Below are 1,152,160 nucleotides of genomic sequence, written 5' to 3'. Positions count from 1 at the left end.
GACAATTTTTATCTTCTGATCTCAGCACTTTTTAAAAGCAGTTAATGAAGCTAGTCACCACAGAGCACCGCAGGACCAGCTCAACTGGATAATATGAGCCCATAAAATTAATTCATAAACCAAATAATATTATGACAATTTTTATCTTCTGATCTCAGCACTTTTTAAAAGCAGTTAATGAAGCTAGTCACCTGGCACTATGGCAGTAAAGTTTGGAAGTTGGAGGCTGTGTGGAGGTGAAATCTTCCAATTCAGGATCAAGGTGCAGGATACGTGGGCTGGAATAGCAGCTGCTGCCCCTCTGCATCAGTTACACAGGATGCTGAAACCTCCATTCAGATCAACAAAGCTACCCTGATTTACACAAGTATGGATCTGGCCCAAAGTGGCTTGTCGAACTCCACAGAGAAAGTCACCAGAAGAACTTGAAGCAGAAGTCTGGAGACCTTTCTCCAAGTTCCATGAATAATCGCCAGATGCATGTCTTCTCACATAGGCTTTTAAAGCATAGGAAACAAGTATTTCTTCCTCCCCCATGAATACTAGACTATCCTGCGGTAATGGTCCCAAACAGAAGTGACTATAATGACACAAGAGCATTTTGGGGTATTATAGTCCTAAACCCTGATTATGCATTGGAACAAACAAGTGTGGTGGATCTGTGTGTCCATGTGGAGTCTCACTGAAATCAATAGGATCCTGCATAGGTGCAGGTGTCCATGTTAGTACATGGCAGTGTATGTTTAGGGTCTTATATTTTTGCTATTTTATTTATATATAAATAAATAAATAAATATATATATATATATATATATATATATATATATATATATATATAAGACTTTTGTTATGTCTCAGCTTTGGGTGTCTTCAGTCTGCCCCAATGGGTTTCTTTTGGAAATATTAGACCTTTGCACTGCCTAGGTAGTGATGATGGTTGGCAAGGAAGACATTTTCTCTAAGAACATAAGAACAGCCGTATTGGGTCAGACCAAAAGTCCATCTAGCCCAGTATCCTGTCATCAGACAATGCCAGGTGCCCCAGAGGGACTGAACAGAACCAGTAATCATCAAGTGATCCATCCCCTGTTGCCTATTCCCAGTTTCTGGCAAACAGAGGTTAGGGACACCGTTCTATGCATCCAGTGAAGTGAGCTGTAGCCCATGAAAACTTGCACTCTAATAAATTTGTTAGTCTCTAAGGTGCCACAAGTACTCCTGTTCTTTTTGCAGATACAGACTAATACGGCTGCTACTCTGAAACCCATCCTGGCTAAGTGTAGTAGTCGGTCATCAGACCCTTCACATACTCTCGGTGTGTGTGTATGTGTGTGTGTGTGTGTGTGTGTATATATATATATATATGCCTCTGGCAAAAATAAAATACACATATAAATAACAGCTCCCTGTATGTGTCTGCAAAGCAAACATACGTTTTAAAAATGTGTTCACTTAGATGTATGTAATTAAAATATGTTGATTGGGTAGGAGGGAGTTCAACAGGGGACATTCATAATTCTTCATTAATTGATTTGATAGCCAAACCTTTCTCTTCCCCAATTATTTCAAAGAACCTGCTCACAATAAATGTCCTTTGAAATTTTTTAATACTACTTCAATATTACCCAGAACTTCAAAACACACAGGGCTTCTCTTTATTTTTAATTATTTTCAAATTAATTATTTTCTGAATCCTTTCAATCTGTCCATTTGTTCAATAAAAGAGAATTTTAATTTTTAAAGGCTGCCCAAAACTTCCAGAGACTGCTTTATGGGTTGCTTTTAATGAAAGGCTTTGGAAGGGGACTAGAGATTTCCACAGTCCTCTTCAGCCAAAATAAGAAAAAGAAATCACTTCATCAGTTGTGACTCACTCACATATCCTATGTACAACAGGTATTAACTTGGGAGCTAAGCCATCTTGCTCTTGGACTGCAAAACAGAACTGTATACAGAAACTATGAACCAGCCCATGTTAGGTGCTGAGCACCCTTAATTCTATTGATTTCATTGAGAGTTAAGGGTGCTCATCACCTGGCAGGACTGGGGCACAAAGGGCTGTACCCTTGCACCATTTAAGGGCCTAATACAAAGCTCACTGAAGGATTTCAGTGGGCTTTGGGTCAGGCCCTAAGTCAATGAAAGTTTTGGCGCTGACTTCAGTGAGTGCAGTAGGTGGCCCAAAGTGATAGAATTATAAAATAAGGAAGGTTTATTCAGTGGCTCACAACTTTTAGGTGCTATTGTTACATCCAGAAACTTCTTTCTTTTTTGGTAGCTTTTGTTGTACCAAATTGGCAATGTTACTATTTGCCCTGAGCTCATGGCAATGCTGGGGTGGTGGGAAGGAAAGCTTCAGATTTGTTAAGGTTACAAGCATAGTTTCAGAGTTATTCCTTAAAGCATTGTAGCCTGGTGCATAAGGAAATAAAAATGAGAGACTAATAACACTGGAACAAGGCAGGTAAGGTATAGATAGACATTGTGCAGTTCTTCCCCAGCCAATGCTTCTATGCATCTCTGCTATCCCACTACTGCCATATTGTCATTTATACACAACACACACAGCTTGCTAGTACACTTATATGGGCTTTGACACCTTTGACATCTAGTAGAGGAAGCAAAGCACCTGTAATAAGAAAGCAACAAACAAATTCACTACCTTTGATAGATCAAAGAAGGAACTAGATGCAGAATATCTGGAAGGTTATAGAGTAATTGCATCCACCCCTGTTTGCAAAGAGACAATGCCACAATTTACCATGCACTGCCATAAATGTAGGGACTTTGATCTAATTAGGTGTGATGCCTGACAACTGAAGACAGGGGACGGCGAAATCTTCAGGGTGTTCTTGCTCCTTCACAGACAAAGCTTTAATGCTTTCACAGAGGAATGATATGAAGATTCCTCTATGTGAGACAGAGAAAATTGCTTGAAAGCTAATCACCCTCATTTTCATGACATTCCAGTTGTTTGGCTAAGGGATAGAAGATGAGGAAAGTTCTCAACCCAGACAAAGCTACCTCTGTTTTATATGGTATCTCTGTGTTACACTGTGCAAAATGTTACCTACCAAAGGATTATGTCAGCAGTTTCTTTGTAACCAGTTTGATTGTTCATCCATCCATCTCACTTCATGGGTAGCATCTCAAAAGCACCAGACTGCTGAAAGGACCTTATTTAACTGGCACCAAAATTTTGTTGGGTTTTTATTTTTGTTATATTTCAGATGAGAGACCTGAGAAAAACTGATATGAGAAGCAGTTGAGAGATGCTCGGCCACTTCACTCTTATGCCAGATTTGAGGGCCTAAAAAAAACATTTATGTGGCAGAGGGTATGTTTTCTATGGCTGCTGCTATAGAAGTTTAGGAGCTTGGAATGTTAGAAATAGTCCAGGGGGTAGAGGGGGGGATGAATTAGCAGATAGATTATCGAAGGTGCCTGATAAATGTCACTTGCCACATGAAGCTGCAGTTTATCCCATGGATAGCACTACTGCACACAGATGCACCAGGGATAGTTTCCAGTGTTCTACAGTACATTTATGTACTCCCTTCATCATCTCTCCGAAATTTTACGAAGTGTTTTTCATTATTTGTGTGTGGTGTTTTCCCATTGCAAAGTATGCTCATCTGCACAGTTCTTAGTTCTCCCATACTTGCTGTCATCCAAGTAGTTTATGAGATCACTACACAATCTGAGAAAGAGATAGGTAGGGAATAGTACTTATAAAACATGGCTCTTTCAGTCACTTTTCAAAAGTCCATATTATCCCAACACCAGAATGCTCCTTTGCATATCATTCTAAAAACCACATTAACTCTCTCTTCCCTCTACCATACACCCTCTGCTCTCACCCAGTACTTCAGATAGTACCCTGTTTCACCAGCTTAGACTTAATTGCAAGCAGGGGATGGATTTCCTAAATCATTAAAGAGCCAGGAACAGAACTGATTTATCCATTTTGTCCCATTTTTAATGATGTAGGGGCCAAAGCAGGCAACACCTTTTTGAGCTATCTCATCAGCCATCAACTATTAGCTTCTCTCAGATGTTCATTAAACATTACAGTCATTCAACAGGTAGGGATGAAACAGCTTCCTTGAGAGTACAACCAGGCATGTAGCACCATTACTGTTTCCAGGCTGCAGATGGACAAGCTTCCTAATATATTTGCAACAAGCTATATTGCTTTGCTGAAGACAGAATACTTACCCACCTGGACAATGTTTCACAACCAAAGGTATCTAAGTGAATTCATCTCTATCAAGCATGAAAACATAACTGTATTTTGTACTGTTTAATCATTCCCTCTTTCTCCAGCTTTTGACATAAATTATGTCCTTTTACGGTTTGTTCCCTTGACTAAGCCTGCTTGCCACAACTCCTGTACAAATGGGTGGATATCACTTGAGCCTTGTGTATTTATTATTTAAAAGTTTCAAAAGATGAAATAAACTCGAAGCTCAAGACTGTCAGGAGCATATAACCCTCATCTGTTTACAAAGATTGCTCTTCCATTGATCTCTAGTTCTTAGGTTACATTGTTTACCCCTCTTGTCATTGACTGACAGAAAACTTCATAGGTCACATTATTTCCCTTACCTATCTTAGTTACAATTTAAGTAACACTAGCCAAGCTTGCCCAGTGAGATTCTTTCTTCTTACCATCCTTAGTAATAGACTTCTTCATGGAATGTCTATAATTTCTTATGTACAAAGGTAAGTTATGTGAATTTCCATAGTTACACAGTATATCAATGACAGAGTTGGGACTACAACCCAGGAATCCTGTTTTATTTATTAGATACAGTATTAGTGATAAAAGTGTATCAGAGTCATTTATACTTCCTGGAGGCCTAGAGTACTATCAATATAAAGTAATCATAATACTTGCATTATGGGATATCTTTAAGGTACAAAGATCACTAATAGAACAAGTTTTCTTGCTCTTTACTGAATACAGCTTTCAGCTGAAGGCTTTTTAAAAAGTCAGATAGCATAGTTAGGTCAAACTAGATGATCACAATAGTCCTGTCTGGCCTTGGAATCTATGACTAGTTCATTCCTATTAACAGTTCACTTTCTGCAGCTGTGAAGGGATGTACAGTTTATGTATTTCTAGGATAGATCGCCTTTCATCATGGTGCAAGGTGTACCTTACAATATCCTTTTGCTCTTCTCCCTTTCATGCTGGGAATTAACCGGTCTCCCACCAATGTACAGTTTTGATTCAAGAGACCACTTAACTTCATTCTATGCAGGATGGCACCTACGCTGGTGCTTCACCTTCAGAAGAGGTTTTAAATCCCATTTACTTCAATGGGATTTAAGCATGTGTTTAAGTAGCATCCTGAATATGTATGCTTTCCTGAGCCTGGGCCCACAGTAGCAGTAATTCTGTTGAAGTCAATGAAATTACATTGTTGAAAACTGGTGCAAGAGGATTCAGGCCCTATTATTTATATCTCAAGATTAGTGATGCAGATTGAGTTAATTATTTGACTGGTTCCCAAGACTTTCTCCCCAGTCTGGGGGGGGGAGGGAGTGCAATGATAAAGAAAGAAGTCTTACCTTTGCTATTAAATGACAGACTCCTATATTTTATTAAGCAGAGACTTAGGTGTTGAAGCAGATGGTTGTATTTTTCTTGCACATGGCTACAATGGTCACTAGAGGGCAGCATTGTTGTTTTCTCATTTGATGGAATGTTCACTTCAATTTGTTTATGGAGTAACTGGAAAATCAAATTCTTTGCGGAATTTATTGTAAGTGTTTATTTGTATTTCTGTTTGCGCAGATTGAGGGTCAGATTTGGGAAAAGGAGAATAATGGAGGTTCTATGCTCAAGCTACACACACTGTCTTAGGCTCTACCCATAAGCCGGTAATAGCCGGATGTTACGATAAAACAATTAGTGATGTGGTTATAGATTCATAAAGTATGAAGCCAAAAGGGACCACTTAGGTCATGTAGTCTAACCTCTGTATAACACACAGGTCATAGTCTTTAGCTGAATTAATTCCTGTTTCAAATAGAGCATGTCTTTTTTTGGGGGGGAGGTGGGGGAGAGGGGAATCCTGTCTTGATTTCTAAAAATGGCCAGTGATGAATAATCCATCATACCCCTCAGAAAATTGTTCTAATGGTTAATTACCCTCACTGTTAAAAATTTGCACCTTATTTCTAGTCTGAATTTGTCTAGCTTCACCTTCCAGCCATTGGAAGTTGTTATACCTTTCCCTGCTAGATTGAAAATCCCCCTATTATCAAATTTCCCAAGGGGATACTTTTAGACTGTGATCAAGTCTTCTTTTAAACTAAAGAAATTGAGGTCCTTGAGCCTTTCACTATGGTATGTTTTTCAATCCCTTTATCATTCTGATGGCTCTTCTCTGAACCAGCTCCAATTTGAATTAGGAACACCAGAACTGAACACATTATTCCCGCAGTGATCACAGATAATATAACCTCTGAACTCCTATGCAAGATTCCTCTAGTTATGCATCCAAGGATCACAGTAGCCCTTTTGGCCACAGCATCATACTGGGAGTTCATGGTCACCTGATGATCCCATGTCTTTTTCAGAGTCATTTCTTCCCAGGGTAATATCCTCCATCCTGTATGTATGGCCTGCATTCTTTGTAACATTCCATTAATGATGATGGAATTGAAATTGTAATAATTAGACTCCAGAATTAATCACATTGAGATGAGGGCCCAGTTCACACTTATCTGAGTTATTGTTTTAGTTCATCTGAAGACTCACTGAAGACAGTGATGCATTAGGCCAGTCAGAAGATTCTAACCAAGCCATCAAGGGCTAGAAATACATGTTTTTCAGTCAAAACTTAAATGCTGGAGGAACTGATAAGGCCAGCAGAGAACTGTTGGTATGGAAATGCAATGGCCCAATCTGATCTCTGTAAATCGAGAAGAATTCTGTGTGCAGTTCAAGGGGAGGAAAACATAAACAGCCAGTGTTTGGGCAAAACAGGCAATAACCCTGTCTTATAAAATTACCATGAAACTGCCTTTACTATAAAGATGGAGACAATGAAAAAAACCCCTAAAAATACTCGATTTTCCCATGAAACACATGACTTTCCTTGGGTTAGTGGAATGAATTAAAATGAGAATGAAGAACTGAGAAAAATTAATCTGTCATTCCGACTTGTATTACAATAAGGGCCCAAAGGCTCCAATCAAAACTGGGGTCCCGTTGTGCTAGGTAATGTACAAACACACATTAAAAGACAGTCCCTTCCCTGAAGAGCTCACTATCTAAACAGAAGAGAGAGAGAAGGGAAATAGTGGTGTGGAGTGAAAGTCATACAGTAGGTCAGTGGCAAAGCTGGGATTAGAACCCAAATCTCTTGACTCCCAGTCAATTGGCCTAGCCACTAGACCCACTGCCTACCCAATTATGGCACTCTAGTATTGTATAGATCAGAGGATGTATCGAACATTTACAAAAGTTAATTGATGAGAACATGAATATGAGAACAATTCCCCCATTAACATAGGCAAGCAACGACAAATTTTGGGGATGACAGGAGGACAAAACTGTCGCCAGCAAAAATTACAAAAGGACATAGTAAAAGCAAAGCAGCTGACACAAAGGTTGTAATTAAAGAGTCATTGGAGTAGGGGGACTGGGCTTTGGGCATCCTACCTCAGGTGTCCTAACCACCAGGCTATAGAATCAATCTTCTTCTTCTTCTTTGTCCCAGTGGCTCTTTAATTATACCCAATTAAACAGCTTCAGCAGGCTAGATTGGAAGACTGCAGCCCATATCAGAATATCCCATAGCTCAGTTATTTTATTGCTCTTGGGAGATCTTCAAAACCATTCTTCCCTGTCAGCCAGAGGGAAGAATTGAACCTGGGCCTCTCACCTCTGGGATAAAAGGTATAAAGCGAATACCAAACCCACTCCCATTTTGTGCGAAGTGAGGTGGGCACCTAACTTATTCTCTCAAGAAATGACTTAGGTGCCTAAGCCTCCTGATTGCACAAACGGGAACCCCTAGCAGTGATAGGCACCTCTGCAGCTCCTGTTGGCCTGCTTAGGAGGCTCCCTGTCTAGCATGCTGGCTTTTGTGGATTGGATTCTTTGGTGCCTCTCTCTCCCTATTTATCATACATGGAGCCTTGGTGCCTAATTCAGGATTTGTGGATCACATTGTTCCTGTGATTTTTCTAGGTATCTAGATTCCTTTGTGGATCCTGGTCTAATGGACCATTGGCTTGATTATCCTGTTGACTGCATTCACACAGCTCCCACTGAAGTGGGATAATTGACCCCATGATGTTCCGTGGATAGTATACCCTGCTTCCACACAGGTAAGTGAGATTTCACGGATGTCAGGCTAGCAAAGGCCTGTGGAACTGGTACTCAGTCTCAAAAGACAAGGGAGAGTTATGAGGAGCTTCTCTAGTATTCAGTTTATAGTAACTTTTTTGGGGGGGCGGGTCACTTAAGCAGAGACAATAAAGAATGGAATTAAATAGGAAACAATGCAGATAGATAATATTATTAATTTGTTAAGAACCAACACTGTGCTTGAACACACAGTATTGCCATTCCTAAGAGGCCCTCAAATCTTGAGTGGCTTAAAAATCATGAGATGTTTAAAATAATAATAAATGTTGGATTCCTTTTCTTTGCCTTCTGGTTTCTGCTGCACTTAATTTTCTCTGCAACCATTAGAGCTGGAAACTTGCTTTTTGATCTGAATAAATGCCAAGTGTCTCATGCAAGCTCCTGATTCCTGCTTCTGGGGATTTAAGAAAAAACCCAAACATCACAAGACTCACAACTAAATGATGACAGTTGGCAACACTGCAAATACAAAAGCAGAGGAACAAAGAACCCAAACCCCCAAGAACAAAGGTCCAAATGTCCTACTCAGACTCTGATTCCTGCTCTCTTTCCATGAGTGCCAGGGAGAGCTTTGTTGGCAAATGCCATATCCTGGGTAATCAGAAAAGCCCATGCTCAGATGCCTGAGTCTGCAGAAAGTGAGATTTTGAGCAAATAGCAACGGTGTTAGCAGGGCAAAATGGACATTATGGGATTAAAAATCATAGGGGTAAAGATCGGAGAGAGGTTGAAATGGTTTAATTTCTTATTGGAAGTAATAGACAAAAGGAGATAGGTGGGAGGGCTATATACGGAAAGCATTTGCCACTGAAAGATATTAATGATCTGAAAGTGGACAAATCCACAAGGGAAATTAGAACTGAAAATGGAAAAGACAGAAAGCTAGTCCGGGGGATTTGTGTCAGGTTAAACTGTCAACATTTAGAGATGGACGGACACTGTGGCTCAAGTAAGGAGGAATAAAAAAACAACAAAGAAAAATGAAAAGCTATATGGTACAACAGTGCAGACTCCCACTGTACAGTAGTTAAGATTATCAGTATTTCTATTGTAATCTCTATTTTCATTGTTATGCAACTTGGCCTTCAATATGTGCCAGGATGTGGTGGGGCAGCTTGTTTGTTTTACAAGCTTTCAGATAATTTTTTCAGCTATTTTGAAGTTATCAGAAGACAACCTTTGTGATTTACATGACTTGATATTTACTGAGATGAACCTGGCCCAAAAAGGTAGTACTGTCTGAAGGTGGCTCAAAGGCTTTTCGAAAATGAGTTGGTGGTTGGACAAGTTAAGCAGTGGGGTCGGGAGGGGGTCATACTGTAAAACTTGGGGCTTTTTTTTAGAGCACCAAGTCTGGATCAGATTGATCTGTTTTGATCCTGCCTCTGCTTCCCATCAGGAATCTATTATGAGATATAATTGGTGGAAAAGAGCACCTATCTTTTCCCATCCAGCAGAGTCCATACTGCCCTTAACTTCTGACAATAACTTGGGCAAGTAAAAAGGGCACTAATTTTGGGATCTTCAGTTTTTGAATGCTCAGTATCTGACAACTAAATGAGGACCCAAAATCTGAGGCATTCAGAATTTGGAGTCAAATCCCTGCTCCTACTGAATCAGTGGAAGATTTTTCATTGACTTCAGTAGAAATATGTGAATTTTTGGATGCTCACTAATAATCATTCAAAAATTCACATTTATTCAGATTTAGCCAAACAGATTTGGAAATTGGTCCAGAAACTCATGAGAATGAGATTTCTTGTGGGTTCTTCAGCATTTTTTATTTCAGCTGTATGGGAAGCAAAGATCCACTAGGGCTGTCTTTTTGTCTGTTTCAGTATTTCTTCCAGTTCTGAAAGCATGATGTGCTGAAGTGTATGAAAAAGGCTTAAAATAAATTTATCAAAGGTCAAGAGTAATCAAGTCATTACAAGCTAAAGGCTGTTTGATATTGTACATGAAATAAGTGGAGGGTTTGTACCATTTTTCCACAAGCGGGTGTCTACATCACTAGAATTAACTTTATATATAGCACTACAGGCGGTCTCCACAGAGACAGCCATGGCTGGAATGGGAATGAATGGCAAATTAATTTCCTCTAGTACAAGGTGGGGTAATGTGTCTTGTTGCTGTTTCTCAATATGCCACCTTTCATGGGCCAAAAATTTTTTTTTTAAAAAATTCACTTTAAAAAATAAGCTACCGGAGAGGATAATTTGAGTTCACTTACCTTCATCCTCCCAGTCAGCTGATCACAGTTAGCCTGACAGCCTGCGAGAGAGTGAGGTGGGAACCAGAGAATTGAGTAGGGGAAGGATAATTGGAGAGAGCCTTAAAAATACATTTAGAGCAAGAGATCCAAATTCAGGTGACCTACTCAGGTAAGGGAGGGATAGAAGTTCACAAGGCAGGCTGTCCACCCCACTTGCACTGTGATGAGCAATTACTCAGGTAGTTAATGGACTGCTTCATGTGAGTAGCTATTCCGCAGTGTGAGTGAGGGCTTCACAGTCAAGTACTTCATTCATTCATAGGGTATGTCTACACTACGAAATTAGGTTGATTTTATAGAAGTCGATCTTTAGAAATCGATTTTATACAGTCAATTGTGTATGTCCCCACTAAGCGCATTAAGTCAGCGGAGTGCATCCTCAATATCGTGGCTAGCATTGACTCACGGAGCAGTGCACTGTGGGTAGCTATCCCATAGTTCCCACAGTCTCCACTGCCCACTGGAATTCTGAGTTAAGCTCCCAATGCCTGATAGGGCAAAAACATTGTTGCAGGTGGTTTTGGGTACATGTCATCAGTCTCCCCTTCCTCCCTTCTTCCCTCCATGAAAACAATGACAGACAATCCTTTCCCACCTTTTTTTCTGGGTTACCCATGCAGACGCCATAGCATGCCAAGCATGGAGCCCACTCAGCTCACTACTGCTGTTGTGAGCATTGTAAACACCTTGCACATTATCCTGGAGTATGTGTAGAACCGGACTAAGAGATGCCAGCACGAGGACGATTGTGAGGAGAACATGGACACAGACGTTCCTGAAAGCATGGGCTTTGGCAATTGGGACATCATGGCAACAGTGGGGCTGGTTGATACAGTGGAACGCTGATTCTGGGCCTGGAAAACAAGCACAGACTGATGGGACCGCATAGTGTTGCAGATATGGGATGATTCACAGTGGCTGTGAAACTTTTGCATGCATAAGACCACTTTCCTTGAACTTTGTGAGTTGCTTTCCCCTGCTCTGAAGCACAGGAATACCAAGATGAGAGCTGCCCTGACAGTTGAGAAGAGAGTGGCGATAGCCCTGTGGAAGCTTGCAACGCCTGACTGCTACCGGTCAGTCAAGAATCAATTTGGAGTGAGCAAATCTATTGTGGGGACTGCTGTGATAAAAGTAGCCAATGCAATCACAGACGTTCTGTTATCAAGGGTAGTGACTTTGGGAAATGTGCAGGTCATAGCGGATGGCTTTGCTGCAATGGGGTTCCCTAACTGTGGTGGAGCGATAGATGGAACGCATATCCCTATCTTGGCACTGGACCACGTTGCCAGCCAGTACTTAAACTGCAAGGGATACTTCTCAATGGTGCTGGTGGATCAGAAGGGACATTTCACTGATATCAACATGCGATGGCCAGGAAAGGTGCATGACACTCGCATCTTTAAGAACTCCGGGCTGTTTGAGCAGCTGCAAGAATATTTTTCCCAGACCAGAAAATGACCGTTGAAATGCCAATATCCTTTTTTATCCTTGGGGACCTAGCCTACCCCTTGCTCCCATGGCTCATGAAGCCGTACACAGGCAGCCTGGACAGTAGTAAGGAGCAGTTCAACTATAGGCTGAGCAAGTGCAGATGGTGGTAGAATGTGCCTTTGGACCTTTAAAAGGGTGATGGCGCTCTTTGCTGACTAGGTTAGACCTCAGCACAACCAACATTCCCTTGTTATTGCTGCTTGCTGTGTGCTCCGTAATATTTGTGAGAGTAAGGGGGGGGGGACATTTATGGTGGGGTGGAAGGTTGAGGCAAATCGTCTGGCAGCTGATTTTGAGAAGCCAGACACCAGGAAGAAGAAGAGCACAGATCGGTGTGCTTCGCATCAGAGAGGCTTTGAAAACCATTTTCATGACTGGCCAGGCTATGGTGTGACAGTTGTGTGTTTCTCCTTGCTGAAAACCTGCCCCCTTTGTTGATTTTAATTCTCTATAAGCCAACCACCCTCCTTTTTTCACTTTCTAATCTGCGATAGCCTCAGGGATGGAGATGATAGGGGGAGCATAGAAACATTAGCAAGGTCGATTTTAGAGCTACTCTCCTCGCCAAGGAGGAGTACAGAAGTCGATTTTAAGAGCCCTTTAGGTCGATGGAATGGGGTTGGTTGTGTGGATGCAGTCATTTTAAAATTGACCTAATGTGACTAAAGTCGACCTAACCCTGTAGTGCAGACCAGGGCTTAGTAATGTTCTTTCAAGAAAGAGAACCCCAACCAACCAACAACCCACAATGAAATGTTTCTAGCAAATCTAAATGCTTTTACAGAAAATCTGGAACCTATTTTCAGCAAAAATTGTAAAGGTTTCACAAAACTCAGCTTTGTCTAGACTCTCCCATCCTCAGTGCAAGGAAACAGGGTAAATGGCTGGGCTGTGATATAGCTGCTTTTTTTGTTGTTTTGTTTGGATTTCAGGAAACGAACAAGATAAGCTGTGAATGGTCCTTTCCTGCTCTTGCCTTTATATTTTTTAATTAGTCCCAATAAGAAATGCTTGGAAAAAGAAAAATTCAGCTGATTCTGTCCAAAAAACAAATTCCAAAATCTGAAAATGAGAGATGGCACCAAAGCAAACCCCAGAATCCAAGCACCTGGAATATACGGGAAATCTGAAGCAAGATCTGAATTTTGCAGAAGGGGCCTATCTTTTTTTCCCCCCCATTCCAGTTATAGGTTTAAGGTGCAGCACAAATATTGAGTATCTGATGGAATTAGACTATTAGTAGAATAAATCAAGCACTAATTATTCTAATTAGGATAGGAAAAATACCCTAGGAGATCATTGCATTCATCCCCCTGCAAGTGCACAGCAGTCTGAAACATCAGAATATAGCAACTTCTAGACCACATCAGATCAGTGGTCCCCCTTTTCTCTGACAGTGTCCAGCACAAACTGCATCAGAGGAAGGTGCAAGAAACACCAGGCTGGACAATTATGAAATAATGTGCCCCTGAGGGAATCTTCCTTCCAAAGTGCTGTCAGCTAATTGGTTTATGGCCTGAAGCATGATGTCTTATTCCCCTTATAAAGGTACTTGTGGGTGTTCTCTTTTTCCACATCAAGATCTGATCCTAATATACAAAATGGCTTGAAGGTTCATTAAACTGACATAATTTCAAGTGCTGACGTTTTAGCATCCAAATAATGGTAGTGGTGTCACATTAAGCTGAAAATTGGTCTCTGTAAATTTCTTCTGTTTTGTCACATTTTACAGTGGTTTGTTCAGATGGAGGAGAGAGGAAAAACAGGTTTCTGGACATTTTCTACCTTGTCTCCCTCTCCTCCCCCCTCCAGCTTCCTGTACCCTGCACCAAAAATAAATATTTGCTAGTACTGCTCTGCAGGAAGCAATAGTTTCAATCCTTGATAAGCCAAATCTCTGGGCACCTGTATATGATTGCATGTTGGAAGCTGGGGAGATAAATTTTGACCCTCTGCTGAAATAAACTGTCCTTTCTCTCCTCTTGTTTGTTTGTATGAGCTGAACTAATATCACAGTGGAAATCTATACCACCTAAAAATGTCCTAGAATTTTTTTAAGGAATCTTTCTGCACTAATCTCCTCAGAAGTGCTGGTTGTGTGAGGGTCAATTTGGTGTGACAGTGATACACTCATAGAAAGAAGTTGTCACTTCACCAGACTTGTGGGGGAACCATACTTACTGGGAAAACATAAAATATTATGGAATATAAAGGATTTATGTATGAAATAGGCTGTGAAATGCTACAAAGCAAACAGAAGAGCAGTTTATAAATCAATAGCGATAAAGCAAGCAGTGTATAACATAAAATCTATAATGTAGAGCCTTTGTTCCAAAGCAGTATTATTGTTTCCTCTATAATATAATAAAAGCACTTCCCTTTCTATGTTCTGTAACAGCTAGTTTTGAGCTGGAGCCCAGGCTCTGGGACCCTGTGAGGGAGGAGGGTGCCAGAGCCCAGGCTCCAGTCTGAGCCTGAACGTCTGCACTACAATTTAGTAACCCCATAGCCTGAGCCCCGTGAGCCTGAGTCAGCTGACACAAGTAATCTGCGGGTGTTTTATTGCCCCTTGATTCTAGTCCCAGCTCCCTCCCTAGCTCATTTTATCTCTCTAGGCACCTTTGTACCTCAGTTTCTCTATCTGTAAAATGGAAATAATCTATTTCACAGGGATGTTGTGAGGTTTAATTGATGTTTTTAAAGTGTTCAGAGATCTTCAGATGAGAAGGACTGTTAAGTAAATAGTATCAGTATCCCATTAATACCAATTAATGTCAACTGTGGTGGGTTTGTGTGTGTGTGAGATGTTGTCATCTACCCACTAGAACGTGAATTGAGATCACCAATACGTTCATGGAGGACTATGGAATAGTCATCAGATTGTAAAATATTTCATTACTACTCATTACCAGTTTGGCCCATTGCCAAATTAGTGAATTAGTGTCAAAAGGTTGCATAGCTTGTGATCAATTCCTCCCTCCATGTATTCTAAATGGAAATAATTTTCTTTTGCCATTCATTTTGTTACTACTTTTCTTATTGTCTTCTCACTGTTTTCATTTCAGCCATTTATTCGTCTTTCTAATGAGATGAGAGGATGGGCTATTACAAGGAGACCTCAAGCAATCTAGGTTTTAGAATATCTTTGACAAAGGAGTGATTTATTATTTTATTGCTATTATTTGAATTGTATTCTATTGTATTGTGGTAGCTCCTAGGAGTCCCAATCCTAGATCAGGATGTCATTGTGCCAGGTGATGTACAAACCCAGAACAAAGAAGATGGTCCCTGTATCAAAAAGCTTACAAGCAAAGGGTCAAATGAAGGCAATGTCAGTGCAGTTATTCACCCAGATGCACATTTTTGTACATTTTGTCCTGCTTAATCATTGATAGTATATTTAGGCCAAATTTTCTTAAGCTCGGTGCTCAGAGTTGACATTAATGAGAATTGTGAGCATTCAGCACCTCTGAAAAGCAGGCTGATTACAGATTTAGGTGCCTAACTTTCGGTACCTATGCTCAAAGAATTTGGCTATCGTATCCATTGCACAGTGTCTTGTACCTGTTCTTACATGTCTCGAGTGATTACTTCATGCGTATGTGAAGTATTGTTGATAACAGAATGCTTTGCAATTTGTGGAAGGCATTTAGACAGAAAACCTCCATCCATCACCCCATATTCCACTCTTCTGAACATAATACTTGGATGCATAGAGGGAGATATCAGCAATGTACTGTGTGTAGATCCAAAGGTTGAGTTCCTTGACAGATTAAATAGCTTTAGTTTATGACAATTTCTGCTGCATGAAGGGTGTACAATGATGTTAATAGCTGGGAAAGAACACTGCATGAGAAAGTCCCTTCCCAGCCTCACTTCCTCAGGATGTTGTTTGGATTTAGAAATGTCTGTGGGCTGTAAAGCATCCACCCACGTTTCTAACTCCAATCTTTCCTGGTTGCTCAAGTTCCCTTAGGACCAACCTACCATGTTTTTTTTTTTAAGTTTGCCCTTTGGATCAGCAATGCCCTTTGGAAGAACCTTTGTTTTGCTGGCAATCAGCACACGCATGCTGTTCAGAGCTGCAGGATCAGCAGAACAAGGAGCATTGCTCTTTAATGGCAGCTGTGGTTGTCTAATCTTAAAATACCTCTCAATATAATGACAATCAACGGCTCTACCTCCCTCTTCCTCCTGCAGAAAGCTTGCCCAGGCACTACACAAGTGCTCATTTTACCAATCTGTCAGATGAGATATCAGTAAGAGTTTCTTCATCCTCTGTAATTTCCAGGGGGCAATACTTCACCTAGCTCTGTAACAAAAGGTTAAACCTAGGGAAAGAAAAAAAATATAAAACATATTAAGGGTATAGAAGAAATCCTATTTCTACATCACAGAGGAGTTTAGAGGGCAGCTCATAAACTCGGGCCTGAGTCACTGATGCTTTGAGATCTGAGACACTCCTACCAATCACCACGGTAAATAGCCGAACAGAATGCTGTGCTTTTTGGCTGACGCTCTACTGGAAATGTGTCGCTTGATGGGACGGAGGGGATGCACGATTTTGAGCATTTGGGCAGTGCATTTCTACTGTGAAAAGTGACTCTAAGGGTATATCTGCACTGAACTGGAGGTGTGATTACAGGACAGGTTGGCATACCTGAGTTTGTTTGTTTTTTGCTGAAATTGCAGTGAAGACATGGTGGTGTGGGCTTCAGCAGAGGCTGTGAAAGCCCATGCTGAAGCCCCCACCACTGTGTCTTCACTTCTATTTTCAGCCGTGCTAGCTAAATTAAAAAGCTAACAGCTACACCAGTCCACGCTGCAATCACAGTGTAGACATACTAATTAAATGGCTTTGTGGGATTCCATGTCAATTGTGTCTCTGATAAGCACTATCAGATTTGCTCTGTTTACGATTTGCAAGATGTTTTGTTCTAACTTCCAGCCTTAGGCACTCAACCCAGGAGCTGAAAATCAGCTCCTCCCCCCAGTCCCTCTCTGTGAATCATTGTGAATAATAAAGGTTCTGCAGACCAAATTCTATGTTCAGTTCCACATGCTTTAATGCTGGTGAAGACAACGGGGGATATGTGGGTGTAACTGAGGGCACAATTGGGCCCTGCTGTTGGAATTTAGTTAGCAATTCTGTTGTTAGTGAATGACCCAGAATAGAATCTGGCTCATTCTTCCAGGGCTGTGTTGTCTTTGCAGTGCTAACCGGAGTAAAAAGTATTAACAGCTTTTTTTGGGTCTCTTTCTACTGTAACGTGCCCATTTTACTCTGCCTCAAAGTAGAATCACACTTTAAGCCAAGTTAGAAAAAGAGCATTACCATTAATATCCCTACAGAGCCTAACTTGACAGGAAATCAGCGGAACTGCCCTTGCAATACTAAGAAGTGGGATGATATTTTGTACATGATGGACACCAGCTTTCACCTTAAGAATCACAGTGAAGGACTGTTGGTCTCCTTTGCTCTTTTTCTTCCTTTCAAACAGGTCAGTTTTCACCATTCTTCACTGGCCAGCTATCCTCCCATTCTAAACTTACCCTCTTTATAGAAAGCAACTAGACTTCACTTTCCAAGGTACATGGGTCAGGTGGTTTATAACCTAAAAACAGGATCAATTGTTCCTTTAAGAATCAGGCTTGTGTGTGTGTGTGTGTGTGAAGGGTTGGGGGAAAGCACCTTCCTAGAGCTCTCTGGGAGGAAGTGTGCATCCCAAACTCCAGCTACCTGAGGGGAGCATGCCCATACTACACCCCTTAAAAGGGTGGAGTGTGTGCTACCCTCTGTGACTGGCAGCTTCTTCTTGTCCATATGGAGGCTAGGAGGAGGATATAACCATGCATCCTTTCAGCTCTGGCCCATAAGAGGGCTAGTTCCTTGTGCTTTGCCCTCCTCTTGTGCACCTGTGCAAAGCCCTGTGAAAGAGCTAATGCCATCTGGAGAAAATTTCCTAGTAGATAAAACTATTTCTTGCTACTCAAGGGTCAAATCCAGAGGCCATTCTTCAGCGTGTGCCCAGTCCTTGGTCATTAAGGTCAGTCTCTGGAGCTGTGCTCCAATGGGATTTGGGGAAAAGTCAATCCCTTTGAAGTTTGCCTAGCAGGGACTGAATAACAGCTGAGTAAAAACTGAGGTCCTGACTGTCCTCTCATTTATAATCTGTAACTACATTAAAGTCAGTGGAGCAATTAGGGTGGAATGAAGAGGAACATTAGTCTCCGAGTGAGATGATCAGACTATGGCCCCCTAAGGATCATTAGCCTAGGGGCGCCATAAACCTCCTCCCCCCCCCGTATGTGTAAAGATACCATATGGAGTGAATATGGTACGGCACAGGAGCTAGCAAACAGAGCTCTAAACAGAGGAGTTTGAGTGGGAGTTCTGTTGGAGGAGAAGGTAGTTGTACTTGGTTTTGTATTTTTAGTATTTGTGTGTGTGTGTGTGTAGGGGTTTTGTGCTGGGAGAGCAGCTGAGCCTGATTAGGGGGTGGGGCTTTGTGCTGAGAGAGCAGCTGAGCCCTGCCTAGGGGTTGGGGCTTCTGACTAGGGGCCCTATAAAGGTAGCCAGCCAGTCAGGCAGTGGCACAGACAGCTGCAGCGGCACAGGAGCTAGCAAACAGAGCTCTAAACAGGGGAGTTTGAGTGGGAGTTTGGAAGGGGGGTTTGGATTGTGGTGCTTGTTTGGGGTTTGCTTTTGCTGGGGGGTGTGTGGTCTTTTTGGTGTGGCTTGTGTTTCCCAGATTAACAGGATTTAGGTGGGAAGGAGATGACAGATACGGAGGCAGCTGTGGGAGTGACTCCTGTAGTGAAAGACACATTGAGGATGACTGGATGTGGAAGCTGTGGTATGTACATGATCCTGGAGAGGGGAACCGGTAAGAGTTTTTTCTGCATGAAATGCCGTCTGATAGAGCTGATGGAGGAAAAGATCCGAGGTTTGGAGATGCAGGTGGAAAGTCTGGTTGAGTTTAGGAAGGGGTTTGAGCAGATGATGGAGCAAAGATATGAGGTATCTGAAGGGAAAAGCTCAGACTCACAGATGGAACCAGGGCTGGGGAATTTTGAGGAGAGACTGGATGAGGAAAGTGGTCAGTGGAAACATGTGACTCAAAGAACCAGGCAGAGAAAAAGATGGGCTAGTGAAGGAGAAATAGAGCTTAGGAACAGGTTTGCAGAGTTGGAAAATGAAGAAGGGGCTCAGCAGGTACTTGTTGAAGATGGAAGGGTAAGGAAGAAGAGAAGAGAGGCTAGTCCTATAGAAAAAGGGGAAGAGTCAAGGGAGACTACACCAAATATGAGCCCCAGGAGGATACAGGATGGGTTGAAGAGAATTGTAAGGGAAAATAGGAATGGAAAGAACTTGCAGCCAGAGGGAACAGGGGAGAGACTGGAGAATAGCATTGTCACCAGGAAAAGGCAGGTCTATGTGATCGGGGACTCTTTATTGAGAAGAATAGACAGGCCTGTAACTAGAGCTGATCCTGAGAATAGAAGGGTGTGCTGTCTTCCGGGTGTTAAGATACGGGATATAGACCTGAGGTTGAAAAGGATCCTAAAGGGAGCGGGAAAAAATCCCCTAATTATCCTTCATGTGGGAACAAATGATACGGCTAGATTCTCACTGGAAAGTATTAAGGGAGACTATGCTAGGCTGGGGAAGACGCTTAAGGAAATTGAGGCTCAGGTGATCTTTAGCGGGATCCTTCCTGTTCCTAGAGAAGGGCAACAAAGGTCTGACAAGATTATGACTGTCAACGGATGGTTTAGGCAGTGGTGCTATAAGGAGGGCTTTGGGATGTATGGCCACTGGGAGGCATTCACGGACAGAGGTCAGTTCTCTCGGGATGGACTTCATCTGAGTAGGGAAGGAAATAGACTTCTAGGATCGAGGCTGGCACAACTGATAAAGAGAGCTTTAAACTAGGAATTGGGGGGAGATGGATGGGAGATGTCCAGAAAATCTCCACGCCAGATTTTAGCATTGAGAGGGAAGAAGATGAAGTAAGAATGGATACAGCCGTGGGTAGGAGAATGTATATAAGGAGTGAGGGCGGTGTGGATACTAGTCTAATAGGTTATACTGGATGTAGAATGACTGTGCCTAATAGGGTACAAAATGTGAGCGAGGCCAAACAGCAAAAATTAAGATGTTTGTACACCAATGCGAGGAGTCTAGGTAACAAAATGGAGGAACTAGAGCTACTGGTGCAGGAAGTGAAACCAGATATTATAGGGATAACAGAAACATGGTGGAATAGTAGTCATGACTGGACTACAGGTATTGAAGGGTATGTGCTCTTTAGGAAAGACAGAAACAAAGGTAAAGGGGGTGGAGTAGCATTGTATATCAATGATGAGGTAGAATGTAAAGAAATAAGAAGCGATGCAATGGATAAGACAGAGTCTGTCTGGGCAAAAATTACATTGGGGAAGAAAACTAGTAAAGCCTCTCCTATGATAGTGCTTGGGGTGTGCTATAGACCTCCGGGATCTAATTTGGATATGGATAAAGCCCTTTTTAATGTTTTTAATAAAGTAAATACTAATGGAAACTGCATGATCATGGGAGACTTTAACTTCTCAGATATAGACTGGAGGACCAGTGCTAGTAATAATAATAGGGCTCAGATTTTCCTAGATGCGATAGCTGATGGATTCCTTCATCAAGTAGTTGCTGAACCGACTAGAGGGGATGCCATTTTAGATTTAATTTTGGTGAGTAGCGAGGACCTCATAGAAGAAATGGTTGTAGGGGACAATCTTGGCTCAAGTGATCATGAGCTAATTCAGTTCAAACTAAATGGAAGGATTAACAAAAATAAATCTGCAACTAGGGTTTTTGATTTCAAAAGGGCTGACTTTCAAAAATTAAGGAAATTAGTTAGGGAAGTGGATTGGACTGAAGAACTTATAGATCTAAAGGTAGAGGAGGCCTGGGATTACTTTAAATCAAAACTGCAGAAGCTATCGGAAGCCTGTATCCCAAGAAAGGGGAAAAAATTCATAGGAAGGAGTTGTAGACCAAGCTGGATGAGCAAGCATCTTAGAGAGGTGATTATGAAGAAGCAGAAAGCATACAGGGAGTGGAAGATGGGAGGGATCAGCAAGGAAAGCTACCTAATTGAGGTCAGAACATGTAGGGATCAAGTGAGACAGGCTAAAAGTCGAGTAGAGTTGGACCTTGCAAAGGGAATTAAAACCAATAGTAAAAGGTTCTATAGCCATATAAATAAGAAGAAAACTAAAAAGGAAGAAGTGGGGCCGCTTAACACTGAGGATGGAGTGGAGGTTAAAGATAATCTAGGCATGGCCCAATATCTAAACAAATACTTTGCCTCAGTCTTTAATAAGGCTAAAGAGGATCTTGGGGATAATGGTAGCATGACAAATGGGAAGGAGGATATAGAGGTAGATATTACCATATCAGAGGTAGAAGCGAAACTGAAACAGCTTAATGGGACTAAATCGGGGGGCCCAGATAATCTTCATCCAAGAATATTAAAGGAATTGGCACCTGAAATTGCAAGCCCATTAACAAGAATTTTTAATGAATCTGTAAACTCAGGAATAGTACCGAATGATTGGAGAATTGCTAATATAGTTCCTATTTTTAAGAAAGGAAAAAAAAGTGATCCGGGTAACTACAGGCCAGTTAGTTTGACATCTGTAGTATGCAAGGTCCTGGAAAAAATTTTGAAGGAGAAATTAGTTAAGGACATTGAAGTCAATGATAAATGGGACAAAATACAACATGGTTTTACAAAAGGTAGATCGTGCCAAACCAACCTAATCTCCTTTTTTGAAAAGGTAACAGATTTTTTAGATAAAGGAAATGCAGTGGATCTAATTTACCTAGATTTCAGTAAGGCATTTGATACCGTGCCACATGGGGAATTATTAGTTAAATTGGAGAAGATGGGGATCAATATGAACATCAAAAGGTGGATAAGGAATTGGTTAAAGGAGAGACTGCAACGGGTCCTACTGAAAGGCGAACTGTCAGGTTGGAGGGAGGTTACCAGTGGAGTTCCTCAGGGATCGGTCTTGGGACCAATCTTATTTAATCTTTTTATTACTGACCTTGGCACAAAAAGTGGGAGTGTGCTAATAAAGTTTGCAGATGATACAAAGCTGGGAGGTATTGCCAATTCGGAGAAGGATCGGGATATTATACAGGAGGATCTGGATGACCTTGTAAACTGGAGTAATAGTAATAGGATGAAATTTAATAGTGAGAAGTGTAAGGTTATGCATTTAGGGATTAATAACAAGAATTTTAGCTATAAGTTGGGGACGCATCAATTAGAAGTAAGGGAAGAGGAGAAGGACCTTGGAGTATTGGTTGATCATAGGATGACTATGAGCTGCCAATGTGATATGGCTGTGAAAAAAGCAAATGCGGTTTTGGGATGCATCAGGAGAGGCATTTCCAGTAGGGATAAGGAGGTTTTAGTACCGTTATACAAGGCACTGGTGAGACCTCACCTAGAATACTGTGTGCAGTTCTGGTCTCCCATGTTTAAAAAGGATGAATTCAAACTGGAGCAGGTACAGAGAAGGGCTACTAGGATGATCCGAGGAATGGAAAACTTGTCTTATGAAAGGAGACTTAAGGAGCTTGGCTTGTTTAGCCTAACTAAAAGAAGGTTGAGGGGAGATATGATTGCTCTCTATAAATATATCAGAGGGATAAATACAGGAGAGGGAGAGGAATTATTTCAGCTCAGCACCAATGTGGACACAAGAACAAATGGGTATAAACTGGCCACCAGGAAGTTTAGACTTGAAATCAGACGAAGGTTTTTAACCATCAGAGGAGTGAAGTTTTGGAATAGCCTTCCAAGGGAAGCAGTGGGGGCAAAAGATCTATCTGGCTTTAAGATTCTACTCGATAAGTTTATGGAGGAGATGGTATGATGGGATAATCGGATTGGGTGGGTATGTAATGGGTATGATGGGATAATGACACATAATAAGTAATTGATCTTTAAATATTCAGGGTAAATAGGCCAAATCCCCTGAGATGGGATATTAGATGGATGGGATCTGAGTTACTATAGAAAATTCTTTCCTGGGTATCTGGCTGGTGAATCTTGCCCATATGCTCAGGGTTTAGCTGATTGCCATATTTGGGGTCGGGAAGGAATTTTCCTCCAGGGCAGATTGGAGAGGCCCTGGAGGTTTTTCGCCTTCCTCTGTAGCATGGGGCATGGTTGACTTGAGGGAGGCTTCTCTGCTCCTTGAAGTCTTTGAACCATGATTTAAGGACTTCAATAGCTCAGACATGGGTGAGGTTTTTCATAGGAGTGGGTGGGTGAGATTCTGTGGCCTGCGCTGTGCAGGAGGTCGGACTAGATGATCAGAATGGTCCCTTCTGACCTTAGTATCTATGAATCTATGAATCTATGAATGTGTAGAATGGCTCATTAGGAGCAGTATTTGTTGTGAAAAGATGAGTGCTTGGCTTGCAGTTTTGAGAAATCCACACTTTTTTTGCCTTTTCCCCACCTTGGGACACAGCTATCATTCTGGCATTAAGCCATGAAATGATGTGATATTTTAAAAAAAAAACCCTAAAATTTAAATTCTAGGGAGATTGAAATCCATCCTTCAACCATCCTTAGAAAATGAAAAGTGACGTGTCCCCTACCACAGTTCCTTCAGTGCTGAGATGTCTCATGATGCACATACTGCACAGTGGGGATACCTCCTTTTGCAGGGAGACAAAATATTTACATGCATACACACAGGCAGAAATACAAAAATCAAAATAATCCTCATTATTGGACGCAAGGCTTGATTCAGGTGTTCTTTCCACACCTCTCAGCTTGATGACTCTATAACTGTACTTTTGCAAAGTTCTCATACTAGTCAACAATATGTTTGGGGCTAAATTGTAGCTATATAGTTGGCAGTACAGGAGGGGTGAGTGAAAGATCCTCTCTGTCCCCCTCCACAGCCACCCTGCTGGGGTTGTGTACAAGGGGATGTGCTACCTTGAGTTCCTGGTAGTCAAGAACCAGGGAAGTCTTTTGGGGCACCAGACTCTCAAAATAAGAGGACATGGGTGGGAGAGAGGAGATGGGGCATAGCTCGGCCCTTCCTCTGCACTGTACAGCAGAACTGGGGTGCCTTAGGGCACACTACACCCTCCAGGCCTTGCTGCCCAAGCATACCAATAGGCACTGGGCCTATCTCATGCATCATTCCTCTCAGGGCTGATGCCAATGTGCAGCCTCCGTTCCCCACATCTCATCAGCCCCCATGCTGGTATTGGCTGAAAACCAAATTTTTTCTCTCAGGATTCCTTCAGAAATGAAACCTTTGGAGAAGTGAACTCCATCCCTGCTGCAAGAGCCGTGGCATTTCAATGGAAATCCAGCTCAATTATGTGATGCAGCACAGTGTGAGTCTTTCCTAGCACGTTACCTGGCAGGTTATACATCAGGGCAGAAGTGAGTTAGTTCACTCTTCTGCTATATTAACAGACGTGCATAGTGAGTCAGACTGAACGAAGAGAGAGGAAACAGAGAGGTTCCTTGTGCTTCTGGACTTTTGTGCAGCACTTAGATAGGATTGCATGAAGGTGCTATAGGCTCCAACTTTCCAAGTCATATGACTATGCAGACTATGAGCTTTTGTTTAAAAAATGTTGAGCCATGATAATGGTGGTGAAAACACTGAAAATGGGGCTCAGCTTGTACCTGATGCAATGATGTCTATTTGAGTTTTCAGAGAGCCTGAAACAATAACTCTGAGAGGTGTGCACTGTGCCATTCATCTTAGCAGTGTGTTAACCCCAAAGCCTGCTGCACTGGGGAGCCCCAATAACATCCCAGCAGTAGACTCAGAGGAGAAAAGTGCAATGGGACAAACCCATTTACTTACCCAAGCAGATACACCCTGAGTCCTGGTTAAGTATGCCAGATGGGTCCCTGTTGCCACTGGTGCCTCTCTGGTAGGGGAGAGGAGACCCCCAGTTGCTGCTCTTGCTACTCCCAAGGGGAAGGAGGCCCTCTGTCATTTCTTGGGAGAGGACACCTTATGCCGCTGCCCCTGCCTTCATGGAAGGGGAAAGTGCTGTCCTGCCTCCATCATCCCAAATGAGGGGTAGGGCTGCAGCGGACCACATATCACAGTATGCCTAGGCCCCTGAATTGCCTTACTTTGGCCCTGACTCCAGTAAAAGTCATGATATAAAAATGATAGATAACTATCTAATGTGTTGATGAGATGGTGAGCACATGCAAGTAAGTGGCAGGGAACAGCTCTAAAACCTGAAGGGATGTTTTTCCACCAAGCTGGAGAAAAGGAGCCTCCTATTGCCAGAAGCCCGTCAGGAACAAAACCTAAGTACTGAGTGTGTTGCTTTCCAGAGAGTTTGGCGACTGCGCTGCGTGGTCTGTTTTGGGGTCTGACAGGCTGTGGTGCAAGTGAGGAGCTGAAAAGGAATATTTAACATCTACTGGTCTGCGACTCTCCAAAGAACAGGGTTAACATGCAAAAAACATCAGAGTCGAATCGATGAGGTCGTATGATAATGCTGCCGCCATTGCTGTGGCATAGTGACTTTCAGAGCCACAGCAGTGACTCAAGCAAAGTTATAAATGGAGCTCTGCATGACTGTCTACAAAGGACTGAACTGGATGAGGACAACCTAACTGTACCAAGTATGGAAATTTTATTCTTTCTGAGTCAAATCCTGAGAGCCTTTGTCAGCTTTTATTTAGGGTCGGATTGGGACTCAATCTCTGCGAGGCTGATCATGTGAGTAAGGGCTCAGGAGATACCATTATCACCATGGTGGTTTTCCCAGGGTGAGGCTCATCCATGGCACTCTGGGTGTGCTGACCCCTGCAATTTCCCTCAAATGCAGGAAACTCGACTGAATAATTTGTGGTAGTGGGGGACTGTGTTCGTGCTTTCCCCTGGGGGGAAAAATATGTGAGTAAGGGTTACAGAAATTAGCCCTTAGTGTTTACCCAGTTGTTGTTCCCATTGAAATCAACGGAAGGCTGTGCCTAAGTAAGGATTGAATAAGGACTGAGTAACACTGAGTAAATTCCTCAGCCTTTTGGGGCCTGTTTCTTCTTTACACTACAGTTCTATGGTATTGTAAGAGAGCTTTAAAGTGGAACTAAATGAAATTTACATCCACCTTATGTGTAAAGGAGTCTTAGTGTAAATAAGAATCAGGTCCTTTGTGTTTTCCACAGATGTACTTAGTTTACCTGGAGTTAAGGGTGGAGTTATCACTTGCTTCAGAAAAATTCCCTAATGAGAACATTGCAGCTTTCTGAAATGTGTAGAAAGCCAAGTTAGACAAAGATGCCATATAGGGCTACAATGGCATAAATCTTTTATGTTTGAAAATCTGTGGTAGTGCAAATGGAGACAAACATTGCTCAGTCAGCCGTCAGCCAGGGCATCAGAATGTTTTTATTTAGGCCTTGCAGGAGCCAAAGGGAGGGGAAAAGAGTGTGGGTGTAGAGACAGAAATTGGGCTGAGCTGCCAAGTCCTCAACCTCACGGTTACCAGGGGACAGGATTAGCAACTGGCAAAGTCTCTGAAATTAGCTCACCCATCTCTCCTCCTGCAAGTCCCCCAACCCAGTTCTTACACCAACTCCTGAAGCAGATGTCACAGGGGCCAGCCTGTGAGAAAGCAGCCACATGCCCAAGAGAGTAGCAGACAGTGGCTCTGGCCTCTTTTGCCAACCATCATGGCACGACTGGGCATGTACGCAGGACAAAAGGGTAAGTAGAGGAGATGAGCTACTAGTGAGGAGGGAGGAGGCAGAGCATATGGGTTAGGAGGGGGTGGTGAGGAAAGGAACAAATCCACCATCAGGGATTTTGGAGTGGATAGAGTAAGGGTTAAGATGATACATAAGAGACTAGGATGGGTAAAGGAACAGTGACATGGATTAGACATTATATTTTGGGTGGTAAAAAAAAAAAAAGGGTAAATTGTGTGGGTGGGATTCTACATTGAGCTTGTGCTTGTGGGCGAGGGGCCAGCTTACCCAGCCACTGTGCCTGGAACTGCTTTATCTTGCAGTTTTTGTAATGCAGAACACCAACTTTTGTGTCTTTTGGAGCATTTTATACATATTTCAACAACTCTTTCCCGCTCAGGATTTAGGTTGACAGACCATTTTAAATGGCTTCTCTTGACGATGATCTATTTGTTGGAGTAATGGCTTCATATGCAAACTAGGCACTTCTTTTGTTCAAATCCCTTCTCAGGAGTCATTTTTGCTGTGAAACCTACAAGAAATTATCCAGCTAATAATTAAATAGGAGGACTGTTAAGGATAGTTTATGCAACCTCCCCCACCTTCAAACCTCCCCTACCATCAAGCTTTGAAGCTACCTATGTATGTGCCAACAACTCACCTGACCACTCTGCTTGTACGTTACATTCCCTTTCCACACCTTTCATCCATTTTGGTCTTTACTGTGAGGTTTTGGGGGCATGGACTATGTCATTTTTTACCTGGAAAGCACCTACCACTTTGTGGGTGCTCCCACACACTAAGGAATAACACTAATAACAACAAAACTGGGCCAAATTCTCCTCTCAGTTACTGCAGTGTGGCTCCATTCAAGTCACGGAACACCCATGTCACCGAGAGGAGATTTATCCTGTGATACCTAAGGAAGGAAAAAATCTACGGTAGAAAAAAGGTAGCAGTTTCAATGGACAAGTTAAACAAGATGCAGCTAGGCACGAATTTGGTTCTCTTCTCCAAAATCTGAGCTCCATGGGTTTATGAACCTTGAGTGGAATAGGAAGGAAAATTGCCCCCACTTGTATCTTATTTGATTTGACCATTTAAAGACTTTTCTAACCTGAAATGGATGCTGGCTGTGCCCTGTCAAGAGACCCATCACATGGCTGTAGAGTCTTGCTAATGCCACTAATAGTTCTAGTACCATGCACTACCTCAGTGGGACTTGCCACTTGCTCAGGAATCTTTCTGTCCACAATACACAGATTAACTTGTACATGGTAAGGTGAGAGATTATATCCAGTATTGAATCAAATTGTCCAACATTTCTAAAGGCAAATGCCATTAAGGGCTCATGGACTTGGGCAAAAAAGATGACAAAAGGGGATAGATATTTATTTTTCCATATATATATTTTAAATTAACACATGGTTATTCCTACTGATTATTAGCCTCAAACTTGAGCAAATGATTCCAGTTGGAAATTCCAGATTCTGTTACCCTTGCTTGAACAGAATAGTACCTTACTCTGCAAAATAATCCAATTGATTTCAGTGGGACTATTCATGAAATAAAGTACAACAACATAGGGTGGCAGAATCTGGTCTTAAACGGTTTTATTTATGGGGAATCGCTTCAAACAGATCAAATTGTGAATTTGGTTAAATTAATTCCTGGTATAAACTGATGCCCACTATGCCCACTTCAGTGGAATAGTACCTACTTTAGCCAAACTCTCTCTAGTGTGTCTATTTTCTATAAATATGGAAATTCCACAATTCCATAAATATTGCTAGAATTCTTCATTTAAATATTCAAAAATATATACAGAACAATTAAGAAATTGGGTTAATAATTACCATTTAGCCCTAGTTGCTTGTAGCACTTTTGAAATAGAAGAGTCTGAAAGTGCTTGAAGAATGTGTGTGTGTAAAATGTTACACATACATACCCACCAAAATGTAGCCACCTCTATTGCTCTGCAAAGCAATATTACACAATGATCTGGGTAGGAAATGAAGAAGAAAACTGTATCCAAATGCAGTGTATTTATTAAAATTGAAAACTAAAAAGTATCTTGGAGTGGCATCTCTTTGATAGAGCTGGTAGAATGTCTCTCATCCTTTCATTTTCATACCCAAATTTGTGAAGCTAATTGTGAGATACCCATTGATGTTAATGAGAGTTACATGGCTATGGTGCTTTGAAAAGGTGCTCTATAATTTTCTGAGCGCTACCATCCTTCTCCTTAGCCTACTGTAGACGGAATGTGGAGGAGGTGACCAAATAGAAGTTATGAAAAATGAATCTACTTTGTCATATCAGGTCTTCATCACCTGCTTTATCTTCCCTGCAGGGATTATAAGACCCCTAAGAAGATTATGTGTCATTACAGCTGGTTTCTCCCTTATGCTCTCTTTCCCCTCAGGGAAGCAGTTGTGAAGTTAACATTTAGAAAGTGGTTCTAAAAAATGTGTGGTTTTATCCTAACCATAAAATATCTCAAATCATTGGGATTAGCCCTTTTCTCCTTTCCTGTGTGCCTTCAATTAGCTGCATAAAAGCAAACCCATGGCTTTAGAACCAAAAATAGCTGGAGCGAAGTGACGCAGATTTCACCCAAGATGAAAGAGTGGATTCCAGAAGCCTAATTAAAAGCAACTGAGAAACCAGTATTTGATACAGAGTTTACTCACCTGAAAAAATAAACCAAGATCTGTAGCGAGGCTTTAGTGCAGCGTTGTGGGAAAGAGGCTGGAGAGTTTCACGCAGGTCACAGGAAGGCCCAGCTCTGCTAGAACACAAAATCTTTCTGTTTCTTCATGCTCAGAGTCAGGGGGAGGTCAGCCAGTGAGATGAGGCCACCATCATTCCAGCACTATTTCACACTATATTCAGTAAAAATATAACAGAATTTACCATAGTGGTAACCCCCTTTTTATTTTTCTTTTCATTTCTCTCTCACCACAAGACAGGTTACCAGATTAGTTACACTGAAGATGAATGTTATGGTTTCAGATCACAGAGCCTGCTTTATTCTTCTTCATACCTTCCATTCTCCATTTCTCTACCTCTCCTTCCCCCACCCTGCATGGAAATATCCTACAGAGTTTAACAGAGAATGGAAATCTTTCTATGGGTTACCCTCCTATAGAATTGAGTTAATAGAAAATTATATCCCTGCTATAGGAGTCTATTTAATTATATCCCTCATTTTTTAAAAACCCACAAAACGGATCTCATGCTCTTTTACATTCTACTGGGTTTTAGATACATTTACGTAGAACTTCCCATATTTCTATAGAACTCTGTTGGTTTCATCCCAGTCAGATTTAAATTCTACTGGCCTTTCCAGCAGACCCTACTCCTTTAAATCACATACATTCAGAATTAGAGCTGAGTGAATACTATAAAACATTTTCTTTAAATGTTCACTCATTTTTTTAAATGAATTTTCTTCGGCCACGTTCGTAGTCTGTGGTGTTTCATACAACTATTGTTTTCTGGCACAAATATTTGCAGAAAGAGAATTTCAAGCATGCATATGCAAGTATTTACCAAAAAATAAGTTTTAAATGCATTCTCCTGGTTTATACGCTGACACAATCAGGGAACAAAATCTGTATGCATGGCTTATCTGACAATTACAGCTAACAATGCAACCTGAATAACAAATATACTCGCAGAGAACTGCTCATGATCAGTATACATAGAATTAAAAATATTTTCAAAAAAATTAATAGTATACTTTCAAACAAATAATACATTGGAACAAACTACATCCATGTTCAAAGAATAGAAAATAAGGTTAAATTAATCAGATAACTTACTGCAAATTATTCACTCAGTTCTATTTACAATATAGGTCAGTTCAACAACAAAAGTTATCCAGGCTTCTTTCTGCAGGAATAAATTGACACCAGGATGGGGTATTTGAGTTAAATCTCAGTCAAGAGGAAGAAGCAAGGAAACCTTTTCTTTCAATTTTCATGTGAATCTCTTTCCATGATTTTCAAGCCAGTCACAGCTGAATTGCTTGTATCAAAACAGATGAATTACTTGATGAAAACAGATAAATTGTTTGTATATAATACATAGAATTAAGTCTCATTTCAAATAACAAATTCAGATTCAATCTAAATTTAGCAATTTCACATTCAGAAAAGTATTCACAAATTCAAAAATGTTTTTCAATCATCAAGTTATATAACTGGCATGAGTGTGTTTACTAAAGATTTAGTGCTAAATTCCTCTCAAATTTACACCACTAGGGACCTCATCATGCCAACATTTATGCACGGGTTGAACTTCATGCACTTAATTTGATTCAGTCTGCTCTTAATTTGATTCAGTGTATAAAGTTACAGAAGCATGCAAGTGTTCACAGGAGAAAGGTGTAGAATAGCAACAGGTGTAACTGGGTGTAGAATCTGAATTTGGTTTGGCTTTGGTTTAGATTTTAAATTTGGCATGATGATAGTTGAATCAGAGGCAAAATGAAAACACTTAAAATTTTATTAAATTCTATCTGAAATGAAATTTCCTTTGCTCATCCTTCGAAATAGCAGTTGGAGTTGGTCTGATGTGTTCATATTTGTTAACAAATTTCTTTGGGGTTGGGAGATAAGTGGAAATGTGGAAGGCTCATTCTTCCTGCAGTGCACATATGTATGCAATACAGGTAAGTCAGCTTGGGATACTGGAAGTAGGCAAGAAACTCCATTTAAATGTGTAGCATTCACAAAGAACAGTCAGAATACTTGTGCCATACATGATACGGGCCAGATCCAAAACCCACTGAAGTCAATGGAAAGAATTCAGGGGGCTGTGGATGCTTAGGCCCTTATTGTAGGGTTCTCTGTTCAAATGGGATGTCATATTCAGTGCTGAGATTTCTTATATAGCTGGGTGAAAAATACAAATTTGTTATGTTGCAAAGATAGATAGAATAACTTTGACAAGCACTGATATAAAGAGGACAATAGGAAGGAGGAAATTGTACAATAGGCACCAACTATGTTAACAGTTGAGACATCTTATACATTGAAAATTCCTTATTGGAATCCTACTATAGATATTCATGTCTTCTGTGGGCATAGGTCTGATATATGACTGTAGTGTATATTCTGCTGGTGCTGTGAGTACAAAGTATATGAGAAACAGGAAATCTATTTTAAAAAAAACCCCCAAAACTAAACAGAAAAGATGTGGTTAGGTTCAAGCAAGAAACTGCAGAAAAAAAACAAGAACTCAGCAATAATAGTCACAATCAAACATTTGACTGAGAAGCTAAAGAAACAAGTAATTAATTCACACTGAAGGAAACATAGGCATATGGAAGCAAAGCTTAACAAAAAAATTGCTATATTTTGCAAGTTTGTATGAGGAATGCTTTCTCTTAGAAATCATTAGAGTAACATATTCCATTTCCTAAAGTTAGCTGAAGTCTGAAACTTTATCCTAAAAGCTGTTTACTTATGTTCAGGCACACAGAATTCTCAAGGACAAACCTTCCAAAAACTTCTTTTAAAAACATTTAAAAAGCGTTTAAGAGGCCTTCCTGCACCTTTAAGGCATCCAGTTCAGATCCCAACGCATTCAAGGCCTAGACCTATTAGGGCAAAAATCTTCCTTGATGTTATTCCAAAGAGTCAAACCAGGGGTGAATTTGACCTATTATATTTAAATGGTAACATGCAACAAGAAGCAAGCTCAAGCTAGACCTATGAAATCTGAAGTCCAGCACACAGTACTAGCCTTTCAAATTTGAAATCTTTACTTGTATGTTCATGGCAACTGATTTGAGAAGTACAGCCCAGAAATACTGTACATCCATAGTTCAATAGGATCAATAATATTGTCAAACTGAATGATAAAAGAACCTCACACAGATTTTCTAGAGAGAATTATTTTTGCTCTCAGCCAAAAAATCGAAAACAAAACATTTGATCTAACCATTGAAATGTTTCACTGTGAATTAACTAATTTCTCAAAAACATATTCTAGAAAATAATAGTAGTATCAGTTAATACCAGTGGCAAAATAAAGTTTGCGTTAAAGTAAAATAAATAAATGGATCATTTTTATAAAAAGAGATTTTTCCTCTTTAGTAAGATTTTAAAAAACTTGTTTCATTATCACGTTAGAGAACAGACTGTTTAGTTATTGCTACATTGTACTGTTCATCTGTGTGTGAGGTAGATATGAGGGCTTGTATGTGGAAGGGAGGCTGTGTGGAAAGGGGGCTTGCATGGTTGCAGGTGATGGGAAGATAGCAACTGGATACACTTTATTCCAGAATAAATTGACTTTAGGGAAACAGAATTACCAACATTGTGCAGAGACACAGATAAAAAGATTACCATCAGTCTTTGTATTTTAAAAAATATGCATTAGGATTACTGGGCTTGTGAGTTATCCAAACTATAGTACAACATGTAGAAACTTTTAGAATTGCCTGATAAACTGTTCTATTATAGCTAAATAATAACTTTTAAACCCAACCTACGTTTTTTAAATAAATAACCCATTTTGGCCTTTCTAGCTCTCTCAGTAATAACAGAATAATTTAATTTATTTATATTTTAACTCATATTCTATTTTTTCAAATGCAACTTTCATACTGGAAAAGATTCATAGGCACCAGAAAGCCTGAACATACATTTATAAAGGAGCGCTGTCATGTGCCGATGTAGTGCTATTGTATGTTTTGGAAAATAAAAATTAACACAGGCACAAAGGGCCCTACTCAGCATTCCTTATTTCCTAGGTGGACAGAGATCTAATTGACTTCAACAAGAGTCAGTGGCGAGCTTGGCCTATGCAAAGAGAGTAAGGAGGTCTGAATAGGATGCAGAAAAAGAAACTTCGTATAATATAATCACCAGATCATACCCAGTCCTGCGCAGAGGTTGGGGTGAGATTGTTTTGCTACTCCTATGGCAAATGCAGGGGCTTGGCACTCCAGGCCTGTGACTGTGGTTCCTGTGGATCTTCCAGCACTCAGGAAATGATGTTTAGAAGTGTTGAGCACCCACGACCCCACTCAAAGTCAACGGGAGCCAGGGATGCTCCACACTTCTGAAAATAAACCTTACAAGGCCCGATCCAAAGTTCATTGATGTCAGCAGGAAGGCTCCCACTCACTTCAGTGCACTTTGTATCAGGCTCATATCCGGTATATCTACATTGCAAAAAAACACCTGCAGCAGTGAGTCTCGGGGCCCAGGTCTACAGTTGGGCTTGCAGGGTTCGCCTTACAGGACTAAAAATAGCCATGTAGACATTCCTACTTGGGCTCTGAAACCCAGGAAGGGGGGTAGCATTTATATTGTGCAGTGTAGATGTACCCATAGAGGGGCAGGGATTTTGTGAAGAGGGCCAATATCCCACACAGCTCATGGGTGCCCCCTTATTTCCTCCTTAATCAGCCCTGCTCCCCCTCCATCAGCCATTGTCCATCATCTCTTTCTTGGGAGCAGGGAAGCTAATCATACTGAAAGGGGAAAAAGCATAAGTTAAAGCTGACTCTGTCAATATCACCTTAGGCTGCATCTACACTGCACCCATTTGTAGCTTAGGTAAACACACTGGTGCTAGTTGTAATGTGGCTGGCTCACTAAAGGTAGCAGTGAGGCTGCTTGGATGAATGCTTCCACACGGTTTGCACAAGCCTCTCTGACCTCCCTTAGTACATCCTGGCTTGTGCAGCTGGTGGTGAAGCCGTGTGGCACAGGTACACCTATGTGAGCTGCAAATCACCCTCTGTGTGTCTCTCACCCCACATCTGTTCAGTGTAGCTCCTCTCCAGCAGTGGAATTGGAGGAGAACATGGAGGGGTTTATTTTTATAACTGCTAAAAGACTTCCTTACATTATTCTTCCCTGCTAGGCCAGGGATAATGAGACTGGAAGAGCTGCCTTTAGACTGCACATTGGGTTCTCAGGATTAATTAGGGATTTTCACTAGCCTACTCTTAATACTCTCAAGCCAGGGCTGCTCATCCACATTTGAGAGATGTTGCTATACTGAAGCTGTCACCCCTTAATCCCAGCAGAGGCCAGACTTTGTTGCCCGCAAATCCTATAGCCATGCCACTGCTGCTCATACAAACTTTAATTTTGGGATCTTAAAATTGCCAAGGCTAATATCAGTATTAAAGGAAAAGTAAATCTCTAGCCCTTTTACCAGAGAGATGGCCTTGAAAATGTAAATGAGGGGTGGAAAGTTTGTTGTGGTGATTTTTGCTGAAAATCAAGGGTTATTCAAGCTCCCCTACAGTTGCCCAGGGCTTGGATTTAGGAGCCAGTGAAACCAACAGCAGTAGGTCTCTAGGCCAATTTGAGATTGGGAGTTGCTACTCAGGCTTCTGCCAATGGATTGCTACAGGCTCCCTCTTGACCAATGACTGAAATTGAATCAGCTCTTTGTTGAGCAGCTGCTGTAGCCAGCATCCATAAGAAAGGGTCCGCTCAATAGTGTAAAAAGAAAAGGAGTACTTGTGGCACCTTAGAGACTAACAACTTTATTTGAGCATAAGCTTTCGTAAGCTACAGCTCAGTTCCTCAGATGAATCCGATGAAGTGAGCTGTAGCTCACGAAAGCTTATGCTCAAATAAAGTTGTTAGTCTCTAAGGTGCCACAAGTACTCCTTTTCTTTTTGTGAATACAGACTAACACAGCTGCTACTCTGAAACCTGTCAATAGTGTGAGAGGCTAATGTACTTAACATTGGACTGAAAACAAGGCACTCCTGCATTCTAGTCCTAATCCGACTCTAATTCTCTCTGAGATTTTGGTCAAGTCACTTAACCATCCTACCTTGGTTTTCCCTATTTGTTTTATTCTTTTTCCATCTGGCAAACATTAATTTCTCCCGACCCTTTGTTTCTTAAAATTGACCTGGCTTTTCTTTTTCTTTTTTTAAATCTACTTCCTTGTTTGTTTCCTTCCAGCAGCATAAAAATGTCAAAGGTCAGCACAGGTCTGGTGGAATGGCATTTATTAGTTTACTCATGTTCCCTCTACTAGCTATGAAACTGCAGCAGGCCTGCTGTTTTTGCATCGTTTTTTTGCCTGTGGCTCTGCAGAACTGAACAGTTGGTTGTCTTTTTACTTTCAGGGGGCCTCAAATTCAATTTTTGTCTTTCAGTACTACTAATTTTGGGGGGGAAGAGGAGTTTTAGATTGCAATAATTGGGTGATAGTGGCAAAAAGTGAAATAAATGACTTTTAAAATCGTAACCAAGAATCAATAAACTGTACCATAATCTCTGTGTGTGTGTGTGTGTGTGTGTGAGAGAGAGAGATCGAGAGATCCTGACATGCTTACAGCCACAAGATACAACAAATACCATACATGCCTATAGCAACAAGAAACTTTTACTTTTTATTCACAGACAAGATCTTTGGGAAATGTAAGTCACTTAACTTTCAGTGTAATGGCAAAAGTTATCTACCCACTTACACTCATTTTACAATGCCCATTGCATGTCTGAGAGTGTTTATGTTAAATCTTTGTGTTCCCCGAGTTAGGAAAGTCTTTCTGTTCTTGCACTGAGAAAACTGGTCTGTGGGGAATAAAAGGCATCTCTTTCAAAGTATGCAAAGTCTAGTGCATACTGCAAGGAAGGGCAGGTCTTCCAAAAACCACTTCATACATTCCCATTACTATCTGCTGGAATGACTACAGCATATGCCAATTGGCAACTATTAACATGCATTTTTGATTCAGTCAGGAGTGAAACAAGGAAAATATTTTTGTAAGACTGTTTAAAAATGATATGCAAGGGAAACAATTTTTAAAAATGTGCAGCCATTTTCTTGATGGTGCAGAAATGTCACATCCAATTCAAATGGGCCAGTTTTCTCCAACTAGATTTATGTAGCAAGAGCTTCCAGTTAGGCAGAAAGCTAAATAGCAAAGTGTTTCATTTTAGTATAACTTTAATTTAATAATAATGCCCAAAATATCCAGACAGGTTTATAAAGCATAAGTTATACTATTCCACTTTCTCTTTCAGTCCCCAGTAGATAAGTATGTTCTTGTACACCACCTTAAACGAGCTAGTAACTAGGTATTGGGTTGGATCTGTTTTGGAATTAAAATCTTCCAGACTTCATTAGGATTCAACTTTTCAACCGTGACCCCTTGTACATCACCCCCCTGTGCACAGTTGTGCTTTCTTGTCACAAATTTTATATTTAATTAATTTATGTATTTAATCAAATCTACCCCACAGCACTTTTCTGGGTGCAGTTTTGTTTCTTCTGGGTTTTGTAACATTTCACTGCTATTTCACTGCATATTGCATTATGGAATATTGGCTTCTCCAAAAAAGCAAGAGCACTTTGCTTTCATACAGAGGATCAGAAAACATTTTCATTTTCAGCATGGATCAATTGAGAGGAGAGGTATCAGCTCTGGAACTCCTATTACTATATCCTGTGAGTTGCGGGTCCCAATCACACCAGTACTTAACGCATGTGCTTAACTTTACCTATTGAAGTAAAATGGGACTGTTCACTTAATTAAAGTTAAGCATGTATTTATGTGCTTTGTGGGATCAGTGCTAAGTATTCCTCAGGTTACATCCAAGGGAAGGGAAACGCCTGTATCACTGGATTTTCACATTCTTTGATTCTTTCACTCAATCTTACTACAGCAATATGCATTTTCAAAACACCGTTCAAAAGATTTGCTGTTTCCTTTGGCTTTATAAGGTATTTTACAACATGGAGCAAAGCACTGGTACAGATGCGTACAACACAACATGTTTTCCAAAAGTCACTTGATAGCCACTAGTCCAGTGGTTCTCAGCCAGGGGTACGCATAGCCTTGGGGGTACACAGGTCTTCCAGGGGCTACATCAACTCATCTAGACATTTGCCTAGTTTTACAACAGGCTACATAAAAAGCACTAGCGAAGTCAGTACAGACTAAAAATTTCATACAGACAATGAGTTGTTTATACAGCTCTATGTACTATATGCTGAAATGTAAGTACAATATTTCTATTCCAATTGATTTATTTTATAATTATATGGTAAAAATGAGAATGTAGGCAATTTTTCAGTAACAGTGTGCTGTGACACATTTGTATTTTTATGTCTGATTTTGTAAGCAAGTAGTTTTTAAGTGAGGTGAAACTTGGGGGTATGCAAGACATATCCGACTCCTGAAAGGGGACAGTAGTCTGGAAAGATAGAGAAGCATTGCACTAGTCAGTTATGGCCTCACAAAGCTTCAAGTTACAGGACTGTGCAGTCCCTGGCTGTTCTGCAGTGAGAGAGAAAGGTCAGAAGAGTCTTCAACCCGGTGGGCTGATCCAACCTGGCTAATGGCTACTTTTCAGGGCCCTCAGCAGATACTAATGATCGGCCAAGACAATCCAGAAGGTATCACTGAATTCAGTCTCTTTGTGATAATTCTGTATGCTTTATAAAGTAGCAGCATTTATTTCTGGCAAAAATTAGGAGTAGATGAAGCGCCAGGGCTTTGTCACTTTTTTGGCCTCATCGAGACAGGAATTTTTTTCTGATTATATGCTGAGATAAGACATGAAACTAATATAGTTATCCCAGTGTTACCCTCCATGTGAATAATCTTCTTCTGATATGTCCCTGGGGAAGGGGGTTAAACTAAAAAAGTCACTCTCATACCCAAATAAGAATTTCCATATGAGGAGTCCTATGGTCTGTGATATGCAAAAGGTCAGAGTAGATGGTCCCAATGATCCCTTGAAGCCTTAAAATCTATTAATCTATATTGGTTCAACTGCGCAGTGTAGACAAGGCCATTGTTTGGATAGGCATGTAAATGTCTGGATGTTCCTTCACAGTGTCTCTGAAATATCCAAACCCCTTGGCTATGTGAAGAAAAGCTTTCTCACTAGTTATTCCGTACCATGTAATTGAAAGCAGGCTATAAGGAAAACTTGTGTGTGGTGCTTCTGCTTATAGCCCCAGAGACAGCCTGGAAGCTGAAAGTGAAGAGATGCACAGAAAGGAATAGTTATCTTTTTTTTTTCTTTTTAACCTCAATCATACACTTTCAAGCCACAACGAGGCTGGGTTCAAGTTTGGGGTGCAGGTTCAAGGACTAAAAGTTTGGGGTGAAGGTTCAAGGACTAATTCTTATTTTAATCAACCGAATTCACCCATCCCTTGAGCATATTGCATTTTGAGAGTTTATCCTGACACAAGTCCACCTTGAAGTGAAAGGCTGGCTTTGTGGACAAAACACACATGTGGGGTCAGGACCGCTGGGCTATATTCCAACTTGGGCAAGAGACTTTTTATGTTACTCTAGGCAAGACACTTAATCTCTCAAATGGGAATAATTAACTCGCAGAAGTCTAACTTGTGAGGCTTAATTTATTTCTGTCTAAAGCACGTTGAGATGGGGGGAGAGGGAGGTGCAACAGTGTAAAGTACTGTGAAAGATATATGGATATTTTTTGTCTGGTCCCACCTATAGACAGAGAAAAACAGCTCCTGTTAGGCCTGATTAACTTAATGGAGAGATTCCCATTGACTTTAATGGGATTTGAAGCAGGCCCATCATGCATAGATAGACTTGTAAAGAAGAGATGAGTCAGAACAATTAACAATTTAGCATACAGAAAAAGTAAGCTGTTCTTCTGACTTTCTACCTTCTCTTTCTCTTTCCCTTCTGGTATCTTCAGATGGTTGACCTTGCAATGGAATTTTTCCCGTGGAGATATTTTCATTTGAAGTTGTTTTTTTCACTTGGAAATATTAAATTACCCTTTTACCCCTTAGCTACAGAGACAGAGTTAGGGTGAATAAAAAAAGACAAATTTCATGTTCAGGATATGAATTTCTAGCATTTTGCCCCTAGGTGCTTTGTTCCTGAAATACACTAATGTTCTTTGAAATTTGCATTTCACCTCTATATGTGGCACAGGTCCCTAGTCAAGAAAGCACTTAAGCATTTGCTTAACATTAAAGATACATTTAAAACAGAGAAAAGATACATTTAAAACATATGGAAAAATAATCCATTGACATTAAAGTTAGGCACATGCCTAAGTGCTTTCCTGAATAGAGATGATTTCCAGAATCAGGGCCATTTTTTATATTTAATATTATACTACTACCTGTATGGATCTTGTTGCTATGTATTTGATGGATAATAAAAAACATGTTTGCCCCACTCTGACCTTCTTTCCTGTTGCCTGCCATTTTCAGCTCCTTTCTGTGGTTTCAAAGAAGATACTTATTGTTTATTTATTAATTTTTATTTAGTTTGGTAAGCTTACATTATATCAGTAATTATTAGTTAGAATTTCAGATAATTATCCTTTGAAATGACAGGAGTCAAATAATACCAGATTCTGTACAGAACAAAAAAAGCTAGGTTAAAAGATAAACATCTCTAATTATCTTTTCACAATTACACGTCTTTATCAATCATCAGCTATTTTGTTTGACTCATTCACTTTTTGAAATGTTTTTCTTTTAAAGTTTTTACAGACTTGCTGCTTCTGTAGGTTTTCTGTGGCTGTGAACCTTTATGGCCAACTCCAATTTTTTAATCTGATTTTTTTCTTGATACCTTGAATATTTTGATTGTATTGTTAGACTGTGGTTGGGCTAAACATATTTGAGGGAAAGAAAGCTAAGAAAGAGGTATTAAGAAAATTATTCAGCATGAGAAGATATGTTACTGAAGAAGCAAAATTTTTATTATGGGGATTGTGCCTTTAAAATGGGTTCTGATTTTTAGTATTAAATAGAGCCAATAAAAAGAACTTAGCATTAAAGTAATAATACCTAGCTCTTACACACCACTTTACAAAGGAGAGGTAAGTATCATTATCCCCATTTTACATATAGGGAAACTGAGGCACAGATAGGTGGGGTAACTTGCCCAAAGGTCACCCAGTAGAGCAGTGAATGAACTGGAAATAGAATTTAGGTCTCCTGGGACTTGTTCTAGTGTGCTCTATTATCTACTAGTCAACACTGCCTCTCTGTTTTGTTTTCTTTGAATTGTGTGTGTGTGTTTATGTGAATTTTAGTGCATTTGAGAAGTGCCCTGACAGCCATGCTGAAGTTGTATCTTTAGCTGCAGATCAGGTACAGAAGCAGGTACACATGCCGTTCTGCCAAAGTGCCTATTGCCCAATATACTGTACAGGGTGAGAGGGTAGTTTAATTTCCATGGCTTATTCTTTCCTTGTCCCCTCAGCGGAGAGTGCTGAGAAGTGTGGGAATTAGCATCAGATATACTTGTAGCTGTTGTGTTGTGAACTCCTGCCACTGGGAGCTTGACTGTGACCTCCACCCCAATTGACATAAATTTACCAACTGCTATTCAAATAGTAACTTTTTGTCTCTATTAACCTTGGCTGTATTTGAGACAATGACCAAGAGGGAGAAGTCTCTAAATCTCTTTAGCAATCCCTTATTCCATCAATTTTGTAAAGATCATTCGGGGGGGGGGGGGAGGGAAAGAGACAGCAGCAATGCTGAGAGGAATTTTATGGTGAAATTGTGGTGAGCTGCTTGTCTCTTTGATGTACTGTCCTTGAAACCACTTTGTGAACTTCGTAGCCCTTCCTGTCATTTTCCTAAGGGGAAATGTTATGTGCAGGGCAGAGGGCAGACCCAAGACAGAGCCACAGCTGGATTGGCTGAAAAAGGCCAGCAGGGGGCAGCATCCCCATGTTAGAAATTAAATAGAGTTTGTTTTTTAGCTCTTGCCATTCTTTTCTACAAGGCACAGCCTAGAGCTGGAACCAGGAGGATGCGAGAGTGCACCTGCAAAGTGAGTACAGAGGGTCAAAACTGGCTATGGCTGAGAAGGAACATGATGAATTCAGGATTTGGAAAGGCAGCAGTACAGATTTGGAAATCAGGTTGGGCATGAGTGCTCAGGAGGCCAACAGTAGAAATCTGTGATAGGATCACCTAGCCATTCAGATTTCTGCAACCCAGTGCTGAAGGGTGTGATTCTGATACCTTTATTCATGGTGAGCAGAGCCTTACTCCAAATGGGCTATGAACATGAATAAAGGTGCTTGAATCGGGCCCTAACTGAGTATTCCTCACATTCATGTGGATTTGGTCTGTATTTCAGAGAGGGAGACTCGTTGTCCCTGCTAACTAAGTTTCTATCTTAAAATAGAGAGTGTGGGGGGGAATTCACACCATTTTAATGCCCTGGGTTCGATCTGTCTTGCTGCAGATGCATGACTACAGTGTTGATGAGGTAAATGAGTACATAGTTAACTTCTGTTTTTGTTCGTTTTGAATGAAAGATACATCCAGCAGAAATTAACAAAACTCCATCAGAAAGCCCTTATTCTATGATTCTAAATGAACGGCGTCAGCAGCCCTGTTAATGGCATTGGAATAGTCAAAATATTAGTCTCCATACATGACAAAAAATTTAAACAAGACATCTTGCAATATTACATTTCCCTAGTTGAAGATTTCTCCAGTGTGAGAGACTCCCCAGAAGGCATAAAGCTGGCACAGCCAGCTACTGCATACCCTCTTCCCCGTAGCTCCTGGTGGAGGAGACATATTAGGGGTATGGAGGAGGGGGCATGGGCAGAGCACACTGTGGTGTGCCACGAGCCACTACCAGATACTCTAAAGTAGTAAAGTGGCCTAGAATCAGGAACCTGCAACTGGCTCTTTTGTGGCTCCTCTTTTGGGTGCCCCCCTGGGTGCAGCTGCAAAGGTTGAGATCAGCTGGAATATTCATGGAACAGTCCTTAGATTTAAACAGGATAGGGCATGTTCAGTGGAGAATCCTGGATGGTGGAATTCATTTCTCCTCTTGGTTCAACCCAGGACACATTGGTTGTCTCCCCAGACATGCTTGCAGCCTCTGTTCATACAAAGCTCAGTCATGCATTTAGGCAGTGAGGGGCACAGTGTGGGGCACAGAGCCATACATCCTGTAGGAATTCAGGAGGAACTTACCAGGGCAGGGAATGTGCCTTCATTTGCATTTGTACACCACCTAGCAAAATGTGGGCAATAATAAATAATAGTAATCTTGCTAAAAGGGAGTAGAATTCCCCCTCAGAACTCTGGTGGAGTGTGCTCACTGATACCCTTCTTTAGAGATGCACCTACCTCCAAAAAGCACCCATTTGTTTAGCTGCTGCCCGGGGCAGCGTGGCCATTTGTGCACTCTTCTCTGTATTTACCAGTCAGCAAAGCACCCAGACTCAATCTATTTCCTATGCTTTTGCAGGGAGAGTGAATTAAGTAGAGGAAATTAGTACAGCTGATCAATTTTTTTTCAAGTTTTAAAATTTAATCAGAAATATTTCAAATTTTGAAAAAAAATCCAGGGGAAATAGTGAAAATTTCCCAAAATTTCCCCTTGTTTTTCCAATCAACTATACAACTGCTTCAAATTTTTCAAACTTTTTAATTTTGAAAAAAAGGTCAGGGTATTCAAAGAAACTTTCAAGAAAAGATTTTCCCCTTTATTTTTTCAACCAGTTCTAGGTTAGAAACTGCTTTTAAATGTAATTTTTAAAGTATTATGTTAATTGGATGATTATTCTGCTCTGTTTTAATTTTTGTATTGTATGTGCACCCATACTAAAGATGGTAATTGGCACAAAATATTCATCAAATACAGTTAATCCATTAATTTAATACATTGATTTAGTTGCCTACAATGGGAAAAAGAAAAGGAGTACTTGTGGCACCTTAGAGACTAACAAATTTATTAGAGCATAAGCTTTCGTGAGCTACAGCTCACTTCATCGGATGCGTGAGCTGTAGCTCACGAAAGCTTATGCTCTAATAAATTTGTTAGTCTCTAAGGTGCCACAAGTACTCCTTTTCTTTTTGCGAATACAGACTAACACGGCTGCTACTCTGAAACCTACAATGGGAAGATAAACCAAGCCACTGCAAGGAGAAATACAAAATAAACCAACAAAAAAGAAAGAATAAAAAGCAACCAAATGCTAAATCAAATTAAAATATCTTGCATTCCACCCTGAAAGTTGCCAAACCTGAGAGTAAATAAATGATAGAAAAATAATCATATAGTATATTTTTATGCTGCCTTCTGTCTGAAAGAATCCAAAAGCACTTTACAGGCTTCATATGCGCAGAAATAACCACTGAAATGCTGGCATTTTATGGGAATTAAGAAGTATGGCCAGAATGAAGTTGATTAGAAATGTCGCTGAACTTCGTTTGGTGTCAGAAGCCTGTTAAATCCTTCCTCTTCTAAGCTTCAGCCCAAGCTAGGTTTACATGTAAGTTGCAAAGGAAAAATCAGTTGAAAGCAGGTGACAATATATTACAACAGGAAATAGCATCTGCAATTGTTTATAACAATGTGATATAATTGTCTATAATAATGTGATATTTCAGACATTATGGTATCTAAAGAGTTAACCACCAAATGGATCCTCAGAGGCAGAATCTTGTGCCTAAACCAACCCCAGCTGAAATCAATGGAGCTTGGTGTGGGCAGAGCCACGTGGAAATCTGATTGCAGGACGAGAGCCCCAGTCTCTATAACCCTGTTATGGCTATGATGAGAGATGGGGGCCATTTTTATTATTGGTGTACACAGATATAGAAATGATGGCATGCCCTTGCACAACAAGATTCTGTGCTTCCCCTGATCTTTTCATCTTAAATAGTATCTCACGTTGTCCTTTCCTAAACTGTCTTATGGATACTAACACATCTCACCCACACCAACAGCATCCCCTTGCCTCCCTGTGATGCCATGAATAAGGGAGCTGAGAACCGGCAGCCCCTCTGTAACTAATTTACAGGGACACAGGAAGATATGGGACAGGCAGGGTCGATAAGAGTTCACCCCTCGTTTACATCAGAACACATGCAGAGAAATATCTGATTGCACTAATAGCTTTTATTACTTTTAACATGTACGCACTTAGCCAAACAGGTGAAAGTGATTTGTGCCAGGTTTTTACAAGCCCAAGGGCCAAGCGAGCAAAACGAGTTTTGTGTGACAGGGCCTGGCTTCTCCTGGTTCTCATCCCAGTTTGAAATTTGTGAGAAAATTCAATTTGAGCAAAGCACCCTTTTCAACTCTGAGGCAAGCTCGCGGCCACCTGAATCAAAACCAGATGTACTTATCAGGCCTAAAGATAACAAATAGCGGCTTGAGATCCTGTCAGCAGAGGACCACCAGAGCAAGGGCTACAAAACTCGCTTCGCTCATGAAATTCTAGCATGATGCATATTAATGCTCACCAGATCTGGAGTCAGGCCTCTTCTATTTTTTTTTTCTTTAATAAATTCTTCAGAACATCACTGCATTGTAAACTGGTTATTTGAGACTGTTTAAGTAAAACCAAAAGCCTCCACATATCCCGCTAATTCCCCCCACCTCCCCAATCCCACTTTCCCCAGGCTTACAAAGGCAGGTCTTTTAAAGTATGCCCATAGCAGGAGATGGTTTGTTTTGGCAAGAGAGCAGGTGCCTTCCCAAGTTCTGAGATCTGGCATGTCAGCAATGACCAGAGGCTTTGGGTGGCCGGCTTCACGCTTACACTTCCCTGTGTCAGCTGATATACCTACCACCCACACTCTGAAAGATTCCAGCAAATTCAGAAACTCTTAAAAAAGGGAGCTGACCTTTCTCTCTGTCCTTCTCCCTCTCTCACCAGCCCTTTCCCTCCTGTCCCTTTGGAACAGCAAGGGCATATTATGAATTTCAGGCTTTACTTCTTATAAACAGCAAGGTAGGGGAATATTTGAAAACTAGGGCCGTGTAACAGTAGCTTCTTGCAGATTAAAATACGACCGAAGAGACAAATGATGCCTTAAATCTCTAAAATATTCTTCTCTGCCCTTGGCTAAAGAGAAAAAAAATTGGGGGAGGAGGTTTATTTGGTTATTTTTCAGGCTAATTTTATTTGGTGCCCCCAAACAGAGGGTGTCCATTTCAACACTATAGTCCCATTACCTTTTAATTACCATTCTCTTCTTTCTGCATCAGCCAAACAAAAGCATTAGGCTACATCGTGTCTAATGAACTTCAAATGTAATCTCTATCCAAAACAAAACTAAAAATCTACTCCTCAGAGGTTTTGTTTTTCAAAACTGTTATGAACACAGCACACCCAGCAAGTTGCCCTCTTTCTAAACCCTTGTTTTTATTTAATCTTTGCTTAAACAGAAGAAGAAAGAGCCCATATTGAACTCCTGTTAGGCACTAGTGATGCTGTGTTAGAGTGGGAAATCCAGTATCTTTCATGTGGCCCATTTCTGACTTGAGATCCATTTGGTCTGATTCCACTCCCTTTCAAACTCTGGCAGCATAAAAGATCTTGAAAGGAAGTGGAAATGACCTTCCTGCACACTGGGCCTCCCTGGTGAGCACAGAGTTAATGTAAAGGCTCTATACTGGCTCTCTACCAGCTATTGGTACATGGGGCACATTGGGGCAGCGTGGGGTGTGTCTGAAGTTCACCATATAACTGAAATTCTGTGCTTCCCAAGGCTCAACAGGAACCATGGGAAATACAGTGCGAGTTACAGTGGCCCTGAAGCTGCTCTGACTTATGCTGGGGACCAAACAGGGCTCTGGAAAGCCCCAGCCCTTCCCTCCCACTCCCCACATATACTCCTACCCCAAACAAAGGAAGGGATTAACTGAGAAGCACATTTTCAACTGCTAATTAGGAATAGCTAATTCAAGCATTTGATAGTACCAGTCATTGCACTAGAAATATAAAATGTCATTTGATAAGGTTACATAATTATCACTCCTGGCATATGTGATACTGAATTGGAATTAACATATTTTTGTTTAGTTTCATAAACCTATTTTCTCATCATTGTATATAGACAAAGTAAGACCCCGACAATAAATCCCAAGAAATGATAAATGTGTCCATCACATTTCACCACTAATGATGGCCTCAGGGAGTCTTTAGATAGTGCAGGCCAGATTCTGCTCTCAGTAACTATGCCAACCTCTCACTGTCCATATGGTTGTAGGGGTATAACTGAGAGCAGATTATGGCCCAGTCAGCTTTGCTATAATGCCTTGGGTAGTGGGTCTCTGGGAGAAACACATAAATACACCAGTCTGTCAAGAAAGGTTGCTACATGCTTTTGTAAAGGAAATTAAGCAAGCAGTATGGGACTGGTGTGATTCAGCAATTTCTTTAACCAGCTACTTGGCTTCCAACTTGACAGTATTGCTGTGGTTACTGGAGACAGGGAGTGAAGTTCCCATGATTAGAATCATGGTAAATAAGCCACTTCCTCTTCTAAGCGCTAGTCAACATTTTTCTTTTGCCTTCCTAAGCAGTTGCGGAGGGAATTATGTCCCCTGTGGAGGTGAGAAGAGTTAAATGAACAAAATATAGGCTCAGTAGGAATTCCACATCCCCTTAACCCATGCTACAGAAAGTCATTGCATTGATGGTAGTTTTCTTAAATGTGCTAGCAACACTTGGAATCACACCGAGCCTCTGCTTTCTCTCATCCATCCCTTGCAGTAATGGATGTCACATTGTCAAACTGTCTCTTCCGAGGAGAAGATGCTATGACAGCTGGCCCAATGGCCAGTGTACGTGGAGACTTACTTTGTGCTTACATTTCCTTTGTCAATTTCTTTTCCACCTGATTGATTCTTCATGTAGGAATATGCTCAGATAATGGTTCCCACCTCTCTGTTTTGCTATAGATTAGAGATGGATCTGAAACCAAAACCCCATATCCAGCTACCCCCACTTTGCAATCCTTTTTCTCTTATCTAGACTAATGAATTTTTCTTGTTCTTCTGTAGTTAGCTGAACCAAACCAAAGATCTGAGCACCCCTGAACTATGCAGGTTTTGCCATCTAGATATGGATCTAAATTTTCCAGATCAATCCTGTATCTGTTGCAAGGGCCACATTGTGTCTCTGGTACTCAGGCCAAGCAGTACCATACTCGTCTGCAAGTAGCCCTATCGACTTCAAGGAAACTACTCTTGAAGGAAGGTATTACCATATTGTGAGTAAGGGTGGCAGAGTCTGGTTTTAGGCTGATAATACTCTTTATAAAGTCATCCCGAATTGCTGGAATAGAGTTCAAAGACGAGGCTGAAGACCAGGGTTAAGATCTGGGGATGAAGCCAGTGGAAGGTCTGGAATATTTAGGGCTTTACAATGTTTTGAAACAGCTGCTTAGGTTAAAGTTTTGTGCATTTGGGGAATCTCTCTGTCTAGGTAGGGACCAACACTTAATGGAATATCTGAAACTAGAGGCTACACATAATGACATCTTCTATTTTCTAAAGGCATTTATCAGTTTGGGTCAGTTCCCATTTTATGAATAATTATTCCTCTGCCACTATCTTGCTGGCAGCTTGGTGCAACCATTCATTGTTCAAAAATCTGTGATGTGATTAGTCACTTATATTACATGGGCTGCGTCAGTTTCCTGATTGGAGGAGTATTACTCTTAGAAACAGGCTGCTGCAGAGGAAAGATGGGCCAATGGCCAAGGGTGCTAACCTGGGAAATGTGATTTCAACTCTGTGTTCCATCACAGACTTCCTATGTGACCTTGGGCAAGCCACTTAGTCTCTCTGGCCCAGGCCTGTAAAGGAACTTAGGTCCTTATGTCCCAGAGATAGGCATAAGGGCAATCCATAAAACCCTACTTGGCTACTGCTCAAATTTTCACTGTAGAAGTCTCTGGGCATCTCTCTTTCTGACTCTAGGCATCCCCACTGCTGCCTCTCCTGGGCTCTAGGCATCCAGACATTTATCTCATACCTAGGTTCCAGGGTGAGTAAAGCATTCCCCACCCATCTCACCTGCTGGGCCCAATCTGGTAGGCAGGTGGAACATGCTTACCAAAGCAGGCCTCATTCAGAATCTGGCAGTAGAATCAGGTGGTGGTTCTGCCTTTGTGACTTTTTCACCCAGGAGTTAGAGCACTCATCCAGGATGTGGGAGACAGGTTCAGTTCTCCCCTCTGCCTGACATGGAGAAAGGATTTGAACTGGGGTGTCCTACCTTTCAGGACAGTTTTCTAGCAACTCAGCTATTGGATATTCTGATGTGGGGCTCATTCAGTCATTCATGTTGAAGCTACTCCACGGGGCATAAATAATTAAATGGTCATTGGAGCAGTGGGACTGGGCCCTGGGTCTTCCCTGTGCTATAGAGTTATTCTCACTCACTCTGGCCAGCCCACTGACTCTTCAGTTATTTATACACAGTTGAACAACTTTAACATGAGACCCCTACATCAGACTATACCATTGCTCAGTGGTTAGCGCACTCTCCTGTTCAAATTCTTCCCCCCCCACCAGACTGAGGGGAGAATTGAATCTATATTTCCCACAACTCAGGTACATGTGCTAACCACTGGGCTACAAGGGAAGCACTGCCCCACCTCCTCCTAAAATACCTAAGCTACCTGATTCCTCAAGACGGTTCCTGGCTGTGGATCACAAGCAGAAATAGGTGCCTCCCTGCAGCCCAGACTTAGGTGCCTATTGCTATGAGAGGGGTAGGACTTAGGACATCCCTCTCTCCTCAGCAGCTCCCATTGGCCAGGTTAGGCATCTTCCTACCTAGCATACTGGCTTTTGTGGATCACGTTCTTAGGCCCCTAGTTCTTCCCATTCATTGTATCTAGCGTCTCAGGATTTGACTACATTTGCGAGTTAGAACACATTAAAGCATCCCTGGGCGCCCTACCTCATGACGAATCCACAGTGGCAAAGCATGTAGAGCACCCAGACTCCATGGCTAGAGCGCTCCTGGTACTCCGCCTCGGCGAGTGGAATAATGTTTTTGTGCCCCCACTGGACCACTGCAGCACCAGTGTGGATGCCCTGGCCTGTTAGTGCGCTCTGATCAGCCTCCAGAAGTGTCCCACAATGCCTGTTCTAGCCACTCTGGTCATCACTTTGAACTCTACTGCCCTGCCCTCAGGTGACCAACCGTCAGACCCGTTCTTTAAATTCTCTGGGAATTTTGAAAATCCCCTTCCTGTTTGCTCAGCCATGTATGGAGCACTCTCAGCGAATCTTTCCAGGTGACCATGCCTCCATGTGCCAGGCAATCCCCAGTCTGGAGCAATTGCAAGGTGCTGGACCTCATCAGTTTGGGGGGAGGAAGCTGTCCAGTCCCAGCTGCGCTCCGGCCATAGGAATTACAGTATCTTTGGGCAGATATCAAGGGACATGATGGAAAGGGGCCATGACCAGGACGCTCTGCAGTGCAGGGTTAAAGTGAAGGAGCTGTGGAATGCCTACTGCAAATCCCGCTACTGCAAAGCCAGCTCCGGTGCTGCCCCCTCGACCTGCGGTTTCTACAAAGAGCTGGACTCAATACTGAGGGGTGACTCCACCATCATTCCAAGTACCACCATGGACACTTCAAAGCCCAGTTCAACAAGGCAGGAGGAGGAGGAGGAGGAGGAAAGCGGGAGCGAGGGTGCTGAGGAGGAGAGAGACAGCCCAGAATCCCTAGATGCATGCAGCCAGGAGCTGTTCTCAAGCCAGGAGGAAGGTAGCCAGTCGCAGTGGACAGTGCTTGGGGAAGAACAAACACCAGAGGAGGTTCCCGGTAAGTGGCTTTTATTTGGGGAATTAAGTTATTCGGTGTGGGCTCTTGGGGCAACGAGAGTAAGGGCTGCATGCATGCCTAGATGTGGAATAGGGCATTGATGTGCTCTCTCACATCGTGGTAATTGGCCTCAGTGATCTCTTCAAAGATCTCATCCAGAAGTTGGGCAATGCACTTGCTCAGGTTTCTTGGGAGAGCCACTGTGGTCCTTGTCCCAGTCAGGCTAACATCTGTGCCACTGTGCCATGAGGGGCGAATTTGCACATTGTGGCCTGAACCATTGCTGCACACAAGCAAGCTGCATATGGGCCAGGATGGAAGCCACATTGTATTAAAAGAAACCTCCCTTGTTTCCCAGATCACCCACACCTCATATCTTCCAGGACAAACTCCTGTGGAAAATGTGGGGAGAATGTTCAGTATAGGGGCCCCCTGCAGCTGTTGGCTCTCCCCAAGGCACAGAAACCTGGAGGACAGTGTGGCAGTGAAACAATCAGTCCCCCTTGACCCAGTGCTTACTCACCATTTTGGGGCTCCCGTGGGTTATGTGTGCTTGCTTTGAGGCAGGCAAATTATGCTATTTTGTAGACTGTGCTTGCCCTTAAGTACAGGGGAATCATTGCTCTTTCTGGTGTGAACAATACTGCCTTTGTTAAGTGTTGCATTTTGCCTTTACAGATGCAACCTTGAGATCTCAGCCATCCGTGTTATCACTGGCTGAAAAATTTCAATGAATTAGGAAGAGGCCACATAAAAGCAAAGAAGACATGCTGCATGAAGTCATGCAGCAGTCCCTTAACGAGAATCTAAAAGCACAAGAGTGAAGTGAGAGTGAAAGGAGAATCCGCCAGCAGAATGAGGAGCACAAAAGCATAGAGCTCTGGCAGCAAAGCACGGAGCGGCTGATAAGCATCATGGAGCACCAAGCAGACTCGATCCAGGCGCTCGTAGCCATGCAGGCAGAGCACTACTGTGCCCGCTCCCCTCCTCCCCCTACCAGCACTTGTCCCAAAACTCTTTCTCTTGTGCCCCCATGTCACCTCCATCCCACTATCCCCAACATCCGGGTTCTTATTGCCACCAGCTGCCTCCAACACCTGTAGCTTCACCACCCAGCCCTGAAAACTATGACCTTACCCCCTGCACTCAACCCCCCCATCACCATGCATTATAGCCATCCTGAAGTGCAGCACTCATTGCACAGCACTCCAGACAGGAAGGCAGAGTATGATAACAGGACATACACAAATCTGTGATTGTACCATTCCCCACCCCACCCCTTTGGCCTTTCTGTTTCCCAAGCAGTTGTGTTTCTTTTCAATAAATGGATTTTTTTGGCTTTGAAAACATTCTTTATTATTTATTGCATAAAGAAAGATACCTTAGCCCAGAAAAGCAAGAGCCACTGCAAGTCAGTGTAGCAAACACATATTCCTACTAACATTGGAACCACTGCACTTCACTCCAGTGCAGGGCACCAGACATTGCTTTCAGCCTCAAATTTCTTCCTCAAGGCAACTCTAATCCTTACAGCCCTACGCTGGACCCCTCTAATAGCCCTGCTCTCTGGCTATTCAAATTCAGCCTCCAGGTATTGAACCTCCAAGTTCAATACCTGAGTGAATCTTTCACCCTTCCCTTCACTAATGTTATGGAGGGTACAGCACACGGATATAACTGCGGAGATGCTGTTATTGGCCAGGTCCAGCTTCCCATACAGAGAGCGCCAGCAGCCCTTTAAATGGCCAAAAGCACACTCCACAGTCATTCTGCACCAGCTCAGCCTGTTGTTGAACTGCTCCTTGCTGCTGTCAAGGCTCCCTGTGTGTGAACCACTGCATTAAAAGGTAAGTGGGGTCTCCAAGGATCACAATGGGCATTTCTGGTCTGGGAAAAAAGTCCCTGTTTGCAGCTTCCTGAACAGGCTAGTGTTCCGAAAGATGCATGTGTCATGCACTTTCCAGGCCGGCCTGCATTAATGTCCATGAAACGCCCACGGTGATCCACAAGCGCCTGGAGACCCATAGAGAAATACCCCTTCCGATTAACATACTCAGAGGCTACGTGGGCTGGTGCAAGAATTGGAATATGCATCCCATCTATCACCCCTCCTCAGTTAGGGAAACCCATTTGTGCAAATCCAGCCACAATGTCATGCACGTTACCCAGAGTCACGGTTCTTCAGAGCAGGATGCGATTAATAGTCCTACAAACTTGCATCAACACAATTCCAAAGGTCGATTTTCCCACTCCAAACTGGTTAGTGGCCGATCGGTAGCTGTCTTGAGTTGCCAGCTTCCAGATTGCAATAGCCACCCACTTCTCCACTGTCAGGGCAGCTCTCAGTCCCATGTCCTTGCACCGCAGGATGGGGGTGAGCTCATCACACAGTCCCATGGAAGTGGTTTTCCTCATCCGAAAGTTCTGCAGCCACTGCTCATCATCCCAGACTTGCATGACGAAGTGATCCCACCATTCGGTGCTTGTTTCCCGAGCCCAAAAGTGGCGTTTCACGGTGGTGAACATGTCCATGAATGCCACAAGCAATCTCATGTCCTATGTGTTCCTCGAGTCGATATCGTCAGAGTCCTCATTGTCAGTTTGGATCTTAAGGAGTAACTCGACTGCCAAATGTGACGTGCTGGCGAGACTCATCAGCATATTCCTCAGCAGTTCGGGCTCCATTCCCACAGACCAAAAGGGAATACAGAGCACACAGTACAAAAAATGTTGAAAGATAGCACCAAGTGTGGACAGAAGCACAGGGATTGCTGGGATGCGAATTGATGCATAACGGGGTGTTGGGACAGGACCCAGAATGCCCCGCACCTCCCACCCCTTCCCACAAGCCACAGCACCTGAATGGGAAGAGGTGCTCTCTGGGATAGCTTCCCATAATGCACCGCTCCCAATGACACAAATGTGGCACTGCCACGCCAGTGAGCTTGTTGCTGTCAGTGTGGACAGACTGCAGCGCTTTCCCTACTGCGCTCTCCGAGGGCTGGTTTAACTCAAAGCACTCTACATCTGCAAGTGTAGCCATGCCCTAAGCACCTAACTCAGGTTTTTGTAGCTCCCAGTGTTGTTTCAATGATTTTCTAGGTGCCTAAAAATGAGGTCTTGCAACACCTAAGTCCCTTTGTGGATGCAGGCCTTTATATGTCTACACTGCAATTAAACACCTGCATCTGGCTTGTGTCAGCTGGCGTGGGCTAAGGGGCTATTTAATTGCAGCAGAGATACTGGGCTCTGGTACAGCCTGAGCTCTGGGACCCTCCCACCTCACAGGATCCTAGAGACCAGGCTGCAGCTCAAGCCAAAATGTCTACCCCACACTGAACTGCCCTATGAGCCTAAGCCCTGTGAGCTCAAATGAGCTGACATAGGCCAGCTGTGGGTGTCTAATTGCAGTGTAGACATTGTGACGGGATCTCCAGGGTGCAGCCTAGGACTGTTGGACTGCTGTGCTCCCTGAACTCTCTCCAGCCTGGGTTGTCTCTCACAGTGCCTTGCTAGTGACAAGCAGAAACCCCCTCCAGGTGTGTGATCACTCAGCACAACTGCATGTGGAGCCCCACACCCAGCTATATTGCATGAATGCTCCCAGAGCCACTCATGAATCACACAGGGAAAGGCACCAGAGCCAAATCCCCCCAGCTCCCAGCACTGTACCTCAGGAATATACCGTCTTGCCCTGCTCAAGATGAGCAGTGCAAATTTATTAATTGGTTCACCACTCCATCAATGGAAAGTGGATATACACCAGCCTTTGCAGAATCTGAGCAGATTTGCCCCACACTTCATAGTAACTCACTGGTAAAGATAAACAGTTAAACAAATTTATTGACTACAAAAGATAGATTTTAAGTGATATTAAATGATAGGCAAAAAGTAAGAGTTAGTCACCAAAAGAAATAAAGTATAAGCACTCAGTCTAAACTCTCAACCCTATTAGACTGGGCAACATCTAGACTAAGCAGTTTTTCTCACCCCACTGGATGTTGCAGTCCACAGTATACAGATTTTACCCTTAAAATCTGGGCCAGTACCCTCAGTTGGAGTCTTCAGAATGTCCTTATTGCTTGCAGCATAGGTGGGTAAAGGAGAAAAATCAAGGATGTGGCCACTGTGTCTGTTTTATACCCTCAGTCCTATGTGCTTGGGGAGCACAAGTCCAGGCATGTCTGGGGGCATTGCTGAGTCTCCAGGAAAGGTTGAGCAATTCCCCTAGTGTGGCCTCACATAGGTGAGTCATTGAATTGTAGCTTCGTTGCTGAACAATGGTTGTTAATAAGTTGTTTGAAACCCCGCCCAGGCACTGGTTACTTTCCTTGCTGTTGCCTCTGGGGAGCTAATAACTGGCTGATTCCCCAATTTACAGCATGTTCTAGTGACCACCATACAACACAATTCTCATAACTTCAGATGCATTAATAATATATATATATATATATATATATATATGGTTAGAGAAATGACTTTCAGCAGATCATAAGTTTTCCCCCGATACCTTACAAAGCATGTGTTTTATTTAAGATCATGATTTTATAAAAATGAGGAATATGGGGGTTACAAGATGCACCCCCAAGGTATAGTATGCCACAAATATATCCTGTGTCTCAGTTCCCCATCTGTAAAATGGGGATAATAAACTTTTTCTACCTCACAGGGGAGTTGTGGAAAGTACATTTCATTAGGAAGAGCATTTTTTCCATTAAAGATTGTGAGGCTGTGATACTACAGTAATGGCAGTCATTTAAATACCTTAGATAGATAGTGTGAATGACAATAAAAAGTTAATTTTTGTAATGAAATTCGTACAAAGCACTATGAAAACCTTTAAATTGGACATAAATGGCACACAAGGCCTTGTTTAACAATGTTTGCGATGCAAATCGTTTGCCATATTTTTTAATTTCACACTGATTTTTGTGTAATTCTGCAGACTTTAGCTTTCAAATTTAGTGACAGGGTGCCGATAAAGTTATTAAGCCCCTTAAAGTGGAGTTCAGCTCTGCAAAGCAACAAAAAATGCATCCTATGCCAACTGTTTTTATTTTTCAAAAATTTCCCTCTCCACTGTGCTCATTTTAAAAGTGAAGTTTTTTTTTCTCTAACAAATAATCAGCTCTGTATACTCAGCCTGGGATCAGAAAGTCAGTGTGGGTTCTTTTCTTGTTGTACGTTGTCCCATGTAATAAAAATTCTTGCAGGTCCAATTAGCCCCTTAGTGACACTTGTGAAATCCATAGCCTTCAAATTATGCCTTCAGTGACACCTGTGCACTGATTGTGTTGGCTTGGTTTGCACAGGTGCAATTGACTGGAACTTAGTAAACAACTCTGCTAATGATGCACAGGAAGGAATAGAATCCTCTCTTTCTCTCGGCTATGTTGGCTTCTGCAAGGCTAAAAGGAGGGAAAAAATGAGGTAAAACTATTTTATTCCTGAAGTCAGGAGATGGGAGTCTGAATACACGCTTGGAGAAGATGTGTTCAGAAATAAGGTACCCTTTATATATATATATATATAGAGAGAGAGAGAGAGAGAGAGAGAGCTAGTTAGTTTTTGGAGTTAGACCCGTACTTTAAGATCTGCCAGTTTACTGCTCACTGTAAGCTGCTGAAATCCGTTTCTTCTACTCTTTCTGAAATGGCCTCTCTGTTATCATTGAGCATTACCTGATCCATAATCTTTCAGAAGTTTTCATTAGCAGCAAGATAGAGTTATAACTGCTTAGACCACCATGGGATTTATGGAGATGCTATGTGGGAACAATAGGTTTTTTAAAGGCTGCATTTTCTACTAGAGAAAATAACCCTGATACAAAATCCATTGAAGCCAATTGAAATGTTCCTACAAACATTAAAGGGCTTTGGAATAGGTTCTAGAAGAACTAGGGAGGATTAAGGAGCTCCTATGTGTCCAGTAGGCTGAATAAAGATTAAACTTTGGCATTATTCTGACTGGGAGAGAAGTAGAATTGCATCTTGAGCCTGACATTTTCCCCAAAGGTGGTGGACTGAGTATTCAAATAACACATCTCAGCCAGCCAGCACAGTAACTTTATCTAAAATACTTTAAGTATCATTGAAATAAACATAAAAGAGTACTTTTCCATTTTTTTAAAAATTGTAATAACTAATGTGGCTCTCCTCTGTATGTCCCTTGTAGAATAAGATTAAGTCATTTCCTATGAACTTTTTCCAGTCTTTTTAGGTATCAGAATTAGTTGATGGTTGATTGCAACTCCTATTTATATGAGCAATTTATATTTTTTGCCTGATGTGACATTTGATATATTTTGCTTGGTGATAACAGTGTAGAAATTAGAGGTGTGGTGGGAACTTAAAACTCTCCACAATTTTCTGGCTTTCTGCTCTTTTTCCAACAAGATCTGATCTAAAGAACTTAACAGAAAATTTCTTGGTGGGTGTAGGGACTAAAGGCTGGATTGAGCAGTACAATCCAGCGGCTTTGTGTGGCCACCCAGTGCAAAAAAATCTGGATTGCGTTGATTATTATGGCCTTTTGGACCTTATTAACTGATGCCATCTATAAAGTTATCCTATAATAATAAAAAAGTATATTCTGCAACATAATCTCTCTGTGTGTTGTAACAGTTTGCTAATTTGTCAAAATCATAGGACTGACTCCTGAAGTCCTCCCTCAGTTTTCTCTGACAAGACCCCATTGAAGCCGGTGGAAATTATGTGCTAAGTCATGTTCTCTGTGGGTAGAACTTGCTGGAGGGAGCCCACGGGAGGAACACTCCATTAGATTTCCCCTACAGTGTTTCCTCAAGGAGGAGCAGAGTTTCTACCTCAGAAGAGCAGAGAAAGCAATGAGTCTGCCCATCAGACCCTGAGGATCCCCTGAGATCTGTCAATGGTCAAGGCCATCTGCATGTGGTTCTTCCGTACTCCCTGACAAATCTTCTGCCAAAGCTTTCTTAGCTAATAACTGCTATTGAAGGGGAGGGGACAAGGGACATTGAAGAGGTAACTTTGCCTCCACCTTATAGAATGTATAATGGAAAAGGATGTTAGAATTGTTAGTATGGCAACAGATGTTAGAGAGAGTTAATGGTTATGGGGAAAACTATACCTGTATTGAGCAGAATTTTTCAAACTGTGGGGCAAGCCCTCTAGGGGGTGTGTGGAAGAACATTTGGGGGGGAAGGTAAGCAGCAATGCCAGGCAGCTTGTGCCAGCCTCACATGGCTGGGTCCAGGCCAGCTCCCCATTGGGGTTGGGAAGGGAGTGCTATCTCCACACCCCCCCAACTCACCTCAGTGGGCCACCCAGCCTGTGGGTCAGTGTCAATATCTGCTGCAGCTGCACGAATTTCCACTTCCAGCAGCCTCCATGCCCAACACTGGCTCTACCCCCAGAGACTGTCGCAAGCACCTTCTTGCACCCTGAAAACCCGATGGGGGAGGGGCAGGTATTGGCCCTGCCCTAGCAGTGAAGCCTGGCTGCAAGGTAGAAGCAGCCTGCTGCTGAGGAAGCCTTGTCTGTGCCACTGGTAAGTGTCTGTGTATTTGAAACTTACAGGTGCAGGTAATTTCATTAAAGTCATGTTAAGGTCTCTGTTAGGTTTAGGAGTAGGCTGTCAAGCATACTTTTGCATGTGTCTATTTTTGTTTGGTTGGGGGTGGTGCAATCAAAAATTGTAATTCAAAGAGGGCTGCTTAACTCAGAAAGTTTAAAAAAGACTGTATTAAGGTGAGCATTAGTGTTGCTTATTAATCCAGTTCAGGGTAGGGGTGTGCATTTGAAACAATTTTTTTTTCTGCCCCGATTGTTCTTTAGAGATGGCTAAAGCTTTGCTTCCGTAGCGAAAAAATTGCCTGGGCTCAGAACCCAGCTAATCGCAAGGAAGAAATGAAGATGATGTCGTCCTTAAAGAAATCTTTCCCACAAGTCCAAGAAATAGAAAGAAGAGGAATTAAGATGACAGTCACTTACATAAGTTGTGGGAAGAAATGAGTGAAATAATAAGCAGCCCATATTCATTAACCATTATAAAAACCAGACATACTCATTCCTAATTTCAGCTTTACATTCCCTGTAATTGTAGTGGGACATTAAAATCTTGGGCTGTGACACTGTGTTTGGTTGACCTGGCAATATGCCCAGAGAAATCTTTTTGTCCTTGGATGAATACCAAGGAGCCAAATTCTGCATTCTGATCCATAGGCTGCAAAAAACGGGGCATTTGATAATGAATGCCACTCTCATCCAGTAAGATCTTGTTCCTAGCGGCCAATTTGTCTGACTCAGGACTGAGTAATATTGATGGGGAAAGGTCTGGTGGGCATGCTCTTCCAAATAAGAGCTGGATCGCCAAACAAGCAGCAGTTTATTCTAAGAATATTAGGTGGTGACACAGAGACAAATAGCCTGATGAAAGAGCCCTGAGACAGATTGTGGAATTACCTAATTGTGGATAAATAGAAGCAGAGGCCATCAGCATCCTGGCTTTTACTAAATTTAGGATGACTGGCCAAGGAAAGGAAAATAGCTTTCAAGAAAATACAAAATACTGGCCAAGAGGTTAGGAGATGTAAAATGCAAGATCGCTTGATGATGCTTGATTTTTTCCAGTATAAGATTTAAGGTTAAATCTCAGGTTACCTTCCTGATTTGCAACACAATAATCAAACATACTCTTTATATATGCTACCAAAATTTAGGGATTTAAGAGACTGGACAAAAGTTTTTGAAAACCCAAATAAGATCCATTCACATGTGCATATACCCTGAGAAAATCAGGCGAGATAAAATCAAGAAAATCAGATATAATTTGGGTAAACCAATCAATTACTAACTGCTAGAGAAAGTAATTGGGATGTGGGGAGATTCATAGTGCTTCCCTTAGAAATATAGGAATATCCTTGATCAAAGTGAAAAAGAGATTAACAATAAGGTTGGTCTAAACAAACCACCTCTCCTGACAACTGGGGAGATATGGAGGACTCAGAACAGATCCAAATTTTGTAGTTTGATGCAGTTTTCTTTTCTTTGAACTGAATCAAAAAGCCAGATTTGAACACCTTCAAATTTAGGGAATTCAAAATCTATAACTGAATTTTGCTGATCAGGCTCATCATTAATCATGACCATGTTGGCTAAACAGAGGTGAGTCAAAAAACAAGAAACTTTGAGACCCAAAACGCGTAAGTTTAAAAAAACAAAACAAAAACCCTCAGTATTGAGAACAAATAACACCAAAGCCTCCCTGAGCTGTGAACTTTTTGCATCTTCTCATTTCTCTCTTAACAAGAAAATAATATGCTTAGAAGGCAGGATAGTGCTCTAATCCCACCTACTGTGTATCTGTGTTTCTCTATATCCAGAAATAGAGGAAACTTTTTACAAACTCTGGTCATTGTCCTGTGCTGAGAAAAACCATGCAGGTAGACTTCTGAACCTGCATAGTTGTCTGCAAAGCCAAGACCTATGATTATTTTCAAATGGATAGAAGATGAGAAAATGGAAAGAGTAAAGGCTTTCTGGTCACGATATGGCATTGGTATTCTCAACTTTAGCAGTGGGTTTTATGTGCACCAGTGCAAAGAGGAGGGTGGGGGAAGTGCTGGAAAATAGAAGGCGGGAAGAGAAATCAAATTAAAGAACAGCATAAAAAAGAAACTGAGAATTAAACTGCCAATCAAATGTAAGTTGCATTTAGCCACTAGCTTATTGCTGAAATATTAAACTGCAATTTAAATAGCAACATACATGTATTCCAGTCTGCTTTTCACCAAACTGCCCTATTTAAAAAAACAAAAAAAACAAACAAACATAAAGTGAGACAGTGGTGACTATGATTACTGCAATAAATTATAATGGGCTAAAAAATTATATTAGATTCTGAATGCTGTAAAATTTATAGTAACTCTGCAGTTTCAATTCCAGTATTCTTATTATACTACAGAATAACTATTCTTTGTTCAGAGACTGAAAGCAGAAATTAAAAAAATATGGCTTATATATATATAAAAATGTTTTACATCTAATACGGACATATTATGCTACGCAACCATTTAATCCAAAAAAATTAAACTAAGTCCTTATTTCATGACATAATATGAGGCACGATGAAGCAAGAAAGGTACCCATATGTTGCCCCCAAAGAAATAAAATACTGTCCCGTTTGTTTCAAACCTGTTGCTAACCACTTTCCAATCTGAATCATGAGAATAATCACAGGCCCTTACATTTGCCAGCTAAGTCAAATACACTGTGTAAATTTTGTGAGCACATCAGACCCATGAGCACCTGCATTGCTCAGAGCCCCGGTCTGAAACTGGAGAAAAATCTGTTGAGAGTCTTTTTGGGTTAAGTTTAGAGAGAGAGCAAAAAGAGTGATGTCTTGGTGGACATCTGCTATAGAGGATATAGCCAAGACCAGAAGGATGAGGTAGATGAGGTTTTCTTCAGACAACTAACAGAAATTTCCAGATCACAGGCCCTGATTCTCATGGGGACTTCAATCACCCTGACATCTGCTGGGAGAGCAATACAGCAGTGCACAGACAATCCAGGAAGTTTTTGGAGTGTTGGGGACAACTTCCTGGTGCAAGTGCTGGAGGAACCAACTAGGGGCTGTGCTCCTCTTGACCTGCAGCTCACAAACAGGGAAGAATTGGAAGGGGAAGTAGAAGTGGATGGCAACCTGGGCAGCAGTGATCATGAGACGGTCAAGTTCAGGATCCTGACTAAAGGAAGAAAGGAGATTAGCAAAATACAGACTCTGGACTTCAGAAAAGCAGACATTGACTCCTTCAGGGATCTGATGGGCAGGATTCCCTGGGAGGCTAATCTGAGGGGAAAGGAGTCCAGGAGAGCTAGCTTCATTTTAAAGAAGATTTATTGAGGGCGGAGGAACGAACCATCCCGACGTATAGAAAGAATAGCAAATATGGCAGGCAACCAGCTTGGCTTAACAGAGAAATCTTTGGTGAGCTTAAACACAAAAAGGAGGTTTACAAGAAGTGGAAACTTGGATAGATGACTAGGGAGGAGTATAAAGATATTGCTTGAGCATGCCAGGGTGTAATCAGGAAGACCAAAGCACAATTGGAGTTGCAGCTAGCAAGGGATGTGAAGGGTTTCTACAAGTATGTTAGCAACAAGAAGGTGGTCAGGGAAAGTGTGGGACCCTTACTGAATGGGGGAGGCAACCTAGTGACAGATAATGTGGAAAAAACTGCCTCGGTCTTCACAAACAAAGCCCTGGCTGGGATGATTTAATTTGGGTTGGTCCTGCTTTGAGCCGGGGGTTGGATTAGATGACCTCCTGAGGTCTCTTCCAACCCTAATTGTCTATGATTCTATGATATATTTCTGAGAACTCACTATTGCAACATTGTAATGTAAGGTGAGTCAAATGAATATGATAATACATCATTCAGTCCAAGCTTCTGCACCTGGGTTGTGCTCCACTGCACTTCCTCACATGAGTAGTCCCATTGATTTGAATGTGACTTTGATGTTCAAGTGGATCCTTACTTCAAGTGGTTGCCATGCTATCTGTGCTCAAATACTATGGTGATGGGCAACCCGATATTCATCTAGGTAGAACCTTACAGATACTGACTTGGCTATAATTATCTCCATGATTCTGTGACTTTTAAATTGGATTATTGGACAGGGTACAAAGTGAGACCACTTGGAAACTGAAGTTAGCATAGAATGTGGCTGAGCACTTAAGAAGTACACCATACTGGGAGCCTGTTACACCAGTGTTCTGTGCTCTTCATTGATTGCCAATGGTTTCTGGGTGGAGTTCAGATGTTTTGGGAACCTAGTTATCTGAAAAATTACTTCTAATGTCTGGCAACACCGTTGCAATTGAGAGCAGAAAAAGACTTTAACTGGAGCTCCCTCATTAAATGGGAGGGAGCTGATAGCACTGTATTATTGGTTCTGGAATTTGCTCTCCTTGATTAGCCAGACCCTGGATTGTTAACTTTTTGGGCCTGCTGAAAATGCATTATTTTCAAGGAATCTGGGGAGGTAGTGTGCTCATGAGCTGGGATATATGAGGAGAAAGGGACAATTATTTGTGGGGTTGTGACACTATTGAAATGCCGTTTTAATAGTGTAAGAGGGTGACTTTATCTTAGTGTCACTACAATTTATGTGATGTGTCTAGCATTATAGAGGTTTCATTCACATTTCATTAAAGAAAATAAATAAAGTGGAATAGGATATGGCTTGTTCTTTCTCAGCTGTAGTAACTGGAGGACTAGCGGGTAAAAATTTGTCAATCAGTGAACTATGCTGGTATGAGATCAAAAATATACAGAAATACTAGCTAGTGTATGCATATTCATTGGGTCTCTGCTGAGATCAAGGATCTGTGATCCACTAGACTTTGGATCTAGTAGATCCAGTTGCTAGATCTAAGCCTAAATCAGATCATGGTAGAGCACAATTCTTTTACTTAGTCTGTCCACTGGTGTACTGCTGTCCACTGGTGTATCCTCATCCCAATTAAGAGAAGAGGCCAGGGGTTAAGAAAAACACCCACAATGTTCAATGAAATACTGGGAAGATGTGGGGATAAGTTTTTAGATATCGGTCCATCTCAAATCCACAGACCCAAACACACTAAAACTATATCCTATCTCTACTGTTCTTCCTTACTCTCCTGGACAAGGAAAGTACGTGGTAGTAACAATGGCTGCCTCTTCCCTGTTTAAAGTCTGAATTCCCCCTCATCTGATTCCCATTTAAATAAAAAAAGCCAAACAAAAGTATTCCTGTGATAACCAGACTTACAGAAAGAGTGCTCTGCTATGAATATGATGGCTGAGCTCTTTCTGCTTTGGACTAACAAGCTCAAACAAACTCTATGAAAACTGTTTAAATAGTTAAAGAATATTTTAGTTTCCATGATGGACACGAGGTGGTGGTTCTTGCAATGTTCAGCATGTTAGTTTAATTATTTTAAAATGCTTCATTAGAAGAAAAACATACAAACAGCTACAGAACCCTAATAAAGGGCTCAGTCCTGTAAGAATCAGCATTGATAGTATAAGGATATCTTGTTTGAAGGTTTTAGAATGGGTCCTATAGTTAATATTAGTTCTATAAACAACATGCTAATTAAATTATTCATTGTTATTTCCAGTGCCTATTATGAATACTCTGGGAGTTTGCTTTAAAACTTTCCCTAGCTAAGGAACGGCTATGTTTGTAATGATAGTCAGCTAAGACAATTATAACTACCCAGTTCCCATAGACTGAGGAGGACCCCATGCAGAAAAATGAAACAATGGTGTATCTTTCCATCCAGTTTCATTAATCAGTCAAATATGTAAAACATGAATCGTACTACAGACTGGGAGCCAACAGATATGGGAATTGAACAAGATGTGAAAAATAGTGTTTTGGTTTTTTTAATGTTTATTGTTTCTGTTTTCTATCAAGAATTTGCAACTGCAAAGATCAAACTTATGTCAAGGAAAATTGATTAGCAAAGGAACATCAGAAACTTCAAATATTAACCCTTAGTAAAGTATCCAGAGTCAGCTGGTAAATCAACACACTTCTGACTTTAGTGGAACTATATTTGTTTACACCACCTGAGGATCTGGCCCTGGCTATGTCACTTGTGGTAATATAAAACCCAATGAAGTCAAAGACTAGAGGACTACGCCCAGAAGTAAGTCCGCCTCATTCTTTGATGTTGATGTTCTGAGCAACTGCAGGCTGAGACTCATTTTACTACCTTCACTGTCCCTTGGTATGAGGAACACGAGATTAGCACTCTTATTTCTAGTCTTGGCTCCTATGGGTTCATCTAGCACTCTAGGGCCAGGTCAACAGACTTGTGTGTGCAGGGCTTACACTACAAACTAAAAATAGCTGTATAGATATCGTGGTTCAGGCAGAGGCAGACTAAGGGTTTGTGGGGCCCTGGGCCAGAGAAAGTGGGGGACCCTCTCCATCCCTTCTGCCTGCAGTCCCCCTCCCTGCCCGGTCCTCCTGCTGGGGAGTGGGATTGGTGCGTTGGGGCTTCCCCTGCTCCCCGGCAGGAGTGCTGGGCAGGCGGAGCAGGTTGGGATGCGGGGTGCCCATTTTTCCAGAGGGCCTCCAATTGGCCAGGGCCCCTGGGTACAGGTCCCATTGGACCAATGGCTAATCCATTGAGGTTCAGGCTGGAACTTGGGCTCTGAAGCCCACCCCGCTCTCTAGGCTTCACGCCCCAAGCTCCAGCCTGAGCTGCAACATCTACACATCTATTTTTAACATCCTAGCGCAATCCCCATGAGCCAAGTCTGTTGACCTGGCCTCTGAGACTTGCTGTCATTCTTTATAGATGTACCCTTACAGAGAGAGTGTGAAATCACAGTTCCATGGAAGTCAAGGGCAAAACTCCCATTGATTTCAATGAAGCCAGGATTTCATTCTAAGAATATGGGGTGATATTTCCCATCAGTCACAGCAAGTGGGTTTTCACTTCTATATAAATATTTTAAGAGGTACTTTAGACATTCTATAAAAAGATAGAACTTTCAAAAGTGTTCAGAGCTGCTTAATAGTTAAATTACCCAAATCAACCAATTAATGAGGGGTAAAATGGGGGCAGTTAAGCAGCTAATAGTTTTATGCATAGATTATCTAATGGGACTTAAAGTTAAGTAGGTGCTCAAATGCTTTCCTAAGTCAGGGCCTCAGTGCCTTCCAGATTGTTACAAACCAAGATATAAACCTACCAACTTTGGGCAAACAGTATGGAAAATAAATACAGATGCTTCCATTTACAGGTTGGCAGTTTTATAAGTATTTTAAAAAGAGAGTTCAGTGGTGACTGTCTGGTTTTGTTTTCTCATCCAATCTCTTGGAAGGAGGAGATATTGCTATGAAAAAACTGGGATAGTTGAGTTGTATGGTAAATGCAGACTAGCAGTAATATTCTCCCATGATAATTTTCATTTCCCCATTGCAGTATCTTTAGAGAGTTAGAGTTGAAAGTACTTCACCTTTGCAGAGCAGCCTGGGTCCCTGTTCTGTAACCAAATATTACTCACACTTGAGGGACCTAGCAACATCACTTTATGTAATTTAGATTTTTAAAAAGGTTTTCCCCAAAGTAAGAAACATAAGTTATATATTTGGCAACCCCCAATAACTGCTATCCTGACTGGATGGCAGAAGGGGGAATAACAGCCAGATGACTATTGTCAAGGGAGTGACTAATTGTCAGGTAGGACGACTGGAAAATGAGGTGCACAAGGGTTGGTCAAATGATACTGAAAAAGTAATAGACAGATGGTATTGGAAGCAGAAGGCCAGGACCCAACATCTACTTTATTTCAGCTAAGATCTTTATTAAGCTGGGCTTGTATTGGAGACCTGGGAAGAACAACCCACTTGCTCCTATTAAGATAATACATGGTAGAAGAGGAGGAGTGAAGAGAAGAATTCTCCATATTAAATATTCAGTATTAGAGCCCAGTTTATATCAAATGAGTTGCAAAGGTGCTTTTCACTGAAGAAGTTTCACATATAGTGTGTCTAAAGGCAATGAGGTGTGTGTTTTCATTTATTTAATTTCTTTAAACTTCAAATAATGTTGATTTAAAAAAAATGCACTGTGTTCTCACATTTTAAAAGGCGTGTTTGGGAGGGAAAAGGCAGTCAACATAGTTGCAAATAAACACACAATAAAATTGTCCGTTAGGTTAAACCCCAAATAAGCTTTAAGACAAACAGAGCTTTAATTTGAAACACTGAACAGACTAATTTTTTTTCCTGATTATTTAGGTCTGAGAGACCCTAAACTTAAGATACATCTGTGAATTGTTCTGGAAACCAGACTGCCCACCTCCAGTAAATACATATTTTCATCCTTATTTTCTAGTATATTTAAAATCTTGGGGGCCAACTCTTTCAATTAGGCATGGGCCACACAGGATTGCCTCCATGTAGGTATCTGTCAATGCAGATACGTTTAGAGACCAGCCTGTAAATCAAATAGTCACTATGGGGGGTGTGAATTAGGATGGGGTTCAGCTTCAGGTTCTGAACACTAATTTATCTTTCAGACTATAAACTCTTTGGGGACAGGGATTATCATTTGCTATGTTTGTACAGGGCCTAACACAATGGGGCTTTGCCGTGTTTGAGGCCTCTAGATCCTACTGCATTATAACTGTTTCATAATGAGCAATTATGGAGAACGTATGTCCTGGGGGCACGTTCCTAGAGTATAATGAATTACCCCATTTGCTCTGAGTTAACTCCCATTGACTTGAATGGGGCCAGGATTTTACCCTTACTTTTTAAATTTACATGAAAGCTGGGATTCTCCTTTACAGGAGATTTCTCCTCAAAGGATATTTCTGTTAACGTGGGGCTGTGATATTCCTCAAACTCATCAGTGTTACTTCCTTAAAAATCAACTTCTGAGGAATCAAGCCTTTTGTAAAACACAGAATACTTTACAGATGTCCTTGGATTTAGTGGCTATCTTACCTTTGCTGTCTTGAGCTATATGGATATTATTCCTGCTCTCCATTTTTTAATGTAAATGTTAAAAGCTTGCCACCCTTTTATGCTGATTTATTTAATTCAAAAGAGAACATATTCTCCCTTCTTAGTTCTGATGTAATTAAATTCAAATTTACTTTTGATTAATTCCTGCTCAGTGGTTCTTCATTTTAGCATTTCTCTTGCAAAATAGGTCCTGGGTTCTTCCAAATGGTGTTTCCAGTTTTTACTTATGGATACATTGAAGGCAAGGAGGATGTCAAAGCTATATCTCTATAGCTGAATATGTCTCTGTATTTCTACAGCTTCTGAAATCATTTTTCTTAATTGACTATTATCAAGTTCCAAAAAACTACCAGTGAAAGTAGGGGGGCTTTAGATTTCTCTCCTATTTCCTCTGTCTCTGATCTACTTGGAGAAGGGATGAATATATACTTTGACCTAAAGTATTTACCCTCATATGTCTGTCTTTGTGTTTGATCTTTGTAGGTAATAGCTATTTATTTCTTTTCTGCTAACTTGATATGTCATAGATGGGTCATAATCGGAGAAAACTTGCCAAATATAGCAATGTAGTAATGTTGTTAATAGGATACCGATTTTTTTTTCTTTTTTTCAAGCTTTTGAGCATGCTTGTCTCTTTCACACCAGCTTTAAGCCACTATCTTCATTTAGTTTGTTCTAGTTACTCCTGAGTGATACTGCTATGAGTGAGATCATTCTAGCTTTTATGTGGCCTTAGGCAATTCTCTTGGGTACAAATTTGCAAAGGTGCCACGAACTTTGGTGCCTCCATTTTTACTGTTCATTTTGAGACACCTACAGCTTCTTTCTCCATGACTTTGTGCGGTCACTTCCACTTGTACAAAATGAATGGGAATAGAGTATAAAATGCTATCAAACAGACTTCTCCAGTTCTAGGCAGAGTGGCATTCTACAGCTGCTTTGCACTCACTATGCACAAATGTAAAATGAATGCATAAGAAACAAGGTGCCAAGGCTCTGATTTTTCAGAAATATTCAGCATTCAGAATTCCTGTTGATGTCAATGGGTGTAGAATCAGACCCTAAATGAGAAACACATTCATGTTGAGATGCTCGGAGGAGTCCTTTGAAAATCGCAGTCTTAAAGTCTCCATAAGAGAAAATGCAGCATGATTCCTGTAACATTCTCCCTCCTGAACTAACAACTCTCCACATGAAGCTGCCTTACATGCACTGCCCATGCAGGCAGAGTCCCGCCTACATTTTAAAGGTGCAGAAAATCGAATCACCACTGTAGTGTATTGAGGATTGTGTTGGAATTGCAAGCTGCTGCTTTAAGAACCTGTTTAAACAGCGTGGCAACGCACATTAGAAGGGGATGATTTCTAAAGAGCACAAACACGTTGTGCTCTAACTGGCATATGTAGACCCTGCTGGTGTGAACTAAAAGTTCCATAATGTGCTCGAACATAGCACACAACACTATGCTCATGCAAACTAGGGACTTTTTAGTTCACACCAGCAGGGTCTACATATGCCAGTTAGAGCATATGTGCACTAGAAATCACACCCCTTTAGGGTGCGTTGCTACACTGTGTAGACAAGCCCAAAGTGTGTGTATGGAGGGGGGTAGAGGGGTTATTGGTCCTGCTTGTGGGCTAGGGGGCTCTACAACGAAGAATGTGATCACAAGCAGTCAGCAGATAGCTGACCACCACCTTACTCTAGGATGGCTATCTCTCTGTTTTAGAGAGCAACTTGCTTTGTGTGTCTATTTTTGGGATCTCTGTCTTATCGTTCTGAATTCTAAGAAATAAAGTCATGTATGTTGCAACCTTCCAGCAAGAGCCTTAAAGATGAAATTAACTCTTAAGTGTTAGATATAGCAAGTTGATATCATAGCTGAGTATTTCAGTTAATCTTGTATGCCACTCCCAGACTGACACCGTTATCGACATCCTTTGTACGTGTATTAGAAAACATGGTGGACTTGATTCTGAGTCTCACTACAGCACCTTTGTGCCACTTTGGCATTGTAAAGGGGCCCTAAAGTGAGTATATCTGTAAAGTGATTTGCACTACTAAATGGCATTGGTGTAAATGAGAATCACGCCCATCATTTCTTATAAGGCATGAATTCACATGCACCCATTTTCATTAATTTTATTTTATTAACTATTCCATTATCAGAGAAGACAGAGAAACATATGTTAATATAGTATCATATTTTTCAGTATTCTGGAGCCTGACATTTCCCCATACAGTCAAGAAATGCCAGAGTGTGAAATGGTGGGTATTTGATATCAAAATCAATGTCCTATTAAAAATTTGCCAGGGATCAACTGCACTTAGATTCCACAACATTTTTGTCCCATTATACGCTGTTGTTCAGACAGCCAATCTGGGTGTTTCTAATCTTGCTGTCGCTAGTGATTGGGCTTCAGTCTGGCAGCTTTTTGGCTGGAAACTCAAAACTTCTGACAATCTCCATAAAGACAAGAATTTGGCCAAGAAACTCTCTTGGCAATTAAAACACTTTATTCTGCAATTGCCATCAGGGGCCTTCTTGGGCTGACCTATTTCAATTTTCTGTCTGATTTTTGTAGCATTCGGAGTACAAATTCCAATTATTGCAATTAAAGCCCCTTAAATACTGAAATGAACTCTGGGTCAGAGCCCCAGCTGGGGCAAATTGTCATAGCTCAATGGATACAGGGAGAGGATCTGCCTCTCTGGGTCGAGCTTCTATTCTGAGAGAAATAAAATATTCGAAAGGGGATTTCTCCTCATTTTTACTACTACTGAGGGAAGTTGTGTTGTCACCAACTTAGATAGTAAGGTCTTTTGGGTAGGGTGTGTGTGTGCGCATGCATGCGCACACACACACACACACACGCACAGCACCTAACACAATGGGATCCTGGCTTATTACTGGGGCTCCGAAGTGCTACAATAATGCAAATAATTAACATGAAATGTAGAGCAGTCTTGTCTTAAGTACACTGCAGTCTGCATTCTTCCCGTTCCATGAAAATTCCTCTTGGCCAGTACTTAGTAGGGTGGCTGGGACAGCAGAGAATGTTCTGAAACCTTGTTCATGTGTATTTTTTCTGTAGAAAATGTTGGACTCCCCTCTTGCACTAATAATAAAAGTACTAGGTACTAGAATCAATCGTACTTTCAGACATGATTTAAGTGCTGCCATCTGAAAGTGAGGACTTACTTTATTTTCATTCATCCAGAGAGGGTGCATTATAACGCCATACTGAATAACTGAGAGGCAATTTGGAATGACCGCTACAAATTCACTTAGGAGATCAGGTGATTTATGATGTCAGGAGAACCCAAGATATAATTATAGATTTCTTCAAAATTCTCCAATTTTTTATTTCATTTTATGTCATATGAATTTCACTATAAACACAAATCTATAAGAACTGGCAAAGACCCAGACATCTGAAGTTTAAAAAAGAAAAAAAATACTTTGTTTAATAAAATGATCTGTGTAAAGATTAATGTTCTTGTTCAGTATTTAGTATTTTTTCATGTGCCTTAAAATGGGAATGAACCCATGAGGCATCATTTGAAATAAGATAGTTTGCTTGCATTGCAGCTTTTGCCCTATCTCTGCATCTTCTTGCAACATTCTGCTTTGAACCTTCATCCAGCAGAACTTTTCTTACCGAAAAATAATTACAAATACATTCCTGCAACTCCCATAGCTACAGCACATAATGGAGGCTGCTTTATGGTGGAAGCACCCTGTTGTCAAAAGGGTGTGCTGTATTAGGGCTTAAAGTCTTGAATCTCTTTTCAATGGTAGCAATACTGGGAGAGTTCTTAAAGTGAAGATGTGCCATAAAGATAGTACCACAGCAAATGAATCAAAATATTTGGGGTGCACCCATCTGTCCTCAAGATGGGTTTCATCTGTGGGGCAGAATGCCTAATATCCGAGTTCATACAGAAACCCCATACCATTTTCTTTCTTGGTAGAAGAGAAGTGGGTAGGGTGACCAGATAGCAAGTGTGAAAAATCAGGACGGGGGTGGGGGGTGATAGGAGCCTATATAAGACAAAGCGCCAAATATCAGGTCTGTCCCTATAAAATCAGGACATCTGGTCACCCTAGAAGTGGGGGCCATCAGTCCTCCTGGACTTGTTGTGATCCCAGGGATCCATTCATGGGGAGCGGATGGGCCAGTAGTGGAATCGGATGACCCTCATCGTTCTCCACCAACCATATAGGGAATTTAAAAAGTTAAGCATTCTCCATGTTATGTAACCGGCTCTAGAAATCTTCTGGAGTTTTGTCTGAGCACAGACTGCAGACTCAGCAAGTAATGAATGAGAGTTTGGGCCTGATTCTTCACTGTCCTATATGTGGTTTTGTCATTTACTGCTGTGCAAAGAGAGTGCATCTTGGGTGTAAAATGCTACCAAATCTGAATCAAGCCCCTAAGGTACAAGGCTCAGAACACTTTCAGGTAAACTTACTTACAGTTTTTGTGGTCATATTTAAATCGACAGATGTAATACTGAAGTAAGTACAGCTATTTGTGGTTGTGTATGTATGGAGATGTATGCAGAACTACATCAGTATGAATTTCAGATAAGTGCAAGCTTGTATATCTAGAGCCACACAACTTGGTACATCTTTTACTAGTACATTTAAAATGTCCGGTACATGCACAACAATGTGATTTTTTCCCCCTAATATTTGTAACTTTAATTTTCAAACCCTTTTCCTTTCAAATGCCAGATCATTGTCAGGACTGAAAGTTAAGGGTCGTTCTCTAAGACCCCAGTTCAGGAAAGCACTTATGCAGGTACATAACTTTAAGTAGATGCCATTGATTTCAGTTGAACTACAGCTTGTGCTTCAGTGCTTTTCTGAATAACAGTCTAAGTGCTTGGCAAGTTGGAAGTTTTAGAACTAGACTCACTTGGAAAGGAAAGCTAAAAATAAAAATGTCATTATGAGATAATTCATAAATGGCCAAATGGAATTCTATTAAACTATCTCCCAAAATTTCCCTTTGGGTTTCAAAACTAAGTAAAAGAAACTTCAACACAAAGATTAAAGTATTAGAATTGTCCCAAGCTCACAGTTGCTTGCTCAATTGTAACTGTTATCACTAGTACAATATATTAGTTCTTGGGCTTCCAGGACTATTTTAAATCACCTGAGTTGTCACTGGCTAGGAAGAAGAGACATTATCGTCACAGCATCACTGGCAAAAGCACCCTGCAGGGCACAGCTATCCATTGCTTCCATTCTTTTTCCTTCTCTGCTAGGCTCTGTTCCATTTGCTAAAAGCATTCTTTTCAGATAACGCAAAGATAGATGTTGCCATTAGTGGCAATGCTCCCTCACTCTATATGCTCACTAGAATACTTAGAATACTTTTTGTTCCGCTGTACTAACATGGCTTAGTAGGGACCCTAGTAGATGAAATAGCTATCTTCAGAAGAGCAGTGGTATTTACTTTGGAGCACATGTACCGTCTCAGAAGGTGATAAACACTTCCAGTTCTCTTTAAAGACTTCTTAGTAATTTGGCAATGATCATAACTTTGTAAAATTATTTTTTGTTTTAAATTTCATTAAGTAAACCATGGATGAAAAGAATGCTGACATAATCTCGTAGTCCCCTGGGGTATATTAATCCGCATGATGGGAGGGAAGGACCATGGGAGCCACTGTATCGTTTGGGTTATATATGCTAAGAGGAATCCATGATAAAACAAAAAACTGTCATGCTGGCATAGGCAGTGTGTGGGGTTTTTTTTTGTTTTATTTTTTGTTTTTGTTTTTTTGGAAAGGGTTCATCAGTGTTTCCTGCTTTTGGATCAAAACACATGGGAGTGAAATTCTGCCCATATTCTAGTCAATGGGAATCTTGCCATTGATTTCAGAGGGACTAAGATTTCGCCCCATGCCAAATTCTGTTCTCCATTTCAATCCCATTGGAACCAAACGTGAGTATAACTGAAAACAGAACTTGACCACTTCAGATTCCTGGCTTGTGTTTAAAGGATGGAAATCACTATTAGCAGAAGTTTGCTATAGGGTGATCTTATCTAAATATTTAGAGGCATAGGGTGAAATACTGGCCCCAAGAAAATCAATGGCAACATTCACACTGATTTCAGTGGGCTCAGGATTTCACCCATAGAGCATATTGACCTTCACCTACATGTGACTCCCATAGACTCAATGAAAGTTATATGCACAGATGCAGAGCAGTATGTGATCCTTCTAGCTGAGCATACTAAAACACCATATGCAAGAAAACTATGGGGACAGGGTGCTTCCATTAATGCCAAAGAATAGCAAGAGAATTTTCTTATGACCTAAGAGACTATGGCCTCAGATTCTCAGCTGGTGTAAATTGCTGATGCATAGAGTTACACTGATTTATATCATCTGAGGATATGAGGCCAAATTCCTTTGACAGAGATCTCTGTTCACCATGCTAGCCATAGGGCTGGTTAAGTATCTACCAACGAGATGCTGCTTTAAAGAATGCTGCAGTCCACAGCTGTCTTTCACAAATGCCCCTCTTGCATCTACAAAGAATGTCCACTATATTCTTTTATCATTTCTAGATCTCTGAAGATGTCTCACAGGCAGGATTTCTGTAAGCTAGGGCTCGAGGTCAGTGATGGAGGTAGTATTGGAAGAATTGTTTCTATATACATATAAGAAACCAGTTCAGACAAGTGTGGCTTATATTAAAATAAGTAATAAATGATTTAAATGTAGTGGTAAAAGACGTACTGTCTGAGGTGCTTTGGAGGTTGTACTTCATTTAGACTTCTCCTGAGTCTATTTAAACTTTTTATTTGCTGCTCCAAAATCCTTTGAAACTATTACCTTATATTAAATGTAAGGCCAATAAATTCTTTCCTAATGACAGAATCATTCAAAATTGATAGTTTGAAAGACTTATAGCTAGCCTTACACCAGGGATATTTTATAGTGAAACTAGACCTGCGCAATATCTTCCTTAAGTGTACCTTTCAATCACCATAACTAGAGTTGTCTCAGAGCCCAATAGGAGAGAAAATTACACAGGAGAAAGGTAATGATTTTCTTCTCTCCTGCTGCCCAGGAATATTTATAATATCCTCAAGCTGAGTGTCTTGCCTTTGAATAGAAGAGGTTTAAGACCAGACTTTGTTAAAAACAGCAAACTGTGTTCAAACAGTTGTTTGAGTTCTGAAGGGTTGTCCCATCCAACAATGTTTGTGCCCATTTTATTTGATAATCACAAAAGTTTGTGTGAAAGGGTTTTATCTGAACAAATATTTGGGGAATGGCTGTGGGTCTTGTGAATATCTTTATTCACCTGCAGACAGTGTTAGTGTGCAAAGAAGAATATTTAGTCTTCAATATTTGTTATCTGTTCATTGTTTTTCATTATTCTCCTGTTTAAAAATGTTCAGTCATCCAGTCGGGAAGAGAAACAATATCATGTGACCTAAGAGACAAATCACACATCGTGAATAGCAAATAATCAAAGTAATCCTTTTGTGACCAACCCAGAGGGCAGAAAATTGTTGGTCCAAACTGTTTGGTGGGTACCTACCAATGACAAATGTATTTGCAAAAAATCAGGATTGTTTCATTAATCTAGTAATTTATATTTGCAATGACTTATTCAGACAAACCTGTTTGACTGACCATTTACAGATGGGAAAACTAAAGCACAGAGAAGTTAAATGACTTGCCCAAGGTCATATAATTAGTCAATGGCAGGGTCTCAGAATAAAACTTGGGTCAACTGAATGTGCTCTAATGCCTTATCTTTCACCTGAGAAGCTTTTAACATGGGGCCATGAACAGGTGTCAGGGCATTGTGTAGCTCTTCCTATGATGTTAATTAGAGGGGGATGATAACTAGATAGGAAGGGATCCATGGATGGTCCTGGCATGGAAAAGGGCTCATGGTATGCAAAAATTGAAAACCACTGCTCCCCATCATATTTCCCCTCTCAAAGACAGAGCAAATGCTACAGTAATGAACAGCCTTGAAGCCCTCAAACAAAACTGGTAAACTAAACCCAGCTTTGGGCCACACTCTCTGTGCACACCAACTGAAATGCTATTGAAGTTAATGGAGCTATGTTGATTTATACCAACTGAGGATCTGCCCCTTCGTTTTGTATTTGGGAATATCCACTCCAAATGCACACTCCTCTCCCTCCTGCATGAGACAAAGCTCTGAAAGTGTTACTTGGTTGGCCATCCAAGATTTTGTCAAATGTCTCTATTGATGGGGGTTTTTGGAGTTACTTCATTTGCATAAAAAGAAATATAAAGTTGTTCAGAAGCCAAATAAAATATTCTTTGGCTAACAAAAGCACCTTGAACATAAATGCCATAATAGTTCAAAGTTTATTAGTGTACATTTACTGAGCTGGGTTTGGCACGCTGATTTGTTTTCCATTGGCATTAGGAGAGTTAAAGAAAGTAGCTGCCAGACACAATTTTAACAAACCTAAATATAATTAGAATGTTTAGAAAATAATCGCTATATCTGGGCAGATCATTCTCTAACACTCAGCAGCTTCAGATGCTGGCATGGAAGCAGACATGAGAATAGACATGTGGAAGGGAAGACTAGGGACACAATTTTATGCATTATAAAGCTCAGATGCCAGTTTCCAGGCTCTGCAAGGAGGGTGAGCCTTTTAAGCTGTGCAAAGCATGACATTGTGCCTCATGTTGGGTTTTATATGACACCTTTTTAATATTCAAAGCATCCCAAAGTGCTTCAAGATACAGAATTAGTTACAAGTAATGCAGTAACTATATGGGTAAAGGCTGCAGGCATCATGCACTAAGCCAGATCGCTCACATAACCTCAGACATGCAAATGTATTTTTACTAAAAGAGGGAATTCTGGCCAGGATATAGAGATTTATATTCTATACTTTTTTCAGAAAGTGCCATACAATTCTTGACTTCCACTTGAACAGCCACTAGAGATGAGGGGAAAGATGCTTGTTCTGTCTCACCCAACAAATATTTAAACATAGAATCATAGAAGCCAAAATTTTCAAACTTGGTGCCTATAAATCTATAATTAGGTACCTTAATAAGAGGCCTGATTGCCATAGATGTTGAGCACCCAAAACTCCCACTTATGTCCATGCAGGTGCTCAGCCCCAAGGAATATCAGGCTTCTTTATCAAAGTTCCTAACTATTTATATAGACTCCTAACTTTGGGAATGTAACAAGGTTGTAGATTGTGTATAGTCCAATCTCTAAGCGTGACTGCTATTTGTGGAGCAAATCCTAGGTCCTTTCTAAGTGACATGGAGCATGGAAACCCTTTCCGAAGCCAGCTTCAGGCTGACTCGTTTGATCCTGAAGTTGGCTAATTTAAATATGGAGGTAGGCACACACATGCTTTGATGCCTAATCTCCTGTCTAGACCCAAATAGTTTTGTTTTGGTTCTTTTTATTATGGGAAGAAGGGGCAGGGAGATCACGCAGATGAAATTTCCACTCCTCTGATGGACCATCTATAGATCCTGGTCTTTTTCTAGGCCCAAGAACAACCGTCAGATTACTCAAGCTCTGGAGCAGCCATAACCTCTGAAGATGCCATGTAGGGAGAAAGTTGGAATCTAGAGCAACGTGTCCTATGCTGTAACTAACCCAACAAAATACACCTTTTAATAGAAAGTGGGAGGTCATGCGTGTGTGGAAAGGGGAAGGCTCTTTGACCAACCTCTTCCCCCTGAAAACAGCTTCAGACCTGCCATTCCAGACTATGTTCATGCTTTTTCTACTTTAAGCTTCCCCTGTATCAGCCAGAGTGAGTACCATGCACCCCAGCCAAGGCGTAGTCTTGGCAAGGATTAGTTGGTGCAATCCACAACAGAAGATAGCTACGTCTGGGTCTCGGGGGGGGGGGGGGGGAAGTGGGTGATCCTGGAAGCTTTATGCGGCGCTTACTGTCCACATGTGTGAGAGGATTCTCTGGATGCGTTGGCCTGGGCTCAGGCTAGTCACAGTACAGAGTCTCATAGGACAGTACAGTTCTGGGTGGGCTCAGAATAGTGGGTACTACAGGGGCAGGATTTGTGTGTTATCAAACTCTTCACCTACGTCATCTTGAACTCTGAAGCAGTTCAAAGGTTTGTTTTCTTTTCGTTATTAATTTTGCCATAAACTGCATAACCTGATGGGATGACTTGGCAGTAAAGCCTGACAGTCACAGTCAACAAGGTCTTTCCTTTAAGAACTAGCATTTATAACAAGAAACTGAAGCAAAAGGGAGTAAACCTAAAACTACCTATCTTGGGCCCTGATTCTCCACTACTTCTGAGCTGCTCTTGAATGTGCTTTCAGCTCCTTGATCCTTGTCTACCTGGCCCTCATAGAATAATCCTCCTACTGCTTTAACTTCAAACTTCTACCACTGTCACCAACTCTTTCTCAGTGCTAATGCCAGCATAGCTTCATGTGTAATGGAACTCTGCTCCACTGTGCCTCCTCCCTCCTCTGGAATACCCACTCCTCCCCCTCACATGAGCTGGGGACATCTGTCATAGGTCTAAAGCAAACATGATGGACCAAAGAATCCAGCCCTTGAAGTTCAATATGGTCTTATGACTCTGAGCATAAAACCTTGCCTTCCCAAAGACATGTTGCCTATTTGTCTCCACATAACCACGGTATAGTCCATCTTGTGAGGACCTCTACAGGGGGGGAAACAGAAAATCTGGAGTTACCCCTTTTTACCACTGCAATCTATTAGTCATTCAATCAGCATTGTTATTTTTCCCAAGGAATTTTTTTTCCTGTCAGAAGAGAACAGACAGCCATGCATGCTTCTCCCTGCAAAAGAAAGATAGATCACCCTGATTATGTAGTGTTGTTTCTCTTGCTCATAATAATGAATCATTCTGTTCTTTCCCTCCCACCTTCCTTCTATCTACTGCATTTGAATGATGGAACAATTTTAATTGGTGCATTTCTGCTATTTCTCATGATGAGAATTCCCAAAGCTCCAGCGCTCAAACAACTGGAGTCAAGAAAGATGAGTTCTGTCTTCTATATCATTGGTTTAAATGTATAGCATATTGGTTCTCTTTGCTTGGTTTCATGCTTTGGTAATCTTACACAATGATATTTGATAGCGTCTGTTTAAGAATTTACAATTCCTAAACATTGGATTTAAGCACTAGGTTCTTTATTTACTTTTCATACGGATTATGCAAAAGGCAGTGTTTTAAAGAATGTAAGTGTGTGCAGGTGTGTGACACAAACCAACAAAAGCTAGATTTCAAGTTAAAACAACACTCCATCGTGCTGTTAAATGAGTTAAGCATGAATTAATGGAAAATGATTTCTCCCACAGGTTTTCCATATCCTTGTGGTTTACTTTATTAATTCTTACAAGATAATTTTTGTCTCCCTCTCTCTCCATGAACTTAGGATCCAACCTGTGAAGAAATATCACTAGTTAGATCCAAGTATCATTAAGCAGATGGCATGCAAGCTTTTCCCAGTCAGCCTTATCCATCCATCCTGATCTACAGCATCCTTTGCTGTTCCAGTCTTGGGCCTCTGCTAAACAGATTGCAATATTTTTATAATGAAGGGCCAATGCTCATCAGCCACTGGATTCAGAGGCCACCAAGCTCATTTATAGTTCTAGAGAAATAGCCAAACCTCTTATTATCCTAGTCAAATTATGTACTGGGCTTGAAATAACTTGTCTATTCTGTCCCCCTTCCCCCCCACCAACCCACACCCACAGCAGCACATCTCAGATCCCAGGTCAACTGATTCAGGCTTGTGCTATGGGATTACAAATAATAGTGTAGATGTTCCCACTTGGACTCAGACTCTGAGACCCCTCCTCCTTACTGGGTTCCAAAGCACCTCCCAGCCCAAGCGGGGAATGTCTACCCAGCTATCTTGAGCCCTGTAGCGTGAGCCCCACAAGCCTGAGTCTGTTGACTTGGGCTCCAAAGTTCACTGCTGTGGGGGTTTTTTTTTTGTTCTTTTGCAATGTACATGTACCCATCGTGATCACTAGTAAGGCAATCACAAGCAGCAAAGTATGCCAGTGCCAAGCACTGGTTTTGCTTCTCATGGTAATTTAATTTATTGGCTCAGTGGGTTCAGAATTGCTCTAATTCTTTTCCCAACACAGACAATTATGAGAGGGAGGATGGTTGTTGGTTAAGGACTTGAATGGAGATTCTGGAGATAATGGGTTCTGTTTCCAGCTCTGCCAGATACTTCCAGTATGGCTTTCAATCTATGGTTCGCTAGAACCGGTTGTTAAATTTAGAAGCCCTCTTAGAATCAGTTGTCCCATGGGGGAGAACCAGTTCTAAAAGGGCTTCTAAATTTAACAACCAGCCAAAAGTGGCGCCTTAGGCGCCAACCCCGTGGGTGCTCTGGGGCTGGAGCACCCAGGGGGAAAATTTGATGGGTGCAGAGCACCCACCGGCAGCACCCCGCGCCCGGCCCCAGCTCACCTCTGCTCCCCCTCCGCCTCCTCCCCTGAATGAGCCGCCCTGCTCTGCTTCTCTGTCCCCTCTCCCCCAGCTTCCCGCAAATCAGCTTTTCACGTGGGAAGCCGGGGGGCTGAGAAGCAGGCGGTGGCTTCCCGCTCAGGCCCAGGGAGGCGGAGGTAAGTTGGGGCAAGGGAGTGTGAGGAGGGCCACCTGCGCCGCAGCAGGTAACCCGGGGGGGCATGCAGGGGAACCTCTCCCCGCCCCAGCTCACCTCCGCCTCTCTGGGCCTGAGCCGGAAGCTGCTGCCTGCTTCTCAGCCCTCTCAGGCTTCCCACGCGAACAGCTGATTCACGGGAAGCCGGGGGGGGGGGGGCGGGGGCAGAGAAGCAGAGCGGGTGCATTCAAGGGAGGAGGCAGAGACAGAGCGGAGGTGAGGTGAGCTGGGGCCGGGTGCGGGGTGGGCGCGGAGCTGCCGGTGGGTGCTCTGCACCCATCAAATTTTCCCTGTGGGTGCTCCAGCTCCGGAGCACCCACGGAGTCGGCGCCTAAGGAGCCACTTTTGATGTGATCAGTGGGGGGAGTGGCTGCTCCCCCGCCCCAGGAGCCAGAGGGACCTGCCGCATGCTTCTGGAGGCAGTCAGGGGACGGGAGGGTGGTGGATGGGACAGAGGTCGGGGGGGGGGGGTGTCAAGGAACGTGGGGGTTTGGATAGGGCAGGAGTCCCCGGGGGGCAGGGGTGGGCCACAACCCCCTCATGGTGTGAGGAGGGAACTGGTTGTTAAGATTTTGGCAGCTCATCACTGCTTTCAACAAGTCGTTAATCCTTCTGTGCCTGAAGTCACAGTCAATAAAATGGAGCTAATATGGCTTGCTGCCCTCCACAGGAGGTTTGTGAGAGTTAATTCATTAATTAAGGCATTCAGAGAGTATGGAAATGAACAGGATTGAAAACCTTTTAAATAAACAATAAATTTAATCTTAGGAGAGTCTTGTCTGCTAAATTTATCTAACAATGGAGAGACCACATCTTCCAACTGAAGCCAAGGGGATTTTTACCTTTCAGTTCAATAGAAACAGGCCCTGGCTCCTACTGCTAATTGTCAGTATGGTTAACCAAAGCTTATGATCATTACTTCCTGATGGAACACATTGGTGGTGGCACAACAGATGTACAAGAAATGTAGCCTCTCACACTGTTATTCCTTGTATTGTGAACCATTTGAAAAACTTTTCCATAACATGGGACAGCAGAACTGGGCGGGCTAGAGTTTCTTCAGATCCAGCCAATGTCGCCTCACTCCCCTCTCCACCAACACACACTGTTGACTGAATGCCCATTAACTTCATTGAGATCCTAGACTTCCAAGATGATCCCAGAGACTGTTTAAAGCTGCCTGAGTCTCCTCTGGAGATCAGAGAGGAGATGAGCTTTTTAGTCTTTTCACACAGCGTGGTGCCATCAGCTGGGTCTTCCTGCTGGCGACGGCATGATAGATGGTGACGCGTCTCATGTTTGCAGCAAAGTCTGCCTTGACCTGCGTCTGTCCAACTAGCAAAATAGAAGAAGCTGCCAAGAAAAACAGTCCGATGTATGAAAGTTAACAGTTAGTAATAACTGCGGTGTGAAACATTCCCATGAAGTCCAGACATCAAGGATGCTGCTTGGAATAGCTTGAATGTCGTGCATTCTTTTCCAGTGAAAACAGGGTACTACAACAGCAGTGTGGGAGACAGCAGCCGAGGAGGAATACATGAGCCCTGAAGAACAGGCCATCAATTTTCTTTCTGTGGCTGGCTGAGGGGAAACTGGAATGTATATTATAGTGACTTCTGACGCCAGCCGCTGTTATGCACACGGCACTTGAAGCTCAAAATAAGTTACCCTAAAATTTTTTTTTAAATCCCAACTATTAATAGACCTGTACAAAAAGGTCCTTTGTAGTTTTTAATCATCTTCATCTGTGATGGGGAAACCAACCATAAAACATCAGCATGACTATTACATGGGTCACTGAAATGGGTTTATATTAGCTAATATGCTGAAATAGTAGATAGTTTATGGCCTTTAATTCATTTGTTGACATGAAGAATCAGGAGCAGATTTGTTTTATGTTTGATTCACCACTGAACAAATAGCCAGGGAGTAATGATTTAAAAACTGGGTAGCAACTGGATTGAAATAATAAGTTGATTGGATATTGGATATCAGACATTCTGTGAGTGCCTATGATCCTCATGGAAGTGAGCAGCTAACGGGAACTCAGAGGACAGCGTATCAGATCAGACAAGTCCATCTATAATGCTATATCCAGCCTCTGGAAGTGCACAATTACCTGATTTCGTGGGAGGACAAAATACAGATTTAAAAAAAAATACCATGCCAGTTGTGCAGCCCTGTACACATGAGGGAAAGACTCTCTTTTCTGAGACCCACAGGAGACTAACTTGCTTCTTGAGGAATGAGGTTTTACCACATCTATCATCATCTCAGCATGCATACTGATATTCCGAATGGTCATAAAAGTGGCTAGTCCTTTCCTAAATGCAGCCGTTATATTTCATAGGATGACTTATTGTGCCACTGAATTGCATATGTTGTCTATTCATCATGATCCCTGACTCAGTGCTGGCCTGCTGCTCCTGTCCCAGTGTCTCTCCCTGGGCAATCAGGGGCTCTATGGGCCTGGGAGAGCAGCTTATCCAAAGCTTTTTGAAGACTTAAGTTAATTATTTCTGCCAGGTCTCCTTAACACAATGTTTAATTACCAATTTGTAAGAATCTAGCCAGTTAAGGAAACCCCAATGATATGATGTTGTAAAGATATTCTTGTCATACTGCACTTTCAGTAAATACTGTCAATGATGATAACTTCACTCAACTTCTCTGGACCCAAATCAAAGATCACAGGGCAGCCTGAAATTCTCCCTTCATAGTGGACTAGGCTATGTCACTTACAACCTGGCCCACATTGGAATGACGCAGAGGGAAAAGTGGTGTACAGAGAGAGTGAGCACGTGTACTGTTCCTTCGGATGATACAGCCTGTTCCCCAAGTCTTTTATGTCTTTGAAACGGGTTGTCACACACTACATTTTTGTACAATGCCTTTGAACAATGAGAGCCAACCTGGTTGCATTCTCTAGGTGCTACTGCAATATTCGTGTTAAATGACAATAATCACAATAAATGCTACAGAATTAGCCACTTTAATAGAGGGCATTAAGACTTTTTTCTAATTCTTGTAGAACATCCTGATGTGTCTTAATATTCTGTATTTATTGTGCCAGGTTGTTTTGTTGTGCAAACAAGTTGCATTGTTTTCTTGTGAAATGCCTGGAATACTGCTGCAGAAACACCACCTGCAATGGGGTTTACTGATCCAGTCCAGAGATTGGCCGGGAAAGAGTTAATACAATCCTTCTAGCTAGAGTCAACGGTCCTGAGAATGGGGATATGCCCAAGATTGAGACAGCTGTGGGGAATTACTTTCCACCAGCAAACTATAAAAAGGACGTGCTGTGGAGAACTGAAGACTGAGCTGGTCAGTAAATCAGGGGAGAAGGGAGTCGCTAGGGAAATGAGTAGTGATGAGAAGCAAGCCATGGGGTGGGGCAGTTATGTTACTGTTCACATCTTATCTAAATTTTTAAATGTTGATGAAGCTGTTTTGATGGAAGAATGCTTGTTTCTGTCGACATAGCTACTGTTCTTGGGGAAGTGGTGTTCCTACAGCAATGGAAAAAGCCCTTCCATTAGTGTAGGCTTTATCTGCACTATGGGGTTATGCCAACCTTGCTATGTTGACATAGGTATGTTGGTATAGTCTCAGGCTTTGTCTACACTATACTTTTGTCAGTAAAACTTTTGTCATTCAAGGATGGTGTGAAAAAAACACACACCCGTGAATGACAAAAGTTTTTCTGACAAAAAGCGCCAACGTAGACAGCGCTTTGTCGGCGGGAGAGCTCTCACAGCAACAGCTGTGCCGCTAAAAGGTGCGTAGTGTAGACATAGCCTCTGTAATGAAGACATACAACAGGTGTTAGAATCATAGAATATTAGAGTTGGAAGAGACCTCAGGAGATCATCTAGTCCAATCTCCTGCTCAAAGCAAGACCAGCACCAACTAAATCATCCCAGCCAAGGCTCTGTCAAGCCGGGCCTTAAAACCTCTAAGGATGGAGATTCCACCACCTCCCTAAGTAACCATTCCAGCATTTCACCACCCTCCTAGTGAAATAGTGTTTCCTAATATCCAACCTAGACCTCCCCCACTGCAACTTGAGACCATTGCTTCTTGGTCTGTCATCTGCCACCAGTGAGAACAGCCTAGCTCCATCCTCTTTGGAACCCCTGTTCAGGTAGTGGAAGGCTGCTATCAAATTCCCCCCCTTACTCTTCTCTTCTTCAGACTAAATAACCCCAGTTCCCTCAGACTCGCCTCGTAAGTCATATGCCCCAGCCCCCTAATCATTTTCGTTGTCCTCCTCTGGACTCTCTCCAATTTGTCCACATCCCTTCTGTATCGGGGGACCCAAAACTGGACGCAATACTCCAGGTGTGGCCTCACCAGTGCCAAATAGAGGGGAATAATCAGTTCCCTTGATCTGCTGGCAATGCTCCTACTAATAAAGTCCAATATGCCATTGGCCTTTTTGGCAACAAGGGCACACTGCTGATTCATATCCAGCTTCTCGTCCACTGTAATCCCCAGGTCCTTTTCTGCAGAACTGCTGCTTAGCCAGTCGGTCCCCAGCCTGTAGCAGTGCATGGGATTCTTCCATGGGTTGTCAGAGGGCATTTGTTTTTGACCATTAAAGAACCATGCCTTTCTTTAGTTACTCTTGTGTTTTACAATAAAACACACATAAAGGTTTTCAAACTCCACCTCTCTGGATAGGATCCTTTTCTGCTCTGGCCAGCATGTCTCGGCACCATTAAGAAATAAAATGCAGGGTTGTTTGAATAGTGTCTAAGGTGTGGAGGTTGGATCTAGATTTGAATCCCAAACTTTTTCACAACAGGGAGTTGGTAGGATGTGGGGTCCTGGTCCATTACAAAGGAAGTCTTATAAAAACTTGAGCTGTGACGTTCAAATCAGGATCCAAACTTCTGAACCCACCTCCCACACCAACTTTGGAGAACTAATGTTCCTGGAGTTATTTAAAAAAAAACCCCAAAAAACACCTAAACATGTGAAAGTCAATTTGTTTGTGGAACCTTTGCCTCTAGTCCATCCCAGGCTATTTCCCAAACATCCTTTTCATGTGTGCCCCTGAGACATTATATTTACCTCTTCTTCTAAATTTCCCATATAAGCCTCATACCTCACTATACCATTCAATGCCACATACTAATGAACCATCCATCCATTACATAAGATTCATCTGCACAGTCAGATCTTACTGAAACTCCAGTTTGACCTAAGCAGCTATAGATAGTGTCAAGTATTGCCTGCATTCACAAGACGGCTAAAATGGCTTATTCCTGAAGATTTTTTGCCAGGGGACAAATCATACCAGCTGTTTTTTTTTTGGCAATAAAGACTCAGGAAAGGAGAGAGAGACTTTTTTCTTATATGGGCCATTATATACTATTTAACATCTCAGAAATCACACCAGAAAATTATCAATTTGAGAGAAGTTGTCTTAACAGTCTTTAGACTTAAATTCTCTGTACTCGCTGTTGTCTAATACAACATGCACATCACTGATCTGAGAATCCAAAGAAGACCTCAGATGTTACAGCATGTACCTTGCTGTCATCATTAAATATAGACGTAAAGCTCCAGGCTGACATCGTGGGCACTTGTCTGCACTTTAATTTGTTGCAGGCCGTCACTGTATGAATCATGTCACGTGCTTCTTAAGCATTATGGAATCTGTGTGTAAAGACTCTCCAGGCTTGGTGGTCCTTTGCGTACATCATAAACAGGTTTTTTTTGACAATGTTGAGTGGCTTAGAAAATCCTAGGCCAGTATGATACCAAATGAAAATGAAGTGAGAGAAAATTCCCTATTTACAAAAGCGATTGTTCTTGGTGAACTAATAAATTTTGGTTGAAGAAAGAGAGAACCACCCAACAGAACTTTACCTTTCTTCACTTCTGTTCATGTTGGCAGTAGAATCTCTGTCCAAAATGAACCTACTCTACCACCTTGAAGGAATAATACTACTTGAGAAGTTAGCATTAGAGGTGGATGTAGGTGCAGGATGGTAGCATGGTAGGTGGTCTTTTCTTTCAGATTCTAGGAGGTCAATACCACTTTAATTGTATTAATTTAAAGTCTTTGGTTAATCCTCAGCATTTAGCATTACTTTTTACAAACCAGAAGCAATGGTAATCCCAGGGCATTGGTAAAGCTCACACATGCCTGATGACTCTCCATTCAAATTGGTCAGTCTCTTAATCCCTTCCTGTCTGAGCAAACATTTCAGTGCGATGTACTTGTCCTAATCACTAAAAGATTGGTTTAAATGGTTTTCCCTTCCAGATCCTTTTCTAGTAGGATCATTCTAATTTAAAATGATTATTTTAACTCACAGCCTGTATTAGAGGTGTTGCTTTTAGTTCTGCATTAAAAGAATTAGTATGATCTGTTCTTTTTTTATATAGGAAGGGGAAATGTTATGTCTAATCCTTGAAGTGCTACATAGTCAAGGAAGGTTGCTGCTCATTCTCATGCTTTAAATCTATAACAGAGTACTATATGTCAGCTGAGATTTTTGAGGGGTGAGGAAGGGATAAATGCAGTCTGATGTTAAACCCTGTATATCTGCATATTGAAAAGAGAATGGCTTTCCATGGGGCAAAGAATTTCCCTTTATGATCTATATATTTCACGGAAACGTAAGTTAAATTCTGTGAAATGTGGTGGTCCAGCCCTGAAAATTAAGTGTGATGTCCTAGCTCCATTGAAATCAATGGCAAAACTCTCATTGATTTCAGTGGGGCAAGATTTCACCCCATATTTGGAAGTGGAAGGGAAACCATGACGATATCCCTGTGCACTCAGGCCAAGAGTACATCAATCTCTTAGCCAGATGATCCCAACTCAACATTCCGAGACTGAAAATGAGAGACTAGAAGCTGATGACATTGGAAAGTGGGTAAGCAGAGCTAAACGATAAATTTAAACTCAAAAGCCAGATAAAAGGGTAAATATAATATCTGATTCAAACAGTATAGGTAATGCATGTACCACATGGACACATTGCAGACAGAAATGGAACTGAGCTGCAACATTTGAATATGAGTTAGGCCTGAAATAAAACCCAGTCTCTAGTTACAAAGTAGTACAACACCATACACACACATTACAAATGTGCACAACACAAGAGCAAGTGGAAAAGGGGATTGTGAGAAGGATGTTGTTAGGTTCACAGATTTTTCTCTAGGTATACTGGTGCATTTGTTTCATATTTGGGTTGTTTTACAAGCAGCTTTGTATTTAACCAGGTGAGCATCTGTGCCTAAGAACCTATGGAACCAAAAAAGAGAACAAAGTTCTCTAAGGTACATTTCTTATAATGGGTAAGCATTGTAGTAGGTGTAGAAGTGGAGTAAGAACCTGTCTGGATATTGTTAGATGGAACTCTCATCCTCCTAATCACTGTTCCCTTTTTTTTTATTGAAGAGTCCTAGGGTTGGAGGGACTTCAAGTTTTCTTAACTAGTTCTACTTCTCTGGTTCTTTCCCTCTGCCAATTTCCCTCTAGGGTTAGACAGCAGTACAGATATTACTTGCTGTGGGCTTTGCCTTATGACCCACTTTGTGGAGACATTTGTGATTGAGTCAAAGTTGCTGAATAGGACATTTTTCTTAAGTCTATAGTGCTGGAGTATGCTAAGTCTGAGTCCCCATAGTTCATGATAGCTAACAGCTCTTTCATGATAGAAAGGAAGACTAAAGAAAGCCATTCTTTTTAAGAAAGAGCCAGTATCTGATATGATGGGAAGTCACACACAATGAAAGCACCTCCACCCCTTATTCCTCCCAGTTATTTAGCTGGGTTCTAACAATCTTGGCATGTGCCCCTGCAGGAACTATGCCTGGGGCTTTTATTAGTCTAATACTGTTGGCCTTTCAAATCAGCGGTGTTTCTATTATCTTTAATAGACAAGGAGTTGTTAAGTTTGTTTCCCTGGAAAAGATCACTTGGAAATAAATGTTGTTTTCTCACAACTATTTATTAATGTAGGTTTTCACTGTCCAATAGCTACTATCCACCTCACTTTATAGCAGAGGAGAAGCCCCATGCTCATGGTTCCCTCTCCATCTTAAAAAGATCTTGGATGTTTTGTAGCGTGTTGCCATCTTTATATTGGAATCTTTTGCTTGAAAGTAATACTAATGAAAATGAAGGAATCTGCACTGGCTGAAGCCAGGCAGCGTCAGCAGGGACAGTGCCAGCCTCCCACACACAGCTCTGCTAATGCAACTCAGTCCTGACCTGCAACAACCCTGTTATTCCAGCTCTGGGACTCTCCTAAGCGCTAACTTCCAAATATGCCAAACTGTGTGGTAATTTTTTGTGATGCAGACAGATTCCCACTAGCGAGTAGGTCTAGACCACCCCTCTCATTTTTTCTCTTGACCAAAGCCTGGATTTGAACTTGGGTCTCCAGAGGTGAAAAATCTCTGCCAAGACTTTGACTATCATAATACATGTACTGCATCACATTGCAGACTGTAGGCACTAGAAATGGGTTCAGATAAAATAAAAATCAACAAGAACCTTCACTCATAAATTGACTCGAATCCAAAGTGAAACTCTTTTGAGGTTCAGAAAAGTTTGTTTGACTTTTGTTTCATTTTCTTGTGCCTCTCCACTGCCTAGTTCCAGGAAGGGTCAGAGGCAGCAGTACCAACAAGCCATGAGAGCAACTATTCTTTTTACTTACGGATATTGATTTATAAGGCAGTATAAAAAGAGCCTATCCCAAGCTCTAGGTGCCTTTTAACACTTTTTTTTAAAAAACACAAATCATGTCATCAGATAAGACTGGTAACATCTTTCTATATTTCTCACCTAATTGGTATCGGAAAGTGTCAGAAATCTTACCTGAAAGTCTACTCTGACTTGATGTAGAGCCTGGTTTCTGGATCAAAAAGAGCTGGGTCATTCAAATAAGCTTTGGCTAGGTATTCTAGCTTTTTAATGCTTATCCAACACTGAACTAATGAATTTTTGAGGTTCATCACTAGTAGCTGCAACACTTTATTACTTTCCGTAATGTGTTGTATGCATTTGATAGATGTTAGTGGTTTTTGTTTTGTCACAAGTTATTTATTTATAGTTGACGTTGTAAGAGGAAAGTATCAGTTCTGTGTCTGTACAGCACCCACCACAGGAGAGTCCTGGTCCATGACTACGGCTCAGGGGTGCTGTTGCAATACAAATAACACATCTGATCACAGAAGATGTTATACTATTGGACACAAGCTGAAATATCAATATAGCATCACCACCTTCCCATTCTTTACTGCTTTCTTGCAAACTGAGTGTGGGTGCTCTAAACAAAATGTCTGTAAAAGCCACAAAAAAGAACATACTTCGGAGAAGCAAGAGCCAATGATCAAATGTAACAAATTTGTATTCATAATATTTAGTAGTTACACAGTCGGTTTCAATTTGAAGGATCTCTCGCAGACCTCACTACTACTTACCATTCAGACGAACTTTTGTTTTTAATTATTGAACCTTAAGAATCCTTGCTGTAATTTGGGGTTAGCATTTAGCTCTTGACGGGGGGGGGGGGGGGAAATAAGCACAGCTTATAAATCCTTTTCTTCTGGCACATCCAACAAAAGCCTCTGGGGGTTCAATCTACCAGCAATTAACTCTTTTTTTTTAAAGAAAAAACTGAAGAAGCTAAGCCTACGGCAAATATGGCACTGGGCAACTATGGAGTAAATGGAAACTCCTTGGCCTGGAGCCTTAACTAAATCAAGTGTATATGCAAAATATATTAAAATCTAATGGGCCATGAGTGAAAAACTGAATCTCTGTATAGCAGAGCTTCTGCTTTAGATGTCAATACATTTGATACAGCTCAGTGGCGGGGGAGGCAGTCAGAATTTTTTGTCAATTTATTTTCTAATTTGACTCTTCCTTAAAGAGCTGTATTTTATTCATTATTATTATTTGGAAGGCTGAGGGCCAATTTTATCAGTTTATAATTCTAACAAGTGGGGCGACTCATTTTCTTCTGAGATTTCACATAACCAGCTAACATTCATGGCAGCTGTGGTCTCCTGTTTAAGGTTCTCTCCAGTGGAATCAGCTGTCTTCATTTGTACTGAAACTAAGAGACATAGTTTGCAAAAGAGTTTCCAAAATACTGAGTAGGCTGTGCCTGGATCTATCACAGTTTCTGTGCTTCTGTGATTCCATTATGCCACCATGATTTTCTTGTTTACAAAGCAGGAGAAAAAGTCACTATGTCTTCTCTTTGAGGCCCTCCAGTCATTCCCAGTGTCTGGTTATACCCGTAACAATAAAAATGCAATACCCATGTTAGGAGCTTGCTCAGGAAACTTTCTATTGATTGACATTGAGAATCTCAGCAAGTATTGTCCTTTCTCTAATCTCTCTCTCTCTCTCTCCCTTTGCTGGTGGGAAGACTATTCAGCAGGTGGAGGTGAAGCAGCTTTGGCGATTTCTGGAGTCTTTAGATGTGGTTGACTCTTAAGTCTGTATGTGGTATGGAGACCACATTGGTCCTGTTAGTCCAATAATCTCCTCCTGACTATGAATGAAAATCAAGTGTCTGGTGATTCTTTTACTACTGGGTACCCCTCTGAGAAAATATATTCATTTTTTTTCTTTTTAATGACTGTTTATAGGTATAGAAACTTGGAACTTCAGTAGATGCTTTGTTGCAGGGCATTTATTTTAATGCCTTTAATGCAACAGAAAAGGCATTAAAATAAATGCAAACTATGACATTAAAGCTGAGGTGTTAAACTTAGCTAAAATGCACAATATTTTATCTCAGAATTGCTTTCTACCTGTCTGATTGCAGACACCACAGTAATTCTCTCTTGTTAAATTAACTACCACAGGATCAAGTTTCTGTATGCCAGACCCCAGTCACCCCTTTGGTAATGTCCTAAATACCTTGATTGTGAAACATTACCCTCTTTGGCGCTCTGGAAGGAAGGATGGGATTTGCAGAAGAGTCTAGGGGATTTTAAAAGGACAAACCAAAACCAAGTGCTATCAGAAATGTCATAGTAATTAGATTTTTTTTTCCTACCTGAAATGAGGAGTCTGATCTGTTCTCTCTTTGGTCTGGTTTTAAACCAGAGCCTGGCTAGTCTTGTCCCTTAAATTAAAGAGTCTTAACCACCAAGAGGTATTCATAGGCAGGGTTATAGCTACTTTTGCTTCTGGCTGGTTGGTACAAATAAGTGGAGATATTTGTAGTCAGACAGGATAAAAAACCAGCTTTTTGTATCCTATCTGAAGGATCATGCCTCTTCCATTGAGATGATCCATTTACCAAGGAGACCCGTTTACACAAAGGTCATCACAACATTCTCCTATCTGAACTCCATGTCTGAAGGGGTGTGTCTATTGCAAAATTGGCTAGTGCAAAATTAAAACAAGGACTTCCTAAAGGAGGGGATTTTTGTCTGTGCATCTGCATCTAGGCAGTGCAGAGGAAGAACCTCAGCTCTTTCTCAGGACATGTGCATAGGAATATTGTTTCCAGACTTGCCTGTTTTTTAAAAAAAAAAGTTTTTGTTTTTGTTTTTTTTTTGCACTGGTCAGATTTGCAGTCTCTCCAACTGGGACGCAATATCCAATGGCAGGGAGGGGGTCCTTCTTTGAAGAATTGACATCAGATGTGGGGAACTTCCCACTCTATGGCCCAGGGCAGCAAACACCAACTTAATCTAACAGGACCCCAGGATCATGAATTAGAAACTGGTAAAACTAGAACATCTGGACACTTTATCAGAGGCTTATCAAGATTACTGGTATGACCCATACAAAGCTTTAATGGAAATCAGCTGTCAAACAAGTGAAGTAATTTAGACAAAGATTGATTTTTATCACCACAATATGATACAAACTTTGTTTTGAGATACCGTTATATCTGAACAGTTTCATAACCAACATTATGCTCTGTGTTAAAGATCCTAAATCAAAAAGAATCTGAGCCAAGATCAGAAGGTGGGTGAAATTTTAAAACAGTAGTGCAGTTTCACTCACCTATACAAGTTCTGAATTTGGTCCCCTGACTATTAGTTCCACTTCTTTTTTCCTTATGTTAAAATATGCTCCATTTTAGTTCCAATTTTAAGACAATTTTGAAGCTGCTTCCCACCTCTTTGCACAGCCAGCCAATACATATTTTAGCAGTCCACCAGGGAGAAAAGTAAGCAGGAAAAGCAGAAAGAACTGGCTGGAACAGAAAGAACATGTGGAGCCACTTCTTCAGTGGGGGTAAATCAGCATAGCACTGATAGTTTCACCAGTTCTCATCTGCTGAGCATCTGGCCTGTGGAATTAACGTATCTTTTTAAAGCAAATGAAGGTGGCCCATTACATTTGGCAATGCAGACTTAACTGTGCATTCAAGAATCATTGGATTCTGGGGGTTGTGGGTGCCTATTCCATGTGGCAGTTCTCGTCTATGCTCGTGACTGGATTAGAGCAGTGTTTCTCAATGACTGGTCTGTGGGCCAGCGCCAGTGCCTGAGATCTCTCTGGCACAGTTTAGGAAGGCTGTAAATGGGTCCCTGGTATTAAAAAGCTTGAGAAACACTAGATTAGTGCTAGTGCCTGAGGCTCTTGAAGTCCTAGGATGAGATCAGAATATTATCTTTCATTATAAAGAAAATGACATTTCCAGCCTTCATGGATGCAAAGATGTAGGAAAACATGAGCCAAGTACAGCTATCTGACCCTAGTCTGCATACAGCCTGAAACCCGAACTCCTGGTTGTCCCTTTATGTTAGCTCTGGAACCTGCTGGCAAGACCATGGTGTGACAGCAGAAATAACAGTATGGGGACGGGGCTATGGGGCCCCATGGGGGACATGAATTGCCTTGCTTTGTCCTTGCTGGGCCTTCATTTTGATTAAGCCACAAATAGCCACACAAAACAAACTAGATTATTCCAGAGATATAGGGCTAATTCTTCCTTTTGATATGCACACTAATTTGCAAGATGATATCATGAACATTACATATGTGCATCTGACGGCAAAATTGAGCCCTTCGCTAATAAAATGTTAGTGTTACTTTGTTATGGGATGAATCCAGTATTGTCCTTAGGGGCTAATTTTACTTTTCTTAAATTACATTTTTTTCCCCAAGTGAATGTATGGAACATACAGTAAGTTTTTTGTTGTTTCCAAGAAACATATTCAAATTAGGATTTATTGCAGTTCTGTTGTGGGTGGGAGGTAAAACAAAAAAAGGACCCAAGTCATTTACTGTGTACTGACTTTAGCTGTGACTTTATTGCTAATCTTTCTATGGGCACAAGAGAGGCTTGACAACACTTCTCCCTTTTGGAAAGATCAGAATCCTCATTCTACTTTAGAAATGCAACATTCCAGACAAACCCCTGGGGGGTTTTAGTGCTCAGAATGTTCGGTTTTGGCAGCTCACGTCTTCCAAGAATTGTAATCCGTGTAGAATCGGTGTTTTAAATGGGGACATAGGGAGGGAGGCATTGGGAACATTCTGATGGGAGGATGGCTAGCTTCCAGACAATCACATGGGGTTTTTTCATATTGCCAACGTACTTTATGTTGGTACTTTGTTACATTTTCCATACACAGAAAACACCATATGCTTCCACTCCAAATCACCTTTATTTTATATTAAGATATTAATAGAATAAAAGAGAATAAATGTAATGTTTCCATGAAAGAGCAGACCTTGTATTGTGGGCCTGATGGTCAGTTATGCTATAAAGCCCTCTTATGCCTTCTCTGGCAGTGTAAAGAGACCTTAATATGTCTACACTGCAGCTGGGAGCAAGTCTCCCAGCCTGGGTAGAGTGACTCATGCTAGCAGAGCTCAAGTTAGTGCTCTTAAAATAGCAATGTGGCTATTCCAGCTCAGGCTCTGAAATCTAGGAGTTAAATGGCTTGAGAGCCTGAACTCCAGCCTGAGCCAGGATGTCTTCAGCGCTATTTTCAGTGTGCCAGTTTGAGCCCCACTAGCATGGGTGGGTCTGGGTATGTGGGCTGGGAGACTCACTCCCCAATGCATTACAGACCTAGCTAACATGGGTGGAATATGAGAGTGCCCCCTGTATACAGGGTTCCCTGGTTGGTATAGTGCTGGCAGAAGAGCTCCATTCTCGCTCTCAGCCCCCAGAGTAGGGTCATGTTGTGGGGGCATGCCAGAATGTACATAACTGGCAATTCTCTGCTTCCTGGAGCCGAAACGGGGCCACAGGGAACAAGTCTAAATTAGAGCAGCACTGAGGCTGAATGAGGTTCAGAATACCAGGAGATTTAATTCCCCTTCTCTCCTGCCCTAAGCAGACTGAAAATCGGGCTCAGTCTGTATTTCCTCAGAAGTAGAATGCATCTGAACCCCATATGGCAACTGTTCTGCAGTGGGGAGAGGGACTTCTCTCCACTTGAAGGTGCACTGCACAGAAAACAAGTCATAATGGGGACAAGCTATATAAACAACACTTTGTGGCTATTCACTTTTTTATTGCATAAACTAAATTTACAAAGTACTACAAATAAACAGGGCACACTAATATTTCTCCACTCATCCCTTGGTTCCTAGTCCAATTTTAGAATAGGTCACAATTCAAATTCAAAGCAGACAATATCAAAGGAGGCCTAAAATGTGACGTGTCCCATGACCCATCTGGAAACTTTTACTTTTTGGAATTCATCCTTTTTGCTTTATTCCAAACTGGTCATTTGCTGCTGCAAAATGATAATTGAAAATGAACATGTGTGACTTTTGGTGAGTTCTTATTCAACAAACGTGGGCTATAACAGGATAAAAATGTGGTTTGTTTAACGGTATAATGCAGGGCCTTGTGATTCATCAAAAGTCTGTGATGCCTCATAGTTACCATATTGTTACATTCTGTTAGTTGATATTCCATAGCTACTTTACTGAATTAATTCTGTGACCAGATTATAGTTGAATGCTCACATTGGGTGAATTTTCTCCTTGGATTTGAAGAGCGCTTTAATATAATAAAGTGACTAATGTCACCTAAATTAACACAGCACTGGGCGCCAGCTGGAATGTGCAATCAAAGATTCCGGACCTTGTAAATGTTTCATTATTGGAATCTCTGGGGGAAAAATAAGTTTTACTGTCCCTGTGGTTTCTTGGTTCTTGTGATGAATACAATATTTTGCACTTACGATGTTCATTGGGTTTATTCTAGCAAGAAAAAATTCTGCCCCAGCAATTGTAATCAGGACTCTCAAGGTTTAAATTTTGTTTGCTGCTCTGTTTTTACTACAAAATCCATTAATCTAACACTTGGTAAAAGCTGATTTCAAAGCTCACACCCTTTGTCTACGTTAGAACTCAGCTTCAGCTACCAAGACATTCTTTCACTGAATTTCAGTTTCTGTATTAAAGGGGTCAACTTGGTAGGAAGCACAAGGTCCTGGACTACTAGATTACTGGCCCCTCTAAACTGCTTCTTCCATAGCATTGATATTTATCAAAGTGCCTATCTACCCATTTCACATATGGGCTTGGGTATCAGGATTAGGAATACAGGCAACTAAAAACACTAATGAATGTTTAAAAAGGGTGCTGATGATGCTGATTAAGAGCAGCCATGAACTGGTTCTGATTGTGAGCCAGGGAAAATTACTCTTGAGATGACCCAGGCAAGTTCCTCTCCTCACATGTCTGAGAGCTTCAGGGGAGACTGGAGATGACTGTGAGAGACGTGCACTTTCTGTTGACTCTTCGGAGTTGTCAGGTAACTTCAGAAAATCCAGAAGCACACAGACATCCTGAGGGCTTGTGAAGGAAGGGAATCCTAGTGCAAGTTTCCATGATCAGGAGAGAGATGTTACAGGAGTGAGTGTAGAAGTCTGTGTATATGTAAATAGCTAAGATGCCAGCAAATGATGTTCAGGAATATATAGGGATTCTGTAGGGCCAATAAAACATGGTATTGTGCATTGCAAATGGTTTCCCTGGCAGCTCTTAATACCTTCTGAGCACGTTTTGCAGGTGAAGTAGCTCCTTCCTATCTCTATACTTCTTTCACAATTTTTGTTTCTCTTACTTTTTACCTGCCTTTTACTTAGCAATTTCTGGTTCTACATTAACTTTCTTCCACTCACATCTAAAACTGATATAACTACTGTATTTCTGAATGTAGCACTCTGATCCACCTCACTGCTTTGGAAGTACCTTAGGAGTGCCGAGGCCTGACAAGCAATCTGAAAGAAGGATCCTCTGACTTCACAGTGTACCTTATCATTGCTTTTTTTGATTGGTTTGTGCAATTATTGCTAAGCTTTGAAGTGGGCACAAATTGAGAAGATTCTCAATTTAAAACGTATAGCATGCATTTTACTGTAGCACATAGTCCCTGATGCTGAGATTAGAATTACAATCAACTGATGTATTAATGCCTTCTTTTTAGCAAGCTACTATATGTTGCTTTGGTTTTATACTGTAATTAGACCAATATACTATGAACTCAGTACAGACTTGCATTTCCCTTCTCTCGTTTTGTTGGCTTTCATCCCAGACTTTAACTGGGTTATAAACTAGAGGAAGCAATGGTGGCCGCATATTATGTCTCCAATTTATCTATCAGTTTAGGCACTTATGGCATCACCATAATATACAAGTGCCAAATACTGTCTATGTATTCTGCGTGTTTTTTAACCACTCTTTATGGTTTGGTTCTGGCATGGATTTTGTACTTTCAAAATGTGCCTCATGGCTAGATCATCCTCCCACTCTGACTAATTGTTGCTGATCTCATTTAAAGATCCCAGGTATGGCCAGAAGCAGCTGAGACAAGAATCTCATCAGTTTGAACCTCGAGAATTGTTCAGAGGAAGACCTATAAAATGATGTACAATAAGGGACTTGTTGGGAGTAGAAAGCTGTGCCAAAATTAGGAGACCAGATAAGTGAACCAGGCTGACTATAGTGCATACTAATGCTAGGGTAATAAAATGTCTTAACTGTAATATCTCTTGTTGCCTGCACTAGCTGAATGACCCCATCAGCTTCCTCAAATAAGCCTGCAATATACAATAGACAGCATTACATTATTCACAGTTTGGGCTTGAGAGACACAGAAACAGTGGTGCAAAGCTAAACTGTTCGAGGAGGTGGGGAGGAAGAACTTCAGGACTAACTATGCATCAGGGATCTCGCTTCCTCCCAGAACTCCCTGAATGCAGAGGGAATATACCCACTGCGACACCCCTTTAGAAGGTGTACCATATGCCTTTTGACCATGGGCCCAACTTCTCCGTGTGTCTCCGTTCCCCATTTTAGGTGATTTGCACCCAAGAAGAGCACAGGACTACAACTCCATTTGGGCAGGGATTGCAAGGGAAGAAGGCTCCTTATGGCCTCCACCTCCAGTCTCCTGTATTCCCAAAATTAAACCTATTAAATACCTTAAGGTCTGGCTGAGACTGAGTCATAAGTATGGTCCTACTGGGTCAGATCAATGGTTCATGTAGCCCAGTATCCTTTCTCTGACAGTGGCCAGTTCCAGATGCTTCAGAGAGAAGAAATAGAACACAGCAATTATGAGTGATCCACCTCCTGTTGTCTAGTCCCAGCTTTCTGTCAGTCAGAGGTTTAGGAACCCTTGGAACATGGGGTTGCATCCCTAACTATCTTGGTTAATAGCCATTGATGAACCTATCCTCCAGGAATTTATCTAATTTTTTTTAACCCAGTTATGCTTTTGGCCTTCAGAACATCCCATTGAATGAATTCCCCAGGTTGACTGTGCATTGTGTGAAATAGTACTTCCTTATGCATGTTTTAAACCTGAATCAATGAGGTTTGTTTGGCTGAGGATCAATGGGAGTAGAGGGAAGTGATATTGATGAGTTAGAGAAAACAGTGGAATATATGGTGAAGATTATACCTGCCCATTGATTGCCCAACATTTGTCACTTGAATTCAAGATTTGAGGTTAGATTGTTAGCTTCTGGTGGACAAGCTAATGCAGCACCCACAAGACTTCATGGCCTACAAGCTATACCGGTCTTAGAACTGGTTGGAAAATAGAGTTTTGCAGAAAGTTCTGATCTTCTGAAAATTGTTTTAATTACAAATCAGAACAAAAAGTCAACATTTCTTGAGGAATGAACATTTTTAGAAAAGTCATTTTGGAAACATTGAATTGTCTCTGTTTTAAGATTTCTTGATAATGTTGAAATATAATATGTATGAATATGCATTTTAAAATTGTTATAATAAAAACAAAACTAAATGAGAAGTCTAAGTGCAATTTTTCACTTTAGCTCAATGAAACTTTTCCACATTGTCAAAACTAGAAAGACGTACAGATTCATTTAGATTGTTTCCCATTATATTTCATCAAAGTTGACATGTTCCCATGAAACAATTTAATAAAACTGCGTTTTCCAATGGAAAACTGTTCCCTTGAAAATGCTTTGACCAACTCTAATCTTTTTTCAGACATAGGCCTCGTCACCATGATCCATGCCTTTTGTCACCTCAAAATTAAATTACTGCAATGGTGGGAAAGTAAGGCAGCTTACTTCTTAAACTAATGTGTCTCACTGCTACCACATGACACCAGTGACACTGTGACAGCAGTAAGCCTCTGAGCCAGACTCAACAGACTCTGGCTCATGTGCGACAGTGCTAAAAATAGCTGAGTAGACATTGTGGCTTGGGATCTGAAGCTAGGAAGGAAGGTGGGCTTCAGGGCATGAGCTCCAGCCCAAGCCACAACTTAAATGGGTTATGGGTCTATTACAGGAATGGGTGGGTGAGGTTCTGTAGTCTGCAACATGCAGGAGGTCAGACTAGATGATCATGATGGTCCCTTCTGGCCTTAAAATCTGAGTCTAAATGCGCTGTCATTGCAGTTGTTTTTAGTGTGGCAGCGCAAGCCACCTGGGCTAGGAGGCTCACTGCCATCAGCTGTGGAGATGTACTCCAAAAGACTGCTTCTTTCCTGTTTTGATGCTGCTCAAAGGGTAGTATCAGAGATAGTATCTACCTAGCTCACAGTGCTGGTGAGGATTAATTGATGTTTAAGAGCTATGAAAGCTTAATACAGGTGTTTTTATATTATGCACATGTGCATGCATGCACCCAAACACCCCATATATTGATGAGGGATTGTGAGAAGAAAGAAAAGTCGTGTTTTCCAGTGCCAGACAGCAATAACAAATATGTCATTTTAAACCTTAAACACAATTATCAAAAAGAGAAAAGAAGGAATGGAAACAAAGGTGAGGGGAAACAGTGTGAATACTCTATTTTATTTTCATATGTATCTTAACATGTTGTGTGTTTTCCACCGTTCCATAGGGGATCAAGGCAGGTATAGCCTTTTATTCTAATTAATGTAAATTCTACTCCAGTGGGTTCAGCTCTGGCAACTACAGCCTCAAGTTCAACAGAGTTATCTCTAAAAAGAAAAGGAGTACTTGTGGCACCTTAGAGACTAACAAATTTATTAGAGCATAAGCTTTCGTGAGCTTCAGCTCACTTCATCGGATGTTTGTTCTGGATCTAGAGTCCATAGGAATACATGAAACAACAGATGCTCTTGTAACTGTATGTATCATTAGCCTATCTTAGCAGTTTTCTTAAAGCTACCACCAAAGTTATAAATGTCACAACATAAACAATTCCTAAAGATAAGTACCATGTACCAGTTATACCTACAGACATGCTCGTATCCTCCTCCTGTTGGCCCTCTCATGGATTGAGCATCAATACAGGAGTGGCTCCTGTGGGAGTTTCCCATAGGAAGCTCAATTTTTCTGCTCTTGGTACCCTTTTTTATACTGTGATTCTGTCTATACCTACATTCTTCACATGTATATGGAAGTGTCAAGCCTCTCTCTCTTATTGGCCTGTGTCCCATAGAAACACAAGGGACCCCGAATTCTATAGGCTGTGTGGGTTCCCATTAACATTGACGTACCGCCTTTATCTTGCAATTAAGGCGCATGTTGGAGGCAATGTGTTACAGCATTTATAATTGAAGTTAATCTTCCCAGCTATACTTTCACAATATTAGCAGTTGGTACCTCTTTTCTCATAACCTCTCTTTCAGGTTATTTCTTGGTCATTGATTTACACCATCATTTCTTGTCTCCCAGGCATAAAATAGCTAAGCTAAAATCTTGCAGGTCTCAACCCACAGTTTCTTGAGTTTCAGCTTTTCTCACTTATGTCTACTACATGGTTCCTCTAAATACTGATCAATCTTATACTTTTATACACATTACCTCTGATTAACATACAATGAATATATAATGGTATAACCTATTGATTAATCATATCACACAATAAATGGATATTAAACTAAAATCATTGGCTACACAGGAGATAGGAACAGTCATGTATATCATTCTACCACTCAGATCTGAAAGGGGCTGCAATTCCCAAATTATATATATATATATATATATATATATATATATAGCGCCCTATGGCAACAAACAAGTCCAGCTACTATTAAGACCTCTGAGATGCATACTGTATGAGAAAGTGCATATGATTTTTATTTTCTTGGCTCTGTCAGAAGCTATTCAGATAGCAGTTTGAGAGGAAATCTTAATCATAAAGAGTTTTACATTCTTTACAATGACATCATAATAAAATACACACAGACTAATTACAATTTCATCTTTAATTATACTCCACATTAGCTGAAACTTATGCTATTATCATTATTTTTCAAATAAATGGCCAAATTCCAGTCACTCACTTATGTTCATTTATATTAATACATTTTCTACAAACAGCTGGGTAATCTGTTGTTATTAGTATGATCTCCTGTGGCTGGACTACGTCCTCATCCTGTTGAAAGAAATCATCAAAGCAAATGTCTTTTCCCTTTAATGGACAGTGGAGGGTGCTGTTGCATTTTATGTTTACAAAAAACGGGCATGCTTCTGAGCTAATACTTCTATTCTCTCCAGGCATCTCATAAAATTGTAAGCACACAGATTGCAGCTATAGAAATAATGATCAGATCAAGATGCTCCATCTTTAAATCAGCTAGTTGTAATACTGGGTGAGTTAATGATATGTTGATGTGAATGTCTGGATTGCAAGGGGGAGCAGGGGAATTGATTTTTAACTCCTGCCCTAAAATTTGTCACTATACTGAGCATTTACTACTTTCACAGAATATGGTCCATCATGTAGGGTGCTGGGAATCTCCTTCGAGGTGCTGAGCAGATGAGTTAAGTACTCATGTACCATAGGCCCAATTTTCAAACTACAAGTTAGTAACACACTTAGACTTGACTAAATTCACTTCTTTAAAAATAATTTTGATAGGAAAAATGGTTAAAAATAAACTAATATTATCTTTAAATTTTGACAGTTGTGTGAAATTATGGGTAAGTCAAACAACAGGGGATGGTATCAGGCCATAATTATTTAATGACAGTAGATGTTGAGATTCAAAATGTTAAAGCTTTATAACCGTTAATGCACAAATTGTCATCACATGTTAAAATACATAAGTAAATAACCTTAAATTCTCTAATACATTCTCAAGCAACATTTCTTTCTTTGCCTATCTGTAAATTTTGGTGGTTATCATTGGAAATATTTTTCACTTGTTTGTATGTTTTTGGTGAAATCAAAGTTGATTGACATTTACTGAGGAAAATCTAATCCTTCCAAGCAAACCATAGTCTATGAATATAGACTATATCAGATAGTAAATTGATTAGAACAGATTTAAAATTTTTTTATAAAAGCTAAATGTTTAAAATCAAGTTTTTACACAGGTTAAGAAGGAAGGTACTGTACATCTGGGGTCAGGCTTGAGTTATGAGAGATTACAAGTATCGGTTACAAGGTTCACAAGATACATACATAGCACATAACCAGCATAGACCCAGATTGGGGTGCAGGAGTTTTTAAAGAGTCTGTGAATAAGTGATCTTGGGTACGCCACCCATAGAAAGTATTTAGAGTCCAAGTCAGCATTGGGTAGCGAATAGGTACCTTGGTGAGGTGCATCCCTTGGTTTGTCAGGGAAGGAAAGAAGTGGGTTATTTCCCCGACTGGCGGTCTCGTTCACTTGTCCTAGTACTGATGCTGTGCTGTGCTGTGCTGTGCTCCGTGTAGATGTCTCTGGACCACCTGATGGTGTCAGACACCATGAGCTGTCTCATGAGCCGGGCTTAGCACTAACAGACTCCGCACGCTCTCAGCGCCAGCTTGTTGTGGAGGTCCACACGCCCAGAGCATGGATCTGGACCTCGTAGCCCTGGGCTCTCGGGGTGTTGGCCAGCGGGGTGTATTTCAACACCTTCTGACCTCGGGTCTCATGGAAGGCTGGGGACCTGTTTTTGAATGGCACTATGATGTCCACCATGAGGACAGATTAAAAGTTATTAAAATTAATGTTTAAAATCGAATTTATACAAGTTAAGAGGAAAGGCACTGTACATCTGGGTTTGAGCTTGGGTAATGTGGGATTGTAAGTATTGGTTACAAGATTCACGAGGTACATATCATATAACCAGCATAGATCCAGATTGGGGTGTGGGAGTTTAAGGCATCAGTGGATAAATGGGCTCAGGTATGTCACCCATGGAATGTATTAAGAGTTCAAGTTGGTATTGGAGTAGAGAATAAGTACCGTGATGTCCATTATGAGGACCTTATTACACTTGACCCTAGCCAAAAGACAAAGAACTAAAGGAATACATACCGAATACTCTGTGTGGTGAAATTATGCACATTTCTTTCTTTAAAAAAAAAATGGAATACAGCTAACAAAAATAACTTTACTTGAAGCCTCGCTGCAGTGCAACTAGCCTGAATAATGGCAGTAATTTTTTGTCCTTGGGTAATACCTTTCATACAAGGATCCCATGTAAAAAGGTTAATTCAGTTTCACTACTAGAGGTGTAAGTGTATTACTCATCTGTTTCACAGATGAAGAAATTGAAGAGCAAAGAGGTTAAAGGATTTGCCATTGATCACACAGTGAGATAGTGGCTGAGCAATGAATAAAACTCAGACCTTATCCTTTCCAAAAAGGGAAGAAAGGAGGCAAAGCTATGGGCCCACTCCCTCCTCATATATCCTCCAGAGCTGGATAACCAAAGAGGGTTATTTCTGCATCCCGCAGTGACAGCAGTGCCCAGGATCTCTGGGAGACAAAGCTGCTTGGGTAGCGTTTGTGTGCGAGCCCCTATCTCTTCCTTAATGGCACAACCTGACCTTTAACATTGCTTTAAAGGATCAACGCACTGTATTAGCCTCAGATGTAGTTTTCATCCCCCAGCCTCTAAATGAGCATATTTAGAGTTAGAAATGTATTTGTTGCTTTCTCAGTCACTGTTCAAAGAAAAAAGTTCTCCCCAAAAACCAAATGTTCTAATGTGGTGGGGTTCCCCCCCCCCCATGCAGTCCTGCATGAACTGAGAACTTGAACAGTTTTTTTTTTTAAAAAAAAGCTTGTCCCTTCTTTTAATGCCCATGACTTGAATTTAGTGGATGAATCACAGATCATCTATGAGAACACCTGTGGATCAGCAAGGCAGTTTTATAAACAAAGGTCCTCTCATCTAGTTTGCTGAGCACTAATTCTGCTTATGGGAAATGTTCCTACCTGTCCTGTACTCAGTTTAATTTCATTTACCCTTAATTCGAATTAGTAAAGGAGCCTGTTTAGATAGGTCTATAGATTTTAAACCTAGGTATAGTCATTACTGACAGAGGTACATATACTTTATCTTAGAAGTTTGTTTTTCCTTGTCCACCCCTTCTACAGTGTCACTGTATTAGGCTTCTGGTTTTCATTATGCAAAAAGTAAAAAAAAATGGACCATTGTAAATCTCTCTTCCCTTTTTTATGTGCTGTTCTGTAGCCAGTCTTCCATTCCTTGCCTAACGGCATCAACTACCACAGTGCACTATTCCTGGGGCTTTGGGGAATAAGAGGGGAGAACGGGGGGGGGGGGGGGGAGAAGAGGTTTGCTTGCCCAAGGCTTGTTAACCTGAGTGCATGCTCTCTCTCAAAATTTGTTTTCTCAGCTGGTGGCACAGTGCACTGCCCCAGCACCATCAGAGAACAGCTTCATACAAGATCTGAAGGTAGATGTTAAAGAAGTGGTTGGGGCAGGAGTCGAGGGGAGCTTAACAGCTTAAAGCCTGAAACTGTTTTCTTAGTATATTGAAATATGAACTGTATAAACATGCTGCATTCCACCTGCTCAAGCATCTGCCAAAGAGCTCACAGATATTCTTTGCTCTTTTTACATTCTCCCAGTTTGCTAGCCCCTCTGCTGGCCTCCTACACCACCCTGCTGTCCCTGTCCAACCTCCACAAATACACACTCTTTCCACTGGAAATACGCTTTTCCCAGATCACCATACACCTGCAGTTGTGTACTTTGTGATCCTCCACTTTCCTAAACTGTGGGCTTTTTGTGTTGTTGGAAAACTGTTGTGTTGGTCTATATTATTAGACATATTAATGAGGTAACTATGACCGTAGCATCTGGGCACCTATCATATAACTTAGAACAAGAAAATACTTAACTTTCCTCAAAGAGAAAGTATAAACTTTGCACCCCCATGCACTACAGCTTGAACCACTTGCTGCATCTCTCAAGGGAATTTCCATCTGAGAGGCAAACTATCAAGGGGCTTCACACTCCTACACTTAGTAAAAAGTCTGAACAAAAGTGCATTTTTCCCTCATGCTTTAGGAGAGGCCAAGCTCTGCAGGGTTTCCTGTGAGAGCAAGTTCTAAAGTTGGGGCCCACTGCTTGGAATGCCCTACCACTAACATCCCTGAGAGGGGAACTTATAGCTGGAGTGTACCTATTTGCTATGACACCTGCATTCTCTGGGAGGAGAGGTGACTTTAGATGATAGATAATTAGTTAATCTCCATGAATGTTCTTCAAGCACTTAGAACAATTAAAATGTTACAGAAGTATTTGATCATTAAGAATTTTGCAGAGTAAATTAACGGTAAATTAGGTACAAGTGATCATGACTAGATCAGATTAATAATGTGCAAGCAGAGTAAAGTCCATACAGTAATATATATATATAGATACTTGGTGCTTTAATAGGACCAATTCTACAAAGCTGAAGACAATTATTAGACACATCAGTTGGGAGAAATAATTTAATCAGAAAAATGGTAATGATAATCAAGAATCATTTAAGAACACCTTACTAGATGCCCCAAAAAGCCACAACTGAGGGAGAGGGCCACACTGGTTAAAAACTGACTTGGTTTAAAGGGCAAGCTGAAAAAATATTATATATATAAAAAAAACAGATGGAAGAAAGGGGAAGTTGATAGTAATGAATATAAATCCAAAAGGTAGGAATTTTAGAAAATAAGGGAAGCAAAGGGACACAAGGAGAAATCCATAGCCAGCAGAGTTAAGGACAATATGGAGGAGTTTTAAAGTATATTAGGAATAAAAAGAATGGTATTGGTCCATTATAGTTGGAAATGGTAGAACTAACAATAATAATGCAGAAAAGATGGATGTGTTCAATGAATGTTCTGTATTTGGAGGAAAAACAAATGAAAGAATCTCATATGGTGATGACCAGCGTTCCCTCCAATTTTTCCCCATGTACGTGGGGAATGAATTTTATGTGCACCAATATGGAGGTGATTCACACGTCACCTCCATATTGGTGCACATAACAAAATTATGTGGCGGGGCCGAGGGTTTTGCCATGTGAAAGGGGGCTCAGAGCTGGGGTAGAGGATTGCGGGGGCGCTGAGGGCTAAGAAGTTTGGGGCGCCTGTCCCCCAGCTATAGCAGGTCCGGGCCGGGGCTGGCTTGGGGTGCTTCTCCCCGCTACGGCAGGTCTGGGGCTGGGAGAGCAATCTCTCTCCCTGTTGTAGCCCTGAGCACCTGCGTGGCACTTAATAGGCTGCTGCACAGCCGCACAGCTTAGAGGGAACTTAAGTGATAACACTCCTTCCCTTCCACTAATACCTCTGGAGGACCTTAAACAAAAACTATTTAAGTTAGACTTTTTTTTAAAAGTCAGCAGATCCAAATAACTTGAGTCCAAGAATTCTAAAAACTGGCTAAGGATCTTGCAGGAACATCAGTTCTAACTTTCAATAAATCCTAGAGCACTAGGAAAGTTCCAGGAGACAAAGAAAGCTAATGTGCCAATATTTTAAAAGGGTAAATGAAATGATCTGGGTAATTGCCTGACATTGATCCTAAGCAAAATTATAAAGGGGCTGATACAGGACTCAATTAATAAAGAAGGGAGTGTAATATAATTAATGCAAATCAAAATGAGTTTATGGAAAATAGATTCTGTCAAACTAACTTGATATCTTTTTTTGCCGAGACCACAAGTCTGGTTTCTAAAGATAATAGAATTGACCTAATACGCTTACACTTGGTACCCAATGACATTTTGATTTAAAGTATAATGATATAAAATAAATATGGCATGCATTATATGGATTAAAAGATGGCTGTCTGACAGGTCTCAAAAGGTAACTGTAAAGGGAGAGAGTTATCATTGAACTGGTGGTGTTTTCAGTGGGGTCCCACAGGGATTGGTTCTTGGCCCTATGCCATTTAACTACCTTTTTTTTTTAAAATCCGTGGCCTGCAAGAAAACAAAGTTTGCAAATGACACAAAAGGGGGTAAATGGAGTGATAAATAATGAAGAGTACAGTCACTGACTCAGCGATATGGATTGCTGATAAAGTGGGTGCAAGCAAACATTTATGCATTTTTAATACAGGCAAATGTATACATCTAGGAACAAAGAATATAGGCCATACTTACAGGATGGAGGATTATATCCTGGGAAGCAGTGACTCTGAAAAAGATTTGGGGGTTGTGGTGGATAGTCAGCTGAATGTGAGCTCCTAGGGTGCCTCTGTGGTCAAATGAGATCCTGGAATGCATAAACAGAAGAATCTTGAGTAGGAATAGAGAGGTTCTTTAACACTGGTGTGACCGCTGCTGCAATACTGTATCCATTTCAGGTGCCCACACTTCAAGAAGAATGTTGATAAATTGGAGAGAGTTCAGAGAAAAGAGCCAGGAGAATGATTAAAGGGTTAGAAAACCTGCTTTCTAGTGATAGACTCAAGGAGCTCAATCTATGTAGCTTAAAAAAAGGTTAAGACTTGATTAGTCTTTAAGTACTGATATAGAGAACAAATATTTAATACATTTCTGCTCTTCTATCTAGCAGAGAAAGCCAATGAACTAGAGTGATTAGGGCTGGTTTATCCTAGGGCATATGACGACTACTGCTAAGGTAATGCAGATGGGTGGGCCTCTGGGGGTGGAAATTTTGTGATCTCTTTTCTGCTTAAAGGTCAAAGTGGGAAAGCACTGTACTAAATTGGGTGGTGTGGGCTGGTCAAGTCAGTGTAGCCATTACATTCAAGAGATGTGCTTTATTCAGCGTATTTCCCAGACAGTCAAAATCCATTGGATTTACACTGCCTCCCCCAGAGATTAATTCTTTCACAATACAGCGATGGCTGCAAACTGCAATCCTTGCACTAGCGAGGGGGTGAATCAAGCCCATCATCTGTATACATGCTGAAATCTCCCAAAATGACTAGTCTTGGCCACTCCCAGACCAGGCCCCATGGAAGCCTATGATTTCGTGGAGCTGCAGGGTGGCCTATACATCAGTAAGATTCCTACCGTAACTTTATTTTGTGTTTTTTATTGTGATAGCAGCAGGAGTGCTACGTAGCCCTTTCCAGAATAGATTTAAATAATTAGTCACAATCTCCTGCCCTTGAAATAAGTGGGTTGGTGGGGGGGGGGGGGAGAAGAGAGAATTAAAAATGTGAGAAAAATTATGTCAAGAGTGGTTGATAAGCAAATTTTCACTAACTGTCCTGAAGAAAGTTTCCAGAAGTACTCCAAATAAAATTTTAATGGACAATTCCCAGTTGTCTCGATAACAAGGATCCACAGTGTATTACTACTAGGACATAAAAGTGGTGCCAGGGACAACTTGGTGGCAGAGTGGCAGTGCTTCAAAGTGTACAGGGGCTGCCATGCAGAGGACCCAAAGTTAGGGGTAACCCTCCCAGTTCTCAACGGCTGATGGTAGAGACTCACCACTTCCTGGGAGAGGAAGGATGCTCCAGTGATTAGGGTACCAGCCTGGGATTTGGGAGACTTTGGTTCAGTTTCTTCTTCAGCCATAGACTTCCTGTTTGACCATTCAGAAGTCACTTAGTTTCTCTGCCTCCGTTTCCCCATCTGTAAAATAGGGATAATAGCACTTCCCAATCTCACAAGATGTTGTGAAGATAAAATACATTAAAGATTGTGAGGCACTACCTTACCACTTCTACCATTTCAAAATAAACATCTTCGCACAAGGTTATGTGGCATCTTGGTGTAGAATCTCTGCACTTGCATTGAATCTAGGGTTACCCGAGTAACTCGTGTTTTAGAAGTCTGCTGCTGCAGGCAAGTTGCCATTTGGGTGGGAAAAATTGATGCGCGCCCGTGCGCACACGCACGCGCGCACACACACACACACACACACACACAGTCTAAGGGCCATTCCATTTGTTTTCACATTTTGTTGCTTTTTCCTTACTCAAAGTAATTCAGGCTGAAAGTATGATTCTACACATATAGAACAAACATTAGTTTCCATTATAAAACAACATTTGCTTCTACATCTGTGCCTCAAAACTTCCATCGAAAGCCTTTAGCCCCTCTTGCAATTTTTTCTTGTACATCCACCTGACACATGAATCATGCAAAATATTTGAGTTTCTTTTCAAACCCTGACTTTTAAAACAACCCCTTTTCCCCCTTCTCACAGCAGAGTATTCAATACAACAGAGGGGACGGAGAGGAAATCATCTGCCCCACCCTTTCAAACAGAAGTAGGGATGTCTAGCTAAAGCGAACAGTCTGATGGAAGGAGAACAGATTTTAAAAAAATCATGGATAAAATGATCCCCCTAAAATAAGGATGAAGTGGTGGGTATAACCCACACAGTGACACCAGAGGCATTTGACATTGGAAAACAAGAAAAAAAAATGCATGATTAAACTCATGTCATTATGAAATGAGTTATAATCCTTAAAGAGGTGTGACAGACCCAGACCAGTGGGGTACAGGACTCTGGTCGTATTGGGATCCAGGAAGTGGGCAGGCAAAGTCCATCCACTGCTAAAGGATCCCCCCCCAGACTAAGAGGGGGGTCCACAGCACCTGGAAAGCCAAATAATTATGGGGGACAACTAATGAACAACAGGGACAGGAATGCGGTCAAAGGGTCCAACGAAGGGAACCAGACGGGGACACCGAGCAGAGAACTCCAGACAGCGCCCACTGCTCCTCAAAGGTGTCAAGGGAGTCAGTAGATGCCGCCCAGAGGAATTCTGCCCGGAGGCGTGAACAGATGGAGGATCGGAAATAGGCCCCACAGTCACAGGAGACTCCATCGGCCAACCTCCTCACCCTGGTTTTATAGATGGCCACTTTAGCCAGGGCCAGGAGGAGGTTGACCAGGAGGTCCTGTGACTTGGTGGGGCCATGGAGAGGGAGTGCATAGATAAGAAGGTGAGGGGAAAAGTGCAACCAAAATCTTAACAAAATATTCGTGAGGAGCCGGAATAGGGGCTGCAGCCTGGCGCACTCCAGGTAGACGTGTGCCAGGATTTCCCTCACGCCGCAAAAGGAGCAGGTGTCCGGGGTGTCTGGGGTGAACCGCGCCAAGTACACGCCCGTGCTCACGGCCCCGTGAAGGAGCCGCCAACTGATATCCCCGGCGGGCCTCGGAACCAAAATGGAATAGAGGCCGGCCCACCGGGGCTCCTCACCCTCTAGGGGTGGCAGGAGGTCCCAGCACTTTGTGTCAGGGCGGGACGCAAGGGTGAGGACATGAAGGGTGTGGAGCATGAGTGTGTATAGATGTTTCCTTGGCGCAGTCTGGAAACGGACCGGCTGCAGCTTGTGTAGCCGGCTCATGGTGAAGGGGCGGGGGGACCGGTCGGGTCCACGGAGCAGGGGCCCGATGAAAAGGTCCGGAGGGCCTGGCGTGGAGGGGGGCGGGGCACGCCCTCTCTTAGGACCCAGTCAAGGTAAACCCGAGCAGCAGGCGGCAAAGCGGCCCTCACCTCCTGAAGTACACACAGAGGAGTACAAGGTCTGGAGAGCCCCATGTGCTGAGTGAGCATCAGGGAATCCAGCCAGTCTCCCCGGTCATAGTCGAGGAGGTTCAGACTCTGGTGACTTCTGCCAGGAACAACCTCCGGCGCACCGCGGGGGACTCCGCCACCTGCACACGGAGCTGGGGGTTGTGTAACAGGGGCTCCATGAGGAGAAGATCTCCCGCCCCCCCCGGAGGCCGCCACGGACCTGGTCACTGTGAACAGTTTCCAGGTCCGGAGGAGGTCGTGGTAGAAGACCGGCAGCTTGGAGAGGTCTCGCGGAAGACCTCTCGGATGGAGATAAAGGAGCTACCGGACATATCTGAGCCCTCGGAGGCAGCGCAGGAAGGCGTGCTCCACACCGGACTACCTGCACCATAAAGAAGCATCTGCAGGGCCTGGAGGCGGAAGACATGGACCTGAGTGTGGAGACACTTCTGGCCCTGCCCTCCCTCCTCCAGGGGTAGATGGAGAACCCCTGCAGGGACCCAGTGCAGTCCTGACCAGAAGAACTCCAGAATCGATGTCCGGAGGTTGGCCAGGAAACCCGGAGCCGGGACCTGGGTGTTGAGCCGGTATCAGAGCATGGACAGAACTAGTTGATTAAGCACCAGCGCTCTCCCTCGAAGGTAAAGGCACCGGAGTAATCCTGTCCATTTCCGGAGCCGCTCTATCACCCCTCCCTCTAAACCGTGCCAGTTCTCCGGTGGAGAGGGATGCGTGGCAGAAAGGTAAATGCCCAGATAGAGCAGTGGACCTGCGCTCCACTGGATGGCCTGAAGCGCGGGTGGAAGGGAGCTTGCCTGCCACTGGTCCCCTACCACCAAGCCAGAGCTCTTGATCCAGTTAACCCGGGTGGAGGAGGCTGCTGAGTAAAGAACCTGGCAAGCCTCCACCCGCACCAAGTCGCCCGGGTCTTGGACCACAAGAAGCACGTCATCAGCGTACACCGACAGGACCAGCCGCAGCTCCGGCTCCCGCAGCGCCAACCCCATCAACCTCCTGCGGAGGAGACAGAGGAAGGGCTCGATCACCAGAGCGTACAGCTGGCCCGAGAGGGGGCACCCCTGCCGTACTCCCTGCCCAAAGCTGACTGGTTCAGTCAGGGTCCAGTTGAGCCCGACCAGACACTCTGAGGAGGCATACAGCACCTGGAGGAAACCACAAACTGGGGTCCGAAGCCAAACGCTTGCAGAGTGCTCAGAAGATACCCGTGATCCACCATGTTGAATGCTTTCTCCTGATCCAGGGACAGGAAGGCAAACGACCGTCCCTACACCCGAGTTCCAAGAAGTCCTGGACCAGATACAGGTCGTCGAAGATGGTGCAGCCCGGGACGGTGTAGGTCTGGTCTGGGTGGATCACGTCCGCCAGCACGGACCCTAGCCGCAGCGAGATGGCTTTCGCTATGAATTTGTAGTCCGTGCTGAGGAGCGAGACGGGACACCAATTCCATAAATCGCGGAGGTCCCCCTTCAATAAGGCGAGTACGGCTCGCCTGCACGAAAGATGGAGGACCCCGCTCTGCAAAGACTCGGCCCAGACAGTGACTAGGTCTGGGCCGAGGATGTCCCAGAACACGCGGTAGAACTCCACAGTCAGCCCGTCCATGCCCGGAGATTTATTAGTGGGCATGCGGCAGAGGGCTTCCGAGAACTCGGCCAGAGTGAGAGGCAGCTCTACCCAGTCTCAATCGCTCGCGCTAACCATCAGGAGTTCGTCCCAGAGCACCCTGCAAGCGTTAGGATCGGTCGGATCCGGGGAGAAAAGGTGTGCGTAGAAGGCCCTGGCCCTCCCACACATCTCCGCCGGATCCATGAGGGGGGTGCCATCCTCCACAAGGAGACAGGTGACATGCTTCTTAGCCCCCCTCTTTCTCCAGGGCGTAGAAGAAGCAGGAGCCACGATCCATCTCCCGAAGGAGGCAGATATGGGATTGAACAAAGGCACCCCGGGCCCGATGGTCCTTGGGGGCCTGGAGCTCCTCCCGCTTCTCCTGGCACGCCCCGCAGAGGGATGGATCTTCGGGGCTGGTGGCCAGATGCCTCTCCAGCTCTAAGACCTTCCGTTCCAACTGCCCTCCGTCGGCTGGCGCCCTGGGTGTAGTCACGGCAGAAGAGCCGGACATGCACCTTCCCCAGGTCCCACCACCGCCGCGCTGAGGGAAAGGCACGCCGCTGTCCTCACCAGGCCACCCACAACTCCTGGAAGGATGCCAGGAAGCCCACATCCTCCAACAAGCTGTTGTTAAAATGCCAATAGGCCAGCCCCGGCCTCTCTGCGCAGAGAGAGACTGTCACAGTGGCTAAACGGTGATTGGAGAACGGGGCCGGCCAGATGCTGGAGGAGTGGGCCCATGAAAGGAGGAAACGTGATAAGTAGATGCGGTCCAACTGGGTGTGGTGCGACCGATGGGCCTCCACCCAGACAAAGGTGAACGTCGAGACGTCGTCCGGGAGGTGGTCGCGCCAGACGTCCACCAGGGAGTGATGGTCGACCATCTCCCGGAGGACATCCACGGTGGCCGGGCACAGCTCGGTCCCCAAGCGGTCCCACTCCTCAAGGGTTGTATTAAAGTCCCCGCCCAGGACCAGGCACTCACAAGGATTCAAGGTGCCGAGGAAGGTGGATGCCTGCTGAAAGAAACGCAGCCACTCTGGGCCCAACGTCAGGGCATATACGTTGACAAGATCGACCATGAGCCCCTCCATATGGACCCAGAGGTGCAGCAGGCAGCCCAGCATACCCTTGGCGACCCCCAGCACCACGGGCCGCAGGTCAGGGGAGAACAGGGTCGCCACTCCAGCCGTACGAGCTGTGAGATGGCTAAAATAGACCCTGTCCCCCCAATCCAGGTGCCAGCTGTCTTCGGCTGTCGGAACCGTATGGGTCTCCTGCAGGAAAACCACAGCGTACCCCCCTCCCTGAAGGAAGGGGAGCATCTGGGACCTGCGGAGACCCATCCTACAGCTGCGGGTGTTCAACATTGCGATGGTAAGAGGTGCCATGAGGAGGGCTGTGGGGGGGGGATCCTCGCCGGCAGGGACGCTCACGGCTCCCGACGGGCCGCGCAACAGTCCGTGACCTACCCCATAGGTGAGTAAGGAGTCACGGAAGAGGCAGACCCACTAGTAGGCCGCGGCGCCCTGCTTCCCGTCCTTTTACCCTCCTCCATGAGGGCCCTCGCAGCCCGGAGGATTTGATGGAAGTCCCCCCATTGCTGGAGAGCGAGCTGCACCTTGTTACAGGAGCCACGGACATCCTCAAGGAACTCCTGCAGCTCCTCTCGCAGCTTATGGGGGGCTGGGGTCACTAGCCCCCGGCTTTCCTCCGGATGGACTAGCGACATGGCCCTGTGGCCCACCAAAACGGGCAGGCAAGGGGCGGACCCCCGGTGTGGCACCCGACGGGCTGGCACCACGTGGCCCCCCTCAAGCCCCAGCTCAATTGGGGGCGGCGGAGGGAAGATAGCAGCCCCTGGTGAGTCGGGACTGGGAAATACAGATGCTGCTCCCTGGGGGCCATCCTCTGGGAGCGAGGAGATGACGGCTCCAGGGGCAGCACTGATATCACAGGAGGTTGACATCAAGGGCAGGGCAGGGATCCAGAATAGGAGCAGGGCAGGGGTCAAAAGCAGAATCAGGGAGAGGGGCAAAGGTAGGATCCCTGGGCCCCAGGAGCCATGCAGCTGGAAAATGGCCCCCCTCGATTGAGCTCAAGGGACTGGGGGGGTGAGAAGGGAGCCCTCCATGATGCTGGGTTCTGGCACCATGGCCGGCGTAGTAGCCACAGCATCTTCAGTGGGGTCCCCGCCTGGGAAGGAGGTCGGTTGCCCCACGCTCACAAGGGACAGCCCATGGGGCTTGGGTCCCAGCCGCACAGCACCGGCCGTCGCCTCAATGGGCTCGGCGGCTGACAGCAGGGTGCCACCCACGGCTGGGCAGATGGAGGAGCCCAGGGAACCCTTCTAGGCGAGAGCAGAAGCAACGGTTAGGGGGAGGGAGCATGGAGAATGGGGGGCCGGGGTGAGGTCGCTCAGATTGAGGCCTGCTGGCAGAGGGTCGTCCTACCCCTGGGTGATCGGGATCAGACCCAGGGCCTCGATCTCCTCGTAGATGGAAGGGAACTTTCTTTCCACCACCCCACCAACGCCCGAAGTGACGCTCGCCTTGGGGCTCACATGCTGCCACATCTTCCCCAGCCGGCACCGGGGGATGAAACGCGCCCGCGGGCAAGGCAGAGGGCTTGGCATCGGTGCCCCCTCTTCTGGTCTTCCGGGAGGCTGCCGCATTGGTGGAAGGGAGTGGAGCTCGAGCCTTCCACTTGCCCCGCTTCCCCTGGACTAGGGCCCAGCCCTCCATGGCATCATCAGGGGGCCGGCTAACAGGGGTCGGGTCAGGAGGCAGGGGCGATGGCTCAGGGACTGTGGGAGGCAGCGGTGGGGCGGCATGAGGGAGGGAAGAGTCCCCCTGGGGCGGGCCCTCTCCCATGCTTGGTGGTATCCCTTCCGCACCCTCTTCTAGGGGCCCCGCTGTATTGCAGACAGCAGAGGCGGGGCTCTCCCACTCGTCTGGGTGTACTGGGGGGAGCGCCCCTTGGGCCGGAGCGGGAGCAGTGGTGGACTGAGTGGGAGGAGGGGCGGCTCCGGGCAACCGGGGCGCCGGAGATGACGGGGCCGGCGCCCCACCAGGACTCAGGGGTCCCGGATGCCCCTCTTGCCGGGCCAAGGGGCAGTCCCTCCGGACGTGCCCCATCGCCCAGCAGAGGTAGCACTGGGCCTCCCCCGTAGAATAGTGCACCCGGTAATGGGCCCCCCGCTAGGGGACCAAAAAGGACCCCTCAAGCGCCTCTCCGTCACGCGCCGCCGGTGGCAGTTGAAGCTGCACTTGCCGGCAGAACAAGAGGACGTGATGGAGGGCGGGGTCCTTGCAGCCCAGTGGGAGAGGGCTCAGGACAGAAATGGGCTTCCCCAGGGTCAAGAGGGCGGGTAATAGGGCGGCATTGGGAAGGAAGGGAGGGATTGATTGAGATCAGGACGAGGCGGACGCCCAGAGGCTCCAGGGGGACGAACATGCCCCCCACTGCCAGGCCCCTCTCCACCGCCTCCTGGGCGGCGGCCTCCGCTGCTAAAAAGAAGACGACCTTCCCATACATTTTGGAGGCTGCCACAATGGCCGTGGGCCCCACCACCCTCACCAATGCACGTAGCTCTCCACGTGGGGCAAGGTGGGCACCAGGAGGCAATGGACGCCGTGCTTCCTGGTCATGGTGGGAAAGGGGCCCCGGTCGCTATAGATGGTAGTGGAGGCGGTGGGCGGGAGAGATGATGTAGCAGCAGGTGGGGGGCCGCCGCCACCTGGGCGTACGCGCTGGGGGCCGAGGGAGGGACACCCGCAGAGCTGGTGGAGGGAGCAGCGGGTAAGGACGCCGCAGCCGGTGGCGGGGCCACAACAGTGGGGGCAGTCCCTGCCATAGAGGGCCTGGTCTTTTTGGCGGGGTCCTTCCCCTTCTTCTTCCCCTGGCTGTTCCTGCCGGCTGGGGGGGGGGGGCTCCCCCGGAATCCGAGGGAGCGAGAGACGTGGCAGCAGCAGAGGTCACCCCGGTGCCCGCTGCTGCCGGCGCCCTGGTGGGGGTGGTGGCAGGTGGTTTGGCAGCAGCGGTTGAGGTAGAGGCTTGGGGGGGGTGATGGAGGGGCAGGTGTGGGAGGGGTATCTGGGGCTGCTGGAGGGGCCCCACCTATCATGTCCCCCACCATAATAAGCGGGGAAGGAAAGGAAAACACCAGCGAGAGGAGGGGAAAGGGGAGGCAGGTCGACCACTCCTCCCTGCTAGGCTGCAGGCAAGGGAGGAGGGCATCAAAAGGGGTGGGCTGGACAGGGGGGCCATCAAGGGCTCATAGGGGACAGTCACCGACTCAGGATAGGAATCCGACTCCTCTAGCTGCACTAGGGGAGGGGCATCATAACAACGTGGGGGGGGTGCAGTGAGATGGGGGCAAACTCAAACGGGAAGGGCACAAGCGCATGGGCGGGGGCATGGGCGCACTGAGTAAGGAGCCAATCAGGGCAGGGGTACCCCGGGGGGGGGGGGAGGAGAACCAGGCCCGAGGCAGGACAGGGAACCAAGGAGCTAGCTGCAGAGGCTGGGGCGGGGCAAACAAACTGAAGCCAGCGAGGTGCTGGGGTGAAGGGGAGGGTAAAAAGGCTGCAAGGGGCAAATGGGGCAGGTAGCAAGGGACCAAGCTGGGGGCTCACGAAAGGGGTCCAGTCCGGGGAAGGGGGGTGCGTGTGCTTGTAAAGAGTCAGTGCAGGCTGGCTGCTGCTTCAGGCCCAAAAGATGGTGAAAGGGCGCAGCAGGCCCAGCAAGCAGCAGAGTCCCAGAGGCAGGAGCCTGAGGCAGAAGGTAAGCGTCCACTGAGGGTGGTGGCAGGGGTTGGCACACAGATGGATCGGGGGGCAGGCTCCACACCACACCCCTGTGTCCCCACAAACAGAGTCAAAACCCCCACCACAAGAGCACAGTCAAAAGTTACTCAGCCTTAAGGCCCCCTCCACAGTGGTCTGCAGAGCCCCTGTGCACTCCCCTAGCAGCAGACGGCCTCATCTCCTTCTCCTGTGGGGTCCAGCAGCTCCCGGGCAGCAAAGGCAGCAGCCGCCCGGTGGCCAGGCAGGCAGAAAGGACCCTCACCGGTGGTGATGGTGTCCACAGCAGCAGTAGCAACAGCTGGGGTAGGGGTCCCTCACTCCCCCCCCTCCAGGAGTGGGCCAGCAGCCCCCCCCCCCCAAGGGGCTGCAGCTAGAGCAACAGCAGCAGCACCCAAGGGGGGGAGTCCAGCAACTAGTCAGCAACCAGGTAGCAGAGAAGGCAGGTGGGTGGTGTCTGGCCCGGCCCAGCTAGGGAAGTAGCTGGAGCAGTGGTAGCAGCAGTAGCAAGAGCCCAAGGCCCAGCAGCAGTAGCAGCCTCTCTCCTTCCTCCAAGCCAGTTGGGTTCAGCAGAGGTGTCAGAAGCAGCTCTACTAGCCATTAGGTAAGCAGGTTTCTGTTCCCATTCCCTGAGTGAACCGGGCAGGGGCTGTACTAGAACAGAAAAAGAACCTGCTAGAACCAATTAAGACAGGCAAGCTAATTAAGACATCTGGAGCCAATTAAGAACATACTAGAATCAATTATGGCAGGCAGACTAATCAGGACACCTGGTTTAAAAAGGATCTCCCATCAGTTAGGGGAGGGTGTACAAGGAGGAGGGAGTGAGAAGGTATGCTGCTGGAGGACTGAGGTGTACAAGTGTGATCAAGCTTTAGGAGGAAGGTCCTGTAGTGAGGGTAAAGAAGGTGTTGGGAGGAGGCCATGGGGAAGTAGCCCAGGGAGTTGCAGCTGTCATGCAGCTGTTACAAGAGATGCTGTGGACAGTTACAATCCACAGGGCCCTGGGCTGGAACCTGGAGTAGAGGGTGGGCCTGGGTTCCCCCTCATCCTCCTCAACTCCCTCTTTGAGACAAGAGCAGGTGACTGGGACTGTGACCTGAACTTCCTAGAGGGGAAGGTCCCTGACCCAGTAGGTGGGTCAGCAGAAACTGTGGGGATTGTTCTCCCTTTCCCTATGCTGGCCAGTGATGAGGTTAGCTGAGTGAATGGCAGGTTTGAGTCACTAGCAAACTGGCCAAACTGAGGGCTGCTGTGAATCTCTGAGGCAAGTAAATCCGCCAATAAGTGAAGGACCCACTAAGGCAGAAGAGGAACTTTGTCATAGAGGTTATTTGTTCTTGGATGGTGTTCTGACATCTTAATCAATTTTTTGTTCTGTTCTACAGTTGTCAGAATTCAGCTCAATGAAGAATAAAAACTTGAACAGAACCTATAATATAGCTAGTGCAGTGTCTGTTTTATCTCCAGATGATTTTTGGAAAATGTGGACTGGTGGCAGCAAATTGTGCAGAGATGTGTGTGTTTGTGTGCATGCATTCTATGAAAGGAGGCAAGGTCACTAAACTGGAACATCTAGTATGCTTGTGAAAGTATTGTATTTCACCAGAAGGAGCCAGAAATAAGAGATCATTTGTTAACATTGTTAATCCATTAAATATACATTGGGCAACTGAAGTATTTGGAACTCCCTGCAATATCTCTTATACCAAGGAAACAATGCTCCACTGAGTTTAGGTGTGGTGTGTTCTAAAACCACATAAAACTTTCAGCAGCTTTGTATAAAGTTGATTTTTATTTTAGGTAACAGCACATATTGAATCATTTGGGGAAAGAAAGCCCCCTACCAGAAATACACTAGTAGTAAATTGTCTGGAATTTCAAATGATCCATGGATATTTTTATCATATTATCCTGGTATTTATGGGGTTTTATGTAGCTTTTTTTCTCCAGAATTGTAATTTGTTAGTCCATGTTCAGTCTTTCTAACTGATATGAGTCATTCTTGCTTTTTCTTCTAAATTGGATATAGTTAGAAAGGAGTTCTGAACAGCTGACAAACGATTTCACCTTGTGTATATTACAGACACAACTTCCACACAGATTTGAGCAAGTTGTTTTGTATGTGCTGCATTCTTCCTCGTTTTAATAAATTAATGAGCACATACAAAATAGAATGAAAAATTTCTCCTGTTTAATTATTTAACCTTTGATTTAAATTGAAAACCAAAACTTTATGGTTCTGTTGAATCCTACTAGAAAAAGTTTAGTGTGATGAACCTTTTAATCTGAGGTATTGCTAGGTCCCTGATATAGCTCTGAAATTAATGTAGTCCTCACAATGGTATTGACCTTTTGAAGAGGAAAATGACATTTTAAGGAAACTTTTTTCTTTTTTTCAATTTTAAACAGTGGTATTACAGCATTTTGTCTTCCTTTTTCCTATATGCATAGAGGTGGCATGGTGACACTGATTTAGTGCTTTTATGTTGGAGGTGATATGTTAGTGCATAAAATATAAGGTAGATGTCTTAATGACTAAAGAGAAATATCCTGAAAAGCCAAAAACTAGCAATATGAGCTAATAGCAAGCAAGTCTCCTACCTTCTCCCTTCTAAGAGAAAGTTGCCAGAGGCATAATAGCATTGCATGGCCAACATTTTCAATCTTGGTTGCCTGAAGTTAAGTTCCTAAATCCATATTTAGACACTTAAATTAGTGGTCAGATGATTAGAGGACTGATAACTTCCATTGAGGTCAACGGGAGCTGTAGGTACTCAGCACCTTTCAAAATCGGGCAACTTATTTAAGTGCTTGGCTTTAGGTAACTGTGAGGATATGGCCAAATATTCATTCTGCCTCAATTTCCACATCTGAGAAATGGGGATATTAATAGTTATCCACCCCTCTGGGGTGTTGTGTGGATGAGATAGTGTGTTCTGTTAACTTCTGCTGGAACAGGGGCCTGCACATTGCAGCCTCCTACCCCAGTGGAGAATTTGCCTTTAAGGACAGCAGACATTATTTATATCCCTGAGCTCTCCCAGAGGTTCAGTCAGAGGGAGGTAGCCTTAACCTGTGGGGTTGCCCAAGGGATACATTGAATGCCCTAGTCAGCACTGTTCATCTTTAGGCCTGTCATGACTGGCCTCATTTGGCATTGAGTGCCCTCTCACACCACAGAGTAAATCGGCAGAAGATGATTCAACTCCAATATCTACCAGGTGTTTGGAGTGTGAAAAGTGAGAAATTTTGTGTGGGGGTTTAAAATTATTTTTAACATCTCTTTGCCTCCTTGGTGCTGTCCTCCTCAAGAGAGAAAAGAGGAGATGAGTCAGACCCCAAAATATCATGAGATGGGTCCAAAAAGGAGACTTTTAACATTATATTTTGAGCTGTCCTTTGGTTTTTTGTTTAAATTTCCCTCCTTACTCCCAGTATGTGAGAGGCAGTCGGTAAAGTGATTTTTGGCTCCCATGGTAGGAGCTCACTCTGACATCTGCTTGCCTCTTGCACCAAAATTAATTTTGCACCCCAGTCCTCACATCAGTTCAGCATCATCTCTGTTCCTCCTGGTGCTCATCACTCTCACTTTCCTAGGCCTGGTTGGGTGCCACAGGGAGCATAGCAGGGAAGGGCAGAGGTACTGCCCTATGTCTATTGCTCTCAGGAGGAGGGAGCAAAACCATCCTGGGCTCTTTCTGCTCCCTACTCCCCACCTGTGAGAATGGCTTCCAGTTGCTGAGGGGAGAGGAAGCAGAGAAGAGAGCTCTTACCACAGCAGCTTTGACTGGCTGCTCTTCCCCAGCAGGCAGGCAAGCGTGGCAGTGTGCCAGTCGGAGGGCATGCCTCCCCACCTCACCCCCGGACAGGGCTCAAATTCACTGAAGCTCTGGAGTTGCTTGTATTACTGAGTGTGACGTCAGCCCCCCCCACTTGTGGAAAAAATCATGAGTTGACGATACCGCCTTCCATCTGTGAAACATGGGCCACAATCCTTCCTTCATCCAGTTGCAGGACTGGGCACAGTGCCTCTGGTGCTGTGTATTTAGAGTGTTCATGAGAACCCACCTTTGCATCTAGGGAAAAGGCTGCCTGACTTAAACTCAGATATTACTTAGGCCTTGTGAGACAGCACTTATGGCTGGTGATAAGTCTCACAGAATAAGAACTCATTTTGAAGCCAAGAGCAGATTCTGTGGGCGGGTTTTGGAGAGAACATAATTCTGTTTTAAAACATCAGTAAAAGCAACTGAATAAGCTGGTGGAGGTAAAGGCGTTTGGATACAGTGAGCCTAATCCTGTTATTGCTCTGCTTCTGGCAGAGACTGATAAGCATTTGAGGAAAGGGATGAAAAAGAAAAGAACACGTAGGGTATAGCTACACAGCCACAAAACAAAACCAAAAAAAAAAGAAACCCACAGCACTGAGTCTGCGTCCAGGCCAACTGACTTGGGCTTGCACTATGGGGTAAAAAAATAACTATAGACATTCCCCTTCAGGCTGGAGCCCAGGCTCCAAGACCCTCCACCTTGACTGGGCTTTGGAGCCAGGGCTGGCTCCAGGCACCAGCTTTCCGGGCAGGTGCTTGGGGTGGCATCCAGAATGGGGCAGCAGTTCATGTCCCGTGGTGGCAATTTGGCAGTGTCTGCTTGGGGTGGCAACATTGGTAGAGCCACCCCTGTTTGGAGCCCAGGCTTCAATCCAAATGGGAATGTCTACATTGCTGTGTTTAACCCTGTAGTGCAAGCCTGAGTCAGTTGAGCTGAGCTCTGAGATTCACTGCTGCTATGGTGTTCTGTTTTTTGTTTTTTTGCAATGTATATAAATCCAAAGAAAGGATGGGCATTCGCCCTGATGTGAATTAACTCATCTTTTTCACTACAAATGTTTAACGCATCTTAAGTATTGTTGTTGTAATCTCGTAACTGATTACCAGCCACTCCAGTGTTGCTCATTGCAAGTATCCTTGTAGTAGGATACTTCCTTAGCATCTGTCTTCAGAACATGAGCTGCAAGTCCTAGTCAAGGAAAAAAACACAACTTCAGAAACCTAAATAAACTAGATTTGATTCTGATTTCTAAATTGTGTTTTAGTAAAATAAGTGAATTAGATTGTATTATACCTTTGCCTATTAAACGGAATGACTTGTATTGTTTAACTTCTCAACTGTATGACCTTTAGTGGAAAATCACCTCTAGATCTGAATCCAAATCTGACTATAGAAAGATGAGAGAGGAGTGTGCCAACAGCTAAGATAAAGAAGTTTTGTTTTCATTGCAAAATAGTTTTGCCTTCAGGAAAAAAGAGAGCACTTAAACACACTCTTATCTTGAATTCAATGGGACTTAAAATTAAGGAAGCATTTAGGTGCTTTCCTGAATCAGGCTTAAATGAACCAGTGTTACTGAATGAGCAGGAGAGAGCTAGGCCTATAAGAGCATTATTTTTAACTATTGGCAGTGACTGTTCTGTGGGGACTTTGTGCACAGGTGCCCACAATTACTGGTTAGAGCCAAGATCTTGGGGGAAGATGAAGAAGAGGGGGAATAAGAAAGCAACAGCTTTTGAAATGTGATCTCTGCTATATTGCCTTTTTGTGTGTAGAAACAAAGTGTCTGGCATTTTTATGTACAAAGCCATGTACAGCACATTAAATGATTATTTTAAAGGTTGTATACAACTTAACAATTTTAAAGTTCTAGCTTAGCAGTTATTCTTATTAGGTGACTGGACAATCTATCATCATAATAAAAAAGGGGTTTTATGCTAACACACTTCTGAGTATTCAACCAAAATGGAGAAAGATGGGGGGGAAACACATAATATATCTCAGAAGCAGTAATGTCCTGTTATTGTTAAAAACTGCTGGGACCTCATTAGTGACTATGAAAACATCATCTGAGTACTGTGAGGCAATAAATCTGCGGTGTCCAAGGAAGAGAGAGAGGGGGTGGGGGAATAGAGCAAGATCAATGTTTGTACTTGCCATTTTTTTTTACCCAGCTGAGAGTTAGTAATTTCCATATCGGCTTGCCAAACAGCTTCCAGAAACTATTACTGATTATGTGAATTCAATAGTCTGCTAATGAACGATAAGATAATGGGGCTGTGTTCAAGAATGTATGAGACAAATAGTTATTTACATGTAGGGCTGCCCTTTTTCAATTTTTTAATACATTTTCTAGGCCAGACTCTCAGCTGCTATATATCAGTATAGCTCCAATGATGCTCACAGAGCTGTGATGATTTACACACACTGTCCCAAATGTCACAAAACTACTACCAAATGAATTTATCTATACTTATTTCTGGAATATGTTGAACTTTTTCTGTAGCTTTAGATGAAAGTGTGGTGGTTAATTTTTTTGTTTTTTTGTTTTTTTGTTTTTTTTTTAAATAATTGGGATGAAAGAAAGGTAGATCACTTCTTTTAAAATATTCAAATAGCTCCATAAATGTATGTAGTACTTTACAAGATGTAGTCTAAGACCTTTGAATAGTTTTTATCACGCCCTCATCAACTGTAGTTATATTAACAATATTTTTCATCCCATAGGTATATTGGACTACTTCAGCCATGGTGCAAGCAGGCATAAATCCATCAGGACGCCCCATCATCTCGGGCATTGGCACCCTGACAGCTGGATTGTCTGGCTATGTAGACTCCCTCCTCAGGCCCTTCGTTACCAGCACTCTCAGCTATCTTCAAGACACCACCGATTTCCTGAGGAAACTACAGTCCATTGGTGATCTTCCTAAAAACACCATCCTAGCCACTATGGATGTAGAAGCCCTCTACACCAACATTCCACACAAAGATGGACTACAAGCCGTCAGGAACAGTATCCCCGATACTGTCACGGCTAACCTGGTGGCTGAACTTTGTGACTTTGTCCTGACCCATAACTATTTCACATTTGGTGACAATGTATACCTTCAAATCAGTGGCACTGCAATGGGTACCCGCATGGCCCCACAGTATGCCAACATTTTTATGGCTGACTTAGAACAACGCTTCCTCAGCTCTCGTCTCCTAATGCCCCTACTCTACTTGCGCTACATTGATGACATCTTCATCATCTGGACCCATGGAAAAGAAGCTCTTGAGGAATTCCACCATGATTTCAACCATTTCCATCCCACCATCAACCTCAGCCTGGACCAGTCCACACAAGAGATCCACTTCCTGGACACTACGGTGCTAATAAGCGATGGTCACATAAACACCACCCTATATCGGAAACCTACTGACCGCTATTCCTACCTACATGCCTCTAGCTTTCATCCAGATCATACCACTCGATCCATTGTCTACAGCCAAGCGCTACGATATAACCGCATTTGCTCCAACCCCTCAGACAGAGACAAACACCTACAAGATCTCGATCATGCATTCCTACAACTACAATACCCACCTGCTGAAGTGAAGAAACAGATTGACAGAGCCAGAAGAGTACCCAGAAGTCACCTACTACAGGACAGGCCCAACAAAGAAAACAACAGAACGCCACTAGCCATCACCTTCAGCCCCCAACTAAAACCTCTCCAACGCATCATCAAGGATCTACAACCTATCCTGAAGGACGAGCCATCGCTCTCTCAGATCTTGGGAGACAGACCAGTCCTTGCTTACAGACAGCCCCCCAATCTGAAGCAAATACTCACCAGCAACCACACAACAGAACCACTAACCCAGGAACCTATCCTTGCAACAAAGCCCGTTGCCAACTCTGTCCACATATCTATTCAGGGGATACCATCATAGGGCCTAATCACATCAGCCACACTATCAGAGGCTCGTTCACCTTCGCATCTACCAATGTGATATATGCCATCATGTGCCAGCAATGCCCCTCTGCCATGTACATTGGCCAAACTGGACAGTCTCTACGTAAAAGAATGAATGGACACAAATCAGACGTCAAGAATTATAACATTCAAAAACCAGTTGGAGAACACTTCAATCTCTCTGGTCACTCGATCACAGACCGACGAGTGGCTATCCTTCAACAAAAAAGCTTCAAAAACAGACTCCAACGAGAGACTGCTGAATTGGAATTAATTTGCAAACTGGATACAATTAACTTAGGCTTGAATAGAGACTGGGAATGGATGAGTCATTACACAAAGTAAAACTATTCCCCATGGTATTTCTCCCTCTCCCACCCCACCCCCCACTGTTCCTCTGATATTCTTGTTAACTGCTGGAATTAGCCTACCTGCTTGTCACCATGAAAGGTTTTCCTCCTCCCCCCCCCCCCCCCGCTGTTGGTGATGGCTTATCTTAAGTGATCACTCTCCTTACAGTGTGTATGATAAACCCATTGTTTCATGTTCTCTGTGTGTGTGTATATAAATCTCTCCTTTGTCTTTTCCACCAAATGCATCCGATGAAGTGAGCTGTAGCTCACGAAAGCTTATGCTCTAATAAATTTGTTAGTCTCTAAGGTGCCACAAGTACTCCTTTTCTTTTTGCGAATACAGACTAACACGGCTGCTACTCTGGAAAAAAAAGAATGAATGTCCTATGCTATGGCTGCATTTGACGCTGGATATGCACCTGCCATTATAATGTGGACCATTCTTGGGAGGAAAATCAGTTGTCAGTAACTCTAATTTTAGCAGGGGAAATGAAGAATAATTGAGCCAAGGAATTTAGGTAGAAAGAGTTCACAGTAATTACTTAAGATATCTACCCACTCATCCATTTGTGAGAAGTGCCATGGGAGCCTGTAATGACCACAAGTGGAATTCAGACTGAACAAGTGGGGACAATTTGCTGATGTGAAAATTATAGATTGGCTTTTACGTATAACTCCAATTTTTGCACTAATAGATCTGTTTGCTCCAGGCCCTTTTCCTCCTTTTGGCATTGTGGCACCTTAGTGGCCGAGTGAGGCTACTGGTTTTGTGTGTGTTTGCAGTATCTACTCCACACCATAGAAAACAATAGGTCTTCAATGAAATCTGTCACTTTTCAAGTGGTGCAGACAGTGCGCAGTTGTCCCAATGACTGTAAAAGAGAGAGGCACATTTCTTCCTAGAGACATAAAGAACCTCACACCTCAAGAAGAGTGCAGCTGCAGAGCACAGTAGGAGCATCCTCCTCTACAACACAGCTGCAGCTCATGCAGATCACAGTATGCATCTTGACAATTCATACCTACATGGACTTTAGGGAAATTAATGCCTAGTTCTTAGCACCTTTCATCAGTAGCTCTCAAAGCTGTGACACAGGTGAAGTGACTCATCCAAGGTCACACAGCAAGCTAGTGGCACAGCCGGGAATAGAATGTAGGTCTCATGAGTCCTAGTCCCATGCTCTAGGCATTGAGCCACACTGCTTTGCTCAGAAGGAAAGAAGTGAATTGGGAATGAGTCACCTCCAAGGATATTACTTGGCCTCTATATGATAAAATAACCTACACAGATAGTCACTAAACATGTTCACAGTCCCTATCCACACTTCCTTTTTGAAAAAGTGTTAAAATTAAGGCTATACACTTTTTTTACACTTTTTGATATTTGCTTTTGTAAATTTCTGTTTGTGGGGAACATCCAAACATTGTCAGATTCTTCAGTATGAAATAACATGGGAACTAGTGGCTGCCAAACACTCATGCTAACCTCACACTCTGAGGTGTGTGTCACAGGGAAATGTGTTGCCATCGGGTTTTAAAAAAATCAAAGGATGGCTTGTGATTAAACACAAATCATCTTTCTCCTGTTGAATTAAACACCCTAAAGCCATGAACATTTAAAAATAAGTCCTGTGCTTAATGTGGCTAAGGTCACATTACTCATTAATAAGGAAAACTTGGGCCTTACTACTGGTTACAATGCTCCCAGGCAACCAGTATGACACCAGAAATATCTAACCAAGTCTTATCATAACCCATAATTTGCTCAGCCTGAACTCCTTGAACATACTGAGTTTACTTATTACATTCATATAAAAAAGCATTTCTAGAGTCAGTAGCTCTAACCTGTCAACCCAGTACCACGTAGGGTTGCTAACACCTGACACAGCTTCCAGGAATATGTCCACCTAGAGTGGCAACCCTCCCTGCTACTGAATCTCATAACTCATCAAACCCTGTTTTACAAGACTTTGAAATTGTGTCTAATGGTCAGCTAGGTACTCTGATCCTGATTAAACATCTTGAGTCTGATCACAAACTCTGCTCTCAATTCCGTTGTCTTCAAAGAGTTATTCTGGATTTAAACTATTTTACAGAGATCAGAATCTAGTCCCATATGAGAACAGCAAAAACTCAGGTCTGTATTTTAAGAGCACCTCAATTCCTACATGAAATCAATTAAAGTTGCAGGGTCTCAGCACCTTGCAATTCAAGACCTCAAATTGGGCACCCAGAACCAAAGACACCCAAAAGAATCAATGTTTGAAAATATTGATCTACTTTTCTTTGGGAGGTCCCATCTTTGAACTCTCCTGTTCCACTGCACCACTTTGGACAAGAACACCTTTAATGTATCTTTTCTCTCTTCCTTGCCCACTGGCTGTAATCCAAAACCTGTTAGTTCCCTGCTGAAAGAGCCTTCTTCAGAAACTAGTAGCAGTGCTGGTTCATAATGCAGGCAGAGCCAACAACAGCAAAAATGAAATCTGACCATCTCCAATCAAAGGTCATCTCCGGCAGTATATCCCATCAGTCAGGAGGCAAAGATGGTCAATCATGATTTACAGTAATCTGAAATAAAGCTCTAGTGCTTGCCTTGGAAGGGATCCCAAGTTTAGTAATGGATCTAACAGAATTACATGCTAACTTGGTCTATATTTATGTTTCATAAATGCAAAAGAGCCAACAGGAAAGCAATGAGCCCCTGATGAGCTGTACCTTTCAGAAGAAAAATGACATTTTATTGGACTGGGCCTTTGTGTGATCTCAGTTAATAGAGAAAAGGACAGTTTGACATTCATTCCCAAGGGTCAGTAGTATTTTCCTTCTACTGGATTGTGTGTGCACACACATGTGACCACAAATGGCCAATTAACCTATATAGTGTATACATAAAGGAGTGATTAACAAGCAAATATAACAGTTACCAGTCTGGACAAAGGGTTGGAGCAGTAGGACAATTGTACACATGAGCAATCTTACTGCTTAACAGGAATGAGGCGTATTCATGTCAAAAACTCCTGCTCTCTCCATCGTTTATTTTATTAGAGGAAAATTAGGTGCATGCCTTTTTGAAACCAATGACACACAAACACCTTGTTTTTTTCCAATCTGTCCAGAAGTCTAAAGTAGCCTGTTAGCTTTTAACATCAGATCAAAACAAGTATAGTAAAGTGGTGTTCTGATAGAGATGTCAGTCCATCTGATAAATAGCAAGAAGAGAAACAATGGAATATGAAACAATTGGAGGAAAAATAGTAATACAGTATATGCCATATTTCCACATTATGCATTTGATTATCACAGCTCTAGTATGGCTTTAACTATATGGCTGGACTGTCTAGCGTTTGTGTTTTCTGAGGTGGGGATAGGAATGGTTTTATGTTTACTTGCTGTTTTGGCTTTTTTATTATTATTATTATTATTATTAAATCTAATATCTTAAATAACAGTCCATCAAATGTGGCAAGAAAAACAAATTACTGTTTATGACTGTGTGATACTGTGATTACTTACTGTCTGGGTATATGCAGTATACTCAGGCAGGCTGTGACTGGCTAAGAAGGTCAATACTGAAGCTGAGATTTGCAAAGCCACTTAATAAATTAATCAGAATTGGGCATTCATATTTCTTAGACAGTTTGGAAAATCTCAGCATACATGTTTATTATCCCCCAGATTAACCACTACATGCTAGCAGGCACAATGATTAACAGACCTTAATTCTCATTCCTCCATGCTAAATTAGATCGCCAGACTGAAATTTGCTAACTTTTTTTATTTTTTTGGCTTAATCTTTTCAATACAGCCACATATTTCTAGCCTTAACATTTTCCTGCTACTCTATTGGTTTAATCTTCTCCTTGTCAGAGAAGACGACTAACCCAAGGACTAGTGTTCACATCTTCTAGCTGTGAATTGCAATTTCGGCTAATTCCTGAAGAATTAAGTAATTAATAGAAACACTCATCTCGATTTCAGAAGAAATTAATCTACAATGGTGAAAAGTTTCCCGAAATCTGTATAAAAAGGCCATCTGACTAGAACTGGAAAATCAGCCCAAACATGAAAGCTATTAATTGGACCCTTATGCCAGTTAGTAACTCTCTGTCAATTAAAGTTATTGAAGCAAATGAACACTGAGCAACTGCCAGAATTTTTAGTCCACCCCCTTGGTCATGTGCAAGTGCTGATAATTTACCAGACCCATGACTCTGCCATTTTGGCCTCTGATTCAATTACTTTAAAATGTTCCTGGCAGGTCAGTTATTGTTGTTTTAGGCTGTTGACAATACCAGTAATATGCACCTGATTCTGATCTCACACCTGTGCAAATCAAGAGTAGCTCCATTGAAGTCAATGGAGTTAGATTGGTGAAAAACCACTGTAGGCAAGTTTAGAATCAGGCCTGCTCTCATTAATGGCAGCCCAAAATTTGACTATTTATCAAAACAAGGATGGCATGGATGACGTCAAAAGTTGTCCATGTTTACAGGGAGACTGTCACCTTGGGAACAAAAGAGATGCCCCGTAAGGACTATGTAATCTTCAGGTGAACTTTTCCAATATTGCGCAATATCTCATGAAAGAACAGGTTAGAAGTAAGCCATTACTTCTATAGGACTGAAACAATACTTCATGGGCATGCCTATGGACAGAAAAGGCTTCTAAGCCATGTGCTGGGCAGTTTGTGTTTGAAACAAAGCACAAGCCATATGGCAAAAGACTATAAAAGGCAGCTGCATCTTCTCCATTTTGTCTTCAATCCTGCTTCTTACCTCTGGAGGAACTTTGCTACAAACGGAAGCTCTGAACAAAGAACTGAATGACCCATCCAAGCTGTGGATGTATTCCAGACGGACTTTCAAGCCAGCAAACTCACTAATACTGCTAGGAACCTGATATATGGACTTTGAAGTCTTTGTATGTATGGGACTACTTTGCCCTTTAACAGCTCTTTTCTTGTTCTTTCTCTTTTGTTTATAATAAACCTTTAGTTTTAGACACTAAAGGATTGGCTGGCAGCATGGTATTTTGGGTAAGATCCAAATCTATACTGACCTGGTAATGTGGCTGACCCTTTGGGGTCAGAAGAACATTTTATATATGTGAGCAGAATTTAAAATAACTTTTACTGTACTGGACCTAAGTGCTGATGGGAAGCAGAAACTGGAATGCAATAAAGGGGGTAGTGTGATTTCTTTTTTTTTTTTTTTGCTTCTTGATAACAACTAGTGGGGAGGGAATCAGAAGCATAGTTTGTGACTGGTTGGGAGATTTAACTTCAGTGTTACCCGCTAGTCTTGTTCTCCCTTTGCAGCCTGCCCTGACCTTGGCATTACCAGTGAGGGCTGCATCAGTCACCCCAAGTCACAACTACTATTACTTTAAAATGTATTCCCCTAGAATTATATGAGGATTCTGCATTGTGGGTACTTGGAGCATAACTGCAAGAAGACAGTGCTTATTGATGACGAAGGCCCCATACTGCAAGCTGCTCTATGCAGGCAAACGCCTAAACCTTCAATGAATCCTAATGAAGTCAATGGCTCCATATAGATAGAGGGATCCGCCCACGCAGAATTGCTTGCAGGATTGGGGATTGTTTCCACAAGCTTTTAGTGCCATTTGTGTTTTTTGTTTCAGAGCCTAAGTGGGAATGTCCACATGGTTATTTTTAATGACATATCAGGAGCCTGAATCTGTAGACCTGGATTCTGAGTCTCACTGACACAGTCTCTGGGGCTCTTTTTGCAGGGTAGTTGGTACCCTATAGGGCAAGACAGGAAAGGGATATCCCATTCCAAACATATGGGGGAAGAGGGTGGGAATCACTCAGCAAAATGAAAATCATATAAATCCATTATGGGGGGGGTGGGAAATGTTATAGTATGTAAATGATACCCTTTTTTTTTTTGCTTCAGTAATTTTTAGGCATTATTATTTCATCATAATTAAATGGCATAATTATACCATATCCATCAGCTTCAAAACATATTTTAAAATGTTTTTATTTTAGTTTCATTCTTTTATTTCTGTTTATATAAACTTAAAAATGGAGGATAATGTAAGAGGGAAATATCGGATAATGAGAGCAGAGATGAGCTCGTCTTTCCTCTATCCCTGGTGTTAGAAAAAAAAAAGAGAGAGAGAGAGAGAGAGAACTGGTCAGAGCACAACAAATATGTGCAATACTTCACCTTCCAGTTACACTTTAGTCTATATGCAGGAACTAATATAGCTAGAGCAGAACCCAAAGTTCAGTCACTTCTCTCCATTATTAGCCCCAAAGTCTTTTTCGTTTTGAAAAGATTATTTATACTGATGTTTGGAGAGTTAAGCTGCACTACTAGCGCTGGGCAAATACTGCAAATAATATTCATGAACATCCATGCAAATAAAAACTAGGCATTTGATGTAATGATCAATGTTGACTCTTCCCCCCCCCACGCCCCTTTTTACTTGCCTTTCACAAACATTTGTGGGATATATATTTCTTTCAGAAGAAAGTTAGCAGAAAGAGAGTCTTTCCAATACCTATGTGAATATGTATTTACAGGAATATACACATTAGAGGTGTTCGTGTACACATCTTGCAAAATTTGTATAAATTTAGTAGAGCTGGGCAAAGTTCTCATCCAAAACTTTTCTCATCCAAAAAATATGCATTTTTGGCAGCAAAGAAATGATTTGCAAATTTGTGTCCATTTTATCAAATTGTTCGTGTCCCCTCCCCACCTCTGAAAATTCTAAAGGTTTTTTTACATTGTTTTGACTTTTTTAGTTCATCTTGTTCTGAAATTTCCTTTAATTTTGTTTTTAAAAATTCAAAGCCATTAAATACTCAGCATAGAAATTAAATATTTTGTTTTGAGTCAAATGAAATGTTCTGTTCCACTCAAAACTAAAGTGTTGTTAACTTTCTGATTCCCCCCAAAACTTGTTTTTGGTGTGACCTAAAGCAATTTTTTATTGATATTATCTTCAGAATTGGCACTGTACCGCAAATATGTTTTTCACACAGCTTTCTGTAGGAGTCAGTCAATCAATGGGGACCGAAGTAATACCATGTGACTTAGGTAGCCAATCACACAATACAAATAGCAATCAGTGCTTTGTAATTCATCGTGAATAATTTGGTAGCAATAAGGATGAAATAAATGGCTTATATACATGTCAAATAATTTCTAATAACAAAAGTTGAGCGAATGTTGTTTATCATAAAGTAGGGTAATGAGAAGAGCAGTAAATGTAAGTAAAATGTAAATTAGACAGTGTACTGAATGGGACTGAGATCCAGTCACTGAACAGATTGAATATTAACAAGTTAATGCTGAAAGTACCATGTGCAGATTTCCTCTTCTGTTCTAATATGTTGTTGCAAATAAATATTTCACACCTGTCTTGTTCACTTAATACCATCCAGACTGAACATTGCAGAAGGCAGGGATCCTGCATGAGTAATAGTATATGGTCACATAATTAAACACTGCATCTTAGGCCCCAATCCAGCAAGCCTGGGATTTTCAAAGGGAGTTACAGGAGTTAGGTGCCCAAGTTCCATTTTTTTTTAATGGGATTTGGGAGCCTAGCTCCTTTAGGCCCCTTTGAAAATCCCACCTAAATCATTTAAGCATGTTTAAATGTAAGCACGTGTGTGGTTCCACTGAAGTCAATAGAACTACTCACATGCTTAAGTGCACTGCTGGGTTGGGACGTCTGGAGGCATGGGTGGCTGCACTGATAGATAATTTCAAGGTCATTTTTTTAAAGCATGTGTCCATTGCTTTAGGCAACTTTCCAAACTCTACTGTGTTTATCCACCATAATAATGATCCCACCTGTGACCAACCTCTAGCTCTCAATCTATCCCAAATGCTTGAGAAAAATAATATGCTTTGCAGAGTTCCTGGATGCTAGTCTACCAGAGCTTGGGTGTGTTTAAAACAAGGTAGGAGTGAAAATGCCCAACCAGCAGGCCCATTCTCTTTTAAATTAGGGGACTGCTTGCTCCGGTGTCTCTGCTAATCACAGTTGTAGCAGTATCACAGACAGAGACTGTGTGTGTGAGAGAGAGAGAGAGGATAGATGAGATAATATGTTTTATTGGACCAATTTTTGCTGATGAAAAGTACAAGCTTTCAAGCTATACCAAGCTCTTTGGGTCTGTAGAAGGAAATCAGTGTTTCTTATCCTGGGACCAACACAGCTACAACACTACAAATGATAGAGAGACCGTAGATAAACAGGTGCCAAACCATTTAAGGCTGCTTAAATAAACTCTATCTTCTCTTACCTCTCAGAATGTTATACTGGTGCCCTTTCTCCTAGTATCAAAGTGTCCTCAATGTGAAATCATAGCAATAGTGAAATCCCTAGTGGACTTCCTGGAGTCTGACACTGCTCCCTTTTCACTAGTCTGCTTGGAGTAGTGGCTTGGACTTCCTGGAGTCTGACACTGCTCCCTTTTCACTAGTCTGCTTGGAGTAGTGGCTTGGTTAATATTTTAGATTTTATTATTTTTTTCACTTTTTTTTTTCTTTTTGGTTGGTAGGTGTTTCTTGAGTAGAAGGAGGGGTGTCAGTGCTGGGAGTGTTGTTCTAACTGTGGAAAGGCCGCTAACACTGCATACCCCACCTTAAGACTAATGGGAGCCAGTGCAGATGACCAAGCACTTGTGTAATGTACTGTCTGTATGAAGCACCACTTCAGAAGGAAGGCAGCTGTGTTCCAGTTTCAGCTTCCAAACAGTTCCAGGGTGTAGTCTCCTTTTGAACCAAGTTAGTCAAATTCTGTTGTGGGTTGTTCCACTAAGGAGAAACTGATGACAAAAACAGGTATTTTTAATGCAGTTTTGTTTTATTTACAAAGATTATACATCAAGTCCAGTTTCCCAGAACACAGTAGGAATCAAGCACTAGGAATCAATTCCTTTGCTCATTGTCCTAACCCTACCTTGCCAGACAGTGCTCTGTGCCCAAATATCTTTCTCTCAGGACCACATTACCAGCACTTCTGTTACTATCTGCTTGGCTTTCTGACTGCTTCTACCTCTGTCCTGCTACTCTTTCTCACATACACACATGTTCTCTCATTCTCACACACACACACACCACGCAGAGGAGTCCCTGCCCACATTGTTTGAATTCCTGAGCAGACTCATATATCCCTGTTTTGGGTGGTGACATGCTTTGCTCTCTCTTACAGTTATCTTAAAATTATGAAAGGTGATGGTTAAACCTGTAAACAGTTTAGTCTTGAGGTGACAAAAACGTGGATAAGTTTAGCAAGCTCCAAGACCAAAAAAAAAATGTTGCAGTAGGAAAACATACATCTTTTTCTACAAACACAGAGGATTATCTGACCACTTATTAGTCACGTCTGATATTTTGTTATCCACTGCTGACCAGTTCAGTTAAATCTGTTGCTGTGCTTTCTCACGCCAGGGGGAAAAAAAAATCCATGATCTGAAAAGAATTCCTGGTCCCACTCCAGTTCCTAGTGCACAATTGCCAAATCACAAAAATCATCTCACTATCCTAAAGGCTGTGTTTATCATTATTTCAAATATCACTGACTTTGCACTCTTGTTGGCAATCTGCCTGGAAAGGGCAACGACTGAGAATGGAGACAGAACTAACTTATCTATCTTATGTGGTCCTCCTCATCCCCGTATCCAAGGGCTTCTCATCTATAGGTTGGGTTCCTTCAGGGTAGGGTTTAGGCACACTGGGAGAATGGCATTGTCCATGCTCTCCACCTGGTCAGTAGAGACAGAACTTTATTCTCCAAGGCTATCAATCTAGCAGCTCGGAGAGCAGTAAGTTCTCTTTCACTCTCACAAATAAGTTTCAGTCAAAAGAATCTGTAAAATGGATATATAAACTGATTGCCCCAATTCTTTTTACTTTTAATCTCCTTTCCAAAGCTATTACTAGTCAGCATTACCATGAACCCATCGGAATATTTTCAATAATAAGCTCTGTCTTGAAAAGCTGAATTTAAAATAAGGGGAGAAAAAAATATCTTCAAACCAGATGCCACAACTGCTCATGAGGCAGCCTGTAATTCAAACCTGGATCCCCTCAGGCGTGCTATGCATACATCTATATTTTAGGGATAATGGTCCCACAATAAAAATACAGTGAGTGGTTTTGCCCTAACGATCCTGTACAATTTATACACAACACACGAGGGTTCTGTCACTTGTAAGCAGGGGTCAGGAACCTTGCCTGGGTGGAGGAGGCAGAGCCAGTGCTTTCCTGAAATCCTTCCTAGTGCCAGGAAATGTCACCACACCCACAGCTTCTAGATTTAAGCCAAGGTGTTCCAGGGGCACAGTCTGTCATACAAGGCACGCCTGTGGAAAATAGTTTTATAAAGTGTATCCCGTTTCTTTCATCTTTCATTCCTTATTGCTGAAAAAAAAATCAAGGTAGTTCGTTATGAGGGGGAAAATAGAGGTTTTTTTCAGTGTCCAAAACTGAAAGAGCCAAAAGCAAACTTTTGATTTTCACATATTGCAGACTGGTCAAGACAGTGTTTATTTCCACTGGGTTAACCAGTGGATAATTAAAATTTGACCCTGTTGGCGTAAAGCAATCCTGTTGATAGAGTGGCATGAGAGAGAGAGAGAAAAAAAAATAGGCAAAGGCTTCCAGCTCAAGTATTACTGCAAAAATATTTAACCACTGGTTGTTTCTGTACATACGTTAATTTGTGTTTGATTAAGTAATCACCCCCACCATACTTGGTTATAAACTCTGGTATTTTGTAATTAGAAATTAAATCTGTTTGAGCCTACCAGTGTACTGTGAAATAACTAATCATGTTTTATTACCTCACTTCAAATATAATTGTATCTCTGGCCAAAAAATCAGGCTCAGAAAAACGAATACTTTATTTTAAAAGAATTAAAATGAAAACATTATAGCATTGTTTTGGTTTGCGATCACATTACTAATTATTGTATTGGGGATGAAGACGCGAGCTGCTAGTTCCTTTTCAATAAGCAATCATATCATCTGTCTCACATTGGCTTCCCCGGAAAGTATCCAGATTCATTTGATTTTACAGTCTATAAATTCTGTAAAGATCTTGAATATCTTCCTGTTTGCTTCAGACATATTTTAAAACTGTAAGTTCAATGGCTTTCTCATACATGCTGGGGCACCATGTTTCTCATTTTCAGAGGAGGGTGGAGACATCTGAGAAGTTAGTATGCACAACTGATACATACAGGTACCCTCGGAGATAATATGCAGCAGTGGGTAAAAAAAAAAAATCTCTAGTATATGACTGCCTGCAAATGGACAGGAAAATCTATGTGCTGCAGACAGAAGCCACAATTATTTTATGAATCAAATGCAGGCACAGGCACACGAGTAAAAGGGAGCTGGGATTACAACTTCTGTCCTTGAGCACTAAAACACAGAAGACTTCCTTTAATTCAAATGATAAAAACCCAGGTAGTTATTAGTAGTGGTAGCAGATCTCTTATCCTTTGTGATCTAGCCATAGACGTAGGGTTACCACCTTTAAAATGCAAAAAAATCCCATCAACTCCTTGTCCCCCAAATAAGGCAAACTTGCTGCAATCCTTACCCAACCCCCAACCACAAGGCAACTCCACACCCGCACCTGCAACAGCCACTTACAGTATCTAGTGAGATGTAGTCTGCTTCGTTTAGCCAGCTGTCATTAAATGTGCAGCTTCTGACGCAAGCTTTTTTCCCCCAGGGGCAGTAGGATCACTTCACCTTATTTTCCATTATTTAATAGACCTTGCACGTCTCCTTACTCTCACATGACTCAAACCCTCTCTCGCACATACACACATGGCACACTTGCATTTTGGTGGGCAGACAGCTGCTGTTTTCAACAGTTTTGATCTGTTATCACTTTAACTGCAGAAGTGGGAATGCTGCGGCTGCATCTTTAGCTGGACACAGAAATGTTTAACATTAGATATCTCAGTGTATTGTGGTGATAATGCAAATCTTTCGACCCATGTAAAAAAAACAACCCAGATTATTTTTCTGGCAACTGGCAAATCCATAAAAACTCCCCGGCCAGGCTGGTCAAATACTCGCCAGGTGGTAACCATATATAGAGGGCGACATCACTGAATCTCTCATACATACAAAGCTAGTAAACTGGATACTTCCCCTGGTTAGACAAAGCTCAGCTAGCATATGCTAGCTTCACAGGACTACACATCCTATGTTTAGATGCCATCAGTAAAAATCTGTGGACTGAAAACAATTTCTGTAGACCATGGATTCGTAGTCATCAACACTAGCTTTGAACTCCTGTGAATATTTCACAGAAAGACACACAAGGAGCTGAGACTAGAAGCTTGGTGAACTTCAGAAGCTCAGGATTAGCTTTGTCTAACTTGGTGGGGAGGTAAGTAAGTATTTAGGGTGAGGTCTTCACTGCTGCTCTGGCCCCTTTATGCTGAGCATAAGGGTGGAGTGGCGTGAAGAGGGTGTCAAAGTTTCTTCCCCACTCTGAACTCTAGGGTACAGATGTGGGAACCTGCATGAAAAACCCCCTAAGCTTATTTTTACCAGCTTAGGTTAAAACTTCCCCAAGATACAAACTATTTTACCTTTTGCCCTTAGACTTTATTGCTGCCACCACCAAGTGTCTAACAAATATATAACAGGGAAAGAGCCTGCTTGGAAACATCTTTCCCCCCAAAATCCTCCCAAACCCAACACCCCCTTTCCTGGGGAAGTCTTGATAGAAATCCTCACCAATTTACAAAGGTAAACACAGACCCAAACCCTTGGATCTTAAGAACGAGGAAAAAGCAATCAGGTTCTTAAAAGAAGCATTTTAATTGAAGAAAAAGTAAAAGAATCACCTCTGTAAAATCAGGATGGTAAATACCTTACAGGGTAATCAGATTCAAAACATAGAGAATCCCTCTAGGCAAAACCTTAAGTTACAAAAAGACACAAAAACAGGAATATACATTCCATTCAGCACAACTTATTTTATCAGCCATTTAAACAAAACAGAATCTAACTAGATTGCTTATTAGCCCTTTACAGGAATTCTAACCTGCATTCCTGCTCTGGTCCTGGCAAAAGCAACACACAGACCAAGAGAGCCTTTGTTTCTCCCCCGTCCAGCTTTGAAAGTATCTTGTCTCCTCATTGGTCATTTTGGTCAGGTGCCAGCAAGGTTATCCTAGCTTCTTAACCCTTTATAGATGAAAGGGTTTTTCCTCTGGCCAGGAGGGATTTAAAGGTGTTTATCCTTCCCTTTATATTTATGACAGAGGGCTATAAAGTCCTGGTTCTGGCTAGGAGAAAATTCCCCTGGTGCAGGCACTGTAGAATATGGTTGTAAAAGACCCTTCAAAAGATCTGGTATATAGGATGTGTATTGGGCGTGCAGCAGGAGATGGATGGGAAGAGGCAATGCTGTGCCCTCCAGGGTGGAGCGGATGCTGTAACTTAGGCCCCCATGGCTCTCCAAGTTACACCAGGAACTGCTTCAGTCCATGAATCTGGCATGTGTAGATCCCTCCCTCATGAACTTCAAGTTCTTTGCTGCGCCTCTTAGAGTAAGATTCTGTCCTAAATCTCTTAGTGCACTAGTCCCATTTATTGGTAAGTGATTTTGCTTTCTAGTGGCTATCCCACAAAGAGGATATGAGATCTAACAATTGCAAGAGGTCTCCTTTAGTTCAAGTGGTAGAAGTCTGTTTTTGGAGCTGATAAGCTCACAAGAGTTCCGGTCTCCATTTCACATTTGTGTCTGTAAACTTTGCAATTTCTTGTCTTCTGCTTTGCAGTACATTGATTCATTACAGTTTCTCATTCTTGGCTTCAGATTTTGGATTGCTGCACATAAATAGTTGCTTCTTCTAATTGTTTTAATTTTGAGTGTTATGCACATTCAGCTGTTTTTAACTATAATGGATACAAACATAGGATGAAGTATTGGCTAGTAGCCTGACCTATGCAACACACCAAGCAGCTCTACTGGCTTTGGTTGGAAGTTAGTTAGTACCATGCAGGATAAAGTCCTTGCAGATTTTATTCCTGGCTGTATGGCAGTCTTGCTTGGAAAGCCACCTAAATTTTATATGTATCTCAGTTTTCCTTTTTTAAATGGGGGTATAAATGAGATATTTTGAGGATATATTAACTCAGGTTTTTTAAAACACTTCAAGATCCCTAGATGATAGGTGCTATAAAAGTGCCAAGTGTCATTATTTATTTTATATTCATGATATTTCTGTATTTTATTCACAATTCTGATTGGTTGAAACAACATTTCATAATTAACTTGTGTTTTTTTTTGTTTTGGTTTGGGTTTTTTTTTTGTTCTTTTGGCTGGAAAATCACTGTAGCTTATTTAAAAGAAAAAAATTTGGCAATATACCCAGAATTCACATATTCTTACCACTATTATTCGCACAATATATATATATAAGAATAGTAAGATACATAGTTTTAAAGAGCTAGAAATTGTTGTCCTCTGGAGAGAGAGAGCCTTAATCGTGAAATAATTCCCAAAGCTGGATATTATCATTTTAAGTAATACATCTGTCCCTTGGGCAATATATAGTATTATTGAATTACATAGTTATTATTGAATAACTGCAGTTATATCAGTTGTTTACAGCAATACTATCAATTGTCAAAAACATCTACAGAGTATGATCTGAAACCCGTTGAAATCAATAGGAACATATTCATTGACTTCAGTGGACATTGAATCAGGCTCAGGAAATCTACAGGTTTCAGAGTAGCAGCCGTGTTAGTCTGTATTCGCAAAAAGAAAAGGAGTACTTGTGGCACCTTAGAGACTAACAAATTTATTAGAGCATAAGCTTTCGTGAGCTACAGCTCACTTCATCGGATGCATTTGGTGGAAAAAACAGAGGAGAGATTTATATACACACACACAGAGAACATGAAACAATGGGTTTATCATACACACTGTAAGGAGAGTGATCACTTAAGATAAGCCATCACCAACAGCAGGGGGGGGAAGGAGGAAAACCTTTCATGGTGACAAGCAGGTAGGCTAATTCCAGCAGTTAACAAAAATATCAGAGGAACAGTGGGGGGTGGGGTGGGAGGGAGAAATACCATGGGGAAATAGTTTTACTTTGTGTAATGACTCATCCATTCCCAGTCTCTATTCAAGCCTAAGTTAATTGTATCCAGTTTGCAAATTAATTCCAATTCAGCAGTCTCTCGTTGGAGTCTGTTTTTGAAGCTTTTTTGTTGAAGTATAGCCACTCTTAGGTCTGTGATCGAGTGACCAGAGAGATTGAAGTGTTCTCCAACTGGTTTTTGAATGTTATAATTCTTGACGTCTGATTTGTGTCCATTCATTCTTTTACGTAGAGACTGTCCAGTTTGGCCAATGTACATGGCAGAGGGGCATTGCTGGCACATGATGGCATATATCACATTGGTAGATGCGCAGGTGAACGAGCCTCTGATAGTGTGGCTGATGTGATTAGGCCCTATGATGGTATCCCCTGAATAGATATGTGGACAGAGTTGGCAACGGGCTTTGTTGCAAGGATAGGTTCCTGGGTTAGTGGTTCTGTTGTGTGGTGTGTGGTTGCTGGTGAGTATTTGCTTCAGATTGGGGGGCTGTCTGTAAGCAAGGACTGGTCTGTCTAGCCATCACCTTCAGCCCCCAACTAAAACCCCTCCAACGCATCATCAAGGATCTACAACCTATCCTGAAGGACGAGCCATCGCTCTCTCAGATCTTGGGAGACAGACCAGTCCTTGCTTACAGACAGCCAGCATTTGGTGGAAAAAACAGACCAAATGCATCCGATGAAGTGAGCTGTAGCTCACGAAAGCTTATGCTCTAATAAATTTGTTAGTCTCTAAGGTGCCACAAGTACTCCTTTTCTTTTTGCGAATACAGACTAACATGGCTGCTACTCTGAAAACTACTCAGAATTGTGAGATTATGGAAGACTTTTTAATTTACTAGATAGAGATCAGAGAGCAAATCTACTAAATAATGATAGGGCCCAGATATTCCTGGAATTTGATAGCTGGCAGATTTCTTCACTAAATAGTCATCAAACCAACAAGAGGTGATGCCATTTTAGATTTAGTATTGATAAGTAGTAAGTACTTCATAGAAGAACTGGTTGTAGAGGATAGCCTTGGTTCAAGTGATCACAAGCAAATACAGTTTAAACTAAATGGAAGGATAAACAAAAATAGATCTGCAACTAGGGTCCTTGATTTCAAAGGTGTTAACTTTAAAAAATTAAGGGCATTAGTTAGGAAAGTGGACAGGACTGAAGAACTCAAGGATCTGAATGTGGAGGAGGTTTGGAATTACTTTCAGTCAAAGTTGCAGAAGCTATCTGAAGCCTGCATCCCAAGCAAGGGGGAAAAAATCATAGGGAAGCGTTGCAGACCAAACTCCATGAGAAAGTATCTCAGGCAGGTTTTTAAGAAGAGTAGAAAACCTACAAGGAATGGAAGATGGGATGGATCAGCAAGGAAAGGTACGTCTTGGAGATCAGAAGGTGTAGAGATAAAGTGAGAACTGCCAAAAGCCAAGTAGTGTTGGATCTTGAAAAGGAAATTAAAACCAAAAGAAAAAGGTTCTACAGCCATAAAAATGAAAAGAAAACAAGGAAAGAAGAAGTGGTACCACTAAGCACTAGGATGGGGTGGATATTAAAGATAATCTAGGAATGGCCCAACACCTAAACAAATGTTGTGCCTCTGTTTTTAATAAGGGTAATGAGGATCTTAGGAGTAACAGCAGGCTGGCTAATGGAAATCAGGATATAGAAGTAGACATCCAATGTGGAAATCAAACTCAAACAACTTAATGGGACCAAATTGAGCAGCCTGGATAATCTCCATCCAAGAATATTAAAGGAACTGTCACATGAAATTGCAAGCCCAAGAGCAAAGATTTGTAATGAATCCGTAAACTCGGGGATCATACTCTGACTGGAGAATTGCTAATACAGTACTTATTTTTAAGAAAGGGAGGAAAAACGTGATCTGGGAAACTACAGGCCTGTTAGTTTGACCTCAATTGTATGCAAAGTCTTGAACATATTTTAAAAGAAAAAGTAGTTAAGGCTACAGAGGTGAATGGTAATTGGGATAATATACAACATGGTTTTACAAAAGGTAGATCGTGGCAGACTAATCTCTTTGAGAAGTCTGATAAAGAAAATTCTCTAGATCTAATCTACCTGGATTTCAATAAGGCATTTGATACAGTTCCACATGGGAAATTATTAGTTAAATTGGAGAAGATGGGGATTAATATGAAAATTAAAAGTTGGATAAGGAACTGGTTAAAGGGGAGACTACAATGGGTCATACTGAAAGGTGAAAAGAAGTTACTAGTGGAGTTCCTCAGGGATAGGTCTTGGGACTGATCTTATTTAACATTTTCATCCATGACCTTGGCACAAACAGTGAGAATATGCTAATAAAATTTGTGGATGACACAAAGTTGGGAGGTATTTCCAATACAGAGGAGGAACATAATGTCATACAAAAAGATCTAGAGGACCTTGAAAACTGGAGTAATAGAAATGGAATGAAATCTAATAGTGCAAAGTGCTAGGTCATGCATTTAGGGACTAACAACAATAATTTTTGCTAAAAGCTGGGGACATATCAGTTGGAAGCAACAGAGAAGGAGGGGGGCGTTATGATGAGATTGTCTACAATGGCATGTGGTCCATCTGCAACTGCTAGTAGCAAATATCCCACATGGCCAGAGATTGGACTCTAGATGGGGGAGGGCTCTGAGTTACTACAGAGGATTCTTTCCTAGGTGTCTGGCTGGTAGGTCTTGCCAACATGTTCAGGGTTCAACTTGTTGCCATATTTGGGGTCGGGAAGGAGTTTTCCCCCAAGTCAGATTTGTCAGAAACCCTGGGGTTTTTTGCCTTCCTCAGCAGCATGGGGCATGTGTCACTTGCTGGTTTGAACTAGAGTAAATGGTGGATTCTCTGTAACTTGAAGTCTTTTAAATCATTATTTGAGACTTCGGTAATTTAGCCAGAGATTATGGGTCTATTAGAGGAGGGAGTGGGTAAGATTTTGTGGCTTGCAATGTGGAGGAGGTGAGACTGGATGATCATGATGATCCCATCTGGCCTTAAAGATTATGAGTCTATAAATTCTGATGTGTGGTAGATGTCCATTTTTAAAAGAGCACATTCTATATCCTTTCAGATAAGAGAATGATCTGGATAACTGAGGATGATCTTTATAAAATACACTGGATGTAATGGAATATTATACAGTTTCATTGTCATAAGTCTGGAATGTACAAATTTCTCCTAATTTAGTGACTCATGATAGCCTTCCCAAACAAGTGATGCATGATGAAAGGAAATGATTTACAGAGAATGTACTATTTAGCCACTGGTACTCACCTTAAGCTAGATTGTTGGGTTTAGGCACATCCACCCCACCCCAAGGGAAACACTGAATCAGTTCTCTGGAACATGCACACATTTAAGGGGTGCAGCATACATCCTCCTGAGAAGCAAGCCAGCTCAGCAGAACAGTGGACATGGCTGGGAGGCAAAAATAAAGAATCTGAAGGTAATGGAGTTCATGTACCAGGCTGCACCTGGAGGGAGAGCCAGGCTTACTGAGTATTAAGCCCAGGTGGAGAGGGACAGGGAAAGGATTATAAAACAGGAAGTTGAGAGCAAAAGGGGGCTGCAAGGAGAGAGTCTGCCATCACTTTCTGGGATTACAGAAAGCAACAGGAGGGTCAAGCAGAAAGCCCAGGGAAGAGAGTTGGCCCTGGGATCCTCTCCTAAGTGGAGAAAGGTGGCAGGAAACTAAGGGAGAGGCTAAGCAACCACAGGGAGTGGAGCTGACTGCAGTGGCCAACTGGTGTGATGGCATGTGGATGGAGAAGGGCACAACAGTGACAGAGAGCCCTGAGAAGAGGATTCCCACAGTTGGTGCCGAAGTCCTGATATAAGGACTTGGACTTTGTTTTGTTGGCTTTTCTGTTACCCCAAAATGGGTGGACTTAGCAACCTGGCCAGAGGACTGAGTCACAGGAAGAGGCAGATCTTTGGAGGACTAAAGCAGCTCTCCACATGGGGTGCCAGATGGGGAGAGAGCCACTATGCCCTGCCTCACCATAAGGAGGTGCTCCAGTGGTGAGATCACCACTTTACACTCAAAAATGTAAGGCTCAAGCGGTCATCCAGTACCTTTCCCTGCCCCTATGCTGAAGTATGACCAAGTATAGCTGCCATCCCTGGCAGCTATTTGTCTCAGCTATTCTTAAAATCCTCCAGTGATGAGAATTCCACTGGCTCCCTCAATAATCTGTTCTGGTGCTTAACTATCCTTACAGTTAGAAAGTTTTTCCTAATATCTAACCTACATCTCTTGTGCCACAAATTAAGCCAATTACTTTTTCTCCTAGCCTCTACGATATAAAGAACAATGGATCACTTTATAGTAACCTTTTACATATATGAAAACTGTTATGTCCCTCCTCGAAGGCAGCTAACAGGAGAGTTTTGGAGGGTGTAGCTATGGACTCTATGCTTGGAGGTAGCGGGATTTGGAGAGTGATGTGTTTGGTCCATATGTGGGTTGTTTGACTGTTTGTTAGTTAATTCTTTGTGCACAGGTGGTGTGGCGGGCTGTGTCCCCCTGAAAGAGCAGCTGAGACAGGTCTATTTGTAGGTGTCTTGGTAAGGGCCATAAGGCTCTGCTCCCTGGAGCTTTGATCAGCCTTGCTGTTTGAAGTCTATGAATAATTAATCACTCCCTGGTGGTGAGAGGTGACGCTGAGTTGAGCTAAGCAGGGAAACCTGGTACAAAAAGTCACATGCTAGGCAAAAACTAGAGAACCATGAACAGAGACTGAGAAAAGTTTGGAGAGGGTGTGTTATTGTTGATTGTTGTAGCAGCTGCTGCATGGCTAGTTGCTGTTGGCTCCGTCAGCCATTTCAGCAGCCTGTCCAAATCCATCTTTCTTAGACAGCCCATGGGAATAAATGACTCCTTCTCCTCCCCACCTCACCCCAGTTCCCCTTACATCAGGGGTGATTGGATGCCTGTGTTCTCCACCATTTGTCACAGTTCTCAGACTGCTGATGGGTGCCTTCTATTGGACAGGCACTGAAAAATCCTTGGGTGCCTCCACCTGCCTAAGTAGGAGTCCCTCGGACACAAATTGTGATCAGCAGTCTTTGGATTGATGGGAATGGGGCTCTTGGCTCCCACTCAGCAAGTCTCTTTTGTCCATTCTCAGATTCTCTAACCCTGAAAGGAGAAGATGGTAGAGGCACCAACTGCCAAATTGGCTTGCTTTAGGACTTGCCAAACCTGTCTTATCCAGCCAATAACCCAAAGTTGCTGTCTCCTTGTAAGCATGGAAGAGGGGCCTGGTAAATGGCCTTCCTGAGATCAGTTTCCTGGAGATCAGATTACAGGTGTCGCTTCTGGGAGTTGTAGAGCCACTATCTGGTCTCTCCCAGAGCTCCCCTGCAACTACCGGGAAATTCCTTTTTTTAAGCCCTTATTCCACTCTTAACATGATTCACAGCTAGGGTGACCAGAAGTCAAGAACAAAATATTGGGACACATGTGGGGGCAGCCACAGGCTCAACCCCTCCCCCCCACCAGGGCCGGCTCTTGGCTTTTTGCTGCCCCAAGCAAGGAGAAAAAAAAGCCAGAGTGCCACCAAAGCAAAAAGAAAAAAAAAGCCGGAGTGCCACTGAAGCAACATATCAGGACATCTGATCACCCTAGTCACAGCACGGGGTACGGCCAGCTTTGTCCACAGCAGTTCTTTAACTCCTTCATCACACATCACAGTCCTGTATTATACACCCCATCATAGTCCTGTATTGTACAGGAGATCAGATTAGATTATCACAATGATCCGTTCTGGCCTTGGAATATATGAATCTCTGCTTTCTTGTCTCTTGACTAAACATGCCCAGTCGTTTTAATATTTCCTCACAGGTCATGTTTTCTAAACCTCCTATTATTTTTTATGCTCTCCTCTGGATTCTCTTCAATCTATCCATATCTTAGTGTGGTCCCCAAAACTGGACACAGTACTCCAGCTGAGGCCTCATCATTGCAGAACGGTTACCTCTTGTCTTTCTTATGACTCTCCTATAAATACATCCCTTATCTGCCACAACATCAGATTGTTGACTCATACTTAATTTGTGATCCACTATAACCCTCCAGATCCTTTTCTGCAGTAGTGCTGCCTAGTCAGTTATTTTCTATTTTGTATTTGTGCATTTGATTTTCCTTCCCAAGTGTAGTACTTTGCACTTGTCTTTATTGAACTTCATCTTATTGATTTCAGACCCATACTTTCATTTATCAAAAGTCCTTCTGAATTCTAATCCTCTCCTCCAAAGTCGTTGCAAGCCCTTCTACCTTAGTGTTATCCACATATTTTATAGATGTACTCTCTATTCCATCATCCAAATTGTTAATGAAAATATTGAATAGTACTGGACCCAAGACAGACCCCTGGGAAACCCACTTGATATGTCCTCCCAATCTAACAGCAAACCATTGATAACTACTCTGTTAGTATTATTTTTTCAACCAGTTGTGCACCTACCATATAGTAATTTCCTCTATGCCTCTCTCTGCTCTGCGCTACCTTTGACATCTCATGTAGCTCAGGGGAAGTAATTAGGATACAACCCATATACTCTCTTGTGCACAGAAACTGCAGATCTCTCCAGCCTTAACATGGCCTGCATATGATGATGTCTCCTTATTGCTTTCCCCAACTGTGTATTGGCACAAGGGCCCGATGAATTTGAGCCCTGCATCACAATGAACAAAAGAAAGTAAAACATTTTACTTCAGACCCTTTCTACTTAAAATACTCCTAGGTTGGTATAACTTTTGTTATGTTCCAAACATTGTGAATGATAGTCTTATACTAATCCTTTCTGAATAAAACAATTCCTTTCCATAGTGTGGTTTAAACCTACAAATTAAAAGCAATGATTTATGCAGCTATATTTCTGAATGACATCTTGTCTGATGAAAATGTCATCTCACTTACTTCTGAGGGTCAGTGTAAACTGGGGTTAAGGACAGGAGACTGAGAGTTTGGCTACACACTGCATCCTTGGATAAATCTATCATATGTATTTTTAAAGAATTGTTCTATTGTGAAGAATGAGTTCACTTTTGTATTCAGCAACCTGCTGCCCAAGTGTATTCAGGGGCTGCCCTGCATAGCTAACACAGTTGAGAGTGAGCTGGATTCTATTACCAGTACTTCCACTGTGTCATCAACAGAGTGGTTTACTAAGTTGCACATCTGTGTCTGGCTTAGTGAGGCTTGTAATTAAATTTACTAGAGCACTTTCAGATTCTTGGATTAAGATGCCATTTATGTTCAATATGTAATCATAATACTATTTTATTAATTTGTATTGTGCTAGTACCTAAGAGTCCCAGTCATGGCCCCACTGTGCTAGACAATGTACAATCACAGAACAAAAAGTTGATTTAAATATATATTTACCATCTACATTTGCAATCTAAATAAATATATTGAGCCAGAACCTGGTGTAAAGGAAAGTAAATGGATTTACTCTGATGTACACCAGCTGAGGATCTGGTCCACTAGTTATTAATGGAAGTTCTGGAACCAGTTACCATCATTTTATTGTTCTTGTACCTAAAATGCTCATGAGATATTTTTCTTATCTGTACAGATCTGACCTTACATACTTCTAATGGCCCCTGTTACCAAAGTATCTGTGCACCTCACGTTCAGTGCAACACCCTTAGGAGGCACAGACTGTGCTGTGTTCTCCATTTTATAGATAGGGAACTGCACAGTGACCAGCCCAAGGTCATACAGGTTGTCTTCGGGGGGAGCAGAAAATTGAAGCCAGGTCTCCTGGGTCCTATGCTAGCACCCTGGCCACTGGATCGTCCTTCATCTCCAGAGAAAATGCTTTTCAACACTCTATTTATTTCTATTTTACAATGCTGTATGGCAGAGCTTTCTTAATATATATGTATTAAAGTATTTTTAAGTTAAAATTGAATGTTGAAGATAAAACATGTGCAACTCAACCACTATGAGTAACTTAACCAGCTACCAAATTTTGCAAGCCCAATCATTTTCTTTGTCAGTGAATCTGCAGTTTGGTTTAAAGTTTAAAATTCATTACTACAGATTCAGTTCTCTATCTGTCCCTCACCCAAATGATTGGTTAGTTATGACTGACATCTTAATATGAGCCAATCATTTTACTGCTTCTTTAATTGTGGGTGTTGGGGATAGATAGTTCAAAGCGGGGGAGAGGGGGGTAAGAGAATCAGAACCAGCCAAATCTGTGGCCTAGCCTACATACTGAACTTGATCTCTTTTTTAGGCCCCCACCTACCCATCACTCTAGTAACACCGCCAATGTTTTCCAGTTTCCAAGCTGCTACAGTATTATAACAGTTTACCTGCTAGAAATTAACACTGGTCATTTTTTTCCAAGCCATTTCATATGACAATATTCATAGAATATTAGAAGTCCGTATTCTCTTTCTGCAAAAGAAGAAGGGGGGGAACACTCGCAAGGATCACCGGTGTTAAAATGATCAGTGATCATTTATATCAGGCTTCAATACTCTTTTAACTAGTTTTATACCTCTGTGCATGACAGCGTAATACCGATGGATGCATCTAGATTTAAATCCTATTGCATTTGTCTAAAAATTAAAATTTCAGTCAGACTAATGGACCTTAGCACTGCTATAGTGTTATGTGTCAAGAAATAAAAGGAAAAACTTTAAGAGCTAAACAAGGCTTGCAAACCTCCAACTGACACCTTGATCTCATTATACTGTATTTGTGTAATATATGATAGGAAACAGCATTCTGGCATTGGGAAATTGCAGGAGGAAAAGACAGAATTCATACTACAATATAAATACTTGTAGGAGCTGATTTTCCAACTCTCCTTTTAACATAATGCAGGTTTTATGTGTTCTGCTCCTCTATAGCCCATACAGCGAATAACGACATCAGAGTATCATTATCAGTTGTAAATAACTGAGAGGCACATCCAAGTACTGAATGAAGCACATGCAAAGTTTTCAGACCTTGAACCATTCTGAGATTATCAGATGAGACAAGTACTATACCACATCCTCAATTTAATTTTTGTTTGCGCTGTGAACCTGTATTCTGCTTTTTGTAACGGACTGACAGATCTGTCTTCATCTGCATGGGGTTTGGTGAGCCTTGAGACACAACAGTGAAAGCCATATACTCAATCTCTTTTCTACCCATGGTGAACTTTTTTGGCAGGTATCTCTTTCCTTCCAATAGAACTTAAGGTCTAATGACAGGAAGTATTTTAGTTAACCTGTAGAGAGAAATACTGAGCTAAATCCTCAGTTGTGCCAAGTCTACACCTGTTGCAACTAAGGAGAGTGAGGCAGGGACACCACTTTTCTGCTCCCACAATAGCAGGCTGACCAAGGACTATTTCACCCCAGGAGTTATTAGCAGCATTAAAGCCCCAGGACTTGGAGCAGCCTCAAGTGCTGCTCTAAACTGCCCAAACTGCAACCAGATGCTGCCCCAATCAAAGATCTGGCAGACTGCTGGGAACTCCACCCTCTACATGCTCCTACCTGGGTATGCCTCCTCCTCAGAATTCTCCAAGCCAAAAATGTCCCCTTCAGATAGGGGTGAGGATGGGCTTTGCTTTGCCCACTCTGCTCAAGCTGTGGATTCCCTGGATCGGGAGAATCCTCAGTTGCCCCTTTAGGGCAACAAGAGGAAGGGGCAGGAAGCCCAGTGGGAATAGATAGAGATGAACTCCCCCTGCAAATTTCAAGTCCAGATTTGAATTGTGAATATGCCAACACTTTGGAGTGGGGCAGGGGGGTTGGACTGGCATTTGGATTCAGCTCATTATCAGGATGCTGTAAAATCCATTTTCAGAATGAGATCTGGATTTGGATTGCAAACACCACCTCCGTTTATTTGAACAGTGGACAACTCTCACTCCGCAGAATCTGATTATCCAACACTGAGGTCAGTGGGAGTTATCTGGATCCTGCAGAGAGAGGGTCAATGGCCCAGAGATACGGTTCAAGCCGCTCTTTCTCAAATTAAGACTAACCGAGAATGTTACTGAGTCTACACCATTAACTGGGGGGGAGAGGAGGAATCTGGGCTCTCAGATTAGACCAATAAGTGAATATCATTGGTTCATGAAATCTAAGATGAAAATCTTTTTCATATAACAAATTCATGTACATTCCCCAACACACAGAAAGAGAGAGAGAGAGAGAGAGAGAGAGAGAGAGAAATATCCCTTTCTTGGCTAATAAAATAGTCCTTTCAGATATTTCCATTGTTTGCCAATTTATATTTTCATTGTTTTGCTGCAGCACATGATTGCATGGTTTTGTGAATACCTATTGGTTGTCGTTTTTTGTCAGTGCCCCCTTGTGAAAGTTGCTGAGTTATTTGTCTCTGAGGTTTAGTTGGTAAGATATTATGAATAAACAAACATACAAATGGACAGTCCTATAGTTACTTGCTTCCAAGTTTACTATTTTAACTTTTTTTTTAATGACTCCTTCACTGTTATATGGGTGGGTGGACAGATGTTTGCAATTATGTTCATATATGTGGTCCACAGGTATGCCAGAGCTGAGGAATTTGCCTTTTTCTTAAATATTTTCAAGTAACCAGTTGCCACGTTGCTCCATGCTGCCAAACCACACAAATGGAAACATACTAAAAGAGATGGGTAAAGTGAAATACTTCTTTAAAAACCGAAAAATGACTCATGCTCATAAAATATAATTACTGTAGTAATTCTTTAAATATACTAACCAATGATGGGAAGGAAAATCTCAATTGACTATTCATTAGAGTGATTTTTTTCCCATGTGTCCATAATTGCTATGGCCTACAAACAAGTGAGGATTGGAAGGAAAGACTGAAAGGACCTACCCAACTCTGACAGGCAATAATGCTTCCTGTAACTGTGTGCTAAAAATACTGCAACATCACCCAGTTCACAAGTCTGCAGTCATCTGTGAAGATTGGATAGCCTTGGGTTTTCCTTTTTTTTTTCTGTCTTCCAAAACCAAATCCATTCTAACTTATGATGTTTAATACTGAAGACATGTGAAACCTGAAAAACAAACATTTTATGAAAGAAGGAAGAAGAGAGAAATTTTCAAATTTTAAAAATATCCACCAGGTATACACTGGTGCCATGATGATATAGCTTCTGTTTTTCTGGCATCTTGGGGGGCCATGCAATTTTTTCCTCCCAGCATCTTGCAATGGGACATATTTCCACAAGCCACTGTTTCTGTGGAAAACAATCCTGAGAGGACATGGGACCATACAACTAGACACTTTAATGTAGTTCTGTTGTTTCTCCCAATTAATGCAACTTTCACACACACCCCTACTCTCTGGGCATGATTCCTCATTGCACTTCTACCTTGTCTTGTCATGTATTACTTGAGTGGACAAAGTGACCAGATTAGAATGGGTAGCATTGTACACTCACTTAGCACTGGTGTAAATGTGAACAAAGGTGCATACAGGGTTTCAGACACTTTTATGTTCCATATAATCTTTGCTCTATGTTAGTAGGTGGAGGATATATGACTACACTGCACACCACTGGCATAAGCATGCATAGCTACATGCCTCTGTGAAAATCTGGTTGCTTCCACACTGTAGTGTGTAGCTACACACAACAGTGAAAGGCTCTGGCAGGGAAGAAAGGCTCCAGTGGCACAGAGTAGCTGGAGCCTTTCCCACTGCAGGGAAAAATTCAAGCAGTGAGGAAAGGCTCCAGCAGTGAGGAGCATTTGGAACTTTTCCCTGTTGTCTCCCCATTGCCAGAGCTTTTCTCTGCTGACAGAGCCTTTCTCTGTAGCAGGGAAATGCTCCAACAGCAGGGAGGCAGCAAGTTATTATGCAGCTGAAAATAGCAGCATAAATGGGGGAGGCACTGCTTGGGCATGTAGATAGCTATATAGAGTATATAGCCTAAGGTTCTGGTGTGTTTACTCACCTAAGCCGTGCCTCATCATCTACTCTGCTTTTTATACCCGTGCTAGGTGGGCATTCAGTGTATGTACTCTATATGCTCCTGCAGGGAGTGTGCAGTGTTAACCTTACTCTACACTCAGGGTATGGCTTTCACAAAAGCACAGCACCCTGGAGATCACATTCTGCCCCAGAGTGTTACACGCATGTGTATGGTTGTGCTGGAATAAGAAACAGACAGACTGGGAGGGTGTCTTCTATTTCTTGTTATGAGAAGTTGTATTTTTAGAGCATTGTCCCTTTATTAAATAGCTCAGCAATCAAAAGGGAACTTGACAGCCTCTGGATGAAATGTCTGCTTTTTTACTTTTCAAAATACCTGGGGACAGGGTGGGTGGGAAAAGTATGTTCTTCCTGTTCAGTCACAGCAATGTAAAGAACTTTATATCAAGGTAAGACAACTGAGAAAAAATATTAGTGAACAAGATTGATGGTCACAGAAGAGAGAGACCAGAGCTTTGTTTTTTGGTTCCATTTGCCAGAGCTATCTGAAGGCTGAAAAGGGGAATGATATCCCAAAGGTTCAGTCTGGAGATTCATTGGAGCTGCACAACTAGTTGAAGCAGGAGTCTATGATATTTTTCCTCCCATCCCTGATCTTCTTTATAGGTGTTCCTAATGCTCAGAGCTGAGAGGAATTTCTCTGGTGGAACTGGATTTACACTTGACTCCCATTCTCCAGTCCAGCTGTCAGTTATGTCAGTTTTTGGGAAGCAGCCTTGCCATTTTTTATGATAAATGGTGTCATTCTTATCAGCTCAAGTGAGTTCTTTCATTGAGATGGCTCTGAACAGGCATTTGGGGCTTGGCCTTACACCACTGCAGTCAATAAGCATTTTTCACATTGACTTCCATGGCAAGAGGATCCAGTATATTCTGAGCAAGTAAATGTCACATCCTGGCTTTTATTTTTTTAAAATATGAATTTTCTTTATGCTAATGTGTACAGAGGCTTATTTTTACTCCCTTAGTAGAAATCCTATCTCTACATAAATATAAAAAGGATCCTAAAGAAGAACACTGATAATCTCAAGGCTTACTTTAATGTCTTCAAGTAAATTCTATAATACCCATACATTCTGTAGATGTATATGACTAGTGAGTTTGGGTCCCCACTTTGACATACCTAAATGAGTATTTAGGATTTTCAAAGACTGGATTTTCTAAAAACCAAGCCCCTTTAAGGGATCATGTTTGAGACACAGTCACTTTTGAACATTTAAACCAAATACATTTTAAATAGAAAACTCACAGAATGAAATAGTCTGAAAGAAAAAGCTGTAGGAGAATGTTTGGAAGCAAATTGTAATAATTAATGGATTCATATCATTACATGATGCAGTCGAAAGATGAATGCATGTGGTGGTATAATAACAGATGGAATAAATGCTGCTTACTTTCATTTAGACTTCAGGAAAATCCAAACTCTTCTTTGGAATACGCCAGAATTCAAGGAAACCATATATGGTGTGAAAAGGGCTTGAGAGGAAATGAAACAATACTAAAGTGATAAACAGCACACCCATACCATTATACGATAATAAAGTGATTTGACACTGTGTGCAGATGGAGTTGTCATTTTGTGGCCAAAAGGAACAGTTATGTTCTACCTTATCTGGCACCTTGTTTGTTTGTTTGTGAAAGTGTAGCTGTGTGGGAAGTTCCCTTTAGTTCCAACTTTTTAACCAAAGGAACTTTAATAAATAGAGCAGAACTGGGTAAACACCATAATCCTTCAAAATTGCCTGGAGACATGAGCATCAAGGCCCTCCCCCAAGTTTTGTTGCAGAAACTTTGTTGAGTATATTGCCTGAGTATTTATAAAGTTACAGACACTCCATTGCCCTGCTAACAGGAACAGAAAGTTCTCAGCAGTTTTGCCCCATGCGGAGTTCTCTCCCCAGGTCCTGCCTGTTGCCTCACGCACCTCCCCTGGAGCATTGCCCAGCTCCACCTGCCACCCCACGCACTTCCCCCGGAGCATTTCCCAGCCCTGCCTGATGCCCACGCGTACCGCCCCTGGAGTGTCCCTGCCTGCAGCCTGAGCAGTGGGCAGCTGTTGCTGCCAACAGCTACAAAAGGGAGCATCGCCAGCTGCAGGCGGCACAGTGGAGGGAAGAGAGGAGGAGGCGCACACATGATGGCAGCCCTCCCCACTCCAGCACCCACAACAGGGGAGGGGAGGGGGCTTCCTGGATCTGAGAGGGGCCCAGCCCCTAGGAGCACATGTAGTGACTGTGCCGCGTGAATGTGCTGCCGGGGGGATAGGACTGGAGGGACTATGGAGTCCTTCTCTCTGGCCTCAGCCCCGGGCAGCCTGCCTGAATCCCAAACTCCTCATCCCCAGCACCGCCGCACCCCAGAACCCGCACCCCCAGCCAGAGCCCTCACCCCCCTGCACCCCAACCCTCTGCCCCAGCCCTGACCCCCCTCCAACACCCCTTATCCCCAGCCAGAGCCTTCACCCCCCCCACACCCCAACCCTCTGCCCCAGCCCTGAGCCCACACTCCGAACCCCTCAGCCCCACCCCATTAATTTTGTTATGTGCATCAATATGGAGGTGATTTGTCACACATCACTTCCATATTGGTGCACATAACAAGATTCATTCCACACAAGAGCGGGAAAAATTATACCGTATACCGTATGCATGCCTGAGGGAAAAAACATGCAACTTAAATTCAGCTGTCAGTTTGGGATATGATCGTGTATCGCACAATAGTTGATTATTTTATACTCTTTAAAGTATATAATTGGTTGAAAAACATCACAAAAGAAGGGGCTACATTTTGTTTTAATTTTAGAAAGTATTTGCTTTTGAGGGTTATTGATCCAAGAGTGTTTGATTGTTTCCGTATTCAAACGAGTATTAATAAAGCTGATATTCTTAGTTAAATAAATTTTTTTTATGATAGTGAAATTGTGCAATATAGGGAAACTGTAAAACGCTTACTATTTCCAGTCCATTTTTACAATATTTTAAAAAATATATATTGGCTTACAAGGCAGGTGGTGGTGGGGGGAGCGGGACTTGGACCTGTTCTGGGCACCAACAAAAATTATACAAACCTGCCACCCCTGTTTTTGAGCACCTACACACTGTGCCAGTAGATGAGAGATCCTGATTCGATTGGTTTTTTATCCTGGTTACTCTAAAAAGGATTTTTGCTTCACAGATTAGTTGGTGCAGTGTTCATAATAGTGCCACTTACCGCCCCTTTCTCAAATAGCTGGGTGTTTCTAGAGCAGCAGTCTCAGAGATGCTGCTTTGCATTGCCAGCAGCATGGTAATTGTGGCAATCACAGCTGCTGCTTTGACAAAGAGACGAAGGAGGCTGGAAGAGAGATTTAGACAGGAAAAATTAGAAGCCTAGAAGAAAGGAGTGAGCAAAAGCCCAAGGACTCCAAGTTGGACCAGTTAGCTTTGCACTGCAGTCACTGTCTTTGGGAACTGCAGGCCCTTTTGGCATACATGTCCTTGGCCCGGGTCAACTGGGTGAGGAAAAACATAGGCTGAGATCTCTCTGCAGAAAGAATGAGGGAGGGGGAAAAAAAACCTTGGATGGCTTTTTGGAAAACTATAAAATCAAATGCAGTTCATAACACATGCTGTTTGATCAAGCAGAGCTTCCCCTCACTTGCCAGAACTCTGCCCGGGGACTGAAAGATCTTTTAAAAACTGCCTGTGATATTCTGTTTGCTTTCGTGTACCATAGAATAAATTATTCCATTCTGTGTGGAAACAGAACCCAAAACATGTATAGATGTTAATAGATCACATCCCTGATTTTTATTTACAATAAAGATGTATATTTTGTAAGACAACCTCTTTCATCAGGTCCTTTAATTTCTTTGCTTATCAATGACCTGTTTCCTCACCACAATCATGATGCTTGAAAATCTCAGATGATTACAGCTTCCTGGCCTCCTACGATAAAGCTGTCTGCCGAAGTAGTAATTAATTAACCTTCAATGACCAGCCGTGTCCTTTTAAAGTTTTTTACATTTGAAAACAATAGATATTACTATTCTGTGCCAACTGGAATTATGCATTGTTGCCGGTCTTGGTAAGAGAACTATAAAGCAATGCAATAAAACAAATCTATGGTCATATCTAAACAAATCAATCTCATGTCTGCCAGGTAGTTAGTATCTGGAGGGTCAGTTGGATAACTAATTGAGGCCTTTTCCACAAGAAGCACTTCCCCTGGTAGAACATCCTGTCCAGACAGCAAATACAATGGGAAAACAAGACCACTGTAAAGGATGCAGTGAGACTCAGGAAAACCAGAGTCTAGTATGTCCATGAACAAACACAGATGACCTGTACTGCCCTGTCAAAAAAGTGTTGTGAGAGATATATATAGCTCTGTGCTCCAGGAGTCCACCGGGCTTTATCATTCAGTCTGATCTATGACTGTTTACAATACAAGTGAACCTGCTTATTTGGGTGACTGACCTTGGAAGGCAGCCCACCATGACAGTCAGGATTTAGGATCTGAAGATTTAGGAGATCATTAAAGCCTTTTACACCTTGACCAGTTTGACAAATAAGGCCTGGCTGACACCTGTGAGCATAAAACTTAACACATCCTGTCTAAAAATAATTCCTCCATGTTTGTTTGTTTGAAAACTGATGGATATCCTTGTCAGATTCAAAGACTAAACAATTTCATATGCCTGTGTTCCAGTGACTAATGGCTAATTCCTTTTATTTCATTTAGACTCTGTAAAATACTGTAGGAAATCTAAGCTGCTCTCCTTTACCTTTGGACTAATTAAAAAGAAATAATTTTAAACTTGAATTTTTTTTCTTTTTCAAATTGTCTTCACCCTTCACACTTCCAAGGCAAGTTATTCCTAAAATTTTCCTAAGGTTTATTTCTAGAATCCATAGGTAGCAAGACAGTGAGTCAGATTCAGTGACACCATGAAGAATATGAAAAAAATCAAATGTCTTTAAAAATTCTGGTCATCTAACCAGAGACCACAAATACAATCAATGAATCAATCATAACTGTATGGTTATTGCATAGAGTCATTGACTGGTACTTTTCTATATATTTCCAGACCTTAATGTTTGGATTTCTTTTTACTCTCATTAGCCTGGGTTGAGGGATAATATCTCTGTAATTTTTAAAGTAATTTTTGTCTGGAAATATATTTAATTTACAGTAAATGCCTTTTTTCAAAGTACTGAGTTGAAAGCTTGTGACTGGGTAGGAAAACACAACCACCTCTCAGCATGCAGCAATACCTTCACACACGGTGTTAGCCAGTTTTCCTGAATATGAGAATATTAGCCAGGAAACTTCTGCCCCCTTCTCCTTCCCTCCCAAAGTGCCATTGATTCACTTTCACCTGACCCACCACAAAAGACAAGCCAAAGGTATCAGAGCTTAATGTAGCACCCAAAAGTTAGACTGACAAAATAAGCCATACTGTAGTGTCTGTACAGGGAACAAAGGCTAGTTCTGGTTAAGACATTCAAACCCCTGGGGACTTTCTGGTTCAGAAGTGAAAGTGCTAGCAAATGAATTATATTGACAACATGACGGATTCTTCATCATTTGCCTGGGAAATAAATCTAAGTTTGGAATCAATCTTATTCTGATAAATCTTGTATGTATAAACATTTCCAAACAGTATGTTATTAATACAGCTGGACAACTGGCTAATAAAATAACATCTTACCTTTAAGACAAGGTACCTTTCATCCTGAAGCATTGCAAACAATATGCTGATTCTGCAACCTCTCTGCTCCTGGAACTATCATTGGAGTCAATAGAAAGTGCTTTGTGGGGCTGCAGGGTCAAAGCCAAAATATATACAGCCACCAACCTCTGAAATGCAGTCACCCACTAGAACACAGTATGAGTAAGGGAAATTTTGGCCAAAAAGATGGCTAAAAACTCCTAATAAAATGGAATGAGATCTTTAATGTTCACATGGATCAGATGGTGTTACGGTTTGTGGTGGCGGCAGTATTATTAATGAGTATTCTTACTGGGGTCTTGAAAATAATTCATCCAAATAATAATTCAAAGGCAGTAAGCAAAAGGTAATAAAGGTCACATATAGTACCATATTAAACAAGGAATACTTGCTTTAGAAAGAACATGCCATAAGATCACTATAGGAAGAGGGAGCCTGAGTCTCCTCACCTGTATCAGTGGAAATCAGGAGTAAAATCATTATAACTGAGACAGAAAATATATTTAGGATTTTGGCATGTTGGGCTTAATCCTCTGAGGTGCTAAGCATCCCCTCAAGATGGCAGTGGCCTCAGTTGTCATGTCAGCCAATGGGAGGTGCAGGGCCAGCCTTAGGGAAAATGGCACGCGGGGTGAACTTTCTTTGTTGCCCTTTAAGTACTGCTCCCTGTGCAGTGGGCAGCCACTCAGAAGGCAGAGCAGCAGTGGGTGGAGCGGCAGGAGCATTGTAGCAGTCATGCTGCCGGCAGGGTGGAGAGGGGATGCACATGAGCACTTTGCTTCTGTCCTGCAGCCCCCCTTTGTCCCCTCTCCCTGCCTCCTGGGTGGGCACGGCCCTTCTGCAGCTTCTTGACCATAGTGCCCTAGGCAGTCACCCACACATAAGGCCGGCCCTGGGGAGGTAAAGGTACTAAATACCAAGGAAGTGGAGTTCAACACCTTGTAGGATTTAGCCCATAAAAAATAAACCCTGGGACGTTTGCTGTCTATTAGTTCAATCAAAAAGGGAAAAGAATCAACAAATATTATTGATACATAAAAAACAAAGTGATCATCAGTGTGAACAACACAGTGTTTAAGTTCTCAGCAGCAGAAGACCAGAGAGCATGTGAGAATACAGACCAGGCATTCTAAAAGTGCTAGATCAACGCCATCAACACTGTGCTGCAGTGCACTCTACGGGGGTGTGAGTTGCACCAAGTGACTAAAACATGGTTGGTTTCAACCACCCCATATTAAAGCCTACGATAAATGTGAAGGTTTGCTTCTTCACTGTAAGTTCTAATGGTTAGGGCACCAGACTGGGCATCAAAAGTTTTGGGTTCAATCCCTGGTTTGGTTGCTGATTGCTGTGTGATCTTGGGCAACGCATTTCACTTGTGTGCTTCTAGGTTGGAGCCTTTCAGTACTACTGTAATGTGAAAACTAATAGAGAATCATTTAAATTTATTATTAAATTAAATAATAAGCAGGTTATGAAGAGGTTGTTAAAATAGAATTTGTCTTATTTTAATTTCTGAAAACAATCTCACAAGAACTACAAACTACTTTATCTATTTTCATGTTTGAGTTAAAATGTTATCATTACCTTATGAAAGAAGTAGCTCAATATTTTTCTTGGCTTTCATACCACAGGGGAAGTGAATCCAAACACAAGCATTACTGTATGCAAAAACAAGAACAGTGCATAAGAAGAAACGTGGGAGGTATTATGAGTACATGGTGATTGCATGACAAGATTTCTGCTAAACTGAGCTTCTCTGTAAGGGTTACATACTCTTTTACAATTGGTGCTATTAGTTCTACTATAAATGTACAAGTGCACTTAATGAGCTACCCTGATGTAATATGAGCAAATCTTTCCTTACACTCTTTGCAACCCACTCTCATGAGAAGTGTTTGCTTATGAGCAAAAATGAAGTCAGTGGGACTACTCATCTGAGTGAACTGAAGTAAATGAGACTACATGAGGGCTAGAGAAAGTCTATCACCTTTACTCAGGCTGTGTAGTGCTTCACTTTGCCTTTGGAATGAATGGGCCTGCTTCTGAAATAAAGTACTGCTCAAGAGTGGCAGACTCTTGCCCTCAGTGAGTAAACCCTTAAATGTTTTTTTCTACCCCACAGCAAGAACAATACTGCAATGTAATTTTTACATGATTTTTGTAATATGTTTACTGCAGGTTACCCTGGGTTACCTCTTGCTTAGGAGTGTGAGAAACAGCTTCCCACTACATTTTATAAATCTCCCAACAACATAGCAACAATGCAAAATCAAATTAATGTTTACCTCATATGAGTACCTATCTCATCTGGTCAAGGGCTAATACCCTTGATTCCAAAGATCACAAAGAAGAAGAAGAATAGAAAAGGAATGTCTTTCATGATTTTAGCATATCTGATCACAACAATGAGATCCCTTACCTTGTTTGCAGTGAATATTAAAACAGGATTGTTGTTATTACGGTTTAATTTTGACAGAAAGAGCCAAAAATTATTGGATTATTTTGAATAGGTTAGTAGTCTTGTAACGTCAATGGTTTTGTAAGTAGGTATTGGATGTGTAAAATTCATCTCCCCCTATCCCATAGTCCAATTAAATGGGCAATGTGCAGGGAATGAAGTGGTGGCTGAAGTGAAAATGGAATCAACACCCCAGCACTAGGCTAGGTCTCAGGGCAGCAGTGCATCCTCTCTGAAGCTGCTAATCAGCATCCACTAGTCTTCCACATCCTCTGCTTGGAGAGGTCTCAGGCACTGGTTCCTGGGCACCTGACTATAAGGGCTCCTTTCCATGTGGATCAGCTTCCCCCTGCCCACTCCCAGCAACCCTATACAGCGAGCATAGAGCCCAACTCCCTGATGTGGGGGAGGTGCACAGCTCCACTTACGGCCTCTATTGTGCAGTTACCTCAGTAATTCAATAGCAAAGAGGGCCTTCAACAAGTCAGTGCTGAACAGTGAAATTCATCTGTGCGTATACATTTTACAGTACCCCATGGGATCTCTTCCTAAGCCTCCCACACTAATAAAGAAAGGAGCAATAAGCCTTTTATAATGGAGGATGTCTGTCATTTACAATGATCTTGGTAAACTCTGGTAGGACATCCGATGAAGTGAGCTGTAGCTCACGAAAGCTTATGCTCTAATAAATTTGTTAGTCTCTAAGGTGCCACAAGTACTCCTTTTCTTTCTGGTAGGTTTGTGACTTACTGAACATACTGTGAAGTAATGAGAAAGCAGGAGAAGTTTTGGACATACTATTAATGGATTAATAGTATGTTGAACCCATCATGCAAGGCAGATATGTGCCAAAGAACAGTAATAGCAGTCAGTGAAAAAGTAGCACATTTCCTTGAACTTACATTCCTTTTAGTATATTTCAAGTGCACCAAGTCAAGTTTAATATACTTCATTAGTGTCCAAAATTATGTACTTATTTTGAAACTGTACATTTTCAAATTTTATGTTTATTGGTGGGGGAGGTGTTGTTTGTGATGCAGAATTTTATGGAAAATTCTATCCTGGAAAATAGAAAATGCAATCTAAAAAAAAGCTTTTCTAAATGAGACCAGTAGGTGGGAGTGTTGACTTTATCCCAGAACCTTCACAAACCCTAACATGAACTTTTCATTGCTATAAAAGGGTAATTCCCAAGAAATGAGCAAATTAATCTTATCTGTGTTTTGAGACTTTCAAAGATATCATCCTTCATATCAAATACCGATATGAACCCTTTCTCAGAAGTACGGCATTGTTCATCTATTGCTTTTGGCGCCATGTCTTATTCAAGAGATAAAGGAGAATTCTCTGATTCGTCAGGTTTAAGTTAATCCAACTCAGATACTTGCTTATCAGTCCCATAGGTGGCAGGGGATTACTGTTCATCCTGTTGAATACGTGATTTTTAGAGGAAATCTGAGGGGTTGCAAGAAAAAACATGACCCATGTTTATGCAGAGCACACAGGAAAAAGCATCCAAACAACTTTAAACTAACACTCCCATACTCACTTTCAAACCAGAGAGAGAGAGATTTCAGAAAACCTTGTTTACATTTAAAATGGGGTACTTAAATGGAAGGATGAGGCAGAATGAAAGGCATGTTATTCAGAAGAGAGAGCAGGACTGAGGGAGCCAGTAGCCTGGTATGGATTCTGTTCCCAGCTCTGCAACTGAGTTACAGTATGACTACGGGCAAGTCAGTCACTTAGCACCAGATTTTCAAAAGTGACCATTGATGTTGAATATCTCAGTTTTTGGGTGCCCAACCTCAGACACCTGTGATCTGATTTTCAGAAGTGATGAGCACCTGCTGCTTCCTTAACTTTAATGGTGCTCTGTGAAAGTTGAATCTGGCCCATTGTAATTACATGAGCTGGAATATGGCCATTATACTCCTGCCACAAAAAATGTCATGCCCACAAGAACCTCAGTTTTATATCTCAGGAAGAAAAGAGCACGTCCAGAAGCACAGATTCCCCCTAACACTATGCTCAGGCTAGGGTTCAGCAACTCAGCTGAAACCATACCTGCCAGTGGACCACCAACATGGCCTTGCTTTGTTTTGCGTATGGCGGCTCCAGGAGGTATTGTGTCCATGTCAGGCATAATTCCAGCCAAAGCACAGGAGCAGTGTACATACTAGCAGCTGCCGGTAGGTCCTTTAACCCTGTGGGCCAGGTCAGCTTGGTTGGCTGGTGCCAAAAAGAGATTGTGGCCCAACTTTCACCTGTTTGCTTCCTGCTCTTCTGGTGCAATCAGCATTGAAATACCCAGTCATTGTGCCACTAAGGCCAGATTCTCTCTCAGTTCCACAGATAAAAATAAAAGCTGAATTTGGCCCTGGGAGCAGAACACAAAGCCCAAGATTGTATCTAATTTTTACAAAAGGGGAAAACTTGGAGGACTAGGAATAGTCTAGCCCGTCATACACAAACAGCCCAAATTCCAGGTATTGGGAAAATATATCTGATAAAAACAAATCATCACAATAGTATATGGATTGAACAAAGCATAATTTAAAAAGTAATTTTTAAACTGTCGAAGTATTAGCACTACATACCTGCACTTATGGAGTAACTTCATGATCAGATTTAGGTGTTTTAAATTTGTGTTTATTATTCATTTTAATGTATATTGTAATAAAAAGGGCACCTATCCAAGGCTCTCAGAGTCTCTACCACAAGTTATAAGAACAAAAATAAAATAAAACAGCAGCTTACCCTCTGCCAGCCAGCAGAACTCAGCCCCCAGCAAAACACACACCCTTTCCCACATGCAGGTCTAACACCCATCAAACCCACCCTGCACAAAGAGATGCACCTGGCAGTATGCTCTGAAGTTCAACAGACATGGGATGTTTCAGACTGGAAAGCTGGTTGCAAAGTTGAGGGTCCCACACTGCCAGCCCCTCGCTTTTATATCAACAAGCTGTGGCACTGCAGTACAAGGAGCGAGGCAGTCTTTTCAGTAGGAAGGTGCCAAGCTTTATAGGTGTAACCCATTCTAGTGGCTGGGCCATGTAAAGGTGTCATAAATATAAAGGGAAGGGTAAACACCTTTAAAATCCCTCCTGGCCAGAGGAAAAGCCCTTTCACCTGTAAAGGGTTAAGAAGCTAGGATAACCTTGCTGGCACCTGACCAAAATGACCAATGGGGAGACAAGATACTTTTAAAGCTGGAGGGCGGGGGAGAAACAAAGGTTCTCTCAGTCTGTGTGATGCTTTTGCCGGGAACAGAAAAGGAATGGAGTTTTAGAATTTAGTAAGTAATCTAGCTAGATATGTGTTAGATTATGATTTCTTTAAATGGCTGAGAAAATAAGCTGTGCTGAATGGAATGGATATTCCTGTCTTTGTGTGACTTAAGGTTTTGCCTAGAGGGATTCTCTATGTTTTGAATCTAATTACCCTGTAAGGTATTTACCATCCTGATTTCACAGAGGTGATTCTTTTTACTTTTTCTTCTATTAAAATTCTTCTTGTAAGAAACTGAATGTTTCTTTCATTGTTCTTAAGATCCAAGGGTTTGGGTCTGTGGTCACCTATGCAAATTGGTGAGGATTTTTATCAAACCTTCCCCAGAAAGGGGGGCTCAAGGTTTTGGTGAGGATTTTGGGTGGAAAGACGTTTCCAAACGACTCTTTCCCAATAATAAACCCAGTTAGACGTTTGGTGGTGGCGGCAGCGAAAGTCCAAGGGCAAAAGGTAAAATAGGTTGCACCTTGGGGAAGTTTTAACCTAAGCTGGTAAAAGTAAGCTTAGGAGGTTTTCATGCAGGTCCCCACATCTGTACCCTAGAGTTCAGAGTGGGGAAGGAACCTTGACAAAAGGTGTTTACGAGTCTGTGACTTCCTCCAAATGAAGGACCTAGCCTTTAGCTTGGAGGTAGTCACAGACTCATAGACCTCTTTATGTGGCTCAGCACTTGAGTGGGACAAAGATACACTTGCCCAATGTCTCACACAGGGTTTTACTTTCTATCATTTTTGCTGGTTGATACAATATCTGCAGAGATGTAGGCAAGAGCAGCAATATGATAAGTGAATATTAAGAATTTGAAAGTGAATATTAAGAATTTGAAAGGGGTCAGTGCCAGGGGACAGATTCAAACAATAACATGATCAAAATGATGGAAGGAAGATTAATTTGGCTGTAGCATGTTGTATGGATTGTAGAGGGAAAAGATTGGAGGAATGTGGGGTCCAAGAGGAGAAAGGAAACCTCCAAGGTCAGAATGCCTGTCTGGCAGGGGTCCCAAAGGTGCAGGCAAAGAAAGAGCTTGTAGCGCTGTTGTCAACACGCCATTTTCTTCCCATTGTGGGTCTTCCTTGTAGAGTACCTGCAAATTAAGGGGAAAAAACCCTACCTCCCTGCCTTCCTCCACTGGTGAACTCCCTTTTCTCCCATCTGCCTTAATTTCACCAGCCACATGTCCTAATTCCTGTTGACTTTCAATGAGTCTTAGGCTGCTAAGAAACTAAGGGCTTGTGTAGATGAACAGTTAGTGTGCAGCAAACTGGGGTGGAAATCTACAGCACACTAATATGCTGCACATTATCTATATATCAGGGGATAGCCGTGTTAGTCTGTATCCACAAAAAACAACAGCAAGGAGTCCAGTGGCACCTTAAAGACTAATTTTCACTCCGTGCATCTGAAGAAGTGGGGTTTTTATCCATAAAAGCTTATGCTCAAATAAATCCGTTAGTCTTTAAGGTGCCACCGGAGTCCTTGTTGTTATTATCTATATAGACCCTGCTGCTGTTTCCTAGGGCACATTGACCTACTCCTTTTTTTAAATGGAGGTGATTGAAGCACACTATGGAACTTTTAGTGTGTGGTAGCAGAGTTCTTATGGACAGTTAGGGCGCAGCAGACTAAAGAGTGGTAGATTTACATCCCAGCTTGCCATGTACCAATTGTTCATCTATACAAGCCCTAAGTCACTTTTGAAAATGAGATTTAGACTCCTAAGTTGCTTGAGTACTTTTGAAAATTTTACCAACATCTTTCTTCCTTCTGTGGGGATTTGTGTCCATCACCCTAGTATTTGAGTACCTCCCACTTAATTAGATTAGCAAAGTGAGGTCCCTAGATTCTCCAGATGAGGGTCACCTATTCATAGCCGATGAGCCATCTGTTTTATGCATCCAGCAACTGCTCCTTCCTCCGCGACTTTCTGTGACTCCTAAAAAATTATTAATCCCAAGATTCGCTACTATATCTGTAGTATCATTATATGAGTTTGTTGTACCATTCACTTCCATGCTTTTACAAACTGTTTGTAAATGACAAATGGGAAAAATTATGGAGGGTTAATGTTGCTGTTACTGAGCTATCCACATCCTGAGTAAAAGGATCAGCATACTTAGAGTTTCTTAAAGCTTGGCGCATGATGCTTATAAAAATTGCCTCATCAAATTCTGATTCAGCTAGAATCTTTCCTCTTGGGTATATTCACAAGTGTGAGCAGTTGGTGCATTGCACACTGGCATGTGTTTTTGAACTTAAGATATAACGCTGTGTATGCATCAGTGGCTATTTTAGCAGGCTGTAACAGCATTTTAAATCCAAATTTCTTTCAACATGCCCAGAGCACTATGGAGGGATTCACAAAGGTATTTGGGCACCTAACTCCTAGCACCCTTCTGACACTCCCCACTACTCTTTATTAAGGATTGAGTTCTTGGCAAGTGTGAGTTTTTAAAACAAGATCATTTACATATAATTTCAATTTATGAAAGGTGTTGCCCCATTTAGCAGGTGTCTGTTCTGAGCTCAGAGTGCCCTTATAAATTACATCAATACTTTTTATCCTACTGTTATCCAACGTGACAAGGTATAGACTGCTCATTCCAGCCATAGATCAGCAGCCAACATGCCTCAGTTCTCCTAACAATAAATAAATTACCTTCTCAATCTCCCAAAGGCCTTGAACAAAACCCATTTAAATTCGTGAAAGTCCCTAATTTATTCCATTGGGCTTTAAATAAGGCCCCCGTGTGCCTGGGAGAAAAGATGAACCTTACAATGTGTCTGGAAGACTAACAGATCCAGGCTCGTGTAGAGAAATGGGACAAGCAAGCTCCAGAGGAGAAGATCCTTCACAAAGGATGCTAGTGTCATCCTCCTGTTTACCACCTGGGAGCTCCAGCTTATGTACCTCCACTGATTGCAACTAAGGCAGCATGGCATGGCCTGGGGAACTCCTGGGGAGTTCCTCATCTGGGTGCTCAAGACTATGGAAATCTGATGATGATGAGGCCAGGAGTGGACAGAGCAGGGAGAAGCTACAGGCTGCAGCATGCTCACCTGCAGTCTCCACTAAAATCTGATTCGGAGTCAATGCTACTCCAAGAAACATCACCATCCAATGAGCCCACACTATGGTTTATAATTACAGAGGAGGCTGCAATCAGGAGGCAGGGGACTGCACTTGTCCTGAGGTTTAGATGTATCCTTGGTCATGCACTGGTTTCTGGGAAGGAACCTAACCAACTGTCCTGTCCATTCCATAATGAGGAAAGCCCTTCTTCAATCATTAATGGCATAATAAGGAGGAAAATCTGCAAACTGAAATTTACAGAGTTTTTTTGCCAACTCTGGGCGAAGTCCAAAGCCTATGTAAAGTGATGGAAGGATTCCCACTGACTTCAAAGGTCCTTGGATCAGTGTCTTAGTGGATTAGAAAATGCGCAGTAATAGAATTCGTTTTACAGTGTAGCACCTTTGAAAATCATGTACCTTCTTATCCATTTTCCAATTTTTCAGTTTCTATCATCATACTGGACTTTTTGCTGGAATTTACCAATTAAATAGCTGCCCTCAATTAGAGACACCAGCTTGACTCAGAGAGATACCGTAACAAGACCGGGTATGCCTATACGCTCATTTTGAACATTCAGATTTTAATATTCATGCTGCCATATGTAACAAATGCTATATTTGCTTAGGTACCAAACATATTCCATTATTCTTTGCAATTCTCCTTTGAAGGTTGCCCTATCTTCAGGGCCGGCTTTAGGCACCAGCTAAGCAATCTGGTGCTTGAGGCAGCGCTGCTGAAGGGGCAGCACTCTGGCAGCAGCAATTCCTCTCCGTTGTTTCCCGCAGCGGCAATTCGGCGGCAGCTCCCTCCGATGTTCCTGTTCTCTCCGGTGGTGGCGTATTTGGCAGGCTTTTTGTTTTGTTTTTTTGCTGCTTGGGGCAGCAAAAATCGTAGAGCCAGTGCTGCTTATCTTGACAGTTTCCCCAGTTTAGGAACAGGCACCTCTTCTTCAATAACAGCACAGGAAAGCCTGTCTTAACCACCAATGTGACCACCAAATATCAGTATCCTAATGCAGGTGAAGTCCTACTGACGGTGGAGCAGAATGGTACTCAGAAGGTTTGGAGATGCTTTCCATGATTCCCTCAAAACTGTCTAATAAGGTTGTCATAAGTACAGCCTTTCTTACAGGTTTTGTATGTTTTTCCCTAATTCATGCATCCAAGAGAAAAGAAGCAAACAGTAGATACTGGGTTTACTGTTAGATTCACAGGACCCACTCTTGTAAGTTCTAGTAATTAAGTTCTATTGATTGCATTTTTTTTCCTGAGTAAGTACTTGAGAATAGATTTCAGTATGTAGCCCACAGCAAATGAACTGTTCAGAATGTGATTTCTAGTAATATGGTACAGCTATCAATATTGTATTGATAGGAGTATTGTATAGGGAAAAATATAGCAAGTTGAATGACTCATTTGGTTACTTATGTGTTGGCTAATTATGTGGGAATTGAAATAAATTAACTGCTGTGCCACATTTGCTATTGGTTGGAGCCTACTCCAAAGTCCACAGAAGTCAATGAGAAGACTCTCATGGATTTCCACTGGATTTTGCATCAAGCCCATTATAAACAATTCTGCTTTGACCCAGGCTAAGCATGGCTAGTAAGTGTTGAATATAAAAGTTATGTTATAGCATTGAACAATGTATTTGGAAATAAGACATTAAGAGGTGACTAAACTTCAGTAAGAAGCTTAGCTTTGATGCCAAAGATGGCTAATTAAGAAGCCAAGCTCAATACCATCGGAGTTTCTCTGGGGTCAATCTGACCTGGGATCTATGTTCTGAAGACTGACTTAATGGTGTGTGTATTTCAGTATGAACTTTGATCAGGTGTCATGCTCCACTCTGTGGCAGTCTTCTTTGAAATGTTTCTCAGATCTTACTGCTGAGTAAGAGAGTGAATTTTACAAGCTGCAAATAAGCAATGAAACGAAATCAGAGCAAACTGGAGACAATCAGTTTCTTGAAAATAAGTATTAACTATCCTGACTGGAGTTACTGGGTCAGAGTAACATTCAAAAGAATTTTTGGATGCAACCCCAAGTCTTCTTAAGTACTGTGCACGTTCTTTGGCAAGTGGCATCACAGCGGAGCCAGGAGTTGTATAAATTGACTACCAGGTGTGTTTTTTTTCTGCAGTGCAGCAGTAATAAAAGTAGAACCTAATTCTGGGCCCAGTTTTATTTGAACTAGGACTGTCGATTAATCACAGTTAACTCTCACAATTAGCTCAAAAAAATTGATTATGATTAAATGCGGTTTTAATCGCACTGAAAACAATAGAGTACCAATTGAAATGTATTAACTATTTTTGGATGTTTTTCTACATTTTCAAGTATATTGATTTATATTACAGCACAGAATACAAAGTGTACCATGCTCACTTTATATTATTATTTTTATTACAAATATTTGCACTGTAAAATGATAAAAGAAATAGTATTTTTCAATTCACCTCATACAATACCATAATGCAATCTTTTTATCATGAAAGTGCAACTTACAAATATAGGGGGTTTTTTGTTACATAACTGCACTAAAAAAAAAAACAATGTAAAACTTTAAAGCCTACAAGTCCATTCAGTCCTACTTCTTATTCAGCCAATCGCTAAGACAAACAAGTTTGTTTACATTTACGGGACATAATACTTCCAGCTTCTTATTTACAACGTCACCTAAAAGTGAGAACAGGCCTTCGCATGGCACTTTTGTAGCTGGCATTGCAAGGTATTTACGTGCCAGATATGCTAAACATTCGTATGCCCCTTTATGCTTCAGCCACCATTCCAGAGGACATGCTTCCATGTTGATGATGCTTGTTACAAAAATAATGTGTTAATTAAATTTTTACTGAACTCCTGGGGGAGAATAGTATGTCTCCTGCTCTGTTTTACCTGCATTCTGTCATGTATTTCATATTATAGCAGTCTTGGATGATGACCCAGCACATGTTGTTCGTTTTAAGAACACTTTCACTGAAGATCTGGCAAAACATAAAGAAGGTACCAATGTAAGATTTCTAAAGATAGCTACAGGACTTGACCAAAGGTTTAAGAATCAGAAGTGCCTTCCAGAATTTGAGAGGGACGAGATGTGGAGCATGCTTTTAGATGTCTTAAAAGAGCAACACTCCAATGCAGAAACTACAGAATCCAAACAATCAAAGAAAATCCACCTTCTGCTGGTGGCATCTGACTCAGATGATGAAAATGAACATGAGTCAGTCTGCACTGCTTTGATTGTTATCAAGCAGAACCTGTCTTCAGCATGGACGCATGTCGTCTAGAATGGTGGTTGAAGATGAAGGGACATATGAATCTTTAATACATCTGGCACATAAATACCTTGCAAGGCCGGCTACAACAGTGCCATGCGAACATCTGTTCTCACTTTCAGGTGACATAGTAAACAAGAAGAGGGCAGCATTATCTCCTGCAAATGTAAACAAGCTTGTTTGTATGAAAGAATGGCTGAAGAAGATTTGGACTGAGTGGACTTATAGGCTGTAAAGTTTTAAATTTAATATATTATTTCTTTTGTTTTTTACAGTGCAAATATTTGTAAAAAAATAAAGTGAGCACTGTATACTTTGTATTCTGTGTTGTAATTGAAATCAATATATTTAAAAATGTAGGAAACATCAATAATATTTAAATAAATGGTATTCTATTATTATTTAACAGTAAGATTAATTGCGATTATTTTTTTTAATTCCTTGACAACCCTAATTTGGACCAAATATACAACCACTCTGAAATCAAAGCCAAATACAATGCTGGAGGGCAAACTTAGCCTAACCAAAACCAAATACCAAGGCTTAAGCCAAAAAGGTCTCTCCAGTCTTACCAGTCTTCTAATGAAGAAAAATGTAGAGGACTTAGATTCTATGATAAGAAAGCAAAATCTGCCTTATTTTTGCTTATATAGTTTCATGCATGTGTTTTGTACATGTATGTTATTTTAAAGTATCCAAAGGCTAGACTGTGACTTCCACTATGTGCCTGTACAAGATAATAAGGGAGAGAGAGAGAGAGCTTTATTCTGACATGTCCCAGTTTTGTCCATCCTGCAATAACAGAGGTGGCTGGCTGGGGATGAGAGGAAGAGTGGGCGATTTGCTGGCAGAAGGGGTGGAAGGGACTACAACATATGCACCAATTCTGCTTCATCACTGACACACATTCAGTGTTCAAGTTTTTCATTGAAAAAATCCACTCTCCCTATTAATTCCCCAATTTACACAAATGCTTCGGATGTGTAATGTTTTCCAAACCATAGTTGAAAGGCCCATGTAATTTACATAGCTATATAAATTACTGCCCTCTCAGCCAGTAAAGATGTGACTAGTGTTAATGTAAGGTATAAAATTAACAAATTGAAAGCCTGAATCATTTACATACATTATGTAACCTTGGTTTGCCATAAAACCAAGCATGCATTGATTCATGATTGAGTTTCAAATAAATAGTAACTGTGCATATATAGGCACAATGTATACTATGTACTTTTCACTTTCATGCAGTGCAATTGATCATTTCATTCAGAGCTTGGTGCCTACCTCCTTAAGGCTCCTTTGAAATTCCCAGCTGTAATAATTTTTAATATCACCTTGCCACAGGCATGTGAGGAGAATATTGGATTTTATTTTGTTTTTAAAATCTTACTAATATACAATATAGCATATCTACAAGATGTGGAAAAGTATTGCAGATTAATCACCACAAAGCAGTCTTAGGGCTGCAGTTAAGAGTACTGATCATACTTACATTCTATATAGCATAGTTTTACCTTACACTGTCTTTAAAACTCCACTTTTACCTTTCCTCTGCTGATCTGTCAAGATACTATATTCTAGTCTCCTTTCCTCCATCTTGAGTGGACTAAAATAGTTTCCAGCACTCCTAGAGGAATGTTTTAATATCTCTGTGCAATGTGGTCTTGATCCAAAGCTATGGAAATTTAATGGAAGTCTTTCCATTAACTTCAAAAGGCTTTGCCTCAGACTATCTATTAATATAACTATTGGTGGGTTCGTTGTTTCAGTGTGTGTCTTGAAAATCTGTTAGCTAAACATGTTATTTATTTGTCCCCTTTCATCATGGCAGATTATTCATTTTGCTTAGTGTAATTTTTGACAGAGGGTGGGATCCGATGCCCGCTGAAGTTAACGGACTTCAGTTCAGCATTAGATCAGGCCCATCAGGCTCGTTACATCAGATGATACAGGATTTAACCCTGTAACCCTTTCTCAAATGAGTAGTCCTTACACATGCTGATAACCCAATGTAAAGACTGATCATGTGAATAAGGCTTGCAGGATTGGGGTTTTTTGTGTCTAGAGATTAAATTTTAAGAATTTTAAGTTTTGAACATTAAGAAAAGATGTCAGTATTAACCCCCTACATAAAAGAACACAGAATATACATATTCTGTATGTAGCTAATAGTTTAGCCCTTGATTTTCAAACGGGTTTTCAAACTCCATAGACAGAATTTTGCACCTGCCAGGAAAAAGCATGAATGACTTGTGAGTGCAAAATTCTGCTCACTAAAGTGGAGACCCATGAAACCTAGGTATCTTTTTATATACAGAACCACTCCTGCATACTTTCCACCCCCAGAAATCCCAGTGAAGTTGGTGGATTGTTCTGGCTGTGTATAGAGTTCAGGATCAGGGCCTTACTAGAAGAATAATGTGAATTGATAATATACCTCAGACAACTCAGAAGAAGAATAATCTTTCCCATGTTTAAAAATTCCACGAGTTTCCTGCAGACTTTTCAAACCTTTGTGGTTTCTGTTTAAAATTACAGCAGATTTTTTCCAGTGGAGCATAGCAGCCCAATACGTTAGCTCCCTGTTGCAGAGTGGGAGGTTTCTCACATTTCCACCTTACAGTTAAACAGTTTCTTGGCAGCAATAAGTGCTAATTTAACAAATTTCTTTCCAGCATTTTTTGCCAGCAGGGATCCAGAAACACCCCCAGGTATTCAGAGGAGGTGATGTTGGGAATGGAAAATGGCAAACTTTGTCTCAAGAAGCCAGGTCAGTTCCAGAGACTCTGTACTGGGACCCCCTCCTGCTAGATTTTATACAAAGCCAGCATCTGATCTTACACAGCTAAATACTTAAGTGGACTGATGTTCAGCTGCCATTGAGAAGAATGAAGCCCATGTACCAGTACCATTTTAAATGGGATTCCATTGTGTCTGACATATAAATGACAGGTTTGAACAGCAAATGTCTGTTTGATCTGTTTCGCCTGCTCTTTTTAATTTTTGTTTTCCCAGTGACCGAAAGAGTGATCGTTCCAAAACTGGGGTAGGAATTTGTGTGTGTGTGTGTGTGTATTTACAGGAAATCTTTCAGTTTGTCTCAATGAGACCAGTATTCTAGTTTAAAAGGAAGGCTATGATTTAAAAAGTATAAACTCAACTTGATTCTCAAGAATTCATGTACAAAATGATTCTTGCTGCTAACATGGTCAGGGGAGAGAACACTTTGAAGCAATTACCAAAGTAAAGGAGAACAGACTTCAACATGGATTGGGTGGAATTCCAAAAGGGATTAACCACCAGAATTAAAACGATGCTTCTGTTAGCAATCTGGCTTGGACTGGGAGGATAATCTGTTCCAGAAGTGGTAGAAACTACCTTATTCTTAAAGACATTCAGCCAGTGAAAGTATCTTACAAAATCCATCAGTAATTATAGTCTCTGGAACTGTCAGACTCTTCTGTAAAATCAGTGGATTTAGCTAATGCTATCACTTCCTGTGATGTAGACAAATTGGAGGAAGTCCAGAGTCAAGCAACAAAAATCATTAAAGGTCTAAAAAATATGACCTATCAGGAAAGATTGAAAAAAAAATGGGTTTGTTTAGTCTGGAGAAGTGTGACAGAGTGCAGGGAGTGGGTACGTGAGCCTGCACTCTGATCACCTGGAGGCTAATTGGTTTCCCAGGAGAATCTGACTGGTGTAATGATCCAATCAGGCTACTGGCCTGGATGGGGTAAACATTCAATAGGCCCCATCAGCCCAGGGCTGATAAAAAGAGGCACAGGAAGGAAGGAAGTGTAGGGAGAGGGAGAACAAGAACAGGGCTAGCAGAGTCTAGTCATACAGAGGCCTCAAAATAGGGAGATCTCACTTCCAGATCCAGATCTCAGGTCCTCCTGAGAGGGAGTAAAGCTTGGCAAAGATTGTAAATAGTTGTGAGCACAAGGGACTGTGGTGATATTGGTGAAGGAAAATAGAAATAAAGTGTCACTGAAAGCAAACCTGATGGAATCTGTGCAGTTTCTGCAGGGAAGAGGATAGCAGGGGGGAGGGCCCCAGTTACAAGAAGAGACGACTAAGGAGGGATATGATAACAGTTTTCAACATAAAAGGTTGTTACAAGGAGGCAGGTGAAAAATTATTTTCCTTAACCTCTGAGGCTAGGACAAGACACAATGGGCTTAAATTGCAGCAAGGAAGGTTTAAGTTGGACGTTAGGAAAAACTTCCTAACTGTCAGGGTAGTTAAGCACTGGAACAAATTGCCAAGGGAGGTTGTAGAATCTCCATCATAGGTTTTTAAGAACAGGTTAGACAGACACTTGTCAGGAATGGTCTAGTTATTACTTAGTCCTGCTTGAGTGCAAGAGGCTGGACTAGATGACATCTCAAGGTCCCTTCCAGTCCCACACTTCTATGATTCTATTCCTAACACATGTGTGCCAAGTCTACCACCAACATTCTGGCCAAACGCTTCAGCATGATGGTAGGAAAGATGCCAAAGAAACCTTCCCCTTGCAATAAATGGAGAAAAAAGTAGTTTGTGGGGAGGTGGGTAGGGATGAATGGTATAGCAACGGAGACAACAAAACACCAGATTCATTGATGGGCCTAATCTTTCAGGGCAGGAGACTGCAGCAGTGCAAAATGGAAATAATTTCAATACAGCAGCATAGGATATAGCCAGGCAGTGCAACGCAAAATATAGGAGATTCTGGCCAGGAAAGGGGATGTGGCTAGCAGAGCTGGCCTTAAGAACCCGCAGAGACCTTTGCTCAGCCCTGCTGGATTTAGACAACAAGAAAAGGCAACACTAATCTGAGCTCTTTTATTAAGCAATCTTTTAAACCATTTCCTTATGGGGATGGACCTGAAAATGTGAATTGATAAGATCAATCACTAGAGTTAAAAGTGTGTCACAGTTGATTTTTCCTGAAGAATATGAATTATTCATGCTTCCTCTTACAGTTAAGTCAGGCGATCCTTTGGGAAACCTGAAACCCTCATTACAGATCTCTTAAGTTAGGGGGAATGCTGATGAATTTGCCTCTTGGAGGCTATGACACTTAAGCTGCAGCTGCTTGCCATATGACTGTCATATACATCCTCCCAGCTGTCAGTCAGCTGCCTATAAACTAACTGGTTCCTTTGCTGAAAAGCCAACGCAACCTATGGCCATAAGGAAGAGGTAGGAGAATACAATGAGAGGCAGCATCAACTAAGGGGTTTAGCATGGAAATGAGAGCACGGAGTCTTCTATATTCTAATTCTGGCTTCACTACTGCTGCCCTTTGTGGCTTTAGAGAAACCTTGGGAAGGGAAGTAATGGTACCACCACCTGCCATTGGAGTATAGATTCCACCCCAGTCTGCAGGAGGTTTTACTTATGCAGGGAGGTGCAATTTATAACTCCCTGACTAGCATTAGAGAATCTAGGCTGAAATCCTGGCCTTATTGAAACCAAAGGGAGTTTTGCCATTGACTTTAAAGGGGCCAAGATTTCTGCCCTACTGTTTTATATCCAAACCAAAAGATGTGCTGTTTAGGGCAGGGACCGTGTCTTCCTGTGTGAGTTAATAGCATCTGGCAACCTGTAGTGCTATTGTAATACAAATAATGAGGAATACAAATTATTATTTCTTATTTATTGACTCATCCATTTTGTTTCGACTGCTATTAGTCATAGTTTGTTTTGTCCCAGACACACAAGATTGTGAGAGACCCTTACAAAAAAAACATGTGTAAAGGTATACAAAATGATATAATAGATTATACTATTTAGCTACATATAATCTTAAATCAATATATAAATAGTATGCTGAGAGTAGTGTGCAATCCCACTTACACTGAATACTGTATATGTAGTACTACAAAGAAACAATTTCAGCAATATTTAAAGTGGGTTAGCCATCCTCCATTGAAATGATTAGAACTAGCTTCATTCCCTCCTCTTTGCATTCATAAACCCACACAAGTGTGCTCTGAATTGGGTCATGAGGAACATATTAGCACTAGTTATGTTTTGTTTAACTTCTCATTTGAACAGATGAGCTAACCTTTCCGAATGTGGATGTTTTTATTTGTTTATTTTTTACTGACATCACACCTTTATATAGCTGAATTGTTCGTTTTGCTAGCTGGCCTTTTTTTAATGTGTGTGAACTTTTCCTGATGTGCAGCATACTGTACAATATTTTTGGAAGAATAATTCTAAATCTGGAAGAAGAGAAAAGGATAAAATAGCTTACGTGCTATATTTCAATAGCTAACTAGAGAAATTTCCTCTGACATTCTCATTAATAAATGGACTAGATATATCCCTGATGTAAGCTCAACTGAAATCAGTGAAATTGCACCAGGGATGAATATGTACAACTACATTTCAGACGGTTTGAGAGGCAATTTTAATTTTGGAAAAACAACACAACTACTTACCAGAAGATTAAAACTAGGTATGAAACATGGTAAATAGAATTTTCAAAGTCTACCCAGTTCATACTTAGGAGCATGATATGCCTCAGGCATTGTACTATTGTTTTTATATCTTTTTCTCCTGTATATTTCTTATTTCTTTATTCCTAAGAGCTTCAGAGAAAGTGCAACAAAGTTTCTCTATCAACTTGTTCATAAAGAAAATGTCAACAAAATGGGTTGTCTTGACATACAAGATTACTGTACTATATTTCAGGGCCATATACAGAATTATACAAGTGTATTTGTTTATACATAAGGGAGTATAAATCATACTTTTTATGAAAAAAATGACTTTTCTATAGTAACTCTGCCTTTTCCTTCCTTAAATTGAGTGGCAAGGCTTGTCACACAGAACTTTTATGCTGACTCTCTAGTATCCTTTCCTGAAACTCTCTTGTATCCTTTCCTTTAGCCATACACTTTTTCATATCTGCATAACTAGGTTCCAACCAAGTCCTGTGATTTTTATTGTTAGATTTTATTAATTTAATTCTGTAAGCCTTTGTCTAGTAATATATATCTTTGTAGCATCATATTTATGCTAGAACTGGGCCAAAACCAAACTTTAGATCCAAGCACCCTGAACTCTGAAGATGTTTGGCCCCAGATTCTAATTTTACAGCTTGGTCCCATCTATAATCTACATCAATGCTACTAAACAATTTCAATATTATGTTTATGTAGTTTTCCAAACTCTCACATTTGGGTTTCCTTTTAATAAACTGCCTGAAAGCAGTTAATGAACTGCCAAGAAGCACCCCACACATATTGTACACATACTGTAATGAGAATAGAAACATTAACTGACAGTCAGTTCTGTACAGAGAAATCACCCCAAATTCCCGTTTTCAAAAATCATTCTCTTAGAACAGAGGTCGGCAAACTAAGGCCCACGGGCCCCATCCAGTCCACAGGACCATCCTGCCCAGCCCCGAGCTCCCAGCCTGAGAGGCTCGCCCCCCGGCCCTTCCCCTGCTATCCCCCGCTCCCCCACAGCCTCAGCGCACCGTGCTGCCAGCACAGGAGGGGGCTGCACTGCGGAGGCAGGGGAGAGCAGGGAGGAAGGCTCACCTGCAGCCACAGGGGAGCAGGCAGGGGGTGGAGGATTCAGGAGGAGCACCGGACGGCCGCACAGCTGGCCGGAGAGAAGTGGCACTTTGAAGGGGAAACCACCTCTTCTCTCCATCTGCGCGGCTGCCCCTGCTCTCCTGAGGCCTCCGCCCATGTTCGCAGGGCCGCATTCTGGAAGGGGCTTTAGAGGGAGTGTTGGATGGGGGGGACCTCGGGGGGCCTGTCGGGGGCAGGGGTGTGGATAAGGGTCAGGGCAGTCAGGGAGCAGGAGGGGTTGGATAGGGGATAGGGTCCCGGGGGGGATAGTGGTTAGGGGACAAGAAGTAGGAGGGGTTGTCTGGGTCAGGGGTTCTGGGGGGCGGCAGGCAGGGGGTGGAAAGCGGGAGGGGGTAGATAGGGTTAGGGGAGGAACAGCCTTCCCTACCCGGCCCTCCATACAGTTTTGGAACCCAAATGTGGCCCTCAAGTCAAAAAGGTTCCTCACCCCTGTCTTAGAAACTAAGGACCTCCCTTCTGTCACTTGCCCCATTTTTACACCAGTGTAACTCCCTTGACTCCAGTGAAATTACTCCTGATTTATAATGGTGTTAAGAAGAATCAAGCTGTATGTGTCCTAACACATTAGAGGGCCTGATTCTCATTTTACACAAAGTCCCTTTACAACATTTTTGGAGTGAAGGGGCATTTTTTTTCTGTTCGTACTGCACCTAGCATAATGTTCAAGACTGGTATGCCTAGGTGCTACTACAATACTAATAAATAACAACAATAATGAATTAATGTCTGTTCACTTCAAGCAGCATGAAGAGGCCTTGCTGTGAATGAGAATCAGTAGCCAATATATTTCTGACATTGTTTCACCTGGCAAGTGCAAAAAAAAAGTATTAGAATGTCACACACCTATTGAAATGAAATGAAATGAAAAAATACTTTTCTAGTAAGCTGGGTCAGAGCTTGGCATTGACATGTTGGTTCTTCAGCTTTCTAAGTGTATTTGATGTTTTAAAAGTGGTTTTGCAATTTTAAGGTGTTGTAATGTATATTCTGTATGAAGATATACAAAGGATTCCAGCAGTTCTGGGCTAACTAGAAAGAACTGCAGGAGCACCGCTAGAGTATTTAAAAAAAAACTTCTGTAGTTTTCTCTTGTGCAGTGGATTACAATATATCACTAAAACATATATATTCCATATGTAGCCCTATATTGTATTCATTATAGATAATTTGGGCTTGATTCTGTATTGCCTTGCACTTTGTGTGTATTTTACCCTGTGCAAAGTGTAAGTAAAAACTCCACGCCTCTGAATTGGTAACAATTTGCCTTCCCTTTGCAACCTTATGAGTGCAACATTAGCTGCCAGCCAGGGGAGAGTCAAGTCCTTTATTTTATAAAAAATGACAACACCCTTTCTTTACATCCAATAAAACAACAAAAATCCCCCATGCTGACCGCAGTATATCGTCTCTTTTAACTAGGGACTGATCCAAAGTCCACTGAAGTCAATAAGAGTTCCATTGATTTCAGTAGGCTTGGTATCAGGCCCTGTGACAGAGTGTGAGTAGCCTTAAACTGATTCATCACTCTGGGCACTTGGTAAACTGTCCCCACATGCAACAAATTAGGGAGATAATTGGTTAAGGACTGAATGATTAAGCAATGAACAGGGTGGCTCAGCTCATCAGCTTATGCCAGCAAAAAGAGAGGCAAGAAGAGGATAAAGGGGTAGGCTGGAAGGAAGGGTGGACTAGAGATGCCTGGGATCTCAGGTAGATGAGCACTCCCCCCCCCCCCCCCCGTGCCTAGGGAGAATGTAAAAACTTTGAGCAGTAGGGAATGTGTTCTGTTATAATCATGCTGTAAATAAAGCACTGAGTGTTGAACTTGTCACAAGTTCTGTGTGAGGATTGTATGTTGTAGGGAATCCAAGGGAACCCCACCCTGAGAGGGACCCTTATATTGCCTTGTGTTTGTATTAATTATGTAGTATGACTATAGCACAGATCAATATTTATTTTGTTTTCAACAGATGTGGTCCCTATTCTTTGCCAAATGTTATTTCACATGCATGTAACCATTATCATACATGGAATAAATAGGCTTTGCAGAATTTGTCATTTTGATGGATAATCATTATTTAAAGCATTTTTTACTTATCTATTTACACTTTCACAGTTATGGAAAACTTAATGGGGGGGTCAAACAAGAGGGGAGGTCAGACAATAATTATTTAATGAATGAGATACTGAGATTCAAAGAGCTAAAGTTTTATAGTCATTAAGACACACCTTGTTGGCATCATGTGTCAAAATATGCAAAGAAAATATCCTTAAATCAAACTAAGAAGTTCTTTTAACACTTTTCCTATTTTGCTGATTAGTGGAAATACTTTTCTGTGTGTACAGTGAAATTTGACTATTTCTGATCCTTCTAAGTCTAGGTATACAGGACATCAAAATGTCTTTTGCAAAAAGAAACTCTTAAACATGCCCTGAGCTATAGAATTCAGTATTTTCTGTCTTTTATTCTCAATTGTTTCTTATATTGATCAGGTTTTTAAAGATATATTTATCTTGGTGGTTGGTTCTTTTTCCTCATATATACCAGTGAGAATCAGCAGTAATTCCATGGAAGTCAATAAGGCTGCACTGGACTAAAACTAGTGTAAACAAAAGGAGAATCCAGCTCCACGTCTTTGTCAGAAGGAGTCTAATAATAAGGTTTTGTCCTTTGACTTGCTACTAATAATGTCAACTGTATGTTATCTCGATGATCCAGGAAAAGGAGGAGTTTGGACAAACTCCTTGTGCTTTCGGCAGTGTTTAGATTGATGGAAGACCTAGAAACATGCATGGTGGTAGAGGGCTTTCCTGACTAAACTAGGGTTCTCATAGTTACAAAATCCTTTGTCCTCTCCTCTTTTTGTCTCATTTTCCATTCTGTTCACATGTATCTGACTCAGGAAGCCCTTTTGAAACTTTTCTTTATTGGCTCTGATCTGAGGTGTGGCTGAAAAATTAAGGAGAGTCACAGCAGCTCTACAGAAGATGGAGAACCTTGCTTGTTGTAAATAAAACTGTTTGAGCCCTTCAAACTCTATATTTACCTAATGTGGGCTAATTAATAATGTTGCTTTCTTCTTTACCAGTTTTTCAGTCTCCTGGGCCATACCATGCAATGACTGAATTTAGCTCCATCATTTCTGCATGTGGCTATAGCCATATAGAAAACTGAACATGCAACACTGAATTTAGGCATTACACTCTGCAAAAGTAATAAGTTGTTGACCCAGAACAAACTTATCTCCTGTGCAACATTAATATTTAATGAATAAGCAAGTAACAGACACCTTTAAAAAATCTCCCTTTTAGATGTGACTAAGTTTACAACTTTTGCATGGGAAGTCTGAATCTATCTTGCCAGCTGAGGTGGGTGAATTAGAAGACATGGATCAGCATATTGAACTTGTCAGGACTAAACTATAAACTTTCTCTGGAACACTAACAGAATCTTTGGCTTGAAGTAGGAGCAATAATCTGTCTAATGCACAAGCAATTTGAGAGATTAGGAAATGAAATTAGAGGCAGGAATCTGCAAATAGTTGGGTCCCAGCAGATGAAGATATTCTGGGTCTCATCAGATTTATAGAATAAACATGTCATTTCAGATATCAAAGAAGATCCAAGGAACCTTTGTAATCAGAAATGAATTTGTGCTCAGACTGAATTATTAAACACCATGGGAGCCAAGATGGAGTATAATGTAATGGCTAAAAACTGATCTCTTTCTCCCCTGGATTTCAGATAAAGTGGAATGACTTGGTGGCTTGAAAGATGCTCTTTTCAGATTACTTGGTTTCCTAGGTTAAAACTTGGACCGATATTGTGATGATTGATTGTCCTCTAATATACAAATCTCAGCTCATTAAATCCACCCCCTTGCTCTGTTCTTGTATCCTGCATCTGTATCCTTGTATCCTAAGTATCTTGCATCCCTTATAAGGCTTTTCTACTCAGGTGTTGTAAAGAGCCCTCAAAGGCAGTGGCTCAACTCCTGAGTACTGCTGCATATCGGAGGACTCCCTGGCCACTATAAAGCTAACAAAACAGCTCCACACCAGGCAGGAGTACAGAAGTTGCTTAAGCTAAAAAGCAAAGCTAACTTTGCTCTCCCTCCCACCCATGCGCACTGATGCCATTCCAGTTCCAAGTACAGAGAATGAGAGAGTGGGGGCCTTGTGTCTAATCCTGATCCTGTTTAAGTCAATGGTAGACTTCCCATTCACTTTAATGGTTTGCTCCTTCTCTCCTTAGACTCCTTCTGACAAAGACGTGGAGCTGGATTCTCCTTTTGTTTATACTAGTTTTAGTCCAGTGTAACCTTATTGACTTCCATGGAATTACTGCTGATTCTCACTGGTATATATGAGGAGGAAAAAAAGAGGCTCTGTGCCCTGTAGTTGTCTGTAATGCACCACACACATCTATGGTACCGTGTAAATAATAATATAATAGGAACTGGGTCTCAGCCTGTCAAAGCATGTGAGTTTGGCTGAGAATGAGTAAACAGTCCATGTATTTCCAACCACTATCCCATATAAGAAAAAAAAGTGGTTGCTGGGAAGGAAAGGCACATGGAAGAACTTTCTGTACTGTACAGATCGGGAGTGTGGAACTAACAAACAGCTCCATGTGGTAGACAACAGTATCATGTTTTCCTTTGTAAGTGTTAAGGTGAGGTGCCACCTCCAGACTTCCAATGTCTCTGCATCGGCCAGTGGAAACCCCAAAATGCTAATGTGTAAGACCTTTTCCAATAATCAGAAGTGTGAGAATCATCTGGGAGGCAAGAGGCCCTGGCCATGAGTCTCCTCATCCAGAATGAATCCCCAAGTCACCACGCCATTCCTCAGCCAGCAGCAGATTACAACAAATGGGGGACTCTCTCTGTGCTCACACTTTCACCACTTAGAAAAATGAATGTGACAAAGGCTTTCCGGTCTCTGCTCTCATTCTTCTGCTATCCATCCAGAATGCAGTGGCTAAAATGATTGTTTTGCCCATTTCTTTCTTCTCTTCATTCCACCAGTGAATCCTGCCTCACTGCCCTCGCTATTACCTCCTCTCAGGCTTTGTCTTCACTGGAACCTGAACAACGAAACTTTTTTGGGTGGGACTTCTTTGTGCGGGGAAAAAACACCCCCCTGAATGACGAATGTTTTGCTGATGAAAAGCACCGGTGTGAACAGCGCTTTGTTGGCGGAAGAGCTCTCCTGCTGACAAAGTTGCTGCTGCATGTTGCGGGTGGAATTTTTTTTTTTGTCAGTGGGAGAGTTCTCTCCAGCTAACACAGTGGCTACACTGTATGTCTTTTAGCGGCACAGCTATAGCGGAACAGTGTGTCGCTAAAAGGTGCATAGTGTAGACATAGCCTCAGTCTCATCTTTGAGCCTTCTTCCATGCTGTCCTGTATTCCTGGAATACCCTCCATACACTTTTCACCCTTTTGCCTCCCCTTCCATCCTATTACATTAAAAAGCAAATGGAAAAAGGGAGAGAGAATAACACTGGGACCTAACTTTTCTCTGCACCTGTCCATGCCTTTTGATTTCCTATTCTATGTAGACTAGTAGCTCCTCAAGATAGAGACTGGCTCAGATCTCATCCTGTATCCATTTTCTGCTGGCTCCCTATCCCCAGTGAATTTAGAGCAGTCAAGAAACTAGTGTAAACTCCACCACCTGGTAACCATTCCCAAAGAGCCATCAGCTAGCTGTGGAGAATCAGCATGCCCCCGCTCCCCCTGCCCTCACTGTATACCCCTTTGCTGGGGCCCATGGGGGCATGGTGTAGAACCTGGTTGTGCTAGCTCTGTGCCTCCTGTGGACCATACCACACTGGGGGAAAGTCCAGTAGGGAGGATGGGGCCAATTTTTGTCCCTATTGCTCTGCCAGTGTTATGCAAAGGAAGTGGAGCAGGATCTGGTCCAGTGTCATCTTTTGTGTCTTGTAAAGAACGGAGCATACTGTTCGGGCTTAAATAAATGATGATGATAAATTTACATTTATTTTCTTTATCAAAAGACCTCCTGGGTTTCTCTATAAAAATATTAAACAAGCAGAAAGGTCTGTGTTGTGCATGCACATGATTTGTATTCAATCTCGGGTAAATAAAACATATCTAATTCCCTGTTCCAAACTTCCTAGCAGGATAGGATTAAATTTAAAAAGAGGTCAGTGCAGGCAGCTGTATTTTTGCTGCTATCCATCAAAACCTGCTATAGACAGACTACATTCTTTCTGGTTCTGCCTGCCTGCCTGCCTGCTCTTGGGAGACTCTACTAATGCAAGCGCCATGTTCTCAGGCCAGCTTCTATCTTTGGTGGACAAAGGTCTTTTTAGAGTATCTTTTCTAAGATCAGCAGCACAATCTGGTTTGGAAGCTCATCCTCTAAAAGTGGTGCAGATGTCATTGTCTTTGATTCTAAAATAGTCTCTAACAGAAGTAGAACAGTCTGTAGTGGAATGGATCCTACTACATTGATCAGCAGGAAAGGGTTCTTGCTGAGCAAGAAAGCATCACAGTTGCCTAGCCTCAGGAAAGGGATTGCCTGGACCACAAGTCTAAGGGCACTATGACTAGGCTCAGCTAAACCCAAGAGATTATAAAAGGAGTGAGTGGTAGGCTGTTTCTCACCTTGGACAGAGCTCCTTAAAACCATACCTTTAGTGCAGCTAAGGAAGGAACTATAGTTGAAAATGGCTCTTTTGACTGACTTAAGGAAACTGTGGGTAGGAGAAACTCTTTTGAGTTATTTGTGGACACGCTGATGGCACAATGCCTTTTTAATATTCATTTAGAAACCCTGCCTATGGGATCTCTTGCTCTTTCCCAGCTGCAAGTCCTCCATTGTTGGTTCCTCCTATGACTTACCTGAGTTATATCTCAGGAGGAAAGTAAGGTTTGCGTGGGAGTACGTTTGACAGGCACAGGCTAGAAATGACTAACTTCTCTCCCCATACAAAGACTGGAGGCCCCATGAATCCTGAGTTTTTGATCTGGGTGGGGAAAAGGGATTCTATAAATGTATCATGTTAAAAAAACTTTGCTTTAAATGAAAGCATATTTTTAGCATAATTCCCTGTGAAGAGCCTTGAAAACCTAAAAAGAGCTCTATGGTTGAAAGGTCTTCTAAAGATCAGAGGAAAAGCTTGCTGGACAGGATTGACTTTAAAAAAAGAACATGAGTACCTGTGGCACCTTAGAGACTAACAAATTTATTTGAGCATAAGCTTTCGTGAGCTACAGCTCACTTCATTGGAAACTGTGAGCCCAGGACTTTTTAGTGGACTTACATTAGGTCACAGTGGCACTTGGTAATGCTGCCAGTGGTAGAAGATGTCCTGTAAACTCACTTCTAACTGGCTGCATGTAGCTGAGACAACTCCTCCATTAAAGTCATTGTGACCTCTTGGTACCAGCTCAATAGCATGCAAACAATGTGGTCTACTAGGCTAAGCAGGGGAGGCTATAATCTCACTCTGTTACAGATGCCCTCTGTGGCCTTAGTAAATTCACTTAAACTTTCTGCCTCAAGGGTTTTGGTGTGTGGGTAGTGTGGTTTCCCCTCCCGCATTTGCCAAAAATAGGGATAATACACTCATCACACAGGAGGGGTTGTGAAGACACATTAACATTTTTTGAAGCACTATACTGGTGAGAAACTTCACCAGCATGTGCTCACAACCCTCCAGTACACAGGGGCCTAGCTGCTTATTTGTTCCTTGCAAAAGCTTCTCAGCTAGTAACTAGGCTCAAGGGCCTACAGAGGTACTAGGATTTGGATTCACAAAGGTACTAGGATTTGTGACACCCAGTGCTGCAACGCCTAACTTTTAGGTGTCTAGAAAAATTACAGGAACACACTGTTAATCACAAAGCTGATCTAGGAACCTAGACGCCCTGGATAATGCATGGTGGGGGAGAGAAAGGCACCTTAGACTGCATGTGATGGTTCTCGCAGTACCCAGGACTCAGTCCTCTTGATACACCTGGCCTCTAGCATGAGGGCGTCTTGCCCTGTGGTGGCTGGGAATCCAACACCACCAGCCTTTCAGTCATTCAAGAACTATCTCCTTGGCTATACCATCCCTGTCTTTGCTTTGCAGGCTAACAATAGGTGCATCCCACACCCTGAGTCACTTGGAAATGTTCCCTTGTGTTATCTAGCTAGTGACACTGGTTAATCTCGGATCCTCTGCATCCAAAGGAGCAGTTCATTAGTTTTATCTTAAATTACTGCTCTTATATAGCACACAGCTATATGTGTATTGTGAGTGCATGTAATAAAACAAAAATCAGCTTATTTAAGAAAACAGAGATTCGGCTAAAAACCGGGGGGGGGGAGAACAAATGACTACAATATAAAATAAAATCATAAAAGATGAATTAGGGGCTATACTTATTAGATTGGAAAGGTAACTATTAATAACACAGGTTCCTCCCCGATTCTGCTGCACACCAAAGTTCTGTCTGTTGCAGAGTTGGCTGGCTTCACAGAAACCAGGATCCAAATTTTCATGAATTCCCCCCTCCTGGAGCTCTACAAGATGATTCCTGAGTGAATGGATACAGTGTGTCTCTCCCCACTCTGTTATACTGAAATAGTCTCTTGTCTTTGTTCATACATAGGATGCTCCCCTGTCTGTTCTATTTCTTTTTGACCTCCAAGTGTTTTTGATTGTTTTGCAGTTGTTGTGTCTGATGGTTTTCTATTGATAGCCTTGGAATGGAGCAAAGCTACACAACTGAACCTAGCATTGCATCACTGACTCACCAGGGTGGGGTGACAACTCCCTGCCACTTCAATGGGCCATGACTGGGACATATTATCCCCTGGTGACTAACTTTTACTATAACTCCATAAAGTGTGCTTTCAATATAGTTACATTATTCCTTATATATTACCTGTAATATGTCTCACCATGACTGAGTCTTGATAAGTTAAGAGCTTCTTGTAGATATCTTACATACCCCTTATGGAAAAATACCCTGCAAGACATACATTTGGTGTAGTGAGTTCATCAGGCCTGAGACAGAAGTTGCTTAGAGAGGACAGTGAACCCTTTGCCAGTTGACACCAATGGTTCTTAGTCAGACTGTGAGTCACAAAAAGCCAGCATGCTACATAGGGAGCCACCTAGGTTAGTCAGTGGGAGATGCTGATGAGAGGGGTGTATCGTAAGCCCTCTCACAGAGAGAGGCTCCTAAATCCAGGCTGTAGGGAGGCACCTGTTTCTGCTAGTGTCTCACAAACAGAAACTGCACTCCTGGAGTCAGATGACTTAGACTCCTAAGCTGCTGCTCGTGAGAATGAGTTAGACACCTAGAGCACCTAGCTCCACACACAATGGCTGATGGAGGTGGCTGTGGGGCCCACCTTAGAACTTTTAGTCCACTGCTTAGAACACTCCCCTGGGATGTGAGGGACCAAGGTTAAGTTCCCTGCTCTGCCTGAGGGAGAGTATCTGCACCCAAACTCCCTCCCAGAGCCTTAGGCAGGTGCGGGGGGCGGAGTTTGGCAGGCGGGCTCTGGGCATTCTGGGCACCACCAAAATTTCTACAAATCTGCCCCCCCTGCCTGGGATGTAGGTGCCAAAGTCCCTTTGTGAATCTGGGCCAATGCCCCCACACATGCAGCTGGGCTCCAGGTCTGTCACAGAAGACCTGGGGGGCAGAGACCTTAGTCCATCCCAAGCTTTGCTGCACATTGGGCTACCCACATTTGCCACCCTTGCCTGTCAACTGCCCTTTTCTCCAAATCTTCCCATTTCATGTTGAGGTGCTTGATGTCATTCAGAATTGTTCATTTCCATGTTATTCATGGTCTTCCTCTCTTTCTTCTTGCATTTTTCTGGCTTCCATTCAAGGTCAGCATTTGGTAAGCATTATTTTTCCATTCTCAGCACATGTCCTAACCATTGGTCTCTTCTTTTGTAGATTATTTGTGAGAGGGTACCTTGTCATCATTTTTCTGACCTCTTAATCTGACCTCTAAATTTGTCTTCCTATCTCTATATGTTATTCCCTATATTCTTCTCAGACTTTTGTGATGAAATGCATTCAGCGTTTGCATATCTTTCTTGGTAATTTGCTCTGCTATATGTCTCACTGCTATATGCTGTGATGGCGATAACAGTTGCTCCCCTCCCCTCAAAAGAAAGGAAGAGAAGACACCTAAAAATCTCCTAATTTAACCCTTCACATTCACCCACTCTCACTTATGTAAAAGTAGTCTTAAATCTGAGGTATATCCCAATGAATCATTATATTAGGGCTAGTCTACACTGGCAATGTTAAAGCGCTGCTGTGGCAGTGCTTTAACCTGGCTTGTGTAGTCGCGGCAAAGCGCTGGGAGAGAGCTCTCCCAGCGCTCTTAAAAAAACCCACCTCCACGAGGCGCGTAGCTACCAGTGGTGGTGCACTGTCTACACTGGTGCTTTACAGCGCTGAAACTTGCTGTGCTCAGGGCGGTGTCTTTTCACACTCCTGAGCAAAAAATTTGCAGTGCTGTAAAGTGCCAGTGTAGACAAGCCCTCAATCCTCAAGCTGGCCCTGTGCATAGTGGTATGTTTGTGATGGACAGGAATTAGCTATATTGGGAAGGGGCAATAAAAACCACAGGTGTGCCCCAAAGTGTTAGATAGACGTGCCACAATCTTTGCTAGAGGTGCAATTGATTGATTGTTCACTCAGTATCAAATGGAGAGCAATTAAACTCTCTTCAAAGATGGAGTTCTGGTTGATTTAATATAGATTGTGATTTCAGGTGGCCAAAATGAACACTTCAATGTATTCTGTAAACTTCAGTGGTGCTGCACAAACTCACTAGAGAAGGTAAGATTAGCTAATTTGAGCATAACTTTGTGTGCTAATTCTCAGAACTGATTGCTAATGGAAGGATGCACTGGGATTGAGGAAGTATATTCAATTAAAATATTTTCAATGCTTCGTCTCTTAATGCTTTACAAGCCGGATACAGGAATTGTGTGCACTGTTGTATTAATTTAGATGGAATATAAGGGCCCAATGAGTCAAAGGAGTTAATGTGACCCTTTCACTATCCAACATTAAACAGTGTTAAACAAGTTTAAGGGTTTGGTATACAGAGACCTCTGCCTGCTTGGGGAAAATACACCATTAAAAATCTTTTTAACCTTTTATTAACCATTCAGAAAAGAGAAAAAGTTACAATATTTGAAATGTAACATATTAAATAAGTCTTTCACACCCTCACTGCACCCCAGCCCGGAGCCCCCTCCTGCACCCTGAATCCCTCAACCAGAGCCTGCACAGCTAGAGGCCACACACCCCAACCCTCTGCCCCAGCCCTGACCCCCCTCCTGAACCTCTCATCCCCAGTCTCATTCCAGAGCCTGCACCCCCAGTCAGAACCCTAATCCCCCCCCATACACACCCCAACCCTCTGCCACAGCCCTCTCCCTCAGCCCCACCGCCACCAAACAAATTTTATGTGGACCAATATGAAGATATGTCACACCTCCATACTGGTGTACATAACAAAATTCATTCCGCACATGGACATAAAAAATTAGAGGGAACATGGGTAGAGAGTTGGGTTTTTTCTTTTTAAAGATTTAAAAGCCCTTTACTTGACCATCTCTTATGGAAATAACTGTCCTTTTGGAGTTAAAACGTATGACTCTATGAAAAAGTTAGTTGAGATGGGTTGGAGTTGTTGTTGAAGTCTGTTCCCATTTTTCTAAAAGACAAACCAGACAGAGGGGAGAGAAAAGAAAAGTGAAGATAGAAAATGCAGCTTCTATTTCTGGTATTGACTTTCACTAGATATCTCACAGCTGAAAAACACAGGCATAGTACACTGTCATATCAGACACTATGAGATCTGGAAAACTTTTCACCAGTGTTGGGTGATTTGGGACATTGCTTGTAGTTGCTTCTTTGGTCACAGGCTTAGAGCAGTGCTGCAAAATACATAGTCTTGGCTGACTAAGCCAGACTCTTATTAGATAGAAGGCAAAAGGAAAGGCATAGGAAATGGACACCTGGGGTGACTGTTAGACAGTTTCACATACTTGGTGGTGTTGAGGATTCAGCCACAGCTGATGGAGGTCATCATCTGGATCCTTCTCTTGGCCTGGTCTGGTCAGAACATCTCCCAGGACCAGGACACTGAAGGCCCAACACTGTTAGGGTAGATCCCACAGTCCCAGGAGATGGTGAGGGTGGCAGCCATGATGGTAAAGCTCAATGCAGCGGTGGTTGGAAGATAGCTGCTTCTTCTGCTAATTTGCCTCTAAATGTATTTTACCTTGAACCTCAAATGGGAGTGAAAGGTGAAATAGCTGATCCCCTCATTATTTTGTTCACCAATTAAGTCTAACTTCCAACACACCAACTTTGGTTAATTGATTTCCAGTCCTACATTTTTCTTGTTCACCAGGCATGATGGTAACACAGTCCTTGAGTTATAGCCTTTTTGTTTTGTTTTGTTTGGACTAATTCCGTCTGTCTTCCTTCTGCACATTTTTCCATCAACATTTATTGTTATAGGTTATTATGGCACTTTATGAACTTTCACTCACTCCTGACAATTGAGGTCACAATTAGGATAGTCACAACACTTCCTAGCATTGGTATGGTGTGTGGCAACTGAGTAAGAGTGTACAGCAATGGTACACAGTAGCCCACAATGGAAAGGGGAGAAGAACATTGTATCCAATGGAAAACTACAGAGGGAGAGAGAGGATGACTAAGCACTTTCGCAAATCTTCCCCTAAAACATCAGCCAGCCTATGGGATTTTAGAGCACAAGTCCTACTGAAAGGCAGTGGGCTCTTAAATCCATTAGGTACTCTTGCAGATCTGCCCCTTAACATATTATAGGATTCTAACCATCACCTATGAGTATACTGCCTATTCAACATAACACTCAACAGTAATAATAGTTCTTCCCCTGTCAACTATCCAGTTATCTGGGTCAGTGGGAGACCCACATGCTTAACAAGCACTGTCAAAAGTACTTTAAATTCTAATTTAGACAACACCTTACAGTGGTATAGTATCACAGAATCACTATTGACCAGAAGTAGGCAGGATCATATGTGTATTTTTGTTTTGTTGCTGGGGGTGCTACCAAAATGCCCCAATACCATGCTGGGGAGATGGTTTATTACAGTACCCACTCTTTCACGGATGCCTCTAACCAGTGGTTCTCAACCAGGGGTCTGTGTACTCCTGGGGGTACACAGAGGTCTTCCCAGGGGGGGAGGCTAGGGGGATGTCAACTCATCTAGATGAGTGTTTCTCAAACTGGGGGTTGCAACCCCTCAGGGGGTCATGGTGTGGATTTAGGGGGGTTGTAAGTGCAGGGCTGATATTAGAGGGTGGCAAGCAGAGCAACTGCCTGGAGCCCCCTGCAACAGGGGCCCTGTGAAGCTAAGTTACATGCTTCAGCCCTGGATGGTGGGGCTCGGGCTTCAGGGGTGCAGTAGTCTGGAAAGATTGAGAACCACTGCTCGAAACCATTTGTAAGTACATGTGCATGCCTTGTATGGTGTATTGATCCTGGGCTACTCCTAGATGCCTGTCAATGGCTGTGGCAAAGCCCTTTTTCTTTCTTTTTTTTGTTTTGTTTTTTTGTTTTTGTTTCTTCTATCTGCACCTGGAGAAAAGAGTGACTTCTTTTCAATGAGGACCTTGCCAAAATTATCCATTAAGATTTATAGTTTGTGTGTAATGTGCTGTGTGTGGGGTTACACGTCAGGACCATACAGAAATTGAAATTAATAAATGGATTGCATGTTTGGATCACATTATGCCAATACCCTGAGGTTTGAAATGGCTCCAATAAGTTTCTGAGTCGTATTCAAGAAGTTGGGGTTTTAACCTGTAAAACCCTAATACATCTCTGCTAACTGGACAAAGGTTAAAGATCTAATTATAGATTGGGTTTTTTTTTGCTGGGGGGTGGGGGGCTGTGTCACAGACTGGTTGTGTGGCCAAGTCACTTAATCTCTGGTTCACATTTCAATCATTATAATCAGTGTTGCCAACCACCAGCATTCAAAAATTACAAGTCTGGATTAAAAATCACAATTTTTATGTGGGGTTATTTTTATTTGCCTTTTGGTTTCTGAACCTTTAGATTGTGAGTTAAAACTTTTTTCCACAACCATGAGGGCTAGAAATTTAAACACAAACAACTGCAATTCTCCTGCCATTTCTTGATTCCACCAACTGGGGCTTAAAAACATGCACAGCTTGTTATGAGACTCATGATGAAATTTTTGGTTTAAGGCTAACAGCTGATGGTCTGACACACAGTCTGCACTCAGTCATTGTCCATTAGCCATAAAATTAACACTGAAAAAGATGTTTGACAGATCCACTGCATTTGGACTTGTCCAGAATCAACAAAATAAAAAAAAATTAATACATTTTGTCCAGAATGGGTTTGAGGCATTGGCACAGGTGAAAGAGAATAACCCCAATGAATTCTGGAATAACAGAAAACTATTAAGCTTAAAACTACCAAAGTGCACATTCCAAAAAGTCAGTGTCGGACTACACCATGGTTAACTGAGAAAGAGTTTGAGCTGGCACAAAAATGACACCGAGTGAAAGAGATTAGGTTGGAGATGTAGAATGTAAGGAACTGAACAGACTGATTCAAAAGCAGACTAGACCAGATGAGTGACTATAAAAGGGCAAAATGTATGGAACTCCAGCATTGTGAAGACAATAATATAAAAGGTATGTTCACAATGGTCAGACTTACCAAAAGGTTTTCCCTGTGATCAAACATAATAAAAGATCCTGATGGTGGAGCCCTCACTGAGGGTGATTAATATTAAACATGGGTGGAGAGATTACTATGACAATCTGTATGCCTCATCAAAGCCATTTGTAATACATGATCACAGGAAAGAAAGTACAGAGCTGGAGCCATCAATCCTGTGAGAGGAAATGGTGCGTACTATTATGAAAATGAAGCCTGGAAAAGCACAGGGATAGATAACTTGCCTGTAAATGTTAATAGCAAATGGCAAATATGGTACTGATGTTGTGTCAAAAATTTGTAATGATGTAATTGATGACTAGAAATTAGCCAGAAGACTGGATGAAGGGAATTTTTCTTTCCTTACCAAAGAAGGGAGACCTAACATAGTGTAGTTACTCTTGTACCATCTCCCTAATACCTCATGTGAGCAAAGTTCTGCTCTACGGAACCTAGGATAGCATGAAACAAAGGATAGAAGCAATCACTACCACAGCAAACTGGTTTCAGAGAAGTCCAAGGCATGTGTGACCAAATTGCGAACATCTGACACATCACTGAAAATCCCAGAGAGTACAGTTAATCATTGATCATTGTGATGATATCAGACCAGATGCCAGCTCATACCAATGTCCGTAGGCCTCATTGAACACTGGCAAATGCATAGCTGGAAACCAGTTTGATTCCCCTGTGTGTTAACATTGTTAAAATAGATGTTAAGTTGATAAATATATGTTTAGTATTTAGACTTGATGAAATGCTTGTAGGCTGCTGCATATATTGATCTCACTTATAACATTTGTAGCCCATGGTATAAAGTTAATATTGAGTCTTTGCATTGCAAATCTCTTTAAATGTGTAACTCACAAACAGGAAAGAAGCATTAATTACTATAAAGTGCTGGTCCTGCCCACAAGAAGACCTTTAGAAATCAAAGAGCCATTGTGAAACATCAAGGACAAAGACTTTGATTGCCTTCCCCATACCCATGAACAGGAGACCGGCATCAATACTTGTTCCATCACTTTGAACGCCGGGGGAAGGGAATAAAAATCTTTGACCAGAAGGAACTGCATCACTGTGCTGTTTGGAATTTGGAGAGGGCAATTTTCTAAGCATAGACAAGGGATCCCTAAACTACTGAGCTTGGGTTAGCTCTAAAGGACATAGAAGGCTTGCACATCACAGTAGTTTCTATTATTTTTTTAAACCTAAGACTGTAACTCATTTGTGTGCATATGTTTACCTGCTTTAACCTTATAAAGAACCCTCTCATTTCCTTTAATTAATAAATCTTCAGTTTATTATAATATTGCCTACAAGTGTTGTCTGGTGAGAGATCTAAGGTACAATTGACTTGGGGTAAGAGACTGACAGGTACTTTGGGATTGGGAGTAACCTGAGTAATGATGATTAATTTGGTGTAGGGAAACATCTATTGAAAAGGCAAGTTTGCCTAGGTGGCAAGATAGACCGAGTACCTCAGGGGACTGTCTGTGACTCCATGTTAAGCCTGTCATAGTGCTTGAGGAGTTAGATTTCACCAACAAAATATAGAACGCACCACCAGTCTGGGGTTTGTGCCCTGTTTAAGCCTGCCCTGAGGTTGGCATTCTCTATCATGAACCACTCTAGGTAGCTTGACATTTATAAACTTCATTGACTACTCAAAAGTGTTTGATACTATCTGATATGACTGTCTTTGGAGGATACTGGTAGACATGGGAATTCCAAAGCATCTCATTGAACTCCTCACAAATCTCTATGATCAACAACAGATCATGGTGCAAACAACAGATGCCAGTGAGTAGATTTCCACTGGGCAGGGTGTGAGACAAGGGTACATTTTGTTCCCAAGCCTCTTTAACATACACAGAATTTATTATGAGACAAGCCTTGGAAGGCTTTGATGAAGTGGAAGGAGATGGGATTTCCATTGGTGGACTCTTAACTGACCTCAGATATGCTGATGACATGAAGCTCTTTCCTGCAAACACCAATGCAATGCAACAAATGTAAACAAACAGTTGTTGAGGATTGTGGACTATTCCTGCATGTGACAAAAACAAAATGCATGTACATTGACACACAAACTGGATGCAAACTGGAAAGGCAACAGATGAAGTTAATTACGTGGGATCATATATGGTCAACCAAGGAGGCTGTTCCAAAGAAATCAGAAGACTAGGGATGACTTGCACAGTTGTGGCCTTCCTTAAAGTGTGAAAAAACCCATGGTATCTCAGTGTACGAAGGTGTGACTGGTGAAAAGCCTATTTTTCCATAACAATTTATGGATTTGAATCCTGGAAAACTAATGCTGCTGACATGAGGAAAATTGAAGCTTTTTGAAATGTGGGACTGGCAGAGACTCTTGCATATCTCTTGGACAGAAAAAAAGATGAATGCTTATGTTGGAAATACTGTTGGAGAGAACCAGATCCTGATGTTGGAAGTCAACAGATGCAAACTTAGGTACTTTTGCTCTCATTAATTGTGGACATAGAAATGACCTTGAGACAGTTTAGTTAGTATGGAGGGAATGGTGGAGGATCATCGTAGAGAGATGACTGGGGAGAAGATCACTGGAAGGTCAGTTACTGAGTCCTCAAAGTTAGTGGTAGATTGTGAAGGCTGCCAAAAATTCTGTAATAATGTTACCAATATTCAGATGTAAATACATGGATTTACTTGATTGAAATAGAGCTATTTCCCTACTTGACAAAATCTCATGAGAGAATTTATTAATATTTGAGATCCTTGGGTGACAAGTATTATAAATACCATTAATTGATTTAAGCTGAAATTCCAAAATGGAATGGGGATGGGAATGAGAGAGAAATTATAGGTTTCAGAGTAGCAGCCGTGTTAGTCTGTATTCGCAAAAAGAAAAGAAAAGGAGTACTTGTGGCACCTTAGAGACTAATAATAATGCTCTAATAAATTTGTTAGTCTCTAAGGTGCCACAAGTACTCCTTTTTTTTTTTTAGAAAAATTATAGTTACATTGTGGTGAAGTAAATGAGGAACAGAACAGTAGAATCATAGAACTTAAATGGAAAATGCCAATTATTATTACAACATACATTCAATCCCTTACCACTGCCCAAATGTTTTGGTACATAAGACAGGTTTCAGAGTAGCAGCCATGTTAGTCTGTATTCGCAAAATAAAAGGAGTACTTGTGGCACCTTAGAGACTAACAAATTTATTAGAGCATAAGCTTTCGTGAGCTACAGCTCACTTCATCGGATGCATTCCGATGAAGTGAGCTGTAGCTCACGAAAGCTTATGCTCTAATAAATTTGTTAGTCTCTAAGGTGCCACAAGTACTCCTTTTCTTGGTACATAAGAGTGGCAGATGTGGTGTGGGAGAGGGGAATAAAATTGTTGCAGTTTTGATTTCTTGCCCCCTCTCAGTTCCAGAACTTTCTTCTGTGTCCTTAGATTCCAAACAAACATAATAGCCCTTTCATACCCTAACAATCCAGTGTGGCTAACTCATGCCATTTTATTGGAAGTTGTGAGTATCTGGTGTCTTTTAAAGCCCCCGCTCCTGGCCTAGGCGAAGATTGTGACCAAGGGCCTGGGATGGGCCACACTAAGAATGCCACAGTCAGGGCAGACGATTCTCCTCTTCTCTTCTGCCTCCCTCCACCCCCAAATGGTGGTTTATTCTATAATTTAGATTCACCAAAGCCAGACATGTCCCATTCCAGCCTTTGCCTCCCATCTAGGCACCACAATCTAATATAGTGAGAGATTATTGAAAACCCATTTCATCAGATGTGAGGATCTTTCTAATCTCAAAGGATCAGACACATACCTCCAGGTCAATTTGAATATCACACAGTCAGCCAATCCTTAGTAAACTTTTAGTTAGCCATTTATAGCTCTTTTATTAATAAAACTAATAGATCATATACAGACAAATGATTACAAAGTCCTTTATATCAGGTTTATAGCAGTGTTGGACTAGACTGCTAGCTTGTAAAGTCTCTCTGGTAGTTTTCAAAAGATTGGACAGGCCTCAGTCCATAGTTAAAGATGCTCCCTTTTATTGTAAATCCACAGTCCTGGGAATTAGAGCCGACAAGAGGCAAAATGGAGGTGTCTCAGAGGTCATTTATACCCTCTGCTGTGTGCATAGAAATGTACTGTACCAAACACAGCCCCCATATTTGTAAAGTTACTGGCCCAAGATGGAGTCCAGGGTTACATGAGCATATCACATGCCCCTATATGTTTTGCTGAATCACAGGGGTTGGCCATTAGTTCTTCCTGAGGATGCCTCAGATAGCAAGGAGCCATCTGGAGGGGATGAATTTCTTCAATGGCCCATTGTTAGAGTGGAGTGTCCTCAATGGGCCATCAACATGTAGCTGTCTAGCCCTGATGCAAGTCTATCTGAGGAGGTATTAGTGAGGAATATGACCCATGTTTTAGATACAAGTATATAACCAATATTCATACTTTTAGATACAAAGATGACACACAGATTTAATCAGGTTAATCATACTTAGCAAATCATAACTTTTCCATTGATACCTTACATGACATAATCTGTACACGACTTATGGAAGCTGTGTAACAGTGATATAAAAGGTCTTAAAACCCTTATGATACTGTATGATTGATCTTTTAAAATAATAACACAAAAGGAAATTTCTAACTCCTGTGGTTGTAGTGAAAAGCTTGAAATTGTGAACCAAGTGTATCTTAAAGGCAAATAAAAAACCAGCAACCTTGAATGTTTCAGAGTAGCAGCCGTGTTAGTCTGTATTCGCAAAAAGAGAAGGAGTAATTATGGCACCTTAGAGACTAACAAATTTATTTGAGCATAAGCTTTTGTGACCTACAGCTCACTTCATCGGATGCATTCAGTGGAAAATACAGTGGGGAGATTTTATACACAGAGAATATGAAACAATGGGTGTTATCATACACACTGTAAGGAGAGTGATCACTTAAGATGAGCTATTACCAGTGGGGTGGACGGGGGAGGAAGAGGAAGAAAACCTTTTGTAGTGATAATCAAGGAGGGCCAATTCCGGCAGTTGACAAGAACGTCTGAGGAACAGTGGGGGGTGGATGGGGGGGTTAATAACATGAGGAAATAGTTTTACTTTGTGTAATGACCCATCCACTCCCAGTCTTTATTTAAGCCTAAATTAATTGGATCCAGTCTGCAAATTAATTCCAATTCAGCAGTCTCTCGTTGGAGTCTGTTTCTGAAGTTTTTTTGTTTGAAGAATAGCCACTCTTAGGTCTGTAATCGAGCGACCAAAGAGATTGAAGTGTTCTCCGACTGGTTTTTGAATGTTATAATTCTTGACGTCTGATTTGTGTCCATTTATTCTGTTATGTAGACTGTCCAGTTTGACCAATGTACATGGCAGAGGGCCTTGCTGGCACATGATGGCATATGCGCAGGTGAACGAGCTTCTGATAGCGTGGCTGATGTGATTAGGCTCTATGATGGTGTCCCCTGAATAGATATGTGGACAGAGTTGGCAACGGGCTTTGTTGGAAGGATAGGTTCCTGGGTTAGTGGTTCTGTTTTGTGGTGTGTGGTTGCTGGTGAGTATTTGCTTCAGGTTGGGGGGCTGTCTGTAAGCAAGGACTGGCCTGTCTCTCAAGATCTGTGAGAGTGATGGGTTGTCCTTCAGGATAGGTTGTAGATCCTTGATGATGCGTTGGAGAGGTTTTAGTTGGGGGTGAAGGTGACGGCTAGTTGCGTTCTGTTATTTTCTTTGTTGGGCCTGTCCTGTAGTGGGTGACTACAGGTCTGGGTACTCTTCTGGCTCTGTCAATCTGTTTCTTCACTTCAGCAGGTGGGTATTGTAGTTGTAAGAATGCTTGATAGAGATCTTGTAGGTGTTTGTCTCTGTCTGAGGGGTTGGAGCAAATGTGGTTGTATTGTAGAGCTTGGCTGTAGACAATGGACCATGTTGTGTGATCTGGGTGAAAGCTGGAGGCATGTAGGTAGGAATAGCAGTCAGTAGGTTTCCGATATAGGGTGGTGTTTATGTGACCATCACTTATTAGCACCATAGTGTCCAGAAAGTGGATCTCTTGTTTGGACTGGTCCAGGCTGAGGTTGATGGTGGGATGGAAATTGTTGAAATCATGGTGGAATTCCTCAAGGACTTCTTTTCCATGGGTCCAGATGATGAAGATGTCATCAATGTAGCGCAAGTAAAGTAGGGGCATAAGGGGACGATAGCTGAGAAAGCGTTGTTCTAAGTCAGCCATAAAAATGTTGGCATACTGTGGGGCCATGCGGATACCCATAGCAGTGCCGCTGATTTGAAGGTATACATTGTCCCCAAATGTGAAATAGTTATGGGTGAGGACAAAGTCACAAAGTTCAGCCACCAGGTTAGCTGTGACATTATCGGGGATACTGTTCCTGATGGCTTGTAGTCCATCTTTGTGTGGAATGTTGGTGTAGAGGGCTTCTACATCCATAGTGGCCAGGATGGTGTTTTCAGGAAGATCACCGATGGATTGTAGTTTCCTCAGGAAGTCAGTGGTGTCTGAAAGATAGCTGGGAGTGCTGGTAGCGTAGGACCTGAGGAGGGAGTCTACATAGCCAGACAATCCTGCTGTCAGGGTGCCAATGCCTGAGATGATGGGGCGTCCAGGATTTCCAGGTTTATGGATCTTGGGTAGCAGATAGAATACCCCAGGTCGGTGTTCCAGGGGTGTGTCTGTGTGGATTTGTTCTTGTGCTTTTTCAGGGAGTTTCTTGAGCAAATGCTGTAGTTTCTTTTGGTAACCCTCAGTGGGATCAGAGGGTAATGGCTTGTAGAAAGTGGTGTTGGAGAGCTGCCTAGAAGGCTCCTGTTCATATTCCGACCTATTCATGATGACGACAGCACCTCCTTTGTCAGCCTTTTTGATTATGATGCCAGAGTTGTTTCTGAGGCTGTGGATGGCATTGTGTTCTGCACGGCTGAAGTTATGGGGCAAGTGATGCTGCTTTACCACAATTTCAGCCCGTGCACGGCGGCGGAAGCACTCTATATAGCAGTCCAGTCTGTTGTTTCGACCTTCAGGAGGAGTCCACCCAGAATCCTTCTTTTTGTAGTGTTGGTAAGAAGATCTCTGTGGGTTAGTATGTTGTTCAGAGGTGTGTTGGGAATATTCCTTGAGTCGGAGACTTCGAAAATAGGATTCTAGGTCACCACAGAACTGTATCATGTTCGTGGGGGTGGAGGGCAGAAGGAGAGGCTCCGAGATCGGACAGATTCTTCTGCTGGGCTAAGAGTATAGTTGGACAGATTAACAATATTGCTGGTTGGGTTAAGGGAACCACTGTTATGGCCTCTTGTGGCATGTAGTAGTTTAGATAGTTTCGTGTCCTTTTTCTTGTGTAGAGAAGTGTGTGTTATAAATGGCTTGTCTAGTTTTTGTAAAGTCCAGCCATGAGGAAGTTTGTGTGGAAGGTTGGTTTTTTATGAGAGTATCCAGTTTTGAGAGCTCATTCTTAATCTTTCCCTGTTTGCAGTAGAGGATGTTGATCAGATGGTTCCGCAGTTTCTTTGACAGTGTGTCGCACAAGCTGTCAGCATAGTCTGTGTGGTATGTAGATTGTAATGGATTTTTTACCTTCAGTCCTTTTGGTATGATGTCCATCTGTTTGCATTTAGAAAGGAAGATGATGTCTGTCTATAGCTGTACGAGTTTCTTCATGAAGTTGATAGATTTCCACTCCATATGGCTAAATTCAGTGCCTTGCATAATGACAGGTTTCAGAGTAGCAGCCGTGTTAGTCTGTATCCGCAAAAGGAAAAGGAGTACTTGTGGCACCTTAGAGACTAACAAATTTATTTGAGCATAAGCTTTCGTGAACTACAGCTCACTTCATCGGATGCATTCAGTGGAAAATACAGTGGGGAGACTTATATACACAGAGAATATGAAACAATGGGTGTTATCATACACACTGTAAGGAGAGTGATCACTTAAAATGAGCTATTACCAGCAGGAGGGGGGAGGGGAGGAAGAAAACCTTTTGTAGTGATAATCAAGGTGGGCCATTTCCTGCAATTGACAAGAACATCTGAAGAACAGTGGGTGTGTGTGTGTGTGTGGGGGGGGGAGTGGGGAAATAACATGGGGAAATAGTTTTACTTTGTGTAATGACCCATCCACTCCCAGTCTCTATTCAAGCCTAAGTTAATTGTATCCAGTTTGCAAATTAATTCCAATTCACTCTCCTTACAGTATGTATAACACCCATTGTTTCCATGTTCTCAGTGTATATAAATCTCCCCACTGTATTTTCCGCTGAATGCATCCGATGAAGTGAGCTGTAGCTCATGAAAGTTTATGCTCAAATAAATTTGTTAGTCCCTAAGGTGCCACAAGTACTCCTTTTCTTTCAACCTTGAATATGACTCTCTCCTCAGGGCCTTCCACACCTCTAAGCCCGTGTGTTACCCCTCAGCCTTAGCAAGAGTGAGCTTTGCAGGAGATTAGGCTGTGCGTCTGCTTTCCTGCCACACCAGTCTGTCAATTTCACCTGCAAACTCCTCAAAACTCTGCTAGTTTTAATCTTGATTTGCAGGTAACCATCAGTGTAGTGTCCAGTCCCTCTCACTGTATGCTCACAGAAATTAAGTTTGCTGTCTCCAAAGAAATGGACAACACATCAACCTATTAGTTTAGCTGAAGACTCACACTTTACATCAGTCTAACAGCACTCAGGTAGTTTACCATAAAAATAACTTTATTATTAATAAAGAATGGCTATTTAAGTGATATTAATCAAGAGACAAGTATGGTTACAAACTAAACAAAACACGCTTTCTAGTGCCAAAAATTTAAGTTTAGCAAGGTACAATCATTGCCTAAGCAGTTTTCTCACTTAATCAAGTTACCAGCAACTCTAGCCCTCCTTGCCATAGGATCCAACTTTCACAGGAATCAGAGAATCCTGTCTCCTTTTGTTTCTTAAGTGACAGATAACTAGAACGACTTTTTTTGCTTCCCCTTATATTTTTCAAAGGCTATTGTCTTTATCTTAGGAGCCAGGAAAACATAGACTTTAAGACCAGAAAGGAGCATCGTGATCATCTAGTCTGACCTACTGCACATTGCAGGCCACAGATTCTTGTCTATCCCCTTCTGGCATAGACCTATGGCCTCTGGCTGACTTACTGAAGTCCTCAAATCATGATTTAAAGACTTCAAGGGAATTCACCATTTATTTTACTTTAAACCAGTAAGTGCCCCATGCTGCAGAAGAAGGCAAAATACCCCCAGGCTTTCTGCCAATCTGACCTGAAGGAAATTTCCTTCCTGACTCCAAATAGGGCCATCACCCTGAGCATGTGGGCAAGACTTACCAGCCAGACACCTGCGGAAGAGTTTGCTGTAGTAACTCAGAACCCTTCCCAGTCAGTGCCCCATCTCCAACCGTGCAGGATATTTGCTGCTAGCAGTTGCACATGGGCCACGTCATTGTAGGCAGTCTCATCAGAGCATCCCCTCCATAAACTTTTCAAGCTCAGTCTTGAAGCCAGTTAGGTTTTTTTGCTCTTATTGCTCCCCTTGGAAGGCTGTTCCAGAACTTCACTTCTCTGATGGTTAAAAATCTTTGCCTAATTTCAAACCTAAACTTTTTGATGCCAGTTTATATCCATTTATTCTTATGTTCATGTTGGTGCTTAACTTAAATACCAGGGAGGGAAGGGAGTTATTTATCTCTGATGTATTTATAGACAGCAATCATATCTCCCGTGAGCCTTTGTTTGATTAGGCTAAACAGGCTAAGCTGCTTGAGTTTCTTCTCATAACATAGGTTTTTGATTCCTCTGCTCATCTTAGCAGCCCTTCTCTGCACCTGTTCCAGTTTGAATTTATCTTTTGCTCCCACTTCCTGGGGGGTGCAGACTGTCCTCTGGTGTGCTTGTTAAGCCGTTTCCTCCGCTACTACTTAGTTTCAATGCTTTGTTTATCTTGTATGTAAAATGTACTTTCATTGTCCTCTGTCTGTAAATCAAGCCAGGCAGACAGGCAAATTACCATTCATACGTCTAGGACAGACTTGATTTATGTGTTGCTTCCGCAATACATTTTAAGAACATAGTTCTAGCACACATACACAATTCTTTATACATAATGTGTACATACATCACAGAATGCTATTGCTGCCCTATATGTAATTAGTTTATATTTGATACCTTTTACAAAATACTTTTTGGAAACATATTATGACTAAGGTTAAGATTTTGTCATGGTTATTTTTAGTAAAAGTCACAGACAGGTCATGGGCAATAAACAAAAAATCATGGAGGCCGGGCCTGTCCATGACTTACCTAGCCCTGCCTCCTGCTTATTTTTAGTAAAGGGGGAGGGACTGAAAGACCAAGTCCCCTGCTATGGCAGGGTGCACAGCAGCTGCCCCCCCTCCACCTCCTCCCGGGTGCACAGCCCCTCTCCAGATTGGTGGCAGCTGCAGGACGGGTGCATAGCCCCTGCCAGGCCCCGGACGTGAAGCGAACGGCCCCAGGAATGAGGAGGGTGCACAGCCCCTGCCAAGCCCAGGACTGGGGTGCATGGGCCCTGCTACGGCGCTGCACCCGGAAGCCTGGGACGCTGCAGGGCTGGGTTGCACGGCCCAGCTGTAGCCCCTGGTGGAAGGCAGCCCTGCTGGCAGACCCTGCCAAGCCCTAGATGCTGTGGGGCTAAGGCGCACAGCCCCGCCTGCAGCCCCCAAGCCTGCGGGCCTGGGTTGCACTGCCCCGGCTGCAGCCCCTGACGGAAGGCGGCCCTGGCTGCAGCCCCCACCAAGCCCAGGTCCCCCGGACTGGGGCACACAGCTTCTGCTTCAGCCCTGCACCCCACCAAGCTTGGGACGCCACGTGATTGGGGCGCATGGCCCTGGCTGCAGGGGCTGCCAGGCAGGGTCCTCCTGATTCCAGTCCCAATTGCAGCGCAGGGGCGCACAGTCCCCCCTCCGCCTCCTGAAGCCTTAGAAGTCACGGAATCCATGACCCCCGTGACTAAATCGTAGCCAGGGTGACACAGGGTGTTTGGGATAGTAATGAGTGTGGCATTGTGTGCTATGAGTTAGACGAGAGTGGGCCCTGTGTCAGTGAGCAGGGACGGGCTCGTAGGGTCACACGTCTTGTGGTTGTAGCGAAAAGCTTGAAAATGCGACCCCAGTGCGTTCTAAAGATCAATAAAAAAAAAAAAAAAAAAGAGTCTGGTCATCTTTGTTGTAAAACGATCAGTCTTGATAGATGGACTCATGAGTTTTGAATATGTAGCAAAAGGGCTGAGCTCTGCCTTTCTCCAGCCGCCTCCCTGAGGGGATCCCAGAGCACCAGAAGCATAAGTGGCTTTGCCCTTGTCCAGGGTCTCCAAATCCCTCTCCCGGGCAGTGGCGCTCTCCGCTCGGAGCTGACTGCCACGGGCCGCTCAGCAATATTCCCGCCTTCTCCTGCCACTGTGCCTCTCTTTGCCTCTGCACGGTCCCGCACTGGTGCCTGCTCGGGGAACGGGGGCTGAGCCTCTCTGCACGCTAATCAGAGGGGTGAGTGGAGCGCGGCGACCAGCAGGGGCTTGCGGCAGCAGTTCGCGCCTCCACGCTGCAGGGGGCGCTGTGGGCTTCAGGCGCAGCCGTTCGGCTCCGCTGATGTCGCTCCTTGCGCTCGCCGCCTCCTCAACGCTGCATCGGGAAGTTGGAGTCTCGCTGTTGGCGGCAGCTGCCGCCGCGGCCGGAGCCGGGCTGAGACTTGACGCAGCCCCCGCCCCCACCTTACCCCATTGTCCAATCAGCGGCCCCACCACCCTCCTCTTAACCCGACGCTGCCGGCTTCTGTGCCGGGGCTACTGTCTCTTTAAGGAAACGACGCCGTTCCTCATTGGTTGGCTAAGGCCGCCGCGGCTGCTTTTCAAGCAGGGAGCGCGTGCGTGCTTAGGAGCGAGCGCGAGCCTGGGGCTGCTGCCGGGAGCGGAGCGCGGGGATTTACCTGGGCGGCTGCACCTGAAGGGAGGAGTCGCTCAGGGGACGCGGAAATGCACCAGCGCCTGGCAGCAGCCTGGGCAGACCCCGCCCCCTTGCAGTAGCCCAGTTTCCAACTCTTCAGCCTTGGTCTAGGCAGCACCTTGCAGCCCCTGCCCCTGCCCGCCCCGCTCCTCGTTTAGCACCAGCAGCTCACTGCCCCGCTCCTCCCACGAGCGGCTGCAGCGCAGGTCCTTCCCTTGTCCTCTTTACTCCCTCTTGCACCGTGGTCACAGTCTCCTCCCCGCTCCTGCTAAACCGCAATACCGGCAACCGGGTCCCTCCCCTCCAGATTTATGGCACAGGACGCCTGCCCCAGCTCTGCACTCGCTGTAGAGGACTGTGCAGACATGACTCCCAGGAAGGTGGCTCTCATCACGGGCATCACTGGCCAAGTAAGTTTGGGGGAGGGGGGAGAAGAGTACAAATGTAATTGCTTCTTTCTTCTACCCCTAGTCCTTATGCAAGGCCAAGGGTTAGTGATCCATGTGGGTTGCCTCTATCTACACGTATCTCCTTGATCGTTAGTTAACTTCAGTAAACCATCTAATACACGCTGATCAGTGTGGCATCAGCTCCCTGTTGTGCATCAGCATATATTGCATTGATACCTCACTAGAAATAAGGACTGCTATTACTTACGAAACCATATTTGGCCCAACTTCATCCTTAACTGATATTGACTGAAGAGAGCAAAGAAATATTTGCAATTGGTATGTGTTAGTCTCTAAAGTGCAACAAGTACTCCTTTTCTTTTTGTGAATACAGACTAATGCAGCTGCTACTCTGAAACCTATGTAAGAATAGTGTCTCATCTCCCATTTTCTATAGTTTTACAACTTTAAGTACAGCACATCCTGTGCTATTTACATGCAAAAGAGAGGTCACTTGGCTCTTAATATACAGTTTATCTGAAGTTTCAGAGTAGCAGCCGTGTTAGTGTGTATTCGCAAAAAGAAAAGGAGTACTTGCGGTACCTTAGAGATTAACACGGCTGCTACTCTGAAATTTATTTGAGCGTAAGTTTTTTGTGAGCTACAGCTCACTTCGTCGGATGCATTCAGTGGAAAATACAGTGAGGAGACTTTTGTATACACAGAGAACATGAAACAATGGGTATTATCATACCCACTGTAAAGAGAGTGATCGCTTAAGATGAGCTATTGCCGGCAGGAAGGGGGGGGGGGGGCTTTTGTAGTGATAATCAAGGTGGGTCATTTTCAGCAGTTAAAAACTTCTGAGGAACTGTGGGGGGTGGGGAATAAACATGGGGAAATACATTTACTTTGTGTAATGACCCATCCACTCCCATACAAGACATACAATTAGTTGTGTGTTTAATTCTCCTTTTAGTGGTTAAAACTTTAAAATTTTGGATCAAGTTTTTATCATACTGGGAGAAAAGCAAGCTTTTGACAAAAGTCAATACACATGAGCTAATAACCTTATAACTGAAGCTGGATGTTACAGTGTTTGCAAGGATGTTACAGTATTTGCAACTCAGTGCAACAACAGGAACTGAATGGTGAAACTGACATTTATTGTCTAATCTGTGAGAAATACAAAAGGGAAAAACATAAATAGTGACAATTGACCGAAGATGGAGAATGAGGGAGCATTGTCTTAATTTGGTGGCCAGGTGTAGCTTTGCAGGTGTAATGTTATCACTTTGTCTGCAGAACACTATCATGGAGGAAAGATTGGGGTTTAATAAGAATATACTTGAACAGTGGCATTACCTTCTAATGACACACCCTTTTATCTAAAATGCATTCCTTTGATGTAGCACAGCTAGATCTTTTATAGGCCTTAGTCAGTGGAACTCATTAGATTCCAGAGGATGGACCATCAGAACCTCTTTTTCTGCCTAGCAGGGAGTGGAGGCCTGGAGTAGAGGCCTGATCCTTACCCTCAAAAGACCCAACTTCCAATGACTTACCTCCATTCCAAAAAATAAGATGTAGCGAGTAGAAGGCTCTGTGACATGGAGCCAGTAACTTACTTGGGAAAGGGTCATAGTGACCATACAACCCTGAGCGAACCAGTAGGAGTAGTTGATGGTGTGGATATTGAGGCCATCTTTGACACTTAAACCAAATGGTGGAAAGGCCACTATAGAGAGGAATTATCTTAGCTCAAGTCGGGTGTCATACAGCCAGATCTGTGCCTTGTTCTTAGTCAAATTACAGTACTGATTTGTACCTGCTAACTTTGCATTTAATAACACAAAGTGAAGAGTAGGTTCACTATTGGCCTACACCACACACCCCTGAAAAGAGAACCTCTGAAACAGCTAGTGGGATTGCAGAGTGCTGTAGTCTATCTGATTCCAAGGTCTCAATATTCCTTATTTCCCCTCTTGCAACACTGCAGCAGTAGAGAAGCTCAAATCTTTACAACCATTGTACGTGCCGAATGCTTTATACCCAGCTCATTTCAGTGCTGCTCACCCTTTTTGGTCACCATGAAGTGAACATTGAAAGGAGGCAATTGCTGCAGTTGGATTGCTAAATTTTTTTTTTAACCACCTGAGCACTGGTTTGTTTCCGGATTGCTTGTGAGTGGTGAGCATGGTGCTTTGTTTCATTTAACAAAAAACATTATGAACTTGATTTATGCCCACTTCAGAGCTCCTTTACTTTGCCATAGCAGATTTTTGCGAAAATGAGTGTAAGTTAATAAGAATGAAATATAGTTTTTGATTAGAATGGTTGGAAAGAAACTTTTATAAAGACAAGCAAAATGTTAGGCTTTTAAACTTTCTGATGTTGTCCCTTTGCAAGCTTATTGAGAAATTTAAGCAATTAATCAAATTGGCGCAAGAAGCAACCACTTCTCTTTGGGTGTTCACTCCTTTTAGCATCACCAGCTAGGTTTTATAAGTCAGGAAGCCTTCAGAGCAGCACTTCTCCTCCCTTTCCCTTATCTCTGAATTCTTGAAGCATTTTCATGGGCTGGTGAGGAGAACTTGTTATACACCTGCAGAGTGTGAGTTGGTGTACGCTTGAGCGATGAATGGAGAGAAATATCAAAGGTTGCTGCAATAGGAATAAAGTTTTTGGCTTGACGGGCAAAGGATTGCTTTTCCATGTAAGAATGAGGGAACATTGTCTTAACTTGGTGGCCAGGTGTAGCTTTGCAGGTAAAATGTTATCACTTTCCCCATTGAAACAAACTTCCTTGCAGTTGAAACTTGATACAGTGCTCCTTTATGGCTGCCAATTATTGGATCTAAATTGAGGTGCCTAGAGCTAGATTTCCCCTCCAGAGATGTTGAATGCCTATGACTCCAGTTGAAATATTGGGAGCGGAGAGTGCTCAACATTTTGGAATGTCCATCTCCAGTTGAACGCCAAAACTAGCGGGATATTTTGCAAAAACTGGCTTAGGTGGCTTATCCAAACCCATATAAGAGGCTAATGATAGAGTTGGCAATAAAACCCTAATACATAGTCCCTTGTTCTGTGCACTGGATATTGCTGCCTTGTAGAAGGAAGTTTGCGGAGTTGCAGCAAAAGCTATAATCCTTAGGAGTCTTTTAATACAAATAGGTGTGTCTGAGTCTTTGGTTATAGCAATCCTTATACCAGAAAGTGTGAGCCCTATTCCAAGAGTGGAGCTGGACAGAACAAAAATGTTGCAGAATTCCTCTTCACTCTGCCTTGGTCTCCTTTTTGGAATTGTTGCAGAATAGGTAAATTCACCTGGCATCATGATAACTTCCTGGCAGGCTCCTTTGGTGGGAGACATCCTTCCAAACTACCCTTCCGTTCCAGCCTTCTGTGTATGTAGTAGTGTAAGAAACACCCATTGAAAAAGACATGGGGCTTGCAGCTTCTCTAAGAGCTTAAAAATGAGAACAAATGCAGGTCTTGACAGTCAAAATAGCATGACCTTGCCCATATTATCTCACTTTCATAAGCTTGCATCTGGCAACATTGTCGCCATAAAGGTGGGCTAATAAATATACATGTTAGGTAGCAGGGCTTGGATAATCCAACCTGGTATTATTTACAGGAAACGTTCCTTTACCCTAAATGCTTTTCCTCAATTTAAATAATTGTCCCAAAACCCAACAAACTGTTAATTTCCAGTAGGGGACAATCAGTGACATACGATGCAGTTAACATTTCCACTTTTGTGAGTACATTCTTGTCATCCTTGTAAACAGGATGTGTAGAGGACACAAATTGGAAACCACAGTGGATTGCCAGAGATTTATAAGGTGTCAGGTAACCTTGTGAAGAACAAAGAGAATAAAGGACTTGCCCAGGACTTGAAAGCAAGCTGTGGCCTTGTCATGTTTAACACTAGTGGGGGATGATTTGGGAAGGTGAGTGACTGCCAAAGCACAGAACCCCAAAACATACCTAGATATTTCTAGTATTTCTGAAACTGCATGGAGGAGCAGCAACAGCCTCTTCCCTTTCTTTTGCATCCAACCCCCCAAAGAGGGAAAAATCCTGCTCATTTCCTCTGGCCGGTTGCACTGTTCCTTTGTGTTTGATCTTCTTCCTTTCTGGGTGTCTCTCCCAAGCCTCTCTAGTCCTTCAAGCTTTTTGCTTGTGGGATTTAGAAACTAGGTAGCTTCCTTATCCTTCTGCATAATTAGTTGGCTCAAACCAATTGATGCCAAGCAGATTTTGGCACTAAGTGCTTATCAGTCTGGCTGATTGACCTTACAGGGGAACTTCTAATTAGCTGCAGCGACTCCTCAAAAGAGGTGTTTGGAGCAGTCACAGCATTGAAGTTATCCTGTGTGCCCCTCCTGTTGCCCAGACCCTTCTTCCTCCCAGGATCAATGTTCTATTAGCCTCACCTACCCCATCGTGGGAATTCCATACCTCTGTGTGAGACTCGGTGACACAACAATCACGGTAATGGAGCTAGGAACCCTTTTCCACTCTTTCCCTGCACTGCACCCTCCTTCCCCAACCAAACAAACCTGTTTCAGGCACCTTTTGAGCCCAGGATAGATGAAATTTTCTTTCTCTTAGTCAAACTCAGGTTTACTTCAGAAGGTTGCAGTTCCCTGGGCCTAAAGGGCAGCGGCAGCATGAAACGGGATCAGCAGTTCAGTTTCCAGATTGTTCCCCTTCCACAAATGCAACTTAGTGGTAAGACCAAAATTCCTTGCACTCTGCAACAGACATGAATGTCTCCCTCTGCAAAACTGTTAGGTAGGCTTCCTTTTGTGCTGTGTATGCTGTGTGCTGCAAGGTAAAATTTGAGTTTTATGTGTTTCACATTCTCTCTGCAGATCAGAGTGAAGTGGCTGTGGAGAGACTAGTAGGGTGTTGAGAGGAGGAGGAGGGGGGAAAGAGGATTTTATTTTTTAATTTTTAATTTTTTTTTCAAATAAAATGGGTTAGAGCAGGTAGGATTTAGAGCCCCTCTTTGTAAAGGTACTCAAACATCCCAGCTATTGTAGCTCTAAATTTTCCAGGTAATATAGGTCTAATCTGAATTGGGAACATAGCATATGTATGTTACCTTGTGTATCTGAGTCGGGGTCTCTCTCTCATTACTCCTTAGCCAAATAAATAAAAAAATTGAAGATTTTGTCTTCATTAATCCAGTTCCCCCACTTCTTCACACAGCTGATTATTTTTTCCGGCAACTTTCTGGCTCCTCCTTATACTGGATTCCTATATATTAGTTGAGATGTTCTTATTTCTGCCTGGTGTAGGCCTTCAGACAATTAGGCAAAGATGTTGGAGGTAAAGGAGAAAGTAGTGATATTGGAGCCTGCCTCCTTCTTGCCTTATTTCTGAAGTCACTATAGCCTATGGTTGCATGTGAGGCTGGGGCAGGTGGAACAGGGGACAAAAGCATAGTCCTTACAAAAGCTTAGTTTACCATAGGTTAAGATCCTTTGTTAAAATTACTAGGCAGGTTGCTGCAACTCTATTAAAATCTGTTTGCTTTCTTTTGCCACTCCTGCTTTCTACATGCATTGTTGAGCAGGTACATTTCCTCCCACGCAGATTAATTATTGCAGCAATTTATATATGCATGCTAGAACTTATATTTGCTGCACCTGCTCTGTAGATGGAGGACTTCCTTTTCTGGGAGTGCCCACCTGGCAACTTTTGCTGGTGCTAAAGTCTTAAACTAAAACAAAGAAATGAAAATATACAGTCTTTCATAAACCAAAAAAACCATAAAATCATAAATCAAAAATAGTGACCACAGTAAGTTTTAAAGACAATTGGTTGATTTTCTGAGATCAGGGTCTAGTTTAGTTCTAGGTTGCTTTGAGCAGTAGTTAGCCTTTTATTCTTAACTTGATTTAAGGTTGTTTTAGAATAATGGTATAACTTGTAGGTCTGGATTAGTTGCATAATTTAATTGGAACATCCGTATTAAAGAGACTGACACAGGATATGGACAACAAATATAACAGGTACACGATAAACAAATTCTCTGATCTAGGTGGTTTGTCAGCTACAGGAATGTACTTCCTTTGGGCAAAGGATGCTGCAGGTCTTGGCTTTTTTCTTAGTGAGGTTACTAAAGTAGTTGAGTGTAGATAAACTGGTTTGTCAGGTAGAAGTGTGGTGGCTGTTGTATATTTGAACAGTGGGTTGGGAGGGGAAATAGACCTTTGTAGTTTGTTACTGTACACAGAAGGTAATGGAAAATATTTCAGATTTTTTTTGCAAATTTTGCACTTATGATCTGGCCTACTCATCTATTTTCCTTGAAATGCCATGTAACAGTTTTCACTGGCTGCAGTGAAATCTAGTGTAGAAAAAAGAGCTCTTTCTCAGTAGCTCCTCTGTCCCTAAAAGTGCCCAGGTACAAGCTCATGCTATGGAGAGAGTGAATGGGGGAAAAATTGTGGCTCTAACTACTTCATGTACTTCACCTCCCTCCCCTCAGCTTTGTTGTCTTCTGGCATTTCCTCTCTATCTTGAAGAGATGGCATGTCTTCACACATTCCGCTGTCCTGGGTGGGTATGCACTACTCTCTCATTCTAATGAGTTGGTTCTGCCACAATAGAGTTGAGGCACGATTAACAGATTGTGTACTGTCAGTTCTCATGAGCGTTAGTCACTTTGTTTTTGCAGCACTGTGTCCATCTATGACACTATCTAAATAAGAATAAGTTAAAAGTTGAAGGAAATCTTGTGCATCAGTCCGTAAATTGTAATGACTGAGTCCGTCATTACTAGTAATGCTTCACCACTTTTTTTTTTATGTTCTGCTTCATGAAATGAGTGAACCTCTCCAGGGACATGGAAATGTAAGACTGGTATGCATAGAAGGAAAGGAAGTGCCAAATAATGCAAGGAATATTTGTGCGTACTCCTCTTCCAGTTCTTTCAGATACTTGCTTTCTACTTTGGAGGCTCTTCTGCGTCTAGCAAATACATGCTCCCTGGACTCTCTACCAGCAGTCCTTTCCTCCTTGTCTCACATTCACGTGCTCTTGCCAGTACAGAAAGCAGAACTGCATGACTCCTGCAATGCTAGTCTTGAGCCTCCACATCTGAAGGTTAATCTATCAGTAGTCATACTGCAGTGGTTCTGTGGTGCTATCAAATTAAACTTTCATTTGTCTTGCATATGATTCTGAATATCTTTTTTTGGTATTATTAGATTGCCAACGGGTATTTGTCAGTGGTGTGGGTGATGGAATGCATGGTTTTCTTCCTACAGTTACTTCCCTCAGTGCTCCCTATCAGAAGAAGTGATGCAGAATTGCCTTCTTGCATTTGGTGTGTTACAGGGAAGCCTAGCAATTCTTTTCCTTCATGCCCCACTAATACAAAAGCTGTATTTGTAATGTTTTTGCATTTGAGATAGGAATTTATAGTACAAATGGGACTGGCACAGTTTTTCCCTTAACGTCTTATACAGCACTGAGCACATTGTCAGCACTAAACAGACTCTTTTCTCCAAAGGCTGTATCAAACTTGCATTATTTACTTAGTTATATCAAATGCAGCAAGCATTTGATGATACAGTATTAGCCCTGGGATTTTAATTGTATGAAAGTCAGGATACTTATATATGCAGTACAGTTGTCTTTCAGTATGTTCATACCTGACCTATGTGTGCAAAAGTACAGAATGCCATGCTGTCTCAGGGTGTCTGGCCTCTGTGAATGAATTAGGTCTAGCTTCCCTATGCCTGAACAAGTGATCCTACTTTGGCCAGTGAAGAGAAGTCCAGCACCTGGGAGCTAAAAAGGAGCAGGAGGAATCTGGCAGGGGGGAAGCTTTGGTGAGAGTTAGTTGGGAGGAGGTGTCTGGGGAAAGCTGCAGAGAGCAGAAAGCTCCATAGGCTCTCCCTGGGAAGAGAGAGGAATGATCAGGAAGCAGTGGAGGGGCCAGCTGTTCTTCCTAAGCTAGAGAGAGCCAACACCATAGAAGGGTGGACAGGGCTGACATCTAAGACCAGTGGAGGGTGATGCCTGATGGCTCTCGGAACCAGAGTGCTGAAGCCGGGGGGCCAGAGAGGGCAGTGCTGGAGAGTCTGGTTGCGGTGAGGAATGCCAGGGCTGTATTTGGTGGATTGCAGGGTTGGGAATCATTATATGCACTGTGCTTTATTTGGCAATAAATTAAGACCACAAGGGCTGTTTGCACATAAAAAAACTCTTTGGACTATTTCTAGGGACTTAGTAGGAGGGAAACTGAGGCAGGGGTGCATATCTTGCTGGGGCCTGCAGGTGGAGAGTGCTTTAGGTGTGGGTGCCATGTGTCACACCCATATGGAAAAGATACATTTTACTTTAGAGGTATTTACAAAATATTATGTCCTATTACACTTTGCTCATATGGGCATTGTCTGAACTAACAGTTTTTTGGATGTGTCCTGCTATTTGTGTGACCACTGGTTGGAACACTTATGTAGACAGGCTTTGGTTATCTTTACTATGCTTGTCTAGATCTACTGTGACTAAGGATTAATGACTTTTTTTTAATTGCCTGGTCTTTAGAGGTTGAAAGTTTCATTCCTGCCTGTAGGATTCTTCAGTATGTGCAGTGAAACTGAACAGAATATTGTTAATTTTGGACTATTGTTTGGGTAACTTCTGAGTAGCAGGAAAGGCACTGGAGCTGTGGCTATGCAGACTCATAAGGAGAATGTTGCTTCCATTTGTTTGCACTTGATTCATAGTTCTAAGGTTATATTTCACAGCTGCAAATACTAAAATCTCTTACATAAATGTGAGCTTAATTCTCTAGACACTTATGGCTTGGGGCCCCCCACAAACCAAACAAGCAGCTGAGACCGTTCTGTTTGTTGGTGCCTTGGTAAAGGCCAAGAGGCTGTAACCAACTCTTGGAGCCTTGATAGGCTCCTGTTCTTTCAGTTCTCTCAGTGAGTAATTGCTCTCTGGTAGTGAGGAGCTGAGATAATCAATCAGGGAGACTTGATGTAAAAAGTAACTTGCTAGGTGACCTCCAGAGCTCTGAACAAAGACAGCTAACCAAAATGTTTCAGTGAGTTGAGAGAGGTAGTGTGTCCTTCAGGTCTGCATGCAATTTCAAGATGGCCAAAGGTGAAACAGTAGTCGTGACCTGCAACGGATGTGCCATGTTTTTCCAGCCTGAAGCCAGAAGGGACTTCCTGTTCATAAATTTGGTGGTCTTGGTATTACTGAAACTTGGTGGTGATGGTGATACATTAGAGAGGGTTCAGAGAAGAACCATGAGGATGATTAAATGGTTTGAAAACCTGCCTTAGATTGAGCTCCTACAGTCTATCTACTATATCTAGCTTAACAAAGACTATTAAGGGGTGACTTGATTATGTCTTAAAAACACTCGTATGGGAAACAAATAGTTAATAATGGGCTCCTCAATCTAGCTAGAACATGATCCAATGTCTGGAAGTTGAAGCTTAGCAAATTCAGACTGGAAATAAGGCATACACTTTTAACAGTGAGAATAATTAACCATTGGAATAATTTACTGGGGTTGTGGTATATTCTTTGTCACTGACAATTTTTAGTGAATTTAAATGTGAATGTTTTTTTCCCAAAAGAAATGATCTAGGAATTGGGGCAGTTTTACTGCTTCTGTTATATAGGAAGTCAGACTGAGTTGTCTCTTCTGGCCTTGGAATCTGACACTATGAGCCTTTAAGAAAAGCTTCATACTTATCCCTTGGAGTCTTTATGATCACAGTGTGGTATCTGCTCATAAATGATTGCTCTTTTTAATCACTTACATACAGTGATTGTCAATAAGCTGCAGTTTTCATGCAGTTTTAATATTATTGCAACCACTTTTATTCCACTATACAATGCAACTACTTCCTTCAAATTTTGCAGAGCTAAAATAGTTTGAGTTTAGATTAAGAATCAGAAGTTAAAGGTAAACTTTGAAGAAATTCACAAGATGCTGATAAGAGTTTAAGAATGGAATAACCATCTTAATGTTAACTGTGTATCTAATACACCCCCATCTATAATACCATGTGTGCAAGTAAAATTTTTGTGCTCTAGCATTAGTAGTGCATCATGCTCTGACAAAGAGCTCTGTGTAAGCTTGAAAACTTATCGCTCACCAACAGAAGTTGGTGCAATAAAAGGTACATTACCCATCTTGTCTCTCCATATTCTATAGTCTAATATCCAGTAAGATTACCAGTAAAACAGTGTTATATATATTTTAAAATTGTGAAATGCAGGTGGAATTCCAAATTATTTAATTTGTTTGATTCTTTTCCAAATTAGTTCGGAGGAATATTTTTGAAACCCACCTTTTCAAATCGGAAATTAACATTTCAGTCAGTTAAGGAGTTAGCAGAGACTTTTAAAAATAAAACAATCCAGATGTGCCACACAATCATGTTAATATTACTTACCTTTATCACATCGCATAACATCACATCTAGTTGGCTTTTTAATCAATTAAATTACAGTGAAATGTAACACAGGCTCTGCAAATGGAAAATAACCAGCATCTATATACATTAAAATTCCCTAAACAATAATGCTGTACTTGCATAATTGAATTAGCTATAGTTCCAGAAGGGATGGTTTAACTTATTACCAATTTATAAAAGTTTTAGTTAATATTTAATTGTTTAAACTGGGAAATGTGATCAGGAAGCTGTATATTTGGAATGCCTGTGTGCTCAATCATTTACATTGCTGTTGGCACTTACTATCACGTACACATATCACTTTCATTTAAAATTGATTTATCCAGACACAGCCTGCAGATTCTGTATTTATGATGGGAGTACTTCAAGGAATTTCAGAGTCTGCTAGCAAAACGCTCAGATCCTCATCCTTGGGATAGATTTTGTCACCTTTGCTTAGGTTGAGTACAACTCTACAAATAGTCCCTATAAAATCAATTGAGCCTCTCATGGAGAACCAGTAAGTGACCGAATCTGACTAGTACTTTTATTACATGAAATTCTTGATTCCTCTATCATATAGCCTATTAGAATTATTACATTTCCTATCTTTCTTCACCATTACTGTAATACTAGGCAAAAGTACATATGCCTGCAGTTAAATTTAGTTTTGTCGAGGGTACGGAGTCATATTTTATAGGGCTTGTTTTAGAGTTACTGATTAAAATTTGCATACATATCAACAACATGGTGATTCAGGAAACATTACTATGTGATATAGTAAGAATTCTTCTCTATTCCACACTTATATTAGCAACTGTTGGGTTGTATTTTAACTGCTTTTATAAAGATTATTTTCCTTAGACTACTATATTTATTGTGGTATACTGTACTATATTAAATAGGCCCATACTGCAGCAACTGGAAATGTGATCTCTTCCCTCCTCCCCCCAATCTTGTACCACTGAAGCCTATGGCAAGCTGTTGATTTAGATCAGACTATGATTGGGATCCATATCCATTTCTTCTTTCCAGATAGTAAAATTAAATATTTATTATCTTCATTTGTATTGGTCTTGTACACCACAAGGGATAGTAAATTACAGGTAATCCTATATAATGCAGTATATACATAGGTGAGTAGCTGTAAAATAAACAGAGCCTGGATTACCCTCTACTCTGCCTAACATAGGCCTGAAAATTCTATAGAGGCAGTGAACAAACAAAATCAGAATGTCTTAAAAATCCATAATTCCTAAGTACAATTGAGGTAATGCTTTCTTACATTAGTAGTGCTTAATCCTCTTATTTAAAAGGACACTGTCAAAGTATTTTAAACTGTTTTGAATTGCCTTTAACTTAAGTGTAATAGGAAATGCCTTATGGGTTTTCAATATCTAGTTTTTGGTTGTGGCTGTCAGTTGGATTGTGAAAACAAGCACCCCTTTCCACACCTTCTTGCCATGGGGCCTCCCCTTACTGTATGTTGGCAAAGAGGAAAAACAACCCACTTCTCCTTTTTTCCTGTGGGATGCTGATATGTTAAATATCAGCGAAAGAATATTGACTTCTGCTTAACAAGTAGTGGAAAAGGACTAGATTTAGTCCAGCTCATAATAGTAGAAACAAAAAATTGTCCCTTACTTTATTTCCGACTCAAAAACCAAATATTTCCTTCTTTCAGTAAGTTGCTCTTGCATTAGAGGAACAAGAAGTTCAGTTCCACTCTCCTTGACTGTCTGATGTGTTGGGCTTCCATCTCACCTCGCCCCACTAGAATGTGCATCACAATCCTCTCATGCTGTGGACACTACACCTTGGACGTTAAACATTCTCATTTCTCTATTGAGTTTTCCAAGATGTTGTTGGTTCTCATTCTCCCCCTTAGGTGTGCTCTTTAGTTTACCGTTTCCATGCTGGTGCCTGGCGTGCTCTACTTTCATGTTCTTCATGAACCATTTCTTTCATCCCACTGTACTTGGCGTCACAGGAACTTTCAGAATTAACTTCTAGATGAACAGCTAGGTGGCCTTCATTTTTCCCTTTCAATAGGAATGTTAAGGTTTTCATGAAGGGTTGTGGATACTGCTCAGGAAAATAAGGGGTCTGAATTTTGCATTTCTGACTGGGCTAATTCCATGTAAAAGTGCCATGTTATGAGGAGTAAAATAGCCCAGTACTTTTACAGCAAGAACTTAAACCTTTTCAGTCCCTTGAAAATCTCTCTTGAAAGCTCACGCTGTTTCCTCTGTTGGCTCAGGGAGGCTATGGCATTTCAGTGGGAGTTGAAGACTGTCCATATTTCTCTCATAAAATGTCCCTATAATTACTTTCAAATGTTGACTTCATTGTATATGGCTTGTTCATGTGTGAAGGGCAGGACGGAGGCCAGATTTTAGCCGCAGATGACTGGAAAAGGGAGTGGGTGGCCAAAAAAATAAGTAACAAGAATGTTCTGGTGACACAAATGCAAACCCACACTTTTAATGAAGGTTTGAAGTCTTGAGAGGCGCAATGCGCTAGCAAACCACAATGTATCAAATTCAGTTCTGATCACAATTTTAAAGAATCGCAGTCCTGGGGTTTTTAATTGTTTCTATCTGATTCATGCTAAGAAGCAGTTTGTGTTTAAAGGAACACCAACTGCTCTAGTCTGAATTTATCTATTTTTACAAGAAGCCATAAAGATACCTGTACTTGGGAGATTTTCAGCTCTATTTGTGCATTTAACAGTACATAGTTTGTGTGTGATTCACTTAAAGATAAGCCTATGTTTATCGACAGTCTCTCAGGTAAGCTAGAGATGAGGAGCATTGCCTGAAAATACTTGGCTTAAAGGAACACATTCAACCTTAAAATCTCATCAAGTATCTTAATGCATTTATTTTTACTTTCGTTGCGGATCCAGGGATGGGAACAATGGCAGGGGGCAGCAGAGAGTCAAACTGTTCTAATACATACAAGTGTGCTGTAGTAGCTTGCATCCATGTCATGACTTTACTCACATGGAGGGGGGGAAAAGAATCCAGAATAGGCACTGTGACGGGTTTGGTCACAGAGACCCCCTTTGGACTGCCACCTGATGTTCTGAGACTACCTCTGAGCTCGTTTTCCCTGCCAGCTTGGGACTTTAGAACCCTGCCTTGTTGAGCAGACACGCTAGTCTGCTGCAACACTCACCCAGGGTCTGACCCACATCCCCAAAGCTGCAGGCTTAACTGAAAACAGCTTAGCAAGTGCTTCTGTCTCTAGCATCCAGACACCCAGCTCCCAATGGGATCCAAACCCCAAATAAATTCGTTTTACTCTGCATAACGCTTATACAGGATAAATGCATAAATTGTCCACCCTTTATAACTCTGATAGAGATGCACAGCTGTTTGATCCCCCAGCTATTAATTACTCACTCTGGGTTAATAAACAAAAGTGATTTTATTAAATATAAAAAGTAGGCTGTAAGTAGTTCCAAGTTATAACATACTGAACAAAGTAAGTTACCAAGCAAAATAAAACAAAACACACAAGTCTAAGTCTAATACAGTAGGAAACTGAATACAGGTACACCGGACCCTCCCTAGAATGCAGGGTTCAGGATCCATGTGCAGTACCGTGTTAACGAGGGGGGGAAGAAGTTACCCTGGATCCCAATTTAAATATTTAAATGTGGGATCCATCACTGCGCTATATGTGAATCCGCGCTCTAGTGAGGGTCCACTGTAAATTTTATCCTTGGAAATGTTCCAATAAGCTTCTTTCACAGACTAGACTCCTTCCTAGTCTGTGCCCAATTCTTTCTGCCTTGTTAGCTCCAGCTCAGGTTGTAACTAGGGGATTTCTCATGACTGGAACCTCCTTTGTTTTTTCCACTCCCTTGTACAGCTTTGGCACAAGGCAGGAATCTTGTGTCTCTCTGGGTCCCCACCCCTCCTTCTAAATGGAAAAGCACCTGGTTTAAGATGGATTCCAATACCAGATGACATGGTCACATGTCCTGTGAGACCCCAGGCCTTCATTCTTCCTGGCCTGACTCACAGGAAGGCTTGCAAGTAAACAGCCATTTACAGCCAATTGTCCTAATGGAAGTGTCCTTAATGAAAGCTGTCAAGATTCCAAACCAATATTAATGGCTCACACTTTGGATAATTCAATAGGACCTCAGAGTTATATTTTACTTTTAGTTTCAGATACTAGAATGATGCATTTATACAAATAGGATGACCACACTCAGTAGATTATAAGCTTTGTAATGATACCTTACAAGAGACCTTTTGCATGAAGCATATTCCAGTTACATTATATTCACACTCATAAGCATATTCTTAAGTCATATGGAGTGCAATGTCAGAGGCACAACTCCCAAACATATACCCATTTAAAAAAAAAAAAAAAACCAAAACCCACCCACATTTAAATTATACCAGCACATTGCCAAACTCAGCAGAAATTATCCTTGGATGAATGCTTTCAAAGGTAATATATTCACAATCCAGATTCATTGAGATGCATGTCTTTAAATGTAAGCTTGTTTTTCAGTTTAATTGCTAGCCTACTGTAATTTTTTCGACGTGATCTGTTCAACCTGGTCTCTAGTGTATGATGGTTTATGATGACCATCAGTATTAAGATTGCTATTGTTAAAAGGGGGGATATTTTAAATTGGTGCAGTGTCTAATACATTATATGCATTGGGAGAAAGCTATTCAGCATTCCAGTTACATCCCTTGGTAATATGGCTTTGTCATTTTAAAAAAAAAATTACTTTATATTGCAGGATCTCCTAACCTAAGTTCTCTCTAAGATGCGTGGCCACGCAGCAGCCTAAGTGCAGTGCAGGCACTCAGGACTGCGGTGGGGAGAGATCTTTCTACCTTGGACCTGCTGCGGCCCCCTCCCCCAGGCCCAACCCAGCCCTGGCCCGGACCTGCAGCGGCCAGGGAGAGGTGCCTCTCCTGCCCAGCCCAGGTGCTGCTTCAGAGGGGGAGAGAGCTGGGGGGGAGTTCTCTCTCTCCCTGCCATAGCCCTGGGGAGTTCTTCCTCCCTGCACCCCAAGCCCCTCATTCCCAACCCTTCCCAGAGCCCGTACCCCACTGCACCCCAACACTCTCATCCTTGGCCCCACCCCAGAGCCTATACTCCCAGCTGGAGCCCTCACCCGCCCCCCTAGCCCTGAGCCCCCTGCCATACTCTGAACTCCTCAGCTCCATGCCCGCCACATGAATTTTGTGTTATGATGTATATCACATCACCTCCGTATTGGTTTACATAACAAGCTTCATTCTGCACATGGGTGGGAAAAATTAGAGGGAACACTGCTCCAACAGTATATTCCTGACATGTTTGATTCATTTAAGTGTTTTAAGAATTTCTCCCCTTTTTCTGGGATAATCACTGCCCCAAGATCAGTTTAGAGTGCTGAGTCTATTTTCATATATAGTTGTAGCTAGTTATTCATTGATATTGGATTACATTGTATAGAAGAGTACATCTGCTTAATTGAAGAATTTCAGGGGACTTATCAAATATTCATGAGGGAAAATGTCTTCAAATCCGCTGATGTTTTGGTGTTTGAGCACACAGTAGCCAAGTTCAGAAGATCTAAAGCATTTGACTGCATATGAACAGCATTTTCAAATTCTAAAGTTAACATGGCCTTTACATATAGATCCATTACTTTCTTAAACAATACATTTTAGAATAAAATATAGTGATATGTAATTTGTTCCCACAATACCTGTGACCTGTTAAGCCCCCTTTCTGCAGTAATTACTCATTTTTTAAAAGCAGGTAAAGTCTCTTGTTTGAGGTATTGAGTCATAGCCAAAGATTGGATTGTATTTTCCATTCATAAATTATATCAAATATAGTAGACTTTTTTGTTATTGGGTAAAACAGAAAAGTGCTCCCTATGGTTATAGCCCTAATATACCTGGTTCTAACTGAAAGCAGTTTTTACAGATGGGTGTTACTTTCCTGAAAGTAGAACAGAACTGTGAATATAGCATTAATCATAGTGCTAAAACCAGCACTTCTATGTTATTGAATGACCATTTCACTTGTACTGTTAATAAATGGTGTCCTACAGGTGTTTGTTCACAATAAATCAAGACAACCCTTGTAAGTTTCTAAACGGTCATAAATTCTCATAACTTTCAGCTAGACCAGTGGTTTTCAATCTTTTTTCATTTGTGGATCCCTAAAAAAAATTTCAAAGGAGGTGCAGACCCCTTTAGAAGTCTTAGACATACTCTGTGGTCCCCCCAGGGGTCTGTGGACAATAAGTTGTAAACCACCAAGATGACTCTCTTCTTTAGACATTAACCAAAATTCCATATTTCTGAAATTATCATTGCTTTTAATTATCAAGGCAAATGGGGGGCTGTGGTGAGAAAAAGGTAGAAGAAGAAACTAGCTTTCTGTTATGACGAGGACCTAGTCTGTTTTTAAATTTAGTCTCCTTGAAAATAGGCATTTCTCTTCTTATTGCAGTTTTTCACCCTGTGCATTCAGCTGCCAGGATTTCCCAGGTGGCAGCAGTGGTGGTACCGTCTTAAGTAAATGTTTGAAGGTGTGTTTAAAGTAGACTTTACTACCTTTCCTATTCCTGACCCGCAATATCAACATGAACTTTGAACATGCCCAGCTATAGGAATTTCCTGGAATACATGTAAATTCATGTTGATATTTTGTAGCTACCCCTATCATCTGTTCTGTTAAAGCATATAAAACCAGCATTTGATTGAATTATTCTGCCCTTTGTTTCCGCAGAGTCCCAAGTTAGGCACCTGCGTTAGGAAATCAATGAAACCATTTGGTGCATAGTGTTAGGTCTGGAGTAATTTAGTTAATGTTTCTCTCAGCTCTCTAAGGAGTGACCCGCCCTCTTCTCTTATAGTGAGAACCAAAAACTCAGTATTCACTTCTGTGGTTACTATTTTTAACCTTATTAAAGTAGTTGGAGATTGATACATTGCTTCTCTTGCATACAATAGGATTAATGCTCCAGTGCATAGAGCTATCCTGCCTACTAGAGAAATTTAATTTGAGAGCAACTGGAATTTGGGGTTGACAGATTCCATAGCCCTACTTATAGGAATGGCTTTTTAAATTGAAAACAGGAAAGAAAAGAAACAAACTTTTTATCTTGGCTCAGATTGAAAACTTTTGGACTGTTGAAATATGAATTGGGGAAACAGAGGTAGTCCAGAATTTGTACAAAAAGTATTTGGTTTTTACACCTGATACTTGTTGCTGTTTGGAAATTTTATGAGGGAGACTCATTATAGTATTACTTATATAGATTTTTAGGGTATATCGATGTAGTATGCACATGTACAATAAATTGTAATGTACAGATACATACAATGAAGTACTTTATTTGGATATGGTTAATCCCTTTTTTATTTATATGTATTTAGAAATGCTTAATCCCCTTGAAAATGATAGAGGAGATGGGGGGAAAAACAGGAATTGGGTGAAGCTGAAGCTTCTGGTCCTATGTTACTGTTATCTAGCCCAACTAATTCCAATGGGCCTCCATCCTTGCTACAGGAAAAGCTGTATTGTAAAGACTGGCTAAAACACAGCACCCGCATACTCTGTTTTGAATGCTGGTATGCCTGGGGGATTAATTTTCAAAACCAGTTTAAAAATTATACTTTGATCTCAGGAAAATAATATTTGGCTTCCAGAAGAATGCCTATTAAAAAGCCCTGTCCTCTAATTTATGTAACACTAGATGATTAGATTTTAACTAACTTCGCAGGATAACTGTTACCCGTCGGTAAAGCAATAATCTACCCTAATATTATACTTGCGCTGCTTTTAATTCATGTGTTTTTGAGGTTGCCTAATATTGTCAAACTTCTGGTATGAAGTAGTAGATTGTCTGCTTCACCACAATCTGAATATTCCTTATGACCTCTAGGCCTGCCTACCCTTTAGCTCTGCAATTGTGACCCCATGGATAAAATTATTGAAGTAAAGCTCATTCATGTAGTTTTTTTTCTTTTGTCAAAATATAGTGGTTTGAAATGCCAGCATGTCGCATACTGTAGCAGACAGAATTAAAGAGAGATAAAATTCAGTTCTGTATAGGGGACACATGAAAGACCCTTAAGAGTTTAAGTTGGGTGTAGTGCCTTACGTGGGCTCTCTACACAGAAATGAATTTCACCCAGAAATAGTATAATTCTTCTGGAGAAAGCTTACTACACAATTTAAACTGAGATCTGTTCTGTATAAATGTGGCAGTAATTACGGACAAATTTTGGTGTTAGTATTGTTAGTCTTCTGAGGAACTGGGTGCATGCCATTAATTAACCATCAGTTTGATTTATTTATTTAGGGATACTTCATTATCGCTTGAATGTAGCATCAAGTTCTCGATTATTTTAAAATTATTTTTATATATATAATATATGTATGTATACAACTTTCACCTTATTGCTTATTCACAAACTATAATTCTGTGATTGTGTAAAGACAACATGTCAGTAAATCCTTCTTCCCCTTAATATCTTTTTATAACTTTTTCATTTCTGAAATTTAAAAAAATTGCAATTTGCTTCTGAAACTGCTCATTATCCTGAGGCGCTATTCATTCAATGGAGGGGTAGGTCCTAGTTTTTCTGGTTGGGCTGCTTAATAGTACCATTCTGCTATAGTAAAGCTGTCCACCTAGAGGTAAAAGTCAAATGGTGCCATTTACAGGACAGAATTAATATAAAAGGCATACACACTTTATACAAGGGAAAATGGTATTAAATGAAGTCTGTTTTTCTTATGGAAGAAATTATAGCCAGAGGCTTTCATTACATAGCATTGATGTACCAAATAAAAGCTATTTCCTCTTTCAGAACAGTGTCATAATACATCAGTTTTGGGGTCTCTTTGCTCACAATAATATGTATATTGTGAAAATTCTCCATCTCCCTGTAGGCTTAAAAATAAAAAGTGAATTAGCCTGTGTAATCTCTTCCAGGTGTGTGCACACTCCAATTTGAAAATAGACTACTTTAGATGAATAAACTTTGTAAAATAGCAGTTGCCCACATTACTTTGGCTTACAACAATATATTATGAAGCACTTTTTTCCTGAATGCATTTGAACACCCACAGCTGATACTCTGAGAAGGAAATGAATAAGACTTAAACCTTGATTAACAATATCATTACCAATTTATTATTACGGTGGTAAGTGCTATAAGTGTACAAGGTAACAAAGTCATAAAAGGCGCTGTGTGCCCAGTAAAGTTAATTATCAGATCTTACGCAGTCTCTTTTAGTCCTATTCTTTTACCAAGTGTTCTATAATCTTATGTTTAGTTACAGTATAACAGTTCATTTCTGTGCCATCCACTTCCTCTGGATAACTGGCGAGAATCCCAGCCCCTGATTTTTGTCAGGAAAAATCTTGTCAGTAGAGTCATTGTCAGCTGCTGCTTGTTACCAGCTTTGAGGCTAGGCTGATGGCTAACTTTAGAGCTGACATCAGTTCTTTAGTTTCTCAATTTAAGTGGGAAGGGAAAAAACTTTTCAGTGAGCAATTGTCCAGATGTCCATATGGAATTATGAAGTATGCGTAAGCAGAGTCAGGATGAGCTCTCCCCTGACATCTGGTGGCGAGTCATGGTGGGTTGTGAAAAAACTTCAGGGGCTGATCTCATTTGCATAGACACACCCACCCCGCCTAGATGGTCACTTTGGCTGCTGTAAGAGCCTCAGTTTCTCTGTTATTGGGGCAAGAATAAACTGTTATCCTGATTATGTGAATCAAGGGCAGTGGAGCTGTACTTGGCCTTTTGTTATAATGGAGGGACTTGCTATCAACTAAGCAGTACTCGCTAGGCAAGGGTTATGGGTTCTAAAATCCAATGAATGGAGAGCGGCCGGGGACAGGTATTGATACCTGGTGGTATGGGTCCCCTGGTGAGGACCTTACATGCTAATTGCACTTCCTCCTCTCTCCACCGTGGAATATCAGAACTAATTTTGATTCCATTCGGAGTCTAGTTACAGGCTGCTGAGCTGAATTCACGTTGGGTCAATGGTGCACCAACACTGAGGCTCCCCTACTACAAGCTGAAATCACACAAGAGCTAAACTTACTAAGAACTGAAATCATTGAGTGTTTAAGTAGGGGGAGCCTGAAGATATAGTATGGAGCAGTTTGTGGGACAGCTGGCAGAACAGAGCGGCTCTTGGAATAGAGCAGTTCACAGGACAGCTGGAGCGGCTTGTTGGACGGCTGGCAGAGCAGAGCGGCTGGTGGAGTGGAGCAGTTTGTGGGATGCCTGGAGCAGCTCATGGGGGCGGCTGGCAGAGCGGAGCGATTTGTCGGACGGCTGGTGGAGCGGAGCGGAGCCCCATGGAGAGGTGGGGCAATTGGCTTTGGACCATGTAAGGTGCCCCTTAACCCTCCCATCTCCACGCAGGTCGGGAGGTAAAACTCTGCAGATAAACTTTCAAACTCTGGGGCTGCACTGACCAGGGGCAGAGAATTTTGGGTTGTTGGACTTTTGGGACTTTGGGTGATTCTGGGTTTTTGGACTCAAGAACCAAAGGGAAAGGACACGCCCCAATTTGCTTGGGGTGGGTTTTTTGCTCATGGGTTGTGTTATGAATCCTGTTGGTGGTGTTTCCCCAACATAATGCCACATTGTTTCTCTCTGTTATTAAAGGCTTTTGCTACACGCAGACTCTGTGCTTGCGAGAGGGCAAGTATTGCCTCTTGGAGGTGCCCAGCACAGGTGGTATATATTTGTCCCAGGTCACTGGGTGGGGGCTTGAGCTGGTTTTGCATTGTGTTATTGGAATGGAACCCCTAGATACTGAACCCGGTCCTTGTTGCTGCCAATTCTGATGGGCAGAAGTGTTGCACGTCTTTCTAAACACTGTCTCACTGTGTCACAGGTGGATTGCTCCATTGTGAGGTAGCTAGATAATAGATGTATCCTGAAGTACTGTTTTATCAATCTTACTCTGGGAATTGGAAGAATTGCCAGTTTATTCCCAAAGTCAAGCTTTTCTCATGCTTGAAAAAAGCCACTGAGTTGGCCAACATAATTTTTTTACTATTTAAAGACTTAGTCTTGTCTAGATGTGCAGAGATTTACATACTTAATACCTTTGTGTATTGAGGAATTATTGCATTAAAGTATAATTTTAGGAGGTGCTGGAACTGAGCAGAAAGTAACACTTTTTTCTTTTGATCTCCTTAGGGGAATTTTTAGAAATTACTGTTTTCAGTGTAGTACTTTTTTGCATTGGCCACTTGAGTAAGTTAATATTTTATATTGCAAAAATACCTTCAGGAGTTCGTTGCTTTGCTTTAGTGTCAGCCTTCCCTTCCCCACCCCATTCTACAGTCCTTCCTTACACCCGTGTTACTCTTGGTTGCACAGTTGAGTTTTTTCTTTTTAAAAGTGGATGGATTTGATCCTTATGGAGAAGGGACTAGAGAACCCAGGCATATTTGTGTAAACTTCCCTCCCCCTGACTGGATTCCTGCCAATGCACCTTAGTCTATACCTGCAATAATCTTAAATTGCTGTTCTTCTATGCTGGGTCTCTGAGTAGAGCCTTCCAATTGCGCTGAATGGGCCAGATTGGGAGTGGGCTGGGATAGCTCAGTGGTTTGAGCATTGGCCTGCTAAACCCAGGGTTGTGAGTTCAATCCTTGAGAGGGCCATTTAGGGATCTGGGGCAAAAATTGGGGATTGGTCCTGCTTTGAGCAGGGGTTGGACTAGATCTCCTGAGGTCCCTTCCAACCCTGATATTCTATGATTCTATGATTGCTTGGTGGTTTCTGATATGGACCAAAATCCTGATATATATTTGAGCGTGGTTAAGAGACAGGATTTGTCCAGGGGTGGGTCAAGTTTGGGCACAAGGGCTTGTGGTCAGTAGAGAGCACACCTCTCCGGATCTTGGAATGCAACTCTACATTCCTGAGTCTCACCATTCCTTTGCTGTCAGCAAATATATGGGAAACTTTGTATGTCATTCTCTTCTAGTGCTAGAGGATGGCAACCTACTATTGTTATCAGTTAGTCCATTATGTGGCAGAAGTCTGGGACATAATTAAGGTTATCCAGGCAACCTTAATTCTTGCAGTTCCTAACTTTTGAGTGCTTGACTTTGCAGGCTTAATGTTCTTTTAATGTAGTCTGTGTAATTTCTTAGGTTTTTTTGTCATTTTGCTTTTTCAAAAACCTAAAATTACACACAGTACATTAAAAGAACATCATTAAGCTTGCAAAGTCAAGCACTCAGAAGTTAGGAACTGCAGGAATTAAGGTTAAGCTCAATTAGGTCCTGATGCATTATGATCTTCAGTCACATGATCCCATATGATCTTCCTCAGCATGCTACCTCATTAGTGCTCATAATAGAAAGAGCTCACTGAATTTTTCTCATTGTTCAGTCTTTGACCCTGTATCGTGTATTTCTCAAACCCTGATCTGAAGACTGTATTACTGATTTCCTCATGGGCTTTTGCGTGTTGTGTTGCTCATCACTATAGTATCGAGGTACTTCACAAATATTAATGAATTTATTGTCAACATCCCAATCGAAGTGTATTATCTCCACTTCCTAAATGGGGAGTTGAGACGGACATTAAAATCAAAAGTTACCACTAATTTTGGGTGCCAAGTTTGGGAAACCTAGGACCTGACTATTTTAGATGTATATGGCATTAGATAGCAGTTCATATGTTCAAAGCTCCAGTTGCAACTGTGCATGCTCAGTACTTCTATAAATCAGACTCCTCTACTAGAGCCCATCAGGTTAACCTAGCATTCTGGGATTTGTTGATTGCCTGACAATAGCTTGTGGGAAGTTTAATGGCTAATCTGTTTTTAAAAATAAATGAGTTAAGGACATTGTTTCAGTTCCATAAACTGCCACTGAAAAATGAAACAAAGATGTTGTTTCTTACATAATTAAAATAAATTGACCCCGATGTGTGTTCCAAAATCACTGCTTCCTGCAATGTACAGTGCTTAAATTATAGCATATTAAGTCAAATGCAGTGCTGCTACTTCAGTATAATGATAGCTAGGCTTGGAAGAATTAGATTTGTATTGGTAAATGTTGGTAAAAGTCAACTTCACCATATACACACACAAATGATGAGAAAATATTTCCATCAATGAAAACTGGTGTTTACAGATAGCTGAAGAAAGAAGAATATTGCTTGAGAACTTAAATCAAACTAAGGATATTACTTTGCATATTTTGACATGTGATGTTGACAATGTGTTATAATGGTTATAAAGGTTTATCATTTTGAATCCCAAGGTGTACTATCAATTATTGTGCAAAATGAAATATATTTTTTGAATCTGTTTTAAAAAAATTGATATCTGTTGAAATAAACAGTAAAATTTTGTCAAGCCTCTACATAATCATCTTACTTTTTTATGATAGAATCCTTTCACTATTATGGTATATGTGTCTCTGTAGATTGCATTGTTCATGGTTTTAAAATGTTAGAGGTATTAAACCTCACTCATGTAAACCATATAAAATGTTTACTAGGTGTTTAAAAACCATCCAGTGGGTGGCAAATTGAAATGCTATATATGTAATTGCACTGAAGCTTTTTCATCTGGAGACAACACTTTACCAATGCCAGAAACTTTTGATTATTCTGACATCAATTTTAAAAAGTAAATAAATGAACAATGGGAAACTTCTTATAAAACTGCATTTCAGCTTCAGATAACACTGAAGTAATTACTTTATAAAGTAGACAAACTGCAAACTTCTAAAACACATGAATTATAGGTTATTCCTTATATTGGACTAATGGAAGATAATGGTAAAAAGGCAAACTCTTGAGTATGACTCGAACAGTCCTGAAATGCTATGGTAATATGAACAAGTACTTGGCATCAATATAACCAGAATTTGTTCAAATGCCTTGTTTGTCCCGGTAGCAGGAATTTGAAGGCTTGTCAAGCCATTCAGTTGACCGGTTAAATAATGTCTGTTGATCATAGTTGGGGATTCTAGGAAGAATGCCCTGAGATAGGTGGCCTATCTTTTTGATTGCACCATGGAACCATCTGTTAGCAAGCCTACTTAAATGTCTTCATCACTCACTTTACTACATGCTAATACTATGGGTTGGGAGGGGCAGCGCAAATTAAATTAATTAAAATAAATTAAATTAATAGTTGAGCAGCTTGATTGGCTGGAATCTTCTAGAACAAACACTGCAAGTACATCTTTATTTGTATGCCAGGCCATGGTTATACATAGCAGTTTACGAAGCACATTAAACAAGTTAGTGTGTTGGCCCTGCCCCGAAGGTCTGGAAATCTAAGTTGACAAGACAAACATCCAAAAAGTGAGTGGAGGAGGAAGGTTCAGTCATTAAGCTTCCTTGCCTAAACGAAATAAAGGAGCTCAGCCACATCTGATGAAGTGAGCTGTAGCTCATGAAAGCTTATGCTCAAATACCTTTGTTAGTCTCTAAGGTGCCACAAGTTCTCCTTTTCTTTTTGCGAATACAGACTAACATGGCTGCTACTCTGAAACTTAACAAATAAAAGGTATCACAGCTATTAACTCACTCGCCACCTCTCACCCTCAACAAATCAACCAACCAACCAAGCGCTCATATAAATAATACCCTCCATTTTGCCCCCTCAACAAATAATCCCTTAATAATCTAGCCCTTTACCTCCCCAGCTAAACCCTCCTGATAATGACAGGATCTATGCTAATGAGGGAGAGTTGACCTTGCATTTCCCCCCTGCTGCTGCTGCTTAAAGTAACTTGTTTTTTGTAATTAGGCATACGTATGTATCTAAGGGTAAGCCTACTGGAGACCCTAAAGTTTTACTCCATTTTTTTTACTGTTCTAATAAATTAGTACTTTGAAAAAGTTGTCCATATTTGACTGATCAATTGACCAATTATTATGGGATCGGTCAAATGCCCAACCCTAACTTGAATTCTAAGACATTACACTCTCCTTCCCACCTAATAGTGAACAACTTTTTATCCAAGTAATAAAAACAAGTACCCCCCACCTGCAAATACTGTGCCAAATTCTGCATAGATGGCTCCTGATAAGACACTGATTTGTGTGTAAGAGGAGACTGGAATTTGGGCCATTGTGTGAGAATTGGAAACAAGCAGAAATGTGAAATCACTACAGTGGCATTGTGCTATTTTAAAGTTCCCATTGATTTAAGTGAGAGAATTTGTTGGGATTATTGTTGGAATTAGGACGACAGGATTGAGCCTTCACTTTTGATGTAAAAACAAATTGTGGGTTTGGATATTTGCTTGCTTTTGCAATTGCTCAGTTTTTAATTTGTAATGTTAAATCACAGTATGCTAAATACGAGTACTGTTTATGTATAGCTGTAAGAAGTGACCTCCAAACTGAATTTTAATCATTTAAAATTAAAGATTACGGGTTAGTTCACTGAAGAATTCCAGTGTAATACAGGAGTTAGAGGCCTTTTTATATTATAGGTTTCGCTTTTGAATCACAATGCAAGATTGACATCTAAATAAAGCTAAGATTCTGTTATCATTACACATCATCTTAATAGACAGAAGCAATGATTTCAAACAGTTGCACCACTAGTAAGACTTTCAGGTAGTTTTCATTTGGAAGTATTAAAGCATTGTAAGCCTCTCCTCCTTCCCTTCCCTCCCTCCCCCCATTCTGCTAGATATGGAGCTATATGTTCATGTAGACAATGGTGATGGTATTTTTTAAATACTTTTGTGCTTTTTCTTTCCAGAGAGTAAGAAACTGATGTAAGTGCAGTTGAGGCTGTAGAAACTGACTGTCGGGAATTGGACAGTTGGGGGGCTTGAAGTATTGAAGAGATCATTTGTTTAAGGATTTATGAAGTCTCTGTTCTGGTGCATTTAGTATTACTGTTTTATTAAAAATTGTTTCATGTTAGTACAGTAACTTACACCAGACTGTTAGTGCACTAAGCACTAGAAAGACTGAATACTAGGATGACTGGCTAAAGAACTGTATTTAATATAACTGAATATTAGAAGGCATGTGTAGGAACAATTAAACAGTTCTGCTTTTAAAAAAAGATACTGCCCTTCCCTGGTGGACTTTTCTGCTAGCTGTTGTTTAAACTCGTGTGCCCCTGCCTTATGAGGTTGAGCAGTTGAGACTACTGTACTAACCGGAAACCAGAGCATTTATGATTGAGTTCCTGTTGTTGGCTTATTCTAAAGGAAAATGCCAAGTTGTACTAGACATAATACAGTAGGCCCTCTGTGTAAATCTTGTGTGAATGCTGTTTTGGTATTTTTAGACTCTGATTTTTTTCTATTTCAAGACTGACTTTGGGTTTTTCCCAGCAAACTCTTAAGTTTGTTCTGTAGGTAATTAGGAAAATGGCTGAGCTTAACAAAATGCATACAACTTTTAGCAGTATCTTAGTAACACAGAGCAACACATTTGTGAATGTTATGAACACAAACTCATTTCTTTATAAACGTGGGTCTTTTTTGTATGCCAGTTGAATGACTATTGGTTTGGTCTCAATGTACAATATGCCAGTATTTCACAATAAGATTCAAAAAATCTATAATTCAAAGCAAATTAAAAGTGCTCAGTTCGGCTGCTAAATCTTGTGAAAAGAAATGAAATGTCACAGATAGCTGTATAGGCACTTTTAAAAATTATTCATTAAAGGGTAAAACATATTTCTAAGATTAAGCTAGAAGTATTTTACTTGAAAACTTTCTTGTTTGAATAGCTGCTGTAGGTCACCACTGATGCTGCGTTGGGCACTATTTTTCTCATTGCGGAAGAGGGGAGACTTAATATATTTTTCTTTCAATTTATTTTTTCTGAATATTGCATTTGACATTCATAGAACCGGAACTGCTCCTAAGTGAGCTAATATATTCCAATATGCTTTCCTAAAAAGCTGCTCCATATGACAACAATTTGTAGCTGTGGAGAGATGGAGTTATTGCTATCATACAAAAGTGGCTGTGTACATGTATGCACACTTCATAATATAAATGTGAATATGCTGTGCATTTCCTTTAATTTTATCTGGATCTTTGTCTCCATATTTTTATGGGGCACTCATACAGGTATAGGAGCACTTCTCAATTACTAAAAAAAAAATCTCTTCCTCACCTTTTTTTAGGAGAAATACCTTGGTTATTTCACGCACGTGTGTGTGTGTGTTTGCAGTACATTATTTACAGATTAAAAATGGACCACTCTGTCTTTAAATTTAAAAAGCAGTCCCAAATCATTAGCAGGCCCATTTGTAGACTTGAAAATTACAACTAAATATATATAATTTTAAGGATTGTTGACTCAGTTTAATAATTTTGATTTCATTCTTGGAGCACTGGATCAAATTACTTTCTGATTACTCTTTTTTGCTTGAATTACAGTAGAGCCTAGGATTGGTGCTTCATTGTGCTAATAGTAGGGTACAGACCCCTTCCTTTAAGAGTTTACAATCCAAGGCTCTGGTCCTGAAATCAAATCTATGTAGATGGGCCATTGAGCTCAGGTAGAACCTGGTTTTCTTCTAATTGCCAAACAGAGACATCTTATCTTAACTAAGGCAACACAACTGAATGTAGCAATTGGGAAATTGAGAGGATAAGAGTAATGTCTGGTTACATAGACTAGCTTGGTGTTGCAAACTCATGATTTGTCCCTGCTGCTGAAATCAATGGATTACATGAGCATCTCAGATTTTATTTTTCTTTGGTAACCCTTTTTTTTTTAAAAAATCATGAAAGAAAACTAGCTTGAAAACATGAAGCATGTGTACCCTAAAGTCAAGTTAGAATCCATGTGTATTTTTATAACCGTTTTAAGCTTAAATTCAAGATTTAAAAGAAATGTTTGGGGTTGGCAATTCTGCTAGGTATGGACACATGATGGCCCCCATCTTGGGTGATACCGTGGGGACTAAACTGGGAACCCCTAGATTTAGAAGTATGAGTGACTCCTTGTCCAGTCTCTCTGCTCAGCTTGAGCTATTGCTAACTTTGTGTAACGTATCTCTCCCTTCCCCCCCCCCCCCGCCCAATCTACAAAGGATGGAAGTATGCATCTGTCAAATCAAAATAAATGTAGCAAACTTCCACTGTGGCAAACTACTTGCCTGATTTGTTAGTGTTTGGAAATACATGCCTGCCAGCCTTAGCCACAGTGTCCATCTACACGGCTATTTTTAGTGGGCTAGGTCAAGCCCCACTAGCAAGTCTGTGTTTCTGGGCTCTTACCTCCAGTTAGGGCATACCGTGAGACAACAGCCTTATTCATTTCACAACCCTGATTTATACCCGAGCATAGTCTGTGAAGGTGCTAGAACTTCTCAACAAAACTGCTGTAAAGGATTTTTTTTAACATGGTAAACTTAATTTCTCATAACTTCATTCTTGGAAACAGCTGAACCACTTTTACTGAAATACCCTTCTCCTTAACTCTCCCATTTACCCCCCCATATCATTCCCAAAGTCAAATGTAGTGTAGAAAATCTCAGCTTTAGTGGTTAAATTTTGTCAAAGTTCTAAGCAACTGAAAACACGGTCTTTATAATGGAAGATGGCAGGAAACCTTAACTACTGGTGGCACTACCTGCCCCACCTATGCTGAAAGAAACTAAATTTATTTTTGGAAGCTAATTAAAGAGATTCACGCTTCTGTACATTGCTTTGGGAGGCAATGAAATGAGTCCTGAGGGATACACAATTTCGTATCTAGTATATATGGAAAAGAAAAGATCATTACAACAAAATGACTTACAGAAAACAGCTGAAACGTTTCTCTAAATCATAAACTATCAGGGTTGGAAGGGACCTCAGGAGATCATCTAGTCCAACCCCCTGCTCAAAGCAGGGCCAATCCCCAATTTTTGCCCCAGATCCCTAAATGGCCCCCTCAAGGATTGAACTCACAACCCTGGGCTTAAATGATAGCCTAAGTAAAAGTGGGCAAACCTAGGAAGTTTTACACCTCCATTGAATCTTTGTATGTTCATCAAGAAACATAGTTTTAATACAAAAACCTTTGAGTAGGGAAGTGACCTGTGAAACCTGTTGGCTAAATTAGTTAAGTGTGGGGGAGGGAACCCCAACAGTATATCTAAACAAGTCTACAAGTCATCTGAATGAATTGGACAGTCATGACATCGTCAGAAATAATAGAAAAATTGTGTAAAAAAAAAAAAAAAAAAAAAGTTTTAAACTAGTGAAAGATTAACTGAGCTACAAATTCATTTGGTTTTAAATAATTATAAAATAGAATTTGAGGGATTTTTATGGAAGCTCTATTGAATATGAAGGAAATAAACTGCCCCGGGGTTCTCTTTGCAAAATTGGGGCCATAAAGTGGGATTTTTGCTGTGTGTGACACAAATTGAGTTTTGGGTCAGGTTTTATAAAATAGATCCCAGCCCTCTATGTGATGCCAACAATTGATATTGCAAAAACAAACTAGTATCCTCTGTTTAAAGTTGAGAAGAGGAATGTAACAGGGTTTGTCCCTTTTTTCCATTAGTATTTTAAGTGATTATAGAACACCGGGCAGTTTTAACATAACAGCCATACTGGGTCAGACCAAAGGTCCATCTAGCAGAGTATCTTGTCTTCAGACAGTGGCCAATGCCAGGTGCCCGAGAGGGAATGAACAGAACAGGTAATCCATCAAGTGATCCATCCCTGTTGCCCATTCCCAGCTTCTGGCAAACAGAGGCAAGGGACACCATCACTGCCTATCCTGGCTAATAGCCATTGAGGGACCTATCCTCGATGAACTTATCTTGTTCTTTTTTGAACCCTGTTACAGTCTTGGCCTTCACAACATCCTCTAACAAGGAGTTCCACAGGTTGACTGTAGGTTGTGTGAAAAAAATATTACCTTTTTGTTTGTTTAAACCGCTGCCTATTAATTTCATTTGGTGACCGCCTAGTTCTTTTGCTCTGAGAATGAGTAACACTCCCTTATCTACTTTTTCCACACCAGTCATGATTTTATGGACCTCAATCTTATTTCACGTTAGTCGTCGTTGTCTCTTTTCCAAGCTGAAAAGCCCCAGTCTGATTGATCTCTTCTAAATGGAAGCCGTTCCATACCCCTAATAATTTTGGTTGCCCTTTTCGGAATCTTTTTCAATTCCAATGTATCTTTTTTGAGATGGGCCGACCACATCTGCACTCAGTATTAAAGATGTGGGCGTACCATGAATTTATATACAGGCAATATGATATTTTCTGTCTCATCTATCCCTTTTTTTCATGATTCCCAACCTCCTCTCAGCTTTTTGATTGCTGCACATTGAGTGGATGTTTTCAGAGAACTATCCACAATGCCTCCAGGATCTATCTTGAATAGTAACAGCTAATTTAGACCCCATCATTTTATATGTATAGTTGGGATTGTTGTCCATTGTGCATTATTTTGCATTTACCAACTAATAATTTCATCTGCCATTTTGTTGCTTAGTCACGAGCGGTGAAAGTAACTTAAATTTCTTACTGGTACGGTCGTATCCCAACTCACTTCCACTCCTACGCACTTAACTTCATGGATCCCTTTGCATGACTTTGATACAGAAATTAAAGCTACTATTACCACCAATACTCTAGAATAAAACTTTATTATTGGAGTAAAAGCCTGAACTTTGTCACATTTCTCTCCTCCCTTCCAATTTAAAGGAGTCCCCATGGAAAGAAGACAGCATGGGGGAAGGAGGTGAGAATCTAGATACAAACCCTGCTGCATTTCCTTTGAGTCTGGAGGGAGGGAGAGAGGGAGCCAACCCCACCGAGCTCTGCAGGTGCAAGAGAAAAGTCCCCTGCAGGCTCTGACGTCAGTTGCACAGCATGGGGTCCTGCACCAGTCGTCCTAGCCCTTTCTGATTGTGGCCACAAGCCAAAGCCACTGGCTCCACTGCCCTGCTCAGCTGCAGGACAGAGCTGGGCAAGCTGCAGGGAGATGCCCAGGAAATGCCCCCTCACCATCCCAGCTCGAAGTAATGGGCTAGGGTGACTTTATTGGAGCTGTCGATCCAGTAATCCGGTGCTGTGCCCGCTCGCCCTGCCCACGGTGGAGGAGCTGGAGGATAAGGAGGGCATGGTGACTTTCAGCATGCTGGTACTCTGCTGGTGGCTCCCTCCGCCAGCCAGGCTGTGGAAGGCGGCTAGGCTTGGCATTTCACCTCTGCCTTGCACTCAGCCGTGGCTTCTCTCCAGTGCAGGGGCATAGCCATGGGCTGGCCTAGGTAGGCGATGGCCCACTCACTTAGCATCCAGACCCATCCAGCCCTGGCTGTGCTCCTGCCAGGGCTCGGAGGCTTGCTCCTCTCTGCCCAGTGCTCCAGCTGGTCCTGGGAGCGGGGTTGGGAGCTTGCAAGCCCCCACACCCTGATCCTGCTTCCCAGCAGGAGCACCTGGAGGGTGGAGCAGGGCAAGCCCCCATGCCCCAGTCTTGCTCCTCTGCTGGAGCGGCAGCCGGAGCAGGCCCATGCCAATTTATTTTCACCTCTGCCAGTCACCCAGTTTTGTGAGATCCTTTTGTAGCTCTTCGCAGTCTGCTTGGGTCTTAAATATCATTGGTAGTTTTGTATCTAAAAATTTTGCCACCTCACTTTTTACCCCCTTTTTCCAGATCGTTTATGAATGTTGAATAGGACTGGGTCCAGTACAGACCTCTGGGAGACACCACTATTTACCCCTCTTCATTCTGAAAACTGACCATTTATTCCTACCCTTTTCCCCTTTTTTTTAACCATTTTCTCTTATCTCTTATCCCATGACAGCTTACTTTGTGTAAGAGCTTTTGGTAACGGACCTTGTTAAAGGTTTTCTGAAAATCTAAGTCTCTATATACACTGGATCCCCCTTGTCCACTTTCTTATTGATCTCCTCAAAGAATTCTAGTAGATTGGTAAGGCATGATTTCCCTTTACAAAAACCATGTTGACTCTTCCCCCAACAAATTATGTTCATCTATGTGTCTGACAATTTTTTGTTCTTTACTATAGTTTTAACCAGTTTGCACAGTACTGAAGTCAGACTTACCAGCCTGTAATTGTATTTTTACACTTCATTTGCCAGAGTTTTATGCTCCTTTCTATTTTCCTCACTAGGTTTTAACTTCCACGTTTTAAAGGATGCCTTTGTCTCTCACTGCTTCTTTTACTTTGAGCCACGGTGGCGCTTTTTTGATTCTCTTACTATGTTTTTAAATTTGGGGTACACTTAAGTTGATCCTCCATTATGGTGTCTTTAAAAAGTTTCCATGCAGCTTGCAGGGATTTCACTTTTGGCACTGTAGCTTTTAATTTCTGTTTAACTTCCTCATTTTTGTGTAATCCCCTTTTCTGAAATTAAATGCTACAGTGTTGGGCCGCAGTGGTGTTTTTCCCCGTCACAGGGATGTTAAATATAATTATATTATGATCACTATTGCTAATCGGTCCAGCTATATTCACCTCTTGGAGCAGATCCTGTGCTCCACTTAAGACTAAATCGAATTGCCTCTCCTCTTGTAGATTCCAGGATTAGCTGCTCCAAGAAGCAGTCATTTAAGGTGTCAAACTTTATCTCTGCATCCTGTCCTGAAGTGACATGTACCCAGTCAATATGGAGGTTGTTGAAATCCCCCATTATTTTTTTATTTTAATAGTATCTCTAATCTCCCTGAGCATTTCACAGTCACTATCCTCATCCTGGTCAGGTGGTTGGTAATATATCCCTAGTGCTATATTCTGATTATTAGAGCATGGAATTACTATCCATAGAGATTTTATGGTACAGTTTGGTTCATTTAAGATTTTTACTTCGTTTGATTCTAGCTTTCTTTCACATATAGTGCCACTCCCTGATCAGCACAACCTGTTCTTTATTTCCGATATATTTTGTCCCATTAATTATACTCATTCCACCAAGTTTCTGTGTTGCCTGTTATATCAATATCCCCATTTAATGCAAGGCAATCTAGCTCACCCATCTTATTATTTAGACTTCTAGCATTTGTATATAAGCACTTTAAAAACTTGTCACTTTTTATCTGTCTGCCATTACATGATGTAATTGAATGAGACTTTTTTTCTTCTGATTGTTTCTCATCAGGTTCTACCTCTATTTTATCATCTTCCATTCTCTCCTCTCTGCTAGGACGTAGAGAATCTCCATTAATAGATCCTCCCTTAAGGGATGTCACTTTCTGAACCATGTGCCCCTCTGCATCTGTCGGCTTTCCCCCAGTCCTTAGTTTAAAAACTGCTCTATGACCTTTTTAATGTTAAGTGCTAGAAATCTGGTTCCATTTTGGTTTAGGTGGAGTCCATCCTTCCTGTATAGGCTTCCCCTTTCCCAAAAGTTTCCCCAGTTCCTAACAGATGTAGGTCCCTACACCACCATCTCATCCACACATTGAGACCTGCAGTTCTGTGTGTCTAACTGGCCTTGCGCATGGAGCTGAAAGCATTTCAGAGAATGCTACCATGGAGGTCCTAGACTTCAATCTCTGACCTAGCAGCCTAAATTTGGAACTCACCACCTTTCTCCTATCCTTCCCTAAGTCATTAGTACCTACGTGTACCACGACCACTGGCTCCTTCCCAACACTACACATATGTCTATCTAGTTGTCTTGAGAGATCCGCAACCTTTGCACAAGGCAGGCAAGTCACCATGTGGCGCTCTCGGTCATCGCAAACCAGCTAACTATTTTCTGATGATTGAATCCCCCATAACTATTACCTGTCTCTTCCTAGTAAGTGGAGTTTCCTCCCTGGAGAGAGATCCTCAGTTTTAAACAAGAAAAGGAAAATGACAGTATTAAAGGTGAAGTAAAGGTACACTTTATGTAGATGATCTAATAATCAATAATAATCAATACCAATACAGTAAAATTAATACCTAACCGTCTACGGAGAACACAAAATATAAAAGTAAACTCTCCGAAATCGGAAGCGCGCTCATTTGGAAATTGTGCTGCTCCCATGGAAATCAGTTTTCTATTTAAAATTGTCATCAGAGCCATGAACTATTGAGGATATCAACAAATGTTGGAATTTGATTTAAATAAACTTTTATTGAATACAGCATTAAACATGGAAGTAGGACTTTCCTACTGACCTTTTTGGAGTAGATGTTGTAAATGAACATTTAAGCATCTAATGTCCCTTCTCCAGATGTTTCCTGACTAAAATTTTTTAAAAAACAACTTGTTACATTTGTAGGGAATAGCATCTACATAATATGTTGAAAATGTGATGAGTGTCCTGTGAACAGAAAACAGGATATATGATTTGATATTTCTACTTTATAATTCTGAAAACCTTCCATGTTTAAAGTGTGAGGTCTTAGGATCCTGTTGTACGTTTTGACTGATAAATGGTTATTGGTAAAATTTTCAATAGTGCCAAAGTAACTTAGGCTCCTAAGTCTCATTTTCAAGCGTCTTTGGCCCTTAGGTTCCTAAGTCACTGAGGCCCAACTGTCAGATGGAAACAGTGTAAGCTAGGCATTTAAATACCTTTTGAGGGTCTGAGCCTTAAAGGAAAATTTTTCAGATATTCCTATCTGTTTAAATCTGACCTTGTAATTGATTTGAGATCTGCTGATGGCACTGAATTACAGTATGTTGTATGAATAGCTAAAGAACTATAATATTCAAGTAGATTCCCAGAAGAAACTTGAACTTTACCACTTAGCTGTTTTTAGAAACCATTAACAGCTATGTTCAAAAATAAATTCCAGGTGTTGGAGTTAGGTGTGATGAAGGGAGTTATAGACAGCATTCTATGAAATAGAAGTAGAGGTGTCGAGATTAAAAAAAAAAAATAATCCCACAATCAATTGTGGGATTAATCGCACTGTTATACAATAATATAATACCATTTACTTAAATATTTTTGGATGTTTTCTACGTTTTTCAAATACATTGATTTCAATTACAACACAGAATAAAGTTTACAGTGCTCGCTTCATATTTATTTTTCATTACAAGTATTTGCACTATAAAAAAACAAAAGAAATTGTATTTTTCAGTTCACCTAATTGTAGTGCAATCTCTTTATCATGAAAATTGAATTTACAAATGTAGAATTATGTAGACAAAAACCTGCATTCAAAAAAAAAACAATCTAAAATTTTAGAGCCTGCAAGTCCACTGAGTCTCCTCCTTGTTCAGCCAATCGCTAAGACAAACAAGTTTTGTTTACGTTTTCAGGAGATAATGCTGCCAGCTTTGTTTACGTCACCTGAAAGTGAGAACAGGTGTTCTTATGGCACTGTTGTAGCCAGCATTGCAAGATATTTACATGCCAGGTGCACTAAAGATTCATGTCACTTCCTGCTTCAACCACCGTTCCCGGGGACATGTGTCCATGCTGATGACAGGTTCTGCTCAATAACAATCCAGAGCAGTGTAGACCGACGCATATTCATTTTTATTATCTGAGTGAGATGACACCAGCAGAAGGTTGATTTTTCTTTTTTGGTGGTTCGGGTTCTGTAGTTTATGCATCAGTGTTGCTCTTTTAAGACTTCTGAAAGCATGCTCCACACTTCATCTCTGTCAGATTTTGGAAGGCATTTCAGAATCTTAAACCTTGGGTTGAGTGCTGTAGCTATCTTTAGAAATCTCACATTGGTACCTTCTTTGGGTTTTGTGAAATCTTCAGTGAGTAAAAAGAAAAGGAGTACTTGTGGCACCTTAGAGACTAACAAATTTATTAGAGCATAAGCTTTCGTGAGCTACAGCTCACTTCATCGGATGCATCCGATGAAGTGAGCTGTAGCTCACGAAAGCTTATGCTCTAATAAATTTGTTACTCTAAGGTGCCACAAGTACTCCTTTTCTTTTTGCGAATACAGACTAACACGGCTGCTACTCTGAAACCCTTCAGTGAGTGTGTTCTTAAAATTAACATGCTGGGTCATCATCTGAGACTGCTATAACACGAAATATATGGCAGAATCTGGGTAAAACGGAGCAAGGGACATACAATTCTCACTCCAAAAGAGTTCAGTCACAAATATAATTAACGCATTCTTTTTTAACGAGAGTCATCCGCGTGGAAGCATGTCCTCTGGAATGGTGGCTGAAATATGAAGGAGCATATGAATGTTCAGCATATCTGGCATGTAAATACCTTGCAATGTTGGTTACAAAAGTGCCATGCAAATGCCTATTCTCACTTTCAGGTGACATTCTAAATAAGAAGAGGGCAGCATTATCTCCTGTAAATATAACCAAACTTGTTTGTCTTAGCAATGGGCTGAACAAGAAGTAGGACTGAGTGGACTTGTAGGCTTTGAAGGCTTCACATTATTTTGTTTTTGAGTTCAGTTATGTTAAAAATTTATATTTGTAAATTGCACTTTCACGATCAAGAGATTGCACTATGGTACTTGTATGAGGTGAACTGAAAAATACTATTTCTTTCGTTTGTCATCTTTACAGTGCAAATATTTGTAATAAAAATATACACTTTGATTTCAGTTACAACACAGAATAAAATATATATGAATGTAGAAAAACATCTTTATTTAATTTCATTTGGTATTCGATTGTTTCACAGTGCAATTAAAACTGCTTTTAATCTAGATTGATTTTTTTGAATTAATCATGTGAGCTAACTGCAATTAATCAACAGTCATAAGTAGAAGTGTTTGACTATGTGGACAAAGCATTTTGAAAGGAATTCTGAAAGCTCACAAGACTCGTATGTGTTCATTACAAGGAAAAAACTCTGCCAAATTTAACACATGCTGCTGGTTTTGAACAGTCTTATTTCAGTTTTCCATGTGGAGAAGTTTGCATTAAGGCTTGCATCTTCAGAGTTTTTTGAAGTTGTATGCTTTTTTTATTGTAATGAGACTGAAATTATGAATCGATAGAACAATGCTGTATCCTGGATATTATTCAGTTTCCAACATCTTTTCTTTATTTCTGCTTCATCCCAGAGGTCCATTTTCAGTATTGAAACCATTAATGTTGAACAGAGGATAAAATAAACTTAATTTTTTTCAGTTTCAGAAATGCTTAAAGTTATGGAGCAAGATTAATCTAGGAAGCAATTCTCTGAAATCTTCATGAACCACCTTTAGTCTTCTGCTCTGACTTCTGCATCCTTAAAGGGAGAACAGAGCTCTCTCGGGCTTCCTACAGACTGAATCAGATAAATGCCATCCTGGGGGAATAGAACAATACTTGTCCTTTTTAATGAAAAAATCATTCATTCCACAGGTTCGACTTCATCACAACAGAGAAGATGTGTTGTCTTATGCCAGACACTAGCACACAGTCTTGGACTACAGATGCTTTTCTGTAGTTTGGAAGTATAGTACAGTTTTTCTGTAACAAGCTTAAAAGATTTAGGAGGACTTGTGTCTCAGTGATTTCCCAATTTTCCCCTTGAAGATACTCTAGTAAGGCTGACTCCATTATACTCAATGAAAGGTCCTTTTTGTGATTGGACCTATTTGACAGGCTGGAATCTGAAAATGAATCTTGGGTGGAAGTATGGATTTTCTCCTTAGCCACGGAATGTATCTGTGCTAAGGGTATGTAATGAATTATTTTAATGTGTGCTAACAGGACAATAACCCCTCCAGGAATCTATAACAAAACATAATAGTCCAGTTATTTTATTTCTTTTTAAAAGGTCTGAGTGTCAGTTATCTATTCTCATAGCTAGTTTATTTCTCTCTCCGACCACTTGATCATCCTCTCCTCTCCAGATTTATCAGGGACATTTGTAATTCCATCACCACCTCAGTGGAGCCCATATTTGGTCCTCCCACCTCTGATTATGTCCCTGTTTTCAGCCTCTGTTCCACACTAGCCTTATGATCATTCAAGTTATTTTCCCTATAGCAGTGTTTCCCAAACTTGGGACGCCACTTGTTCAGGGAAAGCCCCTGGTGGGCCAGGCCGGTTTGTTTACCTGCCGCGTCCACAGGTTCGGCGGTTAGCTGCTGCAGGCCAATGGGGGCTGCGGGAAGCGGCAGCCGTTGCATACCTTGGCCTGCGCTGCTTCTCGCAGCCTCCATTGGTCTGGAGCGGTGAACTGCGGCCAGTGGGAGCTGGCTGAACCTGCGCTCGTGGCAGGTGAACAAACTGGTCAGGCCTGCCAGGGGCTTTCCCTGAACAAGTGGCTTCCCAAGTTTGGGAAACACTGCCCTATAGCAATCACTTTAACTAGAACAGTAAGTGAGATTTAGATGCCCTGTGTATTAAAGATCTATGCTTTTTTCTCCTTTTTATGGACAAAGGAACTGAAATTAGTCTTAAGAGGAACTTTTGGGGGCCTTAAGGCTACTCTGAACCTAATTTTTATTTAAAGTCCTTTTATATACTTTTTGCGTGTCCCTTATCTGAACTTCAATCTTTTCACACCCTGTCAATTTATATCTGATTTCTACATATTAGGATATATTGGGGGCTGATGAAGGGGTAAATTGGAAAAATTAAATCTCCTTACCTGTACTGTTTGTTTCTCGTAATCTCTCCATCTCCTGATAAGTAAGGCGTACACTCTAACAAGGATATTGTTTGTTTTTGGGAGTAACATACAATGGGAGAAAGGAACACGTTTTTTTAAATTATGTTAATAAGCAAACATATTCTGCAAGTGTGTAATCAGTCTGCTCATGTCATTTATTCCAGGATCCTGACTACTAACTTGTGCCAAGTTGTCATTCCAGTTGCAAATGGTTTAAAGGAACGTGGCTGGCTGCAGTGTTCTTTAACAGAGGATCCCAGAGTCATAATGGAAGTGGAGGAAAAAGATGGGGAGAAAAGTTCAGAATTGCCTCTGGGACACATAAGGAAGTGTAGGACACCAGTTGTAGTAGTAAGGGGTGAAGATGCTATATATGTGGACTATTTTAAAGGCAATTGTGATGGAAGAGCATTTTTAACAATGAAACACAATCTTCCTGTAAATCCTATCTTTACTGTTAGGAAAAATCTTCAAATATGTCATTTTTAACCTGTTAAATTGATTATAACTTGGACTGTAATCTGAACCTATAAAAAAAAGTATTAATGCACTGTATCTCAGGGCTGTGTGTAGCAGCAGGCTACTTTTACTTAAACAAAACCTTATTCTTCTGTTTCCAGTTGATTTGTCTCCACTAACAAATTATACTTTATCTGGCTTCCATTAAATAAGAGACTGTGTATGACCTTTATGCAAACATGAATGAACATTTCAAAGTAATAATCATAAGTATTTTTTAAAGCCAAGTTCTGCGCATTTTAAAAAGATACACTTGGAAGGACTTTTGAAGATAACAAGCGATAACCTACCAATTAGGATATAGACTTGGTAAAGAAGAGGAGAGATGAGGGAATGCTTTGACCTGTGCATTCTATATTTTTTTTTAGCCTTATGTCTGGTTTCTAATAATGCAAAAGACATTAGTTCCAAACACTTTCTTTTATATGGAAAATACATCAGTTTTCATAGTCTTTGGCCAACATTATTTTAAAACTAATTAATCTTTCTGTTCAAATATTTCTCTTACCATAAAAACCCTAGAAGAATTTTCCTTTATAATAAAAATTGCATTGAGATGCTTGCAGATTAGGATATTGTAGGCACAGAAAACTAACCTGTGGAGAGAGCTAGTAAACATAGCATTTCAGTATTTTGCAGTGTAAGAAATGTTCAATATTGTTGTATGCATTTAAAAAAATACAGTGACTACGGAGAAGCCAATAAATAAATACATTAGTTGCTTAGTAGAGATGATCTTTAAAGTCCAAATACAATTTGGAAACCATGAAGATATCTTTTTAAAGAGTGCCAAATTTCAATGTATTACAGATGAATTCAGAAGCTGTCTAGTTTAGGACTGACCCAGGTGAAAGCCAGCTTGTTTGTTAAGCAGTGTTCAATAACTGGTGTAAAGCAATAGAACGGTAGTCACTCATGCCATTTTAAAATATCACACAGGTGTGAGATAGGTCTAGAAGTTGTAAGGGGTCAGATGGTACCTTTTACCAGGCCTTAAGAAGGGCCACTACCTTGTCTTGTTGCCAGATTTTTGGTATGAGCTCGATGTGAGGGGTATTGAACATGTTTAGGAGCACTTCCATGTGTGTGGGCTGAAATTTTTGATCTGATCATTCAGATGTCGTCTAAACCTGCTGCTTTTTCAGGAATTGATGCCACTGTCCAGTTTTTTCCACAGAGAAGTGTGCTGTAAGGTCTAGATTGCTGGTTGTATCTGGGGTTATTTTTTTAAGTGATGACCAACAGGTGGTGGTCTGCTTCATCTTCCCATTGAGTAGCATTTGTTGGGCTATCTGATCAGCCAGAATGTTGAAATGTCTGCCTGTCTTTGTATTGTCAGAGAGTCTACATATGAGTGACCATGGTTTTTTGCTGTTATGAGTCATATCCATGGATTTGATCAAGTTTTGCCAGGATTTTAGGCATTTATGAGCGATTTCTGACAATAGATGTTCTCCAGTGGCTATTGTTCTCTCCAAAGGGGTGATTGTGGAATTTTCGCCTCTATGCCTATAGCTGCTTACGATACATTCATTCACTGTTGGCTCCTTGCCGAGGTACTAATGGTAACAAAACCCCCATTTTGCAAAACTAATACAGACTGTGTTGGAGAACAGAAGATTCTTTGAACTGTTGTTGTAAATTGAGCCGATGACAATTACAGAAGAATGCCTCCCACACGGTAGTGTCTGAGCACCATTATTCAACATCTACCCAAATTATCAGCCAAGCTACCCTGGCACAAGGTGCTTTATCTACACAGAGGCTCTGTGCATCATTAGGAGTTGGGATGTAGAAAGTACTCTGGTGAATGTATTTAACACCCTAGGCAAGTACTGTGCAGCCAACCAACTGCATACACATCCAGCAAAGACACAAGTCAGACACCAAATGTGAATTCGGCACCAGTTGGCTTGTGACGAAACTCATTCATTCCCTAAATCCCATATATTTGATGTTACTCTTGACCACATGTACTCCTTTAGAGCCCACATCGAGAAAATTGAAGTAAATCTTAGCTTATAAAACATTCTCAGCAAGCTAGTTACATCAGAGTGGCGTGCAGATTTGTCTATTCAATCAATAGCACTGGCATTTTGCTGTTCCTCTGCTGAATATGCCTGTGCAGTGTGGGCATGATCCCCTCACGCAGAGATGCTAGACCTTGGACCTAACACCACTTGCTGCTATGTTACAGGATGCTTTAAGCCTACTCACATCAACAACCTCTGCATCCTTGCAGGTATTGCTCCTCCTGAGACCCACCAAGAGGTTCCTAGTAGAGTTGAGTACACGAGGCAATAAACAGATCCAAGACACCTGATATATGATAGAACACTGGCACTGGATTGACTAAGTAATGACAAAATTTTCATGCCATCATTAAACTCCTAACATGGCCACCCAAATACATAAGAGTTCAGTTATGGCACACTAATAGTGACCCTGTAGCCTGTGCGCTCTGGCTTCCACCAGTTGAGCACCTACCAAGTGCAGATCATGCCTATTTGGTGTTGCCTTAACTCTACATTGGAGTTGCCTGGCCTAGAGATGTGAAGATCCAGTGAGGCTACATCACTGGCCCCAATACTTGCATTTATGATTGATAGCCTCAAAATATGAAGTGTCTCCTGTGATGCCAGCCGCTGGAGTGAAAGTGCTCTTTCAGTGACCTGGCAGAGTGCAGTTACAGGCAATTGCATGCGCACTAATGTGGCAGGAAGCAGTATGATGACACAACAAGAAGACCTTATTAAAATAGGGAAAAAGGTATTTACCATGAACTTGTAGATTTTTTTTGTCTAATTTTGAGGTTTATTTATCAATCCTTCTAGAAACTTATTTTTTCCAAACCTAAAAATATAGTCTGAGCCCTATAGTATGTTATGTATTAATGTCTAAATATATTCAGTGATCTTTACAGTGGACTTCTGGGCCCAGAAACTCTTAATTTATAGTGCTCTGAACGCTGAAAGGAAATGAAAACTTGTGCCTAGATTTCTTTTTTGCCTGGGTTTCCCCAGGCAAGAATGTAGTAGGAAATTTTATTTGATATTTGGTATGTATCTATTACTCTACTAGCATACTAGAGTTCTTTAAAAATGTAATAAAGTAGAAACTTAATTCTACACAGATTTTTTTTTTTTTACATGGAATGCCTATCAATTCATTAGAGAAACAAGGTGGGTGAGGTAACATCTTTTATTAGACCAACTTCTGTTGATGGAAGGGACAAGCTTTCAGTTGTCAGCTTTTTCTCTGGTCTGGAGAAAGTAACCAGTGTAACAGTTAAATGTAAGGTGGGAGACCTTATTAAGCGTAAGCAGCTCACACATGTTGTAGGAGACCACTTAAAATGAAGCAGACACTTAAAACCACTGCAGTCACAAGACAAAGGAGAGTTAGTAGGCAGCAGAGTTACAAATTTTGTAATGAGACATAAAACCAGTATCTGAGTTGATTTTTAGTGTCCAGCAGAGTTATGAATTTAAGTTGCCAGGCTTGTCTTTTTAAAGGTGTGGTGTAGGTTTCCTGTGAGGACAAAGTCTGAGAGATCAGATATGGAGTGATTGTTTTGTGAAAAGTGTATGCACATGGGTGATATGCTTTTATCTTTCTATGTAAATTCATTTGAGAGCATAGTGATTGTCTGTCTGGTTTCACCCATGTAGTTGTTGGGGCATTTGATGCACTTTATTTACTTAGATGTCTGAGACAACCTGACAGATTAAAGTGTACAGTGCAGTTCATTTCAGTAACTCCCCAGAAGGCTTCTGCCATCTTTTTCCATCCAGGTTCCACAGCCAACCCATTGCTGGGACCTTACCATCCACCCCCAAATTGTAGAAGGGTTAAGGTGGGCTATATAAGAAAGGGAAGTTGGCTCTGTGCCATACCATTCATAGGAGCCCCAACCCCCCACTCCTCCCATTCTGTTCCTTTAACCAATACCTTCTTTTTACGTCCTTTACCAAGCCATATATCTGGTCACTATATACGTACCTGCACTGGACAGCTGCCCCACGCTCACAAGTTGTGACGTGTAGTCTAACTCCCTTTGTGTCTCATGTTAACAAAGCCCTCCCTGAACTAGCGAAATCCCCACTCCACCTAGACCATTCTGGTGATAGAGATTCTTTCCCAGCCTCCTTAAAAAAGGCAGGGCTAGTGTGATGCCCACAGTGGGTCCTACCAAACCTGGTATTTTGCCACTTAGAGGGGAGGAGGGGTGGGTGCTACCTCAGCTGCTGCATGGAAAAGGGCTTCTCCCACCTGGGCTTGCTCCTTTTCAATACTTCCACTCTTCCAGTCCCAGGGGATGAGCCAACTTTGTAATTGCAACCCTTACCCCGCCCCTTCTCTGAGGCCTCAGCTCACTCCATCCCCCTCCCTCCATTGTTTGCTCTTCCCCCACCCTCAGTCACTTTCATTGGGCTGGGGCAGGGACCTTTGGGGTGTGGGAGAGGGTGACGGCTCGATGGGGGTGTAGGCTCTGGTGTGAGGCTGGGGATGAGGGGCTTGAGGAGGTGTAGGAGGGGTCTCTGGCCGGGGCCAAGGGGTTTGGAGTATGGAAGGTGGCTCAGGGCTGGGGCAAGGGGTTGGGGTACAGGAGGGGGTGTGGGCTCTGGTCTGGGGGTGGAGCTGAGAGGTTTGGAGTGTGGGAGGGGGCTCCAGGCTGGGCAGGGGATTGAGCACCAGGGTGGGCGGGCTCTGGGGTGGGGCTAGGGATGAGGGTTTTGGGGTACAGGAGGGGGCTCCAGGCTGGGGCTGAGGGTTTCGGCGTATGGGAGGGGGTGAGAGCTGGGGCAGGGGGTTGGTGTGCAGGAGGGGGTTCAGGGTGTGGGCTCTGGCTGGGTGGTGCTTACCTCAGGTGGTTCCCCAGAGGTGGCAATATGTCTCTCTGGCTCCTAGGCTTTGGAGCGGCCAGGTGGCTCCGTGTGCCTCCCCTCCCCCCCCCCCCAGGCACTGCCCCTGCAGCTACCGTTGTTCACAGTTCCTAGCCAATGGGAGCTGCGGAGTTGGCGCTCGGGACAGCGGCAGCGTGCAGATATCCCTTGGCTGCCCCTACACCTACGTGCTAGAGGGATGTGTTGGCCGCTTCTGAGAGCCTCACGGAGCCAGGGCAGGTAGGGAGCTTGCCTTAGTCCCGCCCCTTAGACTGGACTTTTAGTGCCCTATTAAAATCTACTGGATTGCTTTCAATAGTCACTGGGAGATCAGTGTCGAATTCTGGTAGACTCCAGCCAGTCCGGGAGGGTTGGCAACCCTCTGAGTCAGCCTCGTCATGCTGGCCCATTCCCCTCTTTGTAGCAGCTTCTGACCTCTCTTCACCCTCCTCCTCCATCTATAAAGCAGTGTTCCCTTTCCCTTGGACAGCAGCACCCCTGCTTAAAGATTGCGATGCGGTCATTTTCACACCCATGTGTGTTAACATTTTTTCACATGCACATTTCTTAGAGGCTTGATCGTGGTCTTGATCAGGTTGCTGAACTAAATAATCAATTTTGCTTTAATTAGTTTGGAGGATGTAGTTAAGAACGGTTGGATTGTTCTCTGTATTCAGTCTGATATCATGTCAGATTTCTTTTTTAAGAAGTCAAATTTGTAAATTCTCTTAAGGTTAACAGCTTTTGTATGTTAATCCTTGTCTCTTCAGTTCCTTTTAAAAGATACCATGAAGTCATGATAGACTCATAGGGTTGCATTCTCTCAATCTTTCTAAAAAAGACAAGGAGTACTTGTGGCACCTTAGAGACTAACGCATTTATTTGAGCATAAGATTTCGTGAGCTACAGCTCACTTCATCGGATGCAACCGATAATGGGAGCTGTAGCTCACGAAAGCTTATGTTCAAATAAATGTTAGTCTCTAAGGTGCCACAAGTACTCCTTGTCTTTTTGCGGATACAGACTAACACGGCTGCTACTCTGAAACTCAATCTTTCTAGTTTTCTTAGTGCTGTATGTGACTTTTTCTATTAACCCCTGGGTATTGGGAGTTGGGATTTCCCCCTGTCCAACTGCAACTGCATGAGCACTTCAGTCTTGGGAAATCCCTACTTCTAGCACAAGTGGGTTAACTACTGGACTTCAGTTGTAAAGAAATAGAGACATTACCTAAGTCTCTGTGCTCTTCAGAAAATTGTAACTTTCTGTTAAACATGTTCTAGGAAAATCTTTATTACTTTTGTGCCATAATTATTTAGGTGGCACATTCAAGAAAGTTAACCACACACAGTAAATTGGACAGAGTAAATATTTGTATAACCATGAACACCAAGAAGCCTACAGTATAGGATTTTGCAGAATTTTATATGAAACAGATCATTAAATTTACTATACTGTGGCAGTTGAGTGGAAAATAAATAGTTGGGTCTCATTTATGTGTTCATTTTCATGAATAAAGCTACTGTATGAGTTTTTCAAAATGTTAGATAAAAATTTCTGGCCTATGTATTCTTTAATATAAAGTGAAAAAGAATTGCTTTTTTTTAAATTGGATGTCTAGACAGGAGAGATGCATTTCCTTTTAGTACTAAGAGCTGGTTGTTTTTTTAAACTAGATTAGGGATTTTTCAGGTGGACTGGATGCTGATCAGCTGCAATTACTTTAGAAAAGTTACTGGGAGCTGATGAGCAGCCTAGCCATTTAAATGAAGGTACCCTATCTGCATACGACTCCCCCCTCCCCCGGTCTTGCAATGCTATCTGGACTGCTGACTCAGTGAGTCTTTTGCTTTTGTCTTAATGCATTTTTAGAAGTTGGATGTGTATATGGGTGTGCAAAACCTGCTCTGGAGTTCGAAACCTGACTGCTAGAGTTCAGTTTTGGGAATTGGCCAGCGTTTCAGGGTTACTTTGGTAGGTTTTTTAGTACATCCCTTATCCTTCTTGTGTTCCCTGCCTCTCCTTACCCCACTCATTAAGTGATTTCATATTAATAGTTCCATAAATTAGATGAAGGGCATAAGCATTTTCTGAGGCTAGGAAGTAACCAAGAGTTTTATGTTCCAGAGTTCTAGTGCTACATTTCTTAGTACACCTAAAATTCCAATCAGTATCCATTGAGTTTTGGGTTTGGAACAAGTGCAGAATCTACCCCTTTCTATTACGTTGTAATACTGCGAGTATTTTCAATAGATTACCTATCACATCTTCAAATGTACACTTCAAGTTTGGTTCCTTGGATTTTGTTTTATATGATTGATGTCAAGTTGCTTCATAAATGCAAGCATCTTACATATCTTTTAAAAATAACTTAGCAGATTTAGGTTTAATTTAGACTCCTTGAAAACTGGTGAGGTAGGCAATGAACTGCAATATCATAAGGTTGTATATTGTTACATTGCAACTTTGCAAAACATGAAAGTTGAAACCATTTAGAAACTTAAAAAATAAATATGTAATTAGTTTGTTGCTTAAAGTATGCTTTGATCTAGGATCACTGACATAGATTCTTTAATTTTTTAATTTAATTTTATTGCAGTCATTTCAAGTTTAACTATAGCCTTTACCCAGAAGCCCTATAAATTTAGTGACATTGCAATAGAATGCAGCAGCAATCCAAGATGATTGCTATAATTCATTATTCGTTATTTTTCATGTTTTAAATCTCCGTAGTGCCTTTCATTTTGAGCAGTTTCTAAAGAAGTCATATATTTAACATCAGTTGTTTTGTTCCCCACCCACCACCCCATCTGTCCCCAATGTGACTTTGATAAATTTGTTCTTAGGGTGCAAATCAGTCAGTCACGATCAAGTTCCGACAGGACATTTTTCTCTCACTTCACTGTTGTAACATGCTTCTGATTTTCAAGCTGCCTTCTGCTTAGTTTACATACAGTATGACTGCTTATGCTTGACATAGTAAAGATAATGAAGTTTCTGTTTAAATGTATCATTTTTAATCACAACTGTGTGGATTTAATGGCTCTTATTGAAAGGAAGAATGAATACATAGTGGCATGTAAACCAAGAAGGACTGCATCAGTCACTGAATGTGTGAATGACAAAGATAATGGTAATGTAGTGTCTACCCTTACATTACTCCATGCTGGGTACTTTCTTTATTTTTTTTTTTTCAGTCTTGAAACTCTCAGTATTTCAATCAGCCTGGTTCGCTTCTTCAATCAAAATTTTTTATTCACTGGCTTTCCCTATATTCCAGTGTTCTGACTCATACAGCAGGATCAGCATGACAGTTGTCTCATATATGCTGATTTTGTAGTAATGTCCTTAGCCTTCCAGATCTTGCAGCATTTTCTAAATGCAGTTAGTCTGTTTCTTGCTTTTATATCTTCACAATTCCCATTCTTTCATACTAGTCCTCCAAAGGTACACAAATGTTTCCACTTGTTCTAGTTTGTGTTATACCAATAAAATAAAAACCAGCAGGATCTTATTAAAGGGGGAAAAGGCAAAATACCACATTTATTGTGAATACAGAAAGAATCATAGTAAGCAGTTAAAGCTATAACATTCCATTCAATCTCATATTTATTCATGCATTCATTCACGCACACAGGTTCTGCAAGGTTGTTATCATAGTTACCAGCCTTAGAGTTGCTCATGCCAAGCCACTGGCCAGGTGGCCTGGACATGAGGAGGGAGCAGGGCCTTGTCAGATGCACATCTGATGCTCCTGGAAGTTGGTTTGCAGAATCAGACCCAAAGTTCTCACTTTCTAGAGTCCATTTTTATAGGAATTTCTTCCTATGCCAGTCTATGGGGATTGCTTCATCATGCTGTTGCTGAATCAATCGGCAGATGGCACATTCCTGACGGCTCCGTGCTGCCAGATGTTATCTTGTTCTTTTGGTTTTCCCATTTTTGAGGCTGTTGGGTGGATTCCAGTCTGCCCTTTTGGGGATCCTCTGGTTATTTCCACTTAATGCCTTCTTCAGCCGATGGACACTGGATTCTCAGACTTGCACCTTTCTGATCATTCAGTTATCACACCAGGCATCCATCCACATACATCCTCAGTCTCTATTTTAATCACAATTGTTAACAAAGCGAGATGAATACAACAAAAGGGTGGGGAGTCTCTGGGTGCTGTTTGTGTTAGAGTATTGCTTTGAGTCTCTCTCTCTCTCTGTGAGTTGTTGTTGTTACAAAGAATTGCTTTGAGAACAGACTCTTAGACTCTTGCAGCTTGCAAGTTTCACACCCAGAAGGAGAGAAACAGTACCAAAAACCAAGAGACCTCCTAATTAGTAATACCCTGGAATTTAAACTATGGGGAATCAAACTAATTTGTGATTTTAATACAGAACTTCTTTAATATAATCCAACATAATCCCCCTTTTGACACTAAGATGTGTAATAGTCAGTGTCACTTTCTATGTAGCCTATTCAAGAGAAGTTCTGTGAGGCAATTTGAGTTTGTGATTCCAGTTCATCCCACATACATGATCCTAGTGATGTATCTTTACTTCAAGGTTCTGGGGCAACAGGCAAGGTGAGTCACACCCACTTTTGAGGAGTCCATTCGGTACAACCTCTAGTGTCCAGTAGGTTCCCTTCCTCCCCAGCCTACTGGCTCGAGGTCCAGGGTAGCCAGAAGGATCCCATGTGTAATATGGGGAGTGGGCTAACATTCAATACCTTTGCCTCCAGGGACTGTTGTTGTGCAATTTTGACGACAATTTCTCCCATTAACAAGTCTGGTTTTACAATACTGGAAACTTATTGCATCCATTCATATTGATAAGTGTCAAACAATGATGTTTCTTTGTTTTAACAAATGCATCAAACCCTTCATATTTCCCAATATGACCCAGAACGTTTCGTGTTCCAAAATAGCTAGGGCAAGTATCTGCATTTCAGTGCATCCCATAGCTATGGCTGTGTAGTTTCCTATTTCTAAATTTTTTCTTATGCATAAGCCATGTGGTAGTATTAAGCCATTGCCAAAGATTCCATCGGGCTCTTAGGTTACCCAGACCAATTTGGCATGTACTTGTACTTCTACATTGGCATGTACTTGTTTTTTTTATCCTGTAGCTGGGACAGAGAGCTTAATTTATTTTTAATTATCTGCAGGTCTGCAGTATTTTTTTTTAAACACACAACAGTGCTAGCAACAAGACAAGACAAAACACAGAACACAAAACACAATTTCTATTGTGACAGTAGATTCATGGTATTGGGTTGCCCTCAGAAAAATCAGGAAAAGCTGATGCCAGCTGAAAAGACAAAAAACATGTTTCTACCCCTTTTGGGGTGGCAGATTATTGCTTAAAATATTTCTTTTACGAATACCCTTGCTGATTGCAGGCAAAACGGAGGAATTACCCCTATATTTTCCTGTTTCTGTTCTATAGGCAAGCCAGGTTTCAAAGGCTTCTATCTTTTAAGGGTTATGGGGAAATTATCCCACTGTTTAGTCGTTAAATCCCTGAGGTGGGGTACCTCAGTTTTCCTTCTTATACAGCAGTTTATAACATTTTTTCCTGCTGTGTTAAGCTTTAAGTTTATTTACAGGTAATAGCTGAGAAGCATCGTTACCATATGACCTTAAAGGATTTTTCCAAAAATTATACACACTATACATTGTTACAGGGGTACTTATTATCATTAAATTTATTCAAATTATCTGGTTATACCGTGCCTTTTATTTAGACAATTGGTTTGCTGACCAGGTATGTCCTTTATCTGCAGCTCCTTTATGCTGCTAGTTCTTTACTTCCTTTATCATTTAGGTAATTTGCATTTTCACAGAAGCTTCCTGCTTCTGGATTTAAAGCCATCAGCAGCTCAGACTCTATCTTAAAAGGGACACAATCAACTTTCACCAGAGTTTTGATCACTTTTTCAACTTCTGCTTCCAAAACACACAGCAATCTAAAAAAGAAAACCCAGCCTATTGTGGCTCCCTTTGGAGCCCTAATAGCATTTTAATTAAGTAGTGTGGTATGTTTGCATTTCTTTTGTCCCTTCTACAATATACCCTGCACATGTTCTGGGGCAAATGCACATTCCTTCCATAGTTTAACTTCTAGATTCATAGATACTAAGGTCAGAAGGGACCATTCTGATCATCTAGTCCGACCTCCTGCACAGCGCAGGCCACAGAATCTCACCCACCCACTCCTATGAAAAACCTCACCCATGTCTGAGCTATTGAAGTCCTTAAATCATGGTTCAAAGACTTCAAGGAGCAGAGAAGCCTCCCTCAAGTCAACCATGCCCCATGCTACAGAGGAAGGCAAAAAACCTCCAGGGCCTCTCCAATCTGCCCTGGAGGAAAATTCCTTCCCGACCCCAAATATGGCAATCAGCTAAACCCTGAGCATATGGGCAAGATTCACCAGCCAGATACCCAGGAAAGAATTTTCTATAGTAACTCAGATCCCATCCATCTAATACCCCATCTCAGGGGATTTGGCCTATTTACCCTGAATATTTAAAGATCAATTACTTATTATGTGTCATTATCCCATCATAACCATTACATACCCACCCAATCCCATTATCCCATCATACCATCTCCTCCATAAACTTATCGAGTAGAATCTTAAAGCCAGATAGATCTTTTGCCCCCACTGCTTCCCTTGGAAGGTTATTCCAAAACTTCACTCCTCTGATGGTTAAAAACCTTCGTCTGATTTCAAGTCTAAACTTCCTGGTGGCCAGTTTATACCCATTTGTTCTTGTGTCCACATTGGTGCTGAGGTTAAATAATTCCTCTCCCTCTCCTGTATTTATCCCTCTGATATATTTATAGAGAGCAATCATATCTCCCCTCAACCTTCTTTTAGTTAGGCTAAACAAGCCAAGCTCCTTAAGTCTCCTTTCATAAGGCAAGTTTTCCATTCCTCGGATCATCCTAGTAGCCCTTCTCTGTACCTGCTCCAGTTTGAATTCATCCTTTTTAAACATGGGAGACCAGAACTGCACACAGTATTCTAGGTGAGGTCTCACCAGTGCCTTGTATAACGGTACTAAAACCTCCTTATCCCTACTGGAAATGCCTCTCCTGATGCATCCCAAAACGGCATTAGCTTTTTTCACAGCCATATCACATTGGCAGCTCATAGTCATCCTATGATCAACCAATACTCCAAGGTCCTTCTCCTCTTCCGTTACTTCTAATTGATGCGTCCCCAACTTATAGCTAAAATTCTTGTTGTTAATCCCTAAATGCATAACCTTACACTTCTCACTATTAAATTTCATCTTATTACTATTACTCCAGTTTACAAGGTCATCCAGATCCTCCTGTATAATATCCCGATCCTTCTCCGAATTGGCAATACCTCCCAGCTTTGTATCATCTGCAAACTTTATTAGCACACTCCCACTTTTTGTGCCAAGGTCAGTAATAAAAAGATTAAATAAGATTGGTCCCAAAACCGATCCCTGAGGAACTCCACTGATAACCTCCCTCCAACCTGACAGTTCGCCTTTCAGTAGGACCTGTTGCAGTCTCCCCTTTAACCAATTCCTTATCCACCTTTTGATGTTCCTATTGATCCCCATCTTCTCCAATTTAACTAATTCCCCATGTGGCACGGTATCAAATGCCTTACTGAAATCTAGGTAAATTAGATCCACTGCATTTCCTTTATCTAAAAGATCTGTTACTTTTTCAAAAAAGATTAGGTTGGTTTGGCACGATCTACCTTTCGTAAAACCATGTTGTATTTTGTCCCATTTACCATTGACTTCAATGTCCTTAACTAATTTCTCCAAAATTTTTTCCAGGACCTTGCATACTACAGATGTCAAACTAACTGGCCTGTAGTTACCCGGATTAATTTTTTTTCCTTTCTTAAAAATAGGAACTATATTAGCAATTCTCCAATCATTCGGTACTATTCCTGAGTTTACAGATGCATTAAAAATTCTTGCTAATGGGCTTGCAATTTCAGGTGCCAATTCCTTTAATATTCTTGGATGAAGATTATCTGGGCCCCCCGATTTAGTCCCATTAAGCTGTTTCAGTTTCGCTTCTACCTCTGATATGGTAATATCTACCTCTATATCCTCCTTCCCATTTGTCATGCTACCATTATCCCCAAGATCCTCTTTAGCCTTATTAAAGACTGAGGCAAAGTATTTGTTTAGATATTGGGCCATGCCTAGATTATCTTTAACCTCCACTCCCTCCTCAGTGTTAAGCGGCCCCACTTCTTCCTTCTTAGTTTTCTTATTTATATGGCTATAGAACCTTTTTCTATTGGTTTTAATTCCCTTTGCAAGGTCCAACTCTACTCGACTTTTAGCCTGTCTCACTTGATCCCTACATGTTCTGACCTCAATTAGGTAGCTTTCCTTGCTGATCCCTCCCATCTTCCACTCCCTGTATGCTTTCTGCTTCTTCTTAATCACCTCTCTAAGATGCTTGCTCATCCAGCTTGGTCTACAACTCCTTCCTATGAATTTTTTCCCCTTTCTTGGGATACAGGCTTCCGATAGCTTCTGCAGTTTTGATTTAAAGTAATCCCAGGCCTCCTCTACCTTTAGATCCATAAGTTCTTCAGTCCAATCCACTTCCCTAACTAATTTCCTTAATTTTTGAAAGTCAGCCCTTTTGAAATCAAAAACCCTAGTTGCAGATTTATTTTTGTTAATCCTTCCATTTAGTTTGAACTGAATTAGCTCATGATCACTTGAGCCAAGATTGTCCCCTACAACCATTTCTTCTATGAGGTCCTCGCTACTCACCAAAATTAAATCTAAAATGGCATCCCCTCTAGTCGATTCAGCAACTACTTGATGAAGGAATCCATCAGCTATCGCATCTAGGAAAATCTGAGCCCTATTATTATTACTAGCACTGGTCCTCCAGTCTATATCTGGGAAGTTAAAGTCTCCCATGATCACGCAGTTTCCATTAGTATTTACTTTATTAAAGACATTAAAAAGGGCTCTATCCATATCCAAATTAGATCCCGGAGGTCTATAGCACACCCCAAGCACTATCGTAGGAGAGGCTTTACTAGTTTTCTTCCCCAATGTAATTTTTGCCCAGACACTCTGTCTTATCCATTGCATTGCTTCTTATTTCTTTACATTCTACCTCATCATTGATATACAATGCTACTCCACCCCCTTTACCTTTGTTTCTGTCTTTCCTAAAGAGAACATACCCTTCAATACCTGTAGTCCAGTCATGACTACTATTCCACCATGTTTCTGTTATCCCTATGATATCTGGTTTCACTTCCTGCACCAGTAGCTCTAGTTCCTCCATTTTGTTACCTAGACTCCTCGCATTGGTGTACAAACACCTTAATTTTTGCTGTTTGGCCTCGCTCACATTTTGTACCCTATTAGGCACAGTCATTCTACATCCAGTATAACCTATTAGACTAGTATCCACGCCGCCCACACTCCTTATATACGTTCTCCTACCCACGGCTGTATCCATTCTTAATTCATCTGCTTCCCTCTCAATGCTAAAATCTGGCGTGGAGATTTTCTGGACATCTCCCATCCATCTCCCCCCAATTCCTAGTTTAAAGCTCTCTTTATCAGTTGTGCCAGCCTCGATCCTAGAAGTCTATTTCCTTCCCTACTGAGATGAAGTCCATCCCGAGAGAACTGACCTCTGTCCGTGAATGCCTCCCAGTGGTCATACATCCCAAAGCCCTCCTTATAGCACCACTGCCTAAGCCATCCGTTGACAGTCATAATCTTGTCAGACCTTGGTTGCCCTTCTCTAGGAACAGGAAGGATCCCGCTAAAGATCACCTGAGCCTCAATTTCCTTAAGCGTCTTCCCCAGCCTAGCATAGTCTCCCTTAATACTTTCCAGTGAGAATCTAGCCGTATCATTTGTTCCCACATGAAGGATAATTAGGGGATTCTTTCCCGCTCCCTTTAGGATCCTTTTCAACCTCAGGTCTACATCCCGTATCTTAGCACCTGGAAGACAGCACACCCTTTTCACTCTTTTCTCTTTGTAATTATGCCTGGGAGTGCCATACATAGGACCTTTTCCATCTTCACCTGCTGTAATGGCTGCTACCTGTTTAGAGGCAAAGCCCAATTTTTGTCTCAGACTCTCTTAATTAGTTATTCACAACAACTATGATTTGCAGGTGCTCTGTCCTGCTTCAAGGTTAATTTCTTTACCATACCTTGGAGCACATTATTCTTGCAATTTTCTCAGAGGCTTTAGCTTGGTCTGCCAGGAGTCTTTCTCTTTTTGCATTCCTGAAGTGCCTCTTTCACTATTTTCAGCTGACTTTGGGTATTTGTAGCCAGCACCTTCCAATTGTCTGCTCCCTTTTCCGTTTGTACCTTTTCTTCTTTACATGAAGACAAGCGGAGGTAAGAATCCTACATGCCTCCCACAACAACCAAATTGCTGCTGCATCTCTTTTGGCATCACTAGAAGGTTTGTATATGAGGATATACTGAGTCAATCTATCCTCTAGGTCGAAACAGTGCAGACATCAGCTATGGCTTGTTTAGTCCAAGGACTGTGCCCAGATTTTTGAAGGATTTGTTTAAAAGGTGTAATTTCTTTAACAAAAGGTGAGGTTGGAGTTCCTTCTGACTCCATTCCTCCCTCTGGTACTGGCTTACCCTGTTTTCTTTCACACATCTTAACATGGATATTTCAATCTCTGTGTCACTCCTGGTATTACTTGCAAGTGACACAGCCTAGATTCTGAAATCATAGCTTATCAAATTTCCTCTTCACACCTGGCACAGGTCAGTGAGTGACACAGCCTAGATTCTCTGAACCTGCTACTCCTTATTCCAGCGAGTAGCTTAGCCTGGCCCTTAGGCCTTCTTGCTGCCCCGATACCTCAGTGAACAATAGGATTTAAGTTTAGTAATCGTAGCTTAATCTATACGCTTTCCCCTGCTACCTTCCCGGAGGCCAGCAGGTCCCCTGCACCTTCTCAGAGGCCAGCAGGTCTGGTTAACCTGATAGAAATGCCTAGCTCAATAGAGCTGGCGGTATGCACACTAATATTTACAATAACTGAGGTTTTTTTAACCAGTATTCCCCCTTTCTCAGTTCTCCACCAAAATGTTATACCAATAAAATAAAAAACAGCAGGATCTTATTAAAGGGGGAAAAGGCAAAATGCCACATTTATTGTGAATACAGAAAGAATCATAGTAAGCAGTTAGTTACAATAATGCATCCGATGAAGTGAGCTGTAGCTCACGAAAGCTTATGCTCTAATAAATTTGTTAGTCTCTAAGGTGCCACAAGTACTCCTTTTCTTTTAGTTATAGCTATAACATTCCGTTCAATCTCATATTTATTCATTTATTCATGCGTTCATTCACACACGCACGCACAGGTTCTGCAAGGTTATCATAGTTACTAGCCTTAGAGTTGCTCATGCCAGGTGGCCTGGACATGAGGAGGGAGCAAGGCCTTGTCAGATGCACATCTGATGCTCCTGGAAATTGGTTTGCAGAATCAGACCCAAAGTTCTCACTTTCTAGAGTCCATTTTTATAGGAATTTCTTCCTATGCCAGTCTATGGGAATTGCTTCATCATGCTGTTGCTGAATCAATCGGCAGATGGCACATTCCTGACGGCTCCGTGCTGCCAGATGTTATCTTGTTCTTTTGGTTTTCCCATTTTTGAGGCTGTTGGGTGGATTCCAGTCTGCCCTTCGGGGATCCTCTAGTTATTTTCACTTGACGCCTTCTTCAGCCGATGGACATTGGATTCTTAGGCTGGCACTTCCCTGATCATTCACTTATTCACACCAAGCATCCATCCACATACATCCTCTGTCTCTATTTTAATCACAATTGTTAACAAAGCGAGATGAATACAACAAAAGGGCGGGGAGTCTGTGGGTGCTGTTTGTGTTAGAGTATTGCTTTGAGTCTCTCTCTGTTAGTAGTTGTTGGTGGTTGTTGCAAAGAATTGCTCTGTGAACAGACTCTCTTAGAATGTACTAACACAATTAGCAGCTTGCAAGTTTTACACACACAAGGAGAGAAACAGTACCAAAAACCAAGAGACCTCTTAATTAGTAATACCCTGGAATTTAAACTATGGGGAAATCAAACTGAAATCTGAAACTAATTTGTGATTTTAATACAGAGCTTCTTTAATATGATCCAACAGTTGACTAAGTTTGATGTTTGCCTCTTTATCCTGTCTTCCAATTGCCATAATTTTTGTCGTCTTTGTGCTAATCTTCAATCTGAATTTTCTGCTTTCCTGGTCTACCCTTCCAATTATTCTCTGTAAATCTTCCTTGGTCAATGCTATGTCAATATAGTCTGCAAATGTAAGGTTATGCACTATTCTATCAGATAACATGACTTCTCCTCTTTCATCACTCAGTGCTACAGCCATTACTGCTTCCAGTACCAAATTGAGCAAATCTTGTGACATGTCTCACTCCTACGATCATCCTGAGCCATATTGTCAGCTTCTGGTCTACTCTCCACACTCAATGTAGATGTTTTTCTTTCAGACCAATCAATTTTTCAGGGATGCTATACTTACCCATCACTTTCCATAATCCTTTCTGCCAAATGCTCTCAAAAGCTTGTTTGAAGTCTATAAAGCTGTTTAACAACTTCAGTTGTGTTCTGCGTGCTTCTCCAATATTGGTCCCAGTCTAAATCTGACCTGTTCCTTTGCAAGTGCTGCTTCTGCTTCTTTATGTTGCTCGCTTATCCAGTTTTCTCTTTTTGCACTTTGTCTAAGAGCTGAGTACTATACAGTGACGAGAGAAATCAGAAAGCAAAGAGCATGTGCATATGTACCCACACATACATAATGTGGGATACATCTCAGGTAATGCTAAGCAAATATCTAGAAAACCTCTAAGAGAGCTTTTAGTAGCCTTCATAACTCCCAGCTTTCCTGGCAAGAGGGGCCCAACTATTGGAGGGGCAAGGGGGAAAACTATACTTGTACCAGAGGTGATCTATTTAGGTCATGACTGAGATGAATTGGTGAGGGGAAGTTTATGATGTCGCTGTCCACACTGCATCCACACTGTGGAAATCGACTTCAGGCTCCAGTACAGTCAACCTCCTTCGCAAGTAATAAAACCAGTTTTGGAAAAAGGGGAACTTAAATCTCGGCAATATACCATTTCAGAACAATCTTTAGGACCAAGATGTATGGTTTTAAAAGATGATGCCTGAAAGTCCATGACTCTTTTAAAATCAACCCTACATATTCAGCAATCACCAGAGAAATTCAAAATTACTTTTTTGCATGGGTTGTAATTTTAGGGAAGAATTTCTTTGCCTATTTTTCTGTTTAGGTGACATTTCTAGGGAGAGTCAACATAAATGTTTTTGACCTAGAGAGACCTATCTGTACAGACTGGAGAATCTAGAAGGGAGGAAAAAAATGTTTATGCTGTATTAGTTGGTTAGAACTGTCACAAACAGTGAATGGACTCAAATGCTTAATACAAAGGAGTCTTAGGTTGACCCTGTAGCTTTTTTGATAGTATCTTTCTGTGAAAAAAGAAAAGGAGTACCCGTGGCACCTTAGAGACTAACAAATTTATTAGAGCATAAGCTTTCGTGATGCTCACTTCATCGGATGCATTTGGTGGAAAAAGCAGAGGAGAGATTTACACACACACACACACACACACACACACACACACACACACACACAGAGAACATGAAACAATGGGTTTATCATACACACTGTAAGGAGAGTGATCACTTAAGATAAGCCATCACCAGCAGCAGGGGGGGAAAGGAGGAAAACCTTTCATGGTGACAAGCAAGGTAGGCTAATTCCAGCAGTTAACAAGAATATCAGAAAAAGAAAAGGAGTACCCGTGGCACCTTAGAGACTAACAAATTTATTAGAGCATCACAAAAGCTTATGCTCTAATAAATTTGTTAGTCTCTAAGGTGCCACGGGTACTCCTTTTCTTTTTGCGAATACAGACTAACACGGCTGCTACTCTGAAAAGAATATCAGAGGAACAGTGGGGGGTGGGGTGGGAGGGAGAAATACCATGGGGAAATAGTTTTACTTTGTGTAATGACTCATCCATTCCCAGTCTCTATTCAAGCCTAAGTTAATTGTATCCAGTTTGCAAATTAATTCCAATTCAGCAGTCTCTCGTTGGACTCTGTTTTTGAAGCTTTTTTGTTGAAGTATAGCCACTCTTAGGTCTGTGATCGAGTGACCAGAGAGATTGAAGTGTTCTCCAACTGGTTTTTGAATGTTCTAATTCTTGACGTCTGATTTGTGTCCATTCATTCTTTTACGTAGAGACTGTCCAGTTTGGCCAATGTACATGGCAGAGGGGCATTGCTGGCACATGATGGCATATATCACATTGGTAGATGCGCAGGTGAAGGAGCCTCTGATAGTGTGGCTGATGTGATTAGGCCCTATGATGGTATCCCCTGAATAGATATGTGGACAGAGTTGGCAACGGGCTTTGTTGCAAGGATAGGTTCCTGGGTTAGTGGTTCTGTTGTGTGGTGTGTGGTTGCTGGTGAGTATTTGCTTCAGATTGGGGGGCTGTCTGTAAGCAAGGACTGGTCTGTCTCCCAAGATCTGTGAGAGTGATGGCTCGTCCTTCAGGATAGGTTGTAGATCCTTGATGATGCGTTGGAGAGGTTTTAGTTGGGGGCTGAAGGTTACCAGCCTTCGTTACCAGCACTCCCAGCTATCTTCGAGACACCACTGACTTCCTGAGGAAACTACAGTCCATTGGTGATCTTCCTAAAAACACCATCCTAGCCACTATGGATGTAGAAGCCCTCTACACCAACATTCCACACAAAGATGGACTACAAGCCGTCAGGAACAGTATCCCCGATACTGTCACGGCTAACCTGGTGGCTGAACTTTGTGACTTTGTCCTGACCCATAACTATTTCACATTTGGTGACAATGTATACCTTCAAATCAGCGGCACTGCGATGGGTACCCGCATGGCCCCACAGTATGCCAACATTTTTATGGCTGACTTAGAACAACGCTTCCTCAGCTCTCGTCCCCTAATGCCCCTACTCTACTTGCGCTACATTGATGACATCTTCATCATCTGGACCCATGGAAAAGAAGCTCTTGAGGAATTCCACCATGATTTCAACAATTTCCATCCCACCATCAACCTCAGCCTGGACCAGTCCACACAAGAGATCCACTTCCTGGACACTACGGTGCTAATAAGCGATGGTCACATAAACACCACCCTATATCGGAAACCTACTGACCGCTATTCCTACCTACATGCCTCTAGCTTTCATCCAGATCATACCACTCAATCCATTGTCTACAGCCAAGTGCTACGATATAACTGCATTTGCTCCAACCCCTCAGACAGAGACAAACACCTACAAGATCTCTATCATGCATTCCTACAACTACAATACCCACCTGCTGAAGTGAAGAAACAGATTGACAGAGCCAGAAGAGTACCCAGAAGTCACCTACTACAGGACAGGCCCAACAAAGAAAACAACAGAGAGCCACTAGCCATCACCTTCAGCCCCCAACTGAAACCTCTCCAACGCATCAAGGATCTACAACCTATCCTGAAGGACGAGCCATCACTCTCACAGATCTTGGGAGACAGACCAGTCCTTGCTTACAGACAGCCCCCCAATCTGAAGGAAATACTCACCCAGCAACCACACACCGCACAACAGAACCACTAACCCAGGAACCTATCCTTGCAACAAAGCCCGTTGCCAACTCTGTCCACATATCTATTCAGGTGATACCATCATAGGGCCTAATCACATCAGCCACACTATCAGAGGCTCGTTCACCTGCGCATCTACCAATGTGATATATGCCATCATGTGCCAGCAATGCCCCTCTGCCATGTACATTGGCCAAACTGGACAGTCTCTACGTAAAAGAATGAATGGACACAAATCAGACGTCAAGAATTATAACATTCAAAAACCAGTTGGAGAACACTTCAATCTCTCTGGTCACTCGATCACAGACCTAAGAGTGGCTATACTTCAACAAAAAAGCTTCAAAAACAGACTCCAACGAGAGACTGCTGAATTGGAATTAATTTGCAAACTGGATACAATTAACTTAGGCTTGAATAGAGACTGGGAATGGATGAGTCATTACACAAAGTAAAACTATTTCCCCATGGTATTTCTCCCTCCCACCTCCCCCACCCCCCACTGTTCCTCTGATATTCTTGTTAACTGCTGGAATTAGCCTACCTTGCTTGTCACCATGAAAGGTTTTCCTCCTTCCCCCCCCTGCTGCTGGTGATGGCTTATCTTAAGTGATCACTCTCCTTACAGTGTGTATGATAAACCCATTGTTTCATGTTCTGTGTGTGTGTGTGTGTGTGTGTGTGTGTGTGTGTGTGTGTGTGTGTATAAATCTCTCCTCTGCTTTTTCCACCAAATGCATCCAATGAAGTGAGCTGTAGCTCACGAAAGCTTATGCTCTAATAAATTTGTTAGTCTCTAAGGTGCCACGGGTACTCCTTTCCTTTTTGTGAATACAGACTAACACGGCTGCTATCTTTCTGTGGTGCAACCCATATTCAACAGCAGTAGGTTTTTCTTACTAAGTTAAATGTTGCTTTATGACCACATTATTGGTAAATATTACTGTGTGAATTCTGTTGGGTTTTGGCACCTAGAAGTGAAGGTAAAGCAGAGCACTATGTGGTGTTCTGTTCAAAGATGTATACATAATACTGGTGTTTAGCACTGCAATAAAGCAAACATGCCACTAGGTGGCTCAAGAATCTACCTCCTAAGACATTTTTAAAGCTATATATGGCTTGCATTACATCACAGCAATGCATTACACTTTATCACTAATATTGTATCAAAGCACCTGTTCTGTTTAACATGCTGTCTCTCCTACTATAATGAGTTTGGAGAAAAATATGTTCTTGAATGCATTACATTCCTTGGGTGGTGGGGATAACATGTTCTCTCAACTAATTTACCGTGTGGTATTTCTTTTAGACTTATCTTTATTATAGCTTTTGAAAGAGATGGAGTATGAAAATAACACTTAACTGACCAGTGCTAACACTTTCAGAAGTACTTAAGGAGCCTATGACAATTTTGATCTAGGTCTTTTAAACCAAGGATTTCTTGCCCTATCTGGTTGGGGGAAGACAAAAGATGGGAGTACTATAATTTTTAGGATATTGGGCAGTCTAGGAAATCTTTCCCAAAAAGTCAAAAATAAAACTGAAGTCTGTGCAGCTGATTCAGTGAAACATGATATTAGGGTTTCATGCAAATATGTTGAGGACCAAAAAAGTGACTGAAAAGTAATCACTCTGTTCTTCATCAGGCTTTTTCAGTTTTCAATTAAAAACAAGCTTCTCCCTCTCCAAATTAGCCTGGTATCAGAACACACATTATATTTTAATTTTCATTTGTCTTGGATGTGCTCAATAAGTTTTAAAAGCAGAATTCAATTGGCAAGTCTACTAATGGTGACAGAGCCACAGTAGGTTGCAGTGCTGCTAGGAGTAAGATTCGGGTTTGTCTTTAAGGAAGGCACAAGGGAAGTAGACATGTACAGTAACAAGATGCACATCTTATAGATCCTGTCTTGATCACAATTTCTCTTTGGGGGAAAATTCTGCTATCTGATATTTTATACAGTTACCTGTTCAAGGAATGAGTGATTCCCATAAGCAGATAGCTGTGTGATGGCCAAAACATGTCACAAACAGTCAATCTCTTTGGAGCTGAAACACTGGCCAGAACAAGCTGTGCTAAAAATGATTGAGGTCACACTATTGCCCCCTAAAGCTTGAAGCATTTTGGCTTGCATCTGTGTGCTTACTCTTTGTGATTAGTAAGATAGAATCATCAGAACTTCCGCTTTGCTTTCTGCAGTGAGGCAAAATGATCAGATTGTTTAGTATTATTACTGTTACCTTATTAACTTAAAAGAAGATCATGAAGGGGGAAACAAGATAGATAAAACAAATGCATCTTGCATTGTGCCTTGGAAAATGCTCGGCTTGTGCTTTGATAGACTGCCAAATTTCAGTTAAAGCCCTGCCACCCAAGGCGGCATGTTCAAACATAGGTTGCAACGCCAAGTGCTTCCTAGTTTTTTAACTGCTGATACTTGGTGTCCATCTAGTACTTTTTGCTAGTCATGGACTGTGAAAAGTACTCTGTCATCAATTATATCCAGAAGCCAAGAAGCAATGATGGGTCCAATAGGAACCTAAAGCAGGGAACCACTTCCTACAACTAGAAATTCATGACAGCCTAATAATTGGTGAATTCGTTTAATATACAGCGTTTCTTGAGGAAGATACCATTGCTAGTTTATGCATAGCCCTAACAGTGCAGACATTAACAATGCTTATCAGTATGGGCCTAAATAGCCTCTATGTAGGACCTGGATCTCTGGTGTCTAGTTGCAACTCTTTATGCCCAGCCAGAATTTCAGAAAGTAGTTTTTAGCAAGTTTCAATCTGCACAGATTCCATGCTCTGTGGCTACTGTCCCTTTCTCGCTACACCCCTGTACTGTAGCATCTCTTCTCCCTGTCAGACTTAGACCTGGTGCTAAACATTTCTGCTGCAATCTGCACCAATACTAGGGAAGAGGCAATGTCATGTCGAGACTAAACCACAGCTCTTCCTCCTCCAGTTTGGATAGTTCTTAGCTGCTTCTTCACTGTGTACATTCATACATCCCAAGGCCAGAAGGGACTACTGTGATTTCCTGTATAACACAGGCCATAGAATTTTCCCAAAATATACCCTAGTGCATCTTTTTTAGAAGAACATGCAATCTTCCATTAAAAATGGTCAGTGATGGAGAATCACCGTTTCAATGATTAGTTAACCTCACTGTTAAAAATGTATGCCTTATTTCCAGTCGGAACTTGACTAGCTCCAGCTTCCAGCCATTGGAGGGCATGGTGGGACAGACTTAGTGGAAGACCTCTCAAGGTGATCACTCCAAAGGCGGGCAAAGGGATGCTGAGCTCCACTCCCTCATACTCACACGTCTGTCCCAGAGATAATTGTACCCTGCATTACATGCTCAGGTAGAAGCAGAATATAGGTTGTGGCCCCCCCACCATTTACTACTTCAACATAAATGTATTTAAGAATTTTGCATGAAAACGCAAGTAAAACATGTGAAAGGTAAATGGATTTAAGTTTGTCCACTCTGGGGAAAATTTTCAAGTGTAAGTCCCTCTTCAGCTCAGTATTAATTGACAATGTCTATAGTTAAGCATCTAAGGAAGCCACAAATTGCTGTGTTTTCTCCGTAATAATAAAACACATAAGACAGCAATTTAAAATGTGCTTTTATTCCATACAAATTGAAATAAAATGTCAAAACAAACTTTTTAGCTTGGCTAAAAGCTGCTGTAGCCTTAGTGTGCATGACCTTTGAACAAACTACAGCTATGATTACTTGAAACTGAGCACAATATTAAATGAAAACATTGTTGGTGGGATAAGTATGTCACCCATTTTTCTGTTAATTCACTGTTTTAAAATACTGAAGTATCTCTCCATCGTTGCGAGACTTTGGATTCAGAAAGGACTGTCCTTTTTTTGCTTTGCTTTCTGAGAAAAGGTGAAACAATCAGAATTGAAGAGTCTGAACAACAAATAGTTTTTACTAAAGTGCCTACATTTTAGACAAACCGAAATATTATGCTGCAGGGTATCAATGCTCTTAAGGCAAAGGAAAATGCTGTTTTTCCTTACTGGCAAAAAGAAAAGGAGTACTTGTGGCACCTTAGAGACTAACAAATTTATTAGAGCATAAGCTTTCGTGAGCTACAGCTCACTTCATCGGATGCTGTAGCTCACGAAAGCTTATGCTCTAATAAATTTGTTAGTCTCTAAGGTGCCACAAGTACTCCTTTTCTTTTTGCGAATACAGACTAACACGGCTGCTACTCTGAAAACTGTAAGGAGAGTGATCACTTAAGATAAGCCATCACCAACAGCAGGGGGGGGAAAAGGAGGAAAACCTTTCATGGTGACAAGCAGGTAGGCTAATTCCAGCAGTTAACAAGAATATCAGAGGAACAGTGGGGGGTGGGGGAGGTGGGAGGGAGAAATACCATGGGGAAATAGTTTTACTTTGTGTAATGACTCATCCATTCCCAGTCTCTATTCAAGCCTAAGTTAATTGTATCCAGTTTGCAAATTAATTCCAATTCAGCAGTCTCTCGTTGGAGTCTGTTTTTGAAGCTTTTTTGTTGAAGTATAGCCACTCTTAGGTCTGTGATCGAGTGACCAGAGAGATTGAAGTGTTCTCCAACTGGTTTTTGAATGTTATAATTCTTGACGTCTGATTTGTGTCCATTCATTCTTTTACGTAGAGACTGTCCAGTTTGGCCAATGTACGTGGCAGAGGGGCATTGCTGGCACATGATGGCATATATCACATTGGTAGATGCGCAGGTGAAGGAGCCTCTGATAGTGTGGCTGATGTGATTAGGCCCTATGATGGTATCCCCTGAATAGATATGTGGACAGAGTTGGCAACGGGCTTTGTTGCAAGGATAGGTTCCTGGGTTAGTGGTTCTGTTGTGTGGTGTGTGGTTGCTGGTGAGTATTTGCTTCAGATTGGGGGGCTGTCTGTAAGCAAGGACTGGTCTGTCTCCCAAGATCTGAGAGAGCGATGGCTCGTCCTTCAGGATAGGTTGTAGATCCTTGATGATGCGTTGGAGGGGTTTTAGTTGGGGGCTGAAGGTGATGGCTAGTGGCGTTCTGTTGTTTTCTTTGTTGGGCCTGTCCTGTAGTAGGTGACTTCTGGGTACTCTTCTGGCTCTGTCAATCTGTTTCTTCACTTCAGCAGGTGGGTACTGTAGTTGTAGGAATGCATGATAGAGATCTTGTAGGTGTTTGTCTCTGTCTGAGGGGTTGGAGCAAATGCGGTTATATCGTAGCGCTTGGCTGTAGACAATGGATCGAGTGGTATGATCTGGATGAAAGCTAGAGGCATAGGAATAGCGGTCAGTAGGTTTCCGATATAGGGTGGTGTTTATGTGACCATCGCTTATTAGCACCGTAGTGTCCAGGAAGTGGATCTCTTGTGTGGACTGGTCCAGGCTGAGGTTGATGGTGGGATGGAAATTGTTGAAATCATGGTGGAATTCCTCAAGAGCTTCTTTTCCATGGGTCCAGATGATGAAGATGTCATCAATGTAGCGCAAGTAGAGTAGGGGCATTAGGGAACGAGAGCTGAGGAAGCGTTGTTCTAAGTCAGCCATAAAAATGTTGGCATACTGTGGGGCCATGCGGGTACCCATCGCAGTGCCGCTGATTTGAAGGTATACATTGTCACCAAATGTGAAATAGTTATGGGTCAGGACAAAGTCACAAAGTTCTGCCACCAGGTTAGCCGTGACAGTATCGGGGATACTGTTCCTGACGGCTTGTAGTCCATCTTTGTGTGGAATGTTGGTGTAGAGGGCTTCTACATCCATAGTGGCTAGGATGGTGTTTTTAGGAAGATCACCAATGGACTGTAGTTTCCTCAGGAAATCGGTGGTGTCTCGAAGATAGCTGGGAGTGCTGGTAACGAAGGGCCTGAGGAGGGAGTCTACATAGCCAGACAATCCTGCTGTCAGGGTGCCAATGCCTGAGATGATGGGGCGTCCAGGATTTCCAGGTTTATGGATCTTGGGTAGCAGATAGAATACCCCAGGTCCTGGCTCCGGGGGTGTGTCTGTGCGGATTTGTTCTTGTGCTTTTTCAGGGAGTTGCTTGAGCAAATGCTGTAGTTTCTTTTGGTAACTCTCAGTGGGATCAGAGGGTAATGGCTTGTAGAAAGTGGTGTTGGAGAGCTGCCTAGTAGCCTCTTGTCCATACTCCGACCTATTCATGATGACGACAGCACCTCCTTTGTCAGCCTTTTTGATTATGATGTCAGAGTTGTTTCTGAGGCTGTGGATGGCACTGTGTTCTGCATGGCTGAGGTTATGGGGTAAGCGATGCTGCTTTTCCACAATTTCAGCTCGTGCACGTCGGCGGAAGCAGTCTATGTAGAAATCCAGGCTGCTGTTTCGACCTTCAGGAGGAGTCCACCCAGAATCCTTCTTTTTGTAGTGTTGGCAGGAAGGTCTCTGTGGGTTAGTATGTTGGTCAGAGGTGTGTTGGAAATATTCCTTGAGTCTGAGACGTCGAAAATAGGATTCTAGGTCACCACAGAACTGTATCATGTTCGTGGGGGTGGAGGGGCAAAAGGAGAGGCCCCGAGATAGGACAGATTCTTCCACTGGGTTAAGAGTATAGTTGGATAGATTAACAATATTGCTGGGTGGGTTACGGGAACCATTGTTGTGGCCCCTTGTGGCATATAGTAGTTTAGATAGCTTAGTGTCCTTTTTCTTTTGTAGAGAAGCCAAGTGTGTTTTGTAAATGGCTTGTCTAGTTTTTGTAAAGTTCAGCCACGAGGAAGTTTGTGTGGAAGGTTGGTTCTTTATGAGAGTATCCAGTTTTGAGAGCTCATTCTTAATCTTTCCCTGTTTGCTGTAGAGGATGTTGATCAGGTGGTTCCGCAGTTTCCTTGAGAGTGTGTGGCACAAGCTGTCAGCATAGTCTGTGTGGTATGTAGATTGTAATGGATTTTTTACCTTCAGTCCTTTCGGTATGATGTCCATCTGTTTGCATTTGGAGAGGAAGATGACAGATTGACAGAGCCAGAAGAGTACCCAGAAGTCACCTACTACAGGACAGGCCCAACAAAGAAAACAACAGAACGCCACTAGCCATCACCTTCAGCCCCCAACTAAAACCCCTCCAACGCATCATCAAGGATCTACAACCTATCCTGAAGGACGAGCCATCGCTCTCTCAGATCTTGGGAGACAGACCAGTCCTTGCTTACAGACAGCCCCCCAATCTGAAGCAAATACTCACCAGCAACCACACACCACACAACAGAACCACTAACCCAGGAACCTATCCTTGCAACAAAGCCCGTTGCCAACTCTGTCCACATATCTATTCAGGGGATACCATCATAGGGCCTAATCACATCAGCCACACTATCAGAGGCTCCTTCACCTGCGCATCTACCAATGTGATATATGCCATCATGTGCCAGCAATGCCCCTCTGCCACGTACATTGGCCAAACTGGACAGTCTCTACGTAAAAGAATGAATGGACACAAATCAGACGTCAAGAATTATAACATTCAAAAACCAGTTGGAGAACACTTCAATCTCTCTTTGTTAGTCTCTAAGGTGCCACAAGTACTCCTTTTCTTTTTGCGAATACAGACTAACACGGCTGCTACTCTGAAACCTTTCCTTACTGGGTGTACGCAAGAACTTCCTTCATGTATTGCAGATGAATGTCCTAGAATTGCAGTTTGACAGAAGCACTTCTTCATTTGTGTTTTTGAACAGAAAGCAAATAATATTCTATAAAACAGATTTAAGAGGTGTAGGTAGGGGAAGGGGAGCGAGGGAGGTTTGCAGGAGAGGAAAAGGGTTTTCATACCAATCATGGAGAGAGAGAGATCCTGTACTCACTGATCCAGAACCTCTCCTTCTGGTGCCTATTTAACATTTGTATTTAGTGTATTGTATTTTAATGCAAGTAAACACATGCTATTGAAATCTAATTTTAAAACAAGATATCTACTTTTTATAGAGCATTATTGTATCTAGTTTGTGTGTGTTTGTGGATATATATGTCCCTCTCTCTATTCTATTGATTTAGTTTTTAATTTAATTGTTTAAAACTAAAATTAAAAATCTTATGGGCAAAGTGGTGGTCTTGTTTATAAATTTTGCTCAGCTTGTATGCAAGCTCCTGAAACTAGAGAGGAAATGTTTGACGTCTTCTGGCAAAGTTATTTTAAAATGATTCCAGCTTTTTTTTAACAATGGAGCCTCATACATCTACTCCATGTTTCAATGGAGTAATTTGTCTTTTGCTTGAAAGGTTGTGTTCATATATATAAAAAGACACTGCCCCTACCCCCCATGTACACAGTAGGATGATGTTTTCTTACCTTGTCATGAACACCAAAATCTCTTGCCACCAGTCATGGCATTTTTTTTTTGCCTTCCATAGTTGGGGATTTCGTGCTATGTTTCTTAAATCTAAGACTGAGAAAAGAGGGGGTGTGGGGGGGAGATCTACAAAGCCTATCTTCCTGCCAATTCTTTCCCACTATTTATCGCCTAAACTTACAGGACCTAAACTGAACTGATTTTTGCAACTGATTACCATAATTTTAGCTTACTCTGCTTATGTTTACTTGATAAATGTTTTCCATGGTCACAAAACAGATTTGACATGTTTCAGAGCTGAAATAACTGTGTCATGGTGCAATCTGTGTGATTTAGTGGGTAGAGTTGGACAGAATATATATTATCCTGTCTACTCTGCGTCAAAGGATCAAAGTTAGGAACTGTTGTGGCTTGGAGAACAAAATGAAAGCCAACATCTAGGAGTATGTCTCCACTGCATGCTTCTTTCTATAGTGGTTAGTGTACATCTCTACATAGCCCTCCTAACACAGGTACAAATAGCCGCATAGCTGGTGAGGCATGGCTTAGGCAAGTAGAGTACAGTCGTGAGTACACACCCTACATGCTATGTACTTGCCCACACCATGCTTCCTGATCTATGTAGTGTCTTGCTGTCTCTCCGCTTCTGGAGCCTTTCCCCACCTCAGGAAAAGACTTCCCCATCAGGGAAAGGCTGCGGTAGGGGGGAAAGGCTTTGCCAGCTCCCTGCTGCTGGAGCCCTTCGCTGCCACAGGGAAGGCTCTGGCTGTGGAGAAAAGCTTTGCCAGCTCCCTGCCGCTTTCTGGCAGGGAGGGGAGGCAGTGGAGAAGGCTTCGGTAAGGCTGAAGCTTTCTTCTCTGCCAGAGCCTTTCATTGACACGTGTAGCTACATGCTGCAATATACATGCTTTTCTGCTGCAGTGTGTAGCTCTATGTACCTGACACAACCCCACCACCAGTGATATTAGCTGGAGCCTAAAAGTAAGACAATATTAAGGTTATGAGAATAGAAATGGAACCGTAAGAAAACAGGATGGGAGGATTTTTCAAGGAAAACCTTTACTGCTTACTACTAAAAATGTGTGGGGCCATGCTACATGCTGGAGGAGCAGGTACACTAAAAATAGGATGGTATAATTTTGAAGGAAAAACACAAACCCATCAGAAGTAAGTTCCATCTATTGTGTGGTACTACTTCAGAAAATCAGTTGTGAATTCATAGATTAATAGAAGGCCAGAAGAGACCACTGTGAACATATAGTCTGATCTCTTGTATAACACAGGCTCTAGTACGTCCCCAAAATAATTCCTACAGCTGATCTCTTAAAAAAACATCCATTCTTTATTTGAAATTAGTATGTGGTGGAGAATCCACCACAGCCTTTGTAAATTGTTCCAATGGTTAATTACTTTTGTTAAACATGTATACCTTATTTCTGATCTGAATTTGTCTAGCTTCAACTTCCAGCCCTAGGATCATGTTACACCTTTCTCTGCTAAATGGAAGAGCCAGTTATTAAATATTTGTTCCCAATGTGAAGGTACTTTACTCCCCTTTAACCTTCTCTTCATTAAGCTAACTAGATGGAGTTCTTTGGGTCTATCACTGTTTTCTGATTCTTTAATTATTCTTGTGGCTCTTCTCAGAACTCTCTCCAATTTATCAACATGCTTCTGAACTGTGGGCAGTAGAACTGGACATGAGAATCCAGCAGTGGTTGCATCAGTGCCAAGTAGAGAGAGAAAATAACCTCTCTACTCAGGGTTGCCCTGTTTATGCATCCCAGGATCTCATTAGCTTTTTTAGCCACAGAATTGCACTGGGAGCTCATGTTCAGCTGATTATCCACCAAGACCCCAATCTTTTTCAGAGTCCTTGCTTCCCCCACCTTCTGTTAGTAAGACTTTTTGTTTCCAGATTTACATTTAGTTGTATTAAAACACATAGTTTGCTTGCGCTCAATTTATCAAGTGATCTAGATCAGTGCTACTCAAAGTGGTGGTCCGTGGACCGCTGCCGGTCCGTGAGCCATCGGCTGCCAGTCTGCGTGCACATGGGGGGGGGGGAATTGCTAGTCCCTCCCCCCCCGTCAATAGCTTGAGAAGCACTGCTCTAGATCATTCTGAATCTGTGACCTCTTCATTATTTACCACTCACCCAATTTTTATCATCTGAGAAGTTTGTGGGTCATGATTTTGTTTTCTTCCAAGTCACCGATAAAGATGTTAAATAGCATAGGGCCAAGAATCTGTCCCTGTGGAATCGTACTGGAAACAGACCTGCTTGATGACAGTTCCCCATTTTCAGTTACATTTTGAGACCTATGAATTAGCTAGTTTTTCATGCATATAAGTGCTATGTTAATTTTGTATCATTCTAATTTTTAATCAAAATGTGTGATATTAAGTCAAATATAATATACTTCTGTAAGGCTAAGTATATTACATCAACACTATTACCTTTAACAACCAATCTTGTAATCTGATTTTAAAAAAATATTAATTTGACAGGGTCTCTTTTCCATAAACCGGCATTGATTTGCATTAACTACATTACCTTTCCTTTATTCTTTGAGTCCAGTATCAGACACTCTGTTCTCTTGCTTGGGGTTGATGTCAGGCAACAGGTTTTATAATTACCTGGGTCATCCCATTTTTACCCTTTTTAAAAATAGGCACAACATTGGCTTTGTTCCAGCCTTCTGGAATTTTTTCAGTACTCCAGACTTACTTAAAATCAATATTAACAGTCCAGTGAGCTCCTTAGCAAGTTCTTTTAAAAATTCTAGATGCAAATTATTTAGACCTGCTGATTTTCAAATGTCTAACTTTAGGCTAGTATAGACTAATATGTAACATGTTAGGTTAACTTTTTTTCTTTAAAGAGGGGTGAGGAGAAGAGGATTCCCAAAAAGCAAAAATAAGTCTGTGTAATGTCACTTGCAGTGTGAACTCTGTGCCTAGAGAACTTTTTGTTTCTGATATTGGGATTAAAATATTCTTAGATCTATTGATTTATGAATTTATTTCTATGAATAACTGAGATTAGTCTATTAAACCACTAGTTGAATTCCTAATTAGGCCCCAGTATTGCAAACAGTTCTAGGAACATACTTGGCTTCACTCATGTAAGTAGTCCCACTGTAGCCAACAGACATGAAAAAAGGTAAGCACATGTTTTCAGGATCAGGGCCTACATTAAAGGAAAGTTGGTAGGTTTTTAATATCTTTCCATTTTGCTTTTGTCTTTACAGGTAATTACGTCTCTTTCTGGCTCATGGTGGTAATAGATGTACATTAACTTCCTGTCTGAGGGTTTTCATTGTTCCTAGGTATTAGGGAAAGATTATATTTTAATCTATTATATTAAGATTAATATATGGTATGTGTATAAATAATATTGTATGGTAAATTATATTTAAATACAGTTTTTTCTGTGCCAAATGTGAGTAACCAGACTCTGTGGAACAGTTAACATAGAGATACATTTCAATCAAGTCTTCAAAATAAACAACCTCTCATTTCCTGGTAAAGGGCTTGATCCAAAGCTCACTGAAGTTGGTGGATTTTCAAAGTGACATTCTTTGACCTTGCATACCATTTGATCAAGTTTCCTAATAAGTTGTTATGGTTGGTTTTACACATCTTTTTACTTTAAAATTTTTCATCTAGCTTTTATATTGGGATGGCCTTTTGCCAACATGAAAAGGTTTCAGATATCAGATGTTCATTTTGATATTTCTACTCAAAAAATGTTCTGGGTATTGTGGGAAATTACCTTATGCATTTCAGAAAAATACACTGTTTTCATAATGGTGTAGTATGTATGGTGGCAGCCCTTAAAGGCTTAAGTAAAATAGCTTGTTCAAAGTGCTAATTTAATATGACCACACATTGTGAGAATTAATAAGTACTCTTTGTGGTTTAATTTAAATCCTACTCTCTGATTACTCAGATCTTGATAAGTGAAACTTCGTTGTTTTTGCTGAAACTTTATAGGTGGTTGTGAGTCTTTTGGTGGCTCTTTGACAGAATAGCTTTTTTTTAAGGCTCTGTGTACTTCATTAAAAATGCTTACAGGCAACTGGCAGGAAGAACAAATAACTACCTACATCGTTTACTACTTTTAAAAAGTATTTCTATTTATTATACAGCAAGAGGTTTTTATTTATTACGCACTTTTTTTATAGAACACTGATTGTTTCTGTTGAAGTGACAGTTCATACTAGCTACGTAAGTGGCAACTTTAAAAAGTGGTCTTGTTAGAGTTAATGGGAATTAAAAAAGTAGATAGAAGATGCAACTTCAGAAGTCTTTTTTGCAAGTAAGTTAAGTTAAAAATGGAAAATATGAGAACTTTATTGCGTAGCCTGCTGTTCAAGGAAGCTTCTGATTGTTTGAGAAACAGATGTATCCTAGATTTGTGTGGTGTTTATGTATTGGATAAAAATCTTTTGAAAATCTATGTTTAGGATGTATTGTTTACATCAATAATAATAAATTCACTTGGTCTGTCCTTAACAAAAATTTTTGGTGAGAGAAATGTATTAGAATTATCAAAATCTGCCCCAAAGCCAATGGGAACAAGGCTAGCCTGATAATATCCGTACCCCTTAACTGTGACATAGCTATGGACTGCTTGCACTTTCACTACTGCATATTAATTAAATCAGCATAATGTTTTAATAAGTTAGTGGTCATGTAAATGTCAGACCTATACTCCTATAGACTTAAATGCCTTATCAGGAGAACCGTATAACACAGCCAGCAGCATTACAAGCTTCCTGCTGTAAGCTAGTGGTGTGATCTACTAGTAGCAGGAAAGACAAAATCATACTCTAAGTAGTGGCACAGTTCCAGGAGTTTGTTTTACTCAGGGCGGTTCTTGATTAACTTTTGAAACCAAGATTCAAAACACAGCAACTCCAAACACTTTTCACCATCCTTCAGGGTGTTTTAGGCCTTCATTCCAGGGGTTCACAGTCCTTTACAACCCTTCTTTCAGGGCTTTACAATTGAGGCCTCCCCAGCTGAGGTTTCCCCCTTCTGGCTCCTACTTTCAGATCTCCCTTGGAGTCCTTGCATTTGAGCCAGTGGCAAGTACCCTCTAAGGTCGTTCCCTGATCCAGGGTTTCTTTCTACTGAGAGTAAGGTGCATATGTTTACATCAGGTACTGCTTGCAGCCTGCAGTCATGTGACCCTTCTCTTGTGCTCCATTAATTCAGCACACTAAGTCTTGCAGGTCTTAGATCAAGATGTTGGGGATGTATGGTGTGCGTCCCTGAGGAACAGCATTCTGTTACAGTTGCGGTACTGTTTTAACTTGCCCTGGTTATGAAAGGACCAGCTACATGAGTAAAGTATTTAGCCAAAGTCTATTATGAGTATTACAAAAAATTATCCATCAGTCCACTGGATATCTTAATCATTTTTGTGATGTAGATGTTACGCTGCATAGTGGACAGAAACTGACAGCTCATTTCACAGACATCATGAAATTGTTTTTATATGATAATAACTTTCCTTTACTATCAATCTAGACTAGACTTATTGGCTGAAGCTTAGTATAGCTAATATTCCATTACACAATCTCCTGAGCTATCAAGTTTCCTATAAATATTTTGTATATTACTATTTCTTAGAATCTGTGAGAAGTTATACAACTTAATAGTGTTGTGGCTAGTAACCACTGAAAAACAGGCTCGCTATCTGTTTGTACCTAACTTTTGGTGCCTAGACCTGTAAATTCTGTAATTAAGCCTAAACCTGGTCAAACCTGTCAAAAGCTGGGAATGAGTGACAGGGATCATAGAATCATAGATTACGGTTGGAAGAGACCCCAGGAGGTCATCTAGTCCAATCCCCTGCTCAAAGCAGGACCAGCCCCAATTAAATCATCCGAGTCAGGGCTTTGTCAAGCTGGGCCTTAAAAACCTCTAAGGATGGAGATTCCATCACCTCCCTAGGTAACCCATTCCAGTGCTTCACCACCCTCCAAGTGAAAGTTTTCCCTAACATCCAACCTAGACCTCTCCCACTGCACCTTGAGACCATTGCTCCTTGTTCTGTCATCTGCCACCACTGAGAACAGCCTAGCTCCATCCTCTTCGGAACCCTACTTCAGGTAGTTGAAGGCTATCAAATTCCCCTTCACTCTTCTCTTCTGCAGCCTGACTAAGCCCAGTTCCCTCAGCCTCAACTCGTAAGTCATGTGCCCCAACCCTCTAATTTTCATTGCCCTTCGCTGGACTTCTCCAATTTGTCCATATCCTTTCTGTAGTGAGGGGCCCAAAACTGGATGCAATACTCCAGATGTGGCCTCACCAGTGCTGAATAGAAGGGAATAATCACTTCCCTTGATCTGCTGGCAATGCTCCTACTAATTCAGATTGCTTGATGATTACCTGATCTTTCCCTCTGGGGCACCTGGTATTGGCCACTGTTGGAAGATAGGTTACTGGGCTAGATGGACTTTTGGTGACCCAGTATGGCCGTCCTTATATCTGTTAAGAATTACTGACAGTCTTTCTTTTTGGCTGCTACATATGGTATAGTCAATTTTTGTACACCCAAAAGTGCTATTAGAGAGAGTACTGATGTAATGTAAAGTGTTGGAACAATAGTTCATAATATTGTCCCCTAAAGATTATGCTATTAAACTTTTTTTATTTTGCTTGATTAGATGGGAGTGCTTACTTATCTGTAGTATCTCCAATTAAGTGATAATTTAATGGGTTGTGTTTATCTTGGGCATTCATCAAGCTTTGTGGTCAGTAGTCTGTTTTTTTCTTCCTTGCCGAACTTGCCTTTTTGTTCTATGTATAAATCACAAAAGTTACATGTTTAAATGGTAATTTTTGATTTACTTATTATAGTGACCTAATAGCTCTCTTCTACTGCTTGTGTGGATGGAATTCCTTGCATGCCTATATATGACTTATCCTCTATTGCTGTGTTTGTATCAAGGACTTGTACTCAGTCTGCTGGAAGACACGTACATGAATGTGTGTGTTCTGTGCAGATTATGATTTGTATTTTCCCAATGCACATCTTCAAAGCATTGTGAGAGTTCTGTTAAATTGTAACAAGATAAACCAACAGCTCAAGAGGTTAAAAATTACGCAAGTGTCAGTTTCCTCTCTACAAACAATGGTTACTGTCTTCATTTTCCCCTCTTTTTCTACAGGTTCCAGTGGGAACGTGGGCTTCGTAATATGAAGGGAACATTTTGCTGCAATGTCTCACTTTCTTATAATTAGTAACTTGGAAATAATTTGCAAGCTTATGTTCTGAAAGAATGCAATAGCAAACTTCTTGGAACAAAAAAATTTCCCCCTTCGGTTAGAGGGAAGTAATAATTCAAAGTTTCATATAGAGTAAGGATTTATTAAATGGCAACATCTCTTTGCTTTGCTAATTAAAGTTTTGAAAGTGACTACAAAATTTAAAAAAAATTAAAATTGGGGGTAAGAAATCAATCACCAGATATTCATAACTTTGGAGCTCCTGGCACCTTCAGGGCCTATCTTAAAATTTTATTGCCAGCAAATTGTGCGTTAGAAGCAGTTTGATTTCTTATCATATCTTACTTTCTAGGACCAAGAAAATCTTAGATGCCCCTTGGAAAAAACTACCCATAAAATCAGGCAGTTTTTCCACACATCAAATTCTGCTTCACCAGCCATGTAGTGAGAGTCATTCAGCTCCAGTAGCTGCACAGTTCACCCAAAGGCTGCCTTTTCCCCCTCAAAAAACATACCCCCTCTATAGCCTACTTGAAGAGACGGTTACAAAAAAAGATGCCTTTCAAAATGTATGCTGCCTACTTAGTGGCTAGAGCTGATTCAGCAGAGAACAAATGCATTTTCTTCTCCTATCCAGATCTGTATGCTGGGCCAATAAAATCTATCTTTCTAGTGGAAAATAGAACTATGCCTCAGGAAAAAAGAATCACATAACCCTTAATCCTACCAAGGGAATGGTCCCTATGTCCTCTCCTCACACTCCCTTGTGCATCCACTCAGGACTAGCCACAATCTGGCTCAGAGATTCTACCACAAAGCTCCTGAGAGGATACAAGAGGGACCAAGTCTGAGAAAAGTCAGAATGTGGTGTCCTAGGCAGACTTTGAATCTGTAATTAGGCCAGCACAACTTAAACAAGGTGAGGCAAATAAACATGTTTTTGTACTAGAAAAATAGAGATTTCCCCCCTGCTGCTCTGTCAACAATTTGAAGCAAAAGAAAGCTGTCTCTTAGAATATTAGCTCTTCCGTTCTCTTTTAGGTTTACTCAAAACAAATTTTCAGCTACTTTTGATTCACTATTTTTTGTTTGATCTTTTTTTTTTGCTGGTTAAACGAGTGACCAAAATGTAATTAACTTAATGACAAAAGGAATTATAAATGAAGTTAAGATAAGCAAGGTCATTTAAATTTTCTGCCTTTGAAGTTTGATACACTGAAAATATAAAAAAATATAATATTCCCTTTTTCTCTTGGGTCTTGATTGCTGGGGCATAGTATAGTTAATTCCAAGTAGGTACCAGTTTGTTTACCATACCTAATGGGTAAAATTAACAATTTTTAATATATTTGGAGATGACATTGCTTAAACAACCACAACCTATTAAGGTTTTAAAAAAAAACAAACCAGTGGGTGGAATTGAAGGATTTTTCAAGGTTAACTGGGAGCCAGGAGATTTATAAATTACTCCATACAATTATTTTGCTTTCCATTGGACAACCTCTTTAATGAAAAGCTACAGTTTGGTTTTCCTTGTAGTTTTTCATAAGATATTGCAGGATTTACTCTGTTTCATCAGAAGTGACTTCTGGTTATAAAATGGTGGCATTCATGGTTGTAAGTATTTTGTTAGGGCATAATCTGGTGAAACACTACCAAACAGGACAATTGGGTAAATATTACAATTTTCTTTTAAGGTGTAACTGAATAATAGAATCGTACTTGTCTAACTTGCTCTTAAACATCTTCAGGAACGGAGATTCCACAGCCTACGTGGGCAATTTATTCCAGTGCTTAACCACCCTGACAGGAAGTTTTTCCTAATGTCCAACCTAAACTCCCCTTGCTGCAATTTAACAGTATTGCTTCTTGTCCTAACCTCAGAGGTTAACCAGAACAATTTCTCTCCCTTCTCCTTGTAACAATCTTTGATGTACTTGAAAATTGTTATGTCCCCTCTGTCTTCTCTTCTCCAGACTAAACAAACCCAGTTTTTTTCATTCTCCCTGCATAGGTCTTCTTTTCTAGACCTTTAATCAATTTTGTTTCTCTTCACTGGATTTTCTCCAATTTTTTCCTGAAATGTGGCTCCCAGCACTGGACATAATACTCCAGTTGTGGCCTGATCAGCACAGAGTAGAGCAGAAGAATTTTTCTTCGTGTTTTGGTTACAGCACTCACGCTAATACAGCCCAGAATGTTTACTTTTTTTTGCATCTGTGTTACGCTGTTCTCTCATATTTAGCTTGTGATCCACTATGACCCACATATTTCTGCAGTACTCCTTCCTAGGCAGTCGTATCCTATTTTCTGTGTGTGCAACTGATTGTTCCTAAGTGGAGTACTTTGCATTTGTCCTTATTGAATTTAATTTTTTACTTCAGACCATTTCTCCAGTTTGTCCAGGTCACTTTGAATTTTAATCCTACCCTCCAAAGTACTTGCAACCCCTCTCAGCTTGGTATCGTCCACAAACTTTATAAGTGTACTCTCTCTATGCCATTATCTAAATCATTAATGAAGATATTGAACAGAACCGGACCCAGAACTGATCCCTGCGGGACCCCACTTGATATGCTCTTCCGGTTTGACTGTGAACCACTGATAACTACTGTCTGAAGATAATATTCATTAGATTTAAATTCTTGTTTATCTGCAGCTGTTGAGTTAAAAGAGGGAGCAAAACCATTGTAGTAGTGTATCCAGAATAGCAGTTAAATGTGACTGACTTAGTTTTTTTCCCTACATACTTCCTTTGACACTGAAGAGCAGATTTTACTTTACTTTTGTTGCTCGATTTTAATAGAGCTCTAAATACCAGTCTCAGGCTTCAGAATGCGGTATTAAAAGCAAATCAAATGCTGAAATATTTCATTTAGAGCAAGTAGCACACAAACAAGGTTTGAAATTTTGTGCATTGTTTGAATAGTCTCTTGAATTATTGGTGGGTTCTTCTTTTTTTAAAAAAAAAAGATGAATTTGTTTAGGCAAAAGTAAAGACTCATAACTGAGTAAGAATTTCAAGTAAAGAACACTTAATCACGCCTCCACATGTTCATCAAGAATCTTCTTTTTATATGTGGTTTTAATATGGCATAGAACTGTCTGCCACTCTTACTACTATAAACATTAAAAGTTTGCTTTATGCTCTTAAGAACATAAGAATGGCCATCCTGGGTCTGACCAATGTTTCATCCAACTCAGTATCCTGTCTTCTGACAGTGGTCAGTGCCAGATGCTTCAAGAGCAATTTTATGGAGTAATCTATCCCTTGTTGATCCTCTCCAGCTTCTGGCAGTCAGGGGTTTAGGGACACCTGGCACATGGGGTTGCATCCCTGACCATCTTGACTAATAGCCATTGATGGACCTATTCTCTGGGAATTTGAAATTCTTTCTGAACCCAGTAATACTTTTGGCCTTCACAACACCCCTGGCAATAAATTCCACAAGCTTACTGTGTGTTGTGTGAAGAAGTACTTCCTTATGTTTGTTTGACCCCTGGTTCTTGGCTTATATGAATAGGGTAACCAGATAGCAAGTGTGAAAAATCAGGACACTTCTCCCTCTTTTTCCCTACTTCCCCCAACCCCTTGGTGAGTGGGTGGGGGATATAGCTGTGTATATAAGACACAGCCCCTAATATCCGAATGGTCCCAATAATGTCAGAACGTCTCTGGTCACCCTGTATGTAAAGCAGTAAATAACTCTTCCATATTTACATTCTCCACATGATTCATGATTTTATAGACCTCTATCATATCCCCCCTTAGCAGTCTCTCTTCAAAGTTGAACAGTCCCAATCTTTTTAATCTTTCTTCATATGGAAGCTGTTCCATTCCCTTAATCACTTTTGTTGCCTTTCTATGTATTTTTTCCAATTCTAGTATTTTGTTTTTGAGATGGGCTGACCAGAATTGCAGCCAGTCTTCAAGGTGTGGGCTTGCCATAGATTTATATAGAGGCAATATGATATTTTCTGTCTTATTATCTATCCCTTTCCTAATAATCCCTAACATTCTGCTAGCATTCTTTGACTGCCTCTGCACACTGAGCAGATGTTTTCAGAGAATTATCCACAGTGATTCCAAGATCTTTCTTTTAGACGCTGTCATTTTGTATGTGTAGTTGGGATTGTTTCCCAGTGTGCATTACTTTGCATTTATCAACATTGAATTTCATCGGCCTTTTTTCCCCCCAGTCACCCAGTTTAGTGAGATCGCTTTGTAGCTCTTAAGTCCAAAGCTGGCTGCTATCTTGAGTAATTTTGTATCATCTGCAAACTTTGCCACCTCACTGTTTTACCCCTTTTTTTCTCAGATCACTTATGAATATGTTGAACAGCACTGGTCCCACTACAGATCCTTGGGGGAACCCACTATTTACTGTTCTCCATTGTGACAACTGGGCATTTATTCTGACCCTTTGTTTTCTGTGTTTTAACTAATTATTGATCCATGAGAGGACTTTCTCTTATCCCGTAACTTTTTACTTTTGCTTAAGAACATTTGATGAGGGACCTTGTCAAAGGCTTTCTGAAAGTCCAATGCACTATAACCACTAGATCAGCCATCTCCACGTTTGTTTGACACCTTCAAAGAATTTTAATAGTTTGGTGAAGCATGATTTCTTTTTACAAAAACTGTGACTCTTTCCCAATGTATCATTTAATGTTTGATTCTGTTCTTTACTATAGTTTCAACCAATTTGCCTAGTACTGAAGTTAGGCTTACTGGTTTTTAATAGCCAGGATCTTCTCGAGTCCTTTTTTCAAAATTGGTGTTTGTTAATTATCCTCCAGTCAGCTGGTACGGAGGCTGATTTTAAGTGGTGGGTTACATACCAGTTACTAGTTTTGCAATTTCATATTTGAATTCCTTCAGATCTCTTGGGCAAATACCCTGGTGACTTATTAGTGTTTAATTTATCAGTTTGTTCCAAAACTTTTGTCTGTTGACACCTCAATCTGGAACAGTTCCTCAGATTTGTCATCTAAAAGAATGGCTCAGTGTGGGAATCTCCCTGCATCTTCTGCAGTGTAGATGGATGCAAGGAATTAATTTAGCTTCTCCACAATGCCCTTGTTTTTGATGATTCGTGTTTCATGAAGTAATAAATGTCACACGAAATGCAGCCCAAACAACTTTTGTAGTAGGGCAAATTTTTTCCCGTCGACCTCGATAACTAAGTTCAGATCAGAGAATAAAAACTTGCATCTCTGAAATTTCAATTTATGTTGCTCTCTGGCTAATTTCAAAGCCTGTCCAGATTATTCACCTCTTGATGCACGATTATTAAGATGCCACTCTTTTTCACTGTCTTCTCATTGGGGATTTTCTAGCATCTCTTGATTAAAAAAAAAAAAAAAAAGTATTTGAGAGCTGATGCAACAATGCTAGTCATAAAGGTAACTGTGTCCTCACCTTCTAGTCTGGCAGGAAAGATGAGAACTTATGTTCTTGGCTTTCAATTTAGCCTCTAAAATTTCCAGTCTTCTTTCAATGCACTAAATATTTCTAACATGGCCTTTTGTAAAGCTTTCAGTTCTTGCACTGCCTCATCTCCTTTTGGCAAATGTCTCATACTTTTTCACCCTCTGCTCAAAATCTTTTTGTTCAGGCTGTCTTATGTAATGGAATCTGATTTCTCATGCAGGAAGAGAGGCCTGAAATTATAAATTTTCAGGCACGAGGGTCTGAGTGTGCTCTTGGGGTAAGTCTACACTGTCAGCAGCTGGAAGTTGTGATTTCATGTTTGTGTAGACATATATGCACTAGCTGAACTTTGAGCTAGCATGCTAAAAAGGGCAGTTTGACCGCAGCATGGATGGTGGCTAAGGGTAAGCTGCCTGAATACAGTACTGCCTGATCCTCTGTGTACATACTTGGGTGGTGTCCCCTGTTGTTCTGCAGCCAAGCTGCCATTTTTAGCATACTGTCTCGAGCAGAGCTAGCATGTGCATGTCTGTGCGAATTGGGGATCACGCCTCCCAGCTGCTGTATAGATATGTCCTTGGTGCTGGTTAGCCACTGGTTGGGGGCACAGGAGAAAGGAGGCTAATAGTGGAGTAAGCATTCTCTTGTGGCTTGTTTAATTGATAAAAGTTGCTTTTCTGATCTTTCTTTGAGATTTCGATACGAAAGATTACAAACATCACTGACCCTTCTGGAAATAGATTGTCATGTAAATTTAATATTTATTATTTTAGAAAACAGGCTAGAAACTGCCCTCAAACTGCAGGAGCACTTGCTTCTCAGAAGTGAATGTCTACCTCTTATCTGTGCATCTGATTCCTTCTCTTAAATGTTCTTATTACTTACAATCTCAGACTTCCCCTTTTTATTGTATTTAACCATATTTAAATACATAATATATTTAAAAACAATATTTAAATTTATGAACTCTAAAAATCTTGATGATGATCCTTTAATTGTATTGCCCATTTAAATTTTCTCTGGTATAGTTAGGATATCTTTTTTTATTATTAATGTGTCACGGTATAGCATAAAGGAAAAACATGATCTTTCTTACAATATACTGCAGAAACTGGAAGCGCTGTGTAAATGCAGGATCTTTGAGTATTAAGACAAAGTCTTGACAATGTCGTAGTTCAAGGACAACTATGTACTGACCCAGTTTCATCCCAGTTTCACTCCATTGACTCCAGCAACGTGAAACCAGAGTTGAATTTGATCCACTTGCTGGTTTTTAAATAAATAAATTTTTGCTTTTGTTTCCATAAATTTAAATCAGCTAAGCAGATGAGATCGCCAAAGCACATTGTGCCTGGTTCTGCCCCATTTAAATAAATAGGAGCTTTACCATTGACTTCAGCAGGAGCAGGATCAAGCCTGTTAAATTAAAACATAATTCATCTAAATAATTTCATTTGCTTTAGTCCTAGAAGCATTAGAGTGTGTTAGAAAAACTGAAGACCTACACTCTGACAGAAAGAAAAAGATGTCCAGTTTCAGAGTAAAGATAGCTGTAGCCAAAACCGCTTTGGGGCAGTTATGATTAAGTCTGAAATTTCTTCTGTTGACATGAATACATTTTTACTTGCTTATTTTAATGGCTTCTTATCTGCGTGAACAGGCTAAGCAATTGCCAATGTTTTTAGAATTTTTAAAGTATCTTACAATCAACTCCTTACATAGCTGAGTAGTTTGTTGTTCGTTTGCAGTTTGCTAAATCTTGTTTTTCAATGTAATAAAGCTAGCCAAGAGCAGATTTGTAAATGATATTACTGGTTTAATCATCAGGAGGATTTGTGTCATGTTAGGAGTAATTGCTACACCAGAACCTTATGTGTACTCTATCACTGTTTGGATTATATAGTGCAGTAAATGGATTGTTCATAATTTTTAGAAATCATACGAACAAAATTGCCCAACTGTTGAAAACTTGAGTATATATTTTAACTGAATCTTTAGTTTGCCTATTTATAACAAAACACCGTGCTTTCACAAGCAGTCCTACAATAGTCTTTTATTTGCTAATAATATGCTAATATCTAGGATTAAATAAATTCAGTTTGGCATGAACTCTAGAATGCTTGCATTAAACTTTATTCATAATGTAGTTTTCTCCATAAGTTCCATTCATTCTTTTTTTCCCTCCAGTGATTGCTGCTATTCATGCAACTTGACACTAAATTAGTGTGCTTTTTCCTTTCCTTTGCTAACATATTTTTACTGCAATGTGTATTTTTAGGATTCTGGTATATCATAGTAAAGCTAAAACTTCCCTCCCTGCCCTGTTCTCTTTGGGAATTTCTTTGTCTTTGAAGAAACTAATGCTCACTTATGAAATACTAAATATAAATTACAGCATTTCTAGGACAGAGTCCACTGCTAAAGATAATACAGGAAGGAACAATGTCCAAAAATGCAGTTGCAGGAAACTTACTACATCGTGTTACATTTACGTGAGCCTAATCAATAATCCCTGATATATGCGTCATAGGCACAATCTGGCATCCTCCGAATCTCTCCACCCAAATGTCAATGTGCTTTAGGGAAATATTATTTTTGGCACTATTGGCAATCCATTTAACCTTTTGCATGTTAACACCCAACTACATTTCTACCTTAAGATACTACTGGTGTCCCAGTAATTTGAATTTTATCAGTTATCCTGGGATAATTCCCAGAGAATTCCAAATGATTACCTCTAAGATGAAAAAACATACTCCACAATGCACTTAAGATGTTACAGTATATCAGATCCATAAAGAGAGTTTGAAAAATCCATTTGTCTAGTCACCATTGGTGAGTAGGAAACTTCCACTGATGAGCGTGGGAGCCTAAACCATCAATTTACTATTTTTACAAATAAAAGTTTAAAATGTAATGTTTCTAATTCTGATGGATGTGATGGTAACCTTCCAAAATGTAAATGTTTTCTTCCTAGGAGTACAAACCAAGAGCTTTAGTGTCTCTGCAACTTTCAATTACCTTTCCAAAGCTACCTGAAACTGACAAAGCCAGTAAGTTTCATGGCAAGCATTTAGAACCAGCTGTGTAGTGCTGACACTGTCAAGAATATGATAAATTTTGCTGTTGTGAAGCTATTCATCTGTGGAGGAGGACCCGAAAAAGGGGGAACACATGGAGTTTGGAAATCCTATTTTCTTTTTTTTTTTTCAGCAGCCTGGGGACAGTTAGAGTATCAAAAACCCCCTTCTCCCCTCTGGGTGAAGGGGAAAGAGCAATAAAGTTTTGTTTTTCCCAAGCCTGTGAGATCTATCGAGCTGGCCTTTAGATTTATCAGACACCTAACACCTTCAGGCTATTGATTTAAAGATGAACTCCAGTGACCAGGGTTCATGGACATCACCTTAGCAGAAATACCAGTTGCTGGGTCTGTCATGGGAAGAGGCCAGTAAACTTCTCATTAGGATTTTGCTCCTGGGCCTTGCTGATTGGGCCCTGTTCAACTTCACTATAGTGTATGGGCTAGGAGCAATGTAGTTCTTGTTTGATAATTTTTACAACTTTCTTAAAACTTTTCAAATTGAAAGGGATTAAGATGCTATTTACCAAAGTCAGCAAGTCTTTTTCAAACTCTGGTCCTACAGGAGTTGAACTCCCTCCTGCCCTTCCATCTCTCTGCAGAGTCTTAGCTCCTGCTCTTCAGAGTTTTCTCTTCCATCCACCCCCTCCCCCCCCGGTCTCAGGAGAGAGCCCCAAATTATAAGTGTCATTTGTACACTGTGTAGGTTTGTGTATTTGTAAGTCACCATTATAAATACATATTTGTGTGTTCTCTCCTGATGACAAAATGGTGTGTGGGGGTTGGACATAGTTTTCATGACTACATATCCCTTCGGCTAAATCTTCTGTTTTTTTTTTTTGGTTTTGTTTTTTGGTACTACTAGGAAAAAAACAGCTGAGAATCTGTGCAAGGAGAGCAGTGGAAAACCTACTGTGGGAGTAGAACTTAAAAGGTTAGAGCCTTCATGAGTAAAGAGGGTAATGATGTGGTTTTGGGGCCCTGGTTGGTTTTGCTGTAGTTACTATCTTCGATACAATAGTGGAAAAACAGCTGAATTGAGGCAGGCAGGTTTTAACATGGGCACACACACATGTTTCTTTTAGATACATTGGGAAAGTCTCTGAAATAGGCTGTGTTTGTTATGTTTCTTAATTTACTATTGTAGGCTGGGAAAGCCCTGCGGAACTGTCCCAACTGTCACTCAAGAGTTGAACATAAGTGTATGAGGCAACAGATGTTAAATTGGATTTTTTTCTCCTGTGGTCTGAGCTTTCTTGAAACATTATCTACATAAAGAAATAGTGAAACACTGTTGCAAGTGTCCCATATTCTGTTCTTTACCTATTCTAAGAGCCTGATCCAAAGTCACTTGAAATCAAAGGGACTCTCTCCATTGACGCTGGTGGTCTTTTGTAAACTTTAATAGTGATTTTAGCAGTGTTAAGACAAAATTACATTCCAGATTACATCTGTTAATGTAATTGATACATAAGCTTATAAAATCACTGTAAAAGTTTTATGTAAGGGTGTGGGTTGGAGCTATGTGACAGATACCCAAAAGCAGTATTGGAGTAGTGTGTTGAAAGTGTTGTAGGCAATATGAAGGTAAAAAGGAATGCACAAGTCTTTTGCCTTATCTACTTATTTCCATGTTCGTTAGGTTTCAGGTGGACAGGGTATGTCTCGCTGCAACACTGTCACTAAATGTAGCTTTTGTTAGCTAATAGGTACACGTTTCTCTTAAAAACAAAACAAAAAACCCATCACTCTCAAACTGGAAGTGATTCAGGTACTATCCACCAAAGTCAACGAGCTAGCTTCCATTTTTCTGTTGTCCCCTGTTAATTAACACAAAATAACACACTAGTATTGTGTTCTCTGAGAAAATATCCAGTGTCTTCATTCTTTCTCTATGCTCTTTGCTGGCTTCTTTTTTAATAAAAATCAAACAAATCACACTAAAAATGAATATACCTTGGTGAAGATAAAGAAAGGCAAAACCATATTTGTTGTAAATATTTAGATTTTGTTCTATGTATATAGTTTCCCTTTGAGTAAATATAATATTGGCACATCAGAAACAGGCTTTTATTGCGTTTTATGAGATAGGGTTTTAAAGATTGGTATTCCCAAATTCTCAATCTTTCTTTGTCTCTTCTTTCTGTACAGTTGGTAAGTCTGCAGAGTTGAAAAATGGAAGATAAGGATCCGGGAAAACATGCATCACGTTTTTGGTATCCATTGAGTTCATGTCTTTTGCCCCCCACAATGGTGCCATGCCACAAGGATTATAGTAGTTAGAGATGGAAAAGACTTACTAGATCAAGTCTATATAGCCCTTCTAAAAGTGCAGGATATTGTCTCATCGTAGGATACATCAGATGTTAAACTGATCCCTTGAACTTCGCCCAAAACCTAAGCTTTGTTTCTTCAAGTTGTCTTTGTATAATTTTTAAATACTGTACAGAATTTCTGCAATTTGCATTAATATTTTTTGTGCGTTTTACTCAGTGGCAAGTTGGCTGAGGTTTTCCTAACTCCTGGCAGTGTGAAATCTGAAAAGGTAGTAACTGGTAATAGCCTTACTATCTACCTATCTTATGGTTTGGTATAGGCACTCATCATCAATGTGTTGCTTCCATGCAAGACTGGAAAAGTGAAGTTCCTAGTAGAGTTCATGAAATCTTTGGCTCTGTTCCATCTCTGTGAATGGGAAGCCCACTCTCAGAGGGCTTGAAGGGAAGAGCTGTTTGCTGTAAGTGTCTCTCTGGGTATGGTGAGAGCTTTATAAAAGAGATCTTACGGGATGATTCTGGATTTGTCTGATTTTCTTCTGGAAGTTTGCCTTATATCTGGCTTTCATACCCTTTGTCGTGGTATTTTTGATGTACGTTGTAAAACCCTAGGATTGTTTTATGAAGCAGTGTATCTTTTTTTTAATTTATATATTTTCAATATATCAAAAAAAATTTAGATTGTTTACCTGGCAGAGTTTAAAAAGAAAGGGTAGATGTGACATAACTTTGATTTATACTCTTAAACTATAGATATTTAGTCATAAATATTCCTATGGGTCTAACCCGATCAATAGTAACTCTAAACTGGACTACAGCTTCTCTTTACATTGTAATTTTAGTAAAAAATATGTTTAATTTGGTCAGTGGAGCTTTTTCAGGATGTTTCCTCCTACCACTAGTGTAATCTGCAAAATGGATGCACTCTACTCCATTTCATGGTCCCTTAGTTCATACGTGCAAAACAGTCCCCTTCTCCTGAACTTGGCTGTTCGAAGATTGTCGGGGCCAGTACATGTACATAACTTAGGTGTTTCAGTCATTATTTTTTAAACATAACACACAGCATGTTTGAGATGAGAGCTCAGTAAGTGTTGAGTCTATGTGCATATACACTTTGTAATTGCTAAAGCTGAAAATAGCAGGAAAAAATAGTTTTATTTGATAGGTATACATTGACTGAAGTCCTGGCAGCTGTGAAAAATGGATGAAGAGTTGGTTTAGTCTACCCATCACCAATTGTATACAGTAAGCAGATAAGTTGTTCTGGTGAACAGGTGCTCATATATGATGATGGATGCAGCAGAAATGGCTAGATAAGCAAATTAGCTAAATTGCAGTACATGAGCCTATTGTCTCAAATTGATCACCTACCTAGCTGAAAAAACTAGGCCAAATCATAGTGTGAAATCTTCTCATAATTTGTGTTAAAGTAAATACATGAATAGGATGTTTTAACCAAAATTAAAGGTGTTTCTCTTTAAGAATTTATCCTTTAATTATACCAGAATGACAACTGTGCGATCATTAAGCTTTAAGATCAGCTTTCTGTTGAAAACTTGACTGTTGTAAGTACTCTAAAATCCATACAGTTAATCATTTGCTTTGAAATTTGGTGTGCCTCATGTGGGCATGGGTGCAGCCAGTAATCCAAATTTGGGGCCATTTGACCAAGGGGATATACAGCTCCTGGAAAAACAGCTTTTTTTAAAACTGACACATTCTGGGAATGAATCCAACTAGTGCAGAAATCTGAAGTAAAGAAAGTAAGTAAAGGAAGATTTTTATTTTTGGGGGGAATGTAAACTGAGTACAGCAGAATATTCAAAAGGCACTGAAACTGTTCCTTGTAAAGAAAATAAACTACACAAGCAAATGCTTGCTGGAGGGGAGAGGGTGATGGGGGGAGTGGAAAAGTAGGTGGGAAATTAGGGGGAAGAGGGGTTGAGAGATCAGATGAGTGGGGGGGAGGGGTGGGTCACTGCGGAGGGCGGTACAGGGGAGTGACAGGATGACTGGGTGAGAATAGGGGCAGAGGTGCCTGTGAGACCCACATGCACACATGGAGGGAACACAATCCAGGGGCCCCCTGCCAATCTATAGGGTTGTACCCCTTCATGAGAGTCAGATTCCAAGGAGGCTTCCTTATCTGAGGGGGAGGGGGCATCTGAGCCCCTCTCCCTGTGTGAGCTGGAAATGGAGGTCCTTGCTCCTTGGGGTGTCTGAACACTGCTTCTTGCCCCCTGTGTGTGCCAACCTCTGGGAGGTCCCTGCCCATCTGTGGTGGTCTGGACACCCCCCCATCCCTCATGGGAGCCAGGTTCTGGGTAGGTTGTCTGAGCCCCTCCGCATACCCCCCTTGTGTGATCTGAGGTCATATAAGGAGGTCTGAGCCCATCTCCCTACCCTGCCCCCATGTGAGTCAGGATGCTTAGATGACCCATCAGAAACTCTCCAGCATTGGGGAGGAGATAAGGGGACACCCACTTATCTGAATGGAGCGGTTCATGTGTCTCAGTGCTATTGATTCAGGCTATATTCATGGGTATTTTTTCAGCTGAGAACATCTCAGAGATGAATAGGAAACTGAACACCTCTTTGAGTCTTCAGTGCTGCCTCTTCATTCCATTCTCCCTCTAACTTCATACAATATACATCAGTCTTAAAGTCACTGTAACAACCATGTAATAAAACTGTCAAAGTTTCGGTACACAGACCATGAATGAGATTTCTCACCAACCCTGTTAGCAGCTATATGTTGCAAACATTTCAGAACATGAGTGTTATCCTTATTCTACTATAACAAAATATACAGGAGTGGGGAGGAAAACTGTATGGCTTAGTGGAAAGACTACTTGTCTAGGAGTATTCCTAGCTCTGCCACTGGCCTGCTGGGTGACATTGTCAAGTCACATAACCTCTTTGTGCCTCAGTTTCCAATCTATAAAATGAGAATAATGATGCAATGTTCTTTAACATTTACTGATGAAACACTATATAAAAGCTAGGTGTTTTGACTGTTACCCAGCCACAATAGCATATCAGTTGCAAACTCAGGTGAGAACTGCAACTATTAAATAACTTAACTTCTGTCAACAAATATTTCTATTTCTAATTTAAAAAGAAAAACCCTAGGGAATTAAATGGCAAAAGACTTGGTTAACACGGGACTAAGGTTTCCTGGTGATAGCTTGTGCCCTTCCAGAATGCCGAGTTCAGCAAAACTCAAATTTCTGAAAATCAGGAAATAGTTAATAAATGCTCACATAACCTTAACTCTGCTCTCTTTGAATGATATCCCAAGATTTTCTGTGTCTCTCTCTCTCTCTCACACATGCACGCATTCTCACTCACTCACTCTCCCAGTCTGCCTCTTCAATGTAATGGACAGGTGCTCAAACACTGAGCTTACTCCCATGACAGAATATCACACTTACAAAATTTAACAACCTCTTCATTCCCTTTTAGAACCCCTTAACACTTGTGCACAGGATGCCACATAAACCTATGTTTCCCCCTATCCATCATTAAATTCACAGATTGCTCTCACATCTCACCTCGCTACTGAGAATACCCAAGAAAAGACCCCAGTGCCCTGCTACTGATGCAACTTACACTGTTCAGCCTGGAACCTCAAGATAAACAGGCACCTCCTTTCCTTTGATAACACACACCGCGGGACTAAGTCCCAGGGCTCCTCATATCGCAGTCATAGCTCAGTGACATTTCTCAAACTAATCCCCAGATCTCAGTCTCAGTTCTTCCAAGCAGCTCTTATTCCTCCATCATTCAGTACAGCTACACCTAACACAGTGAGGAGCTAGGGTGTGTGCAGATGATTCCCCTGTAGCTATTGCCAGCTCAAGGAGGGGGGTGGGGGTGGGCAGAATTAGTTGCATGGTTGTTTACTTTAATTCTGTATTTTCTGGTTTGCAGAAGTTTGAGTTTTGCTGAACTCAACTTCTGGAAGAGCACGAGCTATCACCAAGCAACCTTAACTCTAACCTAAATTAACTTGGTTAATTAACCAATTATTTGCCACTTAATTTGCAACATAATAGATTTATCACTGGTGCCTTTATTTCTGATGAATTTGTGTATATTAAGTTTGAATCACAAATTAGGTGGAGGTTGAAAGCTTTAATCTCTTTTGTCTTTTTAGTTTATATTTATCTTTAGTCCTCAATCAGAAATTTAAAGATCTGAACCAGAGGACTGTGGCATGCAAAATGATTTAGGTCCTGGTGACAGAGAAGGACATCAGTTATTTAGGTAATCTGAACCTTCTGATTATCTAAATTAGTTTACATTTTTTTTGTCTACTGTGGACTCTTTATCAAATCTTGGATTGAAGACTCTTGAGAGCTTTTGAAAACACATTCTGCTAGTAAATGCCAATGACGACAACTTGAGCAAATTTTTATTTCCTTCTATACTTTGTGTTGTGGAAGGGGAATAGTTGTTTGAACCCTCCCTAAGGTTATAGATTTTATTTAAGAGGGAGGAAAAATAGAAGTTTTGATGCAAGTGTGCTTGATTACATTTATGCAAACAATTTGATTATTAAAGGTTTTATAAAAATCATACTAAAGGGGACTTGTGTAGTCATCAATGCTAAAAATTTAGCTCTTTCAAGGTTAGAAGGAGCATTATGGCACACAATCCATTAACACTTCATTGTTTTCAAGGATGGATTGTCCCATAGATCATGCATTAGTTGAAAAACGAGTAGAATTGTAGTGGGGTTTGTAATAACAAATTGCATACTATCACTTTCTGCTATGTGGGACACACCAATCTTCTGCTGTCTGTCTGGACACAGGTAAATTGAAAGTCACAGTCATCCACTGGAATTGAGGAAATAAGATGCTTCCTTTTAAATGGTGAGGGAGTTGTTTATGAGGGGTGTCCAAAATGAGTTGTAGTCTGCTGGTCATGAGGTTTTGTAACACAGGACATCCACCCAACTTTTAATTACTTTCAACTACAAATTGTGGAAGTTCAGCTCTCTTTTGGAACCTATCCAGTATTTTAGGCTCCTTTATCAATTGCCAAATTAGTGCAAACCTTTTCACTAAACTACAGTTCCTCAGCTGCTTCAGTCTTCCTGTCCCTTAATGTAATCAGAGGGAAACAGCAAAGACTTTTCACAAATGCATGATAAGAGAACAAGTTTTGTAATGTGTAGGTGGGTATTGTATTTCTCTAAATAAATGTTCAGTTTTACATGCCTGCATGAAAGAATCATTATCCTTCAATGGAGTAAGTGTAACTTGTGCTGCATAAATTTAGCATTTTAAATAAAAAAAAAAAAAAAAACCTCCATAGTCACCTTTTTGGAATAGCTGTTGTGTATTTTATATTTTCAAATGTGAGAAGCTACAAAAAAGTGATTATTTATTTTTAAATGTGTTTTTTAATAAAGTGAGCAAAAGCTTACAACTAAATTTGGACTTGTGTATTGATTCTCTGTTATGTTCAAGCAATTATTGAGTGTTATATAGCTCTAAAACTGAAAATGTGACATCAAATAGTTGTCAGTTTTTTTTCTGCTCAATGAACACATCAAGAAATGGTTGCTGTCTCTCTTAGTGTAATGTATTTTCCAGTCTTTGCTCTACCACAGAAACAAAACAGTTTAAAAAAAATACAAAACCACTTGTGATTAAACACATTAAAAGGTTGAAAATGTCAAATGTAGAGCAGTGTGTAGATGACTTCTGGTAAGTCAGGGCTCGAGGGAAGTCTCTGTGACTTCAGAATGGAGCAGCACTGCCTTAAGATGCATCTTTTTACTAAATGAAAGAGCATTTAGCTAGCAAAAGTTAGTGTTTAGTTATCTGAAGATACGTTTTGGTGTTGGTTTGTCAGTGGAGCCAATGCCAGATCTCCCTAGAGCATATCTTATTGCAAACCGCATGGATTACCTGGAAGTGAATTAATTCACTGTCCCTTGTCCAAAACATGAATAGATTTGAGAAGATGAACCACTGTAGATTTTCTGAAACTTTTTGAAACAGGATCTTAATATAGGTATGTTATAGGTCATAACCTTTGTATTGTGATCTGTATATAATTCTGAAAATCTAAGCAGGGTTTATCTAGGTCAGTATTTTCTGTAATATACCCAGACAACTGGAATGGGAGGAATTCACTTAGTGTCTTGGTGTACACTGTTTGGATATGTTTAGTTGGACTGTTGTCTAAAAGGGCAAAGTTCTGTATTCATATTTAATGTTGCTATAGATGATTAAACAGATGCTGGCGTTCACAGTAAAGGTGACTGCGTTCTGTGGTTATTCCTGTGTAGCTAGTAATTAGCTTATGGTGCTTGGGAATGAAAGACTCTTTTATGAGAGTATTTTTAGGGATTTCTTGAATATGAAGGATAATTGTCTACTCTGAGCTTGGGGACTTTCTGAAATTTGGGAAAGGGGTGAAATTCTTTCCCAGATTTATGCCGAAAATTACCTATATGACAGTAATTTAAAAGCTACATGTTCAGATTGCTGAAAATAACATAAGACACCCACTGGAAAAGCAAGGCCATAGAACCAGCCAGCTTCATGAAACTATTCTTTTGTCTAAAACCAAATTCAAATATTTCTGAGGAAAATTACAAAATAAACATGCCTGGGATAGTTATTGTGCTCAAATAAGGAACTTGTCTGTAGCATGAGTGATACTAATACATCAGACACTCATCTAGGAGTAAAAGAGACTGGTGGTTGTGATTGTAACTCTGGAATCCTTTACACTTCAATTGATATTCTTGGGATGCATAATTAAACCTTGCCTGGCTCCATTTTCTTGGGAAGGGAAACGGATGTACAGTGGTGAGAGTCAGCTCCACAACACGCTTCTCCTTAGTTCCTGCAAAAAGTTCTGTGGCATCTGGTTTCTGGAAAACTTGGGGATTGGCCATCTGTTTAGAAATGGGTGGAGCTGGGAAATAGTGGCTCTATGGCATGATTTCTTCTGGCTCCTCTGGATAGCTGGACAGGAATTAGAGCTGGATTAAAAAAAAAACAGATTGCTGCTGGATTCCTTCCACAGTTGCTGTGGTACCCAATGTTAGGACAGGTCTGAAAGAGTTGGGGAGGGTGAGAATCAGAAGATCAGAGAAACTAGGGAACAGTGCAGAAAAGGGGCATAGTTCCTCACAAATTCCAGGGCTCTGTGAGTTTGAAGACTCTGAACTTTCTTGCCATGCAGCCCCCTAAATTCCAATACTCTGATGGGGAATGTAGAAGGATCCTGGACTTTGTTGTAATGAACATAAAAGGGATTCTTTACTGGGGCTAACAGAGATTGTCTGACATCTGTAATCTTCCTAGATATGTCTATATTGCAATAAAAATAAACAACCGCCCATGGCATCAAGTCTCAGAGTCAGTTGACTTGGGCTCCTGGGGCTCAGGCTGTGGGACTAAAAATTGCACTGTAGAAACTGGGGCTCAGGCTGGAGCCCACGCTCTGAGACCTTCCCCTCTTGTGGGGTCTCAGAGCCTGGGCTCCAGCCTGAGCCCAAACGCTACACTGCAGTTTTTAGGCCTATGAGTCTTGGCAGCCGTGGCCTTACTGCAGGTCTTTCTTTGCAGCATTCTAGCTGTGTTCAGTCAGTCTGTGTTGCCATCAGTCATGGGCTCCCCAAGTCTTATGCTACACGCAGTCATTATGGAAAAGATCATATGTGGACCATCCATAGGGGACTCCAAATGTGAACATAATTATTGTCTTTTGTCTGAAGATTTCTATCCTTTCTCTGTTGAGCAAAATGATCTGAATAAGATGCTCACTAGAAGAATGACCATAATGGGTCTGTCTTTGATAGAATCCAGGACTTGAATGTGTTAACAAAACACTTCTGGATCTGAGAATTTACAAAGAATAAGTTCTATACTCTAGCTAGAGTTTCAATGTTTATCCTCTTGGAAGATTCGGGGACTTCCTTTACTATTTATCTTCTGAACAAAATGTCTAGATCTTATCTTAAAGTGGTGCACACATTTTAGAGTAATGTTTTGATGATGTGGGGATCGGGGTGGGGACTGTATCCCATTCCTTCTTCCCCATCACCCCCATATCTCTCATATGTGGAATTTAAACAAAACACAGTAAAATCATATTTTGTTCTGTGATATTGTATCAAAAAGATAATAGAATTGTTATACAGATAATTTAATTGAAATAGTGTTGCACCATTCATTTTCAAATATTAATGATGTATTCTTCCCTTGATCTCAGTAGAAAACTTTCACCCATATCTGTAGATTATAGATCTTCACTTCTCACTTGAAGTTATAATAGCTAATTCTCTGAATTTGAGAGAGAGGGAAGAGCATTTTCTATAAAGCTGTTTCAATGCATTTGTGATGAAATAGTGAGTTAATACAGGAGAAAGCATGTAGCATTACTCATGCTTCTGAAAGTCCTCCAGGTGTAAAGACTGTAAGATGTAAGCTATAGCCTGAAAGTTGATTAGCTCCAGCTGACTCCCAAGTGATTCTAATCAACTATTAGAATTTACATATTTTTCATTATGCCATTTCATGAGTTGACTTGACAGCTATTTCCTTTGCATATGATTGAATTGTTTGGGGTTGTATATGCACGATTCCTATGTGTCTTTAGTTGATGTCTGAGCAGATTTATGTGATTATCTGATTATCTGCTAAACTGCATGTACAAGTCACATTCCTGGTGGAATAATTTATACTCGTATGTAGTTTCTTTCCTCTTTGATACATTATTAGGGTATTTTGGAACTTTTTGTAGTTCCACATTTTGTTCTCTCAATCAGAAATTAGAGAATAAACAAATTAGGATATTTCTAATAAATTCATTATTACAGTAGAACATAAATGTCTTTCCTGTACTCGCTAGTATATACTATCTGGTTTCCTTGTTCATGTAGATGAGTAAATCTAAACTGTTTTGGCTGGACGAGCACAAGTCCATGGGGCCGGATGCGCTGCATTCGAGAGTGCTAAAGGAGTTGGCAGATGTGATTACAGAGCCATTGGCCATTATCTTTGAAAACTCATGGTGATTGGGGGAAGTCCTGGACGACTGGAAAAAGTCTTTAAAAAAAAAAATAGGAAGGAGGAGGATCCTGGGAACTACAGGCTAGTCGGAAAAATCATGGAGCAGGTCCTCAAGGAATCAATTCTGAAGCACTTAGAGGAGAGGAAAGTGATCAGGAACAGTCAGCATGGATTCACCAAGGGCGAGTAATGCCTGACTAATCTAATTGCCTTCTATGATGAGAACTCCCTCTGTGGATGAGGGGAAAGCAGTGGACATGTTCCTTGACTTTAGCAAAGCTTTTGACATGGTCTTCCACAGTATTCTTGCCAGCAAATTAAAGAAGTATGGGCTGGATGAATAGACTATAAGGTGGATAGAAAGTTGGCTAGATTGTCGGGCTCAATGGGTAGTGATCAATGGCTCCATGTCTAGCTGGCAGCTGGTATCAAGTGGAGTGTGCCCCAAGGGTCGTCCTGGGGCCGGTTTAGTTCAATATCTTCATAAATGATCTGGAGGATGGTGTGGATTGCACCCTTAGCAAGCTTGCAGATGACACTAAACTGGCAGGAGAGGTAGATACACTGGAGGGTAGGGATAGGAGACAGAGGGACCTAGACAAATTAGAGGATTGGGCCAAAAGAAATCTGATGAGGTTCAACAAGGACAAGTGCAGAGTCCTGCCCTTAGATGGAAGAATCCCATGCACTGCTACAGACTAGGAACCGAATGGCTAGGCAGCAGTTCTGCAGAAAAGAACCTAGGGGTTACAGTGGACGAGAAGCTGGATATGAGTCAGTATGCCGTTGTTGCCAAGAAGGCCAATGGCATTTTGGGATGTATAAGTAGGAGCATTGCCAGCAGATTGAGGGACGTGATCATTTCCCTCTCTTCGGCATTGGTGAGGCCTCATCTGGAGTACTGTGTCCAGTTTTGGGCCCCACACTACAAGAATGTGGAAAAATTGGAAACCGTCCAGTGGAGGGCAACAAAAATGATTAGGAGACTGGAACATATGACTTATGAGAAGAGGCTGAGGGAACTGGGATTGTTTAGTCTGCGGAAGAGGAGAATGAGGGGGGATTTGATAGCTGCTTTCAACTACCTGAAAGGGGGTTCCAAAGAGGATGGATCTAGACTGTTCTCAGTGGTAGCATATGACAGAACACGGAGTAATGGTCTCAAGTTGCAGTGGGGGAGGTTTGGGTTGGTTATTAGGAAAAACTTTTTCATTAGGAGGGTGGTGAAGCACTGGAATGTGTTACTTAAGGAGTTGGTGGAATCTCCTTCTGTCAAGGTTCCTTCCCCACTCTGAACTCTTGGGTACAGATGTGGGGATCTGCATGAAAACCTAAGCTTACTTTTACCAGCTTAAGTTAAAACTTCCCCAAGGTACGAACTATTTTAGCTTTTGCCCTTGGACTTTCGCTACCGCTACCACTACCAAACGTCTAACTGGTATTATATTAGGAAAGAGTCCGTTTGGAAACGTCATTCCCCCCCAAAATCCTCCCAAACGTTACCCCCCCTTTCCTGGGGAAGGTTTGATAAAAATCCTCACCAATTTGCATAGGTGACCACAGACCCAAACCCTTGGATCTTAAGAACGAGGAAAAAGCAATCAGTTTCTTAAAAGGAGAATTTTAATAGAAGAAAAAGTAAAAAGAATCACCTTTGTAAAATCAGGATGGTAAATACCTTACAGGGTAATTGGATTCAAAACATAGATAATCCTTCTAGGCAAAACCTTAAGTAACAAAAAGACACACAACCAGGAATATCCATTCCATTCAGCACAGCTTATTTTCTCAGCCATTTAAAGAAATCAGAATCTAATGCATATCTAGCTAGATTACTTACTAAGTTCTAAGACTCCATTCCTGTTCTGTCCCCGGCAAAAGCATCACGCAGACAGAGGCTTTGTTTCTCTCTCCCCCCAACTTTTGAAAGTATCTTGTCTCCTCATTGGTTATTTTGGTCGGGTGCCAGCGAGGTTATCCTAGATTCTTAACCCTTTACAGGTGAAAGGGTTTTTCCTCTGGCCAGGAGGGATTTTAAAGGTGTTTACCCTTCCCTTTATATTTATGACAACTTCCTTTAAAAGTTTTTAAGGTCAGGCTTGACAAAGCCCTGGCTGGGATGATTTAGTTGGGGATTGGTCCTGCTTTGAGCAGGGGGTTGGACTAGATGACCACCTGAGGTCCCTTCCAACCCTGATATTCTATGAAAGATCTATGTACACCATACCATATACTTGTTGGATAGGCAGCCAAGCTACCTCCAACTTCTGCAAAAACTCATAAAACTGCACACGTTCCATATTGCATATCACTTAATTTGTCAACAGCTTGACAATTTTGTTTTTGACCATACTGTACTCATGGCTTTATACTGTAAATTCTTTGGAGATGAGACTTACTCATTCGATTCAAGAAACCTAACATTCCGTGCCATATATAATAGTAGTAATATCTAGCCTTTGTACTTCCTATCAATAGATCTGAAAGTGCTTTACAAAGGAGTTAAGTCTTATTATTCCCATTAGTGTACATAATGGAGCTATGTAACGGTTAATGCATCTTAAAAGATGTAACCATGATTAGCTGCACTGTACTACATGTTTACCACCGTGTGATTTTGAAAACGGAAGACTCTTAAAAATGAGTATGAAAATACCTAACTAAAAATGTTCTCCTGGAAAATCTATGGGCATAGGAATTGCCATTTCAGATTGCATAATTTATCTATCTGGGATTCAATCCTTTACAACACTGAGTTTTACTGGGGTAAGAAGGGCAGATTAAGCAGGTTCTTAGACTTTTATGGTATGTCTACACAATTTTTTGGAGTGGGTGGGAACGAGCTGCCCAGCTCAGGTTGACAGATTCAGGATAGCAGGACTTGTGCTAGTGCTCTCAATATAGATAAGTAGACGGTGCTTTTGTCTATAGTTATTTCTAGAACACTAGCACGAACCCTGCTAGCCCAAGTCTGACTTGGGCTGGGAGGCTTGCTCCTATTCTTTCCAAAGTGCTGTACAGTGCTTCTGGGAATAATTGCTCTCTGCTAATTAAATTAATGTGGGGCAGGGAGTAGTGAGGAGACCTGAAATGTTTTTGTTGCCAACTGTTCTACAATGCATCACCTGGTCAATGGTGGACAGAGGTGGTCCTCTCAGTTGATTATCTCTGCTCCCTGACTAGATTACCCAATTACCTGCCTTTTGTTTTCAGACACTACCTGCAAAGGTATTTAGTGATTGTAAAACTTGTGGTAATTCTGTGAATTCCTAAAGAAGCTTCTATTTAATCTTCTTAAGGGCCAATCATCACTCTTAATATCCCAGAGCAGTCCAGGGAGGAATCTCTGGAGGCTGGTAAGATTCATATTACCTTAATGAAAATAATGGCAGTTTTTAACTATGGATTGAAAAGCATCCTCAAGACCTTACTTCCATATAAAAAAGAAACTGTTGCCAAGCCCCCTCTTATTCCAACAAAGCTACACTAATTGAAATTACATGCGTATATCTTTCTAACACCAATTAACTAGTTCTTTCTCCAAATAAGACCAATTTTGGGTTTCCCAAATGTTGATTCCTCCACACTTAATATATTCTGTCTCTTGCCCCCCCCACCCCAAGTCACTAAATTCTGGGCTCCTTTCATCACTAAATACATTAATTCTGGGTCCCTTACTACTTTACTTTGCTCTTGCATGTGCAGCAGAAAGCTGTTTACATGGGCCACTCTGTTCCTTCCTCTCCTTCTCTTCTCATGGGAAAGTAGCAGGGTCCAGCTTCTCTCTTCTCTGATAAGAGAAATGGCCATCTGTGCTGCTCTGTTTACCTGCCTCTGTCCTCCCCTTCCGCAAAAGAGCAGTGGTTCTTTCCAATATACTTCTTGCCTACCCTTCCTTTCCTGCCTCTTGAAGTAGTGGTGGTATTTGGGCTGCTTGCTGCTTTCTTCCTTCTTAATTGGCAACGAAGGAGCCACTTGTTCCCCAGCCCAATTTAGTCCCCTTGCCTGGGCAAAGTTTCTACTTGCTTTGGACTAGAGAGTTGGTTTTTTTTTTTTTTTTCAAGCCTTCTTGATATTCCATGATAGAAAGGCGTGGGTTACTTTGGACAGCCAGTGAAACCGTTTAGAGTCCCTTACTGCATCTTATTTTTAAAATATCATGCATGATATAGCTGAGTGGTTCTGGCTGCAAGAGAGATACTGGTCGAAAAGGCAGTAAGGAGCTGTTCATTCACAGCAGTGGTTTGGCAGTAGTGTTTCCACTGAAGTATCTGTTTTGGAATTGTAATCCAATGCAACACTAAACTTATACAAATATCAGTCGTTTTTTATGGTGAGACTCCAGATATTAAGAGCATAGAAACCATAAAATCAACTGCCTTTCTGAGAATAAATTGATAAATGGCACATGGACAGTTTCCACATGGCTCTGAGGTAATGATGGTAATTAAAGATTATTATTTGGAGTGCTTTGCCCAAACTTTGCGACTTTACATTAATGATCCTTCACTGTGAGAAGACTCCAACACATTTGAAGTTGGCTGGAGGTTATTGGTCCACACAAGTTCAATAGATTGGGAGTTGAAATGGGTCTCACTGAACCAGCTGGTCAAGGGAGCAAGATGAATTTACCTGCAGACCTGTTTCCAGCAAATGCCTTCATTTGCTCATAAGCTCATCAATTTAAATGGCACTCATGTGCCTAAAGTTAAGCATCTGCAGGATCAGGGAGAGCCTATATTCGTATGTGGTAAACAGCATTGTGGTATCTGTATGCCTCCACATATTAATAAAGTTGCCCTCACACCACTGAGGTTAAATGTCATTCCCAAGGTCAAACAGGAAATCTGTGGCAGTCATAACTGAGCCCAAATAAGACTCTCCTTCCTCTTGCCTATTTTGTGCTACTGGGGAGTAGTAGGCTATAATTATTCTTTGTTCTTAGGAGCTGAGACTCAGGTGGAGCAGGGCATGGTGTCTAATCCAAATTCTTGAATTGTTTTAAGAGTTAAACTCTAAGAATTGGCACTATGACACACATGTAAGCATCTCCAGAACTTCTCAGTATGGAAGTGTTGGAGCCATGAAAAATTGCATCTTGCATTGCGGAACTTGAACTTTTACTATGTGGAATCAGCACAAGTATACAGTTTTATTTCTCTTTTTATGCATAATACATAAAAAGGGCTTTGTATATTAAAACAAAATTAAATCTAGTAGCCTCTTGTAGTTTGAACAGTTGTACTGTAGTTACATGGCCCAATCTCTAAAAATAGCCAGTTATTGGATGGAATAAATTAGTTACCATCTTAATATATGAGCATTATTAGAATTTTTTGTGGCGATTGACTCTTCGTACTATTCTTTCTAGTGAGAATATGAATGCTTTGAGAGGCTGGATGTTACTGTGGAACAAACATACAAGGCACACAGATTTGTATTTGACATATGGCTCATCTAATCACTATTTCTTTCCTGTTTCTGACCACATCTCACAAAGGTTATGATCACTGGGTTGTGAAATGTTAAATTTCATCCAATGTGTTTGATTCTTGTTTTCTGTGAAGCAATTTTAAAATGTTCTAGTTAAGAAATTAAAAAAAATTAAAACTAGTTTCTATAAAACATTAATTTTACTGAAAAATTCAGTGCATTATTGTCATAGAATTAATAGCCTTTAATACATATATAAAATACAGTTTCAGTAGCATTGATACTTGGTCCTTATTCAAGGAGATTGCCATTAGCTTGAATGGGAGTTTGCCTAAGTAAGAATTCAAGGATTTTGGGCTCTGTGCATGACAGACATACAGGATTGACTCCTCTTGGAGCTAACTGGCTTTGCGTCTGTGCGTTTCTTGTGTATCAGCAAGTAAGTGCACAAAATCATCTCTTTTTAGCATAATGTATTTGTTGTATATTAATAGGTAAATTGAGTGCCTACTTTAGAATAGAAGTGTCCTAATTAGTGAGAGTGTTGTACAAATTAGGAAGTGAAGATGTGTATGTAGCACCTAAATACCAAAAAAGAAAATAATTCTTGCTCTAAAGTGATTCTATCTCTTGTTGCAATGGAAGTTGTAGGGCATGCTATAAGTGCTTAGCAGGTAATTACAGTTGCCTTTAGTAAGCTTGACGTAAGATGGTCATTTTGGCTCTGCTCTTGTGCGTTTGAGGGGAGAATGAGAAACTTGTCCATTACCAGCCCAACCATGGTGATGTCACAGAAGTATTTATGCCCAGACAAACCTGATGGCAACATTAGAAGTACTGAAGAATTTCTCCATCTCTAGTCACTGCAGCCAGGTTGCAGGGTCTGCGTCCCCCTTAAGATCATCTGATGAGTAAACATATACTTGACGGCACCATTAAGCTGAAGAAGTGTGTATGCGTACAGTAGGACCAATCTGTGCATATCTCAGGTCAGAACTTAAACACTAAGATATATATGTATGCCTGTATACAAATCGATGAAAACAGTAACACTCCTGCATCAAGCTGAGAATGTGTATTCCCATATGTTAATGAAAATTTACCATGGAATTTAGAAACTTCTGAGAATTTTCTCACTAGTGGTCTGAGATTGCTTTCTTCTTAGGAAAGAGAGATACTTTCCAAATGAGAATATTGGAGATTGAGCACTGACCATCGCCTTGGAATGACCAGATAAACACCCAAGACTGAAGTGTAAGATGCGAACAACTTTATTAATATTATACTGAAAATAACCATTAAAACGCCTTTGCATTCTTTAATGCTGTTAGGATAGCATTTCTAATAAACCATTCTTAAGGAAATAAGTGTTGACAGATGAAATAAAAAATATACTGTAGTTTCAGGTTTGTTTATGGGTATTTGGAAGTAGGAGTAGTCTGTAATTTAGATAATTGCCTGCATTTATGAACATGCTTCATATTTTGTTCAGTATTCTAAATGAATGAATGACCTGGAAAATATAGTATGCAATGACCAATGGGTGGATCATGATGTCTTAGGATATAAGGAGTACTTTTACCCATATCTGAAAGTAGGTCACCACTGCAGAGCTCTTCTCCGGGTGATGCCATATAAACAGCTTCCTGTTGGGGGGGGGAACCAAACCCCCACAAATTAGTATCAGTGAATTTTTTTTTCTATCAGATAACAATTTGGTGGCAGGGAAGGGAATGGGGTTGTGGTGATACCCTTGCCTTTGCTGAAATACTTGCATGTACTTTGAGTTCATTCCAATCATATTTAACTTGCAACAACACAAATGTATTTTCAGATTTACAAAACATGTGACTAAGAGCTACTCCAGGAAACACGTATGCACAAGAGTAGTTTCACTTATCTGAATAGTCCTGTTTAGTATTGTTAGACTGGGAAGGTTGGCTTAGGGTCTGGGGGAATTTGACTGAGACAGGAGATGTAGGTACAATTCCCGTGTCAGACTTCCTGTGTGAATTTAAGCAAGTAATGTAATCTGCTCAGTGCCTCTGCTCCAGTTCTGGAAAATAGAATACTTCTCTACCTCACATGGGTGTTATGAGGATAAAATCCATTCATGATCATGAGGGGTTCAGCTGCATTGGTGATGATGGCCATGTGAGTGGCTGTTTAAAATGTAGTTTTCACATTATTATACAGTGCTGATTTATTTATTTTTGCAATGATATTGAAAATAAAGCTGTCTTCTTTCTGTTCTCTTGGTTTACATCAATATGCACGTGTAAACATTTGAATGTTTAAGAGGCAAGGTGTGATGATTCTGTTTTGTTTTTAAACTATATATTGCTCTTGTGTATTGGAGATATGCCAAGATTGAATTAATAAGCAGATATTACTTCAGGGGGAATTGTGTGTGCTTTGTTTGGCCTATTGTATTTAAATGAAGTAGAAGCATTGTTTCAAAATTTGGTACTAGTCATTCCAGACATTCGTTTTATGGTTTCATCAAGCTGCAGCCTAAAAAAAAAAGCACACATTTTCTTGGTTTACGAACTTCTTACACTAATGTGCTTGTTTCCAGATGTGTTGAGCACCAAAATTTCTAAGTCAATTACCATTGTTGTTAATCTTGCACCTCTAAAAATCAGGCCCTACTGTACTTTGCTGTTGTCATGATATTTACAATTTAATTAAAGGTTTTGTTCCTAAATGTTATGGACATGCAGTGTAACAGCATAGCAATGTTAGCCAAAAGAGTCTCAATTTATCTTCTTAAAGTGATTAAGTGGCGTTTTGCAAAAAACAAAAAAATACCAAAAAAACAAGAGTAAACATTTCCTACATGTTTAGCTTTAACAAACTACTATACTCTCTGGATTAAGGATTTTTTTCCTTGAAAATCTAAAGTATTTGTTTAAACCAGTAATACTGTGGTGTTTGGCTTCAGTACTTTGTTGTTAACCTAATCAGAAATAAATTTCAGAGAACAGCCTGTGAAGTAAATTAGACAGGGAGGTTTCCTTAGTATTTCCGGCAGTTTCCGGGATGCAAGGCAATTCAAAATAACTACTAAAAAACCCTGCGATTTGAGGAAATTACTGTGAATACAGACAAAAATGGCTAAAATTTGCCCTCTGTACTCAATCTCACCACAGCTTGTAAAGTCAGTTAAATTTAGACAATTTCAGGTCCTATGGAACAGCAAATAAGAAAAGTTTAAAGCAAGAGATGTTTGTGAAAAACTCTTTAAAGTAATTTTTGTTGACATTTCGTAGTCTTCTTTGTGAAAGGACTTTAAATAGTGCTGCTGATTTCATAGATTGATGTAAGATTATAAAATAACACTGCATTTAAAGAGAACTGGCATGGGCATATTTTAAGCTATAATATTGCATTTGCTTCAACAACATGGTCACTTTCAACAGCTTACTTTCTTATGAGGAACTCTGTTAGGATCATAAGGCAACCTGAATTTGTGCACTAAAATAACTGCTGTGCCTTGTGTGTGTGGTGTTATAACTCAATTCATAAATAGGATTTGCACTGTATTCTGAATAAAAGGAAGCTATACAGATATCCCAGTGACTTTCTAGCAGGGTTGCCTGTCCCTAAGCGTGTTTCTGACAGATATAATAAACAAGCAGACTTCATTGCTCACTTTTTGTCTGATCAGCCTTTAGACAAGAACCTTGGCAGTTAATGAAACTGATTTTTCTAAACTGCCAAAGGATAACCACCAAGTTTGTTACACAAGGTATTGTGTGGTATCTGCAAATTGTAAGAGACATTCTTCAACCTTCTCTGAAAAAACATTTAATCCATTTGCCGTCTATCTCCTAGATATTCCCCCCCCCCATCCTGCTTGGCTTCTTGCCAGCGGAATGTCAGTACATGTGCAATCTAAACCATTTGATGTTTACAAAAGGGGTGTCCATTTGCAATAGGAATATCAAGTTTAAGAGCTAATGTTAACCAATCTATATTTAATCTAATAAAATACCTTAAACACAGATTTTCTATAGAGAGTTAAGCTGCTTCATTCGTAAATACCATTGTTTGTTGTCCTTTTTTTCTTGTGTATGTACTGCCTGAATTGCTGAATACTTTTATTAACTGGAGGTTTTGACACATCAAATCAGGATTTACCTCAAATAGTCCAGTCCAGGTATTTCATTTATTTTGGATTGCATTATACAGCAGATATTTTAAAGTTTCTGGACTGTTTTTAAAATGGTTTTGAAGGATATTTACACTGTTGCTCAAAAAAAATCTGATTAAAATATGAAGGTACTTTCAGGCACAATAAAAATGCATTGCATACCTGGAATTATGGCGAGTGGTGGTTTTTTTTTTTTTTTTTTTTTTGAAAAACACATTCAGTCCTGTCACAAAGTAAGCATCTTGAAATGGCCCTATTAAGAAAAGGGAATGACACAGCAGAAGTCTTCTTAACTATCTGTGCCCTATTCTTTCTTGGTTGTTGATTCTTGAGTCTATCATAGGCATATTAAAGACTTCGTTTTGGATGTTCTGACCATCAGAAATTAGTTGAGAGGAGGGATTGTCAGTGAAGACCTATCTCAGAACTTGAAGTGCTAGGGACAGAGGGTGACGGTGCACTCCATTGGCTGAGGAGCATGTCGTCAATGGCAGTGTCCCTGTCCCAGTACTCTTTAATACGTAAACATCCATAACCCACATTTGGGCTGTTCCCTTCCACCCAAGCAAATTCTATGGAATATAAAATTGAAATATAGAAGGGCTGTACAGTTCAAACCAAGTGCATTCCTTATTTTATACCAAAATTTCCATTCATGCAAAACATCATAAAAATTAGAGTAAATTTACTATGTTGCTTCTCCAACACAAACAGAATAAAGAATTTTCCTACATTTTGGCTATAAATTTCTCCATAAATAAGGCACCTTTCAAATGATTTTGAAATCAAACATTTCATTTCAAACATTTCATTTTCAAACATTTGAAATGTATGTGATTTTAGAGCTATTAGGTCTGTACAAAAAAAACCAAAACAATGACGTTGAAATACTTGATCTTTCCCATGTCACACCTCAGATCTCCCCCGTCGACTTTGGTCCTCTGCAAATTCAGTTATGAGAGCAGTGATCTTTTGTTGGCATGGTGTGAATAATTGCCCTGACGGTCAGCTTGGAAAATATAAATGTTTTGGACCAGATTTAGAAAGTGGCATATACTAGGAACTGAGCATCAGTGTTGGAAAGCTCACTTAATTCTGGGGAGGAAACTGCAGTGTTGAAAGTGGCTATAATCTCTCCTCTATACCAGGCACCTGCGGGAGCAATGTTACTGCTTTGCTTTCCTCTGGGTAAATTTCTGTGGGACGTAAGAGGGAAGGCTGCTGCAGGCAGATATTTCTATACATCTCTGTCCCAGGATTGGTGAATCCTTTACCTATTAAAAATAACATGACAAACATTGTTTTCTTCAGAACAATTTTTATTTCTTATGGTTTATTTCCCATTGTTATTCCAAAGGAGGAGTCACTGAAGTCTGTCTGTCTGTCTTGTCTCTATGTAGGGTTTGTGTTGATTTCCATCCAAGGTAAATTTTCTTTCAAACTGTGGCTGGTGTCCAAAACAAAAATTGAAATGTTTCTGCCTCCTGGTCTGTTTGGCTGATTTTTCTAATATTTCACAGAGGTGTTCCTGTTTCTTCTTGAGGTTTCCATTGCTAAATAAATACAAATTTAAAACAAGACAAAAACAAAAGAGGAGTCAACTGCATATAATGGTGATAGCTTATTCATTTAAATATTGGAAGATACTCAGTAGGGTGAATATTTTGTTGTTGGGATACAGACCTGTCGCATCTTTTTCTGATTCATATCTGTGACCCAGTTTGGTAGTCACTGAAAATGGTATGATCTGGTATATTGCTGTTTGCAAGGGGATGTTCAAAATTACTTGCTGGTATTAGCCCGTATACTTGTAGGCGGCCACATGCTAAAAACCACAGCTCACGCTATTTTATGTATATATGAATGTATATAGCTGTTGTCCATGCTGTACTTACTGTGTGGGTGAATAGAAGACTTTACTTTCTTATACTATCACTCCAGCACCTTGCACATACGCTAATTCTATCTTTATTTAAAACGGGGCCGGTTTTCTTGCTTTTGGTTAGTATTGTATATTTGGCATGAGCTGTGTAATCTGTTTGGTGGTTAACAATGGGCACTTGTCTCTGAAAACAGGAGATAAGTTTTTGAGTTGAACAAAACAATTATGCTGCTATAGTAAGGATCTCATTGTATTCCTATTACAAGTACCAAGATGAGGTTTTTTTTTTTTCTTAATTTTTCTGTGTGGGATTTTTCTGTGTACGTGTCTTTGTGTGAATGCCTTCACATCCAGAAAATGTTTTAAATGCTCTAAATGTTTTGCCTCCTTTCCCTTCCCAATAATTTTCAATGCCCTTGTTTTGTGGTTGTCACTATTATTTTAGCTAGGGAGGATTGAAAATGAGTGTAGACCATCATTCACTGCTGCTACTTATTTATTAACATAGGCTGCTACCAAGGAGCATGAAGCTCTCCCACCATCAGCTTTGTTGGTGTGCTCAGCCCCTGTTTTGCCCCTGGAGAGAGACTGCTATGGGTAGAAAATAACCACTGGTCTCCTGCATGGCAGAGGAAATTACTGCTAAGTCATGGCATAAATCCTCCAGCTGTTAAGAGTTCATAATTTGTGTTGATTGACCTTGAACAAATTCTCAACCTAGAAGAAATCTTGTATTTGGTGTTGGTCTGATAAAAATCTGAGAACCTTTTAAAAACCATTTAAGTCTTCAGAGTCCTCATTTTTGCTAAGAAACTTTTCCTTAATATTTCTTTTCACTGGATTTAAATTTTCAAATATGTCCTCTGCTATAGTCTACCTACATTTTTGAGCGCACAACTTAACTTGGGGCCTTATTTCTTTTCCAAACCATTGAGCACCAGTAACTCCGTTTGATTTTAATAGGAGGAACATAGACCATAGAAGGGACCTTGAGAGATTATCTAGTCCAGTCCCCTGGAGTAAGGTAGGAGTAAGTATCCTCTTGACCAGTGCTTCTCAAGCTATCTGATGTGGGGGACTGGCCATCTTTTTTTCCAATGTGCAGACTGGCAGCCGATGCCTCACCGACCGGCACTGGTCCACAGACCACCACTTTGAGTAGCACTGATCTAGACCATCCCTGACTGGTGTTTGTCTGCTCTTAAAGATCTCCAGTGATAGATATTTCACAACCTCCCTAGGCAATTTATTCCAGTGCTTACTCACCTTGACAGTTAGAAAGCTTTTCCTAATGTCCAACCTAAACCCCTCCCTCCAGCTGCAATTTAAACCCATGTGCTCATCTTGCTTGGAAATCACATACTGGATTTTTGGCACTCAAAATTAGCAAATAGTTTTTGAAAATGTAGGTCTTAACATTTATTGCTTGTTGATCTCAATGAGATCAGTGGTATGGGGGAGAACCTCAGATTTTAAAAGTTGCTACTGTTCAAGAGGTTTATATCTGTTTTGAGAGGCTTACAGTTTTACTACACAGTATTCCATGTATTTTACTGGGACTTGGTTGCAAAGTAAAAATTGGTGCACAGTCAGGTCCAATACAATATAAATGGGAATATTAAGAACAACATGTAAATTAAGTATGGGAAAGATCCTGGCGAATGAAATAATATGCCAAAGCGTAATGAAAATAATATGGCACGTCCCACTGAAAAAACTGCAGAACTATTAGTTCTCCTAGTCAGAGCAACAATTCAGCTGGAAGGCTTCAACTGATATTAATGAATTCAGTATAATCAAAGGGAAGATGTTAAAAAAAATAGAAGAAAATTGCACTAAAATGCGGTATTTAAGTTAAACCCACAAAACAAGAAAAGTTAGAGGCTGAGGCTGCTATGCCAGTCTTCTATTCCTCCAGGCTTTTATTCGCAGCTGCATGGTAACGTTGCACAAGTACTAACACCCTAGAGTACATGAGGATAATAGATGAAGCACCTATTTCTGTATTAAAGTACAAGAGGGAAGACGGACAGCTTATCGGGATGTAGACTGAGCTGCATGAAGGCTTAACTGTTATGGGCCAAACACGTGTACCCGGTCTCTGAGATTTCACTTAGGAGGAAAAAAATGGCATTGTACCTGCAGTTCATGTGCATAAACATGGGTTTCTGACATAAAATTGGATTGCTTACTCTGTTTACATCAGTACCTTTAGGATGGTATAGTAGTTTCTTGTAGAAATTGTGCCTATGACTTGGAGTTGTTTAATTGTAAATAATTGAATACTTCAGTCTAAAGGTTGAAAATATCTAATATATAGATAATAGTGAGCAGCATAAAGATATATGAAGGTGAGGGAGAGAAGGACCATCTTTAGGGTTAAAGCAAAGGAGAAAACTTTTTAACTTGATTCACTTTACTGCTTAAGTGTCTAACACTATATTTTAGCAGCAGAACAGTTCTACAGTCTAATGTTGCACTGATTAGAAAATGCCATGGTAATTTTGTTTTTCATACAGATATTTGATTTGCAAAAGAGCAAGATCTGAAGTAGAATTAAATTTTTTTTGGCAGTTTATAATTTTCCCTCCTGTTAATACTTGCACAATACTGCAGTTAACCTGTTACAAAAACCTGCAAGAAAGTGAGGAACTTTTTTTTGAATAAGACATTGGTTTACATTTATATGCGTTCATTGCCTTCATTTTTTTTTTTTTGGTCTGTATAGACAAAAGGACACTTGTTTTCCTAGTCGTACTTGGCTAGAATGCAAATCGTCATAATAAAATAACTACTGTACTTGGAGAGTGGGAGCTTTAACAAATCAGGTAAATACTTAGAGTTCACAAGTCTTTTTTTCCCCCCCGTATGAAGTCCTTTTTTGAACATTTTAAAGTTTTCCCTCAAATATTGCCTTGAAGACAGTAGACAAAGTGCAGCACTGTTCTGTTTATAGTAGCTACAAAAAATACCTGTTTCCTCCATAAGTCATCAGAAATTATTGGAAGTATTTATTTTTCAGCAGAAATAACATTTTACTGTATTACTTTCAGACTTTTTTGAAAGAGGGTTATTTTGGTAACTTGCAGCTATATGTAACTATCAGCACTAATTATATATCTTCCTACTGTATTTTCCTTGCAGGAAATCCAGGACTGGTTTCAGAAAAAAGAACAAAGTACGAAGAAACTAATATTTATTTGGGCATAAGCTTTTGTGGGCTTAAGCCCACTTCATCAGATGCATGCAGTGGAAAATACAGTAGACAGATAGACACCCAACAGGTGTAGAGGGCTTCTGGGAGTGGATGGGTTATTACACAAAGTAAAAACTATTTCCCCATGCTAATATTCCCCCTGCTGTTACTCACACCTTCTTGTCAATTATCTAAATGATTATCACTACAAAAGTTTTTTTCCTTTCCTGCTGATAATAGCGTTATTATTAGAAATAGAAATTAGAAATTTATTATTATAAATCATTAGAGTTGGTATGGCAACACCCATTTTGTCATGTTCTCTTGTGTGTGATTTTCCACTGCATGCATCTGATGAGTGGGCTTTAGCCCACGAAAGCTTATGCCCAGATAAATTTGTTAGTCTCTAAGGTGCCACAAGTACTCCTCGTTCTTTTTGTTGATACAGACTAACATGGCTACCACTCTGAAACCAAGCCCAATATATTACAGTATGCAGATAAGGCATCACCTACTAAGCCAAAGCAGTTTGTTAAACAATTTGTTAAACTTGGTTTTGACCACATCAGGCTAAAGCTAATCTTGATCCGGCTTGTTTGTCCAGGGCCAAACCTTGTTATAACCGTATTAAAAGCAATTAGTCAACCCAGCCTGTGCTATTAAAATGGTTGCTCTGTCCATGGACATGGGGCATCATACTTCCAATCTTGATATTGTTCAACAAAATATCAAAATGCATCTACTATTAGTGTGCTTTACATTTAAAAATACAGTAATTAAACCAGAGAACTTAAGTGTCTCTAAAACAAATAAAAGAGCACATCACCAATAAAACATTTTTTTTTTCACATTTGGGATAGTTTCCAAGTAAAGTGAAGCTGTTTTTTGCAGGTGGCTTTTAAGTGCGATAAGTGCTGATGCATATTGCTACAGAAAGATTCACACTGGAAGTCCTCTATCTGCAAGAGACATTGGCAAAACAAGCTTTCCAACACTTGACACTGTGCATCCTATTCTGAACTTTAATGCCCTCCTTTATGAGTATGGTCTTGGAGCTTTTTGGCTTAAAATACTTAAATCTGGTGTCAGTTACAAGATGGCCAGAAGTCCACTAGGACAAAAGTGCAGTGATCTGACAGCAAAGACAGACATCAATAACTTTTGTTTAATCCTCACCTGGATTTTGGTTTGAACCGATCTAGACAAAACACTCTGGATCTGATTTCCACTTACCAGAACTGGCTAGTCCCCACATTGGAGTATTAAGAATTAGGATCAGGATTGCCCTATCAATAGTTTAAGTTGGGGGGGAAACCCCCAGACCTTACTTAGTTTCTTGCATGAGTTGTCATCTTCGTATTGTTTCACACCACTTCTAGACTAATGCATGTTAAGAATGGATGAAATGGAATGGCTGGGGGGGCACGTGATTCAAAGAAAGCAAAAGCTGAAAACAGACCAAAAAATCAATCTTGTATAGTTAAACATTTCCTTAAATATTCCCTCCATTTTTTTTCAGTAAATAGAGCTCCCAAAATTTTAGTAATTGTGTGGAGTGGAAGGTATCCGCTTTTGTTCAGCCATTTAATATCCTTTGCTCCTCAATCTCATTAAGAAAAAGATTGAAACTTTACTGTACCTAGCAAGTTGTAAACTTATGTCAGTTTAATCACTGTTCTGATTACAGCATTCATTGACAGCTACCACACTGAAATAAAAAGGGGGTGGAGGGGGAGGGTAATGAGAAGTTCTAGGACTAACTGTGATACTGTATCTCAGAGCAGGACCACATCAATCTGCATTGTGTGAGATTACCAGACAGTAAATCAGCTGTGCTGTGTTTAAAGCCAGAAACCAGTAGCATTTGCACTTGCTGCCTGTTTCCCACTCATTGTAAAACCATGCCCTATCACTTGATAGACCTGGAAAGGAAGTGCAAAGGAAGTGAATGCCACTGCTGGTTCAGAATGTTCCAGTGTGGTTGGAAAGTTTGAGAAACAGCCCGGGTGAGAAGAACAAGACCTTATTGACAGGGTTCAATCCTGGTTAGGTCTGTTTCACATCACTTTCTAAATCACAGCATTCCGTTTCTCCCCTTACCCTCCCTCCAAGCCCCTAGGCTCACGCTCTCTCTCTGGGTCTCTAGCACTCTCACCTCTGCCTTTTTTTTTTAAACAGGTTATGCAGCCAAGGCAGAACACTGAGCACTTTTTTATTTTTTTCATCTTGGGGGAATTAAAAAATGTGTAAATTACAGGTCTGCTTGCTTCTAAAAACCCTCTCATACTTCTCAGGACTTTTCTACTGTAAATTTTATATTGTGAATGCTTTTTCTGTTGAGTCTTATTCCTGTTGTTTGATTTATGGAACCACAGATTATTCCAACATTTCCGTTGGTGGCATGGCAGACCTGGCTTGTCATGTGCCAAATTAACCAGCATCATAATTTGATTTTTGTCTGACTCTGAGCGTTTAAAAGCTGAATGCATGTATATCATGTATATAATAGAAGAAATATGTATATGCCAAGAGTCATTTTATTTTTTCCTGTCTCTCCACACTGGTCTATAAAAGCCTATAAAACAGAATATTTAGGTCACAGTCATAAGAAAAGCTGCTGGAGTTTTAAATGAACCACAGAACGTGTCCCTTGTAAACCACACCCTGTCATTTTGCATGGATTTATGCACAACTTCAGTATCAATATAGTAAACATACTCTACTGGCAACCCTGTCATTTGAGAGCCTCCTAGTGCATCTCAAGTTCCAAATTCAGCAACAAGGTTTACTTACTATTTTTTACCCTCCTCTAGGCTGTCATTAAATGAAAGATCAAGTAGCACAATTTGCTGGACTGAAAATGTCTTTAAAAATGGGACTAAATGAACGTATGTGTTCACTTTACTGTAGATAGTGTCTTTGGCCTTACCCTGCAAAGACCTATGCACATTGTAAATTTTGTGTGTGAGTAGTCCCATTGACTTTAAGGAATCACTACAGCAGGTTAATTAACTTCAGTAAAACAATTTGTATAGGTAAAGTTCAGTACCCACATACATTTTTTGCATGATTGGGGTGATTGGTTATCTTTTTAAACAAATAATGAATGTGAGAATAACTATAGGAAGAAGGGAAATTTGCAGGGAATGGATGCCCAGTTAATTTTCTATATGGCTTGTGACTTTTTTTATATTGTTTAGAGACATTTTTCTATCATTGTGATAATGCCAAGTTTAATACAATGATTTATAGTTAGTGGTAATCCTATCAGTGATGATGAACAAGATGAAATTAACCCCTCCCCGCCCCCAAAAAAGGCAAAATCAGAAAAACCCAGAAACACGCACACCACAAATATAGTTTTTACATTCATGTTTGTACATTGGAATATAGGTCTTGATAGAGGCATTTTGAGAAACCAAACCAATGAAGTAAATAGAATTTAAAATAAAAGGCCTAGTCCACGTTCTGTCACAGACATGGAAGCATTAATATTATATGGAACGATCAGTGGTGCTTAAGATAGAGGCCCATTGGTAAAAAAACATGCAGTGTCTCTGGTCAGTATTCTCTCTGACGGCCCCACGATTTTTAATTTTCTTCCTCCTCCTGATCTCTGAAATAGTCCAAATCTGATGTACACAGCAAAACATCTCCTTCTCCTCGAGGCATTAAAAAAGTTGGAGTTCGGTGTAAGGCTTAAGGAGAGGAGGGACAGAAGCTTCTAAGTTACTGCTGATGGATTATCTTAAACCATACTGCTAGTTAAACTTAAAAATTGGGTGCCCTTTTGTTGTTGTTTTAAATGAAATGTATGCTTTTATCCAGTAGATTCTGATTCAAAATATTTTAAAGACCATAGTGAATCTAAATCTTCCATGCCCAGTCACTGTTTCTAACATTTTCCTATCTCTTTCTTTTCCCAGGATGGCTCGTACTTGGCTGAGTTCCTGCTGGAAAAGGGCTATGAGGTGAGTAACTCAATGACCGACTGCAGGCTGATGGAAACACTTGGATACAGCAACCTCTAGCTTCCTTTGCTGCTGTCCTCCTTTGCATGTGTTTTCCACTCAGCCTTAGATAACAAATCAAAACTCTAGTAAAGAATGTGCAGCCTAGCCTGTAATCTTGCCAGCTTATTGTACTATTTATCATCTAGTGTCCACTGGTGGATTCTCTCTCCTCCTCTGGGTATATCTGCTTTGCATGCTTCCCGCTAACTTAGATAAGCGGCAACTTGTGAAAGCCAAAGAATTAGGGAATAATTTATGATGTAATGCACCACATTTTAAAAAACAAACAAACAAAAAAAATACTCCCAGTGGAATAACTTTTAATTTTGAAATTGCACTAAGCAATAAAAACCTTGCTAATCCATGGCAGGCTCATTCTGAAAATTTAAACCTGGAGGTTGCTTTCTAATAGGCATTCTGGGTTCTTTATGGAGGTTTAGACTGGAGTGTAGTATTGGGCAGGGGTTTTTGTTTTTAACTTTCTCAGATTTATGACTTCTGTGCTAAGAATTTGAGCCTTGTTTACTAAACTTGATGCAACCAAATGCGTGAGACTTGTCATTTTGCATCTTTTGTCCTTGAGTTTGGACTCTAATGTAAGCTGTGAAGTGACTTGGACTTTGACAGGCTTAAGTACAAGGAAAATAAAGATCTATATTTTTTTGTCACATGCCTATCCCAGGGATTATACCGCAGTAATGTTCCCTCTGATGTCAGCAATGCCAAGGTCACAGTTACTGTATCCTACAATACACAATTACTTGGTACTGTTGTGACTATAAAGCCACAGGTCTTTGTCTGCTCAATAGTGAAAAGCTGTCCTATAGCCTTAATCGTACAACAGAGAGAGAGAGAACCCTTATTAGCTTGTAGCCCATCCCCTAGTAATGCAGTATTGTTTCATTCTTTTTTTTTGATTCAGTCTAATGTTAAGTGTCTAGGGAGACTGGGCTTCCACTACTTTCCTTTGAAAATTATTGCACAGCTTAATAGACCTCACCATAAGAAAACTTTTTTCATGATATATCCATCCTAAATTGTTTTCTTCATTTCATGTGGTCACTCCTAGGTAATTCTATCATCTCTACCAACTTGGTTATTCTTCACCTGTCCTTCTGAGTGTTTATGCATCTTTTGCATTCTTTCACAGTACTCGGTTCTTTTTGTGCCTTCTTTTTTGGAGCAACATCTGCTAGGAATAATTCAAATTCTGGGACAAGGAGACCTGTGTAGTTTCTACAATAGTGATTTTCACTGTTGTGTATGTTGGCAGTTAATAGTTTTCTCTGCTTGTCTCCCTTTCCCAAATGGAAAGGGACTCTACACTTTTTTAGCGTAGGCAGCATCGGCCTTCCCTCCTACATTTCTTACAGATAAAATCGTGCACTCTGGCCCTGTTCACACTGGTACCAGAACTGTGCAGGCTATAACCACATTTAAACATGATTGTTTCCCCCAGGTTTTTAGCACACTTCTCTGAGTAGTGTAGAAAGTGTTTTTTATGAGACCCATTCTAACTTCTTTTTCAAGTGCTGGCCCCATGTGTATTCCACATGTGGGTATGCATGTGCACTATGTGCCTGAGTACAGAAATTTTCACAAATAGTGTCCGTTAGCCTGCATATGTGCAATAGGTCTCCTTGTGGTCCTGAGTGAGGGTATAAGAACCAGTGCTGGCTGGCGCCTCTCCAGTTCTTTCTTACTGCCGCATGGCCTAGTAGGAATCCTGTGTCCTCTCTTCCTTCAGCTTCTTTCTAGAATGTCAATATAACCGTAAATAGTTTTTATTCTGCTTAGTTCATGCATTTTTGTTGCTGGCTTCCTTGCACCCACTTCTAGTCTAAGGCCTTGCTTGTCAATCACCCATGTGTGGAATACAGATAGAGACCAGCACTTGAAAAAGAAATGGAGGTTACTTACTGTGATTGGAAATTCTTCAAGATGTGTGGTCCCTATCTGTCTTCCACTTCCTGCCTACATTCCCCTCTGCTTCAGATCTTGTTGGATTTGTGGTCAGGGTGGGCATGGGTGCACATGTGTGAGCCAACAGGTACTGCTTGTGAGAATTTCTGGGCTCAGGCATGTGGCACTCATGTGTACCCGCATGTGGAATACAGATAGGGGCCATGCATCTCAAAGAACTTCCCCTGAGGGTGAATATCATTCTTATCTGCATAGGTACTTCATCACAGTATCTGAGTGCTACATTATCTGTGCTGAAAACTAGCCTACCTCAGTGGTTCATAGTATAGTATTCTAACACCATTTTTGGATGAAAACATCTCTAGCCATACAGAAACTGTTAAACTAAAGCTTGTAGGTGGCATATTTCTGATCATCCTATTGTGGACATGGCTCTTTATGTATTCTGCAGTGTGATTACAAAGGCAAACTAATTTCCAACACAATTTAATAAATACACTAGTATTAAACACCCATTGAAAAATGCTATGCTGTCTTTGGGTTTTTTGTTTTTGTTTTTAATCCCATCGTGCATAAATAGAATTGGAGATGCCATATGAGGAAGAAATCTCTTCTGGTAGGATTGAAGTCTTTATCGTCCTGTAGGTCTTAAAAAAACTGGTGAAAATGCATATTTTCTTTCTGGCCCTCAGTAACATTGGCCAAATTGGCCAAACTAATTTTTTAATGTGTCAGAAAAATTAACTTACTATTTATAAGGGGATTTTAAAGTGAAACTTACCATGTAAATGGCAATTGTTAATATTCTATCATTGGCTAAAATTTGGTATGCTATATCTATAGTTTTAAACTTTCTAACATTTATTATAACTATTTGGATAATAGTTGATGTCATCTGACTTATGATGTCAAAAACAATGTCACCTCATACACATTCATGCAGATAAACAAGCTGATATTTGATTGTAATGGAAATGAGTTCCCTTCAAGCAAATGAATAAGGAAATTTACTTTGTTCCAATCTTAGATCATGCTGTTGAAAGTGGAAGGGTGGGGAGAAGTACATTGGTATGAGCTGAGATTAAGGATGGTAGCATTCTTTATTACAGTATAAAGTCCTTTTAAAAACGTATTTGTTACTGATTCAGGACCTAATAAGCACTCGCACATGCATACCTTTCAACACATGAATAGTGACATTGATGTCAATGGGATTGATTACTTGTATACTTAGTTATACAAGTGCTGAAGTGCTTTGTTGGATCTTGGCCTTAATGGCAGTGCCATATATGGCCATCTGGGATACCTGGGTATGATTCCTGGTGCTGGTCTATTGTTAAAGACTTAGAATGCTGTGCAAGCTTGTACTCTCTGCTCCTTTAGGGCAGGAATTACCTAGAATCTCTCAACTGCAATCACTCTGACCAATTAAGAAATAGACATAGATAGGGGGTTCCATCCAGTTATTGTCTGTGAAGGGGATATTAGCTGAGCTGCAGGGCTTCAAGGATAGGACTGTAATGCATGGGGGAATACCCTTTGCTTCAGTACATAGAAAATAAAACCAAATGCGTGTTTCTATGGGAGATGCTGGTAGATAATGCTTTAGCATTGTACCAGTGCTTTTCGAAAATACAGATAGGGATCTCACATACAGCTGATCTTAGACAATTCTAACTTTTACAAGCCTAATGTTCTCAACTGTGATTTAAGTATGCTATTTTTTTTTATGCATGCTTGTTTTTGGAGTGGTGCTTTCTTGTTGCAGTGTTTCTAGCCTTGTACCATATTCTCTCCATTCAGATTAATGTAATTCTTCTTTGAGTACTTGCTCATGGTCATTCTATGTCAGGTGTGTGTGCTTGCCACATGCACTGGTGCTAGAAGTTTTTCCCCCAGTGGTATCCAAGGGGGGCCGGCTCTAGCGCCCTCTGGAGTCGCGCACCTATGTGCTGATATAAGAGGTGCCACCACTGCCCCCTTCAGTTCCTTCTTGCCACCATTGACGGTGCTGGAACATCCTCTTGCATTGGCAAGTGGTTATGCTAATGGTGGTTTCTCAGTCATCTTTACAATCCATCCTGGAATACTTGGAATACATCTAAAGCACCAAGGGCTGGCATTCTCATTGATCAAGGTGCACCTGGTAGCTATTTGGCCTTCCACCCTCCTATCCAGATAAGTCTTCTCATATGCAATGATCATCAGATTTCTTAAGGGCCTGGAAAGGCTCTCCCCGCAGGTCCATGATCCGGTTCCCTAGTGGGACCTCAACCTAGTTCTGTCTACGCTCACTGGTCCTCCCTTCGAGCCCCTGACATTCTGCTCTCTCCTGCATCTGTCATGGAAGATCGTCGTCCTTGTAGCCATCACTTTGGCAAGATTAAGGCTCTAACTTCCGAACCCCAGTATATGGTGTTCTACAAGGACAAGGTCTAGCTGTGCCCTCACCCAGCCTTCCTGCTAAAGCTGGCTTCACAATTCCATGTCAATCAGGACATCTTCCTGCCAGTCATCTTCTCAAAGCTGCACAATTCCAACAAGGAGCAGCGTCTGCATACTTTGGATATCAGACATGCCCTGGCTTTCTACCTTGAATGAACCAAGCCTGTGCACAGGTCTTAAGTTTTCATTGCAGTGGCTGACAGAATGAAGGGTCTCCTGGTGTCATCTTAGAGAATTTTATCCTGGATCACATTCCTGCTACGAGCAGGCAAAGGCTACACCTCCGCAGTTGGTGACAGTGCATTCAATAAGAGCGCAGGCATCATCAGTTTTTCTGACACATGTCCTGATCCAGGACATCTACAGGGCCACAATGTGGGCGTCTGTCCATACCTTCGCGACCCTCTATGCCATCGCCCAGCAGGCCCAAGATGATGCTGGCTTTGGCAGAGCAGTGTTAAAATAGACATGTCTATGAACTTCTGCCCACCTCCAGAGGCACTGTTTGTGAGTCACCTGACATGGAATGGACATGAGCAAGCAGTTGAAGAAAAAACTGTTGCCTACCTCTCGTAACTGTTCTTTGAGTTGTGTTGCTCATGTCCATTCCACTACCTGCCCTTCTTCCCCACTGTCAGTTCTGGCAAGAAGGAACTGAAGTGAAGCGGGGGGTAGCTGGCAGCACCCCTTATATGGACGCATATGCTCATGACTCCAGAGGGCACTAGAGCTGGCCCTATGGATACCACTGGGGGAAAACTTCAGGCACTGGTGCATGTGGCGAGCACACACACATACCTGACATGGAATGGATATGAGCAACACATCTCGAAAAACAGTTGAGGTAGGTAACCATTTTTTATGCACATCAGATAGAGATGAAACTGGTGTGAGCAGACAGCAACTTGTCTGTCCATGTTCCTTTAATGTAACGTCATCAAATCTCGGTATAAGAAATGGTGCTAGGCTTCCAAATAGGAATCTTAGTATTGTATGAAATCGCTAATCTGTACTGGTAATTAGGAATTTCAGTTCCAGTGGGGGTGAGTGGTGTTTTGTTACAAACTGTTGCTTTGTTTTTTAGTCATTTTGTTTTCATATATAGAGATTTAGCCTCTATACTGTCTCACCATTGGAGACTAATAATTATTTTGTAAGAACTATTAATATACACAGTATTGTACAAAATATAAATGACACAGTTCCTGTCCCAAGGCTCTTACAATGTAAATATTGTTTTCCATTATAATTAGGAACATAAGATTCAGCTCAGATTAGTGATTTGTAGCATTCCCTCTCAACCAACTAGCTTCATTCTCTTTCTAGACTTTTCAGGACTCTAATTGTTTTTGCCTCTGAGCCCTTTTTATTTATGGTATATCCTTTTTGAGATAGTAACCAGAACTGAATGCAATATCCCAGGTGATCATTCAATATTGATTTATATAACAGAATTATACTAGTCAGGAAGTAATACTGGGAGTTATTCCATATGCATTTTGTTTGTTGCTATACTTTGAGAAATAGTTTTAATTGAGCTTTCAGCAATGATTGTCAGCTCTCTTCTATGATGGTTGCAGTTAACTAAGAATCCAGTAATGGACAAGCATGGGTCAGATTATTCCTTCCAGTGTGTTACACCTTGCTTTTCTCAGCACATAATTCTTCTGCTTTGATGCCCATTCACCTACCTTTGTTAGGTCCCTCAGAAATTCCTCAGTCTTCTGTAATTTTGCATTATCGGCAAACATTTTCACATTGTTGCTCCTTTCTTTTACCAGAGAATTGATTTAATACCCCCAGTCCTAGTGAAGAATATTAGGTTACAATACTTTTTGATATGATTTGGAGGGTGACCACTTATTCCCACTTTTATGTTTTTATTTTTATTTGTCCATTAGCTAGTTTCTAATCCATAACATCACCTCTTGCCCTGTGACTACTTAATTTCCTTAATGTGAGGGACTTTGCTGAAGACTTCTTGAAAGTTCAAATAACACACGCCAGCCCATTCCTCTTTATTTTGTTGAAATATTCAAAGAAATAGAATTAATTTTCCTTTACAGAAATCATACTAGTGTGTATCATATCAAGTTGAACTAGGTATTTTTAAATTCTGCTTTCAAAGGTTACTTCAATCAAATTACCTGTGCATTTTATAGTACCTTCTTGGGGATTTCTGTAGAACCAACTTCTTCTTTCAGGAAAAAATATATTCCTTTTCAGTAAAATGGAAAGCGAATGTACTTTTTTAAAAACACATGAAATCTTAACAATTTACTCAGCTTTATTGTTTATAAAAGTCTCTTTCAGTCTAACAGTAAAATCAGCCACAACACTTTTTTTAAAAAAATCAGTCCCTATTGAGAGAAATCCATTAAACTTCATTCTTAACTAGATAATCCAGATTGCACACATTTTGGCATTGTCACAAAGTTTGCATTTCACCTGTCTCACAAGCAGACACACCTTTCATCAGTTCTTACACTAATATTAGCTGTCATAGATTAAGCATTTGGCAGGTTTTCTTTCTCTTGTGTACACATACAAAAAAAAAGGGGGAGAGGAGGGGAAAGATAAAAGTGGGCTTTGTATTTATTGCTGGATGCAAGACTCTTGATCTATTTATCTGTTGGAACTTCATCAAGTTCTGTGATGTTTGTACTTAACACGTTTCAGTGGTCAGCTGTTCGTGTCATAGCCATTCAGCTGCCACATAAAATTTCTGCAAATAGTCTTTCCTCAAGCTTTGAGCTGGCAGTGCTTAACTACTGGTCTATGGTTTATGTAAACTTGAACTTCAGAATAGCTTAATTCAGATAATCAAGATATAACATCAATCAGGACTTGAAGTCAGAATATTTTGTTTTCCAGAAATAATCAGAGTACTTCAATTTACTTTAAAGAAAATTGGAAAAGTTTTTTGCTGGTAGAATGCAAAGGTTGTTGATGTGCCTGTAAACAAAACATTTTGAGTAAGTAAATACAAAGTTTCTAGCATTTTGTGCAACCTTATAAAAAACAATCTTAATGTCTTTATGCCTATATTTTTTATGCATTTTACTAAAATTGTATTCTTACAAAAATAACTTCTTCAGACAAGTTCTGCAAAGAACACAGCAGAATGTGGATTCTTAGTATGGAACACTTTCTTCGCAGTACTACAGAAATGTGTGATATAATGGAGACAATAAACCTCAAGGGTCAAATTTTCAGAGGCCTTCAACTTGGCCTTTTAAAATGGTAGGCACCATATTTCCATATCAGATTTTTAATACTTAAAAAAAAAATTGAGCACAAATTACATCGTGTAGACAAATTAGGTAAGATGGATGTCAAGTGTAGTTTGCACACGCAGATCAGTGTCTTTGGGCATGAAAAAACTTCAAATTTAACAATATATGGCTGCAATGTTAGGGTCTGCTTTTAAAAATTAGCTTGTGAATTTAGGTAGATTAAAACATTTTAAAACTGAAAGTTGTATGGCTAGGTTATACAGTTCAGTTCTTCGGGTGTATAGTTTAGTCAATTTTTGTATGCTTTAGACAGAACAAAATGAGACTCTTGCATGTATAAACAGCAGTCGCCATCCAGAAGTTGTGTCCAGGTTGTTGAAGGCTGTTGGCCACAAATTAATCTGGGGGGGTGGGCGCTGATAGGAGAAGAGAGATGGCCCAAGCAAGCAAGTTGCATCAAATTATGATGGGAAAACTTCAGAAATATGTGGAAAAAGTCAGTTGTTTAAAGTTGAAGCTTCCACTTGTGCAAGGAGCACTTGGTGACCTAAACTGACAAACCTTGGCAGTAACGAGGAGGCTAGCTTTACAGAAAGAGGAAATGGGATCAGTTTTTGAACAATTTCTCTAGTGTGTTAATCACAAACAGGCTTTGTCAGGCAGGCATGTATTCTTGTTTCAGCTAATCAGTTTTTTTAGACATTTATCATGGTCAGTTCAGGGAAGTTACCTTTCTCCATTAAAGTCTAAGTTCCTTGGTGTTCTCATCTCCTACCTCAGAACACTGAGTCAAGAGTTTGGAACAAGGTCCTGTTCTGTCTATTTCTGCACTTTCAACACACACAACTCTTGAGTAATTGAAAGTGTTTATCAAATATCTGCACAATGCAATTGTGATGTGCACTGGAATTAACAGGAGAGGATATAAAACATTTAGGATATCGGACCAAAGAAGGCAGCACCAAAGAGCTTAACATAAAGTACTCTGTGCTAAGTCACTGACAAATTTATGCTGCTACATGCTTTCTGTCTTAGATTCAGAAATGAAGAGAATTGCCTGTCAATGGTACCTGATAAAAGATTTTTCCACTTGTGTGTTTTGGATAGGGATGGGGTGAATGGTGGACAGAGCTAGAGCTAACTTACAATTTTTCTTAATTAGCCAATTATTTATGCAAAAAAATCCAAATCAAAGTTCACTGATAGTATCCGAACATTTTACCAGATGGGTGGTTAATTGCAGCATTTGTTGTGGAAAAAAGTTCTAAGAGCTGTCTTAAATTATATCAAGGTATGAAAGAAACCCATTTCTTTTTCTATCTTTCTATTCCCATTTAAACTACAGGTGCATGGAATTGTTCGCCGATCTAGTTCTTTCAACACTGGCCGGATTGAGCATCTCTACAAGAATCCACAGGCTCACATTGAAGGAAGTAAGGTTTTGTATGTATATTTGTTTCTCATTCTACATTTCTTCATGCAGTAAATTTTGTTTTATAGTATATCTTCTCCTATTGATGTACAAATCATCTTTATTTAAAGCATATCAGCCTGTAATCACTACAAAGTTGTCTCTTCCCAGTGGAGATTTGGGATCTGTTGTAAAGTTTGTCGTTCATCAGCCAGCCATTCATCTTGTCTGTCTTCTCATCAGAAGCTCTATCTCAGTAAGAAATGAAAGCAGTTTTCAGATCCAATTTGATACAAAATTTTATACTTATGAATTGGCTGGAAAAAATGTACAAAAATATTTAAAGTAATTCATTGAGAGGGGGTGGGGAGGCATCTTGTACTCAGTACAAATTTTGATGATGCAGTTTTCTTACACCGAGATGATCAATAAGAGAGGTGAATGGCTAGACATGCAAAAAGCTGCGTGAGGTTGAGAGAGCTTTAGGAGGCTGGCAATGTGAAGCATCACTGGAGTAAAACAAGTTTTTAGTTGCATAATAAAATGGAGGATCATCTTATGTACAACTCTGTATGGAATATTGCTCTAGCACTGAAATAGTTTTACTTTCTCATTGCCTTTAGGGCTATTTTTTTTTAAAAGCAAGCCTGCAAGCCCCAGCTACGCCGTTGCTTGCTGCAAGCCCCAGCTACGCCGTTGCTTGCTGCAAGCCCCAGCTACGCCGTTGCTTGCTGCAAGCCCCAGCTACGCCGTTGCTTGCTGCAAGCCCCAGCTACGCCGTTGCTTGCTGCAAGCCCCAGCTACGCCGTTGCTTGCTGCAAGCCCCAGCTACGCCGTTGCTTGCTGCAAGCCCCAGCTACGCCGTTGCTTGCTGCAAGCCCCAGCTACGCCGTTGCTTGCTGCAGCCCCAGCTACGCCGTTGCTTGCTGCAAGCCCCAGCTACGCCGTTGCTTGCTGCAAGCCCCAGCTACGCCGTTGCTTGCTGCAAGCCCCAGCTACGCCGTTGCTTAGTGATGGTATGGTAGCAGATAAAAAATGTGAAGAGTTCTTCCAAGTTACACAGTAGATCAAGGTTCAATGGAGTAAGAGAATTGCAGTTGGTACATTGGGGTAGATTCTTTTGACTATGAGACTAGGCACAGGTCTAGTCCAAAAAGTTTGCTGCATGTGGATTTTGCTTTTTCACTTTTTCGATCCTCCTTTTTAATGACTATTTGAAGCTGTTACGGAAGAGAGAGATGTTTTAAGATGTATTATCCATACATTAGTGAGGATCGAATCTGGATTCCAGTGTCGCATGGCAAAAGTAGGGGTCTGGATGAAAGCTGATTTTCTGTGACTCAACATGAATAACATTATCACACACATAAATAACACATGCAGCCTTGCATTTTCCTGCCTCCTTTTCGTCACCACTTTAGAAGGTTCATTGGGCTTAGAGAGTCCTTGAAGCCCCCTCCTGCACATGACTTCTCTTCATAATCATGGATGCTCTTACCCCTCTGACCTTTGCTGTCAGTGCCCTTCTGCTTTTTTGCTCAGTTTTCACTATTTCTGCTCTTTTCTCAAAATGGTGACCGAAACCTTCTCTTTTATAACCTCCAGTCCCTTTTGTCAGGTGATCCTCTGTTCACCTTCACCAAGTGATCCATTGCATATCTACACTGCAGGTACTGCAGCAGCAGCATAGCTATGGTACCCCGTAATGTAGATGCAGGCTACAGCGATGGAAGGGTTTTTTGGTCAGTGCAGGAACTCCATTTCCCCAAATGATGGTAACTGGGTAGATGGAAGCATTCTTCTGCTGACCTAGTTGTGTCTACAATGTGGGTTAGGTCACATAGATACGGTGCTCAGGGGTGTGGATTTTTCATACCACTGAGTGTCATAGCTATGTTGACCTATGTTTTAAGCGTAGACCAGACCTTAATTACCAGCTCCTGGGCAAACTGGTTCTTCTTGGTAGCAGCCAACTTTGTCCAAAGATGCTTCTATTTGAATAGAGCGCCATCAGGGTAGAGTGACCCCCTATTTGCCCTGTGTTGCCATCCCGTGGAATGTGTCTAACGTGGAGGTAGAAGGACACCAGAGAAGTCAGCAAGCCCCACATTCAGTCTAATACAGATGCACATGAACTCCCAAAATCAGAGTTCTTAAGCTGTACAAAGACATATTCCGCAAACCATCACAAAGAAAGGACCAGTACTTGCTGACAATGGCAATGACAATTCTTGCTGAGCATTTAGAGAAATAAATGTGTGGACCTACTTATGTGTCACTGCTTTTATTGAAGTTTATATCACCATTTTTTTGCCAGAGTGCTTCGGTCTTGGAAGGGTGCTACCTCTGTCTTTGCTCGTGGATTCTCAGATTGCTAATGGTATTCTTTATCTATGTTTTTGGTGAGAAAGCTGAAACCATTTCTCTCTAATGTAGACCTCGCAAAAAAACTTCCCCACCTTTGTGTTGTGCATTTAACATTAGCACTAGCTAATCATGACTTACACTAGGGTAAATGAGATCACAATCAGATCATCACATCTGACAGGAGAATTTTCATTTGAGGGCCTTTGTCTTTGAAATTTGCTCGCTTGGATGGTTTAACAGAGCCCATGTCTATCAAGCCTCAGAACATAATGTAAGATTTATTTTTATTTTATAAAATTTGAAAAAGACTAGTGGTGGTCAAAGCTACCCATTATGGAAGGCTTGTCTTTTGTATTTTAAGCTTGAAAATAATCATCTAGCTGCTATAGCAAAAGATCTGAAGAGCAATAAAATAAATTAGTATATTTTTATGAGGAATGCTATTCCCAGTGTTTCCAGCCAAGATAGTATTAGAACTTGGTCTACTACAGTTTAAAACATCATGGTTAACATGGTAAACTGAAGCACAAGAAAATAAATAAATAGCTTCAGTATTCTTTTTTTGGGTACCTCTCCTGAGCTCATGAAAGGAAACTGAAAAAATATAGAACACAGAAAGAAAGCAAATACTACTAATTTTTGACACTTTCTCAATCATTTTTCTCTAATAGAGGAATGATAACCATCTGAATCTGATGTGAAAGAATTAGGCTTGGAATCTCAGGAAAGTCTATTCCATGGCAACTATTTTGCAACCGGTCTCTAAGCAGTACTGGAGGAAATAAAGAAGCAATCAAGTAGCTTTAGTCTCATTAGCTTCTAAAAGCTGTGTATATTCCCTGTGCATTCGTCACAGGAACAACTGATTTCAGTTTGAATAAAAGCACATTGCAAGGGGTTTGTGTCTCAAGAAGCAAGTAGTGATATTTTATAAAGTAAGCTAGATTGTGACTATATGCCCAAAATAGATTCCATATTTATTGCTTTCTAAAGGAGACTTCTAAATCAGACACAAAGAAATTTTAAATTACTGTGTTGAAAGTTCTATGCACTTCGTATATTTTGTAAAACTGCGTACAGAACAAACAAACCCTGTCCCAAATAACGTCTCTCCTTTTAAACTATTATCCATAAAACGTCTCCTTTCCACAAATAAAAACTTCCCATTTTTATCCCGAACAGTCCATTCAGCATAGCTGTATACATTGCAGCCCTATTGTAAAGAGGAATGAGGTGGTCATGATGGGAGTCTGGACCCAAACTACTGTGAGATTTACATTTCCTGCATGGAATTCCACTCGGTATGCAGACCACTGCTTTCTCTCTAATAGCTGAAATTTCTGAGTAGTCTTCAGGCATAGCTTATGTAGAATGTATTAGTGATGCAGGTGACCCAAGCCATGGATAAGTGTAGTAAGGTCTGCGTATGGAAAAAAACCTTTTTGCCAACTGCAAAAAAAAAAAAGAGAGAAAAAAGTGCAACCTTAATCACCTCTATCTGGAACTTAAGGGGCAGCTACTGATCAAACATTATGCTCTCTCCTCACACCCACCTTACTAGCAAACCTGATTAATAAACAGTGGTCACCCAACTTCCATGGAAGAAACTCGTATAATCTCTGCATTTCTTACTCCTGAGGGAATTCTGTGAACAAAAAAAATTGTGCACAATATATTTTAAAATTCTGCAAATTGTATTTGCCAATAAATAAATATGGAGGCTCCAGCCTGGCAATGGGGAGCACAGGCCACTGGCTATACAGAGGTGGGAGATCACCCTGCAGGCCCCGCCCCCCATCCCGCCTGGGACACGGACTTCGCGGTGAGGCTGCACCCAACCCTGACACAGTGCAAGGGCTGAGTCTGACCCAGAAACATGCCAGACCCACCAGTTTTAGGGAGACAGGCTCAGCCCGGCAGGATCGAAGTGTGTGTGGGGGTTTACCAGGGGTAAGAGGTTTGTATGGAGCAGTCTGCGGGGGGGGGGGGAGCGAATGCAAGGGCTCGTTGGGGAGGGTTCTGGCTGCAGGGGCAAGGGGTCTCTGCTGGAGGGTCCAGGAGAAGGTGCTTGGGGCTCAGTGGGTGTAGGGGGGGGGGATGTAGCTCATGGGATGGGGGCGTCTGGGTGTTGCTGGTTTGGGCTCAGTGGGATGGGGGTTCAGGGGACTCATTGGGATGGTCCAGGTGTAGGGGGATGGGGCTCAGCAGGGTAAGGGTTTGGGTATGGGGTGGATTGGTGGGAAGTTCGAGTACGGGGGCTGAGGATCAGCAGGGAGGGCCGGGGGTGGGGGTGGTGGTGTCTGGATGAATGGGGCTTTGGTCATTCCTCAGCTGCAGCTCCCCATACAGTGATCCCTCCCGCTGCAGCTGAGGAGTGAAGGGGACAGGAAAAGAGAGTGGGGTGCAGAACCAGGGGAGGTTTGAGGGCGGATCTGACCCAGCCCTGACCGCTCTGTGTAGGGGAAGAGGAAGTGTGTTCCCAGCCCAGCCAGGACTAGCAGTTGAGCCCAGCGCAGGTTGGAGCCACCGGCCAGGGTGTCCCCAGCCTCGCCCCACCCCAAAGTGATCTACCTCTCCACCGGCTGCTCCGGGTGCTTGAAACAATGCGGCTGCTGAGGAGGGGCATGTGACCACTCCCTTTGCTTCCCCGGCAGTCATTTTTCTCCCGGGAAGTAAAAAAAAATCTGTGGGGGCATGAATTCTCACTGTCTCCCCTAGCAGTCTCATATTCACATTGAAGAAGAGGAATGACAAAATTAGTTCCCTGTAGGACCTAACATGAGAGATCCTTCAGGCAAGATGAATAATCTCCCACTATTCTCCTGTGGGACCTCTCAGAAGCAAAGGAATGGAGCCATTCAGTTTCCAGTCCCCTTTAACAAACTCTGGAGACCAAAAACATCAGCAAATAATCTGTTAATTCAGTGTCCAGAGTCTGTCTTTAGCAAATAAAAAACAACAAATCCGTCCATGATTGATTGATTTTTAACAAAATGGCTTTTTTAAAAATGGAGGTACTGCATAAGCTGTTCATGTACGCTATTTTTGGTACTAGAAATGATACAATTAATTCATCATGGTAAATATTTTATTTTGAGATAAATTCTCTACAGGTTGTAGTTTGAGGACAAGGACAAAGTTGATAAGTTGTATGGTGTCTTCGTTTTGACAGGAGTTGGCTCATGCGGATACCTCGTTTTTCACGTATCCGTTAGAAACTAACCAAATCAGGGAAGACTAAATACAGCTGCATGACCAGTATATCTGACCACAATTAAGACTTTTGTCAGTACTATCATGAAACAATGGTGCATTGCCTGTTGTGGTGTGGTGGTGGTTTTTTTGTTTTTGTTTTTAATTACTCTTTCCTTAGTGTTACTTCATTTTTAGAACCTAAAGCTTTCAGGTCAGCCGTGCTGAGTCTAACTGTATTATCACCTACACTTTCAGGCTATGAAAAGTTTTTAGTGATGTTAGCATTCCTTCTTTGCAGGTGTTTGAGAATCATCTTTAGTTGCTTAATACACAAGAAAGCAAACTGACTTGATCACAAAATATTGTACTACATAGATTTGTTTGGTAAAAACAAACCAAAACACTTTCTCTGCGACTCAATTGTATATTTAATGCTAGTTGTCACTGTGAAATATACTGTAGAGGGGAAATTGGCCATAGCTACCATTGAACATTAGAATATTTTATGTATTATGTTTTCAAAGATGAATGGTAGAAGTAAAGCCTTGAAAAATTATCAAATAAAGAGCTGTCACTTATGGATGGCTTTGACTGGCTTTCTTGTCAGCTGGCCATGAACAGAACTTAGCAGAATATTATTTATGACCTACATCCTTGATACAAAATAGTAATGGGTGGCAAAGTTAGTATGTTTTGTTCTTTTCTTATCCTGGCACAAGACATCGTCACAAATACCCATGCTGAGTGAAGGATTGACCTCAGTAGAGGTCAATGGTACTCATCTCTAATTGTATTCCAAGAAGACGTGATTATAAATTGCAGATGTACATAATGCTGGTTTGTATATAAAATGTTTGGGGATAGGGGAAAAAATAATTGTCATAAATAGCGAAGAAAGTGGTGTGCTCTAGTGGCCTGAGCTGACTAGTTGGTAAAGAAACCCTTGAATTCTAATCACAGCTTCACTTTGGCTTTATGGTCTTGGTGAAATCACTTAATTTCTCAGCCCCAGTTTCCCCATCTTCATTGTGGGAGGTGTGAGGAAATAAATTAATTAGTTAGCTTTTTGTACAAATATTTTGAAGGTGTAGAATTCTATACAAGCATTTGGTAACGGCATAAGTAGTGATACTTTTGGAAAAGAAGATACTTTGGAAAGAAGGCATAAAAATGTAAATCTTTTCAAGGGATAGGGTCAAGTAGTTTAGCCTTCAGATTTAGACTTTGTTGAAAATCTACAGCAGTCAGCATTAAAAAAGATACTCACCAATAATTATCAGACAGTGGTATGTGAGAGACTGCACTTATTTCCTGCTATAAATATGGGGAAAATATTTAGTTACTTAAGCTTAACAGAAGACAAATTCTAGCCAAGATTTTCAAAAGTTATTAATGATTTGAATTGGCTGTCGGTAATAGAGGCCTGATTTTTTTCACAAAGCTCTGAGTATGCTCTCCATGAAGAACAGGCCCCTCAAAGATGTCAGGAGCTGGGCATTCAAAACTAGAATACAAATTCACTAGTTGTGTTAGAAAATCTTAGTCACTGACATTTTAATGGTGATGGCTAAAATCTGAATTTGACAATTTTGATTTAAAAACAAAAATAATCAGAAAAAGGTATTGTTAAATGTTCCCCATAAGTGTTGGAAACCCAAACTAAACAGTTTTGTGCTGATGGGTGAGAATAAGTGAAGTTTCTCAATTGAGTTTAAATATCCTTGTTGAATGAAGTGCAACAGATTAAGCAAGTAATATAAATGTTGCCAATTTAATCTAAGGTGGTGGTTACAACTCTGGTAAGGAAGATCATATTTTTAAAAATAATGATTTATTATCTAGATGATTTTCTTTTAATTTCTTACCTGAATAGTGTATATATTTTTAAATAGGACCTTGACTAAGGAGAAACAGTTTTGAGAATTGAAACAATTATTTTATTAGTCTAACTGTATATTCTTGAAATCTGAAGACATGAAGCTGCACTATGGTGATCTCACAGACAGTACTTGCCTGGTGAAGATAATTAATGAAGTGAAGCCCACTGAAATCTACAACTTGGGAGCTCAGAGCCATGTCAAAGTAAGTAACTTTTATCATTGAGAACTTTGAATGGTTAGTGATTGTGTGCACTGTATCTCTATTCATAATTTTAGTCCAGAGCCCCTACAGCATTTCAACAATGACTAGTTATAACGTGAGCACTGCTTTAAATCATAGCAAATAATAACTTGATGCTGAATACTGTCCTAGTTTCCATATTGAATGTAAAATTAAACCTGAAGTGGCAGTATGAGGTTAAATTGGCATTGCCAACATTATCCCCAATTTTTGAGGCTTAGTGTCTCCACCATTTGAAATAACATTGGTTTCAAAATGTCCTGAAAACAAACCCTAATAGAAGAGTAGAACACTGTTGGTTTGTGTCTGAACCAAAACAGTATTTTAAAGTAAATTTTATTTTTAGCTGACATATTTGATGACGTGTATGAACCTAACTAAAAAATTCCAAATAGCTGAGTGCTGTTCTCAGTTCTGGTCAGAAGCCTTTGGGGTGAAACATTTAGTTCCATACTATTCCTCATCCAAAGCCTCTAACTAGCAGTCTTTGACTTTGCTCCTCCTTTTCTGTCCACCAGCAGTCTCCCCTTTGATCCTGCTGGTGTCTGTTTTGGAATGCTTTGGAGTAGCCCTTCGTTACTTTATTTTTATATATTTTTATTTCCGAGGTATTTGCAACTTTTTAGTGCAGGGATTCTCAAACTGGGGGTTGTGACCTCTCAGGGGTCCAAGATGGTTATGTGGGGGTCACAAACTGTTAGCTCTGTGGGGCTGACAGCCCTGAGTCCCCATTAAATTAAATTACCTCTCCCCCATTTTTAATTTATAAGGGGTGTCACACTCTGAAGCTTGCTGTGTGAAAGGGGACACCAAAACAAAGTTTGAAAACCACTGTTTTATTGTGTATGAGTTGCGTCTGTTGCTACTAGTCTGTTAAATGTCTAGGGTGCCATAATTAAACATTTACAGTGTCCTGTATAGTACCTACAGAAAGTCTTTTTCTGAGTGAAAGAGACTAACCTCGTTTAATCCTTTACTAATATGGAAAAGATTACCCAGAAATGAGCATTTCAAGGTCATTGCTGTCCTTGGTGATTTTTTTCCAAAGAAGAATTTAACCTTTTCTCTCCTTGATGCACTTTTTCTTTTTTTTTTCCTTTCTTTTATCTTGGATACACTACTGATCTTTCAGTGTTAATTGACAGAACACTAGATGTAACAGAACCACAATACAATAGCCACCATTTTCACAGCCTCTTTTATTAAAATTGGTTTATTCTTGATGTAGAAGTAATTTGAGCTTCTGGCACCCTACTTAACAGCGAATGCTTCAAATTAGTTTTGTACCCAGTCTTATTGATCTTGCTTCATTTGCAATTTGTGTATTTGTTCATGAAAAGTAACATCTCCACTTTTTTATAATTCCCCAAGCATCTGCTTAAGAATGTATCACTACTAGTGAAAGGTTCTGCCTGTGCCAGTTTTGAGGTAGACAGTGTCCTTTGAAAGAATGTGACAAGTAAATGGAGAGAGAGAGCCATATACTCTTTCTGAAGGGGAAATGGAAAATTTTAAAACTGTGTCAAAGGATTGAACTTGCAGCTAGAGACAAATCAGTAATTTTACCTTGAAATACCAATCTGCTGTGAGTTCAGGAAAGTGATGAGTAACAAGGTGAATTTTCTGTTGGTGGGATGGGCAGCTGCCTAATGTGCATGTAACTTTACATAAAAAAAATAGAAATAAAAACAGCACCTTACTGTAATCACAGAATTCTCTTTAAACACATGTAGTTTCATTTACCATGGGGAATCATCTAAAGCATTTGCTTTAGTTCTCTCTTAGAAATTAGGATACATAGACTACTCTTAACTACTTGGTAGCAAATCGTGATTAGAAAACAATGGAAAATCAGCCACATGCACCTTCTGCCTCCTTCCTCTTCTAAGGCCAGGAGTGTGGGAGTGGGTACATAATTGCTTTCAAACTCTTGTGTCTAAGCCAGCAAAAGCAAATCATGCTTAAAGACAGCAACTAATGACTGGTCTGATCATAGATATAAAAATTAAATGGATGTATGTTAGCTTTTTAGGTTTTAAAAATAATACTTTGGTATTATCAATATGATTTTAGAACTGGTTCAGCAATGCCAAATGTTCTAAGATTGCTGCTGATGCTAATGGAGTTGGGAAAGTCTTGACAAATCAGACATCAAGAATTCTAACATTCAAAAACCAGTCGGAGAACGCTTCAGTCTCTTTGGTCACTCGATTACAGACGTAAAAGTGGCAATTCTTCAACAAAAAATCTTCAAAAACAGACTCTGAGAGACTGCTGAATTGGAATTAATTTGCAAACTGGATATAATTAACTTAGGCTTGAATAAAGACTGGGAGTGGATGGGTCATTACACAAAGTAAAACTATTTCCCCATGTTTGTCTCCCCCCCTCATTGTTCCTCAGACGTTCTTGTCAACTGCTGGAAATGGCCAACCTTGATTATCACTACAAAAGGTCCCCCATCCACTGCCCCCGCCCCAGCTGGTAATAGCTCACCTTACCTGATCACTCTCATTACAGTGTGTATGGTAACACCCTTTGTTCATGTTCTCTATATAAATCTTCCCACTGTATTTTCCACTGAATGCATCCGATGAAGTGAGCTGTAGCTCATGAAAGCTTATGCTCAAATAAATTTTAGTCTCTAAGGTGCCACAAGTACTCCTTTTCTTTTTGCGGAGTTGGGAAAGTACCTGTTCCTTCATAATAAGTTTTTGCAAACTGATGAACATTCTCATCAGCACATGATTAAAGCAAGCTTTGCTTAAATCATAGCCTATGTAAATTAACTACTTTTTTGTGTGTGTTGTGCTTTCAGAGAAAAAGTTCTAATCTTAGCTTACTTTACATTCTGGTCACTTTGAATCAATGACGTCTGCAGTGTTTTTTGGTGGTGTTTATGTTGGCTTGTGTTTATGTAGAATAAAGTTTTCTATCACTCTCACTTCCAGTTAATTTTATGTGAGCCATGCTGAAAGTAAGGAAAATAAAATAATAGGAAGTTGGTCTGGTTTCCTGTAGGAAACCAATGAAGATGAAATTGGTTCTTGGAATGAACCCACAGCAGTCTGGGAAATACTGACAGAGAAGACCATTTTTCTCAATCGTAAACAGTGAGGATTATGACTCATGAGTAGGTCATTGAGAGGCTGATTTGATCTTATGCTGGAGAAAGTGAGAGATGAAGACTGAATTTGCTAGTTTTTGGAAACAGTAAACTTAACATGATCGTCAGAGTAGGAACAAATTATCCAGTGTGGAATCCTGCCTGTTTTCATGAGGAATGGAGTTTATAACTTCTACGGAGGGTGTTCAGGAACAGTAGCACATTCACTTAAGAGCTCTTACACTAGTAGTTTAATCTTAAATTCTGTTCTTTAGACACTGCTGTATCATGAATCGTCACTACTAACCATGCAAGTATTTTTTTTCATTTGGGTAGAATTGGTGGAGGTAATTGGTTACTGTGCATTGACTCCAAATGCCAAGCACAGAATAGGTTGTTTTTATGTACACGCTTGATTAACTGAAATCAGTTATCCAAAACTCCCTGCTAGAGTCCCTGACATATGCCATGTCTACACTACCACTTACGTTGGCAAAACTTACGTTGCTCAGGGGTTTCGCTGGTATAAGTGGTAGTGTGCACGGTACTATGTAAGCGGGAGAGTTTCTCCTGTTGACATAGCTACCTCTGCTTATTGGAGGTGGTTTAATTATGTTGATGGGAAAGCTCTCACTTCAACATAAAGCAGCTACATGAGAGATCTTACAGCTGTGCCACTATAAGGTCTCTAGTGTAGACATGGCCATAGACACATGTACTTAAAAATCTATTAACTATATTCAAAATTCCTTCAAATAGTTTGACTGAGTTTGTTTAATGCTATTCCCTCACACCATTTGGCTAATTGAGGTAGGTGTGTGTGTGTGTGTGTGTGTGTGTGTGTGTGTGTGTGTGTATAGAACAGTACATAGCATCTTATATCTATTTTAGGCAGATATAATTATGAACAGTATTAATTGCACTAGGAAACCACTGTGCAGTATTAACTGTTGGTATTTTACTGTTGCCATCTTAAATTAATGAAGCAGGTATATACTCGGCTGATAGAAATGTTGAAAGCAAAGGGCAGCATAACACTGATATAGAGAATTCTGTCTTGTATTAAACAGCTTAGAGTTAAATTCAGATGTGGTACAAAGGGATGCAACTGCTTTGTTTATAAGGGAGTTAGTTTTGCCTAGTTACTCTAAGTCTGAATGTGGCCCTTTTAGTGCACTTGCTGTAATCAGTAGGAGATGACCTATTATGGGCTGTTGGCAGTGATTATTGGTGTCTGTTGCCAAAACTGTTGTCATAAAATATGACGTGAAAAAAATGGGTTGATGTATTGCAACCAGGATGCCTAATGTTTGCACCACAGACACATTGGCCATGTGCCAGTGGGTCTAGCATTAGACCTTATTTACATATAAACTAACTTTTTTTAAAAATCCGAAATATATGTCCATAACCACCGTGTTTGCTGATATTTGTTTCTACCTTTCAAGATAAATACAAATAGTTGATTGTTTTTGTTCAACGATGATGAAACCCTGAAGTTGATCAGGTTTTTTTTTTAAACTGCAGTTGCTGAGAAAGGGTGGATCAGGGCTACATTTTATTACTACGTGGTCTGCATTTGGCACTGTTTGGACATTGACACTCTACTGCTATGATACCAAAATATCAATCAAATAATATGCATCACTCATAAAGCACTTTTCATTTAGAGAGCTCAAAGTAATTTAGGAACCTTGTCCCTGTTTTGCAATGGGGAAACTGAGATGCTAGGGAAGATTAAACAACTTCCTGTATGTGTAAAATCCCAGTTTTCTGACTCTTTGGCCTGCTCTCTGTCCATTGAACCACATTGCCTCCCAAATGTTGTAAACTGGGAAGAATCAATATGTGACTAAACAAGAGGAATGCTTCAAACAACCAGTTGTCCTCTGGTAGCAGGTTTTTTTCCATCTGCAGCAGCAGCATCTCTGTTTTGTCTCAGATTTACCAATGCACTTCTAGATTTGAATATTTTGGCATGGCCAGTGTTTGCTTCTAATCAGAATATAAAGATACCCCCAAAATGTTGATTAGTTGGAATATTATGCAGTAGAAAAAGAATTCACAGTACATTGAGGAATTTCAACATTATGGGCCTGATTCTAGAGTAACTGCTGAAATCAATTTAAGTTACATTGGTGTAAAGCTTGTGTAAATAAGAACAGAATCAGGCCCATTGCTTTATTACTTTAGCATAAAATTTCAGTGGGTTTATTTCTGCTTATGTAGTTCTAAAATGCTGGTCGTTAATGTACGGTACTTTTTTGTAGTTGGAGAATTTTACACTCAGAATTTACCATAGCATTGTTTTAAATATTGTGCAGAATTGCACATAATGCAGAAGTATGTATATGCTTTGATTTTCTTTTCATGTAAATCCGATTAATTTTTAATGCTTGGGTGCCTAAACAGCAATATTCATTTCTATGAGTGGAAACGTATACTTGGTTCGTAGGCTTGTGCTGATGTTTACTATCTGTCAATATTGGAATTAGCACCACCTGAGTAATTTTTAATGTTCACTAACAGTGAAATATGATTCAAGATGTAAATTCAGAATATCTGGCAATAAAATAACATTGATCCATGTTTGTTTGGAAAAAAAAATGCTACCAAGCAAAAACATTTCCCTTTAAATTTAAGTATCAGAGGGCTATATGTCTACAATACATAGGAAATATTTGCAAACTAGTTTATTTTCCTAAAACATATAGGTACTAGAATAAGGTTTTGTGAGTTCTACTGATGATAGTAGAAGGGTTGGTATTTGTACAGTTCAGTAATCAGGTGGATTAATTTAGTCCTTTTTAACTGATCTTCTGGTTAAGGCCCTGATCCTGCAAATACTTACTCAAGGTCTTAGTTTTAAGCATGTGAGAAATTCCATTGAAGTAATAGAATTTATACAATACGACTGGTTCTAATACCTATCTGTTAAGACAAACCAGTTTTAAAAATACTATCTCTATATTGGGGATATGTATTACTCTTAGTGTAAATTTAAAAGGCCGTATTTTATCTTGGTAGTATCTGGATTTTTTCCAAACAAACATTAATCAACAACTTTAATGCAATTACTCATGTATTTAAAATTAAATGTGGGCAAAATGATTGTAGGATTGGAAGATTGGAATTGAGAGACTTATCAGAGACATTTATATAATTTGTATCTATTCAGTTTTGGCCCTGATCCTGGAATCCTTACTTGGGTAACCCTCATTTACTTGAGTTCAGTTTTGCTTGAGTAAGAATTGCATGCTAAACCCTTTGTTAGGAAATTCTAAAGTGTTCCCAGTCCTTCTGCACTATCAAAAATAATCAGAACTATACACTACTTATAAAATATAAATCATAGTTTTATCCAGTATGCAGGAGTAAAATGTTTCTGATCATTCAGTTTACACGTTTTTTGTGCTTTGTTGTTGTATTATATTAAGTTTCCATATAATTAGCTATAAGCATTGCAAAGGCCTAAGTGGGCAGCAGTTTGACCATTGAACAGTGAAAATCTCATTGTAACAAAAATCTAGTTCAGTTAATGGACAAGAGTAATGGCTGTGCTAAGGGTAAGGATGCAGTACACACTATGTATAAACAAAAATAATCCAATAAATCTTAACTTTATAGAATTTAAGAACTTCATAGTTAGGTTTTATAGAATATTTTACTGTATCACAAGCTGGTATCAAATTATCTTTAATTGAAAGTGTGTGGGTGTTCATTTGATCAGCTAAGAAGTAGAGCCCACTCCTGGTTTTTGCATCAATAGGAACCTGAATGCAGACTGCTTTGCTGTAGGGATCCTGCTCACCAGGATAGGATTCCATAGAATTGGCTAGGGCACCATGGTACGGTGCATATTTTGCTGCATCTCTTTGCCAAACCACTGTGCTCAGCTACCATCTGTTAGCTAGCCTAGCATTGACTTCTCGCAGCAGTTTGTGCTTCTAGTTTCCAGACCATAACTTCTTGGGGAACTGGTGTGTGAGCCATTTCATTATTCAGGACCATCTCTTAACACTTGTGTGCTCTGAGGAAGGATCCTGCACTGCTGCTTCACAAGAGGAAGAAGATCCTTGCATTACTGTCTCATCAACCTCTCCTGCACCAGCGAGTGGCTTAATCCTTTAAAGTGCTGAATACTCTACTCCTAATCCAGCAAAGCACTTAAGCATGTGCTTAACTTGAAATTGGTGGTATTACTCAGGTGCTTAAAATTAAGCACTTGCTTAAGTACTTTGCTGGATTGGGGCCACAATGTTGGGCTCTTGAAGGTCAGAGCCTCAATGTGGCTGAGGGAAGCGTAGGGTTCTTTGTGTTCCTTTTTGAAAGTTTGTGTCATTTTGCCGATGTCTAGTTTTAAAACTCTCTCATTGCATTTCTGACCAATCTAATTCAAATGTAAAGCCATTTAAAAATTTCTTTATACGCACATAATATTTTACGGGGGGTAGGATTAGGGTTGAGGAACACTATGAAAATCATATTATACCTGTTCAATCAGATTGTTTTCTTTTATTAAAATCTGGGAGGAATTGTCATTTTGATGATAGGTGGTGGTGTTTGGAATTTCTCTTATAATTAGTAGACCACAAAAGATATGTATGTTTGCATTTTACATCATCAGTCCAGTCATAATAGCTGCATGCATTGGCTAGCTTAAACTATATCTAAAACCAAAAATATTTTTAGTAACTAAATATAATTGTCCCATGGCTTCAACAGATTAATGAAATTGTTAGATAAGTATACATACTGTCTGCTAATATTATAAATGCATGCAAATGAATAATGGGATTATATGATGAGTTGCACTAGTATGTACTAAGAAGAATATATTGATTTTTGGTTCTTTAGCAAGTACAGTGTTACCAAATTTTTCACTTTGTGATCTAAAACAAGTACTTTTCAGGCCAAGCACATTGGGAGCCAAATTGAGGCAGTATTTTTATGAAAACAAATGGACGTGTTTTAGTGCTGCAAAAACCTGTAAAATTACCTCTTTGTGCCTTCTCCCACCTAAAACACCCAAATCAAATCCTCTCTCTGAACACTTCACTAGCGATTTTTCCTGGAATGGAAAAAAATGTTAGAGATTATATGCTTTTGGGGTCATACTGATTTCCTTTGTATTGCACATATTTATAATTTGTTAAGTTTTTGCTTTTTCATTCTCTGATGTTGTTGTTTTTCATGTGTCATTTTTGTGATAAACACTAAGAAGATTACCACCAATAAGTTTTATTTTAAAGTATCAGGAAAGCAATCTGGGGAAAAATGAAGCCTGATAATGTATTGAATAAGACAAGACAAAGCCCTGAAGTAAATTTTTCCTGGTGATTGGATTGTTACATAGCAGAGTGTAAATATTGTGATCACCTAACTGAAAAAATTAGACTACATTGTCCGTTGGTTATTTGTAAATTCAGCTGTTTTTCTTTTTTGCAAGATTTTATAAATGCAAGTAAAGTACTTTTTTTTTTCTTTAACTTCCCTCTTGTGCAATACAGTATACAAAGAGGACTACATACTTTGATGGATAAAGTGGTCCTTATCTTTATGATCTTGATGACCGATAAACTATGTTCTAAATCTCCTGCTTTGTGCGTTATTAGTATTTTAACATTCTGGGATGGATTCTGAACTGAGTTATGTTGTTGTAAATATAGAGTAACAACTGATGCAGTAGAATTACATTGACTGCAGTGGCACTGAAGCAGGTTTTCATGAGTATGACTGAAATCCAAAATCTGAGCCCTTATTAAATCTATGTAATTGCTGATGGATATTCTAGCATAATTAAAAAATCCCACATTTTGACAGCATTACCATGTACATATTAAAAATTGAAAATGAGTTATGTATACATTCTCTAAGATCTCAATTGGAAAAGGTAGTTAAATTTGGAGTGCCTTTAAAAATAAAGATTTTTATTATGTACATTTGTTTTATTTTAAGTAGCCCAAATTCTGTTTTTAAATTCATTTAAATTTAGAGGGAGGAAAAATGCAAGTTCTATAAAGGTTTCCTGTATTTCTTGGGAAGTAAGCAAATTCCCCTTAGTACTTTTCCTTAGGACAGCTGGTTCAGTGGAAGATAAATTTGATGGAAAGAGAAGGAAAATAGTTATGGTGTTTCTGGCATATTTCTTCTGTCAAATAGATGGCAGCAGAGTGTTATAGACAATGGAGCAGTCCAGTCCTGTAGTTGTAGTGAAAGAATGGTGACATTGCAAGCTGACTTTTATCAACTGCAGCCCGGTATAACTTGTAGTTAAACACAAAATAAGAAAGAAAGCTACCATTGATAATGCAGGAGCATAGAGGATGAAGAAGGGTATGAGATGCTATAAAGTTCTGAATTCTGGAATAGTCCCAGGTGGGAAAACTTAAGGTACGTTGTCCTCTCATGCAACATGACTGAAATCGGCTAAAATAATATGCATGTCAAATTAAAATGACAGAAATAGAAAGTATTGACAAGTTACAACTGAAAGTAATGAACTGCTGCCTTGGGGTACTCTAGAACTTGGCCTGCATGCCTATTTTTTAGTTAAGCAAGTTAGGGAGGAAATGTCAGTCCTCAAATCAGGCAAGCATTCTTTGGGAACGTTTGCTCAAATTTTAGAAACAGATCTGCAGTCTATTATGCCCCAATCCCAAAATTAGATTTGCAATTAAAAGTATTAAATGCGTGGATAAGTGGTTAATTAAAGTGGCGCAGTGTTTTAATTAGCATTCACTAGTTGCAAAATTAATGGGTGTACAAGGGGAGTAGTAATCAAATATTATATTTGATGTATTCAATATTTTGTCTGTATCTGGAGTTTTTAGTAGGATTACCTTCAAAGCAGAGGATGACATCCTGGCTACGTTGAGACCAACAGTAGTTTTGGAATGAACTTCAATGGGGCCAGGATTTTTCACCTACAGTGAGGAAATTTTGGAGCCTATCAGTCAATTTCAGCCCAAAATTGTTGTCTTATGATACAATTGTAAAAGTAAAGAAACAATCTGAGATACGAGTGTTTAGTTTCAAGATTGTGGCTTCATTGTACTTCAAGGTTTGGAAAAAATCAACCTAGGACAATCTTAATGCTACCAAACCTAGAAAGGACTTTATTTCTGATAACACTGTATTAATACTACTGTTCAGGGTAAACATATGCCACACCATCGATTTTCCTGCTGTACCCTACAACATTTAGTTTCCATAAACAGAGTTCATTGTTACAAAATTGTTTTCAGAAGTGTATATAACTAAGTAAAGGCAATATCTGGCAAGTTTTTGATGTGACAAAGTTATTTCTCACATGTTTTTCCTCCTAAATCTGATATCCTAAGAATCCCTACCCCTATTCGACAAGTTAACCCTTCCTCCCCTCCCCAATTTAATTTAATTTAATTTAATTTAATTTCTCATAGCCAAAAAAGGCATTTTTCACTCTGAAGTGTGTTGCAACTCACTCTAGCTGTTACAACTAAGTGAGACTAGAAAGGAGTGTAGTTTCCAACTGCGTAATGTAACAGTGCAAAAATTAATAATCCTGGCTTCTGATGTTTCAGCTTTGATTAAACTGCTGTTGGTGACACAGTATGAGTGGGCCTGTGTGATTTTTTTTAAATGCTTTTATAAAATGAGGTGTTTTGACAGTTTTAATAAAAGTGCTACAGTATCATATGTACTGTATGTAATTCATGTTATGTCAACATTGCTAAAACATGGACGATATATGGACTACATACATACAGTACTTTAGCTATGCAATAAAATGATAGTATTCTATTCCTTTCTTTTAACTTTCTGCATTTAGTATCAGTTTCATTAAGCATGCCATGTTTTACAAAGAAATCTTCTGTGTGTTGCTTTCAAATACACTTCTGAGGACATTGCAAATTAACAATAGTGTTTAGAAACATACAATGTTTGTTTTAATGACTTTTATGCTAAAAAGCATAACAATGCTGTTCTAATCACTCTAAAAGGAAACCTGAGTAAGAAAAAGCATGCACTGAATACACACACACTTCACTTAATAGAACAAAAAATAAGAAAATTAAGATGCATTAAAAAAATGCTTTCTGAAGGTATTTCACCTGACAAACTTTTGTATCATCAGAGTAAAATGCTGCAGGGTCCTGCTTAGGCAAAACCCCATTGAGGTTAGTGCTATTTTTCTGAACAAGGAATTTATCTTGAAAAGCATTATTTAATTTTCTAAAATCTGAAATACTACTTCTATATCGGTCTTTTTTTTTTTAAACTATCAACATATTTTTCTCCTTACAATACTTCACCCCCCTCCTACTTGTGCTGATTAATACTAGGTTCATTTTCTGTGTTCTTAAGTATGATCAGATATGTATGGCTTATGTACCTCTTTGAATCATATATATTCACCCCTTTTATTTTCATGATAAATGGAAGAATTAGTGTAACTTTTTTAAATGAGTCTGTGTAGACTTTTAAAGCATGTGGAATAGTTGAAATAAAATTTTACTTACTAATTACTAAAAATGGTTTTTGCAGATTTGTAATACTATGAGATAACAATAAGGTTACTGAAAAAAAATCCATTTTTATAGTCCAAACTATCACACTATGGGACACATTCAAGACTATGGAACCTGTAATTATGAAATGCCATAGGCTCCGTAGTGAGAGCACAAATATTTTGAGGGGTAATTACATTGTTGTAATAGTGAAAAAGCAATAGTTTCATATTTTTTTCTTTTCCAATAATGTTTTAGAAAGTGAAAATTAAAATATGGCATTTTTATATCAGAAATTGCAAACTTATAATGGTATATTGCAATAGTGATTTTTATAGTTTCATCACATTTTTTTAAACATTAAGGGTAGACATAGGCTGTGCAACTTACCCATATTGTTAAAAACAATTTAGAAATGAGACAAATATAATTCATTCCTTCACTGATCTTTGAACTTGTCTTTTTATTCTATAGCAGTGATCTTAAATTGATACTTATAGAACATTGTTTTTAACCATATTTACAAGTTTGAAATGCAAATTAACGTTACAAATTATTTCAGTCCATAAACAGTTTAACTTTTGAGTAATGTTTATCAATAAAACTGTCCAAATGAAGAATCAGTAGATCATTTGACTATAAAACTCCCTAAGATCTAATGAGAAACAATTTATAATTGTTTTCAGTGATGGTATACTGTATCACTATGAAATTCAGCATGCAGGAAGAAATAAGGAATAAACAGAAGTATTGACAAATACTTTATGAAATGGTAAGGCATTAGATCCATGAGCAACTGAGTGCCATCAGCTCCCATTGAAGAATTAGGCTTGGAAGGGGAAAAATACCTATCCGTGTGTATTCTGTGGTATACTCTTTGATTTGAACATGTTACATGTAATGCAGCTCAATCAGCTGTTGCCTGAGAAACTGCATGCTCCCCTAATCTCCCTGCATTTTGTCCTCCTTATATTTCACATCCTTGTGACATAGAAGAGGAGTTGTATCAAATATCTCTAACCATATCCATTGACTTCAAAGAGTTTAGTCAGAGTAAAGACTTCAGGATTGGACCACTACTATATTTTCTTCCTGGCCCCTATTTTTATCAGTAAGAGTGACTGACAGCGTTCTCCTGTGTTTCCATATATTTTAATTAAGTATTTAATGGTTGTATTGGAGTGAATATTTTCACTGCAAATGTGTTTGCTGAGCTGCATTTTTCTTACAACTATGTGACATTAAGTAGTGGCATTTTCATTTTAGACAGGCATTCTTGCATGATGTTGTCTCTTGGTGATGCAATTTAACTGGCAAAATATCAAAACAAATAAACCAGAAAGCATGTTATAAAAATAAATTAAAGGATGCTAAAAATTAAAACTATTGCTTCCAAGATTTAATACTTAATATTAAACAAAGCTGTTTTTGTATGGGACAAATGAGTTTGAGGGGCTTTCCCAATTTTATACTTTGGTGCAATATTTTGTTTTCCCTTGATGTATACCTCTAAAAGTTCACTGTGGCAAATTGAATCCCCTGTAAGTAATTACATTGCCTATGCCTCATAATTAACATACATAATTATTCACTTAACTGGGTAGTAAACTTTAATTGGAGAGCCTTATTAAGCGTTCTGAAAATATTACATATTTTCAACCTACCTGAGAGTGATGCTAGCAAAAGCATATCTCTTCTGTAATTTGTGTCACTGTTCAACTACCTTAAATTCTAATCCATTTTAAAAAAAGTTTAGTGCCACGAATGAGGAAAATTATGATTTATTCTTCTATCCGCTTTAAATCTTACCTTCCATATTTTAAATGCGATTTACGGTAGTGGTCATCACATACATTTTATCTGAGTTAGAACAATATAAAATTGTCTGTGGATTTCAAAAGTTATAACTTAATTTAGTTAGGAACTGTAACTTCTGGAAATAGCAGATAAAAAGTATTCTGTTTAGATTTACTGTAAATATCCTCCTTTCTTTTTGAAAAATACTTGGTTTTCCTGAGTCTGGTTGTAGTAATTCTAATGAGATAATAAGGACTGACTTTCTTGTATAAGGGTCAGATCCAAAGCCCATTGAAGTCACTAAAAATGGACCAGGTCTTTAGTGTTTATAATACTATGATAAATTAAATTTAAGATGAGATGTCATGTACATTTCTTTGTTTCTAGATAACGTGTACTTTTATGCTGGTAACACAATCAGATGCACAGTTCTGTGTTTCACAACCTATAGTCAGTAATATTACAAGTTCCATTGACTGCTTTCTCTGTATTTAGTTGAGTAATTTTTGTTGTTTAAAGGTTTTAAAAATACCTTATGTTAATGGGATATATGCTTTAAAAGCTGAATTCTAAATATTGGATCCTAATTAAGATTTAAAAGACCATGAGATAGGTCAGCTAAAACTACCAAAGGAGTTTTAGCATTCCAAAGGAACACATGCTTTTAAACTCTATTTAAATTGTGTAAGTATTTTATTGCGTGTAATTCATTGCCTTACGTTAGTGGTCAGACTATTAAGGTAAAATTCCCTTATAAATATTCGTAGAGGGTATTCTTTATTTCTACTACATAAATCAAAGCAAATGTCTTGCACTTTCTCTTCAGTGTAAAGTAAATCATGGGAAATCTGATATTTAGACCCAGTAATACTGAACTCAGAACTTCATGATGATGATATTGAACTGATCAATACAAATTTATTATACTCTCAGTATAGTCTTAGTAATCTAAAATTGGCAACATTTTTGCAATTTAATGCTTGAAAGTAAATGTAATGGCATCTAATATGAAAACCTACCCATTGTTCAAAAAGGCAGCCTTTTCACTAATTCTCGTAGGTCATGGTTTTCATATAAAACTTTAAATTCTTAGTCCTAGAATATGCAATAGGGATAAAACAAAGATTACCTGCTACACATTATCCTTTCTGTCAACAAGTGTAGATTAAAGTTGATTCTGCTTCTGTAAGCAAATGTTAACATTTTTTTTATAGGAGAGGTATCTTTCTTAATGACATGTTACATGTGGATATTTACTGTAAGATGTTAACACATTCACAAATTGCGTTAACACAATGAAACATGACTTTCCAACACCAGGAAGTGAGAACAGTTCTGAAGCCTTAAAGGTAGTGGTAAAAATATAAAGAAAATAAGTTTACTTTTTAATACAAACAGTTGCTCCTTAATTTAAATGTAGCCTTAATTTTTGATTTATGGCTTGTTGTTTGATATTTAAAAAAACAACAAATCTCACAGGTTCATCCTTTCACGGCCCACATAAAATAGAAAAGTTATGCATTTTGTACAACTGATTGGGTTATCTTTTATAAGAGGAACTAATTTCATATTTAAGTATAATACAGTAATATTTACCCTTACAAAGTTTCCTAACATTTGAAGTGGCTTTTATTAAATATGTCCTAAAAATGTAAAAAGAGAGTATCCCAAAAGGAGGAGGATTTGTTGACAGCAGATCTTCATGTAGATTTTATCAAACTCTGATTTTTAATAATTAATTTAAACTTAATGTATTGTATTTACAATTTAGTAGGAATAGATTGTCAACTCTTCTGGGAATGGATCATGTCTTCATATATTTCTGTGGAGGGCCTGGCACTATGCTCGGGCATAGAAGTCATGATTATGACCTCTAGTCATAAGTGCAGTAATATGCTGTTAAGATACAATTTGCTTCAGCTATATTTTGAAGTGGGAATGTATACTTAATATAAACGTTTTAATGACGCAACTTATATTGGTTGCAACACAAACAGTAATGTAAATCTCTCATTCTGGAATACTAACTAATGACTAAGGCTAACCTTTTCAAAAGCCTTCTTATTGAACTCTAAACTTTTTCATTCTGAACAATAGAGTATTGTTGCTGTTGATCCTTGATCTTTATACTTTAACTTTCAACCTAATAATGACATTCTTGTACAAATCAGTTTAAAGATTCTGAAATAGAAATCTGAGTGGATACGCTTTCAGTTCCCTATTTGACTGTTTACTACATAATTCATTATTAAGATTTCATGTTTCATTACTATGCTGTAAAACTGTAGTTAAGAAATTCCTTTTTGTAAGAGCATTTAATGATTGTCCATGTAAATCCAGCTGGATGCATTCTGAAATGAAATACTGATAAGATGACTATTTATAGTAGTATACTATAAATAAATGCATTCATTTGCAATGGTTCATTTAAATCAGATTTTTATTCCGGTAACAGACTAGCCTGATATGGCCACACTGAATAGGTTAGTAATGGAAACAGTATTAGTAAACGCAACTCTCTGTAGATTTAACATTTAAAATAAGCACTGAAGATACTGTATAAAGCTTTGTTTTACATTTGCTAAAGTCAAGCAGAATAAAGGCAATATGTAATTTATCATGCTGTACAGACGATCTCAAATTGCTGTCATATGTGATTCAAGAAGGGATAACAATCTACCTTTTTTTTTTTAATGCCACTGACTATAATTTTATGATAGGTCATTTATTGTAATATAGAAGTTTCCTTGCAGGGTGCTAATAACAATATTTTCCATAATCTCTAAACATAACTGACATTTTAATCTTGTGTTTTTAAGAGTTTTTTCTTACAATAAGGAGAGAGAGGTTACCACATAATGAAACTTGGATCCTTATTTCAGTGCTATTTTCATAGTAATATGTTGTCTGTAACTTTTACAGTTGGGTTGCTTTCTGTTTTTTCTAGAAGTGTAAGGAAGGCTATAATACAGAAGGCGTATGAAATTTTGTACTACTTATAGTAGTAAAGTGCTCAACTATTCACTAAATTCTTTTTCCTCTTGGTTATTACACCATATGCATGTAGAACGATCTTATAATACATTCAATTGTTTTGTATGGGATGGATGAATTACTTGGAATTCCATCAAGCTTTTCCTGCTTATTAATAATGCTAAAGGTTTCAAGTATTTGTCACGTCACACTGGTAAGTGTAATAACAGTACAATATTGTAGTAGATTTAATAGTAATGAAACACTGAAACTCCTGAAGAAAAGTACAAAAGCCAGACTGAATAGTTTTTCATCTTTTTTTTTTCTTCCCCCCTCCTGTCACCTTTTGATTTAAACTTTTTTTGCTTTTGTTTTGTTTTGTTTTTGTTTTGTTAGATGGGTGGTAAGCATGAGGAATATGTGAAAATGTTACACTTCGGAACTGATTTAAAGGAATTTGACTAGAACCATCTGTTCCCACCTCCTAATCTTCAAGCTGCTCTGGAATAATAGGCCAAACCTTATCCCAGGGGGCTAGTGGATACAACTAGTTAGAACAATAATAAAAAGTAAAACTGCAACATCTATAGATACCAAAAGTTCAGTGATCTGTACTAGCCTGCTCATTGCTTCTTGATAAATAAATCAATCAAACTTCCAGGATTCACAAACTTAAAACACACTCAACCACACCCTCTTTATCTGCATGTTGGGATAGCATAATACCAGTAGGATGAAATGTATAAAATAACTTAATAGCACCTGTTTGTCCTCAACATACACACATTCTTGCTTTGATGAGGTGAGCCTTCCACCAATACTCAAGTATGCGATAGGCCAATGCTAAAAACTAGGGCTGTCAAGTGATTACAAAAATTAATCGTGATGAATTGTGCTGTTAAACAATAATAGAATAACATTTATTTAAATATTTTTGGATGTTTTCTACATTTTCAAATACATTGATTTCAATTACAACACGATGAACATGCATCGGTCCTCTCTGCTTTGGATAGTTATCAAGCAGAACCTATCATCAGAATGGATGCATGTCCTCTGGAATGTGGTTGAAGCATGAAGGAACATACAAATCTTTAGCATATCTGGCATGTAAATGTCTTGTGATACCAGCTACAGCAGTGTCATGGGAACACCTGTTCTCACTTTCAGGTGACAATGTTGCCCACTTCTTGTTTACAATGTCTCCTGCAAATTGTAACCAAACTTGTTTGTCTTAGCAATTGGCTGAACAAGAAGTAGAACTGAGTGGACTTGTAGGCTCTCAAGTTATACACTGTTTTATTTTTGAATGTAATTTTTTGTACATAATTCTACATTTGTCAGTTCAACTTTCACTATAGTACTTGTATTAGGTGAATTGAAAAATTTCTTTATTTCTATTTACAGTGTAAGTATTTGTAATAAAATATAAATATAGAGTGAACACTATATACTTTGTGTTGTGTTGTAATTGAAATCAGTATATTTGAAAATGTAGAAAACATCCAAAATATTTAAATAAATGTTGTATTATTGAGTGTTGGTGGTAGGCTCACCTTATCAAATCAGGAATGTGTGTATGTTGAGGACAAACAGGTCATATTAAGTTACTTTATACATTTCATCAAGGGAGTTTAGATTTAGTCTACACCTTGGATTTCTTTTGGACTTTACAATGCTATTGGATGCCCAGGTAGCTATCAAAAAAATACCCACTTCCATCTGTGACTAGCCAGAAAAATGTGCCTCATTCTATCAGACACAGACTTGGCCACAGTGATCTATGAATTTGTAACCTCAAGGCTTGATTATTGCAATTCACTATGTCTAGGAAGCCACACAACTCTGTCAAAGCTACAGCTGGTAGAAAATGCCACAGGTCAGCATGAAGACTACACCCCGGTTCCTTCTTTTTCTGTACTGGCTCCCCATTTGATGACAGTCCAGTTCAAGGTTTCCCCTGATAATCAAAAGCCTCTGTGGGATTTGCTCTAGGCCGGAGGGGGGGGAGGGAGAGACAGGCAGGCAAACTTTTTCTGGCCTGAGGCCACATCGGGTTTCTGAAATTGTATGGAGGGCCAGTTAGGGGAGGCTGTGCCTCCCCAAACAGCCAGGCGTGGCCCCCCCACCCCCTATTCAACCCCTCTTGCTTCTTGCCCCCTGACAGCCCCCCTAGGACTCCTGCCCCATCCAACCACCTCCAGACCCACCATCCCTGACTGCCCCCTGCCACCCCATCCAAGCCCTCCTCTCATTCTTGACTGCCCCCCGGGACCCCGCCCTTATTCAACCCCCCTGTTCTCCGCCTTCTGATTGTCCTGATCCCTATCCGCATCCCTGACCACCACCCTGAACTCCCCTGCCCTCAATCCAACCCCTCCCCCCACTCTCTGCCCCCTTACCATACTGCCTGGAGCACTGGTCGCGCTACAGCCATGCCGCCCAGCTGGAGCCAGCCACGCCACAGCGCAGCACAGAGCACTGGGTCAGCCCGTGGCTCTACAGCTGCGCTGCCCAGCAAGAGCTCGCTGCCAAGAGCACTGTGCCAGCAGCGCAGTGAGCTGAGGCTGCAGGGGAGGGGGAACAGTAGGGGAGGGGCTGGGGCCTAGCATCCCGGGCCAGGAGCTTAGAGGCCGGGAGCGTCCCCCTTAGCCGTAATTTGCCCACCTCTGCTCTAGGTACTTCTGAAATCTCTTTCCATGAGCCCCCCAAACAATGCCCCCACAACAACCGTTTCCATTTGAACTATTGAACAGTGATGGAGGGGTTTAAGTGTGAGAAACAGAACTTTTATGGAAGCTGGTTGTAGACTTGGATACTCACTTGAGGAATAAACTATTGATCTCGCCAATTTCAGAACTAAATGCAAAGCTCATTTCTTTACATAAATGCTCTTTGTAAACAAAAACCTGTAAACCAATCTAGCGCGCATGCGCTCTCACACCCACACACACACACCCCCCCCCAAAGGAAGGGAGAGAGAGATTACCATCAGATGTAGGAACCTTAGTCATATACCAGGATCCCATTGTGCTTGTAGTATGCTCAGGTATTATGATGGTGAAGGCCATGTAAGTACCTCGGGCTCATCTAAACTAATGCTGTAAGTTGATCTAAGTTACACTAGTTCAGTTATGTACATTATGTAACTGAAATAAACATAACTTAGGTTGACTTAAAGTGGTGTCTACACAGCACTATGCTGACGGGAGACGCTGTCCTGTCGACTTAACGTGTCTTCACTGGACCCGCTAATTTGACGCCTCTGCATCGATCTCAGCAGTGCTGATTTTGCTTGTAATGTAGACATGGGTGCTACCTTTGTCAGCTTTATAGGTAAGCAGATGGACCTATTTATTTAGATAGGAGTTGTGCTACATAGGAGTTGCTCAGCAGGGGCAGGTGTCAATTGTGCACAGGTTAAGTCCCACAGGAGTGGAGCCCGAGATAGCAGGTTCCTCTACTACAAGCCCTTCTTTGCTTTGTCCCCACTTCTCTTTATGGCACTGCCTGTCCCTGCTCCTCAGCTGCCCGCAGAGAGCAAAGCAGATTTCCTTCTGTGGAGCAGTGCAGGAACAGAATTTATTTACTACTCTCTGAATAAATAGCAGGCCTTGGTTATATATTCTCATTTTATGGTGCTTTTTTAGTATGTTAATAAAATTTTAAGTCCTCAAGTGATTTTGTAGTTGGTAAACTTTGCTGTATATTTTCCAAATTGCCACTCATCGTAGTGCCACTTTGCTATATAACTTGGCAACCCTGGCTACATAATTGAAGGCAAAAAGTGTAAAATAGGCAAGGTCTTGATCATAATGCCTTGGTTCTTCACAAAAGTAAAAATGCAGCTGGCTGCAGATTGTTTGCCTTTATGGCTTTTTTTCCTCATATTACTATATACTTTCTATATAGAGGAGTATGGATTAAGGCACAAAGATGAGAATGGGAGAAGGTTACAAAGGGAGCTAGGCTTCCAGTTTCAGCCTCTTAGTATGCTGGGTAAATGGTGTGCAGGATGGGTGTATTTGTACACCTACATTGCAATGGGTGTATTTGTAATGTATGCAATAAAATAGGAAGCATAGTCCCTGCCACAAGGAGCTTAGTCAATACAAAAAACACAATTGAGACGCACAAAGCAATGAATGGCCAGGAGATAATATGTATCTGAGCAGTTTAACATCTCTTGCTTTTTAATAAGGAAATAAAACTGTTGCCTACTGTGGCAGATTAATGATGTATTGTTTTATTTCCTTTTATATAGATAAACTAAATTATTTTTATAATTATTTTAGCCTATCACTAAACAACCATGGGCCAGCATAGAATGTTGCTGAAACTGGATGACTAGTGCCTTTTTTGTATCCTTTTCTCCTTCTTGTCTGTGTGACTTAATTCATGTTGCTCTTTGTGACTGGAACACACACCCTATCTTGGTAGAACAGAATTTTTCTTCTCCTTACACTCGCATCTTGGGAAGCCTATCAACATTAATCTGCTGCAGTAAGTTTTTTCTTATTAAAAATCAGAGAAGTTAAATACTCTGAGCTACTCCATGATATGTTTTATCTTCTGTTCATCCAGTGCTCCGTGTCTAAATTGTGTTCTTTGTGGACTGTATGCTCCTTGTAGCAGGGACCATGTCTCCTGTTTTATTACCAGGGCCCCTGAGTGCATTTTACAAGGGTTATGTTGGGTTCATTAACATTCCAAATAAAAGGAACAAAACATGCTCCCTTATGGCCTCCCGTTTTGAGACTGAACAGAGTAGTGCCTAAAGGGCCCACACATGAGCCCAGGACTTTGTCGGGTGCCCTTGCACTAGAAAAATGTTTACCTGTATTCCAGCAATGATGCAGTTGTCCTGGCAGTAAGTGCTGATGTAGGCAGGGTTTTGGCATGTTTTACCCCAGCATCCTTCAAACTTACTCTGATCAGACTTCATGAAATGGCGATATATCTGAGTCCTGTCTCCATTAACGTGTACACATTTGCTAGATGTGCAGGTGCACAGTTGCTGACTGTATTCCAGCGAGAGTGTGTTTGTACAGATTAAGCCATCACTGAATCTGCAGGAAAATGCTGGACAAAAGAGATTGAAGTACATGTTTAAGATTATTCATGCAGAGGTGAATTCTGAAAGTACAGGCTGGGTACTGAGCAGGCCTGAGATTCAGCTCCTCTGACCACCATCAATTGGTACAAAGCCAAATGCACACGTTGCATTCAACTAAAAAAATGGTACTTGAATCACTATATTAGTCACTAATCTCGTATTATACTTTTGAAAAACTGCCCAGAAAAATGTTCTTTGGCTTTTCTTATGATTTCAAAATAACTATCTGACATATTAGATCAATGGTCCCTTTTAGTTTGGTATTCAGAGGGGGTCAGGGCCAGATCCTTCCGAGAAGGATGTAAAGGAATTTCAAGGGTATTGATTTAAGTGAACTGAGTGGAAAAGAGACTCAATACTATTGTGCTGCTCTGTATGTGGATGATAACTATTAACTCAGAGTAAAGATACATGGGATACGTCATGATCAGAAGTTTTAAATCTCAAATCCAAATTCATAATCAAATCCATAAAAATTTCAAATCCAGTTGTATACTGGACGTGGAAATGTTAATCATATAGAGTAATCACAGCCTACTTACCTCTATCACAGTGCCAGCTAATATATGTGTTGTACCTTGAAATAATATACTGACTAATATGCTATTAAGTAAACCAGTGTTGTGAACTAGTAGCTCTTTATTATGTAAAACTTAATGATTTATAAAGGCGTCGGCCTAAACCTTTCAATGCTGTGGCTAATGTTTTCCACTTCATTGTTACTGTGCAACAACAACACTGTAAGCAGGCTTTATCAGTAACATGAATAGAAATTCAGGGCATATTGGCTGTCTTACTGACTTCTGTTCAGAGGCAGGGAACATTTAAAAAACTGAACTTATCACAAATAATATTGGTTTCAGCCTCTTCAGCACAGTCCAACTGGTGACAGGAAAGGGAATTATATTAAAAAAAGAGCAAACCAAGAAAGCCAATCAAACAAACAAAACCCCCAATGTTTAATTATAGTTGTAGTTAAAAATAATAATTTTTCACATGTTAAAAAGGAATAGATACATCCAGCTCTATCTCAATGAAATCCAGTGAGGAAAAACTGGTCTTTTGGGGACTGTTATAGGAAAATCCCACTAGGCTCTTTATAGTTTTACATTATTCTGGTGCAAGATGATGATTCTGATAGAAGGCAAAACTTGATGCCCACTGAGTTATTTCAGAGAATATAGCCAATCAGTAAGGCCAGCTGTTTGATCATATAAAATTGTCTCATGTTAGATACCTTTAAAAGTAATCTAATGAGCTACACTGCAGCTTAACCTTTTTATTGTAACAGTTCATAAAAACAACTTTTTTCTTGGAGAAATTTATGAATGTATTCTACAGTCCGCAATGGAAGTTTTAGTCTAGATGGTAACCCTAGCCGTATGTAAATTAGGTGACTCGCTTTTTATGTGTCTAATTGTGATCCTTTGCTGTTAAAGCCAAGCCCTGCCCAACTTATTCATGCAAGTAGAGCCGTTGATTCATGTGAATCAAGGGGCTGGATTTGGACCATGGCTTCTATCTTGTAGAACATGTTCAAAGCATGAATCTGGAAGAAACATGGGAAATGATTTATTTACTGTATTTTAGAGAGACGCTCTATATTTTGAAATCTAGTCAGGCTAAAAACTGTCTGAAAAGTAATTTCCAATATTCCATCTGACAACTTTTGGTTTTTCATAATCACAGGGTTATCTTGTTTTTGTTGTTGTTGTTTAAAAAACACAAACAAACCATTTTTCCTCTGTGTGGTAGACAGGCAGAGATAGGTATAAGAGAGATAGGTATAAGAGATATAAACAATGAGGATGTGACAATATAGAGAATTATCAAACACAAAGTGAATAAATATTTTCTTCCAGTTCAAGTAATCTTAGGTATTACTTGTAATAACAGTAGGTTAAAAATGCAGACAGAAGAGCGATGTTTTAAATTGACAGTGATCCTCTTAAAATTAGTAGAGTATGTACCAATAAACATAAATGTTGAGTTTTTACTATGAGAATTTTAAGCATTTTTTTGTATGCAGTAGTTTTTAGATATTAGGCATGCATAAAACTCCTATAATAAATTCATTGTTTTTGGACAGCATGATGCCTTGATAATCTGCCAGTATCAAACTTCTGGGGATATTTTGGCTTTGGGTTATTGTATCAGTGCACATGAAAAGTAAGCAATAGCAGCTAAAGATTTTCTTGGACTTTTCTGCAGTAAACTAGGAAACTATTTAGTTGGCAACACTAGCCCAAGATGTCCTTGTATAAAGGCAGATTTTAGTTAAGAATTCCCTCAAGGCTTCTTATGATTCCTCCGATATGAGCTGCATGACTAAAGAGTTCTAGGTTATCTGAAGATCTCAATGAAAGCTGATTGCCATCTAATGGCATGCAATATGAAAGTGAAATAAAATATATTTCCCTATACAGAGGCAGTCTACATTTTACACCCTAAAGGGAAGAAGCGCTGACACTGTACATAAAGCACTTCTTTATGAAGTCCTGGAATCTTAAAATATTTATAGCAGTGCATTATGGTTGAATTACATGGACAAAAATGCGTTGTCATTTGCGTCTTTCTCTACTCTTGGTATGCCTGATAATTCAGTCTTAAATGAAATCCTGGTTCGATTCTTAGTAACATTATAGTACTGTTAGTATTTTTGTAGTAATTGATGCCACTGAAAAATACAAGAAAAAGGAACAAAAATGTTTGATGGGCTGGTACATGATCTAGAAGTTGGGATAGAGGACTAGGAGTTGGGAGACCAACCCTTGGCAAGTCATTTATTCACTCATTTTCTCAGGCTAATTAGGGGTGCTCATACCTCAAAGTAGTGTAGTGCTTAATTATTTTTGAAAAATTCTTTGGTGTAGAGATGGTATGGAAATTGATATTTTTATTCTTTTACATGGTTGACTTAACTGAGAAAAAGCTGAGTATCATTGAAACAACACATAGACTTCACAATAATAAAGCATGCATGAAATGGAAGGATAACTACAGGTCTTGGCATATAAACACATTCACTGGAAACTATTTAAAATTGGCTCTTTCATTTCCTTTAAATGTACTTTGCATGTAGTTGTCACTGGTGGTCTATTTAGAAAGCTTATACAGTTATACCACCAATACCAATATTGGTTTGTTTTAATGGTTTCTGTTTTCATTCTGAACTGTTTTAGGGAAACTTCTGATTTTTCTCCTTTTTTCTTCCCAGTAGTGATTTTGTTACAATAGCCCATAAGCTATTGGCAAAATTGCAAATAAAGCATTTAATGGAACAAGTACAGGCAGCTTCAGTCTGTTAGACACCATATATTGTTTGTCTTGACTAAATGTCTCTGTTGATCAAAGCAGAAGTGCTCAAGATGTATACAAAACTTAAAGAATGTTGAAGATAAGCCAATTATCGCAGAGAACAAAAACGAGCAATACAATTGTGTAGTCAGGATGCATAAAAACAAGTAGAAGGAAGCATAGAAAGATCCAGAGAATTGTAAACAGATTCTGGGCGTGGTGGGAAAGACTGAATATCATAGCACTGGAATTGGGGGCATACCTGAGAGCCATTTTATGCTCCAGAATCTAATCTTAATTGAAAATTAAAAAATAAGGGCTGGATTCTCTGGTCCTAAAAGTTCAGTTTGTGTTGTATAAGGAGTATCAAGTGAATCTAAAGTTTCTGGAGGATGCCCGTGGAGAATTCCACTTGTGTAGGAGGAACTTCTGGCAGAGACAGCTGTGCTCCTTCCTCTGCACCAGAACCCCCCACTTCTAGCATAAGAAGTGATAGCAAAAGGTCCTCTAGGGGTAGGAGGTTGGGAGAAGTCTCTTGCCTCTTGTAAAACCACGAAAAACTGTAATTTGCCTTTCTGTTTTAATGTTTAAAATTCATAGAAGAGGACTTGGACAAAGAGCCCATCCCCCAGAGTCCATCTGGAAGTCGGTCCCCATTCTCTACCGCTACTACTTTTATCACCAGTTTTTAGGATCTTGAGAACTTTCCAAATTTGCTAACTCACATGGCTATGGCCTTAGATTTAGAATGAATGACTGTCAAAGGTCAAAACCTCAGTGTCTGATACTTCAGAACTCCAGTAACTCCTCACTTAACATTGTAGTTATGTTCCTGAAAAATGTGACTTTAAGTGAAACAATGGTAAGTGAATCCAATTTCCCCATGAGAATGAATGTAAATAGGAGGGTTAGGTTCCAGGGAAACTTTTTTTCCCCATACAGTACAGTACTATAGTTGGGAGGTGCCCCTGCCTTACCCCACACAGGCACAGCCAACTGACGCTGGAGACAATGAGGCAGGCAAGGAGGCTGTAGGCTAGGAGAAGCACGTTGCGCAGCAGCAGTGGCAGCTTCCCCTACTCTGCAAGCACCAGGGACGGGGGGCTCAACCCTTGGCCCGCTCACTCCACTCCTTCCCCCAAGCACCCACCCTTAACCTGCCTCTTTTTCCTCCTCTCCCCCTTTACTCCGCATGCCACATTCTCACTCCCTCCCCTGCATCCTGTCCACGGCAATCAGCTGGCTTGTGGCGTTCAGGAGGGAGGAGCGAGGACACGGCTTGCAGGCTCCCCTTCCCTCCCCTGCCTCCTGAACACCGCAAACCAACTGATTGCAGGAGGCAGGGGAGGGAGGGGGGAGGCATGCCGTGTCCTCGCTCCTCCCTCCTGCCTGCGGCAATCAGCTGGCTTGTGATATTCAGTGGAGGGGGGGAGTGAGGACTCTGTGCACAACCTCCCCCCCGCCTTCTGCGGCGGCAATCAGCTGGTTTGCGGTGTTGGGGAGGGAGGAGGAGCCTGCGCGCCGAGTCCTCATTCCTCCCCTCTCCCTCCTGAATGGCGCAAGCCAGCTGATTGCTATGGACTGGAGGCCAGGGGGAGGAGGGGGAAGACGCCGATCCGTGGGGTCTGCTGGCGGGTTGCGAGAGTGTAGGGGAGCTGATGGGTGGGAGCTGCCAGCTGTGGACAAAGCAGGCAGCCAAACAACATAGCGAAGCATTGCACAACTTTAAATAGAGCACATTCTGTAATGGAGCAGGGATGTAAGATCGAAACAACGTTAAGCGAGAGGATGTTAAGTGGGGAGTTATTGTACAATTACCAGGCAGAATAGTTGTACCAATCGATGAGGAACTAAATTGAGCTAGCCAATGGGTTGACTCTGGTATCTATTCCAGCAATTTCCAGAAAGCTGAAAAACTGTCATGCTTGAATGCCGGATTCAGATATTTCTGCCATCATTCTGCTTTGAATTCTCTGGTAGTAGCTGCAGGTGGTAAAGCTTGGGTAGAGAGTACACATGAATGTGCTGCTTATTATAAAGAAACAAATAAATTGCAACTCTAACAGCAGGGCTCATTCCTCAGTGATATGCTGCAAGTGAATGGCTGATTATCAGGTTGTCTTGGTGTGATGGTTATATCCAGCAGGAGAAGTTGGCAACCCCAATGGATCATTATCTCAAAATTTAAGAAAGAAACCCAAGATGTCCTTGTAGAAAGGCAGATTTTAATTAAGAATTCCCTCAAGGCTTCTTATGCCTCAGATATGGGCTGTATGACTAAAGATCTCAATGAAAGTTGATGATCTGCCTTTTGAGGTCACTCTTCTTGGGCAGGAAATGGAACTACATTGGACAAATAGGTTTCCAAAATTTATTACAAAGAGGTTATTCTATTCAGTTCGATGTCATGCTGTCCCAACCATGCTCTGTATTCTGTGGTTTCAGGAATTTCTCCCACAAAAGAGCACTGAAGGAAGACAGCAACTTTTTAAATTGAGAGCAACAGAAGTTGCACCTCAGTGTTGAGGGAGGGATTATATTTCCTGATGTTCACAAGAACAGGGGCACTTCAATCCATTTGAGATCTTCCTAGATATAGAATTTGAATTTGTTCAAAGTTCAGAATGGCAACCCTTGTTTCCTTTATTAAACTGACACACTCTGTGTCTGGGAAAAGTGGTCCAAATATAAAGACTCCGAGGAATATATCGGAGAAATTAGGTGGCAGAACGGAGAGGAGAACATGGGTCTTGTGTACATAAATCAGTGCAACTTTTTCTTTGACTAAAAACAATTTATGTAGTGCAAACACCTGTGTGGACACTGTGTCTTACTTCAGTTTCTTTTAAACTGATCGCAAATTAGCGTATAGAGAAATATCTTTTCACCAGTTTAACTAAATTGGTTTAAAATTAATTAATCCAGTGTAACTCTCTCAAAGTCTAGGTCGGTGGTTCTCAACCAGGGGTCTGAGGCCCCCTGACAGGCTGTGAGCAGGTTTCAGGGGGTTGGTTCTAAAAGCATGGTCAGCATTAGACTTGCTGAGGCCTAGGGCAGAAAGCCGAAGCACCACTGCATGGGGCTGAAGCCTGGGGCCCTGAGCCCTGCCACCTGGGGCTGAAGCCGAAATCTGAACAATTTAGCTTTGTGGGGGCCCCTGTGGCATGGGGCCCCAGGCAATTGCTCTGCTTGCTACCTGCTAATGCTGGCCCTGGCTTTCATATACAGAAAACCAGTTGGGGCAGACATGGGATGTGGAGTTTTTATACAATGGGGGTGGGGGGGTGGGCCTCGGAAATAAAAAGGTTGAGAACCCCTGGTCTAGATCATGGTCATCTTATTTCCTCCTCCGCCCCCCCCAGGTGTATATAAAGTACTTAGGATTATATATTCTAACCTTTATCTGTGAAACTTGTGTTGAGGCTACCAAACATTTGCTGTGTATTTGTATTTACTTGATTATTTTTCTCCTAGTGCAATTTTGTCAGTATATGGCTGTTTTTAACTGATAAGTGATGGCATCTAATATGTCCAAGAGCAGTACCCATCAGGTGTCTGCTAACATCACGCTATTTGCCAGTCATTGAATGGCAAGGAAAAAGTATATTTTACTAGAATGCTGCTTTGAAACTAAGACACTTGCCTCCACGAGGATCATTTTCTAGGAAGTGAAAAAAGTTTAACTGCAATTTATCATCTGAGATGTTGGTGTCGCACCTTGCTCCCCAAGCCAATCCTGACTGTTTTTAAGGAAGGGATTCTAACCTGGGTTGCTGGTTCTGTAGAAGTTGGTTGAATCTATTGGCTGCAAGTGGCTAGGTGTTCTTCCACTGGAAAAAATAGAGCTGGGGCGAGGGAGGGCAGGATTTCTTTTTGTACTACAGAATTATTGTACATTTAGGCTTGGCGGAATTAGATTTTTTTACATATAATTTTCAAGGATAATGTGTATTTTTATTATTGATTTTAAATGTTCACAGTTGCTGGAAATGGGAGAGTCAGACAATGGGCGGTCAGACAATTATTTAATGACCATAGACTTTGAGATACAAAAAGTTAAAGCTTTGTAAGAATTAAAATGTAAATTGTAAATGTCACATGTCAAAATATACAAAGTAAATATCCTTAAATCAAACTCTCATAAGCTCTCAGGCAAAATAAGAAAACTGTTGCTTATTTGTAAATTTTCATGGTGATTGATGGAAATAAGCTTGTTGGTTTGTGTGTACAGTGAAATTGATGTTCACTGACACTTACCAATAAAAATCTAAGCCGTCCAAGCCTTTGTGTATTGTAAGTAGATCCTTTTAAATGGACTCCGAGTATCAGCCCAGTCTAGTGCATTTTTATTTAAACTGAATCTTCACAATACTTCACTCTTGTGATTGTAATCACCCTGTCAAAACTTTCTCTGAATCCCTATAAGCCATTCATGTTTCTTGGTAACATCGCTTTGGATGAACAACCTGACACTGGCGTCTTAGTTGAAGTAGAAAAGCCTCTGAGAGATTATGCCACTCTGATCCTTATAAATCATAGATGTGGTAATTCAGTCTTCAGAGGCACCATTCAATAATGTTGTTAATTTATATGAAACATAAGATTTTCCAAGCCATTTATTTTATGGAAATTCAGGATTTTTATAAGAGAACTGACATATTTCAGTACACTGACTTTTTTCCCCCTCTCTAAACAACAGCAAACACATGGCAACAATAACACGCCAAAAAAGAAAAATATAATTAGTCTGCATCAGCCTTCCCCCATCACATCCCTTTCCATAATTCTGACCATAAAGGGCTTGAAAATGCAGGAAACCATCTCTTCTTTTTGTTGTTCTCTGCCATTGAAGACGCAATAGGGAAATAAAGTTGATTTATGCTCAGAGAAAAAAAATCTCCATCGGTGACTTCCTGCTGTTTCCCATAAAAGAACAAGATATACAGAAGAAAACTGAGGGGCTTCAATTTTTCACCTCTTTGTGCTCCATTAAAGCATGACCAGCCATCAAGAAATCTTACCTTTTTTATTTCAATTACTATTTTAGTTTAGGGACCAGCTCATTTCAAAGCTCATTCTAATATATATTTTTTTATTTCTGTTTGTTCTGTTTTATACACAGTATTAAATGTTCCACACCGGAGTTCAAAGCCTCTTTATGGAATAATTTTGAAACAAAATCAGCAGACTCTTCCTACTCCCAAAACCAATAGTTACTACCTAGAAGACAAAAGTCAAAGCTAAACTTCAGCTTGCCCTATTTTAATGGCTGTCATTATACCCCCTTCTCCAGATGTGTGTGTGGGCAGGAGGTCAACAAATTCAGAACTTTGTCAGCTGTCCCCCAACTCTTGTATTGTGTGTACACACAAAACAGAGGGCCTTCGAAAATTTTGCCTAGGATCTCTGCTGGCAGAGCGATCAGCTGGTATCTGGCAATTGTATGATGGATTGACAGACTTGAGTTTCATGATGTTGAGACATGGTTCCTATTAATAATAATGCAGATATTAACGTCCAGTTAATAGCAACAGTTTGCCAGGAACCCATCCCATCCCTTTGACTTTAATGTTAATGGCATTTGGATATTGTCAAGGGTGTACTGTTTATTAAGTACACTTTTTGGAAGAAAGACCCTAGCTGGGAGGTTTCTGGGGCTGTAGCCAGGAAAGGAAGTGCTGAGATGTGCCTTCTGTGGCTACAGCCCACAAACCTGCCAGCGCATAGGGACTCCACAGGAGATGAGGGCTGGTAAGGGAGGCTATGGGCTGGGTGGTAATGGGAAGAGGGGACTGCAGCCTGGATTCTGGAGCTGCATGGTACCTCTCCCTGTGCTCTGTAGTCTGTGCCCTGGGAAAGAAGCACTGGGACATCCTGAGCCCTAACCCCAGGAGAGCATAGTGAGAGGCACCATTCAGCTCCTTGGGCCTCCAGTGCCGCCTCCTCCCTGTAGAAAGCCCCAGCATCTAGGTGGCAGCCCTCCTGCCCTCTGCTTTTGTGGGGCTGCAGGCAGAGACAGCCCATCCCAGTGCTTTGTTCCCTGATGGCAGCCTCGCAAATCTGTCTTCCGCTTATTGACAACTGCTGGATAATGGCAATTTTTTGCTGGCAACTGAGGGGTTACTAATGAGCAGAATCTACTGTACTGTAAGAAAATTTATAGTTACATTTGGTTTAGCTAGTACACAGCTAGCAAAGGAAGTGCACTGGCCAGTTATGGCTGGGTCTCATTAGTCCTATACTAAATTTTTTTCCCAAGGAAAGTCTAATGGCTAATAGAGAACAGCAAAACTTTTCATACAACTCAAATTTGTTCCAGTTCCAATGAAGTCAGCTATTAAATTGGAAATGTACAGAAACGAATTTGGCAGTATCACATGTATCTAGCTTTTCATCTACTGTAGAAGATAACACACATAATACTGTGCTAAGTGTCACACCAAGATATTTTTCATAAAGGAGGTTTGGTATTTCTTAACCTTCATAAATGCTTAGGATGTCAGTTTTACAGCTCATGTGAGAGACTACATTTCTGTGTACACTGTGCCCTCTGGCACCATACTAAGGCATTGATTTAGTACAGACTGAGAGCAAACAGTATCGTCTACTCCTGTCCCAAGCATCATTTCTTGAAGACACAGCCCATTCTTCAGAGCTGTCCCATCCAGCCTGGCAGTACTTAATTTCTGGAGCACATGTAGCATGGCATATCAAACTATAAAATATGCAGAGAGTTGGTTTAAAAATGTCTACAGAAACATTTTTCTGAGGAAAAAAATGAAAAACTTTAAAGAGTTTTTCTGTTCTGGAGTTTTTGATCAACTGTAACTATGCATCACAATAACCTAAAGACCTAGGCTAGGTCTACACTTGCAAACTTTTGTTGGTGTAGTCTGTTAGGGGTTTAATTTTTTTTAATGACATTTTTATACTGGTGTATGTCCTATTGTAGATGCAGTTATCCCACAAAAAAGGATAAGGAATAAACTAAGATGTATATTTTCTTCTACCCGGAAGAGGAGCTTGTATCAACATTAATTTTTGCAACACTTTTTTGCATTTTTCACCCATGCAATTATGGGATATACATTTTTCTCTCAACATGTGAGTGTTAAACTGTCATACCACTTGTCTGCTCAACAATGTTTTGTTTTTAAACTGGATTGGTTCATAAAACTAAAAGGGATTGGGGGAATAAAATAAAACCATATATGGGAGAAGGGAGTAAAGAATACCCCTGTGTGGTGGGGGGCGGGTGGAGGGGGAAGAAGAAAGTGAGGGAGGAGTTTAAAACAAACCAAACCAAAATCTTTAGCCAGGTTTCTTGAATAGTAACCTGATCCTGCTAAGTAATTAGTTGTACGTGCAGTGTAGTGTTTTAGCATTTCATTGTAGCTTTGCCTAAATAAAAAGTTAACACAATAAAAAAAAACACCTAGGAGGGTGGGGGGGGTGTGGGAATATCAAAAATCACCCTGAAATGTACTGGTACCTTCATTTTTTTTACGCACGCACACGCGCGCACACACACTCTCTATCTCTCTCTGCTAACAAAGCAAATTCAATTAGGGTGGATGTAGCCCATTCCCAACAGTTGACAAGAAGGGGTGAATATCACAGAGGGAAAATTATTTTTTATAGTGACTCAGGCTTGAATAAAGACTGGGAGTGGCTGGGTCACTACAAAAAATAATTTTCCCTCTGTGATATTCACCCCTTCTTGTCAACTGTTGGGGATGGGCTACATCCACCTGACTTGGCCTCATTAGCACTGACCCCACACTTGGTAAGGCAACTCCCCTCTTTTCATGGGCTGTATATTTATAGCTGCTTACTGTATTTTTCACTCCATGCATCTGATGAAGTGGGTTATAGCCCACAAAAGCTTATGCCCAAATAAATGTTAGTCTCTTTAAGTGCAACAAGGATTCTTCAGAGGAGTGAAGTTCCGGAACAGCCTTCCCAGGAGAGCAATGGGGGCAAAAAACCTAACTGGCTTCAATATGGCGCTTGCTAAGTTTATGGAGGGGATAGTATGATGGGACTGCCTACAACAGGATGTAGCTGATCTGTAACTGCTAGCAGCAAATATTCCCAATGGCTGGTGATGGGACACTAGAAGGGGAGGGCTCTGAGTTACTACAGAAAAGTCCCTCCCAGGTCATTGTCCGTCAGGTTTTGCCAAAATGTTCGGGGTCTAAAACCACAGTATTTGGGGTTGGGAAGGAATTTTCCTCTGAGTCAGAATGTCAGACGCCATGGGGGGGGGTTCCCTTCCTCTGCAGCATGGGACTTGGGTCACTTGCAGGTTTAAACAAAGAAAATAACAATGCCACTAGCTGTCACCTTCAGCCCCCAACTAAAACCTCTCCAGCGCATCATCAAAGATTTACAACCTATCCTGAAAAATGATCCCTCACTCTTACAGATCTTGGGAGACAGATCAGTCCTCGCTTACAGACAGCCCCCCAACCTGAAGCAAATACTCTCCAGCAACCACACACCACACAACAAAAACACTAGCCCAGGAACCTATCCTTGCAACAAAGCCCGATGCCAACTCTGTCTATGTATTTATTCAAGTGACACCACCATAGGACCTAATCACATTAGCCACGCCATGAGGGGCTCGTTCACCTGCACATCTACCGCTGTGATATATGCCATCATGTGCCAACAATGCCCCTCTGCCATGTACATTGGCCAAACCGGACAGTCTCTACGCAAAAGAATAAATGGATACAAATCTGACATCAGGAATCATAACATTCAAAAACCGGTAGGAGAACACGTCAACCTTTCTGGCTATTTAGTAAAAGATTTAAGGGTGGCAATTTTGCAACAGAAAAGCTTCAAAAACAGACTCCAATGAGAAACTGCTGAGCTTGAATTAATATGCAAACTAGATACCATTAACTTGGGTTTGAATAGAGACTGGGAGTGGCTGGATCATTACACATATTGAATCTATTCCCCTGTGTTAAGTATCCTCACACCTTCTTGTCAACTGTCTAAATGGGCCATCTTGATTATCACTACAAAAGTTTTTTTCTCCTGCTGATAATAGCTCATCTTAATTAATTAGCCTCTTACGGTTTGTATGGCAACTTCTACGTTCTCTGTATGTATATCTTCTTACTATATATTCCATTCTGTGCATCCAATGAAGTAGGATGTAGCCCATGAAAGCTTATGCTCTTAATAAATTTGTTAGTCTCTAAGGTGCTACAAGTAATCCTGTTCTTTTTTTAGGTTTAAACTAGTGTAAATGGTGGATTCTTTGTAACTTGAAGTCTTTAAATCATGGTTTGAGGATTTCAATAATTATGGTTCTATTACATGAATGGATAGGTGAGGTTCAGTAGTGTGCAGGAGGTCAGACTAGATGATCACAATGTTCCTTTTTGGGCTTAGAGTCTTTGAGTCTCATTGCTCTCTTTAGAGAGATCTGCCTTTTACTGTAATGCCTGCAGGATGGAACATTGTATTGAAATGCCTTTACTTGTTCATTGTGCAAAGTTATGGTTATATATTTAAACACAAGAGGCACTGCAAAAGGGATATGTAGTAACATTGGTAATATAATAACATTAACTCTGCCATATTGTTGCTTCTCAATGCTGCTAGTGAGCTTTTCAGTACACAAAAACTTTACATCAATTTAATGTCCTAACCTTATACTTCGAAATATAATGTGTGCAGTGTGAGTAAGTCAGTTTTTTACATTTCCTGTCTCTTTTGTGATTGTGTGGCACATTACATTAAGGTAAGGATTTTGCCTTTTAATTTGATTTCTGTAGAAAAGGAAAAGAAGCGCACGCACGCACGCACGCACGCACGCACGCACGCGCACACACACACACACACACACACACACACACACAAGGGAAACTGCGCATTCAACATAACATTTAAATGGTCCTAGCCAGAAGTTCAGATCTCTTTGAGATGAATGAGCATATGTATAAAGCAGTTCACTATTTCCCTTGTGAAGAAGTAGCATAGGGGAAGAGTAAGTTCACATCTTGACATCCGCAGCTGAATGAAGACATTTCAATGCTTGATTAAGACCACAGTACAGCATCTGTGAAAGTAACACATGAAGGCGGTAGCAGAGAAACTCGGGGGCTCTCTTGTGGTGGTTTCGACAGCCATGTGGTAAGGATATAGAGGTTTTTCTACATAACCATCAGTTACAGAAGGCATTCTGCCTACATAATGCTGAGGCAAGCAGATTGCCTCTGGAGGTACAGGGTTCAAATGCACTTTGAAGTGGCTTTCTTCCTTTGAGAAGTACAGCATCTATTGGAACTGGTCTCAGACTTCCAGCCAGTGTGTATGGTGGATGGGTATTTAGCCAGTTTTCACTACATGCAAGTGAAGCCCCTTTCTAGTGCACAGCACCTCTGGCTGTGCTAAGCTGCCCCATCCACAACACATTTATGCTCAGACAGTGTAGATACCAGCATTCTAGGGGCAGGTCTACACTTTAAATGCTGCATTGGCACAGCTGCAGCACTTTAATGAAAACACTTTACACTGACAGTAGAGAGCTCTCCCATCGGCGTAGTTAATCCACCTCTGAGAGAGGTGGTAGTTATGTCAGTGGTGGATTTTTCACACCCCTGAGCAATATAGTGATACCAAAATAATTCTGTAGTGTAGACCTGACCTAGCTGTCCAAATGCAACAGTGTCTGTGATGGAAGGGGCCCTGTGCTCCCTCTCATATATCCCTGCAGGGGCAGCTAAACTCAGGTCAAATTTTCAAACTTTGCAACCGTAAGGGCTAGAAACGTCTTTTAAAAAAGGAAGGCTGAGTTTGTCACATAATCACATGACTCCAGGAGCTGGAATTTTAAGAAAAAGGCCAAATAATATGGAATTCAGGATAAAATCATAAGAGTTGACAACAAAGAAACTGGAATCAAATAATCACAAATCAGGAGATAGGTCCTGTTATCAAACGCCTGTCAAGAGTAAACTCACAGAAAAATGTATCCTTTTTATGTCCTGAGTTTATTCTGTGCACGTATTTCCAATGTGTACATAGTTGAAGTATGTATTGGCACTATACTGGTCTGCCCAACCAAGAAACCACAGAGACCAAATGTAATTGGATATGTTTGAAAAGAGACCTCCTGAAAAATCCAGAGCCTTTTCAGAGGTGCTCTTGTGAATCCAGCATGCATGTGGCATGTGCATAAATTGACTTGAGTGGTTGAAGGTGGAAGTTATATTAATTTTCTCTGTGCACTGACTCGCTAAACTAAACATTCCATTGTAGAAATCAAAACCCTTAGTTAATACTTAAAGGTAAGAGGATCAGTGAGCCTTTGATAGTCATAAGAATGAAAAAAAGAGCCAAGAAGATTTTGAGAAGGGCTGATACAGAATATTATAAACAAAAGTAAGGGACAGTTCAAATACTCATTTAGCTTGAGGTATCCAGGCACGTTTTCTTATTTATTTACTTTTTTAAGAAAGTAATCTTTCATTTGGGAAGGTTCAAATTGGTGGCAAGAGAAGAGCTAAGTGAACATTCTGCTTTTTCAGCAACTTTTACAGATACTTCAATCTGTTTTCATTTGCAAAATCCTGATGGTATGATCTTGAAAGAATTATGCCTGTTGTTCTTGGCGTTTAATGATCTTACTCCATGCAGTGTGAAGGACCTGCTGCTTGTCCCAAAAATTATGAAATCGAATGAAGATTGATATTGGATGTTTTCCAGTATCATTCTTTAAATCTTATGTTCTGTGAGCCTGCCTTACCCCCTCCTGTTTTTTTCCGTTAAAGAACTATGGGTGAAATCCTGGCACCATTGAAGTCCATGATAAAATTCCTCTTGACTTCAGTGGGGTCAGGATTTCGCTCTGTACCTCTTGTCATTTTGCATACACAGTAGACTAAAAGTCGTAGATAAACACATTCAAACAGTAATATGTCTCCCATGTATATAGTTTTGATTTAAGATGATAAGTTATCTTTCTATCTGCCTCCTGGATTATTCAAAGTTCTGAAACACTCAGGCGTATTTTAACAGAGCGATCTTGTCCAGCTTTCACAACACTGAGGATTTACTATAGGAAAGGCTTCTTGTGCTTCTAGTTGTAGTGTATGTTTGTGAGTGGCGAGAACGAGGGCACAAATAAACTTAATATGGTTTATAATTAATTAAAAGATTCTTTAACCCCAGGTGGATATGTCTTATGATAGGCGTTTCTTTTCACTTTACGTATGGGTGCCAGCACTGCTTAACTTTACTTTATGGTGAACTCACCCATGCCACAAATGAATTCTGTGAAGGGCACCCTACCCTTGGATATGAATGTGTTTCTGTACTATTATGTGTCACAGTCTTCTAAATCTTTTCAGTTTTCTTCTTTCATGAAGAAAGTGGTGTGACCTTCCCAGCACGGGGAATGATGATCTCATTCTTTCCCAACACCTTTCTTCTAATTTAGTGATATCACTTTCTTGCCACTAACCTTTTTTATTATTATTTTTTAACACAAAAATGTTTACTGCTGAGTAGTTGTTGATGATATTGTAGGATCTAAGGATTTTTATTGCTCTAGTGACAAAGTTCTGTACTAATCCATGGGGGGGGAGTGAAATGGTAGCTGAAAGCGGCTTGAATAGCTTTTTTGTTCCTGTCTCTGAATGTTGCAGTTCTGACATGCATCCTTTTCACAGGAGAAGTTGTAATTTACTCGCGTGGTTGTTTCTAGAGACATTCCTTCAGTTTCTCACATTTTGAAAATATTCTAGGCAAAACATAAAATTTTTTTGTAAAGGATTTATTTAGTTGCATAGCAGTGTTACTGGGGTCTCCCTTCTCTAATGCCTTATGTACCCATCATAGCATTATGAATGGTCTTTCATGCTGTTCACCTTCGTTGTAGCTTCTTTGACAATCGGTCTAAACTTCACCCCGTCATTTTGTATATTGATTTGCCTTGTTAACTTTAGACAGGTAAATGTTGAAGTACTTTCTTACTACATTCTCTCCTCTTGTTTAGAGATCTATCTGTAACTGCATTATTCTTCTTCATCCTAACCCACCTAACATGGGAGAGTGAATTAATTCTTAATGTTGCTTGATATTGATTAGTTCTCAGCTTTCTGTCCTGCACAATGAAAATGTTCAAAGCTGATTTAACTGGGTGTTTTTGCACACTCTTGGAGTTCCACAAATCTGAAAAGCGAATATTGTGGTTGCCTTGGAATCTGGCTCCCTGTATTAAAAGCCACCCAAAGGTGGCTGGAGCAGCAGTAACAAACACTGTCCTGGGATCCTTTTAGCAATTCTGCATGGAGGAAAATTGTTCTACTAGCAATCTGGATTCATGGGTTCTGTTCCAGTCTGATGCTAGTTTGTCCTGTGACCTCATACAAATCACAAGTCTCCTCTCTGTGTCTTAGAATCATATAATATTAGGGTTGGAAGATACCTCAGGAGGTCATCTAGTCCAATCCCCTGCTCAAAGCAGGACCAACACCAACTAAATTTTACTTAGCCTTACTTTACTCCTGTGTGAATGTCTATATAAAAGTACTAAGGATGTGTCTCTCTCATGGCCATGACTTCCATGGGATTTTTTCATTAAAGGTCATTACTATATTATCCTAGCTAGCCTGCCACATGGACTCCATGAATATCTGCATATTTAGTGTTCTGTGGGTGAGTGCTGTGCCTCTTGCAGACTAGGTGTATGAGAGGTTAAAGTGGAAGCTCCACGGTTTGGAGAGAGACCTGATATAATTTTTGGATGCTCCGGATGACCTCTCTAAATTATGGTGGTCCTATTGGCCACAGTGCTGCCTGAAAACTACAAAGTGCTGCATGCTGTGGCCCCACCTCCAGGAAGCCTTCCTCAACACCAATGCCAGGTTTAGGAAGGGAGACCTTGAAAATCAGCCTTACTGCCGTCTTGCACAGTCACTGTGGCAAGGAATCCTCCCCCAGCTGGAACGGGGACTTTAAGCGAGCCTCCTAGTGCAGGTAGACAGACTTGCATGAGCGAGGCTTGAACTAGCATGCAAAAAATAGTGGCGTGGGTGTTGTGGTTCTGGCAGAGACTTGGGCTTGGACCCAGGGGAGCTACCGCCCGAGCTGCAATGTCTGCGCTGCTACTTTTAGTGTGCTACCTTGAGACCTGCTAGTGCACATCTGTCTAAGGAGGCTGGGGCCTTGCACCCAGCTGCAGTGTAGACCCTAAGAGCACCTTGTAAGCCCTTTCAGTCCCTGTACGTTAGGTAAAGGAGCCAAAGGAAGGGCAAGAAGCTCATTCTTTGTTTTCAGAATTAAATGATTAGTTAAAATATTAAACGTTTTAGAATATTTTATTGTAAATTAAAGTATATTTGTAATTTTTCTCATTTTCCTATGACAAACCACTTAATATTTGTTGTAAACTAAAATGATGGCTCTTATATTTTACCATGACAAACAGCAAACATTAAGTGTTGCTTGCCTCATGTGTGCTGAGGCTTAAAATTAACATCAGTAAAGGGGCTTTGAGATACATGGATGAAAATGTAAAGTATTACCATCTGTCTACACATTCCTACATTCTACTTCAGGTTTTCCTTCTCCCCCCAAAACAAGTGTAGTTGCGATGTACTGGAATACAGTGATTATTGTATGTACTGTGGAGTGTAGCTGGACTAGTTGTAGCAGAAATTTTTAAACCAAACAATGACAGATTACCTATTTCCTTATTGAAGCACCTCATCTTACATTGAGACAATATAAACTGTTACGTGAGTGCTCAGCCAAGAAAAATTCTACATTTATATTTAAAATAAAGAATAAGAACGGCCATACTGGGTCAGACCAATGATCCATCTAGCCCACTATCCTGTTTTCCAACAGTGGCCAATGCCATATGCTTCGGAGGGAGTGAACAGAACAGGGCAATTATTGAGTGATCCATCCCCAGTCCCAGCATGTGGGAATAGAACTGATTTTTTTTTTCAAATCTTTCAGCTTATTTTAGGAGTAATATATTATGCAAACCAAGAAATGAAATAGTGTGAAATAGTTATGAAAGTTACATTCCCCTCCTCTCTGTTTATAGGCAAAATATAATGTGATGCATTGTGAATTTCAGTGAGAGATAGAAAATATGAGATATTAACTTCCAAACATTTATTTTTGGGTCCACTTTGTAAATTGTAGATCATTTTTAAGTTGTGCAATATGTTCCGTACTTCATGTCATCTATTATGTAACCTTGATATCTAAATTTAGACACTAGTTGTGTGTTTGTAACTATATTTGTACCATCTGTTTAACTAAAATTCTATTTTTGAGCATAAACAAAGGTGGCAAGAATGATTGTTATTTATTGGTTGTGTTTTTTAACCTCTCAGAACTCTTTACTCTCCAAAAGCTTTTTCCCCCTCTTTTGCTCAGAGCGCATTTGATACACAAACAAAAGTGACTTTTGTCTTGTAATGGAAATATGCCAAGCTGTTTGACATAATGACAGGTGGGATATTATTTAGTGCTTCTGAAATTTGGGTTGTATGGGTGCTTTGTTCCTCCTAGATTGTGTTTTGACTTGCGTTTTTCTGACTGCCATTGTGGTATTAACCTCCTTTATTGGACTTGGAACATGCCTGCAAGAGTTAGCCTTATAATTGGCATAGAGTTTTTCCTATATTAATGTGTTTCTGAAACAAATTGTACAACAGTAGTTACTCTTTTGCATATTTTTCCACTTGTGAATTACCCATTGTTTTTAAATGTACTTGCTTTTATGGACATAAATAAATATCTCACAGGTAAACTTCTAATAAACATCTAAATTCCATTTACTTAAGCAACATTTATAAAATTATAAGTTCCATGTATGCTCAAGGATGATAGAAGCATGCAGCACATACACAACTTACCTTTTTAAAATTAGTCCTGCAAATTCTACACTTGCTGTCTGTCTGCTAAGACATCTCATCAGGCACCATGCTGTGATATCATGGTTACAACAGGTTTCAGAGTAGTAGCCGTGTTAGTCTGTATTCGTAAAAAGAAAAGGAGTACTTGTGGCACCTTAGAGACTAACAAATTTAATGCTCTAATAAATTTGTTAGTCTCTAAGGTGCCACAAGTACTCCTTTTCTTTTCATGGTTACAACAGATGCTGCTGGAAGGTAGCTCTGTCTTGCAGCAGTTCAGGCAAATTCTGTTTTTATTTTCATGTATTGGGTTTCTTTGTATTGTTGATTTTACATCTGATTCTCAGGGGTATATGATTGAAAAGAAATATCAAAAGCAGTACAATGCATCAACAGGAAAGGAGTTCTGTGAAACTGAAAAACAAAATACCAGGGGTGGTCTCGAGTTGATCTCCTCCTTCGCTGGGTGATGGAATCACTGTTTCCCTATGGTAGCCCACTAACATGTGAAACTTTACAGATTACTGAACATAATGACGCAGGTTGTATTTTCAGTTAAGAGGCATACAGCTAAGAAGATAAATACCCAGACCTACTTTCTTTATTCACCTCCAGCTTTCATTGGAAGGACTGTCTTCCACTGAGTGTAGGAGCATAGGAATTGCTATTCAGAATCAGAACCAAGATCCATTTAGTCCAGTGTCCTGTCTCTGACAATGGCTAGCATGATATGCTTCAGAGGAAGGTACAAGAGCCCAATGTAGGTATATGTGAGGTAATCTTCTCCCCCTGCACCCCCCGAACTGTGGTCTGGGTTTAATATACTTTACAGTAAGCTAGACCTAAATTCTGTGCTGAAGTCCCTGGCCTCCATGACACTATGGTGAGGTGGACCAGAAATTCTGCAACAGCTTCATTTAAATAAAACGGAAGTTTATAATGTATTAAATCTATAAACAATGCAGTCCCTTGTTTATATTGACAGTCTATTCAAAACTGTCAAGAAGCCCTAGTAGTAAAGATGTGAGTTAAACCACCCGTGACTCCCACAAATTCTGTTGTAATGAAAAAGGATCTTTCGATTTGTATGGTTCTTCTGAGGAGCATGTGAGAGCTGATCTGGAGAGACTAGGGTGATACAGAGCTGAGTTGTCTACCTGCCAAGGCGTGTGCCATCGATCCAAAATATTGTCCTGAACCACATGTGCTACTGTTCCTTAGAAAGGTTGTGTCTGAGGTACTGCCTCAGAGGCATAGCTGTTTCAGAAAAGGGGCGTCTTGACTTTAACCAGCATTTTTGATGGGGCTTTGAGATGAAATTGTGGAGTAAGGTGTCTGGATAATTGGCTGCACTCAGTAATGCAATTAGCGCCCTGCCCTCATGCCTCATCACTGTTGGTGCAATGCCGGAAAGTTGGAGACTGGAGTTGTCTTTGGTTGCACCAGTGATGATATGAAGGGCAGAGTTGATCATTGAGTCCAGCTTGCCCCAATTACAACTGGAGACCTATGCTACTGTGCAGCATTCAGCAGGTACAATAATTAAGGCATGGGTAAATATCCATAAGGTTGCAGTGCTAGCCCTCCATGAGTTGCAGGCAATTATAGGAAGGAGTTTAACTCTTGTCTGGCTTTTAAGTGTGTGTCTTCTAAATGTGTTGTGATGTGATGTCTTTTTGGTATTAAGGCATAAATACATGGTGGTGGTGGTTAAGGGCAAGCTGAGAGTTTTGGCTGCTGAGTAAGTTGTGGACCTTTGGGGCACTTTGGAGGTAGGAGAGACTATTTGGGATGATGGGATAAGAAAATTAGTTGGCTGTTGCTGTTAAAATAATTCTTTATGAAATAGTTCAATGTTCATACATCGTCATCTAGGTTTATTTAATAACATATTGAGACAAATGGGACAGTTTATTGCTCTCAGGGCTATAGTTTCAGGGTGTCTGAAGAGTCGGGATGCACTAGTTATTACTCATTGCAACAATTTATACTCAGTTCATGTTTTTAAAGTTACTTTCACAGCTACGACAGCTATATTTCTTTTTTGTTTTGTTTTTAATGAGAACTGACATTCTGGGGCAGAACTCGGTAGCAAGAGTTGTATTCTGTATCCAATTCCGTGGCTGAAGAAAAATAGAAGTGAGGATGCCATCGCCTGGGCTGCACGAGGCCACTTTGTCCCCCCATACTCAATTGTTCAGTTGGCTCTGAAACCCATGGCACAGTGTCCTCACTTACATTGTTAGAGTACAGCCACATAAGCTGCCATTCATACCCACAGCTGCGATGTAGACGTACCTTTAGTTACACATCCTTTGCCTGCACCTTCCTTGACCTTTTCCTTTGAATACTAACATAACTGATAAAGAAATGATACCTTACTAACTCCATTTTGAGAGATGTCTTTAAAATAAAAGGGCTGACTTGTATTTTTGGCATCCTAATAATCATATATGTTTTGCTGTTCCTCTTCTGAACTGTGATGTGCTCTACATATGGTGATGCTGTTAGCAGTTACTATTCTGTAAAATCCATTGTGGCAATGAGACTGACTGACTGTGTGAGTAGTTCAGCACAATAAATGGATGAATTCCTGGTCCCATTGAAGACAATGGCAAAGCTGTTACTAACTTTAATGGGATCAGGATTTATCCAGTCTGTCTGCTTTAACCAGTTTAGTGACACATTCACTTAAATGCAGTAATAGTGATAACTGCATGCAGCAGAGAATTAACAGCTATACAGTACAAAACACAAATTAAAATATCTTTTGAATTTCCCATGAAATTCTCCCAACCTTATAGTTATACAATCAGCAGAAAACTGCCTGACAGTTGTTAAATAGAATTGTTACATTGGGGATATACGGACTTCTAAAATTAGGCCGTGATCCTGCAAACACTTAGAGATGCTTGCATTGTTGCATGATCAGGACCTTTCATAGTGTGCCACTTATGAGTGTTGTGGATACTCATTTTCATCCTACTCACATGGATATCCAACTTTCACACTTTCATCCACCACTTCTGTTTTATAGGATGAGCTTAGACCAGCTGTTAATATCTGTCTCTATATAACTGAGTTTGGTGGATGTAGTGAGACACAGTCCCATCCTGGTCAGGAAGGGTTTAAAGAGCTCCTCTGGGCATAGTCCGCTCCAATCCAGCCCACCTGTGAGGCCTGTTGCACCTGGAAGAGGAGTGGCTTCTTAGAAGTGAGGATTCAAGCCCAGAAGAGGGTGGCATTCAGCGGAAAGCAGAGCTACAGAACAGAGCTTCTTAGCCCCACAAAGCAGGGGCTGCTTACTCGGACAGCTACTGAAGAACCTCTGCTGCCTAGATCTGCTGGAGAGGTAGATGGACCTGTTTTGCTTTGCTTTGCTTCTCATGAGAGCCAAGGGCCTCTCAGACATTCAGGGGATTAGGATCCCAACCCCCTTCAGAGAGACTATTTGCCTTTTAACTGGTGAGGAACAGCAGGGTAAGCCAGAACTATTTTGTGGGCTGCAGGATTTTGTTTGCATTTTCCTTTATTTTGTGGCCAGTCGTGTCCAGAAACCTACAACCAGGAGATCACACCCTAAGCTCCACACCTGTGCTACACTGACACAGCCAGCCAGAGAGAGACATCTGGGACAAGAGTAGCACCCAACTTACCCCGGGGGGTGCCCTAGAGGTACAGCCTATGACAGTGGGTCTGGCTAATGTCCATTCTGGGACAGAGGCGCCACATAGACATAATCCAATATATAACATCATTTATGCCCCCATGTGAGATGTATCTTAGATTACTCAGTGTGTGCAGAGACTTCACATTTGGACATTCTTTCAGTATTGAGAGAATTTAAGACTATTAGCAACTATTTATAAATAATCTGAGTTCGAAATGCCATTATTTTACTCTCAGCCTGAAGATTTTTTTTTTTATTTACATTTACATCATGGCTGAACAACAGTCCTGTTATTCTATTTTATACATTTGATCAATTTGGTGACAGAAAACAGAGTTCAACAAATGTTGAATGGGACGCAATGCTGTAATTAGAAATAAAAAATAGAAGATGCATTCCTTGACCTGTGGATTTTGTTTTTGTTTGGATTTGGGGAGGGGATAAAAGGCAGGAACCAGGGCTGTTGTGCCCAATACCTGCTGTACCATTTGAATTTCATTGTATTGTTTTTTCAAATGATTTTTTCCATAGAATAGACATAGATCTAGTAAACAGAGGCAACACCTTACTATTATCCATGTGTTTACAGTTTGTAGGGTTTTGGGAAAAAGTAAATAGATGAATCTTGCTTTAGTGGTACTATCCAACTTTCACTGATGTTATCAAGTCTTCAAGCTACTAAGACCTAGAAGAGGGTCTTTCAAAATATGCATAAAATGTGTTTTAAAACTCTTTACATTCGCTACAATTTTGAAATTGTGTAAAGATTCTGACTTTTCCTATTGTACAGATTGTGTCTGATTAACCTTTGTGTTTCTCCAGTCTTTAGCTTGTGACTCTGCTGAAGTCACAGTGATGAATCAGTGCCAAAAGAATCAGGTCATCCCATTTGCGTGGGTTTTCCTGCATCTTTCCTGCATATATTGTCATATTTTCAATGTCTATTGTATTTCATTTGATAGTACAGCAGTAGCATTAAATGGAATATCAAATTATTCTAGGAAATTTCATATTTTGTTTTATAATTAAATGTAGTCCTTAAATGATGATCATTCCCCATGCATCTGTTTTAAAATGTTTTCTGAAATAATTCTCTACCCTTTGATTTATTCTTTTCTAGCTGACATGCCCTTGACGTTAAATTGTTACTTTTGAGAGTAAGCATTTGGAGAAATAAAAGTATTTCTTTTCTTAGGAAAGCCTGAACATAAGAAAAGCTAATAAAAAAAATTAAAATCAAATAGTGCTCTATTGCTCCTGGGGATAAATGTACCCTGCAAATTATTCACAGTAGAAACTGAGAAAAACATTACAGAAATTGACTGAAAACACATTTTATGTATTTGAAGTCATTTACTAGTCAGTCAGGCTGGTCTTGTAACTTGGAAGATCAGTACTGAAACACCTGTATTGAAATGAACCAAAGATAGCTTTCAACAGCTTAAGCAACTGGCCTGGCTCCACATCTCTGACAGGGAGTATACTAAAAGACATGATGTCATCACTCTGTTATGACGATGCAGGGCTTAAAATGTTCTGCCATAGAGAAAAACAGGGGGAGAGGGGAAGGAGGAGAAGAAAAAACCTCTCATCCTTGAGGTAGGCTTTTCAACAGTGCAAATACCAGAGTCGTCATACCCAGACATGACAGCATGCAGCAAGATTGTTACATGAAATCAGACACACAATGCACAGTGAACTGAGTGACAATAAGGTAATTGTTATAAACTGAGAAATTGAGAAATGGACTGCTTACACTTAAAACTTACAAACAGTCCTTGTGAAAGAGGCACACATAAAGGCTACATTATGTGCTAGAGATTATAGGTTATTACACCACAAGTGCTGTGAAATTTCTGTTTGTCAACATGCCAGAATGGAGGTTCATTACTCTCATTTCAATCTCTTCAGCACTGTATGTGAATTGAATTCCACTGTATGTGAACTGTTTACTCCTTCTGATCTCCTTATTTCAGCTTTCTGACTAAAAGTGAAATCTTAGTTTTTCAAGCTGTGACATCTAAAGCCTGTACACTGGATTCCCTTCTCTGACAAATGTGCAGTCTGTGTTTGAAAATAGGCTTCATAGGTTTGAGTTAGAGAAATCTTTTTATAAAAACTGTGTCTGGTATTCTGTTAATTCTGTTCAGATTTGTGTGTCAGCTATCAATTATTGGATGTTAATGCTACTCAGGATATTGGGAATATAACGCAATTAAATGCACTGCTTTCTATCTGTTTGTTTTTTGTTTTTTCCCAAAATTATTTGGTGTGCAACTGTGGATTATTTGGTTGTTTCTTCAAGACTTTCATTTGGCTGTCATACAACAAATATATCTGTATACTATCACGTTAAAATATAGTTTGAAGTCACTTGTGAAAAGTATAATGAGTTTATTCCATTGTTCTCTGTGTGTGTAACCACGCATGTACATATGCCCCAGATATACAGTACATGTGTACAGAAGTTGTATAATACTCTTTTGACTGAATTAATTGTTAAATGTATCCAAACTCTAGTAGGGTGTTACATTATGTAGAAGCAATAGTATCAAGAATGATTCTTCAGTATTCACAATGCAACTGTCAATTAAATGGTTTAAAATGGGGTGTTTAATAATATTGAAAATGTTTTAGCATAATTAATGAAGGAGAAAAAATCAAGGGTTAAGTACACATTCAAATAAAATCTACATTTAATAATTAAGATTGCATGAATAAGATATATTTTATGACCTAAATGAAAGTTAGTCTTTGTGTTTGTTCAATTGTTATGGCCTTCATAATATTATATCACTTCACTTGGGCTCTGTCACAAAGGCCATGGCTAACTTGTGAGAATAAATTTAGTACTTTGGGTAAGGCTACGTGTTCTGTCTGTCTGTCTCTCTCTGTGTGCGTGTATATGTAGGGCCAGATTCTGATCTCAATTTATACCAGTATAACTCCAGAGTTATCTAATTTAAGTTGATTGACTCTGGAATTACACTGATGTAACTGTTTTCAAATGTTATGCTGGATACTCTTTCCTAAACACATGTCATTAAAAGCACTTGAAATATTTCTTGTCCATGTCTATACTGTACACCTAAAAATGTTTTGTGCAAAGGATTATTCTTTTTCACTACAGAACATTAAGGGTTGGGAAAACTGGGTATAAACCTCTTAACTAACATTTTCCAATTTGATTAAATAAATCAACTAGACTTTATCTAATAAATTATATCTTTAATATTTTTTTTAAAATACAGTAAATGCTGCTTCAACATGAAACCCTATGTAAAGTTGCTGAATATGTCAAACATAACTTCAAATAAAACAAGCCCATCCCTGATTTAAATTCATCAGCAGAAAAAACTTTTTTTAATTTTTGCACTGTTCCACTGTTTTGTTTTGTTTTTTAAAGCTTCATTGAACCATTGGGTGTGACAGTGTGGATGTTTAATCAGGTCACTGTCCTCTTAATTTTACCTGGACTTTATATTCTGGAGATATTTTTAAATTCAGGTTTGTGGCTCAGAATTATTCCCACCTTATACAGAAGTTACTCTCCTTTGTGGCTGAGAAATCTGATACATGCCTGATATTCCAAGTGTCTTTGTTTGTTTGTTTGTGTTGTAAAAATATAGCTGGACTCCTGCCAAGGGGAAAATTCCCCATCAATTGATGTCTTTATATCCCTGATCTCCTTGTTTATTTGTTTTGACCTGCATTTGGCATTTGTCTCTTTAAATGTTTTACCAGCTGACTGCCATGGCTGCTTTTTTTATCAGCTGGGTAAACCCATAAATATCACAAGTCCTGTGTCTGTAACACATGTTCAAGTCTCCTATGCTGGCCTCTTTCTCTCTCTCTCTGATCTTCTCCACACTAAAGGAGTGGTGAGAAGATCTCTAAGGAATTCCCCCATGTGCCGTTCAAACCTGCAGGGGTTACTTATTCAGAATGTTGGGCTCTTAAATTACGTATAGGTTCCCTAAGGAAGCTTACAAAGCCTGTTTTGGTCCAAGGAGCTACACACGAAGAAAATTTTCTTTCCAATAAAAGGAATGGCTCACATTTGGGGGGGGAGGGTTTGGGAGGGAGATTAATAAAATTATGGGATTATTATTAAATTATGCCCTTGATGCGCAGTATATCTAACAAGTCATGTTGTTTTCTTGTTCTAGTTGTCTTTATTTTTTCAGTGTAACATAAAGAGAGGTTTTGAAAACAATAGATGCACAGACTAGTCTGAATTAATGGTTTCTAACGATATGTGCTACTGTTCACAGAAGAGAAACATCTTGTGTAAAATTTTTCATAAATCATATAAACTGAAATACAAGAGGGTAATTCGTATGATAGACCAAACACATTGTTGGCAATTCTTTCTTTCTTGTCATGTTTCAGAACTATATTTAAAGCAACAGGACTGACATCTTGCAAACCATTCCCCTTGTGTACTTCTGTTTTTGGAAATAGTTAGCTCTTAAATTTGAAGAATGTAATAGGTGAACACATGCATAGGCTATAGAGGAACTGGCTGTGCTGTTTTACTGTCATAGGTTTAACTAGAAAGATTTGTGATCCAAATCTCTTCTTCTTAAAAATATACAATCAAAAACTATGAATAGTAGGTGTGATATAAAAGCTGAATCATAATGTTACTGACAGAAATCTGGTATTGCTTGTTGCTACAAAGGATGGAAAGGTATATTAAAAATATAAAGAAAATGAGTACATTTTACTAGTATTTAAGCAGACTTGAAATAAATTTATACTCGTGGAAGAATGGCTGTGAAGATATGCTTTGACTTCACACAGACACATTCCCACTCTAGCATGAAGAGGATTGCTCTGGTTACCAAACAAAAAGTTAGTATTTGGAATGAATAAAGTGAATTTTAAAGAATGATGCTGGAAGAGTGTGTGTGTGTGTGTGTGTGTGTGTGTGTGTGTGTGTGTGTTTTAATGGATTCCAGCCAATGTCAATTGCATAAATGACTTGGGTATCAGTTTTGTTACATATTCAGACTGCTTTTGATTTTTTTAAAATACTTGGAATTTGTCCAAACATAATAAAAACAAGTAATTAATACTATATGCAGCATGTGTTCCCAGTAACTCCTGTATTTGAATAAAAAGACTGGTAAAAGTCTAATTTCCTCCTTAAAATGGGTTTGGTGAGAGTGGGGGTTTCCCCCAGGAAGAGGAGTAGATGACATCCTGAGGATCCATGCCAATATTTCCTGAAAAAACCCACATCCCTTCAGTTACTATTGGTAAAGGGAGTCCGTTTAGGTCCCTAAATTGGCCACAGATTAGGACGGCAATATAGTGTGTCAGTTTATCGTTATTATGTGTAGCAAGATACTTTCTCTGCAGGGCTGAAAATTAAACTTTGAAGTTGGGTCTTATCATTTGCATATTGTTCCCATCAGGCAGCCCAGATGATTACCCAGGTAATTATGAAGGTTTTTAATTAATGTATAATGGTTTTAATTTGCCTTTTCATTTTAGAATCTGTTTTCAATCATTCATTACTTTGTGAAAAATGTTCTCTTTGAGCCAAAAAAATTTTCTTGGCTTCCATTCAGTGTAAAGTTGTATATTGTTGGAAGTTTATACGCATATTACATACAAAACAAGACAACTGTAAAACATTAATGTCGCAAAGTCAAGCAAGCCTAGGAAATGCTTCCCTGTTTTTGCAAATGAGAAATAACATAAAATAAAACAAATTTAGAAAAATGAAATAAAGTGGAAACACCCATGATAATGCTCATGGCCCACCCTGCCATCTTAGAGTTGCCAGCTTTCTAATTGCACAAAACTGAACACCCTAGCCCCACCCCTTTCCCTTGAAGCCCCGCACCCACTCACTACATTTCCCCCTCAGTGACTCGCTCTCCCCCATCGTCACTCACTTTCACTGTGCTGGGACTTTCACCTAATAGAGTAGGTTACTTGCATAGTGCACTTCAGGAGTTTTCCCGGAGTAAATGAAGGGATTATTTGTTATTTTTCACTGTCACCTCATGATGGATAACAAACGTATATGGAGAAGCCTGATTCTCCATTCTTATGCCTTGTGCAGTCATTTACACCTGTGCAAAGTGGGTGCAAAACACTACCATTCTGATTTTATAGCATTTTTTGCCCACTTTATACTCACTTTGTACAACCGAAGATGCAAGGTGCTGGATAATCAGGCCCACAGCTTCAGTGTATTAAAAGAATGACAGTACTAAAATATTTACTGGCTTGTCACACCGGACAAAAAACTTGATGTTCATCAAACTACATAGTTGGTATTGACCACATTGGGGTTGATCTGATATTACTGAAACAAGAATCAGTAATGTGTTTCCCTTATATGGGACCCTTCAAAATTTATCTTTTTTTTTTTTGTAATGACTTATGAAACTTTTGCAATAATTGGTCTGAAAGACAGAAAATAAGCAGATACTGATGCGCTGAGTTTTTATATACATATCAGTGTACATTAAATATAAATTAGCATAACACAGGGTGGAGTTTATCCCATAGTATTAAAATTACAATAAGAAATAGTGATGGATACAAGCCATGGGCCCACTCAAAAATAAAGTGCTAAGATGAATAATAAGATAAGCTTGGAGTTAGGAGGCCTAGGCTCCTTTTGATATCTGTAAGACAGAAACATGGCAATATATTTAAAAACTTAGCCAAAAATAGGATATTTAGTATGAAAGTGTATCAGTACTTAAAATTTGGTCAGAAGTAGTTTTGAGGTAAGGAATAATAAGTAAAGTAAAGTAAGTAAAGATATTAGATTATGTATAGTAGTGACACTTCTTTAGTAGTCATGTACAACATAGACAATACATCTGCAACTTAGCAGACAGTAAGATACAAGTATTTACATTTAAGTATATTTTTATCTTGTGTTGATGGACTAAGATCAGGAGAGCTTCCAAAAATACAAGGGGTACACAGCAATTACTTTGTGAGAAAAAACTTAAAAAAAAGATGTCTTACAATTTATGATCTGAAATATAAGCCTGATCCTGATGGATATAGAGCATCTATGATTCCCATTTACTTCACAATGGTTTCACTTTTTTGAAATTTCATGTCATATGCAATTATTTATAAATATTTTTACATGCATCAGGATTTCTCTAATTTTTTGGATGTCCATTCAGACTGTTTAACAGCTTTCTTCAATAATTAACTCTGACATCTTGCAGAAGGTCTTGAGAATTGTTAGGCTTTAAATAAATCACCTGGAGTACGTTGAAAGTAGCTCAATGTGGGAGGGTCTTATATAGTTCTTAAGTTTGTGTACTCCACGTGTGCAGTGTCTCTAGAGAATGGTTCTCTGCATCCCCTTCTGAATATGTATAAATCGTAATATAGTATTGTGCAACGAAAGAAGTCCAATATTTTGCATACTGAAGCCTAAAGTGCACTTTTCAGGTCCAAGCATAATACTGTCATCCATGAAACCTGTAAGCTTGAAAACTGGCAGCTGAAAGACATACACTTCGAAATGTCAGAATCCAATAGAACAACATGAACCTTTCAATGCATGTATCCCTTGCATTTCTGTAATACCAAGTAGGCTGAGGAATCTGTGGAAACAGATTTTATCACAAGTATGTTCTTACTCTTAAATGTCTGAAGGATATTTTCCCAGGGGTTATTCAATATTTAGAGAGAAATTTTTTTTAGTTCTTTCAGAGCTGTTTTCCTTTTAATATGACCCCTTGTAATTTCCATTCATGTTTCTGGGAGTTAGCCACATACATAACCTCTTCTTAATGTATCTTAGATGTGCAATTTTTTTTGTTTCTGCTTTGTTGCAGCAGCATCATTTAGCAAGAGATAAATCATCTTCCAGATAAATTCTTCTGATGCTGTTATTCCTGTTCCATGGTTTGAACTTTAGTTTAAGCATTTGTATTTGTTGTTCAATGGAGAGCACGCGTACCTCACCCAAGCCAGCCTCCTTTTTAAGCACAGTTGAATCAGTTGTGTACTGATATACCCAGCCTAGCTCTGCAAGAGAGTTGCCTAGAAAACAGAATGTTTAGAGGAGTCTAGCAATCTGTGGTCCAGATGTTACCACTCTTGTTCACGCTGCAATTATGCCCTTTTAAATCAATGCAAGTACTCATGAAATAAGATCTTGCTCAGCATGGATAAGTGTGGCAGAATCTGGCACATAAAATAGTAACTTGGAGCCAGATTTTTAAAGGTATTTAGGTGGTTAGCAGAATTTTCAAGAGCACCTGGTAGGATTTTCAGAAACACTCTCAATGGGAGTTAGATGCCTAGGCACTTCTGAAAATCACACTAGTTGCTTATTAGACATCTAAATACTTTTAAAAGTCTGGCCCTTTTTCCACAGGTGCTTAACTTGATGTACTGTGACTAACAGATGAGACTAAGTACATGCCTAAGTCTTTGTAGGAGTGGGCCCTTATGCTGTAATCTGCTCAATGCAAGAAATGTGTCCTTGTACATGTTTAGGTAGCACCTACCAGAATGGGGCCCCAATCCTGATTTTGGCTCTTGGCACTAGCATAATGCAGATAAGGACTAGTAATAAGTCAACATATTGCATGTGTGCATAGAAGAAATAAATGAAAATGATTTCATTCCACTTTTAGTTCCACAATTATTTTATTGTACAGTACTCTTGCTGTAAGTCTCGTATTCGATTACTGAAAGTTGTAATTTTGTGACTTTTAAACACACACACACACACACACACACACACACACACACACACACACACACACACACACACCCCAGAAGCATAGTTATGCTGGCATGTTGGGAAGTATACTCTCTAGCAGGTATAGATTTGTTGCAGTTTACTCCCTCTTCAGAGCTGCAGGGAAACTGAGGGTGATTGTTTATTACCTGAGGCACAGCCTCCTGCCCACCCTTGTCTAGGAGCAGCGCAACCATCCGATGCCCCTTATGATGGCCTGTAGTGCTGTCAATGTGACCTTTGTTTGCATGTGTATATATATATTGTGGTAATGTCCAGAAGACCCCTCATTACTGAGGTCACTTTGTAAGAAGCACTATACAAAGACACAGTAAAACACAGTCCTTGGCTCACAGCTTACAATTGGATTTGAAACAAGTGACCAACAATGCATGGCAAGAAGCTAGAAAGGATGGCTGAATGGCCTAAGTGTCAGAATTGAAATGGTGATAATGTTCTAATGTTCTGTAAGGCCGGCACAGAAAGGATCATGAGCCACATATTAGATGGGTAAACTGTGGTATTGAGAGAATAACTGATTTCCCGAGGACTACCCAGAAATACTAGACTCCCTGAAAACACATTTCCAAATCCCAGCCTTGTTGCATTTAACGTTTTTCTACTGTTTTGAGAGAGACTATCAGATTCAATAGTAGAGAAAAAATATGTCTCTCATCCCCACTTGAGCCTCTTTATGGCACATAAACGGAAACAGTGAGAAGGGGCCTAAAACCCTGAGATTTGGCTGGGAGAGAATCTTCCTTTCCCCTCCCACCCCCATACATATATTCCAGAGACAGCTGAGGAACCCCTTTCAAATCCCTATATAGGGGGCATGCTGAGGACAGAGTGGGCTGCAGCTCCTGCGACATAGTCTTGGCGGGCTGTCTGTTACGCTCAGTGCTTCTTTAGCACCCAGTATCTCTCAAATGGATAGTATCTTTGAAATGGAACAAAAAAAATCATAAGTGTGATCATTGTACTTCATATCATGTTCTGAGTAATTTATTGATGTCTAAGGCTTTCAGATTGTCAGTGTGTTATGAAAGGAGGACCACAGCCAACCTGGCTATGAAACACTGCAAAGACTTTGAGTGAGCTAAACTTCATTAGACAGGAAAGTATCTTAGTAATTAAGTTGAGGCCTTAGAAAGCATGTTGTTTTATTTTACATGTAACATTTTTGTTTCCAGTAGTTTGATTTGCTGCTACTTGTACCTCTATGCTTGTTTTCCCTATAAACATATCTAAGTGCTCTGTGTCAAATGGAGTAGTGATCAGAAAGGGAATGGGTAAGCTGTGGTGTACAGCTTCTTTGGGAACAGTGAATCTGTGAATACTGTAATTGTCCAGAGCATTCCCCTGGCAGGCATTATGCTAAGGGCAGGTGGTAGCGAGGCACCGCACAGCCCTGAATACTCTGGGAAGTGTCACAATAGCTCTCAGCTGTGTTTTGCATTTGAACAGTTCCTAAATAATTAAATTAAAATCACATGAACAGTAGGTGCACTCAGTTCTTAGCCGTTTGAAAAGTTTTGCTGGTTCTACCAGTATTCCCCAATTAATGGTATTTTCAAATTGGTAGAAAGATTAAGTAATTACTTTTGACGGACCTAAATACAGTAGTTGTGTATTTGATTTCTTAGTTTGGTTAAATGCAAACAGAAGCAGCACATATCTGTTGAAGTTAACAGTGGAATAGTGCACCGAAGTATGGGAAACAAACATCTTGTACTTTTATGAGAATTTTGAGAAAACTGTAAATTATTGTTTCTAAAACTTTCTAGCTGACTTCACATTAAAACATTACTTCCTTTGTAGAATGGTCAACATTTTAACAGGAAAATTTAACTTTAAAAAAAGATTGTATTGACTAAAACTTTGAAGCTTTGAAGTCTTCTATCTAGATACTGTACCCAATATGCGTGACTCCATTGTGAAACTTAAGTGTGTATGGACATAAAACCACCTACATTATTGTATACTGTTCTTCAGTATTATCTGGGCAAGTAACAGCCACTTTAATTCTTCCATATCCAATTCCTGTTGGTTGCAGTAGAAGTGCCAGAGCCAACTGCAGGATGAAGACTTTATTATCAATGAAATATTAGCATATTTTCCTAGTGAGATAAACTTTCAGCCTACTGTGAAGGAAATATTTCCAACACCTACTACTGTATTGAAGTTTCACTCCATTGCATTTATAGAATGGTAATCTTTATTTATAATCTGCTTTTCAAATGATTTAAATAGATGGCATGCTAAGACATGCACATTTTTATACTAGTGGGTTTTAAAAATATATAACTTGGGAACCTACTCTTAGAGTTTCAATTTGTTAAAATATTAATAGCTTTTTTTGGAAATGTCTAAATGACATGTGCACTTAATTAATAAGTTTATTTCCAAAGCTGCTCTGTTGATGCTCAGAAATTAATCACAAAGAATCTTTATTAACAAAAAGTAATTCAGAGTAAAAACAGACAAAAATTTATGCCCATCTGTTGCTGGCTTTTGCTTGAGCCAGACAAGCATTTTTCAGTGGAGAGACTTTTTTTTAAACATTACCTTGCTGTTAACATTTTGGATGAGGAAAACACTTTTTATAAAAGGTTATACTAAGGGAAAATTTTTAGCAGAGTTTTATATCTTTATTTCCCATATGCACAGGATATTGCTTTGACATATCAAAGAATTAGTTTTGCTGCAAGCAGACAGAAAACGATCATACACCAAAAATGAATAAAGGAGTAAAATAACAACTGGGGAGCACTATGCAAAAGGTTCAGGCGGCTTCTACCAAACAAGTCATACATTCATTCCTAAGAGGCTCAGTCCTGGCTCTATTGCTAGTTTTCACCACTATGGCCTGCTTATCAAAGCACTTTATCAGTAGGGAAGGGATGTGGGTTAACCACTTCACTCAGCTTTAACTTCCCAGCTAGCAGTCTGTCACCAAACAGCTGTTTTTTAATATGTACACTATGCACTGCAGAGTTGATTCAGAGCCCCCGACAAGAACAGCATTGTATTATGGGGCTTGTTCAAATTTGGTGTTGGTTTCCTTTAACCTTCAAGGGAAAAGAACCTAAGCACAACCTGAAGCTTTTTTTATTTTTAAGGAGTGCTTTCACCATCACCTATATAATATAGTTCATACTTCTGAAGAGAGAGAGAATGCCTACTGTACTATTTACTGAGCCTATGAATAATAAAATGCCCATCAATGTAAATCACTAATTTCATTCATAGTATCTGTGGCTTTAGTGATAGTTACAGCTACGCAGCCCAGAATCCTTACCAACTAAACAGGCTGTCGCCTTAATGGAATCTATTTTATATTGTTATCTAATACTTCAGTCATATGCATTATAATGACATTATCAAACAGTTTTATATTATTTTAATTATAACTTTAAGATAGTATCCTGCTGATCCCGATCAATGGGTCTGGTCAAAAGTGCCCTGGGTTGACAAGCAGAATAATCAATTTAGGGGAGGAATTCCAGGTGCAACTTTAGCGTTCTCTGGATTGCCCATTTCTTCTCCTCCAGGATTTTTCATTTCATTCTACAGGGAAGCTAGCCACCCCTTTATGAATTCCGTGAAAAGTAAAGGACATAAATGCCCATTATAATTAGGTACTCCCTGGTGTAGTTAGGGCTTAAAAATTCCAGTGGCAAGCATGGAGGGAAAAGTTCACTGACAAATGTGGAGGCCCCATGCCCCAATTTCTACAGCTTAGACATTTTTATTAATCCGCATGAGTGTAAAGATAAGCTGATGTAGTGCTGTCTTCAGTGAAGCAGCAGCGAAATAGACATGATCAGTTTCATTGCTACTATTCAGAATCATGTGGGTAACTATGAAACTAATAGTTATGCTAGTTTTGTTGTGAGGTTACTCAGGAAAGCTGTGAGCAACATTTTTAGGCAGGCAACTAAGCTATTCACAGGGCTAGATTCAGGGGTGAAAGTAAGATAAAATACTTATCGGTACGGGGTACAAGCTCCGAGCCCCAAGAAGGGAAGGGGCCTTGGGTGGAAGGGGCGGGGCTGGGAGGTCAGCCTCCCACAGCCAGCCCTTCCATGCTGCCCAGCCTGTACTGCCCAGGACTCTGGCAGCGATTTAAAGGATCCAGGGTTCCAGCAACTGCCGTGGTGGCAGCTGGGAGCCCAGGGCCCTTTTAAATTGCGGTCCTGGAGCAGTTGCCCCTTCCCCCTCCCCTGTTAGTGGCTCTGGTGTGGAGTGGGCAAAAGGGGCAGCGACCTTAAAGCGCTGCCAGGCCAGAGCTTTAATGTGGGCTGTGTACGGGCTGGTACCGGTGGCCACTACTTATAGAATCCTTTGGTTTAATCCCTTTTAAACTTTTAAAAAGTCTGTTTTTTTTTTTTCCACCAAATGCATCCGATGAAGTGAGCTGTAGCTCACGAAAGCTTATGCTCTAATAAATTTGTTAGTCTCTAAGGTGCCACAAGTACTCCTTTTCTTTTTGCGAATACAGACTAACACGGCTGCTACTCTGAAACCTTTTTCTGAATTATTTCTAATATCAAATTAATGTCCATTGAAATGATTGTCTATAATAATGGATATTTTGTAACACTGATGTACTGCTGGATGGCTGCTTTTGAACGGCATTCTTGGTATTACATAGACAAATTCAGTTAGATATTTATCTAGGAAATACTGATTTTATCAACACTTTGGTATCTTCAAGACTCTCCACAGAAGGATTATAAATCCCTCAGAAAACAGCTTTATTTTATCACTTAATTGAGTCTCGCTGATCTCTTTCATTGGCTACATCTGGGGGGGCTGGGCTTAAGTTGATTTTCCTCATGCATAAGACTGCGTCTGTTAAATTAAAATGTGTTGTTAAAAGCTCATTGAAATAAAACAGTATCATCTTTCTCTTAGCAGCACAATCCTTTGGAGACCAGTGACAATTCCCGAAGTATAATTGATTTAAAATATACTGAAAGTGTGAGAGATATTAGGTGAGAAAACACTGCTTCCCCTTATAAAGAAACTCTGATTATTTTTATTTGTTGTGGTAAATAGATTATTGACTGGCAGAGATTAGGTTTCAGTTTTGTGTCAGGAAGTCAGGATTGAATATAGAATTTCCTTTGCATCTGAAGGAATGAACAAGTGAAGATTTATTAGGTCATATTGTTTCAGTAATTACCATTAACTTGCAGACCAAGGATAGCTATGTACCTGTTGAAGAATCGTGTGCACTTTGTCATCCTTGCAAAATATGAAAAATTCTTTATTCAACAGGAACTCCTTTTCAAAATAAATGCACTCTAATGATGCAGATTTTGCCACCTTCCTTTAGGAAGTGCTCTCCAAACAGTCTAAGGGAAACAACATTTTGCTGCTCTGACTAAGTAAAGGTCTCGTTCAAATGTTTGGCCCGCTTTAGTGTAAATCTTTTTTTCCAGAAAGACTGTAAAGATTTACCTGGGCCACAGGACAAAAATAACAAAGGATCTACTGCCAACTACTTATAGGTTTGTTTTTTGTTTTGTTTGTCTTTAGCTGCCTTAAGTTGATTAGTCTTGTGGTCGTCCCCTTTTAAGTTGAGCTCTGGGACTTTATCATGTGTAGCCTTTTCCTGTAGCCTTCTCTTGTAGGGCTTTTTCGTGTTTTTCCTTGTGGTCATTATTGTTTGTTCAATTATCTTCTTAAATTTAACTGCTGACTGTTGCTAGTTCTGGGGTTGACAAAAAGAATTCTGTAGCCTTGTCAGATTTTATTTAGAATGCGTATCTTTCATGATATACCTTGAATGCATCATGCCTATGGGGAGAAACAAAACAAAAAAATCCTCTGAAGTCCACTTCTGCTGTTTTGTAAATAACAGAAATGAATTAATAAATATACATTAAATAGAAACCCCCTGACATTTAAAACCAAAATAAATATAATATATAGTGTTGGGCTACTAAAACATTTTAGTTAGATTTTAATATACATTTTTAGTTTATTTCAGTTAGGTATTGATACCTAGGGTGACCAGACAGCAAATGTGAAAAACTGGGATGGGGGTGAAGGGTAATAGGAACCTATATACAAAAACTGGGACTGTCCCTATAAAATTGGGACATCTGGTCACCCTATTGATACCATGCCTCACAATATCCCAGCACTGCAAAGATCCACCCAACATAGGACCTTGACTCCTGAAATGTTGGACTTTTTATCTCTTGCCTGTCTTCCTTTTAGTAGCCCTTGTCTTTTTATCTCTCCATTCATTTGTTCACTTCTGTCTTGCCATTGCTTCCTTTCCCTTCAGTATTTTGTTCCTTCCTCCTCATGGTACTTTTTGCGCACTTTCCTGCCCATCTTTGAGCTTGTCTACACTACGAAATTAGGTCGAATTTATTAAAGTTGACCTGTAGTCTCCAATTTTACAGAATCGATGGTGTATGTTCTGTCGGTGGAGCGCATCCCCACTACCCTGTGTAGCATCGACTCATGGAGCAATGCACTGTGGGCAGCTATCCCACAGTTCCTACTCCCGACTGGAATTCTGGGGTAGGCTCCCAATGCCTCATGGGACAAAAACATTTTCATGAGGAGTTTTGGGTACATATCATCAGTCTCCCATGATGCACTTGGCTCCTCCCTCCCTGAAAGCAATGACAAACAGTCATTTTCGCATCTAAAAGCCTGGGTTACTTGTGCAGCGGCCATAGCACAGGAAGCATGGACCCCGCTCAATAGTACGCTGTTGTTGTTGTGAGCATCACAAACACCTCGTGCATCATCCTGTGGTATTTGCAGAGCCTAGCCAGGAGCAGCCGCACGGAAGAATGTGATGCCATATAAATAGCCGTGCTGGAAGCCATGGAATGGAGCAATTTACACATACTGGCAGCGGCAGCCGGGCTTGTTGACACAGTGACATACTGCTTCTGGGCCTGGGAAACAAGCACAGACTGCTGAGACCGCATTGTGATGCAGATATGGGATGAGGAGCAGTGGCTCCTTTTGAATGCATAAGGCCACTTTCATGGAACTTTGTGAATTGCTTTCCCCAGCCTTGATGCGCAGAAATATCAAAATGAGACCTGCTCTGACAGTTGAGAAGCGAGTGGCGATAGCCCTGTGGAAGCTTGCAACACCAGATTGCTACCGGTCAGTTGGGAATCAGTTTGGAGTGGGTAAATCTACTATGGGGGCTGCTGTGATCCAAGTAGCCAGGGCAATCAATTCACTTCTGCTAAGAAAGGTAGTGACTCTAGGAAACATGCAGGACATAGTGGATGGCTTTGCTGCGATGGGGTTCCCTAACTGTGATGGGGCGATAGATGAAATGCGTATCCCTATCTTGGCACCAGACCACCTTGCCAAAGAGTACATAAACCAGAAGGGCTACTTCTCAATGGTGTTGCAAGCACTAGTGGATCACAGGGGCCATTTCACCCACATCAAAGTGGGATGGTAGGGAAAGGTACATGACGCTCACATCTTTAGGAACTCCGATCTCTTCAGAAAGCTGCAAGAAGGTATTTTCTTCCCAGACCGTAAAATTACCATTGGTGATGTTGAAATGCCAATAGTTATCCTTGGAGACTTAGCCTACCCCTTGCTCACGAAGCTGTACACAGGCAGCCTGGACAGAAGTAAGGAGCGGTTCAACCATAGGCAAGCAAGTACAGAATGGTGCTAAATGTGGCTTTGGACGTCTAAAGGTGCTGGTGCAGCTTACTCACTAGGTTAGACCTCAGCGAAAGCAATATTCCTACTGTTGTTGCTGCTTGCTGTGGTCTACATAATATCTGTGAAAGTAAGGGGGAAAAGTTTCTGGCAGAGTCGGGGGTTGAGGCAGATCACCTGGCTGTCAAATTTCAGCAGCCAGACACCAGGCAATAAGAAGAGCACATCGAGGCGCACTGCATCTCCAAGAGGATTTGAAAACAAGTTTAATGAATGATCCAACTCTGATGTGACAGTTGTGTGGTGTTCCTTACCAACCTGCCCCCTTTTTCGCATGTACTGCCCTGTAAATTATGTGCACAGTGAGTAAAGAGCCTCTTGTACTTAATTCATGCATTTTTATTACGCTAACAAATACTGAACAGAGACAGCAATGAATAGCAAAGATAACCCAGGTCTAAGGGCCTGATAACACAAGGGGAAGGGGCAAGGATACGCAGCTTATTACAATTGCACTGTCTAGCAATCAAAGCTGTGGGAATGAGAGCCTTCTGCTCCATGAACCATCCCCTAGAGTTGAGTTCAAGGGATAACAGAACTCCCCCCGCCTTCTGCCCCTCCACCCTCTGCATTCTAGGATCTCTGGGAGAGGAGGATAAGGAACTTGGTGAGGAACGCAGCTGGCTCATCACTGGGTGCAGCGGAACTCTAAGGTCTAGCTGCCTTTCCTGCACCTCAACCAGACGCCTCAACATGTCTGTTTGCTCTCCCATAAGCCACAACATCTCCTCTTGCATGTTACGCTTTTGTTCCCTGCTTGCTTTCCTGCCCTCTTGGTTGATGTGTATGCTCTCTGAGAGTGTGAGCCTCCATGCACTCTGCTGGGCCCTCGGAGGAACGCATCAAATCACAAACCTGTCTTCCCTTGTGCGCTTTTTTCGCCTTCTAATCTGGGACAGCCTTTGTGCTGGAGTGGTGGAAGCACCCAGAGAAAATGTTGCAGTTGCAAGGAGAAGCATACATTGTTGAAAACAAAAGGTTAACTGTTGCAATGAATGAAACGATTCACAGGAATAGATACATTCCCTGATGGACTCAATCAAATTTTGGGTTTTAAAAGAAGTAAGCTACAACAACACATGGCAGAGCGCTGAGCAGCAGATTTCGGTTTGCAGGCCGGCATGGTAAGCACACACGAAAGGGAAGGCGGTGTCAGGGCACACCCAGGGACATTTTTTAGTGTGGAAACTCTTGGCACATGAACAGGCTTTTCCGGGGAGCACCCTTTGCGTGGCTGCACTGCCAGCCACTGTATGCCGTTTGTTTACTTCAAATGAATCATTTAATGACAATTGAATTTAACTCCTGTAGTGTTATTACAAGTGTGCCCTCACCAGAGGTGCCTTCCCCACCACCAAGGTCCTGCAGCAGTGGCTTCTGGGAGGGGATTGGTGCCAGAGTTAGGAAGAGGTCCTTGCTGTAGGGGAGAATGGATCCTCTGCTTGCCTGCTGCACATTCTCCTCTTCCTCATCAACAGCGTCCTCCTTGTTGTTACCTGTGACTGCATGGGTTCCTTGGGAGGTATCCACAGAGATGTTGGAGTACTGGTGGGGTCCCCTTCTAGAATCGCATGCAGCCGCTCATAGAAGCGGCATGTCTGTGGTTCAGCACCAGAGTAACTATTCGCTCACCCCTTGTCTTCCGGTACACTTGCCTGAGCTCCTTTATTTTCATGTGGCATTGTGTGCCTGGTGTAGCCTTTTTCCCCCCATGCCCTGTGCGATTTTGGCATAGATGTCAACATTTCTTCTGCTGGTTCGGAGCTCTGCCTGCAGAGACTCTTCTCCCCACACAGCAATCAGATCGAGTATCTCCTGTATGCTCCGTGCTGGAGCACGTTTGCGTATCTGGGTAGCCATGGTCAGCTATGGTGGTGAGCTCTCCATGCTGATCAAATAGGAAATGAAATTCAAAAGTTCCTGGGGCTTTTCCTGTTTACCTGGCTGCAGTGCAGTGGAGTTGAAAATGCTGTCCAGAGCGGACACATTGGAACGCTCTGGGATAGCTCCTGGAGGCCAAACAAGTTGAAATACACTGTGCTGTGTCTATGCTACCCCTAATTTGACGTGGGAAGGTTGAATCTAGTGCTACTCCTCTCGTTGAGGTGGAGTACAGGCGTCGATTTTTAAAAGCTCTTAAGGTTGGTGGGAAGGGCTCTGTAGTGTAGACACGCACGTTATAAATTCAACCTAATGCGGGGAATGTCGATCTAACGACGTAGTATAGACCAGCCCTTTGTGTCTTATCTCTCTTCCACCCACCATCAGCATGGGAGCACTATTCATGATTTTTCTGTCAATAGGTTGATTCTTTTCAGTGAATACGTCCCTTCTAGATTTGCTCACATGCTTCAGGCAAAGCAGAGAGGAAAGTGATAGTATTAGAGGAGATCAGACAGCACAAGATCAACAATTAGCGAAGTTCAGAAGCATACTGGGACATGGTCAAGAAAATGCTTTAAAACAGGATGTCCCATGAAATGCAGTACACTTGAAGAATGTAACAGCATTTAGAACCCTGAAGGGTTGTAACATATGTAGTTGCTTTTTGTGTCCACAGTTTGCAGTAGTTTTGACTATAAGAGCATAAGGATTGAAAGGGAGTTGACAGTTCAGGTAGTTTTCTTAAAAAGTGGCCATTAAAAGAACCGTTATCCTAAAATTTCTTGGTTTTGTTTTTAGTTAATTGAAAACTTCTTTTCCTTACAAATGCACCTTGTCAGTTTCAGAGATACCTGTAAATATGTGCCGTGTTGCGAGTCATCTTCTTAGTTCATCTTTCAGTTGATTTTTAAGTGCATTATTTGCTTAGTCAAACATCTATTTTGCTTCTGCAAATGAATTATTTGCCTGATAAATCCTATTGGTTTATTTGGATCCGTTACAGCCTGTAAGGTAAACACAGATTTTTGGCATGTGTTGTGGTTTAGAAAACATGTATTATTTACCCATCAGAAAGTAATGGGGCCATTATGGTCCTGCTTGTAAATCCTTCTCAGTTATTATTATTGACCCAATAGACAGTAACAACTCTTGGGAGCTGTTGTGGTCTATTCATGTTCATTTGGTAGTCATGCATGTGCATAAAGTCTGGTTGCTGAAAATATTTTTAAATGTTTAGCTGTAAAAAATGGGTTAAGCTATGTTTGTAAATGAAATTGCTTGGTCAGTTTTAATTTCTCTCTTCCTCTCCCCCCGAAAGAGTTTTATCCCAGTGACTTTTTTAAAGGCATATGTAACTTAACTCACTGTCTAACGTTTTAGAGAATCTAAAAAAAGTTTTTACAGTGAGATTTGTATGCCAAATTTCAAACAAAAGCAAAGTTTTACAGCTGAATTATGAAACAGGAAATTCATAATGGAAATGTAGATACATCCCTAACTTTACTGGTGCAAGAAGTTTTGCTATAACAATACTTTCGTATTTCGGAATTAGATGTTTATATAATTTTAGTCAAATAACTCTTTAAAAACTAAAAAACCTTTCACATGACATTTGAGTCAGTCTAGACTAGGCTAAAAAGGTGTTGTCACCAGTGGTATTAACACTTGGCACCAGCAACAAAATTTCCCACAACCATGAGCAATAAAAAAAAGCACATGGACGTTGTTACCAGTGGTGGAAGTGCAGCAACTCTGAACAATATACATTGTATCCTCCTGTTTTGTGCTCTATCATTGTGGATAGGAACATGTAAAGATTACAGCTGCTTTGATGCACCAGGTCCTTCCAGATCCATGCCACAATGATTTGACCTGCGCTTTAATGATTGCTCTTTGTGGTGTGTAAAAATTCATGCCTGTTTACAGGACCAAGAGCAGGTCCAATGAAGTCTCACTGAAGGCCTCAAAATAGGGTTTAAATTGTGACATAAAAGGAATATAGCCTTTATTCTGGCCTGTGGCACACAGGTGAATTTCACTCTATATACAAGGTCATTTGACCTGACATACCTTCTTTTAGCAGGCTCAGCAGTTGTTACAGTGCTTACTGTGCTCTGCTCAGTACCTCTCAAAGCTGCTTAGTCAGTCACAGAATCATAGGGCCCAATCCTACATACAACCAGTAATGCATGTGTCATTTGACACTGAGTTAGCAAGTCTAGAATTTAGACATAAAATCAGTGATTAAGCCAGTGCCATACATGGGTTCAAAATTTTAAACCTGATGCTGTGGTCTCCTTAAAGTTCCTAGAAAAATCATTTGATCCAAAACCAACACATTTAATAAGTAGCTATAATATAAACATAGAAGGGAAGGCTGGATTTTGGGATTGCAAAAGGGCAATGTTGAACTAGGTTTTGGGTAATTTAAACAGTGAATTTTCATTCTTTCAGATGTTTGGGCTTCTTGTGAGGGTTGTCCTCTCTCTTAACAAAGTTATTTGACGGGGATTATATCTGATGTATGTATACACATTAACCTCAGCCTAATTTCAGTCTCCCCCATGGTTAAATGTAAGTTTAGGAATAAAATGAGACTATGACAAAGCAGTCAGTGGTCTTTATTTGTATTTAACATTTACTATCTGATATTAATGAAATGCATCCTTCCATGGTGCATTGCAGAATCCTTTTTTTACTACAGCAATGAACAAAGTCCAAAGAATTTAACAGTGAATAACAATAAATCAATCATTTAGTGAGTTTGTCAATCTTGAAGAGATTAGTGTTACATTCTCAGATGACCTTACATACAATCTAGTAGTTCTGAATAAGGAGTCTAGCTTGCTCAAGAAAACTTGAAGCATTTTAACCAACCACTTTGCCACCGTGAACTAATACCTGTCATTCTTTGGCCTTCATATAAGATAATTAGTCAGTAATTACAGCTCTTGTCTGTGAAATATAGTAATCAGTATTTGCTAACCTCCATTATGCAAACATAAATCAGTCGAGAAAAATGGTAGAGGACGTTTATTTGCAGTCTGTTTATTTTAGAAGTTCTTCACAGGTAGTCCACAAGAAGGCTTCATTTGCCAAAGCTAAAGCCGTTTATCGCTCTTTTCTGTAGACTTAGCTTATCATTAATAGAAAGCAGCATGTGTACATCCTGCAAACTCATTTCCTTATTTAAAGTGGGCATCCTTCCGTTACTGAGATATGCTTCCTCTTTTAATACAGGAGTGAGGACCAAGCCTTTGTAAGTTCTTAAAGGCACATCCCTTCCAAATGACCTTTTGTCCTGTGCTACTAAGTTGCATTGTTTAGTCGACAACTCTGTGTTCATTATAGTTACATGAGATGGCTTAGGAAAAGAAAAGAAAGTTTTTGGTAATTAAATTTGGAAACATATCTCATTTTCCTATTATAAAGCGTAAATGAAAGCTCAGTAGAATGCCTGGTTTCTTTTTGTATTGTACTGGATGAAATGAGTTCCAAGGAATAATATAATATTTAACAAGGTTCTTGTTGTTGAGTCTCAGAGAATCTCTGCTCAGGCAAAATTAAAAATACCCACAAAATGTTGTCTAAATCTTTTAAAATCCATCATGCAAATACAATATTTTACTACTTTATTTTCTCTTGATTTAGAATTAATAAAAGGCACCCAAACACAGGCTCTGCGCACCCGCTGCCAGTTATGCGAAATAACAAACAAAATGCAATACAGTCAACATGTGCCTCCTATCGGGCAGCAGCAATACATAATCAAATACCATTAGCCTGGCAACACCCTGATCTATATCTCAGTCTCTATATCTCTCTTCAGAGGCCAGGGGGAAAAAATGGATCCTGTAGTGTACCCATACTGTTCCTTTTAATATCTTTGATTTTTCACTGATTAAAGAGCTGTGTTTAAAGAGAACTTTTTTACCCTTTATGTTAAAAACTCCTCTTGCTTGATTTGCTTAGCAATGCCACAAACAGTTGAATTGAGACATCATTGCTGTGGCATTATTGAATGAATCAAACAGGAGAAGGTAGGTGATTATAAAGGAAGTATTTCCTATTTACTGTACCTTAGCAGACTGCAGTGAAGGAAAAGGAAATACAGAAAAAATTCATGAGGCTTTGACAAAGTCTTGGAGCCAAATACTGCCATTGGAGACTTGTGTAAGCTATAACTGCATAATGGGTTATTTAATTTTTTTCTATTTTTATCCTGGCACAAGGTAATTCAGAGGGGAATGCTAACCCATCTCTGAGGTACTTCAAATGAACTCCTTTGTCTCAAGAACCAGATTTTTTTTCTTTCCCAATAAATAACCAGGAAAAGTCAGTTACAACAATTCTTTTCATTTGGAACTGTGGGCAATTCATAGACTGTCTTGTTTTGAAATTAACAGTTATGTGCTTCAAAGAAACTTGATTATTGGTACTTAAACACTCCAGACCTATTTTCATCAACAGGTAGAATGTCTTTCAATCCTTTTCAAGAATTAGCCATCCATGGCAGAAACTCTGTTTTTAATCTTTTTATTACCACTATATATTATTTTTAAACAATTTGCGAATCTTTTCTTGTTTAAAAGTCCTAGCCTGAAATGGGGATCTGCTAATGCAAACCTCCCCACTCTCGTGGGTTCCATTGACTTAACTAGGATGGATGAATGCCTGCACTATTGATCCTGGTTCAACAGTTTACCCAGTGCGTATTTTCACATACTGCAAGTGATCCCAACTTTTATGGGACTCCTCACGTGCATAAGTCATTGCAGGTTCAGAAACTTATTTGCAAAAAAGTATTTTTTTGTGAAACAGAGGTGCCTGTATATGGTGTACAATAAACCATATTACAGTACTATTTATTTAGGACCATCCAGAGTAATCAGTTTAAAAAAAAAAAGAGGCTATTTCTAGCTTGTGAAACACAAAACCCAATGAGTCCACAGAAGGCCACTTGCAACAGAGCAACAAATTTATCCTTTAAACTTAATGGGAGGGATGATCTTGTGGTGAAGGCACTGGACTGAGACTCCAGAGATCTGGGTTCAGTTCCTAGCTCTGCCAAAGGCTTCCTGTATGTTTTGTATTTTTTATTGATATTGAGAGAGCACCTAGCGGCCTCAACCAGGTTGGAGCTCCATTGTCCTAGTCATTGTACATGCATATAATTGACAGTCTTTGCCCCAAAGAACTTACAGTCTTGGGCAAGCCACTTAATCTCTCATACCTCAGTTCTCCATCTGTAGAAGGGATATGATAATACCCTTTCTCCCACTTTTTGTCTGTCTTAGCTTTTAGCTTGTCTATGTAGATTGTAAGCATAGCTCTTACTATGTTTAGAGTATGGCACAATACAGGGAGGCTCTGATCTTGCCTTCAGGCACTACAGTAATTCAAATCATAAACAATAATCAACTACCCCAAGGCTCCAGTTCATTATATATGATCTGCGGTCAATTTATGGCTTGATCAGAGAAAAAACAATAATAATAAAAGACTCTCCAAATAGACTGATATCTTATAAACTGTGTTATATTGTTTCTCCAAGTAAATGTGTCTGTCCAACTAAAATACAATTATAAATGAATGACTTGATGGAAAATTAAAACTTGCCATTTATTTTGAGTTTAGAATTGTTTGACTCAAGTTGCACTGCAGAACAGGTCTTTGCATGACTTTGAATTTGAGTGATTACTGAGAATCTTTAGCCTTCAGTTTATTAAATCCACCGGTGTCTCTCTTGTAAAAGCAATTTGTCATATTTACTGTGCTGAAGGTGGCTGGGAAAGTGATACCAGTGGTCTGAGAGAGAAAAAAAATGGCAATTACAGCCTCCTGACTGTTAGCGGGGTTTGGAAACAAAAGGCAGATGTAGCAGAAGCTATGGAGGAGCCATGTGTCCATCCACACAAAGAAGTCTGTAGGACAGATCACGTGGTTGCTCATTTACCTTCGTTAGTGACTGATAGCTCAATCTTTGAGGGACAGCTTTAATTTGTGCTGTCAATTTGGCTACACACCTTTTAGCGACACAGCTGTGCCGCTACAGCCATGCTACAGAGAGAGCTCTCCCGCCAACAAAAATCTTCCACCCCCAACAAGTGGAGGTAGCTTTGTTGTCAGGAGAGCTCTCCTGCTGACAAAGTGCTGTTAACACTGGCACTTTTTGTCTGCATAATTTTTGTCATTCAGGGTGGGTGTAATTTTTTCACATCTCTGAACGACAAAAGTTTTGTCGTGTAAATTCATCTGACAGGTCTTTTCAGTTTTGTTTAAAACCAAGTAATATGTGTATCATGAATAAAACTGTATAAATTTTGTACACAAAAATTCAAATGTTAGCTGTTTTATTATATATTTTTATTACAGTAGGGTCCCAGTCCTGTTTGGGACCCATCATGCAAGTCAATGTAGTATATGTAGTAAGAGAGATTTGGTGTCCTAAAGAGAAATGATGAACAAAGGGTGGAAGAAAGGAAATACTGTTCCCATGTTACAGATGGAGAACTTAGGCCTGCTCTACAGGCCTACACGGTTATTTCGGAATTAGCCAAGTTAATTCGAAATAAAACTGTTCCCGTCCACACGACCAAACCGGTTTTTTCGATTTAAATGGCTCTTTAATCTGATTTCTATACTCCACCTCGGCAAGTGGAGTAGCGCTAAAATCAAGGTACTGTGGATGCAATTTGACGTTATTGGCCTCCGGGAGCTATCCCAGAATGCTCCCTTGTGACGGCTCTGTCACAGAGATTAAGGTGAAATCCTGCACCCACTGAAGTCAGTGGAATGTCTGCCTCTGAGTTCAGAGGGGCCAAGATATCTCCCAAAATGAATTGCACGAGGTCACACAGGAAGTCAGTTGCAGACCTGGGAGTTGTATTCGGTTCCCTGAGTCCCAACCCCAGCTTAATGTATGAATTCTTTAAAAACTCCCCAAGTTGAACACATTAAGAACTTTCAGGTTTCAGAGTAGCAGCCGTGTTAGTCTGTATTCGCAAAAAGAAAAGGAGTACTTGTGGCACCTTAGAGACTAAAATTTATTTGAGCATAAGCTTTCATGAGCTATAGCTCACTTCATCGGATGCATTCAGTGGAAAATACAGTGGGGAGATTTATATACATAGAGAACATGAAACAATGGGTGTTACCGTACACACTATAATGAGAGTGATCACTTAAGGTGAGCTATTACCAGCAGGAGAGCGGTGGTGGGGAGGGGGGAGGAGGAGGAACCTTTTGTAGTGATAATCAAGGAGGGCCATTTCCAGCAGTTGACAAGAACATCTGAGGAACAGTGGGAGTGCGGGGGGAATAAACAAGGGGAAATAGTTTTATTTTGTGTAATGACCCATCCACTCCCAGTCTCTATTCAAGTCTAAGTTAATTGTATCCAGTTTGCAAATTAATTCCAATTCAGCAATCTCTCGTTGGAGTCTGTTTTTGAAGTTTTTTTGTTGAAGAATTGCAACTTTTAGGTCTGTAATCAAGTGACCAAAGAGATTGAAGTGTTCTCCAACTGGTTTTTGAATGTTATAATTCTTGACGTCTGATTTGCGTCCATTTATTCTTTTACGCAGAGACTGTCCAGTTTGACCAATGTACATGGCAGAGGGGCATTGCTGGCACGTGATGGCATATATCACATTGGTAGATGCGCAGGTGAACGAGCCTCTGATGGTGTGGCTGATGTGATTAGGCCCTATGATGGTGTCCCCTGAATAAATATGTGGACACAGTTGGCAACAGCCTTTGTTGCAAGGATAGGTTCCTGGGTTAGTGGTTCTGTTGTGTGGTGTGTGGTTGCTGGTGAGTATTTGCTTCAGATTGGGGGGCTGTCTGTAAGCAAGGACAGGTCTGTCTCCCAAGATCTGTGAGAGTGATGGGTCGTCCTTCAGGATAGGTTGTAGATCCTTGATGATGCGTTGGAGGGGTTTTAGTTGGGGGCTGAAGGTGATGGCTAGTGGCGTTCTGTTGTTTTCTTTGTTGGGCCTGTCCTGTAGTAGGTGACTTCTGGGTACTCTTCTGGCTCTGTCAATCTGTTTCTTCACTTCAGCAGGTGGGTATTGTAGTTGTAGGAATGCATGATAGAGATCTTGTAGGTGTTTGTCTCTGTCTGAGGGGTTGGAGCAAATGCGGTTATATCGTAGAGCTTGGCTGAAGACAATGGATCGTGTGCTGTGGTCTGGATGAAAGCTGGAGGCATGTAGGTAGGAATAGCGGTTAGTAGGTTTCCGGTATAGGGTGGTGTTTATGTGACCATCGCTTATTAGCACCATAGTGTCCAGGAAGTGGATCTCTTGTGTGGACTGGTCCAGGCTGAGGTTGATGGTGGGATGGAAATTGTTGAAATCATGGTGGAATTCCTCAAGGTCTTCTTTTCCATGGGTCCAGATGATGAAGATGTCATCAATGTAGCGCAAGTAGAGTAGGGGCATTAGGGGACGAGAGCTGAGGAAGTGTTGTTCTAAGTCGGCCATAAAAATGTTGGCATACTGTGGGGCCATGTGGGTACCCATAGCAGTGCCGCTGATTTGAGCTGATGCTCAAATAAATTTGTTAGTCTCTAAGATTCCACAAGTACTCCTTTTCTTATTAAGAACTTTCAGTATACCTGTTGCACCTCGAGTGCAGGTTTGAGGATTTGAAAGTTCAGTATATCAGGTTTCTGTGTCGTGTGCAAATACATCATACTTGCACAGGTGATAGTCTGAAGTAAAGTATTCAGTAAAGTTGCTCTTACAGCCCAGCCAGAAAGAATGGCCATCTCCTGCTCAAGTTCCAAAGACGCATTTTGACCTAGCTTTATAAATTGTGGGTGAAATCCTGACCCTATTGAAGTCAGTGAATGATTTTGTGCTAATAACTTCAGTGTGGGTGTGTCTTTATGAAGTGTGAGTGGGTGTTTGTTCAGGGGTTAATATTAAGGTACTAGCAGTAAAGGAGACTGATTTTCCCTCTCCCATTCTCTTTTCTCAAAATAAGATACTGTTCAGGCAGCTATGTTAGATCTTGCTTGCTGTGTGTGTGTATGTGTGTGTGCGCGCGCGTACACACAAAATGCAACTGGTTAATGATCTTAACACTCTTGGAATGCTCTGCTCTCGTAGAGTGGGAGGAAGAAGGAAAAGGGGGAGGGTAAGAAATTCTCACTGCTTGGGTCTTCAGTCTCTTAAGCAAATGGACATGAGAACGCATTCCAGAAGACCCTGTGTGTCTACAACTCTGATTAGAAAAATAGGAATATTTATGTTTTTAATTAAACAAGTTGCAATGGTTTCCTTCTGCAGCTGTATATGAATATTTTCACCTTAAACATTTACTAAAGGTATAAAAGGTTTTCATTTCTTTTTTTTGTAATACGAAGAAGGAAAAAGCCAGATCAACTGCAAATTATATTGGCTTCAATGAAACTATTCATGACCTTAATGATAAGCATGCAGCTAAGTGTTCGTAGCATTGGGGAGAATTGGGATTGTATAGTGAAGGCTATATCAGCACTTATAGAATAAACCTCAGTTTTTAGCAGCTTGTATATGCAACCAGAAAATATGTTGCTTGGTACATTTTATGTTTTTAACAATCGGAAAACATAAGAACCTTTTGTTTCCAATTTAGAGCAGATTTTTAAAATGTTTTTAAAATTTCGGTTTTTGGATCTAATTCAGATATGGTATAAACTTATTTGACATTAATGATGTTTCATGTATGTGTCTGAGACCAGGACATGCACAGTTGTATCCCGGCTGCTGGTTTTAAGAGCAATCTGCCTACTTTTCTGACCAATCTGGTGCTATAGCCAATCAGGCAAATTACTACAGGTGTGCTCATTAGGCTGAAAGGAAATAAAATGGTGCCCATGATGGTACCTTTAGCTTAAGTTTTTGTGTTCTTTTAATAGCAGATAGGTGGTTACGGATTTTTCGCAGCGTAGTTGCTCTGTGCTATTATTTTAAAGGACCGTTAGGTTACCCAGAGACTGACTGAGTTAAAGGTCCTGATTCCTGTCAGCCATGTACAGTACCAGGTTTGAATTTGAGCATGGTTATAAAAATGAGTTTTCCTCCTTTTTAAAAAAAATGTCTTAAGAATCAGTATGAACTATTAGTTTGATGCTCTGGGATATAAGGATACACAGTCTGCTGGCTGGGCTCATAGAAACCAATTTTTTTAAAAACTTGGTATATTAAGAGAGAAATGTATAAGTTAGCAAGTATCTTGTGCTGACCCTGGAAATTACATTCATTCTGCTACCTGTTGGTGCATATTTTAATAATGTACTTACTCATGTGGGGGAGGGGGAAGGGGTTAAAGGAATACCTATCTGATCTGTTGGATAAATTATCTATTAAAACTATTAAAAAATCGGGCATAACATACTCTTTTTTTTTCTTTTTAAGCAAACAAAGAAAATTCACAGAGAAAAAAGAATTATAAACAAGAATTAAAGTTTTAGTAAAAGTAGTAAAATCAAGTTCAATCAAAATATTAAGATTCTATTTTAATCATATGCTGCATTGTCATGTTAAAATGGTAAAAAGAAATGCAAATTAACAAAATCTTCTTTTATATTTCAACCTCTGTGAAAATGTTAGGAAAGAAAATCTTTTCACTTGCAACTAAGAATCCATGTCATTCTATACTTGTATAGATTTTTGTAAAAATGCCAAAACACCAGCACACCCTATCAAGCATACCTGACACATTTTGAAATTGAACAGTGATGTAATTATTCTTGGTTTTTGATATATATATGACAGGTCAAGAGGAATTTTTCAAATTAAGAGCAATTTACATTTAAGATATATTTTGTTTGCCAATTCACCGAAAATGAAGTGTACTCTTTGAAAGAAAAGAGTAAATGTTACTCTTTAAAAATTAATGAAAAATAAGGTTAATGTGAGATAAATAAATCTAACTTTAATGTTAATACTGTAGTATAAACAAACAAACAAAACGCCAAGGAAATTCAAAGTTAATTCAGTATTTATTCGTTACATCTTTTAATTGGGCTAAATCTTGAAAACCTCACTTGGGATTGACGTCAGTGGGACTTTTGCCTAACCCAGGACTACACAGTTCAATCTATTATGAAAATGAAATTCTCCTATATATGGATTTTTCTCACCTAAGCAATGAAAAATAAACTAATGATATTACAGTACAAAACTATTGGTCCCTAACATTCTTTGAAATTTCCCATTTTCAATGTATGCAGAAATTTTTTTGTACAGGTGTCTCAAATTGGAGTTTTTGGGGTAGGAGGTTGTTTTTTTTACACTGGTAATCGTGACTAGTCCCTGTAGCAACATTAGATTTGTGATTTACTTGCAGAGAGACCATTACAAGTTTATAAACCCAGCAATCAAGGATGGTAAAGTTGCAAAATATTCTTTTTTTAAAGTAGTTATTATGTTTTGGATTTCTATCATGAGCCATTGATTATCTTCGTTTTTCTCATGATTTATTTTACACTCACCTCTTGTAATGTCAGGTTTCTCATCCCCACATACTTGCCATCAGCATGGTCTAGTAGTTAAAGCACTGAGAGTCAGAAGACTTGGTCTTGTGTTTCCATCTCTTGCAACTGATTTTCTGGGTACCTTTATGCAAGCCATTAACAATATTGGAAAAAAAACCACCTGTGCCTCAGTTTCCCCCATGTAAAATGGGGATAATACTTAGTTTTTGACAGGTTTTTTTGAGATCCTCCAGTATAAAGGGCTGATAGTAAGTAAAGTAAAAGTATTGTTGATTTTTACCTACCACCTGTGGTACACAGGTAAACTTGTGTACCCTTTTCCTTGGTGTCCTTGTGGTATAGACGTGAAGGATATAAAAGCATGACTTTCGGATCCCAAGTGGAGTTTGCAAGGGTGGTATTTTTTTTTAAAAAAGTCCATGTTTTGACGTTTTAAACCTAAATAATTTGAAATGGAGGTTATAGAGGAAATAATATGATATCCTAAGATGCACCTTTTGCTTTTTGTTCTCTTTTAATAGGTGATTAAAGATTTTTCACCATGTAGTTGCTTTATGCCATTATTTTAACAAGACTGTTAACTTGTAGGTGCTGAAGATGAAGAGGATCTGCATTCTGGTCTTCAGAGTGGTAGTTAAAAATAGACTTGAAAATAGCAACAAGCTGGATCTGCTGCTTCTCTAACAGTTTTTTCAAATAGTTTAAAGCAAATGATTCATCAAATAAAGAACACTAAAAGAAATCTGCCAATTTGTAGAATTTGACTCCTCTTAATCAGAACAAGCCAACAGGATGTTGAGTTCCTGCTCTGCACCTGATTAAAGCCAAATGCACTAGAAACAGCTGGGAATCAGAGGAAGCACCAAGCTCTTCTCAGTTGGGGGTAGCACAGCAAAAGAATGTTTTTTTTTGTTTGTTTGTTTTTAAATCCCCTCTACCTTTGTTATTTTGTTTTCCTGACTCTTTGACAGATAAGCACTTATTTCCTCTGGTATTTTGGACCCGTTAGAAACCATGTGCAATGTGCAGAACCTAAGAAGCAGCTAGATGTGTATCTAGTCTAGAAAAAATCATTTTTTCACAGTATTTTAGGACATTCCTGGTCAGCATAGTTTAGCCAGATTGCTAACTTTACGCACTGTGATCATGCAGGTGCCAAATTCGCAGAGTTCTGCCCACCCTCAGTTAACAAGTTAAAAACTATACAAGAATAGAAAGCAGGCTGACATGTATTTTCCATCTGGATCTTTGTGGAAGTTTTCACTGCTGTACCCTACCACAATTCCTTGAATTGAATTAGAGAAATGTAAGGGCAGAAGGGACTTCAAGAAATTATGTAAACTTGTTTGTTATTTTTTTACAAGGTGGAAATGCATCCAAATTCAAAGTCTTTGTTAGTGTTTTATCTATGGGTCTAGAAATGCTACACACATAAGTCTTAAAGTTAAAAAAGTTATGTGAATGCCCTAAAATAAGAATAAGTGTATGATAATTCTTTTCATAAACTGATTCCAAAATGTGTTTTAAGAATTCCATAGAAAAAAATCAAGCACAAAAAGTATCTTGCAAAATATACTGTAGATCTAGTAATAGTTTGTTTTGCTGTTTAAAATATGTTCATTCTTGTGGTATCAAAGTTCTCTTAAGACCTTAAAACAAAACCATAGTAGGAAGTGGCTTCTAATGTGGCTATTCCCATGATGCCGGCTCTCAGCACTGGCATCATAATGCTCTTTTGTACTTGTGTAGCTTCCTCTGTGCTCCTAGTGTTAACACAAGCTGTTGTTGAATGTCCTCTGCCTTTCACGACTCTGATCCAAAGGTGGTTGAAGCCAGTAGAAATACTCGGTTGACTTCAGTGACTTTGGATCAGGCCCTTGATTGTAGTACTCAGCATTGTTACCACACAGCTCATCTCTCTCTCTCTCTCTCTCTCTCTCTCTCTCTCTGTAAACTCTGCTGGAAGAGCAGAGTGAATACTCTTACTGTGGTGTTTCTGAAAAGGGGATGATGAGTTCCATTCTCAGGCAAGCTTTGTTTTCAAATGAAAACTTCTCTTTTAATTTTCCCTCAACCCTTTTTCTTGCTATAAAGACCAGTGGGACTGAACCATCTATATGTTGTTCTCTCTTCACTCTCAACTGAAGCTGGAAAAGATGACCCATCCCTATCTCCTCATTTCAGGGTATATCCCCTTTTCTTTTCATCTATAGCTTACTTGTCGCTGGTATTTCTGTGAACTTCTTGTTCCGTGAAACTGCCCTTTCATGAGCCTCATTGTTACCAGTGCACCGGCCATAATAGTTTTGGGAGCACTACTAATTTACTTTAGCATCATGAGAAGCAGGGTGGATTTGATTTAAATCAAATTGATTTAAATCACTAGTCAGGAAGACTCAATTTAATAATGGATTTCTACACAAAAGTGCATTCTTCTTGGTTGTTATAACCTTAATACATATTCTTCACAACTCAGAGTTAGATGTACGTTTCATTTTTAGAAGGTACACACTATAAATTTTTTAAGTGATTTATTATGAAAACTTTTCAGATTAGTTTTATAGGTATATCAGAAAATGAATGATTGGTTATTTCATATACCAAAGGTAATTGAAGCAGATATTTATGAAGTCATTGGGAGGTGAACTATCTCCAATTCAACAGGTTAATCATTAATATTTGGAGGATTTTCTTGCCATGCTGCATTAGGAGGAGAACATCACCAGACAGACATTTAAATTGTTTTTTTTTTAAACTAAAACAATGTTATGTATTCTGGATTTTTTTTTCTTCAACAGCAAACATATAATATTTTAACAAAACAAGCATATGAATTTTTGAATTTAGTTAAACAGTCACATTTTTTAAAATCAGGTTTGTTTGTGTTCAAATTGTTTTAACTAAAATAGTTAAATGAAATATTTTTAAAAAATAAACAAAAATTAAATAGACTATATCAGCCAGGTCAACATGAGAAACTTAAAATATTGGCTTCGGCAGCTAACTCAGTCGTCTTCACCTTCATTTTCCTGTTTGTTCACAATCTGGAAAAGAAAGACAAGCTTTTCTGCTTTTTCAAGTCCCAAACAATTTCTCAATTTGGAATGAATTAGTCCAAAGGAAGAAAATATTCTTTCTACGCTGGCAGACGAAGCTACTGCTGTTATAAGTGAGGCGATCACTTCAACAGTCTCTGAATCCAAGTGCTTAACTGACTTCCACCAATTCACTGGTGTGACTTTCCTTAAATATCATCAGCAAACATATATTTCTTGAATGGTTCACCATTAGCTCTGAAGTTTATTATAGTTTGCATTGTGGAGGGATGATTGCTAGATGTCCATGTCATAGCCAGCTCCTCTTTTTCAGCAGTTAAGGTGTGACCCTGGTCCTGAGTATTGAGAATATCTGCAAGAAAATGAGCTGGAGATGGTACTTGCCCATTCGTTTTTTTTAATGCTTGTAATTTAACTCTGTCATTGCATATTTCTCTTTTTAAGATCTCACTCGGTTCCTTCCAAATTTCAACAGCAACAGCAATAAAACAGCTATTTCCCTGCATTTTGTTCAAGGCTACAGAAATAGGCTTCAGGGTACTCAGCACATGTTCAGCATTTCTCTTAAGCCCAATGTTGAGAACTTTGGCTGTGACAGTGCCATCTATTTTTTCACAATTTTGTTCACAAACTGTCATCAGATTAGGCCAGTTCTTGATATAGTGCTCAAAACTGTCCACTACTGAATTCCATCGCACGTCTTGTGGGAGAGTTAGTTTGATTCCTCCTACTTTTTTCAGAGCAGCTGCTGCAAAGTGGTTGTTATGGAAGTATTTTGCAATTTCAACAACATTAGCCTTTATTTCTGGAACACTGAAGTCTTTGGCTAGAAGGTGCATCAAATGAGCACTGCAACCATACGTTATTAGTTTGGGACTCTCTTCACTGTCTTCTAAATAATTTCTTTTCATCTTGGATACATTTGCAGCATTGTCTGTGACCAAGCTTTGTACTAGACATATGAATTTTTTTTCACAGTTTGTTATAGCTTTTACTGCTACTTTTACGTATTCTGCTGTGTGTGCACTTCCTGATGTATCAATTGTTTCTGTAAGGAAGACATTCCCTTCTTCTGTTGTCACACAAGTGCATGCAACAGGATCATTGTGAACATTTCTCCACCCTTTAAGACTCAGGTTAACAATTTCACCCTCGAGACCTTTTGCACATTGCTCAATTTCTCTTTCATACACTTCAACTAGCAATTTGCCTGTGACATCTGCTCAGTTGGGTGGACTGTATCCTGGTCTTAATGACTGAACCATGTTAATGAAGTGTGGGTTCTCAATCATATGGAAAGGAGAGTTTGTTGCATAAACAAACTGGGCAATTTTTTCATCAGTTACCTCTTTTTGTAATCTGCTGGTTCTTATCACAAACATATCTATGGTTGTTTCTGGATAATGGATTTTTTTTTTCCTTTTTTGCTACAGGTGATATACTGTGGCTATGTGACATACATGATGTGACTGAAACACTATCATTGGCAGATAACTCTGAAACTATAGAAAATGATGGTGATCTTGAAGGTGGATAGTCTTCAGAATCCTGTATATTGAGGATGGATTCTCCTAAACAAAATAAGTCAGTGCGGTTATTTAGTTATTATTACCCTACTGCTCATTTAGTATTACTTATTTCATTTACTGACACTTGGTACTACTTTAAAGGTGAAATTGTAAAAGGAAGATCTGCCTATTTCAGCTATTTTTTTTATCACAACTGCATCTAAAATGATAGTACCATAGAGTAACAACTATATTTTTTGCTCAAAAATGAGAATTCAACAATAGTCCAGAAGGAAGACAGGCAATCCTTAAGAAAGAAGTATGAAATAATAAAGTTTACCAACCTGAAGATCCTGCATGTTCAGACATGTTCCTTTCATCATCTTCAATGCAGCTTCCTCCTGAGAAGGAACACGTCTCATGATGTAGTTTCATTCGGGCAACCAGGCCTTGCATTTCTTTGTTGCACTGTTTGCATTTTGCACACATGCCTGTCTTGCACACAGGTAGAGGAACTTCATTAAAATATTCCCAAACTGGGTCTCTTTTACGGCCTGCTGCCATTATAGGTTTTCCCTTCTAGTGAGAGAATGATATGGTAGATCTCAAATCAATGAAGGCTACACTTGGAAAGACCTCAAGACTTCTGGGTATGCTGCTCAAACAGTTTCACTTTTGTTTCTACTGCCTGTCCCTCCCTTTTCACATTTATTTCCAGACTTCTTCTCCTTGTCCAGATCTATTCTGCCCCCCAACAATCTTCTATTCATTGAACTTTTTGAAACTTTGAACTTTTAGAAAGAGGGATTGACTCTGTGTACACAAATTTGCAGAGGTACAATAGGGTTGAGGTCTGTTATTTCTCACCTCTATTTTTTATTTATTTATTTATTTAAAAACATTTTTGCTGTTAATAAGCATGTTATCTCTGGAGACACATATCCACAGTTTGAGAACTGCAAAACTAAGCATCTCTGATGGTATCTTCTAGGCTGAGCACTGAGTCCCATTGGGTAGATAGCAAGATTAACCTAAATAATCTATACGGAAGCCCCTGGAACCCATAAGATTGGGTCTCTAATCCATGAACTATTGGAACTCGTTTATAAAAACTTTTCTTAAACATTACATAAATATATTCTCACACTATAGAATTAGAATTTATAATCCCTGTTCCATGACGATCTTTGACCTATAATGTATCTCAATTAAAACTATCTTTAGATAGGTTTTTCCCTCAAAAAGCATTTTATCAAAAAAATCCGATTTAAATAAAAAAAAATTTTTATCCACCCTGATGAGAAGAGAGACAGCCAAAATATTATGGCCTCCAAAAATGTGTATTTAAGATTTTAGTCTATGTCAACAAAAACAGAATGTCTTTTTAACCAGCAAAGGGGCTTTTACTTGTAAATGTTGAAAAGCCCAAAATAATATATGCCCATTGAAAGAAAAGGACACTTTAATATAAACTTGCTCTGTAAATATGAAATGTCAGGTATTTCTGCTCCTCTTGTGGCTCAGGAATTTTGGGATTCAGGGAAGTTATTCACTTCAGGTTCTGTAGGCTTGTAAAATAGACATTTCAACTCACATATTTGTTTTGACTCGATCCTGTACTGTTGAAATCAGTAGGAGTTTTGATATTTACTTCTAATGGGAGCAAGATCAGGCCCTTTATGAGCAAACACCATTACTTCATAGAACAGTCATGCTTCTGTGATTAGCAAATATCATTCTGTTACTATGACCGTTAGCACCTCTTAGACAGCAACAAGGTACACTTTCCTCCTTTTCTACTATATAGTCTAGGATGTTTATTGATTGATAATGTATTTGCTTAGTATAGCATTGGAAACCATTTGTAAATTATTGTGCATTGTCTATACAACAATGTGACAAGTTTGTTAGATTAAGTTAAAACAGCAGAGCAATAAACTCCCACTCATCGCTTAATGTGTTTTTCCTGTCTCGTTGTGCCAGAAAAGGTGTTTGAAAATATCAAGAGATGCACTAATGTTCTGTGACTTAATGGAACTTGCCTGCTGCTATTTTGGAGCATACAGTGATTAAGTATTCTGAGATGTGCCTGTATTTAAAGCCCAGAGCAGATGTTTGGTATTGAGACAACTTGTGGAAACTCATATGTCAAGTATGCTCATTTGTATTTTATTGCTGCAAAACAGAAAAAAATGTTCTAAATGTCAGAGAGTTCATTGCCTTTTTTTAATTTGAATGGAAATATCTATGGTACTTTTGAATAAGCAAGTTACAGTTTTCCATTAACTGACTCAGCTTAGATGGTTCTGAAAGTATGCAGTGTTGTTTTAGCCTTGTTTGGTCCCACCATATTAGAGAGACAAGGTGGGTGAAATATCATCTTTTATTGGACCAATTTAATTTATTCTATTGTCGAGAGAGAGATTAAAGAAGAGCTCTGTGTAGCTCGAAAGCTTGTCTCTATCACCGACAAAAATTGGTCCAGTAAAAGATATTTTATCTCTCCCAACTTGTTTCTATGATTCTGAAAGACATTTTTGCTGTGTATAATGCATATTGTAAATTGAATACGGTCACTGCATAGCTGCTACTAGTTAAATTGTTTTCATTAAAAATATTTTCCTATTTCGTTTAGGAGATGGAGGCTTTGAGGGACAACTTTTTATCAGCTTTGATTCAGAAAAAAAAATTACATTTTAATAAATACAATACATCATTATTTGTGGCACCTACAATTTGTAAGTTTTTTTTAAAATTGATTTTAAAAGGGTCAAAAGGTCAGAATACATAGTTGCTGTTAAATGTATATCCATTTTGGGCTTTCTATTGCTCCATAGAAATTTTTTTTAAAATGCCATTGTTTTCAGTGGATCAGGATCAGGCCTTCCATGTGCATACACGATATATCTATAGAAGTGATAAACTTTCATTTATTCATCTTCGGAGCATGCTTCAAACATTTCATCGTGTACAGTGACATTTTTTTATTTCATTTGCATTCTCCAGGTCTGCCTATGTCAGAGAGATAAGTCCCCTACAAGAGGACCAATACAAGAAGAAAGCAAAACTCTTGTGGTTTTGGTCCTTCTGTACAAGCTGGTCCCAAAGCGGAAGGTTAACTGGTCCTTATTACTTGTTTTCCTTTCCTCAGCAAGCAGAGGCTAACTCTTTTGGCTAACTTACTGGCTAGAGCTGGAGTCTGATTTTCTTATTTATACTGGAATATATCAGGAATGCTGTCAATGAAGTCAACAGAGGCTCACTGAAATAAAATGAGTGTAGTGAAAGGCCAATCGGGTCCTTTTTATTTGGGAATATTCCCCAAATCTATCTATCTTATAAGGATTTTAGTTAGTTTTCTATTAAGGTGTTTTTCTAGTAAAGATGATTTTTTTCAACTGACATTTGCTCAAGTACTCCATGGAGAGGTTTCCCCCTGATAGTAGTGTATCCAGACTCCTCTTGTTGACAGAAACTGCTCTGTTAATGGGATTACGGTCATCCAGATCGAACAGAGATGGAGCAGCACAGTTCTCATCTCCATGAAGCAGGCTCAAAGGCACACTTGCGATATTTTGTAGTTCTGAAGGCACGTGATGAGTTTCACTGTTTTCATGGATTTAAAGAATTCAAAATCTGTCCTCTGAGTGCATTTTTTCTGGATGCAGATGTTTCATTACGTGATCCGTGATCTGTGTGCCGTGAAGCTGAGGGATACTTATCTGCGCAGCCCATAAGAGATTTATTCTGTTTTTCATTTTGGATTACAGTAGTATTAGTTGTTCAAGAGCCTACTGTTCCATATAGCTGCTGCTATAGTTACAGCCTAGGTGTACCTTCATGGAGGCAGATGAATTTGACCACTGCTCTGCAGAGCAAGAAGCTTTTCATCTGCCTGTACACAGATTATTGATTAGTGCCAGTGAAATCAGAAAGGAAGGTTACCCTGGTGGTGAAGAAAGTGCCATCTTTTCTGGAGTTGCAGTGCTGGTCAAGTTTGTCTTTTTGGGAGCCTCCAAAAAGGCTTAGCAACTTAAGGCGTCAGTATCTCAAGGCTCACAGTATTAAGGAAGCTTGCACTGCCTCTGGTCATGAGCCTTTTTGCTTTCTGCTCATTCCCATTCCACAAAAGTGGTCACTACCTCTTGGGCTTCTCATCTGCAGCTGTGTAAGGTGGTGCTTCTACGTTGTGTTTACCTAGGTCTTGGGTCTGATTCCAGGTATGAACGAGGGGTTAGTGCAAAACTTGTCTTTTGGTATTATACAGTTACCATGTTGGAACAATAAATTCTATAAATCAACTCTGTACGTAAATTTAAGACATGTTTTCCAGCATGCCAACCAATGTAAAAATCCCACAAGAAAATGTTTTCCAGCAAGCCAATCATTCTCCAAAGAAACCATATTATTATTTTTTAACAAAACAAACAAAAATTAAAGACAAAAAGCTGAATCTTCAGCTGAATGGTTATAGCCTCTTCGTGCCATCAGAACAACACTATTTCTCTTCAGGAGGTTTCAGAAAATTTGGAGTAAATATCTTGTGCCATAAATGAACTGGAATTTTCATAGGGCGTTGAGATTGTTTCCTCACTGTCTAATTCTTCTCAATACTAAGTGATGACACGTTTTACCTTTTTAAAGTAAATTATTTAGCCTTTATGTGTACGTATATATTTCACAACTGTCAGGCTCTACTTTCTCTACTTACCTGCCTGGAATCTTTGTCAGGCCATCTTGCCTGATTGCAGCTTCTGACTCAATCAACAAACAATTAAAGGATGGAAATAAAATTAATCACAATCTGCTTAGTTTTGTGGTTTTATAGGTCTTGTCAAATAAACTTAATATCCTTTTTTGACCAGATTTAGAATTTGGGTCATAAAGGTATTGATTTAATATATAGTACTTAGACTTCTGTAAAGCATTTAACTTAGTACTGCATGACATCCTACTTCCAAAAAAAATTAGTACTATATAAAATCAGCATGGAACCTTTTAAAAGGACTAAAAGCTGACTAATTAAGATCTCAAAATGTAGTTGCTAATGGAGAATCATCAATGAGTACAGATGCTACTAGTGGAGTTCCAGAGGGGTCAGTTTTTGCCCCAGTGTTATCCTATACTTTTATCAGTGATCTGGAAGAAATTATAAAATCACTCCTTTCAAAGTTTTCAGATGACACACCGATTGATGGAAGAGCTATCTGGATCACTTGGTAATATGAGGCCAGTCAAATAATGGGCATTTTAGTCAAGCCAAAAGTAAAAATGTACATCTAGAAATAAGGAATGGAGGCCATTTCTGCAGGATAGAATCATAGATGAAGGACTGTGTCCTGGAAAGAAAGTGTCATGGCAAATAATGAACTGAACATAAGCTCTCAGTTTGATGCTGTGGCAAAAAAAGGATTAACACAATCCTTGGGTGTATAAACGGGAGTATTTTGTAGGAATAAGGGGTAATATTATCTCTATAAGTAGCACTGGTAAAACCATTACTGGGATACAGCATCTGTACTGACGTCCATGCTGAAAAATTGGAGAGTGTAAGTAGAAGAGGTACAAGAATAATTTAAGGTCTGGAAAACCTGCTGTGCAGTGAGAGACTTAAGAAGATTAATCTCTTTAGTTTATTGAAGAGGACATGATGATGATCTAAAAGTACCTACATTGGGAAAAGATATTTGATAGGCAGTAATACTGAGATCCAGTGCTAAATAATGAGGCTAAATAAATTCAAACTGGAAGAAAGGGGTGATTTTTTAATGTGAGGGTAATTTAAATATTGGAATGACTTTGCATGGGATGTAGAGGAACCACAAGTTATTGAGCTTGAAACAGAAATCACTGAGTGAAAATGTTGAGGCCTGGGTTACGTGATATTGTTTCATTTTTATCTATATTATAGAAGGGAAAAATAATCCATGGCTCTGTTACTAATAACTTAAACAAATTTACTCTGAATTCAGAGTTTTATCTTCTCTCCTGCAGTGTCTGAGCAGATTGTGCTTTCCTGGTTTATATGTCATTCAAAAGCACTTGACATTTTTTTTTCTCACCTGCAAGCTGAAACTGACTCTGTGGACTGAACACAAGCAGTTCCGTATATGAATTAAATATTTGATTATATATATACGTTAATTGCAGTTTGACCACATGCTAATGTCTCTTTTGTGATTGGATGAGCATAAGTCTTGCAATCAAGACAAGGTTTGAAGCCACCATTAAACTTCAGATCTCTTGGAAAGGAAACTGGAAATAGGAAACTTCAGAATTCAGTCAAATCTTTTCCTTTCTGATCAGCGCAGACCTTGCCCAAGGCATCATTCAGAGGGAGGGAAAAAACAAAAAAAAAACAAGCTACATTAAGATTTATTGGCTGGGTTTCAATTTTAATTTTGTCTTCTCACATTCACACAGTTAAATACCTGTGCATTCATGCTTCTAGTTAGATGCTTGTCTCATTCCTTTAATCGGTTTTTTATGAGGGTCTTTGTATGAAGTCTTCCCCTCTGCTAGGCCAACCAGTGTCCCATCTCATATACAGTATACCATTTCAAGCGTACTTAATGGAATATATTTGTTAGTAGTATTTGGATACAACAACCTATGATGATAACACTTTATCCAAACTGAAAGAATTTTAACTACTTGTTGAGTGGGCTAAACTGCCATTGGCCCATTGAAGTCAGTGGCTCTCTGACAGTTTACATCAGCTCCTTTATTTGTTTTTCACCTTTAATTCCAATTACATACTTTCTGTATATCGCTCATTATTTCATTGACACTTTTTCTTTATGGTCAGTTTTTAGCACGTTTCACTTTCTGACTCATGCACTAGCTCGGTGCAACATTTAGGATGCAAACACTGAAGAGTAATGTTTAAATTAAAAACCTCTCTTCTTTGGGAACATTTCTATTCATTCTGTGTTTCATAAAACCAGTTATTTACAAAACCTAAATTCTGAGTCTAATCAATTTATCAGTGTTATTTGTTACTTATATAATGCCCTGATGTGTCATGCTATAAAAATTCACTCACTCACTCTCATGAATACAGAGTAAGAGACCCATAGCTCAAAGTGCTTTCAGTCTTAAAAGACAACATACAGACTATGGAACAAGAGAGATAATCTAGCACTGTATTTTTATTTTTTATAGGGAATTAGAGATTCTGTTACCTGTGTTACAGAATTTAAAATGCCAAATGGGTCACATAGGTTTTTAAATATATTTTTAATAACTCCACAATTATCAAACCAAATTTATCAAACCACCTAACAAACTTTCCAAAAGAGTCAGATTCCCAGTCCCTATTGTGCACAGTATAATTAACCAGATCTGAACTTTTTAGGACAAACTGTTTTAAAGATATCGTGTTCCCAAAAACATCAGCACATTTTGCAAAACCTTTGTAGGTGTGTCTCCCCCCCCCTCCTCCCCCATACTTTCACTCCTGGTTACTTCCTTTCATTCCCCTATTTTCCTGGGGGGGAATCTTTGGCAAGGACTATACTTCTAAAACAGTGTTGAATTTTTGTTTGTTTTTTGTTTTGGCAAGCTTTGGCGAGAAGGGATATGGACTTAAATCAGCTACTATAGCAATGGCTACAACAAGAGAACCTAGCAGATACCTTACTTAGGTTAGATAGAATATAGTCACTATCTTTGCTAGGGAGACAGATTGCTACCTCTCCACACTCTTGGTTCCCTTTTTGAGATTATGTTAGAGGAGTTCATGCATGTAGTAAAGGTTGGGGGCAAATATCTGACAGTTCAATGAGACGAAAAAATTGAGAAGAGAATATTTCAGCACCAGATTTATCAGGCTGAGACTGTTTGTGAGGACTATAAAGGAGGCAAGTTGTTGGATAGATGATCTGAACCAGCGCCTGCTCCAGTCAGCCAAACACTCTTCAGTTAATTCATCACAACTCTAGAGCACTTCAATTCTGCATACTTAAAAGGTTAAGGTAGTAAATAGTTTATTGCCACTGAGGCCTGTTGCACATTGATCATTGTTGAATTCTCTGTTTAGATGTAAGATCTTTTGAAATATACACTGAAGGTTTAGTCTGAGAGTAGGATAATTGCCTGGAGGGTTTAAAATTTGAAAGCAGACATTTCTACAGACAAAATGTAATAGGCTGCCCAGCCAGACTAGTGTGAAACAATAGTTATATTTTTGTAGGTACTGTATGAAGCATTATGAACAGTGACTATTTGAATCGGGGATGGGTTAAATCATTATGCAGCTTCCCCTTTTATGTCTATCCATTACCTTTTTCTTAGTGTTTTATCATCAACTCTTTGCAGCATATGCTGTAATTTTGAGCTGTTGGCTCCTGTCCTAGACTTTCTGCTGGAGAGTTATTAGTTTATTCATCAGGAATGTAATTAAGCTTCCTCAGTACATGCAACTGAAACACTTAGTTACATACATTTCAGAATAAAGTCTCGCTGTTTGTAGTTTAATGCTGTTTCAACAACACACTTATTTGATGTATATAGGTTTTTCTTGTTTTTCATAGAAGCACTGAATGCAGCATTTTTGAGCATTTGTTGGTAGTTTTTTGTCTATACATATACTAGTTTTATGCCCAACCAGCAATGCAACAATAGTATCTGCCAGATGTGGCTTAATGGCTCCAGGCTTTAGATCCAAATTCACCTAACTTCTACTATTTTTTAAGAAGTTACATAAAAATATAAACTATCTCACACTTACACTAGTACCCTTTCCTCTTACCATGTCACTGGTTTTTAACTGCTATTTTCAAAATACATTCCTTGGTTCTCTTTAAAAATAATTAAATCCTACAAATTTAGGCTGCAGTCCTTTAGTGGGGCTCTGCACAGGTGCAGAAATCCAACTGTGAGAAGCAACTTGCAGCATGGTGGATTAGTTAAGAAAATTTATGCTTGTAAAATTCAGATCAAAATTAAAGAACATGTTGCTAATTTGTTTCTAAACATTTAGTGAGCTGCACTGTTTTTTAAAAAGGTCAGTTGTTAACAAAGCACATTAACAGAGATACCTCAATCATTTATTATCCTAACCACACCGAGTAGCTAGGATATCTTTTATATACCATATTGTGGTAAATGTTGACTTTTAAAGTGGGTTTGTATTGTGAACAGTGACACTGTAAAAACACTGCTTCTTATTCAACATATATGCTTCCTGTGTGCTTTTTTTAAAGATGCATCTGCTGACTTCAGTAACACAAAATAAAAATGTTTATTTCTGTTAGCCCTGCAGAGCTCAGAGAGAGGGAGCTGAAGTGGATTTCTTCTTATGGCTCATCAATGGAATTATTTTACTATATCCAGTTAATTACTCCTGTGCAACTCCATTGAAAACATTGTGGTTGCAAAGGTGTCAGTGAGGTCACTTTTAAAACAGAGAGTTTGCACAGGTATAATAGAGGGCTTAATTTGGCTTGCAGAACCTCTCTTACTGGGGATGTGGAAGAAGGAAAGCGCACTTTAGATCCCTGGTTGAGTCTGCAAGGCTGGAATATTGGATACACTAAGTATATCTGATCTGTGGTCATTGAACATGATACCTCATTATGTCATTCTGTAGAGTAAAAGCGTGCTTTAAATCTGTGTGATGTGCTAAACGGAGTGAGACTCATTGACAATCTGCTGTGATTAATAAAACTTGTTTAGAAAAGTTAATTATAAAACCAGAAAAATGTATTCTCATCTCAGTTGGCCATTCATGCATGTAACTCTCAGTGCATCAATATAGGAACGGATCTAAATGGAATGAAAAATCTGAACAATATTAACCTTGATCTTTAGTGGGTCAATCTTGACACAATAGGTTAAAAAAAAATCTGGTCTTCTGTCAATGAAGTTTATTTGCATTAAAAAGTTGGGCCAGATTCTGCCATGCTTACTCATACTGAGTAATATTTACTGTGTGTAGTCCCACTGATAAAGCTGGCAGAACTTGATCCTTTGTATGGGGGGGGGGAATAGACTCCTAAATTTAAAATAAATTTAAATGGTTGATTATATGGAAGCAGAGACATTAAGAGAGCAGGATAAAAAAATAGAAACATTAGTTTTATGCTTCTGTGGAGAACAGTTTTTCTTAAAAGGATCAATTTGTGGTCACAGGAGTTCTAGATTTTCACCTCTTTTACTATGCAGTCAATAAAATTTCCTTAAATGTGAACAAAATGTCATTTCATCAATTTTTTTAAACTTGATTTAATGAATATATTTAACATTCAATATCAGAAATAGAATGTACGCAGACAAACTGACAAGTTACAAATACTTTAATGCTGTTTTAAACAAAAGGCAGGTGTTTAAAAATCAGTTCTTCCTCTTTGTATCTTCCAAGATTTGATTCAGGATTCTGTTATGCTAAACATCAGACTCTTTTAAAAAAAAAAAAAAAAAAAAAAATTCTTAACTGATCAAAATAAAATGATGTCTTCTGACTTTTTGGGGTGGGGATGGGTGGGCATGTTTCCTCTTAGGATATTTTGCTATACTTTTTTGGAAGATGGCAACCATTAAAGTGCTGAGTGGTATATAAATATATTATTATTAAAAATGTTTCTAGTACTCATAACTTCATAAAAAGTTGTAATTTTTAAACAACGATATTACAACTTGTTGATGTGAACCAGTGGCTTGGATTATTTTTGGAGAAAAACAAGAAGTTTGAGCTATGGTTGCTGTATCATTTTGGCCTGTTATCTTATTAGATCTTATGGCTGGATATATCATCATTAACTTCTGGTCCTAAAACATTGCATAATATTGTCATGTGCTTGTGAAGAGCTGAAATGTTTTCCCACAGTGTTGTGAAATAAGTGATTTTATATATATACAGACTTTTTTATTATATATATATATATATATATATATATATATATATATATATAAATAATAAAAAAATCTGTACAACTAAGAGATAATTTATAAAGTGTTTTGGCATCCTTCAGGATGAAAGGTGCCTTATATGTATGGTAGGCGGGTGTGTAGCATGTTGTTAGACTGATATATATTATATACTTTTACAAGTGCCGTCAATGTTTTGTATATAAACCTTATAAGTATTTAGCATGTGGGAAAATGGAGTATCTGCGCTTGTCTGCTGAGGTATAATTTGATGCTCTCACCATTAACATGAATGGGATATATGCAGCTAAACTCATATGCATGCAAATGAGTATTGTGCATGGATAACAGCTGGATGAACAGCTGGTATGTATCAGAATCTTATCACTATTTAATCAGTTTTTTTAGTGTAACACTTTATAGTACTAACAAATTTATTTGAGCATAAGCTTTCGTGAGCTACAGCTCACTTCATCGGATGCATTCATTGTTTCATGTTCTCTGTGTGTGTATATAAATCTCCCCACTGTATTTTCCACCGAATGCATCCGATGAAGTGAGCTGTAGCTCACGAAAGCTTATGCTCAAATAATTTGTTCGTCTCTAAGGTGCCACAAGTACTCCTTTTCTTTTTGTGAATACAGACTAACACGGCTGCTACTCTGACTTTATAGTACTATCCACTTCACTTTTAGGAGGAGCATTGACATTTAAAAAGGAGTACAGCGGGTTTTAAGTAAAATGCCAGAAAACTACAGGACTCTCAAGAACACTTTCTGTGAAAGATGGGAGGAAATGTGAGATAGGAATTGGGACATGACAGCCTTTGAGGATAACACAATTCACCTGAAGTTGCTGTGTGCAGAGTAGCCTTAACCGGGTGATTTTTAGTGGAATTTAATGTTACTTTCTGTTAATCCCTATTAATCCCTTACTGGAAAACTTGATTTCTTAGGTATTTAAATGGTTTACTTTTTGACTGATCTGTGTCGCTGGATGCTATTTATCTTTAATTATTTCTTTATCATACTGACGAGATTCTTGATTTGCTCCTAGTTTATATAACTTGTTAGAAATAAAAAGAGCAATCTAACCATTTGAAATAAGACATGTTCTGGGCTAAGAGACAGGGAACCTTATTTGGTTGAGTTAACAGGAGGAAACATACACAGTTCAGTAATGACAGATTTCAGAGTAGCAGCCGTGTTAGTCTGTATCCGTAAAAAGAAAAGGATTACCTCTCGCACCTTAGAGACTAACAAATTTATTGGAGCATAAGCTTTCGTGAGCCACAACTCACTTCATCGGAAAGCTGATGCTCTAATAAATTTGTTAGTCTCTAAGGTGCCACAAGTACTCCTTTTCTTTTTACAGTTCAGTAATGTAAACTATCAATCTCATGTTTTTCTTACAGTCAGAAATACACCTCTTATTTCCAACCAGATAGCAAAATGGGAGCTCTAAAGGATGTGGTTAACATTAGATAATTGCATCCCTGAGGGATCTGAGATCTTCTGATGAATTTCATACCTCTTGCGTGTCCAGGGATGAGGTTTTTTTCACACCATAGATCCACCCCACAGATCTTATTTTATTGCTTAAATCAGTCTGTGTGCTAAGGGGTTATTTACTATTTCCCTAATATTCCCAAGAGTACAAGCAGTACTCTTCCATTCAACTTCCTCCCTTTCTTTCTCTTCCTCCTTTAAAAAGAAAAATTGGCAAGACAAATTGGCAATTATATAATGGCACATTTGGTATTTTAATGCGGAAAGTGTACATTACCAAAAAACCTCTCACTCCCAGAGTACTCTTTGTACTTTGGAGAAAATGCTGGATGGTCCCTTAGCATACTTTGCCACTATGAAATTTTTAAATCCTTTCAGTTTTGGGAAGGTGATTACTGTCCTAAACATAACAAATATTGTGTTTGCAATAGCAGGCATAATGTACATTTAGTTTAAATCTGTATAAATTGAGGCCATTCTTAGTACATCATTGATGCTGAAATCCATAGAAAAGGAACTTGAAACAGAGAGTTACTGAGTTTGGGGGACACTAATATTTTATAATTTAGTCATTTATTGTACTCTTAATTAAAATCCTATCTTTACATTTTGAACTCTTTGTCTGAAGCTTCTGCAGTTCGGTTCCTGCGAAATCTACCTCTGATACAGGATCAAAAGATAACAGGCACTGCAAAACCAACCCCAAGCTTTGGCAGCTTCACCTCTTCTCCCTACTAATTCAGAGCAAAATTCACTTCTCTCCACATTCCTGCATCTGGAGGGTGGCTCACACTCATGAAACTTGCTGTATGTCAGGTGAGCCTGGACATAGCATTGTGTGGCCTGTTCAGAAGCTGACTGACCACATTATTGCAACAGATTGCTTTAAACAGCATTTCTGGACTGGGAATCATAACCCACATTTTTCTTTATACCCCATTGCTAAACAGCAGATATACCTTATGTACAATTACCTGTCACATTTGCTGTAGGAGTATGTAGGAATATGTAAATTCTTTGGTAGTTTCCCTAGCCTCTTTTATGCATTTGCTGGCTATTTAGGATTATGTCTCTTGGATTATTTGATGGATTCAAACTTAGAGTGACAAATGCACAACTTGTGCCTTGAGCTTAGTATTCATCTCTTAATAGCAGTGTCTGGAAACTCTAGCCTTGGTGAACTTCTTGTGAACATTGATTGGTTGGAAGGACACAGAAGCTTAGTACGTACACTGTGTTCTATGGGTTTGCAAGCATTTGCAGAAAGATGGAAAAATTAGAAGGAAAACAGTATATGAAAACATGCCATCCTGTCTCCTTCAGTGAAGTAAAAATGCTATTGGCATGTGCTCTTGGTTCTAGTGTTGTTTGAGTCATATGTTCATTGTCTGATTCAAAAAAGAAAAGCATGATTGAAAAGAAGTACTAATTTTAAAATAAAATACTTGTATGCAGTAGAAACAGGAGAGTATGAGCCCAAGCTATGCAGTCTTTTAAAGATCTTTTGATACAGAATTTCAAAGTATGTGTGACTTGTTTGTGAAAGATGCCATCCCTGCTGATTGTCATGGAGAATGAATTCATACACCACACTGGCAACTCAGGCTTAACTACAATGCCCCACCCACCCGGTCTCATTCCTAATTTGCACGGACCAATTCAAGAGGAGATAGTATAGTCTTCTATGTCCAGTCAGTCTTTAGTGAAGTGTGCTTCAACTCCCAGTCAGTGAGGGTGGGAGAAAGGAAAGGAGCTAATGGGGCAATTAATGCCGTTATGTTTGTATTTTATGCTATGTACCACATTATCTGCTAGGAATATGACCTAATTTTTCATACGCTGTCAATAAAGCCTTTTCTCACTGTCATCCTCAGCCAATGACCTGGAGGTGAAAGGCTGTACCTCCTCAGAGCCAGCCAATTCTCTAGAGTTCAATCTTGACAGATTTATAAAAATTTTTAAAAAAGTATAGAAACACGGCATGGATATAAAGTGGAGGTTTTTATAACCCAGTAATTGTTTTTTTATCTCCCAACTCAACAATACAGTAATTCATCTCTTGAATCCATGAAACTAGAGGGAAATAACCCCCAAAACTTTATGGTTTTATGTTACTATTCTGAAAGCTAGATAAGTGGCATACCATTTCTACCGCCAACTGTTTCCCAAATTCTGTATCTTAATGTTCAAATGAAAGGTAGCTATTATTCCTATTTGCTTAATGTTTGTTAGAACATGGTGATGGATGAAAAAGGGACCTGGGGAATGAAACTGGTTGCAGTGCACAAATCCCTTGTAATGTCTTCTGTGATTTCAGGATTCACCTCACAAGTGTCAGAGTTGAAACAAAGCTTTTTAAATGAGTGCCTATCTGTTGTTATGTGTGAATTGTGGTGGAGCGACTTAAATTTTCAAAATAATAATTTTTAAAATTCCCATGAAAGGCAAATCAGATACCAGCTGCAGATCTGACATTTTTTGATTCATGAGATGGTGTCCTCCTTGTTCAGTAAATAATAATAATAATAATAATTAAACAGAAGCGTTTAACAAATGGGTCTTGTCCCTGAAAACTGTCGTCCTCCCCTGCCCTCATACCTGTCAAGACCACATGGATTATCTGGTTCATCCCACAGATTTCTGGTTACTGACCCACATCCCTCTGAGTCAGATAATTTCATTAAATGGAGAATTTTGTGAGGGGGTTGCTGTTGAGTTCACAGAGGTGCTCGCTTTCACATAGAAAGAACAGCAATCATCTTCCAGAAAATACACAGCTGGAGAAAATGTAAGGATTTTGCATTTAAGCATAACCACATTGAAATTGCAGCGACAGCAATGGTGATGGAAAGAGCGCAGTGCGCTTTGTTAATGTCTTCCATATCAAATATCTTCTGTAGCATCCTACATTCAGTAATGAATGAAGCCTTTCCCTTTAAGACATGTAATGATTATTATCCCCATTTTACAGATGTGGAAACCAAGTCACAGAGACATTAAGTTTGTTTCCTTTGCTAAAACACTGACAGCCTCTTTTAGGCTTACTATTCCACTCCAACAAAGCAGTTGCTATATTAAAGGATGCTAAAAATATTTTAAGCTTAAAATTAGTCATTAACCTGTCAAGTATAAGAATACTGTGTCTGTCTGTGTGTATTATAGGTGGGACTGGTAGTGCTGCATGTTGTTAAAGTTGCCCAGCACTTACAAGATCATGTTTTCAGTTGCTTTGCCACATTTTAACAGCTCAGGGTAAAACTTTTATGCCTGGTGCCTGTCTCAAGCTAAATTTTTTGGAAAAATTTCAGCCAAAATAGTTGAGCTATTTCTGAGAACATCGGGGGTGAGAAGGGGAGGAAGGGGGAATGAAGAGACATGTTTTTGCCCATATTAATAAATTCTGGTGATCATTTCCCTGGAATGCTCTAGCACCCCGTGTGTTGGAACAGGGATCTGAAATTGGACAGTGAGGTGGCCTTCATTTGCAAACTAGTGGAGCAGGGGAATAAGATCTGAAAAGGAGCCACAATGCGGTGGGGAGGAGGGGAATTTTGACTAGCTGTTCAGAAAGATTGGTAAATGAGTCATGTTGTGAGGTGACACAATGAATGAAAAGCCTGGGGCTGGGAGCCAGTGGGGTTGGTGAAGGTGTGGTTGTGACTGGAAGATGGGGATGGGAGGGAGGGACCGATTGGATGGGGAGCTGAGATGAAGGAAATGAGAGTGGCTGGGCAAAGAAATTCACACTGGGAATGTGAGGAAACTGAGGTAATGATGGAGTGTCCAGAGAGGCAGGCTAGGACTGGTTGGGCAAGGAGGCTGTGCCTGGGAGGAGAGGCCTGGAGAGTGGTGACTGGGACTGGCTAGGTGAGGAGAAGGTGACTAGGATGAGGACTCGGGGATGGGACAGTAGCAAACCTGGGAAAGGGATAGGTTGGGGGGAAAGAAGCAGAAGAGGTCTAGCTTGAGGAAGTGGGCAGAGTCTGTGCCCACTAGAGCACGCAACCCTCCAGAGTGTGGAATGGAACCCAAGATTCCAGTCTCACCATTGCTCGGCTGCGAAACCCCCACTGCTACTGTTCCACCTGAAGGATTTCAACCTGTACTGTTGTATGCAGTGTAGTTGTGTTGGTCCCAGGATATTGAAGGATAAAGTGGGTGAGGCAATATCTTTTATTGGCCCAACTTCTGTTGGTGAGAGAAGGAGGACTCTGTGTGACTCAAAAGCTTCTCTCTCACCCAACCTGTATTGCTGACATTTACTCCATTAACTCAAGTTGCAGAGATCTGTGTGGTAGATTTAAAGATTCCAAATCTTCTAGGGCCCCATATGCCAATATGGTGCCACATTATGGGCTTTCTCTTTTTTCAGTTTGCTTTTTGAAAAACCTTGGGCATTTTTTTAAAACATCAAAAGGACAATATTTATATTGCAAAGTCTAGCACTCAGAAGTTAGAATGTCAGAATTAAGATTGCCTCATTCCATGCACAGGATGGGTCTGCTCTGAGGAGGAATTGCTCTGTAGTGAAGGAGAATGTCTGTAGGACTTCTGCCTCATCCATTTCAGATGTTGGAAGGTGTGTAGTGAATGTGGCAGGGAATGCCAGGAAAAGAAAGGATGGTCTCATGGTGCCCTGGAGAACTGGATTCTAGCCTTGCTTCTGTCAGAGTTTCTGGGCAAGTCACTTAAACCAAACTTTTTAGAGGTGGTAACTAATTGTGTGCTCCTCATTTTCTCGGTGCCTGACTTGAGACCCTGGAGTCTGATTTACAGAAGTGCTGAACATTCACATATGCACATGAAGTCAATGGGAGCTGTGCTTGAATATACCAAATGCTATATAATGCTACACTGCATGCCCCCCTAGCATGGGTATAAATACCAGTGTAGATGGAGAGGCATTGCTTAGGTGCATAAACATGTCTGACTATTAAGGGTACGTCTACATAGGGACAAAAGACCTGCAGCATGGCCGTGGCTGGCCCAGGTCAGCTGACTCAGGCTTGTGGGTCTTGGACTGCAGGGCTAAAAACTGCAGTGCAGCCAAGGCTTAGGCTGGATCCTGAGCTCTAGGGCCCTTCACCCTCTTAGGGTCCCAGAGTTTGAGCTGGAGTCTGAGACCAAATATCTACATCAGTTTTTCAGCCTTGGCGCCCGAGCCCCACAAACCTGAGTCAGCTGACCTGGGCCAGCCGTGAGTTTTTTACACCAATGTAGACATACCCATAGAGTATGTGCCCTAGACAGCTCTCTCCATGCCCAAGCAATGCCCCCACCCTCCATCTACTGTGCTATTGTAAGGCTGCAGATTGAATTAATAGAGGCTCTACTTTTTGTTCGTAGTTTTCTGAGTGTAAGCAACAGCCTGGTAAAAACAGATGCATAATTTCTAGAAAGTCCTTTCCTTTCCTCTTGGACGTCTCTCAAGGCCCAGCCATTCTTAATTTTTAAAATTTAATGATTGGCTCAAATGTATTTAAGGTCTGACTGTCTATCAAAGCTACTTATGTGGCCCCCGTTTCTATAGTATATGAAAACCTTACAATCTTTATGTATTTATCCTCACGACTCCACTATGAGATACAGAAGCACTATCATCCCCATTTTAGAGACAGGGAAGTGAGGCACAGAAGGATTAATTCTTGTAGGAGACATTTATTTTTGTTGTGAAATTGTAATGGCTCATTCACAGTGACGGGTGCATGGGGTAACTTTACTTCAGGGCACATCAAAGGACTCCCCATTTCAAAGTTTTCTCAATTCACCCTCCTCTCATCTCTGTTCATTCAATAGAAAATATCTGGAAAGTTTCAGAGCCTCACACTTCAGTGTAGGTTTACAAAATTGAGGATGCATTGAAATTTAGGAGGAGGAGACTGATTGCAGGTTATTTTCCAGTTTTAATATCTGTCATTTTTTTTAGAATCTCAACAGCTGTACAGATTTATTTTTTAAAAAAAAGAAAGGAAAAAAAAAGACAAGGACAAAATAATAAGTCATTTGGAGAGAGAGTCAGAAAATTTTAGTCAATGGAATTTTACGCAAAAATGAGGAGGAAAAATCATACAAAAAGTTTTGTTTAAAAGTGGTTTCCAGTTTTCATCAAGTTCTATTAATTTGTAAATGCCAGTATTTGAGATGTTCGTTGATTTCTATCTAGAAATTCTGCACCTGTTCAGTATATTTTATTTATTTCTGAACCAAGTGTCTTCCTACATAGCAAGGGCAATAGTCCATATTCAAGGCTATATACAAGCAAAATATGAAATTTTATTTGTTTTTAAAGCCATTTTTCACTGGAGGAAATACTTTTTTCACATTTCTTGTGTAACTGAGACACAGCCAGATAGACTCTTTATTGAGCTTTCCAAAACAAGATCGTTTGGGGGCTGAAAATAAGCACGAGAAATTGCAGTCCAAAAGGTAATTTTCTTAAGTGATCAATGACAAAAAATATGTAATTTTGCCTTAAGTAGAACACTGATTAAAAAAGAACTTCTGGCAGTACCTCCAAACTTGGCCAGGAGAAGGTGTGTGTGCAAAGGATGTATGGAGGGGCCATGCAGTAACTGCACTCTTTGGAGAAAATTTTAGCTTCCAGACAGCATAGCTGTTGCACTGTCCTTTAAGAGGATGCAGCATATACTCCAAATCTGGCCATTTTGTTGGAGAGAAGGAGGGAGGCAGGGATGGATCATATGCTTGTCTTCACCAGTCTCCTCCTTGTCCCCTTTCAGACAGTTGTTGTTCACGGGGGGATCTTGAGCAACTACACTTCCAACTGGGATTCTGGCCAGCTGCTGTGCAGGAGCACAAAGGGAATGGGGATTTCTCCTGGCACTTTCAGAATCTAACCTCTTGTTTGGAGCATTTATGGACACAAACTGCCATAGGAGTATTTAAGTAAAGAGAGCTACATTTCATTTCACTTCACATTCTCTGTCCGTTGTTCCCCCAGCCCAGTGAGCCACGCTCGTCTCCTTTATATCTGGGGAGTGGATTGACAAGTTATGACTCTGGCATCAGTCAGTATTTCCAAATATAATTTCAATGCTGCTAACAGGCTGAATCAGCAGATGCTCCTGCAAACCCATTGCAATGCAGCTGGAAGACTGAGAAGTCTTCCATATACATTAAAATAGGACAGCAAGGAAATTGTTCTGCCTGAGTAACTTACAGCAAATACAATCAGTAATCTGCTCTACTGTGTTTGCCACTATATTAAACCTCCTATTCTAAATTTTGGACCGTTATTAAACTATTATCACAATAGACTAATCAGCTGATTACAGTGTAAAAATATTCTTAAAGAGATGTTATGGGTTTTAAATCTCCCAATAAACTGAAGAGATTAACCTCTTTTTGAAGTTTACGAATAAACTGAGTCAAGCACTTTGGAAGCATTTTTGTTAGGTTATTTCGTAATAGATGGATTAAAGGAATGATTGTTTAGAGAGGAATGGAATTGTGGCCTGTAGTTGAATTAAAAGCAACAATCCAACTTGCCTTCATTAGCAGGACTCCAAAAAATAGTGTAATAAACTTTTGTTTTCTGCATTTTGGTGGAGTTTTCATGATTTAATGTACTAAAAACATTCTTGCTTCATGTTTTGAAAGCATCCAGAGTCGCAGGAGAGAATTGTGGAAGAATGTCTTACCGTATAAGGTAGAAAAATATGTTGTAATAATAATGCCTGGTTCTAACTTTAATGAGTGTTTTTTAAATCCATTTCTTTATCCATGGAGATGTGTGTTGTTGTTGTTGTTGTTTTTTTTTTTAAAAAAACATTGAAGGAAAAATTCCAAAGTGACTCTTTCCCTCTCACATTTTATTCATGGTCCTTTATTCCCCTGGCACATATAAAGTAAAACGAATTGGCTATCTTTTTACATCTTCCTTTCTAATGTTCTCTGGTGACTCTGCAAGTCGCCCCTTTAGCCTTTTTTGAATAGTGTTTAAAGCTTCTGGCACAGCTGGATTTCACTATGTAAGAAAACTTTCAGAGCATTATAGTGTCACTAATCATTGAAGTTACAACATTTCAAAACTCTTCCTGGCTTTGCTACATGCTTATTGTGATTTAGCAGTGTAAGGTAAACATAGATATGCTCCAAATATCCAGTTAGAAAATGGTTTAAAAACTCCCCCCAAAACACTTTTTCCCTCTAAGTTTTAAAAAAAAAACCTTTCTGTGATTTGAAACTCAAACTTCTTTGAACACTTGGTTGGAGATTGTTCTACAAGATAAATTCCTTGCATCACATAACCCTGACGACTCCCCAATTCCATCAAATTAATAATGAATGGATGGGAAGATAAGCAAAACTAATGGGAAGGTTACATTTTTGTGACAGAGGTTTATGGTCATTCTGAATCTCATGTTCTATGGTATCCCTCCTCCTCTTCCTCCCCCTCCTTCAGCATTTTATTGCTATCAGATCTGAACATTCCATTATATGAAGGTCTTCTGAGGAGGGAGAGATGATGAATAGCAAAGGTAGGTAGGGCCTGATCCTGCAAAAAGATGTGCCTCCAAATTGGTGCTGAGCATCTCTCAACTCCCTCTGTGACAATTAGCTCACAGGATCAGGCCTTAGCTTGCAATCTCAGTGACTAGTATCTACTATTTCCTATTCAAATAATGCTACTTGTTTAAATAAACACTAGAAAAAGCTGATAGTCACAACTTACTGCTTTTCTTAAAAAAAAATAAAATAAAAAAAGTAAAAAAAAAAAATTCTGAGATGACTCAAATATTTTATAGAGCCAATGAAGCCTTTGTCTTGTTTAAAATAGTTCTGAGAGGCAGCTAATACTCTAGTGAAGGAAAGTGATGTTGAAACTTGAAAATAACTAACAGTCAGTGGCTTTTTTAGACAGCACATTTTTCAACTGTCAGATGTCTGCCAATAGATTGCTTCAAAAACACAGGTGAAAATTGTGTGTGTGTAGGGGGGTGCTCACTGGTGAATCAGGCACCTAAATACACCTGAAGTAATGCAGGGGGGCTCTCTTAGAGAACATTTTTTATTAAAGTTGCCTGACGCTTCCAGTTATAATCCCATGTTTTCAGTTTGCTTTTATAACTGTCAAACTTTAACTTCTCAGGCTAAATTTTTCCATGCTTACTCTGCTTCAGGTTGAATTTTTGTTTGCTAAAGATGTAACAAAAAGGGTGTGGCCATTTTTAATAAAGAGGCAAGGGGAAAATAGGTAGTTTTAACAATGCTAACCCGTTTTCCTTGCTGTTTCTTTGAAGACCTCTATCACCTCGGAGGTTTGGAGCAAGATCTTGAAATTTGTCAAGGGGATAGTCTTAGAGTCAGAGAAGTGCTTTGTACTGTCCCCATGAAAATTTGGATTGGCCAAATTATAAACCATGAAAAACATATACAGGGGAACATGTCTTACTGCTAAAAATCTCTGAACATTTCATCTGCACTGAGTATGCCACAGACACCATACCTCCAAAAGCCACCTTAGGCTGCTCCTAATTATGTCAGAGACTATTTAAATTACCAGCCAACCAAATTACTGAGTGTAGAAAGGTATCTTAGAGCCATCACACCTTCATCACTTTTCATCTGGACTACAGCAGTGCAATACACTTGGACATAAAACCTTCAGCGCTTAGGGTACTGCAGTTCAGACAGGGTCCTGCAACACATCTCATCAGTAACATGGGGTACCGCAAGGAGTACATCAATTCTGTCCTCCACTCCCTATACTGGTTTCCACAGAATACTGAAACATGGTCCTTATTGTCAAGGTGCTCAATGGACTGGGTCCATAGTATGTAAAAAAAATCGATTGAAGCTCTGGGATGAAGATTTTAGTCAACAGTTTTGCTCCTATGGGACGATGGAACTTTCTACCATCGGGGTAAAGCTCAGCAGTGTGGAAGATGGATTTCTCTGGGGCTGATCTGAGACTATAGAATTAATTCCCACAGGAACTAAGGACCATCACAAACCTCACCACCTTCCACTACGAGTGCCAGGCATGTTTCTTTGACCTTGCCATCTCTAACATCCACATGCCATGCGTGCTCACCACCTTTAATCAACAAAACGTTCTGCTACACATACAGTTTTCTGGGGAGAGGATGAGAGAGAGAGAAGAAACTACGTGTAACCAATATTAGTCACATTGCTTAATGCATTACTGGAGAAGGATGTTTAGATACTGGGGCAGGAATCGGCAACCTTTGGCACATGGCCTGCCAGGGTAAGCCCCCTGGTGAGCTGGTTTGTTTACCTGCTATGTCCGCAGGTTTGGCCAATCACGGCTCCCACTAACTGTGGTTCGCCGCTCCAGGCCGATGGGGGCTGCAGGAAGTGGCGGCCAGCACAACCCTCGACCCGTGCCACTTCCCAAAGCCCGCATTGGCCTGTAGCTCATGAAAGCTTATGCTCAAATAAATTTGTTAGTCTCTAAGGTGCCACAAATCCTCCTGTTCTTTTTGCGTGATTTGGATATTCTTAGGAAAAACATTCTACTAGGAAACGACGCTGCTTCTTCTTGTTTTTATTTAAAAAAAAAAACAAAAAAAAACCCCTCCCAGTTTTTTGCCACTGGCAGATTAACCCTGAGAAGTTGAGGGTGGATAAAAGTTAAATTTGTCCCAGAAGAACGAACAAACAAACAAAAAAACTGATGTAGGGCCCCAATACTGATTGTGTATTTGGAGGATGAGGATAGGGGGGAGTTGGTTTAGCCACAAACTTTAGGTTGATTCTGGTTTAGTTCATTGCATATGGCAGAAGAAGGTGGAGCAACAGCTTTGCTTCCTAAAGCATATGATGGCCCCTTCTCTCTCTCTCTCTCTCTCCTTCCCCTGCTTGCTCTGCTCAGGTTTGGTCTTCAACAGCTGTCTCTAGTAGTTTCAAGGGAAGGAATCATACTGAAACAACTTGGGTGATATGTTATTACAGCATAAGTGTGTACAAAATTATATATATGTTTACAAATGCACTTTACAGAGACAAGCGTTTCCCGATTAACTTCGGTCTTCTCCGTGGCATCAGACCCCAGCTTCTTTGCATTCCTGAAGAGACTGGCACTGTAAAAAAAAAGTTTGGATGGCTATTTTTTCCTGTTTGTCATTTTCTTCAGATTAAGAAATGCATTTCTCCTATAAAACACCTTGTTTTCTGCAACAGTGAGTGGCAGCCTGATTGGCATATGGTTGGAGATAGGAAGCCATAAATCAACTAAACTCAGTTTACTCATTTGCACTTACTTGTGTTTTTTAAAAAATAAAAATTAACATGGTTAAATGTAAGTACCTCCTCAGATGATTAGTGAAAGCCTGTTCCGGATTAGTTGTACTGCTGCTTCTCACATGGGGTGAACTGAGCCCTAAAGTAATGTTTATAGTAGTTTATAATAGGTTTTTATTTTTATAGAGTAGTAATTGCACTTAAGATCACCAAACAGCAGATAGCTTAGACTGTGATCTTCTCAGTAGAGCCTGAGGGTGAAATCCTGACACTTCTAAAGTCAGTGGCAAAACTCCCATTGACTTCTGTGGGGTCAGGATTTCACTTATAGTCTGCAGCCCTTACTCATTTTAAAACAATGAGAAATCCTTGTGGCACCTTAGAGATCAACAGATTTATTTGGGCATAAGCTTTTGTGGGCTAAAACCCAATTTTATGCCCAAATAAATTTGTTAGTCTCTAAGGCACCACAAGGACGCCTCCTTGTTTTTGCTGATACAGACTACCACTCTGAAACTTGTACTTATGTTAAGTATCACATTGACCTTAATGGGACTTCTTGTGCCAGTGAGGTCTAGTCACTCTGAGTGTGGGTAGCAGAAATGGGCCTCTATTATTCAAATTTCTTGTTCCCTTGCTGTGCAAATCACATTTTCGTCTATTCTGACACATTTATTCATAGTGGAAAATACCTTACTCGTGATATCAGAGTCTGCTTCAGGAATAAGATACTACTCATGTTGAGTGAGGATAGTGTAACTCTTTTTTAATCAGAAAAAAGTGACATGATTGATACAAATGTTTATTTATTAGCTCTCCTGTTATTGATTCCCATCTCTAGTTCTCTTGCTGGAACAATATTCTGAATTTCTCTTGTGTTAGTCGTGAATATTAAGAGGACAAAATGGCTGTCCACTGTCTTTTCATTTATGATTTTTCTATACTGTATTGTGCTTTTACTTGCAATCTTCTGTCCTACTGCTTTTTATTGTGGGGGCATGTTGATGAGGAAAACTTTTAAAATTTGCAATCACCTTCTGAATGGTTCAGAACTTGTGAGAGGAAACTAGTCATGCTCTCTCCTAAGGTCACTTGAAGGCTTTGTAGAGAGGTAGATATTTTTCTCCCTGATTTGTGAAAAAATCTTTCCATTTGTTGAAATCCTTATAATTTTGCTTTTTTCAGTGTATTAAGCCTTTATAGGAAGTTTGACTCATATTCTGTGTTACATTTAGAAGCTTGAATGTTATGCTTAAATGCCTATTCCTAAGGAGTTTAACAGTTTTTGTTTATTAAGATGGTATAAGTGATCCTAGTGCTTTTATTGGCAATGGAAAACACACTTCATTATTCAAAGCAAACTATTGATTTGAAGGAACACAAACAAAAAAAGAAATTATTGTGGCGCCCTTTTGAACCTTGAAACATTTACTGGCAATCTTCCTTTCCTTTCCTTATGATTTGCTTCTCAGGTAAACCTTTCTGGAAGCTTTGTGACACTGAGAGAAATATTTCTTACTCTGTTAAAATTGAATTAAGTATTATAAACTCTTCAAGGGTGTAGTGACCTTCAATTCAGTGTTACTAATAGCATTATATTTCACTTTGGTAATGAGATACATCATTTAAACTTAACTTATCCTGTTTTCCCCCTTTGTTTTACATAAGCGTCCATCTTTTAGTAAATCATTAAGCATTTACCACAATCATGTATTCTAATAAATATATTTTATTGAGAAACAATTGCAAAAACAGATTAAACTTCAGAACATTATTTGTGTTCCATGAGTAGTTTAAGAATGTTACCATTCTAACCTGTTGTTTTTGTTCAAATGATAAACATTATTATGCTTTTAGTCTATCCTTTTGATTGTTCTTTAATGACAGAGCAGAAATGAAGTATCTTACAAAGTTAAACCTATCTAAGTGTGAGAAGTTAGCATATAGTTTCATAAATGAACACCACCACTGATGACACGGTGGTCAGAAGCAAGTACCAGTAAGTCTGTATGCCTGTATACAGTACTCAGAGATATGATAGGAATGTGTTCTTTTGGAGGGTAAGAATCTCGTGTTTCCATTTAGATAGCTTTTAGTAAGCATTTAAATCTTATTAAAGACCTTGCTATGCTTGGTTTTGAACTATTGATTGGGAAACATCATATTTGAAATATTACCCTGTAAAATACAGATCTTTTGTAAAGATTGAAGCTGGCAATTAAAATAAAAATTACACATTCAAAATGTAACCAACTACTGTATAAAACTGATTATCTGTATTAAATTGGATGATGAAAGAGGGTCATCATGTGACTTGCCATGGTTATTTTGTGCCTTTCGGTCACATGATATCAGAAATGTTCTAACTGATGCATCTATGCAACCTGATTTTATGAAACATTTTATTATAATATGAATAAATCTTATACCATTTTATATTCCCGCAGTCTCGCTGCCCATTGGAATTCTGGGTTAAGCTCCCAATGCCTGATGGGGCAAAAACTTTGTCACAGGTGGTTTTGGGTACATGTCGTCAGGCCCCCCTCCCTCTGTGAAAGCAATGGCAGACAATCGTTTCGCACCTTTTTTCCGGAGTCCCGTCCACCGGCCCTGCTCAGCCCGCTGCCTACCTGGATGATCGGAATTATCGGCAGCGGGAGGAGCGGCTCAGCCCACTGCCAGTCTGGGGCTACGTCCGCTGGCTCCTGCCAGCCGGGGTCCCGGCTGCCAGCCCCACTCAGCCCGCTGCCATGCTTGCCATACCACGGAAAGCATGGAGCCCGCTCAGCTCAACATCACCGGACATCTCGTGGGTGCTCCTGGCAGACCTCAGTGAAATCATCAGGGGTGCCTGGACAGATATGGCTATGCTCCTCTTAGAGCACCGAATGGGAGTGACTCAATGTCATTCTCTTTTTTTAAGTTTCGTCTCATGGAGATTCAGTCCTGCCTGGACTATTATGCAAGCTGGAAGCTTCTGCCTCAGGCTATCCCAGCTGGCAGCACCACACGTTCGCACCTACCCCAGCCTGCCCCTTGCTCCCATGGCTCATGAAGCCTGGACAGTAGTAAGGAGCAGTTCAACTTGTAGAATGACAAATCCAGAACAAAGGATTACACTCTGTGGGCCAGGTTAAGATTATTTCAGAGTCCTAGATAGCATTTAGTCCCTATAAAAGGCTTTATGAAAATTTTCCCCCGCCCCTAACAAAAATGTTAATTTATCAGAGCAGCTGAAAGGGTAAGGAACCTGGGACTGTAACTTAGAGAGAGCTTCCATATTATTTAACTCATAATTGATATAATTCAAAGTAAAATTTCACAGCGTGGTCTGTTCTAAGACTAAAAATGCGGGAGGGGTGTCAGAAAAAGGAACAGTGACCTGTTTCTGACCAGTTTCGAACCGGTGACCTTTTGCGTGTTAGATGAACGTGATAACCACTACACTATGAAAACCCAACTTGAACATAGCCTTCACGTGTCTTTATTATACTTTATGTAACGTGTGGTTGTGTATTATTAATAGTTCAGTGTGTCACGGGGCTTCTCTTTTTTTGCCACAGACTTTGCCGAATGCACAGGAATGTTTTCTCTAGCTACAGAAGCTACCTAATGCGATGTCTATATCTGTGGCCTTCCTGCTCACAAAGCGGTCAGGCCCCCACCCAAGGCTGACACAGCATGGAGTGCATGTGACACAGCGACCTGGCTCGGGCAGGATCGCTAGTGCGTCTGAGTTCAAAGTGCTGTCCAGAGCAGTCACCATGGAGCACTTGGAGATAGCTCCCGGAGGCCAATACCGTCGAATTGCGTCCACAGTAACCGAAATTCAGCCTGGTGATGTCGATCCCCTCGTTGGGGAGGAGTACAGAAATCGATTTTAAGAGCCCTTTAAATTGACAAAAATGGCTTCGTTGTGTGGATGGGTGCAGGGTTAAATCGATCTAACGCTGCTAAATTTGACCTAAACTCTTAGTGTAGACCAGGGCTAAGACCCTCCAATCTAGAAGCGCTTTAAATGTTGACCAGTCATTGTAGATTTTTTTCTTTAAGAGCTCTTACTTGGAGAGGGCTTAGATTTTTTTTTTATATATAATCTTTGATTGGCTTCATAGAACCAGTATGTATAGAGGAAAGGTAGATAATTTGATATTGGAAAAATCCTGAATTTTCTGTGGTCTGATTCATTTACAAATCTGTCTATATAATCTACTTAAGGAATTTCTGTTTTATAAAGCTCTGTCTTCTATAGTGCCAGAATGAAATCACAAAAAATATGTCCCATGTTAAGAAGGTATACAGTTATTTACATGCAAGACATTACTGCCCCTGTACTGTGTAAAGTGTCTTAGAATACATTATTGGAGTTGGAATGTTTAGCTGATAAAGCACACATTTTTTACTTTCATGGCTGCCATTTTAGTCTAACCTGCAGTCCTAATTGAAATGAATTTAGTGGTTTGAGCCTAGTCCCTAGTGAACAATAGCCCACATTACAAAAACACCAAACGCACACAAAGCTGTCAGTTTCTGCTCAAGAGACACTCAGTACTGGGCAAACATGGAGGCAGAATTACCTCACACCCTCAAGAGTGATTTTTTCCAGGTGAAGATTGAGGTCATTCTCAAGGAATAGGGAAAAGCTTGCATTCTGCATTTGGTCTGAGCATAAACCAGTGAGATCAGTTTCTAGTATTGCTACTGTAGGCTCATTGATCACTTTGGACAGAGAATTTGTAATTTTGGATTTTTTAGAAAAGATTTGTTCTCATCTGAGCTCACCTGAGGTACATTTACAATTTACGTGTATGATAGTCTGCTACAACTTGCATATGAGCAAGGATTATCATCTGGGAATACAGTAGAAATAATATATACTATGCAGGAAATTCTGGCCCCATTGCAGTCAATGGGAGTTTTGTAATTTATTTCATATATACACACACACCTCAAATAGTTGGAGGTGGCATCCATGTGATAAATTGGAGAGACGTGATAAATATATTTATTTATGGTATTTATTACATTCTTTGAGCTTTCAAAGCCCTGAAAAATTTCAAGCAGCTGCTATGTTTTAAAATCAATCTGTCACAAAATTGTTTATTCCCTCTCTCCACCAAATCGGGGCTTGAATTATGCTGGTTCACACCAGATCAGCAGACTCGAACTTTTTTTTTTAGGCTTCCATTTTGTTCTCCAGAATGTCAGGTTTCATTTTTTTTAAAGTAAGAACACGTCTACACAGTAGACTGGAACTGAAGTAGTTATGTTGGTTTTAATTAATATATTAAGTTATTTCAATGGAAATTTGTGTGAGGACCCTCTTATTTTGGAATAAGAGTGCCTTATTTTCATATAACTTGTATTGTTAAAAATCAGGCTTGTACCAAAATAATTAGAGGTGTTACATTACATTTGACTTGGTTACTTGCTATGTATGTTATCCAGTTCCTATGCAGACAAGCCCTAAATCTCTAGTTTTTATGATTGCAAGAAAAAAAAACACTTAAGTGTGAAATGAATGAAGTTTTTTCTGCCTGAATCTGCAGAGAGCCTGAAACAATATATCTGAAAAATGTGAACTACCTTGTTTGTCAATGGGATAATAGTTCAGATACCCAATAATAGTAATTTAAATGTCATCACTGTTTCACTGTTGTCAAAATATAGACTAAAGGAGAAGGAAGGATCATAAATCTGCACCATCTGGTGGGAATAATCTAGAGATGGGGATGCCCTTTGTTAGCAGATTACCAGTCTCCTAGACTTTTGCTTCTTTTTGCTTTTTAGTTTTGTAGTCAAATTGCAGAAGTCTATATGATAAGACTATATGATATATAAGTCAGATAGCTTGAACATATATAGCTGGTTCTATTGCTAGCAAGCTATAAATGTGAATCAGTTGTGTATACTTGTGGCACTTGTGGTTGCCTTTAGTAAATCTCTGACATTGTTTTACTTCCTCTTTCCCTCGCCAAGATTTCTTTTGACCTAGCAGAATATACTGCTGATGTTGATGGAGTTGGCACTTTACGGCTTCTAGATGCTGTTAAGACCTGTGGCCTTATCAACTCTGTGAAGTTCTACCAAGCCTCAACCAGTGAACTTTATGGGAAAGTGCAAGAAATACCACAGAAGGAGACTACTCCTTTTTATCCCAGATCTCCATATGGTGAGTGCTTGAGTGTGTGCGTCTGTGCGCACTCTGTTTCTCATGTCTCAGGGCTGAAGTCATTTGGGTTTGAGATTAAAGTAAAGATAGAACAAAAGTGACTAGACATGTTGAGAAGCATACCTTTATGAATTACTAAATAAAAAGTATTTGCTGCCATTGCCTGAGGGTTGGAAATTACCATCTCCCTTCACAAAACCTTGTTCATTAAGATCTGGAGCGGAGAACTCTTTAAATGGGTGAGAGGGAGGTGTGATTCCTTCTTAGTGAAGAAGTGTAAGATAGCATTGAAGTGATAAGATTTCATATTTTTTGTTACCTGAATGAAAATTTCCCAAGAGCTCGCTTCTCTCATGAACTAACTTGAAACACTTATTAAAGCAATGTGCATAGAATACTATAGTGATAAAGTTTCAAATCAATTTAAGTGTTAAAGCACCAGATTTTCTTTTATTCCCCCAACGTAATTTTTTTTATTAGCAGAGGTCACCACCATGGCATATTTCACACGCTCTGACTGTGTTAATTATATTGTAAAAGAAAAAGTGCTATGCTTGAGTGTGCATAGGAAAACAAGTGAAAGGTGCCTTAACACTTCCTAGCCAGGACTATGGCTTTGCAGAAAGAAATGTTTTCTCATTCAGTTGCTGTTTATTGGGCTGGCTTTTTTATGCTGAAATATGGCACACTGAGAGAATTAATCAAACCCTAGTTCATTTTTCTATAAAGAAGTGCATTTCTTTTAGAGTGGGTGTGGGTGTGGTTGTATATGTAATATTTAAATTATTTTTGTAGGAGCAGCCAAACTGTATGCCTACTGGATTGTGGTGAACTTCAGGGAGGCCTACAATCTCTTTGCTGTGAATGGCATCCTCTTCAATCATGAGAGTCCCAGGAGAGGTTAGAAAATCTTTGAAAAACTCTATTGCCGCCCTATTTTACATCTGAACAGGAAAATGGAGCAGTATATCCACAGGTTTAATTTAAATTTACCAGTGTTCTGAAGCAGGGATGTCAAACTCTTTGCCTGCTTGATGTGTTTAGTCGGCCACTGTGATAGATTGAGTCTGCATAGTACAAGTTTTCATTTTCAAACTTAAATTTCCATTTCTAGCCCTTTTGGTTTAGGAGGTAGTCCTCTTCATATGAACCAATGTAACAGTGTCCAACGCAGATTGAAACAACATCTGTAAACTTTATTATTCATCTTGATGGGTATGGAAACTCTAAAGCCTAAAACAGACGTTTTAAGGGGAAGGTTTTCTTTAGGGTAGGTAATTGCACTTAACAGACACAGTTTCAGGCACTTGGGCACTGCATTTGCACACAAATACTATAAGAGGATAGGAATAGTAGTATTTCTAAATTCACAAGATATATTTATGCTGGTGTGCATGGCAATATATGGATTGTAAACCAGCTGCAATATTTTCTGTGAAGGTCCTTACACATAGCTTTAAAATGCCTTTCCATTTGATTCCAGTTAGTCCTTGATAGCAATACCTGGGAACAGAATTCAAATGATCTTATGTTCCATTTAATAAACCCTTTCCAGTGCATCATAAACAATTAATATTTGTCTTAAGTGTAAGTTATAAACCACAGTTAGTTTAATTCCCTCTCATTTTATACTGATGAATTTCTACTAATCGTAATCCAGTAGAGCTTTAACTATGCACTGTAAATGAAAGCTGAATTAACACATGAAAGTAGCTTCTTCAGAAACCTTTTCTTGCAGACTGTTTATAATGAAAAGTAAATTCAAATTATTCTTTCAGTGGTTTCAGACGAATATTTCACTTGTGTGTGTGCGCCCAGCGCACTAAAGCTGGAGAACTTTGCCTTGCAGTATCCACAGTGCCTGTAGCCCTAGCCCCTGCCCCTGGCTATCTAAAGGTGGCTTCACTCTGGACAACCCCCTACCCCCTGCAGTTCCTTCTTATCACCTATGGCTAGGGTTAGTTTGTTCTGAGTGGTGTTTTACCTTATACTTTCAAAAAGAAAAGGAGTACTTGTGGCACCTTAGAGACTAACAAATTATTAGAGCATAAGCTTTCGTGAGCTACAGCTCACTTCATCGGATGCATTTGGTGGAAAAAACAGAGGAGAGATTTATATACACACACACAGAGAACATGAAACAATGGGTTTATCATACACACTGTAAGGAGAGTGATCACTTAAGATAAGCCATCACCCGTGATCACTCTCCTTACAGTGTGTATGATAAACCCATTGTTTCATGTTCTCTGTGTGTGTGTATATAAATCTCTCCTCTGTTTTTTCCACCAAATGCATCCGATGAAGTGAGCTGTAGCTCACGAAAGCTTATGCTCTAATAAATTTGTTAGTCTCTAAGGTGCCACAAGTACTCCTTTTCTTTTTGCGAATACAGACTAACACGGCTGCTACTCTGAAACCTTATACTTTCAGTCTGTCTTCTGAGATTTCTGGTTGTATACAGTTGTCAGTTTGTTAGTGTGGTTAAATAGTACCTTTTTGTTTAGTTTTAGTTTTTAGTAGGTAGTTTGCTCTCCTGAGAGGTACCCTCACCAAGGTTTAAGCATTGTTCAATGTGTGGGGTGGCTCTTCCCAACAGTGACTCCCACCTGAGGTATTTTCTGTCTCTGGGACAGATTAAAGAAAGGTGCTTCCTTTGCAAGTCATTCAAGAGAAGAATGCAGGTGGTGAGGGGCTTGTGCCTGAAAACAGCACCTCTTGGAGCAAGCCACTAAGCTCATTTCAGCACTGAGGGACTCCACTGATTGACTGCCCCCCCCTTTGGTGTTGTCAAGTGACGTTGCTCTGCGTTCGAGGACTGTTGCCTCCTCTAAGAGGAGGAAGGGTCATATGCCTTTCCCTGGTCCTCTGAGAACCCATTCCAGGATTTAAGAAGATTGCTGATGGCACCGTGGTTCTGCTGACACATGGGATGCAGCTGGTCCATCTAACTGCTTCTCAGTACTGCATCTTGACCAGTGGGTGTCTGTACTATCAACTCTGGTACTGGCTGTCGGACATCCGTTGAGTCTAGTAGCAGTGACATCGGTGTTAGCACTAACTGTCATCTGAGGACTTCCAGGGCTCCTTGGGATTTGGTTTAGGGGCATCTTTCTCCACCCCTCCCCCTCTAAGCACTGCTTTTGAAAGCATTTTAGACCGTTCCTGGATCGCTATTGGTACCCCACAGGCACTGCTCCCATAGTAGGGAAAGTAGCTGCTAGCTCAGTACCCAGTGGCCTCCTTGAAACTCTTGGGACATCCTTCAGTCCATGAGATCCCGCTCTTCAACACAGTCCAGGGTAAGCTCACTGGTCCTAGTTGCCTCCATTTCAGAGGCTGATGTCGTCCCTCCTGAGCTGGTTCAGCCTGATCCTCTTGTATAAGAGCTAGTTCCCCTGTAAGAGCCTCCATTAGTACCACATCCTGCTTCTTCTTCATCACCGGAGTATGGGACTCTGCTTCTCCTGTGCCTGAAGATTTTAAGGCATATCAAGATGTCCTGAAGTTTATGGCCTCCGCCTTGAGCATCCTCACTGAGTTTGTACAGGAGCACACACATAAGTTTTGGATATTCTGCTGCCATCAGCTCCGGGGAGGTGGCTCTCCTGATAAGTGAAGATCTCTTGTAGCCTGTGAAGTCCCTATGGAACACTCCAGCTTTCTTGCCTGCCACTGCGAATCATTCTGAGAAATGTTATATTCCCATCAGAGGCTTTGTGTGCTTCTGTTCCAACTCAGCTTCTAAGTCTCTCATGGTAACTGCAAAAAATGACAGATCACAGCAGGGGAGATGTATGTCCACATCTAAGGACAACAAATCAAAGAGGCTAGATTTGATGGGGAGAAAAATTCATAACACTTCATCTTTACAGATGCGCATCATGAACAAGTAGGTACTGCTATGCATATATGACCTTTGACAAATGGGACACTGTATCCAAATTCATGGATAAGCTGCCAGAAACTCCAGGGAAGAGTTTAAGGTGTTCATTTTGGAGGGTTATTTTGAGGCCAAAACTTCGTTGCAATCAACTTTGGACATGGCAGGCAGCAGTCAGCAGCAATATCGCTCACAGCGTTTCTTTCGACTGCCCTCCTTCCCTGAGAAAGCAGGACTTCCCCAGGAAGTCTCATGTCCCAGAGAGGAAGTCTTCTGGCTCTAATTTTAGTCACTTAGCTCATCATCCACCAGCACTGAGCAAGCAGCCATTTTGACTTTCAGGTTTCCATGGTAGCATTCCCAGTTGTGACCTCCCTACCCCTATCCCCTTGATTTGGGGATAAGCTGTCTTGCTTTTATGATACTTCAGATTCAGCAACCATGGACACGTGGGTCCTAGGCACTGAGATTGAGCTGTACCATTCAATTCCTGAAGATCCCTCCCCTCCACCTTCCTACTCTGTCCCTCTTCAGGGACCTGTCTCTCATAAGTCACTGTTCCTTCGGCAGGTCCAGATTCTACTTGCAGTGGGAGCTGTATACGAGGTCCCTCTGCAGCAACAGGGGATTCTATTCTCTGTTCTCCACAACCTCCACTAGTACATCAAACGTGAAATTCTGGATCGTCACCCTAGCAATTGCTCTCCCTGCATTTAATCACTACAACTGGTTTGCTACCCTGGATTTTCATGTGGTGATTCTCACAATCCACAGGAGGTTTCTGAGGTTTGTTGTGGCAGGTCAGCGCCATCAGGACACCGTGTTTTCCTTTGATCTGTTCTTGGGTCCCCACATTTTTACCAAGTGTATGACCCTAGTGACAGCATACCTCAGGAAGAGGGGTCATATCTTCTCGTACTTGAATGACTGGTTAGTGAGAGGTAAGTCCAAAGAAGTCCTCTATCCTGTCCAATGCATGTCTAAGTCTCTTAGATTGTCTGACCCTCATCCTAAACAAGGGACAATTGACACTGGTACCAACTCAAAGAATCAAGTTCATTAGGGCCCTTCTAGATTCTATGAGTTTTTGAGAGTGTTTCTGCTAAATGTATGATTTCAAACAATTTTGTGATCTATATCTGTCACTGCAGTCTCAAACTTCAACCATGGATGCTGTATTCCTCAGGTTGTTAGGCCATATGTATGTGTGCACATACCTAGTCAAACATGTGAATTTTTCAGATAGCATAGTGATGGAGAGAGTGTTGGAGCAAGAGACAGTATAAGAATCTAAATAAAAAAGAATAGAGCTCTCTGGCCCATTGTAATGAGGCTGGTTCTGGCGGGACCCAACTGAGAGTGCCAATTCAGGACAAATTGCTTAAAGCAGGGCAGTTACAGCCCAAGGCTGGGGTTTCTTTGCACACCATGGCAAACCAAACCAGCCAAACAGAGAAGACATTGGTTTTACCCTACTTGCTAACCACAAGTCACACAAGCAATTCCCTTAGACACGCCACTTTCCCAGTATCACCACCAGTGCCAGGGGGTCATGGGGACAAATGGTTATGAAAACCAATACCCCAGTAAAAGAAAAACGGTTCTCTCGATCCCAAAGGACCAAGCCCCAGACCTAGGTCAATATACAAATCAGATCTTACCCACAAATCACGCTGTTGCCAATCCTTTAGAATCTAAAATCTAAAGGTTTATTCATAAAAGGAAAAGATATAGATGAGAGCTAGAATTGGTTAAATGAAATCAATTACATACAGTAATGGCAAGTTCTTGGTTCAGGCTTGCAGCAGTGATAGAATAAACTGCAGATTCACATCAAGTCTCTGGAGTACATCCACAGCTGGGATGGGTCATCAGTCCTTGGTTCAAAGCTTCAGTGTAACAAAGTTCCTCCAGAGGTAAAAAGCAGGACTGAAGACCAGATGGAGGAGCTGCAGCAGCTTTTTATATTCTCTTGCCATGTGGTCTCTGCTTTCTTTGTTTCAAAGACAAGCTGTCCATCACATGGCATGGAAAAACCTCAGAATTCTGTCCGAAGGCATGTCCCTGCATGCCTTGCTGAGTCCCAACTCCCCATCTGTCTTCTCTCAATGGGTCAGTTGTATAGCTAATGGTCCTTAATGGGCCATCAAGCAGGCTAGGCAGAGCTGACCCCAACTTGTCTGGGGTGTCACCCAGAAGCATAGCATAAGTTTGAAATACAGACAGTATAGAGCCAATATTCATAACTTTAACTACAAAAATGATACACACATATAGACAGCATAATCATAACCAGGAAACCATAATCTTGTCTGAGACACCTTATTTGACCCCAGTCATAAAAATAAAGGGAAGGGTAACTACCTTTCTGTATACAGTGCTATAAAATCCCTCCTGACCAGAGGCAAAACCCTTTCACCTGTAAAGGGTTAAGAAGTGAAGGCAACCTCGCTGGCACCTGACCAAAATGACCAATGAGGAGACTAGATACTTTCAAAGCTGGAGGTGGGGGGAAACAAAGGGTCTGTCTGTATGATGCTTTTGCCGGGAACAGATCAGGAATGCAGACTCAGAACTTCTGTAAGGTTAGTAAGTAATCTAAAAATGTGTTAGATTTCCTTTTGTTTAATGGCTGGTAAAATACGCTATGCTGAATGGAATGTATATTCCTGTTTTGTGTCTTTCTGTAATTTAAGGTTTTGCCTAGAGGGATTCTCTGTTTTGAATCTGATTACCCTGTAAGATATTTACCATCCTGATTTTATAGAGATGATTCTTTTACCTTTTCTTTAATTAAAAGTCTTCTTTTAAGAACCTGATTGCTTTTTCCTTGTTCTTAAGATCCAAGGCTTTGGGTCTGTGTTCACCTGTACAAATTGGTGAGGATTTTTATCAAGCCTTCCCCAGGAAAGGGGGTGTAGGGCTTGGGGGGCTATTTGGGGGGAAGACGTCTCCAAGTGGGCTCTTTCCCTGTTCTTTGTTTAACACACTTGGTGGTGGCAGCATACGGTTCAAGTCAAGGCAAAGTTTGTACCTTGGGGAAGCTTTTAACCTAAGCTGGTAAGAATAAGCTTAGAGGGTCTTTCATGCAGGACCCCACATCTGTGCCCTAGATCCAGAGTGGGGAAGGACCTTGACAATCCCTTTGTACAAGATTTGGTGCCACTAAAGGACCTTGGTTGCAACCATGTTCTATATGGTCTGAGTTCAAGTCTGTAACATGACACTATAGACCTAGTTCCTTGGGAGCTAAGGTACATAACCTTTTAGGGTTGTTTACACTGCTTTTGTTTATGCTACACAGAAAACTTCCCACTGATATCAATTCAGAACTATTGTACATGAGCATTAATGTACTAAAAATCCCCAAAGGTCATTGCTGAATCTGGGCCTAAAATAAGAAAAACTAGACTTGCTTTAACTAGTGTCTAGTGTGAAAGGAAATCTTTGTTAAAAAATACTCAGTTAATCAGGTGGATTGATTTTAAATCAGAGATTTAAAACATCAGTTTTAATTGTGTATTGCATTTGTACTTTAGTTATTTTCCTAAGAAAGGTTGATTCTTATTGGTTGGTAACCAGTGTTAATTTGCAATAAATATAGTCTGTACACTAAACTTGGTACTACTTTTTGCTAACCAGGCGAATACACTATATCTTTATTAAAATAAATAAATATTTATTTAAGCGTTATGTAGTTTAATTTACATTTATTCAGATCCTAATTTTTACTTTTTTTATTCTGTTAAAAATGCCAAATTAACATTTATTATATACTAGATGGTTCATTTTTATTTCCAAGCTCTATTTGGATGAAAATTCAAATTCGATTAAAGATTCACAAAGACAGGAATTTTTCTATTAAATAAAACTACCTTAAGTGTTCTGTATAACTAAGAAAACATGTTTATCAAAACATGTTTTGCCTTTAAAAACTAAGTGAATTATTAACAGTTAAATTAATAAATATTATTATAAATATTTATTACTCCATCTAGTGCATCATTTTCTAAATCATTCAGTAGGGAACATGTTTCTCTGACATCAGTCCAGGTGAAGCAGTTGTCATCACACACAATTGTTGTATAGCCAGAGGGAAGGATACAACTGCTCTTTTCTGTGACATCTCTCAGCCATGAAGGAAACTGCTCGGTGTTAGATTGCAGGCTGCTTTTGTCAAAGTACTTGTTGTCAGGTTAAAAGGGAAAAAAAAAGAGGAAAAGAAAGAATCATAGAATTGAAAAGAATGGGGGTAGTCTTAGCCATTATATTCACTTTATTTATTTTATTTGTGATTTGTTTCATGTATTTGACTTACTGTAATGCTTTAGTTTGGGGTCTTTGTACTGGTGGTTTTGATTACCTTCTCCATGCCTCTTTCGCCTGCATATCCCTAAGAGGGCAGTTGTAGTATGCTGATATCTAATAGGAAGCCCTACAACATGGCAGCTGCCTCTACTGAGGCTCCATAAGAAGAGCTGGCCATTTTCTCTAACATTTCCCCTGTCCGTTGTTTTCTCAACTGGGGAGACAAACTGGCAGATTCCCTCATGTCTTCTGCATAAGTGGAGCCAGTGAGCTCAACCCTACCAAAAAGACACGAGCTTCAGCTGGACAACTGACCAGCTGTCTTGGGACACAACTTATTAGAAAACCTGCTGTCCAGTGCTGTTTTTATGCACTGAGCTGATCAGTTTATGTGCAGAAGTTTTCATCTTTATAAATATAAAGTCTACAAATGTATTGAGTATTTGGTTTTACTAAGCCGTCTATTTTTTTTTTTGTCCCATGAGTGTTTGCTTTAGCTAGGTTTCAGTGTGTAACGTATGTGTTTCAACGAAGGTAGGCCAATGAGAGGTGTTCTTCAAGCCTATGGGTATAAACATCAATGAAGTCGTTTTGTTACTCATTTCTAAATGGCTTCTTGGTGCACAGGGAGAGAGAAGGCGAGTTGGTTCATAATAGTAATATCATCACCTAGCTGTATTGAATGGCGAGGCACTCTAGCCAGTGTAAAGTAGTTGCTTCAGTTTTGTGTCATGTAGCAGCAAGATGACTTCATGTATTTTTAGTTTGCATGTTTCAACAGAGAGAGCGTACAGTGGCCCTGAAGACATTAATTCTTACTGGCTCATGCTCCTTATTATGGGCTGATCCTGAGAAGTCATCTGTGGAGGTACATTCTTACAACAGCAGAGAGTCAAACTTCAATAAAACTAATGTGATCATAAGGGTCTGACTGCATAGACTTCTTTGTAGGAACAGGACTATATTAATAGAAGATTATCAGACACGCTCTACCTACCTATCTAGGTTCAATGTATGGGCCCATAACAAGGTAGTATCTGAATCAAATATTTTTAAAAACATGAATCTGATTAGTCTACCGCTCAACAAGCTGATACTGGCTAGGACAAAGCATAATATGGGCAGGTGCTGTCCAGCTTTTTGTGAGGGATCACAGGCCTCAAACTCGGGCCCCACAGGTCCCAGGCAACGCTCAGGCTACGACTGCCATCCAGCAGCTCACCTTAGGAACTAGGGAAGAGTTCAGGGAAGGGCTAACTTGCAGAGGGCTCTACCACCAAAGCTCCCGAGTCTGGAAACATCCATCCCCCTGATTGCCTCAAGAAAGCACTATATGAACCAGGAAGTAACAACAGGAAATTGTCCGAGCATCTAGCAAAATCCTTAGCTGTGACTACTGACCCTTTCTGCTTATCTGACTCCTGAGCCCTGCATTCCTAATGCTCTTGGTTGCTGCTTCCCTGGCTGCTTCTGATTCCTTTCTTCCTATCCCAGACCCCCATCTACTCCCAGTTCATGCTATCCTGCCCTCCTCCAGGTCTCTGATGTGGTTAATAACTCCTGGCCTAGTACCTGACGTTATCCCCAACTCCTGACCCCTGGCTTGGCACCTGACTCCTTTTCTGACTCTGACCTTTGCCTGGGTACCTGATGCAATCTTTGGTTTTGATCCCCTGCTCTGACCACTAGCTCTGACCGCTTGCCCACACCCTTGTCGTTGTGCTTTTCTGTCGGGTTGCTAACTGTTCATCTTAATCTTGACTTTTATCATCTTTGCTTTTCTAGTACTGGGCCTCTACTAGAAAAGGATACTGTAATGTGTAATTCCATATTCTTTATGAAAATATGCTTATGATATGAATGACATAACTGGGATATACTTTATGCAAGATGGCTCATATCATTGGAAAGGTTATGATTTACTGAATGCGATTATCCTATTTGTATGCATGTATCATTTCTGTATCTAAAATTAGGAATATTGACTATGTATCTCTATTTCAACTATGCTACTTTGGCCACTGCCACCGCTTCAAGATACAACAATTAAAAGCCAGACTGTATGGATGGCCCATCAACAAGGACAATGGACTATAAAAGAGCTTAATCTTCCTGTGAACGTGTGGGTCAGCCTGTGAAGAATGGCTCCAAGGGCCCTACAGAGTCAGGTGGTCTTGTCACCTGATATTAAAACATTACCTGGGACTTCTTGCAACATCCACTGTGAGGGAAGGGGGGTCAAAATAGGAAACAAAGGACTTCCGCCTTATGCAAATCCTATCCAAGGGTGGGGAGTGAGATAATCCAGGTAGTCAGTTCTCCCCTGCAATCCTTCCCAAGATGACGGCTGGAAACAAGTAAGACTGAACAGGGGGAAAGAACTGGGCCCAGGCTGGAAGGGCATCTGGCCTGTGAAGAAGATTATTAGAACCACATTTAGGGTGAGAACTTGTATGTAACCAGTTTCTTTAGTGTATTAAGCTTAGTTTGTGTGTTCTGTTTTATTTTCTTAGTAATCTGCCTTGTTCTTTCTGCTATCTCCTTAACTACTTAAAATAAACTGTTATAGTTCATAAATTTATTTCTGGTGTATAATGCAACCCAGTTGATGTGATTTCTAACTCGGGGGGGGGGGGGGTCGAGAAATTGTGCATACCCTCTTCCACACTGAGGGAAGAGGCGAATATAATATATCTTTGGGTCTGTACTCCAAGGGAGGTGGACATCTGAGTGTTGGAGCAAGTCCCGCAAGCTGAGTCTTCCCAGAGCTGATCTGCAGCTGGGTGTGGCCCTGCCTGTGTGTATGTTAGAGGAGATTTTAAGAGCCTGGCTCAGCAAGACAGGTAAAAGGGGGCCCATGCTGTCAGAACAGGTAGACTCAGTGGTATCTCAGGACATCAGATGACTTCCCAAGGGGTCCAACCTGCCACATACACAATCTTGCCTAAGTATGAGTTGGTTTCATTAGGGGAGAAAAAACTTTACAAGTAATTACGGTAACCTGAAACTTCCAAACTAAAGGCTTGATCCTGCAAACACTTATGTGTGCTTAAGTTTATGCATGTGAGTATTCCCATTGACTTCAGTGGAACTACTCACATATTCAAAGTTAGGAACATGTGTACAGTAACTCCTCACTTAATGTTGAAGTTACATTCCTGAAAAATGCAACTTTAAGCAAAATGATATTAAGCAAATCCAATTTCCCCATAAGAATTAATGTAAATAGTGGGGGATAGGTTCCAGGGAAATTTTTTTCATCAGACAAAAAACTAATATATACACACAATTTAAACAAACAATTTAATACTATACACAGCAATGATGATTGTGAAGCTTGGTTGAGGTGGTGAAGTTAGAGGGTGGAAGAGGGTGGGATATTTCCCAGCGAATGCCTTACTGCTAAATGATGAACTAGATTTGGCTGAGTCCTCAAGGGTTAACACGTTGTTAATGTAGCCTCACACTCTACAAGGCAGCAGAATGGAGGAGTGGAGACAGCATGGCGGACAGACAGGCACCCTGTGTGTGAGAGAGAGATGCACATTTCTCCTTTAAGTACGCTGACCCTACTCTTAAGTACATTGCCTTTTTAAGTTAATCAGCAAGTTGAGATGGCAGCTGCTGCCAGGAAGCTCCCTCTGTCCTGAGCCCTGTTGTGTCGTCCCCCCCCCCACTCTATGGAAGATGAGGTAAGTGGGGTGCAGGGGGGAGGGGGACACCCTGATATTAGCTCCTTCCCTCCCTCCCCTCCCCCCCCCCGCACAGCAAGCGGGAGGCTCTGGAGAGCAGCTCCAAGGCAGAGGGCAGGAGCAATACATGGCAGTGAGGGGAGGGACTGCTGGCAACTGATAGCCTGCTGGGAAGCGCGGTGCTGATAGGGGGACTGTTGGTCCACCCTGGTTCCAAGCCCCCCCCAAATGGAACTGTTATAAGTGGTAGACTTTATCCACCTGACATCCTTCTCATAACACAAGGACTAGGGGTCACCAAATGAAATTAATAGGCAGCAGGTTTAAAACAAACAAAAGGAAGTATTTTTTCACCCAACGCACAGTCAACCTGTGGAACTCTTTGCTAGAGGATGTTGTGAAGGCCAAGACTATAACAGGGTTCAAAAAAGAAGTAGATAAATTCATGGAGGATAGGTCCATCAATGGCTATTAACCAAGATGGGCAGGGATGGTGTCCCTAGGCTCTGTTTGCCAGAAAGGGAATGGGCAACTGGGGATGGATCACTTGATAGCCTGTTCTGTTCATTCCCTCTGGGACACCTAGCATTGCGCCCCTGTTGGAAGACAGGATACAGGGCTAGATAGACCTTTGGTCTGATCCAGTATGGATGCTCTTATGTTCTTATGTCAATGCAGCTCTGGGAATATGAAATAATAACAATTAGTAATTGCGTAGTACATTTAATCTTCATGACACTAATTGTTACTGAAGTACAGGAGCACATTTTGTGGGCTTGATTCTCAGTTATGCTACGTTTTTTTATACTGTTCTGGAAGCATAAAGGTGCCTTAAAATGAGCAGAAAGCCCCCCCCACCCCAGGGTATCCCCTGTGCGGGGAGCATCCTTGGCCATTGTAAAGCTGATACAAGCCTCTACTCACAGTCTCTGGCATGGGGACCAGGCTGGAGTGCATTGCAGCACAGCTATTCTCCTTTTACCAGGGCCTAAAGAACTTCTGGCAACTCTGGCAGTATTGCAGGAGTTGGGATTTCTCACATAGGACCCTCAGTCATTTCTGGAATTTAACACCTTCCAGCCTTGTCTCCACCTCTCATCAGCCCAAGGAGTGAGCAACTGAATTCCCCCATAGCCATCCTATTCCTAGGATACAACTTTGTTCCTATACCCTTTCAGCCATCTTACCGTGGCCATCAAAGGGCCACAGCTACTGTGACCAGATACCCAATAAAAGGGATTTCATCTGCAACAGCATAGTGACCTACCACATCCCCAGCCACCAACAACAGGTCATCCCATTATCTCATTAACCTCCCAAATAATTTCACTCTGCCATACTCTCTAAAACAAGAAGACTAATCCTCCCAAAGTTTATCACAATCTCCACAAATACCTATTTTAAGTAATCACAAAGCTGGGTAGACTAGCAAATTTAAAAAAAAAAGAGGAAATAAAATGGAAATACCTATTTGGCAATGCACTACAATGCAAATCAGTTACCTCAGTGTTCATATTACAGCTTTCTTGGCTGCAAATGTTACATAGTAGTCATTATTAAATACTCAGCATTTACCAAGAGCTATTATACAGTCCACTCCAGTTATCACATATTCTAAATCTAAAGGGAATTATGGTATCTCTGGTACCATTATGTGTTAAATATTGACAAATGTCAACTGTTTCTGTTTTAAAAAAAAATAGCCAAGGTTAAATATGCTACAAAGTTCCATTGTAATTCCATTCTCTTTCACTCCTGTCTTTCTGAAATAACTAACTCTCTACTGGAACTGAAATTTTCTACGCTTGGTCTCAGCCCAGAAGTGATTTGAATGTGAATGCATGAGAGAGAGAAAGAGGCTGAAAGAAAATGAATTCAACCATTTGAATTGTGGGAGACTGAAAAAAAATAATGCTTTTTGATTCACTGTTTTCTTGAAAACAGCTGTAGAAGAAAACTTCAAACAGAGCATGAAACTGTTCCTCATGAAAAATAATCTCTCGTTTGAGGTTGAAGGATTAATTAAAAAAAATTGAAAAGTTTGAAGTAATCAAATGTCACTTCTGAACATGCTCAATAGCATATGGTCAGATTTTACAAGAGCCTAGTAAAGTGCTGCCCTCAGCATATCACATGTTTACCTGAAGGAAATTTTAAGTATCTCATTGAAAACACAGTTGGGCTACAAGTAAAACCCCAGATTCTAGCATCTCCAAATTTTGGGGAAGTTCCAAACTCTGCAGCTGGCACCTATATGTCCTTTATTAATTTTTGATTATATGTAGTGCCGATGGTCTCGTACAGGATTAGTGCCCCATTTTGCTAGGCATCATACAAACACATAGTAAGACACAGTCCCTGCCACAACCTGCTTTCAGTCTAAATCAACAAGAAAAAACAAAGGTTGGGAGGAAAAGAGAGACACACAGGGGTGAAATGACTTGTCCAAGGTCATACAACCAGTCGGGCCAGAGCTGGAAAGAAAACCCAGGGGGCAGAGCCTCTGCTTGATGATTGGAAATGGAAAATTTTCTTTCTTGTGTTGAGCTAAATCATTAAACATTCCCAGCAGGCTGTACTAAGAAAACGCAATTCTAGTCTAAAATCAGATGGTTGTGACCCTTAAATGTGTGATTCTTTCTGTATATAGACTGATGCATGTAATTTTTTTGGTGAAAAGACTATATTTAGGTAAAAACCCTATGCCATCTTGAAATGTCTAAAAATCTAAACAATGGGACAGACTGTCAATTTGTGGCAGTCTCGTACTCTTAATTATGGGTGTATTTTAAGCATTTTGTAACCTCTTTGTTACCACAACATGTTTTATTTTAAAGTACATACTGTACATTAAACTTATTTTTCCCACACTGCCACCTGTGAATACATTGCCAACTGTACTAAAAATGTTTCTGCCTCACCGATCATATTTCATGGATGCTTACAGAGGACTGAAATGCAACTAAATGTTCTCTTGCATTCTTAGATTCTGACTGGCTGCTGATAGTGATGTCCACAACATGACAAAATACACCGAAGTTTAAAATTATAACAGAGTGAAATAAAAATTAGATTTTTGTGATCTTCAGACATGTCTGAAGATCAGTACTTGACAGGTTACTGGTTTAGATGTGAAGGAGCTACTTGAAGCTTATATTCATTATTCAGCATTTGAATCTGGAATTAGATGCTAACCTTGGACGAATAGAGCCAGTACGTGCAATGCATCTCTTCCCAGGCTTTTGAGATGAGAGAGGTTCAGAAAGGTAGGCTTTCTTTAGGAGCAAGTGTACTTAATCCAGGTGATATTGATAATCTTGTTAGGTTAAATTATTACCAGATTAAAGTAGAATCTACTCTTCATTATTTGCTTGAATTATTTTTGTGGGTGGGAGGGGATTACATTTGAATTTATTTTCCTGTGTTTATACTTAGAACAGAGGAAGGTGCATTTTAACAATCTGAATACATAAGTGAGGAAAAGCAAGGGCAAGTATTACACTTCTAAAGAAGTTAAACACACTGTATTTATCCTGTGTTAGTCTTGCTTGAATAGCTGAAAAACACCCATTTTGAAGAATGAATGTGCTTAAGTAGTTTCAGTAAAGAAGGAAGTACTCACATGCTTAATTTTAAGCACATACTTCAGTGTTTTGCTGAATCAGGACCATGGTCAGCTATTCATCTAATTAACCATTTGTAGGTACAGATACCTGTTTTTCTTTGTAATCATGGTATTTGTGTGCACAATTACATGTACCCACCATTGAGAGCCAGACCAATTGCTAGATGTAACTTGGGTAGTGTGTATTCATCAAGACCACAATTTCCCCCTTCACCCCCTTCTCTGTGTTAAATCTCTGGGAGTTCTGGGATGCTGAAGGGGAGTAGGAGAGTACAGAGACTCCCCTTCCTCCAACAGGCCGGAGAGCAGGACAGATTCATGGTACCAGGGGACCTTGCTACCCTGTATGTTTGGTGCACCCTAGCCTCAAGTGGGCATGGTCAGCCATTTAGGGAGGATGGACAAGTCCCCAGTGTAGTGTGGAATGAACTGGCAGGAGGAAGCACCTGCTACTGCTTTTCACAGCAGCAGTAAGATGCACTGTCTCATAGTGTGGCTGTTTGCCCTATCAATTTTATCCTGCCCTTGTTGGAGGGCTCTGGAAACCTCATTGTGGAGGCTGGAATCATTTTATCTCTCTCTCCCACCATGGCTCAGGTAAGGAAGGACAGGGTTTTATTATCTTAAATGAAACTAAAGACATCTTTTCCTTCCTTTTCCTTTATCATCTTCAGAACTCTGAACATATTGGGTGGGATTTTCAAAAGGGCCTAAGCAGATTTTTTTTTTTTTTTTTAGAACTATCAAGGCCAGAAGAGGGACCATTGTGATCATCTAGTCTTACCTCCTGTATTTACACAGGTCAGAGAACTTCCCTAAAATAATTCCTAGAGCAGATATTTTACAAAGTCCCAATGACTTCCAATGAAAATCTTAGCCATCGTGCATATGAGACAAAAAATGACTCAATTGCTGCCCTTTGTACCTGGCATGGCCTCAGTGAAATTACATTTTTTAAAGTTGGGAAGCTGGCATTTCACTGAACACATGCCTGCTTCATTGTTCTTACTACAGTCTAATTCATGAGTTGCATAACAGTACCTTTGGTGTTCCTATAATGTGTTTTTTCCTGAGATAATTTTTGTGTTTTCATCTTGTATTCTTTTTTTCATGCATGTTTAGCAAAAAGAAACTGTTAATTAGTTGACTTGTTCATAAAACGATGCTATTGAATACGCTCGTCAGCTGGGAAATAAGTTTACAATACAAATAATATATATTTTTCTTTAAACTCTGAAAGTTTCATGTTAAAAAATTGCAGCATATAGTATTACAGTTCATCTTAGTGTTAGCCAGCTTAGTGGCAAGATTCTCCCTACAGGCCAGGCAATTTTTAATAAAAACATTTAGAACTAGATTGGTGTAATAGTGACTTTCAAAACTGTGAAATAAAAGCTTGATTTCAGCTATTGGTAACAGTGGGCAGATGCTACTTTCCTTTTCAATCCAGTTAGTGGCCCTGCCAATGTTACTAAAGAACTGGCAACAGTTTTGATCTTGCTAGTGAATCCAAGTAATGCAGCCAAAAGAGTGTCAAGAAACTAGCAAACCAATAACTAACAGCTCATTATTTTATTTAGCCTTCTATCTGTTATAGTAATGTCTCGTCATTTCAAGAAGAACATCATAGTTGCACTTAAAGGAAAATTAAAGTGTATATTGTGAAACTATGGGATGAAGTAATTCTGGGGTTGAGTTCATTAGTGTGCTGCAGTTATTGCACAACAACATTTTACTTGCAAGTATGTGCAGTGTCTGCCTGTCACTTTGGAGCAGTCAGGATTTAGATACCCTTTCTGGGTTTGGTATTACAGTGACATCATCTGGTTTACCATCACATTTGTAGACTATGATAACTCTCCATGATGGAACACCACAAAGTAGTGTGGCCCAGTTATTCACTCTTTAAAATAGAGAGCGGGGCAGGAGGGAGGGAGGGAGAGTGTGTCTGGGTGTAATTACTCTTATTTGAAAAGCTGTAAAAAGAGCTTGTAAGTTCAGTGAAAGTTGCTGTAAATATTGAATGAATCAAGATTGATTGATTTATTGTTCTAAAGTCAGTCATGTATTTCAAGGTTCATTAAAACTTGCTATCCACCGTATAAGTTGAAGTCGGGATTCTTTGTTTTTATATTTTTATGAGGGGTACACATTAGTATTTACTCAAAAAGTCCCAGTATTGCAAAAGGCCCTTCCTTATCATACTTTTAAATACACTTTTCCTTTAGATTCCTGTGGGAGAAACTTAATAGCATTAATATCCAGCTGGATATTATTTATTTAACTTGCTTGTTGGTGCAGAGACACAAAATAATTTTGGCTCTGAAAATTTGGGGTGTTTTTTAAATGTGGCTTTTCTCATGTTTGCTGATCCTGTTGTTTGACACAGTTTTCATCTTAATATTTTCTCTGTTGCTTAATAAAAGAAGAAGACGGAGAAAAGGTCCCGTTCAGTATTTAAATATGAACAAAATCTGTTTAAAAGAAATGCTCTTCACTAGACAGACAGGTAATATAAATCTGGTTATAAAACCATGTAACAAGCAAAGAAGAAATCCATCTAAATGCAACACTTTGTGAAATACTAAAAAAAAACCCCAAAAAATAACAACAAAAGCCTTTTCAACATCATTTCACACACTTATCAAGGATATTATTTACTTATTTTACACACTTAACAATTTCACTATTTTCTAACATAATACTCTTTTCTTTTTCCTAATCAGAGTGCACACTTATTGTGGAATTATTTAAGATCATATGCAATGACAATTTTAGTAATCTGGTTTCACTGGATTTTATTATATGTCTTTTTCATATCTGGACCATTAATATGGAAATTGTTCTCAGACATACGTTGTTTAACAGCAGATGCTGGATTTACAGTTGTAGATCACATATATGTTATTTTGTTCTCATTTCCATGAGGTTTCCTGCCATATACTTTTTTCCAGCAAAAAAAAAATCATGAACATCTGCTGACTTATCCAGAGAACCGGATCTTTAATATTTAAATTCACCCCATGGGGAGTGGGGGATTGTTTTGTTTTGTTTCTCATACAAACTAGGCTTTTAAGATGTGTTATTTAGTTTGTTTTAATTTGGATTATTTTTAACTAGAAGCAAAGTCACATATATACAGTGTGCACATTTATGCTGGTACACTTGCCTTTCTCCACCGTTAGAATCCAGACTTCCTCCTTTGGCACACTTGGCAACCACAGTGGTTCAGACAGGATCCTGAGAATCCATCACCCTTTCATGAGACCACCATATCCGCCCACGTCCTCCTATCCTCCTTCCTTTTTGATAGGACCATGAATGTTGTTCTCATCCTCTGTCTGAAGGGGATGAGGCAAATGGCCTCCTCTGAGGTTAAATGCCATTTGTTGTTCTACAGAGCATCCAAAAGGAATGTTTTGCAGCCACCAGCTGCAGAGAGTTTCTCTTGAACCCTTCAGGGTTTTTTAAATACTTCTCTGCTGATTGGAAGCTTTATTTTCTACATAGAGTATATAATCTGAGCTCTTCTCTTTCATGAACACCAGGGAGAGGGCGGAGATTAGGAAATAAAATCAAATTCTACAAACTGTTAGACACTTGAGTGGTCCCATTGAATTAAATGTTTGTAGGATCTGGGCCTAACTTTGTACGTATGCATTAATTCAGAACTTTTCTGGTCATCAGTGAGAGGTAAATGATAGTTCAGTTAGGAAATCACATTGGTAATTTCTACATTTGCTATTTAATATTAATAGCATCACATACATAGTACTCATTTTCAAAGCACTGTGAATAGCTCTGTGCCTAAATGCCATGCTGATTGATGCATTACAGAATTCGTTAGATAAACAGAACACAGTAAGAGTATAAGGTTAAGAAAAAATTAACTGTCTCCAAAAATTCACAATCCTGTGATTCCTTACTTCTTAAAGCAGAATTCATCGCAAGTGTGGACTTAGCTGCCTTATTCTTTTACTCCACAATACTTAATTATTGGGAAAGGACATAGTTTAGTTAAGTCATTCATTTGAAAAAAAATCCTGTGTTATGAGCTATGTTTCCTCTAATTTTTGACAGGCCGTGTGCACAAAAAATTTCTTCTGTGCAAATTGTTGTGCTTCTGTGCAAATTTTTGTGTGCGCAGTGTTTCGCCATGTGCACAGGGTTTAGGATATGTGTGCGTGCGCACAGCTTAGAGGGAATAGTGGTTATGAATAACACCATGGATTTCAATACTTGAAATATTTGAAAAACTAATGGACTTTTCACTGTTAATGCTTTCTATTTACATTTTGCACTTACATTTTGCTTGAATGAGTCAGCTTTACTTTTGTACATAGTCTGTTTCACTTTTTGGCTCTCATGTATGAATACAATGTTACAGTGTTGGTGTGGCAAATGTCAGAATATTTTGATCGACGCAAAAAGCTGTTTTCATGGAAACTAAAATACATCAATGGAATTATTTCTGTTGATCTGACATTTTGTTAAACATGCTTGGACAAAACATAAATTTGGGCCAAAATCAACATGACAGTTTCAACTTGATTGAGGAAATATGGTCAGTAAAAAACAAACAAATAAAATCCCCACAAAACAAACACAAAACACCCCTCAAAATATGAAATCAGATTGTTGCACCAATATTTGTTTGTATTACCTACTTATCATAGGAACCAGGCAAATACAGCATTTTATATCATGAATAATATACTATTTAATGACTCTAATAACATCCAATGAATGTGCTCACGGATATAAATAGGTAACGGAAGTCCTGAGAATCACCGTTTTGCTTTTGCTTAGTACATATATGCCTATACTACTGACTGTCTTCAGATCCCTCTGCAAATTTATTATCTGTGCTTTGGTTTATGATTTTTAAATAAGTTTGCTGGCATATTCTTCCCTCCCTCCCCCAACACCTCATTTATGAATTGGAAGGTGAGATGTTATGTGAGCTGGTTTGTGCAGCAGTCTAAAATGTACCTTTAGTGAAAAGTAATTTCTTATTCAAGCCTAATTAGAATCTATGTTCTTTGCTCCATATATATTTGCAAAATGTTAGGGTTTCTGTCTGTCTTATCCTGTTCTGTAAATTGTAAAATGAATTCACTGGGGCTTCACACAGGCAAGGGTCCAATGCTATGGAACACCTAACAGGCTCGGGGCATTGCATTGCAAGTGTGCCCAAATGTATCTCAAGTCATTCGTATCTCCACTGTGCTGAACAAACACATCAGACTAAAAGGTTGCTTCCCCTAAAAGCCTCCAGACTAAGGCTTGGCCTATGTTTAAAAGCTAGGTGGATATAGCTATGTCAGTCAGACTTGTGAAAACACTACTCCCCTGACTGAGTTAGCTGTGCTGACCCAGCCCCCATGAGACACAGTTATACTGACGGAAGAATGCTTCCATCAGCACAGGCAGCTCTGTTCTAGGAGGTGGTGTTCGTATGCCAATGAAAAAACCCCGTTGATGTAGGCTGCATCTACGCTACAGGATTATGCTAGCAAAGCTACTCTGACAGAGCTTTGTGGGTACAGTCTCCTTGGTGTAGACGCAGGCTTAGGCTTTGATCCTGCGAAGAATTACACGGGTATTTCGCTGTTTTCGTTGAGATTCCCCATTGGCTTGTTTCTACAAGGTGTTAAAGCTCTCAGCCTGATGCCAGTAAAATATTTAAACATATTTTTAAGTTTAAGCGCAGGAGCAGCCCCATTGAAATGAATGAGCTTGTTCATGTGTTTAAAGTTAAGAATAAATAAATAAGAATGAGCCCTAAAACCTCAATCCTGCAATGAAAGCAGCTAGCACAGACTGCATTGCCCATGCATAAGCCCATTAACTTCATTGGGATGAAGATGTCTACACTAGCAGGTCCAGTTGCAGCACTGATGTTATAAAGACAAATCGGAGAACCGGTGATGTGGGAGATAAGCTACAATGGATAAACTAAGCAAACATGACAAAAACAGGCACGACTAGTTACACAGCCATGCTGGTACAGTCCCTTTCTGTTTAACTCTGCCTGCTCCATTGTTTACAAATATTTTTAATCCTAGTCTTTTTTATTTATATCATTTTTCTGTTTTTAAATTTGCATTTTACCCTGCCTATAAGCCAGGAGAGTGAGAGTGTGTGTGTGTGTGTGTGTGTGTGTGTGTGTGTGTGCATGCATACACTTATGTAAAAAAAAGTTACTATGGGTATATATTCTTCCTTTCCTTATTTTAACTATATCTCCCTTTATTTAAACCTTGGAAATCCGTTTTGGCTGCAGCATCACCCCTTTTTGACTCCATAACCCCTAGTTCCAGCCCCATGCCCATCCTAATTTCTTTTCCCTAAAATTGGGGATGATCAGCATCATGTACTGTGGGGAAGGAAAGTTGATATCCCAGGCCACTGGGATATGTGAAGGTCAGTGATTGTTCCTCATGGAGGGGATGGGAAGAGGGGATGTCGCCTTGCCCCTTCCCCTCTGGAACCGCTTCTTTTTGAGAGGGTAGGGACATTTGAAGTTCCCTTTTGGGAGGAGAGAAGTTCCTGGTGCTCATGTGGCTCCGTAGAGTGAGGAACTGAGTTCAGTGTCCACTGCTGCCTCCTGTGTAATATCGTATAGCTCACGTGCCTACTAGCCCTGACCTGTGAGGAGAAAGTGGGGAATAGATGGACTTCTCTGTGCTTGGAGGACTGCACCCATGTGGAAGCAGGAAGGACTCAGCAGGCTGGGAGCAGCTGGAGGGACATAAACTCACTACTAGCCATGGAGTTTCCATGCAAAAAGATAACACTGAACTGAGCTATATACCTTTTCTCTTTCTCTGCCCCCTTTTCCCACCCAAGTATGGTTCCTCAAGCAGCGGTAGCCAGAAAATGCCCTGGTATCTGAGTTCCAATAGAAGCAAATTGCCAGAGAACAAAGGACTGCCCCCAAAGCTAGTGCAGGGTCCTTTCCTCCTGTGGACTGGAACCCATAGCTCATTATGTGGGGGAGAACCGATGCCTCCTGGAGGGATTTGGGGAAAATTTCAAGAGGATTTTCCAAAGAAGGGAGTGATGAAGGCGATGATTATTTTTCTTGATAGCTTTGCATGAAACACTGCAGCTGCTTAAACGTGAATTTAGAATAGGTGTAAGAAAGGTGAAGAATCTGTGGGATGCAAGCAACATATGAATCAAGAAACTCATAAATAAATACAGAGCCAAACTTTTAATGATGTTTTCCATATCATAACAATTGCCACAGTGTTTACTCACAGGCACAAAAACTAGATGCTCTGCCTTACATCCTTTGATTATTTTCTTTTTTTCTTTAAATCTTAATTATTATTGACCTCTTTGCTTGACCTCTCTTGAAGTGTTTTATAAACAATTTAAAGAATAAATGAAGTATTAGAAACAGTTATTATAGGGGAAGCAAAGTTATTTGCTTTCCTTGGGTGAAAAGATATCATTTATAAAGGCCTGATTACACTCATCTGTTTTCTGGGTAGCCCGTAAGTTTACTTTACCATGGCAAGAGAGAATAACAGAGAAATTGTGTCATGGGAGCCAAGTAAGATATTGTAGTGGTAGGAAATCCAATTGCCTTGTTTTACAGCCATTTGTCTTGTCCACAGACTCTGTCGAATGACAGTTTGGATCAAAAGCCTTTAAAAGGTTTTCCTGCTTCACAGTAATGAGAACAACAGAGACTTTTATATTGTAGGAGGTTCTTACTGGGCCTTTCCTGCTTTAACATGGCTACCTGCCAGTGCATTTTTTATTAAAAGCTGCTTCGCGTAATAAATTATATGAAGTGGCTCTGCCTGGCTGCTTGACTGTCACTAAGGTTATGAGTCAAAAAAGGGGGCTGTTAGAGAAGGTCCTATTCAAAGAAGCTTAACTATGAAAGCTGTCAAAAAGAACATTAACAGCCACCTTTGTATTTCAAACCTATTCTTGTAAGGATGCATGTCTCTACTGAAAATAAAATATTGTGGAATGTGGGATTTAGGTATTTTTTTACTTAATTATTTTAACAAATGGGCCAGTCTCTCCTTTTGTTTACATTGGTATAAACCAGGAGTGACTCCATGGTAGTTGATGGGACACACAGGTGTAACACCCACATACCTGAGATCAGAATCAGGGCTATTGTTTCTAATTCTAGTAAAGAGAAGTGATTTCCAGGAGGAAAAGGTCTAAGCATTTTAAAAGTCCCCATGTGATGCTGAGGGCCTTGCAATATTCTCACCTCCACTTTGTGCTTCTGGCAGGCAGAGAGGAAATAAAACTAAATGGGGCCAGGAATCATCAAAACAACAGGGCCTGTTGGCTCCAAAGCAGATGGGGTTGTGGGGGAGATGTTTGCTCCTCCTCTCTCATGTGGCTTTTTCCTGTCTTCCTTCCTAACTCGCAGCCAGGCAGACAGATTGGAGCAACAGGGAAGGGGAATGAGCAGCAGCAGCTGCCTGTTAAGAACAGCAGCACTCTCAGTGATCTTTAGTGATTGGAACAGCACATAGTCACACCAAACACTCGCCAACCACAGCTCTGAAGCTCCTGTGGCAGCATGTCCCACTGTAGTGTGTTTGACTGTTCCCCAGAAGAGAGATAAGGGAGGAGAGTCTCAGCTGTTTTCATAATCAGTGCATGACTGCTGGGGTAGGGGAAGAACCTATATTGCAGACAGCTATACCTTCACTTCCTACTGCTGCTGGTTGAAATGAAGGTGAGGGTGGGTATGTAACGGCATATCATTACATTTAGGAAGATGAATAATATGATTTGTTTTTCCATCCTAACACAGTTCTTAAATAGTCCTAAATTTTACATTCATCTGTTTGGAATGTACAATGCACTCTGTATGGAAGCATGCTGTGCAGTACCCCTGAAAGCGCTAAGAACGAAGTATGGGACAAAGTGTGGGTCACAAACTCAAAACAGAGGGACAGAAGGAAAATGATACTGTAGGGACTTTAAAATGATCTTTCCTGAATCAGAATTTCTGGGAGCAGATTCTCTGACCATTTTATTTAGAATTGGAGGTGCCTGTGAAGAGAGGTAGATTTGACTCTGACACGAGGTAGGTCCCTTGTCATGAAATGATATATAAGGGTTATGCATGTAAGTTCCAAGCCCTCATGCTTCCATACTGTGCAACGTTTCAGAGCCTGGAGACAAACAGAGTGTAGCTGTTTTACAATAACAGCTATGGGTTTTCTCTGTTTATCTCCATTCAGTGGGATGGCTATTAAGTCCTTTTTGTTTATTCTTTGATAAATCCTGGGTCTTCTCTGGACTTGTATGTCCTTTAACTCCAAATCAGGCAACTGTGAATATTATCTGAAAGAAAATGTATTAAATGGTGGGCAGAGTGAACTTTTTTTTTAAGACTCGCTGATGAATAATTGCCAAAAGGTGGTAGCTACAGTATCCCCAACAAATGCACATTATGAATGGTCCTCTTTTAAGCCTAAAATTCCTTTAAACTTGCCTGTTGGGTTTTGAGTACCTGCAGTTACCTAGTGTTGCTTTTGGCAAGGCTTGGTGAGTAAATGAGGCATAATCTCTCTGATCTCAGTAGTCTGGTCAGTCAGCCATGACATTCTCAGTGTCTTTTCTTTCTACACCCTGTCTGAACAGAGTCGTAGCCCAGGCAGCTCTCAGTGGGGTGCCAAAGATTACCAGTGCAGTGGAGCAGCAGATGGCAGGAGAGTGGAAAATATGCAGCCTCCAAGGGTTGGGTTCATGTGGGGTTCAGGGTTTAAATTTGAATGATTTTTCTCCCCCTCCAGAACATTGACTCTTTATTGCAACTTGGAAGCCCTGTAAACGCAGGAGTCTGGTTTTGGGGAGTGGAGTGGGTTCTAGACTAGAACTGGAATAAGAAGTTTATATGCTCAGTGAGCACAAAAGTTGTTGCTTTCTCTTTAGTCCTGGTTCCATGGTGTGTATAAGAGCATGTAAATGTAAAATATATGAAAAGAACATTTAAGGGGGCAAAGTCAAGCACTCGGAAGTTAGGAAATTAAGGTTGCCTGAGCAACCTGATGTTCAGCCCACTTGTGTGTATGTATTATGATATGATCTTTAATTACACAATAATATGCTGTTTTTTCAACGGGGACCTCCTCCTCATTTAGTGCACAGGATGGATGATGCTCACTTAGCGAGCAGCTTTTCAGTATTTTTTTTTATCCTCTTGTGTGGCCCCAGGCCTTATTTACTGCACAGTATTCAAACCCTGCTATGAAAACAGCATTATTAATTTCTTCATTGACTTTTTCCATACTGTGTATCACTGTAGTATCTGAGTGCATCATAGATATTAATGAATTTATTTTCACAACACCTCTGTAAGATGAGGGGATATTATCTCCATTTTACCAATGGGGAACTGATGCCCAAAGAATAAATTCAAAAGTGTACACTAATTTTGGATGCCCAATTTAAGTTACCTAGGACCTGATTTTTCAGTGTACTAAGCATTATATAGCACTTTATATGCTCAAAGCACTGCTCTCATTGACTTCAGTTGGAGCTGTGAGTGCTCAGCACTTCTGCAGATCAGATCCCAGGGTCTGAAGTCCAGCACCCAGAAAAAGAGGAACACACAAATAGTGAATATTTTGTTTGTGACTTGCCCAGCATCACATAGGAACTCTGTGGCAGAGGCAGAGATAAATCGTGCTCTGGAGATCTGGGTTCTAACTATTTTAACCAAATTCTCCTTTCTCTTCCTGCAGTCTCCTGCCTCCTTCACTATGCACCTTCCAGCTTTTTAAACAAATGAATCAAATGTCCTGCAGACAGTAGCCCCTTTCACTACACGACCCTGATTCATCTACAAAGCAGGTCCATCCTGTGCACTGATGAGACATGGGTCCTGTGGGAAAAAATAGTTTGTAATTAAAGACTGGACCTGCTCTGGGGATGTATTGTAAAACTATATCATAATACATATACACAAATGGGCTGGATTAAGGTTGCACAGGCAACCTTAATTCCGGCATTTCGTAATTATTGCACACGCATAATTTAAAAAATATTTAAAGATCTGACTTACTAGGACAAAGCCAGGAAATGCATAATTTGGCTAACTTTCTGTCTTTAATTCACCCCATTGTGCTTAAGTTTTGTAGTGGTCTCAAAACAGTGGGTGATCTTGACTGCCTCTTTTGTCTGTACAGGATAAGTAGCCTGACTTAAATGGGAAACATCATAAAAACAGGATAATGTTGTAGTTCAGGAGTCCACAAGGAAAGAAGCATTCTGAAGAACACTGACTATATAGCAGTAGTTAGGCACAACAGTTTGAATTATGGACCAAATGGAAATTTCCGTCAGATGCTTTTCCTTTGTCATTTAATCAAATTCTTTGTATTTTTGTGCAACTGATTTGTATTCTTTCTCACTCTTTCTTATTCAAAGTTATAATGTCAGTGGAACTTTTTTATATCAGCTGTGTAACTCAATCACTTTGGATTTTATGGGCCAGATTCTCCGCTGGTAAAAATTGGTACAGCTACATTGACATCAGTGGCTCCAATTTATGTCTGCAGAGAACTGGGTCCTGTACATTTATCAAGTCACATTTAAAGGGACATTCATGCACAAGCTCATCTTCACGTGACACCTGAGTTCCACCCTTACACTCTCCAGTCATGGAAACCACAAACTATGCCACCTCAGTCTCCATTTTATACCATCTTCAGTCTGTTTCAGCCTTCAGAATGCTCTAAGTGTTTAGGCTCATTTAATTGTTAAATGTGATTTTGTTATTTAACCACATGACTGAGAGCCATGAATCCAGGTATTCTGTTCATGGTTCTGATACTTGTTCCTTCTCTGGCCTTGATTAACTCACTTAGGCTCAGATCCTCCAAAGTATTTAAGCACCTGACTCCTATGGAAATCAATGAAAATTAGGGGCCTAAATATCTTTGAGGATCTGGACCTTAACCTTTCTGTCAGTAAAATAATGCTTGTAATTCCCAGAAGAGAGAAATCTCAGGTAAATTCGTATTTAAGGCCTCTCTTAAAACTGGTTTTTACAGTAACCTCTCCTTCAACCAGGTCAAAAGATTACTTGAGGAGAGTTAAAATTGTAGGTTATTCAGAAGCAAACCATAAAGGCTCATTTAGAACAACTGGGCCAAATTCTGCTTTGACAGTAGAGTAAATCTGGAGTAACTGCACTGAAGTCAGTGGCAGCATGAGAGCAGAATTTGGCCCTTTGTATTATTCTGTTTGTTACATGAGTACAAAAAGTCTGCAGAGCAGAAATATTTTTTTTTTCAACTACCTAAAAGGCTATTCAGGGTGTTCTGATACATATGTGATTACACACTCGTGGGCTACAGATCTTGACAAAACAACTATCTGAATTACAGAAGATAAAAATTGTTCTAAATCATAGTCTTAGAATCATGCAATCATAGAAATGTTGAGGGACCTCAAGAGGTCATCTAGTCCAGCTCTCCATACTGAAGCAGGACCAAGTATACCTAGATCATCCCTGACAGGTGTTTGTCCAACCTGTTCTTAAAAACCTCCGATGGTAATAGTTCTGTAGCCTCCTTTGTTAACCTGTTCTAGAGCTTAACTACCCTATAGTTAAAAAGTTTTTCCTGATATCTAATCTAAATCTCTCTTGCTGCAGATTAAGCTGATTACTTTTAATCCTACCTTCAGTGAATATAGAGGAGAGCAATTGTTCTCCTTTCTCTTTGTAACAGCCCTTGTCATATTTGAAGACTGTTATTAGGTTTCACTTCAGTTATCCTTTCTCAAGACTACACATGCCCAGTTTTTTTAACCTTTCCATATAGGTCAGATTTTCTGATCCTTTTATCATTTTTGTAGCTAACCTCTGGACTCCCTCCAGTTTGTCCACATCTTCCTGAGGGTGTGGCACCCAGAATTAGACACAGTACTCCATCGAAGTAGAGAGAACCAGTGCTGAGTAGATCAGAACAGTTACCTCCCAGGTCTTACATATCAGTCTTGTTAACATACCCCAGAATGGTATTAGCCTTTTTTGCAACTATAACAAATAAATCATTTAGTCAAGAGCCACACCTTTGTCTGATTAATAGCAAGCATTTGAACTCTACAGGAAGTTCATTTCTGCCCTGTTGTAAAAGATGAAGGGTTCCATAAGGAGCATCCAAGATTAAGGGCGGGAGGTAAATGGAAGGAACTTTTTTTCCTTAAAATTTCTCGCCAGCGCTACCATCAAAGCAGCTCCACTGTTGACGATAATGGCAGAAGCATTAGTGTAGAAAAGATTGTCAGCCAATGGCATTTTAGCTACTCCATCATCTTCATATCTCAAAGCCAGTCTGGATGGTGGAGTGGTTAAAATCCCACCAGCCATCTCGTGCTTCGTCTATACTTAAGCTCCTACTTTACTGTTACCAGTGAGGCAGCTCTGGTAATAACAATGGTGAGAAATTTTAGGAGGGAAAGACTAGTGCAGATACAACCTGAGAGAGTCCTGAAGACCTCTTAAGGAAGAAAGAAGCTAACCGTTTCTGTGCCACAGCCCTTATTTTATTTTTAGCTATATAAAGATGTCCACAGAGCTACATGTAAATCTATAGATAGAATCACTCCTAAGCAGCAAGACATAATGTCTGCCAAGTTTCAGGCCAAAGCAAATTTATATAGCCAAATTATAAACCCTAGAAATAGGGCTTTATAGTGGAATTGCTGTCATAACTTTAACTACTGTGTATGGCTGTAGTGGGCGTCAGTTTAAGTTCTAGTTTTGATGTGCATTTAATGGCATGAGATCAATCATGAAATGTAATAGGATATTTTAAGATATTATGTTTGAAGAGAATTGGTATTTAAACATTATCTATGAACCACATCATTTTAACGCCTCTGAAACGTCATTCAGTCCTTGGTACAGAATCACATGAAACAATTCCTGATCACATTTCTCAAAATGAACAGTAGCTTAGGTTTTATTAACTGCTTTATGTGGTATTTAGAGTAAGAGAACTGAAATGTTTCTGCTGAACATTCAGCAGAATATTCCTGTAAAATAACGTTTTTGATTTTTTTATCCTGATCCTCTCAAATCTTTCATTTCTGCCTTTGGGGGTATACTCTGTTTGTGTTTAGAAGAAATTTTTGAACATAATGCTTTCTGTAACAAGAAAAGTAATAAATACTTTTTGTAATGTTGCACCTAACCACTAATGATTGATTTTAGTGGTTGCCAGTGATACCTCTGCCATTTCCCATGTAGTATTGATTGTATTTGAATACTGTGTTAACTTGATTGCTCAGAACCATTTTTCTCCAAAACATTTGTTTTTTATGTTCCCTCAGAAGATGATGATTCCAAAATTGAAGCTGTGATTCTTTAGCCCAGTAGTTCAACACAGTAAAGCTTACTGCAATACAGATGATGATTATTATTCTCACTGCTGATACAGATAATGGGAATGTGGTGATGAAAGCTGCTAGTTTTACTCCCTTGCAATCTGAAACCTAAGACCAGATACTTTAACTCTATCCTTGTAAAAAGACTTTAGTGCTGAAAGTGCCTCGTGTGTTCATGGAGAAAGTATAACGTACTTTCAATGCAAAATGTTAAATCTCTGAGTAGTGCTTAATAGTTTTGGCTAATAGTTAAAATATCATGATATAAATTCCACTTTTACAAATAATAAGAATACAAGTGAAGATCTCAAAGCACTTTACTAACTTTAAATAAGATGCAGAATATGCTGGATAAAATCTTGGCCCCATCAATGTTGGTGGGAGTTTTGCCATCTACATTAGTGAAGTGCATCATCCATACTCATTTTGCAAATAACAAGCCAATGCACAGAGGAGTTACAGTACATAGCTTTTTCAAGACTGCAATAATATTCCAAACTTATCAGAGGGGATTAGCTCAGGACCTGTTCCTGCAATGAGCTACATATAGGTGTTTGTCTGCATGCAGTTCATAACTGTATTGGGCCTAAGAGCAGAATTAGATCCAAAGTGTCCTAATCGGGATTCCTTGCTTTATTTTCTAGACCACAGTCTCTTCCATTATCCCACATTGCCATCAAAAGGAAGGAAGTTTCATTTTCTATAATTCCAGGCCATGTGCTTAGATTGATTGTTTAGTTTCTGAATTTTTAATTTCAGCTAATGTGTAACATTTCAATTTATTAACAAATTTTAATTATAGTGAATTGTTCTGTTGATTATTACTGATTGTTACACTCTGATGCATCCAGAACAGCAATCCTAAAATTCAAGGAAATTGAAGCAAGATACCCATGTCATCAAAACATGTAATAACCATGAACCAGTTAGTCAGCAACAGTGTGAACAAAACATAATAGTCCATATGGCAGGCGCTGAGTAACTGCACACACCCATTGCTATGTGTGTGTACACACACATGCGCACAAGCTGGAACACTGAGTTCAGGGAGCAGGAAACGAGCATGAACAGGAAGTAATAAGCAAGAAGGCAGCACACCCACATCAGTCATCACATTGACTTTTAAAATATATGTATTAAAAAAAATCATTTCAGGACTAGATTTTTCCTAAGTGCATTTGCACTTAGGTGCATCGTCCAAACCTCCCAATGAGTATGCATGTCCACACTCATTTGCATATGCACGTAGGCATGTTTGTGTTCACACATCAGAGTTTGCACACAAACGGGGCAGGGACACACATTCTGTGTGCACATTCTTTTGAAAATCTGACTCTGTGTCAAACTGTGCTGTGGTCTACTACATATATGAGTCACTTTTCCAGCAAATATAAAAACTGTAATCACAGAAGATTCCCTACAATTTTAAAATAACCAGTAAATCAGAATGTCATTTAGTCTTTAACATTTGACAAACAAAAGCAAAATATCTCTGAATCCTTTTGATAAATCTGATCTGAGGGACTTTAATTTTTCAATTCTTATGATGCTCATGGTGCAAAAGAAATAATCCCATTTTTTACTTTGTGGGACAGTCAAACAGCACACAAGCAGTATCTATGGTTTTCTTATTTTGTGTGACAGAAGGTTTTGGTCTGGAATATGCAATATATATCATGCAGTAAGTCCAAAGAAAGACCATTTGTAAGACAAACTACAGAAAATGAATAGGTAGATCTCATAAGAGCTGTTTTGTATCATGAATGTGTCTAGCTGTAGACGCACTGATTTCCTTCCAGTCTTTTAGTTATGAGCAATCCTTTATTCAAACTGAAACAACAAACCAATAATCATTTAGAAAGAGAAATGATTATGCTCCATAGTATTAATGCTTCTTTTCTGTTTGGATAAAGTAGTCCATGTCCCCAGTACTGGTTCTGTTAACTTTCTTTTTTGGAGCAAACAGTTGATCTTTTTTTTTATTAGTATAGAAGTCACAGTCTTAGTATTAAGGTATCTAAAGAACTATGTTGTGATGAAAAGATATGAAAAGCCAAATGTAATTCGAAACAACTCTACAAGGAGAAGGCACAGGCATGTGAATTTCGCAATCAAATATGTAGAACCAAGCTACTTGTGGTATGGTATATCTGTATGCAATTCCCAAATGGTAGAGTTTATCATCACCGTGTCAATGTCTTATTCAAATGTAGAGATAGAGAATCCAAAATTAATTAATGAATTTATTCTTCTTTTCTAGTTAGCCAATAAAACCTTTTGAAGGAAGTTTCAATTTTGGATGGTCTCACCATCAGGTTTACTAAGAGACAAAAAGTATATATTTGTATGTGTTTTTTTTTTTAAATGAGGATAGTCTTAGATGCCTGTCTTCCTTTCTTTATGTAACCTTTTGCATTTTGTGTTTAGAAACTGACATTCCAATTGATTTTCATTGGCCTTCTGCCTAGGTTGAATACTGAGGCAGCAAATTCGGAATGCTTCAGAAGTCCCACAAACAAAGACGGTTTGCTGTGAAAGTGGAGATAATGTGACACTTATATTTGAGCTTCTTAGCTTACTCAAATGATAAATGATGGCATGGTTTAGGTAGTGTGTGGTGTGTGGGGGTTAAAGACTGAAAGAAGTTGCTGTGAGCTGAGCTTTGGTATTCTACTAGCAGACAGTTATCCATCATGTGACTATGCTGATGATATCTTTTATCTCTGTTTCAGGGGCTAACTTTGTAACTCGAAAAATTAGCCGATCAGTAGCTAAGATTCACCTCGGACAGATGGAATATTTCAGTTTGGGCAATCTGGATGCTAAAAGAGACTGGGGCCATGCCAAAGACTACATTGAGGTAGGTTATTGGCTATGTGCCCTTTTTGAAACAATGCCGTTGATCTGTTTAATGCAATAACTACAGTGAAAATGCATGACCTACAGAGGGGTATCTCATGAATTTTTACCTACAGAGGCCTGTTAACTTAGTGTTGCTCTCAGTTTCAGACTAGGGAGTTCAGTAACATAGTGGGCTAGCCCAGCCATGACCTGAACAGAAAAATAAATCTTTAGGTTTACATTCCTTTACTGAATTCCTCTGGGAGGGGTCTATTAACTGGAACTATTTTAAAGAGTTTTTCACCGATTGTTTCTGCGAACTTTTATGTCCAACCTTAAGATCATAGCAAGATGCAGTGAAACCTGACTTTAAAGACCTCACTGCAGGCTGGCGGCCTTTTACTCTGACGGGGCAAAAACACCGTTAATGCTGACAATCAAAGGTTTGGTTGGTTCTGCTTCAGAATGAAGCTTCACATTAATAATATGATGTCAAGTACTGTGTCATCTCTGTCTATAGCTATTTACTTTATTTCAGATGTTTTTGTTAGTCAAAACGTGTTTAATTCTATTCCATGCATATACTTTTGTTTAAAAAAAAATCTGCATTGTATTAAAAGAGACATGAATAACCTCATCAGAAATATCATTGTTTTCCCAGGAAAACGTTGTCCCCATTTTGCACCTCAAAGATTTCCTGTGGTAATTGGGCTATTTCTGGCTTTTAATAATTTCTCTATGGAAAACCAGATCTGGCTTCCATATTCATTGGTGTGATTCAAAAAGAAGATGATTGTTTGTTTGTGTTTCTTAAATTACAAAGTTAATACCAAAATAGCAAGTGTTTCATTGGGTAGGAAAAATCAGGTTTTCGGTGTCTCATTCCCGGTTAATTCTTTGGTTTTTAATTAATTTTTGAGCTCTTTGACTTTGACTTAAGCAATTAAAAGAAGCCACCAGTAAGGCTAAATATATATTATAATTTAAATATTGTCTTGTGAGGTAATCATGGTAACTTACCAACCCTCTTGATGATGATAATAAAAATGGGAAAAAACGTTACATATGCATCTAAGCTATTACCTCAGGTGAGTGGAGAAATAGAATTTGGCCAACTGGGCTGTAAAGTTGGGCTCCAGTTCTGCAATGCATATGCCTGTTAGGAGTCCTAGATGTTGGTATGATATTTCACGGGAGTAAGGGTCCACCTGCTTGGATATCATTTTCTGTTTGAGACCTTAGCATGGTTAATTAACCCAGGAAATCTACCAGATATAAATAAATAAATTCTAGATATAATTACAAATAATTTTATACACAACATTTTATAGCAGATAGAAAATTATGAAAAAATCTATGGTACAAAGAATCTCAGTTCTGTTATTTTTAAGTAAAACATAACCTTCCACAATAAACAAGCTTTTCATTTTTAAAAATTAAAATGGCATAAAACAGAAATTAATATCAGAATATTAAAATAGTTATTAGAGTAAAATATCCAAAGAAAATATATAAATTGAGTTTCAATATGAATATTCAGGACTGAATTCCACTCTCTTCTATGCTGGTATAAATCCAAATCCTGGTCCTGCTGAAATCAATAGCAAGACTCTTTGTGTTAATGGGGCAAGGATGGATGTGGTGATTCAGTGGTTTCACTAAGGGCACAGTTTGGTCTACATTCATCAGATTCTACCTGGGATGACCTGTGTGCAAACCTTAAAAAAACAAAACAAAAAACCCCTCATCTTATTCAGCAAAACCACTAGATAAAAGGTTCTCAGCTGGAGTCTCTATCAAGGACACATGGTGGTAATGTAAGCAGCATTCCAGATCTTTCATTCATATGTTTTTGGGACTGTCCTAAAATCTTTTGGAAAGAATTTCTCATTAGGATAGAGTTCATCTTAAGTATCTCATTATTGGGTTCCCTTTGCCTAATGGGAGACTTATCAGTTCTGTTCTAAATATATTTAAAATGTGGTTACTTCCATTCTTATAATGGCTAAAAAAGAGAATAACTTTAAAATAGAAATGAACTATTCCAGGCTTTAGTGGACTAGGTTGGACTTAGATATTTAACATCATTAGAATAAGTATGCTGTATAGTGTTAGAAAGCATGATCACATTTATAAGCATTTTATGAGATTTCTTAAATGTACAATTGAATACATTCGGATCAATAGTATCCTCTCTATATTTAATTTTAAATTCCATTGATGCTAATATGAGTAACATATGTCTGTAGGGTAGACCCCATGCTGTCTTTTCTTTCTCTTTACTTCCTGATTAGGAATAGTAATATTAATAATAATAATAAAACCATAAATACATTCATGCTTCTTTTATAAAATATTATGGGTTAAATCTTTGTCCCATTACAGTCAATAACAAAACTCTTACTGACTTCAATGGGGACAGATTTCATCCTGTATTTACGGGGGTGGGTATTGGTATGATTTGTTGTCTAGTGATCAGAGACTAGGACTAGGAGTCAGGACTCTTGGGTTCTAATTTCAGGTATGCTACTGTTTTTACATTATGATCTTGTGTAAGTTACTTCCTAATTCAGTAAAGTACTTAAGCACATGCCTAAATTGAAACATGTAGCTGTCCCACTGAGGTGGGACTACTCACATGCTTAAAAATTAGGCACATGGTGAAATACCTTGTTGCATCAGAGCTTAACTTGTAGATGTTTTTAAAAAAAGCTTTAAAAACCTAATGTTAGGGGGAAAATATTTTTGTTTGTTTATAATTTCACCAGTATTGGTTGGTACTTAAACTTCCACCTGCAGAGATTGAAAATCAAATATTGGAGCATTGTGCTATGGATGAAAACCTGAAAATCTCATTTGCTCAAAAGAAGAGTATAACTCCTTCATCTAGTTTTATTGTTCAAGCAGAGCAAAACAAGTAAGCAAATAGTGAAAAGTAATGTGATTTTTTTAAATGTCAGTTTTCAACTAAAATATTAGTGATAGATACAAAATGTTTTTAAACCATCTGATTTTTAACTTGTAATTGACCATTTTAATTACAATGAAGTTAATATTTGTCTGAATGTAAATTGGTGAAGGAGATTCTGATTATATTATGAATAGCAATCAATACCACCAAGTGGGGGAAGGAGGGGAAGTAATATGTCAACACTGTTGATGTATGAATCTTCTGTGTGCTGTTTTGTTTTGCGAGGTTAATTTATACCTTTTATTTTATGCAGAATGTTACAATAAACCATCTGCTAGATATTTTCAAACACTAGTACAATAGTAAGCACTTAACAGTCTATGAGTCATTCCTATACCATGTGAAAAACACAAGGCATCATACAAATTTCCTCTCACAACCACCCCAAGAGAGTCTTATTTCAAATCAATACAGGTTCTCACAAACTGAGAGAAAGTACCCATCAATCCATTGCTAACTCTTTATTTCCCAGCTGCCAAATACCGTTAACACTAAAATCATGAAGGGATATATGCAAGTGAAACCTTAAAGAAGTCTCATTGTATGGGAAGTGAGAGATGTTTATTTGTAAAGTTGCAATAGGATATCCTGCAAATAGAACACTACCTCTGTAAAGCTGCCCTAGAGAGAAAGTGAGTTTGCCTTTTCCAAGAAGTTCTACAATGGAGCTTTCTCCTCCTCTCTTATAACCCCTTTGGCATAGTGTTCTGGGGCTGGGCAGTGCAGCGCAACGTTAAATGTTGCGCAGGCAGGAGAGGTGCAGAGAAGAAAAGCACTCCAATAAGACAGAGCTAACTATCCAACCCCAGTGTCACCGACCTAGTTGAGCTCCCCCAGTTGGACGCTCTCTAGACTTCTATGAATGGATCCAAATACTGAATCTCACATACCCTTTACTTCCTGAGTCTGGGCAGAGTTTAGGCATGGTTCCTGGCTTTGGGTCTCTAGACATGTACTCTAGATGTAGACCTCATATCTGACGCTCGTTTTGGCAATGGGGACTCCACAGTCCAATTGCCTAGGACCTGAAATTAGTTCTTATGCCTCCTCAGCATCGGATGTTTTCCCCAAAATCCCATTGAAGGCTTACAATTTACCTCTTCACAGGGGCATGTGATCGCAATAGAAAGCCTAGAAATAAATAAGGATTTGACAAAAGTAAAATTTCAAACCAGGGTAAAGTTTTAATGACCTGTAATTTACAACCTGTTTAGATTTTTCTACAGTGTCTACAAAGTTGAAGAAACATTCTCCTTTGCCTTCTGTGTAAATCTGTCAATGTTTGGAGACAGGGAAAATTGGATACAGTCAACAAAGCATTTAGGTATGAGACTATTCAGATGCTTATAGCTGAGCAGGAGCTTAAGTGCTTTCTGAATTGGGGCCAGCTTCATGCTGGAAGCTGGTTGCCACATTTTTATATTGATTTTAGTAAAACAATAGAAAAAGTAAAACTAAACCAGAACACTTCATGCAATAGAATAGATCACAGCTGGCCCACAGTACCATCAGACATACTAAGAAACCATTTAAATAGAACCATCATAGCGTAGTAATGTGATATTGATCATGTTTGTGATTTAAAGTCAACAGGAAAATGCACTTGGCCATTTATCAAAGTTACTTTTTTTAGTCCTTTTAAATATTTTAAAATAGCAAAATCTAGGTATTCATACTAAGGTGTCTTTTTCACAGCAATGTTAGATTTATAACTCCCATTGGTGTTAACTGGACTTTTGTGCATGGTTCCTCTATATGCCATTCTATCCTCTAGAATGTATTCTTAGTGTAGACAGCTGCCTCCTAGTACTGTTGTGAAGGGGAATCTCTCCCCTTCGTCCTATATGTTTGGTATATATTTAAACAATATAGAATTATCTTATTTTTAGTTTTTCTTGTATTGTGTGCACAGTACTGTCTTGTAAAAGACTCCCTAGCACTATTTTCACTGCAGGAAGTAATACAGTAAAATTGAACTTTCGTCCAACCAAACTGTTGGCCAAGATGCCTCTGATTCTGCAACGTTGCTTTCAAGGAGTATTAATGATCCGAGTTGTCTTCTATGGTATGTTTTGCCACAATCTGTTTTTCTCTGCATTCTTTTTTGTGACAAATCCTGCAGTCCTTACTTGGGCACAGCAAAAAGTCAGTGGGTGTTTCACCAGAGTAAGGACTACTGGAATTGTCCCTTAAGTAATAAAAGGAATGTCAATTATATCTATCTGTAACTGTCTATAGAATATGATATACAAGATCCCTCTCCAGCTGATACACATCCTCTCTCATGAAGGGGTATTCTACCGTCTTCTGTTGTTTGCCCCAATTTTAAATGATTTTTTCCATTCTACACTCTTAGTTAAATTCTTGCTTTCCTCTCATAGTGAGATCACTTTAAACAAATATTATGGAAATAAGTTAAAGGGCCAGTCATAATTTCCAGGTGTTGGAATTTTTATTTGTTGAGCAGGAGGATAAATATTGTTGACCCTTCCAAGTATTCAAGAGTATTTATATATATATGAAGTCTAACTTTTTTTTCTGTCAGGTCTCTTGAGCCAGGATAATTGATTGCTCTCTTAAGTCAATTTGATCTTTAAATCAGATCCTATCTTCCCTGATTGATGTAGTGATCCAGTGGACTGATTATCTTATCACTGCCTTCTAGGTGCAGTAATTGTGAGACTAGAGCTTGCATGAACCTTCAGGAGAAACGTTTGATAGATTGTGGTCTTTTGTCTGAAACAGATACTGCACATTCATAAAATTCTTGACGCTTACTTGCTGGAGAAGTATCTTTTTTACATGTGCATGAACTAGTGGCCATACCCCTTTTGACTTAGTTTCTCTCTAACAATTTAAAGACCTGTTTGGCCTCAGTAAAATGTGGATGTGAGCCTCACCCTGAAGCATTTTTATTTTAAAAAACAACAATTTCCAAAGAAAATACATGTTTGTTTATGCTAGAATATCCTTTTGTTCCCTAGTTCACATATTTTAAATAACTTGGAACAAACAAAGATATGTTGCATCCAAGAAAAATGAATTTTTCAGATAGTGTTTATTCACATGGTGAATAAAATATAACAATCCAAATTATAACTGAAGTGACATGGTAGTAATAATAGTTATCATATTAAAGAAACTGTAAATCCCAAAGTGCTCTATCCATTGAAACTGAGATTACTCACCCTCTACTCAAATGCAGCCATCTCTTGGCAGAAACATAGCTTCTTTTCAGCTGTGCAACAGCTTCATTGTACAACAGTTCAAAGAGGAATTGAAGAGGAATGCCTTCTACAGTTAAATGTATGTAGAAAAATAGATCGATGGAAAGCAGTTACACAGCTTGGACACCTGAGTTAATGCCATTTCACTTTAAATGCTGCGAGATTGCTGTAATGATCACAAGACCTGCCATGCTGAGTCAGACCTAAGGTCAATCTAGCCCAATATCCTGTCTCCAATAATGGCCCATACCAGAGCTTTAAGGGGAACATTAAGAACAGGGCAGTTTTGGAGAGGTACACCTGTCTTCCCCTCCTGGCTTCTAATAGTCAGAGGTTTAGGGTTGCCCTGAGAATGGGATTATGTCCCTGACTATCTTGGCTATTAGCCATTCTTTTTTGAATCCAGTTATACTTTTGGCTATCACAACATCCCATGGTAATGACTCTTACAGTTTAATTGCATTGTGTGAAAAGTATTTCTTCCTGTTTCTATTAAACCTGATGCTTATTAATTTCATTGGGTAACCCCTGGTTTCATACCATTCATGATTTTATAGACCTCTATCACATCCCCACTTAATCATCTCTTGTCTAAAATGAACAGTCCCAGTCTTTATAGTCTCTCCTCATATGGAAGATGTTCCATATCCTTGATCATCTCTAGTGTCCTTCTCTGAATGTTTGCCAGTTCCACTATATCCTTTTTGAGATGGGGTAACCTGAACTCAACACGCTATTCAAGGTGTGGCCTACCCATGGATTAATATAATGGTGTTATATTTTCTGTCTTATTTTCAGTTCCTCTCCTAATAGTTTCTAACACTCTGTTAGCCTTTTTGACCACTGCTGCATACTGAGGTGAAGTTTTCAGAGGACTATCCACTGTGACTCCAAAAACTCTTTCTTGTATAAGTAACAGCTAATTTAGAATCCATCGTCATATATGTGTAGTTGGAATTATTTTTTTCAGTGTGCATTACTTTTGCACTTAATGTTGAATTCATCTGCCAGTTTGTTGCCCAGTCACCCAGTTTTGTGATCCCCCTGTAACTCTTTGCAGTCAGCTTTGAACTTAACTTTCTTGAATAATTTTGTATCCTCTGTAAACTTTGCTACTTCACTGTTCACTCCCTTTTCCAGATCATTAATGAATATGTTGACCAGCATGGACCCCAGTACCGATCCTTGGGGAACCCTGCTATTTACTTCTCTCCATTATGAAAACTGACCATTTATTCTACCCTTGGTTTTCTATCTTTTAATCAATTACTGATCCTTGAGGGGATGTTACCTCTTATCCCATGACTTAGTTTCCTGAAGAGCCTTTGGTGAAGACCTTCAAAGGCTTTCTGAAAATCCAAGTTCACAAAATTGACTGGATCACCCTGACCTACCTGCTTGTTGACACCATCAAAGAATTCTAATAGATTTGTGAGGTATGATTTCCCTTTACAAAAGACTTGTTGACTCTTCCCCAACATATTTTCATCTGTGTCTGATAATTCTGTACTTTACTGTAGTTTCAACCAGTTTGCCTGGTAGTGAAGTTAGGCTAAACTACCTGTAATTGCCAGGATCATCGCTGGAGCCCTTTTTAAAAATCTTCATTACATTAGCTACCTTCCAGTTATCTGGTACAGAGGCTTGTTTTAGCAGTAGGTTACATACTACAGTTAGTAGTTCTGCAGTTTCATATTAGAATTCCTTCAGCACTCTTGGGTGAGTACTATATGGCCCTGGTGACTTCATACTGTTTAATTTGTCAGTTTGTTCTAAAAGCCCTTCTGTTGACACATCAGTGTGGGACAAGTGGTCAAGAGCTTGGTTTTACATTTCATCTGAACTAAGTGACCTCCTGTGTGTGTTTGTTGACTGAAGAGTGCTACTTAAACAATCATAGAAATTTAGTGCTGGAAGGCACCTCAAGACACTTAATTCAGACCCCTACACTGAGGCAGGACCAAATATACCTAGACTATCCCTGACAGGTGTTTATCCAACCTGTTCTTAAAAACCTTCAATGACAGGGATTCCACAGCCTCCCTTGGAAGCCTGTTCATAGTTAGAAAGTTTTCCTTATATCTAACCTGAATCCCCCTTGCTGCAATTTAAGCCTCTTACCTTTTGTCCTACCTTCAGTGGACGTGTAGAAATTGATCCCTAGCCTCTGTTTGTCAGAGGATGGAGATGGATAGCAGGAGAGAGATCACTTGAGCATTACCTGGTTTAGGTTCACTCCCTCTGGGGCACCTGGCATTGGCCACTGTTGGCAGACAGGATACTGGGCTGGATGGACTTTTGGTCTGACCAAGTATGACCATTCTTATGTTCTTATGATCACCATCCTCTTTATAACAGCCGTTATATATTTGAAGACTGTTAGGAAGCCCCCCTCAGTCTTCTTTTCTCAAGACTGAATGTGCCCAATTTTTTAAACATTTCCTCCTAGGTCAGGTTTTCTAAACCTTCTATCATTTTTGTAGCTCTCTTTTGGACTCTCTCCAGTTTGTCCACATCTTTCTTAAAGCATGGTGCCCAAAATTGGAGCTCCTACTCCAGCTGAGGCCTCATCAGTGCTGAGTAGAGCAGGACAATTATTTTTAAGAAATTGTATTTAAAATATTTATTTCTCTATTACTTATAGATTATGTACAAATATATACAGCACAAACAAGATCTGAAAATAAGAAGATTGGATGCTTGAACTCAAGTGAATAATGCATTGTTTTAGGAAACATTTAACTTTCACATTTCTTTTTAGTGTGGTGATTACTGCTTCCATTTTCATTTACTCTTTGGCCCACCTGCATGAATGCAGAAGCATGTACGGAACAGAATAGAGCAGTGGAGAAATAGACTATAGGCTTATTGTGATTTTTGGTTATTAACTCCTGGGAGGTGCTCAGATACAACAATGATGGGCACTGTTATAATAACCTAGATAGATAGATTGATCTCAAACTTTATCTAAGGAGGTGTTCTTCCGAGATTTTTCCGACACAGTGAGGAAGCATCAGTTCAATTTAAAGCAGTAATTCTTTGTGACCATAGTAATCCTGTCCAGAATATCTGACTTTGTACAGGCTTTTCTCAACCAACTGAACTCCAAAAAATCAAATACACCACACTATCCTGTGCTTTTGTTTCATGATTTGTAGCTTTGGGGTTTTTTTTATAGTGGGGACATTAGTTTAGTCATGATCAAATAATACTAACCACATTGAAATCGGAGGGACAGGATGCCTAGAAGACAACCAAATTGCAAAGTGACTCAGAAAAATAAGAACAATGAGGCGAGATTTGAGTCTAATAAATGCAAAGCTGCACAGCTAGGGAGCAGAAATGAACAGTAGTGATGGGGGGAATGTAACTAAGAAATCACATCCCATCACATTACAAAGTGTTTGTTTTCCATCTTGCCACCTTAATCCTCCTTTTTCTTGTGACGTAGCACTATAGTTGTTGCAGGGAAGGTGGGAATCAGGATTGGAAGAGGTTAGTGTCTTAAGAAGTGGTTCACTAACATTTGAGAATCACTTGAATGGACTATCCACTTTAACTCCTGATAATTAGAGATACACTTGAAAGGAAAAGCAACTTAGAAAAGTTCTCCATACAGAATTCTCACTCTTCTAATCTTGACATCATCATTCGCCACCACATTTGTTTCCATTGCATTTTTGAGCCATGCAAATAAACAGTTGGCTAGCTGTGTAGAGCCCCGTTTGTTCTTGTTTCAGAAGGTTAGTTTGCCATCTCACATGTTAATTGCCACTCGAAAGCTCAGATACACATATGCACATCTGCTGCCCGCTGCATGGAAAGTAGATCTTCCCCCCCCCCATCAGTGATGTCTTCTGTTTTGGTTTGTTTTTAAAGGTGAGAAAAGAAAAACTAATTTCCAAATCTTTCATTCATCTTTTTTTTTAAATGATGGTGGGTGACTCCCATAATTAAAAATCCAATCCCATTAAAAACAAGAAAAAGGAAAGGAAAAACAAGAAATGTTTGGTTAGAAGAAAACATGCATGGAGGCCCAATAGTACAGTAAAATCCAAATGTGTTCTAAGAAGTCATGTCCTCAACTTTAGTAACAGAAGAATCAATGTACTTGTTTATTTGTTTTCCCGTTATATCTCCTCTTAACATATTGTTGTTAATTTCTTAATTAAAAGGCTACCCTTTCCAGCTCCCTCTTCTGATCCCCAAACTGGATAATGGTGAAACCAGTATTTCAACCAGGAGAGAGTGATATGTCAGTACGTCCACCATCTGAAATTGCTTAGTTGCTTTAATAGTATGAAGCACACTAAGAATTCGGAGAAATCTAAAACTACATTTAGGATTATGGGGCATGTCACATAGTCACCAATCTGTCCTTCCCAAACCCTCTCTTTGGATCATACTCAGTTCTGGAACATAGGTAGGTGCAACTCCCTATTTATGTCCATAGGAGTTGTGCCTGCTTTCACTATAGCTATAGCTGGACTTCTGTGTCTAAGTGCACTTCTAACTGCTCTACCTGCTTGCTGTAAATTGAGCAAAAAGTCAAATGTTTTGCTTTCATCTCATCCCACTCCCTTTCTGATAACATAAGTTGGGTTTTGTTGACATACTGGGTACACCTGTTTTCATTATTTTAAAATATTCTATAATATAATATTATAATGTTTGGTTAGTTTGAGAAATTATGTAGCCCTAGTTGGTAACCCAAATTTGGTGGGGCGGGGTCTCTCTTAAGGGTCTGTCCTCAGAATCATGTTCACAGCTCCATTTCAATAGGAGCTGTGCATTCATCTAAGGACAGAATGTGGCATTTAATATTTAGTTTAGGAAGACCATGGACCAGGAATATACTGCTTCAGGTTTTAGTTAGTTGCTGCAGTCTTTCTGAAGCTCAGTCCCAAAGCTTTGCTTAGAGAGATTGTTTATAATACAGTATGTTAAAAACTAGACTGATAAGCGCTGCCCTTTCAGTTATATTGTATAATCCAGTTCTGGTGTAAAACCTTGTGATGATCAATTTGTCCTCCTAATTAATTAAACTCATTTTGTTAAATTTTTGATTGTCCTAATATGATACATATAATAAACTCATTAAGTGATCGTCTGTTTTACCTTGCTAAATAGATTTTGCATAGCCGTGGGCGGGAAACAGTTTCTCATATAACAAAAAATGTTGAGATTTAAGTTGGAAAATTCCTGACCAGTTCTAGTTTGACAGAGATTAGCCTTATTATAAATTGGTTATTGATTTTGTTATTATGTATTAGTATTTGTACTGCAGTAGTGCCAAAAGTTCCAAGTCAGGATCAAGGCCCCATTGTGCTGAGTTTTGTAAAAACACATACCCTGTTCAAGAGAGCGTACAATCTAATTAAAGACGCTGCAGTTGAGCGTAAGCATAAGAGAGAAAGGGAGAGGAAGGACCAAGGCAACAGTAATAAGATAACACATTTACATAGACAGCTACACATTGTTAATCTATCTATCTGTCTGTCTCCTTCTACATGAGACAGTCTACCCATGGTGTATCTGCCGCACACTTGTGAGACTGGAAAGATACTGGGGCCAAAGTCTTCTGTTCTCTCTACTGCTGTCCAGGGAAGGGATAAGTCCCTGCAGGTATCAAAGTCCATTGGCCAGTTGTGGAGCATATGGTCTAGTGTCTCTGTGAACCGGGGCTGAAGTTCTATTCCCATTATTATCTATTCCCCACTTAACTATCAATCTCCTACCCCCACCCAACAGTTAACAAAGGCTGGACCTAGTGACATTTGGGCTTCTGAGGTTGTAAAGGGCATTGGTCCACTCCGCTGCTGGGAGGGGAGGGCATACTTCCCCCAAAATCCTCGCTACACTAGCAGCATGGAGAGTAGGGAGACCACTCTGTGCTGCTGAAAGTGGCTTCTGCTGGTGCCGAGTCTCTCCCTGTGGGCCGATGCTAAGGCCTTATTAAATACTTGTACAGCTATAAGCATTTTATTCACTTACACCCAAATCACACTGATACAAGATCCTCAAGGTCATAATACCTAGCATGTTATAAAATACCTGGCTTCCACTGTACTCTGGGACAGATTAGGGAGGGACAATTGGTGGTAGGTACTCTTCTAAACTCCATCTGCAAAATAAGCTCCACCCCCATGGGGTGCCAATCACAGTAAGTGGCACAAATTTTTAGAATATGATCACAAATGTTCTCTTGATTTTTTTGGCTTGGCTTCCTCAATGATTATCCCAGATGCACATATGGGCTTTGGTGACTTATTCATGCATAGCTTCCCCTGTGTGAGGCTTCTATGTGCTACTTGTCGTCTTGAGCTTTGGGAGGGGCGGGGGCTTAGATGCCCTATTAGGTTCTGCTAGGCTACTTGGGTTTGGCCACTTCTTGGCTGGGGCATGGTGAAAAAATTGGGGCCAAGTCTGCTCACTCGTGGGGCCAAAGTGAGCTCTCACTCCCAGTAGATTCTTCAGATCTGTACAGTATGATCCTTCTCCTTTCTTACAAGCTTTAATGGAGCAGAGAAATGTCAGCATTATCATCATTGGGTATCTGAGTTAGGACACTCAGAGATGAATGAGGCAGTTCACGCATTCAGAGTTCTTATTTCAGATTCTGCAAAGACAGGCAACACATCACTTATCTTCAATACAAGTTGTTCAGGCCATTTCTTAATCATTAGAGATTTAAGTACCTGAATACCTTTGAGAATCTGGGCCTTACTTTAAAAGAAAAAACAAGCAGCTCAGATAATGGAGAATAAGAAGGCAGCACGAAATAGGTTCTCTATGGGGTACCGGCATGGCATGCTGGCTGAATCAGACCCTAAATCCTTCCACCATGCAAATGACCATGGCCCCCAACACAGTGACATGCTGTCTTCTGGGTTTAACTCAAGTATGGCATACTCAGTTACTGAAAAAAAATTGCATGGTTTTTGGCAATAAACCCCCTGTAATGAGGAAAATGTTTTTAAAAGATGTGATTGTAGGCAACTTCTGAAGTGTGGAATACAAAAGGAATTAAGAAGCTATGGGTTCAGAATTTTTTCCTGGCAAGGAGAAGAACCTAAAGTTGCTTCTATTAGCTGCTTTCTTACATTTCTGGGGGGGGGGGGGTGTGGAGGGCTGGGATGATTGATTGGTAATAAGAAGTGGAAGAAGGAAGAGCGTAGGCCATAGTTACTTTAGACATGAATAGACTCTGAATTTTAAAGCACATAAATGAGGCAAGAAAAGGGTTTTAATGATATTATGTAGGTGCTCTGTCTAATACAAATCATATGGCATTAATTTTCAAAGCTTTGCAGCAGTGCCTACTGTAAGTGTTGCTAATATTTTTCTTTAAGAAAACGATACTGATCTATTTCATAACTATGGTACCATTCTCCCCTTCCTTTGTTTTCCTACAGCCATTTTTTTTTTACGTGGATGGGAATATAATACAGAAAAAAAGTTTATTTCTTATTTACATGAATCTCCCATTTAGCTTTCCGTTTCACCATATCTGCATTTTTGTGTTTGACCTATTAGGTTTTTTTTTGTTTTATAAAGCAACAAAAGTGCTTTCCTCAGTAAAACCATCTGGTTTAGTTTCCTGTGCCTCAACAACTATATGTGTATTATTATCAAGGCCACCCCTGTGGTTTTCTAAGTGGTCTTGTTACACCGGTGGTCTTAAAATTCAGCTGGAGTGATGGAGAGGTTAGACTAAAGGCTTCTTTCAAGTATAAAGTTTCAAGTTTGAGAAACTGTCATATTTTTGAGACCAACCTATTATTTCATTATTAACTAGAATGCAATATCTTTTAAAATGTGAATACAGTAGTCTTTTAACGCGTTTGATTTTTCAGCACTGCTCAGAGATTTGGAATGAAACAAATAAAAATGTAATTTTGGGTCCCTGCTTAGAAATTATTCATATGCTCACTACAGGAGTCAGGAGAAAATATGAGAAAAATCAGAACAGAGTATTTTGTAAAACATGTTGGATAATATGACGATTTGGTCATCTTCAGTGCTTTGTCCTTTTCAATACAGATTGAATATGTGCTGTAGGGCTATATTTACTCATTACCAATGGATAATATTTCACAGGAAAACAAGCCAGACTTCTTAACGTGAGTTTTGGTCAAGTTCCCAGAGCTTTGTACTGCTTCTGGATTCTCCAAACAAGTGCCCCCACCCCAATCCCACCCCCCGCTACTGGAGGTTTAGGGAGGCGTTGATATTGGACAAGGAGCCCAGGGAGGGATATTGGGACTGGGAGCCAAATGGGACGTGGAATGGAGGACAGAGTGGGTGACAGACACAGACTGGCTGATGAGCCAGGAGGGAACTGGGATTTGCTGGGCAGCACAGTCCAAATCAGCCCAGAGCTTCAATTGAAGTGAAAGGCTTTCTCAGCCCTAGATTGGAACATGCTCAGTGAGAATAGAATCTTCTGGGAAGTATGCTGTGAAGCACTGGCAAGTTCTACGGAACATGTACAACCTGCAAACGTTCAAAGGTTTATAACATGGCCTAATTTGGGAATTTTCATGGCAATATAACTGACCCAGAGGCTACCCTGGAGCCCCCAAATTTCAAGTACCTGTTCCTGAGCATGGACAAGCTACATATTTTCTAATAAGAGCTCACCAGAATATTTTAACATGGGTAAAACAACGTAGTTTGCAGTAACCTCATTCTCGAAATGAGGCGAACCATTTTAGCTGAAATTCAAAAAGCAAAATAAAACAGGCTGCAGCAGACACCAGGTATGGAAAATTTTAGTCGCAACATCGAAAGTTTGGAAAGTTTATAAGCAACTGAAAACTACATCTTAGAATGGGAAGTGTCAAGCAACCTTAATAATAGGTGGTACTACCAGCCTCATCTAAAATAATTTAGTCATTTTCCCTTTATTGTCTAAACTCTGATTTGCAGATTTTCATGAATCTTAGAATAATACACCATGCTCTGTGAAGGCTGTATAGCATACTCATTTTTAATTTTAACAGGGAAAAAATATCTTAAAACAGATCATTTAAATTTAATGAGGACCTTTTAAAAAAAAACCAACAAACCAGAATGGTTCAATTTACATCAGTGAACGGTAAAACAGTGAACGGTATTATTATGTCTGTGTGGTAACATCCTCACAGTACTATAACTCTTTTCATTTGAAAAGAAGTCAGTAAAACATTGTGGGCAGTTCATTCCCAGAATTTAGGTTTTCAGTTCTCCAATGATTTCAGTGCATTCCACTGAGAAAACAAATATTTCAGGGGGTAAGTTTAAAGTGTCAGGGTCCTTTTGTATTGTACTGTAGCTGTTGGTATTGTGTATATTATTATGGAGAAAATCAGTTCTCATCGAACTATGTTCTTTGCTGTCAGCACATGGAAAAAATGTGATTTTATTTATTTATTTATTTATTTTTGTAGTGGGGAACATTCCCCAAATCCACAGGGTGTACTTAATGTGCCACTTTCAATTGTAGAAGAAATGCTTCAGTTTTCAGTTGTAGGTGTTTTTGGATGTAGCCTGACCCAACAACCAATATTAATGGTCCAGAGATAGAGCATCTGAACTTTCCAGCTGGCCTTCTTTGGCTGACATTTAACTATCTCTTGGGATAGCTAGGCCTGGTTACCAGGTTAAGTATGTGGAGAATGCTTATTGATGTCAAGCACTTCACTGCAGTATTGTCCTCTCTTTTTCCCCTCCTAAAAAACACATTTTCTTTCTACAACAAAAACAATTGTACAATTCTCAGAATTGTAGACAGGCAACTTTAAAATCTTTTCCACTGGGCTCAGATCTGCAGCTGTTAAATGTCCTGGGGTGGAGGAAGGAAAGAGACCCTGGAGACATCATGTACCCCCAGCTTGTGGGGGCAGAGAGTGGGCTGAATAAGGCTGTGATATTGATTCTACTGCTTTCAAACTCTCCCTACAACTACAACTCCACCTCCACACATCCACACATTTACCACTGCCATGAAGACCCAAAGGCCAGCCGGTCAGGAGGCTGTTTACACTTAGGAACCCAAATCCTGGTCCCAATGAAGTTAATGGGAACTATGCCTTGGGAACCAAGATTTTGATGTGTACACTTAGGCAGTTGGTCTCTATGGTATCTATGTCTGGTGAAACATAGTGGGATTTAGGAATCTTTCATGTTGGATTAGGGGAGAGGAGATTATGACAACCCCTAATCCCAAAAAATTAATGTTCCTGAAGTATCTGCTTTCAGGGATTAGTTGTTCTTTTTTAATAATATTGCAGACAATCTAGGAAGTTTTTCCTAAATCAGCCATTCTCAACCTTCTCCACACTGGGACAACTTTACTATGTACCTGCCCCCTTCCAGTTTGCAACATGAAAGAAGCGGGGTGATCACGATCCCCTGTGGGTCATGAACCCCACACCCTCCCTCCGACCACCCACATTAAGAACCCCTGTCCTAAATCAACGTGTTGCTTCTTTTTGTTGTGTCCACACAATTATTAAAACTGGTAAACCAAATTCAGCAGTTTTTAACTAGTGTGTTATATTCAGTAAATGTTCCTATAAAAAGAACAGGTACAGTTATAAAGATTACAAAGTTCACTCTCCAGGTTTGAATTTCTTAAAAGGTTTTATACATTCTGTAAATTATTATTCCTAGCATAAATGTGATTGTGCCTCAGATTTTTTCATCTAAAAATAGGCTTGATATTCATGAAATCAAATAAGTTTTTCTTTCTGCAAAATGCACCTACACAGATTTCTTTCCAATATGGTGAATTGTATAAGTGGAGCATTAACTCAAATTTGTGTCTTGACCTTTTACATGTGGGATGTTACTCTGCAAGTATTCTTTAACCACAGTTGTTTATCGTGGCAACCACTACTATACATCACTTGACACACTTGTTACTTTTGATATAATGAACACCTGTTTAAAAATTGTTTCCTTATTACACACGGTATAGCGTAAAATTATTTGTATGTTGTTTTGCATTTCTAAAAGAGAATACAAAACATTCTCTCTTTTACAAGGCAGGCATCTTTTTGTTTTTGCTCATTTATTTTTCTCCACATGTCTATAAACAGATCATATTTTTGGAGTAACAGTGTTTACCCCATTGGCAGCATCTCCCTTACTTTGACTTGTTTAAAAAAAATCTCATGAAGTTGATTTTAAGGAGGAAAATGATTGGCGGGGAAAAGGTAAAAATTCCCTGTTCATTTTATTGCTAATAGCTTTATTGCCATCCTGTACTGATATATAGCAAACATATTGCCACTTCAGAAATTTTTCACAACACTGACTACTGATGACAGTGTAATACATTCTACACATGCCCTAGCTTTTGTCTCTGCTGCATGGCAAAGTGTGAAAGTGTTGGCCTATGTCTGTAAATGTTGCACTCTTGCATCTGTGGTCCATATGCATATCTAGCTTTGGAAGAGGATGCAGCTTTATAACTACAGCAAGAAGTGAAATAGATGTAATGGGATATTTACGGATAGAGCAGATATCGCATTGATTCAGATTACCCCTAATTTCTTCATTAAGAGTTGAGGGGTCTCAGCACCTTTCACAAGTCATTCAGTGCCTTGAAGGGTTATACTGTATCTATGGAGTTGCCATTGCTGCTCCATTTATACATGTGTACAGCACACACATGTGCACACACAGTGTTTCACAAACCTTACAAATTACTTATACTCTACATTCATTTCACTCACTACTGAACTTTCGCTTTCTGCCTTTGGTTACAATGCTTATTATTTATTCGTATTGCAGTAGCACCAGTCGGGTCAGTCATTGTCCAGAACCTCATAGCACTAAGCGCAGTACAAACACAGAACAAAAAGTCTCTGTCCAAAAGAGATTACAGTCTAAGCAGTATTTGAAGGTCCATGTTTTGTATATATTTTCTTCTTAAGGAGAATATATTGCCTCTTGAAAATATAATTCAGGAAAAAAGTGAAGATACGTTACACTATTTAAAAAAAAAAACCCAAGTAGTAAAACATCTTTTCTTTTGTCCTGTTCAGGGGCAAATAACCCAAGCATAGATATTCAGTTTCTAATGTATTGTCTTTAAGTACAGACTACATTATTTTACTCAAACTTTACCAATTAAGGGCCAAGATACTGATTTTTGTTTTAAAGGACTTGCCTGCTGTTGCAGAGCTATATTGCCCTAGAGCAGTGGTTCCCAAACTTGTTCCACCACTTGCGCAGGGAAAGCCCCTGGCTGGCCGGGCCAGTTTGTTTACCTGCCGCATCCGCAGGTTCGGCCGATTGCGGCTTCAAGTGGCCAAGGTTCGCTGCTTCAGGCCAACGGGAGCAGCTGGAAGCGGCGCAGGCTGAGGGACATACTGGCCGCCACTTCCAGCAGCCCCCATTGGCCTGGAGCAGCAAATCATGGCCAGTGGGAGCTGTGATCAGCTGAACCTGCAGACGTGGCAGGTAAACAAACCGGCCCAGCCTGCCAGGGGGCTTCCCTGAACAAGCGGCGGAACAAGTTTGTGAACCACTGCCCCGAGCAGTGCTACTCAAAGTGGTGGTCCGCGAACTAGTGCCGGTCTGCGAGCCATCGGCTGCCAGTCTGTGCGCACGTTGCCGGTCCCCCACAGCAGATAGCTTGAGAAGCACTGCCCTAGAGGATAAGTTCCAGGAGGAGGTTAACTGCAGGAAGCACAGTCCCTCCCAAAGCTTCCTACCATGCTTGGAGAGTGAGCACACTGCAAACCCACTCTGTATCACAAGAGCTGATGTTGGGTGAAATCCTGCCCCTATTGAAGTTATTGGGACTCTTGGCCTTAATGGGGCCAGGATTTCACCCATTGTATCTGGCCCTTACAAAGGGAGGATGCATGGTGGGCAGGAGAGAAAGCGGCTCTTTGCACACACAGCTTACTCACACACCCGCAATAGGGCCAGCCACAGTTTGGTCCTAAATGTGCCATTGAAAGAAGCAGTTAGAAGCTAAAAGACCTGTTTCCATTTGGCACAATATCCATTTTGAAAATAGAACTGGAATAAAGAGGCTTCACCTGACCCTGTCTCTGCCAACTTTCAGCAGCATGCGTGACAGAATGATGACATTGATGTGTGACTGATCTCTCCTTGTAATTAAGTAAATTATACTTTTTCTCAAGGAAGGTTTTTGTACTGATTATCATAACATCTAAGAAAGGTGAGCACAAAACCAACAGGCACATATGTAAAACTGTAACTGGCAGAAGAACAAATTGTAGTAAGTCTGTCCAAAACCAAAATAAATCAATCACTCATTGCATCAAAATTAATGCAGTGACGAGATAAAATAGTCTAGAATAATTAAAGCATTAAGCATTTACTTAAGATATTGGTATTTAAATGCCCAAACTGTGTATATATTTTTATATTAGTTTTTCAATGAACTATACAGGGAAATTATTCACTGATTGTATGCATTTTTATATTGATTTGTAGAATATTAATCATTTATGTGTTCAATATTTCATAAATATTTCAATGAGGAAAAAGTTACATTTTTACAATTTCTGATTTTTAATTTTTCAATGTTGAGTAAATATAGCTCCCTTATAATGTACTAGAATTACTTGTAAAATAGCGAACTTTTATCTAAGTTGATAGGTTTATAATTAGCATATAGAAGAATTTCCTTTTTGAAGATGATTCTTTAGAGCTATGTTGGTTCATTTAAAAAACCTTTTCCAAATGTAAGCAACTAATTGTCTCTCAATTTGCCATTCTGGTCTCTCAAAATGCCAATCTGTGTTGTTGTTAGAAAGTATTGCTACAGCTTATAGTATCACTACACTTTCTTAAAGGGAACGAATACATTTTATTTTTCACTAGAGGTGTTCTAATTACATTGGTGTATGTTATAGGTAAGGTACATCCAAAATGAAATTAAAAACCTCTAGATACTAGAATAATGTACTAGTTCATTTTTATAAAGAGGAAAACAAAATATGCTGTCAGATAGGTCCCTTAAAGAGACACTGTTAGAACTGTGTTGTACCCCTTCTGCCAATCCACAGGTTTTATGTAGCCTAATATTAAGAGAAATGGTTCTATGAATTTTCATAGATTTCAGCAAAAACTGTTTTTGATTTCAAGTTAAACATTTGTCTGCAATGTTTATAACGGAGCACACAGCAGTGTGCTAATTACAGTATGAAACCTGCAAAATGAAATGGACTAAAAACAAAAATAAAATTCCAGTGTCAAGGTACAAGGTAGAAGTTAGACTCTGGAATCTTGCCCAGCCCCAGCCCTTAGGGCGGCTGTGGTAATGGATCAGCCAATAAATGGACACAAATCTGACATCAGAAACCAGTAGGAGAACCTTCAATCTCTCTGGTCACTCAATAACAGACCTAAAAGTGGCAATTCTTCAACAAAAAAACTTCAAAAACAGACTCCAACATGAAGCTGCAGAACTGGAATTAATTTGCAAACTGAATACCATCAGATTAGGCCTGAATAGAGACTGTGAGTGGTTGACAGGTTTCAGAGTAGTAGCCGTGTTAGTCTGTATTCGCAAAAAGAAAAGGAGTACTTGTGGCACCTTAGAGACTAACAGATTTATTAGAGCATAAGCTTTCGTGAGCTACAGCTCACTTCATCGGATGCATTTGGTGGAAAAAACAGAGGGGAGATTGAGATACACACACACACAGAGAACATGAAACAATGGGTTTATCATACACACTGTAAGGAGAGTGATAACTTAAGATAAGCCATCAGCAGCAGCAGGGGGGGGGAAAGGAGGAAAACCTTTCATGGTGACAAGCAAGGTAGGTTTCAGAGTAGCAGCCGTGTAAGCAAGGTAGGCTATTTCCAGCAGTTAACAAGAATATCTGAGGAACAGAGGGGGGTGGGGTGGGGGGGAGAAATAACATGGAGAAATAGTTTTACTTTGTGTAATGACTCATCCATTCCCAGTCTCTATTCAAGCCTAAGTTAATTGTATCCAGTTTGCAAATTAATTCCAATTCAGCAGTCTCTCGTTGAAGTCTGTTTTTGAAGCTTTTTTGTTGAAGGATAGCCACTCTTAGGTCTGTGATCGAGTGACCAGAGAGATTGAAGTGTTCTCCGACTGCTTTTTGAATGTTATAATTCTTGACGTCTGATTTGTGTCCATTCATTATTTTACGTAGAGACTTTCCAGTTTGACCAATGTACATGGCAGAGGGGCATTGCTGGCACATGATGGCATATATCACATTGGTAGATGCACAGGTGAACGAGCCTCTGATAGTGTGGCTGATGTGATTAGGCCCTATGATGGTGTCCCCTGAATAGATATGTGGACAGAGTTGGCAACGGGCTTTGTTGCAAGGATAGGTTCCTGGGTTAGTGGTTCTGTTGTGTGGTGTGTGGTTGCTGGTGAGTATTTGCTTCAGATTGGGGGGCTGTCTGTAAGCAAGGACTGGCCTGTCTCCCAAGATCTGTGAGAGTGATGGATCGTCCTTCAGGGTAGGTTGTAGATCCTTGATGATGCGTTGGAGAGGTTTTAGTTGGGGGCTGAAGGTGATGGCTAGTGGTGTTCTGTTATTTTCTTTCTTGGGCCTGTGCTGTAGTAGGTGACTTCTGGGTACTCTTCTGGCTCTGTCAATCTGTTTCTTCACTTCAGCAGGTGGGTATTGTAGTTGTAGGAATTCATGATAGAGATCTTGTAGGTGTTTGTCTCTGTCTGAGGGGTTGGAGCAAATGCGGTTATATCTTAGAGCTTGGCTGTAGACAATGGATCGTGTGGTATGATCTGGATGAAAGCTAGAGGCATGTAGGTAGGAATAGCGGTCAGTAGGTTTCCGATATAGGGTGGTGTTTATGTGACCATCGCTTATTAGCACCGTAGTGTCCAGGAAGTGGATCTCTTGTGTGGACTGGTCCAGGCTGAGGTTGATGGTGGGATGGAAATTGTTGAAATCATGGTGGAATTCCTCAAGGGCTTCTTTTCCACGGGTCCAGATGATGAAGATGTCATCAATGTAGCGCAAGTAGAGTAGGGGCATTAGGAGACGAGAGCTGAGGAAGCGTTGTTCTAAGTCAGCCATAAAAATGTTGGCATACTGTGGGGCCATGCGGGTACCCATCGCAGTGCCGCTGATTTGAAGGAATACATTGTCCCCAAATGTGAAATAGTTATGGGTGAGGACAAAGTCACAAAGTTCAGCTACCAGGTTAGCCGTGACATTATCGGGGATGCTGTTCCTGACAGCTTGTAGTCCATCTTTGTGTGGAATGTTGGTGTAGAGGGCTTCTACATCCATAGTGGCTAGGATGGTGTTTTTAGGAAGATCACCAATGGACTGTAGTTTCCTCAGGAAATCAGTGGTGTCTCGAAGATAGCTGGGAGTGCTGGTAACATAGGGCCTGAGGAGGGAGTCTACATAGCCAGACAATCCTGCTGTCAGGGTGCCAATGCCTGAGATGATGGGGCGTCCAGGATTTCCAGGTTTATGGATCTTGGGTAGCAGATAGAATACCCCAGGTCGGGGTTCTAGGGGTGTATCTGTGCGGATTTGTTCTTGTGCTTTTTCAGGGAGTTTCTTGAGCAAATGCTGTAGTTTCTTTTGGTAACTCTCAGTGGGATCAGAGGGTAATGGCTTGTAGAAAGTAGTGTTAGAGAGCTGCCTAGTAGCCTCTTGTTCATACTCCGACCTATTCATGATGACGACAGCACCTCCTTTGTCAGCCTTTTTGATTATGATGTCAGAGTTGTTTCTGAGGCTGTGGATGGCATTGTGTTCTGCATGACTGAGGTTATGGGGCAAGCGATGCTGCTTTTCCACAATTTCAGCTCGTGCACGTCGGCGGAAGCACTCTATGTAGAAGTCCAGGCTGCTGTTTCGACCTTCAGGAGGAGTCCACCCAGAATCCTTCTTTTTGTAGTGTTGGTAGGAAGGTCTCTGTGGGTTAATATGTTGGTCAAAGGTGTATTGGAAATATTCCTTGAGTCGGAGATGTCGAAAATAGGATTCTAGGTCACCACAGAATTGTATCATGTTTGTGGGGATGGAGGGGCAAAAGGAGAGGCCCCGAGATAGGACAGATTCTTCTGCAGGTCTAAGAGTATAGTTGGATAGATTAACAATATTGCTGGGTGGGTTACGAGAACCCATGTTGTGGCCCCTTGTGGCATGTAGTAGTTTAGATAGCTTAGTGTCCTTTTTCTTTTGTAGAGAAGCAAAGTGTGTGTTGTAAATGGAAGTGGTTGAGTCATTACAAAACCTAAACTTAATTTCCCCAATTTCTCCCTACTGTTAATCACACCTTCTTGTCAACTATCTGTAATGGGATAATCTTACCACTTCAAAAGATATTTTTCCTCCCTTGGTATCCTGCTGTTAATTGATTTATCTCGTTAGACTGACCTCACACTTGGTAAAGCAACCCCCCATCTTTTCATGTGTTTATACCTGCTCCTGTATTTTCACTGCATGCATCTGATGAAGTGGGTTCTAACCCATGAAAGCTTATGCCCAAAGAAATTTGTTAGTATCTAAGGTGCCACAAGGACTCCTCATTTTTGCTCATATCAGGGAGTAACTCCTAATCAGAGGGAGCAACGCTGTGGCATCCTCCAGTCTCCTCGCCATTGTCAAGAGGATGATGCTGTGGCCCTATCCTCTACTCCCACATTATCCTGGGACAAAGTGACCCACCACTTCCCTGTCTCCCTTCCTGCTGCTTCATTCAAACCTGCAGTGGGGCTAGGCCAAATCATCCAAACTGAGTGGAGTTTGAAATGTAAACAAGCAGCATAAATAGTAGAAATGCTGGTTCTTTATTTGCTTAATAAAACATCTTGCCTAAGAGAATCCCTTTAAAATGCAAACAATGTGGCTTCTACTACTGAAACTAAAGTGGTCCAGTTCCCTTGCAGTGCATTTATTTGCATATGAATATATTGCAGTTAAACTATTTTAATTTTTGCACTCTTCTAAAATCACTGCTCAGGGACAGCCAGCCTTGGGGAATGAAGTCCTCCATGTAACCAGAGACAAGGGACAGCACAGGTTATGTCCATGAAAGCTTCCTTATATTATCTACTAATACTGAATTAAAAGGAATTCCTCTGGGATAATAATAAAATAGTTCAGTCTCCGTGTCCCTTCTTGTCGAAATACATACAAGCCATTAAGTAGCCACTGGATGGTAACAACTTCCAGTGGCTATCATTCTAAAACAGATTTGAAACAACAATATAAAAGTGAAAGTCTCAGTATTGCATTACCAATCCCCTTAGGTACCCACTGCCTCATTTTATTTTTTAAAGGAGACCCATAAAAGATTTCTTTTAAAGCCAGGTTTGTGCTTTTTGTCTGTGTTTTGTTTGATTTATATAGAAGGTCTTAAAGTTGAGGTTTTGTTTTGTTTTATTTGTATGGTTTTTTTCCCCCCATGGTGGGCTTTGGATGTGGTCTTTTTGTTTGTTTGTTTGTTTGTTTGGGGTTTTTTGTTTTTCTTTTTTACACTTTAGAAATATCAGGAATGTGAAATATGATGTCCCCTTGTGTTGCTGGAGAACTTTTTGGGGTAGTTCCAAAGAAGTTATTGAGACCTTAATAGACGAGGATGTTGAATGTTTAACAAAAATATCTTTTCTGTCAATTGTTCACTCTAGGCACTGGAGTTTAATAGATGTCAACAAATAAAAAGTGCCAAATTGTTCATACTAAAAATCCTTTGCCTTTTCAGTTGCCTCACTTTCCCTCTTTTCTGTAGTGAGATTATACTGCCACTAATACTCCAGTTTCCATGCATCTTTCTGGCTAGACAAGACCTGAATTTCAGATATTAAGAAGTGTGTGGAGGGAGGTGGAGGGAAGGGTTGGTGGTGGAATAGATTATATATTATCTATCTATGTGACATTTCAAGCACAAGAGAACAGAAATCTATTTTTCCCCTTTGTAATTTGAACACTAGAGGTTTGTTCAACTGTGCAAACAACTGTAGCTGATCAGAGAAAACTGACCTAAAGTGGTATATAGAAAAAAATTGCTAAGTTATCTCTCCAAGAGCATATTTGAATGAAACAAAATAAAAGTAAAAAAGGACACATTGACAATGTTTGAAGAGAGTAAGCAATAAAACAAAAGTAAGAAGTAAAAGAGTAAGAAACAAAAAGCCTTTATATTTCAGCAGATTGGATTTATTGTTTAGTGGCTCAGATTATTGTTTGCTGCTTTATTTAGATTAATAGTTTGGCTCGTCTTGCCTTGCTCTCTGTGTACAGAAGACTTGGCACATAGCATGCCTTTCACGGTATCGTCAAAGTGGGAAGACCTGTTAGAGGACATTCACCCAAGATGGATTGGCAGACAATAGGAGAACATCCTTTTCACAGAAAGCAGCTCATCAGGAAAGCATCAGCCCAGCTTCTCTGTAGTTAGCTGAATGCAGATGAGAGCCATGATTAACTCTAATGAGTGACTGGGGATTTATTGTTTGCTTAGAGATAAGACGTGGGCTTCCTTCGTTGGCATTTTCAGCCAAGTAGTACAGTCTTAGTTTGCTAAACCATTTATTTCTTTTACTAAAGCCTTCACATTACTTTTTGTTGTTGTTGTTGCAAACTGTCCGAACCCTTTGTCATTTGGGCCACAGAAATCTGGACATTCTTTACTTGAATCACATGTTCTGCATCCAACAGTGCTTTTTCTGTTCAATGCTTGCCCTCCTCCCCAAAGCTGAAATAAATCAAAGTTGGTTGAGACTCAGTCGCAATAAATCAAGACCTGTCCAAAACTGGAGCCTGCCCAGTCAAAATGTCATAGCTTGGCTTTCACTGAGGATTAATTAAAGGCCTGATATAAAGCCCAGATGTGCTTCAGGAGAGTAGCAAAATGCCTGGTGGTGGCTATACTAAAAACCAAGTCTCCCCATGAATCTGCCCACCCAAGAACATGGAGGAGGATAAGGCTGGGAGGGAGGGAAGGAGTAAACTGAATCAAGCATGTTCTTTGTGATTTTACAACATCTAGCTTGGTGAAAAACAAGACAGCTTTATGTTATAGCACCTTTGGAAAAAATAACAAAGGCTCATATAATAATTCTAATAGCAGCAGTGAACATAATTCTTAAAATTTTCTACATTAATCAGGGGGTGAGAGAAAACTAACAGAGTGAATCAACTTTTGCACTTATGATATTAAAAAAAAAAAACCCAACCTGGTCCAGTGATTGAATTTGTTTGGTGCCTGTTTTGCATTAAATTCCTGAAAGTCATTGTGACTAAAATAATTTAGCTGAAGATTCCTAAGACTCTGATAGGGATGGATATGAAAAAAAAATGGAATTAAATACTGACCGCTTTCAATGTGATCCTCAGAGGATTCCAACTTTAGTTCCAGATAAACGACTATCCAACTGAACGGTGTGCATGAAAAAGACACCATTTCAGCTCTTAAAATGAACCATATTGAAAAGAATGCTTTGACTTGATATATAATGTATGGCTGTACTCACTTTATTTCCTGGTCACTAGGACCTGAAGCATTCCTGAAGTGAATAAAGTACTAGTGAGCATAATAAAAATAATGTAAAAGGGTATTGCTTGCAAACTGAGTGCTTCAAACAGCTTGTGTGAATATGATTATCCCAAAAGCTCCTTTGTCTTAATGCTTCAAGCTTGACGTTCCTGAATAATGAATGCTCATCTGATGAAATGTGATGTGAAAAATGCTCAATAGGACTGAATAGATACCATGGTGATGGCCATGATATGAGAAACTGAACGGAACTGTACTGCACCATTGAAATCTGTGTTGTGGGTCTGTGCATTCCAGTTGTTCGTGGCTGTGGCTGTTTTGTTAGTATGATCATTTCATAGTTGTCAGCAGTTCTGTGTGAGATCACCATTGAAAGATGGCCAACTCTTCTTATCTCTCTCCACCAATAGGTAAATGAATGCTGTCACTCAGAATAGAGCTGGAGGCATAGCGGGCTTGAATCCATGTATCTACATAATGAGAGTCAAGGGTATAGCAATTCTTTATTAAGGGCAAAACAACAGGGCTTGCTACAAGCCTGGGTGTGATTGGTTAAATTCAATGGCAGACTTCAGAATCCTGCTATATTTGTTTTGTTTCTATGTCATATGTTTGATAAGTGTGTCCCCGTTCTTGTTTCGTAAGACATAATATAACTGATCCTAAATGTAATGTGTGTCACATGGCTGGAGAGAAATTGGTATGTACAAAGGGCAAAATCCTTTTCTGGACAATACAGTGAAGGTGAAGCCAGTGATTGTGACAGATGTATCCTCTATTCCAGAAATCCTACCTGCTAGATCAGACTTGGGCAGCATGTGTAAGATGCACATTTCTGTGTATTAAAAAGGAGCAAATTACATCATCATGGCTAGTGCACGCTGCTGACTGTAGCGCATTCCTCCATCTCTATCCAACCACCCTCTTGCTGATCTCATCCCTATCCTCTTGCCATAAAACCATACTGCTTCCTCTGTCTTTCTCTCAGTCTTATGTTACATTAGGAATGTTATCCTTCTTCTTCCCCAAATTCCCCCTCACTCTCCTCCTTAAACCTCACTTCTTCCTGTAACTTTTCTTTTCTCTTCCTCTCCAATAATCTCTCCCTGTTCTCCCAGGGAACTATTGTTCCATTCTGTGTGCATGTTTTACCTGTTTCTCTTAGATGGTAAACCCTTTGGGGGCAGAAAGGGTGGCTACTGTGTGTTTGTAAAGTGCTGTAGAAATATATAGTTGATAGTTATTATTACAACCCCTTTTTAATGGTGGTGGTAGAGGATTAAGAGGCTGCAGTGAGCAAGTGGGAACATTAGCTTGGGATTGCCTTCTAACCCTCTGATGAGCCCTGAGGAGAATTCATGTCGTGTTGCTTGTGAATGTGGGAGGCAAAGAAGCTCCTGTGCAGTGAAGGGAAGGAGCTAGTCCCCAAGTTTGTTTTCTTTAGCAAAATAATAATAAAATTTAATTACCAAAAACCCCTGTGGTTTAATTCAAGGGAGGGATTTACCTTAATTAACACCAAGTTACAACAGTTCTGTGTCCCAGAATATTGGGCAATGGAGAGTCACTCCCATGCATGCTTTCTCTCTGGAGAAACAGAATTATAGCAGCCTTGCATCACAGCAACTTAACTCACCCCTTAGAACAATGGATGGCTTTGAGGTAGCGGGCATTGCGGCAGTGTTTTGCCTCACCTCCTATTTTTAGGAAGTATTAGGTGAACAATGTCTGAGGAAAAGCCTAGAAAAATGAGGATTACAGCAGAGAATCTTTATGTACTGTCAGAACAGTAACTGACCAGTGTAATGTATAACACTTGCTGTATTGTTATTTTATGTGATACGTCTGAGTTCCATAACATAGCAAAGTGCAGTAGCTTCATTATGGTTAGGGGTCCCTCTCTGCTATTATATCGTATTCAGTCCATAACTTAGCCATACAGTTTCACTGTGGCTTTAAATTTAGCAATGGATATCAAAGCCTGGGAGCATTTTAAAACTTTGTTTTTTAACAATTTTTCACCAAGTTCAGTCTTTAAGTCAGGATTTCAAAACACAGGGGTGGTTTTGTACAAAAGTTAAAAGCCTTCTCTAGTTCTAAAAGCTTTTGCAGCCAAGTCCTCAATGTGTTTGGAGAAGTGGGGGTGAGGAGTGGAGGTGGAGAAATAGATATAAAACAGTTAAGTGGTTAAAATTTGACAATAAGCTACTGTACATGCTCAGGAGCTTCCCTTCTCCTCCTTCCCCCCCCCCCCCGCCAACCCCCAATGTTTTCTTTTTCTCCTGGGTGGTCCTCAGCATCCCTGTTGGTTTTCCCAACATTCCACCTCCCCCATTTTGTTTGTTTGGAGGCCCTCCCTTCACTTCCATCATCCTTCCTGCTGAAGAAGACAGGTAAAGACTCCTTTTGGAGTGAGGCAATGATGCTCTTTATTGTGTGTGCATAGAACCAAGGAGGGGTGGGTTATACAGAAGATATGAGGAGAAATTTAGGGTAGGTAACAATGCTGAGTCTTGAATTTCCCAAGGCTGGGCCCAGTAAAGATGTCCTGTCTATTTGGGTATGAAAAGGTCTATAAGATGCTTCCCTAACCATTTGTCCTTGAACCTGCCTTATGGATAAGATATTGTCCAGCTAAGACAGGTCATTCAGTGTCTTTCTCCCATGTTGGGGTGGTTGTGGGGAAGGTGACAATGGGATAGTTGTCTGGATATTGCTGTCAGGGAACTCCTAGGTAGCATTGGAAACAGTTTGCTCCCTCCTTCATAGAGGGCTAGATCTAGATGAAGGGAGTTACGCTGATTTATGACAACTGAAGAATTGCCCAGGGTATGGTTTAGTTATATGGGCCCATGAGTGTTATAGTTATGGATGAGCTTTTTGTGGGTGTCATTTGGGGGTTTTTATGTGCTTGTTTTGGCAAGTGTATGTGCGTGAGAGAGAGAGAAGTATATACACAATTCAGTAGGCTCATATTGATGGTGGCTCTTTGAAATCAATGGGAACTTTGATTTAGGCCTTGTCTACACTAGAAAGTTGTACTTCTCTAACCATACCGGTATAGTTAAAGCGGTGCAGTGCCCCTTAGTGTGGAAGCAGTTATTAGTAGAATGGTGCTTTATACCAGAATAGCTATTCCTGAATGGGAAGGGGAAATAACTATACTGGTAAAAGGCACCTTTATGTTGGTATAATTGTGTCCCATGAGCTTTTCCACATACAGTAGAACCTCAGAGTTACGAACTGACTGGTCAACCACAGATCTCATTTGGAACTGGAAGTATGCAATCAGGCAGCAGCAGAGACCAAAAAAAAGCAAATACAGTATAGTATTGTGTTAAACATAAACCACTAAAAAAAAAAAAAAAAGGGGGAAAGCTTAAAAAAAAATTGACAAGTTAAGGAAACTGTTTCTGTGCTTTAACCATAATAATATAAATGAAATAAAGCAGCATTTTTCTTCTGCATAGTAAAGTTTCAAAGATGTATTAAGTCAATGATCAGTTGTAAACTTATGAAAGAACAACCATAATGTTTTGTTCAGAGTTGCGAGCATTTCAGAGTTACAAACAACCTCCATTCCCAAGGTGTCCATAACTCTCAGGTTCTCCTGTATAACTATTCCAGTTAAAAAAACACCACCACCACTTTAAACCAAAATAGTTATCAATAAAACATTTAAATATAGACCGTAGTTTCTGAAGACACATTGTACACTGCAGGCTTTGGTCTGTCATGATATGGGTAAGTGAAACGTCCAGAGTTTCACAGGAAATCTTTAACAAAGTTGGAAACAGAAACTACATCGCCTCAGTTCCAGTCCTTTGTCTTGACCACATATTGCCCAGCAAGATGCATGCTTGCAGTTCCCATTGACTTCATGTATTTCAGGATAGAATCCGCCCCTCTTGTTTCAGTTTCCCATCAATAAAATGGGCACAATAATAATGGTCTGCTGCTTCTTCGAGTAGTGTCCCTATTGGTGCTCCACTTTAGGTGTCTGTGTGCCCCTGCACCTCTAATTAGAGATTTTGGTAGCAGTGTTCCATTGAACCCGCGCATGTGCTCTCCCTCCCTCGTGGTCTGCCTCGAGGCTATTTAGCACTGCACGGGCGAACCCCCCTCACTTCCTTCTCTATCGCCTTTGGCCTCTGACAGAATGAGCGTCCCTTCCTTATCTGTGTTGTTAGCATAAGTAGTGTTTGTTTTGTTACATTTGTTCTCCTTAAAAGTACTCAGGCTAGTATTTCTTTTCAAGGGCGCAATTGCTTCTGTCCATACGCACTCCTTGAGATCAGTTCCTACCTCAATCACATTCCATAGGGATACCCCTATCTCCCCCTCTGTCCATATTTTCGCAGAACATTATGCGATTACTGAAGATTTGGCCCCTGATACCATCTTTGACTCCACAGTATTCTCTGTAGTAGAAGACTCCGCTCCAAAGTCCTAGCCTCCAATGGTGGGTACTGCTTTGGAGTCACCTAAAGTGGAACACCCATAGGGACACACTACTCGAAGAGGAAGAGGAAATTACTCATCTTGTGCAGTAACGATGGTTCTTCGAGATGTGTGTCCCTATGGGAGCTCCACAACCCGCCCTCCTGCCCTCTACTTCGGAGTTCTCTATAGGGTTCTGTGGTAGAGAAGGAAGTGAGGGGGATTCGCCTGTGCAGTGCTAGATAGCCTCGAGGCAAACCACGGGGGAGGGAGAGCACATGCATGGGCTCAACGGGACACTGCTACAAAAAATCTCCGATTAGAGGTGCAGGGGCACACAGACACCTAAAGTGAAGCACCCATAAAGAGACACATCTTGAAGAACCATCGTTACTGCACAAGGTGAGTAACTTCCTCCTTGTAGTGATTTTGAAGGTCCTAGTTAATTCCTGTGGTATGGAACTTCATCCTTATCTTAGCCCATCCTTGCTTTGAAACATCTTCAAACTTAAGCCCCTCGATTTGTTTGCAGTTTTAAGAGGGTATTTTTTATTATGTTTTACAGTGTTTCAAAACGTTGTTGTATACATCTCCAGCATGTCATAGCATCTCAGCAGGGTTGGGATGTGCTTTAGAAAAAATTAATATTTAGAGAAGTTGGACTTAAATTGAAAGTCTGTGGAAACAGTATAACCCAGAATTTGCTTACCAAAGTAAAATTACTTACCATAGAATATAGTGATATTAGGTGTACCTCACAGAGTTTTCATAACTTTAGTAATTAAGGAATTAATACCTTGAAAGGACTTCAGTGTATTGTGATCAAACAATCACTTAGCCTATGATGCCTCTGAACTTTTCACCATGTAACACTTTATACTGTATTTATTTAATATAATTATGGAATAATCCTCAGTCCAGTTTCCTGGAACGATACAAGCGGTCTTTCTTCTCCCCATGTGTTCCTGGTTTACAGCCTGACTTAGAAGGGAGCTATGTTTGTGAACCTTTGTTTCGCTGCACTGCAAGGGCCAATTCCAACATATTTCTGATTTGATTTTTTTTTAAATGTGTCAGTCTAATGTACATTTTTGCTGAAATCTCATCCTTCAGTTTTACATAACTGGATACAAAATGAAGTCACAAATAATATATTTCATTAATATAAAAATTGAAAAAACAAAAGATTGTTTGTTTCTACAGTTTTGTTTTTCATCTCTTCAACCAAGTAGAAGATTACACTTTATTTTCAGACTCAAGTTACTTATCTTTTTGTTGGAGCTGGGTCAACACAAAAGCCCTGCATCTGAACAGTGCCAAACCTAGAAGCACTTCAAATCTGGATCAGACCTATCTCTGTTAAGGGGCCAGAACAAAACCCTAAATATTACCAACCCATAACCTTCAGATCTTTAGTTCTCTCTTTATTAAGTATTTTTAAATGTTTTATACTGGGGAAGGAAGACTCAGACGAAGACATCTTTTAACTTAAATATATTTAAGGTTTTAATTTTAGCAGAGTATTAGTTATATACAAGCACAAGGATCCTACTAATATTTTTATGGGATGGAAATATTTGAAAAGAGAAAATAGTTGGAAAATGTTGGCTTTGCTGTTGCCATCCTCTCCTTCGTCCTTTAAAAAATGTTCATGGTTCCTTACACACACACTAAATGATCCATCGATATATCACTACTTACCACAGTAGTTCATTGATGTAGGTGTTGTTTTTTGTGTGAATGCAAAAGATAAAATCTTTTAGAACTTAATTTCTGAATGCCTGAATTTTTGAACAAGACTTTTCTTTGAAATTGGTTTATATAATATTTATTTAATAATTCATCATTAAGGTAAGGAGAGGGAAAGCATTCCAGCTGTAGACCAAGTTTTCCAGGATCTTTTGGTTGATTGCTTATATCTATAATATCACAGTGTTAACATATGGATGATATTGTCTATAGCATTAAAAGTGAGAACACACAACAGTCCCAAAACAGAACTGCTTTGGATGAATTCTTGTTACATGAGATCTCCATTATTGGAGTTTTCAACCATACTAGCCCATTCTATACAATTCTGTGTTAATCTCTTTTTGTGGATGAACAGTCCTTTTGATCCATGCAGGATACCACATCATCCATTCAAGATCATCTTTATCTGCCTTGCGTTCTTCTGCCATCAACTTTCCCTTCCAGTGCCCGTAAACATGCATTAGCTGCTGAATCCCTTAAAATGTACTCTGCAAATCAAATCTTCCTTTTCATAAGATCGCTGACTAGTGTTTGCTGAATTCCGATCATCTTCAGTGTGAATGAATTACAGAGCATTAAATGGTCATGGGAAATTATTAAAAAAAAGAGTAAAAAATAAATTTAGTCAGTAAATTATTTTAGTTCTATATATCATAGTTTCAAAAGTTACTTTAAGCTTGAAGTTAGTTCTTGGCATTGTTTAAGCTAATTCTTTACAAATCCCTTTAAAATGTGCACTCAACTTAGAACACATTTTTAGGGCCAAAGAGCATCTGTGTAAAACTACAAAAACAATATCTTTAAGTCTGTTCTCTTGGCTTCGGGGGGTGAGTGGGTAGTGAGGAGTCCCTTTTCATAATGTTTTTGCAAATAGAAGTCTTGCAACAATTTGAGGAAGGTAAGTTAAATGGGAAAGAGAAAAGAGGAGTGCTTTCATGCACTTTATTCAATTGTAATTTTCATAGAAACTGAGATCTTATTCAATATATTGAATAAATAATGAAATGTATCAGGATGAAATAATGAAACATATATGGATTAACAAAATACACAAGTAGATGTGCTAAATTCATATAGATTTAGTAACCTGGCTTTCAAAATGTGTTTTAGAAATTTTAACACAGTGCTGCCTGTTCGTGGCAATATAATTAAGGATCTCTGAATATTTTCATTACAAGAGTCTATTTTCTTGGGTTTATAACCCAACTGTTAAAAAAAATAAATAAAAATAAAATTGCCCTAGGCTTCAGTATGACATACAAGGTCTGAGAAAATTTTTTATACTAAATTGAATTTAAGCTGATTTGTTGTATACAGTTTGTAAGGCGCTCTGGGATTTTTGAGGATAAACGGGCACGCCATATGTAAATTTTTATTGTCAGTAATTAAGTTCTAGAAGTGCCATACGGCAAAAAATAAGGTAGAAGACTTGTCTGAGAAAATAACCTTTCCTTTAAACCTTTGTCTGGTTCAAAAGTAATTTTGCTTGTTAAACATTGGAGTTGAAAATTAAATCCTACATTAAAATATAAAAAAGAAAAATCAGGAAATTTTGCAGGATGCATTGAGGATTACTATTTTAAGGGAACTTAACAACATTTAAAGCTTTTGGCTATGATCCTGGGCTGTGTCCATGCTGTGGTCAGTGCAGCTCAGTAAGGGGAGAGAGCAAAAATGACTGGAAGGAGCAGGCTGAGGACTTTGCCTCAGCCTTAGGGCTGCTGTATCTTATACCCAGTTGCTTGGGGCTCTAATGGGTCATTCCGATAGCTGGAGAATGTAGAGATATACTCTGGCCCTTTTATCAGGAGACATGGCGGGTGGCATAGGTGCTGCTCAGACAGCTCTATGCCACCTGGAGATTCCCTCACACTGAGGGGAAATATTGCCCTGGTCAATTAAAGCCAGCATTTCTGGCTGGTTTAAACTGCCATAGCAAGGACCAGGACTTGGTCTTATGTATTTGTTATTGTGCAGTAACTAATTACTATAAACTGATAGGATATTTAATGCAAAATACTCTTATCTGGTACTGGCACAATAAATCTGACAGTCAGTAATGTCAATATATTGTCAGATAACCATTTTCCTTATCAGAAAACCTTATGCTAATAGACCAAATCATTTTCATTTCAAAAGTGTTGCAGATCTTTCCAAAAAAACAACATGCAAACAAAGTTGAAAGTTTCTGCAATGTGTTATATGGCCTGCTATGTTATAGTCACAATTCTGGAGTTCTTCCGCCTTTAAGATGCCTCCTTGAGCAGTAAGCTGTACTCAAAGGAGGGAATTTAAAATGCTCAAGGTGAAAACATTTAAAAATTTGAACTGTGCTCAGTTCAACCAAGAAATTAAAACACTTGGTGCTGATTTAGGCCCCAGTCCTGCAAAGGATGAGTCTCAGCAGAGTTCATTGATTTCAGTTGCACAGCTATGAGCAGCTGCCTAAGAAGGATCCCTTTGAGCTTTGGGCCTAAGGGTCCTTGTACAATGAACTTGCTCAAGGCTGCACACCATTTAAGACCCTTAAGGGCTTATAAGGGACTTAGAGAGGCATAAGGTCTTGTGCAAGCACTCTGCATTAGGGTGAATTTCCTTCTGTAGCTGATCTAAGCTGTGTTCAAGGAGGCATTTTAAATCTCAACCAAAACTTTTAAAGCTTCACCTGTGGCTGAAGCAGGAATGGGCTGATACAGTGACACATCCAGGCTCTGGAATTTGTTTCCTGTCTCACTTCACCAGAGTCCAAATTTTGTGACCTTCAGGACACTGCAAAACTCACCTATTCTCTTTTGCTCTCCCAGGTAGTGTGGAATTAATAATAAATTAGGAAGAGTTTATACTAGAGGCCACAATAAAGACACCATTGCTTGTTGGGAAGTATTCATTGTTTTAAAAGTTTGTCTGAAGGTTTAGTTAACTGAATTCTGGCAAAAAAGAAATAAAGAAGACATTTAGTGAGATTTGTTTCCAGATGGGCCTAACTAATTAATTAATTTAGTAACTATAAGTAGCCACAGGAGATTTTTCTCCTCAATGGAGTAAATGCAAGATGGAGGCCCAAATGATTATTCATGACTTTGCAGGATGTATTATGCAAGATATCACAGGACATCATGAGTCTTCAAGACTTTTAAAGTGAAGAAAGTATTGTTTGAGTAGACTATGTGACTGACCTGCAGATTACAGTAAAGTCACTTACAAGTCCATTGAGAAAGTCATTTACAAGTTCACTTTTACCACCTTTTTTTTTCTTTTTCTTTTTTTTTTAATAAGACTTAGCACTTAGGGCTCTGACATGCTCCCAGGGAAGCAAGGAAATTGATAATGAAGTTTGTCTTTAAGCTTTCACAGTCATTATTTGAAATGTTCTTTATGTATTTATTACAAGTCACTTTGTTTAATTAGATAATGATTCCATTTCAGTTTAGGTAAATATTTATAGATTCAGTATTTGTTTATGTAAATATTTTAGGGTCTGAATTCCAGCCATTGGCCTCCACTTGGACACACACAATGCACCTGCACGTGAAAAATCTGCATGTGTACATTAATAATTCTGAAATTCACATAAAAAGTGTTAGAATACCTATTTCTCCTCGTTTGTTTTGTAGGTGCAAATTCTAAACCTGCTCACAAATTATTAGAATGCCCAATACAGATGTGCACAACTTGTAAAGTCCCAGTTAAAACTCTGTGCCTGAATATTAATCAAGGCGGAGAAGGGTTGGTTATACTGTTTTATTTGAATATTTAAATCTTTGATTTATATTATCTTTTTTATTCATTTTTTGGATTTTTCCTCCATGATGTCTGCAGAGTCCACTCTATCTTAGAAGATAATGTAAATGAATGGTAAAATGTGAAGGTTACACTATTGAACGATCATCTATTCACCTTGCAACAGCTATAAACTTTCCGTGCCTCTTTGTAGACTCTTCATTTGAACTCAGAGCAGGTCAAATTCCCACAAACAGTCAGCTAAATGGGTGTGTTCATGGATAATATATGATGGGTTATATTATTTTGGAAGACATCATAGTTAGAATCTGATGCTGAGAGAAGTCAGTTCTTTGGGAGTTACAGATACACTAAGTCGCTCCAAATCAGGCCCTTAAGGGAACAAATTTGCGTTTCCTTGTGTCTGTTGGTTTCAGTAACCAGAACAGACTCACCCATACACTGCATATGTTCCAGCAACAGTGTACATAGTAGGAGACACTAGCAGAATGACACACAGAGTGCTCTTACTTTATGTACCTCCATTCTGCCTGGCTTTGGAGGAAGTGAGTCTCCTGGGGCTGAAGTTGAGGTGGAGTGGTGGAAAATCTGATTTCTCTCATCACCAAGTTCCTAATATCATGAGTCACATAGTTTGGAGGTGGCGGTGAAGAGGAAGGTAGGCATGATTTGGCAAACAGAGAGGAGGGACAGACAAACTAGTCACCCCACCCTAGAAAGCTCCCCCCACACAGTCACACTGGAGAGGAATGGCAAAGTGCCTGTGTAGTGGAAGGTTTCAGAGTGGTAGCTGTGTTAGTCTGTATCAGCAAAAAGATCAAAGAGTACTTGTGGCACCTTAGAGACTAACAAATTTATTTGGGCTTAAGCTTTCGTGGGCTAAAACCCACTTCATTGGATGCATGCAGTGGAAAATACAGTAGGAAGATATATACGGAGAACATGGAAAAAATGGGTGTTGCCATCACTGTTCCCTCTAAGCTGTGCGCGTGTGCATGCACACACAGATCCTAAACCCTGTGAACATGGCAAAACACCGCACGCACAAAAATTTGCACAGAAGCACAATTTGCACAGAAGAAATTTTTTGCGAAGGCGGCCTATCAAAAATTTGCACAGAAGAAATTTTTTGCACACACGGCCTGTCAAAAATTAGATGGAACATTGGTTGCCATACCAACTCTAACGAGACTAATCAATTAAGGTGGGCTATTTTAAAGAGTTTGATGCTTGAAGAGATCTGTAGTATACAGGTTTATTTTGAACGTTCCAGAGAAGTACTGAAGATAAGTTAAAGATGTATATGAGGAGGATTTTGTTACTTACAATCCTTTTTGCTGCTGCCTTAGTAATTGCTATTACTTCAGTAAGGCTTTATTTGGAAAGGGAGGGATTGATTGGGTTCTGTGTACCAGAGGTTCTGTTTGCCACTGACTTCCCATGAGACCCTGGGTAAATGAGTTAAGCTCTCTACTCAACAGTTTCCTCATTTGTAAAATGAACATAAATAGGTGTGCTTCACATGAGTGAAGATAAATTCATAGATAATTGCAGATCCTCTGGAAGTCATTATCAGTACAAACTATTATTAGAGGTACAATTCTGGTAGCTATGTTTAAACCTCTAAACTATCTATAGAATATAAAAAGAAGAGTTTGCCTTTATTATACATAGATATAAAATTAGAACATATACTGGTTGTGAGATACAGGGAAAACCTCTCACAACCAGGTGGCCTCTGATCTGAGTAGATTAACTATAATAATGAGCTGGCTCCAGTCTTTCTGGAATATGAGGTTGAACTATTTAGCTCTGCTATGGGGAAACAGATATCTATATTGCCTCCAATTCCACAATCAGCCATTCAAAGGTGCTATGTGTAACCATAGAGCAACACTGCGATCAGATTATGGAGTGTGTGAATAAAATATTATTGTAATGAATTATGGTATTAGAGTTTTTAACGTTAATCAATAATCTTTCCAAAACAGGATAGGCCAGGATTTCTTTTGATTTCAGGGCAGAGAGTTTTGGCAGCAGGGATAAAAAGGTATGTTTGTTTTTTCTTTAAATATCTGCTGATTAGTTAATTAAATATTTTCATCAGTCAGTGTGACCTCTGTATTTGGGCTGCATATTATCTTACACTGGATTTGCTGTAACAGTGACTTTGTGCAGGGCTGACTTCAGTTAACAGAAACAAAATTTTCCTCATTCACATTAAATCTGATTTTTTATCAAGTTTGGTAGTATTCACCCTCCAGAACCTGTGCCTTTGGCAGGGAATGAAACTGAAGTTAAATTGGTCCTGTTAGCCCAAAGGTTCCTGCTTTGTTAAAAGGTTCATAGCAGGTCAGGTATTTTTTAGTATATTTTTAAAGGGTTGGTTGAGCTAATTTAATTTCTGTTCATTAATTCCTCTCCCCCAACTCCCCCTACAAAATAAACGAATCCAATTTAGCTTCAATATACCTTATTCACACTGCTTTTTATTGCAAGCTGCAGTTCAGCCAGCTGTAAGATTGCCCAGCTGCCTCAGGTTTCCCAATTTAGCACTGGAAATGATTTCAGCATGGCTAAAACTTTTCAGTGGCCAATTTGGAAAGAGGATTCAATTTGTGAAAATGCCCCAAAATGCCCACGGAAAACGAAACAAAAACAAACAAACAAAAAGTTGGCAGGGGGAGAGGTGAGTGCTATAATTTTTTGTTCTTGGGAAGGGGTTTGTGGATAGATTATAGAGCAGGAGAAGTTAAAAATCAATTCTTAATCTTGCACTTTTGCCACCCTCTGAGGGACTTCTCTTCTTGGCCTGGGCTTAATTGCAGCACTGACATAAACAAGGAGTTTAGTGTGAAACTCTGTACAGGCAGCTGGAGGTGAACTGGCAGCAAAGACCAGGATCGAGTTTGCACTGAGGCAAAATAATGTGGTTTTATCTGGGAGCAATAGTAGGAAGGAAAAAAGGTTTGCAGCTGTGTGGTGAGAATACATGTCTAATCAAAGAAGTCCCAGGCATTAAATGTTCATATTTAAATGGCCACGGGTAAAAAATAGTAACACTTCCATGTCTCAAACGCTATTGAACTTGAAGCTGCTTCACTTTATACAGAGGATCCAGCCATTGGATCTCAGTTGTATTTTACAGTGTCCATATGTGTGCAGCTCAACAAAAGGTTGATTAAGCATGGATTTATTGTTGCACTTTTATAGAAAACCTCAGTGTGTCTTGAAGTTTATAGAGACAGACATGTTAATGAAAGCCCGTTGGCAAACCTAGAATTCCAAAATAGGCAACAGTCAAATAGTCTGATCTTGTGGCTATGTGAAAAAATATGCATATACTGTGTGACTATATAAATACACTGTGATTATTCTCTATATAAATTGCAGTAATCAGAGAGAAGGTTGCAAGACTTATTTGTTAATCCTTTGCTTGTACCATGGACCATTTTAATACCTTAGGGATAAGGATAATTTCTTATTGTTCACAAGTGGGGTTATTTTTAAAATTTTGTTACTTAAACTTTTTAAAATTATTTATGTTTTGTTACTGGTTCATTTAATTATTTTAAGTTGCCAGGATGAAGAGCACTGTTATAACCTTATAAATATTTGTCTGTTTGTCTAGTTCAGGGGTTCTCAAACTTCATTGCACCGTGACCCCCTTCTGAGCACAAAAATTACTACACAACTTGAAGAGTGGGGACTGAAGCCTGAGCTCGCCCAAGTCCCACTGCCCCGTGTTGGGGAGCCAGAGCCAAAGCCAAAGCCCGAGTCCCACTGCCCTGGACAGGGAAGGGTCAAAAGCCCAAAGGCTTCAGCCCCAGCCAGGGGGCCTGTAACCTGAGCCCCACCACCCAAAACTGAATCCCTTGGGCTTCGGCTTCAGCCCTGAGCCCCTGCAAGTTTAAGCCTGCTCTGGCGACACACTTTGGGGTCCCGATCCACAGTCTGAGAACTGCTGGTCTGGTTAAAGAGAGAGTGAGTGTAATTGAAATCTATCTCCAAATATATATACATATAAATTTTACTTTTAACTCTTGGTGAACAGCATACATTACTGATACTGTAGTTCCTGGTTTTCTCTGTATAGGTATTTGTCTGTACAATTAGCAGCACCACTTTTGCAAAAAACCTCCGTGATGATGAAAAATGCCATTCAATAGATCATGTTATTGTTATATCCAAAAATTGCTGAAATTCCAATAGACTTTGTATGCAGAACTCTGTCACACAAGTATGATACCATTAAAGTGTTCTGTCCTTCATGTTGTAGAAATCTTTGAGTAACCTTGAAAAAATTAGGTTTCCCGACAGGCATGCTTATACCTAATCTGTACACAGGAAAAGAAGAACTTTAGAGGCTAAAAACTCAACTGGCATTTTCACAGTGGAACTAATCTAAGATGATTCCAAAATGTGGTCCTGCTCCGAAGAGCGACTCTGAGAAAATGGTGGTCTATGTTTATTATTTCTCTATGATTTTCTGATCAAATATGTCCACTTTATACAAATTAAAAAATGGCACTTCTAACAGGCCAGCAAACTCAACCAGGAATCTAAAAATCCGGCCATTCTGGCACAAGCATCAATACTTGTAATAAAGGTTCTATTAGAATTTAGCTGACAGTTTTACTGATGTTATGTTACAGAATAGCACTTTGCTCATTTTCTCATAGTTGTGCTTGCCTTATTGTTGGCATAAAAAAGTTATAAAAATGTATTTTTGTCAGTCAAATAAGTAGATTTGACTCTGAAAACACATAGTGAGCAGATCTATTGACTAAGAACATAATTTTCCATAGCCACTTTTCTGACTATAATAGCATATTAAAAATAAGAAAAAATTGACAAAATAAGCAGAATTTCAGTTCCCGGCAAAGTTGTTTTTATAATCAGAAGCAACTGTTTTTGTAAATTGTATCCATAGGCCTGAATTTTATCCATAGACCTGAAGAATAGGATAATAAGTTTTAACATTTAAAGAATTACAATTAATTATAGAAATTCTCTCATTTTATTATAATTGTTTATCTCAGCGTTCACTTAAGTCATGTATTTTTCTTCGTAAAAGACTTCAAAAAATGTGATCAGAAGAAAGAAGCATATTAGATTTTTTGCATATTAGATTTTACAAATATGTACATTGCAGTTTATTGACACTGGTAGAAGTTGAATGCAAATATCTGAGAGTAGAATTTGGTCCAGTGAACTTTCTAGATGAGTGTCATCTGGCTTCCAAAGGATGGGCAAGATGCATAAAATTCTTGCAACCTGACACCAATGATTTAACCAACATTCTGGTATTTATAAGTCTATATGTAATATGACCTAGCCCCACATCCCTCCTTCTCTCTCTTATATGCACACCCAAAGATAGGGCGTTATGTATGTAGCAGGCCCTGACAGCACAAACCTAAGTAGGTAAAATGTCATGACAATAACATAGCAGCACAAAAAAATAGTTATCTGTGTATTATGTTGCTATTTATGGTCCTAATGCAGCGACATAATTAAGTATTTACAAACTTTAAGAACATGAGTAGTCCCATTAAAATTAATGGGGTAACTCATGTGTTTAAAGTTCGGCATGTACTTAAGTAACTTGCTGAATCAGGGCCTAAGGCTCCATATTTGTCATGGCCATGACTTTCATAGCAGAAATGATTATTTTTTGTCTTTTTATAAATAAGTCATAATATCATGGTGTTTGTAACCCTGGGCAGTCCACTACTGGGGAGAAACCTGCAGTTTTACTGATATGGCTCCAGTTATGTATATTGGACCATAGGAGAAGTGGGTTTTTAATTGTTTTACATAAAGTAATTTAGGACTGCACAACATGCATTCAAAACAAGACAGTCTTTACAATTCATATATTTATTATCTTTTGATGTTCATAAATCATGTTTATTTCAGTAGTGCCTAAAGGCCAGTCAAGAATGAGATCCCGCTATACAAACACAGAGTAATAGATGGTCCCTGCCCTGAAGAACTTACAATCTAAGTAAAATAGATATGGGTGGAGGAAAGGTTCTAACGCACAAGCAGAGTGAACAATGCAATGGGAGCAAACATCGTTAATTCCACTATTATTTACTTATTTGTGAGTTTACTTAGGAGGGGATCAGCTAACCTGAAAGAAAAGGGAAAGGAGAGAGAACAGGGCAAAGAGAAAGAGGGGAAGAGGTAGATGTGGAGTTAAGCTGAGGTGAAGACAGTGCAGGGGACGGGAAGGGAGAAGGTCGAGGCAAACAGCCGATCAGCACTGGGCAGAGAAAGTCCAGTCAAAACTGTAGGAAGTTCTCTGAATGTTCAGTGGGCCTTGCTTTGGCTTCTTCTGACCTTACCAACTAGAGTCTTGTGTTTTGTAATGTTTATATTGGTAGTGCTATATTGGAGTGCACCTGTCCGGATTTCTTTAAAAATTGAGTTCAGGGATTTTGTATTCTGGAATGATGCATGTCATGCTAGTTAAAATTTTCAGATTCAGAAACCTAAGTTTCACCCTCAGTCTCAGCATGCTCAATGCCTAATACTGGAAGGTGCAGGAGATGAGTGTGACTTAGACTCCAGAGGGACCCAGCACTTTGGAAGATCGGGGTTTAAAGAAACTTAGGTTTTCAATTGTCCATTTCTCTTGACAATTTAGATACCTCACCTGAAAAGTTGACCTGTAAAGTGACACAATAGGAATAGATTTATTTAAAAATATTTGAAGATAATCTGCTCTGGAGAGGGTAGGAGGACATGTTTTTAAAAGTGTTCATCACCCAAATTAGGGGTTTGTTCCAAAAAGCATATGACCCAGCAGCTCCCAATGGATTCTCAATCAGAGCCATTTGGTTCTGAGCACTTTTGAAAATCTGGCCACTTGATTTAAATGTCTATATGGAAGTTGAGCTCTTTTGAAAATAGCATCCCTAATTTTAAGGGTTTTTTTAAGCTATACAACATAGATCAGGGTGGTAGTGGTTGTTTTTTTTAATACTAAACAAATTGTGGAGCCCATTGGTCAAGCCATTTAATATGTGTCAATGCATATTCTGAAAAGAACTGTGTAAAAGGAATTTTTTTAAGTGACTGCATTCAGGAAGCAATTACTGATTGCGAAAACATTTCATACCTCTTCTCAGCCTTTTAGAGCATGAATTAGATACTATTATTTGTTGTATTTCAGTAGTGCCTGTGGACCCTGTCAAGGTTCCTTTCCCACTCTGAACTGTAAGGTACAGATGTGGGGATCTGCATGAAAACCCCCTAAGCTTATTTTTACCAGCTTAGGTTAACACTTCCCCAAGGTACAAACTATTTTTCCTTTTGTCCCTGGACTTTATTGCTGCCACCACCAAGCGTCTAACAAAATATAACCAGGAAAGACCCCACTTGGAAACGTCTTTCCCTCCAAAATCCCCCCAAACCCTATACTCCCTTTCTTGGGGAAGGTTTGATAAAAATCCTCACCAATTTGCATAGGTGAACACAGGCCCAAACTCTTGGATCTTAAGAACAAGGAAAAAGCAATCAGGTTCTTAAAAGAAGAATTTTAATTGAAGAAAAAGTAAAAGAATCACCCCTGTAAAATCAGGACGGTAAATACCTTACAAGGTAATCAGATTCAAAACATAGAGAATCCCTCTAGGCAAAACCTTAAGGTACAAAAAGACACAAAAACATTATATACATTGTATATACGTATATATATATATTGTATACATATATATACATTGTATATATATATTGTATATACATATATACATAAAAACAAAATATACATTCCATTCAGCACAACTTATTTTATCAGCCATTTAAACAAAACAGAATCTAACGCATATCTAACTAGATTGCTTATTAACCGTTTACTGGAGTTCTGACCTGCATTCCTGCTCTGGTCCTGGCAAAAGAAAAAACACACACACAGAGAGAACCTTTGTTTCCCCCCCCTCCAGCTTTGAAAGTATCTTGTCTCCTCATTGGTCATTTTGGTCAGGTGCCAGCAAGGTTATCTTTAGCTTCTTAACCCTTTACAGGTGAAAGGGTTTTTCCTCTGGCTAGGAGGGATTTAAAGGTGGTTAGCCTTCCCTTTATATTTATGACAGACCCCAACCAAAATTGGGGTCCCATTGCACTTGACATTGTATGAACACAGAATATGTGAATTAGCTGCCCCAAAGAGTTTACAATCTCAGTAAACAGGAACAGCGTAAGGGAAATAACACACAGGCAGAGAAAACAATGTGAAGTGATGGTTTGCTTGTTAGTTCTATGTCTCTCTCTCTCTTCCTTCCCCTTGCCCCCTCATCCCCTGTGGAGATTAGCTAAATATAGAGAGAAAGGGGCAGGGAGGAGACGTTTTCAGGAGGGGGTAAGGAAAAGGAAGCAGGGAAGAAGGAAAGCTTGGAAAGCATGCGGAGTGAAGCTGAGGTGGAGAGACTGAGAGAGGAGGCAGGAAAGGTTGGAGGAAGCAGCCAATCTGCACAGGGGAGAGCATGGCCATAGTTAGAGGTACAAAAATGAGTTGGATATTGATGATGTCATCATTTGTCCCAAGGTCCCTGTTGCAGCTGCTTGTCACTGCTTCTGCCACCTGAGTTTGTCTGTCTTCCCTAAACGCCTGTGGCTGGGGTAACGGTAGAGCCACATCAGCCCTGATGTCCCAGAGTGGGGCTTTCCTAGTACACTTCTGGGTCTAGGGGCCATTGGGTGCAATTTCATTAGCTGCTGGTGACATTTGAGTCCAGAAACTAGAAATAAGCTGTTGGGGAAGGGGGGCTTGAAGGAAAGACATTCTTCTATTACAAAACACCTTAAGAGCGTCACAGTTAGTGTCACAGAAAAAAATAACTAGGAGACTCATTGTTAAATGCAAACATACTAAGCTTTTAAAAAATCTAGCGACAACAGGATGACTCCTTACTGATTTCTGAGGAGTTGTCACTGAACACAGGTGTTACAATATGTCTGATAGTATATGATTTATTTTTAAACATTAGCTTCCTTGCTTTATATAGTTTTGCCACAGCCTTGATTCTCTTTCAATGCAATTTTAGTTCTGTGAATAAATATAACTAATAATAATGCCCATATAGCTTTGATTACTATACTATCCTATAAGTAACTGCCAGTGAGAAAGGGCTCTGGCTATGTGTGTATTTCAGAATTTCTATGCGGGATTTTGTTTTGTTTTTTTGAGGATTGGACTTGAGCTGCAAACTATGGATCCAGATCTAAACTTCCCCAAAGAGTTCAAGGGATTTTGAATCTAATGTTCCAGTTAGGGCTCACATCTGTCTTTCCTCCCTAGAACAGACATTTTGTTACTTCGGTTGTGATGAATGAATGGGAAGTGTGTATAAGACAGTGAAGTGCTCTAGTTGGCCTACACCTTAGTAGCAAGCATACTTTCCTTTGTATCTTAAACTGACATTAAAACAGCTCTATACATTTGTATCAATTTCTCTTCTTACACTCACTCATTCTTATTTGCCTTACATAAATAAACAAACAACCCTTGAGAAACATAGTTGCATTTATACCAGAAATGTTTTGGATACCATCTTGAAACCAAGAAGAAATTATAAATGTAAGACACTAATCTATATAAAATGTATACAGTAGTTTGATTTAATTTCCTATGAGTTAAATAAACCATGTAGTTGCATATGTAGATTAGGCAGACAGCAATGACAAAAGGAGTGGAGGCATAATTTATGGGAATCTGATAATATGCTCAGTTTTATGCCAGAAGTTATAATAATTTACTGGAGAAATAGGGAAGTTGTGCAAATAATCATTTATTACAATTAAAGTCTGGTTTAGGCTACCATAATTAAGTTTACTTAGACTATTTAGGCATTCAAGTCTAATCTCTCATTATAGGAACCAGACAGTATTACCTTTTATATAAGAATTCTGTTCCATACTTCTTCAGTTACTGATGTGGATATCAGTACTAAAATAAATACTGGGGGAGGATTGGAGGGGGCGGTGCAGGAGTGGACTTTGATTAAACACACTGTGATTAATTAAACAGAGGTAGATAAGTTAGTGGGGGAAAGTTTTGTTAGATCCCAGAAACTCTAGAGCTAAATTGAAGATACTTTGATGTAAAACTAGTGCTCCAGGGAGCATCTGTTTCTGAACTTTCATTTTTCTTTCTTAAGACTTTATTTGTGAAGTGTGAGTGAGTATTAGAGTTGCCTTTAAAAAATAAATCTTTTTTTTTCATAACTGCTCTCTTGAAATTGCTGAACTTTCCATGGCAAAAGTTATTTATGTCTGCACCTACAGTCATCATTCCATATAGATAGTACCATCTGAAGGTATTATCTAATTTATTAGATTAAAGGTCTTGATCCTGCACTCTTTACTCAGGCAAAATGCACATTGAAGTCAACTAAAATTTTGCCTGAGTGAAGAGTGCAGTAATGGGCCCAGAACCTATAACTTCTGTTCACAGCTCATGTCCATTTTTTCATTGAACAGATACTTAAATAAAAGTTTGCAATTTTACAGATCCCAAAAAGATAATATTCAAAGGGTTTCCGTGCAGTGCAGAGACAACAAAAAAGGGTCCATCTCACATCTCCGACAAATAGCAAAATGTAATCATAAAGAGTTTCATTTTCTTTTTAAAATCCAAATACAACTGTAGCTATTCAAATGTCATCATGTGCCAACTACTGATGCACACTTATTACAGGTTGCCTCACTTTTCCCCTGTTTGGAATAGGAGATATCTTTGGAAATGGTTGGCAAATGTTGACTTTCTAAAGTTATAAAGAGGTTGATAGTTGGAATGTGTTTGGTAACTGTTGTTGACATGTAATACTGATATTAGTATTTTATCGCCTACATTGTTAAAAGTGACTAGTGATTCTGGGTGCCTCTGTTTTTTGGCATCCAACTTGATGCATCTTTACAAAATTTGATTTTCAAGAGATCCTTTTAAAAAAGTGTTTCGTACTGGGCACCAAAAAATCCAGGTGTCCAGAGTCACTAGTCACTTTTGAAAATGTAGGCCAAATTGTTTTTTTAAAATCTATCTATAGTAATATCTAAAGCCCACTATCAGAGCCATGAACATGTTTTTTAGAAAACAACTGAATCTCTTTAAAGGGACAGTCCTACTTCATTAGCTTAATTGGTGGCTTTGGGATGCACTCCTGGGTTTTATTCTGTTCTGGTGCTTTGGGAAATGCCTTATTGAAGAAATGAGACTTGCAGCATGATGTGAAGCTGGCAAAATTGGGCTTTCCTGATTTGTGAGACTGTTTCACCTTAGACCTGCTATTGAGAAAGCTGTTCCTCCAGCTCTTTCAGGGTTTCTGTATGGGCTCAGTTAGTCAACTGTATCAGATGAAGCAAATTCTGGAAGGAGGGGTGATGCATGTGACTGCAAGGAAGAAAGATTGGTAAGAAATCTACCTTGAACAAAGAGTGCAGCTTGTTAAGTTGGGTCTGAGTCATTAGAAAGTGTTTTTACTTTTATTTGCTTGTAACCATTTTCATCTTTATTCCTTGTACTTGAACTTACTTAAAACCTTTTTGATTCTCTTTTTGATTAATTTGTTTTTACTTTTAATCAAAACCAGCCCCATGCTGTGTTTAAATTGAAGTGATTGTTAGCTCCAGTTTAATTAATCATCTGTGCGTTTGTCTCTGCAAAGGAGCAACAAACCTTATTACATCATGGAGTATTCCAGAAAATGGCTGGACACATCAGGGCACATGGTATTGGGGAAATGGAAATTCAGGACTGGGGATGTTGGGGTCACCCTGTAAGTAGTAACCCAGGCTGGTGGAGACCTTGGTGGAGTGGTTGTGTTGTAGGCAAGCTGTTGGGGTCAGAGTGCTGAACTGCATAGCACAGGGACAGTCAGAGAACTGTATGTTTGTCTGCTGGCTGAGTGAGTCTGGTCTGTGAGCCTCAGCAGTGGAGCATTTAAGGCATCCAGTGTTAAGGGGGAGGTGGAGACGCAACCTCTCACTGGTCTTCGCTGAACCCCAAAACATCACAACTCTGATTGCTTGAGGATGTATTAGGAGGCCCTTTTGCTGCCCTGTGCCGCTTCAGGTTGGGAGTGGGGATCTTGCTGTTTCCAAGAGGGAAGATGTCCCTTCTGTTGCTCATGGCATGGCGGGAGATGAGGAACCTTTGCTGCTGCCTCAAGGAAGGGAAGAGTCCCTAGACCACTGCCACTAAAAGTGGGGGGGGTGCACCTGGAAGATGGAACTGCAGGAGGCATTCTGTCATGGTAAACCTAGGGCACTGGAGTGCCTTAATCCAGCCTTGATTTTTAGCATACACTAAGTGATCTCCTGAATAAGTGAAAATCACATGCTTGAGTGCTTTTCTGAACATGGATGCTGTCCTGAATCAGAGCTCTGCCTATCAAAACTCCTGAAGGGGGAGGAGCTTCTAGTTTATCTTTCATCTGAGGCTCTCAGAAGGTTTTATATAGTTTAGCCAAGGAAGCTTGTGACCCTTTTCTCGGGTACTATATTAGTATAATGATTTGATTCCATAGCCAGTGGCACTCAAAACTAATTGTAGATTAATGAAGCCAAGGTAGAAACAGCATATTGTGCTATATGGGTTCTGAATACACCTTGTCTCCAGACTGCGGGCCACCTGGCATGTCATTGCAGTGATACAGCTGGGTCTTCAGGAAGTAAGCTACCGATTGGACAGTTGTGTGAATGCCCTGTGTGCAGCAGACTGAAGAAGTAGCATTAGTGATGACTGGATAAAGGAGTAAAATAAAGTCAGTTGCAAATGTAGAAGGGTGGTAGACAAGTAGTGGCCTCAGTAGCATAAGCCACCTGTCACTATAGCCACCAGATCAAAATTTCAGCAACCTTTAGGAGTGTTCTGACATCTGTGTGGCCCTAGTAAAACAGATCTCTAAAAATGAGGTAGGTTTTATGTAAGGCTATATCAATTTTTAATTCATTCATTCTTTTTCACAACTTCCTAATAATGCTGACAGAATCAGAGTTTTGCAAAATCCAGGTATTTTTCTAATCTTCCCTCTCCTTAAATCTGATTGAATACAGGTTCAAAATAAAGGTTTTAGCTCTTCACTAGGATTTGCAAATATATTAAACATAAATGTGCTAGATAAACATGCAGTTAGAAGTGAGGGAGAAGTCCAGTTGTCCCCAGTAACTTCTCTAATTTGGCTTTAAAATGTGAAGTAATTGCACTTATCTCTACAGCACAGAACTATCTCCATCACTATTTAGTTTTCATCTTATAAACTACAGATCCATATTATTTTCAGGACATAAATGCCCAATATATAGGTCAAATGACTTGAGGTCTCTGATCTTGGTCTCTTTAAATTTTATTGCATCCCATTTTATCCATAAACTATTCAACATATCCTTTTAACTTCTCAAAGGAGAGGTGTCAGATTGTTCAAGTTTTATGTTTTATCAAGCAGTTATATTAATTTTTCATTTGTTTCAATGTAGCTTCCCCAGGCTTTGCAGTTAAATCAGTGTTTTGAAAGTTAACATGTAGTAGGGAGTTTATATATAAATGATAAAACTTTGTAGCCTGAATAGATAAATCTTGAGTAGCTGCCAGTAGGTAAATGACTAACTTCAATTCAAGCAATTTAGTAGCAATCAGCTTTGAGGTCAAGTAACTCTGGACAGTGTAGCTTTAATATATTACTTTTTTACGAGTAAATCATTGCTGACTTATACTCTCATAATTTAATTTTTTTATACATTTCCCATAGACTACTCCTTTCAGAAGTCAAATAAGGTACTGCCAGGGCTGTAGGTGACTGGGAACATTGACAAATGGACACGACACTGATGTGAACCAATGGATTATTTGCATTCCAGTGCTTAAGTTATCACTTAATAGTTGTAGGCTCTGATGGCAAGACTGTGGACTGTGTTATGTTAGACTCAAGAACAAATGCTAATATCTTTGATGTTTGCAAATTCCCAACCATATTTGGTAAATTGTGCTAGTATAAACCCATGAAGGCTGCCAAGAGTCTCCTTGGCAAAAATGCCATTTTGGTGAAGACATAACTTCAACCACAAGCTTTACTTGTAAGCTATCCTTATTTAAAGCGCTATCATCTCGCTTTATTGGGACTCCAGTTTGGTTTGGTTTTATTTTATTTTTTTTAACTAAATATGTTCATCTGGGGTTAGCAGAAATCTCCCCCACCTATGACATACTTTTCTGATTTAATGTTTTCATCTTTAAAATCTCTTCAGCAATTAAACAAATGTAGTTAATTTGCTTGGCAAATTTATGGAAAGTTGTACCGATCCTTCTGACCTGCATACATGTATACAAGTAATTTTTTTAAAAACAAGTTGCCAGGCCTTGCTGAATATGTGCTGAGTTGTTTCAGCAGGTCTGACCGAGGCATTGGAATGGCACAAAATGAATTCTTATATATTTAAATTTAGGAATCTAGGCACTCCCACAATAAACCACACCAGTTGCCCATCTAGTCCAATATCCTATCTCTGAGAGTGGCCAATAACAGGTAATTCAGAAGAAGGAGCAAGAAATCCGAAATGGGAATTTGTAGAAATTTCTTTCTACTTTCCTCAATTAGAGGTTGGATTATGCCCTGGAATATCAGAGTTTCATATCCTTTCCAAACTTCTGTGGATTATTTTTTATAATTGTATGTGGGTTTTTTTTAAATCCAGTCTACTTGAAGCTAGTGGCGATCACAAGTTCTAAGAAAAATTATCTGTTTATTTACACATGAACCATATACAGATAATTAAATTTAAAAGATCTAGGTTTAAATGATGTTGTTGTGATAGATAAAAGGATGTTTGGTTATTTTAAAAATCAGAAAAACTTGATTTGTATTGTGAAGTGGTGCACTAGGCCCTGAACCACCACTATCACACCCCCCACCGGAGGCCTCATGACCCTGCCACACTCTGCCCCAGGAAAGGGAAGTGGAGAGAGTTCTGCAAGCTGCCTTGAGCACTGGCCTAGGATGCAGCCAATCAGAGAGGGGCTGCAGGGAGCAGCCAATCCTGGCCCAGCAGACCTATATAAAAGGAGCTGCAGTATAGAGCAGAGTTCAGTTCCTTGCTGGAACTGGAGGAGAGTGGATGGTGTGCCTGACTGGCTGAGGAAGCTACAGGACCTCGGACAGAGCAGTTCTGGCAGAGACCAGCGGAAGCAAGAAGGAGCTCCAGGCTGGTGGCTGGGACTCAACCAGGACAAGGCCCTAAGGTAAGGGTGAAGAATGTAGTGAGGCCACAGGGAAATGGTCCATGGAATCATAGCAGCAATGCAGTTTAGTTAAAGGGACACAGTGGATGGCTGCTATCTTTAGGGTCACTGGGCTGGGACCCGGAGTAGAGGGTGTGCCCAGATCCCTCTTACCAGCCACTGATGAAGTGGCCTGGATTTTGATGCACCCCCAGAAGGATAGCTGAACTGGTTAGTGGCTCAGCTGGAGCCAGAAAAGCCCAGAAAGGTGAATAGTCTCCAGGGAGGGAGTCCTGGGAGAAATGGCCCCAAACCAGGGCCAGGACTGACTGAAAATCAGGGACAATTGGACAGAGGCCAGAAGGGAGTAAGAGACAGTCCAAACCAGGGTACTGGGATAGGCTCTCCTGGTCAGATTGAGGATTCAGCCTAGGGATAAGGCTGTAGAAAGAGACCTTAGAGGGCACTGAGAGAAGTCCCTTGTTGGACTTGTACCCTGGAAGGGGTTTGATCTTTATCTCACAAACGGATGGTGTGTGACTCAGCCAGAGGGCTGAGTTGCTGAAGACTCCACCACAATCCAGAAAGAAAGTGCAGGCACATGCACTCAGACAAGGGGATGCTCGCCAGAAGTGCGTGCCACCCCATTACATATATATAAAAGGATAAATAAAAACAAACCTTTTTGTGCATTTATCTCAAGCTGTAGAAACCTTTATTGTAGGTGTGGAAATCCCTGATTCAGTCTCTGGGATCAGCCAACATAGTGGTCATCACATAAATGAGAGCTCATCTGGGATTCTAACTGCTGTAGGCATCAGATGTTCAAAACAGGCTTCCTCTTTCTAAAGTTAAATGTGTACAAGTTTGATTGCACAGATGTTACCAATGTTTAGAGCCCTGGTGTAGACACAACTCCTATGGCTGGAGCTGCTTTTACTACTATATCAATTGAACCTGCTTGTAGCAAGCTTAACTGACAAGGTGTTGAAAATAGCTCTGGGCACTGTAGGTTTGTCTGTACTAGAGCTCCCGATATGTCTAATACTGATGCTCTCTAGCTCCCTCGATAACTTTCCAATATGGAGGGAGGTTGGGGTGCACACCAGAAGAGTTTGTGGAGCAAGGAAGAGGTACCTGAATGTCTTACAGTAGTGCAATGAGCAACACGATTACCAATTTGTCACATGTTTGTTCTCTCATCCTGTCCCCACAGGCAGAAGCATGTGCAGTGGAGTGTCTTGGGTTTTTTATTATATTTTAAATATACATTTTCTTTGTATATATTTGTATCAGAGAAAGCAATATCACAGAAATGAACCTTGCACTTGGAATGGAAAATGGTGAGGTTAGGGTTGGTCCTTAGTTCCTATCCACAGTCTAGGACGGCCCCCAAGAAACTTCTGTCTTCCGCACAGATGAACTTTATCTTTATTCGTAAAATTTAGTTTAGTAAAAGTTTAGATAGCTTAGTGTCCTTTTTCTTTTGTAGAGAAGCAAAGTGTGTTTTGTAAATGAATATGGACAAGAGGCTACTAGGCAGCTCTCCAACACCACTTTCTACAAGCCATTACCCTCTGATCCCACTGAGAGTTACCAAAAGAAACTACAGCATTTGCTCAAGAAACTCCCTGAAAAAGCACAAGAACAAATCCGCACAGACACACCCCTGGAGCCCCGACCTGGGGTATTCTATCTGCTACCCAAGATCCATAAACCTGGAAATCCTGGACGCCCCATCATCTCAGGCATTGGCACCCTGACAGCAGGATTGTCTGGCTATGTAGACTCCCTCCTCAGGCCCTTCGTTACCAGCACTCCCAGCTATCTTCGAGACACCACCGATTTCCTGAGGAAACTACAGTCCATTGGTGATCTTCCTAAAAACACCATCCTAGCCACTATGGATGTAGAAGCCCTCTACACCAACATTCCACACAAAGATGGACTACAAGCCGTCAGGAACAGTATCCCCGATACTGTCACGGCTAACCTGGTGGCTGAACTTTGTGACTTTGTCCTGACCCATAACTATTTCACATTTGGTGACAATGTATACCTTCAAATCAGCGGCACTGCGATGGGTACCCGCATGGCCCCACAGTATGCCAACATTTTTATGGCTGACTTAGAACAACGCTTCCTCAGCTCTCGTCCCCTAATGCCCCTACTCTACTTGCGCTACATTGATGACATCTTCATCATCTGGACCCATGGAAAAGAAGCTCTTGAGGAATTCCACCATGATTTCAACAATTTCCATCCCACCATCAACCTCAGCCTGGACCAGTCCACACAAGAGATCCACTTCCTGGACACTACGGTGCTAATAAGCGATGGTCACATAAACACCACCCTATATCGGAAACCTACTGACCGCTATTCCTACCTACATACCTCTAGCTTTCATCCAGATCATACCACTCGATCCATTGTCTATAGCCAAGCGCTACGATATAACCGCATTTGCTCCAACCCCTCAGACAGAGACAAACACCTACAAGATCTCTATCATGCATTCCTACAACTACAATACCCACCTGCTGAAGTGAAGAAACAGATTGACAGAGCCAGAAGAGTACCCAGAAGTCACCTACTACAGGACAGGCCCAACAAAGAAAATAACAGAACGCCACTAGCCATCACCTTCAGCCCCCAACTAAAACCTCTCCAACGCATCATCAAGGATCTACAACCTATCCTGAAGGACGACCCATCACTCTCACAGATCTTGGGAGACAGACCAGTCCTTGCTTACAGACAGCCCCCCAATCTGAAGCAAATACTCACCAGCAACCACACACCACACAACAGAACCACTAACCCAGGAACCTATCCTTGCAACAAAGCCCGTTGCCAACTCTGTCCACATATCTATTCAGGGGATACCATCATAGGGCCTAATCACATCAGCCACACTATCAGAGGCTCGTTCACCTGCGCATCTACCAATGTGATATATGCCATCATGTGCCAGCAATGCCCCTCTGCCATGTACATTGGCCAAACTGGACAGTCTCTACGTAAAAGAATGAATGGACACAAATCAGACGTCAAGAATTATAACATTCAAAAACCAGCTGGAGAACACTTCAATCTCTCTGGTCACTCGATCACAGACCTAAGAGTGGCTATACTTCAACAAAAAAGCTTCAAAAACAGACTCCAACGAGAGACTGCTGAATTGGAATTAATTTGCAAACTGGATACAATTAACTTAGGCTTGAATAGAGACTGGGAATGGATGAGTCATTACACAAATTAAAACTATTTTCCCATGGTATTTCTCCCTCCCACCCCACCCCCCACTGTTCCTCTGATATTCTTGTTAACTGCTGGAATTAGCCTACCTTGCTTGTCACCATGAAAGGTTTTCCTCCTTTCCCCCCCCCCCCGCTGCTGGTGATGGCTTATCTTAAGTGATCACTCTCCTTACAGTGTGTATGATAAACCCATTGTTTCATGTTCTCTGTGTGTGTGTATATAAATCTCTCCTCTGTTTTTTCCACCAAATGCATCCGATGAAGTGAACTGTAGCTCACGAAAGCTTATGCTCTAATAAATTTGTTAGTCTCTAAGGTGCCACAAGTACTCCTTTTCTTTTTGCGAATACAGACTAACACGGCTGCTACTCTGAAATTTATCTTTATTGTAAGTGTTCCATTTTGTGTCAGAGGAGAGTAGTTGTCCTGCCCTAAAGATAGCCCCTCCCCCTCCACCTCCCAAAGAAGAGTCCTGTCAGACAGAATACCACTGAACTTCCCCCGGATAGTAAGCGCTGAGGCAATAATTCAAATAAATGAATTAAACAAATGCTAACAATCTCCAGGGTCCCAGTGCAATAGCAAGTACAAATATCTCGAGAGAGAAGAGATTGCCCTTGGACAGAATGGTTCGTTTGATTGCACACATAGAAAGCTGAAAGATACCATTCATGTTCAGACTACACAGTTCACTATCTGGAACTGCTTTTTCACTGCTATTGCCCCGGAACTAGTCAGTGGACTAAATCCTGGTTTCTGTACTTAGATGTTACTTTTTTATTCTTTTTAAATTTGTCCAGTTCTAGAGCTCTTAATCAGGCAAACTCCCTTTGAAATGTGTGGAAATTAGCTTGAGTAACAATTGAGTAAAGAACTCAAGATTAGGCCCGAGGTTGGTGTGATTAGAGATTTGGCACTCTGTATATACATACATAATGTGTGCACTTACATGCTGGAATCCTTTTATAATGAAGTCTTAATTTTCACAGAGCAGTTTCACATGAAACTGTTTCATTATAACTGGATTTTCAATTTTTTGCACATTGCAAGGCTCTGTAAGAATTTGAGCTTCACTACGTTAATATTTACTATAAGCTGACTCCTGTGCATGTGGTGTGTATATATATATAATATTCCTGAATTACTATCCAACCCCCTTTAGTTTGATTTTTAGTCTCTCCTTGGAATGTTGAGGGCTGAGATATAATCTGTTTATATACACACACATAATGCAGATGTTCTTTGGGGTTTTGTTTTTGTTTTTGTTTTTTCTTTTTAAGCGAAACAAAACTTGCTGATTCCCCTCTGTCTGCTTTCTCACTAGAATGCTGGCTGTGCCACACTGGCTGCTGATTCATTTGTTAAATCTTGAATGATGACTCTTGCCTCATCCCTGCTGTGTCTGGGATGAAAGCAGATGCTCTTGATCATAGTGTAATCTGAATCTTCAGATTTCAGTTTGACCTGGCAGGATTTATGAGAAGATAGTCTGTAGCACTCATAGCATTACACAGAACTGTAAAAAGAACAACACTGAGGTTTTGTGTGTGGCTTACAAAAATAATTTGTTAGTAATGTAGTGTGTTATGACTTCTTCAGACTTTCATTGTTCTAGCTAGAATGCCTGACTTTGATTCCCATCCCATCTGCCAGTTGCATCTCATAGCAGTGTTCAAAACCTCCATGCATTTGTTCATCAAGTCTTTTATGATGCCCAGGGTCGTGCAGAAGGGTGGGGGTTTGCCCCAGGCCTCCAGTTGAGAGAGCCCCTGTCATTGCGACCTGGCCTGGAGTGGGTCACAAAGCCATTCAGATTTGTCTTGGTAGCCCCTCCATCACTCAGGCTGAACCTGAGGTCATAACTCCTGGAGTGGGGAGCCAGGCCCAGCTCCGTGGAACAGGAGCTGCCATTATGGGGAGAGTGAAGTATGAGCTTGCTCTCTAAACCCTGTCCCTCCCCAGCCTCCCCTCGGCAATTTTGTTTGGAAGGATTGGGGGGGCGCTCAGTTTCAGATTCATCTGTGTGGTCCTAATGATGCTTCAAGTTTGTCTACCAAACCTGCTTAGCTGTGTGCAACATTTCATTTCAGCAAAGACTTCTGTTGCGGGATTTCACTTTCAGGTGACTGACGGTTGCATTCACGTGCTGTAGAAACATTTTGCTAACATGACCAATAGCTACAAGAAGTAAACTTGTTTCAGATTCTGCAAATTTCATTGTCCTAGTTTGGTAACCTAAAATATTGGATGAGGGATACGTTTTTCTTACTGTGGCAAACTGGCCTTGAGGCAATTAGAAGATGCAATGGAGCAGCAATATTTACTGAGGGAGAGAAAGGAAACCAGCATTTTATGAGCAGGCCTAGAGGCTATTTGGCCTAACAAACATGAACTAGTCAATGAACCAGAGACTGTGTCTGTCTGGTTTCAACACTTTCAGCTTTGCATGTTAGACAAACTGGCTAACTGATGCAAACATTGTCCTACTGATTGGCTGAAACTCTTGGTTAGTCATAGCTATAGAAGGATCACTGTGTTCTAAGAACTCCTTCAACATTATTTTAATAAATGCTATGAGTATTTAACAACTTTTAGCAATGTTTTACACATCTTGCCTCTCGCCCTTCTCCCTTCCCTTCTTCATGGGTGCATTACTATATCCTGTGCGCTTAACATCCTAGCGTGTCACAGATACCCACTCAAGGGACTGCACATGTCAGTCTGGTAATGTGAAATGTACATACAAAGGCTAAGAAATGGCTTAGCATGGAAGAGACATCAATAAGCACTAGATAAAGTTGTCACATTTCAGGACAGGGTGGAGTGGGAAACAGCTATAGGTTTTACCAAATGATGACTTCATTTGATCAGAATAACAAGTAATTGGGCTGGAGAAGGGATATGTGTAATTACTGTTGCTAACATTTATGAGGGGAGGGGCTCAGGGGAGGCATTGCTTTAGATATGTACAAAAGTAATGGGATAAAGGGAAACAAAAAAGAAAAAAATCTCACAAGCAAATAATTTACTTTTTTAAAATGTTTGGTCAGCCAACAATAAATAAATAGAGATGCAACAAGACATAGAAAGTGAAATCTAACTACCTTCAAATAACAATACTAATTAATAATATAAGGGAAAGACGTGATAGAAAAGTATGTGACTCACATGAGCTGCTCCTTGCAAAAGGAGCTACTGGGTAGACACTTATACCTACATGCTGTCCCATTGAGTATATTAATTGATACTCTACGTGGAGATAATGGTGTGAGTGGATGAATCCCTTTGCAGGATTGGAGCCTTATTCCATTCTTGTCCATTTCAGTTAGTAGAGGAGACAGTGAATTGTGACATCATAATATTTGGGACATATGTTTGGAATCATAACAAGTAGCTGTCAGTGGTAAGATTGAAACAATGCCACAGGACTTGTCTAAAGGGTGTGTTAGTCCGCACTAAATTCTCATGCATGCCAGCGTGTTGTGCACTAAATATCCAAGTGTGTTTCCTAGTGTTCATTAATATAATACTGTTTGAAACATGACTACAACAATGCACACTAAGGAACTTTTAGAGTGTGCCAGCCAGGTCTACACAGACAGTTAGTGTGTTCTCAGATCTACTCCCTGGTGGACTAGTGTGGATTAGCACATCGTGTAGACAAGACCACACTCCAGTGGTATTTTGGTGTGTTTTTAATTGGCTATAGTTGCTGTTAAATACCAGCTTCCAAGATCTGGATTAAGAGATTTCGGCGACAGTCCTATCAAATAATGCATTTTAACCTGTGAATAAAATTTTAGTCGTCTTGGTAACGCACAGTATGCTTCCAGACTAGAGCTAGTCAAAAACTTTTGTTTCAATGTTTCAATTAAAAATGGGACAATTTTTATGTGGAAAAAATTCCCAATTTTTCAACCACCTCTACTACAGACACTTCTGTGTCCCCTTTTAGAGGGGGCGGGTCAACCAACTGCCTGTCTCCATTCCCTGTGCAGGGCATCAAATGTTCTGGTGGAGGGAGGTACCCTCTAGTACCCAGTAATAAGGCCCTACCCCCTACAAATAGTGTCACAGAAAAGAGTCTGAGAATATAGCCAATCCTAGTTCGTAGTACATTTGTCAGAGATATGGCTATTTGTTAGAAATGAGGCTCAGAGCTCAAAGGAGAGTAGGCTGGATGTCTGCAACGAAAATTTTAAGACTCTCATTTTTATTGAACAGGCATTTTATCCATCATCCTTTTTCTCAGGTAAACTACTGGGAAAGGATTGCAAAATGAGACCTTTTTTTTTTTTTTTTTTTCCTGATCAATGGGTGATCTGATCCCAAGGAAAATATGATCGTTGAGGCTCGGTTTACATGTAAAAAGTTAAGTCAACATAGCTGTGTTGACCAGGGGTGTGTGTTTTCCCCACAGAATGCTGCCATTAACGTGGTTGTCTTTGTTTGGGGAGGTGGTGTTCCTACAATGAGAGAAAAACCCCTTCCGTTGGTATATGTAAACTATGTCTACACTACAGGGTTATGCTGCCATATCTACGGCAACATAGCTATACCAGGATAGTCTCCGAATGCACACCCAAGAAGGGACTCATGCAATTTGACTGCAGTATACAAGTCTCAGTGAAAAGTGACATTCTAATGAAAGACAATTACAGTGGCTGTTGGCTATGAAGTATCTACATTATTATTTTGATATATCATACAGTATTGTCAACCCCGAGCATTCAAAAATCATGAGGCAGGCCTCAGAAGCCAGGGGAGTATCTTTTAAAAAAACCCATGAGATTTTTAAAAATAATAAATTCTTTTTCTTTGCGTTTTTATTTTTGAACCTTCAAGATAACCTCTAGTCATGTTCTCAACCCTCTTCTTCGCAACCATGAGCGCTAAAAACAATTTTTTAAATGAAAATTGAGCTGCTTTTGCAATCCCATGGCTTCAGGAGGAGGGACTTTGAGGAAAAACTCCCAATATCTTAAAACTCGCATTCAGATAGTGAGGGTTGACAACACTATGTTTACTCTTCAGAATATGAAATTTGTACTCTGCCACTCATGACTGCGTGTCAGACGGTTGAACTGGTAATTAGCTTGCTTCATTGATTCTCTTTTAGAGAAATTCTCCCTCTTTCCTCCTCTTCCTTATTTCCTCCAACTCCTCCCCCTGCAGAATGGATGCTGGAGCCAGGTCCCTCTCCATCACCCTTCTCCTCACCCCACCCTCCAAAATGTGGCTTCTCCAGAAATATTTTTTCTTCAAAGTATGACGTTTTTTCATAAACTAGAGTAACAGCACAAGTCATTCACGGATATACAAAATGTGATAGATGGATTATTACATTAATGCAGTAAAATGACCTCTGGTACAGTGTTCAGAAATCTGTACTTTGTAACTTCTGAGCTCAGCAGCATTGTCTTAATGCAAGGGAACAAAGGCAAAACTTGACAAAGATGTAGTGATGCCAAAAGAAAAGGGGTGAAGGACATGATGTAAGAAGACTGATGAAATTTTGTGATGTAGTTAAGTTTCTACAATGTTTAACAAGACACCTCTAGAATTTGCAGATTATCACAGGCCTCTGATCTGTGTGTGTAGCTTTTCCTCACGCAAATTAATAGAAAGTTTCCATAAAACAATTTTGGAGACTGCATGGAGATGTGTAACTATTTAAAAGCTATTTCTACCATTTGGACCCACTATCTTAAAGTGGTCACAGTATCCAATGTGTAGAAATATTTGTTCCATCTGAAAAGTTTATCTCATTTTTGACTCTTACATCCTCCCTGTAACAAAAATTTATTTATTTTGTACTGAAAAGAATTGAATTTTTCCCCTGCTTTAATTTTAGCAAACACAAGGTATGAAACTGAGTTGTTCTTGTTTTCATTGAAAAACTGATGCTCTAACAAATGGACAAGTTAAATCTCTTGGGTGAAGTCACTGTGCGATAAATGATAGCGGTTAAACATTCCTTCATGCAGGTACTTTTCCCTCAAGCTATCTGGAATCACAGAGTTGCTTTAATACAGCTGCGGCTGTTGTGGAATGCAGAAGCACAATCAATGGATTGTTTCATTTTAATAAAATGTGTGTCTTGTGTAAAGAGAACTTTAATTAGTTCTGCTACATGTCTGTAGCGCGGAGGAGGGTGTGGGTAAATGGCTTGGACTGATTGTTGTGAACATGAGCCTGACACCTGCCTTCCCTGACCCTCCCCCCCCCCCCCCGCAATAGTATGGTCATAGCCAAATGAGGCAGGGTGTTGTTTTCTTGCTGTCACCAGCTCTTTCCCATTGATTAATCTTGTCTTTCGCCAAGCATAGCTATGTGCTGTTTCTATAACCACAGACAATATAGTCAGGCTCTTTGTGGCTTGTGAAAGAAGCTGCAGTAGTTTAGTAAACTGGAAGCTTCACTGGCTGTCTTCTTGCCCCGTTTTTATCTGTTGGCATTTCTAGACAATGATTGTTTTATCTCATCTTTACATTGCCTTCCCCCTCCTCCTCCTTCCCTCTCCTTCACGCTCTCCCACCTTGAGCACCTGCTTAATATCACTGGATTTGCACATCTTGTCGTCAGGCTTCTCTTAATCTCTATGGCTTCTATTTGCCATTTTTTCAACTACATTAGTAGCCTTTGGGCAGGCTTTCCTCCACAGAGATGAGGCTTGACCCACCATTGCTGCACAGATCACTCGCTTCTATTTAACAATGAAAGAGGTGCTTTGGCTGAGCACCATAGGGTGTGGCAGGGAGGATGAGGACCGAAAACGGTTAACTTTGCAATTCAAGTAAACACTTCCTTAGTTACCAATAGTGAGATACAGGGGGGAAGGGAAAACTGTGTATTATTGACAAAAGCACAAATGGTATAATGAAGATGGAAAAAAAGTTCAAAATATAAAGGAGGAAGATGAAACAGACGTACAAGTGAAAAAAGCAAAAAAGTTTTTAAAATGTCAAAAGGCTTAGGGTAGGTATCAAACATTCTAATCATTCAATAGCCTTGGGGTCAACAGCATGGAGTTTGGAAAGTCCTCCTGAAAGACCAGCACAAGGGAAGCAGCTATTCAGTAAGTGATCAGCATCCTCAACTGCATCACAGTTAAACAGAGGGTTGTTCCTGAGTCCCCAGGTGTGGTCCCCCGCACACCTCGCCTCCCTGTGTCTGAAAACAGTTGAGCGTGCACCACAGAGAACGTGGCAGGTCAAAGCCAAGCAGTGTTTCATCAGGTTGAGTGATGAGGAAGGAGTTTCTTAATGGGAACATTTCATTCCCATGCTGCTCGCCATGATGTAAAAGTGTCTGCTCTGGAGATGGTCGGTAACATAGTCCAGGTTGGTCTTCTGATGAGGCGGGGGCGAGGTGCTTTCCATATATCTTTGAAAAGTGGCAGTTGTGGTATCTTCTGGATTTTGTCAGCGGTTCTTAGCTACAATATAATGCATGATGGTAGGAGGTCTGATGTTAGAGAGGACTGGTAGCCACTCAGTGTTCGTTAATCTCAGAGCCCCTGTTGTTCTCATCATTTGATTCATTTGTACATCAGTTAGCTTTGTGTGGGAACAGTCTAACTACAGAGGTGCACAGCGTTCTTCCTCTGAGTAGTAGAGAGCTAGCACCAAGATGCACAGGATTTGCTTCCCTTATTTAGGAAGCCATTTCTGCTCTTAATTGTCTGAGCTACTGTGGTGAGGTGGTCGTTGTAGGTAAGCATGCAAGCTAGTTACTTCTAGATATGCTGGCTTTGGGTCATATAGTAGTCATTCTCCATTCAAGGTGTTGAGCTCTCATGATGCATTAGAATGGTTGACAGCAAAGTATGATGACGCTGTTTTTACTAGACTGAGCTGAAACATCCACGTTGTGCAATAGCCACTCATGGCAGCCTCAGAGGAGGTGGAGAAACACAAAATAGCCTCTGATTTTCATAATTAATAATGGAAGATCATATTCTAAACTGTAATATTTCTTAATTAAAAATTGGACTGAGCCACTGGATTCACATCCAGACTTTCCCAAAGCTTGAGCCTGTTCAGATTCATGCATTTGTTTGGCTCATTATTAAGAATGGTGCCAGTACTGGATCCCAACTTTCATAAGTTTCAGAAATTTTCTGACAGGTTTCAGAGTAGCAGCCGTGTTAGTCTGTATTCGCAAAAAGAAAAGGAGTACTTGTGGCACCTTAGAAACTAACAAATTTATTTGAGCATAAGCTTTTGTGAGTTACAGCTCACTTCATAGTGAGCTGTAGCTCACGAAAGCTTATGCTCAAATAAATGTGTTAGTCTCTAAGGTGCCACAAGTACTCCTTTTCTTTCTGAGAAATTTTCTGATTCACGATTTTTGTTCAGGCCCCTCTTTAGCTCTAATATTTCTCCTCTCCTACTTCACAATCCATGCAAACTTACAAAATTCCAGTACTTTCAAATGTTCATAAAAGCTCATTCATGATACAGACTTGAACTCTACTTGTCCAATTTCAAGGTAATGTACTACATAGTTTTCATCATTTACAGCAGCTTGTAACTTGTAAGGGAGAAACACAAACTGCAAACACGTAAACAGCTGTGGGGGGGGGGGGTGTTGTGTAACAGAATAGGCTGCCAAATTCATCGCTGCCATGTGTGCTGTGTAATACTTGTCATCTCAAGTGAGTCATTAAAAGGTTTCCCCTAATGGTGCTTTGAAGTGCTGTGACAGCTTGAGAGCATCTATAAATTGCCACAAACAGCCCTCATACTGAGTTAGCTAATTGCTTGGTCTTTGACTTATTAGGAGTCACTGAGTTAGATAATTTGTCACATGTGTGGCTCATAATAAATAATGTGACTAGCCCATTTGTGAGCTGTTTTTGTGATATATAGTGCCCCTTTTGGATGTTGTCACACACAGCTAACAAATAAGTTCATTTTGACCTTAGGATTGTTAGAAACTTATGAAAATAATAAGGCCTGACAGAGCAGCAGGTAAGAAAAAAAAACTATAATCAAAAAGGGTGTTTAAAAAGAAATTAAGTTTGCAATAAAGCATTATATAGTTGGATCCTTTTATAATGGTTATTAGGAACACACACAATAGTAGAGCAAAAAGAACCTCTTTCTTTTAAGTTACATAGTTGCAGTCACTGACTAGAAAAACTGGTTGTTGAAAAATCCTGTGAATAGTTTTTAAAATATGTTAATGAGAAACTGATCACTTTTTCACATTTTATCAAGACGTGGGGCAAACTTTCAGTGGACCTCAGTCTGACTTCTAATTCTGTGCATGCAAGTATTTGGGAGTACAGCTGACACTCTCAAATATGAACTAGTTGGAAGGTCAAGTACCTGATTTACAAAAACAACCTGGTGATTGTAGGTTCAAGCAATTTTGTGCATGTGAAATTAAAGGCTGCTTTTAAAAGAATGGATAAAACAATGATATAACATTCCAGTTATATGTTTACAGCTTCTACAATTAAATTGGAGAAGAGTCCCAAATGTTTTTTCAGTGATATCACACACACACACACACACACACACACACACACACACACACACACACACACACACACACACACACACACACACACACACACACACACACACACCCCTCTCTCTCTTTCTCTCTGACTGTATTAACAGGATAGACCCAACAGCAATTGGTACCTGCAAGATTCTCCTCTTTGAATGCCTGGTACCAGTGGCTGATTAAAGAGACTCACAACTAGAGCTGGTAGGAAATTTTCTGATGAAATTGCCCATTTGCCAAACCTGAAATGTTTTGTGAAACCACTTTGGGTTTGACAATTTTTCTGTGAATCTCAGCTAGGGTCAGCTTCACCACTGCTATTCATTGGTGGGCAGCTGTGAAAGAGACATGAATCATATCAGTTTCACTTAGCTACTGCGGATCTGAAGCCCCTTTAAAAATTCCAGCTGTATAGTAGTGAATGGCTCTGGTGTACAGTGTCATGTCCACTAGTGAGTAGTATAAGATGAACAGGAGTGGCAGGACCACTGCTATTTGATGCAAACACGCTGAATTGATTGCAATAAGTCAATATATTTTTGAAATAAAATGTCATTTAAAATAAGTAACGCTGCTTCTTCCAACTCATAGCTTTGCAACAAACATGGCAGACAGACTTAAACAAATATTGGTGATATTCTTTAATGTTAATTTGTGGTGTTGTTTAGCTCAAGTCAATCAATAAAGCTGGTAAATTAATAAGTCTGCTAGATGGTGATTTACAAAACTGCTGCCAAGAAAGGACATTCTCTTACTATATGTTTAAAGAGGCTTTATTCCTTATGGCCGCAGTTCAGAAAAGTACCTAAGACTGTGCTTAAAAAGTTTATGGTATGTAATCATGGCTTCAAGTTAAGCATACAGTTCAGTGCTTTTTTGTATATGGTTGGATTTAAGCATGTGCTCACATGTTTGACTGAATTGGGGCCTATAAGTGAGATTTTCAAAAGCAGTCAGGCCCAGCTCCTCACAGATATTTAGGTGCCTTAGCTCATTGATTTCAGTGGGAGTTAGGTGCCTAAATACCCTCTAAGGATCTGGGCCTCGTTTTTGGCTTATTTTAGCTCCTGTTGGAGTCATTGGTGAAACTCCCAGTGCACTTTAATGGGAGCAGAGTTAGGTCAAAGATGAGCTCTTTTGAAAATCCCACCCTAAGAGGGGTTGATGCTGCTCCCATTCAAGTCAATGGAAAAACTCCCATGGACTTGAATGGTGCAGGATCAAGCTCTGTATGTTTAAGGAACAACCTGCAGTGAAATTCCAATGAAGTGCCCTCAGCACGTTCATAATATCCTAGAACAGGCAAGTGTTCAGTGCCACACACATGCAGCAGAAGTCTTTTAATCTTATTCTCTTATTTACTCTTATTATATTTATTTGGATGCAGCTGAATGAACTGCAGTAAATCACAGTAAAGATACTCAATATACAGTATATTGAATAACCACAGAAACAACTGCCTTTAAAGAATTGAGAGTATGAACACCCTAGATGACTTAATCCCACCCACCCCCAAATGTTCCTGTTAAGCAGGCATGCTAGGGGAAGGGTCAGAGAATGGTTATAGGGATAACCTCAGAAGACCAGGAAACTAGAAGGGAAGATATTGTTCCCTACACTGCTTGTCAAGAATTGATTCATTACTGTATTAGCATCAAATTTCTGGGGAGAAATGCATGAGGGGGGGGGGGGAATAACTACAAAGTAACTGCTGAAAATAAATAGAACTCAGAGCAAGGTTATCTCATGAGAAACTAGTAGTCAATTCAAGTAGTTAGTTCAATTGAACTAGTACTGTTTGCAGCAATAATGCATCAAGGAAAAAGCATGTGTACTGCCCTGGTTCGCTAGCACTTTTCAAATGGCAATTTAAAGATCTAAGATTAAACATATCAAATAAAGGACCAGTTTTAAAACTAATTTTCTTCATGAATATAGATTTATTTGAGATTTTTGATCAAGAAAATGTGAAAATAATAGCAATGGTAAGAGTTTACCAGCTGTATGTGGCTGTGCATGAGGCTGAGACAATGAAGGCCATATTCAGGAAAGATGATGAATAGAGGGGTACATTTCATCTCTCTGTGCCAACTAATCCTCTTGAATCCCATGGGGTAATCATGCTATGGAGGCCAGGTATTGGTACCACTGCTTCATGCCTGTTTGGTGATGGGGGAGGGGGCAGTTTTAATTTAGGCTGGTGTCTTTGGGAACTCTACCAGTAGGAGTAGCTGAACAGGACTTAATCACCACACATCCTAATCACTTTGGTCTTGCCTCTTTCCCAGCCAGCACTGCCTACTGCTCTGGACCCTTATGGTTTCCCAAAGTAAGTGAGCCCTATTTTCTACTCTTACAACCTGCAACTGTTGCTGCCAGGCACTTCCACTAAGGTTAGTGCTGGCAGTATCTACAGTAAGTGTTCATTTGTATCAAGGTGTGTGTATTTCTGTAACTATGAAAACACTTGTGAGGGTCACAAAAATAAAATGTAAGGACTGAAATCAAGGTTACACAGTTAAACCTTAAAACCAGGACTAAATATTTTTATTTTTAAAAATACATTTCACCTATCTATCCAGATTCAGGCACCTGCTCTACAAAGGAGGAAGTAGAGAAAGAGGCATATGAGAGGGAAATCACAAGGCATGACTGTTGTGTCTAATTCCTGACTTCCAGAAATTCCATGGAATTCACATTAGAGTCTGAGCAACTATGGCACAGAAAAGGTGTGTCAAAGCAGGGTCTCATGTCAAGGTGTTAGACCCAAATCCTCAAAGGTATCTAGGGACCTAATTCTCTTTGTAATTAATGGAAATTAGGCCTCTACATATCTTTAAGGATCTGGGCCTTCATGCATACACTACTTGATCCAGCTGTCTTAAGTTGCACACTTCTACGCCAGGCAATGATGTACTCCATGGAGCCATGTGTGACCCATGTACAGGCTCAGAATACTACTTTTTTTCCCAGGGTTAACCATGCGCCCATTTTCATAGAAACTGGAATGGGGTACGAATTTAGCTCCTAGACAGCACATTATTTCATGTGTGAAATCAGGTTGGTTCAATCCTATTGAACTACTAAAAAGAAATGAAAGTGCAGTTTTGTTCCTCCTCAACAATTCTTATATGTAGCCATTATCATCCTTGTGACAAAACTTTTGCCACCTACCAGAAAATTCAGGGAAATTGTATTTTACCCTATGCATGCAGTAACAAGATAGAAGAGGCAAAACATAGATATAGTAATGGCAAATAATTCAGTAATTCTAATATTACTGTATTTGGATTAAAAATGGGCCCAAACAGCAAAAACAGATGTGACCCCTCGCCCCACCATAGCCCCTGAACTTAAGGGACAATTTGGCTGCAGATCCCAATTGAAACTTCCCAGATCAGGCCCTTTTCTAATTTTAATGACTTGCTTCCCCTCTAATGTCCAGATCTTATCTTCAGCTGTATGTAGTTTGAGTATTCAGTTAGTAGAGTGTACAAAGAGGCATGTGTCAAGCGTACATTCATTATGTCTTAACACAGGGTACATGGCTTGTAGCCAGCCAGTTTATTCAAGGAGTCAGTAAGCCATCTTTAAGTGCAGAAAGCTCTTTAATGGAACATGCAATTCAAAGCAGAAGAGTTATCTATTAAGCTTTAATCAATTGCCTCAAGAATCCTTTGCCTATAGGATAAAATAACAATCTTTAATAATAAAGGATGAAACAATGAATCATAGCATAAAAGGACATTTAAAAAATCAATCCCATGCTAAATGACACAAGCAAAAGCAATCGTCAGATCACAGAGGACAGGAAAGGGCTAACCTAGCTACACTGAGCTAACAAATATGACAGCACAAATTAAAGCAAATACAGTTCTGTGGATTAATAGGTACATTCCTCTTCTCAACCCCAGGCAAATGTTTCATCCTCTTGCTGCATCCGAGGCCAACCTTGGATTAGATGGCATTGTAAAGTTTAAACAGAGAGAGAGTAATTTCTCCACACCAAAAAGGTTATTTGAACAGTAATGTATCTGATATAAACGTGTAAACTGTTGTGAGCTAAGCCACGGTCTTAAGGGTAAAAAAACAAACACAAAAACAAATAAAATTACCACAAACAAGTCTATAACATTCAGCGGTAGCTGTTTGTACCTCTTAGCTTAGACTTTCTGTCACTTATATTGCCTGTTGTCCCAGTGATAATATGCAACCCAAGAGATATGTTAAATTGAAAAAGGAAAAAATGGGGGCCACACAGAAATTGGGAGACATACATCATTCATTTTCTAACAAACCAAAAAGTTCTAAAAATAAGTTTCGTAAATAAGATAATTTTCTGATTTAAAGTCTAATGAAAAGTTTGGTATTGCCAGACAATGCATGAAAAAACTATGAACCAGGCACTGAAAAATCATGATTTAAAAAAAATAGATTTTAGGTTGTTTTTATTTGCCTTCTATTTTTTTGAGCTATTGGGGTTTGTTTTCAAGCTTCTCTCTGTAAACATGAGGTGTAGAAACTTTTTTATTTTTATTTTTGAAAGTGACAGCTAAGGTTCTCATGAAATTATTTGACTCTAGGAGCTGGGGCTTTAAGAAAACACCACCAAATTGTGTGAGACCTGTGATAAAATCAGGAGTTGGCAGTACTGAAGATTGGTTAAAATATGTATTCTGACACTGAAATGTTACAATAGGGATCATATAAAATTCTGTGGAGTGAGAGGGCTGGATCAAGATATATTCAGAGAAACAAAAATCTTAGTTTACAAGTATGTATTGGTTAAAACATCCATTATGGTTATATTTGTTCACTTGTTATTATAGAATACTTTTTAGAATACCTACCCTTTTAGTTATGAATATCTTGAACTGTTGCCAATAGAGGTGTACAAATCACCCAGAGGATGAAATGCTAGCCTCATTCAAGTCCATGGCAAAGCTCTCATTGATTGATTTCAATAGGGCCAAGATTTCACCAGTAAGGTCTTGCTGTCACCAGTGGATCAAAATAATTAAACATGCTGCTGTTGGCTGTATCATTTCACTTTTGTGATTTTTTTTTTTTTTTTTTGGCTTCACTCTTTGTGGACCTCTCAGGACATTGCTGCTGTTTGAGCACAGTGATGTTGTTGTGTCACTGCTTAGTATATTGTTCACAAGTTCAGGAGGAGGACCAGGAAAGATAAGAAGTGCTGCATTTTTCATCACTGCTGTGATCTGCTTATTTCTGTTTGATAATGATGATCTCATGGCTAAAATTGCAGAACATCCTGAGGAACATTGTGACAGTGCTCTTACCCATGTTCTTTATCATTGCTTTCCTCGGAGTTGCCTATCACAAGGGTGGAGTGCTGTTGCTGGCACTGGCATTGTGTTGCAAGGTTGGTTTTCATATGACTTCCTGAAAGCTCTCTGGAGACCAGGAGGATAATGGGCCTATTTTTCCAATGCCAGAGCCTAAGATCAAAAGATCACTAAGCCATAAAACCCCTCAGCCTAAAGGAGAAGGAAGGGGAATGGGAATGGGCAACTGCTTCTTGGGGAGAGACACTGATCTAGGCAAAGAAAGTAGTAGTGCTATAAAACTAAGGCAGGGGAATTCACCTAAGCATTGAAAGAGCTGACAAGCCCCAGGTTTGCAGGCTTGTTTAGGCCTGTTTTGGGTTTAACCCTTTCCCTTGTGTACTTTTGGGTGAATGGGCAATACATCTGCTTGGAAGGAGGAGTTGTAAGCTGTCTGAAATCTGGAATTTCCAATTTGCATGATATTTTCCATTTCTGAATTTGCTTTTGATCCGATTCAGCTCCAACCCAGATTTTTCAAAATGTTCCATGAATTGGGGATTCTGAAAATGTTTGGTTCAGAAACACGGCATTTTTGAAATGAAAGGATAGTTAGGTGCAAAACTTCCATTGAAAGTCAATGGAATTTGGAAACATAATTTCCTTAGGCTTTTTTGAAAATTCTAACTCAGGTTCTTAAAGTAGTTATCATTGTAGCCTCGTGGATAAACGGTATATTAAACAGGATACTTAAGGTAAACATGTGCCACTCTCACCATGAAAATATTTGTCTATCTAGATATCCTACCCAGGACACAGCTAAAAGAAAACAGTCTATTTGTATATAATTTGTTTGCTTTTATATTTGTCCAGGGTGGTACACAAGTAAGAAGGGAAACCAATTTTTGAGAGGCAGGGAAACAAGATTTTCAGAGATGTTGTTTTGCTGTGTATTGTGATATATATCACATAATTGTATGTATGGCATTTCAGTTACGTATATTATTACTCCTGGGGTAATTCTGCACCACTGCATGTCCCCCACAGATTTCTTTGCTTCCCTGCAGAAAAAATGACTTTCTGACAGCGAAGCAAAGGGAAGCTGCAAGAACAGTCACGCACCACTCCCTAGCAGCACAGGTACATCATTTCAGGAACCCGGAGCAGCCAACAGAGAGGTAAATCACCACGGGGCTGGGACACCACAGCCAGTGGCTCCTATCCTAAGCTGGGATCAGCTGCTAGTTCCTGCTGGGCTGGAGGCAGGAGAGGACAGGACTTCCTCTTCTGCTGCTAGGAGTGGCTGGGGCTGCGTAAGATCCACCCCTAGAAACCTCTCCCACCTGCAGGAAGCTAAGCATCCTCCCCTGCTTCCTGCCCCCATTACGCATCAGCTACGAGGGAGGGGTCACTGTATGGGGAGCTGCTCCCCCATCCGCTCAACCCCCATGCATCTGGACCTCCCATACCCAGACACCCCTGCCAAGCCTCACCCCATACACTCAGAGCCCCCCTACCCCTCCATACCCATACCCAAATCCCACCCCACTGAACTTCAGCCCCTGCATCTGGAGCCCCACTGCCTCCAGACGCCCCCTGCACCCAGACCACCCCCTACTGAGCTCCCTGCACTCAAACTCCTACCCTGAGTCCCACCCCCCCACACCACCCTGAGCCCCCACATCCAAACCCCACCAAGCCCAATTCCACCAGAACCTAGACTTTCCCACTGAGACCACCACACACAGGCCCCTCCACTGTGTCCAGCCACCTTCACCTGGAAGCTCCTGAAGAGTCCCATTGCCCCTCCACCTGGAACTCCCCCACTCCTCCCAACAAGCCTCTGTGCATCCAGATACCCCCATACCTAGACCCCCACTCAGATGCCTACATCTAGATTGTCCCACATAGAAACCTCCCACCCCACACCTGGGTCCCTCCACACTGAGCCCCTTCACACTTGGAGCCTGCCTGGTTGAGCCTGCCTGCCAGGCACAGGGCGGCAGGGCCCCAGGATGTTTCTGGGCCAGGGCCAGGCCTTGTGCTGTGTCAGACTCGGGTGCAGCCTTACCGCTGAGACTGTTTCCCAGGGGTGGGGTGCTGCAGGGTGATCTACTACTTTCGTTCAGCCAGTCGCCTGTGCTCCCCTCTGCCATGCTGGAGCCTCTGCATTTATTTATTGAAAAATAAAACTTGTAGAATTTTGCAGAATTTTTAAATTTTGTGCACAGAATTTTTATTTTTTTGGTGCAGAATACCCTCAGGAGTAGTATATGTTTGCTTTTTGAAAACTTTTGAAATATGAAGGACGATGGGACTACTCGCACCTGATACATTTTATTACAGGCTTAACAACTCTTAATCATATGAACTTCGGCACACATGGTGACTGTTGAATTTGTTGCAAACTAGTGATGAACCAGTTCAACAACCAACCAGAATTATGGGTCATGTAAATAAATAGTGACCTGCTGTTATCCTAAATTCAGTAATTCTTCCTAATGACCTGCTACTAACATTTTTTTAAAAATATGCCTATAATGTAATTTAATTGTGACATAGTTTAGACCTTTATAACATGTGAGTTTCAGAGCTGTAAGCTGGCTAATATAGTAAAATCATTGTTCCTTATAGTGTTTGTGTAAGTGTGTGTGTACAGTATATATTTACTTGGTCTGGAATAAGCATTAATCTTTAATTACTGTATAAACATTTTAAACAGGTGTGGAATAACTTCACTTTCAAAAATGCAGTGTTTATCTACTAACTCAGTGGATATGCTGGCTCTGAGGTTTGAAGAGTTTCACCTTGCCATGCCCAAGGTTTGGGGGGGAACGGGGTAGAAAAATGCCCCAAATCCCACATAAATCAGAAATTTCCCGTTATAACCCAGTTATAAATTATGCACCATCATAACATCCTTTACCGCAGTTTGTGAGCCAGGACTGGAGTTTTGGGTAGTTTATAGCGGAAAATTGATTTTTCAATGGATAGTACACCCTCGGCCTACTTCTCCTCCTAGGTCTGAGGCACTGGGCCTGTGGTGTGAGGAGATATAAAGCAGCATTTTTCTAAACTGCCTTTGAAAACAATGAGAGCTCTGTTACCAGAAGCCCAAACTTATTCAGCCCCTGCCTCAGAAGGTTGGAATGACTGGTTAAACCCAGGTTCAAAGCTCTTGGCCTCCAAGTGCTTTAATTTAGCACTATTTTTGCTTCTCTAACCTCTGTTTTTTCTACTTAAACCATCTAAGGTCTCCTTGTTTTTCAGGGAACTAAGCAGCTCCTTTTTATAATTAGATTAAAGATAATCAAATGAAGACTTGGATATTTTTTAATGTCATTTAATCTTCACTTTTTTTTTCCTTTTCCAAATTGGTTTTTATCACCATTTCTTAGGGTTTTTTTGCAAATTTACATCCAGTTTGTTGCTCAGCTATATATCAAGCTTCTGGCTTTTTGATTTAAAAAAAAAACAGTTTGACAGGTATTTTTTAGCATTTTTGTTTGATTGCATAAAATAAACCTCAGCCAGGTGTTTTTCGGCATGATTCACAACAGACTCATTCTTTCATTATCTGTTTGGTGTGAAATTAACAGAGGAGCTATGTGAAAGTTCACAAAGAAGTACAAAGAAAGAGGGGAGATATGAGATGTAGAAGTGAGGAGCAGCACAAAACTGCAGCAAATAGATATTTCTACAACTTTATTAAATACGATAATTAGTAAGTGTTGACAAAATATGGTTAGTTTTGTTTTATTATTTTAAAACCAAATCCAGTTTGGAGCTATTCACATAACAATCATGACAGTAAAGAATTTTCTGAAAAAGCTGTGTAGAATCATAGTCATACAAAAAGTATAACTATTGATTCCAACCCTCAGCACAATTTTTAAAATGTCTTCTTTTTTTCTTATTTCAAATCTTACTTTCCAGTTACTTCATAATACAAAATCAATTCAAATGTCTTTGAAATAAGATCTCAAAATATTATCTTGTATAAAAGATTTAAATCACACTGAACATTTTAAGCCAAAAGAACTTTAAAAAAAAAAAAAAAAAAGTAAAACGATAACCTCACTTTACAGTGTATAGAATATCACAGTGCTCTTTGTCTAGCCAAAAACATCATGCTGGAAAAGACAACAGGAGATTCACCACTCAGGTCTTGACAAGCTTATCGTTTACTCTGCAGACATATTTAGGGAGGCCAAGGTAGAGATCAAGTTTCCAATTTGTTAGATTAGCGGGTACAGGGGGTATTGGGTTGATAAGTCTGGTTTTCATTTTAAAGGTGGTGCTAAAAAGGTCAAGGTTCACATTTTTTCCCTTTTTTTTTTATAATAAGGTCATTGCCAGTTTTTGTATTAGTCTTTCCTTTAACTCTTTTGTTAGTGTTCAGTTTGTATTGCTTTTTTAAAAAATGTGATCAAATGTCTAGAGGTTGGTTTGGTTTTGAGGTTTTTTCCTCTGGGCTCCCCCCCCCTCTCTCTCACACACACACACACACCCCTTATATATTTACATTGTAAAGTGGAGTTTTAGAAAGAGTTAGATTAAGATTCAAGAAATTGCTGTTATAAAAATATCAAGCTGAGGAGGGTAAACTGCTCTTAATATTAAACCAATAATCAAATGTATTTAATACTATAAGGGTGCAATACTTCAACTTTCATTTACATGAGTAATTCTTTTGCATATGAGCAGTCCCATTATGCATGTGTAAATATGACTTGATCACAAATAAGGATTTGCCGGATCTGGCCCTATAAATGTAGATTATTTATTCAAATTGCAAAATAAAAGTTAATAAAAAACATAACATTTAAACATTGTACCAGATTTGGTTTTGCTATTCCATCATGTAATCTTTTATGTGCCCTCTGAACAATACAAGTAATCAAGGGTCAAATTTTGCCCTCGCATACACATGAGTTCCCCCCCTATTTCAGTGGCAGTTTCTTTGTGTGCTTGTGAGGGGCAGAATGTGGTCCTTTAAATGTGTATTTAAAAAAAAATCTCTTACCACTTAGTATTTGTCATGTGATTTTTTTTCTTGATTTTACAATATTGTGAAAGATGTTATGAGTGCTATTGTATAAATCGTGAATATATTGCTCTCATTTTTAATTTAGTCTTTTGTAATAATATTGGGGAAAATGTAAAATATTCAAGATGATATTGCAACATCATTCATTACTGTTTCTTGAGTTCCTTAAACATCCTAAAACATTTGGCTTGGCTCAAGGGAATTTTATTTTTCTTGTTTAAAAAGAGTTAAAATAGCTTTTCAGTGAGGACCCGTCAAACTTCATTTTTTTTATTCAAAAATCTAAATATTATTTCTTTTTGACAGTATCATTTGGCTAATGCCTGCTATGTGACAGACAGGAAGAGGTTGCTATATTATGACAATGGGTTTGACCTTTCTGTGGTGTTAAACTAGCATATTATCAGCTTAAAAATGTAACATAATGTGGTGTGATTTTTAAAAAAATGATTGGGTAAGCAAGCAATAATTTATTTATTAAATGATTGGGAAAAGAAGCCCTCCAGATTGTTCAAAGAATCAGGCTGTGGTAAATAAAATGTCATAATAAGGATGTAAATAGGAGTTCAGGGTGATTAACACCTTTCAGAAGATGAGATTCCAATACCTCCTGGAGGTGATAAATACGACTATGTAATTGCAGGACATTAATATTTATTCATTTATTTACATTTAGCAAATTATGTTTTCTACTGATAAACATATAGAAGATGGGGGGAATTACTGAATATTTTAGAGTGGGTAATTTCCCTGACACTCTCCACAGATGTAAAATGATAAGTAACTATAGAGGTGTATTTTTATGACAGTGTATTTTTTTTATTATTTTAATGGGTTTTGTTGATTAACATCATATGGTTCAATGAACTAGTGAGGCAAAAATGTTTGTCCAGGTCACAATCTGTGAAATTATATTTTAGGTAGGCATCTTGTGACTTGAGATACCTAGAACAATTCAAATTAATGTTTTTAACCTCTTGTTTTTTAAACATTCCAAAGTACCCACATATTTGTGTCTTGAGAAAAATGTCTTAAGTTTAGGTTATGTATTCTTAATTTCTGAGATTGCAAAGAATTTTTACCCAACTGGAGTCTTCAGGTCACTCACTTACTGTAACTAAAAATATAGATGACTCATGAAATTAATAGTTGTCTCCATATTAATTTCTCATTTATAGATAAAGAAGGTCTTATTTTTTGAGAGGGACTATCCATATTTTAAGTCCATGTTAAAATTCACACTAGATTTATTTCCCTCCTACTCCATCCTCCCCTATGAAATAGGTGAAATGTAACTTACCAAAGCAAATGTCTGAAACATTTAATTTTATCTTGTCAGGTTTTCATTTTCATTGTTCGAGTAAAACATTACACTATACATTTCTTGGAGCAAGCTTTCTTGTGAAGGTTAGAATTAACAAAAGTGTAATTTATCATTCAGAGACAAAACATGACTAATTGACCACCCTAATCCATTTCCCAGGTCCTAGGTGTACTTAGTTGAAAGCCATAGGGTAACAAAGGTTATCAAGACAAAGATAAGGAGCAGAAGCTGTTAAATTTAGTGTCTAAAATCAGAATTTCCTCATTTTTCTTTTTACTATGTAAAGCAGATTCATGCTGCAGAATTAATACTGTGCTGGGACTTGTCTTATTCAGAGAAGTTATTCCTTTTAATAAACTTAGCTAATTTTAGAGTATTTTTCTCTCATTATTTTTAATATAGATACTGAATACTCATGCCTCTACTATTTTGCAGAATTGTTCCTGGATCTCTTCATTATAAATGTGTTGGTGATATTTTAGATCTCATTTTGAATGTTGTGTTTCTCTTGGCTTTCTGGCATGTCTTTTTTCTGCCCAAGAGCATTCAAATTAGGAGTAGTGTAAAACATATCTGAAAAACCATTAAAGCCACTGTGTTTCACCCACAGGCAAATGTCATGTGAATAAAACCTAATTTAATCGTACCTTTCATTTTGAAACATTTACGTCTAAAGGAATTGTGGCAGATTCCTTTCTCCTTATTTATTTGACGGGGCTATTGTTATATAGGTAGGCAATTAGTGAAATTTGTTAATCATAAAATATGCTACATGTTTGAAGAGTCACTGAGGACGAAAGTTAGGTGTGTTAAAATAGAAATCCTGTTCCAATTAGATGTAAGAAAGGCTTCCCGGCAAAGTGATATCACTTTTTCTCTAGCTGATTATTTGAAAGGATTTACTTACTGGTAATGAAAATACATGGCTCCTGTTATAAATGTTCCTGGTATGTTATTTTACTAAGGTAAATACAGTCAGAATGGTGTTAGGGCCTAATCCTGCTCCCACAGTAGGCAGAGACAAAAGTCCCATTGACTTCAGTGGTGAATTGACTTAGGGGTTTCAGCCCTTTAAAAAGCTCCATGTGCATCTGGAATGCATATTTAATGGTTTAGCTAATCTTTTCCCATTGCCTTTTGTTGAAGATGAATTTATGTAGAGAGGAAACTGTTGAAATAAAGTGATTTTGTTTTACATACTACACTATAACAATCTCAAATGCTATTGGATCACCCACAGTCCGTTAAATGAACGAATGTACTTTCAATTGTCAAATGGAATATTATTTTCAGTATACTCCTGATTTATAGAGAATGAATAGTTATTAAATACCACTATGCTGCATCATTGTCCTTTTCCTGTTCAGTTATTTTGTAAGGTGCTGAAGTCAGAGATTTTCTGCTGTATTTAGTTGCAGCTGGATCATGCCTTAAGTGTAATAGGTTGAATACTGTAATGCTTGCAAATGGAACTAAAATTTAACACTGTGTGGGGAAAATTCACAAAGCAGGTGGACAGGGAAAATGGTTTAAAGAACCAAATCACTTCCTACTGAAATCAGCAGGGTGGCTTCTCTCCCTGTTGCTCAAGAGTACACTAGGTGGGCTAGCTGAAGCATCGGGATAAACAGCAAAGTGTGCCTGTCATTTGCCATCTTACCCTAAAACTGCCGACAGTTCTTATGCTGCTGGCACTGCACTGCTCCCCCTCTTGTGAACTTCCCTTAGATAAGGGCAGTGTTTTCTCCTCCTGGTGGCCTAATTTCAAATAAAGCCGATAAAAGATTGTATGCTCTTCAGAGGAAACCAGTGCAGTTCTTTCATAAATGTCTGCCAGTAACTTCTGATTTCACTTTGATTTCTGATGGTTGTAAATCCCAACTTCTATGAAACAGGTGGCATACATTTTCTCTGAGGAAGTATGTACCCACAGACAGGCTGAATCTAAACAGGTTACATTTGCATATTTGAACCTTGAAACTTAGGTTAAACATTTATTTTGCTTTCTTACATACTAGTTTAATCTCTTTCCATCACATATAATATAGATTAGGTTTTTTGTTCACGCCCGTTATACAGCGGCAGTGGAATATCAGAAGATCTATTGTCTATGATATGGTTGTCCCCTATTGAGCATTGTACATACTCAGCTTTGCCTTTGGAACATAATCCTTTGCTCTTTGTACACCCATTGGCTTCAAGAACTCTCTATTTATTCAGGTTTTTAAGTGGGGGAATAAGATACATGTGGTCATTGGTTGAGGAGAGGTTTTGTTTGGGTCTGCATTAATATTTGACTATTGGTTTCTATAGGTTGGTATGATGAGAAGCTACTAGATTTTTGGGTTTTATGGAAGTATATTTTTAATTCATGGAAAAGGTGCCTAGAACTTGAGATACAATTTTTTTAGAGGGCTATCATAAATCTAAATTAATGTACAAGGCCCTGTGCTCTTAGTTTTCCAAGGGTGTAATTATCCTATCTTAACTACATGATAGCTACCACTGGCTGGAAATCAACAATTTTGTTTCATGAGGTTTCAAATCTCTCTCTCTCTCACATACACCCACACCCACACACACACACCCCTTTCATTGAAACCAATTCATTTCTGCAAAACATTTTGGTTTCAATGAAACAGCATTTTTCAACAGAGAAAAGCTTCATTGGCTAATTTTCAGCCAGGTCTAACCATAGCCTTATATTACTTTAAAAAAAATAAAGGCTGCAAATAGACAAAGCTCTCTTGTCTTCGGAAATAAATTGTATTTTTCCTATAGTTTTAAGTAGCTCCATAAATGGGCATAAAAGGCGTAATTTTCAGAGGCGCTGAGCTCTCAGAAACCCAGTTTAAGCCGATGGCAGGAGTGGGTGCTCTGCATCTCTGAAAATCAGCATCAGTGTGATCTAGTGGCAGTGGTACACTTAATGTTATATTGGATACCTGCGCACACATTTAAAAACCAAACAAAAAAAGTACAGTCCCTTCTGTAAGAAGCTCAAAGGTCTCAAAATATTGCACTACATGGGCTGTGTCTGTTCTAGCCACCATTTTTTATTTAGCTAAGATACGTGTTTGATGCATCCAATGAAGTGAGCTGTAGCTCACGAAAGCTTATGCTCTAATAAATTTGTTAGTCTCTAAGGTGCCACAAGTACTCCTTTTCTTTTTGTGTTTGATACTGATGCTAATAAAATATTATTTGTTTGTGGAGCACTGATAAAGTGCTCATTCTTCAGACAGCGTTCAATGATAGCATGAACAATTGACTGGAGGCCCATATAGCTAGACTGGCACAAATATTTTCTGTACTAGAAGCAGATATAATGGGCCTGATCATCTTCTTTCACTTTCACTGGTGTAACTCTATTGACTTCAGAGAAATGACTCCTGATACATACCAACATGAGGAGAGTCAGGCCCCATTGGCTTCTAATACTAGTCTGTTGCTCTACCTCTTAGCTTCGCAGTAGCTCTTCCTAATGTTTGTTTTCATGTAAGTGAGCTTGAAATAGTTTTAATTTTTTCATTATTATTATTCCTTCCTTTCTTGAAATGTCATGGTATAAAATTGTTGCTTAGTTGATGGACTGCTCTGAGTGATTTGACCAGCGCGTTCACTCCAATGCTAGTAGAACACTGGAAAATATTTGATCAGCAAAGGAATGGGACATATTATTGACTTCATAGCGAAGATCTAGGGAATTACTTCTAAAACAAATATGTATGTATTATAGGACGATTTTATAGACTTCCAATCCAATCAAGTTAAAACACTAATATATTTAAACTAGCCTTAAAAAAAAAAAAAACATCTGGTTTTCATCAAGGTTCTTCTTGGAAAAAGGCATCTATTTCTCTACAGTGAAACAGCTACAGTATAGCAAAATAAACTATTTGTTCTGTGCTTTAGCTGGAAATATAGAAATTGAACAATGATCTCATAAATACCTTTTTGAGTTTAAATAGAAGCTGGATGAATGTGTTTATCTTTGTGGTTTAAAGATGTATTGAGAGATTCAGAAATGTATCCCATGAATTTTATGCAAACAAAAACAAATATATAATACTTGTATTTATTCCTGGAAAATAATTAAGGTTTTCTTACCATACTGGGAAGATATTTTCCATTTGCTACTGATAGCAGTTGTTGTGCTAATTTGTAGTTAATGTAGCTACTGCTTTTATGAAGAACCTGATTTCTGTAAAAATGTTGCAGCCTAACACAACTTTGCCTCAGTGCTCCACCTTTGTTTTATTATTTATCTTCAAGCTTGAAACATTTAAGTATTTACTTAATAAATAGTCATTTTCCCTCATTGGGGTTTCTGGAGAAGCCATTTCTGGAAGCAGGTCTTAAAATAGCCTTAAAGAATTGGAGCAATTACGTTTTTTTGTGATGCAGTATCAATATACTCTTGCAATCTCCTAGGTGAGTGCTGTGTCTGGATGTCAAAATGGATCATGTGCAAGTTTGTTGGTCAATTAATCACTGCCAATGAGCCATAGCATGCCAAAGCTCCATTTCATACTGGCCTCCTTGTTAAGTTTACAAAATCCAAATCAACAGGCCAGATCTCCTCCTTTCAGACCTCCAATATTGACCTTAGTAACTTTGGCTTTCTTTTAGTCATCTCTATGGCAAAATGCATTTGAAATTTTGCAGGCTTCTAGATTCAACCCTTAAAAGAAAAAGTGCAGGGTTTGGCATACAAGACATATTTTTAAAAATAATTTAATTTAATTGGAAGATTTCCAGGTAACTTGTTCAGTGGGTCAGATGATGCTGAATACAGATATTGGTAAATGTAGTGAGAGGCATCTAACATAAACATAGAAAACATTGAGTGAATTTTTGGTGTAGTTTAATTCAGAATTGCCAGGAATCTGACCTTTGATTAATTATAGCAGTGACTCATTTTAGGCAGAGAGAATCATTCACATTTAATACTGCTTTTTCCTCTTACCTGTTTCTCAGTCCTGGTCTTACCACACACACACACAGAGTAAGAGGAGTAAGGAAACACAGAACTGAATACTAGTTTAACATTAGAAAAATTAAATTAAATTCTTGTGACAAGCAAAGCATTGTTGTTGCAAGTGGGGAGGGAAGCCTCTTCTGCTTTGCTGGCCCATTGAGGAAGTTTGGTCACTGGTATGAAGCCATACAGCTGCACACAATATAAAGGAAGTTTAACAGCATATTTGGTGAGTTTATAACTTCCCCAGGGCATTTTAACATTAAAAATAGTGATTGTTAACCTGGTCCATCTGAACTTAAATATGAGCTTACTTTGCAAGAAATGAGGGGTAACGTCTCAAGTACTTTTCTTTATGTTTTGTTATTGCTTAAGGGCTTCCCATTGCTTTATAGCTGCATTTTGTCTGTTTTTGCATTTTGCCCTCAACTTGCAGAGATATTTGGACCCATGGTCTAAATGAGGATGGCAGTCCCTATATTGGATTTATATATATATATATATATATATATATAGTGTGAAATAGGTAATTATAGGAAAAATAAAGGTATATGATAAAATGGCAGTTGCATATATCTCAGATAGTACTAACAAAATCACGGATTTTTTTTTTAATCTCAACTGGTTATAGTATACTAGATTTTAAAAAAAGGGGGAGGGGGCAGCAAAAACTACTTTTCTTTTAAGACAGTGGTATTTCAAACTGGAAGCCAGATTAATACATAGGAGGATATTCAAAATATGTCTGTGGTCTCCAGGAGGTTAACAATGCCACACAGTCAGTCAGACTGAACTATATTACCAGAAAGTATTATAAGGTTTGGTATATAAGAGCACAGCCCTCTATATTGGATTGTCTCTAAAGAAGAGATTCTACAGTTAGATGCACATGTGACTGCAAAAATATACTCATGCAAGCAGTATTGCACACAAGGTCAAAAATCAAAATATAGACTTAAAAATCAGGAGATTGTACCAAATAATACATTATGGGCTCTTATTTCCCTTTGTGGTTGTTGTGCCTTTAGGGTTCACATTTTCAAGCTCTGCTACCATCAGACCTAAAAGTTTGTTTGTTTATTCATGAAAACTGTAGTTCTCATGTCATCATTTGACTTCTGGAGCTGGGCTTTGGGGAAATATATATAATATTTCAAGATTTGTGATCAAGTTGCAGAAGTTCGCAACACTGTGCAGGGGCAGCTTTGGCCCTAAGGCCAGGTCTTCATTGCAAACTTACATGAACATAACTACATTGCTCAGGGGTGGGAAAAAATCCACACCCCTGAGCGACGCAGTTATACTGACCTAACCCCCGGTGTAGACAGCGCTATGTCGACAGGAGAACGTCTCTCATGAAAGTAGCTACCGCCTCTCGTGGAGCTGGATTAACAACATTGACGGCAGAAGCTCTTCCATCGGTGTAGCAGCATCTTCACTGAAATGCTACAGGGCGCAGCTGCACCCTTTTAAGTGTACACCTTCCCTAATACTATACTGTGTTTAGAATGTCAGCACCATGCTCAGTAAACAATGCTGTCCCTTCACTCCGTTACTGGTGTGCAGTGGCATATATAGAGTGCATTGCTCTTTTGTCTAACATGTTTTTGTTTTCCTCTTTTCTCAGGTTTAACAAACAAACTGGAAAAACCGTTTGGAACTCACATTAATTCCTTTCTCTTCTTCCATGAATTTGACTCCTCCTTTAGATGAAAGAGACATGAGAATGAGGTTGCTAGTTTATATTTAGGGACTGCTTAAAATACAAGCTCTTGTCCCAGTAGATTGTAAGGATTTTGGCATCACCACTAGACTAGGGTTTTAGAAACCTTTTATATAACATTCTGTGTTAAAGACGATGTGGCGTCAATCAGTGATTGTCTTGACTTTTTACTAAAGAAGGCCTAAAAGACCTTGATTCTGTTGTCCACACCACTTCTGTAAAGCCTTTGCTTGTTTATTGGATTAGAGCAGTTTCCGTGCATATGCACTAAAGGTGAAATTCACATCCCTGTGTAAAGCCTAACAAAATTGGGCACCAATGTGGAGGTTGGTAGGAAATAGAACACCCACCTAGAGGTAGAGTTTAAGGCATCCCACAGCTGTTGCTATTGTCCATGCTTGTAGTAGCAATCATGGCCTACTATACCTCCTTATAGTAGTATAGTTTCCACCCCGTGTATCTGTACAGTTTGCAAAGTCACTGACCTAGTTTTTGCTACTACCAAAGCTCACTTCAAAGGCCTCCTCAACACTTTCAAGCAATGGGATAGGGTCTTGAGAGACCCCTGTCCAACCTTTTCATTTCTTGCCCAGCATATGTAGCAGAACTTTTAGAATATTTGGAAATTATTTCACTCTAAAACCTGTAGCTTGCACTCGCTTCCAGTTAACTTCCATGTGGAGTTTAGTGTAGGTTTTGACTTCTAAACCCCTAAATGACTTGATCCTGGCAGACTTAACAGACACCTGGATTAATTAGGAGAGGGGTCTGCTTGAGGTGGCCTTGCAGTTTGGACTTCACTTCCCATCCCCCACTTGGTCTAATAGTCTAATTTTGTGGACTATAACGGCATGCTCCAAGGGGTGGGATGGCAGTTATTGAGTGAATGAATGAATATATTTTATTGTGGCATTTCACAAGTTGGGGTTGGTTTGAATGGGCAGTTGATACAAAACTAAGGACTGTTTGGCCTTTTTTCTTTTTCAATAGCTGTTACAAGTACCCAGTGATTGGGGTAGCAGCTTTTCTCAAAGATGACAACAAATAAAGAATAAATAAAAAAATATGCATATGCCAAAAATATCATTCCACAGGATTGGTTTAATAAACTACTGCATGTACCTGATAGGTAAAGACAATGGGATCTTTGCTATTGACTTCAGTGAGTATAGGAGCAAGCCTGAGATGTCTTGGTATGGCTTATCATTTGTTTTCAGTGTGTACTCCTCTAGCCTGACACGCACAACGAATAATAGCTTCACTTATCCCCAGAATACCTTATGATGCTGCCCACAATATGGATTTATCATATCCATTTTGAAAAAACAAATAAGTTATTATTTTCAAATAACAATTATTTTTATTTTTTAAATTATATAAAACATCAAAAAAGTGTGCTGTTTCTTGTGGGGTATTTTAATTTCCTGTAAATGAAAAGTACGCTACTAAGTACACCACATTTAATCAGCCTTTACAACATATGTACAATTTTACTATTGTGAGTACTTTCACTGAAATAATTGAGGCTACTCATGATAGTAAAAATTAAGCATGTGCATAAGTGTTTGCAGAAACTCTATAATTTCCAAACTCTATAATTTCATTTAAATTTTCAAATAGTGAGGTGGGACTAAACCAAAATCAAATGATTCAGGGTACTTTATATTACAAAACAAAATGAAACAAAAAAAACACAATGGCAGCAATCCAGAATTGATCAGAATCCTATAATAATAAACCAGTGGGCACATGTGAAGGAGGAAATTAAAGAATCCGGTAAGCAAATAAATTTGAATTTCAAGCCTTATTGTAACTAAGGCAGTGGATTTGTCACAAGGGTCTTTGAATCTGGGACTTTCTTTAAGTTTTTAGTGTCAAGATAAGCTAGGTTTCAGCCATCTCTGGTGTGAGAAAATCCAACTTCTGCGGGGGGCTATGTGAAACGGTGCTCATAAATTGCTCCCTGATTTAAGAGGTGGGCAAAGTGAGGATGACCAATATAACTGTATCCTTTGCTATCTAATGTCAAGGAGCACTGTATTGACCATCCACACCAAAAAATGTTGTCTGAACAGCAACTGTACCCAGAGCTGCTTCACACAGATCTGTGGCCCCTTATGAAGCCATTTGACCGTATATCTCGCCCACAACTGCAAAGCCCATATATGGTGTGTAGTTTTGCTACCTTCTGCCTCAAACTCACAAACTATTGCCAGCTGCAGAGGTGAATTCAGTTTTTTGGAGGAGGCAATAGCTAAGGTGTCCAGGGCTGGTGTATGCATTTGGATGGATGGAGATGGAATAATGGATGGACATGTACTGTTACATGGGAAGAGGAAACTGTGATGTGCTCTAACCAGGTTTCTAAATTAATAAAGGGATAGAATGACCACCACACTTCTCCATCAGCATGAAGTAGTATGTGCTCCATCACATGTAGCACTAGAGCATGATCAGGAAAAGTCAGAATAGCATTTTTATATCTGTCCCTTGTGGGATGAGACACCCATGAACCCCCTCCAATGCACTTTTGACATCATTGTCTGATAGGTTTTGGAACAGGTTCTCGATGCTGGACACTAGCTCTCACCGGGGTATTTCAGTGACATAAATTCCATTTAATCTGGCCCACTGCTGTTTCCCCATATGTGCATGAAAAAGGTGCATAAAAATGTTGAGATTTCAAAAAAAGTAGTAGGAGTAGAGGGTAAGGTATATAATGGGAATGCCTTGATCAAATGAGCTTACATTGGCACCACAAACTGCTCCATCCTCTGATGGGATATACCGATTTTCAAACCAGTCTATGTATGTGGATTTTAGAGGAGCAAAATTCAACTTTTAACTGAAAACATGTTGCAACCTTAATTATGGTGCAGCCATAGATACCCACAATAAATATATGCACATCATATATATATTTGTGTGCGTACATATAATTTTTTTAAACAGTTTTGCTAAAAGAATGTGTCCCATGACTGGAATTGTGTGCCTAGTTTCAGATGGGAGTGATTTTTTTATAGCAGAGTTATTGACCTCTGAAACAGGGTTTTATAATGGAAATGCTGACATAACCTTTAACTATAGAGCGACGAACAGCATCATTATATTACTTGTTCTCTGCTAATGTCCATGCTGTGGAAACAGTGGTGGTATTGTCTGCTACTAATAGTGCTAAAGGGTCAAAGAGAAATGGCAATGATATCAGAGGGGAAAAACAACTTAAAATTAAAAATTCAGTTTACATGAGTCACACAAACTCAGGGGATTTTAAAATGAATGAATTTAGTTTGGATCTATGTGCGCAAAACTCTAGACCTTTCTGTAATATACAGAGAAATTAAATTGATAAATGATATTTACTGCATATATTATACGCATTGTAAACCTCCTCACATTTATAAATCTTCAGCTGGGTAATCAAATCATTTTATTATTAATTATTATTAATAATTTTTATTTCTCCCAGTTCAGAGAAGTCAAACCATCACGTTGGTCCCAACTCTCATAACTCTCATAACTGGCATTTTCATAAAGTCCAAACTCTTGGAGTTAGATGATTAGGATTTTGTCTCTTTCTCACCTTTGTGATTGCAGAGAAAAGCTTGAAAATGTGAACTCCAAGTGCTCAAAAAACAGAAGGCAAATAAAATAACATTCAACATTCATTATTTTTAAAATCTCATGTTTAAGCCAATCTCATGACTGGCTGACTCATGATTTTTAAATGTTTGGGGATGATAGTACTGAGAATATAATCAGTTCAAATATGTGTTTGGAATTCCTATTGCCATCAATGCTGTAACTATAATAGTATTTCTTAGAGATATATCCAAATCAAAGTCCCAGAACCAGACACTGTGGAACTTAGAAATTCAAATCCAGATCTGTATCCTTATCAGGATTTGTTGCTTCTTGTCTAAATGGGCCAGCGCAAAAGTCCAGATCAGAACACTGCTGAATCCTTAGGGAAGTTCAGATCTTGAGCCAAACTTTTTGGTTGGTTAACCAATAACATTTCAGTGCAAATTCTAAAATCTCAAACAGTTTTAGGTGGTTACTTTTGTTTGGCTTTGTTTAAAAAAAAAAATTGTGTAATTGGAAGACCTGCAAAACAGCACTGTGCTCCTCTGCTGTAGATAAAGTAACAGTAATTAATACTGCAATCTGTTGTATAAATGGAGACAAATGTGCTGATTCAGAGATATGTAACACTCTATATTAAAGGCTTCTCTTGAGAAGCCTGTCACTATTTTTTCTTCTTGGAGGTGCTAATTTCCGGAGATAAAGAGATGATTGCTCTTAGTGAGAAATGCAAAGGCTGCAAAAGCTATTAACTGCGAAACTAACAAACATGTGAAGCAAATGGTTGAATGTACAAGTTTCAGTCAATTAACTTTTTCTACAAGCTAAACCTTCAGTAGTTCTCCCATCTTCCAGCTGCTCTGTTTTCAGTGTCAAACTTTGTGTTACTTAGTTTTGGGGAAGTAGAGGTCAGAGGGAACCTTCCAACATTTGAAACAGTTGCCTTTTCATGACTGATTAACCCATCTTTTTATATCTGTATTAAAACATACTTTTTTTTATTACATGGGTGATGTTGAAAGCATTGATTAAACCAGGAGTCCAGCTGAGCGCCACATTGTGTTGTGAAAAGTTATCAAAGGCCACACCTAATTCACACAAAATGGAGTAGATTGCAACCCGTCTCATCTTTTAACATGGTGTGGTACCTTTATAGAGACTCCGTGTCACACCTCTCTGTTTTGATCCCAGTGATCCTATGGAGGAACATATTCTGAGATGAAGTCTTCATGGCCCGCATTTCCATATAAAAGATGGGGGGGAAGGGGGAGCCTGGACTGTATGATTCATAGATTCATAGATTCATAGATACTAAGGTCAGAAGAGACCATTCTGATCATCTAGTCCGACCTCCTGCACAGCGCAGGCCACAGAATCTCACCCACCCACTCCTATGAAAAACCTCACCCATGTCTGAGCTATTGAAGTCCTTAAATCATGGTTCAAAGACTTCAAGGAGCAGAGAAGCCTTCCTCAAGTCAACCATGCCCCATGCTACAGAGGAAGGCGAAAAACCTCCAGGGCCTCTCCAATCTGCCCTGGAGGAAAATTCCTTCCCGACCCCAAATATGGCAATCAGCTAAACCCTGCGCATATGGGCAAGATTCACCAGCCAGATACCCAGGAAAGAATTTTCTATAGTAACTCAGATCCCATCCATCTAATATCCCATCTCAGGGGATTTGGCCTATTTACCCTGAATATTTAAAGATCAATTACTTACCAAAATCCCATTATCCCATCATACCATCTCCTCCATAAACTTATCGAGTAGAATCTTAAAACCAGATAGATCTTTTGCCCCCACTGCTTCCCTTGGAAGGTTATTCCAAAACTTCACTCCTCTGATGGTTAAAAACCTTCGTCTGATTTCAAGTCTAAACTTCCTGGTGGCCAGTTTATACCCATTTGTTCTTGTGTCCACATTGGTGCTGAGCTGAAATAATTCCTCTCCCTCTCCTGTATTTATCCCTCTGATATATTTATAGAGAGCAATCATATCTCCCCTCAACCTTCTTTTAGTTAGGCTAAACTAGCAAAGCTCCTTAAGTCTCCTTTCATAAGACAAGTTTTCCATTCCTTGGATCATCCTAATAGCCCTTCTCTGTACCTGCTCCAGCTTGAATTCATCCTTTTTAAATCACATTGTAGAACTCACACTTGGCCCAAGAGCTGCTTTGGCCACTCCTGGGTTAGAGGCATATATTGTCTTTTTAGGAACACAAGACAGGGAAAAGCAGAAGCCATTATTAATCTGTAACTTCATTTACTTTTTCAAAAATCTTTCTAAAGAAAAATGGTTTGCTGTTGCCTAATACCCAGCATTCCACATATTCCATGTATTTCAAAGTTCCAGTATTTCTCTCGCCATACAGCTCCATTGTAGTACATTTCTGAAGCCTTGCATACCTTGATCACTACGTAAAATGAAATATTTCATGATGTCAACAGCCACCCACTGAAAAAGATTTGCTGTCATAAATGTTCCCTTATTATCTTGTATTATAAATACATAAATCATAATTAAATTAAATGGTAAGAAGACAATTAAATACAGCAAACTATTTGACCTTTTTTCCTTTTGTGCAAAGAAAACACACAAAGCTTAAAGTTTTCTAATATGTGTGTTCCATAGTGTGTTTGTTATCTTTTTTTTTAGATTCTCTAATTTGTAAGAATGAGACTTTGATTGAGTGAAAACCCCTAGTAAATCTCTCAAAGTCCTTAACCACTTACTGCTTGCTTGATATAGCATTTGCTGTTGTTTATAGTCTGCTATCCATGGGATTGGTTTTCTGTGTAATAAAGTACTAAAAAGTCAGAGTCAGATCAACTTGGGTGTTCTGTGGTTAGCATGGTGGTTGTTATGCCTAATTCCCACAGCAGAGAGGGGAAATTAGGAGGAGCATCATAAAGAACAAAAGTTAGTGGATTGCCAGCTGAGTAAAGCCCTTACTGTGAACAGGTTTGGGTAATAGCAATATTTCTAAAGGGGAGGGTAATGACACTTAAGTGAGGTGGGTCTTATAAGCAGTTGCAGGTCTGGATCCAATAATGTATCATTTACTGCGTCTGGAATAGATCGCTTGGATAAATTAAGTGAACTCTTACCCTGCTGTGAGCTTTTTTGCAGTATGCTCTGTACTTATTAGCCTCCTAGCCCCTAGTATGACCCTGTTCCTTTCTTAAATTAATGCATCTCCAATTCCCTAATCTAGACATTTTTTTAATCTCACATTTCTTTGTTTCCACCCAACTTGAGGAAATAGTTGAGGAGTTTTCAACTGTTTACCCAGAGGCAAAATTAACAGGTGCATTCAGGGTTATTGTCAGCCTCATCAAATGCACTGAGGGCTTGGCCCAGCTCCAGTTTAGATAAACAAAACAGTATTGTATATTAATTGAAAACTGACAAATAAAGGCTTTATTTAACGCTTAAGTATGGTTTTTACTGTATGTGGGCACAGGAAGGGGCGTTGCAGTATGGATGAATCTCATCACCTCTGGCCAGATGGAAAGCAGTAATGAACAGTTTTCAGGCTTGATGAAAGTGGAAACATTAAAAAGACATAGCATTTAGTGTATTTTGTGGCATTTGGAGCTGGTGTTAGCTTGATATAGTGGGGTACTTAGAGTACATTCCAATGTTAGAGATAAAGTTTTAGAGATATTTCCTATATTTAAAATGGGGACTACTAAAGAAATGGTAATATCTTTGATACTGCATTAAACTTAATAAAAATATTCAGCATGTTGAGGTATACTTGCTGGTGATTCATGGTTTTTATTTGAAAGTAATTAGCAAGAGTTTTGAGTATGGAAAGGGAGGAAGGGTTAAGAAGAAACACATTATAGTATTCTGTATTAGGACATTCAGGGATCATTTACTTGCAGACTTCAGAAAATGCTGTTTTATATTCAAGGACAACCTAACAGGTACAAAAAGCCTTTAAGATTCAACTTCCTCGTTATGAAAATTGAACCTCATATTTTGAAAGTAGTCTCTCCTTCTAAGCACTTCTAGTACTAAGGGAAAAAAATTGCTTTGAAAAGTTCTTTGTTAGAAGAAGTTTTGCAATCACTCCTCTTTCACAGTATCTGATATTCTATTTTCTAAAATGTCATGAAACTTCAAGATGAGCTATTGAATCCCCTTGCATAAAAGCTTTGTTATTACAGTAGAATTCTGAAGAAGAATAATATTATAATAAAATCTAGAAGATCAAATTCAGGAGAGAACTGGAAATAATTCCTGGTTTGTTTGTTTGGGTTATTTTTGCAAATATGCCATTTATTACAAAAATCAAGAACACTGGTGTTTCCTTACGTTGTCTCTCAAAAGCTGATCCTGGCAATAGAGTAGAACATGGTTAATGTTTAATTGTGCTACCAGTCCAATAGTTTTCTCCCCCTCCCCCATTATTTTAATTAGTTTTTTGGCAGTAGATAGTATCAAGGGACTGTCACACACACAGTCCTACTGGTGAGTGTATGCGCATTTATGAGGTATGGGAATTATTGACAGCCTGAGGCACAGACTTGGAATATTAGGCCTGTCCATCTGAAGATGCTCTAGGTTTTCACCTTACTGCTGCAACCTGACCCTCTTCTAATATTTTTTCCCAATGTGCAGCTGTGTAGAAGTCATTCATACTGGTCAAGAAAAACAGTGTTGAGTCATATCTGAGACCATTGCAATGCTCTGGGTTTTAATAATAATTTGCCTATATAGAAAGCAGTATGAAATACTCACCCACATTAGAATCACATGAATTATTTTTCTTTACATTACACTAGCACTTAAAGGTCCCAATAAGGATTGAAGTGCTGGGAACACTGCAAACACATAGTGAGAGGCAGTCAATATCCCCAAAGAGTTTATAGTTTAATTTGAGACAAGATGTAACAATCAAACAGTTTGACAAATGGAGAGAAGGGAGTAGGAAACATTAGGGAAATAAAAACAAAATCATCCAATTACATAGGTAGCTAATACCCAACTTGTTGATTCCTGATGATATCTTTATATTTAATGTTTAAAAAAATAATCATCAGCCATCTCAGACACACAACTGAATCAGTATTGAATGGCTGATAATTATTTTTTTGTGGGCATCGTAGCAGAGGTTGGCGTAGAAGGAAGGATTTGAAAGAAGACAGAATAGTGATTGTACAGATTAATTGAGGGTGGATGTTGTGTCTGAAAGGAAGAGAAGGTACAGGGGTGGTTACTGCATAAGCTGATAAATGGGTGAGCATCACTGGAGGAATGCAGGAAGTGGAGAGTCAACAGAATGAGACCAAATTAATTGTGAGGGGCCTTGAAGAACAGAACAAGAATCTTGATGTGGTGAATCTGGAGGAGCCATTGGTGGGATTCAGAGAGGAACGCAGTGTGATTTACACAATTAGTTGGAAGACCCATTGAGACTTACTGAATTCTGCAAGTTACAGATAAATGAGGAACTAAAAACAAAACGGATAATTCAACCCACAGACGTACTTAATTCATTTATTTGGCCATTGTAGTGTAGTTTGATGTTTTTAAACTATACTTTTGTAAATTTATTGTATTAAGTCTTGATAATATGTAGCCTCTCTATATCATGTGCTGTTAAATCTTTGATAGATAGGGAGAGAGATCTCTTTTTTAAAAAAAAAAACAAAAAACCCATTTTTAGTAAGGATCGTATGTCTGTCTGTCTGGTATTCAACACGTGTAAATCAGTGTAGTTCTAGTGACTTCAGTGAAGTTGCACCGATTTATACCGGCTGAAGATATGGCCTACAGGCATGGTTCTCCATTCCCTTACACCTTGTGTAGTTATTTACACCTGTGCAAAATGGAATAAAGCACGAAGAAATCAGAATGATGCCTCATACTGTGTGTGAGGGTAGTGGGGTGGTAATGATAGCCATTTGATAAATTTGCTGAACCATGTGATCAGTTGTATTTAATATACACCTTTAATCCCCTTGCCTGCACTCTGGCCACAAATCCATCTCCTCCAGGATGTCGTTCACAATTCCAAACTTGTGAGCAGCTTTGTGTCTTAATAGCCACTGGAATAAGTCAATACTGACCCCTGCCTTTTTTTAACCCTGACATAGGTCAGATGACTTAGGTCAGGCAAAAGACTCTTTTCTGCTCTCCCGAGTGATGCACTGTTAATACATGATGTCAGAAGTAAACTAAATTTTTGACAAAAATGAAGCAAATGAAGCCACCTCAGTCTGAAAGGGAGCCGGGACAGAACTGAAATAGTTGGCTTCAGCACTAATTTTTCTACAAGCAAGTGATATTTAAGAGAAATAAAACTGGTGAAATCCCTCACACTCCTGTGTGTGGCAGGCCCATGGGCATAGGAGATGTACAGTATGTTCCACTAGACGCCTGAAGGGGGCTGAAAACTGCTAGAAAAGTCTTCTGGAATTTTCAGAAGTATTTAAATCCTTAGAAGAATGTCACTTGGTCAGAGGCTTAAATGACCTACCTTCAGGATTGCCTCAGTACCTTGAGGGTGCCAGTGGATTTGGGTAGGATGGAAATAATTGCTGCTGATGTGTTGATTTGAGAGTGAAAATGATCAGTAATATAATGAGAGATTGTGTAATGTTCTGCGACATGCCAAAAGGGAGGACCTTAAATTGAACAGGAAGAAATGCTTGGGTGTGTTGAGATTGGTTATGTAGGTTTATGTTCTCAGTGTCAAAGGAGTTTGACTGCAGGCATTTGCATAAATGGAAAGATCCCAAACTAATGTGCCTTCATGGATAGGTTCAAATTGGCAAGGTAGGGAGCAGGAGGGCTCCAAGCTCCTAACTCTGCCAACTTCAGATGCCAAATTGAGATGTCACTCACTGTAGTCTGCAGATGTTCAAAATATGCTCATACATGCTTCACTGGGTTCCTAGGTCTTGGGTTCCTCTTAATGAGGTTTGGATAAAACCGTGAGTTTTACTGAATTACTGAGCAAGGCTTCCCTTTGTTGGGACTGAGATGCCAGGACTCTGTTGGACTCCTCTGTTGGACTCTGTTGGACTTTTTCGGGGGGGCGGAAGGGGAGGTGTCAGTATCTTCCAATCCCCACTGTCCGAGGCGTCGAAGTGAGCTGTCATGCACACGATATTCCCTCACCTTATCGTATTTGAACAATAAGAAGTATCTAATTATCATAATGGGGTATATGATTCACAAACATCACTAAAATAACTATGAGAAGTTTCAATTGCAGAGTTATTGTTTCAGGGTCTCTCCAGACTCAGACATTGCTGTTTTGGTTAAAATTGGTTCACAATTTTGCAAGCATGAGACTTAGTTTGCTGCCTTTATTTATTTTTTTTATGACAACTTATATTTTGGAGCAGGCAGTGGCAGCTCAGGAGGTGTGAGCATATTGCTTACAGAAATTCATGGGTATGTTGACGTGTCTGAGCAAATTGACTCCTAATTTGTCAAAATTAAAAGCTTTTATTTACCCTTAGGATTTGCCCCCTTTACATCTATCTGTGGCCAGCTGCATCAGTAAAAACCCATACTGTAGAAAGGCAAAGTAATTTGTTGCACTGGGGAATTTTACCACTGTTTTATATTGGGTAAACTGAACCAGTTCAAATCATTAGCAATTTGCGACATGCATATAGTGTAGGGCAGGGGTGGGGAACCTTTTTTCTATCGGGGCCACTGACCCACAGAAAGAATCAGTTGCGAGTCACACACAGCCCCGGGGGCGGGGGGTGGCGGAGGCTTGGGGCTTCCCCTAGGCTCTGGTGGGGCCAGAAATGAGGAGTTCAGGGTGCAGGAATGGGCTCCAGGCTGGGGCAGAGGGTTGGGATGTGGAAGAGGGTGTGAGCTTGGGTGGGGCTGGGGATTAGAGCTTTGGGGTGTAGGAGGGGGCTCCGGGCTGAGACCAAGGGATTTGGAGTGCGGGAGCAGGCTCAGGGCTGGTACAGGAGGAGGTTCAGGGTACAGGAGGGGATGGGAGGGAGTTTGGGTGCAGGAGGGGGTTCCGACCTGGGGGTTTGGGTCCAGGTTGCAGCGGGTGCTTTCCTCAGGCAGCTCTTGGTCGGTGGTGCAGTTGGGCTAAGGAAGGCTCCCTGCTGCTCCCAGAAGCAATCGCCTGGTACGGCCCTTAGGCGGAGGGACAAGGGGGTTCTGTGCAGTGCGTGCTGTCTGTGCCCACAGGGCGTCACCCTTGCAGCTCCCATTGGCCATGGTTCCTGGTCAGTGGGAACTGCAAAGCCAGTGCTAGGTGTGAGGGTAGCAAACAGAGTTTCCCTGATTGCCCCTGCTCCTAGGGGTTGCAGGGACATGCCGGTCACTTAAAGGAGCTGCATGGAGCTGACCGGACTTCTGGCAACCCGGTGAGCTGCACTCACGGCTCCAGCCCCGTGGGGCAGGGGGGAGCTGAGGCTTGGGGCTTCTAGCCCATGGTACAGAGACTTGCCGCAAGCTGGATGAAATGAAGCAGCGGGCTGTAGGTTCCCCACCCCTGGTGTAGGAGTTTGCACTGGTGTAGCTCTGCCAGTGGCTGGTCACTGTTGGCTGAATTCAGGACAAATCCATAGTATCTGCAAGACTTACATGCTCTTCTCAGATAGCAGCTTAAGGACAATACAAAATGGCACCAAAACAAAAGGTTTTGTGAATAAAACAGTCACAGAAGCACTAGTACTGAAATTTTTTGAGATTAACAAAGAGCCTATCATCTCAGTCAATGGAAGTTCAAATGGGCTGGGACCTTTCCTTCAGCAAGATGATTATCAGTGGCTTATACTTGCAGAATACCAAACAAAACATAATAGATATTGTGCTGGAAATTTTCTGATTGTGAATATGTTTATGGGCAGGACTCTATTGAGGTAGAAATGGACCATGAATCATTGGAAGCCATATTTCAGAACCCACTGTCTGAAGCACCTCTTAGAATTCCAAAAACCATCATGAAAGTTTAAACTTTTCTTTTTAAGTGTGAAATACGGACCTAGTCAGAAAATTCTTATAGCAGACACACATTCAAGAGCACCAATAAATAATGAAAGCATGTTGTAGCAGGAAGAGAAGTAAATAGGACAAGGAGGGCAACTTGGGTAAAAGTGGTCTTGAAATTGTAGGATTTAAGATGCTAAGAAAAGGAAAGAGTGAGAGCAGCAGAATAAGGATAATGGCCTTTATAAAAACAAACTTTGACAAATGCAGAGAACTAGTCGGTAAGGTCCCATGGGAAGAACCTCTAATGGAAAAAGAGCTGGAAGTTTCTGAAAGAGACAGTATTTAAGGCACAATAGCAAACTATCACAATGCAATGGAAAAATAGGAAGAACAGAAGGAGGCCAATATAGTTCCATCAGGAGCTCTTTAATTATCTGATCTTCAGAAAGAAGTCCCACAAATAGTGGAAGTTTTGACGAATTGGTACAGATGAGTACAGAAGAATAGTTCGAACATATAGGGACAAAATCAGAAAGGCACAAAATGAGTTAGATCTAGAAAAGGACAATAAAGCCCATGAGAGGGGTTTCTATGAATATATTAGGAGGAAGAGTAAGACAAAGAAAAGTATAGGTCCACTACCTAGCAGGGAAGGAGAGCTAACAACAGAAAACACCAAGAAGGCTGAAATACTTAATGTCTATTTTGCTTTAGTCTTCACTAAAAAAATTGTGACCAGATGCTTAACACTAGGGAGAAAGAATGCCAGCCAGAATACGGAAAGAACAGGTGAAAGACTAGTTAGATAAATTAAAAGTCAGCAGAGCAGAATGCAACAGAATATGAAGTATTTCCCATTCTACATTTAGGGAAGACAGCAAATGCCACAATAAATGTAACTGCTGCTCAATGGTAAACAGACATTTCAAAAATGTTGCACATGTGTATATATGTGTGCGCACATGTGCATGTTTGTGAGTATCTGCACACACAATACTTCATCATGCAAAAACTCATGTTTGACTTTTCGCTTCAGGGAAGTGCTCATAGTGCATAAATTAAGCACATGCATCAGATTTAGAAGCAGGATCACAGCCATAGGCATACACACAAGATTACTTATACATATTTGGCAGAGACATTAGCCTCAGAACAATTCTTCAATATTGCTGTTAAATCAACAAGATGGCTCAAAATAGAATATAATTAACAAAAGTTATCAAAAAACAAGAAAACAAGAACAAGCCACAACCCCGAAAGCATACATGAATGAAGCATCTAAATTAGACAACTTCATGAATAGAAATCGGCAAGTAATTAGCACAGAAGTGACTCAATCACTTGATATACTGCACTGAAAAAAGGTAACATGGTTTAGATATTCATTTCAAAAAGTGATATGTGCACACTAACTACAAAAGCATTTTATTCCATTGTTGATCTGTCTCCTAAAATGTATGACACTCATCAAGATATTCAGTAAATAATACGTTCCACAGTTTTCATATGTAAGCACACAAAGAAAACCCAATTAAGTTCACATAATTTGAAGATGCACTGCAAAATGACAAAATCCCGGAGATTCAGCATTGAGGATGACTGTTCTTTCTTCCTTTAGGCTATTGTGCCTTTTAAAAATAATACATACAGTTTGTAAAACAAGATTATTGATGTGCTGATTTAATAGCTCATCCACCCTCTTCAGTTTTCAGTCAGCTCCAGCTTCAATCCACACCATGTTTTCACATACAAAACAGAGACATTGGTACTCTGCACTGTTAAACTATACCAGCATATGGATCCTTTCAGGGGTGTTATGAGGGATCAGTGGTGGCCAATCTGCTCCTGAGAAGGAGCCAGAATTTACTTATGTACATCTGGGAGGAGGGGAAGGAGCAAGGGCGTGGCAGGCTCAGGGAAGGGGGCAGGAAGGAGAGGGACCCTTGGGGAAAGGGTGAAGTAGGGGCGGGGCCTGTGGCAGAGCCAGGGGTTGAGCAGTGAATACCCCCCGGCACATTGGAAAGTTGGCACCGGTAGCTCCAGCCCCGAAGTCAGTGCTGAAACAAGAAGCCGCATATTAACTTCTGAAGAGCCGCATGCGGCTCTGGAGCCACAGGTTGGCCAACCCTGAAGTATCATGTTGGACCCTGATCCTGCAAACACTTACTTACAGTTAAGTAAACATGCACCGTTGATCTCATATATAAAGTTAAGAAAATGCATAAGTGTTCAGAGGATCCATTCCTATATTTATACCACAGACTTAATACAAATGCTAGAATGAGTCACATTTTGAGAACAAGAGGGCCCAGGATCAAATCCTAGACAAGCCCTTGCAAAGGTTGAGAAAATTACTATATTTTAAAATTCCTCAGATAATTCCTTTAGTTCAACCAGATGTTGCTGGATTTGATGTGAATTACTGGGTGAAATTGTTGCCTCTTTTATACAGAAGATCAGATTAGATGATGATAATGATCCCTTCAGCCCTAAAAATCTGTTAATTCATAGCATTAGTAAATACAATAATGAGAGAAAGTTGGTGTACATGTAGAGTGAGAAAATGTGAAACAATGACTACTACATTTTTTTAATATCCAAATAGTGTATGATTTGCTCCAAAGCCTATTGACATCAATGGAAAGAATCCCATTGACTTCAGAGGTCCGCTAAAGCAGTGCAGCCTTCCTTGAGGGAAGGCATCTTCCCACCTGAACCCACCCCCAACACAGAAGAACTTTGTTGTAAAACAAGATTCATTATAACTAAAACTGCACTGTGCTCTCTGGAACACACTGGCCCTTTTTTTAAATTTATTTTGTCTACTTCACTAAAGTTTCACTGTATGAAAAGTCACAATATGGGAATGTCACTGTATATATTTATGGAGAAATGATTTTTATTTCATCTTAAACAAATTTGTGAGCTATAAGATCAGCAAACTTATTTTCCTTTTACGCTCCTGTGACTCAAACCAAGAACATGATCTATATATACATATATTTTTAGCATGAGCTAGTAAAATTTTTAAAAACAATTCATGCTGAGATTGGGTGTGCCAGATTTCAATACATATCAAATGTTTATTGCCAAATTATAAAGCCTTGGAAAAGATAAGAAAAAAAGGCTTATACCAGAGACCCTTTACGTCAGAATTGCTTCCAGCTATGAATGTAATAGAGATTACCGCAGAAGAAACATAAGAACTGAGAAGCATAACTAAAATTAATAAATATAACAATTTTTCTATACTGAAAAGGAAATTTCAATTCTTAAACAAGCCTCAGTATGTTACTAAGAAGCAAACTACAATCCTGATTAAATCCTTTATTTTGCATGAATAGCAAAACCATGCGTGAGCTACTCAGGTCATCCTAAATGAGCTCTGGTAAAATATTAGTGCACACATCACTGCCACGTACTATGGATGTGCAACATATTCCACAGAAGGCACCACTCTAGTCCCCAGTAGATGTATTTTAGAAAGTTTTTTAAAAATGCAAATGGGAATAAAGTAAGGTGCCATGATTACCAAGAATGAAATCCTGGCTCCGTGAAGTCTATGGGAGGTTTCCCCTCCAACTGGAACTCTGTGAAAGACAAAAATTGAAACTGATACATTTTAAAAACCAATTATGGTAACCTATTCCAGTATTCAACTATTCTTATAATTAGAAGATTTTTCTTAAAGCTCCCTTTCTGTAGATTAAGCCAATTACTTGTCCTCCCTTCAGTGGACATGGAGAACAATTGATCACAGTCCCCTTTCTAACAGCCCTTAACATATTTGAAGATTATCAGGTTCTCCCTCAATATTCTTTTCTCAGAACTAAACATGCCCAGTTTATTTAACCTTTCCACATAGGTAAGACGTTGTAAACCGTTTGTCATTTTTGTTATTCGCCTTTGGACTGTCTTCATATGGTCCACGTTGTCTTTAAAGTAGACATAATAAGCCAGCAGAGGCCTCTACCCGAGCTGGGTAGAAAAGAACAATTACCCCCCATGTCTCATATATGATACACCTGTTAATACACCAAGAATAATACTTTTTGGTGGCTGCATTACATTGTTGACTCAGTTTGTGATTCACTGTCACTCCCCAGATCCTTTCAGCTGTACTTGTGCATTTGATTTTTTTCTACATAAGCGTAGTACTTTGCATTTGTGGTTATTGAATTCCATTTTGTTGATTTCAGAGCAATTCTCCATTTTGTCAAGGTCTTTTTGAATTCTAATCCTGTCCTCCAAATAACTTGCAACCTCTCCCACCTTGGTGTCATCCACAAATGTTATAAGCATACACTCCACTCCATTATCCAACTCGTTAATGATTATATCGAATAGTACTGGATAAAAGACAGAACCCTGTGGGACCCACTAGATATATCTACCCAGTTTGACAGTGAACCACTGATAACCACTCTGAGTAAGGTCATTCAGCCAGTTGTGCACCCATCGTATAGTAATTCCATCTACATCTCATTTCCCTTGTTTGCTTATGTGAATGTTGTGTAGAACTGTATTAAAAGCTGTACTAATATCAAGATATATATCATCTACTGCTTTCCTCATCCACCAGGCCAGTAATCCCATAAAAGAAGGAAATTAGGTTGGTTTGGAATGATTTGTTCTTGATTAATCCATGCTGGCTATTATTTATCACCCATTATCCTCTAGGTGATTACAAATTGATTGTTTAATAATTTGTTCTTTCCAGGTATCAAAGTTAGGCTGACTGATTGATAATTTCCAGGTCCTCTTTGTTCTCCTTTTAAAGATAGGTAGTATGTTTGCCCTTCTCCAGTCCTCTGGGACCTCACATATCCTCCATAAATTCTCAAAGAGAAATTGGTAATGGTTCAGAGATTGCTTCAGTTAGTTCCATAAGCATGCTAGGCTGAATTTCATTAGGCTTTGCTGACTTTCATTTTCTCATGGAAAAACTCATGGAAGGAGGACAGAAGGCCCAGGAAATTCCACAAGATTTACTCCAGGGAGTGCTCTTCTCATGCTCCTCTTTTACAGTGGACAAGTATTTGTGGCCATGGAAGAACTCTAGGTACCTGCTAGGAACTCTGGTCCCAAACTCAGTCTCTGCAAGGGGAACCTACCTCTTTAGCATGATCTGCATAATCCCTTCACGCTCCCACACTTTGTAAGATGTTTGCTAAGGAGCTGGGATGCCATTGGCTGCCTCCTCCTTACGTGCTGCAAAGGGGACTCTGAAGGTGTTTAATGCGGCACAGCGAAGCATTAACTTCCATGACGTTACTGATGTGCTTTGAAAAGTGGCAGCTGCCTAGTTCTGTCCGCTCCTCACCAGTGGAAACCTGACCTCATGGAGGGGCTTGTATGGGCTCAATGTCATGAGTTGAGCATGCCAGAGAGGAGTTCTTCCTCACCCTTCTCTCTCGCTTCTTATTAGAGAGGAACATTGGGCCCATAATCAGTAACAGAAATCTCATTTGGTACTCTTGTTAATAAATACTGCTCACAACACAGTTTATTATCCATTTGATACAAATTATCTTCTAACATGCTTCAGTTGCTGTTATCAGATGCTTGCTATATCACATAATTAAGTAAACTTGCTTTTTTTATTTTTAAAATGGAAATTAAGCGTAATTTCATTGGGGAGGGAAGGATGTGGCTGATTTGGAATGACTGGCTAGTAACTCATGGGTGGAATGATGGATCTGAGATCTACTTGAAGGGATAATTGTACACAACCAGTTTAAAAGCTGGTAAATATTTAAAGGTCAGGGGTTAAATGTCAAAGCCACAGTACTTGGGCTCAGCTCCATAAAGTATCAAGAATGACTGGTAATTAAATCCAGGGTGTATTTCACCAAAGGGAAATAAATTTGACAGCTAACAACCAATACTGGATTACCACCTTTCAGAGGTTAGGGATCATGCTAGTAATTGTAGGTGGTTTACAGTTGTTAACATAATAGTAATAGGTAGAATGATTACTCACTCATAGAGATCACAATTACCCCCCTCCCCCCAAAAAAATTCTGTGTTTTTAAAAAAAGAAAGAAAGAAAATCATCAAAACACCAATTGCCACAATATTTTAGATCTTTCAGCATTTTACTCTTTAAAATAAACATCCGAAAGCTGTACTTACTTGAATCGCCTAAGTAAATGTAATCATGAGATATTGTCCAACTTTTTTTGTGAGCTATTTTCACTGTGATTAATAACTATCACTATTATGACCAGCTGTGAAATACGCTTAATAAGATTCGGGACTATGTCAACAAACTTCAGTTAGAAAATTTTAAGATCGGGATATGAAAATGGCTTTGTACTATTGTTATTTTTGTCTGTTATGTATAGAAACAATAAAATATGTTACAGGAATATTACCATATCCAGTGACTTTTGCTAAATTTTCTAGTTTTTTAGTGGCTGTTTTTACATGATTCTGAGACTTTTACAAATGTATAGTGCGTTACTGAATAAGCTTCCCTTGGAATACTGCTAATAACATACATTTATAGAGCACATTTCAGTTTAAAATCTGTGTTTCAAAAGATTGGTCAGAATTATCACCATTGTTTTACAGACTAGAAAATAAAGTACTGAGTAGCTTACAGCCAAATTAACAAAAAAGAATTGTGACCTCTTATTTTGGGAGCCACAATTTTCAGTGCTCAACTCTGGACACCAAATGACTGATTCGCTCTGTCTCTGCCCCTGCCCCTCCAGAGGTGCTGAGCATATGCAGCTCCCATTAGCTTCATTTGCAATTGTGGGCACTCAGCACCTCTGAAAATCAGACTCTGGGTTCAAATTCAGAGTTTAAGTGGCACCTTATAGACTAAGAGACGTATTGGAGCATAAGCTTTCGTGGGTGAATACCCACTTCATAGGTTATGTAAGTTATACCCCCTCAAACTACTGACTTCCTTAGTCCAGGTGAGACTTCCTTACCCTACTTATGCCTTCTTTACTGGTATGTAAGGTAGTCTGAGTTTAATGTCATTTACATGCTGCATATCTGAAATAAGGTGCAAGTTAAGGCAAGGTGTGGACTACTTTAATTTATGCATTTCACACCTTTGAGCTCCTTGATACATTAGTTACCAACTCAGACTCATTTAAATTATGTAGATTAGAACAGTGATTCTCAACCAGAGGTCTTCCAGGGGGCACATCAACTTATCCAGATATTTGCCTACTTTTACAGCAGGCTACATAAAAAGCACTGGCGAAGGCAGTACAAACTAAAATTTCATACAGACAATGACTTGTTTATACTGTTCTATATACTATTCACTGAAATGTAAGTACAATATTTATATTTCAATTGATTTATTTTATAATTACATGGTAACAATGAAAAAAAGTTATTTTTAAATAAAAGTGTGCTGTGACACCTTTTATTTTTATGTCTGATTTTGTAAGCAAGTAGTTTTTAAGTGAGAGGAAACTTGGGGGTATGCAAGATAGATCAGACTCCTGAAAGGGGGTACAATAGTCTGGAAGGCTGTAAGCCACTGAGTTAGAACATACATAGCTAGATGGGCAGTGTTGGCCACTGGCTGATACAAACAAGATTGTAGGCTAGTCAGGTAGTACACCAGCACAAAAAAGCTGGGGGACACCCAGTCATCAAAGCAAACTACCTGCTATATGTTAAGGCTCCAGCCATACAGGGAGCTTAGTACTTTTGACCACTGCACTTGCAAAGCCCAGCTGACTTCAGTTCAGGTGGTATTTTAGTTCATTGAAGATTTTTCAGAAATAGGCTTCTTTACATGGGATAACGATTATTCTAGGAAGGCATTCTGTATCGAATACCTAAGCTTACATTTACCAAAAGCATCCCACAATAAACTTTGGTTTTGGGAGGCACTGAAGTTGACTGACAAAGCCATCAAAAGTTGTCATTGTGCTAGTCTTCACTTCAGTATTAGCTAGAGGTATAACGTGTGTGTTGCCCCTAATCCAACTCCCATCCATGCACAAAAATTTCTAGCTAGAGTTAAGTGATACCTTAAGTGCAAGCTAGGAGGCCTGGGCTGTCAGGGATGAGAGTGGTCGATGCTTAAGCTAGTAAGGCAGTAGAGAGGCAGTTTCTCTGTGGTGCTAATCCAGACACTGTGCAGCTCAAGGGCTTTGCTTTGTGACTGCACTAACTTGAGAGGAGTTAACTTGAGCTAATTTTGCAGTGAAGACAAGCCTATTGTACTGGTTACAATGTTTGACCAAAACCCTCCTTTGGTACAGATCGCTGTAATGTTTATTAAAATATTGTTGTACACAGTTCAATAATGGGAAGGAGTGTTCAGTGCGGTGGCTTATATTTTCATGTTCTCATTTACAGATAAATTGAGGCACAGCTCTCATAGAATAATTACTTTGGTTCAAATATGTAAGACGAGATGATGCATAAATACACGAGGGAAGTTTTTGGTTGTTTGTTCTTATTATTATTTATCATTATTATATATTTGTGTTTGTTTATTTATTATTCCTTTCCTGTACCTGTAGGCTTCCTGCTGGAACAGAACATTCCCTTAGATTAAGGACGAGGGAAGTTTTGTATGAATAACATCAAGTTGTTGACCTCAGCGTAGCTCTAGCTACCTCCTCCCCTGCTCACCATAAAGGCTTTTAGAGCTCACTCTGGGCACTCCTAATGTGTGGCACAGCTTTGGGTTTGTCTCCCAGGTCCTCCTGTTTCCTTCTCCTGAGACCCATAGTTTCCAATGTCTGCAGTAGATTCGGGTCTTCCTTTCAGAGAGGCAAAAGTTGATCGGGAGATCCTGTCCAGACCTGTGGGAAAGTGCAGCAAAGCAATAGCTATTAATACTGTTCCTTTCCCACTCACTCTGAAAGGAACTCCCGACAGGAAGGTTTCAGCGGTCTGCAGAACTTAGCTGCTTGGCTTTAACTCTTTGGCTCCTACAGCACTAAGCCACTTGAACAGTCTACCTCTCCAAAATGCAGGGTTTTTTTTCTTGACACAATCACAGACAGAATTTTGCCTTTGAGAATTTTTATAGCTGTGGTTTCCCACTACTCCTTAGGGAGAGGTTAGTAGTGCCTGATTCAGGCATTATTGATGTGGACTTCAATATCTGGAACATGTCTGACTATCATCAACATTAACAAATGCTTTAGAGACTAGTGTCAGCAAGTTAGAGTTTGGCTTATTGGTAAATGGTCACAATGTATCAAGTAGTTTGTATCCTGGATAAAGCTTAATTTCTTCAGACTGTGGCTTGTTTTTGTTCCTTTGGGGTCTGCTCTCCCCTCAGTGTACTTAGTTAACTCCTAATGAGAAATTATGTGTGCATGGCAAGGGAAGAAGAAGAAATACTCTTGCTGTGTTATTTTAGTACCTATCAGCTCATATCTTTTCTGACATACAACCCATTATCTAGGTACTTATATTGCCTGCATTTCTTCAGTAATAAATTACCACTATATGTTTTGGTGCTGTTTATTTACCATTGTAAATTTTGGCAAAGTACTGAAAGGCATAGTATCAGGTTAAAAATATAGATATACATGTGTGTATATATATCTTAGAAAAAACTAATTATCTGTACTACAAACAAAAATACCACACTGGAATATTAAAGCAAGATTTCTTTTTAAAGGAGTTTCACTGTTTGTTGTGTTCTTTTTTTTTTTTTTTTATAACTTCTCTCCACTTGGAAATGAAAGTGGTTGAGTCAGTTTCGCTTTTGTTTCTGGTCAGTTTCTAATCAATATCACACTGGTTCTTATGCACTGGTACCCTGTTGCCATGTTTACACTGCAAAAATTGCAGAGAAATGTTTAATCTGGTAAAACCTAAATTCTGGGCAAGGTTTGTCCTCTTTTAAATTTTCTCTGCCTCATTTTCCAGATCTGTTTACAACAAACTCGCACACAATATTATGTCATAGTTACATAACCACTGGGATCTACTGTGGCATAATTTTAAATTGTCATTGACTACATACTCTAAGTGGCTGTTTCATTAAGAGTTAAAAATAATAATCATAATAAACAACAGTTAATTTACACAGTTCTGTCATTCTGACTCGCAAGGAATTAAATGAGTGTTTTATGAGAACGGATTGCAGGCTCAGGCTCAGTGCTTATATGCTCTTTGAGATCATCCAACGATGAATATGACATATACTATGAATATTTCTTAATTCTCATGGAGTCCTAATGCTACTTCATTTTCCATAATACTTTCCTTTAAATCTCCCAGTAAAAAAAAGTCTTCCTAAAACTCTTCTTTAAAAAACACAATTTAAAGTGTTCTCTCCTTTTGTTTTTTTAAAGAATATACATAAATAAGCATTCTTTTAGAAAATCTCAATTACGTATCAAAATAAATGCTATTCAAGAGGAAATATAACAGATGAAGTATAAAGAGTTTGACTTCCTGTATTTGGATTTTTAACCTTTCCCAAACTTTCTCTATTGTAAAGTTAAAACAAAGTCTTATCAGCAAGTAACATATAGTAGCAGCTGGATATCATTAGAGCCCTCTGTGTGAGCTATTCTTCTTCATTACCTTTTTCATGACAGCTTTTACTTTGCACAGAAAATGTTACTTTGTGTTGGAGATTTATGTAATTCAGGTGTCTTCCATACTGAATTAATGCATGGCTGCACTGGGAATGAGTGGTTTACAAGTGGAGCCAATAGAAATTTATAGGAGAAAAAGGTAAAATTTACAAAGATCAGTGAAAAAACATGAGTTTATACAACTAGTTTAATGACTGCCTCCCCAAGTCTCCCTCTTCCCCAAGTGTATATTCCTTCATGGGCATGTCATGTAATACCAGGGTGAGGTATTTTGTTTGTGTTTAAAAGGTAGAAGGGGTTTGGTGGCAAATTTGTTTATAGTTTCTGTTTGCATCTAAACTCTCAAATAGATCTGTTCCTGATAGAATGAAAAGGGCACTCTCTTTTGTTTGTTACTTTATAAACTGATTAGCATAAGTGGTTAATTTCTAACTTTAGATGTTTATTTAAAAATCTCTTTCATATTTAAATAGTAATTCAAATTCAGAGATGGCTGAGCTGTCCTTTACAAGTACAGCACTGTACCATACAGGGATCAAGTTAGTGTCTTGGACCTTGTCCTTTGCCACTTCCATACAGGGCATGAGAATACTATGGAACCACTATACATAGGTCCTGAGGGAGGAGGCATTGCTTTGCATTGCACTTTCCGGTGACCCCTGCCTGTTCTTGGAGTGGCATTGACAGAATAAATGGACTCAATTGAGCTCCCATTGGCCAGAAAACAGTGTTGGTGATCAATAATCTATAATGATGGGAAAAGGAGTAACATTTTAAATGGAAGGATATATCTGTAGAGGAACCTCTTCAAACTTCCTTCTATTTTCCTACAGCTCTGTTTGCAGATCAGGGATGCTGAGTGAAAACTGTTCTTGGTGTTTTTCCTTTGATTGTTTTTCTTTGAAGAGAATTTCCACAAAGAGTTGCTAATCTTCATACCTCATTGCAGTATCTCTTTAGGATGTGGATCTTTGCAAAAGACTTTTGGGGACATGTCAGATTGCAACTCTTTTGCTCATCTCTCATGATATAACTTAGCCTCTAGGGATACGTCTACACAACAAAGAAAATAACCATGGCTGGTGCAATGCCAACCGACCCAGGCTCGCAGGACTCTGACTGCAGGGCTGTTTCATTGCTGTGTTGACTTCCGGGCTCAGGCTCATAAACTTAAAATACATGATATCATCATCTTACAGAAGCCAGATGATCACTAACTGAGTTCATTCTGTACTACCATTTTAAAATTCGAAGGTTCGTCTAAACAGATGTGCCATATACTATCCACTGGTGGCTGCCAAACTCTAGCTGTAGTAAACTTTGTAAAGAAAAGGATTTTTAGGTGAAAGCCCTCTACTGAAAATGTTCTGCCATTTAAACAGTAGGCTGGTGCTAGAGAATGCTTCTCAGATCTTTATTAAGTTTCTTTAGGAACAATATCCTGAACGTTAGAAAAGAACAATCTGAATCAAGAAGATATACTGTACAATTTTTTAAAAGAACATTTTGTTTTATATTTTTAAAAAATTGTGTCGTGTTCCACAGGAAACAGTATAGAGACATGAACAGTAATTGTCTGTGAAGGCCATAAAAGAAGACAAACTAAATAGATACCAAAGGAATGGTCATGAGACAAGTCATATGATAGGTTGAGATTTCAGATGGGATAGAGGTATTAAATGAAGAAAGAGAAATGTGACATCAAGGAGAAGTAGAAGCTGTATGAAGAGTAGAAGGGAAACATGTAGCTAGTATTTCAACCTTAAAACCCACAAAAGTTGTTCTTCCCTGTTCAGGGTAGAGGAGCCCAAGGAGACTAGTGATCAGAAGGCAAGAAACCTATCAAAAATAAAGAAGCTGCAAGTTATCCTGATGCACAAACAGAATTTTGGAGCATGCCTGAAAAAGATGAGAATAATTAGTATTAAAGAACTAAATGTTAGCTTGGGGGGAAAAAGAAATAATGAGGTGATGAGCCCCCCTGAATATCAGTACTTTTTTTTTTAGTACCAATATGGATTTAGATGCCTAACTCAGGACACCTGAAAATTTTGGCCTAAATATTTATAGCTTGGTTAAGCATTGATAAAGAGGAGGTATGTCTGAAGAGCACAAACCCGAAAGGCAAGATTCTGTCTTTTTTATGTGAATGTGCAATTGGGGGGAAAAGTGTGTGTACACCCATACAACAGAAGAGCAGAAAACAGATATGGTAACTAACCCTTTGAGTGCTCTGAGGGGGGTCTGGCTAACGTGCCTGTGAGCCTAAGGAGATGTGGAAGGTTTTCCTGGAGGCATAGACAACACTGCAAAACTAAAGCAGTACTTGTGGCACCTTAGAGACTAACAAATTTATTAGAGCATAAGCTTTTGTGAACTACAGCTCACTTCATCGGATGCATTTGGTGGCCTAGTTAGTTTCACTTTCAGGTTCTCATATAGAATAAATCTTCAGCATTGCAGTTGCAAATGTTGGCCCCAATCCTGCAAACATTTAAACACATGCTTAACTTTACTATTACAGTAAAATATCAGAGTTACAAACACCTCTGGAATGGAAGCTGTTCGTAACCCTGAACAAAACATTATGGTTGTTCTTTCAACAGTTTACAACTGAACATTGAAACAGCTATGAAATTTTATTTGCAGAAGAAAATGCAGCTTTTAGCCATATTAATTTAAATGAAACAAGCACAGAAACAGTTTCCTTCCCTTTTCAAAACATTTTTTAACTTAAGTTTAACACAGTACTGTACTCTATTTGTATCTATCTGTAATAGTAAAGTTAAGCATGTGTTTAAATGTTTGCAGGATTGGGGCCAACATTTGCATCTGCAATACTGTAAAACTGTGATTCTCAACGACCAGTCCCTGACACAATTTAGGAAGACAGCAAGCCAGTCCCTGGTATCAAAAAGGTTGAGAAACACTGCTGTAGAACATGTTAACCTCTCACCCTCTTGAACCATTCTGTCTTGTCCTACAGTATGATGTCTCGGCTCAACCCTCCCCTCCCACCACGGCTTCCTACAGTACGCCTTATAATTGGGAAGGTAGAATTTTGCCCCAAGAAAAAGAGAGACTATTTAGATGCTTTTCTGAATAGTAGGGAGAAATTAGGAGAAAACAGGTTTAAAATCAGGATAGTCTTCCTATCAGTGAGATGTTTCTAGCTGCCACAGGGTTTCCAAAGAGAATTGTGGAACATTTTAAGCTTGTGATTTTCATAAGCAAGTTAGATGCACAGTCACTCAGACTCGTTTGAAAATCCCACCATAAGACTACACTGGAGAGTGTAGGGAACAATCCTACATTAGCAAAGAGAGGAGTGGACAAGCTCATCTGCTATAATAGACTTTTTAACTCTCTCTGTTTCCTGTATTTATCTGAGGGCATAAATTAACTGTTTTACTTTATCACTTGAAGTGGTGTGTGGTTTTACGATATTTACAATTGGACATTTTGTACTGATTATTGCTCATTATTTAATTTCTGAATGACTAGAAATGTTACCATGGCAGCTTTATTAATAGAGGACAGTAATTTAAGGACTCTATATATTTGTGTCACACTTTTTTAAAGTGGGGGGAGGGATCCCAATTTGAAGAGACTATCATAGTGCCTCTGACATTAAATATTATCCCTCCCATTCCCCTCTTGAATTCTCAGCATAGTTACTAAGGGAAATATTACACTGTGGGTCTGCTTCTGTCCTGCAGAATGGAATTAAAAGACTTAAATAATGTAACTTCTTTTATTTTGTGACTGTGAAAGCTTTGAAATATTGGGGAAGAAAAGAACTGGTAGACTATTCCTAAAGCAATTCAAGAGTTCTACTGGAGAAATTACAATTTACTGATGTCATTTAAATCTTTAATATCGTTATTGGTTCATCAAACATTATTAGCCTTCATATATTTCTGCTCTTATCAATTCAATTCTGTATGAGTCTTTGAGTAAAGAAGCTTTTTATCATTATCTTCCAAAACTTTTCACCAGATCATACAGTGAAATTGATTTTTTAAGACTTTATTTTTAAAGAGTTAATAAATTAGCCTAATTGTTTTATGAATTAATAAAACATTTTTTTATGGGAAAACATATTTTAGAGAGATTTTTCCAGGAAATATCCAGCAGATGATAGCACATTGATTGAGTTACTTAATATATTTAGTTTCTTCAGTTTAGTAATAAGTTCATCTCCTTCCCACAAATGTGTATGTTCCTTAATAATTAAGACGTTTAATATCTGTTTGTCTGTAACATTTTTGCAGCACGTTTCATTTTTTAATCTTAGACCTTTGCTGAAGAAAACAGGTCAACAAAAGTGTGTGTGTGTTTCATAAAATGTTTTATTTTTCATGAACATAAGCATATGTCTCTCTTTATTTTAAATAATTTACAGTTTAATTACAACATGCTCTGCTCCCTCAGGAGAAAAAAGGAGAAAAGACAAAAAAGGCTTTGTAACCTTGTGCTGCATTCAAGGTTTAGATCTCACCTTGTAAAAGTTTTTATTGCAGCCTCCTCCTCCACTTGTGCCATGAAATAGTGAATCACTCCTTGTTGTCTCTAAGTACAACTGCAGTTCTCATGTTTTATCCTGACACCTCCTAGATGAGCTTTCCATACTCGAGGAAGGGAGGACATTTGATGCTTCTAGTGTTGTTCTGACGCCTCCCCTTCTCAGAGGAGTCAACCTCACTAGCAGCATTGGCCGTGAAATCCAGCATGAGGCTGCATTCATCCTCTTGCCCTGGTGATTAATGTATGTGTAGGTTCAAGCCACCCTATGCCTTCTTCCAATGTGCTCGTTCTCATGCCATAACATTTCGTATGTTCAGCTGTAGGATGATCTGGGAAGAGGCCCAGTGGCACTGGCAATTTTCCTTCCTTTGTACCAAGTATCCAGAGAGACTAGTTCAGAGGAGCAGACACTGGCCTCACTCACAGCTACTAAGAATCTTCAGTAGCCGAAGACAATCTTCCTTGTTTGGCTGTATCATGTTACTGGATCACCGTGTGTTGGATTGTATCAATCAAGATTAAAAGCGATAAAACTTTTTTTTTAACCTGTAATATTTTCTTAATATAAAAGTTTTTCTCTGTGGCCTGTCAAGTAAATATATTGCAGAGGCAGCTCACTTGGTAAATCTAACATTAATCTTTGCCTTCAGGGCCTTAAGTGTTTGGGTTTTCCTAAATACAGAGACCTAACTTAGCGCACACACAAAATTTCTCATACTAATATACATGAGGCAATAAATACAACTAAAATGCTATCTTTAATAATCTGATCATTTTAGGGCCAAAACCTGGTAATCTTGCTTGCAATGAATAATTCCTTAATTTCAGTGGGACTGTTTCTGGAATAAGGTACTAGTAAATCTGAGTAATAGTGACATAATATTTTCCATAAGGATTAGGTATCTTAAAAAGGTGCATTAACTTGATACTTTTGCAGATTGTTTATTAAAGTTACTTTCATAACTGGGTATTGTAAAAATAACATATTATGGTGCCATGATCTACACATGCAGCTGGATAGAAATAACTGGCCAATGTTTGAGTGACACGGGTATGTGTTGAAAATGTCAGAAGGGGCGGGGAGAGTGCTTGTTGTTATAACACAAGTGCATCTTAGGGGCACCCACCCCAGTTTCCATTTCAGTTGGTACAAAAATTACAGTTGCAAATGGTAACCCTTGGATATCTAACTACCTGATTTGTGGGTGAAAGTCTAAAGATTGGTGCTGGAAATCTGGTCCTTAGAGAGCCACAATAAAAATCATTGCTAATTAATTTTGGAATGAAGTGTGACTCAGCATATTCCTTCATATAGATATGCAGTATATCATACAATCAGCAGGCACTTGAAAGCTGACTCCTTGACTTTAGGCCCATGGAAACTCTTTGAGTTCCTTTGATTGCACAGTTGTAGACATTGTTATGGGGAAATTTACTACCTTGCTAGCAGCCACAGAATGCCCACGCTAAGTGCCCTGCCAGTGCCCACTTCCCCATATGTGATTTCACCTAGTGCAGTCACCACATAAAGCTTTAAAGTTCATGAGATGACTACCCCAGCCTCCTGAGTTACTCCATAACTTGTTTTGGATGAACTGCTCTAGATTTTCTGTTTTCCATTCATGTGGCACCCGTCTCTTACCTGTTTAAAATGGGACTTCTCTGGAATATCCAGCTTCAGAGGTCACCAATATGTTTTTTTTTCTCCCCTGGATCCAGACCCCTAGATGATGGGAATGGAAAAGTGAAATAAGGATCAGTTACTGCTTAAAACACACCTTGATTGAAGGACCTAGTTGAAATGTATTGCTGCTTTCCCATATATTCATTCATAGGTATGTTTGGTTCAGTACTTAAATAAAGTTCAGAATTCCCCAATTTTTTCTAGATTTTGTGTGCTTGTTTTAAAACATGATGTTTATGCTGAATATTCCAAGGGATGCAAAGAATTGCCCTATATTTCTGATTCCCAAGAACATACGTGTCCGATCTATAATCCCTGGTGCAGGTTGTTCGAGAGAGATCCATGCAAAGAAGAAGTGATTTATTTAGAACCAGATCCTGCAACACTTAATCAAGCAAATAGTCCTTTTAATTTCACTGTGACTACTTGTGTAAATAACAATTTGCATGGCCAGGCCCAAAGAGTAACAATTATTTAAGGAATAAAAGAAATTATGCTATAAAATATCCACTGCTGCTATTTATCTCTTATGTTTCTTCTTGCCTTTCTAGATAGGAAATAATGTTTCTAGGAAAACTAGTTTAACTGAATAAAAAGTGTGTTTGTTAAAATAAAAAAGAATTTGCTCTTCCTGAATAATAAGAGGAACAATATTAGGGTCTAGTCCTGCCCTCATTGCTGTCATTAAGAGTTTTCCATTGTCTTCAATAGGAGCAGAACTGAGTCCTTAATGAGTCTTTTTTAAAAGATGTCTAATTTATATTACATGTATATCTGTCCAAGACTGATGCAGGTAACCAAACTGGTAAATGTCCCCCCTTGACATGATTTAGACACTGGTAAGGTATCAGTCTGAAAAGCTAGAAGATTTGGATGTGACTTTCTCAGCTAATAAATTTTCTTTATCCTACTATGACATGTTCAAACAAGGTTCCTACACATTTTCATGGGTCGTGTAAACATTGTACTTTAGCGAAGATCTTTTGTGTCAACAGGTCTGCATTTATACCAATGAAAACCCTAGGCAACATGTACATTTAGTGTAAAATCAATGGCAGACAAAAATCTGATGAATCCATACTTTGGAAATCAAAAAGACTTCTGTTCTGCTTCATGAGTCCAGTCCTGCTTTAATTGAAATATATGACAAAACATCCATTACACTCAAGGAGTCCCATAGTTTGCATTGAATGTTGGGCAAAATCCCCTGATAGTTTCTCCAAACTTGTCAGATATTAGTTGTCAAGCTTGTAAATTCAAACAAAAAAAGGGAGTTTTTTTTAAAATAGTTGCTTGTTCAAGAAGAAATGTATCATTTCAAAATGTCCTATGAAAACCTGTTGATTTGTAATATTTAAAAAACAAAAAAAAGTAGACAACAATTGGTAGAAGAGCCAGATTTCTGTGGGTAGAAGAAAATCCATGGAAAAGACATAGACCTGAGGTGAGGCTGCCTCTATATCAGTGTAGCTAAAGTAAAAGACATTTCCAGATATTTCTTTATTTTCCAGCTGAGTTAATGATTCTGATGATGTAAGGCTGATTATACTGAGCCTTTGTGGCCATCAGCATCACCAAAATTAAATTCAGTTTAATAAGCAATTATTTTTAGAACCGCATATTTTGATGAATAAAGTTTTTGTCTGTAAATTATAGAATTTCCACCAAAGGAAATAAGCATCTACAGTACTCACTTCTGTACTTTTTATGCTCTGTGCATTGAGGCCCTGAACCTGCAAACACTTATGTAAATAGTCCCATTGAAGTCGATGGGACTACTCATGCACAGGAAGTTCTTTATGTACATAAGTGCTTGCAGGATCAGGGCCTAGGCTTACATTCAGTGCAATCTTAATGTTCTCTTCTGTATTAAGTCCTATAAACTTATTTTTGCTATTAGTGTGTTTAAAATGTATTTTATTTTCATAGCAGAGGTTTCCTTCAGAGGATTTGTATAAGCAAAATCTGTGAAGATTTTTATTCTTTGTGTTTTCATTTGGTGCTGTATTTTTTTTCAAATTCCACATATTGGGCTGAATTCTCAGCCTGTGTAAATCAATGTTAATTGTAAATTGAAGCCAGTGGATCTATGTCAGTTTACACCAGTTGAAGATTTTGTTCATTTTTAACATTTTACTTCTGTCTTCCAATAATTTAAATATCATAATATCATGTAAGTGCAGTGTTATCAGATGTTCCCTTAGTTAATTTTTGAAATGTTCTTCTTTATGAACTTTAAAATAGTAAAGTTCAAAGAACAACTTTAAACTCTTATCAATTACGAAAATAAGTACAAAAGGAATATATACCTGTATGCTAATATAAATTATGGATAGTTAAAGGTGCACATGGTTATGAAACACTTCTACAAACCTTGGCAATTTCAAGGTTGCCATAAATATAAAGATTGAATTAGTTTGTTTGTTTCAGTTTCCACAAGCCATCCTCTTGTAAAGCTTCCTTGCTTTGGGAATTTTAAATGAATGATTGAAGGCGTTTTACACTGATAATAAATACTTCTCTGATAAATATAATGTGGCTTAAGTTAGAATATTTGGTTTTCCATAGGTCTAATGCCCATTGCTTACTGTATCACTTCATTAAGAAGAATGAGTGAGCAAGCAGCAGGTTTTCAGAGCTGTGTATTTCATGGTAGTTTACATAGCAGAAACAGAAATCTGAGAACAGAACTTGAAAGAAAACAAAGAGCTTTACAGTATTTTTTTTCTTTTCAGGAAAACACACAGAAGCTAATTTTAGCTTCTTGATCAAATTGACCCAGTCTTTAACCCTGGCAAACGTTACCACAACACACTTCCAATAGACAATAGTTTGCATACCAACATCACACTGGAAACAGATGTGCATGCTGAACTGGCTTTTTTGGGAGTCTCTCTGAGAATTCCACAGCAGTGAAAGCCTGAAAGAGCTTTCTTCCTAATTGGGGTATAAACTGGGTCTTCTTTCAAATCAGACTGTGAGCTTTACGGAGTATCTCTTTCTTTTTTTAAAAAAAATTTATTATGTCACAGCTATGTTTTGACCAGCGTTTCAAAATATCATTTGCTTAGAAAAACATTACTTGGCATGAAGCTTGATTATTATCTTGAAAAAAAAATTGTTAACAGCTGGGCTATTCATGGGTGATGGTTGCACAGTTTATATATCAAAATGTTTGGAATGTGAACAATTACCTCTTTTACTTTCTCACAAAGTCTCCTATAGTTTATATAAATTGCTTTTGTGTTACCAAAAGTATGTAGTTCTCTCCATGCTGCCTCTTCTCTATCGCCTCATACTCCCCTCCCCATGCCCCATCACCACATTCTCTTTCATTTCCCCCCCAAGCACTCCCCCAAACCTGCTGGGGTTTTGAGGTCACAGTACATGGAAGGCTTGGCCATGCTAATGACCATGTAGTATTGGTGGTCTCTTTGCAATGTGCATTGTTAAAAGGCAGGGCTGTGTGCAGAATGGACCCTCCCACTTAAAGTGCAGTTTGGAAAGGAATGAGCAAAGCTTTTTAAGCTTCCAAGTATTTAATATGGATTCCTCTTATGCACCCTAGAGAGTCATTAGTTTGTAAAACACTGATGAGGTCTAAGCCATGTTTTCAGGGAACAGAGAAATAACTTATTATGAAAGATGATAATATATAATTCCAGGCTCATTCAGTTTTAAGCCTATGGGTCTGATCCTGTACAAGAAGATAACTTTACTCATATGAATATTCACATCCCTACTCTGTAGCTTTTGTTTTGTTGTTATTTAATCATATGTATTGTGGTAGTTCCTGGGAATCCCGGTCATGGACCAGGACCAAGTTGTACTAGGTGCTGTACAAATACAACAAAAAGTTGTTTTCTACCCCAAAGAGCATGCAAATCTAAGTACAGTAGAACCTCAGAGTTATGAACATCAGATTTACGAACTGACTGGTCAACCACACACCTAATTTGGAGCCTGAAGTATGCAATCAAGAAGCAGCAGAATAGAAAATAAAAGTAAATACAGTGTTAAATATATATTTTAAAAAAGCTTAAAAAAAAGATTTGACACGGTAAGGAAACTGTTTCTGTGCTTGTTTCATTTAAATTAAGATGGTTACTATGCAGAAGAAAAATGTTGCTTTTAAAGTTTCAAAGCTGTATTAAGTCAATGTTCAGTTGTAAACTTTTGAAAGAACAACCATAACATTTTGTTCAGAGATACGAACAATTCCCAAGGTGTTTTGTAATTCTGAGGTTCTGCTGTATAAGGCAAGAGGCAACAAGTGAATACAGGCAGACAGGGAGCACAAGGAAACAATGAGACAATGTTGGTCAGCATGAAAAGCGGTTAGGCCAGCTACCTAACTGTTACGTTTTTTTCATAGGCATCATGGCAAAGGAGGGTTTTAAAAATGGATATGAAGGAGGTGGCTTTGTAGATATTTATATGGAGCTACTTCCAAGCATGAGGAGCAGCGTAGGGGAAAGCACAAAATTACTTGTTTGAAAATATCACAAGTGGGCAATAAAAGTTGGCATCATGGGCCAATATGAGGTGGGAGTCAACATCACAATAGTGACCCCTCATGTCAGGCTGCACCTCAGAGCACTGTGAGCATGGCTCAGACCAGTCTATTGTCCTCAGTTTCACCATCTAGACAAGCTGGTATGCCTCCTAGACAGCCTGTCATCCTTGCTGGACTGGTGGATGAGTCAAGACAATGTGGGCAGAGGAGTTTTCTTTTCTCCCTCTCTCATCTTGGGCACCTCAACCATGGGTAGGGAGAGCCTCTTGCTGATCTTAAGGCTCAGAGTTGTGGACTGCTCATGAGGGCAGGCGTCATAAATACACTTCAATTGTGCATGATATTTCATATTTCTCACATTCAGGGCAAGACTGTCCAGATACTCACTGACAATACCAGTACAGTGTTTTATGTGAACAAGCAAGCCAGGTCAGACAGTTCTGTAGGGAGACAGTCAAGTTGTGGAATTGGTGCATTCGAAGCTCAGTCACTGTCAATGCATCTTATTTACCAGAGTTTCAAAATGTCTTGGCAGATCCTTCAGCTTAGACCATGAATAGTCTGTCTAAAAACATTCTCTCTTGAGTGTTCCGCATAGGAAATTTTGCATCCATGGATCTGTTCCTGAGTGGGCAGAACAGAGAGGGTCCCCAAGTCTATTCCAGGGCCGATCACAGCCCTGGATCAATATCAGATGCTTTCCTGTTTCCGTGGAACGAGAACCTGCTCTGTGCATACCTATCAGTACGCCTGATGCCCAGGGTCATTTTCAAGCTCAAGCAAGATCATGGAAGAATGATCCTTATAGCTCCAGCCTGGCCAAGACAGACTCAGTATTCAGACGAAAACGCGCTGTCCACTTAGGAACCTTTGTCATTATGATAACCAGAGGCCTTGTAAAGCAGAGCCATGGTTGGGTGCTGCACCTACACCCTTACGTGCTGCACATCACAGCATGGATCATCAGTGGTTGAATGCAGAAGAGGAACATTTCTCAGCAGCAGTCCAGAATGTTGTCCTTAACAGCAGGAAACCTTCCACAAGAGCACCTTACCTGAGTGGAAGTGTTTCTCCATCTGGATGGCCTTCCATAATGTGTCCTTGATTCAGACTAAGATCCAAACAATTCTGGACTATCTGTTGCACCTTAAGAAGTCAGATCTAACCCTCATCACCATTAAGGCTAATCTGGCTGACACCTTGGAATTTCACCCTTGCATAAAAAATAAAACTGTTTTCCCTCACCCTATCATGATCGCTTTCCTGAGAGGTCTTAATAAATTGTTTCCACCTATCAAGGACCTCCTTGGGATTTTAATTTTTTTTTGTCTTCTTTTATAGACTATCCTTTCGAGCCTTTAGCTTTGTGCTCAATTCTGTACCTGTCAGTGAAGGTAGGTTTCATAGTGGCCATCACCTCTGCTAGGAGGGTGGGAGAACTGTTCATTGATCCACCTTACACAGTTTTCAACAGGAACAAGTTTTAGCATAGACCCCATCTTAAGTTTCTCTCAAAGGTGGTGTCTGACTTCTACCTAAATCAGTCTATGTACCTGCCAGTTTTCTTCCAAAAACTGCATACTTACAAGGACAAGTGAAGACTTCAAACCCTCAACATTTAAGTATTGGGTTTATACCTGGATAGGACAAAGCCCCCCTTTGTTTCTTCACAGCTCTTTGCAAAGAATATGAGAAGTCAACCAGTCACAACTCAGAGACTCTAAAAATGAATTATTGCTACATTACAATGTGTTATGCTTCCAGAGGGGTAGCACCTCCTGAGAAATGCACAGCCCACTCAACCAGAGTACATTCGATCTCAGCAGCATTTGTCTCACACATCTCAGCTGTGGACATCTGCAGGACAGTGACATGTCCTCCATTCATATATTCAACAAACATTATGCACTCGCTGCTGCATTGAGAAAAGATGGAAATGTAGACAAAGCAGTCCTACTTTCTCCTCCAGTGAGACTCTGAACCCCTCCACTTGGGAGTCACCTACAATATAATGGACATATGCAAGTGCTCAAAGAAGAAAAAGTTACTCAACTTTTCATAATTGTTGCTCTTCGAGACCCACCCTCCTTCACTGATGCATTGGAATCTACCACTGGCTTCCAAGGTGAAGAAACTGAAGGAGGATCAGGATGACTCTCCATCCTTTATACCCTTGTTTCAAAGCACAAGAAGCTCACCTGGCAGGGCCGCCCCAACTGGTACTGCTAGGGGAAACGCTCTGGCACCAGTGCACAGAACGCACACTTTCCTACCATGTAATAGACATGTGTAATGCCTCAAAGGACAACATTTACAAGAAGAGGAATCCAAAAAAGAAAAGTAGTACTTGTGGCACCTTAGAGACTAACAAATTTATTTGAGCATCAGCTTCCAATGAAGTGAACTGTAGCTCACGAAAGCTTATGCTCAGATAAATTTGTTAGTCTCTGAGGTGCCACAAGTACTCCTTTTCTTTTTTGCGAATACAGACTAACACGGCTGCTACTCTGAAACCTGAGAAGAGGAATAATTTTTTCCCATTTTTTTCTACATGCTTGTAACATTTTTTTAAAGGGTTGATATGTTCAATGTTTCAGCTCTCCCTAGGGTTAAATTAAAAAAAAAATCAACTTTAACACAAACAGCTCTGCTGCTGTTTTTTAATATTTCTAAAAGGGGGGTGAATCAGTGACGTTTCTACTGTACAGAATTGTCCACTTTTTTTTTTCTTTGTCCTTTGGGGATAACTCAAAAAGGGACTGTACTTTGAAACTTCTCACCTGAGACCCAAAACTGTGATTACCTATGCACGTTAAGACATATGAGTTGTGTCTGAAGAGACAATCATGCTTCATTGAGCTTTAAATATAATTTAATATTACAACATTGGATACCTGCTGCTTCTGCAAACAGAGGGTGTGGTGATCCTGGAGATTCCAACCCTGGAAACGGGAATGGGGACTGCCACCTCTGCAGTAGCATTCCCCCAGGCCTCATTTAAGCCCTTCTAAGGGGTCTGTGCAGTTCAGGGGAGATAGTGGGCAGGTCTGGTGAGAATAGGCACCTCTGTGGCATTGACAGACACAAGTACCCTGTGGTAGTTTCTTAGGAAGTTAGTACTGATACTGTTGCAATATCCATGAGTATGTCCTGGGGCATTTTGAAGGGCTGGAGTATCCCCAAAGGATTTCAGATCCTTTGCAATATCCACAGATAAATGTCCCCCAGTTACCCACAGATAAATGGCTCCCTCATGAGCCATCCTACAGCAGTCTTCCCCTTCGTGTCTGAACCAAGTTCATTCCATTTAGAGCAGCCTTGAAGTTTCAAAGAGCGAGTGGTAGCATCACCATTAATTTATTCAGAGAAACTCCAGTGATGCTTTGGAAAGTATGTCTGCACTGTCATCACATCCCTTTTCTTATCTATGTTTCCTTTATGACAACAAGAACAACCACCCCAGCAGCCATGAAATTCCAGTTTCCTGGGTGGTTTTCTAGGGCTTTGAGCAAAGGTTATTTTCTTCTGACAAATTTTGGCCCAATGAAATTTCGTTCCTCTCTCCCATCAAAAAGATCTGATGGGAGGAGGTGACCCTAAATGAATCTAAAATTTAAGGCTGAATATGCAACTTTAACAGCTTGCACACATGCATTACCAGGGCTTGAAAAATCTGCTCTACCAGTGACCCTTTTTAAAGGTCTAATTTTATAGATGAGATGCATTTTAATTTCTATCCCATTTAGTTCTGCATTTAATTCTGCAAAGCATCTCGGATACAGATTGTACACACTATCCAAAATAAACTTGTATTGTATCCCATAAATGAATGTCCAAAGCGGTATAATAGGTGTTAATCGACAGGTGTCTTGTAATGTTGGAGCCCCTCTTGAGACTGATCCAAAGCCCATGGAAGCATGTTCTGCTGTTTTCACATATCTGTTAAATCAATCTCTATGAAATCGCCACCTTGTTCAGCTTTACATTGTGCTGTGATGAGGAATGAGAGAGACTAGAAGTGGTTGCTTAATCAAATGTTGGTGATTAGCATTAAAAACAAAAACTTGTTTCACAACTGTTTGTTTGCTTACAAAATAGGGATTTTATCCAAAAACCCTTATTCAAATGAGTGAAGAGTACATAACCAAAACTGTGTTACAGTCACTGAACAAAGAACACTTTGCTGGCATGAAAAGCATTCAAAAATGTTTCATCTAGATACAATATTTATGCTGGTTACAAATGTGCCATCACTTACCTCTTCAGGGAGTGGCTGTGATTTATCACTGAACTTTACTAGCAAGTTAGTACCTGTATTTCTTTTAGTTGAAAACTCTCTAATTTGGCTTTGAAAAGAAGTAGAGTTGCCCATAAGATTGTTTTTTTATTTTTTCCCAGAACTTCCCACACATAAATTAGATTTGGGTTTGAATCATAAAGCTTGGATATTAACTTTGCCAAAGATGGGGAGTATTCAGTTCCAGGGTTTTGATTCAGCCAATTATAGAAATAGTAGCCAGCATGAAGTTAGGAATTTATTCTAATGCGTACTTCCTGAAGGACCGGGGGAGTTGGTATCTCTGGTTTTCTTTCAGGATCACCTCAAACTTTTTTTTTTTTTGCCTTCTTACATATACATCTGTAAGAAGCTAATGTGTCTTCCTACCAGTGTGTTTATCATAACATGCTTTCAGTGTATGGTTGTAGTACAGTTGTCTAGTTATAAATCTGTGCCAGAATCCAGCCCCGATTCTGTTATATAAGATTGGAGTCATCCACTGACTATAATATAATGCCCTTCAGAACACAAAGCTGACAGATACAGCTGAATATTAATGTTCAGTGAATTTACCAGCAGGGCCATTGGTGCCACTTACAAGCATTGGATCATGAGGAATTTACCCTCAAATGGGCAGAGAACGTTAAATTGTTTGTTCTGCTATGAAGTGAATGCCCTGCAGTGAACTTCCGTTTGTAATTTTCATGTGTTTTTCTGGATAATGTTTTCAATTACCCATGTTAGAGTAAACCATAACTCCTTTCATAGGCATGTTACTGTAGTGAAGCTGGCAAAACTGTGGGCCTCTTGAAATATTTCACTACTTGGAAATGCAACAAGAAAAATGATTGCTTCATGGACATTTTACTGAGGAATTCATTTTTTTCCATCTCTGGCAAGTCCATTTGCTGCCCTGCTTATATGGCTGTTGAATAACATGTTATTATAGTTGGGAAAAGAGTAGTTCTTTTGTCAGTTGTGTTGCATTTTGTGGTAAAATGGGAGAAAACAAATCATTAAGAGGCTATTTTGGTTCAAGACATTACACATTATGAAGAAGCTGGTTTTGAACCTCCGTCAACTCCAAATAAATTTGGACCTATTTGTATTGAGCCCAATCATCCATTAAGCAAACTGTGCCATGCCCTATTGCTTACTTATTTACATCTGTTAATTCTTGTCAAGGACACATTAAAGGATAATGTTCATGCTCCTAATGGGTACTGACACAAGCCATGTCTTCCTAAAGAGAATATCATAATTATTACATGATGTGATGAGGTGTCCAGCCTACACAGGACTGACTGGGGGAGGAGGAGGAGCCAGAGAGCAGAGAACTAAGTGATTGCAAGCAGGCCTACATGTGCAGGATCAGGTGGGACCTAAAAGCCAGGTAGCGGGCTACAGACTGGGGCAGCGGAGCAAGGCTGCAGGAAGACAGGCAGGAATCACTCCCTGGGAAGAGGAAGGAGGAGGGTTCTTGGAGCTGGTACACTCAGAGGGAGAGAGAAGGGGAACCAGAGTGGTAGGAAACAGTCCAGGGAAGGAGTAGTGGGGGCTCAGAGAGGAAAATCAAGAGCTGTTTTGCTGAGGGTCCCTGGACTGGAACCAGGAGAAGAGGACGGGCCTGAGTTCCCCTACCAGCCACTGAGGGAGTGGCTCTGGAGCTGTGAATGGGAAGACTGCCTAGGACTGTTGATGGACTAAATCCCAGAAGGGGGACACTGAGTGACCTAGCTAAGGGGCTAAGTCACGAAGAGGATGCTATGGGTCCTGGAGCAAGAGGAGCTGCAGACCGGAGTTAGAGTGATAGCATGCAAACCGCGGACAGGGGTGTTGGCTTCAAGAGCTAATCTCCAGAGTGACCACAGAAGACGCCAGATTGGCAGTGAGTGGAGCACCCCATAACCCATGGGAAACGAGAATAATTCTTGCAAGTGATGGCTGCAGTAATTGTTTAGACTATAGAGAGTATACAATCTGTACCCATTGCACCATATTAATAAACCTTTAAGTTCTGATGATGGTCTGTGGATCAACTCATTCATCTGACCTACTCAACCCTGGCCAACTGCTTAGGCTCCCATTCAGGAAATCATCCCTGTTCAGCAAAGCACTTAACTTTAAACACGTGCTTAAGTGCTTTCCTGAGTCAGAGCCTTAAATAGTCATGTGGGAGGACTTTCTCAGCAGTAGTCCTATTGAGGTTGAGTTCAACTGCCCACTAATGCACTGAAGTCAAGGGAGCTACTCACATGAGTAAATGCTGCAGAATCAGGCTTTCGAAATGCACAGAGCAATTCCAAATTTGAACAGAATTATATTACTCAGACATAATTCATTGCAAATAATCTACCCATTGGGCTAGACAGACTTTTTTTTGGGCCAGTCTGTCACATCACTTTCTATTTAAGTGCAGACAAACTTTTTTGATCTTCCATTACAAAAATAAATAAAATACTTGTTACTGAGCTTACACAGCGGTAGGTTTCCATCATTTTATATCATAATTATTTAAACATTTTCCCTTCAGAAATGCCAAAAGGACTTATAACGCATTAGGAGTTAAATGCTTGCCCAATTTTACTTAAAAAAAATTTTTTTGTTAATATATGGGTATTAAGTCAAGTTGCACTCTTGCAAAATAAAAGCAATGCGTTCAAAATTAGCAATATTTGTGGCAAGCTTTTATCCATACAAATAAGAAATGAAAAACATGTTTTCAAATATAAAAATCCACTCTAAGTTAAGACCTAATATGCCACATTTAATAAGAGTTATTATTTCTACTCAATTTATAACCACAGAAAAAAGAATTCTGATGTAAATTATTTTATGTAAGTAATGTAAATATGACAACTGTTCAATTAAAGGACACTTTGGGGCTCTGATCCTTCATACATTGAGTTCAAAGGGTATGATGACTCCTGCATAATGAATGACATTATACACATTTGAAAAATTACTCGCTTACAAAAGTAGTATAATGTGTTTGAAGTATTGAACTATTTTAATGATTATTCAAGGGATGATCAACTTGTAACAGGGAAAATCTTTGTGATTCGAGGGGAAACTTGAATCAAAGTTAATGAAAAGCAGCCACATCTGATGATTCTACCAATGATTTCTTCTTTTTAATTTCTCTGTTTATAAAAAGATATCAGCAACGGATTCTGATATAAGCTTATTCATACTGAGTTGCACCTTACTCCATAAGTGGTCCCATTGAGTTCAGTGGGGTAAAGTACTATTACCATGAGTATCAGAATCTGGTATTGTATCATTTTAATGTCTCAGTTCTACATTCAGCCCATTGAATGAGTGGAATTATGAGGTGATTTCTGTTAATTTTGAATGGTCAATTATGACTGAGTACCTGATCCTGCTTCTACTGAAGTCAGTCACAAAACTCTCATCGTACTTAGATGGGAGCATGAGCAGGTCTTTAATTTAGTAAGAATCAATGTTTTTTGCTCTGATTTCTCCACTTTGAGTGAGAATGATGGTTACAGGGGGCTCCTCTCTGCAACTCTCTGATCCTCAGCTGCCCAGCCTCCCCCCACAAGTTAGTGCAGCAACGCACCCTCCCCAGCTTTCACCACTGGCAACAGTGGAGCTCTGTGTACCAGGTCTCCACCTTTCCCTCACACCGGGGATGACGGGGCAGTAGCCAGAAGGAGGCACAGAGATGCCTCTGCCATCAAGGAATTCTCCACTAGCTATCTCTGGCCACTTTGCACCTGTCCCTTCATTTTCTTGCTGTGTCTGCACAGTGAACAAGCACATTTTAAATAATGCTAAATACATAAAAGCAGATTCTAGTTCAATCCATCTTTTTAAACATTTTCTCAGTGGCCCCATTTCTGCTGAGTGATGAATATTAATGTTCCACTAAATGTACATCCAAATAGCTTGAACACCACTACACATTCCCACATCATTGCTTCAAGCTGTAGGAAAGTAGAAAAACTAATGAACAGGGCTATTTTGGAGTCAAAGTTTCATTTCATAACACGCTTTTTAAGAATTTAGGTTTAGAAGTCGGCTCGGTTTCTTCTTTATTTCTTCCTATGCTGTGAACTCTCATGTCAAAGCATTTTTGAGAAAGAAGTCTGGCCAAGGACACAGAGGTCTGATAGCTGTGCACAGGGCAGTGACCAATTAAACAGTTAACCATCTTCCAAAACCATAATCCAGCCTTCTAATTCCTTTACTGCTTTTTATGTCTGTAAAGATAGCTGGAAGTCTGTCTTATGATGGTGTCAGTATGCCACTGTACAGTCACACCTGGCGTCACTGTAGGGGATCCATCATGCAAAGTGCTGAGGACTCCAGCTCTGATCCAGCAAAGCGCTTGAACATATGAGTAGATCTGTTGATTGCAACACGCCTACTCATGTGTTTGGCTGGCTCTGACTCTAAGTGAGGTTAGAATTTGCCACACAGTTTACTATCTTTAAACCTATTTAACTCATCCAGCCTCCTGGCCTTGTTTAAAGTAGAGCTAATTTGAAGAGCTAGTATATGGTCAGAAAAGATTTCCTCAAGATATCTATGGCAGCATCACGCCACATCACAGAGACAGCGGTGTTTGACTGTTTGGCTCTGTTCTTCACATCTGATATACTTAGTTGCACTGTGATATTTCCCCCATTTACTCGGTCTCCTCACCTGAAGCAGACGTGTTCTGGTGCTTCTTTCAAAGAGGAAAAATGTCCATTTCTTTGGTCTGAAAAAATTCATTTGCTGGGATAATAGGTCCCCTCATTCTTTGTGTTATTTATCAGCTGTCTGTTTCTCTACTGCACAGGCCCTGGCTCATTAAGTGAAAGTGATGACAAGGCCAGCTGGCAGTAAGCCTTAGTTACAGTTTAGCTCATGTGGCCATAGTGCTTAAGAAGAATTTGGCTTGCAAAATTCATTGCTGGTGGTAAGGCGTTCTAATTTAGCTTTGGTCTGGTTAGTCACTTTTGGAATTCAGATAATTGTCTGGTTATTGAACTGTTCTTTTCTCTGTCATAACAGAACTTGCCAGAAAGAAAATTAATGTGCAGGACAGGAAATGTGTGGCCCATCTAGAAAGCCAAAGTTGTTGGCTGAATCTCTGAAACTGTGACAAGCAGCCATTAGCTGAAGTTGGATCCAGGTCTCTTCCTGCAGACAAGCACATTAGGCCATGAATCTGAGGAACCTCAGATGGAGACGAATCCCTCTCAACCACAGGCCACAAATGTCCCTCAGGGGCTTGCTTCAGTCTTCATACAGATGCACTTACCCATTTTTTTCAGGCTACTACTTGCTTTCTCAGACCAGATGTATTCAAATATCAAAATGAAATGTGAACTCCTGACTTGACTCTTGCAAATATTTTCAGATACAGTTCTTGCTCCCAGGAACTCCAGAAAGTAAATTTTTAACTATAAAAGGAATGAGGGAGACTGAACATACAGGAGTTGCTTGTTCTTGGTCCCTCCTTTACCACAGAAGAAGAAATTCATTTAAATATAAATGAAAATATCATAGCTCTTCTTCAGAAGAGGTAAAATCAGAGAAATGTATGGTTGGACAAGATCTCGAGAGGTCATCTAGTCCAGCATCCTGCACTAAGGCAGGACCAAGTATCCCTATATCATCCATGACAGATGTCTTTTGAATCTGTTCTTAAAAACCTCCAATGACAAGGATTTCACAACCTCCCTTGAAAACCTGTTCCTGTGCTTAACTACAATAGTTACAGAGTTACAGACACCTCGGGAATTGAGGTTATCCGTAACTTTGAAATGTTTGCAACTCTGAACAAAATGCAGCTCCAGCTCCAGCAGTTGAGACTCCAGGCCAGGTTCCAGAGGCAGCTTGGCAGATTCCTTGCAGGCAACTTCTTTCCTGGGCCAGCTTCTCCCCCTTCTGGACGAGGTGGGTGTGGGGGATAATGGGGTGAAAACAGAGTGTCCCCCTCCTGGCGGGGGGGTGTGTGTGTGTGTGTGTGTGTGTGTGTGTGTGTGTGTGTGAGAGAGAGAGAGAAACAGTGCCCCCCCACCCCTGGCTGGGGAAGGAGGGGTGAAAACAGCACCCATGGCTTACGGGAATGCAGTGCAGACCCCAGTGCTGCTCCTGTTCCGGCTATTTTGAGCTGGCAGCGGGGGCTCACAGCTTTACCTAGCTGTAAGTGGGTGCCTGATGCATGGGTGGGTAGGGGTGGAGGTAGGGGTGCGGAAAGGTAGCCCAAATCTAGCTACCTTTAAGATGCAATACGGGCACAGTACAGTATTTGCTTATTTTTGTCTCCGCTGCTGCCAGATTGGTTACTTCCAGTTTCACAGGGTGTCCAATAGACTGGTCAGTCCCTAACTCTGGTGTTCGTATCTTTGAGGTTCTACTGCATCCCTATATTAGAAAGTTTTTCCTAATACGTAATTTGAATCTCCCTTGCTGCAGATTAAGCCAACTCTTTCTTGTCCTACCTTCAGTGGACATGGAGAACAATTGATCACTGTCCACTTTATAACAGCCCTTAACATACGTGAAGACTATTATCAGGTTTCTCCCCCCCCCCCCAAGTCTTCTTTTCTCAAGACTAAACATACCCAGTTTTTCTAACCTTTCCTCAAAGGTCAGGTTTTCTACACCTTTTATTGTTTTGTTACTCTCTTCTGGACTCTCTCCAGTTTGTCCACATCTTTTTTAAACTGTGGCACTCAGAACTGGACACAGTACTCCAGCTGAGGCCTCACCAGTGCCAAGTAGAACAGGACAGTTCCCTCCTGTTCTTTATGTACAGCACTCCTGTTAATACACCCCTTTTTCACAATTGCATCATATTGTTGACTAATATTCAGTTTATGATGCCATATAACCCCCAGATCCTTTTCAGCAATAGTACTACCTAGCTAGTTGTTCTCTGTTTTATAGTTGTGCATTTGATTTTTTCCTTCCTAAGTGCGGTACTTCGTGCTTGTCTTTACTGAATTTCAACTTGTTGATTTTAATCCCCTCAGGCTCAGATCAGAGTTCATTGTTTCAATAAACAGATGGCACAAATTCTGTATAGTAGACTTTTGGCCCCAATCCTGAAATTTCATCCATGCAGGCAGACACCTGTGCTCATGTAGAATCTCATTGTGAGGACTCCACCCATGGAGATGTGATTGCAAGGTTGGGCCCTTAGTTGATTTTTTTTTTAAATAGAAGCTTCTTATAAAAGGAGGAGTAAAACGAGTTTTTCTTCAAGCTTACAATGATCAATATTGCCTTGTTTGAGAAGAAAATCACACATTTCATTATTTAGACATTATCCTAGTCAAAGCAGACTTATTTAAGAAGGCATTCTGGTTACTTCCAAGGCAATTCAGATACATGAGTACTGCAGCATCATTATAAATCTGGAAAAGAGCCCCAGGATATCAGGAGATCTCACTGTCTGCAGCAAAAGAATTTCTCACATCCAAAGATTTAGTCCTATTTCTGTACATCACAACAGAGTTCTCAAACTGGCAAGCATATTACAAGTTACATGACAGGCAACAGACATAGCTTGGCACAAGGTACAGACTGTAGGTATGACCATATCATTCCTAAGAGTATAATAGCAAATTTGCCAATTTTGGCCCTTAAAGCTTTTCTCAGAGGGCCAGCACATCTGATGTCCTCAATATAGGGTTTAAGTGAGACTTTAGAGGTGTATATAGGCCGTGTTCTGCATTCTGCCAGGTGATAACTTCACCTTTTGATAACTAGATTGTTATGATGGAAGTCTGGACCAGTGGTGCCAAACACCCATATGATGTATTGTGATCCACATGTGAACGACATGTAACCGATAACGCACTGCCTTCCTGAGTCTGCAGACTGCCTGAAATAAACTGTGTAAATTCCTCGCTGCCCCAATTTTCTCTTTTTTGCGGTGTTAACTCAAAGTCTAACAACAAAAAATTAAATGTTAATATTAACTATTTAATTATTGACTGTTTTTAACAAGTGGGATGGGAAGCAGATAAAAGTGCAGACTAGGGGAGAAGAAAAACTGGGAACTGCTGCAGGAGGAAATGCAGAGGATGAAAAGAGGAGAGATACAGAAATGGGACACAGTAAGTGGCAGGGGAAGAAGATGGGGAAAGAAGAGTGGGGAAGAGTAGAAACAGCAGTGGTCATAAAGGCTTATTGAGAGTGGTAGATGGTCGTAAGCTTATACTCTGACCAACGAAATTAAAAATGGAATGGTCTTCTCCACAGAATGAGTCTTGCGTCTCTGGCCGAAACTTTCTCCTGAGATTACCACCAAAAGCTCTGCAGACAGTACTTGATGATGAAGAAACAATTGTCAGGAAGCCATTGGTAGACCCAGTAAACCAGCAATGCTATTGGAGAGTAACATGACTTCAGTTATGCAGCAATAAAAGGACAGCTAGCATTCCAACTTATGTCAGGGAGCAGGGTGGATTCTGCCACGGCTAGGGAGAGAGAAACAAGCTAATAAATGCAATTTGCATTTGCATACAAGGGAATCCATACCACCAAATTGATTGGTTGAGCAGCCAGACCTTACTCCTGGGAGAATGGAAACTTAACCAACAGATGTTTATTCAAATAGCAAATGTGGAATCTTCCAGTGATTGATTTATTCAAATCCAGGTGGCCAGGAGCCAGGAATATTAAAAAGAGACAGGTCAAAAATCATATTTATAGCTCCTTACTGGCCCCATAGACCATGCTTTTCACAAATGAAGGAGATTTCAATCAGCAAACTCTGGAAGGTACCGATATTCCAGGACTCATTGTGACAGACCCCTGCTTATTTATCCAGATGTGAAAAAAATAGATGGTTAAATCTTCAGACTGCTAGATACTACCAAAATTTTATCAATAGTCTTTTAAAATCTTGGAAAGATTCTGCATGTATAGGAGTCAGATGCTGTCCTCAGACACATATATGCTAGTCCCTTGGATTTCAGCGGAATCCTGCCATGTATGTGAGGGTAGAAAAATGGCCCATGTTGTACAAAGACATTTGGAATATTTTGTTTTTCTTTTCGTGGAATAAATCTCATGCTGCAAATCGTCTGTTGGATCCTACATCAACTAGTTAAGACATTTTTCTTTGTATCCAGATATAAAAGATGACCAATTATACTAGCTCTTTAGGAATTTAAGATTTCTGCTCTAGGGGCATGACTCCAGATGAGAATAGGTAATTTAGTTCCCATTCCACATACTTCTCATTTCTTAGGGCAATGTCTGCTTTGTTTGTTTGTTTTGAGTTTTTTCAAATTGTGGCTGTGTGTGAGATCCCCAATCATAAATTAGGACTCCCCTGTGCTATGTGCTCTACAAATACATAATAAAATGATAGTCTTTGCCCTGGGGAACTTAAAATCAAGTATAAGATGAGGCAACAGATGGATACAACAATATACGGGAGAGTGCAGGGTAATAATGAAACAAAACTGATCAGCCTGAAAAGCAAATTTCCCACGCACTGACCACTTCCATGGTTTTGGGGTGGGGTGGGGGAACAGAATCCTACCCTAATTCTAAATGCCTTTGTAAAGCTTAATTTTTAATCTTGAAATAGCTAAGACCTATTGTACAGCCAGTTTAATATCTGATATCATCTTTTAGGAGACTATATCTTGTTTTTACTGTATAATTAGCATTATAGTTGAGCATAGAGGACCCAGAGGAGACTGAGACCTCATTGTGAATGATATGTATGAAAACATCTTACAGTTTTATACTGTGCTTTTTGTCTCAATGATTCCGCAAATTTCTTACTAGCTATATGCATCCAGATATCACCTCAGCAACGAAATGTAGGTACCTTATTTATGGGGTGGAGGGTGGCTCAGGTGGACAATTACTGCAAAGCACATTGCACAGTGTTGAGAAAGAGGAAGTATTTGGCTAGAGGCACCCTAAGGCAAGCCTTCACACCAGCAAAGAGTGTTCGTTACAGTCTCGGTAGAGCAGACAAAGTCTTTCTTTTTAAGAGAGGCATGGGAAGTCAATTTAACTGCTATCATGGGGAGCCTTGCAATTCATTAGGTAAACTGTGAAATGGCCAATGAGAACCAAATGCAGGTTTGGCTCTCTACTGCAAGTGGCTGAGCAGCTTTTGCAAGGATCTGAGCTCCTCCACTATTGGGGTGCAATCCTTGCCCCATTAAAGTCAATGGCTAAACTCCCATTGAGTTTAATGGGGTCATGATATCACCTTTGGAATTTAAAGTTTCTTTGCTGCTCCCATGAAGCACATAACATCTAGCAGGGCCAAGCCCTCTGTAATGTGGTGGAATAGCTGAGCTGTATTTTTTTGGATTCAGGGATGTGCATCTAGGAGAACTAAATATACAGATAAGGAAAAATATCACCTCTCTTTAATTTCCTCATACTAGGGGATGGGACTGCAATTAGTTAGTATTGCATTTGTATTTGGCATTTATACAGTGCTGTATTATATGTTAATTTAGCATTTAAACCTATGGTATAAAGCATTCATATGTATTTATACAATTATTTGGTTTCATTTTTTAAAAAAAGAAAAGAACTGTTTAATTTTCTGGGAACATTGTCTAATGAAACTTTTCTTCCCTGTGCTCCAATAAAATCACTCTAGAGTTGCCAGAAGTCATCTAGAAAAGTAAATAGAAAATTATTTGATTTTGGCTCATCCAAATGAGATGAATATTGTAAAATGCTCTTCAGGGTTAATCAATCTTACTTTTAGAAATTAAAGTCCCTTGAAATGGATTAGAATTTCAGTTATTTTAATGTACCACAAGTGACAGTTAACTTATCTAACTTCAATAGAGACTTCTATTAGTGGTTTTTCCATCACTATAAACCTCTTTTTGCTGCAGTTAATCCTTATCTGTATATCTTTATGATTTCAGTATTATTTCACATAGTCCCACGCTTTGCCCTAACTCTTAATTTACACATTTGCCTTGGCTGGGTCCCCTCACCCTGCCTACAGATTTATCCCATGTCATCTCCTTATAGCAATTTATAACCTCTATAAAATGTCATGTAGAGTCACTTTTTATGTTTCTGAGTAATGGCTAGAAAGAATTGCACAGGGAATCAAAAATCTAATGAGTTGTACATTATTTTACTATTTATAACCAGAGAGCGGTCATTGACAATGTTTGGCAATTTTACAGCTAAGAGCCCGGACTATTGTGCTTTTGAATGTAATTTATTAAGCAAATAAAACTCTTATTGGTAATGGGTCCTGTTAAATCTGGGGCACCACATGAGTTCCAGGCCCATGCAGCTGTGGAAGTTTCATAGTAACTGCATACATCTTGCATGTCTGGACACTAATATTTTACACTTACTTCATAGTTTTCTTTATTCAATTGCTTTTATTCTCTTGATTGGGTTGTAACCAGCCATTTATAGTGAAAACCTTAGGTGAGGGGTGGAGCAGCGAGAGAAATAAAATGCATTTATTCTGAGAAGACTTAAATCTTTTTTTTATGAGGCATGACATATAGTAAGCTAGGCGGTGGAGAAAATGGCAGAAAAGTTAATGGCTTACACAGGTTAAAAAAAAAATCTCGATAAAATAGAAGAAGGTAAGGAAAGCAAAAAAATTATTCTAGGTGCAGTTTTCCTCAGATTAGATGTTATGAATCAAATCTTGTTCTTGAACAAGTCATTTATTTTTAATTTTTTTTGTCTTGCTCATTTGTGGTGTTAAATTAGTGGAATGCATTATTAAGGGTTTGCCTTAGAACACCGAAGAGAAAGAATGTGATGTCATTGTATAAGTGTGTATAAATGTAAATGTGTGTTGTCTTCTTTCACAGGAATTTGTCTTAAGGAAAAAATATTTTAAATTTAAATTTTATTTTTTTTACAATTGTAAGCTGTGATTATCTTCTCATTTAAACTAGTAAGATCACTGGAATTATACCAACATAAAACAGTTGTACACAAGAGGAGAACCAGGCCCACAGGATCATCATTGGAAAAGATCAAAGATTGTCCAATCGGTTTTCCAGTTCACTTGTGTTTGTCACTAATTTAATCTTCCCATTTATATATTTAGGTCTTGCAGCCAATCAATGGGCATAGTGATATGCAAGAAATACAAAGAGGTTTTTTTTCAGGGGAGGGAATGTAGCGGGTCAAAATCTGATCTCAGCGCTGTGTAAATCTAGAGTAATTTAACAAAAATCAGTGGAATTAGATCATTGCGAACTCAGAATAACTGGGTTAAAAATGTAACACTGCATTTAAATATATGCAGATACAAACCAACCCAAAGTGTATCATTAGTTTTTTATTTATTAGAAATTGTCCTGTGTTTTGTAGAGGAAAGATTACGGTTTTGGTTTTTGGGTTTTTTTAATACTATATTTATCGAACTGTAAATGATATAGGAGAGTAGTCACCAGTTTTTTAATGGATTTTTTTTAGTTAAAAGAAATTCTGTACTGATTTAGGCCAAGATTTTCAGAAGTGATAGTTACTTTGGAAGCCTTAATTTTGGGTTGCCTGATTTTAAGACACCTTAGAAAGATCTGAGTTTCAGAGGGTGAGTGGTCAGTAGCTTCTGCAATCACACCCCTTTAAGATGTCTCATCTTGGGCACCCAAAATCACAAGATGCTTTTAAAAATCTTAGTCTTATTGGTTTAATAGTTACAAGCATATTTCCTTCAGCAGGCACTTGGCAGTTAGCTTAATCTACAGTCTCTGGCACCATCGAAGAGACCTGGACTTTGGAAACTAAGATTTCAGAACATCAGTCTATCTTGAGCCCCTACAGATCTCTGTGTGTTATAGAGATGGCACAGTTCATTGTTGAGAGTACATCTTTAGTTGCATTCTCCCTGTTTGGTTGCTTTGCTCTCAAGAGGACTTCTTTAATTTTTTTCTGGCTGCAGAGAAAAAGGAAGCTGTGTCTTAAATTAGTTCAAATGGCACCAGTAGAATGAAATGTTTGTGAAAATCAGCAAACCTCCTTGCCCCATTAGCATTAACCAGGATATCCTGTGCCTTGGTCATTGCCTTGAGGATGAGGAACTTTTTTGTTGTTTTTTTAATGTACAGTATCCTTTAGTTTGTAGCTAAGAAAAGAAGAGACTCCATCCATTCTAAAAATCTAAAGAAGGTGGCCATGGGGGGAAAAAGGTTAATAGAAAACAGATTTAGAAAAATATTATATCTATCCTTCTGGGTAAATAAATCAGTAAATAAAACAGCTTGATAGCCATAACCATAACCTACCATGCAGCAAAGACATAAATATTCCCTTTAGGTCAATGGCTACATACCACATCATATCTGTGCAGTTGGCAACAACTTCTTATTAACATACAGTAAACAGTTGTGAATGAGCAGATGGGGATTTCGGTTTGGGGTGAGTTTTTTTTTTAACTTAAAACAATTGGGAAAATATTGTATCTGGATATTAGTAACACATGACTTAGATTTCACTATACTTTATCTACAATACATCTGGGACATAATTTAATCATCTGTACACACACATTGTTGAACCCATACCTGAAAGATCAGGTAGCCATGTTTTTTCAGTAGCCTGAGTCATTTCAGATTTAGGGTCACATTCTCCCTTCTATTGCATTGATTTTAGAGCAATTGCCCCAATGTAAATGAGAGAATTTTAGTCCATCTAATATACACCCTACATGTTGTTGTTCAGAAGTAATCAAATGCATACTCTACGACCTTAGTTTTCCATACGTCTCAGGGAAACATTTTAAAATTGGTTTAAAAACGCTACAAACCTTTTGCGTTTCTTTGATTGAACTATTTGTTGGCACATGTAGATCTTTTGTGCAGACTTGCAATGCAGAGCATCTATAGGGTGTTTTTTTTTCTTGTGCACCAGGTTGGTTTGTTTCTTCGTTAACTTCTTCCCCACCCCCAATTCCCCTAAAGTGTAACCAAATACTAGCTGCAACTGGAGTACTGAGCAACCTTGTTAACTTAACATTTTCATTCAGATTTCCTGACGTAGCAGAGTTAGACAGGGCAAGTGTTGATCAACACCTCTGTAGTGTTTCTCTAATTATTGAACTGGTACCTCTAGGGTCTAGTAAAGCTTTGCACTGTTAGCAATAAAGCAACTGAACTTTTTTTTGGGGGGGTACCTTCTGGCCTTCCTTAAGAGAGCCCCAGCCTACTGTAGTAAATTGTAGCTGTAGCCTTGATAATACAGTGCTTGGACAATAAGGTCTCAAGGGGTGCTTACTGAAAGAGATTAAACTGTAATTAAACTGCCCTGTGAGTAAGGAGGAAGGAAAAAAAAAAGATTTGTGGTTTTCATAAAGCAGAAAAAAAATACATTGACTGGTGTTTACCTCCCAAAGACTTTTTTGCCGTCTTGACTACAAAACAGTCTTATTTTTAGCAGGCCAGGGTTTTGCAATAGTGCCATATCAATCCCACAATCCTGTTCTTTGAAATAATTGCACTGAGCTAGTCCCAAATCAGCAGTAACTGACTGAAAAGCAGGAAAGAAGCATTTAACATACATAGAAGTAGATGAAATTTACCATGAATGTATGTAAGCAGTCTGCACTACTATGTATTATTTTAATGGGGCCTTAATTGAACACTCAGCTATTTAATATCCTTTTGTTTAGGCTCAAAAGTAGTGTTGGGATTTTTTAACCCCTCCTATCAGCTTGGCTATTAAATATTGTGGCTTTCCAGCTATCAGTCTCCGATCAGCACAGTTAGTGCATTTTACCTTCCAAGGAAGTGCTCTTTGAGCCAGCTGGAGCACGAAAAATGTAGGAGCTGGAGAAAGTCATAATTGAAACAGGCGACTGCTCCAGTACAGACAGGAAATAAAAGGAAGACTGGGCCCTTCAATGGATTAAATTAGATGTTTCAAATTCAGACAGTATCAGGAAAAAGAAGACTTGTGTTAGCAAAAAAAAAAAAAAAAAAAAAAAAAAAAAAAAAAAAGGTAACAGTAAGTTCATTCAGTTGAACACCCATCCCTCCTCTCCTCCCTCGTTCCCCGCCCCTTCCCCCCAACACATGTTTTTGCTGGAATCTCACTGTGATGCACTGTAGGGTAGAAATTGCACAGGCTGCTCTCCTTGCCAAACAACAGAGTAGCAGGTTCCTGTGCTAATGTTATACTACCTTCCGCCCCCACACCCAGAAGGTCTTTTGGTATTCTCTTTCCATAAATTAGGCATGAAATTATGTTGGGCTAAGGATACAAGATTTCAGCTGTTCTATAGTTAGAAAGAAAAATATATTATACCTAAAGCAAAAACATGAAATATATATACTTCCTGCATGTTAGTTTGAGATATGCTTGTTATGCCTGTCTCTCTCTGTGTATTTATACATATATAATGTAAATATTTTTTTCATTCAGACTAGTTTCTGCTTGCTTTATGGAAACTGGCAGTGCCTGAGAGGTTGCAAAGTTTTCCCTTTCGTTGTGTGGGTTGGGGGGGGGGGGGGTGTATGTGTTAAATACCTCATGATGTAATATGGTTTTTATTACTTATGAGAAGCAAAGCCATGTGAGAGTTATGCAGGTCATTCCAAGCAAGTGCTGATAAAACTTTTATACCACACTGTACGTAATCATGGGCTTAATTTGCAGCAATGGGTATTTAAGTTAGATATTAGGAAAACCTTTCTAACTATAGGAATAAATAAGTTCTGGAATAGGATTGCAAAGGAGGTTGTGAAATCCCCATCATTGGAGGTTTTCAAGACCAGGTTAGACAAACACCTACTGCGGATGGTCTAGGTTTACTTGTTCCTGTGTCAGTGCAGGGGAATGGATTTGATGACTTCTTGAGGTCCCTTCCAGCCCTACATTTCTGATTCCATGTATTCTATGTATACCACGTGTGTTACGGAACAAAAATATTTCTCAAATATTTTAAAGATTTTAAAAACAAATTATTGAGACTATATTTGTACCCATCCATAATTTGTTTTTAAAATCTTTAAAATATTTGAGAAATATTTTTGTTCCGTAACACACGTGGCATACATAGAATACATGGAATCAGAAACAGGTGCTTTCATTCCATGGGTCCAATGTTTCAGAACTTGGAGAGAGCTCTAAAGACTTTGAAAAATGACTTAAAATTGGAACTGGTAGAGTGATCAAAGTTTTTTTTCACTGAAATGAAAATTTCTGTGGAAGAAATCTGGTTTTTGATTAAATTTGTCAGCATTTCATTAGAAAAGCTGTTTGGTTTGGTTTGTTTCAGTTTTCAGCGACCAAAAACATTCAGCTGAAAAATGATTTTCAATTTTTTGGCTGAAACCCCAAAAACTTGAAGAAAAATGTCAACAAAAATGAAAACTACTTAAACCACTTTTCCATACCTCAAGATCCATTGTCTTGGGACCTTCCAGGGCCAGAAGTGAGTGCTTTGTATCCAGCTGGGAATCTCCACTTTTATTTTAAAACAAAAAGATGTATCTGATTGGTCAGACTGTTTAATGAACTACAGACCATTTTAGTTATGTGGTATACACCACTAAAATGTTCTGTAGTTCATTAAACAGTCTGACCAATCCGATACATCTTCCAGTGAGCCTTCAAGCTTGCTAAACTTGGCACTTCAGAAAAATGAAAACTTTGACTCGGAGCAGTTAGACTTTACAAAGTGTATAAATTACAGCAGGAATGTCTCTAATCACTCTTTTACCTTCTAAAATGCCCTCAGGGCTTTGAATTAGAAAGAGAACTATTACGCAGATTAGGAGGCAATATCCCATAGAGGCAAATGGATACATAGAAATACAGTAGTTCTTTTCTGGGCTTCACGGAAGAACAACTTTTAGATATATGGTACCTATGAGGAAAGGGCTATTTTGAAGTTACAAAGAGTAAAACACACAGGAACCATGCTGAGAAAACTGGAGTGGTGGAAGGCAAAGCCTGAGTGGACCCTCATCTGTTGTAAATTGTCATAGCTTCATTGTGTTTCTATGTGTATTTCTACATATCAGTTTGCTTCTGTGGGATAGTTCCTTCTGATTTGTATAACGATTCTCTCTGATCCAAAATCCTAGTCCCTCTAATCGGGCGATGATGTGGAGGAATAATGTAAATTAAGTATGCTACTCAAATTCCCTGAAACCAAAATGAGGGATCATTCACTTCAATAAATGCATGTGCACTTAAGCTGATACGCAAAGTTTCGTATCTGTCTTTATGTCCTCTGAGATTCTTAGTCTATTGTTGATCTTTCACTCCTTCACACAACCTTTTTGATGTGTGTGTGTGGGGGGGCAGGGGGGGAAACCTGGCCATCTTGTAAAGAAAATGGTAATTCTGAGCACTTTGTGATTCTTTAATACATGGTGAGCATGGAGGAAGCGGAACAATAGCAAAGTAGAACACAACTTCTAATGTGGCTAAAATGCAATACTGTACTTGCTGGTTGATCCCAGAAATTCTAGAAGCATTAAACAAATATGGTAGAAAAGCAAAGCATCTGAGTTATTTCTGAACCATGGGGAAAGAATAACAAAGGCACACTCTATTTCATGATAACACGAGAGTGTAGGATTTTTCATTTTTATAATACTTGAGGTTGGGGGCAGGAAACTTTCATATGGCTTAATACTATATGTCTCTTGTTTATTTCTATATAATGTACACGTATACCAACTGATCCATGTATTCTATGGAGTTTGTGTTCTACAGCTTCTGATCCAGCCATCCCTTTTTTATTTAGAAATTTTAGAACCACCAGTTGTCTGTTTTTGCAATTGGACTATCCAAAAGTTATCCATAAATCAGGGCTGAAAACAAATGATCTCGTTACAGAGTCTTAGCGTTATGAGGGTGCCTTAATGATCTCTTGATGTGGTGGAGGAGCATACTTCAAAAATGTAAACAATGAAAGTATTTTTAAAACAAGAGTCACAGAGAACTAGTTTAATGCCTGAACTCATGGCTGACTCTAAGCAGGAAAAGTAGGCTGAACTATGGTAGTGTAAAGTGTATTTCTAGAAAGTTGTGAGTTTTTTATTAAACCACACTCTATACAAAGTCTATTTTTTCACTTGATATTGCAAGTAAACTCTTGCAATGTGGCGAAAACTGTGTTTATTTAAGTTTAAAAATAAAGATCAAATTTAGTTCTCAGCAAACCTTCAAAATAATGAAACTGAGTTGTGCTTAGGAACTTAGACCCTGATCTCCATATGAAAGAGGATACTCCATTTCACAGGCATCCCTGGCAAAAATCTCAGGGTTTGTCTACACTACAGCTGCTGGTCGATTTAAGCTACGCAATTTGAGTTACATTAGTAGAGTAACTCAAGTTGACGTAGCTTAGATGTGCTTACCGTGGGTCCACACTACGCTATGTTGACAGGAGACACCCTCCCACATTGCTTCCGCCTCTCGTTGACGTAGAGTATAGAAATCGATGGGAGAGCGCTCGCCCATCAATTAAGCATGTCTTTACTAGACCCGCTAAATCGATGCCACTTCATCGATTGCAGCAGCGTCGATTTAGCTCCGTAGTGAAGACCAGCCCTCAGTGTCCTGCTTAACACCCGGGAGAGTGATAATGGAGAAGCAAAGAAAAGATTTTAGGACCTCTGATCTGGCAGTTGTACCACTTCTGTTCAATACTTAGTAATTTAGTGAGTTAACTGGCCATGTGATAAACTACATTTAGGTATCATACTAAATACAGTATGTGCTTGTCTAGCCACTATTGTTATATTCTGGTTAATACAGTCAGTAACTCATGCCATCAGAGTAGGTGTCAAAAAAACTAAAGAACTATCTCCATGTTTGTGACAAAATGTAGTTCCAAAGGCAAGGATCTGGTTGGATAGAAAAAGCAAGAAAAACAGTAGACACATTAAAAATAGGACTTACTGTGGTTTGTCCCATATGGGCTCTGGGGATATTTGTTTGGAAAACCCTCATATTCATCACATGTTGACAGGTGAGTGGAGTGATTTTTTTTTCTCTGTGTCTGTTAGATTCCTGACTGTGGCAGAATGGTAATCCTTGTGCTGAACCTGAGAATCCAGGTACCTCGACAAGATGTAGAGTAGCTGTCCAACCATAGGGAAAAACCCAGACATAGTTCCAAAGCCACCGACATAACATTGTTTGAAGGATTTGGAACAGAGGCTAAGTTTATCCAAGTTCTTTTATTGTCTTCAAAGGGAGGAGGAAAGAAGAACTGGAATCAAATCCAGTTTATTCAATTTGAAATTTGATGTCAGCAGCTTTTAGGAATGAACCTCCCTACAATAAACTGGAGGGAGGCTGGTGGGAGTTAACTTTTCAATCACATTAAATTGTTTTGTTAGGGTTGTGAAACTTTTTAAAATGTATGGCTAGAAATGATTGTGTTCATATCTCATTTATATCAAGAATGAGGTGTGGTTGTGCACCTAAGGCCAGATTCTGCTCCCAGTTTACACCATGATAACTCCATTTATTTCTTCCTTAGTCGGTATAACAGATTTACAGAGAGCAGGATCCCATTCCATAGTTTGTGTAGGCATTTTTGCAAGACTCTATTTGGTTCTTATACACATGAAAAGTAAGAATGACTCGAAAATTAATTGGTAAAGGGTTATATTTGTACTCTGGCTTACTGTCATAGTGAGTGATTTGTGTAGTTCATTAATATCCCTGCCTTCCAACTCAGTAGTAAAGGCATGTAGCAATATGCAAAGCTCTGCAGTCTTGATCTACAGAGGTTCATAGGAAACATTCTTTTCTGTTTCTCTTGCTGTGTCATGCATTTTGTGTTGGCCTTTTGAGTTTGATGCCAAAGCTGCCCAGGTTTGCTTGTTTCAAGAAGAAATAATTACATTTTTCCTGGTTTTCAACTGACCTCATAATTTGGCGTAGGTTTGCAGAAAGGTTCACAAACCTCAGTGAGCCTTTTTGATAATGTTGTAATGAAGCTTAAATCAGGAGAATCTTCTAAGGTTTCATTGCGAAAGTTTCTTGCATCTGTATAGGTTTGTTAGCTTCAGCGGATGTCAGATGCATTGCTCTGCTGTTTAGCCTCTTATGCACACGGATGCTTTCTAAGCCAGTAGGGGGAGATTTTCAAAAGCACAAATGGCAATTAGACACCTACCTCCCATTAAAATTCAGTGCAAATTGGGCATCTAATTGCCTTTTCACCTTAACTCCTCCCCCCGCACCACCACCACCAATAAATTCTAGGTAATGGTTGAGCTCTACAGCAGAAGCAGAGGGTTTGGAGGAGGGCACAAAGGAAATGATGAAGGGGAAAACATACACTCTGGGTTTGCTTGACATCAAAGCAAGGAGAAAAGTTGAGAGAGATGGGGTAGGGAGAAAATTAGGTTTTTAGATGGTATTACCATACTCTGAAACATACTAATTTGTGTTGTGCTCCCACCAGATCTTTCAAGTTTAGCTGCTGAAGGCAGGGACTGTAGTTGGAAACCTCCATGGAATAAGTGGATGCTGCAGTAAGTAGTGTTGATGATTAAGCAGGTGGCACTGTTTTTTTTCTAAGTCAGTACTGAATCAGCATTGTGTTGGGAGCACATTGCTCTGAGAGGTGCCATTGTTTGGATAATATGTTAAATCTCATTTCTTAAGCACTCATGATCTCATGGCATGTTTTAAGTGTCTGGGGTATTGGTCTGAGTATCCTGACCAGATTTCAATGCACTGTCTATCGATGAAGTGAGCTGTAGCTCATAAAAGCTTATGCTCAAATAAATGTGTTAGTCTCTAAGGTGCCACAAGTCCTCCTCTTCTTTTTGTCTGCCTAACTAAATTTCTCCTGCAATTTCAAAGGATCTATCTTTTTCAATTCCTACCATAAACTGTAGTGCAGTACTGTGCTATTAAACTCTTGCTGCATTTTGTTCCCAAAAGTGGCTGTATTTCTGTAGTGTGTGGGTTGGTTCCTAGATATTTCGGTTTATAAAACTCTTTGTGGTGAAAATTCTCAAAATTTTAATTATTAAAAAATGTGGAGGAGGACAAATGAGATTGTGGCAATCATGTATTTTCAAGGGTAATATAAATAAAAGAAACAAAAAGCTACAGGTTGATATTGAGATAACGTGCAATTTTTTTTCTTAGATATTTGTTGGTGAATCAGGCTGCCCTATGAAAAACTAAATAATAGGATTCTCTGTGGTTTAGGAGTTTACATTATTACCACACTCTTTGTTATGCAGAGAGATTCTTTAGGGTCATATTACAGTCTGCTCAAGTTATGTTTAAATCAAAGTGCTATTTAGGTTTATGGGGCAGATTCTCCTCTCATACTGGTGAAAATCCAAAGCAACCTAAAATTTACACCAGTGTGAACCACTTCTATCGAGTTTTTTTGGATTTACATCAGTTTAAGTGAGAACAGAATGTGGCTCAGTGTTTACAATAAAAATATTTTATTGAAGCTGATGTGAGTGAACTAATGTCATGATAAGCATATGTATTTACATTAGTATCCATTAAAACAAAATACACACTTTACCTCAAAATGTTTTATGTAGATTGCATACCGTGATATTGCTAAGCTCTAGTCTTTTATCACATACGTGGAATAAGCCAAATTTTACAGTTGCTGTCTCTCAAATTTTCTGTTTGCCACTCATAACATAACACAATATCCCTCCTGATTCTGCAACTCTTATCCACGCATAAATAAGAAATACTCAGGACTTGCAACACTGTCGTCTTACTGTGATAAATTTTGCACTGAAGGCCAAATCATGCTCATCATAATCACACACACACACACACAGAGACAGTTAATTTCTTATAATTAGTAAGATATTAGCATACTGTTGCTTAAATAATAATAATGGAATTATTTGCAGAAGTAACACGATCAGGGTTTGGACTGTCTTATTTCCTCGAAAGGTTTGAATTCATTAGAGTTGCACCAGAGCTAAATTTGAACCTGTATTATCAATATTGAATTTTGTCTCAGAAGTCCCAGAAGTGCTACATGGTTCTGCAAAATAATAATTTTTTAATATGCTATAGATTATTAGTTATGTTTCTTCAGTTTGACTTCATTACTGTGGTATGGTGATGCATTTTTTGTGCGGAGAAGAAAAGCAGAGTATTTGATAGAAATTCTAGCACGACCTTGGGTTTTATCATTAGCAAAGGGAAAATTTCAAAAAGTTCAACTCAGTTCAGATAAGCATCCAGAATGTCAGGTGCTTGCTTAAACCTTAACAAACCTATAGCGGTCTCTCCAATCTTCCACTAAGCCTATATGACCTCTCTTCCTCCCACCAGACCTATGAGGTATTTTCACCTAACCCCTGAGTCACTCACTGAGTGGACCCTCTTCCTTTTTCTCAGTCTTTCTTTATTCTTATATTTTCTCCATTCCAAACTTTTCAAGCAGGGGACTTAAGAATATGTCCGGGAGTTGTGATTCCCAGTGTGGGTGGATGGACTTGCATTAGCTCAGCCCGAGCTAGCATCGAAAATAACAGTGTGGACGTTGCAGCATTGGTGGCGACTTGGGCTAGCCGCCTGAGCTTGCATACAGAGGGTTGGGTAGGCTTGGACTCAGGCAGCTATGCCCAAACCACCACCCATGCTGCAACATCCACACTGCTCGTTTTAGCATGCTAACTCAAGCTGAGCTAGTGTGAGTCTGTCTACTGGGAATCACTGCCGCTTGCAGCATAGACATACCTTAGCATCCCTACTGTGTCCCAGTGCTTTACTCACTGTACATTTGCTAGGTCTTTGGCTCATCCCTTTATAGTGCCCTGGTTTCCACCCTCTGCGGGAAAAGTTCCAAAGCATGCAATCTCACACGCTCCCAGGGCTTCTTGGTCTTTTTGTGCAACTCTGAACAATATATCTCTAGATAAAATCTGAATTTCACCACCACTGCCCTGCCCTCCAATCTTGTCCTCCGTTTCAAACCCCAATCCAACATGCCATACTGCTCCCTCTTCTGTGCCTTCATCGGATCCTAAAGCTCTGGTGGTCTTTTTCCAAGGCCCCAGTACAGCACTGATTGCTGATTTGCTAGCTCACTAAGTAATCTGGGATGCTAGTAACAGCCAAGATCCAGATAGCTAGCAGATCTGAAGTCAGTTCTGTACTGGGGCCTTGGAGGAAGAGAAGGATTGGGGATTGAAACAGAGGGCAAGATGGATGGGCAGTGGTGGTGTAGATCAGATTTGTCTAGAGAAATGTGAACTTAGAGTGGTGTCCGTTTTTTGTTCAGACTTGTACAAAAGACCAAGATTGGTTATTTTGACTGATTGGTTCACCCTTTCCTGTTCATTACATCAGTAGCCAGCTTGGGTCATGATAAATCCACCAGATAAATTTTCATTTGTGACCATAATGCAGGTCTCCAGAGGTGAAAGACCATTGTATCAATCCACCGTACCAAGTTCCCCCATTTCCTCCTGACTAGTTACATATAAAATGTCCTATCATTTGAAATGTCTGCCATTTGTATTCGTATTTTTAAACATTTACACTGTAATGATTTTAAAGATTTTGCTTTTTAGAGAGTGATTTTTGGCACAGTGATGTTGAATGTAGTTTCTACTTGTGTGTCTGTAGGTCTCCAGAGAACAGATTATAGGCTATGAGAGTAGAAATTAAGTTTTCGTGTAAGAGAGACATTGTAAAGCGATTAAAAAATCTTCAAGTGAAAAAACACATTTTACCACTTTAATATGCAATGCTGTTTGCATATCTGTATCTCTCCTGAAAGTGAGTTTTTTTATTCTATGGCATTCTTCTGATTTAAAAATACTATATAAATCTGCATGATATATTTTGTCAAAAAATGGTCTTATGACCAAAAGACTTTTCACAAAAAAGTCCTTTTCATCAATATTTTTCAATTAAATGAAATTTTTTAAATGAAACAACATTTTTGAACAAAGAATTTTTATATTTTTTCCCAAAAATCTTCATTGCAAAATGGTAGGGAAATATCCCACTTGCCTTCATTTTCTTTAACTCCCTCCTGCCTTTTTTCCTCCTGTGGAAAGCCAGAAATGGGGGGAAGAGTGAGAGAGGAGAAGGATGATCAGAGAATTTAATCTTTTCATATTTAAAAGCTGAGCTTAAAGATTGTCGTGCAGTCAAGATCCAGTATCAGGGCCGGATTTCTAATTAGGCACAGTAGACACGTGCTTAGGGGTGCCAGAGTTCTACGGGTGTCTTATCTCTCCAAAACTGTGTGAAACACGAAGGTCAGCTGTAGGAGGCAGGGGGTGGGGCCTGAAGATGCTGTGCCTAGGGGCATGTAAGGTGTAAATCCATCCCTGTCCAGTATACCTCTTAATCATATGTTTGGTTGCAGATTCCTAATGATTTTTTTTAAACCTAATGCTGCCTCAGCCATGCAGTTTACATAAAGAATCAAACTTACACACAGGGAAAAGCAGCTTGGGTTTGTTCTTCCCTCAATGTAGACATAATTCCCAGTAAGGTAAATGGAAATTTAAACGGAAATGGAAATCAGGAAATTATCCTGCCTCCTTACTGGCAGGAGAATAGAAGCCCTTGTTTTCTGAGATGGACTTATCACATGGTTAGCAGCTGGAATTTATGTGGAGTCTTATTAAATAAAACAGCAGTAGCCAGCCACCTCGTGCTGCAATATACTTGAAAGTACAGTACCTGAATTTTTCCAAAAGCACTTGGCCTTTTCAACTCCTTTTTGCATCTCTATATTTTGTCTTGCTTGTGCTTGACAGTTTTTGACCTCAGTAATTTTATTATTATTTTTATTACAAATTAGGATCATGATAATGTAGGGTTTGATTTATATGATTACAAGTTAGTAAAGAGAAGATAGACATAACCAGAGCGTATGCAATAAATGTAAACGTCTTTAACATTTGTTTTTATTTTATTAAGTTGTGAACTTTTTGGCTGAAAGAAATTCACAAGATGGTGGATGGAATATCTGGAATAATTGGGAAGAATAGGAGTGTTTGGGGAAACAATACAGTACTTACGTAGTAGTATTGGGTATTTTATTCCAACAATACCACCATATATATAGTTGATAAATTACAACATTTGAAGAACAGTTCAAATATGGGAACATTAACTCCTTTTGAATATTATATTATTTTAATTGTGTCTCATTTGGTGGAGAGATTATAATTTTGAGAGCAGTGGACCACAGTGCACTGAGCTGCTGCATAGGTAATGGAGAAACCCACAGATTATTAATGTATCCCTTGGTAATGGTAATTTTGATATTTTATATGCTCTATTAGCCTTGAAGAGGAGGTGCAAAGTCTATGCTGTTGTCACAACAGAGAAGTAGGGGAGAGAGCGCCATAGAATAGCTTACATTGCACACTGAGTAACCCCATTGCAGTGGATCTTGCTGCGCGGCCACTGGATTTTTAAATCCAGACATCTCAGACAGAAATTCATGATTTATTTTCAGTCTTTTAAAAAATGTCTTTGTAAGTGTAGTTTGTCTTAAAGATGCCAGATTGACAACTTTGATTTAGTTGGGTTTGTCCAGAGAACAGGTACAGCATGGGCAGTGGTACTGCAAGCTTTTCCACACTGTCCTGCCAATGCTTCAACATGGTCAGCTTCTCTTCTGGTCTCCTAACAAGAGTGCCAATTGTAGAGGTGGTTTTTGTGATCTGGACATAGCTCCAGAGGGAACTGAGGTACAGTATTGTGTTTACCATGGCGCCGGACCCACAATCAGAAAGGGCCCGGCCAGCCCGATCCCCGGCCAGCTGAGCCGGCCATGAAAGCTGCCTTCGTCCCCCTGCTCCGCCCCCATCCCTTCCCCGAAGCCTCCGCCCCTGCTCCTCCCTCGCCCTGCCCTTCCCACCCCTGCTCCGCCCCAGTCCCTCTCCCACTCAACCCCTTCTCCTGAGCTACATCCCAGGGGACTGCAGCAGGGGTCGGGCCCGTCCCCGTGGCAGGAAGTGGAGTGACCTGGTTCCAGCCCGCTCCGTGCCACCAGTGAGTGCTGGAGGCAGCTCCCCCTTGCTCCCCAAGTCCAGGAGCCAAGGGAGCAGAGCAGAGTGGGCGGAGGGTGGGTCACTCCACTTCCCGCTGCCTCGTGAGTGCAGGGTCGAGCCCGCTCTGCAATCACCAGGCGGCAGGAAGTGAAGCGACCCGGCCCCAACCCACTCAGCTCTGCTGGCTCGTGCTGAGGGATGGTTTCCTTCCTGGTCCCCAGGCTTGGGGAGGAGATGCAGTGGTGGGAAAGAGGCATGGGATGGAGAAGAGAGGGGAAGCAGGGTTTGGGGGGAAGAGCCAGTGGGGACGAAGAGGGTGGGGTGCAGAGGAGACGGAGCAGTGGGGAAGGGACATGGGATGTGTAAGAGAAGGGGGCAGGGGAATTGGGGACCGGGATAATAAACTGGTTGGTAGAGTTAACATTTTAAGAACATGGAATCAAAAGTCACATGAGCATATAAAGAGTCCATATAATGTCATTTGCTCATGTGGAACTTGCCTACCACACATTTACTTTCCTGATTGCGGTGCAAGGCACTACCACTAGGCCAATCTGCCACATATTTCTTGTTACCACTAATTAGCAGACGCATGCAATACCATTTTGATATATAAATAGCTAATCAGGACAGATTTGTGACTGTGGGTAGAGTGGGAAGATGAGCTAAGAAGAATGAATAAGAAAAACAGCTTTTATTTTACTTACTTGGAAATACATAAGCATTTGAGTAAAGCTGATTCACCTGCTTATATATTCAGTGGGACTCTCATGATGATGAAGCTAGTCAGTGGGGAAAAATAGGTTATCGCTGAGCTTATGACAAAACTGGCAGGAATAAAAGCAGAAAATATTAGTTCCATATATTTATGTTTTGGTTGGTTTTATGTTTTGGTTGGTTTTATCTGAGTGTAAAATGCTCACACACACACACACACACACACACTCACTCTAGTGCCGGAATTGATTAAAAGTCCATTGTAAATGTATATCATACTACAGTAGAAGGTTAATGAATTCCTAGACAGGATGCTCTACCCACTGTCTAGATTATACTGTAGAGGAGACAATTGATAGCCTCATAGTCTTTTTTCTCCCTCTTTCTTAATTCAGCTCACGTGAGAGTAGACAAGGTCTCCGCCGACTCAGATGCAGAGAGGGGAGAGAAGAATTCAGAAACAAAAGTTGTTCTCTGCATTATTATTTATTTATTTATTTATAGCCCTTCCGGTTTGTACAAATGTGTTTTTTATTTCCTAGACTAAGTCACCAGCAGGCAGCAACGATAAGCAAAGCCTGCCCCCAAAGAGAATGTTATCTAAATAGCAATTTTTAATACAAATTTCCTTTGTAAATAAGGAAAGAAATCAGTATTGACCTGCTGAAATAAATGAGTATTGTTAAAATATTTTTTTTCTTTCCTAAGAAAATTAATCTGTCAGATTTTCCTCAGGGGAAAAACCATTGAACATCAGTTTGCTGTCTGGCAGATTAAATTTTGCACGAATTCTTAAGAGTTAGTATGTCACTAACTACCACTGGTCTGTTCTGCTTTGATGTGCCTGTGTCATCAATATGGTATGCTGCATTGTCGAGTAACTTGTACCTTCTGTTTTTAAATTTCCTATCTATTTCAGATTTTTCAGCAGGGACCAGGCAATATCCACTACTTCTTGTGCCACAGTCTTTTATTTATTTCAGAAAGCATTATTGTTACTGATGTAAAAAAACAATAGCTGTTAGCGTGTCTCAGTGAAAATCCAAGTGCACATTTCAGAAATCTTTTCTGTTGCTCTAAGTGTTCTTTAAATTCTGTTAATTTGTTTCAAATCCTAGATTCTTTTTCCACCTTTTACCTAGTTTGTAAGAAGGAGAACAGTCACTACTTTTTATCCAGTTATGAATTCTAAACTAATAGAGAATAGCTCAAGCAGGCTCTCATATGGGAAAGATGACTTCATTATAACCTGAATTTAAAAGGCTTTACATCTCCAGTGCTTACTTTAATAATATGTGAAGTCCTGAGAAAATAAATGTTTCTGCATCCAAGCCTCCCTTTGACAGACTATAGTTGGAGTTTCTGACTTAGTTCATTTTTACTCTTAATATCTTAAACCTTCCCTTCCCTCTTCCCATCCTCTCCCAAACAAACAAACAAACAAAACCCCCAAGCCTCTAGAACACACACAAACTAACAAATCTCTCTTATTATAGGTCTTCCCTGCTCTGGCACATCACATTCAAGCTTCTTGTCCTCACCTTTAAGACCCTTCACAATTCAGCCTTTCCCTTCCTATCCACTCTTATCACTCCAGATTCTTGGTTCATGTAGGTCATAGCCAAGAAGGAAGAGATTGTGGGCGAGGCTTAATGGCTACATAGATGTGGAAAAACATGGTCGAGGAGCTGAATGGGATGATGAACGTGTCATATCAGACAAGTCAGGGGCCAGCCCTGTAATGGTTTGGTAAGCTGCAGTATTAACGTTTAGTTGGAAATAGGGTTGGCATTTTAACCCTCTCTTCTCAGCCATTTATATTTTTCTCAAGAAGTTAACTTTGAGCTATCTAAGATCTTACACTGTCTATTAAAAAGTGTCCAAGCATTCTTGAGCTTGGCCCCAGCCCAGCATAAAATTGATTGTGTTTTTGTGTGACTTGGCTAGCCCTTTGAGTTATGCATCTTTCTCTGTGGTTTTACAAAGGTTATGTTCATTATTGTTTGTTTAAAATATAATATTTTGCAGGCAAAAAATCACAAAGGAACAAAAAAAAATCTCAGAACACTGACCACAGGCCCAAAAATCACTCAGAATGACATTTTTGCTTCACCACTTTTGCATTTTTAACAAATCTAATATCTGGGGATTTTTTAGGATTTGGGTTGTAAGTTTTTGATAACCCAGTCTTCTGCAGATATGCTTCAAACCATGTAAGCTGTGGAGCTTCAGTGGAGTTCTCAATAATTCTACCAAGTACTAGAAAGTTATGTTGTTAAGGAGAAAAATAGTTAAAAACAAATTATACGAAAATGCTTATATTTTTTCACTAATCTATTTCCCTCAGTTTCTGTAGCTTTTGACCAGTTCCTACCTCTTTCTGTTCTTTCTTCTTCCAGTAAATTCATTCGTGAGTTTTCCAGGTGCATGAAGTACTTTTCAGAATCAGGCTCTTAGTGTCCCAAACTATTCTTACGTTTTATTTTTATTTATTAAATTGAATAATAAAAAGATGCCTAAAGCTCTAGATGCCCTGAATCATAATTAAGAGTTTAACTAAATCCCAGCAGCATTAAAATAATTGTAAAGAGAGTCTGCCAGTGACGACAAAGCTTCTTTCCACCCTTTCTTCATTCTGGGAAGCATACCTTTAGCCTTCTCTTTTACAGCATGCCTGGAAGGTCTATTTCAGGTTGAAACTTAAATGGGCTTCTTCCTTTCAAGTGTTCTTCAGAATTCTGCCAGGTACAGAGTGGCAGCATCAACTTCTTCACTGATAAAGATCTGTTTGATTTGATGTATTTCCTTCCTCCTGTGCTGCATTAAGTGAGCTGAAGTTGGGGGGTGGGGGGGAAGATTAACAATTTATTTCCGCTATGCACAATGTCTCCTTTTTTTTCCTGTTGGCTTTCAGCACTTTCTCTTTCTCAGTTATACTGGCCAGTACCACAGATGTGGTTCCTGCTCTGACTCTTCCCAAGTCACTCTCGTGAGAGGAATTTTCTGATATTATTCTGTACACAATAGATTCCTCTTTTATCCCTAATTGATAGCAGATATTTCTCCATAAAAACCCCAAGATATCAGTGCTTCTTTACCCATCCATATGTCCCTAAACCTAAAGTTTCTAGTCTCCACTTGGTTCTCCATCATCTCACATTTACTTTCCATGCTCTCATGGGCCTTTTCCACACAATCTGCAAAACTTTCCTTTCAAAACTCTTTCATTCTTCTTATGGAATTTTAATAATAAATCATTTACAGACATTTTTAGCTATCAGGCTTTTTGCGGTGCATGAGATCGAAGGAGAGCTTCTCACCCATGTGCTGAGGGCTCCCTGAGATTGGTGAGGGGCAACTCTTTTATAGGTCTGTCATCTGCAGGCAGGCAAAGAGGCCCAGCATTACTCAATTCCCCTCATGCATCATCTTTGCTGGCATAAAGGAACCATAAAGCAGGTCTAAGGCCCTTGCAGTGAATACCTCCCACATGGGGCCTCTCTCAGAGCTCGGAACTGGCCCTGACACTCTTTTTGTAGAAGCCCTCAGGACAGAGGGTGCACTCAGTAGTCCCCTCACCTCAGCACTGGGAGCTAAGCCAGACTCCAGCAGTTCCAGAATCAAGAGGGAACAAGCCATCCCTCCTGTTGTTCAGCTGGCTTGTGTAGAGTTCTCACTATCTGCATCTACCATTACTAGGGTTAAGGTCCACCACAGTCCTGAAAAAGGAAAAAAGTTAGATACCAAACTTATAAAAATGCCAAATTCAGGGGAGTTAAAAGTAGTATCGGGTGCTACACTTGTCCCTGAGTCTCTCCCCACTCCCAGATTCTCAAGCCACCCACAAACCTCATTTCTCCAAGGCAGTGGTCTTTTCAGAAGAGACCACAAGGTGGATAGGACCAGTTGGGAAGGGGTTGTGGTCAGCACATTCTCTTGGTGCATTGATTGAGAGCATCACCAAGCAGCCTCTGCTGGAGTTTAAAATTTCTCTCCTTGAAGAAATCCCTGGGGTGGAGACACCAACGGTGTTCTCCTCTGGGGGCAAATGGAGCTGCCTTCATTGGTGGAGAGAGCTCCAGTTTGCATCCTTTGCATCTACAGTGGTGTATCAGTTCCACTGTGTTTTATTTTTGTTTACTCATGGCATTTATTTAAATGTACACATCTAATACTAATTATAACTCCTCCATGTTCTAAGATTTGGCTTTATCCAGTAGTCATTAAAAAAAAATGAGTTGTTCTTGTATACATATTTCTATGGTTCCATCAACCTAAGAAAAAGAACGCTTAATGAGATTTTACATGGTTCTGTAGAACTCAGCTAAGTGGTGCTTTCCTGAGAACTTACACTGTTTTATGGTGTTAACTAATTCCTGTCATTTACAAGAATTTACCCCAATATTAAACTGTTAGCACAGGATGTTCACATTGAAATATCTGCTATGTGGCATACCTAAACAAGCTTTCTCTCACACATACTTCTCAGCCACCAACACCCAAATGTGGGATACAGTGTGTGACAGACACGAGTGATAGGGAAAAAAAAGTGCAGAATTTAAAATGCTGCGGGATTGATGCCTTCAATTAAACAACTTTATAACCCAACTAACAATTCTTTGTTTCCAATATAAATAATTTTTAACAATAAAAGTGTGGTGACACCAAATTTGTATGGAATATCAGTAGCTCTGTGACTAGAATGAGAGATACTTCTTGAAATGTGAAGGAGCATATCTTTCAAATGTCTCAGATACTGGATGCAATGGGCAGAGAAAATACATGTCATTTTGAATAAGAGCTATTTAACTGGAGGAAAACTTGAAAATTCCTTAAGCATAAAGGCTGAAGTGAATTTTAGAAATCTCTCATCTTTGCAGGATGGATTCTTGTCACACACGAATATCAAGAGAGCTTTGGCAGCCAAGAGGGGAAAGGTGAGGAAAAGGAAGCCCTCTTTTTCTTGGCTTGCACAGTGATTCATCTTGGTTGAGAGAAAGGAAAAACCAAAGCAGTAGGGTTCTAGTCAGCAATTAGTCACTGTGAGACAGTGTCCAACCAATACCCCAGGTTATTTCCATTTTGTTTTCTTACGCAAGTCGTGACTCACTCTCCTCCCCTACTGTTCTGACCACTGTTGTTTCTAATGGAACAAACTGTGTCTCTTTTTTAAAAAAAAAAATTTAACTTGTATCTCTACTCTTAAAGTGGGTCTCATTATGGATTTGAAATTCCTGATCTGGAGTGGATTTTCATATGGCTACTGATATCACAGAACAGCAGGGCTGCATTCCTACTGAAGTAGCTAGAGAGGAAAACCAACCCAAAGCATCTGAACTGGGTCTAATCATTAACACATTAATTAGATCTCTTTTTCCAAGCCACGTGGTATAAAAAGGAACTGAAATGCTGTGATATATCAATGAAAAAATTATAGGGAATCGCTTAGTTAAATACCATATTGATTATTCATTTATAAGGGTTGGAGTGTCACATGTTGCTTTGTCCCTGGTGAGTGGTCCTATTTGTTCGCTCTGAAAAAGTTCTGTAACTTTGTGCAGCTGTGGTATATTGCATTATGGGCAGATGAGCCTGTGCAAGTGTGATAGAGTATATGAAAAGTGAATTAGGTGTATGTTCCTCCAATGAAGAATTAATGGTACTGTAGTTTCATACATTCATATTTTCATTGAGGGGAAAATACATCTCTGGGGGAGTGGAATAGCAATCTGACTACAATGAGCTATGGGCCAAATTCACCTGTGCAAGCACCTTTCACCTATCATCACCTGCCTCCAGGTTCAGTAAGTATGGAGGCTAAGTCTACATTATAAACGTACATTGGTATAACTATGTCACTCAGAGGTGTGAACAATCCATTCCCTGAGCAACACAGTTATACTGACCTAGCCCCCGGTATAGACAGTGCTTTGTTGGCGGGAGGGCTTCTCCCATCGATATAGCTACTGGCTCTCATGGAGGTGGATTAACTACACTAACGGAAGAAGCTCTCCCGTCAGTGTACATAATGTCTTCACTGAAGCGTGATGGTAGCACAGCTGAACTGCTGCAGCAGTTTAAGTGTAGACTTGTCTTAAGGTAGTTTTCATTTTTTTTGTGAGCTTGATATGATCTCTGGTGGTGAGGACTGCACAAAAATACAGTTGGATCCTAGCCTGGCAGTCCTGCCCATTTGTGGTACCTATCGTTTCCCTCATTGAGTGGGGAGGGTGTGGGCTTCCTGATCTACCACAACATTCTGCCAGCAGACTTCCAACTACCAGAAACTATCTGTGAGAGTCTGTATAACATCTGTGAGTGATGATAGCTCTGTGTAGGCCAAAAACTCACAGTTTTGAAGTATTCTGTTTAGAATTGTTACACTGAGAGAATTTTAGGGTGTTCCTTCAATCTGCCTATTTAGAAATTTTACTGGGTTAAACCACAAAATTGACTTCGCCTGACTTGTGAGTTGGAGGTGTTAGGTAAATTAATATTATGATCCAATGTCCCTAGTGATCAAAATAGTCAGCGTTAGAAATCACATGGAGGGGACCCCTATTTAAATATGTTGGGTGGTTTAATGTAGGTACAGTATACTGTAACCTGTAGACGGGATAAATAAAATCGCCATGTTCCCTAGGGGCTGTAGGCAGGTAACTCCGCAAGAGAGCACTGCCATAGATTCCGTTGCAGCTGCTTTATCTGCGTTACGGTGGGGAAAGGCTCCCAGCATCCGCATCATCGCATCCTGGGGCACCCGCACAACACAGGGCACAATTTTGCAAATCAAACCCTTGTTGCTTTCTGCTCCATAACACTGCAGCACATTCATTCATGAGTGTCAGTATTCATCCCAAGAATGTCCACCTTGAGAGGAAGTATGCTGCTGTGTTTCAAGGTTGGTGTCCTTTGGTTCTTTGACCCCACAAGAAGAGTAGATCTTTGAAACGGTATTTGAGAAAGCTCTGCATTAAAGAGCTGTTTTTCTCAAGTGTCTGGATATTAGCTGGCTGTGTAGAGTAATACTCTTCTAGGGAAAACAGTCTCCAGGTGTGTGGCTCTTTTAAGGACTAGTAGATATTAATGTGTGTTCTCCTAGCAAAGAGCACAAAGAGAAGGTTTTCCTACATAGAAATGCGGAGACTGGCGACCTACCCCTGGCCTGATTGTAAACATAAGGGGAGGTCAGTTCTGTGTTTCTCTTTAAAATACCATTTTCTTTTTCCCACACCTCCCACATGGTGCAGGAGGCTCTCTGTTGGCTCTTCTGGGCACAAGACATGGGAAGAAAACCAACACAAATCAGTGACAGGGCAAGGCATTTCAGAGATCTCTCTCCCAGGCTAGTGACCACACCAAGAAAGATGACAGTTACAGCTGGGCTAACAAAGAGAACGAAAAATAATAGCTGATTTGTAAATTCCCAGCAATCATGGGGCACGTATGCTGTAGGTGAAGGGGGGTTCAATGTGGATCCAAGCAATCTGGCTGGGTTTTGAAATGTGAACATCAATCTTGGCTTTCTTTTTTGCATGTAATAAACCAGGAAATTTCACTCGAGAGACAGAAGAATGAGTCTGGGACATGAGGCTATAATGGAAATTAATTGGGTAGCATGTTAAATAATATTACTTTAATCCTGCAGCTTTGGGCAGTTGAGCTGAATTTCTGTTTTATGGCATGTTTTACAAACTAAAGTATTTTAAATCTTGGAAACCTCTAGGCTTTAGTAATTCAGCTCAGGAAATACGCTTCTTTGCTCTCAAATGCAGCAGTCTGTACTGTGAATTATTCACCCTGGCACAGTACATACAGACAGTTGTCCTTATTTGCTATCTCTGCTGAACCTTTCACATCAGCTCATTTATCTTTCAGGTGTTATAATAATTGACCCTCAATCAGTATTCCATTATCCTAAACAGGCAATTATCCACATTGTCACTTTTGCATTTGCTCTTTTGACCCAGAGGTCATGGAGGCCTAGTGTAACTGAATCCAACAAAATTATTCCCTTACCTGTCATATAAATAGTCATCCTAGCAAAATGAGACCCATGGGGGCTTTTGCTGAGGTGTTGAGAAGGCCAGTCTAACTCGATCCTTTATTCAGCTCTTTAAGGAATGCAGTACTGTTTTGGCACTCTATCAAAATAAAACAAAGTCCCATTTTAGCCTTTTTTTTTTTTAAAGTGAGCACCCCTGTGCTTACAAAAGTTTCTTTGTAGCCTACTTTATTGAAATTTCCATTCAGCTCTTCCATCTGTTAGTTGTGTTTACCACTATTTCTAGAGACAGAATTCTGCATTTCACCTTCATTTGGGGATGTAAGGTCATAAAACTGTCTAGATTTTTTCAGCTATATTTATACCTAAGTTAATATTACTTCTTTAGCAGGGGTAAAGCTTTTAATTCCCCAGTTCATTATTCATGGTGAGTGAACAGAGTTTGTGTTTTATAAAAGGCAAAAACAGTTTTGCATTCAAAAAGCATTCTGCAAACCGGAATTTCATCCCAAAATATTCAGATTAAACTTGTTTCACACTCTGACCCCCTCCACTTGTGGCCACTAAATGCCACATTATTAATCTTCTTTTAATTTAACCAACTCATGTGGATAATTCATGCAGATACACACACACACAATTATTCTTATACATATTAATGCGATTCCCATCTTGCAAAACTAGGTGCATAGAAACTGATAAATTGTGAATATGAGTTGTGTACAAAAAGGTGCAAATGGTAAAACTATCTGTTGTATTTATATGGCCCCCATAACCATAGTACCTGGGCACCTTACAGTCTTTGTGTTTGGTCTCACAATACCCTTTTGAAGTAGAGATTATTCCCATTTTACAGATGGGGAACAGAGAGGCCCAAACTTACACAGAAAGTCTGTAGAGGAATAGGGCATTAAACTGAGGTGTTCCCGAGTCCCAAACTAGCCCTGTAACCGCTACACCATCTTCTGCAATTTGGTTAGAAGGGGATGGTCAGCACTTTCAAACAGACTTGGAGCTATACTAATAAACTGGGAGCTAAAGGAAGCGCACAACAACAGTCATTTATTTTTCTTTGTAGATATATGACTAGAGGTTTTCACTGTTTTCCCAATGGCAGCACAACTTCAATGACTGAAATCATTGTATGGGGAAAAACGATTGCTGAGAACAGTCTCCCCACGAGCATGCTTTGCAATCAACCTAGCAGGGCAGTTCCACTAGCTGAAGCCAGCAGACAGATGTAGAATGTTATCCTTCAATTTATCACAAAATACAGACAAGGATATTTTGGGGTTTCCACTTCCATTTGATTATATAACCAATTATTGTTGTACCCATTAGTTTGCTGCTTAGCTTTTCCACCCCTTCATTTGTTCAGACTAAAGCTTATCTTATAGACTCATAGACTTTAAGGCCAGAAGGAACCATCAAGATCATCTAGTCTGACTTCCTGCACATCGCAGGCCACAGAACCTCACCCGTCTTCTCCTGTAATGGACCCTAACCTCTGGCTGAGTTACTGAAGTCCTCAAATCATAGATTCATAGATACTAAGGTCAGAAGGGACCATTCTGATCATCTAGTCCAACCTCCTGCGCAACGCAGGCCACAGAATCTCACCCACCCACTCCTACGAAAAACCTCACCTATGTCTGAGCTATTGAAGTCCTCAAATTGTGCTTTAAAGACTTCAAGGAGCAGAGAAGCCACCCTCAAGTGACCCGTGCCCCATGCTACAGAGGAAGGCGAAAAACCTCCAGGTCCTCTCCAATCTGCCCTGGAGGAAAATTCCTTCCTGACCCCAAATATGGCGATCAGCTAAACCCTGAGCATATGGGCAAGATTCACCAGCCGGATACTACAGAAAATTCTTTCCTGGGTAACTCAGATTCCATCCGTCTAATATCCCATCACAGGCCATTAGGCCTATTTACCCTGAATATTTAAAAATCAATTAATTACCAAAATCACATTATCCCATCATACCATCTCCTCCATAAACTTACCGAGTAGAATCTTAAAGCCAGATAGATCTTTTGCCCCCACTGCTTCCCTTGAAAGGCTATTCCAAAACTTCACTCCTCTAATGGTTAGAAACCTTCGTCTAATTTCAAGTCTAAACTTCCTGGTGGCCAGTTTATACCCATTTGTTCTTGTGTCCACATTGGTGCTGAGCTTAAATAATTCTTCTCCCTCTCCTGTTTTTTTCCCTCTGATATATTTATAGAGAGCAATCATATCTCCCCTCAACCTTCTTTTAGTTAGGCTAAACAAGCCAAGCTCCTTAAGTCTCCTTTCATAAGACAAGTTTTTCCATTCCTCGGATCATCCTAATAGCCCTTCTCTGTACCTGCTCCAGTTTGAATTCATCCTTTTTAAACATGGGAGACCAGAACTGCACACAGTATTCTAGGTGAGGTCTCACCAGTGCCTTGTATAATGGTACTAAAACCTCCTTATCCCTACTGGAAATACCTCTCCTGATGCATCCCAAAACTGCATTAGCTTTTTTCACAGCCATATCACATTGGCAGCTCATAGTCATCCTATGATCAACCAATATTCCAAGGTCCTTCTCCTCTTCCGTTACTTCTAATTGATGCGTCCCCAACTTATAACTAAAATTCTTGTTGTTAATCCCTAAATGCATAACCTTACACTTCTCACTATTAAATTTCATCCTATTACTATTACTCCAGTTTATAAGGTCATCCAGATCCTCCTGTATAATATCCCAATCCTTCTCTGAATTGGAAATACCTCCCAGCTTTGTATCATCTGCAAACTTTATGAGCACACTCCCACTTTTTGTGCCAAGGTCAGTAATAAAAAGATTAAATAAGATTGGTCCCAAAACTGATCCCTGAGGTACTCCACTGGTAACCTCCCTCCAGCCTGACAGTTCGCCTTTCAGTAGGACCCGTTGCAGTCTCCCCTTTAACCAATTCCTTTTCCATCTTTTGATGTTCATATTGTTTCCCATCTTTTCCAATTTAACAAATAATTCCCCATGTGGCACGGTATCAAACGCCTTACTGAAATCTAGGTAAATTAGATCCACTGCGTTTCCTTTATCTAAAAAATCTGTTATTTTTTCAAAGAAGGAGATCAGGTTGGTTTGGCATGATCTCCCTTTTGTAAAACCATGTTGTATTTTATCCCATTTACCATTGACTTCAATGTCCTTAACTAATTTCTCCTTCAAAATTTTTTCCAGGACCTTGCATACTACAGATGTCAAACTAACCGGCCTGTAGTTACCTGGATCACTTTTTTTTCCCTTTCTTAAAAATAGGAACTATATTAGCAATTCTCCAATCATTCGGTACAACTCCTGAGTTTACAGATTCATTAAAAATTCTTGCTAATGGGCGTGCAATTTCAGGTGCCAATTCCTTTAATATTCTTGGATGAAGGTTATCTGGGCCCCCGATTTAGTCCCATTAAGCTGTTTGAGTTTTGCTTCTACCTCAGATATGGTAATATCTACCTCCATATCCTCATTCCCATTTGTCATGCTACCATTATCCAAGATCCTCTTTAGCCTTATTAAAGACGGAGGCAAAGTATTTGTTTAGATATTGAGCCATGCCTAGATTATCTTTAACCTCCACTCCATCCTCAGTGTTTAAATCATGATTCAAAGACTTCAAGTTACAGAGAATCCACCATTTGCACTAGTTTAAACCTGCAAGTGACCCATGCCCTATGTTGCAGAGGAAGGTGAAAAACTCCCTGGGTCTCTGCCAGCGTGACCTGGGGGGAAAATTCCTTCCTGACTCCAAATATGGTGATCAGTTAGATCTTGTGCATGTCAGCAAGACCCAACAGCCAGACCCTGGAAAAGAATTCTCATCATACCACCCTCTCCATAAACTTAGCAAGGGCAGTCTTGAAGCCAGTTACAATTTTTTACCCCACTCCTCCCCTTGGAAGGCTGCTCCTGAATTTCACTCTGATCATTAGAAACCTTCATCTAATTTCAACCCTAAATTTGTTGATGGTCAGTTTATATCCATTTATTCTTGTGTCCACATTGGCACTTACTTGAAAAACTCCTCTCCCTTGCTGGTATTTATTCCTCTGATGTATTTATAGAGAGCTATCATATCTCCCCATAGCCTTCTTTTGGTTAGGCTAAACAAGCTATGCTCTTTGAGTCTCCTTTCATAAGGAAAGTTTTCCATTTCTCAGATCATCTTAGTAGTCCTTTTCTGTACTACTACCCATTTAAATTCATTTTTCTTAAACATGGGAGATCAGAACTCCACACAGTATTCCAGATGAGGTCTCACCAGGACCTTGTATAATGGTACTAACACTTCCATGTCTCTACTGGAAATACCTCGCCTGATGCATCCTAGGATGGCATTAGCCTTTTTCACAGCCACATCACATTGGCAGCTCATAGTCATCGTGTGATCAGCCACTACACCCAGGTTTTTCTCCTCCTCTGTTGCTTCCAAATGATATGTCCCCGGTTTATAGCAAAAAATTCTTATGGAGCTCAATGTGAGGAAGAAGCACAACAGAGAATTTCTATTTGTACAATAAGTCTTTAGTCATAATCTTTGCACCAAGAAAAGGAGTACTTGTGGCACCTTAGAGACTAACAAATTTATTAGAGCATAAGCTTTCGTGAGCTACAGCTCACTTCATCGGATGCATCCGATGAAGTGAGCTGTAGCTCACGAAAGCTTATGCTCTAATAAATTTGTTAGTCTCTAAGGTGCCACAAGTACTCCTTTTCTTTTTGCGAATACAGACTAACACGGCTGCTACTCTGAAATCTTTGCACCCTACACTATCATCATGCTAATACGTTACCCAAAGAGGAACTTGACCAGGACACAGTTAACATACTTATTCTTGTCAAAAGTGTCATGGGATCTTTGATGGCTACAAATAATCAGGTGTAGGCCACATCCAAAACACTGCATCCCTAAAAAGACATGGTTTCAATACTGACTGTTGATGACAAATGTCATCTGTAAATCACCAATCAACTTCCTGTAGTGCCAATAGTAGATGTTACATGGAACATCGATGTTTCATGTCTCCCAGCCAAATAGCTGTCTCCGGGAAAACTACCAGCACATCACTACAGAAGGTGTCATGGCCGATGCAATATTTTTCCCTTTGTAATTTCATTCTTTAGATTTTCAATGTTTTTCATGCACTTTGGATTCATTAAATTATCTATAGGCCTTGAACTTTGTCTATTGCCTACTTATACAAATTTATCTTAGAAGTATGCTTTAATAGTGTCATTTGGTGTGATGTCAGCAGTTAATTTTGAACAGATACCATCTCTCATAAAGAAAGGAAGAAATGAGATTTTTTTCATTCTTTGAACCAGCCGGTTACTTTTAATGGTGAAGACTGAAAGCGGTATGTGTGATCTCTTTTTCCCCTTGCATCATCCTGCTCAGAAACATATCCCAATTTAAACATTTGCAAATCAAACATTAACACAGGAGTTAATGTTTTAAAATAATGACCTCCTGCCGGAAGCCTGTTGATCCTGACACACTGCCAACTTCAAAATCTAAATGAAGTTAGAAGCTAGAGGAAAATAAACTCTGTTGAGTCTGTTTTCATTCTCCACTAACAACTTTTATACTACCTGAAAACTCAGTCAATTTATTTTATGGTACTGAAGTCTTCTTTCAATAAATGATGATGCTACATTCCTACTCAGCAATATTTAGGCTACTTAATTTTTGTTCGGTTTAGTTTCTTGATTGAGTGATTTCATCAGTTCATCAGCGTATGTAATTGCCATTCTCTCAAATAATAGTAAAGGAAATTAAGATCACTGAAAGATTAACTTTAGACAGATGATAGGTATTATTTATCAGTGTACAAGAAAAGCTAGCAATAAAACATCCATGGTATTTGTGTATGCCTGTAAAAACTGTACAGTATGTTGTTCAAATGATCCACAATATATAGCTGAAAGGACATCTTGCTGGGAATCCAGGAGCCACCCCTAATTTTGATGATGTGCCATGGAATGCAGTCTCTGTCACCTTTAATATAGAGGTGTCCCATGCAGACTAAAGGACCCACCATAGAATAGTGCTTGGATTAAGTTGGAGCAATTCATTCCAAGTAATCTCCAGAGGTTAGACCTCCACAAGAAGCTAATGATGACTTTCAGCCTAATTTAAGCACTTCAAGAATAATATTTGGCTTTAGGATTAGAATGTGGACATGGTGCTATAGATCAGTTTAATAAAAAAATATAGTAACCATTGTTTGTGTTTTATTTTTCCCTCAGAAGTGATGTCAGAGAGAATATTCAGGATTATGAACAGGATTGGGGGCCAGAAACTGCTCTGAGTTCTCATTCTGTTTTTGCTATTTGCAGCCTGTGCTACCTTGTGCAAGTGACTTCACTTATTTGTCTGTTTCCCTGTATGTAAAATGGGGAAACATTTACCTACTATCTTATTCACACCAGTATTGTGAGGATGAAATAGCTAAGGCATGCAGAGCACTTTGAAAATAGAAAGTATTCTTGTTTATTATAATAATATTAATCCTTTGCATTCATTCCATTGAGATTTAACACACATTAAATCTCTTATTTCAAATAATTATACCAGTGAAGCACTTAAGTATATGCTTAAGTCCAATTAAAGTCAATAATATTTAAGCACTCTTCTTAAAGATAAACATGTGCTTCAGGGCTTTGCTGAATTGCATGGAGGTAAGCATGTGTTTACAGTTAAGCATTTGCCTGAGTACTTTCCTGAATTGAGTCTCCGATGCAGAGTCATACCTCGTATTGAAAATTCATACAGTAAGAAGTATTTCCTAATTGTTTTGTTTTTATTACACCACTCACTAAAATGAGAAATGGAACAAACACAAAAACACTTTTAATAAGAGGCAAAGAAGACTGTACACTTTGGAAGAGTCTGTTCTGTGTCTATGTAAGGATGATGGTGCAATATTTTTATTGGCTCAATATAATTTATATTGATTTGTTCATCAAATAGAAAAGTTATCAAGTGTTCCACTGTATCTACTTTTCTATACAGCTACACACAGAGACCTTCTGTAGTATGCATTGAATGGTAGAACAGACTACAATAGCCAGCTTTAGAGATATTGTAAAGGTGTATAACAAATCACAATGAAGGTGCTTGCAAGCTATATGAACTTCACAGCACACCCCAGGACACTGGAAACATCATCAAATGTTTCTGTATATAATTTCTGGCAGTGTGGCCAATAGTGATCTAACTAGACAAGCAAGGACGTCTATTGTGCTTTGTCTTTCTTCTTCGATGTCATATCATGACTGAAGAAGAATTTATGAAGGAGAATGTTAACATTACACTCAGGAAAGAATGCTTTCCCTAGGAGACCTACATATGTGAACATTGTTACTTCAACAAAGAGATTACATAGCTTGGAATATGTACTCGAAATAATTAATATGAATTCCAGTCATGTAGCGATGCCTGCTGGTGAGATGAGAGCTGACAAAAGATGAGCTTTTGATGACAATGTATTCAAGACTTTGGCAGATTTTTATGTTCTTCTAGCTGCTGAAGAATTTGATGCACTTTTTTTTATCCCTCCACATAGCAGAAGTCAGAACCATAATTTGAGACCTCTAGAATACATTATTTGTCACCCAGGGCTTCTTGCATAGCTGTCTCCAGATGGGGAATGAACTAGGAAGCATTGTTCCTCTGAACCTACTCCATTTGGAAACAGGGAAAGGGATGGAAGAGAGATGGAGTTCTATAGGTAATGCACAAAGCAATGCAAAACAATTAAATTGGCTACATTTGTGCTTTTCATTTTCTTGTGAATATTATCAAACTAATTTTAGTTACAATTTAATGCAAAATATAAGTTTGCAATCTCCCTTGAGTGAGAGGCAGTATGCAGCTTCTCTTCCTCATGAGAGGAATAGGAAATAAACTGGCTTTAAAAAAAAATCAAAGTTGGTTCCCTCATTTCTCCCTTGCTCCGAGGAAGAGATAGTCTTTTCCAATTGTAGAGACTTCCAGGGTAAGCAGATCAGCTTCCCTTTTGGGGTCAGCTGTGCTGGCTGACAGTGCTGGAAGTAGCAAGTTGAAGACTCTCCCCACTTCCTGTTCTTGCCTGTCTAGGCCCTAACCAGCTATATGGGAGAAGAAGAAGCAGCTCCCTAAGATAGGTAGCCTACACAGGGAAGGTTGCCCAGACATGTAGGAAGAAGAAAAGGAGTACTTGTGGCACCTTAGAGACTAACAAATTTATTTGAGCATAAGCTTTCGTGAGCTACAGCTTCATCCGATGAAGTGAGCTGTAGCTCACGAAAGCTTATGCTCAAATAAATTTGTTAGTCTCTAAGGTGCCACAAGTACTCCTTTTCTTTTTGCGAATATAGACTAACACGGCTGTTACTCTGAAACCAGACATGTAGGCTGAGCCTCAATCTCATCCTTTTGTAATTACTACAAGCCAATAGTTAAAGTGCCAACAATGCTTAAAAATCCCAATGTATCATATCACCCTGTCTCGCTATGGAGTGTGAGAATTTATGAAGACCAGATCTGGTAAGATGTTTCCATTATGCACATGAAATTTGAGAAAAACAATCTTCCACTGAAGAATTGCTTGACTAAGGAGTAGAATCATCCTGTGAAAATATTCCAAAAACCTCCATTTTAAAAAAAAGTTTACAACAGCATACATAGATCCAACGTTGTAGTTACCTGTCACTTTTAAAACTGAAATGTCTAAAAGTAATGAAATGAATAAAAAATTAATAAATCTTATGCTGCCCATAATAAACAAACACATTACTTTTACCAGATATTAAATAAATTGTTTTTATCACTACAGCCTTAACTCTGACCCATGAATTGTTTTTGGTTTGGTTTTGGTGGGGCGAGGGTAGATACTATTTTTATTATTTTCAGTAGCTATATCCGGTATTGTTTTTAAGAAATGCTGTCTGTTAGTATATTTACCAATTGGCAATAGAACATTTGGTAAAAGAATTTATAACAGTTGAGATTTATATTGTACATGTAATTTAATAAGAATTATAAAATTGACTTATACAACTGTTCAGCAGCAAAGCAAATCTATGCACAACATGTGTGTCATTAATGTGTATGTACTAATTTTAAGTTACTTTTTCAAAAGAGTTTGGAGTTAAATTTATATTTTCTTTTACTGATAAAAGAATGCATTATGGTTCAGAGTTTTGCTGTGTTTCCTTATCATTGCTAAGAATGATGGTCCTGATTCTGCTCTGTTACACTAGTGTAAACCTGGAGTAAAATAATTGACATCAGTTGCTGACAGTGTAACTGAGCAGAATTTGATCCAATATGTGTGTGTTTATTATATTATATAAGTGGCATTAGATTGATGGTGGCCTTAACTATTAGTTTCCATGCTTCTAAATGCTTAGGTTTTATAAATGATGAGGTAGGTAACGACTTTGTTTTCACTTTAACAATTGCTTTTTGAAACCAAATGTCTTGTTCTGGGGATTCTCCAAGGGGAGGGGTTATTTTGTTTTCTTGTGTAAGTAAATTAAACACAGTTTTAAATGTGGGTTGGATACCTGCTATCTACTATGTGTGCAAGTATTTGCAGAATCAGGCCTACCTTTGGAACTGTGGGGGACCCTCCTGGCATCTCGATTTCCAGGAGTAAGAAAGCAAATTGAGGCATCTATTTTTGATTCACTTAGTCTTGGGCCAGATCCCACATACACTTAAACTCATGATTAATTTTTATACACAGGTATGAGACTACTTTCGTGCCTAAAGTTAAATCCATCTGTAAGTGCTTGCAGCATCAGAGTGTTATCAATTATTCTGTTTTCTTGACATTCTCATAGCCTTGATCTTACCCAAAAGAAAGAGAGAAAAAAGAGATCAGCTTTTTGTTGGTTTTTGTATACCTGTCTTCTCCCAAAAAGAGATGGAATGAGCCATTATTGAACTTCACTGGGCTGCATGACTTGCTGCCTTTCAAGGCGTCTGTTATATTTAGAAAATCTACATTTTACTTTTGTTTTTATTGTTGAACGTAGCAAACGTGAAACAAAACTAAAGCCGATAAACTGCAAACTTTCACAAGTCTAAAAGACCTAGTAATATATATATATACCAAAGGGTAAGTATTTCTACAGGTTGACATGATACACAGATCAGCCCTTACTTGCTTGATTCATATGGTTTTTCATATGGATTATTGAAACACTAGCCTGGTGTTTTCTATCCATTGTAATGTCAGACTGAGTTTTGATATTTTTAAAGGCCTCTCTTGCTCTTCCATGCGTATAATTTTGGGGCAGAGGGTGTTGAAAGAAAAGGATGGAGAAAACTGTCTTAGGGGCTTCTTCCATCGGTAACGTTCCTCCTGCTGAGTTGGCAGCTGCTGCTGTAGGTTCAGAGAGGTCACCATAGTTTCTTTCCTGTTGCTCCTGCAGGCTTGATTGCTGGAGGAGCTGGAAATAAGGCACCTCCCTTTCTTGTTCTGCAACAAAAACCTTACTCACTACGTATGTCTATTCTGGTTATAGTTAAGGTACAAAAGCTCTGGTAATGATCAGAATGATTTACATTTATATTGCACCTTATCCAGAAATCGCCTAAGTACATTATAAACTGATTTACAGATACATGTGTGTGTGATATATACATATGGACATGTGCATATATCTCTTTCTCAATGTAAGTAATACTGCATGTACAGGAAATCTTCACCCATGAAATGCTGCTTTTGCAGGAGCTGAAACACAGCATTTTGCTTAGGAGGCCACAGTAATGCTACAGAACAGTTTAGGGCAGGAAGTGCAGACCACTATGTTCATTTGTAATTACAGGGGAAATTATAAGTAGGCAGAATGTAAAGTAACATTAACGATCTGACTTAAGATCCAGAAAAAAAAGCCAGGGAAATTCATTGTTCAAGCTGAAAATTCTAGGCTAAAATTCCATCTTCCAAATTCCCTTTGCTGTACCTTGGTAGAGCAGCACATTAGGATAAATTAAAGGCAAAGCCTTCAGGCATAACTTGGGATTTTCTTGCTTGCGGTTGTAATTCAGACCTTTAAAGTTACATTGGCTTTACAAGTATATGTATTGTTTTCTTCTGTATTAGCATAAAAACAGGAAAGAAACCTTGCATAGAAATGTGTGAGTCCGTAATATCTGCTAGTCTATTGGGCATTTAGACTATTTTTTAATGCCAATCATTCAGTTACTAAATTACAGTAACTCTGAACTGTTTTCTTTCAATGCCTGACCTTAAAATGTAACAAACTCATATTTAAATTTGCTCCTGTTTTCAAAAGTATGCAAACTCACACCCAGTGCCAAATGCTCCCTTCCACTCTATAGGGACCAGGAGCTAATTATATCGGTTTATCCCAGGGTCCTGGGAGTCAGGAAGCAGGGCCTATGTGGAAAGCTCCCTTGCCACTGACATCTCCTACTATGCAGGAGCAGCAAGTTATATGGGCCCATGGTGCCCATGCTCCAGCAATATTCAAGGCACTGGGGCCACTTCACCAGTGTTCAGGGCCAGAACTCTCCTGCAGCACCCATGCCACTCCCCGCGCATCTCCCCCGAGCATTCCTGCTGGCTCCCTGAGCAGCAGGCAGTTGCCCCCTGCAGCTCCGTGCTGCACTCGCTCTGCCGGCTCCCAGCATCAACTGCCTCCACAGGGTCCTACAGCCCCGCCAACCCCTATGCCAGGGCAGGTTGACCCAGCCTGACCCTGACCCTGCCCTTCCACCTCGGACAGATGGGACCCTTCCCTTTTCCAGCGGGACCCTCCACCAACACAGGGGGCCCCCCACCACAGTCAACTCTCCTGCCCCACTCTGGGCAAGGGCAGCCCCCTCCCCCACCCCCAGTGAGGGGCAGCAGCAGGGGAGGAGGAGTACACATGATGGCAGCGCCCCCAACCAGCACCCACCACAGGGGAGCGAGGGAGCTTCCCTGGACCTGAGAGGCCCTAGGAGCATGTGCAATGACAGTGGTGCAAGGTGAGTGTGCTGCCGGGTGGAGAAGACGGGGGCCCTTCCCATGGAGACTCAACGGTTGCCAGTGGGGCAGAGGGCTGTGGGGAGTCCTGCTGTCTGGCCCCAGCACGGGGGCAGCCTGCCTGTATCCCAAACTCCTCATCCCAGGCCCCACCACACCCCAGAGGCCGCACCCCAGCCAGAGCCCTCACCCCCCACACTCCAACCCTCTGTCCTAGCCCTGAGCCCCTCCTGTACTGTGAACCCCGCATCGCAGCCCCACCCCGCAGCCCTCACCCTCGTATCCAAACCCTATGCTCAAGCCCCTCCCACACTCCCCAGCCCCGTCACATTTTTACATTATTTAAAAATATATATATTGGCTTACAAGGCAGCAGGGGGGATGGGGGGGCAGTACTTGGACCCATTCTGGGCACCACCAAAAATTATACAAACCTGCCACCCTTTATGGACACTGTAGGTGGAATTCTCTCCCCAGTGAAGTCAATAGCAGAGCTTCCACTGTCTTCAGTGGGGCCAGGATTTCATCCCAGATGTCTGAGGCTGTGTGTGATTTCAGGGTTTGAGGCCAGTTTAAGGGAGAGGAGAGAATTGGTGAGCCCTCACTGTGCAGAAGCTCTAAATGTTGTTTTCCATGCATTGCCCCCTCCTGCTGCAAATGTAATACTGCTTCATGTCACAATAATAATAATAAACATGTCTCTGTCCCCCTTCCAAAGTAGGATGGAGTAGGAACTCTCATACAAGGAAGCTGATCCTTCTCCTATTGAAGTCCATGTCAAAATTCCCAATGACTTCAGCTGTGCAGGATCAAACCCTACGGGGCCAAAGACGACAACAACCATCTGTGTGGTGGTGGGGGTCTACATCAACATGCAGGGGGCTGGCATACCATGTGCATGCCCTTAGATCTGTGGTCTTGGAGTTAGGAGGCCTTACTAATGCTTCTCTCCTGAGGGGAGAATGTATTGGGTTGTCCCTGTGGTGAACTGCATGAACTTTTGTACTTACATTTTCTTGCCTACATGCTTTTTCACAGAAGGGAATCATTTGTCCCATAATTCCAAAGGGGACATTACGTCCACATTATGCATTCAGGAACCCACAAACATCATTTCATTTAAAATAATAAAGTTTGACCACAGCAATCAGCAAAGCTAGTACATGTTTCACTGCCCTCAAATCACATTATACGAAATTTGGAGTCCAAATTTACAGCTACTGGAAAAATTTGGGACCTCTTGAACTGTGAATTTCTGGGTCTTAAAACTCAGCTGTGCCACCAGGGCAAAAGAATTAGCTAGGGCTTCAAGGATACATTTTTAGGCCACTTCTGTTTCTCTTGAAGGAATCATAGCCTTTGTCACAGTGAAAAGTTTCTACTTAATTTTTAATCCTGTTTATATATAGAGAGAGAACATGCATTTGAAAGTGGTCAGCATAATATTTTCGGTTATGATTTTCTCATTAGTGGAAGACTGAAGTGGGGGCATAAGTGGCTTTTGTTTAGACATCCTTGTTTGAATAAAACAGCATCTCACACTGGACATGTGACTTCTTAGAATTGCACCATTGCAATGGGCTGAAGTGGATATCAGTGCTCTCTTTCCTAGGTTATGAAATGTGATTTATTCTTCACTGATTGATAGGACATAAACGTGTGCATACACAAGTATAAACTGTGTATGTGTGTGTTTGGAGGTTTACAGTGTTTGCATTCCTAATGAATACTAAATCTGTGCATGTATATGTATGAAGTGTAATATTCCTGCATATTAGAGTTCATGTTTCCTGATTAAAAAGCTCAAATAAAGACTGAAGTACTTCAGTGTTTATCTTTTGCTATTGGAACTCTGTGCTCCACATAGTAACACATAAACAGGCTGAGCAGCTACTAATCAAATCCTTTAAAGCCGCCAAACCCACTTTTTGTCTTTATTATGAAACTAAAATTTGGTCAACTGAGGTCAAGTTGTGCACTTAACACAGCTTCCATTATAGTCAGTGAACTCTGTAACAGAGAGTAAAGTCAAAATATAAACACAGAACATTTCTGCAGCAGCTCAGGGCTGGGATTAACTTGGATCACCTAGTCTTCTGCTTTTAATGAAATTCTCTCCCCTGTATTTTTGTTTGGAAGAGAGTCCAAAGTTATCTCATGCTAATTTAGTTAGGCAGTGCCCTCCAGGGATGTCACATGCCTCCATGACCCCTCCAGAGAGACTCAGCAAAGGGATGAGGAGAATTAAACATTCCTGAGAAATTGCAAAGCAGCAGCCCCCAGAGATTTTGCATAGAAACTAGCTCCAGACTAGCTGCCAGAGACCCAAGTCACCTTTTCAGCACATCCTTGACATCTCTCCACCAATCCCATCTGGCTTGATTCAGGAGGTCAGCGTGGGGACTGGGAAGAGGTGGCAGCTCGAAAGAGCAGAATTCAAGGGAGGTCTGACTCTATTTTCAGCTTTTATAGGTTTCTGTGGGATACACAGATAGATTAAAAAAAAGCAGGAGAAAAAAAATCATATATCTAATCTCACTCTAATGCCTTCTTCTGAGGGAAAACCCCCACTTTTTGTTAAAGGTACTGAATATGTAGTTTCAATATTTTCAGTAACAGTATGACCATTTTTCGTTGTAGCTGGGCTTCTATCGCAAATGCCTTTAAAAGCATGCTTATGGGGCCTGATCCTGCAAACACTTACTACCTCAAATGGCCCAACGCTGACTTCACTGGAGCTACTCATAGTAGTTAGCATTATGGGCCTTATGCTCTCCTGACTTACACCAGTGTAAACCGAGAGTAAGCAGTTGAAGTCAATGGAGTTATACAGATGTCAGCAAGGTCAGAGTCAGACCCCATGCCTGTCTGCAGGATGAAGTCCTTTATTTATACATTTTAAAAAAACAGATTTTGGGAATCATTTTCTGGATTTCTCTCCACATTTCTGAGCAAAAGGCAGAACTGGAATTTCCTTAGTCTACGTGTGTGTATGTAACAGAGAGACCATCCATATTCCGATTTTTTTTTAAATTTTTGGGGAGGTGGGGAGCTAGCTATGTGATCACAAACACTCCCTCACAGACCATCATGTGAGACACCCAATGTCTGGTAAATGTGTAATTCAACAACCTTTAGGAAATGCCTTTGAAAAATAGTTATTGGGCAAGTGCAGTGCGATAGAGCCTCAGAGTTACAAACGCTGCAGGAATGCACGTTGTTAATAACTCTGAAATGTTTGTAACTCTGAACAAAATGTTATGGCTGTTCTTTCAAAAGTTTACAACTGAACTTTGACTTAATACAGCTTTGAAACTTTAGTATTCAGAAGAAAAATTCCCTTTATTTTTTTAGTAGTTTGTTGAACAAAGTACTGTATTGTATTACTTTCTCTGTGCGCTGCTGATTGCGTACTTCCAGTTCCAAATGAGGTGTGTGGTTGACTGGTGTTCATAACTCTGAGGTTCTACTATATTCTTTTTTTAAAAAGATTATATTTCTTTGCTATTTTATTTATTTTGTTCAATTATACCAAAGAACCTAGTCAATTTTATGGAATAATACCTATTTTTAAAATACCTATTTTTTCATTGTAAGAGTGTAGGTCAAAGCACCTAATAACACTTAAATCTCACATAGTTCATTTCATCTTGAAATGCCTTTACAGACATTAAAATTCTGACAACACTCCAGTCATGTAAATATCATAGTTCCCATTTTACAGATGGAGGAGCAGGAGAACTGAAGATAAATGTCTTGCTCAAGGCCACAGGGAGAGTCATCGTCACAGCTGAAATTAGAACCCTGGAGATTCTGGCTCTTCATCATATGCTTAGACCAAGCTAAAACGAATAAATAAGCTAATAAAAACCCAACAATCAGAATCTGGTTAAAGATAAAATTGATGGCAATATTCATGCCGGAGCTAAGATATATAATTGAATTCCAGCCTAAAATATATGTAAACAATTGAGTTATAAAACTCTGGAGGATTGCAGAAATGAGGGAAGTCATATAACTGAAAGGATGATAATTACACAGTAGTGATAAATCTCGTATGGCCTGTTATGATTTCTGGGTGTGCCACCATTGTTCTCTAGCGGGTAAAATGTCAGACCTAGCCAAGTTTGTATGTGGGAATGTCACTCTCTAGTGGCTGGCCTACAGAAGAGACAAGCTTTAATATTTGCCCATATAGCTACTAAAGTTTCTCATTTAGATCAGGTGGTAAGGGCCTGTGTCTGAGGTGCTGAAATTCAGAGTTCTATCCCTGATGATGTCTGTGTGGTAGAGCTGATGATTCTTCTCCATCTTTTTGCAGCACGCAGATTTATTACAAGTGTTAAATTGAAGTGTGATAATGTTGCTGGGTTATTCTGTGATAACGTGGTAAAACACTTGTCACCACTTCATCTAGGCATATGAAAATATATTGTATGTGTTATACAGAGATAGATACCAAAAATGAATACACTTAGAACTTCATATGGTTTGCATTTTTAGTAGCAGCTCTCCTGACTCTAATAGAAGACACATTTTAATTTTGTTTTGGGTAAGTGGATGTGTTTACAGTCTCACACCCACAAGTCCATGGCTTTAAATAGAAATGCTTCCATAGTGTATAAAAGAACACACGCTGTTTCGTAAAGGGTTTATCAGAAATGCCAGTACTGTATTTATTGCTGGGAACAAACTGAATAAAACTTTATATTCCACTGTGCCTGCAGCTGATGAAAAGTAGCTGTATCTCCAGTTTATTGACACAATTCGAAAGCTCTGCTTCGGGCTCTGGTGTAATTAATAGTTGTTGTTGTTAATGCTAATAGAGTTGTAAGTACATTCAGTGTTTTTGAAAAATGTCTGAGTGACCGCCACAGAGATTGAATGCACAGAATAAGTACAGCAAGAGGAGTGGCAATGCAGGCTTCCTTGGGCAACCTACATAGGGCATGTTAAACCCTGGAGAGAACTGCATATTAGTTTGTTGATCAGCTGTTATCCATTTATGTTTGAGCTCTAGAGGCTAACATACATAATTCCGCTTCTATGATCACTTAATGCTTGACCTTTGCTGGCTGAAATTCACCTCTGTGTCAAGCTCTTTTTTAAGGGCTTAAGTGGTACATAGGTTTTGTGGTAGTATTCTCCACTGAGCTGAATTTTACTCTTCTGAGACTGGCAGCAGTTGTGCCATTTAATACCAGTGAATTTGTGAGGTGGACACTTGTATCCTCGCAGCTGGACTAAGACCACTAAACGCCTTTTACATAGGCCGCTGAATCAGATGGTGTCAACTTTGGTTTCTATTGACCTGGATTTGAATTTGTGACATAACGTAAAGATGCTATATCCCATTACCAATTCCCAGAGCCATCCAGGCTGCTCCCCGACTTGCTCCCCAGCAAATAACATTTTGGAATTATTTTTCAAACCTATCTCCTGAAGTTATCTTGTATACACAAAATAAAAATTCCACTGATCCAAAGATAAGGCTGCTTTTGCATCTTGCCACCTAATGAAGTGAATTTTGTTGAATTCTAGCTGTTGGTTTGAAAACGCTGCTAGATCTGTGTTTGTTCCCAGTGCTTCACAGCCAGTGAGGAAGAGATGGAAACATATCTTTTCTCTTTTGAACTTTATACGCAGAGAACTGAAAACTGGAATAAATTAGAAGGTAAAGTTTCACTGATATTGTCAAATGGAGCACACTGCGGTTTAGAAAGCTTAATTATGCATACCAGTTTATTTTTGTAAGAATGGAACTCATAGTAAACCTCTTCCTCGGGATGAGTAAATTAACTTTTTCTGTCAGCTGTTTAGATTATTATTCTGCGATCTGAGATCACTTGAAAGACTTTAACATTTTTGAAAATAACTGAAAGTCATACAGTGTACCGAAGCTAGAAGTGGGAGAATTTTTAGTACTTGAGGGAAAAGTGAATTTAAATGCAGAAGTCAGATATTCTGTTTTAGAGTTATTAGCTCATTCATTCTATCTCCCTGACAATGCAAAATTGTTTTGTACGTTACATTCTAGGAGTTTGTCCATTATGGCTTTAAATGGCCCAAGTATTTTGACGTCCTCCAATGCCTTTGACCTAGATTACTCAACAGCCTAATAGATCTCACTTTTCCCAAGTTGTTCCTGATATGCAGTCTAAATTTTCCCATTCTTAATTTTAGCCCATTACTCCTACTATAGCAATTCTTCTGCCTCCTTGATACGAATGCCCTTCAAATACTGTCAACTTTTATCACCTCCTTCAGTTACTTATCTCTTAGCCAATGGATATGTGCTTAGAGCTCTAACAGCCTGATCTTGAAAGGTGCTGAGCACTGTGGTGGTGGTATTACTTTATAGAGGCTCAATCTGAGATCAGAGCTCCTTTGTGATGGGCACTGTACAAAACACATAATAAGAGGCAGTCCCTAGCTTGAGGGAGTTACAATCCCAGTTACAAAGGGTGGGAAGGGAAACAGAGATGCAGAAATAAGAAATTTGTCCATGGTCATGCAGCAGATCAGTGAATAGAACCTAGGTATTTTGACCCGTGGACTGTGCTGCCTCTCTGGCCCTGAGCAGAGCGTGTGATAAATTTTAAGCATGTGAGCAGTCCCATTGACTTCAGCAACACAGAAGCATTATAAACGGAAACCAGAATCTTTTTCCAGACAAATGTTGCATTATAAACTTTTTGCAATCAATACCTGCATTGTGATTATTATTTTGGAGCTGATCAAGTTGTTATAGAAACAAGCCAACACTTGACTTGAAAGTCTAGTCTAGTTTCTTGTGGTAAGATCATGGCCTTGACTAGCCCTTTCTTGGCATTGATCCCTAAAACTGCTCTACCCTGACCGCAACGAGGTGCAACCCTTTACTTTCGTGGTGAGTAATCCTGTCAAATGGAGTCTGCTTCTTTATGAAATGGTATTTTGTCTTTCATGTAAAAATAGCAGGGAAAATTAATTCTGAAAGAAAAAAGGGAAACTGTCAAATATCTTCTTTTAGAACTATCTACTAGGTGGAGCCTGGGAAACTTAGACTTGCTTTATGTTTTTGTGTAGCTAAGATAAACATGAGTGATGGAAAATAATTGAGTGCTTTCTGTAATTGGTGCATGAAGGAATAATTTAATAAGGACTATTACCTTTGGGCTTATCCGCTATAGATGGTCCCTCATCTGCCTCAAGGCTCTGTGAAATTTCTGTATGGTAGTTTGGATTTTAGTTTTTAAAGATACCAGGGTTTAAAACGCTTCTTTATTAATGTTCATGATCTCAGAAAGAAAAATGAAAGAAACTGAACTTATTTGCATCTTCTCTGTACGTTTTCATTGATATTACTTACCATGTCACACACATCACTTTCAGTTTCACCACTTGAAAGGTAAATAATTCATTATGGACTTTACAAAAAAAAAATCTGTTCAATTTTTTTTGGCAGAAAAAAATTAAATACATTAAATGGTTTCTTAATTTTCATTGTCAGTGAGATTTTCCAACAAGCAACCTCAATGCTTTATTTTGCCTCTGGCTGTCATATAAAGATCAGTAATAAAGCTTTATACAAATAGTTTTATGTATTAAAAGAACAATATTTTGACACTCATTGACACAAGCAAAAAAAATCCAACACAAAATCAAACACCGATCAACCATGCTAATTTAGTGCTTGACAACACAATAAGAGCATTGTGCCTTCATCTAAAATGAACGTGAAAAGTGTTGTGTTCCACTGACGAGGAAGGTTACTCAGAACTTGACCTTTAAAGTTGATCTGGATTATGCTGCTTGTGGTTTTATTAATAATGCTGCCTTATTAATGTCTCATGAGTCTTTACTGAGAGTTGTAAAACAATTGGACTATCTGCTTACAAGAGAAGAGTTATACAGTGTTCCTAGTATTTCCTACTGGTGTGAGGGCTTTTGTTTCATTAGACGTTGATATTGTTTTCATTTAAGGTGTTCCACAAAGATTATCAGATATTTTATTATTTTAGAGACTTTAGAATTGTTGAATTATTGTCTCTAAATATCTTACCTATCCTCTTGAAACTTTTGAAAAAATAGAAAAGGGTCTGAACCAAAATTGTGTATCTGAACATCATTGAACTTTGAGAAAGTTCACATCTGGATTCCAACTTTATGGCTCGGGTACAGCACTGAAAAAAGTTTTAAATTACTTGTGTGACAATTTGTTAGTTGTAACATTGTAAGCCTCTGAAAAAGCTTGTAAGGCAAGAGGTGACAGAGCTTCCTTGGTACACTCTGAGGGACTTAAATATCTAGTCAGAACCTATTAAAATTATGTTAGATGTTATTTGTATTTCATTGTCCATTATTCTATCAAATACTGTGTGTTTTCTCAAAAGAAATTTTTCTTATCTTGAATCTGTTTCCTTCTTTAAAAAAAGTCCCTGGTTAGTGATACCACAGTCCATCGTTTGTAACATCACTGTTGTGTGCAGTGAAAGTAACTGTGATGTTACAAGCACTAAATGGGAACCACTGAATACAATATTCAGTGAAAAGGGGGCAACTTGTATTCAAACATGGGTATCTTTATGTTCAGCATTAAATTAGTGGGAAAGAAACACAGACAACAATAGTTCTGACTGGGCTAAATATATTTCAACTATTTATGTTTGGTAGAGAGACTTAAATAAAATTCATGAAAACTTATAGAGAATTTAGTGCTCATGAAAAGTGCTGCATTAACAGAGCTGGGAGCTGCTTTATCTACAGAATAGCCTAAATTTTCAGGAATTGCTGGTGATTTTACATGAGCTACTAGATCTTCAGAGTGTTCTTAATTTCTGAAAATTAGTTGCCTCATGTTAGGGATCCAAAATACATTGGTCCTGACGTAGAGTGTCTCCCATTTGGTGTTATACAGATTGAACATTGTTCTGTACTTCAAGCATAGTTAGTATGTCCTTCAAGAACAAACGATCACTATTTCTAGGAAACTGCAGGTTAATTTGGGTGTGTTGCCTTCCTTTTTGATTATGATTATACAAAACTATTTTTGTTTCAATGGGAAAACAAATGACTAGATCAGTTACACATACTCAAATGGCCCTGATATCACAGGCTAAAAAACAGGGAACATTTTTTTTTTTTTTGGTCAGAGCCCCTTGTCAAAATACTGCCAATACATCACTGTTGTTTTCTTTTATAAGACATAGTAGGCAGAATACACTTGTAGTTTGGGCTCGTGCTGCTGTATAAGTCTTGTCCATATAACATTGTCAGTGACAAGAATTAGTAGTAGGCCGAGTGTTACTATCCTTACTTAGTAAGAACTCGCATTGTGGTAAGTACTGCAGTGGTTTTATATTGGCATTAGGATGAAATCAGCTTATATGACTCAGAAGGTATGTGCTATTGTAATTGAGCTTCATTAATGTTTTTCAGCCTTGTCTTGCTGTATGTATTGTGTACAGTATCTATATATTAAGCTATTCACTCTGGCATACAGATCTTGTATGTATCACTGCCTCTCTTTATCTAGTGTGCTTTCATGTATACTGTTTGTATACTTAGTACATACCTATACTTTTTACAGTGTGGTGTAAGCAGTCAATCAAATTTCTGTGGCTCAGACCAGTAATACCTCCTTTTACTCACTTTGAAGTAAATAAATTTAAGGGATGCTATCATTTCAATTTAGGTCCAAAACTGAAGCTGTCAGAGAACCCAAGAAGCACATATTAGCCATCATTCCCAATTTCTCATTTTAAGTTTCCTTCTAATAAGCAATCATTGATATCTATTTATCTAGTAGGTTTCAGAAACCACGACTGCTAGTGTGCGTTACGTCATAAAAGGCCCAAGTATGCCATTTAGCACTGGATTTAGAAGACCGTGGTAAGGAGCCACTTCACATTATGGGTAGCTCAGACAGGGATTGAGTCAGAGGAGGGCATAATACCTTCCCAAGCAGCCAGGATGCAGGGGACAGGGAAGCCTGTTATTCTCCCCCCCCCCCCCCGCCCCAAGCCACCTGACCTGCTCCATTGGACAATACAGACTACAGAGGGAGATGGATCAATTGTGGCACAAAATAAATTGTCCCTCACTGTGATGCAGGAACTGCAATTGTGCCAGACCCTTGGCTGGCCTCATTGGGGAAACAGGATATTTGACTTCCCATCCCACCATATGACCTCTGTAACGTCTTCTCACACTTGAGGCCAAAATGTTCAGTTATGCTGCTCAGTGATGACCCCGGCAAAGTAGCTAGACTTTGAATCACCAGATAGTGCCTTCTTCAACCCACTGAATTCCTCTATCCACTTTTAGACAGTGGAGGTCTGAAAGATTATAAAAACAGAATTGCTATAAATAATACCAGTGTACTCTTGAGTCTCTCTAACTGGTGATGTTTTTTGCCTGAGTCACAAATTACTCCCTAATTTTTGGCAGACTTGAGGTAATCTGTGCCCTCCATGCACAAAAAATAAATAGAACTAGACAGCCACCAGTCAGTGTGTCTATCTCTCTACTGTTAGGGTGATGCATTCTGCATCAGACCCATGCTATCTGTTAAGAGTCCTGTAGTAAGTACATTTGATTTGTGGTTAGAACATGTTTTTCATTTTGTTGCAGGACTGTATATGGTACATAGAAATGTGACTTCATGTGATGCAGATGTTCTGAAGTGGTGGAGTACAAAAATTAAATCTATCAGAATCACTGGTAGCTATATTTTCTAAGTAACACACATCTATCTGTCTGACTGTTTAGACATCTTGTTAGAATTTAGGACTTGCCATCACATGAGACACAAAAAAGGTTTGGTTCATTTTGTGGACAAATTGAGCAATTAGAATTTTATTTCTGCAGTAGAAATCATCAGTTGTCATTTAAACCATAGCCACTCTTTGAGGTTTAGCTTTGTTTTTTCTTCTTAAACAGACAGGTCCCTAATTAAGCTGATTTCTAACAACATATTGTGCTCACTGCCACCAGTAGAGGAGTGGATGATTTAAAGAAAGGAATCAAATAAATATAGTTAAACATAACCTTGATTAACAAGTCTTGTTATTCATGGATGACAGCACAGTTAATAAGTGTTTTCTGGCTGGGATGCTGGACTGGAATTTAATGGTGAGGCACAAGTGCAACAGACTGCAGATTCTCAAGACAAACACACATATCCCAATCGCAGTACGAGAGGCATGTACGGAATTAGTATGTATTGGCTGTGCTCGTCCAGTTCAGGTTTTCCCCTTCACTGATCCAGGTGTGAACATGAACAACACCATGAACAAGAGACTTCTGAATGGGTGTTGGCCTGGAAGAAAACTGGTTCAGGTTTAGAAATGTTGATTGAAATTAGAGTTCCTCACTTGGAGGGACATTTTTTTTTATATTGTCTTCAGAGAAAAAAAAAATTTTGGCAGCAGTTGTAGTTAAGACTTGCAGAACAGATATCCAGCTCACGTAATCACAAAAGTGCATCCGCATGTTAAACGTGCCATCTGTTCTTCTACAGTGAGTTTTCTGTCTTTAAACGTAAATGGCATAGTACTGCCTTTCGACTTCGTGAGTCACTGGAGCAGAGACAAAATTAGTTCAAATATGAAAAATATTTTTTGTACATTTGCCATTAAAGGAACAATGCAATTTGAAGAGAGCTAGAGCCTGGATAGTTTCTGTAATAGTTTTCTCCTCCTATGCAGCCTTAACCACATTTTGGTAACCAAATCCATGTAAAGAGTAAGGAAAGAGTTACAGATATGTATTGTGATAAGTGGCTTTTTGTCAGCCCATTAGGGATATCAAAAAACAAAACAAAAAAACAAAAAAAACATGACAGAGAAAATTAGGAAAACCCATGCCCCCCTTTCCACTTCACAAAAATTCCTAAAATATGTGACCTCATGATGGTTAAAAGATAGCCAAGAGCCAGAGCTGGGCAATGATTTTATCACACATTGCAGCCCAGCCATGTCATGGGTCATGTGGTTCAGCATGTGAACAGGAAGGTGAGAATTGGTGAACTTTTGCCTCAGTTGTGCAGTCCATCAGAGAATAAATGGACCAAATCACTGAGCAGCTGTATAAGGAGGTGAACGGCTAAATACTTTTCACACAGAGGCCTTTGTGTTCTGGACATGATCTAGCATTATGATGGGGCGCGCTAGGCTGCGGCTTTGTAGCAATTACGAAGCCATTATCACGCTAGAACACAAGATCATTTATCTTCTAATTCAGAATGTCACCTGTTCTTCATTTACCAGTCAATAACCATTAATTATGCTCAGTGGAAATTTAAACAAAGCTGTTCCTCTCTGTTAAAACCAGTAAACCATTCAGTAATGACAATTAAATCTGGAGCTGCGTATCTCCTCTCCCTCCTTATTCTTGTTCTTGGCCTAGAGTGTGGTACAATATGATCTCTTACGGGAAATGTCTAGAAATTGATAGATCAAGGGCCTCTGATAGTATGATGAAAAAAGAGCACATTCCTGGCACATTCTGTAGGAAAAGTGTGTAGCTACTACTTATACACAGTTTTCTGATTGGCTACATAATATGTAACAGCAGAAATGAACATTTTTAATGCTGAGTTTGTTGAAGTATTTTCTGCCCACTGACTTGCCTTTGTCTTTATTTTACAAAAACTGCATGCAAACATGTTCAAATGAACAACTCTTTACCTCCTTGTTAAAACAGTCAATGATTTTTTCATAATTATTAGAATGTTACTTTTCACTGGTTTGATTGGGCTAATTATAAGATGGACTGAATGCCAAAAGAAATAAAAGGACAAACCATGATAAATTTTCAAGTAATCATTATTCCAAGCACCACTTTTCCTAGCAGAAACTCAGGGAGAAGTTACTTTTAGTTTAATAGCATCTGTGTTGTTTGGTCATTACAAGCCTGACCCTGTAGAAATGTACCACAATGTATGCTCCAAGATTTGCTTGCTCTTTGAAATGGTAGAAAAGCATGACAAGGCCAATCCAAAAAGCTAGTAGGAAGTTTTAAAATAGAGAGAGAGAGAGAGAATTCATGTTGCCAAATTAAAAACCAAAAAACCCAGTTAATGTAGCATCAGATATGTATGTGGTTACTGGTTTTTTGTGTGTGAAATATATATATTCTGTAGCTCTCTGTGAAGCTAAAATATGTTTAAGCATCACACCAAAATAACAGTGACTACATAAATACCTGATGCTATATTGACTGGGTTTTTGGTTTTTAATTTGACAACATGAATACTCTATCATGCTAAATATGTGCAAAAATTAAAATATTTGTGTTATTAAATCATAGAAAATTGCTTTAAAATCTCCAAATATCATAGGCCGTATCCTGATTTAATTACTCCTGTAAAAGTCCCATTGATGGCAATAGGAGAGTACTGTTTGAATTTTGACAGATTGAATAAGGGCTAAGAGTCTGATCCTACAGTCCCTTATTCACTCAGATAGTGCCTACTCCTTTGAGCAATCCTATTGGTTTCAGTAGGTCTACTTAGGTAACTAAAGGATTGTGGGATCAAGGATTGAGTTAGGACTTCAGAATTAACCCCATGTTTAAAGTATTCATTTTTGCTCTGTTGAAGCTTGATATGCCTGTGAACCCTACAAGTCTAGTCAGATGGGAAAGAAAGGGTGTCAGTGATTTACTGTAACCTTGTGAATAAAACAAAAACCCGAATGTTCCAAGAAAGATAGTATTAAAGATAGCAATTAAGACATCTCTTGCCAGCAGAAGGAATTTCATCAGTCAATCGTATATTGCTGCGTCATTGTCTAGAGAGCTTAACCCTGGGGAGGAAAAATAAAGCTGCTGCCATTGTCCCACCCAGCATGCCACATCCCTAAAGTACAATTAATGTCAAGGACATACACAGGAGTTGCCCAAAATCCCGCCTTCCATGCACATTCAAGAGGCAAAAGGAGCGTGTTAATAAAAATCTCTCAAAAATATTAAAGATTCAAAAAACAACAGGAAACAAAATGACTTGCAAATAGAATACTTTGAAGGGAGTATATCTTCTTGCTTTTCCTGACACTGATGTACTAAAAGGGGATGTGGGGGGAGAGAAGAATTGAACTTTTCAGGTTGTATTTACTGAGAAAAACAGAGCTGTCCCAAAGCTTTTATTAATCTGATTTGCAGAGTATCCACTAGCATCTGGGGACCTACTAAAGTTTTCTTTAAATCTGATGTCAAGAGGTCAATGCAAATAGCATTGTGGATTACACTATAAGAAGATGGCAATTCCTTTTACCATATGGAGAAAGAGATGAATTATTTGCTTTTGTGAACTGATTATTTATTAAAAGAAGGCTGTGATGTGTATAGATTGCTCCCTGTTTCTAACTTAAGGAAATAAAGTGTTTCCATCAGTTTGACCTAGAGTGATAGTTTTATTTTTTCCATCTATAGTTTCTGGGTGGTAGTGTGGTCTCATGGATAGAGCATTGGATTGGGTGTAAGAAGACCTGGGTTCTATTACTGACATTGATTGGCTGTGTGCCTTTAGGCAAATTACTTTACCTCAGTGTGCTTCTGTTTCCCCTCCCACCCTATGTCTGACTTTTCTATTTAGACTGGAAATTGTTTGGGGCAGGCGTTCTCTCTATGTGTTTGAACAGTGATAAGTACAATGAAGCCGCAAAATTTTCTGTGGGGCCTTTAGGCACAAATGTAGCACCAATAACAATAGTAGAAATCTGTGAAGTTGTGATTTAGAAACAATTCTGATTTTGGTCACCGTTCTGATCTTTGCAAAGATCTCTCTACACTCTACACTACAAAATGCATCCGATGAAGTGAGCTGTAGCTCACGAAAGCTTATGCTCTAATAAATTTGTTAGTCTCTAAGGTGCCACAAGTACTCCTTTTCTTTCTACACTCTTTGAAAGAGAAGGAGAAGTTAGGCAAACACTTAACAATTAGTATTTCTATTCATTGAAAAAGGGAATCTTGCTTGCTGTACCTTCAAATGCATCTCCAGGTTGTGTGCAGGAGGAATAGCTGAATTTGAAATAATGCACTATGAAAATATTGGTCCTTGATTTTTTGTAGTCCTCTCTGTCCTGTATTTATTTAGGTTAAATCTAGTTTAAAATAGTCAACTGTGTATTTGATCACAGTTAGGTAGTTCTACATTTTTGCCCTACTGACAACATCTCTTAAATTAGAGTGGAGTATATAATATTTTGCTTTCCATTACATGTGAATAAATGTAAGGTTTATAATACTCCTGGGTTCTTACTCCTAAGCAATACTGTCTACTTTTGAACTCTGAGTCTTGATATAAAAATCCCCCACAGAAACCCCTGGTGTGAAACAAAGAGAAAATCAGATATATTACAGGCAATTTTCTGTAATGTGAAATTATTCCAATTAGTCACTTGTAAGAGTTGCGCTGATCTAGTTAACAGCCTTGTGTTAAAAAGTTCTAATTTCCCTAGTTGCATGCATACATATATCTGATTATCTGCAAATCAAAATGTGGTAATATAATATCATGTACAAAAGGGCCCACTTACAGGTGCACTTAATCTGGATTTGTTTATCTTTCTGCAGGCTATGTGGCTGATGTTGCAAACGGATGAGCCAGAGGACTTCGTCATAGCTACTGGGGAGGTCCACAGTGTTCGTGAATTTGTGGAGAAGTCATTTAAACACATTGGGAAAACCATTGTGTAAGTATGAATGGAGCTAGCAGCAATGGGTTTCAGAACTCTATCAGCTATTGACATGTGGCTTTGATTTTACCATTACATAGTAATATTTCTTTTGTATTCTTTTTCACTTTCTGTGTTTGTAACATAAGGCCACTGACTCTCGCTCACCCTCTCCAACCGCAGGATATTGCTCCAGCACCCGCCCCTCCACCAAAAACTAATCTAGCAAAATTTCTTCCACTCCAGGTGGGGTAGGTTGTAGATACCTCACCTCAGCATTCTTATAGGCTGATCATTTTCCATTGTAAATCCCATCTCCCTGACCTCAGCTCCCCAACACCCTTGCTCTCCATAGTCTGGGAGCGCTGACAATCGCAGCTGAGATTACAGTGCTATACTATTCTGTACTGGCTTTTAGGGAAGGGATGCTTGAGATGCATTTTATTGTTGGTGCACTTTTGTCCTCATCACCAGCCCCGAAACAAAACCTGCCACTTCAGCCACATTCCCGGACTCCGCCAGTTTAAGATGTGACACCTGTAAACGCGGTTCCTTTCCATGTGGCAGCACGTTGTCCTCGCTGCTGGGACTAAATATCACCATCACTCTGCATTCTTCTTAGTTCTTGTCCTACTGAGCCATAAAAATGTTGAGCTGCGGGTGCAGAATGTTTACAGTGCATATTCTACATAGTTTGACTGAAAATACAAAATTCCTTCTCAAGGCCAGATAATGAAATCAGGCTGGTTTTGTGAATGCTTTCTGTAATTTATATTTTTATTGTTTGTTATTTTTTCAATTTCCCTCCTTCTTTATCTTCTCTGGGCCCCATGCATCAACATACCAATCTCAGCTGGAAGAGGGAGAGGAAAGCCACAGGCTCTTCCATGACGCTAGCGCCAGGGCTCTTCCTCAGGCCATCAAAGACACTGGTGCAGCTGGTGAACTTTTGACAGGGCCAGTAAGTTTTACTTGGGAGCAAAAATTTGACACATTCAATAAATATGCAGAAGTGCGCAGATATACAATATTATTTGAACAGTCAGTGGGTGGTTGGGTAGATAATAACATTTTTCATTAATGAATGTTAGTCTGGTTTCAATTTTGGCATTTACTTTCAGAAAAATTCAGAGGGGCAGTATAGTTATGAATTTCCAGCCCAAAAGCTCAATTTTAGGATATTTTCTTCAAATATTTAGCATTTTTTTATTTGCTTACCCGTCTTCTCTACCACTACACAGTTAACAGTGTGAACTTTAACAACAGTGACATTTTCAGGGGAATTGGAATTATTTCCTCTTTTTTTTTCTGTCTTTATAACGTTTCTTTTTTTATGACTGACTTTCACTGGTAAATATTCTTTATAATTGAAAGCAGGTGAAACATTAGTGTGTACAGTGGAAATTGTTGTTCTGTACAGATGCGTAATCTTATGATATCCAGAACCCTTTCTTCTGTCTCCTGTTGTATCTTGCTCTGCATTAAAAAGAAGGTGACTTGGTGGCCAAAATTTTTAAACATGCATCTTTAAAGTCAGGCACCAAAATTCACGTTTAGAAGTGCTGGGCATCCATTTACTTCAAGTCTACTTAAAATTAAACACCTTACTTTAGAGTTTTGCTGGACTGGTCTGGTGTACTCGGCACTTCCAGGATCAAGAGCTAAATTTATATATTCTTGTAAGCAAAAGAAAAAATAAACTCTGAACAAATCTGCCCCGCAAAGGAAAGGAATGGTGATTGTGTGGAAAGCAAAGGGAAAGAATTTTGCAAATAGCTCCTATTATAAATAATGAGGAAAACCCCATTTTCAAAAGTCACTTAATTACTAAGGCCTCTACCTTCCATTGAGTGTCAATGAGATGTAGGCATTTAGGCTCCTAAATCACTTAGGCACTTTTGACATTTTTGCCCTTTTACATAGAATTTATGAACTACTCCCTTAAGCAATATCTGGCAATACTAACATATTCACTTATGGATCAAGTAAGGTAATGTGTTAATATAGTTTTTGCTGTTTGGGTGCATAAAAAACTATGTATATTATTTAGGTGTTAATGACTTTGGTTTGAGAACAACGCAGTTGTGATAATTTTAATATAGTTTCCCCAAATAATCTCAGCTAAATGGTGTTGATAATAGGGATAGACAAACTTGCTTAGTTAATGTAAAAACCCACCTACTTCCCATCCCAAAACCATTGCTCAGCTCTCAACTGAACTAAATCTAAAACTTTTTTGAGGTTTGGGAAAGATATTTTTAGGAACCCTGATTTTCTAGGTCCCAACATGGCCTGTTTGCCTTCCCAAAACATACACTCTCTCGCGCGCGCGCCTCTCTCTCTCTCTCTCTCTCTCTCTCTCTCTCTGTCTTCTTGCTGGATGGCTGGCAATCTTTTACCTCTTTGCTGAACACCTGATGGCCGTTATCTGAAATTGGAAGAGGTGGGGTATTGTCTTTGGGAATTAACCATGCAGTCCCCTTCTCCACTCTAGTAGGTCATATTGATCTGCCACTTTAAAATTAATGACACACCAAAGACGTGAGCTCCAGAATGCACTCTGATCATTAAATCAACTCCTGCAAGAAAAGCTGATCCCATCCTCCCTCCTTGCAAGATCAGTTTTTCATGAGAGTTATGAAATGGCATCTAAAGGCACTCTTGGGAATAAGCTCCTGGCTGCCTTTTACATTTTTAAATGACAGCAAATCTTCCCACTACTGCCCCACCGTGCACCAGTGGTCTTCGAAATCCACAGCTTCTGTAAGCTGTGCCCTGAAACTGTGGATAAGTTATCCAGAATGCAATGCCTTGAAACAGTTCAAGAAAGGGCAAGCCTGCAATAGTTCTTCAACCCCTTCAGCTGGCTAATTTGTGTATGTCAGTGGTAACAAATGTCGTCCCCAGTGCAGACACGCCATCATATTTTGGTTGCTTGAGATTGCAGGTATCCAGGAAAACAGTTTTGAATCCTCCAGCACCACTTTAAACTTCTCATCATTTGTACAGTCATTTTTCTTTCTAGTAATATTAATTTGTGCAGTTAAACATACAGTACAGACTAATAAACCTTTCAATACAGTTACATCATGCTCCCTAGTCCAAGATTACAACATTTTATCATATCTAGTAGTCTAAAACCGAAAAAAGGAAAATGTTGTACATCCGTAACCAGGAGCTATAGAGCGCACATGACTACGTATTATTGCTCGAAATGTAGGAAGCAAATGAACACAGAGATTTGTTTTACAGGTTGGTTTGTTTGGATTTTTCTCTTAACACTTTTTTTTACCAGAAGAAATAGAGATTTATAGAATGGGCTCACAGTCTTCTAATTCAGCCTTTGCACTGACAGGAACGCCTCTGAGCTACAAATTTCCCCCGTAAGCTTACACTTTTTTCTTTTTACTTCCCTTCCTTTCTACTTATTACTAATTAAGTAATACTAGGGGAAACCACTTCCCTCCTATAATTTGAACAGAGCAGGTGAAACCAAACATGCGCAAACGCTGTCTGCGAGTTCTGCATACTTATTAAATTAGAACAGGATTCAAGGTAGCCTGAACACCACAGCCACTTAGAAATTCCTTGCAGACTACTGTCTGCAAAGGCAAAAAAAAAAATCTAGGCAGGAAGGAAAGATTTATTGTTGTTTTTTTTTTGTTGTTAATATAAAGCTGCATGTACATTTGCAACAGAAATATGCATTGCTTCAAGGGCCAGAATTAATGCAGGAAGATGAACATTTTACTACATTCATGGTGGCTCCATGTTTATTCTTTGTGATAGTTAACTTGCCACTTAGTCTGTAATGATCACCCCACAAATGGGATTCCCTATAATAAGAAGAAGGTCTGATGAGGTGAGTCTCTGGAAACTAAGGAGTGTTTCTCTCTCGGTGATGTGGAACAGCAAATGGGGGTGGAACTGAGAGAGAGTGGCTTTTTATTTTAAAATGGAAGGTTAGGATTAAGATGTAGGAACACTGAGAAATCGGAAGGACTACTGAAGGAATGCAAGCAGACAGTGCAATGATAGTGATGTGGGGAAGGGGAAAGGGAGCCGTCCAAAGACTTCATGAGATCACTGGTTTCACATCTGGCATTTGACCACAAGATCTTGCTGTCTGGCCAGTGACTGTGTGTTGTAATTAGCAGTATGAGAAAACAGAAGCTTTCAGATCAGGAAAAGGAACTGAAGCACACCAAACTGAAAAATGTGAGAGTGAAGGATGGAAAACCGGGCAAATGTATTTGTTTAGATAATTCATACATACTGTTTCCTCCTTTTGATTATTTTATTGTTGCTTTTTCTTTACAGTAGGTTTGTGATATCACTTTAAACACTTCATGCCAGGCATTCGAATCTCCACCTTATAACTCAACAGGCATTTCTGCCTCCCCTGAACTCTCTGATTACACGAGTTTTAGGAACTGGCAGGTGAAATAACTGCCCCAATCTGCCTCAGACTGATTCTGTTTTGAAAACTTTCATATTTATTCATTTTCATATGCCAAAAGTGCTGAAACACTGTGAGCAGCTATTCACAGGATATTTCTAGCCTCGCCAGAAACAGGAAGTACTGAAAGAACTTTCAGCAGAACTTGATGCAAAATTTGGGGTTGGAAATCTTGCAGGAAATTCGTTAACTTGGTCAACAGGAGAAGCATACTTTGGCAAGGTGCAGCAGCCCCATCTGATCCTTAATGAAAAAGAGTTAATTTCAGTTGATTTTCCCCTCTCCCAACAGATGCTCATGGAAGGGAAAGCTGAGCTGAAGTTAAGTGTTTCACCAGTGACCAGGCAATGACCATTCTCCCTGTCATTCATCCAAACATTTGGGTAATCATCTGATCTAAACCTTCACCTATTGAGATTCACAATTGTTAAATGAAAACATTTGCTCCTGAACACAAGTGTTCCTAATAGGATGCAGACCTGCCAACTCTTGCAATTTTATCCTGAGTCTCATGATATTTGGTTGTTTTCTTAAAGCCCCAGCTCTTGTTGTCAGGTGGCTTTTTTGAGAATCTCGGGTTTCATTTTTTTTTAAGTAAATTTCTAGCCCTCACAAAAGCTTGAGCAGGTGAACCCTAGAGGTTGAAAAATCAGAAGGCAAATAAAAAGCTATCAAAAATATATTAAACAGTCTCATTTTTAAGACAATTCATGAGTTTTTGGACCTGTCTCATGATTTCTGAACACTTGCAGTTGGCAATATTGGGAATGTACAACTCTGTTACTCTATGTGGTCAGTCAAATTATAGATATGGGGGTCCAATTAATCAAACCACTTGAATATATGCTTAACTTCATCCCTGTTCAACAAAACTTAAGCATGTACTGAAGTTCATCCCAATTTAAAAAACAATTTAGATTAAGTTGAATTGGGGCTTGTAGAGTCAAATTTAAAATCTAATCACATGCAATAATTTTGCATGACAGGGTGGGGTCCCACTTCTGTCTCTTTTCAAGCAACAAACCATTCAGAGACCATCTCTGGTCAAACCACCTCATGGATTAATTCACCGTGTTCCAACCACCACCTGTACAAACTCATGCAGCTCTGTATTTATAATGTCATACAATCCTTCGTTTGATCAACCGTGGAGTGGGGAGACAGAAGGTATCTTCTCCCTGAAAGATCTCTCCTGGCCCTGATTCTGAATAGCCTATGGATCTCTCTCTCCTCCTTTTGCCTTTCCTACCTCTTGGATAATGGGCTAACTAGCCTTTGGGCTCTGCTCAACCCATCCCAATTCACCAATTAGGCACCGCTCTTCCTAGTCAGGGCTACTCCGGCACACTATTTGTAGTTGCAGTGACAGGATTGCTGCACCACCTGCTGTTTCCCAGCACTCTGTCACAGACATGCATTAATATTCTGTGTTACACATACTGGGATACTGTTTATAATACACCAGACCAGATCCAATGCAGTGGGCAATCTAAAGGAATATTGGTGGTAAACTCAGTAATCTGAAAACTCTGTGCGTATCTCACAGTTATATCTGACAGCTGTGAGTGATGAGTGGGATTTTCCTGAAGTTTTTTTTTTCTGGATTCTTGTGAAAGGTTTTATTTTTAATCAACTTCTCAGGCACCACAGAAATAAATGGAATAAAACACATGTACCATTGCAATCACAGTACATTTCAATGTCGTGGCTTGTATGTGGGATGAACAAGCACTCATGTTTTGGAGAGAAGGAAGGTTGTATGGTTTTATTTGCATGTTACCTTGCTGCTGATTAGGATGGTGGTTAAAAAAATGCCGGGAAATCCTAATCTTCAGGACTAAAGAGGAAAAATAATGTTTTACAATCAGTAATATGCACAATCCTAACAAAGATAATAGTAACCTTTTAAAATAAACTTTTACCTCTTCTACTGAGTCCAACAGTATGAATGTTCATGAGGTGAGACTCCTTTTACACTCTGAACCCACATTTGAAACTTGATAGTTTTTTTTTTATTTACATGGAAATTTCTGAGGCCTCTTTATAGGTGATGTCCACTGTGCTTAAAAGTGACTTCATGTAATATAAGTATTATAAGACACCCATCACAGGTGACTAGGTGCCATGTAGGGATAGCCTGGAAGTAAGGGCTGTCAAATCCAGGTTATCAGTAAGTGCAGAAAAAAACATCATCCCAAATCCTTCTTTCGAGGTGTGTAGAGTTCTGGAATGCAGCTAAAACTATTGTCTATTATGAAGGACAAACCACCATCACAGATCCTTCCCCAAACACCCTGCTCTTGGTTTGGAGGATGTGGTGATCAAATCATTGTGGTGGTATAGTCACTGTCTCTGAGCATGTACATGTGTGTCTGCCTCTAAGTGTGTCATGTACACATAGGGTCAGAGATTGTAAGGTCATGGTTTTGACTCTAGCATTGTGGGAGTTCACTTTCCAGCCTGCTTTAATTTAGGCAAACCCTGTTTAACCCAACTTTCGTTAAATGAAACTCTGGGTTAACCTAGAGTCTTCCCCAAATTCCACAAGTACATTTTATTACATTGTCAGGCTTCAGCCTTGTGAAGCAAAACCTTAGAGGGTCATTAGGACTGAAGCGCCTAACTATCTAAAACCACAGTGGTATGAAGGTTTCTGATATCTCTTTTCTCTGACCCCAAGACCTTGGGTTAACTTGGCTTTACCTTTTCTAGATTATTAATTGTTCTGAACAGAACATCACTGTGTATTAAGAGATTTTTCTTGTGATTTTAAAAATGTATGTAGGTTAGATTAACGTGCTCTTCATATCTAGTATGTATCAGATGTAATGTCTCTTTTCAGCAAGGTGGTCTCTACTGGTGTAATGTGAGTATCAGTGATGCCAATTGTAAGTAATAGTTTTATTTGCAGTTGCATCTCCCCTTTTGTTCATACTGAGAAATGCTTCTTTCCTTATGAACTTTTCACATTACTGAGCAAAGTGGGTGGAGTTTTCCCTTAAGTTATTTCTATTGTTGTAAAACTTTGATGATGGTAAAAGTAAGTGAGTTTCTGTTGGCTCTGAAGAGCCTTTTATAGACTGTTGGGTGTTAAATGGGTCTCAGTGACCTCCAACAGCAACTGACGTCTCCTGGTCCGAGCACTTCCTGTAGTTTTACTGGTGACCGTTGGTTTTCTATTAAGCTCATTTGAGTCCTACTTAGTTTTAGCCTTTGCCCTTTAAAGGGAGGGGCTAATGTTAGTTTTGGCTTCTGAACGAAAATGTTTCTTACAGGCTTCAAGCAGAACAGCTGCAAAACAACCCAAAACAAAAGTTAAATCACAAATCATATTTAGCATCCCAATGTTACTCTTTACAGTGCTGTATGCATTATAGCACTGCTGCAAACATTAGTGCAGTTAATGTCTACAGTATACAAAAATTAAGTGTTTTCAGCCCCAAACATGCAAAAGCCATGAGTCGGCCCTCCCAAACGCAAAAAAAAAATGTGATTGGCTTAAAAATCATGAGATTTTTTAAAAAAAGTTTTTTTTATTTACCTGATGGTTTCTGAACCTATAGGTGCATTTAGGTCACATTTGCAGGTTTTCTCCAGAATCGTGTAGACTAGAAATTTACTTCTTTATTTGTTAATGAAAGCTGAGAGTCTTATGAAATTAAATGCTTCCAGGAGCTGAAGCTTCAGGAAAAATTCCATATATTGTATGATAAAATCACAAGAGTTAGCAACACTGAATATATTTCAGGTAAAGGGCACGACAGGTAAAGGGAGGTAAAGGGCACTTCTCTCCTGTTGCAGATGATTGAAACTGAATAATCTAAATCTAAATCACAAGTGCTGCTTTTCAGAGATTTTTAGCTTAACCCCACAAAAGCATAAAGAAAAGGAGTACTTGTGCACCTTAGAGACTAACAAATTTATTTGAGCATAAGCTTTTGTACTCCTTTTCTTTTTGTGGATACAGACTAACATGGCTGCTACTCTGAAACCCACAAAAGCATGGAATTTCATCACCACCACCCTTTAGTGCCCAAGTATTGCAATACACCCACTGTTCAAAGCTCCCATGCCTAGGCACAAGCTTAAAGGAATAAAGATAGTTGCAGTCTTAACTCCGAATTTTGTAGGTTTCATGAGTCAGACCTTAATATTTTTTTTGATAATTTATTTTGAAACAGGCCAAATCCGCAAACTTCAGATCTGGACTTTCAAACTCCCCAAAGTTAAGGACACGTTGGCTCTAGTGGTCCAGCAAGCCATTTGTATTATTCTTTAGATCTTGCCAGTTTAGAATGTGCAAACTGTGTTGGAAGGATAAAGTGGGAAGCACCGATACAAAATGTTTCGGTACGCCCGACAAGCTCCTACAAATTACATTAATATTAGAGTATCAAAGCAGGAAGGAAACTAATTTAGGCCCCTGTTCAGTTAGACACGTGCCTACTTTTAAGCATGTGGGTAGTCCCATTCACATTGGGCATGTGCTTAATTACCTGGCGGAATTGGGGCTTAAAACTGAAGATCCTTTTCTTGGCCTATGTCTACACTTAAAAAGCTAGTGTGGCACAGATGCAGTGCTGCAGCTGCATTGTTGTAGCACTTCAGTGTATCCACTCACTATAGCCATGAGAGGGGTTCTCTTGTCGTAGTTAATCCACCTTCCTGGAAGGCTGTAGCTAGGTCGACAAAAGAATTTTTTTATTGATCTAGCGCTGTCTGCACCAGTGGTTAGGTTGGCTTCCCTACATCGCTCAGGGGGTGTGGATTTTTCACACCCCTGAGCGACATAGATGGGTCAATTTAACCTTTTAGCGTAGACCTGGCCTTAAACTGAGCGTGAATTAGAATATGGCAGGATGGAATAATAGTGCTCTCAAACAGAGCTCAGCTTTGGTAAATTAAGAGGCAGATAAAAGATTTCCTGTGAGTTTTGCCTTAGCTGTAAAAACAAAAAATATTTTTAAAATAACATTTTTATCGACTTCATACCAAGCAATGAATAAAAAGCATGTGAGCATATCTTTTGGAAGATAATAAGACATTGGAAATACCAGTAAGGTGCTAATTTTATTTTATTTTAATTTTTTTCAGCCTTGTGTGTTTAACTTGGAAGTCCCATGTTTTAGGACTTACAAAGCCCATGGACTTCAAAAGCCATTGTTGTTCCATTCTGGCCAAACTGCTGCCTTTGTTCCTAGGGCTAATGAGTTTATACAGTCCTGCAGAGAGAATTGACACCAGCCTCAAATAAATGAAAACAAACCAAATGCTACTAAGATCAGTGCACTAAAGGAATTATGGGTTGATTAAATGTTTATCTTCTTTACAGGTGGGAAGGAAAGAATGAAAATGAGGTAGGCCGATGCAAGGAGACTGGCAAGATTCATGTGACCGTCGATCACAAATACTACAGGCCAACTGAAGTGGTAAGCAAATGCCTTCTCTCAGCTTTGCAAATGAATAATCCAATCATTCAGCCAATAAATTGCTGCATTTGGCCAGCTGTCTGTGGAAATGGTTCTAATTGCACTCCTGCTGCCAGCTTTCAAATGCTCTAAATTAGGTTCCTCATCAGCCCCCCCTTATCCCCACCCGTAGCAAGTTATCCAAAAACAAACAAACATAACAACAATTTCTGGAAAACATCTGGAGGGCCACATTTGCAAGGCAATAATTGACACAGCTGCGGTGTTTAAACTATTGTCCTTGCACAGGACAGAAGGAGCATGTATGAAACTTCACCATGTAGGAAAAAAAAAAAGTCAAATCAAATGTTCTCTCTATTTAAAATGCGGTATTTGATCATCTCTCTCCTGTTAGGAAAAAATGAAGAGAGGTGCGTTGATAAATTTGTATTTTAAAATATTTCCTCAATATATAAAATAAAAAATAGCTTGTAGCATAATCGATAAACTCCCTCCATTGAATAGCCTGGGTAAAAATTCCATTTGTGTGAACTTTGGTAGTATAGTAGTTATGAAATACTCTTTTTTTTTTTAAATGTTTATAGGGTCCCACTTAGCGAACTCTTCCCCTCATAATACTCTCAAACTTTTATTCGCATGAGTACCCCTATTGAAGTCGACAAGGATACCATAAGCGTGGTCTGCTGGATGGGGCCAATAATGTGTTTGTTCTAACTGAATAAAGAACTCGTGACAAAAAATTAGTGAACGATTAGTATGCAGCCAGGTGGGGTCATGACAATACATGGTGCTGGCACGGGGCGCAGCCCAGGTTTTTACACCCAGAGAACAATTGTTGACTGTGTTAACGGAGAGTGGATGTGCCTGAGAAAGGATATGTTCTGTCTCCTGGGGAGGACACGACAGCCCTGCTGGCTGCTGACACAGCATCAGCTGTCCGTGGGTCCATTCAGAAATGCTGGCATTAACTTCCTGATATGAGTGAGGTACTACAAGACCACATTGTCTTGACACAGATTGCGGGAGTGGGGGGAGGAAGAGGGGAGGCATGTTTATAAATGACCAACCGTTCCAAACTGAAAATTCAAAGAGCAATAGAAACTTTGTTGTAAATAACTATTCAGAATGGCTGGACTCTTATACCAGAACCATTTCAGAAGCTAAGAAGTCGTTAAGAATTGCCTGTCATTCTTTACTTGGGCAAGGTGTCGGAGTGATAAGAGGGACATAAAGACAAAAGAACTTGCTGAACAGGAAAAGGACACTTCACCCACTAAGTCTGTGCTGTATAAGACACCACTTTCCTGCTTTGTCATTATACCCCCAATACTTTTCTCTAACCTTGCAAATACATATTCACTCCTCCTAACTCATTGGAATTAGGTATCTGCTTCAGTGACCTTACTCTAGTTCTACTTTACTCCATCTGTTTGCTGCTTTCTGCTTGAAATGGTTCTGTCCAGGATCTCCCCTCTCTGCGTCCCCTTTTTTAGAGCACAATTTCTGGATTTCAAAACCTTCTGCACTGTGAATAGATTGTGTTCTGGCTGTATTATTGCTCTAACAGGTAAGCATTGATTCTTCTCACGACTACACATGCAACCACTGATTTGTGCACCTGCATGGGTATATGTGCTTACAAATAAAGGCTTGCAAGTGCACTTTGGTGTTGGTTTCAGAGTGGTAGCCATGTTAATCTGTTTCAGGAAAAATAATGAGGAGTCCTTGTGGCACCTTAGAGACTAACAAATTTATTTGGGCATAAGCTTTCGTGGGTTAGAACCAACCAGATGCACAGACTTTTGAAAATACAGTCCTATTTAGCTAACATAAAGACTTCTCTTGAACCATGAGAATAAAATAAATCTTTAGTGTTTCCTGAGAATAATAAATAATTTGAATTTTGGAACCCACCTAACTGCCATAGCTATAGTAACTCTGAGGTCACAGTATCCTTACTAATGAAACTGGAACAGAATTCATTGTTGCAGAGGAGCTCTCACAAGGGTATGGTACAAAAATAAAAATCAGCGGATGAACCTCAAAAAAAATAAAAAAAGCTTCATTGTGCATAAGCCCTGAAAAGTTCTGAAGGTTACTGGAACTTCTCCAAAACTTTTTATTTCTTTGCTTCTCCCCTTCTCTAGTTTCCATTCTCTTCTTCCATCAAGCTCATCTCTACAACAGGCTTCCTATTTTCATATTGCCATTAAAAGATCCAAGAGGGCTGCAGAGCTGCTCTATTAAGATCTGGCGCATTCCAGAACTTTTCTGGGTCAGAGGCATGTGTTTTGAGGCACCTCTGTCCCAAGGAAACCTCAGAATGAATCTTCATTAAATCCTGAGCCTAATAGTGAAGTGGCAGAAGCTGTTAAATTTCACACTGGGCCTGATGATGGATTCAGGTTGTAAAGGGACTGGAGAGGATTTATCCAAACCTGGGGAAGTTTGTGGCTGGCTGGCTGTTTTACTCCCAAATCAAGTTAATCCATCCATATTTACAATATTCAGAGCAGTCAGCAAAACATTTAGGGCTTCTGCAGGGTGATTTGTAAAATCATGGGTCAGTACAACTTTAAATGCACAGCATTTTTCAGAGCCACTCAGACTGGCTCTCTGATCTCAATATCCTTTGATTCCATTTGTATATGTACACCAGTGACACTGGCCAAGACTTTCAAAGTGATGAGTGATTTTGGGTGCCCAACTTGCTAAACATCCATTATCGAATATCAAGCCCTTTAAAGTCCCTTAAATTGGGCACCAGAATCGCTATTTACTTTTGAAAATCTTGGCCAATGGGCTCAATCCTGCTCACCAGTGAAAATCAAAAGTAAATCCATTTAAAGCAGTGGAACCACTCCACGTAAACCCAGTATGCAAGAACATCAGAATGGCCATGCAAGATCAGACCAATGGTCCATCTAGCCCAGTGTCTGTCTCTGTAGTGGCCGGGCCAGGTGCTTCAGAGGGAACGAACAGAACAGGCCAATTACTGAGTGATCCATCCCCCGTTGTCCAGTCCCAGAACCCCAGCTTCTGGCAGTCAGAGGTTTAGGGACACCCAGAGCATGGGGTTGTGTCCTTGACCATCTTGACTAATAGTCATTGATGGACCTATCCTCCATGAATTTACTAATTAGTTTCCAAACCTAGTTATACTTTTGGCCTTCACAACCTCTCTTGGCAATGAGTTCCACAGGTTGACTGTGCGTTGTGTGAAAAAATACTTCCTTATTTGTTTTAAACCTGCTAGCTAGTAATTTCATTGGGTGACCCCTGGCTTTTCTGTTATATGAAGGGGTAAACAACATTTCCATATTCATTCTCTCCACACCAATCACACTTCCCCTACGTCATCTCTTTTCTAAGCTGAACAGTCCCAGTCTTTTTAATTTCTCCTCGTATAGAAGCTGTCCCATCCCCCAATCGTTGTTGTTGTCCTTCCCTGTGCCTTTTCCAATTCTGCTCCATCCTTTTTGAGATGCAGCACCCAGAATTGCACATAGTATACAAGGTGTGAAACCAAAATCTGATCCAAAGCCAAAAAGCAAGGAAATGTAATTGGGAAAATAAAAGGAATTATTTCACTCCATCTCCATTCAAGGGCAGAAAGCCCCATCTTGAAATTTTGAAAGCCAGCTAGGGGATTTAGCTACACTGCTCCATTGAAATTAATGGGAATTGTGTGACTATATCTAACTGCTGACTTTGAAATCTAAGTTTCTGCACAGTAGAGCAGCTTTCTGCACTCAAACTACAGATGTGTACACACTGCCAAGTCACTTTGTGCGCAGAAACTCCTCAGTTGCAGCGCTGCAAAAAAAAAACCCACCTCGATGAGCACCGTAAGGCTATTTGCACAGAGGCTCCAGCGCTCTATTGCCAGTGTAGACACATGATTGCTTTCTGCGCTGTAATTGGCCTCCAGAGCTGTCCCATAATGCCTCAAGTGACCGCTTTGCTCATTGTTTTGAACTCGGCTGCCCTAGAGACATGCTCTCCTCCCTTTTCAAAGCATGGTTTCTGACAGCCATTGTGTGCTGTGCTGATCGCTCTGGGACACAAAGCAAACCATTAATGTGGAATGCTTGTGCTGTTGAACAGAGAGGCATGTGAGTGTATGTATGAGAGAGAGAGAGAAGGGAGGGCTGATGTCGGGGTTTCCCCCTGCCTCAGGACTGGTTGCTTCCTGCCACTGTTTGAACTTACAAGACAGCATGCTGACAAACTCTCTATCCCCAGAAACACACTTTTTCTTTCTTCCCCACTCTCACACACACCCTTCCCCCCCCCCACACACACACACACATACACACTTCAGTTGAAAAGCAGCTGGCAATGTAGTAGGATGCCCATGGAAAAATGGGATTGGGAAACCTGCATCATGTGATGCTGTGCCTGCCCCATGAGGCATTGCAAACCCTTCCCAAAGCACCCTGCAGCCAGTTGCGCAGTGGGTAGCTACCACAATGGACTGCTGTCTTTGCCATTGCAAGACCTGCTAATGTGGATACACTCCAGCGTCACAGGGAGCATAGTGTGGACACGGAACAGTGGTTTAATTCCAGCATTTTAATAAAAGTGGTATAACTTGTGCTGCAGAAACTTGCCAGTGTAGACATACCCTAAAGCTCAGACACTAAACTTTAATGCAGAGAAGCTTTTTCTTTTTTTAAGGTTAATATAATAATCTGAAATGTACAAACAAATGGACACTCATACTACATACAGTTCTGACTGCATGGATGAGTTCATTTTTTAAATGTATTTATTCCAATCAGTTAGCACTCCCTCTGCTTCAGTACTGAATTGAAAAGCTTAGCAGCTTTAAGCATCTACCCAGCACTGAAGAAGAGTTGAAATGTGAGACTATTTTCTGGTTGAACTAAGTAAACTTTGTGAATGCCTTGCCTCTAAATCTGTTGGCTGTCTTTGGATATTGAAACCTTTGACTGCTTTGGGGCCCTCTGGTACTCAGTGGCCTTGGGAATTTTCCCCTTCTGACCCTCCCCCTCCCCCTGCCTCTCCCTCCCCTTGCTAATCACAGACCTAACAATACCATTTCTTTCTATTTGTATTCTATCCCTCTCTGTATCCCGTCTGACATTTTTTAAAAAATGTATAGACAGTATAGGCTAATGGCTACAAGAACCTTTATACCCTTCTCACAGTCAATAGGTTTCATGAGTGCTGTGCCACAATCCCAAATACACTCTCTATGGGTTTGTTGCCTTTTGTGTTCTGTGATTATGTTTTCAAACAGTGTGCTGGCTTTTTAAGCACATGGCTCCTTTGCTAAGAGGTGCATGACAAACTAAAGCTTGGACAATATAGTAATAACCTCCCCTTACTGTTTCATTTACCTACAGAATTCAAATCCCTGTGATTCTGGTCTCATTAGCTCTTACTCTTTACTATGAGCAAAATGTTTAAATGTGGATACTTGAAATAAGGCAGCTTTAATCCATTTTTAGGCACCAAAGTAAGGGATTGAGTTACCTAGAGCACAACATGTCTTTTATTGAGGTACTTAAATACAAATTTAGCCATCTAACTTTCAGTGCCCGTTAAAAAAATTTGGCAGTATCTCCCATGTTTTGATCTTTCAGCAAATGTGGTTTATCATTAATTTGCTATCTTCTCATGCGCCTAATTTACATATATTAGAAACAAGGAATGGCCCAAAACTAAAAGATGTCCTAGTAATATCTGAAGAAATTTAGTAAGCTAGCTCTAAGCAGAGACCTCCCTGCAAGACTAACACAATGGTTGCTTATAATCAAATTATGCTTCTTGAGGTGATTTAGGAAAACTGCTTCTATTATTTTTCCCACAAGTGATGTTAAGATAACTGTTCTCTAATTGCTCCCTCCCTTCCATGGCCCTCTGTTGCAACAATGATGTTTAACACTTCCCAGACCTCAGGAATCTGATCTGTCATCAGAGACCTTAAAAAAAAATACCAGTTAGGATTTCACTAATTTCAGTCTTCATCTCTTCAAGGAAAGGAAAAATCTCTTTCACCTTGTGGAAACATTATATGTAATCTAAATCTAGCACTTTGTGTATCATAAGTGGGATCCTTTTTCCACACTGTTCCATTGGCATCTTAGGGTTTGTCTAAGATGGGAAAGTTTACACCCTGGATTAAGTTGCATTGATATATTGTGTCTATATTAGGGGTTTGCACTGCTGTAACTACTGCTTACATCAATGCAAACTTCCCTAATGTAGAGACACCCTAACACTTCTCTCTTATCAGAAGACACACCCTTGGCCTTGAAGCAGTTGTCCATCCTCTTCCGTAAAGAACAAACGCACACTAACCTGTTCCTATTGTTATATCCCCTACTTCCAATTCTTAACAATTCAGGGGACCATTTCTTTCTCTTTTGCCTTTCTAGTGTAGCTATACTTGACAAAAATTGTTAGCTGGAATGATCTTGACAGCAGAATGTCCAGTAATTCTTTGTCTTCCTGTAATTATCTGTTTAACCTGCTCTTGTTTGTTTTTAATAGATGTCTCAGTCCTCCTTGCCAACTTGTTTATATTGTGAAAGGTTGTTTATGTATATATATTTAAAGTCTTCTACTTATTGCTTACCCTAATCTTTACATCTCTGCTTAACCAGGATAGCTTTAAAATTTCACTCTCTTTAAATGTTTTTTCAAATATCAGCTCTGTGTTTCCCATCGTCCTAGCATTCCAAGTAAAATAAAATTCCTTGGGGACAATAGCACATTCCCACCCAAATTCAGCGTCTCCTAAGAGGTAGAAAAACGTTCGGTGATGCTGCCTTGAAGTGGTTCTGGCCGCTAAAAGAGCGTAGGTAAATCTGAAATGACTGTAACACAGAATGAGAATATGCTACTGGACCAATGCCGACTGAGTTGTGTTCGCAGATTAGGCGTCTGAACCCTGTACAGACATGTTGCAAGTTGTACCTTGTATAAAGGAAAACCCATAACTTGCCCTTCCTTGAAGGGGTCCTGTTATTTGTCACCAGTAAATTGTAATTATGCCTATGTATTTGCATTGTAAACATCCATGAAGTTAGACGGTTTTAAGCTTTGAACAGGAAGAAGTAACAGACCATCTCATCAGATTTTAAAAGAAATCTTGATCTGCTTTCTTTTCTTGTCCTGGAGAGTCTGTGTCTTATCTGATAAGAACTTAGTATATGATTACCCTGCTTGTCCTTACTCTTCTCCAAACTGACTCTGCTGCTCTGTCAGCCAATATATTTTCATCATCACTTAGTTCAGACTCAATATTATCTGTCATTTCCCTTGCCACCCACCCCTCTTTTTCATTTTGCCTTTCCGTCTGGTAACCTCTGTCTTCTGGTATTAAACCCTGCAGACATTTTTTCTGGTTTCAGCCAATGTGTCTCTTATGGTCAGATACTTCAGAGTTACCATTGAAACTTAGGGACTAACAAATTTATTAGAGCATAGCTTCGGAGCTACAGCTCACTTCCATCGGATGAAGTGAGCTGTAGCTCACGAAAGCTTATGCTCTAATAAATTTGTTAGTCCCTAAGGTGCCACAAGTACTCCTTTTCTTTTGTGATACAGACTAACACGGGCTGCTACTCTAAACCTGTCATTGAAAACTATGCTTTCTGATTAGCTATAGAAGGATACTAATGTGTCCCTGTGTTGGTCTTTCATAAGGAACTCAGCCCTTAACATTGAATAATTAGCATATCAAGCGTGTGACAATAAATCAGAGGTGCTGCTGCCTCCCTGTTTCCAATAGTGAGTAAATTGAAGGACAAAAAAAACTAAGCAACTTGCTTATGGTCACGAGTCAATGGTAATGCCTGGAATAGACCTGAATAGCAATGTGCTCTAACCATGTGCTTAAGTCCCTTGCCAAACCTTCATATGAAGTGAAGCAGTTCAGCTCAAATAAGAAATTGACCCAATTAAGAACAGAGAACGGCCACACTGGGTCAGACCAAAGGTCCATCTAGCTCAGTATCCTGTCTTCTGACAGTGGCCAATGCCAGGTGCCCAGAGGGAATGAACAGAACAGGTAATCGTCAAGTGAGCCGTCGCCCATTCCCAGCTCCTGGCAACTGATCCAATTGATCCAAATTTTTGTGGAGATTCAAAAAAAAAAAGTCTGTTTTTTGTTTTGTTTTTTTCATTTCCATGCACCTCTCTAGTCAGGAGTGGACATGCTGAAATACTCCAGAGTGCCTGCTCTCATTCCATATATGTATATATGAAGTTGTTTGCTTTCTTTTCTGATCCCTCCTTTGCTTTCCTTCTCCTATATCCTTTAAATTCTTTTTTTTACCTTGAATATCACTGCGTTCCTAGGTGAAGTATGTGAAGATCATTTTTGTTATTAGATTGTCTTTTTTGAAAGGTGTCTTCCACCCTGCCTATCTTCAGCAGGTTCATGCACAATTTTGCTCGCTGTCTTATTAATCCTCTTAATAAAATACCCTTGTCCTTTCCTTCTGCTGTAAGACTAACTACTACCCTGGCATTCATCCCTTTGTATAGGAGCCGCTATCCACAATGCATGCTTCAGATACTCTTCTGCTTGTTGTTGTTTCACAATTTGCCATTACATCATACTTGACAGTCCCATCTTTTAAATCCACCTCAGTGACATCAATGCTGGAATCCTGCTGGATGCTACCATTATAGTCATCCCATGCTATGCTTCTCAGTTAACCAGTTGCTATCATTTATGTCGTCCCGTTTTTCCTCTGCTGTGCTTTCTGGCAACTTTCACAGCTGGCCCTGCTCCTCCTTTTGCCCGTTGTCATTCCTGAGGTTTAAAATGAGCTGTGTCTCATCTGTGAACTTCCCGTATTCATTGATCTTCCTGAGAACATCTCTCCAATTCTGCCATTGATCTCTTAGTACTGCAACTAACTGACAACCCTTAACAAAAGAAAGTGTTCCCTTAACTCCTCTGATGCTAAGTCAAAACTGTTTTGCACTCTGAATGTTGCACTGTAATGTTATAAGATTCATGGCCTTTTTTTTTTTCAAATGGTGAAAGTGGCTGAAGAAAATGAGCTGACTTTAGGTAAAAATTTTCTGCTGTGGCTGGGTGAAGAGATGTCAAATCCTTTGAAAGATTAGTTGGAGACGGAGCTGTCACCCAGGCAATGGCCCGCTGCTCCCTACCCCGCCCCATTGATCATTCCTCTAAATGGGGCTAACAAGTGGTAATTACAGAAATGCAGGAGATCTACACCCAACTCCTGGAAACAGTTTTAAATCAAGCCTGAGAGAATGGAGGATTGGAATTGAGGGAGAGGAGAATGAGAATCGAAGGTTGTTTAGCTTCCTAATTAGGCCCCAACCCTGCAAAGCATTTAAGCATGTGCCTAACTTTATTCATGTGAGTCATTGATGGGATGTCTTGCATACTTAAAGTTAAGCATGTGCTTAAGTGCGAAATCTTCACATGAATTGAAGCCCTTCATCTCAAATAAGAACTGACCCAATCAATCCAAATATTTGTGGCGATTCAAAAATTTCAATTGATTTTTTTTTCCCCATGTCCCATACCTCTCTATTCAGGAGTGGACAGGCTGACGTATCCCAAGACAGCCTGCTCTCCCCAGATTCCCAGCACAGGTTTGCAAACCTGAAGGGATCAGATTAAGTCACATAGCTTTTTTATTTTAATCAACTGTTCCTCAGGCTATGCTTCCTGTCTGATTGACAAGAATGCTGTCCCCATCAGGCTAGCTTATTTCAATCACTTCTCTCCTGCTTTCTTCTCTTTGATTTTGTTGCCTCCTCTTTGGGTTTTCCCCCATCTATGTATTTTTGGTACTTATTTATATTTACATCTCTTCTTCGTTCACCAGTTATACCCCTTGTCTCCTCTTTCCCTCAGCTCTCCCTCCCCCCATTTGACCCTCTTCGCTCCTTCATGATCTCTCTTTTTCTCACCCTCTTCCCCACACTTGTTTTCTATCTCTGCCTGTACACAGGCTCCAGCTGTATTGGAAGAAGCCCAGTCTCACCAGAGAAGGAACTGAGAGGGAGGAGAGACTGGAGCATATAAAATACATAGAGCTCTTGCTTCGGACAGCTCCAGCCCTAATGCATCCTTGCCACCTATCTAGTTAGTCACCACTGATCTTTTTCTGCCTGAGTATTGCCCATCAGCCCAGTCCCTTTTCCATTCACCCACATGGGGTGAGATTTTCAAAAGAGACCAGGGCCAGATTTTCAAGTGCTGAGCACCCAGCAACACCCATTGTAACACAATCATATTTCAGAAGAGCTCAGCATCTGATTTGTTGGTTCTTTTAAAAGTCTGGCCACTCAGTTTGGTTCCTAAATGGGAGCTTGAGCTCTTTTTGAAAATCAGGAAGCTTTGTAGAAGCTTGTCAAAAAAGGTTAGAATTTTTTTTTAATGAAAAATGGGCAAATAATTTTAAAAAGTCACCATTTTTCCGCAGCTGTAGCCCTACATTTTTTGGGTATACATTTACCCCCATTGCTCACAACCCAGATGGCATTCTCCCAGGATGTTTGTGCATTTAGAATGCATTTAAGGGCATGAACTGTGTGGAAAAGAAAAATGCCACTTCTGGGCTTTGGATTCAGGGGAGAGAGTGTATGGGGTCAGGTTTCCTCCATCAATCCTGGAATAAACACTGAAGTTCTAGCACTTCATCCACTTTCCTCTGTCTACTTCTGTTGCATGTGTGGGGTGTAGAGAGGGAAGTGATAGTTACAAAATACTAGTATGTGAGTGTGAAGCTTCATGTAATATTGATGTTAAAAATACCTTCTGCTAAATTTGCATTGAAAATTAGCCTACTTACTATTTAAGTCTTCCAAACGGCTATTCAACTGTATATGCCACAGCACACTGTTTTTTTCATGTTTTAGGAACATTATTCATTTTTATGTAGAACCCCGACTCTCTCATCGCTTCCCCTGATCTCTCTGGTCTTTACCTGTACAGCCAGTAAAAAAATCTGACAAATTACAAATTTGAAAATAAATAAAAAGCAAGTCTCTATAAAAATGAGACATTGATTTCCAGTAAACAGTGGATGTTCTGCAACAGGATGTGGATTTGGAGAGTTTTCAAGGGTGGAGATACCATGCAGAGAAGTTGGTGTGCCAGCTCGGACTCCTGACAGATGACTGTACTCTTGGTTTCCAAACAATTCGCCTTTTACAGTGATATTAGGGAAATACCATAGAAATACCTATCAGCAAGATAACTTGACTTTTAATTACCAAGATTTTTTGTTCTGTTTCTTTCCTGTCAGCCTTTTTTAAAGAGCCATATAAAGGTAGCCATTCTTTTTTATTCTGATAATGGACTCAGAAGGTGTTGGCTTTCTGAAGTGCACATAACAATCCTCTCAGGTGCGTGCAGCAGTCTGATACCGTACAATAGCAATATACTTCCTGAGAGGGTGAACATAGTAAGACAAGTTGGATAAGTGCCAGATTGTGGCCTGTCTAGCACTCCTGCACAGGCAAGCAAGTGTCCACAAGACATCTTTTAGCCCCCTGTACCGGCTGCCCACATTGCAGATAACATCACAGTGGGGAAAGCAGCCTCAGCAGAGCTGCTACTCCCTCTCCCTTTTGGTGGGTGGCAAATGAGCCCCACAATGCACCAGGCAGTGCAGTTATGCTAATGCTCTGCGGGATGTACCAGGTATAGAGCTGCATCTGTTTCAAAAGAAGGGGAAACTAGCATTGCAATAATAAACACAGGGCTTGTGGAAAAGCCACAGTTTAGCCTAAGGTTCTTCTCTACGTAACTGACAACTAAATCGCACTGATTTTGACACTTGCAATTCCTGTTTAAATCTCTGAAAATTAGACCATTAATGTGAAGGATATGAAGGAGAGAAGAAAATGCCAGATTTGGTTACCAAAGGAATAGCTCAAAGAAAGAAAATAGGTCAAAGACCAATGTAAGGGAAACATTTAACTTGCTTATATATAAAAATTGGAGAAAGGATACTCTAGTGGTTAAAATGCTAGTCTAGGACTCAGAAGATCTGAGATTCCTGGGTCTGCCACTATCTCCCTTTGTCGTGTGGGCAGATTTGTTTGGCCACGACACAGTAAAACTCTTAAGCATATGCTTATATTTAAGTGAGGTACTAAAGTGCTTTGCTGAATCAGGATCTTGATCTCTTGTCTTGTTTTGTAAAATCTGTACAGTGAGGATACTGCTCTTCCTCAGAGTGAGAGTAAATTCATTAATGTTTGCAAGGTACCTTGCATAGGTTACTGCTATGAAGACCATAGAGGTAGATAAAGTTGTAAAGAAACCTGGGTGCATAAAATTCAATTTAATTTAAAAAAAAAAAAAAAAGATAGACTTTTACATACATTGAATTTTTAATTAAAATTAAATACAGGTATATTTTTAAAAACATATTTAAAATTAAATTTGAAATTAGCAGCTTATGTTGGGACCTAAACTACTTATAAACTAGTCAAATAATTTAAATTAAATACCAAAAAAAAAAAGACACATATGCAGTAGATATGTGCTGCCAGGTTGTAAAGAAAGTCAAACCATTGACTAAGCACTGGGACCCAGAGTTTGCTGAAAAGTGCTAAACTGTTTGATAGCAGTAACCTCTTTGGCAGGTACAGAGAGAGAATTTTCATCATTTCAGTTTATTCAACTAGTTTAGTTCACTGACTATTTCATTCAGAGTTGAGAAACCAATTGGAAGCTGAAAAATCAGGAAGGCTTGTGTTCCTCTTCCAATCTATGAATAAAAACTAGGTGTTTGAGGATTAGGTCTCCTAGTTCTAAAATCTTGAAGGCCATAGTGCCCAGAATTAATTAGTTCAGTTCACTAATTACAGATAAATAGTTTAGATAGATAGGTAAACTGTTTTAATACTTCATTTATCTTTAAATGCAAAAATTGTTTTGATAAACTTTTTTCTTCTGCATGAAACACATTTAAGAGTTTTATTTAATAAAAAATAAATTCCTATTTTTGTGAATTTTCAGTTGAATTTGAATTGCAGTAACAATAATCTAGTAAATAAAATGCATCATTCACCATTTTCTAACATAAAAGAATAAAATTAAGAATTTGAATAAGAGAAAGTTTAGCTGTACAACTGCTTAACTAAATGTATATAGGTATAGTGTATACTCCTGGTTAGCAAAAAGGAAGCACCAAATTTAATGTAAAGACTATATTTAGTTGCAAATCAATGTTTTAATGGTTAACAACCAGTAAGAATCAACCTTTCTGAAGTAAAATAACTAAAAAGTATAAATGCAAAACATGATTAAAATCAATTTAAATCAGAGTTTCCTGCTTGCTGATTTCAGTCATGATTAAAAATGGTGATTTAAATCATTTTAATTTAAATCAGTCCATCCTGAAAGACATCCATAAAGGACATCCAGTTCTGAGGAAGTTTATTCCTTCTAAAGCTGATCATAACCTGAGTGTTTTTTTTCCTGTTGACTTTTCATTGGAAAAGCCAAGTGCTGAAATACATTTGACCCCCAAAAAAATCAGATATTCAGTTTTCGAACAAAAATTAATAATTTTTGGGAAAAGCAGACATTTTCATGACAGCTTTTGCTTGGTCAAAACCCCAATTTTCTGTTAAAATTTCACAGAAAATTTTTGATCATTCTGTTTTACCCCCAGCATCTCCATCCTTTTCACTTTAACTTCTCTCTTGCTTCACTTTAGGCAAATGGTTGATGGGGGTGGAGGATTTGAAATGTTTGTTTTAAAAACTTACAAATCCACCCCTTTCTCATCTTTACCAAATTGGCAAAATTGGGAGGGAGACGTGAGGATGTAGTGCATGTCTCCAATGGCACTGCCCAGATACAGTAAAGATTGCTCCTTGAGCAATACACTGGATGGATGTTATCTTTGGATCACATTATTTCCCATCTCTGCATGACACCAGGATAGCCTGTGACAGTGAGGCTGCCTGTAACAAAACGTAAGCAATTTTGAACAACATTGCTAATTGATTTTAGCCTCATGCCACATTCCCTGTGTTTAGTGTTCAAGGAGTATTTGCATGTGTGTGGGGGTTGCAGACATGCATGAGAGATCTATCTGTCCAAAAATTTTTTATTGATTAAAACCCCCAGAAATGATGTGTGCTGTAATAGCTACAGTACTCTCCCTGAACCAGGGAATGGATCTTAATGCCAGTTTTGGATGATCTCCAAGTTGTCCGGTCTCCCAGTTGGGTGGGTGAAAGGGGACACGGTAGCTCTCAGCAAGGCAGGAGGAACTCACAAACAAACAAAGAGCATTATGCTTGCGATTAGCTGGTGGTCACGGCCAATGTTCAGGCATAGTATCTGACAAGCTGACCAAAGCAGACTATATGACAAATATTACCAAGCGTCAAAAAGATTTAGTAATAGATCTAAAGTGAATGCCTGCCTTGACAGATTTTTTTTTCCAATCGAGAAAGGATTAAGGCTGACAAGGTGAAGTTGTTTTAATAATTCACAGACAATAATACATCTGTCACTTGACAGAGATAGTGTTTAAGATGTTAACATTGTCTGGCATAACATAAAACAGGGTCACTCACTCACCTCTTGGAAACACCTAGCCTGGCCTCATTTAAATGTCTTCTTTCCAGCCTTGCCAGTATATTTTTATAGCTTTGGTAGTGTAGTGACTTTAGAATTTTATCTATTGTATTATGGTTAAGAATGCAGTAAACTAAAACTCCTCATCAGCCCTTCTGCAAATGCAGTAACACTTAAACTACAGTACTATCGACAGTCATTGAAATTCAAAGCAAACCACCTGATTGCCTACCAAAAATATCTTTTAAATCAGGTTTCCTTTTTGCAACCTTTTTGTATTTTTTGCAGGCTCTCTTTTTGCCAGAGTGCTGAACTGTACTGCATTTCAGTCATGCTTAATATTGAATAGCTACATGCAGAAAAGATGGATTAATAATAATGAAAGCAAAAAATGTATTTTGAAGTGGGACAGAAAATACTGTACAAGAAAATAGTCTTGTATAGTAATCTGTGACAAATATATGTTTGTAATTCACTACATCTGTTACTGAGTTGGTGCTTTCCAGTCTTTAGTTTAACAGATTTCCGGGTGGGATGAGTGGAAAAGGAATTGTTTGTTTTGTTTTGTCTGATTAACTCACAAAACAGTTTCCACATTCTGATCCTTAAGAAAATGTCTATATATATATATATATATAAAAAAATCTTTTCTAAAACAAGGACTGTCCTCTGACCAAAGTGATTGGCTCCTATTATAGTTTTGCATTAGATACCAGTTGTAAATCCCCAAACTTCTAATCTCTGGCACAGTTTCCCTCTTGATCCTAGGCTCTATTTCAATGCATTGTGGGGATTAGAAAGTTGGTTATGATGATGGAATTGTAAACAGAGGAAATGTGAGGTATTAGGAAAAGCTCAGGTTAGTGATATGACCAGGTTTGCTCTGTGTGCTGTATTGGTAACTGAGCAACAAAGCCTACCAAGCCCTCTTTTTATATCACTTTGTGTCACCACTGATTGTGTGTTGTGACATTTATTCCTCACTCCAAACAGTTCTTCTGTACTACTAATCCCATAAGGTTAGCACAGCCTTTTATCCTGGACATAGTTAAAGAGGCTGCAGAAGAGAGTGTCCTAAATTGTATTCAGGCTCCCTCCCCACTCCACTCTTCCCCTCACCCCAAGAAATGGTTTATGGGTATTATCCTTGTATGTAACATCTTTGTCGGGTGCCTATTGCAAGAGCAGAACAACAAAAGTCAAAATCCAGAGTGTTACAACATTCGAAAAGAACCAACTAGCTCAAATACTGTATATAGTGAGACAGAACTCAGGAATTAGGCAAAGGAGGAAACCAAATAGCCCTAGAGATAAGCAACCTACCTACAAAGAGGTCAGTATTCACCTGGTGCAAAGGATGCGGGGAAAGATGAACCCAACAGCAGAAACAAACAAACAAGGGAGGGAATCTGCAAAATGGTCAGGGAAGGGTTAATCCCAACATAGAAGATTTATGCATTTCGAAATGCAGCCAGTAGGAGTTTGTGACAAATGGGTCTGAATGGAGTTTCACTCCTCAGACACCTGGCAGAGGAAGTCCTACATTTTTCTTCCAGTGTTAAGGACCAAAAGCAGTTATACCCTGCCCTGACTGTTGTTACTGGGCAGATTCAAAAAAGCAAGATGTGATCACTCACTCAGGTAGCTAAATTGTGAAGGAGTTCATATTTAATACTAAATATTAGACTGTATTCTTTGTCACAAGCTACACTGCTACCAGGATGTCAGTTACAAGTAACCTGTCCCTATTTTAAGAAGCAAGCAGCTGTCTCCTACAAGTGCCTCAGTCAATGATCAGTTTCAGAGTATGCCCAATTAGGCAGCACATTATAATAGTCTAACCAAGAGGTCACAAAGGTATGGCTGATTATGGTGAAGTTTGTGTCTGGAAGAGAGTAGCAGATTTTCTATATAAAGTAGAGAGGATTGTCATCACATGTGCTGTAGTTATTGTAGAACAATTACCAAGATATGCATACGCCAAATTTAGCTGAATGGGTTTTTGTAGGCCAATATAGAGTTTTTAAAGTGTCCCATTGACTGAGATCCTCTGTTTATCTACAGTGCTGGTACTGATGCAAGTTTCTGCACACTATTTTACCAGCTGACCACAATCATGATCTGGAGGGATCACCTTGAGGTGAAAGAAAATCAGCTAGGTCTCTCTGCAGAGACTGCCAACAAATGTACCAGTGATGGGTTTTTTTTATGTGGGCACCTGTCCTCTAGTCAAAGGAATGTGATCAACAACTCATTTCACATAGGCTACCATGTACTAGTTACTATTAGGAATGGACAAACTAATTTAATTAAAAATCAATTCATCCCATCCCTGTCCACCAGAATTTTCTGCTTCTCTCCAACCAAACTTTTGCTGAATCTTGGGAAGGGTGGGTTCACCACAAATGCCTCATATCTCACGGTTAGATGACCGAAATTCAGCCTGCTGCTGTCTGGGCTTTCCTGCTGATGAAGCCTCAGTGGGCACAGCACTCCCATAAAAGACCCAAATCTCGGGTGAACTGAAGGTTTCTGAGGAATGCTGTGTAGTTTATGGCATTTCTGTCAAGGAAGCCTCAGAAACACCTTATTCAGCAGACTCCAGTACCACAGCCTGATGTGATGATGTGGAGAGCCTGGTGGGAATGTCATACCCCTTACTTCCCTTTAACACTTCCCAGATCCAGAGACCCACAAGAAGATTATTGAAGCAGAGGAAAGAAAACTTATCAATTCTTACCCAACAAAGGTAGAGAGCAGGGAGAAACTCAGAAAGTTTGTGAATGAAGTAAAGATCCGAAATTAACGGAAATTCATGTTTGCTCATCACTAATCACTGACAACATGTCTGAGGTTTGAACTGGTGACCAAGGTGTAAAAGACGTCAATGACTAGTAACCTCAGCCATCCCAATTTATCATATCCAGGTATTTAAAGTGAACTCTACAGGTTTATAAATTGAGAAGCCATGTTGTATCTCAGGCCTGTTTCAAGGCAGCCAGTAACCCATTTTACTGACACAGATTGTTTATTTTAAATCTGGATTATATGTGTGTGTGTGTTAGAGAGGGAAAACTGAGGTTTTACCTTTCCCGTAAAGAGAGTTCCAGTGTGTGAGTGGACAAAGATGTGTTAACATTACGTCAGTGGAGGTAAATGCCTCATTTCTGTGGAAGGGGTGCTGACAAGCAGTAATTCTTGGGAAGCCTCCAGCTAGAGTCCAGACACTGATTTTAGGGATTTAGGCAATATAAAAGTGATTATTAAAAAAGAAGAAAAGATGTGTACATAACTGGGCCTGTAGTGTTTCTTAATAATTTTTTTTCTATTAAACATTTCCAGAAACACTTGTACAGTTAAGCCGAGTGCTGTGAAGAGGCTAGTATTCGGTTTTGGATACATTGTTCCAAATTTATGTTTTCAGTTAAACTGAGTATGTTTCAGCTGCAAGTCTAGCCTGCTATCTCCCTCACCCAGTAACCCAGACCTGGCTGCTTGGGCAGCATTCCTCCTTCCAACTCCACTCTTCGTTATTTTAGTATCAAACCTCATCCTAGTCCCTTGTCCTAGATATCTAGACCTGTCACCCCGATTATCAGACTTTGATCCCTAGATAACACCTCAGACTCGAAATTTAAAAGGCACCTCCACCCCAAAACCAAATGTTGGACTTCCAGGAGACACCTCTCACCAAGGGATCTTGAGTCATGGCTATCCAAACACACATGAGAAAGTCATATTAAATTGCAAGGAGTGATTTCTTTTCTATGGGTTTTTCTAGCCTTAGAATTCTGTAGCAAGGATATAAAATTATGTAGGATGGATAGAAAAAACTATAGAAAGGAAATCACTATCTGTTAAAAACTGTAGGTTTTTACAGTAACTTTTATGGAACCCCTGTTGGTTTTCTCTCTTAAAAACCCTGACCCATGAGTGCAAGCTCCCATCTGTATGCAAAATCAAAGGGAATATAGGAACCTGAGTTCACTGGCTAGGCAACAAGACTGCTTTTCAGTGCCTTCAGTCTCAAGAATCTCATCCTCTTACTGGAAACTTTGTATGTCATCTTAAAAGGTTTGACTGTATTTCTATACATAGTTTCCAGCCTTACGTGGATCAATAGGAAGCCTGTTCTGAAAGCCAAACCCTTCTTTCTTTGCATGAGTAGGGTGTGTAAGCTTCAAATTAATGGTCCGAAACTGTAAACTTACATCCTCGGTGACTGATATATATTTAACATATAAACCACTCGTGTATCTGTACAGCTAAAGTAGGGTGGAATATCCACATGCAGTGAGGAGATCTGCAATGTGATCATGAGCACTGCTAACAATTCAGTAACCAAACTTCATTATTCTAATGTACAGGGAGAAAAGAAGTGCCAATGTTACAACACAATGGGTTGTTGTTACTGTAATAAACAGATGTTAGATTGATACTGTGTTCGTGTAAATGTGAAATCAACACATTTTTAACAACTGAGGAACGTTCACAAACCTTCCAGCTGGCATAATTTTAGAAGGATGTATATTATATAAATAGAAATCAAAGAATTTTAAAGATGTAAATGTGGTCTCATCTTATTCCTTACTTAGAAAAGCTGGGGAAATATAGTACAAACTATTTCAAAAGGACCCTGTCATTATACTGTAGGAAAGGAAAGACCTTCTAGATTTTGATTATCTTGCCTTATGAGAGGTAATGGCTTCTGGGAAAATGAGCACAGGGTTAACAATTGGGCAGGTGTGAGTTCTAATCCTGTGGCTGTCACAGATTTACTGTGTGACCCTAGGCATGTTACTTCATCTTTCTGACCATGTCCCCATCTGTAATCAAGTGAAATTGTGCTAGGGTAATATTACTTATCCCTGCTTCACAGGGAGGTAGTGAGAAATAATATCTTCACTCCAGTTTGAATTTGTAAAGTGTCATAAATGCTAAGTATTATTTATTTATTTTAGGAAGGTGTTTGTTTTTTTTTTAATTTACCACACTAGGAAATTAAAAGTAACAAAATACCACTTGTTTTGTAGATCCTACAACAACTCAGTGACTTGCTTAGCATCAGCTGACTAACAAACATTGTTTCCATCACAATGTTGATGATATTCAAGACTAATCTGGTAGTGCACAACTGTGTTTGCTTAGAAAAGAAGAGTAAAGGATGAAGTTGTTAAATGCAGCCATAATAATTCCAGCTCCATTTAAAACACAGGGAACAATTAAGTTTGCTAAGTGAAAAAAGAAAACATTGGTAGAAGAAAAAAATCATTGGCTTCTAAGGGAGCGTTTCAAACAGTAGGAAGAAAAGAACAAATTTCAAACGAGTCTTGTAAAACTTTTCCTGACAGTACCATTTTTTGATTAATTTTATCATTTTAACATCAGAAAGATGTGTGTATTTTAAAGGGGTTTTTAAATGAGAGTAAATTATATTTACACTTGAAGGCTACTTTCCACTGCTCACACAATGTAAAATGGCCTTAGTGTAAATGAAAATCAACCTCTTTAGAGTTTAAGGAATTCACAAAGACTTAGGCACAAACTTAACTTGTCTACTCTTGTGAGTAAAATTAAGCAGGTGTATAAGTTTTTGAAGGAGTGGGTCCTAATTGACCGCTACTTGTCCCTAGTTTCTATTCATTGAGCTCTATTCTATTCATTTCCTATTCATTGGGTGTTTGTACACTGAGTCACTGTATCTAACTACGGAGATAAATTTTCTTTTGTTTGATTTGACCTTAGATGAACTGTGTGAGTCAGCTAATAATCTGTGTTCCTTCACTCCCTCAGACATTCTGAATTTTATTTCCCTCCTTCTTCCCCACAGTTTTCAATTATCACTAAATATCTTATTTAGAATTATCACTAAAGGGAACAGAAGTTGACTCAGTATTAATCTTCCTCTTGCTACTTCTCTCTCTTGTTCTCTCGCCTACTCACTCGCTCGCTCCTCTTTTTTAAAGAATACTGGTGGCTGTTGAAACTTGTAATCCATACACAATTCTATTGTGGGCTGGCCACCAGGTAGCAATACTTTGCAACCAGTCAAGGAGTTAGACACCATCAAAGAGATGAGATAGGAGCTATATGAGGGAAACAAAGTTCAGTAGAACACAGGCAATGATTTTTGAAAAGTATTTCTTACAGGCTATGAGGCCTACAAAGTCTTTGTCTGGTGCAGTTTCTACACTTAGCCAGGGATAGTATTATGGTGCAGAAAAAGGCAGAAACTTCACATCCATTCCTTTTTCAATTTCATTTTGACAAGGAATTTCACACAACTTCAAATTAAATTTAAGGCGCCTGCAAAAACCTGCCTTTTGCTCTATTGGGGAGAAAAACACCAAAAATGTGGGTGAAAGTAACAAGTTTTTTACTTTTTTGTGAAACTAGAACAAAAGGTTTTTTTCCTTTCTGCTAGGAACACCAACAGTATGAATATTTTTATACAGCTCTCTACATCTGATTTGTGATTCCAGGAATTTTCCCACTACTAGGATCATGCTTATAGGTCTTACTTACCTGCCTGGGGCTTATTTGCAGAAATTTGTCTTCACATGCACAATTATTTTAATCAAATGCGTACTTCATTTTATTAAAATAGGTAATATGCTAAGGTATATTTACAGTTAAATTGTTTTAGAGCTATATGTTATTAACCCCTATACTGTGATGCTAATGTAATTTCTCAAAGCACTGTAGTAACACTACTGTAAGACAAAATATTTGAGACTACTACTACCACCAGTTGCTTCAAAGGGTTATGAACAGAAAAGGACAATCATCAAGTAATCCATCCCCTGTTGTCCATTCCCAGCTTTTGGCAGTCAGGGGCTAGGGACACCCAGAGCATGGGGTTGCATCCCTGATCATCTCAGCTAATAGCCATTGATTAGTTTCATTGGGTGACTCCTGGTTCTTGTGTTATGTAAAGAAGTAAAGAACACTTCCTTATTCACTTTCTCAACACCATTCATAATTTTATAGACCTCTTTCGTATCCCCCCTTAATCCTCTCTTTTCCAAGCTGAGAAGTCCCAGTCTTTTTAATCTCTCCTCATATGGAAGCTGTCCCATTCCCCTGATCATTTCTCTTACCCTTTTCAATTCTAATATTAATAGTGAGTACTCTTAAAACATTAAGAACCATTCTTTATAGGACTATATTTTAATCAAATGTCAAATATTCTACTTAATGATCCAAACAGCAACAACCTAAGCAAAACAAACAGTAAAATGATAACCCATTATTAAAATGATGACTGCATGTGTGTATTTTGTTGTTGTTATGGCTGACAGTGGTTCCTGTTTGTTATGCTTTATTGATGTACTTACCTAATGTATCAAAGTAGCTGCTCTGATATGTAGTAGTACAGATATAGGAAGAGTTTTATGACACTACAAGTTACTACCTGAGTGTGAGAATGTTTTGGATTTCAGCCTCCAGGAATTCAATACATCCCTGTACTTCACATTTCTGCTTGTAGCCATTTGTCAGGTCCACATGTTTTAAAAGTTGATCAAGGTGGGAATCTCTCAAACAGTTATGAGAATGAGAAAGTATGGAGTTATTTATAGCATAAATCATCTTTTTGGGAGATTATATTGAATTGATTTAGTTGTAGGTTGGGACTTGTAAAACAGAACTGCTAATACTTGGAGTATATAGTACAAAATAAATGTATCTGTGCAATCATGTTCTTTAGATTTGTTCTTTTAGATTATTGTAATTATTATTTATATAGCACCCAAAATGTGCTATATACTTTACAGACCTATATCCCTGACCAGAATATCTTGCAATCTAAGAGTCAAGTCCTACAAACAAGTAATACCAGTTATAGAGTGAAATCCTGGCCCCACTGAGTTCAAATGGGAGTTTTGCCATCAACTTCAAGGAAACCAGGATATTTCACTCTTTCGTAGTGTTTACTTCCATTGAAGTGGACTAGATAGCACTGACAGGGACTCCCCACAGTAATAAGCATTATTCATTATTAAGCTCTCTTAATAGACCACATACAGTTGGGTGGAGTTAGGGGTGAGGGAGAGAAATCGAAATGCATCATCTCTGGGTGGAGAAATGGAACTGCAGTGCATCATGTTTGCATGTTACTTTCAGAACAAGTCCCACACATACTGTTGTGTCTTGGCAGTGCAGTAAAATTTTGTCACCATTGGCATTTTTCCAATGAAAGGTTTGAATTGCAATCCCTATAAGTAGTAATGTACAGCTGGTACTGGCAGCTCTGAAGTGGTGATTTAAAGAATGAGTTTACAGAACTTCCCCCCCTTTTTGGCTAGAATATTGTTCATAATGTTGCAACAAATCTCTGATGCCATTACAGTGACTTTACTAATCGCCTCAGCCACATTTGAAGCCAGCTTTCAGAGGTGCAGCTCCATACCGTCTAAAACTATTTTAGCCCCAAAAGCTCAGTCATGCTTTAATGTCTGATAATCATGCTAACATTAGACCAGATTGTGCCTGAACCTAATGCCACCACTCAGCAGAGTAAGACCTTCACAGCTGTATTAGTGCTGCTCCTGGACATTGGGTCCCGATGCAAAAGGTAAAGTAGTAGCTGCACACGCCCTGTCACGGTTCCTTCCCCACTCTGAACTCTAGGGTACAGATGTGGGGACCTGCATGAAACCCCCTAAGTTTATTTTTACCAGCTTAGGTTAAAACTATTTTATCTTTTGCCCATGGACTTTATTGCTACCACCACCAAGCATCTAACAAATATATGACCGAGAAAGAGCCCACTTGGAAACGTCTTTCCCCCCAAAATCCTCCCAAACCCTACACCCCCTTTACTGGGGAAGGCTTGGTAAAAATCCTCACGAATTTGCATAGGTGAATACAGACCCAAACCCTTGGATCTTAAGAACAAGGAAAAAGCAATCTGTTTCTTAAAAGAAGAATTTTAATTAAAAAAAAAAAAGGAAAAGAATCTCCTCTGTAAAATCAGGATGGTAAATACCTTACAGAATAATCAGATTCAAAACAGAGAATCCCTCTAAGTGAAACCTTAAGTTACAAAAAGACATAAAAACAGGAATATACATTCCATTCAGCACAGCTTATTTTATCAGCCATTTAAACAAAACAGAATCTAATGCATATCTAGCTAGATTACTTACTAAATTCTAAAACTCCATTCCTTTTCTGTTCCCAGTAAAAGCATCACACAGACCGAGAGAGCCTTTGTTTCTCCCCCCCCCCCCCCCAGCTTTAAAAATATCTTGTCTCCTCATTGGTCATTTTGGTCAGGTGCCAGCGAGGTTATCCTAGCTTCTTAACTCTTTATAGGGGAAAGGGTTTTTCCTCTGGCCAGGAGGGATTTAAAGGTGTTTATCCTTCAAGTAGTAGCTGCACACACCCCTTGAGCAGGTGGGCAAGGGAAACAATCCTGGAGCCTTGGGTCTAACACCCCCCCCCCAGCAGATCTGAGGCAATGGGGAAAAGGGCTGTAACAAACTACTCCCCTCACCCAAAGCAAGGGAAGAGCAGAGGCACTGAGCAAAGGCTCAGTCTAACTCCAAAATCTTATCCTTCTGATTTTCTTTTGGAAAACATTCTTCCTGAACCAATCCAGTTGTGCCATGTCCTTGTTACAAGCTCATAATCTACACATATTAAATCAGTCAAATGGTAACTAACTGACATCAGACAGATTTTATGGGAAGGCTGCTTGTTTACCACAAGCAAATGTTGCATAAGCATGAATGTCTTTAGCATAAACAAGTGTGGCATCCAAGTAGGGGGTTCTGTTGAGTTCCTCATTCAGTTTCCTTCTTTTTGAAGAAATAGTGGAATTTTACTGATAGTGGCTGTGAGCTGAGACTAACAATTCTTACATCCTCAAGATGGAAAGGTACAAACACCAAACTATACAAATGTTTGGCAACAATCTGGACACTGAAATGGAGAAACCTGAATACATACAGAACAACCCGGATTTATTGCTGATTAAAGCTATTGTAAATTTTAAAAGCTTTATTGACCAATTGAAGCTTTTCATTGCCCATCAATTGCATATTTTCTCAAGTAAAAAATGCTGCCTGGAAAAGTGAAACAAATAATTTCTGGCAAGATTTTATATGGAAGCTTTAAGAGGACATTAAAAATATTGTGAATAAGGTCCTAATGTGCATGTTCGGGGTCTGAGTTTGTTATTGCAGGATGAACGAACACAAAATCAAAGAAAGTAAAACTGTGTTCAGTGCTGCTAAGCTTAAAGCAGAACTTATATTATACATATTATGCTTTGCTTTTTAAACAGGTTTATATTTTTACATTACTGTGCACTTTACAGCAGCGTAAGCTTTAATTCTTACTTTAAATTTGTGATTTCACAGATCTCTGTGTGCATGTAAATACTGTTGATAAAGTAAACACATACAATGTTTGTCTCCAGTTAAGAAAAGAGTTGGTTTCCTCAGTGGAAATGTGTGTTCTGGACATAGAAAGAGCTACAATTCAGCACACTCATCTCATTTAACACTTCAAACTGTCTTTTGCATATATAGGCTAGAATCCAATAACATTAGGAAAGCCTCAGTGGATAGTAAGCTGGGACACAAAAACCAAAAGTCATAATTCAACACAACTGATACTCTCTATTTACAGCAGTCTTGGGGCTAAATTATGATGGAGACTAAATTAACTGTCTTTCACTGAGAGGGTGGTTCCTTCCAGATCAACGTTAAGGTCATTGGTGGGGCAGCATGACTATGTGGTTATATGCAACCTATTTTACTTGTTCAAAAAGGAGTTCAGCTTTAGTGCTGTCAGCCTTGACACATGCAGAATCATACATCCAGAAACATTAAAATCTATCAACCGACCACATTTGCCACCAGACAGTACTAATTCAGACTTGCAAACAAAAGCATTTTTCCCCTCTTGCTACCTTTTTTTCCCATTTCTGTGAAAAAAATAGCTTTGATTTCCTGCTGTGTCTCTCCCTGAGCAAAGTAGAACAGGGAACTGTTTTTACACTTGTTGATTGTATAGGAGAGAAATCATTTACAAACCTTAATCCAGGTAACTTGGTGTTGGAAAAACCAACTGTTCAGTATGTCATACAGAATTCCCTCTTCACCTTGAGGGTATTGTGGCAGAGCTCCGACCTTGTCCCCATGGGTCCCACGCTTCCAGGCGGTTTATGCTAGCTTCAGAGGCTCACTGAAACCCTCCGCATAGCCCTTCTCTCTCTAGGGCCAGGGATACAGTCTACTGAGCCCTTTTCATCATAAGCAAGCAATGGAGGTTGGTGAGAGAATGCCCACAGTCTCTGTTGCTCCTACAGCCTCATGCCAAAACAGTTTAGCCTCCTGACCTGACAGGGGCCTGTTTTCCCCTCCCAGGAGGTGTTTCTGTAGTGGTGGGTTGGGGGGAACCCAGGCCCGCCCTCTACTCCGGGTTCTGGCCCAGGGACCCTAATGGTATCAGCTGTTGGCAGCCAACCTTGCACTGCCAGAGTCGCTACATTTCCTGGGCCACTTCCCCACAGCTCTCCTGCTTCTCCCTTCTTCCCCCTTACCTTAGGGCTCCCTTACCAATGACTTAAGGGTGTCTTCATTAACCAGCCCTTCAGCTACATTTCCTCTCCTCTACCTGACTGGAGTGAGCCCTTTTATATTATCAGAGGGGCCTTAATTAGAGTCAGGTAGTCACATTAGCTTAATGGCCTCACCTGACTCTTTGCAGGTTCATTGGAGTCAGGTGTTCTCATTAGCCTGGAGCAGCCCCTGCTCTGGTCAGTCAGGGAACAGAAAACTGTTAATCCATTGGCCAGTATATCTGCCTTCTGCTACTCTGCTGTACCCAGCTGGCCTGGGTCTATCACATATCCCTCCTCCCTGCTCAACACCAAGGGGTTGGGCAGCTTGGGACGCCAGACAGTGTATGCGTGATAAGCCATCGGTGTTGCCATTGCGACTCCCTGCTCTGTACTGTATGCGGAACTGGAAAGGCTGGAGGGATAAGAACCACCTGGTTACCCTTGTGTTCTTTTCCTTGTTCCGTTGCATCCACTGAAGAGGGGCATGGTCGATCACAAGGATAAATCTGCACCCCAGCAGATAATAACGCAACGTTTCCATGGCCCATTTTACAACGAGGCACTCTCTCTCTACCACTGCATATTTTTGTTCCCTCGGAAGGAGTTTCCTACTGAGGTAGAGAATTGGGTGTTCCTCTTCCCCAACCATCTGCAACAGGACAGCCCCTAACCCCACCTTGGATGCATCTGTCTGTAGGATGAATTCCTTCGTGAAATCTGGCGCTATAAATATGGGGTTACTGTAGAGGGCAGTCCGTAGGTCTGTGAATGCCCTCTCTGCTGCATCGGACCATCTGACTGGATCAGGACCACGGGCCTTCACTAAATCCATTAGGGGACTTGCCCTTGTGGCAAAATGGGGGATGAAACGCCAGTAAACCCCACCCCCCCAGGAATGCTCGGACCTGCTTCTTACGACTCGGCCATGGCCAGTTTTGGATGGCCTCTAACTTATTCAGTTGGGGTTTTACCAGACCTTTTCCTACCACGTAGCCAAGATATTTGGCCTCCGTGAACCCTACGGCGCACTTAACAGGATTTGCAATAAGGTCAGCTCACCTGAAGGTATCAAGGACCGCCTCCATTTTTTCCAAGTGGGTCTCCTAGTCTGGAGTATGAACCACCACGTTATCCAAGTAGGTCACAGCACAACTGGCATGGGGGCATAAAAACTTGTCCATGAGGTGCTGAAAGGTAGCTGCGACTCCATGTAGTCCAAAAGGGAGGACCGTATATTGGAAGAGACCCTTTGATGTAGAAAACGCCATCTTTTCCTTTGCAACTTCGGCTAGGGGAAATCTGCCAGTACCCCTTTGTCAAGTCTAGGGTTGTCAAGTACTGGGCATTCCCCAGACAGTCCACTAGTTCATCTATGCGGGGTATAGGGTAGGCATCAAACTGGGATATCTCGTTCAGTCGACGGAAGTCGTTGCAGAACCTCGTGGTGCCATCAGGTTTGGACACCAATACTACTGGGCTGGACCACTGACTGTGGGATTCTTCGATGATCCTCATCTCCAGCATTTTCCTGACTTCGGCTTTTATTTCCTCCCTTTTGGCTGCTGGCACCCGGTAGGGCCTCAGAGTTACTCTGGCCCCAGGGTTCGTGATGATGTGGTGATATGTCCCGGTTGTGTGACCTGGCTTTGTCGAGAATACGTCTTGATATTGGGCGATCATCTCCGTTACCTCTTTCTTCTGGGCTTTCGTTAGATCAGGAGACACCCTCACCTGTTCAGGATTTTTGTTCCCTGGATGCAGTTCTTCTCAAACCACTGTGCATGCCTCTCACGCATACTAGGGTTTCAGAAGGTTGACGTGGTATATCTGCTCTAGTTTTTGATGTCCCGGTTGTCGCACCTTGTAATTTACTTCCCCTACAGGTTCGACTATTTCGTAGGGCCCTTGCCACTGGGTCAACAGCTTACTTTCAGCTGTGAGTACAGTACCATTACTCGGTCACCGGGTTGAAACTGACTAACCTTGGCTTGACAGTTGTAATAGGTTCTCTGGGCCTCGTGGATCTTCTCTAGGTGCTCCCTCACTATGGGAGTCACCCAGGCTATCCAGTCCCTCATCCATAGCACATTATCTATTACATTCTTTCCCTCACTAAGTTCCTCTTCCAAAATTTCCTTGGCTATGTCCAGGATGCCTTGGGGGTTGTGTCCATACAACAGCTCAAAGGGGGAGAATCCAGTGGAAGCTTGGGGGACCTCACAGATGGCGAACATGAGGTATGGTACGAGGTTGTCCCAATCTTTCCCATCCTTGTTTACCACCTTTCTTATCATGGCCTTGAGGGTCCGGTTAAATCTTTCCACCAGACCCTCGGTTTGTGGATGGTAAACCGAGGTCCGCAGGGTCTGGACATGGAGCAGGGAACACAGGTTCTTCATCAATTTGGACATGAATGGTGTTCCCTGGTCTGTGAGTATTTCTTTTGATCGCCCTACCCGGGCAAAGATTGCCACTAATTTTTTGGCAATGCTCTTGGAAGCTGTGTTTCTTAAGGGGACAGCTTCTGGGTGCCTGGTTTTATAGTCTAGGAGGACAAGCACATACTGGTGGCCTTGGGACGTTTTCTCTAGTGCCCCACAAGATCCATGGTGATCCGCTCGAAAGGAACTTGATGATCGGCAGGAGTACCAGAGGAGCTCTTAGATGTGGACGAAGGCTGTACAGTTGGCATTTGGGGCAAGAGGCACAGTACCGCCAGATGTCTTCATGTACCAACAGCCAGAAGAACCTGTCTAAGATTCGCACCTGGGTTTTCTCCACTCCCAGGTGCCCTCCAAAAAGGTAACTGTGAGCGAGGCTTAATATTGCCTTCTGGTGTTTCTGGGGTACTAGGAGCTGGTGTACCTCTTGCTCCTGCATTTGCATGACCCGGTATAGGAGATTCCTCTTGATCACAAAATAAGGCCCTGGCCCCCAGGCCTTTCCCTCTATAGCTACCCCATCTATCTCAGCCACCTCCTTCCTGGCATTCTCGTACCTTGGGTCTTCCACCTGGTCCTGTCCAAAAGTCTCTCTCCCGGGGCTTATCAGTCCGAACTCTTGAGAGAGCTGTCTCTGCCCTCTTGGCTGGCTCCGTGAGGTTGGGGTTGGAAGCGGTCTCTGACCCCTCCTCCATCTCGGGGCTCTCCCCTTCAGTTGCTCATGTACGTCTGCCTACACAGACGGCACTTTGTCCTTATATCAGGATTCGGGTACCCAAGGCCTTGGCTGCCCTTCTTTGTCTCTTGGTCTTCCTGCCTTTCCCCAGGACAGGGAATAACTCCTGGGACATTTCCGCAAAAAATGGGAGATGACATTCTGCCACGGAAGCCTCCTGAAGTTCGGGGAGCTCCTCTCCCTCCAATTCCTCTGGTGGGAGCAAGTTTCCAAACCCAGGGAAATCTCTACCTATGAGCACGGGATATGGGAGGTTTGGGAACCCTAATGGTTTGGGACTACCCCTGCTTTCACCCTGGTGACATTTCCCTGAATTTCAATTTTCACTGGTATGATGGGGTACTAACTAACAGTCCCATGGACACAGGTTACCCCCGTACGCTTAGCCTGCATTAACTGGCTATGCTTCACTAATTTACCCGAAATTAGGGAGATAGCACTCTCCAAGTCTACGAGTGCCATGGTTTCTACCCCATTCAGCTTCATCTGCCTTGTATATTTATGTGAGGTGACTGCAACCCCTACAATATTGAGTAGGCTGCATGGGTCTGACCTGTCCCCCAGGTTACACTGCATGGGCTCTACGACATTGGGGCATTGGGCCACTATGTGCCCCAACTCCCCGCACCCGTAACACTTATAATAACTTCTAGTCACTCCCCTATCACGTGGGTTAGGGGGTTTAGTCCCAGGGTCCCCCCCACTCAGGCCTTTTCCTTCCTTCTGGGTTCCCTGCTGGTTTTCAGTTCCCCTCTTCTTCCACCTAGGACTCCCTGGGTATTTGGCCGCCTAACCCTCCAGGGTCAGGGTCGAGTGTTTGCTTTGTGAGGGGCCTTCCTTGGGGAGTTGGGTCAGTTCCCTGGCTTTCCACCAATCCGTCTTTCCACCAATGTGATCATTTCATCGTAAGTGGATGGATCTTTCTGGCATACCCATTTGCAGAGATCTGGCGGCAGTCCCCGCATGTGATGGTCCATTACCAAAGTCTCCAAAATCTCCTCTGGGCTGCACGCCTCAGGCTGTAGCCACTTCCGAGCGAGGTGTATGAGGTCAACTAGTTGGGACTTCAGAGGTTTATTCTCCCTGTATTTCCACTCCTGGAACCTCTGGGCCCGTAACGCTGCCATCACCCCTGATCGTGCTAGGATCTCTGTCCTCAACCAGGAATAGTCAATGGCGTCCTCGGTGGGCAGATCAAAGTAGGCCTTCTGGGCCTCTCCGCACAAAAAAGGGGCAAGAATGCTGGCCCACTGCTCCTGGGGTCATGCCTCACGCTGAGCAGACCTTTCACATGAGAGGAGATATGCCTCTACATCATCCTCTGCTGTCATTTTTGGCAGACAATTGGTGGACTTCAGGGTTCGAGTCCCATCGGACCCCGGGGGCTAGGTGGTGAGGATCTTCAGCTGATCCATTACCCCAAGCAGGAGGGCTCGATCTTGGATCACCTGGCTCATTAATAATTGGTTGGTTTCCTGCTATAGCTTCGTGCACTCCCGTTGCGTCATCGCCTGAGCCTGGGTAGCCTCATGCTGGGCCACCGTGGCTTACACCACCACTCTCACCATCTCCTCCATTGTGGTACAAACAAAAACCCAACACCAAAAAGCCTAGTGCACTTTTTTTTTAAACCTCTTTGTTCCGCCACGCTGTGAACAATCACGATCCCACTTTTGACACCAGTTGTGGCAGAGCTCCGACCTTGTCCCCGTGGGTCCCAAGCTTCCAGGCGGTTTATGCTAGCTTCAGAGGCTCACTGAAACCCTCCGCATAGCCCTTCTCTCTCTAGGGCCAGGGATACAGTCTACTGAGCCCTTTTCATCATAAGCAAGCAATGGAGGTTGGTGAGAGAATGCCCACAGTCTCTGTTGCTCCTACAGCCTCATGCCAAAACAGTTTAGCCTCCTGACCTGACAGGGGCCTGTTTTCCCCTCCCAGGAGGTGTTTCTGTAGTGGTGGGTTGGGGGGAACCCAGGCCCGCCCTCTACTCCGGGTTCTGGCCCAGGGACCCTAATGGTATCAGCTGTTGGCAGCCAACCTTGCACTGCCAGAGTCGCTACATTTCCTGGGCCACTTCCCCACAGCTCTCCTGCTTCTCCCTTCTTCCCCCTTACCTTAGGGCTCCCTTACCAATGACTTAAGGGTGTCTTCATTAACCAGCCCTTCAGCCACATTTCCGCTCCTCTCTGCCTGACTGGAGTGAGCCCTTTTATATTATCAGAGGGGCCTTAATTAGAGTCAGGTAGTCACATTAGCTTAATGGCCTCACCTGACTCTTTGCAGGTTCATTGGAGTCAGGTGTTCTCATTAGCCTGTAGCAGCCCCTGCTCTGATCATTCAGGGAACAGAAAACTCTTAATCTGGTGGCCAGTATATCTGTCTTCTGCTACTCTGCTGTACCCAACTGGTACTGGCCTGGGTCCATCACAGTATTTTACTATGAATTTCACTGGGACTGCAAGCTGACCTCAAGTTAGAGGTCCCCTTAGTGCGGAAAAAGCTCTAATTGATAGTATGTATCCAAAACAAAACATGTACAAGGTAAAAATTGCTTATTAATCTGGACAAAAGCTAATTGAAAGTGTCATTTCTTGCTGAGAAAACAGGTTTTCTTGGCAAAGTCACTTATTGAAGGTTTTAGCAGAATCTTCTGCCTTTTGCTATCTGGTTTAGGAAGGAGCAGTGTTGGTTTTCCACTCCAGTTCAGGATCTAACAATGCCCAAGGGAAGGGATGCGTCAGTTTTAAGGAATCCCTCACACCCCGCGAATCTTGGAAAGCTTACATTTATAAATCGTGTCTGCTGTTGAGAAGCAAAATGTTGTTCTCAAAATTGGCTTTTAGCCTTTTTTCAGTATGGTTTTCTTTTCAGATGACTCAAAAATCGGGTTGGCTGCTGTTACGTGTCAGCCATCGATATTAAATTGAACAGCAATAACTAAATGGCAGCTTGTTAACAGGTGTACCTGAAAAGTGAATGCAATGTTTTGAAGAGAACTGAGCCAGATCCTGGGTGTAAATTGGTGTAGCTCCTTTGACTTCTCTTTTTTTTCTTTAAGTTTTTAAAGGGTTCACACAAGGCACTGTCCATTTTTCTCAGCCAAAAAGAACTGGTAGCCCAAGACATTAGTGTAGCTAATCTCTATTCCTTGCTCCCACTCTCTCCCTGCTATCTGTGGGGGAAAAGAGCTTATTTTAAAACAGAAAGTTGTCTTTCAGATTCTTTTGTTGCTCACACCAAGGGGACAACCTAAACTGCCTTTCAAGTTTTCTGCATTGTTACCAAGATTTATGAAAAGGATAAATTATTCCCACTCTGGATCTTTGAGTCCCTGCTGCCCTTTTCCAGAGAAGTCTCTAAATCCAGTAATTCTCTTGGATGCCCAGTACTGAGACTCAAATAGAGTATGTCAGCTGGAGCCGTTTATGGGAATTGGTGCTACTTGGAGGGTATCCATATTAGTAGATTGCAGGGAAGTGCTTCCTAATGGACAATTTGTACCCAAGTTACTATTTGCAGACAAAAGAAAATATATATTAGTGCAATGATGTGCTGATAAGTTAGGATTTGATTTAGGCAGTTCATTCTTCTGACTGGTTGTCTTAAATATGCACCGTGTGAAGTACAAGGCCGCCATGTACCCAACAAGCACACACTTGCCCCAGGTCATCCTCCTCCTCTGAGTGCTGATTTTGCCGGTCAATGGCTTATTAATGTCTGCAATTCATCTCTCCTGTCTTTTTTAGGAATTTTAAATATGATACAGTATCCCTCCGATGCAGCCTTTGACCTTGCTTTGTCATTTGAATGACTTGGGGGCCTAAAAGTCTTCAAGTTGCTCATTCAGTGAGAACTTTTCCTCTGAGATAATTTCAAGGCTGGCTAAAGGCTACAGGCCTAATCCTGTAACTCTTCTTCAAGTGAGTACCCCTGGATCAGGTGAGTAGTCTCACTGAGTTCAGTGGATCTGCTCACATCAGAGAGGGCAGAAGTGTGATGGACATAACAAACAATACAGGACTATAGAAATAGCTCAGGTTATTATGACATCACACACACTTATCTGCTCTGTTCCACAGTATTTTCCATTTGTGTCCTTCCCTATCTTTTATACAGCTGAGTCCAGTATAGGGTTTCCTCTCTCTATATTCTGTTTAGTCCTTATACCAGGCCCATCACCATTGTATCTGAGTACTTCATGTTAATCCCTTCATCCTATCCCATAAAGGTCCACTTTCAGCACTGCTATCTCCTGGCCCTGCCTCCTCAGGAAACTTCTCTGCTATTTTATTTCCAACTCTCAAAATCAGGATTCTCTGTGGTTCCTCCCTCCATGTTTCCATCCCCATACGTGCCCATGGCAAGGCTTGTGTTGTCTGCTTCTCTCTGTTCCTTTCACTTCAGTCCTTCCCATTCATTGCTATATTTTTATTTCTACAAAATATAGAGCTACATAAGTGTACTTATTTATGTACCTCTAGATTTTAACAGCACTTACATGCATTCTGCCTTCTGTGTCTTTTTGTTGTCAAAAACTGAATCTGGAATAGTAAGTACTGACAATTTTAGCTTTTCAGTGTGTGAAAGGTTTTGGATGTTGTTTTGTTTCTAAAACAGTGTATTGTAGGCACAGACATACATACTGTAAACACCACAAAACTTATTTGCAGTTAAAGGTGAAATTATGTTTATTGTGGTAACCCATTTTGTTGGGACATTAAAGACCTGTGTTGTCCTTTTTGTCACTATGTGATTGTGAGTTATAGTTTTTAACTTTATAAAATATAGCCCAGTACATACAGTCTTCATCCTAATAAGGTCTCCTTTGCCAATGTTAATCAATTGGCACGTTCTATTCCTTTCTATCAATAGGGCTACTCTGAATTTACACAATGGTTATTGAGAGCCAAATGTGGCCCAGTAAATGCAAATCCAGTTGATCACATACCATAAAAATGTTTGTTGTATAATCTACAAAATACTTCCCATTTCTGTATGATGTGTTTAAAATTCATACTTCTAAAATAAAGAAAATTGAAAGGTGGGTCATTTTAGAGTGATCCGTATTCAACCAGCTTGACCATCCCACAAGGTAAAATTGTACATGTAGTCCAGCATTGTAGATTTCATAGGACTGAAGAAATACTAAACAAAACAATTGCTAGGTAAGGACACCTTTATAGTCTGTCATGCCTACCGCACTCCATCCAGCTGATGATGACCATCCTATTGAGTACAGTGGATCCCACTATTCTATTGGTCTGTTACTTTGACTCCCTGGCTTTGGGACTAAGGCCAACCTTGGTAAAGTTCTGGTAATCTCCTTTCTGCTATGAGGCAGAAGAACCCACTGAACCATCAGGAATGGTCAGGAGCAGTTGGGTTATAGCCAGGGTTCTATGAGGGAGAATGCTGGAGATTTCTCAGACATGTACTTCTTGCATACAACTTGCCATAGAGGAATGGTGGGCAGATAATGCAAAGTCAAACTTAAAATCTAGATAGACTCCAACTAACTAGGATTTTCCCACCCAGGGACAGCTTCTTCTCCAAGAATATTTCTTTACATATCATATATATAAACACTGTGTATATCTGTGGATACATTTATAAATATATATATGTGTGTGCTTATATATGTAAATATATATATGTATAATACACACAAAAGTAAAGTATACATTACCCAAGATAAGCTGTGTTTGCCAATGCTTTAATCTCAGTGGGAGACTGTTTTTACTGGAGTCAGACTCTTGAGCACCAGCTGAGGATAGGAAACTAGATTCTGGCATGCAGGGTGTGGGAGGAATCTCTTTGTCTACTCCTTTTTTTCCCCCAAATACATACATAAATAAAATTCACATGTGGCCTTGAATGATGTCATGTGTGCAACTGACTCCAAAAGAAGCTTTTCTTAAAAGTGTGTAGCCTCTTCAAAGCCTCTGTCATTTTATGGAACATCAAGCAATGCAATGTCATGCAGCAAGGTAACTTGCCATGTTTCAGAATGCTTTTTTCCCCCATGCAAGGAGTTAAAAAACAAAAAACAAAACAACAACTTACAAACAAATGTTGATGCAACAAAAAGCCTTGTGCTTTGCATGTCTGTATTTTTGTTCTGTTTTTAGTACATCTAATCTTCACTATATAGTTAGAGCCCCATGACCATGCAGCGCATAGATTCCTGTTTCTGTGGCTTGAATACGAGAATTTTTCTGAGTTCTTGTAGATTCTCCACCCGCTGATATTGTCTGTCTGTAGCTGCAGTGTTCCCACTGCACTGTACATATCTGTTGTGTTCAAAATCCAAGGAGGGAGGGGAGTTATGGAGAAGTTCCTCAGCAGGCATAAATCAGCATTGATCCAGCTTACAGATTTCCTAATGAAAAGGGTTTGGAAAGGTGATGTTTCCACTGACTGCTAAAATGAAATATTTTGGAGGCAAAAATAGCTGAACCATCAATGCAGTGGGTGCAAAGTGGATTAATGAAAAAGTGGCAATTCCTCCAGGGTCCAGGTAAAACAGGGAAACCTGTGTTTGGAAAATAGCCACAAAATCTTGTAAGATCTGCTATGGCGAGAACATTCTTTATTAAACATCATGTAAGCTCTTTTCACTCTGACCAGGGAAATGGTGAATCTGAATCTGCTTTTATACCAGTGAAAGGGCCACTGAGAGTTGGATCAGGTCATAGATTAGGAATAACTCCACTGATGTCAGTGTAGTTACACCAATGTAAAACTAGTGTAAGTAAATTAGAATCTGGCCCAGCATGAGTGCTTCCTAACAACAATTGTTTTAACACACATGGAAGGTGCTAACACAGTATCCCTGGCCACCATAGATAGGACCAGAAAAATTGGCTTCTCTAAATCAACCATAAATTGTTGGTTTGAAATTGCATGTTGATCATGATTTATTACCACTGTTTATTTAAGTCCTGGCCAGGGATAAGCATTGACCAGACTCAAATAATAATTGTGCTTATCCTATAGTGCTTGTGATATAAAAGACAGACGCACAGAATGTAAGACACATTGAAAGATCTAGAGGAGGTACTCAATTCAAACGTAAATTATTCCCCTTTATTGTAAAATGACACCTTATATGAATAAATTCTCCTTGGCCAGTGGGTAAACTTCAGAATAGATTTTAATAATCAAATGTAATAATATATTCTGATTATTTTGACATACATAATCAATATTGAAGGAGAGAAAATGCCTTGGAATGGAGCTAGGTGTCAGGAGTATAGAATGTTGTTGTAGCTGCCTCGGTCCCAGGATTTTAGAGACACAAGGTGGCTGAGGTAATATCTTTTATTGAACCAACTTCTATCAGTGAGAGAGCCAAGCTTTTGAGTTTACACAGAGCTCTTCTTCAGGTATCAGAGTGTCACAGCTAAGTACAAGATGGAACAGATGGTTTAACAAAAGAAAATAACAGGTATTTCACCACACCATTCAAGGTGGCCCATTAGCACCTCTCCAGTCATAGGAGGAAAAGGAAGGGGGGGAAGGCAGCTGAGGGAGAAGGAGTTGTTAGTGGGCTATAGATTGTTGTATTAAGTAAGGCTGCATGTCTGTCATAAAGGTCACAGAAGTCATGGATTCTGTGACTTTCCGTGACCTCCATGATTTCTGCAGCAGCAGCAATTTGGGTGTGTGGGAGGGGGCTCAGGGCTGGGATGGGGTTGGGGTGCAGGGCGGTGCTTACCTCTGTGTGAGGGGCTCCCCAGCTCCTAGGGGCAGGGACCAAGAGGCTCTGTGTGCTACCTGCGCCCACAGCTCCCACCCCCACAGCTCCCATTGGCTGCGATTCCCGACCAATGGCAGCTGCGGAGCCAGCGCTTGTGGCAGGAGAAGCACGCAGAGAGCCCTGACCACCCTTCTCCCTAGGAGCTGCAGGGACACGCAGAGCCGGGTAGGGATCCTGCCAGCCCCGCCAACCCTCCCCCCCCAAGCACCAGTGGGGGTCCTAGGCCAAATGCCGCCCCCCCCAGAACCAGCAAGGTCCCAGCCACACACACACCGGCATCCACGGTGCCCCCGGACCAATCCCCCAGAGCACCCACAGCCCCCCATCCAGGTTTTAGTCAGAGGTATATAGTAAAAGTCAGGGACAGGTCACGGGCCATGAATTTTTGTTTACTGCCCGTGACCTGTCCATGACTTTTACTAAAAATACCCATGACTAAAATGTAGCCTTAATAATAAGACACAGATCCAGTGTCTCTATTGAGTCCATTATTTTTAGTGTCTAGCAAAGTTATGAATTTAAGCTCCCAGGCTTGTCTTTTGAATGCATTGTGCAGGTTTTCTTTGAGGATGAGGACTCAGAGGTCAGAAAACTCTGTGTAGCTAGAAAGCTTGTCTCTTTCCCCAACAGAAGATATCACCAACAAAAGATATTACCTCACCCACCTTGTCTCAGGAGTATGGAAAGGAGACCCTTGAGAACTCTGCCTCATGTCCTCACAAACAACAAAAAAGTTCCGCTCCTGGGTTGTTGGTTTCCTCCCCACTTATTAGATTTCAATCGAATGACAAGCCTTCATTGATTTTCATTTTCATTTATTTAAAATGAATTTAAAAACCACTGGAAACCTGAGGTCCCCACAGCTCACAGTGAGCCAACAGTATAAGTTTGAATTTTGCTTCCTCCGTCTCTTCCAACTTAATCTTTTAAATTGGTGCAAGTGGAGTTAGACCTCCCCTCCAGGAGCAGCCAGTTTTATTTTTCAACATGGAGTTGAGTTTAAAAATCAAAATGAAGCTTTGAGGATCTCAGCTAATGTCCACTGAAGTCAGTGCAGTCCTTCCATAGCCTTCATTGGCCATTGAATCAGGCCCTGATTGAATGGGTATTTTTATTTTTGAGCATGGTTTGCTTGCTGAAGAATAGATTTAACCCTAACCTGTTTCACTGGACCTGTGATGAGAGTGCAGTAAGTTTGCCAAGTGGAGGAGGAGGTGGGCTAAGAAAGGCTCTACAAGACACAATCTCATTGTATTCCTCTCTCAGAAGAACAAGCATGTCTGGTGCTTGTGCCTGCTAAAACTTGACCAGCAGCCAATTCCAGGTTAATCCTCCTGATGGGCACACCCAGATGTCAGTTGTTTCTATCTATGGGACAGAAAGAGCCAGCTGGCTCTATCTTTTGTATCATTCTTAACTTTGCCTGCATCCTGCATAGGAATGTTCCCCATTCAGAACAAATAAATATGTCTTTTTACCATTAGCTAGCTTGTGGTTGAATAGTTGGCGTTATAGCTCATTTGTGACTAGGTAAGGCTTAATGTTGGGGGAAGATTTGCAGAAGAAATTATATTGTCATAAAATCCATTTATGAGCTGGAAGATATAAGTAGTGCTGTATATTTCCATTGCACTTTCCAAACAAAGATAAGACATGTTCCTGCCCCAAGGAGCTTGCAATTAAATGGAACAGAATCTGCCAAATTATGAAGGCTGTCCATCTGAGCTACTGCTTTGCATCTATGACTTATTTATGAAGAAGCACACTGTCAGGCAAACATGTTGACATGTGCACTGGCAGACAATAGACCAGGGGTGGCCAACCTGTGGCTCCGGAGCCACATGTGGCTCTAATATGCAGCTCCTTGTACAGGCACTAACTCCGGGGCTGGAGCTACAGGAGCCAACTTTCCAATGGGCCAGGGGACTTTCACTGCTCAACCCCGGCTTTGCCATAGGCCCTGCCCCCACTCCACCCCCTCCCATGAGCCTGCTATGCCCTCACTTCTACCCCACCACCCTCCAAGCCTCCTGCATACCACGAAACAGCTGATCAGGAGGTGCGGGGAGGGAGGGGGAGGCACTGATCGGCAGGGCTACCGGTGGGTTGGAGGCACTGGGAGTGGGGAGGCTGCTGATGTATTACTGTGGCTCTTTGGTAATGTATGTTGGTAAATTCTGGCTCCGTCTCAGGCTCAGGTTGGCCACCCTCACAATAGAGCATCACATAGTTTGTAATGATCAGATTTCCAAACATGTTTAGGCATGTAAAGATGCAGAGAGATGCCTAGTGGGATTTTTCAAAAGTGCCTTAAAAAATTAGGCACCTAACTCTTACTAAAATTAATGGGAGTTAGGCACCTACCCTGCTTAGGGACTTTTGAAAATCCCACTAGGCTCCTATCTGCATTGCTACATGCATAAATACCGTTTTTAAATTGGGTCCTAAACAGCTATGTCTGGATGATGAAGACAAGATTCCCAGCAAGGGCAAAGAGTTACTTTTGAATGTTACATGCCCACAATCATGGGTATGTGCTATTGTTAATCAGGTCTGCTAAGTAACTTAATGAAAGCTTCCACGGTCATATTAAGATGGTATTTTAGTCTTTTAAAAGAAAAGAAAGGGATTGGGTTTTGTGAGGAGCTGAAAAGAGTGATTTGAAGGCTTAAGCAGGACTTAATTTGTTCACAGGCATTGTTCTGGCCCTCTGCATAGAGGTGAATTTCATAAAATCCATATACAATTTTATCCTATTAGTAAGATGATCTTAATGCCACAGTGTTACTTAACTGATGTTCTATTCCTGCATCTGATTCAGAGGATGTGAAGAGATATTCATGATTTGGTGATTTTGCTGGACATGCAGACTTATACAATTCATATGTTCACAAGCTGCTTAGCCTTTCACATGTTTTGGGAGGAATCAAATTAACACTTCCTGGTTTATGAAGAATTTTTTCTAGCCTAGCCATATATTCAGTAATGGAGATATTACTAGGACTTAAGATGTAAGATATGTATAAGTTTATCTAAACAGAAATGCTATCACCGAAACAAGCAGTCTAGCTTGGAAAACAAAAATTGACCACCCAAACATGATAAACTATAGGCCAATTAAGGTGAGCCAGTTATTCCCCCATCTACACCCTCCAAGAATGATAGAATGTGAATTAAGAAGCACAAAGCTCTTAGGCACTTACGATTAAAGTTAAAAACATGGTAATGATACCTTGATGACTGACTGATGTCTGCCAAACTTCCTCAGGGACTTCAATAATATGAGGATAATGTATCATTAGAAGTGTTGAACACTGTGTCTGACATGTTTAAATTTATGTATCACATTCCTCCGAAATAATAACAAGTAAAAAGTTATTAGCTCTGGAAATATGTTGGAGATGTATGCAAAACCACAGCGTAGGTGATAGATTGAACTGGTGGCATCTAATGAAGGTGTTCAGGAATAATTATTAGTAGATTTAAAAATTAAAAGAAGAGGCCATAACATAGTATCATTAAGATTTTGTTTCTTTTAAGTTTCTTTTTATAACACTAAAAGTGTGAAGTCAGTCGATGGTATAATTAAGTGCATAGCACAAAAATGCATACATATTACTAGAATTCTTTGCTAATAATGTAATAATTCATCATTAGCTGCAATTGTTGAAGAAACAGAAAAGAATTAAAGTGAAGGCTGGTCATTTCCAAACAATATGTCTAATAAAAAGAATACACTGACTACATAAGAGTAGTCATCCTCAATTTACGGCTTTATAGCTGTATGCAGAAGTTTGGGACAATATATGCAACTCTAATGTAATCCATGAGTTTAATTGGAGTTGCTGTAAGTAGTTGGGAATGGGGAGCAGAGTTTATGTCAAGTGACGTCATAGAGAGAGAACTATAAAATAATCAAGTTGCTACATTTCGGGTCTGTTCTATTCAACATATTCATAAATGATCTGGAAAAAGGGGTAAACAATGAGGTGGCAAAATTTGCAGATGATACAAAACTACTCAAGATAAGTCCCAAGCAGATTGCAAAGAACTACAAAAGGATCTCTCAAAACTGGGTGACTGGGCAACAAAATGGCAGATGAAATTCAATGTTGATAAATGCAAAGTAATGCACATTGGAAAACATAATCCCAACTATACATATAAACTAATGGGGTCTAAATTAGCTGTTACTACTCAAGAGCTCTTGGAGTCATTGTGGATAGTTCTCTGAAAACATCCACTCAATGTGCAGCAGCAGTCAAAACAGTGAATAGAATGTTGGGAATCATTAACAAAGGGATAGATAATAAAACAGAAAATATCAGATTGCTTCTATATAAATCCATGGTAGGCCCACATCTTGAATACTGCATGCAGATGTGGTCGCCCCATCTCAAAAAAGATATTGGAATTGAAAAGGTTCAGAAAAGGGCAATAAAAATGATTAGGTGTATGCAACAGCTTGCATATGAGGAGTGATTAATAAGACTGGGACTTTTCAGCTTGGAAAAGAGACGACTAAAAGGGGATATAATAGAGGTCTATAAAATTGTTATTGATGTGGAGAAAGTAAATAGGGAAGTGTTATTTATTCCTTTTCAGAACACAAGAACTAGGGGTCACCGAATGAAATTAATAGACAGCAGGTTTAAAACAAACAATAGGAAGTATTTTTTCACATAACTCACAGTCAACCTGTGGAACTCTTTGCCAGAGGATGTTGTGAAGGCCAAGACTGTAACGGGGTTCAAAAAAGAATTAGATAAGTTCATTGAGGATAGGTCTATCAATGGCTATGAGCCTGGATGGCCAGAGATGGTTTCCCTAGCCTCGGTTTGCCAAAAGCTGGGAATGGGCAATGAGATGGATCACTTGATGATTACCTGTTCTGTTCATTCCCTCTGGGGTACCTGGCATTGGCCAATGTCAGAAGACAGACATACTGGACTAGATGGACCTTTGGTCTGACCCAGTATGGCCGTTCTTATATTCTTATACAATTTATCAACACATAACATCCAAAGTGTTACAAGATGCAGATAGATAAAGAGATTGCTGTATGGAGTTTGAAACCTATACAGGTTGAAATGGAAAAAACCTATGGAGTACAGGAAGAGAAAAGATGAAGATATGGGAGGAGAAAAGTAGAAGTTCCAGTAGTACAATATAAAACCCTGCTCTTATTTGACTTAATGATGCTTTTATCATTAACTTCAATGGGAGCAGAACTGGGCCCTTAAGAATTAATTAGAGCATAATCTTCTTGTTCTCAAGCAAATTTCCATTGCTTCACCATTGATATTAATGGGATTTTCACCTGAGTAAAGACTGTCAGACTTGACAATTATGGTTTAAATCCCTTCTTCTGAGCTTTTATAATTATGCACTGATTCCTGGTCCTATCTGCACATTGCTCTTCTGCATATCAGGGTCTGTGTACCGGTGTTGGCAATAAAAAGATCACCTGAAATATGCAAAAAAGCACTTCCATCTGGGTGTGGTTTGGTGCCTGCATACTTCAGGATAGATATTTGGCAGGATTCCCCCCTTCTTGAACCAGACAAGTCATAACACCAACTTTGAACAGTTTATAAAAATATTAAGCAACAAAGCAGCTTATTTCAGTGCTTGTGTGAATCTACAAAATGTGGATGACTTCACAGTATGGCACAGACCTCAAAGAAGTATAGACATCTTCTTTTGTTGATTGGAAAAGTTGTTCCAGAGCTTCAAGTGTTAAAAGGTGGAAATTTTGTTTCAATATCTAAAATACGGAACTACTACTGCTTCAGAAAAATCAGTAAACACATTTCCTTCTTTACGGGTGGCGGTAAAGCCAGGAATGGCAAGTAGAAACATAAATGGAGATAATGATTTTCCTTACATTTTCACAATCTTTATTTTTAAAAGATTGATTCTAAGATAATATAAGATACGTGACATAAATAAATAACATTTTCTGATGCTGAAGGAAAGACTCACTGTACCTGATAACGATGGAACAATTATTCATGAGAAAGCTCAACCTTGAGATGGTATTACTTACATGATGTTCGCAAGGACAGTGACTCCTAGGGTTATCTACAGCATAAGTTAAAGCTGTCTAGAGACAACTTTGCAGCTGAATCCTGTTCACCTTCCTCACACAAGAAGTTCATTGCAGTCAAAAGGACTACTCATGTGATGCAACCAGAATTGGTCTTTCTGTATAAGTGAAAGCACTAGTGCCATCTTCGTGAATCTCTGTGGTGTTCTTGTTCACACATGACTTTACATTTCACTCCATTTATGTATCCAAAAATCTAGGTGTTCTACCAAATATACCATATCATTTAAGTTGGGAGAGCCATGTCCCATCATTTTTCTCATTTATCAAGATGAAAACCAGATACACAATGACTGTAGGAATCCATCAGCAAGAGCATTAGGAAGCAGCAAAGATATAAAGTCATTCTAGATGCAATAAGTGACATGCAGCAAACTCTTAGATGTGCAATTATTAGAGTGGTGCATATATTTGTACATATAAGATGGGATATTCAAGAGTGCTCAGCATTGGCCTAACTGTCTTCTCCCATTGAAGTCACTGGGAGCTTTATAATTGACTTCAATAGGAACAGAATTATGGAAACATAGGGTGCTTTTGAAATTACTGTTCGTACAGTATATCTTCTGATTTACAGTACCACTGTAAACTTTAACACTCAAGAACATTGTTTGGATTGGAAATATGCACTGTGGGATTTCAGTTAATTTAAAAATATTATTTTGTTATCTAGCGTGGGGTAGAATTCTGTTTCTTCGTGTTTCATGACTAAAGACAAATTGTGCAAGCATTTTCTTCCAACCAGCTTTCTCATGTTTCAGTGAAAATTAAATTGATGTCCTATTTTGGTGGCATGTGTGAGAGAGTAGATAGAATGTAATTTGTTGATAGAGAATGTAGGAAAGATTGCAGTGTACGTGATGTGCATGGTACTAAATGAAAGCCATGCACTGTAGCATTAGAAGCAGTATGGCATAGTCTAAATGGCATGCTGCAAATGAAAAACAAATATGTGGCATGGTTTTTACTTTACTCTTGTGCTAGCTATATGCCACTAAATATTATAACCCCATCTCTTTTCTTCATGGCAGTAATAGTGACTTGGTGGAGTGTCCAGGCGAGAAGTTACCTGATCTTTGGCTGATTTGTGGTATTTGATATTTTTACAAAAGGTCCAGGATAATCCAGTGTAAAATGATTTTTTGGATTAATTCTTGTGACAGATTTTTGTTATTCCTCGCTCTGTTAAGAGATAAGCAGTATACTTTCAGGTAAGGTGTTTTGGGGATCTGTTCTCTGTCTCAAAGTCAAAACCAGGTATCCCCAGTGAACAAAACATGATTAAATATAGCCATGATTAAATATAACTTCTGGATGTTTCAGAAGTTCAGATTTGCCATGGTTCCATCTATGCATTGAGAACACATCTTTCTTTATATAAGGAAGAATCTGATGACTATCATGCAGCCCTGAACACACCAGGGGTAAAATTCACCGATATACACAGGAACAGCACAAGGCCTGCTGACTGCTTAAATCCCACTGAAGCTCTCAAAATTGATAAGAAGGCCTGGGGCTGACTCTCTGCACACTGGGTGACTTTCACTCCCAGACAGTAGAATTTCCTCTTCCTCAGTTCTAATAAACGGGTACAAATCTACAGTCAGCACCAAATAAATTTTGAATTTACTACACCCAGTGCAATGTGTGAAAATAAACCCTAATTGAAACTAATTACCAATTTGGCAGGTATTTACGTAATACCAACTGTGATTTGTCCATTGTGCAACATCAAAGAACAATACAGTCCATTGTCAATCTTTTTTTCCCCCCATAAGACCAATTGATTGTTCAAAGGTAAAATATGAAGGGTATTTTAAGAATGTTTGCGTTGGTGTACTCTCTACCCAATTATGGTCTGGCTAACAATAGAATTTACATTTGTTTTGTTATGGCAATTCCAAAATAAGCTGAAATTCCTTCGAATCTGCTATGCTTTACCGTAAGGGGATCTCAGACTCTCATCTGACTACTGTAAAACACTCCTTTTACGTTGTCAGAAAAGGGGACCTAATTCACCAGTGCATAACTCCAATTTTATACTGAGGTAATTACGTTGATTCAATTAGTCCAGCATAAACCTGGAACAATGCAGTGGTGAATCAAGCCCATAGGTTCAAACACAGGAATTGTCCTATTGGCATCAAGGAGGCCACACAGCATGTAAAGATTACCCATATGAGTAAGGGATTGCAGGATTAAGTCCTATGTTCTTTGCTGAACTGTAGCCACTTTCAAACTGAGACACCCCCCCCCCCGAAACACTATTCTACAGGTATGAGGTGTACATGTACACAGGATAGTAACTAGAGATGGAAAATATTTCCTATAAATCCATCTCCCACCTTTTAAATGCATAATATAGTTCTTAGGTCAAGGACAAGATCAGACATTACTCTGATACTGTATTTGGTCTTAGCCAGTGTGCAGTCTATACTGCACCTACATGTATGGCTTATTTGCTGTGTGTTACAAAATATATGGGGCCATGGAGGGCAGAGATGGAGAAAACAACTAAGTTTGAATACCAATTAAGGGTCAGATTCTGAAATTAGAGTGCGAGGGTGGGTGCAAAGGTAATTACCTGTCACGCCCCATGCCTGGCCCATCTAAGGACCAGGCAGATTTGCAGCTCTGCCCTGAAGCAGGCACAAAGACTACTCTATCCCTACTCCTTAGGAACTCATAGAGCCTCAAAAGAGACTGGTGTCATGTCCTGGCCATGTCCTCCACCATAGTTCATGGTTCAGGAGCTGCAAGAGGATCCCTGTGAAGGAGATTAGCAATTGGCAAGCCACCCCTGCATGTCAGGAAACTTCGGGAGTTATTCTGCCTGCCAGTGGTCCTTCTGAGGTGGTGTGACTCCATGCCACCCTTTATGCCAGGCAAGATCTAGTCTCTTAGCAAGTTAGAGGAGACCTGCAGTAGTGACATCCCTGATTTGATTTCAGTTAAACTAACCAGTATGTTAGTTTTAGAAGAGATCTAGCTCTTCTGCCACTGGTAAATGACCGTATAAATTAACTGATCTAACTTATTAACAAAGTTTATTGCCTGTAAAAAGAAAAGGAGTACTTGTGGCACCTTAGAGACTAACAAATTTATTTGAGCATAAGCTTTCATGAGCTACAGCTCACTTCATTGGATGTATTCAGTGGAAAATACAGTGGGGAGATTTATATACACAGAGAACATGAAACAATGGGTGTTACCATACATACTGTAACGAGAATGATCAGGTAAGGTCAGCTATTACCAGCAGGAGAGCAGGGGGGAAAAAACTTTTGTAGTGATAATCAAGGTGGGCAATTTCCAGCAGTTGACAAGAACGTCTGAGGAACAGAAGTTACCTACTACAGGACAGGCCCAACAAAGAAAATAACAGAACGCCACTAGCCATCACCTTCAGCCCCCAACTAAAACCTCTCCAACGCATCATCAAGGATCTACAACCTATCCTGAAGGACGACCCATCACTCTCGCAGATCTTGGGAGACAGGCCAGTCCTTGCTTACAGACAGCCCCACAAACTGCAGCAAATACTCACCAGCAACCACACACCACGCAATAGAACCACTAACCCAGGAACCTATGCTTGCAACAAAGCCCGTTGCCAACTGTGTCCACATATCTATTCAGGGGATACCATCATAGGGCCTAATCACATCAGCCACACTATCAGAGGCTTGTTCACCTGTACATCTACCAATGTGATATATGCCATCATGTGCCAGCAGTGCCCCTCTGCCATGTACATTGGCCAAACTGGACAGTCTCTATGTAAAAGAATAAATGGACACAAATCAGACGTCAAGAATTATAACATTCAAAAACCAGTCGGAGAACACTTCAATCTCTTTGGTCACTCGATTACAGACCTAAAAGTGGCAATTCTTCAACAAAAAAACGTCAAAAACAGACTCCAGCGAGAGACTGCTGAATTGGAATTAATTTGCAAACTGGATACAATTAACTTAGGCTTGAATAAAGATTGGGAGTGGATGGGTCATTACACAAAGTAAAACTATTTCCCCATGTTTATTCCTCCCCTCCACCCCCCACTGTTCCTGTGTATATAAATCTCCCCTCTGTATTTTCCACTGAATGCATCTGATGAAGTGAGCTGTAGCTCATGAAAGCTTATGCTTAAATAAATTTGTTAGTCTCTAAGGTGCCACAAGTACTCCTTTTCTTTTTGCGGATACAGACTAACATGGCTGCTACTCCTTAACCTTTATGGCCTGTGTATATAATTATTGTCCTTTTCTGTGTCTTTAAAAACAAAATATAAAAACTGTTTCATCCACTCCCATTTGCTATAACAATCAATATGCCGCATGTAAGATGGGTGTTGGATTGTTTGCATAAATTTTGACCTGGGGCCAAAATTAAGCTTCAGAAAAGATTATTGCTTTTTTGAGATATAACCCTACCTTTGTGCACCAGCTCAAAAATATTTGATAACCACTGTCTACATTTGGCATAAGGACCGCCAACTCAAACAGGAGTTTTGTATTTTTCACTCTTTTTTGGTAAATTCTTGTTCTAACATGAAAGTTATTTTATTTAACCACCATTCATGAATGGGTGCACTACTAACAACTATTATTATTGCTATTATGCATTTGTTTTGCATTAGGAGATGACAGACTTTGTGGTAGTGCTAATTAACACTTAGGCAGAAGGCAAAGCAGAGCATCTTCTAAGAAATTACCATACAATCTGCCACATTTTACTTTCTATGAATGCCATGGGCCTGATTCTCATCATCTTTACAACACCATAAGGCCCCAGTCCAGCCCTAACATCCATGTTAACAAACCTCTAATTGGAAAGTGATTCCATTGAAGTCAATGGAGTGACACCACATAAAGCCTGTTTAGAATTAGGACCAAAATGTTTTTTTGTTTTGTTTTTTAATTTAAAAATTAAATTAAGCAGTATACATCTGCCTCAGTAAGTGCTACTTAGAGATTTTGTATTGTCTTTTTTAATTGTAAAATTAAAATTTTAAAGGAATTTTAACCTGATTTTTTACAATCTCCTCTTCCTTTTCTGCTTATGACCCCTCCCTAGGCAAAACCACAGGTTCCCTACCTTCCTGCTGCAACCTCAATGTGTCAGCTTTATTATGTGTAGACAAATTAAATTAGAATCATAGAAACATAGGACTGGAAGGGATCTTGAGAAGTCATCAAGTTCAGCCCTCTGGACTGCCACAAGACCAAACAAACCTAGACCATCCCTGATAGGTGTTTGTCCAGGCTGTTTTTAAAAACTTCCTATGATGGGGATTCCACAGCTTCCCTTGGAAGTGTATTTTGGAGCTTAACTACCCTTATAGTTAGAAAGTTTTTCCTAATATCTAACCTAAATATCCCTTGCTGCAGATTAGGTCAATTACTTCTTGTCCTACTCTCAGTGGACATCGAGAACAGTTGATCACGGTCCTCTTTATAACAGCCTTTAATGTATTTGAAGACTGTTATCAGGTCCTCTTCTCCCTCCTCCCTGTACACATTTTCTCAAGAATAAACATGTCCAGGTATTTTTAACTTTTCCTCACCAGGTCACATTTTCTAAACCTTTTGTTATTTTTGTTGCTCTCCTTTGGACACTTGCTCCAGTTTGTCCTCATCGTTCCTGAAGTGTGGTACCCAGAACTGAACACAGTACTCCAACTGAGGCCTCAGCAGTGCTGAGTAGAGTGGGGCAATTACTTTCCATGTCTTACATATGACACTCCTGTTAAAACACCCCAGAATAATACTTGCGTTTTTCTCAGATACATCACATTGTTGACTCATATTCATATCCTTTTCAGCAGTACCACTACCTAACCAGTTAGTCTCCATTTTGTAGTTGTGCATTTGATTTGTCCTTCCTAACTGAAGCACTGTGCATTTATTATGGAATTTCATCTTGTTGAATTCAGACCAATTCTCCAATTTGTCAAGATCATTTTGAATTCTTATCCTGTTGTCCAAAGTGCTTGCAACCCCTTCCCGCTTGGTGTCATCCACAAATAATATAAGTCTACTCTCCACTCCATTATCCAAGACATTAATGAAAATATTTGATAGAACCAGAAGCAAGACTGACCCCTACAGGACCCCACTAGGTAAGCATTTTGAAAGCAACTAGTTGTGCACCTACCTTATACTACTTTCATCTAGACCACTAGACCAGGTAGGACTGTGTTGAAAGCCTTACTAAAATCAAGATATAGTAAACTGGCTGCTACTTAATCCTTGCACTTGGATTTTTTTTAATGTAAAATGAGAATAAATAGAAATTATGTCATTGAAAGACGACAAAAGATAAAATATATCAGAATATACACTGTCAAATATTTACTGTATATATAGATAAAAGCACACACTTGTATTACTTTATGGTCTGGTGAAAGGGTCATTCCATTTGCTGTGTACATGGTACAGCCATGATGAAACTTCCAAACAGAAAATCCTGCTTCTGCATGAGTAGTAGCTGTGTTTGAAAATTTGCAGTGCTACCACTAGACCTAATTCTGTGAGGTGCTCAGTGCCCTCAATCCCCATTGACTTCACTAGCGATTGAGGACAGTCAATACCTTATAGCAAGTGCTCTGCTCCTCTCAGAAGAAGGCCCTACTGTTAGAAAAATGTCTCCTCCATCACTAAATTCAGCAGTTTTCAATAAGCAAGTGCCAGATTCTTCACTTTTCAGCCACTGGCTGCCAGCAAGAGAGTGTGAAGAAACATGGTTCCAGTGGGAGCTCTTGGAAGAATTGGGCCACGTTCTTTGATGCCCTATGATTCCTTGGTGCCAACTAGACTGGTACAGAGGAGCCATCAGGTAGGCATAAGGCCCCCAGAGAGCATTCTCCAGGTCAGAGGAAGGAAGGAGCAGAAGAGGGCATGGCTGTGGCATTCTTAGACCTGGACAATTCTGCATCCCTGCAATACCGATAGGGGCTACTGCAACAGGAGCACTACCTAGGACAGCCTTTGGATGTTCACTGGAGGCTGAATGAGACCCCAGCACCCCCTGTCCCAGAAACTGCATCCACACAGGGATGAATCTGGCTTATTGTGCCTCAATCAGGCACAATGCCTCCCACAGGCCAAGGGGAAACACCTTTTTAAAAGGGTTCACCCTGCACAGTATAACTCTTAACATTGTATTTGTTTATATAGGAGAAAAGTTGTGTGATATACTAATATTGTGCAATTCATTTTGTGGGGAAGAGGAGGATGACACTTGCTTTATTTTTTACCCCTGAGCCTGTCTTGTCTGTACATTTATAAAAGAAGATAAGCCTGCCACCAAGCTGAAAAGGCTGACACTTCTAGAGGTCATAAGTTGTTTAGAAGGATAAGCTGTAATCTGCTGATTGACTCATGAGAGTGGGGGTTTGTATTGCAAGGAAGCTGTTGTCAGTTACCCAGACTGAACCAGTGGACTGAAATCATTTTGAGGGCTGCATGTTTGTTGGGAGTGAGCTATGTGGAAATGAGCCTCCTAGTCTAGAATTTCCAAAAGCCCTACAGCTGTGCAATGACAGTCAAGCTCTGAGCAAAAGTCAGTTTTGGTGAGGGGGAGAGAAGAGAAGCAGGAAGTGGAGGTGGAGGGGGGGGGGGAAACAGTAATTCAGATAAAGGCTATTCATGGAAATCCATCCTGCCCAGGTTGTGCATAGTTAGTATGAAAACACTTTTCTTTTTTTTTTTTTTTCAAAAAAAAATTTAGGGAACACCTCCGGCCATAGTGTGACCTGCAGATGACTTTTGCCTTTGCAACGGTGGAATGCAGAATAAAGCAAAGAAATGTAGCAGTAGGGGAAAAAAGACATCGTAAAATGATCATCTTTGACTACTTTAACCATCTTTTAGGGGGACGTCTGATGTCTCTAAATATTGGCTTATTTTAAACAAAGGTCTTGATGCTTTTATATGATGTTGGGTTTCTTTTTTTCTAATCAGTCTAGAAGCACCATGCCAGTCTGTTTACATATAGGGAACATGTGTATTTAGATTGTAAGCTCTTCAGGGCAGAAACGGTCTTTTCATTGTATGTTTGTACAGCGCCCAGCACAGAGGACCCTGATCCTAATGGGGACTGGTGGCTACTACTAATACAAATATTAATAATGGTAATAATTTAGAGGCATGTTTTTCAGGGGAGATGCTTTTCATCTTCTTTTTTCTCTTATCCAATCAACTGGGGCTGGGTCCTTGTGCAAACCTCAGCCATCTGTGTCTGTCTGAAATGGCACTAAGATCCTTCTGCTTACCATCTTCTTTGATGCAATCCATCCATCGCTTCCTCCCCTTTCCTTGGGGTCCATTTCCTACCATCATCTCCTGCCAGGCTATTTTCACCAGGTCCTCTTCATTCACCATCTGCATCTGTCCAAATCAGCAAAGCCATGTTTCTTGAATTTTGTCAGACACATCATGGACTTGGACTTTCATCCTAATACTTTCATTCTGAAATATTTTTCTTCTTGTAACTCCTCTTATAGTGTGAAAACATCTCATCCCAAACACCTGTAGCCATTGAAACTGTCAGCTCTTTATCACCCATGTTTCTGCACCGTACAACATTGTGGAGCACACCATTGTTCTATATGATTGGGTTTTCAGTCTCAGTGGTATACCCTTGACATTCACTACCCCTGGAGTTGCTTTTTCAGCTGCAATTTGCACCCTCATATTTTCTCTTACAGATATTAATTTCAGGAATAAATCTGGGTATCTGCACCTCTGAGTATTCGCACTTGAAATTGGGTAGTTAATTTTCCAGTTTCCCAGTTAGCCACAAATCAGTTGAAGGTGCACAAATGTTCTGGGTGAAAATTGGACCTGCAAAAGGAAGGTGCTCCAGATGAAAATACATCCACTGAGTATGTACAACCTCAGATCAAGAACATCATTTCTGGGTGATGCATCTTTCCCTCGGTTTAATGCAGTGCCTTCTGGAACTCTTGCTAGCACAGTGTGTCCCCCAGCATGGATAATTGTCTTAATGACGTTAACTTACAGAGAAAGATTTTACCTCATTCTTTTCCTTTTCCCTGATGAGTTAAGAGAACTAGAGAAGGGCTCAAGCCAAAATATGAGATCTGAGTACATCTGAATGTTGGCAAGCTGTAGGTCTCTTCTGATTATAACTGGTCATTATCTCTGTAATTTGCAAATCATTTTTAGCAAACTTGGTTAAGTCACTGAAGCAACTACTAAAACAAGTCTGACAGTGAGCTGACAGGTTGTTCCAACTCAGATGTGAGTTTGGCTTCAAACCTAGCAGGTATGATCCATTTTTTAATGGTGTTCCATTTGCAAATGAATTTTAGTTCTGCTGTTTCTCTTTGAAGTCTGTTTCTGAAGTTTTTTTGTTCAAGTATAGCTACTTTTAAATCTGTTATAGAATGTCCAGAAAAGTTGAAGTGTTCTCCTACTGACTTTTGTATGTTACCATTCCTGATGTCCGATTTGTGTCCATTTATTCTTTTATGTAGGGACTGTCTGGTTTGGCCAATGTACATGGCAGAGAAACATTGCCTGGAAACCGATCCCGCACTCTCACAGACTTGGGAGGCAGGCCAGTCCTCACTTAAAGACAGCCCCCCAACCTGAAGCAAATACTCACCAGCAACTACACATCACACCAGAGAAACACTAACCCAGGAACCAATCCCTGTAGCAAACCTTGTTGCCTACTCTGTCCCCATATCTACTCTAGCGACACCAGACCCAACCACATCAGCCACACCATCAGAGGCTCGTTCACCTGCATGTCTACTAATGTTATATATGCCATCATGTGCCAGCAATGTCCCTCTGCCATGTACATTGGCCAAATCGGACAGTCGCTACGTAAAAGAATAAATGGACACAAATCAGACATCAGGAATGGTAACATACAAAAGCCAATAAGAGAACACTTCAACTTTCCTGGACATTCTATAACTAAAATTCATTTGCAAATTGAACACCATTAATTTGGGCCTGAATAGGGACTGGGAGTGGCTGGCTCATTACAAAAGCAGCTTTGCCTCTCCTGGAATTGACACCTCCTCATCTATTATTGGGAGTGGACTACATCGACCCTGATCGAATTGGCGCTGTCAACACGGGTTCTCCACTTGTGAGGTAACTCCCTTCTCTTCATGTGTCAGTATAATAATGCCTGCATCTGTATTTTCACTCCATGCATCGAAGAAGTTTTTTTTTACCCACGAAAGCTTATGCCCAAATAAATCTGTTAGTCTTTAAGGTGCCACTGGACTCCTTGTTATAATTGAGGTGTGATTTAATTTAACAATGATCTGCCTTTACTAATATGAACATTATCGGGGTCAATGGAGTGGCTACCCTTCACGAATCCTTCCTCTGCACAAGCTATTCCCTTGAATTAAGATGTGAATGGCCTCCATACTTCCCGTACCTCCTGTGTATTTGGGGAGGTATCATTTAGGGGGTGGATCTTGTTGAAAGTTGAGCCCCCAACTGTCCATATCCAAGAACCTCTACAGGAATGATGGCTTAGGGAGACCCATGTGATCTGATCCTAGTGAGTCCCCATGTCTGGATCTGCCACACTTGGGGGTAGGTGGCCCCTTAAACAAGAGGTTGCTAACAGATCCCTCCCCCCTCCACACCCACACACACACACACCAAATTTCCTTTTATGGGCAGCAGTTGCAACAACAGGGAGCAGATTGTACTGGTCAGTCTACTGCAACGGCTGCACCTTGATCCTCCCATGACATCAAAGCTACTGCCTGGAAATGAGAGAGAATTAGAAAATACAGAGGCTTTATTTTTTAACACTTACAACATCTGTCCTCAAATTTTGCTCCTCCCCATTGAAAACACTTCTTTATAGTTTGAGCATAACTACACTTTAAAAAGCTGCTCCCTTTCACCTGAGGAGTTGTATTTCTGTACTGGTTGAAACCATCTCTTCATAGTATATCTAGTTAAGTTTTTTTTTAAGTGATTTGGAATTTGCTGCATGAAAACCATCCTATAAATTTAAGATATTGTATCATTAAGAACAGCAGCATTGCCAGATGCTAACATTGATTCTATTGCCATAGTGTTCATAGACATAGAGGGATATATTCTGTTCTGCTTAAGATGTATTTATGCAACTCCTATCAATGCAAACAGAAAACACACACAAGAAGCAACTATAATGTTTTTAATTTTATCCTGAGTCTACATCTTAGAGGGCCTGATCCAAATAGAAAGACTCCCTTTGACTTCAGTGGTCTGTGGATCAGGCCCCAAAAGTTTAAATAATGCTGAAAACTCTGTCTGTTTGTCTCTCTATTTATTACAATGAGCTGAGTGAGGTAGGGTGGGAAAGGGAGGGGTATTAGGAACAAACCATTGAGATCTAAATCTTGACACATTAACAAAGAAAATGACAGTCTCTCGTCAGACTTAAGCTTCCAATAAGTTGCTTAATAAATGGCAGTAAGAGCAAAGTGAAGTGGAGAGACTTAATGCTTAGCTATCTGTGGAGGGGTGGGGGGCAACAGGGGATGGTACAATTGAGTATCACTCAACTCACAAAAAATTGGTTGAGAAAGAACTCACCAAAGCCTTCTTTCCTTGAATGGATATTTATAGACTAAGGGTCTGTTCTGTCTCTCCCAGTCCTGTAGGGCAAAATGAACAGAGATGCTTTCAATCAGGCAGGCTATTTGACCAAGTCTTCTTTAAATGTTGGTTTTAGTTTTCATCGTTTTAATGTGTATTTCACTAACCAGCATAAATGACTCCCCTTTAATTTGAATCACAACACTGCTCAGTTTCAAATCCTAGCATACACATTTCTTCTGGATTATGTACAGTTATGCACCAGATATTTCTTTCCAGACATTTTCTTCCCACCATGGTATACTCGCATTTGTTTAGTTTAATGAAAATCAGATGACATTGCTGCTAGAAGTAACTGAGGTAATGTGTCAGGTAATTTAACTCTTACACAATATTCTCTTTCTTTAATTACTTAATAGTGGTGGGAGGTTTTTGGTTGTTGGTTAGTTTTGTACAGTTACATACATGCATCTCCTTGCTGCTTCAGATTTGTAAAGAGTGAAGCAAGTTAGCTTTTTAATTTATGTAGTGAACTAAGACATGGTTTGCATAAATATCAGTGGACTGAAGTTGTTCAGTCTTGTTTAATTCACTTCCTCGCTGCAATACTGGCAGTAGTTTTGAATGACTCATCTGCTATAATATATTAACCAAAGACAACATGATTCTTCCATTTCAAAATGCCTGGCCATTAGTAGATTGGAGGTTTGATTGTTTTTCTTAATTATTAGTATTATTCTTTATTATTGATTTATTCTTTCCTGTGTTTTCTCATTAAGGGCCAAGGGTTTGCTCCTGCAAAGCACTCCCACTAAAATCGTTATGACTATTCACTTACTTACTTTGCTGGATCGGGGCCAGAGTACTGAGCAGCTGGCAGGATTGAGACCCAAATCCTGTTCACTTGTCTCATTCATTACTGGTATTTTGTCAGTATACACAGTGCAGAAATGGTATTTTATCATTCTGCACATAAGGACAGAAGATAATAAATCTAGATGGTCTAGATAATACTTAGTCCTGCCTCAGTGCAGGGGACTAGACTAGATGACGTAACAAGGTCCCTTCCAGTCTAATGTTGCTACGATTCTGTCCTTGGATTGTGTTTATTTCATGATCGTTCCCTACTTCTTTGGAACTATTGTGAATAAGTGCATAATGGGGTGCAGAGGGTTCAGTTTAGTGTCTCTTATAGTTAACCACGTGGTAGGGTACACGTGCTGCTATGGAGAAACATTTGCTGGGGTTAATCAAGATATCCTGAAGGTGAAAGAGCCCAGGATTTATTAGAACTTACCCTTACTCTAAACTGGAATGATAAAGAGACTATAGAGTTTCTAGAGGGAATACAGGTTAATCTAGGATATATAGCTTTGGTGTTTTTAAAAAAATTACTTTTTATTGTTTTTTGGGGGTTGTTCAATCAATCAGTCTTTAGGAGCAACAATTTGAGATGAACACAAATCTGTCACATTTTAAAAAAAACAAAACTATTTTAGCCTAGTTCCCAGCTCTTCTTGTGCTGACATTCTACAACCTGATTTTCAGAAAGGACTGTCACCATCAATTTTTCTGTTTTAAAGGGCTTTAATTCTTTCAGCATGTTCATATGGTTTTATAAAACCCCAGATACATGGCAAATCCCCTTGGTGTTGTAAGACAAGATTGCTGTTAAAAAATGTTTAGGCTTAGTCAGCTTCTTCTCACCACTGAACTCATGAGGGATTCTAGGAAATGGTGTTTATACTAAGCTTAAATTGATAGGGCAAGTTTAATGCAATCAGGTCAAAGGTACAACTGCTTAGCTAGTCTCATCAACCACTCAGGTTTCAGCATCAGTTTATAAGTAAAGGCCTGTAATGATAACATCTGGCTGCTAGCGCATGGGCTGCATTTTGTGTGCTGTGATTGAATGTAATTTAATGGTGGGGAGGAGCAAATTTAGGGACAGCTTCATTCCTGAATTATGATTCCAGATAGATAAACTAGGACTGACAGACTTTGATCAAAATCTCGGTTGTGCTATCAATTTATTTGATAAAGCACACCCCAGGACAGAGATTGCTCATGCACCACCCCCTCAGAGCAACTGAGCATGATCCATCCCCTCACAGTGCCTCCTTGTGAGTGGAGCATGCATGCCTCATCCCCAGAGAAGACCTCAGTGTGTTCTAGCCCAGGCTAAAGGGGTGAAGCTGGATTTTCCCCATCATTAATGCTGCAGGCTGGGATAGAGTCAGACACTGGAACTCGGAGCAGGGAATCTGTCGCTCCTGCACTATCAATGACCCCCATCTGAGGACAAAAATGGATTGGGGAGAGTGAAAGGAATAGATTAGGAAAAGGAATTTGGTGAAACTGTGGGACTGGAGAGGCTGCAGAGAAACTGGGACTGGCTGGATAAGAAGACTGGGACTAGGAACTAACATGGTGGAAATGAGGGTGAAGGGGGAGGGGACACAGATCTGACAAAGAGCTGGGTGTGTGGGCAGAACTGGAACTAGCTGGGCAACGAGCATGGGACAAGGAGCCAGGTCAGGAGGACTGAGGCAAGAAGCCAGGGAGAGCGTGGGAAGAGACTGAGATTGGATGAGGAGTCTAGGGAGAGAGACTAGGGCTAGGAACCAGGGGATGGAGGAGGAGAAGGAAAGATCAGATGAGGTGCTTGGAGGAGAAAACTGGGACTGGCTAGGCAAGGAGACTGGTTGTGGGAAAGAAAAGAGTCTGGGAGTTGATGGATGATTGGGACTCAGGCAATGAGACTAGGACTGGCTGGGCAAGGAGACTGGGACTGAGATGAGAAGCCTGAGAAGTGGAGACTGGGTCTGGGTTGAAAAGGAGAATGGTACTGGGATCAGGAGCCAGAGTTGGGGAGAAAACAGGACTGGGACTGGATGGGATGTTAGGAATGAGGCAGAAAGGGTCAGGCTTCAGGGAAGCAGGCAGAAGAGTCTCTGTCCACTAGAGCACACACCCCTCCATAGCGTGGAATGAAATCCAAGATTCCTGAGTCTCACCATTCCTCTGCCATCAGCAAATCTCACCCCTCTTTAGTGGTGTTCCACATAGGAGATGACAGCCTATTACTGCTATCAGTTATTCCATTAACTCAAGTGGCAGAGAACTTTGCAGTGGATCTAAAGGTTTCAGCCTTGCCACTGACCCACTGGGGTGTCAATATGATGACACATCACAGCATTTCTGTTTTTTGTGTCCTTTTTTTTTTAAATATAGAAAATTACATACCAAAAAATTACTTTAAAAGAATATTATTAAGGTCACCCAGGCAAACTTAATTCTGACATTTCCTCTCATGTGAGTACTTGACTTTGCAATCTTAATGTTCTTTTAAATATAAGTTGTTTGTTTTGGGGTTGGGTAAGTGTAGTACACACACACTTTTCAAGACGGTACAAAGTGACATGTAGGCACAGTGTCTTTCTGAACTTCTCAGTCATAGTTCAGTACTTAGATTCATATGCTCCCCTTAGTCTGTGTGTGCAACTCTATCACATACAACAGATTTTTGCCACAGATTGAAGGGGCTTGTTTTGGCTGTTAAAGAGATCTGTATCTACCATCTAAGATCCTTTTCTGTGCTTAACACTGTCCAGGGCAGATGGGTTTCCTCTTTATCATATATTCTAAAAAGGAAACTGCTTATTTCAGGGCTCTTCCAGGTTATGCCTTGAACATCCAGGGTGACTATAAAACAGGCATTTTTAGCTGACTGGTATATTTTCATTGAAATATGGGTAGTGATGAAGGTAGATGACAATTTCTTATCCAGCCACTTGGGGAGAGTGAAAGGAATAGCTTGGGACAAGGAATTTGGTGAAACTGTGGGACTGGAGAGGGTGGAGAGAAACTTGGACTAGGAACTAGTGTCTATGCTGGAGGTCAGTCTACTCTCTCGGATCATAATGGTCCCTTCTGGCCAGAAAAAGTCTTTTAAATCTAATATGCTGCATATGTGACTATTTTAAAGAATGCTTACAGAACACTTTTGTTCGTTTCACTTTAAAATTTAAAATCAAGTCAGCATTAACACATTATACTGGGATTGTGTTGTTAAACTCTTTTAAAAAATGATCAGGAGATTCCAAGGATAAGTATGGATTTTACTCTTCTATAACCATTTTCACAAACTTCCTGTAGATGGTAAGACGTGCTGTTCTTTGTGGCTGGATGAACCACTAAGTACAATAGGTCAGTGTTTAGGGCTCCTGGTTCTAGGGTCAGGTACACCTTGGGCCTGGAAAGCACAAGAAACATATCGCCTCCAATGAGGCAGTCTGGTTCTCAAGGGACCACTGAATCGGACTGGCACCACCTGCCCACCACAGCCAAGATCTGTACACCACCCCAGACCCAGTGCCACTCCTTTTGTTCCTGCAGGCCGAAGGGAGATGGGGATCCTGGCTCACAGCTGTCACTGCCATCATCTAAAATGAGGGCTCTGAACATCAGCCCTTGAAGTGTATGTAGGTGGGTGAGGACATTAGGAGGTGGAACTGAAAGTAGCCACATATTGAACATACTTAGGGCACTGAGTTGCCTTCATTCAACCTTGATGCTCTTGAAATCTTACGTGACACAAGGTTTGCCCTTGTATGTGTATTTGTGTGTGTCTTGCCCTCTGCCTGCCTGTCTGTCTGTCTCTGTTAGCATTTGCCTGTGGATTGTTTTCATATTTGTTTGAGGATGCTAAGTATGGGATGTTTTCACTTCAATTTTATTAATCAGCATATATGGAATGTGGGGGGGTCAAATTTTTGGGACTTTTCATCTGAGGATCTCTGTGTGCTAAGTAGACTTCACAATATTCCTGTTATGTCAGTACAGTAATATCCCTGTTTTCCAGAAGGGAAAAGCAAGGGTCAGAGAAGTTAGGAAACTTGCCCAAGGTCACGTGCAAGTCAGTGGTAGAAGCAGACTCCTACTTCTGTGCTTCAATCATTAGGCTACTCTCCCCCACTCTTGTTTGCGATTTACATCCTCGTGTAAGACTAGCTATAATTCATGATCTGGGATAGGATTTCCACCTCTGCTATTTTTGTTAGCTTGAAATATATGGGTTTTATGTTTGTAATTACAGGTCTTCTAAGAAAATACTTACTAATTGCACTGTAAATAGTCAGCCAAGGATTGACTCACGTTTTTTCCACTTCTTTTGGATTGCCTCGATTGTTTTTCAGTGACGAGATTAGCCCATTTATGTTCCTTCTCTTGCAGATGGGATGGAACCTTTTTAAAGCAATAATGAGTATACATCATACTGCTGGAAGTATAAACTGCCTTTGAACATATTAGCAAAAGCTAAACTACCAACTGTTAATTCAATGAATCATGCTCTGCACAGGAGTGTTTTATATATATATGAAAATCCAACTGTATATGTATATGGAGGGCGTATATTTATACACCACATGTGTAAGATATAAATGATCCCGATGAATACTGCTGAAGTAAATTATGTTAATACCCTAGTTAGAACTATTTTAACATTAGTTTCTAAATGTTTTTGTTATACTGTAGATTGGATGTCGGCAAGATAAAGGAACCTGGACTCTTAAGTGCAACCTCTGCACTACAGTGCAACTCTGTGGGGATGTTCAAAATTAAACATTTGGTTTAAGCATTAAACATTAAAGTTTTCCTTTTAATTCCGAGGCCTGTGTTAAAGCAGAATGGGAAATGGTTTACAGTATCTCCCAGTGCGGGCTGCCACACTGATATTGTCAGAAATTACATAATTTTCATTTCTTTTTTTAAGATTATCACCAACAATAGAAGGCTTAAAAATTCCAAATGTAATTACAAAAATATATTTTCAAGTAGGCTTAAAGTGTGTTCCTGGTAATAGGTGCACCTTACCTTTAAAACATAGATTTATGGAGGGGCTCGGTCTTTAAGAGTAGGGAGCTTATTTTAATGAGTGGCTTACCCAGTGGAAGCTCCCACTGCCACCACCCATTCATACTAGACATGATAGATATCAAAAGACCTATCACCAAAGGATGTTACTGGTTCCACATTCAGCTGCACTGCTCAGCCAGAGTTGCTAGCTGCTTTGTGGCAGACAGTCTACAATGTGCATCAGGCTGCTGGCACTCTGTAGATGAGAACCTAGTCCTCTGGTCTCCCTGCTAGCTCCTTTACTACTCTCTGCACTCTGAGTGTCTCTTGCCATACATCGGAACAAGAAGAGGAGACAGCCTCCATACCTGATCTGCCAGCAACAATATTTGGCCCCATTCTCATGACTTTAATACTTTGGTATGTTGGGGGAAGGTAGTCAACCTGACTGGATCCTCGTATGTAGAGGTGGTGTGACGAGACTGCTAGAGGGAAGAGTAGGGAGGGAAAGAAACCATATAGCAGATGAGAATAAGGGAAATTCCAAGGTGAGAGGGAGGGTGGAAAACACCCCAGTGAATGAAAAAGGGAGGTGGCTCTGAAGGGAAAAGAAATTCAGTGCACCCCAGTGGGAGCAAGAGAATAGAGAAGCAAGAGATTGTGACTAGAGCAAACACCAGAGGTGGGAAAGAGGGAGAGAGGTAGGAAAAAAGGCAAGAGGGAGAGATTTAGATGGAGAAGGGGCAGAAGAAAAAGAGCCAGGTATGCAAAGAAGGAAAGAAAAAATCTGAATGAAGATAAGGAGAGATCAGGCCTTAAGAAAAGAAAGGAGTAGTAAGTAAGGTTTTAATATTTTGTGGGGTTTAGTGAAAAGTTTGGTACTAGAGTGGAATGTAATCAAATGTTAAAAAAAAAAAAAAACACCCCACACAGCATGTTTTATTTTATACAGTAAATTAGGGGACATGATTCTAAAGAACAAAATGGAGTTTGAGAGACCTGGCTCAACACGTGGGATGGCTATAGGAGACCATATGAGAAATGGAAGATAACTTGTTCTGGTTTAATATGATGTTTACCGTATGGTTTCTAGCTTATATTGACCTATATGGCCAAAATCCTCTGCTGTGAGTGGGAGTTTACCCCACAACTGGCGGGGAGGAGTGCAAAGGTGAATTTAAACATTCCCCTGACTCTGAGATAGATATGTGTCTGAAGGCTGCTGTAACTTATTTACAGCTTCCAAGGGCCCCAAGGGGCCATGATGGCAGGTGGAATGCAGGAGAGTTCTGGGAACACTTCTCCATGTGCCAGATCCCCTCTGTTGACTATTCTGCTGTTTATCACACCAATTTAGCAACATACTAATTTCTATGCCAACTAGTTGTGATGTCACAGAGGGTTATGACTTTGCATGTAAAATAAGCAAAGGAGATGAACTTTTAAGAACCTAGGAATTGCCACACCAGATCAGACAAGTGCTCTGGCTAGTTCAGTGCAAGAAATCCAATAGTGAGCAATACCTCTTTTCAGGGTTGGGCCCATTTATCAATGGTGGAAGCTGTGTCTCTAACCAGTCATGCAAAATGCTAAAAGCTAAACCCCAGACTGCGTTTTATTTTTATTATTTATTTATACTTGTGGAAAGATGTTGATGTAGTAAGCCAGGAGCACCCAAAATTTGTTCAATCCTTATTATAAAAAAAAACAGCTACAGAATTCAACACCAGTAGTCCTTTAGAACACTAAAACTTACGTTAGAGAAACTGCAGTATTTTGGGTGATTACTGTAGACTGTTGTAGTATCTTAATAAGGGAGCTGAGGATTGTTTTGACAGTTTAACAGGAGCCTGAGGGCAACTGCACCTAATTTGCATTAAATGGAACACATTGCAGCCCCCTTCCTTCTTAGTACAAAAGTGTGTCCCATAGAAACTACAGGTGCCAACATGCAGTGATCTAGTTTAATCCAAACAAACAGACTGGGACCTGTGTAATCTTTGCAGTCCGCACCTCCCTGTTAAAGATGTGGCTGACTGCAAGCCTACTGCTGTTATACTCCACGAAACAAGGAGTTACAAAAAATGTGCAGCCAATAGAGTTAACTTTCATCTCACACCAGTTCAAAAGGAGAAGTCTTTCATTGTCACTCGTTGGCTGCTCTAGGCCAGTTCCGTCACTGATATTTGGCATAGCAAATAAAAGGGGGAAATGACTGTCACAGCAGAGTATTGACCTCTAGGGGTTATTTTATGTGTTTATTTTTATGTATTTATTTTTATGTTATTTTATTTTACGATGTTGAAATTGTTACCCATCATCATTAAACAGACATTAAATAGACATTAAAAACTCATAGCAACCTTTTTCATGTACCAAATGAGCAAGTAATTTAACGCTGTTATTTAGTTGTGTGTGTGTGTGTACACAAATGCATGCACCTGTTTGTCCTTATGAGCAGATAGTTGTGTATGTGTATGTACAGCTGTATTTTCAACGTTTGATTTATGCTGTATTCAAGAAATCAAATTTAAAAGAATGACTCTTGAGAAGATTGTCTTTGTTTCATATACACTTGTTTTTCACTCTGTGGATCATACATAGATGATGTTTCAACTCTGTATAGAGCTACTCGTAAAAAGCAGTATTTGTAGTTTTAAACTATTGGAACTTCAGCTCAAGAACATGAATCTCCTCTTGGTATAAATTACTGTGTGTAAATATTCCCTGAAATAATTTAGTATTGTAATACTAAGGCTTTTGAATTGTTGATACCCTGAGAAAGATATACATCTAACACTTACAAGTACTTTAAATCACTTCAGCATAATTCATTAGCTAATGAACATTGAATACAGGCTATTCATTTTCATTATATACACAGCTTATGATCAGCGAACCTGAAAAGTGAAATAGAAATATGTTAAAACATGCTTGTATCATTTTACTGCCTTGATTACGTTTATTTGTATGATTGTACCCTCATAACAAAGGGTGTAATTTGCCTTCACTCTTCTTATTAATGTAGAACATGCAGTTGGGGGGGTTAGAATTTTTCATCCCAGTGGAAGTACAAAAGCTACAGTAAACTTTTCTAAATACAACAATAATGGAATAAGTGTAAGCATTGCTTTTTACAGAGAACTTTATGAAAATCAAACTTTTCCACAAATTGTCTTTTAATATAATTTTAAGATGACTTTTTTGGGGGAAGAGGATACAGAAGGGTGACTTTTAGAGCTTACAAAACAATGGAACTAATAAGACTGGCTACTATACATCAAGGTATCTTGAAGTCTTATCCCTTGCATGCTTCTCTGTAAAATTCAGTCAGTGTCTTTTAATCGAACCATACTTCTTCACTCTGGTTCTTTAATTTAACATAGGATGTCAGACATGCCTGATTGTGGGGTGGTTCGGTAATTGTGACAAACATCCACTGATAAGGCAAAATTCATTAAATTCATATTCACCTTTTCATTGGACAAAGATTTCAACTCACTGACCAGCCCCTGCTGCCTTTCATATTTGTTTTAACTTGGAAGTTAGAAATGTTAGTAAACTAAATTAAGTCCTTACATTCTTAACAGATCAATTTTAAAAAAACTTGCCTTTGCAAATATACAGGCAGTTATTTTTATTAGGGTACTTACAGTGTGTGATGAAATGAAACATGTATTCCATATCATAATGACTTGTGTCACACCTTGCTGGGTCAGATTACCATGCCATTCAAAGTATTTGGGGTTTAACACAATAAAATTGCCAGAATTTAAAAGGAAATGTTTATTTTCCTGTTCATATATAATAATTCATACTACAATAGTAGTTTTCTGTAAGATGAATCTGGCAAACTGAAGGTATATTCTTTTTGTACCAGAATATAACCACATTTTGATAGTAGATAAATTCAATTGTATTTAAGTGATATACCATAGCTGTCTTTCAAATTTAACTTATATTTTAGACATTATCAATAGTATTTTAGCTATAGTTATCTAAAACAATTGAAGATATACTACTGCCAATTGGCATCATAGGATACATCCACACTGCAACAACAACAAAAAAGATGTTTTCTTAACTCGGGTTCGCTAACCCACATTGGCTAACTCAGGTTAAAATGGCAGTGAAGACTGGCAGTGAAGATGGCAATTCAGCTTTTAGCTCAGGTTAGCAGCTCAAGTTCAAACCCAGGCTACCCTGTGGATTTCAACTCAACCTGCTGACTGATAGGTACCTCTGCAAGTAAAATATGTTTCTAAAATGGTAGGCCAAATTCCATCCTGACTGAAGCCCATTGGCTTGATTCTGCAGATGGCCAAATGTAACCATTTATTAAAAAGTTTGGAGATGGGGAAGCATTTGGAATTGGATATGGAAAACTTTGAGTTAGGATGAGATCTGAAAACATTGGCTCAGTGGACTCATGATATTTAAAATACTTGGCTAGATTCACCCCTCAGTTTATGCCAGTTTCAGAGGATGCAAATACTGGCGAAGAGTATTAGCTACAGAAAATCTATCAGGGAAAGAAGTTACAGCACAAGAAAGTGGCCACAATCTCCCTTGCAAGAGTGGGGGGGACTGTATAATTCCTGCATAGTCCATAAGTGAGCAGTGCTGACTAGGAAGGGGAAATGACCATCACCCGAGTGACTGGGAAGTGCACAGATTTAGTTCTGGCCTTCCCTCAAAAGCTTCCGCCCTCAGAACTCCCATGCATCTCTTTGGGGAGTTGAAGCTGCTTTCCCATACACGCACCCAGCAGGAACTCTGAGGTCAGGTGACAGTGCTAACACCATCTGCCCTTCCTTAGGTTGAATACCTGAAAGGGCTTTGCTGGCATAGGGAGGCTTAATGTACACTTCCCTCCACCAACTTCTGACTCGCTCTTTACTCCTCATTAAAAATAGGTTTGTTTAGAGGGTTTTTGTTTTGTTTGTTCAGTTCAGTATTATAATGATGTATTATATACTATAATGGTATATACTAATTATATACTATAATGGTATTAGACACCCTAAGGTGTGACTATACTGTGAGAGGTTATTTCAAGGCCAGCAACATGCCCTACATGCAACACTATCTTGTGGTATCATCACATATTACTGTTCCTTATTGCTTAAATATTTTGAGATGTGCATCATGCTTTGGCAATGCATGTCAGTCTTTTGAGACATAAGAATAAAAATTGCTAGGGCTAAACTGAATAATAAAGAGCTTTACATTCCAATGGAACTAAAAATCCTTTATTCATCACACTGAAATGCAGCCACCTCAGGAGTGGAACACAGCAGCCATATAACAAAATATGCTGACATTTCACAAGTGTTTAGAAAAGAAAGTTAGTATGTTGTGACCTGATTTCCGTCAGATAATTTGTATATCTTCAAATTAATCCTTGTTCAAACTAAGTTTTAGGAAGAATGGCATGACTGCACACATTGGGACAGATCCTGACTTTACACTGATGCCAACAAGGATGCAAATGGAATTATACCTCCATCAAACCAGAATCAGGCCCCTCCTGTTGGTAACACTCAAAGTAGGAAGATAGATCTGATTACTTCTGTCTTCTTATTTGACATAACTACTTAGCAGGAAAGGAGAGCTAATAATGGACAACACCAAGAAGGCTGAGGTGTTCAATGCCTGTTATGCACCAGTCTTCACTAAAAAGGTTAAATGTGAGCAGATGCTTAACACAATTGATATTAACAACAAGGAGGAAGGATCAGAACAGGTTTAAGGATATTTAGATAAGTTGGATGTGTTCAAGTTGGCAGGGCCTCACAAAATTCACTCTAGGGTACTTAAGGAACTAGCTGAAGCAATATTGGAACCATTAGCAAAGATCTTCAGGAACTTGTGGAGGAAGGGTGAGGTCTCAGAGGCCTGGAGAAGGACAAACATGATACCTGTCTTTAAAAGGGGAACAAAGAGCACCTAGGAAATTATAGTCAGTCTAACTTTGATACCAGGAAAGGTACGGGAATAAGTTATTAAATAATCTATTTGTAAGCACCTGGATGATCATAAGATAAGTAATGGCCAGCGTGGGTTGGCTGAGAACAAATCCTGCCAAACCAAACTCATTTCCTTCTTTGATAAGGAGTGAAAGAATAGGTGAGAATGGAGAGAATAGTGTACTACCCCTTTAAGGGCCAGGCTGGAGCCTACAGCCTGGAATAATCCAGGAGACCCTGCCCCTGTCTGAGCTATTTAAACAAAGGAAGAGGCAGCTGAGGGGAGTTAGAAACCAGGCAGGCTGCAGTGGTATATGGTTTCTCTCTCAGGCACCAGGAGACAAGCCTAACCTGACTCTCAGACTTGAGTTTGTGGACTTTTTGGGAGCTCTTACCGGGGTCCTGATAAATGGTCTTATGATTCCTGTCCTGAAACCTTATTGAAAGGGGACATGCTATTTAGCTAATGCATGGTAGCTTCTCCTTGCCATGGGTGGTTAAAGTGAATCTATTACTGCTCCACTTGGGGAAATTCAGGTGGAGAATGCCTGCAGCACCACTTCAAGTCACAAGGAGGAAGTTTACTAGCATAATAGATAGGAGGAAGCAGTAGAAGTCATATATCTTGATTTTAGTAAGACTTTTGACACAATCCCACATGATATTCTCATAAACAAACTAGGGAAGTGTGGTTTAGATGAAATTTACTATACTGTGGGTTCACAACTAGTTGAAAGAACATACTCAAAGAGTAGTTATCAGTGGTTCGCTGTCAAACTGGGAGGATGTATCCAGTGGGGTTCCACAGGGCTCAGTCCTGGGCCCAGAACTATTCAGTATTTTCATTAATGACTTGGATAAGAGGGTGAGGAGTACACTTATAAAATTTGGGATGACTCCAAGCTGGGAGGAGTTCCAAGTACTTTGGAGGATTGGATTAGAATTCAAAAAGACCTTGCTAAATTGGAGAATTGGTCTGAAATCAACAAGATGGAATTCAATAACAACAAATGCAGTAGGAAAAATCAAACCCACAACTACAAAATGGGGATTAACTGGCTAGGTAGTAGTGTTGCTGAAAAGGATGTGGGTGTTATAGGGGATCACAAATTGAACATGAATCAGCAATATGATGTGGTTGTGAAAAAGGCTGATATTCTGGGGTGTACTAATAGGAGTGTTGTATGTAAGACATGAGCAGTGATTGTTCTGCGCCACTTGGCACTGGTGGGGCCGGAGCTACAATACTGTGTCCAGTTTGGACACAGAAGAGATGTGGACAAATTGGAGAGAGTCCAGAGGAGAGCAATAAATATTATAAAAGATTCAAGAAACTTGACTTTATAGGAAAGGTTAAAAAAAACTGGATATGTTTAGTCTTCAGAAAAGAAGACTCGGGGAGGTGGGGGTGTGGGGCTGTGAACAATCTTCAACTATGTTAAGGGCTGTAAACAATTTTTTTTCCATGTCCGCTGTCAGCAGAACAAGAAGAAATCGATTTAACCTGCAGGATGGGAAATTTAGGTTAGATATGAGGAAAAGCTTTCTAATTATAAGGGTAATTAAGTTCTGGAATAGGTTACCAAGGGAGGTTGTGAAATCCCTATCATTGGAGATTTTTAAGAACAGGTTAGACAAACACCTGTCAACGATGGTGTAGGTATACAGGTGAGTCACATCATACGCATATTTAACTTGCGCGAATTCAACTATATGCGCTCTGGGAAAAAAAATAAGATACCTGTAAATAGTGCAGGCAGTTCTGCCCACCATTCCACTCAATGAGCATGAGATGGGAGACGTGAATCTGCTGTTCCCTCAGTCAGTCTCAGTTCCTGCGTGCTTCTCATAGTGTGAGCATCTCGCCACACTGAGTGTGATTCTAGTGTTTAAAGATACGTATTTTTCGTACAACATGGCCCCCAAACGCAAGCCAACTACTTCATCTGGTGCTCAGCCGAAGAAACGGTGATCTGTTCCAATGCTGGAGGAAAAACTGGCTGTGTTGGACTTATTGAGAGACGGTATGTCAGTCTCCAACGTGGCGCATAAATATGGCCACAACTAATCTAGCATCCGTGCCATCAAGATTCGAGAGAGAGAAATTCATCAAGCTGTGGCATCAAGAGCTCCAATAACTGCTAAGGTGACAAGCCAGGTGCGTGATAAGACTTTAGTGAAGATTGAAAAGGCATTAAACTTATGGCTGGAAGACATGAACCGTAAACATGTACCTATCGATGGCAACACATTGCGAGAAAAGGCTCTTAGCCTCTACTCACTGTTCAAACCTCCCACCAAAGAGGGACAGCCTTCTGATGAGAAGGAATTCAAAGCCAGCCAAGGTTGGCTCAATAGTTTTAGGAACCGCTTCAACCTCAAAAATGTGCAGCTACTTGTGAAGCTGCATCTGCCAATGAAGAGGCAGCAAAAGCCTACCCCGAACAATTAAAGAAAATCCTAGAAGAAAAGGGCTATCTTCTGGAACAAGTTTTTAATGCTGACGAAACTGGGCTCTTCTGGAAAAAAATGCCCAACCGCACTTACATTTCAAAATCAGAAAGACAAGCCCCTGGCTTTAAAGCAGCTAAAGACCATGTGACTGTGTTGTTTTGTGGCAATGCAGCTGGGCATTTAATAAAGCTGGGCTTGCTCTATAGGGCTGCAAATCCCCGTGCTCTAAAAGGGAAGAACAAAAATCTCCTGCCTGTGTTCTGGCAATCAAATGAAAAGGCTTGGGTGACAGCAGCATTATTTCTGGATTGGTTCTACAAGTGTTTCATTCCGGAGGTCAAGCGGTACCTCGAAGAGAAAGGACTTGACTTTAAAGTGTTGCTGATCGTAAACAATGCTCCTGGCCACCCTGAGGCACTCCGGTTAGCGCATAACAACGTTGAAGTCATCTTTCTCCCCCCCCCCAATACCACCTCCAACCTCTCGACCAAGGCGTGATTCGCTGTTTCAAGGCCACGTACACAAGGCTTACGTTCTCACGGATACGTAGCACTATGGATGCTGATCCCAATCTTAATGTGATGGAGTGTTGGAAGTCCTTCAACACTGCTGATTGCATCACTTATATTAAACAGGCAATGGATGCAATCAAGCCTGAAACAGTCAATGCATGTGGTGAAACCTATGGAAAGAATGTGTGAATGATTTTAAGGGTTTCCCCACCATTGACAAAGAAGTGAAATGCATTGCCAGGCAAGTGGGTGGTGATGGCTTTGTCGACATCCTTGAGGAAGAAATTGAAGAATTAATTGACAGCCATAGAGAAACATTGACTAACGAAGAGTTAGAGGATCTGATTAAAATAATCTACAGAAGACGAAGATGATGAAGACGAACAGGAAGAGCCAGCAAGTTGGAATCTTCATAAATTTTCTGAAATGTTCCAAGCAGCAAAACACTTGAATGATTTAATTTTGAATACGATCCCTCTATGGAACAAAGCCTCAAAATCACATGTAGAATTATGGACGATTTGAGACCATATCAAGTAATGTTTGAGCAGCTCAAAAGACAACAGTGACAGTTGCCAATCACCATGTTTTTCAAGGAAAAACAACCAGCAGCAAATGAGCTGATGCAATCAACTTCTCGAGCTGAACCAGAGCCAACCACTTTGTCTACAACTCGCTCTCCGTCACCTCCGTCTCCTGGATCGACATCAAGCCCTGATGACCCCCTGTAATTAAAAATACAGTACTGTAAAATTATATTTTGCATATGTACTCTTTATTATATACTGTACATTACTGTATACATTATACATGTATACATATTACTGTACAGGGTTGTACAGTATACGCAAAACCATGTACAGTATACTGTACTTTATGGGCGATTTAAGGGATTTTCAAGGGTAATTTTGACTATATGTGAATTTTGCTTTAAGCGCTGACTTTGGAACCCAACCCCCGTGTAAGATGCAACTCCACTGTATTTGGTCCTGCCTGAATGTGGGAGGACAGATTAGATGACCTCTCAAGGTTCCCTTCCAGCTCTACATGTCTGTGATTCTATTATTCCCACTAGTTGCCAGCCCTGTTTAAGAGTCTTTATTCTGTGTTATTTGGAGAGTAATGTTCTGTTTTTTCAAGGACTGCTCTGTGTGTATGATCCTTTATTCTTAATTTATAGTTCTCCCATTAACTATAACATATGCAGTGTTAGAATAGCAGTTAAAGGTATCATACAATTTGGTAGCTGTGCCATGTCAAATTGGGGGGGAGGGGAGAGTGACAGTATGATCCCACAATTACCAACAAAAAGTGATGATATGCTCCAGTTTGTTTGAATTTTTTTCTCAATCCACACACACACACACACACACACACACTTCAGATTTTGCCATCTTTTGAGCTGGCAGCGATGAGAAGTGGAGAAATGCCATAATTACCTAACTCCCCTACATCTCCCTTTTGAACCACTGAAAGTGTTTTAAGCACCTTGAATATCAGCTGACAGAAATTTGTGAATGCTAACATCCCAATAATTAGTGGCAACAACCGACTCAATATCACCAAAAACATTTTTTAGGTCAAGGCCTAAAAAGATATTTAGCTAAATTGTCAAAATATGTATTGGTGTTTTAGCATCATGAATAATGGCAATGACCGACTGACCTCTGAAACGCTGGGAGTTACTGATACCACTGCCTAGAACAAGTGCATGAGTAGGTGCAGTGAATTTATGGAAAATTTCAAACTCTCTTTCATAGCGTTGTGTCACCAGTCATATCATTACGTTTTTATTACTATGTAGAAGTCTAAATTACAATATATGTTATATCTATATCTATAAAATTAGTTTTTAGCAACAAAGAGAATTAAACTATAACCATGCTGAAATCTTAAAGGTACATTTAAACTGCACACTTCTTTAAGTGGATCTGTACTCTACATGCTGTTGAGCCCAACTAGCTGTTGAGACCAACCATATAAACAGCAGTGTAGCCAATGAGGCATGGCTAAGGCAAGTAAAGACACACCTGAAGGGTCTGAGTATGTACCCTACACGCTCTCTGCTTGCCCTAGCCATGCTTCCCCATCTATACTGCTGGTTTTAGCAGTGCAATGTCCAGCTACCTCCCTGCTGTTGGAGCCTTTCTCTTCCAAAGGAAAAGACTCCCCTTGCAGGGAAAGGCTGGGCGGGGTGCCTTTCCCCACTGCCTCCTGCCTGCTGCAGCGGCCTTTCTTCACCACAGTGAAAGGCTCCAGCAGCAAGGAGCTGCTGAAGCTTTTTTCCCCTGCTGTCTTTCCCCCTGCCAGAGCCTTTCACTGGCACATGTAGCTACACACTGCAATGTGGACACAGCAGGCTTTTCACAGTGGCATGTAGCTACACAAACTCTACATACCACAACCAGTGGTGTGTAGTGTAGAAACTGTAGATGTAGCCTAAGACCCCCCCGCATAGGAATGGATTGATTCTAAGATTCAGGGTAACTGCTGAGTCATACTGGAAGACGAGTCCAGTTAGCTCCAAGCAGGATATAAGGAGAACATTGGGCTTGTTTGGGCAGAGGCTTCTCTGGGTAAGAAGAGAGGCCTCCAGGGGGAAAGTGTAGGAGCAAGCTAAGTGCAATAGCTAGCTTATTGTGTTATTTAAGTTAAAAATGTAAATCAAAGGTAGGGAGAAAGTTTTCGACACTGGGTGGGAGCGGAAGGTGCTGTTGAGACAGTGGGGTGCAACTCTCCCCATTTGCCCATACACAAGTAAAAACATGAAGTGTCTTGATTAAAACAAGATACAGATGGGTGTCATTGTATATACAATTTTCTTGGGGTCCACCAGATTGTTGCTGAAGCTTTTGCCATCACTGCACTTGAAGATATAAGCAGATCAAAGGGGCAGGGGAAGAGGTTATCAAAGAGTTCTTGTGTGTGCTGTAGACTTGGCATCCAAATACCAATTAAAATGTTCTTAAAGCATGATAGGACTTTGCATAAGGGGTTCTCATGCTTGTAAGCTCTCCAGAGCCAGGGACTCTACCTTCCTGTTTGTAAGGACAGTGCCTAGCCATATTGTGGGCGCTATTGGAATAATGATGATAATGAAGAAAAATTAAGTTGTCTGGAAATTGTTTCACTGAAGGTTGGTTCTTCAGTGTCAGACTTCTGAAAGCATTAGCCAGTGGACGTTTTTCTTTCTTTGTTCTTGTAAATATATGCCTGCTTTCATAGATTAAAGTTAAAAATAACAGTTCAGCATATGCAGCAGAGAGTCCTGTGATGGTGTCCCTGGTGTAGATATGTGGGCAGAGTTGGCATCGAGGTTTGTTGCATGGATTGGTTCCTGAGTTAGAGTTACTATGGTGCGGTATGTAGTTGCTGGTGAGACTATGCTTCAGATTGGCAGGTTGTCTGTGGGTGAGGACTGGCCTGCCTCCCAAGGCCTGTGAAAGTGAGGGATCATTGTCCAGGATGTGTTGTAGATCACTGAGGATGAATTGGAGAGATTTTAGCTGAGGACTGTATGTGATGGCCAGTGGAGTTCTGTTGGTTTCTTTCTTGGGCTTGTCTTGCAGCAGGAGGCTTCTGGGTACACGTCTGACTCTGTTGGTCTGTTTCCTTATTTCCTAGTGTGGGTAGTGTAGTTTTGAGAATGCTTGGTGAAAATCTTGTAGGTGTTGGTCTCTGTCTCAGGGGTTGGAGCAAATGCAGTTGTACCTCAGCGCTTGGCTGTAGACAATGGATCGTGTGGCGTATCCGGGATGGAAGCTGGAGGCATGAAGGTAGGCATAGCGGTCGGTGGGTTTTCGGTATAGGGTGGTGTTAACTTGACCGTCACTTATTTGCACCATGGTTGTCTAGGAAGTGGACCTCACCATCAGCCATAACATCACCAGTTCATTCACCTGCACGTCCATCAATGTAATATACCCCATCATGTGCCAGCAATGACCCTCTGCTATGTACATCAGCCAAACTGGACTACGTAAAAGGATAAATGGACACAAATTAGGAATGGCAATATATAAAAACCTGTAGAAGAACACTTCAACCTCACTGAACACATAATAGCAGATTTAAAGGTAGCCGTCCTGCAGCAAAAAAATTTCAGGACCAGACTTCAAAGAGAAACTGCTGAGCTTCAGTTCATTTGCAAATTTGACACCATCAGCTCAGGATTAAACAAAGACTGTGAATGGCTAGCCAACTAAAAAAGCAGTTTCTCCTCCCTTGGTGTTCACACCTTAAGGGCTAGAAGAGGGCCTCTTCTTCCCTGATTGAACTAACCTCGTTATCCCTAGCCTGATTCTTGCTTGCATATTTATACCTGCCTCTGGAAATTTCCACTACATGAATTCGACGAAGTGGGTATTCACCCAAAAAAGTTCATGCTCCAATATGTCTGTTAGTCTACAAGGTGCCAGAGGACTCTTTGCCACTTTTACAGATCCAGACTAACAAGGCTACCCCTCTGATACAGTTCAGCATATGAAATTTGAAATGAAGTAATTCCTTAGACTGGAAACAACAGTGCCACAGCTAGATAATAAAATAAAAAGAATGCAGGCAATATGAGGACTGTAAGGATAGAGTATCAGCACATGTACACATTTTTACTTTTTTCTGTGGACACAATTAGGGAATTAGTTGTTGTTGCTATCTCCCAGTTATGCCTTTTAACTTAATTATAACGACTTTAGTTCAGTCAAAAAATTGAAGTAACATAATAAGTGAAGGAAGAGGGTGTCATGTTGATTAACTATATCCAGCCCCATTTAATTCTTCAATTCTTTCTCTAGCCTCAACCCTGGCCACACTGGCTTCCAAGTGACAAGTACTCTATTACACCCAGAATGTTCCAGATCTTAAAGGTGATGCATCTGTACACCTCTACCTGGCTGGTAGAGATCCCTGCATCACAGTTATAATACTTTAATGCCTATAGGATCTTCCATGACTATGGCAGTCCAGTGGCTTAGACAGCGACCCTACATTTCATAGGTACAGTCCACTTCTTGTCCTCTCCAGTTTCTTTCCCTCTTGGTTTCTCCCTGAGATTTCTGGCCAGTTAAAAGACAAGGTGAGGACAAGATTGGGTCAGTTGCTTGATTTACATTTTTGGCCACCTTCTCAGAAGGCTCACAGTGGCCAAAATCTGGTATTTGTGCAAATGTACCTTGGCACTCAGTACAGTACTTCAATAGTCCACGTTTTATGAAGTAAATGAAGACAGTTGTAGTTCAGAGGGGTATATGCTGGTTTGGAGTCACCCTGGCAACCAGGCATACATGTTCTGGAGGCATTTTTTTAATTAATTATAATTATATAACATTGTGGAGTTTGGCATTCAGGCTGAGAAGGTGTGTACTAGCTCACTAGAATGTTGGAAAGACATTGTATGTAAAGAACGTGGATTACCCCATCATCCTTGAAAAAAGGATTAGAGATACAGGTTGCACAACACATCTCTGATGCCACTTAGGGAAAGGGTGAGGTTTGAGGTGAAGAGTTCATCAAAGCATCCATGTAGACAGTAGTGGAGGACCACATTGTAAACTGAGAGACTGGGAGTCTGTTCTTACTCTGTTTTGACATTGTGGGAGCTTGATAGCACCTGCTGAATTTGAGTCTGCAAAACCGTTTTATTTATATCCTTCGCCCTCCAAATCTTGCACATCTGCACACTTGGGAGTTTCTGTAACACTTGTCTTTTGGAATGAAATTTTCTGTGCTTGGTCTCTGTCCAAACACAAATGTAATTACCAAGTTGAAGCGGAATCCCTTCCGTTGTTGACTCTTTTTCCATTTTAAAATAGTCAGGGCATACCGAAAAAAGTGGCTACAGTTTGGAACTTGATATGGATATAAGTCTTCACTGAAGCCTGGCTTTGGTTTGTTTTGAGGGGAGGGGGAATTGGTTTTGAACCAAATGGTTTTGGACCATTTGAACATTTTGATCATGGGTAGTAGAAATAGCCTTATCTGGGACAATGCAGATTTGCAAATTGAGAACAAATCTATAATTTGGAGGAACTGGCTGAGCCTGGCATTCTGGATTTCTCAATTAGTCTATCAGGAGGACTTTGTCTCTTTTCTAATACTAAAGGAACATTACGACCAGCCATCTGCAGTGGAGTGGCAGTACTTACAACTAAGACACCTGCTAACTTATCAGTTAGGGCCAGATGCTCTAGGACTGCCAGAAGCCCCAGAACTAATGGGAACCTTAGAAATGCTTCATGAACTCCCCAGGCCCATGTCCTTAGGTGCCAGCTTCCTCATTTTCCCGGGGGTGCTTGATCCCCGCTCTGCCCCAGGCCCCGCCCCCACTCCACCCCTTCCCCCAAGGCCCTACCCTGCCCTGTCTCCCACCCCTCCTCTTCCCACCCCCACTCTGCCCCTGCCCTGTCCCTTCCCCCCAGCATCTTCCCTGGCCCTCCCCAAGGCGCTCCCCACTCTCACTTCGCCCCCTCCTCCCAGCACCTCCTGCACGCCATAGAACAGCTGATCTGTGACAGGTGGGAGGCGCTGGGAGGGAGGGGGAGGAGCTGATCACTGCGGCTATGGGCAGGCAGGAGGTGCTGGGGGAGGGAAGGAGCTGATCCATGGGGCCACCGGTGGGTGTTGAGCACCCCTTTTTCATTTTCTTTTTTCGGTGGGTGCTTCAGCCCCAGAGCACTCATGGAGTCAACGCCTATGCCTGTGTCCACTGTGTACACTTTACAAATGAAGAGAAATTCCATTGTTCTGGAGTTCTTTGTGAAAGCGTGGGAAAGGGATTTATCACAGCCCTTAAAAGAATCCAAGTGGCAGAACATATTACAGAATATTAAAAATGCTTCTGTTGATCTCAGGCTGCACTTGATAGAAAAGATTTTATTGAAAATGTATTGGATGCCACCAAGGTTTCACAGGCTAAAGACCATATCTTCAGATATTTGTTGGTGCTGTTCCAAAGAAAAAGGAACCCTAATGCATATGCTGTGGTACTGCCCACAGTCAGGCAGCTGTGGAAAGAGGTGAAAATAGTGCTTGACTTGAGCAACCAAACCTCAGCCAAAAATTATATCCTAGGTGATATCCCTGCTAAGCTGGGTTTAACTCCTCCATAAAGACTTTGGGCTACAATGATCACTGAGCGCATGATTTTACAAAAATAGAAGAGTAGGCTTATGTCCAGAATGGAGCGGTAGTATGCGGGCATGTCTAAGTTAGCAGCTTATCACTGTAGAGAGCAATTGTATGAATTTGAAGAAATTTGGACCCTGTTTCTAGATACATTTGGAAAAAAAATGTTGACATGGCTCAAATAATGCCAGACCTCCATTCCACCTGACCTTTTCCACTTTTTCTCTCTCTCCCCCCCACTGGTCCCCTCTTTTGCCTGCTCTTGTATGTCTTCTCCTATTACGTTACTGTTAACCCCCACCCAAACATGTTTTGGCTGTGTAAGTACTTGTCTTTCAGCTTTGACAAGTTGTAAAATTGCGCAGTTACATAGTTCTGTTGATGATCCTATGAAACGTGCAGTATTTGGAAACATACACAAGATGTAAGTTAGCTACCGTTTTGTACTTTTCATTATTAAAATAAATAAGAAATTTATCACACAAAAAAGAAATAGCCTTAGGTCCCAGCTCAAAGTAACACACAAACACTGCACCTCTGTGCACAACTGATGGGAATGGGAGTCTGTTGATTTCTGCGGGCTTTTAATCATCCCCCAGTTAGGAACTTGTTGGGTTAAAGAAATTACAAGATCTGCTGGCAAAGCTGGGTACATTTGTTACCTCTAGTCTCCACTGTTGGGGTTTCCTTCTGTGTCACAGAATTTTTGCCACATTAGTGTTTTAACAAAATGTATGATAACCTTTGAGGAGAATCCATTATAATAATTGCTTTCAGTAGCATGTCTTCCAGTGATGTTGCACTGCTGTAAAACTCTTATTTCCACTGCATAGTCTAGTGGCTAGACCTTGAGTTTTACTCTCAGGTCTGACACTGGCTTACTATACATATTCGGAAGAGTCAATTAACCTTTCTCTGTGTCCATGTTGCTTTGAAATTATCTGATAAGAGGTGCTATGTAAATGCAAGGAATTATACTATTAATATTATTATTTATTGTTAGAACTTGTAATTTTATATTCTTGAATTGATTGTTGTGGAGCTTTGTATCATAAAAGAAAACAGGATAGTATGTTTGTCTGAAGGGGGAAGGGTAATGAGTCAGAAATTTAGTGATTATCATATACGCTTTTCTGTCAATTACAAATAGAACTATTTGTTTACATTACAGTGGTGGTGTTTTAGTAATCTTACTGGTGATAGTATTGAATCAGTGATCCTGGTATCGTTCCTCACGCTTACCACTGCAAATAATAATTATTGCATAAATAACTATAAATACTGCAGGTCTGTTTATACCTACAACTAACATCAGTATCCTGCTTGAAAGCATTCCAAACTTAGCCAGTGTCATAAAACAATAGAGAAAATTGGCATTTTTATTGTGGACGCAAATTACAATTGAGCAGTAATCTGGTGGATCATCTGATTTTTATGATCCATGATGAGAAATGTAGCTGTCATATAAAGAATAGATTTCCCATCATAAAACCTCCCTATCTAATTTCAGCACCAGACTGAGCACTGCCTCGGTTGCTCAGTCTACTAGTAAACACTGTTGGAGGAGTGAGTTCCCCTTCTGCTTCCCTTCTCTCCATTCATTACACATTTTGGCAACAAGTGTTTTAATGGAGCCTACCTTCCTCAGGCAACTGTTATCAGCGGTCCCCACTAGGTAGCTGTTGCTGCTGAAGATTTCCCATGAAGAAGTCTCTATAAAATAGTGGGGTAGTATATTATTTCTGTCAGTATTCTGTGAAGCATTTTCTCTTCAGGGAGTTAAGTCCACCAAGTATCATCCACGGTGGAGCAAATAGAATCAGGTGGCTAGTGCCATCAAAGGATCCCCTGTCAAGCAAGTGTCTCAGTTTGAGCTGAACTCATAGCATTCTATTTATATACAAGTTTCCTTCATGTGAGAAAACTCTATGCATGTTGTGTGTTAGGATCAAAACACAAAGTTACTATAAACTGGAACCGCTCATTCATGATCTTTAAGATTTTTGGTATAAATTTCTTTGGTGCAAATAGGAAAGGAAATTAAACATGAAACCTGATGACTGAGCAAAAGTACAAATTCTGCTTTCAGATTCATATTGCAGATCTCTTATATTTGGAATAGGTTGCACAGTTTGCAGTACTGACAGACACCACTACCCATAATGTTTGATTCACCATTCTTCCACTGTCCTTCAAAGGTTGTGGATCTTTTGGTCCACATGGCTTGGGTATTAATGATAATGAATCAGAAGGGGAGCTGTTTAAGCTAAACATGGGTGATTTTCACAAAAAGAATAAATTATTCCTTTGCTACTGTCTGAAAAGGGCAGATCTGGAGCCAATTTAGTGAGCATAAGTTACAATTGACTTTGGAAGCAATAACTTCTGCTCTAGAGCTTTCTCAGATGTATAGCCAAGGAACTGTCTGGCTGCATGTGTTTTTACACATCTTTCAGCTAAATCAGAAATCCAAATGCAAAATCTAGTACTTAGAGACATCTTGTGGATTTGTGACACTCCCAGAAGGACTTGAAACCATCAAACAATGTATGGTTCACACTGATGAATATAATATACATAGATTTTTCATCTGTAGCAGATACAGTAACCTTCATTTTAATATTTACTAATCTTAAATAATAAATCCAAATATAATTTACCCCAAGCCTTGCAAGTGAGGAGTTATTCCCACTGGCAAGCTAATCAATAGAAGAAGCCAAGTTAATTATTCACCTGCTGCACATGCAGATAAATGACCAAGGATTGATATTTATGTATGTCATGGTTAGAAGATGTTCAGGGATTCATGAAAAAGTAGGATCAGAAACTGGAATAGATTGGGAAATTGAAGGTAAGGTTGTAGTAGGAGAGGAGCAAAATCCATCTGGGACTCAGGGAAAAATGCAACAAAAAATGATCACAATGGATCACCAGTAGAAAGAAGAAAAGGAGTACCCGTGGCACCTTAGAGACTAACAAATTTATTAGAGCATAAGCTTTCGTGAGCTACAGCTCACTTCATCGGATGCATTTGGTGGAAAAAGCAGAGGAGAGATTTATATACACACACACAGAGAACATGAAACAATGGGTTTATCATACACACTGTAAGGAGAGTGATCACTTAAGATAAGCCATCACCAGCAGCAGGGGGGGGAAAGGAGGTAAACCTTTCATGGTGCATGATATAACCGCATTTGCTCCAACCCCTCAGACAGAGACAAACACCTACAAGATCTCTATCATGCATTCCTACAACTACAATACCCACCTGCTGAAGTGAAGAAACAGATTGACAGAGCCAGAAGAGTACCCAGAAGTCACCTACTACAGGACAGGCCCAACAAAGAAAACAACAGAACGCCACTAGCCATCACCTTCAGCCCCCAACTAAAACCTCTCCAATGCATCATCAAGGATCTACAACCTATCCTGAAGGACGACCCATCACTCTCACAGATCTTGGGAGACAGACCAGTCCTTGCTTACAGACAGCCCCCCAATCTGAAGCAAATACTCACCAGCAACCACACACCACACAACAGAACCACTAACCCAGGAACCTATCCTTGCAACAAAGCCCGTTGCCAACTCTGTCCACATATCTATTCAGGGGATACCATCATAGGGCCTAATCACATCAGCCACACTATCAGAGGCTCGTTCACCTGCGCATCTACCAATGTGATATATGCCATCATGTGCCAGCAATGCCCCTCTGCCATGTACATTGGCCAAACTGGACAGTCTCTACGTAAAAGAATGAATGGACACAAATCAGATGTCAAGAATTATAACATTCAAAAACCAGTTGGAGAACACTTCAATCTCTCTGGTCACTCGATCACAGACCTAAGAGTGGCTATACTTCAACAAAAAAGCTTCAAAAACAGACTCCAACGAGAGACTGCTGAATTGGAATTAATTTGCAAACTGGATACAATTAACTTAGGCTTGAATAGAGACTGGGAATGGATGAGTCATTACACAAAGTAAAACTATTTCCCCATGGTATTTCTCCCTCCCACCCCCCACCCCCCACTGTTCCTCTGATATTCTTGTGGCACCTTGGAGACTAACAAATTTATTAGAGCATAAGCTTTCGTGAGCTACAGCATGCATACAGAATGCATCCGATGAAGTGAGCTGTAGCTCACGAAAGCTTATGCTCTAATAAATTTGTTAGTCTCTAAGGTGCCACAAGTACTCCTTTTCTTTTTGCGAATACAGACTAACACGGCTGCCACTCTGAAATCTGATATTCTTGTTAACTGCTGGAATTAGCCTACCTTGCTTGTCACCATGAAAGGTTTTCCTCCTTTCCCCCCCCTGCTGCTGGTGATGGCTTATCTTAAGTGATCACTCTCCTTACAGTGTGTATGATAAACCCATTGTTTCATGTTCTCTGTGTGTGTGTATATAAATCTCTCCTCTGCTTTTTCCACCAAATGCATCCGATGAAGTGAGCTGTAGCTCACGAAAGCTTATGCTCTAATAAATTTGTTAGTCTCTAAGGTGCCACGGGTACTCCTTTTCTTTTTGCGAATACAGACTAACACGGCTGCTACTCTGAAACCTGTCAGTAGAAAGAAGGAAAGTCATGAACAGAATACCTTGGGGAATGGACAAGAACAGCCAATGTAGAGAGGGAAAAAGGTTGGGAAGGAGCTTCTTGTCGATTGTTGATACCCACAAAAGAGAACCTCTCATCCAGAGTCCACTGAAGACAGTCAAAAAATTCCCATGTACTTCAATGAGCTTTGCATCAAGCTCAGATAAAGAAAGAATAAATAAAGGCAATAGAAAGAGCAGGAAATGAGACAGGCACAGGGTAAAAATATATACTTTATTTATGTTGTAACATTTCAGGAGTTTAGCCTAATGAGATGCTAACAATAATGGACAATGTTAAGGACGAATATTAAAAAGCTCCTGTTTATTTAATATCCAAAAGCTGCTAGGTCCTTAGCCATTTGTTTACTCAGTCCTTACTTGGCCACATTCCTGTTTATTTCAGTGGGAGTTTGCCTGAGTGGTAAATCAGGATGTGGTCATATATATGAGAACACAAAAGAATGGAAATTACTTATACACAATATGCTGCTAGACATATTGAAGAGTTTTATTGAACTGCTGGGGTTTACTTAGTTTGTGATTCTAAAGTTACAAGTATGCAATATGGTCAAAACTTTCAATGTTAGGTATGTAAAATTAGGTGCCTAATTCTATATTTGGGCATCTGGGAAAAGGGGATTTATTTTCAAAGATGTTGAAAACCTCAGTTCCTGCAGACATCTGAAAATACCTGAACTTTTCATTAGGTATCTAAATATGAATGTTGGTGCCTAGCTTTAGACACCCAAATTGTCAAATGTTAGTCTATGTGAATTGGATAATCCTTATATATGCTGCTTTGTCTTGTCATACGTTTATTGGATATGTTGTACGTTGTCGTTTCTGATGAACATATACTTGTAATAGGGGACTAGAGTTTTGTAATTCTGTGCATGCATTTATGAGCGTGTATCTTCACTGCATTGTACCGTGTCTAGTCCGCATCTATGCAAAGCATGTGCAAAATGAGTGTAAAACAGGTTTGTAGCATCTCAGAGCAACTTTATTCAGGAGTATAAATGACTATCTAAAATACAGGATAATGGAGAATCAGGACCTATGTGCCTAATTTTTGTATGCAAGTAACCATAATTGATCATACAGATCACACACAATAGTAATTGCATGTGCAAATGGCCAGTTAGTTATCTAACTGGTCATTTTAATATGCAGTTGGCCAGCAAATAGGTCAGCAATGCATATACACTGTTTTGAAAAACTGGCCCAAGATATCAATCACTGTTGCTATTCTGTTTTACATTATGTCCAACAGAGAGGTGAGTTAGAAATCATTCTCAGATTTGTCAGACAGAACAAAACACATAAGTAGACACAAAGATGGGAAAGTAGATATTTCTATATTGACTGTATTTATTTAAACATTGACCATATTTGGTAGAAGTGAGGATCTGGAAATCCCATCGACCTAGAGTACAAATCTATTTAACAGAAAGAGCAAAATATGATCCTAAGGTACATTGTCCTAGTCTCACATGTCCTTCTTTTCTGGGGGTCTCTTATAGTCACATTAGATTGCTATTTTAATCCAGAACTACTTTGATTTATCAGCAATAGTTCTACTTTGAGCCTTGCTCAAACTACCGAAATATTTATCTAGCCCATTATTTCAGCTGCTTTTTAGTTTCTCCACAGATACATGACAGTTCTGTCAGTCATTGTTCTCTGTGTTGGGTAATATTGCCCCCTGACTTTGGAAATAGATAAAATTAAATTAGCCAAATGGTAGGAATTATAAGTGACCTACCAGGAGAGAAGAAATGAGATTTAGAAGTATTCTGCTTGCATTTTTCAGGAGTACATTTGATTCTGACAGCTTTTTGAAGAAGGGACAGTCATGTATTACGTGTATTGGGAATGTACAATGGAACCTCTGCCTGGTCCCTGTGTGCTACCACCATGTAAATGAAAACTAATAAGAATGGGGGGGACAATTGAATATCAGGGGAGGATGAGGCCATCTATAGCCTGGTTGAAGAACAATTCAGCCTGAAACTTGGCAATAGGTTACTGTTTGAATGTCTAAGGGACAGTTTAATCACAGGATAATTAAGTAATGGATGCATCTTGCATTTCAAATATCACACAGGTGATGCCTTAGGGAGATTCCAACCCAATGCCCTCTGTTGCATATAGAGCTCCACAAAAAATTGCTCTGGACTTCTTTTTCTCTTGGACTTAAAAGAGGTTTGGTAATTAAGGAAGGATCACTAGAAAATGTTAATTTTCCCCTTTCTGTAATGCCTTTTTTTATTTAACTGCTACAGAGTGAAATAATCAAGGGTTTTTTGGTAGCAGATCAAAAAGTCCTTTCTTGATTTAACTGAAGGTAGTTATGCTAAGAAGGTCATAGAGAGAACAAATTTAAAGCAGCGCTGTTTGCATTTAGCAATGCTGTGAAAAGGAGTGGAGTATATTATGCATATGTTTAATGTATATATGATGAGTGCATTGCCAAATTTATGGAAGCCTCACTCATAGGCAACTTCTGTGAACAGTAATAGTGGTAAATGTCTGTTTTTATTACTCTAAGTGAGAAGATGCACCTTAGACTTCAGTGAATCTTGTGTGCTTTTTTTTCATTTGCTTCCAGATGCTACAGTAGTTTTAGCCCTATCAGCTCATCTGCATTGTGTGGATGGCACTGCAATTTCTCTCACCCTCTGCAAAATATTCATCAAAATTCAGAGGCTGATGGGATTTGATTTGCAGTTTCCACAAATCATTGACCCAGAAGAGCCCCTGGGAGGACAAGTAAAAAGGAAATGAGGTTTGGGGAATAGGGAGAGAAGACCAGAGCAGAAGAAGTTGGAGGTAGAAAATACCTATGGAGAAAAATAACGTGAGAATAAAGTATGAAAAATCAGTGTTGAAGAAAAGAGGGGAAAGGACCAGTAGGGGCATCTCACTGCGAGGTGACTGGAGAGCATGGAGGGAACCTAAGGTATGGGAAATGTGGGAAGGAAATAGTGCTAAACAGAGAAATGTTAGAGAGAAAGGGAGAGAAATATCAAATCAGAAAAGAAAAAATGTCTTGAAAAAGAGAGAAACTAGGTTTAACAAGTGGGAAAAACCTAAAACATTTCCTAAGAGAGAAAAAAATAGATCAAATGGGCCAAATTCAGACTTGATGTAAGCAAGTGCAATTCCCCAGAAGTCTGTGGAGAATGAAACCTCTTACCCCATGCTTAAATTGGCCCAGGTAATCTGTGGGAAAGTACAAACACTGAAAAATGACTGAAGAAAGAATGCATGAAAATGAAGTTGCAAAAGAGAAATAGAAAAAGGAGAAGATGGAGGAAATGTTTCTTATTTTACCGAAAGATAATTTTATTAGCTTTATTGAATTTGTGGTTAGATGGTGATTTGTTGTGGTGTTGTCTTTGTTTGTTCCTTTTAAAAAAAAGAGAGAGAGAGAGAGAGAAAAAAAGTGTTCTGAAAAATTTCCCCAACTTTTCCTGCATAGGGAGCTTGTGTCCTTCCCTGGATCCAGCATCCTTTGTGCATAGTATTCCTGTTTTCATTCTCAAAAGTTGACTAGTAACTTAAGAATTTGCTTTTATTACCAATCTCTGAAAACACAAAACAATAAGTAAGTTTATTTTTTCATGTCAGATCAGCAAGACTTGGGCTTTGACCAGTAAGAGTTCTAAGGCCAAATTCAAAGGTACTTTGCTTAGTTATCTGAATTTACTGTTACAGTCCAAGAATGTTACATAAATGCTGGCCAATTCGCTCAAAGGACAATGAGAGTTTTAAATATGTTGTTTACTTAATATATGACAATGCACATATTTTATGTTCTAGAATACCTAATTTTTAAATCAAAGAAATGCACTCATTTGTTTTATTTTGTAAATGCAAGATCATTTAATTTTGCTGTCATTTTTCGCTTCTTGAATTAATGTTAATTGGAGATTTAGAATAACATTATGATAAGTCCATGTGTATTTTCACTGAGCCAAAAAAACCACCCATTTAGAATACACTGAATGCCTTGAGTCCTGGATAGACAGACAGAACTATCTCTCATCTTTGTAAAGTATTTTTGGATCCTCAGATGAAATGTACAATTTACATGCAGTGTGTAGGTAATGGTGTGTGGAGGGCTTCCTTCTGCCCAGAATAGGATTCAAATTTTTTCATTGCATTTAACAAATGATATTGGTAGAATACTTCAGCCAACCTTGAGGATGATCCACAACTCAGAAATATTCCCTCGTACTCCAACTATAGGCTGATGTGACTGTCAGCCTGATTTTCAGAGGTGTTGAGCACCCACAACTCCTACTGAACTCAACAAGCTGCAGGTGCTTGGCACTGAAAATCAAGCCATGCAATGTATAAGTGAGCCTTTTTTGATGAATTAGATCAGGGGTCTCAAACACGTGGGCGAAGTTATTTGCTGCGGCCCACCAAGCTCCTGCCCCCTCCCAGAGTTATTTCCTGCTGCCACCAAGCTCCCCTCACTTGGCCTCCCTCCCTACACCCCCCAGCGCCTCCCCATCCCCGCTTCTCTGCCTACCTCCAGGCGCTTCCCGCCGCCTAACAGCTGTTTGACAGTGCTTAGCACTTTCCAGGAGGGAGGGGGGAGGAGCGGGGAGCCGCGTGCTCAGGGAAGGCGGTGGAGAAGAGGTGGGGCAAGGGCAGGGATTTGGGGAAGGGGTTGGAATAGGGGCAGGGAAGGGCGGAGTTGGGGTGGGTACTTTGGGGAAGGGGTTGGAATGGGGGCAAGGAAGGGGTGGGGCCTCATGGAAGGGGTGGAGTGGGGGTGGGGCCAGGGGAAGACGTGGGGGGCTTTTGTATCTTTATATGAAAAGGTGTCAGTGATGTGGCCCTCGGGCCAATGTACTAGTCCTCATGTGGCTCTTGTGGTGATTTGAGTTTGAGATCCCTAGATTAGATTTTGAGCCCCGCTCTTGGGGCTATTTGAGCATGCTCAGCTCAGAAACCAAAAGGGGAGGGAGGCAATGGTGTCTTTATACCAAATTTCCACTCCAATGGCCATTCCAGTAGCTAAGGATCATAAAAGCAGTTCTCAGACTACAACCCTGAGGTATCTGCACCAGGACTGTGAGGGTTAGGGGAGCATAAGACCATCTAAATCATCTCTGCACTGCTGGAGGGATCTTCCTATGCAAAGGATGTCCTCAGTTGGCCACTTAAGCCATTCTTAAAGCTGCTTTCTATCACCAGAGTGGTGCACAGCAGATTTCACGTTGGCCAGGATCTGACCCTTTGTCTTCAACAGTCTGATTTGGCGGCATACATATACAATATAAAAATAAACTTATTTATGAGCAGGAAATGCAGCAGCCTCCTATTGGGCAAAACATGAGTCTGAGGTGTTAGCTATGGCAAGTACCTGCAAAGGGTTACTATTTGTAGCATCCTACTTGGACTTGTATTCTAAAGCTTTCATCAAAGTAAATCTGATTATTTTGCACATGGTTTTCCTGAAAGGATGTTATGATTTTCTAGATGTTTGGTGGCTGGTGATAAATTAGGCTTTTATGATGTCATGTGAAAGGCCACTGCTTGGATTTCCTTCTCTATCGAGCATGCTGAAGAATACGTTCAGGACATGCTCAGAATGTAAAATTATCCTATCGTGTTTTACTTTAACCCTTTCATGGATCATTTGTTTTGTAATGAGAAGTGTTTGAGGGAAAATAAAACAACCTATGTGCCAGCTTCATGGAGGGGCCCATAGCGCCCCCGCCACCCCGTTGTTTTTCTCTTTGCACATTTAAATGGCTTTCTTTAAATACAGGTAATTTTTTGTGGCTGTTAGGCATGTAAGATAAACATTAAAATCCTACATTATCTCCAGTTATCGTCTACTGATATCTGGTTCTGACAATTGTCAGTGATTGATTGAGATGCAGGTAGAAAGAGTGCTTACAGACAATTAATCAAGTATGATTGGTAATGAAGACATTTAGGGCTAGATTGTGTCTCTGGGACACAACCAATAACAAGGGGCAGCATATAGTTGTTTTGTGCAAGGAAAGGAATTGTGGCTCCGGGATATATATTGGCCTGTAATACAGCAAATTATTAACCCCCTCTCATGCTGATGCCACATGAGTGGGTGGATACAAGAATCCACTCATTCCCCACCTCTTCCCTCTCCTCCAGCTTCTTGCCCACCTGCTTCTGGGTAGAAAGTAAGTGAATCCAAGGTCCGAATAGCCACGGTAGCAGTGTAAAAGGGGTTTTACTTTTCTGCCCAGGCCTGTAGTCCAAGTCACAACTTAGCCTTTAACTGTTTGAGGTTATTAACTAAACATATATCCAAGAAAGGGAGATAATATATGATGATCACAGCTGTTGAAATATGTCCATCAAAATGTTTTTAGACAGAAAATGGCTTTTTGATTAAACTCAAATTTGGGGGGAGGGGGAAATGTTTTCATTTAAAAAAAATCAGGTTTTTGTTGAATAAAAAGTGAATTACATTCTCCTTCATCAGATATTACATTTACATCATAACAAAGTATTGATGGTAGAAGAGTGATAGGGATGTACCTTTAGACATCCATATTATAGAATTAAAATATATTAGTTTGGGTATTTTTGTCAAGCAGTCATGATATATGTGTGAATCTGTAAAGGGAAATATTGGAGGTGACATGTCCAAAGACAAAATGAAACTCATATTTTATTATCCATTGTGGAGGAGAGGAGGATTCTTTTTCAGTGAAATGCTTCATCCCTAGGTCTGTATCAAAATAATCTCCTGAGATTTCTTAGCAGAAATGGTCATGCTCAAAGAAATGAAAAGTTAATCTTTCATGTGCTAGGAGCCACTAGCTTACTGATAACCTCTAATTGGAATAAGAAAAATAGCCCAGAACTAGAGAAATGGTTCCCAAAAATTTAGGAGATTCTTATGGAAAAATTAATACATCAATAATGTACCCAGAAAAATAGACAGAGGACAGATAGATACTTTGAATTTTGATTAAATGGTAACCAAATATCTAACAATGTGCATCCACCTTGGGGGGGGGAAGCACACCTGTCCAATTTTTTTAAATAATTTTTTATAGAAATGCCTGGCTTGCTAAATATGAGTAGAGACAGTAGTTTCACTCAAATTAATGAAATCCCCATTAATCACATGGCTTGGATGTTGTAAAGAGGTTAACTCTGTAATATGGTAACACCCTGTTAAATAGAGATTTGATTATTCTATTACTTTATAACATTTCTCTAAACCAGTGGTTCTCAACCTGCGGCCCATGGGCCACTTGCAGCCCAATCAACACACAGCTGTGGCCCATGTGACATCCTCAGGGCCCTAAAGGTAGTATTGGATGTGGCCCACAATGGTAAATAACAAGCTCACTGTTGTGATTATCATTTTCATTTCTGATACTTACGTAGCAATGATTGGCAAACACTTCTTACACTACTAACACTTCTTAAATGAATAAATAGTTTTTAAAAGTGATGCACTGTATTTCTGTGGCAGAGTTAAAATTTAGCAATATAGCAGTAGGCCAGTTTTCATTTTCACCTTGCTGAGCAGATCAGTGACTGTATCAAAGGTTTTTAAGCGTGCGTCAGCAGCTTGCCTCATAAGCATTGAATACCTGATTCCATCACCTTCATTCACATTTCTTACTACATAATTAATCCCCGTCAAATCAAACAACTTTAACATTATAGTAAAAACACATGAAAAGCATGATAGGAAGAGGAAATGATGAGGAAAATAATCTTCAGACATAATTAAAAATTATCTATGGCAGTTACATTTAAAGAGCCTCTCGCCCTCAATAAGCACCCTCTCACCCTCTCTGCCTGGTAACAAGTGCTTGTAGGATCAGAATGTAATTACCCAATTCTTTATTCCTTATGCAAGTAAAAGTCCCATTCACTTCCACAAGAGTTTTCAAAAGATCAGGGCATAATGGAACACAAGATACAACATAATACAGTTCAGTAATTAACAAACAAAAAAAATTGATTTATTAATGAAAAGATGGGCTGATAGCTAGAGTGGTATTCTTCTGTTACGTCACAATTGGAAACGACCTCTTCTCATTTTGCCTCCCTGCTGCCTTCTAAAAGGATCCCACTGTCAGTAAAGCTCACTAAATTTGTCTAGAAGATTTGAACAACTCAGTTTTGTTTGTAATAAAATGTGGTTTCAAGTTATTTACTTTTCAGATTTATTTTGCAAGTTAACCCAAAGGTTTTTTCTGTGCACATGTGTGGAGCTGGCTGGCTGGATACACAATATCAGAGAGAAAGAATGTGAATTTACATGTGCATCTTTAAGGTCTGGTCTACCATTAGAAGTTTTACTGGTATAACTATTTCAGTTAGGGGCGTATGAATTTTTTTTTTTTTGGACTGAATTAGTTAGTGGTAAAAGCTTTAGTGTGGATGAACGTATATTGGTATAAAGGTGATTTGTAATTATTCCCCTTCCATATGGGAATACAGTATAAAGTATCTTTATACCGCTATAACTGCATCCACACCAGGGATATCACTTTAATTATACCAGTGTAGTTAAAGCAGTACAACTTTCTAATATAGACAAAGCCTGCTTGAATAAGTTTTCTATGTTGCAGTGGGGGGAAGCAAAATCAATGCATTGTAATTCAGATTTCAGCCTTCAGCTGCAATGTGGCCACTTATTTAACAAGTGTGTGTGTGTTTTAAATTTGTATATATGCACATGCTCAGATAAATTTGTTAGTCTCTAAGGTGCCACAAGTACTCCTTTTCTTTTTACAAAATTGTATATTGTCCCATGTTTTAAGTTTCTTTTTTTCACCATACTCAGGATTTACATAATAAATGATATGTGCAAGTGTAGTTGATTTAATCTTATTCATTTTCCCTAGAATTCTCACCGTTCTTATCATGGGCACCTGTTGCACTTCAAAAGATCTCATTAAGTGGAAGCCTTCATTGGTGTCTGCAGGGTCCCAAACTGGGATTATCATTGTGTTTATAGAATCATAGAAGCTGGAGTTGACTCACCCAGTTTATCTCCCTGCAAATGCAGGATTGTGCCCTACGGTACATTTCTAGGGTGAAATCCTGGCCCCACTGATGTCAATTATAGTTTTGCCATTGCTTTCAGTGGGGCCAGGATTCCATCTCTAGTATCCAGTCTAGTTTTCAAAAGTTCTGAGTTGTAAGGGTTCCTGCACTCTCCTTCTGAGACTATTCCACATGTTTACATATGTCACTGTCCATACATGAATCTCATGTTCCTGAAGAGTATCTGGGCTCAAACTGGATACACTGTAACAGTAGCTGGCCTGTAAAAATCTCCAGTAAAGAACACTTGTATTGAGCAACTGAAGGCCTGATTCAAAGCCCTTTAAATCCCTTCAGTGGTCTTCTCATCCAGCCCAAACTCAGGAGGAATTTTATCTGGACCAAAGACTAATTTTTGCCAAGACATTTTCTCAGGCTTCATCTGGGAAATTAAAAGAGTGACTAATATTTGACCATATTAGGCATGGAGCTCAGTTGACTTTTGCAGAAAGATAATAACTGTAGTAACCTAATGTCTGCATATGCTCTCCTAAAAGGTACACATGCATTATGCTCTCGTGTTGATTAACTTATGCACTGCCTCCATCAAAGTGATAAAGCCCTGGCGACGAGAATCATACCACGCAGAAGGCCAGCTCCCTCTCTTTTGCTCCATTTGCCATTTTATCTCCAATGTCAGTGTGCTTGTCAGAGCCAGTGCTGACTGACTCAATTTCCCTGAAGTTGAGTTGAAGCATTGTTTTAGCACTGACGGCATTCTGTTGGCCTCCCTGATGGACAATGCCACTGATTCCCAACTTCCTGAGCAGACCAGACAGTTTGCTGTTTTCTTCGTGTCTCTTATCACCCCCTGTCATTAAAAGAGAGGTCTGGCTTCAGCTTCAATTTGTGCTGATATGCAGCAATAAAGTGGTGGGGGAGGGGAGGAAAAGAGGAGAAAGAATATTCATGACTAATTATCACCCTTCTGTTTATTACTGCTGTGAGTTCTCATGCCTGCCTCTTTGGAAGCTGATCAAATTGAAGATTATCAAACAGATCAATTAAAGACACTGCTGTAATGTGTCTGGTTTGTGGTACAAGAGGAAAGGCTGATCTCATTGGATTTATGTTAGTTGATATTAGTTCATACAATGGAACTCTTTGATTGGGCCTTATCCTGAAGGTATTGAGCACCCCTAGTCCACCAAAGTCAATCACAAGTACAAGTGCTCAGCACCTCTCAGAATCAGCCCCATGCTAAAGTCCTTCTATTCCACAGAACTGTTGGCTTATACGTGAAGTTTCCTAAGCAAACAATTTCTGCATATTAAAATACACTTAGGAAAAAGGTCAGGATTTCATTGCAAATGGAGTTTCACAATATCCAAGGTCAGTTTGAGTGGTTTCCACCATATAGGCATTTGCCCTTGTCTTTCTCTAGGGCTGTTTGTGAAAACTACTATATTTCGGGGGGGGGGGGGGGAGGAATCACTGACACAAGAGTGAAAGCTAGCCTGCTCATGCCACTTTAAAACAAATTTAGATAGGGAACCAAATTCACTGGCATTCTTTTATTCCCTTGATACGTTAACTGTTCCACAACTTTGCTTTTCTAAGAATAGTGGTGGAAAATGAAAACTGAATGCCACTCCATAACTGCCCTTCTTAAATTCCTCAAGATGTTTTCTTTGTTTGTGTGTAGATTTTGGGCTTTCCGCATTGACACACTTCATCTTAACACTCCCTTCTTATTTACAATGCTTACAGCAGTAGTCTCTAAGATGCCACAGGTACTCCTGTTCTTTTTGCGGATACAGACTAACACGGCTGTTACTCTGAAACCAGTTGTTTTATTATATATTTATTATTTCCATGGCACTATAAGTGTGTATGGCACTTTACAGACAAATTAAGGACAGTGTCCCCTTCCTTGAAAATCTCAGAGTATAATGGCTCAATCCTGCAAGCACCTACTACCAAACTATTGTGACTAGTTCCATGTGCGTCTTCATTTGAGCTCAGCGGTACTACTCACAGTAGTACTATACCTAGTATATGTGCTTTGAGACTCTTTGGCTCCAATCTTGCAGATTTACACACGTGATTAACTTTATGCAGTGAGTATTTCCATTTAAGTCAATGGGACTGTTCACGTGCTTAAGTCTTTTCAGGAACAGGGCCTTAGTTAAAACACACAGTATAACACAGCCTGGTGACAAGTAATGGGAGTGTTAGGGGAATGGAAGATAAGGGCAACAGCAATTGAATTATGCAGTTGTTGCAGTTAGTGATGCATACATCTTGAGTATCATGGGTTGTCTGATTGATCAATCTCCTCCCTAACTAACTGATTTCAGGAAACGATTTAACAAAGTCTGCTATGTTTTAACAGTGAAGTGTAGCAGACACCCAAACATGCTATGCAGTGGACCAGTCAATGAGCTGCGTTACATGATCTCTCAGTAAAAATACATATGAAAACTGCTCCAAAAAGTACCTGAAGAGAGAAGAATATTCTGTGTAATAAAATACTTATAGGGGAAGCTCAAATGGCCTCAGCATGTACCCCCAAAAATTAAAGAAATGGAGAAATTGTACAATATTGCAGACTTCTTAAATGGTTGTTGTTTTTCATAGCATGAGTCAAAGATGAGATGTCTCAAGAAGGAAATACATAGGATAGAGGAGAAAAATGGGGTTTAAGGAAACCTTGTATTCAAATTACTACATTCTTGAAAACTTTGTGACCTAGAAGCCCAGTTCTGACAACCTTTCTCAGGCAAAGAACTGCAGGATCAGGCACTTAGTTTGGTGACTTTTCAGAGCTTCGTCTAACCCCTTTATCAGTTTATAAAAAATCTGTGACATAAAAAGTCAATTTCCAGAAAGCCTTATGCATCATCTTGTGAATGTAACCACCACAACTTTCTGACTGCAGAACTATTACAATTTAGGTTAACTCTGTCTATTTTAGGGATGAAATCCTATCTTCATTGAAGTCAATGAGAGTTTTGCCATTGACTTCCTAGGTGTTTTATAGCACCTATAATCTCATTAGATTTGCTCTGGATTTACACTGGTGTAACTGGGGGCAGAATCTGACCCTAGGTGCTGAGTTAAATGAATTAATCTAAATGTGATCAGCTCAACTGTAGTATTAGGAGAAAACTTACAGTACTTTTAAGCAATCTGTATGCCTTTTTTTCCCCTCATGTTGTCTTGAGGCTTTTCAAATTTTCAGTTAAATTTAATTGAATTAGACAGTAATAAATTGCACAGTGAAACCAGATCATTCACCTAATGAGTCAAAATAAAAGTAGTGATGACACTCAGAACCAGAGCTGAGGAAATGTGATCTTTACACAGAAATATTTTACATTTTTTTATCTGGGTTTTATAACTCTTTAAAAAATACCAGGCCACACTACACAAGAAGTTTCTCTATGCTCATGTGTGTACCTTTTTGTTTGTTTGCTTTAGCTTGGTTTGGACTATAAAACCGAATCTCCATAAAATCAGGTTTAATAAAATTTAGAGGTGGTTTTGGGGGTGTGGTTTTTGTTTTTTTGCACATTTAAGCTTTAAGCTATAATTATAAACAGAGTGGGAGAGGGCTAGACAAACAGAAAAGATCATATCAGATAGACGCATTCTTTTCCCTGGCCTAGAGAGAAGATCATATCACAGCTAAGTGAAGTTAAATCTGTCAGAGATTTCTACAATAGTGTTAAATGGCAACAGACAATTTGGCTGTTGCCTTTTACCCCTTTAGCTACTTCACCGACTGCTCAGCTTTCCATATTCGAGAACAAGTTGTAACTCACATGTAAAACTTGCCATTTATATGCTTCATTTTCTTTTTCATGGAAGATAAGAGTCTGATGGCACTTCCTTCTAAAATGGATACTTAAACTTTTCACAGTTACTTTATTTGCAAAGTCCAAGTACTGTAAAATAACACACAACAATTAACATCATTTTCAGCTTTGATAAAAACAAAACAAAACACCTCTTACTTGCCTATCTATTCCCTTGAATTCTACATGAAGTCAAGGAACTTTCTTTTTATACATTGTGTGCGAAAAACACAACGATTAAAAAAATCCTGCAGAAATACTACTATGTGACTATACTTTACCTACTATGGTATCAGAAACAGGAATATTGGCTGGTCTGTATTCAGCAGCAGCTGTCTTTCACGAACCACAAAGATCCATTTCTCCTTGTGGGACTCACTCATCCTCTTCCTTCATAAACTTTTTTGGTCTGGTTATGCCTCCAGAAAGTAAAGCCCTGTGACTGAAAAGCTGTAAGCCCCTGGAGTGGTAAAGTAGGGCTTTACCAGACTAAATCTGAAAGTTAAATAGGTGCAGCTCTAGTTTCAATGAAAGACTTTAATTACATAAACAAGCAGTGATTCAGTTCCAAGAGTTTTTTTCAAATACTCTTATTTAATTGTAATTACTTTATTGTTTTCATATTATGTGCTACTTGTAGAAAAATACAGCAAACATGACTGCAATACAGTCCTTTAATCAGTAATAGCTTTTTCCAGTCATCATTAAGAACATTTCCATTCTGTGTTTCAAGCTTTCACTAACAATACATTCAATCCTTAAATTTAGGTGTAATGTTATGATGATTGGTTTAAATTATAATATTGTTTTTTGTATCCACGTTATCTTCTATCTACTAACTTTTATAGCTGAACAGCTTAAAACATCCACTGGAAGAAATTCTGGTTATATAATGTTGTTTGTAATTAAATCTTATTGTAAAATCAAGTTTCAAGGAAGTATATAAACTTCTTTAGGAAAGTCATTTAAAATGTTTTAACCTGAGTCAAATGGGGAAAATTGTATTATCATATACAGTAAATCTTTTTACAAACTAAGCACCATAGTACTTTTACTATTTTTTTGTTAAAGTACGTGAACTTTAAGGTTTCTCATTTGTTTTTTATCTTATATTCTTACGTTGATTCCATATACTAGCTTCTGTGTTATCTTATATACCATCCAGCTGTACTCACTGCAACTTTAGAACTTTTATTGATTTAAAAAACAAATCTTATTTTTTGCTTATCAGCAATTGAGTGCTTATGTTTTTGAATGGAGGTTTGAATTAAAAAAACAACACATTTTGGAAATGAATGGTTTTAAAGGAGAACATTTGTGTTAGAAAGTTTAAAGACTGCTCCCAAACCTTTTAAAAGCAGCATATATGTAGTTTTCCTGTAAACTTATTTGCTGTGCAATGAGACAATGACATACCTTGTCTCTTGATCTCTTTCCACAATGAGTTAAAAAAAAAAATCAATACCCTAGATTTGGCAGGGTTTTGAAAGAATCTGTTTTTGAAATAAAGATTGTGGATGTAAAATTATTACTTTATACAATGTTTATAAAAATGAAACTCTAGTTTTATTATATACCTTTTTATTATGACTTTTAAAATTAGATTATATTAAAACTACTAAGTTACTAGCTAATGGTTTAAATGTTTAAAACAGCTTGCATTAGTATTGATTGAAAGGAAACTGGTTTTGTACAGAAATTTCTATTTTAAGAGGGTTTTTCTTGCTTCTAGACCTATGTAATGCATGTTAAACTAAAACGAGAGAGAGGGCATGCATTTTAATACTTCCATTTGGATTTAGAACCTGATCCAAAGCCCATCAGAGTCAATGGGAGTCTTTCCTATTTCAGGGCCAGATTTTGCAATGCTATGCTCATGTGGGTATTCCTTACTCGGAGGAATAATCTGATTACTCCAATGGGGATTACTCAGATTGGTAAAGGTTTTACCAAATTTTGCCCCAAAGGTCTACTGCAATTTCCAAACGCCATGATAAAATTGCAATAGGAAATGTTTAGGATAACTTAGGAAAACAAAATGATTTTGCTTGTCATTTTATTTTGTTTTGGATCTGGCTGTTTAGTCTTTTCTGGAGGAAGCCAATGTTATTTTTAGCATACAGACTGAATTATTAAAAATGCTGCCTGGAACATTCTCAGCAGACTTGTTTGTTCCACATCCCCATCTGTAGTACAGTACCTGAGGTGATTTTCCTCTACTCCTGGAAGGGAACTCTAGTTTTATGTAGCACACTTATGAAAGAATTTCCTATGTTTGGCATAGGGTGAGGCAATTTTCGGAAGTTAACATGATCACAGACACGCAAGAAGATGGTATCTGTGTGCAGCGGTACTTCTTTTGGAGAGCTAATGCCACAAAATGCTCCACCACTGGTCAGAAAGGATGGAGGAAGGAGGGGAAAAACCCACATTTTCCCAATTTTAGAGACACCAAATCCTGCTGTGTTACATCACTGAAGTCAAATATTTGGGCAGAATTTATCCCAAACGTTATTTTGCCCCCTCAAGGAGGCAGAAGACAATTTGCTGTGGAATTATACAGCTATCCTTTCACATACAGAAAGCTTTTAATTGTGTTTTAGGTGAGCTGTGTACATAAATTCAAGCAAGGGGATATTTGTATAACTAATGTTTAATCTAGAAACAAATAATAACAAAATATCGTTCAGTTTCATTAGAGATGCAGCATGTGTGTGTTTGTGGCACTTTAAATAGTCAACCACATCTTTATGATCCAAGCCTAATAGTATTACAGGAACCCAGACACTATTTCAGGGTAATTTCTACGTGGATGTTCAAGTTACTTCTTGTAAAAAAAATAGCATGCCAAAAGCTTTCACTCTCCACGTATCTGCTGGAGTGCTATCACTGCCCTATAACAATGCAGTAACATGGGTTCTAACCATTATTCAGCACAGTCCTTCCATGATCACGTTTTTTATTTGAAAGAGAACATTTCAGTTGTCATGTTTGCTTTGTGATTTACTTCTGTTTAACCAAAAGAGGGGGAAAATGCAGTAATTTGAAACAGCTCTCTTAGTAGCATGATCAGGACATATGACAATGTAATGTAAAGGGTTTACCATTAAAGAGTCAATAAGGTATGATGTAAAGAAGAATTACTCCTTACGTTTTAAGTGGCCTGTGCAAAGTTTCTTAAATGTGTGTCCTGATGATTTATAGGCATCTGAGCTTTAACTGAAATTGCACAATCACAAATAAATGATTTTTGTCAGAGTTTCAAAGTGTGGCCTGTAAAGACACTGATCTAGCCCAGGACTTGCAAGGAGATGTGTGTGGACAGAGGAGGCTCTTGTATAAGCGGTGCTAGACAATAGCTGTCAGCAGTTTTGTGTGGCCCTTGCCTTACCTTTCCACCTCAACTGCAACCTGTTAAGGGAGTCAGGCCGATGGTTTCGTTACCCTGAAGGTTTTTAGTCTAGTTTCATTTTTTTAAAGACAAATTACAGCTGCTGGGGGCCTCAAGATGCTTTAGATAAGGAGCAAGCAGTGCAATGGCAAACCTTACACACTGCAACAAGGAACACATAAAGAGGTCCTGCAATGTTTCTTTTCTTTTCCTTTTCCCAGGATTTTCTTCAAGGAGATCGTACCAAAGCAGAACAAAAACTGAATTGGAAACCCAGAGTCACTTTTGATGTAAGTTCTCTTACTGGACTGTTTTATTCCTGTTTGTGTTGCGTTGTGGAAAGAGGGAAGCTCTTAACTGGTGAACAAAAAGAGAAATAACAGTTTCAATAATGATTATATGAAGACTATTTAAAAATCCAGCTGCTCATATTGAAGGATTGAATGCTGTAATATTCATTGGACTGAATATTGTGGTGCTGAACATTTTGGAAAATAGTTAGCTTTAATTAGAGTCCCAGCCTTAAAAGCCAAGCCATGGCAGAAAAAAAAACGGTATAAAAGAAGCACAACACTCACTTAAAGCATGGAAATGCACAAATAAAACAAACCAAGGTTTCTATTAATAAAGCATTGACATTTCATGTCACTGCTATTTTAATATTGGATCCTTCAGGAGGGTATTTTTCTCATAAATTGTGGCATTTTTTAAATTACTGCTCACTTGTCTCTGTATTTGACAGCCCCCTGGAATTTTCTTTCCTGGACTTCTGTTTGCTGCTGTTAACATCAAAGTTAACTTTTCCCTACAAGTTAAATAATAATTGAAATGATACATAAAATGAGGGGTTGGAGGGGTGGGGTATTTTGCTTTTAGTGCGTTGAGTATTGCACAATGGATTGGCAATTAAACTTAAAAACAAAAAAAACCAGGCATTTGAGTCTTCCAAAAGACCAGAATAACCACCACATGCTGTTCCTTCTTGCAGGAGTTGGTGAAAGAGATGGTGGAAGCTGATGTGGAACTCATGAAGAATAACCCCAATGCCTGAGCCTGCTTTTTGCCTCCAAATGGTCTTCATCTCCCCTAGAGAAATCACTCCTGATGGTTGGTGGAGGCTGCCATCTGCATCTTAGTTGGACATAATCAATTGGAGGAGAATCATAATCTGTGTAAAATGCTGGGGGGGCTTTAATTAATTTTATTTTATGTACTTGTCTAAAAGATGCATTTAATTTCCAGACCTTTGATTTGCAAGTAAGAGAAGATCTCAAACACCATTGCTACTGCTCCTGTTTAACTTTCTTAAATTTGAGGTTTATCTCCAGGGTTGTTTCCCCTCATCATGTACCTGAAATAGATTGGCTAGGATCTGACCCCTGGGCTTTCCAGTTAATTTCCTTTTGATATTAAAAATCATCTTTCTACAAAGGACCTGACGTGCATTTTAGTGCTTTCTCCAGCTGAAAATGAAAGAAAATCAAAAGCAAAAAAAAAAAAAAACCAACTTTGCTACTAACATTCCTCCAGCTCTTTTCCTCTAGTCTTCCTTTTCTGTACACTCCTTGTTTTGATTTCCTGCTGCTTACCTCCACCCCAATGTACCATTTCCACCACTTGAACTCTCTAAAGTGTGGATCACTGATATAACTTAACAGTGAAATTGCCTTTGGTCCATGACGAATTAATTTCTAATTGCTCAAATATCTTTCAAACTAGTCAGAGGGGGTTGTTTTTTTGTTTGTTTTTGAAAACGCCAGTTCGTGTGTGCGTGAGAAAGAAGAAATACAATAAGCTTCCGTATCCAGCACCTTTAAGATTCAATTCCTACAGAACTGAGCCATTCAATTTCTGCTGACTATAATTAGAGCTCACCCAGGAGCTCCAACCATCTCGAAAGATGCCTTGAGAAATAAAAACTAAGTAAATAAATAAAATAGCAACTTCAAGGTAAGTAAATATTGTTGAAAGATGTTGTGCCAAGGTACCCAGGTTATCCAGAGGTCGTGGAGCCCATACATTTCCCTTTGGTTGAAGATCTACCACCCAGCAATTAACTCTTCTCTTAACTGTCTGTCTCGCAAAGTAGCCAGATTTCTGTCTTAGGCAACACAATTTAGAAACATAACAATTAGATCCTTTAGACAGATACAGAACACGCAGGCAAAATAACTGTATCGCTGATGTTCCCTCTCTCGCTGTGGTGTCTGTGTGTGTTTAAAAAGGAGATAATGTCCCATAAGGATTAGAAGAAGGGGGGACAGTCTAAGCCTATAAAAGGAAAGGTGGGGGCACGAGGAGATTCGTGGAGATTTCAGCACCAATGTTTGAACGCGATCGTGTGTGAATTAGCCCCAGAAACGGTCCTGAACGTATCCAAGAGCCGTTTCCTGATGTGGGGTGACTTGAGCGAGCTTTTCACAGTCTGTGAGTAACTGGGCTGCAGGAGAGAGAGGCTCTTTGTGTGCCTGTGTGAAAGGCAGGCAGTTGCCAGCGGTGTAATGGAAAAAGCGTGTGCTGCATGAGGAGGTGGTTTCAGTGTGATACAGAGCAAACTTGGGGCCGGGCTGTTCCGAACGGAGCGGGTGCTCAAAGGGCACCTCCTTGCCCGGGAACAGGGTTCGGCTCAGGCAGGAGCTCGGAGGCTGCTAATTGCAAACAGATGCTTCCTTTAGGGCTGCCCCTGCCGGACGGAGTCTAAGCACAATAGATGTGTGTATATATACACACGTATCCCATCGGCTTGCATTGCTCCATACAGGTGCATGGCGCGCACTTCAGCTGCAGACGCTGAAAGCGAGAGGGGCTATTTTCTTTGCAAATACAAGAGCGTCCGGGCCTTTTCAACTGCAAAGCAGCCCGCTTTCCTTCTGAGACGTGAGAAACGGGCAACACCGTGGGGCTATTGAAAACAGTCCCAAAGTGGTAGCAATGTCTGCTCGAGGCTTCTCTAGGACGGGCAGAAATTAGGAGCGGATATTTAATACACGTATAGTTTGGAATGGCTTTTTAAAAATACAAGAGCACATGTTAAAGGACAAAAGTGTCCGACAAGTATTTTTGCCCCTTTTTGTGCGTGCTTCTAGATGTTGGTGAGCTTATGTGTCTCCTTATTTCACTGCCTTCAGAGCCTCAAACCCTTCCCCGAGTTATCCCCGAGGATGCTCCCCCCCCCCCATTATTTTTCATAAATTTTCCTTGAAGGGGAATAAGGCTGTTAAACAGGTCCGGCTGTTCCTACCTGGGATGTTTTAAATTTAAAACTCCAATCTCTGTGAGTTAGTCTCTACAAACTATGTACGGCCTATGCACCAGCTAAGCATTGTTTAAAAATAATTGTTAGTGTAGGTCACGCTGGTTAATTGTTATCGTGTGTAATTAGCACACGAAGGGAGGTGTGTGTACCGTATTTTCACGGGTCCCTCTGTACACAAACAATTGCAGACAAAACACACACCCAGCAATAAGATGAAATGCACAGTAGACGAAAGCCCCCGGTTTTGCACTGTAATTCCAACGACCCGGCGAGCATCCCAAGAGATTTCCTACTCATGAGAGAAGCGGTAGCTTTCAAACGTGTCATTTCAGAATGTGTGTCATGTGCGCACAGAGATTGCCTTGCGCCCGTGAAACCGACATGAGTATTTCATGGATGGGGCAATCACCACATGTACAATTCTTCAGTTTCAGCGGCTCTTGCTAGCTAAGAGACCGGTCCTGAATGGAGATCCATGGGACTTTTGCCGGAAAGGAGTCTAGCTGACGGACTCCACTGCCGACTTTTCCCTTTTAAAGAGCTCTGACCCGCCTCACTAAACGTTTTGCAGCTCTTCGGTGGCACATATAACTAAAGGCACGAAAACCAGGAGCGTTCCTTGAAACAAGGTGCTTTTGTATCACAAAAGACAATTTGCTGGGGGGGGGGGAGGAAATCTGTAAATCTGGTATTTTTTGATATTCATATAAAGATAAACGCTGCTTTTGAATAGCGGTTAACGTGCCTATAAAGACGCACTGGACTATTTTGCACAAGCTGCGAAGGTTTGTTTCCCCCTTTGGGCAGGGGGAAACAAACCACCTTCATTTTTCTTCAGCAACTTGAACCGAGAAACCGAAGTGTTCCCATCATTTACTTCTTTGTTTTTAGGGGGGTGGGAGGGGGAAAGACAGAACTACATCTGCATTTCAGAAATAGCCCTAGGCTTCTATTCCCGTGCTTTTTAATTTTGCAAGGGTTCAATTTGTTGTTAATTTGAGAATACGTTACCTGTGATTGGCAGGAGGACAATGTAGTAAATTACAATCTACTGCTCCCTAAACTATATTACTGACTCACTCATTTGGTAGAGCTATTTAAGATAGCTAGCTAATATCCAGGTGCCAATTATACAATGAAGTTTTGTACTCGGATTTGCCAGGTACTACAGCTTATGTACACAAATATATAAACACACTTTTCCCTGTAAGAATGTGTGTATGTTTACAGCTGCATGGTTTTGTCCCATTGGCGTTTTAGATATAAATTAAAAAGTCCTCGGTAATAAAAAGGGCGACGGTAATTGCTGAGGTTAATGCATTGCACTGATGAAGCTGCCCGTGCAGTCTGTGCTCCTCCGAGCCTGCCATTCGCCTCGACGATTGGGTGGCCACCAGGACCAGACATAAAACGCAAACAGCGTTTAGAAAAGGCAACGACTCCAAGCCCTCACCCCAGCCTCTGCCCTTTGCGAGCCAATGAGCGGTGACAAGGGAACTCTTCCCCCCGTGCGGGCCCGAGCTGCGTCCCCACTAGAGCGCCATGCCCGGGGCGCCTGCGGGCGGCTTGCCCGAATGAGGGATGCAAGAACGGAACCTGACATAGGACCAGCCGCTCTGTTTCGAAAAGATCCGCAAGTCGGTCGAAATCTCATCGCAGACAGGACAAATTGCGTTCAGTTGCCTAGTCCCCCTTTCGGGGATACGGAGGCCACGCGCAATCAAACGCTTAGGACAGCGGCTCCTCGCTCCATTCTAACTTCGTCCCCGTGCGCCGGTGGAAAGAAATTACTATAGTGCTACACCAAAATATAGGGGAACAGGGCTGCCTAGGGTTCCCCAATAGCCTTGGACGCAACGTTACAAAAATATGGGGGTTGCAATTAAAAAAAAAAGTTACGTATTTTGTGACACTTTCTTAGGGCTGGGTCCGAAAAGCCTCCCTCTTGCTGGCATCCCTCCCCCGTTAACAGTAGGTTGGGGGGGGGGTGGCGGGTCAGACTGCAAGAAAATCAGAGTGTGACGAAAGCATTAGCTGCAACAAGGCTCAGACACTTTTTTCTGTTGTTTACGGTTGTACTTGTTAAAGTCTAGTGAATAAAAACAAGAGTTATTACCAGCTAATGTATCTTTAGGCCATTCTCTGCTCCTCTTTTTATAACTTGTCAGCGCACGAGAGTGCGGATGAGCGTTGAAGTCCTGCAGCAACAACCCAAGCCCCAGCTGAACGCCTGAAAAGGCTTAAAGAAAAGGAGTACTTGTGGCACCTTAGAGACTAACAAATTTATTAGAGCATAAGCTTTCGTGAGCTACAGCTCACTTCATCGGATGCTGTGTCTTAATTAGCGAGCCTCACTACAGAAGGACTAAAGTGCCTTTTCAAAGTTGCTGCTGCTGCTCCTCTCTACTCACTGAGCTCCTCTCCTTCCAAGTTTCTCTTTATCACTATAAAAAAAAAATCTTTCAGAGAGCGTTACTCTGCGGGCGATTCATACCACTACACACACACTGTACAGACAGTAGCTAATAAGACATAACTGTGAGACGAAAATGAGACTATAACAATGCCCAGCTGGACCATTTTTGGCAATATGTAAACATTTGCACCTGATAAAGCATGAGAGCTCAGCACAAGAGCTCAAGCCCCTTTCACCGCTGGAAAAGGACAGGTACAGGGCCTAGTTCTGATCTCTGATTGCCAGCTCTTTGGGTGAAATCAGAATCTGGGCCCAGCAGTGATCGTATACGCACAAAAAGAACAGGAGGACTTGCGGCACCTTAGAGACGAACACGTTTATTTGAGCATAAGCTTTCCTGACCTACAGCTCTGTAGCTCACCAAAGCTTATGCGATGAAGTGAGCTGTAGCTCAGGAAAGCTTATGCTCAAATAAACGTGTTCGTCTCTAAGGTGCCGCAAGTCCTCCTGTTCTTTTTGCGGATACAGACTAACAGGGCTGCTACTCCGAAACCTTTATATACACACAAGCTTCTCTCTACATGCCTTTTCTACCTGCTACTGTTTAGAAAAAAAGTTAGTGTTATAAGGTTAGAGGAGCCAAAGCCAGGGGTGGGGAATTCTGCTGATCTTTCCTTAAAAAAAAAAAAAACCTTCCCCGCATTGCAGTCCTCAAAGACAGTGCTCTGGCGAGGATTTACCCTATCAGCTAAACGCCAGGTGACACTCCGGTGGGCACACACACAACTCCCGCCCCCGAAACTAATAGGTGATTAGAAACGATGCTGAAGGCAGCCATGACTGAAGGGTGAGAGGGATCGATTTTTTTTAAAGTGAGAGATTTAAAAATAAAATAATAATAATAAAAAAATCAACCTTAGAGAATGGAGTTCCCTCGTGTTCGGGTGAAAATAAAGAAGGCGCTTTTCTGGTGGAGACAGGAGCAGGTTCTGGCTCATCCTTTTGCTTGTCACTTCTTCTGCGGGGCCTAGAAAACGGGCGATTCCCCACCACCCACTCTGGGAAAGAGGAAAGGCTCGGGTGCCATAGACTTAAGGCAGTGAAGGAAAGATCTGTAACAGTCCTTGGTCCTCGGCACTTCTACTCCTGCCCTTCAGCAGCACCAGGGCTACTGGTCCAGGCCTGAGCTTGCTGCCTCCCTGTGACCCCTCCTCACCTCTGACATTTCATTGGCGGAGCATTGTCTCCAGACACAACAAACCCAGAAAGGCTCATTACAGCAGGCAACGCTCCAACGTTTTGTCGGGTGTAAGAAAAACACCAACAGCCACCTCGCAATTATTGGGGGACGGGGGGGGGGGGAGAGAAGAAAGCTAGCGGAGACAGAGGCAGCCTAAAGAGCAAAATCTGCTTGCAAGCTTTCTAATGAAATGGTGTCACTTCCCTCCACTGGTTTCTTGGGAGGTAGGCAGCACTGGGGAGAAAGTTGTGTATTTTTGCAATAAAAAATATCATTTCCATTATAGGGACAATGTTTTAGAATTGTTGGTCGTGAATATTTTAATAATTACATATTAGGAGGGAAACTGTGGTCGGTGCTTTCCTGAAAAATAATAGGGCGCTTGCTTTTTTCTAGCCCGGTGGCTGTTATCCTGTACTACAGTCCTGTGTTACTAGTTTTTCCATTTCATAAACTAATAACACTATTCAGAAGAAGGGGGGAGGGGGGAAATGTCCCTCCACTATCCTGCAGCTGCAGCCCTGTTTCATGTACTCAGAAAAAGCTCTAGCAGAACTTACATCAAAACCTAAACTCAGTGTGAACGTATTTACACTAGGAAATCTTGCACGCACTGACATTATTTAAACAATTCTCTTCTGCTTCAGACGATATCAGTATTTTCGTGCTATAAAAACATTCTTTTTCCTTATTTCAAATATTTATTAAAAAAAGTCTTAGAGATGTTCTGGCAACTAAATAAATTCCAAGAAGCTTGGGGCTGGAGAGGAATTGCGTTGGTATTTATTTTAAATCGAACGCTTGTTTTTTTACAGACATGCATTTTTAGCGATATGCCCTGTCTATTCATATATAATACGTGTAATAATATCCTGAATACAATCATGAGCGCAATAATTTGAATATCTTTTATACTCCAGGAAACGCAGCTATTTTCAGTTAATGGCTCTATATGTGTTGGTTTTCCTGCTTTCTTTCCCCAGAGGTAAAGGGGGAAGGGATTCTGTCTTTTTTAAATTTGTTACTGAAATCAGTCTAAAGAAAGCTGAGCTGAATTCAGGGTAATATATTGAGCAGCCCCTTGACAGCTAAAGGTCAGGTGAAAGTCTCCAGCAGGTAAGTCTCGGGCCAACTGCCTGCCCAGAGCTCGCTCCCTGGCTCACAAATTGTTCCCTTCTGCCCACCCAAGTCGATTCAAGCTGTGTTTATTTAGGGGGCAAAAAAATTGCCGACCACCCAATTCCCACCCAGCCGGTGACCTACAAGCTCTGGCCTTTGCAGGCAGAAGTGGCCGAGACATGTATTTGTTCTTTTGCACAAAACTAAAGAAGACAAGTTGCAAAATAAAGAGCCCTACATGTCTGACCTGGGAAGAAGACCAGAGCGTAAACACGCTACATTTTCTTCTTGCTCTCTCCCCACTACTCTCCGGGAAAAACTCTCGTCAGGATGTAGGAAAATCCAGAGAGGGCTGCTGCACAAGGATCTCCCTGCAGCGATGCGCAGGGGTTGAGAGAAAGGGACACGCATTGAGCGTGTGCCTGGGCCCTGCCTGGACTGCTTTTCTCTGCAACATTGCAGACGAGCGGCAGCCCTAGGAAACTTTAAACTGGCGTGCGGGCCGCCAAGGAACTCGGGTCTCGTTTTCTCAGCCTCAGTAAGTGTGTTCGGCATGGTTAACCCGCTTTCAGTCCAGAGGAAAACGGGCTGGAGGAGATCTCGCCTTTCTGGCAGGGACAAACTAACGTTTGCATCCGATGAAGTGAGCTGTAGCTCACGAAAGCTTATGCTCTAATAAATTTGTTAGTCTCTAAGGTGCCACGAGTACTCCTTTTCCTTTTTCGAATACAGCCTAACACGGCTGCTACTTTGAAACCTAACGTTTGTAGTCATTGTTACAGTGACTCAAGCAGGAATTGGAACTAGCCTCCCTGGGCTGGAATCGCAGTGTCTCACTCCCAAACCCCTGGGATGAAGCTGTGGGAGACACATCCCCAGAGCCTGGACATATGTGCATGGGCATCTGTGCGATAGCGCTCACCCCAGCACACGATACATACATTTAGAGTTCCAGCTGCCCTCCGTCTCCCACAATATGCTCAATATGCCAGCAAATTTAAAGTCAGTCAGGGAAAACGTCAAGTAAACAAATTATATATAATATATAATACAAAACAGAAGGTCTCCTCCCAGCAACTAATAGAATGTCTGGAAATAAATGTAACAAAAGAAAGAATGCTTCGTGCCCGGCTTTTTGTTTTCCGTAAGGCGGATAGGGTGCATTTTCTTCAATTTTACACTCCTCATCTCTTTTTCTAGTGTTTGTCGCTTCAATCTTTCTTTAAAAAACAAAACAAAAAAAACACCCCACAACTGGACCGTCAGCTCCACTGATTTTTCATAGACGGGGTGTGCTGAACTCGGTGAGCCTACGCTGCGGGGCTGGGCAATAATATACCCCCTTAAACCTCTCCCTCACCCCAATTATTTCTAATCGGTTGGGCCGAATTCTGCTTTCCGTGTACACCGGCATGACACTGACGGAAAACTCGGCCCAGCAGCTCAAACGGCCTTTGTCAAATGGATCAAGCAACTGGTAAATCGGAACCCAGCACAACTCGCCCGTGCTAACACCAGGACAGCTCGTACAACATTACGTTAATGATTAAAGGAAAACAATGGTGGGAGGGCGTGGAGGGTTGGATTGTTTATTTGTTTTTAAACAAAACAAAAACCGAGCGGTGTCTCCACTAGCAAGCCAAGAGAGCTTAACGCTCCCATGATGATTTGTGTAGGGTTTTGTTTTGTCCCGTGGGCCATTTTAAAACATAAATTAGAAGATTGATACAAAGGAGAAAAAAGAAAAGGAGCACTTGTGGCACCTTAGAGACTAACAAATTTATTAGAGCATAAGCTTTCGTGAGCTACAGCTCCGATGAAGTGAGCTGTAGCTCACGAAAGCTTATGCTCTAATAAATTTGTTAGTCTCTAAGGTGCCACAAGTACTCCTTTTCTTTTTGCGAATACAGACTAACACGGCTGCTACTCTGAAAGGAGAAAAACAATCGCTGACCTGTTCTTCACCGATCACTGGTAAGCCCCTGATCCAGTTTTCTGTCCCCATAAATTGTCACGGTTTGCATCATTGGGACTTATTTTCCCACGCGATTTGTACCCTTTTAACACAGCCAGACGTTCTTGTACTAGAGAATTGCCAGCTCCTACACTTCCTCACCCCCTTTGGCCCCCACGGAATAAAGGAATCACCCGAGTAAAGATGGGATAAGAGCGGGCTCAGAGGCGCTAATAGCCAAAGAGCTGGGATTTAAAACTCGCAGGCCTAATCTCCCTCTCCCCACCCCCGCTCATCTAGTGATTGTTTGATTAAATTAGACTCCACTTGATAAAAACAATCGCTCATTAGCTCTTCCCTCCTCCTCCACCTCCGGTGTGTTGTGAAATGGTGACATCCTCTCCCTTGACCTCCGTCTCCCTTTCTGTCTTTCCACCCCCCTGAAAAATGATGCCGCAACTCCGATTGAATTTTATTCCTTCCTGACCGGGCCGGCTCTTATGGCACGAGACACCATCAATCGCGACCTAACGCGACGTTTGTTTATGACTTTGCAAAGAGGAGACTGGCTTTATGAGCCTGATCAGAATTAAACCTGGAGGGACAAAATTCATCCCACCACCGCGCTACCTTTGTGCATAGTTGCCGGCACATTAAAACGCTCCTGAGCTCGAGCCTCTGCAAACACACCCAGAGCTGGTGTAAACGGCAAGAGGGCGAGGATATTTGGAATAGCCACAGATAAATGATCGAGGAAGATTCTCGGATAGCACAGAAAGTGGTCCTATTCCACTACATCTGTTACTCCACCCAGGAAAAAGGTGAGCGGTCGCATTATGCTTTTTAATATACAGATAGATCTTGTTTAGCAGGTTTCTCGCGTCCGCCCTGATAAAGCCAGATCTTGCTACCATCCATCCATCTCTCTCTCTCACACACACACACACTTAAACATATGCTTCAAGCACATACCAAGAATCGCAAAATGCCTTTGACCCACTTATTTTATTAATGAATTCGTCTTAAAAATAAGAATTAAAAAAAAAGAAATGGACTGAATAGTAACAAATGAACCTTAAAGAGAACAAAAATGAACCAGCTAAAATAATGGGGACATTTTAAATGAGAAGTTCCTCCTTTTAAAATTCAGTGAAATCTGGATAAACTTGTATGACTCAATACACTGTCATTGGAGCAAGCATTTCTAAAAGTCATGTAAGCTCTCTCTCTGTATACACACTCACACATACCTGTGACACATATATTGATTCCTATTCAATGCATAACTATCCTTCAGGTGTATGTGATAAGTCACCAGTCCGGAACAATACCCTGTGTCTTCCCCCCTCCCCCATATCCTAATGCTAAGTGCCTGGTTACATTAAAAATCTTTGCCACAAAATATGGGCCTGTGTTAGAACGTGTAACTGGAAACACAAAATAATGGAAGCCTTGAGGTGGCTTTCCAATGTTCGCTTAATTCAGCGTTAGCGTTTGGGGGGAAGAGGGGGAGGAAGAGAGAACAAAGGAAAAGAGAGATTGTTGTTGGAACTAAAAAGGATTTGAATAAGATGTAAACCACAAGAGTTACTAATAACATGCGAAGATTATGACGTTGAAGTCCACATATGGAAAAAAATATTCCCAAGCTTCCTTTGAAACGTATTTTTTCTGAACTTCGTGAGTAATCAGTAAAGCCTTGCGATCATGTTAACAAATATATTGCATCCTGAACAAAAATATACCGTCCAGTTTAGTTTTATTCTTACCTGGCATGTGAGGATAAATAAATGTAAATATGTTCAACAAGGCTTTTAAATTATTTAAAATGCGCCATTTCTCTATGTGAAAAATATACAAACTTTTTTTTTTAAAAGATAAAAGAGGGAAATTATCTAGGAAAGGAGCATTTTCCCTTTCCATTTAATGCAATTTAAAATTAATTTTGGCTTAGTTTAACTGTTGAATTAGGAAATAACCATATTCAATCAGCTAAAATACAATATTATCTAGGGTCAAAAACAAGAACAATTTTTTCCCCCGAGAGAAAAGCAAGTAATTAACAGTGTTTTCCAATTTAGTTTTAACTTAAAAATACTGACACAAACGTTGAGCTAACCATTTCCTACTCAACCTCACTGAAGTTAAGGCAGATACCCGGGAGGTATGGCAGTGCAGAATGTGGCCCACTCTGTTTGAAGGATAACACCACAGATGCAAGGGGTTCATAAATGCATCTTTCATCTGCTTCATTGGCTCCAGTTCCTTGCAAATTCATTACAGGGTTTGATACTCTACTTGAGCTTGTGTCAGACCGATCGCTACTGGGTGGTTATCGTGTATAATAATGTATGGTTTGCTTTTCCTATTTCTCACGGGCGGCGGGGGGGGGGGGGAAGAGGAAGGAGAAATAATCTATTATTGGTTGAATAAACGTCAAGGGTGATCGTTTGTTCCGAGCTGGGCTCCGTCTCTGAACTGCTGGAAGTTTATGTCCTAACGGAAAAACGTTTGCCTACAAGGAGGGAAACGCAGCAAACTGAACAGAAGAACCCGTCAACATTTGCCAGAGTCCAAAAACTTTCCTAGCCAAGACTCCCAATCGTCTCCGAGCCTTCTAGCTTTTACTAGCAGCAACGTATCACAGGCCAACAAGCAACTTTTTACTTCTCTGCCTCCTTCCCATCGTTATTCTGAATGTTAGGTTGAAAGTTGCATCAGAACAGCTGATCAACAGTAGGGGAGCACCTAACTATACTACCTAGCTGCCTATTGAGGTAACCTTCGCCAATTTGCTCGGAGTCACTGTCTGCCAGGGAGACTCTAAGCACCCACTAATATTATCTACAGTCTCATTTTCTGCCTTTAAAAATAGCGTGGCTAGCAAATGCACCTCTTCCTTCCTACACGAAACGAGGGCGAGCCATTAACGTTGTAGTAACACTGCCAGCGCCTAGTCTTTATTACAACTGCGCGCGTGCACACGCAAAGCAATGGAAATACCCGATACCTGATTGAGATGTTTTCATTTGCTACCACCTAACGCACAGTCACGTCACGCAGCCCCAAAGGAGCAGCACCGACTAAACGTGTGAAACACCCGCTCCTGCTTTTTCCCTGGTTAAGCGAAGAAGGGCTGCTAGGAACGCAACGAAGCAAAGTCCAACTATCTGTGAGGCGTGAAGAATGAAATGGCTCTGATCTTTCCCCTGGGGCTGGGTTCCTCAGCCCACGTGTGTCTGCACAACAAAAGGAGGCGGCAATTGATGAGTAAATAATTAACAACAACAACAACAACAGCCTGGACCAGCTCACAGAAGCCTGCAACGCCAATTTTCAGTGAGAGAAAGAGCATAGCCCGGTTCACCAGGCGTTGGTGCTTAGCCACTCATGGGGCATGCGGGTCGTCTCTGTTAGAGCCCCTGGGCTGCGCTGACAGTAGGAGTAATTATCCTACGATTGTTCAAACTGCCCCTCCGACTCACCCCGCTCGCAATCCAATGGGCGATTAAACACTCAAAGCTAACACTGGCTTGCTGCGCTATTTATTCCCTCCCCCCTCCCCGATTTTATTTTTGCAGATCGCTGAGACAACAGCTGAAGACTTTGCAACCTAGTTTTAACCAACTAAAACAATAACAATAACAATCACAAGTAACAGAGTCTAACAGACAAATGGCACGGGCAATTATCTCGGTACAGCCTATAATTAAGTTAATTACATGGAAAAAAGTCAAAGAAATTACCATACAGACAGCTCCATGGTAAACAGCAGTTTTGCTGCTGCCATGCTTCTGATCTGCCTTTAAAACAGAAAGAGCTGAAAAGCTAGAGTGGAAATATCCCTCCATTTCTAAGGAAGTCAAAGAATCTCTTCCTCCAGGGAATGATCTCATTCTGGTCAGCCTAGGCTACAAATATAAAAATATTTATGTCAAGAAATAATTGGCAGCTGTTTAAAGCCTGGGGGTGCTTAAAAATCAAGCTACTCCCCCTAAAAATTAGTAAACGTAACTTTCTCAGTAATGAAGTTAACAAGCTTAGGAATTTTGCTATGCAACATTTTGTATCGCTTCTGAGGGGAAAAATACTTGGTTGTTGCTGTGCTTTACAATAAACAAAACCTTGTTATCTCAATTTCATCTTTATCGGCTAAACTATATTGTGTAAATATATACACAATAGCTATTTAGAGCGGGCGGGCGGGCGGGAAGAAAGCGTGTAAGAGGTTATATTAAATATATTCCAAGCCACTGTTATGTGGGGAAAAAAAATCGAACCGTTTATTCGAGCTGAACATAAAATATTCTAAATTTTAGATGATTGCTTTGGAGAGGCGGCCCAGAAGCCACATAAGATTTCACTGAAATTACCTTGTATTTATTTACAGTGTAATCCTTAACAATGCAACAGCAATTACTGCTAAGTGTTGCCTTTAGATAAGAACGGCTGATAGGAAACTGTATTATCTAAAGCAAACTTTAGGCCCTAAATATCTGTAATCAAATAATTGTCTTCCAAAGTCTGACTGACAAGGCGGCTCATTCTAAGCTAATGAATTTATTACATTTGCTTAGTTATTTACAAAGAGAGAAGGTGATCCTGACTGCCCCTAAGAGCTAATTGTAAATTGACCAGAAGGCGAAATTCTTTATCTGACAAGGCATCACTCTCTGAAACAGTCATCTACCCTGGTATTTTCTTCTGAATTAAGAAAGAAAGAAACGGGGGGTGGGAAAGAAAAAAAATACGTAAGAACAACTCTCCCGTACAAAGTCCTCCTAAAATAATTTTATTCAGAAGAGCAGTTAGTTATTTCCAACAACAAAGCAGCAACGCTCTTAAAAAAAAAAAAAAAGAAAAAAAAAAAGTCACAGCTTTGGGCTGAGGTTGGCAGGGAAGGGAAGAGTTGTTGGTGTTTTTTAAATAACTGGTTCATTTTATAAGACAAAGGATTAAAACTGTACTTTTAAAATGTATAAACCTGTTTAATATATGTGTGTATATAATAATTCAATAGAGCACAGACCTTTTATATGCTTTCATTACATTTAGAGATATATTATAGAATGTCTCCTATATAAAAAATCTGTACTATGTCGATTAGATTCTTTGTGTGATATATACAGACATATTACACACACACACACAAATATAATGTGTGTGTGTGTGTGTATATATATATATGTGTGTATGTGTGTGTGTATGTATATATATATATATATATATATATATATATATACACACACACACACTACCCAGAGAGAAAATTTGCATATATAGGAGACAGTATTTAAGATATCCCTCTAAGCAATATAAGCATATATTAAATATGGAACGTTGTAATACTATTGTGTATGGTCAAATATATCCCAGGTCCTGTCTAATCAATGCTAAGAAAACGTGTTGGTTTATTTGCCAAGTTACAGCTGCCCTGGGAAAGTATTTTCTTTTCCTAGCGGATAAAGCAAGCTGAGTAAGTGGAACATATTGCAGAAGAGAGCGAAAAAGGCCGACCTGGCAGTTTCTAAGCGGTCGTTGGGATTTGTGCGGAGGGGAACGAGTCGTTCCATCGCCAATGTTAGCCATGAAGTCTTTCATTTAAAAAAAAAAATGTATGAAAGTATCCAGACGTGTAAGGTATTCCAATTGAATGGTAATTTATTAATAAACAAACAATGCAATACCTCAGAATATTTTCAGGAAAAAAATCGATAGAATAAGATTAATACAATTTCCCTTTTTATCTATAATGAAAAAAAAATCAACGTTTCAGGCACTTTTAATGTCCGTTTTCGGGGGGAAAACACTTTCTGGCGTTTGGTCCGCAACATCCAACTACAAATTAAAAATAAATTACTATATCGCAATTTACATTTTAAAACAAGTCCTTGGGGGCGGGGGAAGCTTGTAAGCTATACTGCATATTTTGTCCTCTTTTAAACACGGGGCATAATAATACCTTATGAGATGGGAGGATGGGGGGGGGGAGTATTTCTCAAAAGCAATAAAAAACTTACGTGTTATTTGGAGTAACACTGTCCTTTTAACAAACCAAGGCATGACTTTTTTTGGGGGGGGGGGCTGTCTCTGTACAAACTATGTGAGAGTTCGCTGGGGTGCTCGCTGCTTGCAGGCGGCGGCTTGGTTTGTTAAAGAAAAGATCTAGTCCTTGCTTGAAGTCTGGCCTTTTCTCGGTGTTGTTCGGGGGGGTCGGGGGGGGGGGCTGTCCGCTGGGCCTGGTTTTGGTCAGAACTTGCTGCAGTCGTACACGAAAGCCCCTGAGGTGCGGTAGAGAGACTGGCCGGAGGGAAAGGCCATCTGACAGCTGCTGCTATTCCCGTTCACCGGCGAGTTGTTCAAGCCCAGCCGCTGGGACTCGAACATCTCCCGCACCGCGTGGAAGTTCTGCTGCTGCGCGGGGTAGCCGGCGGCGCTGGCCAAGTGGCCCAGGTCTCCCGCCGCCGTGGCTTGGTTTAGGTACCAGGAGGCCAGGCGCCCTTGGTGCGCGGCGGGGTGCGCGTGGTGCCCCTCCTGGTGGCCGGCCGCCGCGCTCAAGCTGCCGTGGCCCAGCGAGGAGGCGCTGCTGTTGCTGGGCATGGCGTAGTCGGGCAGGGGGTCTTCCACCGGGCTGGCCCCGCTGCTGGCCAGGTGGCCGGCCCGCTCGCCTCCCCCCGCGGCGGCGGCCGCGGCGTACAGGCTCATGGCTTGCATGTTGCAGTGGTAGGTCCCCCCGCCCGCGGCCCCGCTGCCCGGGTTGGCGCCCTGGCTGCAGGGCGAGCTGTAGAGCGAGCTCTGGCCCGGCGAGTAGCTGCCGAGGGCCACCGAGGGGGGGATGCCGGTCCGGGACGAGGCGGCCGAGGAGGAGGCGGAGGAGGCGGCGAGGAGGCTGGAGCCGAGCTCGGGGGCGCCCTGGGGCGAGCCCCGCAGGGAGGTCATGATGTTGTCCACGCTGAAGCCTTGGCTGTGGTGCGGCTGCTGCGGCTGGTGCTGGGGGTCGGGCGCCTCCAGGCTGAGCGAGCGGCTGGAGGGGAGGCTGCTGCGGGGGCTGCTGCCGCTGGACAGGCTGCTGCTGCTGTCCGGGCTCTCGATCTTGGGCACGGCGCTGCTGAGGGCCGCCGCTCCCCCGCCGGGAGGCGAGACGGCCTGCGGGGGAGACGAGGTGCCGTTCTCGGTCTTAATGTCCTGGATGCGGACCGGCGGCGGCGGCGGCTGCGAGCCGGCCCCGCTCCCCGCCGCGCCCCCGGCCCCGCCGCTCTCCTGCTCGGCCTGCGGGTGCTGCCGGGGCTGGGGCTGCTCCTTGAGGTGCAGCCGGTCCTTCTCCTCCTTGTCCTTGACGGCGTCTTTCTTCTTGAAGCGCCGCCTCCGCCGCAGGAAGCTGCCGTTCTCGAACATGTTGTAGGAGTCCGGGTCCAGCGTCCAGTAGCTGCCCTTGCCGGGCTTCTTGTCGTCCCGGGGCACCTTGACGAAGCACTCGTTGAGCGAGAGGTTGTGGCGGATGCTGTTCTGCCAGCCCTGCTTGTTGTCCCGGTAGAAGGGGAAGCGCTCCATGATGAACTGGTAGATCCCGTTCAGGGTGATCTTCTTGTCCGGCGCGTTCTGGATGGCCATGGTGATGAGGGCGATGTAGCTGTAGGGGGGCTTCACCATATCCTTGGGCTGTGGCTGCGGGGTGTAGGGGCCGTAGGCTCTGGCCATGCCGGCCGGGTACTGCTCGTGGGCCGGGTGCGAATACATGCTCATCGGGGCCGGCATGGCGGTGTAGCCCCCTCCCGCAGCGGCCCGGTAGTAGCTCTGCTCCCCGCCGAGGTAAGGCACGACTCCCAGGGAGTTGGGACTGGACACCGAGTAGCGAGCCTGCATGTCCTCCCGTCAGGTTCCCGCACCCTCCACGCCGGACCAAACAACTTTCCCTCCCTCCCTCCCCCCCCAGCCCCTCCAGACCGAGGTCCTGCCGGCGATCAGTCACCCCCCGGCCTCGCACCCAAGCGGAGGAGGGGGGGGGGAAGCCGCCTCTTCTTCGGCCTGTAAAAGGCACCCGCAAAAGCCCCGCGCTCCACACCAGTGCTTGCCGCGGAGAAAGCCACTTCCAATGCCAAAATAAACGCCCTGGGCCGAGCGGCTCCCACACGCCCAGCGCCTGGCTCCACCGGGATCGGCAACACGTTGTCTCTGCCCAGGAGGGGACAAAAGTGGTGGTTTCTTTCTAAGGGGAATTTACAAATATCCACCTTCCCGGTCTCCCGATGTCAACTCTTTTGGGGGCTGGGTTTTGTTTCAGTCTCTTTTTCGGTCGCGGGCAGCTTTGGGAAGCATTGGAAAAACTTCTGAACTTTTGAGCATCCGTCACCAAGGCGAGGACTTTTTTACGCACTTACTGTTTTTTTTCCTCCTCCGGCTGCGGAGCTCCGCCCTGCCTAGGCCGGGCGGCCAATGAGAAGGGGGAGCCGGGCTCTGAATGGGGGGAAGCGGGTCGGGGGGGGGGGGCCTGCAGCAGCAGCAGCAGCCCCGAGAGTTCCAGCTCTGGGACTGGCCACACACACTGGCCCACGCTCTCCCCCACACGCAAGTGCCTATTGCTCTCCACGCCTGCCACAGCCTTTCTCCCTCTCTCATGCGCCGACTGGAGATCAGCTATCCACGTACGCCGGCCTGCACAGACACACGTTACACACACGCATTCCTCCACAGCTCGTGCCTTCCTACCTATATATTTCTGTCAACCCATTTGCCTAGTCCTGGGTGCAGATGCACTGCCTCGGAGGACACAACTTTTCACGTACACCTAAATATAGATGGTTCCTCTGCACGCCCTCTCACCGCCTCGGCTCAGATATACACAGATCTGTGTCCCTCGCCTCGCGAACAGCCTCCCTCCCCTTCTGACACATTTACCTTCTTCAGATCTATCTGTAAATAGGCAACTTCCACACGTATATACGTGCTCAGAGCTCACTTTCTGCTCTCCAGGGCAAAGGAAGATCGGTGTCACCCGCCCACCCCCATCTTCACACCAGGCAGGATAAATGGGAGAAGGGGGAGGGAGGAAGGGGAAGAGAGAGAGAGAGACCCACTCCTCACCAGCACCAGCCTCCTTACAGGCAGCTGCCTGACCACGCGTTTCTGAAGGGATTCCATTCGACAAGCTTTTGACGAGTCCTGCAAAGCTCCTTTTTATTCATCAGCCACGAAGGGCTTTTCCTCTGTCCGTTTGCAAGGAAAGCGCCCGCTGCCTGGGCTGTTTATAAACACAGACAGATGTCTTTGTACTGTCTTTAACCGGCTTGTTCAGGTAACCTGCTGGGGTCTGGTAGGCTAAGCCCCCTTTCTGAGAGGGAGAGAGCGCTCGAACGAGCATGCTTTTGTATGAAAGCTACTGCAGACCGCGGAAGCCGTGGCATGACAGGTGTGTTGTTGACAGGAGGAAAAATAAGTGTGTTCAAAACTGTTTAACGGTAAGGACTTAATTTCTGCTAAGACCAATTCTCTTTAAATGGCTGAAGTAATATGTGTGCTGTAAAGAAATGTTTGGATTAACATTTAAAGTGGATTTAAGACTGAGCTGCGGGAAACAAGGAGGGTCATTTTTCTTACTGTTGAAAATCGTTAATGGAAATGAATACTGTCTGCGGGTTGAACAATGACAGCTGTTAAAGATACTGATTGGACTGAAATCCAGTCCTACACCCCCTTTTTTTAGCCTGCTGCTTTTTACCTCTGCACTCCCATTGCAGTTAATAGTGGGTCAGTTGATAGAACAAGCTGAAGTGCAGACGTCTGGGGACTTGTTAAGGAAAAATGGTATGGAGTACACGTGTTTTGTGAGAGATGAGTTTCACACTCCCCTGGGTTTGTGACAAACTCTCACTCTGAAGATGAGTCACAAGACCCTTTTGCCTCCATTGATTTCAAACCCCCTTTCCTCAGTTTGTACAGTGATTGATTGCGCTCCAAACCACAACAGGTAGAAGAGACGTGACGGTGTTAAGGGACCATGATTTGCTCGGTAGTATTTTAAGTCAAGCCTTTTCTCTCGAATAATTAATCAATTTAAAACAAGTGATGGAAAAGGGCGAAAAAGTTTCCTCCATTTCATACTCAGACGAAAATGTTCCATTTTTGTAATTAAAAATAAGTCCTTTAATGGTGACTATATTATTCAGTTTTACCTGTTGTGTTTGATCTTCTGGAATCCTTTCACCTGCTCCTGTCCAATTCTGCATTTCCCCCAAATACTGACGAATTAATCATCTCAGTGGCACTGACCTATGCATTAGTTTCGACATTTTGTGTCTTCAAAATCTCTCACTTGCTTTACTAGAAAGAATAGCATTTTAACGCATATACATTGAACCCAGGTCATCCAGTGTTCCCCACGATTTTACCTGCAGTTAAAACGATTTCCACGTATTTCACTTTCATTCCCACTAATCATGGTACTGTTCTGTTCAAAAAGCCTATATTTCTGTGATTTATAAATGTAACAGGATAGTGTGTAGGTTTAATGCTCATGATTCTGAAGTTAGATTATTAATTATTTTTATTATTTATTATTTTATTGGGATTATTTAATCCAAAATGTATTGCATCTAATATATTTTGCAATAGCTACGCTCTTACATTACTGTTCAGTGATGCAATAACTAATATGTGTTAAATTACACATCTGAAAGCAGCAGCAGCACTGTGGTTCTCTACTTTAGGTACAAAAATTGCCATTGTGAAACTAGTAACTGGCACGCGCAAACAGTTTTAGGAAAAACAGTTTTATAGAAGTAGAAAGATCAGTTTTCTGACTGGTTTAATTTTGGATACAATCCAGGAAAAATAATTTTGTGTTTTACATACTCAAGTGTGGGACAGGAATGAATTTCAGATGACTTGTTTATTTGTTATTTATTGTCGTACCCACCATGGCCTCTAGATGAAAGAGTAACATTTTGGCGTGTGTTTTTGGTGTGGGACAGAAACGAAATCGATTGAGTAAGGTTAACAATCGTGTATATTGTGGAACCAAAATCCCTCTTGGAATTAACTATTCAGCATCTTTTTAAAGCTGTGGAAAGGGCAGTCAAACCATTGTGGGGACGTTTGTTGCATTTACTCTTAACCTTTATTTATTTAGATGATGGAAAGATAGTATCACAGCAACACGGTGAAGGAATAACATTTAAAGTGGTTAAAGCTAACAGGTGGATCCAAACAATTTGCTGAAAGGTTTCCTCTCCGCTCAAAGACCTAGAGATGAAATGTTTTTAAGACTGAGGCTATTTATGTTTATACCTACTCAGAGCTTCACCTCTCTCTCTCTCTCTCTCTCTCTCTCTGTGTCTCTCTCTCTCTCGGTTTTAACATCACGGCAGCATCCCTGCAATTCACACCTCTATCTCCCTACCCAATCCCGGCTCCTTGAATCTCAGGATAAGGATTTCCATGTTTCCCAAACCCAAGTGCACGTCATTTGGAGTGAACTGAACTATATCCTTTCGGGTGAAAATATACCCTGGCTCAGCAGCTGAAAACCTATTGTCCCAATTAAAACTGCTCAAATCGATCTATATTGCAGCTAAGAATAGATAATTTCCTATCTATATTGTGATTATTACAAATACATTATTTCTGATCTTTGCACAAAAAATTAACGCAAGAGAACTCCAAAGAAAGTCTGTTTTAATGGCAAAGTAATCAAATTTAATGAGATAATATGCTCATTTTATTGCCTGCTGTAACTGTGTAGCTAGATAGTCTTTGAATCCAGGGAAAACTTTGTAGTTTATAACCTGAATTAAATAATAATCAAAAACCTCTTGCATCATTTGGCTTTCTATTCCAGTTGAAGAAAAAGTGAATTTTCATTTTAGCTTGACGACAGTAATTGGTGATTTATTTCACAAACGGAATAACTTGCATTTTAAATCTACAAAGAAAAATCGACACCCTACATTGTTTTGCAAACGGTGCTTCCCATCTTTCCACAATAATTGTCTTGGCAAAATATTACTTGGTTTTCTATAAAAATATTGTTCTCCGAAGAATAGTTTGCGACTGAATGATGACATGAATAGATCATTAAAACACATACAATGCCTAGGGGCTCCAGGATTTTTTTTGGATTTTTATTTAATTATTTATTTGGCTATTAAAATGCAAGTCTAATAACTTCAAACATGCAACTTCCTAGGGGAAATAATAACTCAGTGCGTTTTCTAACCCTGGCATCTGCAAAGTGCTAATATCTGGGGGAAAATCTCCTAAAAAGATGAGAAATATCCAGGGCTGAATTTATCTCCTATTTTTCTTCAAGGTCCATCCCCTGTCTCTTTTGTATTCCCTTTCCTTCCTTGCTAACTTCCTTTCTCTGTCTCTCAGAAGCTCTAGGGAGAGGCAGAAAAGGTGGAGGGGGGCTGAATCCATTGGGATCTCCAGCATCCCGTAGCTGAACACACACGCTGACACAGCAGCTCTCCTCCCCGTGTTGCGGGAAGGGGATGGGGAAGGGAGAGACTTATTTGTTTCCAGTGGTTTATGTACGTGACACTGAAGCGACAGTTCCTCGCCGGTGAAGTCTGGGAGTGATAGGTGTTTAGCAAGTCAGTGGATAACAGGCAGGCAGTTCAGTGGTAGGCTACCAAAGAAAGCTTGCAGTCAGTCTCCGATTATAATAGTCAGTGGGTTTACACACACACACGTTGGGAAACTAATACTGACTGATTTGTTTTAAAGCACCTCTGCTTCAGTGAGTCAAGCCAAAGCAGGCAGGTCCCTCTTAGAGTTACTTGTTGGGGAAGTTGGACGCTCCTCACGAGCATTTGCAAATTCACAACCTGCGGAAGGGGTGCTGCCAAGGGCCACTCCTAGAGGATTAGTCATTGAGACCAGAGTCTCGGAATGTAAACCGAGATGGAAGCAGTAAGTTCAGATGTTATCGCCCGGCAGAAAGATACACGGAGGCTCTACGCTGGGTGTTCCTTTCCTGTGGCTACTTCAAGCAGCTCCTACATATCCATCTGCTTTTTTACACGAGTCCAGTTCCCATTTCTGGACTGATTACAGTCCCTTCTCTTTACGCCTTTCACCAGAGGCGTCCAGGGCGCACATCCTGCCGCTACTGTTACCTCCCTCCCACACTCCCTTGGGCGATGCTGTCCCGTTTCCTGCACGTGGCTTGGGGCTGGACTCGCTGCAGATGCAGCCGCCCGGCGCGCTGGGAGCCTCTGGGTCTCCAGTGCGCTCGCTCTGCCCTTTTTTCCAGCCGGCGACCACCTGTGCAGTTGGCTCAGGCGCTTCTTGTGGCTGGAGCGCCCCCTGATGGGCCACGTTAGACGCATGGGCGCTGCCGTCTTCCCTCCATCTCCACCTACCGGATCCGCCACCCCCCCCGCCCCCATTCCCGTGTTTTGCCGGCGATTCCTCGCTCCAGGAGGAGCAGCAAGTGGCAGGAAAGTCAGGATTTAGGCAATGGCGCTGAGCAGGCGCCTCGATGAGCTATGAGATCCCAACCCCCTGCAGGCTCTGTCTGACCGGCCTCCCCTTGGGCTCTTAGCTGGCCATTCCTCCCTACTCTTTTGCGGCGGGGCGGGTGCCAGGATATGAGAGAGACAAGGTGAGTGAGGTAATAAGTAATATCTCGTATTGGACCGACTGCTGTTGGTGAGAGAGATACGCTTTGAGCTCCACAGACCTGAAGAAGAGCTCTGTGTAAATCCAACACACTTGCCTCTCTCACCAATAGAAGATGGTTCAATAAACTATATTACTTCCTGCACCTTCTCTCTCATTCTTCCCTAGTTTCAGAGTAGCAGCCGCGTTAGTCTGTATCCGCAAAAAGAACAGGAGGACTTGTAAAAAGAAAAGGAGGACTTGTGGCACCTTAGAGACTAACAAATTTATTTGAGCATAAGCTTTGGTGAGCTACAGCTCACTTCATCGGATGCATTCAGTGGAAAATACAGTGGGGAGATTTCCACTGAATGCATCCGATGAAGTGAGCTGTAGCTCACGAAAGCTTATGCTCTAATAAATTTGTTAGTCTCTAAGGTGCCACTAGTCCTCCTTTTCTTTTTGCGAATACAGACTAATACGGCTGCTACTCTGAAACCTGTCATTATGCAAGGAGTACTTGTGGCACCTTAGAGACTAACAAATTTATTTGACTCTCAGTGCTCTCTGCAACAAACACATAGGCACACACACCTCCTGCCAACATCCCAACACCCCACACTAGCCTACACTCCCTTCCCAGCCTGGACACTGCCCCGATAAACACACACCAGCCAACATAACTATATTGACACAAAATATATATCACCTCCTCAACCAAAACACACCATCCTGCCTACCCATGTCCAAATTCCCTTGCACAATTATCATCCTCCAACACTGGCAAGGATTTCCCCAGACCAACTGTCTTAAACCAACCAAATACCCCATCAACCAATTGCTCCCCCACTTGAACATCCTCCAGGCATATCCAAACCCAGCAAACAGCAGACAATCCAGCCTCTACACTCATCAATTAATTACAGCACTTGCCCTCCAACATCCACCCATCAATGACACCCACACCCTTCTCCCCACCCCAAAGAGGAAAAAGAATCCTTAGGCCAGTCTCTTTTTTTGTTGAGAACCTTGAATTTTAGCCAAAAGGCACAGACTTCCTGAAACAACTCTAGTTATTAAAAGTGAACACTACAGGAAAGCAAGGCCATTATTTTCTAGGCAATGCCAAGGAATGCTTTCACTGGTGGACAGGTTTGCCAATAAAAGTTGCAAAGGAAACGTGCCAGTTTCCAGGAAAATGTACTTCTGTGTTTTAACCTCCCCCTTTTCTTCCTAATGACTAAACACTGAACCTCAAAAAAAAAAAAAAAAAGGCTTCAGAAAACTAAACACTAATGAAGAGCTAAATTCTTCTGGCAACTACAGGGGGTGGTAACACATACATTTACATATAGGGAGGCATTTATACATACCCACACACTTTAGACACATACATGTATTTTCCAGCATAGAGATTTAATAACATTTATGCACAGACATAGATTCATGCAGATATTTGCCCACACATAGTTACACAGAAACACAAATAGCTATTTAGCACAGGTATTTGCACATAAGTAGACCGAATACACATATAGGTGTCTATACACAAAAGAATGGCTAGCTACACTAAGACTGTTTAATCTGTAAAGGAAAAGAGTAAGATAAGATAGAAGAATTTAAAATAATGAATGGTATTGCAAAAGTTGATTGAACTTTCCTATTGACCATTTCCCATAAAGCTGGAGCAAGAGGACACTGAATTAAAAGGCAACAAGCACAGAAAATATGAGGATTTTTAAAGCGCAACATATAATTAATGCAAGGAACTTTCTGATGGAGGATAAGACTAGCATCTGTAGTTATGATAGGCTAAGATTAAATTACAGGGCTATCTGAATTCTTACTTTTAGGCCATAAACATATTAACAATTAAGGTAAGAAGAAGGTATCATCTACTTCCCACCCTACTTTGCCATTTTCTCCCCACTTTTTCCAACTCTCCTCTTCCTGCATCCTTAAGGATATGTGTACTAGTTCTTTAAATCTGTAGCAGGAAGTCAGGCCGGATGGTTCTAGACAGAAGCTTTGCATTAAAGCAGAGGGAAAGAAGCTTTAGAGATATTGCTGTTCTCTTGTTTCTAACTGATCTTTTTGTTCCATCTTAGGAGAGAGTGATTGTTGCTGTAATTCTTTACCATTGGCAAATTATTTTTATCTCCTTTTTTTTTTTAACCAGCAGTTGATAGGAGCATTGATTTGTTGTTCCACTTATACCTGCCAAGATCAAGCCCTACTGAGAATGGTTTCCCAGCTGTGGTAGGGGAAGATGCTTTATCTTTAGGTACAAGTAAGGTGAGAGGGCACTTGAGCCTGAGTTGCCTTACTTCTGTTGCTTTGCACAGAGGAAGAGGTTGCAAACCTAATTCTAATAATCAGATTATCAACTTGGAAACATTTTATTTTGTAACTGCAAACACAGATTTTGTCTTTTATTGAATCATATGAAAAATCTGACCTTTTTTTTTTAAGTAGTTATTTTTAAGTGTCTAGTTTGGTAACCCTTAAGTAGATTCTTAGCATCTCAGCTAATGCATACATTTGAAATCAGGTTTTATACATATGAGTGTGGAATGTATCTGTGGGTGGATGGATAAATATGTTTTCTGGTAAATTTTATGGCCATAAGTTACACATGAGAAATTGCTAAATTGGGACATCCTGGTGCATGTCTTTTTGCCCTAATTAAATAGAATTGTTAATAGAAAACACCATTTCAGTATTAACAAAGCTTTCTGGTAGGTCACAGTGAGTTTCTGACATACTGGACAGGCTCACAGAGCTAGTAGGCATATGTATTTAATGCATATGTACTGGGATAGAGAATGAATCTGTTGCTACTGTCCAAGGGGCAGGTAGTTTGCTCCTTGAACACCTACTAACGGTCAGTTCTGCCTGTTAGAGAGAAAAGGTGGGTGAGGTAATAGCTTTTATTGGACCAACTTCTGTTGGTGAGAGAGACAAGCTTTAGAGCTTATACAGAGCTCTTCTCAGTTTTGCCTGTGTCATTACTAAGGAAGAACTGATAATGTTTTAAGAGGAGCAGACAGACAAAACCATTTTGAGATTGAGACACAAAAATCCCCCCAAGCAGTATTAAGAACCACTAAATCACATGGAAAGATCCCAATTAAGTGGAATTACCATTCCCATCAAGATGAAGTGATTGCTAGTAAATGTCATTGATCGTCAGTTCAGATATTCCAATTAGGTAAATTTCCTGACTAAGCATGTCTAAACCCTAAGTAGAGTGAACTGCCTGTGTTGGTGTGTGTTTGTTTATGTAGGTTTCAGAGTAGCAGCCGTGTTAGTCTGTATTCACAAAAAGAAAAGGAGTACTTGTGGCACCTTAGAGACTAACAAATTTATTTGAGCATAAGCTTTCGTGAGCTACAGCTCACTTCATCAAATGCATTCAGTGGAAAATACAGTGGGGAGATTTACACACACACACACACACACACACACACACAGAACATGAAACAATGCTTATGTAAATGACTACCTTTTTCAAAAGTGACTAGTGAGGTTTGGGTGCCCAACCTGAGAAACCTTAAAGATCGATGGGGTATTTTCTGGGAGGATCACTCAGCACTGTTTGAAAATCCATCCATTTTCAGGTGCCTCAAGTTGGGCACCCCAACACTGGGTACTCAAAATCACTAGCCACTTTTGAAAAATTCGTGTGTGTGTGTGTGTGTGTGTGTGTATAGATATATAGATACACACACACACACACAGACATAGTTCACTCCGCTTAATTTACACATGCCTAATGTCTAGAGCTTTGGATGTTTTGAAAATAAGCTGTGCTTTGGATCTCCTAAAGCAGGGATCAGCAACCTATAGCACGTGGCCCTCCAGGGTAGATTCCCTGGCGGGCCGGACGGGCCGGTTTGTTTACCTGCCGCATCCGCAGTTTTGGCCAATCGCGGCTCCCAGTGGCTGGGGTTCACTGTTCCAGGCCAATAGGGGCTGCAGGAAGTGGTGGCCAGCACATTCTTCAGCCCACGCTGCTTCCCACAGCCCCCATTGGCCTGGAGTGGTGAACCGCGGCCAGTGGGATTCGTGATCGGTTGAACCTGTGGACACGACAGGTAAACAAACTGGCCTGGCCTGCCAGGAGGCTTACCCTGGTGGGCTGCGTGCCAAAGGTTGCTGATCCCTGTCCTAAAGTATAATTTTAGAGGCCTCAGAGATGTTTTCAGATGCAAAGATTTCTGTAAGATGTAATGTGCCATATGTTTAGGTGAAAAGTTAGGCACAAAGCTTCTTACATCAGTGCCTCCTTTACCTAGTTGTTTATGTTCAAGCTTGAAGTCTAAAGCCTAGGTTCAGCAGAAACAGAATACTAACAGTGCTATGGAGAAGGCCTTCTAAGTAGGCTTGTTGCAGTGGCCCTGAGCTGAGTTTGCCAAATGAGTTTGCAAAGAGGGGGAGAAGGTCACCTAATCACCTTGCCCTCTTTAATATTTGCTGTCTACATAATTGTATCTGCAATTATATCTTCTAGGCTGGAGAGTTTTCTAGGTTGGATTGCAGGAGGAGGTTTTCTCTGGCAATTGGTAGTGCTTTGTCTGTCTGTCCATTCACAATCTTCCCTCCCAGAGTTGAGTTTGCACTTCATCCATGTGCTGAATGAAGAAAACACTTCACCATAACCATGGCTTCCAACATTTGCCAAGTTTATTTGTATATCGTGTCTTTTTAGCTTGTAATTTCTACAGGGAAATTTGTATCTTGTAACTTCTAGGGAAGTGCATAATTAAATCAGCACTGAGATTTGTGATTTAGTTTAATTTTTTTTTATTCTCCTGTTTGCTTTTCACTTTTCCTCAAAAAAAAATGGGGCCAGATCCTCAAATCACTAAACTGAATTACATCAGCTGGCTCAGGGAAATTACAGTGTAAACGCCTGTTCCAGCTCACCACTGAGTCTGAACAATTAATCATGCAGGAGTCAAGACACTCATACATTAACATACTTACAATATGGGCAACTCTGCCATACTGCACATATGTATTTTGCAACTAGCTGCCTTTGAGCACCACAAGTAAAAATTTGCTGCTGCCTAGCCACAGGGTTAGGAACTGACCTCTCTCTACTGACAGGGTAAAGACCATCCTTTAGTAATTGCAAAATGAAATAGTGGCCAGTCATAGCTTTTTGCAGGACAAAAGTTTACTAAATAATCCTTTAAACCTGTTAATATCATAGGGCTGAATTCAATTGCTGTTGAAGTTAATGGAAAGACTTCCACTGACTTTTTAATGAGAGCTGAATCTGGCCTGTGTGAAGCATAATCTTTTATCATTTCCACTTTTTAAAAAACTTTATCAAGTGTTTTCAGTAGGAATCTGTGAATGCTGCCTAACTACTAGATCACTTTGCCCAGGGAAAAATCGAACTATAAACTGAAACATGATGCTGAAAACTAAGTTGAGTAGAAAGTGTTTAGTCTAGTGCGGGATGAATACTGAAAGCATGTATCTGCAAATAATTTCTGACAATCAATGGAAAAGAAAAATCATTGAATAAATTCTTTGCCAATAATTCTTTGACTGTCTCTGGAGTTGATATAAATATTGCAAAACCAAATCGCTAACATTTATTCAACAATAAAAAAAAACAGCTTTGTCAGACTAGCTCCAAGTTAGTCTAATTTTCCAGTGCCCTTATGGACTGAGAGAAAAGGACAGTATTGTAGTCATTTTTGCATTTGCTGTGTATATGTATCTAATCTGTTGGTTACATTTTACTGAAAATTGCAATTATACCATGATCTGGCAAACACTTACACACATGCTTAATATTATGCACATGACTAGTCTCACTGAGGCTTTGGAAATGTGTGCAAGATCACAGAATGCACTCACTGTCCTTAATGACACATGTCAGAAGAGTGTTTTTCTTTTTTTCCAGGAGAGAACGCAAACGCAGTCCCCCACTATGACAAATTATGCAGTCGAGTTTCCCACATTTGGGGAAATTGCAGGGGTCAGCACACCCGGAGTGCAATGGATGAGCCTCACCCTGGGAAAACCACCTTTGTGATCATGGTATCTTCCCTGATACCATGGTAAGTGGGGTTTTTTTTGTTTTTGTTTTCCAGGGGAGAGCGCGAACGCAGTCCCCCACTACCACAAATTATGCAGTCGAGTCAGCACACCCGGAGTGCAATGGATGAGCCTCACCCTGGGAAAACCACCTTTGTGATCATGGTATCTCCCCTGATACCATGGTAAGTGTTAGAAGGCAGATATATTAGTCCCAGATTAAGCAGGTACATTTTCCCTGGGTAAGGTAACAGGGGCAGTTCCAGAACAAGAAGGAATTTGCCCGAACAAAGGCAGGCTAATTCAGACACCTAGAGCCAATTAAGAAGCTGCTAGAATCAATTAGGGCAGGCTGGCTAATCAGGGCACCTGAGTTTAAAAAGGACCTCCCTTCAGTTTGTGATGCGTGCAAGGAGCTGGGAGAAAGAGGCACTAGTTGCTGGGAGTGAGAAGGTGTACTACTGGACGACTGAGGAGTACAAGCATTATCAGACACTAGGAGGAAGATCCTGTGGTGAGGATAAAGAAGGTGTTGGGAGGAGGCCATGGGGAAATAGCCCAGGGAGTTGTAGCTGTTGCACAGCTGTTCCAGGAGGCACTCTAGACAGCTGCAATCCACAGGGCCCTGGACTGGAATCTGGAGTAGAGGTCGGGCCTGGGTTCCCATCCAAACCTCCCAACTCCTGGTCAGACACAGGAGGAGTTGACCTGGACTATGGGTTCCACCAGAGGGGAAGGTCTCTGAGCTGTTCCTTGCCCCACATGGTGGATCAGCAGACACTGCAGGGATTGTTCTCCTCCCTTTCCCTATGCTGGCCAGTGATGAGGTTAGGTGAGTGAATGGCAGGTTTGAGCCACTAGCAGGAGTGATCAAACTGAGGGCTGCTGTGAATCTCTGAGGCGAGCAAATCCGCCAATAAGTGCAGGATCCACCAAGGCAGAGGAGGAACTTTGTCACAACAGTCATAAAAACTGTCTATGCATCTCGGCAGATAATTTTTTGCTGTTTGATTTAAGCTACTTGGTTTGATTTTAATCCCATTTCATTGTAATTATATATTTGATTTGTTTCTGTTGGGGAGCAGCCCTCCTAATGTACATTTCACTGGAAGGGTGTGAGACAGAGGCAGGCTTTAAATAAACCCTTAACAGACAACATGTCTCCATCCTGGGGATCCTCCAACGCAAGGATCATCTGCTCATCAGTCCCTGCAAACGCCCTGCCGCCAGGGCTACCTCAACTGGCGGCTATTCCAGGAAGCACCGTTAAGGTGAGGAAAGGGCTCTTCAACACTGTGAAGCAGGCTGAAACTGACTCTGTTCCATGAGCATAGAGGTAACACACTATGCCCAGCCTACCTCCTGCCCTATCCACTCCATATATGTGGAATGGGGACCACAGAGCCCCTGGGAGTTTGAGGCTCCCACCTGCTGTGGAGCAAGCGAATGCAGGGGAGGCCTCAGTTTTTAACCAGTTTTTCTTTGTGAAATATCCCAGTATATTTCAGGGAGTTTTGCATGATTAAGAACTAGTTCTGTTATCCGTGCCCAGGGATACCCTGAAGTGAATTAAACACTTTGCTGTGGATCAAATTCTGAAGTGATTGCTCAGGGCTATGTCCTCAATCAAGGCCAAAGTTCAACACAGCTGAGGTGGGGAGTAAAGCAGACTTTAAGCCAGCTGGGCATTGGCATAATCTGAGCAGCAGCCTCCAGAGTTGGACAGGTATATCCTCCTGCCACTGTCTTTCAATTGACTATGCTGGAATCGAGGGAATGCAGGGCCACTCGTGCCCTGTGTTCTTTAGGCTGGTGAACTAGGATCAGGTCTCCTATGACAGCCTGAGAGTACTGCAATGCATTAGCTGGTTAAGCCTGATTTAAGGCTGGCTTGTACTGCTATAACCGCACAAAGCAGCCTTAACAGTGCCAAAGATATGGCCCTTTGTTTTTACTTTGTCCTTATTCAAGAAGAACCTCTTACTGAAGACCTTCAGTGGGGGCTGAGTGAAATCTGGGCAGGGACTTCAGGATTTGATGCTATAATATTGCTCTTTTGTTGTTTGTGTTCATTTATTTTTCCCCTCTGTACATGATTTAAGGGATCAGCCTTGCAAGATGCTGAGCCTTCTTAGCTCCTGTTGAAGGCAGACGGAGCGGAGGGCAACCAACATCCTGCAGTAATAAACTCGAAAGCTGGAAGGACCTAGCATGGTAAAAGCTCAATTCCAGTTCACCAGTTGATTTAGCACAGTTTTGGCACATTTATTCACTCGCAGAAAGGACCAAGCACCCATTTCTCTTGCAAATGACCTGCTTTTCCTCTCTCTCTCTCTCTCTCTCTCTAATAAAGGAACTCATCCTTACCCCTTTGCAATAGTATTACATATTCATAATAACGGCAATCCTTAGCACTTGTATATATGTTTTTAATCTTCATAGCACTTAATAACTACCATTAACTACCCATTATGATGCATCAGAGTAATGTGGCACCCTGTGTAGGCAGAGAGTCATTTAAGAGTGCTCCGATGCACACATGCATGAAGGGCACAGGGAGTATGGGCCTCTGACTGCACCAGTCCCCACATCCTGCAGATCTAGGGGGATCTCTACGGAGTGCCTGCTCCTCTGTATAACTTGCAAGCTGGTATTTCAGCACTGCTGGCATATTTGGCCCATTACTTTTTCTGCTACTGGTCTGTTTGCCATGCTGTCTGGTTCTTGACGCCTAGGAGGCTGTTGAAAGGCATAAAACCAAAGTTGATGCTATTCTGAGTGGATTTTCCAACTGGGTTACATAGGCAATATGGGTTGGTAGCTGTTCTTCAGTTCCGACCCCTTTCTAGCTGAGCATGACTGCGAGGTTTTCTGCAGCGTTTTAACGTCATGCCCATGACACAAGACTCATGGGGAAACAGGAGCACACAGCATTGCCACTTCTTCTCTGCTTTGGTGAAGTCTTGTTCATAGCTATTCTTTCTGCTTCTTTGGCCATCCAAGCTGCAAAAGGGAGCATCTGTCATGGTAAATTTGGGCGGAAAAAAGAAGGATTCTAAAGTATGATTTTACTGGAGAGTCAAATTTTCAAAGAGCCTCATCTTTGTCTCCATTTGTTTAAACAATAGACATTTAAACACATGAAAAGTAGCTCACTTTTTTTTTCTTTTTCTCCTCTTTATCACTTATGCATCCAACTGCACATGTATAAACCTGTTTGCTCTTTATGCTTATAAACAGGGTTATTGTGTGCATGTGAAGTCTATCACCTGAATGCAGAAGTGATGGTGTAAAAAGCTGCATTATTAGTGTTTCCATGTGCAAAGTAACACATGACAAATGAAGGTTATGTATTGAACATTTGACCCAGACTGCTTAGGTAACTTCAGGAGGCTTATACATATCGCAATTTCATTAAAAGAAAACCACCGACCCTATCCCTGCAACTCTGTTTCCCAGATAAACACTCTGTTCTCTGTGAATATTTGTAGTTGCTGCTGTTTGTGAGGAAAATGAATGTAGTATAGATCAGTGCACATAGTTACTATTTTTTCTAAACAAATTAGTTTTAGCTTTTGCTTTTATTTTAGGGTAAAATTTTTTGGAGACAAGGGTTGTGTTGGCCCTAGTGGGAGGTAAGCAGGGCCAGTCTGTCTGCACTGCCATTTTGTTGCTTATCCTATTTGTAGGGCTTGAGATAATGTGGCTTCATAAAATAAGGGAGTATGATGATGGTGTCTGATCATGTGATCAGTGAGGCATAGGAGATTAACTCTTGCCAGATCACTGACTTTTATTGTGAATCTTACTATACTTTTTTTTCTTTTCTTAAAACCTCAGCTCCTGAAATTGAATAGGTAAGAATCTCAGCTTTCAGTCAAAAACCAAAAATATTTCTAGCCCTCACAGTTGCAGAGAAAAGCTGCCTGAAAATGTGAACCCGAGTGTGCTCTAATGGCTCAGTAACTGGGAGGCAAATAAGAATCTGAAGTTTATTATTTTAAAAATCTTGTGATTTATTTGAAGCCGATCTTACTCTTTGGGGTGGGGGGGGGGGGGGGGGCTGGCTATCTCCTGGTGCTTTTTGAATGCTTGGGGTTAGCAATCCTGTGAAGGGTTAATTTCTAAAAGCCAGCTGCTTCCAAAAGGGCAGTGTGCCCTGCCCTCTGGGTCACCCTGCAGGTGAAGAAGCCAATAGGAGTTTTGTTTGGGGAATTTAAGCCTGGTAACAGAACATCTTACTGCTGAGGTTGTGGGGATGGAGTGTCTGCGGGACCAGAAAAAACTGGAACCCTCCCTCTTGCTCATGCAGTTCCAATTAAGCTCAATCAATTAACCTTTTGCTCTTAATAAAGTCATTTGATATCTTTTTTTTTTTCTAATTCACCTCCACCTCTTTGATTGTTCAGTCAAACACAGCAACCAGATTTTGTGAAGGAAGAATAGGGTTCCTATGCTGCAGCTGGGAACGAGCCTTTAGGCTTGAGAGCTCAGGCTCGAGCCTGAGCCAGAATTTCCACCCAGCCATCTTTAGCGTGCTAGTTGGAGCCGAGCTAGCAGAAGTCTGTCTCCCTGAGCTGGGAGGCTTGCTTCTAGTTGCAGTGCAGACATACCCGAAGTGTCTCCTTTGGTTGATTTCTGCCTGTCATCACATTATGCCCCTTCACGCTTCCAAAATCCTGATCGCCTACAACGAGTGTTTGCGGAATCAATGTTTCTGTTTCCAACTGAAATGGAATACACACCCTAATCTGAAAGCAAAACCAAACCAAAATGGATTGGGGAACAAAACTTGGTCATGCAATTATTAGTGCTGAGTCAGACCATTTGATCCAAACAAAGATTTAAAAAGAGAGGTGAAACGCATGGCTGTCTGTCTTATCCTGAGAATCAGTTGGGTATAGGGTGAACAGATGCCTTAATTTTATAGGGACAGTCCTGATTTTGGGGTCTCTTTCTTATAGGCTCCTATTACCCTCCACCCTCTGTTCCGATTTTTCACATTTGCTGTCTGGTTGGGTAGAAGGAGGAGTTGAAGAATCTTGAATAAATGTGTCCCTCATTCAAGCTTACTTGAGAAGAATAAAGGGGTCTGCAAGCTTATGGGTGTTGTATTAAATTGTATGTGTATTGCTGAGTGGTAGTGAAGGTGAGAGAGAGGCCTCGTCTACATACAAAAGTTGTACCACTTTAACTGTACTGGTATTCACATATGGCAGGGGAATAAGCTATATTGGTATAAGGCACCTTTGTATTGGTATGACTGTGTTAACATGTGGGGTTGGATCAGTATAACTATGTGAGTTAAAAACCTCTCCCCTAACTGACATAGTTACACCAGTACAGAAACCGTGGCAACAGTCTGGAAGGAAGACTGGATACGTTCAGAATGGTGGAAGAGATTAGCTCAAACAGGCACAGAGCAGCTACAAAAGCCTGATTGGAATAGTTCAGCATGACCTGAGCAAGAAGAATAGATTTGCAGGGAGTGATGAGGCTAAAAAGCCCTGACAATGCAGTCCTTACTCCACTTCCACACAGGTTAATTTTAATGGGACATCTCCCTTCGTAAAGACTGTAAAATCAGGCCCATTGAATAGAGTGGCCCATAGTGCATAAAGCAGAAGGGAAATTTCAGAGAGGTGAAGTTACCTCACTCTAGAGACATTTAAGTCTGTTCTGTACTTCAGTAAACTGTTGGTTGGGGTGCAATGCTTTTACTGAAATTGTTATATTGGTACAAGCCCTAATGAAGATGCAGTTATTATCTGTATGAAGGCAATTTATGTCAGTGTAGCGTACTCCACTTCCCAAACCAGAATAAGCTATGCCAATGTAAGCATTTTATATGGGTATAACTGCATCCACACTGAAAGTGTGTGTGTGTGTGTGTGTGTGTCTTTTGCTTTAACTATACCACTATAGTTAGTGGCAAAACTTTCTAGTGGAGATGAACCCTGAGTCTGAAAATTAGGGATATCTTCCCCCAGTGAGATCTGTTTTGGCAGTGTAATAGTCTCCCAAGGGAAGTGGTGGAAACCAAACCACCTACGACATTTAAAACTAGGTTGGACAAAATGCAGGAAAACATGCTAATAATTTGCTCTGACAGAGGAAGTGTCTAGATTAGCCAATGGGTCATTTTCACCTCTGCTTTCTATAACTGTTCGTGGAGGTGGAGTCGAGGGAGACAAAAGACTACTCAGACCTATAATACAGGGGATTTAAGCCACATTTGCTCCTCCCTGCTGCTGGGCTGGCAGTACGCCAGACTAGATCCCCAGCATATATTGGCTAAAAGCTGCTCTAATTACTGTGGCTGCTGATAGTGCCAAGCGGCCATTGTGGCAGTTGGGAATCACTGGGCACAGGGATGTTCCAGCAATGCCCCCTTAACCTGGCTGCAGGGAGTGAGGAGCAGGTGTAAAGAGTTGCTATGTTGGTTTCAGAGTAGCAGCCGTGTTAGTCTGTATTCGCAAAAAGAAAAGGAGTACTTGTGGCACCTTAGAGACTAACAAATTTATTTGCATCTGATGAATTGAGCTGTAGCTCACAAAAGCTTATGCTCAAATAAATTTGTTAGTCTCTAAGGTGCCACAAGTACTCCTTTTCTTTTTGCTATGTTGGTTGTAAGCTAATAGAGGGGATCCTTACTTGGTCAGCTATCCTGGCTTTTGGGTTACTGGTACTGGTGGAGTAGTGCAAAGCAGCCCTGCTGCAAAGGAGGATTGGGCCCCGGCTGTTATTTCACATAGATTATTTTAAATCTATTTGTCTGTCTGCCACATTATTTAGATAGTTCTTATTTGAATAGTCTTGTATCAGACATGCTAATCATGAGGGTGAGAGTCTAGACGAGATGAGCTAGGTTCAGCTTGGCTTAACCCTCCTATGTCATCCTTTCTCTTGTCTCTCTCTTCAGGACTACCCCACATTGAGCTCCACATGTTGGCCTGGCAGGCTGAGGTGCATGGAGGTCCCTGGAATTAGACTGAATGAACTCTGAGTAGCTCACGCAGACCCAGAGTAGGGATGAAAGAGGAAAAGGTAGGGAAGGGCAGTGACTGTATGTGAGTAGTTCATCTGGTTCTACGGGGCCAATCCTGTGTGAACCTGCGGGACAAAAGGTGCTGGACTTGCAAACAATAGAAGGACTTTGTCACTTGAGCTTGCCTTGTGGCAAACTCTTCTGTGAAGAGCTCTATAGGAGAGACTTCATTTGGGGAACAACAGAAGAAGGTCTAGAATTACCTCATGCTAAATGGGCTAATGCCAGAATATGGAACCTCAGAGTCAGGAGAGTAAACAGAACAGAAAAGCATTTGTTATTGTAAAGATAAGCTAAGAAAACCTGTTTAGGGGGTGGGGAGTAGCTGAAGCAACAAAAGTTAATTATAAAAGTCTAATTATTCATAAAGGGCTGATGTTATGGCATGCTTGGCAAAATCATCTGTGTCTCCTTTGAAAGGCGTGTTCCAGGTTTTGTGCCTCATTGTCACAAGCTTGTTATGATTTAATTATAAATTGATATTGATAGACATTTCCTGTGACACTGTATTCACTAGAACTGAATCGTTGCTTTGTAAAACAGGACTGGAGCTTCTGGTTCATCATTTTTCAGCCGCAAATGAAAAGAATTTACAATGTTCAAGTCCAGGCCACTGGCACTAATTGATCTGGCCCTTGAAAAGACTGAGATGGAGCACTAGTTCCACCTAGTGGTAAGAGGGAAGTAAGACAGCTTGCTAGAGCTGGGGAATTCAGAGCTACCTGAAAGCCACACACACAACAAAAGCACAAAGACGTTTTGTGGAATGGTGCGTTCTGCTCTAATAGGCAGTGGTAAACTATTTTGGCCTTGTAGTCCATTTGTCAGTTGACTTAGTTTAGTATTATTCTATACAACTTGAGAGCCCAAAAGGGAATACAAATGTGACTGTGTGGCTTGCAAAATAAAGCTGTAAAAGAACAAAATGTTGTGCTCCTGAAAATAAAATGTTAAAAATCCAACAAAAGCTGGAAGAAATTGGTATATTTGAATGTGAGATGACTATGCAATTATAAAATGCCTCAAATCCAAGGTTCTCAAAGCAGTTTACAAATGTGGGTATTTTCATTCTTAATTTGCTGGTGGGAAAAGTGGGACAGAGAAGGAGAGGCCCACAATTTTGATAAATAGCCTCTAATTCTGAGCACCTCAGATTTTTGGTACTCAGTCTGAGACATGTGGGGCCTGGTTTTCAGAGATGCTAAGAAACTGTCAACTCAAAATGGCACAAAACAAATTTAGATTGTAAGCTCCTGGGAGCCCAGACTGTGTCTTTGTTCTGCCCCGTAACTAGGGCCCCTCAGTGTTACAGTTATACCGATAATAAATAGTAACGGGTCCAAAGTATCTCTAGTTGGGCACCCAAAACTCGGGCACCTGCAGTTAAGCAGACACTTGAAAATATTAAGCCTAAATGTCTTTAAGCCTGAGGCAGAGCTAGGTATAGAACTTGGGCTAAATCCTGTTTCCATTTAGTCAATGGCAAAAAGCCCATTAATTTCAAGGGAGACTGGTCCTGGCTTTGCTTTCTCCAAGTCTCCCACTCGAATATCCAGGTTATGCTGCCTCCTTTAAACAACCAGATGCTACAGATGAGGGATAGGCTGCATGGAACAGCACATCTTCTGAAAGGGAGGTTGAAAGGGGATGGAAATTGTGGGGTGTGGGGGAGGCAGTTATGCACACAACCCTGGTTTCTGTTAAGGGAAGTTCTGAGTTCAAAAGTGAAATTTTTGCTACAGGATCAGAATGAGAGCAACTGAGGTAATTCTTCAGTGAATGGAAATGACTGACACTTCTGGGCTGATTAAACAGCCAGGCATGACATGAGGTGTGTAAGTTATTTTAAGATGCTGTGGGTTGCCTCAGGTATTATGAAGCTCTGACACACATCCAAGTGGATCTGATTCCCCAGGGGTGTGATGATCTCACAGTAGCCACACCCTCAGGATTAGCTGCCTGAATGCAATTATATAAAACATCTTTTTATTAACAGGGAAAAGTGAATAATTTGTAGCTGAGGAACACACAGATCATTGTTCCTCCTCACCTGTGTGACTCAGCCAGATCAAGCTGTCTGTTTAGGATATCCACTAACATACTGTGTTGGGAAAGCTAAATAATACATGAGAGCACGTGCGCGCGCACACACACACACTTGTTGGTGATGATCTGAGATTTTTCAGATCTTTTAAGCCTGTTCCTTTTGTGAAATTATTGATCATTCATTTTTAATGAAATAATACATTAATCTCTATCCCTAGACTGAACCTTCTGTTTCAGTGTCTCAAAGTGCTTTACAAATATTAATGGACGAAGCCTCACAACATCCCAGCATGGTAAGCAAGACTGATGGCTAACAAAATGTAACCAGTTATCATTGAATAACATCTAAATACAGCCTTACTGCCCAGATCCTGGAGCATGGCATCTCACAGCTCAAGCCACTGACAGTCACTGATGATCTCCCTGGGGCAGGGAGGAGCCCTCTTAGACTTCGTATCCCCTTCTCCCCCCAAAGTGGCTACAGTGTGTTCTACGATTGCCATAACAATTCCTCTTCTGTAGCTTCTGCATGGGTCCAAAGATAGGTGGAATCCACATAGATGCATATTCACCAATTTCACTTCCAACCTCTTCCTCCACTCTGCTGCATATCCAGACCCTTCCAGCATGGCAGGGAGCCTGCAGGAGCACCATCTGGCAGCACCCCCTCACCCCAAGGCAGCCTGCCTAAATCCTGTCCCTTTTTGTCTGGCAAGCCCTCTGCCCACAAAGGAGGCCAGGTTTCATTCCTAAAAGCAGTAACATTTCTAGTCTTTTCCTCTTTGTTTTCAAGTTGACAGACCATTAACTTGTAAATTGTTTGGGATGAAATATTAATGAGTCAGGCTAATATCTGAATAAATATGAAACCCAGTTAGAAAAAGGATTTCAGAGAATGCACTATCCCAATGCTGCTTAGGTAGTGGAAGCAGCTGCAGGAAAGCTAATAGCAGGGTTGAAACCAGACTTGCCAGCAATTTCATTCTTGGCCAGACAGTCAATTTTTTCATGCTTTTGTCTGGCTGTCTCTTTTTAGGGCTGCAGAAAGGAGAGTAGTTTGATTTTATTTAGTTATTATATGTACATTTTTCTGCTGAATTCAGCTCCGAATGGCATAATAATTTTCCAAGGATGGCTGAGTGACTGAATAATGAAGATGAATCAGGATTATTTTTTTCCTCAAATCTTCCTTTCTATGCAGCCCAACCCCAAGAATCTGCTTTTAAAGTCCATACAAAAAAAGAGAGCCATATATTTGTCCCTCCTTATTTTTCTATACATACAGTGAAAAGGATTTTGTGTGTGGCTTTTCTGTCACCCTCCTGGGTACCCTCCAGAAAACAATCTGTGCTTGTGATACTCCAGGAAATGCACAAGAGCAGTGACTTTTTTTAATGGGAACTCATTTAACATACCTGCAAGTTGGTTTTCAGCAGAGGACACACTCTGTACTTCAGTTCACCTAGGATACTCCTCTTGACAAAGGTGAGGGGTCTAAAGCGTCTTTGGCTTGGCCAGAGCATTCATTAAAATACCACAAGTTGAGACAATGTCGGGTCCAAGGAGCGCGCAGCGCGTTACGGTGTGGGAGTAGTTGTGCCGAGTTTCCAGTAAAAGGAAGTTATTTAGAAAAGTCTCTTCTTCAGCCTCGTGTATCCCAAAGAGCTTATTTTGTGTCTGGGTTTTTGATGAGGCTCACTATGTAAAGTGTGTGTGTGCCATTCCCACAGAAAATCTTGTGAATCATTTAATTCCTAACAAACACACACAGGGCAGCTTTCAAAATGTCCAAGACTATTCTTTTGTGTCCGATAAAAGGAAAATGTTCTGCTTTGGACTTTGAGCATTGCGCATATAGGGCCAAAGCTCCAACTTCTGTAAATCTGCATAGCTCCATGGAAGTGAGTGGAGCCAATGTATACCAGCTGAGGATCTGGTTCTAAATATCCCTGATACTCTTCCAGGCAGAGTTGGACATCTCAGACAAAAGGTACAGAGTTGCAAAATAATCACCACTATAACAGGCTGCCATGGCATTGTGATATCTGTGTTTCATCACGTATTCATGCAATGCTGTGATGTTAGCATTACAATTCAATGCCAGGACAAATTATTTTGTGGCCTTCTGAGGCTCCCTCTGGACTATAGTTTTATTCTCTTCTCTGTCCTCCTTGGGGGCAGAGAAGAAAGAGGGTGATGCAATATGTAGCAAGTAGGCTGGCAGCGTGAGTGTAGCTAACATCCACATCTATGTTGCTGGGCCAGATGCATAGCAGGTATAAGGTGGCTTAAACAGAGCTTAAGATCTAGCCCAACGTTTTTCCAAAACGAAGTAAACCCTTGAGACTGGAATTTATGGCTGAACATATTCACTGTTTGCTCCATCTTTTGTCATGTTCTAACCCACGGTTAATCTGACTGCCAGTTTGAAATATGTATCAAATCTGCGTTGGGACAAAAAGGAAAGTAATTTGAACTTCATGCTTTAAAGCCTAATGGAATGATTTCCCCCCCCCCAACTTTATAACCATTGTAAATCATTCTTTTAAACATGCTAATGGAGGACCTGACCCAGTGTAAGTCAGCACAGCTTCAATGAGGACAATGGAGCTATGCTGATCTACACAGCTGAGGTTCTCACCCAATAGACCTGCCTCTCTGGGCAGGCTATGAGGTTTTATTTTTGACTTTGATGCTCTGAATTGTTTGGGATTTGACTACCTGAGAAACCACATCTCATCTGTTGTGAAAAAGCAGTCGGGGTACAGGATATCTTTCTTGATTCATGCTGTAATCTGAATACAATCTCCACCCCCAAATGCATCCAAGTCCTAAAGAGTCCAGAGGAAGGATGGGAATCAGCAGATCTGGGTTCTCTACCTTGCTCTGCAACAGACTTCCTGCATGTTCTTAGGCAAGTCATATGATCTGTCTGTGCCTCAGTTCCCCATGTGTAAAATGGGGATACTACTTCCTTATCTCACAGGGATGATGTGAGGATAAAGTCCATTCGTGTTTGTGAATTTCTCAGATTCTAGTAACATCCTATAAATAGCTAGAGAGAGGGAGTCCAAAACTGTTTGTCCTCAGGGCACACTGCAAGGCTCATGTATTTTCTTGTGCATTTGCTGGAGGTGTTGGGTTGATGTGGCAAGATGACGGAGTTTGCTATTGGGTGGGTTAATTTATATATCATGGGCTGCATTTTTTAGCATAGGCTGATGAACCTATTTTGGATTTTTAGTGCTTTGAGAGTCACAGGGCAGGTCCTCAGCTGGTGTGGTGTCACAGCTCCACTGAAGTCAGTGTTGTGATGAAAATATACACCTTCAATTTCTCCATCAGTCCCTAGAGCTTTGTGTAAACCCTCTGGGGTTTAGAGAGCATGGCCCCTTTAAATCTTTTTTCTGAGGGGGGCGGGAAGTGCTGATTGTTCAAGAAGGAGGAAGTGCTTTTGGTAGGGTTGCCAATTTTCTAACTGCGCAAAACCAAGCTCCCTTACCCCACCTCTGCCCTGCCTCTTCTCTGCGGCCACTCCAGCCCCCTCCCTCAGTTGCTCCTTCTCCCCCACCCTCACTAGTTTCACTGGGATGGGGCAGGGGGTTGGAGTGCAGGAGGGGGTGACGGCTCCAGCTGGGAGTGCGGGCTCTGGGGTGGGGCCAGAAAGGAGGGGTTAAGGGGGCTCTGGGATGGGACGGGGGGGTTGAGTGCAGGCTCTTGCTGGGGGTGTGGGCTCTGGGGTGGGGCTAGGGATGAGGGTCTTGAGGTGCAGGAGGGGGCTCAAGGCTGGAGTTGGGGAGTCCAGGAAGGGGTGTAGGGCATAGGCACGAACTCCGTGGGTGCTCTGGGGCTGGAGCACCCACAGGGAAAAATTGCCACACCCTGCCCCAACTCACCTCGGCCTCTTCCCCTGAACATGCCTTCCCTGCTTCTCCTCTCAGTGCTTGCTGCTGTGAAACAGCTGTGGGGGGGGGGGGAGGAGTGGGAACGTGGCACACTCAGGGGAGGAGGTGGGGATGAGTCGGGGCTGGGGGGGAATTTGGGGAAGGAGTCCAATGTGGGCAGAGTCGGGGCGGGGACTTTGGGGAAAGGGTTGGAATGGAGGTGCGGCAGGGTGGAGTCAGGGCAGTACTGGGGGCGTGGGGGTTGCGAGCGCCCACTGATGCCAGGAGAAGTTGGCATCCATGGTGTAGGGTGCGGGATCTGGGAGGAAATTTGGGTGAGGGAGGGGGCTCAGGGGTGGGGTTGGGGTGCAGAAGGGGGAGTGGGGTATGGGCTCTAGGAGGGAGTATAGGTGCAGAAGTGGGTTCTGACCTGGGGCAGAAGGGGGTTCAGGCTCCAACCGAGCAGCGCTTACCTCAGGTGGCTCCTGGTTGGTGGCGCAGTGAGGCTAAGGCAGGCTCCCTGCCTGCCCTGGCTCCGCGCTGCTCCCGGAAGCAGACAGCATATTTGGCCCCTAGGGGGAGGCATGGACAGGTGGCTCTGTGTGGTGTGTGTGCTAGGCACCAGCAGGTGCCACCCCCACACCTCCCATTGGCTGTGGCTCCCAGCCAATGGGAGCTGCAGAGTCGGTGCTGGGGATGGGGACAGTGTGCGGCGCTTCCCTGATCTCCCCACACCTAGGGGCCACAGAGACATAACAGCCGCTTCTGGGAGCCTGCCTTAGCCCCGCTGTACCATTCATTAAAATACCGACTGGACTTTTAATGGCCTGGTCAGCAGTGCTGACTGGAGGTGCCACGGTCCCTTTTCAACTGCGTGTGCTGGCCAAAACAAGATGCCTGGCAACCTTAGCTGTTGGGGGGGGGGGGGGGAGAGGGCAGAGACAGAGGGAAGAGCAACAGGGTGTGTGGCTGGAGCTCAAGACAGAAGGGCTGCAGCAAGCGGGCCCTCACAGAGTGAAGGAGCCAAGAACCTTCCTGAAGTCTGGGAGGGACAGAGTAGCCAACTGGGGACACCCCAGGACAGGAGCCAGGAGGAACACCGTGCCAGAGAGCAATCGCCTGAGAAGGACAAATGGGAGCTGAATCCCGTATCTCTGCTGCCCAGAGCTGCATGGGGCTGTGAGTACTGGGGCTGGTGATTTTGCATTGGAAACAAGGAGAGAGGCTGTACCTAGTTAAGTGGGGAGGTAGTCACTCTGTGTTTTGCAGAGAGCGGCAGAAGAGGGCACTGGAGAGTTTGTTGGGGAAAGTTTATTCGTGCCGAAGACAACCAGGAGCACCCAAGACTCGGCACTGGACTGGAACTTTGCCTCTAGGACTCCTGTACTCTGTGTGCAGACACATTGCTCAGTGTCTGCCCTTTCAGACTGTGGTGCCATTGGGCCGATGAGGTCTTGTATTGAATACAACCCTGTTTTGCCATTCCCCCTATATTTTCCCTGTTTGTTTTTTCTCCTCTCATTCCTCTGAAAATAAATATTTCCCTTTTCTATATTAATTGTACTTTTCGTGTGTGTGTGTTCACACTGGGGGGTTTGGAACAGGTGCTCCTGGGGTGGAAGGGACTTTCCCTGCTGCATTCCTGCACGCGCCTTCTCTTTGCCAGAGTGGCCTGCAGAGCAGACTCCATCTTGGCCACAAGGGTGCTAAAGTTACACTTGGAACAGGTGGTTTTAAAGAGAGATGAATAAAGTTTTTAAAAGTGTGAGTTCTATAGGAATCTGGCCTTCAGCTAAAGAGAGAGTGTGTGCACCTCTTCTGTGGTGAAAAATGTAGGACCTGATCCTTTTGCTCCACCTCCCCTTGAAGCCCATGGGACTTTCAATTGTGCCCAAGTGACTTAGGAGCACCAGTTCCAATTGGGACTTGTTCCTTAAGCACTTCGGCCTGAGTCGACAATGCAGGATGCAGCCCTTTGCAATGTGCTTACTTACAATCCACTTGCCAACAACAACAAAAAAACCCTAAATCAAATCCTTTCAACCTGATCTGTAACTTCATTGATTGTGACATGTTGTTAACCAGCCACAGCATGGCTTTCAAATATAGACCTTTTTCGGCTATGACTCTCATTCAGATATCTAGTTCTTTTCCAACACCAGGAAACACAATTTAAATGCAGTAGGCTGCCACTGCAGTGATTACTATAGCATTTAAATGTTACCTCCTTTTAACTCAATCTTTGTCTATTAAAAACCAAGTACTAATGTTACATCCAGGTCTACTATCTGGCATCAACACAGACCAATGTGCATTTGCTCTGAAGATTTACATGCAGAGAAGAAATTTGATATGACAAGCTTTATATTTTCACGTTGGCAATTGAAACAAGGCATGAACATTTTATTACATGCTCAGTACTTGAGTCCATAAGCCAGTCAGCTGCAGGTAGCTGTAGAAGAACTATTTAAGGCAGACACAATTCTGGGCCTGATTTGCCTCTTATTTACACTGGTTTTAGGCTGCTGTAACTCTGTTGATGTAGTTGGAATTACTCCTAATTTACTATGGATGAGGGGCGTGATGCTTTCTCTGGGTGCCCAAGACTGTGAGTCACCATATTACACACCCACCTTCAGTGAGAGGAAGTCTTTCTTGTGATAGCTGGGTGGGTGGTAGGCATAAGCAGACTAAGCAGTTGTTTAGGGCCCTGATCAGGTCAAGGAGGCCCCCTATTCACTGTGTGTGTGTAAATATTCCTGCTTAAGGCTCCCAGTGGGCTAGCACCACCTCTGCCTGATGCTACCAGCCCTTCAGCCACTCAAGCTTATGCCAGCCCTGAGTTTGCCTTGCAGGTTAACACTAGGTGCACCCTAGTCCTCAAGTTCCCCTACAGCACTGGGCATTCACAGAAATTATTGGGTAAGCTGTCCTTAAAGAGACAATACACACACATGCTTATTTGATTCAACTGAATATCAGTTGAATATATAATATATATATATAATAATACTCTAATATAACAACACAGCACTGTAATCTCATTATATTGAAAACAAATATGTTTATTAACAAAGGTTAAGATTTAAGAGCTAATGAGCAAGGGTAAAAAGAACAACAGGTGATACAACAAAAGGTAGAACGTGCTTCTTATAGTCTAAACTTAACTTTAACAGGCAAAAGCCCTTCTCTAAAGAAGTCTATTTTACTTAGGTGCTCTTTACAGTGCTTTCAATCAAACTCTGGTTGAGATCCTGTTTTAATAAATTTAATTGCACTGACTAGTTACTCCTTAGGTGCAGGATAAAATGGGGTCCTCTTGCTTTCCTCTTATACCCCAAAGTTCATGGTTTTTGCACCCCAGACAGGAAATCCCTCTGTGGTTTAGTCTTCCCATGTTGACATCACTGTTTTCATGTGCAATGCAAATGTAGGTCCCATTGTGTTTGGCTTCCAAGCATAGGCACTGACTCTTGAGTGCTCCAGGTCTGGAGCACCCACGGAAAAAAATTAGAGGATGCTCAGCACTCACTGGCAACCAGCTTCCTCCAACCCCCTCAACATCTCCTATCTGCCAGCGGCCCTGCCAATCAACTCCTCTCCTTCCCTCCCAGCGCCTCCCACCCTTCATGGTGTTCTGCGGCATGCAGGAGGCACTGGGAAGGAGGGGGACGAGTGAGGACATGATGTACTTGTGGGAGGGGTGGAACTGGGAGGGAAGAGGCGGGGCAGCGGTGGGAACTTGTGAGAAGGGGTCAGGAGGGGGCAGAGTGGAGGATTGAGAACCCCCGTGGCCCAGAGGAAGCCGGTGCCTCTGCTTCCAAGGCTTAATTTAAATCAGAGACAGGTATAGGTGAATAGAAATGCTTTGTTTGGCAGAAAAACCTGTTTGTCAACTCTGCCTGGTGACATAGTTTAAAACATATTTTTAGTAGGTACACATACTCCTTACACACATCTTGCAATGCTTATGATGACCAGCGTATCACTGGCTTACATTCGATACCTTACAAGTTTCAGAGTAGCAGCCATGTTAGTCTGTATTCGCAAAAAGAAAAGGAGTACTTGTGGCACCTTAGAGACTAGGATACCTTACAAGACACTATATATGGATAAATACTATGATGGCAATGTGTTGGGTGTAGTGAGTTTGTCAAGGCCTCTTAGGAGTTGCTGACACAGAGAAGTAGTGAACCCTTTGCAAGCTGGCACCAGTGGGCTTCTGTGTCACAAGAGGAAACTCAGGCCCTCTATTTTTACCTGCCATACATTTTTATAACGTATGAAGCCTTCTGTGTGAAGATTGAGATGAACTCTTTTGTTCTCAAAACATTAGTCTAAAATTGCATACTAAATATGCCCCACTAGAGTGTGATAAGGATGAAGTGGCTTTTGAGAGTAATTTGCCAAATCACATTGTAAAAACAACTGTGCGTATTGATAGTTATTTGTCAGTGAACATTCTGAAGGGGTAGGCTAATCAGTGACCCATACACATCAGCTGCAATCCTGATGCCAAAGGAGTCATTTAATATACCGAAGAAAAGGTCACAGAGTATGTATACATGCCTTTCACTTCAGCCTCTCTTTGATTAGGTAAATGTGGGCTCTATGATTCCACCAGGGTCTTGGAAGAACACTTCATTTTTTATTAATCCAAATTATTAATGTAGTGTTTTTTAATGTCCAGCCTCAATTTTCATTCTTCCATTTCATTACTTTGTCTAATTATTATTTTTAGATACCCTTAATCATAGTCCTTTCTTTAATACTTGGGCCTTTCAGATCTTTGGAGATGGTTGGTTACACCAAATCTTAATTTTCACACATTACTTTGAACATGTAAAGCACTGCATGTGGTAAGAATGATTCATGACATATTAATTCTGTTAGCTTCATTCTTCTAGCTAAACTACACATACAGTTCATCCTTTTAGCCTTTAATCCCTGATCATTTCTTTTAGGCTCTCAATCATCTTTGCTGTCCATACTTTTCTTCTACTGGGATGTCCATGTCTACAACTGTATGAACTGTTTCAAATGTGGTCACAACATTCTGTATAAAGATGGAATGATTAACTCGCTGGTCCATGATATTTTGATCTTTCTATAGAAAACCCAAGGTTATTTGGCTACCATATCAGATTGTGTAAAATCATATTTATTGTGCTATCTACTGCCATACCTACCTTTCTTGGCATTATTGTTTTTTAAGCATCTCACTTTCCCATTATATTCTGTGCTTTGGTTTTCCCATAAATATAAATGTTACATTTTCCTGTATTGAATCCCATTTGGTTAATTCCAGTCTAATTCTCAAAACTCTCTAAATTTATTTGCATTTTCACTTTGTGCTTCCTCTTTTCCCTTTACCTCCTCTGCTCCCCCCATGCCAGCTTGATATCAACTGTGAATATAATTGATACTCTTTTTTCACTTCTGCTTCCAGATAACTTCTGAAAATGTTCAACTAAACAGGACTCTGGTAGGACCCTGCTAGACACTTCATTCAAACGTATCCTACAGAGATGATACAAGGATCTGTAGGAGGAGACAATACATTTGTATTCATTGTAACCAGTGTTAATGGTGTAGAAAGCTCTGTGGTCTAACTTGGACAGACTATTAAATACAGCTATGGTATGCTAAGAGACATATGAGAAATTGAAAGAGTCACGGACAATTTGCATTGACAAGGGGATTTATTTCATGCTAAAATCTATTTACAAATTATTAGATAACAGGCCTTAGGTACTGGAAAATTGTGGAGACTCTCTTGCCATTATCCATTTATTGGTGTTAGGCTAGAAAATATTTTGTCAAATTGTCATCTTTGGTAGGTTGTTAGGTACATTTACAAGAAGAAAGGGAGTGAAAAATTGAAAGTGGTTTTTTGAGTTTATTTCTCCTTTGCTTTTCCAAACATCTTTCACGGGCATATTTTCCACTGCTTTAAAATAATAAGGATAATAAAAGGAATAATAAGGACAATAGTTAGGATAATAAAATATATTAAACAAAATAAAGCACTGCCTACATGCTGTCTTCACCTCCACGTTCAAATGTACTACTGAGACTGAGAGTCGCAGTGAGTGCAGATCATTTGGCAGTGAAATCCATCCAGAAAAACTTTGTCTCTGCAAGCGCTGCAGCTCTGGGCCTTACATTGCAGCTCTGGGCCTTACATGCCTTCTCTGTGTGAGTCTGTCTCCCTCCAGGCTGCTTCCAGACAAATACCCTTATTTTGCACCTTTGCTTTGTTGCTTGATTCTTCTCTAATGTTGTACCTTGTTTTGGGCCTGATACAGAGCCCTTTAAAGCCTATGGAAATACTCCCACTGCCTTCCATGGGTCTTGGATCAGACCCTTTCATGAGAAAGATCTGGCAAGTATGCTGTGGGGAGCTGCATAATGGATGATGCATATTCTCTTCAAGTTTAATGCACTAATGTGGAACATTGCAGGCATAAGGTAAAAAGTGTTGGGTTATGTCCATTTTGTATGTTTTGTATAATTTCAGGATCCCATATTGATGTTCAAAATGGAGTTTGTGCCCATGTGATCCAGCTGATCACAGTTTCCCCACCTTTTATTTCTCCTCAGAAGTGGTAAACAACTTCTGGATAGAACTGGTTTTTGCCGCCTTTTGGATAGGATTTCCCAGAAGGGGTTTTGTACTCCTTCTCTGGAGTTTCCCACGCCAGATTATATAAATCTGCCCCGAGCACTGCTCAGCGGCTGTTCATGACAGTAAGGGTCAGACTTGCACTCACCTACCCATCCTATCGGTAGAGGGGGGCTAGGGTTTTCCTTCCACATCTCTGCTTCTACTTTGTCATCACCTGCAAGGAGAAGAGAAGGACAGACAGCCATATTCCACTTACCATCATCCACCTTCAGCTGCTGTCCCCCAATGTGCCATCTACTCTTCTACAGACCCAGAGGAACATGAAGGGACTCCCTGGAGCTCCTCTCTAATGGCTTTCAACCAGCCGGAGGATTGAGGTCCCAGGCAATCGACACTTGAGCTATAGAAGGAGGTTTCTGTTAAGGGGTTTACTTACCTGTTTATAGGGTTTATTTTGGGAAAATTATGTATTGCATAATTTTACTGTTTACCCCCTCCTTTTCTTTGGTCCATCCATTGTACACCAATCCCTCAATACACTTTCATTTGTTTTTCACCTTATCATGACTAACTCCTTGTTATTCAATGTGGGATGGACCCTCTATGGGAAGATCAAACCTACCAGATGACAGATGCTGGGTAGGGAGGGTCGAATCTAAGGAAAGAAGAAGCATAGGAATCTTTTGCCTTATCTCACATATATTTCTTTGCCTTTCTGTCCTGTCCTCTAACAAAAGTGCTGAGTGGGACAGGGAGGGCAAAGGAACCTGACCCTGCATGAAAGAGAGTGCAAATGAATGAGCCTTGGGCATAGTCTTGCCTAGTGGCGGGAGGCTCAAAGGGGAACACTAAGCTAAATGCCCCATCAGCACTCACACTTCAACCCCTGTCTCTTCAGACATACCTATCGTGAGTGAGCGAGTGAGCATGCAGGGATATTGAGATTTAATACTACTTACTGCAAAGGATCAAATCTAGGGCTTGTCTTTACTTGCACCCACACATAGTCTCTGCTGGAACGGTGTGCAGTAGTGCACCGACACTGGGGCAGGAGGGAGAGATAGCTCAGTGGTTTGAACATTCGCCTGCTAAACCCAGGGTTGTGAGTTCAATCCTTGAAGGGGCCTCTTAGGGATCTGGGGCAAAAATTGAGGATTGGTCAGGGGGTTGGACTAGATGACCTCCTAGGTCCCTTCCAACCCTGATATTCTATGATTCTATGACACTGGACTGCACACTGTGTGGACTTGACCTTGCACAGAAAAATTGGGTATTTGCAGGGCTAGCAAAAGTTGTGCTTCCCAAATAAAAGTGAGAGCAAGCAGGGAACGAAAGGCATCCCCAAAGCAGGAAGAGAGAACAGTGGTACAGATTCAAGTGAACCATGAAAAATTAGAACACCGTCCCATTAGCAACGAGAGACAAATTAAAAGCTGAACTCTATTAGATAGTAAAATTAAACATTATTGAGTGAATTCAGAGTGAGTGGGTAAAGACTATGGCCACTGTTATAAGAAACCATAATTTTGTATAGATCCAAAAGATTTGAATAAGGCTATTAAGTGTGAGGATTAGCCCATGAGGACAGATGAGGTGGTCACAGCTAGACTTTTAGATGATATTAACATCAAGTAAAGTTTCAGAGTAGCAGCCATGTTAGTCTGTATTCGCAAAAAGAAAAGGAGTACTTGTAGTACCTGAGAGACTAACACATTTATTTGAGCATAAGCTCACGAAAGCTTATGCTCAAATAAATCTGTTAGTCTCTAAGGTGCCACAAGTACTCCTTTTATTTTTATCAAGTAATGTTGTAACATTTTGCAGCTCTGCAAAGAAGGTGAAGGTGATACAGAAAGAGAATGGGGAAACAAACCAGAGAGATAGATCTCCGCACTAGATGTGCTTACAGAATGGCCAGTTTCTGAGTGTGGCAGTGCTGAGGCTATAGGGCCTCCTCCTTTCTCACAATCTCCCAGGTCAGAGCAGCTCATTTAAGAGAATAACCATAAGCTCAATGGTGGGTTCAGGAGCAAATGTGAGAAATCTGACCACTCTGAAGAGCATGAAACTTTGAGGAAAGAAAAGTTAGCTTATGGGCTGGATCCAAACTGTAGTTTCCCAGCAAAGATTCTGGTCCCATTCTGGTTTTTAAAAAGTTCACCTGGAGATCTTTCAGACTGCTTTTGTGGAAGTCAGGAAGAATGAACTTCCTTTCCTTAGGCTCAGGGCTCACCCCTGGTCTGAGCCCCAGAGTGTAATGAAAGCTGTAGAAATATCATTGACATAGCTGATAATGTGGAAGAGGATGATCAATCCAGCTAAAAAAACCTTAATTGTGAATTAGCCTCATGGGGGGAACCTTACGCTAGGGAATGTGGAAAGCTAGGGAAAGAAAGTCAAACAAATGAAGAAAAGGAAAGGAAAAGCGTTACGTCTAAAGACAAAGAGAGGGACGAAAAGTGCAAGGATAAAGTAAAAGAGAATGAAAAAGAATTAAGTTCCAGAGAAGAAAGAAGCACAATTCTTCACTAGTGGACCAATTAAACAGGAGGCAGTATAGTCCGTCCAGTAGGCTCCTACATTCAACAAGTCTAAACTCTAGTAAAAACTAATCTAGTCCTTCTAGTTAAAGTTTTTCATTAGACCATTTGGGGCTTTTCAGTATTTATCTATATGAGAAGCTGAGATTATTAACCCCCCCCTCGCTCCCTGCTCTGTTTTATTGACTTAATTTACCTAGATGCTATTTTTCTATGCATTCTTAAAGGGACATTTTTATATGTGGTCAATAGGGCAACATTTTCATGGCATGCGTATGTGCTGGAGAGGAAAAGGAGGAGAAAATGCAGCTTTTCCCAAACTGGGGGTCATGACCTGCCATCGTAGGGGGTCATGGCTGAGGATTTTAAAAATGTTGTAATTTACTTTCTTTCCAGGTCTGATGTATCAATGAAAATGCAATAACCCTGCAAGCTACTGGCTACTCCCATCTTCATCCAGGAGTTATTTTGTACTCAGTGCAGAAACAGAAACTGCTTGTGTAGATGGCTGATTACATTTAGAGTGGGATGGGGCAGGGTCATTCCTACTGATGCCACGGTTTCCAGGATAAAATGACAGGCAGTTCATTCTTGTCATGGATTCACTGGCTGCTGCTGTCTCCTTCCCCAGCAGCTAAATAGTGGTAAGTTTAAAAAATTCATCTACTGCTTACAACACAGATATCAGCTATATCATGCAGATGTGCAACCTGTGGAACAGCACTCATCATGACCTTCTACTCCAAAACCAAACAACCATGCTACCTGAGCTAATGGAGAATGTCTGATAGCTTATGGTAGTAATTGTAGAAATCGTATATGCTCTATGGGCCAGTCATTTGCTCAAGGGAGACAGTCTCTCTCACACTCTCTCATGCACACAAGCAGCTCTGACCAATAGGGGGTAGTAGTGACACACATGTTCTAGTAATTACATTACATAAGTGACTGAACATTCTTCCAGAAAACCATGAGTTTTTGAATAAAGTGTAGCTATGTAGAATCTCTGAAATGAGGGCAACTCAGGTGAAGATTTTGGATGTTGAGCACCTGTATTGTTTTTGAATCTGCCTAATCTGTTTTTATTGCCTTATACTTGGCACCCTGGAGAAGTCCATCACAGAGATTAGAGCTTGGAAAAAGTATATTGCTAATTGCTCTTTTTAAAAATAATAACATAAGGAAAAATGCTCCTTTCAGAAACATGCATGCACCTTCCAGGAAAGCCAGTGAGGTTATGTATGTGTATCGGTGGGAAAGGATTTAGACAAGAGTACTATGGCTAAGATTTCCTATTTCCCAAAAACAGTCTAGCCCACTTAATATCAATTTGCCTAAGAGACATCCACACTGTTTTCCATTCACCAAACCATTTTGCACCAATTCAGTACCTGCCTGTTTAATATTGATTTATTTTAAACACTATCTTGTTTAATACCAATTGAAAACCACTGATTATCTGATCCAAACAGCTCATTGTGTCAATTATTGCCCCACAGCACAAACATTCTCCCCTCCCCCCACCAATTAACTACATTATAGAAAACAACTGTGTAGAACAATGATATGGACTAACTGGGATGATGATTTCACTTTTTTGTTTTATGGATCCAATCTGATGCACACTGGAGTCAGTGGGAGTTCTCTCACTGGCTTAGGTAAATATCAGTTCAGGAATTATTGTTCTCAGGTGAGTTCACCCAAAAGAGCTGAGGAGAGGATGACATCCACACCTGCTATAAGTTTTATCCCAGTGGTTAGGGTAGTCACCCAGGATGTGGGAGACCCATCCAAGTTCAAGTCCCCCTCCACCTGAGGGGAAGAAGGCATTTGAAAAAGGATCTGCCATCTCTCAGGTGAGTGCCTTAACCACGGCAGCACAGCAGGGCTAAGGCAGACTTCCTGCCTGTCCTCACCCCATGCTGTTCCCAGAAGTGGCTGGTACGTCCCTGTGGCCCCTGGGGAGATGCTCTCTGTGCACTGTCTCCACCCCAAGCGCTGACTCCGCAGCTCCCATTGGCTGAGAATTGTGGCCAATGGGAGCTGTGGGGGCAGTGCCTGCGGGCAGCAATGCGCGGAGACCCCTGGACTCCCCCACCTAGGAGCTGCTGCCAGAGGGGTGTGCTGGTCGCTTTCAGGAGCTGCCCAAGGTAAGCGCCAACCCGTTGACCCCCTCCTGCATCCCAACCTCCTGCCCCAGCCCAGAGCCCATACCCAAACTCCCTCCTAGAGCCTGCACCCCATACCCCCTCACACATACAAACTCCCTCCCAGAGCCCACACCATACACCCAAATTCCATCCCAGAGCCCACACCCCATCCTGCATCCAAACTCTCTCCCAGAGCCTGTACCCCACACCCCTCCTGCACCCCAACCCCCTGTCCCAGCCTGGTGAAAGTCAGTGAGGGTGGGGGAGAGCGAGCAATGGAGGGAGGGGGAATGGAGTGAGCTGGGTCGGGGCCTCCGAGAAGGGGCAGTACAGGGGTGTGGCCTCATGGAAGGGGCAGGGCCAGGGTTTTTGGGTTTGTGCGATTAGACAGTTGGCAACCCCACTGTGCGGGCATGAGGAAGCCCTGGCTGTGCTGGAAAAGCGCCCCCAGCAGTGCAGCCGGCAGCTTGCTGGGCACCAGCCAGTGCAGGCACAGCACTGCCCAAATGTCAGGCAGACCGCATCCACGTGGGTGCAGCTTGTACGTGCATAGCGGCCCATTGACTGTTCTGCCCTGGGGCCCGGAATTGCTGTCGGCAGGCCCGCACATCACCTACTAGAAAATCCCAGATAATGCCCAAAACTGTGGCAGGTAGAACTGACATTTCCCAATCTTGACTAACTGTGGCCCTGTGTGTACAAGAATGCTGCACAGTTTAGCCTAACTCAGTTATTAATTTATATTTACTTAAGCCAGTGTAACCCTTTGCCTGGACTCCTTTATTTTGGTTGAAGAGTGGTGTAGTTTGTTTTAGCTTAATTTGATGCCTAACTGATTTAAGCTAAATGGAAACAGTGCTGATTTCAACTGAAATATGGGCCCCTGCACAGTCTTTTGCACTGGTTTAACTAAATAAATACAAAATCTCATCTTAAGTTTAAACCAGTGCAACTTTCTCATGTATATGCAATAGATGCATACGCAGCTATCAATGATGCTGCTCCAGAAGTGCTTTTCTCCCTTTTGTTTTGTTTATATTTAGGTTTAAAAATTAATACAAATATGCCCTAATTTAAAAAAAAACCCAAAATAAAACTGAAGGCTTCAGAGCATAATGGAATGTAAAACATCCAATGATAGTCTTTAACATTAATTGTCTTTATTTTTTTAAATAAAAAATGATGATGGAAAAATACAGCACGTTGTCAAAAATTTTATTAGAAACTGCACAAAATTGTGATCTGTAGTGTTTTTGTTTGGTGGTGGTTTCTCAGAAATTTCTTTTGGCTCTTAAATGGCTCACAGCAGGAAAAAAGAGAGACACTGAACCTTATTAGATTGTTATTGGTTTCTCCTATCATGTCTCATGGGTAATTCCAAGAATACAATATGACTCTATTCCCCTTTGTCAAACAATTATACTAATGTTTAAAGTTGTGTAGAATAATAGACCTCTAAGCACTTTAATTTGCATATTCCCCTGTTGTATTACATAATATGCACAAAAACACATTTTTTTAAAATAAAATTATTCTTTTGGGTTCTGATCATTTCTGGATGATTCTATTAGCTGTTAATAGGTGTTCACAGTGGTGTGTTGTAATAGGAAATCAGGTTGGAGTTAATGGTTTCCATAAGGTAGAACAGTTTTAGAAACAGTCATCTTGTTTAGCTCAGTCATACAATCAGGGCTCTGTCTTTTAGAACTTAGCTTGGTATATTGAAGAGGCAGGACCATGCTTTCTGATGGTAGTTTTATTACCTTTTTTCCTCTACTGCTCAGTTAATTTGAATAGTTATGGCTATCTGGGACTGTGCAAGCAGAGATTTAACTAGATTTAAGATTCTTAATATTGGTTAATTTGCTTGTCTCAAGACAGCTCTGTAAATGGCTTTTTCTAAGCAATAGTTTTAAATATTTTCTTCACTTTCATAGGCTGTAGTTAAGATTGCTTACTTTACCAACTATAAATTGGCGTGTTATTTATTAATAATGAGCAAATCCACCTGCCCTGAAACAAAGTTATTTTTCTCATCTGTAAACATTCTTCGTTATCTATAGCTATACTAAAAATTGGATTCACAATAATTTTGGGAAACAATACACTTTGGTCTTAGCTTATCAAAAGGAAATCACACCTCAGAGGTGTTCACTCTCAGGGTTCTAATCTTTACTAAAAGCTCTCTATAGAAAGATATTACAGAAGAGTTTGTAACCAGTGTGTTTGGTCATTTGTGTTGTTTGATATTTTCTTTCTTTTCCTATCCTTAATGATAAAATAACTATAACTAATAATTGTGACTATTTGCTTAATCTTGATCATAGTGTCCCCTAAGATATGTAAATGGACTGATTGGCAGTAAAATAAACTGTTAGGAAAAGCTGGCCAACCATTTCTTGTTTCTATAAATTACATTTTTTTGGTAATTTTAAAAACACAATTTAGTGTTCAACAATTTAAAATGACCCCTTCCAACCCCACAGTGACTTGCCCAAGGTCACCCAGCAGCTCAGAAATCCTAGAAAGGAACCTAGGTCTCTTATGTCACCATCTACTGCTTTAGCTACTAGATCATACTGCCTTTCACTTGAAAGTCAGTTGACTACTAGTAAGCAAAGATTGGAGGATTAGGTCTCTGAGGGTTGCCAGTATTTCACAACATAACCACGTTTTTCTAAATTTTTAGAAAGCACTTAAGCATATGTCTACACTGTACAGTAAGCCTGGACTATGACTCAGGTTTGAGCCCAAATCCCCCTTCCGTCCACACACAAATCAGCCTGACTTGGGTCAGCAAGAACTCAGGTTCTCAGATGCTGCTTGTGGGTAGGTAGGAGCCCAACTCCTGCTGTGACTCAGCTCTCAGCCCTGTAATTTTTCAGGATGGACACAGGTCAAGCTGAAGACCCGAGTCAGAAGGTCTGCGTAGTGCAGTATGGCTGGGTTAGCATGGCTGTGAGACCTAGGTCCAGCAATTGTAATCCCAGTGTGGCTGCTCAAGTGAGGGGTTGGAAATACTGAGACCACAGACCCAGGCTTAGTGTGCAGTGTAGAATGAACTTGGCTATGTCTCCAGTGCAAAAAAAACATGAGACAAAAGCATGAGTGCTATTTTAGCAAGTAAAAGTATTAGAATTTCTACCTGCCAGACAAAGGAAGCTGTGGGTGGACTGAGTAACACCAGCCTTGAGCTCCCAATCAGATGAGAGGGAAGCCAGAGGGGTTGAATGGGCATTGAGCAAAGAGATTTAAACTGTCTCCAAGAAAGCATGGAGCTGAACAATAAAGCTCAACTGCCTGTCAAAAGGGAGGAGCAGCAGGAGGAGGGGCTGAGTGGAGCATTGACTAGGTTGCCAGTCAGCAGTGAGGAGGTATAGGGAGGTAGGACTGAACAAGGCAAGTGAGTAGAACCTTCCAGTCAGAAGGGAGGGGGAATGAGTCTCATTGATGTCATCCACACAAGTAATGCCTTGGGATTGGGGGGATTGAGGAAGAAGAGCACTACTGAGCATGCTGGAGACTAAGCCTCTTTTTGAAAGTGTGGTTTATAAATGCTCTGAGCAGAGGCTTGTGAGAATTTGGATGGGAAGAGAGTGGGTTTAGGTTTTTCAGCTGCAGTCATGTAGTTCAAAGTAAGGATCATTGCTAAAAAGGCAAATACCAATGTAATGTTCAAGCCAAGCCAGAATAGTAAATGCTAGAGCCTTGCAAAATTAGCAAGAGTTGCAGCTGCTCCTGCAAGACGGTTTGATTTCAGAGTGAGGGAGACAAAATCTTACAAGCTCTAGGCTGCAGTTAAATCATTGAAAGGCAGTTATTTTTGCTAGACAGGCAAGTGATAGTTTAATTTGCTAAGGAAGCCAGTGTAGGTTTTCTATTAAGATTAACTGCAATTTGATTATTTGCTTCAGCTGCAAACACAACTTGTTTTGAGTTTTAGAAGAGCGATGACCTCTCTCTAATAGTGTATTACAGGCTTTTGTAATTGCAAATTTAGCTGCTACTTCCAGAGCCAAGCAGTTTAATTTGCAAATCTTTCCTTAGATGCTAACTATTTTGAACATATTTCTATAAAAGCTACATGGATACAGATGCTGTTGATTTTTATAAAAAGAAAGGAAAATGTCTAGAACTACACACAGGACTACCCTGGGTTTTGTTGTTGTTTGGTAGGGTGAGGTGAGTTTAAATGTCCTCCCACCCACCAAGAAAAAAACACTTCAATCAATAAACAATTATACAGAAGGGGAAAGCACATGACATAGAGTATGTTAAGGAATCTTGAGAAACATAAGTTTCAATACATTTTCCAGAATTAACTGAAAGATAAATATGCATGGGTTCCATGTCAGGGAAATGAAATGGCTTGCAGAAATCATAAGATGCTCTCTGTGAGGAACAGTCCTCTAGTAAATGGGTGTAAGCCATTTAGAACTGATGACTTGCATATGCATTTCAACTATCTGAAATGCATAGAAATAACAAATGTATCGCTTTGTCTGCTAGATGCTCTTATTTCTGGATAGCTTCCTTAACATTCCCCATGAGGAGATCCAAGCATTTGCCATCTTGTTTAACTGCACTTATACAGTCATTAAACACGATTTCAATTTTAAAGATTTTTAGATACACTACAATTTGGAGGCCAAAACTGGCCTTGATCAGACTATATTAACATCCACTGAGCGAGAGATTTATAAAGGCAGCTGCAAACTTTCTTGAGAAACTGTCAGAAATGCATACAAAAAGCTAGGTTTATTACTGTGCTTGTTGATGGAACCACAGATAGGTCTGTAGTTGAGTGAGTTTGTATATGCCAGCTTCTTCAAGAATGATGTTGAAAAATTGGAGAGGGCTCAGAGAAGAGCTATGACAAAGATTAAAGATTAGAAAGCATGCCTTACAGTGATAGATTCACGGAGCTCAATCTAATCAGTTTATCAAAGAGAAGGTTAAGGGGTGACTTGATCACAGTCTATAAGTACCTACAGGGGGAACAGAAATTTGATAATTGAGAGCTCTTCAGTCTAGCAGACAAAGGTATAAGAAGACCCAACAGCTGGAATTTGAAGCGAGACAAATTCGGACTAGAAATTAGGCACACATTTGTAACAGTGAGGGTAATTAATCATTGGAACACTTACCAAGGGTTATGGTGTATTCTCCATCACAGGGAATTTCTAAATCAAGATTGGGTGTTGTTCTGAAAAATATGCTCTAGTTGAATTACAGCTTGAAATGGGAATTAATTCAGGAAAGTTCTGTGGTTTGTGTTATACAGGACATCAGAGTAGATGATGACAGTGGTTCCTTCTGGCTTTAATATCTACAAATTTTGTACAGCTCTGGGAAATTTTGTACTTGCCTTGGAATCTGGGACTGCTGATGATATCACAGAAGAAATAAATAAGATTGAAGTGTTTTGGGGATCAAGGCAGAAGAGCGAAATCAAAACTGGTTGCCTTGAATTTAGAAGGTCCAGCAGCGAATATGTGCTGTTTAAATGATGGGCAGGGCAAATTTAGACAAGATACTCCTGATGTTGGTGTGGAACACTGGGTCAACCACAACCTTGAGCTTGTCATTTTGGATCTCAGAAAAAGACAATCCCTGTCTTCAAAAGTGAGTTTAGTTGGAAAGATATTCTTGATGTTTGTTATTTAAGTTCCAAAAGATGAAGGCAATTTTCAGTTTTTTTGCTGCTGGTGTGGAAGCAACTCAGAGCTATTTGGGAGTTATGTACTACGCATACTGACTTGCTAGTCAAACCATTACGTTGAAGGTGGTGATTGGCGGGGGAAAAAAAAGCATTTGGTTATCACTCATCTGGAACACTTCAGAAACTAAGTCGGGGCTGAGATAGCCTTTGTTAGGAATATTCTTGAGAAAACCAAGAGAGGCAAATTTTTGAGCACATTGTGTTCTGTTAGTGAACTATCACTTTTCAAGGAGATCTCTTGTGTTTCTGAAGCATTGCAAAAGTGGTATGGTGGGACTCCCATCAGTCAAAGAATGTCTTGGCACTCATATCCAAAAATATATCCCTAAAGATGTCAAATCTGAAAGGGTAAGCATTTCTGTGTCTTTATGACATGGATTTTTCTGAAGCTTTGCCTATATGCTTGGATTTGCCATTGAACGTACAAATCTGAGAGCCACAAGGCTACTACACCCATTATTCACCATGGTTTAAGTGCTTTAATTCCTCCTAGTGGCCGAGTGACTAAAAAAGGTACCTCACCCATTATGGCATTGTACAAACTGACAATCAGCCATTTCACTTTACCCAGGTATTGAAAAAAGAAGAGGAGAGTGCCCAGGTTGGTATTGCCTTTAAGATGACACTTGAATCCCATCAAATCCACAACAATTGGCAGTGCACATGCATGTTCATCAAAGCTCTTAACCATCAGGTCACTTGTCTTTCAGTTCTTGGTGGAAAATACTGTTCTCATTGTGCTGTACCAGAACAGGGGTTTTCCACAATGACCTCAAGCAAGCAAGCATATATATATATATAAGAGAGAGCAAAGCATACTCCAGGGTTTGGTGAAGATACCAGTAAGTGGTCCAAGTGTTGATGATTTCTGGCCTCATTGCGCTATCCCCTACTGAAATCAATTTCTCAACGAAAAAATACAAGAAATTCTAGAACAGTGGTTTTCAACGTTTTTTTCATTTGCAGATCCCTAAAACATTTTGAACGGAGGTGCAGACCTCTTTGGAAATCTTGGACATAGTTTGCAGACCCTCGGGGAGTCCACAGACCACAGGGTGAAAACCACTCTTTTATGGTAACAACAACCTTTCATGGACCCTTGAGACATAGTCTGCAGACCCCAGGACAACCATGTTCAAAATCAGTGTTCTAGAACACCATTAAATAGACAATGGCCTGTCTCAATGAATTCTATAGCACATTTATATCTTGGGGTTTGAATCTAGGGTCAGACAGCTAGAAAAGGAACTAAAACAAAAATAGTCCAATCAAATTAATTTTGCTCCTGGGGATGTTAAAAAGCACTATAAAAGCTAGGTATTAATATTATAATCATTTAATAAATCAAAAAACAACTTCCTCTCACTGGAAACTCAATTTCCAGCAGATGGCAGGTGGAGGAACCAAGTGGATTGAATCTGATTTTTAAAATATCAAAATTGAATGATATGAAGAGATGCATTTTACAGAGGAGAGATTCTCTGGAGTGCATGAAATTTATATGTGAGATGTAAAGTGTCCATAATGTGAGAAGATTAGATCAGAGAGAAAGGTCCTCTGAGAATTACCTTGGCAATGCAGGAGAAAAAAGCCTAATTCCTCTTCTGTGAGGTAGGCAAGGGTTGACAAATAGAATATAAATGTAGGAATCCAAAGATTTTTTTATATAGGTGAGTACAGCTGTATACTGTACAAAGATGAAACCCTGCACAAACAGAAAATGTAGACCGCTACAACACAATCTCAATCATAATCATTTTGGGATTAGGGCACTGAACTGGGTCTTAGGAAATATGGGCTCAGTTCCTGGCTGTGCTACAGATTTCCTTGGGCAAGTCACGTGTCTTCCTTTCCCAGCTGTAAATTAGGGGTAATATTTCCTTTCTCGTGACCTTTGTCTGTCTTGTCTATTTAGATTGTAAGCATTTTATGACAGGGACTGTCTGCTACTTTGAGTTTATACAGCACCTAGTGCACTGGTTTTCAAATCTTGTTTGGGTCCTCTAGGTGCTCCCCTAGTACAAATATTAAATGACAACAAAGGAGGGAGGTTGGAGACAGTGACTGAAAGAAGATCTGGGTTTTAAAGAGGTCCCCTGGCACATGTGAAGAGGGAGGCTGTGTTCCAGAAAGGCACATATTGGAGATTGGGGTGAGACAGGAGGAGCACTCAGGAAAATGGATTATATTGAGCACTGAATCTTATCATCATCTCATTGATTATGAGGGAGATTACGAGGGAATAAAAATCAGCACTGCAGATGAACCTTGGCAATATTGACTGCACCAGAATTAGCATGAGACTAAAGTATTTATTTGATATAGTGATAAGGGTTGGATCAGAATATATTTAAAGGATACTAAGCTAAACTTTGCCATTTAGGCATAGGCTGGTATTCGTCCCTGAACTCATTGGGGCACAGGGGGAATGTGCAGGCTGCACTGTCCTGTAGGGAGTAGGATGTATCTCCCTAAAGTGTGTCTGTCCATCTCTGCTTCCGCCATAGCCCTACCCCCTTTTGGAATCAGAGGGAGCAGTCCCTGTGCTCCCATGAGGAGCTGATGTTCCAGGAGAGGCTCTTATGTGAGGTGTACAGGGTGGGTGGGAAGACTCCTTGTACCCACCCAAAGGCCAGAGACAATCCACTGGTGGCCAGACTGCTTGCATAGTTTTTAAAATTATTCTTGATCTATGTCTTTGTAGAGTTAGCAATATCAAAATGTAGGTAAGTGATACACCTGTTAAGAGGTGGCTGCGGAGGGATGGAAAGGAAGAAAGCTAGCAGTAGAATTGTTTCCTGAGTGTCTGAACTGCTATTCTGATCAGCACAAGCCTCTCTTGATAAACACTCTATCAACTGGTGGTGGAGAGTGAAGGAGGTCTGAGATTTTCATATCAGACCCATGGTGTTATAAAGTGAGCTACAGTGTCCCACTTAAATTTTTTATCTAGAACCACTGCAATGTATGTTATACTCTTGTGACTTTAACAGCTTACATTGGCTGTTGTCTAATGCTTTAACTAGGCCCATGAACCACTGGAAGGATTTTGTAATTGTGGTTTCTGATTTTCTAAAAACGTGAGTAGCAACAGTTCTTCCAGAGGGTAATCTGGAAAGGAAACATACCTTTTCCCTAAGCAAAAACTTCTCTTAAAAATTAAAGAAAAATCTGTTACTTGTGCTATTCCAGGAGTAATTTTTTCTCTCTCTGAGAGACTTGCCTATGTATGGGCTTGAGAATCTAAGGGCTTGTCTACAGAGAGAAATTTACTGGAATAATTATATAATTATAATTGCATTGTGGATCCATTGTTTCTGAATGCATGCCTAGTGAGGAGTTTTGTTGACCATGCTTGACAGCTGTGGGCTCATTGCCTAAGTCTTTTGACTGAGTTCCCTCATTTTGAAGCAGCTAGTGTTGTTTGGATACTCAGAGTCTGCATTAGACTCAACAAAAAGGTATTGGAATAATCAGCTTTTGCAGAAGTAACTAGAAGTTTCTTATGAATGGTCTTGATTAGGATATACGGGTCACCAACTGTCTTTTAGGCAAAGTGTCAGAGCTACTCAAAGGTGTATGTGAGTGCATCTCCCTTTTTAGCTGGTGAACTAATGGTGTTATAATTAGTAGAGAGTCTCCTGTAGCTAAAGAACTAAGGGTTTGTGTGTTTGGAGCAGAAGAACCTGAATTCAATACTTCATGTTGCATGTGTACACAGTATGGTCATTACTGTAGTATCTGAGCTGTGTGTAGCACATGGATTTGTTTTGTAAACAATTTGCATATTCATTATCCAGTTTTGGATACATTTAAAACATTTAATAAGTCTTCCCTTTCAGTGTAATTATAAAATCATTGAAGTTAGCGATAGAGAAGACTTTTGTGGCCAGATTTTTAGAATTACATGTACACAATTGCACAGCTAATTTGCCCATTTTTGTAATGACTACACAAAAAATTGCAGACTTCCACGTATAAGTGGCCAGTTAGATGAGAAAGTGGCCATCTATAAACCCAAATACCCAATTTATGTATGCAGTCACTGAAACTAGGTGTCCACGTCATGTGAGCGTGGATTTTTGCATCCCCAGTCCTGAGACCTGGCCCATCAGTTCTCATTTCCATCTCCTTGCCAATGAAGAATTGTCCTGAGACTCTGTTTTTTTTTTTTTAAAGGATTATCAATTTGGAAGGTTATATTTGAATTGTAAATTGTTTAATTTATTAGAGATTGGCCTGAACCAACCTCCCAGATCTGAACAGCCTTGCACTCTGGAGATCTAGATCTAGATCTAAATTTTGCATTTCGATTCCTTTTATTACTATTATTTTTATTGCCATAGTACCTAGAAGTCCTAGTCATGGACCAGGACCCCATTGTGCTAGGTGCTGTACAAACACTGGTTCTCTCCTTCAAGTGACCTTTCTGGCAGCAGACGTTTGTATGTTTTCTAGTTTTGAACCACATAGACTACCAGTGGTTCTGAGAAGTGTAATGGTGTCGCTCATTTTCCTGTGCCCATGCTAAAAAAGTCAGAAGTCTTTCAAGAGCACAGTTCATTACTGCATATTACAAGTTGACTTGGGAAATGTGCTTCTAAACATATCCTCTTGAGGCAGAATGTACTACATTTCAGCTGCCATACACAGATATAGACCTGAGTATTTAAAAAAAATTGCAGTATATGTATGCACAATTCAACACATAAATGGGCCTGACACATTTATGTATTTCTGTTTTGGAGGTACTTAATGGGTTCCAACTGGAGACTGAGACCCAAGGAGCTTACAAATGCTCCAAGAAGCGTATAGTCCAGATAGAAGATGAGACAATAGGCAGATGTAACAAACAGCTGGAGGCACACAAGATAACAATGGGATAATTAGGTTTAGTGTAATAAGCAGTGGTTGCAGCATGCCAACTGCCTAGTGATTGTTGAGTGGTTTGTGCACATTGCAGCTGAGGTGAGTTTTGAAGTATTGCTCAAGTGTTTTTAAAAATATAGCCGTTCTTATTGGGGAAAAGAATGGAGCTGGAGAGCTGCTGCTCTTCAAAGCATGCTCCTGGTGGAGATACAGGTGGCTATTGGGGTAGCACCTGTGCTTTGCATCTGCACCCTTTGTAAGGAAGCTGTTGCACATGTGCAGCTATCTGTCAGTTTCTTATAAGTGTGATGCAAATAATTTATCTTCCTTATTTATATTCTGTAAATTTAAATTAATAGTTTTTTTTACCCTAAATCTTTCAAATTCGATAGTAGAATGTAAGATATTCAAGTGTGTAATAAAATTTGCCCATGAATTAGAATCCCCTTTCCAGATCAAATAAATATCATTACTGTTCATTATTGCTAGTGGCTAACAGCCCCAACTGAGATGAGCATCCTATTGTGCTAGGCATTATACAAACATACAGTGAGGGAAAGCCTCACAGATTAAATAGTTTACAGTTTAAATATCACATCAATAAATCTCATCAGCATATTGCAATCATAAAAATATCTCTTCTTAATCTATGTTAATGTATATATTGGTCCTTCTTCAAATAAACCCATATATAGACTTATAGTTTTGCATACACTGGAGCCTTGTTTGTAGCAATAGCTCTTAATTGTAAATAAGCGTCTGAAATAAAAAATAATTCTAATATGATATAGCTAATATACCAATTCCCATATACAGTAATATTCAAACAATATCTGAGAGCATTTACACCATACGATATAGATGTACATAAGCCCCCTGCATCAAGGGAGCATAGATCTAGCTTAATCTTTAATATGCAAAGTTCTGATTTCAGAAATGAATTGTGTTGTCTTTTACACAATGGCAATGCATAAACCAATGGCTGTGAATAAAAATCTTTATATTTTGAGAATGCTTCTGTCAATGAACAAATATCAAAAACTTCTGGATATCCAGGAAGTTAGAGATGTGAATATTATGTAGCAGGAAAAACAGGATGAAATGGATGATCCTGTATTATTTTTTTAGTTTCTATATCAATCATTTTAACCCCATTTCAATAATGTTGTGCATTTGCTTTTCCTAGTGAAATGTGAGGATCATAATAAACCATCTGTAACAATTTATGTCTGTTAATTCAAGTTACTTCAAAACTACAATTGCTTTACTCTGATCAGGTGACTCAATAATAATTTGGTTATCCCTTGATAATTGTACCTGAGAAAGAGCTGAAGCAGTAGAAAAGTCATTACTTATACATTTCTGGAAAAATGACATATGACATGTAGTATATATTTTATTATCATTTTCAGTATACAACTTGGCTATATTTTTGATCTTTTACTGCTAGTTTGCAGTAAACTATTACTTATAGTAATAAGACACAGTTGCTCACAGGACATTTGAACCCTGCTTTTTGTTTCTGAAACTAGATTCTTTGGTTTGTGTAGTGCTAATCCTTCTTCTATGTAACTTTGCACTGCAGCCAGTGTGTCACATAATTTTCCTTATGGGTCTCCTGAAGTCCTGGGGGTCAGCCTGCAAAGTGAAAAATGCAGAGATATAGGATTGGCTCAGTCAGCTGAAAGTTACGGGAAGGAAAAAGCTCCAGTTTCACTCAAGGAAAAAAAAAAAGAAAGAAAGGAGCCATTCAATACAGACAGAGGCAATCTGGCTGAGAGTCAGCGAGGTTTAAAAATCCGAGAGGTCCAATAACTGAAAATCTATATACATTCAAAGCAATATTTTAAATACCGCACAAGTGCAGATAAAAAAAAAAGTGTGGTGGTTTTTCCATCTTGCTGGTGCATATGGCCAGCCATGTTCCAAAACCATGTAATATTTCTTTCTCAAAAACTCTGAAAGTATGTGGCTAAGTCCAGCCTATGTTGTCAAAAGATGTGGGTGAAGGCCTCCTATTGGAATGACTCCTTTGGTCACTTTTCAGTAGGATGATGGCTGGCTGCTTCCACGAAAAAATGAATTACTTTTGTTATCCCATTAAAATATGAACACTGCCCTTGTTACTGTAAAAACTGCGCTAAGCTAAGGTTCCAGCAATGGTACAGTCATTAGCATCTGAAACTGAATTACTTTCTGCTGACAAGGGTGTAGTTTATAGTATTCATTTCGTGCTGAATAAAATGACATGAAAAATAAGAGTCCTGGGATTTGAAGCACCTGGTTGTGAGTTTATCCCATAACTTTCACACTCCCTCCTTCTTTATCTCCCTCCCCAGTGCGCGCGCGCTCTCTCTCTCTCTCTCTTTTTAATCCCCTTATTCATTGTTCCAGCTTCTTCCCATAGTCCCAGACAGGCTCTGAAGCCATACATGAAAATTCAGGCAAAGGGCAAGAGATCAGTGAATAAAGCACTGAGTACTTACCTCTTAGAGCCCGTTATACTGTCAGCTCAGAGTTAAAGTGCAATAAATCTGGAGCTCTCACGTCAGTCCCTGGTGTATTGCAGTCCACCTCATAAAACTACTACATAATTAAGTACAGTTCAATACAATTGGCAGTCTCTGCTCAGCAAAGGCCTAGGACTGAATACATAAACTTGCTCTTGGTCCCTGTAGGTTGAGGGCTCAGCAGGGGAGTGAGAGCGGCAGTTGCCAGTACAATCCTTTTACCTGCTTGTGAGTAAAGAGAGAACTTCTTTGGGTTCCAGCATTCCTGGTGAGCACAAAGGAAAGATCAGACTAGTCCGCTCAGGTGACCCCTGAAAAGGAGTGATAGTGGCTTTATAGATAGGTTGTCTTTGTTCTCAAACAGGCTGGTAGTACCACCAAAAATTGTGACTGTCCACTTTTTGTTGGCCAGCGCAGAGTGACTTGCTGGTTTCAGTTTAGTTCTCAGTGACACGGTGTAATGGCACCTTGGCTGGTGGTCTCAGTGGAGTGTCCGAGGCTGTAAAGACTGAATTATCCTGTCATGTCTAAAGGTGATTGGTTCTCCATGTCAGTGTCAAGTTACACTGTCACTTTGTATAAACACAGGGCTTTGGTCTCCAGGGCAGCTAAGCCAGCACCTGCCATAAATATAGAATCTACTTCTTAAGAAAGGCACAAACTGGCAAAAGAAGCAGCATGGTTTTGCCATTTATTTCTATTTATATAAATATTTCCATCCTCCCTTATCCCTGACGTCTAATCAGAGTTCTATAAACATTTACTTCAACATCTCTGCTCAATAACCTGTTAGACTATCCTGTCTGTTTAAAAGAATGAAGTAGTCCAAAAGGTCCTCTGTTCATTCTTTAGTGTCCCATGCCTATAACTTCTTCAGGCTATCTGGGAGCTGCAAATAGTAAGCTCTGTAAGACGCCTACCACACACTTTGGCCTTTAATAGAAGTACTGTAGTGAATGCTCTCCACTGGGCATATGTTCTTCTAGAAATTAGTCAAATCTCTTTTTTTTTAAAAAAAAATAATAATAATTTTTGCTTAATCACTGTTAGAAAGTGTTTTAAGTGACTTTTAGCTCATGGTTCATGTTACTGAGAGTGATGGATATTGCAGCTGGAGAACTGGTCATATCATAGCGGTGCCCCCTAGTGTGACTAGAAGGTTCTTGCAGTCAGTTTTTCCACTTCGCAGTAAATGCAGGCTGGCTGTAAATGTTCAGTCTGGGCTGTGAAGCTTTGCTCACAAAATGTCTGAAGGAGGGGAATTAATTTGCGTTTTGAAAAATTAAAATATCCATTTTGAGTTGTATATGTGAAAAATAAATCAGATGGCCTAAACCAAAGCCCAGATCCAAACAGTCCCCACTTTTTTGACTGGTATTGATATATTTTTAGCAACTTCACAGCTCTTTTTGGGGTCAGATTCACTCCTTGCAGAGGGTTCCCAATAAATGTAACCCTTTATCCTTGCTGATATGCTAGCATCTGGAAGTGCCAACCAAGATCAAGGTCCATTATGCTAAGCTCTTAACATACACTTAGTAAGAAGCTTTTTGGGAAGGAATGCTTTAACATTTAACTAGGCAAGATAGACAGAGGAGGTACTGGTTTCGATATTTTTAGAGATAAAGAACTAAGGACATGGAGGGGGAAATCCTGGCCCCTTTGAAGTCAACGGTAAAGCTCCTATTGACTTTAGCAGATGAGGGTTTCGCCTACAGAAATTGAATGACTTACCAAGAAAATTTGTGGCTGCACTAGGAAAAAAACCCAGAGCTCCTTAGTCATATGATCAGCATTCTACTTTAACTGTTCCAACACTGTATGATAGTAACTAAGTATTATTATCCCCATTTTACAGATGGGGAAAATGTAACCCAGAGAGACTAAGTGACTTATCCAAGCCACAATGAATGAATGGCTGAAATAGGAATAAAACCCAGGTCGCTTTACTTTCAGTCTGAACCATATGAAGCCAGGTCTCCTGGACCACCCGGGTCTCCTGGTCCTCCCTTTGGCATTTGAATTCGGAGCTAGATTTGAATTTCATGGCTGGTCCCTATTTATGTCTTGGGCTGAAAAAAAACCGTAGAGGCAAACACCCTGAATGCTTAGGAGTTCAAGATCTGGATTCAGAGCCAGATCCAAATTTTGGGAATCGAGTATTTTCTCTTAAAACAAAATAGAGGTCAAGGATTTGGATCTCTCAACTTTTTCAAAAAAGGGTCTGGGATTTTTTTAAAAAGAAGAAACCAAAGTTTATAACCTCTTTTTCCATAAGGCAAGCTTCTGGTTAAAGTCATTTTGGGGAATTTCTTTTTAAGTTGCTGGCATACAACCATGCAACTTAGTGGAGTAAACTCTGCCTGTGTCCAAGGAGCTTGCACAGGTGTAAGTGAGGGTAGGCTTTGTCTCACTGTCCTCGCAGTATCCACCACACTTCTGGAGGATTGCTGTATTGTCATCATTACAGCAGCATGAAACAAAAAGTTTTGCCTTGTTTCATAAACCTTTCTAAGAACTTGAGGCCATAGCCCTTGGTCTAACTGAGCTGTGCTTGGTGTGAAACCAGAATGGTGTGGAGAATGGTCCTCAGCATAGTTTTGAGGAACTTTAACTTTTGCCTGTAGAGGGACTGTCTGGCAGTCAGGGATTGATGAGATGTAGAGATGTCCTAACCAGGTCCTCTTCCCCTGGACCTGCTTTCTTTTGCCATGGGTCAGTGGTTAGCATAGGAACACCTATGGCAGCTCTGTGACACGGAATGATTCCTCAGTATAGGGGAAATGCTCATGGGCTTGGTTAAAGCAGCTCTGTGTGTGCTTTGCACCAGCAGAATGTCACAGAGCAGCACTAAGGATCTGGCCCCTACCCTGAATTGTGAATGAACTTGGACTGATGTTTTGAATGCAGAAGTTGGTGGCTTTGGCTGTCTCAGGTGGTGCAAATCTACACACATTGCAACTGAAAAAAGAGTTTGCATAAAGTCCTGCAAACTCGCATCGAGGCTTTTGTATAGCGCTGTCTCTGTGGTATCATGCTGTTATGTGTTGTAACTGCATGACTGCACACGGGGCCTATGTGCTCATAGGGAGAGTTGCCCTCTTAGTAGAATAACAGAATGGTAGAGTCCTCTGCCACAGAGAGAATTTTACCCTAATTGCAAAACTCCCACTGATTTCATTGGGATCGGGATCAGATGTATTGACAGTGATGGCTAAGAGGATAGAGAATGCACACTCCATAGTTCTCCTTTTGGAACGGGTTTTGAAAGCTGAGACTTAATGAAATCCTCTTAAATTCTGCATCAAAACTTTTACAGCTGGAAAGTTAGAAGACAAACTCTTCTACTAGCTCTTGTTTTAAAAGTTGATTTGTTTAATAACTGTTTGAAGTTTGATTGTTTTCTTTATCCCAGTTTCATCAGCTTCTTAATTACTTTTTCAAACTTGTGTTGGCTGGGAAATTCAGAGGGAGAGTTCAGAGGAAAAAAGAGTGACTACATGCAGGTTCTTTTTCCAAAAGGAAGTTTTAGCATTAAGGGAAAATTCCGTCCTCAGTTACACCATGTGCTACCGTCATAGAGTGGGAAGGAGTATGGAGACAGAATCACTTTGCTCTCCTCCCAATAATAATGAAGCTACTGTGCTCTTTCTGAGCTGCAAATGGGAAATCTGCCTCTGAGCTCTTACTACAAGATTTATTGCAATAGTCTATGTCACAGATGCATACTGTATAGTTACTTGATCAAAGCCCATAAATCTGGTGACTTTGCAAAGACGCTATAAGCAACCTGTGACCAGGGATGACGTCTGGTCTTCTCAAGTCAGCTCCTGATGGACCCCAGTCAGACACTAAGCCCCTGAAGCACCTGCTATTAAGAAATGAGGGTGGTCAAGAAAATAGCTGCACATCTCCTACTTGATGCCACCAGTGTCATTTTAATTTTGGGCTAGATCCTTGGCCTCACTGTGGCTGCTTTGTACCCCTTTGGCACAACCATGCTCAGAATTTCACAAGAAGATTGCCTATGTATAGGTGAATCCTTTGGAGGGATCAGGTCACTCTAGTACCACATATGTCCCCCTTTCTGTCATATGGCATAGAGGGTGTTTCTGGGAGAAAGGGAATACGGCAGGAGCTGCCAGAACAGTCCTTTGAGACTGGGAGCAGCAGGCTGTCCTGTATTACACCAGAAGACTTGTCTGGCAGCCATCACAATGTCACATTTCATCTCTGGCACCAGATGGGCATTGGATTCACAAAGGCTGGACTGGAGAATCTGGCTCTTAGTTTCTGTCAGCATTTAGTCACTAATTTCTGCAGCAGCATTCCTCGCAGGGCTGGGCACAACTGGAGGTGGGAGCAGCCTCTAATACCCAGTATGAATCGGAAATAGGGTAGGGGGTGGGATGTCTTCTAACATACCTAGAGATGCTGGAGTGAGTGGAGTTTAGATGCACTCGAACCTGGACCTATTGAGGCATAAGGAGTACATCTGACCCTGTGCCAGAGCTCTGATTCCTAACAGCTGCTAATGGCAAAGTTCATTGTTTCAGTCCTACTTTCCAACAAGGCCCCAGTTTGATTATGCAAAGTATAATTAAAATGGTGGTTCTGACTAAGGGAGAGAAGAGACCCATTCACTTGTGAAACGGAGACAAGTGTCTCTTAAAAGTGTTTTGCAGATTCCATTTTTTAATCATTCCTATTCAATAGCTGTTTGTTTAGCTACCAGATGCATTGGAACCAGTCACCACAGTTCTCCCTTAAGGTGGGCTACCCATTTGGCGTCGGCAAAGGGGTGAGCATGACAAGTCTGTAGTCACTGGCAGGGTACCTTTCTGATGTAATGCCAGGGGATTGTCTTTCCACATGCAGGTAGTAGAGCCTCACACCTCCAAAGTCATAAAAGTAAGGCTTTTTAATCCACAGTTGAGAATTAAAAACTCCAGAAGCCAGACCCAGTGGGACAGCGCCTTGATGTTGCCATGCTGGGTACTGGAGTTTTTAATGCCTAACTGTGAATTTCCTAGCTCATTTTTTGTGGGGTTAACACTTTTGTCATACAGTCTTTGTTGTGTGAGTACTGCCACACTGTCAGCTTGAAGCTGAAATGCCATAAATCTGGTGGTCTCATGTCAGTCCCCTATGTATTGCAGTTCACCTCATAAAACTACTACTTAATTAAGTACAGTTTGGTACAATTGGCAGTCTCTGCTCAGCAGCAAAGGCCAAGGACTAAGCACATAAATGTACTGCTGTCGTATTTATGCCATGAGGAACAGTAAAGGGCCTCGCACTGCTGAAGTGTGTGTGTGTGTGTGTGTGTGTGTGTGTGTGTGTGTGTGTGTGTGTGTGTAATTTAAGCAGAGCTGACAAAGAGATCCCTTTAGAACAACAGAAAACATTTATAAATCACTTTAAACCCCACTCTTTTAATCAGAGAGCAGCTTTTCTATGCCTGAGGGGAGTGCTTTCTTTTTTTCATATACATGAGTACCTCATCCATTCCAAAAAGTTTAAAAATAAACTAACAAATTAGAAGGAAGTGTATGAACATTTGTGAATTGTTAGCATGTCCTGGTTTTTAGGGTTACCCAAATGCATTGTTTCAGGCTGTCTCACTCTAAGAATAAGCAAGAGATTATAATAATTAATATTTAATAACTCTTGGCACCTCTTAATCCAAGATGTCCAAGAACTTTACAAACATTAATGCATTGATCCTCCTAGTGCTCCTAGTAGAGGGGTAAATATTATTACCCCCCTATACAAATGGGGAACCTGACGGTTGGGGAGTTAAGTGACTGTCAGTTGTGCAGCAAGTCAGTGGTGGAGGCAGAAATAGACCCGCAGCCTCCTGACTCCAAAACTGTGCTCTAACACCTAAGATGGTCGTCTTATTGACTGGTATTTGTTCCAATTAAAAGAATTGTTATTATCCAAATAATAGGCATCTGAACGGCCAAAATGGCTTCTTCTTTGGTGATGACTGGATAAGCGCTACAGGCTTCTCTTCAAGTCCTTATGTCTTCTGTCTACTTAATAATATATTCCGAGGATTTATATAGTGCCCCTCTCAGTGCCTGTGAGTTATCATTGCCTAAGTTAGGGAATAGCAAGAATGGATGGTGTTGACAGCTGGGAGATCCAAATTGAAACAGATTGGAGAATTCCATATACTGACCCAACAAGCCCTGGATATATTATAATAGAGGCTACATGGCACCTTGCCCTGACATCATTTCACACCCCGCCTCTTTCCATACACTCTATTCATTCCCTAAAATCTGTTATAATCCATGGCAATTTTGCATTAAAAGTAATAATAGGCTATTGACCTGAAGTCCCCAGCATGAAAAGTATTTATTCCTCAGTACTAGGGACAGACCTATAATCTGTAAGCCCCCCCCAAACAAAGCAATGATTTTCCTCTGCCTTGTATTGAGATCCAGGGTCAGGTGAGGTGATAGGTTTCCTCCCCCTTCTGCTCATGCTGTCAGAAGGAAAGATCAGGGTTGGGCAGTTAGTTTCCTTTCCCTCTTGTCCCATTGCAACACACACCAGGAGTTCCTGAATACACAAAAGTGTTTGTGTTCAATGCTTGTCACTGCTCAGTACTGTCATTTATCAAACCAGTGGAAGTACAAAAAATATACAACATGGAGACAGTTGTAGGCATTTGAAAAGCTTAATGAAAAAGAATGTGATTTTTTTCATCTGCCCTGAAAATCTGTTGCAATTTCCATTAATATATGCATTATAAATCTCTGTAACAAGGAGAGAAAAACAAGGCTAGCAAGATTTTTCTCCTAAGGATAGAAAAACATGGAAGGTTAATGGAAAAACTGCACCAAGTGATGCACATCTCTCATGTATTGCAACAAAACAGTGCAAAACTCAGTGCATCTGAAAGCTAGCTGTGTCTTTCTCACAGATCTCAAGAGAAAGAAATGGAGAAGTAGCAAATCTCCCCACATTACCATAGCAAACAAAATGGTAATCTGACACCAGGATACAGCATGTTTTCAAAATACTTCTTACTACTATAGTCATGTGCATCAGAGCATGAAAATGAGAGTAAGCTAACTTAAAGTGGAGGTGGGGCAATACAACAATCCGGATGCAGGGTCTTTTTGAAAAGACATAAGGACAATATATTTGTTAGGATTTGATTTGATTTTTCCACTAGAAAGGAAAAAAGAAACTTAAAGGGGGTTTTGTCCTAAATATACTTGTGAGTATAACTGTCACAAAATGGCACGCTTGCTTAGACCAGAGGCTATGATAAAAAACACTGTATACATGTGAGGTATTTATTATTACAATTATTTAGATTAATATCATCATCAACTCTTTTACATCATGATCCCACTTGAAACTTGTTCTGCTCAGTTGTGTCCCAGAATCCTTTTCATTGATTTCCACCACACTTCTAAGGAGGTACTGGTTCCCTTGGTGATCTGAAGTAAGTGCTGAGAACACTGGTTTCTGGCTATGGCAGGGATGGCCACACTTACTGACCCTCCAATCCACATACGGCAATCCTCAGAAGTTTGAGAGCCAGGGCATGCCTGCCGGGGTACAGGGCTTCAGCCCTGCTCCTGCAGAAACCCCAAGGCCTGGCAGGTGTGTGTTGCAGGGCTAAAGCCCTGAGGTGCCCCTTCCCCACTGGGCAGAAGCCCCAAGTCTCCCCTCCCTGCCGGGCAGAAGCCCTTACCACACCACCCTGCTGCAAGGCAGAGGTCCCAAGCTTCCTCCCTCCCAAGTACGGGAAGTGGAGGTTGGGGATGGGGGGCTCCACAAGCAGCACTTTAATGGTAAAAGAGCCACATGTGGCCTGTGAGTCACAGTTTGGCCACCCCTAGCTATGGCATCTGAATGGGAACAACTGAAAATGAACAAATTTGCCTCAACAAACGATTGAACTCAGGATAGGGGAGCAGGCTGACTGGATTCCTCCAGACAAGCGCTGGTGACCCTGTGAGGGTCATGATGTACAAACAGAATTGCTGTATTAGACCGTCTGCTGAAAATTAGCTGTTTGAATAATGAGAAAATGACTGAACTGTAATGACTAGTTATCCTTAAGCATTCTGCTACTTCAAAACATCATTCCTATACAGAAAATTGAATAGCAGATTATTTGTAAGAGTTCTGGGATGATAATACTTGTTAGCATTTGCAATTCTATTACAGTAATGCCTAGAGGCCACCTGCAAAATCAAGGCCCCATTGTGCTAGGTTCTCAGCCAACATAGAGCTAGACATGCTCCCTGCCTCAAATTGCTTACAGCAACTGTGGTATATACTCACTTGGTGCTAAATTCCACAGTCTTCTTTACTTGGAATAACTTCAGCTGGGCTTAGGCCTTCTTGCTCACTCACATGACACTCCCACTGAAGTGGAAGTACAAGTGAGGCAAGCAAAATTTTGACTGGCTTCATTGGGCATTTGGAGTAGGTGAACTTCAGGACTGGGTCCCTGGGGAATCCAGTCAGATATAAGCTATGACAAATATATTCCTCACAATAGTTCTTGAACTACTCTGTATTAGCCAGGTTAAAGCTCAGTGCTGCTTCATAGATGGATATGTTGTTCCCTAAAGTAATTTTTAATTGTGGAGAAATTATATGAAAGGAAGGCAACTGTTCTTTTTAAGGTTGCATAGTGAAAAGAAATTTGAGGACTAAATCCTCAGCTGGTGTAAATTGGCCTAGCTCCATTGGTCCTAAATTACTATATGGTCCAAATATCTGAAATGTACAACATGGAGGCTTTCTGCTAAATGGAAAATGTAGATGTCAATGGCAGAAGTTTTGTAACACAAAAAAACCAAACCCCTTCCCGAACAAACCCCAAAACACATGTTCCAATTTACAACTCAGTTGATATCCTCTCCTGAGGCTGCCGTAATTTGTAGTTTGGACATGTCAATAGATCAATGCCACAATCCATCAGTGAGGCAATACCCAGTAAAGTAGCTGCCATTTGGAAGTCATACTGTGACTCTGAAAACATGGAGCCAAAAATCTTTCAATACACTTTCCTACTTCATTAGTTTTCGCTTTACACACACACACACCAAAAAAAAACCCTCATTTTTTTTCCAGTGAATAATCATGTCTGCCTTAAGACAGATAGGTCTACAGGCTGTGCTTGTTAAATGAAGAACAGGAAATTGATTCCAGCATGGCAGTAATGTAAGGACATTCTGAATGATGATTTTTCCCCCCCACTGAATATACATTTCTCTATGTAAGCCTAGGCTCGTCTCTTATTGTACATAGACACACAGAGATGCTATAAATAAAGGTGCACCTTTGCAGAAGAAAAGCCATTGTGAGTCTTTTGTGCTCATGCATCGCATGAGATTCCATAGCTGACATCTTTTTTTACTACTATTTATAGTTAGTAGAAAGTTGTGACTCAAACATAACTGTGTGTCCAGAGCTGACTTCTTCACAGTCCTCATTTTTGGCTGCCTTGTGCCATGTGAAGTTCTATACACCTTGGCAAGGTGTGTATAAAATGCTAACATGAATCTCACAGTTTTATCACTCACTATGTTCTTATTTTGCACAAATGTAAAGGACTACACAGTTTGCAAGACAGTGGAGAATCAGGCCCTTCTGTAGAAATAAGGGATAGAGTTAAGAGCTCTATTTCCTTGAAAATGAAATCTAGCTTCGTGCATCTAGGAAATGAAGCCACCTATTAATGAAGACAAAGACTGTCATGTAACTAAATACATTTATCTCTCTAGTCTTCAAAAGATGATTCCCAACACACACACGATTGAAAAGATCCTTTTGGATGACAAAACGGTGACTTCTGAGCACTGAAATGGAGAAGGCCAGGAATGGCAGGGGTTATTATGATGCATTGACTGCAAAAAAAAGTGTTACATTACATATTTAATGCAGAAGTTAAACAAACAAAGCATACAAATCTAGAATACTTATAACAAAAGAGGTGTTTTTTTTCCGTCTCAGTGGAAATATATTGCTCCTGTGGACCAGGCCATGACACCTGGAAACCTTTACAGGTTTTGGAAGAATTCAACTGTGCTTGCAGTGGTACCAGGAGATAAGTTAAGCACTCCAAGGGAACATTTATGGGAGCCACAATTTATTTCTGCATTAATACTACCTATAAAATAGGTTTTTAGACATTTATGATGTAGAAAACAGTAAGTGAAATACTGAGATGAAAACCAGCAAATGAGAAATTTATGACCAAATTGAAGACAACTTAACAGAGTTTTAGTTCTAACCCCAACTGCAGTTTAACAAATATCATGCATCATTAAAAACAAATTTGTATTCTTAATGGTAATGTCTACAATATCTCCAGATGACAGCTCATAGTCAGAACACTTGATCTCTTCCCGATGACAAGAAAATGATGAAACAGAAGAGAAATGCAAACTCCACACTTCAAATATTTTGTCACTGGATCATAGGGACTGGTTCTCTGCTGCCTTGCAGTCTGGGCAAGGTAGGTGCAAAACCTTACTGCCAGTGTTGGTTAGTGGAGAATTCTGATTTGGTAGCACAGATGTAAATGACTGCTCAAGGTGTGAGATAGGGCCTGATTCTCCATCTCCCTTTGCTGAAGTTAAGATCAGGCAAGCTACCTTTGCTCTCAAATTTGAGATTCTGTCTCAGGGCAGAGAGCACTGGCATGGATATCTAGGGGAGGAAGGATGGCTTAGTGGTTAGGATGCTAGCCTGGGACTGGGTTCTCAAACTTCCTTGCACCGCAATCCCCTTCTGACAATAAAAATTACTACATGACCCCAGGAGGGGGACCAAAGCCTGAGCCTGCCCAAGGCCCGCTGCTCCAGGTGGGAGGGGCAAAGCCCAAGCTCCAGGGCTTTAGTCCAGGCAGGGATCCTGTAACCTGAGCTCTGCCACCCATAGCCAAAGTCTGAGCCTTGCTGCCCAGGGCTGTAGCCCTCGGACTTCAGCTTCAGCCCTGCGTGGTGTAACACCAGCCCAGGCAACCCCATTAAAACAGGGTCCCAATCCACTTTGGGGTTCTGACCCACAGTTTGAGAACCACTACTCTAGAGTGTCCCTGTCCTGCCACAGTCTTCCTGTGTGTCCTCAGGCAAGTCACTTAGACCCAAATCATCCAAGGTATTTAGGCAGTTATCTCTAACTGAAATCAATGGGTATTAGTCACCTGAATATCTTTGAGGATCTGGGCCTTAGTTACTTTGTGCCTTAGTTGCTTCCCTATCTCACAGGCTGCTATGTGGGGTAAATATATTAAAAAGCTGTGAAGTGCTCAGCTACTTCACTGATGGGGCCCTATAACTATCTAAGATAGCTATTACATGCTGCTCAAGTGCAGCATTATTCTCTATTATATATGTTGCTAGTAGTTTTGTAGATTAGTTACATGTAGGCTCAAATTTAGTTCCCACACTGAAGTGGTCCCTATCAACCTGTATTTTGCATACTGCACACATGCTATGAAAAAGTAGATTTTAAAAAGTTTTTTATTCTCTTGTTAATTATTATGAAGAGGTTTAAAATAATTTTAACTTAAAATAAAGGTGAATTACTCTGAAGTGGCCATTGAGCTGTTAAATGGCTAAATGTTTATCAGTCAGTCATAGATTCACAGGCATTTGAGCACTTTCAACTGCTCAAGAATAAAATCCTAAATGAAAATTCCTTCTTTATTTCATACACTGACCTAAAGTCTGCTGATCGCAAATGCAGACAACTAAAAGGTTCTCTTCCCTAATTAATTAATACATTGGTTTACTCCCGAGCCCCTTGTGGCTCATGCACTAGGCTGTATCTTTGTCATGGCCATGACTTCCAATGCAAAACCCTGTGACTTTAAGGGAATTTTCCTTGGAAGTTAGTCTTTGTCATGCTGGCCAATCTGCTTCTGAATGTGAATATCTACACTACAGATTTATGTATATCCAGTGTAGTAAAGTATGAGATGTTGAAATGGTTTTATATGATTATTGAAATATTACCAGATGATTTTAAAACCATTTGAACTGTAAAATAAAGGAGAATTATTTGACTTTGTCATAATTTGCTATTGCAGCTAATACTAATTAAAATATTCTTTGCCAGGATTTTTTTTTTTTACAATTAAAAGCATTTTTTTGCTATGACTAATATCCCTCTTTAACTCTAATTTATACATGTGCTTTGTAAACAGATTTCCCATTAGCCACCTTGTTTTGCAGACTGTCAAGTCAACAGGTGTTGGACAAACATCTGCATTGGCACTAGACAAGTGCCTCAGTTGTTAACCCACCTCCAGTTCATTACAAATAATAGCAGGGTAGTAGGAGTGTGCTTTTGGGGGTAGTGGGAAAAATAAAAGACAATATATTATCTTCCTCTTTAGTCAGCAGCCTACATTCTTCTTGATCAATGAATTCTTTCTTGCTCTAGCCAATTGTAAAAATTTGTTTTTAGAACTATCAGAGTTTGATTTTTTTTTTCCTACAGTGCCATGCACTTCATGGCTCAGTGGGAATGTACGTTTGTCTTTCAACATTGGAAGTAAAACACATTTTACATTTTGGAAACTGTGTAATAGAGCTAATTCGACAATTTGCTCTAGAGCTGTCTGTTATATGTGGATCAAGTTTAAACATGTCTTTTTAAAACCCTGAAACCAAGATTAAAAAGTGAAGGCCTGATTCTCCTCTTATTTGCACCAGTGTAAATCAGGAATAATTCAGTTGAAGTCAATGCAATTACATGAGTGTCAGTGAGATCAGACCACTGTTTTCTATTTTGCATCAAAGATATTTCTAATTATAATTATGTTACCTATATTTTCATAGACTGAGATAATGATTCGGGAGATACATGGTGGGCCAAACTTATGCTGGTGTGTGGGTTGGTGCAAATCCCACTCAAGTGAGATTTCATGCAAAACTTGGTAATTGTTCACATGTGCACCCATTGCCCTCTTCTTCATATATAGCATACCAGGATATTGTCTCTGAAAATATCAAGATTGGTTTTATGCTTTCCATGTTGAGGGCATGCTATATTACACAATGACTAAGTTAACACATAGGCATGTATATATCTGTACTCAGAATTCCAGTAAAAAAACAACAAAAAACAAACAAACAAAAGCCAAAACAACTCTCAGACAATAAGGATGGAGTTTTGTTCAAAGACATTACACCTGGAGCCCTTCAAAAGAATGAAGCATTGTGGGTAAAGGTCTGGCAGATTCAGGAAGTTCTGAATATATAATATTGTTTGTGCTCGTGTGTGTGTCTGACTTATTTCCAACAAGACAAATAACAAGGAAATTACGGCATTTTTATACCCATTACAGTAGCAAAAATAATATTTAAATACCCTTTTATTTCAACATCAAAGTACGCATAAAAGAATAGCCTGTTCCTGGGGAAATTACGAGACAGAAAGCCAGGACACTTTGCTATTTTTTTAAAGCAAATTGTTTGTCTCACCAGGGACCTCAGGAAAATAGGTCATTTCAAAAAGTCAACCCTATGCCTTTTGGGCTGTTATCAAACTAATAAATTTAATGTGAGGCAGAGTCAAAGAATTACTACAGAAAAAGACAAAATACAAATTGTATAGAATTACACTGAAATGAGCTAATGCTATTCAGCATTAGCAGCGACAACAAATTGTCCTTTAATTATTCACTTGAAAGTCTAGTGGGATATCAGATTCAATGAGAAATGAGCCGTCATTCAAAGAATATACCATCACAGTCTAAGGGGCTGCTGAATTCCATTTCCTCAGTGACAGCCTGATCCAGAGCCTACTGATATCAATGGAAAGACCCCAGGGACTTCATCTGGACTTAGATCAGGTTGTATGACCCTGTCAGGTGCTGGATGCTTTCAACTTTCCCTGGGGTGGGTTATTGCTAAGCACCTTCCAGTGCTGTGCACCTCTCAGAAGGGTTAGAAACTCTTCTTATTTTTTTTTTTTTAAAATGTAAAAGCTGAGCTTTCTCCCTGAAAGGTCAAAGGCTGGTTATGTTAAAAAAGTCTTGCATAAGCCCTCTTCAGCTCATCACTGTAACTTGTTGAGCCCTTTTTGGGTTTTTTGTGTCATCTGTGACCTCACCTGCCCTGCTCCCATGAAACACAGTCTGAACAATGTGTGTTAATCTGACTAGGAAGATATTGACCTCCCATCACTTTCAAAATTCAACTTTGGAAAATGCAAATCGCACTAGAAGGGTATGTGGTTGCTCTCACTTTTCAGTTGGGAGTTTAGAGCCAACTAGAGTTGAACCAAAAGGGTGTTAAGAGTGGGGGCCTTGAAGTCACACTTGGAGGCTGTTTAATTGCTCTCACTCATTGAGCTGGTGTTATGGAAGAGAAAGCAAATATACCCTGGCATATGGAATAGCCTAATCAAAGATCAGATCTCCTAGCCTCCTTGCTGCTTCAGGGAAGGGGTATACTGTGACAAGTCTATTCGTGCGTAGTACATGCTCCCCTGATGCACCAGCACAGCTACTCCACACTTTCTCATCTGCCTGTGCCCAGGGCCTGCATCCACACCTGGGATGTGGGTAGCTGGCGCAGGAGCACAAGGAAGCTTCTTGTGTTCTATTAGGCTGCTGTATAGCCCAAGCCACAATTTGGCCTCTAATCACAGCTGTCTATTGGGTTCTCAGGAACTGGATGTGATGTTATGAAGCCCAAGTATTATTAAACTGTTTTAAGTTTCTGAATTGGAAATTGAAAAATGCCAGTTATTAGGTGGTCTACAAGTCTGATTTAACAAAGAGATTTGATTTTTAAGATTAAAATTTTCATGTGATCATTTGACAGCAGGATTAATATACATACACAGTGGGGGAGAATATAAGGGGCTAAGGTGAAAGATAAAAGAAACTGAAATGCCAGTACAAAAGTAAAGGATTTCAGAAAGACCTTCATGAAAGTATGGGGATTCAGTGGTTATAGAAGAGATTAAGAAATAGAAGTGAATTTTGCTATTCTACTTGCTTTAAAAACCACAAAAAATAGTTTTTCCATTTTGCTTTTGGTTTGGAAATTATGTGAAAATTAAATTTAAACAGATGTGCACCAGCTATTTGGTTTCAAATGCTCTAAGAAAGACCGTGTCTGCATTTCCACCAATATAAAGTGACACACAACCACCATAAAATGAAAGTCATTGTATGATAGAGCTATTTATCTTGTTCATTTAAGATACAGAAACATTTTAAATGAAAATGTAAACAGACCATTAAACCTCACTGAAGGGGGATGCCAAAAATGTTACTTTTAAAACATATGCTAGAAATTAGAAAATTGAAAATGAAAAATGAAACATCGTAACCGTTAGATCAAGGAGGGAGAACAGGAAGAACTGTGTGTTTGGGGGGGGAGGGGGAGGACGAGACGGACAGGAGACACAACAGCATGTGAGGAGAGTCTTGCATCCAGTAGTTATTTTAAATAATATTTTCTAATTAGAATTGTTGGGTTGTTGGGGGAAGGGAGGGAAGCATTTTGCTAATGCAGCATTTGGTTTGTTTCTCTGTGTGGCTCTCGGTTGTTGATTCTTCTCACAGAAAACAAATATGCACCGTTCCCATCAAAGTCAGGAAATGTAGAGTCAGCTCCTCAGCTGGTGCAAATCAAATTAACGCCAATCAGTGGAGCTATGCCGATTTAGCGCAGTTGTAGGCTTGGCCTATATTCCTCAGTCAAACAGGAGGTGATAGCATCCATTTTGTTTTTGTTCTTTCTGATGGCTTTGCTTTTCCAGCCCTTAACAGGGTGCCTGGGTAAACTTGGCCATTTCATCAGATACAGCTTCTACCCCAAACCAGGTTTTGAGAAGGTTCCTGTGCTGACTTTCTCATTTTGCATGTATCTTTTCTTCCCCCAGCTCTTCTCTGTCCTTTGCTAAATTCCTTCTAATCCTGCTAATTTCCGCCCCTCTTATTCTGCACATTAATACTTCCCATTTTTACCACTCTCCTTAAAGTTCTACTTCAGGCTTTACAGATATCTTTAAATGTCAGAAATGCCATTATTCAGCAGGAATGTTCCCTCCCTCTCTCCTCTTACATCCGGGCTGTCACTCAAATCAGGCTATTTTCCCTCTATAATATCACCAGAATTAACAATTTCCTCACTATCCCCACTACCAAAACTCTAATTCATCATCTAGCAATTTGTTGCCTAAACTACTGTAACATCCTGGTCTCTGGCCTTCCCCTATGTCACCTTTCTAACTTTCAGTCTATCCAAAATGCCGCTGCCAAGCTCTTCTTCTGCCATTCATACCATTCTCCTTGAAACTGTGCTGGCTTGCCATCTTCTCTTGCCTGCAGTTCAGTCATCTCTTCCTTCAAAAACACTCCACATTTCATTCTCTGCCTATTATAGTGCCCTTATTTGTCTTATATTATGTCCTTCTCCTGCTAATCTGCAGTGACTGCCCCCTTATGTCTCTTTTTCCCACTCCCAGTTTTGTGCCTCCCTCTATGCCAGTGGCTCTCAACCTTTCCAGACTACTGTCCCTTTTTTCAGGAATCTGATTTGTCTTGAGTTCCTGCAAGTTTCACCTCACTTAGAAACGACTTGCTTACAAAATCAGACATAAAAATAAAAAGGTGATCATTTTTACCATATAATTATAAAATAAATCAATTGGAATATACACTGACATGCAAGTACAATGTTTACAGTATATAGAGCAGCATAAACAAGTCATTGTCTATATGAAATTTTAGTTTGTACTGACTTTGCTAGTGCTTTTTATGTAGCGTGTTGTAAATCTAGATAAATATCTAGATGAGTTGATGTACCCCTTGGAAGACCTCTGCGTACCCTCAGTGGTACACGTACCCCTGGTTGAGACCCACTGCTCTATGCTGCCATCTGATTAATTTGTGTCAGTGCCCTCTATTTCCTTCTCCAAATCACTTCTTGACAGTCCACCTGGTCCATAAAGCTTTCCAAGGATAATGTCTCCATGCTACTTTTTGGCCCTGATTCTGATCTCATTTACAAAAGTGTAAATCAGGAGGACCTCCATCATACTCAGTTGAGTTAAAACCAGTCTAAGCAAAAGATGGAATTCTAGCCATTTCCTTGGCACTTTGTGTAGGCCTTTATACCTGTGCACAGTATATAGCACGCTCTTTGTTTTTAAAGTCTATGGTTCTGATTCTCAGCTGTGCCAGAAATAGCCTCAGAGCAGTTGAGGATTGGGGGACAAAAGATGGCTCTCAGTTACCTTTGGACTTCCCTAATTCTGCCCACAACCAGACTGGCCCTTGTTGCAAGTTAGAGCAGCCTCTGCTCTAACCTATGTTGACTTGTAAAAGTCTCATATAAGCCATTACACCTGCAGTGGATTGCTGGAATGTTTCACTCTCTGGCTACATTCTTCCCCTAACTTGTCCTCCTCCACTCTAGCCATGTCTCTTTCTAGATGGTGGTGTATTGCTATCTAAGCAGGCTCCTTGCTAATTGGGTATTTCCTGTGGTGTGCAGGAATTTCCAGGTGTCTAGTTAGGGCAGCCCTGGAACAGTGAAAAACAACCTTATTGGAGGCATATCTGGCTCTATCAATATGGGTCTCTAGACTGAATATCGTGAGACAGGGCTTTTGTATTTTGTTCAGTATATTTTACTTGTTACAAAGCTCCATGTACAGTTTTGATACTTCCCAAGTAATAATAACTATAGTAATCCAGTAATAATAGTGCTTTCTGCATGGACATTTTTTATGAGTGTAATTATATTGCATGTGTTTAATTTTAATTTCAAGATATCTTTGCAAATTTCCTCAAATTAAATTGTAATTATCCCCTTTCTTATGCAGTAGATTACGAGTGTATGATGGATCTATCTTATTTTTTCTCTCTAGTCTAGCCAAGCCCTCATATGCAATATTTCACCTATATTAAAGCTGTGTCTTGTTGATATTATGTGCGTTTCAACTTAGCTGCATTTGGGTCTATTTATTTTGGCTGTTGTATCATCACAGATTTAAACGAGAGGAAATAGCTATGTGCCTTCTAAATTACTAACACTAAGGGGAGCACTTAATCTTTAGACTATTTTAACTATAAATCCAATATCAACATGTGTGTCAGAAAACACATGAATTCTTTGTGCCTAATTATTCAGGGATCATGATTAATACTTAATGCAAAACACTCACATTAGGTGGATGAAAATGGAATGCCAGTTGCATTAAGCCTCATTAAAAAGGTTTAAAGTCGACATGTAATTATATTTTTTAAAAAGTCACATATCTCTTGAACCAGACCTGTTTTTTGCCATTTCATCATTGTAGTTCTGGTAATAGTTCTTCCTCCTGAGTATCTGACTTTGTGGCCAGATTCCTCATACAGACGCACATACATGGCATGAAGATAGTGACTGAGGAGCGAGTGGGGAGGAGAGACCATGCCTTCCCTGAGATCCCTGCATGAGGGCAGGCCCGCCCCAGCTGACTCAGCCAAGAAAATGTTGAGGGGGCTGACCAGCCCTACATCTCAGTAAGACTAAATGGCCCCTGGATTGGAAGATTCCCTTCACCCACAGACCAAGGCGGGAAAGCAATGATTCCCCCTGAGTCACAACTGCACCCCACTTTATATATGGGAGCTCTGATTGAGCTCCCTTTCCCAGGGCTCCTCCTCTTGCTCCCACAGGTCACTTTGGGAGAGCTGTTGCTCACTGCCTCCTTCTGGGACTCCCCAAGATCTGACAACAGAGTGACTGAGCAGTTTCTCTGTGCTCACTATTGGTCTGACAGTGCTGGTCTCAGAATTGGTCAGAGCAGCGAGCAGCGCACCGCTGCACAAGTCTCATGGACTTCAATGGGAACAGTTACATGAGTAAGTGGACAAGGTGTTTATCCAAGGAGGGATATAATGACTCACAAATACAGACAGATACAACTTTAGAAAGGCTTCTCTGGGGCTTTCACTCTGCACTTTTATGGCCTCAGTGAGACCACTTCTCATGACACCTTTGTGAATGATGGTGCTGAAAGACCTATGGGAAGTTAGCCACAACTGATTGCCTGATTCTGATGTGTGCATCTGCATATTGTATGCATTTAGGAGTGTTTTATACTATCTTTTAAAGTGTGTGGTGTATACACTGTAATGTTGTGTGGGTTTCACTTTAAGCAGTAGCTCTGCACTCAAGGTACGGTGACCAGACAGCAAATGTGAAAAATTGGGACAGGGAGTGGCGGGTAGTAGGAGCCTATATAAGTAAAAGAACCAAAAATCTGGACTGTCCCCATAAAACTGGGACATCTGGTCATCCTAACTCAAGGAGCAATTCTAGTCAGAGAGTATCAGGCAGTGAACAAGCTTTATTGGGAACAACAAACAGTTTCTACAGAGCTGTCTCACAACAATGATAATACTACTGCAATTCTTCAAGATCTAACTATCTACAGATTCAGTAAAACAGTGTCTGTGAGAATCTTTATAATAGTGCCATCTAGTGACCCTCTGGCAAACATATCTTTTAACAAACACACTTCTATCTTTTTAAGTGATTTTAAAATGTCTGGTATTGTGAGGATAAATTCATTAATGTTTGTGAGGTGCTCAGGTACCTCAGTGAGGTTCATCATAAAAAGTCTATAAATAAAATGTGTCTAGCTGATAACACACACATATGTTTGATTTATGCATTGTGTACAGTGTGATGCTCTCTTTGTGTGCCCATGGGGGCTTTGCAATTTGTACGTGGTCCAGATGCAGGCTGAGGATGATGAGGAGTGGCCAGCAGAGACTCAGATGAAGTATCAATGGATCTAAAATGCTCAGAGTGGGATAAACAGATATTCTGTTTGGAGCAGGGACCATAGGTTTTGTCAGTATGGTGCTTAGCACAATGGGCACTGATCCTGACTGGAGCCTCTAGACACTACAGAATACTTATATTTAATAATAATAAATAGAGAGAAGTGTAGGGGGAATGAGAAAGAACAGGCAACATTTGAAGGTGGGAGAGAGTCCGGGGGACCATCACATGGTTTTTGGTAAGACTGAGAGTAAGATGTTAATGTCTTCTTGGTGACTAATAAGATGAACCTGTATAATCGATGGATAAAGTTGTCTCAGAGTTTCTAGTTGTTCCGTGACTGGCATTTTAACACAGTGGGCTCAATCCTGCAATAGGGAGGTGAGGAGGCTTTCTGGCACTCTGAACTTGAAACTCCAAGGGAAACTCAGGGAACCCCAAACCATGCAAACGAAAGCCAGAGGGTGTTTCATGACCCTAGTTCTAAGATTACAGCTGTGGAGAATGAGGGAGATATCATATTATTTTGTATGAGTATTATATGTGCCTTGGTTTACCTGCTTGATACTATTCTGGCTGACTGCATGGTGTTAAATTAAAGAAGGCTGTTAGGGAAAGCAAGTAGGAAATAGAAAACAAATGTGTTAGTCTCTAAGGTGCCACAAGTACTCCTTTTCTTTTTGCGAATACAGACTAACATGGCTGCTACTCTGAAACAAGTAGGAAATGAAACAATGACAGAGATAAGGTATGTCTAGGAAGGATGCCAGGGGTCCTTAAGAGAAAAAATGCATGAGCTAGTCATTGGGAAATCCTTACCTGCCTATCACCAAAAGGCCAGACACTAAAATCAAAAGATCATGAAGCAGTTAAAACCCCCAGCATAGAGGAAAAGAAGGGGGAAGCAGGCGGCCACTTCTTGGGGAGAGACACTGAGATAGGCAGAATGCAACAGGGCTATTGGATTAAGGCAGGGGCTCTGCAGGCTGTGCCAGACATAGCTGGATTCATTTAAGCTTTGAGAGAGGTGATGAGCTGCAGGAAAGACTCACGTGTGCAGATCACCATTTCTCCCTGCTTGCTGTGCACCTTTGGGTGAATGGATGATACATCTGTTTGGAAAGAGAAGTTATGGATCAGCTGCTGGTCTCAGATACATCACGTGGAGCATCTTGCAGGTACCAAGTGCAGTTGTGTTAGTATGATTCACTTTGGGATCCATTCTATGACTGGTAGGACCCAGTGTGAGGAGAAAGTAGCAAAAATGTGAGGGACTGCAAGAGGGGCTAAGGCACTGCTTGCCCTATAAGTGTGGCAGGTGGCTGGAAATGGGGAGGAGGGTGTAGCCTGGTGATGCAGTCTAAAGTGGGGTGAACCGCAGAGTTCTACTCTGAAAAGAGTGCAGGCCTCCCACTTGGAGGCAGTACCCATGGTAAGATCACAGGTACAGCTTGCCCTGAGCCATCACACCAGCTTTATTTTTATAGCAAGGGGATTTCATCCCAAGTATATAATAAAGGCATGACTGCATACTGTAGCCAGGATGTAATATTATCGTGAAAATCTATGCCATGTTTATGTCACTCCTTCACTGAAATCTTGCTCTTTGGAAGATTCTTGTATGTGTGTGAAATATAAGCACATCTCTGTCTGGACCCTGGCAGGGAAATCTTCCTGCATTTGTTTTAGAAGTCTGTGGGTCTGTGCTGAGCGGTCTAACTGGGGATGTGTGTGTGTGGTGGGGGGAGGATGTGTTTTTTCTCCTACATCTTTTTTTGTTTTTTGGCAATCTGGCTCATTGTTCTAAACCCATACATCTCCATGTGTCTGTAGTTATACATTATGTGTCTATCATAAGCCTCGTTACGTTAGTCAAATCTGGGGCAGGTTTCTTGGTAGTTTCTGGTAGTATAGACCTGTATGGTCACTGTGTTTAGGTTAGCTGAAAAAAACCCATGGTCCCCAACAAAGTATGCAATAAGAAATTCTCCGCATTTCTGTTTCCTGGTACTGATCACTTAGTCACAGAACTGGCACAGCAGCAGTATTGTATTTTACAGGTGGGATTGCAACCCTTTGTGTCATGTGGATTATTACTCAATAATGTAATTTATATGCTGCACTCTGACCTTTTAGCTGTGGCATATCAAGCCATGGTATCTGTGCCTGGGATCTGATCATTCTGGAGTCTATGCTGTCTATATGGGAACGGGTATGCCTTGTTACTGTTGAAATTTTCAGCGGACAGTGCTACTCTCAACAAACAGTCATTTTACTTAGGTTCTGTTATGCACAAGCCTCTTCCATGTCTGATCCCACAAAGTCTCTGTGTGAGAGCATGCTTCTGTGTGTTTTATTCTGATGTAATCTCAGTTGGGACACATTTTTCCAGTGGTCCTTAGATTAAATTGAACTGCAGCACCTTGGACATTTTTTTTTTTTTTTTAAAGAACTGCTTTCAAAATCCAACAGCTGTGTATAAAGAAAGCATCAAAGCTGTCACATATTATTTGAAGTCATACCAGTAAATATACTTGATGACAGGATCTTTCTAGTCCAAATAGCAGAGCTCTGTCAAGTGAACTAGATGAGGGACTGTGCCAGCTAGTATTTAATTTAGTCATTAAGAACTAGCCATACTGTGAATACTTAATCTTTTTTGGGCAATTCCAAAGTGTTTCAGAATATATTATTATTAGAAGGCATCTCCAGGTGGCTTTCTTACACCCAGCATTCCTAGTTCTTTTTCTTAATGTGTGAGCAAATGTTCAGTCTTAACAAGATATACTGTGGTGTTGTCGCTTTTGCTCTGAAAGATTCTGTGTAGAGTCAGTGATCCAGAGTGAGCTGGGCGAGCAGCAAGAGAGTATGCTGTGTGCCTTGGTCTTGGCTTAGAATTAATCCTTGAGGCATAGTTGTGCCCATTGGAACCAGAAATTGGTGGTGTGCTCAGATTCCTGAAAGAAGAGATTACATGCATGATGTTTGACCCCTTCTGTTCTGGGACTGGTGTACATATTTGTAAATAAAACAAGTTATACTCAAGCTATGTCTGCATTTGGAACTGAGGATGTGATTTTCTGCTCATGTAGATGTGCCTGTGCTAGCTGTGCTTGATCTATTTCAATAAAAATAGCAGGGGAAATGGCTTGGGCTAGTCACATATTTACGCAGCTCCAAGTAGTGTAGCCTTAGACTATACCTAGACTCCACCTTACTGATTTCTCTATTCCACTTGAAAACCACTAATAACTCAGAATTCTGCTGCCATTCGATGTCCTCATGGGATTGTTGGAAGAAGAGGCACAATTTATTTGATCCTTAGTGAAATTGCTCTAGATTTGTATTGGTGTATCTGAGAGAGGAATCTGGCCAGTATGTCTGATTTATCATTCCCCTGTGGTTTTGAGTCCTTGGCACATTCGGGCCTTGTCTACACTGGCTAATTTTTGATGTGCTAACCATCACTTACACTCCTTCACCTGCCTGTAATACACCAAATATCGCACACAAAGGTACTCTCAATAATGCATGGGTAAGGCTAAGATTTTGTCATGCACAGCTTTTAGTAAAGACCACAGGCAGGACATGGGCAATAAACAATAAATCATGGAAGCCTGAGCCTCATGGCCCAGGGCTGAAGTCATGGAGGTCACATAACTTCACGGACTCAGTGACCAACTCGTAGCCTTATGCATGGGCTATCGCAGTGCAATTTGGACTGCACTTGTTCTAAGCAAAGGTAATATTATGTCCTCTCCTATCACTGTGTCAGTCTCCACCAGTACAGTGGCCATGTAGGCAGCTGGTACAGCAACTGTCATCTGTCAAGATGGCTGCCCACAGGCCTCTGCTGTGGGCCTACTCTGTTGGGTCCCTCCTTTCTGTGCAGGCCCAAGAGCAGCTGAGATGGTACTTAGCTGATTTTGCTTCTGCTTGGCCCTGCAACCTTGATCTCAGACCCATGTCACAAAAATATAATGGAAAATACTTCTCTGAACTATTTTTATTGTGGTTATTTTTCTCTCTCTCTTTTTTGTCCCTTGTCTCAAAAACCAGAAATAACAAATCAATGTTCAGTTAGCAGACAGGCTCTCCCTCCCCCCAGTACACTACTCTGGAGGTTGACATGGGTGTGTGGGTGTTGTTTTAGCAGTGCCCCCCCTCACTCCTGAGAGCAGGTTATTAGTTAACTGATACATAGCAAGACTATTCCTCCCCTTGCTGCCCATGCCTCTAATAAAGTCACTAACATCTGCAAAGTGCCCCAGTACCCACTCAGTCTCCTCAGTCCTCCATGAGGTGTCCTCATGCAGCTTCTAGAGACTCAGTTGGAGTAGGTAGGAGAAGAGTAATGGAGGGAACTTGCATGGTCCCAGAGCTGGGACTGGAGCCTGAGCTTGAATGTCTACACAGCAATTTTTCAACCCCAGAGCCCAAGCCTGAGTCAGCTGACCAGGGTCAGCCAGGGTGGCGCTTGTACCCACACATGATCCCTAGTATAGATTCTGTGCAGCATTGCAGCTTACACTGGTATAAATTGCAATGGTGCAATAAGCTAATGTAGAGGCAGCTGAAAGCAATTTGAAAGTGCCTTCAGCTGATTACATGGAACATAAACAAAGACATTGTATGCCCGATCCAACTTCAGTGGAAAGATTCCCAGGGACATAGATCAGGCCCTAACTGAATATCACCACACGAATTGGCAAAATTAAAAAAAATAGCCCCATGGATGATTTCCAAGTTGACCCTATTACAGGGTCTGTTATGTGCAGCGATGTGCTTGAGGTCACATAGTATAATGCATATGATATAATAGTGAATGCAACAAGCTAGCCATGTATTAGAATAATTCTGCAAAACTCTTTGGTAACCATGTACGCAGTAAAGGTATTTAATGCCTTTAGAAGAGCAGCTTTTATAGCAAGGATGGCCAAACTAACTGACCCTCTGAGCCACATAAGACAATCTTCAGAAGTTCAAGACCCGGGATACACCTGCCAGTACTCAGGGCTTCAGTCCTGTAGGAAGGGGGGTCTCAGTACCTTCAGCCCCGGGGAAGATGCCTGTCTGGGCTCAGGGCTTCAGCCCTGCTCCTGCTGAAGTGCCAAGCCCCAGCAGGTGTGCCTTCAGGGCTGAAGCCATGAGACACCCTCCCCGCCTCCCCACTGGGCAGAAGCCAGAGGCAATGTGTGGGGGGCACATAGCTTTACATCCCCCCCCCCAGATTTTTGCAGGGTTTTCTGGCCCCACTCAGTCATATGTTGCCACCAGGCCTCCTCCCTGAACGGCAGCTGCTGGAGCCTGGGAGCTGTGGCAGTGGTGAGAGGAAGCAGCAAATAGCTGGGAGCTGCAGGGAGAGCTGCTACTTTTGCTGCTGCCTCTCCCTGTGGAGCTAAAGCTGCGGGCCCTCCCTGCTCTTCCTAGCTCTGCATGAAAAGATGGCTGCAAACAGCTAACACCTGGGAGCTGCAGGGAGGGACCCCTGAGGGCAAGAGGGGGAGTACCTGGGAGGGAATGACTCAAGCTGTTGGGGGACAAACTTTTAAATTGTGCCCCCTCCCTCAGCAGGCACCAGTTGTGCCTGACAGAAGCTCCTAGCCCCACCATGCCACTGCAGAGAAGAAGCCCTGAGCTCTCTGTCCCCCATCCTGGTCTGCTAGGAGGAAAGTGGGGGTGGGGACCTGCGGGGCTCCATGAGCCGCACTTCAACTGTAAAAGAGCCACATGCAGTTCATGAGCCAGATTGGCCACCCCTGTTTTATAGTCTTATCACCTTTTTTTATTTTAGTGGGGATGCCCTTGATACTAATCAAATGCTGATGCCGATGGCATAAGGAAAATATTTGTTCCATATTTTGAAGATTAATTTGCACTAGTATTTGCCAAATTCCTTATTTCTTTATTTCTGCCTTATTATACAAAACTAACTCTCCCAATCCATCCACTTGAGCAAGACATCTGGGTTTTTCTTGGCTGTTTGTTTGTTTTGCCACCAGCTTAGACACTGCCATAGTTGCTCATGGGCAGCCTAAACAGATGCTGTGGGTTTAAAGTTGCATTTGTGCAACTCCTAAAGCATCATTGTTCACTTAAAAACAAAATAAAATAACCTCCTCCCCAACAAACATGCCACCACATAGCAGGGACAGCTTACAAGAAAACAGGAAAACAAAAAGCAGCAGGGGAACTCAGTGGTAAAGTGAAAGATGGTCTAGATTCTGAGCAGACTTTCACATGATCTTATCCATGTGCAACAATGTTCCTAATTTTCTTCAAGCCAGATTTGGACAAATGCATGCAGAGGGTGAAATGTTCTCTCAATGAATTCCATATAAACAGCAGAAGATTTCAGGAAAACATAGTTGTAATTTCATACCATTGTCATTTTAAAATTTGGAAATCTGGTCAAACTGAATTGGGAATATACTTTTTTTCCCCCTAGAAGGATACAAACCAGAAACCTCAGATTTGAACACCCATGAATATTAGCAGGGTACCAAATCCAGCCCCCAGTTTTTGGCACTAAACTATATCTAACTTTTCCATAGAATTTTTTTTCATGTACTTTCTGGATTTTTTTACTTTGTCTACGTATATGATTTATAATATGATAGTATTTATAAAAGTATTATCTAGTGACCAACCATGAATGGGGTCTCACTGTACAAACATAGAATTAGACAGGCCCTGCCTTGAAAAGCTTACAGTCTAAATAGACCAGACATAAGGTGGGGAGAGGGGTCTAAGATAAGCAAAGTGAACAATGTGATAGCAGCAAACATCATATTAGTTCCATGATTTTGAGGGAGTTTTAGTTAGGAGGGCATTAGCTAAGTGGAAAGACAAGGGAGAGGACGAGCTGTGATGGGGTACAGAGCAGGTGAGATGAGAGAGGGGACAAAGACATGAGGAGAGGAGTTAAGTCAGGCTGAGGTGAAGAGACTGTGAGATGTGATGGGGGCAGGGTTGGGGTTGGAGCAAACAGTTAATTTCTCGGTCCATGCAGTCTGCTTCACTTTGATGGGATTATACTTGGAAAAACCCTCTCTATCAAACAGTCAGGTAATGATGTGAGGGCTGCCACTCCAACAACCTGGACGGATAGTTAGTTGAGTACTAATGGAAATTCTTTGTGCAAGTCCCATATGCATAAAGAGGAAATTAGTTTCCTGTTTATTTTAAACTACTAACGATTTTTTTAAAGAAAATTTGTTCAAACCTTGTCTATCCTCAAAAATATTAATTTGTTAACCTGGTTCCTATCCAAAATACTGAAGACTTTAAAACACTGTTTCAGATGAAATAGTATGCTGGGTTTTGCCTGCAATGCAAAAATTTTCATTGCATATTATTGTGAAAATACTCTGTGGTTTACCATGGTCTTATACAAGCTATGTCCATAAGATGGAGCTCTTGTGTTATGAAAGGAATTACTGAATACTTTCTCATCACTTGCTTTGGTTGCAAAGTGGCTTTTCATTGAACAAATGATGATGATTATTATTTAACATTTCTATTGCACTAGCAGCTAGAGGCCAATTGGCTGGGCCCCATTGTGCTATGTGCTGTACAACCATGAAATCCTAATTGAGAAATGCACTATCAAACATGAAAATGAAAGCTACTGTTTTATCTCTTTAAAGAGTAGATTCCACAAAATGTTTCATAGTATATTCAAAGTATAATCAATTTACCTATCTTTCTGATATCTAATAAATTCTATTTAGATATCAATTATGGATTAGACAGATTACAGAGACAAACAATACAGCATTGATTATCCAAACCACAGTTATCCCCAAACTCCCTGTTTTCCAAAACACAATCTTATTGCCTACTGTTTAATTACATTGCAATTTCCCTTTAATACCCAACAGCTGATTATTCATAGCACACAAGTATAATAAATTCATTCAAATAAAAAGTAAGTGAGCAGTTCATGACAAAGTATGGTATGAACCGCAATTATAATTAATAGTTAGATTGACAATATAAGTGGAAAACTACAGTTATTGCAATAAAATAAATTATAGATTTGGAATTTTATTTGATTAATAAAAATGTATATAAAGCAGTAGTGAGTCATAGGGCAAATAAAACAGCTGGACAAGTGAAGAGAATTTTTTCCTAAAAGGATGTAAAATATTCTGAAATGAAGTGATAACTCCTTTTAGTTTCTCTTATGTGCTTTGCATATTTAGACATAAGTATTTTAACTTATGGGAACGTAGGGTCCAATCCTGGTCTCACAGAAGTCAAAGACAAAACCCCTGTTGATTTCAGTGGCGCGGGATCAAGGCTATATAGATCAGTGTTGACATATATAATTCTCTCAGGAGAGTGATTTGAAATCTTTAAATTAAATACATTATTTTTCCCAGGATTCTTTTCTGATTTTTTTCCTCTGAGGCGTTTTTGTCTTTTGTAACTAGAAATGCCAACAGGGCTGCACTGAACATTTTGGGGAAAAAAGTGTGATAATTAATTATCACACAATGGTTTTGGTTTTTTAAAGAACATAAACTGGTTAAAAAAATGTTTCCCTCTTACTATTAGATAACTAGGTGAAGTAATAGAATAGCTGCTGTGACACACACCTTGCTACATAAGTCTTACAGAGGAATACATTGGTTTTAATGACCAGGTGTAGTTCCTGGGCCTACTTCATTAATGGAATAAGGTTCCCCCACCCCCTAAATCTATCAAATAAATAACATTCCAAATAGTTACTTAATTTTACTTTTGAATTTGCCTTTATGAAGCAAAACTCTAATTTGTGTCTGGAATGGTTGTCATTTAGTCAGATGCTCTGGAGTTTGAATGAGGGACCTCCAGAGTTAAAAAGCAGGAGCTGTTACAACTTGAACTAAAAAGTCAAGGGTGTTCAGCTATGGCTGTACCAGACTCTTATCTGCTGTGGATTGGCACTGGGGAGAACCTGAAACACCCCCCTCCCACCACCACCAGTGGGCTACATATATAGTTAATAGTAAAATTCTATTGGATAATGTTAGTGGCCTTCTTAGCTTGTGACTCAGGAGATCTACATTCAATTCCCAGCTCAGCCACAGGTCTCCTGGTGACGTAGAGCCAGTCATTTGAGCTATGTTTTACCTCCGCTCCCTCTATAAAATGGGGCAAATATCTTCCTGTCTCCTGGGGGGGGGAGAGACAAAATCTGCTAATGTCTGTGAGGCACTCTGATATTAGACAGATTCCTTTTGCATTGTAGGTAGTACAAGATACAAATAATAAATAATCCTTATCAAACATATTCAGGAATATAGACGCACCTAAAGGCAATGTATGCAAGGTGTCTGCTTATATACAAGTCAATTATGGGAACTGGTGTCATCCCTACTTAAGGACTATACCATTGGGGAGGAAAAAGAGAGAGACTGCTGGTTTGGCCTGTGGTAGCCCATTCTCCTGTTATAAGAAGCTTTCTGGTGGCTCTTATAAGAGATGTTTTCAGGGCACCTCTCACTTCCTAAACCCGGTAAAAGTTTGGGAACCTGCATTCTGACCCAGGACTAACTGCTCTTGTTTTCTTATTTTCATTCCAAGGAATGGTTTCCCTGGATACGACCTCCTAGTTGACATGCAGTGTAGCTGTAACTGTGTTGGTCCCAGTATATTAGAGAGACCAGATGGGTGAGGTAATATCTTTCATTGGATCAGTCTCTTGCACGACAGAATTTGGTCCAATAAAAGACATTACCTCACCCACTTTATCCCCCCCAGTTGACAGACAGAGCACATGATTCTGATCTCACTGTGGCTTAAATCAGGATTTACTGAAGTCAGTGGAGTTACAAAGATGTAAACCAGGTACGAGTGAGATCAGAACTCGGTCCAGGGAGATCAAGAGATGTTAGTCTAAATGTGGGGCAGTTTTTATAAGTTAGAAGATAGGGAAGTCAAGAGGGTGACATATGCTGGTTGGTACATATGTGAGTATATACAATGTATTATTTAGAGGTGGTTCACTTGCATTTTAAAAAAAATAATGGAAATCTTATACTTAATTTAACATTTATTAAATAAAATAATTGAAAGAGTTGCAGCAGGGCAAACCAACTGAAGGATAAACCCCCAACATTTCAGCACTCATCTCCGCTGGGGAATAACAACTCTTCTGTTCCTCCTTTGTTTTTATATATGTCTAGTCAGCTGGTTCCTCAGATGCTGACTTCATCTTATTTATGCCAGGCCACCTCAGAGAGCTCAGTTATTTCTCTTTTAAAATTCCCTCATTTAGGGCCTAGTCTTGGGAAGTCTTCCTGTAGATTTCTGTGGGTGTTGAGAGACCATTACTGGATTGGGGCTCTTCACTGTTTTCCATGGTTTTACAGATTTTTGCCAAACCGTTGCATTTTGTTAAAATTCTGCACTGTAAATTCCGAATGGTAATGTCACATGGGATATTCTTATTTCACTTACAGTTGTACAGCCAGACCCTCAGCTAGTGTTAACTGCAGCCAGTGGAGTTGCACCAGCTGAGGATCTGACCCCCTAATACATCAGCATACGTTTATTTTGCTAGCATTTGTGATTGTTGAATATGATCAATAAATTAAAAATCTCCAACTGGACTGTCACTAATGTAATCCTTTCATCTCCTATAATCTATAACATATGTGTGGGCCTACTCTGGCAAGGTATTGAGTGCTGCTGTCCAGGCACTGGTGTTTTAGCCAACTGGGGTTGAGAGTGTTCAGCATGGCACCTGGCAAGACTGAGGCCCTGCGACTACAAACGCATCTTCTGGAACATAAATTCATAAGTTGCCACCCTCGTAATGCAACTCTACCAGTTTAAAGAAAGGGGTTAACATACATAGAAATCCAGGAAAGTGGTGGTGGAAACTGGATCAAACAAAGAGCCTTCTATCTGTCTCTGTGGCACTGGTTTGAGTTCAGCCCAGACTGTAGTAGCCTTTACCATCTGAGAAGCTGTTCAATGGCCTTTGGGAATAGATTGCTGCCCTTGAGAATCTCGTTCCAGTTCTCGTTGGACTGGTGTGCACACTACAACTTATGCCAATCCCTATTTAGCACCAGCACTAAACACACTGACATTTCTTCTAAAGTAAATCCATGTGAAAATAGTCCATAAAAATAGGCTTCCTAGAACTCCTCCTTTGGAACAAATCCTGCAGTCTTTCCTCAATTTTAATTCAAACCTTTTCACAGGCAAACCTTGCGCTTGACATTAATGGATGCTTCATCTGTGTAAGGACTGGGTAAAAATTGAGGAACAGTTTCTGGTTTTGCCCTGAGTGAGGCTGGATAGAGTTATTATCACAGGACTAGAGGGTTCATCCTTTTGGCCTTGAATTTTCCTTATTCCTTTTCATCAGGAGCTAAAATGCTGGCACATTCTGTCTTTGTTTGCCTGCATCTGGAAATTGTTTGTTTTTACAAATATAAAAGTGCAACTTTTAAACTGGATTTTGGTATGGAGTAGTGCAGCTTTGAATGTGAGAAGAATACAGCTTTTTTAAGCTCAACTCTCCCCCCCCCCCCCACTTTCTGGTTTGCACCTGGTAAGGAAAAGAGATGTTCTTGCTTCATAATTTCTTAAATTGAATTGGTTAAAATATAATTAAATTAACACTTTATAGGAAATGATCAAATCCATCAGTTCACATTTCAAAATACACAGATAATGTCATTTGTTTGGAAAAATTCAGTGGGTCTGATTTTTTTTTTTTTTAAACATATGCCAGGGTTAATCCCCTTAATTGAGAGAAGTGGAAAGGTGATTTAGTCCGTCTTGCCCTCCCCACACACAGACTTGGTACAGCTGAGGATTCACCCCAATACTGTTAAATAATATGAAGTTATATTTTAATATAGCCTTACAATGTATCTCTATGCTGAAAAGGCTGTGTTTTCCAGTGGGTAGAGTATGGCACTGGGACTCCAGAACCCTATGTCTATTCCTGGCTCTACTGACCCGCCATCCAACCTTGAGCAAGTCACTTCCCCTCTCGGTGACTCTGCTTCCCCTTCTACTCTTTTTTTTTTTTATCTTCTCTATTTGGATTAGAATCTCTGAGGCAGGGACGGTCTTTTACTGAAGTCAATGGTAGTGGTGCCTTCTTCAGTGAGTACAGGATGAGACCGGCTATGGTCATACAGTGCCTGACACAATGGGACACATCTGGAGCCTCTAGATGTTACTGTAAGAATAAATATGAAAAGTGGCTCTATTAAAAAGGCATCACAGAGTTTAACGTTTATTTCTTTTCAGTGACCCCCCAACTCCTCATATTGTACTTGCTCACAGTACAACTATAAAAAGGGTTTATCTAGCTGCTAGCTTTCAGGCTGAGCCTTGGACCGAAGGTCAAACCGTGTTCTTTTTGGCGAGTGGGTCATTACAATGAGTTAAGATTTTTGCCAAGGTTGAAAATATTGACCTAAGTGACTTGTCTAAGGTCATACAGTGTGACAGTGGCACAGCCCGAAATAGAGCTAAGGTCTGAAGACACTCAGCCCACGCTATCTCCTCTATACAGCAACTACATTGCTTAAAGTACATTATTGCTTATAGATTTATCTTTCGGAAGATGCGAAAAAGACTTAAAATACACAAGACAAATTATCTGATGTATTTCTCTGGAAAAATGTTAAATCTTAAATGCAGCCAAAATGCAGAGTGCCTGCCAGCTGTAACAATAATCACACGTTTTCCTGTTTCGAGTTCATTGTGTAACTACAGAGCCGGGAAGGGGCAATTTTAACATAAGACTCTTTGTCGTTTTCAGAGATTTTCTTCTCGCTTTTGTTTTTGTAAGCCATATGTACTGTTTGAGGAGTTTTTCAGTTTGATCATATTTTTCCCTCCCTGCCACAGAGATCTAAAATCCTAAACTAAACATGGCATATACCACCTGCATCCCCATGATTGCTGAGCTGCTTTCTGAGCTGTTCACAGAGGAGCAGGTAATGACATTTATAGGGTTAAACACAAGAAAATTAGCTGAATTGTAGAATTCCTCACTGTTTGCCAGTCAAGTGTATGGGACATAAGACATTCATAGGCTGATTGGTTTCTGAACTGTGGCTTGTAGACTTGGACCATAATAGTACATAGAGCTTGATTGACACTGAAACATCCATTTGATAAATATTTACCTTTCTTTTCTTTTTCTCAAGTGTTTTCATTCATTTGCTCAGATCCAATGTCCATCCTCTCTGCCTTAGCAGGTTAGTGTTTGAAAAGTATTTTGCACATATGGCAAGCCCAGAAAACATACCTACCAAAGGGATGATGCATTGCTTTTTTTTAATGTGAATGCAACTTTTGTTGTTATAGAGTGCATTTCTTTGTATTCTGTTTAGGATCTGAAAAGACCTCACTAAACTGCGTGTATTACTAGGACTCCTGTTAACAGCACAGTGGGCGCATAGTTCAGCTATTACTATAGTGAACTGAGGTTCAAAAACTGCTCATTACCCAGTAATCACTCAAGATAAATTGGAGTACTTAGGGCATTTTGTCCTTTCATCAATTCATTTGGAAAAGACTGTTAAAAAGGAAGATATGAAAAATCCTTGACATGCATAAAAAAACTTGGTTATGTCATTGTGCAGTGGCGAGAACAGCATACAAAGCCCTAAAGGCCAAATGCCCTCAGGTCTACATGCATAAGTCTCATCTAAGTTATCTGGACTGTATCGATACGCGCATGTGTGAGTGCAGAATTTGACCTAGGTCTACGCTAGGAAATTAGGTTGGCATAACTAGGTTGCTCAGGGGTGTGAACAATCCACACACCCAAGTGATGCAGTTAAATTGACCTAACGCTCCTCAGTGTAGACAGTGTTAAGTTGATGGGAGAATTCTCCTGTTGACATAGCTACTGCCTGTCGGGGGGATGAGGGGGTGATTACCTGTGCCAACGGGAGAAGCACTCTTGTTGGCTTAGGTAGCATCTGTGCTGAAGCACTACAGCTGCATAGCTACAGCATTTTTAAGTGTAGACCTGCCCTTATTCTCCTTGAAATAGCATTTGTAACTCACTGTTCTTTGAAACAAGCTTGCTTCTGAAAATGAGAGGTGGGCATATCTCTTTCAACATATAATTCAATGTATTTAGCACCTTTTCCTGCATGTGAAATATTTTAGTGTAACTTCCTTTAATTTATTCATTTTATACATAATATTTTACTCTTGTGCATCGATTATGGATATTCTAAATTTGAGCTGTGTTGATTCATTATGAGTGGTCAGATAATTTTGGTATTTTATTTGTTTCCTAATGGCACAAGCATTTCTGGCATGAATATTGGCATATACAAATTTAAAATTCAGTTTCTTTGCATATTTGTGCATGCAAATTTTGTTTACTTTCCACAAACATTTTTGCCAGGAAAACTCCATTGTTTGAATAGTCACAGAAAGTGACTGCAAGAACAGCCGCAAGAAGATTAATTAAATAATTTAAATGAATATTCAGTGGGTTCTGGATCAGGACCAAAAATTGTAAAAATTATATTGAGGCTCTTTCAGCTGAACTGAACAAATAATACTGACATTTTCCTGAAGTCAATAGAATGATTTCTAATGATTTTAATGGGGTTTGGCTCAGGCCCATAAATCGTGGCTCCTGTGTCTTTGACTTTTTACATCTTACAAAGATCCAAATGTTGTGGTCCAAAATGTGAATGTTGTTTGTTTTTGATGGAAATTGATGTTCTTATGTGTGAATTTGTCTCCCAGAGGGTATTTCTTCTGATCCTTGCTTTCTTATCAGAGTTATTTACTTCTACGCCTATTCATTCTAGCCATGCCATAAAAGTATATTCCAGTGAAAAAGAGGCAATGCAGCGCTTTCAGATGTTGTGGGAATAAGCAAGAGATGTGTCTTCTTTCATGTTGTTGTGCAAGAACAGCCAGGATTGCTTTGTATTGTCCTTGCAATAAATGGATTTGGTGATTGATTAAATTCCTCAGCTTTGGCATTTGATCAGTCTCACTAGCTATTTACTGCTTCATATATTACAAAGCAATTGACGTTATGTCTTAATTATATGCTCTTAATCCTAAAAAACTATGTTCATCCATCGTGGTCACTAACATTTAAAACTATCAAAAACATGTGTCTAACTCCCAAAGCTAAGAATGTGTTTGTGATTTTTGAGGGAGTTAGGAATTTTCTATAATCAAGCTAAATTGGCATATTGGTTAGAAAGAATGACAAGTTCCATCTGACTTTCCTGAGTTAAGCATCAATTTGGGAAGACTTGAACTAGACAAGGGTTCCCCATAATTCCAGGGAAGATAGCCATGATAAAAAGACTAGACACGTGTGTGTGTGTGTGTGTGTGTGTGTGTGTGTGTGTGCGTGTGCGCACAGTATTTCACGCCGCACAAAGAGCTGTGCATGTGCACAGACTCCAGTTTTGCATTCAAAGGAAATACAGCAGACATTTAAATATCTCCAAACCAAACAAGACATCCTCAAGGATTCTCTTCCTGTGGTCTCATTATCTGTTTCTTTCTGTGTTTTAAAATATCAAAAGAAGTGCAGAAATAGGCAGGGTAGCTTTAGACAGAAATACAAAGGAAGATTGAAAAAAATAAATGTAACCGTCACCTTAAGATCAGACCCCCTCCTTATCTGGGAGTCTCATGTTAAAGGCATGATCTTTCAAAACTGGAAACATCCTGAATATAAAGCATCATTCTTTTAAGATGCACCAGTTTCTAAGGAAATACATCTTCTGAATGCACTATGAGATCTGCCAGAACTCCTCTAAAGGAGGTGGGGAGATTTGATCCTTTTTTAGAATTTAGGGAACAAGTTCTCCCTAAAATCAGACTTCTGAGTTTGCTTTATAATAGGAATGTTCCGTGAATCGATTCCCCTCCCCACCTAAATAACAGAGACCTAGAAGCATACAAGTTTGATGAGCAAATTGTTGACATGGCTTGTAGAGTGTTTCAAACAAGACCTTTTTCAATAGGTGCCAAATGACATATGATTCCTATCCAAATCCGATGAGAACCTTCCAAAGGGTGTTCCCTACCTCATGTCCCTTACAGTGCCCTGTTTTTGTCTCTAGCCTTCACTGGGGCTTCCTTTAGTCCCAGGCATCTTTAAACCAAATAAATGTAAGGTTGTGCCCTGCACTATCTGGTGGTCTCGTTAATATAACTAGATGCACAAGTAACATTTTAAAAACCCAGTTTTAAAAAGACAGAGAATGAACTTCAATGGTGACTGAGCATTGTGGGCTAATTGCCTGCAAACATTTACTCTTGGAAAAATAAAATCCATAAGGAGTTTGGCTTCAAAGTCAGTGACATGATGTGGCCATGTTACTGAGTGGAGTAAACTGCATTCTCCCTGAGAAATATGAACTGCCCCAAATAGAATGTGCCTTGCTTATGCAATGTATCTTTAGTATTCCTCCAGGGGAGAGTGGCTGCAACCCCTCTGCTCAGGGTTGTGGTTTCAAAGACAGTCTAGCTCACAGCATCAGATCCAGGAGGAGTCAGAGTCTGGGCCCTACTGCGTGTGCCAAACAGGCTGATGGCTCATCTACATGATCACTGCCCTATGCAGATGGTTGCTGACTGAGCCTATAAAGCAGTGTCCATTTTTCTGCTCACCTCCCTTATACCACAGCAGAGTGCTGCGTTGTGGCAGGGAACAGAATGGGAAAGACACAGGACAGAGAGTGGATGTGATCCAAGGCCGGCTCTAGCTTTGTTGCCACCCCAAGCAAAAAAATGTTTGGCCCCCCTCTTTTTTTTTTTTTTTTTGGCTTTTACATGTTTGCACTTTGCAAATTTTTTTGACTGTTTAAAATTTAAAAAAAAATGAAAACAGAGAATTTGTTGTTAGTGAAATAAAACAATTTCCTACTCATGTACTCATTTAATTTTAACAAAATCACAATTACAAACAATTTGGGTTCAACTATACAGTGTAATGAAAAATGTTAGTGTCTTCCGATGCGCCCAGTTTCTCATAAAAGAATTTATATGAACTGAATTTTTCTGGTTTTTATACTTGCATAGTCTTTTAATAATTCAGTGAAATCTAAATTTTTTGCAATGGTACTTTCAATTGAAATTAATGCAAGTCCTGACAAATGATTTTGAGACATGGTGGACCTCAAATCATTTTTCAGTAATTTCAGTTTTGAGAAACTGTGCTCACCAGAAGCCACTGATAGTGGTAATGTTAAAAGAATGCATAATGCTATAGCAGTGTTTGGAGTGACAAAATAATTTCTTGCTATAAATTCTAATACTTTTAGAGGAGAAATTTTAGGACTTATTAGCTCAGATAAAGCTATTAATTCATCATACAATTCTCCTGCATCAACATCAGCAGCGTTATCAGTACGGAGCGCTAAATGTAGGTCTTAAGGGCTTCGTGAAGTCTTCTTTTTTAATATTTTTAATATTTCCAATATCTTATTAAAAATTCAAAAGCTTCACAATGACCATGCAACTGATAAAATCCTTCTTCAATGGAAGTTATAGCTACATCCAAAATACAATAGAAACATTCAACTTTAAACCTTTCTTTTGGATCGAGAATAGGATCATCATGAGCCTCATAACAAAACTGTCTTGTTTTTTTCTGAGGACGAATTAATTGTTGAGGTACAAATGTCGGTTCAAAATCAAGATCCTCTGCTATTGTTATTGTTTCTTTGACAGTTTCTTCAAATCCTTCATCTGAATGGTATTTTTTTAAAATATTCCAGCGTTTTATTCAAAATCATCTTTGCCTGGGATATGTCTATGGTTATGTTCTGCATAACTTTGCTCGTCAAATTAATTTGATTTAGAATATTATGCCAAATAATATTTGCAACATGAAAATTGAAACTGCATCATTTTCTGAGCCAATGTTTCAGCTTCATGTAGAAATGAAGGATCATATGACAAGTCTTGGCTTATTTCGAACAGTGCATCGTAAATCTCTCCTGATGAATATCGGAATGGTCTAATAGTGTCTATCCTGCTTTCCCATCTAGTTTGACTTAGAGGTTTAAGTCTGAGTTTTGGTTAAGATGCTTCTTCAAGACTGCCCAATGGTGTGTGAAAGCACTAAAAAAGTTGTAAATTGCTTGCACTGTGGTAAAATATGAAACAGCATCTTTAGATGATTTGGCGGCATCACTGACAACCAGATTGAGCGAATGTGCATGGCAATGAATGAAAAAAGCTTGATTATTTAAATTCAATATTCTTTGCTGTACACCTGCATGTCATCCTTGCATGTTTGAGCCGTTATTGAACCTTTGGCCATGCATATTTTTTAAAGGTATTCCAATCTCTGTCAGGGCCGGCTCTAGGTTTTTTCCTGCCCCAAGTGCAAAAAAAAAAAAAAAGGGGGGGGGAGAGGGAGGAGGCAGGATGCTGCCCTTTGAAAAGTGCTGCCCCAAGCATGTGCTTGCTTTGCTGGTGCCTAGAGCCAGCCCTGATCTCTGTAGAATTACATCTGTGAGGGCTTTCCCAGTAGTTTCATTCACTGGTATAAATTTTAGAAAGTGTTCACAAATTTTCACTTCTGCATTTTCATCAATTTTCACAAATCGTAAAACTATTGACATTTGCTTGGTTTTGCTCAGATCTTGAGTATAATTAACTATAATTGAGTAATATTTGGAATGTTTCAAATCCGATAAAATTTAATTACGCACTCCATGAGAAATTAATTGTATTATCTCATTTTGTGTATTTTTACCCAAATAATGGGTGTGAATCTCTCCATCTTTCACTCTTCATACATGCTCAGCCATAACACTATCAAATTTTGCCTATAACTCAACTAATTTCAAGAAATTTCTGTTGTTGTTCTCATATAAAATATCCGAGGATCTACAGAATGTGAGGCACTGTTCAGTTAGGAAATTAATGATTGCCAGTAAATGTTCCAACACATCTTGCCAATGTAGAATTTCTGAATTTAGTAGACTTTGCTGTACTGCATTGATTGTTGTACCGAAACGTAATCTGTTTGACAGCTCAATCCAATTTGTCAATGAGTGTAAATGATTTTTTGATAGTTCATGCTTTTTCAAATGCCTATGCAAATTTCTCCAGTCATTAAAACCTGCAGTTGCCAGAAGAACGTCCAAGTTACAGAACAGTTTGCTGCAAAACCAAAAAACTACATCTTTGGTCTCTGAATACACTAACCACGATCTATTAATTTGTTCCCCATTTTTCATTTTTTTTCTTCCTACTGGATGGCATAAATTGACTATTTGACTCATTAAATGGATCTAGTTTTGAAGGACCTTTTTTCACAATAATCATTAGCATTGCATCAGTAATTATTGTCGGCCAACTACTTGGATCTGATCCTATGTCAGTCTCTCCACCTTCCAATAATTGTTCTTCAGTTTTAGATTTGGATAACAGTTCTTCGTTTCTGGACTCTTCAGCTGAAGAAGTAAATCTTTGGATGGATTGTGATTGTTCGTCTATCAGTTAGCGAAGATCATCTTTGGTTGGATTGTTGTTCATCTTTATCAGTTCATAAAGATAATCTTTGGTTCAATTGGTCCTCATCAGTTGTTGAATAATCACTTTCAATGCATTGCTTAGAGCTTTCGCCTTGATTGTCAACTTTTTAAAAATACTTATTTGAAATATAAGATGGTTTTTCTAATTCTTTTTGCTGTTTCTCTCTTTGCTGCCTGTAGGCAGCACCGGAAAGTTGTTTTCGTTTTTGTCCTGGCATTTTAGCCCTATAACCACTGGCACATACATGACATGGAAATTTGGTGCGAATGGTGCCGATAGGGCAGCACAGTACACACAAGTAATCATGATTCCTGATTTAATTAATCAATAACCGTTAACGTTTACACATTTACACACCTTCACATTATGAGTGACCGTGTCATGACATGACACAATATTTTTCACGTCATGCTCCTATCGCACTACTGGAGATTTTTTTTTTTGATTGGTGGATTTTCCCAGGAAAAAAAAAAGGATGGCCAGAATGCCAGCCCTGGAAATGTGCCACCCCAAGCATGTGCTTGCTTTGCTGGTGCCTAGAGCCAGTCCTGATGTGATCAAGGGAATGAAAATAAGGCTGAAAGAATGAGGGGGAGATGAGGCTGAGAATGAATGAGGGAAGGAAGAGGAAAGGAGAAGTAAGGGGGAGGCGAAAGGAGAAAAAAGACAAGAGCCTGAGAAATCTAAGATCATCTCTGTGGAACTAACCCAGGAACCTATCCTTGCAACAAAGCCCGTTGCCCAATCTGTCCACATATCTATTCAGGGGACACCATCATAGGGCCTAATCACATCAGCCACACTATCAGAGGCTCGTTCACCTGCGCATCTACCAATGTGATATATGCCATCATGTGCCAGCAATGCCCCTCTGCCATGTACATTGGTCAAACTGGACAGTCTCTACGTAAAAGAATAAATGGACACAAATCAGACGTCAAGAATTATAACATTCAAAAACTAGTTGGAGAACACTTCAATCTCTCCGGTCACTCGATTACACACCTGAGGGTGGCTATCCTTCAACAAAAAAACTTCAAAAACAGACTCCAGCGAGAGACTGCTGAATTGGAATTAATTTGCAAACTGGATACAATTAACTTAGGCTTGAATAGAGACTGGGAATGGATGAGTCATTACACAAAGTAAAACTTTCCCCATGTTATTTCTCGCCCCCACCCCACCCCCCACTGTTTCTCAGATGTTCTTAAAAGAAAAGGAGTACTTGTGGCACCTTAGAGACTAACAAATTTATTTGAGCATAAGCTCATCCAATGAAGTGAGCTGTAGCTCACAAAAGCTTATGCTCAAATAAATTTGTTAGTCTCTAAGGTGCCACAAGTACTCCATTTTCTTTTTGCGAAAACTGAGCTAGGATCTGTAAAAATCAAGAGTGCTCTAGCTATAGTTATTCTGGACCTGGGTGTCTGATGACAAATAACCTGAAATTTTTAGGCAAAATGAATGATAAACTTCCAACCGTACTGATTGTTTTGCCTGAACACACATCAGTTGACATTGTTAGGTTATGTCTGCAGTGACAAAGGCTTCCTCATTTTTTAAAAGAAAGCTGAGATTCTCCGTTATGGGAGATTTATAATGGTTGGCTCTGACTAACGACCTGCTTCTGCTGATACCATCAGCTACTGTGACCACCCTCCTGTATATAATAGTGATGATTCACACCTGAGTCACTTCCTGTTGCTGTGGGCAATCTACTGGCTGCTGAATCTCCAGGTCTGTGAATGAGGAGCTTTTACAGCATTCAGCTAAACATTGCCTCTGTCTTACATAGGACAACCACCATCATAAATCCACTAGTTGCTGGTCATGTTGTAAACCTGCATGGGGATTTGTTAGGATAATAAGTTATGCTGCTGATTTTCCTGATTTCAAGTAATTTTTGGAGCATCTTTTTCCCTGGTGCTTTTTTTACTCCAAAGTGGTCAACTGAGACCTTTTTTTTTTTTTTTTTTTTTTTTTTTTTAAAATCCAGGAAGCCACTCATGTTACTTTACTTGATAAAGAGCTTGGATGCAAAGCTTTCCAAGAAATGAATAGTACTGCTCTAAGGAGCATTTGAACAATGCAATGTTATTTGTTTACTTCAGCTATTTTATAATAATTTGGCCACCCAGTTCACTTGTGAGGTTCCAGAGATCTTTTTGATTTTTTTTTTTAACCTCGGAACACAGGATGTGCTTATTTAAGTGATAAGAAAGAAACAACATTTTGTAGAGGAGGGAATCTTTATTCCTTCCGGATGACCCTTTCTTTTCAGGCAGATTTCAGGTATAAGGGAAACAGGACACACTGAAGCACCAGGAATGGCTAAGTTTCATGTAACCTACAGTTCACATTTGTAGGAATATTTTAAAGGTGTCACATGAATAAAAGTTTAACTTTTATTCACATGGCAGCTTAAAACTACATTGAACATAGGCACTGATATTTGCACTCAGGAGTCTATTCTCCTTTCCACATCTGCACAGAACGCCTGCTAGTTTCAGTAAAAATCCTAAAGCTATGTGGTAACTTTTAGTTAACTTAGCAAAAAAAACATAAAGGTCCTAAAAGGAGGATACAAGTTGCACCGGGTAGATAAAGAGCAAAGAAAGTGCCTTGGATAAATTAAGAAATAGCTTGAATCGTCATAATAAACTCAGATGAGAACGTAAAGCAATTTTTGAGGCTCAGCTTTCTTAGTTCTTCCACTCCCTGCCAACCTTACGCTTTCATGCACTTCCTGGTTTTGGCTGGGACTGGAAAGGGTCATACCAAATACCTCAGGAAAAGACTTGTTCTGGTGATATTTCTGACCTACCCAGTACCAGGCAGGAAGAACTATATATCTTACAATGACACCAGTTCCTCCTTCTCTCGCCTCAACAAATCCCTTAACTGGCATCCTCTTTTTCTTTATCAAGTTCAGTCTCCTCTTCCTTACCTTCTTGCTTGCTGCAAGTGCACCCCACCCAAAGTTCTTTCTTCAGACTCTCCCCCTTGCTCCTGTGAGGTCATCCAAACCATCTCTTCTAACTGCTTCTTTTACCTTATTCTCATGCTTGGCTTCACATCTGATTCTGTGCCATGTCCCTATGCATGGAACAGCCTCCCACTTACCATATGCCAAAAATCTTCTCTTTTCTTCTTTGGGTTCCTCGTAAACCCCACTTCTTTTGCATGAAGCCTTCATAGGTTGGCTTCTGTCTGATAATTTCTCCATGCCCTCTTGCATTTGATCTGTTATCCTAGATATTCCATAACTGAGGCCTCTTTGAGCCTCATCTTGGTAGTTATTTGCATTCAAAACTCACCAGTTATTTAAGGATCCGAATGTCATGCTTTATGTCATCAGACAATTGTCCTTTTGCTCTAGTGGGCTGTAAAGTGTGGAACAGGATTTTCCTCCTGAAAATCCATCTCAGTCCTTTACCCTCATTTACAAAAAGAACTTACAGTCTTTTTATTCTTTAAGTATGTTTTTTAGAATGCCCCTTGTTGGCCCTGTGTTGGATCAGAGCATGCTATGCCTTGTACCTCTCCATGGTCTCTCGTGAGTGTGTCTTTCCCAGTCATAGGCCCAGGGCCTCCACTTCACTCAAGGGGGAGTCCTATGGCGCTGCCCCTCTCAGACTGGATCCCTCTGCTTCAGCAGCCCTGTTTCCCAACATGGCTCTTTTAGCAGGGCCAATTTAGCTTGGCTCCCTGCAGGAGTCTTCTTTCTTGGAAGTTTTGTAGCCAGAAAATATATGCAGTGACACAGTTCTGCCTTTTCAAAACAAAGTATTTAATAGTCAACAGGAATATGGTAATCAGAGAAATGGGTTAAAATAACAAAGTAGGCCTTCATGCATGAATCTTATTTAAACTTTATTCTTTCCTTGCAAGTTCTGAGTGAGTTCCATTCAGCCAAGATACCCCTGCTCCTGGACTGGGAGAGACAGACAATATGCTCTCAGTATCTTTTTGTCATAGACACCTCTCACTGCTAATCACTCTTCTTCCTTTCTGGGCTAGTCAGTTTGGTGGGTAATTCCCAATTAATAACTTCCCCTTTGTTCTGTCCAGGATGCTTGGTATTCTCTCTGGAAGTATTTTATCTCCATTATTGTCTTAGTTCCTGTTGGTTTTCCCCTAACTACCTCCTTTGTTTTACCTGATGCATAATATCATCTAGCAGGTAAACTGAGATGAATATAATATTCCCAGAAATAATAAAAAAATCTCCCATGATTTCCACAGGCCCTATATATATTGTTTTTCCTTCTTGTGGCTTTTTTCTTTCTCTTTTTGTATTGGACCCTCTTGTTCACTGCATGATTTTTAACAGGTTCATTTAATGACGATGATATTGTTTATATATAAATACATATTGTACAGTGCCCTCAGCTCATTTAGTGGAGGAGTGTGCTTTATAAATAAAATCATTATCACTGATAATCTATTGTTGTTGTTATACCACACTTATCTGATTAGATTGTATGCTTCACAAAACAAGTGTACCATTTTCTGTTTTTTCCATTATATGAAATTAAAATAAGGATAACTCAGCCTAAACTAATGGAATTGCTCCAGGTTTTCACTGGAATAACTAAGAGCAGAATTTGGCCCATTGTCTTTTTATGTTTGGAAGTCCCATGTATGGGATGGGAACTAATTCTAATCTAAAATTTTCTAGCTTTATTTCTGTACCAAAGAGCATGAAATAATCATTTGAACTTAAGCATCCAACCTTTTCAGATTCACCCGCCACTAAAGGCCTTTAACAAGATCCTGCTCCTTTGCAAGAGGCTACTAAAAAAACTAAATGTTCTGGGGTGAGCAGCAAGTATTGTCTTGGAAGAAAAACTGGCTGAGAGATAGGAGTCAAAGAGTAGGAATAAATGGCGTATTTTCATCATAACAGAAGGTTACCAGAGGCATGCCACAAAGTTCCATAAATACAGTTATTAACAGTCTGGAAAGGGGGCTGAGCAGTGAGGTAGATAACACAAAATTGTTTGGGTTAGTCAATCCTGGAGAAGGCTGAGGGACCTCAGAGGGACTTAACCAATCTAGATGAAGGGGTAACATGATGGCAGGCAGATGAAGTTCAACATTAATAAATGAAAAATAAAGGAACTGGAAGGGAAAAAATAAATTGCTTATATACTTTCAAGGGGTCTAAATCAATTGTATCAAGACAGGAAAAGGACCTGGCAGTTTCTGTAGACAGCTCAATGAAGACCTCTGCTCAATGTGCAACTGTGGTCAATAAAAACACCATGTTAGCATGCATAAGGAATGGGAGAGAGAGTGATACCCAAAATATTATAATGCCTTTGTATAAATCAATGGTATGGTCTCATATGGAATTCTCTGTGCTGTACAAGTCTCCCCCTCTCATGAAGTATATTGTGGAACCAGAGGAGATTCAGAGAAGAGTGGTGAGAATGATCAAGAGTCGGGAAAAATTGTTCTATGAAGCGAGATTGAAAAGAGCGGGATTGTTCACTTTCGGGGGGAGATGAATAAGAGGGGACATAACAGTATATAAAATAATGAAATGGTATAGAGAAGGTAGATTCTGTTTTCCCTACCTTGTAATACAAGAGCAAGGGGACATTCAATGATATTAACAGAAGCAACTGACAAAAGGAAATAGTTTTTCACACAGCATGTAATTAGAATGTGGAGCTTGTTGGCAAAGGACGTCATTAAGGCCAAGAACTTAGCAAGATTCAAAGAGGGCTTGGACATTTATATGGATAGTAAGAATATCTAGAATTACAATGCTAACAGAAAGCATACTGGAGGGAGATAAACCCAGTGTTTCAGGGTTTAAACCAATTCCAAGTATTAGGGATGATGATGAGTGCACATCTGCCTACTATAGGGTTTTTTTTTGTTTGTTTGTTTTTTGCACTGTCTTCTGAAGCATCTAGTGTGGGCCATTGGGCTAGATGGACCTCTAATATGATAAAGTATGGCAATTCCTATGTTCCTAAATTATATATTGTATTCCCATGCACAGACTGACCCGTCAGGCAAACAGAATTGGAAATTGTATTTACCTCAGCATTGCACCTGAATTCCAATTCCAGATAAATATCAAGTATACAGATGTTTGAACCTTTGCTGGAAACTGAATTTTGGGTACATTCTGGTAGTGAAGACTGAATGGAGCAGAGTCTCCATCTCTCTCTCTCTCATTTCACTGCATCACTGTCTTGGATTTGATCAGATGAGTCAGTGAATAATATCTACAGAGTCCTTTGGGTGTCACCACTGTGCAATTCTTCCCCAGGAAAAGGAAAAATACCCATTGGGATGGAGCAGGTTTCTCCTTCTGGTGTGCCAGCCCTACTACATTAGCTAATGAAAACTGAACAGGGAGAGATCCCCATCTTTTTCAGGGGGGAGCAAGCATCGGGTACTAGGGATCACAGGAACTAACATTGAGACTGGCCCCTGCACAGCCATGTAAGAGGGACACAGGAACTCACTGTCAACCCCTGATACCTGCACACCAGTTAGCACTCATGTCAATGTGTGCAGGCTCCACTCTATGTTTGTTATCACTATGACACACCATCTGAACACCTGAAGAAGAGCTCTGTGTAAGCTCAAATGCTTGTCTCTCTCACCAACAGAAGTTGGTCCAGTACAAGCTATTACCTCACCTACCTCGTCACTCTAATATCCTGGACTGACACAGTGCATATACCATCTAAACAGTAAGTCCTATATTGTATTGCTCCTCAGTCTATCCTGCATGTACCTGAGATCCCCAAGGAGCAGTAACTCCGTTCTGAGATCAGTACCTTCATTGATCCATGTGCAGAGTAATCCTTTTTCACTCTGCTTTCAGAGAGAAGAATCGTGAATAAGCCTCTGGCTTCTGTATCGTCTCCCCTTGTCCCCCTTTTCTACAGAGCACACACAAAAAGTGGAGGCCATGTGATCTACATTAGTGTCCTTCGTGCTCATGATGGGAGCACAGAGTTGCATCTTTTTCTGTGTAACTAAGACCTTGTCTATACTCTGGATTTGGCCCCTATTTAGCCACCAGTGTAGTTGCCCCGGTATAGGGTAGGAAACCAGAAATCTGCAGGAGTGAATAGTCTGAATAATTCCAGAAACTCCAAATTTCCCTTTCTCCAGAGATACCCCTGAGCAGTGTCTGTTTGATCTGCACACCTTTTTTCTGCCTTCCAGCCTTGGAGGTTTTTTGGTTGAGTTTTGTTCCTGATATGTTCTACCTCAAAATCCCCGAGGTGACCTCAATCCAGGATAGCAAACAGCTAACTACAGACAGGCAAAAATTCCTCATAGCATGTAATGCCTGTTCATAACATTCAATGGCCTTCTTTCAAGAAGCTGCCAGCATGCAGTGAGGTAATTATATAAGTTTAAAAGAGTTGCACAGGGCTACTGATTTAAGTGACCGCTCAGAGGACTGACAAAAACTAGTTACTTGATTAAGGTGGTTTTCTAATCAAGGTGTATTCACTATGTTTGGGGGTGATGTGGCCTCTCTTAAGATGGGAGCCTTAATAGTGCTAGCCCCTGCACAGTGTAATATGAACATGTTTTAACAACCTCCAAATCCCTGCAGTGTAAGGAAAGAGTTTTATGAAGGAGCTGGATCAGGTGTGCTGCTAGGCATCAAATACCCTGCCCTACCACAATGTGCTGTAGTTATTAGTCCCATCTCCTGCCCACGCTTCCTTTCCTCTTTCCAGTTGCCCCTATGGCCCTGAGTTGCTGTGTTACTGTGAACCTGCCCCTGCCTCATCCAGAGGTGCTTCCTTTTGACCCATTCCCTCAGGAACACAGCTGGGGATTTCCCGAGCTTCCCTTCTGTGAGTGGGAAAAGAGAAGACAGGCAAACAGCAATAGGAGGAAAGGGATCAATAAACTTCTCCACAATACAAAGTTTGAACATAAGCAAGTGCCTGGTAATTAATAAACACCTTTAAATATTGAAAGGTTGTACTACAGGGCTGTGGTGCCAGTTAGTGTTCTTCTTCAGTAAAGGAAGAAGATGTTGTGAGGGGAAGTACAGATGAAATGTAGTAGGGTTTACATGGCTAAGTTTGTGTTGTATTTTCTCAGGGACAGTACTGGACAGTAAATAATTACAGGCTCTGTCTAGCTCCCACTGATTTCAGTGACAAAACTCTCATTGACTACATTGGTCCAGGAGCAAGTCCCATGTCCTTGAGTACAAAGGAAACTAACTTTGCTGAGGAAGAAATACTGGCCAATCAAGAGGCAGGGAAGGATGCAAGGGCAGGGTTGGAAGTATCAGAGGTCCACCACTGCCACTTTGTCATGAGCATAATGAGGGAAAGGAGATAGAGGTGTCTTCATCAAAGGGATTTGGGAGTGTGTAAAAGAATTGATATAGATTTGGTGGAATTTCACATTTATACTGGGCAAATTCTGCTCTCTATTATACCAGTATAGCCCCACTGACGTCGCAGTTACAGGGCTAGCTGCATACCCCTCTGATGTCATTCTCCATGCTGCCTTGTGGGAATTTGTCATCCTTGCAGCCTTCCTCTCCTGTTGCTTTGTCCTAGAGTCTGTCTCCTGGGACACCCATGTACCCTGCAAGAGAACTGGGATCTTCTCTAGCTCCTGGTCTGGTGCTGGCACCCCATTCTGCCTCTGATCATCTTCATACAGCAAAGGCACCAGTTCTGACTTTTTAAGCTCTTTAAAGTTTAGCTTTATTTCTTTCTTTGCATAGCTCCACTAGCTGATCTTGATTATTCATAGCTAATTTTTTCTGGCTGCGTTTTTTTGCGCTCTTCCCAAAAAGAACATAGGACACCTTTCTCCTGCTTTTTCCTTCCAAAATACTTGTTTTTTACTGCTGTTGTCACTAATGGGAAATTAACCATTGTTACCATCTGAAATATGCTGCCGCCAATATGTCAGGGTTACAGAGATAGCTGTACATTTGAGTAACTTCTTGGTCTTTCTGAGTGCACTCTCTCAGGTGTCAGGCCTTGTACTGTTCCCTCTTCTGGAACAGAATTCCACAATTCTTCCAATCTTAGACCAGGCCTGGGGCTACAGTAGCCTCTGTATCAACTCTGCAGATCTGATTAGGTTCTGAAGATGTGGTTCTGCCTTTCAGGGATCTGTAACCAATAGTATTCAGTGGCAAAACAGCTTTCTTAAAACCAAAGTATTGTTTAAATTTAACAGCAGGAATAGAGCATGTAGAGGGGGGAAAAAATCTTAAAATAATAGACATGCATGTAGACTATCTTACCTAATGGCTTAACATCCCTTGATGGTAAACTAGGCAGGCCTAACTCCTTTAGAAATCCCAGCAGGAGCCTGGGTCAGTCTGGTTTCCTGGAATAGCACCCTAACAATTACCTCCTCTCTTCAGAGAGAGAGGGAATCCTTTATAACAAGGTTCCTTCATTTTTGTCAGTTTCCAGTGCTTGACCCTGCTTGTCCAAACCAGTTGGTACCCTCAGCAGCAGGTCAAGCTAGATTTCTTAGAAATAAGGGTCTGCCATTGTCCCGTAACAACCCTCAATTGTTTACTTTGAGGTGGCTTATGTTGATCCATTGTTTCCTTCCAGCTTGCTTTTCTTTACAGGCTCCTATTAAACTAAACATATATTTATACAGTAAGTATCCCAATAATTAGGTCAACATACGGTATTAATAACTTACTACAGAGCAGCTCCACTTCCAGCACAGATGTAAGTAGGGCAGCACCAGTGTAAGTGAAAGCAGGGTTTAGTCTTAGGTTTGAAATAGAACTGGGATCCTGTGGGTAGGAGCCTAATTCTGCTTTTCAGCTACATGATGTAACTTCCATTGTCTTCAATGAGTTACACCTGTGTTTCTGAGTGTGGATCTAAGCCCTAAGGACTTTTATCTGCAATTGTGTTTAATAACTGCCCTCCGATACAGCTACAGACCATCTACACCTCTTCTGTCACATCTGTTTGTATTAAGACACTGAAAAGTCACTTCATATTAAACCAGGTGTTCTCAAATGTTCTCACACTGCACTGTCTGGGGGAGACCTTTTCCCCCATTCATAACTGTGCAGACCATCTTTCATCCATTGACAATAACATAACATCCCTGTGGCAGTCCAGCAATTGCTGGAAATAGTCATCTACTTAACGGACTTTAATATGATAAGTTTTGTATTCCTGTTGGAAAAGAGTTCACCACACTGTCTATTCTGATCTTTGTTGAATCTGCCCCTGCCATCTGTTCTCATTCTCTCAGCTGGAAAGAAGGAGAGCCAGCATCATGTAACCAGATAGCTTTCTCTGGGCCACCAACAAACACTCTGCAGGCCACCAGTGGTCAACAAACCACAGCTGGGGAAACCTCTGTTTTATACAAAAGCAAATGAAAAAAAAATACATGGGTTAATTATCAAGTCACTGCCTTGATTCCTCAATTAAAGTTGTAAAAGAGTTTCCAGTATGAACACGCGTTGGCGCTAAGTCTACTTTAGGCTCTCTACATAAGAAAGTTGTATCAGTTTAATTTAAGGCTTGTTTCCACAGAGAGGTTGCATTTTTTAAGTTAAATTGGTTTAGTTAAACTGTGGCGCTTTGGTGAGTGGACACTCTTTTATATCAATTTAGAACTGATTATATTGTTTAGCTGGCATCTGTAAATGTACAAACACTACCTTAACCTATACAAGCCAGGCTTAAACAGATAAACACACAAAAGTTGCATTGGTTTAATGAAATTGGTATAAAATCACACCTTTAGTTATATAAGTACAGCTTTGACTGTAGATCAGCCTTAGGGAGTGATTGGTTAAATCAGCAGCAAAAGCCTGTATGAATACCCTCATTTCACTTTAAGCTTATTTTGACTTTAGATTACATTGATTAGGAGCAGGTTTAAACCATTTCAAAACAAACCACTCTGAAAGTGAGATAAGAGTATCTACATAAGGGTTGTCACCGTTTTGGCTAAATTGGCTTAAAAACTGTATTACTGTATAAAAACTTATAAACTGGTGCAGCTTTCTTGCATAAATAAGTCCTTTCTAAAAAAAAAAGCTGCTTTCTGCATAAAATAGTTCATGTGTATCCTCTTGATAGAGGTTATCATTTATTGGAAACATTTAGGTTAATCAGGTCAAACTCCTCTGAAGTTTAGAGACTGAAAATATGATTTCTTGTTTTTTAAAAATTATTCTAACTGTTGTACTGTACTGATTTTGGTATTTATATTTATGTATTTGAGTCAGATCCTCAGTTAGACAGTGAAGCAACACATAACTATGCCTACTGAGGATCTGGTCCTAGGAAACTGTGCTTGGTAATTACTCAAAAAATGACAGTCTAAAAATTTCAACCCAATTTTTAACTTTCTAAAATTGGCGGAACATGCAATGATGGGCAAATCCAACTGTGTTCAGTACAGTATTGTAAACTCCTTTTGTAAAAGTTCAAATAAATTCTGATACAATTAATAGGAAGTGCAATTCTTTCCAATATTATATTTAAAAGAATAGTAACGCAACTAAAATTTTAAATCTAAATCTAATCTTAAAATACCTCTAGTTCCAGTTGTAGTTTGATAGTGATGAAAAGTCTCTTTGCATTTTAGGACCCTCTCCCCCCCAAATATTTCTTTTATAAATGACCAATAGAGAAATAAATATTTCCATAAATCATCTTTGGATTAAAAACAAGCATAAAAAGGAGGCTTGAAATTGTTTAATATTACAGTTGTTTTGGAGTTCTATTCAGTAGTTGGCAAATCACACAAGGCTGCTCTGAATTCTTTATAATCTAGACACAAGGATCATTGCACTCTAAAAGAACCTCTGGGCTCTTATTCAAAAATATGTTGGCTTCTATTTACCTCTTCCCTCATTTGTATCTATCAAATGGCTAAATGTATAAATAAAGTCCGGGTGTTCTTATTAGCTAAGGCAGTATTTCATGCAGATTAATGCCGCAGATTTAGTAAAATGTATTTCTCTTTAAAGTTAGAGTATGTTTTGAATTAATTTCCTTGATGTGTATGAATCAGGTATACCCTATTCTATGCCTGTTGTTTCACAATGCTCATAAGTATCGCATCTGAGCATTGTCTACATGGTGCGTTAAAATCCCGATTCAGCAAGCCAATCTATTCAGCGAAGCACTGAATTTTAAAAAGGCGCTTAATCCCATCAATTTTAACGGGACTATTCACAGGTTTAAAACTGGAATGTAAAGACGAATCAGGGCCTGCTTGACAATGCCAGCTCTCTATTGAGCACAATTATTTAAATCTCAGCTCGTGTGTCAGGGATATATCTTTCAGCGTTCAATAAAATCAGATTTACTCCTACTGAACAAAAATCTTTAACCTTCCTTCGCCATGAAAGTTGGCTAATATTTCTCTGGATTCTGTAGACAATGAACGAGAAAATGAAGGCATGGTCAATCGGGATTAAAATACAGTACGAAATCAATCCGCTGACAATTTTGATAGAATAATCTGTGAGTGTATTTATTTAACAAAATTCACTGGATGTTTTCCGGAATATGTTAACCAAATAGCTGCTACAGCTTCAACCTCTCACACAAGAGAGATCCGCACTTGGCTAATTTTGTAAATGTTAAAGGGCTTTGCCAGAACTCTCCTGTCTTTTGCGTGGCGGAGGTTTTTCTGGTGTAATGTAAACACTACCCAGGCAAATCCCCATGTTGGTGCTTCAGACTGTGAGGAAATCAGCAGATGGAGAGAAAAATGTAGATTAGATTAGATACATTCCAATTTGGTCGACTGCAGTGTTCGTGGTCAAGATTTCATTCCTGTGCTACAGAACCTCGCTTTAATGTGATGTAATTATGGACATGTTAGTGTTTAGTCCACATTTAATCCAATTACCACAAACTCTGCCAGCAAGTGCGAACTCTATTGCTCTGCTAACATGGATGAGTTTATCTGTGATTGTGTAGATCAGTGGGTCTCGACTTCTTCCTACTGTGCCCCCCCCATATTAGAAAAGAAGGTATGACGCTATAAAGAGCTATCTAAAGAAAGGGTTGGTGACCACACCGCCCTGAAACCTGTTTGTGAACCCTAGCCTGAAAACCTATGACGTAGATCATATTTTCACAGCCGGTCGGTAGAGCTGTGTGACTCGGGTTAAACCACCGTTCAAGGGAGGAAGCTAGAGCCTCGATACTATGGGGAGGTGTAGACAGAAACTAAGGCAGAAAGAAGCATGTCAATGGGTGTAAAGGGGATGGAAGAAGCGGAGCGAGGAAATAGGGCATGGTCATTGAAAGTTCTGCTAGTTAATCACGGTGCTAATTGAGCTGGTGGCTGACTGAGATACATGCCCGGCAGCATTTTAAACCAGCTGATGTCCGTTTCAGTGACTCAACGGTAGGGTTCCCTAAAGGGTGACCCGCAAAGGGGTTCCCCCCCCCCTTCCTAATTGGGGTCGTGCCCTTTCTGCTTGGTTAGGATGCAAGTGGAAGCCCGGAAAGGGATTTTTCAGAATAAATAAATACAATTCTGGTTTTTAAAGTTCAGAAATATCAAGCTGTGAACTCTAGTCTTCTCTCGTTTTGCTGGGAGCTTCTGTGAAAGTTAACCCGTTAATTAAAACGCTGGAGAAGTTGGATCTTTAACGAAGGCCTCCTTTCTCCAGACTGCTAGGTAACCATTGATGACACACAAAGCAAACCAAACCCTAGAGCGCTTTCAATTGTCCGATTAAAAGTCCCTTCTGCAGCTGAACAGCGTCCTGGCTTTTACCCCTTGTGATGTCACTAGCCCTGGAGGTTACTGAGTCTTGCAGGCTAGACGAGCTCGGAGTGCCTACAGGAGCAAACGCTAAAATTAAAATGGGGCTAATTTGGTTTTATTTCATTGTATTCCTCCCTCCTCCTCCCCCCCCCCGTAAATCACTTAAATTTGAAAGAATTATTGGGTGAAGATTAGGAATCCATTTCACTACCATTCCCCGGCTCCTGTTGAGAGTTAAATAGGTCTCTTTCTGAAGCGTTCTCTGTCAGTCTAAAAAACGTGGAAAAGAAAACGAACATTTACCGTCCAGAAATACAGAAGCAAAGGCAAGCTCAAAACTGCAATATTTCCTAGTATGGCATTCTTGTTATGAAGGTGTGTGTGAGAGAGAGAAAAAGAGAGAGAGAGAGAGAGAATATTGCCCGGAATGGAATCACTTCCAGAAATAGAAAGAACAAATATATATATCGAATAGGAACACTTGAAGCACAACAAATGCCGTTGGTATTTCGGTCTTAATGGTCAATGACACGGTGGGTCCAGTAGGGGGCACTAGAACCATGGTCTATTCAATCTGTTAGGCAAATTCAGTTTTTTTGTCTTTGAGGTCCTGTCATTCTCTATATAAACAAGTTACGTTCAAGTGTTTAGGATATAAATCACGACCAGGCAGGCTTGCCTCGGAAAGAATGTAAACACAGCACTGTGGTCGGAGCAAACTCTGAAACTGACTTTATAATTTATTGCAGGCCCCTGAGAAGCTCAGGGGGAAAAAGGGCATGTTTGAGTATAAATATAAAAATGGAGATTTTAAAAAAAATCATTCTGATCAAATTCACTGCCTACTTCGGAGTTTAAAGGCGCCAGGGGGACATGAATGCTGCAGTTTAAATAGGAATTTGTTTCCTTCCTTTTAATATGGACTGGAGCTGCACTGAATTGTATTATGCCTGAAGATATGATTGCATGAGATCAGGGGGCAAACTTGCGGTCTAAGGGAGAACAGATCTTTTAGCACTGAATTGGCCAAGACCGTGCCACAGTTTCTTTTCCGTAAGAAAGTGTGATGTGAGGGAAGACTCACATCAGCTCGATTCTATTTAACCTACCGAGGAAGCAGAACAACAACATCCTTCATATTTAATTCGCCACATGGTCTACGGAATAGCATCCTGGGTGGCGGGAGTGAATTTCTGAGGCAACCATCCTTGCACGTACAGATTCATTTTGCTTTCATTGGCGGATGCACATAAAACTTGACAAACTTGAGATGGTCCCTTAATAAATCCAGCCAATACAGTAAGGAGAAGCGGCTTCAAAAGACATTAGTGAATCTGATCCCCCTGTGTGGAAGTCTCTTTTAAGGCTCCATACAGGGGTCCCACAGTGTGATCAAAGGGATGTAGTTTATAAATGTGACTTCACTGTTTTACGTAAGCAGAAAGGTGTATCGCTCGTGAACTCCAATGGATTTAAGGGATGAATTGACTTTATGAGCTGAGATTGAGTAAATGTTCAGCTCCATGTAATTTTTGATCTATCCCTGGGGTTCCTTGCCGCTGCCCCACTGACACTCAGACATGTGTTTTCAGTATCTTGACATCAAAACTGCTACATGACTACCTGACCTAGTAATTAAGAAGCCACGATTTTACTTAACGAACGGTAGGATGCTTTTCTGAGTTACAAAAAGCCTGCCCTACAATCAGAAGTGACAAGGCACTATTTATATATAGCTTTATCCTGCATTCCTAGCGCACCCCAAACTCCTATTGAGTTCATTGTTTCGATAAGGACAAGGACAGCAGAATTTGGGCCAACTGCTACCCAAAGCATTAATACAGGGAGAGAGCAAAAACAGGAACAATTCTGAAAAAGAAATCACAATCATGGTCAATTGGATGCTCTAAACATTGTTCAGTGCAGTGGAGGCGTTAGATATAATTGAAAGACGGTTTGGATTTCTAAACATTTTGATTATTTGTTTTTAAGTTAACGCTTTCCCCCATACTATTGCAAATCCTCCATAAGTAGCCGGGGAAAACTCGAGAGAGAGAGACAGATAGACAGACACTCCAAACCTAAGGCTAGCTCAGGACACAGATCCCTCTGCACGTCAGTTACGCTCACCCTCCCTTCAATAGTACCTGCAGGATCTAGGGTGTCTTATTATACTTACTACACTTGGGTTTAAAGGGACAATTACAAGAAGGGTTAGAGTGAAACTAAATGCCTGTCCAGTGCATATTCGTTTATACACATTTTATTGAAAAAGAATTTGTACATCAAAATATTTTTGGCAAACTGTAAAAAGTATACATAAGTGCAAATATATTCTCCTTTTAAAGCAGTTAAGTGTGCGAGTATACACAAGATGTATTTAAAATATTTCTTTTTAAAAATACTGTGGTAGAAAACAACTTTGTAAAAATAAAAACAAAACATTGTATTGTTGCAATACTGGAAAAAAATGAACTTTCTTAAACTCTATACACGAAACTTCTAAACAATATACTTTTAATAATATTGATTGGTGCTGGCGTCCATAGAAAGTGTTTTGAAAAAAGTAAACTTTAATTAACGCTCGAACCACTTAGAAAGGGAATTTCTCGCTGGTGTTGGTTTAAGGCAGATTTTTCCCAGTCAAATGAAACTTGTTTCTACTAAAAAAAAAAAAAAAAAAAAGATAGAACTGAGCACTTTTGCAGACCCTAATTTTTAGGACAATGGAGATCATAGAAATGCATTTTATTATTTACTTGGATAGACTTCCTATAAAAGATACCCTTCTCCCGCCCTCCCAAGTACATACACACACACAAAAGAAAATCTTTCAAAAAAGCTTTGGAGCATTACATCAACTTTTTCTGTCTTTCAAGGTGTGGCAGGGGACAAAATGGTACAGTGCTGCCTTATGTAATTTTGCTAAGTGACTTGTGTACTATTCAATGCTATCAGGAGTGCACATTACATTTTATCTGCGTGAGTCCGTCTATACCTCAAATCTGTTAAACAGCCACCTGACTGTCTGTATTTGATAGTGCTAAGTTCACATCACACAGGGTTTGATATCTTGACAGACGCTTTGATGGTGATGGTGATGATAGTAAGATCCACTAGCAGAAGGGTGAAAAGAAGAAATGCCATTAAAATTGAGAACAAAATCTTTCCTGTCACACACTGGGGAAGAGTGATGCTGGTAGCGAGGCAATCCCACTGCAAGAGAAGAAAATAACAAGAGCTTCTCAGAAATTAGCTCGACTCTGTCTGAAAAAGTGGTTCTCTGTCTGACATACATCGTAGTTATGGCGAATATAAATTCAGATATGTGGGGAAATTAAACGTTACAGATGTGATGTAGCCTTCAGGAGCATTTAAGAAGGCCTCCACGAAATGTTAATTTCCTTGAAGACACTTTCAAAAGACAGTCTAAAGGCTATTGAAATTTACAAGATAGGTAGTCTTGTCCCATTTCTCAAAAAAAAAAAAAAAGAAAAAAAAAAGAAAAGTGTAAAATTATTGTGCACACATACATACTTAAATAGTTTGTGTGTATTTGTGTGAGTGTGTGTGTGTGTATGTATGTGTGTAATATTATAAACACAAAGAATATGCTTGTCAGTTTGGGTGTAGAGATCTGGATTATATAGATAATATGGATTATATAGAGACATACAATCTATACCCATATACCCACAACACGCACAACCTCATATACATGTTATGTGTATATGGTGTGTGTGTGTGCACGCGCGTGTGTGCAGGTATGTTTGCTGGAGTTGTGTACACAGACATCTCTGTACCCCCTCGTGTGTGTGTGTGCGCAACTATACGAACACACCTGCACCTTTTTTTCTGAATTCAATGCAGATAATGATCCTGATCCTGCCCTATTAAAATTAATGGGAGGTTAGTTATTGACTTCAGTGGGTAGAGGATCAATGAGAATTAATTTTGTTAATTATAGAATGTGAGTGTATGTACTGTATCTGGCTATAGTTGGACATGTGTATTCATATACTTAAGATACAGAGGAATGATGCCCTACACTTAAACCAAAAAGTACAATACCTCCCCCATACAGTATCACCAGTATGTAAATCAGGTATCAGCCTCACTCAGACATTTCAAAGCCCACAGCCACACGCCAGTTCCGGATGTGCTGTACTCTTTTGGGAGCAATTCTATACAACTGTGGGTCTGATCCTGAGGTCCTTTATTCAGACTTTATTCTCCCGGTGGGAGCTTTGCTTGAGAAAGGACTGCAGGATCTAACCCAGGTGTTTCTCCCCCACCCCCTTCCCAGAGCAATCTGTTCATATCTGAAAGGGAATGTTCAGTGGGTTCACATTTTTCCTCTGGCCTATTGGACGTTTTCAAATCTTGTTGGAAAAGAAGCTTATTCCAGGTTCTTCAGTAGCTAATCAGAGTCCCGCAGAGACTGGAGCAAATCTCCGACAGCACAGAATATGAGCGTCTACATTTGTAATCTGGACAAAACTTTGTGGATTCCAAGGTAAATAGGTCTCCAGCTTCTGTGCCCGGAGGCTAGGCAGCCCCCTTGTAAAGTGAGGCACGTACAGTATTCATTGCAGCATGCCTATCTCTTCCTGAGCTGCTATCATTGTCCCTTCCCTCACCCCACAGTGCTCACTGTGTAAAGGTGATTATTTCGCTGGATTTCCTTAGTCTTTCTAATAACCCTGTTGGTATGCTCACAATAAACCATTGCACTTTATTACAACCCTGATTCAATCAGTGAGCATGGTTTAATAGTGTGCGAAAAATGTCTCCCTCAAGCCTCCAGGAGAACAAGTCTCTGTTTCCAATCTTTTCTTTTCTTATTCTTGGGCCAGATGCAAGTCCAAGGCTTAGACTCTACCCCATCACTAACTTAAAAGGCTAGTGATTTGATATAGGTTTATTGACCGATAAAAACACATTTTGGAACCAAATCTGCGTCGCATTAAACTAATAAAAAAGCAGCTACAGAAACACTATGTGCACTTGTTATTGCTGGTAGGTTGTAGATTAATGAGAAATAATTGCTCTTATTCATTTACTGTTAAGAATTCTTACAAACCCAGGAAATAATTTTTACCATGTAATGCCACATCTACATAAGTGTATATATTCACAAACAAAACCTTTTTAGCTACCTAGGGTTTGATGATCTGAGTTGCTTTCACTAAAGGCCTGGGCCCAAATCATGGCATTAGTTTTTAAACATTAGTTTTTAAACACATTTATTGAAATCAATTGGAAATTCCGTTCAAAAACTGACTGCACGATTTGCCCTCTGGTCTAGCACATCTGAAATAAATATTAATTTGTCCCTTTGGCACAAATGATCTTAGATAGCTAGCTAGCTAGATCTATATTTATAGTAGCGAGCTAGCTATGGGATCTGTACTTCTTTTACGTTTTAAAAGGATGAAACTGGATTTAAATAATCACATTATTGGAAATATTTGAGTTTTAACGGTAGAACAAAATCCCTTGAAAACAAAACAAACAAACAAAAAAACAACCCTGTACTTGGATTGTCTCCACGTCCCTTTCAAAATTAAAATGTTAAAATTAAAATCTGATAACAAACGTCACTTCTAAAATCCTGTTGATTCCATTCCCACTGAAGTCGCTTACTGCATTTTTGGGATAAGTTTTTTATTTGTAAACCTCAAAGTATTTCTAAAAGCTGTCCAAAGATTATGAAAGTGTTCCTCGAGGGGTTGGCGAGAATATGCAATTGCGAACGCGCGTGTCTGTTCAGAAAAAGGATAAGGAAGATTATTGTTCTGATCATAAAACCAAGGTGAAGAATTAATCTAATCTGTAGAACTGGATTTACAATTAAACGAGGCTATAATCTGGCATTTCGAGGGAAACTCTTTGTGGAGGTAGGGTTCGCTTACTGTTTTCTGGACCAAGGTCCATTTCCCAGGAGCTGCTGTAAAATACTGAATTCCTGTAGCTGCTGCTGCTTTACAAATCAGCCTCTGAGATTATTTTCAACACTGTGCGGTTTTGTTTGGTCAGCTTCACTGCTGAGATAAATTTAGCCAATGCAAACTTTAAACCTTCCTTTCCTAAAGGACAGAACCGTTTACATTGTTAAGAAATTACTTCTCTGCGAGCGAAGCAGCCAACAAAGCCAACATTGCTTTCCAAAGTGAAGGCTGGGTATTTTAGATCGAAAGGTACAGTGCAATTCTTTGAGATGAACAGAGGAATGATTGACAGCCCTTCAAGTAGCGGGGGGTAGGAGGGGGAACCCAATGAAGAGGGTCGTCTGTATTTGTTACTTGTTGAAATTCCCATAAAATTGAACAAGACCCTGCTCTCATATGGGTTAAGTCAGGCTAAAATCCTCTTCGGTGTGGTCCAGCCCAGACTGTCTTTGTTTGGTTAACCTCCAAGACCCACATTAAAAAGGGCTATTTGGAAAATTCCCCCCTAACAACTTAACATCTTTTATCCATTGTTGTGCCTTGTTTTCTCCGCTAATGTCCCCTTTGCAGTTTTTCTAAGAATACATTTTCTACAATCACTAGAGCAGGCAGGGAGGGGAGAAATCCAGGCACCTTTCCCCCTCCGGTTGTAGAAATAGATTGGATCTGCTTTAATCTCTTCTGCGTTTTTAAAGATTACCGGGTTTCCCCCCCTCTCCCTCGCCGCAGCCTGCAAGACGTTGGAGGTAATATTAAACACCTTTTTCAGTCACTCTTGCTATAAATCTCCTTGGGTTTTTGTATTTAATGACGGATTTGTAATTGTTTATGGTTTTCCTAGTATTTCTGTCTAAGAAATCAAACAAACATACCAGACGGGTTGAAACTGACAGTACCATAAAGATAAGGATCTGGGTTTTAACCTCTAAACTAGTAATAACAACACTAACGGACATGTTCATACTGAGATCCAAACCCACAGCAAGGCAGTAGTGGATGGCAATTTTTGTTCTCCCCATCCTCAGCTAGAAACAGAGCAAATGTGTTCACGAACAATAGCTCTATTTGTCCTTCTCGGACCAGGTTTTGTTTTCTCTTGTCAAGCTCTGTTTTCAGAGAAAACACAACGCAGCCCCAGCCTCGCCCTTGTTCCTGGGCTCTTATCTGACAGCTTCAGTAAACCAGAGTCAACCACCAGATTGCCCAAACTAGGCAGCGATTGGAGAGCCTTCTCTAATCCTAGCAAGAGCCCAGCCCCAGCCGTAACGGAATGAAAGTGGAAGGGGTATTACCTGACAGGTCTTCCCTGGCGTTTTGGTGCAGATAGCTTTGCTCCAAAGAGTAGCTGGACATGCTGGAGTGGATGCCCGCGGAGGCTGGGTTACTGGGTGGAAGGGCCTGCTGCTTTATATACGGAGATGCCCCCGATGCTGTCCAGTGAGCTGACGGGCTCGTGTAGGGGGAATGGCATTCAATTGCACTAGCCAGGGCGGGTGAAGATGGCACGGGGCTGCTGCTGCTGTCGGGACCGTAGTCCCCGTTGGAAGTCACAGGGCAGCTGGCCATGTAGGTAGAGCCCGGGTTGGGGGACATGTGAGGGGCGTGATGCCCCCCGCTCAGCGCGTCGTAGCCGCCGGCCATGGAGTTGGTCATCATGTCTAGGTTGTAGCCGTTGGCGTGGCAGGCCAGGGAGGCGGAGGGCGCCTGGAAGTCAAAGCCCTGGGGCAGGATGGAGGCGCTGAAGCCGATGCTGTTCATCATGCGGTACATGGGCTTGAGCGCCTGGCACTTTCTGCGGAAGCCCCGGGGCCGGCGGCGGAAGGAGCCTTCCTCGAACATGAACTCGCTGGCCGGGTCGATGGTCCAGTAGTGGCCTTTGCCGGGGCGGCCCAGCCCCTTGGGCAGCTTGATGAAGCACTCGTTGAGCGAGAGGTTGTGGCGCACCGAGTTCTTCCAGCCCTGGTAGGAGCCGCGGAAGAAGGGGAAGCGGCTCTGCAGGAACTGGTAGATCTCGCTCAGGGTCAGCCGCTTGGTGGGCGAGCTCTGGATGGCCATCACGATGAGGGCGATGTAGGAGTAAGGGGGCTTCTCGGGCCGCCGCAGCCCCGAGCTCGCCTTCTTGTTCTTGCTGGAGGAGGAGGAGGAGGAGGAGGAGGAGGAGGTCTCCAGGGCGGAGGGGGGCGGCTGGCTCATCAAGGCGGACTGGAGAGCTCCGGGAGCCGGGCTGCAGGAGCGGAGAGGGGCCGGGGGCTCCAGCTGCTGCTGGCCGCTCTCGGTGGTCATCTGGCGGAGGGAGGGAATGGAGGGGTGGGGTGAGACTGGAGCGGGGTGCGGCGGGCGGGTGCCCTGGTGGGCTTGCGGGGAGGGGGCGAGCTGCTGCTCCCGGGGCACTTCCTAGTGCTGCTGCTGGAGGCGGCGGCGGCGGACTGCAGGCAGCGCCCTGTGCATCACTCCCCCAGCAGCGCCCGCCAGGCCCCTTGCGCAATGGCTCCCCTCCTTTGCGCCGCGGCGAGCGAGGCACTTGGCAGGGCAGATTAGGCTGCGCTCCGGCTCGCCCCCTGCCCCCTCACTGCACTGCCTTGGGGAGGGCTCGGCTCAGGGCTTCTGACATTCCAGCGTGGCCCCCCCACTTGGCGGCCATCCCTCGCTGCCTGATCCTCTGAGAGGAGGAAGCACAAGAGCCCCTCGAGTTTGGCGTCGAGGCTGAGCAGCCAAACAACACCCGGCCACCTATCAGTTCCTTAAATCTTGCTCTTGTTCTTCAGACCCCCCTGAATCCCTCCGAGAACTCAGCCCGGCAGCAGCGAGCGAGCGAGAGGAGAGAGAGAGACAGAGAGACAGAGACCACCCCTTTTCCAGCTGGCCCCTGTCCACTCCTCATCTGGGCAGGAGGCGCTGCAGCACCAGATCGCTCTCGCTGCCCTCTCTAACACACGCAATTACACCATTCATCAACCTCACTTAGACATTTCAATCCCCACAGCCACACGCCAGTGTGCCAGACTCCAAAGGTAACGTGCCGAGCTCTCTCTTTCCTGGCATGGCAATTGCATGCTGTCTTGTCGCTTGAAGGAATGCCGCCCCCCCTCCCCTTGGGCTGGAGGGAGTTCCCCACGGAGCAGCAGCTCAGGGGAGAGCGTGGAGACCTCAGGGGAGCTGAGGGGGTGGGGGGAGCATTAGAAACCGAGAGCGAATCTGAACGTACCTGTGCGTGGACTTTGCCACGGCACCCGCCCCAGGTTCACTTTCCGCACCACGCAACAAAACGAATGTCGAGCCAGGAGCAGAATGATTCCGATCTCACAGCGTGCGTGTGTGTGTGTGTGTGTGTGTGTGTGTGTGCGTGTGTGTGTGTGTGTGTGTGAGACTGGGTTTCTGCATGGAACCCGACACGGCAATATTGCCGCTGACAGCCTGCCAGGGTTTTATATCGAGAAACAGCTCACGAGACATTGCCAAAAAACGATGTGCCCCCGGTGAAATCATTTCCAGTGAAACCCCCCGTTCCGTTATAGGGTTACACGTGCTTGGGAACAGGGTCTGATCCAGGAATTAAGGGGAGAAAGCAGGAGAAAGAAAGAGAGAGAGAGACAAAGGCTGGGGGTGGTGGAAGATCTAAAACCGTGGGGAGGGGGGAGGATGGATGGAAGCAGCGCGGGAAGTGGAGGAGAAAGGGATGCTGGAGCAAAGAGAAAGGAAAGGTTTGCGGCCGAGCAGGACGCCATAGCAATATGCCTGAAGCACTGTGTATCTGTCTGTCTCCAGTGCAGCTCCTTGCAGCGCTTGCTGGTGGGTATACGCAGGGAGGGGGTTGGGGTTGGGGTTGGGGCTGGTCTCAGACAGTGACCTGCAGTTGAGTGGAAGCAGGCTTTTTCCATCAAACTCTGCCTGGATACCACACACAGCGCCCAAGTGTCAGTTTACTACCCTGAGCCCGGCTCCTTTTCCCTAAGCTCCACAGTAATTAGACAAAGAAAACCTAAATTAACTGAACAGGCGTCGACAGCTTCCTCCAGCTCACCACTGGCACATACATGGGAATGTGTCCGAAAATGGCTTGATTGTACCTGAGAATCAGCTAAGAAAACACTACAAAGCTCCACACTATTTACCACACATTTTAATAGGAACCCCCGTCCCCCCAGTCGCTTTGTCAATATGAATTGTTTACCTTTCGTAAGACATTGGTATAAGTTGTTCCCATCCTGTATGTGGAGGCACAATTTCTGAGCTTGTTGGAATTACCTCCTCAGAGAATAAAAAAATCCTTTTTTTTTTGCAATTAAAATCCTTCCCTGAGCCTGATCAGTGAGAGCAATTCTTTTTCTCCTAAGCTCTGTGACATCTGTTGAAATGTCCAGATCATTCCACCACCAGAGAACCCCACTGTAAAATCTTCACGCCCATTTCAATACACTCCTATAAGTTCTCTCTATTAAATATAAGGAGGGTAACTTTATGTGAAATAACTCCAACCAGATCATTAGGTTTAAACAATATTACGTCGGAAGGGGGAATTCGCTCAAAGTAACTTTCAGGAGAAATCTCTATTCGCGGTGTAAAAAAATGCAATTGCCTCATCTCTTTATTACAAAGCACATTAGAAAGAACTTTCACAAGTAAACCAAAATAGCCCCAATTGGGCAGAGAAGCACCTCTTATTTACCGTCAGTATTCTGCAGTAATCTCCAGTTTATAGAGGAAAGGGGGTAACAAATTACGTCAGATTCCTTACACCTGACAGGAATTTACTCTACCTAGCAGACGATTACTTTAAACAAATCATTAAGAAGCCAGGCGTGCTATTTACAATGAATTCAAATGATCGTCGAGCACCAGTGGTGGTCTCTGCTTCTGAGTTTTACTGTCTTCTTTATTTTTAGCCACACAAATCCTGCGTCCGAGACAAGGTACTGAATGTTTCCATGACTTTTTGCTGTTGGTATCGGCTTGAGGTTCCCCTGATTAAACAAAAGTACATATGCTGGTTGGTGAAGATGTTTATTTTGGTTGGTGTATCGATTTCTGTGCTTAACCCAGCTTTGGAGCACAAATGCTCTGCTTTGCCAGAGTATATGGACATTATACTTTTCGTAGATATGGTTAGTCAGACGGTGTTCTATAATCATCGTTTTTATTCTAGGAAATCTCTTCATTATTGCGGTTTCAGTTTCATGTCCCTGCCCCTCTGCTTCTTGGGATAAATGAAATGGCTTAGACTAAACCAGTTAAGAAAATGGGAGACAAATATGAAAGGTAAATGTTTACTGCTATCTCAGAAACCCCCCTTCTTAACTGCAGGCTCTCTCCCCCTCCCTCTCTCCTTCTTCTGAGGTCCGGCATATGAGAAGCATTTTTTCAATTAAATCCGAGACTGAAACTTAAACAAATCCCTTTAGTATTGTAAAGGTACGTTTCCTTAAGCCCTGGAGGATTTTCCCTCCGCTGTCAGTTTCAGGGTGTCTAAATTTATCAAGATCTACATAGATCTCGACAGGCTGAGGCTGAGATAGACAGATACATCTCAGCATTGGCGATATGACTGCATTTTGCGCTAGTTGAAAATGCTGATCAACCAAAACGATCATCCAATAGACTCTCTCTGCAAAACCTAAAGAAAAATCCAAAGAGGAGACAAGTCCCTTAAAAGCGAATTGACTGAGCAAGGAAGGAGGGGAAGGATTTAGTACCAATCCCAGACTCTGCTGCCCTTTCTTTGTCCTGAGCCCCCAGACCTCTTGGCTTCTATTGGACCTTTGGCACCAGGCCTGGAATCCCACTGTTTATTTGGATGGATTTTCCTTTTTGCAAACGCACATGTCACAGACAGGACTTCTTTTTATAGCCATCTTCCTCAGAACTGCATACTCCCCTATGTCCTTTTTAAATGATTTGATGCCTCTTTTGGCTACGGGGGAAAATTTTGACATTTGACAATCTTTGCAACAGATTAACCATCTAATTGCTTTTCTGATAGGGACTGTGTGTCCATAAAGCAATCGCATAAAACAACTAATTTTTAAAGGCAGTGTACCTTGAATAGATTGTTATGAATCCGGCTGAGAATCCTAAATTGCAGTAAGAATAGGATGTTTTAAATGAAACGATTGCTACCGTTTCCCAAAGTGTGCTGAATCACGCAAGACTTGGAGAGAAATAAACAGCAGAGTAATGGAGTAAATACATTTTCCATTTTAGGACGGAATCTTTTCCCAGGTCTTTTTGGATGTGGAGGACGAGCCCTTTTACGTTATTCTCTGCTGCAGGAAAGTTTCCTTGGCCTGGGAAGTTTTACACTTCTCCCATCAGTGGCAATGTTATGGAATACCCTGGGGTAGGAGACATTGAGAGGAGAGAAATGGAGTTCTTTGGTTATATACAAAGGTAGAGAGACACAAAAACTATATGTACAATAGCAAAGTATTCTTAACATGAAATCAGTTGAGGAGAGGGAGAAAAGAAACAGCCGAAAACAATGTATCAGGGTTCCCCATCATTATGCCTCACTCAAGCAAAACTCCCACTGATTTCAATTTACCCTTGATTTCAGTGGGATTTTTGCTTGAGGGGGAAGTGCAGGACCCGTGTGCTTGGAATTCTTCAAGTGGAAACTAACGAGCAGGAATGTTCTACAGGGCCAGCTAACACCAGTGAAATGGAAAGTGTGAAAGTTAGTTGCTCGGATCTCGCAGCCTTTTGCTATTTTTTTCTTGGAGACTTTCTGTTTCCCAGGCACTGGTCTATTCAGCACGCTGAGATGGGTTTTTCACCTTTCCGGAAAGCCATTCTATAACCTAAGGTTTGCCGCTATTTCCGAGTCTGCCTATACCATACATTGTTTGAACTGGGTGAGTCTAAAATACCCCTCTCTTCCTCTCCACGGCTTGAGAAAAGAGAGCTCCAGTGAAAGCCACGGCTAAAGTCCCTGGAAAGTCTCCTCTTCGAAGGCAGCAATGCGCGTTTTCTAGCTGGTAGATAATCTGTGAAGCAGCAACAGAAATGGAGTAGGGAGAGAGTGGGCTGATGATCCCTTTAGCTCTCCCAGATGTGGGACTGCTGCGGGACACCACCTTCGGACTCTCAGGCAGGCTACAGGCTCGCCGCAGAAAGACTGCCGCAGACTTTTGCAAGGCAGCCTCCTGTCCAGCAGCCCGGCTCAGGTATGCGAGGCAGCTAGGGCTAATTGTTCTGCTGATCCAAACTGCTGTGTTGCGAAGGCGCCTTTCGCCATGGTCCTATACTTTTCCCGTTTGCTGTGCGCTGGCGAGCTAAACACTGAAATCCTACAGACGCCTTCACTTCGTCATTATAGTAGATCACACTGCACGTGGGAAGAGACTCAGCAGTATCTACTGACTTAGCATTAGCCTCTGTAGTTTCAAGAGCTCACACTAAGGTAATATGTGTATATTTAATGAACATGTCATCTGACCTCCAGGCATTTATCATAGGGACTCCATGCATATTACACACACCCACTGACAGGAATCTGTGTAAAATACTCACTCTGTATTGTCCTTTGTCTACTTCACAAGTGCCATCCTACGGTAATTTAGAACATGTCTTTTTGCCTCTAGTTTTAGGTAGATCTTGCTTTTCCTTTACCAGAGCACAATGTATAGGAATTCCCCACCTCCGCCCCTTCCCCCCAAGTCTGTGATCTGCACGATTCTATATGAACTTCCCGGAGTATCAAAATAACCCCCCTACTGCGGACAGGATACAGGTCACCTCTTTAAAGGAAACACGACCCTTCCAAAAATATATAACATCTCTGACGCAAAAAAAAAATAAAAATAAAAAAAAATCTTTTGTCTCCGGGCATCCTTTGTAGGGGTAAATAAAACGTGACAGGCGCTGAGTACAACAACAACAACAACAATAATAATAATAATAATAATAATAATGTATTTTTAAAAAGCAGAGAAAATACAAATTCTACGTTTAGTCTGGTTTTCCGTCACAGTTCAGGCTAGGACAGTGGAGTAGCAGCACACTTGGCTTAGAAAGAGGTGAGCCTTTTAGGCAGGGATCTCTTGTGATTCCAATATATCACGCTGGTGAGTGACAAACTCTGCTTTGGCAGAATCTTCCAGCGTAGGATGCGAAGCGAGATCTGTGAGAACGGGAGAAATGCGGTTCTTGGTAGTAAAGGGCAATCTCAATCTCCAGTGCATTTGTCCAGTGCACATTTGAACAACAGCCTCATCAAGGAAGTTATTTTGGCTTCATAGTACTTATATTTAAAATAAAAATCCGAATCCTACTCCCCATACGCCAGTGACAGCAATGAATAAGGCCAGCAAGATTTGCCCGCAGATCTAAACACGCAATACCTTTTTTTGTTTTGCTTTTAACTCTCTCAGGTTTACATTCTAATCAGATGAGATTTCTGCTCAAATAGCTTTTATACATCGTCAATGATTTTCATACAGGGCTTCGACCTTCATTATCTTCAACGCCTTTTGTAAATATAGGTGAGTGAGGGGAAGTGTCAGATCTGCTTCCAGTCTAGTTGTTTTAAAAATACTCTTCTCACTGAAGGCTGCTCGATTCTGACACTCTTACTTATATTAAGTGGAACCTTACTCCAGTGACTTGTGAGACTGCTGACAGAGTAGGGTGCTGTTAAACATGAAGGTGGGTGTCAGACTTTGGCCCAGAGTGCGTCAATTCTGTAAAGAAACACATGGGAGTCTGGGTTTCACTTTGCAGTGGGGAGTGGGGTCTGTAGCTAAATATTAAAGACACATGGCATAATCCTTGTGCCAGTAAAGTCCAGGCAAAACTCCCTTTATCTTCACTGATGCAGGATCAAGGCTGTGATCTCTAATTTGGACTGTGAAAAGAGAAATGGTTGGAGCCCGTGGAGAGAAAAGACTCGATCTGTTTTTTTGTTTTTGTTTTTGTTTTTGTTTTTTTTAAAGGTTGCCTGATTGGAGTGGAAAGCAGAGAGCAGCTCGCCTTAGCCTTGCCATGTTAACGGGCAGGGGGAAAAGCGCTGTGGATTGATGTGACATAACCCGCAGTGTAATATGAATCTGACCTACGCTGTTTACGTTGGGAAGATGGGGATTCAAAGATTCGTTTCTGCCCAGGCCGCGTGTATGGAATGAGCTGCGAGGAAAAGACCATTCCGCGTCTCCCATCCTTTGCGGAGAGCCCAGCTGGACGTCTGGGGAACGCGCTAATCAGGAGCAGGTTTCATGCCCCAGTTCGTGAGAGGTTTTCATTAATTTCGGAGTAAAGCCCATAAAATATAACGATCCACTCAAAGGTAGGGCCGAGGGACTGAGTGCCGGATTATTAAATGATTTACGAACACAGTTTGGAAGAAAGTAACAATCCAAGGAGCACCTTCGAGCGAGGCTGCCAATTCTTAAGTGAGCTTTGCGCTCCCCTGTGCACCTCCTCGGGCATTCAGGGAGACCCGGCGGGGACTAGGGCAGGAAACAATAAACCCCGTTTTACATCATTTTTATGGACTGTGTGTCGGCAGAACGTGCGTTGTGCCCTGCAGCTCCGCCGCTGGAGCGTCTCCCAGGGAAACAGATGGATCAAAGGGAAGAAAAAATGATGCGCTCCTAGAGGTGCTGGAATTAGGGGTGCCGGGGGTGCTGCCCCACCCCCTGGCTTGCAGTGGTTTCCATCATATCCAGGGTTTGCAATTTGGTTCAGTGGCTCTCCGCACCCCCACTGCACAGACTGTCCGGGCACCCCTGTGCGCTCCCCTACAGCAGGTGGCCTTCTCTGAGCGCTGCGCTGGAAGGGCTCCCCGGAGCTCACCTCTCCCTGAGGCTGGGTGGTTCAGCTGGCACAAGACGTCTCTGACGGGTTTAAACCATTCACCATCCACTGTTTTAGGGAGACGTCGCCTCCTTTCCCACCCCACGCCAGAGGGGGAGGGGAGGGAGCCTACCTGAAACGGGAGCAGCTCCCTGAGCATGGTCAAAAGGGTACGCTGACCTCTCGGAAACCTAGAGTCAGCAGAATCGCCAAAGGATTTACTTGGCCTCCTCTTTGGCTTTCACTGCCACGGGCTGTACAGTTAAAGCGCCCGCTCTTTTCCTAGGCTCATGAGGCTTCGGGGGCATGGCGAGTCCGTCTCTTTCTCCCTCCCACCCCCAGGAAGGAAAAAGGAGCCCTAAACACCATGCCCTTGGCAGAAGGAACTGCTGCTCTGGAAGGGAGGGAGATGTGGAGGGGCAGAGGCGGGGGGGTTGTATAGTGGGGGTACTGAGAGCCATTGGACCAAACAGTAAACCCCTATATCTGATGGAAACCACTGCAAGGGAGGGAGGGGATGCACCATCCCTAGTTCCAGCACCTATGGGTGGGTCAGACTCCCAGCTGTTGTTTGATACCTGAGGTGGCTGCTGCTGTCACCAGTCTCCCCCAGCCGCTTCCATTAACTCGGCTATCTCCCCTCACAAAGGGCCCACGCCCCCGTCCTTTCTCCCGGCTCCCCAGAAGTAGCCCCCCCCCTCCGCCCCCGTCCCTTTCTCCTGGGTTGTCCTTTCCGCTGGGTGGCGCTAGGCTCTTGTGAATGCGGGCTCAGGCGGCAGTCCCGGCACTTTCACCACCTGCCGGGCGAGCGTGTCCCGGGAAGCCAGCTGCTCTCCGGAGAGCGCCGACAGGTCCCAAGTGACTGATCGGGGGCACAGAACAGCAGCGCCGCAGGGCGGCAAGTGTCTGCCGGTGAAACTGACGCGCGAGGAAATAGCTTGCTCCACTTGCGCATACTGGGACCACGTTATGCGGAGGGCCCTGCCTGTCTCTGTTGTTAAAGCCACGTGCCAGCTCCCTGTGCTCAGCTTGGCAGCCAGGCTTCAAGGCGAAATCAATGGTAGTTGATAGTTATTACATTTTTTTTTTTTTAAAAAGGGGTAGGATCTAGGAATGCCGAACGTGCTGAAAGTATGTGGACAGGTTTATTCCCAACCCTGTGACTGAAGTGATTCTTTGCTATTTATTTTACTCGAGATCCAAACAAAAGTTTGTCTCTGGTGTTCGCACTACAACGGCAGAACGGTGTGAGCTGTAGCTCACGAAAGCTTATGCTCTAATAAATTTGTTAGTCTCTAAGGTGCCACAAGTCCTCCTTTTCTTTTTGCGAATACAGACTAACACGGCTGCTACTCTGAAACCTGTTTTTCAAACGGGTCACTGCAAATCTGCATTTCCACCCGCGAAAGATAGCCCGTGAGCACGGAATGTTACCCACTTGCCAGGGCAACAATGGCTCCGGATCATCTCCCTTAATCGCTCCCGAAGAATCTTTGCAAGATCCGGTGGGGCCTGGAACACAGCTTGTTGGGGGATGACTTCGAGCTGTGCGTGTGTTTTTCTAATGGCTCGGCATTTTTCACTCGGCTGAGTTCCTGTAAAGACAGAGAGCCATAGAAATACAAACATCCATATTCTAAATTCAGGGTTATTGGTCCGAGGCTGTTTGAAAACACGCTAGCCTCAGTATAGTCTATGGACTAGGGTTGCGGGTGGGGGGAGAAGAAGAAGGGATTGAAGTGTCAGCGCAATGTTTTCTCCTAAACTCGGTGTTTCCTTGCTTTTGCGCTTTTAAATCGGACTCTTATTTATGATACACTTTCCCACGGTGCTTCCTTTGTGCGTTGATAAGTGTCTTAAACCGTGTTAAAAGCACTGTACTTTAGTTGCCTAATTTTCTCATTCGGTCTGGTAAGCATATTGTGTGTTCCCCCCCAACCCAGCGTTTTGAGAAAGCTGTTTCCTGGACTCCCGGTTCATACGAAATAATTCATCAATCCAGCTCTACAATCCAGTTTCCTTTACATTTGAGGGGCGGGGGAATGGTTTAAGATTTACACATCGATATAATTTGACTGATGTGGCAACCCCATGCCTTTTATTGAAACTGTTCTAACTATTTTTCGGTACGCAGAAATGTACACACATCTTAAAACAGCTTACAGCTTCGAGGATCTGGCCAATTTTAGAGAGAGTTTTCCCGAGATGAGTTATGTCACTGGAGGGGGGAAGGACTTTTTCAAAGAGCCCATTTGTTTGGCGTTTATGTCACGTTTGCTGATAACAACATTCACCCCTGTTTCTTAGTACGAACATAAATTCCCCCGCAGACTTTCTCAGGCAGAATTGTCCGTTCTTACCTCCGTGTGTTAGAGCTGTGAGAAACCACATGGTAATTTACAAGCGATTACTGTTCATCTGACGATGCTAAACACATTGTGTATGTTGAACAATAAAATACAACGGTGGTTGGCAAGGAGTTAGCAATATGTCAGTGCACTAGGGAAATCAATCGACGTTTCTGAACCTGAATTCCTAAGGCAGGTTAGTTTAAGCAGCCATCACCTATCCAGCTTCTAATGCTCTTGCATCACATTTGTCCCAAGGCAATGTAAGAAAGACCATTTTAACCAGAAGGTTGACACCACACTTCAGCTATGTGTTCACATCGATTTGTTTTATTGTTTGAATTGCAGGGAAAGGCAGGGTGAGATCTGTTAGGCGATTTAGGTCACGTTGTTATGGTGCTTGGCATGAACAGGATCTGTGTGAGAGAGGGGGCTGCTTGTGCCCAAACCGAAAGGGAAAATCTCGGTGCAAATAATCGAAGGCAGACATCCCTGAAGGAAATACGCAGGAGCATGGAATTTTGAGTCTCTTCTTGCTTTTGTTAGCTCCTGGGGAGGAGTTTCTTACAAAGCAAGGACCAGGTATTGATTGATCCAGGTTTGAGTACATACAAAGAGGGCTGGGAAGCGGAGAAACGAGCGTGTGATCTTTTTGAATGGCCTTCTACGGATTGAGAGAAAACAAAAACAAAGGACTTCTTCCATAGCGTGGCTAATTCTTGTTGAATCATCCAATACATCCTATGTAAATGAAGGCAAAGAGCAGTAATGTTGTCATCTACCGACATACCTAGGGAAAGTCATTAACTGAGAGATGGGTAAATAAGTACATCAAAATACTAAGTTTAGGAGACTCGAACTGTTTTTCTTTTTTATCTGGCAGCAAGACAGGGGTCCAGGTTATTTTCCCAGACTTGCAATACTCTATTTGGAGGTGGGTCGGAGGGAAGCTGTTAGTATATTTGGTGCCGGGTGGAAATTAAGAGAAGTCCTTTCAAAGGCACCAAACATCATAGCGCTATTCGCATAAGATGCTGCAAGTGGCAAGAGACGCCGAGTTTTCAAGCGCTATCAGGAAAGTAAAGCAAAGAAGCTATAAAACAAGACGCCCTGGAAAGCTGTTTACATCTCCTCGTTTGTGAACACGACTCATTTAATACTGTAATTTAAATTAACAATAATAAAGCTGTTCATATGTTAGAGACAAGTATACTTAAGTCTCTGCAATGGCTGTATTTTCTTGCTTTTTCACAGCAACACAAATAGTAGTTAAAATAGATACATTTAATTTTAAATTATATTCAGTTTTCTCTCTTTCGCTTTTGGCTGTGTAAAGAATAATAGTATTTCTTCTCTGAATCTTGATTACGTTATATCAGTTTTATGCCTGCTGGAATATATATGTAGGATTGTAAATTATTTCCTATGGAGCTTTTGATTGATTAGTTGTGATATTCTTATTCTTTATTGCTATAAATAGCAAAGCTAATTTTTTCTTATGAATTATGAGGTAGGCTGCAAGAAGAATTCCTGAGACACGATCCTGCTCCCAATGAAGTCGTACTTACTGTAATCACATGCCTTTCACTCAGTGCTCATTTGATCTTTTCAGATATATTATTCCTTTTAACATCGCAGATTCCTGATAACTATCTAGCGATTTTAGTACCCAGCCAATATGCAGCGTGATTTCCCCCATACTGTGAACATTGGGAACCTACTTACCGATCCTCGTTTGTGAACACGACTCATTTACAACTGACATATACACGATGCAGATAAAAATAATTCGGAAGTAGGTTCCCAATGTTCCCAGTAAGTATGTACTTTTGAATGATTTTGATCTGCATCGTATATATGTCAGTTAGGGAGGTAAGCTCAAGGTCCTATGGAAAGTTTCTTTTTGAATACTATCATATAGCATGCTCCTTTCTCCAGTTTTCTTTCTTTTTCTTATTATTGGGGCATGATTGCAGCTGAGGACTTGCTCTTCTGATGGAATGAAGTGAAAATAATTGTATCAAGGTAAAGTATGATCCAGAAGGTAATATAATTGGTATGGAGTCTATAGAGGAAAATAGGCACTTTTTGGACCCGGTAAACAATGCTAATACTACTTAATACAATTAGGAAAGGGTCAGAAGTAGAGAGCTGAAAAGAATGGAATAGGATACAAAATTCTGCACCTATCCAATGGAACCAATGAATGATCACTTATAGCCTTCATTTTCATTAGCCAGTTTTCTCCCCAACATAGTGCTCTAAGACAATGAGGTATGATTCAGGCTATTACCAAGGGCTATCACAGGTTCAAAAAGTTACACTTACACATGGGAACAACCTAACTCCTTGAGTTTTGGACACAAAGCTATCTCGAGGCATTCACAAATTCACTTGACTTCATAGGGGCAGGATTACTTTTTATAGATACATAGATACATGGATACTAAGGTCAGAAGGGACCATTCTGATCATCTAGTCTGACCTCCTGCACAACACAGGCCACAAAATCTCACCCACCCACTCCTGCAAAAAACCTCACCTATGTCTGAGCTATTGAAGTCCTCAAATCATGGTTTAAAGACTTCAAGGAGCAGAGAATTTGTGATCTGTGCCCCATGCTACAGAGGAAGGTGAAAAACCCCCAAGGCCTCTTCCAATCTGCCCTGGAGGAAAATTCCTTCCAGACCCCAAATATGGCAATCAGCTAAACCCTGAGCATATGGGCAAGATTCACCAGCCAGATGCTACAGAAAATTCTTTCCTGGGTAACTCAGATCCCACCTATCTAATATCCCATCACAGGCCATTAGGCCTATTTACCATGAATATTTAAAGATCAATTAATTACCAAAATCACATTATCCCATCATACCATCTCCTCCATAAACTTATCGAGTTTAATCTTAAAGCCAGATAGTTCTTTTGTCCCCACTGCTTCCCTTGGAAGGCTATTCCAAAACTTCACTCCTCTGATGGTTAGAAACCTTCATCTAATTTCAAGTCTAAACTTCCTAGTGGCCAGTTTATACCCATTAGTTCTTGTGTCCACATTGGTACTGAGCTTAAATAATTCCTCTCCCTCTCCGGTATTTATTCCTCTGATATATTTATAGAGAGCAATCATATCTCCCCTCAACCTTCTTTTAGTTAGGCTAAACAAGCCAAGCTCCTTAAGTCTCCTTTTATAAGACAAGTTTTCCATTTCTCGTATCATCCTAATAGCCCTTTTCTGTACCTGTTCCAGTTTGAATTCATCCTTTTTAAACATGGGAGACCAGAACTGCACACAGTATTCCATGTGAGGTCTCACCAGTTCCTTGTACAACAGTACTAAAACCTCCTTATCCCTACTGGAAATACCTCGCCTGATGCATCCCAAGACCGGATTAGTTTTTTTGTGGGGGAGGGATTATTTTTTTATCATGCATGTATACAGAGCCTAGCACAATGAGGCCCTGGCTCCTTGACTGAGATCTCTGGACACTACTCCAGTACAGAAAACACTTTTGCATTTGGAGCTCTGATATGTGAAAATACTTCTATAACCAGGCAGCTTCTTAACAGCTGCACAGCTGGGGATGCTCAAATTGCCTAGCTTATTTCTTCTAAAATACATAGTGGTTGAGACTCACTAAGGGCCATATGCTGCTCTCTCGTAAGACACTGGCAAAAATGAGTGTCACATCCCCATTTCTTGGCTGACACAGGATAACAAGTTACCACTGCTACTTAGGAATGGAATATTTCTTGTAGCACAAGTGATAGTGAATTGTAGTTTAGAGCTGATGGTGCCAGCCTCAGTCCCTGCTGATGGGCAATGCTGGGCTGTTGCATAAATTACTCCCTTTAGCACCAAGAGACTTCAGGTCTGCCTTTTCCAGGCCTATATGCCCAGAGGACAACAAAACTATAGAAACTGGTCACCTACGAGGAACATGGAGAGTGAGAGAGAGTCCTACATCACTTTCTGGGGATCTGCATGGCTAAAGACAGGGTTCCCTAGAGATTCCCAACTTTGGCTATGTGATCAGGCCACATCTTCTGTCTACACTGCCCTGTTGGCCTCATCTGGTGGAGGGGTTACTATGTCAGAAATACAGTTGTCACAAATCTGCTGTGATTTTAGTTAAGCTTCCTCCCACCATCCCATATTCCTGGTCACATGAATAGAGAGTATAGGCACCTTGGACATTTATAGAGAAATAACATGTGTGTTTAACAGAAAACAACTTCCTTCCCCCCACCCATCATATCTTCTTTTATAAACCCACTCTCACAAATGCAGAAGACAAGAGGATCTGTCCATTTCTGAAGGATAGCAGAATGCTGGTGGAGCAATTGTTTGGGAAAGGAGACTTGCTGCCAAAGCTATCCTGAAAATAACTGATTTATTCCCAGAAGGATAACTCATTCCAATTCCTGAGATCAGCAGTGTGGATCCAAGAGAAAAGTTGGCTCAGAGGAGCATATTCACGCCCTAATCTACACACACAAATCTGTCTTGTCTTAAATGAAGAACGTATGATCTTTAGGTGGGCAAAATATCTTTTTCTCTATGTTAGTAGAGCCCACAATATATTGGGTTCTTGATCTTATTGGGATAGCTGGATATAGTAGTAATAATAATAATAATTGTACATAGAAATTATTGAGCATATGTTCCAATTATGTCTTTCACTTTTGATCCAACTATATCTCTAATCCATATGCTTGTTATTTTTCACCAAACACTGCACCCAGTCCTGTGAGGAGTTGAGTTCCTCTTTTCAACTCATGAGTACCTCACAGGATCAGGCCCATTGTAATTAACTGATATCCTACATGGGAAAACGTGGAAATGATTACATAGAAAATAGAATAATTGGATAGTTAGACACTTGTTAAATTAATTCCACATACAATGACATTCCCTGGCCTGTTATTTTCCTGATGTACCTCATTTAAGGTCTGATCCAATGCCAACTGAAGTCCATGGGAGCTTTGCTTTGACATCACTGGGAGTTGCACTGCATTCTGTGCATCTTGTAGGCCCTTTGGGTCTTGGCAGGCCAAGAGCTGTGAGGTGAAACCTCAGCTCATCTGTTTTGAAAATGGTGGTTAAATGTGGGGAAAATTTGCTCTAACTATATTTATATTATAAGTGGTGGAAATAACAGGATATGGGATGGATTTATTTGAATATTGTGTTATATATGGAATATATATCAGGGATGGATGTGGTATGCTAATTTTATCCACACTGGTGAATCAGAGAATTTAGAGATTTGTGAGGTTAGAGGGACTGAAGAGATTGATGGAGTTGTGCGGTCACTCATCTCATCAATAGGCAGAGTGGGCCTTTGGGACTTGTAAAATGCATAATGATAGTATAGTGGTATACCCAAATTTGAAAAACAATCCCTGGCTTGTTGACAGTTGCATGTGGGATAAGTTGTTGTCTGAGTGCATCACTAAGTACTCTGAACACTTGATGAGTAACCTGCTAATTCTGTCCAGATTTGGGAACTGGGGAGGAAGCATATAGAGAGAAAGGAAGGCAGGAGAGAATGAAGAGGTTGTGGAGAGAATGGAGTGATGGAGATGGTTGTCTGTGGGGGAAGGGGCTATAACATAAAAAGGAATACAAAATAAGTAAGGAAATAAGGAAATAAAAAATGATGCAATAGGAGGAATTTAATCCCCTAAAGCATAAAGCAAACCTTGCTAGTAGGGATAAAAGGACTTGGCCTTGGTTTTCTTCTCACGTACACTGGTATAAACAAGTAATAACTCAGTTAAAGTCAAAGGGGTTACACTAGTGTAAGTCTGGGATATGTGAGAGGAGAATTCCACTTCTTGAAGTCAGGGGAAGGTTTTCTGTTGACATCAGTTGAAGCAGGATTGGCCCTCAAAGTACCATCTGACTCTCATCCATTTTGTACATTGTTTACTTGTCAGTATTAATCAGAAGTGATATCTGTAATGTTTTAACAATGCACAAAAACATTGAAAACGTGGAAACGCTGCGGTTGTTTTTGGTCCCTTGCCATTGGGCGCAGTCCATTTCTGTGGCCATGAGTTGGTTACCTAAGAAACCACAATGGGATGGAGCTTGACTGGCTATGCTGTTAGGATTTTGGATAGATCTGGAGTAGCTGATGTGCATATCATACACACATACGTACACTGATATTTTTACATTAGTGAAAATAAAGACAAATGGAATGCTTGACACAGTGAGCTGAGTTAGAACAGGAACATAATTTGACTTGCTGCAAGGAGGAATATTTTTCAAAGTGATTCAGAAGGAGATGTCAGTATTGGTTAGTTATACCAACAACTTTGCAAAGAGTACGTTTATGTGATGAAGTTATTTCCAACTACTGCGGTACAAATGACAAATAACACCTGGCTTGCATGAAGATGGAACGGTTACTGAGGCAGGAGTTTATAATGCTCAAGACTGAGGCGCAAAACATCACACAGTCATTGAATGAAACAGCACACACTCTATTTTATTCCTTTTTTCTGTAAATTGGTATAAACATCCTTTGTGTGGGCTGCAATGGTGATTTTCTTTAAAAGCCTGATAGGTCTGGTCGTGACTCATCCCAATCAACAGTCATGCCACGGAGTTCAGTGGAAGCAGGAAGGGGCCTCACCTGTTTGAGTATGTGAAGTGGAGCCAGTTGACATTTTTTCAGTGAAAAATGGCATTTTGGCCCAAATGATTATTTTGGTATGGAAAATATGAATTCTAACTGAAATTTTCAATGAAACATTTTCAGTGGTTGAAAACATTTTTATTTTGTTTTTTCTTTCCTTCCTTTTTCTGGGGGACAAATGGGGGAAAATGTGAAAAGCATTATTTTTTTCCAGTTTTTGCTTTACTCAAAAAACTTAAAAAATTCCAACTAAATGCAAATGGATAAAAATGCATGGAAAATATATGGCATTGACTGATCAGCTCTATAGTGTGGTGACCTATCTCCTGATCCCGCTCTCATTGCAAACAATGGCAAGAACTTCAACAGGAGCTGGAGCACATCACTGCTGCCTGGTTTTCACAAGCAATAGCACAATAGTACAACATGGTGTCATTTAACATAATACTGTTACTTACACTTACACACACACAGACACATAAAATAAGCAATGCGGGAAGATGTTTACTTATGCAATATGATTTTTCAGTTTGCACGGAACACTTTAAAAGATCTGTTCAATCGCTGACATGAATACATGAGTAGAATGATTGCACTTAAACTTTTGAAACTATATTTCAGCAACAATTTCCTTGTCTACAACTTTATAAGGCTGTAAATAGCCCCTGTGTGCATAATGAATTCTGACATCATAGGCCAGGCCACTTACACGCAGCAGGTTAGCCAGAACTTTTATTAGCAAGTATACCTTAAGGCTAAACAAAACCCCCCAATTTCTATTATACATGTTGCAATAAAATGTTCCTTTGAATTTTTCTTGTGTTCCATGTTCCTTCTTTCTTCCCGTTCCAAGTAATTCTTTCTGCAGAGTATAGGATACAGTCAGATTACACAGAAAATGTGTTTTGTTGCAGATGTATTGGATATTAACTATTGTTACAAGGTGGCTTTCATGGTTAGATTTGCAGGGCCAATGGAAGAGGGTGGCAAAGAATAAAACCAATATTTTTTTACTCTCATAATACTGCATTGGTGATCACAGTAATTCCTATATGATCTAAGCTGTATATGTCTTGCCTTTATTTACCCAAATGGTGAGTGTAATGAAACTTAAATATGTTACTACATGGGGAAAAAAAGTGGACAGAAAGGATTAAAAAAGAAAAAAAGAGAATGCAGGGGAAAAATTATATACTTTTTAGTGGAATTATTTTGTAATGAAATTATTTCTCCTACCTGGTCTATATTCTTATTCGCCTAGCCATCAGTGATGTTCTAGGTTTGTATATAAAACACAATAAAAACTAATGCAAATATAAAACTGTTTTTTTTTTCATGTTAGCATGTGTATTTTCCACACAGTGCCTTACAGAAAACCTACACCCGGACACCAGCGCCGGATTTCCAGTTAGGCACAGTAAGCATGTGCCTAGGGTTGCTGGCATTCTAGGGGCACCTTACCTCTCCAAAACTGTGTGCAACATGAAGGTCAGCTGCAGGCTCGAGGGGCGCTGAAGGTGCTGTGCCTAGGGGCACGTAAGGTGTAAATTCGGCCCTGCCTGACACTTACAACTAGGTGTAGCACTTACTCTTTTAAGTCGACCCATTTTGTTCAATAACACTGCTCATGGAAGTAAGAAATAGCCCTGATTCCGGAAAACAAGGAGGCCTGGGTTTTATTCCAGACTCAAGATTGCTGGATAAGTCACTTAGCTATTGAAGAAGAACTCTGTATAAGAGCCAGGTATTATTATTATTTTAGTTTATTATTCAGAAAGCATTTGCTTTAGGCTCATTGACTAGTTAAGTTAAGCACCTGTTTAAGTGTTTCCTTGAAAAGAAGTCTATGTCTAGTTGAAAATGTTTTCTAAGTACGATCTGTCCTTTTGTCCTATACTAAAAGACTTTGATATATAGTATAACACTGCAGTGCTTACTATGCACCAAAATAAGAGAGCTTGCTGGTATTAACTATGTTATTTCTGCTGACTCCCCAAGCTTTTTGGGTATTTTTATGAAGAGCTGAATACTAGATAGAGAACTCATGGGTAGCCACTCAAATAATCCCTTCCACTATTTTTATTTCATTATCTCTGTTTTCAAGGACCTTTCATTTATGCCCCTATGTTACTGGATTTCTGAAACACTGAAATCACACGTTCTGTGTATGCTCTAGATTTACAAACTCCATGCCCATGTCTTTTTAATCAAGTTAAACAGATGTGAAGCTACATTCTTTTTCAATTAGATTTCGTCTGGGTTTTTTTTTAAACACCATAATATGTAGATGAGAATTTTAAGGCTAACATAGCCAATATCCAAGTTTCGACAGCATCTCGACTCCTATGATGCAGCAAAACCCAGTTGTGACTCTTTGAGAAAATCTTAGCTACCCTAAATGGTCTCTCTAGCCAGAACTGATTTTCTTTTCCTTTTATGAACTCATTAAGTGAACAGGAAAAGTGACAAGAGAGTTTTGTTTGGCCCAGTTCCTATGGGAGAGAAGCATCTTATTAGCTTTTTTTTCCCCTCAGCATATTGTAAGTTTCATTGTTATTGAATAGGTTATCAGGAGGTCAGTGGGCTAACTGGTTGTTTGGATTTCCTAAAATTGTGCCCCTCCCTAAACGTGGCTAAAAAGATTGTTTACAGACTGCTCTGTGAACCTGGACTGCACACTAAAAATTGAACACAATGCTACTGCTCTTTTGGTTTCCCCTTCCCGCCCTCCCAGTCAAACTAGGTATTTCATAACTATGTGGGGTTCATTAAGATTCTTAAAGAATCTTAAAGATTAAGCTTAAAAAGACAAGCTTCAGAAACTCATAGTTCTACAGATTCCTCAGTACATCCTTATGAGATTTGTAGTAAAGAAGTGCAGTGCAGAATGAGAGATCTTAAAACAAAGACGAAGTCCTGGTCTACACTACGGGGTTAGGTCAAATTTAGCTGCGTTAGGTCGATTTAAAAATGACTGCATGCACACAACCAACCCCATTCCATTGACTTAAAGGGCTCTTAAAATCGACTTCTGTATTCCTCCCCGATGAGGGGAGTAGCGCTAAAATCGACCTTGCTGGATCGAATTTGGGGTAGTGCGGACGCAAATTGGCCTCCGGGAGCTATCCCAGAGTGCTCCATTGTGACCGCTCTGGACAGCACTTTGAACTCCGATGCACTAGCCAGGTACACAGGAAAAGCCCCGGGAACTTTTGAATTTCATTTTCTGTTTGGTCAGCGTGGCAAACTCAGCAGCACAGATGACCATGCAGTCTCCCCAGAATCATAGACCGTAGAATGTTTCTACACTTCCACTATCACCTCCGTCCCTGAGGTAATTGCAGATTAGAAGGTGAAAAAAGACACTCGCGATGACATGTTTTCCAAGCTCATGCAGTCCTCCTGCACTGATAGGGCACAGCTTAATGCATGGAGGCATTCAGTGGCAGAGGCATTCAGTGGCATTCAGTGGCAGAGGCCAGGAAAGGATTAAGTGAGCGCGAAGAGCGGAGGCAGGACGCAATGCTGAGGCTAATGGGGGGAGCAAACGGACATGATGAAGCATCTGTTGGAGCTGCAGGAAAGCCAACAAGAGCACAGATCCCCGCTGCATCCACTGTATAACCGCCTATCCTCCTATTCATGTTCCATAGCCTCCTCGCCCAGACGCCCAAGAATGCGGGTGGGGGGGGAAGGCTCCGGACACCCAGCCACTCCAAAGGATGGCCCAAACAACAGAAGGCTGTCATTCAGTTTGATTTTTAGTGTGGCTACAAAAAGCAATTTGGCCTTGTGCTTCCCTCCTTCCCCACCCCACCCAGACTATCTTGTCTATTATCTCATTTTTTGTAATTAACGAAGAAAGAATGCATGGTTTCAAAACAATAGATACTTTATTTCAAAGGGGGGAGGGTGGTTGGCTTACAGGGAATTGAACTCAACAAAGGGGGCGGGACTGCATCAAGGAGAAACACACACAACTGTCACACTGAAGCCTGGCCAGTCATGAAACTAGTTTTCAAAGCCTCTCTGATGCGCAGCACACCTTGCTGTGCTCTTCTCATCACCCTGGTGTCTGGCTGCTCAAAATCGGACGCCAGGTGATTTGCCTCAACCTCACCATAAACCTCTCCCCCTCCACAGATATTATGGAGCACACAGCAAGCAGCAATAACAGTGAGAATGTTAACAGGTTTCAGAGTAGCAGCCATGTTAGTCTGTATTCACAAAAAAGAAAAGGAGTACTTGTGGCACCTTAGAGACTAACAAATTTATTTGAGCATAAGCTTTCATGAGCTACAACTCACTTCATCGGATGCATTCGGTGGAAAATACAGAGAGGAGATTTATATACACACACAGAGAATATGAAACAATGGGTTTTATCATACACACTGTAAGGAGAGTGATCACTTAAGATGAGCTATTACCAGCAAGAAGGAGGTGGGGGAGGAGGGAAACCTTTTGTGGTGATAATCAAGGTGGGCCATTTCCAGCAGTTAACAAGAACGTCTGAGGAACAGTGAGGGGTGGGGTGGGGGGAGAAATAACATGGGGAAATAGTTTTACTTTATGTAATGACCCATCCACTCCCAGTCTCTATTCAAGTCTAAGATAATTGTATCCAGTTTGCAAATTAATTCCAATTCAGCAGTCTCTCGCTGGAGTCTGTTTTTGAAGTTTTTTTGTTGAAGGATAGCCACTCTCAGGTCTGTAATAGAGTGACCGGAGAGATTGAAGTGTTCTCCGACTGGTTTTTGAATGTTATAATTCTTGATGTCTGATTTGTGTCCATTTATTCTTTTACGTAGAGACTGTCCAGTTTGACCAATGTACATGGCAGAGGGGCATTGCTGGCACATGATGGCATATATCACATTGGTAGATGCGCAGGTGAACAAGCCTCTGATAGTGTGGCTGATGTGATTAGGCCCTATGATGGTGTCCCCTGAATAGATATGTGGACAGAGTTGGCAACGGGCTTTGTTGCAAGGATAGGTTCCTGGGTTAGTGGTTCTGTTGTGTGGTGTGTGGTTGCTGGTGAGTATTTGCTTCAGGTTGGGGGACTGTCCGTAAGCAAGGACTGGCCTGTCTCCCAAGATCTGTGAGAGTGATGGGTCGTCCTTGAGGATAGGTTGTAGATCCTTGATGATGCCTTGGAGAGGTTTTAGTTGGGGGCTGAAGGTGACGGCTGGTGGCGTTCTGTTATTTTCTTTGTTGGGCCTGTCCTGTAGTAGGTGACTTCTGGGTACTCTTCTGGCTCTGTCAATCTGTTTCTTCACTTCAGCAGGTGGGTATTGTAGTTGTAAGAATGCATGATCAAGATCTTGTAGGTGTTTGTCTCTGTCTGAGGGGTTGGAGCACATGCGGTTATATTGTAGAGCTTGGCTGTGCACAATGGATCATGTGGTGTGATCTGGATGAAAGCTAGAGGCATGTAGGTAGGAATAGCAGTCAGTAGGTTTCCGATATAGGGTGGTGTTTATGTGACCATTGCTTATTAGCACTGTAGTGTCCAGGAAGTCGATCTCTTGAGTGGACTGGTCCAGGCTGAGGTTGATGGTGGGATGGAAATTGTTGAAATCTTGGTGGAATTCCTCAAGGGCTTCTTTTCCATGGGTCCAGATGATGAAGATGTCATCAATGTAGCGCAAGTAGATTAGGGGCATTAGGGGAAGAGAGCTGAGGAAGCGTTGTTCTAAGTCAGCCATAAAAATGTTGGCATACTGTGGGGCCATGCGAGTACCCATCGCAGTGCCGCTGATTTGAAGGTATACATTGTCACCAAATGTGAAATATTTACGGGTGAGGACAACGTCACAAAGTTCAGCCACAAGGTTAGCCGTGACATAATCGGGGATACTGTTCCTGACGGCTTGTAGTCCATCTTTGTGTGGAATGTTGGTGTAGAGGGCTTCTACATCCGTAGTGGCTAGGATGGTGTTTTTAGGAAGATCACCGACGGATTGTAGTTTCCTCAGGAAGTCAGTGGTGTCTCGAAGATAGCTGGGAGTGCTGGTGGTGTAGGGCCTGAGGAGGGAGTCTACATAGCCAGACAATCCTGTCAGGATTGTCAGGGTGCCAATGCCTGAGATGATGGGGCATCCAGGATTTCCAGGTTTATGGATTTTGGGTAGCAGATAGAATACCCCAGGTCGGGGTTCCAGGGGTGTGTCTGTGCGGATTTGTTCTTGTGCTTTTTCAGGGAGTTTCTTGAGCAAATGTTGTTGTTTCTTTTGTTAACCCTCAGTGGGATCAGAGGGTAATGGCTTGTAGAAAGTGGTGTTGGAGAGCTGCCTAGTAGCCTCTTGTTCATATTCCAACCTATTCATGATGATGAAAGCACCTCCTTTGTCAGCCTTTTTGATTATGATGTCAGAGTTGTTTCTGAGGCTGTGGATGGCATTGTGTTCTGCACGGCTGAGATTATGGGGCAAGTGATGCTGCTTTTCCACAATTTCAGCCCGTGCACGTCGGCGGAAGCACTCTATGTAGAAGTCCAGTCTGTTGTTTCGACCTTCAGGAGGAGTCCACCCAGAATCCTTCTTTTTGTAGTGTTGGTAGGAAGGTCCCTGTGGGTTAATATGTTGGTTAGAGGTGTGTTGGAAATATTCCTTGAGTCGGAGATGTTGAAAAAAGGATTCTAGGTCACCACAGAACTGTATCATGTTCGTGGGGGTTGAGGCGCAAAAGGAGAGGCCCCGAGATAGGATAGATTCTTCTGCTGGGCTAAGAGTATAGTTGGACAGATTAACAATATTGCTGGGTGGGTTAAGGGAACGACTGTTGTGGCCCCTTGTGGTATGTAGTAGTTTCGAGACTTTAGTGTCCTTTTTCTTTTGTAGAGAAGCAAAGTGTATGTTGTAGATGGCTTGTGTAGTTTTTGTAAAGTCCAGCCACGAGGAAGTTTGTGTGGAAGGTTGGTTCTTTATGAGAGTATCCAGTTTTGAGAGCTCATTCTTAATCTTTCTCTGTTTGCTGTAGAGGATGTTGATCAGGTGGTTCCTCAGTTTCTTTGAGAATGTGTGTGGCACAAGCTGTCAGCATAGTGGGAATGTTGGTTGCACTGACCTCTGACCAACAGCGCTAGCGAGCTTTTAAACATCAAAAGGCACATTCTACCACCATTCTGCACTTGCTCAGCTTATAGTTGAACTGCTCCTTACTACTGTCTAGGCTTCATGAGCCATGGGAGCAAGGGGTAGGCTGGGGTAGGTGCAACCGCGCGGTGCTGCCGGCTGGGAGAGCAGCCTGAGGCAGAAGCTTCCAGCTCACAGGAGAGCAGAATTGCAATGGAAATGGTGAAGCCGTACACCATGCCCTGGAGGTTGCTAGGAGTCGGGCAGGGAAGACATTCCCAGAACTCCTGGCCAAGTTACATGTCCGACAAGGACGGCTACCAGTCCTACTGCAACGTCTGCTGCAGAGTTGCAGGAGAGCAGAGTTGCAGCAGAAGTGGTGGAGCCGTACACCATGGATGAGGACGGCTAGCAGTCCTACTACACTGTCTGCTGTGAAGGCACCCAGGAGCTGCTGCTGTGTAGCAATGTCAGCTGCTGCAGGTGCTTCTGTGTCGAATGCTTGGAAGTCCTGGTTGGGCAAGGTACCTCAGCCAAGGCAAAAAAGCAAGAACCCTGGAACTGTTACATGTATCAACGACAGCAGTGCTATGGGGTTGTAGCAGGGTAGACACCTGCTCCTGCCCTGAGGGGCTTAGAACAGCCCAGGAGAGGACTGTGGCAAGCAGCCCAGAGTGAGTAGGGAAGTAGGCTCAGCTGGGGCCACCCACAATTAGGGCTGAGCTGGCCTTATAAGTAGGCAGTGAGCCAGGAGCTGACTCACTCTCTCTCTAGCCTTTGGAACGGGAGGGACCTGGCTGCAGGGAGCAGAGAGTACCTAGATTGGAGCAGGGCTGGGGAAAGGCCAAGGGAATCGGGGAGCTCCGGCCTGGAAAATCCCAGGCTGCGGCCTCGTAGAAAGCCAGACAGGTACTGGGGTTGTGCAGAGGGCAGCCCACAGGTAGGCTGAGGCAGCAAGTCCAAACCCCTCCTTGCCAGTGATGAGTGGCTTTTTCACTGCAGTCTGCCCCCGATACAAGGGGCTAGTTGGTGACTGGCAGTAGCCTTACGCTGAGGCAAGGGGGGGATAGTGGGTGGGGGTTCCCCTGGGTGGGGGAACCCTGAGAGACAGTGGTTGTACTACCAGGGGGCAGCCATCCAAGATACAAGGGGCACCGAGTCCTGGAGGGACACGGGGCCAGCGGTAAGGCGGATCACCGACCTGCAGAGGGTGCTCCAGAGCCTGGTGAGCTAATTCCTGACAAAGACCAGCAGGAGACACGGCAGGGGTGAATCCACTTCCTTACAGGGGTGTTACAGTGCCGACTGGACTGGAATGTAGGACTGCAAGACTTCTTCACCAGTGACAAAGGACAAGAATATGATGCACCTAAAATCTAAAAAGGCCCGTACATTTCCTAGAGTTGCTACTCTTGATAACAGAACATCAATGATTGCATTGGCTACTTGGATCACAGCAGCCCCCACCGTAGACTTGCCCACAACAGCAGCGGTGACGGTGAGCTGAACGGGCTCCATGCTTGCCGTGCTTTGGCGTCTGCATGGGTAACCCAGGAAAAGAGGCACGAACCGATTCTGCCATTGCTTTCAAGGAGGGAAGGGTGACAGATGACATGTACCCAAAACCACCCGTGACAATGTTTTTGCCCCATTAGGCATTGGGAGCTTAACACAGAATTCCAATGGGCAGTGGAGACTGCAGGAACTGTGGGATAGCTAGCCACAGTGCACTGCTCTGTAAGTCGATGCTAGCCAAGGTAGTGAGGACCCACTCCACGACTTAATGCGCTTAGTGTGGACATATGCAATTGACTGTATAAAATCACATTCTTAAAATCGACTTCTATAAAATCGACCTAATTTCGTAATGTAGTCATACCCTTAGGTGTTTGGAAGTGGCCTTTAAAATGGCATGGTATTGTGAAGGAATTAGACTGAGACTCAGAGCTGTGTTTACATCCTCCGGCACTGACTTCTTATGTGACCTTGGGTGAATCACTTAGTCTCTCTGGGCCTCAGTTTCCCACTGATGATAGCTCTTCCTTTCTCCTGCTGTTTGTCTGTCTTGTCTATTTAGATTTCAAGTTTTTCTGGACAGGGACTGTCTCTCACTATATGTTCATACATCATCTAACACATTTGTCACTAGCACCTGCTACAACCGTGATGCAGCAGCATAGAATGCTGTCCTGGGGAGAGAGACAGGCCATGAGAGGGTAGCTGAAGCTGGGGAGATATCTTGGAATCTGCCCAAAGGGGATAGTTGAAAGATGGTTAGAGAGGAAGGAGGTGAAAAGGGACTGCCTGGGGTGGGGAGGGGAAGCGGGTTTGCTGAGAAAGCTGTATTAGAGGAAGCTGGACCCTGAAGGGCAGTGTGCAAGGAGCCTTGTCATGAGGGGCATAGACTGCAAGACCGGTAAGGTTGACACTGACAGAAGGAATACAGTTTGGGCACCTGCGGAAAGGGTGTGCCTCTCTGGGTGAGAAACTGTTTTTCCTTGGAAAGAGGTGTGGTCATCGCAGTGTCAGAACAAAGGAGCATTGTAAACCAGAGAGAGGAGATACTGGGACAGGACTGGTGCAGGCAGGGAGAGGAGGATTTGATTCCTTCTTGAGGTGACGCAGCATATTGTTGAAAAGACTTCTTTTCTTGTGATGGTAATTTACAGCTTATTATTTTCCTAAGCAAGTATTTAATGTTACTTTATATTGTATTATTATTCTATTATTAATGTTATATTAGTGTTCATGCCCAATTTCTGAGTTTACCCGTTATAAAGTTTAAAATGTAAGGTTACCTGCATTGTATTGGTTTGCCTCTGTGTCTCCTCACAATAGCCCAGCCCAGCACACTTACTCTTGGTCCAGGTCATTAGGTGCTACTGAAATACAATAAATACTACTACTACTATTAATGCTGGCCCAATTCTGTTACCATTGAAATTGATTATTTTTGTTATTGATTTCAGTGGGAGCAGGAGCAAGGTCTACATTTGCAATCATTTCCATGATGTTTTAATGAATATTGGTCCAATCTGTAGTTGTAGTTAGAGAGGCTATTTCACAGGAAAAGGTTACTCAGGTGGATATCCTATATTACTACAGGGCTATATAAACCTTCAGGAAAGTACTGTCCAATAGCTTATAGGTATGCTGCTGAGTGAAATACACAGCACTTTCCAGGTCTGATTCACCACTCCTTAACACCACTTTGTGTCAGCGTAACTCCACTGAAATCATTTAGTTATGGTTGTTGACCACATAGTGGCTCTTTTATTTTTTACATTTTCTCAATAAAAATGTGCATTTAATATGGCCCATTTAAAATTCATACTGGAAGTTTCCCCCTGGGTTGAATGTGCTTTGGATCAGGCATTAAGAGCTGAGCGTGGAAGGAAGAATCTGTTCAGTAGAACTATTTTTAAGATTTAAAATTGAAAAAAACTCATACCAAAGAATGATTTTTCTATGACTTTGCACTCTTCTTGAACTTGAAGTACATTGAATAATTCATGCCAACAAGTATTGCTTAAAATCAGTCTTAACTCTGGCTCCTTTTCCCTTGAAAAATACAGAATAACAGCCTGAATATGTAATATTCTTGATGTGTTTTCTCACCCATTTGCACCATCAGGATAACATTAGAAAGTCCATGTTGCTGTCAGATTTACAGTATGCTGCTAAAACATTTTACTTGGGAAGGAATATGGGAAATTAATACCAATGCCTTTTAACTGTATATGTATTGGGAATTTTCCGAGGGGGCAGCAGTTTGAGAGCACTGTATGGAAACTAAGCACTCAGTTTTAAATGCTCTGGACATCGCAGAGGTTTTCAAAGGTGAGGGTGAGTGGTGCTGGAATTGGTAAAATTATGTGCTAGCTCCAGGTGTGCAAAATGCTAGGGCTTTCTAGCTGGATGCTTAACAACTGGAGCAGTCAGAAATCAACAGTCACATGAGGTAATTGGACACCACCTCTGCAGACATGCCAAACCCATGGAAAAAAAAACAACAACTCAGAAATGGGGCTTGTTTTAGCTTAATTGGCTTGTGTGTTGCTTGTTGCCTAGTTTTTGGCTTGTTTGATGTCTCACTTGTAGCTTGTTGCTTCTTTTTTTTTTTTTTGATCGGCTCCCAGCAAGCAGGGGCAAGGGGGGAGAGAGTCAGGGGTGCACAGCGGGCCCATCCCAGTCCCAGACTGCACACCGGGGGGATCTAGTCACATAAAGTATTGGGGTCCTTAGGGATTGGCTTGTTTTGGCTGGGATTAGCTTGATTTTTGGTTTATTGTGAAAGTCGGGGTGCTTATTTATTGTGTGAAAATCGGCAACTGTGCACCTCTGCTGTGCCCATTTTTTACCAGCTGTCACAGTGGCTCTCTCCTTTGATGGATCTCAAACATTATGCAGGAAGTTATTCAGGGGCTACCTAGTGATCATTAAGTAGTAGGAAGAACCCAGAAAGACTTAGCCATTACAAATGCAAAAGGAATTTGGACAGATATTGGAAAACAATCGCATCACTTCTATCTGACTGCCTCAGGAAGGGTGCAGAAGAGCTATTGAAGAATGGAATTTGCACCAGATAAGATGCATACTATCGTCTCCAAATTATACAATCTGTATAAAAATGGAAGACCCCATCAGGAACCATCATTTGCTTGCCACCCAGAAGAGGACAGAACACCTCAGTGACCCACACTGTTGGAAAATTGTGATCTGTCTTTGGAACACAGAATTAGAGGGGAGACTGTAGCGGATGCTTTCTGAGTAATAGGCTTGCTCCACGGTTGGGGCACATAGTGGGTGTGGTCAAATGAGGGCTAGGCCAGAGTGTTGCTGAGCTCCAGCAATCCCCAACTAGTCTAATGTCCATTATGGTTATGGTCAGCTGGGGTAGTTTGGAGCATATAACTAGCGTTAGTTAAAAGTTTTCCCTGAAAACTTTTTTTTTGAAGGAAAACTGGGGTTTTGATTGATTAAAAATGTTTGTGGAATGTGTCTGCTTTCCTTGAAAATTTTCATTTTCCATCAGGATGCCAAAAACCAGAATACCAACATATTTTGTCCCCAAACTAATTTTTCCCCCTCTAATTTCTGGCAGCCACAATTATTTAATTAATGTATTTATTATATTTGGCAGTTTACAAATTAACTTTTTAATTAATTTATTTTTTATGACAAGTCAAAATATCCCACAGAAACCACTTCCTCCCCAGTTTTCCAACTAGCTGTTCCTGGTACTGACCCCAGCATTGGGGATCCTCAAAATACTAATTTGCATCTCCCTCCCCCTGCAATTCCCACCAGTTCCCCTGAAATTTCACATGCTACAACCCTTCCCAGATTTCCCAGAAAAAATTATCTTGGGGGGGCAAAAAAGGGATTTATGAAGCCTGATTTTCCACTGCTTGACACCTTTTATAGTCATTTATACCTGTGCCGTGTAACATGTAACATGCCGCTGTTTTCACGGGGCACCATTTTGCTCTCATTTTGCCCAGGTAAGGGCAGGGCAGTGGAGAATCAGACTCGTGGTGTTTAAGAAGTTCTTAGTCGTTGTCTTTTTGAGTACTTTCCTATTTTTGTAAAAATCATTCTCCTGCCAAATGGGCTGCAAACACCAAATGTATTTTGTTGTCCTTGCCAAGGAGAGGCACTGTGTTTAGTGTGGTTATTTTGGGGGTGGGTATTAGTGGGAGAAATCACAGAGATACATGACAGAGTGTAGAGTCAGTTGGCAAGCTTTGCCAAAGTGTGCACAGTAAGGGGCCCAAAATAGGGGAGGGGAACAAAGATGGCTGTGTGGCTCCTTTATGTCCTCAATCCTAAAACAGGTTGTGGCTAAAGAGTTCTTCCTGAAGCATAAGGGAGCAACAGAATTCAATCCTCCCACTTCTATCCATAAGAACAGTATCATGCTCCATCTGCACATCACACAACTCTGATATACAACAGTGTGTGCTGGGACTCTATTCCCTTCATCACTGTTACTTTGGGTAGATATAGATACAGAACTAAAAAGTGGCTCCCAGCCATGGCTCAAGGAACCCCTGCCATAAACTACAAAACCAGATACAACTAACTAGTCAGCAGAATACAAAACTCCCTTCCCATTCCTCCCCCCTATATAAAACCACTGGGGGGAGAGGGAAGAAGGCACATAGCTAGCTAGCTAGTAGAGCTAGTCAGAAAATGGAATTTCATTGCATGCAAAAATGAGATATTCATTCAGAATCGGGAAAAATGTCAACATTTCCTTCTGAATGTAAAGTCTGGAAAATTTCTACAATAAATATAATAGCTAAAGTAACTATAGTAGATAACTAAAATATCAATATTCAGTATTAATATTAAAATTAATAGTTCAACATAATATGAAAGTCAGAATGAAATATTTCAAATGATAAAGTAAAATGAAATGTATTTTATTGAAACAAAAACATTTCAACATTATCAAAACATTGAAGTAGACACATTCCCACAGAATGTTTAGATCAGTGGTTCTGAAACTTTTGTACTGGTGACCCTTTTCACATAGCAAGCCTCTGTGTGTGACCCGGCCCCCCAAAAATTAAAAACCCTTTTTAACATATTTAACAGCATTATTAATGCTGGAGGCAAAGTGGGGTTTGTGGTGGAGGCTGACAGCTCACAACCCCCCCATGTAATAACCTTGTGACCCCCTGAGGGGTCCCGTCCCGCCCAGTTTGAGAACCCCTGGTTTAGATATTGATGAAACTGCATTATCTAATGTAAACAGTTCCTTCAAGAATGCTTCTACCAGTTCCAATAGATAGACAGATGGATAAAAGAACAAGAATTGATTCTCTAATGGTAATGAGGTATTAGATCCAAAGGGTCTGTCTGATAACTGAGATAATGGGACCTGATCCTTGTTTATACTTAGTCCTGTTTATGCCACTTTGACAGTGTAAAGGGACCTTAAAGTGGAAGTAAATTATATTTACTGTAAATTTATTTACATACATGTTAAGGCCCCTCTGCACTGCCACAGTGGCATAAAGAGTCATAGTGCAAATGAAAATCTGGCTCAAAGTTTTCAGTTACTGCAAGCAGAAGTGTTCATTTTTGCTTGTCCTTCTTAGACTAATGTGGTTTATTAATTGCAGAGAATATTGCCTTCTCATTAGAGATATCAGTTCTTCACATTTACTCATTGTCACGGGCACTGCCTTTTTTCTTTTTTTTCCTGAGAGTCTTTTTTTCTTGCCAACTCTCTTAATTGTATGTACAGATGATCGTAGAGAAATAATCTTAAATTTCATTACTTGCCTGCTAGAATCATTGCTGCTAAAATTCCTCTCATAATATTTTAAAAAAACATTGTAAAAACTAAATTAAAATGAAACAAATAATTGTTAGTTAGTTTTCATTATTAAAAATGATATAATATTTTATGCATACCAACAAATCCAGCCATTTCTCTGAGATAAAATTGTCCACACTATCGGGTTAGTCACATGACTGTATGACTTCCATTGTGTTTTATTTTGAGAGCAGGATAAAGGCTGTCCAAGGATATCCAGGTGTATTGCTGTTATCTTAAAAAGCACCTGAAGGCTGCAGTGTTGCCTTGATTATCTACACACCTATAGAAAATATCTACTTGATTTTTCTGGGTGTGCTGAACACAGAATCTTAAAAGAGACAATAAAGGCAGTCTCTGTGAGTTTCCAAGACCAGAAGAAGAGCTCTGTGTGGCTCAAAAGTTTGTCTCTTTCACTAACAGAAGTTGGTCCAATAAGAGATATTACCTCACCTGCCTGGTCTCTCTAATATCCTGGGAACAACATAGCTATAACACCACTCATAGAGACTGTAAAAGGCAGATGTGGGAAAAGAAAATTACTGAACTGAGGATAGAAGCAAAGAAGCCATAGCTTCCTTACACAGTGTGATTCAAGAGAATGGAGGAAAACGATGCACCAGTTTGTAGCTATTGTCAGGGGAAGTGTGCACAATGTTCCCAAATTATGTGTTTCTAAACAGAAAGAGATCCACCTTCTGGCAAGGATATTCAAAATGATGATGCCAAAATCTTTGGCCATTATTATCTCAGAAGATGATTATAATATTTCAGAAACCTGTGTGCTGTTTTCTGCTACATATTTTATGAGAAAAGAGATGGAAGGCCAAATGAGGTCTTACATGGGAGTGGACCACACGATTTTCTATGCATCCTGCTGGAGTGGGGAGGGGACGAAAGGAGGGAAAGGGCAGACTTTATCTCCCTGTCCTGTGGAGTGAACAGGGAGCATGTCCAGAAAAGACTTTGTAACGCTACCAGGAACATAGAGTGCTCCTGGAGAGCCAGGGGAAAGCCCACCCATCTGCTATGGTTGGCGAGCAAGGAAAGAAATGGGAAGCTGCTTCTTGGGTATCCTGATCTCCCATGACAGTGTGACTCCACCCGGCCTTTATCTGGCTCCAAAGACACCCACTGGGGTGGAGGGGAGCTGAATGTCATGGTGGGGCATTACATGTTGGCAAAGACACAAGAAGAAGGATGCTGGATTTTCTCACAGGCTTGCAGGGTGATGATGCCATATAGATTGGCAATTCCTCAACCACACCCCATCCTCCTTGCCCAGCTATAGTTCACAGCCCCAAACTTTAGAATCAGAGGATGCTGCTGCTGTGTAAGTTCCTTGCCCTCAAATGCCACACAAAATGTGTCCCATTTATTTAACTCTCTCCACACTATTTGGAGGTTTGTTTTTTTTTTCTGATGGGAGATGATCAGGCTCACAGAGATATTAGGATATTAGTATTTCCATATGACAGATTTCACCACCTTGAACTAAAATTTTGGAAATAACTATTTTTTGAAAAACCAGTCTTTTAAGAGACACATATTTTCACCCTTTGATCATGATTTGGAGAATCCGCCAGTACCACTTATGAATTCTGTGTGAGATTCTGAACTCTCTATCTACCTTCACTCAGCTGCAATCTCCATTTTAAATGTAGTAGCTAGTTACCTTTTCTGTGGTTTCTTTTCCCCCATCTTGGGCTGAGGCCAGGTCTACACTGAAAATTTAGCTTGACATAGATAAATTGCTCAGGATGAGTGACATCGCTATGGCAACCTAACTCCAGGTCAATGAAGGAATGCTTCTGTCATAGTAGCTACTGCCGCTCCGGGAGGCGGACTACCTACCATGACAGAAAATCTTCTTCTGTCTCTGTAGGAAGCATCTACATTATAGTGTTACTATAGTGAGATCTTACATGGGAATGGACCACATAGCTGTGCTGCTGTAGCACCGGTAGAGTTGATGTGGCCTCAGATTCCAAGGTGTAGTGGCACGGGGCTGACAATAGCTGCTTGTTAAGGCTGTAAATACCTGAATGGGCCTCACCTAGGGAGAACAAAAGAAAAATCTAACTCCTAGGGGAAACCAATTCTCTCCAAATCCCTTCAAAAGTGGGCCTGGAGAGTGGAAATTCCCCAAGCAGGATGATGAAACAGGTGACTAAACCAGGAGGTTATAAAAGGGCTCATAGCGGGGAGACTCACAGAAAATGTGGGCAGCAGCTGATCCATTTGGGATCTTTAGCCATTTTTACCAGCTCTAGAAGAGGGAAGCTACTATAGGAGCCTAATGAGGTAGGGATGAGCCCCTTCCTTTCTGGACACAGATGGCTTCCAAGGGAAGGGTGAGTTAGAGGGCAGGACGTTGTGTTCTGTAAGTTTGTTGTTTTCTGCATGATCTGTACTCTGTGTATTTCTCATGCTTAAGTAAAGAGTAATAGAGTGTTATAATCCAGTGCAAAATAGCTGTGCTTTTCATGTGTCACACCTACCACATGCCCCTTGAAGTAAACCAGATGGCTCACACCTTTGAGTGGAGTTCTGGGATAGGGTGTGTTTAAGCTATGGGGAGAGTCTGAGAAGTCAGTACTGGTTCATGGGCTGGGCAGCTCTCAGGAGGGAGTACTAGACAGAATATTTATACCCCAAGAGTTTGCCCAAGACAGGGAGAGTGCCTGGACTCTGTTCAGACTTTGAAGGCTTAAAATACCTGGAATCCAGAAGCTGGGTCCCCTCACAACAATCTGGTGAGTGGCCAAGAGGGGATGTTCAACAGGACTTGTGACACCACTTCCCTTTGAGTGCTTTGAGATGCTACCTGGAAGTCCTCCTAGAGCTGGTGAAATAGGCCAGCATTTTATAACTTGGATGCTGAAATGTACTTGTGCCCATATTTGGGCATCTAAATTTTCAAGCACCTGATTTTCAGAGGGTGCTGAGCATCTTCAACACAGGAATTGTGAGTTCTCAACACCTCTGGAAGTCAGGCCACATTTATTTATTTATTTCCTTTTGCACTATTCACCCAGTTCTAGTCCTTTTGTTCCATGAAAATCTGGTAAGAAATTTTTCATCTTAGAAAAATGAAGGCCCTATCTAAAGGCTATTGAAATCAATGGAAAGATCTTTCCATTAACTTCAGTAGGCTTTGGATCAGACCATAAATAAACAAAATCCTGGATTGCCACCTATGGTGATAATGGCTTTGTTCTGCCCTTTAATGAGTAATGATTATGTTATGAAAAGCCTTATGCAACTTTTGGCATAGCTAGACATGGTATACTAGGCCTACTAGAGGTGTATAATCTTAGGAAAATTTGCTGTTTTCTTGGGTTGTATAACAAATAATTATGGAATCTTGCTGAGCCCTGCTTCAGGCTCTTATCCCCAGTAGCTTTGCATGCTTGTTAATATTTAAGCTATCTCGTAGTCTGGAAAATAATAAGGATATTTTTTTCTTTAATTTTCACTTCAGTAACAAAGATTACTGGGTTGCGGGAAGAATGCAGCAGATGTTACATTCTTCTAATGGCATATGTTCCTGCTCTAATTCTTTTTTGCTGATATATGAACTAGATAAATTCATGGAGGATAAGTCAATCAATGGCTATTAGCTAGGATGGGCAGGGATGGTGTCCCTAGCCTCTGTTTGCCAAGAGCTGGGAATGGGCGACAAGGAATGAATCACTTGATGATTACCGGTTCTGTTCATTCCCTCTGCGGCACCTGGCATTGGCCACTGTCAGAAGTCAGGATACTGGGCTAGATGGACCTTTGGTCTGACCTAGTATGGCCATTCTTATGCTCCTATGTTCTTAATGTGAAACAAAGGTCTTCAAAGCCTCTAGTATTAAGGAAGCAAATGATAAATCATTCCGAAAGACCCAGCTTTTTTAATAAGGCAGCTTAAGCAATAGAGGAAGATAGTTTACCTGACTGAAACTTTTCATACATATAGATAGACAACTTTCAAATGCCAGTCTTGACTGATTAAAACTCTGTATTAAGAGCCTGAGCCAAAGCCCATCTAAGTCAGTGGAAAGACAGTCACTGACATCAATAGTTCAGGCCCTAAAAGTACGTCTACACAGCATTTTGGACTAAGCAGGAGCAAGCCTCCCAGTTCTGGTTGATAGACTTGGTCTAGTGGGGCTTGCACTAGCACTCTAAAAATAGCTGTATAGACAGCACTTCGAAGTTACAGGTCAGAAGCCCACCCCCTTCCCTAGACTTCAAAGCTCGAGCTCCAGCATCAGCCACAACTTCAAAGTGCTGTCTACACTGCTCTTTGTAGAGCGCTAACATGAGCCCTGCTAGCCCCACTTGCCTGGGTCTGTCAGCCAGGCCTGTGAGGCTCATTCCCACTTGTTCCAAAATGCCCTAATTGTTTAGGCAGAGAATATCTGTACTATAGACCGGTGTAGCTAAAACATCACTAGCTTCTGGTGCCTCTGCTCTGTTCGGTTACACCTTAGAATATCTTACTCTGCCTGGCCCGATTACTAGACACATCTTTCAGTTATTTCATTTAGACTCCTGAGGGCCTGTTACCTCTCTTCAGGACTGGACAAACAAATCTGTGTTGTCTCCCCTAGCATATCTCAATCAGAGCTCCAACTTGATGATAATTTAAAAACCCTTCTGCATGTCTCCGAGCAGCCAAGGTACTACCCACGCATGGCACTTCTGGTGGGCGAGGCTAGGAGGCTGCTGTGCTCAGAACTCAAAATGGCCCAGATAAGGCACAGGGAAGGCTCTATGGATGAGACTTTCAAAATGACTCAATGTTAGCCTCTCAGGGGCCAGCCTGCAGTAGAGCGGATCTCCTGGTAACCTAATGAGCACAGCTGGCCTGATAACAGCTGTCTGATTTACTGAGTCATCTGAATGGCTGCAGGAGTCAGCAGCCTAGTGGCTGCTCAATGTGCTCCTTGCCTGTGGCTGTGCTTGTTCCTGCCCCTGCTCTATCCTGTACCTGTTCCTGACCCAGCCCCCAGCTCTGTCCTGGCTTCTGACTCTTGGCTCTGATGCTTGGCTATGCTTTCTCACTGTGACTTTGGCTTAGGCTTTGGCTTCTGACTCCTGGCTCTGATCTTTGGCTTTGCTCCAGGAGCCCCTGCTTGGATTCAGCTCCAACAGGTATGAATGTTATTCCAGGCATTAGGACAGATTGCCCATGACTTGGTCGCTGACATACCCTTGATTTTAATGGAAGCAGAGCTAGGCTAAAATTCCCATTGCCTTCAATGAGACTGGAGTTCAGGCACTGTTGAGTGCTTCTGACAACTTCAACCCATGCCTAATTGAAGGCAATGGGAAGATGCCCCAGATCTAATGGCCACATATAGCTTCCAGGTACCCTATGAAAGGCCAGGTGTACCTGGCTTTTGAAATGCATAGCAAAGATCTTAAATCAGGGGCACAGCTAGGTGAGACTAGCAGAGGTGGAAGTTTGAGATGATTCATGATTAATTGTGATGGTTCTAAGGTTACCCAGTACTGTAAGTCACCTCAATACCCCTTGCTTGCTTCCATCACTGGGCAGTCTTGCTTGTGCTTAGCTGGGTGTTAGCTCCCTGGCACCATCAAAGTTTTAGCTACTCAAGCACTATCCTGTGGCCTATGTCAGCCCTTTCTTTTCCTTGCAATTTAATAATAGGTGAACCTCACTTCCCACATCCCTTTGACGCATTCCCCTGTGATATCTAGCCCCTGGTGCTGGCTCCTCACAGAATTACCAAGTCAGATATTACCAATATATTACCAAGATATTACCAATCCTCACAGAATTACCAAGCCATCTTGTATGATTCAATTCAGGATCAGCTCTTTGCTTAATATCCATTTAAGTATATTTATAGTGAAAACAAGAATACGTTTATTATCAAAGATTCAAGTGATAGTGACTAAGAATATTGGAAACAAATGGTTACATATAAAATAAAACCATAACTCCCTTTTCTAGAAAATAAACTTACCTAACAGGTTAACCTCCTGTATAAAGAAGTTTTATCTCACCCAAAGTCTTCGGCAGCTTTTTCAACCAAGGCTGGTTGTGATTTCATTTTTGTGCATGTAAACGTACTGTTTGTTTACTTCCTAGTTGCAGGATGAATGAATGTCATCTTTTCCTTCGAGATATATCCCCAAAATTTACTGTGTTTACTCTTAGACTGAGTATCAACCCATGGCTTGTTTTTCCCGTCTGCTGCTTCCCTGTTAACATCACATCTCTTTGGTAAAATTTGACTTAATATGTAAATGGGCATCCATTGTGTTGGTTTACAAAGGTTAATTTACATCCTGACACAAAGAGAGGTGAATAAACCTCTGACAGAAAACCTGTTTTTCACCTTTGCTGGTGACTAATACTTTGATACAGATTCTAAGAACATATTTACAGTATGGATACATAACTCCTTACTTAGTATCTGTAAATACATTTCACAATGATATTAATAACCAGCATGGCACTGGCTTTCATTTGCAAACTCAGACATTCTTTGGTGAACCAGAATGTACATACCAGACTCAGAGCTGTAAGTTAAGCATATGTGCGACTGGTTCGGTCACAGAGACCCCCTTGGGGCTGTCACCTGACATGCTGGAATTACCTCTGAGCCCGTGTTTGCTGCCAGCTTGGGACTCCAGAACCCCATCTTGTTGAGCCAGACTCAGTAGCCTGCTCTAACATAGACCCAGGGTCTGGTCCATGCCCCCAAAGCTGCAGACTTAACTGAAAACAGCTCAGCAGGTTACCTATCTCCAGCACCCAGATCCCAATGGGATCCAAACTCCAAATAAATCCATTTTACTCTGTATAAAGCTTATACAGAGTAAATTCATAAATTGTCCGCCCTCTATAACATAGAGAGATATGCACAGCTGTTTGCTCCCCCAGGTATTAATCACTTACTCTGGGTTTACTAATAAACAAAAGTGATTTTATTAAGTATAAAAAGTAGGATTTAAGTGGTTTCAAGTAATAACAGACAGAACACAGTAAGCTACCAGGCAAAATAAAACAAAACATGCAAGTCTAAGCCTAATACTTTAAGAAACTGTTTACAGGTAATATCTCACCCTCAGAGATGTTCCAATAAGCTTCTTTCATAGACTAGACTCCTTCCTAGTCTGGGCCCAATCCTTTCCCCTGTTAGTCCCTGCAGACATCTTAGGTGGCAAGCAAGGGCTTTCTCATGACTGGGACCACCTTTGTCCTGCTTGACCCCCTTTTATAGCTTTGGCACAAGGTGGGAATCCTTTGTCTCTCTGGGTCCCCACCCCTCCTTCTAAATGGAAAAGCACCAGGTTTAAGATGGATTCCAGTATCAGGTGACATGATGACATGTCCTATGAGACTCCAGCCGCTGGCCCGCATGTACCCAGGAAGGTTTGCAAGTAAACAGAGCCATTTATAGGTCATTGATTCTGAAGCATCCTTAATGGCTTCCACTTAATATGTTTACATCAGTAATACAAGTTTATATCTTATTCTCCTAACTCCAGACAAAGAAATAACACATGCAAACAAATAGGATGAACATACTCAGTAGATTATAAGCTTTGTGATGATACCTTACAAGAGACCTTTTGCATAAAGTATATTCCAGTTACATCATATTCACACTTATATTTCCATAAGACATATGGAGTGCAACATCACAATATGCTTATGTGCTTAGCTGAATCAGGGCTAAAGAAAAGGGTTACTGAAAGACAGGAGGGGCAGATGCATGTTGTTCAGAGTGGTTACATGGCCAATTTCACCCTCTGCACACCCACCACTGCTCAAGAAAGCAAAATTAGGAGAATCTCTCACTTGTTCTTTTATTTCAATATACAGTACTTCCTGCCATTTTAAACCACTGGTGCCTTTCTTTGCTTTAAGACCAGAAATCCAGCTCTTCAAACCCTTCTCATGCAGTAGACCTCATTCAAATATAATAGATTTTAAGGGTACTCCTTCTGTTAATAAAAATACTTGTACAAGTAAGACTTTGCAGGATTGGGCCCTGTGTTTGCAGTTCAAACATGTTAACAGTATAACCTAGATTTCCTTGTTATCATAATATAAAGTTTCTTACCACAGTAGGTTTATTTTTTTTTATTGAAGACATCTATTACTTACATAGTCAGGAAAAGTGTAAGTTCAAACTTTTTGGCACATGCTGTATGATGGACATGCCAGCCAAGAGCCACAGGATTTTCATTTGAAACTAAAATAATATAAATGTATTGATCTAATTGCTTGTAATTAGATAAAATAGCTCAAAGACTGCAACTGTTTTTTAACAATATTTCTACCTGGCTACCCTTCATAAAATATTTATTTCCCTAAAATTTGTTTATTTATTTTTCAGGAAGAAGATAGAAATGGTAGCGGAAACTGATCATTGGATGCAAGAGCAAAACCACAAAGAATTCAGTAGCACTGTATAATAGTCTTGATTCTGATATTTTGTATAGGTGGTCAGAACAAAATCAAATTATTACAGATGTTCAATCAAATAAAAATAAGATGAAAAAATAGTATTTGTTATTAGGACCACCTTTTGTACTTTTTATATGAGAACATTCATTAAGGAGGCATTTTCAAATGAAGGCAAGTATCAACTATTTAAATATGATCCAATATCTCCTGTATGTACAAATTGTAGTCCAAATCCAATAATCACAACAGGAGGCTTCTTAAACAAGGTTACCAATCAACCTTCTTTGGTTAATGTATATGCATAACGTCAAAGGGCCCCGCTCTGTCCTCCAATGACCATCACCATGTTGTAGCTATCTGTGTAATCTGATCAGTAGCGGGACTTACCTGATAAGTGGAAATGATACATGTGTGTTCATTGAAGGCTGAAATTGAACCCTTAGGGCTATATTTTCAAAGCTTTGTGCAATGAGGAGAATGTTTAAGTTGGACCCTTCTAAATTTTTTCACTGGAGGCCGATATTCAGTCAGAAGGGGAAGAATACACTTGAGTGTTGGCTAGGCTCACTGGACTCCCCTATTTATCATACAGGAGAGGGATGACTTTCCTCTCTGATGCAGGATAATGATAAGCCTCTGCTATTGCAAAAAACCAAATCCTACCTGGCAGACGAGGCCTATGGACCTGATTCTCCACTGCCTTTCACCTTGTGCAGCTATTTAAACCTGTGCAAAGAGAGTACAAAGTGAGTGTAATATGCTACCAAATTGCAATGGTAGCATTTTACACACATTTAGCACAGGTGGCAATGTCTACACAAGGTGCAAAGCAGAGGACAATCAATCCCACAAGGGCTAGTCTTGTATAAAAGGAGCAGAACTTAACCACTCAGCATCAGAGATTCTTATAGTATTCAGCCCTTTGAAGCAGTAAGATGTTATCCAGTTTAATATAGCAATAGAAAGATTTCCAACAAGGGTCCTGTTTACTAAGTATGGGCCATATTTTCACTTTATTTCTAGTGTGGAACTTTTATTGACATCTAAGGGAATTCTTTACAGAGACTGATGGGTGCATTTGACCCTTATGTTCTTGAGAGAAGTTCTAGTGAATATTTTTCTTGGCTATTTATCCTTGCTGTACATGGGATAGACACCGGGGTTCACTTTTTAAAAAACAATATGAGGCAATTTTAAAAAAAGGACAAATGCTAATTAAGGTTTTCTTGCAAAGAAAAGTCCTTAGTGCATTTCTAATAACTTTTCACAAAAAAGGGTTTGAAGACCTTGAATGTATGTACTTCCACAGCTAGCTTCTAGTTTCCTCACAGTTGCAAAGGAACACTGTGAAGTTGAAACCGTATTTTTTTTTAAAAGTCTTGCCTGTGTTATAATACTTCAAAGTGTTATTTAAATCTGAATATTTTGCAAATTGAATGTACTTTTTGTTGTTTTGTTTTGTGTTTCACTCATCTCTGTGCAACAAAAATAGAACACTTTGCTTTTCACCCTCTAGTCAGTTTCACATTGCTGTCTTGCAATGAGACAATGTTTTGGTTGCAAGTACTACAGTGGAATGTTTAAAATCAAATTAAAAATGGTTTTCTTTTAATAAAATATGATGAACATATTTCTGTTAATATTAGATTTTAAATCTTGACAGTATGGCCCCAAAGTAGAAAAGACTTAAACACACATGTAACTTCAAGCAAGTGAATAGTTGCCCCGATCCTGCAAAGATTTATGCACATTCCTAACTTTACACACTATGAATAGTCCCATTGACTTCAGTGAAATTACTCATGATGCATAAAGATAAACATGTGCTTAAGTCTTTGCAGGATCAGGGTCTCAAAGATACGCATGTTTTAAATTGTAAATTGTGTGTTGTACTGCGGCCAGTTTGACTTTGCGGGGCACAAGTAATTTCCTGTACATTGCTCAGGGATCTCATCACCCATTGCACTCAAAGGATTCACTGTGCCTACAGTAAAAGATAAAATATCTACACCTCAGTATCTGTAAGTATGAATCCGTCAATATACCTTTCATAGAGTATATGTTGCCCAACATCATAACATTTAGTTATTTTTACACATGCAGTTATACAATAAACATGGTCTCATTTAAATATAGTAATTCTATTGAATAGTTCTTGGATTACTTATCCAGTTTTTTATGGGCCGTATACCACTTTGATCTAACTGATGCCAATAGAAATTGTGTGTGTGGACTGCAGCCAGTATATGCCACTTTATTAGTCACTAATTAAATACTAAACAGACTATGGAGAAAATTACTCTATTAATTGGTTTATGCATATAAAGTTCTCCTGGGAGTGTCATAAATCCATATGCTGTCCCAAATGTGGTATTTTGCATAACCTCTCATTTCAGTTGAAATACATATAAAATCTCTTACGGTGGGGTGCTCCAATCCAACCTTGACTCTGAGGAGCTAGGTGTTTAGTTTATTTATGCGAGGGTCTGGAATAAGTTGAACTCAAGAAATGTTATATAATAAACTTCTTTCAGACAATTAAATATGAATGGAAGGGAGGATACGGGTAAACTTTTGGTCAAACCATGCTTCATTTTTTTGGAATCTTTGAGCACTAGCATGTTAGGTGTGTATCTATCTTGATATACTTTTGGAAGGCTAGCAGAATTATGACAAAGCAAAGTTTGTCAAAGAGATGGCTCCCAATGCACAGAATGTTATCAGTGGGCCAGAATCAAGCCTTGGTAGGTTTTAAATCTCCTAAACCTCATTTCTGAAAAGGTACCAGGATGGGTTAACTTGATATCACAATTCAATCTTCATTTCAGTGTTCATGAGATTAGAACAGATATTGGTAACTAATCATTCATGAACAGGGCTCCCAGTGGAGTTTACTTTACTTTATTTAAAAAAAAAAAAAGGACTTCAAATAAAACTCATGGTTCAAATTAAATACACAGAATTATTTTGTACTTGACGTATTTGCTGAAGAGACACTTTAAACATTAAATAGTGTTGCTATTAGGACAGCTATCTAAAGTGGCATTCAACTGTCTAAATCATCCTTTCTCTTGCAATCCCCTGCCTCATGCACTATGAACACTGCAACTTCTGTAACAAATGAAGCAAGGGTCCTAACAGACAACAGTGTCATTAACTACAGAATCCCAATTCATTTCTGAGCAGGTCCATCCTGTGCACTGAATGACCCAGGGGCCCTTGGAAAAAGAATGTGATTATGTAATTAATGACTGTATCATAATATATATGCTCAAGGGGGCTGAATTAAGATTTCACAGAAACCTTGATTCTGGCATTTTCTAATTTTTGAGTGCTTAACTTTGCAATCTTATTTTCTTTTAAATTAGCATATTATGAAAATATGTAAAATGTAGCCAACTATTACTGAAGCCATCATGTGATCTTGTATTTAAGACAACTGGCTGAAACTTGTATTAATTAGCACAGAACAAACATTAGCTCAATGGTTACCCAGCCCAAACCGTGTCTCTTGTAGGCCAATATGATTCAGTCAGATCAAATGTCTATCGGCACCAAACCAGTGCCAAGTGAATCCTGAGCAAATCGACCCACAAATTGCTCAGTCTGCTATTCCCGTTTGGAGAATCAGGCCCAACTATTAGGAGAATCCCAAATGTGTATATGAGTGCAAAGTCATTTCCCCCATGTTTAAATTAAACCATAAAAGATTATATCCCTAATTTCTCACTTTAAGCCTATAATTCAAGGGTCTTCAAGGAACAATAACTTAAGTATTCCAGCTGGACAAAAAGAAAACATAAGTGGTAATTGGGAGTAACTCCGTTGATGTTGCAGGAGTTACCCTGGTATAAAAATGAGATCAAAATCAGACCTTTATTTTTTGATCAGCAATGTAATGTCACTAGTCCTGAATCATTCCAATAACTTGAATCCAGTATTTCTGTCCCCACAGATAACCTCTGAAGGATGATTGGAGGGAGCCTTGCCCTCAGTCCACTGAAAAGTACAAAACTGAGAAACTTATCACTCCCAAAGAAGAAGGTAAATAATCAGCTCCACCCAGGGGATCCAATCCAATCCCCAGGAATTGGCAGGATTCAAATCTAACAATTCCTGGGGAGCATCTGTCATATTTCTCTCCCATCTATTTACCTGGCTGCAAAAGATTTGGAGATTGTCTCTATTCTCATGGGTTGTTGTAATAACATGGAAGCAGACATTTGCCTTGGCTTGATCATAGCCTTACTAGTGATTTTTATTTCAATGAGATTGTGAATCAAGCTAAAATAAGGATTATAATTGAAATGACCTTTAGTGTATATGTTTTTGCATCTTTATCATCTCATATTTCAGAGCCTGAAATATCTAAAGCTGTCTGAGACACTCTTAACAGAGTTGGAGAAAGGAGGCCTTTACCTTCTTCTTGGTAAAGCATGCTGGGAAAGCAGAGGAGTCTCAGGCTTATATAATGCAGGCTTTTCTCCCTCTCAGATAGTGTTTGGGAGGACACTATCAAGAAAGGGTATAGTCCTGGCTCTGTTAAGAAGGGCCTCTGAAAAATGCAGGTAGGACCTGGAGCTATTTCTTCTACTTGATCAAGACTTTTATTAATGTGTTGTTCTGAAGGGACTCTAGGGATGTATGTTGCTGAGCACTTTGGGGTATGAGTCTATGTGTGATCTGTTGTCAGATCATTACCCCTCTGTCTCTGTTCTCATTTAATCTATTTCTTCTTCTGTGGTGGGGAAGAGAGGGAGGCACCCTGGTATGATGATGTGGGTTATTCATAAGATGCCAAGCATCTATCGTGCCTTATTACCAGATAGTTATACATAAACTGGAGAGAGTTCAGAGAAGAACACTAATGACTTCTTGGACTGACTTAAGAGGAAGAGCTACTGTATATGTGTTCAGTTTTGCTAGGTGACTAATGGAGAATCTGATGATAATGTACAAATATTTGTTGAGTGCACTTTAGTAAGGTGATAGTGGCTATATGCGTACCTAAAAAGATAGTAACTGTTTAAAACTAAGAAGGAATTTTATTTTAGGGTGAATCTCAAGCAATATTTCCTGAAAACGAACTCTGTAAGGCTGTGGTGTGGTAACTATAGTTTGGAATATTTAAACTAGGCTAGATACTATCTTGCATAGTTTCTACAGTCATTTACTATCCTGCACTGGAAGGAGGATGGATTAGATGATTCGGTAGGCCTTTCCTGTCTCTAATTTTTGACTTTTATTGAAAATCTAGAGGCAATTACTTTCATAATGAGATACTACAACCTTCAGTGGCAAATACTGTAGAAGGAATTAAAGTAAATAGTTCCCTGTCAAAGGCCTGTTCCAAGAGGCCATAGGTTACATCTGAGACGTTTTTGAAAATCAAGGTGAAACTACCTTTCCAACAACACATGTTAAAAATCTCTAACTCTTTTTTATAATAACTGGCATCTCACAGGTCATAATATACATTGATACAAATACAAAGGAAATGATAATATATTAATCAGTGTTTGGCTGAAACTTAGGCTCTTTAAACAGATAACTATAAACCATTTTACACAACAAGATTTTGTCTAATTTAACCATCTAAAACTTTTCTATCTAGTGATGTAGTTTAGGATTGATTAATGGGACTTGAGTTCCAGCATTGTATTGACAACGTGATTTGGATTTGGTATGATAGCTAATGCTAAAACAAAAATTAAGAAATTGATCACACCTTATGTTAAGGGTACACTTAATTTATAAAGGATTAATAAATGACTGAAAGATATAACATACCTTAGTAGGTATTATAGCTAGTTAAGTACATTAGTAGGAGTTGAAAGCAACTTGTTAGACTCTAAAATAATCAATCAACATTTATTAAAAACACTTATTAACCCTTCATGAACTACTCAAATGTACACTTTATATTAAGTGTGAGTAAGAAATTGGTATGACAGAAAATGCATAAGAGTAGTTTAAAACAATATATGAAAAGGCTCTACTACAGCAAAAAAATAAAGATGAAGGTAAAACTTTTCAAAGGCACCTAATTGCTATAAGATCACACGGGTGGAATGAGGGATTGCGCTTTTCTAGATGCGTGTACATCCCATTGACACTAATGATTGTGATATAATATATTGAGGGAGGTGAAAATCTGACCCTTTGTTCCCAAAATGAAGTTTGTAGGTGCATAAAGATTAAGATTGATACGTAGTGGGATCCGCCAAAGCTCCTAAGAACCTCCCTCATGGAACACTCATGAGAGTTAGCCCCCTACTGAGATTGTCTAAAGCACCTATCTGTGTCTCTAGCGGTCTAAATATCTTTACAAATCTGATTCAAAGTGCAGAGTGTAAAGATTACAGTAGGCCAGAGCCCGCTGCTCCTCATTAGTGCCAAAAAAGCTATTGGTAGGGGGCAGGCATGCTTTGTCGTCTTGAGCATGGAGAGGTCAGTATATGTCACACCAAGACACCACTCTCTTGGTGCTGCAGTGCAAAAGTAAATAAATAAAAATAACTAGATGAAAATAACACTATCAAGAAAAAAGAAAAGGAGTACTTGTGGCACCGTAGAAGCTAAATTTGTTGGTGTCTACGGTGCCACAAGTACTCCTTTTTTTTTTTTTTTGCTGATACAGACTAACAAGGCTGCTACTCTGAAAACTATCAATAAACTATCCTGATGAGATCTGCCTACAAAGGTTATGAGCAAAGTGATTTGCCTCCACTTAAAATAGGAGTATTTAGTCTAGTTGTATTGTACCTTGCTAGGGCTCAGGTTTCTCGATATTGTTCAGGTTCTAGAAACCAATATGCTGCTGACATCCATGGACACTTCTGAGATTTGTAGTATGTGTTTCCTCCTCATGGTTGAGACATGAACTAATACCTGAAATAGCTTTCCCCTTAAGCCAGCGAGTCATGGCCAACAAGTCACAAAAAAGAATAATCTATTTATTCACAAAAAAGAATAAACTGTGAAGCAGGATGTGCAACTGTATTGATCAATGGAACTGGAAAGCTATAGTTTAAACCTAAAGGCCTGAGGAGGCATTTAAGATTCCTGCAGGTCTTTGTGCGCCAAGGGGAAGGTGTGTGGGATTTTTGTGTGCATGCTCCATGCTCGGGCAAAATTCTCATTGCCGCTGAAGTCATTGGGAGTTTCCTCTGAGCATGGAGGTCAACTGGTCTCTAAGAGCCCTGAACTCCACCCACACTCAACAGAACCACTCCAATATCTTGGTAAGAGTTCACATTGTCCTATAGGGCTAAAAACAGAAAGGGGAAGGGATAAAGTATTGGCTCACTGTTGGTGTTTCAAATATCAAAAGGAAAATGTATGTGTCTCAGTTCTGTCATCCTGATTTATTAGGAGATCAGAATGACAGCGAACAGACATAAACAGCCTTGTTGTTTTGGGAAGGGCTCAGAAAACGTTAATTTGCTTGTTCCACACAAAAATGTAAAGTGTCGGTTCTCCGATTACCTGCTTCTGGAAAGTGTTTGGACAGGTGCTGTGTTTCCGTAGCCATCTTTCACAGGCGACAGGCTTGATTTACAGTTGTAGACCATAGATTTCCTTTCTCAGCTCTGGTCCCAATGCTGTGTCTGCCAGGGTATGTCAGTAGTGCACTGCAGCCAGGAAAGGCTGCATCTTGATTGAAGAGTAGCTACACTACCTGGATGAGAATCTAGCACAGAGGATTGAAAGAGAAAGGAGTCCTAAAAGATCTACAGGCTCCTCCTTGAGGACACAAGACTCCTCCTGTTCTGGGTATTGGAATGTCCTTGTCAAACTCTAGCCACATTAGTAGTAGTTTTGTTAGTCCCATTGAGTTTAATGGGATTACTTCAATGAATAAATGGAGCAGGATTTGGCTCACTACATCTGAGTTTACATTTAGTTTGCTTGAGACCACTAAATCCTCTTGTAAAATCAGTTTCTTCTAGTAACTAGTAAGCAATTAAACTAATCAGTTACTTAAGCCACACACACAACCTTTAAGTAGTATTTATTGTGGGGAACAACATTTCCACGTAACTGAAACTAACTAAAATTCCTAGGTGGCTTTTTCCATTTCTGAAGCAGAAAGATGAAAGAATGTAAATATGGGGAGAGACATTGCTTTGAAAAGGGCCCAATCCTGCAGTCCTTACTGAGCAAAACTTCCATTGTTATCAGGGAGCAGGATCAGGCCCAGAGACTTCTTTAATTAGTAAATATCAGAATGTAATCCTATATTGTATATTCTCTTTTGAGTCTCCCATGCTGTTCATGCACTCTAATTTGGCACTTGCTAATTTGGCATCTGGATTTGTAGCTAAAATTACCTGGGGCACCTGACAGAACCCTAGTTTTGCTGGAAAAAAATCTGAAGAGGCGGGCATTTGATGAGGAAAAGTAAACTAAACCTGCCAGGACTGATGAGGATACAGTTATCAAATATAATACCCATTATCCACAATCCTGAAATGCACAAAAAGGCAAATCTGAAAAGTTGGTATTCATGTAAAAGACTGAAATATTTGAAAGCACTTTTGTAAGTCTTTAAATTTATATCCTTTTATATTTCATTCTTTTTTTAAAAAAATTGTGATCTGTTACAAAACAGGATTTTAAAAAGTGTTGTACCAGGTTTGATTTTTAAAAATACTTTGGTTATATTTAAACAAAAAATACTATATTGTCATATCAAAGTACAATTAGTACACTGAAATCATCCCTAAGGATGTTAACAAGATGTTAGCCGTGGTCTAGAGACAACTAGATTCTCCATTTTTAAAGAGAAACAAATAAACAAACAAAAAAACCCAAAAAACAAACAAACCCCACAAGCTATAGCAAAAGGTAGATTATGGAAAGGCAAATTAGTATTTGCATAGGGCCTTGAGGATAAAATGATATTTAAGTGCAAAGAATTTTATGGAAACCAATTCCTTTAATGGTTGATTACTCTATACATTAGACACTGATCTCTCGCGGTGCTCTTATGGATGTTACGGTTTGAGCTAAAACACATGAAATCGGCATGGACTTTATTAAAATAAGTAAGCGCTTTCGCTTTGAGATTGTTTAAGGCAACTAAATAGAAGACTTCCTTTTCTGCAGGCATTTTTAACTATTCTGCAAATTGTTCTGAAGAAAAAAATATCGAATGGTAAATGGAGTGAGGGAGATAAGAAAATCCAGAGAGTCAAAATATAAATAAAATACACCAGATTTCAGTTTATTCCTCTCCCGTAAATATGAGAGGTTATAAAAGGGTTGGGGGGATACCAGTTTTCAGTAGTGCAACTCTTTAGTTGTTAAGGCATTCAAAGGAGAACTTTTAAACTGAGTTTCGCAACGCTGTTAAAATCATAATTAATTAAAAAAAACCCCTAAAGATTGCACCTCTTGCTTTTCTTTTTTTAGGGCTTTCCTGACAAGCCTTGCATTTAAAGGGGTGTGTGTGTGTGTGTGTGTGTGTGTACCCGTGGGTGGTTTTATCAGTAAACCGAAAACACATCAGGAGAAAAACGTGAGGGGGGACTTTTGTTCTACCAAAAGCAGTTAGAATCAAGTTGTACTAACAACCTTCCTGAAACAACTTTCGTTTGTGTAAGGAGATGAGACAATAGGATTAAGTTTCGGCTCTGTCCTCTGAAAAAGGTACTGCAGAGAACCTTTTTTACAAAGCAAATGTTTAGCTGGCCCTCATTTCCAAAAGATTATCTTTCAACGGCCAGTCCTTCTGAAGGAATGAACACCAGTACTCGAACACTCTTTGACACGAGGAATTAAACAGTTATGTCACCTTTGTAGCTAGATGCTTTCTCCGGGCTGGGGAGCACACTTCTTCCAAAAGGCTGACTCAAGTCTCAGTCAACAGGAATGCTAATGAATCTCTGTACATCACGCATCTAAACGCTAATGGGCACTAGGGCGGGGGGCGGACAACCACCACCAAACTCTCTCCCAAAAAATGCATCCGATGAAGTGAGCTGTAGCTCACGAAAGCTTATGCTCTAATAAATTTGTTAGTCTCTAAGGTGCCACAAGTCCTCCTTTTCTTTTTCCAAAAAATGCAGTTGAGCCCAGTGCTCTCCTTCAACGTGAGGGCTTACCTACCTCTGCAACCTGGCCACTTTCTTTCCGTCCACACAACTTCTTTCTCTAGCACTATTTTACATGGTTTCCTTGTCGGTATCAACCCCCTCCCCGCCCACCTGTCTTACACAGAGACATCACGCTCTTCCTTGTGGAGTTCTTTTATTGGAAAATAACCATGAAGCCTGAGGTTTTTTTTCTTTTTCTCATAAAATAGTCACGCACAAATATACAGAGGGGGAAAAAAAAATCACTCCTGGCTTGCCAGTGGTCTTATCTCCAAAACCACAACTCGGAAAACAGATCGAGCACAGAAAGAGATCACGGCTGACATTTCATTGAACCCAACCTAACGATATATTTTTTTTAAAAAAGCTGCAACCTGCCGTGTTAAAACATTTTTTAGTGTACAATGTATAAATAAACCCACGCCCTCTTCGCGAAATGCGAGGTTCTGCACGGGGGTGGAGGGTGGGGGGGGGGGGTTATTTTGGCACAGTGATGCAGTGGTTCGGAGTAGAGAAATGACCCGGCAACCTCTGGCACCTTTTCACTCGCCCAGCCCTCGCCCTTGGGTGCCCAGCGCACCCCCAAACCCGTAGTCGGGACTGAGCCTGACGGAATTGGTCCCCTGATCAATGACACATGGCTTCGCGCAGCGAGAAACCAGCGCGAGAGCAGATCAGGCACCTGCCTTAAGCCAAGTAGTTTCAACAGTGACTAAGAAGCGCTGTGGCCCATTGCGAAGTCCAACTACAAAGCGCCCCACTTTGGTTTGTGTCAACCCCCGCCCCGGTGAGGTCTAAGGCACAGTCACTTGTCTCTGGGTAGACAGCGCAGACGCCAGAGCCTCGTCGCCCACCTCCTCCCTTGCTCCCCCTCCACGTGTTCCCCGCCTCGGGGAGGAGGGGTCTGTATTAAGTCCGGAGGCTCTCGAGGGGGTAGGGCGGGTACGAGGCAGGGAGCCCCGGGGCTGTGTGCAAGGGGCCGGGCAGCCGGAGGGGGCCATAGAGCGGGGAGCCGAGCAGCGCCTCGGAAGGGGAGGAGAAGAGCTGGGCAGGCTCCGGCGGCGGGGGGCCGCTGCTGGCCGCCAGCGCCCCCCTCCTGCGCTCCAGCGGCGGGGGCCCGTAGGCGCTGAGCGGCAGGAGGCCGCCACCGGCGTAGAGCGAGGCCGGCGGGGGCGGGTAGGAGCCCAGCGGGTAGGGGCCGGGCGGCGCGGCCCAGGGCGCCGGGCTCGGGGCGGGGGCGCGCTGGAAGGGCCGGCTCAGGATGCTCTCGATGGCGAAGGAGCTGGAGAACTTGGAGGCCGGCCTGGCCGCGGCGGCGCCCGCTCGCCCTTCCTCGGCGGCGGCCCCGCCGCAGCTGCAGGGGGCTGGCGGGCGGGCGGGAAGCGGCGGCGGCGGCGGCGGCGGGGCGCGGCTGAGGCGCTTGCGGCGGCGGCGGAAGACCCCGTCGGCGAAGGTGTACTCGCTGCTGGGGTTGAGCATCCAGTAGTTGTCCTTGCCCCAGGGCCGCGCCGGGTCGCGCAGCACCTTGAGGAAGCAGTCGTTGAGCGACAGGTTGTGGCGCACCGAGTTGCGCCAGCCCGTGTAGGCGCCGCGGAAGAAGGGGAAGCGGCCCATCAGGTAGTCGTTGATCTCGGCCAGCGTGAGGCGGCCGCCGGCCGAGTCGCGGATGGCCATGGCGATGAGCGCGATGTAGGAGTAGGGCGGCTTGGGCCGCCGCGTGTAGGGCTTGCTCGCTTTCCCGCCCTCCGCGCCCGCCGGCCCCGCGCCCGCCGCCGCCCCCTCCCCCTCGCCGCCCGGGCTGTGGGCGGCGCAGTCCCCGTCCGAGCCCAGCTCGCTGTCGCCCGGCGCGGGGGACGGGGCCCCGCTGCCCTCCTGGTCGCTGCCGCCCAGCTTGTCCTCGCAGCGCGGGGCGAAGACCTCCAGCTTCATAGCGCGGCTGCTGCCTCACCGGGGCCCGGCCTCTTCTCCCCTGGCCGCCAGGCTGGGGCTGGGGGCGGCTCTAGGGCAGCCCCCGGAGCTGGGCTGGGGAGGTGGCTGGCGGGGGGTCTCCTTCCCTGTCGGGAACAGCCTGTGTGTGTGTGGGGGGGGGGGTCTTGTTTCTTCCCCTGGACAGCGGCAAAGGTTTCCTTCTTGGCGAGCAGCGCGGGCTGGGGGTTGGCTCCCCCTTCACCCTTGGCAAGTAGCAAAGACCAGGGGCCGGGGGGGGGGGAGGTTGGTTGGACGGGGGGGAGGGCTCTTCTCACTTGCACAGGTCCCTGGAGGACAGGCTGCCCCCCTCCTAGCCTCCTGGAGCGAAGGTTACTTGGGGGGCAGGGAGGTCTCGCCGTTTCTTCCACCCCTCAGTGATCCCCTTCTCTTAGGGGGAGGCCCCGTGTCCTTCCCCGCTGCTTTGACTTTGGTTGCTCCAGGTGGGAAGAAAACCAACTAACCCCAAGTCAGTCGGTCTCGGATGGGTAGTTCTGCAAAGTCAGATCCTCTCTCCAGACCCTCAAAGTTTGATCGTGTCCCTTTTTCGGGAGAGGTTCCTCATGTTACTGTCCACAGAGCAATTCAAATGGAATATATTGTCTCTAGGGATGGGCAGTTCCTCCTCTCTCTGTCTGTAGTTGCTGGTGCTCCTGTGGCAAGGGACCTGGTTTCTTCAGTCTTGAGATTCTGAGCTGACTTCTTGCTGTAGCAGTGGCAGCAGCCAAGTTATTAGTGTTATTAGTAGTATTGTCAAGTTGTTATTATCTCTCTCTCTCTCTCTCTCTCTCTCTCTCTCTCCCCTGTTGGCTCTGTCTCTCTGCACCACTTTTAGACCAGCCCATTATAATACTTAGGCAGCCGAGGAGAGGCGGAGCTAGAACCAGGATCTGAAAGGATGGTGGGCGGGGAAACAAGGTAGCAAAGGTAGGCTTCCACTAATAAGCAAGATCAGAGTCATAATCTCCCTGTCATCTCAGATCTTGTTGGAAAGTTTATTTCATGCAACATGTTTATTTTGTTTTTGTGTTTTCCTCTGCCAGGTTCCACCCCTTCTTTCCCTCCCATCCCTGGGTGTTTTGAGTGAAGGAAGCCAGCAGGGACAGCGTGTGGGTGTGTGTAGGTTTGCATAGCAGGTTCCTCCTGCCAGGTGTAAAGTTCAGGATGACTTGTAGGTGGCAGAGCAACACCAGCTACACATTTATTATTTTTACATAATACTGTGTTTGGTAACAAGTTGTAATATGACAGCTAAACACCCTATTAAAAATAATACAGCGCTTCACTGGGAAGCTGTATAAACTTCGTTGTGAATTCCTCCTGACTGATGTAGCTTGATATTCATTTAATTCTCACCTTTACCCTCCCAGTCCAGAAGGAAAAGTGAATGGGTAGGCACTTCTACATGCTCTGATGGAAATACTTCAACAAAACTCTGACCTTGATTTTATGTATACATCTAATGAACAGAGACACTGAACAAAACAATATAGCTGACTTCTTTCAGAACCTGTCTTTGTATCTCCCTCTGTATAACTGTCTATTAGATCGTTGCTCTGTAAATAAAACATTAAAAAGCTGCTTTACATCAATGTTTTTTTGCATGCCCCATAACACTAAAATTCAAAGGACCAAAATTTATATAATGAATTAGGACTTAGAGTTCATTTGTTTTACCTGTTTCTTTCCAGAAAAATCTAACATGGAATATTTTTAATATGTATTTCACAACTGCCATGGTCTGGTCTTCATTGAGGTGAGTAGTCCAATTCACTTCAATGTAACCTGTATTCAATAGGAGTGTTTGCTAAAGGGAGCAAAGACATGGATTGATAGCCAGTGGAACCTGTGATTTCTCTGAAAATTGCTTTCTGTACTGGGCTTTACAAAAAATCAGTTGACTTAAAATGGGAGTAAGCTCTAACCTATTAAAATTCTGCACTAGACCTCATTTGTGAGCATATGGAAGACTTTCTAGAATATAACCTTTCCAGAAACCAGGACAAAGATTATGTCACATCTTTATAGATAATATACCTGAATTCTGTGTTCCAAGACCTGAATAGCTGGGTGGTGGGTGAACAAATTGCTTAATAATAAGAAAAGAAACACATACTGAGAGCCTAGACTTTTTGGAGTGAGTGCTGATAGTGCGTAAGGTTTATAAAGTTACATCATAATTCTATTTTAGATGCTCGGCTAATACCACTGTCCATTTATCCTTGAGGTTTGCATTGCCCTTTATCTTTTTTGCAGCTGAGGAGTGGTGGAGAGAAATATGGAAGAATGCAGATTTAAAAGTGTATTGAAAGAAACACAAATAGCGGCACTTTCTCTTTTGATGGGATTGCTTTCACCCATGCACCTGGAGAAAGCCTCAGAAAACTTGCCAATTTTTAATTTTACACGTTTTGAATAGTAAACGTTGAACAATGAAGGGACTCTTCATTCTTTCATCTGTACTTTCCTGTTGTATTTATCTAATTTTAATAAGGGGTGGGTGTCTTCTTCCTCAAGTTACCACTTGGCCCGTCTCTAATGTAAAAAGTCCAAAAAATAAGAGGGAGGCCACCTTTGGGTTTTTTGGGTTTTTTTCAGTTTTTTTTCCCCTTCAAATAACATGAGATGAAACATTTTAACAAATAGTTGACTTAATAAAAAAGTGAAGTGTCAATGTTTGTGCTAAGGGTATGGGAAAAAAAGCTCCGATTGCTTCCAAAACTTGTATTTTTCTAACATGATGCCAGTGGTGAGGGTAGGTTTCTTCCTCTTCCTGCCTTTGTTGTAAATGGCAATGGAGAAGCCATGATTTGGTAAACTACCTTTTGATGTTTATTTTATTACCTTTCCACCATTTGTGTGGAAAATGTACTCATTGTCTCTTATCCTTATTCAAAGAACTTAAAAGTCATTCAGATGCTGTAGATGAGCATGTCAGACAAAACAGAGGCTTTTTCACGGCCATGTTCCAAGACTAGGAATGAATGGCAAAGCTGGAGTTTTCCCTGAGTTTGAGTTTCAGCTCAGAGGTTAATATAAATTTCCCACAGTTATCAAGGTACATTGATAGTGTCATCTGCATCTGATTCTGCTTTGACATGGGGTCCAAGTCCCCATGCTGTGAACACTTAAGCACATGTGTAACTTGATTGGAATGCGGGAGTGCCATTGAAGTGTATGGGGCTACTTACCTGAGTAAAGTTATGTGTAAGTGTTTGCAGGATAGGGCCTAAATCCACAGTTTCTGGTGTAAATGAGAGCATAACTCAGCCCACTCTCTTGTGCTGCTGTTGAAGCAGCAACCAATGTTCCATGAATAGGAAAATATATGACTAAGTATCATAACTCACCATAGAGAGCATGTAACCTGCATAGGTCAGGGCCACAAGTCTCTTCCTGCTATAGTTTAAAAAGGTACGATATTGCCTTTAGATTTATGAAGATTAATACAATCATCAGGGAAAAAAGCAGATTCCATTAAATAAACTCGCATCAAAAGCACTTTGATGTGCTATATTAGTGCAAGTTTAAAAAACAAAACAAAAATCCTTCCTGTAAAGCAAATATAAATGAAGAAGCAAATATTACTTTGTTCTAAAATGAAAATTGCTCTAGCTCTTAAGAGTATCACATTTTTATTTATTTTGACAGATGAAATCCCCAAAAGCAGCAGCTACACAAAAAGAAGGGAGGAGAAGTGACATACTATCTGCAAATCATGGTCCTGATTCTCCTACCTTCATTCTTGTTGAATACTACTACTTTACTCCACAGTAATTACTCTGAAGTCAGTAAGGAGTAAAGTAATATTTATTGCGAGTAAGTTTGGAAGAATCAGAGCCTATATTTCCCCCATGGGCTGATTTAAGTCATAAATAGGATTTTTTTAAAAAAATAGTAATATTAGATAGAACTAATGGTTCCATTTTCTATTTATTTTTTTATCCAGTCATGCTGTCTCCACACTAGTTACACATTGGTTGTACACATCAGAATGCAATTTACAAAAGAAGTGTGCCACTCTTTAAAACAATGGTAAGAGCACAAATACCTTCTCCTCCCCTTTCTGCTCCAGTCTTTTTGAGCTGCCATCAGTTATGCTGCAGTTCCTTTCTGTTATGCCCAGGCAGTTCACTAGACAAAATAATTTCATCCAGCCTGAGTGTTGTTGCTAACCAGAACAGAGAAGACCTGTTGATGGTATCATAGGTGTCAGTGATGACCTCTCTGGTTGGCAGCAGAGGGGCTTATTTCTAGACATGAGATGTTTAGCACTTCAGCTGGATAGAGCACTTGATCCCCTGCCCCCACCACTAGAGCTTCAAGTGTTCCGTGACTTGCCAGGAATGATGAAATCGGAGAACACAATACACTGGTAACAATGGACCAGTTCAAAGAGCTGTCTTTGGATGAGCTGCCCACAATACAAGACACAACTAGTGTATACAAATGAACCAGACAGGCTTGAAAGTTAGCAAATAGCAGTATAATTTTTTTAATAGTTAAGGAAACCCATCTGGAGCCTAAACTATAGAAAACCAGACTGGTACAAATGAATCAAGAAATGAAGAGGAATTTGATCAGTGGAGTAGAATACGTGTCTATATGAATCCCCACACAATGAACTCTAGGGATTCAGATGCTTTCTATAATAAAACCATTAAAATACCCATTCTATTTAGGAAGTGTTTTTAGTTTGGCTTTGGCAGGTATCAAAAACTGAATGTAAAGCCAGGACTTTCATTTCAAACCTGTTTTCATACATGAATATGTTTCTTAAGAGTTTCTCTTGGTCTGAAACTTTCCATGCCCTTTATATATTTAAGAAAAAAAGTCAGAGCAAAATCTCTTCTCCCATATATTGGTTTGTGACAGAGTGGCAAAAATATCTTCTTGTTGTGAAAAAAAAAGACTTATTAATAAACCCTTATGGTCCAATAATAATACATATTTTTTACACAGCACTTTTCAGTAGTAGAGCTTGATAGACTTTACAAATGAGGGCAGTATTATTATTCATATGTTAGAGGAACTGAGGCACAGAGATGCAGTGTCTTTCCTAAATACACCCAACAGGCCTCTGGGAGAGCTGGGACTAGAGTACAGGTTTCCTGAATCCCAGTCTAGTGCTTTAGCTTCTAGGGCCACATAACAGAGGCTTCAGTCAGCAGTGGTGCGAGGGCTGTTCAAACATAAGATGCTGCCTTCTGTGCCCAAAGAATTTACAGCTCAGTGGCCCAAACCTGCAACTCTACCTATGCTGAGCCTCATGGACTTGAATGGGGCTCCAGGCAGAAACAGAGGTTAGCTTATGAGGAGCATCTTGCAGGCTCAGTGCTTAAGAAAAGTGACATGAAGATTCAGGACGGGTACAGTCAAAACATTTTTGCAAAGTGTTATGTGTTAATAATTGTCCATATATGCCCTACCATATAACTAATTAGATGATTTCTTATAGCTACCATAACAGAGGTAAAATCCAAATGGGGAGAGAGGTAGTGGTTTTATGGATTATTTTGCCTTCCATTCTGCATTGAAATCCCTCCTCAAAGAGGAGGTTTTTGTGGGAAAGTGACAAATGGGGGGATGAAACTGGATTGGGTGTCTTTCTGAATGCTCTAACTCAATCAGCAGTTATGGGCTTGAGACACAGGAACTACTTGGTGAAATTCTATGGTCTGTGCTGTGAAGGAGGACAGACTAGGTGGTCGTAATGGTCTCTTCAGTCCTTAAAATCTATGAATTGGCAGAGCAGACAAGCCAACGTAAAAGAAGAGCCGACAAGCAGAAAAGGGCAGCCATGTGAAGGGGTTTTAGAGATATAGCTAAAAGCAACTGAACTTTTCTGGTCCTAGTCCTTTCAGTGGAATACTTTCTAAGCCAATTTGAAAATAAAAGAATGGATTTATAAGCAGTTGCGAAACCATAATACAACATACATTTCCACTAAATTTAGTTACAGTACTGTTTTTGGGACTGTGGAATAACAAATGCATCATATAGTAGTTACTCAGGTGTGGTCTTGAACTGTTATTTCACAGTAGAATTCCAAAATTGCGCAAGTTAGGAGCTATGCAAATATGGAAGTAAACACTGACATTGGTTAAGATGTTTTGACTGATTCTTTCTTCTGAAAAAAGCAAAATAAGGACTTTGTTTTTTTTAAAGAAAAAGGTAATCTACTGAAGTATTTAGGTTGTAATTCTAAACATGCAGGAGGAAACTTATTTTGATGAGGCCCTCTCAAGACTCTGCACCATTACATTTCTGTAGTAGAGCTGTGCTGGAGGATGTGTGTGGGGGGGCTTCTGAAGCTCAAGGGGGGAGTGGCAGTACTGCACAAAGATTGCATGTCATTAATCTGCACAATAGAGCAATATGAAATATCATAGGTTCCTGTTCTTCACATAGGATTAAACAGCCATGGCAGTTCTCACTTTGAACACTTCCAGCAAACTGATGGAGACCTTGGAGTCTGAACAGTTTTGAAAGTGCCAGAGAGGAGAAGTTATGTGAAGAACTAAGGAGACATAGTGCAACCATTCCTACTCCTTCCCCTTTTACTCTGTCCCCTCCATTCCATCCACCCCTTCACTTTTTTTCTCTCCTTCTTCCCTCCTAATTCGTTATTGCCCTGTCTCCATCACTCACTATCTGGTTTTCATTTTTTCAGAGATTTTAACCTTGATCTCTAGAAGTCATTTGTCCAACACAAAGAGATAGAGAAAGAAAGGAAAAGCTCCAGGTTCTAATCCTCCCTCCTTCTGGCCAGCTCTGGAGCATCAACAGCAACTTTGAAAAACTCCTCCATGCTGATACTTGCAACCTGTACAAATCCCTTGTGGCTTCATCATCACTTATGAGCAGTGGGGTCATCCCAAACCCATGCTGGTAAAATCTTTATGTTGGCTTCCGAAATCAAGTGTCTTTGCACTGTTTTGAGGTGACAAACAAAAATACACTATAAGCTTGGGGAGGGCCCGATCCTCAGCTGGTATAAATCAGAACAGCTCTGATGGAGTCAATGAAGTTACACGGATTTATATCCTCTAAGAATCTGGCCTCAAGTTTTTTGATGAGTTTTCAAAGCATTGAGCGGCTGAATTTGAATCTCTGATATATACAAATAAATAAATTAACTACACATTTTTGTGGCCTCTTTCTTCTATGCATCACAAGGCACTTTACAAAGGTGATGGTACTAGCTCTATTTTGCAAATAGAGAAATGAATGCTTACAGCAGTTAAGCGTTTTGATCAAGTTTACACAGCAAGTCAGTGGCAGAGTTAGGAACAGAACCCAGGTTGTCAGACTACTAGACCACTGCTCTAACTACTAAGCTTATTGACTCAATGTACTATTGTATGAAGCTGCATGCTTTAATAATTAACCTTCTAGTGGAGACATTTTGAAATTAAACACTAGTCTTGGGTTTTAGTCATATTAGATTTGCATGAAGGGTGTGTTCTGGATTAAATGAGGCAGGTAGATAAGTTCTTGCTAATTTTATAACAGTAGAAGTCAATAACATATCAAAGCAAGTGACTAATTATGAAAACTATTGTCCTCTGCAAAAAAACCAACCAACCAAAAAAAACCCAAAACTGCCCTGTACTGTCAGTCACTCACAATTATTTTTATTAATGAATAACACCAAAAATTATTTGGAATAATTATGGGAGCCATATGATTGTTGGGGAGGGACAAGTAGTAGAACAGCTCCAGTAAGTAGCTAATGTTCTGTTAACTGATAATTTTACTCTTAGCAACTTCACAATATTTGTTTTTCATTATGTAAACATGTGGAAGGGAGGAGACTCATGTGAGTCATCAATGTACCGAACACACAGAATTTGAACCTACAGAAGCTGGTGCATTTGTATCACTCACAGCGCCTGTGAGGAAAAAACAAATAGTTTTATTTCTCTAGAGTGACTTCTTCACAGCTGCAAGTCAACAGGACAACAAAGTGCTTCCGGCTGGTTTGAATGATACAATCCATTTGAGTTCTATACCACATCCAACTAGGTATTTGAAAACATCGCTGTGGGATAGGACTAGAAATGCTGCTGCTAGGATGATGCACAGAGTGAAAAAAGATTACGATCAGACTATATTTATGTTCAGACAGATACACGCAATTCTGAAGAATCATTAAATAACTATTAACCACACCTGCATAGTGCTTCTGGCAATGCTGGCTTATACAAAATCTCGAGAACTGCCATATGCCTTACATCATGCTTTTGCTAAGGAGAAAGAAAAGTCTTGCATGTTAGCCCAAGACTGGAAAGTAAACATTACCCATAGATTAAAGTCAATTTACTGTCCTGTGACCTGGCACACCCAATATTACCTTTAGTATAAATCTTTCACCAGTGCTACAGCAGCAACTACACTGTCCTGCAGTTTGGTCTATGGGGTGTGAATAGCAGTGTGCACCAAAGTGCTACTCTGGGGGCACAAATTAAAAGGTTCCTAGTTCTCATTAGTGTAATCCTGTTTGAAGAGGATTTCACTAATTCGAACCAGGAACCTTTTGGTACACACAGGGAGTTACAGCGCAGCACTTTGCTATGCATTGCTACTCCTGGGCCCCAAGGTCTGGCAGTGTAGACAAGCCCAATCTCACACTAACATCCTATGAAAGTGTTGTTACTGCAACAGCTATCTAATTGTGAGTTTGATGGGGCTGTCGCTTCCTGAATGTTTGTACATGTCTAGGACAAATGGTGCCCAGCCCTATTGGAGGCCTCTAGGTGCCACTGTAATATAAATAGAACCGGTTGAACTTTTTTGCATGAAACATTTGCCCATGAAAAAATACCTTTTAGTAAAAAGTATAATCTTTTTACAGGGAAAACATCAATTCAGAACATTTCAGTTTTATCATCACAGGGAAATTTTGAATATTTTTGTTTCAAATGGATTTCATATAATTTTGGTTTTAACATTACTCCCCCATCCCCCCCACACACCAAAAAATGACAGTTTAAGTCAAAATGGAGCAATTTTTTTATGTATTGGCTCAAATCAATATTTCAAACACTTATTTTAAGTCATCCCACAAGAAAACTGACATTTTTGACCAAAAAACTTCAGATTTTTTTTTCGTTTCAAAATTTCTCATGGGAAAAATTTTGGTTTTGCAACCAGCTCTAAATGTAAACTTTATACACCAAGCAACCTTCCTTTTAGTTGTGAACTTTTCAAAACAATGTGTGTAGAGGATTATTGGATGGATAATACCTGTCACAATAGATGTGCACATTTTCAATCAGGTAACCTGTGTTTTTATGTGCCAATATGTAGGGGTCTAATCCTCCAGTTGAAGTCTATGGAAAAAATCCCATAGCTATCAGTCGGAGCAGACTTCACCTCCAAGACTCTGCTTTTTGTATTAACATATAATATGGTTCACTCCTACCTGAGAACATATATTTTTCAATGTATGTCAACCAGTAAAATTGATTTAAAAACTTTAAAAATTACCCAGGTTTAAAATGAGCAAATGTAGCTGGCTATTTTAGATACTTATGGTCCTCCACATTTTAATCCTCATACCACTTCCAGAAGGTAGGAAAATACTATTATCCCCATTTTATACATGGGGGACTGAGGCACGGACAGACTCAGATCCTCAAAAGTATTTAGGCGCCTAAATATCTTTGAAGATCTTGCATAAATCATTTTAAGCTCAGAAGTTTTTGGTAGAACAGGTCCTTGAACCTAGGTCTCCAAGTCCTAGACTAGTGCTGTAATCACTGGACCAGCCTTCCTCTCTTGTAGAGTGACCTTAACTCAGTCTGTCCTGAACCCAAGTCACCCTGATCCCACTTCATTCTTGTCTGACTGTTGCCTTGTTATCTGCCCCTTCTAGTCCTTCCTCCAACCTCGGTCTCTAGGTGCTCTGTCCTATCACACTGTGTTTTTTGCAGCTTAATCAAAACAAAGGGTTTAGATTGGCTTAAACTCTTTTGCAACCTCAAGACTTCAGACCACTAAAAACTGCTTTACAAAATTTAGCGACCCCTCTCCTCCCCTCCCCAGTTTGTGGAGTCAAGAGGAATAGAAGACTGACTAGAGCAGGCAGTGCGTATGCTGCTTTAAATATATTTTGCACATGCTTAGGGGTATATACAGGCCCCCTTATGGAAATAAATACTTATTCTGCAGTATTACTAAATGCTAATCAGCCTTTGACCAACTGTTACCTGTCAAGTATACAAGTACACAGTTTACTAATCCAGTTGGCCTTTGCTGCCTTTACTGGTGGCTGGTGATGGTTGGAGAACAGGTTTCTCTGTTTCCAGAGTCAAAAGTCAGGAAATGCAGAAGTTACAACTGGACACACAGATGTAACTCTGCCACCTTCTTGATACCCATTCAGGGCTTGGGTTGGCTGGTATGCAGCAGAATGGGGTACTGGTGGCATCTCTCAAGCTGCTGTCTTGTTCCACAGAATCTCAGTTTACTCTCTCTCTCTTTTTTAATGAAAATCTCTAGCTATTATGTTTACAAAGAAATCTTTAAAATGTGAATTGGGTGTAACTAGTGCAAAGGTGCATCTGAAGAGAGCCTGGAAAAATAGCTCTGAGGTGTGGACTGCCCCATTTGGTTCAGTGAAGCTGTTGTTCCCTCACATACCCAGTGCTGATAATTTAGGGTACATCTATAAAAGGGATAAAAGATGCACAGCACAGCTGCGGCTGGCCCAGGTCAGCTGACTTGGGCTCATGGGGCTAAAAATTACTGTGTAGATGGTTGAGCTTGGGCTGGAGCCAGAGCTCTGGGACTCTCACCCCCGTTAGGGTCCTAGAGCTTTGGCTCCAGTCCAAGCCTGAAGAGCTATACAGCAATTTTTCAGCTTCAGAGCCTGATCCCTGGGAGCTAGAGTCAACTGACCTGGGCCAACCATGGGTTTCTTATTGTGGTGTAGAGTACCCTTTAAAAGTCAGCACTGTTAGCTATTTTGTTCTCATTTGAGAAAGGAGAGGGACTGTCACAGATCTGCACGATTTACCATGAGTGATGTCTTGTTTCGGTGCCATAAGTGAGTTTGGAAGAAAGCCCCACTTCATTGTTCTCCCTGGCCAAGAAGAAGTCAAGCCCACAACATTTAGCAGAGCCCATGTGCATATTGAAGTCCCCCAAGGGAAAGCCAAACCTCAAGGAGTCCAGATAGCTCAGTGAGCACATATCATGGCGTTTTGAATATTTGCTCCCCTGTAAGACATCTCATTTTGGTGACTCAAATGGATGTAGTTTATTTTGTGGGCACAGCTTGGAGGGAAGGAGTGGTGGTACTCTTCCCCCAACAATTTGCCTACTTTATGGATTACAATTACAGGTGAACCGCAACTAGATGCTCTAATCTAATCATGTTAGGAAACCCTCAGATTCAGAACCAAACTTTGCAGTTGGGAAAGTGGCCTCGAATTGAAACCTCCAAAACTTCAGGAAAGTCTAAATTTGGTTCTTCGTTGACCAGGATCATGACTAATTACTGTTCAATCTTCAAGCAGGTAGTCTTAGATAAACATGTCATATTTAAGTGTATGGAAACACTGTAGAATATTGTTGTTTTGCCAGAGAAATAATACGTGAGCATATCATTAAAGACACAGCTAAATGAGTAATCTGAAATAAATAAAGTATCTTAGAAATTATTTGTTACGGATTCTGATTAAGTCTGAGAAGGATGCCTCTGTTAATGATATGTGAATCCTTTTCACAAAGTGAAAGTTTACGTTTCATAAAAGTAATGGGTTGATGTATAGACATGCAAGGTTTTCTTGAGTCATGGGCTTCAGAATACATGTATTTTATGTTAATTGCTAGAGTAACCTTTTATGTAAGAGCATTTATGAGTAGACTGTATTTAATTGCTGGGTACAAGATAACTGACACTGTAATGCCCCTTCCTGCAAACACTTACTCCTTCAAACACTTACACATGCATACCTTTTTGCACAAATAAACCCACTGAATTCAATAGAATTACTCTTGAGCATAAATGTATTCACCTGTGCAAGCGTTTGAAAGCGCAGGATCAAAGTACTATGTAGGCATAATCTTCATTTTCTATTTAAAACATACAGTCTTTATTCAAATGTTCATACTCAGGTTACAGCTTGATTAACTTGATATGATAACCATGTTCTCCTTATGCAGTCCTTAATTTGCAAGAAATTGTAATACAATCATTATTTTCAACAAATGAGAAGAGATTCTTTGGGATGTTTTGGTCAGCTTTTTGTTGTTGATCTAGTGGATCTCGAACAACTTTGCCTAAGAGCACTTGCAGGAAGCTTTTTCCTCAATTCATTTTGAATCTTCACGTACAGAAATAATGTCAGGTGTCAACCTTGAGGATCTCTTTTAAAAATGCCATTTCATGCTGTGATGAGGGAACTGCAGAAGTGGGCATGTAGTAAAAGAAGGAAAGCCCTTTGAAAGCTGTGGAGTTCAAAAGAAAACGAACGAGTGTCTTGACCTGAGTGAAGGATAGAAAACAAAGTTCCATGTACAAGAAGAAAATAAAATGAAAGATCTGAAATCTCCATTTGAGGCTCCCATTTAAGAGTAGGTTCCACCTGAAAATCCCTGCATCTAACACCACAACTTCAATGGAAATGATTGGGGGCTGCAGATATGCAGCATAGGGGTCTTCAGGTTGGCCAACTGGAAATTGAGTCACCCCAGATTATTGGATGGTCTTGAATATGTGGACTTAATTTATGTAGTTTCTCTGTTTATTTAAGGTAATTTTTTATGGAAAGCAAAACCATTATTATAGTATTGAGTCTAAAATTTGAAACCCAGGTTCAATTATTCAGAGTGGCTAATGGAAACTTTGCTTGGGAAAGGCATGGAGGATTGGCTTTCAGTCTCGTTTTAGTCAACGGAGTTGCATTCTAGCATTCAAGCATCAGTCGCTGTTGTTTGCTTCCTTTTCTCTTTCCTTGTTTGACTGTCACTCAGAAGTATTTCTTCATTTTTTTTTACTGTGTGACTCACACAGGAGGTTATTAATATTGGATGGTTTTGCAAGATTCTTCCATGGAATGAAATGGAAGGACTCCAGTGCATGCTCCAGGAAAAGGTGTACGCTTCTAATTGCCCTACCTAAAAATAATAATGAGGTTGTATTTGGTTTCCTTTGAAGATGTGACCAAAGTGTTAACTAGATTGGACCACCTAGAGCTTCCAGCATTGCCAATAATGGGGATTTCAATATTGCCAATAGACTTAAATTAAGCATATTCTCATTTATACTCTAAAACTTTTGATTGGTTGTGATGCATTGGTTAGCTCTTTCTATTAATTTTGCACCTAGAGATCAAGAAAGGTATATAAGGCCAGATCATGAGCTGGTATAGACTTGCATAGTTTCATTAACTTCATTGGCACTATGCTGAGTTACGTCAGCAGAGGACCCAGCCCATAATCTAGCAATTTTTCATATTTCAGAGCATTTTGGGCCAAATTAACTGACTCTATATGTGGTTGCAGTGCTATTTGTATCTATTTATTACACTGAAATATTTAGCTTTTGGTAGACATATGACTAAATTATTTAATTTATAAATGAAGATCACAGTATTTTATATGTGGCAGGCCTTTATTGTATTGAAAGCTAGATCACTCTGGCTTTTCACTGAAGAATGCTAAACAAGTATCGCAGATGGAAAGCTAACCTGTGGTTAGAGCTAAGTGAATGCTTAACAATGAATAATTTCTTCAGCTAATTTCTCTCCCTCTTTGCAAATTGTTTGTGAACATTCACATTCTCAGATTTACCTATTATTCACAAACTTCTTCCAAAAATAACTCTGCAGAGCAGATTATTTGCAAACAATTTGTTGCTAATATTTGTAATTAGCAATTTGCTCTGTGTTGGTTAGTTACTTAAGCCCTGTAGTATTGTTTCTCTTTTCTGATTGGATGATTTATGAAACAAATCAATCCAACACATATTACAAATTTCAAATTTACCAAATTTTATAAATTTGTTTCCAGCTTATATATTTGACCATTAAATCTGAACACTAAGCTTTAGCATGTATTTGCACTAGTAAATCTTAATTCTTAATAAAACTCAAATGGTCAAATGTCTATAGAAATTAAACAAGAAAGGGTCACCAATACTTTCAAAGTGAGATTGTCTTTCAAATTTGAATGACTATACAGAGAGCTTTCCCCTCACTGTTTATTCAGTTCTATTTGTGCCCTAGTTTTCACTTCACTGAGAGGTGTGTGAAACATGGCACAACATCGTGTAACTCTAGCAGCAATATGTTGCAATATACATTAGCCAAGAATGCATTATTTCTGGGCTGTACATAATTTGTGATTGCAACAGTCACAGATAAGATATAAGAAAGTGGGGGAAATTTTATATGTACTATATGTTTTGCTCATTCATATTTTAGATATGTTACAGCAGGTTCACCTGCATATTAATTATTTCTCACATAAGCCCAGTTCAGCAAGGTACCTAAGGTGAATAATTTAAAGTAGTTTATAGATGAATACTTCCATTAATGTGTGCACATGCTTAAGTAACCTACTGAATTGAGCCCATAGAGCTAAGTCTGTATACTGCTCTGTGTTGTGTCCAGTAACAAAACAAGTGGGGAGCAGAGTTGTGAGAAATGCTTACAGTAAAACTGAAAACCAGTCAGAGTTCATCAGGTTTCAATATAGATTTGAACTGCACCATGTTCATTATATGATTTGTCCATACTTACAAATTCTTCGCATGAACTCAGACTCAGTTTAATGTACACAAAAATATTGTTCATAATTTTTAGTTATAATTGAGATTTGGGCTATTTGAGATTTTGCTTCAGAATTATGTGACGTTTTCTGATTGGTATGATATAGTAGAACCAGATAAAACTCAGTCAAAACTACTGACTGAGTCTCACAATAAGATTTTGGGTTTGCACCCAAATTTAAAATGGAAACTTGAGAATGGTTAGATGAACCAATTAAGGTAGAACACTGGTAAAGTGACCCCCCATCAAGTATTCCACAGTTGGCAGGTGAAGTGAGGAAGATGATAGATTGAAACTTAGGTCCAGATCCTGCATTGAGAATCATGTGGGCAGACCTCTGCGCCTGCTTGGAGCCCCATTGACTTCATCAGGGCTCTGTGTGCGCTCTGGTGTCCACCCATGAAGTAGTCAATGCAGAATCAGTATTCTATATAGTTTCAGCATTACCAAAACAAAATGTTTCAATAGTGCTAAATCAGAAGTTTTAGGAATTTTCATTTTGTGAGAAATTTTGACTTTTTTTTTCTTCTTCAGATTTGGAATGAAAACAAATTTTGGAACATCATAACATCAAATCAGATAATGAAAATTATGTCTTCCTACCAACTCTATTTCTAGCCCTTATTGCTGTTGAGAAAAGTTTGAAAATGTGACCCACGTGTAACCTAAAAGCTCAAAAACTAGAAGGCAAATAAAAAGAATCACCAGATTATTATTTTTAAAAATGTCATGATTTTTAAGGCAATCTCACGATCTTTTGGCAGCCTGACTCATGAATTTTGAATGTTTGGAAATTACAATACTATAAGTTAGACGGCAGATTCTGTGGGGCTGGAGCTCTGACTTCCATTATACTGTGCCCAGGAACTTTTGGGCACTGTGTAAGCCGTACATAAAAATAAAATATTAATACTGATAATACTACTTATTAACAATTAACACCAATAAATACTGATGATTGTGTACACTGGGGCTTGAATAAAGCCTGGGTCATATTTGGCACAAACACTGATATTAAAACCCACCCACAAATATCTGCAGTAACAGCAGTACTTAGTGTAACAGATTCTGCCCTCAGAGTGCAAAGATGCATCTTGTTCTTCCAGTTGTTCTCTTTTCTCAAACAGAAATCAGATTTATGGCCTGGAGTGCAATTGCACACAAAGATCTGTGGGAGTTACAAACACAGAAAGATGGCAAGATCAGACCATATATTATTTGTGTGCATATGTATATCATGTTTCATGATAATTTTCATCCAATATCTTTAAGCTAATAACCATAAACTGTGTACTATAAGGCAATAATTGCTCAAACACAATAATATTCTAGGTAGAGAAGAATTTATTTCAATATAGGGATTCTTATTCTCATTACTTTATGCTAATTCAGTAAAATATATACCCACCCACCAAATGCGTGTGTGTATACACACTCACATACTTTCTCTTTGAGTTTCCCTGACTCTACCCCTCCACCCTCCAAGCCAGGAGATCAGGATTATAATTTCCTTCTCTCAAGTTATATTTGTTTCTTTGAATATTTTCATTCCCCATTACAAGTTGCCTTTCCTTTCCTCCCTAGGAAGGGATGAGTGATGCAGAAGGTAGCAGGAACTGCTTGTCTGGCCAAATTTCTTCCCAGAGAGGCGAATAAGACCAATAAAAGTAGGGGTTGCTGATTTTCCCCTCCCGCACCCAAGAAATGCGTGTGTGTGGGGGAGGGACATATTTTCCATCAAGAAGTGACTTTTTTTTTTCCCCCACGAGGGGAGGGAATTTCTTCTGAGGGAGCAATTTTCTTCCCGTACCCTCAAATCAAAGGAGCGAGAGGCCTGTTAGAGGTGGGCATGTGGAAAAGCCAATGTGGTGTAACTGAGTTGTCCAGAACGGAGGGAAGGGGGTTGGAAACAGGCCTGACAATGGGAAAGAGAGGGGAGGAGCAGAATCCAGAATAAAGGCAAGTTTTGTTGGGAGGGTTGCAGACTTGAATGCAGCTCTTCGTTCATGTTAGCTGGTGAGCAGCCCAATTGGCATTTGCTGATCTGGCCATCTATTAGAACTGCCCCTGGGCTCTGCAGACAACCAGTGGGATGGAGTGTACACGGGGGGTAGAATTTGGCCTGTGAAGTCATCTTACCTGGAAGAATTGAGTCTTAAGAGTACATGGTGTTTTCCTTTGAGGATCTATTATATCTTCAGAGGTAGGGCTTCTGATGATTTGACTTTACACTCCTGCTTAGCAAACATGTTGATTCAATATTTAAGGGATCATGTTTCTTTGTGGTGATACAAGTACATACTGTAATATTTGTGGTATGCTGATGACAGTCGTATAATGGTCAAAAAGATTAAGCTGTGTATTTCTTTGATAATGTGTTAAACCAGTTCTGTCAAAATAGAACTAGTAAGTACTGGTGATTGTTTAGATAGTTGGAAAGGAACAAAAATGTACAGTTACTGAGACTGTCACAGGGTAATGTTTTGTGTACGTGATTCCAGAGGCCTGCGCATACCACTATGGTTTTGAAATGGAGTATGGAGTGCTCATTTTGCATAAGGATAGAGCTGGTTACCAGCACTGTATATTAAACAGAAAGATATCATTTTAATCCAGCCTGATTGTATCTAAACAATCTCATTAAGTGGACTAGACTACTTTAGCAGTAGCACAGTCAGTGGGACACTGTCCATAGCTGGCACCTTGATGACTGCAGGATGTTTTATCGTTAATAGGTAATAGGATTACATTAAAAGACCTAAGCAATAACAATCAATATATTGTTTACACCATAGTATGTCAGACCTAGAGACCAGTTACCTTGGATTAAATTGCAAAGAAGCCTTGGGTAAAATTTCTCTCTGAGCTGCCCAGCACACCAGGGGAGCATGCCTGCTGGTACACCCCTTCATAGGATGCTGGTCCTGCTTTGTGGGCTAATGCAGAGGGGGTTGGGGCCCTGGATACCCCATTTCCATTCCTCATCACCCATTTTGGGGTGTGCTGCTGTCCTTGTGCCCCACCAAGAAGCAGACTGTAATTATGCTGAGCCTTACCTGAGCCATTCAAGGGCAAAGGAAGGTTCCTTATCCTCTCTGCACCCTGCATGAATACCAGTCACAACCTGGCTCTCTCTATTTTCCCCATTGTTTAATGAACAAGCTAATTATTCAAACCCAAAGTACATAGGGGTGGCTTCAATTGCCATTGACCCTATATTATATGGCTATAGGATCAAAGTAATAGAAATGTGGATTCACTAAATACCTTATGGAGTCAGGCAGAATGAAAAGGATGAAATATGCTAACTGTAGTGGCTGGTGGAGGGATGGGTGAGTGAAATGAGCACATGTTGCTTATTTGCTTTCCAATGGGATGAATGTAGAAAGGGAAATTGTTTAGAGGCCATTAATTTAAGATTCAAAGAATCCAATAAAAAGATTCAATAATGCATGATAATACATCACTTTATTCCTCTTAATATACTTTAATTTCTCCATAGATGACATATTCTAGACTTTATGGAACCCATTATTTATAATTGGGCTAATGTCAACAAGCAGCAAAGACCAGACTATCTGCCATTAGTGACAGTTGGCTTAACTTAGTAATAATACTTAGCGGTTATGCAGTGCTTTAAATTTTCAAAGCACGTCTTCTATAGAGATGAGTAAATATGTGTTAGCCTCATTTTAGAGATGGGAAAATTGAGACACAGGTAATCAAGTTATGTCCAGATGAATCACTCTATGAAAGGTATTTATAAGTAGAGCTGTGTGAATAACAGATTTTTTTGCTGTGCTGGTCATTCAGAAAATTTGGAGGAAAAAAAAAGTTTTGTTCAATCCAAAATGAAACTTTTTGTTGTATTTTTGAGCTTTTAAAAATGTATTTGTATTTTTAATTATATTGAAGGAAATTTTGAAAAGAAAAGTTGCTTTGAACTGAAAAATCAAATCAAGATTTTTCAGAATTCTTTTTGATCAAAACACTTCAGTGAATTTTATACAAGTCATAAAATGGTTAGGTCAACCTGATTTTTTTTCTGATGGGAGAGTGGGACGGAAGAGTTTCAGACAAAAAATTTCACCCAGTTCTATTTCTAAGGTGTCTTTTGTCTTGATATTTAAGAACCTGAGGCAAAGTCTCTTAAAGTCAATGGAAGGCTTTCCAGTTAAGTTAATAGACTCATTGACGCTATGGGCCAGATTTTTAAAGGTATCTAGGTGCCAAAAGATAGGTCCTTAGTGGGATTTCCATTGGTGTAAAGCAGCAAGGAGCTTTTGAAAATCCCAGTAGGGGCCTATTTGCATCTTTTAGTGCCTAGATGCCTTTAAAAATCTGCCCATTGTGTCAAGTGAAATCCATGGATAAAATTTAGCACAGAAAAGTTCAGTAGTATCTTTTCTAAGGAGACTCAGTGAGTCAGTGGCACAGCCACTAAGTATAGGTTCTATCCTTTTTAGTGTTTGGAATTTTTTAGAATATACACTACTAATGGATTACAATTAGGCTAACCAGATAGCAAGTGTGAAAAATCAGGACAGGGGGTGGGGAGTAATAGGCACCAATATAAGACAAAGCCCTGAATATCGGGACTGTCCCTATAAAATCGGGACATATGGGCACCCTAATCACGACCACCATCTATGCAAAAACTGACATACAACTTCCTAAAGAAAGAACGAGGAGTACTTGTAGCATCTTAGAGACTAACAAATTTATTTGAGCATAAGCTTTTGTGGGCTAAAGCTCACTTCATCAGATGTATGCAATGGAAAATACAGTAGGAATATAGATATATAAATATATATATATAAATATATATATATATATATATATACATATATACAGAGATATGAAAAAATGGGGGTTGCCATACCAACTCTTAACGAGACCAATCAATTAAGGTGGGCTATTATCAGCAGGAGGAAAAAACAAACAAACAATGTTTGTAGTGATAATCAGGATGGCCCATTTCAAACTGTTGACAAGAAGGTGTGAGTAACAGTAGGGGGAAAGTTAGCATGGGGAAATAGTTTTTAGTTAGTGTAATGACTCGTCCACTCCCAGTCTTTATTCAAGCCTAATTTAATGGTGTCCAGTTTGCAGATTAATTCCAGTTCTGCTGTTTCTTGTTTAAGTCTGTTTTGGAAGTTTTTTTGTTGAATCATTGCAACTTTTAGGTCTGTAATTGAGTGTCCATGGAGGTTGAAGTGTTCTCCAACTGGTTTTTGAATGTTATAATTCTTGAGGTCTGATTTGTGTCCATTTATTCTTTTGCGTAAAGACTGTCCGGTTTGGCTAATGTATATGGCAGAGGGACAGAGCCCGTTGCCAACTCTGTCCACATATCTATTCAAAGGGACACCATCAGAGAAAACCAGAATTTGGAATGGTATCATTTGGTAGAATTACCAAAACTCCGTTCCCTTCTCAGTACCTAAGGAACATTTCAGTTATAAGGATAGTGGCACATTGCTTTTCATACAGTTCAGGATAATGTGTTTGCTCACTGTCACTTACTGTGCGTTAAGATCAATTCAAGTCCATCTGGTGCTCATGGAAGGTGCCAGAAATCTTCTGTCTACAGAACAGCTACAGCATGGGTGGTGGCTGTGTGGACGATGTGCCTAAATGCTGACTTAAGGGGAACACCTCACCTCACCCTCACTTCCTCAGTGCCCACCCAAAACCAAGAACATATACATAATTATATGGATTTCATAAGCAAATCTAAGAAGAAAGGTAGGTCACACTTCAGGATCATCAATTTTAACAGTAGCTCTGTTAAAGATGTCTGGGAAGCAGCTGACTGTAGCTCTAATAACTTTGAAAATGACCTCAATCTTCATAACTGCTTGTTAAAGGATTTTCTAAAAAGAGCAGCAACTCCTGGAGGCTCATTTATCACTGTCTCTGCCCACTGACGGTCCCACCTACACACTAAAGAATGACTGCTAGAATAATATTCATGCAGTAAACCATCTGAAATATGTAAAAGAAACCCATCTATAGGATGATAGAGATTAAGGAACTCTTTGGTGTGGAGTTTTGGTGACTGGTTTATTGATTAATTTTTGCTGCTTTGTAAACATGGAAGATTTTTTTAGGTTTCATGCTTTTTTCTTTTTCTTTTTTTTTGGGGGGGAGGGTGTCTGGTAGTCCATCTGACTAGGCAGACTGTCTAAAATTAAATAGGCCCCCCTTCCTGAAAACAGGGCTTGCACTTTTTTCATCCTGACTTTATATCAGTGTTTCCTGAGGCAGAATACATTGTGTTCCCTTGCCTCCTAAATCCATAGAGCAGTTCAGAGAGAGTAGAAATATGAAGTAACAGAAGGACCAGGCCAGCACTAGAAACAAAGCTACAGGCAGAATTAGAAGCCTAAAGGTGATTTACTGATCAGGGTCCTGATCCAAAGCCCATTGACTCCACTTCCATTAAGTCAGTGAGCCCCAGAAACTTGACTCATGAATGACAGAGAAGCCTATAGAGGATTGGCTTTCATATTTTTTTAATTTTATGTGGATCATGGTGCAAGGGTGAGAGTTACCTGCCCAACCTCCTAGCTCTCCTTCTTTCATGTCTTTTTCAGTGCCTCGTAGATAATAATTCAGAAGTCACCACTGTATTGGTCATATATGCAGATAAAAGAATATCTAAAAAGATGAATAGACGGTCAGCCCATATTTGATCCTAAAGAGAGGGAATCCATGGAGGACGTCCACAGAAGAATCCCATAAATAAGACCAGGCTGATTTATAGTCCAGACTGACTGAAAAGGCCCAATTTTAACAATCTCTTTAGAATGTATCTGTGAGACTAGGGATTGTGCGAGACTAGGGATTGTCTTTAGATATTTTGTCTTTTGAGTCATCTGTGCTAATTCTACTGGGTCACATACTCCATCACAGTTTCATCAGATATACCAGAGTGGTACAAAGAGTATGTAGTCTGGCCACAGCAGACCAGCTGAGAATTTCTCTAGCACCGTAAAGCCAGCATAGGCAACTAGAGCTGACAACCTATGACAGGTCTGGGTTTGGGTGACACAGTTCCAATAGTACTGTGGTGGTCTTAATTACTGCATCCCATCTCATATACATTAATATTTTATATCTTTAGCAACTGCATTTATTGAATGTATTGTTCTCCACTTTTTGATAATTTGTTACCTTTTGCCGGAGTTATTGTCACAAACAAATTAGTAACTGTGTCATGAGCATATGTTGTAGAACGGAATGGCATTTTTAGATCTCTCTGCTAGCCCCATGTCAGGGCTCTGGCCAAGGAATTGGATAACGTTCCAACAAGTTGTTCTTCTGTTGTGTTAATTCAGTACCATTCTGTTTGTACCTTTCTTTATGGGTCAACAGAGCACATGGTGAAGAGGCAAGGTAACAGTAGAGAGCGCAAACAGGGTCTGCCAAAAAGAAACATTTAGGCCTCATGCAAGTATCAAGGCATGGTCTCAACATCAGAACACCAACACAGGTTCGTCATCACAACCAGACGCTGCTAATGGGAGCCCACATGATCTGCTGCTTGGAACCATCAGTCTATTTTGTGTACTATGACAAAAGCAGATTGCCGGGTCATGGTGTCCCTGCTCTTGACTACATAGGATGTGGTACAGGTTGTGTTGTCTAATTACAAGATGCTGCCTATCAGGTCAGTATTTCTGGAGGGGAGATGGTCATCTGCATGTTATACATCATGGTTTTCCTCTTCTGAGAAAGATGATGGTACTACTGTAACTGGGAAACGAGATTGCGTAGTAGATGTCTGAGGGACAAGCATGAAGGTCATGGTGGGGAAAAACAGGACATAGAAGAAGGGATAATGTAAATGGACTCTATGAATACTGACAATATGTGCTCTGTACAGTAATTCTATATGGAAAGCACCAAGCTGACATTTAACTTAAGCTGATAAGACAGAGTGTGGGACAGAGAACACCACCCTCAGTATTTAGGAGCTGGCAATTGGCAATATGGCTGCTTGAAATTTTCCATCAAAACTGTCCTTTGACAGAAAATTGGGTTTTTGACAAATCTATTTTTTGTGTGAAAAGTGTCTGTTTTCTGTGAAAGTTTTAAATTGTTGTAAAAAAACTGAACACCAATCCCCTCCCACCCCAATATGTGTTTGATTTTCAGCCAAAAACTGCAAAATTTTGGCTGAAAACTGATCATTTTGATTCGGAAATGCCACTGCTGTGACTTGGGAGTTGTACTGTAGGTGACTCATGCACCCATTCTCCTCAATGTGCTGGGCTTACTGGCCACGCCTCATCCCCGATGATCCCCACTGCAGTGGCTCACAGTGGTTCCTCATGATCCCATGTGGTAATATTTCCAAATAATTTTTTTTTCTTTTTCCACTGGCATTTTTTAGGTTTTGATTTTTCACAGAAAAGTCAAAATTTTCCAAGGAGGGGAAAAAATTTCCATGGAGGAATTTTTCTCTCCTGAGCAGCTCTACTTGGCAAGAGAGAGCACAAAAGACAACTTAGAATTGCTTGTCGATATGGCAAAACTCTTACAATCTGTCTCCCTGTATGCCTCTCTCCATTTTTGAGGAGAGTGTAGATTGGATTACACAGTAGTCATTTGTCTTTTTAAACTTATAAGATCTATAAGTAGATGGGTGGGAGTTGCCTCATTTTCAAGTTTCTCAGTCATCCCTGGTTCACGCATACTGCAGCATGTATTGTTTATTGCCTTCAACCTCTGCATTCTGCTGTGCCTAAAGAAATATATTTGCTTCTTTGAACAAGTAAAACATTATTGCTAAGAAGGATCAGCTGTATGAAAACCGGGGCCCTGACCACCTTGTACATATGGTGCTGAGGAGAATACTGCCCCTGCTCCTTAGGTAGTTCCATGTGTAATTTCTAGGTCTATAGGCAGCTGATATAATACTTCCACCTTCTTGTTTTTTTATCTAAAAACAATTTTTTTTGGCTAGAGACTTGCAATTCTTTTTAAATAAAAATTTGTATAAACAATTGCACTTATATGAATTATCACAAAAGGCAAATACAGACGTGTTGCAAATACATTGAATTTTACAGACAAAATTCCCATTGACTTAATCACTGCAAGACTGGCCTTTTAAATAAACAAGGGGCAAATACCAAATATTAAAACAGTTTTCATTTCTTTAGTGTATAACAAACACATAGTTAAAAAACAAACCATTTCATCTTGTTCTTTTAAAAAAAATCAGTGACCTACATCACTTTATATTATTCAAATGGTGTAAAAGAAACTCAGTTTTAGCTCCAGCTTCTCCAGAATCTCTGGAAGTTTATGAGACTGCTTTGACCATCACTGCTTATGCGAGAGAGAAATCATTCAAGAAGAAGTAAAAACATTCCAAGAAAGATGATGCCTATATACTACCATTGCCATTTTGAGTGAACTGGGGTTAAGCAGCTTTAGACATCAGCAATGTGATAACCCTACCTTGTACAATTAAGCAGTTATGGTGCTTTCAGGTAGGTGTTATTGTTTTGACGTCTCGGTTATGATTTGGTCAGCATATTGCAATGCAGCAAAAATCAACAACCCGACATTTCTTTCAGTAAGTTATAGCCCTAGGTAAAATACCACAGACTTCTGAAACTTTATTTTTTCAACTGTTCCCCTTGTCTTTCCATTGTTGTATAACTTATTGTCAACTGAGTCTAAGATTTGCTGGCAACTAGTTATGAAATATGAATCATCTTTCAAGAAAAACTGTGACCTGGTTATGGGGAGGATGGGTTATCGTATAGTAAGGGTGCTAGCCTGGGGTTTGAGTGTCCCAGGTTCAGTTCTCTGCTCTGTGACAGAATTCCTGCATCACTGCGACCTTTAGCAAGCCACTTTTGCCCAGATTCTCAAAGGTATTTAGGTTGACTGCAGTGTTTGTGGTCAAGATTTCATTACTGTACTACAGAAATTTGCTTTAATGTGATGTAATTATGGACATGTTTGTGTCCACATTTAATCCAATTACCCCAAACTCCCAGTAAGTTTGAACTCTCTTGCTCAGTTAATATGGATGAGTTTATCTGTATTGGGTTAACTAATGGGTCTTGACTTCCTCCTACTGTTACAAAAGTAAATCATTTGGAGGCTTCCTTACATTTAGCCATATAGAAAAGGAGGGTGAGAACACCACCCTGAAATTGGTCGTGAGCCCTATCTTGAGAACCTGTGATGTAGATCAATTTTCACATACCTAATAAAATACCAGTAGCTGACCTGTGTCAGCTGACTTGGGCTCAGGCTCAGGCTATGGCTTCAAAAATAGCTGTGTAGACATTCAGACTTGGGCTGGAGCTCAGGGTCTGAAGCTGAGGAAGGAGAGTAGGCTTCAGATCCTGAGCTCTAGCCCAAGCCTAAAGCTCTACACAGCTATTTTTAGCACTGTAGAACTGACTCTGACGCCTGCTGTCATGGGCATCTGCTTGTTGTGTAAATATACACTAAGTGGCTCAGCTCTCCATCTGTAAAATGGGGATACTAATACAGTCCTACCTCACGGGGATGTTGTGAAGATAAATACATTAAAGTTTGTAAGGCATGTAGATACTGTGGTAATGGGGCAATATTAGTATCTGAAATAGTGACTATATTTTGTGAAAAGAAAAGAAGTACTTGTGGCACCTTAGAGACTAACAAATTTATTTGAGCATAAGCATCCGATGAAGTGAGCTGTAGCCACAAGTACTCCTTTTCTTTTTGTGAATACAGACTAACATGGCTGCTACTCTGAAACCTATATTTTGTGAGGAGATACTATCCTATTGCAAACTTTGACTGACCCTCCCATCCCCAAATTTTCCTCTAGCAGTAAGCGATCTAAACAGTGATCAGCTCTCAGGGCTGGTGCTTAACTGTGGCAAAATTGGACACAGGTAGGTATATTTTTACCTGGTTTTTGTGCCATCTTTTTATTTTGTAATTTTACATTGTGCATGAGTTATGGTAGGTATTCTCAATTCTCAAATATAAAGTAATAAATGGATGGAGAAAATTAGATGGGCATATAGTTATCTGTCAAATGTGCTATGTTAGATATGCATAGATGTACAGTAATACATCACACAAGTCTCCCACACAGTAGGGAGCTAATTTTTGGTAGTCTTAGAAGAAAGGCCAAGACGGGCTTGGAGACTGAGCTAAAATGTTGTTATAGGCAGAGCTGGTAGTGATACCCATAATTAAGGTTGCCTAACACATTTCATTTATAGACTCCCATCTCAGATGCTTATAACTTTGCCAAACTTCAACCATTCAGGCTGAAGTTTTCCACTCCAGGTATCTGCCTTTGACTGAATTCTTTTGGATCATTTCTGCAAAAATAGTTCAGCCATTTCTCAGAATAGGATGGGAGAAAAGATTGTTTTGCTAATGTTTAAAAATTCTTGCAATTATTTCACTGAGAAGTTCCCATGCCTCTGTGTTTTGGAACAGTGGCTTGAATTCTGGCAGCAGGATATTCCTGTTATTAGGGCTGTGCTTTTACTGTCTCAATGAACATTTGCCTAGGTTTTGACCTCACTCTACATCTCTGACAAATCTATCTGTACATGCTCAGTAGAGAATTAGTGTATGGCAGCTACATGATCCAAAGATTCATTTGTATTAGAGCTGCTCCATCCCAGGAGTGCAGGGCCGCGGCAGGACTTCTGGAACTGTGATTGCCAGGAGTAATTAGGGCCCATGTGATCCTCATTTTCTGGATGCCCAACTTGAGACCTTGGGGTCTGATTGTCAGGGGTGAAGGCAGACAGGGCTATTGGCAGGAGCTTGGGAGGTAGGAACTGAAGCCAGGCGTCAAAGTCAATATCAGGGTCAAGAGTCAAGTTTTGGGTCAGAGTCAGGGACTGAGTCAGGAATCAGGCTGAGGATCAATACCAGGTATCAGATTCCATGTTGGGGTTCTGAGGATTGATCGGCAGTTAGAATCCAAGTCAGAGCTGAGGTCAATACCAGCAGTTCAGAAGCAGGGCAGTCATAACACCTAATTAGGGATCCATATTGTTGCCTGGACACTGCCTGGTATGCCCCATGGGCTTATATAGGATCAAGGAGCCAATCAGAGATCGCTAAGACAACTGCAAGTCTGATTACTTAAGGCAGAACTTTCCATGGCGTGCAATCTCTGCAGATAGAGGGTCACATGGAGTGGCCAGGTTACAGCTGCTGCTGCGTGGCAGTGTGGGGATGTTGGTTGTCTGGTAGCCCTGCAGGCCTGCATTCAGGTCCTGCCAATCCTTACACTGATTTCCAGAAGTTCTGAGCACTCACAGCTACATCTGAAAAGTCAATGGGAGCTGTAATGTGCTGTCAAAAACTCTGAAAACTCAGGCCCCAAGCATCTTAAATTGGGCATCCAAAACTAGTGGAGAATTTTGGCCTTAATCTCTCTGTACTTTAGTTCCCACAAATTGGGAATAATAATGTCTCCTTACCTCAGAGGGGTTGGGTGAAAATAATTCATTAATGTTTGTGAAGCACTCTTATTAATTTCTTCACAAGCTTTTCTATGGTGCTATCACTATTGTATCATTCTGTTTATTTAGCGCAGGATTTGGATGCTGTGCACTACATAAGGCATAGGGCCACATTAAGTGAGTATTAAAAAAAAACCCAACAGTGAGCACCATCCATCCAAACAGTCTGGGACCATGTATTTAAAGACTATAACAATGCATGTGCACAAAGGGGGAGGTGGGAAGGGGAGGTGAATTAAAGTTGCACAGAGAACCTTAATTCTGGCATTCCTAACTTATGAGGGCTTGATTTTGCAACTTCAATGTCCTTCTACTGTAGGCTTTGTACGTTACATTTTTTTATATGTAATATCTACTATATCAGCTTCTCTATAAAACCAGAAACTTAATGTGTTCTACATATCTTTTACAAGTTGCTAATGGGTCATTAAATTACAGCATGGATAATAGATTACTTTCTTAGGGAGCATATTTCTAATTGCAGCATCACTTATAAATATAATACTCCCATCAAGCCCAGAGAGCAATGGTGTGTCTATGGCCAGATTGTGATTTCAGTTACACAGGAGGTAATTTGGAGTGACTCCATAGACAACCATGACATAATTTAGTAGAACTACTTTGGATTCCCACAAGTGTAAATGAGATCTGAAGCTCGTAGTCTTCCTAATATTTCTCTGTATTGAAGTAATCTTTGTCCCTATTCATTTCAATTGCCTTTCTGGGGCCTTTTTCTATTTCTTCTTTGTCTTTTTTGAGATGGGGAGTGTGACAGAGTGCTGAGACCTGGTGGGTGGGTCAGCCCTCTCATCATTGTAGCCTGAATTTTTCCCCAGTGATGACTGATTGAGGAAATAGGGAGGAATTAGCTAAACAGATAGGGAGGCTGGGTGAGTTAAGGAATTAATTAGTCCATCAGCTGACTAGCTTGATAAAAGGCAGAAAGGAAGCTTTGGGAAGAGAGGCCAGACAGGGAGTTCTAGCTAGCTGGGACCACATTGAAGGAGAGTCCAAGAAAGAGATCTCTCTTCTTTTCGGGGCCCTCATGAACAGGGTCTGAAGTTCATAGGGATTAGGACTGTTGTGTTGCACTATAGAGATGCTGGTGGAGAGGACTCAAATAAATTATACATAATGGCCACTAAAAGAAGAGAGTCTGAGGAGTTCCTGTGATGGCCAAGGAGGAGCGGCAACATGCACCGTGCCACAGGGTGATCACAATTGAGCATAGTGCGCTATGTCCGTCTGCTGGTGTGAATGGGCCTAGCTCCATTCTGGTTAATGCCACTGTGTCTATTTACACCAGTTGGGGATCTAGCCTAAGACTTAACGTTTATTTTACATTATAATGGAGGATGGATGAGCTCTCTTTGCCTAATTTTGATCTGATTTGCACATAGTTGGCTTTAGAGTTAGGCTGGTACTCCAACATTATTTAGGCTGTGTTTCACTTAGAGGAAATTATAGGCGGAGGCGGGAGGGTGAAAGGAGCAAAGAAGTGACAGAGGAAAGAACAATCCCACCAAAAAACAACCAAGGAATAAACAGGGTGAAAAATGGAGCAGAGAGTGGGCACAGTGGGGGAAAAAACAAAGACAGTAGGAAAAAGTGTATGTGTGCGTGCAGTATACATCCCATAAAGACCATCTGTTGTGCAAGTTTAGCTTTTGGGGGTTTCTCCTCTGTCATACATTCAGCTAGAAAAACATGTAAAACATGTTTATTTATTTTTTTTAAATCGAACCATTCTTGAAAAAACAGGGCTTTAAATTACAGAAAAATAAGGTCTGTGCAGTCAGACTAGTTTTGCAGACATAAACATTACTTTGAGAGGCTTGCAAAACCTGGAACTATGCAAGACTGACTCATTCCTAGTCATGATTCATTTTTGTATTATTCTCTAGTCCCATCTTAATACAGCCAAACATCTCATTCTCTCTCTCTCTTTTTTTTTATATATTTCCACTGCCCATTTGATCTCCACTGCATATCTTCATTCACCTATCTGCAGAGACAGCTAATGTCTTTGCTGAGTGGTTAAATCATCTTCAGAACCTGTCAATGCATGTAAGTAGTAGAAAAAGTAGCTTCTAACATGCATTATATTTCACTAATCTACACCAAATCACATTGCCATTTTATGTTGCCCACTTACCTAGCTTTGTTAGAATCCTGTAATTCTTCACAGTTTTCCCTAGTCTTGATGAAGCTCTGACTCTTTGTACCCTGATGACCTACTAACCCTGCTTCCTACTTCTCATGTGCTTAACATGTCTTGTTATTTATAAATATATTAAACCATACAGGGCCTGCTCTGGATCCCACTGAAGTCAATGGCAAAATTCCCATTGACTTCAATGAGTGCTGGTTTGGGCCCATACTTTTTAATGCAGTGTATGATAATGTATATTTATAAAAAAGAAAAGGAGTACTTGTGGCACCTTAGAGACTAACAAATTTATTTGAGCGTAAGCTTTCGTGAGCTACAGCTCACTTCATCTTTTTTGCGAATACAGACTAACATGGCTGCTACTCTGAAAAATGTATATTTATGTATCCCACACACTTGCTAGACTACAGACTGTATGTGAGTCCCTTAGGTGAATAGTCAATATAACTCTTTCTTCTATAGTCTATAGACTCTAGACTCTATAGAGTCTATAGTCTCTTTCTTCTTATGCCTGGTTTTCAGACAGCAGAGAGATCCCAGTTCTGTAGAATTCAAGGACTTCACTCTTTGTAATACTCCCTGCTGGACTTCGAAATCCATAAGGATGAAAACTGAGTTAATGTATTCAACCACTAGAAGGTTGTCTTAAAAACATCTTACAAAAGGCATCCCAATGTCATCGTTTTTTGAATCTGCTCAGTGATATTAATGTTCATTAGTGCATCTATTTCTTCCTTTGGTATGTTTTCCCCCCAACCCCCATCCTAATTAGCTCAGACCTGTTGGAATTGGCATTGGAGGAGGGTTGAGGCAGTTTGGCTTGGGATTTCTGTTTGGGGGGGAAGTTGTGAGGTAGGGTGAGAGTTTTAGCTCAATATTGCAACTGATGATTAGTAGGAGATGTGGGGAGGGAGAAATGTTGCTGCTTTGATAGTGGCAGTTAATTTTCATTGGGCTTTTAAATTTCTGCTGAAAGTGCAGAGGAGTGGTCAGTGTGTCTCGAAGATAGCTAGGAGTGCTGGTATCTCAGGACCTCTCCGTCTGCCTCTCCGCCCCCACGAACATGATACATGTCTATGGTGACCTAGAATCCTACTTTTGACGTCTCCAACTCAAGGAATATTTCCAACATACCTCTGAACAGCATACTAACCCACAGAAACCTTCCTACCAACACTACAAAAAGAAGGATTCTGTGTGGACTCCTCCTGAAGGTCGAAACAACAGATTGGAATTCTACACAGAGTGCTTCTGCCGACGTGCACAGGCTGAAATTGTGGAACAGCAGCATCACTTGCCCCATAACCTCAGCCGTGCAGAACACAATGCCATCCACAGCCTCAGGAACAACTCTGACATCACAATAAAAAAGGCTGACAAAGGAGGTGCTGTCATCATCATGAATAGAATGATAGAATCATAGAATATCAGGGTTGGAAGGGAGCTCAGGAGGTCATCTAGTCCAACCCCCTACTCAAAGCAGGACCAATCCCCAACTAAATCATCCCAGCCAGGGCTTTGTCAAGCCTGACCGTAAAAACTTCTAAGGAAGGAGATTCCACCACCTCCCTAGGTAACACATTCCAGTGTTTCACCACCCTCCTAGTGAAAAAGATTTTCCTAATATCCAACCTAAACCTCCCCCACTGCAACTTGAGACCATTACTTCTTGTTTTGTCATCTGCTACCACTGAGAACAGTCTAGATCCATCCTCTTTGGAACCCCCTTTCAGGTAGTTGAAAGCAGCTATCAAATCCCCCCTCATTCTTCTCTTCCGCAGACTAAACAATCCCAGTTCCCTAGGCCTCTCCTCATAAGTCATGTGTTCCAATCCCCTAATCATTTTTGTTGCCCTCCTCTGGACGTTTTCCAATTTTTCCATGTCCTTTTTGTAGTGTGGGGCCCAAAACTGCACAGAATACTCTAGATGAGGCCTCACCAATGTCGAATAGAGAGGAATGATCATGTCCCTCGATCTGCTGGCAATGCCCCTACTTATACATCCCAAAATGCCATTGGCCTTCTTGGCAACAACGACACACTGTTGACTCATATCCAGCTTCTCATCCACTGTAATCCCTAGGTCCTTTTCTGCAGAACTGCTGCCTAGCCATTTGGTCCCTAGTCTGTAGCGGTGCATGGGATTCTTCCGTCCTAAGTGCAGGACTCTGCACTTGTCCTTGTTGAACCGCATCAGATTTCTTTTGGCCCAATCCTCTAATTTGTCTAGGTCCCTCTATATCCGATCCCTACCCTCCAGCATATCTACTTCTCCTCCCAGTTTACTGTCATCTGGTCGGAATATGAATGAGAGGCTGCTAGGCAGCTCTCTAACACTACATTCTACAGGTCATTACCCTCTGATCCAAAAGAAACTACACCATCTGCTCAAGAAACTCCCTGAAAAAGCACAAAAACAAATCTGCAAAGACATACCCCTAGAACCCTGACCAGGGGTATTCTATCTGCTACCCAAGATCAATAAACCTGGAAATCCTGGACACCCCATCATCTCAGACATTGGCATCCTGACAGCAGGATTGTCTGGCGATGTAGACTCTCTCCTCAAGCCCTACACTACCAGCACTCCTAGCTATCTTCGAGACACTACTGACTTCCTGAGGAAACTACAATCCATTGGTGATCTTCCAGAAAACACCATCCTGGCCGCTATGGATGTAGAAGCCCTCTACACCAACATTCCACACAAAGATGGACTACAAGCCATCAGGAACAGTATCCCTGATAATGTCACGGCAAACCTGGTGGCTGAACTTTGTGACTTTGTCCTCACCCACAACTATTTCCCATTTGGGGACAATGTATTCAAGTCAGCGGCACTGCTATGGGTACCTGCATGGCCCCACAGTATGCCAACATTTTTATGGCTGACTTAGAACAACGCTTCCTCTGCTCTCATCCCCTAATGCCTCTATTCTACTTGCGCTACATTGATGACATCTTCATCATCTGGACCCATGGAAAAAAAGCCCTTGAGGATTTCCACCATGAGTTCAACAATTTCCATCCCACCATCAACCTCAGCCTGGACCAGTCCACAGAAGAGATCCACTTCCTGGACACTACAGTGCTAATAAGCGATGGTTACATAAACACCACCCTATACCGGAAACCTACTGACCGCTATACTTACCTACATGCCTCCAGCTTTTATCCAGACCACACCACACGATCCATTGTCTACAGCCAAGCTTTAAGATACAACCACATTTGCTCCAACCCCTCAGACAGAGATAAACACCTACAAGATCTCTATCAGGTGTTCTTACAATACAATACCTACCTGCTGAAGTGAAGAAACAGATTGACAGAACCAGAAGAGTACCCAGAAGTCACCCTACTACAGGACAGGTCCAACAAAGTAAGTAACAGAACGCCACTAACTGTCACCTTCAGCCCCCAACTAAAACCTCTCCAGCGCATCATCAAGGATCTACAACCTATCCTGAAGAACGATCCCTCACTCTCACAGATCTTGGGAGACAGGCCAGTCCTCGTTTACAGACAACCCCCTTAACCTGAAACAAATACTCACCAGCATCCACACACCACACAACAAAAACACTAACCCAGGAACCTATCCTTCCAATAAAGCCCATTGCCAACTCTGTCCACATAACTATTCAAGGGACACCATCATAGGACCTAATCACATCAGCCACACTATCAGAGGCTCGTTCACCTGCATATCTACCAATGTGATATATATACATCATGTGCCAGCAATGTCCTCTGCCATGTACATTGGTCAAACTGGACAGTCTCTACGCAAAAGAATAAATGGACACAAATCAGACGTCAAGAATGATAACATTCAAAAACCAGTCAGAGAACACTTCAGCCTCCCTGGACACTCAATTACAGACCTAAAAGTCACAATTATTCAACAAAAAAACTTCAAAACAGATTCCAACGAGAAACAGCAGAACTGGAATTAATCTGCAAACTGGACACCATTAAATTAGGCTTGAATAAAGACTGGGAGTGGATGAGTCATTACACTAACTAAAAACTATTTCCCCATGCTAATTTTCCCCCTACTGTTACTCACACCTTCTTGTCAACTGTTTGAAATGGGTCATCCTGATTATCACTACAAAAGTTTTTTTCTCTCCTGCTAATAGCCCACCTTAATTGATTGGTCTATTAAGAGTTGGTATGGCAACCCCCATTTTTTCATGTTCTTTGTGTGTGTATATATATATAGCTTCCTACTGCATTTTCCACTGCATGCATCTGATGAAGTAGGCTTCAGCCCATGAAAGCTTATGCTCAAATAAATTTGTTAGTCTCTAAGGTGCCACAAGTACTCTTCATTCTTTCTGCTGATACAGACTAACATGGCTACCATTCTGAAACCTGTGAACATTAAAGTAAATATTTCTTTTTGTAAATAGAAAGATGCTAGGAAGAATCTCATGTAATGGGACCGTCAGAAGCAGGGGATGGGAGGAAAGAGAATGGAGAAACTATCCCTCCACAAAGATGATTCTTACACTTCCTGGAACAATTCTGCAAAATCTGTCTTTGTGTTTTCTCTCCTTCACTGTGTCACCACTGATGGGTTGAATGTGATACCCTCAGAGCACATATCTTTTTATGTAATAACATGAGACATGAACCCTTCTGAGCAAAATTCATTCCTGGTGTAAATTCATTGAGCTTGATTCTAATCTCATTTGCATCAATTTTATACCGGTGAAATTTTACTGATTTTCAGTGGAGTTACTCATGATTTACATCACCCTGAATAAGAGGCCAATTTGACTTCAAGGGAACTACACCAGGAGTGAATTTGGTTCTGCATAGCTATGGAAAGGAAAATATTTGGTTATTTTAGACTTTTTATTTTTTAACACAAGAACTACAGAAACAGAACAGCCTGTTCCTGCACCAGGGTCCTGATGCAAGGTCCACCTAAGTCAACAGACTCCCATTGATTGATCTCAATGGGCATTGGACTGGGCCCTGGTTCTTGATCAGGAAAAATTCTACAGTGACTTGTGCTTGCTTGACTGTTTCACTCTTCGAAAAATTGTTTTGATCTGAGAAATGCTACTGCCTGCCTCCTTCCATCCTTCTGCACTGTGACCACAGCTACGCAAAAGCTCCTGAATTTCAACCATCTGCTCTCTCACTACACCAACAGGGAAAAAAATGTTTTCCAGGTGATTTTGGGATGGTTATATTTTATAGCAGCATAAAGAATTTTTAAAAATAACCCCCCAAAATAAATGTAAACAAATATAAGACAATACGTGCCACATTTTAATATGTGAATTACACAGTGTGAAAGGGAAGATGCTTTGGGGGCTAAGGCATGGGCTGGGACTCAGGATAGCTGAGTTCAATTTCTGTTTCTGCTGCAGACTTTGTGTGACCTTAAGGACCCCACTTAATCTCTCTCGGTTCATCAGTTCCCCTCAGCTGTGAAATGGGTATAATAATCTTTCCTTTGGCTGGGCTGCTTGTGCACCAGGGAAGTATGATTTTAAGCATTATTTTTCAGTCAAGTATAAATGAGGGAAATAGTAATATGTTGGATACCACTGACTAAATACTGTAAATACATTTTTATGTAGGAAATATTGAATATAAGCTATCAATGAACGATGACCTATTGCTCAGGTGACAAGCAATAAGCTGTTGCCCCATTGTTTATGTCTACAGCTGGTTGAAAAAACCCTGTAAACATTTCAAATTTGAAAACTTTTTTGCTTTAAATTTTGCTTTTGTTTAGTGCTCTGGCTCTTAGCAGTGCTGAGCACCTGCTGCTCCCACTGATTTAAACAGTAATTGCGTGCACTCAGCAGCACCAGAATCAGGCCACTTTAATGTAGGCACTTAAATATCAGTTGTGAATTTGAACATCTGGGCCTATGTGCATGTGATGTAAACTTACAATAGTGAGAAGTATTGTTTAAATTAGAATGCCAACAAAAATGGTTGGAGAGTTTTTGTTTTGTGCTTTTTTTTTTGCGGTGGGGTATTTTTTTGGGGTCCTATAGACTGTTCTATTATTTGTAGGTAGATGTCTGTTTTGCTTGGATTCTTTTTACTAGGGAAGAGGTTAAGAGTCAAGTTAAATAATTAGAAGTGGAATGACATTTGAAGTTTTGTTTTTCCTGCTGGACATGTGAATTCACTGAGTCTGCTGGTTTTGGGTTCTCTTCCTCTTTCTTTCTCCCCAAGCCCCACTCAGTCATGGTGTCTTACTGAGTCTATAAAGGTGAAGTAAAGTGCTTCTCAGAGATAGAATAGTAATTGATTGCTCAGCTCATGTATGCAGTTCAGGCTAAATATTTGTGTGTGTATATGATGCACTATCATTTGGCACCTATGTACAATGGTGACTGGCACAATATAGCTACATAGAAGGAGGAGTAAATTAGATTGCCTGGTGGTGAACATCATGGCATTGTCATTCTGTTGTATATGCTAACTCAGTATTAAAGTCAATAATAAGCATTACCACATGGTGGCAAGTAAATTTCACAGAGGCAGAGCCTTTGTCCTTTATTTGCTTACTAAGCATCATGGACATCCAGGGTACTATATGGACAATAATAATAATGGGATGACTGAACTTGTACCATTACATTTTGATCACATAATGGAGGGTAAATAACTCATGCTCCTGATGTATTGCTAGAATCTGACAGTGAGTGGGTGTTAATAGATGTGATTGTGAAAAATAACATGAGCTACTAGACAGACAAGTTTCTGGCTGGCATTCCCAGGATGGTTGTGGATCTCTGTAATATTTAGCAATTCAGCCAGTTGTGTAGTCTCTAATTACAGGGTTCTTGAAAACAGCATATTGTTGGTGCCGTAAACGAAGCACGTAGTGGTGAGGACAGCGTACCAGCTCTTTCAAATGGGTAATTAAAAAGTGAGAGCAGCAGAAAGAAGGACAATGAAATACTGAAATGGAATTGTTTGCACAGGGCATTAGAGAGGCTGATGAGTAAAACCAAACTACAAAATCTAAATGCAGTTTACAATTACATCTTGGATTCTGTTTATTATATATTCTTTCTCAGAGCAAAACCAACCTATTTTTTTAATATGAATGCTATTGAAACAAGCTTGATGTAGGACAATGTTTGTTGGTAGCATGTTCAGATAGTGTAAGGCAAACCAAACAAGTTTAAACATTTCTTCTAGAGCTGACTGTAGTAGGGACAGTAAATTCAGATTTAGATGAAATTAGATTATTTCAGATTTGAATATATATTCACACTTTTTTTTAAAATGGTCACTCATCTTGCTGTATAACTTCTCTAATTGTGATTAGAGGCATACAATTTATAAGCACTTCAGACCATAACAAATCCCATAAACATAAATCCCAAAACACAAATCCCAGAACATAAATCCCAGTTATGGCAATGTTGTAATTTAACATTGATATTATAAACAAAAAAACCCTCAAAGACTCTTTATTGTAAAGATGGTTGAATAGCTTGATAGAGCGAAGTGAAAGTCAGAATTTCTGTCCTGCAGGAACTTCTGATATTTCAATATTTGTTTTCATTCTAGGACAAAATAAAAGTTCCCCAAAAAATTCCATTCAGAAATTGTAAAATATTTTATTTTGTGTCAGTTTAACTTTAAAATGTACATGCCTATGGTGTCATCGTGCCTCATGGGAGTTGAAATCCAGGTAGCTCATGGCCCCTATTTTATGGGCCAGGCTCCCTGGCTGGACTATGTCTGCTATGATGCACCTGCAGTTATGTAACCGCCATGTCCCATTGAATATAGGGAAGACCACAATTATCACAGGAGATATGCCAGACCAGTTCTAATTATGAATAATATTAGTTTTGAATGTAGTCATTTTCTATTTGTGAATCACCCACAAACCTATTCTGATTTTCTTCTCAGGTGTCCACCAAAGCAGTTTAAATAAATAATTTTCAGACCATAAGCTGTTCATGAACAGTTCACTCCAAGTATTCACTATTTGCTCTTTACTTGGCTGCATAAATACATGGTGGCGTTTTTGCTGCCTCATTTGATGGCTGAAACTTTTTTAAACAGGAGAATAATGAATAACAAATGAGGCAGTTCTGGTACGACTTTTCTAAGAACTCTCATTCATCCTCAAATACCTGGCAATTGTCCCAATATACATGAGGAAAATTAGTAATATGATCTCACAAATCATTATTGAGCTGAAGTCCACACTTTTATTTCTCAAAATATTTGTGGACATTTTTATTAGTATTTGATCAAGTGTCTCTTGCACCAGTTTGTGATAGAAACTCTGATTCCCTGCCCCTTCTCCCTCCAGTTCCCACATTGTCACATTTGTGATCTATTGGGAGGAGAGAGCGAGCGAGCATTTTCCTGACTACAGACACTTTAATCAGTAGGGTATCTTTGAAATGAAGTATAACTGTACCTCTGAATTAACTGGATAGGTCTATCAGTCATGTGTCACCTCCCCTCCCCCAGGTTAAATTAGCTAAAAACATTTTGTCTGACTTCAGTAGTTTGGAAAAACGTGCATCATTAGGGTATTGTGAATGAATGGTTGGGCATTCATTGAACTCCTGCTGGACGATTAAGAGTTGAAGGCTGTGCCAAACAGCCTTGGAAAAGTTATTTCCCTTGATTTGAATTAAGATTTTGGATTTGTAGTGTGATCACGATCTCACAAGATACTAATGACCTTCACAAGGGTAATATACACAAGGCAAATATAATACTCCTCCTTGCCCATGGGATGTAAAGAGGTTGGAACCCTGGATCATGAGCATCAAAGCACAACCTTAGCTACTTTGATGCTACTGTCTGTCCATAATAGAAACATACGGACCAAAATGTTCAAACTTAGGTGGCTACAGTTAAGTCAGCTAAGTCCATATTTGGAGTCTAGCCTTCTCTTGATGAATACATTTAACTCCAGTGGCATTATTATTATTATTATTTTATTAATAAACAATACCATATTTGTGTAGAGTGTTCTATGTACTAAAACCTTTGGGCACTTGACAGAATGTAACTAAAAATATAATTAAAGAATATACAACATAACCCAGTACAATCTGAAATGGGCGTGAGAACAAAAATGAGCACTTGACCACCTCAGGCAAGAAAGTAAAACAGCCACCCACAGTAAACGAGATTTTTTGCATCTGCATCAAGGGCTCCATCTTGCACCATTCAAATCAGTGGGAGTTTTTTCATTCACTTGAATAGAGCAGGATCGAGCCCCAGGTAAAGAGTAGAATAGGTCTGTGTTACTTGAGTGATGTCAGCTGTAGTTGTGTACCCTGAGTTTCTAATGAACTGGATTATAGTACCACTGTATTTTAGGCTTCCTGCTTCCTTTAGTTAGATAGAGGTCTTAGTGTTGGATCTCTCTGTGTTGACACCAGGAGTACACAAGACACTTCTTCCTCTGAGACTGGAGACCAATATTAATGTTACCTCACAGTACAACCAAACTCTGTGCAGCCGAGTGGGTAAAGGGTCTGTGGTGTTTTATATTTCTTTCTGTATTTATTCCATCAACCTCCTGTTATCTCATCTGATAAAATAATCAGGCTCATCAAAATCCTACTCCTGATTGAGGGACAGATTTTTCAAGAGAGTTCTGGGCCAGAGCTTTAAAAATGCTTTAGCCACCTAAATAAGGGCCACCTTTCCAAAAGATCTCAGTGCATTGAATATTTGGCCACTTATTTTGATGCCTAAGTAAGAGCAGGGCCAGCTCTACCATTTTTGCTGCCCCAAGCAGTGAAAAAAACAGCGGAATGAAGAAGCTGCCACCGAATTGCCGCCGCAGTGGAAACTCTACTGCCCCTTTCTGACTGCTGCCCCAAGCACCTGCTTGGAACGTTGGTGCCTGGAGCTGGCCCTGAGTAAGAGGCAGGAGCTAAACTGTTCTGAAAATTGTTTCCTTGTCGTAGTACTTTTATAATCTGAGCAGGTCTTTTTAAGGTTCTCAGGTCCTCTGTTATGTAACCCAAATTCTTTCACGGTGAGACTGCTCCAGCAAAGTTCTTCAGTATTGCTACTAGTTTGCTGGTTCTCTCCCTGGCTTTTCTGGATAGCTGCACTGTGCAAATTGCCAAGTTATCACAAACACCAGCTCCAACTTCCTTCAATCACAACTGCTTAGCTTCTACTGGTTAACCAGCCATCACCTTCCTCCATTCTCTTTCAAAGAAGGGCATACTGTAGCAGATCAAAGCAAAATAACATCAGTGCCACATAATAAAAAGGCACAAAGAACACAAAGCTTGAATTAATTCAATACAGGAAGAGTGCATAAGAATTCCTAGTGCATTTAAGAGAATAAAAGCAAGATCATTAGAAGAAGGCCTTTGGTGTGGTCACTTCTGTTGAGAATTAGTCTAACATAAGTATTGTTGTTGTCTATACTTGTTCTGTAATAGCTCCACCCCATTCATGTGTTTAGGAGAATGGATCAAAGTGAGCTAGAAGAGATATAAAGTTTATAAAAACATAACTCATATGTTTAACTCATAAGTATAACTTTGCTTATACTTTCCTCAGCGCCTGAGGCAGAGGTATTGATCATAAAGCAACCGAAACTAGTTAAATGCTTTTTGTCTTCTTTAAGTTTGCAGATTGCATTATTGTAAGTGTTCAATGGAAAAAACTCTGATGATGATTCATAGAGCACAGTACAAAGGAAAGACTGAAAGAACCAAGTTGTTTTAATAAAACAAATGCTGTGAAACTGGGATTCAAATTGTATTGAATCTTTCAGATGCTCCAAAAAAACCCCAACCAACCAACCAAACAAACCCAACCCATTATCTTGTTTAGCATTTTTCTCCTAAGCATCAATTTGAATGACAACTATATAAACTTTTGTTTTAAAAGAAAACCCAATGAAAACTCCTCTTAATGAAGAGCCAATATACTTCATGCCTGTTATCTGAACCTGTTCATGGCTAAACAGGACTGATTAATGTGTCTCTTATAAAATTGCTTTCTTTGGGTGCACCATGCATGCTCTAGGCCATCTACATCACTTAAACCCAGTGTCAGACCTACATTATAGGTGAAATTAGCTCCTGTGCTTTTTCACAACCTAAGTCTTATTTTGAGGGCTTGAGTGGGACTTCAGAGATGCACAGACTTTGGGTGGGCCATTTGTACAGGGGTAATGTCATCCTAAATGAATATATATTATTCAAATAACTATATATTATATATCAGGGATCGGCAACCTTTGGCACACGGCCCATCAGAGAAAGCCGCTGTCGGGTCGGGACAGTTTGTTTACCTGCAGCGTCTGCAGGTTTGGCTGATTGCAGCTCCCATTGTCTGCGATTTGTGCTCCAGGCCACTGGGGGCTGCAAGAAGCGGCATGGGCCAAATATCTTTAACATTAGGAGAATAAATACTAACAATGACACCAAACAGAAAATTCTGATCAGTCCCTCATATTCACCAAATGCCATAATACAAAAACAAGGGCTCATCTGATGATAATTAATGGCAGGTAAATGTAATCAAATAAAAACAATACTTAGTAGCATAGCACATAGTCTTCCTGTGCAGTTACCACAGTAGTAGATCATAGTATCGGATGCTGTTGCTGAATTTATAAAGGTGGTAGATAATCGTAGAAATATAGGGCTGGAAGGGATCTCAAGAAGTCATCAAGTGCAGCACCCTGCATTGAGCCATAAAGAAGCCCCACATGTGCTTCCCAGGTCATGCACATGAAACTCAGACTCATTATATTCAAATGTTCTTATTCATTGTATTGCTTCCAGGAATGGCAGCCTTGTTGCTGTCTGGTTGTTTGAACAAAATTAAATTCTGAAGGCTTTTAAAGGGCTGTCCAGTTAACACTGAATTTGTGGTCATTGGTACAATGTAGTGATATTAAGCGATAAAACATACTAACCTTAATGAGTTAGCTCTTTGAAAACATATTGTATAAATAATTTGGGGATTATTTTGGACTCCATGCTTCTTGTACCTAACAATAGTGCCATCACTGTCTGCTCAGTGTTTTTCCATTCCAAGAATATTGCCAAGTTAAAGCAACCATTCTCTGTACAGGTTTCAGAGTAGCAGCCGTGTTAGTCTGTATTCGCAAAAAGAAAAGGAGTACTTGTGGCACCTTATAGACTAACAAATTTATTAGAGCATAAGCTTTCGTGAGCTACAGCTCACTTCATCGGATGCATCCGATGAAGTGAGCTGTAGCTCACGAAAGCTTATGCTCTAATAAATTTGTTAGTCTATAAGGTGCCACAAGTACTCATTCTCTGTACAGAGATTCAAGTGCTCCATACAAGCAGACTTAAATTTGATTAACAGATGGAAAGCCTACTGCCTTTTCCAAAATGGCTATGCTATATACCATCTTTAGTGATCTTAGATCTGTGGGTTAGATTAGATCTTACGTTTTTCATAGGGGATAACTTTAAAGATCATGATAGGGTGTCTGTCTTTCTTTTAGTTCTATAGACCATACTTTTGGCCTGTGGGGCCCTAATCTTCAGAGATGCTAACCATCTACAGCTCCCAGTGGCTTCAGCTGGAGTTATTGGTGCTCAGCATCATCTGTGACAATGAGACCCCTTGTGACTAGGCCTTCTCCAATTATTCTCTTGCCATCTGGAGCTCTTGGTGCAGGACTCTGTTATAAAACACATTTTAACTTAAGAAAATAACATTTGGCAGTGAGTTGGCAGCAAGAGCCCTGTGTTGCCAGAATGTGTGTTCACTGTGTGGGAGGCTCAGATAGCACTTGGTTAAATCCTCTTTTTTTTCTGAATTCCCTGAGGTCTGTTCATTTCTATTGGTGACGAGTAACTAAGCCATCTCTAAGGTGACTAATCTTGTTAACTTGCAGGAGGGAACATGGGCATCTATAATTGGCAAATGGACTTCAGTTTTATAAAGGCAGCTGTTCATTTCCAGAATCCTCCTCCTTTAGTTTTTACAATACAATGAGAATGTCATTTAATAAGGTACATCTTCCTGCCCCTTATCATAGTGACTGGTTCTCAACGGCTGAACACAATGTGCAAAATATTCGTCTATCCTATCTACTGTACCACTGCTAATTGTTGTATCCACTTGTCTCTAGTTCTTCATATTCAAAAATTAGACCTCACCTCACTCATTACACAAGATCTCAGCCCAAGTTATCTCTGTCTGGCCCAAGTTATCTCTGTCTTCTCTCTACATTAAAAGTTTTCCTGTACAGACAGGTATTCCTGTCTATGCTGTGTGAGAAAGCAAGACTGAAGTATAAATTTCCGCAAAAGGTGTTCACAGAACATTCCCTTTTTGCTGGCCTGCCACACACCCTTTGAGATACTACATTTATTTTCTGAGCTCCTTGGAGTACTTTTAGTTATGGCGACTGTTTTCCCAGCATAGTTTCTCATGTATTTAGCTAGAAAGATGCAACTTGTTTAGCAATCTTTTTAAAAATTCTTCTTGAGTTCCCTTCTATGTATATATGTTGGACATTTATTTTCCCAAACTGGCTTCTATAGTATGAGGAAATAATTAGCTTATGCATATTCAGTGCTGGATTAAACCATTTTATGTCCTTGTGCAAGATAAAAACTGGGGACCCCTCACTTTTACTCAAAATTGACCCTACTGCCTCTCCCCCATTACTCCCCTTCCTGGTCATGAGGGAGGGGAGGCTGGGGCAAACCTGAGTGGTGTTGTGACCCCATGCGACAGCTTGTAATGCCACTCTCAAAACCGGTAGTTGGTGGCCCTTTTGAGATGGGAGCCAAGTGGACATTGGTTAATCCAGGTCTGCATATTCTCTCAGTGCTGACCAGTTGACTCTGGTGTCCATTTCACTGTCCTTATGTTTCTTATTTAGCAATCATTTTTTCTTCTTTCCAGTTGCACTCAGAGGTTTTCCTATAGAGCACATGGTACAGAGATGATGGCATGGATATATTAGCAGAGAACATAGTTATAAAGAGTAAAAGTTTCAAAATATCCATGTGATTTAGAAGTCTAAGTCCCATTCAACTTCAATATAATTTTGGCTCATAAAATCCCCTAAGCTTTTTTGAAAATGTTATCATTTAATAACTGAGTCCTCTGTTAATATGTCCAAGTTAAATTGAACATAACTACCAAGTCATTTTGGCACTTTTGAAAACTTTACCCAAAGACTCTATTTTTCATGTACAATAGTTTCATTAAGTGGCCCAGTTGTGGATCTCATGTAATATCTGTCCAAGATTTTTAAGAAAGGTACATATCTGTCATTTATGCCTTTGGAATTCCCTTACAAGGCTCCTCAATCCATCTCTAGGCACTCACCTAATTTGCAGAAATGTTGAGCACCCATTGAGCTGCTGGGTGCTCAGCACTTTTGAAACTCAGAGATTTAGGAACATAAATGTAGGTTCCTAGGTTGGAATTTCCAAAGACTAAAGATGTTGGGTGTGGGTTTGGGGCACCTAATTCCCTTAAGTACCTTCAAAAATCTTGCAAAATGACAGGTTTCAGAGAAGCAGCCATGTTAGTCTATAATCGCAAAAAGAAAAGGAGTACTTGTGGCACCTTAGAGACTAACAAATTTATTTGAGCATAAGCTTTCCTGAGCTACAGCTCACTTCATCAGATGCATTCAGTGGAAAATACAGTGGGGGAGATTTATATACACACAGAGAGAACATGAAACAATGGGTTTTATCATGCACACTGTAAGGAGAGTGATCGCTTAAGATGAGCTATTACCAGCAGGAAGGCGGGGGGAAGAAAAGCTTTTGTGGTGATAATTAAGGTGGGCCATTTCCAGCAGTTGACAAGAACGTCTGAGGAACAGTGGGGGGGGGGGGGGAAATGGAGGGGGGGAAATACCCTGGGGAAATAGTTTTACTTTGTGTAATGACCCATCCACTCCCAGTCTCTATTCAAGCCTAAATTAATTGTATCCAGTTTGCAAATTAATTCCAATTCAGCAGTCTCTCACTGGAGTCTGTTTTTGAAGTTTTTTTGTGGAAGAATAGCCACTCTCAGGTCTGTAATCGAGTAACCAGAGAGACTGAAGTGTTCTCTGACTGGTTTTTGAATGTTATCATTCTTGACGTCTGATTTGTGTCCATTCATTCTTTTACGTAGAGACTGTCCAGTTTGACCAATGTACATGGCAGAGGGTCATTGCTGGCATATGATGGCATATATCACATTGGTAGATGCACAGGTGAACGAGCCTCTGATAGTGTGGCTGATGTGATTAGGCCCTATGATGGTGTCCCCTGAATAGATATGTGGACAGAGTTGGCAACGGGCTTTGTTGCAAGGATAGGTTCCTGGGTTAGTGGTTCTGTTGTGTGGTGTGTGGTTGCTGGTGAGTATTTGCTTCAGGTTGGGGGGCTGTCTGTAAGCAAGGACTGGCCTGTCTCCCAAGATCTGTGAGAGTGATTGGTCATCCTTCAGGATAGGTTGTAGATCCTTGATGATGCATTAGAGAGATTTTAGTTGGGGGCTGAAGGTGATGGCTAGTGGCTTTCTATTATTTTCTTTGTTGGGCCTGTCCTGTAGTGACTTCTGGGTACTCTTCTGGCTCTATCAATCTGTTTCTTCACTTCAGCTGGTGGGTATTGTAGTTGTAAGAATGCTTGATAGAGATCTTGTAGGTGTTTATCTCTGTCTGAGGGTTGGAGCAAATGTGGTTGTATCGTAGAGCTTGGCTGTAGACAATGGACCGTGTGGTGTAATCTGGGTGAAAGTTGGAGGCATGTAGGTAGGAATAGTGGTCAGTAGGTTTCCGGTATAGGGTGGTGTTTATGTAACCATCGCTTATTAGCACTGTAGTGTCCAGGAAGTGGATCTCTTCTGTGGACTGGTCCAGGCTGAGGTTGATGGTGGGATGGAAATTGTTGAAATCATGGTGGAATTCCTCAAGGGCTTCTTTTCCATGGGTCCAGATGATGAAGATGTCATCAATGTAGCGCAAGTAGAGTAGGGACATTAGGGAACGAGAGCTGAGGAAGCATTGTTCTAAGTCAGCCATAAAAATGTTGGCATACTGTGAGGTCATGCGGGTACCCATCGCAGTGCCGCTGATTTGAAGGTATACATTGTCCCCAAATGTGAAATAGTTATGGGTGAGGACAAAGTCACAAAGTTCAGCCACCAGGTTAGCCGTGACATTATTGGGGATACTCTTCCTGATGGCTTGAGGTCCATCTTTGTGTGGAATGTGTAGAGGGCTTCTACATCCATAGTGGCCAGGATGGAGTTTTCAGGAAGATCACCGATGCATTGTAGTTTCCTCAGGAAGTCAGTGGTGTCTTGAAGATAGCTGGGAGTGCTGGCCTGAGGAGGGAGTCTACATAGCCAGACAATCCTGCTGTCAGGGTGCCAATGCCTAAGATGATGGGGCGTCCAGGATTTCCAGGTTTATGGATCTTGGGTAGCAGATAGAATACCCTAGGTCGGGGTTCCAGGTGTGTGTCTGTGCGGATTTGTTCTTGTGCTTTTTCAGGGAGTTTCTTGAGCAAATGCTGTAGTTTCTTTTGGTTACCTTCAGTGGGATCAGAAGATAATGGCTTGTGGAAAGTGGTGTTGGAGAGCTGCCTAGTAGCCTCTTGTTCATATTCCGACCTATTCATGATGACGACAGCACCTCCTTTGTCAGCCTTTTAGATTATGATGTCAGAGTTGTTCCTGAGGCTGTGGATGGCATTGTGTTCTGCACGGCTGAGGTTATGGGGCAAGTGATGGTGCTTTTCCACAATTTCAGCCCGTGCATGTCGGTGGAAGCACTCTATGTAGAAGTCCAGTCTGTTGTTTCGACCTTCAGGAGGAGTCCACCCAGAATCCTTCTTTTTGTATTGTTGGTAGGAAGGTCTCTGTGGGTTAGTATGTTGTTCAGAGGTATGTTGGAAATATTCCTTGAGTCAGAGACGTCGAAAATTGGATTCTAGGTCACCACAGAACTGTATCATGTTCGTGGGGGTGGAGGGGCAAAAGAAGAGGCCCCGAGATAGGACAGATTCTTCTGCTGGGCTAAGAGTATAGTTGGATAGATTAACAATATTGCTGGGTGGGTTAAGGGAACCACTATTGTGGCCCCTTGTGGCATGAAGTAGTTTAGATAGTTTAGTGTCCTTTTTCTTGTGTAGAGAAGCAAAGTGTGTATTATAAATGGCTTGTTTAGTTTTTGTAAAGTCCAGCCACGAGGAAGTTTGTGTGGAAGGTTGGTTCTTTATGAGAGTATCCAGTTTTGAGAGCTCATTCTTAATCTTTCCCTGTTTGCTGTAGAGGATGTTGATCAGATGGTTCTGGAGTTTCTTTGAGAGTGTGTGGCACAAGCTGTCAGCATAGTCTGTGTGGTGAGTAGATTGTAATGGATTTTTTACCTTCAGTCCTTTTGGTATGATGTCCATCTGTTTGCATTTGAAGAGGAAGATGATGTCTGTCTGTATCTGTATGAGTTTTTTCATGAAGTTGATAGATTTCCACTCTATACGGCTAAAATCGGTGCCTTGCATAATGACAGGTTTCAGAGTAGCAGCCGTGTTAGTCTGTATTCGCAAAAAGAAAAGGAGTACTTGTGGCACCTTAGAGACTAACAAATTTATTTGAGCATAAGCTTTCATGTATGTGCCAGCAATGCCCCTCTGCCATGTACATTGGTCAAACTGGACAGTCTCTATGTAAAAGAATAAATGGACACAAATCAGACGTCAAGAATTATAACATTCAAAAACCAGTCGGAGAACACTTCAATCTCTCTGGTCACTCGATTACAGACCTGGGAGTGGCTATTCTTCAACAAAAAAACTTCAAAACCAGACTCCAGTGAGAGACTGCTGAATTGGAATTAATTTGCAAACTGGATACAATTAACTTAGGCTTGACTAGAGACTGAGAGTGGATGGGTCATTACACAAAGTAAAACTATTTCCCCATGTTATTTCCCCCCCTCTACCCTCCCCACTGTTCCTCAGACGTTCTTGTCAACTGTTGGAAATGGCCCACCTTGATTATCACCACAAAAGGTTTTCTCCCCCCCACCCCTTCCTGCTGGTAATAGCTCATGTCAGCGATCACTCTCCTTACAGTGTGTATGATAAAACCCATTGTTTCATGTTCTCTGTGTGTGTATATAAATCTCCCCACTGTATTTTCCACTGAATGCATCTGATAAAGTGAGCTGTAGCTCAGGAAAGCTTATGCTCAAATAAATTTCTTAGTCTCTAAGGCGCCACAAGTACTCCTTTTCTTTTTTCAAAAATCTTGAGAGTCAACAGGTTTAACTGAATTAGGAAAATCTGATTCTTCCTTCTACTCCTGCCAGCACATCCATTAGACTGATCAAGCACCATTGGTCCAGCTATTTCAGAATATGAATATAGTATTCATCCAAATTAGGACTTATGAATTAACCAAACACCCTAATAAAATGACTGGCAATGTTTCCTGAAACATGTTAATGCTCATCATCCATGTGCGCAGCAGAAGAGCAGATGTTAGCGCTGGTTGGTGGTCTAGTCAGAGAGCATCTTGCATTTTAGCTCTTTCATAGCCCATATTCTTACAGGCCTTTGGAGACTGCAGCATTTGGCACAACTTTTGAGATTTCAAGATGTTCCGATATTTATTTATTGAGCACCACTGGGTGTACTTGGCAATGTACAAAATGGAGCTTACGCTCTAATGGCTCTATAGTGCCGTTTCAGCACAGCCCTACTCTAGGAGTAGTGTGGAGCTGCACGACCCTAGTAGGAGACCTTGGGCAAAATTCCTCCTGGAGTTTCTCAGTGTTGCACACCTTCTGCTACACTCCCTTAGGGGATGCAGCAAGCTCACTCTGCGTTCTCAGCCAGCTCTACTGGTTGGTGAATAGGGTGCAACATTCCCATGGCTTGGCCTCCTTTCCACCATCCCATCCCACTTTGAGGTGTTTGGCAAGCACAGGGCACATAGAAGAATCTGTCAGTGGGCTCCCAGGAGTGCAAGAAAAGCAATTGTGCCTGGCTACAAAACAGATGTGCAAGAAACAAAACTGTTTGTCTCTTCCTCCCCTGCTGTCCTCCTTCTCCGATACCTATGATATTGCTATACGGATTAGAAACCTGTACCCTCCTACAAGCAGATTTGAAGCACCCAGAGGCATTCCACGTGTGCTCTTAGTGCCAACACTTGAGCATAAAATGGTTTGGCTTTGTGCAGTGTGTCAGTTTCACAAAGATCTGGCCTCCCTTTAGTTGCTCATCGTATCCCAAAGTGGCATTGCATGCTCTTCAGCCATGTTGCTAGGATGGACCAAAACACCCCAGCATACCATGCTCTCAAACTCTTCTTTGACACATAAAGGGGTCCACACTCTGAGCCCACTTCGTGCTGCACATGGGGCCACTCCAGAGACTTGTGGATTTGCAGGACTGAGTGAGATGTGGAAACTTCGCTACATTAAACTTGGTGTGACGCCATCACCTGTGGTCACTCTGGCTAGCACAACAGTCCTTAGTAGACTGTGTGTGTGTGTGTGTGTGTGTGTGTCTCAAATAGTGCACAATCAACCCACATAATCACCTGTTTAAGCTATCAGAAATGCCTGGCTTGATGGTGTCCTATTTTATAACATTCTAACTTAAATGAGAATTGAGGGCTCTTGGTACCTGGAGAGATCTAAACTCATAGGAATGGAGCTCACCATGATTGGGATGATTATTTCTGGGCAGTGATATAAGGTGGACAACATGCAGCTGGCACAGTTAAGATCTTAAGAAATAAAGAACCTGTTTTTATGCATACATCCTTAACCACAAAAAATGAGGGAAGAAAAAGGTTGTATACCATCAGTGATTTTTTTTCTGGATACAGGGCCAGATCCTCAGCTGGTATAAATCAATTTATATAAATAAATTTATACCAGCTGGAGAATTTGCCTAAGAATGCTTTTCAGAGTTTCCCAGCATCTGTCTACTTTTATTTTTGTTCCCAAAGAGACACATGAGGGGAAGAAAATGGGACAGTCAACAGAAAAGGGGGGAAAAAAGGGACCTTAAATACAAAGTACACCTATTCCTAATTTTTAAATCACTCTTTCTAAGTGGGCCTGGTGCAACTTTCTTAGAATTCCTGAGTATGTGAATCTGGTCTCTAGCATCTCTTTGTTTCCAGATACCTGAATACACAGTGAGCACTCGCTCAAAGATATAGAGTAGAATGGATATTCTTACTCTTTCCTTATGTCCCAATATTCATTTATATATGAGTCTCTATGTATTTATGTTTGAATGCTATGTTCTGGTAGGTTCCAATTCTGGAAAACACTTAAGCATGGGTTTTAGCCTGTTCCTATTTAAGATAGCACTTAAGCATATGCCTAAATCCCACTGACTTTAAAGTAAAGCATATGTTTAAGTGCTGTCCTGAATAAGGATGATTTCCTGAGTCAGGGCTTAGAAAGAAACAGGAAAATTATATGTATCCCTTTGTGGGGTTTTGTCAAGACAAGAAAAATAGAGGAACAGGAAAATGGAAGTAAATTTAACCTGTGAATTTAATACATCTGTGACCCTAAGAGCATCCCAGTGTCAGAGGGCAAGGGGTTCACTTGTGTCAGGTAGTTAGTTTCAGCTGGCCTGACCAGTTCATTGTACCCCAATTCACTTATGTCATAATCTCTATCTAATATGTGTCAAGTAAGGTATCATTGGAAAATCAATAGCACACTGATCATTAATATTCTTGCATGTTATATGTATGGTAAAATCCCAAATGTGGGACTAAAAAATATGTTTGAACCAGACAAATCTGGGAGTGGGTAAACAGGTATTTTCCAGACAAAGGAAAGGCCAATGTCTCCATCCAGGTGCAATCATGGACAATTGGCAATGACAGTCAAGTGGCCATTCATTGGCATATGCGAGGCTGCAGGGACAAATCAATTTGCATTATAGCAGCAGGGAAGAAACCAGCATGGAACCTTCTCCATCAGACTCCATGGCACCTTTTCTCAAAGCAGAAGCTGTGGATACACTTCAAAAGGATACACTTCAAAAGTTCACTGGATTATAGGACAGAGAGGCAAAGAACCCTGAGTTATCTTTCACCTAAGACAAAAGATCTGAGCACTTCAGACTTTGTGGGAGATCCTGACTGAGGTGGGGATCAGCCATCTTGCTGGAATGAGGTGTGGTAAGAATCTTACCTTGAACCAAGATTGTAGTGTTTTTAAGTCTTAGTCACTAGAAAGCATTTTTCACTTTTATTTTTGTAATGGTTTCTGACTTTATCCTTTATACCTGATCTCACTTAAAATCTTTCCCTTTTTGCTTAAATAATCTTGGTTTACTTTTATTCTAATTGAACCCCACACTGTGGTTGACTTGAAGTGATTATTAACTCCAGTTAAAGCATCAAGCTGCTGTGCTTTTATCTCTTTAAAGGCACAGTGGACCTTATTATTCCTTTGAATGTTGCAGGAAAGGGCTGAACATTCCAGGCAGATAGTTTTGAGGAAAATTAGGACTGGAGGTGTGTTGGGATCATTTGCCCAGTAACTGAGGCTGGTGGAGACCTGAGTGGGGCTGTGGTATAACAAGCAGGTTGCTGCAGTCAGAGTTGCTGAACCAGGGCTGCTCAACACACAGACACACAGTGCATGCTTGTATGCTGTCTGGGAGTATTCATACAGGGAGCTACAGCAGCAGAGAATTTAAAGGCACTCAGGGTTACCAGACAAGTGATAACACAACCTCTCACTGGTCTGGGTGGAACCCCAAATCATGACAACATCTTAGTGCTGAGATCTGATGGGAGCAGTCTCACATTTTTCTCTCAGATCTGCTGACTGGTTGTACCAAAGTTCCTCTTGCATGCTGTTGTGCAAACATACAATCAGTTAAGTGTTTTTTTTAATGGAAGCTTCCTGCTTACACCCTTCCCGGCATGTGTAATAATTCCACAGAAAAAGTGTGGGATGCTATGGTGCAATTCTCCTCTCTCAATGAATAGAGCGCTCCATTTATTAATATGTGTTCACGTCTATCTATGAAAATTCCACTTCACTGACAAAGGGCTCTTTAGATCCCTCCCCTCCTAACTGTAGTCATCCATATGTCAGACATATGTGATAGCATATTGTGCATATTTTTGTAGTTCATAATAATGTGTGGAGTCACCCATAGTTGCAACATAGCATTATAGCATCATCCCCATTCATAGGCAAATAAAGATGGGGTATTAATCTTAACTGTGAGTTCCTTGTGCTGCTATTGTTCTTGGTAGTTGGTAAATAGTGTACAATACAATAGGATGTAGATGGTCCATATAAACCAGTGACAGATTGTGAAATACTCCTCATATAGAAATCAATTTCTCTAAAACAAGAGGGCCGTGCCAGTCATGGTTTGTCTGGTCCTGTGGGACCAGATGTATGTCCAATTATGTGCAGAGCCACACGCTAACTAATACTGGCTGGGGTTCTTTTGCCTGGTCAGGTATTATAGATATGGATTCCAGAGTAACGTTTCATCTCTGGATCCAAACTCCCCCAGAACTTAAGGTGGTTTGGATCCAGCATTTGGTTCGTTCCATTACAGAGGTGGCAACTGGCTGCCCAGATTATATCAGAATGTTACCTCTTCCAAATTTGGGAGCTGGAGCTGGAGCTGTTTTGGTTCAGGTCCATCTCCAACCATAATACAAACCTGGTCAGATCTGATTATTGCCTGTTGTCATTCAGTTTCTTATTTGTGGTTGGCTGATGGGTGTGTGTGTGTGTGCAGAAACCAAGAGCCTGATTCCCCTCTTGACGTGGTCTGAGGCAGGAGTAATCTGATTGATGACTGTGGAGTTATATCGAAGTGAAATGAACGTGCTGAATCAGGCCCAAGGTGTGCAGTTAAAATTCCAGTGCACAACTGAAGCATCTTCTTTATTTGCTCATAAGCTTGTATGAACACCCACAATTGCACACCCACACACAGTTCTCGCCTAAAACCTCCTGCTTTCTAAAGAACTAAGGGTTTATTTTTTTACTCTTATCTATTTTTCTTGTCACCACACAACAGTACACTCCTTCACTAAAGATCATTTAAGTTCACAAGACAAGTTTGCCTCTGGTGTAACTCCACTGACTTCAATGCAATTACACCAGGGAGAGTCTTGGCACGACAAGAATTACAGCCTTCAGGTACATGGACAGTATAATGATAGTCTTTCCATGCATAACATTTGCACAATGCTTTCTTGGAAGTACTAATTAATTTGTTATACTTCAAACATTCCAACCAATGACATAATGCTCTGCATAATTAACTCTATTAACTGTTAGTCTGAAAAACCTCATCGATAAACCCCTAATCTGACTATGTATGGAGGCTTTTCTGACAAAACACTCTGTGGTTTTTGAAGGAAGAAAGCTATTGGATAGATGATTTTGATGTAGTTGCCACCAATCACTTAAAAAGAGTGCGGTTTCCTAGTTTTGAGAAGTCTAAGATCTGGTCTATAATACAGACCTATATTGGTATAACTGCATTGCTCAGAGGTATGAAAAATCCACACCCCCGAGTGGCACAGTTTTACTGACCTAACCTCCCCATCTCTTGGGGAGATGGATTAACTACGCTGATGGGAGACCTCTCTCCCATCGGCTTAGAGGGTCTTCTTTGAAGCACTACAGCAGCACGGCAGTGTAGACTTGCCCTAAGTGTTCACAAGAGTACTTACTTAGTCCAGGAGTTCAATTGTCCCTCACCTCAAATTCCTTCCCATCTATGTCACTCAAACTCCTCCTTACCTTTCATTGTTATTTCTGGGCCAGGTTCAGCACACTGGTGAATCTACTCCCACCATCCTCATTTACAGTTCATGGATAATTCCCCAAAAGCATCTGGTTCCCTGTCCCTACCACAGATAAGGAAAGCTGCAATTTGCACCAATGGAGAATACCTACCTTTGAAGCTCCCCTAGTGAAAATTGTAAAATTCCTTGTCTACTTGGTGCAAACCATTTGCTGGCTGTTGAAATCGAACCTAATCGAACCTTCCATGATAGACAAGGTCTTAACTTTTGAGTCTCCTTTGATGTGTAGCAGATCAGTTGCTACCTGCCTACTGCATATTACTTTTTTACTCATTATTCAGCCATTGCTTCAGTGGTACCATGGATTTAGTTAGATATAGTCATTGCACTTGTCTTAAGCTCTAGGCACTCTTGACAAGGGAAACTTTTCTTCCATTCGGTTCTTTTCCTGAATGTATTAAACTAGTTTCTTAATTTAAAATATTCTCATAAAGGGGATTTCAGTCTCCCTGATTCCTTCTCAGTTCAAGCCCTGCTTTCATCCTGTCAGAAGTGGCAATCCAAGTGGAAAATATATATATAAACCTTAGGGATAGAGTCTGGATTATGATACACTCCAGGGGCCTTTATGTCCAGCAAATGATGAATGGATCCTTCTGATATAGTGTTTCATCTGTAACAGAGGTAATGTTGATAATATTCTTCAGCTTACTGGTTATATTTAAGACCAGAATGTGCAAGAGAAACACAATAGAAACTGCCAACAAATAGAAATGACACTGGGGGGAGGAGGGGAGGTATTTATTTATCTAAGACCTGATTTATTTATTTACTTGTTCAAGGCCTGTGAGGGATGTTCTGATGAGAGAAGACAACCAAAACTTCCTATCAAGTCTCTAATGGTCAGTTTCCAATGGAGCTCAGTCATAACTTAAATCTGCATCTCCCACATAGTGCAAAAACCCAGTGAACCCACCTGCCTTCCCTCAGCATGAATCTGCTCTTGGCTACAGATAGTGAGGTTGGTGAAGTTAAGTACACTATAGACCTCACTACACCAGCTTTAGTTAAACAGATCTATTGATTCTATTGGCCAGCATCATCTGTTTGTATCTAGTTGGATTTGAATGATCAAAACTGTTTTTATTGCATGGGTGAACCAACCAAACCTGCTATAAGCTATACCCTCTCTACAGTAAAATATAATGATATCTTATATACCTCATACAGTAGGATAGTTTATACTGAGTATTTAATGTTTTTACAGTGGCTTTATTTTTTGGCGTTCCCATCTATTTTCTTCCTTTTGAAATTAGGAGTTCGCTTCCTCTTTGTCTCCTTAGGTTTTAGAACAATAAAGCTCAAGGGTTCTCTGTTTATACAGCCCTATATTTTTCTTTGCTCTTGATTTCAGAAAAACATACAGCTGTTGATATCCACCTCTAAATTTAAAAAGCACAGGAATACCCCTGTGGTCCCCAGATAAGCACACACTTTTGTTCATCCTTCTGTTTCTTTGAAGTGTTTATAGGTCTCCTGTTGAGCAGTTAAATATATCCTGTGATATGATGTGATTTAAACTGATTTACCTACTGTGATGTGCTGCCAATCTTTTAACAAAGGGGAATCCCATAAACTCTATGTAGCAGGGTTGCATGATTCATACTTGTAAGGAGTTCTGAGGGACAGGGGGAATCTGTCATTTATTCCTCATTTAAACAAAAAAGATTGACTCATAATCAGTGATGTTCTCCTCTCAAGAGTTGGCTTCCACTCCCCACCCTATTTCTCTCATTGGTTCCCAGTCGCAGTTGTGATCCTGGCTCAGGCAGTCCCTGCCTCCCCATTAGGCCCAGCTCCCAATCTCCTTGCCCAGCAAGTCCTAGCCTATCTATTCTCCTTCGGCTTACAGTCCCACTCTTTTTACTCAACAGTTCCAGCCTCCCATTCCTCCTGGTTTCCAGTCCGAGCCTTTCCTCCCATCAACTTCTAGACCCAGTCCTAGCCTCGCCAGACTTTTTGTCCCAATGTACTCCTTCCCCTCCCTCCTGGTCTGACTCCTATTCCTTTTGCATTCAAACCAGGCAGCTTCCTCCTGCATGATCCTGGAGCGCCAGCAGGGCAGCCACTGATAGTATAGGAGTGACATGCTCCCTGGTGTCAGTTCTGGTGCCCAGCCCCATCCTTGCCTGGAGCAGCTGGGCACAGCAATTACAGGGAAAATCTGGCTTTGCTCCTCTATCCCTGGGCTGCAACATGCTCAATCACTCTATGTAGATGGGGCACATGCAGGCCAGTCACCACTAGGAGCACTAAGGGGATGGAGTATGCCCAGAGAGGACCAAATCTTCAGTGATTTTAGTTGCTAAACTATAAAGTCTACTGAGTATGTGAGGATGCTGATTTTTCATAGGCATATAAAATTTGGGTGGATTTTCATGGGACAGGAAACAGCACATCTTTGACACAAAGATCAGCTCTTCCTCCTTTCCCCGCCAAATTGCAAGTCCCGGCTCCAAAGCATGGGAGGGCTAGAGCTTTTAAAATGAAAACAGTGCCAGCATTGTTTAAAATGAGCAGAACAAATTATTCCCCCCTAGACTGGTTCTTGGACATAACTGACATATTTTGGCTAAAATTTCCCCAAAGAATTCAGGCTGACCCAGATATCCATCATGGAAAACTTCAAGCCCAATTGGATAAAGTTGGCAAAGTTATAAGCGACTGAAAACAGGGTCTTATAATGGGAAATGTCAGGCAGCATTAATAGGCAGTGCTATCAGCCCCACCTATGAGAGAGACCTTTTAAGGAGCTCACGGGACACCTTCCTCAGTACCCAACACATGATTCAATCTAGTGTATTGCAAAGGGAATATACTCTTTCTCACTGCAGAAGGAGCTTTGGGGATAAAAGTCATCTTTGGCAGAGATGATTTACTATATTCAGGCCATGGGTGAACTCAAGCAAAAGCTGTGAAACCACCTCAACCCTCCCTTCTCGAACACTGTACTACGTCATTATTTTAAACAAAGAGACACTGCCCCATATTTGGTTTATGTGATCCAGAGAGCAAGGGAAAGTGTGAGAGAGCCAATAGTCTAGGTTTCATATTTGCTACTGCTGGAGCCATGCTGACCAGAATGGTGTTGGGTCATTTGTTTGCCAATGTAGCCCAGTGGGCTAGTTTGCCTTTGTTATATTCACTGCTACTGTAGACCAGTGGGCTAGATTTTCTATTATATTTACTGATTTGCATTATATTCAGCAGTAATGCAAGAAACCTATAGACTTGTATCTTATAAGACATTAGCTTCAGCAAGTTAGCATAAGGCTTGAGGCCTATGGACTTTGAACAGATAAACAGCCCAACAGAAAATTCCAAGTATTTGGGGAGCTGAAAATAGAGGTTAAGGGGAAGTTCTGACCACTGGTACATAGGTACATGATTAAAACACAAAAATGTCCTGCCAGTAGCATGACCAGATGTCCCAGTTTTATAGGAACAGGCCCAATTTTTGAGTCTTTTTCTTATATAGGCTCCTATTACCCCCCACCCCCATCCTGATTTTTCACATTTGCTGTCTGGTGACCCTACCTGCCAACGAACTGACATAGATAACATGACATACGTCTAAGGGTAAACTGCTTGCTTGCATATATATCTTTTCATATACATTTTTTATTTTCTTATGGGTTTAATTATTTGTTTTATTATAATAGGTTTATATTAGAGTGTATTTTGGCTGTAACACAAGGGACCTGCAGGCCACATCCTGTATGTTGAGCTAAGGCAAACTTAGCATACATATGTTTGGGACTTTTCACCTAGATAGATGAGCTAAAGCATAAGGTCCATATATGACTGCGACCTTTAACACAGAGGATGTGTTGAAGTAGGTTGACACAGGGGGTTTCCTAAGTTCATACTCTTTTTAAACTTAACAAGTACATCACAACTTGGAACTTGGAAAGAACTGAAATAACCAATTAGGACAGAAATAACAAATGTGATACCTAACCACAAGAGGCCATGGTAACGAGAACCTGTTTGATGAGAAGTGACGCTGTTGCTTGTCAAGGTTGAGTACCACTAGCTTACAATATGATGCTGTTCATCCCTTTTGTGCACTAATGCACTATTCCAGCAAGCACTTATGCAGATGCCTATCTTTAAGCATAGGAATAGTTCCTTTGACTTCCATGGTCTTTGAATCGGGCCTTACTAGAATTGTTCAGCTTTCTTTCCTATTCCTTGTGCCTTACGCATTCATGAGGGGCTTGAGCCTGAAGGTGCTGAACTCATTCCACTTCTATTTCACACACCGCTTATAGGCAAAAGAAAAAAAAGCCACTTCCTCTTACTACCTCTATGTCAGGGTATAATGTAAACCTGCTCTCATTTCAGTTTTTAATTTTTGTTGCACTCCTATGTAATTTTCCTTTGAGTCTCATGGGCTGGAGGGAGCAGGAGTAATTGTAGTAGTAAATATTTATTTTATGGAAGCACCAGAAGGCTTGAATCAGGATTGAGGCCCATTGTGCTGGGCATTATACAAACATGGAAAAGAGACAATCATTGTCCTGAAGGGCTAGTCTAGTCTGTATAGGTTCTTATGCCATGCTCACCACAGTAGTATATGAGGGTTTGCAATCTAAAGACACAATCAGAAAAGTGAGTAAGGGATGTGGACACAACATCCAAGCAACTGAATCTGGGGAAGAATTGACACTGCTTTCTTAGTTACATGTATTGTAGGTTGGTTGGTTTGTTTTTGTTTTAAATTGGGGTTAGAGATAGGGAAAACAGGAGAAGGGGAAGAGGAATAGTGACATCTCGTTGCCTGTCTAATCACGATCAGCAGACTGGATTTTGTTGGCATCATGGTGAGGTTTGAAGGAGGATAAGGTAGCAGACGAAAACACTAATTCTGTCTTCTCTACCTCTATTGCTCATCTTCAATATTTTCTTCAAGATTCCTGCCAACACTTAAACACTTAAGTGAACTTAAAATAGTTAGTTATTTTGGGAACCTGTAATCATTTGCTTTTCTGAAATCCTAAGATTACCCCAGGGTCCTGTCCTTACTTCTAGCATTTCTTTAATCTGTTATAATACAAGGTGTCTAACGTACAACACATAATATCTCTATACTGTCTACTTATCTTTGGTCCATCAGTAGAATGCATTCAATAGACATGAGCCCAGTTTTGCAGATGTTTGCATCTGAGTCAAATGACAGGTTTCAGAGTAGCAGCCGTGTTAGTCTGTATTCGCAAAAAGAAAAGGAGTACTTGTGGCACCTTAGAGACTAACAAATTTATTTGAGCATAAGCTTTCATGAGCTACAGCTCACTTCATCGGGTGCATTCAGTGGAAAATACAGTGGGGAGATTTATATACACAGAGAACATGAAACAATGGGTATTACCATATACACTGTAACCAGAGTGATCACTTAAGGTGAGCTATTACCAGCAGGAGAGTGTGTGTGTGGGGGGGAATCTTTTGTAGTGATAATCAAGGTGGGCCATTTCCAGCAGTTGATAAGAATGTCTGAGGAACAGTGGGGGGGGGGGGGGAATAAACATGGGGAAATAGTTTTACTTTGTGTAATGACCCATCAACTCCCAGTCTCTATTCAAGCCTAAATTAATTGTATCCAGTTTGCAAATTAATTCCAATTCAGCAGTCTCTCGCTGGAGTCTGTTTTTGAAGATTTTTTTGTTGAAGTATTGCCGCTCTCAGGTCTGTACTTGAGTGACCAGAGAGATAGAAGTGTTCTCCGACTGGTTTTTTGAATGTTATCATTCTTGACGTCTGATTTGTGTCCATTTATTCTTTTACGTAGAGACTATCCAGTTTGACCAATGTACATGGCAGAGGGGCATTGCTGGCACATGATGGCATATATCATATTGGTAGATGTGCAGGTGAACAAGCCTCTGATAGTGTGGCTGATGCGATTAGGCCCTATGATGGTGTCCCCTGAATAGATATGTGGACAGATTTGCCAACGGGCTTTGTTGCAAGGATAAGTTCCTGGGTTAGAGGTTCTGTTGTGTGGTGTGTGGTTGCTGGTGAGTATTTGCTTCAGGTTGGGGGGCTGTCTGTAAGCAAGGATTGTACTGTCTCCCAAGATCTGTGAGAGTGATGGGTCATCCTTCAGGATAGGTTGTAGATCCTTGATGATGCGTTGGAGAGTCAAAGGAATTATTTTGAAAGAAAAAGAAATCCTTTCTGGCAGAGAACTACTGAAAAGCATTGGCTCAGGATTTTCTGGCTCTGGCTGGACTCTTTCTACGAAATGGTGTTATAATATCATACCTAAAATATAGTAACTTGGCAATTGATGGAAAAGCTTATTGTAGAGCTTAAAGAACATTCATCAGGCACATTTAATTGATTTCTGTAAAGGAGACCTTTACAAAGCAAATATAATTATTAATCTCATTAGTGCTTCAGTTAATATACCTAAATTATGTTTGGATACCAATATATCAAGCAAATATTTGTACAAGATATGCATTTCATTAAGTACTCAGCTGTAATGTACAAACTAACATCTTTGACAGCAAGATCTTTGTTCTCTAAAGTTATACTTTATGGCTGAGATTTTCCAATATAAATGTTTAGAGTTAGGCTCCTAAATAGGTGATGTGATTTTCAAAAGTCCTGAGCACACAACAGCTCCTGTTGAATTCATGCACTTATATTTGGTACCTCATATGGCAGATTGCGAGCTCTTGCAAACTGGTCACTCCGTGGCATAGTCTAGTGAACAAGTCTTTCAGAGATTGCTACCATTCAACTTCTAGTTTCACTGTTTCCCCCCAATCCTGAATGCCACCATTGAGCTTCCAGTGGACAATGAGCATATGAAAAATATTTGCATAAAATCATGTCCTAGGCCCCAATCCTGCAATGATGACCACTTGAGCATACCTCTGCACCAACTCAGAGCCCCATTGCGATCAGAGCTTAGGGCTTGATCTTGCACTCACTAAAGTCAGTACTATAGCTCTAGTCGATTTCAGTTCTGTACGAACAGGCCCATAGTGAATAGTTGGCTAATTCTAGCTCAACCACGGTGGCAAGATAACTGCTTAAACATCAAGGTATTGAACTGCCCATGTCTGAGGTCACTGTAATATAAGACCATTCTGCATGGGATTGTGTAAGTGTGAATGTGTGTTGATTCTGACTAGTAGGCATGTGATGGGGATGAAGAAGAGAAAGTGGGGAGCTACACTTAGGGGGTTCCTGTGAAGGTGCTCCATTATCTCTTATTATTGCTGCTATAGAAAGGTCCCAGGCACAAATATTTGGGACGATTCAGATTCAGGGGTTTGCCTCAAAGCCCTCTCAGTTTGATGGGAGTCTTGCAGTGGCAGACTAGATATGATACCACCCTAAGGTGGTAATTGCTTGAAGGTTATGAATTAATATGGGGAAAACTAGCTGAATTGCGAATCTAACGGTATTATTATACCATATATTTAATATAATTGGGAGGCTGTGATAGGCTAATTGTGTATTTCAATTTCCATACATTACATGTAGAGATAAAAATGAGATATAAAACCACGCTTTGTTAAGATTAATTTGATTACAGACTTTGTGTAACCTATGAAAACACTTCACTGTGATGCAATTTTTGGAATAAGGGGACATTTTGAGATTAAAATCCATACATTTTTAAAAACATTTACCTACTGCTTGTTGTAAATAAATTTGAACAACTTAGATTATTCAAATAGAAATATTATTTTTTAAAAAATCGACTCTTCCTTTTCCCTATTTGTCTTCCTTTACTTTTTTGCATTTTTTTCAGTTTAGACAATGAAACAGACTAGTCATTATCTGTCTCTTATTTAAGAATGAGTTTCTAGTCAATATCACTTTCAGATTCTTATACCTTTAATTCAAAGCCCTGGTCTACACTAGGCGTTGAGGTCGAATTTAGCAGCGTTAAATCGATGTAACCCTGCACCCGTCCACATGACGAAGCCCTTTTTTTCAACTTAAAGGGCTCTTAAAATCGATTTCCTTACTCCACCCCCGACAAGGGGATTAGCGCTGAAATCCGTTTTGCTGGGTCGAATCTGGGGTACTGTGGATGCAATTAGATGGTATTGGCCTCCAGGAGCTATCCCAGAGTGCTCTATTGTGACCGCTCTGGACAGCACTCTCAACTCAGATGCACTGACCAGGTAGACAGGGAAAGGCCCGCGAACTTTTGAATTTCAATTTCCTGTTTGGCCAGTGTGGCAAGCTGCAGGTGACCATACAGAGCTCATCAGCAGAGGTGACCATGCAGAGCTCATCAGTAGAGGTGACCATGGTGGAGTCCCAGAATCGCAAAAGAGCTCCAGCATGGACCGAAAGGGAGGTACGGGATCTGATCGCTGTATGGGGAGAAGAATCCGTGCTATCAGAACTACGTTCCAGTTTTTGAAATGCCAAAACATTTGTGAAAATCTCCAGGGCATGAAGGACAGAGGCCATAATAGGGACCCGAAGCAGTGCCGCGTGAAACTTAAGGAGCTGAGGCAAGCCTACCAGAAAACCAGAGAGGCCAACGGCTGCTCCGGGTCAGATCCCCAAACATGCTGCTTCTATGATGAGCTGCGTGCCATTTTAGGGGGTTCAGCCACCACTACCCCAGTCGTGTTGTTTGACTCCTTCAATGGAGATGGAGGCAACACGGAAGCAGGTTTTGGGGACGAGGAAGACGATGATGAGGAGGTTGTAGATAGCTCACAGCAAACAAGCGGACAAACCAGTTTTCCCAACAGCCAGGAACTGTTTCTCATCCTGGACCTGGAGCCAGTACCCTCCGAACCCACCCAGGGCTGCCTCCCAGACCCACCAGGTGGAGAAGGGACCTCTGGTGAGTATAGCTTTTAAAATACTATACAAGGTTTAAAAGCCAGCATGTTTAATGATTAATTTGCCCTGGCATTCATGGCTCTCCTGGATATACTCCCAAAGCCTTTGCAAAAGGTTTCTGGGGAGGGCAGCCTTATTCCATCCACCATGGTAGGACACTTTACCACTCCATGCCAGTAGCATGTACTCAAGAATCATTGTAGAACAAAGCATTGCAGTGTATGTTTGCTGGCGTTCAAACAACATTCGTTCTTTATCTCTCTATATTATCCTCAGGAGAGTGATATCATTCATGGTCACCTGGTTGAAATAGGATGCTCTTCTTAAGGGGACATTCAGAGGTGGCCGTTCCTGCTGGGCTGTTTGCCTATGGCTGAACAGAAATGTTCCCCGCTGTTAGCCACGCAGTGTGGGGAGGCAAAATGCGACCTTGTAACGAAAGCACATGTGCTATGTATGTAATGTTAACAGCAAGGTTTACTGTGAAAGAGTGTACCCATTGTTCTATAAAATTTGTCTTTTCAAAATTTGTCCCTTTTTTTTCTCCACCAGCTGCATGTGTTTCAAGGATCACAGGATCTTCTCCTTCCCAGAGGCTAGCAAAGATTAGAAGGTGAAAAAAATGCACTCACGATGAAATGTTCTCTGAGCTCATGCTGTCCTCCCACACTGACAAAGCACAGACGAATGCATGGAGGCAGACAATGTCAGAGTGCACGAAAGCACAAAATGACCAGGAGGAGAGGTGGTGGACTGAAGAGAGTAAGTGGTGGGCTGAAGAGAGGGCTGAAGCTGAAAAGTGGCGACAGCGTGATGAGAGGAGGCAGGATTCAATGCTGAGGCTGCTGGAGGATCAAACTAATATGCTCCAACGTATGGTTGAGCTGCAGGAAAGGCAACAGGAGCACAGACTGCCGCTACAGCCCCTGTGTAACCAACCACCGTCCTCCCCAAATTCCATGGCCTCCTCACCCAGACGCCCAAGAACACGGTGGAAGGGCCTCCGGCCACCCAGCCACTCCACCCCAGAGGATTGCCCAAGTAACAGAAGACTGGCATTCAATAAGTTTTAAACTTTTAAAGTGCTGCGTGGCCTTGTCCTTCCCTCCTCCATCACCCCTCCTGGGCTACCTTGGTAATTATCCTCCTATTTGTGTGATGAATTAATAAAGAATGCATGAATGTGAAGCAACAATGACTTTATTGCCTCTGCAAGCGGTGATCGAAGGGAGGTGGGGAGGGTGGTTAGCTTACAGGGAAGTAGAGTGAACCAAGGGGCGGGGCGTTTCATCAAGGAGAAACAAATAGAACTTTCACACCGTAGCCTGGCCGGTCATGAAACTGGTTTTCAAAGCTTCTCTGATGAGCACCGCACCCTCCTGTGCTCTTCTAACTGCCCTGGTGTCTGGCTGTGGGTAACCAGCAGCCAGGCGATTTGCCTCAACCTCCCACCCCGCCATAAACGTCTCCCCCTTACTCTCACAGATATTGTGTATCGCACGGTAAGCAGTAATAACAGTGGGAATATTGGTTTTGCTGAGGTCTAACCGAGCCAGTAAACTGCACCAGCGTGCTTTTAAACATCCAAATGCACATTCTACTACCATTCTGCACTTGCTCAGCCTATAGTTGAACAGCTCCTGACTACTTTCCAGGCTGCCTATGTAAGGTTTCATAAGCCATGGCATTAAGGGGTAGCTGGGTCCCCAAGGAAAACTGTAGGCATTTCAACATCCCCAGTGGTTATTTTCTGGTCTGGGAAGAAAGTCCCTTTCTGCAGCTTTTGAAACAGACCAGAGTTTCTGAAGATGCAAGCTTCATGTATCTTTCCCGGCCATCCCACGTTGATGTTGGTGAAACCCCTTGTAATCCACAAGTGCTTGCAGCACTATTGAAAAGTACCCCTTGCGGTTTATGTACTCGCTGGCTTGGTGCTCCGGTGCCAAGATAGGGATATGGGTTCCGTCTATGGCCCCATCACAGTTAGGGAATCCCATTGCAGCAAAGCCATCCACTATGACCTGCACATTTCCCAGGGTCACTACCCTTGATATCGGAAGATCTTTGATTGTGTTGGCTACTTGCATCACAACAGCCCCCACAGTAGATTTGCCCACTCTAAATTGATTCCTGACTAACAGGTAGCTGTCTGGAATTGCAAGCTTCCGCAGGGCTATTGCTACTCGCTTCTCAACTGTGAGGACTGCTCTCATCTTGGTATTCTTGCGCCTGAAGGCAGGGGAAAGCATGTCACAAAGTTCCATGAAAGTGCCCTTACACATGTGAAAGTTTCGCAGCCACTGGGAATCGTCCCAGACCTGCAACACTATGGGGTCCCCCCAGTCTGTGCTTGTTTCCCGAGCCCAGAATCGGCATTCCACTGCATGAACCTGCCTCATTAGCACCATGATGCCCACATTGGCAGGGCCCGTGCTTTGAGAGAAGTCTGTGTCCATGTTCTCATCACTCTCATCACCGCACTGACATTGTCTACTCACCCAGTTTCGCTTTGCCAGGTTCTGGTGCTGCATATACTGCTGGATAATGCGTGTGGTGTTTAATGTGTTCCTAATTGCCAAAGTGATCTGAGCGGGCTCCATGCTTGCCGTGGTATGGCGTCTGCACAGAAAAAAGGTGCGGAACGATTGTCTGCTGTTTCCCTGACGGAGGGAGGGGTGACTGATTATATGTCTTACAGGGTTTGCTTACAGGACATTAAAATCAACAAAGGGGGTGGCTTTGCGAGAAACTGAATGGCCGCCTCAAAGATAGAACTCAAAACCTCAAGGATAGAACTCAAAACTGGGTTTATCAGGCCGTTGATTTCACAAAGGGAGGGAGGGAGGAGAAAATGAATACAAAACAAATCTGGTCTATTTCTTGTTTTGAGCCACTTCATCTATCTTTATACATCTTGCTGGTAGCAGACTGTACAGTACGACCATCGTACTAGCCATCGTCACCTCCTGGGTGCTCGGCAGAAGACGGTGCAGTATGACTACTGGCCATCGTCTTCTGCTAGCTGCAGATTAAAAGACAGTGCACTGCCGGTAGGACTCAATCGCCATGAGACGAAACAAGGGAAATGACCTGGCTGAGTCACTCCCATATTTGCCCAGGCGTCCGGTTAAAAGAGCACCCAGGATTACATTGACGACAGCTACCAGTCATACTGCACTGTCTGCTGCCAAAAGGCAATAAACTGCTGCTGTGTAGCAATGCAGTACCATGTCCGCCAGCACCCAGGAGACATATGGTGACGGTTAGCTGAGCGGGCTCCATGCTTGCCGTGGTATGGCGTCTGCACAAGTAACTCAAGAAAAAAGGCGCAAAACGATGGTCTGCCCTTGCTTTTACGGAGGGAGGGAGGGAACAGGGGCCTGACGATATGTACCAGAACCACCTGCGACAATGTTTTAGCCCCATCAGATACTGGGATTTCTACCCAGAATTCAAATGGGCGGTGGAGACTGCGGGAACTGTGGGATAGCTACTTACAGTGCAAAGCTCTGGAAGTCGACTGTTGCCTCGGTACTGTGGACACAGTCTGCCGACCACAGCAATAAGAGCATTTGTATGGGGATACACACACACTCGACTGTATAAAAACGCTTTCTACAAAACCAACTTCTATAAATTCGACCTAATTTCATAGTGTAGACATACCCAAAGCTGCAGACTGCATGGGTATCTGTGTGTTTCATAAGACAAAATTGAATTGGAATGGGGAAAAATCAGGGAAACACTTCTGCAGTTGTAGGTTTTGCCAAAGCTTGTTTTATAAAACCAAAAATTTGACATGACAATGCCTCTTTAATTTGAGCAATCTGTTACTCATAACTGAAAAGGAGCTTGCTGGAGAGGACTCAGATGGGCTGAAGCTCACTATTGTCTATTTAGCTACTAGAATTTAGCTTTAGTATTTAGCTACTTCTGTAAAATTCCTTGTGGAGTGGTGGTTTCTAAGCCATTAGTTTGATTAGCTGTTTGGGAGTCAATTTCCCTTTCTGTGCTGTCTTGCAGGGGGATCACTAATTGAAAACAGTTATTTGATTCAAACTGGTTGTGTGCTAGTACAAGTGGTGCACTGTCACTTTAAATATTGAAGTTACTGCTCTTTCAGTGTAATTGCTATTTACTGGCAATTCTTCATTTTGAGTTTTACTAAGCACATGTGGGAATTTTAAATTGGATAAATGAAAAACTCTAATTGGCTATCATAGTACTCAACTATAAATACACCTGGGCAAGGGATTTAAGGGTCTCCCATCCCATTTGTGAAAGAATGGGGGAAAGCTAGTGCAGGGAAGAGATTTAACTATTAATGAAGAGTAGGAAAGTGTTGTAAAGGGGACTAACTACTTGAGGAATGTATGAACGTGTCTTGGCTAATTTTGAACCCACGCTAACACTGTGGGTGTGAACATTCCACTCAGACTCCAGTGTTACTGGGTTTGGCCTCTGCTAGGAGAGACAGAGAAAAGAGACAGAGGAAACAATCCAGGGAAAAAATAGAGTGAACAGTAATACAGGGAAACTTGAAAAAAGGATCAGAGATGGGGGAGAAGAGGGAAAAATTGTAATGGAAAAAATAAATTCAGTAAATACACTGTGTGTAGGACCCTCCCCTTTTGCTAGCCTGGTTGCTGGTGGGAGAAGCTCTTCTAACCTAAATGATTAGAAAAGCTTTCGTCTGGCCTCCAAAATATAAAGATTGAAATTAATCTGCCTTAGAAAACCATGAGTTTAAATTAGATGGCAGTGGAGTTTGCAGATTTGCCTGGAGTCTTCTCAAAATAGTTAGAAATTTTCAGAAACTCCAGCTTCAGAAGGATCACCCATCTCTGGCAATGACTTCCTACTCTAGTATCTTAACTGTAGTCTGATCAGTTTGATTGTACTTTTTATACAGGGGATCTCTGGGTTGGCACTGCAGGTTACAATGGTCTTATTACATTTTCCTCTCATTGTCACATTTGTGATTATGTACAATTGATGTTTTAGTTCCCTGCCTGGGTCTTCAAATGATTTTTCTGAACGTTCTTGGGACACCTTAGTATTATTTAATTTTCTGCAGTGGTAGCTGTTGATTAACACTTAGGACCTGATCATTTCCCTAATGTCTAGTTCAATCTATCTAGGTACTTGCATAGCCTTCCCATAGTATCTGAGCACTTCACAATCATTAATGAATTTGTCATTACAACACTCCTGTAAGGTAGGGAGGCATTACCCCCATTTTACAGAAGGGGGACTGGGAACAGGATAGATTAAGGCTGTTGCCTGAGATCCCATAGGAAATCTATAGCAGAGCTAGGAATTGGATCTGGATCTCTTGAGGCCCAATCAAGTGCCTTAGACCAGCATTTCTCAGGCTGGGGTCTGTGGACCCTTGGGGGTCTTCGAGGGTTCTCCGGAGGTCCGCGGACCCCGGTGATCAATTCCTCCCCCTCCCTCCCAGTGCCTCCTGCATGCTGGGGGACAGCTGATCCTCAGCGTGCAGAAGGCACCGGGTGGGAGGAGGAGGAGCAGGGATGGGGTGCGCTCAGGGGACTGGGTGGAAAGAGGCATGGAAGAGAGGGGAAGGGGTGGAGCAGGGGTGTGAAGAGGTGGGATGGGGGTGGAGCCTTGGGGGAAGGGATGGAGTGGGGGCAGGACCTGGGGCTGAGTGGGGGGACTTAGGGATCCCCAAAATTTTTAAAATCAAAATGGGGGTCCTCAGGTTTCTAAAGTTTGAGAACTGCTGCCCTAGACCATTTTTGCTGAAGCTAAAAAAAAATTCAGTCTGAGGCAAACCACAGCAGGGGAATTTTCACCCCAATGCGTTGAAGTTTGATATACTTATAAGTAACTGAAAACAGGGTTGTAGAATGGGAAATGTTGGGAAATCTTAACTACAGGCAGTGCTACCAGCATTTTCCTCCTGTAATTGCCAAAGTGCACTGCATAGGAGGATAAATCTCACTTTCTTCATTTTCCAGATGAGGAAGTTGATGTACAGAGAAATGAAGTGACTCATCTAAGGTCAAACAGCAAATCATTGGTAGAGATGAGACTAGACCCAAGGCCCCCTGAATCCTAGTTCAATGCTGTATCCACTGGGCCACATGAAAATAATGCACTAACTAATGTCTAGTATACCTCTGTATGCACACAGACTATGAATTATTTTGTATTAGTTGCCATACTCTGTGCAAATATTCAATGAAGCCCTGTTGCAGTGCATAGGCTCAAGGACACCAATTTATTTCCTGACTTTTCTCTGATTTAATAATCTCATTTTTAGTATTTACATTACCACGTAGGGGTGGAGTCATGTAATTTGGAAGAGCCAACCATAAGGATGTGGAGGAAAGGTGGGAGGAATAATAAGAGACCAGAATGTTTGCATCAGGAGATCTTTAATGAACTGAAAATCAAAAGAAACCATACAAAAAGTGGAAATAAGGACAATTGCTAAGGATGAGCATACATGAATAGCACCCGTGTGTCAGAACAACACCAGCAAGGCAAAGGCACAAAATGAACTATAATTGGTTAGGGACTTAGAAGGCAATAAGAAGTTCAACAAATACATAGGAAGTAAGAGAATGATGAAGGAAAGCGTAAGACCATTACTTAAAGGGAAAGGAGAGCAAGCAACAGATGACACAGAGAAAGCTGGAGTGTTTAATGCCTTTTTTGCTTCAGTCTTCAATAAAAAGGTTAATTGGGACCAGATGCTTAACACAATTCATGTTAACAACAAGGAGCAAGGATCTATGGCCAGGTTAAAAATATTTAGATAAGTTAAACATATTTAAGTCAGCAGGGCCTGATGCAGTGCTTAATTTGTAATGAAAGAGGTGCCCAAGCTCAAGCAATTAGGTGCTGGGGCTCAAGCAATATTTTTACTTTCATAACTGATGCAGCAAGCCCAGAAGTGCTGGGGCTATGAACTGCCAAGCCTAGAGGTGCTGGGGCTCAGCCCTGCAAGACCTGGCATAAAGTAAGCACTGGCCTGATGAAATTCACCATGGAGTACTTAAAGAACTAGCTGAAGCGATCTCTGTACCAATATCAATGATCATTGAGAAGTCATGGAGGATGGGTGAGGTTCCAGAGGGCTGAAGAAGGGGGAGAAATGCTGATTAGTCCTTGAGTCTTCCTAACTTTGGTAAAAGAAAGATACTGGAACAAGTTTTTTCAAACGTCAAGGATAAGAAGGTGATAAGTAGTAGCCAACATAGATTTGTCAAGAACTGATCATGTCAAACCAATCTATTTTCCCTCTTTAAAAAGGTAGATGGCCTGGGGGGAAGCAGTAGACATGATGTATCTGGACTTTTGTAAGACTTTTGACATAGACCCACATGACATTCTGATGAACAAGCTAGAGAAATATGGTCTGGATGAAATTACTATAAAGTGGTTGCATAACATGTTGAAAGAACTCTCTTCAAAGAGTAGCTAGCTATCTATGGTTTATTGTCAGACTGGGAGGATGTATCCAGTGGGTCTGTTTTGGGTCCAGTGCTAGTCAATATTTTCATTTGTGATGTAGATAATGGAGTAGAGAGTAAAATTATAAATTTTGGGATGACATAAAGCTGGGAGGGGGTTGCAAGCAGTTTGGAATTGGAATTCAAAAAGTGCTTGATAAATTGGAGAATTAGTCTGAAATCAACCAGATGAAAGTCAGGAAGACAAGTGCAAAGTACTACACTTAGGGAGGAAAAATCAAAGGTACAAATACAAAATGGATATAACTGTCTAGGCAACAGGAAAGCTGAAAAACGACCTGGGGGATATAGTGGATCACAAGTTGAATATGAGTCAATAGCGTGGTGCTGTTGCAAAAAAGACAGATAAATGTTATTGTGGGATGTATTAACAGGAATGTGGTATGTAATTGTTCTGCTCTACTTGGTACTGTTAAGGCCTCAGCTGGAGTACTGTATCCAGTTTTGTACACCACATTTTAAGATGTGGACAAATTGGAGAGTGTCTAGAGTAGAGGAACAAAAAATGATAAGAGGTTTAGAAAACCTGACTGAGGAGGAAAGATGGAAAGAATTGGGCATATTCAGCTCAGAGAAGAGAAGGCTGAAGGGGGAAATAACAGTCCTGAAGGACGTAAACATTTTTATAAAGAGGATGGTGATCAATTGTTCTCCATGTCCATTGAGGGTAGGACAATAATGACTTAATTTGCTGCAGGGAGATTTAGGTTAATATAAGGAAAAACTTTCTAACTATAAGCATAGTTATGGACTGAAACAAGTTACTTAAGGTTGTGGAATTCCTGTCATTGGAGGGTTTTAAGAAAAGGTTAGAAAAACACCTGTTGGGGATGATTTAGGTATACTTAATCCAGCCTCAGTGCAGGGGAATGCATTAGATGAACTCTTAAAGTCACCAGCCCTACATATCCAGGATTCTATGTTCTGATTAGCTGTGGCCCCAAACTTAAAGTCCAGGTTCAACATCCCCCCACCGTTCTTATCCCCCAAACACTGGAAACATTTGAATCGGGATCTGAATTTTGTGGCTTTGGTCTATCTGTATGTATGATGAAGAAATTCAGAATCAATGAATCCATTTATTATGAATTGCTGTATGCAGGATTTAGAAGTAACTTGCATGGCCATAGTTGGGAATTGTATAGTGTGTGTGCCTGAGTGCATGGTTTTCATCATGTGTATTCTGACAGTGCCTGAGGGTCAACTAAAAATAGGGGCCCATTGTGGTAGGCCTGTAGAAACAGAGTGGCAGACATTCCCTGTCCTGAAGAGTTTGCAATCTAAACAGACAAGACACAGTGTGGTGGAAGGGGTAGAATATACAAGCAAAGTGAACAGTGGGATGGTGGCAAACACCATGTTAGTTCCATGCTTTAGTTTTTGGATGGTGTCACGGGCTGGTCGGCCTCTGAAGTAAACTGGGCTCAGCCTAGTGCATGATTTGGAAACTATCCCTCAGCCTCATTGATAAGATGGGGACATAAGAGCTAATTAGTGACCCTAACTGACTGTTATGGGGTGTAATTAGAAAGACTGACCCCCAGCAGTGATGGTGAAGCAGGGAGGCCACTACTTAAATAGAGCTAGGCATCAGGAAAAGGAGGAAGACTCTGGAGAGAGGAACAAGGGGGAGTTCCCCTCTGGGAAAAGCCTGAGAAAGTCAGGATGAGGTCCACTGGGAGCAGGGTAAGTGCCTTGGAGTGGACCGTTATGTGACTTGGCCAGAGGCCGAGCCATAGAAGACCCAGAGGAAGAGTCAGGAGAAGTCGCTGGCTATGGCTGGCCGTCACAGAGCCAAGGAAGTGGCCACCAATGGATGAGTGAGAGACAAAGTCCACGCAACACTACTTCTGGGCAAGGGTGGTGCTCTAGAGTTGAGGAAATGCGCTTACTGTGGGATGGGGAGGGTTGGAGTAAACAGCCATGCAGGACACAGAAAGAACAGCAAATGTAGAAAATTCTCTGAACATCCAAAGGTCCTTGCTCTGGCTGCTTCTGCCCCTACTGGTTGGCTCCTCTCTGCAGTTTCCCCCCAAGGCTGCCTGGTCATGGAGGGAAGGGACCATCTGGGTCCTAGTTCCCAGTGTGGCAGTGTCCCTTTCACAGTTCTGGATCCAGTGGGATGGTGGGACAGAGCAGTGTCCCCAGCCCCAGTGGCCCTGTTTTACTTCTTCTCCACAATGCGGCAGGTCCCTGCTTTGGTTGCTTCTGCTCCCACTGGCTGAAGTATGCATGTGCATGTGATGTGAGTCATAAATCTCATGAAGACCAACAGCACGGGAATTAGTAGTTTTTACAAACTAAATTAACTAAAGTCATTATTAGAAATGTTTAAAACATCCCAAGGGGAAGAGTAAATTCCATGTTAAGCATCAGTAGAGATTTCTTGATGTATTTTGAAGTGCTCCCCCTTTTAAAAATCAGAAAAGAGAACAATCAAAGAACATAGATCCTAAATAATAAATTGTTATGAAAGAAACCCATCATCACCAGAAAACATTTTGAACTATTCCCTATTCATGTGCCATGAGCCCCAGAATGGCACTGTAAGTGCTTAAATGCTCTTCTTTTTTTTTTTTTCATTGACTCAGTGTGTTTTATGTGTTGGAGTGAATGAAGATCCTTGCAATTACAAATAAATAAAAAGCAAGCCAACTCCCAGCTGTCAGGTTTCCCATTACCTCACCTGGTTATCGTCAAAATATTTATATGAAGCAACCTATGTGTATCTCAGGGTATAAATGGGACTAGATACAAACCCATAAATATTCTGCCTTACATTTATAACCTTAAACCAATCACCACATCTAGGGTAAGCAAGAAATTCCCCTTGCTCCCCCAGTGAACATACTGGCACTGTTCACCTTCTTCTGGAGTACTGAACAGAAGTCTTCTGTTTCTGGAGTTCTTTAGGCTCAGGTAGTGTGCATCATGACAGATTGCAGGGGGTGAGACCTGGTAGGTATCAGTCCTCTCTCTCTTCTATTGCCCATATATATATGTTCAGAGAAATTAAAGATGGAGGAAGTTTATCAGATCAAATCTAACCCTTCTCCTGTGAGCCAGTGTAAGATTGTTCCCTGCAATAAATGCTTCTGATTTTTAGTGTCACAAGGAATAGGACTTCCCTCGATCATCTTGGGAAAGTTCTTCTGAAGCTGAGCAGATGTCAGTATCAGGAAGCTTGTTTCTGATGTTTATCCTAATTTTCTGACTTTACTCACAATTATATTCAGTTACTTGTGTGGCATCATTCACAATAATAAATTCTCCCATGATCTCCTTCTACACAACCCTCAAAACATGCACAGCATTTGGGGAGCTGCATCCTCACTGCATTCAACCCCTCTTCAGTTTGAGGGTGGCTGAGATGTGGCCTGCCATGGTTGCATAAGCCAAGGATATGATGCTAAACTTGCTTTGTGGCTCAATGGTCAGATGCACCAATTGGCTCACTCTCCACCTCATTTCAGTCCCCAACCCCAGCACTGGTAGCAAGTTTGGCTCTATAGCTTTGCTGATGTTAACTCCTGGGTGACTGCATTCTGTGAACATATTGATGGGGGTCATAAAGAGCATACATGGAGAATTAATGCTATTTGCTTGCTGTGTGCTTGGTACTGGACGTATCACATTGAAGCAGCTATTCTCCAGCTCCTCCTTCTGTCCAACTACTCATGCTCTGATTGGTCTTCAATGCAGGATCTCAGCTCTAATTTTGCAGAGGTAGTAAAGTGGCTGTGTAGTTGTGAGCTACCACTTAGCTGCATTTCTCTTCTGCTTTTACTCTCTGCCCCTCTTCCACAGGATTTCCATGATCTGTCTCCGTTTCATGAATAGTTGTAGAAAACTTTTGTGTCGCATGGTGCTTCAGGATGGCCTGGTGTCTGCTTTTTATATGACTTGTTAAATTAAGTGTTTTATGCAATACCCCCATTCCTTGCATTAAATATCAGTTTAATGTGATTTTGATGGATTTTTAAACAATTCTTTTAGCTTCCACACTTGGGGGTCAAATCTTAGGTCCTTATAAGATGTTACCCAGGCAAACTCCTACTGCAGTTTGTGGGTGTTTGCCAAAGATAGGAGCATAAGCTTTGGCCTATGGAAGGAATGTGGTCTGTGAATTACTAAACTGTTTCTGTGTGGATTGTCCTGTGTATGACAGCATCTGCCAGAGAAGACAGTATTTATATTACGGTAGTGCACAAGGCCCCAGTCGCGTTTGGGGTTCCATTGTACTGCATGCTATACAAACACAAACAAGAGATTATACTTACCTTGAGCCAGGCTTGCTGATATCTCTGCTCATTTACAGAAAAGAGAGAACAGGGATATCTGCAACTCTCTGTGTCACCCACATCCTCATCTCAGAATATCGAAACATGCATCTTTGCATTTCTAGAGTGAAAGGGCTGTTTTTAACACGGGTTTGCCTAGAAAGATATCAATCTTTTAATAAGAAGCCTTGAAGCATAGTTACAGTGATGTTAAGTAACTGATCTTCACAAGATATTGACACCTGGCCATCTACATGAGGGTGGTAGACTGGGGCATCTTTATAATGAATGATGCATGCAGTTTTTTAGAAAAAGTTATACATATATAAAGAGAGAAACTGCAACTTTTTGCCCTTTTTAAAAACAGCCTTTCTAAGTCTTATACCAAACTACAAATATTACTGATTTCAGATCAAGCCTTAGTCTTAAAATGTGTATTTTCCTTCCCAGATTCAAATTTTTAATTGACCTACATAATGTAAAACAGTGGGTCTTGGAGAGATGGAAGAAAGGAGATACGGGTAGTAGAAAATAATATACTGAGGAGAATCGCAGACAAGCAGAGAGTAGACAAAGTGATGCTGGAAGAAATTAGAGGGAAGATAGACTGGAGAGTGCATGTTTGAGGTGGGCTGGACGTGTGATCAAAATGGGAGAAGAACGACCAGCAAAGAAAGCAGGGAGAAAGAGGACAGTAAGAAAAGATATGGTAGACAGAGGATATGATGGAAAGACTCTGTCAAGAGATGTTTGAGGAGAAAACGACTGAAACTCCAAGACCTATGCCATGGACCGAAGGAATGGTGAAGAATTGTGGGCACTTTTCACCCTTGTAAACAGGAAAAGGAGCCGAGAAGTGAAGTGATATTGTAAAAGTGGGTTGCTGGTAGCTTAAAATTATCTTCCTGCTCAAGTACTGATTTGGATCTGACGATAAAACATGCTAAAAAAAAATTTGGTCTTCTGAAATCATTCAGCTCCTGACCAGTCTTCACTAATGCATGGTAGAAAATGCTAGGTGTCAGACAACTCTGAAGAGTTTGCCATCAATAACAGGCTGAGCTTTGAATTTGCTACTAGTAGCCATTAGCAGTTGCACTAAAATGAGATCACTAGGCTAGTACATGGGATGATTTTCCACTGCAGAAATTCTGCCAATGCAAACATAAGGAACAGTATTAAAGAAGTAAAAGTTTATTTTATGGCCTGGCTCTTGTGATCAGCATAGCTTTGGAAATCATATTTGATATTTTTCCTCCTGTAGAAAAAATGTTTCCAGCAATGGAAAAAGCTCCTAGTGAAAATGATGGAAGCCCCATCTTTAAAATTATTAAAACACCAGAAAATATATTGTGGGGAACACATTCTGTGTGGGGAGGAAAATAGATCAGATGGCATGAGAGGATTTTCCTATTTCTCTCATTCATTTGAAAATTTCTTCGAAACTTCCCCCCACCAGATAAACAGTAGGGAGGGAAACAAACAACACACAGAAACAAATTAAGGTGAGATCAATGCAATGCATCCTGCATGGTTACATGGGCTCAACAGAGCAATAAGTAAGAGGCAGAATTAGTGGAAGCAGCAAAGTATACAGCTGACCACTGCAATCTAACCGCCTGCTGACAAGAGTTTGCACTGGGCTGTTGGAGGTGGGGGAACGGGACGTTCCAGGCTAGTGGGCACAGGGCTGGGAGCAAGGACACAAAATCGTTTGAGTCTGGATCCACCAAATATAGTGATTGTTGGTCCCTGCCCACATGTTTTGTTTAAAAAACAACATGGAAATTTGTTGTAGTGTTAATCTTTTATAAATATCAGATTCTTCTAACCAAAGCCAGCAATTAGACTTGAAATCAGACGAAGGTTTTTAACCATCAGAGGAGTGAAGTTTTGGAATAGCCTTCCAAGGGAAGCAGTGGGGGCAAAAGATCTATCTGGTTTTAAGATTCTACTTGATAAGTTTATGGAGGAGATGGTGTGATGGGATAATGGGATTTTGGTAAATAATTGATCTTTAAATATTCAGGGTAAATAGGCCAAATCCCCTGAGATGGGATATTAGATGGATGGGATCTGAGTTACCCAGGAAAGAATTTTTTGTAGTAGCTGGCTGGTGAATCTTGCCCATATGCTCAGGGTTTAGCTGATTGCCATATTTGGGGTCGGGAAGGAATTTTCCTCCAGGGCAGATTGGAGAGGCCCTGGAGGTTTTTCGCCTTCCTCTGTAGCATGGGGCATGGTTGACTTGAGGGAGGCTTCTCTGCTCCTTGAAGTCTTTAAACCATGATTTAAGGACTTCAATAGCTCAGACATGGATGAGGTTTTTCATAAGAGTGGGTGGGTGAGATTCTGTTGCCTGCACTGTGCAGGAGGTCAGACTAGATGATCAGAATGGTCCCTTCTGACCTTAGTATCTATGAATCTATGAATCTATAAAGCCCTCTTCACTTGCTCATTGTAACAGCCATATGGACTAGAAGACTTCTGGTAATAAGAATCATCCTGGGAAGAAACAAGACTAGCTGATTGCCAGTAAATAAACACTTCCATGCAAATGCCATATGTTTTATGTCCTTCCTGCCAGGTATTTCTATAAAATGAGGATACACCCTGTTTTTGTGTTGCATGACAGATGGAAATTATATCTCTCCACCAATAGAAAGGATGCCTAAAAATGTACCATCTATCTGGAGAACTTAGTGATGAGTTCCTGGATTCCGAGCAATGAAAGCTGAGATGAAACAGTAGGAAAATGAGGAGTCACTTGTGTCAACACAAAGAAATAGAAGCTGATTAACATATTGCATGGAAATGTGTGGCAAAACTTATAAAGAGTCTGACAACTGCTCAGGTCATTACTTCCCTAGCCTGGCTCCCCACTCTGCATGAACCTTAAGTGGAAAAAAATTAGTGACTTTTGACAATGGATATATTTATTAGGCCAACCAGTTTGGATAACAAGAGGCAGATCTCTTAAATTATCTTCACTTAAAGCTTGAACTAAGCTTGCCCTGAATGTCTTTGAGGTTACAAGTTGCATTAACTTTTTCATCCCATTGTGTTTCATTGATTGTATAGCTCTATGCTGGTTGTGCCTCTCCCACATCTTCGAGTCTCCTCTAGCAAGGAGTATATCAGTTTGTACAATATCTAGACTGCTTATAAGCATATTGAAAAATAAAGTAGAGAAAATATTTAATGTATGTATTAGTCTCTTGTCTTGAGGAGGGAATCTGCCTCTGTTTCAAATTGCAGGCATATCATAATATGCTGAGATTGGCATGAGCTATGCATTTTTTTCCCAGGGGAGCATAAAACCCAAGTCTCTTGTTTGCACATAATTATTCCTGCCCTCAGGTTGCAGCATCTTATGCACACAGCTGCATTGTGAACATTTTTCCAAGTTTATTTTGTACAGAGTGCATGTACTTTACATGTTTGAGCTGGGAATGCTCCTGTTTCAGCTGACTCCCCTGCTTTGGGGTATTGTACAGCACTCAGGTGACTCAGTGAAAGGTAATCACACAAGCCCGGGGAGACAGTGAGCTTACTTAATTACATCAGAAAAAGAGAGAAGAGAGCCCAGCAGTGGACAGAGCCGGCTTCTGAGCAGAGACAGAGTCTGTCAGCAGACAAGAGTACTACAAAGGCAATAGAAAGAGGCTCTGGGGGCTGCATTTTACAAGAAAATATCAACTCACATTTAATACACAAATTTTACAGATTCTTAAACTCTTCTAATTCACCATGAGTCCAGAGCCATATTCAGGCACCTGACTAAGGGGCCTGATTATCATAAGTGAAGAGCACCCAGCAGCTTCCATTCTGAGTCTGCTTGCGGGGATGGCTTCATTTCTTGTGTTTTCACTTTCCCACCAGATCATTTCTTGGGCAGAGGTGGTATCAGTGCCTGTGGGTCAAGATTCAATTTACCAGCTCCTCTGTTCTTTTCTGTGTTCTTTAAACGGCTTTAGGACCATGCATATTAGTTAATATAGATGGCAAAGTGAGCTTGTTATATGACAAAAATGCCATCTAGGTCCAGAAATATCTCTGGGATTCTCCAGGTTTCTGGATCTCTGTTCTAGTCAAAGAACTTGCCCTGTGGGGGGGTTCTTCTTAGCATATGCCTGATGTGCCTTAGGTGGCATGGGACCAGGATTCATCACCAAATTTGGGCCGCTCATTGCATTGAGGTGCTGGTATCCCCTGGTGTGGCATTGGAAAGTGCAGTGGTACAGGTTCAGTCATTAGGTGTTTATACTTGGCAGAGAAGACACTGGGGCAAAGTTATGGTCTGTGTGATTCTGACTAAATACCTCAAACTCAATCACTTTTAGTGTAATTAAATGCCTGCAGTGGGTTACTTTTTAAAATGGGTATAGACAGGTGCACATCCTGGCTGTCGTAGCATACATCTTTATATTTCCTGGGGGAAATATTTTTGTGGCAACTGAGTTAATTTTGTTCTTCAGTCAGGCCTTTGATAATATACTGCTGTTGCTTCTGTAAATCTAACCACACACATAGTACAGGTGATCATGTTGGATGTTAAGTCCAATATGGGAGACTATTAAGGGTATATGATATAGGCAAGTGAGAGGGAAAGGAAGAGGCAACAGATTTGCTAAAATATGACTATACTCTAGCAATACCTACTGGTGGGTATTGGCACATAAAGATGGGTCTGAATCTGACCCACACTTTCCAGAATTTGAAAGAACTGGATTCAAGATTCCATTGGCCTATTTCAAGTTTTCACAAAATCTTCTGAATTTATGAAAAACTCTTGCCCTACCAAGTCTCAATGCAATTGTCACCAGGAGACAAAGCATTAGAATAGCCATTTCTGTATCTCTTCTTCACCCTCTCCAGTGATGTCAGTAGAACTTCTTAGGCAGTGAGTTGTGTAAAATGATTGTCTTGAAACTTGACAAAACTCCCATTTCAGGTTTCATTACAAACTCCAGATTTGGGCTAGATTCTCTGCACTTTGCAAACCAAGAAAAATTTTATAGGGAAAGCTGGACTCCAAAGCAGGCAAAATACAATGAATTTGACTCTCTGACATTGAATGTTGAAATCATTTGAACTCAAACATAGGTGGTGGAAACTTACATTAACCAAAACCAATAAAAAAGTTTGCATGAACTTCTGCAAGCTGCTGTTTTAGAGTTTTGCACAGATTTAGCAATTGGATCAGCGTGAGTGTCACAGATGGGGCTGCTCAGTAACGCCCCTACAGGGTCAAGCATGGTGCTGCAAGTGCTCCCTCCCTAATCCAGCAGTTCTGGCCGCCTGCTGGGAGCAGAGAAGTCAGTGCCATAAATTTGGAGTCAATTTTTAAACAGTCAACTGAGGATAATTAAACTTAGCATTTGGCTTTCAGCACCTCTAAACAAACAAAACTCAAAGGCAAGCTCTTAGTTACAGCTCTCGAAGAGAAGGCCCTGATCTTGCTCTGGGGTTCTGGCCCAGCATTGAGGACCTCTTTCTCTGGCCCAGTCTTTAACCTGCACTCTCCTGAGAAGAAGCAGGCAAGCCTTTTTAACTGGCCTGCTGGCTCTCAGTTGGTTAATGTCTCCCCCTGGTCCTTCTAGGCCTCTAGAGGACTAAGGACATACACTTATGGCACCGTGGTGGCATCGCTGTAGTGCTTAGTGAAGATGATTCCTATGCCGATGTCAGAGTAAGTACTCCACTTCCCCAAGAGTGGTAGCTATGTTGCTGGGAGAAGCCCTCCCATTGGCATAGCAGTGTCTTCCCCAGTGGTTAGATCAGTAAAACTGCATCACTCAGGAGTATGGATTTTCCACCCCCCTGAGCGATGCAGTTATAACAACATACGTCTGTAGTGTAGACTGGGGCTCAGTCTACAGCACAACACACAGTGACTGAATTGCTTTGTGCTTGCACCATCATCTTTCAAGAGGTATGGTTGCCATTCAGACGATGGTGATCTGTTAGTTTGGTGCAGGGATCTGCAGCAGGTCTAGCTTGTTGATGCTTTTGATTTGTTCTTATCTTATAGGGTTTTAGATGCTGGTCTACCATCATGAGCTCTTTTTGGTTTTCAGAGACATTGCTTGATCCTCTGGTTGGGCCTGGGTACTAGTGCTCTGTAGGAGTGGATCAAGGATTTAGTTTCTGATCCTCTAGTACTTTGAGATGGAGGGAACATTTTCTGCTTTGGTTGAGATGGCACCAGAAATGACTATGCCTTACTCTGTGTTGATTAGCAGGGAAAATCGCACTCAGTTCTGCTTTACAGCCATTGCATGCAAGAGTATCTTAAATTTGGAGGAATGCAAGGGATTTCAGTGTTTGCCTAAAGGTGGGTGGGGACCCTCAGAGCCTATGAATTCATTAAAATTCCATGTTGTGTTGCAGGGTAAATGCGTGGGTCTTAATATGCAGGGCTCCAACAGGTAAATACTTGAATCTTGGATACAAGATTAAGCGAGTTTTTACCTGCCTTTCAGCCAAAAACCTCATCAAGTACTTCACACCCACCCAAAAGGCAGCATTTACCGCTACATGAATCTAATGTAAACTGACTGAAGCAAGCACAGGTTAGGGGGAACAATTTGCCTCTCTAGATAGGTATTTACAACGTGTGCGTGTGTGTGTCTGTCTGTGTATGTTGACAGTAAAGAAAACGAACTCTTGTTTTAAGAAATCAGACATTCTTTATTGTTTTCTTTGAACACACTCTACTTCACTATCAGCATCCATTTCCACTGCCAATTTCTGAAGATTATATAAACACTTGCAATATTCTCTGCCTTCATCACAGATTTGGACCTCTAGAAAGCATTTACTAGACTATTAGCTCCATGGATCAGAGGAACAGCAATTGGGGCTAGATTCTGCCCAAAGGTATAGCAATCATTGAACTCTGAGGTAATTTGATGCTGTTGTCCAGATGCAGTGGAATCCTCTTATACTGAAGTTATTTTCCCACAGACAGAAGAACATCAGTATGAATCTGACTCTGCTGCCATTGAACTCAATGGCAAAACACCTTTCGGCACAGGGTAAGCAGAGCTTCACTACAACTGGTGCGGCAATTCTCACAGTCCGAATGTGTGGAAGTAATTTGTGATTCAATTCACTCTCGACAGAGCCAGAGCCAGATAGTTTGCTGTGCTAGGAACCCTGTACACTACTATCTGGGTGCACTGTGGGGGACAGTTTATGGTTTCTGGTATGTGGAGGGTGCCCTTAAAGGGGAAAACACCCCTGACACACACTGAAAGCTGGAGGGTGGGAGCGACACTGGAGTGGCTGCTTCCAAGTTTTGGACACGTACATGTGTGTGTGTGTGTGTGGGTATGTTGGGGTGTGTGTGTAACCCCTGAAGAAGCCGATCCCTAAAAATTGTCCTGGGGGATTGCCTCACCAGCCACCAGAGCTTTGCTTTTGTGGCTCCCAGCTGATCAGGGTGGGGTGCAGATGGGTGAGTGGCATAGATAATTAAAAAATCAGCTTCCTACGTGACCACCTATGTCTAATTGTGACCTTGATTATGAGTGAAATTCACTCAGAGGTACAGAAGAAGTGGACGTTCTTAACGTTAAAGAACCAGGGCAGTCCCATTGTGCAGGGAGTGGTTGGATAGCTGTGGAGTGCAGGGGACTTAATATCACCTATATGCAGAACTCCAGCCCCACATAAGGCATAGTATAGAAGGGTGTGGATCGGGCAGCGGAGAAGAAAGGGTGTGAGCAATGCAGCCTTGATTATGGGAACCCAATGGCCACAGGACCTCAGAGGGTGTACATGCTACCTATCCTATGCAAGGAATTGTAATGGCAGGTGCCAAGCTGTGCCACACCGTGCATGTGAGCTAGGGGGTTGATTCTACTCTCCCAAACCCAGCAAAGTCCCTTTACAAAGCTCTTTAACTCAGATTGTGCATGTAAAAGGGAGGCTAGTGAAGTTCTTCCTATAACAGGTTCCACTATGTATATGTCAGTGGATGGACCCATATATGCATGGTGATATTCTGGACTATTGTTCCTATAACCAATAATTGTCATAGCCCTTTAGGTGACATGAAGTCTGGTTCTTCATTCAGCAGAGTCAACGTCCCACTCCTTTACCTTTTGAGCTGTCCAATGAAAGCAGCAAAATCAGGGAATGTGAAACCATGCAGCTGAGATCTTCTTTTATTTTAATTTTTTTTAAAAAGAAACCAATGAAAAGTTAAAGACGAGCTGTGGTCACTGAAAGAAGCAATAGCTCTGCTTCATCAAGGGAAGAGAAGGAAAACATCTGCAAGGAGAGAAAACAGTGTACAGAGTGGTGTTATTCATACACTAGAATGCTGGGATTTGACTTTTTAAAAAAATCTTTTCCTTTTTAGAGCCCAACTGGCTTCAGCTCCTTCAGGAATCAGATATTAGAAAGCAGTTTTTCTGATTTATTTTTCCTTTGCAGAATGTGGGTATTTCGAAAGAGTTGCTGCACAATAACACATTCAGACAGGTTATTTGATTTGGTCATTTTTAAAATGAAAACAATCATTTAACTAACCACTAGTTGATTTCTTTGGCCCTCGGGGAGCCGGTCATGAAGGGTAGCAGGCTTATTGTTTAACATGGTTAAAACTGAACTCTTCATTTTCCCTCAAACGACCCCAATGACAACATCACTTACAGTGTGGTGGTTTTGTTAATGGTAGAGATGGGCCAATATGCTGAAAAATGATCAGCAAAGATCTCATGAGATTCTGAATTGTTTTTTCCCCCCATTCAACCATTTCCAACCCTTTTTTCATTTGTTTTCCCATGACTATTTGTCCCAGCAATTTTTCATCCAAAGGTTTTGGGAGGAGCTTTTATTCATGCAAATGTGTGGAGTTGCATCTGAATGCATATGTCCACAACTGAATGGGCATGTTCTTGTGTGAACAAGTGTACTTCTGCTAGAAGTTATTACCTGACCATACTCATAGCTCTATATTCGTATGCAGTAGAAACTCGGAGTTACAGACACCCTGGGAATGGAGGTTGTTCATAACTCTGAACAAAACGTTATGGCCGTTCTTTCAAAAGTTTACAATGGAACATTGACTTAATACAGCTTTGAAGCTTCACTACACAGAAGAGAAATGCTGCTTTCCCTTTTGTTTAGTAGTTTACATTTAACACAGTCCTATACACCTCAGTCTAGCCCTTCTTCCTTCTCCCTTGAGGGCACACAGATAATTTACAAAGATCTCTGCACACAGCAGAGCACACCAGTATTTTGTGTGCACTTCCTCTAACAGTCACCATCCTGGAGGGCTGGGAGTTGGCTTGAAACCAGAGGCCAAATTCTATTTGTCATCCCATTGCAAATCTAGAGTAACACCATTGTCATCTGTGTGGAGTTAACCTGGATTTACACCCAGGTAACAGAGAGCAGAATTTGGCCTCAGGTGTCTTTCTCTGAAAAATTTGCCCATACAGAAGGGATATGATAGAACCTGTGTGCGCAGGGAACTGCTCCTCTTCACTGCTTTCTGCCCTGACTAGTGGTTATGGCCTTGCTGCTATGAAACCTAGGCATGCAAACAAAAAATGTCACCATCCCTCTAGGCCCCACAAGGATTAGAAAAAGCCCATTTGCAGTGATGTATGTAAATCTACATACTAATTATTACTGGCAGACAAAGATGAGTAAGCCCAGAGCTGAAGTTTAAAAATAAAAGGTCACAAACATTTTTAGACAATGAAAACGCTTATTTACATAGTTCACTGGGAGCTGGATTTCTTTCTCCTTCTTGCCTGCACTCACCCATACACCAAACATGCCAGCCTTCTTCTGTCTATACGGTTTGTAAAGAATGCTAATACAATCCCAACAGGAAGAAGCTATAAAAAGAAAGTTAGAAAAGAAGGGAATATAATGTTTTCAAATGCCTGCCATAAAACTGCTTGAAGTACTGGCAACAAACCAATTTATCCACTGATTCTAGCTTTGTTTTCTGTTCATATGACTCTCAGAACCATAATATCAGAGCGCCTCACAATCTTCAATATGTTTATCATCACAACCACCCTGGGAACATCACAAGGAAGTGCTAGTACCCCTGTTTTGCAGATGGGAAACTGAGGCACACGGGAGGGTATGTGAGGCTATTAATTGTGGAGGCCTAAGCCAAACGTCTAACAATCAGCAAGTAATTAGTAAAAAGGAGATAAATGCTTGTTTGACTTTTCCCCTCCCTTTGTTGAGTCCATTTTGAATCCCATGTGGCATCAGGGAGAAGTTGGAGGGCACTAGGGGAATGACGTTCTGGCCAGAACGGAAGCACACTAAAACCCTGGTTTGTATTAATCACTCAATAGGGCCACAACATAAGCTGGAAATCCCTCCCATCCATATATTAATAAAGACAAACGTGGTGGCAGACACTTATCAGTCTCCGGCTCCTGCTCTGATGCCAGCTGCTCCCCAGGGCCCAAACAGCTTCTCCAAGTACATACCCAGGATATGCTGTAGCTGCTCGACCGGCCTAGCATGTCCCTTCTTGCCCTTCCTCCAGCAGCTGGCTCTCCTCCAGAGTGCCTGTGACCGGAAGGGCATGGGAGACAGGGGTTATAAGGGTGGCATCAGCAAATTGTCATGCACTGCTGTGGGTTCAGTGTTTGCCACAGTTTCCAATACCTCTAAAAGAGGTAGGAAGCCAGGGAGCTGCCAGAGGTTCCATTAGCATCCTTGGCTTTGTGGTAGTCTGTGCTTCGCTCTCTGGGGTGTTCTGCTGTCCAGTCAATCCCCAATGCTGCCAGCTGCTCAGATATAGCTTTGTAGACACGATCATTTCTTGTGCTCTTGCTGAAGTCAAATATGTTCCTCGCCTTGCTAGAGAGGTTAACTAGAAGCCATCTGGGTTCCTCTGGCCAGCTAGCAGTGTGCTTGATGCAGGACTGCTTCTCAGCCATTGCTAATACATGTGAAGGTTGACTGTGTTTCCAGTTGAGCAGCTCATGTGGAAATGAAGGGTAAAATGCCAGGCAGATACATTTGAATAAGGAGGTTGCTTCTGGTTCCTGGGAAGTAAGTGGCAAATTTAGGAACTGAAGGGCTGGGAAGCACAGCCCCAGAGGACTATGGGATAGCATTGGAAAACTCTCCAGATTCCAGTCAGGTGACCTGGATTTGAACTGTGTACACACTATCTGGACTTTTGACCCATGTCACAGCGAGATTTGGGCTTTGACCCACCCCCAATGAAGTCTGCAGGTAAGATTCCAGAGAGGTCCCTGGCCCGAGTCATATTGATTTCTGCGTGGACAGAAGAGGGTCTTGTGTTTAAACATAGTCCAGGCTTAGTATGCTGTGTAGGCTACCCAGAGATGCTACCTGATTTGCCTAAGGTCGCGCAGGAAATCTATGGCAGAACAAGGAATTGAGCCTAGGCCTCTCAAATCCTAGGCTAATCCCCGAACCATTGGATAATCCTGCCTCCATCTGTTCATCTGTCTATGAACTGAGCTAGGGCAAGATTCACCATTTTGTTAATTCAATTTTACTGAGGTGTAACTGTCTTGCATCCGATGAAGTGAGCTGTAGCTCACGAAAGCTTATGCTCTAATAAATTTGTTAGTCTCTAAGGTGCCACAAGTACTCCTTTTCTTTTAACTGTCTTGAAGTCACTGAACTGCGGAAATACAATGGGCTATCAGGCATCATGATTTTAACAGATTTGCTGGGCATTGAAAATTGTTCATGCACATTTGGGGCAAATATATTCAGCATACTGGTTATCTGAAAACTGTTAGCTGCAAGTATGGCTTACAGTATTGTGATAGGTGAAATTCTATCCTGTACTGGATACCTATTGGTGAGATTTGGTCAAGTGCTGTAAGTCCACACAAGATCCTGTACACCACTTATGCTTAATACAGGAAATAAGTAGAGCTGAAATGATACAACAGGGCTTTCTGCACAACATCTACCTGCTGTCTACTTCCCTCTACTGGATCTGTGACTGGTCACCTAAGTCTCTTGGTTTTGTTTGTGTTCCCTAATTGGCTTGCCAGCAGGGTGTTGTTAGTTTGTCTGTTTTTAAAATCAATTTGACTCCCTTATACTTGTCTCACTCTCAACCCCACAAAAAAAACACCACACAGGGCAAGCGTTTCTGGTATAAATATGTGTCAGCGTGCTTGGTCATACTACGTACGTGTTTGTATGTGGACAAGCATATATGCATGAATGAAAGCTTCTCTCCAAACGTCTGCCAAGAAAAACTGCTCCCATGAACATCAGCAGGAAAGTGAATAAAATGAGTTGTGAACATGGACAAATAAAAACATGCTTTAGAATCCATGCTTCAGAATTTTTCCTACTGTTTGCCCATTTTTAGTCTGCAGACTGCAGTCACAAACTCTGTCTTGAAAATAGCATCCATAGTTCATTATATTTAACTCAGTTTTGTACAAGAGATGGGCATGAACCCCTCTCCCCCGCAGTAAGAACCCTAGATCTGGGTTTGTGGATAGATTGGAGCTGGGAAGCCAACTCTATAAGGGGATACACTTGGACATTCTGTACTTCAGGATAATTCAGATCTGGATTTCAAGCACTAAAGTTATGTGAGCGTTGGGAATCTAAAGTCCGGTTTCTGCCCATTACAGGGACATGGGGCCAGATCTGCTCTAATTTAAACCAGGCTGGAGCAGCCACAAGGAACTGAACTTGCAGCCCAGGGCTGACCTGGAGTGGGAGGTCAGTCAGAGCTGCTTCCCTATGCTACATGGGAAACAGGGAGTGTGTATAGTGTACAGTTCTCTACACCACTGGAGGGCCATCCTTATCCCAACATAATTATCCCTGGACAATTTTTTTTTTGGCCAGATTATGTCAGCAGTGTAGCCTCATGGCCCAAGAGGGTCTAGACTGCAGATTGTCAATGTTTGAATCCTGGGAGTTTGATTCTTTATATTACAGATAGTATTGAGATCCAGGTCAGGGGTTTTAATTGTGTCCTGTCTCTACTTGCTACCAAATAATCTTTTTCAAAAGTAAGAAGGCTATAATTCTTGATATAGGAGCTCACAGGGAGGCACTGATGTCTCTTTTTAGAACAGGCAGATATTGATGTGAAGCTGTTTACAAATAAAGCTACAAAAAAAGCATCACCCCTTCTTTTTTCTATTTTTGCCTGCTTTTTGTGCCACTCAGCTTGTTTGCCTGTAAAATCCTCCTTGGGGCCACATTCGTGCAGACAGACTAAACCATTTTTCACTCTGAAGAAATCCCCTCAGGTTAAATTCACCTAGATAATATCACAGTTACTACATAACCTGTTTGGATTATTTTTGAACACTGCACAGCAGCAGCACCAACAAAGAGAAACTCTGCATGATACATACCAGTAGCAACTCCCTACAAATTAATCTATAGGAACTCCATCTTTGCAAGAAACGCCCACATGTCAAATTTCTCTGTGCGTTTTTGAGCCAAGAGATTTAAGCGTTTAAACCTGATGAGTTTTTGTTTAATGACTTTTTCAACTTTGTTTCTTTTGTTTAAAAAAAAAACCCAATAACCAAGACTCAGGATAGTTTTAGCTGGTCACAGACAAAGACCGCTAAATGGTTACAAATGTACAGGATAGCACACAGGTAACTTGAACATCATAAAATTTAATACACAGGACAAACAAGCCTGAGTAATCACTTTAGAGCCATGACTAGATGTGGGCCCAAAACAAAAGCTAGGATCTGAACATGCCTGAACTTTGGAACCATTATGATTCAGGTCAAAACATCACGGCTCTTCTTTGCCTGAATAAAGAGCTGAAACAAGCTGCCAGGTCTGAAGTTTTGAGAAATTCAGATCTGGATTCAAATTCCACATCCTGGACCCCTCTCTAAGAATGCCAATGTTAGATCTCTTATTTCCCTACTATATGGGCCTGGAGGAATGTCAGATGAATGCTCTTCCCTCAGGTCAGATTGGCAAAATCCTTATGGTTTTTCATCTTCCTCGGCAACATGGGGCACAGATTGCTTGTTAGGATCATCTAGATATATTTCTCAAAATCAGTTCCCTTCCAGTGCAAGGGGCTTCAGGCATTGGTGTGCCTCAGTCCCTCCTATTCTCTGCCTGTGGCACACAATGGTTTAATCTCCTCAAGACTGTAATATTTTTGTGTAATCCAGGTTAGTGGGTTCAATAACTGGGTGGGATTTAGTGACCTGCACTATGCCGGAGGTCAGACTAGATGATATGGTAGCCCTGTCTGGCCTGAAACTGGGACACTGCCAAGATGGTAGCATAGTCTGTCCAGAGGTGGTGTTCCTTCTAATGGCTTGGAACAATAGGTCAACAAGGGCTGTCCTTGAAAGCAACATTTTTTAAGGGGGAATGGGATCCAAATGGACTGGAGCATAAAGATCAAATTTTACTTATTTATGAACTGCAGGACTGGGCCTATAATAGTAAGGAAATTTGAAAAGGGAAAAAAAGATTAAAAGGAAAAGCTATATGGCAAAAAATCCAATCCAAAATAACAGGAGTAAATACCTCAAGAATGTATTTAGACTAATATCTACAGAACCTTTTGGTTTAATCTCTACCAATTTTTATGGGACTTCCCCATAAGAGGAAGTACGCTTTGAACTTGTATACGTTTTCTATCAGAAGAGCAAAGTGTGCTTTAGAAACACTAATAAATTCAGCCTCCCAGCAACCTTGTGAGGGAGGAAGGTATTACCTCCCCATCACCTGGGAGGAAACTGAGGCATGAAAAAGGTTAAGTGACTTGCCCAAGGTCACACAAGGTACAAAGAAGCGTGGAATCTTCTTGAATATATCTATGACGGCCCAGCAGTTAGTTCTTGTGACAAAACAAGGTTCTATCTTGTGCCTTAATCACAATAGCATTCTTCTTCACAGGAACCAAACATATGGCCCGCCCCTTCTTAAAAGGAAAATGTATAGTATTTGAATATAAGGGTCCTTATTAGAAAGGCATATTATAAGGTCTATCATCATGTTTAACACCTAGGGGCACGGGTGTTGTAAACCAGCTTAATATAATTGTTAATAGATCCAGAAGAAAGCAGTGTAGTTGTACAAATTCAATAAATGAACACCAGTCATTATAAAGCTAGAGTGATTTATCTGGAACAATATAGCTGTACCTATGTGCACTGTCATAGGAATGGTTCTGCCCGAGTTTCCATTACTACTACTTTGTTTTGTTTATAACTTAAGCTAAGAAAATTTGCTCTAGGCTAAAACTTGCTCTACATAAACTTTAGCTTTGGAGTCGTCTTTTAATACATATGTCTACAGTGTGAGCCAGGTTATGATACCCTTACTCGTGCTGAATGCTCCTGACTGCACAAATTGTTCCATTGATTTTACTCAGAGTAAAATATGAGTAACTGTAGCTGAATCTGATCCTAAAATACAGCTATATCCTGCCCCTAGCTACTCCCATTGAAGTCAGTGGGAATTTTGCCATTGTCTTCAAATGGAGCAGGTTTGGGCCCATCATTTTAAAATATCTGTTTTGGAATGCAAAATGCACTGTTTGGTATGGCTAGAATTCATAAACAATTTGGACCGGATCCTGCAATCCTCGTGTGTATTATTTGTATTACCGTGGGGCCTAGGAGCCTTAGTCATGGACCAGGACCCCATTGCGTTAGGCGCTGTACGAACCCAGAACAGAAAGATGGTAACTTCCATTCAAGTCAATGGGAGTTTTGTAGGTGTAACAGCTTCAAGATTGTGCCTTCAGCTGTTTATTTTTTGAAATGTCATTTTAAAATTGTTTATATAATGTGGTGTGGCAAAATACCTTGTTCGCCTCAGTACGCTCAGTCCTTTTTAGCCTTGGAGACTGTGATTTGGGGCAAGGCGAATCCTTATAGGTGGCACAGGGTCCTGCTACTCCTCTCCTCAGTCAGTCCCTTGTGCTTGTTTTCCTTCCCATCTGGGGAGCAAGTGCAGCCTTCCTACTGGGAAGGTTTGGTGTCTTGCTGCAAACAGCCTACTGGCAGCTTCCCTGCTCCTCTCACTCCCTCACTCTCCCCCTCCTACCACCTGGGGAGGGTTTAAAAAGGTCCCAAGTAGTTGAAGTCAGCTGAACCTAATTGGTTCCCTAGCAACGCCTTTTCCAGGTGAACCTTATCGCCCCCTGGTTCTCTATCCTCAGTGGATAGGGAGGGGCCTTTTAATCCCCTAGGACTAATTACTACCCCCCTTTTTTAGCTGTTTGTCCTGAGGTTTATCACATACTCTCCCCCCCCCCCCGGCTCAACAGTACGGGGTTGGGCTACTTGGGTCGGCAAACAGTGCACTTTCGACAGGCCATCCGCATTGCCATGTTGGATTCCAGACCTATGTTGTACTCTGAAGTGGAAGGGTTGAAGTGACAAGAACCATCTCATCACTCTGGCATTTTTGTCTTTATTTTGGTGCATCTACTGCAGAGGGGCATAGTTTGTGACAAGGGTAAACCTCCGTCCCAGTAGATCGTAGCGGAGGCTTTCTACGGCCCATTTTACCACCAGGCATTCTTTTTCGACAACGGCATATTTCCGTTCCCTAGGCAGGAGCTTCCTACTGAAGAAGAGGATGGGGTATTCGTCATCCCCGACCATTTGTGAAAGTACCGCCCCCAACCATACATCAGAGGCATCGGTTTGTAGGATAAACTTCTTCCCGCAGTCTGGGGCCACGAGTATGGGGTCAGTGCAGAGGGCCGTCCGTAGATCTGAAAAAGCGTCTTCAGCCGCGGTTGTCCATCTTACTATGTCTGGGCTCCGAGCTCTTGTTAGGTCCGTTAATGGGCATGCTCTGGTGGCAAAGTGGGGAATGAACCATCTATAGTACCCCACTAGTCCCAGGAATGCCCTGACCTGGTTTTTTCGGAGTGATCGGGGCCACTTCTGTATAGCTTCTAACTTGTTGAGTTGGGGCCTCACCAAGCCTCTCCCCACTATATACCCCAGGTATTTGGCTTCAGCTAGCCCGAGTGAACACTTGGAGGGGTTTGCCGTTAGCCCCACCTTCTTCAGGGTATTCAGCACTGCCTCTACCTTCTCCAAGTGTGTCTCCCAGTCGGGGCTATATATGATAACGTCGTCGAGATAGGCTGCGCGTACTTGCCATGTGGTTGCAACAGTTTGTCCATGAGCCTTTGGAAAGTAGCAGGCTCCCCATGCAATCCAAAGGGGAGGACAGCGTACTGATATAGTCCCTCTGGAGTTGCAAAGGACATCTTCTCTTTGTCGGCCTTGGCCAGGGGGATCTGCTAATAGCCCTTGGTCATGTCAAGGGTAGACATAAACCGTGTTTTTCCCAATCTGTCAATTAGCTCATCTATCTGGGGTATAGGGTACACATCAAACTGGGACACCTCATTCAGCTTTCGGAAGTTGTTGCAGAGCCTCACGCTGCCATCCGGTTTAGGCACTAAAACCACTGGACTTGACCATTGGCTATGAGATTCTTCAATGACTCCTAAGGCCCGCATTTTCCTGACCTCTGTCCTGATCTCTTCTCTTTTGGCCTCCGGGATCCAGAATGGCTTGACATTCACCTTCACTCCAGGCTCTGTGAGCCTGTGATGGTGAACCTCAGTAGTCCTGCCTGGCTTTTCTGACAACACATCCTGGTTGTGTTTAATCAGGCTGATCACTTCAGATTGTTGCTCCGGAGTCAACTTCGGGGATATTCCCACTTGGTCGGGATGGTTGCTTTTAGGGGATGGTGCCCCTAGCACAACCACATGTGCTTCTCTATCCTGCCATGGTTTCAGCAGGTTTATATGGTAGATCTGCTCCAGCTTCCATCCACCTGGCTGTCGGACCTTATATTGGACTTCTCCTATGGCTTCTATTATCTCATATGGCCCCTGCCACCTGGCCAGGAGCTTGCTCTCTGCCGTGGGTATGAGCACCATTACCCGGTCTCCCACCTGGAACTTCCGGGTCTTTGCTTGGCGATTGTAGTATTTCCATTGGGCCCCTTGGACCTTCTCCAGGTATTCACGCACAAGGGAGGTGACTTGGGCTATCCTGGCTTTCATTTGCAATACATGTTCAACGATGTTTCTCCCGGGGTTCGGCTGTTCTTCCCTCTTTGGCCATGTCCAATATACCCCTGGGGTGGCAACCATACAAAAGCTCGAATGGGGAGAATCCAGTAGAAGCTTGGGGAACGTCCCGTACTGCAAACAGCAAGTAAGGCAGCAGGGCATCCCAGTCTTTCCCCTCGCGACTAACCACTTTCCGTAGCATGTTCTTCAATGTTCTATTGAAGCATTCAACAAGACCATTGGTCTGGGGATGATAGACTAACATCCTGAGGGTCCGTATATGGAGCATTGTACATAGGTCCTTCATTAACTTAGACACAAAGGGGGTCCTTTGGTCCGTCAGGATCTCTTTAGGTATCCCTACTCTGGAAAAAATCTGGACTAATTCTTTGACTATGGTCTTGGACATAGTGTTCCATAGGGGTACGGCCTCGGGATATCGGGTGGCATAATCTAGTACTACCAGAATGTACTGATGACCCCGGGCTGACTTCTCCAGTGGCCCTACTAGATCCATAGTTATTCGCTCAAATGGGATTTCAATAATTGGTAGAGGTACCAAAGGGGCCCTTAGGTGTGGTCGGGGCCCATGTAACTGACATTCCGGACAGGAGGTACAATATTGCTGGACCGTCGCATAAATACCGTGCTAAAAAAACCTCTGCAGAATCCGATCAAGGGTCTTATATACCTTAGATGGCCCCCAAACAGATGGCTGTGGGCCAGACCCATCACACCCCTCTGATGCTTCTGTGGAACCAAGAGTTGTTCTATGACTTACTCTTGGACCTGGACTACTCTGTATAGCAGATGACCCTTAATCACATAATATGGCCCTGGGCCCTTGATTCTCCCCTCCACAGGGACCCCATTTACCCTGACTACTTCTTTACAAATATTGCTGTATATTGGATCATTGGCCTGATCCTGACCAAAATTCCTGAGTGAGGTCCCCCATTTGCCCTTACCTCTGTCTCCCTCTCGGGGAAAACTCCCGGGGAACTAGGTCCGGCTATTGGGTCACTGATTTCCTGCCCCGCCCCGCTTTCTGTTGAGCCACCTCTTTCCCCTACAAGTGTAGATTTCTGGTACTGGGTCAAGATCCTCATTCCCCTCCTTTCCCTCCGAGTCTTCCGGGGCTTTCCCGGCGGGGAGAACAAATCCTGGCCAAATTCGTGAAAGGCTGGGGTGGTGGTGGTGGTCATCTATCTGGGCCACCGCCTGGATCCCGGGTTCATTATTTTCTTCCACCTTCTCTCCAGGGAGTAGGCTATCAAATCCTGGGAAGTCTCGTCCGATAAGGACTGGGTAGGGGAGTTTTGGAACTACTCCCACCGTCACCTTAGTGGGGTTTCCGAGAACTTCTATTTTTACGGGGATGGTCGGGTAGTAACTGATATCCCCATGCACACAGGATATTCCTGAGCATTTGGCCCGGGATAGTTGGTCCTGCCTGACCAGCTTTCCTGAGACCAGCGTGATTGTACTTCCCGAGTCTACTAATGCGGTGGTCTCCATACCATTCATCTTAACGGGTCTAGTGAATCTATGAGGGACCATTGCAAGCCCTACTAGATTTATTAGATCACTTGGTCCCCCTATATCTCCCAGTTTGCATTGCATGTGTTCCTCTAGATTTGGGCACTGGGCAGCGATATGCCCCAATTCACCACATGCATAACATTGGTACCCTGCTTGGGGCAGCCTCCGATTTTTTGAGCTACTGGGATTTATCCCCCGAGCCTTTCTCCCCCAGTCGTCAAGTCTCTCTGGGACCTCTGGCTGCTCTTTGGCCTCCTTCCTCCCCTCCATAATCTGGCCTGGTGCTAGGGCAAATTGGGGCCTCGGCGCAGAGACTTGTCTCCGATTCTGGCGCCTTCCTTCCCCTGTGGTCCGTGAACGTTCTTGGGCTGCTAGGTGTCTCTCTATGAGGGCAACTAGTTCATCATAGGAGGAGGGATCATTTTAGCAGACCCATCCTTGTATGTCCAGCAGTAACCCCCCCATGTACATGTCCAACACAAGGATTTCCACCATCTTCTCTGGCCCATGGGTCTCAGGGCAGAGCCACTTCTGGGCGAGGTGAATTAAATCAAATAGCTGGGACTTCAGTGGTTTGCTGTCCCGGTATTTCCACTCATGGAAGCACTGGGCCCGTACGGCTGACGTCACACCTGACCTTGCCAGGATTTTCGCCTTCAGCTGGGGGTAATCCATAGCTGTCTCTGTGGTCATGTCGAAATATGCCTTCTGGGGCTCCCCACACAGAAATGGAGCCAGGATACCTGCCCACTGGTCTTGGGGCCAGGCCTCCCACAGTGCCGTCCTCTCAAAGATGAGGAAATATGCTTCTATATCGTCGTCCATAGTCATCTTCTGTAAATAGTTGGTTTCAGAGTAGCAGCCGTGTTAGTCTGTATTCGCAAAAAGAAAAGGAGTACTTGTGGCACCTTAGAGACTAACAAATTTATTAGAGCATAAGCTTTCGTGAGCTACAGCTCACTTCATCGGATGCATTTGATGAAGTGAGCTGTAGCTCACGAAAGCTTATGCTCTAATAAATTTGTTAGTCTCTAAGGTGCCACAAGTACTCCTTTTCTTTTTGTAAATAGTTGCTTGCCCACAGCGGCCGGATCCCCTGGGGTCCATGCGTCAGCATGGTCAGGGCTTTTAACTGGTTCACTACTTCATTCAGGGTGGGTTGATCTTGGGCCGTCTGGTTCATCAGTAATTGGTTCGTCTCCTGTTGGACGCGTACTGACTCTTGCTGGGCAGCCATCTCCACTCTGTTAGCCTCTTGTTGGGTCTCAGTGGCCTCTACCAATGCCTTCTCTACATCCTTCTTTTTTTTTTTTTTTTGGTGTGATTTACCCTGCCCTGAGATGGCTTGCCACAGAGCCTTACTCACTCACCACATCCCACTCCTGACACCATGTGTGGCAAAATACCTTGTTCGCCTTAGTAGGCTCAGTCCTTTTTAGCCTTGGAGACTGCGATTTGGGGCAAGGCGAATCCTTATAGGTGGCACAGGGTCCTGCTACTCCTCTCCTCAGTCAGTCCCTTGTGCTTGTTTTCCTTCCCTTCTGGGGAGCGAATGCAGCCTTCCTACTGGGAAGATTTGGTGTCTTGCTGCAAACAGCCTACTGGCAGCTTCCCTGCTCCTCTTACTCCCTCACTCTAACCCTCCTACCACCCAGGGATGGGTTTAAAAAGGTCCCAAGTAGTAGGAGTCAGCTGAACCTAATTGGTTCCCTAGCAACCCCTTTTCCAGCTGAACCTTATTGCCCTGTAGTTCTCTCTAATCAGTGGATAGGGAAGGGCCTTTTAATCCCCTGGGACTAATTACTACCCCCCTTTTGTAGCTGTTTGTCCTGGGTTTACTAGGGTATTAGCCCTTTTCAGATTAAAGCCAATCATTTACTCTGATATTTTAAACTTGAATCTGTGCTTAGAATCCTGTAATTTTTTTTCTCATAGGTCAAATTTTGCAGTCTTGGATGCCTAAGGTTAAATCGTAACTCTACAGTTAGGCACTAAAAAATAAAAATGGCATAGTTTTCAAAGCTGGAGAACATTTTTAAATTCCACTTAAACCACTGGGAGTTACAGATATTCATCTTTGAAAATCAGACCATTTACATTTAGGTGTCTACATATGGATTTTAAGTCCAAATCCTCAAAGGTATTTAGGTGCCTAACTCCCATTGGTTTCAATTCCCTTTGAGAATCCAGGCCCAGGAGCTTACTTTTAGGCACTCGTTTGCAAAAGTGGTCTTTAACATGCGGAAGACATCCATTTTTCAAACCAATACAGCAATCCTTAAAGGCTCATGCAAAGCTATACTGCTTTCAAAGGTTCACAAACTGAACTGAAACACACAGCCTGCTGGGTCAAAGATTACATTTTATTTTATAACTTGCCTATTTTAAACACAAAACCATTGTAATTTGCTGCATAATTGGGCTGTGATTCAGCAAAGCACTTTAGCATGTGTTTAAGTGTCATTGACGTCAATGGGTGCTTAAATGCTCTGCTGAATCGGGGCCTGAGGCATTGTTCAAACAAACTCTGAATACAGTGCCAGTGTATGGATAATTATGTTTTGTTTACTAGTAAAAAAGGAGGTATTTTTGTCTAAAGCTGAATTAAACTCTTTGGCTTGTGGCTAACGTTTCCAGATGCAGTTTGTGTCTTCCACAGAATGCGTTTCAGGCTTTCATGTACTGTGCATTTTCTTCAGTGTCTAAGGCCAGGTTTACACTATAATTTTGCATCATATAACTATGTACCTTTCGGGGGGAGGGATGAAGAATCCACACCACTGAGTGACGCAGTTATATCGACCCCGGTTTAGACAGCGTTGTGTGGTGGGAGAGCTTCTCCTGTTGACATAGCTCTCCTTCTTGGGGAGGTGGTTTAACTATGCGGATGGGAGAAGCTCTCCCATCTGCATAGTACTGTCTTCACTGAAGTGCTACAGCAGCCCAACTGCACTGCTGCAGCATTTTAAGTGTAGACCTGCCCTAACTTTCCTTTTACGATTTACATGCTTTTTTTTATGATTTATATATTTTAAAGATAGAGTTCCACTCCCTTAAGACAGGTTTCAGAGTAGCAGCCGTGTTAGTCTGTATTCGCAAAAAGAAAAGGAGTACTTGTGGCACCTTAGAGACTAACAAATTTATTAGAGCATAAGCTTTCGTGAGCTACAGAAAGCTTATGCTCTAATAAATTTGTTAGTCTCTAAGGTGCCACAAGTACTCCCTTAAGAGGAACTGTTACAGTCCCTAATGTCACCTCCCTTCAGTTTAGATGGGTGCGTCTTTTTAATTTTTAAATAATGCTGCTAAATAAACCAACCCACTAACCAACAAATCCCAAAGGAAAACAAGCCCCAGGAATTATGTTGAAATACCAGTAAGGGCTTAATCTAAACTACAAATTCTAGGACATTTGAAGTTAAGGCTGTGACTCTGCCCTCGATTCACCCTGTTGTACTAAGAGATTCTGTTTGGTGCTAACCAGCAGGTGAGAAATGATTAATGCATTTTATAAAGAAGTGTGAGGCCTGTCCTACTATTCTGAGCAGAAGACTCAGAGGCCAGGTCTGCACTAAAAAATTAGCTCGACCCAGCTATGTCACTCAGGTGTGAAAAATCCAAACCCCTGAGTGCAATAGTCGACCTAGTCCCCAGTGTAGATAGCACAAGGTCGACAGAAGAATTCATGGATTAATTACAGCAATAGGAGAACCCCTCCAATCGCTATGGTGTATGTCTACACTGAAGCCCTACAACGACACAGCTGCAGTATTTCTAATGAAGACATAGCCAGAGCCAGGAGCTTCTGAGTTTGAATTCTGGCTCTGACATTGACTGCCTCTGTGGTCTGTCACGTAACTGCCTCAGTTTCCACATCTGTAAAAAAGGAGATACTAACACTTAACTATTTTAAGATTAATTAGAAACATGGCTTCCCTTAGTGTCCATGATTAGAGGGGTGCAAACAGCGGAGGATTTAGACACGATGACCCAAAAGGAGGAGCATGGCTGTACATCCCTTAGCCCTTCCATTGGTGCTTCTGTGGGGATTGTGGTGTCATGTTAAACTCACAGAGTTCTTGGTCCTCCAGTTTCTAGAGAGGATCAGGAATCATGTTGCATTTTGTGGGTGGGGTGAATGTTAACTGACTCTGCTGCTCACTCACCCTATTCCCCAAAGTGGGTTTGGGGGGCAACAACAGGCAGAGACACCATGAGGAAGGGCTTCTGCAGCAGTCTAGAAGTAGAGTCTCTTCTAGCTCTCAAGGGCTTTCCTGCGAGCTGATCAACCCTGGGGCTGTGAAGAGGCATGAGTTCAGGGGACCTGCTTCCCTGCTAGTCCCACACCACATGGGCACCTCCAGACAGAATGAGCAGGCAGGTGGAAATTTCACAAGTCCAAACTTGTGGCATTTCCAGTCTTCATGAAGGAATAATCCTTAGTGAATGATTTGGCCCTTAGTTAATATTTAAGTACATTGAAAATTATAAGCACTATAGAAGCACCAAGAATCATCGTTCAGTATGGACGGCAGTAGTCAGGAATAACAAGGTAGGATAAAACTTCCAATGTAATGATGTTGTTAGTTTAATTTAGAAACTTTTAAATATCCCTTGATTGGATTTTCTCTTTGTTTATTTGTTTGGTTTTCTTAGTGTGGTTTAGAATATTTTAACCAACTGAAACTTACTTGTGCCAGGGATAGGGGTGGGATCTTAGGTGGTAGTGCACATGTCTCTTAGTGAAATAATGAAGTGTTTACATTATGGAGTCCTATTGTTAGATCAATCAGCCTACCATGAGGGATTTATAAACAGAATCTGCAGGTGGTCCCTGTGTCTCAATTGCCCAGAAGACATGCTTTAATCCTCAGGAAATAGGCAGCATATACATTCCAAAAGGCAGCCTAAGCAAAATGAAAGCACAAAACTAGCCTGAACAATGCAACACATGTCAACCTTGGAGCACAATCACTACAAATAGCAACTGACAGCAGAGTTTGACAATTTACCCATCAGCTTCAATTGCCAAATTCAGGATCTCTGTATTTATGAGCATCTTAGGCATGCAGTAATTGTGAAGCAGAAAGGAAGGATAGAAAATTCATCTCACATGGTTGTCAGATGGATCTCTCTTAAGTGATTGGTTACTTATACAAACTTTTTTATTTGTAAATTTCACTTATTCTGTGGCTTTCTACATGTTCTGTGTAGAACATGTACATGGTTTGCCACAGACCTTTTTGTTCCCTGATTGCATGAGCAGAACTCTTATAATTGGGTTTCTTATCTGCATGCTTGCTGAAAGCAAATGTAAAACTCAAGTATTTTTGTGTGCAAGCTTGAAATGCACTCTTTTGTGATGTGGTTGTGCTAGTAACACTGGATTGTGAAAATATTCAAGGGAAGTGAGCATGAAAGTGTGTGAACATGGATGAAAGTAATTTGGTTTTAAAATGAATGAATACTCACTGAAAAGTTTTTGGCAGTATTCTCCTAGATCTATTTGTAAGCAGTTTTACTTGAAACCAATCAGAATTTTGCCTAAGCAAAAGCAAAAGGATTTGGGCCATTTTTTAGTAGAAAACCTCCTGTGCAAGAGGGTTTGTCTGTATATGAAATAAAGACACAAATAAATGTCAGCTCAGAGAAATAATAAAAATACATGCAGCTAAGATTGCTTACTTGGTAATTTGCTGTGGGGTTATAGTATAATTAGACTCATGAAGCAGAGAAAATGCCAGCTGAGTTCCACAGCAAGAATAAAATAGTTTAAGTTAGAAGATCATATTTAATGGAATAGAATAGACTAAGAGGGTGAACTCTCTTTTTCTTTTTTCTTCTCTTTTAAAGAAAATATTTTAACTAGTGAGTCAGAAAATATTGAAGAGGGAAGCGCAAGATATTTGGGGGTTCTTGTCTCTGTAGAAGTTTATCTGAAGCTTATCCTAACTTCTTTGGAGAGGGCTTGAAATCTAAATTAGATCTGATTTTCTCACACGTGTTTATACTTGCTCCAGAATGATCAGTCATACCATGAGAATATCTTTCTTTTTGGTACTTCAGTACTTCCAATTCTAATCATGTTCAGAAGCAGAAAGCAGAGTTTCACAAGTGTGTGCACAGGAAAAACAAAATAAACAAAAATATGACTGAGTGGGTTTGCACTTAAGAAAACATTTAGCTGTAATTTTGTATGAAGTTTCAAATGGTTTTTATTTTCTCCAAACCAGTTTGTTTATCTTCACTGCTATGTGCCTCAGTTTCCACATCTGTAAAATGGGGATAATGATAGTTTACTTCTTTGTAAAGCACATTGAGATCTACTCATGAAAAGGGCTATATAAAAATTAGATATTAACATTCTTATCTTTGAGCAAGTGACTTTCCCATTGGCCTTAACATATAGTCTGTATTCCCTACAGGATCAAACTCACCTGCTTCCTGAGGCATGATTTTATTAACGAAATTATAAAAAATAAGACTGCAAAGTCCAGTCAAAGCTTCATTTCCAAGCTTGATTACTTCTAGAGTTCCTATCTCAGGTCTACTCAGTCCACCCGTTAGGTCCTGTCTGTCCCAGGCCTGCTATTTCTCTGTCAGAACAGCCCAGTTGTGAAGCCTTCTTCCTTCCAAATTTGTTCTCTCCAGGCTTGATATGACTGGCAGGTGTTGGGAGGGGTGCGTGTGTGCCAATTCCTCTCTATATAACAGACCATTAACCCCTTCCCACCCTAATCTAGTGTGAGATTTGTCCATGACATCAGACCATTCCTATCAGAATCATTTTTATTTATTTTTAAGTTAGGAATTTTGTAGAAATGGTTTCAACTTAAAACATTCATAGCTGGATTTCAAACACTCCTACATTTGGGAATGTTCATATCCTGGGATTTGGTTCAAGACCACTTCCAGAGAGATGTTTCTCTTAAATACCGCATATTAAAAACCTCTGGTTACAAGCATTTTAGAAAAAAACTAACATAGATTAGATTAATCTGTTGCTATGAAGTTCAAAATTATTCTTGTGATTGTGAATATTAACCAACATTACAATACCACCTAAAGACTTCAACCAGGTCTGGACTCCTTGGAGCTAGGTGCAGTGCTGACATATAGTGAAAAATAGTTGCCTCACCTTTCACAATTTGTGTCTGATCCTACAATGGTTTATACATGTGCTTTCTTTTATTCACCTGAAAGGCTTGTCTACATGATGCATTAGTCTGAACTACCTGTGGTTTAAATTCTAGTGCACACAAGTGTGTCACACATTAAATGGCCCGTGTGGACCTACTGGCATGCACTAAAAGTTCCCTAGTGCGTGTCAATGTGGCACTGTTTGAAATGGGACTATATTAACTAAGTAGTACCATTGAAGTCAGTGAAACTAGTCATAATTTGTAAAGTTAAGTACATGTTTAATCTTTGCAGGATCAAAGTCTTAGTTCAAGATAAGACATAACAGTGAAATAAATAAATAGGAGAAAAGGGGAAGGGAAAAAGGGTAGGGCGATGGATGGATGGATAGTGTAGATCTTACAGTTTTATAGCCATGCCAATCACTGTTGTATCTGAGCACCTTCTATGTAAAATCTATAACAACAGAAAGTCCTTAGGAGACTTCATAGAGTCTCAGGCACTTCTCCCTTTTGGGGTCAGAACTCTGCTTGGTTAGGGTATTTTGGGGGTATGAGGGAATCATGGTAGGGATTTAGGAATAAAGGGATGTTTGAATTGTAAGTGTCACTTATAGTGGAAAGACTTCTTAAAGAGGAAAGCTCTGTAATGTTTCCTGACGATGGTCATGCTCTGGATTCACCTGATCTCCTCTGAAGATTGTCCCGTAACTGGATCCTCTGGATAGAGAATGCTTTGTCCCCAGCTCTCACATCCTGAGCATAGAGACTGGCAATTGTCCCAGAAGAGCAGAGCTACCATGGTTATCTACAGATAAAATTTGGTCCTTGATGTATGTGGGGGTTGATCTATGAATGGTAACATGATGAACATGTTTTTTCATAAACTGCTTGCATGCCCAATTTATAGGTATAGAATTCTACTTTTTTGAACCTAAGTTTGTGCTCCCCATCAGTACCTGGTCCAGGATGGGGAAGCTAATGATTCAACCAGCGGACCAAATTCAGTAATGAATTCTGGTGACGTCCCACCTGAGTCACGTTGCGCACACGCTAAGAAGAAGACTCCAATGTTTAATTATTTTGACTTAGAAACTTAAATCCATTTGAATGACTTTATTTGTTTGGTATTTTCGTTTGGTTGGTTTTGCATCACTAATGTTTAAGAGTGGGGGTGGCTTATCTCTAGGTTAAATCATCTGCAAATGGAGAAAACTTTCCCCCCTCCTAAAACAAGCCATGCATTATTTCAGATGATTTAAAACAGCAAATACATTTGATATGTAACTCATGCTAATGTTTAAAGGGCATTTTTACCAGATGTGCTAGGGCTCAGGATTAGCAGCAGTTTTAGTTATCTGACCACCCTGTCCTTCTGATTTGAAAAGATTGAGAGATCTTTGTGATATTAATCTGTATACCTGGAATTGAGGAAGCAAAATTTGATAGACTGACTAGGTAAGTAAATGTAAAGCTTAATGGTGCATGGAGCAAAGTACCAGCTAATTCATTTAAACTAATGATGAGTGAACATAAAAACCAAATAAAGAATTTTGGGTCAGTCTAGTTTAATTTGGATCAACACCCAAAAGCTGGGTTTCCTTTCCGAAGCTTGTGCAGCATAATGCCATCTAGTGGATCTGTCAGGTATCTTAAAGGAAATAGGCAAGAGCAGCGGTACTCAAACAGTGGGTTGGGACCCCAAAGTGGGTTGCGACCAGGGCTGTCCTTACCCATACGCAAAGTACACAGCTGTGTAGGGCACCAGGAAATTTGGGGCTGTGGGAGAGGTGCGTAGGGCACCAAAATAGCTAGGGACAGCCCTGGTTGCGACCCCATTTTAATGGGGTTGCCAGGGCTGGCTTAGACTTGCTGGGGCCCAAGGCCAAAGCCAAGCCCAAGCCTGAGGGCTTTAGCCCTGGGCGGTGGGGTAAGGTTACAGGCCCCCTGCCTGGGACTGAAGCCCTTGGACATCAGCTTTGGCTCCCTGGCCTCGGGCAGTGGTGCATTGGCATGCCTCCTTTCCCCCCGCCCAGGGTTGGCACGGCTTGGGCGGGCTCAGCCTTTGGTCCCCCCTCCTGGGGTCCTTAGTAAATTTTGTTGTCAGAAGGGGGTTACGGTGCAATAAAGTTTGAGAACCCTTGGGCTAGAGAGAGAGAGAGAGAGAAAGTTTACTGATGCTCTGAGTCAGCCACTGAATCAGATTTCAACCAATATGCTGTTGATATAATTGTTAAATAAAGAGCATCTGACTGAACCCTGAGACTCCCTGCTACCTTGGGGATATATGAACTTTCTGGACCACCTGAGTCTGCAAAACTGATCTAGATTTTTTTTCAATAGGCTTTCTCGCCAGTGTTTGATGCTTCCTCCTTCCATTTGTAGTGGAATGACTTTGAGGGCAACCTTTCTTTCAGCCCTATGGTACCAGAAGGAACCTGAAAGTGCTGTGATGCACAAATAGGAGACAAAAACAAGAGAGAGAAATTTAACCAAAGTGGTTTCAGTTTTAGGTTTAGTAACTATTTTGCTTTGTTCTTCTTTTAATTGACCTGTTTTCACTCATCTCCAGCTCAGAGCTTGATCATTCCCTCTGGATCTGAGCATGGAGGGGTACCTCCTGTGCACAGATTTTCCTCTTTCCTAGGGGAGAGGGTTCAATAAGTTCCATGGCAGTATCCTTCCTATCTCTAGATTGTATGGATGGTTCTGTATGAGTCTGGAGATCCATGCAGGGAGGAGGGATCAGGTTCAGATGCATATTGTCACCCCGCACCCAACCCTGAAGAAATTAAAAATAGCACGGATATACAGGCACTGTATTACTTGTCTGTGGCCTACATCCTCAGCTGAAGATCTGCCTTTAAGGTGGGTTTAAGGCAGATGCAGATTAAGGCTTCCTGGGGCCCTGGACCAGGGCAAGTGGGGGGCCCCTCCCCACCCCTTCCTTTTGTGGTCCTGCTCTTCCCTCTGTTCCACCCCTTTCACATGTGACCCCGCCCATGGCCCCACCCCTTTCTGCCCCTTCCACAAGCCTGCTCCTGTTCCAGGGTCCCCTCATTCCACACCCCCGCGCTGCGGCCCCAAGACTGGAGAAGCTCTGTACCCCCGCTACGGCCCAGCCTGAGGCCACAGCAGGTAGCAAGAGTTCCTCCTGTCCCAGGGCTGCAGTGGGGGTCCCAGTGCTGGGGCTTTCGCTGTTGCCCACAGCTTCTGCCAGGGATGGGGTCGGGGAGTGCTGGAGGCTTCCCCTGCCACCCCCTGGCTTCTACTGGAGTCAGGGGGTTCTGGGCTCTTTTCCTGCCACTGTGCCCACCCCACCCAGCCACCGGGGAGTGGGATCGAGGGTACAGGGGGTGGGGCTTCCCCCGCTACCACGGCCAGAGTGGTTGCTGAGGAACAGTTTCGGGGACACAGGGGCTTCCCCCGCTGCTGCCATCCCACCCAATTGGTGCTGCTGCCTGGGAGCAGGGTTGGAGTGCGGAGGCTTTCCCCACCTGCCCATGGCTCCAGGGCCCCCTAGTTGGCCAGGGTCCCAGGGCCTGGGCCCTGTCGATCCAGTGGCTAATCCGCCACTGGTTCAAGGGGTACTGCTAGCCAGGGAAGCATGGCAGTGTAGCCCATCGGGGGAAGGGGACGACAACACTGCTTATGACACAGGAGTGTGGAGGTACATGGCCTTTGTTTGGATGTCCTGGGCTCTTTCCCTGCCACTGTCCTCCAATGATCCATGAAGAATTTGGGGGCTCTGCAGAATTGTTGAATTGGCCCTGTAGCCTGTTCTGCAGGGAGGCAAATTCTCAGTATGACATTTAGGGAGAGAACTCATGAGCGAATCTTGTAGATTTTCTCCTCTTCAGACTCCTTTTTTTAATTTTTACCACAGAAGGAGCTGATAGGACACAAAAAAAACCTCTGAGCCAAAATGCTAATCAATCATCATCCAGCAATCATTGTCGATAATAGTATTTGTCTTTATATAGACTTTTCATCTGAAAACCCAAAGCACTCTATAAGGCAGGTTATTATTTACCCCAAATTATGGAGAGGGACACTGAGGCACAAGGAGATTAAGTGACTGGCCCAAGAGCACACAGCAAACCAGGACTGTAATTCAGTTGACCAAAAGGAGTGAAAAAAAGAAATTTCAAAGCCCCTTGAGAAGCAAATGTATATTGCTATCTGACCCTATCACAAAGTAGCTGGTCTCTAGTGCCCTGGACTGGAGCAGGTGAACCCAATCCAGCTAATTAAAGTAGGCTGGGCTACATCTGTGGCTTCTAGTAGGCAACTGTTGGGGGGAGACTGTGGCAGGCTGAGCCCTGGGGAGCAAAGGCCACACACGAGTGTGGTGAGTCCCTGGGACAAATCAGGGCTCAGGGAAGAAACCCTGCAGCTGCTGCTCTAAGGCGGGAGGAGCAGAGCTGGCTGAAGATAGGAAGCTACTAGGAGCTGGAGTGTCAGAAATCCCTGGGAGGGGTGGCCTGAAGCCTGGGAGCCCGGTACTGACTTAAAACTGTGTTTAACCTTGTCAGAACAGAATAAACCTCCTTAAATGTGGGACTAGATGCGGCAGCACCATGGAGGCAATCTCGGTGGCAGACCCATAATCAGTTTACAATTTTTTATTTCTCAGTCAGACTCTATTTGTTTTGAGCTGCTCTTCAGGATGACTGCTTGTCTAAGAATGTGGTGATGGTTAGGAGGGAGGGAGTTTGCCCTGAAGCATGCCCAGCTCCCAAAGAGAAACGCAGAAAACTGAACTGAGTGACTGAACTAAAGACTCGCAGATGATCTACCAACTCAAAAGAATTCAAACAATGTGTAGTGCATGACCAGCCTCTGTACTCATTGCCTTGATGGTATCGCTGCATCAGATCACCCTCACATTAACTGAAACTGTTTTTACAGAAGGATGAAACAAAATTTTAGAGATGCGGTGTTAGGACTCATTCTTGTAATTCTTCCTCATGGAAATACACTTGACTCCTGTGAGTAATCCAGTTTTCTTCAGTGGAACTATGTACACGAATAAAGATTACTCATGTAGCCAGGGTTACAAGCTGCAGCCCTTAGTTTCTCTACATACAGGTTTTTAGAGAATTAGGGTTGTATTTTTAGGTGATGTGTAATGTGATGTAGGCACAAGTGGACTTCCTGTGTGCAGGGCCGGCTCTACAGTTTTTGCCACCCCAAGCAGTGAAAAAAAACTGCCACCGCAGACGGCAAAAGTGAGAAGCTGCCACCGAATTGCCGCCGCGGCTGGAGGAACTGCCGCCCCTTTCTAACTGCCACCCCAAGCACCTGCTTGGAACATTGGTGCCTGGAGCCGGCCCTGCTCATGTCCTACTTACCCCCTACTTACCCTACTTACTTACATTTCCACTTATGTACAGAGAAATCGAGGCTGGTGTAATTTAGGGCATGTCTACACTAAAAAAAAGTGTGTTCTTAACTTGGATTACAGTAGCAGTGAAGATGTGGCAACTCGGGTTAGCAGCTCAAGGAAGAGGAGCCTTGTGTTGAATTTGAGCTGCTAACCTAAATAAAAAATCTTGAGTAGCCCTGTCTTCACTACTATTTTAACCCGAGTTTGTTAACGTAGGTTAGCTAACCGAGTTAAGAACACCCCACCCTTTTTTTGCAGTGTAGACATAACCTCATATGTTGAGGAGGCAGAGGAAGGTATCGACCGAAAAGCAGTCCCCCCCTTCTCATTTCAGTCTTTTGGTTTCTCTGCTTGTCAGTTGCACGAAATTAGATCTCTTTATGCATTGGGAGAGTAGACATAAGTATGTCTAAGGGAGTCAAAATTAGTGTAAGGAGATCTAAGGTAAAGCAGCAAGCACATCTCAGTAGCAGTCACAACATTAATCCATAAATGTCTTTATATCCACCACCAAATGAGAATGTCCTCCAGTGCGGTTTCTTTTCTCTTTATCCCCATGGGTGCAGCTACCCCCGAAACCTTCCCACACCCCCATCCTTAGATGAGAATTGCATGGTGCAGAGGAGCTCTGCAAGGAAGCCTTGACAACTCCATGCTATACAGTATTAATAATTTTCCCAACTGTTCCCTGAAAAGTTGGTAGTAGAAATGGTGTATGGTCCTCTCTCCCCATACCACTACCACCTGTGGATCTGGGACCCTTCAGACGGCATACTTCAATATATGTGGTGTTGGGGACAGTGGGTTTTTGGGGTTTTTTTGCCTGGGCAGGAGCTGAACCATTCACAGAAGGTCTCCATGCATCAATGTAACGGATGCTATTTGCTACTGGAGCAAAACATGTAGTTTCCTATCAAGCTTCTTTGAAAATTAGGAGGGGAAGAAAAGCCTGATATGAGCTGACTCAGAAAAGTGATAAAGGATTACATGTCTCAAAGTTCGTTACAAAGTTTGATCCTTTGATTGTGATTATTGACAGTTAAGTGTGGCAGAAAGTGCTTTTGTCCCTTTGAAATGCTCAGCAGCCTTCTAAATAAACCCAACCAAAAATACATTACATTTGATAACAACATGCCTGGAAGGTGTAGGTTACCATGAAAACTGTTGTTTCATGACTTTTCTGTGGTTGTGTTCTCTCAAGACAGCATGGAAAACATATCCTCGATGATCAAACATCATTCTATATTAATACCCTGAAAGTTTAAAATCAAATACCTGTATATTGAAAATGGTCTTTTCTTCTTGCTACTGCTTTATTTTTTCTAGTTTAACCATTGAGTTCTGTCTCAACCAGCTTGTTTTCTGACTCATCTTGACTGTAGAAAGCATTTTATTTTTAAATAGAAGAAACACTAAACATAGTCTTAATGAACAATTAATGATGGAACTAGAATTCTTCAGTCTTCTTGCCCTCTTAGCCCCATGCCGTCCATTAACTGTATTGTTAGCATACTATCTAAGCCATTTTTCAGAGTAGCAGCTGTGTTAGTCTGTATTCGCAAAAAGAAAAGGAGTACTTGTGGCACCTTAGAGACTAACAATGGCACCTTAGAGACTAACAAATTTGTTAGTCTCTAAGGTGCCACAAGTACTCCTTTTCTTTTTGCGAATACAGACTAACACAGCTGCTACTCTGAAACCTGTCATTATGCAAGGCACTGAATTTAGCCTTATAGAGTGGAAATCTGTCAACTTCATGAAATTTGTTAGTCTCTAAGGTGCCACAAGTACTCCTTTTCTTTTTATCTAAGCCATTGTATGAGTGTAAGAAAGCAAGACATCTCAATGTCTGTCTCCTGTATACACAATAGCAGAGCACTGAAATACTCTGCTCTCATGTGAACATTATGAACTATGTTAAATTTTCTTCACTTGTTCTGCATAGGTTCAAGTTTGCCCCAGCCACATTAAGAGCTTTCTTTGTAATGTATGTATCTATTCATCAGATTAATGTATTGTTAACAATTGTATGGTGCTGAGTCTTTCAAGGTAAAGTAATTGTGCTGTCATGAATTCATCCTTGAATGTTGTTGAATATATAAATGAACAAGGGCTCTCGAAAAAACAATGAACAATCCCTATTTTAATCACAGAAAACTTATACATTTCTTTTCAAAAGGAAAATATAATTAAAAATTAACATGCATTCATAAGGTTTTAGTCTGTAAGTACTTTAAAATGGGGTTAGATCATAGAAACATAAAATTTACTAAAATGACCCTAACTTTTTTTTTAGTTCGTTACACATCAAAAGTGAAATAGGATTCTTTAAAAAAAAATCTTTATTTTTCACATAGTAAATCTGTGCTAAATAGAGGAAATAATAATCCTTCCTTTATTGTAGTGGAATCTGTCATTAAGGTCATATTGAAATTTTCATTATAATGATTTTTTTTCATATTTGTAACTTTTCTAACTATTTCTGCTATTGAGGATAATGTTTCCATGCTTGCTCCGAGTTCAGAAGTAAATATTCTTTCGAAAACCTTACTACTACCCATTCAGCTATATTTTCAATTATGGAAGGTAAAAATGAATATATTCTTTTCTGCTGTAAAATTTTATTAACTTTGTTCACAAGAATAAGCTGATATAGCTTTATTGATAGAGCTGTACTGATTTACAGCTACAGACATGTGGCCTTCTAAGCTAAAATTTTCTAGGTGGCTAGTCCTCATCAAGAACCAGTCTGCAGACTGATTTGCAAAAAAGTATTTTTGAAGTATCATAATTAAAAGCAATTGAAAAATCAATTTAGCACAAAGTGAAACTTTCATACTGCAATTTACAGAGTGATTATGGGGAAAATGTAAATATTTAATAGCAATGTTAGTTACTTACATAGTTAGTGTTAGTTAGTTGTTTTGTAGTGATGTTTCCCTGTAAAGAGAGAGTGAGAGCAAGAGCTGCATAAGTTGTTAATTATATAAAGGTGAAGATGTTCAGTGAAATCAGCGGACAGATTTGAGGTCCATTTTTCTTTATTGTTAAACAAATCAATTAAATTAAATATACACACATACATGACACGTATATGAATATGTTAAAGTTACAATTATGATCATGAAGTCTTAGAAAGCCATGACAAAACTCCCACTCTAGTATGATGAAAGCTAGCACTTGAGGGGGAAAAAATAGCAAGCAGACTTAACAGAAATTTCTCCCTTCCTCCTAGGACTAGAAAAGAACCATTCTCCAGCTACCATCATTCTTTAATGGGTTTGGTTAAGAGGCATTCAGGGATATGACATATTTAGGGCTGTCTGAAAAAATTCTGTTGAAAGTGTTTTTCTATTGAAAACAATTGTATTTTTTGGATAAATGAATATTTTTCACAAAAATATGCCGGCTTTTCATTGAAAACTTAGGGTTTGGGTTTTTTTAAAAAAATTCAAATGCTCAAAAGCTGAAATATTTTTATTAGGAAATATTGCCAGTGCGGCATGGGAGTTGTAGTTTGGGTGCCTGAAACTACCATTCTCCTCTGTAGGCTCAGCTGTAGGCTCCCGAGTTGGACCACATTTCCCAAGATACACCATGCAAAGAGCTCCCATGATATAGCACCTTCCTTTTCAAAGATGTAGTCTGACCGGGGTGCCCAGTCCATAGAGGAGAATGGGAGCATGAGGCTCCTAGGAGGTTCTGTGGCAGCAATTCAAAATCAAAATATTTCAGATTTGGCTTTTTTTGGTTTTCAAATTTATGCCAAAACCTCAAAAAACAAAAACAAACAAACAAAAAACAAAACGAAAAAAACTTTACATGGAAAAAAGTTCCCATTTTTCAACCAGTTCTATACGCAAACTTATGCGCAAAGATATCCATTAGACTATTTCCCCAAACTGGTAATGAGACATTGGCAGGATTTTCTTAATGCAGCCATGCCTATAAGGGAGCTCAAGTGATCCAATCAAATCTTCAGTTCTGACCTTTGTGCGCCACTCATGATCCTTTTTGGGAACATGACAATGTTTATACTCAAAGTCAGTTGGGATAGCTTTCTCTTGGAGAAGCAGCCATGTTAGTCTGTATTCACAAAAAGAAAAGGAGTACTTGTGGCACCTTAGAGACTAACAAATTTATTTGAGCATAAGCTTTCGTGAGTTACAGCTCACTTCATCGGATGCATTCAGTGGAAAATACAGTGGGGAGATTTATATACACAGAGAACATGAAACAATGGGTGTTACCATACACACTGTAAGGAGAGTGATCACTTAAGATGAGCTATTACGAGCAGGAGAGTGGGCAGGGGAGGAAGAAAACCAACAAATCCGCACAGACACACTCCTGGAACCCCGACCTGGGGTATTCTATCTGCTACCCAAGATCCATAAACCTGGAAATCCTGGATGCCCCATCATCTCAGGCATTGGCACCCTGACAGCAGGATTGTCTGGCTATGTAGACTCCCTCTTCAGGCCCTACGTTACCAGCACTCCCAGCTATCTTTGAGACACCACTGACTTCTTGAGGAAACTACAGTCCATTGGTGATCTTCCTAAAAACACCATCCTGGCCAATATGGATGTAGAAGCCCTCTACACCACCCTATACCAGAAACCTACTGACCACTATTCCTACCTACATGCCTCCAGCTTTCACCTAGATCACACCACACGGTCCATTGTCTACAGCCAAGCTCTACGATACAACCACATTTGCTCCAATCCCTCAGACAGAGACAAACACCTATAAGATCTCTATCAAGCATTCTTACAACTACAATACCCACCTGCTGAAGTGAAGAAACAGATTGACAGAGCCAGAAGAGTACCCAGAAGTCACCTACTACAGGACAGGCCCAACAAAGAAAATAACAGAACACCACTAGCCATCACCTTCAGCCCCCAACTAAAACCTCTCCAACACATCATCAAGGATCTACAACCTATCCTGAAGGACGACCCATCACTCTCACAGATCTTGGGAGACAGGCCAGTCCTTGCTTACAGACAGCCCCCCAATCTGAAGCAAATACTCACCAGCAACCACACACCACACAACAGAACCACTAACCCAGGAACCTATTCTTGCAACAAAGCCCGTTGCCAACTGTGTCCACATATCTATTCAGGGGACACCATCATAGGGCCTAATCACATCAGCCACACTATCAGATGCTCGTTCACCTGCGCATCTACCAATGTGATATATGCCATCATATGCCAGCAATGACCCTCTGCCATGTACATTGGTCAAACTGGACAGTCTCTACGTAAAAGAATGAATGGACACAAATCAGACGTCAAGAATTATAACATTCAAAAACCAGTCGGAGAACACTTCAATCTCTCTGGTCACTCGATTTCAGACCTAAGAGTGGCAATTCTTCAACAAAAAAACTTCAAAAACAGACTCCAATGAGAGACTGCTGAATTGGAATTAATTTGCAAACTGGATACAATTAATTTAGGCTTGAATAGAGACTGGGAGTGGATGAGTCATTACACAAAGTAAAACTATTTCCCCATGTTTATTTCCCCCACCCCCACCCCCACTGTTCCTCAGACATTCTTGTCAACTGCTAGAAATGGCCCACCTTGATTATCACTACAAAAGGTTTTCTTCTCCCCTCCTTTCCCCCCCCCCCCCCGCTCTCCTACTGGTAATAGCTCATCTTAAGTGATCACTCTCCTTACAGTGTGTATGGTAACACCCATTGTTTCATGTTCTCTGTGTATATAAATCTCCCCACTGTATTTTCCACTGAATGCATCCAATGAAGTGAGCTGTAGCTCACGAAAGCTTATGCTCAAATAAATTTGTTAGTCTCTAAGGTGCCACAAGTACTCCTTTTCTTTTTTCTCTTGGAGAGGAAGTCTACAGAGTAATTTAAAAAAAAAAGTTGTTGTTCTCATTACTTTCACTTCATCCCTTCTCCTTTTCAGCCAAAATTAAATCTACTGCTGTTCCCACAACAGATTTTAAAATAGGGCTTGATACAGCATCATTGTGGATTTTTTTTTCCATTGACTTCAATGGCCACTGGATCACAAACTATAGATAGGCTTGGCATAATTCAGTTTTTATTTTTTCTTAGTTTTGATGGATAGTGATTATTTTAAAGCATTGTATTTTGATTTTTAATCAGTGTAAATGTTCAGTTGTAGGAAATTTTAGGAAGAGTCAGACAATGTGGGTGTGTTAGACAATAACTGTTTAATGATGGTAGATTCTGAGATTCAAAAAATTAAATCTTTATAACCATTGAAACACAAACTGTCAACATCATGTGTCAAAATATAAAAAGTAAATATCCTTAGGTCAAACTCTAACTTCTTAAGCAGCATTTTTGTTATTTTGTCTGTCTGTAAATTTTAATTATTGATGGAAATATTTTTTGTTTGTGTGCGTTTGGAGAAATTGACATTTGCTGACAAAATTGAATCCTTCCAAGCCTGCTTATACATTGTGGGACAGTTCATCAGATGGTATGAGCTGGTGTAGTGCCAATGATTTATACCAACTGAGGCTATGGCTCTCTCCCTGTATTAGTACTGGAGCTTGTTTATGCCACAGTTAGTTGCTGAACTTGTAGAGGGGTCAGGAAATTAACAAATGTTGTCATCTTTCCAGGATTACAAATAGATTTACGTAGAAAAACTCACTGTGATTGTAGCCAGACTGTAGGACCAGAGGGAAACTGAGAAAGAAGGGAGCACTGTAGTGAATTTGTTGGTAGCCTGTCCCAGGAAGGAGACCCAAAGCCAATCCTTTCTTGCATTCTGCCATTGTCACTGGTCAAGCCTCTTCCATCATTCTCCAGTGCTCCAATTACCAGTCTGCTGTAGGGTAGAGAGAACAATGGGGTGCCCATATAAATGTTACATGGCTGACTCCAGGGGAAGTGATGCATGGCTGTGCAGACCGGATGGGCTACAGGGCTTCTGTGGGCTCCACAACTCAAAACATTGCTCTGTCCGAGACAAATTCATTGACACTTCAGATCACTGATATTCCAAGCAGGCCACAACAGCTCCTTTTATCTCCAGGACTGATCTAGAATTAGTTTATTAGCATTAATAATGGTCTCAATATTTTTATGAGGACTTTAAAATTCTCTGTTGCCTGGAATCAGAGTCCTAGTCAGGCAGCAAATGAAAATAATTTTCTTTTTAATGAATGGCAACATGAAGCTTGCCTTGTGTTTTTATGCTGGAGAAATGGGTTATTTTTCCAGGACTCTCCGCAATTTGTACCTTGGAACAGTCAGATACTCAGCACAGCTCTGGAATGGCTGTATGCTCTTAAATGGAGATGCAGTTACAGTAGAAAGTCAAATAGGTACTCTTCTGTGCAGTGAACGTAGGGATTTAGATGGATAGCCCTTTCTTACTATAATAATGTGAATTTCATGTCTAAGCTCCTTGGATGGTACCTAGAGGTTAAAACGGGCATGCTACACATTTGCAACATTTTGGGTTGCACTTCAAGCTGGGGAGTAATTCCCAGCTCATGGAGACGCACCTGTGCTACCGCTGATTGAACTAGTGTGGTAAAAATAGAGTGTATCTGCAGTGGTGGGAGGGGCTAGTGGCCCTGAGAATGTGCCTGTCTGAGACACTAAACAAGCACTGGGAGGGTAACTAATCCCTCCCGCCATTTGTGCTGCTGGAGTTACACTTCATTTTTAGCAGCAAGGACAGGTATGTCTCCTATAGATAAGGATTACACCCCCAGCACGTAGTGTAAACATACTGTGTGTGTGTGGCCCCTTCATTCAGAGGATCTCAAACTGCTTTACAAACATTAATACCCCCAGCTCACATTTTGATTAACTAAACATTTTATAGGGATAAAGAAATAGATACACAGATGTTAAAGACACTTGTCTAGGGTCACACACAAATCCTATCTTCCATTCTCCCTACTGTAAGCATTCAGCCCTTACACAGATACCATTTAATGGTATAATATAATGTTGTAATTCATAGGAGTGGTATTTTTGTGGCTAAATAGCAAGGCTGATAAAGAAAGGGAATAATGGACTGTCAGTGACATGGACTTCAATCCGCCCATTGCCAACATGTTATTTTAATGATCCATGTAAGAAATAATGAGGTTGCTTTTGTAATTTGTTTTGAGGGAATGTATTGATTGCAGATTAACCATCTTAATGTTATACCTCTTGGTCCATGAGGAACTTTTTAAACACATAAAAATAATCAATACTCTCAACTATAAACTTAATCCTGTTTATCCTAATAGAGAATAGAAATTTTAGGGAAAGGAAGAGTAGTTTGGAATCTAAAAAGAGGTCTGACTCCATTGGCAGGTGAGTATCTTTGTCACAAGCCAAGCCAAAGTCCTGGATCTAAACACAATTCAATTTTGAATTTTCGAAATCCAGATCTGAAATGTGAGGCTTGAGCATATGTCTAGGACTGAAACAGGTCAGGAACATTCCTAATGAGAGAGTACAGCAGCAAGTTTGTAAGCCTGATGGAATTCATGTACTTAAGTTCAAAACTGAGAAACTGAAGGTCACTGTAGCTCCAAGCAGTAAGGGCTGTTCAACTCCCATTCAAGCCAAAGGGACTCTTTCTCTTCTCTTCATTTGGAATAGAACTAGACCAGGACGGACAAACTTTTTGGCCTGAGAGCACATCGGGTTTCAGAAATTGTAGAGAAGGAGGGGAGGCGTGTGCCAGGCTCTGTCCCTGCCCCCTATCTGCCCCCCCTTGTTTCTCGCCCCCTGATGGCCCCCCCAGACTCCTGCCCCATCCAACCCGCCCTGTTCCTTGATGGCCCCCCCAGGATCCCTGCCCCATTCACTCCACCCCCCCCACTCCCTGTCCCCTGACAGCCCCCCACTGCCCCATCCAACTGCCCCTCTTTCCTGACTGCCCCCCCGGGACCCCTGCCCCCATTCAACCATCCCCCCATTCCCTGCCCTCTGACCACCCCGACCCCATCCACACCCCCACCCTCTGACCACTATCCCGAACTCTCCTGCCCTCTATCCGACCCCCCCTGCTCCCTGCCCCCTTACCGTGCAGCACAGAGCACCTTTGGCTGGCGGCACTACAACCGCGCTGCCCAGAGCATTGCCCAGCCACCCAGAGCATTGCACTGGTGTAGTGTAAATTGCTTTCCATAACTACTACCAGTAGCACATTTCTACGTGGAGCAGTTTAATACACTACACCAGCAGCATGGTGTGCTGAAGCTGCAGAAGAGGGGGAACACCAAGGGGAGGGGCCGGGGGCTAGCCTCCTGGCCAGGAGCTCAGGGGCCAGGCAGGAGAGTCCCATGGGCAGGATGTGGCCCACGGGCCGTAGTTTGCCCACCTCTGAACTAGACCCTAAGTCTTGGCATTGGAAAAGTATTTTATGGTCTCTGAGTACATCTTAAGTGTTCCAAAAATCCACCTGGAAAAAGGAAATACTAATGTCCGAGAATCCACCCACAAAGAGAAGTCTTCACAGTATTAATCCCTATGAAGAATCTAAGAAGTTTCACCAGACTTCTTTTCTTAAGGGCATTTGGTATCCACTACAAACTACTCATCTTTTTAATAACAATCTAAGGACATCACTGTTTTCTCCATTCATGACAATATACTGCATGGCATCTTTAACAGACAATATGTCATATGTGTTAGAAAGTGCTACTGAGTGCATCATCCAGCTGAGGCTCATACCGATACTGCAGTATGCATTGATCACTTACATTGTTAAAAGAACATATACGATTTGCTTTTTCTTTGACATCAGTATAGTTTACAAAACAAGGACACAACACATAGTGTATCACAGAACATACTGTAAAGGTAGATCTGTGGAATATGAAGGAACATACAGAATTCAGTGTCTGCAATAAATTTGCAGTACACTGAGCCAGCCAGAAGAGAAAAGAAACTCTTCCATAAACCACCCTACACGTATTTTTGGTAGGGTTATTGATGAAGTCATTGGGAGAGGGCACAAACTTGTATTTCACTATTTAGCTATAACTGACCCATTTTAACCCATGTTAAAAATGTGTCCTAATGACAGATCAGTAAATCCAAGAAGAGAGAGGTTATGTCTTCATATCAGAAACATGCCTGATGTCCGCTCTTTTGTGTAGTTCAGATCTAATCTCTTGCCCAGAAATTTTACATTTGGATCAGTACAGAAAACATGATGCACTTCCAGAAACTACCCTTCCCATGAAACAAGAGGGTTGTTAACTGGTGTGAATTTCTTTCTCAAAGTCTTGGCATTCCTATTGTTACAAAACCATGAAAAACCTCTTTAACTCCCTTCAGTATTTTCTATTTAAATGATCATTTTGGAGACTTTACTGATTCAGCTGTCAGTCATCTGATCTGGTGAGTCATTTGTGGTTGACTAAATGGGAGTCTTCAAGACGCTATAAATTGTTGTAAAGTTACTCGCTTGATAGGGCAAGTTGTTTCATATTTTACTTATAGGTCATTCCTTACTTGCCATGGTATATAACAGCAGTGTTTTGGATGCATTTATGTACTCTGACTTGCATTTACAATGGAAATGTGTATTCGTGCAATGTATAATTGTAATGATATGAAGGGTTCTTTTCTCCTTAGTCACTTGAAAAGGTAAAAAGGGAAACAAACATTAGTCTCTAAGGTGCCACAAGTACTCCTTTTCTTTTTGCAAACATTTTAAAATTATTTTTTCTTGCACTTTATTTAACCCAACTCAGAATATATTTGTGAGAATCTTGCTGCTGGACTGAATGGCAACAGTCTAACTAATAACACCTGTGGGATGGAAATAATTGATTTTTAATAACAAAAATTAAAAGCTTATTCCACACCCTGAGACACACATGAGTCACCGAGAGAATAGGCTATATGAATTGCCACACAAGTCATTTACATCTGTTTGGAGAAGCCTGGTTCTCAAGATTCTCTTGCCAACAATTTACATGTCTGTGTCTGCATTTTTGTTTTACATTTCTATTTTTACTCCAAAGATCCTCTACCTTCCCTCTTCTTCAGCTTTCCAACCATGTTCCCTGAGGGCAGTCTCCTCTCCACTCACATACGCAGATAGGAACTTTACTCTCCCCTACTTCCTGTAATCAATTGGAGAGTGCTGCTTTCTTTGAGTCAGATGTAAGAAGAAGTTGATGTTTTTCTAAATATTAGTGTGGAGGTGACAAAAACTATGGGGAAAATAGTCATTTCAGCATTATTTATATTTTTAATACAACGTAAATTCTGCATAGTGCATAAGAGGAAAGATTAAAGCCTTAAGGAAACTACATGATTGCCTTGAATAATCCAATAACGACTTCTTTCATTTTTATGTCACTGTGAATGATGTTTTTACAAAATATGTAAATAATCTTCAAAAGGAATATTAGGGTGCCTGTAAGTCTCTGAGGGCAAAATAAATGAGTGCTAAGAGTGTTTACATGAAAGAGCAAGATCTACTGAAACCTATTCAAGAGGAAGAGTAGCTGATAAATGTGGAGCGAAGTGCTTTCAGTTGGTTTTTTTTTTAGTTGTTTTTTTTAATATTAGCTCTTTCTTTTTCTAGTAACTTTCCTCACTGAAAGTTTTTCTTTGCATCTTTTGATCACCTCTCTTTTCCAGTTTTCTTTTAGGCTCTCTATCGTGTCTTGCCTCTTTCTTCCAGAGCTGAGTGTTTTCATATTTGTAGAACTGAGCAAGACACAGGAGAAGTGAGGAGAAGAACAACTCTCTACATCGATAACATTGTCCTTCACTGAGGGTTTTTGTCCTCCAATTCACCAAGAAGGTCCACAGCCTCATGGCCCTTCTAGACACCTTACTTCTAGAAACTCATACATCTACAGCTTCTAAAAGCACCCTCTTCTCTCTCTGGCTGGCCAGTAGACTGCATCCTAAATTTGGATATGGATAGAGCCCTTTTTAATGTCTTTAATAAAGTAAATATTAATGGAAACTGCGTGATCATGGGAGACTTTAACTTCCCAGATATAGACTGGAGGACCAGTGCTAGTAATAATAATAGGGCTCAGATTTTCCTAGATGCGATAGCTGATGGATTCCTTCATCAAGTAGTTGCTGAACCGACTAGAGGGGATGCCATTTTAGATTTAATTTTGGTGAGTAGCGAGGACCTCATAGAAGAAATAGTTGTAGGGGACAATCTTGGCTCAAGTGATCATGAGCTAATTCAGTTCAAACTAAATGGAAGGATTAACAAAAATAAATCTGCAACTAGGGTTTTTGATTTCAAAAGGGCTGACTTTCAAAAATTAAGGAAATTAGTTAGGGAAGTGGATTGGACTGAAGAATTTATGGATCTAAAGGTAGAGGAGGCCTGGGATTACTTTAAATCAAAACTGCAGAAGCTATCGGAAGCCTGTATCCCAAGAAAGGGGAAAAAATTCATAGGAAGGAGTTGTAGACCAAGCTGGATGAGCAAGCATCTTAGAGAGGTGATTAAGAAGAAGCAGAAAGCATACAAGGAGTGGAAGATGGGAGGGATCAGCAAGGAAAGCTACCTAATTGAGGTCAGAACATGTAGGGATCAAGTGAGACAGGCTAAAAGTCGAGTAGAGTTGGACCTTGCAAAGGGAATTAAAACCAATAGTAAAAGGTTCTATAGCCATATAAATAAGAAGAAAACTAAGAAGGAAGAAGTGGGGCCGCTTAACACTGAGGAGGGAGTGGAGGTTAAAGATAATCTAGGCATGGCCCAATATCTAAACAAATACTTTGCCTCAGTCTTTAATAAGGCTAAAGAGGATCTTGGGGATAATGGTAGCATGACAAATGGGAAGGAGGATATAGAGGTAGATATTACCATATCAGAGGTAGAAGCGAAACTGAAACAGCTTAATGGGACTAAATCGGGGGGCCCAGATAATCTTCATCCAAGAATATTAAAGGAATTGGCACCTGAAATTGCAAGCCCATTAGCAAGAATTTTTAATGCATCTGTAAACTCAGGAATAGTACCGAATGATTGGAGAATTGCTAATATAGTTCCTATTTTTAAGAAAGGAAAAAAAAGTGATCCGGGTAACTACAGGCCAGTTAGTTTGACATCTGTAGTATGCAAGGTCCTGGAAAAAATTTTGAAGGAGAAATTAGTTAAGGACATTGAAGTCAATGGTAAATGGGACAAAATACAACATGGTTTTACAAAAGGTAGATCGTGCCAAACCAACCTAATCTCCTTTTTTGAAAAAGTAACAGATTTTTTAGATAAAGGAAATGCAGTGGATCTAATTTACCTAGATTTCAGTAAGGCATTTGATACCATGCCACATGGGGAATTATTAGTTAAATTGGAGAAGATAGGGATCAATATGAACATCAAAAGGTGGATAAGGAATTGGTTAAAGGGGAGACTGCAACGGGTCCTACTGAAAGGCGAACTGTCAGGTTGGAGGGAGGTTACCAGTGGAGTTCCTCAGGGATCGGTTTTGGGACCAATCTTATTTAATCTTTTTATTACTGACCTTGGCACAAAAAGTGGGAGTGTGCTAATAAAGTTTGCAGATGATACAAAGCTGGGAGGTATTGCCAATTCGGAGAAGGATCGGGATATTATACAGGAGGATCTGGATGACCTTGTAAACTGGAGTAATAGTAATAGGATGAAATTTAATAGTGAGAAGTGTAAGGTTAGGCATTTAGGGATTAATAACAAGAATTTTAGCTATAAGTTGGGGACGCATCAATTAGAAGTAACGGAAGAGGAGAAGGACCTTGGAGTATTGGTTGATCATAGGATGACTATGAGCTGCCAATGTGATATGGCTGTGAAAAAAGCTAATGGGGTTTTGGGATGCATCAGGAGAGGCATTTCCAGTAGGGATAAGGAGGTTTTAGTACCGTTATACAAGGCACCGGTGAGACTTCACCTAGAATACTGTGTGCAGTTCTGGTCTCCCATGTTTAAAAAGGATGAATTCAAACTGGAGCAGGTACAGAGAAGGGCTACTAGGATGATCCGAGGAATGGAAAACTTGTCTTATGAAAGGAGACTTAAGGAGCTTGGCTTGTTTAGCCTAACTAAAAGAAGGTTGAGGGGAGATATGATTGCTCTCTATAAATATATCAGAGGGATAAATACAGGAGAGGGAGAGGAATTATTTCAGCTCAGCACCAATGTGGACACAAGAACAAATGGGTATAAACTGGCCACCAGGAAGTTTAGATTTGAAATCAGACAAAGGTTTCTAACCATCAGAGGAGTGAAGTTTTGGAATAGCCTTCCAAGGGAAGCAGTGGGGGCAAAAGATCTATCTGGCTTTAAGATTCTACTCGATAAGTTTATGGAGGAGATGGTATGATGGGATAATGGGATTTTGGTAAGTAATTGATCTTTAAATATTCAGGGTAAATAGGCCAAATCCCCTGAGATGGGATATTAGATGGATGGGATCTGAGTTACTATAGAAAATTCTTTCCTGGGTATCTGGCTGGTGAATCTTGCCCATATGCTCAGGGTTTAGCTGATTGCCATATTTGGGGTCGGGAAGGAATTTTCCTCCAGGGCAGAGTGGAGAGGCCCTGGAGGTTTTTCACCTTCCTCTGTAGTATGGGGCATGGTTGACTTGAGGGAGGCTTCTCTGCTCCTTGAAGTCTTTGAACCATGATTTAAGGACTTCAATAGCTCAGACATGGGTGAGGTTTTTCATAGGAGTGGGTGGGTGAGATTCTGTGGCCTGCGCTGTGCAGGAGGTCAGACTAGATGATCAGAATGGTCCCTTCTGACCTTAGTATCTATGAATCTAAATCATCAGACTCTGCCATGGTCGGTGAGACACATATTTGGGCTTGATTAGTACAATTTCCTATATCTATGAAAGAAGCTGCTTACTTGGAAAAAGCTCCAGTTAGTCCAAAACTCAGCAGTCTTGTGTCTTTTCCCTGGGATCAGTAGGTTTTGGAGGCTGAAAGTTTAAGAAGCTTGCAAATTCATAAACTCCAGGCATGTGCAGAATTTCTATTGATGTTAACTGAGAGAGCTGCATGTCCAGGGAGACAGTAGAATGAGAATGTCTGAAAGGTTTCAGACTGTAGTCTTTAAGGTCTTTCACTTGTTTTGTCAATTGTGCATTCATTATTTTCCTGGCTTGATGTGGGTCTATGAATTTAAAAAAGATGTGACAATTAATGACTAGCAAAGAAATAAAAAATGCTTCCTCTATTTCTACTGAGTGCTACATCAGTTATGATACACTAAGGTTGAAAATTGCCAGCAACTTAGTTTACTTTGCATGCTGAGTAGGTAAAATACTGCTTGAAATGTTTGGTGTTATGTAATCCATTTAAACATTTAACATGTTTAACATTTAACATCTATTTAACATTCTGAAACAGTTAAAAGAAAATCAAGTATTTCTCAGAGAGTTAAATCAAAGTGCTATGAAGAATTAAACACATTGTTAGGTCAAACAACCAAATAGATTTCCCATTTCTGTTTTTATATAAATAGAAGTGTTGTGGAGAGTATCTTCCTTCTGTTGCTGGTATATTGAAAGAGAGATTAGACCTTGGTATTTTGGTTTGCTCTTGTCCAATCACTCTCTGAGTAATGGTGGCATGATGAATACTATCTATCTTAGGTACTTATATGGCCCCCATTACTATAAAAAGCTGAACACCTCCGATTCCTTAATGTATTTATCCCCACAACCACCACATGAGGGATAGCATTTTACAGAGGGGAACTAAGGCATGGAGAGACTAAATGACTTGTCCAAGGTGACTGGAAGTCTGTTCCAGAGCAGGGAACTGAATTTAAGTCTCTCAAGTTCCAGGCTAGTACCCCCAAACCACTGGCTCATCCTTTCTTATCACCTTCCTTGTTTCATTTTTACTTTCTAGTAGGCCAGTAGATACTCATCCAACCATGCTTGAGCTACATGTGGCTCTGCCTGTATGCAGTTTTCTTAGGTTGGAATAAGGAGTAATGTGGCACCCTGACTGCCCAGATGTGGAAAATAGCAATATATAACAAAAATGTAGAGGCACAGACATACAGCTAAGTAGTAGGCACATCCTTAAAATCAGATGCTCTTTTCCCCTACTCACACAAAAACCCCTCTGTGCAAGCTCCAAGAATGGGTGAATGGGTTAGGTGAGCTTGCCCACACTGCCAAACCACTCCCCAGGAGTTCAGGTGGTTATGGCAATCCAGAGAGTCTGTTAGTCCAATGTGGGATCAAGTGTGAAGAAGCAGAGCTTCCAGAGACTTCTAGAGGTCCTACCTGGTCCTGTCCCATCCCCCCACCCTCCAATCCATGCATTCTTGGAGGATCTTCAAGTTTGGGTGTCTTGAACTTCCTGCTTCTTGGAAATAAGAGAGATTTCCTCACCACCTTCTCACAAGGGATTATCCAAAGGAAACATTGATAATACAAACTCACAGTAAGTTACACAGGTTATTTTTGAGTAGTGGAACATGAGACACTAAAATGTATCTGGGTTAATACTCTATTGGCATTAATAGTGTCTCTTATAGAGCTAGTTGGGGAAATGATTTATTCCCTGTGAGTTTTCAAGAAAAAACATGGGTCTTTTTGGTCCAAAAATTTTCTTTGACATTTTTCAGGTTATGGTTGAAAATCTGAAAAACAAACTAAAAATGTTTTGTTTTTTGGTTGCTGTAACTCAAAATCCTTTTGATTTTTTTTTGGTAAAAATGCAGAAACTTTAGGTGAAGATGGAAATTTTGTTACTAAAATTTCTGTTTCACTGAAAAGCCACTTTGTGTCAAAAGAGGAAACTTTCAATGGAAAAACTTCTCCCAGTTCTAATTATGTATGATTTTAACAGTAGCCAAATACTTCTTGGCTCTTTACAGTACAAATAGCAAGGTGTGGTCCTTGCTTCCAACAATCTAATTTTAGACACCACACTATAATTGGGGATAACTAACAGTCAGGAGAGGGTGCAGAGAAAGGACAAGGTTTAGAGGAGTGAGATCATTAGGGGTTTGTCTATACTGCAGTTGAACACCCATGACTGACCCAAGTCCACTGACTCAGGCTTGAGCTGTGGGGCTGTAGAACTGCAGAACTGTAGAACTGTTTATGTTTGGTCTTGGGCTGGAGCCTGGCTCTGGGACCCACCCCCATCATGGGACCCTGTCCCCTGTAGTTACTATAGTGATATGCAAATCTTGGTGCCGCTGGCTGGAATGGTAGCATGAGGGACCCATGCTTAATATGCAGGAGTATATTCAACTACTGGGAAGAATTTCAGCAGGCAACAGTTCATTTAAAAGAAGATGGTGTATAAAGAAGAGCCAGCCCTGAATTGTATGTGTAGGTGGATGCCAAAATGATCTGGCTTTCCATATTGGTTTCTTTTCCTCATTATGACAGGTTTCAGAGTAGCAGCCGTGTTAGTCTGTATTCGCAAAAAGAAAAGGAGTACCCGTGGCACCTTAGAGACTAACAAATTTATTAGAGCATAAGCTTTCGTGAGCTACAGCTCACTTCATCGGATGCATCCGATGAAGTGAGCTGTAGCTCACGAAAGCTTATGCTCTAATAAATTTGTTAGTCTCTAAGGTGCCACGGGTACTCCTTTTCTTTTTTCCTCATTATGGAGACTTGCTGTGTGTTCCTATTATTGCTAAGTTGCGTGACTTCTCTTTCCTTATCTATTTTAACCCCCTGATTATTTAATCAGAGTTTTGTAGGTAAGGACACATTACCACAGCCTTTTAAGATACATGAGAACTGTTTTTCTGCTGCTAGATTTGATAGTCAGTCATTACCTACCTATTAGATAAGGCCCATCTGATTGGTGCATTTTATTCACTGCTGAATAAACATTTCTGATAACTTTATTTTTTTAATGAGAATAACTGAAGGAGTGGGACCCAGATAGTCCCTGCTGGAGATATGCCAGGGTAGCATTTGATTTCCTTCCAGTTCTCCTCTCTGATAAATATGGGGGATTTCTTTTCCTCCTTTTGTAATCTGAGTGGCATTTTTCTTTGCCTACTTTCAAGCCGCAAGCTTCATTTCTTTCTCCCCTTCATATCAATCACTCTGGGGTTGGAAATTTTGATAAGTAAGCCGTACCATGAATTCAGGTTGAAATATACAGAATTGGTTTAGGCATCAGAAATACATCGGAATGCATCCGATGAAGTGAGCTGTAGCTCACGAAAGCTTATGCTCTAATAAATTTGTTAGTCTGTAAGGTGCCACAAGTACTGCTTTTCTTTTTTAGAAATACACCAGAGTCATTGAGTTGGGACCCTCCCTCTGCCCCCCAAAAATATGTTAAATTGTCTTAAATAAGAGGAAAAGAAGGGTCAGAGAAAATGTACTGCAGTGGTCTGGTTATAAACAGAATCTTGCTCTCCCCAAACTTAACCAGGTGCTATATAACTCTGGCTCAGATTCCAGTATCTTTACACTGAGCATCCACTAATTCCACTGACTATTAATATTAAAATTTAGCCTTGCAGGATTTGAGCCACTGGCTCTATCTTTTCTTCACTCCTACAATAGGATGGATAAAGGTGAACCCTTGTGCCCACGTGATGAAGACCAATGTTTGAGGTGCCACCATTACCTGTTAGGGACTCCCTTGCTTCTAAAATGGACAGCCAATAAATAGAAAGCACATTCTGTACCTCAAAACAATCCAAGCAAACTATACATATCATAGTGGAAAGTTTTGTTACATGAAAGCTATTGTCTGAATGGTGACTATGGCATATGTGTTAACCTTGGAACCCAGTGCTGCTCCCATTGTACTCAGCAGCAAACCTCCTATTAACTTCAATGAGGCTCTGCTTTCCTAATGCACTGTAGCTCTTATTCATTGTACTAAAATTGAGAGAGAAAGTAAGGATGGCAGGAGAAGCCATGAATTAATGAATAATCTCTGTGGCGATATCAGTTTGTGGGCATGAAGGAGCAACTATATAGCAACCCCAGGTAGCCAGCTCTGGAGTGCAGTGATGTGCCACTGAAATTTTAATAGAATACTCCCTGAGATCTGAGGTGATCACATTTCCTGAAGAAAATACCCATCTTACCACCCCCCAAAATTCCATCCTTTCAGTACTCCCTGTTAGAGGGGGAAAAAGGACTGAAAGGCAAAGGAGGAGTGTGTGTGTGTTTTAAGACTTCCTTCCAGTTCTCCTCTGTGATAAAGATGGGGGATTTCTTTTCCCCCTTGTGTAATCTGGTGCTTTCTGTCTCCCTAGGTTCGACCTCCCTATCCAGCGTCTGTCATCTGGTAGGTTTTAGAGTAGCAGCCGTGTTAGTCTATATTCGCAAAAAGAAAAGGAGTACTTGTGGCACGGCTGCTACTCTGAAACCTGTCATTATGCAAGGCACTGAATTTAGCCGTATAGAGTGGAAATCTGTCAACTTCATGAAAAAACTCGTACAGATACAGACAGACATCATCTTCCTCTCCAAATGCAAACAGATGGACATCATACCGAAAGGACTGAACGTAAAAAATCCATTACAATCTACATACCACACAGACTATGCTGACAGCTTGTGCCACACACTCTCAAAGAAACTGCAGAACCACCTGATCAACATCCTCTACAGCAAACTGGGAAAGATTAAGAATGAGCTCTCAAAACTGGATACTCTCATAAAGAACCAACCTTCCACACAAACTTCCTCGTGGTTGGACTTCACAAAAACTAGACAAGCCATTTACAACACACACTTTGCTTCTCTACAAAAGAAAAAGGACACTAAGCTATCTAAACTACTACATGCCACAAGGGGCCACAACAGTGGTTCCCGTAATCCACCCAGCAATATTGTTAATCTATCCAACTATACTCTTAGCCCAGCAGAAGAATCTGTCCTATCTCGGGGCCTCTCCTTTTGCCCCTCCACTCCCACGAAAAATTTCTAAATTTGTTAGTCTCTAAGGTGCCACAAGTACTCCTTTTCTTTTTGTCATCTGGTAGGATCCCTTCCCTTGCAAAGAAGACCCCTCCCACCCTGAATAATGAGGAGTCAGTCAGTAAAGGTAAAATCAAATAAAGTGTATTGAAGGGTTTAAAACAAAGAGTGGGGCAAATAAGAAGGGGAAATAAACAGCAAATGGTGCAATACAGTGATTACCCCCAAACTCAACCCTATAAAACAGATATATATAAAAAACCCTCTTCCCAGATCAAAACAACAGCCAATGCTTGGGACCTCAATCCTCTGGCTAATGGTAAGCCTTGGAGAGGATCTCCAAGGAGTCCCTTGATGTTTCCTCAAGACCACAGGCAAAGCAGATGTTGCGTCCAGGAGAACAGCGGTGGATGGTGCTTCTCCTTCTCTCTTTCTTGCAGGTGAGGAAGTTTTTGGAGAAAAATCCCTATCCCTTCTATCACTAAAATGGATAGATGCCTGCAGATAAGACCCTGGCCTGTGACCGTCCCTGGCTGCCACTCAGATGGACAGCCGCTGAGCAGTGCTCAGGGCAGATTTATATAATCTGGCGTGGGAAACCCCGTAGAAAGAGTACAAAACCCCTTCTGGAAAACCCTGTGGAAAAGGCGGTAAAAAACAGTTCTATCCAGAAGTTGTTTACCACTTCTGAGGAGAAATAAAAGAGCAGGAAAATAAGTCTATAGCTCACATGGGCATAAAATTCTATTTTGGAACCAACATGGCTTCCTGTGATTACAGAACATATGAAAGCAAACCCAACCTAACATACCATATCAATTTGGTTCTGTTCCACCCATAAAAATCTTTCCATCCTTCCACTTCTCACCCCCTGTTCCAGTATCTTTCAGCCCACAAGGTTTACCCAGTACCTCTTAAGTGGCTTCCCTACCTGGCAGCTGTTCTTCTCAGCATCAGGGGTGCAGCCATTACTGGCAGCTTTGATGACAGTGAGGAGACTCTGCTGCCTCTGGCTACAGGCTGATTCATTGGGTGGGGAGAGATTCCACTTCAGTGATGAATTGGGTAGAATGGATCCTCTTTAGTTCTTGACATATATTTTCAGATAATAGTATCTTCCTGTCTTTATTCATTGGGATTTTACCTGTGATCCAGATAGCCAAAGCATTTGTTCCTTCAGTCGCACCAAAACAAAGGGAAGAATATGGCTTTCTCTAATTACCTGTCCTTGTTTCAGTCCTGGCAGAGTTGCTTCTTTATTCAGATATTCCTGAAATAATGGGCTTGCAGGAAATATTAAGTACTGAATAGGTCAAGTAAACTAGATTTCACTTATTTTTCAAATTATCAAATCTATCAACAACATCAGTGTTTTCAAGTTTAGCTGTGTATCACAGCTTTAAATGCAACTAGTATGCAACCTTCACTATACATAACTTCCCCTCTATTAAAGTTTTTCTAACAGTTTTCATTCTAATCCCCTGTTTCAGTTGCTCAAACTTTCTAAAATTTTCATCTCTGAAATTTTCCAGCATTGGTCTCTGTCCAAATTCCATTTTAATGTTTACACACTGGTCTCCTTTTCCATTCTAACAGTCACCAAGAGCAGCAGCTTTTTTATGGTGTTCTAACATTAGTGTGGCACAATGGAGTGATAATTATGCTAGAGGAATAATGTGGGGACATAATTAATAAATCCATTACACAGATTCGGAGAGCGGAGTGCAGTGTTGACAAAGGGCAGGGCTTCAAGATAATGCTTCATCTTTACCAGAAGCAGAATGAGCTAACACAATCTGTCACTTCCATGAACTGGGTCAGAATTCTGAATAGTGATTGCAATCTACTTAGCTGGGACTAGCACTGAAGATTATTGCCTTTAGAAGGATAGGTTGGGCTGGGAGGGTTATTAGAAGGGATGTTTAATTCAGTTGGGATAAACAAAGAACCCGAAGGATAAACTAACACTTTCCAGGCCTTTTTTTGTTTTTTTTTCCAAAACCATTATGGAATTGTTACTAGCAAACTGAATGTTCCTATTTTATGTAGCTATCTGATCACTGAATGAAATCATTGAGAAAGGAAACTCCATCTGAGCGACATTGTTTAAAAACAGGTTTCAGAGTAGCAGCCGTGTTAGTCTGTATTCGCAAAAAGAAAAGGAGTACTTGTGGCACCTTAGAGACTAACAAATTTATTAGAGGATAAGCTTTCGTGAGCTACAGCTCACTTAATGCATCCGATGAAGTGAGCTGTAGCTCACGAAAGCTTATGCTCTAATAAATTTGTTAGTCTCTAAGGTGCCACAAGTACTCCTTTTCTTATTGTTTAAAAAGTTTTGCTGAAAGCCAGTGAAGAGTAACAGTAGTGCTACTGTGCTTAGGCATTTGGTTCTTGCTAACTATGTTCAGAATGCATTTGTATTTATCACTCTGCAAAATCAGATTATCCTAAAATACAAACAACTATTTAGTATGTCAGTGGGAACCATTACTGTCTGACAAGTTAGGCATACCATCCTGCATTACTGTATCGCTGCAGGACTCTCAGTATGTCTCTGCCTCAATTTTCGCACCTTGTAAGTGGATAAGCATCATTACCCCAATTTATGTAAAGTGCATTGAGGTCTAGCTCTAAGTGCAATACAAATGCTAAGTATTACAGCTATTAAGCCAACTCCCAAGTCAATGGGAATTTTTCCCGAGTGTAAGGACGTTGTAAAAACTAGGGACGTCAGAATATGGGCTGTTACTATTTCATAAAGGGTTAACTGGGAAAATTGTATTTGATAAACTGCTGCTCTACAATGAAAAAATCTAGCAATATGTTTGCCTAGTTAACAGGTGGGGTTGGTGATGGCAGGGGATCATCTTATTTTTCTAAAGATGACAGATGTTCTATTGAAGTCACCTCAGGGCAAATCAGATAGGAATCTGGAATCATGCAAGGCTTCCTTTTGGGGTGATGAAACCTCCTTTTGTTGGCTGCTGCTGTGTTGGTCCATCAAGTGTATCTGATAATTAAAGGTAAAAAGGCCACTCTTCCCTACTGATCAAGGTGTAACAAAGCCTCTAATCAGGTGATACAATGCCAGTGGATGGGTGCTTTCCTGTGTCCTCAGCCATCTGTAAACTCCAAGGCTTTTAAGGAAGTTTACATAAGTCTTGCAAATAGCTTCCTTATTCTTTCCACCTTCTTCCAGGTGAGCTTTGAAAATGTACCTGTGAAGTAGGGAAAATACAATGCGTTTTTGTGTTAGGACTGTCCCTTCAGAAATCCCCCACTTTACTATTGTAGTTCAGCCTGCTCAAAGCTGGCTATTTACACTGCCAGCAGTGTGCGTGCCTCAAAGACAGAGTTATCTGCAAAGCATCTCTTGAAATAAACAGATCTGTCCTACAAAAGGCAGGTATGTCAGGGGTCAGAAAGGTCAAATACTCATTTGGATTTTGCCCTGCAGTTTGGAACTTCTAGTACAAGAGTTGCCAATAATTTTTAAAGATAACCTGGAGGCAGCCCCAGTAGGCAAAAAAGTCATACAGGAATGCAAAGCACCTGTCAAAGTCTGTTCAACATACAGTGGACGGAGTAAAGGAACTTGGAGCTTACAACTTGCTCTTTGAATTTTTGACATAGTTTCATAGGGCTGGCTGGTTGCAGGGGCAGCTTTTGGAAATAAAAGTAACTGCTAGGACAAGTACATGAAGTGTGTGACATATGGGTTCTGCAGGGTGAGTTCAACATGTTATTTGTAACTGCTGTTCTTGTCACCAGGGTGAAGGTTAAATTTTGGAACAGGAACTCTTCCTCATACTTCTGCTCATGCTCAAACCTATATACTAGGACACTGCTAACTGCTTGTGTGTCCCAGTGCCACAGGCACCAAGTCAGTATCCCCTCAGCAGCCCCACTAGGAAAGCTACCCTGCCAAGAGCCAATGCATTCCTCTCCATCAGAGCGCAGACCCCTCAGACTCTCAGCATCCAATTGCGAGTTTCATTAAAAAGCAGGTGTTTTCTAATATTTGTTACAACACCAGTTGCTGGAGAGAGCCAAAACATTTCATCAGAGGGAATGGACGTGCACAAGCCCTTCTGTGGTATGTATGCTTCGCTCAATGTAACAAAAGGTTGTTTAGAAACCTTGAAGGGAGGGGAGGATGGATTGCTAAAGTCTGTATCACATCTGTAGTTTATGTAATGTTATGTGGACAGCAGGGTCAGATATAAAGATAGGGAGGTGATAGTGGTGAATCATTTAATTGGTGCTTGCTGTTTTGAGAGGAACATGAAATGAGCTTGTAACAGCCATGGGTAGTATTTCTTTTCTTCTTTTACATATAAAGGGCCAAACTGGGTTCTTGACTACACCTCTGCAACCCCATCAAAGTCTGTGTGATTATGCAGCTGTAGCTGTGAATAGAATTTGGCTCTGTTTTTAGATTTATTCAAACATATCAGCTGATAAGGTTCTGTATATGTGATTAATAGTTATCAGCAGGGTTTAGAATTAGGTGCTCAGGTGAACAGCTACGTGCTCCCCAACCTGTCCGCACAGTGCTCCCTTGCAGACCTATTTTGGATGGCTGCTAGTCTAAAGAATGTATAGACAGGCAGACTATGGGTTTGTGGGGCCCTACGCCAGAGCAAGTTGGGAGCTCCCCTCCCCACCCTTTCCACCTCCTGTCCCGCCCTCCCCCCCCGCTCCTGCTGGGGAGCAGTCAGGGCATGGGGGCTTCCCCGGCTCCCTAGCAGGAGCGCTGGGTGAGCAGAGTAGGTTGGGGCATGGGGGGCGCTCATTTTTCCGGGGCTGCCCCAATTAGCCTGGGCCCTGGTCCCGGCCCTGTTGGCTAACCTGCCACTGTGTATAGAGGGAATGGGAATTGGGGTTATTTTTTAAATAACTAGCTTTTTAAACTGAATGAATGAATCCTTCACCTGCTTACCTTAGAAATAAAATACATGAGAAACCCATTCAGGAAGAATTCATTGAAATAATAATTGTTGATTGCTAGTAATTTCAGTGTCAAGTCTGAATAAACAAATAGTGCTGGAGTTATGGGGTCAAATCCTCAGCTGGTGTAGATGTAGCTTCATTGACTCCAGTGGAGCTAAGCTGATTTACACCTCCTGATGATCTGGCCTATGACGTTTCCTAAACAATTTTTATTCAGCTCACTGTTATCCTGGCTCATTTGTACTGTTTTCATTTCTCTTTTCTTTGTTTTCAATGCCTTTGAATGTTGTCTCCAGATAAATTCCTTTCCCTCCTATGCAGGATAGTTTGTCTCTTGTTATAGGCTAAGGCAGCATTCATAGACCACTCTAACATCAGGTTTTTAGTAGGAGATTCCACATATTGACTTTCATTGGTGCATGACAGCTGCAGCTATCCGAATGGGGAATGGAATACAAGAGGAATAGAAAATAGGTCCTCTCCAGGCAGGCTGCAAAGCTGATGCCTTTCAGAGCTTGAGTCGATCGTTATCCAGATTCAGTTAAAATACAAGCTTCGTTATTTGCCTGATTTCTATCCTTCGGTCTCTGTGCCACTGTCCCATTCAGTAACTAGGAGAGAGTACATGCTCAATCAGGGAGAGGAGTCCCCCCAACTCATCCCATCTACTACTGCCAATCTGCTCACATTCTTTTGTGTGATTTTGATGTTATCATTCCAGGTCTATCATCTGGTTGTTGAATTCTCGTGGCTGTTAATGGTACAGTAATATTGGGAAGGTGCAACTCCAGGTACAATAATTCTTATTCCTCTCCCTCTCTCAGATTGTCCATGTAGCAGCTATCAAAAATAGGTTGGTGGCAAGGGAAAGTATGGTGTCAAGCTATCAAGGAATATTAGGCTTTTCAATTTTGCATTGTAGGCAGGTGCATGTTCAGGACAACATAGTAGAATGTATCTTTTAAACATTAATATTCTCAATCAAAAGTAGGTAGTGATACAATATCATATGTAAGAGAGGGGGTTATGAACATGACCTTTCACACAGGTAGTTCCTTTTTTCCTTTTAGAAAATCTAGTGGATGCCAACTGCTGGCGTTGTTTAATGGATTACTTTGCACTATGATATTTTTTTTAAGTTGCAAAATAACATGTTATGATTAGCTGGTGAACAGAGATTTCAGAGACATAAAAGGGGATTATGAGCTAAGACAGTGCATGAAAATGATGAATCCTGGATGGCAAAGGATGCAATTGTTTGGAGCTACTATTTGACTTACATTTAAGCAAACTGATTAACCAGACCAACTCTTGGCACATTCTCATGAGATTATAGAAAAGGTGGAAATAGGCAATTCTCTGTGCTGGGTCATATCCTTAGCTGGTGTAAATTGAAGTCCAGTGAAGTCAATGGAGCTATGCTGATTTACACCATCTGAGGATCTGGCTCACTATTTTCCTATGTCATATTTGTTTGGCCTCTCTTCCAACTCCCCTTTCCTCTACCAAGAAGTCAGGTGAAATTTCCAAAACACCTGAGTAATTTAGGAGTGTAAATCCATTAAAAGTGAGTGGGATTTAGGAACCTATGAACATTTTACCTGTGGTCTCTTCTCATTACAAAGGACAGTTGTGGGACAAGGCAGAGAACATTGGGACATCATTGAGGATGATGGGAAAGATTTTTTGATGGTTCCTGTTTTGATATTCCTACTTGATTTAGCTTTAATTCCTAATATTCATCTCTAGAGTGAAGAGAAAGCACATTAGGGAACTTTAAGGAGAAAAAGAAATACTGTAAAGACAGTACCCAGCACCATGTCCTCCTGTGCATTTCCTTCCTCTCCCTCCAGGGAGTCTGGGATCCAGGTGTGGGGAGGGGAGGGGATCAGTAGAGGGATGCACACTAAGCACATTGCATACCCTGAAACCAATGCAGAATCTGCTCCAAAGAGGCCAAATTACCTTTTGCACAGAGGCTCTCCATGCCACAGAACATCTCTCTTAGTGTGGGTTCTTGGCGTCAGTTGGGGAAGCACTGCCTAGAGTTGTGCTGCTGAGGAGAAGAAAGAGCTGCAAGAGTCCAAGAGGCATTGACTGGCTTTAGTCAGTCTCTGAGAGCTCTGATTCCTGACTTCCAACCCCCCTGCCCATTCTGTGTGGGAGGGGAAAAGCAAACTCTGCCCATCACTTACATAACGTGATAGAAGCTTGAACAGGTTTTTCTGGATGGGGTTTGGCTCTGTTATCTGTTATACTGGTGGTGATCTGAGGTTATTCCCTGGGAGCCATTAGAGTTACTTCAGATTGATGGCAGGTTGATGGCAGGTTAATGAGAGTAGAATCTGGGTGCCAGATTGCACGTTACTGGAATATCAGTGCAGCAGTATCTTTCAGAATATGCACTAGTGTGTGTGCAGCTGTGTGGTTTATCACTTTACTTTATGACTTGATAATTAACAGTACATATTTACTTTAATAATTTTCACATCACATCATACTTGTTCTGCCTTCCAAGTTTACAACCACTGTTCTCAGAAAACACAGAACAAAGCACTGTGGGACGGCAGAACTTCGGAGTGGTTTTTGTAAGGATATTTTTTACTATAAGTGGCATCAGTGATACTTTTCAAAGTGCCCACTGTCATTTCGCATGTTGCTTTAATTTACTGTAGTCATTACTAAAGCTGTAGTCTTCTCCCAAGTCTGGAGAAATGAGCACAAGGTTGTGAGTTTGGAGGTCCTGAGTTCTAATCCTGCCTCTGCTACTGACATCTTGAGTATTCTTGGGCAGGTCACCTTGGCTGTTCTGTCCATATCCTCACTTGGATAATGCAACTTGTCCATCTATCTTGCAAGGGAGTTATCAGGATGAATGTAAATGTCTGTATGATGCTTTGAACAAGGAACTGGATAGAGCATTGGACTGGGATTCTGAAGATTTAGGTTCTAGTCTGGTTCTGCCACTGAACTGCTGAGTGACCTTGGGCAAGTCACTTTCCTACTCTGTGACTCAATTTCCCCACCTGTATAAAAGAGGTCAGTATTATTACCCCATTTTAAAGCACTTTGAGATCTACTGAGAAAAAGTGCTATATAAGAGCTAGGTATTTATTATTATACATTGCCTAGTATATTGTTGTGAAATAAAAATATTAAACTGACTTTTTGCCTGTGAAGAATATAAAATCTCAGTGAAAAAGCTGAAATGCAAACTTCTGCCACCGTTTTTCTTATTTCACATGTGCAGAGGGAAACTTGAGAGAGGTGAATGTAGTTGAGTGAGTGAGCTTGCTGGGGGCCTGGATAACAGTGCTGGAGGGCAAATAGGGGAGGGGACTTGCCTGGAGCCAGCTGCGCTGCTTTTGGACTCTTTGGCTTTCTCATGCTGAACATGATGGTCAGCCCACTTTCTTGTACAAGGTTTTTCTTTTTTTTTAAAAAACAGCCCTGTCCTGTACCTGAGCAAATGGTTTGATGCAATGATGTAACCTTAGTTTGCACTACATGGGTTAAAGAGTCCTGGCTGTGGAAATGCAGGGAGTGTTAGCTAGTATGAAGGGAACATACTCTACTCTGTGTTGGTCTGCTTCTTTTAAGGGTTGCATTTAGGGGCTTTATAGTAAAAGGTAAAATAATGAAAAGAGCCAAATTCCGTTCTTAATTGGACAAAGTTCTCATTGAATTAGCAAGTTTTGAGCTGCAAACCTACCCCTTTGTACTGTGTTTGGCATCTCAAATAGACAGTAAAGCAAGATTTCCCTACTGAGGGATACCCCTGGGGTGGGGGAGTACTCAGCTGGCATAGCACTGGCTTAGAAAGACCCTACACACACCCTTGGTATCCCTCAATGTAGATGGCAGAGAGGGGCCAGGTGTGACTGGAGTGTGCGGTGGCGGTTCCTCACTGGCAGATGACTCTGTAGGGGCCATTACCAGCTGTCACACTTTAGAGTGGCCCCTAGGTGTAGAACTGGCCCTATGATCAGCTGAGAATTTGTCTCCATACTTGGGAACAGGATCAGACCCTTCCAGAGCCAGTTACCACAACTATCTAAGGAATAGGGACGAGCAAATGTTATATGAGGAGGACAGAGTAGAGGAAAAGAGATCCAAAATTAAAGTGATTAAGATGTAAATAAGTTTGGAAAAGCAAAACCTTTCTTTTCACTAGAAATGCTTTCTGCATGTTTTAAAGGTACAGATGAACATGAACCTTATTCTTCCTTGAATGGCTAGCTTTGAGCTCCACATTAGCCTGAGCAATCAAGACAACAGGAAGCAGCTAATGGGACTTTTGTGTCTTTACTAAAGAGGCCTCCCATTAAATTGCTTGTAGGTCTTCAGAAAGGTCAATCAAAGCTTAAGCAACCCCCTGTTGTTTGACAACTTCAGAGCCCAAACTCCATGGTCTTGGAGACCTCTGCTCTTTGAAGAGGGGGGAAGTTTAATTACCTTTTGAAAGCCGGCAGCAGGACAGGATGCAAGGATGTTTTCTTTCTTTTGTGTGAGTCCAAGAAGTTACTATTTTGGTCCATGAGAGCCAACAACCCGCCACCCTGGAGGAGACAGACCCTTCCTCTGGCCTGCTGTCAGAAGAATAGCAGAAGCAATAGGATATTTGCAAAGGTGAGCCTTGCACAGGAAGGAAGCATTGGCAGTAGGATGCTGTGGAAGGACAGGCAAAAACCTTCTAGTCCTTTTTAAATATCCATCTCTACCTTTCTCCTTTAAAAAAAAATCTTTATTTTATCCCATTTGTTTTGCTTTAAAGAAAGATGTCAATGCAGTTGCAGGAAACAGACTGCTGTCACCTAAATGAAATTTGCTTTTTATCATTAAAGAACTGGGAAACTGATTGCAAGAGTTTGAATTTTACAAATTGTAATACATCTGCTCCCTCAGAAGTGCAGCTTTTCACAGTACTTTGTGTGTTCCAACTATATATTAGTTGGAACACACAAACGTATATTAAGGATTTTGTCTCTCTCTCTCACACACACACATACACACACACACACAAAATCATTTGAATTTAAACAAACTAAACACAAACTGCCTGGGGAGAAACATTCTCAAGTACTTGAAAAGAAACTTGGATAGCATGCCTAACATATTGTATGTGATCAGAAATTTTAGTAAGGTGCTATAACCCATGGTACATACATTGTAAAGATATATATGCCACATTTATGTACAGCAGGTGTACATGGGATGTGCTTCTGGAAAGGATAATTTAGCATGGGAGAAATGTAGCTGCACAGAGGGTCAAGCCTGTCCAAGAGCCAAAGGGTATCCCATCCTAACTTAATGCACTGGTACCTGCAACATGAGTGGATTATATAGCACCTGATCCTTCTCCAGTGGGCATCTATAGGAAATTTGTCATTGACTTGGCAGGAGGGGCTAGTGGATAAGGCATTGGAGTGGGACTTACTAGATCTAGATTCTATTCCTGGCTTAGCCACTGAATTGCTAGTTTCTCTCTAGCAAGTCACTTGACCTTTGTGTATGTGAAAGGTGGGAATGGTAATGCTTATCTGCCATTGTAAGCACTTTGAGATCTGTGGATGAAGAGTGCTGTATAAGGGCCTGGTCCAATACCCAAAGATTCTGACTTCAATGGGCAATGCCTCATGTGCTAATTCTTTAATATTATTCAATAGGATTTGCCTGTCATATGTAAGTGTTTTCCAGGTATTTCAGGTTCTGAAAATGAGATAAACCAATTGTCTAGTATTTGGAACCCATCCATCCAAATCTAACTTCATGCAGGTTTGTGTGTCTATTGCCATATGAGCAAAGATATTTCCCCTTATCCCATTGAAAATAGGTGTAGTTGAATTTCTGGCAGAGTGTGAGCATCTAGGTGTATTTTTGCCATGTAATGCGCTATAACGATTTCACAATAAGCTTATTCGACATGTTGGCTTCTTACCAAAAATGAAAACAATAGACAACTATTTTTCAGCTGGGAAAGCCACAATCACTATCTTTCCCAGCCCAGATAAAGAACTGAAGCAGCATCACACAAAGTACTCTTAATTCCCTGCGTAATTATTTTTATTTTTTTGAACAGGCTAGATTTATTGGAGAACCATTCACCGTACTACTGTTCCTCATCTCTTCACTTCTCTAGAGTCTTGATAGCTGGCTGGGCGTATAGTTGTCTTGTCATAGTTAAGTTTCTGTTTTTGTCATATGCAAGTTTTTACATGCATTTAACTTTCCTTTCATACACAAGGAGCTAGAATGTGGTTGATGCTGTGCAGGTTCATAGAAGAAGGGGTCGACAGGCTCAGCAATGGAAGTGACAGCCCTGCTGATGGCACTGGACTCCTAAAGAGTGAGGAAAAATGTAAATGGGCCTGCAATGACTGAACTAGGATTGGTAAGAGCAAGAGGGTATGCTGAACCCTGTAAAGGGATGTAGCAATCCCACTGTACCCCAGCAAGCTATCCTAATCTATGGAATCTATCACCTGCATAAATCACCAGGGAATCTGAGCAGGGATGGTGTCCCTAGCCTCTGTTTGCCAGAAGCTGGCAATGGGTGACGGGGGATGGATCACTTGATGATTACCTGTTCTGTTCATTCCCTCTGGGGCACCTGGCATTGGCCACTGGGGTCTATCAGAAGTGCACAAGGGAACAGCCCCTTGTTCCCCTGTAATGTAGACTGTGGCATTAAAAGCCTCAGTGTAGGCCAAAGACTTCAGTAAGTTGAGAAAAAGGAGTTCACAAGGATGAAAAATATTGCAGGTACAGACATACCAAAACTGAACCTTGTAAAATGTCTGAGGCACATGGTAGTGATGGTTGTCCTTCATGACTGAAGATGACACTGAAGTCAGTTTTACATCTTGTGAGTATGGTTGTGGCTAAAAAGACCAATGCATGAGTGTCAGTCCTTTCCACACGAAGTGCGCAGGTAGCTCGAGCCCGAAGAAGAGATTACAGTCTCTGCCTGCTGAATCTGATGCTGTTTATGACTCAGCCTGTGTGCCTAAATACCTAAAATCTCAAATTGGGTAACTCCATTGTTGACTGCTGCTTGCCAGCATGATCTATCTGTTGCTGACAACTCCCAGCTGTCAACATCGATGTTGCACGGTTTCAAGTTGTGCTTCAGTGTGTTCTTGAAGCATTTCTTCTGGTGCCTTGTATGTAGTTGCCCACTTGCAGTTTTCCATACAGCAACAGTTTTGGCGTTTTGGTGTTGTCCATCATCAACACGTGTCTAGCCTGACGTAATTGTCGTGAGCTAAGCATGACTTCAATCCCTGTGGAGTGATTACATTCTTCATTACTGGTAACTCTAGCCTGATATTTCGTGCAGAGTATGGTATGCAGATGTTGTAAATGGAATTTATCTGAATGCTTAATGTTATGCCTGTATCAGGTCTAAGTCTCACACCCATACAAGTTGAACTAGACAATTGCTTTGTAGACTTTTAATTTGGTTTGATGCTTAATACCATGTCTCTGCCAGACTCTGCCTGATAGTCTGCCAAATGATGAACTGGCTGGGTAGATATGACTTGTCAGCTCCTTGTCTATGGTAACATAATTTGACAATATGCTACCAAGATAGCAGAAGATTGGCACAGCAGTCAGCCCTGTGTTGCTGATGGTGACACTTTGTTCGTGTAACATTTCCCTCGTGCAGGCTGATATATGACCTCTGTCATTTTAGATTGATTGTCAGCCCATATCTTTCTGCAGACTCTGTGAATCTGTCTATAATCAATTGTATATCTTCTACAGTCTGTGCCTCTAGAGTACAGTCATAGGCATGTAGCAGCTCATGAACAATTGCCTCAAAGACCTTCATGGAGGAGCGTAGCCTCTTCAGATTAAATAAATTTCCAAAGGATTGGAATTTGTATCCTGATACTGTCATTCAGGTGTCTTGTCGAGCTTTGCTGCATAGATGAGATTAAACAAGAGTGGACTGATTATGCAGCACTGCTTAATACCATCAGAGATAGGAAATGAGTCAGACAGGACACCATCTGTGCAGACTCTTCTGATCATTCCATCATGAAACAGCCTCAGAATGTCGATGAATTTTTCTGGATAACCAAACTTATGTAATAATTGCCAAAGCCCAAGTCTAATGACAGTTTCAAATGCCCTAGGTCAATAAAGACAGTGTAAAGGTCCTGTTGCTGTTCTCTGAATTTCTCCTGTGTCTGATAGGCTACAAATCATAGACTCACAGAAATGTAGGACTGGAAGGGACCTCAGTAGGTCATGTAGTCCAGTCCCCTACATTCAAGGCAAGACTAATAACTAGGCCATTCCTGACAGGTGTTTGTCTAACCTTTTCTTAAAAACCTCCAATGACAGAGATTTCACCACCTCCCTAGGCAATTTGTTCCAGTACTTAACTAACCTTACAGGAAGTTTTTCCTAATGTTCAACCTGAACCTCCCTCACTACAATTTAAGCCCATTGCTTCTTGTCCTATCCTCAGAGGTTAAGGACAATACTTTTTCACCCTCCTCCTTGTAACAATCTTTTCTGTACTAGAAAACTATTATATCCCCCCCCTCAGTCTTCTCTTCTCTAGCCTAAGCAAACACAGTGTTTCAATCTTTCCTCATAGGTCATGTTTTCTAATGTTTAATAATTTTTGTTGCTCTCCTCTGGATTTTCTCCAATTTGTTCACATCTTTCCTGAAATGTGGCCCCCAGAACTAGATACAATGCTCTTGTTGAGGCCTTATCAATGCACAATAGAGTGAAATAATTATTTCTCATGTCTTGCTTACAACATTTCTGTGGATACATCCTAGAATGTCTGCCATTCCTTGTGTTAGCCTAAAACCATATTGTGACTGAGGTAGCATGATTAGCCATGTTGTATAGCAAATGATCAAGAAGTACTCTAGTCAGAATCTTTCCACTGAGAGAGAGTAACAAGATACCATGATAGTTACCACAGTTTGACATTTCACCTTTCCTCTCATACATGGTGAAAACGGTGGTACTTCTTCAGTACTCTATATACTGAGAAATAGTTCATGCAATCACCTCAGCAGGATCTCACCTCCATACTTGAATATTTCTGCAGGAATGCCTTCAGATCTGGGAGCCTTATGGTTCTTCATGGCACTGATTGCAGTGCTGACTTCATCAAGGGATGGGGCTTCATCCATGTTGTCAATATATGTTGCCTGATCCACTAGTCTTACTAGTTCCTCGTCTGTGATGTTGGACTGTGTGTTCAGAAGATCACTGAAATGTTATTGCCACCTCTGAAGGATTTCTCTTTTGTCAGTGTTCACTGTTAGGCTGTCCGTACCCTTCAAAGGCACTGTAGTGGTATGTGTAGGACCATAAACATCTTTCAAAGCAGCACAGAAGTCTTTGGTCACATGACATTCAGAATAGTCTGGGATTTCATCTGCCTTGGCATTCCACCATTGATCCTGCATGTCTCTAATCTTAGATTGGATGTCATGACACAGAGTCCTGTACATTATAACTGTGCCTACTGGGAGGTGGGATACAAGAATTTGGTGATGCATCTCATGTATTTTAGTGAGTAGCTGCTGAATTTCTGTATTATTCTCATTAAACCAATCTTGATGATGTCATTTTGCTTACCCAAGGTGGTAAGAGCAGCTTGATATAATATATCATGAAAAACGTGCACATTTTGAAGCACTTGGAGGACAGGGAGGTGATCCAGGAACAGTCAACGTGGATTCACCAAGGGCAAGTCATGCTTGTCCAACCTGATTGCCTTCTATGATGGCTTTGTGGAGATGGTGAAAGCGGTGGATGTGATACACTTTGACTTTAACAAAGATTTTCGTAGGGTCTCCCACAGTATTCTTGCCAGCAAGTTAAAGAAGTATGGGCTGGATGAATGGACTATAAGGTGGATAGAAAACTGGCTAGATCATCGGGCTCAACAGGTAGTGAGCCATGGCTCAATGTCTAGTTGGCATCCAGTATCAAGCAGAGTGCCCCAGCAGTCAGTCCTGGGGCTGATTTTGTTCAACATCTTCATTAATGATCTGGATGATGGGATGGATTGCACCCTCAGGAAGTTCGCAGATTACACTAAGCTGGGGGGAGAAATAATTGGAGGATTGGGCCAAAAGAAATCTGATGAGGTTCAACAAGGAGAAGTGCAGAGTCCTGCACTTAGGATAGAAGAATCATGTGCACTGCTACAGGCTGCAGACTGACTAGCTAAGTGGCAGTTCTGCAGAAAAGGACCTGGGGATTGCAGTGGACGAGAAGCTGGATAGGAGTCGGTGTGCCCTTGTTGCCTAGAAAGCTAACTGCATATTGGGCTGCATTAGTAGGAGCATTGCCAGCAGATCAAGGGAAGTGATTATTCCCCTCTATTCAGCATTGGTGAGGCCACATCTGGAGTATTGCGTCCAGTTTTGGCCCCCCCACTACAGAAAGGATGTGGACAAATAGGAGAGAGTCCAGCAGAGGGCAACGAAAATGATTAGGGGGCTGTGGCACATGACTTATGAGGAGAGTCTGAGGAAACTGGGCTTATTTAGTCTTCCCTTCTGCAGAGTGAGGGGGGATTTGATAGCAGCTTTCAACTACCTGAACGGGGGTGCTAAAGAGGATGGAGCTAGTTTGTTTTTAGTGGTGGCAGATGACAGAACAAGGAGCAATGGTCTCAAGTTGCAGTGGGGGAGGTCTAGATTGGATATTAGGAAAAACTATTTCACTAGAAGGGTGGTGAAGCACTAGAGTGGGTTACGTAGGGAGGTGGTGGAATCTCCATCCTTTCAGGTTTTTAAGGCCCAACTTGACAAAGCCCTTTCTGGGATGATTTAGTTGGGGTTGGTCCTGCTTTGAGCAGGAGGTTGGACTAGATGACCTCCTGAGGTCTCTCCCAATCCTAATCTTCTATGATTCTATGATTCACTGTTTGCATTGACATTAGTAATTAAGGCAGTGAGGACAGACAAAGCTGCAGTAACGTTATTACAGAGCTACGCTCATGTAGCTTCATCTCGTAATTGCTTTACATTAAATTGTCTGATTTAGATGAAAACTTGCATTGCATCTGCTCAGATCCATAATAACAGTTTGGAGTGGATCATGCGATGGCTCGTCCAGCAGTCTGTTCTGCACATGGCTGCAGTGATTTGCACACCCTGTAGATCTCGCTGCTGGACGATGATGTAGTCAGTAAGATGCCATTGTCTGGATCTTGAGTGCATCCATGAAAATTTCCTTTTTGTTTGATAAGTGGGGAAAAAGGTATTTGTGATCGCTAACTGCCGCTTGACACACTCACTAAGTACCAGAGTCTATTGCTATTCTTTCCCAGTCCCATGCTGTCCAATGACAGGCTCCAGATTACCACATTACTTTCAACCCTTGCATTAAAGTCCCCCATGATCATCAGTTTATCTGATGACAATGTAGACATGATGAGTTTGTCTAAGTTACTATAGAATTTTTTTTCTTACCGCTGGTATTTATCATAGGAGGAGCATAAGTGCTGATGAAGGTAACATACTGCTTATGTTTCAGTGGCAACCATAAAACCACAGGATGATCAGATATGCCTTTGGGTGGACTTTTGATTTTGGAAGCAATGGCATTGCTAATGGCAAAATTAACAGTAATTTGTTGTGCTTCTGAGGATGGGTGTCCTTGCCAGAAGAATGTGTACCCTGCACTGATCTCTGTGAGTTGCCCTTTTTCAGTGAGTCTGGTTTCCCTCAGTGCGGCAATGTCAACCCTATACTTGGCCAGTTCTTTTACAACAAGTGCTGCGCTTCTATAAGTTTGGTTCGTGGTAGGGGTTGTCGCATCAAATCCTAACATTCCATGAATCTATTAGAAGTGGTGTTGTGAGCTGCCTTTATGCAGATCTGCAACTACAGCCGCCAGCATCACCATGCCTGTTGCCATCTACCCATCACTGTAAAACTTTCATCAGTCCTCAGAAGACACTCAGGAATTGTTTTCAGTGGTGATGGCTTGTGTTGCTCGAGCCACACTTTCACCCATTCACCTGTGCTCCAATGGCATGCATTCAGAAGATGACTGGCAGGGGTTAAGGTGCAGTCTTTGGATGTCGAAGTGGAATCATTCCATGTGCTTTCTATAGTAGTAGACAACGGCTGTGCCTGCATCTGCTTGCTATGGTGTTGTAGCTACTAGGATGTATCACTCCCATCCTCCATAGAAACCACTGAGGACTTCACTACTGACCCGATAGCTAGGGACATGGATTAGTGAGTATCAAGGTGTGTTCCACACACTGGTGGGCCTGTTCACTACACCTCTGGGGCCCCATGCTGCTCCAAGATCCCTTGCAGAATTTGCCAGGACTGGGCATGCAAGGATCCAGTTACTGGTTGGTACAACTTGGGAGATATTGCCTGTGAATAGAGGCACCAGCAGGGACAACTTATGCACTTGGCCTCCTTTTCACCTAATTGAGGCTAGCTGGCAGCTAGTGATAATGGTAGTGAATCACTACATTGATCACTGGCAGTAGATGCATCACACAAGTCTGTTCCATGGCACTAACCAACCCAGAGGCATACAGAACTGTGACATGTTGTCACTATTTTTAAGACTTGTAGCTTAATAATGAAATCAAACAGAATCCCAGAAAGAAAATTCACCCAAGCCTCTGACCACCTAGAGCATATGCTAACTGGTAGATGGTTAGTATCTTGCCTTCTACCCAGACGAAGGGGTCAAAAAGGAATGATGGAACATCATGCAAACATTGGCTACTCAGACGTATTCTACAGGCCAAGAATTACTTGCCAAAATTATTCAGTGAATACGTTTGAGCAGTGAATGTTGACAAAAAATCAGAGGTACATTTTTGTCATGTTATTTGTAGTGAATTATGTGCTCAGCTCTAATAATTAATGCTCCATTTTTGATTATTATTTATTTGTATTTTTGTAGTGCCTAGGAGCCCTCATCATGGACCATTGTGCTAGACACTGTACAACAGAACACAGACAGTCCCAGCCCCAAAAAGTCTACACACAATCTGTATTTATTTAAAATTAATCCCCCCAAATAATCCCATGCTCTCAACTACATCTCTCCCCTTTTTCCATTTCTCCTACATCTTTCCCCATATCAGCTTTTCACTTAGAACTGCATATGCTTTTAAACCATCCAATTAGGAGTCCTATCAGAATACACACACATAGCCCCAGGCCTCTTTAGCTGGAGCTTAGGTGCTACAATAGAATCTGTCTATAGCAGGAGAGAAGGTGAGATGAGCTTTGTAAACAGGGGTTCTGAATCCCTCCCCACAAATACTTGCCAGGTGGCAGGGGACAACACATTGCACACTAAAGCTCTTCAGGATTGTTTATTTTCTCTTTCTGATAATGTTTGTTGTTTGTCTGGTGGTGACTGATTTCCAGGTTGTAGGCTATGAGGAATCCCAAACTCTTGTTACTGGTAGAGTACTAAATACACAGCAGCAACACCTACTTGTGTGGGTGGCAATTAATCAGCTCAATCTACTAGCAAAGCCCATTTTTCTTTTGTTTCCTGCCTCCTTCCCTTGGTGTATTTCCTGGTTCTTCCTTCAGCAGGCAGCAGCACTTGTGTGCTCACTTAAGCAGTAGGTCAAATGCCTTGAGAACCTAGCCTTTTCCTAGCTCGTCTTCTCACTTGCTGATCAGCGTGGGAACTTCAGGTAGTACATTCAGTTTACTACAGGACACTCAACCTGCATTTTACATTTTTTAACATATAAAGGTCCACATTCCCTAAGGGTCCATGCTGGTGAGCTGGATGGGGCTTGGAGGAAGAGGTTAAGGTAAAGGGAGAGCACAGCTCTGATTCTCCTGCTAAACTCAGCGAAGCATTCCTTCTCTTCCTTGGGTGGGCTTGCCAATGATCAGTTCCCCTTCCTCCCGCTTCCTTACTAGCTGATGAACTGAGATTTGCCAGGCACGGGACTCTGAGGTGGGGGTGGCAGTAGGATCTGGTACTTGGCTAGGAGGGTGCTGGGGTTCCCAATCTGCCTACCAGTAGGTGGAACTCGAGAAACATGTGGTGGGAGAGGAAAAGCAGTTGCAGCTGGGAGTCCCTATTCACCTCATCTGAAGGAAAATCAATCTCCTGGGTGGCTCCCCCTCCCCTTCCAGTGTGGGGGGGGGGGTAGGGGAGGGGAGGGGAAAGAAAGCAAATTAAATAACACACACTTTTCAGCCAAGTAGTCTTTGGAAATGTCTCAACCCCTTATAAATTGTAGGAAATCATATCAAATAGTTAAAAGAATATTGAGAGATGAGCAGTCCCCCTATTTCCTTTCTACCACCCCTGATCACCCCACTTTTTATGTTTTGACATCCATACAGAATCTCTCTTGGTTACATCTGAAGGATGGCATTTGTGGCAATGGGGACAGGAAGAATAGTTACCACTTCCATGGCAGCTATCTGGCTCCACACAAAACATCATGAAAGGGTGTGATGGGGTACGTGTTATATTAAAAATTATATTCTAGTACTAAACCAAATAATATTGATAGGAATACTTTTTTCCCTGGATCATAATACCGTGACTCAGTAGTACGTTTTTCAATTTAAGCTCCTTATTCTCAGTCTCTACTAATGCCAATGAAGTTATACCAGGGATGAATTTGTTATACCCCATTTCCTTTAGGGCCGTATGGGACCATACACAGGATCACTAACTGCTACCCACTTCGAAAGGGCACAGCAACTGAGCACCTACTGGCCATCTTCTTTCATAGAAGAGGGTGATGTCATAGTTTCACCTAGCTGAGTCACATTTCTTCTGGAGTATCTAGTGTCACTGGTAATGATCTGACTCCCATCCCCCCCACTCCCCCCAAAACTTGAGCTCAGAAACCATATGTGCCAGAATTCTGGCTGCCCAATGTACAGTGGAACTGGGCTCCCTGCTCTCCCCTACTGTGCACCCATGAACCAGACACTTAAATGTGATCCTTGGTGTTTTGGTTCCCTAGGTGACTTTCTCTGCTTTGTAACAGAACAGTATTTAATATTTTTGCACACTACTGTGACCTATTCAGGAAAAGAAAATTTAAAAAGGCCTCACATAGGAAGAAACTGAAAAAGCTAGCAAGTTGTTTGTTAAGAAACATTATACTGAGATAAACTCCAGTTGTAAAACAATATAATTGATTTACATGTAATAATTCCTGTAATTTTCCAAATCTTGCCAGGAAAGAGCTGTATGTGCAATTTTCTCTCTCTGGTGATAGTGATTACTACATGGGGGCGGGGGATAAAAATTGCCAAACAAGAAGATGAATGGTCATGAAAGAGCACTGTGAAATGTTGGGCACAGAATCTGAAGGCAGGCCAAACCTCTGGTTTCTATGTAGGTGAAAATCTCCAATCTCAGTCTAGCTTGTCTACACAACACTCATGAACCTTTCATTTTAAAATCAGGCCCAGTTGTCTAAACACCTGATTTATGCATTCTCAGCGAGATAATTTATAAAAAAAAACATGGCTTTGTGGGGATTTTATTTGAAGTCAGCTGAATCTCACAGGTTTCTCACAGGTTGAAATGCCAGGAGTGTAAATCGACAGGAAAGTTTCCCTTAACCTCATTTTCCATTCAACTGTAATGAAGGGTTAATCTCACAGAACTGCAGAGATAATTTCTGAATAACCTGCAAGCTTTTACTGAAACTGAATACATTTAATTTATTTAATGGCACAGGCAGCAGTTGACATTGTGGACCAACAATACAGTACAAAGTAGCTTTTAGTGTATTAAATGGCTCATTTTAATTGAGTCTTAAACTGGAACCTTTTTGCTCCTTTCATTTGCTTTCATTTCATTGCTAATTACACAGGAACTAGCCATAAAACATGAACCTAGTTCTTGGCTCCAATGGAAAATGTATTGAATAATATCCCTATGCATCATGGTGCTTGGCAATAACAAGTTTAATTTAGCTAATTTAGAGATGAGATTTATTTCTGTTTGTGTCGTAATAAAGAATCCATGTTTCTCGAAGCTTTAAAACCTGCATCAGAGAGCAAAGCAAACATTGGGAATGCAGCTCAGAAAGTGCCTGATCCAAAGCCCATTGCAGTCAGTGGGTGTCTTTCTATTGACTTGAATGGGCTTTGGATCAGCCCCCAAATGACACTGGGTAGAAGTAACCTGGTCAGATGAATAGAGACCATCTTGAATGGTGAAAATTTGGTTTGATCTGTTTCACATATAACCCACGCTGACAACTGTAGGAGTGGGTTCAAACCCAAGAGCTGACGCTTCTTCTGCCATCACTGGAATTTAGGGGAGTTGTAGAGTTGAGGTTCCAGTTTAAGTCCAGCAAAAGCAGCCTGTAAAACTGTCCTGTTCATTTTCCTCCTCTCCCTTCTTTCTCACCTGTCTCCCTAACTTTTCCCCTATCTTTGGATCCCTTCTTCTTTCTTCTCCATCCTTTGTTCTTCTTTCTTTTAAAACTGATTTATTTTTATTAATTTAATGTTCTTGCAAGTTGCTTTGTGAGTATCCCTGGATACAGAAGTCCTCTGTCTTTTACAGATGAGGAACAGCCTAGCAATTTACTCAACTCTTGGGCTTGCCAGTGTATGGAACTGGCTCTTCTTAGACCAGTTTTTCTCTCTGAGAGTAGAAGTTGCTTCCACTACAAATGTTGATTCATTGAAGTGATGAGCAGGAGGATTGGAGGCTTTAAAACGTAAATCCTTTCTACTAAAGGCAGGCAGGTTCTGATTTTTATTGAACAGGTTCAGCCAGCTCTAGTACAGATTAAAATATTTGGTGATTCAGGAGATGAAGACATAGTATATCGAAAACAGCAGGAAGGTAGATTATACTCAGATAAAAGGCACTATAATCTGCAGTTAATCTTCTACCCTGATTTTGGTGACAGGAATATTCTTTATATGCTTATCTATTGAAGAGTAAGATCTGTGTTGGGAATCATCCCACAGCTGAGTGCACATTAGACACTGTATGAGCTTGGTAGCTGACTACAGAGATAGCATAAGCCTGTGGATGCAACTGAATCTGTTTTCTGCAGTTTAAACATTTCCTATGAATTCTTTGGCAGCCTATGCGCCCTAAAATCTCAACAGCCTCATACAGCTCTCTCTTTGGGTTTTCTATAGCACTCGTGTATCTCAGGGCTTGTCTACATTTACCGGGGGATTGATGCTGCAGCAATTGATTTAGCGGGTCTAGTGAAGACCGGCTAAATCGATCTCAGATCACTCTCCCATTGACTCCAGTACTCCACTGGAACAAGAAGAGTAGGGGGAGTCGACTGGGGAGTGCCTCCCGTTGACATAGCATAGCGTGGACTCCGCAGTAAATAGATCTAAGCTACGTAGACTTGAGTTACGCTACTAACGTAACTCAAATTGCGTAGCTTAGATCGACTTTCTCATGTAGTGTAGACAAGGCTTAAATGCTTTATTTGCCTGCTACATTCCTTATACAAAAACAAATGGAGGTTACTTTGGTGTACAGAGGAAGACAAAGTGGTTCAGTTTAGTTTGAGTAAGAAAGCTTCTCCTTTTCACCAACAGAAGTTGGTCCAATAAAAGATATTACCTTGTCTTTCTAAGGTTATGTCTACACTGCCATTAAAAACTTGCATCTGGCCTGTGCCAGCTGATTTGGGCTAAGGGGGTGTTCAATTCTGGTGTAGATGTTTGGACTTGGGTTGGAGCCTGGGCTCTATGACTCCAAGGGAGCGTCCCAGAGCTCTGGCCGCAGCCCAAGCCTGAATATCTACACTGCAATTAAACAGCCCCTTAGCCTGCCCCCTATGAAACCAAATCAGCTGGCATAGGCCATCTGGGTGTGTCTAATTGCAGTGTAGACATACCCTAAGCAGCCAATAGTTTATTATCTGATACTTCCCCACAGTGTCTGCAAAATTGGATTGCAAGTCTGACAATAGCAGGCTTCCTTATCAAATGTCTGGTATTCCTTGCTTCCAGTTAGAAGAGAAATATTAGGCAAACCTACAACAGCCTTAGCAGAATGCCCTTGTATATAACAACAACATGTCAGCCACAATACTACATTAATTTATATCACATCATCATCTCATCAACCAGCTTCTTCCCCAAAATGCCTGTGAAAATACTGTGCTTAAACCTTAAACAAGTAAGGCCTATGGTGGACAACAAGGGAGCAAATTCAAAGCCAAGGATGCTTCAGGGAAGACACTTTATGGCCTTGTCTTCACTGTGAAAAAAGCTGTTGTTTTTTTTTAACCTGAGATGTCTAATGTCTGTGAGCTATCCCAAAGTCAAAACACAGTGAAAACCAAACATTCTAGCTTTACAGTAAGGTAAACTAGATGAGGTCAGCCCTATACCCCCAGCTGGGGTTTATCTCTGTGCATTTCTCACTGTAAAACTACAGTATCATGTCTCCAGCATGTGTTTACCTCAGGGTAGCTCACGCTCATTAGTTAACCTGAGGTAGAAAATACACCGTTTTTATCAGTGAAGACAAGGTCAGAGATATGGGGGAGCTCCTTGCAAACATGGGTTTAAGGATGTTGTGTTAATATTGTCTCTGCTTCTGTTATTAGGCAGGAGTAACTCCCCAGCCAAGTAACAACACTCCCAGTAATGCAAGTCCTCCATACTCCTTGTCCTGCTCATCACTTTATATTATGCTGAAATATGCCACTCCCCACATTTTTGGAGATGTCCCACAAGAGCTGTAATGCCCCTCTGACATTGTGGTAGAAACATACCATATATGTTTGTATTTTAAGAGGGTGGTATTGTATTATGTTTTTATTAAATTCTTGTATCTATTCATCAGTGTGTTGGGAAAAATACATATAAATACAATTATTATTTTATTACATGGCTACAGCCTGCCACCATTTTCCTTTAAAAGGTTATTAAAACTATTCACCTTAAATTGCTGTTTTCTAAAACCAGCCTTTCCTTTGAAAGCAATCAGAGCAGACATCCTTTATGTTTACCCTACCAAAATGACATTCACTTACACGGACAAGGTTTTTGTGGTGCCTATTTGTAGAGTGATGGTCCTGGGGGAAAATGGGGGAATAGATAGTAAGGTAGGGCATCTAGTGTGCACAGATAGAGAAACTCCATATGCTAAAATAAACAAGGAGTTCACAACACCTGATGTTTCCTTTTGAGGATGAATCAGGAAGGGTTAAATAACCATATCTTTCACTCACACTGACAAATTCTCAGCAGTATTTAAGAACTATTTCCTTTAGAGAAGGGTACTACAACTCTGTATAGCTAAACTCTAGTAATAGTCTGGAGCCATTTCCAAGTGGTTATATTGAGAGAATATGAAGGATAGATGCAAAATGCATGAATACAGACTTTCATGATGCAGGAGTTTAGTCTGAAAGAGTACCCAAAGATGCCTATCCAAAGAATTTTTGCTCTTGGTTGGAAGTCTTACCAGAATTTGTTTTCTCTCAGGATTTCCTTGTTTACATTGAAAGCTCTCTGAGGTAAGGGCTATTTTTATATGTGTACAGCACCTAGCAGAACGGGGCCCTGATTGCAACTAAGCTCTTCTTAAATTAAAATAATTAAGAAATAATTGTTCTTGAAAGGTAAAGCAAAACAAAGAAAAAGAGTATAAATCCATACAAGGGCTTTATCATTAGGTTAAAACTACCTTCTGGTACTATAATATTGTGTTGGATAGACCCCTGCATGAAATATATTTTCTGTCATTGCTGATATGACAAACATTATGTGAAGTCACAATTTGTTTTGTGACAGTTTTTGATATTTCATTTTTTTCTTTTCTTTATTTTAGTTCTCCTTTTGTTTGATAATAGTGAAGGCATTGTTAGCTAGCATTTTTAGTTGTCACTTTGATCTGTGACAGAACACCTTAGATTGGTTTACTGCCCATTGGGAAACAGATGAGATCAGAATATACCAGTTAAAGACCTTGGCTCCTAGAGGGATAGTCTTACTCCTTAGTTAATTGCAGAACATTAAAAAAAACCCAAACCCTAAAACACTCTTTTTGATGCCTAACTATTCATTGCAAAAGCTGGAGAATGATTTCCATTTACTCTTCACACACATGGGATTACTTGTTGCCTACAAATAAAAAAAAGATTATGGTTTCCAAAGTCTCTCATTCACTGTAGGTTTTTTTATTCATTTATAAGGCTCCCTGTATTGGAGTGTGGTGTTTACACAAGGTACTTGCATAAATATGCACAGTTATAATGCAGGATAACATGATATCAGATTGGGTGTGGACAGTAAAGGTTTCCCTTTTGTACGTGTGCAAGCATTTTATAATTGTACTGGGAATAATGAGTAAGCTGGCTACATAGTGGCTGCCCTTTGTGCTAAGAAATTTTATTCAAGGACATATAGAAAGAAAAGCAATGAAAATGAATGGAAACATTGGAGGAACAGGTGAAGAATATGGAATTTCTTTTGTCCATGGTTCCAGCAAAATGCAGGGGTCTTGTGGCAGAGGAGGTGGAGGCATCTTCTTCCAAAGTTGCAGAGGAAACTCTTTGATCCTTACATACATCTCTTCTTGGGCTGAGCCACAGCTCCAAAAATCAGCTTCTCTTTCCTTTTTCAGAATTCCATATCAAGGCAGAGGAGAGTGAGGTCAAAGCTGAGTTTCTCAGTTAGTTACCGAGCCCAGCCATAGAGACAAAAGAGCTGTTTATTAAAGACAAAATTCTGGCCTTACTAATGTGAGATATGTTATGTCTGTCACAGCTGCAGGATCACTGAACCTGTGTCTTCCTCCCTGCCTCTTGAGGTCCCTTTGAGTGCCCAGTCAGGTCTCAGGTCCCTTGTCCCACTCCGTTCTGATATAGGGATAACAGAAGCATGGTGGAATAGTAGTCATGACTGGAGCACAGATATTGAAGGGTATGTGCTGTTCAGAAAAGACAGAAATAAAGGTAAAGGTGGTGGAGTAGCATTGTATATTAACTATGAGGTGGACTGTAAAGAAATTAGAAGTGTTGGAATGGATAAGACAGGGTGTGTTTGGGGCAAAAATCACTTTTGGGGAAGAAAGCTACTAGAGCAGGGGTTTTCAAACTTCATTGCACCGTGATCCCCTTCTGACAACAAAAAATACTACACAACCCCGGAGGGGGGCCAAAGCCTGAGCCTCACTTCCCAGGTTTGTGGGGGCCCAAGGTCTTCAGCCCACATCGGGCGGCTTGTAACTTGAGCCTTGCCACCTAGGGCTGAAGCCCTCAGGCTTCAGCCCCAGACATTGGGGCTCAGGCTTCAGCTTCGGTCCTGGGCAGTGGGGCTTGGGCTTCAGTCCCAAGCACCAGCAAGGCTAAGTCAGCCCTGGTGACCCCATTAAAATGGAGTCATAACCCACTTTCGGGTCCCAACCCACAATTTGAGAACGCTTGTACTAGAGATTTCCCTGGGATAGGGATTGGCTTATGCTACAGGCCCCCAGGATCCAATTTGCATATGGATAGAGACCTCTTTAATGTTTTTTTTTAATGAAGTAAATATTACTGGGAATTGTGTGATTATGGGCGACAAGTGCTACTAATAATAGTAGGGCCTAGAATTTCCTAGATGTGATAGCTGTTAGAGTTCTTCACCAAATAGTTGCTGAACCAACCAACCAATTTTAGATTTGGTACTGATGAGTAGGGAGGACCTGATAGAAAAACTCGTTGTAGGGGACAACCTTGGTTTGAGTGACCATGAGCTAATTCAGTTTAAACTAAATAGAAGGATAAACAAAAAATCTGCAAATAGGGTTGTTGATTTCAAAAGGGCAAACTTAAAAAAATAAGGGAATTAGTTAGGGAAGTGGACTGGACTGAAGAACTCAAGGATCTGAATGTGGAGAAGGCTTGGAATTTCTTTAAATTAAAGTTGCAGAAGCTCTCTGAAGCCTTCATCCCAAGCAAGGAGGAAAAATGTGTAGCAAACAGTTGCAGATCAAGCTGAATGAGCAAGCATCTCGAACAGGTGATTGAGAAAGCAAACAGACTATAAGGAATAGAAGATGGGAAGGATGAGCAAGGAAAGCTACCTCTTGGAGGTCAGAAAGTGTAGAGATACAGTAAGAAATGCCAAAAGCCGAGCAAAGTTGGCTTTTGCAAAGGAAACTAAAAGCAGTAGTAAAAAGTTCTATAGTAATATAAATAAAAAGAAAATAAGGAAAGAAGAGATGGGACCACTAAGCGCTGAAGATGGGGTGGAGATTAAAGATAATCTAGAAATGGCCCAACATCTAAACAAATACTTTTCCCTCAGTTGTTAATAAGGGTAATGAAGTGCTTAGGGATAGTGGCACGGTGGCTAATGAACGAGGATATGGAAGTAGCAATTACCTCAGCCAAGGTGGAAGTCAAACTCAAGCAGCTTAATGGGTCTAAATCAGGGGCCTGGATAATCTCCATCCAAGAATGTTAAAGGAACTGACATATGCCTTTGCAAGTTCAATAGCAAGGACTTTTTGTGAATCTTTAAACTCGGGAGTTGTAGCCTATGATTGGAGAATTGCTAATATAGTATCTATTTTTAAGATAGGGGAAAAAGTGATGCAGGAAACTAAAAAGGTCTGTTAGCTTGACCTCAGTTGTATGCAAAGGCTTGGAACAAATTTTGAAAGAGAAAGTAGTTAAGGACATAAAGGTGAACGGTAATTGGGATAAAATACAACATGGTTTTACAAAAGGTAGATTGTGCCAGACCAACTTGATCACCTTCTTTGAGAAGATAACTGAGTTTTTTTAGACAAACAAAATGCAATAGATTTATTGTATCTGGATTTCAGTAAGGATTGGATTGGATTTCTCAATTTAATATGAGAATTGAAAGGTGGATAAGAAATTGGTTAAAGGGGAGACTACAGTGGGTCATACTGAAAGGTGAACTGTCAGGCTGGAAGGAGGTTACCAGTGGAGTTCCTCAGGGATCAGTCATGGAACAATCTTATTTAACATTTTTATTAGTAACCTTAGGGCAAAAAGGGGGAGTTCTCAAATAAAATGTGCGGATTACGCAAAGGAGGGAGATATTGCCAATAGGGAGGAGGACCAGCATATCATTTAAGAAGATCTGGACAACCATGAAAACTGGAGTAATAGAAATGGGATGAAATTTAATAATGCAAAGTTCAAGGCCATGCATTTAGGGACTATCAAAAAGAATTTTTACTATAAGATGGGGTCGTAGTTGGAAATGGCAGAGGAGGAGAAAAACCTGGGTGTATTGGTTGATCACAAAATGACTATGGCCACCAATGTGATGTGTCCATGAAAAAGGCTAATGAAGTCCTAGGATGCATCAGGTGAGGTATTTCCAGTAGAGACAGGTAAGTCTTAGTACTGTTATACAAGGCACTGGTGAGACCTCATCTGTAATACTGTGTGCAATTCTGATCTCCCATGTTTAAGAAATATGAATTCAAACTGGAACAGGTACAGAGAAAGGCGACTAGGGTGTTTCAAGAAATGGAAAACCTACCTTATGAGACAAGACTCAAAGAGCTGGGCATTGTTTAGCCTAACCAAATGAAGGCTGAGGGGAGGTATGATTGCTCTCTATAAATACATCAGAGGGATAAATACCAGCGTTATTTAAGTTAAGGGCCAATGTGGACACAAGAACAAATGGATATAAACTAGCCATCAACAAGTTTAGTCTTGAAAATAGATTAAGTTTTTAACCATCAGAGGAGTGAAGTTCTGGAACAGCCTTGTAAGGGGAGCAGTAAGGGAAAAACCTAACTTGCTTCAAGACTGAGCTTGATAAATTTATGAAAGGGATGGTATGGCTAGACTGCCTATAATGGCATGTGCCTGATCTGCAACTACTAGCAGCAAATATTTCCAAGGGCTGGTGATGGGACATTGGGAAGACTCTGAGTTACTACAGATAATTCTTTCCTAGATGTTTGGCTTGGGTGTCTTGCCCATATGCTCAGGGTCTAACTGATCACCATATTTGGGGTCAGGAAGGAATTTTCACTTGGGTCAGATTGGCAGAGACCTTGGAGGCTTTTCACCTTCTTCTGCAGCATGGGGCATTGGTCACTTGCAGGTTTAAATAAGAGTAAATGGTGGATTCTCTGTAACTTTAAGTCTTTAAATCATGATTTGATGCCTTCAGTAACTCAGCCAGAGGTTATGGGTCTATTACAGGAGTGGGTGGGTGAGATTCTGTGGCCTACGATGTGCAGGAGGTCAGATAGATGATTATGGTGATCCCTTCTGGCCTTAAAGTCGATGGGTCTGAGACAGGGATTTTAAGTCTGTAGACCTTTCTGCCTTACCCTGTGCTATCCCCAGCAAGCCAGTCTTCCAGGGTCTGTGCATTGCTTTCTCCCTGCGGGCTATGACCAGGATAGTGCTAGCAGTTGCAAATCATCATGCAGCTCTTTCTAAGCAAGCACATTTATTCTTAAGGTGAAAGCTTCACAGAGAAAACACAATAAATATAACAGATTTAAGCAAGCACAAACTAAAGATACCAGCAGTCACCCATCAGTCTTATAGTGCCCTGGAAAGTCTAAAGTCTTTCCTGCTCTTCTGCAAGCATTGGTGCCTCCATTGGACAGAAGGTTCTGCCCATTTGCCGGATCAGAAAGGCAGCCCCATGTCAGTTCAAATGCAGCCTTTTTATGCCAAATGCCCAGTCTTTGTCTGCTGGTTTCTGGAACACCTAGTTTGAAACAGGATAGGCAAGCCTCCCCAGGGGGTGTTACCTGGCTGGAAGCAATTACAACCTGAGTGAGTCACCATAATCACCCCCCTACACACACACACATTGTTTTTGGTTCCTGAAGGAGTATACAATTACTGGCCCACAGTGATACATAAACTTAATACAACATAATCCCCAAAGTTATTGCATGGTGTTGCAATATCTGTCACAATGCCTACAGTGCACACATAGAGAAGTTAGGAATAAACAAAAATACTCTTTCTGGAAGGTTGCAATGTAGCACTACTATATTTCTTAGAATCCAGAACCCTATCACGCAACAGATAGACAAAGCTGGCTGCTGTCCAAGGGCAGAGAGGCACAACTCAACCTACCTTGCTCCAGGCAGGGTCTTTAGACACTCTCCAAAGAGGACCCAGATCACATGGCCTCCTGCAGAGCCTCCCCCTCCCCCCTTACAATTTAAAGTGATTGTTTATCATTTTAGCACAAATACACCACAAGGTGCACTGTGGGGTGTTGTGTGATAGCGACAGAGGGGCAATATAGTCTGTAATATTACTTACAGTTGATCCAGCTCTCTCCCTGCTCCACACTGTGTGCCACACAATGCCTGTTGTTGAGGCCATTGTTCATACAGGATGGTACTGAGGCTTTTGTCATATCCCAAACCCAGTTGCCCACACTTCTTTGCAGCCACAGAACACTGCAGAGAGCATTATTTGCTCTTTTCTCCCCATCTCTCTCTCTCTCCAGTCCTCATGAGAATGTTTGGACTTCCCTGTTCTTGCTTGGATGCAGTAGAGAGGGAGGAGAAAAGCTACTAGATTCTCCCTCCCTCCCTAGCACACAGCACATGGACAGAATTTGTCCAAAAAGTACAGGATGGCTCAAGGTTCATATTCCTCAGTGTGAGTTTGCTTCCATCAAATACTTTTTCCTCATTGTTCTGAATGAGATGTGGTTTGCAGGCCTCTAGCAGATTCTCAGAATTTAGAGCTGGGTGAAAGCTGCAAAAGATTGCCAGGAATATTCATTTGGATATTAAAACAAATTTGCTTTGACCTTGTTTGCATCCCACTTGTGTTTGCTTTCCATCAATATTCTAGGGGATGAAGGGGTTTTTTGGCAGAAATGTTCACAGAAATAGAAAATTGTAAAGTGGAATATTTGTGGGAAGTGAATTTCATTCACACCAGAAACCTGATTTCTATCCTTATCCAATCATGAAAACAAAAGCATATCATGTGAGCTTTGTATCTAATCAAAACAGCTCAGATGTTGAATTTCAGATATGGAAAACTCACGACAAACCACTCAGACACTACCCATCAAATATTAGCGGAAATTATACAGTCAATAATTTTATAGAACAAATGAATTTGAGAAAAATTTCAATTTGTTTGCAGGCAATTAATAACAGAAAAAGAAGCAAAATTAATCCAACATTTTGCTGAAACTGATTAACCCCCCAAGTTAAGCAAGTGATCATGAATGGGAGGGAAATTGTCCATGAGAGACTTTCTATTAGCATAAACAAAAGGAGTACTTGTGCCACCTTAGAGACTAACAAATTTATTTGAGCATAAGCTTTCATGAGCTACAGCTCACTTCATCAGATGCATGCAGTGGAAAATACAGTGGGGAGATTTTATATACACAGAGAACATGAAACAATGAGTGTTACCATACAGACTGTAACAAGAGTGATCAGGTAAGGTGAGCTATCACCGGCAGGAGAGCGGGGGTGGGGGAGAAGGGGGGACCATTTGTAGTGATGGTCAAGGTGAGCCATTTCCAGCAGTTGACAAGAACGTGTGAGGAACAGTGGGGGGAGAGGGGGGGATAAACATGGGGAAATAGTTTTACTTTGTGTAAAGACACATCCACTCCCGGTCTTTATTCAAGCCTAAGTTAATTGTATCCAGTTTGCAAATTAATTCCAATTCAGCAGACTCTCGTTGGAGTCTGTTTTTGAAGTTTTTTTGTTGAAGAATTGCCACTATTGGCATGTGGTCCACAAGGTGACAACAATTTGAAGCCCCCTTTCATCCAAACAGATCCTAAAACATTTGACAAGCATTACAGCACATTCTGCAGCCCCTCAATTCATGGAACTTCCATACTGATTTGTTCCTAGGTGGAAATGTATCACTTTTCACCACAAAGAAGCTATGTTCAGTAGCAAACTTTACCTTGGGCAAATGTCATTGAATTTCACCTTAGGCAAAAATTGAAGAATTCTTACAAAAATCTCCCATTGCAAGGGGGAAATAGCTGTGTTCACACAGCTGCCTCTAGCAGTGCCAGTGTCCTGTGTGTGTTAAACTCAGGACATTCAAAAATTGTCTTTAATCATAAGAGATTCTCATTCTGTAAAACAATGTGATTTTTCATTTCTTTAAATTTAGAAATAGAATATTTAAAATGTTCTCCTTTTTAAAGACAAGAAATGGAAAAACCACACTGTTTGTGCAGCACCGTGAGAGGCAAATACCTATGAGTCAGAGGATAATACAACATTGACTTGAACTTCCTGTGGATAATTAGTTTTACAGTAAATCTCTTAATTCTCTTCTGTTATCCATCACAAGTAAACATGATTGTTGTGAATATGACCTTGAGATTTCATGAGAAACTAATCTGTATCAAATATTTGGTCCCAGCAAAGAATTATTTTATAATTGTATTTACTTTTATTAATCAGAAATGGGCCATTCCTAAATCTGTTTGTGGTGGAGAGAACCAAGAAGGAGGGGAAAGGGCAGGAGAAGCTGATTCACTGTTCTACATATTAAGAACATTGGTGAACACTTATTGGCATGACTTGTTCCATTCAGCATCATGAATAAGGATTCCACAATGTATGTCCCTACATTTGGATTTATATACTACATTGGATCCACCAAATCCTATACAACTGAGGTCCCTAACTCTACCTCTGCAGGATGTGAGTAATTTTTTTAGAATTCAATAGGAATCATTCATATCCTGAGATGGGAAAATGGGGCTTTGCTGCCTTCATTTGATCAGCTACCAACATTTTTCTATATTTATCTATTTCCTCAACTTTTTTTTTTAAACATCACGTGTGTGGATTTAGTGCTTTTGAACAGGATGAATTGACAACCACTGAGATTCAAATCCTTCTTTTAACCAGATAGCAGGCAGAGCACGAGCAGGAACCATATGAGCTTCCAACCTGGTTCCATCTACAGACAGATTTTTACTGAGTTTGGAACCAGATTTAGAACATGATGATTGATAACACACATGGTTGGTGTCCACCCACCACATGGTCAACCCCTGGCTCCGCACAGTGTTTTTGTTGCTGATGAGCAGGGTCATAGCATGATTGTCAAGCTCTTAGCAAGCCCTAATATAGGTCTTCTGAATTGAAGAACTGTATTTGTGTAAGGTGGCCTCCAATCAATAAGACAGCCTGAATTGTAATGCCCCATGTGAAAAACACCCACAGTCCTCTGCAGTTCGCCTAGCAATTGAGCCAGTATGGTATAGATTCCCTAGAATTTACTGATTTAAACAAGATGGTTCCAAGTTCTAGGTATGGATAGGACACATGGTTGTTCTGGGGAAAAAGCTATTATGTGGAAATGCTGAACCATGTAATTCTAGCTGTAACTGCATGAGATGAGCATGTCACAGCGTAGTCACATTTAACTTATTTCTGTTTTAGTGTTGATGGGTCCCAATGTGCATTAACCTGACCTGGAAGGATCCGAAGTGTGAGAGGGTAGCCATGGCCTCCATTGCCATTCAGTCATGGGACAATAGAATGAAGTCAACATGCATTGGAGATGCACAGTGAAAGCAATATCAGACCCTCCATCTTGACTCGGCTCTAAACCTGACACTAACTATAAACATGCCCCTGAAAAATATGTGATTCAAATGATATCTGAGCATAAATGGTGGCAGTGCCTATTGCATTTAATAAGAGTTGCACCCACTACTGCAAGAGTTAAATTTGGTTCCAGTCTCTGAATCATCTGGAGACTGAGGTTACATTTACATATCCTTCTCCACATTTATTTGATTGGCAGTCTGGAAAACACCAGTGTTGCTGTTGTTTAATCACAGCCAAACCACAGCTCAACCATAAACCCTAGATTCACCCAAATCATAACCTTCTCACCACCCACAGGAATTCTAACTTTAAGTTCTAGACAGTCTTCTTCAGAATTTCATGGCCACTAGCAGGAAAAGTGTATTCACTGCAGTTCAGATGTTACTGGTTTCATGGGAATACAAATACATTTATGTAAATATATTTACATTTATATAAATGTACATTTATACAAATATAACATATTGTAATTGTTATTTTACTCTTTAAAATAAAATAGGAGGAGGAGAGTTTGTTTGGGTTTTTTTTATTGTTACTTTAAGGTCAGATGTCACTGCAAGGGAAAATTCCAGTGCTTTCAGGCCATTTCTTTCTTCAGTATTTTCTCCTGTAGGCTTGGTGGAGAAAATACAAGTGATTTTTAAAACAACAGAGTAAAATATCTGAGAAGAGGTCTAAATAACTGACCCAGAGAGCATCCCATTCAAGGCTACACCTGGGAAAAGGGGGCCACTATGTTTCTCTTCTACCCAGCTGTCATGACACAGCCCCTTACAGCCCTATGCTGCTAATATAAAATAGAAAAGCCCAGAGGGTGCTTTGTTTTGCATTGGTGATCAGGGTTGGGTGCCTACTGGTCCTGGGACCAGGGAACCAAAAAGGTGGCATTAAACCATCCTCTTCCCCCCAGAACTTGTACAGAGTGTAGCTCAGCTGGTACAGTGAAGCTGAGCCTGTGTTTCTATGACACAGCTTTACCCATCTAAAAATGGGTATTGGGAGCCTTAATTAGTATTTGTAGAAATTGTTGTATTAGAGACACTATATATGTGCAAAATGTCATAACGAATAATGTTTTTACTTATTAATAACCATTCTTTATGCATAAATGCAAAGCAACATTGACATCACATCTAATAGAAGGTTGTCTTGTTCATGAAGGGATGGGGTTAGACCACAGCAGAATTGTATAGCAAAAAAGTGTAAAGCTTTTATGTCTTTCAGTGCTTCTGGGGCATGGGGATTATATTTTGCTGGGGAAGTCAAATGAGAAGGGGACTATTGGATAAGTCATGGTACATTATTTAATGGTTTGTTTCAGAGTAGCAGCCATGTTAGTCTGTATTAGCAAAAAGAAAAGGAGTACTTGTGGCACCTTAGAGACTAACAAATTTATTTGAGCTTTCGTGAGCTACAGCTCACTTCATCGGATGCATTTAATGGTTGTATCAGTTTCTGGTAAGGTAAGCATGTGCCAAAACTGCAGAATCTAAGTTCACCCAAACTTGCAAAATGTATGGTTTTTATGGCTCTATAGCAGTGGTTCTCAAATTTTTGTAATGGTGACCCCTTTCACATAGCAATTCTCTGTGTGCAAAACCCCCTTATAAATTAAAAACACTTTTTTATATATTTAACATCATTATAAATGCTGGAGGAAAAACAGAGTTTGGGGTGGAGGCTGACAGCTCACGACCCCCCATGTAATAACCTCATGACCCCCTGAGGGGTCCTGACCCCCAGTTTGAGAACCCCTGTTCTATAGTGCACATGTCTATCCTAAGATCCTCGATGGTAAACTAAATTCTGCTCTTGATGGGTATATTGGGGAGTTTATAAATGGGAAATATGGGCGGAGCAAGTAGATTGTGGAGTTTGGTAATGAGAGACATAACTGCAGAAAGAGAAGAGAGAGTGTATATGTAAATAGAGGAGCATTTCCAAAGGAAGGAAATGGTCATGAGCATTGCACTGGGATCAGATGGAGTCCATGAACCTACAAATGGGTGCAAAGTACTCAATGTAGTGAGACTAGATTATGGAAAACATTAGAAAGTCTGTTCATGACAGGAAAACAATATCAATATGGGCTGGGAGCAGAGTGAATCAGGTCATCTATAAAGATTCCTCATTTGCAGAATGGGCACAAAGATACTAATCTCCTCAGTAAAGCACTTTGAGATTCATGGGTGGAAAGTGCTATAGAAGAGCTAGTTTTGTTGTTCAGTTACCAGTGAGAAGGTAGTGGGAGATGGAACAGAGTAGAATGGAGACTGTTGCAAGAGAGAGCAGCTGTCTGATGGCACAGATCACCAACCAGATATGTATACTTATTCATTTTCTTTTCACCTCTTATTGCTCCTTTCTTTCCAAATCTTATAGGCTCTGGCATCCCCATCTTTGCTTGCCACTGTCCCTTACATTGCTGTCAGAATGAACTTTTGTAATCCCTTCCCCGTCCATTATCAATACCTAAGAATTGGTATCAGTGATGTTTATTCAGCAGTTCCCAAGTCTACAGCCTGAACTTAGAAAGAATAGTGTTTGCAAGACAAGTAATCCCTACTTTGTAAGCCATAAAAATTTCATTTTAAACCAAATAATCCCCAAATGTAATAGTAAAGACTGATGACTCGTGCTGTGAAGTCTTTTACTAGAACTGCAGCTAGATGTTTCATACTTCCACTGAGAGTTAAATCCTTGTAAATTAACCTTTCTAGAAGATATGGGCTTGAACTGAAACATTCATATCCAGTTCTGGGTTTAAATGACCCTGAAGTTTGGCCATATTTGGACGTGGAATTCTGATTCAGGTCCATCTGTACTTTCCAGGCCTTAATAAGAAATGTGGGTTTCCTTTGCCCTCTGTTAGACATATTTACAGAAAAATGCATCTAAAATTATGAAACTATTAACTGGGAATAAATAATAGGGAGAGGAAAAACATCCCCCATCGATAATCAAACCTTCCTTTTTTAATGCAAACACATTTTTCATTACATTTGAAGATAGTTAATTTGATGGACTTAAATTGTAAGTATATATAGTTGATTTTTAGATATTATTATGCAGGGAGGGATCAAGATCCTTGCAGTGTAAATATTTGCCTCCAGTTCACTTGTAAAGTATTTTGAGAAACCCCAGCCTGTGGGTCAGGTAGCCCAAATGAAGATCTTGCACCTACAGTGAGAACAGCACTAATGCTTATGTGGACATTAGGTCAGTTAAGGATGCTCAGCTAAAGCAGACAAGGAGATAGTAAGAGTGAACAGCCCTCTATCTGTGCCAATCCATAAAGAAATAGGAGGCCCAGAAGGAGTGACAATGTTTGAAGCTCCTATGTAACTTCTTGGCTGCATGTTGTTTTCTATGCATCATGGGGGGGGGGAGGGAAGTAGGAGAGGAACATTTTTGCATATATGTATACATACAAGTGTGGATATTCCTGCTAGGGTTTTTGTGTTCTCCCCCCGGCCCCTTCTCCTTCTGCTGTTTGTCTCAAAATCCTGGTGGCAAAAAAATTCTGAGTTTTGACTGGGACTTCTAAACTAATGTTGGAAAATGCCTAATTTATAGAAGATCCATTAGGTTACTTAACTGAGTTTGAGTGTCACTCATAACCCCTTCAAGTATATTCTGCCATGTACAAGCTAAATATCAAACAGTGAAGGCTTAATGTAACTGGTGGTTTTATATTCATTTTGAAGTTTTTGCCTGCATTCAAGGCCTTGAATGGCTGCTGCAGTCCTGCCTACCTTATTTGATCTGCTTTTGTTTTACATTGCTAATCATACATTAAGTTTCATATTGGTAGGTTACTCAATTTGTCTTCTCCCAGTTACTGTTTAGAGCTGCACATTTTCTAATTATGCCCACTGGTTATGGTAATCCACTGCCCAATAGCACTTCAAATGTTCTGTCAGCACTGACATTTAAAACCAGGTTGAGTAAATTATAATGCTTGCTATTAACTTGATTCTTTCATAGTTACTAAAATATTATTATGCTATAATTTATTATTATGGTGCCAGCAATGCTTTTATACAGTATTCAAAGATTTTAAAAATCCCTACCCCAAAGAGCTCATGTGCTAAAAGGTAGACACACAAAACTAGCTATACTGGGAAATCCAGAGGCAGGGAGGACTTCATGGTTTATTATTGTTGTTGTTTATTATTTACTTCTTGTGGGCTTGCAGAAGAGGGAAGTGAGTTTTTAAGAAGGATTAGTATGAAGAGAGGGTTATGGCTAATGAGCCGGGATGAGAAGGGTTACTACACACAGGAGACAGTGGAGTAAAGGGTACAGAAAAAGATTGGTTATACAGTATGTGCCAACATCAAATACAAGTGAAAATAAGACAGAAAAATGTCCATGTTAATGTGGTTACATACTGGCCTTTAACTACAAAATTCTGTGGGAATTTGGCCCTTGGGGCAGGGGGCTGGGATAAGAGGCAGGAACATTTTAATGCTGTCCTCCCCTACATTATGTGAGGGTTACATTATGTACGGGGTGTTAGGGCCTCTGCAGGAGAGGTATCCATGCAGAATCTTCTACTGGCTCCATCTCTAACAAGCCCATCTAGCATTGGCTGTGGTGTTTGTCCCTTTCATGCCTGCCAGTCTATGGTCTATATAAAAATAAATAATGATAGGTCAAATCCCTGATTCAGTTTTTATTCAGGCCAAATACCCAAGTCAGCAGCACTGGCCTAGCAGTACTTGGCAGGCTGGTCAGGGCACAGAGACAGCTGGCCCTGCCATGCTCTACAGTAACTTTCAGTTTTTATCTGGAAAAAGTGATGGGCATAGAGGTGATCTTCAGCTGATGTAAATCAGAGAAGCACTATTGACTTATACCAGATGAGGATCCGACCCTATAGATGTAGAGGTTCTGCCAGCACATACATAGCTGGCTGTTGGATGTTATGCTCCTACATAAACAACAAGGAATCCGGTGGCACCAAGGTGCCACCGGACTCCTTGTTGTTTTTGTGGATACACACTAATACGGCTACCCCCTGATACATGCTCCTACATGTGTAACTAATTGATTATTCCCCTTAATTGTCCTATGGGCCCCCAAGTGGTGAGTAACCAGTGATTGTATCCATCAGCTGGTTTTATCCTCCAGGAGTGCATCTTCAGAAGGATGCATATACTAGATTTGTTTTCCTTTCGGACAAAACTTTCCTTTTACACCCCATCCCCGAACCCCTTACATGGGATGCAGAACAGGATGAGATTTAATTGTACAACACCCTTTTACTTTTTTTTTTGATCGATGGATGGATAGTATACAAATCATGCTACTGGCAATATGTAATTTCCTTCTTGAGTAATGATCACTTTTGGTGTGTGTGTGTGGGGGGGAGGGGGGGGGTTGAACATCTAAATACAAAGTAACTGACCTCCTAAGGTAACAATGGAACTGCTGCCATCTGAAAAGAACATTCACCCAGCCAAAAAACTTGGGGTGAAATCCTATGGAAGGCAATGTGAGTTTTCCATTGACTTAACTGAGGCCAGGATTTCACTCTTGGAGCCTGATCCAGTACTGACTGACATCAGTGGAAAGACCCCCATTTAATGTGTGTTGAATGGGATCCTAATGATAAGAGTGCTGCATTTTTGCAGCACCCAGGTCTGCAGTCTGTATCCAGATGGTTGGAAGCCAGTGGCCTGTAATCTTGCCCTAATGTTTGTCTCCATAGGAAACTATATATTCAACTGCAAATGTAAACGTCTCTTCAGTCTATTAATATATCTGAAACATTTCATTGTATAAATTGAATACATTGTTGTCATTATCTTCTTGCCTGAAACTCTGTTCTAAAAACAAAATGAGACTATTCAATAAAATACATCCAATTAGAGGTATTTTTCCCTCTTAATCACTCTCCTTGCCTAAGCTTAATGCTTGCCATAGAGGTTAGCTTTGGGCTCTATGGTGTAGTCACTGAATCATGCTTCTTCTATGTTTCAACATGTTTTATTTTTCTTAAAGCAAATATTGAATTAGGTGAAGTTACTAGGGTTACTGTATCTTGGCTACTATTGGTATAAAAATGGTGTTTGGCACCATAATTTGTTGGGTATAAGCAATCCTGGCTAAACCTTAAATGGAGGAGATGAAAAAGGAGAGAAAGATTAAAAGAGAAGGGGGGAAGGCAGTGGGAACGAGAGAAACAGAAAAGAAATTAGATCAGAGAGTGAGTAGGGAAAGAGAGAGAGGGTCATAGAGTGAAAGGCAAGAGAATGAAATGTAAAAGAGAAAGGGATGGAGATGGCAAAGAAAGAAATGAGAAAAAGAACTAAGGAGTAAATGGATAAAAAGAGAAAGGGAAGGGGAGATAAAGAAAAGTGGCATCAGTGATGAGATCCATTGCACTTGGATTTCTGAGAAATTCTTTGCAGGGCTGACATGAAGAGTCAGATATTGATACCGTACCCATTTCATTCCACGTGCAGTCCCATTGACTTTTGAATCTGGCCCTAATATAGGGGTGGGCAAACTTTTTGGCCCAAAGGCCACATTGGGGAATAGAAATTGTATGGCCGGTCATGAATGCTCACAACATTGGGGTTGGGGTGTGGGAGGAGGTGAGGGCTCCTGGGTGGGGCTGGGGATGAGGAGTTAGGGGTGTAGGAGGGTGCTCTGGGCTGGGAACAAGGGGTTCCGAGGGTGAGCGGGGGGTCAGGGCTGGGGAAGGGGTGTGAGAAAGGGTGCAGGTTCCAGTTGGGGGTGTGGGCTCTGGGGTGGGGCTGGGGATGAGAGGTTTGGGGTGCAGGAGGGTGCTCCGGACTGAGATCGAGGGGTTTGGAGAGTGGGAGGGGGATCAGGGCTGGGGAGTTGAGGCAGGAGGGGGTTGGAGCGTGGGAAGAGAGTCAGGGGGTGCAGGCTCCAAGTGGCGCTTACCTCAAGCAGCTCCAGGAAGCAGTGGCATGTCCCTTCTCCGGCTCCTATGCAGAAGTATGGCCAGGCAGCTCTGCACACTGTCCTATCCACAGGCACTGCCCCTGCAGCTCCCATTGCAGCATGTAGAAGCCAGAGCGGGGCCATGCCATGGCTTCCAGGAGTCGCATGGTGTGGCCCTGACCCAGCGCCCCAGCTGGAGTGGAGCTGAGCCGCATGGTCCAGTCCCCAACCCAACGCCCGGCTGGAGAACCAGAGCAGGGCCAAGCCACTCAGGCTAGTTGTGGGTGTCACCCATTCTGGTACAACAGTGAAGAAGACAGACAGTGCTGATGGCCCATCAGCAAAGATAATGGACCCTGGAAGAACATAACCTTCCTGTGAATGTTCCAGACTGCCTGTAAGTAATGGCTGCTATGACTCAGCTAGTTATGCAAGGGCATGTAACCAGGCCACATGACTCCAGACTCCATCTTGGGATGTCAGTGCTTTTCCACAAACTGAGTTTGAGACAAAGGGTTCCCACCATATACTAAAGCTATATAAGGCAGAAAGTAACATCTGTTGTTCTTCACTCCCCACATAAGAGGGCTCCTGAAAAACATCTGAGGTGAAAAAACTGAACTGGGGGAAGTGCTGGACCCAGACTAAAGGGATTTCTAGCCTATGTTTGAAAACCTGGGGATTCCAAGCTACAAAGCAAGTGTAGCTTGTGCCTTAAGAATCTACAGACTGCTTGTATCATCGGTCAGAGTGAGAGATTGCTAATTCAAATCCTATCTTTCTAGGATGTTAAACTTAGTTTGTGTTTTTGTTTGTTTACTAGGTAATCTGCTTTGATCTGTTTGCCAAAACTTATAATCACTTAAAATATATCTTTTTATCATTAATAATTTTATTTGATGTTTTAATCTAAACCATGAGTGAAGTGCTTGGGCCTCTTAGTTCAGGGGGCTTTTGCATTTCCTCTTCACATTGAGGGAACGGTAAACTCTATGAGCTTATGCTGTGCAGTTCCCTGTGCAGTGCAAGATGGTATAATTTTGGGTTTATACTCCAGTGGGTGGTGGTGGGGTTCCTAGGCTGGGAAGATGGTGGTTATTTTGACTGTAGCCTCTCTATTGTTGGCTCATGCAGGTCTACAGCTTGCCACAGCAGCACAGTGTGAGAGGGAGCCCAGGCTGGTGGGTCAGAGGGTTCAGTGGTACCCCAATTCCAGGTGGCACCCTGGGTGGAACCCGTCACACCCATCTCTATTCAAGGAGGGTGTTTAAGACCCATTGATTCCCATGGCACTTGACCACATGCTTAAAATTAAGAAAAGGGATAGATTTAAACATGTGTTTGTGTGTTCATGAACACTTGCAGATATAAAGCCTCACATTTGCACATGCAGATAATGTCAGTGGGAGCGTGTAAGGTAGTTGATGCCTTAGTAATGTCTAAGTCTGTGCATGGAACTATTGCTTGTGCAAACAGACCTGAATTTTGAAGCTTTCAAGTTTAGAAGCCATTTTGAAAATTTGGCACCAGTGTTTGGGGCCAGAGTAAGGTTTGCAGGGAGTTTGGCGATCCTTTTTACACTGACATAAATTTTACATAGACTCTTTTTGTTCCTGATCCTATTTCCTCCACAAACAGTACAGTGGGTGGGGAGAGCGCTTAAAAGTCCACATACAAGAAGGAAAGCCAGATAAAGGGTCAGGTCCTACATGAGGTCTACAAGATAACTCTCAGTGAAGTCAAAAGGACTTCATTCAAAGCCCTTACAGGATCAGGTTGTAAATAAACAGCCTATCGATGCACCAATGTGGTATTTTCCCATAATTCTCTACACAAAGGCTCTAAGGATTTATGCAGCCTGGTTTGTTTTAGAAGCACACAAAGCTGAAGTGCTCAAAAAATGTGAAATGTTATTAGTTGAGATCTCCCCATCTGTGGTTTTGAATAGCTCAGTATTCAAAGTTACAACAGCTCAATGGCTCACTAAACAAACAGTAGTAGACAGTACTAAATACAAGTGGTGCAAATAGCTGAAAAGAGATAGCATATTTGATTTTCAGCTTAACAGCTTTTATAAAGATATTTGTGTATGCACCATAGGAGAAGCCAGATGATTCAGGAGTAGCAATATACAGTTTTAATTCATTGCTTTTATTAACCCTTCAGATCAGATCAGTGTGTAATTTTAACTAAAGGATATTTAACTGATTCTAATCCTAATGTGTCAAAAGGGTCAGTGAGTGTTTGGGTGATTGTTGTTTTCATTTAACTGGGGGTTTGGGGAGTAGAAAAAATCTGCCAGGTCAAAATAATAGAGTTTCCTGCAAATTCTTCCTTGTCCTTCCTTGGGTTTCAAGCCCCAATCCAGCAAAGTACTTAAGCATGTGCCTAACTTTGAGTGTGTGAGTAGTCCCATTGACTTCAATGGGACTGTTCACATGCTTGAAAATAAATATGTGCTTAAAGGCATTTTGCTGAATTGGGATGCTCTAAATAATGATTCAGACTGTGTATTCATTTGTTTTAACTTCCCCATCTATCAGTCAGTCCAGCCCCCGATCAGCCCTGTGAATTTTCTCTGAACTTTTCCCAGTTTATCAATATTTTTGAAGGACAGAAGGACATATTTTTGAAGGACACAGAAATGAGCACTATATCTTATGAAGGCCATATAACGAACGTAGGGATTACTTTTTCTTTGTGCCATGGGTGATATACCTGTGTATGTAGCCTAAAATTGTATTGGCTTTTTTTCCTGCCATCTCTCATTGCAAACTTATGACTAGTTTGTTACCCTCTCTCACTTAAGTTCTCAGTTATTGTTGCTGCTTATCAGTTTTCTTCATCCCAGTAAAGAACTTTGTATTGTCCCAAGTTTTGTTGTTTTCTGCCTAATGTTTCTAATCTTTATGTCCATTTGTCTTATTTTTCTATTTTCAGTAGTATTTGCAGCTCCTCCCAGTTTAGTGCCATTGGCAATCATTTTGGAGGAGGAATATTACAGAGAGAAGACTAGATGAATTGCTGAGCTGGAGGGAAGGAAGAGAGCAATGCATAAGGGAGACCAAATCCCATTTTAGGACATCAGTGATCTAGCCTGGCTGAGGAGATAACCCTCACCTTCCCCATTTAGACTAAATAACTATCACGCAGCAAGAATCTAGAATTCCCCTCCAAAATCTAAACAAAGGAAGGAGTATAGTATGCGCACCTATGCTTTAGAAGTATAAGTAAAGAAGAATACAATGCCCCCACATTTTTTGTGATAGGTGGAGATTTCCTTCCTGAAACAGTCCTGAAAAGGCATCGAACCAACCCCTAGGAATGTGGTTACTTCCTAACAAACAGCTGCCCTGCTCAGGGGGAGATATCACTCTTTCTTCATTGTTGTATGATTCTCAATATTAGCACCTCTGGAAATGATGTAGCGGCATTTTGGTGCAAAAGTAGCATTAGTGTGCACTGATCTAGGAGGCAAAACTAATTTCAATAGGAATTTGACCCATGGTAAAAGTAAATAAACATTATAAGATATATATTGTCTGATATTTAGAAAATGAATAAAACATTACTAAAACCAATATACTTTTTTAAAGCATCCTTAGATAAACTTTTTATTTATTTATTTATTTATTGGATTCTTTTCTTTTTTTTTACTGGTCCTGTTATTTTTAAGCTGTTGTGACAAGTGGCCATGGTTTTAACATGCATGTTCACTGGTGCTTTTACTCACAAAGACATGGCATTTATACAACCATTTTATAAGTCACCACTAGCAGATATTTCTGATTTTTCAAAGCAATGTCTGCTGACTAATAAAACTGGTGTTTGGAGTCTGTAAGTGTGTATTGGGGGATCTTATTTTAATTGTTTTTCTTTTCTTGAAAATGAGGGAGAGAGAATTGACAGGAGTTAAATCCCCAAAAAATAATAATGAAAAAATTCAAATGAGATGATGCAAACTCAAGCACAAAACAGTACATTTGGAATTAGAGTTGTCAGTTTAAACAAGTGCCAACTGGTCTTTTCTAAATTGCATTGTGTAGGCAGTTTTGGCTTATTTTAAACAAAATATATTTCATTATTATTATATAAATAGAAACATATATTGTAGAAACAATGAGGCTCAAAAAAAATATGAACTTGCCCTTCTAGGCATCTTGTCTGGGCACATGAGCGCTGTTTTCTGCTATTTATATCTCCAGCAGTTATAGGGATTTGTATCTTTTCTTTCAGTATTGTGTAACATTAGAGAACATTTGCAATGTTCCTATAAATTGAGCAAACTGTTCAAAGAGAAGATATCTGCCTAGCAAATAAAACAGCAAGGGTAGGATTTTTACAGTTCTTTGCAAGTCACAACATGTATTCATAACTCAATAACTGCAGGCATCTCATTACAAAATATATCTAGCATATAAGTTTAAAAGTGACATCAGTCATTTTATATAATTTTACACACACACACACACACACATTTTTATATGTATATTCTTCACAGTTGTCACCCCCTAACTTATTTCAAAATTTTAGTGAAAAAACAAGAGCAAGAGAGCAAGCCCAGAATAGCCGATAGGTAGGGCACTTACCTCGGATGTAGGACACCCAGGTTTGAATCCCTGCGCCAGGGCAGGTAGAGTGGGGACTAAGAGCTGGATCTGCTATATCCAAGGTGAGTATCTTAGCCAATGGGTTCTTGCCTGCAGGTGTGTATGGGGAATGTCTTTCTGGATTTGACTCAAAATTTCATCCCGACTGGAGAAAGCTTGCCACCAGAAGTTTTGTGAACACTGACACACTTCTCTGAAAAATTTTGATTCTCACAAAAAAGTGTTTTGTTGAAACACCAACTCCAGTTTTATGTCACTTTCTGTTAAAATCCTCTCTTCACAAGCCTCAGAGAGAACATTTTTGAACCTGTATTTTTAGGTTTGGCTCAAGGTATGAGGGTAGGTTGGGGATGATTCTTATTTGTTCAAAATTAATTCACCCGTAACTACATACACTGTGTCTGTATGTATGTGTTTGTATATCATATTATGGATGGCATAGTTAGCAACACCTGTAATTAAAGTTACCTGTCACTTTCCATTATAAGAACCTTTCTTCAGTTGTTTATACCTTTGCCAAACTTTAACTGTTCACATTGAAATTTTTCATTTTGGATGTCTGCCTCAGGCTGATTTTTTTTTCCTAAAGAAAATTTCGGCAAAATCAATTCAGCTGTTTCTCAGAAATAGGCTAGGGAAAACAGTATTTTTTGCCATGCTAAAAAATTCTTACAAATGTTATGCTGAGTCTTGAGAGCCTCCATATTTTGAAGCATGAATTTGCAATTTGGTGGGTAAAAGCAGGGGTGCGGTGGCTCATCCTGGTGGCAAGGATATGTCTTTTATTGTCCCTGTGAAAATCTGCCTAAATTTGGCAAAGTAAGGAGCCTCTGAAAATTTTAGTTCATATATGCTCTGTAAAGACTTGTTAAGATTGACTTCTAAATTCTCCAAGCAGTCCATCTGCACTGAGCATTGTCCAGGTCAGAACTGCAGAGACTTAGGATTTTTCCAGTAATTGTTCTTCCAAGCAGCTGGAGGCTGTTGGGGGGCTCACCATTGTGAGAGCAGGGAGTATGGAGAATGGATAACAGTAGTCCATTATTGTTCTCTATGTGTTCCAGTCATTAGAGGAAAATGAGACGCACACTTTGGCAGTGGTTTTCACAGATGTCTGCTGACAGCAGAGGAATGATGAGATTCAGGAACCTTGGGTTCATTCCAAGCTCTCAATGGGAATGTGCTCTAGTGGGCACAGACACTTCTGCCCATTCCCCTCCCACCTGTACTTATTCCACTCCTGTCTTTTTCACTCTTCCTGGGTTCTCATCCCAGCCTCATTTTCTCCACCTCACCAGTTCCAGTCTACACTCCTTACTCCTGGAGGAGTTCTGCACCAAAAAATTAAAAATTCTGTGCACAATATTTTAAAAATCTGCAAAATTCTGCATATTTTTTGTCAAAATAATACAATATAATAGACCTGGTTTCCATTACTTTGGTAATTTATTTCAACTACAATACAATGGATGGAGAAGTGGAGTGGGGAACATTGGAGGAAGTCACTATTAGACAACCCTCTGTCTAATAGTAACAGAGCTAGTATTGACCCTTTACTTTTAGTTATTAGTCAACAAATATATGCAGGCATATTCTCAGTGTTACATCACAGGCAACTAGAGAGCAAGTGAGGCTGAGGACTCAGACTCACAATTTATACTGGCTCCTGACCATCTCCAGAAAAGTCAGTAGCAAACAGTTCATGGAGCACATTCTGATAGGATTTTTTTTTTCAGTGCAAAAATTTAGACCAGTTCTAATCACTAAAGCACCATAAGCATTTATAAGGCCACACTGTCCTTTACAATAAGGCTCCTTTACACACTGGCAATGTAAAGGAGCCTTAAAATTTTTACACCTGTTTTATACTCCTGGGGGAATTCACTAAGAAAAATGGGAACAATTCACTAAGCAGGCAGCTACATTCTGCTCAGCCTGAGGGAACAGAGCCTGCCCCGTGCCTATCTCCTCAGAAACACCCCAAAGCCCTGTCCCTCTTCTCCAAGTACAACAGCAAGCGAGAGGGACAGTGTTTCTCTCTCTCTCTCTCACATGCATGACTGCCAAGCTTCCCCCCTGTCCCCCTGATTAGAGTGACCAGGTGTCCGGTTTTCAACCAGATCACCTGCTCGAAAAGGGATCCTTGAGGCTCTGGTCAGCACTGCTGACCAGCTGTTGACTGTCCAGTTGGCGGAGCAGCAGGGCTGGCAGGCTCTCTGCTAGCCTCCACACCGCTCGGCTCCCAGGAAGCAGCTGGCATGTCCCCCCTCTAGCTTCTATGTGTAGGGGTAACCCAGGGGGCTCTGCACGCTTTCCCCACCCAAGTGCCACCCCACAGCTCCCATTGGCTGGGAATTGCGGCCAATGGGAGCTGCGGGGGCAACACCTGCAGACAGGGCAGCGCGCAGAGGCGCCTCTGTGTAGAAGCCAGAAGGGGGACATGCCAGTTGCTTCTGGGAGCTGCTTTAGGTAAGTGCCACCAGGAGCTTGTACTCCTAACCCCCTTCCAGACCCCAGCCCTAGCCCTGATCCCCCTCCTGCCCTCCAGGAGCCAGAGCCCTCACTCCTCCCCCTGTGCCCAACCCTCTGCCCTCCTGTGCCCAACCTGATCCCCCTCCTGTCCTCCAAACCCCTCAGTCCCAGCCTGGAGCACCCTCCTTCACCCCCGACCCATCATCTCCAGCCCCACCTCAGAGTCTGCACCCCCGCCCCAGCCCAGAGTCCCCTCCTGCATCCCAAATCCCTCATTCCCAGTCCTACATCAGAGCCCACACCCCCAGATGGAGCCTGAACCCCCCCCGAACCCCAACATCCTGCCCCTGCCTGGAGCCCCCTCCCACACCCTGAACACCTCATTTCTGGCCCCATCCCAGAGCCCGCACCCCCAGCCAGAGCCATCACCCCATCCCACACTCCAGCCCCCTGAGCCAGCCAGGTGAAAGTAAGCAAGTGAATGAGCATGAGTGACAGAGGGAGGGGGGATTGAGTGAGCAGGGGGCAGGGCTTCAGAAAAGGGGCAGGGCATGTGCGGGGCATCAGAGGAGGGGTGGGGCAAGGACGTTCGGTTTTGTGGGAGTAGAAAGTTGGCAACCTAGCCCCGATGGTGATTTACGGAATGGTGATTTATCAGTGGTTCACAGTCACGCTGGAAGGATATAAATAGTGGGATCCCACAGAGATCGGTTCTGGGGCTGGTTCTGTTCAATATCTTCATCAATGATTTAGATGATGGCATAGAGAGTACACTTATAAAGTTTGTGGACAATACCAAGCTGGGAGGGGTTGCAAGTGCTTTGGAGGATAAGATTAAAATTCAAAATGATCTGGACAAAGTGGAGAAATGATCTGAAGTAAAGAGGATGAAATTCAATAAGGACAAATGCCAAGTACTCCATTTAGGAAGGAACAGTAAGTTGCACACATACAAAATGGGAAATGACTGCCTAGGAAGGAGTACTGAGGAAAGAGATCTGGGGGTCATAGTGGATCACAAGCTAAATATGAGTCAACAGTGTAACGCTGTTGCAAAAAAAGGGAACATCATTCTGGGATGTATTAGCAGGAGTGTTGTAAGCAAGACATGAGAAGTAATTCTTCTGCTTCTCTCCATGCTGATTAGCCCTCAACTGGAGTATTGTGTCAGTTTCTGGGTGCCACATTTCAGGAAGGATGTGGACAAATTGGAGAAAGTCCAGAGAAGCTCCATCAACAAAAATTATTAAAGGTCTAGAAAAATGACCTATGAGGGAAGATTTTAAAAATTGGTTTTGTGTAGTCTGGAAAAGAGAAGACTGAGAGGGCACATGATAACAGTTTTCAAGTATGTAAAAAATTGTTACAAGGAAGAGGGAGAAAAATTGTTTTTCTTAACCTCTGAGGATAGGACAAGAAGCAATGGGCTTAAATTGCAGTAAAAGAGGTTTAGGTTGGACATTAGGAAAAACTTCCTGACTGTCAGGGTGGTTAAGCACTGGAATAAATAGCATAGGGTCGGAGGTAGTGGGATCTCCATCATTGGAGATTTTTAAGAGCAGGTTAGACAAACACTTGTCAGGAATGGTCTAGATGATACTTAGTCCTGCCATGAGTGCAGGGGATTGGACTAGATGACCTCTCAAGGTCCCTTCCTAATGAGATTTGGATGACTTTGTTAGTTGAGAGTGGCTAAGAAGGTCGTATCAAAGAAGGGGCCAGTGAGATCATTATACCACACCACACTGTTGTGTGTTTTATTTATTATCACTATATTAATTTCAATGTATACACATATTCTATAAAAAGGAATACCTAAGCTTTTCTCTCAGCTGTCTTTGACACATTTTAAAAATACAGTTACACAAATAGACTACTCCAGGAATTTGTCTTTGCCCAATAATTAACATAAATCATAACCCATCATTTTAAAGCATATTTCTAACCTTTTTAATCTCCCAGAGTCTATCTAGTCTCTCTCAGCAAGAGAAACCAACTATGTTTTGCAGCATGCCCTGATGTAGAAAAAGCAGGACTGTTTGGACCAAGGAAGATGGGAAGCAAGTTCTAAAGCTCACCAGCAATGAGCAGCCTGCTATTTTATAGCAATATTGGTTTGGAAACTTTCAGAGAGAGTTTTGAAAAATCTGTTGATATTGGCTATTTTATCCCTCTGTAAAGCAAGGCTCCTTTGTATCACGAGTGCCACTGTGAAGGTAGGAGAGGAATACTATCACCAGGATCCTATACACAGGTATGATGTGATTATGCAGCCTGGAAAATGGTCACATAATATACCCTTATTTGGTGTTCTCCAAAGTCTAAATATCTGGTTTAAATAAAGCCAGATTAATCAAATGGCCTTGTGGTCTGCCATACCAGGGATCCAAGTTTGACATCAGTGACAATTAGGCACCTAACTGTCAGGAAATTTTGAAAGTCCCACTAGGTGCCTATCTGAGTCTTCAGATATTTAAATACCTTTGTAAATCTGCCCTCACATTCCTTATGCCAGTGGAAGATTGAATGTAGCGGAGCTCAGCTCAGCTCAGACATGTCTCCTTCTGGCCCTCAGCATGTCCCCTGCTCCTCATCATGCCAAAGTGAGGGGGTAGCTTGTGCATGCTGCCTGTCTGTACTATGCCAGTGGAGATTTGTCCTGTAGTGAGGGGATTCTCTGGTAGGAATCTCAGGCCAGTTTAGCACAAAGTGGCCTGGGTGGATTGAAGAAAGACCCAGGAATTCCATTTGAGCTCTAAGAATAGCTCAAAATCTTCTCTGGAGGAAAAAAACTTCAGGTACTATGTGAGAGAATGTTTTTCTAAAACCACAGACTGACTATCTGTGTATCTTTTTATGTGACACCAGTTGCTGAGGTGCTTTCTAGTGATGTATGAAGTGACATGACTAATACCTGTCACATGAGTTTCTCTCCCCATTCCTATCCCCAGAGGAAATTTGCATACGGTGCCGCTTGTCTTTCCACACTCAGGGAAGGAGAAAATATGGGAACTACACTGTCTTGTTATATAGCCAGAGAACCACCTAACAGAGTGCACCCAAGTTAAATACTTCTTGGGCTATTCTGACATTGTTGATACACTAACGCCGGTACAAAGACAATGAATCAAACAAAATAGAATTATGGTGATTGCTGTGTCATATGAAATGTGGGGGGAAAGAAAAAAATCAGTGTTTGCCAGTTCAAAAAGCAATTGATAAAATAAAGCGATCACAAGTCGTAAAGCCAGTGATGTGTTTTCAAACTTTTCAGTGTGATTTATCAAAGAATATAAACAACTGTTACAAGCAGTTTGACAATAGTCAACTGCTACTTGTTCAGTGTCTTTATTAAGTCCATGTTTGTTAATGTTTAGCAAAATTATGATTTTAAGTTTCCAGGCTCATCTTTGGAAAGTGTTGTGCAGGTTTGCTTTGATGATGAGGATTGAAAGGTCAGATAGAGAGTGATTGCTTTGTGAAAAGTGTCTACCCACAAGTAATATGGTGTTTTTTGTCTTTCTAAATAATTTTTCTGTGTGATTTCATTTGAGAGCATAGTGATTGTCTGGTTTCACCGACATAGTTGTTGTTGTTGGGGCATTTAGTGCACTGGCTGAGATATACCACATGTTGTGATAGGCATGTGTAGGACCCAGGAATCTTGAAAGGTGTGTTGTAGAGGGTGCTGATCATTGTAGCAGTGGAGATATGTTTGCAGATTTTGCATCTGTTGTTCTGGAAGGGTCTGGTGCTGCTTTGAGTTGGTGTGTCTTGGTTTGTGATTACTCTTTGCCCTTTTCACATGGTTGTTGTGAGGCTTGATTCATCAATGTTTGCAAAACTAGATTTAGATTGGGACCATCAAAGCAGAAAATAGTATTTATTAAAATGAGTAGTATGAATTTTGAAATTTCAGAGGAAATTATTCTTTTTATATAGGAACAGCTACAAAAGTTGTGTGGGGAAAAATAAAAACTACATCAGCTTCATCAAATCTATTGTAGGCACTTAGATATTGAATCTATTTTAAAAATATTGCCTACCATACTTTAATAGCCAGTAGTAGTAAAACATCTACTAAATAGGGATTTTCCATTACATGTAGCAATTACAAACAACTGGCATTTGATTATAATAACCAGCAAACCTTCATGAACTAAATGACATCTGAGTCTGTGCCTTGCTCTTGTCTGGAATGTATCAATACCATACAAAGGCTAGGTGAGTTTCTGTAGACTGCAAACAAAAATATTTGAAAAATGATTACTGAGCTTTTCTGAGATCGGTTAATGTGCTTAGTTCCAATGTTGTAATAGAAATTAGAAGTACTTATGCATCTGGCATATTATGCAGTGACATATGCACACATAGCCAGGGGAAAACATTCATCTTATGTTACAAATCTGCAAAGAAGACTCAACTATGCCTCCATATTTATGCATAGAGTGTAAACCTGCGTACTTAGGTTTCTGCATTCTCTGGGTCTGATTCTCCTGCATTTTCTGGGCTTGATGCTTCACTGATTTGCACCTTGATTAAACAGCCATTTCCATCTATTGAGTGTAAACTAGGTATAAGTCATTGCCAAATCAGAATAATTTGGCACTTGGTTTGCACAGGTGTACATGACTGGGGAATCATGTAATTTGTTTTTAGTGCCCAAGTCTTGCATACCAAAACCTTGGAGATGAGAGGGCAAAACTGTATTTGCCCATGCAAACTGGATATTCTAGTTATGTAATTTGCTTTCAAGAATACAACTTGTACATGCAGATACATAGGTATACAAATAGGAGGTCACATCTGAAAAATGTGGCTCTTAATGTTTGAAAATATTGACTTTTACAAATAGAGCATATGAGAGGTGGAGTGAAAAAAGTCGTTGTATGAATTGATCTAGGCACTTAAATGGTACCCCTCATCACTCTATGAACACCTCCCAAGATTCCCCCCACACCAGCTAAAGGAGTCGGCCAGCAGCTAGTGAAAACCTTCTCACTTCCAGAACACAAATGAACTGTTTTCCCAGATAACTAGCTACTGCACCTGACTACAAAAGGGGACTTGCTTCCCAATCAACCATGCCACATTCAGAGACCAAAGGATAACCCACCTGCCACCACCACTGACGGAAAAGACAGTAGGACATCTGCCTGCCACCATGAACAGTTGAGGGCCTAGCTGGTGGGTTGGCGTTCAGGCGCACTAGCATGGAGATGAGGAGGTCTGTGGCAGAGAATGGGCAGATGAAAGGATGTAGGGGTGTGGTGTTTGGTTGGCAGCAAAATCTTTAACTCTAATAATAGCGCTGTTCTGAACTCCTGATGTTAGAGGTATTTTTTATTATTCCTTATGAATAAATGCTAGGGAAAAAAAGATAAAAATTCAGCGAGGACTGTGGAATTGCAACTACTTACACCAGGGCTAAATCTGGGCCTAAAAGATTCTCTCTGCTAAAGGCTTTCCTGTGCTCACAGTTCCTGTATGGCAATTGTGAGTACCCTTGGTGCATAATTTTCCACCTCCATCAAAATGTTATGAAAAAGATAATAACCATGGAAATATATTTTTCACTTGCTGATGCTAACCCTGGTTTGATGGCATCTCAAAGGTGACCTAGATAACTAAATCTCTGAGACACCTCAAACTATTCCTCCCTGTCAAACAGCTCTTCCTCCCAGCTTCCTGCTCACCTCTTTGATCTTACTCCCCCCCTCAAAATAGACTCTTTCCCCAGTTCCTGTCCCCAGGCAGATTCTAACTGCACTTCTTCATCTCCCTCCATCTCCTGGATAGACTTGGACTCACTATTGCATTCTGCTGCCGCTCAAAGATCAGTGCCTTAATCTGCCTCGGTTTGATAGTTCTCAGGACAGCATGACTGAGCTGAAAAAAAACCAGCTGACAGAGTTCAGGCAACTTTGGAAAACTGCAGCCTTATCGCTAATGACTTCACCTGTACCCTGGTAATAAGGGAAAAACCTCTTGTTAATGCAATAGGACATTCAACTGCCATAGAAACCAGACCACAGAGAAGGCATGAAAATAGATGATTGAAAAAAAAAGCCTTCCATCAAATTCAAAACTGCTGCATGGTGTTCAGAATATTATAAAGCATAACTGGATAATCTTATTTTTTTTGTTAGCAACCCCATTGCTTCTTTATCTGTTGTGAATTTAATAATTTTTATAACAAAGGCTATTAGACTTTAGAGTTTATTAATCTCAAATGTAATAAACAACTGAACATTCTGACATCTGACCTAAAGAACTCTTAATTGCTCAGCTTAAAAAAAAATATCCGAGACCCAGCACAGAACAGATGTATGGTAATAAACTTATCTCATAATGTCAAATGATTAAACATTGGATTCTTTTTTGCATTTAAATATACAAGATTTTCCATTAAGGCGCTTTGTTGACTCTGATAACCGTTTCACAACCATTAAGTTTATTTCTACAGCTATTTGTTGAAAGCTAATAGGGAAAATAATAGAAACTAATTGAAAAGCAAAGCAAACAGAGCAGAGCCTAGAATGTTTCAGTTAATAAGCAATAGAGATTGTATTGATTTCATTTTATAAACAACATTAATCCTCAGTAACAATTAATGTGCAGACAGGTTGCTTGTTTAAGTTATCTGATAAGATGGCATAATTAGGAACATACATTTGGAGTATTAATTTGAAAAGGACATGAGGATTCAAGAAATTATTGATCTGTTCACCAGGAGTCTGTGCCTGCGGAAAGCCCTCTTGGGTTGAATGAGGGGTTCAGGTTCAGATTTGATGGCACTACATTTCTGCACCCCAACCAGAAATGGAAAATAGGCCTCTTCTGGTTTCAGCTCTGGCTTAGAATCAACCTGTAGGATAGGTTTGGAACTGGGAATGTGAATACAAATCTATACCCCACAAATTCAAAGGCATTTGGATTCAAGCTTCCAATTTGGAGCCTATCTATTCTTTTTATATAGACTAAGACTTGATAGCAACACAACAGAGTATAGATCTAAGGGCTACTCCGCAGTTAGGAGTGAGCCTCCCAGCCTGGGTAGCCAGCCTTGTGCTGGCGGGCTTTGAGCTGGCACACTAAAAATAGCAGTGTGGGCACAGCGGCTGTGGTGGAGACTCAGGCTAGACATACATGCTCCAACCTAGGGGGTTGGATGGGCTTGAGCATTGAAGCTGGTGCTCGAGTAGCAATGTTCACACTGCTATTTTTAGCAAACTATCTGTCTATCTGGGCTTAGCCTATGTCTACACTACGGACCTTACAGCAGCACAGCTGTACCGCTATAGCTGTACTGCTGTAAGGTCTCCCATGTAGCCAGTGGGAGAAAGCTCTCCTGCCAGCATAATGAAACCACCTTCAACGAGCGGCATGAGCTATGTCAGCATTAAAGCCTCTCTTGCCAGCATAGCGCTGTCCACCCCAACACTTTTGTTGGTGAAACGTATGTCGGTCAGGCGTGTGTTTTTTTTCACACCCCTAACTGACAAAAGTGCTAGTGTAGACAAAGTCTCAGAGGCTTGCTCCCAGCTGCAGTGCAGACTTGCGCTAAAAGACCTCCCCAGACCTACAGAACTGTAACAGCTCCTGTGTTGTACTTCTGGCAGCATTGTTAAACCACTCTACACATTAGTCAATGATTAAAAGTCTCTTAGTGCTATTATCACTGTCCTTAATTGTCCCAGTAATATGTATTATCTCTAAGATTTTTGTTGTTCTTCTTGTATGGTAAGGGCACGCCCACAATACGGAGATGTACTGATACAGGAATAGCACTAGGAGGCGAGCTTCAGAGAGCTATTAAGGTGGTCCATTAAGGTGGAGAGTAGTAACTTACAATACCTAGTTAATGAATGTAGCATATTTCTACCCATACAACCAACCAGTTCAGTGGCCAGTGCTTAAGGTGGGAACATGCCCTTGGCTCTGCTCATTCTCCACTACCTTTCCACCAAGTTACTCTTGGAGGTAAGTATCTGAGGTCCAGCCCTTCTCCTTCTAGTGCCAGGGTGACAAATGCTGTCAGCTCCTACCAAGACTGAGGACCTCAGTCTCTTCTACCTCTTACTCTACTGTGTGGCTGCATGAGGGCCCAATACAATCATGGCCTGATTCAAAGCTTAGAGAAGTAAACGTAAAGGCTCCTGTTGTCTTCAGTGGGCTTTGGATCAGGCCCTACATTATTTTTCTTTAGAGATGCACTTAAATAATCTCTATTTGTCTTACAGGAATCATAGAATCATTGTTCAAGTTTCGGGAGATCATTTTAGTGTGAAATTGCTCAAACACAGCAGGCATATTGTAGAAGCTACTCTGATGGCAATTGCTTGGGGAGGCGTCTTGAGTTCATTTCTGAAATGAAGTCCTTTATGAAGGTTTTAAAAGAATATCTGCATCCACCGAAAGATTTTTAACGAAGAGGGAAAATGTAATTGGGCCATGGTAGGGGTATGTAAATAAACAATTATTTATTCTGGATAAAATGCATTAGATCATGTTATGATCAAAGATTAAGATGAAATTAAATGTGAAATAAAATTTTTGTACTTTTTTGAACATATTCTCATCCATATGTTGTTGAATACTTAAAAATACAACCCACTACAGATTGTCCGTATTGTGAGATGACTAAAAGATAAGCCAGCAAATATGGCATATAAATGAAAAACAAGTTTCATTGCAAACAAATTTCCTTTTATGATGAGATTTCCTGTACTTAGCAGAGGAGAGATGGTGTAACACAAACAAACAAACAAAGCTCTATGATTTTTAGGCAGAAATTAGTTACCTCTTGGGTAAAGATTTCCTGTTAACTTTTGCAATCCTTGGAGAGTAGTTGACTGTCATTGATTCTTAGTTCAATATTTGGGTATTACTCTTTGGCAAATCACTCCATTTGCTATTTGCTCAACCAATGTATAATAGCTCAGTAACTCAACATTGTAAAACTCAATGATCTGTGAAAACATCAACATTTACATTTACATTTCTTTTAAAAATCTCAATTTTTTATTAACAGGAACTAACTAAAATGCCAATCAGATAAGTACAGTGACAATTATTAGCTATTTTCTTAAGTTATACAGAGGCAGAGATTCAGGTAACCTTATTCACATTGAGTAATATGAATGAATGGGACTACTCACAGAGTAAGAAACTACTCAGTGTAAGTAAGGGTATTAGATTCTGGGCCATAACTTGTTTAAAAGCAGTGTCAAAGGGGTCCCTCTCAAACCCTGACTGATGTACCACTCTTCTTGCTTTAGTCTGTCAACCACAGTGAATTTATAATGCCATATTCTAGTTATAGTGCCAAAATAAGCACAATGTGTTTTCTGTCTATAAGTGCTAATCAAGTGCTTTGCAGAATCTTTCTGACTGGACTCAACCAGGCATCTGGTTAAAAATGTCTCTACAATCTTATCATTTCTAAAAATATGGGGTGAAATCCTGGCCCTACTGAAGTCAGTGGCAAACTCTCCAAAGGATACATCATGGGCATGGTAAGAACAATATGTGCTGTTCATTTAAGACATTTCCGGAAGTATTAATAGCCAGATTTTACCTCTCTTGTTCATAGTGAGTAGTCCCTTACTGGGTGAGTAGTCCTATTGATCCCAGTGGGACTTCTCACTGAGTAAGGCATTGCTTAGCCTGATTAAATGGGGCAGAATCAAGCCCTGAAGGAGCAAATCTTAGCTGAGAAAACAGAACTGGATGAATTCTGTAAATCCATAAATATTTCAGTTTTTTACACAATTTGCTTTTTATTCACGATTATTCTAGCAGATGAGCTCGCTGGCAGAAACAACCACTTTTGCACAAATACTGCAGGATACTGTTATTTGCTATGAGTATTAAGGCAGTTACTGAAGATCCCAATTGGGATCAGACCCCATTGTGATAGGCACCATACAAACAAGAATTAAAAAATACAATTCCTGCCCTGAAGAACTAGCACTCTAGTTAATAGTGAAGACTGGTGTATGTAGCATACAATGGAGGTGTATGGGATAGGAATGGGAAGACAAGCCTAATGACAGAAAGAATACATGATTACTAGAGATCTCAAGTTGGCAAAGTTGTAATGAGTGATTTTTTTCTGAATATTAGAAATCAGGCTTTGGCCAGCCCCCACGCCCAACAGGAAGGAAGTAACCAGAACTGGGTGGCATGGGACAGAGACAGTCCCAATGGAGAACAAAGCAGAGCCTGGCACAGAGCAGGAGCCCACGTACCAGGTCAAAGGCCACTCATTGGCCCAGCTGCCCCTCCGTCACTCATGCAGTACAGGGGCTCTGCCCTCATCACCCAACTCTGGTCACTGCCATCCCATTGGCTCCCAGCTCACTGAGCCAATAAATGGCCAGTCCATCTGTCTCTTCTGCCCCCAATCATGGACACCAAGTCACTGTCACTGTGTCATATAACTGTAGAGCTCCTTCCCGAGTGGCATGACAGAGCAGTGGCCAGGCCAAATTTGAGTGGTGCTGTGACCTGGCACATGGGCTTCTGCCCCCTATCCTGGGCTTGGCCCCACATTTCAGAGCCTGTGTCCATTGACAGGAGCTGCCACTTCCTGATGTGCGTGGGGTGGGCTTGCTCTCCAACCTCCCCCACCCTGGGTTCTCCCTGCACAGGCCCAGGTCCATGTGTTAGATTTTGTGAGATTAATGTATGTGAGGTAGGCTTTAAACGTGCAAGTATCACAACTCAGGTGTGAGACTTGAGATGTTTGTGATTACCTAGGCTAACTACATGCAAAACGAGCAGGTTTCAGTTATTTTAATTTAATATAACTCTGTAATAAAGTCGTCATCAAAGGGTTAATTGGAGTTCCTAAGAGTATTATGGGTTGGCACCCTGTTCCATCCCTCCCTTACTTCCTGTTTTAGTTGCAGGGAATTCCTCTGCTCCCCGCTCTGTTGTGATGCAGTTTATTAGAACCGCAAATTCCCAGCCTGGAGTCCTGTGAGCCGACTTTTTCAGCGGTCTCTTTACAAAGATAACAGTTCGTGAATGAGTACTAATTAGAATATCCAAGAAGGCAAATTTTGAATTTGTCAACATAAATGTTTGCAGCAGAGTTTAAAGTACACTCCTCCATATAGGGATCAGCAATATACCATGAGATGTAGGTAGCCACTCAAAACAGCTCCCATTTTATACACTGAATACTTGTAACAAACTGCTCATCAACAATCTGCAGAACATAAATTGTTCACAGAAATGGGACATTTCAAGCAACAACTATATGAGAGAAAATCACTCTCTGGTGGTGGGCAAATCCCAAACAGAGAGAGAGGCAATGTTTATCAGATAAAATATTTATAATGAATTATTCACCTAGCTCTAGTTGAATCAGACCATATCAGTCTGCAGCTTGGCCCTTCCTTTTCAGTAATACTTTGTGTTTCTCCTTGGTACAATGTGCTTTATTTACCTTGTACATTTGAGTATTCAGTAAATATATGTGGATGTAAGTACAGGTTTGTTACATACACTGACTACTTAAGGCTAGGAGCAACTGTCGTGTCACTATTTGCATGAGGAATGTGTGTGGGTTTATCTTTATGCAAAAGCTACCTGACACACCTGCTAGGGTAAACTAAACATTTCTAGAACCAATAAATCGGCCTCTTGCCCTAGTGATCTGAGTATCTACCATATTCATGGTTACATATTATGCAATTCACTACTCTTAGGATATAGGAATTGCCACACTAGTCCAGAATAGTTAAATAGGCTTGATTCAAGAAGGCACTTAAACACATGTCCCATGCTACTGAATGCCTGAGGGGAAAATTTTAAACCCCCATAACAAATGACTTTCAGGAATTCTAAAGCGGGAGAAGGAGGGAATTTCCTTCTTATGCCAGCTCATGACATGAGGACTGTATCCCTTAATTCTGATCCTAGTTTTTGTAACTGGAATGTTCAGATGATTTATAATTATTATTACTTGAGTGCTTCATTTTTAAATCTTTAAATGGTAATAAAATTTATAACAACAAGAAATCAGAGCTGGGTGAATACTGCAAAAATATATATATTGAATATTTGCTTGAATTTTTAAAATGCTTTATGCAATTTTTTTCAGTACAAAGTGGTTCTCTAGAGCAGAGATTCGCAAACTGTTTCAGTGTGGTCCACTTCCCATCCTCATTTGCAATCATATAACATCCCTACAGTGATGGCTCATACAGAAAGTCCATATGTCCTTTTAGTTGTCTTTTAATACAATTTAGGACCAGAAAGAAGTACAGAAGCCAGTTCCCTGTGACCAGCCAGGTCTCTGTGGCCACAGCAAGTGCTAGGTGACCCATCTAGGGTCAATGGATCACAATTTGGGAATTTCTTCTTTAGAACAAAAACTAATTTCTGCATATAAGAGTCAGCAGGGTGCTGTTAGCAGTTACAAATAGAGCCCTTTAGAGTCCAGCACCCCGGTCACTTAGATCACACAGGGCACTGGCTCTGGTTAGAATAGGACGGAGTTAGGTAGCTTGATTAGATGTGAAGACAAAATGGAGGTGATGCAGCTGCTTTTTTATATTCTCTGTCATGTGGCTTGTACGTCCTTTCTCCCAAACACAAGCTCACAGCACATGGGCATCTGGAAAGGTACTTGGAGTCCCCTGTCCATAGACATGTCCCTACATGTCCTGCATATTCATAGGTGTAGCCCCAACTTCTCTCAACGGGTTCATTGTATAGCTGATTGCCCTTGATGGGCCATCAAGCAGGCTGGATAGTGCGGATGCCAATCTGTCTGGGGCTGTTACCCAGAAACAGCACAAATCCGAGACACAAATATATCACAATATTATAACTCCCAATACAAAGATGAAACATACATATAAACAAGATTATCGTATTTAGAAAATCATATCTTTTTCCACTGATACCTTGCATGGTTGGTTTATGATTGGCACTTCTAGCCACTACCACAATACAAATAATAGTAATAATAGTAATAATTAATTTACATTTTTAGGCCACACAAAAAAGTAATTACTCAAAATTGCATGCCAAAAATTTTGAAGTGTAATTTTGAATGCACAGATTTTGAGGTCAGGTTGTGTTCACTGAAAATTTGACTTTATATGCATGTTCCTGAGACTTCCCTGGATCACAGTTTCATTTGACATTATCTGAAATGTGATCAGAATGAGTGTAGTTGATGTTGGCAGAGGCAAAGATGGCCTTGAGTAGCAGCAATTCAGAGCAGAAAATCAGGCCACGAATGAGAAGTTTATCACCCATTCCCTGATCTGTTTAGTTCACCTTAGCTAACTCTTTTGTACAATGATATATTCTGTACAAGGATGGTGCATAACTAATCACCACCACGAGAAGACCTAGAAGACATGGTTGCTCAATCCTGGGAATGCTCTGCCTAGCTTTTATTTTCTCCGCATGTGGTGTAGTAAATGCAGCAACACCCACACACATGTTGGGTATCAGTAAGAGAGAAGTTCATTGTGTAAGTGTGCATCAGAAAATTGGTGATATCAATCATTGAGAAAAAAATTAAATGGGGCATGCAATGAAAAAAGTCTTACAACACATAAAACAATTTGCTAAGGTTGTTCAGTGTCTAAAGAAACAGAAATATTAAGTTTGTGCCTCTTTTGCTTTTTTAATGGTATATAAAGGCCTAAAATGTGATGCTTTTTTCCTTGTTGCTTGCTTTTTTTTCTTAAGATCTTATCAACATCATCAAAAGCTTTTATTTCAACTTTACATGCAGTGTTGATCACAGTGAGCTCAGTTTTGAAGTCAAAACAGGAGTATCTAAGGGGTGTATCATGTCTGCAAACCTCTTCAACAATGCCATCAACTGTGTAACGCAGTGTACAATAGAAGATATACCAAGAGGCATTAAATGGACACCCTTCTCATTCCTTGAAGACCTGGACTTCGCAGATGATCTCACTCTCCTATCACATACCCATCACCATAAACAAGAAAAAACAACTCGACTCAATGCATTCAGCCAGCAAATTGGACTGAAAATCAATCACAATAAGACAGATATCATGACCTTTAATATTGCCTCACCATTACCAGTATGGATATAGAATTATGTTCTCACTAATGTAGAAACTAGGGCTGTCGAGTAATCGCAGTTAACTCACGTGACTAACTCAAAAAAATTAATCACGATAAAAAAATTAATTGCAATTAATCACAGTTTTAATTGCACTGTTAAACAATAGACTACCAATTGAAATGTATTAAATATTTTTATATTTCTATATTTTATATATTTCTATATTTTCATATATATTGTAATCTGTGTTGTAATTGAAATCAAAGTATATTATTTTTATTACAAATATTTGCACTGTAAAAATGATAAACAATCAAATAGTATTTTTCAATTCACCTCATACAAGGACAGTAGTGCAATCTCTTTGTCATGAAAGTGCAACTTACAAATGTAGATATTTTTGTTACATAACTGTTTTGTTTTTGAGTGCAATGTAAAACTTCAGAGCCTACATGTCCACTCAGTGCTATTTCTTGTTCAGCCAATCACTAAGACAAACAAGTTTGTTTACATTTATGGGAGATAACGCTGCCCGCTTCTTATTTACAATGTCGCCAGAAAGTGAGAACAGGCATTCGCATGGCACTTTTGTAGCCGGCATAGCATGATATTTACGTGCCAGGTATGCTAAACATTCGTGTGCCCCCTCACCCTTCAGCCACCCATTCCAGAGGACATGCTTCCATGCTGATGATGCTTGTTAAAAAAATATGCTAATTAAATTTATGACTGAACTCCTTGGGGAAGAATTGTATGTCCCCTGCTCTGTTTTACCCTCATTCTGCCATATATTTCATGTTATAGCAGTCTCGGATGATGACCCAGCACGTGTTGTTCATTTTAAGAACACTTTCACTGCAGATTTCACAAAACACAAAGAAGGTACCAATGTGAGTTTTCTAAAGATAGCAACAGCATGTGACCCAAGGTTTAATAATCTGAAGTGCCTGCCAAAATCTGAGAGGGATGAGGTGTGGAGCATGCTTTCAGAAGTCTTAAAAGAGCAGCACTCTGATGTGGAAACTACAGAACCCAAACCACCAAAAAAGAAAATCAACCTTCGGCTGGTGGCATCTGACTCAGATAATGAAAATGAACATGCGTCGGTCTGCACTGCTTTGGATTGTTATTGAGCAGAAACCAGTCATCAGCATGGACACATGTCCCCTGGAATGGTGGTTGAAACATGAAGGGACATATGAATCTTTAGTGCATCTCGTATATAAATATCTTGCGACACTGGCTATAACAATGCCATGCAAACACCTATTCTCCTTTTCAGGTGACATTATAAACAAGAAGTGGGCAGTCTCTTGTTTATCTGAGCGATTGGCTGAACATGAAGTAGGACTGAGTGGACTTGCAGGGTCTAAACTTGTTTATCTGAGCGGCTGGCTGAACATGAAGTAGGACTGAGTGGACTTGCAGGGTCTAAAATTTTACATTGTTTTATTTTTAAATGCAGTTATTTTTGTACATAATTCTGCATTTGTAAGTTCAACTTTCATGACAAAGAGATTGCACTGTAGTACTTGTAATAGCTGAATTGTAAAATGCTATTTCTTTTTGTTTTTTTACAGTGAAAATACTTGTAACCAAAAATAAATATAAAAACAGCACTGTATAATTTGTGTTCTGTGTTGTAATTTAAATCAATATATTTGAAAATATAGATAACATCCAAAAATATTTAAATAAATGGTATTCTATTACTGTTTAACAGTGCGATTAATTTTTTTAATCACTTGTCAGCCCTAGTAGAAACATTCACACACTTGGGCAGCACCATCAGCCAGGGGTGGAACAAGCCAGGACATCAGGAACAAAATCAATAAAGCCAGGAACACCTTCAGGAGCTATAGTCTGGAAATCATCAAAATACAACACCAAAACCAAACTCAAGATTTATCAGAGCTGTGTACTTTCAACACTACTTTATAGTACAGAATGCTGAGGAATGAGAAAGTATGACATGTCCAAACTGTCTTAATTCCATACAACCTGCCTCAAAAAAATCCTCTGTATTTTTTGGCCCAGAACAATCTCAGACCAAGATCTGTTGACACAGTGCAGCCAAGAGGATATGAGTACCATCGTTGCCAGGAGGCGTTGGAGATGGACTGATCATGTGCATCGGATGGAAACTGATTCCATCACCAGAATAGCAATAAGATGGAGACTTGAAGGCAAGTGAAAATGAGGCTGCCTGAAAACAACATGGTGAAGAGCTGTGGAAACCAAGCTGAAAAACCTGGAGCACAGCTGGGGAACCGTTGAAAGACTTGCCAGAAACAGACAGGAGTGGAGGAGTTTTGTCACTGCCCTAAACACCAGAGTTGTAATGGGAATATGATGATGATGACTTTGGTTTCCTAATGCATGTCAATCAGACCTTTCCATTGGCTCCCTTCCACAGGTTGGCTGGCTCTTTAAAATGAGTCAAAGGAGGTTACTGAGGTAGTCCTGAGATGAAAACCATTTCATGCAGAAGTGTTTATGCTTTTTCTGTTGTAGGAATAAGCAGTAACACTTTTATAAAAATACAAAGCTTCTCAGGCTTCCTTCCCATCCTCTCCTGTGTAGGGTTTGATTTAAGAACCATCCAATGCTGTGCTGTTGTTGTCTTCTCCAGGTACTTGGCAAACAAAGATGTCTCTTCACTTAACAATCCTTACAACTCTGCCTGTTCCCTCACTGATAGATGTTCTCCCACTGCCTCCAAAAAGGGATCTTTACACCAGTACCTGAGATGGGAAAAGCTCCAACACAAGGGCAAAGACTTTGAGAAGAATCTTCTCACTGACCTTCCAGAATGAGGCTTTTATAAGCACAGGTCTAGCTCCAACAGACCACTGGTGGAGTGTGCCATCCTACTACTCTAACCCAGTTAGGTCCAACCCTATGCCTTATGTAAGTGGAGCCAGCTGGCTTTTTAATACCAAAGTGGTTACTCTACCACAATGACCATCAAGTTACTCCTGCCAAATAGCAACAGTTATGATCAAAGGAGGGTGGGGGGACACATAGCTAAGCATTTCATCTGTGTGTTCACACATAAGCTCCTGTCCCCTCATATACAACCATTCTTCACCAGCACCCTGCCTCTTCTTTATTCTGTGCTCTAGAAAGTTAGGGAGTAGGAGCACAAGCGATTTAAAATCTCTGCTTAATGTGGAGGAATACACCTATTACTTAACATTACTTTGTAGTATCCACTCACCCTTACAATGGTAAAAACAAACTTGTGCTCCCTGTTGTTTAACAGGATCAAAATGGACCTCACATACCATTTTTGGATTTATGTGAGTCATATTTGAGGGTTTACCCTGTGCTGTGGTAGGAAACCACCTTTCCCCCCCATTTATTAGAAAGTGTTGGGCATTTTGAAAAAAAAACCTATCTCCCTCCCATTACTTGCACACAGACCTTAAACTGGACTTAATTTAAGCAGGTGGAATTAATATCAGATGACAGCCTCTTGGCAAAGAACAATTATGCCTAGCTCTCAGCTTGGAAATTTTGATTGCTGGATAAATAGAGAAGGCAGATGTGTTGGTGTATGTATCAAAGGTGATATTGACAAGATGGAGGATAAGGAGCTGCAAAATATCACTCATCTGTGGAATAAAGAGAAAAGTATGATTTCTTTTCTTTTTATTTGGAAAATGAGGATTTTCTTGTTTGGTCTCTGTCAGTGGTTCTCAACTTATTATATGTTGTGGGCCACAGAGGCCAGGTGGCAGGGCAGCTGCCCGCACCAGACCCTCACCATGTGGCTGCCCTGAATTCTGGAGCTCGCAGGGCCAGCTGGGAGCCCTGGACCTGGACCCCCAATGGGCAGCTTTTCCAGACCCCGGGCCCCTGACCCCATGGGGCTGGCCGGGAGCCCCAGAGCTCTGACCTCACAGGGCCAGCCGGCAGCCCCAATCCCGGACACCTGCCACGTGGGGTGGGCTGGCTGGCCAGCAGCTCAGACTCCTCCACACTGGGGAACCGGGAACCAGGCAGACCCTGACATGTGGTGGTGGTGGGGGGGTCCTTTAGCACACAGCTGAGCTGGGCCACAGCTGTTTGCTAATTGGACCACGGGTTGAGAACCGCTGATCTCTGTGGATGAGTATGATATAAATCCAATACATAGAATAAAGAATGTGAAGGATAATGATTGTAGCTGGCACTTAGTCATTCCTTGGTTCTAACCATGGAATCTCCTTCAACTTACTAAATAAAAATATCTTTGACTTTCTATACCTATTTTTATTCCTCTTAAATTTTCTCATAATTGTATGAAGCTCTAACCCTGCATCTAAATAGAAATTATAATGTGATGCCTTGTTATAGTGGATCTTAAATAAAAACAGTGACACAAAGGAGACTATGCATAAGAATGGCTGCTTCTGTAATAATTCTGCTTGTACCCAAATCATTGTGTAGCCTTTTAATCAAGAGGGGAGAAGTCTAGGGTAAACTATTGCTTGGACGGGTTTAATAGTGCTTGCAGAATATTTGGTTAACCTAGTTCTTTACAAAGTCTGTGGCATAAAGAGCTGTTTGTTCTCCATGCTTAGATCTGCAGGTGGTGATCTAGGGGACCAGCCATGTTTTGATAACAAACCAAATGAGAGCAAGTGTTATCTAATCTATGTCTTAATAAAATATTGGTGCTTCAAAGGGTACATATACACTGGAATAAAAGGCCCATGGCTGGTCTGGGTCAATTGACTCAGGCTCGCAGCACTTGGGCTGTAAGACTAAAAATTTCAGTGTAGATATTTGGGTCCAGTCTGAAGCCTGGGATCTGGGACCCTCCCTCCTCTTGGGGTCCCAGACCTTGAGCTCCAGCCAATGCTGGAATATCTACACAGCAACTTTACAGCCCCACAGACAGAGCCCTGAAAACCCAACTCAGTTGACCTAGGCCAGCTATGGGTGTTCAATTGCTATGAAGACATACTCTAAGAACTTAACTGTGTCCTCTGACTCTCTCATTAAAATGCCCATGACCAGGGTATCTGAGTACAAAAAAATGTTCATAGAAGACTTTTGTAGGCCCAAGATCCCTATGTCTTTGTGCAGTATGTCATAGAATCATTGAGTTAGAAGGGATCGCTAGGGTCATTGAGTCTAATGCCCTGCCAAGATGCAAGATGTGTTGTGTCCAAGACAGGTGCCTATCCAGACTCCTTTTGAAACTTCCAGTGAAGGAGCTTCCACAACTTCTCTAGGCAATCTGTTCCATTGTCCTACTGTTCTTACAGTTACAAAGGTTTTTCCTGAGATTTAATTTAATACACCTATGTTTAGATTTAATCATATAGTTACTGTACAATCATTGTTGGGAATGAGTCACCATTGTTCAACTTTAATGAAGGCCTTATTAAAATGTTGTTTATTTGAGACTTTTTCAATATCTTTCTTTAAGGATGGTGGGCCAAACTTAGAAGATATGTAAGAGAGACCTTTTAAAACTAATGTAGACTCCCTTATACTCACAAGACCGACTTGCACCTGCTCTCCCCATGAGTGGAAGGTTCTAAATTAGTCTAACCTACACAGCAAGGAACCAAAAGAAGGTGTAAGTTAAATATTTGGAATGTAATTTAAACTAATTTAGTGGGTATAAATAGAACCAGAGAAGTCCAAGTGTAAGAAGTTTTAATGTAAGGGTCTAACTTCATGCATCATTCAGAATTTGGTCCTATAGCTAGAGTTGTAGAATTGTTAAAAGCAGACATTTGGACAAACGCTATAAAGAATTATTTGAAGTGCCTAAAAGCCATAGCTTTTCTTTGCCTGTTGCTGGTGTTACTGCTGGAGGAGAGCAGAAGAAGGATCTGTGGATGAAAGGGGAGAGAGTAGATGCCAAATGATTAACATTATCTTTCCAGTTTTGCTCTTCATATTTTTGTTGGGTAAGGGGAATTTGTTTGGTAAAGTGAATTGCCATGGATGTGCTTTTGCTGCTCCCCAAGAATAAGGAAACAGCAAAAAATGTGAGAAAAGTATCTAAATATATATAACCTGAGAAAGGAAAAGGAAGAGAAATATATCCAAACAAGCCTTTTGTGTATTACAATACTATTGTTTTTAAGACTGCCATTTTTATATTTAACTGATTCCCATCAGCTTGTCCTTCATTCATGATTTTAGTTTTCGTCAGGTTCTTAATGTTGGAATTGTTGTTTCATTCCTGTATCTTTGTATCCATGATGTTTTAAACTGTGATTTCTTGAAATTGATAATATGGTCATTTTTATTTCCCCCTTTTATCTTTTCCTCATCAATACAAAGGCATTGTCCGAGACTTTTCCTGTGAGACATTTCTTTGTTGTGTGTTATAGACTTGCAAAGGCACCTCTGCCTGTACATTCTTGTACAATGTGCATTGTTTGCCTAACAAGGTTATTGTGACAGGTCCTGCTTCCCTGCCTGACATCTTGGCATGATTCTCCAAAGAACTTCCTTGTGCCCAAGGGCTTGTGCCAGTTTTAAACAAAATATGAAGAATATCAAATTATAGAGGCATAATTTTTGGCGAAGTCATTATTGTTACTGGATTAACTCCCTGTAGCGGGGCAGTTGTCCTGCTCCTGAAAAAAGGTAGGCTGATTGGGTGTGGCTGCAGCTGTGGCCGCTTTGTCAATCAGGCCACAACTGGTCCTGATAAAAGGGACGAGGGAGGAGCTAGGTCAGGGTCGAGAGAGAGAGTGAGAGAGAGAGAGAGAGAAGGACCAGGACCAGGACCAGGACCAGGACCAGGACCTAGCTGCCTGTAGGAGCAGGGTACCTGAGGCTGAGCAGTGCTGGTGAAGGGCAAAGGAGCTGGGGAGCTCCAGCCTGGCAACTCCCCAGGCTGAGGCCTTGGGTAAGGCCTAAGAAGGTACTGGGGCTGCAGCGGCAGCTGGTCTGACCCCCTTGCCAATGATGAGTGGCCATTACAGACTGCAGTTTGCCCCTTGAGAAAGAGACTAGATGATGACTGACAGTAGCCACTGAGGCGGTGGGGATAAAGGGTTGGGGGTTCCCTGGGGAGGGGAGACCCAGAGTGGGGGGTACTGTAGAGGGCAGAACCCTGAGGTAAAGGGCACTGGGGTCTGGAGGGCCACAGGGACGCTAAGGCAGGTCAGACACCAGCCTGCAGAGGGTGCTCTGTGCTGGACAAGAGCTAATTCCCAAGATGACCAGCAGGAGGTGCCGCACTGGTGAGTTGTCGCATCGCTACCCTCCCTCATTGACTGTATTTATTTGAATATATCCAGGGTCAAAGTCTTGGAGTCCCATGTGTTCTTTTGCCCATGCTCTTTGCAAGAAGGGCATAATGAAGTTCCATGCTTGACAAATATGATGTATTACAGCTCACTGCAAACTGTAGGTTGTTGTTGTGAGATATTTGCTTAGTTTTACAGACCTTCTAGTGGTAACTTGGCCTTCTATGTGTTGTGCAGGAATGGTACTCTACAAGACAGGAGGGTATATTTGTATTTTTTCATTTGTGAAACTATCTTTTAATACTGTTAGCTCAGTGGAAAGAAGGAAATGTAAAAATCTTATTTTTTTGAAATATGCATGTGAAAGAAGGCAAATAATGACACTAATTCTCTTTTTACAGCCCTCTGTCTATTAAATCACTATAAATAATAAATAGTGTTGAATGTTTAGAGGAAAACTAAATTACATATAGCTTTTTAAGAGCATTTTCTGCCTTGATGGCTTTAGATATTACCAACAATGTTAAATCCAAGAGAGAGAACTGCAAATTTCCTTCTGTGATTTCTCATTTAATTCTTCCATCCCCCCCCCCCCCGCCCCCAGTAGCTTTTTAATGTCAAGGATCTATCTTTGTTAATCTCTAGTGAAAAAGAGAATAGTTAGAAAAGAAAGGAATAAAGTGAGTGGGGAGAGTAGTTGAAATACATGGTGTGAACCTATGTAGCATAGGGAAAAATGTCCTTTTCCAAAACATAAAATATGATAAGAGGCAGACATATTCCTGTTACATGAACAGAGAAAAGTTGCAGGGAGTGTACCTATGAAATGAGGAAGGAGACAGAGATGGAGATATGCCTGCTGTATATCACAATGGCATATTACATCTATTGGCCTGTGTCCATGAGCCATAAGTGACCCCCTTTCACAAACTATTTTGTGCTTAAGAAATATTTTGAAGGAAATTTAGTTACATTGCTAAATATAATTTCAAAGGCAAAAGAAAATAAAGGCCATTGGAAGGAAAGCAGGAAGCAACACATCTTCTAATTGTCTTGACGATGAAGATCCAAATATATGGGCCACATCCTGGAAATGGAGCAAAGCCCAAGTGAAAGGACTTTGGTTGAGCGGGGCTAGGAAAACAAATCTTCCTTCCCATTTTTAGCTACAGATCTTCTTACCAATATAGCCAGTTTGTAGCTGGCTGTTGTGCGCTGTGGAGGTAGCAATATACAGGTTGTCTGCTTCTTTCTTCCAGCAGAGATCTGGTCCATATAGATTTTCAGTATGCAGTGACCCACTGACTACATGTCCATAGGTCCATTTCCCTCATTCCACGTTGCATTGTAGAGATCCATCTTAGAGACCTCCTCCTCAGTGCACAGGATGTAGGGAATCTCCCTGCATGGGATTTTCACTGCATGGCCTACTAATTTAGCAGAAATAATATTTCTGTGGCATTTGGGTGCTTCATGGTTGCACAGACATCTTAGAATCTGGGCCTATGTCTGCTTAAATATAAACAGATCAGCAGTGGACCAACTCTCATCCTTTCTGCTGAGTGGCTCTCCAGATACCTTTCCCCTTGAACCCGAAAAGGGGTAGTGTTTTGACCCAAAGTGGGTGGTATAATCAGCGCAAAACTCCCAGAAGTGCATTGTAGAGATAAGGAGTTGAATAATTTCAAGAAGACCTGACTGAGAATAACCTTCTTCTGTGTCAACACTAGCATGGTGGAAGAATGCAAAGAATTGTTCTGGGAACATTGTTCACATTTTTGAATGAATTCTGTTCTGCTGTATCCATGGCCCCTGCGTGTTTGCTTTTCACAAACATTTGTGTGATCAGGTTTTTCCAGCAAAAATGCTCATGGAAAATTTGTGACATTTGTTACCTCTTTTTCCATCACTGCTTGTGAACAGTGTGATTCCCCTTCCCCAAATGTATGTATTTATTCTTTGCTCACAAGCAGTTCATAGTGAAATTCAGTTCAGAAGTTCAGTATGTGAAATTGTCTGTTTTGATTGGACAGAGGAGAATCATATGTTGCACAATGGCAAATGTAACTCTTAGAATCAGGTTTCTGTGTGAATGTTAACAATTATGGGCCAGCTCCTCAGACTATTCTGCTAGACTATTTGTATGAATTGTGCACAGTCGAAACAAATTCAGAGGAATACTTATGGCAAATATGTTGTAGTATCTGATCCAGAACCAGTGAGCAAATATGCAAGAATGGGAATTCAGTATAAAAACGTGGGGGAAGGGGTGCAGCATTTTGTCATGAATGCTAGTAAAGGTAGAAGCATGTCCTAACTAGAGCAGTGCAAATCTGGTGAAAGATTTCACAAAAAGTTTACTATTTTCTTTGCACAATGTCATGCCCCTCCAATTCCACGTGTGATGAAATCGTGAAATGTGATTAAAAACTACTATGTTTGCATCAAAAACATGCAAACATTTAAATATTATAGATTCTGAGATTTTTAAGGCCAGAAAGTACCATTAGATAGTCTACTCTGACCTGTAGAGCACAGACCAAAGAATTTCATCCCGTTCCTCCCATGTTGAGTTCAATAGCTTGTGTATGACTTAAGCATATGTTCAAGAAAGGACTCAAACTTGATTTGCAGACTTCAAGGGCCAGTAGTTTGTTTTCATGGTTAATCACCCTCACTTAGTCTAAAATTATTTTAAATTATGTTCCATTTCAAATCCTGAAAGTCTAAATCACTTTTTCATCAAAATAGATCCAATATCATTGAGAAATATCTTCATTTGCACTGGAAAAGGAGTCCTTTTCTAACAACAATTTCAAAGATATGAGAAATGTTTAAGTGATGTGGGCCTGTTATGAGTTCATAAAAGAATGTGGGGGGAAATCCCCAAGAAATGTTGAGTTTTCATCTGTTATTGTGAATAATTCTCACACCTCTAATCACAATGTTTTTTTGATAGGGGACTGAGTCAGTGTTTTGACACTTTCCACAGGTTTGACATATTTTTCATTTCCCGGACAGATAACACACTTCTGAAGCCCCTATTGTATAATGTTGCCATGCCTCGTAGTCAGTTATACTGTACTCTTGAGTGAAATCATTAATTGTTTGAAAGCATCATAGATATCTGATGTAGAAAACAGATTTTTACAGCTTTTAGATATACAACAGTGATCTGCTTCTGATAGTACACTACCATAGGCGGGTGGTTCTCAATCAGGGGTATATGTACCCCTGGGAATATGCAGAGGTCTTCCAGGGGTTCATCAACTGATCTAGATATTTGCCTAATTTTATAACAGGCTACATAAAAAGCATTAGCAAAGTCAGTGCAAACTGAAACTTCATACAGACAGTGACTTGTTCATATTGCTCTATGTACTATACACTGAAATGTGAGTACAATATTTATACTTGGGTAAAAATAAAAAATATAGGGTAAAAATGAGAACATAATTAATTTTTCAATATAATGTGCTATGACACTTTTGTATTTTTACATCTAATTTTGTAAGCAAATAGTTTTTAAGTGAGGTGAAACTTGGGGGTACGCAAAACAAATCAGACTCCTGAAAGAGGTGCAGTAGTCTGGAAAAGTTGAGAGCCATTGCCTAGACAACCTTCTCTTTACATACCATATTTTAAAAGTGTCTTGTATCACAAATATATTTAATCTGGAGTGATCCATCATGACACAATCTTGCATATTATCTGTTGTAAACTTGGTCCGTTGACACAGATACATGTGCTTCTGATAATACAAATATCATTACAAAGAAAATAATTTTACCTCCAGTAGGGTAAGAAAATTAGTAGGGAAGCCATTGTGTCTTTTGACTATGGGCTTTCAAAATGCAGTTTTGCAAACCACTCCCAGAGCCCTGCACCAAGATCTGTATTTGTGAAAGGGCATAATCTGCTAGATATTCTTTTGCTGCCACTCTAGTGCTGAAAGATTTGTCATCATTTTCGTGTTGCACATTTTTCTGCCAAAGGGCAGCTTTTGGCTCTATATATGCAGCCAACATGCAGCACTGTATATTTTTGCAGCACAATTAATTTCTGTTTCTTCTCCATTTCACAGCATATTCCAACTGTATATTTACTTTTCTAGTCCATTTTAGCAATTGCTTAACAGTTTTCTCCACTTCTGTCATTTGAATATAATTTCTCTGAAAAACTGTCCACAGTTATTTCCTATTCTAAGTATTGTGGTATTTCATATACCACTGTGTGTAACTGTTGGCTAAGTGGTAGCCAGAAAATTTCCCTCAAAATCTATTATGAGGAAAAACAGGAATTGATTGATTGATTGCAAACATTTTTGTGGAGTTTCTTTCCCCATACTCCATCCAGAGCTGAAATCCTGGTCCCCATTGGAGTATGGCCATTGACTTCAGTGGGATAAGGATTTCACCCCAGATCTCTAGCTGGCTGGAAGATTTTAACTGAAAACTGTTTTTGACAAAGACCAGGAGCAATGTAACAAATACTTTGAGTGGAAGAGTATTTCAAATAATTGTTTCCTTTCCCCTTGATTTACTCTATTTTCAGAGTGCCACACTACCAGATTTTTAGAATTTTTTTCTCTTTAACTCTCATTCCCTCTCTGCCCTATTTTCTGATTCTATAGATATCCCTTTTCCAGTTCATAATAACCAAATCTAAAATTGCCTTTTATTAATGTTTATTCCCCTGTGTTTTTTATGTATGAAATATGCCAAAGCACTAACAGTTGTTCTAACTACTCCCACTGAAATCACTGGAAGCAGAATTATATCAATGCTTTTGAAAATCTCACTCAAATGGGTTTTGGATAGCAACTGAGACGGTCCTTTCCTTTCAAAGTCAATGAGAGTTTTGCCACTGACTGCAATGGCAGCAAGATTGATATGTATTATAAGGAGAGAACACACAGTAGAGCCTCAATATAAAATTGTGTTTTTGTGGGATTGAATCAATGAGATGGTTAACAATTGTTATGAAAGGAAACTATGTTTACTCATGCACCACTTCTGTTGTCCCCGACTTAACATTTTACCACACATTTCCATTATTTCTAGTGCTGGGTAGACTTCCAAGATTCAGAGATTCAATTCAAGTAAGTATCCAAATGTTCAGACATCTCTCTCAATTCATCAAAGTATTTCTTGGCCTGAAAATAATCCATCTGGAAATAAGATGAGAACAGATTTTCTTGCAAGGTTTCTAGTAAATCTAGTTTTTGGAGGAGTTGGAAATGCTTCGGAAGCTGTATATTTCTTATTCCTGCCAAAGCCAGGAAGTACAGGAATTACAATTAATCTTGCCCCCCTCCACCCCCAAACACACACAAGCCTCCCTAATTCCAGTTCTATAGGAATTGGTGTGTAGGAATACTATAGATAGAGACAGATCCTTCTTGAATCAAAAAAATGTAGATTCTGTTTAATCTGACATTTGGATGAAGACTCAAGATAGCTGTTATTCTCTTGGAATCAATTTCCCATCACTAGTTATTTTATGTGAACAGTAGCCATGGGCCCAACACAAAATCCTTGGCCTGAACATTTCTGAATTTTAGCAGGGTTTAGGGATCTCGATCTGCATTATATTTTCTACACACAAAGGGGAAACAGACACTTAGAATTGGCTTTATTTTAGATGAAGGGAGCAACAAAACCTGAAAGAACAAAAGCAGAGTCTCCATGAGAGAGCACAATATATGTATCATCAGTGACATGTCTGTGCTGAACAGCATTTTAAATGGTTGCGTGTATATCTATACACACACACACGTTGCACTCCTAAACATACTATAATCTGGATGAAAAATTGGCAAATGGGTACTTGTGTTCATTTGGGGTATTTGAATTACAGATTCAGATTCTGGGGCTTGAATCTATGTTTATTTAACAAGTTAAAATAAAGGATAGACCCATGTTTTTTCACCTAGAATTTGCTTTAGTCTCTTCTTGACTTCTGGTACTATATTCCTTTTGTCTCCACTCCTACAGAACTTTATTTCCTGCCTAATTTTTTAATCTCTTTCTATTTGAGCCCTCTGGTTATTTAGCCCTGGTCTACACTAGGCATTGAGGTCAAATTTAGCAGCGTTAAATCGAAGTAACCCTGCACCCGTCCACATGACGAAGCCCTTTTTTCCGACTTAAAGGGCTCTTAAAATCAATTTCCTTACTCCACCCCCGACAAGGGGATTAACGCTGAAATCGGTTTTGCTGGGTCGAATTTGGGGTACTGTGGACGCAATTAGATGGTATTGGCCTCCGGAAGCTATCCCAGAGCGCTCCATTGTGACCGCTCTGGACGGCACTCTCAACTCAGATACACTGATCAGGTAGACAGGAAAAGGTCCACGAACTTTTGAATTTCAATTTCCTGTTTGGCCAGTGTGGCAAGTTTCAGGTGACCATGCAGAGCTCATCAGCAGAGGTGACCATGCAGAGCTCATCAGCAGAGGTGACCATGATGGAGTCCCAGAATCGCAAAAGAGCTCCAGCATGGACCGAACGGGAGGTACGGGATCTGATCGCTGTATGGGGAGAGGAATCCATGCTATCAGAACTACGTTCCAGTTTTAGAAATGCCAAAACATTTGTGAAAATCTCCCAGGACATGAAGGATAGAGGCCATAACAGCGACCCGAAGCAGTGCCACGTGAATCTTAAGGAGCTGAGGCAAGCCTACCAGAAAACCAGAGAGGCCAACGGCTGCTCCGGGTCAGAGCCCCAAACATGCCGCTTCTACGATAAGCTGCATGCCATTTTAGGGGGTTCAGCCACCACTACCCCAGCTGTGTTGTTTGACTCCTTCAACGGAGATGGAGGCAACACAGAAGCAGGTTCTGGGGATGAGGAAGACGATGATGAGGAGGTTGTAGATAGCTCACAGCAAACAAGCAGAGAAACTGGTTTTCCCGACAGCCAGGAACTGTTTCTCACCCTGGACCTGGAGCCAATACTGCCTGAATCCACCCAAGGCTGCTTCCCAGACCCGCCAGGCGGAGAAGGAACCTCTGGTGAGTGTACCTTTTAAAATACTATACAAAGTTTAAAAGCCAGCATGTTTAATGATTAATTTGCCCTGGCATTCGTGGCTCTCCTGGATATACTCCCAAAGCCTTTTCAAAAGGTGTCTGGGGAGGGCAGCCTTATTCCATCCACCATGGTAGGACACTTTACCACTCCAGGCCAGTAGCACGTATTCGGGAATCATTGTAGAACAAAGCATTGCAGTGTATGTTTGCTGGCGTTCAAACAACATCCGTTCTTTATCTCTCTGTATTATCCTCAGGAGAGTGATATCATTCATGGTCACTTGGTTGAAATAGGGTGCTTTTCTTAAGGGGACATTCAGAGGTGCCTGTTCCTGCTGGGCTGTTTGCCTATAGCTGAACAGAAATGTTCCCCGCTGTTAGCCACGCGGTGGGGGGAGGCAAAATGCGACCTTGTAACGAAAGCACATATGCTATGTATGTAATGTTAACAGCAAGGTTTACCATGAAAGAGTGTACCCATTGTTCTATAAAATGTGTCTTTTCAAATACTACTATCCCTTTTTTTTTCTCCACCAGCTGCATGTGTATCAAGGATCACAGAATCTTCTCCTTCCCAGAGGCTATCGAAGATTAGAAGGTGAAAAAAACGCACTCACGATGAAATGTTCTCTGAGCTCATGCTGTCCTCCCACACTGACAAAACACAGACAAATGCATGGAGGCAGACAATGTCAGAGTCCAGAAAAGCACAAAATGACCGGGAGGAGAGGTGGCGGGCTGAAGAGAGTAAGTGGCGGGCTGAAGAGAGGGCTGAAGCTGAACGATGGCAGCAGTGTGATGAGAGGAGGCAGGATTCAATGCTGAGGCTGCTGGAGGATCAAACTAATATGCTCCAGTGTATGGTTGAGCTGCAGGAAAGGCAGCAGGAGCACAGACCGCCACTACAGCCCCTGTGTAACCAACCGCCCTCCTCCCCAAGTTCCATAGCCTCCTCACCCAGACGCCCAAGAACGCAGTGGGGGGGGCCTCCGGCCCCCCAGCCACTCCACCCCAGAGGATTGCCCAAGTAACAGAAGACTGGCATTCAATAAGTTTTAAACTTTTAAAGTGTTGTGTGGCCTTGTCCTTCCCTTCTCCACCACCCCTCCTGGGCTACCTTGGTAATTATCCCCCTATTTGTGTGATGAATTAATAAAGAATGCATGAATGTGAAGCAACAATGACTCTGCAAGCGGTGATCGAAGGGAGGTGGGGAGGGTGGTTAGCTTACAGGGAAGTAGAGTGAACCAAGGGGCGTGGGGGTTTCATCAAGAAGAAACAAACAGAACTTTCACACCATAGCCTGGCCAGTCATGAAACTGGTTTTCGAAGCTTCTCTGATGCGCACCACACCCTCTTGTGCTCTTCTAACTGCCCTGGCGTCTGGCTATGCGTAACCAGCAGCCCACCCCACCATAAACATCTCCCCCTTACTCTCACAGATATTGTGGAGCGCACAGTAAGCAGTAATAACAGTGGGAATATTGGTTTCGCTAAGGTCTAACCGAGTCAGTAAACTGCGCCAGCACGCTTTTAAACGTCCAAATGCACATTCTACCACCATTCTGCACTTGCTCACCCTGTAGTTGAACAGCTCCTGACTACTCTCCAGGCTGCCTCTGATGTCTTCATGAGCCATGGCATTAAGGGGTAGGCTGGGTCCCAAAGGATAACTATAGGCATTTCAACATCCCCAGTGGTTATTTTCTGGTCTGGGAAGAAAGTCCCTTCCTGCAGCTTTTGAAACAGACCAGAGTTCCTGAAGATGCAAGCATCATGTACCTTTCCAGGCCATCCCACGTTGATGTTGGTGAAATGTCCCTTGTGATCCACCAGTGCTTGCAGCACTATTGAAAAGTACTCCTTGTGGTTTATGTACTTGCTGGTTTGGTGCTCCGATGCCAAGATATGGATATGGGTTCCGTCTACGGCACCACCACAGTTAGGGAATCCCATTGCAGTAAAGCCATCCACTATGACCTGCACATTTCCCAGGGTCACTATCCTTGATATCAGCAGATCTTTGATTGCGTTGGCTGCTTGCATCACAGCAGCCGCCACAGTAGACCTGCCCACTCCAAATTGATTCCCGACTGACCGGTAGCTGTCTGGCGTTGCAAACTTCCACAGGGCTATTGCCACTCGCTTCTCAACTGTGAGGGCTGCTCTCATCTTGGTATTCTTGCGCCTCAGGGCAGGGGAAAGCAAGTCACAAAGTTCCATGAAAGTGGCCTTACGCATGCAAATGTTTTGCAGCCACTGGGAATTGTCCCAGACCCACAACACTATGCAGTCCCACCAGTCTGTGCTTGTTTCCCGAGCCCAGAATCAGCATTCCACCGCATGAGCCTTCCCCATTAGCACCATGATGCCCACATTGCCAGGGCACGTGCTTTGAGAGAAGTCTATGTCCATGTCCTCATCACTCTTGTAACCGCGCTGACGTCGCCTACTCGCCCAGTTTCGCTTTGCCAGGTTCTGGTGCTGCACATACTGCTGGATAATGCATGTGGTGTTTAATGTGCTCCTAATTGCCAAAGTGATCTGAGCGGGCTCCATGCTTGCCATGGTATGGCATCTGCACAGAAAAAAGGCGCAGAACGATTGTCTGCTGTTGCCCTGATGGAGGGAGGGGTGACTGACGACATGGCTTACAGGGTTGACTTACAGGGAATTAAAATCAACAAAGGGGGTGGCTTTGTGAGAAACTGAATGGCCACCTCAAGGATAGAACTCAAAACCTCAAGGATAGAACTTAAAACTGGGTTTAGCAGGCCATTGATTTCACAGAGGGAGGGAGGAGAAAATAAATACAAAACAAATCTGGTCTATTTCTTGTTTTGAGCCACTTCATCTATCTTTATACATCTTGCTGGTAGCAGACTGTGCAGTACGACCATCGTACTAGCCATCGTCACCTCCTGGGTGCTCGGCAGAAGACGGTGCAGTATGACTACTGGCCATCGTCTTCTGCTAGCTGCAGATTAAAAGACAGTGCACTGCCGGTAGGACTCAATCGCCATGAGACGAAACAAGGGAAATGACCTGGCTGAGTCACTCCCATGTTTGCTCAGGTGCCCAGTTGAAAGAGCACCCAGGACTACGTCGATGACGGCTACCTATCATACTGCACTGTCTGCTGCCAAAAGGCAATAAACTGCTGTTGTGTAGCAATGCAGTACCACGTCCGCCAGCACCCAGGAGACATACGGTGATGGTTAGCTGAGCGGGCTCCATGCTTGCCGTGGTATGGCGTCTGCACAGGTAACTCAAGAAAAAAGGTGCAAAACAATTGTCTGCCCTTGCTTTTACGGAGGGAGGGAGGGAATTGGGGCCTGACGATATGTACCCAGAACCACCCATGACCATGTTTTAGCCCCATCAGGCACTGGGATTTCTACCCAGAATTCAAATGGGCAGTAGAGACTGCGGGAACTGTGGGATAGCTACCCACAGTGCAAAGCTCCGGAAGTCGACGGTTGCCTCGGTACTGTGGACACAGTCCGCCGACTACATGCACTTAGAGCATTTATGTGGGGACACACAGACTCGACTGTA

The 1,152,160-nt window shown here is 40.7% G+C and overlaps 4 protein-coding genes, 2 long non-coding RNA genes, 1 other non-coding gene and 2 pseudogenes across 12 annotated transcripts; 4 read left to right on the top strand and 5 right to left on the bottom strand.

Annotated features, from left to right (window-relative positions):
- Nucleotides 1-25,946: 25,946 nt before the first annotated feature.
- LOC119852369 lies at nt 25,947-26,097 on the top strand (annotated as a pseudogene).
- A 177,263-nt stretch (nt 26,098-203,360) lies between these two features.
- Nucleotides 203,361-768,459, top strand: GMDS (GDP-mannose 4,6-dehydratase). 6 transcript variants are annotated; one of them, XM_043508396.1, is made up of 12 exons: nt 203,393-204,101; nt 302,837-302,893; nt 318,131-318,175; nt 327,167-327,254; nt 334,767-334,876; nt 443,267-443,459; nt 444,255-444,359; nt 476,091-476,218; nt 659,515-659,633; nt 669,407-669,503; nt 767,322-767,390; nt 768,089-768,459. In XM_043508396.1, exons 1-12 carry the CDS (start codon nt 204,003-204,005, stop codon nt 768,149-768,151), a joined length of 1,173 nt encoding a protein of 390 aa, XP_043364331.1. In that variant the 5' UTR covers nt 203,393-204,002; the 3' UTR covers nt 768,152-768,459. The 6 variants fall into 6 exon arrangements, with proteins under 6 accessions (XP_038248453.1, XP_043364332.1, XP_043364333.1 ...); XM_038392525.2 differs by lacking the exon at nt 302,837-302,893 and having other exon boundaries at nt 203,361-204,101; XM_043508397.1 differs by lacking the exons at nt 767,322-767,390; nt 768,089-768,459 and adding an exon at nt 729,831-730,842 and having other exon boundaries at nt 203,391-204,101.
- LOC122458786 lies at nt 738,984-749,186 on the top strand. The gene is made up of 4 exons (XR_006279054.1): nt 738,984-739,162; nt 744,082-744,086; nt 746,718-746,723; nt 749,150-749,186. It is a non-coding gene; the product is annotated as an uncharacterized LOC122458786 (long non-coding RNA).
- A 14,703-nt stretch (nt 768,460-783,162) lies between the features above and the next one.
- On the bottom strand, nt 783,163-785,483 carry FOXC1 (forkhead box C1). The gene has a single exon (XM_038391219.2). The coding sequence runs from the start codon at nt 784,946-784,948 to the stop codon at nt 783,335-783,337; it is 1,614 nt and encodes a 537-aa protein (XP_038247147.1). The 5' UTR covers nt 784,949-785,483; the 3' UTR covers nt 783,163-783,334.
- Nucleotides 785,484-796,604: 11,121 nt separating this feature from the next.
- On the bottom strand, nt 796,605-796,772 carry LOC119852367. The gene has a single exon (XR_005291635.1). It is a non-coding gene; the product is annotated as a U1 spliceosomal RNA (small nuclear RNA).
- A 22-nt stretch (nt 796,773-796,794) lies between these two features.
- LOC119852368 lies at nt 796,795-796,934 on the bottom strand (annotated as a pseudogene).
- A 228-nt stretch (nt 796,935-797,162) lies between these two features.
- Nucleotides 797,163-806,057, top strand: LOC122458785. The gene is made up of 3 exons (XR_006279053.1): nt 797,163-797,255; nt 798,844-798,955; nt 803,664-806,057. It is a non-coding gene; the product is annotated as an uncharacterized LOC122458785 (long non-coding RNA).
- An 83,388-nt stretch (nt 806,058-889,445) lies between these two features.
- Nucleotides 889,446-895,960, bottom strand: FOXF2 (forkhead box F2). Its single transcript, XM_038391163.2, has 2 exons — nt 894,442-895,960; nt 889,446-890,414 (listed from the first exon to the last, which is right to left on the bottom strand). Exons 1-2 carry the CDS (start codon nt 895,430-895,432, stop codon nt 890,248-890,250), a joined length of 1,158 nt encoding a protein of 385 aa, XP_038247091.1. The 5' UTR covers nt 895,433-895,960; the 3' UTR covers nt 889,446-890,247.
- Nucleotides 895,961-944,900: 48,940 nt separating this feature from the next.
- On the bottom strand, nt 944,901-947,687 carry FOXQ1 (forkhead box Q1). The gene has a single exon (XM_038389071.2). It carries the CDS (start codon nt 946,809-946,811, stop codon nt 945,792-945,794), a length of 1,020 nt encoding a protein of 339 aa, XP_038244999.1. The 5' UTR covers nt 946,812-947,687; the 3' UTR covers nt 944,901-945,791.
- Between the last annotated feature and the right edge of the window lie 204,473 nt (nt 947,688-1,152,160).

Source organism: Dermochelys coriacea, chromosome 2, assembly GCF_009764565.3.
Source record: "Dermochelys coriacea isolate rDerCor1 chromosome 2, rDerCor1.pri.v4, whole genome shotgun sequence".
NCBI lineage: Eukaryota > Metazoa > Chordata > Testudines > Dermochelyidae > Dermochelys > Dermochelys coriacea.
The sequence above is the reverse complement of the archived record's forward strand: the minus strand, read 5'-3'. Positions and strand labels throughout refer to the sequence as shown.

What these genes read in the sequence shown, in the direction of transcription:
- GMDS (XM_043508396.1), top strand. Translation starts at nt 204,003, where the DNA reads ATGGCACAGGACGCCTGCCCCAGCTCTGCACTCGCTGTAGAGGACTGT. An exon ending in ACAGGCTCACATTGAAGGAA is followed by an intron (nt 327,255 to 334,766) that starts GTAAGGTTTTGT and finishes TGAAATCTGAAG; the next exon opens with ACATGAAGCTGCACTATGGT. An exon ending in ATGCCAAAGACTACATTGAG is followed by an intron (nt 476,219 to 659,514) that starts GTAGGTTATTGG and finishes ATCTTTCTGCAG; the next exon opens with GCTATGTGGCTGATGTTGCA.
- FOXF2 (XM_038391163.2), bottom strand. Translation starts at nt 895,432, where the DNA reads ATGACCACCGAGAGCGGCCAGCAGCAGCTGGAGCCCCCGGCCCCTCTC. An exon ending in CGCCAGGGAAGACCTGTCAG is followed by an intron (nt 890,415 to 894,441) that starts GTAATACCCCTT and finishes CTTCTCTTGCAG; the next exon opens with TGGGATTGCCTCGCTACCAG.
- FOXQ1 (XM_038389071.2), bottom strand. Translation starts at nt 946,811, where the DNA reads ATGAAGCTGGAGGTCTTCGCCCCGCGCTGCGAGGACAAGCTGGGCGGC.
- FOXC1 (XM_038391219.2), bottom strand. Translation starts at nt 784,948, where the DNA reads ATGCAGGCTCGCTACTCGGTGTCCAGTCCCAACTCCCTGGGAGTCGTG.